At 43.5% G+C, this 1,135,895-nt stretch overlaps 2 protein-coding genes, 3 long non-coding RNA genes, 1 other non-coding gene and 1 pseudogene across 14 annotated transcripts in view; 4 read left to right on the top strand and 3 right to left on the bottom strand.

Moving 5' to 3' along the window:
- The window catches only part of LOC130543307 (uncharacterized), a 95,491-nt gene extending 43,332 nt beyond the window's left edge, over positions 1-52,159 (bottom strand). The window contains exon 1 of the long non-coding RNA XR_008958559.1: positions 49,234-52,159. This is a non-coding gene — a long non-coding RNA (uncharacterized LOC130543307). The remainder of the gene's footprint in view (positions 1-49,233) is intronic.
- LOC130543300 (uncharacterized) lies at positions 49,332-62,866 on the top strand. 3 transcript variants are annotated; one of them, XR_008958556.1, is made up of 3 exons: positions 49,332-49,659; positions 50,575-50,678; positions 62,443-62,866. It is a non-coding gene; the product is annotated as an uncharacterized LOC130543300 (long non-coding RNA). The 3 variants fall into 3 exon arrangements; XR_008958553.1 differs by lacking the exon at positions 62,443-62,866 and adding an exon at positions 53,492-60,283; XR_008958552.1 differs by lacking the exon at positions 62,443-62,866 and adding an exon at positions 53,546-60,283 and having other exon boundaries at positions 49,334-49,659.
- Positions 62,867-66,664: 3,798 nt separating this feature from the next.
- Positions 66,665-71,112, top strand: LOC130542304 (trifunctional enzyme subunit beta, mitochondrial-like; annotated as a pseudogene).
- Positions 71,113-356,982: 285,870 nt separating this feature from the next.
- On the bottom strand, positions 356,983-513,240 carry LOC130543292 (steryl-sulfatase-like). The gene is given in 12 exon segments (XM_057309954.1): positions 356,983-365,110; positions 376,386-376,507; positions 383,308-383,467; positions 400,130-400,267; positions 426,446-426,582; positions 440,946-441,369; positions 443,408-443,530; positions 443,619-443,631; positions 443,633-443,741; positions 446,365-446,505; positions 485,358-485,500; positions 512,885-513,240. Coding segments are annotated over 10 exon segments (1,761 nt in total). The 5' UTR covers positions 446,502-446,505; positions 485,358-485,500; positions 512,885-513,240; the 3' UTR covers positions 356,983-364,712.
- Positions 513,241-525,710: 12,470 nt separating this feature from the next.
- On the top strand, positions 525,711-1,110,023 carry LOC130541809 (pseudouridine-5'-phosphatase-like). Of its 7 annotated transcripts, XR_008958517.1 has the most exons (10): positions 525,721-525,832; positions 563,960-564,178; positions 588,784-589,013; positions 667,106-668,315; positions 677,499-677,704; positions 793,602-793,707; positions 962,006-962,156; positions 994,483-994,715; positions 1,059,434-1,059,584; positions 1,109,947-1,110,023. XR_008958517.1 is itself a non-coding variant. In XM_048213640.2 (5 exons), exons 1-5 carry the CDS (start codon positions 525,763-525,765, stop codon positions 607,723-607,725), a joined length of 774 nt encoding a protein of 257 aa, XP_048069597.1. In that variant the 5' UTR covers positions 525,721-525,762; the 3' UTR covers positions 607,726-609,376. The 7 variants fall into 7 exon arrangements, 4 of the variants coding, with proteins under 4 accessions (XP_057165939.1, XP_048069597.1, XP_057165938.1 ...); XR_008958518.1 differs by lacking the exons at positions 962,006-962,156; positions 994,483-994,715; positions 1,059,434-1,059,584; positions 1,109,947-1,110,023 and adding an exon at positions 932,737-933,662; XR_008958516.1 differs by lacking the exons at positions 793,602-793,707; positions 962,006-962,156; positions 994,483-994,715; positions 1,059,434-1,059,584; positions 1,109,947-1,110,023 and having other exon boundaries at positions 677,499-681,060.
- LOC130543310 (uncharacterized) lies at positions 601,355-607,474 on the top strand. Its single transcript, XR_008958562.1, has 2 exons — positions 601,355-603,670; positions 604,273-607,474. It is a non-coding gene; the product is annotated as an uncharacterized LOC130543310 (long non-coding RNA).
- LOC113240825 (small nucleolar RNA SNORA26) lies at positions 1,047,263-1,047,383 on the bottom strand. The gene has a single exon (XR_003311321.1). It is a non-coding gene; the product is annotated as a small nucleolar RNA SNORA26 (small nucleolar RNA).
- Positions 1,110,024-1,135,895: the final 25,872 nt, after the last annotated feature.

Below are 1,135,895 nucleotides of genomic sequence, written 5' to 3'. Positions count from 1 at the left end.
GGAAGGAAGGAAGGAGGAGGAAGGGAGGAGGGAGGAAGGAAGGAAGGAAGGAAGGAAGGAAGGAAGGAAGGAAGGAAGGGAGGAGGGAGAGGGAGGGAGGAAGGAAGGAGGAAGGAGAGGGAGGGAAGGAAGGAAGGGAGGAGGAGGGAGGGAGGGAGGGAAGGAGGAGGAGGAAGGAAGGGAAGGAAGGAAGGAAGGAAGGAAGGAGGAGGAGGGGAAGGGAAGGAACGGAGAGGAGAGGGAAGAAGGAGGAAGGAGAGGAAGGAGGGAGGAAGGGAGGAGGAAGGAAGGGAGGGAGGGAAGGAAGGAAGGAAGAGAAAGGAAGGAAGAGAAGGAAGGAAGGAGAGGGAAGGGAGGAAGGAAGGAAAGGAGGGAAGGGAGGAAGGGGAAGGAAGGAAGGAAGGGAAGGAAGGAGAGGGAGGGAGGGAAGGAAGGAAGGAAGGGAGGGGAGGGAGGGAGGGAGGAAGGAAGAGAGAAGGAGGAGGGAGGGAGAGGAAGGAAGGAAGGAAGGAAGGAGGGAGAGGGAGAGGAGGAGGAAGGAAGGAAGGGAAGGAAGGGAACGAGGAGGGAGGAAGAAGAAGGAAGGAAGGGAAGGAGAGGAGAGGGAGGAGGAAGGAAGGAAGGAGAGGGAGGGAGGAGAGGAGAGGAGGGAAGAAGGAGGGAAGGGAGGGAGGGAAGGAGGGAGGAGGGAGGGAGGGAGAAGGAAGGAAGGAAGGAAGGAGAGGGAGGGAGGAAGGAAGGAAGAGGAAGGAAGGGAGAGGGAGGGAGGAAGGAAGGAAGAAGGAAGGAGGAAGGAAGGAAGGAAGGAAGGAAGGGAGGGAGAGGGAGGGAGGAGGAAGGAAGGAGAGGGAGAGGAAGGAAGGAGGAAGGAAGGAAGGAAGGAAGGAGGAGAGGGAGGGAGGAAGGAAGAGAAGGAAGGAAGGAAGGAAGGAGGGAGGGAGGGAGGGAAGGAAAGGAAGAGGAAGGAAGGAAGGAAGGAGGGAGAGGAGGAGGAGAGGGAGAGGAAGGAAGGAAGAGGAAGGAAGGAGGGAGGGAGGGAGGGAAGGAGGAAGGAAGGAAGGAAGGAAGGAGAGAAGGGAGGGAGGGAGGAGGAAGGAAGGAAGGAAGGAAGGAGAGGGAGGGAGGGAAGGAAGGACGGAAGGAAGAAGGAAGGGAAGGGAGGGAGGGAGGAGGGAGGGAGGGAGGGAGGGAGGGAGGGAGGGAAGGAAGGAAGGAAAGGAAGGAAGAGAAGGAAGGAAGGAGAGGGAGGAGGAAGGAAGGAAAGGAGGAAGGGAGGAAGGGAGGAAGGAAGAAAGGAGGGAGGGAAGGAAGGAAGGAAGGAAGGAAGGAAGGAAGGAAGGAAGGAGGGAGGGAGGGAAGGAAGGAAGGAAGGAAGGAAGGAAGGAAGGAAGGAAGGACGGAAGGAGAGGGAGGGAGGGAGGGAGGTGAGGGAGGAAGGGAGGGAGGAAGGAAGGAGGGAGTGGAGGGAGGGAGGAGGGAGGGAGGGAAGGAAGGAAGGAAGGAAGGAAGGAAGGAAGGAAGGAAGGAGAGGGAGGAAGGAAGGAAGGAAGGAAGGAAGGAGGAGATGGAAGGAGACGGGAGGGAGGAAGGAAGGAAAGGAGGAAGGGAGGAAGGAAGGAAGGAAGGAAGGAAGGAAGGAAGGAAGGAAGGGAGGAAGGAAGGAAGGAGAGGGAGGGAGGAAGGAAGGAGAGGGAGAGGAAGGAAGGAAGGAAGAGAGGGAGGGAGGGAGGAAGGGAGAAAGGAAGAAAGGAGGGAAGGGAAGGAAGGAAGGAGGAAGGAAGAAGGAAGGAAGGAGAGGGAGAGGAGGAGGGAGAGGAGGAGGGAGGAGGAGGAGGAAGGGAAGGGAGGAAGGAAGAAAGGAGGAGAAGGAAGGAAGGAGAAGGAAGGAAGGAGAGGAAGGAGAAGGAAGAGAGGGAAGGAAGGAAGGAAGGAAGGAGGAGGAAGGAAAAGAAAGGAGGAAGGGAAGGAAGGAAGGAAGAAGGAGGAAGGAGAAGGAAGGAAGAGAAAGGAAGGAAGGAAGGAAGGAAGGAAGGAAGGAGGAAGGAAGGAAGGGAGGGAGGAAGAGAAAGAAGAGCGAGCCAGGGTAGTGCTCAATCAGGACAGATTCATTCCAACAAGGCAGGGGCATGAAGTTGGGAGCAAAGCAGCCCACAGTATGGGGGGGAACAGCCTTGCAGACAAGCCTTGAAAGAAAAGATTTGCCAATGGTAAGAGAATGGTTCTGAAATAATGCTAACAACTAAGCTACTTTTTATGCCATATGCATTTATTCTAATTTACGATTCAAGCTAGCCTTCTTTACATGAATTATTTTATTGATCTTAATTTGTGAAGTTTAGCTTGATGGCAGCATTATCATGGGACAGGGAGGGACCTGGGGGAGACAGATTCTGTGGGGAGAACGTGCACCGGAGACAGGAAGCTCAGACGAGGGGTCTCGGATCCAGAACAGAGGACAACACTTGCTGCAGCATCCTAGGCCCAGAGCAAGGAGCCAGGAGGAGGGCTGGGGAAGGAGCACATGCACGGAGAGATGGAGACAGGGCAAAGGCAAGGCAGCTACTTCCTTATTTTGCTTGGCTTGGCCCTGTCCTCCTTTCTCCGAAATGGTCTGTTCTCGAACCCAGTCACTGCCCTCCTTCTCCACCGCTGGGCATCCAGTGGGATCAGCATGACAGGGAGACCAGAGAGCTCAGAAGGGCCTGAGGCTCTGGGATGCGCCAGGAATGAGCCACCGGCTTGGAGCAGCATCCCCTGGGGGGCTCTGTGCACCACGCAGAAGGTGCTAGAAGGGGACCTGAGGATGTGTGTGCTGCCAAATGTGGTTCCGTAGAAGCCGAACGCCGACTCAATACATCCTTTTGAAAATCAGTTTCAAAATTGCAGGCACAAAATGCATTTTCCCACGTAGGAAGTCCTGAATAATACCTAGCAAAGAGAGCTGCGAGCAAGGTCCATGACGCGATCGTTCCCAAAGCCTTTCTTTAACCAAACAGTTTCAACTCCGTGTTATTAAAAGAATAAAAAGAGAAACAAAAGAACTTTTTCTCTCCATTGCTTAAAATTCCCTGATATGCTTGGGCACTGGACGGATGGGAAAGAAAATGCTTTCAGGATGAAAATTAAAAATTAATGACTTTTAGATATGAAGCATAAAAGCCAAAAGAAAACAAACATTGATTTTGCATTTTCTCCCTCCCTCAAATAGATTTATATAGTCCAAAGCTTTTTCTCTGAGAGGAGACAGGATTTTCAAATAAATGTAACCATCTACTTTTGTGAAATAAACTTCAGCATGTGATTTTCAGGGCATGAGGACAGCGGATGGGAAAGAAGTAACAGAAAACAAAATGCATGTTCACAATTGGGATGTGCCCAGGCAGCAGAAGAGGGTGGAAAACCACACTGGTTAATTATTTAAGATTGGAAAAGACATACTCGTTTCCTGGAGGGAGATGGCATCGCATACTAGCTACAAAGCCCAGAGAACAAATAGGTGGCAGGAAAACTTATTCACCAGGTGCTACATTTTGCAAACTAAAGAGAAACAACGCATCTGAATCACTGGAACAGTGAGCTTGCAGAAAGAAAGCACAGTATTTGTAGCTTGCACACATTCCAACCGTTATGCAACCGCAGAGAAGTAAAATCTATAATTTGGAACTGGTTTGACAATGACTAGGACTAGCTCGCTGGTGAGTGTTGATGAAAGTGTTCTATGCCAAGTGTTAATTTAGAATTTAAAAATCGGGACTCCCTGTTTACCTGGAAGAATGATTATTGATGGGGACCTGTGACAGGCGCCGTACGTCACGCAAAATAGAATCCATCGTCCCGCTCCACAACCCTGCACAGTTGGAGGTAAATAGCAGCCTTGCCTTGTCACATGTCCCCTACCAGTGAGGACTGGCAGATAGACAGCAAAAGCATCTATCTGGCGCACGTTGAGGCACCTGGGGGATTCAATCCCTTAAGCGACCGACTCTTGATTTCGGCTCAGGTCATGATCTCGGGGTCCTGAGATTGAGCCCTGAGTTGGGCTCACGCGGGGTGTGGAGCCTACTTAAGATTCTCTCTCCCTCTGCCCCCCACCCCCAATAAACAAATAAGATAAAATGCTGGAGGAAAGTGTATTCCCTTATATTTTTTTAGAAGTTTCTCACTTACTGGAATTAAAATTAAAAAAATTAAGAAAAAAAGTTTCTCTCGTCCATCACTGCCTACAGCAATCTTAAAAGGCTCAGATGGCCCTAAGTCCAGAGAGACACTGAAGTCTTCCCTAATGCCAGCTTCTCCAGCTCTGGGCATGTCCTTGGTCCCTTCACCCGTCAATACTCACTTTTACCTCCCAAGAATCTACCAGAGAGCTCTACTGCGAAGCCATCCGATAACCTGATTTTGTGCGAAGTCCGAAGTCACGGATTTTTGACCTTGACTGCGCACTAGAATAACCACACTAGAATAACTTTCAAAAATTCCACTGTCTCCCAAGACCAATTAAATCAGAACCTGGCAATAGTGTATTTTGAATCCCCTGTTGATTTTACGGTGCAACCAACAACTCACTTCTAGGAAATGGCCACGGGCTCATTCTATTAGCCGTTAGGAGAAATGCCGGAACACAGCCATGCTGGACAAGAACCCTCTCTTGGGATGGCCTCCCAGGTACTAGGTGAGTCAAGAAAAGCAGGGTTCTGCAGTCCTGCGGATTTTTGAGTGGACACCTGTTACGTCATGCTGTCAGAGACGGAACTGAAGACGCGAAATATTGTAGGAGTCTTGGTTTTTGAAACATGCAAACAAAATAAATACAGAAAAATAAACTCCTTTAAATTTGTTGAATCCAGGACTCCCAACGTTTTTTTTTTTTTTTTTTTTTCCAGAACCTCAAAATTAGGACATGTGCAAATGAGACCCAATGATTCCTCCATGGGGAAAAGGCTGTTGTGACACCACACGATTTCTTGTGGTGGTAGAACTTGGGCCCCAAAGAGAGGAGGGAATCCATGAAAGAATCCACAGCCTCTTCTCTGGCATTACTCACTTTTTTCATAGAAAGTCTCGGCTCCCTCAATCTGAAAGTCCTCTAAGGACACGGGACCGCCCTTTCTTCACCCGGGAAAAGCCATTCATAGATTCATTAGCTGAGATTCCTTTTACCTTCTGTCCGTGAGAAAATTTCGATACCAAAATTTGAAGCTGGAAGGACCCTGAGACATTATCTATAACAAAATGAAAAAATTCCAGCTATGGCACCATGTTCCGTCACCTAACGCCAACAATCCTCAGGGCTATCATCTGGAAAATGGGGACGATGGGATTACTGCTCCAGCCATGTGGCTGACAATGAGATACACTTGTCATTTTCAAAGAACACTGTAATATGGCCGATCAGAGAACACACGCCACAAGCAAACGCCAGGGCACGGTGTGGCGTCCTCTTTAGCAGGTAAGAAAATGTAAGCGGCAAACAGAAGCAGAAAGACGTCAAGAGGTCTGGAGAAGTCCAAACACGGATATGCGCACGGATGAGACCCAGTGGTGCAGAATGAGGAAACAAGGTCAACTGAATGTTGATTCTTCTTTTTTAAGGCCTTATATTTTTTAAAAAAATTTTTAAGGCCTTATTTTTTAAGAGCAGTGTGAAGTTTGCAACAAAACTGAGAGGGAGGGACAGGGATTTCCCATAGACCCCCTCCCTGCAAATTCCATCCCCACCACAGTGGTGCATTTCTTACCACTGATGAATCTTCACCTACATGTGATCACCCCAAACCCACAGCTTAGTTTAGCGTTCACTCTTGGAATTGTACATTCGGGGCACCTGGACAAATTTATAATGACATATGAAGGTCACTATAATATCATAGAGAGTATTTTTGATGCCCCACCCCAAATTCTCTATGCTGTATTTCTGCCCCCTCTTCACCCCTGACACCTGCTAAAATTTTTACTACCTGTACATTGTTTTGCATTTTCCAGAATGTCACATAGTTGGAATCATACAGTAAATAGTCTTTTGAGAGTAGCTGCTTGTGCTTTGTAATTCGCATTTAAGGTTCCAGTGTGAATACTGATTCTTAAGAGTTAATTTGTATCTATTCAGTGAACAGACACATGAAAGAAAGCATACAGTAAGTGGCCGAAACGACACTGCAATTGTAGTCCTCTGACAGTAGATGAAATCCCTTGCAATTTCCCCATTCTCTCTCTGTACTCCTTATTTAGAATAAGCTTCTCTTTTAAAACTACTTCTTGGGGACGCCTGGGTGGCTCAGTCGGTTAAGCATCTGCCTTCAGCTCAGGTCACAGTCTCGGGGTCCTCGGATCGAGCCCCACCTTGAGCTTTCTGCTCAGTGTGGAGTCTGCTTCTCCCTCTTGCTCTGCACCTTCCCCACCCCACTCTCTCTGTCTCAAAAAAGTAAATAAGATGTTAAAAAAAAAAAAAAAGTAATGCATGATTCAGAGGAGGGTGTGATGAGAATGATTTAGGGTGGCACGAACAGGTGGTTTTAAAACTTGAATATTATCTATTATCTTAGTTGGCAATTTTTAAGGAGGAGAATGAGTCGTTCACAGGAGGAGTGCGCTATTAATGTGAATATTTTTGCTTTAAATATGACCTTGGAAAACGTGCACCACACTATATGCCCTCAGAAGGTGACATCAGCGTCTCCTAGTGTTGCTGTTTCATCCGGGAGAGTTGCTTGCACATCAGAGAGGAAGGTGTAGGCAGAGGCAATCAGAGGTAATGCAGTTTCCAGACGAGATATAAAGGCTTCTACAAACACCTTCTACTTCCACAAACACCAGATTAAGCAGCACTCACTAATTAAGACATTTTCCCTCTGAAGATAACATCTCATTATGGCTGATCTAATTGAGAATTCATGAGATTTACACATCGCCTAGCAAAATGTTATCTTCGCAAAAGCAAAGCTCTCCTTCATATATTGTACACATTTTTAAAGTAGTAAACCTGAATAGATCTTCAAATTGTAATATAATTTATTACCACTTTTTCCACTAATGTGAAGTAGTGAGGTTTACAAATCTATTTTGATGTAGAATGTATACTTGTAACATTTTCAAAATAGCATCTACATTTTATTCCCTGGATCTGACTCTTGCATTAATTGGGAAGCAATCATTTGTACATATGATTGTAAAGGGTAAAAATACAAACTATACATACTTTTTAAGGGTAGAAAGGTTTCCTTTTTTTTTTTTTTTCATTAAAATGGAAAAGGTCTAATTTTAAGGGCTCAAGAATGTATATAAAATCAGGACCATTACCTGGCCTGTCCGTTGCTATGGCTACATACTCGTGTAATCCGTAGATCTGACATAATTCAGGGATCCGCAGAGCAATATCATTGCAAAGACATCAGAGAAAATTTAAGCAGCACAGGGACCCAAGAAAAATAATTTACAAAGAAGATTTTAAAAGAAAAAGGACACTCTAGGAAACAAAATTTCTTACATTATTTCGTAACATATTTTCTACCTTTATTATTAAATAGTCATACACCGTTTTAATATATGTTCTTTCTCTCCTAGGGATCTATTTCTTCCATGAATACTTAAAATGCACACACTAACTGGACAGGAAAAAGGTAAAGGTTTCCTGAGCTATGGAATATTGCATGAACATAGCAAGACATTCGTAGAGATTAAAATTGTTGGTTTTGCTTTGAAATCATACATTGCAAGAGCCACGCTTCTGTAGAGATTTACGTGGCATCAAACCTCTATTAAATTTTATTGAGTGACCTTTGATAAAATAATAGAGCTATGTTACCTTTGTAAACTAACTTTCTGAGCGAACTGCTGGGTTTGTAATCCAAAAGTACAGGTGAAAATTTTTTTTTTTAATATTTTATTTATTTATTCGACAGACAGAGAGACAGCCAGCGAGAGAAGAAACACAAGCAGGGGGAGTGGGAGAGGAAGAAGCAGGCTCCTAGCAGAGGAGCCTGATGTGGGGCTCAATCCATAATGCCGGGATCACGCCCTGAGCCGAAGGCAGATGCTTAACCACTGTGCCACCCAGGCGCCACTACATGTGAAATTTCTAATAGAAATTGATAAGAAAACAATGATTAGGTATTGCTATGGTAAATAAGGCAAGTCCCTTAGCATTCATGCCGGGCTGGGTAGCTCAGTGATAGGCACCACACTGACAGGCAGAAAAGCGAAATTCAGGTATGAACTGGGTACCTAATCAACACCCCTGGCCATCATTTTCAGCTGAGTCCATTAGAACCGAAGCATGCATTCACCTCTGCGGATCCTAGGAAACCACGCTTCTTAACTGGCACAGTAAAGGGATGGATGCGTAGTGATTCGTGGAGGGATGGCATACTGCACAAGTCTTTGGACACCATCAAAAGAATGTAGAATTACCAGGGCGCCTGGCTGGCTTAGAAGAGCATGACACTCTTGATCTCAGAGTTGGGAACTGGAGACCCACGTTGGGTGTAGAGATTACTTAAATAAATAAACTCAAAGTAACCAAAAAGAACATAGGACGATGAAATTTAGAGAAGAAAGCAAAGAGATCAGGAGAGAAGCAGAAATATTTGATGGTGAAGATGGAGAATCCTGAAGAAAGAGAAGAGCACGCGAAATCAAACAAGAAATACTGAGTACTTGTCCTGCTAGAAGTCCAACAGGAGTCATCAAGCAACAGCCAACTTGAAAGAAAGCTGTTGTGGAAACAAGAGGTTTCCCTATGAGCTCTCCCTCTTCACGCTGACTCCATCAGTCAGGGTTTTCCAAGGAAACAAAACCAATAGGATAGATAGATGACAGACAAATAGATGATAGATCAATTGCTTGATCGATTGACTGATAGGTGATAGATCGATAGATGACAGATAAGTAGATAGAGAGATAGATACCTGTATAGTTTCTCGAGGTCTATCTATCTACCAACCAGTGTATCTGCATATTGAGATTTGCCATTGGGAAACAGGCCTGTATGATCTAGGAAATCAGGAGGGTAGACCAGGAGGCTGGAAACGCAGGCTTTCTAGGTGACGGTCTTGAAGCTGAATCTGTTATTGTAGGGAATCTCATTTTTTGGCATTTAAGGTTTGCAAGGGACTCCATGAGGTCCACCCATATCATAAAGGCTAATCTCCTCACAGACAGCAGAGAGTGGATACTACTCATGTCGCAAAACCGCCATCACAACATCTACACTTGAGTCTGACCAATCTTGTGGGCACCAGAACGCCAACACATAAAAGTTAATCTTCACAACGACCAACTCCTCCCTCAATCAGTTATACACCTGCCTCTGGCATCAAAGAGAACAGAGTCCTCTGTGTTGAGCCTCTTCGGTTGTCACACACTGGATAAGTCTGCGTTCTTTCCAGTTCGTTTGTACAGTGGCTCATCACGGGACCACAGCGGACGATAATAAGGTTGGCTGTATTTACAATGAAATAGGTCAATGAGAGGGACTGCAGAGACACAGGACCACACTGAGACCCGACTGCTACGTTCATGGACTTTATGGTTACAGAAGTTTGGTCTATATGATCAAACATCTCTGCACACTTTCACCCACTTCTTCATATAGTTGAGTCACAGACGAGGTGAGGGAATAGCATGCTAGCTTCTGTAATCAGGCTGCAGGGGTCTGATGGTCTGAGAACACCCTTGCCACTTACCAGCCTGCAGAAAACTGGATACTCTCTCCAAACCTCACTTCACTCACCTTGTTGCACCTGCGATACAGCTAATAATACCGAGGTGGATTTTTGTGACGATGACATTGCATCATATGTGTGAATCAGCTAGGACAGGGTGTATCCAGTGAATACCAGCTATGACTATTAGCCTTTCCTCAGTCATCCCTGACCCAGACCATGTCAAGGGCAGGGGTGTCTACAGATGTAGGAGGTGAAGATGAGGTGGCCATGTGTGACTCTTCTGAAAACTCACCCTACTCCAACAATAATTTGGCTGGTAGCAAGAGGTAAGGCTGTTGTAAAAGTCTCTTTTATTTAAAAAAAAAATCACTCACGTGATCACATAAGTACTCTAGGTATGTCTTTCTGCTTCACAGCCAAACACTAACAGAGTTGTCAGTGACTTGCTCTTTTTTCTCAGTCCTCAACCCACAGCAGCCCAGCATCTGCCCCATGTACAGATGAATAGTGGATCTTAGACACTTCTCAGTAATTTTTCCTGTCTCCTAACAAGGTCGTGGACATTTCTTGAATCTTCTTTGGCGGTAACAGCCCCTTTGCATCATCGCAGACGAGTGCGATGTAGGGCGAACAATGACGCGGGTCATTCATATTCTGCAACAGCTAAATAAACGTATGCACCACCTTATTAATATTCTATATGACCTTAAAAAACTGGTTTTGCACAGACTCTGGGAGATCAGCTTGATGATTCCACATGCTCCACACTGTCACCCTGCAGTCACTTTGTCTCCTGGACTGTCATCTGTATTTCTCTCCAAGTGCCTCACCACCTCCCCCAGCCCCCAGCATGTACGCTTCTCATCTGTGAAGCAGAAGAAAGGGATACAGTAAGTTGCTGACTCCCTTCCTGACTCCACGGGTGTCTTTATTTTGTCCTGATTTGATTTGAACAGGATAAGATTAGGTAAATGTAAATTTTCCACAATGTCAGCAACGTGGTCGTTTCTGGGGGTGGAAGTGGGAGGCAGAGGAAAAAGATACAGAACGGAGGCTTACATTTCGCTATATGCCCCTCAATACGTTTGAAAATTGTACCATACGCATGTAAACGTATTGCCATTTGCGAACTAAGTAAATTAGAGCAAATGAACAATCACGAAATGAATTTCGCTGCAGCATACCAAAACCTGTAAACTTTTATTTAAGCAAAATTCTACAGTCCAGACTAAACGTTTTCTGCAGGTCTTATATTTTCATTTTCCCCATGATACGTTACATACACCAGCACCTTGCACATTTCTTCCCACCTGGGGAATCTATACAGCAAAGCAGAGACTCAATATGTTTTTTACATTTCTACTTTGTCAACTGTCTGTCATATGAGTGACCCCTTAGGGATAAGTCACCGGTCAATGGAAAGAACAACGGAAATGCTTATGGTTACGGAGGTTTCACCTTTCTTTCCATCCTGTGTGAAGACCATCAGCGTAGGCGCTCTTTCAATCTGGTTTTGACCCAGAAGCTCCTAATGGTTTGGGACACGGCGCATCACTGCGTCAACGAAAACCCGGGATGCCTCCATCTGTCTCTCTGACTTGACTGTGGGTAAGGGCTCTGCTTTTCCCCTTCCTTGCATCAAAAACAGAGGAGAGAACGTACAATGGACAGACCATCAAACATCCTCTGCCTGTCTTCATATCAGTCCAAAACATCTACCGCTCTTCTACGTATTGGCTAATCACAGCAACACTGGAAAGACTGGGTGCGTGTCTGAGATCATATATACGGCAAGAGAGACTGAGTCACTGCACAGCAGTACCTTGGACTGAGGCAGAAGACAGAGACTGCAGGGGCGCCTGGGTGGCTCAGTCGTTAGGTGTCTGCCTTCAGCTCAGGGCGTGATGCCAATGCTCAGGGATCGAGCCCCACATCAGGCTCCTCCGCTAGGAGCCTGCTTCTTCCTCTCCCACTCCCCCTGCTTGTGTTCCCTCTCTCACTGGCTGTCTCTATCTCTGTCAAATAAATAAATAAAATCTTTAAAAAAAAAAAAAAAGACAGAGACTGCACCGCTAGAGAATGCCAGACAAAGGTTAAACTAACGTGGCCCAGGACATGTTCACCTTTAGAACCGCACTGCATTCAACATAACGTACAGTCATCTAGAAAGATGAGAGCCCAGCGGCCCATCTTGGCACCCTGACCTCCCGCCCACTGTACCGCTGTACCTGAAAGCACCCTCATCAACCTACAAGATCGCCACCCTGTTTTGTACCATCTACCTCTTTTGCCTTTCGATTGCAAATTATTTTCTCATTCTTTCCCATCCTTTATATAAGCACATATTTTTTTATCTAAATAAAGATGATTTGTTCTTTATCACAAATGTCAACCTAGACTCCATGGGGTAATCTGCTGTTAATAAGAATGTTTAAAGGAAATGCCTTGGGCTCCAAAGGAGGTATTGTTAAAAACATCTTATTTATACTTTTTAAAGATTTTATTTATTTATTTGAGAGAGAGAGAGCATGAGCGGGGGGGGGGGGGTGTGGTGGAGGGGAGCAGAAGGGACAAAGAGAGAAGCAGACTCCCACGTTGACCCTGGATCATGATGAGTGGAAGGCAGATGCTTAACCAACTGAGCCACCCAGGCGCCCCATAAAATATGTTTTAAACATTACTGGAATAAGCAGGTGACCTTACAAGTTGACTACTTTGAAAGGAAATGTTCACTTGGTGAGGGGACTCTGGGTATCTTTATTTAAAGATTAAAATGTAACCACTGTAAACCAACCATAAACAAAAACCACAATAAAAAGCAAAAATGACGTATAGCTATTTCATGACCGTCACACCTTGCATTATTTGCCTATAGTAAGGGGCATATGACATTATTTTAATGTCACAATCTAATATCTTAATCTCTGGCTTAATTTCACTTTTCTTGCCGACATACAAAAATTTACAACTCATATCAATTCCAGAAGGCATCCTATTTTCCCCGTAGCCTAAATTATTAATAAATACATCAAGGGAAGAAAACTAGCATCGACCCCTTCTGCAGCATGACTACTCCTTAACTCAATACATGTGTACTATTGACCCTCAAGTCAGTTTCCTACAGGGTGTACTGTTTTGGAAGCTAATTTGCTCCTACCTGTAAGGAAGCAGATGGTGCAGTGACCAAAACCATTATGTGGGAGACAAGGGACAGGGTTTTCAGTCCTAATACTGCTGCTGAGGCACCTTTCCTTCTCTCTCCCTGACTATGCAAGCACAGGATGGGCTCTAATTAGAACTTGCAATATTCCTTCCATTTCAGGATTCAGGGCTAGAGTGCTCCTTTCAGTGTGAGAGGCAGGGGGCCCCATAGCTGGAAATCTAGACAAGCATGTTCTACCAGGGATTGTAGGATTCTGGAGCTGTCTCCTTTTCATCCATGCTGATGGCTAACCTGAAGGAGCTGCTAGGAGAGGATCCATTATAAGTACGAGGCCACAGCTTCTACTGCATCCTCAGATTGAACGTTAAACCCTCCATGGGTCATTTTTTGAAGGAGATAAAGAGAAGACACTGAGTACTGAGAAAGTCCTCACTCAATTCAGGTGTAAGAGAACCAACCCAGGGATCAAACAGAATTTCCTGGGCAGGTCCTCTGATCTTTGTGATGATAAAATCCCATTTCAGGTAAGCATTGTTACCCCCCGAGCAACCCATGAGACAAAGCAACCTTTCGACAGTTAAGGAACTCGACTAGGGCCCTTGCCTCTCTTCAAGTAGGGTTCAACTCCTCAGGTTGTACAAGTCTTTCCCATATGGTGGGTCTTTCTTGTGGAATCACACGTCACTTTCTTCTCAAGAGCAAGATTCTCAGAGCCTTCAATGTCATCACAGATAGGTGGCTACTCCAACACCCAATGGAGTCAATGTCTCTTGAGTGTGTTCAGATGTAACAAGGTCTTTGTCCATATGATTGACTCCAAGCCCACAGGTGTGTCCCAGCCTGCAGGGCACACCCCGGTCACCACCTCCTTCATTCCAGACACTGTTCTCCCGGAAGGAAGCCTGAAATCTCACGTGGTTCTCTTTGTGGTCAAGTCCTATCTTCAACTTATTATATAATAAGAAACTCGATACTATTTTTATCCTGTGCCACAGATCCACATGGTGTTTTCTTTTAAAGTTCTCTTTGGGCCGCCTGAGGGAAGTCTGGGATATTCACCCCATCAGCATTCACCTCAGAAGAGTAGACTCAGTTCCAGTCTGTTGGTATCTTTTGCATGAGTTGGTATCTCTCCAATGAGTTGATGGTAGACAAGGTTGGAAATGCTGAAGCAGAGCTTTTATCAGACAGCTAACAGTAAACACGAAATCCTCCACAGGGAGCCAGAAATAAAAAAATGTTTACAGAATAACACAGTTCCTGTTTCTGATCCTAACTCCAACTGACACTGAGCCAAAGTGCACTTTGGTCATCGATGTTCGCGAGCGTCTAGCCCCTGAATGCCTTTGCTCTGACTCCACATGAAAGCATAACCCTTGTTTGCTGAGGTGAACCGGACTTGGCACTGCTTCTGTGTCTGTCCAAGATTTGCTCCCCTCCTCTCTACGGCCCCAGGACAACGTCTGCCCGGCATCACTGTGGGACCCCTGTTTTTCTGTCCCTGAGGATCTGGTGGGTGAAAGACACTTCTCAATGAACTGCAAGGTTTTCTTCCTGGGTTTCAGGCCATCTTGTGCTCGTTTCCAAGTATGTCTTTGACCCCTTCCTATTGGACCTTGTGACCTAGTAGTGATTTCAGCTGGTAGGAAGCTATTTCTTTCCTAATTCAATTCACTAAGACATCTGTGATCCCTCTAAGCCTCAGATCTTGTAAAAACTCTTGAACTTGCCTCAGGTCCTTGCACTTGATAAACTGTGACTCATATCAGGACTAAAGACCCTGTAAGCCAAGACTTTCCCTACCGGTGTGCTGGTCTGTTCATGGATAGCCTTCAGGCTCATCGTTCAGAAAACTATTCATTTGTTTATTCAGCTCATCTCCTCTTGTCTTGCCTCTGATAGTTTGCTAGGGAACAAGATTTTAAGGTATATGCTAAAGTACAGGGACCTAAACCAAGTAAAACAGCCAAAAAAAAAAAAAAAAAGCCCCTGATGATTGCAATAAAAATGTGTCTTTCTCTTCTGACTCAGTAGATTTGTGAGCTGGGAGACGAAAATCATAGTCAAATAGTATGGAAAAGCAAAAAAGGATAGATTGGGAGAAGGCTGGTGAAAAAAGAGCATCCATTATATAGAATGGGGCAGAATTAAGGAAATGAAAGTGTTCCTAAAGACCACTGATTGGATTCTCCTTAATATTTGTGGAGAGGTATCTCTCCAAAAAATTGAATTCCTTTTTTTTTTTTTTTTAATTTGAGGGGCGCAGGTAGGGACAGAGGACAGAGAAAGAATCTTACGCAGGATCCATGCCCAGTGCAGAGCCCTACGTGAGGCTTGATGTCACAACCCCGAGATCGTGATTGGAGACGAAGTCAAGACTCGGAGGCTTAACAGACTGAGCCGGAAGCAGACGCTAAGGAAACAGGCGCGGGAATGTGCCGGCAGGATTGAAGGTTGGGAATCACAGGAACGGGGCCAGCTGCTTCAGCTCTCTGCTCTCTTCCTTCCCCAACGAGAAAATGAAGAGTGTGCCTAACAAATCTAAATTATGTCTGCCACCCGTCTAGGCTCTTCTCAGACTTTCCATTTCCTTGGTGACAGACAACATTGTATGTACGTATAAAACACACCAGAAGCTGAGGGGAATGGACTAATAGTTTTCTAGGATCCATTTCTTCAGTCATTATAGGGAAAGATAAAAAGTATGCATGAGACACCAACAAAGTAGATGCAATGATAAGTTCCTGTTGCTTAATTCCAACAGATTATTTTGTACCTCTTGACCTATTATCCTCCAAATCTGCAATCGTGCTTCAGAGTCTCTGTGGCACCATCCCGGACTCACAGACAGACAGCAAAGGGAGAAGTCACGTTGCAGTACTCGTGACCAGAGATGATTTTTATGGCGGAAGGAACGTGAGTAACCTGTGCAGAGTTCCAGGGATTCGGTTACCCATGGTTCACGGCAGGCCAAAAAGGATCAAGCGAAATGGCTGTAAATTGGGAGAAAGTGTTAGCTGATAGAAGATGAATTAGGCAAACACACTGGGACAGTAGAGAAAAGCGGGATGTGCAGGAATGACAAGGTGTGCTTCGGTGATGTGTTACGTGGACGGCCCTCGTTGAGGAACACCTTATGTCAGGTGGAGTCCTGATGATACCCTTCCGTTGTAAAGTATTGATCTCAGCATGCGCCTTTTCCGTTAAAAATCACGGGAGACCCTTAAAGAATCTTATTCAGCTATAAGAAGGAAGGAAATTCTGACGCATGGAACAACACGGATGAACCTTGAAGACACTATGCTATGTGAAATAAACCAGGCACATGACAGATACTGGTATTATTGCCGTGAAATCTGGCTTCCTCACTTTCGTGAAGATCTACTCAGCAAACGGTCAATGTTAGAAAGAAAGGTTTTGTGTTCGAGTAAATTCTCTGGTGCATATATGTGACATATGAAATAATTCAGATTAAAAGAAAATGTGCTAGAGCCTGAAATATTCGTTCAAAACAAGAAAACCTTCCTTTACTATCTATATTATCCACGCATACCGCGTTTCTATTTGGATTTAGAGTACATAAAACCAAGATGGCCTGAGGGAATGGATTGAGTGGAGGTTAAATAAACAATTCCACAAGCACAGTCTGCAAGTAAAGGAACCCCTGGATATTACAGCCCCGAGAATTTCCATGCCAAAAAACAAACACGAACCCTTCTTGTTCAACAATATTGTTCTTGATTCATCTATTTTTTATGAATGTCATTTTGTCAAATTATTCACATGGAAGTTTCACACTGTTCTCAAAACTCCCCTGTAGAATTCACTGATTATTATAAATGGGAATTCAGACTCAAGGTCTACAGGGGCGCCTGGGTGGCACAGCGGTTGAGCGTCTGCCTTCGGCTCAGGGCGTGATCCTGGCGTTATGGGATCGAGCCCCACATCAGGCTCTTCCGCTGTGAGCCTGCTTCTTCCTCTCCCACTCCCCCTGCTTATGTTCCCTCTCTCGCTGGCTGTCTCTATCTCTGTTGAATAAATAGATAAAATCTTTAAAAAAAAAAAAAAAAGGTCTACGGAAGCTCTATGGAAACCAGGGTAAAAATCCCCCAGGTTTGTTGTGAACACTATAAGATACCTAGCTTAGGAAATTAGAATGAACAAGTTTTCAGTGAAAATGAGCTGTGAATCGGTATTTTGCACCTAACCGAAAAATCAGTATTCTCATTCTAAAGGGAAACAGTATGTTACCTCTCCTGAAGCTCCAGCATATTCGTTGGCAATCATTCCTAAGAAAGCCGCTAATACCACCTCCCTTGTCATTTCTGATCTATCTTCAGCCTCCCCCACTACTATAATACATACTGAGGGGCATTACATAATATCCAGTGAAAGTTGTGAAGAATTCCACATTTCTAAATGTTCCCAATGAAAACGTGTGTTAAAATGATGCCAGAAGTGATTTTACCCAAATATTTGTAATTCATCACACAAGTTTGTTTGTTTGTTTTCATAGGAATAGAATCATACTAGCTGTGATTCTGCATCAGGGAGATCAATCCCGTTAGTGAAGATTTAATTTTGTAACTATATTTTCTCCTCCATTTCCGTAAAATACATACACCCATCTATAGTTTTATTGATATTAAATTATATTAAACCAACAGCAGTTTTATTAGATTAGCTGTCACAGAATGGTGGCTCATATTTTCAAATATATATTCATATGTGGATCATTTTCTGTGCCATCTTAGTATTGGAAGACAGGGGAGGACAGTGTCTAAGAAGATCCACATAAGTACCTGGTGTGAACAGTCTTCTCACAGACTGTAAGACCCAGGTATTGGTAGAAGTAGGATGGGCAGTGTCCACAAATAGGTCAGATGACATCCTTGAGTTCAAAGATCCAGTGGTGATCAAGACAGTTTGTAGAGAACCTGGGTTTCCAACCATCAGGGCAGTTTCCAATCCAGTGTGGCGTTTCTGATTGAAAGTGGCAGCAACTCAAAAGGACATAACTTCATCTTCATTGGAGTATAAACTTCAGTGTGTACTGTGTATGTAGGGGGGCTTCCTTATCCTGTGAAATCCATAAAAATAAAATCCACAGGAACCAAGAGCACGTTCCCTTTGCATCCCAATAAATAAGTTAAATGGCCAACTGGAACGAGTGATGGGCAGAAATTTGGGGGAAAGGAAAGAAGCAGTGGAAATCCTAACCTAGACAGTTGTGTTGTCTGATTCTCCCTATTTCCATTAAATGGGTTAATCTGTTACCACATGAACCCAAGCCGCTCAGGATGGAATCAATCACCAGGGGAAATAAAAAGGTCACATTTGGTCATTCGTAAATTAAACCAATCCCATCCCCTATCTACTCCATCTGCAATTGGTCAACAGGCTTAATTTTATTGAGCCTACCTTTTTTGAATTAGAAATCCACATTTTATTATATTTTTACAGCAGAAATAGTGTATGACATGTAAGTGCAAGTAGCCAAGCAATGGCTAGATGATGTGGCCCTTTAACATGGGATCTCTTCTACACCAATGGCACTTAGCTGTCCGGCACGTTAATCCATTGTTTTAACATCACAGGGGAAGAATGTTGTATTGATTCAAATTCTTAAAGCATCCCAAATTCCCAAAACACAACTGACCGACCATTGTGTCTGGGGATTGAAATCTCTCCTGCTGTGCTGCTGGGAGAATCCAAGGAAGTTTGGAGCTCAACCATTTGTGAGACATACTCTAAAGCAAAAGAACCTACTAAGGAAACATAGGGCTCATTTTTTTTCATAGGAGGTAAGAAACACATACCTTTGAAGTGCAAAGAAATCCAGCTCAAGAAGCAGGAATTAAGGTTCGAAACAGAGAAGGTCTGAGTCAGGGTACCAAGTCCGAGATCAGTTATTCCCCAAACGGAAAGGGACAGAGATGGAATAACCTTCAAGTCAAATGCCTATCCAGAAGTCCTAAAGACTCGTGAGGTAGGTCCTCACAAGCTTAAATGAGTCCTAGAGACATGCTACTCAAACTTAATGTTCCAGGGACCAAATTTCAAATGTCTAAAGACCTCCCAGTTGATTCTTAGGTAGATGGCCCATGGGTCACACTTTGAGAAACAAAGAGGAAGAGGCACGAACAACGCAAAGGTCTAGCTCAAAAGTTCATAGATTTGGCTTCCAATTAGACTAATCCCCCGGAGAGCATAAACGAAGGCCTACACCCAGAACACACCCACCCCTAGATAAATTAATTCAGAGTATCTGCAACCAAAGGTCAAGCATCCGTATTTTTATCCCTAACTCCACCGAGGTATCATTGACAAATAAAAAATTGTCTATATTTAAAGCACACACAATGTTTTGATATACGCCTACACTGAAATGTTTTCCACAATCCTGCTAATAAACTTATCCATCACCACGATCCACAGAGCCAAGTTTTTGCTTTGATGAGAACAATTAATAATTAACAATTAAGCTAATTTTTTTGCGAGCCATCTTTAGCAAATATCAAGTATACAGTACAGCCTTGCTAACTACAGTCACCAAGCTGGACATGAGATCCCCAGGACTTACTCATCCTGCAGGCGTCCAGAGTTTTTTGCAAGATCGCCAAGGGATCCTAAAGTTCAGCCAAGACTTAGCAACTGTGGTCTAAATTGTTGCTCTCAATTGTTAGCGTGCATGCCTATCACCAGAAGATATGGCTTGACTGCACCCCGTGATTCAGTAAGTGTGGGTCACGCCCAAGAGTTTGTATTTCCAACAGACTCGGCCGCCCGGATGTCGCTAGACAACACATGGAGTAGCAAGGCTGTAGGTAACTTAAGTTTATCTGGCTGCTCCACGCATGAAGTCCTCACGATTGTAGCACCTGGGGGTCCTACTGACCCTTCTGCACACAAGAGCTTTCTATATCATCTCAAAGATGAAGAGATAGGAGACAAAAACCTATAAAAATATGGAAAAATCAATAAATGTATAAAATATATTTAATATGTATTATATACACAAAATATGTATATAGTTGGTATTCGTTTTACATGATTATATCTAATAATATTTTAGGAATATATTTTGTACAAATATTCTTTACACGTAAAATAAATATTATATATGTTTATATAAAAATAAATAAGATATAAAAATAAGAAAAAGATGTGAGTCAATAAATTTCTCATGTCCAATATTTATTCATTTGTATGAGTAAATAAAATTAGTAATTTAGTTTGAGGTTTTTTTTTTAACCATCTTTTAATTCAAAAGCTATGAGTACATAAATTAGTCATATTTTAAGATCTGATTCAGAAAGCCTAATTTTAGCCGAGCAAAGCCCTTCTGCTAACTGGCCATCACTGCTGCTAAAAGTACCACCCCCCTTGCAGTGGGGAAAGGTCCAAACACTGTATTAACATTTCTCTCCTCAGGAGGTTCTTTGTGAGAGGGAGGGAACACATTTTAATTTTTTGTAGCTGTGTGACAGCATTTTTTTCCTTCCCAGGCTTTGAATGTACATGTTATCAAAAGGCTGCAAAACATACCAGGAGGTGGGTAAAGCTCCAGGAAAAGCTAATTTTGGGAACCCACGTCTGCCTTAGAGAACACGGGAGTCAGAAACAGCAGGTCAGTCCTGTGGTCTGGCAAACACACCTGGGCCTCCCTGGGCTTTCTAATCGCTCCGAGCAAACCGACACACTCCAGGGTCTGTGCACTTGGAAACAGAACCAGCCTCGCAATTTCCTCATTCTCCCTGATGTTCCCTTTTGTCCCAAGTCAAGGAACTGTGTTAACATGGTTAAAAAGAAAATCACAGGCCCAAACTGGCATCGCGTGGGTGAAGGACCCATCAGTACACCAAGACTTCCACTTCAACTCCATCCTGAAGGCCCCCGAAATGGAATCTTGAACCAGCGACCACGGGAATCCTCCTTGTCAACGTTAGGAATTTCGGTGATAAGCCCCTCTTGTTCCCCTTGGGAGAGCAACCTTGCCTAAAACAATGGGTTCTTTGCCAGTAATGTCCTTTTTTCAGTTCCCTCTCTACCTCCAAAGTCTTTTCATTGTCTGTATCTGTATGGAGCTCCCCTCCGCTTATGGATGGGATGCTGCCCGATTCATAAAGCCAGTGAGATCTTCAAATTTACTCGTTTGCATTCTTGTGGCTGAACAACGTACTCCCACGTTAGAGTTCTCAAAGGCATTCCTCCCGCCTCCCTAGGTGCGCCCAAAGCAGCTATGTACTGAGGACAGATGGCAACTATTTCAAGCCAATATGACAACGTTCTTTTCGTTCACAACAAAACCCGGGACAACCACGCAGACTTGGGGGCAAAGAGTCTGGTGCACTGTGCATTTTATCATGTGCACGCATCGTGTATCTACAGCTAGGGCACCTGGGAGTAACGCCCCTCTCCCCAGCCCCACGAAGCATGCAGAACTAGTTTGTATGGAAAAAAGGAACACTCCCCATTCTGTGCCAATTATTAATTCTCTATGTGTTGGGAAGTAGAAATGCTGAAGAGAAGTGAGAAGGACAGATAGGAGGTGTGGCATTCTTTCACTTTAGATCGATAAAAGCTGGAAGGGAAGCCGCGAGTGAATAATAATTTTATGTAATAAAATATTCAACACTCTAGAGACATTTTAAGATGTAAGCAGAGGCAGATCTACATGGAGCCTAATGCTTAGAAAATGCGGGGAATTTGTAACAAAAGAAAGAAAAGCATTAGAGCCGAGGAGCAGACTCAAGCAAGGATGCTGAAATCTATCCTTCATTAGCTTCAGAACAAGAGTAAGAAATAAAAAGAGGGGGTTACGATTGTGTTGGGTGCTGTATAGCACGGGTTGGTAAGATGACAGAGTCTGAGAGCATGGCGGTAAGTCCAAAGGTCCTGGTAGCAGCACACCCGTCTTTCCATCATGGCGCTAGGACTTCGGAACGTGGTAATCCACACAAATTAAGTGAACCTTCCATGCACTCAGTTTTTTCACACAGCTCTTGTGAGGGGTATTTGAAACAATGTGCAGTGATTTCCATGTCATAAGTGGCTAATAAATTTGACTTAAAAGAAGAATTATCAATACGATATTTGTAGACCACTACACCAACTGCTTACTCTGAAAATTAGTGATGGAAGGGCTGCATTGCAGACTCTGCTGCGCCTCCCTAGGAATTTTATTTCAGGGAACGGGAGCGCCCTAGGTAAGGAAGCGAAATGCTTCTTTGGGAACATGTACAAGGTATACATGGGTAAGATATGATAGAGCTAAAACAAATATTTTGGAAGTTCCTAAAACACATATATCATGCAAAGATCGGTGTGTGGTAAAACAACTATGTAAACGTTTAATGGTCAAAATGAATAAAGTAGTATTGGATTATTAACCCAAATTTTTAACTAAATATCCATGAGTCCAGGGTGAAATAAATGAACTATTTGATAAATAGGTAGGAATACTGAAAACTCATGCATCAGAATTGCAAATAATTTATGTTGTGCTCCAACTGTAAGAAGTTACAGAGTAATTACCTCCTTCTTCACTGTGACTTCCTTCTAAACACTACAGTATGGGTAGAGATAGAAAAAAGGAAAGAAAAAACAGGTAAGTTTACAGTGGAGGAGCTTGACAAGTACTAACTCAGGTGATCAGGGTCAACACCTGCAACGCGAAGTCATATACGCACCTGTTACATGATGTGATGAAAAGAACACGCTACCCCTACGGTCGGCCTCCCTAAAACCCATAACCCCAGTCCAATCATGAGAAAAACTTCAGTCAAATTCAAATTGACACACATTCGACAAAATACTGGCCAGCACTCCTCCAAACTGTCAAGGCCATCAACAATAAGGAAAACCTGAAAAACTGTCACAGCCAAAAGGAGCCTAAAAAGAAGCGACAATGAAATATAATGTAGGATTTGGAACACAAAAAGGAAATAAGGGGAAAATCTAAGGATAATCTGAATAATATACGGACTCCCATGGAAATGTATCAGTATTGGTCCATTAACTGTGAGAAACCTGCCATCCTCACACAAGATGTTATTAATAATACAGGAAACGGGATGTGGCATATAGGGGAGCTCTGTGCTGTATTTGTAATTTTTTCTGAAAATTTAAAAATAGTGTAAAATCTAAAAGTCCATTTTTTACGAAAGCAAGGTACCTGGGAACTACATCTTCACGTGGCGACAAAATGCCACCCTGCAAAATTAGCGGATCTCAAGGGGGGGATGTAAGTGTATAATGGAGGGCTTAGGCTCCCACACACCTCCTTCAGCATACCTCTTAGGATCTCTCTGGTGGACAACCAAGCACCGTGGGCCACCAGATGTACTAAAACAACAGCACTAGAGAAGGGGTCAGGACTAAAATACCCTAAATCTAAAGCCGGCAGAATTACCCATAATTAGGAAATGTGGGAGACAGAGGAAGTTCACACACATGAAAACAATGAGACAAATCCAAATCACTCTGGCTAACTTGTTTGTTTCTCAAATGCCAAGTCAGTATCATTAGAAAATGGCAAGGCTGGGGTAATAAATGTAGACCTCAAGAAATAACTTGGATTAGATCCTGGTTTGAACTAACCATCTACACACCCTCTATGTGGAGGCAATTGGGAAAATTTAAATACAGCTTAATGATCCTCAGAAAACGACTTCACTGCGAGGTATGGGAATAGTATTGTGATTTTGATGGGAGATATTCGTATCTTTTTTTAAAGATATTTTTGTTTGTTGTTTTGTTTTTGAAAGATTTATTTTTAGGTAATCTCTAGACCCAATGTGGAGCTCACACTCAACCGTGAGATCAAGAGTCATACACACCACAGACTGAGCCAGCGAGACACCCCTGAAAGATATTTTTGGAATAAAATGCAATGATATCTCTAATTTACTTCAAAAAATTAATTTAAAAATCAAATACAATATGTCAAAAGGGCTGATATTAGTGAAATTTAGATGATACACACATGGGTGTATCAGTCAGCTTTTGCTATGTAACAAAATTCCCAACCCTGAGTGATTTAATAGAATAACTCTTTATTCTCTCTCCTCTGTCTGTGGGTCATCTGGTGGTAAGCGGGTCTCAGCTGCACTTCCCCGGGCAGGACTCTTATATTTCACACAGTCTTTGGAGGGATCAGCAAGCTGGGCCACCTCCTTCTCATGGCTATGGCAAAAGTTGAAACAGGCACATCTTATCACACAAACATACCACAAGCCTTGCTTGCACCCCATTGATCAAGACAAGTTACATGACCAAGCACAACCAAGTACACGGGAACATGTACTTTGTCTCTAGTGAAAAAAAACTCCAAAGTCTATGGCAAGAAGCACATACACGGGAGGAGTGGCATTACCATCAACAATGCACACAGCATTCTTATTCAGCGATGGGGCTGTATGATACCATGTTCTCATTCATTCCGTAGGTTTAGAGATTTTCACAAATCCAATCCCCCCCCCCCCCCGGTTTCCTAAGAAGAAAATCTCAGTAATATTCCTTTTGTATTTACTACTCTCTCCGATTCTTTCCTAACTCTGCTTTACACATAGTACACATTGCATACAAGTATGTGGAACTAATATACATACCCAACTGATCACTCTTCTGCATGATTTAGAAGTGTATATCTTCCATTTTTTCCATCCCTCAAATTTCCGGAAAGGCTAGTCAATAATGTTCATTTATGAAGATAAACTATCTACCTCCCAGGCTGCCATTTATAAACTTCCTCTCAAACGCCAAAACCATTTTGTGATTTATCATTCATGTTAACCTATTCTATTATTGGCACAAACTCAGGAGAGTAAAGTGAATGAAAACTACTTCTTCTTCTCCTTCTCCTTCTCCTCCTTCTCCTCCTTCTTTTTTTTAGATATTTTGAGCCAAATTACTATAACAGTGGGTGGCATCAGCATCAAGGTACATTTCACTATATTATGCATTTCGATCCACACACGAAGATATAAATTCAAAGGGTGTTTCATTTCCGAGTAGCCTTTGATTTACACAAGTTCAGTCTTCAAAAGGGGAAGTGAGTACGGCTGCTAAGGACTGATGGTGTCCAGAGCCATCCATCACCCCTCGGCTATCATACCCAACACCAGGTTGCCTAGCATTCCCTGTGCAAAGGAAATCTGACCAAGGGAAGATTTTAATATAGCAGTGAACACTGGCACTAGCCTATATCTACACCATTTTCAAGAAATCTCAGCATTTGTAATAAATTGAGGGCAATGGGAATCAGACAGAATCAACGTGACTATTTATTTACCATTTCATTTCCTGTTTTCTTTGATTTCCCACAGACATTTTCTTCTTCTTCTTCTTCTTCTTCTTCTTCTTCTTCTTCTTCTTCTTCTTCCTCTTCCTCTTCCTCTTCCTCCTCTTCTTCTCCTTCTCCTTCTCCTTATTCTTCTCCTCCTGTTCTTTCTCCTTATCATTTTTATTCTTCTTTTCTTTGGGGGAAGATCTAAATGGTTATATCACTGCCACTATACACTAACATTCACTTCTTTATATTTACATAGGAGTTCTAAAAGGAACGGGGCAAGCATGTGAATCCAACAGTTGCTATTAATAAATGTGAGAAATGAAGGCACTTGCAAACAAAATTTTAAATATCTAATTAGAATGAAAACCTCTCTAATTATATCAGGTTTATGCTTATAACTATATTCATGTTATATACTATGAAGAGTATTATAAAAAAAGTATTGTAGCAATCTCCCCAATTTTTTAGTTAAGTTGCAAACCAAAATGTTATTTGGATTTATGTGTGATTTTTTTTTTAACTTTCTTATTACGGAATTGGCAATCTGTGGTATTTCCTCTCAGTTGTATGCTGTAGGGATCCTGAGCAATTAAGAAAATAAAAGTACTCTGAGAACAGGCTAAAAGAAATGAAATATTTTCTGAAATGGAAAATTGTTTTGTCTAACCAAAGGAAGATAGCTTACTTAGTCCCCATAAGTCAAACTATGATCAGAGGAGTAAATGGGCCCTAGAGAAGAATTTGTGGTAGTCAAAAATGAAGAATTTAGAAATGACAAGGAATCAATAAACGTCAGCACTGTGCAGGAAGAAGAGACATCGAGATGTGAATAATAACAACACTGAACGATCCTCTGACAAAACAGTTTGCAAAACTTGTTGAACATGGATAGCTGTGGGCAAAAACCCGCGTGGGTAAGAAAAAGGGAATGAAGATGCCATTCTTGAGAGGAAGAACCTTACAACTTCGATAGCCTTGCTTTTCCAGAATCTTTCACATCTGTGACCTTTCTGTAGTTGGAAGGTGCCTGGAGGGTAAGCGAAAATGACTAGCTCTGTCTAAACCATGAATGTATCCCAGAGAAGCTAATATACTCGACAGAGTTTAAGAGCAAGTTACTGGGATCCCAGGTCCGGACTCCACCTCAATATGGTACACTGGAAAGACCTGGGGCTTTGCCGATTTGCTAGAATTTGAACCCAAGTATTAGCCAGGTGGCATGGTTAACCATTCGACCTTCAGCAAGTCCATCTCTAAGCCCAAATCCTTCCTCTACAATGCAGATATTATAACCATGGATTTTTACAGGAATTAAGTGAAACAATGAGGATTCATGGCAGTGTCCATCTTTGAGATAGTCATATACAACACAGGACAGAAAGTGTGGGCACGAAGGTAGACAAGCTATGGACTATGTGCCAAATGAATCACATCACCTGCGTGTTTAAACAGAAATTTTACAAATTTCTGAGCAAATTTACAAATAAGATTTTATTAGGATGTGGCCACACCCACTAGTTTATATACTGTTTCTGGCACTTTCTTGCTCCAATAGCAGAGTTCCATGGTCACGTCGACAGAGGCTGTATGACCTACAGAGGCATCATAAGATATTTTAAATTTTTGAGGGAAACACAGAAACATTTGACTTCTGTCAGATGTCAGCAAACAATGTGCTGGCAGGTGTTCCGAGTTGCAATGTTAAATCATGCTACCTTCCTGCAAAGCTGAGTCTGGGGCTCTGTGAAAAATCCAAGTGGAACAGGTTGAGTGAGTACAAGCTGATTCCAAAGTTGGTCAAGTTTTGCGGTGCCTCACAGGCTTCACATTACTAAATAGATGTGGTCATTTAAGGAATATTACTCAGCTATCAAAAAGAACGATTTCTCAACATTTGCTGCAACGTGGACGGGACTGGAGGAGATAATGCTAAGTGAAATAAGTCAAGCAGAGAAAGACAATGATCATATGGTTTCTCTCATCTATGGAACATAAGAACTAGGAAGATCGGTAGGAGAAGAAAGGGATAAAGAAAGGGGGGTTAATCAGAAGGGGGAATGAAGCATGAGAGACTATGTACTCTGAGAAACAAACTGAGGGCTTCTGAGGGGAGGGGGGTGGGGGAATGGAATAGGCTGGTGATGGGTAGTAAGGAGGTCACGTATTGCATGGTGCACTGGGTGTTACACGCAACTAATGAATCATCGAACTTTACATCAAAAAAAAAAAAGATGTGGTCATTTAAGAAGAAAATAAAAAATTGATATATAATTGTAATGTTGTAAATTAATCTTGTATAATTGTAATGTATATATACAAAATGAATTTTGTATAATTGTAGTGTTGTAATAAATTTTGTAATGTTGAGTACAATGTTAGTATATACATTCTTTATATATGTATGTAAGTAATCACTACAGCCAACATGGGGCTTGAACTCATGACCCCAAGATCAAGAGTCACATGCTTTCCAGACTGAGCCAGCTGGCACCCCTAGGACATTCTTCTTCTGTTGTGTGGGCCCAAGCTGTTCAGCCTTTCTGTCACCTGAGAGGTATCACAAATCAGCTACTAAGACACAACAGGGCCATTGCCTCAGGAAGAATGGGCATTTCTGACTCAGACAAGAGAGGTGTGACCTTGGGGTGATCTTGACTGCCTCTCTGCATTCAACTTTAGTCCTGCTTGCTTTTCCAGTGCCCAAGAAGGCTGTTGCCTTGATGTACATCTACATAGGGTTAAAAAAGCTACCTTTCTATAAAACTTGCCTTGACCTTCAGAAACTACACTGTGAGTACAATCCCTGTCACCATGGCAGTGAGCCAGGATGACCCCACACAGACTAAATCCCCTTCCGTCACTGGCTTCTTCCTCCAAGAATCTGCTAACCCAAACTTTGCCAAAGGTCAGGTGGACGGCGAATCATACCTAATTCCACTTCTCCCCTGGAAGCTGCCCCTTAGCATTGCCTTTTGACTTCCTGTCAGCCGCTGGTAGCCCTCACGGTGATTTATCCACTAGGAGAAGCTGGAGGTTTGGAGCATGTGTGTTTCTTATTTGAAGGCCACAGCTGCTAGCTTGAAGCTTGGAGCAGTTGGCCAGCAAATCATCTTCAGTGGACAAAATGAAGGATTAGCCTACCGAGTAAATGCATTAGGGACAATGTGCACTTATCTTTCTTTGTTCCAAGCTAATGGATTCTTCCCTGCTCTCCTCTTCTATTGACTATCGTTGGAACTTCCGCATTTCTAATTTTCAACATTGTTATTATTAGGCCGGTCTAAAGGCCCCTTACAGACGATACCTGACAAACACCCATATACTAATTATTTTTACTTTCCCATGGCAAGATAATAAAGGTTATTTTCATTCAGAATGCATTTTGTGGTTCAGTGACTCTGGCCTATTTACAGTTTTTGACTTTCCTATTTGAGAGATGAGAATAATACTAATAATTTAACTGACAAAGAAATCCCACACTGATATGGATTTCTCTATTTTTATATTCCTATGCAGAGGATGCTTTATCTCGAGTCTAGATGATACTAAAAATAAAATCTTACCGAAGGCTATGTCTGTTTTGAAAAATAAATTCACATAGGGATCAGGTGGGAAAGCGACGCTTCCTTCATCTGAAGGTAACGGCAGAGGCTTTGTTAAATGCTGAACCATTATCAGCCTTGCATTTTTAGCAGACTGATTTTCAAGTCTCTGGGTTGAGATCTAAATGCAAGTCCAGTTCATGCTGTCCATACTGTGACTTGATGCCTGGAGTACTTCCAAGACAAAATTCTGGCAGTTTGCCAAACGTTATCTTGAGGATGAAATGAGAGTTTCCCTAAATTCTGGATGCAACTCTAGCTTGGATCTGGTGATCCAATGCTCAAAACCAGGTCTCTTATTCCTGAGCCCAGATAACCCCCAGGGTACCCTTGTTCTCAAATGTGATTTCTTCACATTCTCCTGGGCTTTTGTCCACTGTTGGTAACCTTTCCAGGGTCCAAACTCTTTTCTCCTAGAACATGACCTTTTTCTGGAAGACACTTGATCACATTCCCTTGAGACAGTGTAACTTCCCTGGATTATGACTTGATCACTGAGACCCTTACCAGTCGGGAAGCTTCTTAGCTTGCTGTCATTTACCATGTGTCCCTCAGTGCCCTCACATGCCTGTTGGGTCACCTTCTATCTTTTCAATTGGACATCCTTGAAGGTCCCTGTTCAGCTTCATCCATTTCATATTGCCCTATGGCCCTGGTCTAGTCTTTAAATGAACATCTGGAGAAACCAAGAAGGGTCTAGTATTTTCTGGAAGCTCTCCATCCTTCTGCAATTAAAAACCACCCAACTTTAACTAATGTGGGATGTGTCCCAGCCTCCCAGCCAACGTCTGGACATCATCTAGGCAACTGGCCATCTCTTAACTCTGAGGATTGTCGAAAATTTCAGTGGGGTCTACATTCTCATCTCTGCCTTTTAACCTGGGTTAAAACCCTTCCCTGGGTTACAGGGAAAGACTTTCACAATCAATGTAAATGGACACTGAGCAAAGTGATAATTCCAATGTCCAGCTCACGGTTGGTAAAACTTTCCCATTTGCTAAGCCCACTGGAGGGTGATCTTTCTGAACTATGTGAACCTAATCAATAAGCCATATAATTGTGTGAAACTTAATCGAGGAGCCCCCTACGCTGTCTCATTCTCACCTGTTGGAGTGCTTAACTTACATACCCCTTAAGGTCAAAGTGGAGAGGTGGGGTCATTGTCATCCCACTCCCGAAGAAGCCTACAATTGAAATATTGAGCCTGCCTTTGCTTTCCTATATGGTTTGCATTTAGGCAGCTCAGCCTGAAGCTCGTTTATAAGAGCAAAAGTAATAGGTTTTAGTGAAAAAGATAAGCTTTCCCCATTCACTTGTTATTTTGGATTTGTATTCTAACAAAATAGGAATGTACACAGTTGATTAAGTTAAACTGATAAGAATGTTGTGGTAATTGCCTCAAAATGAATGTAGATAAGTTAAAAAAGGGAAAATATCCCAAACTAAATGGGATGTTAAGCATGGGCTCTTTGGTCTTGAATAAATCAGATACTTATCTGCCGCCAACAACAAAGTTAAAAAAAAAAAAAATTCACATTTACTCCTTTCTCTCCATGCCTGGAGGAGGTTGCCCGTATTACATATTATCTACTGGTAAGACAGCATGCGACTATATGAGCACTTACCATTTTGTATATGAGTTAAATGTATAACTTACAGTTAAATATTGTAACGAACATATGGTTATCCAACGGGTTATTTGTCTAGAGAAGGGATTTTCAGAAGTGGGTGGCAATCTCCCCCACAGACAACATTTGGTAATGTCTGGGGTTCAGGTGGTTCTCACAGCTGAGGGGAGAAGGCCACAGGCCTAACGTGAAGACCCAGGAATGCTGCTAAACATCATAGAAAGCATAGGAAAGCCCTCTCTACCCCCAGCAAAAATAATTACCCAGGTTCAAAGATCCATAGTGCAACACTTGAGAAATTGCGGACTAAATACACGTAGGTATTTTCTGGTGTTTTATTCACTTTGAACCAAGCGTGGCACTTAGAATCTCCATTTCAACTGCCTCACTCACGTCTCACAACTGTCCTACAAGGCTGGACCCATTATACAGATGAGAAAATGGAGATTAATAGGCACAGGAACTTATTAACCTTAATTAGGAAGAGGGACAGTCATGATTCAAAGCAAGACTGATCTGGTTCCTACATCATTCAGAACTGCCACACAAGATTCCTCTTGCAGACACCACTTAGCTAAAGATTAGCAAAACAACATTGGAGTAGGTGGTTGAATCCTCATAACTGAAGATTTAATTGAGGTTATTCATTGACCTGGATCATGCCTAATCAATACCAAAGTCAGCATGCAAGACCATTTTTCTTACTCTAAATCTACGTCTCTTTATACAAAATACCATTTGGTATAGCCAAGATATCACTGATAAGTCAAGCTACTGTGGTCCGTAGGATAATGGCCTCAAAGACATCCACATCCTAATTGCAAAAACCGTGTATTTGTTACGTGACCTGGCAGAGGGAAATGAAAGGTGCGCATGGAATTAAGGTTAGTAACCGGATGGCCTGGATATTGTGAGATTACCCTGAATTATCCAAATGGAATCACTTGGCACAAAGCCCGTTTCCTATATTGAGATACCCCCACCATGCGTGCTGTCATGGTAGCAGAGTCTACCTCTTAGCACAGAAAACAAAAGAACATGTGGTTCTTTCCTCCACTTTTCAGACAGAGTTTGACTGAGTCTGTGGCCAGACACCTACCATGAGGATGCTGAGTTTGTCAACAGGGATCCAACATCAGGAATGTCAGAGAAAATTCCTGCTCACCATGGAAGCGGTGGCCACAAGATGCGGTTCCCAGGGACCAGTGGACCATGTGTCCGTGCTTCTTGGATGGAGGTGTAGCTGCATCAGCCACACGTTGTGCTGAGGACAGTCGTGTCCTCCTCAGACTCTGTCAGTGCCCCGTGTGCAGGACCTATCTCCCAAGGATTCCCGTCACTCCCCCCGACATTGTAAGCACGATTCTCCACCTTTCCTGGTGATTGTGCAAGCTCTTCAGTGTCTCTGCAATATACTCCTTTACCACACCATCAGCCGGCATCCGTTCCGCTCTTCCTGCTACAAATGCCAAGTCAACAGACGAGGACAACATCAAAGAAGTTAGCTCACTTAGGACACCAGTCGCTTGGTCAGAGGCACCACCAGAGACATTGGTGGAATCTCGGCAGACATGTGTGAGCTGTAAGAATGAAGGAACGGAGACATCCCACAGAGAAAAGAAAAGCAGAAATAAATACAGAAGGAAAGGTAAAACGTCATGGGCCCCTTCACGCAGGCCAGGATCATGAACCAAAGCACCTGCTCTGCTATTCCTGAGAGCTGACAGGTTCGAGGATCCCTCCTCCCGTAAGTTGTATTGTGATTCCTGTCTTCCAATACCGACAGATCAGGAAGGCACATATATATCTCACACACACACACACACAGCTGTATGTATGCCATATACCTACCGCAAACACAAAGATATCATAGGTGTGTATATATATGTAATATACACACATATATACACATCATGGGTGTATTTATAAAGATATGTGGCATACATATATTTTATACATATGCGTATATGTTATACCTATGGTCTAAACATACATGATCTACCAATACATTTACACCTATGTCATACAACACATATCGTAGAGTAAAACATTGGCCAAAGACCATCCGTCACCTGCCCACGAGTGTGTCTTGATGAACACACCTCTTATGTCCTGGATAACAGGTTAATGGGCCAAGGAGCAACACAAGACATATGAATTATTTACCGTGGGAACCAAAATGTTGGGGAGACCAGGGGGAGGAAGAGGTTTGAACTTTCATGGAATTCTCAAGCAGACAGATTTGGATGCCATTTGGACCAGTGGAGAAGAAGCCAATATTTTTCTGAGGAACACATAGCATGAGCTAGGGGACGTCCAGAAGAAAACAAGTGGATATTACAAATAATCATCTTGCACCTGGAAATCAATGGGAAGTTATTTTTTAACTCACGGAGCCAAGGATTAAAAATATATGTAAGATTCTCTTAGAAGAAAAGGCCTTTCAAGAAAGCTTGGAACAGAGAAGGTACAGATTGCAAAAGTCACTTCAATTAATAAATGATAGGAGGGAAGGATGAGTGTGGGAAGCATCTGGGTTAAATATTAGGAATATTAAATAAACTCATCTTTGCTGTCCTGATTTGGCTAAAGTGGGCACCTACGATTATAAGCCATGATTTTCTAGAAGGGAATGTTGGTGAATTTTACATGTTTGCAAATGTAGGAAGTTAGAAAGTACTCATCTACTAGAAGGGAATTGAAGGTAATGTCTAGTTTCACTATCTTGCCACTGAATTGCCTAATGCAGTGATTTATCCAACCTTGACATTATTGACATTTCGTCAATTGCATAATCCTTGTGGTCAGTCAGGCTGTCCTGGGAGTTATGCGAATGTTGAGCTCAATCCCTGGATACTACCTACCAGACGACAGAAGTACCCTTCCCCAATATCACAGCTACAAATGTCTCCCTACATTGACAGATGTCTTCTGCAGAGAAAGTAACCTCCAGTTGAGAAATATTGCTCTAAGGGCTATCTTGCTAGCCTAAGACGAATGCTTGCCAATGCTTAAGAAAGGTTTCCACAGGTTACCTGTTTTAGCTCTCTTTCCTTCTGATCCAAGTGTCTGACCATAAACATTATTTCTATGAAGCCCTGATACTTCCTTAAACAACTAACATAATTATGGGAAATACAGAAAATTCTGTTGGCTGGACAAGCAGTTGAGTGCTTATAATTATTCCCAGCTATGAAGTTAGGAAATCATTTCATTTACGTAATTTTCACCATCTTAGAATATTTTCTCAACCTTATGTTCTCAATTCTCTTAGACTAAAGAATGATGGGACCCATGAAGGATGGAAACTTCCTGTTCTGCGCCAGTTCGGATATCAAGATATGGCCACCGGAAGTATGACTGGGGGTGAGGATGCTCAGATGGGTCAAGAGCCAACCTTGTCAATGCAGGAAGTGGTTGGGTCCCAGGTTTGTGAAGGGGACAATGCAGTATGGGTACCATCAATGCACAGGGGAATTCCTGGAAAGGCTAGCCATCGGTCTCCATTAGAGCCTATACGTTTTGGGTATTGGAGCCACAGGATCTCCTAGTCAATGGTGTCTGAGACTTTGTTCCCCTCCTTTGTTGTCCATTTTTATTCTCAAGCCTTGTAGTCTATGACTGCAATTTTCCTCCCCTAATCCAGAAAGAGCAACCCGATGCCACATCCATGCTAAAACTTAGTGTGGTCACCAGGAGCAGCAAGGGGAGGGCTCTCCCTTACCCTCAGTCTAACGGGCCAAAATCAAATTTAGCAGGCACCATCCTGTGTCCAAATCACCAAACCTCACGTTTCAGACGCACCTTCCTTTCTGCTGCGCCGTGTCTGTCTCAGAAAGACTTCCATGCATTTCAAAAGAGGAATCTATCTAAAACGGCAGCATGCCCGTGCAAAACAAGGAACAATTACATCCATACTATTTTCTTAGGCAGGTATTTCAAAAGCCAATTCCGGACATGAGACTTGTTTTGGTAACCTATTTTCCCAGCTTTTCCTTGAATCTAAAATTTATAGGGTAATCTAAACTTTTAAGATTTGAAAAACAGCTCTGGTAATCTTTTCATTTTCTATAGGCTTTCTTATTTTGAACTGCATCAAAAAAATAAATACTGTTTTATGGCCCCGAACTTCAAGCAGCTTTTAAAAGTCATTTAAGGGGGCGCCTGGGTGGCACAGCGGTTAAGCGTTTGCCTTCGGCTCAGGGCGTGATCCCGGCGTTCTGGGATTGAGCCCCACATCAAGCTCCTCCGCTATGAGCCTGCTTCTTCCTCTCCCACTCCCCCTGCTTGTGTTCCCTCTCTCGCTGGCTGTCTCTATCTCTGTCGAATAAATAAATAAAATCTTTAAAAAAAAATAAAAGTCATTTAAGGATATACTTCAGTTATGCGTGGGACCCAATCTTGATGAACACTGCACTCTGTCTATTCCGTCGGGATAACCCAGTGCTTTATGATGTCGGACTATGTCTACTCGATGAGAATAAGAAGGAATCTCGAGACCCGTGATGGGAAGTAAACAAGCCCAGTCACTGCTCTAAGATGCCACGTTAGAAGATGGAGCGCCTCGACGGGTCTCAGGGCAACAGGGCTGTGGCTGGATTCCAGTGCATAAGCAAACAGAGGAGATGTAAAGTAATGAGAACACCCCAATCACAAAGCCTGGAAATTCAGCAAGCCAGCAATTTCAGACATAGAAACTTTCATTCCCTTTTCCTGGTATCTTCCGTGCCACTGAAGATCGGTTTACAATGTTCCAGAAGAGGCAAAATATTCAAAAGTGATCTTTGCCACCTGTGTGAGATTGCTGTAGGGTACTCTGCATACATGGAAAACCATACAGAGCATTTTTTAAAAGATTTTATTAATTTATTTGACAGAGAGAGAGAGCAGGGGAGCTGCAGAGGGAGAAGCAGACTCCCCACTGAGCAGGGAGCCCGATGCGGGACTCGATCCAAGACCCCAGGATCCTGACCTGAGCCAAAGGCAGATGCTTCACCGACTGAGCCACCCAGGCGCCCCCAGAGAATTTGCTTACAGTCCACTGGCTATCTGCAGGATTCTTGCAATGACAATAGTATAAACCGAGAAATGTTTCCTGAGACATAAACCTTATCTAGTTGAACTTTCAGTATTTTGTTATTTTTATCTTTGAACAATATGAAACTGTCCTCTTGTCAAAATTACACCTAGAAAAATCCTTCAAGATCTGGTATTCTAAAAAAAATGGGGTGAATTTTACAAATTTGATTGCGAAATGATCAGTCCACAATTTCACGAGATAAAGATATTTCACCTAGATAACTACCACATTTTAAGGGCACATACTCGCAAATAAAGTGCCCTAAGGATAAGACATCCGAGAGCAGCAATGAGTAAGGAAGATGTTTTTCTATATTCCGAAATTCTATAAAAAGAAAAGGAACAGAGTGAAGACTTACGGAGTTACTGCTGTGGCCATCTTAGACAGAACAGGAAAAAACACGATGGCACTCAGATATATCAATACTGATATTGATTATAAATTTATATCACAGTATATACAAGGATGGGTGTGCTTTATCCCTTAGATCCAAAAAGGAATAAACAATAAACAACAAGAAAATTGGACAAAACGTATGAAACAATTGCATTCAGATATTGCACGACGGTCAGGACAGAAATGTGATCATTGATAGAAGAAAATAATAAGGGGAGTCTGACGATTGCCCTAACTCTGTGCCCAGAGGAACATTCTAGGCTGTAAAAGCGGAGAAGGGGACTCTAGCTGAGAAGACACAAAACTGAGAGAGGCTGTCTTGACAACAGCTTGCAGGTCAGAGTTCCAGAAAGCATAGTGCTGCAAAGTAAAGGTGTTCTAAACTCCTACCAGAAGGGCACCTGCCGGGCGCAGTCGGCAGAGCATAAGACTCTTGACGTTGGGGTTGTGAGTTCAAGCCCCATGCTGGGAACAGAGCTTACTTAAAGAAAGAAAAAAAAAAAAAAAAGGAAAGAAACTTTTTTTTTTTAAAGGATTTTATTCATTTACTTAAGAGAGAGCGGAAGCACCGGGGAGAGGGAGAAGCCTACTCCCCGCTGAGCAGGGAGCCATCCCAGGACACTGGGATCATGACCTGAGCCGAAGGAAGACGCTTAACCATGTCACCCAGATGCCCCATGAAACTTTCAAAATTAAAAAAATAATAATAATAACAAATTAAAACTCCTACCGGAGAGGCACGTCATGGAAAATACTTAAGAGAAGAATCTTGGGCACAAAATACAGTTACCGATATTGGGGAATAAAAAGCAAGGAGATTTATGTTAAAAACTGATGTAGCTGACCAAAATTATGAACTGTCCACCACACTTTGTGTCGACGGCTCCAGAAATAAATTCTTGGGTGAGCACATCTAAGTGGCTAATATTAGGTCATGGGTCTGTGATGGATCAGGTCACGGAGACAGAGAATATGAGCTCGTTCCTTTGAAAGCAAATAGCAGAGCTCAGTCTTCCCTTAAACCTAATAACTAGCAGCTTCCCCAAACACACCAAGGATTTCACGTTTGTCAAGTTCGGGTGGGCAAATAATTAGGCATGGGTATTACAATAATCTTTCTATTGAAAGAGCTGGGTACCTTCTTTTTTGTTTACATTGAATGTATTAATTAATTCATCATCAAAACATTATTTTATTTAGAACATTCTTTTCTTATTATTAAATTTAAAATGTTAACATAGTAAATCAGTGTTATAACACAAAATACATCTAACGTTTTCAAGCAGGGTCCCTTTGTGTCATAATAATGGTGCAGTAAGGGGATTCTAACATCTCATAAAATATTTTTCTGCAAAATTTCACTGAATTTGTTCTTTGCTTTTCAGGGAAAATCACACGTTCAGTTACCTTAAATTATCTGAAAGCCTTTAGAAGTATAGGAATGAATAAGAAGAGTGTGTCATCCCAGAGTTATCTTAAAGCTGCTATTTTGCATTCTTGAATCTGGCACTTCAAAATCCAAGAACATCTTAAAAGAGAGAAACAAGTACCTTTTTAGATCAGTGTTTCTCAACTTTAATTGGGGGGGGTGCTAATGTTTTTCCTGAAAAGGCTTTTCAAACTTCATTTTCTGTAATACACCCAAATTACATACAATTTTAATACCCCATCTATGCTGTCTATGCATTTAACTTTTATATGCTTCGGTACTCTGTGTAATCTGTGCTTGACAAATACCAAGAGTAAGATTGCTTGCTCCCCAAGAATCTGTGCTTTCCTCTCGGATGTGAGATCTCCTGCTGAGAATGTTAGCTCTAGAATAGCACTGTCCAATATACCTCGTGGTAATGAAGGAAGTATCTGGTAGTAGATGGTGGACAATGACCAGTTGTTTCATGTGACTGTAATTAACTATGATCAATTTAAATGAGTACAAATGGCCAGTGGTTACCACATCAGACACCAAAGTTCTAGACAGGTAAGAAGAAAATAACTGAAGTCCCAAAAAGTAGCTCATGACATGATTTTTGAAGAAGCATCTATTAAAGTCGTGGGACTCGGTCAGGGATGATGTTACTCTATCCCCACCCACCCTGGGGGAATACTAGCAAATTCTGAGGACATTTTGCTTTGTCACAAGTGGCAGCAGGTGCTAAGGCACTCATGGCATCCAATCAGCAGAAGCCATCCATGGTGGCCAACACATTCTAATGCCCCTCCCTACCCCAACAAGAATTACTGAGCGCCCGCGTGAACAGCGTCAGGTTGGGAAACTCCGTGGGGAAGGCAGAGCAGCTGAAATGTAAGCTTGGGATTTCAGCCTCTCCAAACACCTCCTTGCAATTGGGAGAGCAGCACGACCAAGAGGCTCCCTTCCTGCCATGATTTCGGAAACACAAAGAAGCTGTTCTGCTCGACATACATATCTGCATCTCAACACTGTCTCTAGGGGTTTCCGTCAGGCAAGAATACAAATAGCACGTCAGGTAAAATGTTTACTTACCCTTTCCCTTAGCGTATAAACAACAGAGAGTAAACTGCATGCTTCTGAAAGTCTCCCGAGGCATGCCCATGCAACCGAGGTGCACAGATCCTGTTACCAACGCCGGGGAGGCGTGCCGCAGTGGACTACCTGGCTAGCATTAGGATTACAGATATCATAAATATGGTTTCTAGGCCAGGTTGGAGAACTGGCTCAGAAGATGACCGTTACTGGTAAACCATCTGGGACTCTACAAGTAAAATCTACTTTTCTAGTGAGATTCTGAGCGACATAAACCCTATAGGGAAATGTGACGGGGCGCATTTACAAATATTGGTAATCCGTATTCCAGGCCAACGGCAATGAGCTCCAGATTTCTCGGAGCAGCAATGTCATACCGGTACACTCTAACAGACAGGGAAGTATCTCTTGCCAACTAGGTTCCGGATGACCTCTGGATAACCATTCTGTAATCCGCTTAGTCTCTCCATCTCTACCTTGTTCCAGTTGTATGAGTTGGGTGACGCTGTGCCACTGTGAAAAACGCACGCATACGATATTTCAGGAAAAGCACGCGAGGGAGGAAATGCCACAGACCAAAGAACACGATACTATACAGAAGTCTCGGTGTGTGACAGGGGAACCTGACGTACCCTGGACCAACACTTTCAGAAGGAGAGCGGGTGCGGCTTGGTGCCACGAGGACTCTCGGAAATAAGATTCACACTGAAACTCAGGGGCCTGGGAATTAAAATAGCTACAGATATAATTTAAATCAGAAACAGAGATGGCTCACTGTTTCTGAAGGGAACACATTTTCACCGGTCAGCACGGATCACCGGGTTAGGTTTTCCCGCTCGGCTACACCATGACGACCACAAACATGATCAGAGCACTCAAATGCAGTGTCAGAAATTCATCCCGTGTCTCCAGGTTGTATTAAGGCCCATTTAGCCATAAACTCGGCTGCGGCTGCAAACCTCCTACAGCAAAATATCGCTCTTCTAACTCATCATGAAATTGTGCAAAAAATGAGAAAGGGGTCACAATTTGCCAAAACGAAGCCTCAAGACGGGCAGTGATGACAGGCTTCTGAGAGGTACTAGGGAAGGGGCCGGTTCCTAGGAGAAATCAATGGCCTGTAGGCTCTGTAGTGGGAGGAATGATCACACCCTAAGGAATCGAGGAATCTGCAGGAGAAAACAGCACCTGGAGAAGCCCATGGGAGGCAAAGTCTTTAAAGATCGGGAAGCAAATGAGGGATAAAAAGGAATGTCTTTGGCTGAAGAGAGTTGCTCATGCATTTTCTGTACTTTAAACTTTTTTATTATGAGGATCCATCAAACATTATGAGGAACTACAGGGGATTTTACAAAGTAAGAGGGGAAAAGGCCCCAGCTGTAATTTTTTTTTTTTTTAAATCAATGAAATCATATGCTGTAACGGGTGAGATTAAAGGTTCCAGGAACTGGACAATATTGGTGATCCTGTAAATCAGTAACACTCGTTAAGAAACCCATTTGGAAACACACATCTAAATGCATAAACTCCTATGCCCTTTGGTGCAGTTTCGTATTTGTATGAATCTATCCAAAGCATAACCAAACTGTCGTGTGAGGAATGGGAGTGTTCGTATGCTGAAAATGACCAGCACGTGACAGATCCGGAAATATGGAAGATGCGATATTAATTTCCTTGAATATGATTTCGACAATGTCGCCACTTGAAAGTGTTTGCCTAGGCTTAGGGAAGGAAGGGACTGACCACTGCCTTTCCCATCTCTGCCCCTGTAGTGCCCCATGCCCAAGGAGCATGCTGGAAAAGTATGGAGAGTGTGTGGTCCTAGAGCAAGGATGTTTCTGAGGTTTCCAGGGAGAGAAAGCACATGGTGGATGCTGGGGATTTATTATCTATGCTTTCACGCAAAAGCAGGTAGCTAGTGAATTAGAAGAAAGATAATCCATCCTTGAAGGTTGGGTACAAGGGAACGAGATTGACTTGTCTGATTTTTCTGCATAGTTTTCATTCTGTGCTGGAGCCCCAAGGAGCAACACAGGCCACCTGCCAGTCTGGATAGATCCTGGACCTTCTCATGACTACAGAAGCCCAGAAGATACCCCCTAGCACATAAGCAGGGGAGGGTCACCACAGTGTCTCCCTTACTCAGAGCCTGATGTGAGAAAAGAAAAGTCTTCCTGGCCTTCCAGAGCCACCAAGTTACCCACATGTCACCACAAGTAGGGTTCAAGACATCACGTCTTGCAAGCAAGGAAAAAGGGAGTGTGTTTCATTTACAGGGCCCGAGCTATCAACAGGAATAAGGCTTAGCATTGTATCTGGGGCCCATAGTTCCTACTCCATTGACAATAACGGACAATACAGAAGAAAAAATTCACAAGTTATGAGAATTTTTCTTCACACTTACAATTAGGAATCCACATTGGCTGTCTGGATCTAAAATAATGAGTTCCTAAACAAACAAAGACAAGCAGACATAGAAAGAGAACGATACCATGGAAAACTAAACAGCCAAGCTAAAGAAATTCTCCTACCGGGAAAAAAGGAAATGAAAATCAGAAGCAAAGGCGAGAGATGTGGAAGACAAAGCCTACAGTTAGGAGTGTACCGAGTATCTGCTAAGACATAGAATATGCACGTTACTATGCGTGATGAATTACTCTAGTATTTATGTAAGTCACATTGTGCTATGCATATCTGTCCTCATCTTGCAACTTCCACTACTATGCTTGAAGAGTCGGTGACACACCAGCAGGACAAGCTCTAGAAAACCAATTTATGAAGACAGTTAAGGGCGTTGACCCTGACTCTTGACTTCTTGTGTTGAAATTCCAATTCGTCCACTTCCTACCTGTAAATTCCTTAAGTTCTATAGACTTCAGTTTCCTCTTTGGTAAAATGAACACAAAGTATCACTTGCCTTACAGGGCGAGTCTAAGGATCGCACACCTTGGAGCGCCTGGGTGGCTCAGTCCCTTAAGTGTGGGACTCTTGATCTCAGCTCAGGTCTTGATCTCACAGTCATGAGTCCAAGCCCCACACTGGGCTCCACCACGCTGGGCATGGAGCCTACTTAAAAGGAAATTAATTTAAAAAGTAATAAACAAAAAAAGGATCGCACAACTTAAAAAAAAAAAAGTAGAAGTGTTAACTACGATGCAAATGCTACATGATGAGTAACTTACTCTTTTTAACAACAGTACCATACTTTATAGAAGGCATGTTAACAACGGCCTTATTGACGCACACACACAAGCTTATTCCCTTTCTTCAACAAACCACCTTGGATATAGCATCTTTGTTCAGTTCTTTAAATGCCTAAAAACTTGTAATTTGCATACTTGGTGTCAAGTTCATTAACCTTGAGGAAATGTGAAATATTTAAAGCAAGTTTCCAGACTTGACGTACACAAGTGGGTTAGCTGTCTGATTACATGTAATGATGACGATGATGACATTCATGAATAATAACATATATCAAGCTCTCTCGAGACATTACCCACTTCAGTCTGAAATTCGTTTCAGATGGGAATGTCATGAACTGAAGCTCTTCAGGGAACACATATCATAGTGGTGTTTAAAATGGAAAGAAGGGGCACCTGGGTGGCTCAGTTGGTTAAACGTCTGCCTTTGGTCCTGCAATCGAGCCCTTTATTGGGCTCCCTGCTCAGAGGGGACTCTGCTTCTCCCACTCCTCCCCCTTTGTGCTCTCTCTCACTATCTCTGTCGCTGTCTCTGTCTCTCCCTCTCAAATAAATAAATAAAATATTAAAATGAAATAAAATTCCCTTCTATATCTTTTATAAAACATATCTTGTATTTAATTGTACATACTTGTGTGTATTAACTGCTTTTTAAATTTCCTACATTAAACGTTCTATGACAGTATGTATTATGTTTTCTCTCTTACAGTTTCTGTACCTCCGATGAGAGAGCTTTTTGATACCAAAAGGAAAGCAAAATAATCATAACGGTATCATCATCATAGTAGGCTGGCAGAATAACAATGATCATAAGAGAAAATACCATTTAACAGAGGTCCTGAGCTGCTGGTCAGATAGATAGTCACAGCCCTTAGATGGGTTCACTTGCTGAGCACAAGGTGTGTAAAAAAAAAAAAAAAAAAAAAAAAAAGCATCACTTGCAAGCATTAAGAAAAAAATCACATTAGCAGCTTGAATCTGCTATAGCTACTCTTGGAAGGTCACTGAAATATGTGGCAATATCTGGATGTCTGTGGCCTGGAGGTCAGCGGTTGGAGCTGATGGTTAGCTGCTCTCTCTTAAAGGGGTGTTCGTCCTTCCTTCCTTCCTTCCTTCCTTCCTTCCTTCCTTCCTTCCTTCTTCTTCTTCAAAGATTGTACTTATTTGTCAGAGAGAGAGCACAAGCAGGGGGGCAGGCAGAGGGAGAAGCAGACTCCCCACTGAGCAAGGAGCCCAATGCCAGACTCAATCCCAAGACCCTGGGATCATGACCTGAGCCAAAGGCAGACGCTTAACTGACTGAGCCACCCAAGCGCCCCAGGAGTGTTCACTTGCTGGTTCACCAAAACCTCCGTCTGTTCTGCTATCTGGAATCATGCCCACTGGCACTGGGCATTTGATCTCCTGCGTTAGGAGATTCGATCTCCTAGTGTCCATCATTCTACTGAGGGCTTCAGATTCACTATGACATTTAACGCACAACATCCTAGAAAAGAATGCCATTCATTCATTCATTCGTTCTTTCATCCATCCATCCATTTAGAGGGTGGAGGGCAGGGGCAGAGAGAGAATCTTAAGTAGGTTCCACGCTAAGCATGGTGCCCAATGCAGAGATTGATCTGATTGACCCTGAGATCATGACCTAAGCCAAAATAGAGAGTCAGACACTTAACCAAATGCACAACGCATGTGCCCCTGAATTCCTTTTAAATATACATGTAAAATATGGTAAGACTGGAACTTAAGGATATTGGACAAAACTCACTCGACGTCCCCCAATGCAGCCCAGCCACAGTTTGAACATAGATGTACAACTGCGCAGATGAAACGCTTAGCCTCTAGGCGGATTTGCTTCCTTGCAAAATACTCACTAACACCAAGCGGATTCAGCTGCATTTGTGTCTCAGTATCCCCAACATTTCCTTCCCCAGAGACTGATCTTACTGTTCTTCACGCTTGGATCCACCCTTTCTCTCCCAACTTCATCCTTAGAGACCCAAAATGAAGAAATAAATCGTTAACTTTTTCTCCAGTTTTAATGAGAAGGAACTGGCATATCTCTGTGACATCAGCTGAAGCCCTGTGTGCAAGATAAGGGTGTGACTTGCATGTACTGTGACATGATGAGAAATGTAGGAGCAGCAAACATGACATCATCTGTATCTGTTTCTAAAGTATTTTTATAGTCGTATACCCCTTTCTGTTTTCTTCACAGGGAAATGCATTTCGCCTGAGTAGAAATGTAAGGCTGAATAATTTTATTTTTTAGATATTCGTCACCCATGATAGAATGATACCAATTCCAACTCATTCTCTGCCAACACAATCTTCTGAGTTACATCTTCATCAGGAGTGTTGTGACTTGGGAATTGTGACCTTTGTGTGATCAAGGCAAGTCCTAAACATTATTGCCTTGAAGAATAAAGACACTATGATTAACCATTCCTTAGGGAATAAAGTTTCAAGTAGGAATCAGTTATTAAAAAAAAAAAAAAAACAACACATCTTCACCGATAATCTGAGATGGTGATACCTGTATGCAGGTCAATCTAACGAATGTCAATCTAAGTGGGCATCTCCATTGAGTACACAATCCCATGCATCACTGTGTAGTCGATCCGCAAGCGTCCCTTCAAGACTTCAGAGCTTTGGAAGCATTATCCCCCCTTGGAGGTGGACCTGTCCCCAGCTCTGAAAGTGGACCTTCTTTCTATCTTTATTTTCTGCTGGTGTTCAAAGTAGCAGGTGTTCTTTTTATTATTTGCAAATGATCTGATTACAACTTAATGACAACATATGCAAAAAGGTATTGTCTCATGGTGATATATATAAATTTAAGGTTATGATTTTCCACACCAAATGAAAAACCATCTACCTAACGCTCCCCGAACAAAAGTCCTTGTGTGACAGATGATCAGATATGCCCAAGCAGATGGGGAAATATTCTGAGAATGGGAGGAATCCAGCTAGCTACTCGAGGTCTTTGCAGTGGCCCCAAAGCCTAATCTATTATATTTTTTTCCAAGGGTATGTGGCAGACAGGGCAATGGTACTGGAGGAGTTTTTCTCTTACTTCTCTCCAGTTGGTCAACTCTTTTCTCCTAGGGGAGAACAAGGGGGATTTGGTGAACTGCTGAAGGATTGCAAGACATTACAGAGACTGAGATGCCTGTTGTACTAGCTCAGTGACTTCATCCATGACCCAAATCTCACTCCTTCCTTTCAGAAGTCGGTGAGGAGACAATGCTCCCAAGACAGAATCCTTACTCATTCTGCACTGGAACCATCAACAAAACACATTCACCAATAACTACTGGGACCTATCATGTGCCGGGCACCATTCTGGGTCTGTGGATGCAAGAGGGAACAACACAGACAAGATCCGGGGCCTCGTGAGTCACGAGGGATGCAGAGACACAAAACATAACCGGATGAATAAAGTACAAATTATGTCATGGTAGACTGTGAGGAGCACTAAAACGATGTGAGAGAAGCAGCAGGAGAGAGATATAAAGACCACAGCCTCCTCCTCATAATCATCTTAACCTAACCTTTCCTTCTCCCCTCTGTATACAAACATGTCTAGAAGGTTTGTCTGGTTTTGTTGTACTTGTAGTTTTCCTCTCAATACTAACATTGCAACGTCTGAAAACAATCTTCACTGTAGATCTCCACTGTAAATATTTTTTATGCTACACACACTAGGTTATTTCTTCTTTGGGTTATGGGGTTTCAGTCAAAGTGCCTGGAATTCCCTTTTCTTTGCAAAGGACAGGACTCATGTATTTATAGTTGTTAAAGCTTACATTCAGGGAACATGTGCTGGGAACAAAGCGCATAAATCCCTATCCCTTCCTGCAAACACCTTAGCAAAAAGGGGAGATGGAGGTGTAAACAAGTGATGTAGTGTCATTCATGCCACCTCTGATGGTTAGTCAACAGTAGTGATCTGGAGAGTACCATCCCTTCCTCCAGAATAACAGAGCTATGTTATGTGCTCACTCAATCTCTCCATGAGAACCTTGGGCTGATTTTTTTTTTTTTTCTTTCTGTCTTTGAGAGGTGGGTCATTGAAACATGTATTAGGATAATTTTTTAAATTAATTTATTTTAGAGAGAGAGAGTGATCGGGGGAGGGGTGGAGGGAAAGGAAGAAAGAAACTCAAGCAGACTTCCCAACAAGTGCAATAATCAGGACCCTGAGATAAGACCTGAGCTGAAACCAAGAGTCAGGTGTTCAACGGTCTATGCTACCCAGACACCTCCAGGATACTTGGGATTTCAAGAAGCAGACAACAATTTTTGCTAACTGAAGCCCTAAGTGGGAATTTGAATAAGGATTAAGTTTCTCACTGATGGACCAAAATAGTTGGAAAAACACCCCGAAGCCTAGGGACAAGGACAACTGCAGATCCTCACATGAAGAAAATGGCACATCTCCCAGGGAGTAGCCACAAACACATCCCAAGGACCAAAAGTGCCTACCTCTGAATCTCAACTCCAAATTTCAGCTTCTTCATTTATCTGATGAATGTCCAACCTGAATTGGCCACATGACCTTCATGTGGGCTACTATAACCAACAGAGTAAGCACTCATATCATTTGGGCTTGACCACCAGATGGGCCACCTCTCTAAGGTAGCATTTCCAGAGAAGGGGGAGGAAGCTGGACCAGGACACATTCACAGGCAGCTCACCCCCTACTTTACTAATGTCACCGCATGGGTCTAGGACAACCTATGTGAGCAAGAGTGAAAGGGGGATTGAGGGAAGGCAAAGAAGGTTGGAGACATTTTCTCGGAAGGCTGACTCGGTAATTGTCATGAAGGAAATGAAGGGTTATTATGGAGAGAACTCTGGCCAACTCTTCTTAAACTTCACAGAGCACGAATAAATGGATTTAAGCGCCAACAAGGGAAGGTTAGGTTGGAGATGAAAAAGAATGTCTTGACAGTAAAAGTTACTAAGCATTAACCAAATATTCTTGGTCATAAAAGGCATCAGAAGAGATTCAATTCTTCATTTTAAAAATTGCTTGTTACCTTTTTTTTTTAATATAAAATTGATTGTTTTAAGAAGGTGTTAGGATGGAAAAAGAATTACCAGAAGAAACAAACAATTCTTACAATAACATTTGAAACCTGGAAGTGAGGCAGTCTCATGGCAACCAAAGAATGATAAATAATAGATAAGATTAGTTTTAGGTCAACCATTTTCTGGTCAAATACACTAGAAAGATAACGAAGGTCAGTACTGTTTATATGTTTTGAGTGCTGTGTCACGGGACTTTCCCTAGACAAGAATGCTGTTTTAATGAAGTGACCTGGGTACTTGATCATAGAAATTAAAGCACCCATGCAAGGTGTACAGAATTAAAATGTGGGAAATTCTTGATGGAAAAGGGCAAAGTGCCAGTTACAGATTACTAAGGACATACACAATGTCAGTGTAAATGGTTGAGCGGAAACATCCCAATTTTTCCTTGTATTATCATCCAACTTCCGTCCACAACAGTACTTGGAATCCATAGTTAGACTTTTTTTTTCACTCACAAGAGTTTACCCTCATCCCCTGTTAACTTCACTCTACTAAGTAAAAGTTCAGTTTCAAGTCTTGAAGTGGAGATTGTCTGGGATACCGAGTGTTATTCCCAAATGTGTTAATTTAGTTCCCAATGGAGGCAATCAGGCAGATGAGACAGTATTGGAATTGTTTAAATAAATCCATCAGTTTCCACACTGTGTTCTTTAGATGGTGATGCCTCCTTAAATACTCCCCTCCAGGGGTATCTGGGTGGTGCAGTCGTTAAGCTCAGGGCGTGATCCCGGCCTTACGGGATTGAGCCCCACATCAGGCTCCTCCGCTGGGAGCCTGCTTCTTCCTCTCCCACTCCCCCTGCTTGTGTTCCCTCTCTTGCTGGCTGCCTCTGTCTCTCTCAAATAAATAAATAAAATCTTTAAAATAAATACTCCCCTCCAACAAAGCCCAAAGCGTACGTTCACCATTTCAAGTGTTTGGTGGTTCTTGTTAATTTAGTTGTGCTGCTGTTAGCAAAACACGGGAAGCTCTTTTCTGTTTTATCACTAAGACCACGTAAAAGAAAGTGTATGTTCAACAGAGTAATTGGAGATTAGTAAAAAGATACAAAGTGGAATGAAAGACACACACACACACAATGCATCCTTTCATTCAAAAATAACTATACATTGATTAACTCCACTGTACTAAGGGCTTTACAAGTTAAAACTAGAAGCAAAGAGACAATGAAAATATAATGTAATTTTTTTCTTATTTAAGGATAGTTCAGTGTGATCTTAAAACCCAGACTTTGGAGCACAGCTGACCCAATTTGTGTATGCCATCCCTTTCCTGATGACCTTGACTGCTGCGTGCAGTGTGTTCGCTAATTACCTACACCCAGAAAATGGTTTTACCAGTCTACTTCTGCGGTCATGTCACAGTCACACAAGTCTCCTGCTATGCTCTGCATGAAATTGAGTCTGAGAGGCAGATTTTCCCTTGTGCTCTCAAATGTTTAAGGCATTAAAAAATTTTTTAACATTACTGTTGCTCTGACTTTTTAAATATTTTTACATATCATTTCATCAAGAACTTTAGCTAAAGATCCAAGGGAAATCCTACACATTGGCTGTCTAGAACCCCCAGTTCAGAGTTAGAACAATGTTAGAACAAATCCTTCCCTTGGTGCAGGCAACTGAACCTCAGACGCCAAGAGCTGTTGGGCCAATTTTCCCCAAAGCCTGCCAAGAGCTGAACTGGCCCAGGGAGGCAGAATCACAGAGGATTTGCGGGTTTTCTTAATGAACTAAATAAGCACAGGCAACTTTTAGGAACTGCAGTCCAAAGTCCGATCACTGAAGCCCAGATAGAAAATTATTGATCTCACCTGCTTGGTTCACAGAATCAGAACATGATACAATTAATGTTTCAACCAGAAATGTGCAACCTACTATTTCACCAACAGATACGTGCAGCTGAATGGTAGATAACACCATGACTGTTTGACGGAGCAAAGCAGTGGATGATGTGTGTGTGTGTGGGGGGGTGTTAAGTGATACTGCAGAAGCTTAAATAGAATCTTATTGTGTAGAAGCACCAGTGTAGTGGACGACAACCTGAGACTCCTTTAAATGCGGTTTCCAGCCAGGTGTTAATTTGAATGTTACTAGACAGGAGTACTAGCCCTCAGTGGGTATGTTCACTGGTTCAGATGAGGGTCCTGCTTCTCATGAGAGTCCTGCTTCTCAATCACAGGCACCATTTTAATTTGGACTCCCCCAAAAGCGAACCCACCCTCCCAGGCAAGGTTTAAGACACACACCATGTGTTTGGGAGGTCATTCTTCCCCAGGAGGACATGGATTTGAGAGACATGGAAGACAGAAAAGTCAATACAGCCTGTGTTAACAAGTGAGTATCCCTTTGGAGAACAGGGGCTCAGTCCTCCAACAGACTGTAGAACAGGTCACAGAGTTGTCCAACAAAAGCGACAAGAAGATAGGACCTTTTTAAAACATTTTTTTAAAGATAGAGCACACTCACACGAGAAAGGGGGTGGGGTAGGGCAAAGGTAGAGGGAAAGAATCTTAAGCAGCCTCCACGCCCAGCACAGAGCCCAACATGGGGTTTGATCTCATGACCCTGAGATCATGACCTAAGTTGAAATTAAGAGTCAGATGCTTACCCAACTGATCCACCCAGGCACCACAAACCTGGGACATTTCATGGCAACTGCAGCCCTGGCTGGCTGAGGGTCACTGGCAAAGTAGCTGCCCTGTGTTATCAGTGTGCTCCTTCCTGGGGTCAGAGAATGTCTACTAAGTGACCTGTGGGGACACTGGGAATATGGGCGGGGTGATACCAGCAAGTTAAATTCCACACTGATGTCTCATCGTACAGTTGGAGCTTCACAAAGATCAGGAGGAGGTATGGTGTTGTCAATATCCCGTCCCGGAAACCCAGCCAAGACTTTCTCCAAAATTGTCATCAGAACTTCCACAATCAAAAGGTTTCCTTCCAGCATGTTCTTGGACACAGGGCTCCAGCTGGTATCCACAGGGTGTCAGGTACAACATTCCTTCTCCCAGAGTGAAGCAGTTTACTTAAAATGGTATGATTTTCTTCTGTTATAACTTTCAATGGGTAACATTCTTTATTGTCCCAACCAACTGCCTCTTACCAGGGAGTCTGGGTTGGATGGCTGGGTGAGAGCTGGGATCACGTATGTCCATTTCGCTGAATTCATTCAACCTGAGATTTTAATGTTTAATTTATCCTCGAGTCTGTCTAAAATGCAGAACAGGGGCGCCTGGGTGGCACGGCGGTTAAGCGTCTGCCTTCGGCTCAGGGCGTGATCCCGGCGTTACGGGATCGAGCCCCACATCAGGCTCCTCTGCTATGAGCCTGCCTCTTCCTCTCCCACTCCCCCTGCTTGTGTTCCCTCTCTTGCTGGCTGTCTCTGTCTCTGTCGAATAAATAAATAAAATCTTAAAAAAAAAAATAAATAAAATGCAGAACAGCTTCAAGACGCAAAGGGAAGAGACAGGAGTGTGAAGTACTTTCTGTTTAGGGCTCTGTGCATGTCTATATACACCAATGGACACCCATGGGACGTCCACTTAAAAACAGTATTAAGAATACCCGAATCCTGTTGTCACAGAAAAAACAGAGTTCTGTTACACTCTTTTTGTCCCTGAGTAACTCTGCCTAGAAAAATGGCAACACACGGAAACTGTCGCAAATATGCAGAACTGAAGGCGACACCCATTTGGCATGCTCTAGACCCAAAAGAAACAAACAAGCACATTAAGGCAATGCCTGAGTGTTAGCTCTCCAGCTTCAGAATACATCTATACATGAAATGCACTCTTCATCAAATATTTCATCCCATGTGCACGAACCAACCAAACAAAACCCTTCAGAGCCCCCAGACGTACGTGTGCTTCGAACGTCAAGTGAGAGGAAAGCTACCTTCGTCACATACCTTGCTGCCTATGAAAATAACCTCTTGTTTGCTCTGGCACAGGTATCATGCTGATAATGGTCTAAGCTACTTGGACTCCCTCAATTTTTGGCAAAATCACCCACCACTCAGGATAAACTTTCTTAGGAGCTGTTCTGAAATACGTAGTAAGTATATTGCCCTTTTAATTTTTAAAATAACCAAAAGTTAATTCTGATTGCTGACAGTGTCCTCGCACAACATAATTGTCTCTGGCAATGTCTGTGGGCTCTGTCAAAAGACAGAACTTTCAGACACATTTAACAGACAGACTGAGCTAAATGCATTGAGTATCATTCTATCCACACATCTGCTCCTTCTTATCACCTACATTATTGTATGTGACCTGTTTGGGCCACTTTAATTATGGCGCTTTCCCAAGATCCAGAGAAGAATTTCCATTTTAGAAACGCACAAGGAACGTAGTAAAATTCAGCAGTAGGAACTCCGAACTTGAGAAGTTCATCAATATTTATGCAGGTGGAGTACAGTCATTTACAGATGACACAATCAGCGTTTGAAGCTATCTTGCGTGAGTTAATTTTAACGTTTAAATGTATGCAGTAGTCATGTTTGGGTATTTAATTGTCTGTTACCCGGGTCTAAATGCCAGAGTTACAGTCACATTGAAAAATACATATTGAAATAATCAGCTGAGATTTATTTCATCTTATATTCACACGTTAAGTGGTAAGTTAATTGAAAGTGTGCGCACTTACCATATTTCACAATTTGGATATGTATTGCAAAATAGAACTTTAAGATGCATTTTGTTTAACCAATGTGGAACCTATCATTTGGAGAGTTTCAGAAACCTCGACAATTAAATTCAACTGTGGTGTCTGAACATGGCAAGGTCTAGATGGCTACTGATTTACACAACTGTAGCTTAACAGTAAACTAGACGCAGGAGCTCACCCAATTCTTTTTCAAGATGAAATCCAAATAAATGGAGACTGTATTTCCATGTTAATTATTAATGTGTAAGAAAACAGCAGAAATATTTGTTTCAGTAGAGCCAGGCACAAAGTCTACCATACAATCGGTAATCAATTCCTGCTCATTAAGTAGATAAGTGGGGCTGGTGGGCAATCTTTAAACCATGAATTTGATGTTCAGAGGCAATGAGCTGAAAAATGACTACCAGCCTTACCCGTCAGGACTTGGGGTGACAATATCCATAGCCATCGTGTTCAGTCATGGGCCTGACTGTAGTATTCCATCATACATGATGAGAAACGAGAACATTCTGTTGACATTGTCATCAGGAAGGCTTTGGAGATATTTGAGTAGCATCCCACGGCCGTGCTAGGAGAAGACAGCAGATTTCTCGCAATGACAGACTGGATGCTATGTGGGGAACTTTATCACCTTGGGTCTGCTGGCGATCAACTTTTATCACAAGACTCTTGAAAAATTCCCAGGAAAATATGCAAGAGCAATGTATTCATGAAAAGGTCATACATTTCTTTTTAAAAGGCAGAATGAGCCTACCATTAAGTAAACGTAAATGATCTGTTTTATGAAACAAAAAAAAAAAAATCATCATCCTAGTAAGTCACAAAGCTGCCCTTTGGTGTTAACTGAAAACCAGTTTAGTTATATATAATACTATATATATATATAAAGTGTCTTCCTGTGTTATATCATATGTGGCTTTTCTTTTGCAAACATGTTCCTGTATAATAGTATAAATAACTCCCATCTACTCTGCCTCAAGGACACAAACAAAAATGTCCTATCAACCTAAACACATGGGACCATGTCGACGTGTCCAGATGCATGAGACACTAGGGAGTGCTCGATGCAGGATTGTCAGGGCACCCCTTCTAGTGAGGTAGTGGGTATAACTCAGAATGGGCACCCTTCCAGTTACATACTGGGTATGACGCAGAATGGGTACCTTTTCAAGGTAATTATTAGACGTGTGATCCACAATGGGCATTTCACCAACTTCGGTACCGGGTGTGATGGAGAATGGCACTGGGAAACCGACTCACTGTCCACTACCTGTTATTGTATACTCCACAAGCCAAGACTGGGGTTTGCATTTTTAAATCATCAGGGAACAAATTAAAAGAAGCATACTATCTCATGGCATGTGAAAATTACATGAAATGCAAATGTTAGTGTCTATACATCAATTTTATTGAACACGGCCTTGCCTGTAAGTGTTCTCTATGGCTAATCCCGCCTTACAACAGACAACAAACAGTAGTGGCAATGGGGAACACCAGGTCCCCAAAGCCCCAAAGAATCTTCTTCCTAGTCCCCTGTAGGAAACATTTGCTGGTGTCTGGTCTAGCACTCTTGAATACATGAAGGTTAGATTAAGTTTCAAAAACTGTAAAGTGATCTTACTGTACTGTAAAACTATAAAGTGATCTCTTTAATATTTTATAATACGAATATTTGAAAATGCTCAATAATAAATGATTTGGATTAAGGAACTCCCAAACCACTAAGAATTGGCGAAGAAGGCAAAAGCCAAGAAGTTAAAGTAAGAGTGAATACGTACATTAAAAAAAAATAAGCTCAAGAATCTATAATTATATACAAACTTGGCCCTGAGCTCCAGGCACACTGCTCATAAAAGAGGAAAAGAAACTTTGTCTCAATTTCCCTCTCAGGTCTCAGAGTAATTTCTTATGTGTATTTCTCCCACCAGTTCTTATGAAACTATAGTATTAGAAAAAATACGTCCAGTAAGCTTCATGAAATAGGTGTTTGGTTAGAAGGAAACTGTGTACATAAAAATAGTCCCAAACCTTAGGATCATGGCCAAGCGGTGGGTGCCATTGAACCAAAGGAAATGTCACTTCTTCACGTTTTGAGCTCTTAGGACATAAACCTACAACGGTTTCTGTTTCTCCTTGGGAAAATGTCGGAGGGAAATTACCTGCATGTAACATTTTAGCCCCCCAAATCTAATTTATTCTAGAAAATATATGTTCCAAAAAAGAGGGTCTACACTCCACACTATCGCTACTTTCAGTGCAGGATTATCCAAGAATCTACTCTTCAGAAAGCCCTTGGAAGTGAGGAGTGAAGAGAGCTCAGCATTCACTGTCACTAGCAGCTGAGGTTTTCACTGTAATGATCTAAACGGACACACTGAGGGCCTCACAACACTACGGTTCGTTGGAAAAATTTAAAATCAGAACCTTGGGAAATCCCTGAGAATTTCATGTCAACTCAATGCTTCTCTTGAATACATTATTTTATTGTGAAAAAGGGGCCCTGAGTCAGCAAACAAAAAGGAGGTCATGGAACCTATATTATGGCCTCTTTCTGCACAAAACAGATGGACATTTGTCTGTCCCAAGGGAACAGTCACCTACACTTTTCCCTTAAATATACACCATGAAGGCATCTCTCCAGATGCAAAAAGGCATGACCAGTCTGGGTACAGGACTCCTGTCTGAATAGTAAACTTGAATTCCTCATCCCTAGATGGAACAAATTGGAAAGAACGTGACCTCAGTTCTTTCAAACAAATAATTGGCTGTTATAAATGACCAGAGTGTCCTCTTGCTCATTATCATAAAGAATGATGTTCCCCAAATGGGTCTTCATTCAAATTCGTCATGTCATTGTGGAGAAGACTCAGCTATTTGTGAATTGAACAAAACACAGAGACTTTTTTTTCAAAAGTAAATATATGTCTTAAATGGGGGCCCCGGTGAGACCTGGGGACCACTGAAGTACAGAGGATTTCAGAACGTAATGACCGACAACCTCTCGGGAGATCACGTCCTCACCCTGAACATCAGAAGGTCTTCATATCACCGTGACGCGGCAGACACGCTGGGAAGTGAAACCTGCACATCTGATCTGAATTTGTACACAGTCTTTTCTAAAAGTCACCTTGGGGGCGTCCCACGGGAAGATGATTATACCTGTGTCACACGAGCCACCAAAGTACATTACAGCAGGACTAGAAATTCCGGAGAACACATACAGGCTAGTGGCCCCAGGTAACCTGGAAAGCAGGGAGCAGGCTCAAACAGAGGCCACATCTGAAACACAGACTTGAAGGTCAAGCTTATGTATCCCAGGACTCCCCACGGACAGGTGCCTCTCGGGAAAGGCACGTCATTCCTACGAACATTGCATCGACATGCTACTGTAACAAATTTATGCAAGACACGCCGTTTTTGAAATTTTGTGATTCTACCTACCGATATTTATCAATGTCATTCAAGATATTAGATAAATCAATTAATATGTGTGGTGTGATCTCAATGTTACCACTAACCCAATCCATTTCCGTATTATGAACTGTAATGTGGAAATATTATTATCTCATAATTCAGTAACAAATGACCAATAATATGTCCTGATAATTATGAATTACATCATAATTCCTAAGGATCAACTGCCAAATTGTTTTGTATCTATTCAACAGAATCTTTGTAAAAACAGGCTACTTTTTAATCTTCACAATGACTGGAAAGAACTCACAATATTGCACACCTAACATATTATTGCTTACAAACTATACATATGATATTTCCTTTTAATGATTTTTTAAAAAATTATTATTATTCATTTGAGAAAGAAAGAGAGCAAGACCATGAGCAGGGATAGGGTCAGAGACAGAGGGAGAAGCAGGCTCCTCCTAAGAAGGGTGCCCAACGTGGAGCTCGATCCCAGGACTCTGGGATCATGACCTGAGCCAAAGGAAGGAAGGTGCTTAACGGACTCAGCCACCCAGGCAGCCCAGACATGATATTTTTCAAGGAAAAAAAAAGAAAAGGTCATGTCTCCCTAAAGCAAATTTATTAAACATTTAATTCAACACTCATTCATGATGCTGACCATCAGTGAAATAGGAAAAGAAGTGAACACCTTACCTAATAAACTACTACAAACGTATAGTTCATAGCAAGTGCAAGACAGAAATCATTCCTACTGCATTCTGCACGGAAGGCCACATGCTATATAATGAAATAAATGCATGCATTAGTTAAAAGGATAAGGATTACAAAGAAAAACAAATGCCATGGACTTTGGATGAAATGATTGCTCTGTGGAAAACTTAAAATAATCCACAGACCAATTACTGAACAGATGTGAGAATTCCACATGTTAGGCTACCACAAGATCAATGTAAAAGTCATATTACATTTAAAGATATTAGAAATGACATAGAATAAATATTGTTTGAAATTACGGTTTATCATAAAATCAATAGGACCAATGAAATTACACATGCTAGACGTTTATCGAGAAAAACCTTAAGGTAGCCTTAGATACATTCGAGGGACTCATCAAAAAAGGTGATGGGATAATTGGTGGTAAACAGAAAAAAAAAAAAAAAAAAAAGGATATGGACGTTTTGAGGCACCTGAGTGGCTCAGTCGGTTAAGCGTCTGCCTTCTGCTCAGGTCATGATCCCAGGGTCCCGGGATCAAGCCCCATGTTGGGCTCCCTGCTCAGTGGGGAGTCTCTTTCTCCCTCTCCCTCTGCCGCTCCCCCTCTTGTGGTCTCTCTCTGTCAAATAAATAAATAAATACATACATACATACATACATACATAAAATCTTAAAAAAAAAACAAAACAAAAACAAAACATGGGCTTTCCCTCTCCTATTTAAAATAAACTTCATTGCTAATAGATGAAGAACAGGAAAAGGAAACCTGTAAGAAAGTTTTATAAGAAAATATACTGTAATGTTTCCCTGGGAAGGGAAAATGTTTGGACCGAATCCATCAAGAAATCCCCCAACATTCTAGGAGGTGAGCTGTTCCGCCTGTTGTATTTATTGGGTTACCTTCAGATTAAAAAAGCTCGTGAGTGCATATGACTGAAACAATCTCATTCTCTACACAGAAGCATGTTCCATTAAGAGCAAATGCCTGACACATTCTTCCAAATTTTCCAAGTTTCCGACGGACAAGTTTCTAAGTTAGTGAAATGCTCCCCAGATGCTGCTGAGCAATTTTGTAAATTGAGTTTGTGAACTTGACCCGGAGTTCCTCCAAAGAATTGGGTTTTGATGAATGAACAATCGGATTAAGGTATCTGCATCAATCCTCTGTTCATCTACAATTATTAAAACTTAAAATTGCACAAGGCCCTTATGACCCGCCCCCTCTAAATGGGATGTGGTCAAATAGAGGATTTCCCCAGCATGGATCTGGGAAAATAAAGGGCTCCTGTTTGTAACCATGATGTGGAGGATGGCACAGACTCCCTTAGCAATTCAACCATTAGGGGAATAAAAAACAGCTCCGAAATCATCGTATGCTTAAGCTAAATAGTTGCCGAAGTCTTTCAAGAGATTATTTTAGTACAGAAGCCATGCATTTTTTAAAACACAGTCTAGGAAAGATATCTGGGTGCGAGCACCACTGACATGCACAGATAATTTACTGTGTTTCCAGTGTTCTGTATATGTGATGTTGTAAACTAGCCAGATCTCTCCTAAGACCAATAGGAGCAAGACATTTCATTTTGGTAAACTCTCCAGTAAAAATATGTTTTTAATAATACAACCCTAAGTGTTCACTCTGATTGTCTGCACTGCAGTGTTTCTGTCATAAAGACCGCACGGGGGCTGCAGTGCCCGAGCCAGCTGAGAGAAGGGAGGTGCCCGAAGTAAACGGAGCCAAGGCAGCCCTTCCAACTCTCTTCCGAGCCGACAAAGAATTATTCCTGTACGAGACTTTAGGGTCACCCTTCTTCTGCCCCTGGAAACACGGCATATAATTAAACTTTGAATTTTCTCAAACCTGTCCATGAATATGACCTAAATGCCAAGGGTACGTTCTGGGCTTTATTGAAAAAGCAATTTGTTGATTCACAGTTTACAGAGATGCATGATATCACAGAATGAGACTAGAAACCTACATCCCCCTCTCTCTACACCACAGGAAAAATGTGCGAATCCTATACTCAGATGTGCAAAGAAACTGTATGACTTCTTGACTGGTCGAAAAGTAGGTCTAATCTTTCCCACCTCATTAAGAGAGGGAGATGACCACACACTTTAAACCCATCAAACCAGAGCATGACAGTTTCTTCCATTCAGTCTCTTGAATGGCTTGGGATTTTGGGTAAAGGCTCAGTCTTAATATCCCCACTGCGCCATGCTTTGCTTCTCACCAGGAAGACATCTATGTCTACGGGGAAACTACCATGACCTCATGGTGATTAGGAGAAGGAAGACTTAGCCCCACATGGGTTCCCTGAGCGCTCACTCTTCTCTGCAGCACAAGAAACCTGTGCGCTCTGGTTCCTGGACTTGGTTATGTATCAGGGGACTCTATCCAGTTGGGAACGTGTGCCATATGTCTCTGGTTTCCAAGCTGCACGTGAGGGACTTCCCTCCCTCTCCCGAGCCTCTGTTGACCCTCTAACCTTCTCACAACCTCCTTATCTCCTCATTACACTTGCATAAAATTCTCCATTCCCTACATGTCACGCAAAGGCTGACATGAGCCACAGGCCACGCCACCAACGAAGACAGGTCTTTCGATATGTCTGTAACCAAGTGAGACAACAAGCCATTGTGAGAGTTGGCGTTCTCTGACAGCTCTGTCATGGCCCCAGCAGACCCCACGGAGACAGGATCTAGCACTCCAGTGCATTGTCATACCATCTCAGTGTTTCTATACCTCCATCCTAAAACAGTTGAGGGAAATGAGTATTCTGGTTTCTAATCACTGCACACTCTTGCTTACAGTCTACCAGGGGAAAAGGGGTAGGCTTCCCAGTTCAATTCCCATGTCTGTGTCATATCCTCAGTCAAGATGGCGCCACAAAGGCATCCCAGCCTTAAGAACTGCTATACTTCGAGCCCCCCGTCGGGCTCCCAGCTCAGGAGGGAGCCTGCTTCTCCCTCTGCCTGCTGCGCCCCCTGCTTGTACTGTCTCAGTTTCTCTCTCAGATGAATAAATAAAATCTTTTTAAAATTTAAAAAAAAAGAACTGTATAGCCTGAATGTTAGTGACCCTCCAAAACCCTTTCCCCACTGGGATGTATTTGGAGGTGGGGTCACTGGCAGGCGATTAGGTCATGAGGATATAGCCCTCAGAATGGGTTTAGTGCCGTTATTAATTAGACCCCAGAGAGCTCGCTCACCCCTTCTGCAATGTGAGGAAACAGGAAAAAGATGGTCATCTATGAACCAGGAAACATGCTTTTACAAGACACTGAAAGGAATTACTGTTGTGTATAAGCCACCAAGTCAACGGTACCTGTGACAGCAGCCCACAAGCACTAAGACAGGAGCAGAAATTCTCATGACCCACCGAAGAAGCCTGATTTGGCCAGACGCTGCTGTTGAAACATATTGTCCAAGTGATCTGAGAGCCAGATTAATGAAAACAAAAATATTGTCCTAGTTTGTCACATTTCACTTAGCAAGAGAGCAAACAACGTCACCCAGTGGAAGAACACTCCCTGAGTTTCGAGCCAATTTCATCTCATGCCTTCTCCCTTCTTTATTTACTATTTAACAACTGTTTAACAACACGATACCATAGCAATATGTCCCACCTGGGGCAGTAGCACGATACTCCATGCCGTTCCTCACACCTGCAGAGGAACCCTTTCCAGTGATGACACTCAAAGAGGCTTATGGTATAGGTTTGCCGAGGTCAAAGGATTTCATGCAGGACCAAGCTTCGGAACTGATTATTTATCCATTTTCAGGCCCCTGGGAGTCTTATCTTCTGACCTGCTGCAATATCTCAGTTCAGGAGCCACTGGGCAAGGAGGTTTTGTCTAGACACACAGAAGGATCACTAACAGAATTACAGACCACTACCCAAGCAAGCCCAATATTGCAATGTGATAAAAACAAAGCGAAAGCAGAAAGTTGCCCGATAGGAAGTAAGGGATCCTTTATGAGGCTGTGTTGCGGAAAGCAGCACAGCGAGGTCTGTGGCTGCCGGCGACATGAACCGTCTACGGGATAGCATCTCATCAGTGTAGAGGCTGCAAGCTGCCACAGGCATCGGATCTTCCTAATTATTGATCACTCCTCTGAGCAGGACCGTGTTGGCAGACGTGAAAGAGGATGCTGAGCCCAGCCATCTCACTCTGAAATTAACCGAGGCTCTGGATCCCCATTCTCCTTGGGTCCCAAAGCAACTGCATTCTTGCAAATCCGTTAGGGCAACTAACGGGAACGAGAACGGGTCACTGCCCACAGAAAAACACAGGTCTGAATACGTGTGCAGAGCTGGGGGTGGAGAATGGAGATGGGGAAGAAACGACGGCTGGGGCAGGACCAACGGGGAACGGAGACGGGCGTGTTCTCTACAGGAAAGGGTGTGCAGGTCTCATGGAAGTCAAACCGCAGAGGAAGGAACCCGGCAGCCCACAGACCCTCTAGATAGCTGCGAGGGCGGGGGCTCTGCCACCTAGTAACTGTCTGACCAGGGGACAGCTTACCGTCCTATTGCCTTACGGACAAACTACGGACAGTCACAACTAACCCTCAGCTCTGTCTCTAGGGTTAGAGTCGAGTCCTGATCCCAAATCCAGTCCTGGACAAGGGGCAACTCCTCTTTAAGGACATCACTGTCTGTTTGGTATAAGCACGGGAGACGATTACTTTCCTTTTCTTTCTTCTTACACTAGAGGTCCCTTTTGTATATGATTTCATAGCATATACCGTCAGAGGTGTAGGAACCCATTCTTGGTCAAATCAAGTAGGGGAAGTACATTGTTAAATTTATTTAATATATTTTTTATGATTATTTGTTTGATAGAGTGCACAAGCAGGGGGAGTGGTAGGCAGAGGGAGAGGGAGAAGCTGGCTCCTCACTGGGCAGGGAGCCTATGTGGGACTCAATCCCCGTACCCTGAGATCATGACCTGAGACGAAGGCAGACGCTTAACGGACTGAGCCACCCAGGCGCCCCTACCCCATATTTAAAAAATATATAGGCTGTTAATTTCCAGCTCTGTCACTTACTAGGTGATTGACATGTTATAAATTATTTAAACTCTCAGAGTCTCCACTCCCTCAGCTCCATAAAGAAAGTGTTTCACAAGGTTTTGTGAAAATTCAAAAATTACACGTGTAAAGAAAAAAATGTACATATATATGCATACAAAGACGTGTGCATATGATTCTAAATACATATACACATATAGTATTTGCATATTTGTAAACATGCATACATGTAACGGTCATATATGTATGTATTCAAACATAATTATTATTTCATTTCCATTTCTTCTGTCAAAATCACAGCAAGGAAGACTCTCTTATGCTCTGTCACAGAAAGTAGCCTTCTATTGCTTATTATTATAGTGAAGGTCAATTGTGAGTTTTCGTTTAGAAAACATTTTCCAGAGCCACCGGGTTGACTCAGTCGAAAGAGAATGCAACTTTTCATCTCGGGGTTGTGAGTTCAAGCCCCATGATGGGTGCAGAGATGAAAGAAAAGAAAGAAAAGAGAAGGGAGGGGAATGGAAGGGAGGCGAAGGGAAGGGAGGCGAAGGGAAGGGAGGGGAAGGGAAGGGAGGGGAAGGGAAGGGAGGGGAAGGGAAGGCAAGGGAAGGCAATGCAGGGCAGGGCAGGGTAGGGCAGGGCAAGGCAGGGCAGGGCAGGGCAGGGCAGGGCAAGGCAGGGCAAGGCAGGGCAAAGGAAAAGATTTTCCATATGCACTTACTGGACATTGACCATTGGCAAAAGCTCCTACCATACCAGGTTAGACAGCTGTCCAATTATTTCAATCCTAAAGGGTTATATTGCACTTTCTAGGTCAGGTTCACAGCTTTATATAAATTTTAGGCCTTCTGAATACACACTCTGACACCAACATTTGATAGCATGTCTATCCATCTTTGAATAACACATTCTCTGTCACTGCTATATTCCTCCAAGGTTGAGTCACATCCCATCAATGAAGACACAAGTATGCATATCTCTGTGGTAATACACTTAGTTTCTTATACATACCCCATGTTTTCAGGGCATGAATTCAGGCCAGACCCATACCTGCAGTTATACTTGTGGATTCATCTCTGTTTCTTGTGTGTGTGTGTGTGTGTGTGTGTCTGTGTAAGATTTTAGCTACACTATACTGTCATTTGTGCTTTTCACTGCCTTTGGAACTTGACTCACTGTTTAGGGAAAAAATGAACGGAGAAGGAATTTCTAGACCTCACACTGTTCCTGTGTTTCAATTATTCTGCTTTTAAAACCAGATTAAGACCACCTGAAATGGCCCACATGGTAAGAGTGTCATGGTACAATTCACTTCAATGTTTGTCTCTCCAGGACGGTGCACTAAAGAAATATGAGGGAAGGGACAACATGGTCTTAATGAAGATCACGCCACACAGAGAGACCATTTCCCAGACGAATGGCCCTTTTCGGCTACATAAATGCCAAGGCAAGGCAGGGGGCCTTCAGCTGGTTACAGCTTTCTAATTCTGTGCGCTGTCTTATGTAGCAGACACGGATTTATATAGTAAAACTCAGTGCATTGGAGAGAGAGAGTGACGGTTTGTTCACTTCCTGGGAGAGCCATTTTTCTCTTTGTCTTAGACCCTGGTTTTCATTCACTGCTCTCTTCAAAAAAGGTCTTTAAGAGCATATTGTCGGGGCACCTGGGTGGCACAGCAGTTAAGCGTCTGCCTACGGCTCAGGGCGTGATCCCGGCGTTATGGGATCGAGCCCCACATCAGGATCCTCCGCTATGAGCCTGCTTCTTCCTCTCCCACTCCCTCTGCTTGTGTTCCCTCTCTCACTGGCTGTCTCTATCTCTGTCGAATAAATAAATAAAATCTTATAAAAAAAAAAAAAAGAGCATATTGTCCATCTCCATAGGGGAGATATTTGATCGGTGAGGTAAGTTTTGCTCTGTACTGTTTTGCTCTAGCTCCTTTGACAGGAATTATCACGATGATGTTGCTTCTCGAAGTTTCAGCTTGGAGCAGGAGCAGTGGCTTCAACTGGGTGTGACCTGGTAGGAATGCAGATTGCTGGCCCCCACTCCAGACTGACCAGAGGACATCCTGAAACCTAACAAGATTGCCAGGTGATCTGTATATGTCTTAAAGTGCAGGAAGCACAAAGGCGAGGCATGGCATCTCCTTTTGCAAATCCAGTCCAATGCTTTTCGAACTTGGATACACGTTAAATGTTACATAAGGAGATTTAATAAGAGATTTTGTTAAACTTCTTCTACGGAAGCACTGGCACTTTTTAAATATACCCCTCCTTTGGGCTAATGTACGACTGCCAAGATTAAGAACTGTTTTAATTACTATTGAGAAGAAAATTAAAAAAAAAAATTCTTAGGCTTTGGAAAAAACGAAATATAAAAATTGATTTGTATGTATTTATGTACCCAACCCCCACACACACTTTTTTTTTTTTTTTTTTTACTGAGCCAAACAGCTAATCATGGATGATTAGAATTTTAAAAAGAAGTAGTACAGGGGTGCCTGGCTGGCTCAGTCAGTAGAGCATTACTCCTGATCTCAGGGTTGTGAGTTCGAGCCCCACGTCGGCATAGAGATTACTTCAAAATAACATCTTTTAAAAAATCCTTTACAAATGCAAGTAGTATAAAACAACATGGAGTGAGTGGATTTGAAAATATTTGCAAAGAGGATGTGGAGAAAGGGGATCCCTCCTACATTGTTGGTGGGAATGCAAGTTGGTACAGCCACTCTGGAAAACAGTGTGGAGGTCCCTTAAAAAGTTAAAAATTGAGCTACCCTATGACCCAGCCATTGCACTACTGGGTGTTTACCCCAAAGATACATAGTGAAGAGAAGGGCCATATGCACCCCAATGTTCATAGCAACATTGTCCACAATAGCTAAATCGTGGAAGGAGCAGAGATGCCCTGCAACAGATGACTGGATTAAGAAGTTGTGGTCCATATATACAAGGAAATATTACTCAGCTATCAGAAAGAACGAGTTCTCAACATTTGCTGCAACATGGACGGCATTGGAGGAGATAATGCTAAGTGAAATAAGTCAAGCAGAGAAAGACAAATATCATATGATTTCTCTCATCTATGGAACATAAGAACTAGGAAGATCGGTAGGGGAAGAAAGGGATAAAGAAAGGGGGGTAATCAGAAGGGGGAATGAAGCATGAGAGACTATGGACTCTGAGAAACAAACTGAGGGCTTCAGAGGGGAGGGGGGGCGGGGGAATGGGATAGGCCGGTGATGGGTAGTAAGGAGGGCACATATTGCATGGTGCACTGGGTGTTATACGCAACTAATGAATCATCGAACTTTATATCGGAAACCGGGGAAGTACTGTATGGTGACTAAGATAATATAATAAAAAATCATTTAAAAAATCCTTTAAATATGCAAGTAGTATAAAACAACATGGAGTGAGTGGATTTGAAAATATTTGCAAAGAGAACCCAGACACTATCGGGATCAAGTGGCGCTGTTAAACACTGAGGATGTTTAATCCTAAGTGCCATAGGAGCATCTCATTCTGAGTATTTAAAGACGCTAACACCTGCACACATCCAGAACTGAAGGGTTTGAGTTATTCCCTACCTGCAAGTCAACAGGCTACCTGCCACAGCTTCATGAATGCTGGCAGAAGACTAGAGATCCCAGGTCAGAGTGGAAGGAAACATTATTACACACCACACAGCAGGAGCAGGAACACTACCATATTCTCCTCAGTTCCGCCTGCCCCAATGTCCTTCGGGGTGAAGCAGATGTGCTGGGATGCAAGCCTAAAGGTGGTATGGGTTACGAGACAGAAGAGGAACACTGACCTTAAGGAACCTGAATGCTTTATGACAGGAAGTGCACATGGAACACCAGAGTGGTGCTGCCATCTTCCCAGGAACACATTTCTAAGGGAACACAAAAAATACCAGACCAAAGTTGTGAAGGATTTGGTTTGCTAGAGTTTTAACTAATTCCAGTAGGTTAGGTCATCTAAATGTAGTAACAGTAAAAAAAAAAAAAAAAAAAGAGAGAGAGAGAAAACAATTTGCAGTCTAACCTAATGAAAACTGAGTTATGCAGATGTACTTTTCAATTAGGGCTCCTTTACAAATAATTTTGTCTTTGTGTATGTCCAATCAAGCCAAAATTTTCAACACTGATTCAAGTATCTGTGGGGATTCCTCTATCACTTTCATTAATCATCTTTATAAACTGAAGTTTATTAAGCATGCCATGACACCTAACATATTAATAAATATAAGTCAAATATTAATGCTTATGTACCATAATAAAACTCCCAAAACCGAAAATCTGTGAAAAGGAGACACTGACCATATAATTATCTTCTCACACAGGAATTTGCTGGTGACATAAAATAGAAACAGTAGGGATGACACCTGGTATCCATTAAGTGATAATAATTTTCCAGGCACCACACGAAGCTTTGTGTGTAAATGTCCCCTGTAATTTTAACAAAATCTTGATGCCCATTGTGTTACAGGCATACCTATTTCATGCATCAAGATGTAGAGGTTTAGAGAGCCTGCCTAGTTCAAAAAGTCCCATTAACTACAGCAAGGCTCTGAAGGCAGGCGCACTCAAGTTATTCACATCCACACTTCCGCTGATGAAAACACAAATAAACAACAGCTTCACCACGGACCCTAAACACATCTGATTCTATAGACAAAGTAATCGTTCCTTGCACCTGAGTTTACTGGAAACCATTATATTGTATTTCGCTTTACAGTGGACTGAAAACAATTTAAAAGAGGAAAACACCTAAATGTGTGCCACCTAAGCCTTCTGTAAAATTACACTGTATTTACGGTCTCCTGGATGCTAGACACACAGGCACATTTTCATCTGTTGTCTCACTTTATGAAAACAAAAATCTAAAATTGTCCACATCTCATTTTTTAAACAATAAAGCGTATTCTTGGTATTTCATTCGCATTTCCTCCTTATGCAAGCACACATTTTACAGCTGAGATCTTGCCCTGAATAAAATCTGGGTTTTGTCTTTGTCATTTAATTGATGCAAATATTTTGAGTGTTCTTATATAAACATAGGGATTATCATTTTAAATGCCCTGTGTTAGTTCTATCAGTTTACAAAAACATTTCTCACTCATTTATCCACTCACACGGAGTTGTGTTCAATTCCCCTTTTCACTCTTGTGAGTTATTTCCAAATCTATTACTTATACGTATTTGCATATATATAAAAGCATACATATATATACACACACACACACACACACACATATATAAAAGCAATAATAGACAGTAAAGGAAGGTATTCATTTATATGCCATTTTAAAGGTCTTTATCGAATGGTCATTCAGAACTTTGAACCAACAATGCGTGACTACAGAACTTTCACTATAAACTTCATGGCATAGATTTCCATTATTTTATATCCACACACTTCAAATTTATTAAAGTTAAACTGAGTGTCATTTTTTTTTTGTCTAGGTAGAAATGGTTGCGAGGCACAAAGCCCTCTCAAGCTAACTCAAAATCTGCTGATACACTGTTCAACCACAGCTGGAGGCAAAGGAAAATCTATAAAGCAGGGCTGTGAAGCAAAGGAAGGAAGAGACAGGAGGAAGATCTGCAGGACAAGAGCAGGAGAGGCTCCTCCAACACCTGTCATTTCATGCACTCTGCTTTTCCAGCTCCTCTCTGTACTGACTTCCAACAAGAACCAACGCAATCTCCAGTCTTTCACAGTAACAAACTCTCTAGAGAAAACTCTATTTATTCTCCACCTTGCGATGGCGTGTGTCCCAACTTCCAACACTCGAACCACACATCTCCCCCTTTCCCTGCAAACTGCGGACACAAGCAGGCCTTGGGGGTTATGGAGAATTCTCAGAGAAGAGAGGAACTTTCTTAGAAGGACAAGCATTGAGATACCCTAGGCATGCGGGGAAAATGCAGATTCTGATTCTGTAGGTCTGACCATTTGCATTTTTAACAAGCTCCCAGGTGATGCTCCCAATTTGGGGACTAGACCTTGAGCCACAAAGGAAGAGGTCACTGGTTCTTCAATGTGGCTGCACAATGATTTAAACATCCTGAAGTTAAGAACTGCATTGCTTCTCAACAAGGGCGATCTGCTTCCCCAGGGGATCATTGCCAGTATCTGGAGACGTCTGTGGGTATCACAACAGAGACAAGGGATGCTAGGTTACATGCATGGAAAAGTTTGAGGTTACAGATGCTGTTCAGTACCTTGCAGAGCACAGGACAGCCCCAGAGAAAGCATCATCCAGCCCCAACGTCAACATCTGCAACCTTCAGAAAACCTTGGGGAGCTCTTACTCCAAATCATGCCTAATAATACACCTGCTGTTTACTGGTACAAAATTAACATCAAAATACTTCACTGATGGATGATAGGCTAATATATGTTGAAACATGTTAACTGAGCAACTGGTGTTAATAATTCGCTTTTTAGAACTGTGACACAGAATAGTAAAAGCCAGCGCTGTATTTAGTTCTCTTACCAAATACAATAGGACAGGAGAACAGAAGTCTCCCTATTTTGGGCAAAGTTTGGAGTGCTCGCCCTTGAAATTGTTCTTTCATTTAAACCATGAATCCTGCAAGGTGGATTTCTGAGAATGATTCGTTGTGCTGTGATGCTTTTAAATCTCAAATTCCATAGGAAAGGCTTCTCTGTGTTTTAACATGTTATTCTTTGCATTGTTCAGGGGAGCTAAGTGCTTTATAAACAGGGTGTTTTATGACCTACTTGAAAAGTAAACTACCCTACGTCTGCAGGATGAAAGTGGAGGCTGGCTCATACCACTGAATCAAAGAGATAAACTTAGCACTCTGCAGAAAGTTGCAGGGGATGAATTCTTGAAGAACCACTCAGGAAGGGCTTTTTATGAATTTTATTTCATGCAGTAGCTTATCTTGTATTTTCTCTATTTCCTTCGGAGCACTGCAAAAATTCTTCACAGAAGGAAAAAAAAAAAAACCCTCAGTTGGCATTTTTACCGAAGCACAGCGACCAGATAAATGAATCAAACAAATGAAAAGAGAGCATATTTGTCACCCAGAACTCCAGAAGCAAAAAATCAAAAGAATGGAAAACAATAATTATCAGGAAGTTTTATAAAATTCCAAAAAATGACATTAATGAGAGAAACGTCAGTGTTGATTCCAACTGTTAACTCATAGCTCTCTATACGGTAAAAAACATATGAATAAGCTAATAACCATCAACTTTGTTTTGGACCATCAACTTCTGATGAGCGTGTGAATACGTGTGTGTGCGCACATGCACACACATACCCTGCAGGATGGACTTATGAACACAGAGGTTCAGCGGTCAGATTTTTGATATAAATACACTTTTAAGCTTAGGTCGAGGTTATTCTATACACGTGACAATGCATCTGTTTTATTTTGCCACCTTATTATAACATAAAAAGAAAGACAAAGAAAGGGGGGGAAAAAAGAGTAGTTCAAGGATAGAGGGTATCATGAACAGAATGACTTTCATTCCCAATCGTTGAATTGATCAACCAATAATCAGCACTGATGGCTAAATATTCAACTGTTAGGTCATTACAGAGACTCAGACTCCAAAGGAGCATATTTAAATACTTCTAAAATAGTCTATATAAAACAGATTCAGACTGTAATGTCCCCCCCTTTTTTTTCTGCTTAAGAAATAAATTATAGTCTAGTCCCAGGACATTAAAATTTTTCCCAGTTCATCACAATGGGCCCTCCGATTTTCTACAAGCCCTCTGTGCTGTTCCTCCAAGCAAGAGTTGCCCAGCTGCCCAGGCCAAATCAAAGAAAACCTGAGCCAGATCCAACATAAGGAGTATTGTGGTGGTGGACGGTGGGCACATTCCGCTTGTGTAGTCAGGCACTTCACAGAAAGACCACCCATGGTTTGGCTAGCACAGCACGGACAGGTTTGCGGCATTGGACCAATGTCGCAAAAGAAGCTGTCAACTGTATCATCTTTGGTCCGGTTATACAGGAAATGAAACTAGCGATGTGGCTGGAGAGGCTCGCTTCGGAACTGGCTTCTCTGATGAGACTTCTGCTCACACTGTCACCATGGTTTGCATCTCTGCCCTCCAAGCCAAGACTACAGGAGTTGGCTTGATAGCTTCTGGACAGGGTGGTGTGGTCAAGACAGTTAATGTCTGATAACTGTATTTATCATTCAAGGAAATGATGCTTGATCTTCATGACGCCAAGACTCTGGGTCAACAAGCATCTTTAGTCTCTAACTTCAGATTGAATTTCCTATGGTTGGAGCTCCCCAAAGTGGCCAAGTTCTCCACCAATGAGAAAATGGGCCACTCTGCAAATGAACTGGCCCCTGGCTTTGCTGCTTCCCAAATGGAGCAAGATGAGGATACCCTGCGCTTACACAGCTTGGCCAAGAAGGCACAGGACTACCGTCTGATGCCGTACCCTTCAAAGTACCAGGAAAAGATACAGTTCACAAAGATGGCGGCATTTTTCCTTCCTCTCTGGAGCAGACGGCCAAACTCAAAGCTGCATTCATCAAGCCCTATGGCACACAGACAGTTGCAAATTCTTCATTCCTGAGTGATGATGGATCTGCAATGCTGATTATGACAAAAGAAAAAGCCCCAGCAGAGTGTTATCATCCGAAGGCATACAGGAGGGATTTTGTGTATGTTTCTTGGGATCCAAAAGATCAACTTTTACTTGGACCCACATATCCCAAAGTTTTGGAAAAGGCAATATTAACAATGAATGATACTCATGCTTTGGAGTCTCATGAAGTCTTCTCAAGTCAGCTGGTGGTTAATTTTAAAGCCATGGATTGTGATTGGTTTGCACAAAACTACCCGGGAAGAAAAATCAAGGTTGGATTACCTCCTTTGGAGAAGCTTAACAACTGGGATGGACGGCTGTCCCTGGGACACCGATTTGGAGTTAATGGCTGCCAGTGGGTCAAGGTGGCTGCCAAGAGATCATGGAAGGAAGGAGGCCAGTAAGCATCGGCGGCTGCCTGTGCAGCTGGAGGGCAGGGCCATGCGGTATTAACGCAAGCTTATCCAAACCAAGAGAGGAAAAGGTGACGTGGAACACTCACTTCGGGCAGTGCTAAATGAAGTCTGGATCTCCCAGCTCCTCTCAGGAAAACACAGTTTGTGGCCTTCTGTGAAATACTTTGTAATGAAGCCTTGCGAGTGTTCTGAGCGCTCCAGGAATCATGGCTTACTGTTGCTGGTCTTGGAGGGATTTCCTAGTGACCAGAATCTCACACAGTGACACGTTTAAGCAACAGTTTTTGGTCTCTATTTTCAGTAAAGGCTAAATGAGTGGTTGCAGTTTGGGAAAGAGGTTAGCTGAGATTTGATATCATCTTTGTAACATTTGCAAATTTTATACCTTCTTATTTGTGACTTAAAGATAGGTTTTTCTATAACATACAAACCAATGTGCCTAGAAAAGCTTACTTATGGAATGATAACTCAGATTAAATACCACTGGAAACTTACAGCAAATGTTCAGATATACAAGGACCATATTAACAGGTTGAAAAGTAATAAAGAAAAAAAATTACATGCTGTATTTCACTTTTTTCCTGTGAAAAAGAGAGTTGAGGGTCTCCGCGAACTCCCCAAGTCTGTGATGGGGATTTGTGAGTAAATAATATTTATACTGAGTAGGTGCTGTGAATTTTTTTTAAAACATTTCCGGCATATTTCATCTTCACAGAAACATACTGAAGTAACACGGAATTTGTCGAGAAAGAAAGTGAGACATGAATTTTCTTTGCAGGAAGACACACTGCCAATATTGAAATTGGGGTCTGAACCCAAAGCTGAGGGGGGTCTTGGACCAAAACCTGCTCTGTCGAGTCACTGGGGATCTCCCTCCATCTCTTCCAGGAGGTGGCTGCCCAGACTCATTCGAGTGCACATTTTGACTGGAAACCTGGACTGGTCTCCTAAGTATTTCGGCCAACGTAATGCTGGTGCAGATTGATCAGATAAGAGGTAACAGCCAATGTGGATGGAGCAGGTCACTGAGACAACTGGATGAGTTAAAGCACAGCCCGCTCCCAAATGGGAAACTGGACCTTGTCCCTACATTTGGATTTGTGATTCCCCTCAGCGATCTGACTACCTTCTCTCTGGGGTAGAGCTTTGTACTGGGGACTTTTCAAACAATCTGGAGCTACCTGGGATGTCCTGCCAGCTTTGGGGATGACCTACCGAGTTGACATCATTTTAGTAGTGTGTCCATGTGTACGTACTCTGGCTGCATTGAACAGGCATGTGAAGATGTGTGGAGACCTTCAGTGGGTCACACACAGCGCCAGACCCAGAATCATAGGTGCAGTAAAGCAGGGAGAGATTTTTGGAGGAAACAAAGGAGCCCCAGGCACGGACTGGCTTCTGGGCTTTGGCCAACCCCCCATTAATGGCAAGCAGTGATCTTGCCCACCCCTCCATGCCCTGCCATGCTGTCCTAGGATTTCTCAGCAGAATCATGTAATAAAGCATTCTGTAAATGGATCATGGAAAACTGTAAATCTAATCACTCCATACACATTGTTATACCATGTGCTTTCTTGTTGTTAATAATGCAGACTCTACTCATAGGCATGTATTTTGGACCTCTGTGACTTTAGAGGTTAATTCCTATTCATTATTACCAAATAATTATTTATTGTTTAATTTTATAATACATGTTTATGTCACATTAATAAAATGTGTGTGTGTGGGGGTGTGTGTATATTCTGGACATTGTGTATTTTGGTCATATTTATCTTAAAAGGTCCTTTTTTTTTTTTTTTTTTTTTAAAGATTTTATTTATTTATTTGACAGAGACAGAGACAGCCAGCGAGAGAGGGAACACAAGCAGGGGGAGTGGGAGAGGAAGAAGCAGGCTCCCAGCAGAGGAGCCTGACGTGGGGCTCGATCCCATAACGCCGGGATCACGCCCTGAGCCGAAGGCAGACGCTTAACCGCTGAGCCACCCAGGCGCCCCTAAAAGGTCCTTTTAAATAAAACTGTTTGCTTCCCATATGTTTCAAAGGACATTCAAGCCTTGATTTATTGACAATAATCTGTGTAGGACTAAGTAGGTGTCTTTTACTGAAATGCCAAACATAAGCCCTTTAAAGTCTCCATTTTCCAGCTCTGCAGAGTTGGCTCTCATGCATTAGAGTAAGGATATGTTCTCTCTTTAGGGTCATCAGCTTAAAGATGAGCAAAGGATGTTTGGCTAAATTAGGTGTACAAGGAGACATTAGCATGTGGGCTCAATTCTAGGCAGGCAGTCAGGTGAATTCTTGTGAACGCATAGCTCCAAATATTGGTTTTTAGGCAGAACCCAAGTAGAGAGGATGCACTGCAGGGGAGGGGACAGGGGGGGAATGCTGAGGGTGGGGTTATTCTGAGGGCTTGGCTATGCTCAGGGCTGGCTACAGAGCTGTGTGTACCGAAAACTTCTCTTATAGCACGGAGACTGACTCTGAGGATGCCTGGCTGGCTGATACAGGGGGGATCACATGCACCAAGAACAGGCAGTACACAAGATCAAGTGACAGGACCTCAAGCCTTGTCAGCCCTATGAAGAAGTGAGGGCTGGTGTTAGCCACAAGGAATCCCCTGTAGGTACAGGGAGGATTCAGGAAGGGAAACCAAGTGGTGAGATCCCAGCCAGCATCCCAAGCCATGCCCTCAGTGCAGACACAAGCTTTATGTGGGCACAGAACATTTTTCTCCATGTTATTCCATACAAAGCTGCAAAGCTGACCCGGACATGCAAAAGACCGGGACAGAAATATGACAGTGAATAGATGTGAGTGAAGTTGTCTTCAGCCATTTGGCTAAGGGGAATATCCACAATGTGTCTGATGCAGCAGACTGACTTCACCACCTTCCACGGCTGTCCTAACATGACACGCAACGGTGCTGTGCTCTTCAGAATCAGCCTCTGTTGCCTTTCCCTCATCAGTACAACCACGTGACAAAAATAGGTTTGTGCAGAATGTGTGTCTGCTGCAAACTCACCCAGATATGTCCCTAAAAGAAATACTCAAAGACTTTGCAGGATTCCCGACCATCTCAGGTATCTGCAGGTCAGTCTCCATTTTAACTCTTCTTTCACGAAGAGTTGAGTAAATAAGTCAAAATCTACATCTTCCCCAAAGGACTGATTCTTGCTGTGAACATGCCGAAAGCAATACGAAGAAGCTCTGTGGTTCTGATTAAAAACACAACTATCTGGCTCTATGAGATTATTTATTTTTACTAGTATTTTTTAAATGTATGGGGAAATGTGGCTACGCTCTAAGTGGTTGTAGCCAATCCCACGTTAAGGTTTGACTTAATACACTCCTCTGGCCATCACTGTACGTATTAATCATCACTGCCGCCAGGCATCGGGCTGTCAGTGGGGGGGAGTGAGTGCCAGACAGTAAGTAGGTGTTTGTTCAAAACATGAAATCATAAGATTTAAGTTATATTGAGAGCACAGCAAGGAAATGGTTTCCCTGACTGTGACAGAAATGAACACCTCACGCCATCATCTGCTAATAAAGCACCAGAGTAAAACGTTATCACAACGAAGCATCCCTTTGACGAGCAACCTGTTGAAGTTTTCAAGAAAAGATACAGACAAAATCGCATTAAGTTATGTTTTCCTTCATATCCCCCATAGGCGTAATAAAAATCTCAAAAATAGTTGGAAATACCATGGCTGTGAAAGATGGTAACAGTAGCAACAGGAAAAAAAAAAATCTGTATTCTAAATATTTATCTCAACTTTTATTAGCAGTTGGGGAAGGCAAAGGAGAAAAAAAAAAGATGAGGTGAATTTCTCAAATACAAACGCCTTTTTCCAATCTGCAAATACTCATTTTTTTTTCAATGTTGGCATCAATATTCTAAAAGTTAGACCAGCAATGATAGTCCCTACGTGACAATACAAATTAGCTAAATATAGTATATATGATTGAAAGGATTTTTCTTTTTCCTTTTTTTTTTTTTTTTACTTGCCTTTAAAGATCTTTTAGATAAAAACGGTGGCTTTTAAAAATCCTTTGTCCTCAAAACAGAGTCTAGAATGTTATGATCACATATAAGACAAACGAGAGGAACATTTCATGGATCCCCTCTGTGCATCTTTAGACCTTTCCACAATAAAATGTCTTCTGAGGCTCTTGATAAAAGATTTGAGCCATTCACCAGACTGCTCACGCCTCGGTCATTATTAAATAATGCTCGCGATTTGATGCAGTATCACACTTGAAAGAGCAGGGTCTTCTTTGAGACACTGACCTCCTGACTTGCCACAACAGGAAGTGGTTGGGGGGACCTCCAGCATCAAGTTTCAGAGCTCCTTACATCAAGGTTTCCAGGGAAGAACACAGCCCAACCTGCCATGTGCGCATTTCAAAGAAACATAGCAATTTCACCACACACACCTCCCGCCAAGCTCATGGTTAGCCCTTCCAGTTCAAACAGGATCTCAATGGTTTATGATGCCCCTTAACCCACTCTTGGAAGAGCTGCAGAAAATAAGCAAAGTCGCTGGCAATCTAATCAATGGAAAGGCTGAATTTAATCTGAAGCATTTCACGAACGGTTACTTTGTCAAGATCACGCAAATGCAAGCCTCCCAGAGAATGAGAACTTTTCTTTCATACTGTAAGATGAACTGCCTATGTAAAAACAAAAAAGAACAAAATTAAGCAAACGCAAAGACATAACAGTAACACACTTTATAGGGAGTGTACATATGATTTATGTAAACTGCTAATGGAAGCACGCGGCTGTCAATTTAAGAAGTGTGCATGTGAATTTTCCACACCCTCGGTTCGGATGGATAAGTTTCTATTCTATCTTCTACATTTAGGCTAGGCAAGCAGGTACAACGTAAGGTGAATGCTTCAGATGCTCATCCCTGAGTCCAGGGAGTGAAAAGGACCTGTGAACCTGTTTTTATTCCTGATGCAACAATGAGCTGGCTTCATTGAACTTGACCGAATAACCAAATCCACCGTTATTTAAAATATTATGTAAAAAGTACGATGTAAAAACTAAGTTCTACAGGTCTCTTAGAATCTTTTTACATGATTAGATTTAACTATCCTATAGTTTTAGGACTTTGACCCTCTCAAATCTTAACTGAACTTGCTGGAATTACTGAAGATGGAGAAAGAGAGAGAGGGAGAGAAAGAGAAACAAGAAAACAAAATAAAATGAAATAGAAGTCTAAATGAAAATAGGTGTAACAAACAGTATGCCAAGTGAACTTTAAAATACTGGGGTAGGTAGAATCCAGTATCATGCAAATATAGATGTATATATATATGTGTGTGTGTGTGTGTGTATATTCATATCATATATACATATATGAACATGATGTATATTATTATGCATATAATGTCCTCGATCTATATGGACACATGTTATATACATACAGGTCATATATACATACGATCTATATCAGTGGTTCCATTCTATATGGAACAGTATTTCATGACTTGGTTACTTATGAGGGAACATGAACTAAAGGAAACAATTTTGAGTTTATCAATGTAATGAGTCTTCTTTTAACTACATCCCACATTTATGACAACCGAGTTGGCATCATTATAATTCCTGCCTACAACTAGTGTTGTGACCACCTGGAAAAGTGCGGTGGCACAAAAATGAACACAGATGATACAGGACCCTATTCATCTGCCTACCTGAAGAGCAAAATTCCTCCCTGACGCCCCCTTACTTTCCTTCTGATCCCACTGATGCCTGAACATTGGCAGAAAAAAATTTAGACTTGAACTCAACTAAGACTAGGAGATGAAGTGATATAGGTGTGGTATGACTTTGCCAGTTGTCTATTGCTTATTCATGGAGAAGTTCTTGGATTGTAATTCTCCCGTAAGACTGTCTGAAAGCAAGAGGGTCACCCACAGTACTAACAAAACCCGATAGCTCATTACTGACATCTCATTTATTAAGATAGGCAAGTGGAAGCACCCAGGGGAAAAATTCTCAAACATTGTCATCATTCCAGGAGACAACAAAATTCTCATTTAACTGCATTATTACATAGGCAGATCTACTAAAATTGGCTCTGCAATGAACGCATCCTGAAATAGGGATCCAAAAACACAGAATAATAGTTATTCTGTGATAGGGATCTTAAATTCTTTTGTGTGCAAGAATGTCTAAAGAACGTCATCACAAACTATGTGACCAAGAATGAGAACATCCGGGCAAAGTGAAGTCGGGGAGAAATCACCTTCCCAGATGTAAGTCATTCGCACCTTATTTCACATTTTCGAGAGGCAAATTATAAGGTTTTTATGCTTTGATCTCCTTTCCTAAATACACTCCTATTTCCATTTAAAACACCAGTGAGATGAAGTTAAAAGTATTTCAAATTTCTATCTTACTATATTTTTAATAGGCACAATCGAAAGAGCCTAACGTCAAATCCTTTGTGGATCAATTCTTTTTATGACTTGATTACAAGACCAAAGACCTGTAATATGATTTTAATCATATTTATTTATTAGAGAGAGACACAGAGATAGCGACAGAAACATGAGCAGGGGAGAGGGGAGGAGAGGGAAGGGGAGAGGGGAGGGGAGGGGGAAGAGGGCTGCCAACTGAGCAGGGAGCCCTACATGGGGCTCAATCCCAGAACTGGGATTGGGATTGGGATAATGACCCAAACCAAAGTCAGGGGCTTAACCTATTAAGCCACCCAGGCGCCCCTTGTAATATGATTTAAAAACATACTCTTTGCAGTAGAAAATATCAGAGATAAAAATGACTATTTTTTTAAAACTTTATGGTAGTATTTATGATAATTAGCATTAAATGAATGCCTTCTGTCTTTGTATTTAGAAAGCACATAAAGTTCTAAATAGCCCGAAGTTGTGTTCCTGTTACATATGGAAAAGAGAGAAAAGGAAGTGCTATTTTAGGACTAAGTGCCTAAAAGGCAGGGTCAGTCCATGTCCAGTGGATTTCCATGTTGCTGGAACAACTTCTGTTTGTCACGAGAAACAAGATGGCAGAAAGATGTCTGGGGAAGAAACGAGCTGTGTCTCTGTCGGTGCTGCACACATACTGGATACAGTATACAAATGTGAGCTCTGAAACAATAATCCGAACCTGTCCAGCACATTTGTAGTGAACCCCTTCATTCCATAATTACTATCTGGTAGCGAAAACATGGAGAATGTTCTAGAATGTTTCACACTACTTCACGAACCACTGTAATTTCATCCTATCCCTAAATCTTAATGGTTTTTCTTAACTATCTTTCCAAGTCCAACTTGGGACTTTGTCCCTATATTATATGGTCGGAGCCTTAAACTGCATGAGAAATGTTGACGTTAATGGTGTTCACATATTAAATTGATCTGTCAGGGCTCAGTGAAGCCGTGAAATGAGTCCAGTGATTTGGACTCTCTCCATCCCTGGGATATTTTAATGCCATAAAAGATGCTTAATTCCAACATGTAATAGGTACATTGTATTTTAAACAATTTCCATCTTTCTGCAGCAGGTAATAGAATAATGATTTCTTTTTTTTTTTAAAGATGTTATTTATTTATTCGACAGAGATAGAGACAGCCAGCGAGAGAGGGAACACAAGCAGGGGGAGTGGGAGAGGAAGAAGCAGGCTCATAGCAGAGGAGCCTGATGTGGGGCTCGATCCCATAATGCCGGGATCACGCCCTGAGCCGAAGGCAGACACTTAACTGCTGTGCCACCCAGGCGCCCCTAGAATAATAATTTCTGTTTACTAAAGTGTCCGGGATACAGTTTTATATAAAACAAAGCCCTTGTTCAGCTGCATTATAAACTCTACCATCTAAATTATCCCTGCCTATTGTTAGGCACTGTGCAGCCTGGTTGCTGACACAATTAGAAAGTCTCAAAGCTTACAAACGGGAGAGTCTAAAATACCATGACGACACACCCATCTAAAACAGAGGTATAGATAACTCGTCATTTCAACAAGGCTTAGCCAAGGGACACGCTTCATTACTAGGGATCATTTGTGAAAAAGGAAATAAACATTCAGATTTCCCCGATTTTTCCTTAGACACTGACAATGATCCAAATACAGTTTCTTCACATTTATTATGTCTAATGTTCTTTTAGTCAGTTTGTCAGAGAAAACAATTACCAACAGAGGAGCAAAAACTACAAAAAAAATTCTGTGAGCTGAAGTATCACTGACATATTATCATGAAAGACTAATTCCAACCTATTATAATTTTTTGTTATGACTCACATAATTAAAATTTTTCAATACATGATTTTTAAATGTGTAATTCACTACTTGCTACTGAGTTATAATTATCAATATTAGAAATGTATTAATCAAATTATTAGACATTTAAAAAACTAAATTGGTAGACTACGTATGTTAAAGAGGTAGCTAAGTATTTAAATTTTCCTGTGTCTTCTATTAAAACCTTTGAATTAGGAGTATGCGTATTTAGAATCATATAAATGATTGTCCCAAACTATTTAGGTATTTCTCAACCCTCAACACTATTAATCATTCTGAGTTCTAAGAATCACTCTGTAACCATTTAGAAAAATTTATCTGAGACTCCATCAGCCAAAGGACTTTTCATAATGACTTAATAATATTACTGTCATCTCTGGAATTACTATTACTTGCAACTAGAAGCAGTAGCAGGAAGTAGCTTATGGTTCTGATTCCTTAACCATGAGCAAGCACTAGTTACAAGCCTGTTCTATTTTGCTTAATTTTTTACGTGGTGATAGTGAGAACACATGGAAAACAGATGCAAACCTATACTCAGTGGAAAACACTGCTGATATTTCATCCAGGTCGTTGTTCTCAAGAGTATTGGCCCATCCTGACACTTTGTCATGTTCACTTGTGCATTGGCCCCCCATGTAAACGGTTCTATTTCTACAAAAGAGGTCCATAGGCTACCATACACATACCACCCAGGGAAGTCTATAAACTAGCTTACCCATAACTAACGCAGTCTGTAGACTAGCTTATCCATATCCAGTTAAGTCTATAGTCTAGCTTACCCATGGAGTTTATAGACCAGCTTACCCAATGGAGTCTATATACTAGCTTACCCAATGGATCTATGGACAAGTGTGTCCATACCCAATAGAGTGTACAGACTAGTTTACTTATACCTAGTGAAGTATATAGACTCAATTACCCATTCTTAATGGACTCATAGATTAGCTTATTCATAATCCAGTTAAGTCTATAGAATAGCTTACCCAGGGGCGCCTGGGTCACTCAGTGGTTAAGCGTCTGCCTTCGGCTCAGGTCATGATCCCAGTGTACTGGGATTGAGCTCCACATCAGGCTCCTTGCTTAGTGGGAAGCCTGCTTCTCCCTCCCCCACTCTCCCTGCTTGTGTTCCCTCTCATGCTGTCTCTCTCTGTCAAATAAGTAAATAAAATCTTTAAAAAAATATATAGAATAGCTTACCCATTCTCAATGGACAATGTAGACTATCTTATCGACAATCCAGTTAAGTCTATAGACTAGCTTATTTATACATGGTGAAGTCTACAGACTAGTTTACACATACACAATGGAATCTGTAGACTACCTTACCTGTATCCACTGAAGTCTATAGACTAGCTTACCCATATCCAAAGGAGTCTACCAACTAGTTTACTTAAACCTAGTGAAGCCTATGGACTAGCTTATTCATACCTAATGGAGTTTGTAGACTAGCTATTGATATCCACTGAAGTCTACCTACTAGCTTACCCATACCCAACAGAGTCTGTAAATTACCCTAGTCATATCCAGTGAACTCTGTAGCCTAGCTTACTCATACCCAGATTAGTATATAAACTAGCAGACTCATATCCAATGGAGACTATAAACTAATTTACGCACACCCAAATACTTGTCTATCAAATAGTCTTTCCTCTTCGGTATCTAGTTACTTAAGGAAATCTGTCTACATCACACATATTTTTATTAAAGGAAAAAAGTATTTGCATTTCTTGTTAGATTAAAATGACACATCTGTAGCCCTAACACTGTTCTTCTAAAAGTCATTTGGGTCTTTCATGGTGTCCGACACATCTAAATAGAAGCACCTGGGCCCCTCTTGAGGGACGTAGCTGACATATTTGTGAACGTCTCCATTTTTCGATACACAGTGCAAGGTGGCAACGGGCCTCCATTGATTTACAAAAAACTCCGTCGGGACCAAATGTACTGCTCAATATTAGCGACTGTTTCACAGTGGTTCCTACTATTATTTCCTACTATAATTATACCCTGCTTTCTCTACATGGTTTGCAGTGTCTTTTTATATTTATTCAACCATAAGACCAAAAAAGAGTATGTTGCTCTCATCATGCTGCTTTTATTTATTACTGAACAGGTATAAATTGAGCGTCTACCATGTCAGGAATAAGCTTAGTATTGACGATAATGAACTGAGCAAGTGATATATGATCCGTGTCTGCCAAGACTTTATTCCTATCCAGGAAAATGCTGAATTAATAATAAAGAAAAGAATAACAACATCAAGAATAACAATAATAGTACTTATTGAACATGTCTTAAGAGGCAGACAACATGAAAGGCGATAAAATTACGATTATGAGGAAACACCAATATTTTTGAAAACTCAATATACATCATAATGATATTAATGAATATTGTTTCTGAAACAGCATATTTAGAATTCTCACACCTAGGATATTTTAATGTCTGTTGTTATCTCTGCCTCCTGGCAACTTATGCCTCTGAGATCTAGATCTGCCCTCTGGAAACCGACAGCCTACAATCGTTTCTTCCACCTTGTGAGTTTAACTATTCAAAAAACTTCAAGATGCTGCCTTTTCTAAGGATGCCTGGCGGCTCAAAGCGGTTAAGCATCCGACTAATGGTTTCAGCTCAGGTCATGAACTCAAGGTCCTGAGATCGAGCCCTGTGTCAGGCTCCATGCTCGGTGTGGAGCTTGCTTGAGATTCTCTCTCTCCCTTTCCCTCTGCCCCTTCTCACACATGCTCTTTCTCTCTCTCTCTAAAAGAAACTGAAGTTTAAAAAAATGCTACCTTTTCCAGATTAATGATCTCAACCTGTTAATGATCTCCACCTGCCTAAATAACAGTTCATCATCACCACCTGATACATGGAAGTATCCCAGACATTCCCCCATTTAATCATGATTGCCTTTAAATTGTGGGGCAAGGAAGGCACTAGAAACAACAAAAGGGGTCGCTGGAACACACTTTGGGAGATTTCATAACCATAAAGGGCTGATGCCTGGTCACTGACACCCTACGATGCTTATGCCACAATGAACACACCTGTTATCTTCTTCTTCCACATACTTTTTCAAAGCCCAGACCCAGACTTTCCTTTCACACTAAAATCTTTCCATTAGGGTGAGCACAACAACAGCAACAAAAACAAAATAGAGGAGCCAGCTATGAAGGCAATGTAATTTGTGGGCGGAGAAGTGGTCACATTTTTTTTCTTACTCATCTCTCTGCACCGAGCAAACAGCACAGTCTGGAAAAATGACATGGGGTTCCATCGTGAAACATTGGTATGTGGTGTGAGAAATCCCATTAAACCACTGCTATCAACTCATAGTTTTAATGCTTGTATGTATTTGTAGAGAAAATCAGTCATCTGGCTGATTAGAGTAAAAAAAGGTGAAATTTCAATGTAGTGGGTGGGCACCAATTAGGAAGTGCCAAAATCATGACACGCTGATAGCAAAGACATAATGACTCAAGTGCGTGCTTAATTAATATGTGGCAAAAAGGAGGTTTTTTCTGGGAAACAAAATGTGATGATGAGTCCTCTGGTTGTTAACTTTGAAAGGTGGTGATTTGGGACCTCCCCCTCTGTATTTTTAGGATCAGTTTGTAAATCTGAGTTAAAGCAATAATTTGAAGGGGAATTCCTCCATCACTGGCAGACTACCAGTCATTCCTCTGTGTTCAGACTTACGGATCTGCCAGGCACTGACTCATCACTCTGTTATTTTCTATTCTATCTTTAGAAATCAACTCTACAGAGAATCAAAAGGGAAATTCATGTGTTTGGCACACACATTGCAAGATTCTCCTCGGTCATTTTGTGGCCTCTGCAAGACACAGGTGGTAGAGACGATAAATAGGCTTCTCTTTTCTTAATGTGCTTTCGGTCCAGAGTCACAGAAGTGGTTCGCTAGCATTTCCTTCACCTACTTAAAGTTTTCCTTGTCCTGGGCTGTGTATGGCCAAGTCCAGAAGCACATACGCACATATGCACTTTTACAGCAGGATCACTGAGGTGATGGGTGGTTGTCAATCAGGTAAGACACCCAGGAATGTCTGGCATGACCCAGGTATGAGTCCAAGGAAAGATGTACTTTTTCAAGGAACCCAAGAAATTCACTTCAGTTCAGGACATCTACTTCAATAGAGGATGCAGAGTCAAATTTCAATCCTAAAAGGGCAATTACCCATGTAGCTTTCCAAAAGCCTTCTAGCTACAGTTAGACGTTATTGCATCCAACCCCCTTTTGGATCCATGACCTACAAGGACTCTGGGTATAACTATGACGTTAACAGTCAACTCTTATGCACCTAATTAAAATTGGTATCAGGAAATCAAGTATGTTTCTACCACAATCATTCACGGATTGTGCTGATATGAATTGTGAAGATCGTTTTCAAATATCCCTTCTTTAATTCAGGGCGCCCATAAACTTAAAACCAAAGCAAATTTCAGAGTTGGGCTTTTTTTGGGGGGGGGGGGAATAGAGACACCAGAAAATGTACTGCTATATTTATTCAATTCATCAGAATATTTCCAACCTACTAATATAGGGCCCTCTAATATAATTTTGTTTATGGTAGAAACCTGCTTATAGTTTCCCCTCACCTTTCAATAGAATAAGGATTCAGAAATGTCAACCTCTATTACAACAATTCCAAGGGTACAAACGAGAACTTTGATATTTTAAGGAATGTTATCTTTGGAATCTCAGAATTCATTGTTTAGCTTCCTCTGTCAGAGACTATGAAGTAACACCTTGTTTTCTTTTTCAGGAAACAACAACAACAACTAGTTTCTATGAAGTAATTTTGAATTTAGTTTGTGGTTCTCCTTTAATCATCAAGAAAGATTGGGAGACAATACACCAAAACATCTATGCTCTGAAAAAGAGAGCTTTCTATTTTTTTCTTCTTTTCACTTGTCTGTATTGTCAGCTTTTCATAATGTATAATTATGTTTATTATTGGAATTGTTCTTTAAAATATACCAAAAGTTGGTGATTTCAAAGTTCTGAAATTCTTCGTGTAACTCCAAAAATCACTAATGACTCGGGAGCATCAGCAGTGTTCCCTGGCGCGTTGTAATTCGTGTGATTAATCACCCTAACTGAGTATTGTTCTGGATGATCTCTTTCCCCCCCGTTTTCACATCCTATTTCCAACAAGACACCTCAGTCCTTGTCGTGCTTCCTCTAATTCCTTGGGCATGAGTCTGTTAGGATAAAAAAACAATCATCTGCACCATTTTCAAAAAGAGGCAACTCTCAGTGTCACTAAAATTGTGATTCATGACTTCCCTGCATAACTTATCAGAATTCTACACTAATTTTATTCTCAATAAAGTGCTGTTCCCAAATTTTCAGGCTTATATGTGCAGCAAGCAGTCTTAATAATAATGATAATTTATTGAACAGTTAAATGTCTTCCAGGTGTTCTGCTAAGCATCTAAATGTACCTCCAGATTTAATTCTCTAAGCAACACTCATATGGAAGTAATATTAATAAGCCCATGTTTATAGGAGAAACCTGATGCTCCAAGATTTTAAGGATCTTACCCACATTCCCCAAAATGATAAACTATCATACTGGCATTTGAACACAGGGTTCCTTTGCTCCAATGTTAGGCAACCCCTACTAACATTTAAGACCAGAGCCAAAGTCCATTAGATCGCCTCATCCTTCTGGCAACAACGTAAGTGCCCAAAACACGGATTCTATGTTGGTTTTGATTTTTCAGCCGATTTCCTGGTGTTATTAGGAGTATTTGAAGATTTTTTTTTAAAAGACTTTCCTGCTCTATCAGTTGATTTCATCCAGAGGGCGCCAGGATAAACGAACACAAGCGTACCTCAAAAGTGATAACCTGTGAACCCACTTTTCATCTCGGTGATGCAGGTGTTAATCTCATGTGGTCTGAAACACAATTGAACTCTGTCCCTCTGATAGCGACATAATGATTATAATTATTAATATGTTAATATAAGACGGGGCGGGGGATGTTCTATGACTAACTTATATAATAAGTTAAGTTGACTAGCCAAACGGTGGTTGGATTGCATGACCACATGCCAGGGGAAAAGGAACACCCACGTTCTCTTCTCTATTCTATTCTACTGGGGTGATTTCATGTGTTGTCTATTGAACAAGGGCAAACCTGAGAAAAGATCGGGTGTCTAGTACCACCATAACGTCACACACCAGACATCCCCCACCTCGGTTAGTTCGCTCCTGAGGCTACGGGTTGGGCACTTAAGATTGGGTTCAGATGGGCAGTTCTTGGGCTGTGTGTTGACTTCACTGACATAGGCCGCAGGTGCCCGGTTGTCAGCTGAGGTAGTGGCCCCATCCAGCTCTGCCTAGCTCTGGAGTCCTCTCAGGATGGGCAGATGAGCAAACAGAAAAGCACAAAGACTTTTCCACCCTCTGCTGTGGCACAGTGTTGACACCTATTGGCAAAACCAAGTAACAGAGGTGAACTCAAGGGGTGTGGGGCTCTCCTCCCAACCAATGCTGGCAGGAGTGTGCCTACAGGACAGGGTAAGGAACGAGAGCATGACACCAATCTCTATAACTCAAGGAACACCGGAATTTGGTGGAAAAGTGTAAGTAGAAAGAAGAGCTCAACAATGGTTTTATAGACACTACAAAGCTTTGTTTACAGCAGATGGTTTTCACTATTTCATTCAACAAGTGTTATGCACTACGAGGGGTACATATCACATTCATCCTGGACGTTGCCTGGTGAGACCATGATGCTTAAACCCAGAACTACATACCTATAATGAAGTTACGCTTTTACATTTGAACCAACCAACCAACAACAACAAACACATGGTATTTACTAAGCCAAAATATTCTCTTTCTGCTTCAAATCACAGAAATAACTCTCAAATGAATATCTGCATGCACTGCTGAACAGGTATAATTTCATGAGAGAAATCTTGGCAACAGTTGGGGGTTGGATAACGTCTGGAAGGACGTTTCATCCTGAGAGACATGGAAAAAAGGATCCTTCTTTCAATACTAGACCATGAGCTCCACTGCCCTCGAGAACAATCCCATTAAAGACATCCATAGACACACTGTGCGAAGTTGAGTTTCGATTGTATCTGCTAACATAAAACACAATTAGAATTAGAAACAGGTTGTGAAAAGTGGTTTATGGGCCATGTGAATCTTATGTATTCTTTAGATTTCTTATGTTGGAAAATTTGTCAAAATATGTCTCCAGAAATATTTACCGTGTTCAGATTAGACTAATTCCCTTTGTCTATTCATTAATTGCCTTTTTTACTATGAGACAGAAACTGTTCACAAGACAAATCCTTCTCAAAATTTGGCACCATGAAAACATTTGTTTATCTGAGATGAAGAAAATTTATAACTTACCTTACTCTACAAAGAACAGAGCAAATATTAGGATATGAATGTAATTTCTACATTAGCTAACGTTTGAATTTAGTGTCACTATCTATTATCAGCCTTTACGTGGATATATTTAGTGCTGAATTTTCTGATTATATCTGGAAGAGGATACTGTCTCAGTTACCTACTTATATACTCAAGATTTCATGGCTTAAAACAGTCATTGTCTATTTTCTCAGGTTACTGTGGGTTGTTAATTTGGACAGGGCTCAGCAGAGATGGCTCAGGTCAATTGTTCGTGGCATCTCTGGGATCAGCTACTTTCTGGGGCCTCAGCGGGGACAACAAAGTTGCCTGTGCCTCTTCCTATCTGATCTCACTTCTTCCAGGAGACTACCACGGGCTTGGTCACAGCAACAGTGTTCAAAGAGAGCAGATGTGCAAGCCTGTTGGAATTCTAGAAGTCCAGGCTCGAAACAGAATCACTCCGTTGCCTTCTATTGGTGACAACAAACCATGATGCCAGTCCTAATTCATGGGGTTGGGAAATGGACGCCATCTTTGGAGTAGGAGAACTGCACAAAATCCGCGACCATCTTTAACCTACGCCAGCTACGGATAGTGTAACGTCTAAATGAGTCAGCCCTATGTGCAATCACTACTGCAAACCAGTAGGTTTTTGTCGTTGTAATGAAATGATAGATTTCCACTTAAGGAAATGAAAATCCAAACTCAGTCAGTAGCACTTCAAATATAAATAAAAGTAATTCATGTACATTTCAAATGAATACAGGAGTCATCAATTAAGGAAACATCAGAGATTTCACAGTATAAATGAATTATTGCATCGGTGAAACAGAATTTAATTGCAATATATTGACACAGAGTATGACATCCTCTCAAAATACTTAAAACAGCAAATTGAATTATAGCCACCCTATGATTGAAAACAAGGTTTTATCTTGTTTTCCCTTATACCTTATCTTTTCCATTAATGCCAGACAGATTTTTAAATAAATAACAAGGGGATATATGTATATAGACGTGCCTGTTAGTCTATTCCTAAGTGATAGGAGCATAGCATTATATAAGAAAATATTCAACATTAAATAAATAACTACTTCGAAGCCATCATTTCTTTTTTTCTTTGTTTTTCAGAGTAGCTATCTGCCTAGAAATAATCAAGTATAGATGTAAACTGGCCAAAATTGAAAATTAATAAATTTAGTCATTGGAATTTAAAGAGAAGAGAAATGGACACAGATGGAATTGTTTCTAAGTATGCATTTCCAGAATTTTTTGAATTTGAGTACTGCCAGATAAAAAGTAACTTGCCTCCTTACCTAACTTGAGCTTGTTCACAATCATCTCAAAGATAAATAAGGTGATTATCCCAAAGGCAGCACTTGAAAGCACGTATTTCTGTCTCCAACCCTCTTTACCCTTACCCCCCATCTACACTCTTAGGGATATAATTGTAGCCTTTCATCTGAAGTGATTCCTAGCACAAGCAGTGCAAAGGCATTAGAGCTATCTTGACAGCAGGGCCGTTTTTGCAAAAAGGAGCAAACAAAATGGCATTTTCAATTGGCTTTGATGGAAGATGGAGTTCAGCAGTGAGTGTGCAGTTCAAGTACTTGGATTTTTCTCTTAGAACCAAAAGATGGGAAGGGATTGTTCTACCAGGATAATTATAGGGCCACCACTGTAAAGCAATCTTCGTAATCTCACTATGATTTCCTGTCTCCCTTTGTGAGCTGACACACCAAAGAATAGCTATTACGGAGTCCACCTCCTCTGTCCTTTTGTGGGAGGTATGTTATTTCACCATGAACTTGGGGACGCCATGACTGTCAAAAAAGTAGCTCATGGAATGTGACAGCAGAGAGTCAGAATGTAATCCCTGTAGAGGTTTATGAGGAAATACAGCATTTTCCTGAGGATCAACAGTCAGCATGCTCTTCCTCACACAGGACCAAGACAGAAACATATTCAATGGGAAACTTCTCATTATGGTAGTACGGGACCCCATTTGAGAAATATTTATGACGCAGCCATTGTGTTAGGGACCAAGGGGGTGGCACAATTGTGAAGGACACCCTGTCCCAGTAGTCCAGGGCAATAGCTGTTCTAGGCGACAAATCTATTGCCCCAGGTCCAAAGGGATATTAACGTACAAATTTCTACTGTTGACCATAAAATTGCTTGGTGTTACTCCACAATGGATGAGACGCTGCAAGGCTCAGAAGTGGTGGTCCCCAGATGAATGTATCCGCTTTTACCCATGTGAGGAATGCACCAGCCTCATGAACGGAAGACTGCATGTGCCTGGGCTGTTAGCACCTCAGATCAAGTGTGACCTTCATTTGTGGGAAAAGTGAGAAATTCCATTCCCCCTCAGAGCACTCATCGTGGGTGAAAACCTTGGTTTGTGCAAATGAGCAAAGCCACCTGTTGGATAGTGATGGAGAGCTCTCAGTCACGCAGCCAGGATATACAGGCTTCCCTTAATATACTCATCCAGAGTAGTATCTTACAAATGTGAATTAGAAGCCTTAGAGGATGCTCAAATCAACCGAGTGGATTGCACCCAGGCATCTGATAACTGAGGGGCCAGGTCGGCCTTCAGAGTGCGGTCTGCAGCCACGTCCTCTAGATCAGTGACTATCACACTTGGTAAGACAACGGAAGAGGCCACAAGTATGGGGAAAAGGAGGTTAGGGAGAAGGACAGGAATAGAGCCTCCTTTACTAATTATCCCCAGCAGCAGGTTCCCGATTTTGTCCACCTGACTTAGTACGCGATGAGCAAATCAGCTGATACGCCCACGTGCCTAAGCACTTTGGGGGTGAAACATGACATCATTTTGTGTTTATAAAAACTGCCATATGGGAAGTTGTGTTGGGCGGCTCATGAAAAAGGCACCAGACTTGGACAGCTTAAACATCAGAATCATATCCTCACATCCTAGAAGCTAAATGTCTGGGATCCAGGCATGGCTGGGGACTCTCCTTGGTCTGTAGCTGGCCATCTTCTCCGTGTCCTCACATTTCCCTCCATGCATGTCTGTGTCCTCATCTCTCCTTGTAAAGACACAGTCATACTGGACTAAGGCTCACACGAATAATCTCATTTTACCTTAATCACCTCTTTAAAAGCCCTGGCCCCAAATACAGCCACATTCTCAAATACTAGGAATCAGGGTACAACATACGGACCTTGCAGGATATTACTGAGCCATCATAGATTTTTATTCCTATAACATCATCTCAGTCTAATTCCCTACCTTCATCACTCTCATTGGTTGGAACAGTTTTATTACCCACTGCCCACACAAAGAACATGGTTACGTTGAGTAACCTCCAGGTACAATACAAGTGCTTCTGACGTAGAGTCAGGGAGGAAGGACAGGAGTCCTCAGGTGTGCCTTCACTGGATGGCCATGATGATGCTGTAGTCTGCTTATCCTCTCCTTATAATTACTGCATATAAAAATATTCTAGCTCACAAGGATGAAGGTGGCACCATCAAGCCCCAATTCAAGCAGATCTCTGCACAACATCATGGAACCATAATTTCTGGTTGGTCCCCAGCAGGTAGCATCCCATAGCACATAGTTTGAGGGGTCTTTTTATTGCTTAATGCTACACCATGACCATGGACATGGAGGCCTCCAGTGCCAACCACTCTCATTAAATCCCCGTGCTTGGGACCTATAGCATATGCAGAATCCATAATCTCTCCTACTCTGGACCAACAAACTCACTGAAGGGCAGACAGGGGTTTCATAGTGTTGCACAAAAATCCCCTATTACATTTTACAACAAGGTCAAAAATTTAAAAATAATCTAGCTAGTATTTGTAAAGTTTTATTTTTGTGGGAATAAGTCAAAAATTTGCAAGTATAGATACCTGAATCTCATAACTGAAAGTTTTTACTCAAATCTATCTGTATTTTTAAAATCTTACTTCCTTTTCATCATTATCTAGAGTTGTTTCTTTTAATTTTGTTTTTGAACAATGACCCTAATTTCAGCCAAGTTCCTTTGCACAAAACTAAAACGGTGGTAAGAATCCAGTAGCATCATTAGAGACCCCACACTCTACTGTCAGCATTGATGGGTTTCATCATAGAACCTCTGGAGTTACCCAACGGGAAACAAATCCGTGTAATCAAATTGTTTTCCAGAACACTTTCTTTTCAATTGTCCATAACACAGCAACGTGGTATTATGGAAATGACCTTGGCATTGGACCTCGGAGCTGGGAGACTTTATTCCAGAAATTTAGCTTCTCTGACCCTCAGTCTCGTCATCTGTACCATCGGGGTAGTGATAACTCCTAGCAATTATTGAGAATTTAATACATGCGAGGCACCATGTAAAGATTTTGACCTGCACTTAATATTCACAATATTTAATCCTCACAAGTACTGTCTGAAACAGATCTAATAATTATCATTTTCTTACAGATAAGGAAGCTGGGACACAAGGAGTTTGTGCACACACCCAAGAAGAAAGAGGTAGAACTGAGAATTGAATGTAAGTTTGCCTAGCTCCTAAGTTCTGACTTGCAGGATCAGGAGATCCAGACGGTATTTATAAAGTTCGTCTCATACGAGAGGTGCTCAAGAAAAGATGGGTGTCATCATTACAAACAAACAGGAAGCTTATGTCAATCCTTTTTCTGAAAACCAGATATACTATGACTAAGGGATTTTCTGGGACTGTCAGTCTGGGATAAACAAAAAGAAATGTACAGAACCTTGCAAAATGTGTCCCGAGTGAATCCATGCCAAATTTTTGCAAATGTCTGTTATTTTTTGCTAAAAGGTTAAATGACAAGTGCTTAAGAAAGTGCCCTAGAATTTGGCTCAGGATTTGATATCTCTATTACTTGTGCACTGTTTACTTTGTTGAGAAGAATTCCATTTAAAAAGACAACAGTAATAAGCATTCTTCAAATGCGAGAATGTAGATACTCTACCAGAAACGATATGGTTTCCCCAACAAATTGATGGCGTGGACAAAGGACAAAGAGAGGTCAAATACAAGGTAAGAAACCAAAAGATATATTTCAGTAATATATCATTTTGGGATACAGATAAAATGTAGAAAGATTCCTACCCTACCTAATTCTTTTTTTTTTTTTTTTTTTTTTTAAGATTTTATTTATTCGACAGAGATAGAGACAGCCAGCGAGAGAGGGAACACAAGCAGGGGGCGTGGGAGAGGAAGAAGCAGGCTCATAGCAGAAGAGCCTGATGTGGGGCTCGATCCCATCACGCGGGGATCACGCCCTGAGCCGAAGGCAGACGCTTAACCGCTGTGCGACCCAGGCGCCCCATCTACCTAATTCTTTTATTCTTCAGTAAAATCGTTCCCCTTACAGAAAATCAGAATTTCATCTTGAAAGCTTTCCAACACATTTCAGCTATCCATCATCTTCCCTTACAGTACCTACCTTGGAGCCACGGGAAAAGTACATTGCCTGTAAAATCCAGTCTTTTTTTTGTTTGTTTGTTTTTATGGCATAACCAGAACCTAATCGGAAGGAGACATCATGACAAGGTCAAAATGAAGTCATTCAGTAAACCAGCTGCCCTACACTCTTCAAAAGTGTCGTGACATAACAGGAAAAACTCAAGAGTTATTCTAGATTAAAAAAAATAAAAAACTAGGGGCGCCTGGGTAGCGCAGTCGTTAAGCGTCTGCCTTCGGCTCAGGGCGTGATCCCGGCGTTATGGGATCGAGCCCCACGTCAGGCTCCTCCGCTATGAGCCTGCTTCTTCCTCTCCCACTCCCCTGCTGTGTTCCCTCTCTCGCTGGCTGTATCTCTGTCACATAAATAAATAAAAAATCTTTAAAATAAAATAAAATAAAAAATAAAAAACTAAAGAAACAGAGCAACTGAAGGATAATGCCGGGCATTATTCTTATAACTGGCAGCATCTGAATAGGCCTCTAGATAGAGACTAGTACTGGATCAGTGTTAAGTTCCTTTTTCACCATAGGCATTACATACGGTTATGTAAGAGAATGCCTTATTTTACTATTTACTATTCCTACGACAGATATCGGTGCAAACTCTTAAATGTGCTGCAGGAAAGCACAGTCAAATACTTGAATAAGATTCAGGTGTCTATATGATGTATGAAAAATATATCCCTTCCAATCTTGCTGTCTTGCATGCTTACTCAAAATCCTACAGTCAGAATTTACATATATGCTCATCGATTTTCATTCAAGTAAATATTTTTTGAAATGAACCACAGTTCCACTTCCCATCATAGCAGCCTGTTTTATTTTAAAGACAGTCTAGTAGCAACCTCAGAACACAGTGATATATTAATAGGGTAAAGTAGGAACTGACGTTTTTCAGAAGTGGGCAAAACCATCTCCTGTGACTAGGCAGCCGAGGGAAGGTTGCCAGAAGGAGCTCATAAAGCAGTGTTTCTCAACGCGTGGGTTTCAGACCATGCACATTAGCATTCCCTGGGTACTGATTACGCTGGCAGATTCCTGGGACCCATTCCAGACCTACTGAATCAGAGTCTCTAGGGATTTGGCTGGGAAATACACCGTTCGAGTACACAGCCCAGGTGCTTCTGATCCTTCAGGACTGAACAAATGTTTATTAGTGTCCTGTGTGCCAGATGCCACTCAAGGTCCTGATTTAAAAGTAGATTCAACAGCGTCTAGGATGCAAAATGGTAGAGACCCTTTGGAAGACCAGTGGGCTGTTGCTTACAAAACTAAAGCATACTCCTACCGTAAGATCCAGGAATCACACACTCCTGGTACTTACCCAAAGGAAATGAAAACTTAAAATCACACGAAAACCTGCACATGCATAATGTATAGCAGCTTTAGTCATCACTGCCAAAATCTGGAAACATCCAAGATATCCTTCAGTAGGTGAATGGGTACATCCAGACAATGGGATGTGTTCAGCCCTAAAAGGAAACAAGCCACCAAACCATGAAAAGACATGGAGGAACTTTAAATGCGTATGACTAGGTAAAAGAAACCCATCTGTAAAGGCAACACACAGCCTGATTCCAATTATAGGACATTCTGGAAAAATAAAGTAAACCTATGAAGACTGTACAACGATCAGTGGCTGTCAGGAGGTTGGGGGACAAGAGAGTCATAAATGGTGCACAGATAATTTTTAGAGCAGTGAAATTATTCTGTATGATACGCTAATGGTGGATACATGTCATTAGACATTTGTCCCAATTCACAGAATACACAATGTCATGAGTGAACCCTAATGTAAACTATGGACATCAGGTGGTAACGAAAAAGAGAGTCCATCCTTTGAGGTGGTTATCAAATTAAAAAAGCAAAAAGCCAACTGTGTCTGGACTCATGGCTTTTTGAGTGCACTAAAGCTTGAGAAAAAACGTCCCAAGGGATGCATGGAAACTCAAGTGGTCAGGATTTGATGAGGGAGCAAGAGAAACATCTCCCAGGTGGATGGGATGCTACCACTTGCAAAACGTAGGGAGATGCCTAAGATAAGAATCAAGGTTTGCTTTTTCAATGATCTCTGTATTTTAGAACAAATTCAGATTTACAGGAATGTGGGAAAGATACTACAGAAAATTCTAGCACGTGTGTTTCACCCATTTCTGCTAATGTTCGCATCTTACATGACTAGGGTATGTTTATCACAATGCAAAACACTGCCACTGTGTATGTGTGGGAACTAAACAGCACACATTAGTTGGATTTCACTCATGGTACTTTTCTGTTCCAGGATCCTGCACTGCATTAAGTTTGCATGTCTCCTTAGTTTCTTCTGGTCTCTTACAGTTTGTCAACTGTGATGAAAGAGAACGGACATTTGATAGTTTTGAGAAGTACTCTGTAAGAATTTTGTAGTATGTTTCCTATTATGAGTTTGCATGATTGTTCTTCCTCATGACTAGACGGGGTTAAAGACCACAGACGTGAAGGACCTTTCTGCTCACACCCTATCACTGAGTACAAGCAAGCACCCTAACTTCTCACTGGTAATGACCTTGATCTCTACTATGAACTTGACTTGGTCACCTAGTCAAGGTAATGTTTGAGCTGCCATTTTTGATGTCAAGGTGACAAGAAGGATAGGAGGAACTTTCACATGGGGGAAGAGTCCACTTGAATTGTTAATGAGACATCCAGATACAATCAGTGGAAATTCAGCTCTTTCAGAGCAAGGATCTGGGTCAGACAGCCCCTCCCATTCACCTCCCCAAGTGCCATGCAGAATACAAAAATGGCATCAGTAGTCCGATCATCATTCCCTGGACACACCTCATCATCTCCCTTTCACTCCACATTTCTCATGGCACCACTTTCCTTCACCGTGAGGACAAAGTGGCTCATCGCTCAAACAATGCTCAAGACTGAGAGTGTTCCCTCACAACATCAACACATTTATTCAAACTGAAAAATGAAATCACACTTTTTGATAGAAAATAGGTCCAATTTGGCTTTTTGATCAGACCTGGAGGACGGGTTTTACAAGTTTCAGTATACAATGTACATTTTTTCATCAATAAAAGTGGAATCTGCTGGTCCAATATTTCTATAGAAATAGATTGTAGATATAGATACACAATAGCTATGTGTAAATATAGCTGATAAGAAAATCCTTTGCCAGCATTTAGCACATAAAATTTTTTAGATACCAACATTAAATAGTTAGGGGGGAAATACACTGTTGAAATTTTTTTCTTACAAAATGGTACCAGAAGAAAAGTTTTGAAAAAGTGTGTTTCTGTTCAGTGTACCATTCACGATTAACAGTGGAACTTGTAAGACTGTTCTGCAGACTAGTAATGGTGTATAAAGACATGAAGATGGGGTGGCGGTTGAGGGCTGGGCATAAATTGGGAGAAAACTGGTGTGAATTGAGAGCAAATCATGGGGAGCCATCTGGTAGTAATAACAGCTTACTTTCCCGCATGTAATGAGACCTATTTTTATCATCACTTCAGACAAGTAGTAAGGAAAAGATAATGGAACCTCTATTCAAATTTTGGGGGAATTTACAAGCAAAGGAAGTGTCAGGGCAGAAGAAGTCCGCTTGGCGTTACATAGCAACCTGTCTTGAATCTGACATCCAGATTCTAGGGACTACATGCATTACATTTTACATCTCCACCACCAAAGTGCAGCTATGTATCTCCATATGGAGCACTTGGAATGGAAAATTGGCCTATGGAGATAAGACCGAATAGGAGAAAAGAGCAACTCAGTCCTAATTAGCGTTGAAAACAAGACAGTGGAAAAATCCCCTCAGTGAATGCATGATGAGCATAATGCTAGAGAGGCAGATCTGTGGAGGTGGTGATCAGAAGGGTTGGGGGCATCATTTAGTTTTAAGAACAAAATATAAAACATGAAAAAAAATAATAAGCCACGGTAAAAGAATGGAAGTTAAAGTATCCAAGCCAAAATACGGGGGATTTGATGTCTGAGTTCCCCAGTGAGAAGTATGCGTAAAAAAGAAAATGTATTGCAAGTTCAAAGCAAGGTGAAATGCATGCAAGATACTTTATGAATCTAAATTGTCAGTCCACAAGAGGAGGGGCTTGGAGAAAATGATTACAGAATTAGAGATTGACAAGGAAAGACAGCTGGTAATCTTAAAGCATAATAAGCAACTTCAAGAAGAAGTAAGTCACAAGAGGTCAGCAGAACATGGGGGCTCTCCCAGGGCTACAAAGAAAAGAATGGGTACTTAATTTCCGGGACAAGGAAAGCCAGGGCCTCATACTCTCGCCCATAAAACAGCCCTCGCAATTTCTGAAGGATCCCAGAATAAGGAAACACCGTAAAATGTCAGATGAGAGAAGAGAATGGATAAAACCCCAGTAGAACAACTTCCTTTCAAATGTATAATCTTTAACATAAGTATGGTATTTTCAGTGAAAAAAAAAAAAAAAAAAAGAATACCTTCATTGAGTTTACCAAAATAAAGTGAACTGATCATGGCTAAACTGAAAAGACAGTTCCTAAATGCACTTTTCCAATTATAGAATATAAAGTAATATAAAGAGTATTAAAATAAAACTTGTTTCATAAGTTAAAAACACACCATCCAGTCTTATACATTCTAATAATCCATGATTACAATGTATATGTTTTGTGTTATAAGAGCAAAATAAATTTGCCTTTAGAGTTTATTATCATGAGTTGAAATTGTATCAGTTTCAAGCATGGCTCTTGACTTTCGTGATGCTTTGTGAACAAAATAAAGCTCTGAAGATGTCAAATGAAAAAGATACTGACTTATATCCAAAGGGGTGTTATGAATGAATGGAAGGGGCCGGTATTTCATATCTAAGTAAATAGTTCCTCCTCAATGAAATGATCGTGCACAGAACTAAATTCTACTTTCTTTGTGGGGTGCTATATGGGTAGCGGCAATAGGGATAGGTATTTCCTCAAATGTCAAATGGATGTTTCAGCATTACACATTTTGTAGCAATTACATACGTTATGGGCATAATTATTTAAATATTGAAAAATAAGACAAAATCCCATGGATAATGAAGAACATAGCTTTCAAATCAGTTTTATCTCTTGTTCATATTTATGCATAAGGTAGAAAATTACCCGAGAGTAGAGGAGGAAAATGATGAAAAAAATCAATCAATAGAAGAGAACCCATAACAAATAAGATAAAAAGACATTAAAGCAGTGATTATAGCTGCAGTCCAAATGTTCAAAGCATAAGTTCATTACATTGACAATTAAAATGACCCAAAGTTGGGGCGCCTGGGTGGCACAGTTGTTAAGCATCTGCCTTCGGCTCAGGGCGTGATCCCAGCATTGTGGGATCGAGCCCCACATCAGGCTCCTCCACTAGGAGCCTGCTTCCTCCTCTCCCACTCCCCCTGGCTTGTGTTCCCTCTCGCGCTGGCTGTCTCTGTCAAATAAATAAATAAAATCTTTAAAAGAAATAAAAAATAAAAAATAAACTAAAAAAAATAAAAATGACCCCAAGTGCAAAAAGTTGAATTCAAAGAGATGAAAACTACAATGTCTGAGATAATACTCCACTGCAGGTTAATAACAGATTAGACACTGCAGAAGAAAAGATTAGTGAATTTGAATTTAGATCTTTCCCCAGGCTGACGGCATGTGGTACAATCCTGTCTTGTGATCCTGGGAAGTGGCTGCACCTGCCAGGAGCCACATGATCATGAGAGTCAACAACGGATACACTGACAAGCATGCTGTCTCCAGATAGTCATTCTGTTTGTCACAATCAGTACAGTATTCAATAAATTGCATGAGATAGTCAACATTTCATTACAAAATAGGCTTTGTGTGAGATGATTCTGCCCAACTGTAGGCTGATGTAAGTGTTCAGAGCACATGGAAGGTACGCTGGGCTAAGCTATGGTGCTCAGGAGGTTAGGCGTATTAAATGCATTTTCGACTTACATTTTCAGCTTACGATGAGTTGTATCAGGACACAGACCCATCATAAGTTAATAAAGATCTGTATTTTCTTCTTTTTTTAAGATTTATTTATTAGAGAGAGAGAGGGTGCATGAACAGGGAAAGAGCAGAGGGAGAGAGAGGGACAGAATCTCCAGGAGACTCCCCCCTGGGTGGGCAGGCCCATGCAGTTCAAAACCATGACACCATGATCATGACCCCAGAGGAAATCAAGAGTTGGTTGCTCAATCGAATAAGCCAACCAATCATGATTTATGCCCTTTTAGCTTCCCAAAATATTAAGCCCTTGTTGGTTTCTCATTATTTTCGGCATTTGGTTCCTATGGATCTATATGTGATTTATCTCCATAATCTTAATACTGGAGTCAAGAAAGTGCCTTGATAAATGAATGGTTTGATTTCTCATGAATATATAGAAGTTATAAAATTTCCTGAAGTAGCATTCACAACAAAAAATGTGACTGTTAAACTTTAAGAACATGTTTTTATTACCCTTCTAAATGAGTATCTTAAAATGAGTATTGAAATCTAATGTCATATCCATTTATTCTCACAATCCTATCTATTGCTATATTGTGTTCTGGATTTACTGTCAAAAGGAGTCTGATTAGTTTCTTCCTCTGCACCATCTTCTATTGATATTTTTACCCTGCCAAAAAGCTTATATTATAGGATCCTGTTCGCTAATGCACATATTAAAAATGAAAATCACTGGGATACACTAGTATCTTTCATTTTGCCCAACTAACTCTAAAAACTGAAGGTCTCCTACTCAGTAACCTTTGCTTCTATTATTCCTTACTACATCTTTATATTTTTCCTGTGATGTTCAGTTCCTGGATGCTGTCTATAACACATCTTCCTCTCACCAAACACACCTCTTTATTTTTTGAAAATCGGAATTATACGTTAATTTCTAGATTTCACCATATAATTCACCTTTTTACACATCCAACATATGCTTCCCTGTTCTAATTGTAACTTTAAATATGCAGACACTATTTCCACTTAATCTCTCATATTCTTGATCTATGGTTGCAGTCTTCCCTTGATGGCTCTTGTTTCATAATCTCTCAAATCCTAATGACAGTGCCCTTGAGAATATTTCTTGTGGATATTAAAATGTCTGCACAATCCCTATTATGTTTCTGTACCACTATGGAAGGCACGTTATGTTTTATCCTTTTTTCTATTTGGGTTGTTGACACACAATGGCACACGTTATTTGCCAACCAGGTTAAGGAGTTCGGTTTTCATATAAAGGGGGGAAATAGAAGTCAGGTTTTCTACAACTTCATTTTTCTCTATGGCCAAAGGCATGTCCCCTGCAGAGCAAGGAGGGATTGCTATAGACTGAGGTAGCCTCTCTGATGAATAAGGATTTTGTTGGTGTTCCTTTTGGTAGTTGGAGGGAATGGGGAGCATCCTATGTAACTGACACCACACCTTTCCAAGGAGCCAGAGTGGCAATGCCCCATCTTAAAAAACGTTACCAGACTCTTACTATAATATGCTAGGCATGTACCTTAGAGGAAAAATCATGCTCTGCAGAGTCTATTCCTTTGCTTCCATCACAAAATGCATCAGACGGGCATTTTTCGTCACCTGTGTTGTGTACTCTCAGACACAACTGGATTGCAACCAACATCTTTTGCAGTAGGCAGTAGGGTAAAGCTTTCCTTCCCAAAGAACTGCAGTTGGATGGAAATTTCACTCGTCCTTATCCTGCTTTTTCTATGTGAGATGAACCAGGCTCCACTTTCCAGAAATAGATTACTCGTACATTGGCCATTTTCACTGGATTCGGAAAAGAAAACGTTAAATTTTGTTGCCCACGTTATCATGAGCTGAAAATCTCTCCTTTTGTCATTTTTTAAATCTTGGGCTAATCAACCCAGTTCCTTTGATTATCTTCATGTAATTTATCCCTTTAATCTTCTTTAGTAATCTTCTCTAAACCCTCTCAAATGGCATTAACGCTCTTCTATAGAGGACAGCATAAACTGGACAGAGTTCTATAAATATGAAAGAATATTATTACCAAGGGATGCCATTGTACTTCGAGACAACAACATCTTTGTTCTACAATTTGTGTTACGTACAGAACAGCACAGAGAATAACCAAGTGACACTGCCGTTGCTGAAGGATAGCGATGTGTCCTCCAAACTCTGTTGGCTTTTCCATCCAGGCCCAACGTCACAACACAATTCCTCCAATTAGGTGGAGCCATGTGACGTATGCTGAGTTTCTGGACAACAGAATGTGGTCAGAAAGGATGAGCAGCATTTCTAGAGCCAGGCTTACAAAGTTGGTTTCTAAGTTTTTAGTTTAAAAATGGTTTGTAGAAACTATACTGCCTACTCCATTAATTAAACATATTCACTACTAAAAGATGAGTGATGTTCAAAACTCTGAGTTCTGCTATTTACCTTCAGATCTTGTGTGTGTCTCCAGGTTCGTGTGACCTTGGTGGACTCTTGGATCATCACCTTCTTCTTCTACTTCAGTCATAACAACATTTGAAGAATCCTATGTGAGAGTGGAACCAAGCAGATATCTCCCCGAGTTTGCCTCTTCGTGGCTAGATGATAAAGTGAATTCTATACCATGGGGTCCGTGTTCAACAATGTAAGACAGAAGACAGACACAAACGCCACAGATAAATTCCTCTTCATGTCTTCCCTACAGTGCAATCTTCCCTTGGCTTCTCTATTCTGCCCGGCTGTAGACTACCCACCAGGCTGAGCGAGGACACCTGTTTAAAGCTCTCTTATTACCTCCAACAAGATGCAAGATGTTATCTGCACAGCCTCACGATTTATTAGCAACAGAAGTCAGTTCATTAACACATCATCGTGCAATGTCCTCATCCTCCTTTCCCTCACCTTCTCTGCTCTGGGATGCAGCTTCAAAATAAAACATCGAAACATCATCCGCTCTGTTTTCCAGATAAAGACAGTTCTAGGGAGGCCATAACAACATACCACCAACTAAATGGTTTATGCAACCGAAATCTACTTCCTCATGGACGAGGAGACTACAATTCTGAAATGAAGATGTCGAGTTGCTTTCTCTTGTGGCCTATATCTGAGCTAAGTGGATGTCATCTTTCTGCTGGGTCGTCATATCGTCTTCCCTCTGTGCATTTCTGAGTTGTAACCTCATCTCCTTATAAACGCACCAGTCCTATTGGATTAGGGCCTCACCCGAGCAAACTCATTTTACTGTAATTACCTCAATAAAGATCCTGTCTCCAAATACAGTCATATACTGAGGTTCTGGGGGTTAGGACTTCACCATATGAATTTGAGAGGATACAATTCAGCCTATAATAGTGGCTATGTATGTGTAAATCATGGCCCTATAGACCACAGAATTGAAGAAACAAGAATAAAAGCAAAAAATGTGATACCTAGGTGTGTTAGATAGGGATTATTGGTTGTACACAATAAAACTACTCATGTCTAACAAAAGAACAAAAGAAAAGTGATTGAAAAGAACTGGTCATGGTCCTTGAAATTCAAAGAATAACCAAAAATTCAGGGCTGAAATGAAAAATACATAGGGCAGCTCTGGGGAATCTCTGTAGCAGGAGATAATAATTTCTCTCGTATGTTCATACTGCTGCTCGGGTGAATGGCAATACAGTCTCATCTAAACAGGATTTGGTGTCCTAGGGGAGCTTACAGCCAGTCTAGCCTCCACTCTTGCTCATTCCTTAATAAGGGATTGGAAGGCCATTTACATTCACAGCCCAAAGAGAACGGCATATGCTCTCCTAGAGATGTGTGATTCTCTCCATACACCCACTCGGAAAAAAAGGAAATGAAGGGGAAAAAAGGAAGGAAGGAAGGAAGGAAGGAAGGAAGGAAGGAAGGAAGGAAGGAAGGAAGAAAATAAAATCGAATCTCCCTAAGTCTGCTCGCATTGTTCGCACCAAGTGGCTAACTGCCAGGAATCACGTTGTGGACACAAATCCAATCGACAAAGCTGGGAGGAACTTACCCCTTTCCGCCATTTCCCCCCTTGCATCTGTATTTTATCCTCCATTAGATTTGGCATTACATATCATTATTTCTTTGGCCATAAGCTGTGGGAACAAGAAGGACTCAACTGATTCAGCAGGAAGTCGAGCCGCCTGTGTGAGAAAGACGCCCAAAGGCATGTCCCCTGCCATTAATTTTGTAGTTTTCAATTACTGCTCTTTGCTTTCACAATGTTAAAATTGTGCCATATTTTTGATACAGCTCTTTCAAGAAATCTTTGCTGCTCTTCCTACTGTTACAGCCTGCTAGTGGCTCTTTTAAAGAGCCCTTGTCCTTTAGAGTAGAAAAACAATAGAATCGTGGCTTTCCAAGTAACTATTATGAAGAAATCTGCCATCTGGAGGGATAAGGTGGCCTGTCATTTCTTGATTTTGCTTCTTCGGGAAGGAGCACCTTAGTGGGAGGGATTTTTTTTCCCCTCCTATACTAAAACCCATGCATTGTATTTTACGAATCAGAGGACACAGTGAATAGATCCCATTTTACGTAAATAGCATATCCGATATAACCCAATAGGTGACCTGGTGTTGTTAAAACTCTGGTGTGCTGGCCTCAGGGTTCTGCATCCAATTCTCTTTGACAATCATCACACATTCCACCTTCCTCCAACCAGAAAGGGTTCAGATGTCCATTTGGCAGGAAACTCACACATAACCCCTGTGCCATCCCACAATAGCCTAGGACATAGGTCTAGAACAGGAGTCACCAAAGATTTTCAGTAAAAGGTCAGAAAGGAAATATTTTTGGCTTAGTGGGTAATGGGACCTCTGATCTGAGTACTGACCCTGATGCTGTCATGACAAAGAATCCATAGATGATTTATAAATGAATGGGAGAGTCTGTATTTTATTAACTTTTTGTACATATACAAGGAAAGGGTCAGATTTGGCCTAATAGGTTGTGGTTTGTTGACCCCTGTCCTAGAATTCTGACCATTTACACAGCAACAGCAATTTACAAATAATTACTATAGTTTTTATCTTATTATATATCTATTATGTATCCTCATACCTGTGCAAATAAAATAGTCTCTGTAACAATCCAATAAGATCACTAACTCCATGTCCCAAAAGAAAGATGGAGCTCAGTTGACTAATCTGGTTAATATCTCCAACCCTGCCAAGTGAAGCTTCTGATTTAGTAGTTTTGGGTGTGTGACTCAGCACGGGTTGGACTGTGCTGTGGTAATAAGAAATTCCAAAATCTCAGCAGCTCAACCAACATCTAATTCTTCCTTCTGGGAAGTTGGGGCAATCCTTCGGGTCCTCCCAGCAGCTGCCTCGTCCACCTGCTTGGATCATATGTCACCTCTCTACGTTAACACGCATGTAAATCATCTGGGAGCTCATCACAACGATGATTATGAAACACGAGTTTTGGGGTGGCAAGATAGTGATTCTAAATGGAGAGGGAGACATCTGGTCAACATTATGTTGGCTAACGTTAAGTCACAAGGCTAGGCATAACTTGACGAGGATAAAGAAGCAGAATTTGCATCCTTGTCAGGGATCAGAGGAAGTATGTCCATTGCTGATTATAATACCTACCGAGTCCAGTCTTTACCCTTCTCATTGTTTTACACTGCTTATCCTGCCTACTGGTGGAGGTCAGTTCTGATCCCCATTCCATTAGTGTGGAACAAAGTCTTTCCCTGAGAGTCAACTTCCCTAAGACTGCATTCTTCTCTGCTAATAAACCCTTGCTATGCAAAGTCCATCAAGTTTAGAACTACTGGGACCTTTCCAGAAATACAGAATCTTAGGCTCTACTCCAGATCAACTGAATCGGAGCTGCATTTTGACAAGACCCCTAGGTGACGTGCAAGCACATGAAACAATGAAAACCACGCTATAATCCACCCCAAGGACAGCAGACTTTCACCTGTGGAGAAATTACCCATCCCTTAAAAATTCACCTAAAATAATCCTGATTTTTCCACCATTTCTGAATCCACCAAGGGCAGATTTTTCAGGAACATACCTGAAGAAGGCCAGTGAGCCTACAGAGAAAAGCAGATACCCATCTAAAAGGACCAAAAGCCAACAGGAACAAAACTGGAGAGAAGAAGCAGAACAAATATTCCACAATAGAGAACTGCTGGAAGACAAAGATGGGGAACTCAATAAAAATTCAATAAATATTTTTATAGATTTCTACTTTTTAAAAAAATTATTTATTTATTTGACAGAGACAGAGAGACACAGCCAGCAAGAGAGGGAACACAAGCAGGGGGAGTGGGAGAAGATGAAGCAGGCTCCCAGCAGAGGAGGGAGCCCGACACGGGGGCTTGATCCCAGGACCCCGGGATCACAACCTGAGCCGAAGGCAGACGCTTAATGACTGAGCCACCCAGGTACTCCCATGGATTTTTACTTAATTATAAGATGCTCCAATTCTAGCGATGAGATAGACTACGTATTTTGAAACTTTCTCTTATTATAAAGCATCCAGGAATGCAAGATAAAATACTTTAATGCATCCTCTTAAATACACATGAGTTTCCAGAAAAAATTAATTCTGAAAGGCGAAATAAAATAACATAGAAGAAAAAAAAAAATCAAGACGTAAACTATTGCTAATCCCTGTCCCTGCCACTGGGTTATCAGTGCATCCCAGCAAGGAAGAGCCTCAACTTTAGTTGTCCGCACAGGTAATGGAGACAATGTCTTAGGTCCTGACAAGACAAGGATAATGCCAGAACCCTTAAAATGCATCCATCTCAGCAAAAAGGTGAACTACGAGTCAAAACAACAAAACATTGGAATCAAGGGAAAACAAGATGTTTTCGTTTTTGAGACAGGCTTCGGTGCATTTGAGGTGGGGGGTGTCATCCCTAAAAATTCCTATAGGTTTCTGGCCTGAATTCACACCAATTGTGTTAGTTTAAAAACTTCAAGCTCAGAAATATGATTTGATGTGAGTTTAGGTTGTTAACTACCTCCAGGACCCTGGCAAGTGTAAACACAAATCTTCCATTAAGAGGCTGATAGAAATAAAAGTCCACAAAGACTTATCCTACATAAAGTTCCAGCAAGCACAGGTCACAGTCAGAGGCCACAGAATAGAAACAGGAACAGAATGAGCAAGAGTTGGGAAAATGAACAAATGGAAGAACTGGATACGTTAGATATTGGAACAACCCAATACAAAGTAATAAACAATATAATTCAGCAAAAACAAATGTTTCTACTCATGAGTAAGGAGAAAGTAGTATTAACATAGAAAAAACAATGTGAAGGAGTTGAAAGAAGCTTCAAAACTATACATACATATATATGTTTGAAACTGAAAGCAATACCCAAAATACCATATTGTTTACAACATACAAGACACAGATGTAAGAACTGTAACACATTAACTCATGTTATCCTTACAACAGCCTTATGGGGTAGATAGTAATTGCCCTAAGGTCACACAGCTAGTATGTATCAGAACTAGGATATGAAATCCAGCTGTCTGCACGATAACATGAGGTCTTGACCTCCCGACCAATGCAAAACACATTCTGTGCATGGCCCTGTCCAAGGAGCAAAACACACAGACGTAAAAATTAAACTATCAAACTGGAAGAGAGACGCGATAGTATGGAAAGGAATGCAGACAATGAAATGAGTTTAGCACAAGGGCAAGACTGTATGGGAAGGTCTACTATGTAGGGAATGGACTTCCCGGAGGAGTGGGTAGAGAATGAGGGACCCATCAGGACGAAAATAGGCATTTCCCACAGATGATGAAATGTACCATATATCAGATTAGGTGATAACAACAAAATTCACACAGGAAAAAAGACAAGGAATCCACACTTGGAGAAAGTAATGAAAATGGCGGACGTCACAAACACCACTGTCAAAGAGGAGATTAAAACAGGCTTCCATACACATGTACACACACACACACACATACACACACCCCACAACGAGGTGTTTCCTGCACACTGACAGCCAACTTCTCAGTAGGATCAAAGGCAGTCAGAGGACAGTGAACAGCATTCTTCACGTCGCCCAGAAAATAACTACAACGCATAATTGCACTCCCAACAGAACAATCTTCTCAAGGACAAGGTAGAAATAGATTTTACATCACAAAAACTGTGACAATTTACCATAAAGAGAGGCCCACGAAAGGAATCTCTGAAGGAAGTATTTAGGGAACAGGGAAAAAATGCTCCCAGAAGAAGGATCTCAAGTTCAAAAAGGACGGAGGGGCAGGGAAAAAAAGGGGAATTTTACAGAACTTGATGAAACCTTTTAAAATTTATCTGAAAGTGTAAAAAGGGCCAAGAATCACCAAAATCCTCCCAGACAAGGGTCGGCAGGGACTAGCAGATATGAATTCCAATCTAAAGTAGACAAGGCAGTGTGAAGCATGATTCCTAACAGCACAACACAAGGGAAACAGAAAAAAGGTGAAAGCAATCTTAGCCTTTGCAGGCTCCTATACGAAATACCACAGACTGAGGGACTTCAACAACAAGCATCTATTTCTCATAGTTCTGGAGGTTGAAGTCCAGCATGAAGACGGCAGGAAGGGCGGGTTCTCATGTGGGACATCGTCCTGGCTGGTAGGTGACAGCCTTCATGCTGTATCCACTCAGGATAGAGAAGAGACCAATACACAGAGAGATCCCCTCTATCTTTCTCTCTTTTGAAGTGTTTTTACCCAACCCCATGGCTTCACCTAGGATGGTTAAGTAGTAGAACCCTAAAACCTCCTGAATTCCCCATTTCCAATTGGGGATTTACACTTTAGCATATGAACCTTGAGGGGGATGGGGCACACATCTATTCAATCCACACCACCAAAAAAATGACCATTCAAAGAAAAGGGCACATAAATAAATTGTAGTTTGACATATTCATGGTATGAAATCATATGTGTGGAATAGTTCATTGTAATGTTTTTTATTAATGTCATTTTTTCCCTGATAAGAAACATTTATTACAGACAAATTCTTATAGGACTTAATATCCTAAGATAGTGAAATGTACTCATATAAACTCAGACCATTTATCTTTCATTTCAAAGGATAGCCATTAAATAGCATTGCCAAGTTCTAGAGAAATAATGAATAATAAGAAAAGAGACTTTGGTATATACCAACACCAACATTTTCATTTGTAAATAACAGAATCTCAATGGATTGAAATGAGTGGTTTACCAAGGGGTGTGCGATGTGCCGTGAAAGCACATGAAACAATTAGAATGTGCCCCAACAGTATGGAACGGCACCTATAAATCCCACATTCCGTAACATAGTGGCATGGATACATTTTCCTCTCTCCATCTGTCACCAACAACCCTGTGATGTACAACTCTCCTTATAATACCAATGAGGAACATAGCCTCAAGGATAGAGGGGAATGAAAACTCTCAAACCCTTGGATGCAAGTATGCACCACAGAGGGATGGCCACGCTTCATTTGGCATCACCAAGAATCTGGACTGTGCCTATACTCAGGAAACAACACAGCAACCCATTCCTAGGCACTCCATGGCCCCAACCAGGATTGAAAAGGACATTCAACTGCGGGCCAGGCCAACTCCAAAATCCCTGCTTTTTAGGACCTCCTGCTTTGCCTTGTATCTAAATTGCAGACCAGAGTGCCCGGGAAATTCCTTCACAAGCCATCTTCTTCACATCTCTGCCTTCAGGCATGGAAACCAAACCCTTCGTATCATTTTATCAGATATACGTTATCCCAGCCCCGGGATATTACTACTCTACCCCCTACAAATACTCCTGCTACCCAGCTGGACAGTCAGTTATTTAATCTGCAATCCACCCTTCCCATAAATATTGCAATTTCTGCAAAATGGGAGGTCACTTGGTGTTCGGGACTAAATTAAGAGATTTTAAGTGTTACCTCCCGAGTGCAGGATTTGACCGGGGTATGCCATGATGTGAACTACTACGTAAGCCAGGTTTGCAATTATTAGCTTTTTGAGACCACTTTACCAGTGCTTGTGACTGCCATATTAGAATACTACATCTAGCTGGAAATATGTTGCAGATTAAACAGCTGATATGACACAGTGCCTTAGCCGTCCACCGCTACCCCCACGTGTGGCAGGAGTTGAAATGATTGATGTCCAAGAAGAGGTTACCTCTCACCTTGGCAGCCGTGCAACAGTATAGCTATGGAGTTCACCATGACAGCCCTTTTAAAAAAGGTTCAGCTCCTCTTTGGTCAGTAAATCCCAGACTTTGGGTTGTCCGACTTTTGGTATCTGATTACGGTGGTGAACTGAACAGCACCACAGTGTTACTGTGGTGGAAAATACTGGACAACAGTGTGTCTTTAGATAGTGTCAAACACTGCCTTGCTTGCACAGACGTCATCAAAGCCATTGGACCATCCAGCATGATACACTTCATGGTGCATTCAGAGGTATGATTTCCAGTCACTCTGACACCTCTTCAGATTTAAAATTGAACTTCTGTTCAACTCTTCCATGAACCAGAAGCTATAACGATCGTAGTTTCAGACTCAGGCCTAAAAGGATGTTGGAAACACATCCATCCCTCTGGACAACCTCATGTCAGGCAGTCATCCTACTGCGTCACGACTTCAAGAAAGTTCGCCTCTCCAAGTCCATCTTCCGACTTTAGGTTTCATGGGGGATATTTTGGTTTTGTGGCCGTGGTCTTATTAACCGTATGTCACAATTCACAGGTGTAGATTAGTAACATCGAAACGGCTAAATGGGGAGACAGAAATCCAACGTTAACTACCTGGGTGACCATTTATACGCACGGTGGACTTGGACAACTTACGTATTTTCAGTGGAACTTAGATTCCTCAACAAGAGACTTACCCACAGAGTTTCTCTAGGATGCGAGGAAGAGATTCCTTATCTCAGATACCATCTCCTAGGGTCTGTGCGAGGATTCCCTCCCCTGCAGATAGAGTTATACTCTCTAGCACAGAATAGGACAGTGGGCAAGATATTTGCAAGCAGACTAGTTAGGGAGAAATGGATACCTATGCTCACCCATATGCATGGTAAAACACTCTGTAAAGTGTAACGTAGGATGCCAGTTAGAGTTCTTATTATTGAGGCATACACCCAGGTGCTGTGCTTACCCCACATAGTACCCTGCCATCTGCTGTGTCCAGGCTGCAATGTGCACGTGGAGAGCATATGCATTACCACTACGAAAGGACAGTGTGGACATTTCGGATATGTGTAGCCGTATTTACAGTTTCCCAAAGACCTATTTTAATAGTGAGGGGAAATGAGCCAAATAAATGGATACGATGGGCTCTATGATATGACCACGATTTTTTTCTCCCCCTTCAGATGCATAAATGGATGGAGTGTGACTCCCTACTCACTACCTGGGAGGCAGGCATGAGCAAAGTCAATGACAAAGCTCTTCAAATTGATTGGGAATATCACCGTAAGGTGAGTACTCTCAAGGTCTTGATGGCGACTCCTCTTTTTCTCCACCAAATTCCATCTATAGCAGTAAGATACTCCAGACAACATGATGTTAAAAGGTCAATTAAAGGTTTTTAAAACTCAAAATGCCAAGTGTTCATCAGGAAAATATACTTTAACAGGCAAAACCCACATCATAGATAATTTCCAGAAGGAAAATGATTCATTACAATGAATTACTTTAATGTCATAGTCAATGAATATACTCATGGACGAACTGTTGATTATGGTAAAAGAAAAAAAACAAAAAAAACACAAAACTACAATCAAGACAAATGGTTGACATTGAATATAGTTTAATGAAGTCTGATAACGTCAGATTTTAAGCCCCCCTTAGCCTTAGATATCATTCAACCTAGGAAAAGAGAGAGATGTGGGATATATTCCGACATATTTGAATTAACCTGAAAACTTGTTTAATCAACTCAGAACCTTTCACTGGAAAGTTCAATTCCTAATTACTGGCTTCACTAGAGGAGATTCAAAGAAGGTTGAGAATACTTTCAGAATATTCCTTGGAAATTCTTAACTGGGGAGTAGGTGTAAAATCCAACTTTACTCTAATACTCAGGTGAGTAAAAATTACCATACTACCATGAAAATATAACAGGATTATAATTTATGTTGTTTTCCATCACACATCTTTGTTATCTTGTATTTCCTTTACATTTAAAATGAAGACACATGGTACTTTTGTTACATATTCACCCTGCATTCTTTCAGAACCCTGTACGTAACCCCCTATGTTAGCCTCTTTTATATGTGAAACAGACGCATATAACAGCAAAGAAAATGGAACAGGAAGCTAGTTGGCATGCCACCTTAAATCTTTTTCTTTTTTAAGATTTTATTTATTTGCGTGAGAGAGGGAGAGAGGGAGAGGGAGAAGCAGGCTCCCTGCTGAGCAGGGAGCATGACGAGGGCCTCAATCCCAGGACCCTGGGATGAGGACCCAAGCCGAAGGCAGATATGTAACCTACTGAGCCACCCAGGTGCCCTGTCCACATGGCACATTAACCCCACACCAGAGGACTCTCCATTTCTAATGTGGGATAAATAAGCTGCAAGCTGCAATACGGGCGACAGAAAGGAACAGTCCCCTTGATGCACAGGTCACCGTGTGTACTCCCGCAGACATCCTCACAGCTTCTGGATCTTCCATAACTTTCTGAGCCTTTAGTAGACATGGCTGATCCCACCATCTGACCCACGAGTGACATGCCCTATCTCAGGCATCACCCACATTTACAGATTAAGACTGACGCTTTGGGCCCCAGCAGCATCTCAAGGGGCCAGAGAAGCAATCCAGAAACGCAGAGGGCCAGACACTCTCTATGGGGTACCATGGACTAGTGGGAGACTGGAGATGGGAGAATGACAGAAGAACCTTCTCCACCTATTCCTAAGCACAAACAGGCCATGATGTCCACATGCTATGTCCTGCGGGTTCCGCTGCATGCTGGTGTTCAACTTTGTCTCCAGCTCTGTCTCTTGGGGCCACAGAGAAGCCAAGGTGAGAATGCAAAACACAACCTTCTGCTCAATCTTGCCTGCCTCTGTTCCTCCCGGTTCTTCCCTATGTGGCCTGCACTGCTGCTTGCAAGAAAGCGGTGGCCCACACGTCGCCTAAGATTTGCTTTCGGAGCCTCTGGGTTAAGAAACTTGGTTCTTCTATCGCTTCTCGGCCTTTTGGCTAAGATCAAGTGAAGAAACTTGGTTCTTCTGTCTCTCTCAATTAAACACAGATGAAGAAAACTAGACTACGTGCATAAAAGAAGGCTCTATGCGTCATTTAAGGAAAACAACAGACTGCTCCAAGCACCTCAATCAATCAATCAATCAATCAATCAATGAAGCTGCCGAAAAAGTAAGTCTACTAAGAACTTTAGGTGCGAATCAACAGTTGTCCTTAAAATAGATGAGATGTCACAGCCTCGTACTTATTACCCAGTGTATTGCACTGCTACTGTATGTATTTAAAAATTGTGTCGCCTTGGACATATGCACTAAAAGACAAAATGATACAAAGGTTATTTGTGAGCCCAATTTATGATGGACTCTATTATGAAGAAGAATGAGAAGGAAAAAAGTTCCCTTGGCACTTCCAATAGAACTGCAATACGTCTGCATTGTTGGTAGGCTCTAAAGAAAACTGGGTACTATAGCCCTCAGAATTAGGAATACTAAAATAGAAAAAAAAAAAACAAAAAACAGCCACTTCTGCAGACAGAAAATGAGTAATGGGTCTATAATGGCCCTACAGACTGCAAGGAGATGCTCAGAACTGCTATCTCACTCTAATGACAATTAACCAACAAAGGTGTTCGCCAAAGGCATATGTGGTATCTTCAAACCTCCAAAACTACTTAAAACCCAGGACAGGAGAAACGGAGAGCAGAGCCCCCTTGCTGTCTCACAGGGCAATTCTAACATGAGATGCCAGCATTTTCACAGGAGTAAGCTGCGGACCTCCACGGAGCCAGGTGGCTGGTATCACCTCGTTTATTTCTGTGAACTCCAACAGGGCAGCCAACTCAACTGCGCACTTGAAATGCACAGGAGCTGAATCAGATCGTGGTTTCTGTATGAAACGCACACCAATGTTGATGACTTAAGATAAAAGAAAGTACATGATATACCTCATTCATAATTTTTTTTTAAAGATTTTATTTATTTATTCGACAGAGAGAGACAGCCAGCGAGAGAGGGAACACAAGCAGGGGGAGTGGGAGAGGAAGAAGCAGGCTCACAGCGGAGGAGCCTGACGTGGGGCTCGATCCCAGAACGCCGGGATCACGCCCTGAGCCAAAGGCAGACGCTTAACGACTGCGCTACCCAGGCGCCCCCTCATTCATAATTTTATATCGATTACGTGATGACATGGTATTTTAGGAATACTGGGCTAAGAAAAATGTATTATTAAATTGAACATTTTCCAGCGGTGCCTGGGTGCCTCATTTCGGTTAAGTGCCTTTGATCGGCTCAGGTCTGTGATTTTGGGGCCTGGGGCTGTGCCTGCATGGGGCTCCACACTGGGGGGGGGGGGGGCTGCTTCTACTTCTATCCCTCCCCCTCCCCGTCCTCACACACTCTCTCTCTCTCTCTCAATCCCTCGCAAATAAATACATAAATATATTTTGAAGAAATATTACATTTTCCCCATTTTTTTTCTTTTCCTAAAAATGTAGCTAGTGGAAAATTTTAAATGATAGATTTGACTCTCAGTATTTATAGACTATAGAGCTTTACCAATTGTCTTTCCTGCCCTGTCCCATCTTCCCATTCACCTAACCTTAGATGTCAGACAAACCACTTCCTTGGAACACTAGTCACCATGTGTATTTATGGAGAAATCCGATAAAGCAAAAGCTAATATCCCCCCCCTCACAATTGACGAAAGAAATTCTGTTTTTACTTTCTAGTCATGCTAAGTAGGTGCAGAAACACTATTCTTCTCAAAATTATGTCTATATTTGCATAAAGACCTATCATTAAAAAAAGTCAAAAGTAAAACATTCAATTGGTGTATTTATTGTACTTTCAAGAAAATTGCAAAAAATATGCATTGTTGGAAGCCTTTAAAGACACGGAAGTGCTACAGTGCCCAGAATCACAAATTTTCAGGTAGAAACTAGCAATCTCGCTCTGCAGAAAGAATTACAGACTTCCGAAATGACGTGAAGACTTCAATAACATACCCCAAAGACCTGTCGGACTCCCACGGTAATTAAATAATGAAACCTTTTTCCAAAGACACGTGTGGAATTGTTGTAGGCATGACTCAAAAAGGTACTTCGAAATAAACAGAGTGTGAAGGCTTCAATGTTATTAGTTAGTATTTTGCGTTATTACGTATTTTTAAAGGGATGGTGCCGCATACAGGCCAAGTACATTCACTGTTGTGCAACAGATCTCTAGAACTTCTTCACCTTGCAAAACGGAAACTCTACTCCCACTGGGCATGTCCCCCTCCCCTTTAGAACCACAACTTGTCTTTCTGTCTTTATGAATTCGACTAATTTAGACAACTCATATAGGTGGATTCCTGTAGCATTTCTCTCTTGTGACTGGCTTAATTCACTTAGAATAATGTCTTCAAGGATCAGGCATTTTGAAGCATGAAACAGGATTTCTTTCTTTTTATTAAGACTGAAGAGTATTCTATTTTGTCTCTAGCCAACATATTTGCTTTTTCTATTCATCTATTGATAAGTATTTGGATTTCTTCCACAACTTGGATATTATGAACAATCCCTGTAATAAATATCTTACTGACATCCTGCTTTCAATTCTTCTAGATATAAATGTTAAGAAGTGGATTTCTGGATCATATGATGATTCCTTTTTTTTTTTTTTTTTTGTAATTTTTGAGGTTCCCCATATTGCTCTGCACAGTTGCTGCAATGCAAAAGGGCTCACACTTCTCCACACCCTCACCAACACCTGAAGAGTTTTCCAGTACGTCTGTTTAATATTGAACACCCTAATGGACATGCGATGATATTTCATTGTAGCTATGGTCTGCATTTCTCTAATGCGTAAGCATGTTCAGCAACCTTTCGTATGATTATCGGACACTTGTATGTCTTCTTTGGAGAAACGTGCATTCAAGTTTTTAACCACTTTTTGAATTAGGTTATTTGTGTAGTTTTTTTGATTGTCTGTCTGTTTGTTTGTTTTAAGAAGGATCTATGCCCAGTGTGGAGCCCAACAAAGGGCTTGAACTCACAACCCTGAGACCAAGACCTGAGCTGAGATCAAGAGTCAAACACTTAACCATCTGAGCCACCCAGGCACCCCTTAGACATTATTTTAAATATAAAATTATAGGAGCCCTATATATTCTGCACATTAACCCTTCATCAAATTTATGCTTTACAAATATTTCTCCCATTCTTTAGGTTGCCTTTTCATCGTGTTGACTGTTGCCTTTGATGTGCAGATTACAAATCCCATTTGTCTGTTTTAACGACTAATCCATCTATTTCTGATGCCACAGCTAAAAAATCATTACCAAATGCGATGTAGTGAAGCTTTTCCCCTACTACGTTTTCTTCTAGGCGTTTTATAGTTTTAAGTCTTAGGTTTAAGTTTTTAATCCATTTTGAATTAATTTTTGCATATGGTATAAGGTATAGCTTCAACCACATTCTTTTCCGTGGGGATATCTAGTTTTTACAACACAGTTTGTCAAAAAGAGACCGTCCATTCCGCCATTGTGTGGTCTTGGCCCCCTTCTTGAAAATGATTTGACCATACCCAACAGATCATTGCTGGGCTCTCGATTCTGTTCCATTGTTCTATATGTCTGTTTTTAAGCCAGGACCACACTGTTTTGATTACAGTAGCTTTGTAATATATTTTGAAATCAGGAAGTGTGAGGCTTCCAAATTTGTTCTTCATCAAGAATGTTTTTGCTAATTGACGTCTCTTGTGATTCCATATTAATTTTTTGTTGTTGTTGTTAAAGAAAGGGAGACAGAGTTTAAGCAAGTGAGTGATGGGAGTAGGGTGGAGGGCAAGGGAGAGGGAGAATATTAAGAAGGCTCCAATCCCAGCTTGGAGCTGGACTGGGGGAGGAGGGGTGCTTGATCTCACAACACTGAGATCATGATGAGTCAAAATCAAGAGCTGGAGACTTAACTGACTGAGCCACCCAGGCGCCCCTGTTGTCCTCCTTGTGCATTAGAATTGTGATAGGGATTGCACTGAATCTGTATAGTGCTTTGGGTAGTATGAACGTTTTAACAATATTGTCTTCTAATCCAAGAGCACAGGATGACTTTACATTTATTTATTTGTGTCTAATTTCTTTCAACAATGGTTTACAGTCTGAAGTGTACAAGTCTTTCATCTCTTTGGTTTATTCCTCAGTATTTTACTCTTTTTCATGCTACTTTAAATGGGACTGTTTTCCTAATTTCCTTTTCAGAGAGTTCATTGTTAGTGTACAGAAAGCAAGTGATCTTTGTGTCTGGATTTTGCATCTTGCAGGTTTGCTAAATCCATTTATTAGTTCTAACAGTTTTTGCATGGAATTCTTGGGGTTTTCTACGTACAAGACCAACATTTGCATTTTTTTATCCTTCATTGTTGCATTGATGCACTTGTCCTTGTGCTGCCCCATGAGACACGCTGTCTGCGATGCAGAGCCCTACAGAGACATCTGCATAATTGATTCATTATTTTTTTAAAAAATCAACAACAGGCTGAATGCGATTAGCACAATTCCAAGCTGTTGGGATGGCTGAGGCCTCAGAGCCTTTCAGTGGGACATTTCAATCACCAAGTAAAGCAGGGAGAACCGCTCCCGCCTGCGAGCCTGGCTGGTTCTCCACCTGTTGGCAATGATGGGCTTTTATTCACATCCCAGGATCAGAAACATAAAATGTATTCAGAAAGCACTATGGGGAAAAGAGAAGGCAAAAGCACTCCAGAATTTTTGGCAGTCTCATCTATTCTACAAGTAACTTGTTAAAATGAGCCAATTTTCTTCCAGTGCTGGCTACTTATAGCTTGGCTGTTTCTCTCACAGTCGTGGGGTTTCAACCTGAAGCGTGAATGGAATGCATAAACGTGTGTGCACATCTTCTGAAAACACCTCCTCCCTTAAACTTAAACTGGCGAGAGGATCAGGACACTAAAATTCTGAGCTGCTAAATATTACAAGTTCTGTCAGTCGCTACAATAGGCTAGGAGATGAAAACAAAGATAACATTCCCAGCGTCAGAAGTAATATTACTCTAAATAATTTAAAGAGTGCTTCCATAAACTCACAAGAAATGAAGTTCAGAACTGCTCATCACATGGGATTGAACTTAAAAGACATCCCAGAGGGATGAAGGAGTATGGAAAGGCAGGAAAAGACCATGATCACCTAAATCCTTGATCTGGATAATCCTTTTCCATTGGTGTAGCATTTGGAAAAAGTAGATTAGCTGTGTGTCACTTAAGGAGGAGAGGAAAGAAACCTCAAGGATTCCAGTTTGAGGAGGGAGGACCTTTTCTCTTTTTGTTACTAAAAGGCAAGACCCAATTCCAACCTCACCTTGCTGGCTATCACATGACCTCGTGCCAGATGAAGGGACAGAAGCAAAAGTGTTCAGTCACACTATGAAAACCTCCCATGCTCTTTCAACTTCTACCAACCCGAAGCCCCGAGCACAGAGAGCCTGGAACGTTCGCAGGGAAGAAGGTGCTTCCACAAGACACAGAGACTCTGGGTCCCCAGTCCTGCCTGGAAGAGCCTCCTGTTGAGGCTCACATGCTGTGGTCTTCAAAGCCTTCAGTACCTATGTTCACGTGTGTTTCGGCAGCTCCTGGAGCGACTGTGTAAGCTCCAATAAGATACTCGACATGTCTCATGCCATTTACTCTCCAGAAGCAATCATATTAGTACAACGAGAAGGAAGGAAAGCAAGCATTGAAAATAAAAAACGGTTTGCATGCCATAATTGGTATTACCCTGACCCTAATCTCCTATGAATTTGAAATTAGATAATTCTCACCTATGTATCACCTGGCGTTTAAATACTATATTTCATTGATTCTAAGGAGCATGCTTACAATTAGCATGTGTCTTAAAACAGATGGACTGTGATAGTCAAAGTGGCCTTTTAAAACAATTCCTTGGTAATATATAAAAGGAAGGCTGAACTTTCAGTTGGTGACATCTTAGACTTGATGGCGTGGCATGCTGTATGCTGAATACTGGGGTTAGAACTCCCACACGGTTTTTGCTCCTCCAGGGTTAGGACACCCTTCCCTTAGCCTTCCAAGTTGCATTACCCCTGGAAACCTACGACGTTATGTGGTCTTGGACGTTAACAACCAGCACTGACTATGAGCTCCATCTCAGGGTCGTAGATTGCCCGGACATGACATCACAATAGAACCTTCCAATTTCCCCAAGCCAGTGCACCAGCTGAGGCTCAAAGGTTTTACTGTACGGTTTATGTAAAGGTTTAATTCTGTCCTTAGCTCTAACAGTACGGACATATGGAAATATTAAGAGGAATTACCGTCAGCTCCAAAAACACCCATTAAATCATGCTTAGACAATGACTCACATCTATAAATCTCGGTATTTGTATCGTATGTATCCCACTCATCTGCAGCATCATAAAACAATACACAACCGTTCAACAGATGGTTGATATCTGCATTACACGTGATCTCTAGAAGTTAAAATAAACATTTGGAAATACGAATGTGGCCTCGGTGTCTACTCTCCCGGGTCACATGATCAGGATAATCTTTGTAAAAATAGACATGAAATCCTTTACTTCTTTGGCTCTTTTTAGAGAACTCTCAACACCCTGCAGCATCTGGACATGCAGCAGAAAACAGGGCTCCTTAATCAGATGGGCCCGTTCTCTCTCCTGCAAACGGCTCAATCTGATACTCAGTGCTGACATGAGACACAGATCTGCACACTGTGGCCCCAGGGCCAAATGTGCTCCGCTGCCTGTTTTTACAAAGCTCATGAGCTGAGAATTGTGTGTGTGTGTGTGTGTTAAATATATGAAAAAGTTTTAAGACGGTAATATTTTGTAGCATGTGAACATTTAGTAAAATTCAAACTTGGGGGATCCTTAGATAAAACCTGAGATACAGCCATATTTGCTTGCTTTTGCATTGCCTCTGGCTGCTTTCGGGCTACAGAGAGAGACTGTGAGGACAGGGAGGATCTGCACCATAAAGACTGAGATGTTGACTACCTGGTACTTTGCAGAAGTGTGGTGATCCCTGACTGTAGTGTGTGTGTGTGTGTGTGTGTGTGTGTGTGTGTGTCTGTGTTTATTTATACTTGACCTAATGACACATGCTTGACATACATCACGATACTCAAGTGAATAATGCCCAGGAAAGCTACGTAAATAAACTTCACCTACACACCGCTCACGACAGGGGAAAAGACGTTCTAGGGTTTTGTGCAACAACAGAAAGAATACTTCTGGGTCCCACGTATCATCATAATCAATTCATCAATATCCAATTATTAGCAGTCAATTACACTTTTCATGTTGACATTTTGAGCTTGTTATTTCGTTATCACCGGACAATGATTTCGTAGAGAGGGCCTATGTGTATTCCACACTCCTGAGGAGAGCACCTTAACTTTGTAACATTCAGTTCCCTAGAGACAAATGCATGCTCCTTATGAGGTCTGGGCCATTGTCCTGGTCATTAATCATGGATGAAGAGCTGACAGGAGGAGGACTGTAGCTTTTCCTGGGGCAAGTGGGAACACGTTCCCAAAAGAAAGCTGGTATCTAGCCTTACTAAAATGGGATGACCTCTAAGCACTAACATTTACACCAAGCTCCTTTATCCTAATGCATATTTTCTATTGGTTCAATTCTGAACAAGGTGAGCAACTCCAGATGGCCTAACCTTCCAAATATTTGCGGGGCGAGGGATGTTTGTAAAACATAACGACATCAGGTGAAATCTCCCAAGACAAAAGTCATCCTTATCAATCAACTCCATGTACTTAGTCATAATTAAACCGATTTGCATAGAAATCAGTTATCACAGGCTATGGACAACATTAATCCATCATCTGTATGTTTATCTAATTATTGACCATGTGGTGCTCAACGCACACACACGGGTTTTCTGATTCAAGTGTAACCAGTGGTGATGGCCCTCTCAGGTGTGATCCATATCACCATGGCCTCATTGACAATCTGTCACAAGCAGTTTGCCCCTTCATCATTCCTGTCTTTCCCATCACCAGAAGGCCCTTTATTCTGCCTCTGACTTCATGCCTAGCCCGACCACATTCTACTGCGGGTGACCTGAACACAAGAATATTAATTGGATTTCCCATATGAAATGCAACCCTTCAGTGTTAAAGAAATCATGGCTTCTACCGCTTTGAGTCACTTGATGTTAGAATACATAATAAAGATGTTCTGATTTTTATTTTAAACCTTTACAATTAACAAAACAATTCCTAAAATAAATTCAAGTTTCATAGTAATATTCTGTATTCGATCCTTTTAATGATGGAAAAGAAACGCAACAGAAAAGTACACACTCCAGTGTCTTCAACCCAATTGAAAATCCATTTGAAGTAATTCCTATACACCTAACCATCATATGTTGAAATTAGTTGTAAGGATTGTCCCTCTGGATTTACTTATTACTTGCAATGACAGGGAAAAAAATGCTAGCTACCTTAAGGTAGAAAAGAAAAAAGAAAAAAAAAAAAAAAAAACAATGGGAAAACTAGTAGCTCGGAGAGATTTGAGGCCAGCATCCAACAAGAACAAAGACATCTCTAGGATGCAAGCAGCAGGGACTGACTCTTTGAATGTTTCATTTGAGGGCCGTTCCTGGGTTGAGTCATCAGCTGAGGCCCTTCCCCTGCTCTGTTCAACACCCAAAATCTCAGAAGAGATGACCCGACTGCTCTAATATACATGACACGTTCACCCCTTCAAGACGCAAATGCAACCCCCTCCACCCAAACAAGTCAGGATGGCATCATCGGGAGTGGGATAGGTAAATAGATATGTGATCAAAAACAAAAATTCTTCTAAAACTCCTGGTCTCTGGGGCACTTGGCTGGCTCAGTCAGTAGAACATGCAAGTCTTGATCTTGGGGTTGTATGTTCGAGACCCACATTGGGTGTAGAGATTACTTTAAAATTAAATTAAATTAAATTCAAGTTCAATTTCTTGTCTCTTATTATCCAGGAAAACCCCTGTCTTCATACACACATTTTCAAAATGCTCCCCAACCTCGCATGTTGAGTTTCATGTACAATAACAGCCTGCATAATTCTTCTTTGGGAGGAGACAACCTAGAGCCTCATCACGTGGAGATCATGCAGATTGCCTTTGCCTCTCCGGCTTTATTTGGATCCCATGTTGATCTTCAACAACACAGGAAGTAATGGACACATTGAACCACCACAGCCAACTTGCCCTGCCATGTCAGAGGGAAGGACAAGGAACTAAGGCATTTAATTAAAAAGTGTAACTATTATAAGATGGAACGAGATGGGAATACAGCAGGTGGAGCCTACAGGTGACATACCATGTACTTCACCTGTCTCCTTCACCACCTGTTCAAGACTGTCGATACTGTAGGGAGCACTTGTATTCATGGGGATTCTTTCCTTGACGGAATAGGCTACGAAAGGAATCTGAACCCTGTAAGGGATGCCCAGGAAGGGGTAGGCTGTCTTCCATTCACCGAGACCATCATGCATGGTGTAAAAGGAGTCATCCCACTGGGCTCCTCCCTGTCCTATCACAGCAAGATCTTATTTCCCCTTGCGTATCAAAGCACCCTAAACACACGTAAAACATGAACACAGCAAGCCCCCAGTAGGTAAAGAAGAAGGCTTAACTTCACAACAGTGCTGTTGAGAGTGTATCCAGCTCTGAAGGCACTTCAACATTCAGCAGTCCAATGTCTGAATCACACAAGGTCAGAGTCAACTGCCAGGAAAACAGACATTTTCTGAATGTTTCATTAGGGACTGTCATGAGCAATGAGACAGAGTCAAAGAAATAAAAGTACCCAGTAATTTGAAGATTATGAAGATTATTAGGCTATTACGGTAGAGGGAATATTGATGTAGAAATATGTTGAGCCTTTGAAAAATGCTATGCATTCTTATGTGAAATTCTGCAATTCCTTTTTACCTTCATGTTAATACACATTTCATTTCACTTGTTATATATGTGTTGGGTGTACTGCATGGTAGAAAGGTTACTTTGTACAAAAATTCTTCAAATTTTTTCCCAAGACCATTTGTCATCTTTTTAAAGATCATTATATTATGGTGATGCTACCCTTCCCATGGCACTTTAAAGTGCTCCGTATTGGGACTTCATTCCAGAGAATCATTTGTGGAAGGAAAAATCATGTCTTTTTAGATGATAAGTATATTACTAGGACTCATGAAATAATTAATGCTAATAAACAGAAGAAAGAAATGTGAATACAAAACACAAACATCATCTGTGCTGAGTTTGACTGTTGGGATTATTATATATATATTTTTTAAGATTTTATTTATTTATTTGACAGAGAGACAGCCAGCGAGAGAGGGAACACAAGCAGGGGGAGTGGGAGAGGAAGAAGCAGGCTCACAGCGGAGGAGCCTGATGCGGGGCTCAATCCCATAACGCCGGGATCACGCCCTGAGCCGAAGGCAGACGCTCAACCGCTGTGCCACCCAGGCGCCCCTGTTGGGATTATTTTTGCTCGTGCTCTTCCACGAAGAGAGGAAAGATGAGTTAAACTAATCAAAAATGTATAATAAAGGAAACCATAAGCCTATGGATCTATATGTGATTACTGCCAAGAGTAATAGAGAAAGAGTATAATAGGACAAAACCAATTACCTATTTATTATGACAGAGATGTGCTGAGCAGGAAAAATGAGAGTCTGTGCTTTGCAAGGCTCATAAACCAGCAAACATGACTGATTCATGGGTATAGGGTTTGAATTAGCTGATGTAACCTACCAACTCTCTTGGGAGACCTAGATTTCTTCATGTTTGATTTATCACAACAAAATTCTTTATTTTAAAGCAATGTGTAAAGTTTACTGATTTACTAGTAAACAAGTTCGTCCATCTGGGGACAGCATTCTGCTTCTAAATAAACCATAAAAAACATAAAATTAATGAAAAGGAATAGCAAGGGAAATTCGGACACAAAATTAAGGTCATAAATTAAGGCAAATTTTTCTTCCGACGGGTGTTTTTATGACCCAGACTGTGTTTTATTACAGAGAACTAATGTGACCATTTGTTGTAAATGAAATAATTCTCTACTTGATATTTTTCTACCGCATACAAGTTGGACATTTCTTTATCATTAGCAGTAATCTGTGCTTAAGGGAATAGGTCCTTGTTTCAAACATGGCCTCAGTGTTTGATTTACAGTCTCCAGTGGGTTACATCAGAGCATTTTACACACGCAGCATGAAATGCCATAGTATTCAATTATTCATTCCTCAGCTTTTACCAGAATTTCCTAGCACATAAGAAACCTACTTCTTGTTGAGACGACTAACAGAACTGCATGTACTTGGAGACGAAGAGAAATTTATTTCCTGACTGTTCTGATTCATTCCTTGATTCCTTTTACAAAGGAACGTGCACGATGCTATTCATGGTTGATGACTGAGAACATTTAGAAATTATTTATTTGTGGGGCGCCTGGGTGGCACAGCAGTTAAGCGTCTGCCTTCGGCTCAGGGCGTGATCCCGGCGATCTGGGATTGAGCCCCACATCAGGCTCTTCTGCTATGAGCCTGCTTCTTCCTCTCCCACTCCCCCTGCTTGTGTTCCCTCTCTCGCTGGCTGTCTCTATCTTTGTCGAATAAATAAATAAAAAATCTTTAAAAAAAAAATTATTTATTTGTGTCCCTACTCGAAGACCTTGAATTGCAAATGTGTCTTTTCTACAGAGGAAAGGTTCTAGATGATGGAAATTCTGGATTTCTCATCCTTGGCACTGCTAACATTGGGACTGGGTCATTCTCCGTTGTAGGTACATATCCTGTGTGTAACAGAATGTTATTTTAGCAGCACCCCTGGACGCTACCCCTTAGTTGTCAGTTAAGGTCTTTTCCACCCAGTCACGGAAACCAAAAACGTCTGTAGACATTGCCAGAAATCCCCTGTGCACAATGCCCTCAAATCGACAGCCACTGCAAGGATCGAAGGTAAATACAAATCTAGAATTCAGAGAGAAGAGAAAGGGGGTTGTTCTTCGTGGAGTTCTGTTCAACTCCAACATGTAACACATTTACTGCAATATTTTGCCGCTATTTTTGTTATTAATAGCTTTCATTTTTATACTACCACGAGGTGTTAAGCATTTCATGCAATTCTATAACCTTCATGCCTCTAGAGGTCCATGATTTTCCTCCGTTTTACCAACGAAGGAACCAAAGTGAAGACAGTCCAGGCATGTTTCTCACACTATAATGTGCACACACATCACCTGGGATACTGTATCTGTACAGATTCTGCATCTGCAGACCTGGGATGAAGATGGAGAGTGTGCATTTCTAACAAGCTCCCAGGTGATGCAGACGATGCTGTTCCCAGGACGGAATGTTGAGGAAGAGACACTGAAACACGCCCAAAGTCCCACAGATAGACACCAGTGCAGTCATAACTGAAAGCTGAGTCTATTTCTCATACAGGCGATGCGGTGTCATTGTGCCCGTGGGTGCGAACGTCTGCACCAGTTGGCTGGCTTCTGCTTTTCTTTGAACATCCCCAGTCTGTAGCATCGCACCTCGATTTCATGTGTACCACCAGCGCTGAGCTGTGTTGAAGGTGGCACGCCCTCCCTCGGTCTAAATAAATTAACACTAATTGGACAACAACTGGATCCTTCTTTTCCTGTTCATACATGCATCTAGTAAGCACAAAGTGTATCACCTTCTAGCTGCCAGGCAGGGGACTAGAGCGTCAATTCAAAGATGAAAGGGATTAAATCCTTCTGTCTTGAAGTTCATCTTTAATTGGCGATGTCAATGCATGAACAGGTCATTATGAAACAGTATTCCAGATTTAATCCTGAAGACGGAACAGGCACATTACTGGGGCCACGATCGAAACTGACAACACATCGCCACATCCACGATAAACCCGACCCCAGTCACAGCCCTTCATTCTGTGGCCGTGGCCATTTGGGACCACGGCTTGAGACTGCTGTGCCGGATTTTGAACAGGCAAGCCTGGTTCTGCCTGACAAGCTGGCAATAATAAAGCAAGTCTATTCTTGAAGAATCTATGTGACAAACATAGAATGAATGGAAAGTCGCATTTAGAGAGGATCATAATGAGATGATGTGTCCATCGCCGCGGAACTCATCACATTATGATTTCTCCAATGTGTATGTATCGCGAGCCACTGCATTCAGGAGCAGCTATGTCCTGAAAATTTAGAAAAATGGTAGATACTGATTTCAAGAGTGGAAATGGCGTCTATTAGCCACAGGACATACACTGACCATCTCGAGGTTATTGAACATGATCGGTTCGTAAAATCGAGAGTTGACTTCAAAGCTTCCTAGTAAGACTGCGGGGGTTAAAGAATTAATCACAACTACTGATATGGACTCTACCTGATCCACAATTATTGCAACTTCGCTCCAAACTTCTTTTGCCTCTCCCGCGAACATCATTCTTTCTACTGATACGCACCTCTTCCTCATCATGAACTAGCTCGTATGCCATTGATCATTGGAGGAATGATGCCAGTACAATGTAGAAGTGGTGCTGGTTCATATAAATTTTATTCCAGAGATTAATGTTTCATACCACTGAGTCTCAGCCACAGAATACAAAGTACGCTAACAGAGCTGAAGGCGGTCAGCCACACAGGGAAAAGGAGAGCTGTAAACAACTTCCATTCACCCCAAACTCTCCTTCTGGCCCAGGCAGCCAGACATTCCCTCCACCTAAGACATGCTGATCACCTCATTCTCCCAGACTCTAGTCTTCCAAACCCTTCCCTCTATCCCCTCCCATCAAGATATCATTATTTAATCTTCGATAATATTCTACCCTCATCTTTGCATCTGTTTAAAATTAGCACTTTCAAGATCTTTCATTTCCTAGCTGTTCTGATATCATTTTACTTACTTGTCTTATTAGTCAAGATACGGTGTCGAAGGCTTTGAGAAAGATGTTCCTGGCATATTTTCACATGAGTCCTGCTCATTTTGGACAATTTTTCTGATTACTAGATTCATCTTTCAGGTGTGTATATACAATGTAATAGCAAACACAATAAGAAAACCCAAAAAACACCCAACAAACAAATAAATGACCTTTGTATCTACCTTTAAAGTGTCCATTTGTTCAAATAGCTTTACTTTTCTGGCAATAAAAGTGTCAAAATCTACATTTCACTGTATTTATCCCTGGAACTACAGATCTCTGGCTATCTCTCATATCATAACCAAATTTTATAAGATACGAATGTCTAGCAAGCATCCCCTCCTCACTACCGTCCATTCACTGCTCACCCTACCTCACTCTGGCTGCATCTCAACCCCTGCACCAAAACAGCTTCTGCACGAGCCACTGATGACTCAACGGTCAAAAGCCCAGACACAGTCCACATGTCTTTCCACTGGAGGGGGGACACACAGACACTAGCACTGGGAACGGACCTACGGATTCATGCAAGAGTGTGGACGAGCCTCACGTGCATGATGCTGAGTGAAAAAAGCCAAATTCAGAAAGTGCAAAATTCCACAACATGTGATATTCTTGCAAAGGCAAACCCTGTGGACAGGGTAGGTTGGGGATGCTTACAGGGATACTTGCAGGCTGGGGTGGGGGAGAGGCAGGAGTGCTCATGGAATTGTTCTATGTTTTGATGCAGTGGTGTTGCACTCCAGTGGTGTAGATACCTGTCAATGTCACAAAAGTGACCACATCAAAGGGTTCATTTTACCTCATCCATGTATGTGACTGACGTTCTCTACTGCTTTCCGTTGCTCTCCTCACCTTCCCCGGTCCTCCCTGACGTTTTTCAGTGTTTTTCAGTTTCCTGCCTAGCCCTCCCTTCCATCCACTTCTTCCCATGAAGCTTCCCAAATCCTCGAAAAGGATGCAGCTTCACAGCATTCTGTTCTGACCGTCTTCTCATTCTGCTTTCTTATCAGCTTCTTCAGCCTACAAGCTGATGACCGGCCAACTTCCCCAAAAGCTCCCCTGTTCCTGGGAGTCATGTTTGAAGTTATGTCTGGAGGTTGCACTCATGCCCAGCATGGGGCCTCCACATGGCTACTCCTCCGTGCTCTCCAGCTGGACGGAATCACCGGCTCACACAGACTGAGGAAAAACCACGGCTTCGTCATAGATTCCTCTCTTCCTCAACCCTCCTCCCACATTTGATAAACGAAAAGCGGGAACTGAGTCTACTCTTTCTACCATGGATGACATCTTGCACCTGCTTCCTCTAATCCACGTGGAAAGACACGGCCTTGGCTCAGGTCACCACCATTCTGCACTGGCTCTTATTCCTGCCTCTGATTCCAATCAGCCACTTATTCATTTGAATGAAATGGACCAAGTCCCTTCTGTATGTCAGTGCTCAGCACTTAATTTCAAGAGACTCTCAACGTATACTCGAGCCAGAAGATGCTCATGAGAACAGCTCCTAAAGTATGTGGAGGTAAGGGAGAAAAAAATCATTACTTATATATATTTATTATACGTAAGTGTGGAGACTGAGTATACAAAGATGAATAGTCTACACTGCCCTCAAGGAAACAGGTAAGTAAATAAATGTGATAAAATGGCTCCTTCCATCCAGCCCTTGAAGACACCGTCTGCAACACCTGTGCTTTGGAAATAAATGCTTGGTAAAGAGTGTGTTCTGGAAACGGTTTGCTTGTCTTTATCCTTGATTTTCCCCGAAGTAAGGCTGTAATTTTGCTCTCTCTCAAGTTGAAAATCAATGCTGCACGTAAGTTACTCCTCTATGTTGACTCAAAAAAAAAAAAAAGACTGTTTACAGTGAGAAATAAAATTTTCTCGTAGGTGCAGTCAATACGACCCAAATGTATTTTTTCAGCTTCGCGGAGGCATAAGTGACGAGTAAAATGGTAAGATGTTTAAAGCTTACAACATGATGATTTGATATCACATACTTTTGAAAGGATTCCCCTGCATACATCACAAACATATCTAGTTTTTGAGTGCAGAACCCTGAAGATCTACTCGGTATCGAACGTCAATGATGCAAAAGTGGTGTCGACTACCATCGCCTTGCTAACCATTAGGTCCTCAGACGTTCCGCACGTCCCTATTTCCCCAACCCCGCAGCCCCTGGCAACCATCATTCGACTGTCAATGCCTACCCGTGTACCTTTTTTGTAATTTATGCCTTAAAGACTCCACATATAAGTGGTATCATGCAGTGCTTGACTTTCTGTCTGGCTTACTTCATGTAGCATTATGCCCTTGAGGTCCACCTCTGTGCCTGCATATGACAGAATATACTTCTACGTTAAAGCTGGGTCGTATTTGCTCATCTCTCTGTCTCTCTCTCATGTTTGTGATGAATCCATCCATTGATAAACATGTGCCTTGCTTTCAAACCTTGCCTACTGTGAATAATGCTGCCAGGACCATGTGGGTACAGACAGGTTGTTGAGAGAATGGTTTCATTTCCTTTGGAATGTATGCCCAGACGTGGGATTGCTAGATGATAGGGTTGTTCCGTTCCCAGTTATGATGGGTTAAAAAGATAGAGATTGTTAAAGAAAAAAATCATTCATGAGATTTGTTACGATGGTAAGGGAGACGTTATTCAGGACTGCCGTGATAGGTACAGAGACCACGGCAATGGGGTTTTGCAGGAGACAAGAGAGACTGGACTCAAGTTCCGATAAAGGAAAGCCAAGAAGCAGAGTACGGCGGGGTGGCAGGGGTGAGGGTGAGGGGGCAGCAGTGGATAGAAAATTACGGACGAGGCAGGGTAATTCTTTGCTAAAATGAGCCAACTGGATTCTTGCTGAAAGCAGACAAGGCTGATCAGACAGCACTTGGGGAATGGTGGGGACATGGAAGGGCAATCGGATACGGAGAATGATGGATCCTGGCCAAACCAAATGATTTATGCCAATACTGGGCTCCTGGAGGACATGCCCAAGCATGGAGCCCAGTCAGCCTCAAAAGGGTCTGATCAGAGTTTGTTGAAGGAGAGAATCTCTGTCATGATTTCCTACCTTGGCAAAGCAAATGCTGGAAATGTGCGTTATATAATAACAACAGGAGCAAACACTCCTGTAGTGTTTATGACAACCCATGTGACATTTTATGCGCTTCACAAATATTCCTGAAATCCTCATTACAACCATAAAAGAGGTCCTGGTATTAACCCCATCTTATAACAGCACAAACAGAATAACCCAGATGGTATGTTGCTTGCCTAGGATCATACATTTAGTACGTACAGAGCTATCATTAACAACCGGGAAACCTGCCTCCGTACTTTACACGTTTTAAAGAAAGACTTTATTTATTTATTTTTTAGATAGGGAGAGCCAGCTCAAGTGAGTGATGGGAGAGGGGCTGAAGGGGAAGGTGAAGGACAAGCACTGAGCACAGACCTGTCTCAGAACCCAACCCCAGGACCCTGAGATCACGACCTGAGCCAAAATCAAGAGTCGGACACTTAACCTACTGAGTCACCCAGGTGCCCCCCCTAGATTACACTCTGAATCATGGTTAAGTCATTAAGAAACTGATCAAAATAAAGGGGATAAAAAAGAAAATTTAATTCTTGAGGCCAGGAATCTTGTAATTGCATAAAAAAGACAGGAGGAAAATGGTTTCTTACATGCATTCTAAAAAGGAAGCGTATGAAGAAGAAAAACAACACTGTAAAAGAGTTTATCTTAAAAATGACATTAACATTCGTAAAAAGATGTCTCCATGGAGCTACTGACTCATCTGGACAGATGAGTCCGCCACATGAGTGGCCCCCGTCTTGCGCCCATCAATCTCTGGGCTGGAAAGCATTCTGTGTGAGAATGGAGTGCATCCACGCATAATGAGTTCAAAACCTGGAAATCAGGGGCGCCTGGGTGGCTCAGTCGTTCAGCGTCTGCCTTCGGCTCAGGGCGTGATCCTGGCGTTCTGGGATCGAGCCCCACATCAGGCTCCTCCGCTGGGAGCCTGCTTCTTCCTCTGCTACTCCCCCTGCCTGTGTTCCCTTTCTCGCTGGCTGTCTCTCTCTCTGTCAAATAAATAAATAAAATCTTCAAAAAAAAAAAAAAAACAACTTGGAAATCATATTTCAAGGAAACTCACTCCATTTTTAACTAAGCGCACATAAACTACAGCTAGTTCCACTCTCCAAAGTATTTCAATCTGACAGACCTGGCAAAGAACGTGCCGTATTAGGCTGTTTGTCAAAAAATTACAAACTGTATCCTAATAACCTTTCTCTTTTCTGTTTACACGACAAAATATGGGATGCTATCTATCTGAATACGTTAAATAGGTACCATCTGGCCCCCCTCCCCAACAAGAGAGAGAGAGAGAGAGAGAGAGAGAGAATGGAATACCACTTGTTACCCAAAGTGGTTTTTCATTACATTTACACATTTAACAAACATATGGCAGACCACAGATGCAAGAAGATAACCCTGTTCCTTCAGCATCCACAGAATCGAATACTAAGTATGAAATGATCGTGGGGATCTGAATCCACATTCTGCAAACGAACACATTTGCAGGCAAATCGCGGCAGTGCCTTCAAGATGGTCATTTCTTCACAACATGAAGGATGTTTCTCTTACAACCGTCTACTTTAAAGTTTGATCAAATCAGAATAGTAAGGTACTATGAATGGCCAGTTTTGCAAAGGTTAGTTCTTCAAAAAACAGAGTAAGTTAGAGAGATAAGCCATTAGTATATCTTATTCCACTTTCTGTTGCAATATCTCTATCACTAACGCAACAGACCCCCATGATTTAGACAGTCATGCTTTGCTAGCAAAACCTCTTTCCTTGGGGAAAAAAAAAAAATCTGTGAGTGGGTAAAGTCTCTATGGTAAATGTGGATCAGTAGTATCTGCCCGGCCTTTTTTCCCTGTATTTTACAATGTTTCTCTAGAGTTTGAGTGCAAAGGCAGGAAAATAAACATGGTATGCTCAATCATCGGAATCAAAAACCATAACTATACTTTATCAAGCTTACTTACCCCTGATGCTACCAAATAAAATTGAATAATCCCCATTGAATGGAGAGGGGCCAAGCTCCAGTGGGTGAGTCACTCGGACAAGGAACACAGAGCGACCCTGGAAAAGTCCTTGCCCGTGCTTCAGGTGAACACAGCACGGGGAGCTACGCATCGACCTCCTACATTGCACTGAGACCAAGAGTTGATCATGTGCGTGTGTGTATACGATTCACACTCTCTTGGTTTGAGCCATCCGGTTGAAGGCCAGAGGCCCCTACTCCAAGAAGGACTGCTCCATGAGGGGCACGTCCACCTAGTAGGATGGGCAATCATTCCTTTCCATTGTGAGCTGCATTCCTACAGCAGAAGACGGCACACACGTGACATGATCTTCCCTGTAGGGATTAGCCACTGGGTTTCATGTTATTGCTGACCAGGGCCAGGGTGAGAACTTGACAGACACATGAACTAGGCAATGAAAAGACTGGGAACTTCTGAGATTCTTTATAACATGAATTAGGCAAGGAAACAAATGAGGAATGGCTGAGTCCGTCAAATAGCATCACAAGAACCTTAAAACTGAATATTAACCACATCAAAACATCTTTGCTGAGCTGTTGACATGTCCTCCTCACTTTTAAGGTCTCAGAGAAAGAAATGTTTTGTCCGAATGAATGAATGAGTTGCTGGAAGCTGACTTGGGATACAGGAGAGAAAGAACTTTTATCAGTCAATCTAAGACAATTCCTGAAGCACTCTAGAGTGAAAAGAGCCCTCAGGGAGACTTCTTGAAATAGAAGATGCAGGGGCGCGTGGGTGGCACAGAGGTTAAGCGTCTGCCTTCGGCTCAGGGCGTGATCCTGGCGTTATGGGATCGAGCCCCACATCGGGCTCCTCCGCTGTGAGCCTCTTCTTCCTCTCCCACTCCCCCTGCTTGTGTTCCTCTCTCGCTGGCTGTCTCTATCTCTGTCAAATAAATAAATAAAATCTTAAAAAAAAAAAAAAAAGAAAAGAAAAAAGAAATAGAAGATGCAAGTAACAAATGACCTGGTGAACCTTTAACTGGAGAAGACCGTCCTGAGGTAGGTCTAGGAAGACACACTGCTCGTAATCTGAAAGTACTCCTTTGACCAGAAGGGAGGAATGAATCTCTGACCTATGATTAGCATTACACTACTCTCTCATGTTTGAAATAGTCACGTTTTAATTCACCATCCACCAAACAACATGATACCATCACCCCAGCGCACTGGAAAATCCCATGATCCTCTCCGACTTGACCCAAAACAAAACAATCAAAATCTCTCCTTATTCCATATCATGCATAGCACCTCACCTTTGGCAATCAAACCCTTACTGGGGAAAAAAATCACCAATTCTCCTGCTTCTAAGCAGAGAGATGTTAAAAATCTGGACCAGGTATGGGTACAGCTTGATGCACCTTTAAAAGTCATGGACCAACATCTAGACCGACCTTCCAAAATCAGTCTCGCTGCTAACTAGAAGCTTTATTTACCCTAATGCCAGTACTCAAGTCTTGGTTCTGTGTCCTCACAGTCTGCTGGTGGCAGAAGTCCCTGCCTGCTGACTCCTGGAGGGATTATCTTCTTATGTCACTTAACTACCAGGACCATCCTCACTGACCACAGAAGGGAAATTAATAACCCAAACAGTAACAACAACAAACGTGAGATCTACTTAGCACCAACAATGTGACGGTTAACTAGCACGTGTGTCATTAATTCCTCTACCAGTCCACAGGAAGTGGTTGTTCTCATACACAGATAACAGAGGACAGAGCCAAACTATGAGCCCAGACCTCTGAGGTCCTTACTCTGAAACTCTGGTGCGATACAACTTCCAAGCCATGGAGTCGTGTCCTGAATGACCTTGGATTAAGTACCGCAGGGTGCTGGAAGGCTCCTTGAGGCTGACACCAATATACTTGCACCTATATACCTTGCAGCTGATAACACCCTTTGCAAACCTTGTTCTAACCATGCACCCTGGCCTCTATCTGTTGCTATATTTTAAAATTTCCAACATCCAATGACCCCCCTGCCTCAATGTCCTCCATGCTTGAACCCCTTGCTTCAAAGCTTGGCAGAGCGAGACCAATGGGAAAATTCAAGGATGTCACTAAAAGCAGCAGGATTGCACATTGTAACAAAATGTAAATCCTGAAAGGTAAACCGAAAGAGAGCAAAAGCTTCGGAAAAATACAAAGTCCTTGTAAAAACAAAGACAGGACTGCAGGAGTGCACGCGGCTCCCCCAACTAGCTGTTATTCTCTTGTTTATAAGTGCTGTGCTCAACCACAGGAGAGCCTTCAAAGGGCCAAGTAGCTCTCACAGTAATTACAGAACAAACTCGATCCTTCTGTCTGTGTTTGCTCGAAGTTCTGCATGACAAAACAGCCTTTCTTCACAGCCAAGCTTCAGGATATCCATTTCCAGTTGTTTCTGTTCTAGCTATTTCTGACCGAATCTGATCCCCTCCTGGCCAACCCCTCTAGACCCTTCCCGCCCCAAAACGTACAAAACTGTAAACTGTTAGAGTCTGTATTCTGTACTGTGTTATCCTGGGAAGATATGGTACAGCTGAAAATACCTTTATCCTTATGTCTGAAGGGGACGGGAATAAGCCACCCCAATCTATGTATACCTCTTTGGCTTTGGGATTATTTGGGCTAAGAGCAATTGAGACCCAGGAGACACAAGAGAAGCTTTTTACCTCCAGCAGCCTCAATATAAAGTATATCAATTTCCCCTTTGTAATGGAAATTGCTGCTTAAAATGGGAATTTCCATTTGTAAAGATGTTTCCAAACCGGGTGATGAGTGAGTCCAGGAGACAATTCTTTTCTCCTTGAAGAGACTCTATTCTGCATAACAAGGTAGCCCCTATTTGCCAGAGTTTGCTTCATCCCCTCTCCCAAACTGCCCCCCCCAAGCCCAAAACTCTTTAGCTTTGGTTAGCTTTAAAATGGTCCATCACCTCAATTATCTGGATGCCTTCTTGTGCCACATTTGTTTTTCTGAATGCAAATGAATTAAAAATGACTTTTCTTCCCTCCTGTTAACCTGTCTTTTATGTGTTTGATTCATGGCTCTAGCCATTGAACGTAGCAGGTAGAAGGAAAAAAAAAAAAAAAGATTTTTTTTTTTCTCCCCTGTATGTGCAACAGAATAAGGGGAGAGAAAGAAAAATAGTGTGTGTGCCTTGTCCATGGATATATGTGTGTGATATGGGCATAGATGTGCCCATGAGTGTGCATGCCTATGTGTGCGAGGACATGTGTGCCCCTCAATGCTGCCCCCCAAACTCTGCATGACTCAGATGCTCCTTTTTTGTGCTTAGATCCTGCCTGTGATGACAAACGTCTTCAGTGGGAAGGAACCATCTGCTCTGACTCAGTATATTGGTCAAGTTGGCTGACTTAGCACATTTGCACTAACTGAGGAGGGGCCGCGTTCTTTCCTGTCTTCTCAGTAGGGGAGAGTCGACCAGACAAAACACTTCACAAAGAGGACCTAGCGTAACATTTGACTTTGTGCAATGAGAAAAGATGCAGGCAGTATTAAATTATATGAGTCATTAGAGCACTGTTTCTATTTTAAAAAGCATAATTCCTGAGTGATCCCGCTATTGGTCTTTAATTTGAATATACAAACCCTGCCTTCCTCCATTTCTGAAAACAACAGGCACGTATGCACACATGACACAATTAGGGGATGAAATCCAAACTCAAAATAGACCCAACTCCTTTCAAAGGGGAAACAAAGCAACATTGCTACACTGGACCAGAGGGGAGACAGGACAGCGGTAGCTTAAAGCATCATCTGAATAGCTCCTGTAACAAAATCCAAACAGCAGGTTTTCCTGGGCAACATTAGAGAACTTAAATACTTAAAATACCGACACTCCATTATATTCAAAACGTTGGCTCAGATTTCCTCACCCACCCCCTTTTTCATTTAGAGTCTTTCTTAGGCTTAGGGGGTTGACCAAGGGCTTACGTTCTCTGGATCCGGAAAACGTGCCTGCTTGGAAACATTCCCACACCAGAGCAACTGTAACAGGTAACTCCAGCCATTGCTGATCTTTGCTTTTCAAGTGCACAAGAAGGTAGGTATTTACTCCCTATTTGCTAAAATTCACCTAATCTCGTTGAGAATTGCCTTGAAGTACTTTTCAAACAATGCACTGGAATAAGTAATGCTTAATCTCTAAGATCTCACGTTGATAAGATTATCCAGTTAATTTTCTTCCCTTGGAAGAGAAAACCCAGAAGGTCCCTGGGTATCCTGGGGTGGGTGGGTGTGTAGAGCAGGATGGAGTCCCTCATGTCAAGTAGGGGCTCTACCTCACGCAATGACGCAAACCGTTAAGGTTAAGAGCCCAAGACTGATTAAATCCCTTTAAAAAGGGAGGGTATATTTTTTCTCAAGATTTTATTTTTAAATAATCTCTACACCCCATGTGGGGCTCGAACTCACAACCCCGAGATCAAGAGTCACATGCTCCACTGACCGAGCCAGCCAGGCACCGCAAAAAGGATTTTTGCAGCAAACTGTCAGACTCTTCAGACATGACCCCTCTTTGTGTGATCATCTTGAAAAGGCAGCTGCCCCGAAAGGCTGTACCCGAGGGATCTCTAAACAGAACTGAGATCCTGTGGGGCCTGAATACAGTAAGCAGTGAGCGCCGAGCCCAGACCCAGACCAGACCGAGGCATGAGCTCAGCTGCGAACCCACACTGACTTTGTGCGTGCTTCCTTGACTTCCTGTCCCTCTGTTCTCTTGCTTATGGTGGGACCTGTCTTGCGTCCTCTCTGCGTGCGAGGTAAGAAGTTAACCAAGGCGTGAAAACTCATTGAGTTTAGATTCCTGAACCTGCTTTGTAATTATGTGAACCTTACTTTAGGGCTTACATTTTGGAAAGACACAAGTCGTGTGGACACCTTCAGAGCGTGGTCATGACCGAGACAGAGACAGAGATGGGGGAGGGCTAGCAATAATTGTAAAAATTTTTAAAAAGCTGAGTTCGGAAAGAAACAAAAGGAACCACAGCAAACACATTCGCACCCAGTGTAATTTTTCCTGGCAGGAGACGAGTACTTCTGGAACAGGAAGACAGGGGAAAGAATGCCAACTTCTAGACTCTCTTAAGTTAGCTGGGCAGCAGAAATAACCCTCACCCTTGTAAGAGCGTAGCACGCAGTATCTTGGGATGCTCTGGTCGAGTATGTCCAGTTTCATCTGATGAGGGAACAGAAGGCAAGCTGAGGACAAAGCAGAAACCGACACCCCCAACCTGCCCCCTCCCACCATGGGATGTACAGGACATTCCTCAGGCACTCCTGACCACCCTAAAGGAAAAGAAATAGTTAACCTATAGAGACCACAATCCTGCAAGACTGGAGTCTCCCTCAGTTTACAAATGTCTTAGCAGTTTACAAGAACAGAAGCAATTCTGTCAATAACCTAGCTTCCAGAAGGGAATGTAAATACAATTAAATGTCCTTATAATCTGCAGCCTCCAGGAAGTTCCCAACCATCTTCATGTTAACACCTTGCTAGAGGGGTAAACAACCTTAACCTGACAATGGCAAGGCTTCTGGTATCCTGCGAGTCTTCTTTAACATATGAAAGTACTTTCTCAACCTCCCTTTTTCCTTTCCTCCCCCAACCCCATAGTATATAATCAGCCGCCCCTCACAACCCTGGGGCAGCAGCTCTTTCTGCCCAGGGCTCCTGTCCCCCTGCTTTAATAAACCAACATTTTGCACCAAAGACGCCTCAAGATTTCTTTCTTGATCAAAGGCTCCGGACTCCACCCCACTGAACCTCACCTATATTCCACAACCTTATCACTACTACGTAGAGACCAGTCCCCACTCTCCCCCTCCGCAAACCAATCCCAGCCCCAAATGTCACAGGTACATCCTGAACCTACATCCTGAACCTATGTAAGCGGAATTCACTAATACCAACTTGGCGCAGGAAGCAAGACAGTGGTACTTGAGAAAGAAGCAATCACTGTACCCCTGAAATGTCGGCTACTCATTCAGCAGCACATGTCAGGGACTGAGCACTGGGATAGAATCCATTCCCCAGTCACACGGCTAAGTCCATTGATGAACCACTGGCCCTGAGACTCTGAGCCACAGAAAAGCTTCATGTGCTAACAAAAGCCCATCTGCAAATAAATGCCAAAGGGCAACCCTTCGTGATGGCTGATTCAAGGGCATGTGCCAAAGCCCTGAAGGGTTAAGTTGGCCTCGCCAATCCCATCCCTTTTGACACAATTTACATCAAGAAACTACATTCACTGTGACATTTACTTTAATGACATCTAACTTTCTGTAAATGGGGAAGCCTGAGTAAAACGATTTCTAAACTGCCTTCCGGCGTGAATATTCCACAATTAATATCCACAAAGGTTAGTTTATACAGCTTGAGAGGAAATAAAACAAAACATCTTGGGGACCAGATGTAAATGCAAACAGATTCTTAATGGTTCCCTCCCTCCAGAGGACACAATGATGCCAGTCTGGAGTTTGTAAGTTGGTTGGTTTGGTTGATTCGTGAGTTGGCTTTACTTCAAAAGGTCAGGAGCCTGTTTCTTTAAGACTTCAAAATGATGGAGGTGTAGACCGGCACACATTTATGTCCCCACTCCCCATCGACAGGACTGTTCTCCTGCAAAGGGCTTGAATCATCTCACAGCTCCATCCCTGAGAAGACCGCTCTATTTAGCTGATTCATAGGACTGCTGTCGCAGCCACTATCTTGACACTGAATTTTGTTCCTTTCTGCAAAAAAACAAACATTTACAAAGGAGGTGATGGCGAAGAGGAAGAAGAAAGGAGCAAGTTTTATCATCTGAACTGACCTTTGGGCAGCACTGCAGACCAGACTATATTTGCCCTCAGAACAAAGCCCTGCACCCAGACTCAGCCATTGTGATATACTGGCTTTTGTTCTTAAGAAATATATCCTGGGTGTCAATCTGGAGGTATTTGCATTCATTGCCACAGAAACTGGATGACATTTTCCTTGTTCTGCCATGTTATGTTTAAAGTTTGTTTTCTGTACCCCCCCCAAAGAAAGTAGATAGATAAAAAGATAGGTAGATAGATAGATAGATAGATAGATAGATAGATAAAAAGAAGATAGATAAATCGATCGATTGATCCATCGATGGACAAACAGCATCATTGCTTGGTAGTGTAGAAAAGCAAGCACAAAAGATTTTCCAAAGTACTGGCAGAGGAAGTCTCCTTTCTTATTTAGAACAAGATCTCAGAAAAGCATTTCAAGTGATACAGAAAAGGAAGGGACCAAAGGGACAAGGAACGCATATGTTTGAAAGGTAGCCAACGCATGGACTGATAAAGGACCAGTCTGTTTTCCCTGGACACTGGGACTCAGGAAGTCTCTCCATTTCTTGAGTCAGTCCCTCTGCACTGAAGGACATGCACAGTGAATCGACCCACGTGAATCACATGTCAAATCGTTCCGTGAATAATATAAGCCACTTGAGCTCTTGCGCCCGAAGAAATCGGATGGAGGATTCCCCGTGAGGCTCACTAGAGGGAGAGGAAAAGGAGAATCCAGACTGATCATTTCAGGTGCATCGTAAATGGTCCCTTTTCTGTGAGGATGCCCCTTCGCACCAGTGGACATCATAGCCCTCTCCATTAAACTCCCAAGGCATGCCACACACCCAACATTATAGCCACCTCATTACCCGCCATTTGTAAGACAGTCCTTCCCACCCCAACATGACAATCTCAAAGACAGCAGAGTCTAATTGTCATCACCAGCACAAAAAGGTTACACAACAAACACTGATTAAATCCATACATGAACGAATGCATGCATGAATGAGCGCAGAAGCCGACACCAACATTGAGCTTACCATACACTAGTCACCGTTGTAAGCCCTACAACCCCTACGAACGTAATTCGGCTGGGTCTACCTGACTAGCAAACACTGCAGCTCAGAACATCTTAGAGACTTTATCAACAGCATCACAGTAATCGTTCAGGAATAACAATCATGGATGGAATCAACATAAGTATCCACTGATGGATAAATGGGTAAAGCCAACGGGGGTAGCTGAAGAGGGTGAAGGGGGTCAGAGGCACACTCTCAGATAAAAAGTAAGTCCTGAGGCTACGATATTCAGCATAGCGATGACAGTAATACTGTAGTGTTTATTTTGAAAGTTGCTTAGGGAATAAATTTTAGAAGTTATAAGTGCAACTGAAAACTATAAAACACTGAAGAAAGAAATTGAAGAGGACACAACGAAGTGGAAACACATTCCATGCTCATGGATTGGAAGAACACATATTGTTAAAATGTCCATACTACCCAAAGCAATCTACACATTTAGCGCAATCCCTAGCGAAATACCACCAGCATTTTTCACAGAGCTGGAACAACTCTAAAATTTACGTGGAAACACAAAACATTCCAAACTCCAAAAGCAACAATGAAAAAGAAAAGCAAAGCTGGAGACACCATAGTTTTGGACTTCACGTTACATTAAAAAGCTGTAGTTATCAAAACAGTATGGTACTGGCACAAAGACACATAGATCAATGGAACAGAATAAAAAACCCAGAAATAAACCCACAATTACATGGTCAATTAATCTTTAACAATGCAGGGAAGAATATTCAATGGTTAAAAGATGGTCTCAAAAAATGGTGTTGGGAAAACTAGACAGTGACATGCAAAAGAATGAAACTGGACCACTTTTTATTTAACACCATACACAAAAATAAACTCAAAATGGATGAAAAACCTAAATGTGAGACAGGAAACCATTAAAACCACAGTGACATATCACCTCACACCGGTCAGAATGCCTAAAATCAATAACACAAGAAACAAAAGGTGTTGGCGAGGATGCGGAGAAAGGGGAACCCTCTTGCACTGTGGGTGGGAATGCAAGCTGGTACAACCAATCTGGAGAAGACTGTGGAGGGTACTGAAAAAGTTTAAAATAGAACTACAGGGGCGCCTGGGTAGCGCAGTCATCAAGCGTCTGCCTTTGGCTCAGGGTGTGATCCCGGCGTTCCCGGATCGAGTCCCACATCGGGCTCCTCAGCTGGGAGCCTGCTTCTTCCTCTCCCACTCCCCTGTTCTGTTCCCTCTCTCGCTGGCTGTCTCTCTCTGTCACATAAATAAATAAAATCTTTAAAAAAAAAAAAAAAAAAGAACTACAATATGATTCAGCAATCTTACAGCTGGGTATCTGCCCAAAGAATAGACAAACGCTAATTCAAAGGGATGCATGACCGTGATGTTTATTGCAGCATGATTTACAAAGCTAAGATACAGAAGCCGCCCAAGTGTCCATCGGTGGATGAATGGATAAAGATGTGGTACAGATATAAATGGAATATTATTCAGACATAAAAAAGAATGAAATCCATTTGCAGGGTCATGGATGAAGTGAGAGGTTACAAAGCTCAGCAAAATAAGTCAGAGAAAGAGCGATATATCATTTCACTCATATGTGGAATATAATAAACAAAACAAACGGGGTGCCTGGGTGGCACAGCGGTTGAGCGTCTGCCTTCGGCTCAGGGCGTGATCCTGGCGTTGTGGGATCGAGCCCCACATCAGGCTCTTCCGCTAGGAGCCTGCTTCTTCCTCTCCCACTCCCCCTGCTTGTGTTCCCTCTCTCGCTGGCTGTCTCTATCTCTGTCAAATAAATAAATAAATAAAATCTTTAAAAATAAATAAACAAAACAAACGAGCAAAAGGAGGAAAAAGGAGAGAGGCAGACCAAGAAACAGACTCTTAACTCTAAGAACAAACTGGTGGTGAACAGAGGGGAGGGGGTGGGGGATGGGTGAACTAGGTGATGGGTTGGGGAGGGCGCTTGTCAGGATGAGTCCTGGGTGATGTATGGAAATGTTGAATCACTGTATCATGTTAACTAACTAGACTTAAAATGAAAACTTATGAGAAGTTATAATCACAAGAAAAACAAGGATAACTACCTGTAGTGATGGATGTTAACTAGACTTAGTGCGATGATCATTTTGCAATATATATAGACATCAAATCATTATGTCGTACACCTCAAACTAATATATTTTATGACAATATATTCAATGAAAAATAAAAACAGAAACATTTTTAAGTTTGACACTCTGACATTTTCTTCTCATGTGTGCAACTAATAAAATAGCTTCCATATTTAAAAAGAAAGAATTATTACGATAAGATGCTTAGAACAAAACCAGTGGACCCTTGGAAGCCGTATGCAAATCAACATAATAGACAACATTCAACAAACACCCTGCTAAGTGTCTAACAAATGAGGGTGTGAACCATCTTTTTATGCAATCATCCAATAAAACGTAAGACACAGACGAGTATGGTAAGGTGCCCAAAGCATTTACTTCTCCGTATAGGCAGATATGAAAAGAAAACACAAGGCATGTCTCACAGACATCCATTCTCAAATTCCAAGGACAAGAGTCTATATGGACCAGCAGTTTTAAATTCAGAGGGTGAGCTGAGGACACCTTCATCCGTGCAAGAGACGACGAGGCTCGGAAGAACTCCAGCTCCATCACCACAGGCTAAGTGGTCCCGTTTGGCAGGAAGCCAGGTGGAGAACACCAAGCCTATTGTAAAGCCAGCAAATCAGACTCTACATTAAGCATTCAAAACAAGTGTAAAGAAAGACATGGCAGGAGCTCCTTCTTAATTGCTCTACCTATTCAATATTTTATTCATATATACACTCATTTATTCATTCTTTCTACAAAAGATTATGATCATCAGAGCAGCTCTTCTTAAATTTTAATGAGCACGTGAGTTACCCAAACCTCCCCTGACAGAATGCAGGTGTGGTTCACGAGCAGGGAGTGAGATCCTCCCCAGGGATGCTGATGCTAATGGGCTGGGGACAACCCTGTCTGGGGCACATGGATGCTCCTCTACTCGATGGGGAAAAAAAAAAAAAAAAAAATCAATGAGATTTTCCTCAAATGCGTTTTCACCCTCCACCTGACTGGGACGGTAAGAAAAAAAAAAGTATATACTTTTTATTCTGTCTGTAATGTTATGTCATGTTAGTTACATTTTATGTATATACACATACATATATGTGTTTAGAGACGAATGTTATCTGTTAATCCTATCTGGTTTAGAACGTGTTAGGAGCGAATCCTCAGCCACTCACGGTTCCCAGTGGTCTATTCTCTGAACAGCACCATGGTATGATTTCCTAGGAAATGTGGGGGTTGTGTGTGTGTGTGTGTGTGCTTTCGTAATTCAAGATGGCAACAAAGGAGCAAAATGGTCTGGACACAGCCTCCTATGCCTCCCATGGTCTCGCAGGCAGTGCACCCAGAAGACCTACCTGGTCACTACTTGTCCTGCTGGAGTTCTCCATGCAAACCTGGAGAGCTCGTCAATCCATTCCTGCTCAGCACTTCATAACCTGGACAGCTGGTCACTCCATTCCTGCTCAGAACTTCGTAGCTCTCTCTGGCTGGCTGCCTGAATTTGCCTCAACTGGTACAGGGAACTGTGAGTGACCATCATGTCTGCATCTGGCCCCTTGGCCAGGAGCGCTAGCCTCGTCTCTACAAATGTGTTGGAGGTGACCATACACTTCACCAAAGGGAGACCCATGATAGCCCAAGAAAATCCAATTTAGCCTCCTTCCTCCATGATCCCTTTTTGAGAATGTGTAGCAACTTCTTGTGTGCTCTAGGAGAGTAAAAACTTTCCCTTTACACTTTTAGGTTCAGTGACTGATACATGCAAATTAAACTAACAATGAGACAGATTAACGGACGAAAAGGTGTATAGATTCTGTTGGTGATAAGAATTTCACATGCAAGGGGTGGGATTCACAGAAAAGAAATTAAAACCCTAAAGAGGCAGTTAGACCCAGAAGCCTACATAACATTTTTTAAAAAGGACAGATTAATTGTTGAGAGGAGAATGGACAATGGAAGGAGGGAGAGTTTGGGTTTCTAGGGGTGGCAAACTGAGAAGGAAATACATGATAGAAAATGCTAGAAAAGGATTTGTTCAGTATGGTTTGTTATGCAGACTCAACTTGGTAACCCCTGCCAATAATTAAGAGTCAACTCTAGGGATTAAGAGTTGTTTTCTCCTTGATATCAGAGAAAGAGACAATTTTACGAAAGGAACTATGTTACCTTTGCAAATAGTGATGTGAGTCCTGTTCTTAGGCAGGAAGGGGGAGGATTCATTCCAGGGCTGATACCTAATTGCTTTTAGCTCCTACGCCAAGGAGCACATTCTGATTGTCTTCATCGGCTATGTCAGAATATTATAAACTTCTTTTCCTACCATTCTTTAGTAAGAAACACACTCCTCCTTCAGCCCCAAAGATCTTTTCTGTGTGTGACCCCCGACCCCCTTCAACTCTTAAAAAAGTATCAGGCCCCCCTGACCTGACGCCCATGACCCACAGAGCCATCCTCAAGAACATTTCTAACAACTTCCATTTCAGAAGTAGCTGTGGGGACACCCGGCTGACTCAGTGGTGGAGCATGCAAGTCTCGATCTCAGGGTTGTGAGTTCAAGGCCCAGATTGGGTGTAGAGATGGCTTAAAATTTTAAAAATAAAAATTTAAAAAAGTAGCTGTGTACATGATTATATGATGAGTGGCTGTCTTTCCCTCCTGATTGTGGTAGCGGGGAGCTCAAGGATGTCCCAAACTGCTAGCACAATCTATGGCATGTGACAGGTGTCTGTCGGTCATGCAATATAGAGATGGATTACACCTGTCGAAGGCTGACTGCTAGACACTTAGCGCTAACTCACTCAATTCCCACCACTGACAAAGGGTAGTGGGGTCTGTTCCCATGTGCGTTTCAGAATTGGGGAAATTACAGCACTCAAGGAGGCAGGATTCGTGCCCGGGTAGTCTAATATAGCCCCCAAGGGACTAAACAGGGGAGTGGTGTGGAGAAGGAAACATGCTAAAGCAGTGAACGATCCAGAATTCTCTTTAGTATCCCCGTCCATACGTACGTGCCATGCACACTGGACTCCCTACCTCCTTTCTAAGAGTTGAAAATCTTTTCCTGGAGGAAAAGAAAAGCCTCAGATGATCTCCCGTTTTCTCTCCACTCATTGCTATTGAGGGTGGGGTGGAGGGAGATGGGAGCCCATCTAATCATGGAATATGAAAAAACACACACGTTGGGCTTTCGAATTAGACTCATTTCCTTGTGTCCCATACTATGTGAGAAAGGCACGACTTCCCCCCAGTTTTTTGGCCCTGATTTTCGGATACCTTTGATTCATTCACCAGACACCACAGGAACGGTCGCGAAGATTGCCATGCCATGCGCCTGACGGGATGATTTCATCAACGACACCGGAAATCATGCCACTGACCAAGAATGCAGGACGCACTCCCCGCCAGCCACGAGTATTTGTCATACGTCCCATATGCATAGACAGACACAGGTAATACACTGCTCTACATGGGAAGGCACCTCACAAGGATGCATAGTGTAAATAAATATATGAACTTACACGTGAACTTTCAACCCAAACTCTGAAGCAATGCTCTCGACCTGATGTTATTTCATTAAGCTTTGCTTTAGTGCCCAGATGAGCATTTCGGACAGGCAGGACTGAGCAAGGCTATGAAGCCACTCACAACCGAAAACAATCTTTGTCTTCACTGATCAGGGATGTGTTCAATCTTTTGAATACATACCGCTCCACAGGACAGAAAGGGCTAATCCACTCCTGGAACCAATGTTCCCCTGTTCCCCTGTGCTATTTACACCCTTTTCAAGCTGCAATGCCCCAGGCAATGGACAATCGAGTGTCTTTGTGTTCTGAAGAAATACACACCAGTTTCTATCACAATGTACAAACAGAGGACGATCCCAGCCACGGCAAAATATGGCAGAAGCAATAAAAGCAAATAAACACTTCTATAACCTTTCAAAACACAATACAAAGGCAAAACACTCTTAGATACCGGCAGAAACTGCATTACCCTACTCAATCATTTTTTTTTAAAGAGAGAGAGAGAGAGTCCATGCTCAAGCTTGAGGGGGGAGGGGCAGAGGGGGAGGGGCAAACAGAGAGGGAGAGAGAGAATCTCAAGCAGGCTCCATATCCAGCACAGAGCCTGAGATGAGGCTAGAACTCACGACCCTGAGATCCTGACCAGAGCCAAAATCAAGAGTCGCAAGATTAACTGCGTGAGTCACCCAGGCACACCCCTACTCGATCATTTATAATTTTACTAGCGTTTTTTCCTCTTGGACGTAATGCACAGAATAGAACAACCAACACGTTGTTTTTAAGCTTGATATCAAATAAATCATTATGGCTTTGATTACGATAGCAAAAAAATGTTACCCTGAACGATGAATAATTTCTTTAAAGGATCAAATAATTCACAGTCAACAACTTCACGGACAAAACAACGAGAACTCATAATCACAACTCATGAACACCTGTCGAAACCACTGCATTATACACCTGAAACTAATGTCACACACTGTGTCAACCACAGTTCAAAAAATAAATAAACAAGTATATTTAAAAAACATAAAAGTAAAATTAAAAAAAAAATCACGCCTTAGGAGGAAACATCAGTAACATCAGATAATATTTGCAATGAAATAGTCAAGGGAAAACAGTACACCACGTATGCATTTTATTAAATTTTATTTTTATGTTATTAAAATTAGACAATGGGTAGAATAAGATAAAAACACATTGATAAACAGATACTCAGATATGTAAATGCCAGCAAGAAGAAGAAAGGAAAATCTCTACAGAGGTTCACTCAAACCACAAGATGTAAGGAGGGCTTGCTCTGAAGAATTATGTTACAGAAACTACAAGAATCAACACATCTTCATCATCTGAGTCACGATAAACGTATTCCCTAAATATTCACGTTGGGTCACCATATACACTGATCTGTGCGTCCGTGCCCACGTACCCAAGTGCATCTCCTCAAATTGCTTCAAACCAATAATATTAAGGGATATTTCATGTGAACTATCCAATAGCTTTTTCTATTTCCAGAATTCTGTGCTATTTAATATGCCAAGCGGTTTTATTTTATTTTTTTTAAAGATTTTATTTATTTATTTGACAGAGACAGCCAGTGAGAGAGAGAACACAAGCAGGGGGAGTGGGAGAGGAAGAAGCAGGCTCCTAGCAGAGGAGCCCGATGTGGGGCTCGATCCCAGAACGCCTGGATCACGCCCTGAGCCGAAGGCAGACGCTTAACGACTGCGCCACCCAGGCGCCCCATGCCAAGCAATTTTAATCACTGATAAATAAATGAAGTTTGGTCGTTAGGCCACATGAGGGTAAGTATAGAATATTATTTGTAGACACATGTCATGGCATACACACATATCCACATATGTGCACGCACATACATACATATGTGTGTGTCTATGGGATCTAAACATCACCGACTTAGCTGTATAAACAACTCCAAAGGAGAGGGTCGACGGGAAGGTGGAAGCCATGGCCTGCAGTCCCTTTCCCCATCTTGCTCCCTGCACAACACTGAATGTGTTGGTTGAAACCCTGCTCACCCACCGCCTTACACAAACACCCACTTCTTACCTGGGAGATTCTGAGATGTCTGCTGAATACCACTGTGCCTCAGTTTCTCAATCTGTAAAGTGGCAGTCATCATCATAATCATCATCATACCGCTCTGCTCTGTTTTGTGGAGACGTGATTCTCAGAGGCAAGTGCACGCTACGTCATTAATAACCATGGTCAGGAACTCTCGTGCTTTGATCCAAGGGCCCGCTCCCAAAGAACTCAGGTTCCCTGACACATTCTCAGATGGAAGCCAGACAGCACTGATGTCAGAGATGTGGAAGTGAAGACACATTCCCATTCTATTGCAGAGCTGTGACAGGGGTCTGCACGGCCAGCAACAGCCTGGGGCCACGGCCCACCATGCGGGATCCAAGCTCCCTTGAACTCGGCCACCCTCGTGCATCTCTGTACGGCCCGTGGCTGCTCTCACCCCACAGAGGCAGAGCGTGAGGCTTCTTGGCCAGCAACCCCGAAAATATTTACTATTTGGTCCTTTACAGAGAGTTGGCCAGACCTCGGTCTTGAATGTTGATGAGGCGTGTAGATGACGTCTATTCCGTGTGCGAGGTGTTACTCATCCACGGTGATATCGGGCGGGGGCATCTGTGAGACACCATAGTGTCTCCATCCATGTGACGTGCTACGTGACGAGGTAATTGCCTAATGATAAATGACAATGTATGAACCACGGGCTGAAATAACCACAACGGAAGGTAATTAGAAAGACAGAAATGAGGACACAGCGCTAACGGAGTGCTGGCCTCACGTTACGTTCCCCAGCGGTCGCCACAAAGCCATTTCTAAGAGGAAAGAAGACCCAAACTGTGACATGCTCAGCGTCCCTAGAATCATGTCTCGTTTCATTGGCTGCATAACTATAAGACTCCACGATTTCATTTCATTTCCCTGTGGTGTTTTCATTTTGTAACGAGACTCTGGGAGAATTGTCGGTGCTCAGAGCTTCTGATGGAAAAAGGTCCCCGTCCGGGTAACTGTCTCCTCCAACATGCCACGGGCTTGCTCTCACCAAGGATTCACACGTACAGAATACAATGTGTGCGTGGGGATCGGCAAAGAGGGGTCTGGGTTGCAAGCCGGGGGTCAAAGACACCTCTGATCTGACTGACTCTGGAAAACGGCGAAGTGCATTCTGCCCCTGCAGGGAAGAGCTATCATTTTTCCATCCCACGTGGAGACCAGGGGCTGCCATTTCCTCCCCGCGTGGGTGACCAGTGGGAGCCCCCCGGGCCTGGCTTTACCGCGACGCTTCCCCATGCCACTCAGACTTGTAAATGTCCCTGTGTCAGTCTGTGTCAGCAGCTCCTTTGACAAGGGGCACACAAGCGTCATGGTAATGATTCCAGGCTTGGCGCGCCTTCCCGGTTCCTAGAGCCTCTCGGAGAATTCGGGAACACCGGCAGGGCACAGCAGGAATCCTTCTCCGAGATGTACCAGCCAGCTCTGAAACCTGGGAAGGAGCACTGAATTCTTAAAGCCTGCTGAGCTCAGGAACAGCACAATGACAGTCCGGGCCCCGCCTGTGAAGCTCAAGGCCAGCGTTTGAAAAGGTTTCAGTGCACAGTGCTGCCCCTCGGAAAAGGTTCTTTCTTCACCACGCCACACAGCTTATGTGCTCTTTTGTTTGGGCTCCGGTGACGTATGGGTCTGGGAAGCATTGCTTTGCAAAACATAATAACTCTTGCCATGAAAACAGACTGGGTTTAATGACAATAACCTGATGTATCAATTACTAAGAAATTGCTACCTTGTGATAAAAGGTCTGTAAACCTAAAACCTGATACAATGGTCCCTCAGAAGGAGGGAAAGGCACCCTTGGGAAACCATAATAATAAAAACGTCAACCCGAGCGGTAAATTGGGACAAGGAAAATACCCTTTGGGGGATAAAGTCCCTGCCTGAAACAGGGGTAAAATGTACTCCATGCTGCAGATAGCCAACCTGACCTTCCATCCTCATGAAAATGGGGTTAGGGCCTTTTGCCATTTTCTCCCCCCTAAAAGACAACGGAAGAGTCTATCATCGTGCAAATCCAACATGGGGTGTTCTATGGAACTGGCTGCTCTGTTTTTCTAAAAAAATAAAGTCTATACACCACAAAAAAAGGAAAAAGGGGGGAAAATTCAAACCTCAAAAGCAAAAGCAGAAAGAAATTAAGGAACATGACGACAGAATCAGCAGGGTGGTTTGTCGGTGACATTTGCTGGTTCCTAGCTTAAGCTCAATGCTCCTCCCAGGTGTTGGCTGAAAATCCAGACAGATCACAGGGTGAAAGAAAGAAAGGAAAGAAAGAAAGAAAAGAAAGCAAAGAAAAAGAAAGAAAGAAAGAAAGAAAGAAAGAAAGAAAGAAAGAAAGAAAGAAAGAAAGAAAGAAAGATAGATAGATTCGGGTAACATGATTTGCCTCTCCTGTGTGCACCTCAGTGATGCAGGACGGTCACTTGGGGCCAGCAGAGGCCAGGACACCCAGTGCAGGGGCAGGTCAGGAGGACTCCAACTGTCAAGAGCATCAGAGCACCACTGAGGGACACAGGTGCAGCCTATCCGAGACCTGAATCTCTCCTTTCTCGATGTTCTCTTTGTTTCCCAAAAACAACTGGCTGCAAAATGCCTAGGCGGTTCTTTGGATCCTGTTGGTACTGGAAGAACAGAGGAGCAGGAATTCCCCGGGGGGCACTGGGTACTAACAAAGCTCCAACATGACACACAGCAGTGTGTGCGGTGAGAACACCACCTCCCTGCTCTCGGTGAACACAGAACCCATCCCTGTAGCAGGCACCCGGGTGACAGAATCGAGATCTCCACCTTGGGTTTTGGGATTGGGGTAAACCACACCTTTTGACTTGGTTGAGTTCTAGAGCATTTAGTTTTCCTAGTTTAGGTTAAAAAAAAAAGGGGGGGGTTACTCTCTATACTTTCTAGATCAAACTAGATCCCCAGTGTTGTTGGTTTTTTAAGATTTTATTTATTTATTTATTTGACAGAGATAGAGACAGCCAGCGAGAGAGGGAACACAAGCAGGGGGAGTGGGAGAGGAAGAAGCAGGCTCACAGCGGAGGAGCCCGATGTGGGGCTCGATCCCATAACGCCGGGATCACGCCCTGAGCTGAAGGCAGACGCTTAACCGCTGTGCCACCCAGGCGCCCCAGGTTTTTTTTTTTTTTTTTTTAATTTTTTATTTAAATCTACACATCTGCGTGTTTCTCCCCCAAAACACACACTGAGAAAAGGCTTCACAGGTTCACATTCAAGCGGGTTGGAAAATGCAAGGCCTCCTACCCAGAACACTAATTTCTCTACGGCGAACACCCCTCATCCAACCATTCTGGATGGTCCTCCTCGTTGAATTAAAGGACTGTGACACTCCTAATATAAAAACTACTTTGTTTTACTGTTCTCAAATAAAAGAAGATCAACCTCCATCGCAACTCCCATACGTATCTGTGCAAAGTGTACCTTTTTTTGTTTGAAAATGCACCCAACATAAGGCTGACTGCCTCAGGCCACGTATGAGTCATGTGCTGGCTGGCAACTGAAACCCACTGAGACCCAGACTTGCTTACTGAGCTGAGGAGCTGAAGGCGTTTGTTTCCACGTTGGGGAGAAGCTCCCCTAACCATCTGCATAGTTCTTCTCTGACCAACGAGCCATCCTGTTCCGCGTTCACTGAAGTCAACATAGCTTTTCCTTTCACGGAACAGTCTTGTGGTTACAGCTCTACCACTCACCACTCCCCTGATGCTGTGCTCCCAGGCATTTACTTATTTCCTCACTATTGCATTTATCTCTCAGCCAGTTAAAAATAAACGATTCGTTCAGCAGTGAGGACAAAGGAGAGTGAGTTCTAAGATCTCAAGGTCATTCCTGGCTTTGCCACGGGCCAGCTCCGTGAGCGTTAGAGACCTCCTTCACCTGCCTGGGCTGCGGGACGGCTCCTTTATACCTGATGGGAGCAGAGGGAGGGTCTCACTGGAAGGCTGCAAGTGCTATAAATGTCTACTAACAGGATGGCCAGACGGTGATGCCATCTCAGCAACGTTCCCATGAAGGGAGAAGGAAAACCAAAGCTGGAGCTAACTCTCCCTCGTCCTGCCAAGAGTGGCTCTTGCTACCAGTGACAACTCTTGCTACAAAGGAGTGTGGTGACAAAACTGTCTTTAGTAGAGTTGATGCCTTGGAGGAACGAAACACACATCTAGGAGGGGTGTGGTTTAGTGAGTCAGTTCTATATCCTCTGGGGGAAAACAATGCATGTAGAACCCTGAACACCTTTAGTATTCACAGAACTAGAAATGAATTTTAAAAGAGGCCTTTCAAATTGCGTTCAACATGCTCCCAAAAAATCCCAAAATGATGCTTGCTTTCAGAGTTTAAATAACATTGCCTGGAAGTTTTCAGAACATGAAATCCTGACATCCGGTTGGGATACAGAAGTTAAAACAAATGACTGTTTCTACTGCAATAATTAGGGGAACAAGTATCAACTGAAATATACTATTAATTCCAAGCTATGACATCAGCAGAGCTCTAAGCAACCAGAATCTAAATTCCAGAATGGATCACGCTTTTCCTCGGTAGGCAATGGCTACAGCCCTCTCCCTCTCTGGAGGTTTCTGCGGAGAACAGGCACAGAGAGGATCAGATGGGCCATAGTGAAGGAACTCTACCAGGTAAGCTTTGAGCAGCCAAAGAGCTGGCAAGAAGGATGGAAAACCTCTGCTCCCTGTCTACACTGGAGGGCTACGCCTGGGACGGAAAGCAGAAAAGGGCCTCCAGAGCTCTTGCAAGCCTAGCACTGAAAGTCCTGCCACAGCGGAAGGTTCATGAAACGCCAGGCAGACCACATGTCCCCCTCCAGATGGTTACACTACAGAGGAAGTTAAATGAACACAAGTTGGCACCCATTCCCAGCCCAGCTGAACAAATTACGGGATGAAACTGAACATCTCCTCCCTTCACCTTCCCCTTCTAGGGCAAAGATTTTAAACCACATTACAAATAAACATTTAGAAAATGCATTTTCAGACCCCTTAAAGCCAAGTGCACAAAACACAATAGCAACCCCTTTCCACGTCCCCAGGCATCATCAGGAAGAACTTTCCTCATGTTCCAATAAAGCGATGGGATGGGGAGCCTCTGTGATCATTTGCCTCTGTTTTACTTGATGCCTCCAGGTTCAATCTTAAACTACAAACTCAGCCTTGTTTAAAATGGTTGGTTAAATGAAATTAAATAAAGCTCTGTACTGGCATGGCGGGGGAAGCATAGTATTATATAAAGATATATTTTGGGGCTTAACTAATTTTCTCACTGCAGCATTTAGAATACATTACGATACATGGTAATTTATTAAGTAAATATTTTTTTTAGGGAAAGGCAGGAAAGAATGAAAGAAACATGAGAAAGAGAGAGATGAGGTCATTTCCAATGACTATACTGTACTGTAAAAGGTAGTATCCTTGTACAGCACAGAACAAATTCACAAGCGATACTTTAAAAAATGCACTTAGGGGCGCCTGGGTGGCACAGCGGTTAAGCGTCTGCCTTCGGCTCAGGGCGTGATCCCGGTGTTACGGGATCAAACCCCACATCAGGCTCCTCCGTATGAGCCTCCTTCTTCCTCTCCCACTCCCCCTGCTTGTGTTCCCTCTCTCGTTGGCTGTCTATCTCTGTCAAATAAATAAATAAAATCTTTAAAAAAAATAAATAAAAAAAAATTAAAAATGCACTTAAGTGATAATCATGGAAAAGGTTATGTGCTTGCAATACTAAATGATGTTTTAAAGTGAACTCTAATTCATTAATTATCCTGAGATGCATTTGAGAAGGACAGAAAACATTTTTTTTATCAACAACTTTAAAAAATAAAACCTCACTCGATTTCTCAAACTTTAAAAATCCCTCTCCTTGCCAAGATTTGAAAAACAAGGGAAAAAATACCAAAAAAAGAAAAAAAGAAGACCCTTGTCCTGTTCTTTAGGGTTGACAAGAAGAGGGTTTCTGCTTCATATGCTAACTTGTATGTAATCAACAGTAGTTTTGCCTTTGAATTAATCTAGGTGCTTCCAAAGCTCTGCCCTTATTTGGAATGACCTAGTTAATCTTTACTCTGCATCTCTTCTTCTAAGGGGAGTGGATTAATAGTACTAGACAAGGTCTGCAGCACGATTTCTTGAAATTTCTAATAACTCTGCGAGCCAGAATGCGCTTCATTTATAATCCATCAAGTGCTGAATGTTTAACCAACGACTAGCTTTTTCTAAGGATTTTCTGCTTTCTTTGATTATGCAAATCTTTACTCTATGTGGGACCTGGAGGCTAGTTTTCTTTCCCAGGTTGTTGAAGAAGAGCTATTTCAGCCGACTTCAAAATGAATGGCGTTTCACTCATCACTTGAAATTTCAATTAAGACTTTGTAAGAAAGATAGAGTGGAGGAATTTACATAGAGAGATAGATATATAGCTATATGGATATAATTAGTTATATGTCTACAGATACATATTAGTTTTTATATATACTATCGTTATATATAATGTATATAGACTATTATATATAATGTAATGTGTATATATATAATATAAATATAATCTTTTTCTACAAATAGTTATAATACATTATTATATACTGATACATATTAGTAATATATACACATATATCCTACATATAAATGTTCAGTGTGTGTGCATATATACATGTATATATATGTACAAGGTAAACATTAAGGGAAACAAATATTAAAAATTACATTTGAGGGGCCCTTGGGCAGCTCAGTCAGTGAACCGTCTGCCTTCAGCTAAGGTCATGATCCCAGCACCCTGGGATCCAGTCTGGCATCAGGCTCCCGGCTCAGCAGGGAGTCTCCTTCTCTCTCTACCCTTCCCCACGCCCTGCTCATGAGCTCTCTCTCTCTTTCTCTCTCTCCAATAAAGAAATAAAATCTTTTTAAAAAATTACATTCGAGAATGAAACATTTCCTACAGACTGGGTAAGCCATGTATAGCATAAAAATTTTTTTTAAAATGTGAACCTCATTAGCAGAAATTGTTAAGATGCCATAAGAAATAATCAGAGTACACTGTCTCATTGGAACGTGCTCATGCAGTTATGTTGTTTTTATTAAAATCTACCTTGGAAGAGCTTCAAATCGAGATTAGGATAAACATATTCATTTCTTCATAGATAATGTTTCCAAATGTGTGTATATATATATATATATATACACATATGCTCACGTTTAATAATACCTTTACATAACTGTATATGTGGGGGTTGGTGGGGGAGAATAAGTATGTTTATACACAGATATACATACCATTTACACTATCTTTAATTTAGGTATGAAAACCTATTTATTTTTTTAGGTTTTGTTTTGTTTTTTTTTTTAAGTAATCTCTATACCCAGTGTGGAGCTTGAACTCATGAGCCCAAGATCAAGAGTCACGCTCTCCACCAACTGAGCCAGGCAGGTGCCCGAGGTATAGAAAACAATTTAAAAGTGGATGATACTTTCACTATCACTGGAGAACACCACAGGAGAATTTGTGAAAGGGGGATGAATTTGGCCAGACTTCTCTTCCTCATACTCCCAAAACTATGTACAAAATTAAGTATCTTATCATTTCACCAGAAACCTCCTGGAAATAGACTTTGCATATGACTAGTTATATGAATAAATGCTTTCTGTTGACATTTTGTTTCTAATTAGACTCAGAACATAACCGAATGATATTTTATTTTGTCCTTGGTCAGAATGCCGAGATAAAAGTGGCACAGATTCTTAGAAAGTAAAATAATCAAAGAGGAAAACGAGACACCTGGTGGGGAGCTTAGTTCAACAGCTCGTTAGGAACACAGCTTCGTGGCTGGAGAAAAGACTGCAACATAGATCCGGTGTCAGAGTCCAGATCTGCAGAGGTGAACAATGCAGGGACGAGTCTGTACTCTGCCGACTGAGGTAATGATGTCCTAAGCATGTTCTTGCATTAAAACAGAAAATATTCTTTATGGAGGGAAAATGTGGTTCAGAACTGCCTTTTTATTTTAATGACATCAAAGACGTTTCCATTTGATTCCATACTCAAAGCAAAATAATTAAGGTGAGTAAAGAGGAGAGAAGAGAGGGGAGACCAACGGGAAGGTAATCATGGCCAATAGAGAGCATTTCTCCTTCAGAACTCGAGTCCTTACTTACCGATGCTTTTGGAGACCACTGTTGGAGCAGAATTTAAGAAGTACCCCATCAGTCAGGTCTGGAGAGTAGAAGTCCATTGAGGGAAAACTTATTTGAGTTAAACAAAAATAGTAATAATGCGAGACTCTCAAATGGACTGTTGGAAAGGAAGCTGAAGTCGAAATGAAAAAAAAAAAAAAAATCCAAGCAATTAAAAGCCTTGTCAATCTCAGCTCCAAGAAAGCAGGTTTTCACGACTTTGCCTCACTCCTGTACCCCTCACACCCAGAGTCTCACGGACAGAACAGGGATGAAGGAATTCAAACTCACTCGCCCATATTTCCATAGCCGGGTAATATTACAGTGAAGAGGCTGAAAGCCTAATTATCACATAAAATCCATGGAGTAGAGGGAGAGGGACACTCAATCCCTTAAGATGGTAATTATAAAGTAGAGGTCCATGGCTTTTTTTGAATGAATATCCTCTAGTTTTTATGTATAAATAATTGCTAATTTTTAAAAAGGATTTTATTTTTTTATTTGAGAGAGAGCATGAGTGGGGGGGAGGGCAGAAGGAAAGGAAGAAGCAGACTCCCCGCTGAGCAGGGAGCCTGACCTGAACCTTGATCCCAGGACCGAGGGATCATGACCTGAGCCTACAGCAGACGCTTAACCTTACACTAAACCACCCAGGCACCCCAAGTTTTTTTTGTTTTTTGTTTTTTTTTTTAAATCGATTTGACAAAGGACAGACGTAGACCAGCTTTAATAAGTGAATGATCAAACATCTCTTAAGTCACAGAAAAAAGAGAAATGGCTTAGATCAGAAAGAAATGATAACTGTCCTGACATTTTATGAAGCTGACCATCATGCTGAAATCCTTCCCTACACACACTGGAGCCTGTTGTCAATGGATACGGTTTCCCAGGGACCCCGGGCACAACTTCACTCCCACAATTTAGGCACTAATCTCCCCTGAGCTGAAATTAGTGTTCTGGCATACGTGAATCACAATGGACTGTCCACCTTTGCCTGCTAGGAATGACATGGAGAGGGAAGGCAGGCTCGGACACAGAGGCCAACGTGTTGGAGGAAATTCCTCCCTCTCTGTTATCACATAGCCCCTCAGAAGTATGATACATTCATGAGCAAGGCAAACATCACTGCCCACAGAGGGACCAGTCACCCAGCCCCATGTAAGCAGATTCTGTTAGACACCGATTATGAGGCACCACTGATCGATTGCCAAGACTAAGGACCAAATACAACCTAAAGAAAATACATAGAATAGTAAAAGAGAGTTACCCCCATTGTGGCTGTTGGTTTTTCATAGAGGATGCCCGGGTACTCAAGCCTTGATTCATTTTCTATGTTCATTCTATCAACAGATACAGAGTGGAGATACAGTTTTTAGCAAACTAGGTTTAGACTCTGTCCCCAGGAAGTTTACAGCTTAAGACGGAGACTTATTAACTTAATGAAAAAGAGAGAAATTTAATAAGAAAGGGAGAGAGACAGAAAGACACCCAAAAACAGTGAGAGGGAAGGAGGAAGGAATGGTCAAGAAATAAGGAAGGAAGGAAGGAAGGAAGGAAGGAAGGAAGGAAGGAAGGAAGGAAGGAAGGAAGGAAGAAGAAGGAAGGAAGGAGGAAGGAAGGAAGGGGATAGGGAAAGAAGGGAGGGAGAGAGAGAAGGAAGCAAGAGAGAGAGGAAAGAAGGAAGGAGGGAAGGAAGGAAGAAAGAAAGGAAGGAGGGACGGGAGGAAGGGAGGAAGGAAGGAAGGGAGGAAGGGAGGAAGGGGGAGGGGAGGGGAGGGGAGGGGAGGGAAGGAAGGGAAGGAGGAAGGAAGGAGAAAGAAGCCCTAAGATGGTAAACGTGGTAGTAGCTGGGAAAGAGAGGTACATGGTGCTTGGGGAAACTCTCTTCCTATGACCTGTGGTGCCACACGGACGGTGAGCCAACATTCAGAGTCAGGGCTGCACTTTGAGCTCAGCAGGGGCACGCTGTAACAAGGACAGGGTTTGAAAACTAAGAACAGAGGTATAAAGATAAGAGCTGGAAGCAAGAGAATCATCTATGTACCTGAATATCTTCACATTCAAAGTAGCTGCAATGCTATGAAGTGACAAATTGAGGTCAGACGGAGTCAGGTAATAGAGATAGGAAAATCAGACAGATCCACACACGGATGGGGTCCTCCTCCGCTTCTTTATACAGCCATCATTTCACTTCTTTGTTCCTTCATTAAGTTTTAGTAATGATCCAGGTATAAGAAAACAACAGCCTAGACTTTTGAGAGAGAGGAAATAGGGTAAACACTAAGAGTTTGGGTATGCAAAGCCAGTGCTCTTGGAAATGTGTGGAAAATGAGATTAAAAATTAATGGGCCACTGATTGTTGTGGGAAATGGAAACTTTTCTATTGCTTTAGGGTTTATTAGAGGGCACAGAAATTAGAGAGATCCTGAACTAATGTTTCTTGACTGCTCTCCCGGCGGGGGGAGGGGGGGTGTAAGAATTCACAGTACCAGATCAGAGCTTCTTTTTTTAAGAGATTTTATTTATTTATTTAAGAGAGTGAGTGAGTGAGAGAGAGCACAAGCACAAGGAGGGGGAGCGGCAAAAGGGCAGGGAGAAGAAGACTCCCCGCTGATCAAGGAGCCCAACGCGGAACTCGATCCCAGGACCCCAGGATCACGACCTGAGCCGAAGGCAGAAGCTTAACTGACTGAGCCACCCAGGCACCCCAATTTTTGCAGAATGGACAGAGTTCTGAAGAACAACCATTCCCCACCCGAAACCACTATACTGGAACCTACTATACACCTCCGTAGATTCTCCTGGCATAGGCCTGCCTCTGTGCCCTCAGATGCTTTCCCATTGCAGACACCCAGGCACCCACTGCCTACAGTGAGTCATGTCTTCAGACCTGGGACAAGGGCTGGCCTCCAGCTTGGCCGCCATCTTGTCCACTGCAGCAGGAGCTAAGGTGCTCCGGCATCCATGAAAGTGTGGATGCTCGAGGTCATGTGACATAATGAAGTTCCAAACTTCTGTGTGTGGGTATCCCCGGTGGTTGCCTGCATGGCCTAGAAGCACAAGACTGTTCATACCCTGTAGGGGAGATCTCACAGGGAACAGTAACTCGATGTCTCTTTCTGCCCCCAGTGGACTTCTCCGGAAGATCTCACCCTTCCCCCTTAGACACGTCCAAACCACCAGTGCATCCTGCTGTGTTTCCTTGTCTTGCTGTGACCAGGGCTGTAATGCACTGTCTTTTACTGGATGTCCTTGAGCTTGCGTCTCCCAGTAAAACATCATTGCATAAGCTCTGTCTTAGGCTTGCCCTGCTTTCTGGGGAATCCAGGCAGACACAGTAGGGACTTCCTTGGGCTGGGAAGCAGAGCCCACACACAGGATTCAGACTTTACACTGCCTGACCTCCTTGAAGGAGTGGGGACTACACTGCTGGTGGTTAAGGGGTGACTGCATGTCCCACAGCAGTGATCTCACAACTACAAAAGCTTTCACCTACAGAACACTAAAATCGGCTGCAGGGGGAAAACAAAACTTTGGAGATCCGGAGGCTGCTGCCCTGAGTTGGTATGAGGACCACAATAAGTGTGAGGACTGTTGTGTGGGGGCGGCTGCTTTCAACAGCATCAGAAGCCTTGGAGGAAGAAAGTGACAAGTGGCTAACGGTCCATTTCATGGACGCTGTGCACGCCAGGAGGCCCCGTGGGAAGCTCTGCGGAAGACGTGTCTTCTGAAGCAACAGGGCAGCATCTGCTGAAAATCAGGACCACGATGGAGAATAATGGGGCAGAGGAGCCATGATGTCTGGATGTGGAGCCCCGACCAGCCTGGTGTGTGAAAGCGAGCTCTAGTAGGGAATGCGCAGCCCCTGGGACGTCTGGGGGACTAACAGAAGGATCGCAAACCCCACATCGCATGCAACACTCCGGACAGCCTCATCTGGAACATAACCACTTCTTCCTTTGCAATGAGCTCACCCAGGGCAGGTGCCCCTGAAAATGAGGTGCGTATTCCTCAAGACACACCCTCATCCCCCTTTGTGTTTCCAAGATTTTCAAACCTGAACCTGCATTGGCATCACCCGAAAGCCTCAAGCATGGACTGCTGAGCCCCGCACTCAAAGCCTGTGACATGGTGGCTCTGGGGTGGGTCCCGGGAATTCATCCTTCCCGTATGTTCCCAGCCCACGTTGTTCCTGCTGTTCTGAGGCCACACGGTGGGGAACCACTGCTGTGGTCCTGCCCTCAGATCTCACCGCAGATGAGCTGGGCAGCACGAGCCCCACTCTGCGGAAACAAACAGGCTACACAACCAAAATGTATCTTGTGGATTACGTGCAAACAAAGAAGCTTACAATGCCTCCATCAATAACCTAACTCCCCTCTTTGGAGAGCAGGCAGGAATCACGGAAACAGTCTCAAGCTGAGCAAACAAGTGTAGCAATGCAAGGATTCCCGTGTGAGCAAACAGTACAAAATAGTCTATTTCACATGAATGAAATTTACTTGTAAAAAATAAATATATGCATACTACTATACGCAAATATATACACATATATACTTCCCAAAAGTCCTATCATTATAAACATGATTTAAATATAACTCAGTTCAGGGGCACCTGGGTGGCTCAGTTGGTTAAGTGTCTGCCTTTAGCTCAGCTCATGATCCCGGAGGTCTGGGATTGAGTCCTGCATCGGGCTCCCTGCTCAGTGAGAAGCCTGCTTCTCCCTCTCCTTGCCCCCAACTCGTGCTCATTCTCTCTCACAAATAAATAACGTCTTAAAAAATTAAATAAAAATAAATGCAACTCAGTTCAATTTATGATGGCATCTTACATTAGACCGTTTACTAGGGTGAAGGGTGTAAGAATGGTTGGCATTTTCTTATATTTGGGGATATTAAAGTACAGTAGGACAGTGAACATGTAAGTCTAAAATCCATGCACGAATCTACAAGGTATAAGCAGGAGCCAAGAGACAAGAGTGAACTGCAACTGGGGTCAGTGGAGACAGGCTTTAAGAGGGAGAGGATGGTAGACAGAACTGAGGAAGGTCACCGTGTTCTCGAGACAGAAAGAGGGGTGCATTAAGAAACGGGCAGAAGGAAGAGTGTGCAGACAGACCCATTCACAAATGCGTGTAACTGTTACCCGAATCTTAATGCACAGTTTCCACTGTTGACCGTTTTAATGAATTCCAGGTGATCAGAAAACGGTAAGATAGAATTTTGGAAGAGGGGTGCCTGGGTGGCTCAGTCGGTTTAGCATCAGCCTTCGGCTCAAGTCATGATCCCAGGGTCTTGGGATCAAGTCTTACATCGGGCTCCTTGCCTAGCAGGGAGTCCGCTTCTCCCTCTCCCTCTGCCCCCCAACCCACTCGTGCACACGCGTGTGCTCTCTCTCTTTCAAATAAGTAAAATCTTTAAAAACAAAAACAAAACTTTGGAAAAAGAAACACTATGTGCTTCTGTGTGTTTTCTGCACTGTGACTGTCACCTCCCTTTCCAAGGAAAACCCTGTGTGGGATTTTCCGACTATTCGAATTGTCTCCCTTAGTTTATGGTCATTGTACTCCACTCAGAGCACAACTGGGGTTTTCTTTTTTATTAAAAAAATAAACAAAGCTAGCGATGAGACATCACCTCCACTGACTTTTTAATTATATTTTGATGGCTTTTCAGGAATAACACCTTTCTGCAATCATACATCAAAAGCAAACAAAATTAAACCCACACCTGAGGGCCTAGCAAATCACAGACATCTTTACGGAAACAACACAAAATTAATTTGAAAAATGTCGATTTTTGAAAACATTTTTCCTCCCCTCACTGTTAACTGTGTCTTCTATACATCAAAAGGCGAATCTTTTTATTAGTGTTCCTTTCCCAGATTGCTAACCAGGCCCCAGTATTTGTCAGACTTGCAGGTATCTGTAAAAAATGTTCTTCTGCCCCTGCGGGCTGAGTGTCTCAGTATTCCTCCTGCAGCGTGGCTGCCAGTCTCCTGCAGGGTGGACCTGTCTCGGGAACCCTTCTCCCTGCGCACAGTGACCTCCAAGGGTGAGGAGCACCAGAGCCCACAAAGACGTAGGTCAAATCCCTGAGTGCTAGCTATGGGCAGTTTAAAGGGCCATCTCAAAGTCGTGTGAGCTAAAATGCCATCAGTGCTACGAAAGTCTCCACAAACCCTCCACGTTTCAGGATTCAGGATCTATCTTTGCCATAGTAAGTACACTGGGCTCCACATACCAGTTTGTGCCTGCTTTTCACTACTGAACTACTCCCAGCAACTTCCGAATTTTGCCTAAGATCCTGGCCAACTAAATGAGACAACAGTCAAGTGGAAACACTTACATGGCTGGATCAAAGCACTGAAAATATTAGAACCCCATGCCTTTAAGGCATTAAACACTTGGTTACAGTTTTGCAGCACTTTAATATTTGAACTCTTCGTTTATTCATCAAGAAGCATTTACTGGATTCCACCATGCGGTGCTGGGAATCCACCCACCCAATCTATCCTACTTTTTCAACAAGTACTTATTGAACACTTCTTGGCGCTAGGAGACAACTTGAGTTTCCAGCAGTGAACGAATCAAATGTCATTAAAATTACCCTAAAAGAATTTATAGAAGTTCCTATAAATGATAAAGAGCAAGAGATGGTCCCCCTGCCTGTTGTATTAAATGGATGAAGACCATGCTGGTAATCGAATTAAAAAAACAATAGTTACATAAAAATAGGACAATCATGACAACAAAAACAATGATTACTAAGCTCTGGATCTCAGCAACGTGTGGTACCATGACTTTTTACGTGTGTTGTACTTTACCAACAACAAAGTAACCAGAGATTGCCTCCCCCAGTACCTCCTTCATCTAGACCTTCAAATATGGCTTCATCGTAACTGGCCTATTACCACACCGATAAAAAAAAAAAAATACAACAGTTAAGCAATGCAGCTTAGCAACACAGATTCACCTCAAAAACATGTTGCTAAGTGAAAAAAGCCAGACAAAAACTACTGTCGTATATCCATTCCATGTACATTAAAAGCCCAGAATAGTCAGGACACCTGGGTGATGCAGTCGGTTAAGTGTCTGACTCTTGGTTTCAGCTCAGGTTGTGATCTCAGGGTCATGAGATCAAGCACCGAGTTGGGCTCCATGTTGAGCACAGAGTCCACTAATGTTTCTCTCTCCCTCTCCCTCTGCCCCTCACTGCGTCATGCTCTCTCTTTCTCTCTCAAATAAATAAATAAATCTTAGAAAAAAAAAATCTTAGAAAAAAGCCCAGAATAGGTGACCGTGTAGACACAGAAAGTAGGTTAGTGGTGGCTGGGGGCTAGGGATTGGAGCAGGGATCAAATACATATGGGCACAAGTGATCTTTCTTTGGGTGATGGAAATTTTCTCCAACTGGATTGTGGTGATGGTCACATAAATCCATATATTATTAAAAACCATTAAACATGTGAGTTCTACGGTATATAAATTACACCTCAATAAAAATGTTAAAAGAAAGAAAGAAAGAAAGAAAGAGAAGAAGAAAGAAAGAAAGAAAGAAAGAAAGAAAGAAAGAAAGAAAGAAAGAAATGGCCCTAAACCAGCAACAATGAACTATCTCATCTTTAAGGACTGTTAATCTACTTCTCTACAAATTTTCATGTTTATCACCTTCCCCATTTAAGAAACCTACTGTCCTGGTAGGTCTCCCCTGCTCTCACACGGCTACCTCACTCACAGTACTACTGACACCAGGCGTTAAAGGGGGTTTCCCACAACAAGCAAGTCTGCAACACCAGCTGGATATCTTACAATTCAACTCAACTCTGGCACTGTCTACCTGGAGACTCCATCGGATCCCACAGGTGAAGGGCTCAGTCCCACAAGCTACTCACAAGACCACATTATCACCTGTGATTCTGACCCACTGGCTGCAGAGGAGAGGTCCCACTCCTTGCACCTGACTATTTGCTAGACTGGCTCAGGAGCTCAGGAAAACAGTGTATGCACTGTTTGCCGATTTCATAGGAAAGGATAGAGCACATAAGCGCAGAAGAGATGCCCAGGGTGAAGTATATGGAAACAGTGAGGAGCTGCTGAGCCATCTCTGGGCACCATTCTCCTTGCACATCCAAGTATTCGCCAAGCTACAAGCTCCCCTATATTTTAGGCATTTGTATGGAGGCTTCATCATGATCGATCTTAATTCCACGGCCAGCCCTTCTCCCCTTCCTGGAGGTTGGGGTTTGACACGTAAATTTCCAAGCTTCTAATTGTGCCTTGGTCTTTGTGGTGACCAGCCCCCAACCAAGAGCCCATCAAGTCACCTCACTGTAACACAACATGTTCCTATCACCCAGGGAATTACAAAGGATTTAGGAGCTCTGGTCGGAACTATAGAGAGAGACCAATATCTATTTTCCATTAGCTCACATTCCTCTATTAGGAAACTGCAGATCCCGTGCATGCTTTGTGCGACCAGCTTTTCCAGGTGAAATCAAGCTGCCCTTCAGACACAGGCATCAATCACTCCTGAATGCTTGCATGGCAATCTGAGCTCTAAATGCCCATGGTTTTATCCAAGTCCAGGGCACAAGGTGCGTTTCTCTCCTACAAGTCAGTGAGCCTGCATGCTGGTGTACAGAAAGAGAAGTAGCATTTATCAAGCCCCTCATGTGTGTGACAAACACAGCCACCTTGTAGAAAGCCTTTATCATCCCTCATAAAAACCTGGAGAATGGACCTCATCGACTCCCTATTCAAATGCAGGCATGGTCGTTTGGAGGACTTAAATGGTCTGGTCCAAGGTCATCAAGACAATGGATGGCAGGGCCAGAATACGAACCCAGCTCTCCCCACATCCGGGAACTCTCTTGTTAATGAGTTGGGGTTCTGAGTTGGGGGTCCTTAAGGTGCTAGGACATCAATGAAGCTCTGAACCCACAGAGCACTCGGGGGTTGGAGAAAGTTATATAAAATATGTCGGTAGTAACCACACTGCACTGCATCTCTAATCCTATTGTAACACGGCCATGCAAAATCCCCAAAGAGCTGTAACACTGAATTGTCTTTAAATAAAATATATCTTCAATTTCATTTTTATCACACCAATGAATTGGTGCCAAACACACTTCAATTATTGTGTATTGTTTTTTCAAAATTCCACTTAAATCTTGCTCTAAAAATAACATTTTGCTTGCTCAAGGGCATGTAGGACGAGCCAGGAAAGTCAACAACATACTGGTTGAACAAAGGACAGAAAGAACCCAGACAGAGAGACTGGGGCATGAAGAAAGAAAACCACAAGACACAATTTTGTTAAAACATTCAAACAATGCTGGAGGGTGTTTATAGAAACGTAGTGAAGGAGGGTGACGTGCGGGCCGTCTTCATGACAAGAATTCCTAAGACCGCATTTGATACCAAGGACATCGATAGTTGGTGCTGTGGCAAATTAGTCATACAAATTGTGTGATTTACGTCATTAGTGATGCTCAAGGGCCGTAATTTTGCTGTTGCGTGCACTCGCACACACACACACGCACCCCCCACTTTGTGGGAGTCCTTTGGCAATATATGGAGGTGGTTTTTGTTTTCCGTCCTGGGGACAGGAGAGCTACAGGTATCTACTCTGTAACGGGAATCCCACAGACATTCCACAATGCACAAAACACCCCCCAACAAAGACTCACCCAGCCTCCAATGTCAATGGTACCCAGATTGAGAAAACGTGGATATACTGAGGCCACAAAGACCTTCTCTGTGACTAAACACTAACCTGAGGAGTTCCACTAAACTGGTAATGATCTGGATTATATATATTTTCTCTGTACCACTCAAGATAATTTACTAGAATTCTACGAACAGGCTCCCACATCAGCAAACAGGAATTTCATGACAATATCTCTTTCAGGAAAACATTATTGTGTAGAATAACTAGGCTACGAATGAGCAACACTATCCAAGTACAACATTATCACACAGTGGGAAGACGCACACTTGAACGTGGGTTGCAGATACGGTCATCCTTTTCAGCAGCACCCATCACTGGGTCCAGTGCAGTATGATACAAGGGACCATGCAGCCATTCCAACCAGCCTCCGGAAAACTGTGCACAAGATGAAATAAAGAAATGTTTTAAATTGCTGTTACAAAGGTGGAACCTGGTCAAGGGCTTCGGTTCCAAGTTACCTTTTGGTATGAAACGGTGGTTTGACTCCCTTTTGGGATTCTTGTGTGGATGTCGTGTTGTTCAGCCCAACTGTCCTGGCCTGATGGTTGAATGAGCTGTCTCAATACCGCTTCCAAAAGCAACATTTAGAAATAAAGTTGCTCCATCCGTTAATTTCCTCCAGTCATGACAGTATCAATTACATATTGATTTATTGGAAAATTTTCAGGTTTCCTATAGCTTCATGAGAGCCACTGAAGGGTTTACTGGACAAAAAGCACTTTTTCAGTTAATAACCATCTTTTTCTTTATCTCTTAATCCTTCCACAAAGAGACACTCATAAAACCACAAGTCAATATTCTGAAGGCTCACTGTTCAGAGTTTCTAATGAGAGGAACCCACGGTAGGGAGCCATGCTTCTCCTACAATCCAAGATGAGCCAGATCCTATATGCTCCTGGGTCCTGCCTTTGGCCAAGGAGGTAATTTGGTCTGCATTATCCATTCAAAGCCAACGTTCAAGCTCCAATCAACAGCAAAAATCCCCACAAAAGTGATGACAGAAGTTGGAACTCTTGACTCACAAGACTATCATAACTCTTGGACTTCATGGTTTGGAAACTCGGCAATGGGTTGGAAACCCAAATCATTTACTGTCTGACGAAGGACTCTGCAGGCTGGTTGGGACCTTTACTGGAAAAAGCAGCAAGTTCTGTCATAGACTTTATCAATTATGATGCCGTATTTGAGCATGAGGATTGGCAAGTCTCGTACATGAGAGTTACCTGGGGGTGATGGTGAGGTTCAGAAACAATTGGAAACCACTTCTTTACCTGTTCTCTTTACGCACAGTGCGTCTGCATGTGAAGATGTGTGATGTCTGCAAACACAGAATGAGGCACCTTCTTTCCCACTTCCTGTGGATGTTTGCATAATATTTAAGCCTTAATTATGTAATGTTTGTCAAGTGTTTGAAGCTCCTAGGGAAAAGGCACTATATTAACAGCATTATTATTAGAGTTTTCTCCGTTCAATTCCCGTTACAAAATGCATCAGGAAATGAGGAGTGGCCATCTGTCACACAGCTTTAAATGCTTACATTCTACAGAATTTTGTTTATTGCTGAATGGAGGTACTTCATATGTGATATAGAAAAATCATTCTCAAAAACGAGCTGAACAGCTGTTGTGTTCGATACTAATTTTAACACCTTGCTAACAGCTATTATTTTTAATCACGTGAAAAACAAATCACAGTTTCCATTTACTCGCTCTTAATAATGATCCCACAAGCATACATTGTGTTAAACTATAAGGGGTTTTGTTGATAATGAACAAAACCGGCGATGCACATTTGAATTTTCGATGGATTCCCAGGTGTCTAGTGAAGTCACGTCTTGCTCTCAGCCACAACATGACCTTGAGAATGAGCATTGGAACAGGGAGGGTTCAATAACAGGAGTCATCTCGCCCAACTCAATCTCTACCTGCCCCTTCATCAACACTGATTATTATCCAACTTTCAATCCTTGAACTGCATCAGGTATAAATAGCTGATTTCTCATTTCCTCCATCTTGATTAGAACCAACTATTTTCCACATGTACTAGCCATTGGTGCTTTCCTTTCTCTGAATTTTTTGGTCCGATCCTTGCCCATTTTTGGAATGAGGTGCAATCTTTTGGTCATTTGAATGAGAACTTAATTTAGAACGAAAAGCATCACAGGTAAGCATAGTGCTGCAGGAACATCTGATCAGATGTGCCACAAAAGATCTTTATGGGTGGGTTCTTACAAATTGCAATGATAATATTCTATCAGAATCTTTGAACATTGTCCTTAAAAGGGCACAGCAGAATTCCACCATAACTGTTCCCCTAGCCATAACAGTAGATAGACAGCTAGTATTTGATCCCAACTCCAAATACAGAGGGATGACAAATCGAGTGTCCGTGAGGATTCCATCTGGCTGCAGGTTACAGAAATCTCTGCTGGGTAACTTACATAGTTATGGGTGGATTTATCTAGGGAAACACTGTAGGCATTGTGGGAACAACTTAAGAAATGTACCCATTACTCAAGGTTCCGTCTAGGTTTGGTTCCACCTAGTCTTTCTGTGCATGGTCAGCAAACGCCTGCTGAGCCCACGATTGTCGTAGCAAATCTCCAAGCAGGAAGAAAAGGGAAAGGAAAAAATTGCCAGCAACAAAGTGTTTCGCCAGCCACTCCCATGTCCCATGGACACTCCCGTCTGCGGGGAAACTTGTTTAATAGCTTTCGCAGATTTTGGTCCAGAGGTAGTTAAAGAGGAAGGAAGCTGGACATAGAGATGGAGTTCATTACAGTCCACACTACAAAACCCTGTTGCCCCCACATCAGGGGTGACTCTGAATTAATGAAAGAAACCCAAAATTGAATACATCCTAAGAAAGTGCTTACTATCCAAACTGGGAGAAACTCTGCAAGACTTCAGCTCTTCACCTCTTTAAGAAATCAGATTATCCCAAAGAAAGTAGCAAGAGAACTCCAGAATTCTCTTGTAAAATATGTGCTCAAGCAAAGAGAGACATGGGAATTTAGGATTGTAACTCAGATTCTATGGACGGCCGAGAAAAAATATTCTGCCACGAGACAACTTTAAAACTATATCAGATTCATGCTATTCTTCAGAAACAATCTTCCAGAACTCCAATAAGCAGACAAAGGGATCAAATTAACACAAACTCATCAAGAGAAGTTCTGTATATAATCAGACTGTCAATGAGCAATGAAACAGTGAAACTCGTGGCTGGTGTCTAAATAGTTATCATGGTGATTAAGTATAATGCAAGATTCAGAACTAAATCTATAAAAAGCAAAATAATGTAACAAATGTTATAGTATGTAAAATACTATTTTGTAACAGATAAACTTACAAGAGTCTTGACCTTTAAAAAAACAGAAATCAATTAATTTTTTACCCAGATCTACAGAGGGAAGTTAAATGATGCTAAAAGCTAAAAGCTGTGCTAAATAATCACTAAAGGGCAGAGGGCGGCGATACTAATTTAAACTATATATCCAACTATGTTTTCATTAGTATCGTTTTCAAACAATCGTGGGAAAGAAAAGAGAAAACTTGAGCAACTAAGTAAAAAGCAGAAAATAAGAAAATACGAGGAAAGAACAAAAATTGAGGATTGAAAAAAACGGCGGAGAACCAAATATCAATCATTAATGAAATGACACTTATGATGCTAATGAAAAATTGACTGTACACATACGTTAGGCATGCGGTCCTTGAACATTTTTACCAGACCCACCTGCCTGACAAAACCACAGATCCTCACTGATATCACAGGTCAATATAAATGCGAGTTTGAAACCACGGATTATGTGGCATACTCATACAACGGAAGATTATTTAATCATTAAAAAGAAAAACATCCCACCATTTGCAGCTACATGGCTGAACTTGGCAGATGTTATAGAAAAATAAATAAAGCAGACACAAAAGCAAGATGCATAATTTCACTTATATGAAGAATCAGGATAGAATCAGAATGGAATGATGGCTGCCAGGAACTCAGGGAAAGTAGAAATGCAGAGTTGTTATTCAATGGTCATAAATTGCAGTTATGGAAGAGGAATGAATAAATTCTAGAGATCTCCTGTACAACACGGTGCCTAGAGTGAACAGTTCAGTCTTGTACACTTAGACATTTGTGAAAAGGGACAATCTCATGTTAAGTGCTCTTAGGACAACGAACAAACAAAACCAAAAGTAGAACAAGGACGCACAAGAAGACAATAGGAGGTGAAGGATATGTCTATTAACTTGACTGCGGTGACAGTGACATGGCGTATGCATATATCCAAATTCATCAAATTCTATATACTAAATATGTGTAGTTTGTGTATATAATTTATACTACAATAAAGCTGTTTTAAGACGTTTCTTAACTAAAATAAAATAGAAGAAGAATGGATAATAAAGCTGTTCCAAGGTACACATGTAATGGGAATTAAGAAGGATCAGGTCCGTTCTGTCAGAAAAAACTCCCTAGATATTGTGCTGCAGATGATTTACAGGATTTTTTTTACAACGCAAATAAATTAGTAAAAATAAGGCTTGGGCCTGGGGTTCCAGCTTCAACCCTTGCTGCCTGTACGACCTAGACAAAGTTATTTAACTTCTAGCCCTTACTTTTGTTTCTATAAAATTGGAATGATAACACCTTCAAGTCCATGGAGATCTTTAAGATTTTCAATTAATCCAGGTAAAGCCTTTGGGAATCACACTGGGTATATATTAATGATTGTTTAAATATTACATTCGTGCTTATTCCAAAGGAAAATATTGGGGAGCCAGTAGTATCTCAAGGTCAAGTTGTTCAACCAGAGGCAGAACTGGGAACCAGAAATATAAGTAGACCAACTGGTGTCTGTCTGCCTAGTGAGGACACTTGAAACCAAGGGTGGGGGTCACAAAGTTATATAAATAGTGATTTTACAACAGAGACTTATGTGTATATCATAACATTCAGAGAAAATTTAACCTATAATACAATTTAAAGAAATCAACCAGACTTGGAACCAGAATGGGGGTTTCTATGAATTCTCTCAACTCTTGACTCTCTTTATCACTTGCTCAGTCTCCTGCTCTTGGACTCCATTTTGCCTTCACCTCTCCCAAAGCTCTGTATTTCAAGTTGTGACACTTTTGAATTTCTGGCCTTCCTCTCTATCTGGCTGACCAACGTAGCCTTCCGACGTTGGGCACGAGGCAAATGTGATGTCTACTTCCACATCCTTCGGTGTTTCTTTAAGCACCAAATTTAGCGGTATCGTCTTTGATACATGAGTGTTCCTCCCAAACTGAAGCTTTCTACTCATTTGAAATGCAGGCTGAGTGCATAAAAAGGCAAAAATCAAAGCGGGACAACGAAGGTGTTCTGAGGACTGTCACCTATGCACCCAATCAATTTCCTCTTCTTTGGCACTGGGTCAGGCAGCACTTTCTTCAGGTTCTCTTTCTGTTTAAGCCGCTGATTGGTGATATTCTAGCCAATGGCTCATGAGCAGAAGTTTCCCCCCATCCAAGCCTGGCTCATGAAAATCTCCAATGAATTTCCTCCATGGTTCCCCCTTTCTCCCATGTGGGATATAGTGATGACCCTTCAGGAAACCCTGGGACGCTATGAATTGAAGGCAGACCCCCTAAATGATTGCTGGGGACACAGCTCCCTTCCACCCAAGCCTGCTAACTCAGGTCACTGGACTCCTAGCAAGACAACTTCACTGGATGGGCCTTATTCATTTCTGCTTTACTGGTCACAAATACATGTGGAGTTTCAGAGCTATTCCTCACGAAGGCAAAGTCCACACCTGTGTGAAGCCTCACATTCTACTCCCCCTCAGATCCCACCCACAGGATATCCTCGTTACGATGTTTGAAAGGTCACCACCCTTCCTACATTTTCAGCAGGTATACATACAGGAACTTAGTAAAACACAAATGAAATATTAATTGTCCTGAGAAAGTTCCCCACAGAGTTTGTAGGAAACATAAATAAATGTTTAAGTGCTGTTGTTTGACAACATTCTAGCCAATGGTGTGTGAGCAGAAGTGATGGCTGTCACCTCTGAGCCTGGCTCTTTAAAATCTTCCATAAATATCCCCTATATGTTCTCCCTTTCTGCTGCCTGGGAGGGATATTGATGTCCCTGTTCCTCTTAGGGAAACCTTGGATACCATGAATTAAATAATAATAGTAATGATAGTTAATTTAAAACACACACACACACACACACACACCGCAGTAAGGATAATGCACATTGCTCAGGTCACTGCATTTCAATAAACTCATAGGAGAGTAGGGAAAGGTCCAGAAAAGGTAACACAGGATGATTGAAAGTCCAGAGCTCCTGTCTATGCAGACAGCCTTAAAGGATTAGCAGGATTCCATCTGCAAAGACCAAAGCTGACAGGGGATAGCACTGAAGTTTATAAACTCATAAAAGAAAGACCTGGGATGAACACGGACTTGTTCACCAAATCCCAGGTTACCACGATGTCCTTTCCCTCATAACTAGGAAGAGGGCACGTTAAAGCAAACAGAGAAAAGGTAAGTTAACAAAACAGAGCAGGTAACAATGCCCTGATGTGCAGAAATCATAACCTAGAAAACCAGAGGCTGACAGCAAATATATATAGAAAAAAAAAAAAAACTTCAAATAAGTACCAGAAAAATTCACACATGACAGTTCTATTATGGGAGCTAAAATGATGCATAAAAAATTAAAGAGGCTCGAAGTGATTGAGCCAAAATGAATGACTTACATCTGGAGTATGTCTGGGTTTCAAGCCTTTACAACAACGGCATTGCACACACACCCTTGCCAGTGGTGCAGTTTTGCAAATTGCCCCTGCATTGCCTCTTCTGGTTAGCTACAAAGTATTGTTGCTGTTAGATTTATTTTGTATCAGCCAAAGTGCTGTTTTTATGGAACTGCCCATGGAGAGAAGCCCGTCATAGATTCTGAGTGACACAGAGAAGGCTTGGTAAACCACTAAATTTAGATAGGATGGAGCCATACGCTGAAATTTGTACATGACCTCACTTTTCAAATTTCCTCCAGGCATGAAATAGACCCACTAGTGTAAGACAGAGTGTGAACAGTTACAGTGGGGATAAGGAGACATTCTGCAATCACAGCAGGAATGCAAATCACAAGAGAGTCACTGATGAAATCCCCGGATGCTCGCAGATTAAATATAGTTACTTTTAAAATCAAGTTACACACAATTCTTGCTTTCTAGAGGACTGCTGTCTAAAGCAAGTAACATGGCTTCTGGTTATTGCAAGACCAACACTTTCAGCTTTTCAAGGAACTCTTTCAACTGGGAAAGGGCACTTAGTCTTTGGAAACAATCCCGTTTCCAAATAGCAAAGATTGTACTCAACTGATTAAAAATTAATATATGTTATGCCTGAACGTTCTGAAACACAATTTCTCAAAAGAGCAGTGAACTTCTAGAAATCAGTTTTAAGTATTCCTTACCACATTTCTGGCAGGAGTAGTAAAAATGGCCATTGGCACAATTGGAAATTTAAAGATGTGTCTTGAATTAAACGCTAGAGTCTGGATCATGACTGAATTTCTCTTTAACCAAAGAACAGATGTTTATTAAATATTTACTGCCATGGTTTACATGGTCAAGGAAGGACACTCACTGCAAAATTAAAAAAAAAAAAAAAAAGAAGAAAGAAAAAAAAAAAAAAGAAAAGCACACACAAAAATAAATAAATAAAGACGAACAAACACAGCGGGGAATTTAATGTGCCAATAGTTACTTCCGGTGCATTTCTGCATGGCATGTCAAATTCATAGGGCAAGTATCACAAGTGAGTATACTGCTACAGCAGATAACTGCTACCTTCTTATACCAATGGACATTTTTTTAATGCAAGTATGTAATTAATTACGCCTCATGATTTATTGTTAAAATTGTAGCAAATCCCTGTTAACTTCCTCTCCAACTTTTAATAATAATGGTCAACGGACATTAACTCTCATGGTCAAATGTTTTTTATATATATACATATGAATATAATTTTTGACCTTTAAATCTAAAGAAATAAACACACATCTTTCCAATAAAACGTTCTGTAATTATCCAAAGTAGATCTCTTTACACCATTATCATTAACCCTAAAACGAACCCTATCTTTAACTTTGCTCCTGATCCCATCCCTTCCTCTATGTCTCTGAACTTGTCCTATGTCAATGCATGGCCACTCTCTCTTCCTGTCACTTCCTGTCCCCTCCCTCCTCTTTATGTCACTTCCTGTCCCATCTCTCCTTCCTTCACATCATCACCTAGAAGACCTCAGGGACAAAGATGATCCACCCATAAAATGAGGTGGGGGATCAATGCTTACGCCCACGCCAGGACCATTTACTGAATGCAGGCTGCCCATGGAGTGAGGCACAGCCATGGGGCAGGAGCTCTCTTTAGAGTAATTTAGAAGACAGACTCAACTGACATCTGTCAACAGAACACTCAGAAGATGAGGGGACAGGTGCCGTGGTCCTGAACAAGTCTCAGTGGAGGATAAAATCGCTTCTACCACCCTAACCTTGTCGAAGGAACTGAATCCTGCCGCTGGAAAGCACACAAAGATCATGAATAAAACACAGAAAGAAACCTTTAAGAAATCACAATTCCATTAGAGAAATGAGACACAGACACATCACTGAGGGGTACTTACTGAATCTTCTCATCAGAAAGCTCATAAAACTTGGATTTTGATTGCTTTAAAATCTCTTACGATGGGATAGAAATAAAGCAAAACACTCCTAATTTCAAAGGGGTCCATGCAGAACGATCTTGGGGTGAAATCTCGTCACTACTTGTCTTAACAAATAAAGCATTATTGAAGGAGATCTTGCCCATTCATTTACCTATTTCCCATGGCTATTTTTGTGCCACACAGCAAAACACATTCGCTGCAACAAAGACCACATGGCCCATGAAGACTAAATTATTTACTGTCTGGTGCTTTGCAAGGGAAGGTTGCCAACACTCACTTTGGGGCAATATGACTCTCAAGGACTAAAGTAAAAAGAGATCTGGGTCAATCTTATTATTACTAAAAAATGCCTTGCAGGAAGGTTGCTTTTTGCACAACACGGTATATAAACATTTTGATGAGCCACCCAAGATTTACTTTCATTGTGCTTTCTCCAGCCCCACCTCATCGTCAGGAAGCACTCCTCCCAAATGTTTTACAGTAGTCAGACCCTAACAGCATCGGCAGGACCACGTTCTGGTTCCGTACAGTTCAGAAATAAAGAATGCCACAGTACTCAGTTAACAATTGTAAGACAAATCTGTGTTTTTATTTTTGGGGGGGAAAGCAGTAATTTACCAGAAAGTATTTGGCCATTATTGTGACAGACTATGAAACACTTTTAGTTAAGGGCAAATGTGTTCAAAGTACCGTGGGCCCCTCCTCCACTCCAAGAATCATTTTTTTTTCTTTCGGACAATTACTTGTCCAAATCTGAACGTATTTAAAATGATTTTATATTAACAAAAACAAATAGCTTTCTGTTACATATAAAGTCGGAATTTCCAATTTCAGGCATCGGAAGGGTCTCTGGCTCTCTGATGACTGATGATGGATGCGGGATATGTATATATATATAGAATGAATGAATTCAAAAATGAGCAAACAAATGGAGATGTCTTTCTAATCTAATCAGTCACCACCTTTTCTCAACCTATCCTGTACCCACACTAAACCCAACGACTCACTCTCAATTTGTTACGTTTTATTTTATAGTCATTTCTGCATTCCTCTCATTTTTCCTACTTGATTACAAATCTAAAAGGAAGCACTTTTCTTGCCAGGCTTCACATTCCCTACCACCTTTAGTTTAGAGCCTCATCCATATTGTACAATCAATGCCCCAAAGTTAAGGGAATTGATAATTACTTACAAGTCAATTGACTGTCAAGACGATGACCTTCCACCGTCCTGTTTGGTTTCCATTAGTTATCACGTGTGTGAGCTTTTTGGCATACAAATACCAGACAAAGTTTAAGGGAAAAGGAAAAGAATTTATGGGATGGAGACTGGGGAACTGCAGAAGGGCAGTAAAAGCAGAAGCATCCACATCTCTGTAAAGATAACACCGGGGCTGTTTTAAAGGACCCAAAAGGTCAGGAAGCCTGAATGACTTCACTCCAACAAACACTTCAGGGCCACTCTTCTCAAAAATTGATGCCTATACAGTTTCTACCTGGCCCAACAGTAGCACCCCACGGTAAATGGACTGACAAAGTAGGAGCACAGGACAAAAGAGATGTAGATCCCACAGCATGGACAGAAGAAGGGGAAGGGACCTGAGCACGCAACACACGGACACTCAGCTAGACACATTTCAGGGTCTTCTATAAACAGATGGGGTAATGGGCCTTGCATCCCTTCATTACTAAGGGCTGGGAAATTAATTAGAAATAAATAGCATAGGGGCGCCTGGGTGGCACAGCGGTTAAGCGTCTGCCTTCGGCTCAGGGTGTGATCCTGGTGTTATGGGATCAAGCCCCACATCAGGCTCCTCCGCTATGAGCCTGCTTCTTCCTCTCCCACTCCCCCTGCTGTGTTCCCTCTCTCGCTGGCTGTCTCTATCTCTGTCGATTAAATAAATAAAATCTTAAAAAAAAAAAAAAGAAAGAAAGAAATAGCATAGAAGTCATTTTACCCAATAGCTAAAAACTAGATTTTTTTTTTTTTTAATTACGTAGACTTCTGATAGAAGGAGCAACTCAACATACAGTCCCCAAATCACAGGTCCCTCAGCACGTGTGGTGTCATTACATCTTCTTGAAACTCAGCCACTCAGCAGGCAAGCTCGTAGACTGCATGGGGAAAGATAAAGGGCAAAGAACCAGGCAAGCCTTAGACTCATGAAGTGCAGTGTGAGAGTCAGGAGCTGACGCAGCCCCGCCAAGGTCACAGGCTGCAGCCACAACTACATGTAATTCAGAGGCCTCCCGCCGAGGGACATGTGATGGGCACCACACAATGTGAAGCAGACATTTAAGTGGGGTCTGGGATCTTATAGCAGTGACAGCTCATTATTCCCATTATATAGAGAAGAAGAGGATAAACCCAACAGCCCAAAGGACCCAGCTGGACCCCATGCACGAATAGCATTTTCAGAGGTGACACCAAACACAGCAGACACAAACCTCGGCGTAAGGCCCCGTGGCAGAGATGGTCATCTGTATTCTACCTCTGAGCCCAAAGCCACTTGCCTAAATGACACTTGAGCATTTTCATTTAGATCTTTTGAATGATCATTTCTGGCTTTATTGCATATTTCATCTGGGCCATGGCCAAATGGATCTTTTGGCATGGTTAGACACTATGATAGAGTGATATTCCGTTTAAAAATCATTACCTTAATCATCTCTGCTACTTTGATTTAGCATGAGGGATGGTTGATTTAGTTTTCCTGTTTATTGTAAGAATTTTACTCTGGGTAAAATTACTTTTATTTTACATGGAAACTGTGGATGACAAACCAGCACTTTATAGCACATAGATGTGGGGTTTGTTTCCTACACACGGACGTTATATCAAATTTGACCCAATAACTTTATCTGAGCTGAACCAAGTATGAAAATTTCGTGTTTGGGGCGCCTAGGTGGCTCGGTCGGTGAAGCATCTGCCTTCGGCACAGGTCATGATATCAGGGTCCTGGGACTGAATCCCCCATCGGGCTCCCTGCTCAGCAGGGAGTCTGCTTCTCCCTCTCCTGCTCCCCCTGCTTCTGCTCTCTCTCAAATAAAATATTTTTTAAAAATTGTGCTTGTAGGGGCGCCTGGGTGGCACAGCGGTTGAGCGTCTGCCTTCGGCTCAGGGCGTGATCCCGGCGTTATGGGATCGAGCCCCACATCAGGCTCCTCTGCTATGAGCCTGCTTCTTCCTCTCCCACTCCCCCTGCTTGTGTTCCCTCTCTCGCTGGCTGTCTCTATCTCTGTTGAATACATAAATTAAAAAAAAAAAAAATTGTGCTTGTTTCAAGGGAAAAAACAGAAGAACTAAATTTATACAGTAACTTCCAAATGTAGTTGGAGAACACTGGACCACCAGTAGTTACAAGACTCCACCCATTAGGAGTAAGAACATACCATCAAGTCCATGATGCCTACCTCTTGTCTTTATTCAACTTAGCCTAATAGCTGCATTTTGAAATGTTTTCTAATTTCTTAAAAATAGTTTCTCACAGGCAACAAACTTAAAAATAGATGAAGTTGAAACACCAAAATTTAAAACATTCGTGCATCAAAGGACACCATCAACAGGTTGAAAAGGGTACCTATGGAATGGAAGAAAACATCTGCAAATCATCTCTCTGATAAGGGGCTGATAACAGAATGTATAAAGAACTCATACAACTCAACAGCAACAAGAAAACTAAATAACCCAATTAAAAATGAGCAAAGAATTTAAATCTGTGTATCTCCAACATGCCAACAATCACATGGAAAAAACAAAAAAAAAAGGTGAATCTTGCTCTCCTCTCCCTGCCGCCTAACACTTTCTGGTGCGCCCCGCACTAGTGGCACGAAACAGGGAGCCAACCGACAAAGGAGCGAGGTATTTGCAGAGCAGCAATACCAGCATCACAATGGTGGGTTTGGAAGGGAAGACAAGTGCTTAATAACCAGCCCAGACAACCTCTTCAATTCCTTTATGGGGTTTCCTCAATGTGCATTATAGGCCCCGCATCCCATAGGGGCTTACTTGCTCGCTGGCAGGATACAGAAGTGCCTAGCTTTGGTTTATCAGTGAAATCCCAAGGACAACCATTGATGTTGAGAAGCAGCAGAGTAGGGGCGAACTCCCTGGTTAGACCACAATGGGTCATATGGGCTGTGCCTCTAGCACGAGAAAAAAAGCAGGCCTTTGAGAACAGCTCAAACAGAGAGCAGACGGGAGCAGATACAGCATGAACTGGGGAGAACCACGGAGAGCTTGAACTGAAGGATTTGTTTGCCCACCAATTACTGGCAGGGGAGTCACCATCCTTGCCATACACAGACCCAGCATCAGCCACTGAACAACAGCCACTTCTCCGATCCGCTGAGACCTCCCAGACTGCAGGGTCTACAGGAAGAAGCCTCCACGGCTCTCTTCCCCTGATGAGTCTTCTTGCATTTGTTCAAGTGCTGGTCATGCACGGAGTCATTCAAAAAGGACCCACAGCTCTCAGGTACTGAGTACTGTTCTAGATACTTGCCCTCTCATTAAAAGATGACTAAATCACTAATTCCTGTCCTTACAGTATTTAAAATAGCTTTTTGAACTATCCCGAACAGAGTACCCTTCCTACAAGACTCTCCAATACCCATCTAGTGGTATTCGATGACTCTTACATTTGACAAATGTTAGCCGCTATGCACGTTAAGGATCACTTGTGTTCAGAGTCAAGCCAGCAAGGCAGCTACAGGAGTAGACGTCCCAACTGAACAGCCATTGAATGGAAGTCTGTGCTATACGCTGTCCAAGGAAAAATGGTTTGGCTCCTATTCGGGAACCTCCTTTTCGGAAATGCTTGTTTATAGGATGGCATGGATTCTTGGGATGGCTACAGTGTTGCCAATTTAGCTAGACAATGGTGCCTAACTGGTCAAACATTAGTCTAGGTATTGCCAAGAAGGTGCAGATGGGTCATCATCTCCCATCAGCTGACTTTCAATAAACAAAATTACCCTCTTTCCTATGGGTGGGTCTTACGAAATCACTTGAAAGCAATAACTGTAAAAACAGGTTTCTAGATGGGGAAAAAAATGCTGCCTCCGACTGGGACATAGAAATCCTTCCTGACTTCCCAGGCTGCTGGTCTACCCTATGGACTCAGACCAAGACTACAAGGTCAACTCCCTGTCTGAATTTCCAGCCTAAGGGCCTGCCATCTTAAAGAGCGAATTCAGACTCAAATTGCTACATAGTCTTCACCAGACCTTCCACCCTGCCGAAGTTCCCCAGGGCACAGACTTGCCAGACAACACAACTGCATGAACCGACTCCATAAAATAAATCTGCCTCCCACAAACTTGTATATTTGTATCCATATAGAATCGCATGTATACATCGGGTTGTTTCAGAGAACCCTAATTGATACAGTTCTTAACCTAAGTGAAAAAGCAAGGCGCAGGAAGCAAACACCACAGCAGCAGAGAAGAGTAGCTTGGCCTCAGGCCGTACTCCATCCAGCAGAGAGAACGCCCCTTCTCTCCCTAACAATGACTCTTCCTTTGCAAGGACTGTGCCAACAACTTGCTTCTCAGTGTTGCTTTCATCTGCTGGATTCGGGGGAACTAGAATCGTCCACATTTCCCTCTTCCCGTCACGACCGTTGAAAATGAAATGGCGAGGGAGCCTTCTGCCTGGTTATCAGGGACATGTCCTGATGCATAATTCGTCCTGGAACTAGCTACCCTGTGGCCGCTACCGGTTCTGCCCAGGCTGGAAGAAGGGTAAACACACATCTGAGGACTCCCAGTCTCACTTCACAAATCTCTTCGCAAGCAAGAGATAAATAAACATAAGCGGTCGCCAAACTGTGGCCAGCCGGCAGGACAATGCTCTAGAAAAATAGATTCGTTGTGTGGTAGAGTGGACCATGAGGGCGGAACGCCTCTGGGAACCTAATGAAACACGAGATAATGGTAAGGTGGGACAAATGCATTCCTTTCACCAACCCTTATTTTCAAGATAGATTAAACAGCTTTTCTTAAAACAATACTATTTATTTTCTTATTTACGGGAATTGGTTTTGGCTCCCAAGGTGGATAATAAAAACATGCCTATAAAAAGTGGTACCACAGCACGCTTGGATGTTTAAAAACAGACTAACTTGGGGCATAATCTTTGCATTTTTCTCTCTTCAGGTATGCTTCTATTTATAAAGGTGGATAGATTCCAAGTTGTTCACTGAGACCAATTATTTTCATTTTATTTTATTTTTTTACATCCCACCTGCCATCTCTCACTCCCATGGGAATCATCGTGCTCAGACCCTCCAAACTCCTCACTGAGCTTCCAGAGCACTGTTAAGCTTTCCAGTATTTTCTGAAATTTATATTATTAGCCCGGACACCAGAAAGAATCTACGTGAGGCAGACATCTCCACACACAGCCTGTGGATAAACATAATTCCGATCCTCCAGAGCTTTTCCTTGCCAATACTGATGGCCCAAGGAAGATAAAATATTTTGTCCAAACATCCTGCTGCTGAGAATTGTGGGGAGTTTAGAGAAGGAAGATTTTCTAGCTCATTTTAAAACATTTTTGCATGGTGAGATTTGCAATGCTGTATTACAGAGCTCCATGAGAAAGGGAACGCTTCCTGGAATATCGCAGAACTTATTTCTGTCAATATATAGGTTAATGTGAGCTTTTACGAAAATATGCAACTAGACTTGAAGACAGTCATTTCCACAGCTGTTTAGAGAAAAACCACCGTTTAAAGGCAGGTTCAAATTGCAGGATATCCAGTAAATACACCTATTGGCCGCTCTATAGGAAATAACTCTAACAAAGATTTTATTCTGCAGTCTTTTTTTTTTTTTCATGTATGAAAAGGCAGAAGATAAAGTGCAAAGCATGTAATTTAAGAGCATCTTTATAATTACCTGAGAAGTTTTTTCTCATTTTCTTGTTCCCTCCCCACTCCCTCCCACCATCTCTCTCTCAATCCCTCCCTCGTTTCTTTTGCTTAGATGAGAGGCTTACATAAGGCAACAGAATGTTAAAGATACAACCAGCACCCCCTTCAGCCCCTTTTCCTTCTTTTATTTACAACCTGTATGTTCTTCCTACAGATATAACCAATTTTGTGAGGTTGGAGTGTTGCTTTGCCTCCTTTCTTTCCTGGTTTAATAGGATGGTGTATTGTTATTTAAATTTACCTTTCCATTGATACTTATCAGGCTCATTCTCTCCCACAAACCTTCTATACCCTCTCCCCACTTTAGACTGGGTGCTTTTTCTTTTATATTGGCTTGTAGCAATTCTTTCTTTGGTTTGGATACAAACCTTCAGTCACTCGTCGATGTCGCAAATACATAATCCTAGCATGAGGTTTGTTACTTGACGTGTTTATGGTTTAACAGATACAGATGGTTCAATTCTGATGTGGTCACATTTACTTTCAGTAGGGAAGAATAAATTTTTGCATTCCTGTCCCAGGCATCAATTAGCATTTTATGTGGTTGAGAGGGAGAAGGTGAAGGGGTTCAATAATTTAATACGCATATCCAATCAGTTCTCTTGTTCTCACATTCGGTCTCACTTATAACCATCATAAGCCTTATTTCATTAAATCACAAGCCCTAATAACCCTCAACAAGCACCTAAGAAAAAGGGTCTTCCTCCTTGCACACCAGCTACCACTACTGCTTCCTATGTTCTGCACGTCCATCATTTCTGAGATTTATTCAAACATATGTTCTACCACTCTATCATTTTCATTCTCTTACTGTCATCGAGTGGAGACAGAAAATATGAATGAATGTGTGTGATCCATTCGCCCCTTTTTAATGTGAAGACCACCCACTTGCTCCCAACTCAAGAGACCCCTTCTGATGAATGAAGGCCCTTCTTCCCTTTGCATGGACAGGTGATGGGGAACTGATTATTAGAGATACTCTAAAGGCTGCAAATGTGCATAAAACATGACATGGTGAAGCACTGCTTGGCGCTATGTTAGGTAAACAGAGTACACTATCTTGTCCATTTACAAGAGCACAGTTACCTCTTGCTCTGCTTTTAGTAATGACATAGATCTCTGACCGTACAACACTGCGTTTAATATATATCATTATTTACAGGAGTCTTCCTTCCCCTATCATTGGGTCAATTTACAATTAGCCTATTCTTTATTTCAGGGATCCTAGAAGTGTATAAGACTGAACAACTTACATTATAATCAGCTTTCGTGAATCTATAAAATCAGATTCCCTGATACTACCCAAAACGAGCAGCCTGCAAATCTCTGATATCCACACTTAGAAAATAACATTTTAACTACCTCTCTAGTTGATTGGCACGTACCTCAAATTTTTAAAATCATGGCTTCACCGTGTACTTGCTATTTTAATTTTGTTTGTCCAGCACCACAATCGGGAAGTATATAAAAGAAACTGATGGCCGAGCGTTCACAATAGAAGCAGAGAAGCCATCCAAATACATGGATTTAAAAGCTTGTTCCTGTCCCTGACTAGCCCACTGAGCTCTAGTTCCAAATTTCTCATGCAATGTGAATACTCATAAATGTTCCACTACCACTGAAAACTAAGAGTGTTGGACACAGAGTGAATTTCCACTAATGGCAGGCATGGGGACGGTAAAGGAAGCTCTGGGGGAAGACAAAGTGTGGTTTGTGGATGCTGGGGGTGGAGACACCCGATTCTCTTCTCAGCAAGGGTGAAATGCGAACCAGCTGCAGCAGAACCGGAAAAGCAATCATCGGAAATGGCAAAATGCATTCCTCATCGGGAAATGGCAAAATGCATTCCATGAAGGGAGAGAATACTAGAGAGGGTGGGACACGGGGGTGGGGTGCTGTCAATCAGCCAGGAGCAATGAGAAGACTGGGCAGATGAAAAAGGGAAAGGCATCTTTATTTTTTAAAGATTTCATTTATTTGAGAGAGAGAACATGAACAGGGGGAGGGGCAGAGGAAGAAGCAGACTCCCTGCTCGGCAGGGACTGGATCCCAGGACCCCGGGATCATGACCTGAGCCCAAGGCAGACGCTTCCCCAACGGAGCTCCCCCCAGGCATCCCAAGGGAAAGCCATCTTTAAAACTGAATGACTTACATTGCTATGGGAACCCTTCCCTTGCACCCTGATAGGTCTGTGTTCTGAGAAACAATGGAGAGCCCCTGTAGATTTCTCAACTGGCAAATAATATCTGCTGTTTGACCCAGTCAGAACTGTTCTAGAGGAATGGAGCCCCGCCTGGACCAAGGCGATATCCTGGTGTAAACCAATGAAAGCTTCAGGCTGGACTGTGGCTTCAGGTTAAAAGGACAGAGGAAAGAAAACAGATGCACAGGGATTTGCAGGGCAACCCCATTCAGAAAACAGTTACAATGTGTATGCTAAGTGACTGATTTTCTCAGTTAAGCTGTATTACTAAAGTGACACAAGTATAAAATAATTACTGAATGTTTCCAAATCCCTTCAGCCTCTCCTTCCAGCCTGCCATAACTGTTACATCTCAGCTTGCTCCTGCCTGGATCTTAACCACGCTGAAAACCCACGCACCTTTCATTCTCGCTCACCCATTAGTTCCTAAATCTCAGCCATCATTCCCACGTCTCCCTCCATCGGGGCCATTTCATGAATGATGGACAAGACGGCTGGCCAGAAAGAAACGGGAATTAAAGCAAGCAAATTGAATCTAGTGAATCTGGTTACTTGATAATGATGTTTATGCACATTTGGAGATGGAATGTGTTTGAGACCATTGATTAAAATTAGGTTTGAGGTTACCTGGAGATTTCATTTACCCTTTGTCCTCTTGTTCATGATTAGCATAAAACACAGAGTTGTGTTTGTGCTAAAAACACATTCTATTTCTTATTACACTGATTTGACCATGGTATGACCCTTGGAATGTGAAATTACATGAAAATTTATCCACTACTAGTTGCACCTTTATGCTTTTTCACAAACCACTTATGGCGTGGATTAGGTATTTCCCCCTACCACACTTAATTTAGCAAGATTTTAGGGATATAAAGCTGATATACAAAAGTCATTTTTGTTTCTATATTAGTAAGAGTAGTGTTTCCACATTGGTAGCAAGCAATTAGAAGATGACACTTTAAAAACCATAATTATCACTTACTCTCTCATCATCACTTACTCTCTCATCATCCACAAAAATCACTTAGGTATGAATTTAACAAAAAGTTGTCCAAAATCTCTACACTCAAAATCACAGAACATTGCTGAGATAAAGGAAAAACGACATAAATTAATGGGGATATTGACCAATTCCACAGACTGTAAGATTCCCTATTTGTGAGATGTCATTTTTCCCCATAATGGTCCATAGGCTCAACGTTATCCAAGTACAAACCACAAGCAGATCTTTTGTAGGAATTACCAAGCTGATTCGAAAATTCATATGAAAATGCAAAGGACTTAGATCCTTCAAACCATCTTGAAAATAAGAACATGTCTTCTAGCATTTGAAAATTTGTGGGTAATGTGCTTCTAATAGCCTGACCGAGGACCTCAGCAGACAGTTCTTCAAAAGAAGGTTGCTCTGAGAGCTTTAAGGACAGAAGCATAGGAAATTGGGGGACAGACACTCAGAACCCACTGTCTCAGTTATTGGCAGGAAACAACAGTCATTTCCTTAGTTGGCAAACCCAGCGGCAGGTTTCAAATAGGGTTATCAAGAGTTTAACATGGGACATCAGAACTGAGGGCCACCTGTTGGGCAATCACGTAGAAAGAAATGTTGAGATAAAAGTTGGATTTCTGAGTCTGGACTTCAGGGCGGGGGTATAATTTGGGAGTCCATATCATTGAGGTAACATTTAAACTTCACATCAGGTAAAATTATCAAGGCGATGAATATAAACGTGGAAGAAACTGTCCAGGGAATGAACACTGGGGCACACTCTGCATGTAGAATGGGGAGTGAAAATGATACAGTTAAGGAGATGAAAGACAACAGGCACAGAAGTACGAAGAAAATCAGCAAAGTATGCCTTCTTGAAATCTATGTAAGGAGAATTGTATCAAGTAAAAGGATTACTCCGTTGTTTCAAATAACTTAATATATCATATAAAATGAGGATTAAGGATTGGTAGATTAAAAGAAAGATGAGATTTACTAAGAGGAAGGGAACTGGTGATCCTGAGAAGGTTAGTTTTGTTGGACTGTGGCAGGAAAAGTTCTAGTAGAGCGAATTCTAGAGTCAAAGGAAATTTAAAAATAAACCATATACCCTTTAAGTAGTGCCAAACAAGTCAGTATTTAAAAATAATAAAGTATATAATATAATATATAAATGCTAATGTTTACTAGTTTAATTACATGGATTTTTGTAAGCATAAAAAATATGAATCGGCATATTAAACTAATTGGAATGTATTTCTAATCTTAGGGGGAAAAAAGTTGTAAGACCAAAGGTATTTTTCCTCAAGATATATTCCCCCTCACTCTTGAGGTAAGAGAAAAGACATACTCAGAGGGGAAACGATTTATCTGCAACATCGAGGAACAAGTGCTTGGACATTAGGGCCAAAATGAGAAAAGGACAAATACAGCTTCATAGTGGGATATTTCAATAGGAGGGATCTTAGCAAATTAGCAGAAGTCTTTAGTTTGATGGACCTAGAAAAGCCAATGCAGGTAAAAGGAGACATGCAATCCACCAGGATACCAAAAGGGCAGAGAGCTACAGGAGTAAATCAATCAGGACGTCAAGATGCAGCACCCAGGACGTCTGAGAGATGAATTGAAGGGTTAGCAGGAAATGCAGAGAGGCAGAAGAAGTGGCTGATAGTTCAAGACACTTCAGTATGAGTCCTGAAACACTGCCTTTCCGTCCCTGTCCCTCTGCATCAGGCTTGTCAACTCCCACCCTGCTGGAGGTTACTCGTTTTCAACGGTCCATGTCACAGGAGAAGGCAGTGAACTGAGAAAAGGATAATATACAACAGGCGCACCCTGCAATTGTGGACACGTTATCGTATTCCCGCTGGCGTGGCCCATGAGTGTGTGCCATTTTGTTTCAGAGTGGTTCAGAATACAAATAGCTAGTGTGTGAAGATGCCTGGCCTCTTCCTCTGCAGTCCCTGGTGCTCTACACCACAGTGATGGAGATCGTCACTCAGGGCTGAGTGTGTACCTGTCAGCTCTGATTTATAAGGTACGACGCAGATCTGAATTGTCCTTGTCAGTCACCAGCCAAGCATACCACGACGTGGGGGCAGGTCCATCCCAGCCCTGGTGAAGGGAAGATGTGGATTCCTTTGTCCCTTGAATGGAATATTTGGATTCCTTTGTCCCTTACAAAGGATGTTCCCACTTACAGAGTTAACACGAGCACTGTATGCAAATGAATTTTAGCATCATACACCACATTTTGATGTTGTTAAGGGCTCTTTTCTCCTGACATTCAAATCATTTAAGGGACCTGCGGTTTTGTGTCAGTTTGTAAAAGACGAAAATATCTAATTGGTTTAAAAAAAAAAAAAAGGAATCAATAAGTGTAAACCATGGTGTCAAGAATTAGAAAAAGATTAATTGCAGGTGGTCCTTGCTTAGGGTGAATTAACAACCCCAGTGAGCAAGGTTCTAGCAATTAATAAAATAACCAGCCATAAGATTTACATTAGTGTTCAAAGGTCAATCCATTACAATGAAGGAGTGTATTCATTAGGAAAAGAAAACTCCAGGGAAATTCTCTAAGTGCCCCTGATCTTGCATGATCGTATTAGCCTTTACACTGGCAAAAACCTATAAAGGGAGAGATATGATGTTGCAGCCATAGTGGATATGAACCGCTGTCCACAAACACTGAGGAGTAACTGCATTATCGTTCAGCTCTTGAACTGGCTGGCACGACACGGAACGAGAGCTCAGGGAAGCAACCATCTTGCATCGCTTTCAATCATGCAGAAGTAATTAACTTTTCGTCAGGGCAGTGGGAGATTTCTGTCTCTTCCTTCTCGTAAAATCTACGTTTTACTTCAAACTCTTCCTCTTGAGATAATGCAAAGTTGGGATGGTTAAGATTCCCAATTCGGAAATTAAGAAGGAAAGACTGTCTTCTTATGAAAACACTCAATGTAAAACAATGATTCTAAAATATATACAGTATTAAGTGCATATTACTTCTATAGCTTAAAGTTAACAGAGCATAGCTTGATAATTTTTCCTATACGAATATGTCCCTCTACACCAATCTAAGATGAAGATATAGAACTTCTCCCTCCCCACCTGAAGGCTTCCTTAATTTCCTTTCCAGTCAACAATTCCTCACGGTTAACTTTCATACAGTGATTGATTCCTATCATACAGTGTACATGTTCTCAAAAAACTCCTACCATCAGAATCATACGACATGTAGTCTTTTGTGTTTAGCACCTTATATTCCCTATTACGTTTGTGATATCTACCCATTTTCTTGCACGAAGACTCATTCATTTTCTATTGTAAGATAATACTCCATTTTACGAATACAGTACAATACGATCTTAATGACCATAGTTGGGTTCTATCTAGTCTGGGACAATGATGAACAAAGTTCCTGTAAACATTCTTATCTGTGTCTTTTTGAGGGCATGGGTACTCATTTCTCACAGCGACATACTGAGGGGTAGAATTCCAGTCTCATCGACTGGGTGAGTTTTCAGTTTAAATTGATAACTACCAAACCATTGTTAGAACAAGTTACATTCCCACTAACTATGGATGAAAACTGCCTCTATGGTCGTTAATACTTGGCGTTTCCTTTTAACATTATCCATTCTAGTGGGTTAAGATATTATACCTTTGATGCACATTAAGGTATATTAAAAACACTGAGATTATTTCCATATTGCTCAAACTGAAGAAATCTTGTAAAATCATAATTAAATACTCTATCCTTGGGCGCCTGGGTGGCCCAGTCAGTTAAGCAAATGCCTTCAGCTCAGGTCATGATGCCAGGGTCCTGGGATCGAGTCCCACATCAGGATCCCGGCTCAGAGGGGAGTCTGCTTCTCCCTCTCCCTCTGCCCCTCCCCCCACTCATGCGGTCTCAGTCTCTCTTAAATAAAAAAAATAAATAGTAAATAAATACTCTATCCTTGATATTATAGATTAATTATCTCACATGAGTCGCCCTTTTAAAATGTCAGAAAATAGAATTTGCTAGGTTTATGTGGCTTTCATTGACTTAGTATGACTAGGTCCTGGTTAACATTTTCTTTTTTCTTTTTTCTTTTTTTTTTTTAAAGATTTTATTTATTTATTTGACAGAGAGACAGCCAGCCAGATAGGGAACACAAGCAGGGGGAGTGGGAGAGGAAGAAGCAAGCTTCCAGCGGAGGAGCCTGATGTGGGGCTCGATCCCATAATGCCGGGATCACGCCCTGAGCCGAAGGCAGACGCCCAACGACTGTGCCACCCAGGTGCCCCCTGGTTACATTTTCTAACACCCTAAACCATACCAGCATTTAGCCTTGCTAAGCCTTACCTCATTTTTATGTCATTGTATTCCCTGATCTTGGGGACCCTGACAAATATTTGTGGTTTTTTGCATGTTTAAATTTTTATTGTGTGTGTGTATGTGTATATATACATATATACACACAATATACATAACACATATTTTATATTATATATTATGTGTATTATATATACAACATATACAATATATATTTTATTTTATATATAATCATATTACATATGCTTGTAATTATATATGTATATCTGTACATATGTATATGTGTGTATACATATATATGTATATGTATATGTATATGTGTATATATATATATATATATATATATATGTTTTACCAAGACTTTACACTTGGTTCCTTTCTGTTCTACATGCTCTCCTTGAAGGACTTCACTCATCCTCTCAGAGTGAAAACTCACCAGGACAACACAAAACTCCCCAAACAAACCTCAGGTCTCATGAACTAGTGAAAAATTGAACCCTAGTGCTTTCAATACCTTTGGTAGGGCTCCACACTGTGAAACGAAGAACAGAACATTGTGCTGATGTAAATTTGACTTATATATCCCAATGTTAGTGTAGCTAAAATAAGCAGAGACTTTTTTTAGGTAGTAAAATCCCCTCGAGTAGCTCTTTAAAAATAAAAGAATATGAATTCAGAGACTTTCTATTTAAATCCCTAAAATACATATTTATGGATTACGTTACAAAGATAAGACAAAGCTTAATATAACAATTCAATACGATACTCATTCATTTCTTAATTCATTCCACAAATATTTATTGAAAACCTCCTAGCAGGTGGTGAAGTTTCCAAATCTTGATCTCCAATGAATATTTATCCAGGAGGAAGACAGAAATTCAGTAATCAAATAAATATTTAACAACTTCAGTTAATTATCCCTTCAGGTCACTTGGCGGTATACTAGAAATGTAAAATCATTAAAATGTAACCCAAATCATTCATTCATTTTAAGATTTTAAACTGAACATTTCAACATTAGAAAAATCCATCCCCAGTCGTGAATGCCGAACATCACACCATTTGGAAAGAGGAACCGTTTTATTCTCCCGTCAACCGATACGAGCCACATTTCACATGAAAAATTGACCCCGGGCAGCTAAAGATACAGGTTACTGACTGGCTCACTGCAGTGTGGCTCTGAAAAGGATCACTTCCTTGAGGAGGCAATCCGAAGAATGATTTCCTGGCACCATCTGCCTCAAGCACCTGCAGACATTCACACCGAGCTATTTTATAAGGAAAATGCGCCACGAGAAAGGCAGCGAGCTCAGGAGCATGCGAGGAATTTCCTGCAAGACGCTGCACTGAGCTGATAAAGGACTGCCTTCATCAACCACTGGGGCTCATCCATGTAAAAGGATTTCTTCTTAGGTGGTTTAATTTTTGTTAATTCAGTGTCTTCCGGGAGCGATTTTGCTGTGTGTGTGTGTGTGTGTGTGTGTGTGTGTGTGTGTGTGTGTGTGTATTACAAGAACAGTCCCTCACATTGCATTGCCTTGAAATACGTGAGTGATGGACGTAATTCTGACACCATACCATGCAGCAGACCATTTACAGGAAACCCTGACACGTATGCACAAGGGTACAAGCCTTCATATGGAAACTACCAAGCCATGGAGGAAGGATCACCAAAGGCTGCTTGGGTCCAGAATCGCCCCTGAATGGTCGAGGAACTCCAGCCCCCCCACCAAGGGAGACTTCAAATAGATTTCCTGAGATTTGCATGAATAACCATTTTGTTTTCTGTAACCTGAATTGACTATATCTCTCTAAGCTATGTTGGCTAGCATACTCTGTGTGAGAAATCACGAAATAAGAGAGGAAGTTTCCACATGAGGAATACCATCACAAGATCCAACTCACGGAACACAAGACCCCAACCCCCCGGGCTACACAAGCCACATACTCTGGACATTAAAAATTGCTCCCACGGGTAATTCCACAACGCTGAGGCAATGGAAAAACTAACCACCCAATGTACATATTAAACCCAACGTTGAAGAATAAAAGTCTCCCTATATGGTTAGCGAACTTGAAAACAAACTTCTAAAAGCCTTCAGTAGAGGCAAGGGCGGGGAGGTCCTCTTTGTCACCTGGAAGGAGAAAATGCTCCTTTCTATGAAGCACCTCCTTTCTTGAATTCCTTCTCACACAAAGCCAAGAACCTTCTTGCCAAGTGGCCGGAGGCCCTCCCTCTTAGGGTCAAGGCCCATTTGGCACCAAAGTTAGGAACTGTTCCCGTGCGTAACGCCTACTATCAGACAAATACCAAACAAAATAATTGTAGGTAATTCTTCTCCATAAGTGGCCTCCAAGTCAGCAAACAGGTCTTTATGAAAACATATAAATGTCTGGAAGCACATGATTCCTTTTATGGAAGAACTGAGACAAGAAAGGATTCATTGATCTGATTTTCTCCACGGACATAATTACCACAGATAACTAGCCTTCCTTACGCACCAAATTTTCTAGTTACAGAAAGTAGGTAAAATCAACTTCTTGGATTAAAGAAGAAAGCATCGCCCAGCCTCCTGTGACGGTCTACTTCTAGAAAGTAACATTCATCCATTTCCCTATCTGAAGGTAATTTAAGAGCAACCAGCCTACAGTCTATGGGCCAGATCTCGGTCCCTGCCTAAGGACCTTTATGTTTTTTAGTAACGTTTTACACTAGAACACAGTCACAATTATTTACTTACAGATTGTCCATAGTGTCTCTGCCGCTTTCGAATGCTACTCCAGCAGAGAAGGGAGTTTGCAACAGAAATGGTATGACCCGTGAAACATTCACTGGCAGGCCTTTTAAGAAACAGTTCGCTACACCTGAATTAGACCAACTCACTCTTCTAGTGATGAGAAGCCTGAGATCCACATCAGCTCCAGGACCAGCCCAGAGCAAGCAAAACGCACCCTCCGTCAACAAACACACACACACACACACACAATTTTATAACATTTCCGCTAATGAGATCTGGCTGGAACTGCAACGTTTTATACGACAATTGGCATTCACTGGTGCTTTTCAGGGGTCTCAGAATGAAACACTGAGGCCCGTATTTAAATAGATATATGGATAGAGAATATATATGTTAGAGTATATTGATATAGAATATTTAGAATGTGGAATGTTAATCATATAGAATAATTTAGAATACTTTGTAAATATAAAATACTGTGTGTATATATCCATATAATATATATGGACATATATATACACATACAGTATATGTATAATATATATACAGTATTATATAGTATTTACAGGATAGTTGTATATATATATATACACAGGATATATATATCCATACACACACAGGATATATAACGATATTCTGGATATATATATAACTATGTAACTATACAACTATATAGTTACATAGTTATATATATATATAATATATATATATATACACACACAGGATAATATATATATATATATATATATATATATATATATACAGGATACATAGATATATAGTATATATATCTACATATACATCTATATACAGGGTATAATAATACATCAACAGGATATAGTTATATATATACATATATATGTATATATATACAGGATATACAGATATATAGCATATATGCATATCTACAGGATATATACCTATATCTATATAGGATACATCCTGTAGATATATATAATACATATATACTATATGTACTATACTATACTGTGTATACTATGTACTATATATACTTCACTATATATACTATACTATATATACTTCACTATATACACTATACCAAATATACTACACTGTATATACTATACTATACATACCATATATACTATATATAATTACTATATAGTATATATACTATACTATCTATATATAGTTGCATATACTATATATATATCTAATATATGTATGGATATATACAGTATATATAGATATATATAATAGAATATATTAATATAAAATACTGTATGTATTCATGTATGTTTTATATATATACATATATGTATATATACGTATATACGTACATATACATATATACATATATGTATATATACATATATACATATATACATATATGTGTGTGTATATATATATATATGTATATATATATGTATATATATATATGGATAGAGAGAGAGAAAGAGAGAGCAGGTCTTGGGGACACTGTGCCCCAAAGGCCAGATCCAGCTTGCTGCCTGATTTTGTGTGGCCTGCATGCTAAGAATGGTTCTTACATTTTTAAATAGTTCTCCCAGAATATTGAGACTATTTTATAACAATTGGAAAGTATGTGAAATTGCAACGTTAGGGTCCATAAATATCGTTTTCCCGTAGCACAGCTACATTGCCCATGGCGACTTTGGCACGGGAATGGCAGAGCTGGCTATCCGAAACACAGACTGGCCAGCAAAGTTTACTATCTAGTGCCTTGGGGAAAAAGTCCAGTGACCCCTAACAGAGAAGCTCTTGTGTCTCTCCTGCGGTTTGTCAAGATGTGTGCTTCTCATGGCCCTGAAGGGGGCTCTCACTACTTGGAGAAAAATTAACACGGAGACTTCAATTATTCTCCTTTCGAAAGTGTACCTTCCTACATTAGAAAGCACTCACCAGCTTCTCAAACGACCATGTATCTCGAACCTTGCCTCCTGTGAGTTTCCGCACCCGCCCCATGTCCCCAGAAGAAATTATCCTTCTTCACACAAACCAGTGTGATCATACAAGGATCTTATCTGGTAGTACCGTCCCCATGAGTGTCGGGTATGAGCTTAGGTTGGTGGGCGTAATAAAAGTACAGAAGCACAAAATGAAAACAATAGCAGAATGCCTGAATTCTACCATTCCGTTCCAAATGAGGTCTGCAAGAATAACTTCTACTAATCAAATGCTTTACCACCGGCCTACGACCTGGGGGCATTGGGGAAAGACTTAAACCCATTTTTATGATTCCTGCATAAGTAGAGAGGGTAGTTCCAGAAAAACAGAACCAGAAGGACATATGCGTGTGCACACATATACATACACATGTGATATGTATATGCACATACTTATTATAGTAAATACATTAAATATAGGGATTACATCTTATATCATATTATATATTGTTTAATATACATATTCTTCAATATAATATAATATCTATTATAGGGAATTAGCTCACAAGATTATAGAGACTGACAAATGCAAAATCTGCACAATTTCCCAGGTCAAATGCCAAGGCTAGAAACTAGCTGACCATCCTAGTTTATTTATTTATTTATTTTCAAAGATGTTATTTATTTGACAGAGAGAGAGAAAGTCAGCAAGAGAGGGAACACAAGCAGGCGGAGTGGGAGAAGAAGAAGCAGGCTCCCAGCAGAGCAGGGAGCCCGATGCGGGGCTCGATCCCAGGGTCCCGGGATCACGCCCTGAGCCGAAGGCAGATGCTTAACGACTGAGCCACCCAGGCGCCCCTGACCATCCTAGTTTAAACAGGAAAATTCTCTCTTACACCAGGGAAGGTCAACCTTTTGATCTTCTAGGCCTTCAACTGATTAGATGAGGCCCTCTAGGATATAGAGAGCCTCCCACTTTACTCTGACCATCCATTTAAATGTTAATTTCATCCATAATCACCCTTGCAGAAACACCCAGAACAGTGTTTGACCAAATATGCAGGCATCTCATGGTCCCCTCAAGTTGACAAAAGGTATTAACCATCACGGGAGCGCTGTTGGACCAGTGATTCATACTTCCAGTATCCAAGGCTAGTACAGTTAGCCAACAGATTCTTCCTAAACTCAGAAACTCGGCAATGCTAATCAGCAACCCGAATGGGCTTGACTGGATGCCTTGGAGGTTTTCCTAGTTTGCTACATACAAAGTCGCTTACAGCGCCCAGCCGGCGGGACCATGTCGGAAATCAACACCAAGGAACAGAAAGCAGTTATTTCTGTGATTGGTTAAACTCACTACACGAATCACCCTATCCCACTTTGAACGCCTTTCATCCCTTGCTTAAGGTTAAGAAAAATTTCAATTTGCATTTTATTTACGTAATGAACCCATGAAATTCTCTAAGAAACCTGTTGCAGGATGTTGAGACCTCACACGATACAATCACTTCCAATACTCACCTTACCGTCTTCTATGTGTTTTCTTCATGAACACTCCAGTATTTCACATTTTGCCCTGAGTTCTTCATTATTATTGTTGTTGTTGTTGTTCTTGTTATTATTATTATTTTACCTACTGTCCTCTCATTTCTGCTTCCTGAGACTTTCCACCCACACCCGACTCAGCCAATCAAAGTGGAACTCCTACATCCGGGGTTTTTAGAGTGTCTGGCTGTCACTTGTTTTTCTGACACTTCTGAACACCCAGTCACACCTGCCAGGTCAAAAGGTGTGGGGGTTTAGGGATTATGCAGTCAAGATTTAAGTTCTGAAAGACTGCCCCACACAAAGCAAAGTAAGGAAATGTTTGTTCCCAGGGCAAAAAGAGAAGAAAAGCTTATTTAGAAAACAAAAGGAAGGAACTCAGTAAGTAGTAAATAAACCACTTGGAGAAAAAAAGAAAAGAAAAGAAAAAAGCAAAGAAAAAAGAAAAGGAAAGGAAAGGAAAAAGGAAGAAAAGAAAAGGAAGGGACTGTAAGGGAAAGAACACGATGAAGCATGCAGGGGAAGCTAACTGCATATAGGCACGCGCTCCTTGGAGCTGTCCCAGGTTCTGTCCAGGATAATTCGTTTACCAATCCTGCAGAGAGATGAGTGTTCTCCCCACTGTTGTTGACGACAAAACCTGACGCTGAGAGAAGGCATGATCTACCCGGGGTCACAGAGCTGCTAACATCCAGGACCCTAACTCTCACATTCAGTCCATCATCCCAACTACCGAGACAATTATTACAAACTCTCTCTCAGAACCATCTCAATCATAATGACATTTCAGACTGAGAACACCGAACAACCTCACAATATCATTCCTTTTTGCCCCCCAACAGATTATAATTTGCACGGATAAGGAAAACTTTTAGAGAACCATTCAAAACAGCACATAATTATGTGCTAAGTTATCACCTTTCTAAGGGCTGCCAACAATTCTTACTCTGGTTATCACATGCTCAAAAATAATCAGTACAACTCAGAAGGTGTCTGAGCAGGAGGTGGGAAGATGTCTTAAAACCAGAATTGATTTTCCCCACAAAATCGCTGGTAACTAAAGAGAGACACGTTCCTTAAAATCATAGCACAATGTTAATGAAAAGAGAATATGAGAAGGTTAGGAATATGTCAGCTTTTTCTCAGCAGTTTTCTTCAGCCTTCTCCTTGCAGAATCCTTGGAAATGCTTGTTAACCGAGCCGGGAGTTGGATATGCTGCCGTGAAGTCTCTGCTTTGCTAATTCATTGGTGATTATTAGCTAAGGGGTTACATGCACAAAATAATACAAATTAAAGCACGACAGTATGAGAATGGAAACTTCAGCAAAGACTCTGTCACCCTGTATCCTTTTTTTGCCACATAGTAGGCTTCTCCTTTAGAATACAGCACCTTAATTAACTGTTACTTTTTTTTAACCCACCACACATACTTTTAATAAGAGACAGATGGCGCTTAAACACAACGATCTAGAAACCTCTAATAATGAATTTAGAATCTCATATTTAGGACAGAAAATAATGAGAAACATTGAAAACCTAATTCTAATAATGACCCCTGGGTGCCAATATTAACCCCCTTTCCTTCCCTCTGTACCTAGGTCCCTCTGCCCCTCTGTAAGTAACACCAAAAGTTCAAACATTCCTGATGCTTCATGAAATGATGCATCACCCAGAACGTGATAGCTTCTGTTCTACGTGCTCTATTTAATAAGACAAGAAAGCGTGCAGATACCATCGTAGATTACTTGCAACAACAGGAGTAAACAGTGTTCCGAGAGCCTTAAACAGAACATTCAAATAATCTGGCCACTTCATTCCCCGAATACAGCACGGGGCTAATTTTTAGTATCTTCGGTAAGGAGGAAGGTGGGCTAATGTTATGGCAGGCAGGCAGATCCTCATAGATATGGATGGATATGGACATCAGACAGAGACACATATGCTTTAGATTTAGGACCGCTTTGCACACGGGAGACGCAGACACGCAACCCAGCAGCGGGTGATAACACTCATCACCAGCATTGTTCACACCTGTCAATGCACACTTAGACGTCTGACTCTCTGGCTTCCCTCTCATTGACTTACACATTCCTCTAGAATACCAAGAGGAAAACTGCCGAAAAAATATGGTGATGACTACACAGGTCCCAGCCACGAATTCAGTATCGCAGGGACTGGCTCTTAGCAAACCCATGGAGGTTCTAGAAAACACTGCTTCATTTAGTAGACTCTAGGACATCTGCCGAGTACCTCTTTTAAAACACTAAGGATTATTGTCTAATTGACCAGTCTGTAATTTCCAGAGTGTTATCCTTGCCTTAAAAAAAAGAAGGGAAAAAAAAAAAAAAGAAAAACTGGGTCAACATTTACCCATCTTTCACCTTTATGAATTTCTCTTATTACCTATGATTTCTCAATGACTACGAGCAAGAGAGAGAATTCACCTGAGTTTAAATTTATTTTAAAAACCTGTGCCCTCTTATTGTTACCTCATTTATCAAAGGCTTGTATCCCTCCAAACTCCATTTTCTTTTACCATTAAAATTTGAAGACCATTTTCTCCTGTAGAAAAGGCAGAGGAAGATCAGTATTTGCAGAAGTCCCATGCTCTTTCTCACCTGCACACTCCCATATTATTGCACAGATCAGTCTGACCCCTTTGATTGCAAAGTGGCATTGCACTGCATGAGTCTACAATAAACAGTAGGCATCTGGGTACAACAGACAGTTGATCCATTCTCCTGTTGTGCAGTCCATTGTTTCCAGGTTGGGGCATTTGTAAATAAAGCTGATATAATCATTCTTGCATAATTACTTTTCATGGATAAACACCTAAGAATGGAACTTCTGAGTCAAAAGGTAGACGTGTATTTCATTTTACAAGAACAAGCCAACATCAAGAAACAAAAAATGTTGGGAGAGTATGCGGAGAAAGGGGATCCATCTTACACTGTTGTTGGGAATGCAAGTTGGTACAGCGACTCTGGAAAACAGCGTGGAGTTTCCTCAAAAAGTTAAAAATAGAGCTACCCTACAACCCAGCAATTGCACTACTGGGTATTTACCCCAAAGATACAGACATAGTGAAGAGAAGGGTCACATACACCCCAATGTTCATAGCAGCAATGCCCACAATACCCAAACTGTGGAAGGAGCCGAGATGCCCTCCAACAGACGAACGGATAAAGAAGATGTGGTCCATATATACAATGGAATATTACTCAGCCATCAGAAAGAACAATTACCCAACATTTTCAGCAACATGGATGGGACTGGAGGAGATTACGCTAAGTGAAATAAGTCAAGCAGAGAAAGACAATTATCATATGGTTTCACTTATTTGTGGAACATAAGGAATAGCAGGGAGATTGTTAGGAGAAGGAAGGGAAAAATGAAGGGGGGGGGGACAGAGGGGGAGATGAGCCAATAGAGACTATGGAATCCGGGAAACAAACTGAGGGTTTCATAGGGGAGAGGGGTGGGGGGATGGGCTAGCCCGGTGATGGGTATTAAGGAGGGCATGTATTGCATGGAGCACTGGGTGTTATATGCAAACAATGAATCATGGAACACTACATCAAAAACTAAGGATGTACCGTATGGTGACTAACATATCATTTAAAAAAAAAAAAAAAAAAAAGAACCAACCAACATTACTCCAAAGTTGTTGGACATAAGAGATTCAGTTTCTCCCATGAAATGTCTATTGTCAGTTTTTTTCTTTTTAATTTTAGCCATTCTATTTGCCATACGAATGGCATCTCACTGCACTTTTATTTACTTTTTAAAGATTTTATTTGTTTATTTATTTGAGACAGACAAAGACAGAGACAGAGACTGCACCACCTAGCCAGCGAGCATGGGGAAGGGCAGAGGGAAAGGGAGAGAGAGAACCTCAGGCAGATTCCTTGATGAGCATAGACCCCAATGCTCAGCGCGATCTCACGACCCTGAGATCACGACCTGAACTGAAATCAAGAGTCGGATGTTTATTCGACTGAGCCGCCCAGGCGCCCCCATTGCACTTTTAATTTGGATTCCTCAGGTAACTTAACGATGTCCAACACATTTTCATGCGCTTACCAGCTGTCTGTGTATCGGCTTAAAATAAAACTTTTCATTTCCAACTGTTATAGTGAAATTTCCCCAAAATAATACAGTTTCTTTTTGGGTCTCACCCCACACTCCCTATTGTTAACAGTTTACATAACCATGGCATAATTGTCAACTAAGACAAATGAACATCGATACAATGTCAAGTCAACTAGACCTTATTTGTTTAAATGTATTTTAAGAGGTAAAAGTATATGGTTCAAAACAAAAATTATATAAAAAGGCTTATGTTGAATAGTCTCCTGCCTCCTTACACTGCTCCCCCATTTCTGGCCACCCTCCCTCCAGAGCCTTTTAATTCTTCTACATTCAAATATGAATATATAGCATTCGACCCCTTCCTTGAAGAAAATGTAGCAGACCATATAAACTCTCCTGTCCCTCACTTTCTCTACTTACCAGCTTTCTGGAGTGTACTTACCAGTGCATAAAGCACTTCTCATTCATTCGGCAACCGCACGGTATGTCACTTGTCAAGATGTTCTCTCGTTTATGTAACTACATGCATTTTTAAAGATCCCTCCACACTCATATTTGTCACAGTGATCTTTTATGATGTTGTTGTCAGAGCTGCACTTGGTTTCAAAATTTCGGAGCATGGGATCATAACCGAGTAAATTCTGACATGGGAAGCATGTCTGTTGACCTTGTGGAGCTTTGTTTATCATGAACTCTGACACAGGAACCCACGAGGCAAAAATATCAGCTCCTTCACAGGAGACTGCAAAAGCCAGAGAACATGAATTCCTCTGGCAAGGGGAGAAGGGCCCTGGTAGACTCTACAGGAAACAGAATGCCTCACAGATGATCCCAGCTCATCTGGCAGACATCCCAACACAGATCAGCTCCAGTATCTGAAGGTTGTAAGACACCAGAGGACACCTCCTGCTTCAGGCACTTTGATGGATGTACCTAGCTTCAAGGATGCAGTAGGTCCCCTCCCCCCATCCCCCCACCAAGAGCAGGTCTCATCAAGTAACTCAGACACAGGGAGATGAAGGAGATCTACTCGCTCGCATCCAGAATCCAAGCCAACAGTGCACTTGAAGCCACTCAGACAGTTTCCCATTGGCTCTTCTTCTCCAGCATGCCCTTCCCCTAACGCTCAGCAAAAGCTCTGGAGCCTGGCTCATTTCCTGTCCTCACTCTGCTAAAGCGGGACAGGGCAAGAATTCCTCAACCTCTCCTCATCTTTCCGTGAGGCTAATACATTTCACAGAGTTTATGGAACAAGTCACTTTTCTTGCTGAAATCTCTAGTGACTCCCCACTCCCTCAAAGAGAAAATCCCAAATCTTCCTTGCAAAAAGATAGATGGCAGAACTCTATGTTTACAAACACTTTACATGTATAAAACAACGCATCGTGTCAGAATGCATATCTCTGCCTAAAAATATAAAGACATGGATAAGGGAGATAAACAATTGAGGACAGTGCACATATCTGCGGGGAGAGGAAAAAAATGTGATCAGGGAAGGGAACACAGTAGGCGTCACTTAACAGACAACATTAAATAAAAGAGAATGACCTCCCCTCGTCTGGTCTCCACTCATAAAACCCTTCTGCTGACAGCCTATGCTTGGTTACTCAGCTCTCAAGCGTGGAGCAGACTTGGCTGATCCTGGCTCGTGCAAACACCAGTATTCCCACCATCCTAAGATGTTACAGATGGCGTTTCTGGACTAACAATGCCGCAAAGTAAAATGACTACAGTGGCATGAAAGTTTTTGTTAGTAAAAGAAAGCAGAAGTCAAGTTTTAAGTTCAAATTCCAACAAGAGCTGGAGGATTCGAACTATTTTTAATTTTAGCTTGATGTGGTGAGTTTAAGCATGGGAATAAACACAATTCACAAGTCGGTGGGAAATAAGACTTACAATACACTGTTTCACAGAGCAGTCAGGGGAGAAGTTACATTCCTGCTGTTTTTCCATTTATTTAATCATTGGGCTGCAGGCTTCCTTATTCCCCCCCCCCACACTCACTACTTGAATTGAAACAAAAGAAAACATTTTTCAGTCTAGATGGATTAAACCTACATCTTACTTTTTGCCAATGTGCAAATGACTGGAACAATTTGATTATCATGTGTTTGGGGAGGCTGAAATTTAAATTGTTTACTAGGAGAACACCATGTCTCTGATAAACCCTTTACATGGGGATGTGTTGTTGGTATACTGATGGAACTCAAATACTATACATTCTCTGTCGTCATCTTTTCACTATTTATTCTAAAATTACAAAAAGGAAAAGAGGGAGGGAAGGAGGGAGGAGAGGAGGGAGGGGAGAAAAAAAATCAACAGAGCTCTTGTTACAATCTTTGACGCTGTCCATGGTATTATTAATTTTTGACGCTGTCCATGGTATTTATAAAATCAAGATGGCATCCAGCAAAAGATGGCATATTCAGATAAGGTCATTAAGATTTACTGAAGAACTACTCACAGACATGTGGGAACTTGACTTATGAAAGAAAAGGAAACAACCTCCTTGGCCAGCTGGTGTGGTCTCATAGAAAAACAGTAGAGAGGATCACCAGTGACTTTATTCTCACCTCTTTGAATGTCTTGCCAATAATCCAATATCCCCACTGATAGCAAGCAAGGACTAGAAGATGGGTTCATGCAGTCCACTCCAGCCATCAAGAGCCCAGAGGCTGGGGGAGAATGGATGAAAGGAAATCTGAAGTGGAGAACGTTCAGCGCAATATACAAGCATCCCTGGAGACTGGGAAGACTGACTTAACGCCAACAGACACTGAGATGCTCAAACCATGCTTCACTATTTTTAACTGAGACTATCCGTAAGGAGACCATGCCTTCAAAGGGCAGGGAGCTCGCTAAGATGAGTTTATTTGCTCGCTCACTATTTTCTTCTTCCACAGTAGGAAACTAAGAACATTGTGCTCTCATTTTCTTATAGCCCTAGTACTTGTTAGGACATAACCTGCATATCACAGAAGTTCAAAACCAGGTACTCAGTAAAGTAGATTGAATTCAGCAATATCCATGAGACAATGAGACGCAAAGACAGACCCCGCTTAACAGATGGCATTCTAGGCTAATTACATCTCCATGGCACACACATTTGTTCCCACAGAACCCAGTCTGTAAACTGACGGTACAGAACGTGCAGCTGCAATAAAAAAATGACGTCTTTCCCCAGTTCACGGGAGTCAGGGACGCATAAGGCAATGGTTAAAAATGGTCAGTTTTAAGTTTTTCTTCCAAAATCTTTTCTCAAGTCTCAGGAATCTGCATCTGCACGTCTGCTCATAAAAGACAAGCCACTCTAACAGAAGCAAATAACCAGCCTTAAGAAAAATTCAGAACCACCCTATTAAAGATAATTGTGTCTATGGCTGAGGTTTGACACTGCATAGAGAATATGGTCATATTCTCTGATGATAAAATTTCTCTTAAATACTTTTTCATGGGATTAAAATATCAACATCCCATAATGTCCTGCAAAGAGCATTGTACATTTCAGTCTCTCAGTTAAGTGGGAAGAGTTTAGAATCACTCTCATGAGCATGTCAGGGTCTCCCTTTGATCTTCATGGAAAGCTCCCATCTGACATATAAATCAAAAGTAAGATGCCCAGAAGTATCTTATTGACGAGAGACGCTCCATATTCTCTGAATGTCACTCAAGCTAGACTTCAGCCAGCTTCACTTCTTGCTTCTTATAATTTGCATTACGAAAATAGAGGTCTTTCAGCATAAAAGTCTATCACTTTATTGAATATGCATTTTCAAATTACATACACCTATGACCTGTCCTTCATCCTGCCCTCTTATAATTTGGTCCATCCCTCCGCACCTACACACATATATTCTCTCTCTCTCTCCCTCTCATCTTCCCCCTGGGGAAAAGTGTGCCCTATTCTTATTGACTAGTTGTTGGCCAAGATCTGAGAGCAGATAGAGTCCCATCCTTAGAAATAAGAAGATAGCAGAATAATAAAGTTAAAGGAATACCTGCCAAGCAAACCACTATGCATAAGCCAAATAACAACAAGGAAAAAACAGTGGAACTGTTCTATCCCTTCACTCAACAAATATTTATTGAGTCCCTACATGTGCCAGAGACTGTCTTTGGTATTGAATACGCAATGGTGAACAAAAACAGACAAAACCCTTGCCTTCAAGGAGCTGACTTCTGGTGAGGGAAGACTACCAATAAACATAATGAATACACAAGTTATATAGTCTATTAGAATGTGATAAAAGATACATAGGAAAACAAAGCAGGGGAAAGAAGTAGGGTTTGCACTTAAGATGAATGCACTTAGGTTTTTAAACAAACGTGTCTTATTTGTTTGTTATTTTTTACCACACTTCCTTTGTTCCCTTTTAGTCTTAAAGAGAACAACCTTTAAATCAAAGCACTCTACGCGGAAAGTGGGTATGGTGTGTTTTCACAGCACCTCGTCTGAGGCAGTCCCCCATACATCCATCCCATTGGCGGCCAGCATGTGGGAGCAGCCAAAGACAGAGGGTGAGATTTTGTAGCTTCATTTTCTACATGTTTAAACGATTGCATATTTTTTTAAGCATTAAACTAAAAATTAAATGAAGAGAGCAGGACACAAATTGATTTTGTGGCTGCTTGGCTTGGAAGTCAATTGGAAGAGAGAAATATTCCCAGGATTTTAAGTGTTAAAAGTCCACATCAGCTGTGTCCCATAGATTATTCTGAGATGATGGGAGTCTACTAACCGCACGTAGCTACTGAGCATTTGAAAGGTGGAACGGCAGAACTCACATTTAATTAATTTAAACGGAATTAGCCACATGTGGCTAGCAGTTACTAAAGACCCCAGGTCCACATACGCCTACCACCTTAAGCATGTGACAATGTGTCTGTGGTGCTCAATGTCCTTCGTTATTTCCGCTGAGTTTTTCACAAAGCATTTGCACACAAGCCAACTCATTTCAACCCAGTGCACATGAGTTCCATTCAATTTCATCAAGGAATGTGTACCCACCAACTCACAAATGCCAAAGATGGTATTAAGCACTGCAGACCCACAGGTGATGGGTTCTTGCCCCGGTGTGTTCTGTGACTCCTTGGTCCTTACGGTCCTTGGACCACATGCTCAGATCCTTGCTCTTCTGCATCCCACTGCATCCCATGGCATCAACCAACACACCTCTCTCCTTGTCTCCTCTCCACATCTGCAAATTCAGGTCAAATTCAGTCAGGGAGAAGAATGTGAAACCCAGGTCACCAACTGTGTTATAAAATCCCCACCCCTGAAAGTCTTTAAAATATGTAACTGCGGTCCTTATCCAATCAATGGAACCATGTCATACCAGAGGGATAATGAATAAACGACATTCCTAAGAAGTATCTGGTTAATAAGAATTATGCACATATGCAAAGTGGATTTTAAAAAAAACAACCCTATGTTTAGTCCCGCCTCCAAGCCAATTGACAGGTAAGTTACACCCTCACTTCTAACTAATAGATAAAAGATAAAGTGGGATGCTGTGATGGACTGATGTGGAAAATGTTACTGTTTTGCTCACACTCAATCGCCCAGAGGAACTCTGAAAACAGGGGAGGGGACATCATCAAGGCTGGGGGTGGGGAGCTGAAATATTTCAACTTGCAGAGGATCAGTCTTTGGGTAAGCACTGCCCTTGAAGACCTGCCCTTCATGCTGCCTTCAGAAGCCTGAGTCTCAGTTAACTAAAATGGAACCTGATAGAGCATGTGCATTTCACTGAGCTCATGCACTACGGATGCAAAGGAACTAAGGTCAAGAGAACAACACGGGGGGGGGGGGGGGCGGGCACCGATCCCCCACACAGTTGACAATCCATGTATAACTTCTGACTCCCTCAAAGCTCAACTAATAGTCTACTGTTGAGCAGAAGAAGCCTTCCTGATAACATTAGTAGCCCATTAACACATATGTTCTATTTTTTTTTAATATTATATACTATATCCTCACAATAAAGTAAGCTAGAGAAAAGAAAAGGTGCCTAAGAAAATCATAAGGAAGAGAAACTAAATTTACAGTACTGTACAGTATTTATTGAAAAATATCTGCATGTAAGTGGACCCACCCAGTTCAAAACTATGTTGCTTAAGGGTCAGCTCTATTTGAATAAAGTCCTACAGAAGACCTTTTTGGGGAAAAAGAAAAATGTAATGTAACAAAAAGGACCATCAAAAGAAATTGGAGATCTAAGTCATTTGCTTTTGTGCCACAACTTCTCCTTCATCAGAAACTGGACTGAAAGTGGCTTAGATCATATGACGTTTCCGTTTTATTTGCAGGAAAATAAAAAGCAAAGTCTCAACATCTGAGATCATTGTCACTGGATGGAGCTCTAGATATGTGCCTCGCTCTGCTCACTGCTCTCTTTTAACCAAGACAAATCTGAAGCCAGGAGAATCTTCACTCCGGAGAACGTGATCCAAGAAGGGTCAGCATGGCAGCCAGACAACACCAAACAAGAGACAAATGGAGTCTGGAAATGGAAACTCATACAAATACACCAGAGAGGGCATCCCAGAGTACTGAGGGAAAGGAACCCAACTGGGTATGCTTACACGATCATGCATATTTTAATTTAATTTAATTTACCATGACCACATTTTAATTTAATGGGACATGACTGAACTTGGGATAGCCACTTAAATGCAGGCAACTCAGAATCATGTCAATGCATTAGGCAAATGTTTAAGCCTTAATATTCCTGCCTTTTTTTTTTACTTTAATAGCTATATAAACATTAAGTTTACAGTTCAAAGTAAACAGAAAATATATTCTACCCCCCAGATTGCTTCCATTACAGAGCCTTCCTCCAGCCATATCCGAAAAAAGGCTACCATGTGTTGCCTCCGGAGATCACAAACTGTTTAAATTTACTAGTGTTTGATATTTCTGAAGAATTTAAGAGCATAGAGCAGGGAGCGGGTAATAAACATCTTCTTGGAAAATAATCCAACAACATTTAATGTTCTTGCCTGCTGTGGACAGAGCCCAGAAATAGAATCATATTAGGCGCTCCACTGTGACCTGATTTTAAGGAGGGAATGGGTGTGCAAAAATTCTTTTTTAAGACACAATATGACTGTGAGGTTCCACCATTTATTTCCTTAAAGGGAATCAAAATAGTTCATCCTTGCAAAGATCTTTCAAAGGAGATCCTTCATAGATTTGGAATGGAAGGGTTGATGTGAGAACCAGTCAACCTTCCTCTTTCTCTCCCTCCCTTCTTTTTCTCATTGATTTTGTCACCTGAATTCTCTCCCTGTAAAAATTGCGGCTCTCTTGTGAATGCACGAAAGGAAGAGGAAAACGGTAAGATGAAGATCCATGTTCTTGGAACAAAGCAGTTTAAAAACATATTGGATCTCATCTCACTCAACGTGAAACATGTTCAGGAAATGTGCTCTCCATTTACAACTTCTGCGACACTTTGCTGGCACTAAACGGTCTGAAACAAATGATCCCTCCCCATCCTTCATGAATCCAGCATACCAGAATGATGTCAGCTTCCACCTCGGCATGTGGTGAGAGAGTCTAAAACACCGGAAAACAACTGTAAGGCATTCTCTCAGGTGGATGACTCCATTTGTCCTCCCTTGGAGCAGACCTCAGGTGAAAACCCTTGGTGAAGCACACACACAATTTGACATTTGATTACAGAATCCAAGCACAGGGGTATACCTCAGTGGTAGACCACTAGACTCTAAAAGCCCAAACTGTCTGTTGCAAAGGTGTAAAGGAGAAAAATGAGGGAAGAAGAAATAGGAGTTATCTCAGTAGTAAGTAATCACACTCTAGTTTCTCAGTTGATAAGTCTTATTCCTGTTTTCATACCACTAACTAGCTTATACACTCTTGAATAACCTTCTACCGAACTGTCCAGCAGAAGTATATAAAGATACTAGGCAAGACAAAGAAAGGTGTGAATCTCATTGACAGACTAAGCAGCACTGTGGGATGACTTAAACAGATGCTCTACTTTAGCTCAGAAGTGAATTTCCAACTTGCAAATCATTTCTGAATGTTAATGTTCTCCATCCTTCATGGTGGGTTTCTGGGCAAATGACTCTTTTCTCACGGACTTGAATTCACGTTGTGTTTAAATTCCAGGAACAGGAGGAGACTTATCAAAATACAGCCTTGGGGTACCTGGGTGGCACAGTTGGTTAAGTGTCCAACTCTTGGTTTCAGCTCAGGTCATAATCTCAGGGTCATGGGATCCAATCCCTCATCAGGTTCCAGGCTCAGCACGGAGTCTGCTTGAGATTCTCTCTCCTTCTCCCTTTGTCCCTCCCACACTCATGCTCTGTCTCCCTCCCTCTAAAATAAGTAAATACACCTTTAAAAAAAGAAACGAAATACAGCCTTTTTTAGACACTCCCAAGGACACGTGGAATCTACTTTGTAAGACAGTGATTTCTGAACTCTGGTTGTTGGACAGATACAAGAGGAAGAATATATAGTAGCCAGCAAGTGGAGGGGAGAGATGAACACAGGGGCTCCTTGTTGACCAGACAAGCATGGCTCAATTTCTTTTCTCTATAGGCTTTATTCTAAAGAGATTTCTGTGTAGAGTATATACTGGAGGATTAGCGGAGAAGTAGGTCTATCCTCTTCATTGTCTACTGAACAAAGAGTCTAGTTCTGGGACTCCACAACAGATAAGGGAAATGAATTTGCGTCTTGGTTTTGCTCCCCAATCTCATTCAATAATGCAGGATCATCTTATGAATGTGCCAATGTGGGATCACAGGATCGCTGATAAAAAGGACAGCTGGTTTCCAGTGGTCTCAGTCTGGTGCTTATAAAGTGGAAAGCCATGTGCACCCCATGTTTCTTCACAACAGATTATGAACACCAAATGAACACTCATTTTAGGTTTTTTTTTTTTGTTTTTTTGTTTTTTTTTTTTACTTTATTTAAGTAATCTCTAAAACAAACTTGGGGCTCAAACTCACAACATTGAGATCAAGTCACATGCTCTTCTGACTGAGCCAGACAGGCACCCCGAAATCCTCATTTTAAAAACGCTTATAAATTGTAAAGTACTGTGCGATTGGTGAGATTTAAATAAATACCAAAGAGTAGTCAATGAATGATTCTTCTCCCCTGAAAGTGAATGATACTGTGTTCTTGATATCTTCCACCTTTTCAAAGTTTTGCGTAAGGTATAAAAATATCAATTCAAAGTATGCAGTGTTAAAGTAATTTTCTCAGAATCACTTATAACATGAATGGCAACATTCTCATGAGGACCCTATATGTTTTTCTATGAAACACGGGACTGGTGGCGCTTTGTCAACCACTCCCTCTTGACTATAATCTCTCTGAACAAAGCATTTGGTTATTCCTCTGTGCCTCTGCCCAGACACCCCACGTTCTCTGCTCAAAGGAAACCCTCCTCATCAAGTCCTAGCACCAGAGTCTAGAAGGGACCCAACTCCTCTTGGTATCCTCTCTGTGCCCCAACTCCTCTTGGTATCCTCTCTGTGTGTTGAAGCTTTCATTTCCCAAATGAGAACACCACTCAGGGAAGCCAACTTCATATCCTATTAAAAGCCAAAACCCCTTTCAAATCGAGAGAAGGTGTAGAGTCAGGAAGCAGTACATAGATAAATAAGGCTTCAAACTTCCATGACCTTGATGAACATTTGACTTGCAAATCCTCAGGACCATGTTCCTCACTGGCCTCTTGGTTTCTTTTTGTGTGACTCTCATTTCCTTAAAGGAACTATTTCCACTAGGTCTTAGGAAAGCAAAGCTGGGCTCTTGGTTGGTGATTCCATATAAGGTCAACAAACAGGCTAAGGACCAGAGTAAAATATACTGACTGAACTCTTTGTTGGTGAGAGAGTCAAATAATGCAAGCAGGAAACAGTAAATGTTCCTTTAAACATGAACGTTTTAGGGGCAACAGGGTGACTCGGTTGAGCGTCCAACTCTTGATTTCGGCTCAGGTCATGATCTTGGGGTTGTGGGATCATGCCCCACATCAGGCTCCATGCTCTGTGGGGAGTCAGCTTGTCCCTGTCCCTCTACTTCTGTCTCTCTCTCGGAAATAAATATTTTAAAAAAGTAAAAAATAAATATGAAGGTTTTAGAAAATATGTCCTTAGACATCTAGATACTAATTTATTAATGTGAAAAAAACAAAATACCCATGCACATCACTGAACTACTCATCATGAATATGTATGGGGTAAAAAGCAACCTCTCTGTCTCTCATACACACACATACACACACACGTCTATCTTCGAACTATGCATTCTGCGTGTAGATAATACAAAGGCGGAATTATGGAATAAAGAGTGTATTCATCTGTGCCACAAGCACACTCTGGGCCCTGAAGCATCATGTTGTGGAGTCTGTCCGGTACCAAGCAGTACATGCAGCCAGCGTCAAACCTATTAAGGTATTTTCAACCAAGAAATGGTTTGACTCCTATAATGGACATTCCCTATGAGCAAACAGCAAATTTAACATACAAGAGGGAAGACTCAGGTTATTACCATCTTCATAAGCATTCAATAGACCTTTGTTTTTTCTATCACTGCTACTGTACACATTGTTCTAGCTTTAATTGTTCAAGACACTTGTTTACGGATAACACCATCTACTTTAGGAAATTTAGGCAAAAAGAACGTCCTTGGAGATACACATAGATAAGTCTCTGGAAGGGATATAAAAGTAGACCCACGGATACATTTCCAAGAGAAACTCCTAGAACCACAATGAAGAAGAGGCGAGATGCAGGAGCAGCCCCACTGTGCCATCAGAAAATAGCTTTTGGCAGCCACCACTGTGGTCCACAGAAAACCAAGTCTGCACTTAAGCCATGGCAGAGGCTACACGTGGGTTTCCTTTGTATCGTTTGCTTATCGAAGTCTATACTACAGAGTCAAAATTTACAAGGAGAGGATGCATAAAATGAAGAGATCGTGCTTGAAAGGTTTTAAGCAGCCATGAAGTTAATATGGAGGAGTACCAATCCATCCCTCATGGCCATTAACTTGAAGGTTGTACATTTAAAGACAAACAATGGTGTATTTGCCCTTTGGGGACCTTCAAAGAGAAACAATTGGCTGGGATAATCCTGACTGATGAACCTTATTTGTATGTTTCTAGGATAAATTCCATGTCTCAGGGAAGTTTGTGAATTTAGCTTTTGGTATTTGCCCTTGAGAGAAAAACTCCTAGACTGATAGCTAAAATCTTAATTGCTGCTCGGGCAATTAAGCTATCCTCGGAAACTCAGACGACTTTACAAGACAGAGAGGAATTAAAGATGTTTACGTTGCTCACATAAATAAACTTAATGGGGGTGACCACTGCCATCCTACTGCAGAGAGAGACAAAGGAATGAGAAGAAAAATGAGAAGGGAGAAAAGGGAGAGGCAACTTCTTTCATTGAGAACAATACAGAGCTATTTTTTTTTAAAAGAAAACAATGCATTTTGGTTATATAAGGTTTCTTTTCTTTTCAATATTAAGGAAGCAACGTCCTTGTTTTCATATACAGATAAAGCATGTATTTACTAGCAATCAGTTACGAAACCCGGCCCCTTCCCCATTTGCTCTAGAATGCCACAGCTACGTGGTGTCTAGGATGTTTGCTCTCCTTCCGCGTTCCGCAGCCAAGGCAGTTCTGGCTACAGGCTCCAGCGCTAGTCATGCCCTCACACCCAGCACTCTGCATCCATCCACAGCACATAGCGGAAAGCGGGAGGCACTTCAGTCTGTGATCCTGAATGTCTGGATGCAAGACCTCTTCATCTCCGTTTTTCAAACCACAGTACCTCTGGGCTGCATCTTCGTTTGCTGTGCTTGGGGGACAGAGGAGCGCCGTGCTGTGCTCGGTTCGGATGCCCACCAGCATCCCTGACCTCTGACCACTAGATGCCAGTCACACCCTGCTCCTTCCCCTGCAACTCGGACCAACCAAACGTGTCTCCAGGGATTGGCACATGTCCCCTGAGGGGCAACACTGCCCTCCTGCATTTGAGGATCTGTTTTCCAGATGTGATCTCAGAGACAATACTTCATCTTGGTATTATTCTGTGATATTGGAAAACAGAGCAGAATGAATAGGTTTTATTTTTATTTCTTTAATTTCAAAATCATTACAAAGTGGAAACTCATCCCTCTGGGACCTTCCCTTCAAACTGATGAAGACAGAGTCAGATGAATCGGTTGGCTTTTCTGGCTGAAAGAGGATGGGGACATTCATATTTTCACTGCCCTATTCACCTTGACACGACTTCTGTCCCATCGACAGAGCAGGCAAGCAGCCATAGAGTTTTACCAACTGCTTGCATCTAATTCACACCATTTCCTTCTGTGAAACTTTTCTCCCACATTCAACAAATGTCTAATTTCATTTTTATGTTTTTTTTTTTTTTTAGGAAGATTGGACTCTCTAAAAAATCAGAAGACACATCCACAGTAGAAGATGAGGTACTGTTTTTTTTTTTCAAATGACTGAGCCAGATTTCTTTTTTTTTTTTTTAAGATTTTATTTATTTATTTATTCGACAGAGAGAGAGACAGCCAGCGAGAGAGGGAACACAAGCAGGAGCAGTGGGAGAGGAAGAAGCAGGCTCCTAGCGGAGGAGCCTGATGTGGGGCTCGATCCCAGAACGCCGGGATCACGCCCTGAGCCGAAGGCAGATGCTTAACCGCTGTGCCACCCAGGCGCCCCCCGAAGCCAGATTTCTCATCAGACAACCCACATTACATATCTTTAACACCCAGACAGTTGTGAAAATCATGCTGTATTATGCGTTACGACACGTAAATCATTAATGCATTTAAATTTTAAATAAACAGTTGTGGCAATGCTAGACGCCTTTGGTTCTGTATGGATAAGTTTTCCTTCTAGGTCTTGGCGAGAACTGACGATCTCATGAAAGACATAGTTACGGTCTGGCCCGCACAAAACAACCATCGGAAACAATACGTTTCCCTTGTGTGGGATCAGGAGGGCAGGTGGGACTGGGCAGAATTTATCAGGGAACCTTGTTTTTTTCTTTTTCGAAGACCTCCCTCCTAACTCTCCTAAAAGAATTATTCCACACAATACACGACACCCTGGGGGACTCCAGCGGCAAGTAATTAATTTTCCTGCCCGTGTTATGAGACCATTTGCAAGCTGTTTAGAACCAACTCTCTGTCCTTTGAAATCATTTTTTAAGACTAGCTTCCAGTTGTCATTCAACATGACATATACCGTGGGAGATATCTAGTTTATCTGAAGTATTGGCAGTTGGTTGCAGGGTAGATCAATTTCATGCACCGCTAATAAGAAACAAGGCATATTTGTGAGGAGGGCCACAGTCTCCTCGATTACGTCTAAGCCTTACTGGGGTCTGTGCAAAGCAAGCACTCCTAGGGGCTCTGGCGATCGCTGGCTCTGAGCCTCACTGTGCTTCTGATCAGTCTTCACCTGAACAAACACACAGTTTGCTCCCACTGATCAAGGTTCAGTGTGTTCTGCCATATTCTCCATGGTGTGGCTTTTCCTAAGGACTGGACCATGATATCAGTGGAAGGAGACGTGATCATGAGAGCCCACCGCGACCCAACATTGTCATTCTTGCTACGTTCCAGCGTTCTCATACTTTGATTGGATTTCTTTCCATTTTTTTTTTTCCCTTTGCGGAATACTCTAGCAGGTAGCAAAGTAACAAATGAGTGAGAAAGTGTAGAAGATCTCCAAATTATTAACGTGTGTAGGGCCTTTCGTGGCAGGAATTACAGATCACACGATTACATATGACATACACATACGAATCCAGTGTGATTATGTCGAACTAGATTTTCTAAAGTGTGGACTGGGATAACTTCCCCAATTTTCTCATCCACACTTGAGATAGTTCCTCTCAAGACCCATCCCCTTGGTCCCAGGGGAAAGCTGTTTTTCCAATCAGAATGTGGGCCTTACCTATATATGGAAGAAAAACAAAACAAAACACCCACCGTTCCTTCATGTTGTTGCAAATTATTTCACTAGCGCTCATGGTTGATTTGTCTACATTTCCCTACATGTTTTCACTCTAACACGAAGATTTAAGAAAAACACAAAACAAACCACAAAGCTAGTGTTCTCCAAGAGAGCACGTGAGCTCTCCCTTGGATCTGTGATCCTGGGGAAGATCCTAGTAGGTTCAGCTGTCTTCTTAGAGTTATGGACACAGGACGGGACAGCAGCTCCACATCCCTCTGAGTAGGGGATGTGAAGTATTTCAAGTAAGGAGATTAAGATACAAAGACACAGAAAGAAGAAAGCAGTTGCAAGTAGGATGATGTCAGTAAGGGGTGGAACCACCATTAGAAACACAGATAACGTCTCCACAACGATCATGCGTGTAACTGGTACCCGTGGACCCCACCACTAACTTCCCTCCACTACCCATTCACTGTTGGCTCAACCTGGTAACTCCAGCTGGATATGATTGTGGTTTCAACAGTACTTACTGAGTAGCGATCGGATGTCAGGATCTGTGTGAGATCCAGGGGGACCACAGACAGATAAAGACCGGGTTTCATACAATGCAGTCTATTCAGTCCATCCCTTTTCTTTGCTTTCCATATTCTACTGGGAAGCCAAAAGAAGTTCTATCTAAAGCCATGGGCCAATGTTCATTTGAAATGGTCAGCCTGGCTTTTAAGGCTATCAAAGCTCTCCATCACCTCCCCTGCTCTGGACTCATCCACTTTTGAACCTATTTTGAGCTACCATTTCTGTTCCTTAAGTCCCTGACTTTTTCCATCTTCCAGAACACTCTTCGGTCATTATCACAGGCACGGATCCACGCGTGTTCCTCCAACTGCTGAGGAGTGAGGAGGTAGCTACAGAAATTGGAGCTAAAGAAAATCTGAAAATGAGCTGAATAAAACATAAATATATGCTCGCCTAGCGAAAGAACAAAGGTATTCTAGACGAACGGGTCCCTCTCCTACCCTGAATCTTCACCCTTCCACCACAACCTAGACCTTCAGAACATTCTTTTGGAATGTGAATCATGTGTTCCCTTTTTTTAGGAAAGATTTTTTATTTATTGGAGAGAGAGAGTGAGCGAGGGAGGGGTGAAGGGAGAGAAACCTAAGCAGACTCCAGGTTGAGCACAGAGCCTAATGCAGGGCTCGATTCCACAACACCAAGATCATGACCCAAGCCAAAATCAAGAGTCGGACGTCTAACCAATGCAGCCACCCAGGTGCCCTTCATTCCTTCACTTTTATTGATCACGTATACGAAGGAAGGCAACGTGCTATTCACAAGGAGTACCAGGGCTGATGTCCTAGGTGCATGCAGGAAAAATCCTCCTATGGAATTGAAAACACAGACCTTATTTGTTTACTTAGATCAGTCTTGAAAGGAAGTTCTGCCATTTTTGTTCTTTCTGTATCTTTATAGATGGCCTGTGTTTCCTTCCAGAACTTCAGTGATATTATGGCCTATCAGTAACTGATTTTTTTAAAAGAATGCCATTCATTGCATTGGATGAACATTACTATTACAATCTAGAAATACTCAAGGTAAGGTATGGTCTTTGTGGCCTCCTGCTGTCTCTCCTACGGAGTAGATATAATGGAGGAGGATGGTAAAAAGGAAGGGAAGGGAAGAGAAAGGGGGAGGGTGTAGCATTTAGTGATTCCCTCTGTGCTAGGCATTGTGCTAGGAAGGAGTTTGGGATACCCTAGTCATTACGTAGAATCCCTGCCTTCGAAGACCATGGTCTAGTCTCCTCTTGAACACAATACCTTCAACTGATCCACTTGGCTGGAAAATAGACTCCCAAGGGTATTTGTTTGTCTCATTATTTAAGAAACTGGAAATATTGGGGCGCCTGGGTGGCACAGCGGTTGAGCGTCTGCCTTCGGCTCGGGGCGTGATCCCGGCGTTCCGGGATCGAGCCCCACATCAGGCTCCTCCGCTATGAGCCTGCTTCTTCCTCTCCCACTCCCCCTGCTTGTGTTCCCTCTCTCGCTGGCTGTCTCTATCTCTGTCAAATAAATAAATAAAATCTTTAAAAAAAAAAAAAAAACCTGGAAATATTTCTGAAGGATGGATCACTGAAAATACTGTCTCTAATGAGTCTGAGATTGTTGTGTTGGGTAAACCTGTGAATGCTTCTTTTTAGGCATTATATTGGAAAACGATGTTCATATTCTAAGATCATTATTGCTTATTCATGCCATTTCTCTGCTTGCAGAGAGGTCAATAATGACTCTACCATGTAGGGTGTATTTATAATGAGCTAGGCTTTTTACATTTCTCAGTTCTTTCTCCCTTAGAACAACAGATGAGAAAACTTAACCCACAGAGATGTTCAATAAATCAGCTTGTGAGTGACAGACAGGACCCAACACAGGTTTGTGTGTCTACATTCACCCCCTCCGTGAATTATTAAAGCAACACGTGCACATCGGTAGAGCTAGGTCTGCTAGTTAGCATGCTGTTTAAATCCTTAACTTAACCAGGTGTTCTGCCACCAACTAGCAGCAATGATGAAACTATAACAAGTCGATCTGTGTACCTGACATTGCTTAAGCCTGTAGCTATATCAAAAGCCAAGATTAATAAAAAAGAAAAATCAACATTCAAAGAGCCTTCAAATTCCTAACGACCGAAAACCTAGATCTCATCCTTAAACACGGGACACATTCCGTAAATGTTTGCGAAGAGAATCAAATTCTACTTGCAAATCAGTCATTATTTCTATCTACCCAACAGAAGTCTTTCAGATACTGAATGAAATCTTTTTCCCTAATTAGTACAATTCTTTTTAAAAATAAGTCTGTGCTTTTAGATAGCTATTCTTTAAAAAAAAAAAAAAAAGATTTATTTATTTCAGAGAGAGAGAGAGTGCACACACATACACAGGAGGGGCAGAGGGGGAAGGAGAGAGAATCTCAGACTCTGCACTGAGCATGGAGCCCAATGTGGGGCTAAATCCCATGGCCCTGAGATCATGACCTGAGCTTCAAGCAAGAGTTGGACACTTAACCAACCAAGCCACCCAGGTGCCCCTAAATAGGTATTCTTTTTGTGTCAATGTCCAGATTCCAGGGTTCTGAGAAGGTACTCAAAAGCACTGCTTCCCTGTTTACGTACATCAGTCCTGTTCTTGCCAGCAAGATACAATTTAGCCCGTTGCTCATATTTAATGGGGAGACTAGGTATACATTCTGGCTCCAGGGAGATTTACAGATGCTAGTGGGCATAGCCCATGCCTCTTCTTGTATCTCTCCATTACAGGCTAAGTTGTAGGTACCTTGATAACATGGGTGGAGGTACAGAAAGAGCCAATTATCTTGAAAAAGGCACTGAAGAACAGTAGCATCAGATCTGAATAGTGGCTCAGAAATATACACCGCGCAATGGACAATGGTTTCCATTATCACCACTGCTTTTGGTGGCTCAACCCAAACTGCTTCCTTGACCAGAAGAAACCTCACTAAGTGCATTAAACAGTGCTGCCTGGAGTCCCCGAGGATGTGAATTCACATCTGTGCTCTGCACCTGCTAGTTCTACAGACCTATGCGAACCACCAAGTCATCTGGTCTCTGACCTGTCTCCTCAAATGCATCCTGTCCTGTCCTTAATTACAAAGTCTGATGTAAGTCCAACTCCCATGTAAGAGCCTCTAGTAATTTCTCAGTTCTTCTAGGATAGGCATAGAAGTCCATAACACTGCTACTCCACCTAGGTCTGAAGTTTGGTGCCCCAGGGCCTTTGCACATGCAACTTCCTCTGCTGGAAGAAGTGTCCAACCATTATCTTCCAACTAGACTACATGCTTCCAGAGAGCAGGAAGCAGATCAGTTTTCTCCTTGCCTCTGTAATCTTGGTTCTTATATTCATAGTGCCACAAAGTAAGTGCACGTACTCCAGGGTTGAGCAAACGGCCATACACATGCAGAAGGCAAGTAAGGGTATATATATTTTTTCATACTATGCTTATTTTTATCACCCAGAACAGTGCCTCGCTCATAAGAGTGTTATATATATGTATGTGGACCAAACGGTAGCTTTAATTAATATAGTTATTTTATTATCAGAGTCAATGCTTGGCAAATTATTATCAAATGAGTTTGTTTGAGTGTCTTCGAAAGAGCCTGAGTGGCTTCTGTCATCTCTCATTCCACAGCCAAGTGGGCCCTGCTTTCTCCTTGGACCCATTAATCACGACAGATCTTGCAAGGGTAAATCGAATACTACAGACATGCAACTCCAATTCTGCTCATACACATGCAAACAACGGAAAGTATTTCCTTGCCAAAATGGGTCACCCAGCTGGGGCAAAGGGGTGTTCATCACCATCTGTGTTAACACTCAGTGCTCAAGGAGCGTCCAAAAAGGACAAGGAGAGGGAAATCCCAGCCTTCCCAGAGCCAGGGCCAGGGGAAGGGGGGGAGGGCAGTGAGGCACTTGCCTTGTGCATACAATTTAAGGAGGCACCAAAAACTCAGTTAAAAAAAAAAAATTTATACTGTATGGTGACTAACATAATATAATAAAAAATTATTATTAAAAAAAAATTTAGAGTTTAAATCACAATTCATGACATTAAAATCTAAGAACTGATTTTTACAAGGATCTGCCTTGAGTAGGCATTTAAAGTACTACTCATGAAAGTGGGCTTTGTGCCCGGAGGTCTGCGGAGGACGTACTTTACACACCCAGATGGGAGAAATTTCATCTGAGAATAATCCCGTTGAAGGGCAGACTCTAGTCATCTCATAACCTATTTTAATATTGCATCATTGACAAAATTAGGGCAACGGAAATTTAACAGAGCTCTCGGGTTGCACTGTGTGTTGTCAATGTTTTTGTCAACGTTGCAAATGCTGAAATTTCACAAATTGTCTAGCTGACCAAGATCACGTTTCCCAACAGATTTCTCATATGTCCTAGGCTTCATGTTTTCTCTTTGTATATGTACAAACGGCTCTCCCCCACTCTTACTAGGATTAGTAAAAGTCACTCCCCTTACGCACATGATCATGTCTACAGAGCGCTGGCTCCTTCTTGAAATCTTATGTTTAGTCTATAGAGCATAATTACCATTTGTTTTCATATATGCGGGCCTTGACTCCATCATTAGTGTTCAAGCACTTTGTGCATTCGAAGGTTTAAGCGCATTCAAAGCCAACATACCCTGGTTTGAAAATAAGGCGTTACCCAAGTGTTTACTGTAATATTAGGATATGATCTTCAAACATTTCCATTTACTTTCAAACTGAGAAACCCAGGGGAGCACCTGGCTGGCTTAGTCAGCGGAGCGTGCGACTCTTGGAGTTGTAAGTTCGAGCCCCACATTGGGTGGAGACATTACTTAGAAATAAAATCTTAAAAAAATTTTTTTTTAATCTTTAAAAACATTGAGAAGCCCAGGATTCAAAATTAAAAACCATGAATTAACATTTCTGTTCTCTGTCATCCTGGTAAATGCATAAGTCATTCTCATAGGAATTGTATTGAATTGGAAGAATTTTTTAAAAACCCACAGTGTGTAAAAATTTCACAGATTTTTAACAGAAGGTAAAAGTGAGGTTTTTGGTTTTTTTTTTCTTGGCAACTGAAAGGAATATAAAACAACAGATTGACTTTCTGGGCATGATTCTCAGGATGAGAAAAATATAGAGTCACATATTGTAGATGAGAAGGGAAAAAACCCCACAAAATCGCATGAATCATGTGTAATATCCAAATTATAAGCTATTGAGACTTCCTCACCGGAAAATATATAGTAAGTGGAAGTTGCACATTTGATTTTCATGAGTCTCTTCCCCTCTTCTAGCTTAGTAAACACTTTATGTGGAATACCACATGGCTTCTACCTGCTTTAATAATGTATTTCATCATATTTTAGTTGGTTAAATATGACCAAGATTCTAAGCTGATCTGGAAAAGAAGCTCCAGGCGGGCCTGGTGTCATATTCCCCTGATTTATGACGGGGACTCCAATCCCCTTTCGATAAGCCCTACACTTTCTGCGATGATAGGAATTACGTGCACATAGAAAAACCGACATTTATGCTGGTGTGTTCTTGGTTCCAGAGATATTGTCAGATTGACTGGTCAGTTACGGCTTCCCGGTCTCTTTCTGCCCTTGTCAAGCCCCTGTTTTGTTTCATTAGAGCGTATAACTTTCTCTCTTTCACTTCGCTCTCTCAAGTAGTTAGCTGTTCGAAATGACCCACCCTGCACCATATCCAGGACAAAGTGCCCTAACGTCCACGAACATTTCCTCGTCTGCACCCACATTCAAGTTCCCTGCACCAGGAGTGAGGCTGCTGGTGATCACAGATTTCTCTCAGTCTTGCCACACGACTTTCCAAAGCGCCCTGTAACCTGCGGCCTGGACTAAGATTCTGGGCACCTAAAGTCATGGGTGGGAAGTAAGGAAACTTCAAGGAATTGAGAATTTAAGGAAAAACAGAACCTCCGTCTTGTTTTGCAATCAATTTTGGACTCAGCCAATGAGGGATGAATAATTCATGGTGCGCAAATTAAAAACACCAAGTGTCTTAGGTTCTAGGCCTACCATCTTCCATCCCATTAATTCCATGTAGGACAAACAACAGAAAACACAGTTGTGTTGAGTACGCGTAAAAGACTCATACTCCACTGTCCTTTTGTTATCTTCTTTTCTTTCTCTTGTTTTTTCATTTCCTGTATTCTCAAGTTGGATGACTATTTCATTATGTTTAAGCTTGTTTACCCCCTCCCCCATAAAAGTATTTGGGGCTATTAATTTCCCTTTGATTTCATTTTAGTAGGATTTCACTGATTTTCATACATAACACATCTGTTTAGTCCTATTTTCTCATTTTCATTTAACATTTCTTTCCTAAAGTATTAATATTTAGAATTATATTTTAGGGGCACCTGAATGGCACACTCGGTTACGCATCTGACTCTTGGTTTTGGCTAAGGTCATGATCATGGGGTCATGGGATTGAGCCCCACATCAGGCTCCATGCTCACTGCAGAGTCTGCTTGAGATTTCTTTTTTTTTTTTTTTTAAAGATTTTATTTATTTATTCGACAGAGACAGACAGCCAGTGAGAGAGGGAACACAAGCAGGGGGAGTGGGAGAGGAAGAATCAGGCTCATAGCGGAGGAGCCTGATGTGGGGCTTGATCCCACAACGCTGGGATCACGCCCTGAGCCGAAGGCAGACGCTTAACCGCTATGCCACCCAGGCGCCCCCTGCTTGAGATTTCTCTCTCCCTCTCTTCCCCCAACTCGTACTTAACTCTCTCTCTCAAATAAAGAAAATAAATCTTAAAAAAAAAAAAAGAATTACAATTGTGAAAAATATGGAACCCCAATTATATTTTAACTTGATTTCAAATTTAATTTCATCATGTTGAGAGAAAAGGATTGGCTTTCAACAGTACCAAGACATGTCATGGCACGTAGCCATGTTTCATATTTGGATATTATATACTCTCCAATCAATGGGGAAAAGTTTTATTATGTGTCTATTTTATCACACGTTAATTGTGGTATTTAAATTGTCAATATGTTTGGCTTTAATCCCCCTTTCTTGTTCTTTTTTCAATTTTTTGACTTCTTTTTCTATTAGATACTAAAAGGGACAAATGTGGAGCTGTCACTGTCTCCTGTAACTTTGATTTTTTTATATTTATTTTAAGATTTTATGTATTTATTTGAGAAAGAGAGAACAAACAATGGGGAGGGGCAGGAGAGAGAGAGAGGCAGGCTCCCCGCTGAGCAGGCAGCCTAATGTGGGGCTCGATCCCAGGACCCTGGGATCATGACCAGAGTCGAAGGCACACACTTGAATGACTAAGCCACCCAGGTGCCCCGATTCTCTTGTTTTTAGTAATACTGTTAGTTGCATACAAGTTTAGACTTTTACATATCTTCTTGGTGAATATCTTGTTTTGTATTATACAGTGTCCTTTGTCTCCATTAATCATATTCACCTTAAAAACTCTTTTCTGTAACAATAATGACCACCTAAAATGTTTCCATTATTTCAGCTTTACAGTCTAATCTTAGATATGTCTCAATGCACACACACACACACACACAAAGCATGTAGCACATTCTAAATTCCATTCCAATAATCTATATTTTTGTAATAGTATAGTTTATTAATATGTATAGCTATTCATGATAGTAAAACCCAACTATAATGCACTCAGGTAAGAAACATGTACCTACAAACTGAATGTCAGGTATGACTCATGCAAGTGTGAGTGGCCTGTAAGCCAGGCTTTAACAAAAGAATTGATAACCATACCCCTCCTGACTGTGGTTCATGCACACTGGGTAGTAATTATCTACCCCACATTAAATAACACTGGTCAAAGTTCTGGGTCTAGTAATTGGCTGGGGCATTAGCAATTATTCCAGGAGTGACGGAATTGTTTGGTGCCCCAATGGTTAGTTCAATGTGAGATGACGGGGCAAGGAAAATACTGGAATCTATTCATACTCTACTATTATTTTATTTTCCCTCAGTATCCCTCATAAAAACGTATGTTGTAAAATATGGTATATATTTCTGTTTTGATACATTTTAATAAAAATACAGTAACTCAAGAAAAAAGTGCTAAGCATATGAGTAACTACTGGTTTAGGAATTAGGAATAAAAGTCAATTTCAGTTTATACACAAATGTGATCATAGGGAAGGATACTGATACAATTAATATTTTCAAAAAAATCTATTATGTCGAGGGTAAAATTCTTGGCATGGATGAAATATAAATATTCATGCAAGGAAGAAAGAATAACAATGTACATTTTTCAGTTGTTTAAGTGTTTACTTATATACTTTTAAATGGATAATAGTTGTCAAACTATGATACCAAAATGTAATTGAAAATTTATAAGAGCAATACAAGATTTTTACTTTAATATGTCAACTTTATACACAACTGAAAGCTATGGTATTTTCAGATATTGAAATTCATAATGAAAGACTTTACATTCTAACTAAAAATGCATGTTAGTGACTAATGAAAAAATGCCAGATTCATATCAGCTATGAATACTCATGCTTAAGTACTAAACAAAATATTGTCAAACAGAATCTATGACCACAATGAAAAAAAATCCTATGACCAAGAGGGATTCATACAAACAATGCCAAAGACCCAAAACATCTCTACTGATATTCAACATTACGTTGAGGCGTGTGCTAATTCAAGGAGAAAAAAATAAGCCAATTAGAGGCATAAGGATTAGAAAAAAAATAATAAATCACAGTTGTTTTGCAGATGATATTGGGAAATGTAGAGAATCAATGATACAACTAACTCAAACAGGAGAATAATTCAGTAAATTAGCTCTAAGAATTAACATACCAAAGTAATCAATGTATCTCAAAGCTAAGTGTGTAATGCCAGAGTAAACTCTGCACACAAAAACCAAAGAAGATAATAAACTTAGGAATAATCTTAAAAAAGAAATGTACAAAAGAAATCTATAAATGAAAAACTTTATAAATCTCTGAAAATAAAAGTAGATTGAATAAATGGAAAACCACCCTTGAATAGGAAGATTCAAAATCATAAAGATGTTCACCTTAGGAACTTAATTTCTAAAATTGTTATCACAATTTAAAAAAAAATCACAAACCATCTTCAAGAGTTAGATTAGTTGACATGGAAGTTCATGTACAATAGCCAACATGCAAGGAAAACCAGAAAAAATCCTCGGTGAGGTGAAGCCCTTTGGAATTTGAAACACGACATGAATCATCTATAAAGAAATGAGTTACAGACACATGAACAATGAGGCTGGAGGAACAGACCTGAACATCCAGGAACAGACAGGTACCTAAGGAAGTTTAGTACACGATCAGAGTGGCATCTCAAACCACTGGGCGAGGATGGATTTTTTATATTATTTTTAAATATTTATTTATTTTAGAGAGAGAGAGACTGAACACAAGCAGGAGGAACAGAGGAAAAGGGAGACAGTCAACCAGACTCCGCGCTGAGCACAAAGCCCCACACGGGTCTTGGTCTCACGACCTCACACAGGATCGTGACCTGACCCAAAACCAAGAGTATGAAGCTTAACCAAATGAGCCACCCGGATGCCCCTACTTTATTTTACATCAACGGCACCTGTAGAAATGGGTAGCCATTTGGAAAATGGTACATGTAGATCCCAATCTCATTCCTACCCAAGGGCAAACCTCAAATGAATCCGGTACCTAAACGTGTGTACTTTTACATGCACCCACGTACATTTATTCCTTCTTCAGGTCAACCTCACCAATTCTTGGAGAGCAATGAATTTATTCTTCTACATGCTTGCTATGTGCTGTCAGGGAAATGGTTTCTGAGTATTGCTCAAAAGCCAAGTGCAACCAAAGACTGATACATTTAAGAACTATTTGCAGGATCCCCAAAATACCAGCAACTCATGAAACATCAGGCAATGGAACTCTGAAACCTAGTGGAAAGCAAAGTTAAAAACAATGGAGGAGTCCCCAAAAAACCTGATGGTAAGCATGAGCAAAACACCAAATACAGGCAGACACCATTTTTCAGTGACCGAACTGGGGGTAAAATGTAGAATTTAGCAACACTTCTGCTTAGGAAAGACCCTTCCTATGTTCTTGGTAGGGTGCAAACTGGGAGAACGCTTCTAGAAGTGTATTTATGTGTGTACGCATGCATGCATGTGTGTGCCAATACATGAGTATAAACGCATACACACATTTCCACCCAGAAAACACACTTTTAGCAACTAGAACCGAAATAGTGAGGAACAATCTACCCCAGTTCAGGAAAAGTAGTCGAGGTCAGAGTCAATCCAGGACACACAGTGGATGGCAGAGTCAATCCAGGACCCACAGTCGATGGCAGAGTCAATCCAGGACACATGATGGATGACTGAGTCAATCCACGACACAGCGGAGAGCAGGGCCAGTTCGGGACACACAGTAGATGACCGAGTAGCCCAGGATGCAAGTGTTCTACCAAGTCATAGCAGGACACAGAGTGGATGACAGAATCAATCCAGGACACACAATGGATAACAGAACTAATCCATGACACACAATGGATGACCGAGTCAATCCAGGACACAACGGATAGCAGGGCCAGCCGGGGACATACAGCAGATGACAGAGTAGCCCAGGACACATAGTGGTCTACCAAGTCATACCAGGAAACAGAGTGGATGACAGAGTCAATCCAAGACACACAGTGAATGACCGAGCCAGCCTAGGACACACAGTGGATGACAGAGTTAATCCAGGACACACAGTGGATGACCAAATCAATACAGGACACACAATGGATGACCAAGTCAATCCAGGACACACAGTGGATGACAGAGTTAATCCAGGACACACAGTGGATGACCAAGTCAATCCAGGACACACAGTGGATGACAGAGTTAATCCAGGACACACAGTAGATGACCAAGTCAATCCAGGACACACAGTGGATGACAGAGTTAATCCAGGACACACAGTGGATGACCAAGTCAATACAGGACACACAGTGGATGACAGAGTCAATCCAGGACACACAGTGGATGACCAAATCAATCCAGGACACACAGTGGATGACAGAGTTAATCCAGGACACACAGTGGATGACAGAGTTAATCCAGGACACACAGTGGATGACCAAATCAATCCAGGACACAGTGGATGGCAGAGTTAATCCAGGACACACAGTGGATGACCAAGTCAATACAGGACACACAGTGGATGACAGAGTTAATCCAGGACACACAGTGGATGACCAAATCAATCCAGGACACACAGTGGATGACAGAGTTAATCCAGGACACACAGTGGATGACCGAGTCAATACAGGACACACAATGGATGACCAAGTCAATACAGGACACACAGTGGATGACAGAGTTAATCCAGGACACACAGTGGATGACCAAGTCAATCCAGGACACACAGTGGATGACAGAGTCAATCCAGGACACACGGTGGATGACCGAGCCAGCCTAGGACACACAGTGGATGACAGAGTTAATCCAGGACACACAGTAGATGACCAAGTCAATCCAAGACACACAGTGGATGACAGAGTCAATCCAGGACACACAGTGGATGACCGAGCCAGCCCAGGACACACAGTGGATGACAGAGTTAATCCAGGACACACAGTGGATGACCAAGTCAATACAGGACACACAGTGGATGACAGAGTTAATCCAGGACACACAGTGGATGACCGAGCCAGCCTAGGACACACAGTGGATGACAGAGTTAATCCAGGACACACAGTGGATGACCGAGTCAATACAGGACACACAATGGATGACCAAGTCAATCCAGGACACACAGTGGATGACAGAGTCAATCCAGGACACACAGTGGATGACCGAGCCAGCCCAGGACACACAGTGGATGATAGAGTTAATCCAGGACACACAGTGGATGACCGAGTCAATACAGGACACACAATGGATGACCAAGTCAATACAGGACACACAGTGGATGACCGAGCCAGCCTAAGACACACAGTGGATGACAGACTCAATCCAGGACACACAGTGGATGACCAAGTCAATCCAGGACACACAGTGGATGACAGAGTTAATCCAGGACACACAGTAGATGACCAAGTCAATCCAGGACACACAGTGGATGACAGAGTTAATCCAGGACACACAGTGGATGACCAAGTCAATACAGGACACACAGTGGATGACAGAGTCAATCCAGGACACACAGTGGATGACCAAATCAATCCAGGACACACAGTGGATGACAGAGTTAATCCAGGACACACAGTGGATGACAGAGTTAATCCAGGACACACAGTGGATGACCAAATCAATCCAGGACACAGTGGATGGCAGAGTTAATCCAGGACACACAGTGGATGACCAAGTCAATACAGGACACACAGTGGATGACAGAGTTAATCCAGGACACACAGTGGATGACCAAATCAATCCAGGACACACAGTGGATGACAGAGTTAATCCAGGACACACAGTGGATGACCGAGTCAATACAGGACACACAATGGATGACCAAGTCAATACAGGACACACAGTGGATGACAGAGTTAATCCAGGACACACAGTGGATGACCAAGTCAATCCAGGACACACAGTGGATGACAGAGTCAATCCAGGACACACGGTGGATGACCGAGCCAGCCTAGGACACACAGTGGATGACAGAGTTAATCCAGGACACACAGTAGATGACCAAGTCAATCCAAGACACACAGTGGATGACAGAGTCAATCCAGGACACACAGTGGATGACCGAGCCAGCCCAGGACACACAGTGGATGACAGAGTTAATCCAGGACACACAGTGGATGACCAAGTCAATACAGGACACACAGTGGATGACAGAGTTAATCCAGGACACACAGTGGATGACCGAGCCAGCCTAGGACACACAGTGGATGACAGAGTTAATCCAGGACACACAGTGGATGACCGAGTCAATACAGGACACACAATGGATGACCAAGTCAATCCAGGACACACAGTGGATGACAGAGTCAATCCAGGACACACAGTGGATGACAGAGTTAATCCAGGACACACAGTGGATGACCGAGTCAATACAGGACACACAATGGATGACCAAGTCAATACAGGACACACAGTGGATGACCGAGCCAGCCTAAGACACACAGTGGATGACAGACTCAATCCAGGACACACAGTGGATGACCAAGTAAATCCAGGACACACAGTGGATGACAGAGTTAATCCAGGACACACAGTAGATGACCAAGTCAATCCAGGACACACAGTGGATGACAGAGTTAATCCAGGACACACAGTGGATGACCAAGTCAATACAGGACACACAGTGGATGACAGAGTTAATCCAGGACACACAGTGGATGACCAAGTCAATCCAGGACACACAGTGGATGACAGAGTTAATCCAGGACACACAGTGGATGACCAAGTCAATCCAGGACACACAGTGGATGACAGAGTCAATCCAGGACACACAGTGGATGACTAAGCCAGCCTAGGACACACAGTGGATGACAGAGTCAATCCAGGACACACAGTGGATGACCGAACCAGCCTAGGACACACAGTGGATGACCGAGCCAGCCTAGCACACACAGTGGATGACTGAATAAGCCCAGAAAACAAAGTGGATTACACAGTTAGCATAGGACACACAATGGACGACTGAGTCAATACAGAACACTGGATGACCAAGCAAGCCCAGGACACACGCTGAGTCAGCCCAGTAAACAGTGGATTGCATAGTTTGCCTAGGACACACAGTGGATGGCAGAGTCAGTCCAGGGCACACAGTGGATGACCGAATCAATCCAGGACACAGTGGATGGCAGAGTCAATCCAGGACACACAGTGGATGACAGAGTTAATCCAGGACACACAGTGGATGACCAAGTCAATCCAGGACACACAGTGGATGACAGAGTTAATCCAGGACACACAGTGGATGACCAAGTAAATCCAGGACACACAGTGGATGACAGAGTTAATCCAGGACACACAGTGGATGACCAAGTCAATACAGGACACACAGTGGATGACAGAGTTAATCCAGGACACACAGTAGATGACCAAGTCAATCCAGGACACACAGTGGATGACAGAGTTAATCCAGGACACACAGTGGATGACCAAGTCAATCCAGGACACACAGTGGATGACAGAGTCAATCCAGGACACACAGTGGATGACCGAGCCAGCCCAGGACACACAGTGGATGACAGAGTTAATCCAGGACACACAGTGGATGACCAAGTCAATACATGACACACAGTGTCTGACCAACTCAGCCCAGGACACACAGTGCATGTCAGAGCCAATCCAGGACACACAGTGGATGACCAAGTCAGTCCAGGACACACGGTGGATGACTGAGTCAATCCAGGACACACAATGGATGACCAAGTCAGTCCAGAGGAAATCATTGATGATGAGAGGACTGAACTATCCTTGGCCAAAAGAAAGTAGCCTATAAACAAATCACTCCAAGGAAAACAGTTGATGAAGAGACCAGACTACAAGCAGCGAATGACTCTCTGAGTCTGGAGAACAGGTGATTATCCAGTCAATTCAAGGCAAGCAGTGCACTAGGTCCAGGGAAAACAGTCGAAGACCGAGTTAGCTCAGGGTAAAGAGTCGATGACTGAGTCATTCCAGGAGAAAGACGAAGTTCTGTGCCATAACAGGAAAACTAGCTGATGGCCAAGTCAGCCCAGAGGAAAAAAAAAAAAACAGATGACCAAGTTAGTCCAGGAGAAACAATGACTGAGACATTCTGGGAAAGAGTTAACAACCCAGGCATTCAGGGCAAAGAACTGGTGATGGACAGTCCTGTCCATCTCTTTAACCCAGGGAAACCAGCTCATGAGCAAATCACTCCAAGGAAAAGAGCTGATAGAGATGGCAGATAGTGGGGGATCCCTTGAACCTATACAAAATTTGGAATACTCAAGTCACTCCACAAACAACAAACACGAAGATCAGTGAAAAGAATCCATGACAGAGTCAGCATAAGGAAAAGAGTAGGTGGGGCACCTGGGTGGCACAACAGTTAAGCATCTGCCTTCAGCTCAGGGCGTAATCCCGGCATCATGGGATCAAGCCCCACATCAGGCTCCTCTGCTGGGAGCCTGCTTCTTCCTCTCCCACTCCCCCTGCTTGTGTTCCCTCTCTCACTGGCTGTCTCTATCTCTGTCAGATAAATAAATAAAATCTTAAAAAAAAAAAAAAAAAGGAAAAGAGTAGATGACCCAGCCATAGCAGGGAAAATAGCCAATGACTGAGTCATTCTAGGGAAAGCAGTCGATGACCGAGTCGTTCTAGGGAAAATAGTCGATGACCGAGTTGTTCTAGGGAAAATAGTCGATGACCGAGTCATTCTAGGAGAAATAGCCGATGACCGAGTCATTCAAGGAAAAAGAGTCGATGACAGAGTCATTCCAGGAAAAACAGCTGATGACAGAATCACTCAAAGAAAAGCAGTCGATGACAGAGTCATTCCAGGAAAAACAGCTGATGACAGAATCACTCAAAGAAAAGCAGTCGATGACAGAGTCATTCCAAGAAAAAGAGTCGAGGACCCAGTCATTCTAGGAAAAACAGTGACTAAGCCATTCCAGGATTGATGACTGTATCATTTTGGTAAACACAGTGGACAACTTGATGACCAAGTCATTTTAAGAAACACAGTGGAAGACCAAGCCATTCCAGGAATAGGGGATGACCAAGTCATTCTAGGAAAACCAGTGGATGACTGAGTCATTCCAGGAAAAATCATCAATCACCGAGCCACTCCAGGAAAAACAATCAATGACTGAATCATTCCAGGATAAACAGTAGATGACTGAGTATTTACAAAGAAAACAGGTGATATCCGAGTCAAACCAGGAAAAAGAGCTGATGACTCAGTTGAGGCAAAAAAGTTGATTAAAATGACTGAAATAGCTAAAGAAAAGGAAAACTAGTGTGCGAGGAAATCACTCCAAAGAAACCACATGATACACTCATGACAGGTAGTGCATGATCATCTGAGGCTGGAAAACGTAATTATCAGGTTATTCTAAGGGAAACAGTAAAAGAGTGAGTCAGGAAAAAGTGTCACTGAAGGAGTCATTCCAGGGGAAAGAGTGAAGGACACAATCATTCAAGAAATCAGTGGCTGACTGAACCATTCAAGGAAAGAGCCAATGACTTCCTCATTCCAGGAAAAAGAGTAGATGACAGACTCAGGCCAGGGAAAACAGTCAATGACCAAGTCAGCCCAGGGAAAACAGTCGATGACCGATTCAATCCAGGGAAAACAGGCGATGACTGAGTCATTCCAAGGAAAACAGTCGATGACCGAATCGGCTCAGGGAAAAAAGGCAGATGACCAAGTTGTTCCAGAGGGAAACAGTTAATAACTGAAAGACTCAGGGAAAAGATCTGATTATGGCAATAACTTAAATCTCAGCCAAAAAAAAAAAAAAAAAAAAACGAAAGAAACACAAAACTGGTCTATGAGCAAAACACTGCAAGAAAAAGAATTGATGAAGACATGGCAGACAGTGAGTGATCCCCTGAGTCTGGAAAACAAGTGATGATTGAATCACTCCACAGAAAATAGTCAACGAATAAATCAGGATAAAAAGTCAATAACCCACTCCAAGGAAAATAGCTGATGATCAAGCCAATTCAGGGTAAACAGTCAATGACTGAGCCAGTCCAGGGGAAAAGATTGATTAGTGATGACTGATTCAGCCAGGGAAAAGAGTTGATGACCAAGTCATTCCAGGGAAGAGAGTCAATGACCAAGCCAGCCCAGGGGACACGATTACTGAATGACTCCAGGAGAAACAGTGGATGACCTAGTCACCCTAGGGAAGAGGGCTGATAAATGATGACTGAGTCATTTCATGGAAAAAGAGCTGATGACCAGGTCATTCTAGGGAAGAGTCGATGACCAAGCCAGTACAAGGGACCAGTTGATGACTGGCTGGCGCAAGGGACACAGCGGCCAACTGAGTCAGTTCAGGAGAAACAGTCAATGAGCTAACTACGCTAGGGGAGAGAGTTAATGACGAGTGAGTCACTCCAGGGAAAAGAGTTGAGGACCAAGTCATTCCAGGGGAAAGAATCAATGACCGAGCCAGCACAGGGGACATAGTTGACAACTGAGCCGGTGCAAGGGACATAGTTGATGACCAAGCCAGCACAGGGGGCATAGCTGACAACCAAGCTGGCACAGGGGACATAGTTGATGACCGAGCCAGCACAGGGGACATAGCTGACAACCGAGCCAGCACAGGGGACATAGCTGACGATCAAGCCAGCACAGGGGGCACAGTCGATAACTGAGTTAGTGCAGGAGAAATAGTCGATAACCGAGTCACTCCAGGGAAAAGAGCTGACAATGGAGTCATTCTAGGGAAGACCTTGATGACCAAATAACATGAAAATTCTCTCAGTGGAGGATAACAGAAAACCAGTGCGTCATTCCCAGAAACACCACTAGGAGGACACAACATGGTTCCATCCACCCAGGGAAGACGAGTGACAAGGAGTCATTCCAGGGAACAGGGTGGATGACCCAGGCATCAGGGAAAACGATGGAGTCCGTCCAGTCAGCACAGGGATGCTGTGAGGACAGACCCTGTCTGCCCAGGATAAACAGTGAAGGACTCTCTCATAACAAGGGAAACGGTCCCTCAGTGCAGGGAGCACAATCGAGCACCGAGCGCCATGCCAGGGAGAGCGGTTGATTACCGAGGCAGTCGAGCACACACTCTGGGACCAGAGCTGGGCCAGGATTACTAGATGACAGGGTCCGCACTCCCGCCAGTAAAACCAGTGGATGACCGAGTCACCGCAAAGAAAACACCGGCTCTAATGGCAAGTGGTCATTGTCTCAGTCCAGGCAAACTCATCTCTGACTCAGATACAGAAGCATGAGGGCACCGTGCAGTGAGTACTCGGAGCTTCCACCCGTGTAGCCCAAACCCCGGCAAGATGCAGAGTACAGCCCTCAGCTGAAGGCTCCCCAGGGCCTTCCCGACATGCGCACCCGCCACGGCCAAGACAACACTCACTCAACCTTCCCTGCAGCAGAGAATAGCCTGATCATGCAGGTGCAGAGCCGTGCGGTGTCCACCAGGGCATTGCCTGTGGGGTATGACTCTGTGCAGACGAGACCATGCAGGTGCATAGCCGTGTAGCGTCTGCCAGGGCATTGCCCCTGGGGTAGGACTCTGCGCGGACAGGATCCCGCAGGAGCATAGCCGTGCAGTGTCCACCAGGGCATTGCCCGTGGGGTATGACTCTGTGAGGATGGGATCCCGCAGGTGCATAGCCGTGCGGTGTCCACCAGGGCATCGCCCGTGGGGTAGGACTCTGTGCAGATGGGATCGTACAGGTGCACAGGGGCTCAGTGTCTGCGGGGACAGTGCCCATGGGGCAGGACTCTGTGAGGATGGAATCGTACAGGTGCCCATCGCGCAGGGCTCCCCTCATGGGGCGCAGTGTCCTCCAGACATAGAAATTAGCCAGTTATGCAACTCTGCCCCCAACCATTTACCCTAGACCCCGAGTCAGGTCTCAGGAGCTCCCTCTCTGCTGTCCTTCCTCTCCCGGGCTGCACCTCGCAAATCCTACAAAACTCAGCCCCTCACCGTTGGAGCTGACCCTCTGTGACCTCAAGACCCCAATTCAGCAGCAACACCAGCTCTTTAGATTCCTCCTCCGGCCGCGATGTGGAAACTGGCTTGACCCCAAGCTGGAGCCAGCTGAGTGCTTACTCTTCTCTTCCCCTTACCCCAACAGACATTGTTGAGCCTGGTGCTCAAAGCCTGAACACCCGTGTTGCAAAGGTCTGCAGCAAGAATGAACATTCCTTAGGTGTTAACCCTTCAAGAAAAAAAGTGTCTATGATCCCTCCGCTGTGTTTCTCTTGGCTACAACTGTGCACACCACATGTGCTAAAATCCACTGCTTTTAAATCAATTCGAGCATTGTCACAGGATACTCTTCAAGATGGAATTCTGCATCTAGAACTTCTGCTCTGCCCCAAATATACACGTCCATACAACCGGTAACCGTGTTCTCTATCAGCACAGAGCTCAACTCAGTGGGCGATATTCGGGAAGCAGGCCACTAAGAGCTGGTTCGAGGTCATGAATTTACTTGTCAGCAATCCAGCTTCTGATTTCCTTAATACCTTCCCCATCCTCTTCGCCGCCTTCCCTTCCCCGGACGAGTCTCCTGCCAGCTGCACTTTATTTGGCCATGTAAACTCTTTCCTTGCATTATGTAAACTTGTAAATCGTGTTTCCTGTTTTTTTTTTTTTTTCTTTGCACTGACTCACATATCGTTTTATTAGCATGACTCACCCATCAAGTTTCTATTTTGCACTATTTCGTGCTAAAGGCACAAATCGCGTGGTCCACACCTTTTCAGAGAGCTGAACTGGTCACCTCTTCAAATATAATTTACAGCTCTTTGACTCTGAAACTTAGACATTAGATCTCTGGGTGATGGACGCTTGGTAGATAGTTCCTCTAGTCTAATGTAGCATTAAGAATGCTTTCCGTTAACAATGGAGGACCCCGAAATTACTTAAAAATAAGCAGATGTATTACCTCATATAACAAAAAGTCTAGTAATAAGGTGACTCCGGGATACACTTCTCTGCTCAATGTTCTTCTAATACTATATGCTTCATTAATTATTAAGCTTATGTAGAATTGCTTATAAATACGGTTAGATGTAAGAAGATGGTTTTTTTTAATTATTCCAAATACACAGCTGATGACAGAATCATTTATCAAATAAATTAATCTTATGTGTTTTTCCCTACTGAATTCCACTGTTGGCTTGATTATATATATATTTAATATGTATTATTTGTTACATAGTTAATATTTGCATGTATACATGTACTTAAATATTCATACATCTGTCAGTATCTTCTTTAATATATCTGTCCACTTCCTCAGCTGTGTTAAAATGATAACTATTTAATAATTAAAAAATTAAATTGTATCTGCTTTAATAATAATTAAAATACAATCTAACAGAAACTTTATCGTAAGTTTTGATTTCTGGTAAATTATATTTCTGTGCACACACAGACATCACTGTACAAACACTGTTCTTTTTCACAATATCTTTGACTATTATTGGATTATGAAGAATGTTTAATCCTTTTCCTTCACTCCTCCCACTCACTGGGATTTTATTGGAATGCCTTCAATTTGCATATTTGTACTTTTATAAAATTAAATATTCAAATCCAAGACAATGGACTATCTCTACAAATGCTCAGGGTTTATATTTTGTACTTAGGATTTCACAGATTTCTGCATTTACGTTCTCGATCTTTTTTATTCAATTTATTTCTATGAAGCGATCATTATCAGCATTATTAGGAGTTGGTAATTTTCTTCATTGTTTTCTATGAAATCATTGCCGTTGCAGAGAAGCAAAAATATTGATTTGTGTATTTAACTTGTATTGATGTTAATTTAGCCTGTTAAGATTTACTTAATTTCAGATTGCTTTTACTTCTCCCCAAGTAGACTGCAGATGAAAGTAATTTTGTCTCATGTTCTCATATTAAAAGAAATTGTATCATGGATGCCTGGGTGGCTCAGTCGGTGAAGCCTGTGGCTTTGACTCAGGTAAGGATCCCAGAGCCCTGGAATCAAGGCCCACATCGGACTCCCTGCGCAGCTCCCCCTGCTGTGCTCTCTCTCTGACAAATAAATAAATAAAATCCTTGTTTAAAAAAAACAAAAAAAGGACATTTTATCATCTTCTTTTGTGTTTTATTATCTAAAGTAAACAAAAAGAGTTTAATAATAGTGATGAAAACTGATGTCACTATCCTGTACCCAACCAGAATAAACATTTTTCAGAATCACTGTTAGACTTGATTGTTATTTTGGGTCAATAATATTTATCATTTATAAGCAGTTTCTTTCTCCATCGGTTTCACTTAGATTTATTTGTTTTTTTGTTTTGTTTTGTTTTTTTGAGTAGGCTCCACGCCCAATGTGAGGTGCAAGGTGGGGCTTGGACTCACAACCCTGAGATCAAAGACCTGAGCTGAGATCAAGAGTGGGATGCTGAATCAACTGAGCCCCCCAGGTGCCCCTAGATTTTTTTATTGGTAAGGGCTGTTGTGGTGTATTTATCAAACATCTACATGACATCCATACATGTAATTACATGGATATGACTCACTTTCAGTTTTTATTGTCATTAATTATATTGATATAATTCCTGAAGTTGAACTTTATTCATTTATGAAATTTTACTTGATTATATTATTCTTTGGAGCTCTACTTGTGTAAGGCCTGCCAACATTTTATACAGAATGTTTCACCTGTGTTCATAAAGAAAATTATTCTATTTTGTTGTTTTAAATTTTGCCATGCAATCTTTTAATTACTGTTACACTCATGTATAAAAATGAATTGATAATTTGTATATTTTCTACTGGAGGGTAGCATATCAGGCAACCCCAAAATATGCCATTTTGGCATAAGGATTATTTTAAATTGAAGGTAATTGAGAAGCAGACACAAGACAAGCTCCCAGTGATCCCCTATTTGCCTAAAAGCAGGACACAAATTTGCAAAGATGTCCCTCCACCCCCTTTACCTGGAAGGACAAGAGGAATCTACATGACAAATTCCACTCATTAGCGTTTATCCCCAGACGTTGAAGCCCTAAAGGGTTTTCCTTTGCTGGGCCACACACAATACACTGCTCTTTGTTGAAAACAGGGAATAGCTAGAAATCTAAATCACCTGGGGGACTCCTTTTCTGTGTATCTCTGGTGTATATAGGAGGTATACATGTCAATCAACTTTTTTTGTTTTCGTCTTGTTAATCTGCCTTTTGTTACAGGGGTGTGAACCAAGAAGTCTGAAGGGTGGACAGAGAGAAAATTATTTTTCTACCCCTACACTGCTGTCTCCAGTATTTTAAACGGGAGCCTCTCAAACTTGAGCTTGCATTAAGGATCACCTGGAAAGGTTCTTAACTGATAGATTCCTCTGTGCCTCATCCCTGCACCAAATGTATTCCATTGCTAAGACTGATGGGGCTCCTGACGATTTTCATTTCTAACAAGCTTCCAGGTGATGCCCACAGGGCTGGCCCATCCCCACTCTTAGAAATGCCATAAATTCCATTTATGGAATTTAAATTTATATTTAAAATTTATATTTAAATTTATTTATATTTAAATTTAAATTTATATTATGGAAATACAAATCAGCCATTAAACCAACCACTGCAACTTTCAGTAGCACTTTTTTTTTTTTTTTAAGATTTCATTTATTAATTTGAGAGAGAGAGCAGAAGCAGGGGGAGCAGCAGAAGGAGAAGCTGACTCCCCGCTGAGCAGGGAGCCCAGACCTGGGGCTCGATCCCAGGACCCTGAGATCAAGACCTGAGCCCAAGGCAGACGCTTAACCAAATGAACCACCCAGGCACCACACGGACTGGGTTTTTTTTAACCTTAAATTTTCCTACATTCTCCACGTAAATTCTGAAAGGTTACATTTTCTCAGGAATCATCCACTTCCCCTGTATTATCCAGTAAGTGGCACTTAATATTCTCCTATAAGTCCTCCATTAGACTTGTAAGATTTTCTTCAATTAAGGCACATCTCTGCATTTCCATCATTTTCCAAATAGTTTGGAAGGTCTATGCTACTTTAGACAGTTCAAACAAAATTTGGAGGGTTTCATTTGGTTTCATTCTGCCTTTCAATGATTAAAACCTGTATTTCCCAATTAATTAAATCACTTCTTACTAGAGAAATTATTATTATCTGGATATATACCAAATGCAAGAGTTGGGAAGAGATTTCTCACAGTTAACTAGTAAAAAGACAATCCGTTATTCCCGTTAACCATGTTTTCTGTCCCAAGAACAACAAGATACATACAAATAGATATGTAAAAAGCAGCACACCATTAACTGAAAAACAATGGCATGAATTCTGTGCTACTAGGGTCCAGTGTGGAATCCCACGTCTAGATACCAGGACAGAACACTATGAAATCCTTCACGCCATGAGCCATCAAACTCATCTTTGCAGAGCTTACCACCTAACAAACTTTCGAAGAGTTAGACTGTGATGGCCCCGTTCCCTGCAGCAACACCACTCAGAGAGACTTATGCTCAGATTCTGAAATCGACCGGTCAACCCAGCAACGATGGGTGGGATTTTCCAGACTTCGTACTTAGCCTCATGATCATGAACAGTATCCCATTAAACTCCTCCAGGTTAACACTGGATGCAAATTTTTGTGGATCTTATCAACATTCCACACTGTGGACTGTTCAGTGACATACTCGTCCATGGTAAGAATGTGTCAAGGAACTATGTAGATGGTTTCCACAAGAGGTCGTCATAAAAAATACACTGTGTTTCACAACGTGCATTTTTAAGAAGACTCTGACGCCATGCACACCCCTCAATACCACCCAGGTTACCACGTGCCTGCAAATGCATTTCCTGATTAGTCTGTGATAAACAGACAGGAATTGCTCTGCTTGCTTCTAATTGGTGATTGGTCCAAACTGTATGGAACATGTGGGTTCAGGAAATGTTTGACAATCCCGACAATGCAGCTTGGAAGGATAATATGCCTCCAGAATCCGCTCCAAGACCCAAGATCTCTGCTGCTTTTGCTTCTGTCTCTACAGAAATGTCGCCAAGATAGCTTTTGGCTCAATGCAACTGTTGTGTTTTTTAAAAATTACATGCCGGGCACCTGGGTGGCTCAGTCAGTTGACTGACTCTTGGTTCTGGCTCAGGTCATGACCTCAGGGGTCCTGGGATCAAGGCTCCAGGTTCAGCAGGGAGTCTGCTTGAGGATTTCTCTCTCTCCCTCTGCTCCTCCTCCCGCACCCAACTTTTCTAATATAAATAAATCCCTTAAAAAATTACAATGCCAATTTGACCCACTTCCTTCTCCCCTTCAGACCTAAAATCCCCCAAATCACTGCTGAGATGATGTTACTTGTGCCATCTATTTCGTTTTGTTATCGAGCATATCTTACAGGGTATGACCCCCAATTTTACCTCTTTGTTTCTACCAATAAATGCTCCCTGTCTAGGGCCCTTTATCCTTATTTCCATGAGACAATGCTATTTTATAATCAACATTTTATAGGACATTTCAAATTGTGCGTGACTCTGTCCACCTGAGTGTAGACTTGAAATTGCTGAAAAAAGGAAAAAGGCATATTCTATACATCTTTTTGTCACAGTCATGTGGTAGCTCAACATTTTTTGAATCAAACTGAAACTTGGTGGATTTTTCTTTTTTTCCGGACGTATTTCTGTTTCTCAGAGATCCCTCATTATAAACCTTTTCTTCTGGAATTCTACCTAAATCATGTTTCCAACTTCTTACCCTATCACAATTGACCATTATTTTATAGCCTTTTTTCTAGATTACGAAGCAGACGGTCTGTACAAGATCACTTCTCCATTTTTACAGTTTCACATTAAAGACAAATAACATAGGAATTATAAAGAAATTATGTCTTTTCAACTGTATTCCATGTTTTCTTTAATTGAAATGACAGCTTTTAACAAGCTGTTCTTGTTTAGTTGTAACCAGTTTGGTAAATAAGAACATTTGTGTTTTACGCCTGACTGAATAAACGGAGTGCAGACCAAAACAAAAAGAGAGAGCGAGAGAATAAAAAGAAAAAAACGTGTTATATTCTGAACATCGGATCCAAGCAACAGGATTGCAAGCCCACAGAAAACATAGGAGGTAACACAAAAGACTGATTTCTACAGTTGAAAACATAACTTAGCAACCAAGGGGAGTGAGTGACCAGTCACATATAGGTTCCCAAAACACAACCATGCCCACTTCTATCAGTCAATCAAAAAACCAATACGGGTAGAAAACAAATTGTTGCTTCCTTTGAGATTTTAACAAACGCAGGGTGCATACGGTATGTGATTTCGATTTTACCTGCAAAGTCTTATCACACTAACCCCAGTCAACTCACCGACTACCACGGGAGTGAGGACCACAGCCCAGAATTAGAATTTTCAGGAGATGTGGCCAAACAGTCCATAGGTGTCAAACTCCCCAGCTGATTTTCAGGAATCCCTCTAACTGGCAATTCTCAAATTCGTGGTCGCAGGATTCCTTTACTCCTGAGAGACTACTGAGGATTCCTAGAGAGTGAATCTCTTTGTCATTTCCCACGGCGGAAATTAAAACTGAGACATTTCCATTATATTTACTTAGTTATGCTAAGTCAAAACATCAATAACATATTTGCAGAAAATCAGCATATTTTGCAAAACAAAAAGGGAGAAGGCTGTCATTGTTTTTACAGTCTTCAAGATCTCTTTAATGTCTGGCTTTGTAAGGGGCTGGATTCTAATATCTGCTCCTGATTTCAATCTGTCATATGTTGTTTTCGAGTCTCTGGGAAAAATCCCCCCTTGTATAGCTATGTGGTTGGAAAACAGAGGAGTACCTGAATAGCTTTTTCAGATAACTGTGGGCATTCTTCCTTGATATTACATCCACATTCTTTTTTTTTTTTTTAAGGATTTTATTTATTTATTCGACAGAGACAGAGACAGCCAGCGAGAGAGGGAACACAAGCAGGGGGAGTGGGAGAGGAAGAAGCAGGCTCATAGCGGAGGAGCCTGATGTGGGGCTCGATCCCACAACGCCAGGATCACGCCCTGAGCCCAAGGCAGACGGTTAACCGCTGTGCCACCCAGGCGCCCCTACATCCACATTCTATTAAGAGTCGTTTCTTAATGATTACTTGAAATTTGGAATCAATCGTCAGTATTAATAAATGTTTCATATGCTGTTATATTAAAATCTGTGGGTATATCTTGCATTTCAAAAGGATATTTTAGCCATGCATGATTTTGTAACATGATGCATTATTCATGTAAAAAATATTGCTTCCGTATGTTTTGCAGACCCTCTAAATATTTGTACATCGTACTAGATAGTATTAAAAACCTCAACTGTTAAAGTCAATCCTGACATCCTCAGAATAGTCTTGAAGCACTGTGAAGGTATCGTTTTGGGGAGTGACCAGTTCACTTCCGTCACTTTCAGAAACAATGTCTTCCAAATTATCCACTTCGTAAGTGTTTCTAGCAGTCATTCTTTCAAGGGGAAATGACATTCCACGAGGAAAGCGACCCATTGAGCACAAGACTCAAATAATGAGACAACCGCTTTCCTCCAGGAAAATCATGACATTCTGTTATCAGTTTACACACACTTCCCATATTGTCACACTGAATATTGGTAAGACTCATGCCCCAGTATTGAGACTTGATGACATTAACATTGTTTCCTGCTTTGTCAAGGGTGTTCTTAAGTGAAACAGTCATAAAATAGCAACGTATAGCAGGGAAGAACAAAGTGACAACGCACACAGCTTAGTATCACTGCACTGATTTGCGCTAAGGTACCAGGGATCTGTGACCCACACTCCAAGAAACCACAATTTAGTATCTCAGGGTCATTGGTTCCACCAATATTTTTTTACTCTATATAAAGTGCATTTTTTTCTTTTAAATTATTACCAAATAATTGTTCTTGATTTGACAGATTTTTAAAGGCCCATGTCTGATATGTGGAAAGCGGTCTTGAGTTATGCCTGGTCTCCTCCCACGTATGAAGCGTCTGTATTTGCAAAATATGCTATGAACCCTTCAGGCCAGGAAGAATCTTGGAAAAGCAACGAGGGAGTTGCAAAAGTGTTGCAATGCATAATCGTCTTCCAATCTCCAGAGTGAAGAGTGGTAAACTCGTATGAATTGTTGAGTCATGAATAATAACAAAATGATTGATCTAGGAGGTACTAGGTAGAAAAATTGCTTGCCTGGCAAAACTGAATTAAGTTGGGCTCAGAAAAAGCACAGAATGAAGAGTCCATGCCAATCCATCACTAGGTGTCTGCAGGGAGGCTGGTGGTGCCAGGAGAACTCTTAGAACTGAGTTAAGAGAATTCAAAAGGCAAGAGAGAAGAAGTTTGGAAAAGAGAAAAAAAAAATGCAAAGCTAATAACTGGTATAATCACCCTTTTGTGAAATAACAGGTCAGAACAGCCAATTAGCAACTTGGACAATACAGACATTTGCTCGCGGCAAAGAACGCTCGAAAGAACATTTCCTACTTCCCCATCACAACATGAATGAGACTGCACGTGCTCCTGGGGGCCCTTTGTGCTGACCGAACTAGGGCGGCATTGTCTACCTCTAGAACCCGCTCAGAGAATAAAAGAGTTCATTGGAATAGTAATGGGTCCTTCCGTTCCAAAGAAACAAATGCCTTTGAGAATTTTAAATGCACACCTGCATGCAGCTAATTTGATGCACCATCAAGAGATCCTTAGACCCTCCAAAGTTCATCCATGATGTCAAGTTAAGAATCCCTATATAAGGGCTCTCAGACTGTTGTTTACTCCAAAGTTCGATGTCCCCGGAACGTTTTCCAAGCATCTCTAATGTTATCATCCTTGACTGAATATGTCGGGATACTGCAGCCCTCGCTGAGTGTATGAAGATGTTACTTTTAACTCCTTACACTACAGTACGTCGTATCCTTCGACTTCTAGAAATTTCAACTTGGAATACTTCAAGAACGTAATGTGGACTATACTTTAAGCAAAAGTAGCAGCCAATGCAACTCGGAGGTAGCTCAACACCTCATTTTCCCTGCCAGTCTTCAGCTCATAATTATGCAAACGCAATCTTGCCTTTTGCTAGAACTCATAATTCACACCCTAAGGGCTCTCGGTCGACAACTGTTTACTGAAACACTGCCACGCATCTAGGGCCGTGCCAGGCCCTCCCTCGGCATGGCACACTATCAAGGAATTCACAACGCAAATGGAAAGTCAAGGCTTCTATTAGAAGGGATTAGTGAAAAGGAAAAGACTAGGCGTAATCACGTCCTGAGCCAGAGACTTGGTTGGAATATCAGTTGGAAGTGCTACACAGTTCAGGGAAAAGTTATGTTTGAGGAAGGCACATCACTCCCCTGCGGAAACTGGGTGTAAGGTAAATGGTTGGGGACAGAGTTACATAACTGGCTAATTTCTATGTGTGGTCCTTTCCGGGGGAGGTTGTGTGTCCTCCATGACATCTACGTGGACACACCATCTGCGGTCTACAGATTATTAGCTTGCTACATTCAAGGACATTTGGCATTTCTTCCAAAGTGAGCATTCTGATAAGAGCAACAGGAAATTCAAGATGAAAAATACAGTATATATCCTATAACATAATGGCAAGGAATTTATCTTCCAGCTAAGGAATTACCGTACAGATAGCGCTTTTTCTCTGCATTTTTCCACTGCCCATCCAGACTGAAGAAGAGATAAGGCGTATTTATTCACCTAACTGGATAAGTTACTGTCTCCTACTCTTGTATCAGGTCATAGGTAAACATCCATAGGAAGGGCCACACTTTGTGTCAGTGACATTATCCAGTGGTTACCGGGTGTCTTCTACGAGTCAAGAAACACAGTCGATAGGAATGTGGATTGTGTTGCATGGGGGTCTGGGGGAAGACAGATGGATGCAGAAGATGCAAGAATAAAGACCCTATTCTTGACCCTCGCCCCCAAAGAGAGTTCACAGGCTAGCCAACAGAGAGCTACAGAGACGAACCATCATTAAACAGTGTCATGAGGCTACAATGAAGCCATGCTGAAAATGCTGAAGGAGCAGATACATGGCGTACAAGTGCCAAGCATCCTACCGACACTCTGCAAATGAGAATTTCATGGAAAACAAGTGCAGATTGAGAGCCAAAATGCCTCCCTACACGCAGAAACTACCACACCAAGTGGGAATCGATATGGAAGACAGTGCTGACAGCTGACAGTGATATAACACTTAACTGACCCTTACTGAAGTCTAACTGCTAATGAACGTGTCCTATGTTCCAGGCTGAACTTTCCTCTTTAACGGTCTGTGTAATTTTGGGAGTAGGCTATGTCAGTAAACAACAGAAAAGAGGCAAAGGACTACATGTGTTAACAAAGTGAGTATAAGAGATGTAAGGCTTTAAACTGACAGCAACAAAAGAAACCTAATATATATGACATAAACAAGCGATTTCATTTAAAAGACAAATTAAGCGACCATAAACTAACAGACAAATCTTATAACTCATGATACAAATAGACAGGATACAGGCAGTAGCTTCCGTAACAAGGACTATCATCTCAAAAGCTGATTTTTCTTCTGAGCTATTATATGGATATGCTACTGGATAGACATGCATATCCACTGTGTTGTTCTCATTTCCAGGTTTCTTGGTGGAAATACCTTCAGGATGATATACCTTGGTCAACGTGTAACCCCACTGGATAGACAATGACTAATGATTTTATGGCTCTAGCATAGAGCTGACTTGTATTTCTCACCCCGTATGCTTACTTAATGACAATTTTAATGGGATGGTCACTCAGATGAACAGAACGTGAAAATGTTCATAGTATCGAAAGGACTGGAAAAGTGTCCTGGACGGTGGTTCGCTATACTGTCATTCTGTGAAAGACCAAAGGGCTGAGTTAGTAGAAAATGCCTTTGATCCAGGAAGTAAGTGGGGTTCATGCATTTTTTATTAGTGAATAACTAAAAACCAGCACTCTTTTTTTTTTTTTTTTCTCACAAAGTCACTTATGGAATAATCTAACCCAGTCGAAATAAATTCACCTCACATTTGAGTTTTAATTTAAACTCGTTCATTTCAAGTTTCTCATTAAGGCCCTTCTTCGTCCCCAAGAGCTGATTCGGCCATAACATGAACTCCCACCAACAGAGCATCCTTCTTTCTCCACTCATTGTCTTCTATGCTGCCCTTTTTCCTGCCTGTAATGCCAAAGATTCCAGAGCAGAAGAGTGGCACGGTTGTGGCTAATTCTTAGTGCTGACAATCAGTATAATGCTTGTTCTCTCGTGATACAGAATCCCCTTATTTTATGTCTCTTCATCTACAGAGTCCTGACTTTATGACTCTGAAACCCAGGCCTATCCCAGGATCACCGTTCTGATCTTAGGTGTTGTGTTGGTTTCTACTGTCAGGCATCCTGATGGACAAACCAGGTACCTAATTCCCCTATGAGTGTACTTTGCCTTAACGCCCTTCTTCATGACCTTCTTGAACACAGGATATATGTATCTCATGGACAGAATGAACGAAATGAACCTTGTTTCTCACCAGGAATGACACCGTGTCCCCCATTCTCTCCAGGAACGACATCACATCCCCTCTTCTCTGATTTCAGCACCACGGCAGTGGACAGCTCCACAACCCAGCTGCATCCCTAGTCAGTTCCATGGTCTCACTCCACTTAAGAGCTCAGGGGTTCCTACCAGGAAGTGAACACCCCAGGGATGACCCTCAACCCGACGGATGTGGGAATCAGTGGATAAAGTACCTTCAACTTCATATCCTTGTTTCCCAACACATTTTACCAAAAATGTCTCAATGAGCTTTTGCGAGAGGTTGAGCAGTGCCCTTCTACTTCCAATGTGAAATGGTAAGATGATTTTAGTGACATGGGTACAGACCTAATTTCCTACTGGCATTTCTTTTTATAAAGAAACACAAGATTAGTGTGTTTCAGAGGTACCTTTTCTGTAAGCAGTGTTTCAAAGTCAATAGCTGAAGATTTGGGGTGACTTTATATCCAGAGACTGGTTAAATAGGAAAGCCAGCTCCACTGTAATTTTGCCTGAAAAAGTGGTTGAAACAGAAATGGAAATTGCCATCAAACACAGAAGATTGCTTTCGTGCAATTTCTCTGTTTTATGTTCAAACACATTTATTTTCAGAAACATTGTCTGTCTCTTCCTTTCCAAGGGATCAAATTCACAACTTATTCTTGAGTCTCTTTGCTTAAATGGCCTCAGAATTAAGCTGTACAATCCCTTGCTTCTTCAAAGCACCCACATTCTGCTCCAGTGAAATTTCTGGAGAGACCACGGGGCATCTCTTAGAACGGACAACACCAAAGAGGCTTCACAGTTCCTCAGTGAAGCCTGGATAGGAGAGCTTCATCTTCTCTGTTCCTTTTCTTACAGATGCCCATAGGTAGGAAAACCACATTACACAGAGAAAGCCTTCAGAGGTCTGTGCCTAGGATCACAGAATGCAGCAGGATAAAAACCCAGATCAAATAACCCCACACAAAGAAGTCCTGCAGTTAACGATCCTGCAACCTCCATTGGCTCCACTTAGATGTAGCGAATTGCAGAGAAAAACATCTATTCAGCTGTACCCACTTTCCCTGAATCTCATCCTTTCTCCAAAACCATCTGAGAAATTGCCTTCCAATTGCTCAAATCTCCTCTGCTATCACAGATCACCTTCGGGGTTTGTTACTATACAAAATCAACCCTTAAAATGACTGATCATCCACTTCCCACGTTTCCCTCCAACTCCCAGCCTTGAGCACCCGTGTTTATTCTCTGCCCTTTTGACTCAAGTTTCAGACGTACGAGAAAAAAACAACAAACTGGGCTTACTGGGAAAGTAGCTCTCCATTATTAATAAAAAGCACACAAGCAAAAAAACACCACCACTCTTGTATTCTTTGAGAAGTGAGCATTGATTATTCTCCATTTTCACCAAATAGAAAGAAACGTTTACAGTGCAAAACGGTAATCAACGTGTGTCAGCGACAATGATGGTGATGCGTTCAGCCTCTACCTGTGGCATCCACCTGTATTAGACACCGTTCCATGTTGGTGGAAATAAAGACCCCCTCCACTCCTGTCCCTCAAATGAAAGCAAACACAGGCTGTTCACCCAGAGCTTGCTATAGAAAGGGAGGCAGCCACCATCACTTATGCCTGACCCAGATTCCAAGGCAGGCTTCTGATGTGCAGTGACTACAGGCTATTGGCCTGGGGAACTGGACACACCCCACCAATGCTCAGCTTGGGGACCACATTTCACTTTCTCTGGTTGGTCCTGAACTGGAAGAGAGGCAGACCGTTCTAGCACGACTCCTGAAAAGGTTGCAGTTGGGACTCTAGATGTGGTTGCTGAAGAGGTGACAGACAGGTCTGAGTACTATAGCCATATATGGTCTGTCCACTGTCCATTTGGACATTCAGTCTCTCCAGTTCATTTGCAAAGCCCCACCACCTAAAGAAAATGTCCAGTTAGGATTAGTCATGAAATATTTATTTCTAAGAACAAAACAGAATTTAAAGAAATTATGAATTGCAAATCATTTGCAATGCAAACCAAGAGAATTTCATAATGATCATAAATATAAGTTACTAACATAATGTCTAAAGGCTTGTAGGCATTGGAAGAGATCCCAGCAGTACTTGGGGCTCATTCTTCAATTTTCTAAATAAGGAAACTGAAGAACAGAATGGCAAATTGACTTCTCCAAGGCCATACAACTGGTAAAAGTCATGGTCTGGACCAAGTGTTTCATGCTCAGTGCACAAATCACAACACAACCTCTAAAGTATTTTCATGCAGGGTGTTCTCAGGGGCACTCCCTCTACAATTGAGCTTTACGTTGAATTTGAAATCTATGGAGCGCCTGGGTGGCTCAGTTGGTTAAGCGACGGCCTTCGGCTCAGGTCATGATCCCAGGGTCCTAGGATTGAGCCCCACATTGGGCTCCCTGCTCAGTGGGGAGTCTGTTTCTCCCTTTCCCCCCTGGCTTGTGCTCTCTCTCTCTCTCAAATACATAAAAAAGAACTTATTAAAAAATAAATAAATTTGAAATCCACATGTGAAGTTAGTTAGAACTAGAGTCCTGGCCATACATAAAGCTTTTCCTTGGCACTGTGTTTGCTTCTTATATTTCACTCCTGAAACAAAATGGCCATGCCCAATTTTGCATTAACTATTAGAACTGGCCACTCCAGACGTGCACAGAGAATAGGACTTATTATACGATCAATGATAACACAGCTCGAAAGGTGTATCGAACGTGTCTGCAAAGCCACATCTTCAATATTGATTGAAGATGTCAAACAGCAAACATCAATTACTTATATCTCATAATTTGTAAAAAATAAGGTGAGCCTGCCTTACAATTAAAGATAGTAGCATCTTCAGGTAATTGTCTACGTGAGGGGGATTCTGTGATTTTTGTTTTAAGCATTATCGGTGCACTGTAGTTTCCTGTTCCCCCGCCTTGGGTTCCGTGTGCATTCTGAAAGAAGTGAAGTCTATTTCTAGAGAGGGAATCTTGCAAACAATGATCCAAGTGGAAATGTATGCAAATTCAGTGTTTCGCCTTAATTACCTCACTAGTGCTTGTCAGCAGCCACTTCCAAGATTTCGCTGATTAGCAAACGATCCCAAATAATTGTTATTTCATCTACAAGTACAATGATCCTGAGCTCTGGCTTCCAGCCCAGCCACTGCACTGCCTCCACCCCTCCGTCTGCTCCTCTGGCACTCTGCCACATCATATAGCCCAAATTAGCAGCGACCCTACCTCACCTTAAAATAAATCTCCATACACTCGTTCCTTTATGATATCGTAAGCCAGGATCTCTTGGAGAGCTACAGGTCACAAAGGTGCATAAATGTGGCAAATGGGTTCCACAACGTGGCGAGAAACACCTTCCATGCTCTCACTTGATTTCCACCACCCACCAAATGTACCTTTTCCAAAATATAAATGTTTCCAATTCAAGCATGTATTCACATTCAAAACTCACGTCTGCTGACTGAAACTAGAATTCTCAAAAACACGGAACACAGTGTTTCAAGAAAATAATTTCCACTGAACTACAAGTTGGCAGTGGAAAGGTACCCACGATCTGTGCACTGTTCTGTTAGCTATAGGGACCACAGGTCTATTTCACACTCAAGAGGAACAACTGGCCTCATAGCAGAAACAACACGGCACGTGATTTAAGACCTTGGACACTGATATCAACTAAATGTGCTCAAGTGTACCATTGTAGCAGAGAATGGGATGCCAGCCATTAAAGCAAAATCTCTGTTTTTAATAGAAATCCTTGTTTCAGCTGCACTGCAGAAACACAAAGCTCCTGGGAAGTGTACATTACACAATGGTTGAATAAAGAAGGAATGAAGGGTTGCATGCATGCATGAATGGGTAAAATGAACATGGAAAAGACATCAACAAATACCAGCTGAATGACTATCTCACCAAAAGGAAGGGGCCTCTGCATTGGTAACTTCTGTTGGCAATGTCTGGTCAAAATCAGAAATCCTTCCCTAAACTTTCAAGGGTTTGTGTGGTCCATATTCACAACTTACATTCGCTAAACCACATCTCCCTGACGAGGGCTGTTTCACATACATGGCCAAAGATGGTGCCCAAAGACGACGCGTGGAGCGTCTTGGGTGAAGTGCTGACACTTGCCAGCCCTCCACCAGCAAACGCCTTCTGCAACGTGAGACGTGAGCAGTCACTGTCTCATCTGTAAAATGTGTGTGGTTCAGATTCACCTTGCAGGGTGGCCGTAAGGATTCACTAACCGTTCTGGTCAAGTCTTTCAAACACAGCAGGCCTGCCAACGAAAAATGGCCATTGCCGTTAAAGCCATTGGAATAAACGCCCTTTCTCTTGGAGTAGGTGACTTCATGAATCTTGACATCTAGTCTAGGAATGTGTCATCGTTCCTCTGCTTGAACGAATAAATGGTTGATATACAGCACACTTTAAGTCTTTGTCTGCCTTATCCAATTATAAAGCTCAACTATTTTGAGTCACTCTTGAGAATGCCCACGAAGCACTATTTTAACACGTGAAACATAGGTTTTCCTCATTTAACACACTGCCCTGTTTGTTATATGGTTATACGGACAACTTATGTGTTTATTAATAGAAAAAATACAAAAACTGTTTCATTTTTTCCCATGCAGCTGTAGTTTCTGAAATTTGGATACTCATCAGTATTCTTACATTTGTTTCCATGGAAGAATTTACTAAGACAGGAAGTGTCAAATGAACACAGAGCAAGAGATTCCAGGTCACGGAGCGACTTGATTTATACCAGTGGACTTTCAGGAATCTCCTTCAAACATCAAGGCTTAAAAATATTATCTAATGTAAAATTCCAAAAAGGGTAAATAAGACCGTGGGCTAAGAAGTGGACTGTGTAGTGGGATCACCAGGAAACTATTCATTTCCAAGTGATAAAACAAGATTTTTACTTAATTACGGAGCTGCTTAGAACAGTGAAATCAATCCCGTATACCTGCCCCCAGATTCACTCTCAAGCAGGTCCTAAACCCGGTGCGTGACTCTACACCCAGCCACGGACACATGGTTGTATCAGCCAAATTTTCCTCAATTCAGATTTGAAGGTGAAAGAGAAAATCGCTTGGGATTCTGAATGCCTTAATTTTACAGATGAGACGCCGCAGAGATCGTGCCTCGCCTGCGGTTCTAATGAGGAAAGGAAGACTGTAAATGAGGATCCAAATTATATGAGAAATCCAGGTTCACTTACGACTTGTGTGTCTTTTAATAAGCTATGGGTAGGTAGAAGGGGCACCATCATTAAAACCAGTAGACATGAGGATAGGGTTTGGAACCTTTTCCCAACCCCAACCAAGCTCCGCTGTGGAGCTTTGCTCCTCACCATATGGCATCGAACATTGTTCCATGGGCTCTGAGCACCGGCTCTGCTTTATTCAGAGCTGAATTTAGATTCAGGAGAGCTCCTATCCCATTAACTTCCGATCCAAATTATGCTCTTATTTCAGTTCGACGTAGATTGGTTCTTTCTTTGCTAGATGAGGTTTACTGAACTAATTCAAGAAAAATCACAATTTGGGTGAAAAGCCCCTTCTGCTAGCACTATTCATTGGCAAAAGCTTCTTTTGGTTGTTGAAAACCACTGGTGAGTAAATCTTCAAGTGTTGACATCCTAGGTTAGATTAATTTAGAATATCCATCAGTGATGGAATAGTTAATAAAATATTTCTCTTATTGAAATACTCCCACTTCTAACAAACTACCATAGTTTCAATATAGTCTATATTTTGCTATTTTTGGTGAAATGCTCTTAGTAAGTGGCCATTTACATAAAATGAGATGTGGTTTTAAAGCACTTTTATAAAGACGAATTTGCTTCTAGCTTCACGCTGCCTCATAAATGTAATAGGAAAACCACCTTATACTGTAAATGTCTGCCCTTTTATCTAATTCAAAGTTTCCTAACAAAACTAGGAAATCCAACTGTGAGAAATAGCTCAATATGACAAAGCCACGTTCTTCGTGAGTGTGAGGAAGGGTAAGAACTTGCAAACGAAGTGATGTTTACTGCACCTGCGTTAGTGGAAACAGAATCTGCCTCAACATAACACTTAGGCTTCCTGACAAAGACAAGGTCAATTTGCTGCTAATAACCATGATGCATACCCTATGTGCATAGTTGGGCTGGTAAAATAGAAAAGAAAAAAAAAAAAAAAAGTGAGGGGCGCCTGGGTGGCTCAGTGGTTAAGTGTCTGCCTTCAGCTCAGGTCATGATCCCAGGGTCCTAGGATCAAGCCCCGCATCGGGCTCCCTGCTCCACGGGAAGCCTGTGTCTCCCTCTCCCACTCCCCTTGCTTGTGTTCCTTCTCTCGTTGTGTCTCTCTGTCAAATAAATAAAATCTTAAAAAAAAAAAAAAAGCGAGGTGGAGGGGAGAAAGAGAAAAAGTAGTGACAGAGAAAGATTAATGAAATATTTGAAAGGATAATCTCAGGGACAGTAGGTCAAAGCATATATTCTAAAATAGAAGTCACAGGATGCCCAGGTGGCTCAGTCAGTGAAGCGTCTGCCTTCGGCTCAGGTCATGGATCCCAGGGTCCTGGGATCGAGTCTCGCACTGGGCTCCCTGTTCAGCGGGAAGCCTGCTTCTCCCTCTGCCTCTTCCCTCTGCTCTTGCTCTCTCTCAAATAAATACATTCTTTATAAAAAAAATAAAATAAATAAATAAAATAGAAGTCAAAATGGAACAGGATGAAGGTCAAATGGCTAAAGACATAGAAACCATTGAGAAGCCTGGCCATTTTCCAACGTGCACAAATGTTTTCGGGAGCCAACAAATACAAACACGTTCGACTACACAGAAAAACGTAAAAATCACAAAACAATCTCTGTAAATCTGGGATATAAAATAAGTTCTGATCACCTAGTTGATGATAAACATTTAGAAGGGAAATTTTAAGAAGCTATATACCATCTGTGTGGCCAGTCTGGAAGTCAGCTAATAACTTGTGGATAGAAATTCTAGCTCCATATGGTGATTGAAGCCATACATTACCTCCCTCCCTCCCTCCCCAGGATGCTACTGAAATGATAATCAAGTCATGAAAGGTAAATGCCAACTCTATGGTAGGGTCAGAAAGAAGAGAGGGTACCACCAGAATATCTTTAAATGGAAATGAGACTGTATGAGTATATAAATGACAATGGAAGCTTAGAAAGTGATATGTGTATGACCTGTAGATAGAATACACCGAGAATCGGGAGGTGGGTACACACACACACACACACACACACACTCACCATGCATAGGAATACATGCAGGTCTACCACACAGCCTCGTACCAATGGGGTTATGGGTCAGCTGCAGAAACTGTCCTCAGCCAAAGGCCTCAATCTTGCTTTCTAAATAGGGAGAGATTTTCATGCAACAGCTCTTCATACAGCTGTGGATGCAAAAAGAGAGAGTAAAGACAAAAACCAAGGAAATCTGAGATTATCCTTGAATGCAGATAATGAAACGAAAGGAAGATTTGCTAAGGAATGAAAAGCTCAGGGTCCTCATTTGGCAGGATGAAGGCATCCTTTGTTTTCATTGCACTGAGAACCTAAGAGTACCTAAGTGAACCCCATGTGAGCTCTCACAAAAACCCATTTGCGGACAGGACTGGTCCTCCCCACTTCTACGAAGAAAGTATGTTAAGAAACAGAGCCATCTAGTTGGAAAGCATTCACTCCAGCTACCTACATTAATCCACTCAGTCTTGTAGTCAGTACTATAAACAGCTCAACAAAGACAACCAGCTGGTAGAAAAACAAACACATAAGCCCGATAAAAAGACACGAAAGTCATCGCCAAGATGTCAAAGAACAACGAAAACTATATGAAGCAGATAGAACAGAAGAAAGAAAATCCTCTTAAAATCTAATTAGTATCTTAAGGGACTCGAGAGGATGTTCAATAAGAGAAATGACAGTATGTTACCAAAAGGATGGGACAGGGAATGATCGTTACGAGAAATAAATAAAGTTCACAAAAAATCTCAGAGCAGAATGAAGACAGCTGAAGAAAAGATTTATGATCCATAGGATGAAACTGAGCAAATCTTCCAGAACGTAGAGTAAAAATTACAGAGAAAGAGAAAGTAAATCGAAGAGGCATAGAGGAAAGAGCAAGGAGGTAAAATTATAAGCGCAGAGGATTTCCAGAAGGAGGGAACCCAGAGCAGAGAGAGGCAATAAATTAAATTATGGAATAATTTAATCACTTGTAGAAGAAATGATTGTACCTTCAGACTGAAGGACAGTAAGGCAGCCTAATAAGACAATAGCCACACCGCTCCACACTCTGGGGAATGCCCAGAACTGCAGGATGGCAAGGAAAAATTCTAAAAGCTTAATGGGGATGGGGGGACGTTGTTTCTTATAAACACGTTCTGGGGCACCTGGGTGGCTCAGCGGGTGAAGCATCTGCCTTCAGCTCAGGTCATGATCCCAGAACAGCGGGGAATCTGCTTCTCCCTCTGCTCCTCCCCACCAGCTTGCTCACTCTCTCTCTCTCCTCTCAAATGAATAAATCAAATCTTTAAAAAACAAACCACAGGTCTCATCACATCCTTGGGGATTTGAAGGCATAGACCTAGGACTTCAAAGTTCTGAAGGAAAATACATTTGCACCAGGATTTTTTTTTTTTTTTTTTTAAGTAACATGTATGCCCAACATGGGGCTTGAACTCACGTCCCTGAGATCAAGAGTCACATGCCCTCCCGACTGAGCCAGCCAGACATCCCTGCACCAGGATTTTATCCCCCAACGACCGCACAGCATGAGCGCTTTCTTCAACAGTCAAGGTCTCACCATGTTTACGGCACACACGCGTCTTCTCTTAAAACAAATCCTTAGGATATGTTCTACCAAAAAATTTAAGGGGAGAGACAAAACATTCAAAGAACTATGCAATGGATATTCAATGAAACACTTGACAGCAAAAGATCTGCAGCTATTCACCACGAATGAACGTCCTGACCACCACGCCGAGTGGAAGTAGCCAGGCACATTCACACAGACACACAAAGAGCTCGTCCGTAAGAGACCGCTTTAATAGAAAGTGAAGACGCGGCAGAATGAATCCACTCTGACAGATGTTAGCACGCTGTTGTGTTTTGGGGGGCTGTGGGGTTCAGAGCGAGCACGAAAGGAGCTTCTGAGCAAACAACATTCTGCTTTCTTCTCTTGGAGGTGGCGACCCAACGTCGGTTCCTGTTGTGAAAATTCACAAAGCCGGACACGGCCTGCCTGTGCCCCTCTCTGTGTCTTCCACTACAAGAAAAACTTCACTTCCAATAGAAGTAAATAAAATGATTGCCTCTTATGTCCCACAAAATCTCTGAGCTTGTCAGAGTTCACGAAGCTCATTTTACAGTGAGAAAAAGAACCACCCGAGCGTGAAGGAAAAGGCGGACCCAGCACGCAAAAGCGGCTTTTCTCATCACTATTCTATAGGTTGAAAGCCCGCTTAAAGGATGGCAAAAGGCTAATAGCAAATATGCCAACAGTTCACTAACAGCGTACGATGGTAAGTTATGTGGACATCACTCTGCTCCATTAGCCCCACAGAAAACTCCCTTGAAATCTAAAATAAGCACATTCCAGGCAAACAGAGGGATGAGCTTTCAAGATTGAAGGTATCGAATCATGTTTTGTAGACCACTGACCAGCACAGAGAGGAGACATCGAACCAAGACTGTGTGAAACAGGACAGGGAGGCATGGGGTCCATGGGTTGGATTATGCTACGAGAAACAGTAGCAAGCTCAACTTCTTACTGTCAGCCTTCACCTCTGCTGGAACAGGTAACGACCCTGACCTGCATTTTCTCATGACATTAGCAACTCTCCAGAACGTGGGGTATCTAAGAGGAAGACACCTCACGAGAGTGACCGTAAGAGCTGGGAGTATGCCTCGAGAATCAACGGCGTATGGGCTAACGCCTCCTTATGAACCAAACAGGCACTACACACGAGACCCTGATTCCAGTCACTCGATGATTATGGTCTCTTCTTCTTCATAAAGGCATGATGAGATAGTCTGTTGTATGAACCTCCTACACGTGAGCAAAAGCTGTCTTCCGGAGCTGCGGTTACTGAGAACAGGTGTGTGACATAGGCATGAGGACTCCAGAGCCCAGTGCTATGAACTGTAATGATGTACTGACTCTGGATGAGACAAAAGGAAGGGGTACGTGGCTGGTGTACAGGTCTCTGTCTTCTCCCCATTGAGGAATGGCCCTTCCTCTAATCTGCATTGCTCAGGTGAAGCCATCAGGAATGGGTATCCACCTGTCTCCCACGAGACCTGGCGGGACTCAGGGACAGGTATCCACCTGTGTCCCACAAGCTCTGGTGGGACTCTCAGGGACAGGTATCCACCCGTCTCCCATGAACCCTGGCGGGACTCATGAACAGATATCCACCTGTGTCCCACAAGCTCTGGTGGGACTCTCAGGGACAGGTATCCACCTGTCTCCCATGAACCCTGGCGGGACTCATAAACAGGTATTCACCTGTCTCCCACAAGCCCTGGCCGGACTCTCAGGGACAGGTATCCACCTGTCTCCCCCTTACAAGGATGCTCCTAGGAGGTGGACCTGGCCAATCCCAGTGTCTCATTCATCAGATGTGTTCATCTGTCCCAGGGGGAGAAACGTCACATCAGCAGGTCTGCTCCATGTCTTCAGAGTTTTGTGTAATGCTCAGAGTGATGAAGGAAAGCAGAATATGCCGCCCCAAAATAGGCCTCTTTGGCATAAGGAATTTTCTGAGCTGATTATTTTGAACCACAGCAGATGCAGGAGAAGTTCTGAAAACACAGGAGAAGTTACTTTTTGGAAAGGGAAATTCACATTTATAAATGAATCTTCATTTGTAAAGGTGTCTTCATCTCAGCACCAAGGTAAGAAGGTTAGTTAACAAGAGAATCTTACCACTGGAAAAGATACCAACTTCAATCTGCATGAAAAAACCTAATCCTTGTGTTTACTATCGCTTTCCTCGTCACCCCACCATGATACCCCCAAACACATGCACACCCTTCTTTCCTTCCTCTTTAACAGAAGATGGTTATGCTGGTGGCTTAGGACACCTCAGCGAGTTACTCATTTTCCCGGGGTACCCCCACATATACAGGAGACAGGTTACTACACTTCTATTTTTTTTTTTTCTCTTGTTAATCTTAGTACAGGGGTCTCAGCCAAGGACTCAGGAGGATAGAAGGAAATTTATTTTTCATCCCCTCCAGTAGGAGTCCCTTCCTCTTTCGTTAGAATCACTAAGCGTCAAAGAGGATTACTTTGAGCTGCCAACTCCTTCCAACCAAGTGGGGGAGTCGTCTCTATAGGAGACAGACTGACCAACAGCCTCCGGATGGATGCATGACACAGAAGGGTAAGTCAACACCTGTCTGTCAGAGGAACTGAGCCTGAGTATTCTGGCCCTGCAGTCACACCTATCCTGTTCTGGTGAAGCTACCCTGTGCTGGTATCTGTCCCAGGCAACCCCCAAAGCCTCAGCAAAGTAAAGCTAATCAACGAGAACGTGATATGGCCATACGACGTGCTATGGACGTTGGGGATATGTGTGAGTAGACGCTTTCTAATCCTGCTTTCCATCAAGGAAATCATGTTTCTCTTTCACACAGAACACATTCCATTTACTAATCCCAAGGAGATATGGAAATTTGAAACTAAGAAAACAGTAGAGGAAAAAGAAGATTCCATAGATAGTCTGAAGCAGGAGCAGAAATTAACACATGAAAGCAAAGCTGTTGTTACAAGCGTCTACACACCTCCCATGAACCTGGGGTCAGGGCAGAGCTCCAAAACCAGTAATTTGTCATTACAATCTCTCTCTCTGTGAGTAACATCATCCTCCAGAAACACAGAGCAATACTAGGTCTGGGAGGGATTTTTATCTCCCTGTGCGTAATGTACAGTCCCATGCATTTAACAAAGGAATGGTCACATAGTATGTGCTCAATAAATTTATGTTTTAGGACCGAATCCTATAGGATTGTCCATATATTTTGTGTGACCCATCAAGTAATTTCTAGCCTCTACTTACAAGACCCTATAATACCCTGAGTTGTAGGGTCCCAGAATATGCACCCCAAAATAGGCCTCTTTGTCATATAGATTATTTTCAGCTACAGCAATTCAGAAGACTCAGGAAAAACTCTTTACCTCCCTCTAACCACCTCAAAATAGAGTACATAAATTTCCCCTTTTGTAAAGGAAATTTATAAAGGAAATTTCCATTTATAAAGATGTCTCTCACCAGAAAAAGAGTGAGTCCTGGAGATAATTCTTACCACCTGAGAGACTTATCTCCATAACAAGACAGCATCTAATTACAGCGATTTTCTCCCTTCCCCTTCCTGTAACTTGCCTCCCTCACTAGAAGCCCAACTCCCCTTCTTCCTTTACTTTAAGATGGGAAGTAAGTCACAAACATCCGGCTGCCTCCTTGTGCTGCATTTTTCTTTCTGACCTCCCATGTGTATGCATGCAATTAAAAATAGATTTTCTCCTGTTAATCTGCACCATGGACAGAAATCGTGTGCCCTTAAGGAGTCTGCCTTACAGATGGGCATAGAAGGCACATAGAAGTGACAGTATCTGTGCATTTAACCCTGCACAAAGTCACCTAGACAAAGCCTTAAAAGACAAATAGAGGACCCTGTGATCCAGCTTCGAAGGATATAGTCACCAGTGCAAGGTATCTTATCTGCTGTGTTTTCAGGTAGGATGAGATTAGATTGGGGGATAAAAGAGTGAAAAGTAAACCCCCCCGGATGAAAATTTAAAATGATGATGATGATGATAGGGAGGAGACGAAAATGCAGGAAGAGCAGAAGGGAGAAGCAGCAAGCGGAGGAAGAGGAGGAGGAGAAAAAAAGAGGAGAAAGGGGAGCAGGAGGAAGTTGAAGAGGAAGAGGATGAGGAAAAGGAAGAGAAACTAGAGAAGCAAGAGGAAGAGCAGGCAGAGGAGAGGAGGAGGAGGAAGGGGGAGGGAACGGGATGAAGCAGGAGCCTGGGAAAGGAAGTATAGGAGGAGGAGAAGATATGGAAGGGGAAGGGCTGGAGGAGGAGCAAGGAGGAAAAAGCAGGAGCAGCAGGAGGAATAGAAGAAAGGAGAAGGAGGAAGAGGAGAAGTAGCAGCAAGAGGAGGAGAAGCAGTAGGACAAGGAAGAGGAAGAGATGTGGAGGAGGAGGAGAAGCAGGAAACGGAGGGGAAGAAGAGGAAGCAGGAGGTAGAAGAGGAGGAAGGAAGAGGAGGAGAAGCAATAGGTAGAAGACAAGGAGGGGAGGAGGAGGAGAAGCAGGAAGTAGAAGAGGAGGGGAGAAGGAAGTAGAAGAGGAGGAGGAGGAAGTGGAGGAGGAGCATGAGGTAGAAGAGGGGAGGAGGGGGGAGTAGAAGACAAGGAGGGGACAAGGAAGAGAAGGAGGAAGAAGAGGTAGAAGAGGAGGGGAGGAGGAGGGGAGGAGGAAGAGGAGGTAGAGGAGGAGTAAGAAGAGGAGGAGAAGCAATAGGTAGAAGACAAGGAGGGGAGAAGGAAGAGAAGGAGGAAGAGGAGGCAGAAAAGGAGGAGGAGAGGAGGAGGGAAGGAGGAAGAGGAGGTAGAGGAGGAAGTAGAGGAGGAGGAGCAGGATGTAGAAGAAGAGGGGAAGAGGAGGAGGCGTGGAAGAGGAGGAGGTGGGGAAGAGGAGGAGGCGGGGAAGAGGAGGAGGTGGGGAAGAGGAGGAGGCGGGGGAAGAGGAGGAGGTGGGGAAGAGGAGGATGAGGAGGGGGAGGATGTAGAAAAGGAGGGGAGGAGGGAGAGAAGGAAGAGCAGGAGGTAGAAGAAGAGGGGAGGAGGAGGGAAGGAGGAAGAGGAGGTAGAGGAGTAGGGGAGGAGGAGCAGGAGGTAGAAGAAGAGAAGAGGAGGAGGAGTGGAAGAGGAGGAGGAGGGGAAGAGGTAGAAAAGGAGGGGAGGAGGGAGAGATGGAGGTAGAGGAGGAGGGGAGGAGGTAGATGAAGAGGGGAGGAGGTAGAAGAGGGGAGGAGGTAGAAGAAGAGGGGAAGAGGGAGGAGGCGCGGAAGAGGAGGAGGAGGCAGAAAAGGAGGGGAGGAGGGAGAGGTGGAGGAGCAGGATGTAGAAGAAGAGGAGGGGAGGAGGGAGGAGGAGAAGGAAGTACAGGTGGAGGCCAGGGAGGAGGAAGAAGGGAGAAGAAAGCATATTTCTAGTATAGCAAATTTTTACTTCCTTGTCTCAGGGGAGACGAAAAAGGAAATGAGAGCTGACCAAGGTTTTCCCATCAGCTCAGAACGATATAAAGAAGAAAAAGAACTAATGTGGCGTGTTTGGGGGAAAGAAGGCATAATGTCCAGCGAAATGCGAGAAGGAGCAGAACCAGTGAAGGAGAGTCCAGGACGGCTCATCATTCCTTGTCACGGTAGCTCTGCCCTGCACGGGCCCACAGCGAAGTCTGAATGCGAAGGTAAACTTCACACTTATAATCACAGGCATAACGGCCCCTATTTCTTGCATCAAGATTATTCTCTTCAGGATCACTTACGTAACAAATGGCCACATAAATGAAGAGAACTGTCCCAGCTTAGTGCATGTTCCCGTGCACGGGGAAGCCAGGCTAGGCATGAGCTCTTCTGCGGGTAACTGGGAGATCATTACTGCTGTGAGTGAGGAATACTTTTAAAGGGACTCATCACAGATAGTCACTCCCTCTCCTTTTATAAGGAAAGTCAACGTGGAGAGATGAATGGATTATCTGCGGGGTGACACGGTGAGGCTTCGCCTTTGCTGGGCTGTGATGTTCCCGGGGCCAGGGCCTCCTTCCTTCTCCCCGAGAGGGACTGGCACAGCTGTAACCACCCCTGGAAGCTGGTCCCCAGAGCAAGGGTGATGCCACTTCCCCGGATTCCCTACACACAGGAGAAACAAGAGGAGCCGGGGTCCCACGCCAGAGCACAAATCCCAGAGTACCCTGCAGCCACACCTCTCCCCAAGACGCCAAGTCAGGACCACACACAAGCTGCTCGTCCCTCTGCCAGAGTATGGTCCACCCAGGGTGACCCTGGGCTGTGCTCAACACAGGACAACCAGAAGGATAGAACACAGTCTGGAGAGATAATGAGGCCGACCAATGTGAAAACCCTTCCCTGTGGACATGACACATTCTGTGTGCAAACTGTGTAACTGCATACTGCCTGTTCACGTAGGAGACCTGATTTAATCTGTGTTCAGGGGAGACTCAGTAACTCTTTGCTGTCAACTCAGAATTTAGACACAGCCCAAAACAAGGAAAAAATAATTTTCCTAATAGTCCATTTTTTTGGTTATACATTTACACTGACAATCATGGGTATATAAATATGGATTATCTCAAATATTTGATAAAAATTGGAAAAGGCATTGCTTTCCATCATACTAGATATACCCAAATCATATATGTCTTGTACACACACGTACACACACACACACACACACACACACACAGAAAGCATTCTATAACAGGGCACCGGGCTGGCTCAGTCACTGGAGCATGTGACCCCTGATCCCGAGGTTGTGAGTTCAAGCTCCATGTTGAATGTAGAGATTACTTAAAAATAAAAAAAATAATAAAAATAATAATAATTATATATATATATATATATATATATATTTTTTTTTTTTTTTTTTTTTTTAAAGGGGCGGAGACCCTGGGTGGCTCAGTTGGTTAAGCATCTGCCTTTGCCTCGGGTCATGATCCCAGGGTTCTGGGATCAAGTCCCTCATGGGACTCACTGCTCACTGGGGAACGTGTTACTCCCTCTCCCTCTGCCCCTGGCTCGTGCTCTCTCTCTTTCACTCTTTATGTCAAATAAACAAAATCTTAAAAAAAAAATAGAAACATTATATAACATATATATATAACCTCATACTACAGTAAAAAGCATTGTTACATATATGCAATGTCACAGAACAATTATACAATGTATAACATTGTACACAGCATAATTTATAACATAAGTGTTATATTACCTGATATATACACAAACAATGTATATTATATATACAATGTATGTGCATATAGGTATGTATACTCATATTCTAATGTATGCATATGTCAACATATTATAACAGTATAACACCAACATATGACATATTGTTATATACTATATATTTCAATTTATATTTCAATATATATTTGCATCTCAGTGTGGAGTTAGACTTGTCCCGTTACCTTCCTTCAGAAGTCAAGCCTGACAATTTCTGTAAGTAGCTAAAAGAGGTTTACTTTCCCTTATTCTCGGTACACAGAACCAGTATCTTGTTCTCAACACTTTGCTAATGGAAGTCACAGAAATGAAGAGCAAAACCTAATGAAAATGTCTTCTTTTTACTTTATTTTTGGTAGTTCTACATTACGGAAAACTTCAAATCCTCTCTGAACCTCAAGATATGTTCTGCAGTGACCTTTGCTGACCTTCCCCCCCCCCCCCCCAGTGCTTTCCCTTCCGGATCTCAACAATCAGAGTTGATATTCTGCACCAAAAAACTAAGAGGCAATTTACTCATCTTCCTTGTTCTAAGGACATTCAAATAATCTCTGGACAATTTTAAAAGATTCACATATCCTCGAGGAAGACATTCTGACAAAATGAAGCAGAGATTTTTTTTTTTTTTTAAGTGAGGAGAGAAGAAAACACAAGCACCACTAAAATCATAAAATTATGTAAATTAGGCAAATATCTGTTCAAATTCAGACAGAGTGAATTAACAATCTGGATGACCGCACAGTGAATTTCTAAGGTCTGTAGCGCGTAGGGGAGGAAAATTCCTTTTCCTTCCAGTCTCCTAGTTTCAGAGCAGATCTCAAAACGTTTCATCAGTGGGACGGACAGTCGTTTGTAATCTGGGAAATACCTAGAGAGTCAGTTTGCAGGGAAAGCCAGAGCCGGGGTGTGGCTGTCACTGGCTTTCTCACACTCAGGTAACTCCAGCTGAAGTCTGCATCCAAGTGTGCTCCCTCCATAAACACGACGGCTGTATCTCCATCACTCCCCTCATCAGACCTGGTTTCACGTCTCCCACGGAGGAGGAAATCTCCCGCGGAGGAGACATTTTCAGTAGGGTATTCTCCCTGGATCCCCCCATGTCATTTGTTCATTCACAGTCAAATGTACATGAACTAATCATATATGCTTGTGCGCTTGTGTATCGACTAAACACAATTCCCCCCGCCCCCCGCCCATAGGAAGAACTGGCTTTGCTTTCCATGACCCTGCCTGACTTTCACGCCAACCAGTGATCTCAATGTTGGAGTCCCTTCTTGTCTTAGGAGCCACTCATCTCAAGATTCTGATCCTGACTGCATTTACATTTCCTCTCTAAAATAAAAACTAACCCTTAGTGGGCACTAAGCACATGTCCAGCATCGTTCCGCCTGCTATAAAACTAATGATGCATTGTTCAACATCCCCATGACACACGTGCACCATTTTCCCCATTTCACTTCGGAAGACACTGAAGAGCAGAAATGCAGATTTGCCATAAATCGTGCCACAGTAGGACCAAAGTCTGTGACATGGACCCTGACTCCCAAGAAGTCTCCAAGCCTTCATCCCTGAGGCTATGAATATGCCAAAAGGGACCTTGCAGATATAATTAAGGTTCCGAATCAGTTGACCCTAAAATGCAGAGATTATCAACAACGGTATCCTGGTAGGTATCCAGGTAGGTATCCAGGCAGATTCCATGTAATCACATAAACCCTTAAAAGCAGAGACAGAGAGGATATCAGAGAAATTCAAAGTATAAGAAGGATTTGGTAATGGCATCGCTGGCTTTCAAAAGGAAAGGGGCATAAGCCAAGTAGTGTAGGTAAGCCTTCAAAAGCTGATAATGACCCCTGGCTGACAGCCAGCCAAGAACCAGGGACCTCAGGTCTGCTCTCACTGTCAAGCCAATAATCTGAGTGGGATTAGGAGCAAATCCCCTCCCTCCGAGCCTGCAGGTAAGAGCCCAGCCCCGTTAACACCTTGATTTCAGATTTGGGAGACCACAAGCAGAGATCCCAGCCAAGCCCACCCAGACTCCGGACCTATAAAAATCAGAGGTCATAATAAAATGAGGTTGTTTGATACTGCTAAATTTGTGGTGATCTGTTATGTTGTGGAAGCAACAGAAGCAAACCCACAATCGTAAACAAACCAAAAAAAAAAAAAATTGTTGCTGTTGACACGGAAGCTTCTCTGACCCAACCTTGAAACTGCAACACGTTCAACTCACCGGGATCACAGTACTGAGCTCTTACCTGCTCGTCTTTGCTGCAAACTCCCAGCCCAGCCGGGATTCACCTCGTCACGCGCAAGCACCTCCCTTCTCCAAACACTCTGCCTTTCCTAAGGCCAACCCCTTCGGTTAAATGTTTGCAGAGCACAAAGAAACATGGAAATTTCTAACCTGAGTTGCTATCTTGCTTCCCTTCATCAAGGGGAAGATTAAAACCCGGCACTCAATCATCTTGTCTTCTTGGCCTCTTTGTCCTTGATATTACCAAAATTGATATCTTCCACTATGAATTTTTATGTTGGTTTTCCAATTGGATCATAACCTAGTAATTCCCTTGTCTCAACATCTTTCTCTTTATTCGGTCGTCTGTTTCTTCCACACTTTTCTGACCAAAATAGAAACACTGAAGATAAATACATAAGAAATGTGGACAGGGGGATAAATGTATGTGGATCTTATTTCATAGCAGATTCTCCTTAAATTGTACTAAATTTCGCTCCTCACAAGACCCCTGGGGCTCCTCATAAACCGGTCCCTGCTAATGTCCACCACATCACTCTTGCCCCTCTCCCCTTTATCCACTGTTTTCTAGACAGAGGACTGGCTTTCCAGTTAACCAGTCAACTACAGCAGCACCCTGTAACTACTGAATTAATTCACTTACGTAGGAGTGGCATTACTGGGAATTCCTCACCCCACCCCCATGGATTCTACTGGTCTTAGGAAGTTCTTTTATTTTCCTAATAGGGGCAAAGAGGATATGGCCAATCTTGGGGCCATTACAATATGAAACTACTGGGACATCACATGGCCTCCAACGTTTGAGTCACAGGCATACACTATCTGTGCACTAGGAGATTTTTAGTAAAGCTGGTTGGGTTATCTCTATTTATGTACACTCTTAACATGGGAATTTTGTTAAAAACATTTAAAAATACCTGGGGAAGACATCAACCCATGAACTGGGTGTGGCAGCTGAATAATGAAACTTTAATAGCAAACTTACAGGCATACCTCAAGGAAACTATCTATGCCTTTTGACACAGGTGTTTTGTGCGGACTTGGGCTCTGCCTTGCTCTCAATCCAGAGACCCCAGTCATGTGAGTTTGCGATCTAGGGCTAAGGTGGGGTGGTACCTCGATGATGATGTCAATTGCCCTCAAAAGATTCAGCGTCCAAGTTCCCTGGCGTGACACGGCTTGACATCTACTGAAATCTACACAAGAATTGTTTCGACATCCACTGAAATCTACACAATAATTGTTTCTACCTCCAAATGATGTACCTTTCATTACCTTGTCATCATATTTAGTATTTAGGCTAGATTGACCATAGAATCTGTGAGAATCAGAGGTAATCTAATCAAATGAAACAATAGCTGTGATGTTTAGTTGCAATTATTACTGCCAATTATTAGAACAAGGTCACATGTGGATAAAGTGGAAGTTCTATAACCAGCCTTTAAATATGTGTCTGCCCAGAGTTTAACTGTTTGCTCTTTTTCTCTATGAAACATGCCCTTTCTAGATACATTAACAAAACCTACTCTCTGACCTCCTGGCTGAAGACCCTTGCAGGAGAGGGTAACTCTATCAACATATTACCAACCTCAAGGCCCCCCTCTGAGGACCCAGACTATGGCAGTTTTGTTTATCTTCAGGTTGACCCTATAACTACATACTCTATTACCACTTAACCCAGTTAAGTGCTGGCCACCAAACGCCAGTGAAAGCTGCTCCGAAAACACGTGGCTAAGGAACAGTTCCGGATAAAAGTAAAACTAAATACAACGCATGATCTTGGGTTGCTCTGACGGGGAAACAGAAGTCACACTGGGGAAACGGACAAAATATGAATACAGGAGACAGACAACAGCACTGCATGCAGGTCCGATTTCTTGACTGTGACCATTGTACCTCGTTATGTAAGAGGATGTCTTTGTGCTTCTGAAGACACATACACGGAAATATTTAGGGGTAAAAGAGCTTCTAACTTACTCTCAAAAGGGTCAGGAGAGAAGAGACAGATAAAAGGGAGGCAAATGTATACAACTGATAAACCTACATAAAAAGTCCACAATATGCTGTGGACTAGTTTCCCAACTTTTCTGTATGTTTAAAATAATGTGAAAATAAACATATTCCAAAGTATTAAATGTTAACACATATAAGCATTTACTAGCTCAAGAAAGGTGACTTCCAAAGAACAGGATATAAAATCTGGTGACAAGCGTATACACCCAACATATAAAGAGTTGAGTTGCCATCTTTGAAGGCAGATATAAGGTATGGATCAAATGATGAATACATAAATATTGAACAGACTCTACAAATCCATACATATGAGGCTGCAAGACTGCAATAAAAACAAATTTATTTCCATTCCATTTGTTTCCATCTCGAGCCGCCAGCGTTAGGAGATTTAGTACCCGATGCATTTTCAATTAATTCAACATACCGAATGCATCTGTGGGATGTTTGTGGTCCTTTAAGACCCTAGTAATCTTCTTGATGGTTTCACCACCCAAAAGAAAAGAACAAGAAAACACAAAAAAGTCTCCCTTGGTTTGCTTCATTGTTTCCTTCTTTTCTATGCACTCTGATCTCTTAAAGATTTTCTTTCACTTAAAAAATATGCACTTGAAGAGGACATGCGCTTACATAAAAAGGGAATAGAATAAAATGATGGAATACAACTTTGATTCTGTAAAATCAAAAATTCTGAATTATGGCTTCTTAATTTTCACAAACCCTTCCCGTTTCCGTGTCCACGTCTTCCACTGAACAGAGATTTGGAGGACACATACATTTCACAACCACTGATAACCACTTTGGAATAAAAACCTTCCAAAGTCAGAAAATGATGCTGTCAGCTTTTCTTGTAACTCCCAGCCCAATGAACTCCCAGCCACGGATCACGTTTTGGGGATTATCTCTGACTCTGGCCTGCTCTCTTTCTTTACACCTACACTACCGACCTGTGGATTAAGAGTTATTTGAATTCAAAATCCATTGTCTTTGCTTTTGCTAGTTTATCTTAACAAGGTTTCATGATAATGTTACATGTACCCGAGAGTTCTATTTGCTGTGTCCTGACTCACCAACGAAGAACTAAACTATTGCTAGAACAGTTTCCTGTGCCAGGATACTTTTCAATCTTCCATGCCCTCGGGATTCACATTCAATGTGAAGATGCCTTTGTACGAACAATGCAATCAAACGGTCTCCAAGGCTGGACAGAAAGGCTCTTACACTTTTCCTTCAATTCCACGATTGCTAGAGAATAAGTGAACAATAAATGGTTTTGCAGTGCCAAGATGATACAGCAGCCATTAGAAATGGGAAATAATTTTCATCACACCGAACTCCAAGCAAAAAAAACTTCTACAGTTTAAAGGTTGACTGGAGATATAAAAAGCCCCAGATACGTTTCTCCTAATATTTTTACCTCTACTTTAAAATACCAGGATACCAGATTCACAGGTTTGAGCCTCGCTTGGAAAAGCCTTACTGTCATAAATTAAAAGAATGCCTAGCTTTTTGTAAACTGACTTTTGTTTTGCCTTTATCTTGGGCTCCTGTGTAAGTCCCATGTCCGTTATGAAATAAATCAGCTCTTGGAGACACAGTGGTTAACCGAGAGATTACTAAGTTGAAGCGACTCCATCATTAACGGCGGCATTGCTAGCCGAGGCAGAAAACACACACCAACAATGAACTTTGTGTTAAACCTGCATCCCTCACCCAACGAAGTGAGCCTGTATCCTGACAACTGATCAGAACTGGGGTAAGCATTGTGGCCAAAATGAGGCCAATTAGATTCCTCCTTCTGGGGGTAGGAGCTCAAACCTAAAAATATGCCGTCAACTATGCAATAGTTTCTTGAAATAGGAGACATCAGCCTGGGCGCTAACTAGAGGAAGACAAACTACAACAATACAAGAATCCAGTACGTGGGCTTGTTCAAAGATACATTTGCAGGACAAGGTAAAGTCATACCCGTGATACAGACAGAAAATGAGTGTTACAGATTTGATTATACTCTTGCGATAGGGGGGCAGGAGAAGGATGTGGAAAGGCCAAGTCAACAATGCACCCAAATTGCATATGGCGGCAAACCACTTCTGCTGGGAGGAAAGTCTACCCAAGTCTACAGAGTGCAGATCCATCAGTTAGCTACAATGCAGAGATGCAAAGTAGCTAAAAGACAATGAACTGTGCTGGGAGCAGACAGCCCAGAAGACTGGGCTCTAGGAAATACAGAGATTTCTATGGCAGAATACCTGGTATCTTTCTACCTCTTCCCACCCCCAACCCTACCACACCCCTATACCATGCACCACAAGTTCCAATCTGGTCTCTTACTCAGGGTCCATACGGACTGCTAGGATAGCAGAAGGCCATATTTAATTCCCTCAACCAGGATGTCATGGCAACGTCTTCCAAACTCCCAACAACTTTTACGTCATTCTTTACAGCACTTACCACACACTAATTTGAATTACCGTGAGTCCTGTCTGTTTTGCATCCCCTTGATCTACACCAGAGCCCCTCGTAAGGGCTTTATGTAACAGACATAATTCCATGAAGTTTGGTGAGATGAAGGGATGGGCATTTCTCATTCCAGCTTAAGGTCCTCTGTCCCTTCCCACAGATACCCCAATTCCGTAAGGCATGTACGAGTTACTTTTATAGCCATTACATCTTCAGGAGTTAACTTTGAATATCTGCTCTGGGCAAGAACCATTCCCAACCACCAAGCGTGCACACACACACACACACACACACACACACACACTCTACCGGTCCCTCCCCCCCTCCCTCTCACATTACTGAGAACTTCCTCTCCAACATCCCAAATACTGGGTCCATTAAGCATGTGGGCAGCGGGAGGTCTCACCCTCTCGACACACCTAGCCTCACAAGGGTGGAGCGATGCTAGTGGAACGCTTACAAACACATTCTTCTCTATCGGGAATTTGTATCTGAGACTTAGAGACACTGTCCCTTTGAGCAGAAATCATGCAAAATCAGCATGGGATGAAACGGCCGCATTCCTGGATGCGTGAGGAACAGGAAAAGCAAGAGAGGAAAGATCATTTTCCAAAAAAAAAAAAAAAAAGTGAAGTGTGACTCTTACAGATGAAAAATGAACACATTAAAGATTTTATTTCACTCATTAATCAACAAGAGACCCAAACACATGTTAGAGCTGGTTCAAAGGGGGGACAAGCACACAGTCATATGGAGCCAAGGAACTGAACTGTAAATCAAGGCAAAACTTTTTTTGGTGGGGGGGGGGGGTCGGTCAGTTAAAATTTTCTTGAACAAGACAGAGTTTCCCATCTCTGTCAGTCACCTCCCATTTGCAAAGAAGTCCAACACGGTTCAAAGAGCACAAAAAGATTCATAGTCAGCGATCGGGAGGGGCACATGGCCGATGCCACGTTTTTCAATGAAGTACGATTCTTTCTTCCAAGGCCCCCCAGGAAGAGGGAGACAGCAAACACCTGTTTTCCAATATCTCTGTTGTGCATTGTTTCATTCCTCAAGGGGCCCAGCTCTCCATCCGCCCAGGGGGTTCTAAAGGATGCTGTTCTAGCCCTGTAATAAATTCTGTTTGCTTATCTTCTTGAGCCCGTACAATGTTTTCTGTCGTTTGCAAATGAAAGTGCCTCTGATAAGATATTCGCATCATCATGGGGGGGGGGGGTCAAAACTTGCTGATGAAACTGCCTGAAGCCCTGATTTCCTTCCTTTTCCAGGACAGGGTTTCCAGGATTGTTTTAAAGCAAGACCTAGGGAACCATGGATACAGACACTCACATCCTTTCAGAGGGTCGGGACGCTGCTGTGTGGTTCAGAAAGGCAGACAATGAAATAAATAATGGAAAGGCGGCGATGGTCTTAGATAATTGTACCTGGAACAAAGGGAAGGGTCATATCGCCAGAATCGTGACAGAGGACATCGATCTGTTCTTGCCTCTAACCCCTGCTGCAGGGTGTGGCCTGTAGGAAGACCCTCACTACTTCATGAAGTTTCTGCACCAGGATTTTCTGTTCCCCTTTGGGCTACATGAGAGGTTTCTTGTCTTTCATTACTGGGGTCAACTTGTATTTGCATGCAAACGGTGACAGCTGCGAGGGTTCCCCAAAGAGTACTCCACATGTGGATTAATGTTATCCAACAAATCCCTGTGGCATTGCCATTCAGACTCAATCTTTCCAACAAATTCATTAAGGTTAAATAAGGGGGAAAAAAAGGCATTTCATTTATTTATTTATTTATTTATTTATTTATTTAATTTTAAGCAGGCTCCACACCCATGCTGGAGTCCAATGCAGGCCTTAACCTCACAACCTTGAGATTATGACCTGAGCTGAAACCAAGAGTCAGATGCTTAACCAACTGAGCCACCCAGGTGCCCCAAAAAGGCATTATTTAAAAATATTTTGACCCCACCACATATATAGATCACTACAGAAGTTCCAGGTAAAATTCCATTTCTCTCCCTAGTGCCTAGAAAACTTTTCTAACATATATGTCAAAATTTAAACTTTGTTAATTCCATTTTACTTTGTAGTTGCTTTTACTTTTTTTCTACTTCATACTAATAATTCATTTGCTTTCAAAGAATGATTTAGCTACATTTATTCTTTTCTCATAGACATGCTTGATTAAAAATGAATGACTAAAATAGATGAAATGGCTTTTGTTAGGAAAATTATAAATGCTTAAGTCACCCTAATTTTTGTATCATCTTATAATGATTAGGACCTCAATAGAGGATAATGAATACAAATGCCTCTACTTTTGAGCTATATTAAAATTTTTGCTCGGTTTCCTAGCTCAGAAGTCAGTTTCCTGACAAATAAATAGTCGTACGGATCTTAACTCTTTCACCTTTCCTTAGCTAGGGACCCTTCTTTTCAACTAAAACTTGCCAAAAAATTTAGTTCCACTCTGATAAAAAAACTACAAGATCAACAGAAATCAGAATATGAGGAAAAAGAAAAAAGTCCACCTATGGCAAAGGAAGAAAATACGTATTTTCTTATTTTTTTCTTTCTTAAAAATATAGGAGTTTAAAAAAGGAGTTACCACATACATCTGGGCCAAAAATGTGTGTGTTTCAACAGGAAGACCGACAAAGACAAAAGTATGTAATACTACGGAATATCAGGATACGACGTCAATACAAGGAAACAGTTGGAAACAATGTCAGCAGTTGGAAATACATTATAAAAATCTTAAATGTGCATGCCTTATCTACTCACCACTTCCACCTGAGGAATTTATCCCAGGGACAACATCAGGCAAATGTGCAAACACATGTACACACATACTTAGCCCATTTGTGTTTAAAAAAAAAAAAAAAAGTTTAAAAACACTCTAAATATCCATCAATAGGGTTGGTGAAACAGATTATAGTCCAGTTGACACAACACAATACCAGGGAGCTACTTAAAGCATCCTGGAGAGAGGCAGATAATAGACAGACAGACACAATCGCCGTCATCAATTCTTATAGGGGAGGAGAGGCAAATTCAAATTTTATATCTATTAGAGCAGCCCCGTGATCACGGCAAAAACCAGGAGTTATGTTTTTTAATGCCAGGATCAGCCGATTTCTCAACTGACTAATTATCACCAGGGTTTGGAGCAATGACATATCTATCACATGCCTGCAAAGTCTGGTGAAGCCAGATTCCTGTGGGTCCCTGGAATTACACACATCTGATCATTCATCCCCATTCAATGATGGGACTCTCCATTCCATTAACAGGTCGATCTGAGCTAGATGAAATGAGAAGGTACTATCCACAGCCCTTACTTTTTCTCCCACACCTGGACTGCAACCAGCTCAGGGAACCTGTCTTCGATCCAGCCCAAGCATCAAGCCCAAGGAGAACGGCAAAGAAATTATTGTCCTCTCTTGGGATTCTTTGCACACGTAGGTCTCTTCCGTTTGTGGGTCTATATCCTTAGGACTGGGACTCGAGGCCGGTTATATAAAATGTAGAATTTACAAGCCGAGGTCATTTTCCTGCACTGTGCGTTGGAAGTTTCTTACTCAATCCTCACTTTAGAGTGATTTTTTTCCCCTTTTTTGTCAGGGAACAGATGGACAGGGACAGTAGTTTTCCCTTATAACATCAAATGGTGCGTGTTCAACATTTGTGAAACTTGCTGTCTGGGAAACTTGATCAGAGAAGTTTGAAGTAAAACCAGATATATAATAATAGAACAAAATTGGGCTTCTCTCATTGTAAATTCATACTAGCCGCAAATGTATTATGAATAACAACTGCCCATCATCAACTCAAAGGAATATTAATTAAAGGTTGAGGAGGTCTTCATTCCCCAAATCCTACTCTTACACAACTCCTAACTTAGAACTCCAAGCAAGAAAAGAATACCCAAATCAGAACGTATTCGTTTTATTACCACGTAAAGTTCTCTACAGTGACCTCAATGTAATCATCTGGTCAAACTAATCAACAGAGAGCCCATGCCTTCTGCGAGACGTTCCGGCCAATTTGCCAGCACGCTGACCTCCTTGTGGCAAACTAGCTACCCTCTAAGTTAGGTGAATATATATACATACATATAAATATATAATATGAAGACTGGGGCCCATGAGACGTTCCATGAAACGTAGAATTTAAAAACTTAGATCATTTTCCTGCACCGGAGTTGGAAATCTGTACATATTCATTCATTCATACTGTTTAAAGTATGCATCCATCATTTCATACAATTCCTTATTTTAATGGACTGTTGATTAACCGAAGGAGGATAAGCCTTGGTCTTTTTGGATGAAAAATGAGGACACTCATCACAATCCTTCAAAAAAATGCCCTAGGAAATACCTGAGTTTTGTTCCAATACTCCTTCAGGGCCAGAGGGTAGAACAAAAACCCCAGCTTTGCAGTAAGGGCTCCCATGGGGAGTAGCTGTTAAGTAAAGCAGGTCATTGGGAGAAACGTGGAGAAGGGGTACAGAATTATCAGCCCCCAAGTGGAGACAGGAGCAAGTTATTTCCACAGCCGGGCTCTGTGATTCAAACAGAACAGAAAATGCTATGAAGTACATTATTTGCATGTCAATGAACTAAATGTGACTTTTATAAATGCCATCAAAATTTGAAAAAAAAAAAATATTTGTAGTGTTTAGCTATGAACCAAAGGTTTTAAAATAATTTTCCCCCAAAATAACTTTTAACTTCTTTTTTGTTTTTTAGTTGAGAGATTTTTGTACTTGAGAAAGAAAATCCAATATACCAGATACCAGATGTCTCAAGAAATATTTCAGTCAGGCTCCACATACCCCTGGAAGCTGGAATTATTGATAAATATATCAAGAAGTGTCTTTGGTGGTCATATTATTTCTGAATCAAGCTGATGATGCTGTTTACCAAACTATTCAAATGGATTAGTTCCATGAACACAAACTCCCTTTCTTTTCCAGATTATAGGCACCATTCCAGAATAGATTACTCTCCCCAGTCTCTCCAGAACAACATTCCCACCATCTCCCAGACCTAGTGCCTTGGGGTTATAGAAAAGTGACAGAAACTTACTTTTTCTCTCTTACCTTTTCTCCCAAAGGACCTAACCTTTGACCTACCCTTGAATCCCACTCCTCCGAACACACTGGATATAGAAAGTCAATCACTTTCCCATAAATGCAACACAACAGGCTATGGGTTTTCTGAAAACACTGCGTTCATATGAAATATAACTTCATTTTTTTTCCTGTTTAGCGTGAAATCAATAATTAGCAAATGCCAGCGCTGTGTGTGGTGAGATAACACACCTCAGGAATTGCAGTCAGAAGCCTGAAATCTCGAGATTTAGTTAAGCTGTTTTACTTGCACATGGCATTGAGTTTTTGACTTTGAAAAGTGTTTTGAACTGGTTTCTTCATCCTCCAACTGGGGGAGATGCAATCGCGAGCACACCTTGCCCACATGTGGAGAAGAGTAACCTACGGAACGATTTGAACGCTGTGGGACCACCGAGGGGTCACGTACCCACCATTTCTCCTCTGTGGACTCCCTTTGGAAGACAAGTGGATTTGCACTCTGAGCTAGGGCACTGCTTGATCCAAATAAATGGCAGCTTCTAGAAACTTAGATCCTTCTCCAAGACTGCCTTGCTCCCCGTTGGAAATGACAGTGCAGAAAAGACGGGCTTTCTTGATTTCCTTTGAATGGAATATTTCTATCAACCTCCACTGTCAGATAAACCCCTACTGAGCCCACAATTCACTCCCTCAATGTAATTAAAAATTGTCACATCTCTGACCATCAAAGCAGGGTCCAGCATGACAAAATGATATTATGTTGCCCTTCACTGCATATGTCTGTCTTTCACTACACTCTGTGAATCCTAGAGGGTAGAGAATATGCTTCATTCCCGTGTTATGCTCCCAAATTCAAGCCCAGTACCCAGGACACAGCAGGTGTCCAATTAATTTACATGGGATGATGGGAAGGACAGACCTGCGGATGTGCCATATGAGAAAGGAACTGCATGCATATTCTTTCTACTAACAGTTCCTATTATTTACATTTATATTTCGTCGCGATTATTACAACTACATTTCATTTTATCCGAGCCTCTCCTGGCAGATAACAAGCTATTCCCTCTAAGCAATTCAGACATTTTTCTAAAGCCCTATAACTTCCTCAGCTTTTATTTCTCTGCAGTTTACTCTTCCATTTGTCCATATTTGATTTAATTCAATTTGCTGGTTCACTCTTGCCATCTGAGTTATTTTTCAGCCGTGCTAGAAATTCAAGCTGATTTACCTCACGCAAACTCAAATCCCTCCAGCCAGCACCGTGCTGTGGGTATGCCTCACCTACACCAGACGCAAGCTTTGTCACTTCCAGGCCCCGGTTCCCCAGGGACATCTCCTGCTATTGGCCAGGAAACACCGCACAGGGCAGAGCACACCTGATATCTTGGCTTTGCAGTGCAACGAAGCCCCAAGCAGCAGGGAGGTGGGAGAAGGGGCTTCCTACCTTGGTGTACAATATGGTCACAGGACCCCAATGCGACTTTGCTTGTCCCCCATGCATATCATGCTCTTTTTACATTTCAGTCACTGAGCGCTAGGAAAAAAAAAAAAAAAAAAACCAATAAACTTGAACATGCCTTTCTTTATCCTTCATAACCTCTACTGTCTTCCCTTGGGACAGGTAATACCGTCCAGATCCTGTCTCCTAAATTTGACACTCATGTCCTGGACCTGAAAACAACTTCGGGATATGAATCACTCAGAATCGTGTTTCTCTCCTACAATCAACATGACTAGTGTGAGTGCTTTTTCTGGACACCTTCTCTACTTAGAGCATATTTGCTCACCAGGAGTCTTATATAGTCCAACCCAATAGATTGACCTTGGGACCACTTGGCCTGGTTGACCAGATGTTCGCAGAAATGCCTGATTCCAGGCAGCTGTCTGATGTTATTTCACAGGGCGTCTTTCAACTCTGCAGCATACCTGCCTCACTGTGGATTCCTCACAAAGACCGGGATACTCCCGGACTTCCCAGCCTCAGAGCCCCACCCCACAGCTGACCCCTCCCTCAAGCCTCACTGTTAAGAGTCCCGGAGTTCCGTGAAATGCCTCCAGACCATGATATAAATTAGGAACGTCACACAAACCCAGCGCTTCCGCAAATCCCCTGCCTCCCCACACCAGGATTTCTCAACCGCGGCACTACTGGAATTTAGCCCTAGATCACCATCTGCCCCGGGGGCCATCCTGGGCACTGAGGGATATTTAGCAACATCCCGAGCCTCTACCCACTGCATGACAATACACTATACTTCCCTCCTGTTTTAACAACCAAAAACGTCTTGCCAAACAGCATCCCCAGAAAAAGGTGTACATCACGACCGTCTCCTGAACATTCACAAAGAACAACCACTTGGTAAAGGCTCTGAAAAGTCCTGTAGTACAATGCAAATCCAAGGGACAGCATTTCCCAATGTACTTAGCCATTTGCCAGAGGACACAGAATTTCATCTCACAAGAACCAGGCCTGAACAGAAGAAAATTCTGGAATTGCTATTCTAGAAAATATTCTTATTAGCCCTATTTTAAGTACATGAGGCAAACACACCTGACCTAATTTAGGCACTTGTGAAAATATGCCCCACAATCAAAGGTCTATTTAAAACCTCCAATTATTCACTTATGAATATGAATACCCACCTAATAGACACATTTGGAATGGAGATGATCACTCTGCGATTATTTAATTACTATATGATTTATTATTCATGAGCAGTTATCTAGAAATATATATTTTTACCAATATATAGTGCCCCAACAGGAGTGTTTTGTCATACTCTCGTTGTACTGGTGACGCATTATTTGTACACACCTCATGTTTCAAAGGCAGTTACTAGTTGATCATTTTTACAGGTGAAATGCCAAAAACACCAGGAGCATTAAAGTGCGTGTTGAACCCAACTCCCTGGCAAACACAGCTTTATTGGGAAAATTAAAGTCTTCTGAAGTAAGAATAGGGATATGCAATCTCGAGAACTCACGTCGTGTGAAATTCTGGTCACTACATTCAATGTGTGGGGTTTTCTTGCCCACACACCAAGCCAATTCTCGCACACCAGCCGGGTCTCCTACAGTTCAACTCACTCTACCTGGAGGGAGAGTCCGATTCCATGGAAAGGCTCTGTCCTACAAGACTACCCTCCCCCCCCCACACACACACAAACACACACTCAGACTTGAGGTCCCAATCGAAAATTCACACTGTTCCCTGTGCTTCTGAGCGAAGGTCCCCACACCCACTTCCTTGGGGTCCATTCTGTGAGCAGCTCACAGAATTCAGAGAAACAAGTTACTTACTATATCACCGGCCTATTACGAAAGGATATAACTCAGGAACAGCCAGCTGGAAAGGACGGGTAGGATCAGGTGTAGGGGAAAGGGCACGGAGCTTTTGTGGTTTCTCCCGGTGCTCCTGTCTCCTCAGATCGCCACGTGTTCACCAACTCAGACACTCTCCAAACCCAGGTCTTGCGGAGGCTTTGTTACTTAAGCAAGTCTGAGTACATCACTAGCCAGCAGCAACTGACTCAACATCCAGCCCCTCCCTCCTCCCCGAAGGTGGGACTGAAAGTTCCGTCCCTTTTGCCCAGGCTGTTCCCAGCCCCACACTCAGGTGCTCTCCAAGTCACCTCATTATCATTATATCATCATTACAAAAGACACCTCTTCACAGGAAATGCCAAGGGTTTTAGGAGCTCTGAAACCAAGACAAAGACCGAATATGTATTTCTTATTATAAATCACAACATCACATCATGCTTATAGAGGATAGATAAAATTATCCAAACACTGAGAAATGTTCTTTAAATGTTGATCTATGTCCAAGACCCACACCCACCATCTCCTGACCGGGGAGAAAAGAATCTTCTGAGAGCTTTCACAAGTCCAGCTTTGCCAAAAGAAATTTGTTTTCTTACCTGTAAAACGAGTATGACAATGTATGTTAACTATACTGAAATTAAAAACCTTGAAAAATTGTGTTTTCTATTATAGAACGTATACTTGCATGTTTATTGCTAAAAATGCAGAGGAGCGCCTGGGTGGCACAGGGGTTAGGCGTCTGCCTTCGGCTCGGGGCATGATCCCGGCGTTCTGGGATCGAGCCCCACATCAGGCTCCTCCGCTATGAGCCTGCTTCTTCTTCTCCCACTCCCCCTGCTTGTGTTCCCTCTCTCGCTGGCTGTCTCTATCTCTGTTGAATAAATAAATAAAATCTTTAAAAAAAATAAAATAATAAAATAAAAATAAAAATGCAGAAAAACTATGTACAAAGAACAAAACAAAATCCATCTATCACTTTCTAGTCACAGATAAACCATTGGTTGGATGTCTTTCCTGTCCATCTTTTTTACTATACAATTTGGAGACTGCTAAACAAAAGGTTAGACATTAGAACATGTTACTTTTCTCAAGATCAATTCTGACCTTTCGCACTCTCCAGGGATAATGGAAGGAAAGGCGTACGGGCTCTTTTGGAATTTCCCATACCCTAATGTAGGGGTCAGCAATCTTCTTCTATAAAGGACCAGACAGTAAATACTTAAGGCTTTATGGGCCATCTGGTCTCTGTTGCAATTACCCATCTCTGCCCTTGCAACACCGAGTATGGCCATTGCTCTGTTCCAATAAAACTTTATTTATAAAAGCAGGTTGGGGGACAGGACTTGGCCCCTGAGCTGTAATTTGCCCCCACCTGTCCTACAGTGTCAAATGTTGATAAGGAACAAACAACAGAATTTCAGAAAAATAAAACAGCACTTGTATCTAACTGCTGGAACAGTTCCTGTTCTATGGTAAGAAAAGGAAAAAAAAAAAAAAAAAAAAAAAGAACCCCAAGGTAAAACTCCATCCAAGTATGTGACTAAATAATCATTTGTTAAAAGTTTTTATCAGGGAAAAATAGAGCACCTCTGAATTCTTTTCAAATCGAAGGTCTGTCATTGCTTTTGGACATGCTTCACAAAACGCTGTTCTATTCTCACGCAACCTGTTCACGGAGTATTGATTACATTATAATCCCTCTGATTCAGCGTTTTCTGGCTGCTTTCCAAGTTATAACTATTTCTGCCACTACATAAATCTCCTCGATAATTTTCCCCAAATTAAGTCCCCTCTGTCTATTCTGATCAACCAATTTCCCTCCTACAAACTCCAGATTCGATCAGCCACACATGCCTGATGGAATCTGTTTTTAAAAGGACATTCTGTGATTAGGCAATTTTCTTCAAGGATGATTGCTGAGAAAACCATCACCAGTAATGCTATTTTCCAGGCAAGAAATATTTGAGATGGAGATGGGTTTCTCTCCTTCTTTCCTTCCCTCCCACCATCCCTCCTTCCTTCCTTTTCTCCTTTTTTTTTTTTTCCATGACGTCTTCAATTTGCCGCCCATTACACTGCTCTACGATCTATAGGCAGATTTTCCATTCAATAAATACCCAACGTCCACTATAGCCCACGTTGTTACAGCTCTGCCATGTTCCCAGCACATCCTTTTGCCAGTTCTTTGTGCCCCACACTTACTTTTGGGGTGTTTACCTCCAGCACCGACCTCAGAGGACCGACTGTGTTTGGGCTAACAGAACAGAGACAGACTAGAAGCCCCAATGCCCTCCTCACTTTGCATCTCCATCATCTCCAGCCCCTCCCCCCATTCCAAATTGTAGCCAGCACCTGCATGCGAGATAAACATGAATGCCCAGCTCCCAGACCTTCACAAAACAAAAACAAAGCCTCTAAGGCATTGTTTATGTTCCAGGGCCCTCCAGAAATCAGGCTGAGGCTGGGATTTTGCAGAATCACCATTTGGGCCCTCTCTTCTTCCCCGTGTGGCGTTCTCACTCCTTGGCTGGCTTTCCCTGCCTGGGTCCCAAGAATCCTAGCCCAGGGTATGCCTATGGAGAAATTGGAGCAGTCTCAGGCTATAGTCAGCACTATGCCAGTTATCAGGAATGTTTCTTCACCTCTCACTACTCAGGGCCCATGCTCACCTAGTCGGATAGCACCACCTGGCACAAATATCTTGAGCCAATGCACCAAACATCTGCAGGAAGAGAACTTAAAAAATACATATGCACAGAAAAACTAGGTCTGTAGTCATTTACATTCTCTCTGGTCTTCCCAATGGCTACAGGCCATCTCATGTTTGGGGTAATGTGGTTCTCCCACAAGGCATCCTAAGAATTGTCTGACACCTAAACTAACCAAAGTATTCCTTAAGCACGGGATATCTCTATCTGGTTCCATCCAGTGATTGAGATCGCAAAAAGAGTAGGGCTTCCATTGATTAATATGACCACCTCTGCTCTCAGATCAATACAGTCTGAACTGGCTCCAAAATACAATTTTTATCTATTTACCCGGCATCGATCAGACCCTGGTCAACGGATTCAGAATGATACAGAATAATTTATGAAACAAAATGTCAGCATCCACGACAGCCACGAGAAAGAAAGTCACACAGTTCAGCTTAGCCCACCTTGGCCACTTAGGATGTGCCTGGGAAACAAGGCATATTATCACACGGTAATTTCCGTTGGAATTAGAGAACAGTGATTTAAGACAAGTCCCAGCTAGGCTTCATCATAAACATCCTAAACCCTTCAACAGGAGGGATTTGCATGTGGAATTAGCTGGAAGCCTTCCTCCCTCCTAGCTCACTGCTGTGGAGCTCTAATTGCTTGCATAACGGCAAGTGGCTGATATCAAAATGCTTTCCTTGTATTAGACTTTGTTTCATATCTACGTGTGCTTCTGTTCAGGTTGTTAATGATACTTTAGAGTTACACTGATTATCTTCACTTTTATTAGCGATTAAGCCTGAGCCTGTTATGTACATTTTATTTTCCGTTCTTCAACTCTGATGACACGTCTTGCATACTAATTATCTGACTGGATGGGTATTAAATACTTCAGAAGCCAGATGGTTGTGAAGGTTGTGCTATTTTTAAAGGAAATGTAATCCACTGTACCTGAATGTGGAAAAAAAACCCAAAACAACGCTTTAAAACTTCGACAAGAAAATATATTAAAATGCGGTTATGACTTTGAGTAAAGTTCTCTTAACGGGTACAAAGAATACAGATCAAGAAGGAAATGACTGATGCGTTGATAACATCAAAATTATACAACAAATTCTGTAGCCTTAACTTTAACGACCAATAATAAACAAAACACATAAAACACAGCTGATATTGTTTTTTTGTACATAAAACTGATGAAAGTTTTATATCCATAATATATAATTAAGATTCATATTATATAAATATATGTATTTTAGAATACGTATTATATAAATATATGTAAGATATTTTGTATCAATAATACATGCATCTATCTGTATGTGTGTGTGAGCGTCAACAAAAAAACCAAAACCAAAGAAGAAAAACTGGCAAAGAATATAAACAGGAAATTCTCAGAAAAGGATATGGCTAATAAATGTATGAAAAGGTATTTGAGTGCACCAGTAATCACAGCAATGTAAATAAAACACCAGTGAGGTGTTATTTCACAACAAGATCAATAAATATTAAGAAGTTTGCCAAAGCCAATTGTTGGAAGTTGGTTCAAACTCCACACTGTAGAGCGAAACAAAGCCAGCAATTCCATTCCTAATTACATATGTTAAAGAACCACTCATATCTGTGTTCAAAACATCATGCATAGGCATCTTCCTTAAGGCATTTCCTAGAAGCAGAACACTGGAAACAATTTAACTTTCCATCAGTAGAGAAACAAAGCCCTATGTTGGATATTCAAGCAATGAAAGAATTATCTAGCAGACCCAACGAATCAACTAGAGATACACGAACATGCAAAAATCTCTAACACAAATGGGGGAAGCAGAGACCCTAAGTACCAGAAGGATATGCACAATATGATACCATTTATGTAAAGCTTTACATCCTGCAGAACAAGTCAACATATTATTTCTGAAAAGATGTGACCCACAGCAACATTTTAAAGACAAATAATGAAAAATAAATGCCAAATTTTGGATTTGAATTTTTCTGGGGGGAAGGCAGGATGGGAATGAATGGAGAAAGCATACAAAGAATATGTCAACTCTGTCTGTAACTTTCTACTATTAAAAATAATAGGCATTCATAGATGAATGGATGGATGGTTGGACGGACGGACGGACGGACAGACGGTTGGACGGACGGACGGACGGACGGATGGACGGACGGGTGGACGGACGGATGGACGGATGGACGGACGGATGGGTGGTTGGATGGATGAGTGGTTGGATGGATGGACGGATGGATGGATGGATGGATGGAGTTGATACACAGATAGATGACAGACAACTGACATGATACTACCAATAAGTCTCTGAGAAAAACTATCCAACATACATTAGTCATTAGGTATAACTTTACGCCAGACATGATTTATTTAGTGAAAACAAGAAAGACACATTATTTTCTCAAGGCAAGTGATATGTATCTAAACTACCCATGCCATGGATTGGCAATGAACTGTCCACCAGCCCCCAGATTTTGCATCACTTCCGTCCAGTGAAATGTGATCTGAGTAGATACACATTCATTTTAGGTCCCTTTAAGGTGGAAATGACTGGAAACTTGACTCTGACACTAAAGTTAAAAATGAAATCCCAAAGAAACCAAAGCCAGCATTTTCTTCTGAATCCTGTGAGCACTACATTGCATCGTTAGTGTGGATGTGAGAGCCTTGCATAAGGGTTTCACTTAGAAGTCGGGTTCTGGGATTTATTTTCGTACACGATTTGGAGTGTGGAGAGGATCATATGCCAGTATTTTGTTTTCTGTTTGGATTCACAAGGTCATTTCAAGTAACAGAAGTCCTATCGGGTTTCTATTAAAGTAAATACAACTTGGAAAACATACATACAGAGAAATATGCCGAAGAATGGTTCTCAAAAGAGAAGAAGCAATTAACTTCCTGCTCTGGAAGAAAGTCTTTGCAAATTATTTTCAGGAATTGTAATAAGAAGGTCAGTTAAGTCTCAGGTATTAAGAGAATTCAAATCCTGTAATGTTTAACTTCTATGATCTCATCAACAGTCACGGAATTATTAATCTGATAGTAAATATCCCAGAGTTATAACAAGTTGGTATTTTTGAACTCACACTTGCCTGAATTTAAACAGTTCCAAGAAGTTACTTCACCCAAAACAGCACAGAGCTGCAGATATAGAGTTGATTCATAATCACAGCTGATTCTATTAAAGAAATTGTGTTTCCATCCTGAGCTATTGGCCTGTGACCCTCTATGTACACACAATTTGAGTGTCATGTCCTATTTAGATGACCGACCTTCTGACTGACATACACAATGCTTTATGTCACTCATGAAGGTTGATATCATTTACTCTTAATTCTAAGGCTTCTTGAATCTTCAAGATGTGAGTCATGCAGAATAAAGGGAGCAAAATGAAAACAAAGCAAGCAGCATCCAGGTCACGGTTTGGTGGACCATATCACGTGGAAGAAAAAAGAACATTCCAAACGAGACATAAATGAGAGCTTGGTGCCTGGAACCAGCATCAATGATCATTTTGTTGGATACCGTTTATCATATAAGCATTGGAATACTAGGAATAAAACACAGAGATACCCAGTCCTCTTGCACAATACAGGTCATATGCACAGACACCTATATTGTTTTGTGGACGAAAACCTCAGTGTTGTTCTGCTTCTAGTATACTCACTAGAAGATTCTAAAGAAAGGTCATAAAACCAAGCACCTCTTTGAGGGTCAAGGAGTCCAATTAATAGCATCTCTCTGCCCCATCGAAGCTCTCAAGTAATTAGGAAAAAATGACTTATGGAAACAAAACTGTCCATCTTCTCAACATCAATACAGCAGAGACTGGAGAAGGTTGCTTTGGTCAGGCGCAATCTTAGGGCCGACCGCAAAACCACACTCATGCATTCTGTTCCAGACGGCACTGGATGGAAGTAGGCTTCCCTTAAGACTGCGCCCTTAGGACTCCCAATATGGAAAAGCAGACAAGACGGACTGTCCCACAGGCTGCTGACTCCCAGAAGAAAGGGAAAAAGATGCAGCTGGTGGAAGCATGCCTCTGACAACTCAGACAAGGCAGTCCACTTCCCGTGGGGATCGGGTGGGGGCAGGGAGTAAGGAAAAGGCAAGATTTGTTGCTAGATCTACAGCCACCACTGGAAGGACACACCAGGCAAGGAGAAGCATCCCCTCTTTCCTCAAATTAGGAGGCAGAAAATTATTTATGCGAGGACTTAAAATCCATGGTACTCAACATGACATCCGTCACACAGATATTTGTTCCAACACCCACCACGCGCCATGTACATAAACGTACAAAGTGTGCACTCCCACGTTCATACTCACTGGAGAATGTGGGTCTCATTGGTACATGACATAGCAAGGATTTCTTTATGCCCATTGGGCACTCATAGAACAAGAACAGTTTACAGCCAATTAAACAGAGATCATGACAGCTAAACAAGATTTAGACATAGATTTTACCCATGAAATGAAGCAGCATGAACCCGCCTTGACAAAGCTGCGAGGGAACATTAGGCCACTCAACATGGTACCAGAACCACAATGAATTTAGAGCTACTCAATGCATGGTCTCATGTTCTGATGATGAAGCAAGGGAGGGAAAGAGGAAGGAAGGAAGACGGAAGGAAACAGAATAATATAAAGGCTTGTATGTCCACCTTGCTCACAATGCCAGCATGGGTGAAACGGACTTCTCCCAACAGTTTTCAGGTTTTACCAACCATGGCCAACAGTTAACAGAGACGCTGCATAAGAAACATGGAGAAAGGACTTATCCTAAGCCAGAAATATTTGAAGAGTTAGTGAATGGAAAATAAAAATATGAAAATATGATTTATAACACCGATATTCCTCATTGAAGAGGTAATGTTCTGAGCTATCGGATTAATCACCACTATTACTGGAACACAGAGAGGGAATCAGTGGGCTATAAAGATATCTTTGTCTATAAAGAATAATGCTGCTAAATTTTTGTAAAACATTCAATTAAAAATAACTTATGTGTATCTCTACATATTTGCAATGTAATTTTAAAGTCAGTAGGCTCTATAAATTTTAATTAGCTAGAGATGCATAGCCCTTTCTACACGAATAATTTTATGAAATCTTTTCTGCCCACCTCTAGTTACACAGGTAAGATAAAATGATTTTCTTTTCGTTATATACATCAGTAAATTTAAAGCCCAGCAAACTTCCTCTGAGAAGAAAATTCTGGTATTAATTTTCTTCAGTTTTATAAATATCCTTTTGTAGCTTTGAGTATAACTACTTCTTTGCATGTAAAGCTCTAGTATTAAGGAAAAGAGAAGAAATTATAGGGGGAAAAATCCAATCACTACATGGTATACTGTTACCTAACTGATTATAAAACTTAGGAACATTAGTTAAAGAACACTTTTTAAACCTGAGAAGCTCCATTTCCAGCATAATGGCCAACTGGATATTGCAGCAACCCCATCCAGTACAGAAACTAGAAAATGACAGATAAAATGTAAGTTTTTTTTTTTTTTTTTTTTTTTTTTTTAAAGCAGATCTGTGCTGGTGACTGAGAATCAACTACTATGAAAGACAAATCCCTGAGGTGAGATAGCACAGAGGAGTGCTAGCCCTGAAGATCCTTTCCAGTCCCTTGCCACCATGAACCAGTCATTGAAGGGCTCTCCATGCTGAAGACAGCAGTCCAAAGTTTTGGTCTGAAAAATGAAAGCTCTGTTTGAAACTCTTGCATGAATGGGAAGACTCGGGTTACCAAGCTTTGTCCTATCGCCAAACTGGTACATCAATTTAATTAAATCCCAACTGAAAAAAACGATACCGACTTTCATGGAAAGTGAGAAGCTGGTTCTAAAATTTATATGGAAATTCAAAGGACCTAGCAGAGCCAAGACATTCTTGAAAAAGAGCAAAACTAGAAGACACACACTACCACATGTGGAGACTCAGAATTGTGGACATAAACAAAGACATCCCACACTCCAAATGAGAACAAGCAGAAACTCCTCAGTCAGTCAAGGAAGCTGGAGGCAGGCTAGGTAGAAGCAAGATACCGTAGGTGATTGGGTTGGCATGGTTGTCTTTATCGGGTTCATTCTGAGTTGCAAGAAAGCGAAAAATTAGGGCAACTGGTAGACGGTGACCAGGTCCTGAGCATTCCAGGCCAACAGCTGCAGAGACGGGGGTTTGGCTTCTGGACTGGTCCAAGTTCTATTTTTGTATTTGATCTGGACGTTGTCCATGTGATATTCAGTCTCTCAATATAAAGCTACTCAATTTACAGGTATGGTCATAGCTCAAGAACAGGCAGAACCAAAGAGAGTCCTGAAAGAGACCCACACTTGATTTATTTATCTTTTTTAATGAATAATTCTTCCTCTTTTTATTTTTAAGATTTTATTTATTTATTTGACACAGAGAGAGAGAGAGTAGCAGGGGGAGAGGAAAAAGCAGACTCCCCACTGAGCAGGGAGCCCGACGTGGGGCTCGATCCCAGGGCCCCAGGATCATGACCTGAGCCCAATGCAGACATTTAACCGAGTAAGCCACCTAGGTGCCCCCCACACACTTGATTTAGGGCCAAACTGTGAATGCAATTCAGGTGGGGGAAAGATGGTGTTACAGGGAGTGGGATCAGCTGGAGATTCTCACGGGGAAAAACTCTGATTAATATCAAATTTTAAAAAGCTAAATATGCATATTAAAGGAATAAAAACAGACTGAACAACTTCCAACTATGCAGACAAAATGGGAAGGGGATCAGAATATGGTACCCTAGAATACACCACTTTGGCATGAAAATCGTTTAGAGCTACAGGTACTGAGAATTAACAAATGCGAGAAGAGTTATCTGCCACCTAGGATCTGCCTAAAAGCAGGGTGTACGTGGACACTCACCACACCTGCCCACCCGGGAGAGCAGTATTTCTTATCAGCAGAGGGGGGTGGCTACCACGGTGAATTTGTACAAACAGACCTTAGTAAAAGAGCCTCTATCTTGCACTGGTTGCCCCCCACTCATTTCCTAGTCCCTTTCACACAATTTATCACCCCTTGAAGCCCAAAGGGTATATAGTCTTTGTTAAAAGGGGATATAAGCCCCTGAGTGAAACCACTTGTGTTTTCCTACCTTTCTGGGCACATAGAAATTAATAAAGACTGTGCCTTTTCTCCTGTTCACCTTCCTTTTGTTATTTTAACTCTCACACCCCTGGTGTTCGCTTTGGCAGCACATACACTAATTCTCAGACGCCCACGTAATGAACCTGAGAGGCGAGGGGAGAAATTTTTCTTCCCCGACAAATGAAGTCAGGAAAGAAAATTAAACCTGGGGCCCCGTTTGAGAGCAGTTCAGGTTTGCATTTTCTTTCCTGTGCATCGATGAATGCAAAATTCATGGTCTAAAATTAAAAAAAAAAGTCTAAGGGACCCATGTTAATGAACTGAATCTAATTATTAGCGGTGCAAAATAACAATAGCAATCTCTAATGGGATACAATGGCCTGGCTTTTTAAAGACAGGCAATAAAAGAAGGTTAATCTGTGAATAGAGTCCTAGTTTGAAGGAGTGTCAACTGTTCTTTCAAATAATAACCTCAAAATGAGTTTGCTCTTCACCAAATTTACTCTGCATAAGCATCAGGATACGGGAGAGAGGATAAGTTCTGAAGCTTAGATTCAGCAGTTAAAAGGTGGAAAGTGTTTGAATAAAGTGGCGTGAGTTAATGGGATAATTACTGCGGTGTGCTCCCACTGCAGCAGCGTCAAAGCTTCCTGCTGCACGCCCATCCGTGGCTGGCCACACGAGCACCTGCCGAGCAGAGCCTCACAGAAGAAATGGGCCATGGTCTCAGCTAAGTGGCATCTAAGGGATACAGAGCCCCCAGAAGGGTGTGTTATGCTAGGGGATATTAAGAAATTGATATCATTAAGAAATGACAGTCTCAGGATTGGCAGGTCAGAAGGGAAAAGGATGATGGCTGATTGTTTCTTTATTTGGAGGCAGACACGGGCACACCTCCCAGACATCTTCTTGCTTTAACAACGCACGCAAAAAAAAACATGCACACGCACATTCGTGCACACCTAGGTCACCATGGTTCTTCAAGAGCACATTCTGGCAGAAGGACCTTATTTACTTTTACAGCCCTCTAAAGAATTCTAAGAACGTACTTGTTGTCATACTCAGGAAAGCTGAGTGAGAAACAATCCAAGCCTGACAGAAATGCAATCATTGTTTCAAATGAAACACTTAAGGGCAAATTGAGGCCTCTAAGTCCTAGGACAAGTTCTGCTCTAACTAGGGAGTCAGCTGCCATCTCATGGATTTGGCAGAGACATGTATCTCGAGGAGAGGGGGGAAAAAACAACTTACAACTTTTCTAAAGTAAATGTTCTAAGCAAAGGGGGAACATCTCATCCTTTATTCTTATCAGGGAGAATGAAGCTTCTTATTTATTTATTTTTTAATTTGTATTTGTTCTTACAGCACCTGGTCAACCTGAACCTCAAAGAGGAAGCTTCTGAGGAGCTTCATGCCTCCGTTAGAAGTCTTCTGTTACTGTTCAAAAGGCCCTCACATTTTCCAAAATGAATGCAGTCGTGCTCAGTGCTGAGATGGTCTTTGGAAACCCAATTGGACAAGGGAGAAAAATATTTTAACTCCGTCAATCAAATTTAATGGTGTTTTTTTAAAAAAAAACAGTCATTCTTTGGCTCTATATGTGGTTCACCCCCTGTAGGATGGAAGGGGGAGATGGGTGTAAGGGAGAGGAGCGGGGTTTGTGTCTGCTCCTTCTCCAAACCTTTGGATGTCAACAGACACGCATCATCCAACGTGGCCCAGACATTACAATGGTGTCAGGCTACAGGGATACCAATGTAGGAATTGATTTCAGAATTATTTGACAAAAGGAGCAAGCGAGAGAAATTAAAACTTATGGCTTCTCTTATGATTTAATAAGCACATCATTTATGTCATGCTCTGCCCAACACATTATCTTCCAAATTCAGATCCTGAGCGCTGTGACCAGAGATGGACAATCAGAGAAGCACCCGCTTCTTTCAGCTAGGCTCCATCTGCTCTGTCATATAAAACACTGCCTATTTTGTCACAAATGATCTTCAACCCGCACTTTGTAATTGTGACAGGAGAAGCCGTGCTGAGACGTAGGGTCAGAGGCCAGCATGGGGCCTATGGCTTACTGAAAATCCATAAGAAGGATGAAGAAAACCGTCTCCTCCGATTTCTGGAGTCTCAAAGCCAACAGAGCCACGTCTGCATGTTGATGTCAATGCTGACCATTGGTTCCATTTCTTTCCTTTGTTTTCTGGTTTTCACTATAGTTATGTAGACCTTCGGGGCGGGCTGCATGGCCCAGGACCTGTGCTGTCAGTCACACGGGACCCCATGCTTGGTTTAATGCTCTGGCGTCATCACTGAAATTCTTGATGATTTTTTCTTTGTACCTGTGTCTTGAAAGTGGAATGCAATGGGAGAATGGAGCATATATGTGAGAAGAAGAAATGCACACAAGATGTGTGTTCAGTGTTCCTCGCTGCCCTGTTCCTGTGCAGCACATGCAGGGTTCCAAGAGCACTGAGTTCTGGGGGACCCCCAACGAGTGGGGGATCTGTGAGGCTCAGGGTGAGGACAAGGTCAGTATGTCACGTCTATAATGAGTAAGTCTGAATGCTACAGCTCAGAGAGGCTATGCGTTACATTTGAACCACAGTGTGCTTCAGATGCGAAAAGAAGGGAAGGCAATGATATTCAACAGAAATACAACAATGGAAACCTACCGTAACCTTTCTTGTGGTATCTCCCAATCACTCAGGCTAAAACCGATCACACAGCAGGAAACACAAAGCTAGGTGAGCCCAGAATTATTTTCCTATTCTGTCCTTCCACCTCATCAGCAAACCAGTGGTGGAGAGTATTGGCAGAACGTGCAAACAGAAAGAAGCAAGATAAAAACAGCTGACTTAGTTTTGTGTAGTGTTTCCCCTGTTCTGGTGAGAACAAAATATATATGCAAATACTAGCTATGAAATATAATTTGGGTGATTTCAGTGGTTCCATATATAAGTTAAATGCTCTTATATTTGCAGTTAAAACTGGCATTGCACAATAGAAAGATGGATGGTAACACCCAAGCTAATAATTTAAAATTTTAATTTTCCTTTACTTAGAACAACACGGAAGAGCAAATACTAAACACCATGACAAGGCAAGAGACCGAGTGTGGAAGACAGGAAACTGCTTTACACCTTGTTCCTTTGACAGCATGTTTTTCCCACTTTTTGAATACGGGGCCTCACATTTTCATTTTGTACTGGACTCCACAAGTTACGTAGCCAACTCTGTCTGGATCTGTACTCTTTATACATTCAACCCATACTTCTAGAAGAATTTAGATGTTATAAAGAAAATTCTGCCATCATCTCCATGGACAGCTTTTGTTTTTTAAGTCCTCTCTACACCCGACGTGGGGCTCGAACCCATGACCCAGAGATCAACGCTCGCATGTCTACCAACAGAGCCAGCTAGGTGGCTCCTCATTGGTAGCTTTTATTTTTTTCACTTTGATATTCAAAACCATCTTACTAGCAGACGTTGTGCAGTTACACTTACATTTTGGGACTTTTTTTTTTTTAAGATTTTATTTATTTATTTGTCAGAGAGAGACAGCCAACAAGAGAGGGAACACAAGCAGGGGGAGTGGGAGAGGAAGAAGCAGGCTCCCAGCGGAGGAGCCTGATGTGGGGCTCGATCCCATAACGCCGGGATCACGCCCTGAGCCGAAGGCAGACGCTTAACCGCTGTGCCACCCAGGCGCCCCAGGGACATTTTAGAATCAATCACTTTAACAAGTAGACTTGAAAGATGAACTGGTGATCTTGCTTTGAGGGAGTCAGTCTTACAGGAAAGTACATATTTGCTGGAACGTTAATTGCCTCTATATCCTTTCCCCATTGGAAAGCTAGCATGGATACTTGATAGAATCTTTGCCAGTTACCGATACTGAGCTTGCTCTAAGTCAGCAGTTCTCAACGGTGCTGCTCCACATGAGAACGACCTGGGTAGCATCTATAGAAAAACAAAAACCAAAAACCAAAACCAGTCCCAATGCTTCACTGCAGACAAGGCTCTGCAGGAGTCCAAAATAGAATCAAAGTCAAGACAGGCTGCCTAAATCTAAGACAGTGCTTTGCAACTCTGCCTGTGCACAAAATACATGAACACCTTGCTGAAATTCCAGACTCGTAAACAAATTAACTGAGTCCTAAAGGGTAGAAATTGTGCACGTCTCAAAAGCACTCCCAGGTAATTCTTACAATCAGGATCATTTAGAAAGTACTGTTACATCATCACAGAAGTGGCACCCCACCTCCTCGGTTGTGTTCTGTTGGTGAGAAGAGAGTCTCAGGTCCTTCCCACACACAAGACAAGGCAATGACAAAGGGTGTGGATTCCAGGAGTTCAGAACATTAGGAGTTAGCTTGCAGTCTAATAAAAGGCTGAACGGTACACACGCTATGAGCGTACATGGAATCTAGCAGGAGAACCGGTGGGTTCGTGTGCCTGGCATCCCATGTTACCATCATATGACCTTGACAACCCCTTTGCTTCACTGGTCCTCAGTTTTACAGATCTGTACAATGGGGTTAAAAATGATATATACTTTAGAGTGCTGTTGGCATGGCCACCGGAACGACTACATGCAATGAGGTTGGCAAAAGGGGCAGCCCATATTAATAGTTCCATAAATAAGAGGCTAGTATTGTATATCCATAAGATGCTGGGGATGCCATATTCCAAGGCTCATTCTCGCTTTTGTCCCACGTGCGTGTACAAGAAAACATGTGATCTTGTACACTGGGCCGATGAGACAGCGGTATAGCAAAGAGAAGCCTGTTTGACCCTCTTAAATGTGTGCTCATAAAAGCTGGGTGCAAAACGAACAGCAGTTTGCTTTTATCACATCTTTGCTATGGTGGCTCAGGATGGATGTATAAATGCTTCGATGCGTCCTCATAAATGCTCGCTGCCAACTGAATAGCGTTGTGCTTCCACTGCACCTTTGCTATTGGGGTTCAAAATGGCTTCATTCACACATTCATTGAGCATGGACTGTGTAAGGCAGTGTTTCGTCCTGAGCAGATAACCCCACTGCCCAAAGCAACACAGCGTACCCACATAACTGTAATGGAAGGAAGACTGTAATCAATTGGTCAAGAAAGTGACAAGCAAAACGCTATGGCAGCTCATAGGGGAGAAAATCACTTCAGGCCCCAAATCCCACGTAGATGGCATCTAAGGGAAGAACAGTAAATAAAATATATCACTATTGGAAAGTCTTTAAGAAGCAAGTTATTCCAATATTGATGGGTGAGTGCATTTTTGGCCCAAAGAAGGGAAGCTCTGGCTGTTCTGCAGAATGATATTGGCCTCTTCCATGGTATTGCTCAGGGCTGGGGTTTTGCATCTGTTAGAGCCCTTCCGCAGTGATGGGTCAGACCCCCTTCCACTCACAATTTGGTTTAGAGGTCAAGATCCATTACAGCACAAGCATCATACATATATGAAAAGATTTATTACTCGCATGAGGAGGCTTTCTGGGGGAGAACAGGGCAGGTTCCCAAACGAGTCCAAAATGGCTCTAGAAAGCATGGAAAGAGACAGCTGAGCTGTCATGGTGGTCAGGGCATGGAGATGGTCTGAGGGTTCCTGAACACAGGTGGGGGCTTGCAACAGCTTAAACCTCCCACCCTGGCCAAAGGAGGGTGCACCTAGGGGTTCTTATCATTTTGTTTGCAAGTAGGACAGAGAGGGAGGAGTTTTTATTGAAAGCTGTCATCAGGCAAGTGTCAAAAATGGAGACGGACCCTTTACTATAGTATCTTATTTATGCATGTTAAGTAACCAGATCATTAGAATTCATCTATTTGCCCAAGATAATGAGCCAAACCAAGAATTTCAGAAGCAGCAAGAATCCAGGCTTCACTTCACTACCGTGCTCCAGGTTAAGCTTGTGCCTGCTTTCCATGCAGAACAGATAATGAGAATAACAAAGTGTCTTCCCCTGCACGTGACCTCCTGAAATGCATACTCAAGGCGGGGAGGGGGGGGGGATCACAACCCCTCTTGATCACATTGGAGAAGAAGATGAGTGGAGAGACCAAAAGTCTGGGGCAAAGGGCTCAGCTGTTACAAGATATAAATGATCTTTCCCTCTTTTCTGTTGTTACACCTAGAAATTAAACACAAAGATTCTACGCAAGGATTTCTCCAAATAAATGGCATTTTTATGCCTCAAATTAAACACAAGTATTGTTTGCAAAGATTCTTTGTTTAAAATGGCATTTTTATGTCGGGGTTATGAATTCCACATCTCTAGAGGAGACAGCTTAGGGCTCTCTATTATGACAGTATTATTATTTAAGAACCAGCGATCGGAATCATCCCTTCCTCTTCAGAGAGCTGGATTTCTTAGCAGACTGTGAAGAATAACCCAAGTTTTCAGACATGAGGGTCCTCCACTGAAGAGTCTGTCTTTTAGAAAAAGTAAATAAAGATCAAGGAGGATGGCCAAGGACTTAGCTCTCTGGGGTGCCTCTCACCACCAGTTAGCCATGCCTTTTAATATGGGGATGAGAAAGTTTCAATTCCCATTCTCCAGAATCCACTTCTCCTTCTCAGTAGCCAAACCCAATTAGCCAACATAAGGGATAGAGACATCACACAGCAGATATTCTCTCTTGTAATTAATTCTCCTTTTAAAGTTTGCAAATGACCCTTTGAATAAACCTGAAAGGGGAAAAAAAAAAAAAAAAAAGAAAGAAAAGATAGCAGGCAATGCTTCCACTGTATGAAAAGTTGTTTCATCTGATATGCTTTTTCTAGCAAACATGCACTCACGCATCTACAGGAATCTATTCTGTGCTGGGCCCTGGGTCAGGCACGGAAGAAACACTGACAAATAACCAGAAACGTAAAGTAAGCTCACGGGGTTAAGGCATACGTTGACCAACAATAGTATGTGTGGTGTAAAATGAGCAGAAGTAATGTCAGACTAAATCAGGCATAAAATTCAGCTCCTTCTTTGATACTGACCTTGTAGGGTGGTACCATCCTGTGGGTTCAATTTGCATTCTCCTGATGATTAACGAATTTGGGAAGCTTTAAATATGCATCTTGGTTATTCGGATGGTGTCTTCTCAAAGTCCCTAATCGGTCCATCTTTTCGATTGTGTTTTCTGCATATCTGGTATTGATTTAAAGGTGTTCTTTCTATATGCAGCATATAACTCTTTTCTCTGTTACATCTGTCACAACGACCTTCTCCAATGCCCTAACTGACCTTTTTACTCTGTGAATGTTATGTTTTGAAGAGCAGAAGTTATCAATATTTTTACTTTTGATTGCGGTAGGATTTAAATCTCCCTGTGGACCACACCTCCTGCCCTGAGGCACTCAAAAGCACACATTTTAGTCCTAGTGTTTACTGAATGCATCCAACATCTAGCTTCCAACATCCACCATCTAGCTTCCAACAAGCTGTATCTTGAGTATTTGCTCATATGCTTAAGTCATCATACTTAGAGCATAATCTTCACTACAACAGGACTGTCCTCTTCATCACAGTAAGAGCATAATAATACACTTGGTTTTTATTTCTACAAATGTGAGGATTTAAGCGACACCATTTGTTTACTGTAAAAAAAAATCAGCAGGAAGTTTACAACATTTGAAACCACAGAATAATTACATATTCAACGAACACCCTCTCGATGCATTAGAGGGAGTTTCTGTTCAATAGATTAATCCCCAATTTACCTGTATTAGTGATTCAATTTACACGTTGAGCTCCATTCCCTCTGTTTTTATTCTGACATCCATCTGGGTTTGCCTCTGGGAAACTTTAATTAGGGAAATGTTATCTCTTAAAAAGCTGGATCAAAGCGGCCTGTTAGCTTCATCTTTGACAATCAGGATGCTTGAAAGACCAGTGCGTAGGGAAAGTGCTTGGTGAGTGCAGTAGTTAGCAGAAAAAACAACTCAGGGTGGGGAAATGTGGGCTGATAGCATCTTGTGTAGGCTAAACACGGGGGCTGAGAACAGGGCCGTGGCTGAGATCAGGATCTTGGAGACAGAGCGTGATGGAGAGTCTTATAAAGATGAGATAACCCAGATTAGAGAGAAGACAGATTGATAATTAACATGCCTACCGCGTCCCCAGACCAGCTGTCAAAGAGAAATGATCACCCAGGGTTTAAGGACTTGACACAGTGAGAGAAGAGGGAGTGGTCGGATTCAGAGGATAATACACTCCAGCCGCCGGCAGGAGGTAGACAGACACTTCAGGAAGCCCCAAGGTGTTTGTGATGAAAGGGAGGATATTAAGGTGGTTTTATAAATGTCTAATACCCTCCAACTTCTGATGTTGGCATACGTCTTCCACAGCACCTGCTGCCCTGTCCTGCCTGGATTACCGTTCACACACAAAACTGACTTTGGAACTGAAAATGCCAAGATCCGGGCTGAAGTCATTTTGGTTCCCAGGAGTGTCCTGTCAACATCGCGTTAACACAAGATTCGCCAGCAACGAAACAGACCGGGAGAATTACATGTATTTCCAAGGCTTCCAGTAGATAAAGATGAAGAAATGTTCCACAGACTAGTGTTTCCTTGGTGGTGTCACTAAGAGATCTATTTTATCTCAGTAATTTTTGGAAACCTCTCGTCATGTGGCTAGATAAGACATAAGTTCTCGTCTTCACCGGCTCTCTGAATGGAGACAGGTAGCCTCTGCGTGCACATGAAATGACCGGGGCATCTCGTCCAAACACAGATTTTGAATCAGCACGTCTGCGTGTGGCTCAAAGTTCCGCGTTTCTAACAAACTCTGCCGTGATACTTATGCCGCCAGGCCGCAGACCGTATTTTGTGCAATAAGGGGCAAAGTCACCTGAGGCCAATAGGCAGCACGCCAAAATTATGGTGAGATGCACCTGTATTAGCTTTCTATTGGGGCTGTAACAACTTTCCAGAGATCAAGCAGCCTGCAACAATAGCCATTTACTAGCTCAGCGTTCTGCGTTTCTGGAGTGTAGCTGGCTCTCGAAAGTTCTCTGTTGAGGGTCTCCCAAGGGTGAAGTTAAGGTGTCACCCAGGCTGGGTTGACGCCCCCAACCTTCATTTCTGGCCTCTCCTGAGCAACTCCAGGCAGAGCTTCCATTTCCTGCTCTCATCTACACCCCAGGTATCTCAACTCTTCCCTCTTGCAAATGGACCCCCCCCTCCTGTTGAGGGCACAGGGAGGCACTTAGAGAGAAGAGCTAGTCTGAGCAATAAATAAAAATAGACTAAACCTGAGTTCTTCATAATAGCTTTCCGAAAGACTTGAAATGGTTTCAATTATATGGTAGTGCATGTTTCTTAAGATATTTGTACTTGGGTTATTCTCTGATGTCAGATTATAGTACAAGGAAAGCAATTAGCTTGAAAGGGTTTAGGAGAAAGCCCAGGAACAGAGGTAAAGAGAGAGAATTCACTCTCCAGTATTCAAATACGAACTCCAACTGCAACCATCACAACAGGCGGATCCGCATAATGACAGAAGGGAGTTTAGACTCCTACATCTCCAGGCTGGCTGTGTTTGCCCAGCAGGGACGAGGCAGGGCCTCTGAGCTGGTTCCTGAGGTGTGGAGCCAAACTGGCCTTACTGGGCCCTTCAGCGAGGCCTGCTGGGTGTTCAAACAGGGCTTCCAAGGTTAGGATGTGGACTGTGGGCAAGGACTCCAGCCAGCACTGGAAGGTGTTCTACCTTCAACCTTGTTATTTCAGAGCACAGCTCTGTTCTGAACTACCTTAAGTCACTTCAGACCCCAAACCTAGCCACGGCTAGCAAAATAGCCTTGACCTCCAAGCCTCTCACATCATACCAGTTTTATTTCTTTATTAACGTTAAACAAACACCGGTCGACTGGACGCTGAAAAGAGAGACCATCTCATTAAATGCACAAAGAAAAAAGCGGTTGTGTGAGGCAAGGTATTTTGAGCAAACTGAGCAAGGTGGAGGAGGAAAGCCACTGGAAATATCTTGGCGTCAAAATGAGTCCTACGTTCTGCCCATATTGGCTAAATAAGCACTCGACAACGACATCTAAGCACAGGCAAGACTCCACAGGTGATTCACAACACGGCTTCAGGACACCACGTGTTCATCTGTTTCCAGGGAGCCCGTCTACCTGGTGCAAGGTACCTGGGCCCTTACTTGACTTCCCCCCAGCCTGAGCGCACTGGAACGTCAAAGCAACGCATGGACGAATATGGCCTTTATTCTTGCTCACGGCCTTTGTATCTGTGTCCTCTCTTGTTCTCCTCTAATTTTCATGTCCCTGTTCATCTCTCTACCTTCAGGGTTACACAGGGCAGCACCTAAGTCAACAGAGACATTCTTCTAAGTACCACCAAGGAGGAGACCTTCCACGAGCATTTCACCCCCTCCCCCCAAGATCCACTTCCCAGCAACGGGGACACAGGTAGGGCATTTCTCTCCAGAGTTCCAGGTGGATCCAAGGTCCTGGTCACCAGCCCCAGCCCCTGTTAGACCTCAGAGCTCTGAAGACAAGCCAGATCCGTCAGGGAGAAGCCTTAGTGTCCTGGGATGTTTAGGGCACAGACAATGGGGAACACAATTGGGGGGGTGGTGATAGAAAAGAGAAAATCTGCCAGCATCATAATCTCGACCTTCCATAAAGTATCATAAATTTACCAGTCTCTCCTAAGCTATGCAATCACTTAATTTTCATCAATGGAAGCTCTGAATCCGCTAAACTTCTTTTTTTCTAAATTTGACACAAATAACTCAAGCATTTCCAACCATTATTTCTATTCAAAGAAGCAACAAATTCTCTTTATACAAAATCAGATTTCTTGAACAAGAAAGTCAGGTTCATTGTCCACACTGAATAATTCAGACTCACGGTATGCCCTCTTTATCTCGAGTTCCCTTTTAATTACTATTATTTTAATTCCATATTAGATCAGTACGACGTTGTGTTATAAAAGAAATGCTGTCAATAGACTTTATTATCACCAAACAAGAACTTAAGCAGAAGTGGATTGTGAAATCTCCAGCCTTCTTCCACGTAGCAGCAAAAAATCATGGCAACGCTTACTTTGTTCATCTCTGCATGTGTTGCAGAAAAGGGTTTTATCCGCCCCAAACTACGCAGCTTGGGCGTGTTTCTATTGTGTGTGTTGTCAGATTTTGTCTGCCGAGTTTCTTATAATTGAAAAGAGGATTAGACTGCATTTATAATTGTATCTATAAATATAATGGTTGAAAGTTTCTCTCTCCCCAGAGGGATAAAAGGAAGATTTGGAGGACACGCTCCGCATAAATTCATATTTTCTACTAAGATCAACTCTTCCCTCTTTCTGTCAAGCCTACTTTTTAATTTTTCCCCACGGCCACGATCCTCATTTTACTCAAGTCCTCCGCCACCTAACACTGAAATGACAGCTGAGTTTAATATTATTGCAATTTAACATGTTATTTCGAAATAGCTCCACTCCAAAAGGATGACATTTCTGTATATTGACTCTGCGTAGTCAGTTCTGAGTGCCATTTATTATTAATTGCTAGTGATATTAGGAGTGTTTGTGAATGCTCAAGATGTTTTTACTACAGTCCTCTATCGCTCAGGCAAACCTAGGAACTGTGTGCCACTGCAAAGACCTGCATCCTACCCTCTCGGGGTTTCTGACTTAATGAAGTCTGTCAGAGCCATATCGTAAGCTGGCAAGGGTCCAGCCACTCAGAACTCATAATGTCAGGAGTTTTGATAACCTCCCAGGAAAAAGATGTTTCCAAATAGGATTTCTAGTGGGTTGTCATCTCTGGGACCAGCCAGAGCTTTTGCAATGGCCATTTATACACTCTGAATGTTATATAAATGCTGACTACAAACTTATCATCAAGAGCCACTGAGTACTGCCCGCCATCATTTTTTTTTTTTTAAAGATTTTTATTTATTTATTCGACAGAGAGAGAGATAGCCAGCGAGAGAGGGAACACAAGCAGGGGGAGTGGGAGAGGAAGAAGCAGGCTCATAGCGGAGGAGCCTGATGTGGGGCTCGATCCCATAACGCAGGGATCACGCCCTGAGCCGAAGGCAGACGCTTAACCGCTGTGCCACCCAGGCGCCCCTGCCCGCCATCATTAATTTACTCCCTGGAGACTTTGAATGAGAATAAGCCAGGTTCTGGGGCCGTACCTAACCACTCCACAATCTCGCTGGTGTCGAACGAAGCTGTATTCCTCGCCTACACTTCAACCCCGTGCGAGGAGCAGAGAGTCTGCTCGTCCTTGTCACTCACAGACTGGCCAATGGAGGCTTCACCGTCTTATGATGCCACCACGTCAATATGAGCCTTCAGGCTTTCTAGCAGCAGGCAACTGACCACAGGAGACATAAGTCAAGGCAGTTACCTCAACCCAGAAGCGGCACACATCACTGCTAGTCATGCCTCATCGTGCACAGTCTGTAGACACGGACCTTCAGAGGCATGCACGTTCTTCCAGCTCCCAGAAGTAGAGGAGGGCCAGATACAGGAGAAGCGTGTAAGGAAGACCACCAGGGCAAGGAGGATCGAGCATGCTTAAACCACGGCGCGAAGCGAAACCCAACTCCGCGGTTCTCCGGGCCATCTTCTGAAAGAACACCCATGCATTTCTCTGAATTAATTCGGTGCACTCGCAGAGCTCTATTATGAACAAACAAAATTGCCATGACTGAGCACCGCCTATTTCAGACCCTTCCGCATATTGATATCTGTGGAATGGTGTGAACGTGTCTGAAACACACTTTAAGTACGTGACTCTGATCGTGTCTGCATGCATTTGGGGCAGGCGGGGGGTACCTCAGGCTCTGTTGTGACAACAGCCACTTTACAAGGGAGACCCCAGGAGAAGCTGAGATGAATCATGCCCTTTTCCAGTCTCTTCGAGGCACTGGGGATGTACTTATATTTATCTTATGAAAAGCACATTGTATGACCACAGGAAAGTGAGAGGAGAGAGGAGAAAGCTCTAGAAGCATGGTGATATCTTGCTCCCCTAGTTTCTCATCTCAACTTTTGGTTCCCTCTCCTTTCCCTGTATTTGCACTTCACGACTGACCTGGGGAGCTCACGCAATCTGGTCTGTTTCACATGGGAAACCCCATCCCAGCAGGATGTTTCTCCTTCCCAGTTATGTGCCTACTGGCTATTAGGGTGGCTGAAAATTATCCTTACGAGATACACACATAGACAAGGTCCCTCCAGGGGACAATGGAGCCCCACTGGACACAGATTACAGGATCCGTTTCCAAAGAATAAATTGTCTTGACCATCCTTGCTCACTGTCATACAATCCTCTTTCAAAAGGGCAGCACCAAATGTTTCCAGAACTTTCCAAATTATAATAGCAATTCTATTCCTTTTCTGACACCATTAATCTTAGCATTGTTTAAAAAAAAAAAAAAAAGCTAGCCAAGGATTGATTGATTGATTGATTGATTTTTTACTAGCAAAGGATGTGAAGCAAGGTTTGGCTTTATTATCCTCTACATGTTAGTATTTTTAGATGAATATGTTCACATTCACACACAGCCACTTTACATGGATTGTGAGAATGTGAGCAGACAACGCCAGCTAGATCATCTAAATTAATCCTGCAGGTACTTATAATCCTGGAGTCCAAAAGGCCAACATCTTCTGTTGTGCCTTCCGACGCTGCGTGTCCAAGGAGAGGTTCCACGATGATGAATTACAAGCTTACAGTGTGCAGCACCAATGTCCGAAGGGGCATAAATTCACAGCCTCATGATGCAGCTTTTCCACGCATGTCATGGCATGGGGCTGTGAGTACCAAGTAGGTGGCTCTGCAGATATTAGAGGGAAACAATACAAAACATATGTTCAAGGAAAAAGAAATCTGCTATATTCACTTTAATTGTCCATATTCGGGAATGAGTATGGACAGATGGAAAGGGGGATAACAGTCTCAGTAGATCTTCTAGCCCCGACCTTTTTTTTTTTTTTTAATTAAAGATATTTTAAATTTATTTGACAGGGACAGCCAGCAGAGAGGGAACACAAGCAGGGGGAGTGGGAGAGGAAGAAGCAGGCTCCCAGCGGAGGAGTCCGATGTGGGGCCCGATCCCAGAACACCGGGATCACGCCCTGAGCCGAAGGCAGACGCTTAACGACTGCGCCACCCAGGCGCCCCTAGCCTCGACCTTTCTGACCTTGTAGACTAATCTTCACATGGTGCATGGTAGATTTAAATGTGTATTTTTACTTAATTTATATATAATATACATTCATTGATTATTCAATAAATACGTCTGAATGGCTGGCAGGTAGTAAGCATGGTTCTAGCCATTGGGAATATAAAACCAAGTCCTGCCCTCATGTATTCATTTCTTTAATCCTCCAGCCAAGGAAACGGACAATCAACGTAGACACAGATACAGATATATGTGTAATGAAAGGACTGGAAGGAGTGCCAAGCTGGAATCTGGGATTGGCACTTTATGCAGATTGCCATTATATACTGCCATTTTATATACTTCAGGAAAGCCTTGCCAAGAAGGGAATTTTTGAGAAGAAAATTAAACCTAAAGACAAAGTCACCTATCTTTCCATCCCCACAGAGACAACAGTGAGTACAGCCGGCATATTTGAAGGTAGCATGGGTGGGGAGGAGCTACTCCAGGTTGTCTGGAAACCAGACACAGAAACCAGGATGATGTCCAACGAGATGGGAATCTGCAAAAGAAGGACTGAGACTCCTGGTCTACAGGCTCCCAAGCAAAGGAATGTCATTGCTTAAGGTCATTTATTGGAGACTAAAAGGATGAATGTGAAACCAGTCCTCAAATGTGGTGGCAGGCAAGGTTCTGGAGGATGGACTTACCGAGAGCAAAGGAACCCAGACCATCTGATGGCAGAAAGCCCAGGCTTCCTCCTGCTCCTGCAGAGCTGCTCTCCCCACCCGGGTGAAACCACTCTGTCATGCATGTTCAGTGCCCACTTTGTCAGATTCTTTGCCTGCCATCTAAGTCCAGACAGAAGCTTCTGTAATGCGCATTGGAACGATCTCTTAGTCTTGCTCCTGCAGGGATACTTTCCACTCTCTCTCTCTCTTTTTTAAGATTTTGTTTATTTACTTGACAGAGAGAGAGACAGCCAGCGAGAGACAGAACACAGCAGGGGAGTGGGAGAGGAAGAAGCAGGCTCCCAGCGGAGAAGCCCGATGCGGGGCTCGATCCCAGGACTCTGGGATCATGCCCTGAGCTGAAGGCAGATGCTTAACAACTAAGCCACCCAGGCACCCCTGCTTTCTACTCTTTATCTGGTTTCTTACACCACTCTAACAGGAAGAAGAGCGTACGCTCACAATGCAGGCTTAATACCCTACACTTGACCTTCTGTCTCAGCAATATTTTAGTGATCCGTGCAAATAACTCCCCCTTTATCACGAATCACACACCTCTGGTGTATGACTATTCTATTGCTGCTGTAATGAACTGGCCCCAAATCAGCAGCTGAAGACAGCACAGAGTTACTCTCTCACAGCTGTGCCGTCCAAAAGTCTGGCTGGGCTCAGCTGGGTCTCCTGCTCACAGTCTCACAGGCCAAACTTAACATGTGGGCCACTATGAACTTTCATCTGGAGACTCTGAGAAAGAATCACTTCTAGGTGCATTCCGGTCATTGGTGGAATCCAGTTCCATGGGATTCTAGCACTGAGGTCTTACCTTCCTCACTGGCTCTCTACCAGGTTTGCTCTCAGCTTCTAGAAGCTCCTTGAATTCTTTTTTTTTTTTTTTAAATATTTTATTTATTTATTTGAGAGAGAGAGAAAGAGACAGTGAGCATGAACAGGGGAAGGGGCAGAGGGAGAAGCAGACTTCCCGCTGAGCAGGGAGCCAGACGTGGGGCTCCATGCCAGGACCCTGAGATCATGACCTGAGCCGAAAGCAGACACTTAACCGACTGAGCCGTGCAGGCGTCCCGAAGCTGCTTGAATTCTTGAACACAATGTCATCTCCATCTTTCAGCTCCCCTGGACTCTTCCTTCTGTCACATGTGTTCCTCTCCCAGTCAGCAAAATACCCTGCTTTTAACAGGTCAAGTGATTCCACGCCCACCCTGAAAAACCAGCATAATTTCCCCACTTAAGGTCAGCTGCTGAGTAACCTTGATTATATCAATAGAGTCCTTTTGCCACGTAACGTAACAATGGGAGTTATGCCAGGGGTTGGAGGTCACGGGAGCCAGAATTCTGCCCAGCACACCCACTGAACATCTCCATCTGAGCATGTATGTTGTTCCTGAAACTCAACACGCCCCAAACACCTTCTGTTTCAAAGTTATCAGTCCTCTGATTTTCTAAATACCTAAAATGGCACGCTATCCACCACTTTTTGCCCTTCTGGTTCCTCCCTCTACTTGTAAATTTATCAGTATCACACCCATAATACGGTGTGGCAGCAGACATGCCAACCCTTTTCTTGTCCCAGAAAATACAGAAAACGAGCACACCTTTATGCCCTACTGGGATCAATAAACATGGCGGCTGAGAAGTCCAGGCACGCCTGGCTTCACTCAACCATCCCAGGGTGGAGTGTATTGATATCTCAGCATCCCCTCTTATATGACAGTGTTCTCATGCTCTGCAGACAACCACCATTAACACCACCCTGGAGCTTGTTAGAAATGAAGACTCTCACGCCCATCCCTGATTGACTGAATCCAAATCCAACATAATCCCCAGCTGATATTAAGCAGAGCTACAGAAAGAAGCTTTATGTCTGAGGTCTGGAAATTTCCTCCTTCACGTTCAGAGTGTTGGAAGAAAGTTTTTCAGGCCAAACATATAACGAATGAACCATGTAGATTCTTTATCTCTCTTTCTGGGTTTTGACATCTTATCTCCTACCTCCTTGAGATATGAGCATCCTTGTCATCCCTGACCCTTTCAGTCAATCTCATCCTGAATTCTCCCACAATGATTTACTGTCCATCCCAAACACCACCTAAAGATGATCCTTCCTGAAGGTTCTTTGAACACCACTGATAGCACACTTAATCTTGCTGGATAATCACGCATGTCTGGAGATCTTCTCATGCATGCTCTTCCCCTAGTTATGCTTTGTGAGGTCTGGATAGCTGTCTACCCTATAGGAACAGCAAGTGTATATAAATCATGCCAAATGATGTATCTCTATGTGGTCTTGTTTTCTTTTGTTTCCATAATTCATATTGTTATCAGCGTTCATACTCATGTTCACAGATGGATTACTGCCTGGTTAAAATAAATATCCGTTATTGCTATTTGTTATTAAATGTTCAAGGTGCAATGGAGTTTGATTTCTTCTTCATTTTTGTAAGCCAAGGAAGAGACTGAATTTTAATCTTGGTAATTTATCTTCCAGTCTGTTACATCTGTAGAAGAACATGGATCTTAGACTTAAGTTGTTTATGGTGATAAACGGTATGTCACTCAAGAGGGACCATGTTCCTTGTACATTTAAAAAGTGGGATTTAATTGCAAATGTCTAAAATTATGATACAGATTGTTTCCTGGCAATGTCCTTTAGGTGATCAGGATTTTTAGATGATTCACATTTTTTTTTCTACTTTTAGAAAACAGAATGATTTCAAATCTTAAATTCCTTAAACAATGCACATTCTCTCTCTCTCTCTCGCTTTTTTTTTTTTTTTTTAGTGAACGTACTAGGCATAGAGCCCAACACAGGGCTTGAACTCATGACCCTGAGATCAAGACCTGAGCTGAGATCAAGAGTAGGACACTTAACTGACTGAGCCACCCGGGCCCCTCAGTGATACACATTCTTACAACTATTAACTAAATGTCACTTTTAATCTAAGGGGTGTACTGTAATCCTATTGTTAAAATGTATAATTATCATATAATTTCCAAATATAGAAAGTAACTATAAAAGGACAAAAATGAATAAATAAGTGGACAGAAGTCATTGTTATTCTAGGCCTTCCAAGCAGCTATGTTCCACCTGGTTGGGAACTTTTACAATTCAGTCAACATTATACATTTTATTGAGCATTAGGAGAATAAGAAAGTCAGGAAGACACAAAGCTATTTTACGATCTTACAGTATAAATGCCAAACACACTCAAGAAAAGAGCAAGTACTCCTGCAGCACACATGAGAGAAATCATGGTAGACAAGAATGGCCAAGAAATGAATGATTTTTTTTTTTTTAAGTGTAGCTAGATTTTGAATAAATGAAGGGCAGAGGAATCTGGAAAAAAAAAAAAAAAAAACAAACCTCAGTAATGGGAACAGTTATGGCTGTGCAGAAGAAAGCTGAATACTCCAAAGTTCTGATCATGTGAGGCATTGCACATACTGATGTGGTTTTAAGTCCAGAGAACCAAAACAGCAGTGATGGTAAGGAGAGGGACTGAGGGAAAGATCTGCCTTGAATCCATTTACTAAAAACAGCCATTTAATTTTGCTGTTAAACTATAAAATGCTTATAAAACAAATACGGTATGCATAATACATAATCCATTGACACACAACTGAAACATTTAATTATGGAATAAAGTTTTATGAAAAGACAGTCATTAATTCCCATGGAATATTTTCCCCTTTGCTGCATTCGTTCTTTAATATCTTGGAATTCTAGGGGGGAAATCATGGAAAATTCAAATTCTGAACTTTCAGTGAAAGGAGAAGTTTGGTAGGGAACAAATGATGCGTATTATCAATTTTCAAGTTTTGTTGCAAGAAGGAAATGTCCTCTTGGGTCCTTGAGAGATTCTCCCACAATTCACAAGGCCCGCAAATGTATCACATTCACTATCTCTTGCATTCTACAAACTGATGCTATTATAGGCCCATTTTCAGATTGTGCAGTGGCTATGATGACATGTGATTTACAAAGGTGTGGGAAGAGATCTGGCCCTGGTGAGCTGCAATATGGAAGGGTGTTATTTTGTTATCCGTGGGTGTAGAGATGATTTAATTCATTGCCTACTGAATGAGTTTTATATTTAGAGTTGCTAAGGCTTCTTGCCTTTTCACCTCTTTTTATGGCTTTTCTTGGCATCTGCCTAACAATGGCGGGGTTGGTAGTTTTTGTACATGTCTGCTTCTTTCACTAAATGGTAGCCTTCCTGAGTTCTTCCCCAATTCTGCATCACTCACCGCCTTAACATGACAGGTGTGTGTTCCTCGGAAAAGAGGTAAAAGGAATTGAAAAAAAAAAAAAAAAGGCAAGAGAAGAGGGAATGTCATGGTGTCCAAACAGAAACAGATCAAAGGTACATGGAGTGAAGAAACGCTGTATAAGAAATATTTCCACCCTCATCCCGCACTTGGTTTCCATGTTCTCACCAGGGAACCTGTTAGGAAGCACTGAACGTAGCATCTGTGCACGGCATCTCCGTACACAGCATCTACCTATGACCTTTGCTTTTCAAAGTGGTTTCCATGTGTAACATGACGGCCATGCTGATGTGGACATTTTCCAGTTTGGGCAGTTTCCTTCACACATTTAAAGTCAATGAGTCCTGCTCAATAGCTTACAAATGGGACATCACACTTCTGACATTCAACTTTTGAACTAGAAGAAATTGCCGCTCCCCAATTGGGACCGAAACTATGAACACACAAAACTATACTCATCTCTTAAATACTCGAAGAGGGCTCAAAAAAAATAACTACTTCATGTTGGGAGAAGAACCTTCTAACCAAATCTGTTACCAGTTCCCTCTTATCTAGAAACATTTATTTTCATATGCGTTGTTCGCTGTTCCCTTCAGCTTGTCACCCAAAGCTCTAAAACCTAAGAAATTGTAGACCTTCCCCCATACCACTGATAGGAAGCTGAAGTTTGCAGGGAGTAACTCTCAGTGCTTCTCGTCACAAAATCGATATTTTCAGATAGTTCAGGAAGGCTCTGCAAATGCGCGTGTAACATCATTCTAAGGTAGCGTTGAAGAGAATTTTTACACTTGAGCAGCGACCCAGGAGCCATAAGAAAGACTTCACCAAAACAATAAACTCTATCACACTGTGGGTGGTGGAACTAGTTTTCTCTCCTATCAGGCTAACATTTTCTATCTTGGTTTATGCCATTTGATTTAATGAAAACACACATGTGCCTGAATTTTCCCAAGATCCTCCTTATAAAATTTTTACTGGGATGTGAGGACTGCTGGAGGAGAGGCTACTTATCGTCTCCATGCCCTGTGTTCATCAGAACGGCACTACCATCTTTGTTTTCCTTAGTTTTTATTGCTTCTCCAATGTGTCTTTCTGTCCCTCCATCCATTCTTTTCATCCTTACGTTCACTGGAAAAAACTGGATCTCTCCATCTAAAGGCCCCTCCGAGGAGCACCCTTGGGAGCAAATGTCTAGTCCTTGGCACGCTACAAAGATTCAATAAACGGTAAATATTATGATTAAGAAAGAGTGTGCATTTGTTGTGTGAACATACAAGTTCCACGCTCTCTAAGGGAATGAGCTCTCAAATGAGCTTTATATAACTCAAAATAATCCTGTATCAGGTACAGCTCCTTTGAAACTCACTTTTTACTCAACATGCACTTTCTGAGTGCAAAACCAATGGTTCCTACGTCGCCATGTATGGCCAAAACTCTCTTCCCACAATGGGCCCAAAGAGACAGAAGCTTAAAACGTTTTTCTCTTATCACACAGTGTTTACAACGTTTTATTTCGGACAATGTTTATTGTGGATTTTTCTCAAGCTATTGTATCAACGTCACTCTATCTCTGACTCCTATAAATGAACATGACAAATGGATTCTGCTATTTCTTTGTACTCCACAGCCCAACGAGCCTCCCTAAAAAGGTAACCAGAGCTTTCCACAAATTCTCCATGACTTGCCGTGATCACCCGCCTTTGAGAGCGAGGCATGACGGTAGGGAAGTGAACAAAGGATGTGACTGTGTTTTACTCTCCAGGCTGAGGTGCAGAAAAGTGTTCTCCACTCCCTCGTCCTACGATACTTTTACTAGGACATTGCTGCATAATTATGTCTACTCAGCTTGCAATATTTCCTTCCTTTGTCTGGAAACTGGTCTCCCTCACATTTATTCTTTGAAGTTGAGAATAATTAAAAAGCCATTAGAGTTCTCTCTTTGCAATGACACTACATAAATTAAATCTTGGTGGTGTTGAAAAGCTGTAACGTGACCTAACCCTTCCAAAGTGTCACTTTATCTACAATTCAAATTTCATTTGTGTGAACAGGTCTCCTTCAAGTGTTGTTAATTTGAAACTCAAGGATTTAGATGTAAATAATGACAATATATTACTTATTGTTAATGTGACAGCTTCTCAATAGTCTTCTGTCTGTGGAAGTATATTAATCGGTAAAGAATAGTATTTTCTAAAGGACCTATCACAGTAGGGAAATCTCTATTGGTGTTTTTAAAGTAGAGTAGATGATTCTCTTGCATTTTTGGTGGAAGGAAGGTTCTTAATCCTGACACTTTCTGTCCATGTGTATGTAGACAAAGAGGATTTTTTTTATTGGTTTTCAAGTAGAAAGAATTGAGGTCTGAATAAAATGAATTGAGGGTGATTATGGTAGCAGGCTGCAAAGACATTCAAGAGAGACCAAGACAGTGTTCTCGTAAACACGTGTTCACTCTCCCACCCTCTCTAGCTGAGTAGCATGTAATGCTCATGAAGATTCAGGGTTGAATAAAAGACTGTTTTTGCACATGTGAATCACATTGGCCTCATACATACAACAGCCCCAATTACAGAATTGCAACACAAGGTCAAGTATGTAGCAGGAACAGTAAACTCAAGATAGCATGGGACACATGAGAGGCTGGAAATCAGCCCTGGAGAGAGTAAGAGATAATGCTCCTCAAAGTCTAGGGGGGAGTCTTTGAAAATGAGGAAGAATTAACCCAGGAAAAAAAGTGATTAGTACAGGGAAAATGTCTCTCCCAGGAAGAGCAGCAAGTGAAAATGGATATAGGTCGGTAATTGTATAGAAATTCTATCACAACCATTGACAGGGAGATCACCAAGGGCCTCAGCACCATGTTACAGAGCTTGGAGTTTTATCTCAAAGGAAATCAGGAATGACTCCTACTGGATTTTAAGCAGGCACATGACAAGATTGAGGTCTTATAAAGATCCTCCGGCTCCAGCACAGAGCACCAGCCCGAGACAGCAACAGAGAAAGTCAAGAGAGGAAACTTGCTGTAATTGATGAACTCCAACTAAGACACTAGCAGTGATGGCAGGAAAAAGGGGGAGATCAAAGAGACTTTTAGAGTGGATTCTGTCAACGGTGGTGGCTAGAAGGGAATGCAGGCAGAAGTCAAGGTGACTGTGGGTTCTGACTTGGAGAATCAGGGTGGGGGCGGGGAGAGTGATGTTCTTTATGAAAATTGAAACATTAGGGGTGAGAGCGAATGAATTTTATATACAAAAGGATCTAAGCATAAAATAAGTAATGAGTCCACGGAAGAAGTTCTGAGGATTGAACAGATAAGTTTAGCTATAAAAGTTATATAAAATATTCAGCATTTATATTCTGTATCAATATCTATATCTACATCTACATAGCTCAAAAGTCATTAACTATTGATAGGCACACCATACCCAAATCTATTTTAAAAATGCCTTTCCTTATTTCTGTTGTGACTTAGCTGCAGCCACCTGTAAATTGTACAGTTGAAAGGAAGAACACTAACTGGGGAAGAATCTCTGTTTCATGGTAGAATAAAGAGGGAATTGAGAGAAAGTTTTGGAGATATATTAAAAGAGAACAGAGAGCATAAAAGTCACATGCAAACATGCGACGTCATATGCTTTATATCGTTTGGACTGTTGGTGAAGTCAGCAGACTAAAGGCTGAGCTCTCCATAGCACCAATGAAGTCATGAAAAAGAGAAATGTAGGGGCCCTCCTCCAAAATCATTAAGAATCTCAAGACAGTGACAGGGGAACATGTACACGCCAGGAGGCCTTGTGGGACAGCCCAGGTCACACATTCATGACTCCAGCCCTGGGCCCTCAAAGAGAAATCAACGAGAAGCTCACAACACATGTTGCGGTCCATCACGGACCCTTTCCACGAGCCCAGGACTGTAAAAGCATCATAGAGATACAAACAAGTAACTGACACTGATGGAGAGTTTTCTTGCAGGCAACTGCAGAGGTGTGTGTGGAAAATGAAAGATTGGCTAAAAAACCTGAACAGGATGATGTGTCTACGTTGGATTATAATGGCAAAATGATCGTATGATTTTAAGATGAGGACAGTCCCAACAGGTAAGAGGGATTTAGAAATTAGAAAGCAAGAAAGAAAGGTGAATAGGAGGAAAGTCCGGAGTCAATACTTAAGAGGTGGGACTCAAGAATCAGAAAGTCAATGCTAAGAACTAAGGAGAGCATAGAGTTGGTAGACGCTGACTGGGGAGTGGGAAACGCGCATCCCACTTGAGGTCTAAACACGGTAGTGACAACGGATGACAGCACGGGCTGAAAGTGGAACCAAAGTTGAGGAGAAAGTCTGTCTTCCCACACGCCACCTCCCACGTCATTACCTTTTTAACACCCTGTTTTCCACAAAAAGAGAGATACAGGATCTTCATTCAAAACTTCAAAATAAGGGGAGAGGCAAAAATGTTCTGAAATAAACTATAGCTAAACTGATAAAGTAACATAACAGGTGCAGGGTCCAGCAAAGGTATCCAAAGGCCTATGAATGACTATAGTGTTGAGACTGTCAATGTTTTAGGGAGAGGCTCTTCAGAGCCCAAACGCATGGTGATCCAAAGAAAATGATCTGTCATGAGAATATCCCAGCTGCAACGTAAGCCAGAAAGAAGCTGCTGGGTGCATGCTATTCTTCACATTCTTGCTACACAAGATGCGTGTTCTAAAAGCCATGCAAGAGAAGAGATTTTTGAAGGATGTGACAGTGGAATATGCCATGATTGTACACATTGGGTGTTTATCTCCATAACAAAGTCTCTACGGAAGATTATTTCACATTTCACAAACAGAGCTGCTATGGTGTGTGTCACTCCTGCCTAAGGCTCTGTCCCAATTACCTACCCCATAGGCTCTACATTCCTCCACCTAGCAGTCGAAATATTATCGTAACAGGACCTTTACCATGATTTAGACCCTAATTCTGCCCATCTTCCAAGGTAGGCATATTCCTGAGTTCCCCCTGCATCCATTTGTTCCTACAGTTGCTGCTTCTTTGAGAAAACCAACGTCTTCCCTCCCTGTAAGGACCACCGCAAGTGACCCCCATGGTCAATGGACAACGGTGAGGTTGAACTGGCTGTGTGCCATGTTCGCAACACTAGTTAGTGAAAGAAACACTATTTGGGACATCAGGAAGCTGACTGGAGAGGGGAAGTATCCAAGATTTAAAAATATAAATAGCATCTCAAATTCTGAGCTCAGGAAAACAAAAGAAAACAGTGTTCTCTCAGAATGATAAGAGGAAGCTCACTGAGATTTGGGCATGGAAAATGATAAGTTAATCGAAGTGGACCTTTTAAGTGTTTTAAAGACAACTACAACATGACCTAATTTATTCTTTCCAAGCCACAATCCTTCTTTAATTTTCCAAGACAGATATTCTCTACCCAGTGACAGGATTTGCTGAATTATCCTGCTGACCACCCTGGCTTCTTCTTTTCTGTTGGCACATATTGGCTTGGTGTATGACTGGGTTCTGCATGAATTAATCCTATTATTTCTCTTTAATATCTTAACCCATCTCTTCAGAATAGTGGGTGGGAGAGCCGTTGATACAGACATCCCAGCCTGACAAACATTTGTTCTTAGCAGTCAAGTGGGGCATGGGAAGAGCCTGAAAGAGTCAGCTCTAAAGCAAGGTTTCTCAACACCAGCACTGCTGACATGCGGGGCAGCTTGGTGCTCTGTTGTGCAGGCTGTGCTCCCATTACAGGATACAGTGGTGTCTCTGGTCTCTACCCACGAAACCCCAGAACAACTGCTTCCCACTTAAAACAACCAAAAAAGCATCCAAATTGCTGGATGTCCCTCTGGTGAGGAACAGAGGTGACTGAGAACCATTATGATAAAGATATATCTTTCTCCCCCATAAAAGGGAAAGCAACATTCAGGAATCACAAGAATAATTTTTGGATGCGAAAGATATTTGAATTGCATAAGACCGTAAAATATAAAAACTTGGACTATAATATAAATTTCAGGAAATACTAAAAGTCAGAAGACATATTAGGATTGGCAGAAAAACAGGTGTATGAAAATACTGGTAATGTATTCTCGGAATAGGGTATGAAAAAAGAAATGCAGATTACACATGAGGCACTCTTGCTTCTTCTCCAATGCAAAAATAAAAATTCTTCCAATTTCTCCAGTTCTCAATGATCAAGCCATAGTTCAGTCGTGGGTAACCTTGAAAGTTAACGGTGCTCACTCTCCTAAAATTAAGAGCATGAGAAATCTAATCCTGTTCCACCATGAAATCAGTTTCGCAAACATTGTAATCCCTGTCCGTAGACCATAAATTCCTCCACTTCCTGTAACTTTCTCAAAGATAAGCATATTTTATATCTGAAATTTCGCTGTGTGTACCCAAAAGTACAGTCTTCTCTCTGAATCTGACACTGTTACTTGGACACTATAAACAAAAATAGGATTTTGTGATAATGGCATTTTCTATCCAGGTATTTTTCATTGCAGCATCACTTCTGGACTTGACCTAGTTAATAGCTTCTTTCTGTGTCCTTAGTTAACCGATATTTTAAAATATTTGCATTCTGCAATGGCGGATATATGATATTATGCAGTTTTCAAAACCCAGACAATGGTACAACACCAAGACTGAACGCCAGTGTCAACCCTGAACTTCAGTGAATAAGAATGGATCCACAGTAGCTCAGTAACTGTGATCACTTTTTCCACCACCATGAAACTATTCTTAAAAAGAAAACCTTTTTTTTTAAAGGAAATCTTTTATTTAAGATTTTATTTATTTGAGAGAGACAGAGACAGAGAGAACAAGAGCAGGGGGAGAGGCAGAGTGAGAGGGACAAGCAGACTCCCTGCAGAGCAGGGAGCCCAATGTGGGACTCTATCCCAGGACCCTGGGATCATGACCTGAGCCGAAGGCAGACTCTTAACCAACTGAGCCACCCAGGCGTCCTCAAAAGAAAATCTATGAATTAAAAACATGTATGTGTTTAATAACTTTCAAACTTAAACCCTCTTGGACACCAGCCATTAAAATGGAAAGGCATGTTTTTTTTGGTTTGTTGTTTTTTTTTTTTTTTTTTTTTTTTAAGCCATGTCAGATAATGAACCAAAAGGAAATGGTAATTGGGTGCTTGGCTGGCTCAGTCAGTGGGGCATGTGCCTTGATCTCAGGGTTATGAGTCCCACGTTGGGTGCAGAGATTAGTTAGGAAGGGAGGGAGGAAGGAAAGGAGGGAGGGAGGGAAGAAATTTTTTTGAAAAGTAAAAGTTAATTATGGAATGGGTTCTTGTCTCATGTTTCCCAAGGCAGACCCCGAACAGTCTTCAGGAACTGGAAGTAGCTACAGATGGACGTGATGTTATGACTCCTCGGATCTGACTACAGCTAGTTTAGATGCTTAGCTCCGTCATCTAAGAGATGTCTTTAGAAGCTAGTCAAGTCTCCGAGCATCATCAGGTAAGATATGCTGCCTAGTGCAGGTCGATTAGGATTCAGCCCGATTTCTCTGTTCTTCCCACGCTCTGAGCTCCTGACTACAAAGCCGAGCCGAGTCTCCTATGGGTACTCTGCCCCAGGGCTTGTCCATCAGGAACAGGGTGAGTATGTTCTAATGACTTTGGTTTTCTATTTCCCTTACTGTAGCATGAGTTGGTGGTGTTGGAAATCAAAATATTGCTCTTCTATGACCACGATACACTGATCAATATGAAATGATCCCTTTGGGGAACATTGTGGCCATTTCTTATAAAGTTAAACATGACCTAGCCATCCTGCTCCTGGATATTAATCCAAGATAAATAAAAGGATATGTCTACATAAAGACATGTACATGAATGTTCCTATCAGCTTGATGCAAAAAAAGCCAAAAACAGGTAACAGCCCTAAAGTCCATCAACAGGTGAAGGAATAAATGCATTACGGTACTTTTATATCTGAAACAAAAATATACAAAGAGGCTGAAGCAAATAGATGGAAGAATATAAATCTTGTAAAAACCAAATAAACGAAAGGCAGTTCAGCTGTCTTATAAGACTAAATATATTCTATGAATGATTCACTGCTAGATAAACAAAATACACAGTGAGAAAGAACATGACAAAGCCTTAAAATACAGAAAGGAAAAATTGAAAGAACTAAAAGGAGTTGTGAACAAATCTCTATTAATCATGGGGAGGGATTTAATGTATCTTTTCCAATAACTGGTAGAGCTACCACACAAACATTAGTAAACATAGAGATTAAAATGTTTCAATTGGGGCGCCTGGGTGGCTCAGTCAGTGAAGCATCTGCCTTTGACTCAGGTCATGATCCCAGGGTCCTGGAATCGAGTCCTGCATCAGGGTCCCTGCTCCTGCTTCTCCCTCTGCCTGCTGCTCCTCCTGCTCGTGCTCTCTCTCTCTGACCAATAAATAAATAAAATCTTCTAAAAAACAGGATAAATTTTTCAATGAGTACACTTAATAGACATATATACGTCGCACTGAAAATTAAAAAGTATGCGTCCTCTGCAAGCATGCAGAAAATGTCTGCATAGGGGCGCCTGGGTGGCACAGCGGTTGGGCATCTGCCTTCAGCTCAGGGCGTGATCCCGGCGTTATGGGATCGAGCCCCACATCAGGCTCCTCCGCTATGAGCCTGCTTCTTCCTCTCCCACTCCCCCTGCTTGTGTTCCCTCTCTCGCTGGCTATCTCTCTGTCAAATAAATAAATAAAATCTTTAAAAAAAAAATGTCTGTGTAAATTGATGCTGTGCTACACCCAAAAAACAAGTCTCGATGTGCTTTCAAACAGTGAAAACACACACTGCAGCTCTCTGACCACCATACCATTAACTCCGACATCCCCAGGTATTTTGGAAATGTTTTTTAAAGTCTGCATTATCCACCAGTACATGCGGAAAGCATAATGGAAATTGAAAAACATTTTTAAATAAATGATCTGCAAATCACATATCAAATCTTTCGGGTGCACCTAGAGCAGTGTTCCTGGAAACAGTGTGCATTAGCCAGGAAGACAGACTGAAAATTCACAAACTCATCACCATCCTAAAATGTTACAAATTGGTAAATAATCAGGAAGGAGGCAGAAAGAAGGAAATATAGAGAGGAGTGGGGTTTAATTAAATAGAAAGGAAACATATAATAGGGCACATGGATGAAAATAAAAATTGGTTCTTCAAAAGGTCCAATGAAATGGGCAAATTGGCGAGTCTGAGCATTCAACAGGCAGGGAGAGAGAGAAGGTAGACATAACCAATACTGCAAAGGAAAATGGGGGTACCTTAAGATCTTATAGCATTAAAGAGATAATAGGAAAAACATTAAGGCAATAAATCCCTAAAAAGATGTCACTTAAAAACCAAGAGAATAAATAGAAAGCCTCAAGTCATAGATGTCTTAAGAAAATTAAATTCCTAGTCAAATATATCCAGAACGAAAATGCTAGGCTCACACAGCTTCATCAGCGACTGTTACAAAGCACTCGAAGAACAAGTAATTCAAATTTTATTCAAACTCTTATGGAGAACAGAGAAGGGAAGGCTCAATAAATCATTTTATGATGCTAACATAATCTTCATTCCACTACCTGACAAAGCAGCATGAGAAAGAATACTTATGGGCCAATCACCCTCAACAGATCCCCTTCCCAAGAAAGAAAAGAAAGAAAGAAAGAAAGAAAGAAAGAAAGAAAGAAAGAAAGAAAGAAAGAAAGGAAGGAAGGAAGGAAGGAAGGAGGAAGGAAGGAAGGAAGGAAGGAAGGAAGGAAGGAAGGAAGGAAGGAAGGAAGGAAGGAAGAAAGAAAGAAGGAAAGAAAGAAAGAAAATTGTATTACATACCACCAGCAGTGTGTTACAATGATAATGTATCATAACAAGTGGATTTACCCTGGGACTGCAAGTGGTGGTTTAAAATATTAGTATCATTCTAGAAACCGTTCCCCAAGGACTACATTTTTGTTGCACGCATTTGCATTTCAATATGAAATTAATAACTTTATTGGACTACTTGTATCAAAACGATGTGAAATGAAAGACTAGGTTTGTTAAGAAGGAGCCAATTCTTTGGAACATAAGGTTGAAAGTGGGTCATGTGTGAACTGACTCTGGTTAAGTATGGCCTGATTCCCATGTTACCCTTAAACACAAATTTTTAAAGAAAACTATGGGGGCGCCTGGGTGGCTCAGTGGGTTAAACGTCTGCCTTCGGCTCAGGTCATGATTTCAGGGTCCTGGGATCAAGCCCCATGTTGGGCTCACTGCTTAGTGGGAAGTCCGCTTGTCCCACTCCCTCTGCCTGCCTCTCCCGCCACTCATAGTCTCTCTTGCTCTTTCTCAAAGAAGTAAATAAAATCTTAAAAAAAAAAAAACAACTATGTAGATGTATCTTTTCCATGTTGTTACTTCCAGTAAACACTGCTAACAATAAACATTCCTGAGTGCAAGCCCTATTATTTGTGTACTGGGATGAAGCATACCGAATTGACCAACAGTGCATCCCAGATCTCGGGGAAATGGGAAATGTAGCCAAACCACCATAAAGCTCACTACCAAAGCAATATACAGTCTTCTGGGGGTTGAGGGTGGACTAGATTTATTCCCTTTACCCTTGGTTCACTCTTTGTTGGGTGTGATGTACTTGGGAATGTGAACATTATGGAGCAAGGTCTTCTCTGAGACCTTACGGACTCTGGGTTCTCACGTCTGCCCTGTGCTGCCTGTAGATAGATTGGTTCAAGTTGTCCCACGAATGTCTTCTGAGGAACAGTGCCTTTGGCATTCTGCCCACCTCTCCATGCTTCCCATATCACTTAGATTTGACCATTCGTCTCTTACTACGTTGTCACCTCTTTCATCCCATGGAGGAAATGTCTTCCTATTTCAGCTGTGTCCACCGATATGGCCGTGTCAGATAACATGTCTGTTATCTGTTTGTCGGGATAACAAATAACAGGGATCCCTTAAACATTCCGTAACGGTTCCGAGCACAGTGTTGTTTCCTCTGCCAGGAAGAATTTTCGCCCTTCTCTGTCTACCTAATGCAACTTATCCCTGCAGCAACAAGCTCCCATTTCCTACAGCTTCTTGAGTTGCATTTTATTTGTCAATTTCCTCATCGGACCCTCTCTCAGTGATAAACTCGTTGAGGGATAGTGCAGATCTAATTTGCCTGAGTGCCTCCAGACTTTAGCCCAGACCTGGTACTTAGCACGTATCAATACAAGACACAATAATGTGTCTACTCGGTGGGATGTGCTAAAGCCTGCGGGGCAGAGTGGGGGGCCAAGCAGGGAACCGGTCAGGAAGAAAAACAACAAATACTGTTAACTGATGTTAAAAATTCCTCACAGCTATCTTTGTGTGTGTGTGGAGAATGAAAACACTTTATTTTTATTTAATTTTTAATTTGAGTACCGTTGACACAGCAGCCACCAATTTTCAGAGCTCCGTTCAATAGAAATGTGGCAGAAAGTGCAACTATGTGAAATTCCCAAGTGAATCAACACTGTCCTTCTCATTGCCATCCTCCACCCTCGAGCTCAGAGACCAAAACACCTATAACCAGTTGACGTGAAGCTTAACTAGACAGTCTTCCACAACATGGAGCTAAATCTTTCTTGTTATGGAATTCTCACCTACAAAAAAGAAATCGTGCATTGAAACTATGGCAGGACTGTGGACATGGCCGTGTCAAAGCTGAGTGCACGCAGCATCTGGGGACTTGTCATTTTCCTAAAAACAATCATCCGTAAAGCAGGGGGATCCTATTCCTCTAACAGAAAAGCAAGTAGGGCATATCCTCAGAACACAGAACACTATAGTTATCTGACTTTAAAAGGAATCATAAAAGACTGTTCTAGTGTCAGAAAAAAGAGAAAAAAAAAGAGCTAAAAGCATTGCAATTTCAGAGCACCCGGAAACCATGCAGCTGAATAGGTTTGCAGATCTGTGGCTCAGATTTCAAGGTTATCGCTCCAGGCACTGACAGTCTGTTGTTGGTAACATTGACACAGAAGCATATTTTAAAAGGAAATTCGCACATCCTGGCTGCCACTGGGCTTTGAAAGTCACGAATGCAGGGAGGTGTATCCACTGACGGCAAATGAGAAGAACTCTCCATGAGCGCGTGGGCAGCCGGTGTGCTTTCTTCTACATGTCATGACCATGATGTTGGAAGCCAGAGGAGACAAGTCCAAGGACAAATCTCTGCTTGGTAGTCAGCATCAGGCCACGCTGACTGGACCCACATAGATGGAAAGGCGGAAGACTGTCAGTGGGTCTTGGACAAACTTGCGAAGGAGATGGGTTCCAGTGCCTTCTTGTTCAACGCCAGTTCTTAACTGTTTCACTTTGGGATTTAGTGAGTGAGGGGGCAGACATCCGTAGAAGGCAGACTTCCACGATGACCCCTGCTTCCTGATACTCAAGTCCTTCTGTAATCCCCTCCCCTCGGGTGAGGGCTGGGACCTAGGGACTCACCTGCATAGGACAGAGTATCGCAAGAGGAATGGATGTTGCTTCCATGACCAGCTAACAAAAGACTGCAACTTCATCTTGCTGGCAGAATCTCTTCCAGGCTTTAACGGCACAAGATACCATGTTGGAGAGACCCAACTCCTTGGTGGCTGTTTCATGGCAAGGAAATGGGATGTCCTCCTGTTAACAGCTCGTAAGAAATGGGATCTGGCCAATAACCACTGGATGAGTCTGAAAGCCGGTCTTCCCCCGTCAAACCTCGAGATGGGAATACAGCCCCAGCCATCACCTTGACTGTAGTCTTATAAGAGATGCCAAGCTTCAGGGCCCAGTGAAGCCACACGTGGACTCCTGGCCCACAAAAACTGTGACATGATAAATGTATATTGTTTTAAGCTACTAAGTTTCCCTACTCTAAAAATCTAGGCTGACAACGGGGCACCTGCATGGCTCAGTCGGTGAAGCGTCTGCCTTCAGCTCAGGTCATGATCTCAGGGTCCTGGGATCAAGCCTTGAGTTAGGCTCCTTGCTCATCGGGGAGTCTACTTCTCCCTCTCCCTCTGCCCCTCTCCTGCTCGTGCTCTCGCTCTGTCAAATAAATAAATAACTAAATAAAGATCCTTAAAAAAAATGAAATAAAATAAAAATCTAGGCTGACAAATCCAGGGTATTTCTAGCAACCTACTAGTATTTTCCCTCCAAAGATCTTCAAATTCCTAAAAATGAAAGTAGAAATAATAGAAATAGAAATAATGAGGGTTTACATACAAGCCAAGAATCACATTTCCTACTGCCTCAACATCCTGGACAATGTACCATATTTTTCAGGACTTATTATGGATAAGACACAGAATTGAAACTGCAACATAATTTTGATGAAGCCCATGTACTTCAAAACTTATAGACCTGCCTCGTGTATCAGAGTGGAGGGGAATTACTTTTATTTTTACTTCGTAGGAAGTAATGAAATTGTCTTCAAGTCACGAGATCTGGATTGTAGGATGATATCCTCTGTCATCCAACAGTGATCATTCACAAGCCTAATTTTGTAATTTGCCAAGTCGTTAACAAATATTCCACGAAGAGCTAACAACCAAAGTCAATTTTTATCCTGCTGAATGAGAAGATGCATGATAAAATTGAAATTCTGCTTGACTGTTACTTTATAATTGTTTACGGCTCTGTTTTTCTTTGTTTTTGTTTTTTTTAATAATAATTTTTTTTTATTATATTATGTTAGTCACCATACAGTACATCCCTGGTTTCTGATGTAAAGTTCGATGATTCATTAGTTGCGTATAACACCCAGTGCACCATGCAACACGTGCCCTCCTTACTACCCACCACCAGCCTATCCCATTCCCCCACCCTCCTCCCCTCTGAAGACATCAGTTTGTTTCTCAGAGTCCATAGGCTCTGTTTTGTTCATTTGTATTTTTTTTACTTCTCCGTGGTTTTCCGTTTTTGTTTGTTTGTTTTTTGGTTTGGTTTGGGTTTTTTTCATTGGATACTCTATACCAACACTTCATGACAGTGGATTCATATTATCAATGCCACTATCAAATAAACAGCAATTAAAATTAGGAGGAGACTTTCTCCAAGTCACACAATTGGGGGGAATGGTCACGAAATGTATAACCATACTCAAAAACCCCCATCTCAACTCCAGAAATATTAGGTATCATTCCTCTACATGCCAGGTTTTCATGACAGATTCCTATGTTTTGTATTATTCTGCATTAATTTTTTTTTAAGTAGCTCTACCCCCAACGTGAGACTTGAACTCATGACTCTGGGATCAAGAGTAATATGCTCTACCAACTGAACCAGCCAGGTGCCCCTTATTCTGTCATTGTTTCTCAACTAAAATCTACTCTCCCCAATTTTAGTACCAACAACTAAGTAGTATTTTCTAATCATTCAAGGTGACCTCACTAATGAATCCTATTCAATGCCTGTTCATAATATAGAGACCATGAAAAACTTTGGTTTGGTTTTGCTAAACCAATGACCCATTAATAATGACACAGAAAAGATATAGCAATTCCTGGTTTCTAAATCTTACCCTGACGTATAAAGTCTGAAATAATTGGAAAAAAGCAACATTCAGTTGGAACAAAACTGGAGGTTTCACAATCCCTGATTCAAGATATGCTACAAAGCTGTAGTCATCAAAACAGTATAGTAACAGCACGAATATAGATACAAAGATCAATGAAACAGTAGAGTCGAGAAATAAACCCACGTTTTCATGGTCACTTAATCTACGACAAGGAAGGCAAGAATATACAATGGGGAAAAGCCTCTTCAACAAATGGTGTTGGGAAAACTGGATAGCTACATGAAAATGAATGAAACCAGACCACTTTCCTATACCACACACAAAAATAAACTCAAAATGGATCAAAGACCTAAGTGTGAGACCCAAAACCGTAAAACTCCTAGGAGAAAATATACACACTAATCTCTTTGACGTCAGCTATAGTAACATCTTTCTAGATATATCTCCTGAGGCAAGGGAAACAAAAGCAAAATTGAACTATTGGGACATCATCAAAATAAAAAGCTGCTGCATAGTGAGGGAAACCGGTCAACAAAACAAAAAGACAATCTATCAAATGGGAGAAGATATTTGCAAATGATATATCTGATAAGGGGCTACTAGCCAAAATACATAAGGAATTTTTTAGAAAGATTTTATGTATTTGACAGAGAGAGAGAGAGATAGAGAGAGAGCACAAGCAGGGGGAGCAGTAGAGGGAGAGGAAGAAGCAGAGTCCCCGCTGAGCAGGGAGCCCGATGTGGGGTTTGATCCTGGGACCCTGGGATCATGACCTGAGCCAAAGGTGGACGCTTAACACTGAGCCACCCAGGTGCCCCCAAAATATATAAAGAACTCATATAGAGGCACCTGGCTGACTTAGTCCATAAAGCATGTCATTCTTGACCTTGGGCTTGTGAGTTCGAGCCCCACATTGGGTGTGGAGATCACTTAAAAATAAAATCTTTAAAAACAGAAAGAACTTATATATTCAAGACCAAAAAAACCCAAATAATATAATTAAAAATGAGCAGAAGACATGGAGAAACAGACTCTTAACTATAGAGGGCAAACTGATGCTAGAGGGGAGGCATATGAGTGGATAGGTTGATGGGGGTGAAGGAGAGCACTTGTGATGAGCACTGGGAACATACGGAAGTGCTGAATCACTGTATTGTACACCTGAAACTAATATAACACTGTATGTTACCTAACGGGAATTAAAAAAAAAAAAGTTAAGAAATGAGAAGACATGAACAGACATTTCTCCAAAGAAGACATCCAGTTGGCCAACAGACACAGGGAAAGATGTTCAACATCACTCATCATCAGGGACATGCAAATCAAAACCACAATGAGATATCACCTCACACCTGTCAGAATGGGTAAAATAAAAAACACAAGAAACAACAGGTATTGGCGAGGATGTGGAGAATAGGGAACCCTTGCACACTTTTGGTGGGAATGCAAACTGGTACAGCCACTCTGGAAAACAGTATGGAGCTTCCTCAAAAAGTTAAGAATACAGCTACCATAGGATCTGGTAATTCCATTACTGGGTATTTACCCAAAGAATAGGAAAACACTAATTTGAAAAGATATGTGCACTCCAATGTTTATTGCAGCGTTATTTACAAGAGACTAATTAGGAAAGCAGCCCAAGTATCCATCAATATGTGAATGGATACACACACACAGACACACACACACACACACACACACACACACACACGCACACACACACAGAGATACAATGGAATATTACTCAGCCATAAAAAAAGAATGAAATCTGGACATCTGCAACCACATGGATGGAACTAGAGTGCATAACGCTCAGTGAAACAAGTTAGAGGAAGACAAATACCATATGATCTCACTCATATGTGGAATTTAAGAAACAAACAAAGAAAGAAGAGACATCTAGAGTCTTAACTATGAGAACAAATTACTGGTCACCAGAGGGGAGGTGGGTGGGGGGATGGATGAAATAGGGATGGGATTAAGGAGTGCACTTACGATGAGCACTGAGTAATGTATAGAAATGCTGAATCACTACATTGTATACCCGAAACTAATATAACACTCTATGTCAATTATACTGGAATTAATTAATTAATTGAAACTAATATAACACTCTATGTCAATTATACTGGAATTAATTAATTAATCGAAACTAATATAACACTCTATGTCAATTATACTGGAATTTAAAAAAAATTAAAAAATATTAAAAAAAGTTGAGACAAAGATGTTTAAATAAATGGATTAAGATTTTAAAAGGAAACATTCAATTAAGGTGGGACTTATTTATTAAGTGGAAACTTTCAAACTTTTTTTAAAATGTCAGAATGCTAACATACTATTTCTAAAACCATTGTGCTATTTCCTCTATAAAAACGGTTCTTACCTTATACTATTGATCAGAAAGTTACTGGCAGCCACACTCCCACCTTTCTTTTTTTTTCTTTCTTTCTTTCTTTCTCTTTCTTTCTTTCTTTCTTTCTTTCTTTCTTTCTTTCTTTCTTTTTTTCTTTCTTTCAAGATTTTATTCATTTATTTGAGAGTGAGAGAGAGAGTGTGTGCAACCAGGGGTAGGGTAGAGGGAGAAGCAGACCCCCCACTGATTCGGGATCCCAATGTGGGACTTGATCCCAGGACCCTGAGATCATGACCCAAGCTGAAGCTCAACTGACTGAGCCACCCAGGTGTCCACACTCCCACCTTTCAAAATGCTATACCTTTTCAATTTAAACATGGGTTCCTTAAAAAAAAAATTTTTTTTAAAGTAGGCTCCACGACCAGCCTGTAGCCCAATACAGGGCTTGAACTCACAACCCTAAGATCAAGACCTGAGCCGACACCAAGAGCTACACACTCGACCTATGGAGCCACACAAGTGCCCCCCAAATTTTTAACAGTGCAGTAGGTACGAGTTTTTTGTGGGATGAACAGACATAGAACATGATTGGGGATTACATGAATGCAGGTAACCCTGAAAGGCAAATCAGACACCCCTAAACATGACCCAGAATAATCCTGCAATCTCACCATTAGCTCAAAGCAAGTCTGTCAGATCTGTTTCCTGAAATTATGTACTGCCCAATGGTTGCCTCTGATCCGATAATCAGAAGTGCGGCTGCAGACAGAACTGTGTCCCTCCAACACTCATACCTTGAAACCTTAAGCCCCAACGTGATGGCATTTGGAAAGGCAGTGAGGGCGGGGGTTGGGAGGTAATGAGAGTCAGAGGTGGTCATAAGAGGGGGCGTCCATGATGGGATTATGCCCCCATGAGAAGAAACCCCAAAAGCCTCTTCTCCCACTTTCTCTCTCTGTGTCCATTGCATGAGGTCACAGTATAAAGATGGCCATCCAAAAGTGAGAGGACGGTCCTCTAACCTCTGCATACACAACTGTTTCCTACTGTACTAATCGATTTAACACGCTATCCGCAGACTCTAATATTTTGTAAATATTGTTTCTTCCCCCTCCAGAACCTAGCATCATTTATAAATATAAAGACAAACAAACCCAGAGTCAGTAAAACGGGTTGAGCTCCAGCTTTCCACCTAATACATGATTTTTAAATCAGTTTTTAACTGCTATGGGAAAAAAAAAATGCATGCTATGGCTGTGAAAATCCACACATATCTGTGTTTCTACATGACATCTCCTGGCAACTGTGAACCTGATTAAAATATAAGCTTTTGTTGTTGTCTGTATTAATACTACTGCTCTTATTACAGATGTTCGCCTAGAATTGGCTCACGTGGTTTCCAACATCTCAACTCATAATATATGAACTCTCACAAGATAGTCAACTTACAATGCACGGGGAATAAAACTGCATTTTTGATGTCTGCATAATTTTGGACATCATCAAAAGACCACTGGAGTCTTGAACACTTTCTCCACAGTGCATTTCACCAAATGCTTGATATCCTGCACACAGACTGACCATTTATGTCTCTTTGCTGGGGGCGGGGGGGGAGCCCTCATCAGGCTGAACTCCCAGTCCGTCAGATGCATTAGCAGAGACTAGTTATTAATCTTATAACCTTTTCTAATTAACAGAATAAACTGTAAAATGAAGACAAATTGAATGTATCCAAGGGTAAAACACACCCAACCACTAAATGCACGCTTATGCAGAGAAAAAAAAATCTATGAATACTTCACCACGGAGGAGAGCTGGCCTCTGCTTATTTATAGACAAAACGCCAAGATGCAAACTCAGTCCTTTGTCACTTGCTTTTCTGTGTCTCCTTTCATGATGCCCCTGAAATTGCTGGAGATAAGTACTATACACCATCATCATTATGGTTATTTACATTATATAGCGCCCCTTTGAAGGATCCCAGAGCTGCAGAACATACAGCAAGACACAGAGAAATAACAAACAAATTTGTAACAGCAAAACACCCACAGGGAAAATCATAAACAAAGAGCTGAAAAGAAGTAAGATGCATGAGTCATAGAAATGAACAGCCAACACCAGTGAATATTTACATCCAAAAAATAACACCAGGGGCGCCTGGGTGCTCAGTGGTTAAGCGTCTGCCTTCGGCTCAGGTCATGATCCCAGGGTCCTGGGATGGAGCCCCACGTCGGGCTCCCTGCCCCACTGGAAGCCTGCTTCTTCCTCTCCCACTCCCCCTGCTTGTGTTCCCTCTCTCGCTGGCTGGCTGTCTCTCTGTCAAATAAATAAAATCTTAAAAAAAATGAAAAATAATAAAAAAAATAAAAAATAACACAAGAATTGCAAAGGGGCGTGGTTTTTTCCCCCACTCTAAAAGCAATGCTTGAGAAGCAGTTTATTAAGTCAAAATGTAGTGCAGGGTGTCCCAACGTCTACTGACACAGGTACTATTGACATTTTAAACCAATTATTTCTTTGCTGTGGGGGCTGTTGCCTCCATTGCATATTTCCCATAGGCTCTGGATTTCCCTGTGGCTTTCTTCTCAGCATGGCAGAGGGAATGGGAGGGAAGTGGTTTCAGAGATAAACTGACGTCTACCTCATTGGTTGGGTTTGATCAAAGGGGAGATGATCTTGGGTGGGCCTGACCTAATCAGAGGAGCCTTTTATTTATTTATTTATTTATTAAAAATATTTTATTTATTTATTCGATAGAGATAGAGACAGCCAGCGAGAGAGGGAACACAAGAAGGGGGAGTGGGAGAGGAAGAAGCAGGCTCATAGCGGAGGAGCCTGATGTGGGGCTCGATCCCAGAACGCCAGGATCACGCCCTGAGCCGAAGGCAGATGCTTAACCACTGAGCCACCCAGGCGCCCCCAGAGGAGCCTTTTAAAAGAAGATCTCTGGACAAAGCCGCAAAACCCCCTTTCGCCAGCAACTCAGTTGCTGGCTTTGAAGGAATGAGTTGTCATGAATGCCACCATCACAAGGAAAGGATTTCTCCCAACGTGCTAAGGGAACTCAGAATCCCATTCTCCCTGCGTTGAGCCTGCAGATGAGAACACAGCTCAGTGGACATCCTGACTGAGCAGAGGACTCACTGAAGTTGTTCTCAGATTCTCGGCCCGTGCAATGTGTGAGACAACAGACGGGTGTTGAATTAAGCTGCTAAGTTGGCGGCTATTTGTTATATAGCAACAATTAACTGATACACTATCCAGTCCCACAATCTCTTTGCAAACACCCTTCCTTTAGAAATCAGACTCCCCAAAGTCAACCCTAGATGGACAAGGCATTTAACATTCAGAGGCTAAACCTCACGCTGGAATGATTTATAGCTTCCTTAAGAATGGAAACCTCTGTGCTACGTTAATGACAACAGAAAGTGTGCAGATCCGCATCGCCTTCTAAATATTAATAGAGAGCATTTGCTATGACCCTCAAACAAGAACAGTTTGGGGGCCTTGGTTACCAAGACTTTGCTCATACTCAACCTCTTAGTGGAAAGGGTAGAGAACCATCAATAGCATGGATCTGGGTGGAATTTATCCGTACGCACCATGAAGAGCTAAGCAAGCACCTTGTTACCCACGCAGACTTCATGCATCCAAAGTCTCCTGCATTTAACTAGTTCTCTTTTCTTTTTCAAAATCATTTATTTATTTATTTATTTTATTTATTTATTTATTTATTGACAGAGAGCGAGAGCACAAGCAGGAGGAGCCGTAGGAGAGGGGAAAGCAGGTGCTCCACGGAGAAGGGAGCCCCATATGGGGCTCGACCCCAGGACCCTGGGATCATGACCTGAGCCGAAGGCAGATGCTTAACCCACGGAACCACCCAGGTGCCCCATATTTAACATTTTCTGATAAACTCTCCTGGAAAACTGAAGGTGAATTTTTAATATGGGAACTATTATTTTTTAAACACAATTGAAGAATCTGAAAGCTATTATCCCTACAACAGTTCTCAGCCCCCGGGCAGCCTTAATGAGGGCTACTACTGGATTTGGAATGTCCCTGACTTTCAGGAAATGCATATACTGGTTGAGGGCCCTGGGTTTAGGTCATGGCAAATTCAGGATAAACTAGTGTGCTCGACAGGTGCCCTGGGAGACCCCCTGCCTCAGACATACTCTCATGGCAAAGGCTTAGAACTCACTATTTGAGTTCCCTTCGAAGCCCAGCTTTATCGGGTCTTTTCTGGGCCAAGAAAACCATCCTGAGGCATTTCAGAGGGCATGCCTGGATTGAGTTCTAATTCAAATGCAGAAAGCAACACTTCTACCACCCCACTCCCAGCCAAAAATAACTGGCCAATGATTCTGGCACTCCCACTAAAGTCTAGCAGTGAGGGTTATTATGAAATATTAAGAAGAGAACTTTTATCTTAACCAGAAGGGCTAGAAGCAAGGATAATCCTACATGATGGACAGAATGACTTAGGTTGAAAGGGTCTTTGAAAACCAGGGAAATAATGTAGCAGGATTTCCCTACAGTTGCCGGGTGAGATTAAACAACCTCTTCCCCTATTCGAGTTGTGTAAAATTTTTAAAGTACAATTTCCAGAGGTTTGCAAACCCGAAGTACAAATCTAAAAAAAACCCCAATATATAATAGTGCGTTTGCTAGACTGATATGGCCAGACTCACAAATTACCATCACAAATTGCAATTACGGGTAAAATTAGGTGTGAGAAATCTATGCAAATAAAAAAGGGATATATGCTGAAAATACTCACACATATACACGCAGCCTCATGCATGTTAATATGCGTTTACCGTGCATTTAATCGTAGCACTTGTGGACAATGTCCGAGTTCAAAACCCATACCCGCAGAGTGTGGAGTTAAACAGATAACCTTGCAACCCAGCTCGGTAAAATGATTCTATGACCAGACCCTAACCTTTAGTGGTGCTTTTGTATTCCAAAGCCTTTGAGCGTGGCACAATACCCTGAAGCTGGCATTCACAGACCCACCTTCGGTGAGTGATCCATGCATCCGTCACCTGGAGCATGTCTGTGACGAGGTGGTGTTAACAGACACAAGAAGTCCTCACATGAAACAGGGCATGTTCACATTGCGATGATCGGTGGAAAGACTCTGTTCTTGTTGTTGGTTTCCCTTAACGGTCTAACGAGACAGGTGGGAAGGGAAAGCATCAGTGGTGCAGGAGCACAGGACGGGCAGCCACGGAGCAGCACCCATCTTGGCGAGGACAGAGCTCCTAACACGTGCAGGGGGAGTGGTAAGTCTGCAGCAGGCACCTTGAGAAGAAAGCCTGCTTCTGCTGAGATCCACTGTAGCCCTCAGGTGCTGCTGTCCTCATCCCCCTCCCTCCCTCTGATTTCCCACCAGCGCTCACCATTGGTCAAACCATCCTGAAGCCCGAGACACAGAATCCCCAGATAAGGTCCACACCGCTCAGCCTCCCAGGGCAGCGAGCAGAAGGAGGAGAGGATTTAGGGCATTTCTAGAGAAACAAACCAACGATTCAGCACAGTGAAGAGACCTCACTACATGTACCAGACAGCATCCACAGGACAACCTGCTAGGAGACTATTCCCCACCATACGTCAGAGCTCTGGGTTCAACCATGAGCATCACGGCGAACACCGCAGCCCAAATGCAACTGCAGACCCGCAGACACACAAGTTCAATCTTCATACTGGGACACGCCGGCCCAAAACTTTATTTTTTGCTGGGTTTTCCTACAACAGAATACTTCATCACATGGACTTTGTGGGCACACGCTCGCCGTTGAATTCTTGGCACCCACAGCAAGGTCTTCTCCAACACAAGCACTCATGGGGGCCTGGTGTCCCTTTTGCCTTTGGTACCACAGCATCAACCATCCGGGGCTGTCCGGAGGGCTTTACCATGCTCTGAAGGAACACGTCATCCCTTTCGAGTTGGAGTTCTGACTTGCATTTGATAGTCTTGCATTTTTTCCTACTTTGTCCTCTTGCAATTGTTTGCTAGAGTCTGAATGTCTGTTCCCTCCCCAATTCATACGTTGCAATTCTAACCCCCAATAAGAAGGTATTTGGAGATGGGGCCATTGGAAGGTGATCGGGTCATGAGGGTGGAGTCCCCATGAATGGGATTAGTGTCCTTATAAAGAAGATCCCAAAAGAGCTCCTTAACCCTTGCACCATGCGACAACATAGTAAGACAGCCTCCTATGAACCAGGAGGGGACTCTCATCAGACACCACATCTCATGGTACCTTGATCATGGACCCTTGGACTTCCAGGCTTGAGAACTTGGATTTCCAGCCTCGAGAATTTGGACGTCCAGCCTTGAGAACTTGGACTTCCAGCCTGGAGAACTTGGACATCCAACCTTGAGAACTTGGACTTCCAACCTTGAGAACTTGGGACTTTCAGCCTTGAGAACCATGAGAAATCAATGTCTGTGTTTATAAGCCCCCCAGGCTATGGCATTCTGTTACAGCAGCCCAAACGGATGAAGACATTCTATAATAAAATAATACATTTTTATTACAACTACCTGGGAAGTCCTTCTAACTATGCTGGGCTTGGTTCTTTAAATCTTGTCATCTAAATCTAACTGGGAGAACCTCTGAGCAAATGAAAACCAGGCAAACTCATTTCACTAGGTGGACAATTCCTGATGTTTTCTAGGTGGGTACTTGTTTCCCACCTCCACTGTCTTTGTGGATAATTACAACAAGCAGAATAACAGAAAATGTAGCATTTATTCCTATTTGCATAGCTGTATACAACATTTCTCTGTGGGCTTGGAAAACTGGAATCCTTTTATTTGGTTTTTTGATTTTTGTTTTTTTGTTTTGCTTTGTTTTGTTTTTTATTTATTTATTTGACAGAGAGACAGCCAGCGAGAGAGGGAACACAAGCAGGGGGAGTGGGAGAGGAAGAAGCAGGCTCCCAGCAGAGGAGCCTGATGTGGGGCTCGATCCCAGAACGCTGGGATCACGCCCTGAGCCGAAGGCAGACGGTTAACCGCTGTGCCACCCAGGCGCCCCTGTTTTGTTTTGTTTTTAAGATTTTATTTATTTGAGAGAGGCAGAGATACTGACAGACATAGTGAGACACAGCAGAAATGGGGAGGACTCGATCCCAGGACCCTGAGATCATGACCTGAGGTGAAAGCAGACGCATCACCAACTGAGCCACCCAGGTACCCTGGGAAATTGGAATTCTGTTAGATCAAAACCCACTCCTCCCTGCTGGGCTTTAAGGTGACTGAGAGAGAGGACTGTCTGAATTTGGGGGTTGGATTTATGCCCCACGATCAAGGAGGATGGACGGCATCAGTGTGTCTACAGCTTGTGTTCTAACAGGGGTCCTCACTGCAAATGAAGAACCACCTCGAATACACATCTCTGTGTACATGTGGGTTCACACAGGGTCAAAGATCAGGGGGACAAAATGCTCACCCTTGCCATGAAATCTGCACTGCAGTTGGGTTTCTCCAGTGCCACAGAAATCTAAAGAATCTGTGATGGTTTCCACAGTCGACCGAAGAACCGAACCTAACTGTGCGTATGTCATTAAACAACCAGCTGCAGGACGTAATCCGTGTATTCCGGTGAATCCTTGAAGGTTATACGTTTGATGGTGGGTTTTTATCCCACTCAGAGAATGTCATAATTATTGATGATGATCTAAGAGTCATTTTTCTTCACAGACACTGAAGAAAAAGATAAGAAAACAGATGCTGTCCTATTTGTAAATATCTTTCCTATTTTGGGGCAAACAGTTTGTGACTTGCTCTGGGAAAATAGGAAAGAAGAGATGAGCATATGCCAGAGGTTAACAGAATCAATGTAAATAACTGTGCATTTTAGACTATTTCCTTCCAAATATTTTGAAGGCTCACTGAAACGATTTTCTGACACACACATACTTTCGGGAAAAAAATAATGTGCACACCTGTATTCCTGGAATGAAGACGGCAAACAGCACATCTTTCTTGGAATATATGAGCTGATGGTTTTGCCCTTAGGGGAGAAAAGAAGCGTCTGCACCATTTTGTCTGGGCACCATAGCAACAGGAGGCAAATGATCAAGTGTGGATTCCCTTCAAAGGGTCGGCCTGCCGTGAGATATCTTAAACAATGCTCACATGTTTGTCCCTGTGAATCAGGACACGGCGTTTAATGCTAAAGAGCTACCAAGCTTGTTGCTCTGGGCCAAGCAAGGACGCTAGGAGGAGAAAGGCAGGTGGGTCCCAGAACTTAGCTCACTGCACCTGTTTTCTGTGCTTGCTGTAACAAATCAGGTGGCTTCTAGAGGCTGTCCACGTTCCTCGGCTTACAGTCACGTCATTCTGACCTCCGCTTCTGTTGGCATATCTCCTTCTCTGAATCCAACCCCTTGTCTCCCTCTTACAAGGACACCTGTGCTTACAAGGTGCCCACCCACATAATCCAGTATAACCCTCCCCCACCCAACTTGAGGTCCTTAACTGAATCCCATCTGCAAAATCCCCTTTGCCATTCAAGCTCCCACATTCTCAGGCTCCAGGGATGAGGGCATAGATATCTTCAGGGTCAGGGGAGGAGGTCATGATTCTACCTAGAGTACTCATATTTCTAATGGCAATGTTCAAAGATTTCCTTGAATGGATTCTGAGGCCATGCTTTCCGTCTGTACGTAAACAGAGTGAATTCTCCCCATGGCCTGATCTTGCGCTTCTAGGTGGGTTCCCAGACAATTTTTATCCACATGGACATGCATCCTCTCTCCCTTTTGTGATTCTTGCCTTCTCGACCCCCTGTGCTGATCAAATAAAAATGTCTTATGTTCCATTAATCCTTTCTGGCCACACACTTGCAAGTTCTAATTTTGTCCAAGAACTCCCTTTTTATATACCACGCCTATCTTCAGTTGCTGACATTTACAAGTAAGGCAAATTCCCCATATCAGAAATGAGGGCAGCATCCCTATTTCGGTCCCGTAACCCAAGAAGACCTTATTACACAGAAGTTGCTCATTCATTCATCTACTCAACACATATGTATCAAGCTATACTAGGCACCAGGCACTCTTCTAGGTACTCAGAAATGTTGGTGAATCAAAAAATAAGTGGATTCATTGCTTAATAGTCTTATAAAACTGATTGCCATGGGGCACCTGGGTGACTCAGTCAGTTATGCATCTGACTCTTGATCTCCAGATCTCAGAGTCGTGAGTTCAAGCCCCATGTTGGGCTCCATCCTGGGTGTGGAGCCTACTTAAAAAAAAAAAAAAATGATAGGGGTGTCTGGGAGGCTCAGTCAGTTAAGCATCTGACTTCAGCTCAGGTCATAATCTCAGGGTCCTGTGTCGGGTCCCCCCATTCGAACTCACTGTCTCTCCCTCAAAGAAATAAATAAATATTTAAGTTAATTAAAAAAAAAAAAACAAAAAAACAAAAAACAAAAACTGATTCCCAGCATAAAGTCTTCTTGGCTTCATTTGGAACCCTGTTTCCAGAAATTAGTTTGATGAATATCCTAATATGACAAATATGGAAAACAACAATTACACCATTAGGAAAAGTTTATACCATCTATGTAAATTGCTGTGTGCAGAACTCATCATGAAGAACGTCAAATATCATTATTATATCATCAGAGTTGTGTCAGAAGAGGCATTTTTTAGAGCAATGCCCACTTCTTCTACCAGCAATGTGTAAAAATGTGTAAGCTACATGGCGGCACGGCATGTGCAGAATTCATTTATTTTTGCGATACTCTGAGATAGTGGCAGAGCTATGCCAATATTACTCCTTAGTACAAACTGTGGATATGTGTGTGTGTGTGTGTGTGTGTGTGTGTGTGTGTGTACTGCTTCTCCACTGTAAGAAACATTTCTTTTCTCTCAGTAGCACTTGTATTCATTTCATTTCTCAAGCTTTTACGCAGCTGAAGTCCCACTGAGAATTGCATTTATTTTTGAATGGCCTATCCAAAACCTTTGGGAAGATGTGAGCAAACAAATCCCTGGTTGTCTTGCAGTGCATTTACTGTACTTGTAAAGGGTGTTGTTTTGTGCCAGACTCTTAGGAGAGGTCCTTGGAAAAAAAAATTGCTTCTCTATTTTTAAACAGAAAATGAATTTTACATTGATTAGAACACAGACCTTTAATAAGTACCCTCTAATAGACTTCATCGACTCTGCATGCCTGAGATAATAGAAGGATTAAATGCAAAGAAATTATACATGAGACACATGAAATATAGAGAGATGGATTCCTTGATCTATTATTCCAACCACGATTTCATTCCCTTTTCTTCCCCCTGGTTTTATTATATCATCATTTTGTGTTAGCAAAAGGCAGAACCCCTAGTCACAACAAGCAATCCCTCTCCTCCTAGACCTTAATCAACATGCTCATATGGATGTTCTATGGGTTTTCTCAATATAATGCATTATTTTTTTAAGATTTTATTTATTTATTAGAGAAAAGGAAGGAGAGCGCAGAGGGAGAGTAAGATGGAGAAGGAGACTCCCCCCTGAGCAGGAAGCCCGATGCAGGGCTCCATCCCAAGACCTTTGGATCATGACCTGAGCCGAAGGCAGATGATTAACCAACTGAGCCACCCAGGTGCCCCAATACAGTGCTTTCTTATTTCATTTTAGACAGGCTCTGGATTCCCAACATGGAAACAAACCGGTAATGCTTGAAACTGAGAAACACAATTAAAATGTACTTTCCTATTCCTCTTCTCCCTCTCCCTACCACCCCAGTCTCTCCGTAGATACTGGAAAATGCAGATTGCTATTGGCTGGATCTTAAAAAGCAGTGGAAAAAAAAGTCAAAATTTCTTGTTTTTCATGAGTTGTCTTTAAAAACTGATGGATGGGTTTGAGATTAGCCAAGATTGGAGCAGAACTGTAAGGAGATTAGGAAAAAGAGACAGTAGGCTCCCATAAGACAGAATGCTTACTTGTACCATCTCACTGTACTTCTCATCTCTGGAGGCTACCTGCAGAGAAACCTCAGACACCTAGACACCTAGCAGCCACTTCTTATGCCATACTAAGGAGTCACACACAAGAAAAATCCAGCTCAACATAAGATTGCCTGACTGATTTCATGTTTGAGATCAACTATTGCCCTTCCTCGGAAATGCGTTTGAATCCCTCCCTGCTGGGTTCACCATACAATGAAAATAATACTCGGAGTGAAAGCTGCATCTGGGACCAGAAGGGACATGCTGGGTACATCCCAAGCACCTGCTCGTCTTGGGGCTTGCCTGCCCAGGAATGATAGGTCAGGGAGAGCCGATGTGAATCCATGCTCCATCCTAGTCTAGCCTGGCAACCTCAAAAGGGCCATGGCTGGCCAGGAATCCTAACTACTACCATGAGTGCCTTTCTCTTTCCCTCTGTTTCTGCCTCTGTGTTCATCCTGAGCAACGTGCCTACCACTTTCACTCTCCTTCCCACTCTGATGGCAGCCCAGACTCACATGTGTGAAACCAATGCTATTACAGCCCAAATCCGACTTTAAGAAACACTACCACCGAGCCGGTTCAAGGCATCCAATGAGGAGAGGGAGGAGACAGAGGATGATAAGCTGAATTAGAATAATGTCTCTTTCTGGCACAGAACATGATTAAGAAAATGTCTCTACTGAAAGAGACAGAGATATGGACAAATGACGTTAATACAACGTGCTTGGGTCTGTAACTGAGATAGTTACAAGGACGGGTGTGATTAATTTTTCTTGAGAAGGAGTAACAGAAGACACTGAAATCGCTACTCAGGTTGGTGTTGTTCGAGAATGGAAGGAAGCCATGCACAAAATAAGAAATGGGATGACAGGAAAAAGAAACACGAAATTAATAGAGACCATGGAAGACGTGTTCCTTATTGAAGTATGTTTCAGAAATGATTCATAATACATCTCCTACTTGAATTTTCACATCTTCAAAAATAAAAAGTCCCAAGAAAAATCCAGTAAAGGAATTTATTTAGAAGAAACAGCATTTCCCAAATGGACTGGATATTGGACCTTTTTTCTTTTTTTTCAAGGAATACCACTTGGGACATACTGAGCCCGGGTACCGTATGTCTTGAGAAGACTGTCTTGGGAAAGGAGGTTGGAGGGCTTGGAGGGGCTTCTGTAGTTAAAGCAAGCAGTGAGATCCACCCATCTTCTCATGGGCGCTCAAGCTGCAATCACCGTCTCCCTGCACACTGGGGAGGTCTCTCCCCGCCACGCTGTAGCTCCGGAAGGATCCTCTTTAACGAAACCAATGCTGGCATGTACATCACAAATTCAACTCCCACGAAGACCAGCGTGATTGGACGGTCAGCCTATTCTCTCCCTTCCTGAGCATCATCAGGAGAAACTCCAGCGGAAGAAGAAAGTTACCTGATGAACGTGCGTCTTGCGTTGTTAGGGCTGCAATAACAAAACAGTCTTCTCACTGTGTCTTCACAGGGTGCAAATATCCCATCGGAGGCAGAGTCACCCCATTAGAACCACCCCTATACATTTTGAGGCTGGTAGATTCTATTGAAGCTGCTGTTGGGATCTCTATGGAATGCAAATATCATTTGCCTACTACACATCTCTAGTAAAACGAGAAACCAGCTCCTCAGAATGGCCCTGTTCCCTTGGTACCTCTCCAACTTCCTTTGTCCACAGATCCCCAGAAACATCTCCATGCTTTTGGCCCTTGCTCATGTCCCTGCCTAGAATACCCTCCCCACCATCTTTACCTGGCTGTCTCTTATGTCTCCTTTAAGACCTGCTCAGGATACAACCCACTGGGGAGACTATCCATCTCTTGGCACACAGATATAAATGCTTGCAACGTGCAGCTGAATGAAGGAGGTAGTTATCACTTTCATGCTTCAACAGAATGAACTCTGAGGCATAACCCAGGCTCAGTTTGCAAGCCTGGAAGTGAACCAACAATAGTCGTACAAAGGGTATTGATTAGCCCTTATCCTCAGGGGGCAAGAGTGAATAAAAGTTTAATTTCACACTCGGCACATTCAAGGTAGTATATCAAAGACCCTGCATGTCAGGAGAGGTGCTGGAAAATGCGGGGGCAATCATCGGAAGGATTTACTGGCCGTGGGCTCCGAGCCAGGTGGGTGGGAGGCTGTGAGCGTCACAAAGGAGTGTGAAGAAAGTCAGGGAGTTTCCAGACAAGACCAGGGGAGGCCATTCACCTACCCCACAATTGAACACAAGTTCAAGAAACACTCCAGAGAGTGGACAACAGGCCATGAAAATGCAAAGGTCTTGACCCAAAAGGCTGTTGAGGAAAGCTCTGGGTTTGCCTTTAGAATAAAGCATGAGTTATCAAGTGAGGACAAGATGGGTCTGGAGAGGGTCAACAGAGCTCACATGGGGACATGCATGCCATTCCATCATATTGGCAGATGGGCCCATGCTGTGAGGTTCACGTGCTAGCCGCAAGAGCTCTGCATACAAAAACCCTCCAAATAAAAGAACGCACGTGTTGCCCATTCATCTGGAGTGGAGGCTTGCTCAACACTGGGTTTGCTCTCACATCAGGGGGTCAAGTGGATGCTGCATGAGCCCAACAGCCCCAGGTGGGATGACTAGGGTAAACCCGTGCTGGTACAGTTCCTGCCCCGTTCTCCTGCCACCTGTAGGCAAGCCTGGGCTCATTCTCTTCCTGGTGGTGGCGGGGAGAAGAGCAAATGCAAGGACACCGATGCTTTCTCCAGTCTCTGCCTGTGTCACGTCTGCTCATGTCCCACTAGCCGGACACACAGACAGGCCCACTCTGGGATGACAGGGGAATGGCCTTGAGCACAGGGTGAGGGATGCCCTGGGACCATCGACGCTATGTGTCTGCGCTCAGCGCACGCGGGAGGGTTTGCAGGAGCGCCCTCCAACCATAGTCCTAAACACGTGTGTCCGATCTGCTTAAGAACAGACAAACTGCTTTACTTAACCCAACGAAGAAAGTTCTATATTGGAAATCAGTGTGAAAGGTGGCAGAGTACTTGAAAAGCAAACAGGAGAGGCAGAGGTGATGGCCGTGGAAACGGCTTTCATCCTGGGGCTGGGCACAAAGTGAAGAGACGATGTCAGGCCACCTAGCAGCATGGAAAGAGGGGCCTCACGACCTGTGCTGGGACCTTCACGAGCTGATTCTGCCTCACTTGTGTCTGAAACTCTGAGGGTCGAAGAAAGTGGGTCTAGAAGGTCCAAAAAGTTAAGGGCGTTGGCCAACGGCTTCTCCTTCTTCCCACTTTGCTGTATCTCTCTAGCATCCCTGATGGGCAGACTCCGACAGGAAGCCAAGAGGTAACGATGAAAGTGCACCATCTTGGACCACGTGAATTGCCCACATTCCAGTGTTTCTTCCCCGTGAGAACATAAGTTTCATTTGGATCACACCACTGCTTTTCAGAGTCGCAGCTCCAGCCTCCCCGAGCAGGGCTCTGAAGGACCGAAGCATGGGTTGGTGGCTAAGAACAAGCTGGGGCTCCCCCTACAAGTGGTTTCATGGTATCTGACCATGGCCTCCCTGTGCACTGGTCCAGTCTCCTCTGCATATCCATAATGACTTGATTCTGAACTGCATGACGGAGCTCCCGCTGTCTACGGTACGACATGGAGTTCCCTGCAGATGTCCAAGCCTGCAGCCCAGGGCTCACCCTGCAAAGCCATCAGACAGGAGTCGGCTGCTTTGTCAGGTCAGGATGCCACGGGGAAGGGGTTTGCAACCATGCGCAGACAGACGAGCATCGAAAAAGAAGACTCATGTCTTACTCTCAATGAGAGCATTTGTCCTTTCTGGAAGCTTCATGGAATGAGGATCGAACAGCACACAAACAGAAGGCATCAGTAAACACACTCCCACGCCCCGTCCGACCTTCCCGCGGTGGCTCCTGCAGCAGGTGGACTGATGAAGTCCACGGCACGGGATATTTTTCACGGGCTGCATATGGTATTTCCGTAGAGCACGTTGCAATGAAGCTATCTCTGGACAACCGTGAGCGGCTGCCAGTATCAGAAGGCTCCAGAGTCAGCCGTGTGTGAGGACTCTGCCGCAAAGCTTTCCCACTGTGCCTACAGTCTTTCTTTGGCTTCTGGCGGAAGCTGGGAAACCTCCAGGTATGCCAAATAATGAATAAATGAAATCAGAGAATGTTCTCCAAGGCGAACCAGACATTTTGTGTCACTACCGCGTTGAAGGAAAAGCTGAAGCCAGGGCTGAATCCATTTGCTTTCTGTTGATAAAAAATACCTCTTCCAGATGTTTCTCTTCCTCCTTCCCCTCTGTCTCCGTCTCTATTATTCCCCCCTTTTCTTTAAAGATTTTATTCTTAAATAATCTCTACACCCAACACGGGGCTTGAACTCACCACCCCAAGCTCAAAAGTCCCCATGTTCTGCTGACTGAGCCAGCCGGGCACCCCCCAAGTGCTCTCTGTAAATCTTTCTCTTTGCCCACCTTTGGGTTACACCTTTCACATGCTAACTCCCAGGTTCTGCTCTGACACATACATTTTTTTTCTGCCTCTGAGCAAAAAACCAACTCTACCGGCAGAAACCGCTCCGAGCTACCCTATGATCCAGCAATTGCACTACTGGATATTTACCCCAAAGATACAGACGTAGTGAAGAGAAGAGCCATATGCACCCCAATGTTCATAGCAGCATTGTCCAAATAGCTAAATTGTGGAAGGAGCTGAGATGCCCTTCAACAGATGACTGGATTAAGAAGTTGTGGTCCATACATACAATAGAATATTACTCAGCTATCAGAAAGAACGATTTCTTAACACTTGCTGCAACATGGACGGCACTGGAGGAGATAATGCTAAGTGAAATAAATCAAGCAGAGAAAGACAATTATCATATGGTTTCTCTCATCTATGGAACATAAGAACTAGGATGATCGGTAGGAGAAGAAAGGGAAGAAGAAAGGGGGAGTAATCAGAAGGGGGAATGAACCACGAGAGACTATGGACTCTGGGAAACAAACTGAGGGCTTCAGAGGGGAGGGGGTGAGGGACTGGGATAGGCTGGTGATGGGTATTAAGGAGGGCATGTATTGCATGGAGCACTGGGTGTTATGTGCAAGTAACGAATCATGGAACTTTTCATCAAAAACTAGGGATGTACTGTACGGTGACTAACATAATATAATAAAGGGGGTGAGGGACTGGGATAGGCTGGTGATGGGTATTAAGGAGGGCATGTATTGCATGGAGCACTGGGTGTTATGTGCAAGTTTTTCATCAAAAACTAGGGATGTACTGTACGGTGACTAACATAATATAATAGAGGGGGTGAGGGACTGGGATAGGCTGGTGATGGGTATTAAGGAGGGCATGTATTGCATGGAGCACTGGGTGTTATGTGCAAGTAACGAATCATGGAACTTTTCATCAAAAACTAGGGATGTACTGTACGGTGACTAACATAATATAATAAAGAATTATAAAAAAAAGAAAGAAAAGAAACGGCTCTTTACTTGCGGATGTGGGCAAAACTGCCAAGGCATTTAAAGGGAGGAAGTGGATGGATGTTTCCACACACGTGAAATTTTCCAACGCACAACTATAATCCCACCCCTCTGGCATGTCTATGCCCTATTCCCCTTTGGGAACTCTCCAGCTTTGAAGCAGACACAAGCGAGGACCTTCTAGACCCACTTTCTTGTATCCTCAGAGATTCAGACATGAGCAAGGCAGCGTCAGCTCTTCGAAGTCCCAGCACAGGTCCTGATGCCCCTCTTTCCATGCTGCTTCATGCCAATCAATGGACACCCCATGAATGGATGAGATGTTCCAGTGACCTTTTCTATGCCACATGTGGGGAGTAAGGGCCCTTCCTGAGCAAGGGTGAGCAGGTCGGTGGGCGCTCATGTTAGGGTCCTGGTGGTTCTAGGCGCTGGGGAATGAGCCCGACAAGACCACTGGTATCACCTCTACCTCCCCACACCACTCCTCCTCCCTTGCTTCTTACTCCCTTGGTTCTCATCCTCTCAAGACAGCACAGAAGCAAAGTGCGACTATTCTCGCCGAGCAGAAAGGCAGGGAATAGGAGGCAAGCAGGGGGGACTGAGGCCTGAAAGAGGTCCCAGGCTGCCCGTCCCTCCACTACCGCAGAGTGGGGCGATGAGGAAAGAGGGGGTCTCTCATTCCTCTCCAAGGCTGACAAGCCCAGCCAGCCAAATAAGCTGACCCCAACAGTGAAGGGGATGGAGGAAGATCCGATTTTGCCTGGAGGACTGGAGTCGACCCCGAGCTATAAAGATGCTCTCTGCATTGTCTCTGCAGAAGAACTTGGCAATTGTCAGTCTTTATATTCTACTCGCCCTCTGCAATCACTCTCCCCTTCAGAATATTAGCGTTGAAAATTGCTACTTATCCGAACTATAAATATGCAAAAGTGGCTTATTTCAATAAGTAGCTGTAGGCCGGGAATCAGTGATTGCATAGAAAATACACATACATTAATACATAAAGCTAAGAGTCTACTCGGAGCATTAAACCAAAACAGTTTTGATTTCCCATCGTTCCCGAGGCCGTGCCCACCATACCCAGAGAAACAGCACCATGGATTACTTCAGAAGGAGGCCCCAGTCCCTAGAACAAAGAACACCTTGCTCCATCTTGGGTGGCATGGTGGGTGTGTCTCAAGTTTCAAACTTTAGAGATACCTGCGTCTGTCGTGCTGGACACGGACGATAAAGGAAAAGGCTTTCTAAGTTCCAAAAGCTTTTCACGATAGACCAAGAGCAACGCTTGGAAGGATGAAGCTGGCATTTCACTATCAACAGTCCATGGACAGGTGCTCAGGATTAACAAGTAAACATGGTTCTCAGCAGAGGGCTGGAGGAGCTGAGGAGGACGAAGGGGAGAAGCGAAGCCAGAGAGCTGAGATGTGGGCAGGCTGAGACCCTGAGGAGGAGACAGACCCCTGAAGGTGAAGGCAGCAGTCTAAGGCAGACGGAGAGCAGAGCAGAGCACCACAGCGGCCTGGCGTATCTACGCAGAGAAACAGCCCCGAGAAACACTTCCAGACAAACCTGCCCAACATCTCAGCGCTCTGGCTCTCCAAACGTCTCCAAACAGCTCAGGTGAGATTCGGTCTCTCCCACCTGGAAGAGAGCAGACTTTTCTTCCAGACGTGGGGGAAAGTGACTCCGTATTGCAGGACTGCAGAGTGCAGTGCCCCAAACACGGGACACATGGAAATAAGAGCCAGAATGCTGGGAGCAACAGAGCCAGCCACGGGGGGTGGGGGGGTGGCCACCGGGAACACAGCTCTCTCATCCAGAGGGTAAGCCTGGGCTATGCCAACTGCAGGTACTTGAGTGGGGCAGGAAGCAAGGAAAGACAGGAGAAAGAACACCCACCAGCCACTCTCCCACCTCTAAGAAGCTTTGGAGGCTCCCTGTGAACCATCTTGAGACAAGGACGGGAGACCAGTTTTGAGATGGGGGGGGTAGGATTCCAACCCGACCAGGAATCTGATTCTGAATATTGACCCAAAATAAAAAACCACAATTCACTGTGCCACCCTGGACCACAAGTTGAGTGTTTGAGATGTTTCTTTTCTTCCCCCAACACCACTGCACATGAGCGTTTTGACAAGACCACGAAGCCACAAAGTAGATCGTGAAAGTTACCCCCCCCCCCCACAGGGGCAATGCAGTGTAAACTATTTTAACATGTTTTGTTCTTGGCCCGAGTCTCTGGCTATTGTAGCAAGCTTTCCTTTAGCTTTTGATGGCGGTTTTGTGATACAACCAACTGACCTAATCCAGAGCCAGAAAGAAACAAAGAATTGTAACACTAACCCAGATCACCTGCAAGGATTCTCTCCTCTGCCTGGACTGTTTCTGGGACTTTCCCACGGGCTGATACTGATGCAAATTCATCTGCCAACCTTACACGAATGCTTAGTCCCTACTGCCCTAAGTCCCATGGTATACACGTGTGACGGTTCAGAGGCTACAAAAACATGCACCTGCTGCTGACCACTGGCATATCCAAGGAGATGCCCGTCTTCCCAAGATGCCAGGCTGCGTTTGCAGAGCTGGTACCGAGTGACATCCTATGTGTGTCTGCCCACAGCAAACCAGGACTATTTTAGAAAGCCACGGCCTTCCTCTGCATCAAACACGTGTGTATCCATACACTACATGACAAACGTTAAGACCCATGTGTACATCCATACAGCAAACAGCAATAATAATTCATGACATCAAGATATGACCATCAAGATGCACATGGTGTCCTTGGAATTAATCAACAGGAGTGCTTTCTGTGGCAAGCGTGTTGGCTTCAGGACGGTTTCCCCTGGTGCACACACAGCTTTCCCTTCCATCTCCTTGGAGATCAACAGTTGGCGCCTGGACCAATATAGACTCCTTTGCTTTATGTGAGAACACAGCAACACAGATGAGGACTCTGATCCTATCCCATGTAATGCATTCCAAATTCTGCATGGGCAACTTCTTTTTTTTTTTTTTTTTTTTTAAGATTTTTTTCATTTATTTATGTGACAGAGAGACAGCCAGCGAGAGAGGGAACACAGCAGGGGAGTGGGAGAGGAAGAAGCAGGCTCCCAGCAGAGGAGCCCAATGTGGGACTCAATCCCTGAATGCCGGGATCACGCCCTGAGCCGAAGGCAGACGCTTAATGACTGAGCCACCCAGGCGCCCCTGCATGGGCAACTTCTGACAGACCAGGGAGTCATCCCCCATGACATGAGTAATATGCAGTACATAGGGGCCCTATGTACTATTTTGAAAGTCATTGCCAATTACAGATCTTCGCAATGATACTGTGATACAACCTTGCTGGTGAATAAATCTTTTATGCCCACTAACCACTCAAAACGTCCCAAGCCTGTCTACGCCTGTGTTCATATGAACGCTGAATACCAAGTTCGTAAAATTCTAATCTAACATGCTTGCTCATTTCAGATAAATTTATTTAGCATCTATGGAATAATTACTCCATGTAATAGCTTTTTTTTTTTTGCCAATTGGTTTGAAGCACTGGATTCCTCCCTACCTTAGCGACTTTTGTGACACAAGTGAATTGACCACCTCTTTTCTCATTTGCAGACAGATCCTGATGCTATTTTACCCTACTTCTAAGAAATCTGAGAACCTGGCACATGAAAAACGCATTGTCATTAAAAGGCACATCAAAGAATACCTCTGTAAGAAGAGAAAATATACTCAGGCTCATTAGTATGAAAAAGAGCTCAATCATTCCATTAAAATTAGGTTACTGAGTTTCACTATTTGACACATACTTATTCCAATTAATTTCAATTAGGACAAGCAAGTGTACACGGCTGTGTAGACATGCAGTCACAAGGCAGCTTGTCTGAGATCATTAGATGCGATATCCATGCGTAACTATTAGTCTAAGTACTAGACAGTGAATCATCCCTTCTCGCCATCAGCTGCAGTGGGCAAAAGTCATGCTGCGACAATCCTTAAACTACGTATCCATTACGGATGCTAATCAATCTTGACGTGCTCATTTTTTTTTTTGGTTAAGAAAATTAATAATAATGTACCAGAATTACAGGAGCCAACCAAAGCTGTCTTCCTGCTATCTCTTTTATCTCGTCTCGAATGTGGTGCACAAAGGAAGGGCAAGGAGGGGCTGATACTTTTGAGGCAGACCTTGGTAACTCAATAGTCAAGACAGATTCCCAACAGGACTGCCCGATCGTAGCCCATATATCTGGGAACCTGCCATCTACCATTAGCGGTACAGATGAATCAATTACAGTAGCCATATTAGCGGGTGGTGTCCCTTTCTCTGCACATCACAGAAAGTCAGCAAAAGGAACTCAGACCTCTACAGCCTTTTCCCAGGAAAAAGTTTTTTCAAGAACATGAAGCCCACGTGACAGGTGGAAACGCAGGCATGGAAGCCAATGAGCTCGGGGTACAGGTGGGGGTGACAGAGAGAGGGGGTCACGTAGCATCATTAGCAATAAGAGAAATCCCCCCTGAGAATATGTCTTACAGGAGGTGAGTTACGGGGATCATTGCATATTAAAAAAAAAAAAAAACAGTTCTCAGAAAGCAGTGGATTAGAAAAATTATTATGCGAGCAAACAGAATGGGCCTTACGAAAACAAATTATACTCATAGCACACGGTGTTGATTCCTGACTTTGACAACATGATTGAACAGTAGACGTCTTTACTCCCATTTTGCAGAAAAGGGAGCCGAGATTCAGAGAGATGTCAAGGCACTCCCCTATGACCCATCACTCTTGTGACTGGTATTCAAAAGCTCCCCCAATGCCTCCATGCTCAGAAGATGACAAACATGTCAGTGCTTTGTGACCGAAAGGCACTCTGGGGTCCGTGAGGGGAATCAGACATGCGGTGGTAACACCAGGAACAGCACACCGTCCTTCATCAGGAACTTATACAAATCTTCTCCCCGTAGCATGCAAAGCAGCAAGCTTTACAATGGGAATGCCGCTGGGGTGTGAACACTGAGTCACAACTAAATTTTAAGATCGCTCCCTCACGCAAGCTCGACTGATAAAAGGGCAATTAAAAAACACTTGCTTTTAGATGTACGTTGCTGTTCAATCAATAATCATTTTAACTCCTATTTGTCTGTCTCGAGCACGGCTTTATTTGTAATGCCTGGTGTTGCCTGTGGTATAGTTCCTAGGTGCTTTCCAAGGGCGCTTTCAGCAGAACAGAATTAAAAGATTGTTTCAATTGTTTTTCTTTCCAATCCACTCTTTTGTTATTACAAAAGCAAGGACAGCTGCATTCTCCACGGGGCTGATATGCTGAACTATATCTTTATTTTCTTTATCGTATGATTAGATGGTGCCCATTTCTTTATCTTTATTTAACAAAGATCTTGGAAGGGTTTCATATTTCAAAGCGTAGCGTAATCGACTGGGAAAGGCAAAGACTGAAGAGAGCTACTGTGTCTAGTTGGACAAGACATTTGCAAAACCAAGTAAATGAGTAAACAGCACCACAACCAGGAGAACGTAGGAGGCTCCGAAGACCGGGCTCTGACTACTGGGCAAATAGCCAGTAATGAGTTTCTCTCTGGGTTGAGAAGCTTTGCTTTTTTTGGTGACCAGCAACGTGATGGTAGACAGGACAACGCCCAGGGGAGGCTTAGCTGCAGAGCTGACGGCACAGAGAGCACCAGCCCTCAGTAAAGTCGATCGTGACTTTCGTGACCTCCTACAGCCTCACGCAAGGATACTGCCTGCTGGATTCTAGCTGAGCGGTTTTCAGAGTCTGAACCTTGGTCCCCCGGGAGTCTGGGAGACATTTTTACAGGGTCCCTGGGAACATATCTGTCTTCCTAATAATACAGAAATGCCATTGACTGTTTTCAGCGCACGAACCATTGCATCCAGGGAGCAAAAGCGGGGGTATGTGGAGCTGCTGTCACCTTATGCCTGATCGAGGCAGTGGTCCCAAACCAACGTCCATCACTACCACACTCTTGAGTAAAACAACGTCACTTTCACTTAAGAATGTTGTGGACAAAGCTGTAAAAAATCATTCATTTTCTCAAATATCTCGTGAGTACGTATCTTTTTAATATTCTGCATGACAGCGCGTCTGGGGGGCTCCGTCGGTAAAGCATCTCCCTTCAGCTCAGGTCATGATCTCAGGATCCTGGGATTGAGCCCCGCATCAGGCTCCCTGCTCAGCGGGGAGTCTGCTTCTCCCTCTCCCTCTGCGGCTTACGTGCTCTCTCTGTCAAATAAGTAAATAAAACCTTTAAAAAAGTATCCTGCATGATAAAATGTGGAGTACACATAACGTTGTTGTCTTGCCTGAGGATGTCTGATGGTTGTCTCCAGGAAAAAAAAAAAAGTATGCCACTGTTTGAGCTTGTGACGTGACTTAGGCATTACCATTTTTATGTGACAGAATGCCTGGCAGACGATCGTGGTAATTCAGACGTTTTCCCAAAAATGAACAAAGCGAGTCTGTCACTTGATGGAAAACAACTGACAAGTCTTTGCTGCCAATGACAAAATTCAAGATTTCAGGAAGAATGGGTATTTGAGAAATCTGACCTCTGCCACCACAAACTTGAGGGCCTCCCAAACCTTAAATTCGTTCCTAATAAAAGTGGTGGCGATGTTAAATAAATGTGAGCTTTCCACGCTGTATCGTGAGACGTGTGAATATTTGGAAGGCCTACATAACCTAGCAAACTGCTGTTTTCTGAAAGAACTAATGCATAATGTTACAAAGTCCTGCATGGGTAAAAACACGCACGTTAGGTGCAAGATAAAACAATGAGGTCAATGTTATAGAGAACAAAATGTGTATGCATGTGGGTTCACAGGACACTTTTTATTTTTTATTTTTTTTAAAGATTTTATTTATTTATATGACAGAGCGAGAGAGACAGCCAGCGAGAGAGGGAACGCAAGCAGGGGGAGTTGGACAGGAAGAAGCAGGCTCCCAGTGGAGCAGGGAGCCCGATGCAGGGCTCAATCCCAGGACTCTGGGATCACGCCCTGAGCCAAAGGCAGACGCTAAACGACTGAGACACCCAGACGCCCCATCACAGGACACTTTTTAACCTATAAGAACCTACTGGTGTGGAATTTTGCTGCAGTACTAGAGAAAAATATCCACAGCTATTAATTATCCTATTTTTTTCAACTACATTACTATGGGAAGCCAGATTTTCTGAGTACACACCAACCAACACAATACATTTCAACAGACTGAGTGCATTAGCAGCGACGAGAACCCAGCTGTCTGTTGTTAAAATCAGGACATGAAAAAAATTGGCAAAAATGTACAAAAATGTAATGCTACGTAGTTCACCATTTTGCTTTATTTTAGAAAATACAGGTTTTTTTTTTTTTTAAAGATTTTATTTATTTATATGACAGAGAGAGAGGGAGAGCATAAGCAGGGCTCGATCTCAGGACCCTGAGATCATGACCTGGGCTGAAGGCAGATGCTTCTCCAACTGAACCACCCAGGCATCCCAAAAATATAGGTATTTTTATAAATCTCATTATGTTAACATGAAATAGATTTACTATTGTTACTTTTAAATGAATGTGTAAATATGTTTAAGTGTCTCCGTTTTCACTTCTGATTTAACATGCATTCATAGCTGTAGCCCATATACATATGTCTGTGGGGTCCTCAGGAATGTTTAAGATTGAAAGATGTCCTGAGACCAAAGCATTTGAGAAGGATTGCCCTAGAAGCATCCTGCTTTCAACATGCAACGAGGACCTCTATGGTACTGCCCTATGCTTGCAAGTGGGCCGGCCGGGTTGTTAACTGCTAGACTACGCCCTGATTATTGATTTCAAGGCAAGGAACTCTGGTCTTAGTCTTCCATTCATCTTCTCTCCATGCACCAAGTCCGTTTCCTTGAAGTACCAGCCCATCCATCACCAAGCTCTCCCAATACCTGCACTTGCTCTGTCCTCCCAGTGCACCTGCTCTTCAACCCACTGAGTGACCTCATGTGCTTCGACACCCCAATCGCTGTAAGGACGGATGTGGACGGCACACCTGTCACTGACCCCCAAAGATCCCGCCTCCTGATAATCCACACCCTTGTGTTACCGCCTGCCCTCGTATGGGCACTGACCTAGAAACCTGCTTTTAACAAATAGGTGGGATGTTGCTTCCATCATCAGCTCACAAAAAATTAGAACTTCACCTTGCTTCTGGTCTCTCTTGCCTTCTCAGCTTGAACACTTGTAAGAAGCAAGATGCCCAGTTGGAGTTGCCCGTGTGGGAAGGAACAGAGAAAGGACACCAGCAAACAGCTGGGAAGGAATCTGCCAACTGAATCTGCCAACAACCATATGTGCTTAGAGCAGATCCCCTTCCCCAATCAAACCTTCAGATGAGACCCCAGTCTGGGCTGACACATGGATGGCACTCAAGTGAGACAGCGTGAGCTGTGGACCCACTTCAGCTGCAATAGCACACAACTAACTAATATACCAACTGTCTGCCTTCGGCTCAGGTCAGGATCCCAGGACCCACATCGGGCTCCCTTCTCAGTGGAAGTCTGCTTCTCCATCTCCTGCTTCCCTTGTTTGTGTTCTTTCTCTCTCTGTCAAATAAATAAATAAAATCTTAAAAAAAACCCAATGAAATAAAACCAAGTGTGGGGCAAATTTCTCCTTCCATGTAATCCAGAGTATATCTTGATGTGAGGAACACTAAGGAAGTTTTACCTATCATGAGTTTACCTTTGTAATTTTTTTTAATTAAAAAAAATATAGATTTATTTATTGATTTGAGAGAGAGAGCATGAGCAGGGTGAGGGGCAGAGGGAGAGGGAGAGAGAAGCTCGAGCAGACTCCCTGCCTAGCACAGAGCCCGATGTGGGGCTCAATCTCATGACCCTAAGATCAACAGTCAGACGCCTGACTGAGCCACCCATGTGTCCCAACATTTACCTTTGTCTTAACTGATGCTTTCAAATGGTTCATGATCTGAAGATCTTGGTGTCTCAGACATGTGAAGCATTTCATAAATATTCACAAAACTATTATAAACATATTCATTTTATTTGATAAATGCATGTAAGGTGGTGTGCTGTATGCCATACATGAATATCAAGGTGATCAGGGTGCATTTTCTCAGCTCATGCAATTTATAATTGATGGGGTGAGGCCCACTTGTAAATTCATATAATAAAATATTACAAAAAATAAGATAAAGCATTAGGAGGACATTAATAAGCACAACATGAGAGTACTACCATGAAGGAAGCAATGAAGCAAACGTCACTTTATAGACAGAGTTTGCATTTTCCAAAATCAGTGGGCTTTTGTGTAAGCAGAATGCCTCCCAAAAGATGTCCACTCCTCATCCCCTGAATTTGTGGCTCTGCTAAGTTCCATGACAAGGACATGTGAAGATGGAATTAAGGTTACGGATCCTCAGATGTAGAGATCATCCCGAATTATGCACGTTGGCCCAATCCCATGACATCAACCTAAAAAAGCAGAGAACGTTTTCTTGCTGGAATGGAAAAGATGTGCCACAAAAAAGAAGTCAGAGAGATCTGAGGCCTGGAAGGACTTGAGGGACCTGCTGCTTGTCTGAAGACGGAGGGTCAACTTGGCAAGGAACGCAGGTGAGCCATGAGGAGCTGAGAACGGCCGACGGCTGGGCCAGCAAGGGAAAGAGAACGCACAGTCCCGACCTAGAAGGAGCTGAATTCTGCCGACCACCTGAATGAGTCTACAAGCAGATTCTCCCTCGGAGTCTCCAGATAAGGTCTCAGGCCACCCACCCCCTGGACATTAGCCTGATGAAACCCAAAGTAGACAAGCCAACCAACCACCCTCCCCTAAAAAGCTTCTGACCTACACAACAGCGAGATAATAAATGTGGGATGTCTTACGCTGCTAAGTTGGGATAATTTTCTTCTGGCAGCAAGAGAACTCGAACGTGGACATCCATGGGGGGGACGGAGAAAAGTCACTGCTCGCAGCAGGGTCCGTTAGCATGAGCCAGGATAGATGGCCATGAGCAAGAAGAGGAAACGGCAAGTTATCTGATGTGCCTAGAATAAAATAAATATGAAGAGAAGAGCAAACGCAGACAGGAAGATAAGGTTAGGGAAGGAGCATCGAGGAAAACAGCTGCAGTGTTTATCTTCAGAACAGATTAGAATGGGCAAGAAGCCGTAGTACGAAAGATGATCAATCAGAAATAACCTAGACAAGAAATGACAGGACCCTAAAGCCAGAGAGCGGCATTTGGAATCAATACGAGTGCACCAGTTCAAGAGATGGTTCTCGCGGGGAATCAACAGAACTCGATAAAATTACATGAAGAGTTGCCAAAGAAGAAAAGGTGACTTCAGTATTTTGAGGCCTCATGAATCAGAAGATGGGAATGCAATTAAGCAAGAGAAGGAGTGGGGCTACTTGGGTTTTATTAAACATTACTGGGAAAGGGGGAGGCTAGTCCATTCCGTGTGGGGTGTGCTGAGTTTCAAGTGTGCGGGGAGGAATTAATAACACAGACTGCAACTTCAGGAGGGGTTAGAGGTCACTTCTAACCGGAAGGAGGGACATCGGGGAGGGAGTCTAAGCAGAGAGGAGAGAGCTCCAGGAAAATCCCTACCCGGAATAGCAAGGCAGCAGGGGGTCAGATTAGGGAGAACTGGTGGAAAAACAGGTTTTGGGATGGTCCCCCAAGTGTGGGATGCAGGGTCAGTGTACAGAGGAGGGGGCCTGAAGGGAGTGTTGAGGGCAGGGAAATCTGGCAGAAAGCAAGAGAGGCTTGAAGTTACCAGAAACAACCTTCAGAAGGCTCAGGGTCCTAGAGAAACAGCAGTGGCTGGACCCCAGCACTCAATAGCCCAGCATGGCAGGTGAACCTCCCACAGGAGTCTGACTCTGGAGTGCAGAGTTTGGGACGAGGACCACAGGTCAGCAGCTGCTGTGGGGGAATGGAGCAGATCCTGCAGAAAGGACACCAGTCTGCCAGAGGGCAGCCAGTGCTGCTGGGTATCTGCGGATGGCCAAGGAGTGTTGGGAAACGTGGGTCAGCCATATGGTCTATGTCCTACAAACACGCCAACACGTGAGTGCGTGTCTGTATGTCCAACACACCACGCTACAGCCCTCCACGGTGACAGCGGTCTGCACACCCACCCTACAGGAGAGGAATTCAGTGCATGGGCACAGAGCCAGGAACCAAGGGCTTTTAGGAGCAGCATTGGTGGCTCACAAGCCCACATCCTCTGCAACAGTGTGAGACAACAGGGAAAGGGAGAGCTTGCCGGGGAAGCAGGACTCCTGGAGAAGTATGCTGCAACAATGCCAGTGAGAGTTTTGTCCCCGGAACTCATGCCTCCTCGTCACCCCTCCCTCTACTTGCTCAAAACCACCCAATGGATGCAGTCAACGGAACAACTTTCCTGGTTAGTCACCTATGAAGGCTCCTTACGCTGTTGTGGATGTTCATGGGTAACTGCGTCATCACTACCCACCAGCGGTCGTCAGCTGAATCCCTGGAAAGCCCTGGCTCAGCATCAATGTACGTCTTCATGAAATGCCAGTCCAAGGGCTGTCCGAGGATCATGAAGTCTCCTTCATCACATGCAGACCAATGAACACATAAAATATACCATGCATCAAACCCACATTTCTTGGGGCGCCTGGATGGCTCAGTGATTGGAGCATCGGACTCTTGGTTTCGGCTCATGTCATGATCTCAGGGTTGCGGGATCAGGATGGAGCCATGGGATTGGGATGGCACTCAGCGGGGAGTCTGCGGGACAGACTCTCTCCCTCTCTCTCTGCCCCTCCCCCATGTGTGCACTGAATGTTACTGTAAGAATTCACGGAAAGCTCAGGAAATGTAGAGGAAGGCAACCAAGTATAGCCGACCACCAGGGGCTCTGGATGTGGAGCCATGTTTTTGCAGAAAAGACATCTTTTCCTCACTGTCTCACACTGAGCTTTCCTGCTTCTCTACCTCTCTGTTCTCTTCTCTCTACCTACCACCTCCTCTCCATGACTCCAGCCATCAGGTGGCTGCCAGTGTCACCCTGAGAGAAGACTCATCATTGGTGTCTTGGCTGGAGGTCTTCCAGGCAGGTGCCTGACTCTACGGTTACCAATCCAAATTCCTGGTAAGAAATGTGCGCCCACCGCTGTCCTCACCCGCAGCGACCCAAGATCATAGATTTCTTATCGGCCAATAGATGCAGTCATCATCTACTCCAAGGTGCTTGTGTGTATGTCTGGGGGACAGTCAAGTGAGCTGAGAAGGGGATTACGCAGTTCAGAAGACGGCATGGCCTCCGAGCAGGTGCTCTGGGCAGAGCTCGCTCTAGAAAAGAGTTCTAGGTAGGCTCATTACCTTGAAATACACCGAGTGCAAGCTGTCGTGCATGGAATTTATAGCCCCTTCACTCCCTGTACTGCCACTATGCTTGATTCTGGAGCGTGTTACACGGCACCTCCAAATCAATAAGGAGAAAGGAGGAAGAGCCGTCTCTCTGCCGAGATATATGGTTTAGCACAGATGTCATATCTGAAGACAGCAACCAGTTTATTGCATCTGCTACTTCTCCAATTCATTTACAATCCTAATGTGATTCAAATTTGCCTGGGACATGACATTCGGGGCTCTTGCAAAGCCACTCAGTTGGAGGGAAGAGGGTGGGAGAGAGGCAGTGGGGGGAGGATGAAACCAGGGCTGAGCACCTCTGTACAAGGGTCATTTCCTCCTTCATCCCGGGGTGGGGGGGACATGACCCTCTTGTAAAAATGACACTCTCCCTCCTGGACAGAGAGTCTAAGCCCAAAAGCACAACTCACCCATGAGGAAGCATTTCTGTATTTTAGATAATGCTGCACAGAGACGGGTTTGATCCCTGTCTAGGATCAGTCTCTGTCTAGACCGTGGCACACAGACTGACTTGCTACAAATACTAAACCTGGAACTTTTATGTCCATCGCCTTCTGCCTGCCTGACCCATGTGGGCTCTGAAGGTGCCAAGGAGGCACAGCAGAGACGCACCTGCTGTCCTTTAATTTCTGGAAACATTTTACCTCCTTTCTTGAAAGCTTGCAAGGCTTGCCTGTTCAACCATACCTCTATTTCAGCCCTCATAGCGAGCACATACGAACGCAGACTCAAACACTGACATGCACACATACACATGAGTGCAGACACACAAACACACACAGGTAGGCAAATGCATACCAGAATTCTGACATACAAACACACGCAGGTATGCACACCTGCATAAGAATTCAGACACAGAAACACACGCAGGTATGCACACACACAGGAATTCAGACACACAAACACACGCAGGTATGCACACACACAGGAATCCAGACACACAAACACACGCAGGTATGCACACACACAGGAATTCAGACACACAAGCACACGCAGGTATGCACACACACAGGAATTCAGACACACAACACATGCACACACACAGGAATTCAGACACACAAACACACGCAGGTATGCACACCCACACAGGAATTCAGACACACAAACACACGCAGGTATGCACACACACAGGAATTCAGACACACAAACACACGCAGGTATGCACACACACAGGAATTCACACACAAACACATGCAGGTATGCACACACACAGGAATTCAGACACACAAACACGCACGTATGCACACACACAGGAATTCAGACACACAACACATGCACACACACAGGAATTCAGACACACAAACACACGCAGGTATGCACACACACAGGAATTCAGACACACAAACACACGCAGGTATGCACACACACAGGAATTCAGACACACAACACATGCACACACACAGGAATTCAGACACACAAACACACGCAGGTATGCACACACACAGGAATTCAGACACACAACACATGCACACACACAGGAATTCAGACACACAAACACACGCAGGTATGCACACACACAGGAATTCAGACACACAAACACACGCAGGTATGCACACACACAGGAATTCAGACACACAACACATGCACACACACAGGAATTCAGACACACAAACACACGCAGGTATGCACACACACAGGAATTCAGACACACAAACACACACAGGTATGCACACACACAGGAATTCAGACACACAACACATGCACACACACAGGAATTCAGACACACAAACACATGCAGGTATGCACACACACAGGAATTCAGACACACAAACACACACAGGTATGCACACACACAGGAATTCAGACACACAAACACACATAGGTATGCACACCCACACAGGAATTCAGACACACAAACACACGCAGGTATGCACACACACAGGAATTCAGACACACAAACACACATAGGTATGCACACCCACACAGGAATTCAGACACACAAACACACGCAGGTATGCACACACACAGGAATTCAGACACACAAACACACGCAGGTATCCACACACACAGGAATTCAGACACACAAACACACGCAGGTATGCACACACACAGGAATTCAGACACACAAACACACGCAGGTATCCACACACACAGGAATTCAGACACACAAACACATGCAGGTATGCACACACACAGGAATTCAGACACACAAACACATGCAGGTATGCACACACACAGGAATTCAGACACACAAACACACGCAGGTATGCACACACACAGGAATTCAGACACACAACACATGCACACACACAGGAATTCAGACACACAAACACATGCAGGTATGCACACACACAGGAATTCAGACACACAAACACACACAGGTATGCACACACACAGGAATTCAGACACACAAACACACATAGGTATGCACACCCACACAGGAATTCAGACACACAAACACACGCAGGTATGCACACACACAGGAATTCAGACACACAAACACACGCAGGTATCCACACCCACACAGGAATTCAGACACACAAACACACGCAGGTATGCACACACACAGGAATTCAGACACACAAACACACATAGGTATGCACACCCACACAGGAATTCAGACACACAAACACACGCAGGTATGCACACACACAGGAATTCACACACACAAACACACATAGGTATGCACACCCACACAGGAATTCACACACACAAACACACGCAGGTATGCACACACACAGGAATTCAGACACACAAACACACATAGGTATGCACACCCACACAGGAATTCAGACACACAAACACACGCAGGTATGCACACACACAGGAATTCAGACACACAAACACACGCAGGTATCCACACACACAGGAATTCAGACACACAAACACACGCAGGTATGCACACACCATCAGACACACAAACACACGCAGGTATGCACACGCACAGACACACAAACACACGCACGTTACTGGGCTTGCAATCACAAGAATGTAGAGTACCATTTCACCCTCCCTCCCTTGCTCCTGCCCCACTTTCTGCCTCCAATTCTTTCCTTGTTTTATCCACTCACTGAAAACTACCTCCCTCCAGTGAAGCTCGTTTTTCTCACTTGTAAATTGAGAAAACGCTTCCTCCCTCACAGATACAGCATGAGAATAAAATGACCTAATGTAGGCAAGAGTGATGACACACGGGATATACGTCATCCTGAAGGGCAGCTTCAGGAGCATCCACACCTATTCTGCACGTCTTTCACAGTTATGGAATCATGTAAGCACCTAGCTCTGTGCTAAAGACTACATTTCCCAGACTCCTCTGTGGCTCGGCTTGGTCCCATAACTATGTCCCAACCAATGAGAGCTAAGAGCCAGACACTGTCCAACTTCTACAATAAGGTTCTAGACAGAACAGGCATACATCCCCCTTTCTCCTTTCCCCAGTGACTGTAATATCACATGATAGTGAACTGTCTCAGAAAGCAGCACCCCAAGGATAACAAAACAATAAGATGGAAGGACTATGAACCCCTGACAAAGTCAGAACAAAAAGGTGCCCAAATACTACACACATTTTATGGGGCAGAGAAATAAAGTTCAGTATTGTGTAAGTCACATTTAATTTAGGTCTCTGCTACGAGTGCAAAGCCCTTGATTGTAATTACTATGTGCAGTCATCCAAGCCATAAATCACAACTACTATCTGCAGTCATCAAAGCCCTTGATCCCAACACTACCTGCAGTAATCACGGCTCCAGTAAGTGGTGAAAAAGCCAAAGCTCATTTTGAGTATCCATCTCTCTTCTCTGTACTCACGTCCTCCTGGTCCCCTCTCTTCTCGTTCCCTGACACCATGCCCCAGGGGCTCTCGGGCTGTTCTCCTCTGTCCTGGAACTCAACGGCTCCTTATCTGCACTGACGCTTCTTCCAGAGTGAGTGAGGGAAGCCATGCGGACCGTGAGCCCTTCAAAAGATCAGCCACGCTAATCTTTTAGCTGACCCTAAGAGAGGGGTTATCTTTCCCCCTGGGTGTTTCTTCATGTCTCCTGTTCATCTTACCCTTTCTATGCAACCCTCAACTGTCAGCTTCCTCAAAGCTCCCCATGTAGTTCAGCAGTCACTGTCCCCATGAGTGTTAACCATGTTCTCTGTGGTAATCTCTGAGAAAGAAGAGAGACCCCATCAAGGAATGCACCATCTCTGTATGAGAGGGGGATGCAGAGCTTGTACCCATTCTCTACAGCCTTCAGTTCCACGCTGATACAACCCCCCACACCTCTCCTTCTCATAGAAGCCCTCCTTCTATGCATATTCATATTCCTGATCTTACTCTTCTCTTTTGTTAATTCACAGGTTTGTTTTATGTTAACTAATGACTGATGTCATTAGTTAACTAATGCCTGACTGATGACCTTCTAGGCTTCACTCTGTGCTTGGCTCTAGGGATCAGCAGTGACCATAACAGGAAGTCCTTAATCATCACATGGCATTCCAGCTCGGGGCAGGAAGGATTGCAAGTCACTACCACCAACCTGGTGCTGACCAGTCCTATGAAGACAACTAAGCCCTATTGAAGAAGAAACACAGTTGAGTCAGGGGAGGATTCTCTGATCAGGCCACATTTGAGCACAGACCTGAAGAGACAGAGCCAGCGACCTGGTTCCACCAATCACGCACGCTTGGAGGGGATGTGGGAGCTCTAAGGCATCTTCAATTTCCTAGGAGTGTGGCATATGCTGGGAAGAGTAGATGGTTTTCTTCTAGGACCCATCTCTAGTATCACAGACACGGAGCAGTGGGCAACAACACTTCCACTAGAAGACTTAGGCACACCCGCTGTGTGGATCCTTCCTAGCTGCACTGCCCCTTGCCGTGTAGCCACAAAGACACATTCTATGGCTTACTGCCATGTTCTGAGAGCTAATGTCTTCTAATATGACACCAGTATATATTGCTGCAAGAAAGTGTCCTTCCTGCTCCTGACGTTGATTTCTTGATGTATGGATTTTCTGGATTTGCTATCTTTGTCAGCCTGGTGGTAACTCCATTCCCTCAAAACTTTGCTATTGAACTAGTCCCAAGCCTTTGGTCCAGCGGCTTATTGTAACATAATGTGGTCCCCATACAACAGTAATGCAACTGTTCATGCAAATTCCAATGGAGAGTCTGGAATAACATGGCAGTGCTCAGTCATGAGGCCGCTGCCCACATCACCCAGAAGGTTTAGGTCGTTTTGTGTGGTTTTGGTATATTAGTAAAATGATAAGGCAAGAAAATAATTTCTATAGAGAACTCACAGACACTCTGGCAATCTATAGGTTACAACTGGCAATCCTCGCCCCAAAGTACATGCAAGACCTTTATAACTGTCCTGAGTTCCCTAGTAGGGAGTATCCTTTCTTTTGCCTCAACTTCTATGTCTGGTCAACTGCCAACTCCTGTCTACTTCGCCTTCTAAAGAACTCTTGAATATGTCTGTTTTCCACATTCTACAATGCTAAGGCCAGGCCACATCACCTCTCACCTAGATGACAGATATGGCCATAGCAAGCCCTTACCCTCAACACACATTGCTCTCTCTTCCGTGCAATGTGCAACTATGATCTTTCACATGTGATCAGCCCTCCCCCCTGCTTAAAATCCTCCAGTGAGGTCCCAACATTTTTAGAATACAGGCCAAGGTCTCCAATGAGACTTTCTATACCAAGGTCCCTGCCTTCTCCCAGCCCCAGCTCCCCACTGTGCTGCAACAATGCTCATGAACTTGGCATGCTCTGTGATGATTAATTTCATTATGTGTCAACTTGACTGGGCTATAAGGTGCCAAGATATTTAGCTAATCATCATGTTCTGTGTGTGTCTATGAGGGTGTTCTTGGATGAGATTAGCATTTGAATCTGTAGACTGAGCAAAGCAGACTGTTCTCCCCCATGTGAGTGGATCCCATCCAATCCACTGAGGGGCAAAGCGGCAGAGAAGGACTTCACCTGCTGTTGTCAGTTTAAACATGGAGGATCTTATGCAGAAAGTGTGAGAAGGAAATTAATTCTGTGACTAACCATTAAGCTTGGAAGGGGCTCTCAAGCCCCAGGTGAGAACTGCAATCAACCCTAGCTGATACCCTCCTTTCATCCTGGTGAGACCTACAGCAGAGAACCCAACTTAGTTGCACTGGACTGTGGCTTACAGAGCTATGAGACAATAAATGGGTATTATGTTATGCTGCTAATTTTGTGGTATGCATTACATATTAATGAAAACTCTCTTACAGAATCCCCTCAACATCTATGGGAGGCATAGACTTCCATGCCACATGCTTTGGCCAAAGAAATGTGGACAGAAATGGCAGTTACAAGCATAGATCTAAAGAGTAGCAGGTGTCTCTTCTTGCCCTTTGGGGGACTTCTGTCCTCTGCCCCTGGGTCCTGAATGCAATACACAGAGCAGAGCCAAACCAGACAATCTGCAGACCAATAAGTATAATAATAAATTCACAGTTATATACCACTGAGTTGGAGTGACTTGTTACACACTTGTTACACAGCATTATTGTGGAAATAGCTAACTAATACATGACTGGGTCAGAGTGATATACTTCTCTGAAGGTCTACGACTATGGTTTTCTACTACGTGGACTTAGACAGAACAAGACACTGGAGTGGAAGACCAGAGATCATTTCCAAACAGCCTCAAAACCAAGAAATTGACAAGAGAGCAAGAATAAAGCCATGCAGCCCATTCACCTGCTGAACTCCACATTCTCAAAGCATGTGAATGTTTACACAAATTAACCGCATCATAAATGCCTAAGAAATTTTACCGTTTTCAGTCACCAAACGACACAGTGCATGCACTAGCAATCTATACAGAGTTGAGTCCTTCTGTGATTTATCTCACAGTTCCGAACGTGAGTCAATTCTGGACACTGGCATCAACCCATTAGCTCAGACTGATTCCACTCTGCACTTGAAAAACCTACATCTTCCTCAGAACATCAAGCCTTAGGAAAGCAGTTTCATGTCTTTAATCCCCAAAATGCAAGAAGAGCTCAGACAATAAGAAAATAATTAACCAATCAATTTGATTGATGGGGTATCACAAATACATCCGCACTGTTTAACCCCTCTTTAAGGTTTCAATGCTATGGCTAAAGTTTAATCCTCATTGCCAAACCCTAAGTAAGTGTTCTCACAAATAATGGAAAGCTGCATTATGTTATATATGGTTAGGAATGATCTTAATTAGTCCAGGGCCCTATTCCTCTTATTATATTCAAACATGCGTCAAAACTATCTTATTAGATCTGTGTTATCCGCACACGTACACAAAATAAAATTAATTTTTGTTTTGTAGCTCTGATACTTTTATTCCTAGAGCTAGCAAAGTTTGCATTTTGATTTTTTATTGCTGAGAATTTAACTTTCCAAACACACCAAAATATCACTGGGCATTTGGAATCCAGCAAATGTTTGGAATCTGCTATTCTAGGGTTATCCCGCGAGATGTTCAGTTTTATTTCAAAGTAGCCCAAAGAAAAACAAGAAGTTGTCCTCTAAAGAGGTAAGTGGATCAAATGACACAAAAGCAGTCATTTAACTGAGATTTTTAGGTGAATGAGAATTAAATAAATGTGTTGGATATATAAATTGAGGTCATTACGGTTCTTATGGAAACATTACTTGTAAGAGAGCCATTTTTATTAGGTAATCTGGATGATTCTGAAGGTAACTGAGCTGATGTGGGTCTCTCAAGAGATCTGCACTTCTGGGTGTCCCAGAGGAGTAGGCGGTCTAAAAACATGTGCTTCTTTGAAAGATCAAGTTAGCCCCTGATCTATTAAGAACTTTTCCAATGCAGAACTCACTGGATCCTACAGAGGAGACGTATGGAAATATATACACTCCGGAGACAAATATTATCATAGCGATTTATGCAGATCTTGAAACATTAAAATGTTTATATTCCGCTCACGGGTGACAATGCACAATTTTAAAATACGCTAACACTACTGTGTTTGAAGACTGACACGGTGGTTGTAATTTTTGAAGCTTGGGGATGAGGTCATGCAGGGTCCCATAGGATCGTCCCCACTTCTGTGTGTGTTTGAAATTTCCCACGATACGTTTTGTTTTTAATTATGGTTAGCAACTGCAATGCACTCTTTCTATCCTGTCCTCCCACTTCGAAGAGCAGAGATGAGTGTGGATTTTAAAATTTAAATTTTCATCTGTGCCTCTTTCATGAAACACGATGACATTATTGTATTCTCAGCTTTCGTTCCAAATTGTGGAGGCTTCAACGGGCGGATTGGAAGCTTGTTTCTTTCAGCATAAACACAATGCAATCCCATGCAAATTATACATAGAGGGTCTTTACTAATCCCACACGAAATGTAAAAATGCAATATGCACAGAGTATTTTCTAGAAGTTCATGTCATATTTTAGTGTTTGATGAAGATGTGTCGTTTTCGTCACACCTTCAGTACTGGCAGGTAAAATGAACCACAAAGTAGTCAGACAACTGAGTTTCATGCTGGAAAGAGCTCTCTATTTCTCTGCCAAGATAAAAGAAAATCTAGGGCAATGTGATTAACTCTCTCCATTGGCAAATCCGTACTTTATGGTTGAGGAAAATATTCATCGACCGAATACGAAATGGTTTAGAGTACTATTTCCGTATCCATTTGTCCTTAGAAACTACAATTAAAGCAGCAGGAAAGAGATATCAAAACAGGTCTTAATATGGTACTGCTGAAAACATTTTCTAATTGGGTAATGGTCTCTTATTAGGATAATTAAAATGTGTTCTATAAAATAATCGTGTTTAACCACAGTGATGCCTTACTCTTCAGCGACCCCTGTCTTCACCATCCAGCCTTCTCTGGCACTAGAATTACTCATCTGATAGACACTGGATTCTTTTATGTTGAAATGCAGCCCTCAAAATTAGTGATTTGGGGTATTATCCATTGGCTGGGTCAAATCCTTCTCCTTCCATAGAATGCAACTTCCTGTGGTTGTGTTGCACAAAGGAGAAATGAGAAGGCTAGCCAAGGGGGTTCGTCTGGAGAAACAACAGAAACACAGAAGAGGCAGACGGGGCTGCGGCTAGCTCCACGCCATCACGGAATGTTTCAAAATGGATGAGCCATGCGAATTATCTACGGTATTCGCAGAGCGAGCATTTACATAGCTGCCCTGGCTGCAGTAAAAGCAGTGTTGTCATTGCCACGAATTTCTAGAAAGGGCAACATGCCATCTAGCTGTTAGGGACTCTGCTCATGGCCAGATCTCATCAGAAGATAATCCAAGAGCACTGTCATTTCCTAGAACGAATGCTTGCCTCCATTAAGAGGGATTTCTTGTATTTCAAGAAAACTTGTGTGAAGCAGAGAAGCAGAGAGGCCATCTTCTGCAGAGAAATATGTATTTTTAAAGCACGGCAAGTATGAGCTGCCACCCCATGCCTGCACGGTTTTGACACACAAGACAGTGAGGGGTGAAGCTCTTAAATTCTGGCTTTTCTGCCTGCCCTGGAGCTAAACAGTGGTTTGGACAGAAGCATTAATCAAGCGCTTTCCTGTGCATTATCTAAGATCATTGCAGATGGAGTCTTACTGGGTAATTGCCACACCACGACCAATGGCACATTGGATCCCCAACCTCTAGTTTATCATCTTGAAAGAGAACGGGACCACAAAACAAGTGGGGATGATTAAGTTCCCATCCTGCACAACAATCTTTGTGTGGCCTCCCACCCCCTTCTGCCACTGTTAACACATCACTTGTGGCCTCATTGTTGTTTGGTGGTTCTCATCGTCATCACTGTTGAATATAAACAACTTTCCGTGAGAAGAACCATTTATAGTCCTGGAGAGTGTTTAACACTGCCTTGCTGTGACAGAAATTATACAATGTGGTTTTCAATATTTCCCTAACACAAGATGCCCTTTAAATTGCCATGGAACATAATAGCACTATATTATTATTATGTTTTTTTTTTTTTTAGCACCAGAATTCACTAAACATTACTGTGGTGGAAAAAAAGAAAAAAGGGCAAACTGAATTCAAATGATAAAAGGTCTAAAGATGGTTTACTTGCATTGAAAAGCTAACAGCGGGATGCAAATAAACATTAGTGCTCTTATTATCCTTTTTTCCTTAAAATATATTGTCCCCAAATTTTAACATACAATTAAACAGGACTGAGCATTTTAAGCACACTTAAAATGGCATTAAAATGTAGGGTTTGTTGTTGTTAAAGCAAAAGAATTGAGCTTGCAGAACACGGTTACTGAATCTCCGTGTGATGTAAGATGTTCAAAGTGATATTTCCCTCCCTAATTCCCACTCTGGAAAGGTTAGCAGATGTGTATATTTCTGAAGATACAGTCAACCTAAACATTCAGTTCCTGTTTGCTTCTTTTTTTTTTTTTTTTAAAGATTTTATTTATTTATTCGACAGAGAGAGAGACAGCCAGGGAGAGAGGGAACACAAGCAGGGGGAGTGGGAGAGGAAGAAGCAGGCTCCTAGCGGAGGAGCCTGATGTGGGGCTCGATCCCAGAACGCCGGGATCACGCCCTGAGCCGAAGACAGGCACTTAACCGCTGTGCCACCCAGGCGCCCCTCCTGTTTGCTTCTTTGTTTCATTTTACACCTGCTCGAAACGGTCCTCATCTTTCCTCTCCTCCAACAACTTAAAATATCTTTCGATAAGCCTCATTAAGGCTCAATTATTCTAGTGTCCAAAATGTCACAGGATTGCTTAGCACAAACAGCTTTGAAGTATTTTGCCCAATTTAGTAACTATTCCTTTGCAGGAACAGGGCGGTGACAGGAGGTCTCCAAGATGAGTGTAATGACGACATGCAGATCTCACTCACTAAAGCATCAAAGGAGTATCTTGTGAGGTCACCCTGTGTGCTCACCAAGGGTCGTCTGGGGCTCTGGCTGGTGTCACCTTCACTCTGACACCCGGCTGGGGAAGCAGCCTCGACCTGGGATGTTGAGAGCGTGCTAGGGCATTTTTCTACTGAGAACTGATGCTCTAACAGGTGTAGCCCTGGAGGAACAGGTGACGTTTCTCCTCACGGCTCACCAGCAGCCAGTAGTCCCCTCTTACTATGTGTCTGAACACTGGAGCGAGCTAGACATCTGTAGCAAATGCAAGGTTGACATGGTGCATAAAGGTGAACAAACACAAAACCGAGGGCCTTTTTCTTTGAATGCAATACATTAACAATTAATTTGAACTATAGTTTCATGATTGACACACCCGCCTTGCTTCTTGCACTCTGGAAAGGTCTCAAGTCTGTATGCTAGCTCATGGATTCAACACATGGCTTTAATTCACACACAGTCCTTCTGTGTTCCTTGCCAGGCAAACCACCGGAAGAAGTGCTATCACTGACTACTATATCCATCTAATTATACAAAGTCACAATGTAACCAGTACTCCATATGGCGGTATGGGTCGTGCACTGCACAAATTTAGGAAGCACGCTTTTCACTGCAGTGTGTTCATGTGGCCCCTAGAGTTGTGTGGTGCACAGCAGGGGCAGTCATATATGGAGATCACGAAAATCAATCCGTTTACTTATTATTGTTTTAGATCTTATTTTGGGTGCACCTGGGTGGCTCAGTTGTTCAAGCATCTGACTCTTGACTGCAGCTCAGGTCTTGATCTGGGGATCGTGAGTTTGAGTCCCGCAGTGGGCTCCATGCTGGGCATGGAGCCTACTTAACAACAACAAACGATCAAGGATTTTATTTTTAAGTAATCTCTACACTCAACATGGGGCTCAAACTTAGAACCCTGAGATCAAGAGTCACTTGCTCTATACATTGAGCCAGACAGGTGCCCCCTTTTACGTATTTTCTTAACCAAGAGATCACTATATAAATCTGAGCCCAAAGCGACCTATTTATGTCCTGCTCCCTGTACCTCCTTCCTCCTCCATAACAGAATGGAGATCAACAGATGCATAGTGAAGATCAAGTACATCAGTGCACAAAAGTACTTGGAATCAAGCCAGGGTTGCATGAACCTAACTGAACACGACCCCCTAGTCCAGCCTCTCCCAACGGGGCATCCCTGGGACCAGTTCTCGCCTCATCTGACGTGCCGTGCAACGTGCTCCAGAAACTCGCCTCATCTCCACTCCGGAAACAATGGCTGGAAGCAGGTGTCCCTGAGACAAGCTCCTACAGATGGACTGTGTGATCCTCCTCTCTCTCAGCAGTTCCTGACCCAGTGCATCTCCCCTGTCTGCTAAAACGCCCCATGCATCCTCTCCTGAATTATCGGCAACCCTGACTTCTCCCCACCTCTTCCCACAGTGCTTGCTGCTTTCCCCCTGAGAGTGCCTCCGACCTGAGAGGCAACTACTCTCAGATCTTGCGGGAGAACATCCTGATGCGTGGTGGTAGCTGAACACGTTCTACCCTGACTTTTAAAGAAAAACGTAAGAAGCACAAATTGCATGAATTAATGGTACATATTAACCAGGAGTTACGTGGTATTATCACAAAGGGTGCGGAAAGAAGTCGGTTTGAAGACATCAACATTGTCTTTTGATCTTTTTCTAAGGCTAAAATCTGATCAACAAAACTAAAGCACCATAATCACCACAGTGCTTTTTTAAAAAGATTTTTATGTATTTATTTTACAGAGAGAGAGAGAGAGAGAGAGAGAGAGAGCATGAGCTGGGGAAGGGGCAGGAGAAGCAGACTCCCCGCTGAGCAGGGAGCCTGATGTGGGACTCAGTCCCAGGACACTGAGATCATGACCTGAGCTGAAGGCAGATGCTTAACCCAATGAGCCACCCGGGTGCCCCTTAAAGAATATTTTATAAAAATATGTTCACTGGAAAAATTTGCCCTTATAAATACCATCATCCCCCAATACCTGTAACATATTTTGAAACCTGCTATGCTCATACAATCAATGAAGCAAAATCCACGATTCCACTTTGAGCAAAAGGTCGGTGTTGAAGTTATCATTGGTTGGCTGTGTAACGTAGTCAATGTTGCCTACTCACTCACTCGCTCTACAGTGGAATCCTTTATCCTCCATTCTGGGCCACCGTCAAAGGCTGGTAGCCCCAATATAGTTTTATGCTGAGGTTTATCTGATTCCCACTTTCACACAGTAGATAATCTTCAGAGAATTAATGCACAGACCACCCTTCCTTTGTCCCTTCATCCATTCGTATGTGTAGTTTCCACATGTTGGCTATTGTGAATTGTGCTGCAATGAACACGGGAATGCACATATGTCTTCAAGATCTTATGCAATTCTTTTTTCAAAAAAGACTATTTGAGAGAGAGAGAACAAGAGTGAGAGAGAGAGAACACGAGCAGGGGGAGAAGGAGAAGCAGACTCTGCTGAGCAGGGAGCCTGACGTCGGGCTCAATCGCAGGACCCTGTGATCATGACCTGAGCCAAAGGCAGATGCTTAACTTGACTGAGCCACCCAGGCACTCCGACTGACTGCAATTCTTTTCGATAAACACCCAGAAGTGGGATTGTTGGATTGAAAGTCTCTGCCTCAAATGTAATTACCAAGAGGCCCTGCCCACCGGGGAACACGCCGTATGTTTGCAAATATGGCACTTTACGTACTTGATTTTGCACCCTGTTAAATTTACCCAACATGCATTTTCATAGTCAACGCCATGTGCATAGTTACAAAAATACAGTCCCTGGAGATTCTGCCTTTAGGAAAACACCACCACAGACAATACAGTTTGTAACCTGAGACTCTCACATGATCAGCGAGGCCAACTTTATAGCCTAGACTTCGATACGAAAGTGACGGGTTGCATACTGGGTAAAGCAAACCGAGGCATCGTGCAGTCCGCCTTTATGAAGATGTGACGTGTTTGCCATGTAAGCTCAACAGCTCTACCCGTGCAAAGTCATTTAGAGTATTTGAACCTCACGAGTAGAATCATTTTTAGGGTAAACATCTCAGGGTCTCCGAGATGCTCTTTTCTTCTTAGGAAATGGATATATCGCTACATGAACGATGTTTCCTTTGCGTGAGCACATGGGTACTTTTCAAGCCACTGGTAAGTATCCTACGAAGGAGAGCTGACATTTCCTTAATTGAAAAGGCTCCTTTAACATAATAGTTGATGCTGTTAAATATTGGCAAATTATGACGGTTGCTTTACTGAGAGCCCATTAAACACAGCACCAATGGCATTAAGTGATGTTTGCTGGAGCTGGCTTTAGCAGCACAGAATTTTGTGGTACCAGAACCCCAAGTATGGCCAGGGCACTAGAGACCCTCACTCAGGCCCACTGGAGGTGTCCTGGCGGGAGCCTGGATTTCATGGGGACACTGACATCCCACAGCACATTCTTTGAGAGCTAACGAGCACATCATGAAGCTTGAAGCCACCTCGGACCACCTCCAAGTCACTATGCATTGTCCACACTACCTTCTCCCTAAGGATCCGTGTTGGCGTTTGTGCACAAGTCCTGGGTCACATGGGACCCCACCTGGGGCCCCTGGTTCCTGCGCTTTGTCCTCCTCCTTCTTACCGCCGCTGTGTTTTATTCCAACACGGGTTCGGTTTTCTGAAGAAATCCCATCTCAAAACCGGACCAGAGAGATCAACGTTTTCTGTTTCAAAATTTCAACCCTGCAGACTTCTCTGCTCCAAGTATGTCTTGAGCACAAGGGGTGTTTCCCACACGTACAGGGCCATTCGAGACTTGCACGTGCCCGAGAAGGGAAAACATAGTAAACAGGTTTCACGATGATGACATGTTGCTATGAGCCTAAAACATGTGAAAACACACTATGATTCTATTTCACGACCGTGTTGGTACCCAAGTGCGTGTGATCTTCAATCCTAAATGTTCATCCTCTTCCTTCTGATTTTAAAAGGGATTAAGGCATTTTTCACGAGTCCCTGAAAAGGCCGGAGGCAGTGTGCACGTGTGATCAGAGGGGAGAGGCTGTTTTATTTCTTGTCCGTGTCTGTACTCGTGACCCCTCTCTGTGGCTTAGGGACACAATCAGTATTTGTCCCATTGAAACCCACAGCCTCCCCCTCACTTCACATAGTTAACCCTCTACACATCTGCTGCATCGAGTCACGCCAGAAAGCAAAGCATGACATTGCATCGCCAAGGAAAATTTTATTTTTGCTTTGCATGGACATTAGAACGAGGTTTTCAGAAACCTTAAGCAGCTGTGTCGCTTTACAGACGGCATTTTTCAGATGTGGGCCAAGTCCTTCCCGTGCATCTTTTCTCCGCTCCCCGCTGTACGTCTTCCAGGGCAATCCGACGTCTCTTTCCTTTCTTGAATCCCTAACGACGCAGGCTGCGATTCTGCTTTTCACACAGGGTTGCTGACCTTGGGAAATGATGCCTGTCCATACGTGCCCGTTTGCTTAGCGTGTCAGATCTATGACATGCCACGGATAGAAGGCTTCCTTTTAAAAGCATCTGTTTAAAGCTCCAAACCCCAGGACGGTTTGGACGTACAACTCAAGAGGTAATACCAGGGAGATGCTCTGAAAACAACTGGCCTCGTACAGCCTTGTGAAAACAAAACAAACGAGGTCATAAAGGAGCTTTGCTAGGGGTCTGCTTAAAAAAGAACTCAGATTTCCTGCTTCCAAGCAAAACTTTCAGATGGCAAGTGGGTTGAAACCTAAGAATTATGCTTATTATGAATAAATCTGATTTTCCAATACCCTGGTTTATAACAGTCATCTAAGTTATTTTGAGGCAAATATTTTTTTTTAAAGATTTTATTTACTTATTTGAGAGAGCGAGCGAGCGAGCATGCAGAAGCAGGGGGAGGAGCAGAGGGAGAAGGAGAAGCAGACTCCTCCCTGAGCTGGGAGCCCGATGTGGGACTCGATCCTGGGACTCTGGGATCATGACCTGAGCTGAAGGCAGACGCTTAAATGACTGAGCCACCCAAGGGCCTCTTGAGGCAAATGTTTTAAAACTGATTTTATTTTTAGAGGTATATATGTCCTTCATGTGTTGCTAACATTGTACAGAGTGAACAACTCTATACATACATACGCATTCACATAATCCATCAAAGGGCTTCCATTCACTTAATCCTCCCACAGACATCCCCACCCCTTGAAGCGTTGTCTAGAAATCCACTTGCATTGAGCGAGTTAAGCTTTTGCATAAACACGATTGGCATAAAACAGAAGTTTATAATAGTGGTTTTAAATAGTTTCTGCATAATAATACCAGCCATACCCTACCCCATTATAAACATGCTAGCACACTCTTTAATGGTTTTCTTTTTTTTTTTTTTTTTTTTTTTAAGATTTTATTTATTTATTCAACAGAGAGAGACAGCCAGCGAGAGAGGGAACACAAGCAGGGGGAGTGGGAGAGGAAGAAGCAGGCCCATAGCGGAAGAGCCTGATGTGGGGCTCGATCCCGTAACGCCGGGATCACGCCCTGAGCCGAAGGCAGACGCTTAACCGCTGTGCCACCCAGGCGCCCCTCTTTAATGGTTTTCTAAAGCAATAGGACAGATTCTCGGCAATTTCAGGAGTTAGAAATCCACGTGAAAACTAAGACACCTGTTTGCTCGCCAAATTTCAACCTTTCCCGGGGAGGGGAGGAAAAAAAAAACATCACTTGCAGGTTTTAAGAGAAAGTGAAGAAATATGTAAAACGTGAAATGACGGATCTCCAGAGTAAGGAGGACAATCCTGGATCTTGGAAGCTCTTCCCGGGGAGGGGGACACGTCGAGAGACGTGAGGTCCATGGTCGGAGCGCCTGAGAGCACATGTTCTCTCCCCACGGCCATGGGGTCCAGCCTTTCTGTCTACCTGCTGTCTCCTGGAACAGACCAAACACCAGGCCAAGAGGGACCAGACACGCGCACCAGAGAGACGAATGGACAGGCACGTGAACGGCAGCTCCTGTCCACTGATCCGGAAAGGAATCCACAAGATACTGTTGGAGGACGTCTAGTGTCTGATCAAGTGACATGACCATCCTCTACTCGGGGGCATTCTCCTCCTCACTGGGGGCTGGTGGAGCAGACTCAGGACCTTCCCTCCACCGAGCTCTGCCCACCCACCTTCTACGTGGCCTGGTGATGCCTCGCCCCTCAATTACTGATGTTGGAAGAAGCAGGATTAAAAGAAAACTGTACATCTCACGATACGAGTACTTATGAACCATCATGGTCTCATCAGCAAATTCTGCAAGAACTGAAGGTATCAGGATATTGTGCATGGGTCACGGATTTGCTTATGCATTCTCGCTGCCAAGAAATACAGTTTCCAGGCCAATGATTCTGCACTGCATTGGGAGGGATTCCTCGTGCTACAGAATCCCTGAGGTAGCCTTTATCTGAGAACTTCCGCTCAAGAAACAGTAAAACCCAAATATAATACCATAAATTATGCAACGGAAATCCGTTCAGGACAGCCTGTCTTGGGATTATGGTTCCTGAAGGATTTCACAAAAAGTCTATTGCACGAAAAAAAAAAAAAAAGTCTATCTGTGAACCTCTCTTGCTTTTACCTAAATAGTGTGAAATTTCTAGCTTTATAGTTTAAATATCTCTGACTTCCCGAGGAAAGAAAGAAACTGTGTATCTATAAATATATCCATTGTGAAAAGTTTTTAATGTGTGCTCTAAATAACACCGATAATAATTGTCTTCCAAATCAAATTGCAATTTAGCATCACCTATTATTGGTGAAGAAGATGGTCCTTTACTCATTCTAAGTTGTATATAGTAAGATTTAGTAAAAGTTTTTTCAGTGCTGTTCTCTTTTTTATTGGCGTGCCAGGGGAATCGTGGCAGGCAAGGCAACACATTCACATCGTTGAATAATGACACCTTATATCATGGGTCCATTCATTTGCAGAGGTGTGAATACGATACCTTCTGCTCCTTCCTACCCACCCGAACCCCCACGCGGCCATGGAAGCCCCACGTGTGGCATTTATCCCTGTGTATACCGCATATACCACAGACTTTGCTTTTCCCCTGGGGTAACCAGAGGGCTCTTGATGGAGCCTTTGGGCGGTACGATGGAGAGGGTCTCCCTGTCCGAGGTGCCGACAGGGCTGGCTTTACCCAGGGCTACCCCCTGTGTGCGTGTCCAAGGCAGGAGGCGCCGCGGGCATGGGGCCTCAGTCGCGTCCCCGGACGTGCACGTAGCGGCTAACCCCCCTGGCCTGTTTTTCCCGGTCACACTGGCAGGACAGCCCGGAGGACGAACAACACATCTGAAGCCACGGCTTCCAGAGCACGTTGCCCAGCGACAGCTGGTTGGGGACCTCCTGTAGGGTCTGGGCGTGGCGGTCTGCAGCCTCCTGCATGATGTCGACAATCTCGTGGAAGCGGGGTTCGGTCGTCGGTGATAACGGGTTTCTCTCCCTGGGGTCTCTGGAAATATCGAAGAGTAGCGGCGGGCGATGCTGGTTCACAAACTGCCCGTGGCAGAAACACACGTGCGTGGAGAAGCAGCCGTTGGCGCCCTCGGGGCTGAACTTGGGCGTGAAGAAGAAGGCCTTCCAGACGGACGTGCCTGCGGTTTACAAGGACACAGGTTGGCGGGTGCGGAAAGCGTCCTCACCCTCACCGCGGAGGGCAGCATGCACAGAAACTATGCGGCCGTGCGCTTCTGGAACGCAGAGCCTCAGTCAGAGGCCCACGGCTGGGGGGACGTCTCGTCCTTCCGTCGTTAAGAGCCATGGCTTAACAACACAAAGCAGGAGCAGGCGTGAAGTTGCACAGCCAAAGAGGAAATGGCAGAACAGAATATGAGGCACATTGATACCTGGTCACCACGGCAGTTTCTTCTTATGGAGAAAAATCTCTCTCTCTTCCTTTTTCCTCTCATCTCTTTCTCTCTCAATCTCTCTCTCTCTCTCTCTCTCTCACAGTGTCCTAGGCGACACAGTGCAGGCAAGAGAAGACAAAGCCTATGAATTGTCTGCACAGAGAACTCAGCCAGAGGAGCTTCCGGAAGAGGGAGATTCCCTGCTAACATGCACGAGGGAGATGCTAAAAGTACACGCACACGCAGACACACGCACGCACACGGCCATCGCACACCATTTTACACACACAAAGACCTCAGGCAACATTTTATTTTCTCTGTTCTGAGAAAGCCTGAAAGGAGAAAAACAACAACTCAATGAGCCCGCTAGCAAGGATGGGGAGGGACAGCAAATGGGCAGTAGGAGGAAATGTCCTCGTAGCAGATTGGGGCCGGGTGTGCAGAGCTCCATACATTTGCTAAAAATCGTGCAACTGGAACTTTAGGGAAGTTATTTTTTAGGAAAGCTGTTAAAAAATGCCAAATTAGGAGAATTCATTGACCCTAGAATGGGATGGTTATATCGTTTAAAAATTAAGTGTTTGGGTTTTGTTTTTGTTTTTTTTTTAAAGCCCAGTGTAGAGTTTGAACTCATACCTGAGGTTCAAGACTGAGTGGAAATCAAGAGTCGGATGCTTAGCCAACAGAGCCACCCGGGCGCCCCTAAAAGTTAAGTTATTTGAAAATCAAGCCTGTGTTCCATGATACCCCCTGAATATTAAATTTTTTAGGAAAAGCCTGCTTTACAAAAAGTTGTTATGAAAGAACGGATTGTCTGTTTATTCCAGAATGTTAATGAGTTAGTGAGGAGTTGAGTGGTCATCAAACGGAGTCGGACACCGCTCTGCAAACGGCTCTCTTCGTGTGAAAACAGTGGCAGAGAGCGACAGAATTCACAGCTAGTGACCCACTGCAAACAGGTGCACAAGGAGCATGTCCTCCTTTGCATCTTACTTCCAGCGCTTTTATGTAAACCCCCAGGGACGTTCCCACCGCGTGGCGTCCCATACGTATTTACTGCCCAATTCTGTAATTTGCATATATTATGGTGACTATTTAGTGACCGACCAATGCCAATACAAAAGAAACCAATGGAATCATATTAATGCAATCGTCATGGGTGTCCGCTTGGTTCCCGAGCAGCCCCTGACCTCAGATGAGTGCATGCAAGGGAATGTGAGCTTCCCTGGGGTTTTGGGGGGCAGGTGGGAGACGCAGGAAGCACAAGGCAGGCCGTGTGCACGTGCTATAAATAACTATGTTACAGGGACTCCGTATCAGGATGCCTCCAGCCTTGGCCTCGTGGATGCTGGGAGAGGCTGCACATCGCACCTGTGTCACCTCACAGGTGCTCGGCACACCTGCCTTTTAACGACGAAGTCAGGCAGACACACCAGGCTGTAGACACAATTCCCTGAGCACCCTCTCCCGCGGAGTTTGCAAAAGCACGTGGCTTTCCTTAACATTCTCTCCATCAATTCCTCTTTTCCCCATGTCCTCCCGAGTATGACCGATTTCCTTTAGAACTGTTTTTGGCTCCACACACGGCAGCCACTGAGAACCCATCCCCGGTCGGGGTCAGCGAGGCCAAGGCTGTTACAGACAGATGTGAGCGGGAAGCCCCTTGTGCTGCTGCTCCGATAGCTGCTGATCCAGAGGGCATCTCCAACCTGACGTTCGAGTCAAGCCTCGGTGTGTTTCAAACCCCCAAAGAATGCAGGCTCCCGGAACAAATTCATTGCAAGGGCCCGTGCTTCCCACCTGGTTTGAAAGCCATGCAGACAGATTCCCGTTATGACCGCCTTCGCTCAAGCCTGCCGGGATGGGAACTGCAGCACTGTCTTAAAGCCTGGCAGGAAATCTCGGGCATCCTCACCCGGGAGCCACGGGGGATGGCTCCAAGCTTGGACAACTGTAGAACGAAGAATTCATTTTTCTGATTCTCTGCTTGTTTGGTATGCTCTATGGGATATGCGCCTGTTTTATTTTCTAACCTGAATTTTAAACATTGTTGTAAAAAGACTGCTTATTCTCTGTACTATTTCTTTGGACCATTTTGGATTTGCTCCACTCGGAGCAATGGAAATACATTTTATTGCACATAGGCTCATAAGACATGGACCTCATTCCACTCATTATTCACCAGGAACCCAGGAACGGACATTTTCAGAGCTGTCATTTCAAAGGAAAACGTTACGTCCCAGGTGTGTGATAAAATAGGAAACTGAGGGCTTCAGAGGGGAGGGGCGTGGGGGAAGAGAGACGCTGGTGATGGGTAGTAAGGAGGGCACGTATTGCATGGTGCACTGGGTGTTATAAGCAAATAATGAATCATCGAACCTTGCATCAGAAACCAGGGATGTACTGTATGGTGACTAACATAATACAATAAAAAAACATTAAAAAAAAAAAAACCAGGGATGTACTATATGGTGACTAACATAATATAATAAAAAAATATTATTATTAAAAAAAATAGGAAGTATCTGGTGTTACCTTACATTGCTAATAGCTGTATTTTCTCCTATCTTCCAAAATTATTTTCATAACATATTTCATCCTACATTTCTCCATATACTATAAAAATGTTTTTTTTAAACACATTTTTTTCTACTGTTAAAATTCTACGTACTCTGAAGAAAGACTGTTCTTCTCGCCTCTGTCACAGATAAATATTTTGACCACAACAGCATCTTGGACTCATTTATAACAGAGGCCCAATGACCCAGGGAAGCCATTATTCTGTTTTATAGCAAGAATGCAGGGGGATTAAGTGGGACATTGCACAGTTTCATTCAGAAGATAACTTAATTCTGCATAACGGGTGCCAATCCACTTTTCAAAGTACATTTCACTTGACGTTAGGGTCCCTATTGGTCCGTAGCACTGACCAGCATCCCGGGGAGACTCCCTTTGTTCTGAGTTCAGAAGCGTTTCCCTGGGGCACCTGGCCGGCTCAGGGTCGTGAGTGTTCGCCCCACGTTGGGCACAGAGCCTACTTAAACACGAAAACTCTTTCCTGTTTCTGTGGCTTGTGCTGTACGATTTGCTTGAACCCCGGCTGTGACAGCGTGGGTCCCACTCCCAGCTCTGCTGTGTCCAAGCTGTGTGATGCTGGGCACGGCTGTGACCCTGTCTGTGTCCGGTCTCCCCTTCCGTAAAGTCAGGATAATAACAGTCCCTGCCTCGTGACATTGCTTTGAGGGTTGAAAACCCCGTGGTTACACAGAGCCCGGTGCAGAGTGAAGGCCACGTATGAGTGAGCTGAGAACATGGGTCTAAGCAGGACATGCAGTGGCTTCCCTCTGCTCTGAAATCCCTTCACTGTGATACACGTCTCCAGACCCTCTCCCTCCGCTACGGATTCCTCAAGAGCACAGACGATTACATGTAAATGGCTTCAGCACGCGGGCTCTTCATTCATCACTCAGACTCACACTTCCCGTGATGAATGCCGTCCGCCTGCTAGTCCCGGCACGATGTACTTTGGACGCTTGGACGATCCCGCGTGTCTATCACGTAAGGCACACACAGACGTTGTGGGTTTTCGGTCTGGCAGGGGTTCCTGCTACAGCGCCATCTTGACATTCTTCAAGAACTGTTTCAACAACGCTCTGTTTTCGCACCGTAGGGGACTCACGGCCATGGGACCCCTGGCGTGCCCCCCCTAGGAACACGGACGCCATCCGCTAATGTCCACAAATCCGTCCCACGGCTCCCAAGCCCACGGTGACCTCTCTGCTCGTTCTTCTTGACCCCCAGGCACACTACCACCTGTTCACTGTAGCCCAGACCCTGACGGTCCAGCACCGAGGGAATGGATTACAAGTCCACCTGCTTCCTGCCTGGAACCCCGTACGACAACAGTAGCATGAACGAGGACCCAGCTCAGGGCTCTAGCTAAGAGCACCTGCCTCAAATCCAGGCAGGATTTACAGCAAGCCTAGCTCCCCTGACGGATGGCTGATTGTCAGAACACAAAACACTCCCTTTGACTAAAGAAACAAATCATTGGGGGATAGAAATATCAACCCCAGTACAAAATGGGTACACGATGCATGCTAAATGCCTTGCCTCCCCCTCTTTGCCTCTGTATGTTGAAATACCCCCATCCTCCCAGGCTCTCCAACAATGCCGTCTCCGTGGGCCTGTTCGAATCCCTGCCGGATGTGATCACGGTCTCTCTGTCCCGCTCACCCGTTCTCACTACACATATCTCTGCCTGTGGACTCACTCCATTTCTCTCGCTATGTCCTTCACTCTTTGAAAGCAGCAACAGCATCTCCCACATCTCTGACTGCGCAGCACCTAGCGCCTTGCATGGAGTAGATGGTCCGTCAACATTCACGGGGTAAATTAACCGATGACACGATGATTGGAGCAGGACTGAAGGAGGGAAGAAGCCTACTGCCATCGTGGAAGCCGGCATGGGCAGACAGAAAGCCCAGTGCGTTCTGTGGTCTCTCCCGGGAGCGTCCTGCTTGAAATTGTGCAGTGCCCAACACAGCCTCCAGCATGACCCACACCCAGACTGCTGGGGGACGTCTGCTAATGGCAAATACATGAGAGAGGACATCAGAGATGTCAGACATATGTCTCTCTTGGAGTCTCTTGGCATCGAAAAATGGGCACTCCTGAGCGATGAGCATGGTAAACACGTCACCTGTGCCTTTGGGAAAGCCTGTCCACGGAGGGGCATGAAGGACAGACATGAGGGCCGCTGGCGGGGTGGGAGTCAGGCATGGAGCCATTGAGGGAAGAAAGAGCGGATGCCGTCAAGGGTGGCCACGCTTAGGGGATACGACAGCACGGATGAATCCCAGAAACAATCCACACCTGCACACGTGCAGGCAGCTAGACAGGACGGAGAACCCGCTTTCCAATTGTGCGTGAAGAACTTAGTGCCTTAGGTAAAGAAGTTCCCATTCACGGAGGAGCAGACTCTGAAAGCAAACGGCGTGGCCACAAATCCAACTTTGCCATCGACTCTGTTACTGTATGCTAATGACGCGGCTTCCAAGCCTGTGTCTCCCCATCTGTAAACGAGAGAAATACCTGTGCGAGACACTACTACCCGTCCTCTGAGCCTTCCACACTCATCAGGTGTTACTGGACACATGGACACCCATGACGAAGGCTCCACTTCCCGGCTTCCTTTGAAGCTAGGTGTGGACCAGTAAGCACCTTCTGGCCTGTGGGATTTACCTGGGAGACTCTGCCTGTCTTCCTTGGAGAAAACTGACCAGCACTGTTTCTGTTTCATCATTCCCACCATTCCTCCATCCTGCTGCCCCTCGGTGGACACTACCATCATTTGGCACACACAGGAAGCCGCTGCACCTTCCAGGTAGTGGAGGGAAGCCCGGAGTCTGCAACCCGAAACTGCGGGGACCGTCGATCTCTACGTGTCACTCATGACATGGATGAGGGAATTCCCCCGCGATGTACGCTACTGTCCCATTGCATTTTCCTGTTACAGATGAATCTGACACTAACACAATCAAGACCTCTTTAAATTACAAGGATCAGAAGGGATCTCACATGCAAAGTACGCAGCAGAGTGTCTGATCGACCACAGATAAGAAAGAAACACCAGGGTGTAGGGTTAGCAAGTATGTTTTTGAAACACAACGGCCACAGCAGAAAAAGGTGACGAATTTCAAGAATAAAAGATGAACGGATGGCAGAATATGTTACCAACTACCACACAGTTTTGCACAGAAGATGCAGAGTCAAGGAAGACACAAAGACGTGTTAAACAGGACGTGCCTTGCTTAGCACTGCAATGTCCCTGCAGCACACAGCAGGTCCGAGAGCCTACGGCAGCAACTCAGGAGGAACCTGGAGACATCAGCAGGCATCCTGAGAGACCGGGGACAGGCCCTGTGTCAGTCACAGAGAGGAGAGGTGCAAACCAGTGTAGACGAGCGATAAAATGGCAGAACCCAGCATGCAGGCTAAAACGGGCAGAAGTATAATGAGAACAAGTCATGTTCTGAACGACTATCGAAAAAGGTGTTTAAACATTCAAAACACCGTCCTTTTCGGTATTTGAGAAAATCTAATTTTGATTTATTCCGTCTCTATAAGGAAGTAAGTTTGCACTGTGACCATTTCTTTTTTAAAGATTTTACTTTTAAGTAAATCTCTACACCCAACGAGAGGCTCGAACTCACAACCCCGTGATCAAGCATCGCCATGCTCTAAGGATTGAGCAGCCACGTGCCCCCACATTGTGACAAATTAGCCAAAGTCACAGCTGACACTTTTTTCATCCCCGATACTAATGAAATCTTGGGTCAGGCATATGAAACCTTTAGTAGAAAAGCGGACGTCTATTTTACAGGTTTTATTGTTAAGTCATCGCTGCACCCAACATGGGGCTTGAACTCATGACCCCGAGATCAAGGGTCGCGGGCTCTACCGATTGAGCCAGCCAGGTGCCCCGGATGTCTATTTTAAAACCTGCCTAGTACTGTCTAATGTAAGAGGATACAAAGTGCTGTATGAAAATATATGTTTAATGGACTACATTGAAGAAAACGAAAAATCCATTTATGAGGTTTTTTTCCCATTAAAGGAAATGAACAGCCGGGAAGTGCAGCCCGTTCCTGAGAGTCTGAGCGCTAATGAGATAAAATAAATGAAATAAAGGTCTCACAATTTCGGGGAAGCCGCCTCCATCCTCATACATTACTTGCTCTCCCCGGTTGCCAAAGCGGATTCCGTTGTGTCATGGGACCCCACCGGGCCCGTGCGGCCACAACCGTGCGTACACATGCTGTCCCCTCTACTGGGCTCGGAAGGCGCATACGGCAACGCACGCGCGAATGCCTGCCAAGGCAGAGCTCGCGGGATGCGGCATTCAGGGGAGGGACTCACACACGAAAGGGAAAGCCTGAGACTTCACATAAATCCCTCCAGTGGTTGCGGTCTGTCCACCTGCCACACGGGTCACGGCAGAGGGCAAGAGCTGTCCTTCTCAAGGTCAGCTGAAGGACGAGCTCATCCTTAGCAGCCCTCGCTGCAAAATGCCGCAGCTCGTGTCACCGCAGCGTTGGCCCTTGATATTTTATTTCTGACCCTTTAGATCCCATTTCCGATGATCAGACAGGGAAGGGCACCCAGCAGAATGAGTAACGGAGATGAAAGCCAAGCACAGCCGCGTCACCCTGGTTAACTGTCAACCCGTGAAGACATGAGCCGCTGTAAGTAGGATACTGTCTCTTTTCTTAGGTGTAGTTTAGAGGCAAAATTAATTTGTTAACTGTGTGGAAAATTTAGATGGTTCACAAAGCAAGCATTTTTCTTTCCTTAACCGCGGTCATGCTGTTTTGATTTTAAACCTTACTTCTCTCTTGCATAGGCATGGGAAACAGAAAGGAGTTAACGAAATCTGCATATTCATTACAGAAATTCTAATAATAAACAAGATTACATAATTGAAGAAGAATAAACCTTCCTTATCCCCTATTTTGGAAAGAAGGCACCTTGAAGTTGGACAGGAACACATTTCTTTAGAAGGAATCCTATTATCCTACAGCGTTTCGTTCTGTTTTTTTTAAAGATGCTTTTTTTTTTTTTTTTTTTTAATCACAGAAAAAAAGTTTCCAGAAAACTTGCACTGAAAACGTAGCCGGATTAGTGAGGCCCTTTGGGTTCACCATCAGGTGAACCACGTCCTGTGAATTTTTGTGTGTCCAGCTGGGCTGGGGGCTCTCACATATTCATATGAGCAATTATTTTATACACTATAATCACAAGCTTGAAAATCAGTAATAGAATCCTAGAGCCAAGTAGGTACCTGCTTTCTAAAATGAATTTTATCCATAAAATCAAGCTGTCATTACAGCGGATTTTTAATAGCACTGACTCGTATGCCTAAACTTAAAGCCAAGACTTTTAATGCACATTGAACACTCCATTTTAACTCAAAATTTCCGTTTCAACGCAAGAGAACTTATGCATGTTATAATAACACGTTTGTGAGTTCTCTCACAATGTAATGGCAGTAACGATACCAGCTTGTGATTAAATTATGTCATTCAACTTGCTGAGACAACTGAATTATAATTATGGAATTATTAAATTATAGAGACGACGGTGTATATAACAGTTAAAAGGGATTCATGTTTCAAAAGGGTGGAAACAGAATTGTAGCTCTAAGTGTTTGGAGAGTAAGTATTTCCTAAGTCGGGAATACTCCGGGCTCCAACTAATCAGGACAAATGGTAATTGGACCTTAACAACGTGTACGGTCAGGTCTAATTTCCCGGTAGCAATGACCTGCTGGTACGTCAGCTCTTCCTCTGAGAGAGGAACAAAGCCCGGATTTGCTGAGTCTGCTGATTCCCATGGTGTCAATATTCCCAGCACAGACTGACTTGAAGTTAGCAACGGTTTAACAGCACATGGGAAAGATTCTCGACCAAGCGGGAGCTGGCTCCTACCTGCGACTAAAACCTCATCTCAAATTTCCATTTTCTTTTAAGATTTTATTTAGACAGCAAGAGAGCAAGAGAGAGAGTGCGAGCAGGGGGAAGGGTAGAGGGAGACGCAGATTCCCTGCTGAGCAGGGAGCCCGATGCAGGACTCAATCCCGGGGCTCCAGGATCGTGACCTGAGCCCAAGGCAGACACTTCACCGACTGAGCCACCCAGGTGCCCCTGTTTTCTTTTCTTTCTCCTCGCCTTTTCTTTTCTAATAACATATTGTGAGCTTAGGCTTCCTCTTATGTTGAAGAATTATGGACAGTGTCCCAGCACAGAGTACAGCCATCACCGGCAATCTCCTCCCAAAGCAGATCTGAGATGATCTCAGCCAACTTACCCAACCAGCACTGTTGACAGGTAACTCCATACGGATGACAGTCACACTTCCCCCACGCGCCTCTGCATTCCCAGCATTTGACCCCGCTGGCCGCGCATCCTGGTCTAAGCCGTAAGCAAGCACCGGCGACAGGGCATTTGGACAGACACTCATCCTAGCACAGACAGCGCCCCACAGCAGGTGCTCAAAACTATTTGTAGAATAAATAAACAGATGAAGTACTGGGTAGACACCCACAAAGCCTCGGGAGATCGCGGACAAGCACCGCTCCCAAGTTTCAGATAGAACGTCAAAGGCAAGTAAGAGATGGGTCCTAAAAACCATGGTGCATCAAGACCCCTTAGCTGGACGGACGCCTCCAGCACCGAAATACCACCCTGTCTCCTTATCTGTTGCCGGTTCAAGTTTTGCAGAGGAGGAAATGTCACTTGGGTGTGTCTCAGAAGCAAATTTTATCCCAGCTGCCTGTCAGAATCTGGGTCTTGGTTTTCTCACGTACCCTATTTTCTGTCTCTCTCTGTCCCTTTTGTCTTTCCTCCTCCACAGACTGTGTTTCTCCAGCCCCCGATCCAGTATGTTCCTTCCGGCTTCTCCGACTGTGGGGGATGGGGGGTGGGGTGCTGGCTTCACGGAAACACGGTTCTGGGAAGTTCAGGACACGCTATCGCATTTCTTTAACCAGCCGAGAGTCACACCACCTTCATTCTGCGCATTTCCAGGTCTATATACACACAAGTGGGAAGGAGGACGCCTCCCGTTCGTTGGATGACTCAGGCCTGCCTGTGTCGATAAACGTGAACAAGAAATCGTGCCCCTGCTGACGTGTGAAATTACAGATGCACTGACGAGATCAGTAAAACAGAATGCTCCCCGCTCTGGAATCCTACACTCAGGTTTCTCTCATATTTACCTTCTAGGAAACATGGCAAGAGAGCCGCCCGGGTTTAGAGGAGAAACTCTGAAAGGTAAACCTGCTGTGATTTCTGTGGCTAATGGAAGGGCTGTAATTTTCCACTTTGAACGGAAAGGCGAGGCTGCTCTTGAGATAAGCCCTTGGCAAACTGGCTGGGGGCGCAGGGTGGGGGTGGGAGGTGTGGAAAACCAGTATGAACGTCACCCCGAGTTTAACAGTGAGCCATCAGGTGGGAGGTCCGGCAGAGTGCAGCCTCCCGGAGCAGGACCCAAAGCACGACACAGAAAAAGGGGAGTTTTCCTTCTCCTCTGAGGATGAAACGGGAAGTCCCTCCTCCCCATCTGCCTGCCGCTTGTACAACGCGGGCAGAAACTGTTTCCCACACGCTCCCATGCCTCTTCGCGATCCGAACGTCACTGCGATTCTAAGTGTAAAGATACAGAAAAAAAAGTCTGCAGCCTATCCCTACGCCGCGGATTACCGCTCGGTTGCGTTTGCTCCTTTACGCCTGTGACAAGTACAACTCCAAAACTTGTATCGGAAAACCCAAATTCCACCCTCTTTCGGGTAGAATGCACGATGCAAAGAACACCGAGTTTGGGAGGTACGAGGACACGGAGGCAGATATCTGAATCGAGCTCATGCCCCGCCACGGCTGAGGCTTTGGAGAGAAAGTCACATAAACACCTAACTGCCATTCCGGGGGACAGCGCAAAGCTCTAGGAAGGCGCAAAGCATAGACAGTGGGCACAGGGGCGGTGTTTCAGCGGGGCCCTGGGCGGGAGGTGCTACTAAGCCACGAAGCGTTCCCCAAAAGGCATGAGAAGGAAAGTCCTCCCAGGCAGAGGACGTGCAAATGCAAGCCATGTGCCTCCTAGAACACAAGCACTGGTTGGGTGCCAAGTCACAGCGAGAAGGAACTTGGGCTACGGGCTAGAAGCTGGGCAGCCAGCCAGCAGGCCATGAAGGACGGGGGCCGCAGTGCCCGGCTGCAACCTGAACTTCCTCTGCCTGGGAGGAGGAGCCACTCACGAGTCAGGGCCGGGGTCCGCTGACATCATGCCTGGACAGCGACGGGACCAGAAGGAACAAGACAGGAGGAGGAGCTCGAAACAAAGCCACGTGACACGCAGAGGCATCCCTTGGGCTTTACAGAGCGAAGCGCTCTTGCCATCTCATCTCCTTGCACGGCACCGATGGCGAACGTACTAGAAGCATGGAAAGGTCTGTTTTACTCACTGTTCCGAGGACGCCAGCGCACGGCATTTAAGTAGAAGTTGCAGTAATGGAAGAGAAACTCGTGATCGGAGAGTTGGGTCTTCCCTTGAAGCAGCGGCATGAGGTCACGTCCATCGATGATTCTGTAGGACAAATCAGCAGAGCATCAGCGGGGGAATGGCCACACCATCCTTGCGTTAAACCGTCCCAACCTGTCAGCTGTCCTTCTAGCAAATGAAAGCGTGATAGAGTCACGTAATTATAATCCACCAACCAACACTAAGAATGCTCATTGACCCCCGTTGGGCGCCATATGCAACTTTGTGGGGCCAATTCTTTTCTCGTATGAACTCGCTGAATCCTGCACCATGAGTTGGGACCATTATCATCCCTTGGTGATGAGATAAAGGAACATCATCCAGAAAGCATATGTGACTCAGCCAAGGTCCTGGGACTAGTACCAGACCATGGGATGCAAACCCAAACCCAGCTGACTACTGGGCATCTCTCAACTGCTCTCCCTGCTGCTCATCCTAAACCCAGGTTCTGCCTATTCCCTTGGCACAGAGGAAGCTTTACTCACCAAGTACAGCTCTATGGAAAATAATAGCATCTAACAATTTAGGTGGCAAAAAGGTAATATATAGCATGGGAACAACTTAGATTGGACGGACGTCCGTGGAAGCACACGTCTAAATCAGAAGGAATTACTTTGTGAATAAATTCTAATGATTATGATACTAAACACCCTCTGGATGCATTGTTCCCAGATACAAATTTCTCTTCTATGCCTATGTAAGTAGACCAAGGGGAACTTTCCAGAATGCAAACAATTGATAATATGCAATTGTTTGTGAGCACAATCAGATTATTTTGCATTTAAAGAAAGGAAAAAAAAAAAGCCTAAATATTCTAAGAGAAACTTACATTAACACCCACTAGACCAACGGAAGTCATTGATTCCATCAGGCCTCATCACTGGAACGAGGGCGGAGAGCGACTCTGAAAGAGTCTGATGATCTCACCTGAGGAGTACGTTCCTCTGATTAAAAACCCTCCATCCCTTATTATGAGGACTTTAGAAACTGGATGGCAGACTTGGCTATATAATTTGGGCTAGCGTTCTTGAGAGGCCCCGCGTCCCCTGACCTTTGTGTGTGGTTTATTTTGGTGTCCCTAAAACCCCCGTGCTATAATTACAGCCCCGTTGCTTAGCACTTCTCCGGCCCCAACCCCTGTTATTAATCATGAGCTCTGCAGAAGCCTGCAGACCGAAAATATTCTATTATGGTGAGTTAAAAATAAGAACAAAAGGCAGACTTGGCCCCCTTCCCAAGCCCATGCTCCCATTCGCCATGAGAAGAGAAGGAAGCAAGGTAGAGAGACGCTTCAATTCAGAAGCGGCACGCTGTCTGAAATACTCTTTCTATCCCAAAATGGCAGTCATTGTGCCTCGGTCCTTTCAAATTCCTTTTGAGAAAGACTCAGTCCGTACTAAGACACAATCCTGAATAAGGTGGAAAGAAAGGAAGGGAGGAACCGGCGTAAGCAGGTGTAAATGCCTGATGAGGAGAAGCCCCAGGCAGTGAAAAATGACCCAGAGGAGGGGACAGAGGGAGGCAACCCCTTTCCCAGGACCTCCACCTCACGTGGACTGCAGGCCTTTCCAGGACCACTCAGGACAGAGAACGCAACTTCATTCCCAGACACAATCTCTACCTCTATTTCCTTGTTCTTTGGAGGTAGACCTAGAGCTCCTTTTTTTTTCTTTTTCTTTTTCTTTTTCTTTCTTTCTTTCTTTTTTTTTTTTAATATCCTACACCTAACACGCTCATTCCTAGGAGCGGGCAATAAATCACACGATGGAAAGCCACCGTTGAAGAGAGCTACAGAAATATGGCCTGTCAAAACAGGGCTCATTCCTGCCATGAGAAATGGAAAGGGACCCTACCGTACTTGGGTTCAACTTTTAAATGGTGTCTAAGCCGTCAAAACACTTGGGATTGTTTTAAATCGCGTGGGTGAGTCACAGTTAGCGGTGGCCATAACCCAGAGACACCACATGTCCCCTGACATTGCCTGTACGGAGAGGTTCCCATCACATCATGACCTGGGGGACCGGGACCGACGGTCTCTCAAAGTGACACGAAGCATTGCTGTGTTCTATCCAGAGATGCCTTAATTGGCCTTTTCTGCTGGCAAATTCAAGTTTTCATAGCAAGTGTGCACACGGAGCTGCTGCAATGAAACTGGAAGGATTCTTTCATCGGGTCCGCTTCATTCTGCGAAAACGTGTTCCTCTGACACAGTGTTTGATTCGGAGAGTGACATGGGAGTATTGTCCATTGGCTCCCGTCCCACGATGATGGTCACGATTTCAAGCATTCCTTTCTAAGCACCGTGCATTTCAAATGTCAGGTCAAATTAAATACCAAGGGATGACCTTCACATCACTGTAAAGAGCATGTTTTGGAAATGTTCCTTGGGTGACAGTGACCCTCATTTCCCCCCTGGATGTGCTGGCCTCTCTCTTAGCTCCGAACCAGTGAACCATTGGCCCAATCGTTCTTGCCTCTGCCTGGCTTTCAGAAGGATCTGGGGATCATACGACAAGGAAAAGCTTTGGCGATGAGGCGACAGAGAAAAGAGGGTTTTGGGGGACTGACAAAGAGGTTAATTTGGGGCACAACTGGGGCAATCTTCAAAATAAAGTGATTTCTTCAATGTAGAAAGTAATAGCAAAGAAAACGTTTTTAGAACAAAGTACGTGTATATTTCATAAACTAAGGGAAATCCCAAGGAACCAGAAAGGTATTTTCATCAAGGAAATCCCAAGGAACCAAACTTATAACATAAAAAATGCTTCCCTTCATAAACATTAGACTCGTTGCGTAACGTGAACATAAAGCAAGGTCGGTTGTAAGTGCTAGCACGTACAAGAAGAGTTTCACCTTTTATTCTGCAAAATGCAGAGGAACTAGGTTTATTTGTAGAACTCTCCTGAAATACTCCTCTGCACTTGCCTAGCTATTGGGCTGCAAAATCAAACGGGACAATGAAGTCACTCCCCTTGTCTTCATGACACGAAAGTGGTACCAAGCATCCGGGTATTGATTGATTTTCTTAACTTGAAAAAAAATCAAATTTCTATTTTATTTTGTTTATGGGGGAGGAGACCGAAATATTTCACCTGTAAAATGTGATTCTGAAGGATGTCAGCACCCCCTTCCCCCCCTTCCTTTCCCGATCCAGCTGAACTGTCTATGACTAGAGTTTAGAAAGTTTCCAAAGGTTTAATAACCAATTAGGGCACGTTACAATTCTTCATCACCGAAATCCGTGAGCAACGAGCATGGTCGTAGGCTTCCTCTGGCAATATTCTATCTGCTTCCGAAGATGCGACTGATGGAAGATTTTTCATTTTCGGGAATTAATACATTTCATTATACATTCTTCTTACGCATGTCAACCCTGTTGCCTATGTTTTATATCACCAAAAAAAAAAAAGAAAAAAAAAAAAAGGTTGCCCTCCCTTTATTTCCAGAATCAGCTCATTTGGAGACATGGGGGAATGATTTTTCTGAACACGCCTGGGGTAATGGGCACCAAAAGTTCTTTTGATAAACCGTGCCGTTGAATGCAAATGGATCAGTGAAGTATGTGTGAAGGAAAAATTCACTGCAGAGAGGAATCTCACACAGGCACGCCACGGGGTCGAATGAGAGAATCATTCTCACAGTAGCGCTGAGACTCTGCCGAGCGAATCTCTCTTCCGCGTATCCCCAGAGCACTGCTCTCTTGACCTAAGTAGAAACCCTGTGGGGAAGGGCTTCTCGTCTCCCACCAAGCTCTGATTGGTCAGGACGGCCACCCACCAGACTCAAAACGTTTCTTGAGCACGACGAGGATATACCTGAAGGCTAGGGGCCTTTTGAACAGAAATCCTCCTGTTCCCACAAAACACGCAGAAAGATGTGAGGGTACCTCATTAAGTTCTCGTCACACAGCTTGGGTTCGACCCTTGAAATGAGTTTGTTCTCCTGAGAAATGTAAATTTAATACTGCTCACGCAAGAAATCAGGGGGGCTGACCTCACCAATCATTGGCGGGGGGAGTTAAGACTATCTTCTAAGGAAGAGATATTTGTGAATCATTGATGGATGGATACACATATGGGGATACTGTCTAAATGCTTTCATTGGAAAGGTTTGATGACATTAATACATTATAATAATATTTTCCATAAAAGGACAAGAGCGAACCTGAGTCCAGTGTCTATCAACCCCAGCACTACCAACATGCTGGCTGAATTATTCTTTCCTGTGAGAAGCCATCTTGAGCCTGGCAGAATCTTTAGCAACATCTCTGGCCTCTGGACGCCAGGAACACTGAGTCAAGACAATCAAAAATATCTCCAAGACATGGTCCACGACCCCTGGGGGAAAGAGTCGCTGAGGTGAGATTCACTGCGTTCAATGTTCCCGGTCTCCAGGGCAGATATAGGAGAATGTGGTCTGGACCTGGTTGGTAACATGATTTAATGAGGATATTGTGTGATTAATTGTACTTCCATGAAGGATCTGGAGGCAGAGTTCCGTTTTCTTCTCCGTGTCATCTCCAGGCTGATGATGGCGTTTTACGGGGCCCTACAGCTCCACCCTGAGCCAGCACCGTCGCATTGAGTTGGGTCAACATGCATCACGGAGATCCACGAAAAGCATCTTCGATACGGCGAAGGGGGTTCTTACCAATGTCACGGCTCCCACATGAAATATTTTGGGACTGCCAAAGAGGGAGGCCGCTTCCTTCTTCAATGGGCACGTTCAAGGAAAACAGAGTGACCTCCATGAGCTTCCGACTGGGCTGGGTGGGAGGCATGAGCCGCAAGATCTCCCTTAATGGATTTCCCTCTTTGCCTCCCCCGTCTTTCCCCTGATTGCAAAGAAGCCCATTTACCCGTACTGCGAGGGTAAAGGTAGTGCTGATTTTAAGATTATGAGCCGTGAGAGAAAAATGTCGTTCAGGAAATTACCTGAACACCCTGTGTGCACTCCTTAAGGAAAGACTAAGTTGTACTCCAAGGGTAAGAACAAGGGCCCATGAGTAGATGAGACAGGGCGTGAGACTTCTGGCTTTACAGAAGGTAACGCTTTTTATGGCTTGCTGCTGCCATGTTTTCTCTGTCTGTCATTGAGGCAACAAAAGAGTAATATGACCAGAGTCGATCCTAAAACTTCCCGTCAGCCCTCTCCCTTTAGGGTTCTAGGATTCTGGATAATCACTGAGTGTTGGAGAAGAAAGAACTGAGCTGATGTACTTCTTCCCTCTCAATGTGGCGGGAAAAACAAAAATGGCCACCATTCATGTGCTTTACAAGCTTTCGCGCTTTCACTCCTCCCATGCAGACTATAAGGTCAGCACCATTACCCAAGCCACGTTCCAGATGGGGAATCAACACCCATGAAGTGAAACACGTACCCAACGGGGAAGCCACGACCCCAAGTAAAGGTAGGAGCGCCAAACAGCGTGGGTCAAAGAGGCAGCTGCCCAGCTGCCCTACGATAAGCCCATGGAAGGAATAGCCGGGAGAGACAGGATCACTGGGGTGTTGAAAGTGGAAGGCTCGCGAGAGATAAGACCATGCATGCACACCACACCTTGCTGCTGGTACCCAAGCAGCATCCATGCTCTTAGGCGGATGCTCTCAGCGTGTGGCCCAGAGACCCAGGGCGACCCCCAAAACCCTTTCAGGGGGCCCACGGGGCCAAAACTGTTTTCACGAGAATACCAAATGCTCTCTGCCTTCGAAGCAATGGCCCCCACAGGAGCACACACCACACTTTTGCAGGGGATTTGTGGCGGGTGATGACATCATCACTGTCCACGGACGCAAGGTGCGCGTGGGCGCTCTTGTGTGTTCAGAATTTCTTCCAGGTTCAAGGGCTCTTATGATAAGTGCTGACAGACATAACCCACATATACAAAGGTCTTTGGGTTCCTCAGTCACGGAAGAATGCATATGGGTGTTGAGACCGCAAAGTTGGTGAGGGGCCGAGCTGTCCAATGCTGCCTTGCCTCTAGCGTGTGTGTCTGTGTGTGTGTGTCTGTGTGTGTGTGCACGTGCTCGTGTGCATGTTTTGGGGGTAAGATACACCTAAACAACAAACTTGAAAATAGTAAGGAAACAATAAACAATAAAACAAGCCTGAAAACAACAGGATATGAGCAAAGCTACCCAGGGACGTAGCCCGGGCTGAGCTGTGCTTTCCTCTCTGCTTTCCCGTTCCCTCTTCATTCTGCTGGCAGCTGAATTCAAACACGATTTGCAGCCCGCCTGCACGACATTAGCCTGGCCTGCCACCAAACTAATGAAAACAATTAATCAGCATGCTTCACTTAAAACTCTTCAGATTGGTAATAACACTTAAGAAGAAACCATTGGCAATGTCATATGAAGTTGTATTTAAATTTAAGAGAAAGACGTTTCATTTAGAACTTGCTAAATGAAGACATGCTGGGAGGGAGGGCCGTTAACGGGGGATCCAGCTGCCTTTCTTGCTGCTGCAGCAAAGAGCAGCTAAGGGGGACCCCAAGTAAAGGTAGGAGAGCCAAACAGCGTGGGTCAAAGAGGCAGCTGCCCAGCTGCCCTATGATAAGCCCATGGAAGGAATAGCCAGGAGAGACAGGATCACTGGGGTGTTGAAAGTGGAAGGCTCGCGAGAGAGAAGACGTGCATGCACACCACACCTTGCTGCTGATTTCCCACTGGGATAATGGGGTTGACGGTGTTTCTGCATCGGCGGCCCCACCAGTCGGTCCCCTAACTGGACGTGGATCATAAGCCCAGCCGGAGATAGCAATGCCATCGTGCAGGCAAACCAGAACACGCTCGCCCCTGTGAGCTCCGAATGACACAATACCAAGTGCGTCTGAGTCACGGTACCTGTCCTCGGGCAACGGCGATCCTGCCAGCTTGGCCACCGTAGGAAATATGTCCATGTTGCTCGTTGGCTCATCAATCTCCAGCCCAGCCTCTATCACCCCCGGCCACCGCAGAATGCCCGGAACCCGGATACCTCCTTCCCAGTTGTTTGCTTTTCCCCCTGGAAGACCAAAAAAAGAGGCAACAGGGAGACATATGTCTTTTCAAAGCTTGGTTTAAGGCTCATTTCAATACGCTCTTCAATGTTCGGCAAGGGGTGGGTGATTTGGAAGAACCAAGTGCTCTCATTACATGGTTTCAATAAAAATTTTGTGAGCAATATAGCATCCATGGTGGTGAAGAAAATATGACACGGCCCCTACTATGCACGGCACATGCCAGCATTGCCTGGTGGTCACGAGCTACGACTGTCATCGGAGAAACTCAACTCTCAGAGCAAAAGAGGACTCAAGTCAATGACTACAGAGTCACAAAGTTGAAATTCCATTGCTACTTTTCACCAGTGGTCGTAGGCAAAGCAATGGCACCCCAAAATGCCCATGTTGACATGCTCAACACCTGGCGATGTGGTACCTTACATGGCCAAAGGGCTTAGGATCCTGGATTATCTAAGTGGGTTCAGTGTGATCACAAAGGTCCTTATAAGAGAAGGAGGGAAGCAGGTATACCTTATATGGGTACCATATCCTCAGGATAATCTGGGATAGGATCTCGGATTATCTGCGTGGGTCCAGTTTGATCACAAGGGTCCTTATAAGGGAAGGAGGGAAGCAGGAGACTCAGAGTCAGGGCAGAGAGAGTCTGGATGATGCTATGTGGCCAACCCTGAAGATGGAAGGAGGTCCCCAAATCAAGGAATACAGCTGCCTCTAGACTGTGAAAAAGGCACGGAAACATTCTCCCCCGGAGCCTTCACAAAGGCACACAGCTGTGCCAACACCTTGATTTTAGCGCATTTTGGACACCTGCACTCCGGAACTATAAAATAATCAATCTGTGTTGTTTTGAGCCACTGAAGTTGCGATGATTTGTCAGGGCTGCCACAGGAAAGGAAAACGCCAGTTCTGGGGCTCAGGCGTCCGTGCCTCACACCCCCAACACAGTCGGTTGAGTATCACATGGAATTATCCCAAGCGCCAAGTCCAGTGCCTAGAACAGGAGGAGAGCACCCAAGATGGCCATTTCATCAATGCTAGTACTTCACTCGCAGGACGGCTCTTACTCTTTCGTTGAGGAAACGAGCTTTGACTGTACGAGGTGACTCGACTATAAGCAGATAAGAGCACGACAGGGGTGTAGGGAGGGGATGATGTGGTAAGCTAAGCTCCACGGGGAGTGGCTCTGCAAAGAAGATGTTCTCCAAGACCTGCAAGGAATGCACCTGGAGGGATATAGGAAGAGGCTTGCCCGCACGGAGCTCTGAGCCCCAAGGGCCGGATCCCCCCAGGCCATGCAGGTAGCACACAGACAGACGTAAAACCAGATGCATGGTTTCCCCGAAAGTTCCCCATGGCTTTAAATGTGCTGAGCACAGCTGAACACCACGGGAAGAATAACCATGGACATCAGGCTGGAAAGAAGGGAGAGAATGGATGTTCTGCTACTTGAAAATACCTTTTCAGACTTTAGAAGAAGAATGAAAAAGTGAAATGAAGAAAGCCGAAGGAGAACGTTGATGCATCGCAGGGAGAGAATGCACGAATACAATGCATGGTTAACAAAGGCTGCAAATGCCGTGGAAACTTAAAAAATGGATTGCTGGAGGTTCAAGGGATCTCGAAAGCAAAGCTTGACTTCGTCATGCTGGTTTTTGATGACGGCACACTGAAGTCTGACCATTGCAGAATGAACTGCATAGCTCACACCTGTAGCCTGAACTCCCCTTATAAGCAAGATCTTTAAACTCCAGGCACTAAATGTTTTATACGCACAGACATCAGGGAAAATCCACACACGAATTCATATTATAGTCTGCAGTTTCTAGAACGGCCTCCACGAGAAGTTAAAAGTATCGCACTAAATCTTTCCAACATGATCTTAAGGTAATGATCGGACAAATACCGTTACTCTTGCATCGCGGATATCACATCAAAGAATAGGGAAGTTCAGGGCGCCTGGGTGGCACAGCGGTTAAGCGTCTGCCTTCGGCTCAGGGCATGATCCCGGCGTTCTAGGATCGAGCCCCACATCAGGCTCTTCCACTATGAGCCTGCTTCTTCCTCTCCCACTCCCCCTGCTTGTGTTCCCTCTCTCGCTGGCTGTCTCTATCTCTGTCAAATAAATAAATAAAATCTTAAAAAAAAAAGAATAGGGAAGTTCAAATACTTTGTCATAATTTATTCAAGCTGTCAATAGCGGAATGGGCTACAGGAGGACTCTCAACTCTGAAGTAGTCTGGTTATCCTTCTGTGAGATGGAGCACATAGAACTTCCACATGCTTATCTGTATAGATCAGGCTCCCGGCATTTCACCTGCTTATCCTTCTACTCGATCCAACTCAGAATGTGCACCTGTTTACCATTCTACCAGATCGAGATAATGGCATTTTCACCTGCTTATCCAGACTCACAGAATTTAAACTTGCTTATCCGTCTACTGGATCAAGCACAAAGACTTCCAACTGTTTATTCATCGAGATCGGTCTCCCGGATTATGCACATGCAAATCCTTCTACTAGAAAAGCCTCATACAATTTTCACTTGCTTCTCCTTCCATGAGATGAACCTCGTAATACGTTCACCTCTTTGTCCTACTGGATTGAACTCATAGATTTTCCACCTGTTTATCCTTCTGTAAGATTCAGCTCACAGGATATGCACATCTTTTCCTTTGACCAGATGAACCTCATAGAATTTTCACCTAGTATTCGACTAGATTAAGCTCATGGAACTTTTTTTTTAAATCTATTCTACTTGATCAAACTCACAGACTTAACTCTAATATGCACCTGTTCTCCTTCTAGATAATCCTCATAGGATTTTCACTTGTTTCTCCATGTATGGGATCAAGCTCAGAGAATGTTCACGCATTTATCCTTCTACGAGATGAACACGCAATGACTATCCTACTACATCAAGTTCGTAGAACTTCACTTACAGTTTATGAACGACAAAGGAAGTCTGCTACCTAACATAAAGATCTTGCTCCATTAATGGCTACTGTATATATTTATTGCCCCACTGGTTAACATAAAATCGAATAAATCAATCAGAAGGTGGACCCAAAATACCACAATAATGAAAAAGAATCCTTTGAAAATGTATCACCTAGGTGCAATGTGGTGTTACAGAGTGGATCCTGAAACGAAAAAGCACGTTAGTGGAAAATGCATAGTTCACTTCAACGTGATGTTCCAAAGTGAATCTCATTTATTTGTTTGTTTGACACAGAGACAGCCAGTCAGAGAGACAGCCAGCGAGAGAGGGAACACAAGCAGGGGGAGTGGGAGAGGAAGAAGCAGGCTCCCAGCAGAGAAGCCTGATGTGGGGCTCGATCCCAGAACGCCGGGATCACGCCCTGAGCCGAAGGCAGACGCTTAACGACTGAGCCACCCGGGCGCTCTCTCAAAGTTAATTTCTTGACACATAACAGTAGTTACGCAGAAAGTTAACACTGGGGGAAGCTGGGTGCAGGGAAAGCAATAAGTATGTTTAATATTTGTAATTCTGTTAATCTGTACTGCTTCCAAAGTAAAAACTATACTAAATACACAGAGATGACATATGTGTGTTCCCCTAGTTGACTAAGTAGTTCGCATTCTCTGGATCCCATCAGGGAAAACGATACAAATTACTTCAGACGGTTTTATATGGACTTTAAAAAAAAATTTAAAGATTTTATTTATTTATTTGAGAGAGAGCAAGTGGTGGGGGGGAGCAGAGGGAGAGGGATAAGCAGACTCTGGGCTGAGTGGGGAGCCTGACACGGGGCTCGACTGCATGACCCTGAGACCATGACCTGAGCCAAAGTCATTCATTTAACCGACTAAGCCACCTACGCGTCCTATATGTACTGTTTCTAGTGGCTAAATTTAACTGATCACGTACTAGTGATATGGACTATGATATGCACTTCATTCACTAAATCCTTACATCTACCTCATGGGGGCAGTACTAGGACTTCCCATCTATAGAAGCAAAATCCGATGGCCTATAATATGCATTTCATCCTGTTAAACCATTACACCTACCCCACAGTCGTGCCACCCCTGCTGTCCAATTTATAGATGGGGGCGATCTAAACCTATCCCTGAGGGGGCTGAGCAAAGTTACGTACTGAAGGTCCCTGAGCTAGTGACCTAGGGCACAGATACAAACCCAGCTTTGTCCAACACCGAACTCTGTGACTTTGCACAACTCCTTGATACCATTTCATGTCTGGTGCAAAAGAGAGTTGGTGCTGGCTTGCCTGTATACTGTTGGAAGAGGACCACAGGTGGGCTGGATTTAGAAACTCAGGAAGACAACTCCCGAACCACAGGCTTAAGAAAAACTGGGACACTGAGCACATTCTCTTATCTTCCCAAAAGTCAACAAGATGTATCTTCTTTAAGGAAAAAGGCAATGTCCAAGGACGGTTTCCTGGGGGCTCCCCAGGTGAACGTAAAGGGAAAACTGGCTGCAAATCCACATGTGAGTGAGACTGAGACGGGCCAAACTTCCCGTGTCTTGGATAGAGTTTCCGTGTCTTAGAATAGCACTGCCATGAATGGGCACAGATGTCTCTTTAAGATTCTTTTTTTTTTTTTTAAGATTTTATTTATTTATTTGACAGAGAGAGAGACAGCCAGCGAGAGAGGGAACACAAGCAGGGGGAGTGGGAGAGGAAGAAGCAGGCTCATAGCGGAGGAGCCTGATGTGGGGCTCGATCCCAGAACGCCGGGATCACGCCCTGAGCCGAAGGCAGACGCTTAACCGCTGTGCCACCCAGGCGCCCCTCTCTTTAAGATTCCGACTGCATTTCCTTTGGATAGGTACCCAGACCCGGGACTGCAGGATCATACGGTCATTCTGTATTTAATCTCTTGAGGAAGCATCATCCTGTTTCCAGAGTGGCTGCACCACTTTGCATTCCCACCAAGAGTGCATGAGGGCCCCCTTTCCTCCACATCCTCACCGACACTTACCTTTTCTCACAACAGCCAAGATATGGAAATAAATGTCCATCAACAGATGAATGCATAAAGAGAATGTGAGAGGCTATACACACACACACGGTGGAATTCTAGGCAGAGGAAAGAAGGAAGTCCTGCCATTGGAAATGGCATATGTGAACCTGGAGAGCATTGTCCTCAGTAAAATACACCAGACACAGAACGACGAATACTGCGTGATCTCACGTACGTGAGGAATGGAAACCAGTCAAACTCACGGAAGCAGAGAGTAGATTGGCGGTTGCCACCAGCAGGGGGTTGGGGTTGGGGGGATACTGGTCACGGGTACAAAGTTTCAGTTACACAAGATGAGTGAGTTCTGGGATCTAATGTTCAACAAGGTGACTGCAGTTAAACCACACTGCATTGTGTCATTGTATACATGACATGTGCTGAGACCGTAGATCTCAGGTGTTCTCACCACCACCACAACAAAAAGGAGACACAAACGGTAACTATGTGCAGTATTGCCTAAGTTAAATAACGTGATTGTGGTGATCATTTCACAATGTCTACATACACCCCAACATCAAATTGTGTATCTTAAATATGTACAATTTTTATTAGTCATACTTTAAAAAAGCTGAAAAACCAGCAATGGAAATATCTGCTTTTATTTTGTGAATAAGACTCAATCTTACCATAAGAAAACCAAACACTCTCCATCTCTCTTACTATTTCTATACATGCCTATCTTCTTATACACACACACACACACACACACACACACACACACACAACGCAGACAGTGCCATAGCAATCCACAGGCTCATCCAAGGTACGTATAGATCATGATTCAAATATCAGGGATCTGTTCTGCTCTAGTTACTTCGCTGAGGTCCCAGACCTCTGGGTGTTGGAAGAAAAACCTATGAGATGTATAACCACTTTGAAAACAAAAGTCCCCAAGAGTCCTTCGAGAGGTCACACCCTGCCAGAGAGTCGAGATCCCCTAGGAAGCTCCAACCCACAAACAGCCCCCTGGCAGCAAACAGTTCTACGTGGGTGCAGGGAAGGGACTTACCCCGTGCTCAGGTGGGATGCTGAGAGCACCCTCCAGGAAGACACAGGACTTCCTTGCGAGCCAGTGTACCTGCAGCCCCCAAACGCAGCCATCCACTGACCACCTGTATGCACGGGGCGGCAGGACCAGGTATGGTGTCATCCCCAGCTATTTTTCAGAAGACAAACCATCATACTCGGGATGAACTATTACACTCTGTCGGGAAAATATGAACCCACTATGTATAGTCTAAGTCTCTCATCTTATAGTTCTGAATTTATATGCAGAAACTAGAGAAATATATCAATAAATATATCAGAGTCTCACCCAGTTTTCTAAAGCTGTAAAAGGAGTGTTTTTACAACAGGAATGGTAAAAAAAAAAAAAACCTTTTTTAAATTTTTAACAGAGGATAAACACATCCGTGCACACTCTCGCCAGGGAGCAACATGTTTGATAAAGTATGATCACACATTTCCAGGCATGTGTTCATGAGCAAACATCCTTACTTGTCAGATGGTGTAGCTTTGAGGCTCATTCCTCCTGCCGTGTTCCATGGAAAGGGCTATGTGCAAAATGCGCCCATCGGGCTGAAAAGGGACAGCACACACTGCGGCTCTCCCAGTAACTGCGATGGTTGTTCCCGAATGAAGTTCACAGGAGCTCCAACGCTGAGCTCCATTCACGCAGCAGGTTTGTATCACGCAATGACTTTCAACGACCAGGAATGATGACAGAGTGCCCCATAGTCCAGGAACAATTCAAGGTCCTGAGGATATTAACTCATTCCCTCCCCACCGCACTTTGCAAAGTAGGTACCCCATGTCACAGCTGCCAAATCTCGGGCCAAGAAGACACGGCCAGCAAGTGATAGCACCAGCTACAGCTCCGATGTATGAACAAGCATCTCACCCCACAGAAACTCCAAGTCTCCAAGGACAGCTCACGTGACCCCATGTGACCCCTCTGACTGCGAGTCAACAGCCCACGGGGGATCCCTAGAAACACCTGCCCTCACTCAACAGAGGCCTGATTTAGTTCGAGAAGGAGGTGTAAGCACAGGAAAGCTGGAGACGGTTTACAGGACGGAAAAAAAAAAAAAAGAGAGAGAAACGGTAAGAAATGCGGATTTTTTTTTTCCTGAAAATGTATGAGCAGAGAAAAGCAGCAAGGTCTAAATTTAAAATTTGGTCAAGTAACTGTCAAAGTCACAAGTCTCTCATCTAGATGGCACTTTGCCATGACGCGAAGTCACAGAGGTATGATGGCTGAGCTTGTCAACTTCTCCAGGTGAGTGCAGAGAAAATTCTAGCATGTACCACCAGACTCTTGTCAGGAACGGCTGCTTTCGAACCAGGCTTCAATTTTTGTCCTTTCTAAAGCTGCCACCCGACAGGTCGAATCGCTTTCAGTGGCAAGAGCATATGCCAGTCACTCGTACGCTTGATCTGGGAGCAGAGTTTTACGAATTACCCTCTTGGCCATTTTTCCCCATGTCCGCGTAACAGGGTTTCTCTGGATTGACACAAACTACACTGATACGTATGAAGGTTGCGATTTGCATTCAATGCTTTCTCACCCAAGATGCTATATTTTACTCTTTTCTTGACTTATTCATTCGAGGCACTGAACCCCATAAATTATAGATAGAATCATCTGGCTTCTATCAACCTATTTCGAGGGCAAAATAAACAGCAACGGTCTCCTGATGTCAGTGCTCCAAGGAGGGGTACAGCGTTGGAAAACACCCTTGAAATGAACTGACACAGTTTAAAAAGTTAAGAGTAACTCCTTAAGGAACCTGACATCAAACTGCTAACTCGTCCGTGTAGGGGTTGGTCAACAACTTCGCTCAAGTGCTCCATAACTGCTTTCCCAACACTCACCTCTTCTGTCTTGTTTGGAGACATCTCACCAACAAATGAGTGTGGCTGTGTTTCAATAAAACTTTATTTACAAAATCAGGCACCAGGCCCCATGTGTGGAGCCCTCACGCCACAGTTAGCTAAGCCCTGCCCTGAGTTACTGAATTTAGATGGTGCATTCGGGTGAGTGCAGCGACCAAACCTTATTCCGCGATATTAAATCCTACAGTATGAAGGAGAAATGTCCGCGAGGCTTTTACTAACAACATATTTCTTCACTAACCTGAACACCTTCTTAATATCTCCTGCGAGACGAAAACTAAAACACGTAGAGAATGTAAGGCAGACCGTGTCCAGGCTCTGACCCACCTCAGCAAGATCACACCGTGGTTCAGCTAAGTCTCACGTTAGTGCCCCAGGAAACCGCTTGTCCCATCTCACCTTCTAGAAAGTTCTGCGTCTGGATGTCTGCTCTGCCAATCCCCAAATGATTCTACACATCCTTGAAAGCCTGGACCACATAATGCCCGTCCTGTTGATTTAAGCCTCCTATGACCACCACGGCAGACGATGTTTTCCTACCGACCATTTCCTTCCTATGTTTCCAGTTTCTTGTTTAAGGGATGCCTGACAATCATGAAGATCAATTCTGTGCACATCGTATCATCCCAGCAGGACCACGAGCGCTTGAAAACAAACTAATTCACTGCTTAATCAACTGACGTCCATAGCATCATCCTTCCCACTGTCTTGCACTTGGCCGCCATGCAACCCCAGCCTCCCTCTGCACAGACCACACCAGACCACATCACTTGCATCTGCTATGGCTCAAAACTGAGTAAATCCAATACGCATCATCCAAGCATGAACCGTGCCCCCTGATACAGATTCTGGAACCATGGTCCCAAACTGCAGTCATTCACTTTGTGGTATCACAGCCATATGTTGTGCCAAGTGAAAGCAGCACAATGAAATCCTTCCATCATGGCACTAAGACAACTGAGCATTCTGCAGGTATGTTCTCTGGATAAGTGGACAGTCCCAATCATTCCAAATGGCACTGCAGCGTTCAGGGTGTTTGCTAATCTTGCCCTATCTGTGTGGTCCTGACTGTTGGCTCAGATAATGTAATACACCATCATCCATCATATTCTTGACCAAATACCAACCCCTGTATTGGGCATGAGTTGACATCTCCCCAGTAAGACACCGCCCCTCAATGAAAATGTATCTGTTCTCCGTAAGTCTAGATCCTTCCCACGACCAAGTCCTGCTTACAAAAGTCTGCCTCCCTGCACAAATTTCTCAAAAGAACGTGAGAAATTTTCCCCCTTGCCCCACCCTTCCATCCATCCATCCTCTGCCCCCCGCCTTTCCACTAAAAATATACTTGTGAGCATCACATGGGTAATAAATGCTATGGACCTGTGCCCTCATCTTACTGGCCTTTTTCGCACCATTCACCGTTCATGCTCTTTTCTGAATCTTCTCTTCTCCAAGTTTTCTTCTTATTTCCCACATCACTCTATGTTGCCGTTATGATATCATCATTGTCCACCTCACCTTTTAGGTACGAGTTCCTCAGGGCTTGGTCTTTGACTCTCTTCTTACACCAAACGATCTCATACACCTCCCCACGTGCCAACCAAATATAGCTCTCTGCCCGTGAGTCTTAATTCATCGAGAGAATCTCCATCTACACAACCACTCAAGCTAAAATCACAAGACACATCACGGATGTCCTCCCTTCTCTCCAATCAACAACCCAACAGCAGTGGATTTACCAAGGTCTTCCAGTCCTGTCTTCGCCTACTCCAACTATGCATCCTTCGAACCCAAGCTCAAGTATTTCTTTTCCAGTCATGTAATCAGTCTGAAGTGACTTCTGAAGCCGTGAGGCACTGCTGTAGGTCCTGTGGATACAGAAGTAAGTAAAACGACACATATGCCGTCACAGGTCTTGTGCTCCCGTGGATGACAGTCGTATCTGGCACATCCTGGGTGCGCTTGCCAACACGTTGCACGCACGGACTTGTTAATCCTCACAAAAGTTCTTTAGGATGTTCCTCTAATAACAACCATATTATTCCAGCTCTAAAGATGAGGGACCAGATACACAGTCATTCCTCAATTTATCCTTAATTTTGTGCCTCTACCCTTTCCTTATGCTGGATTTGGGCGATACTGTTCACATGCAATTTTTACTACTACCCAAATGGCAATGGTTATTGTGTAACACATTCCTATGGGACATATTTACGTGGATGTGGGGTTCCTCATCAGCCACATCGCCTGACCCTCCTGGGTTAGTCTTCCATCTCTGTCAACACCGAGCTACTTTTTTGCTCACCGTAAGCATCTCACTCCTGCCTAGAATGAATTCCTCACTTTTCCTCTCCTCGTCAACACTTAACAACAGCAGCCTGCAAAAGGTCAGCTTCCCCTGGGAGGCTCTCAGAAGTCCAGGTTGGGCTGACTACCTCTAACCGTCCGTTCCCGAGAGTTCCCTTAGCACAGCAGTTCGTTATTCTGAAATTATCTCTGTAGATCTCCATCTCGGCATTAGAATATGAGCTACAAGCGCTCGGGGACCCTGCATCCTTGGCCTTCATGCCCTAGAAGCTAGCCCCACGCCTGGCGTACTGTACAGAGTCAATATATGAGTGCTTGTTGCTCGAATGTAACAGAACAGCATAAATGAAGACCACATGCAATCTTCTTTCAAAGGTGAAAAGGCTGCAGATGCCTCCCGGCACACTGAATACCCACACCAGCAAGACGGGGCTGCTTTGCCTGCTCTGGGGAAGCTGATGAAAATATCCATCAAAATCTGAAGACAGAGCCTAAACATTACATAACTGCCTTCTAATAAACTCCCAGACCCTCTTGCTGTTTGGTTTGGTTTGGTTTTCCTCCAACAAAAGCATCAACTGCTGTCTGAAAGCTGTGTTACTGCATGAGGGCATGACGTGCCAAATTCAGGGAGTGGAAGAAGCAACTCACAAGCGGTATGGACAGGGGTCAAACTGGCTGCTTTTGGAGTCTGCACTTAAGGTGAAGGAGAGATGCCAGGAGTGCAGGGCCTCAGCCACAGGTGTCAGGGAATTTGCAAAGCCTTTTTCTGCATGCCCGGAAAGTCTACATTCGTGAACAGCTCAGGAAAATAGGATTTCCACCACCCCCACGCTTCTGCAGGTGCCGTCCATAGAGTTAATGTATCCATTCCATTGACATTTATTACTTGCCTTCAGGCAGAGTAAAACGGAGGTGGGGGGAGAGCCTCCTTCAGGGTGACCTTGACTGGAGACAGGAATGGAAATGAAGCGAGAGCTGGTCTTACCGTTCTCTTTCCGACACTACAGGGACTTTTCTCCTCTGAGAAAGAGCAGAAAACTCTAAACTTGACTCTAAGAAAATCTTAGGGAAGTTATTCTGGTCCCAGCAACAGGAGGGTATTTTAGGTGAAAAAGGGGAAGATACGCAGGTATGGTACCAGGAGCAGAAGGAAGAGAAATCTGGGACATGTTCACTATTCATTCAGCAAGTGTCTACTGAACACCTACAATGTAGTTATTGTAGGAATGAGACAGAGGGGCAAATAAGGCACCCCAGATCCCTGCTCCCACGGGGTTTACATTATAAGAAGGGAGACAGATCATAAGCACATAAATTATAAACAGACAATATCAGATGCACAAAAAATTATAACAAGATGGTATGTTGAGTATGTGGTTGGCATGGGCAAGAAGTTTTTTTTTTTTTTTAAAGATTTTATTTATTTATTTGACAGAGATAGAGACAGCCAGCGAGAGAGGGAACACAAGCAGGGGAGTGGGAGAGGAAGAAGCAGGCTCATAGCGGAGGAGCCTGATGTGGGGCTCAATCCCAGAATGCTGGGATCACGCCCTGAGCCGAAGGCAGACGCTTAACCGCTGTGCCACCCAGGCGCCCCAGGGGCAAGAAGTTCTGATTGAGGGGTCCAGGGAGATCTTACAGAGGCAACACGGGAACGCGAAGACCAGAGGATGAGCTTCCCACCAGAAGGAATTGGCAATGGGAAGGCTGTAAGATGGAAACAAGACTAAAATCTTGGAAAAACCAGAAAGGCATGAGGAAGATAGAGCAGCTCTAGGTCATGGTAGGCCCGTGTACTGCCAACATGCAAACTTCACGTTTCTTTCTCAGTGGATGGGAATATAGTAGAGTGTTTTAAGAAAGGAAGAACAGCCTCGAGAAGACAAAGGAGGCAGAGACTGGACTGATGCGTCTACAGGCTAAGAAAGCCTAGGACTGCCAGTGACCACCAGAAGGCAAGGAAGGATCCCCCAATATAGCTTTCAGAAGGAGCATGGTTCTGCTGACACCTTGATTTAGGGCTTCTGGTGTCTGGAAGTGAGAGAGAGAATAACTCGCTGTGGTTTGTAAGCCATCCACTTTGTGGCCGCCCTAGGAAACTCAACACGGTACAGTGACCTGGGCAGAGAATGGATTGACGACAAAGAAGAATCAGGAAGACCATCGGCAAACCCACAGGGGAGGTGAACTGGAGGTGATGCTGGCCTGGAGGAGGCTGTAACGGTTGGAGAGGAGACAAGGGGATCAATGTCAGGTATGCTTAGAAGAGAAAGTTCATAGGACACGCTGTTGGAATATGAGGTAGAGGGCAGATCAAAGAAAGAGGCTTTGGGGGCTCAAGGGGGTTGGGGGTTGAATCACCGAGTGAAGACTGGTGCAAATCAATGACATGGGTTAGCCCATGAGACATGCAGTCTTGGAGAAGATCTCTAGTGTGGATCTGTTAACTAGGATGTGTCTACCAAGCATCCTCACGTGAGCAGCCGGAGGGAGGAGTCTGGGGTTCCCAGCAAGGGTCAAGGCAGGGTGTGGGGGTGACCAGCACTCCCATGCCACTTGAGGTCATGCATTTGGATGTAATCATAGAGTGTGAGTGTGTAGGTAAGGAAGCAAGGGGACTCGGGACAGAGCCTCAGAGGTCTCCACCTTTGAGAGGCAGGTCAACGGAGGAGGGAGAGCCAGCACTCATGGTTTAGAAGAAGCTTCGAAGTGTTTGCTTCCACCTATCTCTACACGAAGTGCTTTAAGGGCTCCAAACGTTGACTTAGACATCAAGTGACGTAGAGCGGGGCCAGCTGCTCCCTCCACAAGAGAACCACTATTTACACGACTATTGCCTTGAGCTCCGATTAAACTTCTCTGGTCCAGGTGAGGGTGCAGAATGAAGATGGTCTTCTGAGGACTCCTCCACCTCAGACCCAACACTCGTCCAGGTAACTATACAGAGAACCACAACCCGTGCGTAGCAGAGACTGTTCAGGATTGCACGGAGATCGTAAATCCTCTGTTCCTTTAAAGCACCGACTCCTAATCCCCGCTCTCACATTAGCAGGGTGCACATTTTCAATATTTTAACAGCCCTGCTGAAATTTTTACATTTAACCACTGTATGTGGTCACAGGCCAATGCAAACGTTCTGGCATTTTGTTGTTCATTTATTTATCTTGCTCTTGGCGAAAATCCTAACAGCTCAGTGTGGGAACACTATCAGATTAACTAAAAACACTAACGGAGCCAACGCTTCCTGAATTCTTGTGTGGGAACATGGATCGTTACTTGGTGGGCTAGCGTTATTAGGCTGACACAATCACTCAGAACATGTGGACAGCGGAAGGAAAATTGATTTAGAAGGCTCTCAGAAGTAAACGTACCAGGAGCTGTTAGGATGAAGACATTGCCAAGATTGCTCCAATTTCACTAGGGTCACATTCACAGTCCACACTGGACCCTATTTCTGTCTCTCAATTTCCTTTGATGGTACAGCCTTTTGAGCAACATGGTTTACCCTTCTCAAAATCTAAATAGGAGATTCATGCTGCAAACACATTTCCTTTAAAAGAACACGAGAGAAAGTACTAATGGTGTCACTATTCCCTCACCCCTATAATATTACATTATTTTGTTTAAATGAAGACTACCGCAAGGATCTTCTGTCCCCACGATTAAAAGGAAGATTGTGTTGAATTCTGGAGAAGGATGATTTAACTGTAGCCACTGTATCCAATTCACCCTCAGATTTCATTAGGGAAGTAGATTTGACTGGTTAATATGGTGGAAGCCCTCGCTCATACACTAAAGATCTTTTCGAGAGGTTTTGATTGAGGAGAACAATCATTAACTGTTCAGAAAAAGATGCGCTTTTGATCAGGGAGTTTAAAGAGCGCGATTCCTCTGCGTTCGAGGGTCTCAGAGTTTGCAGCTTTACAAAACGAGATGTGACATTGAGAAGAGCCTTTGGTCATCTCCTACCACTAGAAGGAAACCACATCTTCCTTTGAGAGCAGAGCATCTTTACAATGTTGCACCGAGAGCCTGATTCCAACTCAGCCTGACAAAGGGATAATGCTTGCCACAGAACCGCAGCTGAGATATTAATACACAGTGTCATACACTCGTGGTATTTCTAGCAGTCAAGCAAAATAGCAAAACACTGCTCACACATCCAATATGTTTCTTTAAAAAAGAAAATCAGGGAGAGGCTCCCGACATGCTGTGAGGGCTCTGTGATAACCCTGGTTTGCAACCGTTCTCCGGGACCCTCGACATTGTCTTTCCGACCCAAGTTTTCACTTCTCCCTACACTCAAATAAGATGATGAACAGAGGGAGGGCTGGCGGAAAGAGGGGCTGCAGGGGACGGTTAGTCCCGCATAGATGAAACACGACGAGTCATTCACCTGACCCGCATCCGACAGCATTTCATGCCACATCCTGGTCAGGTAACAAGGGCACGACAAGGAAGGGGCGTGCACATCCTATGGAGGTCATCTGGACCAGCGCTCAACAGGAATCCTCCTGTCCGAGGTTCCAGGGAACCAAACATGTAAGCAAGGTCCCTGCCCTGAGGTGCTCAGGAGTTAAGAGGACTGCAGACACATACGGAGGTGTAAACAGAAGTACAAGGCATGCCATGTTTGGGACAGATAACACACCACCCTCTCTCCACCTCTCTGCCTCGTTGCTCTGAGACGCAGCGCTACCCAGCTCCTTCACGTTGCAGGACAAGCCGTGTGCTGCTTCTCACGCCCAGCGCTTGACTGCGTGAGTGTTGGCCGGGCATAAAGAGCCAGAAGCAGAACAAGAGAGCAAGAACACGCTCTGGCTATCTCATCCCAGCCCTGCCAACTTTGCAAACATTTCCGGGGCCCCCAGGCCTCCTGAGGCTCTTCTTGCCGCACGCACCACTATTTCTTGTGCCTAAAAATACTGACGCCCTTACTAAAAATTCCATGCTTAGGCTTCCTGCGACCACGTGCTCAGTCATCCACCCACCGAACGACCAGCTGACCCTGAGTTCCTCCAGGGCACAGAACACATGTTATATTTATTCTTGCCTCAGGCCCAGGGCCAGATGCACAGCCCAATCAATATTTCTAAACCAATTAATAGACCAAACCATCCTATTTATTGTCCTTTCCTATCTTTGGAGGTAAACTTGGATTCCCCGCATCCCTGGGAATCTACGAAACATCCATATGAGAGGATATAAAAGAGCAGTACTTTATCACCTTATGCTAGGGAAATGTTAGTCACCTTCTTTTCTGGGTGTTACGCATCTTGCTGTCTTATGGTGGTGGCCCTCACTAGCTGGGACACGATGGCTCAGCATGGTCACCTCCACTCATCCTGCCCTATGATGCAAGAACCCCCTGCAGATTCAGGTGGGTGTCCTACCCCTCAGCACGGATATGCCCCTTTGGGCCTCTCATCAAAGTCTGTGAAATGGGTCCCTTTTTATCATGATGAGATACGTATGTCTTATACTCACAATATGTGCATGCTGCAAGCAACCTAGGGTCAGTAGCTGGGTCAGATCTACTTTGCATTCTCTCATCTCCCCAGTGACTAGTCTGACTGGTCATGGAGGCAGCTGAGCTAATGAGGCAGGAACGAAGCGTGAGCCTGAAAGCTACTGCACATCGGGGCAGGCAAAGTAACCATCTCCCAAAGATAGGCACATCCTCATCCCCCAGAACCGGTGCCAATGCCACCGTGCACAGCCAAAGGGACTTTGGGAATGTGACGAAGAGCCCCGGAATGGGAAAATCAGCGCATGATCTGGGTGGGACAAACAGAATCACAGCAGTCCTTCAGAGTAAGTGAGTCAGGGAGATGGCATTATGGAAACAGGTTGGAGAGAAAGAGAGAGGAAGGGAGGTCTGAAGATTTTTGCACTGTTGGATTTAAAGATGCAAGAAGAGGTCATCAGCCAACAAACACAGATGGCTTCCAGAAAGCTGCAAAAGACAAGAAAGCAAATGCTTCCCCAGAGCCTGCAGAAGGACACAGCCCTGTGGTCACCCTGATTTTAGACCAGTGACACCCATCGTAGACTTGAAACCTGCAGAAAAATAACTTAATAAACTGTGTGGTTCTAAGCCAAAAGTCTGTGTGATTTTGTTCAAGAGGCAACAGGAAACTAATACACGGGTTTATTGTTTTAACCAGCCATCCAGTATAGAGGCTGCATTTACCTTGGGTGAACATGCCCTCATTCTAATGCCTTGACCTAGAAAGTGTGCTTTTAATCTCCGTGGGGATCATAACAGAAACAGTGACCTGGTCACTTCCCTGTTTGATGCCTGGAACACAGTGAAGTCCTGTATATTGGAAAGTCGCACAGGGACAATGTCAAAGCTCAAAGATCAAGGCAAAGGTGCCCAACGGGTAAGCTGGGAGGCCAGAGCTTACCGACACTGGCATTTCCCACCTTCATAGACTCCTCACCTTTATAGATTCCATTACTGCCTCCGTGGACTTCTCCCTTGGTGTTCACCTCTTCCACATGGGCTCCTTGATCCGAGGTGAAGTAGACAAGGGTGTTATTAGCCAGTTTCAACTCATCAAGAACATTCAACATCTGCCCTGAAGGGGAGAAATGTTCCATTTTAGCGCAGTTCCATCTTTACAACAGAAAGGGAGATCATTTGCTCTTATCGACTTCTCTGAAGATGGGAAGGAAATGCTCCTGTGCACTGTAGCTGTCCCACACTGGTCCCACCAGGGGCTGCAATGTAATCAGAAAGCCCACCTGTGGCAGGTTCTTGGAAGATTTGGTCACTGAACTAAGTGTCATCTAGAAGCATCACTTGAAATTCTAGGCATCACGGAGTGATTCTGTACAGAGACGTAAGAAAGCATTCTAGAAGAACAAGACTCATAGATCATGAAACACTTAGAGGAAGGTGCTATGGTCCTTAAGATATAAAGAAGTCTACCAGTTTCCCTTATTCAGTGGAGAACACCAAACCAACAGTGTTATTCTTAAAAAAAAAAAAAAAAAAAAAGATTTATTTATTTTTTAAAAAGATAGGGAGAGAGAGTGGGGGTGGGGGAAGGAGCAGAGGGAGAGACAGATCCCAGGCAGACTCCATGCTGAGCACAGAACCCAATGCAGGCCTCGATCCCAGGACCCTAAGATCATGACCTGAGCTGAAACCGAGAATCAGACACTTAACCAACTGTGTCCACCCGGGCACCGCAAATGTTCATATATGAACAAATTATGTCTATAAATATTTTATGATGAATGCCCTCTTTTAATACTTATAATAGATACTAGCAGATACAGTAGGACTATCTGTTCAGAGTGCCAGCATTCCTTATATTTTCCTTTCTCTTGCCCCCATCTTATTCCCCGCACCTGAGATTGTGCACTACGCTGCCCACATAGCAATACTTCAACACAATCACAGTTTCAACAAAAGCAGTCAGCGTAACGGGTACCATCTACTGAGCAGTCTCTGCCTGCAAACGACTTTATTACACACTCTCTTATTTAGACCACTTGAAACCCTATGAGTAAACAGTGCAGGCTCCGTTTCTCAGATGGGAGCAACAGCGCTCTGTAAGGACAGTGACCTGCTCAAGCTCACAGTAAGTTAGGAAGTTGGAGAGCAGGGAAGTAAGGGTTAAACCTTATTCCAAAGGCCAGACTCACAAACCTTACATAGTTAAGTGGATGGACTCCATGAGAATCACGGAGGAGAAAACAAGACATGAGGGTGGAAAATAGAGACATCTATTGAAATACTCCTGGACAAAATGGTAGGATAGCTGCCTGTCTTCTTCAAATTAGTACAGGAGGAAGGGAAGAGAGGATGGGGTATAGATTAAACAAGATTAGGCATGAGTTCACGGCTGTTAAATGTACATCGGGGGTGCATGCACGTTTACTGCACTTTTTTTTTTTTAAAGATTTTATTTTTATTTATTCGACAGAGATAGAGACAGCCAGCGAAAGAGGGAACACAAGCAGAGGGAGTGGGAGAGGAAGAGGCAGGCTCATAGCGGAGGAGCCTGATGTGGGGCTCGATCCCATAACGCCGGGATCACGCCCTGAGTCGAAGGCAGACGCTTAACCGCTGTGCCACCCAGGCGCCCTGTGCACTTTTCTGTCTACTTCTATTTATGCCTAAATTTTCCATAAAAAAAAAAATTGAAGCTGGTTGAAGACAGAAGGGGCTGAAATATGGATGGTCTGATTAGGAAGTTGTTGTCAGCCATCAGATCAGAAGTAAATAATGGTCAAAGTACAGGAATACAATTTGTGATCTCCACAGAGATCACATGCTACCAGTTTAACGTTGAAAGTTAACGCATGCACTTATACTCTGACTGAGGTATTAGGGTTTGACTCCATTTTTGATGTTTGACTGCGAAGAGGTCTTAAGCCTTGCCAGTCCTTATTTGACTTGTGCCCAATTAGCCAATAAGAAAGCCTGGGTGTGGTCCCCTGCAGTGCTAGGGGAGGGAGATTCAGGCTATACCAGCCCCTGTCTGAATGCTCCACCCAACCCCTGCCTCCTCCCACCATGAAAGGTCAATCACTCTCCTTTCCCATCACTCTCAAGCTATTTTCAGACCAGCCTGGAAGCCACCTTGCTCCTCCCAAAGAAAGCTTCATTATGTAAGTAATAAACGTTTTCATAGCCTCTTGCTGTAGGTGTGCCATCATTAGTCTAGACATGGGAACCAAATTTAGTGGGGGCACCCATCTCATAACTGGAGGATAACCACAGCAATTTAAATTTTGTAAGGATGCCAGGTATCCCTAGCAGCAGGAGGAATACGTGAATATGAGCACATTCTACCTGGTACATAGGTCATGCCACAGTGGGGACAGGCCCTCCACTTTGGGGCTGCGCCTTCACCTATGTGGTCCAGAAAGGGAGTATGGGGGCTGCAGAGCCAACTGTCCATGGAGGTGGCACAGATGATTTCCGAAGCAAAAGCAAAACCCAAGTCATCTGTTACAAAATATATTTTTGCTATTTGATTGCAAATGCCACAGGCTATGGTATGTTCAATCTTTCTCAATTTTTTTAACTCATATAATAAACATTCCAAGAAGCCACACCATATACATAAATGTCATACTCAGAACCAAGGAATAAGATGCATGAGGGCCATTCTAGATTCGTCTCCCAGGATAAATCATTATCAGGCAGACATTAATTGTGGTATTATTTGGTACAGCAAAGCAAATCACCTGTGTGCTTGGGGATATGTGGCTCTAACACCAATTTAAGCCATATCATTTTGAATATGGTAATTAGCTTAATGAGTTGAAGTAGGGAGAAGAAATAAGACAATATAACCCTCACTTATACTTTGAAAGAAAATGCCCCTTTGGACTCATACAACAATTTCTAAGTAAAATAACGGAGACCAAGTAGTTAGCAGAGCATTGAAGATGTTACTTCCTTGTGTCCTAATTAGTATTTTCCAAAAGGGTGTGCAACCATGCACCTCCATTTCAAATATAATTCACCTTTCATATATTTAGAAGAAACTTTGCATGAATTTTTTTAAATGTGTCATCCATGAAAACTTGTACGGACACAAAACCTTCACGCAAATATTCACAGCAGTTTTATTTATGATCGTCAAAACCCTGGAAACAACCAAGACATCCGTTAGTAGGAGATCGGATACACGATCGTCCACCAGACAATGGAATATTTTGTGCACTAAAAAGAAATGAGCCATCTAGCCACAAAAAGACACGGAGGAACTTGAAATGCCTATTGTCCGGTGGAAGAAGCCAATCTGAAAAGGTACGTACGTATGATATTCCAACTACGTGACGTTTCAGAAAAGGGCAAGTTATGGAGACGGTAAACAGATCAGTGGTTGCCACAGCCTTGCGGGGGGTGGTGTTGGTGAACAGGCAGCACAGGACATTTTTAGGGCAATGAAAGTATTGTCTCTGATACCATAATGGCGGATACATGTTTAATACCTCAGCCCAAATCCACAGAATGCAGGATTCCAACAGTGAACTCTATGGTGAACTATGACTTCTAGCCAAAAACAATGCATCAGCATTGGCTCATGAACTGCAACAAATGTGCTGCTCTAACCCACGATATTCTAAGGGAAACTGTGTGCAGAAGAAAGGGATACTATGCAAACTGTACTTACGACTCAATTTTTCTGTAAACTTAAAACTGCTCCAAAAATAGCCTGCCACTTTTTCAAAAAGTGCCTTTTCACAGGTAATGTCACATCCAAGACTTCTTCATCCATGTATCCAACACGTGTTAGGAAGCCTCTACTGAACACAGGCCGTGTGCTGGGGGCTGGGCTCTCAGAGTCTCTTGCAGACCCATTTTCTTTGTTCGAGCTCACTACAGCTCCTGTTGACCGTTTCCCCGGCAGGCTCCTTCCATGTCCAGATGAATCTGTGTTGCACTTAACTACCCAGACTCTTTCTATTGAAATACATATTATAACTTTCCCTGTCCCAACATGCCCCCGCCCGGAGGGGGATTTCCTCACAATCCCAGTCCTCCAAATGACTGTGATAAGATATTTACTTTGTCCCCATCAATTTTTCTCATTCATTGCCTAGAGTGATGACTTCCATCTTTTTCATCAAAAGTGCCCTATTCAGCTGGGCTGGGATTAATACACGGAAATCTAGCTGAGGCCATCATGCATCTACAAACAAAGGAATATTTGGCCCAATGTGTGCAGATGCTGTCAGATTTCTGATTTCCTTTGAGTTCTTTCTTCCCCAAAACATGCGCTCTGGATCCCACACAGTTTAGGTCTTATGCCAGAATCTCATTTGTAAAGCCCGAAGCCCATTATCTGTTTAAGTTTTCATAAGATTGATCCCATAAAGGTCTCACATATTTCTCTCCTAAAAATGCTGAACAGAAATCTCCCATGAGAACAAATGCTGGTGTATTATTCTTGCTTTCAGAGCAGTGTGCTGCAAGTCAGAGGTCCACAAATATTATTTTTCAGTAAGGTTCTCAAGGTATAATGATACCAATTCATACAGGATGATAGTTTCGAATTACCAATGGTGGGCTGCAGGATAGCTTATAAGTGAAATGTGTTATTTCCAAAGCTTTCTCACATTGTTCCCTGAATGAAACAAATACAGAAAATAGACCATTTCAGGGGCACTTTGTTATTTAACTGGGGACAACAAGAGTGAGCTTATCAAAAAAACAACAACTTCAGACCAGAGTTTTGTAAACCGAAAGGACACAACTTGGGAATGTACAAATCTGGCTCCTTCCTTCCCGAGGTGTGAATGTGGCTTCCAGGGGAAGCCTAGATTTGACAGAATTCCTTCATGCCATTTATTCATTCCACAAACAAGGGTTAAGCCACTGTCAAGAATCAGGCAATGATATTCCACACAGGAGACAGAAGGCTTCGCAATGCACACAACAAATTCTACGTCTTGCCCAAGAGACGAGCTATCCCACGGAACTCAGAGCTTGGGCTCTGCCTCCTGGCCCCTTAAAGGAACAGAAGTGGTTTGAATCCTAGGTGCCCAGCGTGCTCAGTGGGGTTCTTTGCTTCTAAGTCAGAGATGATCATGTAAAACAGTTAAAATGTTGCCAGGAGGCACGATGGAGGAGAATGTCATCCCCAACAGCCCAAGACTGGTCACACTGCGATGGCTCAAATACCCTAGCTCTTATGATGGAGTTAAAACACAGGCTTGCCTAGGGGCGTCTGGGTGGCTCAGTCGTTGGGCGTCTGCCTTCAGCTCAGGGCATGGTCCCAGAGTCCTGGGATCGAGCCCCACATTGGGCTCCTCCGCTGGGAGGCTGCTTCTTCCTCTCCCACTCCCCCTGTTTGTGTTCCCTCTCTTGCTGGCTGTCTCTCTCTCTGTCAAATAAATAAATAAAATCTTAAAAAAAAAAAAAAAAAAGCAACAAAGCTTAAGGATCATTATTAAAAATATATATATATATATATATACGGGCTTGCCTAATTGAAGACTTGTGATTTCAGCTGATTTGGCTTTCTCTTTTCTTCTACAAGGTAGGTCACCTCAGACAAAATATTGGAGCAAAATGCTGTGAAGTAACTATTTACCCTTTTGGAAGCAATGTGCTCATTAAGGAAAAAAAAATGTCTCATGCAGCCATACAACATGAATAATTAAGAAAATTTCCATGTACTCAACATGACTCCAGGAAACACAAGGAAACCCTAAAAAGGTCCCCTAAAACTATTTTAGTACATGTTTTATCTGATCAACAGGTTAATGGTGGGAATGAAATAATCCCACTGGAGTCACAGAAGCTGAAAATAAATGAGAGTACCTAAGTATAGCCCCTAGTGGTGGCTCGGACTCTCCATTGGGTATGTGCAATGCTTGGCATTGTTCTAGGAAGCTAACTTGAACCTGTGTCCTGCTGCTCTCCCGAATCTCTTATTGACTGGCACAGAGAAATCTGTCAGTGGCCCTAGAAAGGCAATTCTCTGTTAGCTTATGTAGAATTAGAAGCATAGCCAGAGGGGAGGGGGGTGGGGGAATGGGATAGGCTGGTGATGGGTAGTAAGGAGGGCACGTATTGCATGGTGCACTGGGTGTTATAAGCAACTAATGAATCATCGAACTTTACATCAGAAACCAGGGATGTACTGTATGGTGACTAACATAATATAATAAAAAAACATTAAAAAAAAAAGAAGCATAGCCAGCATCCCATATATCAGGACGTATCAGTCAATGTGCAAATAGATTTATTATATCTCCAGCTGGAAGCAAAGCCCATTGAATGCAGGTAAACGTGACCTAGTACTTCCTTCCAAAATAAATGGTCCAGATTTCCAAAACTTTGGTTCTGATTTTCTCTACGACGTGGAGCTCAAGAGATCCCCCAGATGGGGCATTGGAAAGCCTATGAGTTATCTACAGTATAAAACCAAGTTCAAAAGCTTATACGTAAAAAAAATAGTATATGAGCAAAAAAAAAAAATTCTTGAGATTCGATGATTTATCTGCCCTCCTTAAGTCACCAGAGATACAAATATGATGCACTGGCTTTCGTGGTGTGAGTGGGAAAACTGATGTTCTTCATTATGAATTTCCATTATCGGAGAGTATTTTTAGAGAGGAACAAGCAAAATACTGCAAAAATTAAATAGACGTTGTAGGCGTTCCAGCTTACCAGACTCCGATCTAACACAGCTACTGCCTAAAATGCAGTGTGGATCTCGATTACTCACATGAAAGTCTTGCAGGATGATTTTAGACACTATGGAAGTGGGGACGAGAGGGTGAAGTCCTCCCTGTGTTACATATCCATGCCTGAGTGATCAGAGAAGGCTGGCTTCCATCTCTACTAACGACTGAGCAAGAGAAAAGGGGCTGGAATGCTATCCCCAGCAAGGGACTGGAAGCAAGCGAGCATGCCTGCCTCACGTGGATGATGAAGGAGCCAGGGAACCATCCCTCCGAAGGCCTTTAATAGAAGGACAACTCCTTCCCCGGCCACCATGGGTGAGATATGCATGGTGGCATTCAATGCCAGATCTTGTTTGAGTTCCATTCAATCAGACTCACCATATCCATTAACGTGGGGATCACCCTTTAATTATCTCGCTAACTTTCACATCTCCCAAAGGAACATGAAAATGTCACTCAAAACATGCTTAGAAGGCATCCCACATCCTTTTGCAAAGAGCTATGTTAAAGTAAGCCAATGCGATACCAAGACAGTGATTATGCTCCTTTAGGCATTAATGTACGTATTTTGCTTTTCGTTCTTCTGGGTGATGAGACTAATAATCAAGACCTTGTATTAAGAACATAGGTTCCCTAGTGCATTCGTACCACACATTGGCGTTCTTCCGATGTTCATGGGCTGATTTATCGCCTTGGGAACCACGCTACCATGAAGACTCTGATCCAGTACATACGGGGCCTTTGGAACTTCTAAAATGCTCCCAAGTGACACCTGTCTGTCTGAAAGCCATACTTTTAGAAGGAACCCTATGTGTGACGAATGTTTAATAAACACTGACTCATAATAAAAGGAGATGGTTGGCAATTTACAGATTTCAAAAAAAAAAACTGCGACAAGAACGAGATTTGGGTGCGGTTTCAATTTCACACCTAATTTTTACACCCAGTCAAGAAACGTCATAACATAGACTGAGGATTATTAGGGTAGTCAGGACATGGAAAAGCCTAGGATTTCAATGTTGCTTTTCTACTGGTGACCTCTTGCCCATTTTTGCTGGAACTTCTCGCTCCGTCAGTTCCTGTGTGAGCTGTCCGTTTCCAGGAAATGCATCCTTATTTTGTGCTGTACCTGGTTGTTATGATAATGTTGTGATTTCCTCCATTAAGCCTGTCTTTGCCCTCATCACAGTTGTAACGTGCGATTTATCCCCTGCACCTGCATCTGCTCTCGCCATCTGGGCTGCTTTCACGGCTCGACTCCGCGATCTTCTTGGGTTAACAATAACCTGTGTTGTTGCTTTCTTTTCCCCCCAGGGAATTGCATTTGCTGGAAATAATCTGAATTATTCCAACCCGTTCTCATTCCCGGTGACCTCACCGGTGTTCTCCGTGTCAACGAGGAAAGGGCACAGAGAAGACCAATGTCACTATGTCTGTTCAGTGCAATCACACATGTGTGCGAGGAAACCCAAAGGGCATGCCTGTGAGCCAGAGGAAGCCACTCCAGGACGTGCCTGAGGTCACTGCTTCCATGGAGTCGTACACATCACAGGGGCATGGCTGACCTGGGCAGCAGGGGCTCCGACTACTGGTGGGGAACTGCTGGTGAGGGCAGTGCTCAGGGGGAGCATTCGGTCTTCCCACTCTCCATCCACCCATGCCATTGTATTTCTTGCACTTTACTGTCTGCTAGAAAATAAGGTTTGGGGGTTCTGGGGCCGCCCCTGGGGACAGTCCTCTGATCAAAGCCAACACAATGGTCTGCAAACACACCAGCGAGGACTTCTGCAACATCTCACTGGAGGGAGGGCTGCCCTGACATCCCTCTGTCAGCTGGGCTGCGTGCACTCACTTTTATTTCAGGAGTGGGTTTTCTGTGGTTGTTGGGTTTTTTTGGTTTGTTTGTTTGTTGGCATTGGGTTCTGCCATCCATAAAGCTGAAGGTACACAACAGAAAATTCTGTTTCCTTCCACAGACACCCTGCACGTAAATCACAGGTTCCAGCCCTCCTGGGCACGCTGGCTCACACCGCCCCAAGCTCCTCTCTTGGGTTTTGCTCCGAATCAATGTGACCTTCAGTTCACCTTGTGTGCAGCTCTCCTGCGATGTCTGCAGAACTCCAGCATGAAGCGCTGGCTTGACGGGGAGATCTCAAGCTCTTGGGGAGAGTTCAGCTGTTCCCACCAAGGCTCTGGGCAGACGGACTCTTCCGGAGAGTGTGAGGTCCAGAGTGGGCCATCTCAAATAGAAGCTATCGTAGCAATGACGATATTGAAAGAATACACAAGCTGGTGTGAATTCATGTTTACTCTTCCGTCACAGACTTTCTTCTCATCCATGAAGTATTTCCAAGAGCTTGAGATCCCCCCATCAAGCCAACGCTTCTCCCTGGAGTTCGGCAGACATTGCAGAGAAGCTGCACCCCAGTAAACGGAAGGTCACAGTGATGACGAGGCATAACATGCATGTTTTTAAACAAAGATGTTTCACACATCTGGGAAATAATAATAATAATAATAATGAAAATAGCAACTAGTATTTGCTGAGCATAGGATGCCAGTCACCATGCACTGTGTTTTAATACACGACTTCACAGAATCTGATTTATTAATTCCACTAATTCAAGCAGGTGGAAGAAACTTCTGCAGGGGGACCGTCGTAACTGATCTTCTGACAAGCCCTAACTGGGTCCTGACGTAACAGCAACAGGTATTTAAATCTCTTCCTGACCCCTAATTCTGACCTCACCTTTCAAATATATACAATGGGATTCCGTGGGATAGGATCTGAATGCTGCTTTAACCCCGTATCCTGGGTCCTAACGCATCTTTTCCTCCCATACCTGGAAATATTTAACTGGCAAATCAGATGTGTTCAAATGGTTAACTGAAGGTGGAGGAAATACTACCCCCCAAAAACACTCCTGTATGACCCGCATCGACATCTTACTGTTTTCTGTACCTGGTGTCTAATTTTGAACACAGACTTCCTTATGGTGTACGAGGCAAACTCGAGAACATGGGACTTGGTGGAGTCTTAGAACACAGGAGCTTGAAGTACATGATCACACAGGCTTGTGGTGTAGACAGTGTGCCGCTGGAGAGGAGCAGAGAGCCTACCGCCTGAGTTAATTCGACAGTCTAGTTATCCCGCCAGCTCCACGGAGGTGCGGCCTCCTGGCTGGTGGGCAATCACGCACAAGCTACTTTAACCTCTCAAAACTACACTTTCTTATCTTTAAATGACACATGATAGAAATACCTCCCCGTAAACTCATTAATCCATGTAAAATGCTTCAGTAAGTTACCAGAACATCACCAAATGATTTTACAGGTGAGGGGCTGGGGGTCAATAAACATTTCTTATTTGCACACTGGTGGTCACGGTGAACATTTGTATTATTAAAATGAGCCCACATGTTTTATTAATCCTGTTTGAATTAATTGGGACTTGATTTCCTGGATAATTTATGATGTTATTTTCCTTATGGAAAGGATTTATCAAACAGCATTAAAATCGATTCATTTTAGTTCAAGATGTAAATTCAAGGTAAAATAATACCCGTCCAAGCCCGAGAACGTGAAATTAAGCTCTGGGCTTTGTAAAAACGGTAACGCTCCTACAGAGTTTATGAAACCCAGAGGTTAATGATTTATGAACTAAATTAATTTGGAGGACCAGAATCGATATTCCACACAATGCATTTCCAACTAAATGTTACAGCGAAATGTTTCTTGGGATCGCCAGACGTGCCTTGGTCCTGCCCCAGTGACCTCCCCCATGTTTCCCTGTCCTCTCCTCTGTGGTCTTTACAACCCTGGGCTAAGGATGCAAAAATCCCTTTTTGCAGAAAATAGACTACTTTGCCCCAAATGCAGTTTGACTGGAAACTCACATAGGAACGAAAGAGAAAGGAAAACATGCACCATACTCGTTTCCTTTATTCTTGCTGCCTTGTCACTGGATTTTTCTGATACTGTGATTTACGATAAGCTTTCTAGATGTGCATTTATGCAATGCACATATACCATCAAGAATGGGTTAAGGGAGAAAAGCATGCGCTGTTGAAGATAAGGATGAACGTGTAAGAACAAAGCAATGAAAATGAGGGCAGTGAGAGCAGAGTCTGGGACCGACCACAGCAAGAGTGCAGCATGTCCAACGGGTGGGCAAATGGGTCAGACAGAGTCATGGAGGAACAGACAGAAAATAACTTTAAGAGTGTCACCCATACAAGACAGGAAGAGAGACGATTAGATGGTTCTGACTTTACATTCCTGGTGGCCCTAACGTGTCTATGTCTTTAACCACACGATACTCCCCATTGGGCTCTCTGGTAGGAATTCCATCCTTTTCTCTTTAGAAAGTATTGAGCACAATGCTTTGCAAACACGCTTGAGGAGCTCATGTCCAGTGGGTACAAGCGGTTCCACCTTCCAATGCCAGGAGGCTGCCCAAGGACATGGATGCCCAATCCTTCTGTGCAGAGAGTGACAGAGAGCCAACAGGATCTGCAGAGCTGATCGCCAGAGGGCCAACGGGATCTGCAGAGCTGACCTCCAGAGCGCCAACGGGATCTGCAGAGCTGACCTCCAGGGGGCCAACGGGATCTGCAGAGCTGACCTCCAGGGTCCAACGGGATCTGCACAGCTGACCTCCAGGGGGCCTATGGGATCTGCAGAGCTGACCACCAGGGGGCTAACGGGATCTGCAGAGCTGATCCCCAGAGGGCCAACGGGATCTGCAGAGCTGATCGCCAGGGGGCTAACGGGATCTGCAGAGCTGACTACCTCAAGGCCAACAGGAGCTGCAGAGCTGACAGTCACAGAACTGGATGTCCTCCTTCCTCCTAAAACAAGGGCAAGCCCTGGGACCTCTCCCATGGTTGCTATCAAAGCAGAAAGCCGAACCCATAACAAACAGCAGGCAAATGACATTTCAGACAGTGAGCTTGGGAAGAGATGGCCCTGGCCTATGACTTGCATTTCCAGGGCCACCTAGACCCAGGTAGCAGCAAGGTGAGAAGGGCCCTCCTCCACATAAAGAAATACTGTAGGTGGAACTGTGGAGCTGTTGCGGGCGGAGGGATTGAAAGTTTCGTCCATTAGCATAAAGACCCTGATCCGGGAATGACCTGAGCACTGGCATGAGAGAATTCCAGAGCGAGGTCAGGAAAACCAAAGCCATACACAAAACCAAGCAGAGGCCATCTGTGGAGCCACACTAGCTCGGGGATCTCCTGACTTCAGTGGGACAGGACAGGATATCCATACTCACACAAATACAGACACAGATGAGTGCATGCTCTCTAGTATGGTTCCCACCCATACTCCCCAACACCTGTGGCTGTCCTGAGTCCATTTACACTATTCTGGTCAAGGATTCCCTTTTTCCTCCCCCAGTCTAGTGGACTGCAACCCTCCGGGGCCAATGGTTCCTCTGCACTAGAGCTGGGTTTTGTACAGAAGCATCTCCCTGCTGGGATGCCCTCCCAGAGAGATGACTGTGCATAAAATGACAAAGCATTTCAGAGACAGAGGCATCCACCCTATGTGTGAATACGGTGATTCCTTCCATGTCAAAATAAATCACAATGTCCTTTGACTTCTCTTCCTCCCCTTTGCTTAGCTGCAAGGCAGCATGAAACAAAACCAAAATGTCAAGTTGTGTAAACAAGGTGAAAGGTTTTGTTTTTTTTCCTCAAAGTCAGTCCTCCAGGCTTCAGAGATCGTCAAAGCAGCTTATTGACTGAAGGTTTTCTTCTGCCTCAAGTACAGCATATTTACTTGCTAAGATTCAGACGCATAAATGCATTTATACGATGGTTGTTACTGATGAAACTTGGCAACATACAGCAGTGCCAACAAAGGTACCTGACAGGCAATTCCACCTTCCAATGATTAAAGTTAAAATACTTAAAATGCTGTAATTTTGTCATATTTGTTCTCTCCTGAGGATTGTCTTGCTTCAGAACGAAACAATATTATGACAACAGCGTTCTTCCGATAACCACTTTCTATTAACCGGAGAGGTACACATATGCAGAAGTTACATTTTGCCACGACTGGCTCAAAGAAGATTTTGCAGGTGAATGTCACTGAGGATTTGTTCTACGACTTCAGGACCCAATAAATCAGAAGCCAATGGGTGCAACTACAGTTGGAGACCTTAAATGAACAGCATTGGGTGTGAACTACGGCAAGCACCCGCTTAACTCCAGAAATGACAGACATCTGTCCCCATTTTAACTCTTTGCATCGATGGCGTCTGTGGGACCCAGTGGACAAGATCTATTTTGGATCGAGAAGGAGTCATTTATGGAAATATGCTACTTTATAATCTGCCTTCACTTCCTAGTGCTTGGGAGCAAATAAAATGATGTCCAGAGTCCTGCCATAAAGAAACTGTCCTTCCCAAATGCTTACTTCCCTAAGTCAACAGAAGAGTCCGGAGCCCTCACTGTCTCCAACCCGGAGCTCCAGCCGCCATGTTGAGAGAGGCCGCTCCAGTGGCTGAGCCCAGTAGTCAGCTCGGAACACAGACGGTTAGCAACCGGCAGACTCGGAGCAAACCTGAATTCCCGCTCCACAGGGCTCCTTGGGGATGCAACTCTTACAGATGGAAAGCACACAGTCTTGCCCAATCATCTCAGAGAATAGATACTATGGATACCATCTCATGGGCAGATAGCAAACCAACAAAAGGTCACAAGACTCTAACCCATGAAACTGCCCTGGGACATCTATGGCCATGAGCTTTCTGCCTTCACCAAACAAGCATTAGGAAATATACTTAGAGAGATGGCAAAGGGGAGGCGCAGAATGACAGGAGGGGGTCGGTGGAAGGTGCGTGTGCAGCCGCCTTAATAACAGCACACTTTGTAGAGGTCTTCACACGTCCTGGGCATGCTTCAAGACATCCCAACAGCATAGGCAATGGTATAACCCCATTTTATAGATGAAGAAAGAGAGGCCCAGTGAGAATGGTAATCTGCCCTGGCTTGCCAGCCAGGGGCCCTGGGGATGCAGGAGAACCTCAAGCATCTGGCCCTGAAGTCTCCCTCCTTCCCCTGTACCCCTGTTGCCACCAACATGCACAAGTCACATGTCATGAGGCCATCCGTTCCCCTTAATACCATGTGGGGGCGTAAAGGCATCTTGGGTCTGAAATCTGCCCCTGCCCCTCGCCAGCTGTGAGAGCTTGCTGGGGCAAGCCACTTCCCTTCAATACACCTTGGTTTCCATATCTGCAATATGAACTAATACAGGCCCATCCTCAGGGGACTGAATGAGGACTAGTATGGATGCCTAAGGCCTGGAGGGAGAAGGGGGCCCCGAGTGAAGATGCAGATGCTTATTACTAATAGCTTCAGCAGGGGGCAGGTGATAACACGGTAGCCACAGGAGACTCGGAATGACAGAGGAAAGTAGAAGAGCCAGCAGGAGAGCCAAACCCATGACCCTAAGCCCTCAATTTAACACAGCCAAGAAAGGTTCACATCCCTAACAGCCTTTTGAGATAGTCTTCTTAGGTGGAAGAAAGGACCGAGCTCATGAATTGCTTGCTTTTTGTTAAATCCTATGTTCAGTAACATGCTAGAAATATCTTCTAATGATCCCTAATTGTTCTCTTCCTGCTCTGAATGCAAAAATCAATGTAGCTTTAACACTGGTTGTTGAATACCCAGGAAACAAGGGCGCTATACGCTAGTTTCTGCCCCCTCCCTATCCCTAACTCTCTTTGAAAGTAAAACAACTAACCTAGAAGAAATACAAGTCAAGAACATCAAGGGGAAGCAGAGCAGGGTCCCAGGAGCACACCTGGAGCATTGGGATGCTGGGGAGATCACCAGTGAGGTCAGGATGCCCATGGCATCAGCCACCTGCTCCCTCCTTGCTGCCTGGGGAAGACAGTGGGGACCAGAGCAGGAAATGTCCTGTTGGGGGCATTTGGGGACAGCCTCTCCCCTGTGTGATCTCAAGGTTTTGTGCCCCTGGGCAGGAGGACCAGTAGTAACACCTGAGACGAACAGGTAGTGGGAGGAGGGGCGCAACAGCCAGTCCTGCATGCCCCAGTATGCTTCAGCACCAAATCCAGTGCTGACGACACAGGGCTGAACGCATCAGCACTGCCCACTCACAGAGGAGACCTTCCCTGATGAATCGTCTCATGCTGGGAACCCCGGGGAGTGACCACTGGACAACACCGACTGGCTGGCAGCGGCCGTAGGGGCCTCATTAGTGTGAAATCTGTACGAACCTTGCAGAAAGAGTCTGCTGCCCAGAGGCAAAGTACAGCACTGGGATACCACAACCCACCTTCCTCAAATACTGAGAGGTCAGTCCCACACTAGCCAAGAGCACTGACCACCCGAGACCAATAGCCATAATAACGAGCAAATGGTCACACACACATTCCTTTCCATACTTTGCGAACCTCACTGTAAAACGAGACCATTAATATATTTGGAGGAAACACAATACATAATTTCGTAGGTAGAGAAAACCTTTTTAAAGCCCATCATCAATCCCCAAAGTCACAAAGGAGAGGCACTCAAATCTGACCACAGAAATTCACCAAAAAAAAGAGCCTATAAATGAAGACAAAAAGCAGGAGAAATATTTGTAACATACAACAAATAAACTATTAATGTCCGTAATATGTAAAGAGTCCATGCAAATCAATAAGAAAAAAAAAGGTGGACAATCCAATAGAAAATCATTCAAGGGCTACAAGAATGGAATTCTTAGGAGGAAAAACATAATTATGGATGAAAATGTATAGTCTCAATTGCAGGTATAACAGGAAGGAAAACTGAAATGGTGAAATAGCATTTTTCACCTGAGAAATACAAAAGTAAACATCTTTTCAGAATCATAATATCTAGTTGTTGAGATTATGAGAAAATTAGCATTCACACAGATCATCAATGGGTGTCCCACTGAGGAGGGGAAAAAATAAGATGTTTTAGATAATACCTACTAAAATTCAATTTTTTAAGACCTTTGATTCAGCATTTTAATTCTGGGAAACATTTCTTTCAGGTATGTTCACACAAATTCACAGAGATAAACAGCACAGCTTGAAACAGAAAAACAAAAACTTAGTGGCAATGCTGCTGTCCCTCCCAGAGGAATGCTTCAGTACACTGAGTCTGAGAAATGTGACATGGAAACTGAAATGCTAAAATTGAAAACTAGCCCAGTATTTACTTCTGTGGAAAAACGAAACTGCAAAAACCGTGCAGAGAGTTTGCGTAAAATACTATTAATAATAAGGACTGTGGCTTAATGTTATTATGTAATATTGGGGACACAGAAGGAGTGAAACCTATGTCTTAAATTGTCAGTGAGGCTGCCCACCATGGGGAGGGTCACTCCTGGCACATCCTTAATGTCACTTGGGTCTGCTTCTTTGGTTTTGCTTGTGTCTGATTACTTTGGCAATTAGAAAAACAATTACAATGAGGAAAACATTCAAACTAAAAAAAAGAAAAAATACAGATGGCAACGTCATGTTGCAAAGATGAGATGCTGATGGACAGAAAACCGTCCCAACATGGAAATACGGAGGGAAGCAAGATTCCAGGTCAGTCAGTGCCATCCCACGCCTTCCGTGTCCTACAAACCATCGCTCACAAAGGAGTCCTCAAACATATATCTCAGAAACTGACAATAATGGAAAATTTTGGCATAGCTGATTTGATTTTCATTTATTGTAAATTCATTTATTTTTTCCTTCAAGGCTGGAAGGTGTATGAACCGAAATAAAGTTATATTCCAGGAACAACATCACATATACGATATTGACAAAGCCCTGTAATTTGAAAGTATACATCAAGTGCTCTGACAAGGGTCCACTGCACATTTCCTGAATTCTTTTGCACACGTCCTGAAGCTTAATGCAACCCTTTGCAAATCAAGCATGCGATTTTTTATACTTTCTCTTGATTAAATCAGTTTGACGACGGTGGAGAGAAAATTATACCGAAGTGGGTCCTTATTAGACATCCCTTTACAATTTATGGGTTATCCTCACTTCCTAGATGTCTTCCCGAAGTTTCCACAACCTTGTTAGGTATCCTGCATTCAGGTAAACAGTGGTCTATAAGAACTATTTCATTTCTCTCCTGGCTCGATCTGCTGGAATAAAAAATCTGTCCATTAGGGAGAGGTGTTGTAAGAGCAGGACCTGTCAAAAGTCCCTGGGAAGACACTGTCTGTCGGCAGGCTCTATGTCATGATTATCTTGGTAAGAAGGGCTTACGGTGACAAGACTAGAGGTCATATTTTATCTGATTCAGAGCTGAGGTGCCACTTTAACCATGTGCCCAAGATTTGATAGTCTGGGATAAACCAGTTCCTTGTTTGGTTGTCTTTTTTTTTTTTTTTTTAAACATCAATTTCCACTTTGGGGAATTAGCATCACATTGAAGTTACTGAATTAATCAGATTTTAGAAACTCTGCCAAAACGGTATGCTATTCAGCATGCACTTGAAGAGAGTCATGATGCCAAAGAACCCTGTGTATACACACACACACACACACACACACACACACACACACACACGCACACACACGCACACAGGCCCCCAAGCAACTTAAAGTCTGCTGAAAATTCCAAAAGGGAATTTTCAATGAAGAGAAGCACCAGTGTGAAAATAAAATCCAATTTGCTGCTTGAGTTGAGTTTTAATAATTGTGTCATAGATGCCTTGGGAGTCAGAAACACCAAGTGCTGGCTGAATAGTTAAAACATACTTTGTAAGTAAACTGAATGCTATGGTTAGCAGAGGCAACTTGGAGAAGACCAGGCAGCCTTAGCTCTTCATCAGGTCGTCCTGGGACTAGGGGCTTAGGAAAATTACGGGGCTCACTCTGCCCCGTACATGACAACAGACTTTTTTGTTTAATTATAAAAAAGCCAAGAGGAATATCTGCCCTCTTTAGGAATCAATATAAGGTGGCATATGTAATTTTAACAGGTTTCTTGTGTAATTCATCACATTAGCAAAGATTTTTTTTAGGGGGGTGATAATTACATTATTATTATTATTATTATTATTATTATTATTTTAGAAGTCATAATGCTTAATGCTACCAAGTGTGTAGTGATCTGACACACTACATTGGCACATTTAAGTCCCTTTCCCAGTATTTATCTTTTTTTTTTTTTTTTAAAGATTTTATTTATTTATTTGACAGAGATAGAGACAGCCAGCGAGAGAGGGAACACAAGTAGGGGGAGTGGGAGAGGAAGAAGCAGGCTCATAGCAAACGAGCCTGATGTGGGGCTCGATCCCATAACACCGGGATCACGCCCTGAGCCGAAGGCAGACGCTTAACCGCTGTGCCACCCAGGTGCCCCCCAGTATTTATCTTTTAATCAATATCTTTGTATATGTTCCTTCTACACTTCAAGGATTTTCTCTTTATTCTACGTAGATATCACATACGCTTTTAAACTGGTTTGTTTACCAATACTTTGAGTTATCTTTTTTGACATCAGGAAATTTTAGACTTTATTGAAGTCTATCAATATTGTCCTTTACTGTTTATTTCTTTGCTTTTAAGCTTAGAAAGAGCTTGCTCAAGGATATCTCAGATAAAGCCCAATTATATGTATCTGCATTCTTCTGTGGGTCGATTTTCCAAATTCAATCTGCACGGGGAATTCAGTTAGATGAATGAGGAACAGCCACACAGCCCAGAATCAGATAACATCCTAGGTGTCATATGCTGCCTCTGTGAGCTTGGGTAAGTTACTCTGGGTTCCTAAACTACAGCTCCCTGAGAAACTGCCTTGTCTGGACCATCATCACGTCTTTCCTCTTTTCTTCATCTTTGTGATTTTCATCATCATCATCATCATCTTCATCATTCTTCATTCATCATCATTTTCTTCACCACAAGCATCATCACCATCACCATCATCTTCTTCATTATCATCACCTTCAGAAGCATCACCACTATCATCAACACCATCATCATCATCACCATCAGCACCATCATCTTCTCCACTATCATCATCACCAACACCATTATCATCACCACCATTACCACCACCATTATCATCACCATCATCATTATCATCATCACCAACCTCATCATCATCACCATCAGCACCATCACCATCATCACCATCACCCTCATCTTCTTCATTATCATCACCATCACCACCACCATCACTGTCATCATCGTCATCATCATCATCATCATCATAATCACCACCACCCTCATTTTCTTCAAAAATCATCACCTTCATCACCATCACTGTCATCATCATCATCACCACCATCACTATCATCACCATCACCCTCATCTTCTTCATTATCATCATCACCATCACCACCACCATCACTGTCATCATCATCATCACCACCATCACTATCATCACCATCACCCTCATCTTCTTCATTATCATCATCACCATCACCACCACCATCACTGTCATCATCATCATCATCATCACCATCATCACTATCATCACCATCACCCTCATCTTCTTCATTATCATCAATCACCATCACCATCACCACCATCATCATAATCACCACCATCCTAATCTTTTTTAAAATCATCACCTTCACCATCATCATTGTCATCATCATCACCATCATCATCATCACCATCATCACTACTATCACCATCACCCTCATCTTCTTCATTATCATCATCACCATCACCACCACCATCACTGTCATCATCATCATTATCATCACCATCGTCACTATCATCACCATCACCCTCATCTTCTTCATTATCATCATCACCATCACCACCACCATCATCATCATAATCAGCACCATCCTAATCTTTAAAATCATCACCTTCATCACCATCATCGTCATCATCATCACCATTATTGTCATCATCATCACCATCATCTTCATTATCACCATCACCATCCTCCTCTTCAAAACCATCACCTTCATCACCATTAACCACCACCATCATCATGACTATCATCCTCATCTTCTTCATTATCATCATCACCTTCATCAACATCACCATCATCACCATCATCATCACAACCACCATCACACTGTCTCTTTTAAGTGCATACAAAACACCATAGTGCCAGGCACCAGCAAGGTAATTATAATGTCTCCCAAAGTTTATTTGTCCTATTGCAATTAACATTATCATCTATTCTTAGCTGTCTGCCTTGAAAGGCCACCTTTACATTTACATGAGATTCTTTTTCTGGGATTCCCATTCTTCTCCATCATTCTGTCTATCCTGGAGCCAGTGCCTCCTAACTTCATTTATTTATTTTTATTTAAACTCTACAGAGCACACTTTTAAACACAATGCAAATTAAAAACACGTTTTAAGAATTCACGACACATCCAATCTTGGCTGCAGAAGCATGGAGGATGTACTTGTTCTACTTGAGAAGCTTAAGAGTTTTAGGACAAAATGTTTCCATGTTCTGCTTCTCACTGCCTCAGAGTAGGGACTGTCCTGAGCACAGCTCATTGTGATGTGCACCACAGCTACAAGGTGACAATGAGTCATGCATTATGAGCATTTTACTCTTAATACTGCCTTCACGCCATGGTCCAGACAGATGGGGCTTTGCTGTACAGAGCTGGGAGCCAGCATGATTTAGTGCGCATACCCCACCTCTCTTATTCCCTGAAACCTGCTAAAAACCTGGAACTTTGGCTGGTGACCAATCCTTGAAATAATTTCCAAGTCTCCACTGAGCGTTCGTTTGATAAAACTGGAAGCTCAGTTAATGACTGTGTGGTCCATAATGGCTCTACATTGCTCTCAATAAAGTACACCATTATTCATCCAGTGTCCTGCCCAGCCATCAACCTCCACTCTGAAAGTGAATGAAGCTAATCAGCTATTCCAGTCATAAGGGAAGTGAGCTTGGTGGCTTTCATGTGAGTGCACTCACAGGGAAGGAGTCAGCTGGATACCCTGGCTCTCCAGTCTCTTGATGTGCTTGACACAAGACACCTGACTTCTTGTCCTTTATCCAAACTCCTACAAGCACACCACACACCTGTGCATCCCTGGAATGGTTCTACCTCTGCCATGTAAACACTTTTACCTCCTCCCAGACTTCCAACACCTTCCCTACCATCTTGTTTGGACCTGCAACCCATCACCTCCCAAGCCACCAGCCCCCCATTTTCCTCATTCCCCTGCCGTGGCCTGACACTTGGGTCATTCCCTAATGCCCCAAACTCCAAAGCTGAATTGTCTTTTGTGATACTTTCTGGCAAAATTTCAATCATCAGTCAATTCAGTGATCTATCTCCTGCCTCAACATTGGACTGAAAATTACCCAATTCCACATCCTGAGCCAACACCCAACTCCTGGTCTCCCCCCAAGCAGGACAGAGCTCAGAGAGAGTCCAGTAAGTTATACCTCTGCCCACGTCCCTCCATGCCTCTTGAAGGAATATTCAACCCCAGTGATCCCGAGCTCCTCAAATACCTCTCTCTCAGCGACCTCCTACAACCCTAACACTTATAGGAGCTAAATCCACTTGTGTCTTTTCACCTCTTCCTAGTTGGAGTTGATTGTCTTTTTTCAGTGTTCTTTACCCTGAATTCTAACACCCTCACTTCTCTTACTTTTCTGTCTCAGGGGTTCTTCTCTTTTTCTTTTGGGGATTGTTTCCATTTTGTCCTTCCTTTCAATGTTCTACCTGGCCTTCCATTTTCAGTATGCATCAGGAGCGAACACATTATTTTCACGCTTTAGAGGAGGCCCCATTTATCAAGAAAAGGAGCGTTTAAAAATTCAAGATAGAAAACTGATGTATTGAATCCCAAAGGAAATACACAGCGTTACGGCCCAGATTACATTCCTTAGAGAACAAAAGAATCACAAAGAGAATACTGCCATTGTTTTTTTTTAGACCCTGTGATGCTAGCTGATGAGAAGTAGACACATGGAAGTTCATTTCTAAACTTTTACCTTGGACTTCAATGGAAGTAAACCCTGAGTCACGAGTTAGTCTACCGCTTCCAAAGCAATCTTAGGCACTCCCACAGGCAGACCATTATCCACATAGGTAAAAGAAAGCCACACTTCCCTAGCAATTTCAGCAAGTATCAGGCACTTGACCCCCATGATTTCACCCTTAAATAGGACTTATTGAGCCCCTGCTATGCCCCTGGTTTTTAGCATTCTAGAAGCAAATGTCTTTTACGTGAACCCAACCAAAGCACTTTGGCCCAGGCAAATAGACCTACTAAGTGAGGGGTTATCCATCGCACATTGCATTTCAGGGTCTCACAATCGTCCCAGAAAGAGTCCATGTTTAAATGGATAATCTGTTAGACTCATGCCCAATATGCCAAACCCTGGTTAGAATTCTGCCTTAGGTTTTACGGGCTTTGACCAACATCCAAGGCCCCTCATCTGCCTGTGTTACTTGAGGTCCTTGTCACTACCCTGATCTGCTAAATGAGACCTTCTAATTTACTCTCCATTCTTCAAGACGGATTTGACATGTGGCCGCTGATACTGCATGCCATGTGCTCAACTATACGTCAGGCACGGAAAAGAGGAATTTACTCTGTACCATTACCCTCCCTCCGCCCCCAGCTTGTCTTGTATGAACCCTTCTGTTATTTTTCCTTCCGGTTGGCTGTGTGCTCCATCCCTGCACCCAGAGAAGGTGGCAGTGTCCAGCCCCACAGAGGGAAAGGCGGGGAGAAACTGAAGGTCAGCGTATCAGACACAGCCACAAGCGGGTCCCACATCACAGATAGAGAGCCACTGAAAACTCACTCCTGAAGACTTCTCCATGCCACCAGGAAGGTCGGTGCTTCTTCCACTAAAGATAAAGGCTCATGGTTTTTGTTCAAAAGACAAAAAATCTCACATCAGCCACTGGATCCCAAGCTTTGGAAGTGACAGGGATTTTGTTTTAATTGAAAGGTGATCTGAAGCCAGAGATTTATATCCGCGTTCACCTCACTGTTCTCGACTTGCATCTCTGTGTAGGACACGGAATTTGCTAGTGGAACCCTGAGCAAGTGCTGATTTAAGAGTCCTTCCCGCAGCTCTATATTAATAGCATGGGGCTGTAAATAAATGTGGAGCTCGTGGAAATTCCACGTGATGGACTGGAGGTGTCCTCTGGAATGGTACAAGCCACAGATAAGGAACCAGTGGCGGCCACCACCTCCATCCCTCCACCTGCTCGCTCTGCCCTGTTTCCATTCACAGATCCCAAGTGAATATCTCTCCATTTCAGGGGGAAGAAAAACAGCTAGGATGTCACACCCCCAAGAGACTCCATGCACATTTGAACACACTGTGATTTTGCCCATTTGTTCCTCCCCAAAGCTCTGAGGTTTCAAAATTACTTGGGATTGAAAATCACACTTGGCGTCGGTGCCCCAACTGCCCGCAGGATTCTACGGTGGGGGTACCCTGCTGAAATGACATGATGGGCTGTGTCCACTGGCCCCATATGCCCGCCCTTCTCCAAACTCTCAAGCACCTTATCTGCGTCTTCGCTGGGACACTCATTCATCACTTTTCGTGCTGTGTTATTTTAAGATCTCTTGGAAGAATCTCAAATCCCTCCATGGCTCCTAACTTCCCTTGCGTCAAGGGACTTAGCATTATTCCACGCCCCCTCCAAAAAAGAAGGAAAAAAATTAGGCACAGAGTATTCAATAAACGTGAGTAATGTAGGGATGAGCTCTTTCCCTGTGATTGAGTGTTGACCACCCAGGGCTTGTGAGGCGGCCTTTCTCATTACAGGGATAGTGGTGGAACCAGGTACAATAACCCTCATGCTCTGGGGGCACACCTGTATTCGGGTTCCTGCTCATCCCTGCTATTAATTCTGTAATTAGTACACCTGAGGCAGGTGCAGCACCCTTCACCAACCCTCACCTGCCTTACCTGCAGAATGGGGACGATGAGCATACCGTGTGCTGTACCGACGGCCCATGGCACAAAGGAGGGAGCGAGTGTGCAAGGTCCAGGGCTGGGTGTGTGGCACTCCCTGAGCCCACAGTCACTAAGATTATGAAAGAAGGCTAACCACCTGTCGGGTTACTTAGAGGGAGTCTAGATCCTGGATGTGAGCCACCCATGTGGTCACGTCTCTGCAAGACCCCTTCTGTGGTCCTCACTACAAATCTGCGTGCTCACTTCCCTTGGCGACTATAACCATGCAAGGCAGCGCCATCACACAGCTAAAACTAAGGCCATAAACGCAAGGACGTGGCGTGGGAATGGCCGTGGAGTGCAATTAAGTAACAAAGGCACTTTTGTTGTGACCATGCCTTTCCAGGTACAGAGAACCCTGCAGTGGAGAAAGTTAGGCTTCTTATAATTAGGCTGTGTCCAACAATTTTGAAAGAAAATGGCTCCGAATGGGAGAGGTGTGCCCTCTGCAGCTCTCTGCTCCTGTCTCAGGGGTCTCTCCTGCAGGATGCAACAGTTTTAAGCAAATATCCCCATTTTATTTTTTATGTAATTATTCAGAACACTGCAGTCCCCTCAGCCTCATAAGGAAAGGCTTTTCTTGGAAAGAAGGAATGTTCCTCGAAACGCTCCGTTGTACTGGACAGGTAAAACAGCAGAAACATCCCAAGAAATTAATGTCACGACCAAGGGGGAGGATTTCATTTTTTGTCCAAAAAGAAAAGCACAGAATCATCTACCAAGGTTCTGACGCAGATCTCGAAGACTGAAAACACTCTCTGTTTCATTCTAGAGGGGAGAAGGAGTAGGAAAACACTGAAAGTTAGACTTGCTAATGAGTCAGGGTACACATACATGGCATGACAGTGAAATAAAAATTAATCAGTTCGTTTGATGATACCACCATGAGCTCGCGTGCCAGTCCACAAACGTCTTGGTGTCATCTAAGAAACCTGTTATTTAAAATATAACACTCATCAAAGGGATGAAATATTCTCCTGATTCACACTGCAAAGGTGTCCAAAATGTAAAATGATTCCCATGCAACGTTTAAAGAAGCAAAATGAGAAGAGGCAGGCTTGCCCTGGTGTACGGGAGAGCCCTAGAACAAGCATCTGTCTTGCAAATCTCAAGAAAGGGGAACGTTGAGCTTCAGAGAATCCCAGCATTCGTCATAGGGACTCCCTTTCTGTTTTTTTTTTTTTTTTTAAGATTTTATTTATTTATTTGAAAGAGATAGAGACAGCCAGCGAGAGAGGAAACACAAGCAGGGGGAGTGGGAGAGGAAGAAGCAGGCTCATAGTGGAGGAGCCTGATGTGGGGCTCGATCCCACAACGCCGGGATCACGCCCTGAGCCGAAGGCAGACGCCCAACCGCTGTGCCACCCAGGCGCCCCATGTTCTGTTACAGTATCACAGACCCCCAGAGAAGAAAGAAACTGAGGACTCATCCCATCTGAATTTTTCGTGTAAAGATGACAGAACAGAGCCTAGAAACTTAAGACATTTCTCAGATTCATGGAGACGGCAGATGGAGAGCTAGAAGCTACCATAAGGGTCCTGTCCTCTTGTTTCTTAAGACGGTGCTCCTTCCGAGATTTAACAAACCAAAACTTGTCCTTGACATCACCACTGTAGGCAACCAGCATCCCGTTCAATTCGCAGCTTAAAACCAACCAACCAACCGTAAATAAATACATAAAATGCTCCTTGGCAATGGTCAGGTTATTTCTAAAACATCTGGATGAAACAGTTAAAAACCATCACTTCAGTGCACAAAGAGGAGGAGGAAGAATGAGAGGAGGAAAAAAAAGAAAAGAAAACAAACATGTGAAAATCCTAAGCAACTTTTGGACTGGTGACATTTGGACAACTGTGCCCCGTTTTGTCCACAGGGATTGCACAACGTCCACACAAGACACGGTGTCCCCGGCAAAGACAGGCGCTGAGTGACAAGTTCAGAGCCCCCTGGTTTTCCATCACTTTGCTTCCCCTCCACGCTACAGAACAGACCCGACAGTGCTCAGCTCTGCCAGAGAAAAGCAAAGAGAGCAGGGTCATGATGATCTCATGGAAACGGAGAGGACACATTTTTTTTTAAGTAAGACGTCTTCCCAGCACCTCTGAAAACAATGGCACATTTTTCAGGAATAGAGTAATTTGCTTAGAAAGGAGGAGAAAGGACACAAAGAATAAGACCGTCTTGGTTGTGATGCCAAACAGAACAACATCGCCAGGAGACCCCACGGCGGCGTGCCACGGCTGTGGGCGCCTGCGGTCTTCTGTATCCCTAAACCTACCACTTATCTAATAACGCGGCAGAACACACCACGCTGCCCACATTTCATTGTTAACAGGATCCGCGATGAGAATGACTAACAGTGCGTTGGCTCCTTTTCTCCGTTAACCTGTGCCTGCTGGTCCCCAGACCGAGTCTTCCCCTGGCGATGAGCCGCTGGCTACCTCAACCACGCACTTGGGGCTGAAGACGCTTTTTATATTCTGTTTATCTTTCTGACCTAGTGTTTCATTACCTTTTTTGAAAACAAGAAACGGAAAGCCACTTACTGTCTATAAAGGCATGGGGCACAGAAGTGCACATTCACAGGATGTGAGGGAGGAGGAGGAAGACAAGGGCCTGCCGTGAGCACTCACGGAAGATAAAGACACACATACCAACACTCCAGTCCATTTCCTCGACAGCGTCGCCGTAAGCGCCATGTTTGCTTTTGCCGGCGAAGTCCTTGGAGGAGAAGAGAGCTGTGTGCACGTGGAGGTATGACAGGACCAGCAGGAACGGTGTCTCAGCGTTCCTGCGAGAGGCGAGAGGAGACAGCAACATGAGCACGTGCGCCTCCATTCCCACTGCCATTAAAGTAGTAATGACGGGAGGCCATCTCAAAAGTCAGAAAGCACCACAAGATGATGTCTAATACTGCATGTTTTACTGGAGAAATGGAAGCATCCACAGCGTGCCTATGAAGACAAGACTCATTGTCACTCTGTCTGGGTCAGCACACACAAGTGTTACATTCTCGACACATTTCCGAAGGACACAACTATGGAAGGAATGTCGTGGGAATGGCCTGCTTTGCCCCTGAATTCTATTCTTCCCTCTCTATTCGGTGATTAATAGGAACTCAAGGGCCTGCAAAAGCGAATTCTCTTTGTAATACGTACACACACACGTGCTACTACCTAGTAAACACCCATCTCTTGAATTCTTGTAGCAAAACCTATGTACAGGTCTAATGCCAAGTCAACTGTTCCGCCATACTGCCCACCTTCTACTACCGAACAAGTCTCCTGCAATAAATGCTCAACTGTCAACACTGACATTTTGGAATTTACATGGGACATTCTTTGAACTGGCCCCAATCTATAAAGAGTCTCAAGTTCTTGCAAAAGCATTTCTTAATTCCGAGTGCATCAAAACGTCCTGTGTTGTAATGGGTGAAACGCACAGCTGTGTAGAGTTATAAGTCATTGTCAATGAGTGAGCCTTGTGACAAGAGTCCTGAGCTTGGTGAGTATGGGAAGGTCTGGGGGTTCCCGCCCAGGTCTGCTGAGAGGAGTCAAGGAGTCACACCACCTCCTCTTTGCCTCACGCCGATCTCTGAGAAATGCACTTAGTGGATGCACTTTGGTTTTATGTAACCGGTTCAAATTTCACCTTTGTCCGGGAAAGCGTCAGAAATTCCTTTCCCTCTAAACCGGACTATTGCCTAAGTGCCCTTTTGAAGGCTGCTGGGGCACAAATGGAGTGAATAACAGAATAGATGGGTGGCCCGATGCCATTTCTACTAGGGCATCTGGTGTACTCCCTACAAATCCCTTACGTGCTTTCCTGGTCCCACTAGACCATGAACTGGGGCATGTCACGGACATCTTGGTGCTGCAGGGCCCGGCACGGTACCTGCCAAGGAGCGTAAGTGCAGTAAACCTCTGTTAGTCAATGAGATCCTGCATCAGCTCTCCCGGCTCCCGCGGGCCCACCCAGGACTCCCGGGCACTGCAGGGGTGCAGCGATGCAACGTGGTTGGTGAGAAAGGTGATCTGGGGTAGGTACTATTATATACACTTACAGGATACATACAACTTCATATATAATACATACATCTATACACAACTATAGTTATATGTATACCTATACACACACATACACTATGCACCTGTATATATTATTAATATAGAGCTGTGTGTGCATACACATATATATACCCATATACATATATATGCTATTAATATAGGCATACACATACACACAAGCATGTATGTATACACCTATATACGTTATTAATATACATGTGCATACATATGTATATTATGGATACAGACACATATGGGTATAGACACATACACCTATATATATAATTACTATAGGTTTATATATATACACACACACATAAAAACACACATACAAACATATATATTATCAGTATGGCTATTTATAAATATACACATACATGCAAATACATCTCTATATATTATTAGCAGATATATGTGCCTAACATATACACTCTAAGTCAGAAGTCTATGATCATTTTGAAGGGACAGTCCCCTCTGTTCATCATCTTTGTCAGCCAGCAAAAGCTCTCGGGAAATCATCTATTTCATGATATCAATGATGCGTTTACATATCTATTTAGTTCCTTAAGTCCTCAGGATAACCAAAAACATTTCAAGGTTAGAACGAGATATCGCAACGCTAACGAGCTAACCTCCAGTAAATAAATGACTGCACACTTTGCTAAATGCATTGTTACTTTCGTCACGTGCACATAGCTTGGGTTCCTGCAGCCCCTACAGCACCTTGGGGGGCCACCCCTCAGACCTGCTGCTTATCACACTTTACACGGAAGGCTGCTCCCTGCACTGATGTTCCCCTTGCCTTCTGAAGCAGAACATAAGCCTAAAACATCAGCTTCGAATGAGCCAGGTCCCTGCTGGCTGAAGATCAAGTTGAGCCAGTTACTGCGAATCATCTGTATGGCTTTGAGTTACAGGGCTCGTATTGAATTCCGTCACTTTCCCTTTTTTACAGGAGTATACAACAAAGTGACACTGTTACTATTTCACAACTAAGCAAAAAAGACCAAAAAAAAATCACCAAAACCCAACAAACAAACGAGCGAAGAAAAGTTTGCACGTGGTCTATGCCAGCTCTCCCCAGGAAGCAGAATTTGCATGAGAATCCAAACCCAAGACAACTGGTCTACCACGACTTCTCCCCATTATGGGTCAGGAAGGAAAGAAGGTGCCTTCATGTTCACATGGACCCACAGGAGCTGCCATCTGAGCTGACGATCTGCACATGAGGATGTCTACTAACGCATCTCTCTGGCTCCTTCTAAGCACAGGTGCCCTCCAAGACCCTGGAAGAAGTGATGCTAGGCCGTGAAAGGTCACAGACCTCTGCCCTGTAGGGGCAGAATGTGCCGAGAATGAAGAGGCGTCGCGTGCCCAAGAGCTTCTGAAAAAATAATAAATTAATAAAAGAGGAAGAAGAAAGAGCCCGCCATCGGCCTCCCTGGCAGGATCCCAAGATTGAGGCATTTTGAAATGTGAGCTCAGAACGAACAAATGGACGATCAAATCAGCCCAACAAGCAAACGAAGGAGCCTGACATGACCAGGGGTAGTTGAGAGCGGTCAGGCCAGCAGGGGAGTTCAAGCCCAGCTGTGGAGTGGGACCCCTGCCCTGCAATGTACGCGGACCCTCTGTGGAAGGGGAGAAGGCCGTTCCTAGGTTCATCATAACACGATGCATATTTATAGAATGCTCTTTTCTAGCATCTCTCTACAGAGCCGTTTTTCATTGAGCAGGCGAGATACCGCCGATCCCAGCCAACGTCCTGGGTGTCCAAGCACGGTGATGAGGTTTTAGATGCATCAACACTCCTGGAAAATGCAGAGACACACACCGGCTTGCAAAGCACCGCACGGCAAAGACTGACCATCCAGGAATAGAGGCCCGGTCAATGGTGCATGGGCTACACACCCATAAATGCTTGGCTGCCCCGCACACACTCTAGGCTGTGACTGACAGCCTGCTCTCTGGTGAGGCAACTCGCTGAGCAAGATCCTTCCAGACACAGAGAGCGGGTCAGGCTCAGGGAGGACGTCTGGGTCTCCCTTCCCTATGACCTTGAAAACTCCACGACACTTCATCGAGTTGGTGGGCAGGAGACTTCTCAGTCACAGCTTCAGTCCTGTGTTATTAGCGGAGCACTTCAGTAAACGACGTTTTTGGAAACTCATTGCCTCTGTCTTGCACGTTGTGGGAAAAGACAGAACCTTCTGCTACTACATGCCTTCACGTTATTTGTGAAAAATACAGAAGGCAGCTCCGTGCCTGCCTTCCCAGCAACCTGTAATCATTTCAATCCGAGAATCAGAAGACTGACATCCTATAAATGTGGACTGAAAACATACACGAGGGGATGGTGAAGGCGTTATTTATTTTTTTCCTGCTTGCCACGAAGCTCTTGAACAGAATATTCCTCCTCCGAGGGCTTGACCGTTATTATGCAACCAATGTCCCAACTTGACCAGCGTCGTCGAGCGCAGTGGAAATGCAAAGAGGCTTGTCTGTTGGTTCAGTCGGAGAGCCCTCAGACGCACAAAGCAGCTGATGCTGTGGAGATTCACCCAGCCGCCGCTGCGAACACACACAGATGTGTATACTTTGGCCATCCCTTTGTTCCGTCCACACACTTCACATCTACTGAAAGCACATTCGGCTGAGACCGCCCTCGCGACTTAAACTCTATAGGTGAGCCCTGCCAGGTCCTGCCACCAAACGCATCTCAAGGTGGCAGGGTCAGAACTTGCTTCTGGAGAGAGGCACCTTCCGGAGGTTCATGCAGCGGGATAGCGCCCGTGAATGCTTTCCACAAACACATCACTGTCGGACCTAGCCTCGTGGACTCGTGGAAGCTTACAGAGACGACAGTGACAGACGCCCGTCTGGGGTATTCACCTGCTGAGCTCAGCACGCATTCTATTACACAGAGTCCTCAAACCATTCATTCAATAAATCAGAATATTTTTTAGGGATTTTATTTATTTATTAGAGTGAGGGAGAGCACATGCAGGGGGAGGGGCAGAGGAAGGAGGAGAAGCAGACTCCCCGCTGAGCAGGGAGCCCAAGGTGGAACTCGATCCAAGGACCCTGAGATCATGACCTGAGCCAAAAGCAGATGCTTTACCAAATGAGCCACCCAGATGCCCCAATCAGAATATTTTAAAAAACATTTTAAGTCATCTTTAAACCCAGTCTAGTCCTCAAATGCACAACCTCAAGGTCAAGAGTCGAATGTGGTATCAACTGAACCACTCAGGTACCCCTAAATCAAAGTAATCCTTAAACTAAAATCCTCAAAGTTGGATCTTTGAAAGAATAAATAAAATTGACAGAACACTGGCAAGACCTATCCAAAAGAATAGAGAAAGGACCCAAATTAATAAAATTATGAATAAAAGGGAGAGGTCACAACCAACACCAATGAAATTGGAAGGATTATTAGAAACTTTTATCAACAGCTTTCTGCCAATAAATTAAGCAATCTGGAAGAGATGGAGGACTTCCTGGAAACCTATAAACTACCAAGACTGAAACTGGAAGAAATTGATTTTTTAAACAGGCCAATTTATTATGAAGAGATTGAAACATTGATAAAAAAAACGTCCAAAAAAAAAAAAAAAACAAAACAACTCCAGGCCCGGACGGTTTTCCAGGGAATTCTACCAAACATTCAAAGAAGAAATAATACCTATTCTCCTAAAGCTATTTCAAAAAATAGAAACAGAAGGAAAGCTACCAAACTCATTCTATGAGGCCAATATTACCTTGATCCCCAAACCAGGCAAAGACCCCATCAAAAAGGAGAATTACAGACCGATTTCCCTAATGAATATGGACGCCAAAATCCTCAACAAGATCCTGGCTAATAGAATCCAACAGTACATTAAAAGGATTATCCATCATGACCAAGTGGGATTCATCCCTGGGATGCAAGGGTGGTTCAACATTCACAAATCGATAGGTGTCTTAGATTTTATCCAGAAGGAAAAAGCCAAAAATCATATGATTCTCTCAACAGATGCAGAAAAAGCATTTGACAAAATACAGCATCCTTTCCTGATTAAAACCCTTCAGAGTGTAAGGATAGAGGGTACATTCCTCAGTCTCATAAAAACCATCTATGAAAAGCCTACAGCAAATATCATTCTCAACAGGGAAAAGCTGGAAGCCTTTCCCTTAAGATCAGGAACACGACAAGGATGCCCACTCTCGCCACTATTATTCAACACAGTACTAGAAGTCCTTGCAACAGCAATCAGACAACAAAAAGGGATAAAAGGTATCCAAATTGGCAAAGAAGAAGGCAAAATGTCTCTTTTCGCAGATGACGTGATACTCTATATGGAAACCCCAAAAGAATCCACTCCCAAACTATTAGAAGTTATAGAGCAATTCCGTAATGTGGCGGGATACAAAATCAATGCTCAGAAATCATTGCATTTCTATACACGAACAATGAGACTGAAAAAAGATAAATTAGGGAATCCATCCCATTTACAATAGCACCAAAAACCATACGTTACCTTGGAATTAACTTAACCAGAGACGTAAAGAATCTATATTCTAGAAACTATAAATCACTCTTGAAAGACATTGAAGAAGACACAAAAAGATGGAAAAATATTCCATGCTCATGGATCGGAAGAATTAACATAGTTAAAATGTCCATGCTACCCAGAGCAATCACACTTTCACTGCTATCCCGATCAAAATACCAATGACATTTTTCAAAGAACTAGAACAAACAGTCCTTAAATTTCATGGAACCAGAAAAGGGCCCGAATCGCCAAGGAATTGTTGAAAAGGAAAAACAAAGCTGGGGGCATCACAATGCCGGATTTCGAGCTGTACTACAAAGCTGTGATCACAAAGACAGCATGGTACTGGCACAAAAACAGACACATAGACCAATGGAACAGAATAGAGACCCCAGAAATGGACCCTCAGCTCTTTGGGCAACTAATCTTTGATAAAGCAGGAAAAAACATCCGGTGGAATAAAGACAGTCTCTTCAATAAATGGTGCTGGGAAAATTGGACAGCTACATGCAAAAGAATGAAACTTGACCACTCTCTCACACCAGACACAAAGATAAACTCCAAATGGATGAAAGACCTCGATGTGAGACAGGAATCCATCAAAATCCTAGAGGAGAACATAGGCAGCAACCTCTACGACATTGGCCACAGCAACCTTTTTCATGACACATCTCCAAAGGCAAGAGAAACAAAAGATAAAATGAACTTGTGGGACTTCATCAAGATAAAAAGCTTCTGCACAGCCAAGGAAACAGTCAAAAAAATTAAGAGGCAGCCCACGGAACGGGAAAATATATTTGCAAATGATGCTACAGATAAAAGACTGGTATCCAAGACCTACAAAGAACTTCTCAAACTCAATACGCGAGAAACAAATAAATCATAAAATGGGCAGAAGATATGAACAGACACTTCTCCAATGATGATATACAAATGGCTAACAGACACATGAAAAGATGTTCAAAATCATTAGCCATCAGGGAAATTCAAATCAAAACCACACTGAGATACCACCTTACGCCAGTTAGAATGGCAAAAATAGACAAGGCAAGAAACAACAATTGCTGGAGAGGATGTGGAGAAAGGGGATCCCTCCTACATTGTTGGTGGGAGTGCAAGTTGGTACAGCCACTCTGGAAAACAGTGTGGAGGTCCCTTAAAAAGTTAAAAATGGAGCTACCCTGTGACCCAGCCATTGCACTACTGGGTATTTATCCCAAAGATACAGACGTAGTGAAGAGAAGGGCCATATGCACCCCAATGTTCATAGCAGCATTGTCCACAATAGCTAAATCGTGGAAGGAGCCGAGATGCCCTTCAACAGATGACTGGATTAAGAAGTTGTGGTCCATATATACAATGGAATATTACTCAGCTATCAAAAAGAATGATTACTCAACATTTGCTGCAACATGGACGGGACTGGAGGAGATAATGCTAAGTGAAATAAGCCAAGCAGAGAAAGACAACTATCATATGATTTCTCTCATCTATGGAACATAAGAACTAGGAAGATCGGTAGGAGAAGAAAGGGATAAAGAAAGGGGGGGTAATCAGAAGGGGGAGTGAAGCATGAGAGACTATGGACTCTGGGAAACAAACTGAGGGCTTCAGAGGGGAGGGGGGTGGGGGAATGGGATAGACCGGTGATGGATAGTAAGGAGGGCACATATTGCATGGTGCACTGGGTGTTATACGCAACTAATAAATCATCGAACTTTACATCAGAAATCAGGGATGTACTGTATGGTGAATAACATAATATAATAAAAAAACATTAAAAAAAAAATAAAATAAAATCCCATCGGGGCCCCTGGGTGGCTCAGTCAGTTGAGCGTCCGACTCTTGGTTTCAGCTCAGGTCATGATCTCAGGGTCGTGAGATCGAGCCGCACGTAGGGCTCTGTGCTCAGCAGGGTGTCTGCTTCAAGAGTCTCTCCCTCTGCCCTCTCTCTCTAAAAGAAATACATAAGTCTTTTAAAACTAAAGTAAAATAAAAGCCCATAGGTGTGCAAAGAAGCCCAGAAAGAGACCACTAACACACATGCTTCACTATATCTTGAGTTGGGGAAGGCAAGTTCTCGGTGTGAAGGAGTGAAGACCGGCCACAATTTCAACTTTCTACTTTACACACTTTAATTTTAATGCTTCTTCAATTCTTTAGAATTAATGCTCCTTTAGATTCTTTAATGCATCTGAAATTCTTTAGAATTTATTCTTTAATTTTTTAGAGTCGCACATGTTACTCTTGGAGCCACAGAAAAATGGAGAGACATCTCAAAAATAAAAAGGAAGACAAGAAAAGTTGGAAAGCCACCCTCTCGTCCCAAAAAAGATGAAACGGACACCCCGGTCTAAAAGCCAATCTGCGTAAGTGGAGTTTAAAATGCAGCCTGATTTCGGTCTTTGCTCGCGACCCTCCAGCCTGCCCACACCGGCCTCGTTTACTGAGCTTTGCACTGGGCTCTCTGTGCAAGGATTCCACGTGTGCAGCCTTGTCTGTGGCTCTTTGGTCTTGCGTTAGATTCGAGGACTTTTCAGCCACCAAGGATGCTGGACTCTAAACCCATCCCTCACCACCTGCGATGCCCCCCCCTAACCCCACTGGGATCTGAATGCAAATACCTAAAGTCACCCACACGCCCCACCACACAACAGGTGCAGGGAAGAGCCTTTGCTGGCGCCGGCTGCAAATCTCCCAGCACTCATTCCTTCATTATCTGAACCCAGAGAGTGCAAAATACTGAGCGTATGCAGAAAATAAATAAATAAATAAATAAATAAATAAATAAATAAATAAACAAAAAGACTGTTTCCCTGTGGTTTAGGTAATAGGAACTAGGAAACTATTAGAATTGTTGTAATAGGAAATGAGATTTTCAGGAAGGAGATGGGTTTTCCAAAATGCTTTTAGAAAATCAATCCCATGTCTTTGCTGTTACTGGAAGAGCATCAAAAAAGGGTGCAGAGAGCCTTCTCAGATGGACCCTCATGGGGGGGGAAAAAAGAACAGGAGAGTATATTCACCCCATCAGAGTAAATCTGCCCTTCTAGGAATAACTGATCGGATTCAGACAGACAATACCAGATAGACTGTGTAGTCTTGAAGTTCACGCTCAGCCTGGGGACAGGGAGAGAAGCCCACGAAAGACAGGAACAGAGGAGCCTGGGAATGGAGTCAAATTGGGGTCTATGCTAAGGCGCAGAGAGAACAGCAATTCATTCATTCCACGGGGGTTCTGAGTGCCTAAAAAAACAAGCTAATATTGAAAACATTGGGAAGTTTCCCCCAAATAGTTCCCTCCCACAAACAGGCATTTCTGCTTTCTCTGGGAAAGTCAGCAGTGGGTGGGAAGTCAGCAGCACCAGCCTGCGTTCCTGTAGGACAGCCGTTCACCACACTGAAGGAGCTGAACCATGTCCCATTCCCTGGGTCCTCAGGATGCATACCACCCATCTCTCATTTCCTCACCATCCTGGACCTGTCGTACACATCCGAAAGCTCGCGCTTCCCGATTTCAGTTTAGGTCACGATCCCAGGGCATAAAAGAGATCTGTGTGTTTCGTGAAAAAAAGGGGGGTCCGACAGGGCTTTATCTACACTCACTTAGTTAGGAAAGACACGGATCTGGACGCAGAATCACGAAAAGCAAGCATCCCTCCGCAACTGCGTACAGCTTGTGGCATGCTCAGCAGGAAACGGGCACATTCGAAGAGCCCAAGATACCCTCCACTCTAAAACCTGTCTCCTGGTGACCCATGCATGATAGAGACCAACCAAAGGGCATCTGCCCTTACTGAGCAAGACAATCATTTAATGACTTAACCTTTCCATTGCTGAACACGTGTGTGTGTATTTCTGTGCACTGCCCTTCATTGTTAATCTGACGCACTTTTCTCACTGTGAATTAAAGATCAATACTACACCTCTTCCTTTCTGGCTTAAACTCTTATCGAAACTAATAAAGTCATCCCACGATCCCTTTCTTCGGAACATGCTTTGGGCCAAGTCACAGCCATTCATCATTGGCCACTTGCATCACGGTCTGGCTGGAAATGTCAAAGGCTAGGTTGAAGGCACCCTGTAAATGCATTTCAGGATTCTGACAGTGCCAAATATCGACGGAAGCACGACAGGATAAAAGGTCAGGTGTTCCGATGATACATTTATCAGCTGTCCCAGGTTTTGGGGCATTACGATGACAGCAACCATGTTTGCAGGAGGAAGTCTATTTCCCATAGAGCCACAGAACACAGGACATGGTAGAGGGAGCTGCTACCCACGACCCCCCAGTAAGGGCATATTCTCTGCACAGCAACGCTATGTCCCCCAGAGTCTCATACTCTCCATCATTCCCATGGCGTGCTCCCTTCCCTTTGGGGACCAGTCAGGGATCAGGGTTCGTGAAAGTCACAAAAAGGAGATCTTACCACTCTGTGAACTCAGAGTTTAAAAACAGAACGCTAGCTCTTTTCCAAATTGTGGATTTTTTTTCTCTAGTAGAGTCCATACTGAAGATACAAGATGGCCCATCCTAAGCGTAACTGCAAATTACTAGCATTTATGTCACTTCTAATACACACTCTTAGAATACACAGGGGCTGATGCTGAATACATTCTATACATTTGGAATACATGCTGAATTTGCTCAATGCATGTTGAACGTGGGGGCCCGTACATGTTACGGGCCAGTAACGAATTCAACAGATGACTGGATTAAGAAGTTGTGGTCCATATATACAACGGAATATTAGTCAGCTATCAGAAAGAACGAGTTCTCAACATTTGCTGCAACATGGACAGCCCTGGAGGAGATAATGCTACGAAGTTACGAATCCAGTAATTGCATATCATAAACTACACAAATCACGCAGGTGTGTATAAAGCCATCATCCTTCCTGAAAAACACGCTCTTCAGACCGAACTTTGTATATTTGCACAGAAAGAAAGAGCGGGTTCTTTCAACTTAAATGTCGTGCCTAGCCCCAAAGCACTGTTGCCGATGCATTTAGGGAGGAAAGAGGTCAACATTTCCGGCTCTTCACGCTGTACAGTGACCAAGGTTCACCTCGCTCTGTTGAGGACGATGTGAAACATGGGTCTCATCCTACCCACTGGCACTGACCTTTTAAAACGTGGCCTCGACTTATGCAAAGCAAAAACTACTTTGTGAATAAAATTAACTCACTGAATTCACCTGTAACTATGCAGCCCCGGATTTCTTTTCAGAATAAGCAAATACTTCTCCATCACCATGGCAATGAGGGTACGGCCATCAGAGCTCCTGTGAGAATTACCAGGAGGCGTTCTACCCTTGGGGCGTGAGACCTCGACTCTTCCTCTCCATCTGTAAAACTCCCTGGTCTTCTTCCACATCCTCCTGCACTCACTCTGAGAGGGTAAGTGGGTAGAGTCCATGGAAGACCAAAGGTGTGCCCGTGGTCCACTCTGACAGAGAGAACAGCCTTCCCAAGCATTCTACTGTGGGGTTTGATCCAGTCTGTACTATTTCCTGTAGGGCGATGGCTATTCCCTCCAAAGTGTGGAGCCTCAAATTCCTCCCCAAGAAGACATGTCCTTTTCCCATTTCGTATGGATGATTTGTAGCAAGAAGGAGCTGATGAGTGTGAGATGTGTCCCAGGTGATATGTGTACCCCCAGTGTCTGGTGGGTCACGGACAATCACGCCACAAGAACTGCTGATACTTGAACATGCCCCAAGCTGAGCCGCCATTTGCACAGTGCGCCCAAGCTGGCTCTGAGATTTATACAGCCCTGAAGAGCCCGATGGCCAAGGGAGCTTTGCTCAGGACACAGAAAGACGGTTGGGAATCTCTAAGAAATTCACAGTTCATTCCTGCTGTAAGAGCAACATGGACTTCTTGCTAATTAAATTGCATTAAGGATGACCTGTCTCTTGCATTACTATACAGCTCCTAACAACATATGGTGTGGTGAGCTAATCATCGAGCTTCCCCACAGAAGCATCTCCCCAAGATAAATTTTACCCCTAAGAGTAAATCAGCATGAGGCACCATGGAGCGCACGGTTATACATTCCAAGCCATCGCTCTCCTCAACACAGAAGTGTGCACTTTAATCCAGAGGCACATTTGTAGCAAATTTGGCTAAGGAGACCGCGTCTGAGAGCATCACACGCCAACGAAGCATCTCTGCCTCACGCCCCTGCCCTCCCCAGCTCCACACCCCCAGTGATCATCTGCAGTATCATTCGTTCCAGACACAAGGCTTAGAGAAAGAATATACAATCTAGAAATAAGAGCTTAAACTATCTTCCTCACTACTTTCGACATACGAATCGCATGGGAACTGTGCAAGCCCAGACAGTCTTTTATGGTAATGCATCGAGAGAAGGCACTGGTTTCCATTGTGAAATTCTGAACTCAAACGCATATGAAAGAATGTCACCAACGCTGTCACTGCTTTCAGTCATTCTTCTTCTGCTCCTAACGCTGAATCCATTTCTCACCCAAAGGTGGTAAAGACCAGCCAACTATGTTGTTCAGGATATGCTGGCCAATGAGACGATACTTACAAATGAATCTTCAGATCCCGGAAAAGATCCTAGTATTTTCAGATCCTAGTATTATTTTGCCAATACTGTTACGTTTCTTCGGTGAGATGTTAAGGGGATTCTCAAAATGCCTGGCTACCCCACAGAGTGAGTCAGGTATCACACATCGCACAAGAGGACAACCGCAGCCAAGGATAGTTTCCATCCAGATGTTTTCAATCAACTGCACAGGCTTCCAGGCCCTTACGATCAAATTGGTTTAGGTCCCCTCCCAGAGTCACGTGCTGAGCAACCCATTAAAATGCCTTATAATCATGTGAATATTCATACTCTGTATGGATTGGAACATTCCCATCAAAATACCACATGTTGGAGAGAAGGGGATCATCTGGCGCTAAGGATGATTCCTGACTGCAAATTTTGCAGGGGTCACTGTATTATTCGCCACCTCCCATACATCTCTGAGAGATGTCTGGTAGATGCAGACCGACAGGTGCATGTTTGGCTGCTACAGCAAATTTGGCAAACAGCACACTGCTGGGTTTTGAGAGTCAATGGACAGGTCTACAGTCCCGTGAGGCGCCATCCTATCTTGGAATGGCCGTTCACTTGCTTATAAAACGCAGCGAGCTTACCCCACAAGGTAAGAGCTTTGTCACCCTTGCAGACTGCACATCCCTGTTGAGTGATGACATTAATTTACTGTCACAGCCAGAGAGTTTTTAAAAAATAAGACACAACACAATAACGTGCAAAGTACTACAAGTGATCGCTCTGCTAGAAAAAAATGAAGAGAACCTTGTCTCTAATAACACTCTATGTATATCTTACTAGATGACGATACCAAATGCATACCTCATAAAGTTCTAAAACTTTTGCGTCAGATCACAGTTCGGCATCCCCTTCTAGAAAAATCTACGGGCATAACAACAGCTGTGGCTTCTGCGCCAGAAACCCAACCACGCTCCAGTTACTTCTCCAAGGGACCTGGGAGACATGGGGTTTAGACTCTGCCAGGGAGCTTGTCCTGGGGAGATGTGCAGCCTTGCCACAGCACTCCACAGGAGGGACCTCGAGAGGTAAGACTGGCAATCTTCAATTTTTCACAGGTCTGGGTTCTGCTAACACAAAGCTTGAGCAGTCGCTCCTCTGGCCGTGTGGGCCAACAGTGAGTTAGGCTTACGTCGGCACCACCAACTCAACGGTACCTCCCTGTGCCCGTGATGACCACAGTCGCTCAGAAGCATGACCGATAGCTTAACATCCTCCTCCTTCTGTCCAGAACTGCACAACGTCGTTCCTCCTGCCATTTTAGCTTGGACCCACGCGTGTCTCCAGTCTTTGCTGCCCAAGCAACACATGCTCTCAGACCAGGCATCTGATTTTCACATGAAATTTCCTCTTTTCTCTAAAGATCCAAAAGGAATAACATGGTTTTGTCTGTTTTTGATAGCAAGTGCTCCTGAGATGGGTCTCTACTCAGGACTGCCACCGACCCCTCTGTGGATGGTTATGCCCTTTGCTGACGGCAACCCTCAACACTAGGCCTCCAAGGGGTCCTGAAAGACCTAAACGAGATCATTCGCTCCATCCAGGCTCCTCACACGGTTCTTTTGCTCAGAAATTTGCAAAGACTATTTGGACTTCCCTGTGTCGTTTCTGTCACAAGGACAACACCTATACTTACACAATGCACACCTGAAGAGTAATGACTGTGGGGATACCCAAGCCCCTTTGGTTTTGTCTCATCTGGGAGACATTTTTCGACCCGGCTTCAGAAGCACAGGATGTGAGGGACACATGGCAGAGCCGCTTGGATGAGAGCCCATGGCATCGCGCTTGCTTGCACGTGCCATTCCACTGTGCACGTCTCTCCTCCTGAGGGTCTGGCTGCAGAAATCTCCACAGCATGGAAGGGGAAACGTGGCTAGAAGTACCACCCGGTTTCTCTAACCTCCATGGTGATCACCAAGCACCATGTGGCAACAGGCAGCATCCCGATAAAAGGCGATACCAACCGTCGTATGAACTGGGCCGCGTCCGCCGTCAGCCTCTGCATGAGGTTGTCATAGGATATGGGCTGCTGGGTGATCTCATGGTTCCTCATCAGGAAGCAGTTCAGGGGCCGGAAGTAATGCAGGAAGCACACTAGAAGGCCGAGTATCATGGTAGCAAGGCAGAGAAGGCAGACGAAGACCCCAGGGGGCACGCGGACCAGCCCCAGGCACTTGAGGACCACCAAGGTGAGAAGCGTGATCGCAATGATCTGAAGAGGGATGAAGACCAGCGCCCTGATGGCCCTGGTGAAGACGCTGCCTTCTCCGGGCTTGCAGTCCCTCAAGTTGGTCACGGGGATCCCATGGAAATAGTCAAAGCCGTGACTCAAGGGGTGGTGACAAAAATCGGTCTTGTTGTGACAGTTTGTCCCAAGGTGCCACTTGCCTGAGAAGACAAATGGATGATATGTTTAGACCCGATGCACACCATGACCTGAGTGTCCGCTTGTGATTCCCACACGTGGAAAAGCGGGATCACTCTGCACTTGTACTAACCAAACTCCTATTCTGTAGAACCCTACAGTGTTTCGCTTCCTTTTCCACAAACAGTGGGGTACCGACTACTCACTCTACCAGAAAACAACAGCGAATTTAGTGCTGAAAATAACAAAGCAAAAGACAAACACCCGACATATTTCAGACAGGTGATAAAAAGACACAGAAAAACACAAGTGTTTTTTAAGAACATTTCCTTAAAATTGAAGTCACAGAACCAACTTGGTTTTGACCCTTGAATATTAAAAGTGAAAATGAATTCTTTCTGAAAAAACTACCCCTGAAGCATGAGGAAATCACAGTCCCAGCTCAGCAATTATTTAAAACATCTATGAACATTTCTTATAAAATGTTAATTATACCACTAAACTAGCGAGTGCCTCACAAAAGAAAAACATGATGATGGTTTTACGACAAGAGGTGGGAGGAAAGAGAATGGTCATTTCGCTTCTTTGAGAGATTTTATGATTCATCCGATGACCCGCACAGACCTATGCTTATCAAGTAAAAAGGGACAATGGATCATTCCTATCAATTGAATAAAATCAACGAGAATGTGAACTGAGACAAAGTCTGACACAATTTTAGTATTAATATATAAAATGAAAACATTCAATAGCATAGTGTATATATGTAGTTTTATATGCTGTACGGCTGCGCATAAGTATTTATCAATCTATTGGCTATCATCTCTCTCATCCCTGGGTCTCATCTATCCTTCCATCCATTATCCATTTATCCAACTACCCATCATCCATCCATCCATCTACCCATCACCTATCCATGTATCCATCATGCATCTATCCAGTCATTATCCATCCATTCATTATCCATCCATACATTCATCTAACCATCATTCGCCCATCCGTCCATTCACCCATTACCCACCCATCCATTCACCATCCATCTATCCACCCATCACCTATCCATGTATCCATCATCCATCCATCCAGTCATTATCATCCAGTCATTATCCATCCATACATCCATCTAACCATCATTCACACATCCGTCCATTCACCCATTACCCACCCATCCATTCACCACCCATCTATCCACCCATCACCTATCCATGTATCCATCATCCATCCATCCAGTCATTATCCATCCATGCATTATCCATCCATACATCCATCTAACCATCATTCACCCATCCATCCATTCACCCATTACCCACCCATCCATTCACCATCCATCCATCCATCCATCCATCCATCACCTATCCATGTATCCATCATCCATCCATCCAGTCATTATCCATCCATGCATTATCCATCCATACATCCATCTAACCATCATTCACCCATCCATCCATTCACCCATTACCCACCCATCCATTCACCATCCATCCATCCACCCATCACCTATCCATGTATCCATCATCCATCCATCCAGTCATTATCCATCCATTCATTATCCATTCATCCATTCACCCATGATCCACCCACCCATTCATCCATCCATCATCCACCCATCCATTCATCATGCATCCATCCATCACACATCCATCCATCTATCCATCTACCCATGATCCATCCATGATCCATCCCTCATCCATTTCATTTACTGATCTATCCATTCCTGTCTCTATCACCTATGTCCTTTATCTACCCATACATGCATCGGTCTACCCATGTATCCATCTATCATTATCTGTCATCTATCTAACCATACACACACACACACACACACACACACGCACAACACATATCTTTACTTTCAAATAGCCCAGATAGGTGCATTGTATTTTAATTGAGAATCAGAATCATTTCTTCCCTATGTGAAGTTGTACAAACTGTTATCAGGGATCCTTAAAAAGGCAGTTATCATGCCCTCTGCCACTCACCCTGCCTTAAAAAGGCAGTTATCATACCCTCTGCCACTCACCCTGCCCAGGCCCTCAACTCCCCCTCTTCAGCTGCCCATACCTATCAGAGCTGTTGAATAGCCTTGATTCTTGAGAAGCTTGGCAAAGGTAATCTCACTGGTGGGAAGTCCTCCAGAAGAGGCCGAGAAGATAAACACCCCCATGATGGACTGAGACGCCATTCCTGAAGCAGGAGAAATGATCCATTGAAAGAGGAGGTCAGGGATGCCCCCAGGAGGACGACAGCCATGGCTGTGGAGCCCGGGGGTTACCTGATCGGACGGGGGTACCGGCCTGTCATGAAGGCTGCTCTACTTGGTGTACACAGGGGTGAAGCTGCCAGGTGGTGTGTGAGTTTCACCCCTCCTTCAGCCAGCCGGTCAATATGGGGCGTCCTAGAACAGAAGACTCATGTCATTCATGATGATCTTGAAACATGCAGTTTCCACTGTGCTTTTTATCGTGAATCACCTCTCAATCATCCAGGGAAACTCCCAGAGGATGGGTGATGCATTGTGGTGCCTCTGCTCTGGGAATGGACAGGCCGATCCTGTCAGGGTATCCTTGCACACTTGCTAGGCATTCAGAAATGAACCTCTTCCAGTTCTGGGACCACAATGAGCTCTCATCCCATATCCTCCACTGGGAACACAGTCCCTGCCTGCCTGCCAGCCTGCCTACCTTCCATCCTTCAGGTCCTGGCAGAGATGGGATTCTCGTGGGCCTCCTATGGCCAACCTTGAGTCCCACGAGGGGGCCTGGTCCATGTGTAGGACACAGATCCTATGCCAGCAGCTCCTCACTATAAAGGGATGGTCCGGCTAACTGCCCACTCCAACGCAGGTGCACAGAGGCGGGAGCTCGCATCTCGTTCATCGTGGCCTGCAGCCTCCAGCGCCAGTGCCCACACAGAGTAGCCCTTGCTGATGCAGAGCTTGAAGGTGAAGGTCATTTCATTGCATGACTCATGTCCACCTGCTCTCCCATCCATGAATTTAGCGGATGCATTTAACAGTCCACATTTCCACCGTGCTTCTGACTTCCATCACAACATTTAGAAGCCTTAGAAGACCGAATCTGTGTATCTGCCTTAAACCTCCTCATGCCTAGACAGGCCCACTGAAACATGACTACTTTGGGGTGTGAGCTGATAAAATACAAAATAAAAAATGAAATTCATAAAGAACTGGAATCCGATATGGAACCAGACAGATGTGGGGTACGTTGGGACATGAATTCTTCATCGTGATTGTATACACTTTTTTTTTTTCTTTTGAGATCTGGTAGAAATAGAAACATTAAAGCCTGACTGTAAATTTTTAATTAAAACACCTGAGTTGGAAACTTTATTATCTCAGTGAAATTCAGGAATACATATATTATTAAAAACCACACGATATTTATCTTTCTCTGACTGACGGATTTCACTTAGCATAATACCCTCTAGTTCCATCTGTGTCATTGCGAATGGCAAGATTTCACTCTTTTTGATGGCTGAGTAATAGTCCATTGTGAAATTTAAAGAAACAGAACAGATGGACATAGGGGAAGGGAAGGAAAAATAAAATAAGATGAAATCAGAGAGGGAGACAAACCATAAGTTATAGACTCTCACCTCTAGGAAAAACAAACTGCGAGCTGCTGGAGGGGAGGTGGGTGGGGGATGGGGTAACTGGGTGATGGGTATTAAGGAGGGCATGTGATGGAATGAGCACTGGGTATTATATGCAACTGATGAGTCACTAAATACTACCCCTGAAACTAATAATCCACTATATGTTAATTAACTGATTTTAAATAAAAATAAATAATAATAAAAAGTAAAGTGAAAAAAACATGAGCAAGATTAAGGAGATGATTACGACTCTGAGAAGAAAAATTAAATTGGCAGCAACAGAGGTATGAGAAGCATCCAAAAGGAAGATCGACACATCTTACAAAATGAAGCCAAAGGTGGGGCAGAAAACATATGTGGTCAATTGAAACCTCTATCCTTGTCCATGTGTTTCAAGCTCTCATAAATGTTGTAGGTGGACGCACATTCCATACACGACAAGCAGCATGTCACGGAAAGCTTCAACGTGGAACGGACACATGTCTATCTGCAAGCCAGGTTCTCCTCAAAAAAACAACCGACACCCACTTTGTGTTTGATCAGAGACATAGCCATGCAACACTCTTCCGAGCTGCACTGCCATGTTGAAACGAAGATGAGGACCCAGAGTGAGGCCGTGAGAGTCCATCACCGTCTGCGGCACTCACTGGTGCGTCCGTCCCCCTGCTACATGCTGGTATTATGCATAGATCTTATGAGAAAATTCTCGTAAAAGCTCACGATCTCTTCCCCCATCTTGGGTCATTCAGGTTGTATTGACCATTGGTAAGATGAGGCTCAGAAGCAGTTCATGTCATTGTTTCCCTGGCCAGGGTGGCTGGTAATTGTGAAAGCAAGAAGGTGTGGAGCTCACAAGCAGGGACAGGGCCTGTGGGGGCACCCACTGGAATGAAGCCAGCACCAAATAGAGAAACTGACCTAGAAGAGGTGAACCAATGGGAAGAAGAAAAGGACAATGGGTGAAAAGCAGTAGAGTATTGCTGAGTAAGAAAGAGTCCTCATGGGGCGCCTGGGTGGCGCAGTCGTTAAGCGTCTGCCTTCAGCCCAGGGCGTGATCCCAGGGTCCTGGGATCAAGCCCCACATCGGGCTCCCTGCCCTGCTGGGAGCCTGCTTCTTCCTCTCCCACTCCCCCTGCTTGTGTTCCCTCCCTCGCTGGCTGTCTCTCTCTGTCAAATAAATAAATACAAAAAAAAAAAAAAGAAAGAGTCCTCATGACAATCTTTCTCGTGGTCCCTCTGGGTTTACCTTGTGCAAACAGATCAAGTCCCACCCTCCTTCCTAACGCCAGCATCGGTGTCTATCTATGTAAAGTCACACGTGGACGTGTGCACCTAACGCGTGTGGGCATTCTGCGCTCTGCGCGCGTAAGCTCATGTCACTAGTGGCAACCCCGTCACCGCACCTGAGCGTCTTGTTCCCATAGCAACCAGGATCTCCGATGCCAAGGTCATCGGCCATCAGCAGGACGAAGTTGGGCCTTGAGGCTGTGTGGCTCTGGGCCTCCCCCAGGAACAACATCAGAAGCACGCAGATCCTCATCTCCCTGCGAAGGGCAAGCAGACAGAGGGACGTGAAGGACACCAGCATGTGGCGCACCGTCTCCTTCTCTGGGACTTTCCTCCAACCCGTCCGCCCCAGACCACATGTGCTCCAAAGACACGATAACACATTGCTGGGCAAAGAACTTTATCCTCTCGTTTCCAAAACAAGCATTTCTTTCTCTAAGGACAGCAATGGCCTCTCATTTCCACCCAACGCCGTAACAGATGCTCTGTTTGGAAAAATGCAAACACAGTCATAGGCCATCTCTTCATGGAAGGCCAGCTCCATAAGTAGCTAAAAGTTCTGTATTTGAGCCCTGGATAGACAGACACTGCAAAGCCATCTCCTTTCTAAAATTAGGTTTTGTTTGTTGGTTTGTTTTTGTTTTTTTTAAGGGAAACATGGCTAAATATCTCCAGACTCAAGGAGCACAAGGTTCATAGGCTGGGGCAGCAGCTCCAGGTGCTGGATAATCGGTCAGACAAAATGTACCCAAGGAAGGGAACCCAGCCACCTTCTGGGACTGTCATCACAGCAGGCACACTGGGTGACGCCCACACCCTAAACCCTGCAAACAATGAGCACGTGACGTTCCAGGAGAAGGGGATTCTACAGATGGCATTACAGATCTTGCAAAAGGGAGATGATCCTGGATTGTCCAACTGGGCCCAACACACGCAAAAGTGTCCTCACAAATGGGAGGCAGTGGGGCATTAGGTCAGCGACAGGTGCAAAGGAGGGGTCCACGGTGAGCAAAGCAAGGTAAAGGTACAAGGCTGCCTGTACTTTGTTATGGTTTCGGGGGAAACCAATTCACCCAGAACAGGACCAGGTGTATCGTACGCTGTATGTCTGCCTGTTCACTGCTCTGTCCTACAACACAGAACAGTCCCTGCCGCGTGTTCGGCGTTCATGTTTTTGTCCGTGTCGTGTTAGAGACGTTGCTCAGATACCTGGGGTTCCTGGTGGTCTGCTCCCACTGAAGGGTAGGACGCACGAAGCCAGATCAAAGGCCTGCCAGTGTGTGGGTATGATGACCCATCAGGGCCTGGGAGCCTCTTCTCCTGGCCTGTATCTCCGCCGAGCACTCCTCAATCTCCTGCTTGGGGGCGCGTCCCTCTGGCTGGCCGCACTCTGGGACTGCAGTAAAGGGAGGGGCTGGCTGCCTTCCCTTCCCGACACGGACATTGATGAATCTGCCCTGTTCTGACCCCTCATTTCCCTGTGCCCCCAGGCTGGGCCTCATGCCCAGAGCTCACGGCCTCCCTGATGCACTTTCTCCAAGGACCCAGCCTTTTCTCTCCCGGGGCTGGCTGACAAGGGGGCTTGCCAGCTCTGAAACCCTCAGAGACCTACAAACCCGATCTCCTTTACACAGACGTGCGGACAGTCCTCTGGTTTCCACTCTCATTCCTGACCCCCTCTTTAGAACCACCTGGAGCTTCTGCTTTCCGGCCCTTTCTGGGGCCTGGGATGCTAAGCTCACTCTTTCTGCTGGCTTCTCCATTCACAGGCAGGGAGGGAGTCTCTTCCCATCTTCTGCTCATCCCACTCCTGCTCTGTCATCTTCTATCACTGGCTGTCCCCCTCTTGGACAGTGGGGTCAGGGTCCCTGTTCAACCCTTCAGCTCGAACCAGAAGCCGGATTCCCTTGGCATCACATTCTCCACTCTATGGAAGGACGTCGGCTTCCCACTTCATCTGTTGTCTGCCTCCCTTCCCACTCTGTTCCCCATCCTCAAGTGGTTGCAGTCCCACACCCATGCCCACATCCGTTCAGAGACAGAGCTGAGGCGGGTGCTATGGCGGGGATGCTGTTTACCAGCCTGCCTGGCCAGGGAGAGGCCCGGTTCCCTGCCCCGTGGTGACGGCATGGAGGTGTGCAGGACACAACGCCACCATCCCCAGCCGCGTTCCACAGCCGTATTCTCCTTACTTTCTTCTCTCTGAACGTACTCTCAGACACCAGGCAGTCTCCGCGACCAGGCAAACGTGCAACCAACGACTGACAACTTGTGCGGATATAAGGCCGGAAAGATGCTCTCTTTCCTAACCACGCTGTGGGCCCCACGAGGGCAGTGGCTGGGGGAGACGAGGGCTCATGAAAGCTGCGTGAGACAACACACTGACGTCCTCTCTGCTGAATTAACAATGTCTCGCTCGAACTCCATCGAAGAGGAGATTAACAAGGACGGTACACTGTGTTTTAGATGGTTGGAAGGTTTTATGGGTAATGGAAGGATTTGAAAATTAGCATCCATCTGTCAACACGAGGAGTGACACACAGTAGAGCTTTGGCGATGACTAGAGACGCCCATCAGTAATGCCCGTGGAATGCGGAGGGTTGGCACAGCAGGGGTCCCTAAGTGGATTTAACGCCTTGCAAATCCATAGCTAATACCGATGACATATACAAGACCATGTTCTCTAACCTCCTGTCCCCATAAGCACCCAACGGGGGGCATTCACACCCAGAGAAGACGACAGCCAGAATCCCGTGGTCACATGCTCCCACCTCCTTACACTTTTCACACTTCACTTTATATACAAAATAAATAAACACAACTTACTTCAAAACCACAGCTTTCTGCCTGTGTGTAGGCACTGTACGTGCTTTGCCTAGTTCCCTACCAAGTCACCCATGTGAAGAAGTAACGGGAGCAGGCACTCATCACCTTCTTGATTTAAATCGTATTTTACTACTAGGAATGATTTATTATGTGAATCAATGATGATTGGTTATAGCTTATTGCTGTTATGAACCGGCTCTCCCAGCCTCGGCATGACCGACACTTGCGACAGGAGAAGTCCTCCGTGTGGGGCCTGAGGGTCACCGGAGGATGCTCGGCTGTACCCCACAAGCAAAGCTGCCCACCGCAGAGAGCCGCTGAGTTCTGTCTGCCTGCCACCCTTCCCGGAGTCTGTAGAGCCATCCGCAACATCTCTGCGCCCTGCACCTGCCACGCACCCCCTCTGCTCTTCCACGCAAGCAGCTTGGAGTCTACGGAAGGATTCGGAAACGGCCACCCATCCGAGGAACCGTGAATTTCTACTTTGTACCCACAAGTGTATCTTCAATGCTCACAGATGATGTTTCTCAGCCAGGACAGGCCCCCACCACTTACAGAAGCCTCTTAACTCCCGTGCACACGGGCGCCAATCTCAAGAAGGCTCTTCAAAGGAAGGTCAGGTCCTGAGCATACGTGCTTCCCTGGCTTTACCTGACTTCTGTCTGTCACTGGTGTGTGTGCAATGCGCGACCTTCCCTGTTCACCAGCGGAGACCCATCTCCCAACACTCCTCTTGCCAGCTGCCCTGAGGAACCCAAATCATAGGATACTTACTCCTACACATCAATGACCTGAAGCAACACCTTCCTCTCTGTCCTGATCTACTTCTGCTCCCCTGTCTTGCATCTCTCTCCCTCTCAAGCATTCTCCCTTCCCGAAAAACCAAACTCTGCTCTCCACTACTCCCTTCCTCTAAAGATAACCGAGCAGGGACCCATGGCTCTGACTGCAGCCACTCCCTCATCCCTAACGCTGGCCTCAATTCTGTCTTTGGTGGCTTTTTCTCCCTGCTTGTTGGGAAGTCAGGGAATGTGTGGAGAATTACGAGTCAGGGGTCTTGTCCGTCCCTGCTTAGGCCACCAGCCATGAGCTCTTGGGCAGGAAGCATGAGCTGCCTGGGCCTCAGACTCATCCACCGTTCCCTGCAATCCCGTCTCTGCCATGGGGAGTGGGCCCAAATAAAGGGTTTCCATGGAACCGGGATCTCAGAGACACCTACACTCCCATGTTCTCTGCATCGTTCACAGTGGCCAAGCTGTGGGAACTAGCCAAGCACCTGCCAACAGATGGATAAAGAAGACTCGGTCTCTATACAGACAACGGAATATTACTCACTCATAACAAGAAGAAAATACTGCCATTTGCGGCAACAGCAATGAACCAGGAGGATATTATGCCAAACAGAGACACAAACACAATGTGAGCTCACTCACATGTGGAATCCTGAAGAGAAAAGAAGCTGAACTCACCGGAGGAGAACGGAATGCTCGCCAGGCGCAGAGACACTGGTGTTATGTTGGTCCAAGGGGACATGCGTTCAGTTTTATGATGAACACCTTCTGTGGACCCACGGGACAGCGTGGTGACTACACTTACTAACACCGTGCTGTATACTCGCTACAGCCTTCAACAGTAGATTGTAAACATTCTCACCACACACCAAAAAATGGTGAATAATAAGTGAGTTGATGAGTATGTTAATTAACTGAATTGTGACAATCATTTCACAATCTATACACATATGAAATCATCACGTTTCCATTTCAGATGTATACGATTTTGTCAATTATACCTCAATAACACTGGGGAGCGGGGAAGGAAGAACATTCCTCTGTCTCCCCACAAGCAAAGAGAAAGAAAGAGAAGAAAAAGTCTCCAAAATGATGCAGTATATACAAAAGGCCCTTGTTAGGAGGACGTGAATCCATTGACACCTTTACAGGTACAAGCAATTCACCGACAGTGCAACCAAATCCATTCCAATTCAACACACTTCTGGGGCAAAAATCGGATAACAAGCATGGTGACAGCCTCGGGTTGGTTTCACGGTTGCACAAGCCACAGAACCACCCCCCACACCTCTGGCTGCCCAAAGGAGGGAATCCACATGAGCATGGCGCCCACTCCAGTGAGCACTGGAGTGACAAACGTGGCTTCAACAGGTGACCTGAGGTTTCAATCCAGGCCCCCTGCCTGGTGGCGGAGAAACCTAGGGCCGTGAATTCAGCCTTTCTGTCAGTAAAATGGGGATAATCATGTGTAAAATGGGGATAAACATAAGGATACCTTGTACGTATCATGGAGAAGATAAAGTTATACAATTAGCATTATGAACCCAAAAGTGACTCATCACTACGGGAGAGCAGGTGTTAGTGGTAGTCATCATGGCGCTATTACTACAACTTTGTGTAGACTATGATTAGGACAGTAACAGAGTTTCAAGCAAAATGTGGCAGCCGACCACATACTGGCCCCAGTGACACACTTTGGTTATTCCCATCTTGTATAATCCCCTCCTCTTGGGTGTGGCTGAACCTCGTAACCTGGTTCTCACGAACAGAATGTGGAAAATAGATAGCACATGACGTCTGTGGTTAGGTTGCAAAACACTACGACCTCCGTCTGGCTAGCAGACTCCTTCTCCTGCAGGATTTTAATGGAGTGAGATTCTATGTTGGAGAGACCCCCACATGACGAGGAACTAGGGAGGCTTGCCCTTGGTGCAGCAAGGGCATGAGGCCCTCAGGCTGACCACCTACAAGGAAGGGAATCTCGCCCACAGCCACCTGAGTGAGCTTGAGAACAGAGCCTTCAGATGAGACCACCGCCCGGGCCTGCACCTCGATCACAATGCACGAGCTACACTGTGCCAGATTCCTGACCCACAGACACTCTGAGATAACAAACACATGTTACTTTGAGCTGCTAAGTTTTACACTCATCTGTTACACAGAAGCAGAAAACTAATACAAAGTCTAAGAGCTTTGGATGCGAAGTTCGGTTGCGTTAAGGAGGGTCTGCAAAGGCTTTCCGTGGCAGGGGCTCAAAGGCCATGCTGAACTCATTTTAAGAACATGCTTCATTAGCAATGAGTAGTCAGAATTTATGTAAGTAATTTAAAGACACATTGCTCAGCTCACCAGCCATGTGAAAAATGAATTTTTGTTTTACGATCGAAAGTTGAAAATACCGGGAATGGAAAATGGAGTTATGGTAGCCCAGAGGGAAACGGTTGACAGAGAGATTAAATGAAGCAAAATCCAGGCTCCGTGTGAGTCTTAAGTAAAGTTTCACCCCAAATCCAGCTATTCAGAGAATTACTTTGGCCTACACTGCTTTTATTGTACACGGATTAAAAATTCATTTTTTCAAGTAAACTTTGTTTTGTTGCGTTTTTACTTTTATTCTGAATGTAGAGAAGGAACTATATAAAGCCATTATGCAGAGAACCACTCAGGGGATAGGTTTCCCTCCACATTCTTTTTCCTGTGCTGTTCTGGGAATGGCTGAACGCACAGCATTCCTATGGCTGCACACCATCATTTTGGTCTTTGTTTTCCATGCAAGGCTCTCACTGTGCGTTGGAGAAAAGCCTCAAGGAAGAGCCGGGATCAGGAATGGGCAGCACTGTCAGCCCAACAAGGACACGACGGGCAGACAGTGCAGAATTTAATCAGGGGTTGATGTGCATTCCCCACTATAAGGATCCATTGTACATATGTGTCTTCCTTTGGAAAAATTCATTCTAATTTTCTGTGCATTTTGCTGAGACGTTTAGTTTAGGTGTAGACTTTTTTTTTTTTTTAACTGGAATTAAACCCAATAGGATCAAAGCCCTCTAATAATTATTAACATCTACAGAGTATTAATTTCTGATCACAGAATAGGTTTGGGTAACTCAGAGGGGAAGGGGGTGGGGGAATGGGATAGGCTGGTGATGGGTAGTAAGGAGGGCACGTATTGCATGGTGCACTGGGTGTTATACGCAAGTAATGAATCATCGAACTTCACATCAAAAACCAGGGATGTACTGTATGGTGACTAATATAATATAATAAAAAAATATTATTATAAGAAAAGAGAGCCATTTAGAATCTCCCTGCATATAAATTACTACTGTCTGAAGTAACCAGAACTTATTTCTTCTCCACAAGCATGGGTGTTTATAAAAATGTTTCAAACTATTAAAAACAGTTAGTTGATAAAAGTACTTAAAACATAAATAAAAGTACTCTACTCCAAAATATAAGCATGGCACATTAACTTCTGAAAAACTGCACAATTTCCCTCCTTAAAAAATTAAATATTTTTCAGAACAATCTTAATTTGGCAAAAAAGCAGGAAAACACTTTCGTGAGAAGTAGCTGTTCCTGAAACAGAGTTATTAGGAAGGAGAGAGACAAAAGAACATTTTCGTAACTGGAGATGTAATTACATTAAATCTGTTCATTAAAGAAAAATTAACACTACGCTTACATAACAGAAACTTTACCATGGCAACGAAAATGTTCCTAATCTCTTCCCTCGGTGGAGAACAAGGCACATTGAACATAGAGAAAACCTTACATTACAAGCCATAGCTTTTAGAAGAAAGGCAATTTTATTCAATTCAAACTATATATAATAATTGTCTTGACCGATAAATTTGGTTAACAAAGCGTTATCTAAATAGATGTCCTGTTTTAAAACCATAAAAATTGTCTGACATCAGGACAGCAAAAACCTATGCGAATAATGTGTTTCTTTTTCTTTTCTTTTTTTTTTTTTTTTTAAAGATTTCATTTATTTATTTGACAGAGATAGAGACAGCCAGCGAGAGAGGGAACACAAGCAGGGGGAGTGGGAGAGGAAGAAGCAGGCTCCCAGTGGAGGAGCCCGATGTGGGGCTCGATCCCAGAACGCCGGGATCACGCCCTGAGCCGAAGGCAGACGCTTAACTGCTGTGCCACCCAGGCGCCCCGTGAATAATGTGTTTCTATAGATTTATAGAAATATAGGTGTTTCTATAGATTTAAATAGCTCTTTAAATTGGCTGTGATTTTTCTAATGTAACATTGTGTGTCAAGAATACTTTAATAAAAAACAATGAATTGCTTGCAATTTTTCTAAAGTAAACATTCATGTTTTACTTATTTGGCGAATTGCTGTTTTTGCAGACTATGCCACAGTAGACGGCACTCTGGTCTTTGCGTTTGTCGATACACTCAACTACCCATAGCACAATTAAGTTAATTACATCAATGTGACAGTATTAATAATGAAAGCTATTTGAAAAATTAGGTCTTAACCTCTTTCCTTACAACTGAAATCTACAGACAGCTTGGGGTACCACCACGTTCAGAAAGTGGGAAGACCCCCATGGCTCCCGCTGACTCTCTGTCTGCTTTGCTGTTACGGCTTAGTAAACTCCAGGACGTGAAGGAGAGGGTTGCATGCAGGGAGTCTAGCCATGACACTTCCCTAATTGGTGCCCATGTTCCTTACCTGCCAACACACACCTGAGGAGCTTGATCTTTGCACAACTGTGTCTACGGCTGGACAACACCAGGGCTTCTACTGTATCTAAGCCCTGTCATATTTATGTTCCCCAAACCTGACGGTTTTTCCCTAAGTCTGCCTGGAACTGACTCCATATTTTCTTTCAATTTGATAGGACAGGGGTAAGCCTCTGAAAGCATCGACACAAAGCAAAATATTCCATGAAAACTGTAAAAATCAGAGTATGAGGAGCCTTCGACACCCCATGATGTTTGAGTTCCTAAAAAGCATTTCCCCTCATTGTCCAGTCCACGTCTGGCTGCCTCAACCTGAGTTTGGTTCCTTGGCAAGGCTGAGTGTTCCCTTTCACACTGAGAAATGCTAAGAGGCAGGTGCTCTATGGCACCGATGCGACTCAGCGAGTCCTACATTAGACCCCTCCCGGCCCGGTCCAGGAGGCGGGGAACTTCTCAGGCCAATGTCATAGTGGTCCTCTAGTCTGCTCAAGACCTAACCAGGCAAGCCAGAGGAAAGGGAGCCCCCCTCTCCCCCGGAGTTCAGAGCAACCAAGAAATATAAACTCCATCCCAGTGGGAAAAGCAACACCCCAAGTGGAAAGCTTTGGAATGAGACATGGGGACGTAGACATGCATGAGGAGCCGAACCAACAAGTCACACCCTTCAGCTTGTATCAGATCATTAGCCGCGAGGTACCCATGTTACAGAGACCACTCTCTACGTCCAACAACCAGTGTGGCAGGCTCTGGGGTGACTCCTGTGTTATACAAGACGAGAGTGAGCCCGAGGCATGACATCACCGGCTCAAGGACATGTGGCAAGTGACTGATGGAACGGGGTGCTAGTCCAGTACTCCTGGACCCCAAATCCATTCACAGAGAAACGTGACAAGAGGGGCCCGCCCACAAGGTACCACCAAGGTGCACGTTGTGGCTGGAAGCAGCATTCTATTCTACTTTATACATGGCTGGGTCGTTTGAGTATTTTATGACTGATGATGTAATTTTTCAATGATTTCTAATTGTGGAAAAGATCCACTTAAAACTCACCCTCTTAACCATTTCCATCCGTCCCCCTCTGTCCCCCAGCCCTGGCACCCACCCTGCCGCTCTCTGCCTCCATGAGTCTCATTACTCTAAGCATCTCATGTGAGCAATCATACAGTATTCGTCCTTCTGTGTGTGGCTGATGTCACTCAGCACCACGTCCTCAACGTGCATCCATGGGGTAGCAGGGGTCAGTATGTCCTTCTTTTTCAAGGCTGAATAATATTCTACTGTGTGGAGGGACCACATTTTCTTTATCCACTCATCTGTTGTTTGTTTGGTTTTTTTTTTAAGAATTTATTTATTTATTTGACACAAAGAGAAAGAGCACAAGCAGGGGAGCAGCAAGCAGAGGGAGAGGGAGAAGCAGGCTTCCACTGAGCAGGGAGCTGATGTGGGACTTGATCCCAGGACTCGGGGATTATGACCTGAGCTGAAGGCAGATGTTTAACCGACTGAGCCACCCAGGTGCCCCATATCCACTCATCTATTGATGGCAATTGTGTAATTTTAAGAGACAAAATATTGATAATAGCTAATCAGCATTAATTGTACTCCTGGACTCCTGACTACAGTTATGGAATCCTTCATAGCTCTTTGTAGGATTAAAATTTGTGAAGATGTACATATTTTGAAGTAACTATATCTGCAAAGCTAATAACATGTAGGTTGGCATCTGTGTCCCTGCATACAAGGCATTTACGTTTATGTAAACCCAAATTAACGTTTTTATGTATCATAAGTTTCTCATAAATTTTTTTTTATTTTTTAAAGATTTTATTTATTTATGTGACAGAGAGACAGCCAGCGAGAGAGGGAACACAGCAGGGGAGTGGGAGAGGAAGAAGCAGGCTCCCAGCAGAGCCCGATGTGGGACTCAATCCCAGAACGCCGGGATCACACCCTGAGCCGAAGGCAGACGCTTAACAACTGCGCCACCCAGGCACCTCTCTCATAAAGTTCTTAAATAACTTTTGGGTTAAATTCCTAAATGCATTTTTGGTGTACCTTATATGTGCACACTACATACACTGTATCCTCTCTATATATATACACATATATACATACACACATAGACATACACTGTATTTAAACATATATATGTATATATAAAAGGATACAAAGTATGTGAAAATACATACCTGTCTCTGTTGATAGATTACACACATGCACATTTATATCACCTTATATCACTACGTTGACATGTCCATGAATATCAGTGTCTTATCAAAGTGAATACTTCACCCTTTTCCCAAATGTTACAGGAGAAATTTTTATTGCTCCTGATTCATTATTTCCATTCCAGATGGCTGAAGGTCTCGTAGCTAGATGTTCACATCTAACGGCTTGCTTCTAAGACAAAAGACAATCATCTGTTCCCCCACTCTGCAGATAATCATTCACAATTATCACAAAGCAAATATTTACTTAGGTCATCACGGCCCCCAGAAAATATTTAATGCCATGGAGCTTTGATGCAGTGTCATTTTGTCAAAAGTATAGTTTGTAATGAGTGGACTGCCTTTAACGTAAGAGGTGATCTTAACGGTGAATTGCGTTTTTCACCCCCTTAAAGAACAAAGTGCCTTTTGTGACGCAGTCACGCGATCAAGAGTATCTCGCACATTCACAAATGCAATTGACTGACGTGGAATACTGCTGTGAGCACATCACTTCCCATGCTTCGGAAGAGTAAATGTTCTGAAAACAGCTGTTCTTCAGGGCCGTCAGAGCCCTGGAATTAAGATATATGAAGCCAACTGCAACTGGCGGGAATAACGTGTGTCCGACGGTGCACGCCACCTCCAGGCTAGTGCACTTTCACCTGGAGCACATCGGAGGGAGGTCGTGAATGGGATTCTCCCGTTGCCATTTCAACTCTAACTATTCCAGGGAGATCCTGAAGGTCCATCTCGTGCAACTTTGTGCCTTGGCCAAGGCAGTGGTGTCCACGGTGCTCACGTAAGGCAACTGTGTGGGAGGAAGACATCACTCTGCTGCTCACCTTATGATACCTCTCCGTGGGCTCCACACCTAAATGCTCCACCATCATCCACTCGTGATCAGGGTTACTCATCTACACCACATGTTATTCATGCAGTTATTTATGTAAAATTAACTGAATTTTATGAAGCACAGGGGTCCTCAAAACACTGGGGACTGTGAACATCTCACAACTTCCTCTCGGGCTTGCTGGGGGTTACCCAGGTAGGTGGAGAGTTCTTGGTACCAGAGGGCATTGAACAGAAGTGTCATTACGACAAGATATGGTAGAAGGTGAGGGGGGCCAGATTTAGATGACCTGTTTCCTGGCAATGATGAATCACAACAGGATTTGGTAATAAAAACATAAATAGAAATTGTCATGGTCTCAATGTTTGTGTCCCCCGCACTCCAAAGAAATGCAGATGTTGAAATCCTAACCCCTTCCTCCCAGGTGATGTTATCAGGAGGCAGGACTTTGGGGAAGGGGATAGGATTAGGACCCTTAGAAAGGAGGCTCCAAAGGGCTACACACCCTTTCCTCCAAGGGACAGAGTGATGTTCCCTGTTTGGTTTACGCAGGACAGAAGCTCTGGGCAGACGCCAGTCTAACTTGCTAGAATTCTTTGGAGTTTGGTGCTGGAGCAAATAATAAAACATAACCTTCCCTAAGGAGGTCACTGTCGTACACAGAGCTTTCTTGGAGACCTCACAGGAAGACACAGAAACTGGGTCAATGCAGGTTAGGGATTATCTGCCTGTTCCGGGATCACCTGGCCAGAATATCCCTGAGCACCCTGACTTCACCTTTCTAACATTTGTAGTTTCTAATATTCAGTATAAAGGAATGGGCCTATGTCACAGGCAATCGGAGAGAACAGTCAGCAACTTTAAAAGGAGAGAAGACAGAGCACTGCAGAAAGTCTGAAGGAGAAAAAGGGAAAGCAAGAAGGGTTGAAAATACAGTGACAAGTTTCTTTAAATCCTGGCACTGTCATTGCGGCTGTAATGTCAGAAGGCCTCCAGGGTTGTTTGCTCTGGGGTCCTAAAGCTGTCTTTATGGGGGCGAGAAGCGTTCAGCTGGGCAATGACTCGAGATGAGAAAGAGGAACACGATTTTAGCTGTTAGGGATCGGGGCCAGGCATGACTGACTGCACAACCAGATTAGGGAACAAGACAAAGGTATCTCAAAACAACTAGGACGGGGGCGCCTGGGTGGCACAGTGGTTAAGCGTCTGCGTTCGGCTCAGGGCGTGATCCCGGCGTTCTGGGATCGAGCCCCACATCAGGCTCCTCCGCTATGAGCCTGCTTCTTCCTCTCCCACTCCCCCTGCTTGTGTTCCCTCTCTCGCTGGCTGTCTCTGTCTCTGTCAAATAAATAAATAAAATCTTTAAAAAAAAAAAAAACAACTAGGACATCCCCACTAAGTGCACGGCCAGCCCGCTGTTACCATGAACCTCACCCTTCCACAACCTACTTAACTCCTCCGCGTGAAAGGCGTTTCAGGGAAATGATCATCAGCCTGGCCATCTTTGCAGGGACGATGGAGGTGGGAGCTCCCACCCCCAACACACAAGCTCTCCCATAATCACTACTGGTTATTTTAGTGACTATAAATATATGGATATTGCTATCAGGATCTCTAAGCAGAATGCAGAACCTTTTTTTTTTTCCATCTAACTATTTGGATATTAAGATGCTGACATTGACATAACATCAACTCCTCCACTTAAACCACTGTAAAGTGTACAATTCACTGGTATTGAGAACATTCGCCGGTGTTGAGAATATTCACCTCGTGGTACAACTGCCACCTCCACATACTTCCACCACATTTCAGCAGCCCCACAGCAAACCACACGTCCAATACACTGTCATCCCGCATTCCTCCCTTCCTCCCGCCTCTGGCAACCACTGATCTGCTTTCTCCAAGGATTTGCCTATTCTGCACATTTCATGTAAATGCAATCATACCCGGCCTATGATGGGTATTAAGGAGGGCACATAGTGCATGGTGCACTGGGTGGTATGTGCAAATAATGAATCGTGGAACATTGCATCAAAAACTAAGGATATACTGTAGGGCGACTAACATAAAAAATTATTATAAAAAAAATAAAATAAATAAATCTCCCAGGTGAAAAAAATATATAAATAAATGCAATCATATACTCTATTACCATGTGTGTCTGGTTTTTTTCTCTGAGCACACTGTTTTCAAGGTTTGTCCACACAGTAGCAGGTATGAGCACTTTGTTCCTTTTCAGGGCTGAATACTATTCCATCGTAAGGCAGCACTGCATCTCACTCCACCATTCATCTGCTGATGGACGTTCGTGTTGCTTCTGGTTTAGGGGTATCTTTCTGACTAGTGTTGCTATGAACCTTCGTGCACACGTTTTTGTTGGAACACCTGTTTACAGTTCTTGGGGGTATATCCCTAGGAGCGGGATGGCGCACTGTTTGGAGATTCTATGTGTAACATAGCGAGGAACTGCCCGATGGTTTTCCACACCAGCTACACAACAGGAGTCTCTGGTTAAAGTCCTGGTGTTTTGAAAACCCATCAGAAAGCCGAGCATGCACCGAAAGCCACATGCACTAAATCCAGGGTGGGATGGGACTTCCTACACAAGAGACCGGCATCTGCTTTCATTGCTGGTGGAGGAAGTGGGGAGGAGAGGGGAAAGCAGCCAGCCAGCAGACTGTGGTGAAGAGTAGCATCCTCTGAGCCTCCCTGGTATCAGATCCCAAGCTCTGTTGAGGGGAGAGTGTGGATCTCCCCATAGAACATTTGAAACCACAAGGGAACTGGACCTCATTCAAGCTGAACAAACAACATCTACACTGACAGAGCAGCTCACACAAGGGCCAGATGGACAAAGGACTGTGATGTTTTCTAGGGCCGAATATTGAATTTAGTGTCCACTAGACTTTTAGACTCAATGTCCGCCATTAAAACAAAATCTCTCTGTGTATCTATAAACATATATGTAAAAATATACATACCTATGTTAGATACATATAACAAAATGTAAAGTAGCATAAGACGTAGAAATATTAAAATGACCAGACACACCCTCTAAAACATCCCTAATAATGACTAAGTATGTTAAAGGATTCATAAAAGAATTCAAGCATATCCACTGTCTTCTACTGGTGATACCTTCTGGATAAATAACCTCTATAGACTTCATCAAACCTTTAATAAGATTAAATGGAAGCCATTCAAAATTGCCTTTAGTTGAGAATCAGTTTTGCTATAAATATATAAGGAGATCCGATCTTCGGAATAAAAAGTTGAAACACTCGGAGGTGGAAAGGAAGACGGGTGTGCAGGCAACACATCTTGCAGGCCCAGTATTTAGGGTAGCGTTCTCTGCTCGCGGACAAGCAACTCCGTGAAATCTACATGGTACTGGACATTTAATGATGGTAACTGCTTTTGGGTTAAATGTTATCTCGAACAAAACTCAAGATAACCCCATCTGCAGCCATAGGCACATGTCCCCCTACAGAACTATGGTGTCTGCACTCACTCCCACCAGGGGTGTCTGAACAGCAGAGCGTCTTCTCTAAAGTAAGGCATGCCCTTGGCCAAGATGTTCACCTGCTGGGCTTGCTTACACTGCAAGTAATTATCACTTGCCAATAGATGGTTATAACAATAGAAAACCAAGAAGATCCAAGTTCAAACAGCAACATGATTATACTTGACAACAGAATATAATTCTACTTAATTAGCAAATAATGCCACTTCCTTATTTTTTCACATGGTGCCTATGCAAATAGAAACAAAGGACATCCAATGTAGTCACAGAGTGTCCTGACCTCATTAGGTAAATGTCCACAGACATACGTTGACCGATTAGAGGAGCACGCTGTCCCATCATGTTCTCTCCGAAACAACCACATCGTGTTTGTAAGTAAAACAAGGAAGGCATTAGAAACCAGACCGTAGTTAACCGACTAACTCAAGATGTGTTGGCCACATGATTCCGGAATCAGTATTTCTGTAGGTGGTCCATGTGCATGTAGGAAGCTAAATGGCAATGTTTGGTACCGTCCTGAGCTGGCTGGGAACAAGGCAGGCCTCCACTCCTAGAAGGTCATGTAACCAGACCTCTTCAGGTCTGCTAGCACCTGCAGCAGAACGAAGAGTCATGCTAGCCAGGAATCTGGACATCCCATGGTATGGGACTTACGGCGCTGTAGGCTGGTGAAGAGGTATCGCAAAAGAGGGCTGGCTTATACAACAGGTGTGTGAGGGGGGAGGTTTTGAGGGTGTGCAGCACTGAGTCTGCTCTCCTAGGAATTGACACCAACGATCTGTATGATCGTGCTAGAAGAACACGCATCCAACACGTGGAGGACAGAGAAGAACACGCATCCAGCACGTGGAGGACAGAGAAGAACACGCACCCAACACGTGGAGGACAGAGAAGAACACGCATCCAACACGTGGAGGACAGAGAAGAACACGCATCCAACACGTGGAGGACATTGTGTGCCTGGGCAGAGAAGACAGTCTCAGAAGGACGCCAGTAAGTGTAGCAGGAGATGGACACTTGCAAAATCAAACCCAGTGGTGAGACACCATCTACTCAATTTGACGAGTATCATCGACGGTGGGAGGATGTTGGTATCAAGACGGTGTGATCTCACTGTGAGTCACGTGAAGACTCACGTTACCGATGAAGGCATAAGTGTTAGCTAGGTGAGCAATGAAGTGACTTGGTCCCTAAGGCTAAAATTAATACTCCTTAAGCATACATTATATAAGGAGATGTTTCTGAGACAAAGGAGAAGTTCCAGCCAACTCTGCCCGCGTCGGACCATAGCTGAAATAACACTTTTCACTTCACATCACTGCTGTTGAAGACGAAGAGACAGACATGGGCTTATCAAGGTGCGGGGAAATAGGACGCTCAGGGGCACAGACACCATTCTGCATATGTGATTGCTCGTGAATCGCTAACCTTTCACCCAGCACACAAAAGGCATTAAAAGTGGGTTTAAATTTGCTTGAGAAGCCATCTGCAAAAGACAGAAAGGACTTAGCTGCTGTCTCGGAGACCAGAGCCAGGACGGTGTCCAAAACCAGGAACGCGATCTTCCAGGAGCCGCCAGACCACGAAATGATCAGCCTGGCATATGGCATCTTTCCCTGGCCATGACCGGGCGGAGACTGGAAAACCCCATCTGTTGGGGCTATTGTGGGAGGGTTGACTTGGTGGAGAAGTAGGGAATTTGAACAAAGTGTCGCCTGTAATCCTTCCCAACCCGCAGATCCTGTCAGCCCATACGCAAACTCAGCATTGAAGAGAGATCCAAGGGGAAAGAGAAACATGAGAGCCTACCCATTGAGAGAGGAACCCAAGCAGACGAACATTCTCGTTGCTCTCTGCAAGGCATCCATCTGCCCCATGCTCCTTGCTCTGCCCATCACACTGTGCGTGAGATCTCCTGATGAAATAAACTCAATGGGAAGATGATAATTAAGAAATAATTTGGCAACATAATTTAATTATGGGTCATTTAAATGTTTGGAAACAGCCATAAAAGCGATTTGCATCTCACTAATTAGCCCCATTTATAACCCCTTCTAAACCTTCCCTTGCTAAGCATCCCAGAAAATCATCACGATCAATGGAAATCGCCAAGCAACAACAGATTTTGAACACCAGTGCGGGACAATACGTCTTAGGAGAACACCCCACGGAAGCAGGTAGGAGCCGTGCACGTCCCAGCTGCCTTTGCTTCAAGGTGGAAAGCCACAGGCACACCCACTGCAAGACATGTTTATCTGCAAGGCATCTTCCTGCTTCCGCCTGCCTGGCCCGTGCTGTCGGGGACACGGGCTAGTGGATGAGAAGACGGCAATGTGACTCATGTCCCTTCCTCTCTTCCTTCATGAATCAGCGGGAGGTGAACGAGTATATTCCCAGGGGGAGCCTTTTCCCCGGAAACAGGGCCTGCCCACCCAAGTCCGGGCATCCCTTCCAAATACATCTTCATGCACAGCTTGGCTTGGCTGCAAGAGCTTGGCCAGCAGGTCATGGGACACAGACACGCCCAAGGATGCTTTCTCTTGGTGTACCCCTGGAACACTTCCCGCCTTGAAACTCAGCCACAGTGAAGAGAAGAAAAGGTTGTTAGGTTCACGAACAACGTTCGGTTTCACCCAAGCCCTGTGATCCTGGAAAACACAGATGGTTAAGAAATACACCCACTCTCGCTGTTTTGCAACATGGGTCACTGCAACGAATCTCCTTTCCTTGGATGACTCAGATAAGATTTCCGGATGCCCCCAAGACGACCCTGGACAAAGCCAGACACACACCCTCCAAATTCCCTTTCTTTGAGTCAAATGCTGCACGGAATGGCTTGCCCCTGCTCATGCATCAGAAGAAAATGCTTGTCAGACTTTGGTTCAGCTTCTCTCTTGCCCCCTGGGGCCCTGCACGTTGGCCCACTCTCAGCCGGAGCCATCAGAGGCCCCTCCTGAGGACAGGCTGGCCCCAGGCGAAACCTATCTTGGATCCGCTGTCCCATCAGGCCCCCACTTCCCACACCTGGCCCCCCCTGGCTTCGATTACTTCTCCTCATACGAATAAAACCCTTTTTGCCTAAGCTTTGAAACTGTGCAGACCTCATAACGAGCGTTTTCCCCCTTTGAAAGAATGCCTTTGGATAAAAGTCTCTCCTTCCTGGCTCCGCATTTCTGTGTCTGTCAGCACAGAGACCAGGTTGTCTTGGGGGGCAGGTGGGGGCATCTGGCAGAGACGGAGCTCTTTCCAGGTTTAGTTGTGGCACCATGTCAAGCTTCCTGTCCCATGAGAGATCATAAAGAAGCGTTGAGACTCACAGCCCTCCCTGGACCGTCATCAGTACGGAGGATCTACAGAAAGCCAGATGCCACTTCACCAACATCGTGTATCATGGGCAGGACCCTGGAGGAAAACTGAGGCAGGTGCGTGCCTGCCTCATCTCGTGAGATCTTAGTCACACAGATTTAGGCTGCAGGGGAACTGGTCTACCTATTACTCGGTGAGTAAGGGATCGTCTCTGATCAGCTTCAATGAGCTCCCTGTCCCAATATGCTTGCTATACACTTGAGCTGCAAAGGAGTGGCACCTACTCTGCTTGGGGCTACCATGGATGGCCTTTGTGGTCTACAAATGAGCTCTTGTTTTCCTAGGGGCCCAGGAAGAACCCCAAATCAGTCAGACATCCCATCAGGAAAGGGAAGATTCATGCAAAATAAGAAAATTATGGAAGCATTTACTAAAAGGTTGACAGGGCTATGGGTAGGAAGAGGGAAGGCAAGGCGGACAGTGCTGGCCATGAAGCCTGGAACCATCCTGATGCCCAAAGGGGAGAGAGTGGTCACCAGAGCCAACAAGGGCCCTTGACGGGAGCAGAGACTCCATTCCAAAACACAGCCCTTCCTCTGAAGACCTTTACGGAAGGAAGAGGGGCTTGGATGAATACCTCAACGTGAGTCCCCTTCCCTTCTGGATGTCGTCTCTTTCCTTAGCCACACACACCAGAGCCAGAGGAAAGAGAGCCTGCTGATGGAGTCCCCGTGGGGCTTCCTCCAGGGAGGAGAACGGAACGGGTGAGGGGGACAAAGTGAGAACAACCAGGAGGAATCCTGGACGGTCACAACACCGCTCGCATCTCCCACTGCATTCCAGAGCAATGTTCTCTGTCTGTCTGCTCCGGAGAACCCGGAGCTGACCCACCCAGGAGTACAAGAGGCCAAACCGCGAACTGAACCCTGGTTTACCTGCCTCCACAAAACCGGTTTTTCTCTTCACCACTACCCACTGATGTGTAAGCTGCCTTTGTTCCTTCCACAACCCAGGAGGACCCATGAAAAAACAGAAGGGCTGTGCTGTCTCAGACTCCCATTCCAGCACAGAAACATCAAGTCCTCCTTGCAGGACAGGAGGTTTGCACGGCGGCACCTGGAGACCATAAGGCACGTGAGCTCATGGAAGATGGGGGCCTGCTTCCATGGGAAGGTGAAGAAAGGAAAGACATAGATAAATCTGCCCGAGTTTCCAAAGGTGCACAGGGTGTCCTGTGCAAGCCATCAAAAACGATGTGACTTGAAAACGTGAATGTGCTCAGGTGGAAAGGATCTCAATAGCATTTATTGTGCACCTGCTGTATACCAGGTACAGCCCTATGGCTACACGTCAAGGATGGTGATACAAAGAGGAGCTGGGAGCAGGGCCAGCACCTTTTGGGGGTGTGGGCACCCCGCAAGCATGTTACAGACACCACCCCAGGCTAAGTGCCGTGCTCGTTGTCCTCATCAACACCTCCTTTCACTCTCAAAAATGCCCCATGTGCAAATGAGCGACAGGGTGGGCCCACATCCACTCCTCGCCATGGAAGCCCAGTCATCATCCTCCTTCCATCAAGCACCAAGACAAGGTTAAGGGCCTAGGTGGGGGTCACACTGCTAATCAGCACAGAAGCCACGACTGCAAGCCAAGACTGGTCCAGGGTGAGGGTCTGCATTCAGCCACAATACAGGGCTCCTCCCAGCCCCATGGTCTGCAGACAGTAAGATCAGAGAAGGTCTCATTTGGATGGCAAAATGACCAGGGAGGAGCCTATGAGGACGTTTCACATTCCTGAGGACCCATCTCCAAACACACCCACCTGTGAAGTAATACCTCGGCAGAGCGTGCTCTATTTGGCTGAGGGTCTGGCACGGCTCCCCTCAGCACTGATTGCAAAGGAGAATTTATAGTCAAATTACAGAGAAAATCCCCAGGCTGCAGGAAATGACCCTCCCAACTTCCAATGTGAGGCTGCCTATGAAATCTCTATCTCTATCTTATATTTCTACGGGGTCCTCAGGGATGCAAAATGTTGACAGGACGTTTTTGAGAAAAAAAATAAAATTACGCTCTTAGGAAACTCACCCATGGATGCAAAATAATTATTTTTACTCTGAAGGGATTCAGGACAAGCTTTCCCCAAATGTGCCACTTTGGCATATGTATTATTTTGAGCTGAAGACAATCAACGCCCAAAAGACTCAGGAAGAGCTATTGAGCTCCCCCTTCCCTGCCTGGGAGATTTAGACAGAGGGGCTGGTCCAGGGAGACAGCTATCATCAGAGAGAACCGCAGAGTCTGGGCTCACGGGGGGAGGCTGGGAAGCTTGGCAGAGCCCTGTTTGTTCACATCCCTCACTGTGACCCTTACCAAACACCTGCTCTTTCCATCTTCCTGTGAATTCCTCTCCTCCCCCACTTTTTTAAAAAATTTTATTTATTCATTTGAGAGACAGAGCCAGCGAGAGAGGGAGCACAAGCAGGGGGAGTGGAAGAGGAAGATGCAGGCTCCCAGCGGAAGAGCCTGATGCGGGGCTCGATCCCAGAACGCCGGGATCACGCCCTGAGCCAAAGGCAGACGCTTAACAACTGAGCCAGCCAGGTGCCCCTCTCCCCTCCCCTTTGAAGTCCCAGACCCCAACTCCCTTCTCCCTAGCTCAGCATGGTATGGAAGCTTCAAGTGCCTCACTGTCTTGGATCCCCTCACATTTCTGTACGTATGAAATTAAATTTTTCTCCTCTTCGTCTGTCTTACACCAATTTCATTAATAGACAGGCCACAAGGACCTAGCAAGGGAAGAAGGGAAAATATTCCTGCTCCTACACCCCCCCCCCCATAGGGAAGGCACAAAAGCAAGTGCCTCTTTGGAATGAAAACTTAATAATTTTTTTAAAAAGGAAAAAAAAAAAACCAAGTGTTTGCTAAAAGATATGGAATATTCCAGAACTCCGTTCCCATCTCCTGGTGATCTTGTGGGATAGTATGTGAGCCCAGAATGCTGCTTCACCACTTTGATCTTCCAGGTGGTCCTGAAAAGCGTTTCCTTTGATTTATCGTAGATATGAAGGTCTCTGTCATGGGATGTCCCCTGGACTCCAAAGGACCCATATGGAAGACACTTAATGGGACATCCAAGCCGGAATTGAGTTTGTCTCCCCAGGGCTAACAGGATAATCCTACCATGATGAACCCATTCCACTGCCTCAGTGCCCATGTCTGAGGCCAAGACCCAAACAGCATCCTGTGTCCTGTGGTCAGTTCTGGGTTTCAGCAATGGGATACTAGTTCCACACTGCACGTCAAGCAGTGATCAGGTCTGCATGCAGCTCTCTCAATCCTCATCCACGGGATCTTCTCTGATGCAGGATTACAGACCAGTCCTTTACACAGTAAGGTCTGGAAGAACCCATCTAGTCCTCCGACAAAAGTAGGTAACAATCTTTGGAGCAGACAGATAAAGGTGGGTGGGGAGAAACAAAAACCTCAATGGGATGCATAATAAAATAAGGAGCCGGCGTGGGAGGATGGCCGTGTATAGGGTTCCTTTCCCACATTCAGAGACGGATGCAATTTTTATACGTAAAAAAGAAACAGTAGCAGCCTTGTGTGTGGATTACAAACCAGTTTTGACCGCAGCACTCCCCAACAGCAAGGGGGTGTGTGGATACTTAAATCACAAGCATTACATTTAATGCTGATTACCACTGTATCATGCAAATTCATTAAAGCACTGCATTTGTTAGCAAGAAAACCGTTTAGTGCAAATCCTGATGCTTACATCAAAAGGGAAGAACTGTAGTTTTTGTGTATGTAAATAAGTAAGTATTCTGGTGATCTCAGAGGGATTATCTTCAGGATCACCGGAAGACTTAATCTATTTAAAACAACTCGCTCCCAGGGCAAGAAGGCACAGAGTCCAATGTAAGCATGACATAAAATCCCCCCTATGAATAGCAAACTCTGGTAGCCCCTCGTCTAGCTTGAGACATAATTCTCTCCAAAGTACTTATAAGCACATGCCCTCTCAATTGAAATCTTGCACCAAGTCAGCCTCTAGGTGAGTCTACCTTTTGCACAGCCCACACTGCACTTCTTTACTTCTGCAGTACTAAAAGGTTCTGACGGGTCCGAGGATGGGCAGACAGAGACAGGAACACACAGACAACTATTTGCTCTATGGATCTATGTGGGGGAGGCCCCAGAAGGAAGGGGAGGAAAAAGGACATGGCAGATGTCTGGATTCCATCCTGGCTTTTAGACTTGGAGACAGGCCTTCCACCCATTTGGGGCAGGGAAAGGTCTCTCCAGCCCTGAGATTTAAAACAAAAAATAAACAAACAAACAAACAAGCAAGCAAACCAGTGTGAACTGAGTCCAAGAGTGGTCCAGCCTTCTCCTTGAACCCCACCAGCACATGAGGGGTGGCTCAGGATATAAGAACATCCAATGGATGTAAGAAAGGGTGGTTGGAAAGAGAAGGAGGGTTGTCTGCATGGAGGACAACCTCTAGGGAGGGATGAGGTCCAAATGATAGAGGCCAGACAAATTTGGGAGTGACAGGCAGAATTCCAAGATGGCCAGCAATATTCCTGCCACCCTGGTGTGTATGGTCTGTATAATCCTGCCCCCTTGAGGGGAGGACAGGACCTCTGAATACGACGGATGTCATTCCTGTAATTAGAGGACTCATCTGTGGACTTTCAGTTCATTCAAAAGGGATATTGTCTCCGGTGGGCCTGACCCAATCAGGTGACACCTTGAAAGGTCCTGAGTCCTTTAGCAAGCAAGATATGCTCCAGTTGGCATTGAAGAGGGAATAAAGAATTCTGACATGAACAGTCTATGGAGGCTAGCACCACCCAGGACTCTCGGGTGACCTCTAGGAGCTGGTGTTGGCCCAGGGCTACAGGCAGCAAAGAAACAGGGACCTCAGACCCCAACAGCAAGGAACTGAATCCTGCCAACAGCCACTGAATCTGGACAAGGATCCTGAGCCTCAGATGAGAAGGGAGTCTGGCTGACACCTTGATGTCAGCCTGAGCAGAGGACCAGTCTTTCCCAAGCTTGGACTCATGACCCACAGAGACAGGGAGATAATACAGGGGTGTTGTTTGAAGCTATTGTTTATCATGCAACAAGATGAACAAATACAACGGGTATCAACGTTAAAGCAAAGGTGCTCCTGTGCAAACCTAGAGAAATCTTGAGCTAGGTATATTTGCATTATAAATGCATATACTTATCCCACGTATGAAAAAAAAAATCTGTGCCGTTCGTCATCTTTGTACCCAATTCTTATTCTGTATTCTATCTCCAGATACGTCCATGGTGTGCTGTCCCCATAAACGCAGTGTACGTTGCAGATGTCGGAAAAGTCAAAAACGCACTGAAACCACCCACCCTACAGAGAGCAGCCCAGCTTAGCCGAGCCAGCCTTAAATGTGCTCCCACACTTCCATTAGCTACAGTTGGGCAAAATCATCTCACCCAGGCCTTTTTTTTTTTTTTATAATAAAGTGTTGACTATGTCATCTCCCGAATACTGAAAGTGACAAACAGATGGCCATCTGGGGCCAGAATGGCTTGTCAGTGTGTGGGTTCTCAGCCCCCCGTGATGCTGTGACCGACTGGGAGCTGTCGCCGTCCAGAATCACCAGACAGGACAGTGCTGCCTGTCTCTCGTCTGGGAAGAGATCCAAATCCGCAATCCCAAGTAGAGTTTCTACCGACCGCTTTCGCACCATCGTAAAATCAAACGTGGAAAGATCCTAAGTCTAACTGTCACAAGTAGGGGGCCATCTGCACGGAGCCGCAATGCTACGTTACACACTCCTGCCAGGCTTGGCACGGCCCCGGGCATCCGATCAAGGCCCATGACACACTGTCTGCATGGACCAGCCTCAGAGCAGAATAACAAAGGCAAGTGGGGCAGGCAGAAAAACCAACCCCCGAGGATGTCCATGTCCTCATCCTCAGAACCTGTGACTATCTTATTTTACGAAGCAAAAGGGACTCTGCAAGGGTGTTTAGGTTAAACACCTTGAGGTGGGCAAGAAATTCTGGCTTATCCAGGTGGGCCCAATGTCATCACAAAGGGTTTTCTAAAAGGCAGATGGGGAGACACTGGACGATAGTCATTTCTCTGGCTGTGAAGATGAAGGAAGGGGTCAGGAGCCAAGGAATAGAGCTGTTTCTGGATGCTGCACATGGCACGGAAACGAATTCTGCACTAGAGCCTCCCAGAGGGACTGGCGTGTGGACATCCTGAGGCCAGCCCGCTGTCACCCACTGTGGACTTCTGACCACCAGGACTGTCTGATGATAAACTTCTGTTGTCTGAAGCCATGACCTTTGCAGCAAGAGGGGCAGGAGGTGAAGACAGCAATTATCTTTAGTACTGAGGAATTTCCAGGTCTAGAAGGACAGGAAATATTTGTGTCGAAAGCAATAGTCTTTTCCCCAAAACACCTCCCTGTACTACTGTTTTGTACCTATCTCGGAATCTATAATTGTTTTCAAATAGAATTTTATAAGAAGAAAATTATACAAGGGAACAAACAGTATGTTGTCATTTCTACGTATCATCCCTAAGAAATTCTGGAAGGATACATACACCCAATTACAGTGCTTCTTGTGCATGATGGGGTTATGGTGTTTTGGTGTTGGTTTTTTTTTTTTTTTTTTTTTTAGGCTTTTCTGATTTTAGATTTTTTTTTTTTTTTACAGTAAACATGTCCCTTTTTAAAAAAGATTTATTTACTTATTTGAGAGAGAGAGCACAAGCAGAAGAGGGAGAGGGAGAGAGAACCTCAAGCAGACTGTGCTGAGTCCAGAGCTCGATCCCACGACCCTGAGATCATGACCTGAGCCAAAACTAAGAGGAGAATGGGTAACCAAGTGCATCACCCAGGTGCCCCAAACACGTCCTACTTTTATTACAACAGTGAAAACAAACAAAAACACTTAAAAAATAAAATACAAAGGTGTGAAGAATCAGGAAAACTCAGGACGTCATGGAGAGAAAGAGCTAAATGCCCATGTCACTGAGAGAAATAGTTAAATGCCCACGTTCTGTTTATGCATATTTATACTCTCTTATAAGCACAGCAGCACACGAGTTCCCTCCCATCATGGCCTGTGAAGCCAACAGCTGGCTTTACTGTAAGACAGAAGTGGGGGCTTCAAACTCTGTGTTGGCTCCAACAGCATCCAACTTCATGGCTGTGTTTCCCATCATTCCATCAACTTCGAGAGGCCAGGGGACCATTCTCCTTATGCTCCCCCGTACAATCAGCTCAGCTCCTGGGACGCGGTGGGACTGAGGAAATAGTTGTCATGCACTGATTTGCACAAAGGTCACAATTTTTAACAGGTACATGTAACCCTAGACCTGTCCCAAGTTCTCACGGAAATGATCCTTTCCATCAAGTTAGAGAATAATTCTTCTGTTATATGCAAGTTCCCTTGTACATGCGGGTCCTTCTTCAGCTGGCGGTTGAATTGGGAATGCAATGTTGAAATAGCTGGAGCTCTAAATTTTCCTGACACCCATTACACCAGTTCTATATGGTGAAACCTTAAATTGTTTTTTTTCCCCGCCATTAGCCACAAGACCTTTTTCTCACATCCTTTAGAAAAATTAAAACTTTTAACTAACATAACAAAATAAAAATTATTATAAAAAATTAAGAAACATTAAAACTTTTTAAAATTAGTATTTACAAATACAAACCGTAAGGAAACTGTAAATCCAGTCCTTCCTCTGCCTGAAAGTATAAAGAGAGACTTTCTTGACTGAATTGCTAAAGATAAGCAGTATCATGCAATCCTTCATTTGTGAGAACTACCTTACTCCCTACGGTTTCCGCGGATCATGGAAATGCTCGAAGACAATGCCAACACAAGTCACGTGTGGAGTGCAAAGGGGGACACGAGAACAGTACGCTAGCTGTTTTTCTGAATAAAAACGTTAAGTCCTGAGTAAGGCAGAGAAATCAATCAGTACCTCTTAAAAATGTGTTTCCTTTACAGGAGGGGACAGGTGTAATTTTTAATAAAATTTGTAAGCTCTCAAAATGGATTACAGGAAAACGATATCAATTTGCTTGCCAAGCCTAAACGAATAAATTATTTTCTCTGATAGCCATGGGGTCTGTGTCATCTATCAAATAATCAGTAAAGTCACAACACAATTTTTCAGCGTAACTTGGGTTAACACTTCCTTCAACTTAGGATATAGCTTTTATTCAACACGGAGGCACCCATGCCTTTTCTTTAACGCTTCTGCATGAAGGTCTTATTGTTATTGTTGTTATGGAAAAGAAAAGCTTTATTGATAAATGGGACGAGATCTTTTTTTTTTTTTTTTTTTTTAAGAGAGAGAGCACAGGGGAGTTGAAGGGGCAGAGGGAGAGAGAGAACCTTCAGCAGGCTCCACACTCAGCAGGGAGCCCAATGTGGGGCTGGACATGGGGCTCGATCCCACAATCCTGAGATCACGACCTGAGCCGAAATCAAGTGTCAGATGCCTAACCGACTGAGCCATCCAGGCTCAATTATTAATAAATGGGACAAGATCTTTTTATAAAAGTATGAGGATAAAACATTTGAAATGCCCATCATGATGGTCAGAAATGAGTGTCAGCTGTGTCTTTACAGCTCAAACACATACCATAGCTGAAAATTAGTAAAATGTGAATTTTGGAGCCAGATTAAGCTGGTTCCAGCCTCCGCTTTAACGTATTACCTGTGTAGCTCTCGGGAAATTTCCTAACCATTCTGGGGCTCACCTTTCTCACTGTCGAGGAGGCTACAAATACTGTTCTGCAGATGGGAGAGCAGAAAATAAAATTTTAAGGGTAAAATGGCACATGCGTCATCATCAATGGCCTCTACATACCACTTAAAATTGTAATAAGGAAATGCTAAATAACTACTAAGCCAGTCAGACAAAGGCTGGTGGAAAGAAGACAAGAGCAGACAGGTTCTTGGAGTGTGGCAAGCAGATGCTGGAACGGTCTCTGAGTAAGGAACCAAGAGGGCATGAAAACTGAGTGCCCACAAAGGTGCCCGTGATACTGGAATGGGGTGGGCCACCCTGACCCACACAGCCAGGGGCCTCTACCTGCTGGTCCTGATTCTCTGCGTTCCTCTCTGCAGACAGTGGGCGTTCCCAGACAACAGCTATTGACCGCTGCAGGTCACAGATGTCAAGGCCAGCTCTATGACAAGCAAGACCTATGTAAGTGTCCCAATTAGCACACTGCTTTCCCTCGGCTTTTCAGAACCTCCCTATTCTCTATAAACACAGGCAAAGGACCAGAATACGGTTCCAAGGAGTCTCTAACATGAGGGTCAGAGACAAAAGGACCAAAAAAAAAAAAAAGGAATCTTAAAATCATCAACCAACCAATCCATCAATCGATAAGTAGACAAATAAAAGATGCTTTGAAAAAAAGCACATTTAGAAAACAAAACAGAAGTTTGGGAAATACAGTATATGACAGACAAAATAATTCAGCCGGGAAGAGTAAGTTGAGAGTACCTCAAAGAAGATGGAACAAAAACATGGAGGTGATTGACAATAGGGGAGAATATACAAAGCCAGGATATCCTAAGAGGGATCCAACCCGTGGAAAAAAGAAAGAGAAAGCATGGACAGGGATAAATTACCAAAGTGGTAACACAAGACAGAGTCTCAGACGTTGAAGAATGTGAATGTCTATATTGAACTGACAACCGCACATCCAAAACCATGACTGAAGACAGACCCAGAGGAAAAGCCCGTTATCATCAAATCTTAGGACACGGAGGGCAAAGGAAAAGTCATACGTGCATGCGAAGGGGAGATGTGTGACATCCAAAAAGAGAGAGACTCAGAGTGGCTTTGGCGTTTCAACAGGCACACTAAATCATATCAGATAATGGTTCCCAAATCCAAAGGCAAAATGATTTCTAACCTGGAGCTGCACACCAGCCAAACCAACAGGGCTCCCAGTTGCGTGGGCCCATGAACAGAGCCCATGCACACATCCAGCGCCAACTGTTTGCAACTCAGGTGGCTGGCCTCTGCTTCCAAAGAACCTGCCACTTGGCGTGGGGCAAGAGCATTCACGCCCAATTGCCTGCCTTTCGGGGTGTTACACACTCTTCACTGACAACCCCAAACAAGAACTGGATAGAAATGTCACATGTATCTTGGGGGGAAAGAGTGAAACATGATGAATAATAATTGCAATAATTAAATTCCCATTCCTTCTCTCTTTTACCGTGAAATCAGGATCCTGGTGCTGAGACAGTAAAAAAATCACTCTTTACTTCCAACATAATTCAACCGGACAGAAGCTAGCTTCCAGAGCGTGGAGTTCACCCCTCTTCACTGGGCTAGCGTACAGGATCACATACTAGCTGGAGGGAAGGGAGGGTTGGAGGGTAGGTGGGAACAAGAACATCCTCACTAAAAATGTCAAATGATGAACAAGAAACCAATCATAAATTAACAGAAACATGAAAAATACTCAGTCTCATTAGGAATCAAAAATTAAAATAAACACATGAGGAAAATGCTGCTTGGGACCTATCAATTTGGTAAATATTAGGTTGTGCTGACACTGTCTCTTGCAAAGGAGAAGGTGTCATGGGGACCCTTGCTCACTGCTTGTGCAAATGCAAACTCGGACAGACTTTCAGGAGCACGTTTGGCAATCAAGTATCTCAACAGTTTCACAGTGTTTGAACCAGTGTTTAAATTTCTAGGAATTTATCTTATGAAAATATTGAAGGATACACACATGTCTTTTATCAATACATTCCTAACAACATTAAAAATCTGTGAAGCTATAAGCATTGGGGAAAGTAAGTAAATTATGTAATAAAATATTATGCAGCCCTTAAAATTCTTGTTTTTTTTTTTTTAAGATTTTATTTATTTATTTGACAAAGATAGAGACAGCCAGCGAGAGAGGGAACACAAGCAGGGGGAGAGGGAGAGGAAGAAGCAGGCTCATAGCGGAGGAGCCTGATGTGGGGCTCGATCCCATAATGCCGGGATCACGCCCTGAGCCGAAGGCAGACGCTTAACTGCTGTGCCACCCAGGCGCCCCAAAATTCTTGAGTTTTGAAGAATACTGTCATGAGAAAAATGTTCACAGTGTAATTTTAGGGTGGAAAAGAGCATGATCACAAATTTTTAAAAACAGCTATTTGCATTTCTATATGGATATGTATGCGTTAGACGTGTATCTGTGTGTAGAGATACATGTATGTAATTGGAAGGAAAGAGGGTATAACTTCATTTATCATCAGTTTTGAAGGCGTGGGACAACCACAGGTTTTTACACGGTTTTCAAATAAATTCTTGCATTTATCAAATATTCTACTTACTTTTATAGTCAGAAAAAGAAAGGCCCGCGAGTACAACTTAATAATGTTGCCTTTGTGCCGAAGGACACAATGTCACTATTAAATTACAAAACTCCTCAAATATGATGATTTGCACTAATGGGAATAAAAAGACAATGAACCTGTGCTTCCAGTTGGCCTGAAGAGACCCTAATTGAGACAACTTGAATGTGATGAGCTCTGATTTTTAAATCATAATGTTCCATCAAATACTGTGCAGCTGGTCCTTGTCATCCAGTCATTAAAAAAAAAAAATTCTCTTTTTAGAGAAATCTTTTTAAGCACGTATTCTTTTAGCACAAGCACATGGTAAATGCTTAATAAATACTCATTGCTAGAGAATTGAATTAACACAGATTTCTCATCTCTGGAGTTTTTTCCCTCGTGGAAGAAACCTCTGATTATAACAGCACAGCATCTCAAGAAGCTAACGGTCTAAAACCATGAGTCTAAATCCTTACATCTGGAGCTAAAACCATGGGTCCAAATCCTTGTTTCTGGAGCTCTGCAGCCTTCAGCACAAGTTAACATGCTTCCTTTCTTTGTTGCAATTTTTCCGGTATGTTTCGATGGAAAAAAAAAAAAAAAGAAAACCACCAGCAAAGTATGTGAAGATAAGAGGGAAAGAGGGGCGCCTGGGTGGCCCAGTCGTTAGGCGTCTGCCTTCGGCTCGGGGCGTGATCCCGGCGTTCTGGGATGGAGCCCCATATCAGGCTCCTCTGCTGTGAGCCTGCTTCTTCCTCTCCTACTCCCCCTGCTTGTGTTCCCTCTCTCGCTGGCTGTCTCTCTCTGTTGGATAAATAAATAAAATCTTAAAAAAAAAAAAAAAGAGGGAAAGAGATCAAAGGCACAGATGCTATTTCAGATCAGGGTGGGGGCACTGTCATTTGAATGGGGGATGTTAAGAACACAACACCAGTGGACATGACTTCATGGGTCCGTCCTTGCCTGCAAGACCACAATCCCAGAGTCTGGGGAGGGCTCAAGTTCACGTCTCAAAGTGCTGTTCTCGTGTCATATCATGGGTGGGTCCATGGCCCTGCAACCCAGACAGCAGGGCAGGAAGCATCTAATCAACGTCCCAAGATCAGAGCGCCAAACCTCCAGGGCAGTGCCCTCACGCGGTGGGGGAACCCCCAAACACAGACAGAAGCCATCAGGGACCAGCAACTCATGAAAAGAGCAGGACCGAGAAGAAGGCATTTGAAGAGTGGCATGGATGGAGGGTATGGAAGGACAACTTCCCGCAGCAAAGCGGGAATGCAGACTCGATGCAAAGTGACCTCCTTCCCAGGACGTGAAGGGGCTGATGCCGACTGTCTGCAGTTATAGCAATAACTCACTGCACCTTAACTCTGCCCCGAAATGTCTCTGGATGTATGTGTGTGAGAGAGAGAGGCTAAGGTAAACACGAGATCGGTTTGGGTTTTCACACTGAGGACGTTCTTTAAAGGAGCATCTTTGTTGTTGACTCAGAGCATTTCACCATCCAAGAGGTGCTGACCTGCAAGTGGTGGGTGCGTCTGATGGGCTGCAGAGCCCGCTAGGACCTACATTCTCGGGGCAGATCGACAAAAGCTTCCACCGCCAGACTCGGTACTCGGGAAACGTGTCAACCAGGGCCCCACACATGCATGTTCATTGCTGGTGACTTATTCCCATCACTAAACAAAAAGCAAACCAAATTGATGCCCCCTCCTCCCTCTCCCCATCTTGTTTTTTTTCCATCTCATCCCATTGTGTTCCATGTTGGATCCAACAAACATCCAAACAGAGGAGGAGAAAGAAAGGAACTCGTTTCAATGCTTTTAGGATGTGGACTGCCTCCGGACATCAGATGGGATTCAGGGTGTCAATCCCATTGATGAGGCAGGGAAAGCTGAAACAGGTCTTCTTCCACATCACATACACCATAAAATGATACAACATGTGAGGGTCTAGAGTTCCTATATACAACCTCGACATTTCCTGCAAGTCCGACAAAAAGTTCTCTTAAGGGAATGACCTCATACCTCCTGCACGCTTTTCAATATTATGAAAGAACACAGACCACAAAAAAGGTCACTGAAATACCATTCTCAAATGATTCACAAGAAAACAAGACCGTGGGGACTAATTCAGTTTTTGACATTCTAAATGAAGACAACCTAGAAAAATATTTCAAATAAACTAAAGACCACTATTATTGAAAAAAAAAAAAAAGTACAAGTTCACAAAGTTCTTGGATACTTGAAATGTGAAATAAATCTGAACAGAAAAATCACAAGTGCTTTTAAAATATCAGTATGATGTTCAGCATTATTAAATGTGCTTAACACACTTCTCTCTGCACTGGGATGGTAATGTCTCTAAAAGCTAAGGACGTGGTGACGCCATTTCCCATTTTCAGCAAAGAGAAATGTCCTTTAGGGGCAAATGCATTCTGGAGTCCATGTTTTTTTCTTTCCCCGCAGAAGAACGAGTCTGATGCTTATTTTTCAAACCAAAGAACATACGTAACTAATCAGGGAAATGACCCCATCTGAGCCACTATGGTAAATATACATGAGCCTTGCACTCAATCAACCCCCACCCCAAATGTGAGCTACTGAAACACACTAACTTGACAGGTAACTAAAGTCAACCGGCTCCCCATTCATCTAGTATGAAACGTTACGTAATTAAACACACTCTCCAAATGCCCTCAGGCTCTGGAAACAGACTGCAAAAATCTAAGGACCCCCACAGACCAAAGTACGGTTATAAAAATGTAGAATTCAGGAGCACTTGGGTGGCTCAGTCGGTTAAATGTCTACCTTCAGCTGAGGTCATGATCTTGGGGTCCTGGGATTGAGTCCCACATCGGGCTCCCTGCTCAGTGGGGAATCTGCTTCTCTCTCTTCCTCTACCCCGCCCCGCCGGCTCATGCTTTCAATCTCTCTCTCAAATAAATAAATAAAAATGTTTTTAAAAAATCAAAAAATTAAAAAAAATGTAGAATTCAAAACAGAATGCACATCTTAAGTTACAAAAGAAGGATATTAGGAAAACATGATATTCGATGGTGAATTTCCACCTGTCATCAAAGTCAGCCTTGATTTTAATGAAAATACAGATATAAGGCAGCATAGGAGAAAAGTACAGATTTTATAAAGAGATCTAAAGTATCACCGCTGTACAGGCTGAAACAGTATTATGCTAACCACTCATCATCATCTGATTATTGTTTTAAAATTAGAAGGCTGGCCTCTACATTATAAAATCAATCTAATTACAGGCATTTTATTAGTGTCTCTGACATTGTATACGGAGAGATGATGACTAATCTCAACGTGTGGTATGGATTATTCCCCGACTTCAAATCATCTCATATTTCATACCTGAACCTACGTGGTCGTTGACGATCTTTCTACAGAGCTCACCCGTAAAAGTGAAAAGCTTCATAGAAGCTTTTTAAAAGGAAAGGAGTCCTATGGGGCGCCTGGGTGGCACAGCGGTTAAGCGTCTGTCTTCGGCTCAGGGCGTGATCCCGGCGTTCTGGGATCGAGCCCCACATCAGGCTCTTCCGCTAGGAGCCTGCTTCTTCCTCTCCCACTCCCCCTGCTTGTGTTCCCTCTCTCTCTGGCTGTCTCTATCTCTGTCAAATAAATAAAATCTTTAAAAAAAAAAAAAAAGGAAAAGAGTCCTAATCAACACAGCACCCCACGCGTAGTGTAGACGGAGGGGCGGCCTTTCTTCTTTAATACTGTCATGGGGAAAGCACATGCAATGCAATGTGGCAGAAAATCCAGCGACCTGAGTTTAAAATGTTGTTTCTGTGTTTAAAGAAAGAAAGAAAAAAAAACCCACTACATGCTTCTTCCAGGAATGAGATGCTTTGACTGCTGTAAGGAACCTACACAGGTTAACTGGAGATCATCTACAACAAGTCCTAGCCTCCATCACATTTGTCAAAGACACAGCTCGAGGCACCCCACAGTTAAAGACCATTCTCTACATTGGGGTAAGTGAGAGGCCAAATCCTATCGGAAAGGTGATTCTGTTTTCTTTTTTGCAAGGAAGCTTACTTGATAATTTACTATTAATAGGACATAGGAAGGATCTTTTTTCATTCACGCATTCAACCTTTATTTACTACACAGCTACAAGGCTCTCCGCCTTGCTGGAACATCCTAGGGAGCACTATGTGTTTCCTGCCCCCACAGAGCATGCAATGGGCCTGCAAAGACAGAGGTGACTCAAAGCATCAAGACTGGACCAGTGATCCCATCCAAGACGGAAAAACACTCCACATGGGGCACGAGTGTCTGGAGCAGGGAGGGGGCCTCACCTAGCCGGAGGCCTTGAGCCAGGAGAAGTCAGCTGGTGGGGGAGCCCTCAGGGGGGCAGACTGCCCGGCTGGTGGGAGAGCTTTATAATGCAATGCGTCTGCCAGGGGCAGAGACAGCAAGGGGTCACAGTTGGTAGGAGTCCCACCGTGGAGCTCCTCCCAGCCCTGGTTCACAATCCCATCTCCTTTCCAATGGGGAGCCACCGCGGAGCTCCAACAGGGCCAGAGGCAGCATCATGCCTAGGTTTCGAGAAAATGTGTCTGGCTGCTGACGGATGCACAGAAGTCCATTAGGACACTGGTGTGTTGCAGACGTGTCATTGGAGGACAGCTCAGCCCCAGGCGTGCTTGGACGTGGCAGTATGGATGGAGAGATGTGTGGATGCACGCATAAGGGGCTCCTGGGAAGCAATGCTAGCAGTGGCTGATTTTTTTGCATGAGAGAACTCTGAGTCTAAACATCTTGTCTTCCAGCATAATGCGTGTGTCCCCGCTGTTGTTCACAGTCCCTGCAGCTGGACGGTCATGCTGCTCCCGAAACTGTGGCTAAGACCCAGCTGAGACCATGGAGAGACCCATCTCCTCCTTATCTCAATCACCAAACAGGTGTCAGCGTCAGTGGTCCTCAGTTATAAAACAGGACAGGCAAATCAGGAATCGCCACTGAGTTTACTCACAGCATCTTACACCCCTTAGAAAGCCCCACATACACGAAACTCAGTGTTGCTTTGCTTAGAAGTGGGTGGGATCACCTCAGACCTCGCCCGCCAGGCCTGAGGAGGCTCCCAGTGGCAATGTGAGCAGCCCTTAACGCTTCCAGTGGGAATAATGTGCCAAGCACGGCACATGGGGCCCAGCGACCTATATGTTTTCACTAGAACAGATGTCAAGGTCGCAAACTAAGCATTTGGCACGAGTGTGTCTGCGATGCCTTGGTAAAATGGAATGCCTTATTCCTTAGCTACTAGCACATGCATTAAAAAAAAAAAGGCAATAAAATTATTGCTCTAAATTCTGAAGCCAGACTGTGCTTGTCAAAAAAAAAAAAAAAAAGCAAGACGGGCTTTGATATTCTTGTTCCGATGCAAACACCGACTGACCCCGACCACCTGAGCAAAAGCAAGAAGACAGCGTCCACACTCACTCTGCCAACATCACCCTACAAAGACACAGGGATTCATCATCATCATCTTCAGAGTCCCAGGGATGAGGTTTCGCCAAGTATAACGCACAACCACACGGTGTGATGACCCGGCCATCACAAACGGGACCAGGATACGTGGAGCATCGCGGCAAGCACACGCATCTCCCGATTCAGACGGAGGAGGGCACACAGCATGTGCCTCTTACACGCTGGTCCTGTACAAAATTTCACACGACACAACCAATGGAACCAAAACACCTCCTCAAACAGGAGAACGACAGTATCACTCCATATGTATTTTCCCCAACGCTTATTTTTGCAAACTTCCAAACTCGCAAAATAGTTGAAAATAAAAATGAATGCGAGAAAAAGAAAATGAACTCAAGGATACTCCTTCAGGGGCGCCTGGGTGGCTCAGTCGTTAAGCGTCTGCCTTCGGCTCAGGGCGTGATCCTGGCGTTCTGGGATCGAGCCCCACGTCAGGCTCCTCTGCTGGGAGCCTGCTTCTTCCTCTCCCGCTGCCTGTATTCCCTCTACCTCTGGCTGTCTCTGTCTCTAATGAATAAATAAAATCTTAAAAAAAAGATACTCCTTCACTTAGGCTTACGAATTGCTACATTTTGCAATGGTTGCTTGCTTTCTGTCTCTCCACACATATACACATGCATATATACACACATACGTCCACGCATACTTTTCTGCATCAGAAAACAAAAAAAGGCTGAGAAATGTATCTGTATTTGTGTATCATGATGTTTCATGGAAAGCTGCAGAGATCACAACCGCGACCCTCTAAAGAACTGGGTGTGGGTCTCCCAGAATAAGGAGATTTCCTCCATAACCACGAGGCCCTCATACCAACCGTGCAGAAGAACACTGAATCCATCAACTCACTGTCGACACAGCCCCCACATAACTCTGCCTCCCTGTTCCTTTCCCTCCATCCGGGACCCTTGCCGCATTCAGGTACCGGGGTTCTGTTCCTTCATCCTTTTAAATCCAGAACAGTCTCTGACCTTCCTTTGCTTCCCATGACACTGACTATTTTAGAAGAATCCAGGTCAACTGTCTCTTACAATGTACTACATCCTGGATTCGTCGACTCATTTCCTCGTGCACAGTTCCAGGGGAAAGCTTTTGGCAGGGACGTTACACAGGTGATTTTGTGTTCTTGCTGCCTCTGATCTGGACACATGTGACGTTAAGGTGCCCCCCTGCCAACGGTCACTCGGTCCACAATACGATCTCCAGATTGCCTTATTTTCTCTCACGACGTAGCTGAGCACGAACCTTCCCTCATTTACTTTCTCAGAAACACACAACACAGTTAACCATAATTTTCCTGGTTGGCATGATCCTGACCCCCCAAACGTGCTTATTATCGTGAGTATTTGCTGCCACAAAATATCCTTACTAAGGATTTACAATCCCCTTGAAACATCTTTTCACTGTCACCAAAGGATTAAAAAATGACTATCCTAGTATATATTTAAGCAGAGTAAATCAAGAGACTGCTGGCAGGCCTTGTCACATAACACGATGTCTCCTAAAAAGGAAATTTTTTTTGGTTTCATAAGAAAACTTTAATTTCACTAAGCCTTTTTTTTTTTTTTTGGAGGGGGGAAAAGAGAAATATCAGAGATAAGATAAAAGTATTTTCTTGATTATCACCAATCCACTTAAAGAGAGGGGAAAAGTTTAATAGGCTGTATTCAAGAACCCTGAATTTTAAATTGTGAAGTACATTAAAATACCCACGAGGATGGCTTTATGTTGGTAAGATATAATGGATATTGTTATTAGGTATTTAGGCATAGATATTTTAGTCCCCACTGAAAGACTCCCACTTTACATCAGAACATTAAGAAAGAATAATGAATGCTGTATTAGTTTATCATGAATTAATCATGAGCCTTTTCGGCTTCATACTTTTAATTAGCTACTGAGTCTGTCAATTTGTTTCTGAGCTCTTCTAGCTGGGTCCAAAGAATGACAATGTCCCCTTCTAGAGTAAAATCACACACACACACACACACACACACACACACACACACACAGGATCCGAAGTATTTCCCTGCAAAATCTACAGTTGTTTTCTAGGGGAATAAACATAAAACTCTACTTAGCAGGTGCTTACGGCTTTGAAAGCTATGTCAGAACTCAAAGCCAGCTCCTGCATTAACAATAAGTTTAGAAAATAAATTATTCTTTAAAACCCCCAAAAAGTTTGTTTGTGAAACAGAGAAAAGGAAGAAACGAGCCTTTTAAGGAACAAATTACAGAAATCACAATAGAAAATGAATCTGTTAAGCTGCTAAGCATTAAGAAGGAGTACAAGCCAAGGCTTTAAGCCTCCATGGACGTTTCCTCTAGTAGGAGAATCCTCTGCTGTGGGGTTTCAATTTAATAGGAAAAAAAAAAAAAAACCTAAAAGGTCTTTCTCTTTTTGTTCTCTTTAATTCTTATTCCAACACAGATCCCTGGAAGTAAAAGACCACTGAATATATTCCAGGAAGAAAGAGAAGATTAAGTGAGCAAGCAGGGTTTCTGCCACTCAGCACTGTTGGGGTTTGGGGCTGGGTGGATCTCTGCGGTGGGGCTGGGCTGTGTACGGTGCTAAGCAGCACCCCCCGCCTCCGCCCACCAGGCGCCAGCAGCAAAGCTCCTCCAAAGTGAGGAGACCAAAAATGGCTCCAGACTTTGCAGAGTCCCATCCCCGAGGGCAAAATCGCCCCGATGAGAACTGCCCGCCTGCCCTCGGCTACACAAGGGTCCAGACCGGAGTTTTGCAGAATCTTTAATCTCCCTGCCTGCCACCCTCCCTTCAGTGCCTGTCACTGTAGGTGCCAGGAGCATGCTACTAATCAGCATCTTTGTCCCCCCAACGACATCATCCTTCACGTTTCAGTCAACCTAGGAACCCGTCCTTTGCATCCCCATTTTCCAAGACGAAACGCGGACACCAAGAACTTAATCAGCTTCCTGAGGACATGAAGCCAGCAGGTGGAGAGCTGGGATCCACATCCCATTATCTCTGACCCCAGGACATGGTTCCATCTTCGGGAGCCTTCCCCTACCAATGGGAACCCATACCTTCTCTGAAAGCATCTCTGTGCACATTTCTCTGATTCTGCTGGCACAGGAGACGGGGACGCACTCTGAATTCCTGACAGTGTTCACCTTGACATCTTAATGGCAGAAGGACCTGCCCTGTCCTCCTCGCTCACCTCCACCAGGGGGAGGAGCTCCTCCTGCAGGAAGGGAGCAGTCCTGTCCCTCCTCGCTCACCTTCCCTGGAAGAGGTGTTCCTCCTGCAGGAAGGGAGCAGCCCTGTCCCTCCTCGCTCACCTCCACCAGGGGGAGGCGCTCCTCCTGCAGGAAGGGAGCGTCCCTGTCTCTCCTCGCTCACCTCCACCAGGGGGAGGCGCTCCTCCTGCAGGAAGGGAGAGTCCCTGTCTCTCCTCGCTCATCTCCACCAGGGGGAGGACCTCCTCCTGCAGGAAGGGAGCAGTCCTGTCCCTCCTCGCTCACCTCCATCAGGGGGAGGCGCTCCTCCTGCAGGAAGGAACCCATCTGTCCCTCAGGTGTCGGAAGCAGAAAAGCAGTTGAGATCAACCAGCAGAACCATGAGCAGGACCCGCTCCACCACTATTCTGCAGCGCTGGCGATTCACCTAGAGTCACCTCAAAGGTCCAGGCAATGCCTTCAACCATTTATAAACTCCTCGCCCCACATCACTCACGTTCCGCACACACACACCATGTGCTTCTGCAACCAGACCCTGCACGCGGCCCTCCTTCGTGGTACTGTCTTTGTCTAGAAAGCACGTGTGTCCCCCACAGATGCTCCCCTTTGGCAAACGTGACCTTTCGTGGGACAGGTGGGCTCTACATTCATCTTGTCCCTGTAATACCAGATCTTGCACAACACCATTTAATGCTCGCCAAGTACTCAGACCTGCCTTAAACAGCAGTCACGGGGAGGTGTGTGCCTTGTCAACAATGAGACAGTGAAGCAACTACACGGGCACTTCCTATACTCACACGGATACCCACTGAAGACGGTCCTGGGTGGTTGATCTCAGAGATGTCAGCTTCCAGAGACCACCATGTGCAGGCTCTCAGAAGACAACGTGTGACGCGCGAGTGGTTCTCAGCAGACACGAATGAGGGGCACTGGGCTCATCCTGTGAATTAATTCAAAGGAAGAAGAGTCAGACACTGCATGAGCACAGGCTAAAATCCTCCAGGGTACCAAGCTCTTTCTTGCCTCAAGGATCTCTCCTTCTGCACGGGTCTTCTTTCCTCTCGCCGCCTAACCCCTGCTTACCTACAGGTCTCGGCGGACTTGCCACCCCCTCTGAGAAGCCCCCTGATTACCAACCCCAAGCAAATATATCCCTCCATGGCTAACGATCCTAACACCTTGTTTCCCTTCGATGGCATTTATCACTCTGTGCGATAATCTATTTAGCCGGTTTCTTCTCATTTGGTATCTGTCCTTCCCACAGGCTCAAAGGATCAAGAGGGGACGGGCCATGTGTCAGCCACAGCAAGCTCTCAATAAATATTTTCTGAGTAGAGCTGGGCTTGCAAACGCTGGCTTGTAGGACTGTCCCCTCTCTGTTTTTATAGCCCAGGAACAACGTTCCCCACATGTTTAAATGGTTGAGAAAAGAATACTTTGCAGTGCGTGAAGAGTACATGAAATTGATATTTCAGTGTCCACAAAGAAAGTGTGCGAGAACAGAGCCACATCCGTTCGCTCCCTTATAAGCTGTGCGGGGTCCGCTCAACACCATCAGAGCTCACCAGCTGCACGAGAGACTGGCTGCAACGCTGAAAATACGGACTGTTGGACCCTTTACACGAAACGTTCTTCAACCTGTGGTATAGAGCCCTACACGTGAGGATGGCTTTGAGTCTACTCAAGAGTATATACAGGGGCGTCTTGGGGGTGGGGGCTCAGTCAGTGAAGCGTCTGCCTTCAGCTCAGGTCATGATCTCAGGGTCCTGGGATGGAGCCCCACGTCGGGCTCCCTGATCAGCGGGGAGTCTGCTTCTCCCTCTCCCTCTGCCTCTCCCCCTGGCTCATGCTCTCTCCCTCTCTCTCCCTCTGTCAAATAAATAAAATCTTAAAAAAAAAGAATATATACATAGTTTTAGTTGTTGACATTTACATAAAAGTAGCATATGCCTTGAAACAATTAACCTATAAATCTATTGTTCATGCTTTAAAATATGAAATAGTATCCCACTTGTTAAGTCATATTCACAAGAGAATACGACACTGGAGAAAAATTACTATTCTGCAGATTTTCGTAAATATGGATCTTGCCTTATTGAAGTTAAGCTTCCAGCAACAATTTCTTAGGTTCCGTCAGTGTCCCAGAAATGTTATCCACCCCCCCCCCCCCGCCCCGAAGATGGCATTAGAAACTGTAATCAATCTTCCAGCATGGCATTTCATGTCGGATTCTTGTTGAAATGGAATGCTGTGCTGTCAACATTGCTCCTTGACCTCCCACTGCCGGGACAACAGAACCACCAGGCACGGTCAGCTCTTCTGCCCACGCACCATGACATTATTGGGAAGACTAAGAGCGCATGGACGTGGATTTGAACAACCGGCTGACTCCCCCTTGTGAGGCAGCAAAGATCCAAATCCTCATTTTCCTTTCTCTTGCCCACTCCTTTTATTTACAGAAAATAGATTTTAAGGTATCAGCATGGAAACGCTTTGACCCATATCGGATACTTTGTGCTCACGACCCCTGGTGAATGATGGAGAAGAAGAAACCGGTCGAAGGAGATTAAGTCACAATGCCTACCACAGCGGTATTACTGAAAGAAACCCTAGCTGCAGAAGGGAAACAGCACAGGAAAATCTAAAGGTCCATGCTCCAAGGATGTTTTTCAAAACAGTAACGGTGTTGTTCTTACCCCGCAGTGATTCCACCCCACAGGGGTCATTAGGCAATGTCTGGAGACATTTTTGGTTCTCATGGCTGGACAGATACAACTGGCATCTATTGGGTAGAGACCAAAGATGCTCTTAAATGTCCTATGATGCCCAACACAGCCCCCCAGCATAGAGAATCATACACCCTGGCTTTCCACCATGAAGAAGGAGCTGGTCTCAAATATCAGCAGCATCAAGGTTTAGAAACTATGCACTAGACTACTGGTCCAATAATCACTAAAGCGGGTGTGATCACAGAGGTAGGAGAAGAAGCTGGAAGGGGACCTAGGGGTCACCTTCAGTTTGTTTCAACAATCACACACAGCAACAATGTACGTATCCAGGATGGCTCCACTATTATTACGGTAAATGACGTGAAAATAAGTCTCTTTAGACACAATTTATAATCCAATACCTGCTACTGGCTGGTATCATGATGCTTTGTTGTGACATCAGGCTTACCTGCACTGGGAAAATGTCAAAAGGAGTTCAAGACACCCCGTGAGTAGCAATGAGAGGAAGGGGAGAAAGCATCTGTCATCAGCAGTAGCCGAGAAGTGTGGTCATCAAAGAAGTCTGGTTGTGCTGTGCCTCGGAAGGAGGTGGTATGGGAAGACAGTAAAGAAATGGAAAGGCAGGTTGTTGAAATCTGGCTTATTGGTTTGCCAAAGGATGACCAATCCTCCTCGTCTGTCCAGGACTGAGGGGTCCCCGTGTTCAAACTGAGATGGCCCTGGGCAAACATGGACGAGCTGTCCACCCTACTTACTTGTAAAGGTTGGCAGAATATAGAAGTAACCATTGCAAGCCAAGTGTGACTACTCAGAAAACAGACTGAAGGAGTTTAAGAAGCTAATGGAAATCCATGGTGAAAACCATCTTCTGAATATGAAGGAGCAGAATTTGCAAGGAGAAGAGCCTTGGTGGATGGCATAGCAAATGTCCTGACCTCAAGTGAGGACAGAGCTCACCTTCCCTGCCAGCTGCTGGTTGTGTTGGTAACCTGGCTCTTGGCTAAGTGTGTCTTTGGGAACTGCTCTCAGCCAGAGAGAGTTGCCTTTCCCAAGGTAATGCCAGCACCACACCCTCAAAGTAACCATGGATGGGTCCCAAAGGTGTACCTTCCTTGCTTCAAAGTAAGACAACTCTGAGGGTCATACGAGCTCCAGAGCTCCCTCCAACAGCAGCTGAGATCTTTGTTGCAAGGGCATGACAACCCAACTTCTCCCTCTGCCTCCTCCTCCTTATAAGTGTAGATCCTAAGAACTCCCACCACCACCACCACCAAAACCCTCCTTGTCCCAGAATCTATTTCCTGAGACTGAACATAAGACAAGAGCTGATGAGAGCTTTAATCTTGAATACATGTACAATGCAGTGAAACAGCCCCATCATCTTCCCACTAAGCTATAATCCTAAGCAAACCCTCCAAAAACAATGGGACAGAGGTCTTCAAGCTCAGTTTGATGGTTTGTCAATGCTTCAGTCAAAGGCAAGATAGAGCAGTCATTGATTAGAAAAACCCACAGTCAAGATGATTGTAATGTGAACTCAATTTACGGATTCATCATGCTAAGAAGAAGACTTTCCAGGGACATCTTCTGAGTAATCCAAGAACCAGCATACCAATAACAAACAAGCTGGGTGAGGAGTAAAGTCTGAAATAGTAGAGTTTCTGGTGTTCCCACTCACATACTTCTTGTGAATGTATTGCTTTACACCCTTATTTGCTCTTTAACGTGAAATCTATGCTATGGCCTTTTGACTGAGGAATTTTGCATTCTAGGAAGAGCAAATAAACATTTTCTTCAACTGTATGTTTGCTACACTAATAAGCACAAGGATAACAGAGGTGTTAATGATCATGGACTTCTGAATAAGAGTGAAAAAAAAAAAATCCCATGGAACAAGGTTTGGCAAAGAAGGACCTGTGGGCCAAACACAGCCCACTGCATATTTTTATAAATAAGGTGTTACTGGAACAGAGTCACATCTATCCCATTATGTACTGTTGATGGCTACCTTTCCACTACTATCACATATGATCCTCAAAGCCAACAATATTGACCATGTAGCCCCCTGTGGAACATGTTTGCCAACCCCTGACCTAGATATGGTGAAAATGTGACCTGTTGATTGTTGGTCTCAAGAATCAGAGATGATGGTGGTTTGACAAGACAGATGACAATGAAAGACGTCTTTTAGAGGCTTGCCTTTCACACCACCATTCATCTCTGGAGAATCTTGTCCCCCAGCCATGATCATATGGCTAACTACTACATAATGACAGCCCTACTCTTCTTGAAAGGTAATTAAGCATCCAGAGATCATGAACATACATTACAGGGATACACACAGGTATAGACTGCCATATGCCTAAGATGTTATATAGAAACCTAATGATAACCACAAATCAAAAACCAGAAAAAGATGTGCAAAAAAAAATAAAGAACAAGGAACCTAAATATATTACCAAAGAAAGCCAGCAAGTTCTGAGAGAAAACAAGAGAAGAAAGGAACAAAAAAGAACTACAAAAACAACTATAAAATAAGCAAAAAAAAATGGCAATTAGTACATACCTATCAATAATTACTTTGAATGTAAATGGACTAACTGCTCCAATCAAAAGACACAGGGTGATGGACGGAATGGACAAAAAAGCAAGACCCATCTGTATGCTGCCTACAAGAGACTCATTTCAGACCTAAGGAGACATGCAAATTGAACGTGAAGGGATGGAAAAGCATTTATCACGCAAATAGCAGTGAAAAAGAGAGCTAGGGTAGCAGTATTTACACCAGACAAAATGCACTTTAAAACAAAGACTGTAACAAGAGACAAAGAAAGACACTGTATAATTGTAAAGCAACAATCCAACAAAAGGATATAATAATTCTAAATATTTACGCACCCAACATGGGAGAATCCAAATATATCAAGCAGCGAATAACAAATATAAAAGAAGTAATAGTAATACAATTAGGTAACAGTAATACAATAAGAATACAGTAAGAACTTCAATACACCACTTACATCAGTGGATAGATCATCCTAATTGGAAATCAATACGGAAGGAGTGGCTTTGAATGATGCACTGAACCAGATAGATCTAACAGATATATTCAGAACATTTTATCCTAAAACAGCAGAATTCACGTTCTTTTCAAGTGCACACAGAACAGCCTCCAGAACAGATCACATATCAGGCCACAAGAAAAGTCTCGACAAATTCATCAAAATAAACTGTATGACATCAAAATAAAAAGCTTCTGCTCAGCAAAGGAAACCATCAAAATAAATTTAAAAAGACAACTTCTTGAAAGGGAGAAGATATTTACAAATGATACATCTAATAAGCAGTATCCAAAATATATAAAAAAACCTATACAATTCAACACACAAATAATCCAACTTTAAAAAATGGGTGGGAGACGTGAACAGGCACTTTTCCAAACAGATGGTCAACAGACACATAGAAAGAGGCTCAACATCACTCATCATCAGGGAAATGCTCATCAAAACCCAATGAGATATGACCTCACACGTGTTAGAATGGCTAAAGTAAAAAACACAACAAATAAAAAGTGTTGGCATGGATGTGGAGAAAAAGGAACTCTCGTGTACTGTTGGTGGGGATGCAAACTGGTGCAGCCACTGTGGAAAACAGGATGGAGGTTCCTCAAAAAATTAAAAATAGAATTGCCATATGATTCAGTAATTCCACTACTGGGTATTTACCCCAAGAACACAGAAACACTAATTTGAAAAGATACATGCACCCCAGTGTTTATTGTAACATTACTTACAACAGCCAAATTATAGAAACAACCCAAGTATCCATTGGGAGATGAATGGATAAAGAAGGTGTGGTATGTACGTGTGTGTGTGTGTGTGTGTGTGTGTGTGTGCATGCGTGCACGCAAGCATGTGTGCCTGCATGCCTATAGTGGAATGAGAAACAGAGCCTTAACTCTAGAGAACAAACTGATGGTCACCAGAGGGGAGGTAGTTGGGGGGATAAGTGATACAGGTGATGGTGATGAAGAAGTTCACCTGTTGTGATAAGCACTGGGTGTCTTATGGAAGCACTGAATCACTAGATTGTACACCTGAAACTAATATAACACTGTAGGTTAACTGTATTGGAATTATTAAAAAAACAAAAACAAAAACAGAAGAAAAAGAAAAAAAAATAGATGGGTGTCCCCAGTTCTCCCTCCTAGAGCCCAGGGAGTCAGGGGAAGGGAAGGGACGCCGGAAGTCACCCAGAACTTACCTATTATACCTGTAGGCAGTAACATGTCTCATGGCCTCATTTCTACCTATTTCTCAAACCAGCATCCACCAATCTACCCCAGGAAGCCCATACAATCCACAGGCATTCATTATTGTTTAAACCACTTTCCTATCCAACAACCCACCCATTTCTCCAGGTGGTGTTTTTGAAAAGACAATCTCCACTGGTAACAGGTAAAAGGACCTGAGAGGTCAAAGGTTAAGATTAATGCTGGAATCCATTTTGGAGTCAAGTCAGGTACACTGGTCCAAAAGCTATCCTGGATGCCTGGATGGAGTTACCCCATGATGAGGAACAGCCATCCCATGGTGGGGCCAGAGAGGGACACCTGGTACTGGGCACTGGGGAGGCACATGATCAATGCTGGCCAACACCTACTGTATGCACATGTGTGCTAGTGTTACCTGGCTTCCTTTTAATTAGCTCCTGAAGGTTTCAGGTGCCCACTGTGGGATGCACTGTTGAGTATCTGCCTCATGAAAGGCAGGGTCAAACAGTCATCAACTTTACGGCTGGATAGATAAAGCCAATATGGCAAAATGTTGACAACTATTGAGTCTATGATCATTTGTACATCCTTCCTTTCAATTATGAAGGATAATTTGTAACTGAAAGGAAGGATATACCAATGCTCATTCTTTCATGTGAGATATAAATGGGGAAAATTTTGTAATCCACAGTTGAGTAGATCCTTAAAAAACAGAATCAAGGTATAACAAAATTAATTGTTTCTTAGGAGGCCATGTCTCTGGCATTAACTCCTAGGACAGACTTCATCCCAGCCATGACAGCAAGGTTGCTGACATTGCTGCTGGCTTGGAAGCCCACTGGTAACTCTATACACCTGACACACCATGATGTTGGTGTGAGGTCGTGTTCTGCTGGGTGTCTGGTGACAGTGGTCAGCTGTGTGGCCTTGGCCAATGGGCCACAGGTTAGCGACCTGCGTGAGGGCACATCAGCAGGTCTTTGCAGATTCCCGTCCTTTATCAGGCCACACTGTTCAACTGCTCATGTCAACACCTCCTAGACAGTTACCTTCCCAGATGGCTCCCTAAAACAGTGTCTGTCATTCTTCATGCTCACTTTTTCTTGGCCTGACCTCGCCCTATTCAAGGGCATTTTCATGAGGACAGTGTCAACAAACAGGGTTCTGTTTTACCCCAGGGACCCAACAGTTGGCAGACTAGTCTCTATAATCTTAAGACTCTATGCCAAATGTGATACTATATTGAATTAATATACACAGGACTTTGAACACATAAATGGCTACACACCATGGAGTAGAGTCCCTTATTCTTTGGTTGGTAAACACACTCGCCCTGCTGACTCAAACGGGAAGGGTTTCGTTGGTGGACATTAAATATTCCCTTCTCTACAGGCATGGGTGAGTCAGGACATCGACAATCATGCCATCCATGAAAAACACCAGTTTTGGGCTTTGCTCACTGGTACTGAGCTGATAAGTGGTGTCTGACTTATGAGGACAGTTTGTCAACGTTCGAGTGTGGGTTCTAAGAAGTGATTTAGAGGCAGATTCATAATTACTCGCTTTCGGTGTAAAATTATCAATCTTGGGTGCCTGGGGGGAATTTATGGCACATGCCAGCTCTCTCAGGTGAAGACTTTTATAAATTACTTAATACTTGATTCGCATCCCCACCCCCCAAAAGTACAGTACCATTCATTAAATTCACATCTGGATTTACAGCCTGATGTAAACTCAGGACAGGGGATCTTGGATTTTATCCTGGGCGCTTTGGAGGACATGGGTGTCGTGGCTCAACCCCCAGGCACTGAGTCTGCAGAATTAGTCACGTTGGGAGTTGAAATCTAAGGACCTGGTTGGAGCCCGTGAAGGGTGGGTGTCCTGCTCAATGTTGCAGGTGGCACGGCTCAAATACAGCACAACCCCACGTGTCTGTTATTCACCCAGAACCACCTGCCTCATCCTAAGGACCCATGGAGCCTTGGCCAGTCATGACAGCAGAGGGTGACTCATCTCTGCTACATTATGCTGGTTAAGAAGCGATTTGACCAGTAGGAACATTGACTTTTCTTGCTTCATCCCCCACTGGGTTTAGAAACCTAGATTCTGGGTCGGAACGCCAGTGCCATCCACGGAGATCCAGTGAATAGGGAGAAAAGCAGAGGTCAATGGCTAGAATGAGCCAGCTCTTGAGAAGTTTGTCAGGAAAGGAAAGGAAAAGAAAGGGCAAAGTTTTGACAGAAGAGAATATGATCACAGGCAATAGCAGTGAGGGGAAAACCAACAGCTTCAGAAGCCCCAGCGAGGTGATGCCCCAGCCAGGTGATGCCGCAGCCAGGTGATGCCCCAGCCAGGTGGTGTCCCAGCCGCACCTGCCGGGAGCATGCAGATTAGGAGAGGTGGCAAGAGCTGAAACTCCCTTCTTTGGGCCTCCAACAAAACCCCCCCCCTCAAATTAAGCGCCATTAAAAATCATTAAACACCAAAAGACAAATTACTGAACAGAGCTAGTTCCTTTTAGCACTGAAGCTCTAGTAGCAAAAACAAAACAAAAGTAATGCCCAATTATGATCAACATTCTCATTTGAAAGGGTTTGCATTGATAGAATGGATCTGCTTCCAGTAAACCTTTGTCTCTCTTTGCAAGCACACATGTCCCTGAATTGGCTCAAGAACACTGACCTGAGAAAAACGTCTCTATTGTATAAGATCAATGCAGGAGGAGAAGGCAGGAGAAGTGAACGTTCACACCACTTGTCAGTGGACACACAGTTATTACTCATATAATAATCTCATTTTAGCAAGCAATGGCAGTTATAAATGAACTCCTGAAAAAACACATAAATAGCTAAGTGACAGGCCCACAAAAACTGTTCAAGGTCTATTTTTCTTTTCTTTTTTTTTTAAGATTTTATTTATTTATTCGACAGAGATAGAGACAGCCAGCGAGAGAGGGAACACAAGCAGGGGGAGTGGGAGAGGAAGAAGCAGGCTCCCAATGGAGGAGCCTGATGTGGGGCTCGATCCCATAACGCCGGGATCACGCCCTGAGCCGAAGGCAGACGCTCAACCGCTGTGCCATCCGGGCGCCCCTATTTTCATTTTTTTTAAGATTTATTTATTTGAGAGAAAGAGAGAGCATGCGTGAGTGCACACCTGTTGGGGGGCAGAGGGACAGAGAGACCCTCAGGCAGGCTCCCGGCTGGGCACCAAGGAGCCTGATACAGGGCTCGGTCTCACAACCCTGAGATCATGACCTGAGCCAAAATCAAGAGTCAGATGCTTAACTGACTGAGCCACCCAGGTGCCCCAAGGTCTATTTTTACAAGCTACATCAATGGAACCCAACGATGGCCACATCTTAATCCCCACAAACTGATGAATATGTCACCTTACATGGCAAAAGGGACTTTGAGATGGGGAGATGGTCCTGGATGATCCCAGTCCAATGTCATCATAGGATGTCTTTATAAGAGGGATGTGGGTGGGGCAGAGTCAGAGAAGGGAACATAAGGAGGGAAGGAACAGGCCGGAGGAAATGAAGAAGGGGCTTCGAGCTAGGAATGCGGGAGGCCTCTGGAAGCTGGAAAAGACAGAGAATGTGCCAACACCTTGATTTTAGGATTTTAGGATTTCTGACCTAAACATGGCAAATGTCCAGCTTCCAACAGGTCTGAGGCAGTGGGCGTGCTGTTCTGTCCAAGGGCATGGAAAATCAATCAAGGTAGACCTCAGAACCGGAGCACCAAAGGAGTAATTTGATCAGTGCGTTTGGCGTTTTGATCTTCCTGACTTTCTATGGAGAAGGGAAGCCATTCACTTGGTTATTCTCACAGTCCTCCCCGACCTCGCATACATTCCCTTTCAACGTCTGGGTTCGAGGCTTTGCTGCTTCAATTCCTTACACTTCCCTCCCTCTGCTGGACCCTCTATGGTTTTGTGACTGTAATAGCAGACATTCATGTTAGAGTTCTTCCTGATGCATGAGTCATTCCTGTTTCAGAGTCCCCGGCCAGGAGAGAACATCTATATTTTTCTCTAATTGACTCTAAGCCCCAGGGCACATGCTGACCGAAGTATGTTGGTCATTTACAATTACAGATTTTAAAAGAGAATGGTCACTTCTTCCCGAGGATAGCATCACTTGCCCTTCACCAACCAATTCTTCCTTGTTTATCACAGCCAATTTCAGAGCCATATTTTACCTGCAGGATGAAGTTTCCAGAAAGAAAAGAGTTTACCAGATATTAAGCTTTTAGCTGGGCAAGACTCCCAGCAGATGACCACTGACTGAGGTCCCAGATCACTAATAGATCAGGCCTGTCTGCCAATTTTGTGATATGTAGGTAAGAACTCATTATTCATCGTCCAGATCAGGCCTGGTGGTCTATTGTCTATTCCCTAATCACATCATTTTGGACTTTTATTCTTGAAAATCCCTACCCAAATAATCCCCCAGCATGCTTCCATGTCCGGATTTAAAGTCTTGGGTTTTATTTACAATGGTGCAATATGCCTATACACAGTGCATTTTCCCCACCCTTACTATCAACTGTGTGTTTTGAAAAAGTCACGCATCTGTTCAGTTGATAGCTGTCGGAGATGTGCAAGTCATGGCGGTCTCACTGACAGGTGAGTTGGCTTGCTTAAGGGAAAATCAGTCTGAAGGGCCTGAACATAAGAAAGAAAGCCAGAGGCATCTCCTTGGAAAATAACCAGATAAGAGGAGTTGGAGAAACCAGGACCGATGGCAGAAGAGGGGTTACGTGATTTCACGTGAAGGCAGATGAAATGCAAGCATTCCAAGCAGGGTCACGGAGATTGTACACAGCACGCAGAGCTTTCCTTTTCTCGTGCCTGAGAGACTGAGTTCTGGGTGTCTGTCCGACAATGATTATAGGGTCATGACGTAGAGTGATGTAACTGGATGACTTTCAGCATCCCGAGGGCAATATTCCTGTGCCGTGGGTTCAAAGACATTGGAGGAAAGCTAGAAAAAGGTGCTTTGCGAACACCTGCTCAGGCAGGGGACCGTATTGGGGATGGGGAAGTGGGCATGAAGGGTTTCTCTGGGGTGATGATTATGGTCTGAAACCGACTTAGGGAGCTCACACAACTTGGTAACCTGATACAAACCACCGAATCGTGCAAGTGGGTGAATTAAATGACATGTAAAATGTGCCTCCACACTGTAAACATGCATTCCACCAACTACTTAAAGAAAAACAGGAAGACAAGAGTGCATTTGTTAAAACAAATATATTCATTGAGACTAGAGTTCGTCCTCATGGGCCCCTGTGAAAGGCATAAGAGGTTGGATCTTGTGTGATTCTTACTCTCTTTCTGCTAAGTGTGAATTTTCTCCCGATGCGTTTGGAGGCCTCCAGTGTTGCGTCTCACACTGCTTTAGGGAACCTACTCTTGCACTGAGGATTTGGTGGACATTGCTTCTCTAACTAGCTTTGCCTGCCTCTTACAACAGATGCTTCCACATACACTGTCTCATTTGGTCTTCACGGAGGGCAAGTGAACGTGCAAACGCTCTGCCCCGTGCGCCTGCAAGCTGGGCAGGCAGCTTCCTAAGACACCAGGAGGAGAGGAAGCAGCTGGGATTTGCCTCCATTTGGAAAGAGCTTCATGGGGGTCTCTTGCAGGCAGCACAGCCAGGAAAGAGAACCAACACGGTTGAGAGAAGCCAGGGTCTTAATACAGAAGTCACTAAGGTGAGGACAAAAACAGAAAAAGAAAGAGCCTGACCCACCAAGTGAAAGGTAGGAGCAGAAAGGAAGCAATGGCCCAGGCAAGGGGGTCAGGCCCATATTCAGCATACAAGTACCACTCGTGGGAAGCATTCTAGATTCTGAGCACACGTGGACGGCAGGGGCACGGCGTCTTAAAGGTACTATAGACTTCCACGGAGCAGGCACGATACTGTTCATCGCCCTTCTTTTAAACACGGGCACCTCATGCTCTCACAGTTCACGGATACCCCAAAGTCACAATCCTTAGGAAGATATCCAAAGAAAGAACAATATCTTCAAGATGATTTCCTGGTAATGGCAGAAGTTTTTTAATCGAAGCATAGTTTTATTAACCAAAAGGCTGCCAGGAGTGCCAATCCTTCCCAAATTTATGTAAATTCAATTTTTCCTATATCGCACATGGAAAATGGACAGGTGGCCCTATTTCTAAACATGCTTTTTATGAATGCAGCAATGACCCGGCAGCTTTGGTTTTCAACCACACTGAGAGAAATTCCATTCCAGAATCTCTGCTCTTGTAACATGCCAGGAAAAAGCAGCAGTGCATACACTTGCTGGAAACGAGACGTGTTTCCTGCGTGAGATGATGACGGATGTGAGAATATAATAAAGTATGTCCCACAGGGAAAACTGTCTTGGGAAAGGATTCCTGCATGAGGAGGCTACAGGTCTAAGAACTGCAAAACTCCAGCACGAGGGGAATACAGCACCTAGAACTCATGGCTTTTTACCCCACGATTCTTTAGTCTTTTAACTTTAATTTTTTAATTTTCTTTTTTTTTTCTCTTTTAAAAAATTTTTCTTCTTTCCTTTTTCAACCATCATCTTACCAATTTCTTTTTTAAAGTCTTTTTAAATTTTCATCTTTACAGTTACATTCTATCCTCTCAATGTATTTCATTTTACTTCTGTATATGTAAGTTTTTCTTCCTTTAGAATTTTGAGATGTAGTTTCCTCTAACAAACTGACCAAAATACACTCAGCAGATAGTGTATGGCTCTGTTCTGTTCACCCGTCTGTCTATATTCCTTCCTTTTTGTTGTTGTTGTTGTTTTCTTTCTCTTTTGTTTTTTCTTGCTTCTTATTTTCCATTTTTACAGTTACATTTTATCTTTTCATTGTATTTAATTTTATTTTTCTACATTTACAAGTTTTTCTTTATTTACAATTTGGGGATCTAGTTTTCTAAAAAACAGGCCAAAATACACACAGAAACCAGTACATTGCTCTATTCTCCTCACCTGTCTGATTATATTCTCGCTCTTACCCCCTTCCCCCCAGTTTTGGGTCTCTTCTGATTTGTTCAGTGTATATTTCTCTGGGGTCATTGTTGCCCTTCTAGTATTTTGTTCTCTCATTCATCTATTCTTCTCTGGACAGAATGACAAGATGGAAAAACTCACATCAAAAAAGAGAACAAGAGGTAGGACTGACTGCTGGGGACCTAATCAATATGGATATAAGTAAGACGTCGGAACCAGAGATCAGAATGACAATTATAAAGATACTAGCTGGTCTTGAAAAGAGTATAGAAGACACTAGAGAATCCTTTTCCGGAGAAATAAAAGAACTAAAATCTAACCAAGTCGAAATAAAAAAGGCTATTAATGAGATGCAATAAAAAATGGAGGTTCTAACTGCTAGGATAAATGAGGCTGAAGAGAGAATTAGTGACATAGAAGACAAAATGAGGGAGAATAAAGAAGCTGAGAAAAAGAGAGTTAAACAACTACTGGATCACAAGGGGAGAATTCCAGAGAGAAGTGATACCACAGAGTGAAACAATATTAGAATAATTGAGATCCCAGAAGAAGAGGAAAGAGAGAGGGGAGTTTATTGGAGCAAATTATAAGGGAAAACTTTCTTAATCTGCGGAAAGAAACAAGAATCCAGAAGGCACAGAGAACCCCCTTCAAAATCAATAAAAATAGGTCAACACCCTGACATCTAATAGTGAAACTTGCAAATCTCAGAGACAAAGAGAAAATCCTGAAAGCAGCTCAGGACAAGAGGTCTATAACCTACAAGGGTAGAAACATTAGATCAGTAGCAGACCTATCTACAGAGACCTGGCAGGCCAGAAAGGACTGGCATGATATATTCAGGGTGATAAGTGAGAAAAATATGTAGCCAAGAATACTTTATCCAGCTAGAATTTCATTCAAAATAGAAGGGGTGATAAAAATCTTCCAGGACAAACAGAAACTAAAAGTATTTGTGATCACCAAACCAGCCTTACAAGAAATATTGAAAAGGGTTCTCTAAGCAAAGAGAGAGCCCCAAAGTAACATAGACCAGAAAGGAACAGAGACCACATACAGTAACAGTCACTTTACAGGTAATACAATAGCACTAAATTCATATCTTTCAATAGTTACCGTGAATGTAAATGGGCTAAATGCCCCAATCAAAGGACACAGGATATGAGATTGGATTAAAAAAGCAAGATCCATTCGATATGCTGTCTGCAAGAGACTCATGTTAGACCCAAAGACACCTCCAGATTGAAAGTGAGAGAGTGGAAAACCATTTATCATGCTAATGGACATCAAAAGAAAGCTGAGGTAACAATGCTTATATCAGACAAATTAGATTTTAAGCCAAAGACTGTAATAAGAGATGAAGAAGGACACTGTATCATAATTAAAAGGTCTATCCAAAAAGAAGATCTAACAATTGTAAATATTTATGCCCCTAACATAGGAGTAGCCAATTATATAAGCCAATTAACAGCAAAATCAAAGAAATACATCAATAATAATACAATAATAGTAGACTTTAACACCCCATTCACTGCAATGGACAGATCATCTATGCAGAAGATCAACAAGGAAATAAGGGCTTTGAATCACACACTAGACCAGATGGACTTCACAGATATATTCAGAACATTCCATCCCAAAGCAGCAGAACACACATTCTTCTTGAGTGCACATGGAACATTCTCCAAAAGAGATCACATACCGTCACAAATCAGGTCTCAACTGGTACCAAAAGATTGGGATCATTCCCTGCATATTTTCGGGCCACAATGCTTTGAAACTGGAACTCAATCCCAAGAGGAAATTTGGAAAGAACTCAAATACATGGAGGCTAAAGAGCATTCTACTAAAGAATGATTGGGTCAACCAGGAAATTAAAGAAGAATTTTAAAAATTCATGGAACAAATGAAAATGAAAACACAACTGTATGAAATCTTTGGGATGCAGCAAAGGCGGTCCTAAGAGGAAGTATACAGCACTACAAACCTTTCTCAAGAAACAGGAAAGGTCTCAAATACACAAGCTAACCTTACACCTAAAGGAGTTGGAGAAAGAATAGCAAATAAAGCCTAAGCCAGCAGGAGAAGAGAAATAATAAAGATTACAGCAGAAATCAATGAAAGAGAAACCAAAAGAATAGCAGAATGAATCAACAAAACTAGGAGCTGATTCTTTGAAAGAATTAATAGGATTGATAAACCCCTGGAGAGACTTATCAAAAAGAAAAAAGGAAGGACCCAAATAAATAAAATCATGAATGAAAGGGGAGAGATCACAACCAACACTGAAGAAATACAAACAACTGTAAGAACATATTATGAGCAACTATTGCCAACAAATTAGACAATCTCGAAGAAACGGATGCATTCCTAGAGATGTATAAGCTATCAAAACCGAATCAGGAAGAAACAGAAAACCTAAATAGACCCATAAGCAGCAAAGAAATTGAAGCAGTAACCAAAAATCTCCCAAAAAACAGAGTCCAGGGCCAGATGGCTTCCCAGGGGAATTCTACCAACCATTTATTTTTTTTTACGATTTTATTTATTTATTTGATAGAGAGAGAGCAAGTACAAGTGGGGGGGGGGAGCAGCAGAGGGAGAGGGAGAAGCAGGTTCCCTGCTGAGCAGGAAGCCAGATGTGGGGCTCAATCCCAGGACCCTGGGATCATGACCTGAGCCGAAGGCAGATGCTTTACTGACTGAGGCACCCAGGTGGCCCTTTACCAAACATTTAAAGAAGAATTAATACCTATTCTTCTGAAGCTGATTCAAAAAATCTAAACTCTTTTTATGAGGTCAGCATTACCTTGATCCCAAAACCAAAGACCCCACCAAAAAGGAGAATTACAGACCAGTATCCCTGATGAACATGGATGCCAAAGTTCTCACCAAGATACTAGCCAATAGGATCCAACAGTACGTTAAAAGGATTATTCACCACAACTAAGTGGGATTTATTCCTGGGCTGCAAGGTTGGTAGAACATCCACAAATCAATCATTGTGATACACCAGATTAACAAAAGAAAGGACAAGAACCATATGATTCTCTCAATAGTTGCAGAAAAAGCATTTGACAAAGTACAGCATCTTTTCTTGACTAAAACTTCAGGTACATACCTCAATATCATAAAAGCCATCTATGAAAAGCCCACAGTGAATATCATTCTCAATGGGGAAAAACTGAGAGCTTTTCCCCTAAGGTCAGGAACACAGCAGGGATGTCCACTCTCCCCACTGCTATTCAACATAGTACTAGAAGTCCTAGCCTCAGCAATCAGACAACAAAAAGAAATGAAAGGCATCCTAATTGGCAAAGAAGAAGTCAAACTCTCACTCTTTGCAGATGACATGATACTCTATGTGAAAAACCCAAAAGACTTCACCCCAAAATTGCTAGAACTCATATAGCAATTCAGCAATGTGGCAGGTTATAAAATCAATGCACAGAAATCAGTTGCATTTCTTTTTTTTTTTTTTTTTTAAAGATTTTATTTATTTATTTGACAGAGAGAGACAGCCAGCGAGAGAAGGAACACAAGCAGGGGGAGTGGAAGAGGAAGAAGCAGGCTCCCAGCGGAGGAGCCTGACGTGGGACTCGATCCCGGAGCGCCGGGATCACGCCCTGAGCCGAAGGCAGACGCCCAACGACTGTGCTACCCAGGCGCCCCATCAGTTGCATTTCTATACACCAACAATGAGACAGAAGAAAGAAATTAAGGAGCCGATTACATTTACAATTGACCCAAAACCATAAGATACCTAGGAGTAAATTTAACCAAAGAGGCAAAGGATCTGTACTCAGAAAACTATAGAATACTCATGAAAGGAATTGAGGAAGACACCGAGAAATGGAAAAACGTTCCATGCTCATGGGATGGAAGAACAAATATTATTAAAATGTCGATGCTAGCTAGAGCAATGTACACATTCAGTGCAACCCCTAACAAAATGTGATCAACTTTTTTTCACAGAACTGGAACCAATAATCCTAAAATTTGTATGGAACCAGAAAAAACCCCGAATAGCCAAACTATGGAAAGAGCCCAGATGTCCGTCAACAGATGAGTGGATAAAGAAGATGTGGTTCATATATACAACGGAATATTATGCAGCCATCAAAAGAATGAAATCTTGCCATTTGCAACGTCATGGATGGAATTAAAGGATATTATGCTGAGCGAAATAAGTCAATCAAAGAAAGGCAATTATCATATGATCTCACTGATATGCAGAATTTAAAATACAAGGCAGGGGATCACAGGGAAAGAGAGGAAAAAATGAAACATGACGAAACCAGAGAGGGAAACAAACCATAAGAGACTCTTAACTCTAGGAAACAAACTGAGGGTTGCTGGAGGGGAAGGGGGGCGGGGGATGGGGTGGCTGGGTGATGGACATTGGGGAGGGTATGTATTGTGGTGAGTGCTTAGTGTTGTTAAGACTGATGAATCACAGACCTGTACCCCTGAAACAAATAATACAGCATATGTTAATTAATTGAATTTAGACAAACAATAAATTTTAAACATTTTAAAAAGAAAAAAATAAAGTCAGGAAATCCTAATTCTATGAATATAGTAACTAACAGTTGTCAGCATTGCAAAGTGATTACTGGATAACCTGTTGGTAGAAAAGTATAAAAAGGCCACGCAAAGTGATTCCAAATATCGTTACCATGTACTTATCAGAGATCCAAATGACATTCCCCTCCCCACCTTAGGTCACCGCTTGAACCAAGTCGAAATACTTATACTCCGAGTATAATTTCATACACAAGTTTCATTCGGTCGAAAAGATGCAAATGTAAAATGCATAGCGTAAACGAAAATCATAGGACTAGTGTTTCCACTAGAAAATTTTGCATGGCAGGTGTGATCGAAGGCAGCTGGGAATGCAGGGAATTTCTGTACTTCTTTGCAGAAGGCCCCCTGGAGTCACCAGTATTGATCCCTGCAATGGATCCAATCGGACATATAATTGGGTATATTCCCACATATATTCTGCGTACCGCACTGTACCATGAGATGTTTCATGGCCTAATTAATGGCTGGGCAGTGGCCAGGAGCTCTATTTGCTGAGGATAATTTGTGATTAGTCATTCAGCTACTTCTATGCTATTATGTCTAATAAAATCCCCAATCTCATAATTTGTCAGCTGGATGCAATTGTATTGAGGGCGAGGGAACGGGCATCAGAAGGGAGACGTAAATGAGTACAGTAAACCCAAACCTAACGGCCCCTCATCGAAGGGGAGCTTAAATATTCGTAAGGCGATGGTACACTGGCTCTGTCCTCTGGACTTCACACCCTCTGGTTCTGTCCCCAGACCAAGGCAGGGGGGATACATGGCAGGGGAGTGGCAGGAGAGAGAAGTAAAGAAGCCAGGTGCCAAAAGAAAGGCAGGTGACCCAGCTTGGAGAACTGGCAGGTGGGCAATGAGTCCCAGCTGACCCTGTTGGCTCCTGGTTCCATGACCCAGTGCAAGCTCGGATGCAGATTCCACTTACCAACTCACTGTCCTGGAACTCCTGCACCGTCCTCGAAAGGCCAGCCCGCCACAGGACCGGGAATGGCCCCTACGGATTTTCAAGTCTGGGAAGGGAGCTACCCAAAGGTGGTGCCCACCCGCGGCCACACCAGCATGGGTCTGGATGGCCCCCCTGAACCTCTGGGCCTGCCCGAGGTTGTCACAGCCCTTCATGAGCTCAGAAGCATGACATCCTGCCCATTGGTGTCGGTTTCTGGGACTCCCCGTTCCATTCACGATACCTTGGCGACTGCCCGTCCTGATAAGGTGCAGGGCAGACAGAAACAAGTCCTAGCAGTGCTCCTAATATATGCCGGGGGTTTGCCAATTGCTCTTTCACAGCTGAACGCATGCTTCCTCCACACAAGTTCGGACAGGAGATATCGTAATTCTGCCTCTCAGGGCTTCTCAGCCCAACAGACGAAATTCTCTAAGGGAAGGACCTCAACAACGAACAGCTATGCAAAGTTGCAGTGGAAGCCGGCAAAGGGGTTGCTCAAAGAGTTACACAGACCCACCATAGGACCCGGAGATTCTGTGTCTGAGTAGACACCCAGAGGGACTGAAAGCAGGGCCAGAAATGAGAATCCGTACACTGTGCAGAGCCAAAAGCTGGAAACCACCCAACTGTCTGTCCACAGATCAACAGAGAGACAAAATGCAATCTATCCGTAAAACAGAATGTGATTCAGACGTAAAATACAACAAAACAGCGAAACGCACTACAGCACAGATGAACCTTGAACACCCGTGCTCGGTGACAGAAGCCAGTCACAAAAGGTCACGCAGCAGGTGATTCTGTTTCTGAGGAATGTCTAAAATCAACAAATGCACCGAGACAGAATCCACCTTTGTGGTCACCAAGGGGCAATGGGAGGGGAGAGGGAGGTTTTGGGGAATGAGTTACAAAGTTTTAAAACTAGACTTGGTTGAATGCACGAAATGCCCCCAAGTTCCACTCTTTGCGTGGTTAATTGTATATGTGAATTTCACCCCTAACAAAAAAAGCATTAAAGATGTATTGAAGCTGAAACTGATTTAAAAGAAAAAACATACCCATCCCGCCTTCTGCTATCAATTCTCATTGCACAAATTTACATCCTCAAATTGAGACGTACACAAGGGCCAAACCCCTAGTGTGAGCGGAGGCAGGGCTCTAGGCTACAACTGGTGGGGAAGGGGGACCCCTTTCCCCCCTCCCTGGCAGAGGGACATGAGCCTGAGTTCCAGGGGACATTCAGGGCAAGGACAGATGGAGGGGAGACACCGCAGGTGTTCGCATAACAATTCCCATCAGTGAGAGAGCCCTTCCCCACCAGCTGTAGCATGGGGGTCCCCTGCATGAAGGGAGAGGCAGGGGGAGTCCAGGGAGACCTCACCAAGCCTGCCTGGCGGGAAGGGCACTTTCTGACTGCTGCACCTTTCCAGAGGGGTCCCCAGACATGTTCCTGAGCGAGAGGAGGACAGTGCTATGATGAGCAAGGACAGATTCTGGCCCTATACTGTGAAATATTCCATGAGGTACTGGGTCCCCCATTCCTTCATTATTAGGAAATGAAAATAAATGACGTTAACACAAACTTATGACCACCAGTACTGACAATCCTGGCACACACGTCATTTTCTCCAAATGTGTGCTGGTAACTAGGTCCATTTGGTTCCTGGCACATACGTTTTCTACATCCTATTTAGACTCCCAGCTCTGCCCACAAGAAGGCACCTGCTTCGGACAGAATTCTAAGACAGCCTCGCGGCTTTCAGCCCCTGGTACTCACACCTTTGTGTGATCCTCTTCTCTCCAGAGTGAGGGGACCCGTGATGTGTTTCTAACCAACAGGATATGGCAAAAGCGAAAGGATGCTGTCTGTGTGATTGAGGTCCCTGGTCAGCTGACTCTGTGCTAACCAAAAGGGACTTTATTGTGGGTGGGCCTGGCCTAATCAGGTGAGTTCCTGAAAACAGATTCCAAACAGAAGAGACATTTTCCTGCAGGCCTTGATGAAACAGTCATGGCGTGAAATGCCTACAGGGAGGGACCGTCCCTGGAAACTAAGGGCCTCCGTCCAACAATCACAAGGAACTCGACTGGCCAACACCTTGAATGAGCTTCTTGGAAGGAGAGCCCAAGCTCCAGAGGACAATGCAACCCCAGCCAACACTTTGGTGCAGCCTTGTAAGACCCTGACCAGAGGCCCCAGGTAAGCCATGTCCACACACTCGACCTGTAGGTTCTGCGAGATAATCGGTGGGCGGTACTCTGAGCCACGACATTTGTGGGAATCTGCTATGCGGCAACGGAAAATAACTAGGACAGTATCCACTTCCATATATACACAAGACACTGATAACACCACAGACTTTAACCACGATGCGAAACAAACTGTTTTGATACAGAGGTCGGCCTCCGTCGGCAGCCAGAAACGGCAGCTACGGCTCCTATCAATCAGCCTTACAAAGACCAGTCCTAGATCCCACAGCTTTTCCTCTGATCCTGCGACCTTCCCGCACATACAACTAGAAAATCCCTTTGTATCCATAAAACAGAATAGAATTCTGCCGTAAAGTGGAATGAAATTGTGCGACCTGTTACAATATGCATGAACCTCGAAGCTACGATGTGGCGGGGAAGAAGGCCGTCACAAGAGGCATCACAGTGCATGGCTCTATTTACAGGAAATGTCCTTGAGGAGCAAATATACAGACGCCTGTGGTCACCAAGGCCTGAGGGCAGGGGGCTGGGGGGCTGGGGGAATGATTTAGAAAGTTTGAGGATTAGAACGAACTAAATGCCTCTGTACACTTTACAATTGTTATCCATATGCTATGTGAATTTCACCCTGATTTAAAAACAGAAACTTTAAAGAGAGCTACCAAAGCTGAGGTTTATGTATCAGTGAGGTGGCAGTGAGTTTGTCACTTCCAACCTAAGACCTCCTGAGTCATGCACCCAGCTCTAGACACCTGCCACTATTACCTCTTAGATTAAGGAACTTGTCACTTGGACTCACTGGCAACGAGAAGGTGCCGGAATCCACTTCATGGGGCTGACTATCGTGAGTCGGCCTCGTGACATGTGAATTATTTGGTACGGCCCAGAATGCCCATGAAGAGGATGGCTTTCGACACCCCTCCGGATGAGTGACACAGGTGCTGTGTGATCGTACGGTGGGGCAGAAAAGCTCCTGACGCTGATGCATCAGCACCAGGGTGGCTCAATCAGTTAAGCGTCTGCCTTCAGCTCAGGTCACGATCCCAAGGTCGTGGGATCAAGCCCTGTGTCAGACTCCTTGCTCAGCGGGGAACCCACTTCTCCCTCTCCCTCAGGCTCTCCTTCCAGCTTCTGCTCTCTGTCACTCACTCTCGTTCTCTCTCAAATAAAAACTTAAAAAAAAAAAAAAGAAAGAAAAGAACGTGGGTCTGCTTTTCCCCACCCGTAAAATAGGGCTCATCACCCCGTACAGCATCAGCTAAACCAGCGGTTGTCACCTGGGGGTGATTATGCCTTCCAAGGGACAGTGGGCAAAGTCTGGAGACATTTGGGGTTGTTGCAATTGAGAGGGTACTAATGGCATCTCTTGGACAATATCCAAGGATGGAGCTGAACACCCCACAATGTGCAAAACTCACCCATAACAAAGAATAATGCAAGCCTGCATATCAACAGGGCTCAGCCTGAGAAAGCGTGTTCATGCACCCGTGCTCGCCAAACGGCACCAAATGCTTCATAACCAAAGTGGACTCGGTGTTTGTGCTTAATGCAATCAGACATCTGGCCTTTCCAAAGTCAAGATGTGCTGCTGACCATCCCAGCCGTTACATCCCAGGCGGGGCCATCGTGACTCCCAGCAGATTTGAGTAAGGGGTCTTTGCCTCTTAGGTGCATGGGCTGGGGAGGAGCGGTCAGAAGCTGCTTCTCACCGGGTGTGGCGACCAAAAGATACCGAACTTCTGCCCCACTTTTCTGGCTGAATGTAGGTTTCTGACTAGTCCCACCTTATCGCAAAGCCTGCAGAGTTTGCAAAAGTCACGAGGTTTGAAGCAGTGGAAGGTAGTTCTGAAGGGATTACGGCATAGTTTGATAGCCTAAACGGAAAAAAAATCACAAGGTGCAACGATCCTCTGATGGTTCAAAGTCACAACAGGCTCCAAACGAACCCTCCCCTGCTTACAATTACAATCCCAGCTCCGCAGTCTCAAAACGCAAACTTTTGGGGCCAAGTGTGTTTCAGAATTCAATTTTGGGGGGGGGGATTTTAAAAGGTAATTTAAAAAATCAAAATAAATTTATTAAAAGTATGCAGAGGCTGCTGCAAAACTGAGCTGCTCCCAGAATAGTTTTTTTTTTTTTTTTTTTTTTTTAGATTATTTATTTATTTATTTATTTGACAGAGAGAGAGAGAGAGAGACAGCCAGCAAGAGAGGGAACAGGAGCAGGGGGAATGGGAGAGGAAGAAGCAGGCTCCTAGCGGAGGAGTCTGACGTGGGGCTCGATCCCAGGATTCCGGGATCACGCCCTGAGCCGAAGGCAGACGCTTAATGACTGTGCCCCCCAGGAGCCCCCCCCCCCAGGATAGTTTCTGACACTCCTAATGGGCAGTGTTGTTTTCTACAGAACTGCACTCATCGTATTACACCTCTTAACAATTCCGAGAAACAAATACTTGTAAGTTCCTGAGGCGGTGGGTGTGAAGGAAACTTACTATGGTGATCACTTCGCAATATGTATCCAATCATCACGATATGTATCAAACCATCCCGTCAGCTATTCCAAACTCACGAGACACTGCATGTCAATTATAACTCAGTACAATTTTGGCACATTTGTACATCTGTATTCCAGTTTTACTGCATGTCAAATACGGATTCCAGTTTTGCTGAGATATAATTGACATGTCATGCATTAAGTTCGAGGAGCTCAACGTAATGATTTGATATATGTACATACTGTCTAGTTTCTTGGTTTTTCTTGGTATGTAACACATAGTGTTACACGTGGTGATTTTCTTGGTATGTAAAACATAGTGTTACACATGGTGATTTTCTTGGTATGTAACACATAGACACACATACACGGAAAAACACAATGGCAGATCCGTCACGCGCTCTGTAACGCACCCTGGAACAAAATTCTGGACAGGCATCTGCACTCACTCATAGGAATAGTTCTGCAGCAAAACATAATGAGTATCTTCATTCCGTGGGATGAATAAACACTGTTTAAGTTTACATCGGTTTACGTTCATCGGTGCAGAACGGCCAAAAACAAGCTACCCAAAAAACTTGCTTTGCAATCCTTTTGTTTTCTTTGTTCTTGTTGATTATGGACAAAGGGCTGTAGATCCGTAATGCAGAAGGGAGCACTTGGAAAGGAGTCTTGGGGCACCTGGGAGGCTCAGTCAGTGAAGCATCTGCCTTCAGCTCAGGGTCCTGGGATCAAGCCCCTTATCGGGCTCCCTGCTCAGCGGGGAGTGTGCTTCTCCCTCTGCCTCTCCCCCCAACTCATGCTCGCGCTCTCTCTTTCCCTCTCTTTCAAATAAATAAATAAAATCTTAAAAAAAAAAAGGAAAGGAGTCAAGACACCAGGCAGTGGGGAAGCCCGTCCATGCTCAAAAGGATGCTAGCCAAGTCACCTCAACTTGTGTAAGCCCACACTTCCCTTGTGACAGATAGGGGACACAGGAAACCTGTGTCTGATAGTGACTCAGGTCAGACCAGCTGGGACAACCTCCAACATCACGGAGCTTCCTGGAACCCTGGCAAACAGCTGAGAGGAGGTGACGAGGCTTATCTCCACGCCTCCACTCAGCAAGTCTCTTCACTGGGGGCGGCTTTTCCTGCCCAGGAAACACTTGGAATGTCTGGAAACAGTTCTGTACCGGGGGTGGTGGTGCGCTGTGGCATCTCCTGGGTACAGTCCCAACATCCTAGAAACGCAGGTCAGTCCCTATAGCAATGAGCCTTCCAGAGCGAAAACTAAGAAACGCCGGGGCAGACAAATCACTTGGAACCGAGGACACCCCAGTCCTGTGCCCATCAATGGACGAGGCCTCCCCCAGTCCCGGAACTGCTCAGAGGAACCCCGGGCCCCCTCCCTCTCACCTCTGTGGTTTCTATCAGAGTGGAAAGTCAAAGGCACTACAGTGAATTTGCCCCATGTGAGTCTCTGCCCTGTACTTCCTCCTTTTAATGAGCACTTAATTATTATTGACATTGCGACCTGCACTATTTACAAGCAGTGTTTGTGTTCCCATTTGGACAACTCTGGAGGTAAGACTGGACTTCTGTTTCATCACTGTAAAATCTTTCATTACCTGAATCCCAAGGGTGCTAGGTAAGGGCTGGTTGACTCGGCGACCACGTTTTACAGGGTTAATTTCCAAACAAGGTAGGAATTTCAATGAGGAGAGGACAAGATACACACAAAACAACAGACATGGAGAGTGGCCTGGAGAACAGGCCTCCGGATTTTCACCCACAAACTTTTCATGTTTACTTTAATCAGCCCTTCAAGGGACGCCTGACATTTACTGCTCAGTTGTGGTTTTTTTTTTTCTTTTTTAAGATTTTATTTATTTGACAGAGAGAGAGACAGGCAGCGAGACAGGGAACACAAGCAGGGGAGTGGGAGAGGAAGAAGCAGGCTCCCAGCAGAGGAGCCTGATGTGGGGCTCGATTCCAGGACTCCAGGATCACGCCCTGAGCCGAAGGCAGACGCGCTCAACGACTGAGCCACCGAGGCCCCCTGTAGAGCTCAGTTTTAAATGCAAATACAAGGAAGCCCTTGTAAATTTTTCCCCCCAAGCACTGAAAGCTTTTACATTTCTGGATCATGATGTCATCAGTTGTTAGGCTATAATCTCATTATAAATGAAAATGGGGCAATTTCTTGGTGGGTAAATATTAACGTTACTGTAGACACCAATTCATACGGATAATCTGTCAGGTACGATCGTGGGATTGTCGAGACAGAGAGTGCCTGTCCTAAATGACCATAAAGTGGAATCGTCTAAAAGTTTCACCATTTTAGGTGACATCATCTCCAAAGACAATTCGTTTTATCACCCCTCCCATTCAATCCTCAAGGCTTAGCTCAGAGGATGGAATCCATGCATACCTGAAAAAGGTCGAGGGGTGCCTGGCTCGCACAGTGGGTTCAAGGTCTGATGCTTGATTTCGGCTTAGGTCATGGGATCGAGCCCTGCCTCAGGCTGGGCGCTCAGAGCCTCTCCCTCTGCCCCTCCGCCTTCTCTCTCTCTCTCTCTCTCTCTCTCTCTCAGATAAATAAGTAAATCTAAAAAGAAAAATGCTGATACCCAGAGAAGCAGCAGGCAAGCCCTCGACATCATAATTAACTTAGACAGTAGCATGGAGGGTTTATCTGGAAGGGATTATACACATGCCTTACCACCTCTCTTTGCAAAAAAATTAAAAAAAAAAAATCATACATTTGGCTGGCTCACGATTGCTAGATTACATAGGGCATGCATTACAAAGGTCACGCCCTCCCCCATGCTTCTCTCCTGTAAGCAATTTACATTTTCAGAATAAAGAGTGGTCAATTTCTGAGCTGCGTAACATTCCTTGCTTAACCCTGATCCTTTGTAAAGACAGTCTACACGGCCCAACACAATTTCCGACAGTGGAGTAATGAACACCGCAGCCTAGAGCAAAACCAACGCTGCGTGTTAAGCCACATAGCTACCAACTGGGATCACTTGTGTTCTGCTTTAAGGGGTTCATGACAGATTTTGTATCCACACGCTTAAAATAAGTATTTCAAAAAATATATGTTTTTTAAAGGTTTTACTTATTTGACGAGAGAGAGAGCGAGCGGGTGCAGCAGAGGGAGACGGAGAAGCAGGTTCCCCACCGAGCCGGGAGTCTGACGTGGGGCTGGAACCCATGACCCTGGGATCACGACCGGAGCCCAAGGTAGCTGCTTAACCGACTGAGCCAACCAGGCACCCCAAATATTTCAAAAAAAAATTTTAAAAAGCTTAAGAAAAGAGACCTGCCATGAATTCTGTGTCAAATTTACTCTTTAGGAAAGCAATGAGTCATAAGCTTAGGATAATACCAATGTTTGCTGGCATAGGCTTGATGGCACATACACCTTATTCACATTCATTCTAACTTGGAAGCACTGGTTCTAATATTTTGATACATAAAGCTAATTCAATTTCTCCTCTGAGTAAGCTACAGCACAAAGTCCACCTCTTTATTTGCCCATTTCCTCTTGGGTTTCTTGCCTCTGGGCTCTCCATTATTCTTTGTATCCACCGTGTGTTTTCAAACTACCACTTTAATCCAGAAAGAAGAAAAAAGAAAAGAAAAGAAAACAAGAGAAAAGAAAACAAAAGAAAAGAAAAAAGGAAAGAAAAGAAAGTATTTGGCAATCGCTTTCCTCTCCCGAAAAGACCTCCCTGTTTCAGGGCAAAGGAACAAATGAAAACAGATGAATTCTTGCAGGCAGTTCCACAGGTTTTTAAAAAATGTCACACAACAGGTAAGAAGGTACACGCTTTCATTATTCCCCCTGAGGATCCCCGAAAATGCTATCTCCCGTAGCTAAGACTTAGCTCGACAGCTTCTTTAATTAACTCTCCCCCTGTTTTAAGTATCCCAGAAAGGGGCAGAAAAAGAAACTTTAAGATTTCGTCTGAAGCAGCAACGTTAGACTATTTCCCCGGTAGCTGTTTGCCAGACGTCACGTATCTCAATATCTCAGCAGCAGAGAAACCACGACAAAAAATGAATCCAACTCACCAGTTCCTACGAGGCGCTCGCTAGGGGACTCAGACACGATACCCTTCCTCCAAAGATCTCACAGAGCTTTTCAAGGAACCATGCTGGACGGCACCCAGCCCAAAGCTCCCGGGGTGTGAATAACAATGAGACAGCCTGGCCAGCTTCCACTGACCCTCCTCGAACATAGAGTCATCACGGGGTGATGGGCGAATCCATCATAAAAAAGTTATTTAACTGCTTCTATGTGTCCTCTTGGTCCTTCCTCACACCCTGCATGGTTTACGTCTCAATCAGAGGGCAACTGCACTTCCTGCACAGAACACGCTAATTGCAAGTTAGCTATCAGCTCATTCAAGACGTGTATCAGTTTCAAACGCTTCACTGCAACCTTTGTTCACCTGTCGGCATGCTCAGGTGGAAAACAAACAAACAACAACACCGGACGTGCACCGCAGAACCCAGAGCAGGTGTGGGTGAGGAAGGTGGGGAAGGACTGTGCGTGCGGGCGGGGGACGGAGGGCGGACACCTGCTGACGTGCTGTATTCTAGCACTAAGGACTGGGGACGCGGCTGAGGGTGCTAATGGCGGGGCAGACGTTTTGAACGCTCTGCAGATAGCCTGCTGCGCACGAGCCCTGCAAGGCTGTCTGTTAGGTGACTTACACCTACCCACACATCACACAGCGCCCCGAGGAATTCATTCTCCTTGTCAACACCGAGGGTTAGGCGGTGAGCAAGGACACCACCAAGCTCTGTGGGTGGCAAGCAGGCAGATATGACAGCACCGTGATGACACGAGCACGGGAGGCCCTGCTCCTACGTCCTGGGGGGAAATCACACACCAGGGAAAAACAGAAAAAAAAAAAAAACCAAAAAAAAACAGAAGTTCCCGGGTTTTTCTTTTTCTATATTTCCTTTCACGTCATTCATTGTGTTTCGTTTAGAAGAAGAAGAAGGGAAAAAAAAGGGAAAACCACCCTCTGCGTCTTTGTTTTCATTACTCCACGTCTATGAATAAAACACTGCTCATTTTTAATGATTTTGTGTGCCTCCGGGTCCTGGCAGGCACTCCAATAATTCACACATGACGTAGCAGGTGCGAACGTATTTCCCATTCTTAACAGTAACCCCAGATACTAGTGGCACCCCGAAACCTGGAGAGATATTTCATCCTGAATGAGCAGGACCCGGATGTCATTGCAAAGTGACATCTGGTCTCCCGGAGTCTCTGTGAAACTTATCTGTACGACAGATGTGTTATATAAGCTCGTGGTCCAAATTCTAACATGCCCCAGGATGCTTCCAGCTGCTGAACGCCATAAAGCTCAGTATGCAACGTCTAGGACAATACTGAAATGCTGCTACCCCTTTAATTCCCGGGTGAGTCACCCCCAGCAAAAGCGCGGCTTTCGTGGTCCCGGAGGGGTGCATGTGGAGAGCCGCTTCTGGCTTTCTCATTCACAGCCCAGCCCACTCTTAGCTGCTGCTATGGTCCCAAGGCATGGAGTGTGCAGGGAAAGATGGGACCAAAGGGGCAGAAAGTGCTCCTGTCAAGGGTCCTACTGAGAGATGGCTTCAGGCACAGTGGAGACGAGTTCTTGGGAGCCATCCAGGTGACTCCTCCCTCGTCCTTGGAAGATGTCTTACTGCGCTGTGGCTGCAAGCCTTCCCCCAGGCTAGTCCCCGTCTGTCACTGAGGCGGTCGGGTTGTGTATCTTTGCTGTCCAGAGTCAGCCTCTATCAGCACCTGGAGCCTCTCCAACTTCCTCACACGGGATCAGCCCCTTGTGCCCAGAGAGACTCCTTTGTACGGAGTCTCGTTGAATCCTCCTCTGGGGGGTAGACAGGAGCACAGCACCCTCAGGGCATGGGCGGGACACCAGTGCTAAAGAAATCCCCTCACAAACCCCTCCTGTCTCCTTCTGCACCCCTGCTACAGGGCCACGGAACCCGGGGGGATCCAGGCTACCTACATCAAAGATTCCCCCTGACACACTTTCTTTCTTTGCCCCTCTCCCGATGCTTTCAACCTAGTACCTTACTATGATACATATCCCCACAGGATGATTTATCTTAGAAAGTGCAAGGAGGACTTGGAGGCAGATGGGTACGAATTCAGTTCTGACCCTGGTACTGGCTCGCTGTGTGACCTCAGAAAAGCACTTAACCTCTCTGAGCACCAGCCCTCTTTTCTGCAGCAGGCAGAACCCTATGTTCCAGGGAAGCTTACTGATTAGGGACAACAGCCCAGGGCACAATGCCTGGCAGTTAAACAAACCCTCCTTGTTGGAAAATTTTAGTGTATGGAAGTGAAAATATTCCACTTGTTCAAACTATGTAAACCACTCTGCTTTGGGGTCATGAAAAGAAGAGGCTTTGTTTTATTAATTCACGTAGGAATTTGTGAACAACTTCAGGAAGTTGTTCAGTGCTGAACCTAACTGGTGTCTGACAGCCCTCTCACCGGGCTAACCACCAAAGGCATCACACGGGAACCCTCAAGCCAAAACCGGGTATGCCTCTCTACAGAGGAAGAGTCCAATGGAGAGACGGTGGCTGGAAAATTCTCGACTCCCACAGAACTAGGGCGCAATGCAGTCATTCGGGGATTAGCAAGCAAAGACTCATTCTCCAAGACCGGACCTAAAGACCAACGCTTGGTCATTAGGGCCTTGAATCAAGGAGCAAGCATCTCAATGCAAATCAGGCAACTGGACCAGCAACATGGCGCTCACAGAAGGGTTCCTGTCTTAGCCATATGGGGAGGACAGGGTGTGGAGTCAGAATCCACAATGCAGTCTTCCTGTTGTATGATCTACTGCGACCCAGCACGAGCTGAGCTGCGTGTAGCTCTCTGTACACCCAGGATGAGCCTGGCTGTTCTCCAGCAAGCCACCCACCACCTTCGTAACGCCCAGAAACGCTAAACCATCTCTTGTCTTGAGACCCTCCCTGGTGATCACGATGAATGTTCCCGGAAGCACCCCGCCCCCCATGCAATTCATATGTAAGGCGGGCGGGTGCCAAACAAAGAAAGCAGATGGAAATTTCTCAGTTGTTTCCGGGTAGGTGTTTCTGGTCATTTATGGTTTTCGATTACCACGCACTTCTCATTGTTGATGAGCACTGTGTGTGAATTACACAGGGCTCTTTGATGTAATACATTCTCGGGCTTGAAGCTTTATCATTAAACCCATAACGAAGTGCTGGTGTATCACCTTCCCTTAAATGGCACTGTGGTCCACTGCAGGAGGAAGGACTCACAGGAACTGACTACGTCTAAGGTTCATCCAGAGTAGTTGAAATGGCCCTGGGGAACAGACTCGAAATACATGCTTTTCAGGGGCACCTGGGTGGCTCAGTCGTCAAGCGTCTGCCTTCGGCTCAGGGCGTGATCCCAGGGTCCTGGGATCGAGTCCCGCATCGGGCTCTCTGCTCCGCTAGGAGCCTGCTTCTCCTTCTCCCACTCCCCCTGCTTGTGTTCCCTCTCTCACTGGCTGTCTCTCTCTGTCAAATAAATAAATAAAATCTTAAAAAAAAAAAAAGTAATACATGCTTTTCAAATGTTCTCCCTTGCACGTTAAATATCGTGGCAGGTGACAAACATAGTCAATGGAAGTGTGTCCACAAAAGAAGAAAACACGTTTGTGGTACCTGTTTGATGCCCCCATTTTACGTAAACTATTACAAAACTCTTAAATCTGTGCAATTATATACACACAGATAGACACCCATGTTATACAGAGAAAACTTTCCTCTGAAGGACACACACGCATCTGCTTGCATAGATGACGCACGTGTACGTGTTAAATCAGCCTGCTGAAATGATATGTTATGACTTCTATTCGTAGGTTTCTAAAAACCACAAATGCACACATTTATATGTAATGTATGACATATTAATATGTATATATGGAAGACAAATTTAAATATTATATATATTTCCTCAAGTTTCTTAAAAACACACAATGAGGGGCATCTGGCTGGCTCAGTCAGTAGAGCATACAACTCTTGATCTCGGGGTTGTGAGTTCAAGCCCCACGCTGGGCACAGAGATGACTTAAAAAAACACAAAAGAAACACCCCCTCCTACACACACACACACACACACACACACACACACACCCCTAGATTATCTACACACAGAACATGCCCCTGCTCTTTAGATTCCTAAAATCTTCACTGTTGCAAGTTCTAAAAAGTCTCATTCTGTACAATTCACAATGTAGATCTACTCTGCTGTGCCAGCTGCCGTGAACTGCCCTCCTCCCCTTCGAGGTCCCCATCCCATTCCTCAGCTCAGGATGGCACAAACACTTCATGTTACCTTTCTGACTTGGAAACTCTCACGAATGTGGGGTTCCTGTACCTATGAAATTAAATTTGATTTTTCTCCTGCTAATCTGTCTCATGGCAAGTTAATTCTGACAGCAGGTGGAAGAGTCTAGGAAGAGGTGAGTAAAATTCCTCCTCCCCAACTGCCATTATAGATTTATACCCAAACTGCACAAGAAAAAAAAAATTAAAAAAAAAAATTCATTTTCTTCTTGGTTATTTTTTGGACCTTTTTCTTTTTTTATTCTTACTGTTTCTTATTATTTATTTTTTTTTTTTTTGCTGGTGGTCTCCACAATATTTATTTCCTTTTTTTTTTTTTTGGTACAAATAAATATATTTGATTTTCACATTAGTTATGGTTTTGATTACTTATCCACAATATAAGACATTTAAAAGTATGTAAAGGAGCATGTGGGTGACTCAGTCAGTGAAGCATCTGCCTTTGGCCCAGGTCATGACTCCGGGGTCCTGGGATCATGCCCCACAGGGAGCTCCCTGCTCTGCGGGGAGCCTGCTTCTCCCTTTCTCTCTCCTGCTCCCCCTGCTTGTGCTCTCTGTCTCTCTCTAATAAATAAATAAAATCTTAAAAAAAAATAGAAAGTATCTAGAAAAGTATAAAAATAGACAGTGCTGCTTGTGCGTTCTTTTCGAGGAAGCCAGATCAATTTGGGCTAGGACTCCACCCTGCTCCTTCTCAGGTGTGTGGCCTGAGGCGAGGCAGCCAACCTCTCTCGAGCTGCATTAGCTCATTTATACTTAAGAATAATTACACCGCCTCCCCAGCGAGATTGTTGACATGGTTTATATAAACCAGTGAACATGTCCTCCTCATTGGAGGGCTGATGGCTTTTACTACACTTGTGATGCAACGGAAACCCAATTTTGACCACAAACACCAAATCATTCCTTCCTGTGGACTCCCAACACCTGTCTTGCATAACTATTTCCAAGAACTGAGTGGGGCCCCCTGCATTGTGTATAACCCGCCACGTGGGATCAAAGCCTTTCCGACAAGCCCGTGGTGGTTTTATCAGAGTAGCCCTGTGCAAGATGTGTGCTCTGCGAGGTGAGGCTGAGTGGGGACTCTGTCCATCGGGAGGAGATCCAGCACACAGGGCCCTGGGCACCACTCCTGTGAATCAGGGGAAGAGACGGAAGGAAGCAAGAGGCCGACCTCCCCAGGCATATCCGCCACGGACACGGCTACCCCTAACAGGTCCTGGAGGGAGATCACTCTGCCGGATGATTTAGCCAGACCCTAAAAATCGGGAGGGGAAGAATTAAAAATGAGAGGGAGGGTGAGAGGGAGAGGGCAGGAGACCTAGTTGGGTGCCATGTATCCCAGTGGTGAACAGGGCTCCTACCAGGGGGGTACAATGAACCTCGGGCCCCTCCCTCAGACGTCCAAGGTCATGTCTGGTCACCGAAGGATCCCAAGGGGAGAGAGGCAACTCTAGACGATGGACCTCAATCCCCCCAGTTTTTGAGCGTTCCTCCTCCCTCCATACATGCAATTTTGGATGAGTGCTATCTACTTATACACTTATATGCCACGTGTGTTTTTCCTCATCGGTGAAAGTTATAAAGTTCATGCCAGAAGTTACCTTTCCTTGGCATTAACTTAGATTTGCTTCGTACTTTTGTCAGAGAAGTTTCTCTAAGCCCTTTATCCATCTTGTAAGGGCTGATTTAAAAATGAAATAAAGAACCTACAAATACACTTAACCCAAAACATACATTGCATTAACCTGAAATCAAATAAAAGAGTCGAGGGCATGGACGCCACCTGAATCCCCCGTTATGTTCCCCAAGATACAGGGAAAGCTGATCAGGACACATGACCACCCACCGTGGAGATCACCCACCAGTGTCCATGCAGATAATACACACTGATAAGGCCTAAGTTGCTTCCTACCCTTTTTCATAACGATAACACCAGCAGAGGTTCTCCTATGCCCCCATACCACAGCAGAGTGAGTACCCAGCATGTCCCAGGAGGGGATCCGTGACCACCTGGGCACCTGGCTGATTCGGTGGGTCTGGGTGGGGCCTGACATGTGCATGTCTGGCAAGAGCTCACATGACACTGCCCTGCGGACGTGTGTTGTCTATCACAGTGAGCAGCAAGCTTGGCTCCTCTCCTGGAGGCAAGTCCTCTAGACTGTAGTCTGATAGCAAAGAATATCAAGAATAATGACCCTCTCTGCAAAGCATCACCCACATCCCGGAGGGAAAATGCCAGGAGCGGCAAGTTCAGCCATTGACATACGCCAAGCCTCCGTTCCAGAGCTGCCTGAACTTGTGGGGAAATGAGGGCAGAGTGGGGAATACACCCAAGGCCTCCCAAGAAGGGGCCCCCGAGTTCCCTACTCCCAGGCCAGCTACATGCGGGAAGAAAGGGAAGGAACGTGAATCTGCATTTAGCAATGAAAATCAGGGTCCCTTCAGATGCCCAGTGTTGTTACAGGAAGTCCCACCTGCAGACCCATCGTGAGCCTGAATGCAATGCAGACACCATCTCCTTAGGGTGGAGTGAGGGGCCAAGGCCTTGAAAGCACCCAGGGCTGGAGCAGACACAGTCCACCTGCACCCAGCCACAGACAGCACGGGCATCCATGCATGCCACCTGGGACCTGGAGGTCCAGACATGAAGGAAAAGGTCATGGAACATGGGCACAGCACACTCACAATTAGAGACACACATTCTCGTTCTCCACGGGGCTTCATGGCCTCAGCAACTCACAGTGATCTTGCTCACCTAGGGTCTCTCTTTGTGAGCAAGACAGCAACTGTTCTACAGGCATGGAAGGCCTCACTGTCCATGCAGCAATGAGCATGTGTTTGCCAGGAAAATGTTATAAAAATGAGTGGTGAAACTTTTTAGCTGCACAGGGAGTATGTTCTTGTTCTCTCCCTCTTGCATCCAAGTCAGAGGGCTCTTCAAACTGCATCATGACTTCTTGGAGTCAAGGGCCACGGTCCAAGGTACTGCATATATGGGTCAGAACCTCTGAACGTCCGAACCTGCTTTCTTGTTTCAGTAGGCTGCTGGATTCCAACATATGACTGCAGTATGTGTGCATGTATGTGTGTACGGATGCACGGATGGGTGTGCGGTTGGATGGGTGGATGGGTGGATGGACAGACAGACATACAGTACATACCTACATACATACTTTCACTTTAGGAGGTGCTACTGGCCTCTACCAGGTAGAGACTAGTGATACTGATAAATACCCCATGAGGTACAGGACGGTCCCCACCACACAGCATTACTGTGTTAATCGGCTACCACCGCCACTACAAATCACCACAGGCTAGAAATCCAAGATCCAGGCGGGCGTAGGATTGGTTTCTCTGGAGGCCTCCTCTCTCCTGGGTGTGTAAGATGCCATCTCTCCCCTGTGTCCTCACGTGGTTGTCCTCCCTGCGTGGGTCTGTGTCCTCTTATAAGGACACCCTTTGGATTGGATCAGGGCCCATTCCCCATTATTTACTTCGTTACCCCTTTAAAGACCCCATCTCCAAATGCAGTCACTTTAGGAGGTTCTGGGGGTTGGGGCTTCCAATGCATGAACTTTGGGAAACATAACTCAGCCCACGTTAATTTTCCTGCCCAAATGATCAACACCGTGGAGGGGAAAGCCTGGACTAGGGGTATGTGGGTGGGTGACTTCTGCACTTACTTTTTGCATCTCTACCCACATGCCGAGGCCCGGGGAGTCACCTGTAAAGTCTCCTTGAACGGTATGCTGTTCCACTGTGAGGCATGAAGCTTATACCCACGTTGCAGGGAAGACTGACCCACGTGGACACTGAGGTATGGAGGTCCATACAATAACCTGCCCTTCCAGTCCTCAGAGGCATGTCCCCACGATCACTGACAGTGACATGCGTTTCAGCCTTCTGTCCCCAACCACACCCTCCCCTTGCTTCAAGGCCAGAACAGATGGATCCTATCACCGCTCTGCTACCTTGCTGAGACTGCTGGCTCAGTCCTAACCCATAACCTATCTGTACCTTACACTGGGGGCAGCTAAGGGAAGGCCACCTTGCTGAGACTGTTGGCTCAGTCTTAACCTGTAACCTACCTGTACCTTACGCTGGGGGCAGCTAAGGGAAGGCCACCTTGCTGAGACTGTTGGCTCAGTCCTAACCTACGTGTGGCCAAGTGTCTTCTCTGAGCCCATGGCTGAGTGGTTTCTGGGGATCAAGGCTTTCAGCGTGAAACTGATAGTCCAGGCATGCTAGGACAACCTGGTCACCCTATCCAGCAGAGAAGTAACTACAGGTGTATGTTATGAAACCTGAAAATAACTCAATGGCAAAAGACAAAATAACACTCTATAATGGACTGAAAGTTTGCTCCCCGCCCCTGGTCCCCCACAAAATTCACAGGTCAAAGCCCTCATCCCCAGTGGGATGGTATTTGGAGGTAAGGCATTTGGGATCATGATTCTGACACCAGTTCCTATTTGTGGGTTTTCCCACACCACGAAGTGATGCTCCAACCTCGCTGGGTGTCCTACAAGTCAACTCCATTCTGACACATCTACCTGGAGATGTGTCAGATCCCACAGGTGAAGCGCCAGTGTATAAGCCTGCTCCTCCCACCATCAGAAGCCAACTGCAAGCTGAGCTTGTCACCTGTGCTCCCTGACTGAGCTGCTCCCACCACCGCCTCTTGGGTTCCATTAATTTGCTAGAGTGGCTCGCAGAGCTCAGAGAAACGGTGTACTTACTCTTCACTGGATATGACAAAGGATCAGAGTAACATCCTCATGAAACAGACGCAGAGGGCAAGGTATAGGGAAAAGGCATGGAGCTTCTGGGCAACATTCCCCAGGCACCTCCAAGGGTTCACCAAAAGCTCTCTGAACCCCATCCTTTTCGGGTTTTATGGAGATTTCATCACATAGGCATGACTGATTAAATCACTGACCACTGGGGACTGACTCAACCTCCAGAGCTCTCTCATCCCCAGATCACGGGTGGGACTGGAAGTTCCAACCCTCTAATCTCATGGTTGGCAATGAGTCACCATCTTTACTTGAAGCATTCATGCATATCCACAAAGAGTATAAATACAAAGCCCACATATGATATATAATAAAGTACAGATACATGTGCTTACACATACGGAAAGGTATGCATACTTTGATGCATAACCCTCTGCCCTGCCACCATTATGTCTGAAGCCGGTCCCCTGCAAGTTCTCCAGCTAAAGGAATGGCGAGCCATGCAAGGAATGCTTGCCCTTGGAGAGAGCATCATGGGCTCTCCAAACTCCCCACAAAGCCTGACTAGTTCTGCCAGTGGTGACCTCGAGCGTCCGTCATGGCTTGCCTGCACACATCCCTTTGAGACCCAGCCCTAGCCACCAGCGGCTGTAGGGGCCCACAGAGGCAACCCGCAGGAAGGGGACGGTGCATCACCCTCACGCTCCCAGGGACCAGGTCGGAGCTAGGGAAGAAAATGAGAGCTGCTCAGGCTGAACCACAGAGCTGGGTCTGCTCCCAAAGATGACATGGGCAATGAGCAGCCTTCCAAGTACAACACAGAAAGCAGACACACGGACGGAAGGACCAACACAACAAAATAAAGAAGCTAAAATAAGCTAAGGCATACATATCTCTCTGCTTTACGATGAACGGCACGTTTCAGTTTATTCATCACGCAGGAAAGGACCGTGCTTTTTAATCTGCACGATCCATTGTAAACATGTTTTTGATACCACCGTACTAGAGTTTACTGGGTCGTCTGTTGCATTTTAAAGTCTTCAGGAGGGGTACCTGGCTGACTCAGTTGGTTAAGCATCTGATGCCTTTGGCTCAGGTCATGATCCCAGGGTCCTGGGATGGAGCCCCATGTCTGGGCTCCTTGCTCAGCGGGGAATCTGCTTCTCCCTCGGCCTCTGCCTGATGCTCCCCCTGCTTGTACACTCTCTCTCTCTCTCTGACAAATAAATAAATAAAATCCTTAAAAAAAATAAAGTTGTCAGGAAAAGTGAGCCATCAACCCACGGGGAAAGCACAATTTTGCAAAAATAAATTGTAATCCGTGCAAGGAAATCCATCCTCCCTCTCCACAAAAGCTTTGACTGCCGGGAGAATTAACAGAAGTTAACATGCATTTAGTTACTTACATAGAAACCACTTAACATTTTCAGTTTTTTCCAATCTAGCGTGTGACCAAAAAGCATGATGGTTCTCACGGTTTTGCCTTTTGTTTTTTTGTTTTTAAATAAAGAGGTATCTCCCATTGTATGCAAGAGATGTTTCTGAAGAATGTGGAAAACAAAACTTAAAAAAAAAAAAAAAAGATTCGGATCATGTTTTCATGTCTGTGGAGAGGCTAAGTCTACAAAAGTCCCCAGGACATCTCTTCTGCAATTGCAACAAGGTTTTGCCAGGTCAAAGGAGGTGAAGGGGAAACTCCCAGCTGGTACCTTGGTTCCTATAAGTGAACAAACTGGATTCTCATCAAGAGCCATGCCCAAAGCCACAGTGGCTGGAGCAGAGCAAGGGAGACACTCCAATTGCCTCTCTTCCTCACCTGCATTTACGAGTGGGCTTATTTTTGCAGCAAATCTGTAGAAATCCAGACAACTCCTGAGACTCCTTCTAGGGAGCCAAGTATCCCTGACTTAGAGATCCACAATGCAGCTTCTAGGTGACTCCCTGCAGTGCTTAATTCTTAGTCCTGGCGCTGGAGGCTTTCTCCCCTCTTATCTAAGGAATCAACTTATCTAAGGAATCATTGTAATGTTACAATGGGAGAGGAAAAACATCCCCGAAGGTTTCTTGAGACTGTAGGAAATTCGGGGAAAGAGAATTCTACAGGCTCCCGCAAGCAAGCACAGGCATACTGCAGGCATTTAAAAAAAAAAAAAAAAAAAAAGTTGGCGTCCTAACACCTAGGTAGCTCGTGGGACTTTACTGGAAGATAGTCTTCTCCCAGGTAATTGGATTAAAGCTTGGTCATAACTGGGGTCCTCACAAAGAGGAGAAACTTGAACGCAGAAATAGACCCATAGAGAAGAGATGATATAAAGAGATAAGATAAGAAGGCCACGCACAAGCCAAGGAGAGAGGCCTGGAACAATCCCGTCCTCACAGCCCCGGGGAGGCATTAACTCTGCTGCTGGCACGTTGTTCTCCAACTTCTGGCTTTTCTAGAACTGTACGGGAACACATCTGTGGTTCAAGCCATCCAGCCTATGGAATTTTGTTACAGCAGCCTAGCACGCTGGGGTCACAGTCCCCTCCCTAACTGGCTGACCAACTGCCTTCTCTGAGGTCCAAGGTCCCCAAAAAGAAATCATGCTTAGACTCTCCCACAGCAAGAACGCCGAAAGACATTCATTCATTGACCGTGTTACCATTTGCTGATACTAAGAGCTTGGACCTGCGTTGTCTCCATTAACACCCACATTTTACACATGAAGAAACTGAGGCACAAAGGTTCCGCTTGCTGAATCCAAGCTGCCCCCCACCCCAAAGTGCGGTTTTTGCAGTTTCTCAGAAATACACCGCCTGGAACTTTCTAACTTATGCTTCTTTAAAGAGGTTCTATCCCTGTGCATAAACATGTGCATGCAACACCAACCAACAGTAAACAGAAACAGAGTCAAAAAGGTGTTTTTTGAGACTGGCAAAAAAAAAAAAAAATTCAGGTTGCATTCACAGAGTGGAAAAGTAAAAAAAAAAAAAAAAATGAGAGCAGGGAAAGCAGACAAGGGGCAAAGCACGTTAACAATTCGGTTCCGGCCCTTTCCTATCACACCCACCCCCCCCCAGAGTTGGTTTTGGAGCACGCGCCATTCTGGGACGCACCGGGACAGGCCGGCACGGGGGCTGCAGACCCGCTCGCCCCTGCGCATGCGCCCGGCGAGCTCCGCGGGGCGGCCGGCGCGCGAAACCGGAAGAGAAACCGGCGAGGGTCCGGGACGGCCGCTGCGGTTTTTAAATAAAAGGTGCATACCCAGGCCATTTGGGCTCCCATATACCGGGGGGCTCGCGGTTATACCAATCCGAGCACCTTTACAGGCCTCCCCCCGCCCCCAAAGAGCCCCATGCACCGATCCTCTAGGCTCGCCCTCCTTCCTCACGCCCTCTCCAAACAAGTCCTGCATCTGCCCCCAAGACCGGGAACTAGGCTCTCCGCGGCCCCGTTTGTCGGGGCGCATGCGGGCAAACTTGTGCCCGTTCGTGGCGCATCCCCATTCCGCAGAGCCCGCCGAGGGGACCGTCCAAGACGCGCCCGCGCGCGCGGGACACACCAGGGAGAGCGGAGCGCGCGTGCGCGTCGCGGCTCAGGGCGCGCATTCGACGACCCTCCCGAGACGGCCAGAGGCGCGCGTGCGCAGTGCGGCTCAGGACCCGCAGCCTGGCCCCGAGCGCGTGCACGGGAGCGGCGGAGGCGCGGACGCCCGGGGTGCGCGTGCGCAGAGCGCCTCGGGGGGGGGGGGGGCTAGCGCGCAGCCCTGAAGCGCGCGTGCGCGGCCCGGCGGGCGCGCGCACCTCCCTCCGCCCCCACCTGGCTGTGACGGCGGCACAATGGCGGCTTCCGTACCCCCGCCGCGGCCCGTCACTCACCTGCTCTTTGACATGGACGGCCTCCTTCTTGGTGGGTAGTTTGCGGCCGCCACCCTCGAGGGCTGTCCGCGGGGGGGTACAGGGGCGGGGGGGGTGCAGACTCTCAGCGCCGGGGCGCAGCGGCGGGGCCGAGTCCGGGACCCCCGGGTGGGCAGCGGGGGCGCCGTGGGCCACGTCAGGCCGGCCGCGCGCGGGGCTCTGGCGTCGACGCCGCCTGGGGCACTGCTTCCGGCGGCCGCGCCGCGCGTGGGGACGGAGTGCGTGGGGGGGGCGGCGCGTGTGGGGGCGGCGCTCGGGGACCACCCTACGGGCGGGAGGCTTCCTTCCTGCGGCGGGTGCCCGGACCGCCGCCCGGCCTCAGTTTCCCCGCGTGCACACCAGCCCGGCGGATTCCTGCCGGCCTGCCCCGGGGCCGTCCCCGTGGGCGCCGGGGTGCACGCACCTTGCTTGTAGCATTCTACAGAGCAGGGGCTCCTCAGCCCGCCGATTGGGGGACTTCTGCATGCGGTGGGGGTGACCTAGTTGGAGGGGGCTGTTGCTGGGGTCCAGGGGCGCGCTGTGGGTGCACAGGACCGCCCCACCCCACGGCACATCATCCATCCTCGCAGGCGGAGGAGCCCTCTTTACTGCCCTGGCTGCCCGCAGTGACCTGCAGCTCAAGTTCACCTGAGGAGGAGCTTGGCAGTGCAGGGCGTGGGGTGGGGGGCGCACCTCTCACTCGCCCAATCGCCCCATCGCACTCTGCATTTTGACCCAAGTGCATGAAAGTTCAAGAAGCTACCCTGTGCTGTTGATTAGAAGGAATGTCAGTCCTTCTACGTGCTTTCAAACAGTGAGATTGATAGTCGATGGTCAGAGGCAGGAAGGTCACCAGCCAAGAAAAGTTCAAGTGGAATTTAAGGAAGAGAACGCTGAATGCATAAATCAGCAGAGAACTGTCCTGAGCGCTACCCGTCAACATCATAACCCCATGAAGTTATAGTGTTCTGACCTCATAGCCTCCAGAAGCCATCCTGGAACTGTAAAAATGCCTGCACACCCTATGTGGACTCCTGACCTGGTGGAGATGTTGACACATTATCGCTTCCTGTCCTAAAACCCTGCAGAGTAGAAGAAAGTGGTTGCATTCACAAATGAAAACAAACACTGCAACTCAGAGGGGTTAAGTCTCTTGCCCAAGGTCCCACAGCAAAGAAGGAACAAAGCTGAGAAATGAGTCCAGATGGATCTGATTCTAAATATAGGTGATGTGTTCATCTTCCCTGGTCAGACCTTGCCCCCCTGCTGATCATTTGCTAGGTGGTTCTGTGGTAATTAAGACATTTTTTTTTAAGGCACACAAAAAACAGTCACTTGGTTCTATGATCCCAGAGATAGAGACGGGATGGATTCCTAAGGAGGAAAAAAAAAAACTCCCCGTAGAGGTCACTAATTGCAGAGAACAGTGTATGCAGCTACTAAATCTGAAATGACTCCATTTCAGAAACCTTCTGGGATTCATAAGTATAGTTTGTAGACATGAATTTTCCTGCTCAGGTGGTCAGGAAGTTAAATTGTCCAATACATTCCTTGCCCTCTAATGGAAGGTTCAAAGAACCTGTTGTGGGTGTCTCATAAATATTAATGCAACCGAGATGTCTCATTAAAATTAAAGTGATTACACTTCTAAATGAGCTGGATCCTTGCTTCTGACTCCAGATTCAGACACAGCTATTCCCTGAAGCCATGAATGTGGCATATGTGACCACGGTACCTGCACGGGCAGCTATTAAGCAGGGGCTCCACTCGCTAGGTAAGGACCCTTAACGGTCTAGTCCCAGGCACTGTTACCCAATCCTTTGAACTGGTCAGAGAACCCAGAATTCATGTCATTTGGGAAGATTTTCTCCGTATTTTCTGCCCTTTTTTCCTCCTCTCTGCTTTAGTATTCTTGGACGTAGTAGGTTTTGCAGAACTTTCTTGGAAATCATTTATTCCATTCTTTTACAAAATGTCTTGTATAATACACCGCTGTCCAGAATGTACTGCTTTATCTCGTTTGGTCTAGCCAGTTATCCCCGCTCTAGTTCTTCAGCGCCTGACTTCATCCCGAGTGTCTGTTGTCTGTGTAACCCTCTACCATCAATTCATAATGAGTCCTTTTGCGTAGGTCTGCTTGTTTGAATTGCGAATGCGTTTCCCCTGGAAGTTCCATTTGCCAGTGTAGCCCCCAGGACTGGTGTTCTCAGGGGGAATGAAATTGAAAACAATTAGTTTCATGGGGAATGCTTATATCCCGGAGAAGCTTGTGTAATCAGAGGAGAATGAGGAAGTAAGTGGAGATTTTTGTAGAAATGTTGGCAATGACAGGGCACTTTCCAGTACAATTGAAATAGGAACAACGCTTTCAGATTCTGTTTTTTGTTGACACAAGGTAACAATCAACTATGATTCAAGTAATAATTTTGGTTCTCAAATGCCATTTAGAAAAAGAGGAAAGGGGACTGAGATTGTTTACGAACCAGGACAAGATTTCGAAGGAAGAAGATGACAGGTATTCAACAGTATCTCGGCACCTGGATAGGGAAGATTATCTAGTTCGTAAATAACTGAAATTAGGAGCGCAAGGGGTGGGCCCATTCTCTTCAAAAGACAAGACGTTTGTTGTGCGGAGCAGTGCTGTTTAACAGAAATAGGGCTGCATAAAACATTGCACAACAACACTGAAGCAAGAACGTACAGATGAAACGAACTTGAATGGTCTAGTTTTTTCCTATCTGAACATACCCAAAATACTGTGAGTCAACACATCAGTGTAGAAACTTCCCAGGTCTGTTACACTCATTTTTGAGACCTGGCCTCTGAAATCTGTGTGTCTTACACGTAAGCACATTTCAGCCCAAAGTAGCCACGTTTTAAGTGTTCCTTAGCCACATGCGGTGAATACCTGTTGTATTGGACGGTCCAGTGAAGGGCTTTAGGAAGCAACCCATGATGTCTGCTATTGATAACAGGGCCAGGCAGAGGGGAGGGTGGATGTTAAGAATATTCAGAACGTTGGAATGTGTAAAATGTAGCGCACATAAAACGTATTTTCTAGGTGTCTGATAGTGATTATTTAACATCCATTAAAAATTTGCAAAGAAAAATGAGATTACCTTTACCTTCTTAAAAATCAGAAAATAATAAGAGACAGGTCTGGGCAAGGCCATGAGAAGAATATTTGCATTGTCGAAATAATTTACCACGTCTCCGTAAGCACAGATTCCAGGATTTCAACAGGTGATGCTTCGCTTCTCTTTTGCACACTAGAGTACATGACCTGTGCTGGACGTCTTTGTGCTCCCTTAGTTCCCGACCTGCCAAATAATAGCACCTGAGACCTGCAGGTGCGTGTTTGGGGCTCCGGGCAGCCCGTAGGTTCCGGGAGGGGCAGGGCCTTCTGTGACTCTCAATGAGCTCAGAAAGTCGCTGCTTGACTGGACCGCGTCACTGCTGTGCCCAGTCTATGGTCAGAATCCGTGTCGCAATGTGGTTCTCCTCCTATTCGCCTCGCCTAGGCTAATTTCTTTCCACACTGGAGCGTCCAGGAAGCTGATGACAAAAATACAATTCCCTTCTATAATGTTAGTGCATGCTCCACGTTAATTTTCTTGGGAACCAGAACACATTGTCATCTAACCCCCCACGTGATATGCAAGATATTTTTGAAGTGGAGACAAGGAGCTTTTCACAGTGTCCAGTGGTTCTTCTCTTTTATGCTCTGAACACACTCTCAGGGTCCTGGCAGCTCCTTAGGAAGGTAGAGCAGAACAAAGGGTTGTTGAGGTGCCTTTGTATGTGTTTCTCATCTGCCCTGGAGCTTGCCGAGAGCCCTCTCCTGGGTGCCTGAGATAATCGGTGCCTGAGATAATTGTCAGTGCACAGTGCATGAGATCATCAGGGCATGTATGGTCTGCATTGTGGAAACCCCCTTTGTTGTGTGTCCTGGGGTCTGATGCCGGATTCCAGGGGCTGCCATTCACATTTTCTGCCCCGCTCCCCTGGCAGCTAACACCACGTGCTGGGGTTTTAGTTCGGCTTGCTGGGTGAAACTTAAGTTCCTTCCACCTTTGCAAAGAAGTCTGCTGCAATTCGGAGGCCAGTGAGAGGCCTGGCGACAGAGAAGAGCCCACACCAAAGGCAGCCCTGAGTCCGACTTTCTTGGTTTGGAGTAAGGTGCTGGTGGGGGCCCTGGGGAAGGACCCTCCCGGAAAAAGAGACTCTGTTGTATGTTGCAGAACACTCGTCAGCAATACCACCATCAAAGTACAGGCTGAACCTGGTAAACTCGTCCCTTTTGGGGATGCTTTCTACTAGATCTGAACTGTGTCCCCGTCAAGTTTGTTCTTGTAGTTAGTGGTCACCACAGCTGCTCCTCTTTGGAGAATAATTGAAAAGGGATCGAGATCCACGTTGCAAAATGGTGCTGATACTCGAGCATTTTCTCCAGCCGACAAGACTGCACCCTTCAGCAGATCCCCGTCTGTGCAGGTGTGTGATGCCCTGTCCTTGCGTTCTCCTGCATTTCCACACCTCGCAGTGTGCTTCGTCGGGCCCTTAGATTCACAAATACTGTCGTTGTGGGAGAACCACCATCCTCCTATTGTCTCATGATCCGGTTTTAACTTTGTTCCTTCTTTCTTCTGGAAGGGCTGTTCCTTGGGGATTCTTTGGTCTTTCTTGTCTTTCTGATGATGTCACGTTTACTTCAATTTTTTTTTTTTTTTAACTCGTGTGATTTACATTACGCTCTGTCATTTTCCAGGAGTAGTGCAGATTTAAGGCCTTGTAAAAGAGCAGGGAAAATAATGCCCCTAAGAAATGTCCACTAAAAGCACTCATTACATAGATGCCCAGATGACGACGCGTCACACCTTGGGGTGAGGTATTTGAAAAGTGACTCAGACACAGCCCATAGCTGGAACATAGAATATCGTACCAGAGTGGATTACGTTTGGAAAAACATTTCCTGCTGGCAAGTGTATGCGTCTACCAGTGACTAATCATGAGAGCATTTGATCTGTGAAAACCTTCACTTAATTGTGAAAATGGGTGGGGGCGGTCTGGGCCGTAATGTGCAGATCTCTGTGGTTAAAACTGCCTCAAGGGCACATATGGAGAGTTTTCTTGAAAACGTAGTAATTGTAACACACGTCACTTCTGTGCGACAAGCGTGGTCCCCCTTGGCTTGGTAGAGGTGGCCTGCCGTTCTAGCACATTGTAGCGTACCTTGTGAGCCTTCGGCAGGCACCTCACGCCCTTCCTTTATGCTCTGGCTCCCTCACATCCTTCCCTGTGATGTCAGCAGTCAGTAGCTAAGTGTCAGTGGGAAGAGTGTCTGCACGAAGAGGGACCCCTGTCTGGGAGAAAGATGGTCACCTCCACACACCCTTGCCTGGCGGGCAGTTTCATGGGCATTGCTTGTGCTGCTGGGCTGGGCGGTTGGTAGCCATTGACTCCTGGGCCTAAGAGCTAGATCAAGGTATAGTCCCCTTTGTGATCAAGGATGCTCTGCTTAAAAATCTCGCAGATGATGTGGCTAGTCGGGGAGAGATTGAGGAGCAAACTAAAGTTTGTGCAAACCCCAGTAGACCGTCCTGTCTCTACAGGAAATGAGAACAAGACCAGAATCATAGTTTGCACATCTGAGCTAATTTGAGGTTTGGGGGATGAAAGCCAAACTCAGCAGCACACTTCCCTCCCTCTCGTGTCCTGAAATCCCGACTCTCCACACCCTGTATACGTAAGAGAAGTGGGGTGTCCTTGATGAGAACTGTTCACGTCCTTGCTCTTCAGACCAGCACTGTCCATCCCGCAGAACTGCCTGCCATGTGGGAATGTTGTCTGTCTGTACTGCGGACAGGAACCACACGTGCTCCCTGCGTCCGTAACGTGTGATGAGTGCAACTGAGAAACTGAATTTCCCCTTTGATTTAGCCGTACTTTACATTTAAGTAGCCTCTTGTGGCTGGTGGTCACCGTGGGGGACAGCACATCTCCAGAGGTGTGCTTTCACTCATCCTCGTCTGTTCAGAAACTGTGGTGGCCAGGTGCTGTACGGGATTCAGCACAAGTCTCTTCTTTTCATCTCAGAGTGCAGATGGGCCATAAACTATGGTGAGTGAAATCTGTGCGTAACTTGATAACGAACACGGCAGGGGGATGATAGGGACAGAGCCGTGCTTTGAACAGGAAGCACCCGAAGGATGTTTCTCAAGTACACAAAGGGGCAAAGAAGAAGAGTGGACATTCCAGACCAGAAGAAATGGCTTGAGCAATAAACATGTTGCCTGAAGCAGAGAGACAGTATTTTTATCAAGCAGACAGTTTGAGTTTAAAAAGGAAGAAAAGGATTCTCAGTAATGATTGTATTGGAACGTGGAGGTGAGGATGTCCTCTTGGTCTAGCGGAAAATGCTCTAGTGTTTTCCAAACCAGTTCCTCGTGGTAGTTCTGTCCCTTTATCCTGTTAAAAATCAGAAAAGGCCCCCCATTCCCCAGTCACGTAACCTTTGTTTTCCCCCACGATGGTGACTTCTGGAAGAGTCCAGGCCGCTTACGTTATGGAATGTTCTGCATTGGTTTGGGATTTGGGATTTGTCTGGTTGTTTCTACCTGGTGTCTCCTTACCTGTTCCTCTATCCCCTGTAACCTGGAGATGATGTCCAGTGCGCAGCTGGACTCAGCCGTTTCCGGCAAGAGCTTGCTGATACCTCGTTGCCTCTTTGGGGAGATTGTTGCATGTGGTCTGCTCTGTCGCCCTAGTCCTAGCCTGCTGACAAGTCTTGTCCTCACAAGCGTTGTGGAACCCAGTGTCATCCTTCATGGTGGCCCAAGGGGTGTTTTGGGGAGAACTCAGGAGCCTGAGAGACCAGGTATAGGCAATGGCCATGGCGCCTATGTGTCTTGAAGGCCTGAACCATTAGGCACAAAGACGGGCCAGGTGTGGTTTCGGGGAACATGGCGGCCTCCTTAGCACTCACTCTGAAGAGAGGGTGCTTGTGGGAACCTAGGGTTGGTTTGTCCACATGCATACGTCTGCGGCCCGCGGAGCATACTGCCTTTACTTCCTTCTCATTCCCATCACAGGCTATGATCTCTCCCGGTGGTTGTAGGGGATGCCGTCCAAGGGCATTCAGACCTCTGGCGTCAGACTCCTTGGAAACCAGAGACAGATAGAAAGCAAATACAGTTGTCTACACTTTGTCCGCTTTGGAAGGGTTAACTTCATTTTTCTTAACTGATTTTGGCTGTGTAGAAGAGTGTCCTTCTTTTTTAGGAGAAGCGTGCCGAGCTATAAAGGAATGAAGTGTCATGGTGTCTGCAAATTGTAGGGTTTGGCTGCACCGAGGCTTTGGTTGTATGGGTCTTTCCCTACTACTTGGAACTTTTCCGTGCCGTTGAAACCTACCAAGAGGGAACGGGATGATGAAGCCTTTAGCACGAAGCACGAAGAAACAAAACCAAACGTTAACTACTAGGTCATAGTCAGCAGATTGTGCTTAAAAAGACAAGAACGCAAAAAGACATCGTTAACATTCACGTTAGAAGTATGAAGTAAGACCTCCAGAACTCTCAGCTCCCTGGACACTTGAGGCGGCATTCCCGGATGTCGTGGGGCAGCGGGAAACATTGGGAGAAGGCGAGTTCCCTTTTCCATCTCGGCCCTCTGTTTCTCTGTCTTGTTGTTACCATGTTGTCACCGTGCAGCGGGAGCCGGCCCTGGGGATTTGGAAAGCAGGACCAGATTTTCTTGTGGCAGCACCTTTCATGGAAGCTGACGTTCTGTCAGGAGGTCACATGCGAAAAACAGGAATAACGGCTTCCTGAGTTTCTTCAGAAAGTGGCCACCTACCATCTTCTGCATTTGCGTGGCTCACTGGTTAGACCAGGGGACCGTGCCCCTCTGTCACGTGTGCCGACTCCCTGTGCTCTGTGGACTGATTCTCACGCACCTGTCAGCCGACTTCGGCAGCTCTGGACGTGGGCTTGTCTTCTCTCTCACTACCTGTACGCTACCACGGTCCCAGGAATCTTGACGTTTGACAGAGCCTGAGTGAACCAACGGGCTGATTCTCACCCTGCTGCCCGCGTCTTCTCTCTGCTCCCTCGAGCCCAGTCTTATCCCTGGCAGCAGGGCCCTGGGGGGGTCACCGATTCGAACGCACATACAAACTTCTCCTTCCCTTGTTTACCTCAATTTCAGGAGCTTGGAAACCCTGTAGCTCTTGCTTTCAAAAACAAAAGTTACACGGCAATTGAAGAAGCGTTTCCCACAGCAAGGTGTTACTCATATTTTTGTTTCGGCCACAGATACTCACGGATTTCATTAAATACCCACCATTTTGCTGACTTCAGTACAGCCCGGTACTGCGTGCTAATTTTCACTCTACATCTCTTTGTTGTTCCCCTCCTTTGTCTTTTTTTCTTTTTTTAAAATTTATTTGTCAGAGAGAGAACACAAGCAAGGGGAGCGATTGAGGGAGATTGAGCCCGCTGCGGGGCTCGATCCCAGGACCCTGAGATCAAGGACCGTGGGGCTCGATTCCAGGACCTGAGCCAAAGGCAGATGCTTAACCAGCAAAGCCACTGAGGCAACCCTCCCTTCTTCGCATCTTAACATGAATCATTCCCTTTGGTTAAATTGATTACTGCCTGTAAGCACAGTAAACTTTAAGGCCACCCGAGTCTGTTCACTTTGCCACCCTGTGTTTTGAGCTCTGTGCACACATTGTGATGACCACGCATCAGCTCGTCATATGGCACGCTTAGGTGGCTGTCTCCTTAGAGTGGCATTGTCCTGGACTTTGAGATTTAGAATCGAAGCACCTTGTCCTCCCTAAAGAGAAACTGAGGCAGGCCAGCCCGGTGCGCTTGTTGCATGCAGAGCTGAGTAGAAACCCACAGCCTAACTTCTGCATCTCTGCGGACAGGCTTGCAGCCACGTGCAGGTTCAGCATATCCCAGACAGGGTGTGACGTCTTCTTGGACTTCAGAGGCTTAGCCAAGTATAAAAACGATCGGATCGAAGACCATGTTGATATGTGACCAGGGCCCTTACTGCACTGTTCAGTATGATTCCACAAAAGAGATCTCATCTTCTGAACACATGATGCAGCCCTTTTTATCCCACTAGCGCGCACTGTTAGATCGAGTAAAATAACATCCCCGCTAGGTAGGAGGATGGCCCTTGTCTGCCTGAAGAACTTCCCACGTGTGTATAATCGCATCTGTGATACCGGACGTCTTGCTGCGTACCGTTTCCTGCTTGTACTGCTGGGGCTGGCAATACAGTGAGGTCAGATTTGGAAGGTGTACTTCTTTTTTTTTTTTTTTTTTTTAAGATTTTATTTATTAATTTGACAGAGAGAGACGAGAGACAGCCAGTGAGAGAGGGAACACAAGCAGGGGGAGTGGGAGAGGAAGAAGCAGGCTTCCAGTGGGGCAGGGAGCCCGATGTGGGGCTCCATCCCAGGACCCTGGGATCATGACCTGAGCCGAAGGCAGACGCTTAACGACTGAGCCACCCAGGCGCCCCTGGAGGGTGTACTTCTAACGTGGCCTCTTCATCCACGTGCTGTGTTGCAGTGAGTTCCCAGGAATCTACCGGCATGGTTTCCTCTTTCCGGTCAGGCCAGGGAATGGTCCTCCTGACGTTGATGCCTCCCCCTGGACAGGTTCCTGGCCCATCCTTTCTCAAGGGAGGTGATGCTTGCCTTTTCTTCGGGATGAATCATGGCTGCTCCTTATTTCTAACGCTCGTATGCGTCAGCATACAGCACGCTAAGTCCGCCCTTCACACGAAAACAGAGATGCTGCTTCAACCTGGTGGTCCGGCCAGAGTGCGTTGCTCCCATCTCCATGCTCTGCCACGTTTCTTGGAAGGGCGGCCGCACTCTGTGCCCTGTTCCCTCACTGCCCTGTGCTCCCGAGAGCTGGCTTCCATGTCACGGCCCACAGAAGCTGTGCCTAGAATGGGAGCAGACTTCTGTGTTGCCACATCCTCTAGGCACTCTTTTCTTACAGTTCCAGAACTCTCTGCATCAGTGCTGCTTCCCCACTCCGTCCTTGGGAATCTGTCTCATTGGCTTTGTGGACCGTTCCTCTTCTGGCTTCCTCACGCCTTTCTCTTCCTCTTTAATTTCTGACTGGCTTGGACCCCCTCTCTGTCTTGGAGATCACTTGTGAACCAGCTTCGGTGAACGCTCTTGCTTTCAGGACTCTTTGACCCTGTGGTCTGCCCTCCCCTGTCTCTTGCATTGTTCAGTGCTTCCCCGTCACCACCACACAACCCTACCCTGATACACCGTGTATCTCACATGGAGCCTAGGATTCTCTACCCGGTCTGTTCCTCTCTGGCCTTCCTGTGAGCCACACACACACACAGAGACTGGGAGTTACCTGCAAATCTTCCCTTCCTCACCTCTGTCCCACCTGCAAAACAGTGCAATCCTTACCTTTTTCTAAATACTGCAGAGCCATTTCGACGTCCTTCTGAGGGCCACTGCCTTTCTGTAGGCTCTCAGTGGCTTCCTCACTGAACCAGTGCATGTCGAGAGCCTTTCTCACATGCTTCGCGCCTTGGGAGCATTCGCAGGCGGTCATGTTGCTGAGCTCTGCCCGCCGGTGACAGGCTCTTCGTGCTGTCATCACCCGTGCTGCAGAGGACGGAGTGGAGGCCTCAGGAGCTCAGGCAGTGACGGCGGCACTTACTGCCTGATGCCTCCTGTCACAGCTGCAGAGAGAGGCAACAGTTCACCAAACACAGGTCTTCTCAAGGGCAGTTCTGCACCACCCCCCTGCAAACACCACTGGCGATGCTGGAATCCTGCTGCTCCTGTGGGTGAAACTGCAGGGTCCCGGCACCCAGGAGCATTTGGATGAACAGTGTAGTCCTCACCAGCAGCTTTCCCCTAGAATGTTCCTACATTTCTTTGCACAGTTTGGCCATAAACAGGTCCCTAATTACTTTCCAAGAGAAAGAGCATTGGTGCAGTTAAAAATAACCGTCAGCTCTATCCGTGGCATGTGTGGTGCCCTGTCCTGTGGGCTGCATGTTTTTGTGCTTGGGTATGTGCTCATGACACAAACATGGAAGTCATCTCTGGCTCTTCCAGTTGCAGCCTGACGAGCTGGTCCCTTCCTGAAGGCTCCAGCCATATCTCAGCTGCCGTCTCGTTAAACCAGTTGTGCTGACCATGCCTGATTGCCAGCAACCTGATCAAGGCATTTAAAGTCGCTCACTGGGTCTTTGGAACAAGACAGGTAGCCAGCCATCCAACGTAGTGAGGTGGTCTCAAGCGGCTGGCCTATACGTGGGTCCGTCCAGATGGCTGAAGACAAGTGGCACTTTCTGCTGTTGAGGCTTTGTTTGTGGGTTGAATTTTAGGTTCAAAAAGCAATTTAAGGAAAGCATGATAGGACGGATCCACAAGGACTCTCAGAGAGGGGTGGTCAGGGCGTTCATTCAGTTTGTGAATCCCACAGGCTTTGCTAACGGGCCCCTCAAATGCCGGGTACTGAGAGCAGGGATGGATCCAGCCGCGTGCTTCCAGGGGCATGGTCAGGGCTGTCGTGGACTGTGCACGGGGGGAATGACTTTCTCCATCCTACTTCATTGCCATTTGCGCGCTGAGCTGACCCAGTTTCCTTGGGAGCCAGGAAGAGGAAGTGGGCCAGCAGCCCAGGGTGCCTCCCAGACAACATTCATCTTGTGGTCCGAGGTAGAGCTGAGGGAGTGAGTTAGGTGGAGGAAGAAAGGTGGAGAGTATCCCGGGCCAGGAGGACACGGTGCTCTGGCAAGGTGTATCTGATGATGTGCACGTAGGGAGATGGGCTCGGAGGCTCGTGTGGTCGTCTAATGCATGACACCAGGACTGTGGTCATTTCTGGGGCCTGGTAGAACAAGGTACCACATACTGCTGGCTTTAACGATTCTCACCCTGTTCTGGAGGCCACAGGTCTGAAATCAAGGTGTGGGCAGGACCGTGCTCCCTCCCAAGGTTCTAGGGGAGGGTCCTTCCTGCCTCTGCCAGGTCCTGGGGCCTCCATTTCTCAGTTTGTGGCCACATCCCCGGTCTTTACATGGCTTCTCCTCTGTGTCTGTGTCTCCTCTTGTGTCTCTTAGAAGGACACCTGCCATTGGATTTGAGGCCCACCCAAGCGAATACAGGATGACGTCATCTGGAGATTATTGACATAATCACATCTGCAAAGGCCCTTTTTCCAAATAAGGTCCCATGCACAGTCTCCAGGTGGGCGGGACGTGGATACATGTTTTTGAGAGCGACTGACCGCGCACCCCACTGCAAGGACACAGGGTTGGCGTGGAAGGAAGAGGAGAGGCTGATTCAGAGGCTTTTCAGTTCATGGCGTGGTTTGCAGGGACTGAGGGAGATGGAGGTGGCCAGCGTTCCCTTCCGCCTTGGCTGAAGAGCAGTGGCTTGTCCTGAAGTACACACTGGAGGAAGCAATAAAGCTTCATAGAAGTGAGGAGTTCTGTCGTGGACACGTGCACACGTTGAGTTTCAGTGGCCTGGAAGTCTGGCAACTTTGAGAAGCATGTCATGGAGAAAACTACCATGATTTCCCAGTGGACACAGGCAAAATCCTTGATGCTGACACCCTGCCAAGAACATCAAAACAGATGGCCGTCCCTCTAGGCCCCTCTTTGTCTGGTGACAGCCTCTGGAAGACCATTCAAGTTGACATTGTGAAGTCCCTCTTCCCACATGCAATGCACAGACTCACAGAGCTGGATCATGGGTTTGGGGAGGAAGGATCTGGAAATCCGGCTACATTGACTTCCACCCATCTTGTTCCATGTGTCTAGCTTTGCTTTGTTCAGTTTTGCATGGAAATAGAGAAAAAGAAACTGATTTGGGAGCCAGGAGGAAAGCGTGTGACCAGACACAGAGGGAGCAGGTCGGGATCCTTCGTCATTCTCAGGTTTCCCATGGGCCCTCTGACTCCTCCTTAACCAAAGCCTGACGTTCCGGGTACAGCCTCTCTGGACATGTCAGTGTGCGAAATCTTCTCATGCCCTTTGAAAGGTCTGAGTCCTTCAAAAAAGTGGGGCATCATCTGCGGAGGTAAAATTGCAGGCTGTTCTCGGAGGAAATAAATAAGTGATACTTCCCAGAGAGGCGGTCATTGCTGGCAAAGGTGTTTGCATGCGATTTGTGTTTTCCTGTAGGGACTTGGGGCAGGCGGAATGCTTACAGCGCTGTGAAGGCACAGACGGGCTCAGCCTGACTCCGGAGTCTGGCAGCAAATGTGTGAGCAAAACACTGGCTGCTAGACCGTGTTCTCCACGGAGGTTTGGATCTAGGTCAGTTTTGTGGACTCTCGGTCTGAACACTTACAGCAGTGCCCGGACATGGTGTGTTTATCGATGGAGAAACCCCGGTCATTACACACCTGTTTGTGTGGATACCTGCTATCTATCTATCTATCTATCTATCTATCTATCTATATGGGATGAGGGGAACGGGCTGGATCTGATGTACGAGACCATGCCCTTCTCCCCAGACTCCATTTCCAACACAACGCAGCCAATATGAGCGTAGAAACGAGAACAAAACCTGGGATATCCCTGGGTGTGTGCTTTGTGATCTTTAAGTGTTGTTAACTGTTGTTAATGAGATGTTGGGCTGTAACTAATTACATCCTGGCACCTCTCTCGTATATACTTGCTTCTCTAATTATGTTCAAAGCTGTGGTTGCCCCAAGTGCCGAAGGCCAAGGACTCTTCCTTCCTACCTTCCCACATAAGACCCATGTTCCCCTTGTCCTTTCACCTGGAGTATCTCATAGTCCACCTGCATTTAAATGCAATTAAACCTAGTACCCAGTTGCCAGTTACAGGAAAGAGATGAGGGGAGCTTGACCTGGGAACTTATAATCTAATATACAAACTCCTGATACTTTATAGGAGAGTCACCGTGGGCCTCACTCTTTCATCTGACAGCCGTCTGAATTTTGTACACGGCATCACTTGTCTGCAGTGACACTAGGCTGTAAATGAAGGGCCTTATATATGTTGGGTGTGTGGTACTTGGGTGATGGGAATGCATGTCCCCGGATAGGAATGTTCCAGGTGGAAACTGGGTACCCAGGTTCACGTTGAGAAAACCCTGCTCATACACGAGGGGCTGTCGTGTTTCCAAAGGTCCCCGCCCACCTCTGACTGAATATAGGAAAGTGCGATCCAGCATCAGCTTGCAGTGCTGGGAGCACGGTTCTGCCTTGGGGCAGCGAGTCTCCACCTGCGGTACCCTGGGATGCCCATCCTTTCTCAGTCTCTGCTCTTCTGTTGCCGACGGACGCAGGCCGTCACAGGTCCCCAGTATCACCGAGGGATGGAGGTTCTCTCGGTGACTATTCATGTTAGGGGTTCAAAATGTCCCTGTTGCTTAAACATTTAGTATTTGCTTGTTCTACATACAAAATTAGTAGATGTAAGCCATCACCGTTGAGAGGCCAGAACAGCGTCTGATTCTATTTACAATTTCTTTTATCAACTTGAACACCTTTAGGGTCATTAAACCACACTTAGAAAGCCAGTAGGTTTTATTTCCTTGTTCAGTGCTTCTCTTGTCCGAATTAACAAATGGAACCTTTCTGAACAGCCAGTGATCACTTTGGCCTACTAACTGAAGTTTGTGAGAATGATGAATGTGAAGCTCACGTGACTGTTCCGATAGAGTTCGGACAACGTCATCTTAAGTTGTGAGTGAAGACTAGTAATGTGAGTGTGCATTTCAATGTTTATTTACAGCACCGTTGCCCCAGCAGCCCAAATTCAGTGAAGAGTGTAAGTAATAAAATATTAAACAGCACAGAAGCATTTATTCGGTGGTCTTCCTTCTTCTGTCACTGAGTATTTTGGGCATTGAGTGACCTACCTGTCTGTGAGGGAGAACTGGTCCTCTACCAGTTACGTTTTCATTCCTACCCAACGGATTAGATTTTGCATTTTTTAGCATATATGTAAATGTCTTTCCACCTAAATCCAGTAATCTTTGAACTCGACAGGAATGCTACACTCTCATTATACTTTCCAGGTTGAAGCAAGTCCTAAGGAGACCTATGAAGCTGACATGTGATTGTACGCTGGTATCTTTCATGTGCTTTGAGTTAGAGTAATGACTTATAAGGCATAGACTGACATGGGTCAGAAAGTGAACATGCAGGGGCGCCTGGGCGGCACAGCGGTTGGGCGTCTGCCTTCGGCTCAGGGCGTGATCCTGCCGTTGTGGGATCGAGCCCCACATCAGGCTCCTCCACTATGAGCCTGCTTCTTCCTCTCCCACTCCCCCTGCTTGTGTTCTTTCTCTCGCTGGCTGTCTCTCTCTCTGTCAAATAAATAAATAAAATCTTTTTAAAAAAAAAAAAAAAAAAAAGAAAGTGAACATGCAGCCAGCCCTCACTCTCTGTCCAAGGAGCCTCTACGGCTTCAGAGAGAGGTGGCCTCTTGTCAGCTGCCGCTTTGCAGCTGGAAACCAGGATACGAAGCTTGTCCCCGTTGGTCAGGAGCGCTCGCACGTCACTACTTTTGACTACCAGCAGTATACTGTGCTTAGAAGGAGGGACCCATCCCTTACTGCTCTTTGATCTTCGCAGGAATCCTGAGTAGAGTTCAGTAAAATCTGACATATGTCAACCAGTTTCTGTTATGTGAGCATATCCTTTTAAAAAGGATCTTGATTCTTATTTCTTGATCATTCTCTTTGTCACTTCCCCTGAAAAACAAGATCTACAAGGATAATTTTAAGTGGTTGGTTGCCTTTGACAGAAGGAAATACCAAGTAGATGAAGATCTATACTGCTGTATTGTGGACGGAATTGTGTCTCCCCAAGATGCACATGTTCAAACCCTCATCCCCAGGACCTCAGAATGGGGCTGTGTTTGGAAGTGGGGTCTCTAAAGAGGTGATTAAGGTAAAATGAGGTCACTAGGATGGGCCCTGACCCCATAGGACTGCTGTCCTTATGAGAAGAGGAGATGGGGACACAGACACGGACAGAGGGATGACCACGTGAGGGGACACAGGGAGACCGTGGCATCTACACAGCTTGGATCTCTAGCCCAGCCTGGATCTCAGACTCCCAGCCTCCAGGACCAGGAAGGATACACGCGTGTTGTTGAAGCCACCCAGTCTGTGTTCCTTTGTTGTGGCAGCCCTAGCAGACCAGTCCACCCAGGAACGTAGGATGTCTGATACTGTGAAGGGATCAAGCCGTCTGGACCGCTGTTTTGGCAGACCGCGCCGGGGTTTGGACAGTGAACGCTCAGGGCTGTTCCGTGAGTGCCGCACCAGCAGGACTACCGCGGAAGTTTGCGCGGTCTTGCTTTGTCATCTGTTCGCAGTTGAGTTTTCTGACATTCCTCCATCCCCACCCACACCCGAAAATAAGTGAACAGAAAGCGTCCCGAACAGCCAAGGAGTATGCCTGTGATGTGTGGCCCAGTGTGGCCCTTTGTGTCTTTAAAGGAGGAGCACTTTGTGCTGTTGGGCACTGAGTTCATCTCCGCGTGATTGCTAGATTTCGCAATGATTTGCTTCGCCCTGAATTAAGAGTGGTTTTGGCACTGTCTCTGTAGTAATGCTTACACTGTTGGTGTCCTATTCCAACAGGCCCTCTGGTGGAGGGGATTCCCTCATACCAATAGTAAGGATAGAAACAGGAGTAGCAGGACAGGCCCCTAAAAGGTAGACAATGGAAGCTGTTCTTGGAGTTGGGGGAAGGACGTCTTTAAACTTTGCATTTTGTGCAGGACAGCTGCTGGTTTTCATTTATTCAGCAGGCCTAAGAATATATGGATTCACCATTAAGCCATGAAGCCTGGGGCTGGGAAGCTAATTCTTAACAGAGTTTATCCATCTAGAGTATGAGAAAGAGCCATCCATCTGGAACGCCGTGGCCATATATTTGTCTCTTAAAATTCAGGAAGAACTTAAATTATTGACATTCACTAAATGGAAGTGTCATGATGTGTCACTGGGAAATGGGAAAAAAGAACCCAGTGATTAATAAGGTTTATATATGTGTGATTATGATGTAGCGCTATGAAAGACCGAGGCCACCGTGCTCTTTTAACAGCTGGTGGGCAGCCTCGGGGAAGCTGAAACACGTACCCTCTGCAAACTGTCTGTCTCTGCCATTGACCTTCAGTTGTGAAAGCCCGTGTGAATGAATGTCAAGAAAGGTTTATTTGTAGGCTCTGTTTTTGATGTGCTGAAGAGTCATTGTACAGGGGCGCCTGGGTGGCTCAGTCGGTTGATCGTCCGACTCTTGGTTTTGGCTCAGGTCGTGACAACATAAGTGTATTAGGTCGGCGGGCTTGTGGAGGTCAGAAATCCCATGTTGGTCTCCCCAGGCTAACATCAGGGTGTCCACAGGGCCACATTCCTTTCTGGAGGCTCTAGGGGAGAATCGAGTCCCTTGCCTTGTCCAGCTACTCACAGGCTGCCCGCGTTCTTGGCTCACAGCCCCTTCATCTTCTGTGAACCTGTCCACACGCTCCGCGTCTCTGACCGTTCTCCCTTAGCATAGCTGTGTGTAGCCATCTCCTTTCCTCCAATCATGCTTTCCTCGCACCCCGCAGGTTGGGGGGTGTTGCGTTTTCATTTTCACTCGTCCCACAGGATCTCCAAGTTGTCCTTCTGATTTCTTCTCTGACCTTTGAGTACACAGGCGTATTGTTTAGTTTCTGCGTGCTTATGAATTTCCCCAATTCTTTCCCCATTATTGACTTCTGATTGCATACCATTGTTGATTAGGGAAGTATGTTGTATGATTTCAAGCCTTTGTAAGTTTCTGGGGCCTTGCCCTCGCATACCGCCTTTTCCTGGTGAAGGTGTGTGATATTACAGTTGGGTGGAATGTTCCATAGATGTCTGCCAAGTCCCACTGGTTGGTGGTGTTTAAGTACTTAATGGTGTTAAATCTGGTTTATTTCCTTGCTGCTTTTTAATTTAGTTCTGTTCATTGTTAAAAGTGTGATATCCCAATCTCCACCTACTCTTGTTGAATTATCTCTTTCTCCACAATTTTTTTTTTTTTTTACCAGTTTCTGTTTTATGTAATCGGGGCTGTGTTGCTGAGTTCACACATGTTTGTAATTACTGCATCTGTGGAATGCGGAATGACCTCTTTGTAAAATGTTTCTCTTAGATTTCTTTGTGTTGTTTCTCGTAAAGGTGTTTGTCTTGAGTCCATCGGTCTGCCTCTCTTTTCGTTGCTTGTGTTTACATTGGATATCTTGTCCATCCTTTAAACCTTCTGCACCTTTCGATCTAAAATGTGTCTTATAGACGCCCCATAGTTGGATCATGTCATTTTTCTTTCTTAAAATCCGTTCTGGCAGTCTTTACATAAACTTTTAATTGGGGAGTTTTAGCCATTTTCATAAAATGCCATTCTTTTTTTTTTTAAAGATTTTATCTATTTATTCATTCGACAGAGATAGAGACAGCCAGCGAGAGAAGGAACACAAGCAGGGGGAGTGGGAGAGGAAGAAGCAGGCTCATAGCGGAGGAGCCTGATGTGGGGCTCGATCCCATAACGCCAGGATCACGCCCTGAGCCAAAGGCAGACGCTTAACCGCTGTGCCACCCAGGCGCCCCCATAAAATGCCATTCTTGAGAAACTATGGTTTTGGTACGGCTTGTTGTTTCTGTCTTATTTCGTTGTTGTTCCTTTATTTCTCCACGACCGCCTTCTTGCACGTTCACTAGATATCTTCTCATATACCATTTTACTTCTCTTGTCGTTTCTTTCATTAGATGTGCGTTTAGTTATTTTCTTCACAGTTGCTCTGAAGATTGCAGTTAGCAACTTAACATGTGACCATCTAGTTTGCATTAATGCCAGCATAATTTAAGAAGTATATAAAAACTTTGCTGTGGGGGCGCCTGGGTGGCACAGCGGTTAAGCGTCTGCCTTCGGCTCAGGGCGTGATCCCGGCGTTATGGGATCGAGCCCCACATTAGGCTCCTCTGCTGTGAGCCTGCTTCTTCCTCTCCCACTCCCCCTGCTTGTGTTCCCTCTCTCGCTGGCTGTCTCTCTCTGTCAAATAAATAAATAAAATCTTTAAAAAAAAAAAAAAAAAAAACAAACTTTGCTGTGATACAGTTTCAGCCCCACCCCCTCCTTTGTGCTGTTGTTGTCATTAGGATTACATCTTTCTACATTATGTGCTCATAAGTAGAGATTTATAATTATTGCTTAATGCAGTTGTCTTTTACATCAGATAAGAAAAAAAGATTTACAAACAAAAACACATTTATCTTGTCTTGTATGTCCCCCACGGGCAAAATCACCCCCCCCCCCCCCCCCCCGTTTGTGAACCATTGCTTTAGGGTATAAAGATAGTATGATAGCATCCCCGTTGAACATAATTTACAAAGACTGCCAAAGGAATTTTTGAGTTGGTCATTGGATAATGAATCAAGAAACAACCGTTCATGTATAAGAAATATTGCGTGTTTAAGTATTTCCAAACTGTGCGTGAGGATATTTTCCAAAACAAAAAATAAATATGGATCATTCTTTGGTTACGTGCCACCTTCCGGTGAGAACTTTTCTTGGTGTGGTCAGCTGTATTCAAATCCTAAAAACAGTGCTGATGGAGAAGGGACATCCACGCATCATTGTAACAAGTCTCTAGCAATGCCATCAGTTTGACCTGGGGAGAACTCTTGTAGGAGAATGTGGTTGAGTTTACCAGGCTGAAGTGTCCGGGGGCATTAGGGCATTACGTACCATCACACCTCCTACGTACACACTGGTTTGCAAGTGGGTGACCAGAGCGCCAGCATGCTGTGTGGGCAGCGTTTCCAAGTCATCCTGGCGCAGACACAGAGCCATGTCCGTGCGTCCTACACCCTGACTCCCTGTGGTGGTGTTCGGGGATGGCTGCTGGCGCCCGGCAGAAGCTGCGGCCCGTGACTCTTGCTGGTGGAACCCCCGTGCGGAAGCAGGGGCACATCAGTGTGGGGCCCGTTGGAACAGCTGTAGCCTCCTTCCAGGAAACAGGAAAGCAAGCTGTAATAAGCATCTGCACCGTCTGAGATTCCGCTTTGAAAAATCTGTGTGGAAAAGGCAGGAGATGGGGCGGCCATCGATAGCTGGCCCTACAAGGAGAGTCATTTGAAAAGCCTTTGTTTCCATATGCGATCTGCTAAAAGCATGCTTTTAAAGAGAGAACAATATGCCTATACTGAGCATTTATCAATGTTACTCACATCCTTCTGGGGTCTTTCCTGTTCGTTATGTGTATCACCTTGTTGTACAAGTGGATAAAAACACACTTTATAGGATTTAAGGCTTGCTCCTCTTTGGACAGCTCACCCTTAAGATCGTGTAGCTCCCTTGAATTTACGACTCCACGCCCAGGCTCTTTGCCTCGGAGTACCATCCCACGGCTTTGGGGGGAAACCATGACACAGCATGCCAGAGAGAACGCCCTCCCCGTGGGATAGGCTCCAGGGTTCTGATGCAGCCTGCAACCTCCACTGGCCCCAGCCCCTCCCCAACACCTGTCTCCTCTGGGTCACCTCCCTGTGGGTCCTTTCTGTCTGGGGAGCCTCACCTTCCCATGCATGCAGCAGGCTGTCACCCCAGGAGCCACGGGGCCTCACCTCTTCAATTATTCCAGCTAGCCTGCCTTCCCCATAATTAAAGGCAAAAGAGGAGTGCAACCTACTTTTGGCCAGGATGATGTGGGCGTGGATAGACGACTCCCTGAGCTCCGTGGAGTATGTGGTGCCGGCCGGTGGTCCAATGCCTCGGGCCTGGAGAAGCGTGGGACTCAGGACAAGAGCTCGGGACGCACGGGGTGTGCCCTCCTAGACATGAGGCCTGACAAGGGTCCCCTGCTAGGATGCTCTTCTTGGCTTGCTTCACTCGTGTTTTCATTATTCACCGTTCTCCTTGTATTTTTACGTGCATCCTCTTGAGAGCCCCTTAGGAAGAGCACCTCTGGCTTCATTTCCAGCCGCACCTTACGATAACCACCGTGTGTGGAGCACATGCTCTCTTCTGGGCAATTTCTGCCAGTATATTTTGTCCTAAACCTTAGGGGACAGGGAACATCCTCCCTGTTGTACCATTGAGGAAGCTGACTCCTCAGTGGGTTTTTTCTTTGACAAGGTGACACGTCTAGGAGGTGGCAAAGCCAATGTGCGGATCCGTGTGTATGTATCTGGCCCCGTCGTCACTCCACCTCATCCATGGGCAGAGCTTCCCGCAGCTTCCGCAGTGCTTGCCCCCGAGACGCCCCTGCTTGGAAAGAGAGCTTCGCATGCTGCGGCAGGTGTGGCCGGTGATGACACAGGCCCCCTTCCCCATACCACTGTCCTCCCTGCCCGCGCATCCTGGCAGGATGCCCTCATAGCATTGGGCAAGCGTGCCCTTGTCTCCAGATGCCACAGCGATGTTTACATAGCCTGTGTGGGGGCAGCCGCCGTCAGGAAACAGCATCGCCCATAGCCACCGAGACAGGCGACCGGCTCCTGACACTCCCAACGCCCACCTCACTGATTTCCCAACACAGAAACAGGTGTTCTGTGTGGCTTTCAGATTCTAACACTTTGTCTTCTGTTTCTCAGGTGACGCTACCCTCTACGAGTGAGAATGGTACTGATCTTCCTGTAGCTTCTCTGTTACGGATGCCTTCAGATCCTGCCTGGCGCTGTTGTGGGCCCTTCTTCCACCAGCTGGAGGGGCTGAGGGTCCTCATAGATTTCGATGTAGGTGTGACAGGGGGCAGATGAAGGGTAGCAGGCCCTTTCGGGGACAGGTTCCCTGTAAGAAAAGCAGAGATTAATGTCCCTGTAGGACTCTGTAAGCTTATGGAACCCTCTGTGCTCCAATTTGGGGAGTTCTGCTCCAGGTTTAAGAGAAATCTTTGGGGAGAACTCCCGCTTGGGTGACTGCTCGCTTGTAGCCAGACTCTGGTAATACTTTCCCTTCGTTCCCTCCGCCGAAAAACTCCAGATGCAGGGGGCTCCGCAGCAAAGTGTTGCTACCCTCCCCATCTTCCAGATGAGTCTTTCCAATGAGACAGAACGAAACAGGGCAAACATGAGACCTGGAGCGTGCATTTGCACACGGAGGGCATGTGGGTTTAAGGAGATGAACCTTTCCAGCCCACGTGAGAATTCGGGTGCCGGCACACATCGGCTGTTCTGGGAGAGGCAGGTTTGCGTAGCATCTGGGAGCCCAAGTGAGGAATGCAGAGAGTGAGACTAGGTGACCCTTTCTCTGCCTCCTGTGTGGTATGGACAGTGTGCCCTGCCGGCATCAGGCTGCCCGTCTGAGAGCTGGCTACGGCATGCTCCTAGCACATACCACGGATGGTGGTCACAGATTCCAGTGCCGCTCACCCCGGGGGAGGTGCTGGCAATTATTGCCCCTCTTGGACTGATTATTCTCTGTCGCGTCACAGCCGTGAACTCTGATGACACGTTAGCCCCGCGGGTCTCACGCTTGGGCTGGCGTCAGATGCCTCCAAACGGCTCGTTACAGCCCACAGGGCCAGGGCCCCAGGCTCTCTGGCTCGGTGGGTCTGGGTGGATCCCAGAATTTGCACTTCCCCTCTAGCTCCCAGGGAATCCTGATGCTGCCGGGCTGCCCAGAGAAGCCCAGCTGGAGTCCCCGTGTCCGGAGCCGAGGGTATGTACAGAGGCCGCGCGGTGAAGTGACAGCTCGTGGACGGCATACGCCAGTGCGTTTCAATGCCCAATAGCCCACTCGCCTGGAATACGTGTCAGAGTCTCCGTTTCTTATTTATTTTATCCATTCATTCCTTTATTTCATTATCTTGATTCTAAACTGGCCTAATAGCACATATGGATCAGTAACATATCATTCAACATAAGAAAGCTATCAGCACCTTGTAAGGCAAGTCCAAGGCTGACTTTGGGAGATTTCTAACTTGAAAAGCACTTCGTTATCACCACCAAATCCCACAGTGATTTCCCTGAATTTCTGCCCATTTTAGAAAATACTTGTGTCTAATGTGGTAGTGTCTCAGAGCTCAGTAAATGTCGCCCTGTCTGCTTTTTGCCCCTCTGCCTCCGACGTTCCCTTCTCCCCATTGTTCTGTTCTCGGGGCCCATGCTGCATCCCAGTGCTGCTGCTGCTGGTTCCACAGCCAACCGATGCCCACGCCTCGCCTTTCCCCATCATGTCGGTACCTCCCTAGGGGCAGGAGGAAGAGCAGAACAGCATGCTCGGTGCACAGGACGCAGGAGGCACTGAACGAGAGGAGGCCCAGATGCTGGGATAAGTTACCTTATCCGTCTGTTTTTTACGTCTTCGTAAGAAAGGGAATGGGGTTATTTGTCCTGTGGTTTCCGTGAGAAGTGCTCTGTGTGATCGTTGGGGTGCGTGGAAGGTGTTTGGCGGCACCCATGGCTCATTGGGAACACGTGTACCTGACCTGGCACATGTCCAGGGGCACCTGGGATTTCCCTAGGGAAAGCTTGTGTTACACCTGAAATCCCGGGAAAGTCTTTATTTCTTCCTAGTCCAAACATACAAGACAACACTGCTACGTCGTCTGTTCTTGGGTACAAATGTCATGGTTTCTAACAGACAGCTTTCTTTCTGGTGGGCCGAGAACCATCTTCGTGGACGCTGTTTTCTATCTCCAACATTCTCGTACTGACAGCCATGGGCTGACCCCAGGGACAGCTCTGTATTTGACAACAGTAGGACCACGCTGTGCTCCCCATACCGTTTTTGACCTTGTATTGTAAACAGTGGCTCTCAGTGTCTGTTGTACTCTCGGGAAATCGTACTTCATCTGTCCTGTCCTGTGACGGCCGTACTATTAAGGCAGAGCTGAAACCCATGGGAAGGGTCATGTTTTACCTGTTGGGTGATTTTTGCTTTAGATTGTCTCAGTCCTGGAGGGCTCAGTCAGTTTTATGTAAGATGGACCATGTTTGGAGGACATAATGATAGTTTGGATGGATATTGGCACATTTCCTCCGCGACGGCGTAGGAATGACATTATGAGGGAAAGTCAAATCCCAAGAAACTCGAGTGGCGCTGGCCTTCCAGGGTAGCTTAACGTGTACAGTTGGATCAGTTTACATGGGATTCCACTCCAACACTCCAGGCAAGAATGTTTCCCAAACTCCCAAAAGTCCTGTGCCCCTCCGGAGTCCCTCCGTCTTGTCATCCCATCCCAAGGTAGCTGCTCGTGTGCTTATCAAACTGTAGATTAGTTGGCACTTGTGAGAACTTTATCTGATGTCTTTCGTTGCGTGTAATCGACTTGAGACGCATTCATGTTACCACGTGTACCGATAGGTTGTATTTTCCTTTTTATCGCTAGTGCTGCTACGGTCGGCGTTCAAGAAACCGCCAGACTGTTTTCCAAAGCGGTTGCTCTGCTGGGTTGTGTGTTAGTTTCTTACTGATGCTGTCACTCATGATCACAAATGGCTTCATGGCTAGTGGCTTAAAACAACAATTTATTATCATACTGTTCTGGAGGCCAGAAGGACCTCATTCTCGGTGAGGCCAGAGGGACCTCAGTCTCAGTGAGGCCAGGAGGACCTCGGTCTCGGTGAGGCCAGAAGGGACCTTGGTCTCGGTGAGGCCAGGAGGAGCTCGGTCTCGGTGAACCCAGAGGGACCTCATTCTCGGTGAGGCCAGGAGGAGCTCGGTCTCAGTGAGGCCAGAAGGGACCTCGGTCTCGGTGAGGCCAGGAGGAGCTCGGTCGAGACGGTGAACCCAGAGGGACCTCATTCTCGGTGAGGCCAGAGGGACCTCAGTCTCGGTGAGGCCAGGAGGACCTTGGTCTCGGTGAGGCCAGAAGGGACCTTGGTCTCGGTGAGGCCAGGAGGAGCTCGGTCTCGGTGAACCCAGAGGGACCTCAGTCTCGGTGAGGCCAGGAGGACCTTGGTCTCAGGCCAGAAGGGACCTCGGTCTCGGTGCAGCCAGAGGGACCTCAGTGTTGGTGCGGCCAGGGGGACCTCGCTCTCGGTGGGTTCAAATCCAGGTGCTGGCAGGGCTGCATCTGTCCCAGGGCTCTGGAGGAGACTCCGTTGTCTTGCCGTCCCAGCTCCTAGAGGCCTCCTGCATTCCTCGCCTCGCGCTCCTCCCTCACTCCCAGCCTCTGCTGCTGTGCTCAGCCCCCTCCTCTGACTCTGACCTGCCTGCCTCCCTCTGTAAACACTCTTGGTGATGACATTGTACCTGCTGCATCATCAGGGACCACCCCCATCTCCAGACATGTAACTTGACCACACCGCAAAGTCCCTTTGCCTTGTGACATACGATAGTCACAGTTTTTGGGGATTAGTTTGTAGACCTTCTACAAGGGGGGGACTGTTGTTCTATCTACGGCAGCTTTTTTCCCCTCATCCTTGAGTTGTAATGTTAGGTTCTTATATATTCTTGATGCAAGTCACACACACGTGTGTGTGTGTGTGGGGTGTAAATATTTTTTCCTCCATCTGTGGCTTGCCTTTTGTTTTCTTACTGGTGTCTTAATTTCGATGAAAGCCCCTTTGTACGTGTGTTCTCCTATGACTCTTGCTTTTTGTGTTCTGTGTATGAAAACATATAACCTGACATTCCAAGATGCCCTATGTTTTCTTCTACACAAGTTTTGTAGTTTGGGTTTTATATTTAGATCTATGATCCTGAGCACCAATGTTTCTTTTTTCCCATAATGCAGTTATATTTCCATACATATGTGTGTGATCCAGCAACATTTTTTGAATCAGTTCATCTTTTAAATGAGTTTTAAGGGCACCTGGGTGGCTCGGTTAAGTGTCCAACTATTGGTTTTGGCTCAGGTTGTGATCTTGGGGTCATGAGATTGAGCCCCACGTTGGGCTCCGAGTTCAGCGGGACATCTGCTTCTTTCCCTTTGTCTGTAGGTCTGTTCACACTCTCTCTCTTAAAATAAATAAATCTTTTTTTTAAAAATGAGTTTTAGAAATTGAGGATGGATTACCAGGAAAAAAAAAATCCTTAGAGCAATATCCATACCTACTAAGTGGAATAATTGATAATGCCAGTGAATCATGCCAAATGCTAATCAAAGGTTTTACTTTACAAAGGATGACTCAAATTGTTATTACTGCTCCTTATTTTAAGCAATCACGTTTATTATTACTCCTTTACGGTTCCAAACTGATGATAGCTTACAGCCATGGGAAGCGATACATCAAATACTTAAATACTTTTCTGTAAGCCTGCTAGAGCAAGCCAGCTTCCAGTTTGAAGCAAATATGACCGTGACTCATAATTTCATGCTTGTTAATTATTCATTTCTGTCGTTTATATCCCTACCTACAAGGAAGCACTACCTTTTACGTGGAGGCTCATTGGTAAAGGTTAAGTAGCCAGCACGGAGTCAATGCAAGCCTCTGTTTCCTGTGTGTATAAAGCTCTCGGAGCGTCAGTGGCCGTGGGAGAAAACACCTGAGTACTCACAGCAACTAAGAACCTGCTATGTTTGCCGGAGAACACCTGACCATCCTTCCCTTCCTCGTCTGTGCTCACCATCTTGTTTTCTTTCTCCTGCCCATACTGCCGGGAGTCCGTGTCCCAGCACACCCTCCCTCCCTGCCTGACTTCTGCATGCATGTCCGAGAGGACCTTTCTTGGCCACCCGCACATTGGGGTTAGCGGATGGTGACATTTCAGGGTCTTGAGAAATACTCACATTGATACATCGGCATTTTCTCATTCTTTTTGCAAAGTTTCTCAGACCTTTGTAGGTGTTTGCTCCTTTGTTTACTTTCTTCGACAAACATTAGTGAGCCGTTTGGTTCTGATACCATGGATTTATGTCACTTCCAGCAAAACCTGTTTAGGCCTCAATTACCAGGTTTTTCTCAGGGCCTGTCACACAGTAGGTACCCAATAAATATTCGTTTAATCGAATTGATCGTATGTCAAGAATATGCCATTGCTGTATACCCAGGATCGATGTCTGGTTCTTAAGATTGTTCATCTAGGCTTCTGCTCCATGGTGCCTGTCACATTTACTTGTGTAACACAAGGTGTTAACCAATTTATAAATATTTGTTCCAGAAGGACCTCTGTACTCAGCCATTTGAGACTCAGGTTGAATTTTAACTTGGGGGGGAGGGAATCAATTTATAAATCAAATTTATATTGATTTGGGTTCCCAATCAATTATATTGATTTGGGTTCCCAATCCCAAAATTGATTTGGGAACCCAATTATATTGAACTGGGTTCTAGTTTATACCGTTAGAGGTTTGTTGTTGTTGTTGTTGTTGTTGTTTTTTCAGTATCCAAAGCATAAATGAAATAGTATGTGTTTAGCAGTGAAGAACAGTGAGCAAATAATATTTTTGGATCACCAGTAATGAAGCAAAATGAGCAGACAGTACAACTGAATATCCAGGTAGCTTTATTGTGGCTTGTATCACCTGCTGTTTTTTCATGGAAGGAGATCTGGATAAAGACTTGCGGGAATCCTGAAAGAACATGTTTTTTTGTTTGTGACTTTCCACTGCACTACTTTCTTAAGAAAGCTTTCTGATGGTTGCTTGGGGGTGGGGGCAGGGGGGACTTCCTTTCCCTGTGACATAGTCACGTCTGGTTTTTGTTTAGACCCATCTTCACTCCGCTAAGGCTTTGGAGCGTTTCCTACAAAGCACCCTTCTTACGGCAGAATCCTCACGATCCGTAGCAGGATTAGGGAAAAGATGCGGACGGGGTTAGCTGGCAGGCCTGGAGCATGGAGCAGAGGGTCAGACTCAAATGCAGCCATGTTCGTGGCCACAGGGGTGCAACAGCTCTTTAAACCGCTCCCGTGTTTCCTGACGGTTGCACTTCCTTTTCCTAAGCAGCTCCTCATCCTCAAACAGGGTCTTTTCGGTGTGCCGGTGGCATGGGAATATTCCCTTCTGAATGGCCATAAACACAGCAAGGCTCAGAGGACGCAGGTGTTGCTGGGTAAAGAGACCTACTGGGGTGGGGGGAGAACAGTGCCAGGCAGCATCTGGGATCCCACCACCTGCCTGGGGAAATGGTAAAGGTTTGCTTATGGATCGCTGGGTGTCCAGGAAGACGTGGGAGCAGGCTGGCAGCATCCACCAAGGGCCTGTGGTCCCCGTGTTTGACTGCCTCAGTGGCTGTTTCCTTTAATGGGACCTGAGTGGGGCAAGCCAGCACAGTTTCTGCCCCTTCACAGCTCAGCAGGTGGCTTTCCAGGTTGGCATCTCGTGTGTTTAAGAGAGAGACATCTGCCCCCGGGAGTTGCATGCTTGTGTTTCCCCGTCTTGGGTCATGGCCCAGAAGCAGAGGACAGCAATCTTTGTGATGTTGAGCAAGGATGCACTATCAGGCAGCAAACTGCAGCCTTACGCACGAGAGACTGCTTATGCATACAGTGCCTGGGACCTAGGTGACCGCACAGCTCTGACCCCCAGTCCCACCCCCAGCCCCCAGCAGCTAGCCTGGATGCTGGAGCACGTCCTCTGCAGCAGGCACTGCCCACCACCTGCTCAGTCTGCAGTGACTACCAGCCTTCCGTGCAGGAAAAGCCACCAAAACCAGATATGCTCTCAAAACATACCACAGGAGGCCCTGCTTGTAGACACACCTCCTGCTCCCCCACCCCCACCCTGCAGCCTGTGGTCAGGTCACCTCCTCCTGGCTCCGAATGAGCAGCCTGGCCTGTTCTCATCTGAGGGCTCTTTGCTGACTTCCATGCTTCCTCTTGTGATTTAAGACTTTGAAACTCAAGGAGTGCCTCCTTCCTTCCCTTGCCAAGCCTCTACCAGAATCTGGTGTTTGCATACCTCCCTCTGTCCTCCTCTGGCTGTCCTGTAGAGCCTTCCTACAACCCCTGGGCTGACCGGAGCTCCTAGCAGATATGCTCCTCCATCCGTACACGAAGATGGCCTGCTTGGCCTTGGTGTGTCACAGCGACCTGGCCGATGGACAGACGGAGGTCAGCCTGCGCCAGCGGGAGAACGCCTGGGAGCCCTTCGGAGCCAGACAATAGCTCTGTCAGGAGGATCTGGGCCATGTGCCGTGTGCCAGGAGTTAAATCCTGTTGCCTGCAGTGACCTTACGAAACAGCTTTTGCCTTTAGGGTTCTAGGAATTATTAAGCAAGCTTGGCTGCCTTAAGAAGTCAAGAAAAGCCCAAGGCAACCGAGATATCAGATGGAGCGCTTTCAGGCGGCTTGGCTCCTGTCTCCTGTGAATCTCCAGGTTTCCAGGCCCACGACATGGAGAGCTCAGGGTTTCACATAACTGTGCCACTGACCCAATAGTCCAGTTTTGGAAAAGGACTCTTACTTTGCGATGATGTCCTTCACAGGGCTGCAGGTGCGTTCACTAGGGGGATTCAAATCCCGCCCTAGGGCGTGCAGATTGCAAATGAGAGACTTTGACAGCATGCAGACAGCAAATGAGGGAATTTGACAGCATGCAGACAGCAAATGAGGGAATTTGAGTAGCTGTTCTCCAAACAAGGTCGCCAGTGACAGGCTGTGACTCTGGGTTCGCTGGTCCCAGTGCTGGAAATTGTGTTCTTGATTTCCAATTAAGAGAAAAATGAACCGATGAACTAATTCTTTCAATATGCTATGTTCCAGTAAACGGTCTATACTTTTATTCTTTAAAAGAAAGTGTAGTGAGTTAGGTGTTTTTTCAAAGCAGGTGAGCCCTTGCCGTGTGTAACCGTGTTGTGCAGAGTATCCCCTAGCTGGTTCCTCTCCTCCGCAGGGGCACCCAGTTCACTCGGTTAACCGACAACTCCAGTTGCTTGAAGTCATTTGCTGGCGTCAACTTCAGAAAGAACAGGGCATATTCAGAATTTCTTACTTTAAAAATTTTTTCTTCCACTAAAAACGTATTAAAATAGATCTCATTTGGAGGTAAAGGAAGGAAACAAAATCAACATTGGGATTAATGTCATAGGTGATTTTTTTCCTTAATTTACACTCATAAGTGTATATATGTCATTATCGAAATTATGCTTTTCTTGAAGTTGATCCATTTTTAAAATCACTGACATTATAAAGCACAGGACTTGAGTAAACACGTTATGTTAGTTAAGTGGTTTTCAACTTCAGCACACACCCGACTCGCCTGGGGGTGCTCGATAAAACACACATTGTAGGGCCCCACCCCAAATTCTGAGTCTGCAGATCTGGGGTGGGACCAGGAATTTGCATTCCTGATAACTGCTTCTCTGGGGACCACACTTTGAGAATCAGTGCAGAAAATCAGAAACTAGTGATAGAATATCCTAGGGGGACAGAATCAGTAGATAGAAAATATCTGTTAGGGGGCACCTGGGTGGCTCAGTCAGGTATGTGTCTGCCTTCGGCTCGGGTCATGATCCTGGGGTCCTGGGATCCTTGCTTAACGGGGAGCCTGCTTCTCCCTCTCCCTCTGCCACTCCCCTTGCTCCTGCTCTCTCTCTCTCACAAATAAATACATAAAATCTTTTAAAAAATAAATAAAATCTTAAAAAAAAAAAGAAAGGAATATCTGTTCAGCAGTTACCAGTCACCAACTATATGTTATCGAAACAGCTTAGAAAAATGACACCCCCACATTTATCAAGCAGTATTCTATTCTGGGTATTTATTATTAAAGCTGATTCACAGTTAAAATATGGAGTGTTCGCCCCATTCGAAAACACTGCTACATTTGTGAGTGAGAGAAAGCCCTCAGTCACTCCATTGTCATCTTCTGATCTACCGGCTCTGACAATTTGATTTTCACTCAGCATGGGCTCTTCCGTGTAAAAATGTATTTGTATCTTCGAGGAACTAAGCTGTCACACAAAACACTGGCCTTTGATCACTGCACTTCCTTTCTGTGTTTGGAAATAATAAAAGTGCAACTATTTTGGAGATAACATTAAGTTTTGAGAAGAAGCATTTACTTGCTTTGTCGTGCTCTGCAAGGTACCGCGGGTATAACTTGGCTGATGAGTAATCATTGATGTGGGTTCCGAATCCCTTTTCCAAACCTTGTGGAGCCAGTTGTATTTAGATGTTTCTGTTACCAATTTTAAAATATAATGTGTATACTGTGCGATATATATACTCTCCGTGGGGCAGGGTCTGGGGCAGGACCCAGAAGCAAACCCCTAGCTATTCCTGTAGAGAAGGGTGTGAGGGTTCACGGGAAGTAAACATTAAACCCTCCTTGTGCCAGTCCAGGTCAGATGTCGCTGCTGAATGAAGACGTGTCAGTTTGCAGAAGTTTATGGATTAAGGAATTGCAAATGAGGGATCATGTTCTTGTATCGGGCCAGGCAGTAGTGAACAAGTGTTTATGAAGCGAGTTTCATATGCCTATGAGGTGCAGTACTTTTGTGAAAACGTTGCAAAGAGTAAACGGTTGGTGTTTTTTTTTTTTTTTTTTAAGGAAACTGTGTCTCACGAGGCCCTGTGACGTGTCAGATGAAACAGGTCTTCGCCCTTACTAGAGCATTGCTGTACAGAGAGAAAGCAGGGCTTGTGGTTTCCCAACTCCAGGATGCATGCTGGTGACAAACCTTCTGCACATCAGGTGCGGGGCAGACGTCCCCCCCAACAAGGGTTCTGCATGATGATGCTGGAGTTGATCCTGCATCCTCAGAACTTGGCATAGACTATTGCACATAATTGTCACAACCACCCAGAAGGTGTGCCGTGGCCCCGTTACCATCCCCAGTTCTGCAGATTCATAACCTGAGGCCCAGCCAGGGGCTGACCACCTGTTGGCAGATTTCTGTGGCTTCTCAGCTGCAGGGCAGGGTCGCAGACCCAGGTACCTGGCTTCAGAGCACCTGCTGCCGTCCACCCCTAGCATCTGGTCACACCCAACCCTGCAGGCCAGCGGTGGCCAGGTACCAGTGCTACCCCGGGTGGAAACTACAAGCCAGGAGCCTTAAAAACCTGTCCCGGGACTGGCAGCTAAACAGTGGCCAAGCTGGGAATTTACTGTTCAGCTTTCAGATTCCTGATGCCCACACTTTCTCCCAATACCTCATTCCAGCTCTTGGAGCACAAAGGGTATGGGCAGAGAAATCGGTCTTATTTATTTATTTTTTAAAGATTTTATTTATTTGAGAGAGAGAGCACAAGCAGGGGGAGCAGCAGAGGGAGACGGAGAAGCAGGCTCCCCACTGAGCAGGGAGCCCAGTGTGGGACTCGATCTGGGTCCCAGGATCATGACCTGAGCCGAAGTCAGACGCCCAACTGACAGTGCCACCCAGGCGCCCTGAGAAATCAGGTCTTATGATACATGGTTAACAATGACACGTTGATAAAGGAGTTTTGCTATGAAGCAATGCGACTCCTTCTTTTTAAAGTGCAGTTAGGCTCCTGTTTGCACAGTCCAGGGGCTCAGCTTCCTGTAAGAGAGACGTGGGGAAACACCCTCTCCCCTTACAACCTTATAGGGTAAAATGCACATTGGCTCTGGGAGCCAGGGAGGGACTCAGCAAACATTTCAGTACATGAGCGATGAGAAGAAAATGACAGTTCTAGAATCCCAGTCATAGAGGCCACCGTGCAGGACACCAAGGCCTTCCTACAGGAGCAGAAGCAGGAATGCCTTCTGCATCAGTTCAATGACTTTAAACCTAAATGTCTCATTTCCCCACCTGGGAGGGCAGCATGCTACCCATGACGACACGTGCCTTGCGGCCACCGTGCCCAGATTGCCAGGGTCCTGGCTCCCGTCTGACGCCCTCCTGTCCCCACGTACCCGATCAGCTCACCTGCAGCAGCTCCCCACTGCTGCATGGGCTCCCTCTTCCAAGCCGCAGGGAGGTTGGCCTTACAAGGAACGTTTTTCTAACACACCTGGGGACGGCAGCAGCTTACCTTGCCATACACGTTACAATGGTGTTCTTGTGAAATAACGCAGAAGCAAGTTGCAAAGCTTGGGCCTCACTCCCTCGCTTCTGAACAGGGGGACCCCATGCCCCCGGTAGCTAGGCACGGTGTGTCATGCACGTCTTTCTTGCCCGTCTTTGGAACTGTTTCCTTTCAAACCTCTGTCCCTTTAATTCCTAAGTATGCCGTGGGATCCGAGGAGTTTACTTACTTGTTTAGATCCTCGCTTATTCACCGAGGATTTGGGATGATTTTATCTACATTGTGAGGAAAAGTGGTCTGCACCGTCTCATGCAGATTTATAATCCCACAGCTCAGTGTCTTTTAAATTAAAAGCTCTGACACGAGCCTTTAAATAAACACTGTTGAAAGCATTTTAAAGGCCATCGCTGTGTTTCTGTCTTTGGGATTAGTATTTCTTTCACATCCCTTTCTTCTCCGTTGTCCATTTGCGTTAGCAGGAGTCCCCGAATGCCACCTCCATCTTCCGCCAGGCCTCTCTCTGCTGCTTCTCCCTGCATGCTCGACTTTGCTTTTTAGACCCCACACTAGTTTCTCGCTCACTTGGTTCCTGGAGTTTCTTCGTTGCAGACTTGTCTCAAGTACTAGAGGAAAATGTGCACGTGAAGAAAGTAAACGTGTACATCACTGCCTGTTTGTCCTCCTCCTTCCCATAGCGCCCTCCTCCGACCCCTCCCAGGGGTGCACCCAAAAGGAGCATTTGTTACCGGAGACCCTCGGCCACAGAAGGCTTGAGAAGGCCTTTCTGCTGTCGATGGCGACGGGGAGGAGCCAGCCTTCCCTCCGTTGTCTGCCTTCTTCAGGAAGGGTACGTGCAGGTGCAGCGTGCGTTCTAGAAAACCCTGAGTCACTCGGGTGGCTGTCCCAACCGTGCTTGTTCTACAGATGACCCCGGAAGGGTTTCCTTAAAGCCTCACCATCTTCTGTGCCGGCAAAAGAAAACAAAACCACAAGAGGCATTTCCTACTGCAGAGGTGATGTGAAACAAGGGTGGGGGAGCTGAGATCTGTGTGTTCTGGGCGTTACCCAGTGCCACGGGAAAGTGCAGCCTGTGCTGGACAAGCAAGGGGCCCAGGTGGTTCAAGTGCTGACAATGAAATTCTACCTGACACTTGTCTCCGGGGAGTTTTGCCTCAGAAAGCAGAAGGAAGAGAAAAGCTCTTCCTGCTGCTGATTGCTGTCAAGACCAGGCATCCCACCCCGGTGCTGAGGGTTCCAGGCTGGTCCAGGGAAAGGAGGCCATACAGAGGTCCTAGCAGAATGCATTCAGAGGGGCGGTGGGAGGAGGAGCAGAGTTGGAAGCCAGGGGACGCAGGCATGGGGGCTGGAGGCAGCCCACCCTGAAAGCTGAAAGAAGAGCCGGGGTCCTACGGAGCAGCCGGTGCTGATCCTGAGAGCCCACAGGGGAGGCGGCCAGGGGACCTGCCCAGCCCCAGTCCAACCCAGAAGAACCAGAGATCCCCTAACAGGTGCACACTGGGCCCACGGACAGGGCCCCCCGGTGGGCGTGCTGAGCCCACAGAGACGTGTGAACGGTGACATCCACAAAGCCGGCAGCAAACAGGTGGTGGGGGCACTGTGTTGTGCAGGCATCTGTTGACCTGTGGGAAAGATGCACACAGACCGCACCGGCAACACAGCCACGGCTCGCAGGAGACAGCACCATGCCTCCTGCCATCTGCTGGCTCGGGGAGGCTGCAGTGTGCGCCCGGCAGCCCTCAGACTGGGCATCGGGGAGGAGCAGAGATCTCCGGGTGAAACCAGCCATGCACGGGTGGCACCCTGACAACTTTCAGAACCGATTCAGGCAATCCCAGATAGGCACGCAGGGCTATGTGCACATCAGTGCACATGAACACGTAGGTGAGTGTGAACATCTGTACGTGTAGACAGACCCATGTGTGTGGATCCTCCCTTGCAGCACGCCCACACCGGGGCCTCTCCTCTCTCTGCCTGTGCCCAGTCTCTTGACATCACTGTGTGCTAGGATTCCATATACTGTCTCCCATGCAGAAGAAGAGGTGGTCTTGTTATTGGGTCAAACCATACAAGTTCAGTCTAGAATGTGCATCACTCATACTGCTTCACGCCCCGCATGTCAGCCTTCCTGCTGAAACGAGAGCAGGGTGGTCCATCTCCTAAACCAGTCGGAACCGGAAATCTGTGTGTCTTCCAAGTCCTGTGTGCCCCACCTCCCGTCCGTCATGTCCTGGCTTCACCGAGTGTCTCTGTTGATGCCACAGCCAAGAGCGAGGCCAGGGCCCGCGGCAGAGCCTCTCTGTGTTCCTTTGCACACCTGGGCTCAGGGTTACCAGCACACATTCAGCCCCCTGTGACTTGCCTGGTCTGGAAACACTTGCCTTTGGGAGACAGTCATCAGTTCTCAGGCACTTGCCCCACGTTTGGATTTTCAGTGAACTGATCTTTCTCTAGGGGCCCATGGTGGACACAGTGATGCCTGTCACGGTGACAGCTATCGTTAATGGGCCCGCCCCGAGACTCGGACACACACTCTGAGAATATTACTGAGTGTCCAGTCCTCACACTGGTATGATCGTACGTCTTGGGGGTAGTAGTGCGAGGATCCCTGCCATTATGTACAAAGTAGATGAGGACATTACCGTGGCTCATGGCTTTGGTAGTGCTGGCATCGGTCAGTACTGTTAACACTGCTGATGTATTAAATACATAGGGACGTAAACGTAAATAAATGTAAATATAGTGAGTACCACTTACCATGCTGTATTTAATTTACTATGCTATATAGTTCCCCTTCGACGCTTGTTAACCTGGAAAGGGCCCAGGATGCTAACTACGTTGTCTGAGGCTTTACTGCTTAGAAAGTCTCCAGCTGGGATCCAATTCCCAGACTGACCTGAATTTCACCATGACACGCAGCCTTGTGAAATAATAGAAACCGTATGTATTGGTCTGTGCTCCCAGTTCCTAGCACAGAGCTGCCCAAAGCCTGGAAATGTCCTAAGTGATAATAAGATCAGTAGGAGCATCTTTGCTCTAACGTTTGCCGTCTGACCCTGCTTCCCGGTACCAATTCCTAAATCCCTTGTCCTTCGCTGAGGGACAGGAGCGTCTTCTGTTCTGTAGAGGCCATCCTTGGCGGGTTCCTCCGCTGGGGCTGGCCAGTACAAACACCAAGGCGTGCTGGGAAGCTTGGAACTCCGCGTTCCAGCCCCATCCTCCAGATGGGGGAGCAGGGCTGTAAGTGGGCTTGATGATACTTCTCGTCTCTGTGATGAAGCCTCCATGAAAACCCCAAAAGTACGGGGGTCCTGAGAGGTTCCCCGTTGGCGGACACGCGCAGGTGCTGGGAGAATGGCGAACTGGAGAGAACATGGGAGCTCCGTGCCCTTCCCTGCACACCTCGCCCTGTGCAACTCTACCCTGTGCGTGTTTCTCTGTATCCTTGGTCACATCCTTGTGTAATACACGGGGGAACGGTAAACTTTTCCTGGGCTCTGGGAACCACTCCAGCAAATCGGTGGAACCAAGAGCATGTTGTGAGATCCCCTTCCCACCTACAGCACAGGTGACAACTGGGACTTGGAATTGGCATAGCAGGGGGTATTGGGGGCAGACCTATGGGACTGAGTACCTTCTATTTTCAGTATGACCGATACACAGTATCTTATAGTTTCAGGCTTATATAGTAGTGATTCTGGTAATCATATATTTCCATGCATTACAAAATGATCGCTACAGTCAGTCCTGTTAGCATGTGTGTAGCATGCAGAGTTATTACAGAAGCATTGACTGTGTTCCCCGCGCCATGTTCCCCATCCCTGTGACTTATTTCATACGTGCAGTGTGTACCTCCGAGTCCCCTTCACCTGTTTCACTCATCCCCCCGACCCGCTCACCCCTCTGGCAACCACCGCTACGTTCTCTGTGTTTAAGACTCTTCACTTTCTTGGTTTTTATCTTTGAAGTTTCACTATGTGAGTGAAATCAAACAATCTCTGTCTTTGTCTGACTTTGCATAACACCGTGTAGGTCTCCCTATGTTCTTGCAAATGGCAAGGTTTCGTTTCTTTTAAGTAGTATTTTCTTCTGTATACCGTCCTTATCCATTCACTTATTGATGGATGGTTGGGTTCCTTCCATATCTTGGCTATTGTAAATAATGCTCAATGAATATGGGGTGCATTTGTCTTTTATTTTTAAGATATTATTTATGTATTTGTCAGAGAGAGCACAAGCAGGGGGAGCGGCAGGGAGAGGGAGAGGGAGAAGCAGACTCCCCACTGAGCAGAGAGTCCAATACAGGACTCGATCCAGGACCCTGAGATCATGACCTGAGCTGAAGGCAGATGCTTAACAGACTGAGCCACCCCGGCGCCCTATGCATATGTCTTTTTGAATTAGCATTTTTGTTTTCTCCAGGTAAGTACCCAGAAGTGTGATTGCTGGACTCTACAGTAGCTCTGTTCTGAACTTGTGGAGAAACCTCTGCAGTGTTTTCCAGAGTGTCTGCACCAGCTCGCATCCCCACGAACAGTGTGCGGGGTTCCTGTTTCTCCACATCCTGACCACTCTTGTTGTACTTGTGTTTCCGATAGCAGCCAGTCTGACTGGTGTGAGGTGATGTCGTGACGGTTTGGGACACGTTACCTGTAGGATCTGACACAGTGTCAGAAGCGAGTGGAACTGCCAGGTGTCTGGCGGGTGTCTCGGACTTGCTGGGTGTGGGAAGGCCCCCCTCCCACACACACAGCGGGCATGAGAAGGGCTCTCAGTGAGTTCAGTGAGAGAGCAGTGGAGCAACGCGAGCCCGTGCAGACGTGCTCCGTGCTCACACGGGAGCTTCACAGCAGCGGCCGTGGCCAGGTGCACCTGCTGTGTGCACGGCCACGGGGCAGTGGAAGTGTGCCCACACTGACCCTTGCATGATGCCCGCTGGAGGCAGCTTCAGCACCAGGTGATGCCGTCACGTGATGTTGGAGGACCTTCACCGCCCCAGGCGCACATGTAGGCCCAAATGCATCCATCTTTATATCAAAGATTAACCATAAAATGTTCATTTGTTTCCCCATTTTTAACTTTGCAGATTGCAGCTGTGAGCACACTGCAGCAAACGGAGGGGCAGCGACCCAGGGCACTGTGGTCCGAGTGACCGGCAGCATTTCCAGCATTTCCGTAGATCTCCGTGCACATGCCCACGATACGTGCTGATCTAGCAGGGCCTCCACATGAACACGCACGCACCCCTAAACGTCGCCGTATCTCTCTTTCTGCAGACACCGAACGGCTCTATTCAGTGGTGTTCCAAGAAATCTGTGACCGCTATGGAAAGAAGTACAGCTGGGATGTCAAGTCCCTTGTTATGGGAAAAAAGGCACTGGAGGCGGCCCAGATCATAATAGACGTCCTGCAGCTCCCCATGTCCAAAGAGGAGCTGGTGGAGGAAAGCCAGGCGAAGTTGAAAGAAGTATTCCCCACGGCGGCTTTGATGACAGGTACCGCCCCCTCCCGTTTGACGGGATTATACTCCTGCGCCTTCGCCTTCGCAGTGTTGCTGTAAATCATGGTCAGCGGCCGGTGGCGGGCTGGCTTTGCATCTTCTTTTGTCTTGGTACCTTCTCAGAAAAATCTCCTCTTGGGTGAGGCTCACAGCTCCTCCGGAGAGAGTTTGGTTAATCCTGTGCTGTGATTCCGTCTTGTCTTTTTTAAGGGCTTTTAAACATAATATGCATTCCTTTCACTGAGTTGCAAGGTCCAGAAGCGTTTGAACTGTGTTTGTTTCAATATTATATAAACATTATATTCATGACGGGATTGCTTCAAAGTCTGATAGGTGGCTTTGCCGTCTCCTGTTCAAAATCAGGTACAGGATTATCTTAGCGACTCTTTAAACGTTAACAAATGAAGGATGAGCAAGCCACTAAATCTCCCCCAAAGAACGTTAATTTTTTTTCTTTTTTTTTTTTAAGTTAAGGGCATAATTCATCTTCAACGTGTCTGTTGGTATGCCCTTCACCCTGTTCTTTACTTGTTTTCCTTTGAAAGCAAAGATGACTTTTCTCCCTGGGGGCTTGTTAACGGAAGATCGATCAGAACTGAATTGTCTGCTGTTTCTTACTAAAGGTGAGAAGGTCAAGAATGTTCTAGATTGCAGGGCCGAAAAATGCTTAAAAATGGAGTGCAATTTTAAGAATCTTCCAGGGAGAAAGGTGACTACTCCATCTATGGGATTCCTGGTGCGAGGGGAGAAAAAAATTTCAGTTATAGCAGTAATTTTGGATGTACAGTTGTATTAATGTGAATCGTAGTCATTTTTGAAACATGGGTTTTTTGGAAATATTTATACATCCATCCAAAGGTACAGATTGAATAACGCTGGAAGTAGAGAGTTTCCTGGAAAGGCCCAGCTAACGCCAGCGCCTGTGTGACCTAGAAACCATGTGGGCTGTGCTTAGATGACACGTATATGTGAATGTCAGGCGTGGGTACGTGTGATACACACTGTGTGCGTCTGCTCCCGTCCTGCGCCCTTTGCACATGGAGGTACCCTGACAACCCTTCATGCTGGAAACACATCCATACAGCTCATTTTTTAAAGTTTTTTGTTTGTTTGTTTTTGTTTTTTTTTTAATCTGAGGGAGAGAGAGTGCACAAACCGGGGGGAGGGTCAGAGAAAGAGGGACAAGCAGGCTCCCCGCTGAGCAGGCAGTCCCACCGCACATGGGGCTCAATCCCAAGACCCTGGGACCATGACCCGTACGGCTCATTTTTAAAATCACAGTTAAAAACAGATGCAGTGAAACTTACCATCTCATCCATCTTCAGGTGTCCAGTTAGGTGGCATAGTGAGGGTTGCACGGTTGGGTCACGGTCCCCACCATCCGTCTCTAAAACTTCTTCACCTTGCAAAGCAGAACCTCTGTCCTCATTAACCATTAAGTCCTCTTTCGGCCTCCTTCCAGCCTCTGGCACCATCACTCCACATTCTGTCCCTATGAATTGGACTCTTCCAGGTACCTCGTATAGTGAATGGGCTCCTACAGGATTTGTCCTACAGGATTTGTCCTTTTTCTCCTGACTGGCTTTTTGAACTTTGCATGAGGTCCTCAAGGTTTTTTCACGCTGTAGCATGAGGCAGGATATTCTCCCTTTTTCCCACTGTGTCGCTGGACCACACTGTGTCTGTCCATTCTTCTGTTGAATATCATTGGAGTCATCTCCTCTTCTTGGCTAACGTGAACGATGCTATGAACGTGGGAATACAGATACGTTTCTGAGGCCGTGCTTTCAATTTCTGTGGTTATATATCCAGAAATGGGCTTCTTGGATTATATGGTAGTTCTGTTTTCAGTCTCTTGAGGAGCCAACATAATGTTTTCCAGAGTGGCTGCACCACATTACTTTTTCTCTAACTGTCCACAAGTGTTCCACTTTCTCCACATTTTCACCAACACGTAATTATCTTCTGGGGTTTTGGGTGGTTGTTGCGAGTAGCCATTCTAAGACGTGTGAAGCGGTAACTCATTGTAGTTTTGATTTGCCCTTTTCTAATGAGAAATGATGTGCAGCCTCAGCTCATACGCTTTTGGCTATTTCTGTGTTTTCTTTGGAGAAATACCTTTTTAAGTCTTTTCCTATTTTTTAAAATAGGGTTGATTTTTGCTTGTTATATGTATTTTTTACATTTTCTGCATGAACCTCTTATCAGATACACGGTGTGCAAATTTTTTTTCCCTATTTCATAGGTTGCGTTTTCACCCTCTTGATTGTGTCCTTTGATGTGCTGAATTTTCTAGGTTTGATGCAGTCCCATTGGGCTATGTTTGCTCTCATTCCTTGTGCTTTTGTGTCATATGCAAGATATCATTATAAAATCCAGATTCATAAATATCTCCCCCTATGTTTTCTTTGAGGAATGTAATAGTTTCAGGTCTTTAAATAATTTCAAGTTAATCTCTGTATGTTCTGTAAGGGCTGAACTTCATTCCTTTGCATGTGGATATCCAGTATTCCCAGTTTGATGGGAATTTGTTGAAGATGCTGTCCTTTCCCTCTCAAGAAGTCTTGCCATCTTGTTGAAGGTCACTCAGCCATATATGTGAGGGTTCATTTCTGTGCTTTCTGTTGTCTTCTGTTGGTCTTCATACCAGTCCCACATCACTTTGATTCCTATAGCTTTATAATATATTTTCAAGTCAAGAAGTTCAAGACCTCCAACTCTTATTACTCCTTTTCAGTATTTTTATGGCTGTTCAGAGTCCCTCGAGAGTCTGCATAAATCTTTGGATGGATTTCTGTATTTATGCAAAAAATGTCCTCAGCTTTTGGTAGGGATTGCTTTGAATCTGCACATAACTTCTGGTAGTGTGGACATTTTAACAAGATCAGATTTTCCAGCTCATGAACGTGGGATGTTTTCTATTTATTTGTATGTTTTTAAATTTTTTTCAGGAATGATTTGTAGCTTCAGTATACAAGTCTTTCACCGTCTTAGAAGTGTATTCCTTTTTGATGCATGATCAGTGGAATTGTATTAACTTTCTTTTCAGGTTGTACATTGTCACTGTTTAGAAATGCAGCTGATTTTTGCGTGTTGATTTTTGTATCCTGAAATGTTGCTGAATTTATCAGTTCTAAAAGTTTTTGTGTGTTTGAAACTAGGATTTTTTACGTATAAGATCATGTCATCTGCAAACAAAGATCACTTCTTCCTTTACAACTTGGATGCCTCTTATTTCTCTTTCTTGCCTAATTGCTGTGGCTTTGTCCTGTAGTACTATGCATAGAACTGTTACCTTGTTCCTGATCTCAGAGCAAGGGCTTTCAACTTTTTCTGTTAAGTGTGATGTTAGCTGTGGGCTTTTCATATCTGGCCTTTGTTATGTGGAGACACTTTTATTCTACGTACTTTTCTTTTTCCCAGTTTGAGTGTTGGTATCCTAAAAAGGTGTTGAGTCTTGTCAGGTGCTTTTTCCATGTCAGCTGATACAGTTTTGTCCTTCATTTTGTTAATGTGGTGTATCACATTGATTTCTGGGTGTTGTGAACCATCTCTGCCTTCCAGGAATAACTTCCCCATGGTCAGGCTGTTGAAATCAGCTACTGAAATGTGGTGTTGAAATCAGTTTCTAGTATTTTAGTATTTCTGCATCAATATTCCTTATAGATAGCAACTTTCTTTTATTGTTTTTGTCTGGTTATCATATGAGGGTAATGTTGGTCTCATAGAATGAGCGTACGGACCCTCGTCGTCAAATTTTTGGAAGAGCTTGAGGAATATTGGTGTTAATTGTTTGGTAGGCTTCATCAGTGATGGCTTTTTCTTGGTTAGGAGGTTTCTGATTCCTGAATAGATATCCTTAGTATTTTATATCTGATCAGGCTTTTTGTTTCATAATTTGACCTTGATACAAGAGTATATGTTTCTAGCAATTTATCCATTTCTTGCTTATCCAGTTTGTTGGCATACACTTTTTTAATATTTTCTCCTAAATCCTCTTTTTTAATTTTTGTGGCATTGGTTTTAATGTCCCCTGTTTTCATTTCTGGTTTTAGTTATTTGAGCCTTCTCTTGTTTTTTCTTAGTTAATCTAGGTTAGGATTTGTGCAGACAGTTCACATATGACCTGGATTATCTGTCATTTTTTAACACGTCAGGCACCCGTAATGTATTAGGCACGCAAATGCCTTTTTTCTTTCTTATCCACCCAAGCCTTTCAAGTACTTTTCCTTCTTGTATTTTGGTCCTGTTTTCTAAGAAATCCTTGAGATATGTTCTACTGCAGTACCCAGAAAATGTGACGTCCTCTTCAGCTAGTGTGGCAGCGTGTCTAGAATGCTAAGACGTCTATGTCCTGAACTCTACTTGGTGAATCCAGTCGATGCAGTGTTCCCATTTGGCTTTCCCCGTGACCAGGTATCACTTAAGTAAGGTACCAGTCATAGATAATCACAGAAGATCATCGAATCCAGAAATGTCTACCTGAAAAGTGAGGCAGTTCTGCAAAGAAAGTTTAGTCCTACAGAGCTTAACCTGGATGACTTCTTTTTCTACTTACCTCCTGTCACTGGTGAAGCTGGTTACAGTTAAAATCAGTATACATTAGATATGTTATTTGGTTCTATGAGTCCTGCATAAAGTAGGGCAAATTTTCTACCCTAAAACACATGCTCACCCCATCACCTTTCCATTCTGCACCCCACCTGTCATCTCAGAACCTGAGCCGAACCTGAAATCCACTGCAAAGGTGACCTCCTAGAGCGCTGGGTGCGGGGACAATAGTCAGGAAAAGGTGGCCACCATCCTCTTTCTAGATCTGGGTGTTCCTTTTGTTCAGTCCCTGCTTTGTTCCCATTATTAAACAGTGGATGATCACATAACCCTTGACGACTTTCATCCCTTCTCTTTCTGAAGGTACTTTCTGGTTGGGTATTTTTGGTTGTGGAAGTCACCTTGAGCTTATTAGACAAGAAGGCTGCCTGTCGAGAGGCTGTATTATTAATTCACTGGCATTCATTTTTTTATGCTTTCAAGGTGAGAGCTGCAGCCCACGCAGGTATTTAGCAAGTTAAATTGGAGGAATGGATGGCAGAATGCCAGGGGAAGCAGCCCCTGATTGTGATGCAGGGGTGTGTCCTTGCCTGGGTCCATCACCAGGGGCAATAGCCCTCAGTTATGATGCAGGGGTATGTCCTTACCTGGGCCCATCACGAGGAGCAGCAGCCCCCAATTATGATACAGGGGTGTATCCTTACCTAGGCCCATCACGAGGAGCAACAGCCCTCAGTTATGATGCAGGGGTGTGTCTTTACCTGGGCCCATCACCAGGGGCAGCAGCTCCCGATTATTATGTAGGACCATGTCCTTACCTGGGCCCATCACCAGGGGCAGCAGCCCCCAGTTATGATGCAGGAGTGTGCCCTTACCTGGGCCCATCACCAGGGGCAGCAGCCCCCAATTATGATTCGGGGGTGTGTCCTTATCTGGGCCCATCACCAGGGCCCACACCCCCCAAATATGATGCAGGGGTGTGTCCTTACCTGGGCCCATCCCCAGGGGCAGCAGCCGCCAGTTATGATGCAGGGGTGTGTCCTTACCTGGGTCCATCACCAGGGGCAGCAGGTCCTGGGTATGATGCAGGGGTGTGTCCTTACCTGGGTCCATCACCAGAGGCAGCAGCCCCCAGTTATGATGCAGGGGTGTACCCTTACCTGGGCCCATCACCAGGGGCAGCAGCCCCCAATTATGATTCGGGGGTGTGTCCTTACCTGGGCCCATCACCAGGGCCCACACCCCCCAAATATGATGCATGGAGTGTGTCCTTACCTGGGTCCATCACCAGGGGCAGCAGCCCCCAGTTAAGATGCAGGGGTGTGTCCTTACCTGGGCCCGTCAGCAGGGGCAGCAGCCCCCAGTTATGATGCAGGGGTGTGTCCTTACCTGGGCCCGTCACCAGGGCCAGCAGCCCCCAGTTATGTTGCAGGGGTGTGTCCTTACCTGGGTCCATCACCAGGGGCAGCAGCCCTCAATTATGATGCAGGGGTGTGTCCTTACCTGGGTCCATCACCAGGGGCAACAGCCCCCAATTATGATACAGGGGTGTGTCCTTACCTGGGTCCATCACCAGGGGCAGCAGGTCCTGGGTATGATGAAGGGGTGTGTCCTTACCTGGGACCATCACCAGGGGCAGCAGCCCTCAATTATGATGCAGGGGTGTGTCCTTACCTGGGTCCATCACCAGGGGCAACAGCCCTCAGTTATGATGCAGGGGTGTGTCCTTACTTGGGCCCATCACCAGGGGCAGCAGCCCCCAATTATGATGCAGGGGTGTGTCCTTACCTGGGCCCATCACCAGGGGCAGCAGCCCCCAATTATGATGCAGGGGTGTGTCCTTACCTGGGCCCATCACCAGGGGCAGCAGCCCCCAATTATGATGCAGGGGTGTGTCTTTACCTGGGCCCATCACCAGGGGCAGCAGGTCCTGGGTATGATGCAGGGCTGTGTCCTTGCCTGCCGGGAGGATAGGGCTGACCCATGGGGCTTGAACACACAGGCAGAACTGATGTGGATCCTTCTCACATCAGTAGGGCCGCATCGTTAAATTGTAACGAAAGTGTCTCTTCTTGAAGCACTGGCCATGAATGTCCCCGGCAGGACGGTATGTTCAGTAGGGATTTGGTACATGACTTCATAGGCAAATGGAAACCGTCGGTTAGTGCTGGGTTTATTTTGTGAAAACAGAGCTCTTTAAAATTGTGGCAAAAATGGAGAAAACCGTACAAATGTGTTTCATCTATTGTAAGTTTTCTGGAGCTTTAATAGGTATGGTTTTACACGTTGAAATGTGTACTGCGTAACAGAAGGAAAGTCCTTGATTTGGCATGTAGGAAAACCTTTTTAAGAATAATCTCCATGGAAGGTGTTGGTTACCTACATTCTGTTTTGGACCCGTTCCTTCATCAACGGATTCTTTGGGATGGGGGCAATAATATATTTTGTCATAATTTAGTCAGTGTAATTTGGCTCAGAAGGCCAGTAACAAGAAAGAGGTACCTTTCGTGGTATGGAATCCTCCAGAAGGCTTCCCTGTTGCGTTCTTTCACTGACTGTGGGATTTCCCAAGGGAAAGCCTGAGGCGTTGGCTCCGGGCCAGTTCAGAGGAGTGTGACAAGGCCAGGTGGGTGTGCGGCGGTCAGCCCTGCACTGCTCCGTCACGCTTGGGCACCTCTGGGCCTCCTGCCTCCTCACTCCTTAGGAGAGCCCCCAGAGGGACAGAGCAGAGATGACGAGCTAGAACCCTGGTGACCCGGACAGCCAATGGTGTGGTGTCCAGGCCTTGTCCGCAGGGAGGGGCAGCTGACAGAGGGGAGCTAGCAGGTGTCCTGGCCTCTGAGGTTGGGGTGTGTGTGCGGGATCGGTCCCCCCTCTCCCACCGAGCTGTCCGAGCACTCCTGGGGCTCAGGTTCACCCAGGACAGTGAAGGTACATGTCCACAGTGGAGGATTGCTTGCATAACTGCGAGTATTGCTGCGGCCTATACACTGGGAGAGTATGTTGGGCCTTCCCCCAGGCTGCTTCCGGTCCTCACCGGGGCTGAGAAGTGTGTCGTGCCCTTCTCTGTCTCTGCTCAACTTCATGGACAAACACCGCCCATCCATGTAGTGGGCATGACGCAGCACTGTAGGGGCCCTCGTCCATGGCTCCCTGCGTCCATTCCATCTCATGTGCCAGCCTGTATCATCCTCTGGTCTTCCGTCTGGTGTAAGTGTGCACCTTTTCTTTTCCTCCTGTCTTCCTCGTTTGTGTTTCTTATAGCCTTTGCCCCTGCAGGCCATTAGCATCCTCCTTCCTCTTCTGCACGTGCTCCCCACCACGCAGCTGGGCAAGAAGGCTTTCAGTCCCTTGGCGCCGTCCTATAACTTTTGTCTTTCCTCCTTGAGCCCTTCAGTGCGTCTAGTGCTGAGCGGGTGCTCGGGGGACCCTTCCGTGTGGGGTGTGCCGTCAGTTCAGGGCACGTGCATAGTTATGTGAAAGCCCACATAGCATAGCTCACGCCAGAAATACATTCAAGACGGGATGTGGACGAAAATAAGGCACCTTATTCCTGGAGCCGTGGCAGCTTTTTGGCAGTTGCTGGAACTTGGGATAAACTGAGGAGCATGTATAAGGTATGGGCAGGTGAGCGGGGAGGGCACCGCCATTCCAGATGGAAAGGAATTGACGTGGAGGTTGTTAGGCAGCAAAGGAACTTGCTTCTGTGACGGCTGGAAGCCGGGCTCTCATCGTTGATGTGCTTGAGGCGTAAATAGTCAGGGCTGTCAGCTCGGTTAGGGAGGGTCCTTGGTCCCAAGCTCCTCTGTTTGCTGCTTCCCAGAGTGGGAAACCATTGGGGTATTTGAAGATGAGTTGTGCCAGACTGAAACCAGGCTGGGAGGGAGTGTCCCTGTGGGTTTAGGGCACATGATGATGAGGGCAGGGGCAGGTGGGCTAGAGGGGACCCGGGATGCAAGGACTTCACCTGAGGTGGAGTCACACGGTCTCAGTGGACCACCGGCTCAGTGTCCTGTGATGCTCGCACAAATTAATACTCACCTGAAAAAGGAGGGCTGGAACTCAGTGAGGCGTGGGTACTTGAACGTTTGAGGCTATAGGAGTGCACAGGTGAAAAGAGTCTTAAATCACTCCACGATGGCAAGTCTCATGGAAGGTGAGTCTCAACATGGTTTTTCACATGTGAAATTTATCACCGCAGGAATAAAAGGACAGTCGTACGTCTGGAAACCTACCTTCATGGTAACAGGCCACAGTCACAGTGTCACTGCTTTTCATGTTTCTGTGATTACCAGAAATTACACGTGCTTCATATAATACGAAAGGGGAGACATTGGGAGCCCTCTAACTCCTACTCTGTGCATGGAACCATTCCTTATGGAAAGGGGGTATCCTTCCAGACCCCTGCGATGCCTCACATGCAGACACACGCACGCACACACACACGCACACATTCACACGTACCGTAAAGGGACAAAATCATTCACGAACTTCTATAGAAACTCCGTACAGGATTCATAGCATGACAACTTTGAATCATTTACATTGAATCGTCAGGCCGTGTTTTTAGAACGAGTCCCACTCCGGTCACGCGTCACACCTGCCCGTCGCACAGGGAGGCCTCGGGGCCTCACAGGTGTGAGTGCGAGTCCTCTCTGGTCACCCATCGCACCTGCCCGTCGCACAGGGAGGCCTCACGGCCTCACAGGTGTGAGTGCGAGTCCCCTCTGGTCACGTGTTGCACCTGCCCGTCTCACAGGGTGGCCTCGGGGCCTCACAGGTGTGAGTGCGAGTCCTCTCTGGTCACGCGTTGCACCTGCCCGTCGCACAGGGTGGCCTCGGGGCCTCACAGGTGTGAGTGCGAGTCCCCTCTGGTCATGCGTCGTACCTGCCCGTCGCACAGGGAGGCCTTAGGGCCTCACAGGTGTGAGTGCGAGTCCCCCTCAAGTCAGGTGTCACACCTGCCCGTCAGTCGCACAGGGTGGCCTCGGGGCCTCACAGGTGTGAGTGCGAGACCCCCTGTGGTCACGCATCGCACCTGCCTGTTGCACAGGGTGGGATCAGGGCCTGCAGGATTTCAGCTACTTGCCCCAAGACCGTGGAGAGTGGCATCACAGCCTGGCATGGGGTCCAGAATGCGGATATCTGACTGTGGCACGATGTTGCCCCGACGATGTGGCAGCGGCCTTACATCAAGGAGGTTGGCATCCCAAAATAACGTAAAAACGTCCTAGCCTGTTGTGGGATGCCATCCTCACGGCTGGGCCCTTCTCTGAATCCATGCAGAATCCACGCAGAGAAGTCCTGCCTGCTCAAGGCCTTGGCCTTTCCAGTTGACGTTTCCGGCGGCAGCTCTCATGTGGGGCCCTTAGCTGATTGTTCAGCACTCGAGCAGCCTTCCAGGCTAAGCTGGGAGTCCGCATGTTTTAACTATGCTTCCCACGTTCATTGAGCATTGCACAATTAAAGGACACACGTGACAAGTGACAAGGAAAATCATAAGCTAACAACCATGATAATCCATTCAGCTTATCCCGTGCTTCTTTTCTCTTTAAGAGATAAACTCACGCACATCTCCAGGAAAATTCAGGATTGCAGGGCCTGGGAAGAAGCCGTAGAAACAGACTGCTGTTCAGATATAAGTGGCAAACCTTCAAAGTTGTTCTCCCCCTTTCCTTAAAAATGCCAGCTTGTTTGATGTTGTATATGGATGTAATTTCTTTCTAGGTGTAAAATTTCCATGTTCAAAGACTGCTCATTGCTTTCATTGTTATTTACTAAATTATGATGGAGACATTCTAGACTAAGCAAAATGAGATATGTGTCTTTTCTCTCTAGAATCCTAGATATTACCTGCCTGTGGATGGAAACGTTTTTCTCAAATTAAAGAATTATAATTTCTGGGATACCTGGGTGGGTCAGTCAGGGAAGTGTCTGTCTTTGGCTCTGGTCATGATCCCAGGCATGGGATGAAGTCCCACATCCAGCTTCCTGCTCAGTGGGGACCCTGCTTCTCCCTCTGTTTGCTGTTCCCTGCTTGTGCACTCCCTCTTGCTCTTTCTGTCTCTCTGACAAATAAATAAATAAAATCTTTTAAAATAAAAGAATGACAATTTCTGTTTTTAAATGTGTGGTGGTTTCCCCAGATTTTTAAGTGCTTGAAAGGATAAGATAGTGGATAAAAGAAATCCTTGCCTCAAAGACTTGTCAACTCAAGAGGAGAGAAAATGAGTAGATAAACAGTTCTCATGGATGGAGCCAAGAGACTTGGGCGGGACAGGCTGCCTACAGCATGGGAGAAGAGCTTTGAGGCCCCCGGAGAGGCTCTGAGTATGTTCCAAGCGAGTGCTTTCTGCAGAGGTGCAAAATTGGGACATGGGTGGTATGTGCTTGGGCACGCGGAGTAATGTGTTCTACCGACGAGTGGCCAGGTTCTAGAAGGCTGCCCGGTCTGCCCCCACCTGCACAGCTCCCTTCTAGCAGACTGACCACAGTGACGGGGAAGCCGTCTATATGCAGACAGTATGGGGGCATAGTTTATTAGTTTTCCATCTGAGGTAGTCACAGCCTTGTTTCAGAGATACAGTGCACAACAGGCAAGGTATTGCACTGGGGCTTGATGATTGTTTCTTAGGAAATAAAGAATTACATGTCTTGTTTAAAGAATTGAAGGCAACTGTCCGTAACGCCAAAAGTGTGCCCTTTTGGGTGAATGGATAAGCAGTAGTTGCGTGTAACGGGATGCTCTTCAGCCTTAAAAAGGAAGGACGTGCTGACACCTGCTGTAACACGGATGGGCCTTGAGGGCACGATGCCGAGTGCACTGAGCCAGTCGCGAAAGGACGAACACGGAATTCCCACCCCCGGAGGCACTGAGAGTCATCCCATTCATGAAGACAGAAAGTAGGAGCGTGGGCGCCAAGGCCTCGGGCAGGAGGAACGGGGCGTTAGCGTTTCACGGGGACAGCATTTCAGTTTGGGAACGTGAGCTTTCTGGAACCAGCTGATGGTGTCCGTTACACAGAAATGAGAATGTACTGACTGCCACTGCACCGCCCAATTAGATACAGTTAATTTTATGTCCGTGTATTTTGCCACAATAAAGAAAAATTACATTACTTTTCTAAAATGCCAGAAGCCTTGTGAGGATGACGTAGTTGGAGTTTGGTAAAATTCCTGGACAGGCGAGGTAGAAAGACATGGTAACGGTCAACTACAGAGGATGTTCACGTGAATGTGGCAGCTGTGCGTGTGTCCTCAGCCCCAGGCGGGATGACACGCTGCATTAGGGCAGAAACCCTTCCTTCCTGTGCACCTGAGCGCCTACCGGTGCTAAGTGGGCCCCAGCGTCAGGGACACGGTCAGATGAACTCTCAGGCACGGCACCGGGCACTTCTTTGCTGGCTCACCAGTTGAAAGTGGGCACCCCTCGGCAAGTGGTTCCTGCACCACCTTCCAGACCTGGGGCCTTTCTCTGCGACTCTCCAGCCGACCAGACACAGGAACACAGGGAGGCACTCTTCTCCTTCTCTCAGCGGTTCCTCGGAGCACACACTCAAATGGCAAGAATTCTGTATTTGAAATGATTCCCAGAAATGGGCATCAACAGAAACTTCACAATACAAACTCTGGGCCCACAGTGGAAACTCGTGCAAAATGCCAGCAAGAAAAAATAGTCGGTGATGGAAACGATCGTATTTTAATATCGTGCTCCCTGCAAATCGGGCGAATCACTTTCAGATTATTCGGGGATCACCAGGGTAGGGTCTGCTGTTATTTTGGTCGTGTTTTTGGATGCACGAGTCAGGCAAAAGGAATGCCCTGCTGATGGGAGCGATTTGGAAGGTGCTCACGTTTCTTTTCGATTGCCACAGACGTGTGCAGACACTGGAAACCCAAGTCTGTCCTGTCCATTCATAGCATCTGCAGCTTTATGTGTCTTCCATGACGTCGGCAGCACTGGGCTTGTGCAGGGTGAACAGTGAGCTCTTGGCCTGGGCACTTGCGGGGCCGTTAGCCCAGGACCGTGATGGTAAACATGGAGTTCGGCAGCTCTGTCTGTGCCGAACTAGACGCGTTATTTTAGGCTTGGTTTTGAAATGTTCCTAGCACTTCCTTGCGTAAGTGAACTTAGAGTTTTAGCTGATTATTCAGAGCTCTAAGAGAGACGCACAAAGATTCAATGAGCTATCAGCATTTCCTGTGATATTTTTCTCTTGGGCTATAAATAAAAGACTATTTAAACAGTGGTTTTGTACGTTGATTTTTGTGGCGACAAATCCTTAGAAGCAGCAACCCTAAAAGTGACTCATAGTAAATAAAATTAACACTTTAAGCAACTTTTAATCAAATAAACAAAGGCACAGAATGAAAATTTTCCCTGCAATTATCAGTGTTTTGAAATACAGTTGACCCTTGACCTGTACGGGTCCACTTAGATGCGGATTTTTTTTCTATAAATGCAGCACAGTACTATAAATGTGGGTTGTTTTTTTAATGATTTTCCTAGTCACAGTTTCTTTTCTCCGGCTTACTTTATTGTAAGAACAGTGTATGTAATATATACCACATACAAACTATGTATTGATTGGCTGTTTGTTATCGGTAGGCTCTACGTAGTTAATTTTGGGGTGAATCAGAGTTACATGTGCATTTTTTTCCTAAAGGTTTTATTTGTTTGGGAGAGAGAATGAGTTGGAGGGGGGAGAGAGGGATAGAGGAAGAGGGAGAAGCAGGCTCCCCGAGGAGCAGAGAGCCCGATGTGGGACTCCATCCCAGGACCCTGGGAACATGACCTGAGCTGAAGGCAAATGCTTAACTGATCAAGCCACCCAGGTGCCCCTGTGCATGTGCTTTTAACTCTGTGAGGCTCAGCCCCCTCCACATTGTTGCAGGGTCAATGGTCGTGGGCCACTCTCTTCCAATATTAGCAAAACAGATGGAAGAAAACATCGAAATACAATATGGTTTTTAAAAACAGTGTCCCAGTCTTTCTGGAATCTGTGAGAATTCCGCAGTGCTCCAGTCAGCTGGCGAGATATACAAGGAGAAAAGACTGCCCCATGTTCCCTGCGTCCTCGGTTCACCACCAACAGCCGACCACAGCTGTCGAAGAGTCTCCGTGACAATCCCTGTCGTCGTTTGTGTAAGGACGGGACTCCCGATCGTCAGATCTGTTCAGTGGAGTCTCCTAATACACTTGACAACCACTCAGGGCCATCCCTTTCGGACTTGCTCTCCTGTTGTCTCGTCCTTTACGTGACACAGAACCGTGGTCTTTCCTTGGTTTGGGAAGCGGGGATAGCGGATTCTGAGTTTTCCAGGCGACGTCACAAGTTATGAAGGGCAACATTTTGTCGCTTGCACGGACAAGGTGACCATGGGATGAGGTGGGCGGGGCCTGGGCTGATGCTGAGGGCAGAGGGCAGAGGGCAGGACCTCCAGGATGTCTCCAGACCCTCGTGGAACAAGGGATCTTCTCGGGGGGAAACCAGCAGCCTTGTGAGTTGACGGTCTAGATGCAGAACAGTGCATGTGATCAAAAGGTCACTAATTTGCCGGAAATGGTCATTTTCTGAATGTCCCACATTTCAGAAAATAATGTGCAACTTCCAACTCAGATACTCTCTGGGTCATATGAATCTTATTTCACTGATTTTCTCTGTCTACGCACAGTCTGTTGAAACAGCAATTTAATAAGGAGATTTCAAGCGTGTTGGTATATCAAAGTGATTTGATTTTTATATACACAGTTTTTGCCCATTAGGGATTTCTACAGACTAAATCTCAAAAGGTGAAGAAAATATTTTACAGATTTAAAAAGGCTGCCCCTTTCCAATTGCATTGTTATGATGGACTTCTGATGAATAAAATATTCTGTATGTGGTAAATTATCCAATATCCAAAGCGAGATTTAGCTGCATACTACAGGAGTTGAACCTTAGACATTGGTAAACCTTAATATACCTGTGTGCTGTGTATATCCCCATTAGATACCACATTTTATTATACACTGTATACAATCTGTGCATATTGTGTTTATATTCTCAACATTATTTTGACCGTTTGATGATGCTCCAGTAATTTGAGCATAATTAGCAAATAGTTAAAGGTATGACGGAAGAAGGCACTGGGGTTGTGGATTCATTTTCGACAATGGTCATTCCCTGGTAAGGCCTCTGGAAGAATCCCTGTTAGCTCTGATACTTCTCACTGGCATCCCTGGCTGAGAGGCCAAGGGCATAGATCCTAATGCTTGGCGGCTTCCTTCACAATGCAATTTACCTCTTCCTTGTCCATCGCTTCCGACGTTTTTTTCTGCGGTACATGCAAAAGGTCTGTTTGCTGTGTAGCAGAGGTCGGCAGACTTTTTCTGCTTTTTTGGCTTTGTAGACCGTGCACGGCATTTGTCTCACCTCCTTACCTCTCTACCTTTTGAGCTCAACGCAGCCACAGTCCACACAGATAGGAAAGGATGTGGCCATGGTCCCAGAAAGCTTTCTGTGTGGACACTGAAATTTGAATCTCAAATCATTTTCATGTGTCACAAAATAGTCTTCTTTTGACTCTTAAATACAGGTGACAGGCTGGGTGCGTGTTTCACAGAAGGCAGGATGAAACAGGGCAGACAGCACTGCAGGGCGGGTAGAAATCCTGGATGCGAGGCAGCTGGACCCCTGGGTCCTCGGCCCCATTTTACACATCCAGGATGCCATCCTCCCCACCCCAGCAGAACACAGGATTCTGTTCATGCACTGAACCAGAGAGGCTTCGCATGGCAAACACGAAGGCTCCTGGAGGATGCAGAGAGCACTGGGGATGAAGGGAACATCTGCCCGTGATGCCCCTTCACTTCAACAACCAGCAAGATCCTGGAACCTTCTTCTCCGGACACATGAGGCCCCTCATGACAAAGATGCAAACAGAAACACTGGGAGGCCCACCAAGAAAAAGACCTGTTCCAGACGATAGCTTTCACTTGTGCAAGGCTCCCACCTGTGCCCCAAGCCAGCACTAGAGGAGGGTCCTTCCTGCCTCTTCTTCCAACTTCTGGGCGCTCCAGGCATCCCTTGGCTTGTGGCCGCATCTCTCCCATCTCTACCTCTCTCTTCACATGGCTTTCTTCCCCACATTTCTGTGTCCTCTCTTTGTAAGAACACCAGTTGTTGGACTTTGGACTTAGGGCTCACCCTATAAATCCAAGATGACTTCATCTCTGGATTCTTAACCAGTTACACCTGCAAAGACCCTGTTTCCAAATAGGGTGACAGTCTGAGGTTCCAGGTAGACATGAATTTTGGGGAAGACACTCTTCAACTCTGTACACGCCAGAAATCTGATTGGGAGTCCTGAGTATAGGCCTAGTTGCCTAGTGGGCTTCATTGTGGGGTGACAGGGTTGTAAGCATGATGTGTGAGGGGGCCTGTAGCTTTGGGTCATCTGGGCATGTCAATCTGAGCCATAGAACTGGTGGGAACTCTCCTCCTTTGACAGGTTTAATGAAGGAAGGACATTAACTTTGTAGCCACCATCTTCCAAGACTTAAGGGTATAGCCCGAGCATAATGCTTTCACCTTTGTGTCTTAGCTCGGGCTGCCATGCCAAAATACCATAGACTGTGCGGCGTAAATCACAGACATGTGTTTCCCACAGCTGGAGGCGGGAAGTACAAGCTCTGGGGGCCAGCATGGTGAGGTTCTGGCGAGGTGGGTCTTCCTCTTCTTTTTTTTTTTTTTTTTTTTAAGATTTTATTTATTTATGTGACAGAGACAGCCAGCGAGAGAGGGAACACAGCAGGGGGAGTGGGAGAGGAAGAAGCAGGCTCATAGCGGAGGAGCCCGATGTGGGACTCGATCCCGGTACGCCGGGATCACGCCCTGAGCCGAAGGCAGACGCTTTTTTAACGACTGCGCTACCCAGGCGCCCCATGGGTCTTCCTCTTCTTATAAGGGCTCCGCTCTCATGAGGGGGCTCCACCTCATGGCCTCACATAACCCCCATGACCTCCCAAAGTCTCCACATCCAGCACCACCCCCTTGGGGCTTAGGGCTATAACATGGGAATTTCAGGGGGTTCAGTCCATACCAGTGACTTTCTCTTGCCTGGAACCATGTGATGAGGACGTCCAACCCCATCCCATTTTATAAATGATCCAGCTTTCAGACAGGGTGTTCTGTCTGCCGTGGAAAGAAGTGAAAGCAGCACAAGGACTGGGAAACTGGGACTCATACCAGGTCAGTGTGACCTCAGACAGCGGTTGAGTTACAGAGAAGTGGAGGAGGCAGACGTGAAACATTGTCATTATCACACTGTGATTTGCTGGCCTGCGGACCTCTCTCCAGGCTGGGAACTCTGGATGAGAGGAACATGGCACTGTTCTTTCTTATTCCTTATCAACCCCTCAGGTGTGCTCTGATGCTGGACACAGGGGAAGAGCCCAGGTTCGTCTTAGAAGCCAGGGTTTCCAAGACAGAGTCTGTCATGCGAAGGCAGGGCCACTCAGCCTCAGCAGTGGTAACATCTGGGTCTGGATGCGTCCTTCTGCAGTGGGGAGTCCTGTGCACTGTAGGATGGAAAATATTGACCAACATCCCTGCTCTCCACCCACCAGATGCCAGGAGCATTCCCTTCCCCGGTTGTGACAACCACCAGACATTGCCAAATGTCCCCCAGCAGGGATGGGAGCAAAACTGCCCCCCTCCTCCTTGAGAACCAGTGCCTTAAATAAAATGGTAGACCAGGAGATCATTGTCGTGTCCACCTGAATATGGTATGAGGCTGATGGAAACTTCAGAGCTCCTCAGCTGTGTTCACAGTGAAGCATCGCTTCCTGGAAGGGGAACCCTTCCCCCAAATCGTCATCACTTAAGAAGGGCCTGTCCTTCAAATCCAGAATCCTGGCACGAGGGTAGAAGGTGCGGTCATCTCCGTCACCGTCCCCCTACTTAGGGCAGAAGGACTTAGAATCCACCCGTGAAAGGGCCAGGCCCTCAGTGTGAGTCAGTACTCGTTGATCTTCATGGGACTATGAACACATGACCCATGGGCCTTCCATCTCCAGGCCCTGACTAGAAATCAGTCTAGTTGAAGTCCAGGCACGGCCGAATATCTCCTCTGAGTGAGGAGAGGTTTCAAAATACCCCTGTGGAGAACCACTGCTCCACCATCTCCCAGGATCCTCCACGCCTTCCTGCTGTTGACCCCAGCGCAGTGACTGCCCCTTGCCAGCTCTTTGGGTCGTGGGAATGTCGGTGGCTAGAGATTCCCGGGGCCTCTTCCTACTGAAATGCAGAGCATCTGCAAAAATCTTTGTGCCTTTGTGTGTTTCTTTACCTTTCCCCTTCCCGAGCTCTGCCCTTCCTTGACTGCTAACAATTTCTGCAATGTCACCAGTGCATTTTCACCCTTGCTGTCAAGCATTTCGCTCTTTTCTCAGAGGCAAGGCCCCAGTTTCTGGTCTCCTGCAGGACTTCTGCCACCCGGGGTCCCTGTATTAGCTTCTTGCAGCTGGTGTAATGAATGACCACAAACGTGGTGGCTTCTGACAACAGGGATGTATGTTCTTACAGTTCTGGAGTCCAGAAATCCAAAATCGGCCCTCGGCAGGGCCATACGCCCTCCTAAAGCTTAGGGGAGCATCCTTCCCTGTGTCTCCCAGCTTCTGAGGGCTCCAGGCATCCATTGACTTGGGCTGCATCCCTCCACGTTCTGCGTCTGTCTACACAGGGCCATATCTCTGTCTCTCCTCTTCTCTTACAGGGACACAGTTGCTATGGTCTGAACGTTTGTGCCCCCCACAACATTCATAGCTGGAATCCCTAATCCCCCAGTGTGAAGGAGGAGAGCTGTCAGGAGGTGATCAGGTTATAGGGGTGGAGCCCTCACCAATGGGATTAGTGCCCTTATAAAAGGCTAGCTCACCCCTTCCACCATGTGAGGATACAGTGACAGGTTGACCATGCTCCAAGAGGGCCTCGCCAGTGTCGGAATCTGTGGTGCCTTTATCCACTTCCAGACTCCAACTTCCAGAACTCTGAGAAATAAATATGTTCATAAGCCACCCAGTCTTAGGGGTTGGGTTCTAACAGGCCAAGCTGACTAAAAGACTAGCCATTGCATTTAAGGCCCACCCTAAATCCAGGGTGATCTTTTTTTCTCAAGGCCCTTAATCATAGCTACAAAGACCCTCTTTTCAAATAAGATCATCAGACTAAGAGTTAGAACTTGGACATATCTTTTTGGGGTCCACCAGTCAACCCACTGCACTCGATCCCAGGCCTTTGATCTGTAACACCAAGGTGTTAGCCTACCTGCGTTCCTGGCGATTGTGAAAGCCACCTTCCAAGAGTGGCAGTATACCCAAGCCCCTTGCACGTGGGTGGGTCGGGGTGAAGAGGGGCCCTACGCTGTCACCAGAATGCATGTGTAAAAGCTAGGCTGGCAGAGCCGTACACAGTGTATGTGGTCCCAGGACAGCATCAGTGTCTGTTTGGTTATGGGTCGATGGTGGCATTCATCAGCTGGCAGCACCGTCTTCCTAGGTCTGAGTCCAGAGATTTCTACACTCAGCAACACTCCACAGTTCCTAATGGCAGGCACATTTCTGTACGAGTTTCATCTCCCCCGTATTGTTAACTCCTCACTGTAGGTCTTTGTGTTTCGGGGCAAGTACTAAACACAAGGCCAGAGCTGGTGGCATGTCCACGGATATATCCACTCAGTGCGTGAATTCCAAAGAAACACCTTCACTCGTGTCAGCTCTCCGTCTTTCCTACATCTTTCCTCTTCCAAATCCATTTTGATGGCAGCATCCGTGTTCTCTGTCATCAATCTTAGGTCTTTAGGATGAAGTAAGAGGAAAAGCATTCTTCCTATCCAGACTGCTGATTCTTCACATTCGTATTTCTTCCCCTATAGATTAATCCTCCAAGAGCTGATTCTTTGTAGCAAGGGAGATCTGTCTTTCTGCCCTTCCCTTAAAGCGACGTCAGCACACCAAGGGCCAGAAGCTGTTAGCTGGATTTCATTTATATACTTAATTAACCGGCTTCTCTGCAGGGCAGAACTCCACTTATGTCTTTAGTCTTTTCCTTCTCAGGGGCGGTGACTGCAGAAGAGAAAGCTGGTGTACAATAGTTAAAAGATACAAACATTTTTTTACGGAGGCAGCCAATTATATATCCAGAGATCTGAATGATTTCTTCGTGACTGTACCCTCAAGTTTTATCTGATGATCATGACAATGGCCAACATGTATTGGGGGCTTCCCGTCGTGCCTGTCAAGTAGCCACCAGGTGATTCTATGTGCATGACCGTCTCCTTGCACTCCCGTATAGCCGCTCCATGTGGAAAATGGATCATTGGCCTTTGATGAATGATAACATGGAGTGTGAAGAGGTTGCATGTTTGCCTGGTGTCCCACCCGGAGGACTGCGGTCACATCCTTCTCTTGGGTTTCATGTTCACACTGGTCTCAGCCACTTTCAAGACGCTCAGTGCGCTGTGGCTGATTGAAAAACAGTCCTGCAGAACCATTGTGATTCTCTCCCCTGTCAATACAGATGTTCAGTACGCACCCTTCCATATAGGTTTGTTGCTGTGCCTCTGTGTATGCATACAACTGTATACATTGGGTACGTGACAGAACAGGCACAGAACTACAAATGTTGACGGGATTAGCTAACATGATAGAAACTATATTTGATCTTTTTGTAAATGAATAGCACAAAAGAACATTTTCAGCAAAACTTTCTTTTCCCATGTGTTTTAGACAGAGCCAGATGTTTAAATATGCTCCATTATTTTTTTTTTTACTCTCGGTTTATTCTTTTCTTTTTTTTAAGATTTTATTTATTTATTTATTTATTTATTTATTTATTTATTTATTTGACAGAGAGACAGCCAGCGAGAGAGGGAACACAAGCAGGGGGAGTGGGAGAGGAAGAAGCAAGCTCCCAGCGGAGGAGCCTGATGTGGGGCTCGATCCCAGAACGCCGGGATCACGCCCTGAGCCGAAGGCAGACGCTTAACGACTGCGCTACCCAGGCGCCCCAGTCTTGGTTTATTCTTGTGTAATCTAGTAATTTGAAAATCTTGTTTTAAATTCATATTATTTTGATACTGTGAACATATTTAAGGAGAAACCTCGCTAAAAGTGCATGCGGGATACTAGGAGGGGAGGCTGGTAGGTGAAGCTGTCCCACTCAATGTCAATCACAGAAAGAATGATCAGTTATAGCCGGAACAGAAGAATCCTCAACAAGAAACAGTCACCAGTTACAGGCCCCAGCAGGGAGAGGTGTTCTCTGCCTCTTCTATTAGAAACCTACCTCCTCTGCAACTCAGCCAGTGAGAAACCATCATTCTGGACTCTTGCGTTACCCCGTGGACTTTTGTTCAAAACAACCCCTCCAACTTGCTCCTCCTTCTCTGTAAAACAATGTCCCTCTCTTTTGTTTGTTGGACTTGCCTGTGGTTTTGCTGTAGCTTGCTTCTCCTGGACTGTGCTTCTCTGCTGTTCCCAAGTCAGCCCATGTTTGCTGGTACAATGACTGAGTTTTATCTTTAAGGTTAGCAGTACTCACCTTGAATTACTATATCCAGACAAAATTTTGTCATTAGCTCTATTTTTATCATAAGCATCCTTTCCTGCCGCCCACCAGTTAAGTAAAGGTTTTTAATTGAAATTTAGCTAATAGGTGTAATCCATGATATTCATCAGTGGTTGTTGCAAACTAATTGAGTGTTTTGGCATTTCCATCCTTTCAAGTAATGTATTCAAACTGCGTGGAAACTGATTATGTGGAAGACTGGCACTGGTTGAAACTGTGTTTAAATGCAAAGGTGTTACCGTGAGGTGTATGGATCTGTAGTTTTCTTGTCTGACGTTTCTCCAGCTCTGGTATCAGAAATATTTGGTCTCATGAAATCAGTTAGAACACGTTCCCTCCTATTTTCTGAAGTTTGCTCAGAATTGGTGTTGTTTCTTTCTCAAGTGTTTGTTGAAGTTCACCAATGAGGCCATCCAATCCTAGATATGAGAAGGTTTTTTAGCTAACAAATTCTTTACTAGGTATAGGGCTGTTGAGGTTTTACTGTCTTCTTGAGTGAGCTTTGTATCTTTCAAGAAGTCTGTCCATTTTATCTAAGCTGTTAAATATATTGGCATAAAGCTACTGATAATATTTTTTAATCCTTTTAATGAATTTAAGTGATGGGCTCTGATTACTCGCATTGTTAAATTTCGATCTTCCTTCTTTTTTCTTGATCAGTTTGGCTAACAATCTGCTGATTAAATTGAACTTTTCAAAGGACCACCTTTTCGTTTAATTGATTTTCTGTATTCTCCTTTATGCTATTTCATTGATTTCCTCTCTTATTTTTTTCTTCCCTTTCTTTTGTTTGCTTTTTTTTTTTTAAGATTTTATTTATTTATTTGACAGAGAGAGAGCCAGCGAGAGCGGGAACACAAGCAGGGGGAGTGGGAGAGGAAGAAGCAGGCTCCCAGTAGAGGAGCCCGATGTGGGACTCGATCCCAGAATGCCGGGATCACGCCCTGAGCCAAAGGCAGACGCTTAACGACTGCGCCACCCAGGCGCCCCTCTTTTGTTTGCTTTAACTTGATTTTGCTCTTTTCCTTCACTTTCTCAGGGTGAAAGCTTAAATCATTGTTCTTCTTTCTTCTAGTTTTTAAATGGGACAACTTAGATTACTGGTTTTAGACCATCTTCTTTTGTAACATAAGCATTGAGTGCCATCAGTTTTCCTCTAAATGTTTTAACCACATCTCACGAATTTTGATATGCTAGCTTTTTGTTCTGTACAAAAGATTATCTCATTTTCCTTTGTGACTTCATCTTTGACTCATGTCTTACATAGAATTGTGTTGTTTAATGTCTAAATATTTTTTCCCCACATACCTTTCAGTTATTGATAACTATTTTAATTCTTTTATGGTCAGGGAACATATTTTGAATGATTTCAATTACTGTAAAATGTTTTAGAATTTTTTATAGCTCATGGACTCATGTTCTATCTTGTTGAATGTTCCCGGTGCACTTGAAAATAAATTGTATTCTGCTATTTTGGGTGAAGTGTTGTATAAATGTCAATTCAGTTAAGTTGCTTGGTAGTGTTTTTTGAAGTCTGCTGTATCCTGCTTTCTGTCTACTTGTTCTATCAATTAGTGACAGGACTATGAAACCTCAGTCTGTTTCTCTATTCAGTTCTATTAGTTTTTGCTTTATGTGTTTTGAAGCTGTGTTGTAAGATACATACACCTTTAGAATTATGTCTTGTTGATCAGTTGACCTACTTGTCGTTATGAAGTGTACCTAGTTATCTCTGAGACTCATCACTCCTTGTTTTAAAGCACCCTTTTCTGCTTTTAATATAGCTAACCCTACTTTTGATTAGTAGTTACAGAATATATGGTTTTCAATCCATTTATTTTTAAGCTGCCTGAATATGATATTTAAGTAAGTTTTCTGGGCATAGTTATAATGTTTATGAAGCTTCTAGAAGGTCATGATCTCTGTAGATGGTATGTAACTGGATATCACTTTTTATTTTTTGCATTAGGATAGTCTCTAACGTGGGCGTATTTATAATGTTTCTGAAGCTTCTAGAAGGTCATGATGTGCCAATTCCTTCATCTCAGCCATGTCTCTGGTCATTTCTATTGATTGCTTTTTTTCTCCTGGCCATGTGTTGTATATTTCTGCTTATGTGTAGGCATGGTAACTCCTGATCGGATATCAGACATTGTGAATTTCACATCCACCGGAGTGCTAGGTTTTGCTTTCTTTTACATCGTCCTGGCACAGAGTTAAGATCCACATTTTCCTTCGAACATCTCAGGAGTATTCCTCTTAAGGGTCAAGTGCTCACAGTATTTGTTGTCTTTGTGAACAGCTTTAGCTGTTTGCAAAAAATGAATGCGTCAGTCTTTTCTCTAGTAATTAAGAAAGTAGGGACATCGCCTCATGCAGTTACTAAAACAGTAATGATTATACGGTTATTTAAAATACTGTTTTAGGGGCGCCTGGGTGGCACAGCGGTTGAGCGTCTGCCTTCGGCTCAGGGCATGATCCCGGCGTTCTGGGATCGAGCCCCACATCAGGCTCTTCCGCTATGAGCCTGCTTCTTCCTCTCCCACTCCCCCTGCTTGTGTTCCCTCTCTCGCTGTCTGTCTCTATCTCTGTCGAATAAATAAATAACATCTTTAAAAAATAATAATAAATAAAATATTGTTTTAGATAATTGATGCTGCGTGTGGATTTAGACATTACTGTCATACTCGACAAAGGTTTCAGGGTGGAGAGTACTGTTGTATTCGGCACGTTTCTGATAACCAGCCCTCTCTCAGCTGGCTCTGTGAATACTGGTGTTCCCTGTACTTAATCCAGCAGTTACTGAGGGTGTGGGAAGTGTTCCTTCCATGTGATGCGTTGCTGCTCTTTGGCTCAGCCGCGTTCAGCAAGGTCTGTTTCAGCCTCTGTTCCCTTATCAGGTAGCGTCACAGCTTTCCTTCAGCTCTGGCCTTCGTCCTCAGCCTCTGGTAGAAGCCCTTTCAGGATTTCCTCTCCCCGGCTGTGTGACGAATGATTGAATCGCTTTCAGTAGCATGGCGAGTTTTCTCAGAAAACACCAACAGCATAATCATTGCATATTCATTGCTTCAGGAAACAGAACAAAACAAAACACGGTACACCGAGTGCAGAGGCCCCTCCCTGGGCTCACTCTGTCTGGTTTCCACATTTCAACAAAAGAGGACCAGCACACAAAGCAGGGTTTCTTTCCAGTAAAATGCCCTTCTGTTACTTTGGGAAACGCTGTGGCGGAGCCCTGAACTGCTGTTTGAGTTTTGGTTTGAGGAGTGTGTTTCAGAGGCCCCAGCCCCCCGTTCAGATCCTCTGTGTCAGATCGGATCGTTCCTGGGAGTAGGTAGCAGAGTCCAGGTCCCGGAGCTAGTACAGCGTGCCCAGGAGTTCCTGTGGCCCTGTGTGGCCTCCTCCACCTCACCGAAGGCTTTTCCCTTCTCCTCCCCAGGCGTGGAGAAACTGATCCACCACCTGCGAAAGCATGGTGTGCCCTTGGCCGTGGCCACCAGCTCCAGCCACGCCTCGTTTCAGATGAAGACCAGCAGACACAAGGAATTCTTCAGCTTGTTTGACCACATCGTTTTGGGAGATGACCCCGAAGTGAAGACTGGGAAACCAGATCCCGACATATTTCTAGTCTGTGCGAAGAGATTCTCTCCTCCTCCTCCCGTGGAGAAGGTAAGACCAGCAGCGAGGAGAAATGGCAGCGGCAGCCCCGTTGCCCAGTGCACCACCCGGGTGGGGTTTGTCCATGACTGGAGGGCCTTGTGTCCGCTGTGGGAGGGCCACCGTGGAGAGCAGGGCCGTGGCGTGGCCCGGGAAGAGGGACAAGGTCAGATCACGTCAGTTTGTGGGGGACATCTGCACCTGCGGTAGCAGGCCAGCGATCTGGGATGCACTGACGTTGTGTTAGGAAGCTTACGTTTCACCGAACGCCGCCCAGTGGACATTCTGTAGGGAAGGGGGCTTTACTGATGTGGCATGACAGCTTCCTGTTTGCAGTGAGCAGACTTCACGGAACGAATTGGTAGCAACACAACGTAAATCATCAGACCTCACTGCGCTCCCCCCACATGCTTGTCCAGGGATGTTTTCTTACTGCAGGGTTTTTGCTCACAGTGCCCGTGGTTTTATCATGAACTGTGCAGGCTTCTGTGTTTCTGCAGGACGAGGGCACTGGTGGAGTTGCTGCCCCAGTGTGCACTCTCCAGCCATGTGCAGTACTTCCTCATGCAGGGTACACTGTGGAGATGGGGCAAAGCGTGTCAAGGACCGGGAAGTATGTTCAGTGCATAGTGTGTGTTCAGTTGTGCTTCAGATTCTCCTCCCTGCACTGTTACTGTTGGGATGGATAGCTTCGCCTCCACCACGTGCTTACACAGATTCCAGAACTCCAGAGAGACAGTGTTGAGAGGGGGCGGGCCGAGGTCTGACTGTGTGCCCTGCAGATTCCAGAAGGACATGGGGACTGAGTTGAGAGGGGGCAGGCTGAGGTCTGAGTGTGTGCCTGTGCAGATTCCAGAAGGACATGGGGACTGAGTTGAGAGGGGGCGGGCTGAGGTCTGACTGTGTGCCCATGCAGATTCCGGAAGGACATGGGGACTGAGTTGAGAGGGGGCGGGCTGAGGTCTGAGTGTGTGCCCGTGAAGATTCCGGAAGGACATGGGGACTGAGTTGAGAGGGGGCAGGCTGAGGTCTGACTGTGTGCCCATGCAGATTCCAGAAGGACATGGGGACTGAGTTGAGAGGGGGCAGGCTGAGGTCTGACTGTGTGCCCTGCAGATTCCAGAAGGACATGGGACTGAGTTGAGAGGCTGGTTTCTGTTGGTGCTGTTTGCGTGCTATCAGCAGGAAGGGCATTCCTCAGGGCAACAGTGGGGTTCTGTGTTCCTGTTGGTTCCTGTTTTTTGGGACTTTGGATTAGAGTGAGTTAGTTCAGGGAAGAACGTTTCGTGACTGTTCTTTTCTAGCTCTCTCCTCCCCTCACTCACCAGAGAGCCAGAGGTGGGATGCCGGCCCTTTTCTGATACAAGTCACAGGAATTACTCAGAAACCTGCTTCCAAATGAAGCGTAGTGATTTGGGCATGTTTCATGGATCAGTTGTTGTGTTTGTCGTATTCTGTTTAGTTTGGCACGGGGTCCAGCTGGCTGCCTTGACCCTCTGAAGGCAATGAGTGTGTGTGAGTCAGGGGCTGCTCTGTGGTCCATGACACCCGCAGGCCATCGCACACTTGAGTTCATTCCTGACACTCGGTGCACCCCCAGCTCAGGGCTCAGCCCCTCACGGTGCCCCCACCTCTGGGGCCGCCCATGCCACCCACCCTTCTGCCTGGACAGCTACTAATTTGGGGGTGGTTCTTAGGCCCTTTTGTGAGTTTCAGTAGTTCATTAGAATGAGTCTCAGCACTCGGGGAAACATTTTATGTGTATTTTCTGATTTATTACTCAGGAGACAATTCAGGAGCAGCCCCGTGGGGGTGCTGCTTAGGGCCAGGCATGGCTGGCAGGGGGCATGGAGCTCCCATGCCCTCCTGGTGCCCCTGTCCCCGCTCCTTAGTGTGTTCGTCAGCCTAGAAGCTCTAAGAACCCCATGCTTGAGGGGTCTGACGAGGTTTATTACGTAGGCATTATTCATTAAATCATTGCCCATTGGTGATTAAATCACTGTCCTTGGAAGTCGGGGCTAGGGCTGGAAGCCCCATCCCTCTAAGTGTGCCTTGGTCTTTCTGGAACCCATCCCAAAGCCATCTAACGAACCAAGGGTACTCTGTTAATTAGCAGAAACTCGGGAAAGGGGCTTATCTGAAATAACAAAAGATGCTCCGCTTGCTCAAGAAATTCCGAGGGTTTTAGGACGTCTGTGCTGGGAGCCAGTGACCAGGATCAAACATACGTTTTTTATCACGTCTCAGCCATGAAGGATCATTGAGCGATAGCAGTACCACTGATAGCGTGTCGATACACACACGGGGGCTGGTTCACATCTCATCACTGAATCCGGCTCGACGGCAGTTGTGTGACGAGGGACGAGCCCACCGTTGCCGGCTCCCTCAACCATAGAGTGAAAGACGAGCCCCTTTCCAGGGCTACGGGGCCAGATCCAGGGTGCAGCATGGGTCAGTGTCTTCTTTCGGGGCGTTGATACACCTGCGTGCTTGGCATCCTCCTACAAATCCTGTGCGAATGTCTGGTTATTCCTAAGCACCTCGCTTCCTCACGTGCTCTGCGCCTTCAGGTGGTGAAGCCCTCCTGCTGTGAAAGCCATTTTCCTTGTTGGGTGCACGTTGCTGTTGATTGACAAGTGATGTAAAGCCGCTGCTCTGGACAGGCGGGTTCGCAGAGCCGTTCAGAGTCTGCAGGCTCCTGCTTCCAGTAGGACTGTAGGAGCTGATGGAGGCTTCCTGGGATGTTGGCCCTCACCTGAGCTGCTCGTATGGCAGAGGCCGTGAAAGGGAAAACGCGCTACGTTCCTTCCCACGGTACGATAGCCGTCCTTCCTTGGCAAGGCACCCTGTCAGTGCACATGTGGTATTTCCGTGCTTTAAAGCGTGTGGGGAAACAGAGTTGATAGGGAAAGCACGCCCTCGCTCTCATCCTCGCTTCGCATGAGGCCATTTGCAAGGAAACCGTGCAAAGCGGAGACACAACTGCAGAGTGAACACAGAGCTCCCCATATTGTCTGCATATCCCCCTGTTCTTCTCACTGACAATATTTGTTTTAGACTTGTCAAAGAAAAATGAGCAATTGCATATCTTAACAGTAATTTAGCTCGTAAAGTGTTCTAGACATTACCCTTGTTGCTAATCCGTGTTTATTTATGCATGTATTTGTCTTGCAGAAATGAAACCTTTCTTGTCATATTTCTTAGGCAAATACAGTCCAGGTTTTTGGGGTTTCTCATCAGGTGATCTGCATGTGGTGACACTAAAGGAAAATTTGAACAGGCTCCTTGTTGTGGACACAAACTTAATTTTGTACTTGGATTCTTTTTTCTACCTTATACATGAAGTGCTTGCAAAGAGAGTTGTTGAACCACGAGAAGGTCTTTGAACATGTCCCACTGCTTTCTCTTTGGTGCAGCGCCGGCCCAGGAGAGGAGTGCGCCTGCCAAGTTCAAGGGCATTTCTTAGGATTATTAAGTCGCTGGAGAGATTCACAGTTGCCGGCGGGAATTTATTATGCTGTGGGTGTCATCCAATTAATTAGGTACAGTAGTAGTAATAGAAAGGAGGAAAAAACAGGCAGTGTCAAAGGGAGAAATTATGTTGAAGTGTTAGTTACCATTTTACCAGGAGAAAATGCCTAACAAAGCTGGCATGAAACACGTTCTCACTGAAACGATTATTTCTAAGCCGCGCGTGTCATTCTTTTGTGCTAAAACTAAGCAAAAACGGTGCCATCTCCAAAAGTCCCCTCCACCCATCCTCAGCGCTGACGAGTACTCATTGAGTGCCTGCTGTGTGCCGAGGAGGCACGGGGCATGTGTGAGCCCCCCTCGACTGTCCGAGACCCCGTGGGGCACGGTCACCTGTGCTCCGGCTCTCACACCACACGACTTCTGCAGTCTCACAGGCATGAGCGGCCGGGCCCCAAGCCACGAGGTGGGTTGACCCACAAGCTGGGCGTCACCCCCAGGTCCTCAGGGTGTGTGACTTCTCCATTTGAGTTCCTAGCCCACAACGCTGCACATCTCTGGTGCAAAATAAAAACAATGATGGCCTCATGTACATGGGATTACTTGGGTTGACATCTATTACAAGTTAATCCCAAAATCAATTCTGAGAAGCATAGTCGTTACTACCTTGCATATTTCAGTTTCTTGTTAAGAACTGAGTTTCAGGATTGTTGTTTTTTTTTTTAATTCCTCTTATGTTTTCTTTTGTTTTCAAGAAAGTTCTGCACATTAAGCATTTATATACTTAAAGAGTAAAAAGAAAGAACGATAAAGGCATAATAGTTGGTGAGTTCTAATTGGGTGACGTCTTCCTGGTAAAACTAAGACTATTCTCTCAATTACAGAAGGAATCACCTGAGTGGACTTTTCAGTGTGGGAAAAGGCAGTTAATATATTTTACCTGACTTCTTGACAAACAAACATGTTAATTTAAGAACCACTCTCAATACCTCTTTTTACCCTACCATGTCTCTGTCCCCAAAGTCTACGGACAGGCGTGGGCCGTCAACGTGTGTCTGCCATTTTTGGGTCTCTGTGAAGAACTTTACTTCCCAGAATAATGGGAAGCAAGCACATGCATTGCTGTGTCAAATTTAAACTCTACTTGGTGGCCAGGTGAGCTGTGCGGGGCCCTCTGTCTTCTGCGTGATTGGATGTTCCTTAGTTAGCCTTGCATGGCCACCACCCCCGGTAGAGGCATAGCCATGCTGGAGTCCCTCCTGGGAGAGGAGAGAGTCACCACGCCACCGGAGTCTGCCCTGCAGGGACCTCAGGAACCCACAGCCTCCACCATCACTGGCCAGGCCACGTGACCGCTTTCTCCTCCTGTCTCTAATAACCACTGAGCAAATACAATGGCTTCAGGATTATTCAGTGTCTGCTGCAACATGATTTACCAAGCCCTCCCATACTGTATTTAAAAAAAAAAAAAATCCGACTATCTTGAATATTACCTTCACAGTCGTCACTACCCTTTAATTTCTTTTCTTCCACTGAACCTATCTTTGCTTGGTGTCCCTACTGAGTTTGCCTGCTTTTCCAAATTCCACTGTCAGGGAGGAGAAGCGTTTCCTGTACTCTCTTAGGTTCTGTATTGGGTGCCTGTAAATTAAACGGACAAAAGGCCTTAGTAAGAGACAAAACAGATTTTTATTTACTTATGGATGTGGCAGTTCACAGCAAAATATGTGATTCAAGGAGGCAGTTGGAGTCTGGGGCTTATATACCATCTTAATAGGGGTTGGAGAAAGACAGAGGGACACTTTCAGGGGAAAAAATGACCCTCAGGAAAAATAAATGGGCTCTTAGAACAGGTGGGAGATGTGATAGCTTTATGAGTATCTGTGCTGCCGAACTGAGCACGATGTGATGATAGCTTTATGACAATGTCATAATGTTTAGGCGAGTTCTTATCCAGGTGCTGACCTGTGCTGACCTCTCTTCAGCACTAAGAGTCAACTTTCGCTGGTCGTAAAACTCCAGGGAGGGCATGCATGACAGTTGAATGCTTGAGGAGCCTGTGCTTTGAGGAAGATACGCAGAATTCACAAAAACCCTCTTTGTGCAGCTGTTGATTCTCAATTATCCTCAGCTCAGTATAATCTTTGAGCCACTGGAGCCTGTTCTAGACCTCCTTGACCCCCGAAGCGTCCCTCTTTTCCTGTCCCAGCAACCCCTCTGTCACTTCCTGGCCACCTCCTGTGCTCAGCATCTCGCTGGCCAGACTCAGCATCCTTTCCTTGCTGAGCTCCCATGGCCTCCTTGCTTTGAAATTAGCTTGTGTCTGGTTCTCAAACCCTGCCTTCCTCCTAGACCACCACCCCCATCAGGCACTGTGATCCTGTCTGGCCACATCTTTGCCTTGTCTCTCCTGCCTTCTGGTCCATCTACCCTCCAGCCTGTTGAGGCCTCTCCTGGGACCTGCTGCTCTCCTCCAGGTCCTCCCTTCCCGACCACATGGCTCCACTGTCCTGCGGATTCGCCCAGTGACATCCTCAATGCTAAGGACCTCACAAAGGCCCCTTCTCATCTTTCCAGACCTTCGGCAGCATCCCCCTTCCTCCGCTGCTGGCAGCACCCTTGAGTAAAGACGACAGTGCACGGTTGTGTTCACTTTGAGGTGAATGAGGCAGCCGTTCATGGGTATTTGCAATCGTCATTAAGAATGGGCCTGCCCCAATTTGTTCGTGTAGAATACTTATCTAACAGTACCATGTGTGCAGGAATCACACACATCATTACCTGGTGTTCAGTGTAGCCAATGGAACAATGGGAGAGATGTAATCTCCCTGGACAGGAAGTATGACATACCTCCCATGCACACGTGTGCCCAGATCAAATGGGCATTCGCCTTCGTTTCAGAATCAGGTGTGGGTAGTAACTGCTCTCGGTGTTTGCCCAGCATCTTCGCATCGGCCGAAGCGAGGAAGCAGACGCGATGGCAACACCATTTTCCTTTGCCATTACAAAGACCACAACACCATTTTCCTTTGCCGTTACACTGCCAGGAGCTCCGCGCTCTATCTGTGTGCGCCGTCTCTGCTCACTTCTGTTCAGTGTGACTCCCGGTAAACCCATCGCGAAGCCATGAATTTTTTTTTTTTCTCATTCTTGAGATTCATATAGACAGACGCATATATCACACAGAATGTAAACTGCTGAAATGGGGTGCCGGAAGCGACGTTCGCGACCATGATTTGTGACCTACCTGGAGGGGCTCCTTCATAATCTATTCTTATAATGTGGTGCTACCAGCACAACTATGACACAGTATTCTCAGTTGCGTGTGTATTTGTGCACGGGCTTGTGAAATCGGTTTCCGAGAAGGATCGTTCTCATGAGGCCGTCACAGCAGCATGTAGAATATAACCTGTCTGTGTCAAGCCACCACGCTCCCAGGGAGAATGGCACAGGATATCAGATATTTAAAAGGATCCCTCGTATCTCGGATTTCTAAAAAATTCACTGAGCAGTTGTGCAGTGCAATGATTCGTAGTAGACGGGAGCAGTATTGCCATGATAGAGTGTTGACAGCCACCTAACGGGTACTGTGGGTTTCTCCGTAAATCAGTGCTTTTGCCTTTTCCGGGTTTGTAAACACTGGTGTGGTAGTGTGCTTGTGCTCCACGCCCCCGTGGCTGTCCCCCCTCCCCTGCCACCTCGCAAAATGAAAACCCCTCAGCCTGGCCACTCCATCCCTCGCTGGTTCCTCCCGCTCTCCGTCTCAGCCTACACCCCTGTGTTGCTAGCTTGTCATGGAGGGTGCCTTTTGGGGGCGGGGGATATGTCTGCAAACACTCCGTGGGGAATGATAATGAATACCGTGGTTGAGAAACATGGGATTCATCACAATTTGGATTAAATACATACGGAATTAATGGTCCCCAGCGATTGCCAAGGATGGCCTTTAACAAATTCAGGGGTGATCTTCTGGTTTTTTTTTTGAAAAGGCCTGTCCAAACTAGGACTTGCCCCATTCCTTTGTGTTTTGAAGCTCGAGTGCATAGGTCACCTCAAGTGGTTGGGGAGTGTTGCAGTTGCAGCCCCAAATCTCTGTGCCCTGGGAACTCAATGCCAGGCCGACAGGAACATCTGAACACCCACTTCAGCCCGGACTTAGCAATAGCCTTGTCCAAAGTGTTTGTGAGAGGATCCAAATCTCTGAGGGGTGTGGGGAGCCTTGGACCCGTCATTCTTGAACACTTTACTAAATTCTGAAAGTCCACAGCCCCATCACCTATCTTGTTCCATCACCAGGATTAAAATGCAAGATCTCATTGTTTGCTAACACAAAACATCGTCCCCCAGATGAATGCACAAGAAACGTGGGTGTGAATTTTGCACAAGTAAAGCAGACTGGCCATTGGGATGGGAATTTCTTGCCAAGTTCCTTCTTCTCAGCCATCAGCAGATTACCAAACATTCTTCCTCGATACTTCCGGGAGGAATACATTGTTTGTTTTATTAGCTAAAGACCTCTGAGCAGAACCAGAAGGTGTGTTAGTTGTTTATTTTTTTTTCCGCAATGATTTATAATATCTATAACTAAGTATATTTGGAAACCGTGTTACTTGTGAATTCTGAGGCTTCACCTTGGCCTAGTCCCTTCTAGTCACTCTTCACTGCTGCTGTACCCAGTTACCACACTGAGTCACTTGAAACAACGTCGGGTTTTCTCTCTGGGTTCCCCTGGGTCAGAATTCGGGGTGTGGCGTAGCTAGCTTCCCCGCTCCAGGACTCTGGTGTGGAATCAAGAAGTCAGCCAGGCGGGGCTGGGCTTCTATCTGGAAGCGCCAGCAAGAACCCATTTCATCAGGTAGTGGGCCGAAGGCAGTTCTTTGCAGGATAGGACCATAGTTTGCTTTCCCCGCTGGCTCTCCCTGGGGCTCTGCCCTCTGCTCCTGCAGGCCTGATCTGGTCTTCTCTCTCGGCCTAGAAGAAAGGAGCATCGAACACTTCCTACACGTGAACTCTCTCTCTGTCTCTCTGCAGCATCTCTCCCACTCTAGCCAGAGTAAAGTTGGCAGCTTTTCAGGGAACAGCTGATTCGATGAGACACCCCCCCACCCCATTCAATCCAGGACGCCCGCCGTATCTTCAGGTCCGTAAGCTGAATTCCATCTGCAAAGCCCCTTTACCATGAGAGGGACCACCGTCCCAGGTTCTGGTAAGGCGGGGACATCTTTGAGGGCCGTCTGCCCACTACTGTGCTGTGCCTGCACTCAGTTTCAGTTTCCCCCACTTAGAAAATGCAGATAAGACCATCGGGGTGTGTCGAAGGTACATTTGCTGCAGGAGTAAAGCTGCTCTCGGCCTCCTAGCCCTGGGCTTTCTTCTCCCTGGGCTCCTTGTCTTCTGGTTCTAGATTGTCATGTAGGGGTTTGGGTTCCTGACTCCTCCAGGATCCCGTTGCTGACCCCTGCTACTCGCCCCAGGTCCTGAGGTGCTCCTGGTCGGGAGAAGGTTGGTGCCAAACTCGCAGACCTCAGTCTAGCACATGCGACCACTCATTCAGTAGGGATGACGTGTGGCTGAATATGGGTCTGAGCTCCTTACTGCCGCTGTGTTACTAAAGGGAGAAACTGCGTTGGAAGCTCAAAAGACTGAACTCTGTAAGATAAACCCATGGGAGGTCAAAGGATTCTCTTATGTATTCCCTGGGTAGAGCGGGAAAGCCAATGTATTGTACAGTGTGCTGGCCAGGCTCCTAGGAGCAGAAGACCCGGAGTGGGCTTCTCTGATCATGCATATAACTCTGGACAGGATTTGGATTCCGCTTAGAGTCTTAGCAACAAATACTCCCCACATGCCATTTGCAAAACCCAAGAAGAGCCTTGGAAACTCGGGGCTTGTCCTTTATACTCCTGAGAGAAGCTCTCAGCCCATAAGAACCCAGGACCCCTTCCCCACTGTTCCCCATCCACCTTCAGGGCTCAGACACCCACTCCACTGCATCCCCTGGCTCTGCCCAGCAAGGCCCCCTTCCCACCACCCTCCTGCCAGGCTCCAGGATATCCTTGTCCTGCTCTCGCGCACCTTGTCCCCGCTCGTCTCCTGACAGGAGCTCTCTCTGAATCGGTGGTTATAGACGGGAAAGAAAGATGCCGCTCTGTATCCCAAGATTGAGATGATGTTTGTACTCCCCTCTCTAAAGGAAAGGAACAGAGGACAGGACACCCTCCCCAGTGACCTGACCACGTGTCCCCTTGGCGCATTTTGTCCTGGACGTTCAGCAGAGCCCACACCTGAGCAGGCAGGGGAGGGAAGGGCAGGAGTCCCAGAGCTCCTTATCTTTTCACTCACTTTCATTTCTAATGAGATAGAAACAGAACCTCAGTGCTGAAGCCCTGTAGACATTTAGAGTGAAACTTGGCGTCATCTGTTTTTGTTTATTGTGAGTCCCTTAAATTAAAGTGATTTCGTAAGGAAAGATTCAGAACATCTAGGGAAACAAGGCCAGTGAATGTTACTTGTGTCAGTGTGACTCCTGCCATGGTCAGGTGTATGTTGTGGAAAACTTCCCCCCAAATACTGTTCCTCAGAGCACTGCTTTTGGGGACGTTCAGTGCCTTCCCCTGAAAACAAGCTTCTACATTTGGGGTTAGGGTTAGGGTTAGGGAAGTTGACACAAGAGATTCATGCACAAGCAGTACTTCTAGGATCACTGTTGTGCTCACTGCACATCACAAACCCTCAGTCCATCGTCTAATGCACAGAATCTGCTTTCTGCAAAAGATTTCCCTGGACTGGTGCATCAGAGACCGTTCTGGAAACGCCGCACATGATGACATGGGAGTGGACAGTTTAGAATTACACGTTAATATGCGCTTCGATAGACAAGACACGATGATCGCAAGCCTCACCCGAGAATCAGCACACCTTCCTTTCTGGAAATGCTGAGTTTGCAAGGATGTGGTGTGAAAACCAGCCCTCATCCCTGAGTGGCCGCCTTAGATGTTTGAGGGAAGGAGATTGGAGGGCATCTTTGTGGACACCACAGCACAGATCCATTCACTGAGCTCTCCTGGTCAGTAAGTAGGTGGCTGGGCCACTAGTAACAGGTGCCAGGACCCAGACACACCTGAAGACGCACCTGCTGCGTTGGCGGCTGTGACACGTGCACCTCACGTGGGACAGCGCTGCCCTTGGCTGGCTTGGACATTCCGAGCTGAATCCTCTCTAGGCCCAGTGACTTACGTCGGCGTTCCCTGCATGTCAGCCTCTCCTGCACAGGACCGTTGGAGACCGCTCGGAACAGTCATGTCCACAGGGCAGCAAAGGCACTGTCTTTGCCCATGACAGCTCCGTGTGCTTGAGGCTTTGCAGCTGGTCCTCATAAAGACAGCCAGACATGCCCGTGCTCTCGCTGTTCCAGGCACGTGTGGAGCTGGGCCGTGGAGGAAACATGGATTCCCTTTGATGTGAGATGGCTAAAGGCAGTTCTTCCACCGACAAAGTGCCGGTTGACAATTAAGTACAACTTGATGCCCTGCACGTCGTGATTGTGCGCTTGGGCCGCCATAGCAAGACACCACAGATGGGGTGGCTTAAACGACGGACATTTACACCCTCTTGGTTCTGCAGGAGGCTGGGAGTCCACTATCAGGGTGCTGGCGAGGTTGGTTTCTGCCCTCACGTGGCTTTTCCTCTGGGTGTGGGAGTGGGGAGCGGAGCAGTCTCGTTCTTCCTCTTCTATGAGGACTCCAAGCCTGTCTGATTGCCCCTCTCCATGGCCCATTTAACCTTAAAATCCCCGTAAAGACCCTGTCTCCAAACACAGGGACATCCTGGAAGTCAGTGTTCAGCGTGAATTTGGGGCGAACTCAGTTCAGCCCGTGTGTCACATATGTAAGCATATTAATTATGTGGATGGATAACCTTCAGGGGGCTGATGTCATAGTTTAGCTCCTAACACACAAAACCAACAGGGGCCCCAGCTCATACCTGTTTGTCATGAGTATTGTGCAAAACCTGAGGAAAACGGGAGCAATTTTGCACACTTACTTAAATACATAAAGTAGGAAAAGGAGAAAAAGGATTCTGTTGACTGTCTAGAAACTACTAAGACTTGTTTTATGAATCTTTAAAATCCCCAGTGCCTTTGAGAGCTTTGTGGGGGTTCTCAATGGCGCCTGACAGATTTGGTGGACACAGAATCTATATTATTAAGAGACCGTTAGACGAAGGTTTCTGAGTTCTGTCGAAGTCCTTTGCTCAGCAGTTAATTTGCACGCATACACTTTAAAATGGACCCTAGTGTTTATGAATAAAATGAGACAATCTCTCAGGACGCCTCTCGCACGTGCCCACAACCACCAAGTTGTTAAATCCTCCATTCCTTCAAAGGCTTTTCTCAACAGGAAAAGAAATCCATTTAATGGTGCTGTTCATTCATGTATGTAGCTTGGAACTCTAGAGGATTTGGTTGTGAATATGTTTATGTCAGTGCTGGTTTTGTTCTTTGATTTCCAGACCAAAATTAATTCAAGAAGACAGTAGCTCTGCAAAGTGCAAGGTACTTGTCACAGTACCAAAGTACTTGTCAGTTGTGTCAAAGTCAGACAGTGTTTCATAGGGGACCACAGCACAGCTAGGATCTGTACCTACAGGTAGGGGGATGGGTGCATAGGTAGGTAGGTAGGTAAGTCAATAGATAGCTGATAGCAGATAGATGGATGGAGGGATAGATAGATGATGGATGGATGGATGGATGGATGGATGTATAGTTGGGGGAGGGATGGGTAGATGACGGATGGATGGATGGAGGAAGGGATACATAGATGATGGATGGATGAATGGAGGGAGGGAGGGATAGATGATGGAGAGAGGGAGGAATAGATGGATGGATGGCTGATGGATGGAGGAGGGGATGGATAGGTAGATGATGGATGGATGGAGGGAGGAATGGATGGATAGATGGCTGATGGATAGAAGGATGGATGGATAGCTGATGGTTAGATGGATGGATAGATAGACAGGCATGAACGCATGGTTGGATGCATAGATGGGTGCATGGACGGACAGACAAATAATATAAACGAAAAACTAAGTAATAACAAAACAGATGCAAACGTCTGTCATTTTTATATTACTTAAAGGTTTATTATTTAAGTAAACACCTAATGACATGTATACATACTCATCTTCACAATATCATGGTACTGATTTATACTAATTCGCTGTCTGACAGAGAACATGGAGATTAATAAAACCAACTTTAGTTATGAGCCCTGCCGACGGAAAACCCATCAGAAATAAAGTTTAAGGCCTCCTTGAAATTTTGAAGTCTCACAGTGTAAGAACGAAACTTGGTATTACAAAAGGAACGCACAGAATAAAATCTACGAAAGCTCATACAGTCGGAGTTTTAACTTAAAAATAGTGGTTTCATTGAGCGCTGATTTCAGGGATTGGAGTCAGATCGTATCTGGCTGTATGGATGGTGAATCACGACGGGCGCGCCCGTGGGAGTACTTAACGTGCACATAGACGATCCCAGGTCGTCTCTGAGCGTTTGGGGAGTGAACCTCAAGGGACTTCGTATCAAATTTTGCTTCAGCACCAAAGGGAGAAGCCCTGTTCCCTCAAGACGACGTAGTCACATTTGGAAAGTGCTAGTTATGGAACAGCATGTAACTTAAAAGGGACCCTTGTAACGGTTGGAAAGAGAGGATTAGTCACCAAGTGAAATCTCTACTCTGTCTGGGCACTTCTGTCCCCAGGGAGCAAAGGTGCAGAGTTGAAGACTGACCCTCATCCAATCCATCCCCTCCCTCTCGGGCCACCGCCACCCTGTCCTGGTCCTGCTGACCTGAGCTGGTGAGGACATGACCAGAGGGCACAGAGGGGACACTGACTCTCAAGCTGTGGGAGCCAAGCAGAAAGCATCACCCGGGAGTCAGAGCAGAGGAGGAGATGGAGAGGACACGGCTGGGTGGCCGTCCCTCCCTCCAGAATGGCCCCTCACCCAGCTCTGCTGCTGCCCCCTCTGCTCACTGTCCCTTCTGGGGGAACAGAAGCCCAGAGCTGCCAAGGCCCTCCCCACTCTCCCCCGTCTGTCTTTGCAGTCGCGGCTGCACACCTGGCCACACAACCGTACAGGTGCCTCATCTCTGCTGAGCGCCCCACAGTGGCCTCACACCCAGCCTGCCACACAACCAGGGTGCCTTCCAGCAAACCAGAGGCCCCTGGCACCCACCGTGTCAGGAAGTTCGGAACGACCTTTCCCTTCCTGTCCCGTGCCTCCACCGTCAGACTGCCTTCTGCTTAAGTATTTGCTGAATCCCATGCATGGGATTTCTGTGCATGCCTGCCACTGTCGCACAAGCATTCTCTTACTGGTTCGTCATGAAACAGAACGTCTTAGTTATAGGTTGGTTGTCTTTAAAAGATTCAAGTGCAAGGGCCCCGTGATGCCCCGGGTGGAGCTGATGACCAGGCTGCAAGGACACGCGCATGGACGCCGCCTGACCCGGTGCTGTTCTCCTTACACGTCTTCACAGAAGTGCTTTCAGCACCTCCGGGTGGTAAGCCCCTGAAATGCTTCACCTCCCGGATACTCGCAAATGTCATTCTTTCTAAATTAAACCCTTCAGGCTGCACTTTAATTAAGCTCATCTCCTCTTCTGGAGATGGAATTCAGATTTATTTTCGCCTTCAGCTTGTAAAGTGAAAAGAACATTACATTGTGGAGACCCGGGCTCTGGTCCTAAATTCTGTCACCTGCACGCCCGTGTGATCTCCAGCTCATTTCCGAGCTTCCCGTGGCTCAGAACCCTTTCCTGTGACGAGGACAGGACTGGGTCACCTGCTGTCCTCCAGCTCGGACATCCTATAGTCTCTTTGTTGCTTTATGTCCTGGGCCAGGACACCTGCAGCATCTCCCCTGATTGAGCAGGTGTTCACCAGATGCTACGGTTTGCCACGGCACCCCAAGAAGGTGTGGGTACTCCAGCCCTGCCTCCTTACAGCCAGGTGCACTCCTGTCCCATGCACACAGGTGGGAGGACGATAGTCTTGCTGCCAACAAGCTTCCTCCAAGTCGTGGAAGCGTGTCCTGGAGTACCTACCAGCCACCACCACCCGGAGTACCTGTGCCATGCTACAAAACATCACTACGTTAGAGTGCACCACACCCATGTCCACACACAGGTCCACATGTGAGTCTCGTGGCACAGGGATGGGACGCGGGGTCAAGGGGGGACAAAGGTGTCTGACGCCCCCACCTTCCTTCCTGCAAAGAGCTAAGTGCAAGTAAGCAATTCACATTTTACAAGTGGGTGCGAAGGAGTTTATGGCCCAGCGTAATGAGTCAGTGCAGGGTGAGAAGGGCCAGGTCAGAGCTTGGGGAACAGCGAAGCGCTTAGGGATGCAACGTTCAGCGGAATGACACTCTTTCCCTGTGAGCCGGGTGTGGCAGGTGGAAACCACACGGAGATATTGGGTATTTGAATAAAACGCATTCTTTCTGCCTTTATATGTGCAATATCTGAGCTGTGTTATTCTAGCTTATATCTTTCAATGCTTTTATGACCCTCGAGTGCTGTGATTAATAGGCAGAGTCGTTTCGGGCAACTTTCAAAGATTTATTTTTGGGTTTCAGTAGGTAGATCAGCTGTGCAATGACTATTCATAAAATGTCTAGGTGTTTCAGCACTGGGCACTTCTCCCCCATGCGTGGTCCTTAGAAACACATTAGATCTTAGGAGTCAAGACACAGGCAAGAAGGAGGACATAAAAAGCTTTTGGGACATTTTTATAGGTGCTTCGAAATACAGGACTGGTTCTGCTTTGCAGTTCTGCGTCTCAGAAGACGCCGGAGAACATGCCCCATTGCAGATGCTGTGGCGTCACAAGGAATCGAGTCCTGGACGCAGTGGTGGGGAGGCTGGCCGCGCAGACCCAGCACCGGGGTGGTTCTCGGCAGCGTGCATGTTTGCTGTGCGTCTGCTGTCCTGCATCTGGCTGCTGCGATTACTCCACAGGGTGAACAGCCTGGGCATGCAGGTGCCACGTTTGCTGGACACGGCTCACACCCATGTGCCGAGTGTTCCTGCCACAGCGTCCTCCCACACGGCCTCCGGTCGGCTGGCCGGTTCGCCTTCCAACACCCGAAGTCCTGTTTCACTACCTGCACGTTTCTGCAGTGCCATCTGGTTAGCTGATGTGTGATGTGCAGCTCACGCGTCTGAGACATGTGTTTGGAAGGCCACGACGTGACGTGGCCGTGGGAAAGGAGGAAGAACAAAGGCATTTGTGGTGCCCCTGACAGAACGCACACAGTCAGGGTGCTGTCCCTCGCTGGCTGCGTCTGCATCACGGACCGCAGGTGCTCGGCACCTTCCCGGCCAGCAGCGTCCCTCAGCTGCGGAACGCCACACCCCGGCCTGCGTCCTCGCTTTGTCCCGTGGCAGCCGGCGAGCCGGGGCTCACGTGCTTGTGCACACTGACATGTTTCCAACAGCCCACCGTGGCACGGCGTGTTCTGTCAGCTGCGTGCTGCTGCTGATACGGCCGCGCTCCCCAGACGTTTCACTGTTCCTTATGCCTTCCAAGGCTTCCGCACTCTCGTGGGCATCGCACACGTCACAGTTCAGATCTCTCTGCTGTATCTGGGTGACTAATTCTGAAATTAGTGGAGACAAGTACAAATGGAAAACAGAGAAACCAGGACAATGTGCACACCTTGGGAAACGGTCCAGCATTGCAAAAGAGGATTGCCAGGTGCTCTGTGCATCGGCCATAAATGCCTGCAAAGCTTTTCCGCGTCACTCCTAACCGTTTCTGGTGTGTCCTGGAACGCAAACAGTGGCGTTTGGAAGGAACTCTCAGGTGTGATGCTCTCTGCAATGTTCTGGGCCCTCTTTTCGGTAAGTGCCACGGTTTCTGAAGCACCAGATCTCCCTTCCACCTGCCCGCCCACCATGTCCCTCAAAAGGTGCAGAGCAAAAGCTGCTTTCATGACTTTCGCCAAGCAGGGTTACCCCAAGGGACCAACAAAATCCCTTCCTCTGTACCGACTGACATTTCACAGTTGGACTGCATAAAGCTTCAAAATCCTCGGAGAACATAGGGCATCATTCAAAAACACAATGCCACTGGACATCTAAGTGTCCATCCCTGGTCCCCGATAAAGCAATGAAGGACATTTAGAATGCAATTAGGTCTTAACTGTAAAGAGGCAGGGATGGAAATGTCACTAAGAGGAAGTCTCAAAGGCCGAGCTAAAGAACAAAAGTGCCCATTCTAAGCAGATTCTGTCCCACTCAGATGGAGACCATTGACTCAGGGCGGAAGCTGAGAGCTTGAAAAAGAGCCCGGGGGCCTTTCTAAGTTCTCAGAAGGAAGGCAAAGGGACTAAGTGTATTGTTTCTCTAAATCTGCCTAGTTTTTAGTGCTCAAAGGCCCATTGCCGGGGCAAACCAGCTTACTCTGTGAGCATAGCCTAGTGCTGACCCTGGGGTGTTATTATGATGCGTAGGGCCTCACTGAGCCCTGACCTCAGCTTACTCTGTGCAGGTAGCCTAGTTGACCCTGGGGTGTTATTATGATGCGTAGGGCCTCACTGAGCCCTACCTCTGCCTCACAGGGTAGCTGGCTCACATCTCTCAGCCCCAGGCTGGAGGGAAGGATGGGGAAGGGCAAAGGAAAGAGTCCGTGTATGTGCTCCAGAACACTCCACCAGGAAAGACCGTAGGTGTGTCTGTGTTTGAATGTACATGAGTATCAGTGCGTGTGCATGTGTGTATCAGAGTGCAGGTTTCTGAGTGTAAGTGTGTATGTGTCTGTGAGTGTGGGTGCCTGAGTGTGCACCAGTGTCTGAGTGTGTGAGTTTGTGTGCGCACGTGTGCCTGAGTGCCGGTTTCTGTGTGTGTGTGTAAGAGCCTGTGGGTGTGTGTGTGCGTGTGAGTGTGAATGTGTATGGATTTTCCAGGGACCTAAAGGCAGCAGAGGGTGCAGAACTTGCGGTGTCACACTGCACCAAGAGCAGCATCCGTGAGCCTCGCTGGGTCACGAGCACAGTGAGCTGCCACTACCCACTAGGGACACCGTTCTCGTGATGAAAGGAGGGGGACAAGGGGTTGGGAATGTGGAAGGGTGTGACCATGGCACCTCCTGGCAGCTGGGGGTCACCTGAGGACAACAGTGGGAACAGTGGGGGAGCATGTCACAGCCGTGACTGGAGCCCCCTTTGCACATCTCGGACCCCCACAGAGTAGAATCCACTGAGAAGAACTGATGAAGCTGTTTCCAGGAACTGAGGCAACTTTCTAGGTACGTGTCTTCCCTGGATGGAGAGTGACGTAGGATGACCGCCTATCTATGCATGTGTAGACTTAGGATCGCTCATTTTGAGAGTCCCGGGGCGTTGTTCACGAGATAGCATGTTTAGGAGCTGTCTGATAAACACAGCGCACAGACTGACGGACCAGCAGTCATCCTGATAATAGGGTGGGTTTGCACGGTAAGCCGACGGAGATCCCGCTCTTGGCAGCTGGTCTTGGTGCTGGAGATTTTCGCTGCATGCCTCGGTGCTCACACAGAGGCCCAGGCTTTCATCCAGATACCTTAACCACTCACTTTCCACACTGCAGTTCCTAAAACATGTCCAGCTCTGGAGTGAGTTCACCTTTAAAACACATGTGTCTTTCCCCCCCACACCTTACTCTCGTGCTCTGAATGTTCAATTATTGATGGCACAGATATGTATGATTCCAAGAAAACAGAGTTTTAAACCCAGCATCCCGTCTTGCCACCCAGCTGGACCACGTGTCACCAGGGCCTTGGCAGCCGTGGCAGAACGCTGTCACCTGTAAAGTTGTGGCCGCAGGAAGCCCGCGGGACCGTGTGTAAGACGCGGTGTGCTGGCCTCACCGCAGCTCGCAGACTGGAAAGCCTCCCCTTCATCTCTGTGTTCATGTACACCACTGTGGCAACGCCGGCAGGCATGTCAATAATAAAAATCAGGAAAACCCAGTCTAGCTGCCTGGTTGCGGGAACGGCCGTCTCAACCTTGTCTTTCTTCCTCACCCCACAGTGCCTCGTGTTTGAAGACGCTCCCAACGGCGTGGAGGCGGCCCTTGCAGCTGGCATGCAGGTGGTCATGGTTCCAGATAGGAACTTGCACCAACACCTGACGTCCAAGGCCACCCTGGTGCTGGATTCCCTGCAGGACTTCCAGCCCCAGCTGTTCGGTTTGCCGCCCTTCGAGTGAGCGGCCCGCCATGCCTCCCTGGGTGCCACAGCGCCCACTCGGGTGACCCACAGCACCCAGGAAATCACCACGTGAGCGGTCCTTCCAGCCCGTGCGGTCAGCCTCCTATCCCATGTGGGCTCAGCCTACCCTGACTAGTGCTGACAAACCACAACGTCCCAGCTGAGAGAGCGAAACAGACACAGCCCAGAACAGAGACCAAAACACTCATGTGCATAATCATACATTGTATGGGAATGATCATACGGTGTCATTGCATTTGAGGAATCATGTGATAGTCCTGTATGGCAAATACACATACATACACGTTCTTCTGTGTCAGTGCTCGTGCATGTGTGTATATATGTGTGTGTATTTATACGTACCTAAGCATATACGTATTATATGTAAATTGCTTCCTTTTCCAAGACAAAATTAAATTCAATTTGCATTCATTTCTTTTCCTTTTCAGTTTTTCTAAACCCTGGCTGGAAAATGTAAAATATATGTATATGCTTACATACATGTGTGTATGTATATGTATGTATATGTTATATTTATATACTTCTTGTATGACTTCATTGTTCTAAGTGTTGGTCTTAATGTGCCATAGCAGCTGATAGAAGTGAGAGTGTAACTGCATTTTATTTACAGTCTCAGTGGAAACACCATCTCACGGACGAGCCCTGAGAAATTATTCTCCTTATTAGCAAAATTGACCATCTTTCTCTGCCCTCAAAACCTCTCAGTGGACCTCCACTCAGAGGCCATGTCCTCAGAACGTCTCGGTGGACCTCCACTCAGAGGACATGCCCCCAAAACCTCACAGTGGAACTCCACTCAGAGGCTGTACCCTCAAAACCTTTCGCTGGACCTCTAGTCAGAGGCCATGTCCTCAGAATGTCTCGGTGGACCTCCACTCAGAGGACATGCCCCCAAAACCTCACAGTGGAACTCCACTCAGAGGCTATACCCTCAAAACCTTTCGCTGGACCTCCACTCAGAGGCCGTGTCCTCAGAACGTCTTGGTGGACTTCCACTCAGAGGCCCACTCTGAACTGTGCCATGGTAGTTTGTTTTCAGCGTGAAGGTAACTGGCCTGTATCTTACATCTAGGTTCATGTCCACATTTGAGGACGTGGTTTCTACCTCACAAAAAACCATCCACCTCCTCTAAAAAGAGACATTTTTCTAACACAGCCTTTGATGCAAATACAGCTTGAATTCAGAATATATACTTAGTGACCAATAGCCTTATTAGCACATTTCTGGGCTCATTTACCCGACGTCCTTACAATTTGGCAGTGAACCCCTTTTACTACATTGACTCAGCCTGTTGTGGTGGGAACATTGAGAAAGGTATTGAAATATGGGAGAAACACAATCACTGGGTTCACCCTGCCTGCTGATGCGTCACTGATTGTCATGGAGCTAATTTCCAACAGGGAGTGGTAGCAAAGTCATGGTAATGAATGCAAATGTGACCACCGTTGGTCGTCTGTTGATGGTTGCCTCTGGCTGTTGGTCAGTTTTATATCTGTTCAGCAAATGCATTTCAGCGTTATTGATCGTCAGTGTACAGGTCCGTTCTCTCAATTCTCCCTCAAACCGGTTGTAACATCTTACTGGATCCCTCACCAGTTAATTGAATTGAATAAAATCCTTGATGTCAGTTCATGTTATGTATGGGAGTTTGATTTTACCTTCTTTAAAAAAAGTTATCCTTTAACAAATGGAAGACGTAAGTGTAACTCTTTGACCTGTTTTTTTAAAAAGCCAAACACCACTCACACTGTAAAATGGCATTTTTATATTGTGAGGGAAACATTAGTACCTTTGTGTGCAGCAAACAAAAGATCTCTGAAATGATCACTTGTTGAATTTGATATCTCTTTCTTCCAAAATATGTATGTTTTCTAATCCTTAAGCCATTTTGCATGAAGAACACAAAGCGATCTCATGCTTCCCTCAAAGATACAGCTCTATATCAATGTATACTTTCCTCTAGGGTAAATTTAATCTCAAGTACATTGTTCGTTCTTTTGTTGTTACAACCAAGGCCAAACTCTTATTTTTTCGTGCAAAGGAAAATACTGATGTTTGGCCAAGGTACACATGGTCTTTCTTACTCTCCTACATCAGCCTCATTGCCCCAGTGCCTCTTAGTAATGGCATCCCACTAACAACCCATCCGTTTCACAGAGGAATAATAATAATGCCAATTTAGACAATGACTCCTGCTGAGAAGGTTTAAGGAGTCATTGTGCTTTCTTCATGCATTTAAAGTGTGCTCTGTCGGGAACATGCAGGGATTACTGGCTGTTACACGGTGTTGTACCATTTCCCTAGCATTTCACTATCTACTGCACCTCCTTTGGAAGCATCTGATACTGATGACAGCCCCTGAGACGTGATACAGTCTCTTCTTAATTCCTCTTCAGTGAAACATACACAACACTTTTAAGAATGTACTAATGACTACGTATTAGGATTCTTCCACCCAGTACTCCCTTGGTTGGACTTCAGTGAGCTAACAGAGAGAAAGGAGGTCTGGAAGACATCTGCTTTACCCTGGAGAGAATTGCCTTATCAAGACATATGGATCGTTTCTGCTCTGTAAACAGTGGTCCGTGCTTAGCCCCTGAAGTCCCTGTTTCTTTGAATATAATCATTGGTTTGAAGATACTTGGTTTACTAAGGACATTTAGTAATTGAAGACCAGATCTTCAAGACATCTAAAAATATTCTGGTTTCCCGTGAGTTTTTTTAATAGTATCTTGTGAGCATAGCACTTTTATCTCCATTGGCCACAGGATGTATTTACTGGTTGTAACGTTTCATCAGAAAAACTCTTCTGTTAATGCAGAACTGAGTAAGAGCCCATCTGAGGGTATTTATCAAGTCTGCAGAAGGGAGGAGGTAGAAACGTGAGACTTGCACCCAGGTCATGGTGTTGCCTAAACTGATTTGATTGCTCATCAAATCAACTAACTTTTTTCTGTGCATCTTTGGACCCAAGTGGTTTTTGAAGGACTAAATAGTTACCTCTCTCTTCCTGGTTCTCCACAGAGCAGCAGGTGTTTTGGAACAAAGTTGTTTTGGAGATTGTCAGACTACGCCATTAGTATTAAGGCATTGTATGAAAGCATTGCCTTTTGTTGACCGAAACCCATGATTGCCAAATTCTACATGTGTTTCTCCAACATTGCGTATGAAATGAGTATTTTATATTAAACTATTTGAAATTATTTACCATAATGTTAATAATATATTTCTCTAGGGCATAAAACTTATAAAGAACTATTTATCCTAATGTTCTCTAGTTTCTTAACAAGCATGAGGCCTTGGAAACATGCCATCAAATACATCAACTTAACAAAACTCCTTGTCACAGGGATGGGGAATTCATATATAATCAAAAGTCACTTAAAATAGCATGTCTTCAAAAGTCACTCTAGGAAAGAGTGGGTATGCATTTGATACTCCAAAGTCTTACTAAATTATGGATAGATATTTAACTAAACAACAGTTATTTTTCTGTAAGTCACATCAATTCTATGGCTGGTGGTGAAAAAGACATTCCATATAAAAATCAGAAACAAAAAAGGAAACCAACTTAAGAGTAAACTTTCATCCTTGTTGTAGAAATCCCAGTCAATGAGTAACAGCATTGAGTGTTTACATTCAAATTATCTCAGTTATTTGTCTAAACATGTCTGTCTCACCACTTTTTAAGGCTGTCTTCACTAGATATTGAATTGTGGTTTGAAATTAATTTCCTCTTACCCTTTAACGATTGTTTGTGTTATCTGACTTTATTGTTTTGATTAAATTACCTACGTTTGAAAGCAATCTGTCTCTTTCCTCCAGCTGCTGCTAAGATTTTGTTCATGGTCTTTGGCCTTCTGAGGAGTGGCTTGCTTTGTTTTGATCTCGTGCGAACTTTGTAGATCTCCCTGAGTCTGTGGCTTGCTTTACATGTCACTGAACTTCTCAGTCATCAGTCAGGCTCGCCTCTTGGGGTCTCTTCCATAAAACCAAAGAGAAAGGATGAAGTCTTGGCAGTGCATGTAATCAGTGAGTCATGCCCAAGCCTGGGTTGTGCCACCAAGGAGAGGGCTCAGGGACTGCACAGCTTGAGTGAGCTGGCAGGACAGGTGAGAAACTAGTGCCACCTGGGCCTCAGGGATAACTTGAAATCAGAGCACACACACCTAAAAACGATTAGAATTCTAACGTAGCCCGGACGCCAGGCACAGCGATACCAGCAGGAGAAGTCAACTACCCAGAGTCAAGTATACCAGTAGTCAGAAATCCAGAGAACCAAGATAGCCAAGATCCAGGGGATCCACAAAAGGCCCAGGGCAGAGCACCAGCAGAGCCCGTGTCCCTAGAGGGAACCTTTCCTTCCTTCACCTCTGCTCACTGGGTGCATGCTCTGTGTCTTCTCTGAAGGCAAGCCCAAGACCCTCGTGGCTCCTGTAGAAAAACGCTTACCTTGAGAAGAAAGGCAAAGAGCCAGATAGTTGCCGAAATATGGAAAACAGTTTTAATTAGGATGAAGTATTCACATATGCAGATCACTTGAAAATTGCAAAACACTCTAAATTTCTGCATAAACCAGGTCGTCTAGCATTTGTTGAGAGTGCTCATCATGAGCTAGGCACTCTTTATTTACGAACGTACATCCTTGCCTTTTGCTTTGCTCTTTTTGTTTCTGTGTGCTCCGAGCGGTGGCTGGGAGTACTCCCAGCTTCCCCCTTCTTACCTCTAAGGGAAACGACACATCGTTAGGTTACGTAACTCAAAAGGCCACTTGGATATGAAGTGATGGGGCTGAGGATCAGGGTCATAAGTAACACTCACTTCACGCTGCAGAAAATGTAGCTGTTCCTGACATAATTATCTTTATCCATAGGGAAAGAAATAAGTTTTCTTTGTAGTTAGAGTAAAAAGGATATTTGATGTCCTGTGGTCACCCTCCTGGTGTAGACCCAGCCCATATGGGTGCTGCCTGAGAGCAGTGAATCCGCCATTTAAATAGCTATCTACTCACACTGTCTAGGGCCACACAGAACACATGCCTGCCTTAGCTGCAGTAGCAATTTTTATCAAGAAAAATACTTTCTTGAAACAAGTTGATGTCCTCTAATTGGGGAAATATTAAGGTCTTTGGATGCTACCGCTTGTCTATGCATGAGACAGCTCCCTCCTTACTTTGGTCTTTGGTATTCTCAACCTACCTCCAGAAAACCCTGCAGAATGTCATTCTTGAGTGCCCTCTCTTTGCAAGTACTTCTCAGGCCTGTGTGTGATGAGCTGTTTGTTCTCTTCTGATGTTCTTACCCATGCGTAGTCGTGTCGATGAAGCAAGTTATTTGCCAGTTCAACGCCGGAACTGAGTCCACAAAGTTTGCGGGTGTTTCTACCATACTGCAGGGCTCTGAAAGTTATCCCTTCCTCAGACCCCCAGTTCCTCAGAAATGGCAGGAGGTTATTCCTAGGGAGGGTGTCATTAAGACCTCTTAAGGATCAAGACTGAGGCTTTTCACCCATCACTCCCCTCCCTTAGACTATTTCTAACACCAGTTCTATTTCTCTACCTTGATTTCTTTCCTCCAAACTGCTATCTGCAAATGGCCCGTCCCACCACTACCACCACCACCTCACCACTTCCAGTGAGAACTCGCCATTAGGAAGATGGAAGTCAGCCTTGGGCCCATTGCCTAAATTGTTCCCAGGGGACCAGTGACGACCCCAGAGACCGGCAGATCAAGTCCTGTGACAGTGCCTGCAGACCCATATGCTGCCTACTCCTTCGTGTTAGCTGTCAACTCTCACCTGCCTTTCTCTGGCCAGAACCTCCTTGAAGGACTAGCTCAACACGTATCCCAAGAGTTCGAGGGGGGAAAAAAAAGTGCCGCCCAGTTCCCCTGACTGTTCTGGTTCTCATCTGTGAACGAGATGGATGTGGCCTAGACTCCTCCATGCAACGTATAATTTAGTATGAGACACAGTAAGGAATCACACACATAAAGGTGCAATTGTAAATTGTCACAAGCACTGCAGAGTGAGAGAATGGGATCTAAGAACAGCAGTGGACACCTGATTTAATTTGGGGCTTACAGAGTCAAGAAGGAGTGCTCAGTGCCAGGCCAGTTTCTGAACAAGTACAGCAAATGTTGTCCATACAGCCCAGCAGTCCTCTCTTAGGTGTCTGCCTGAGAGAAAGGAAAACGTCCGCCTGCACAAAAACTTGTACACAAGTGTTCATAGCATTTTTTGTAACCATCAAAGGAGGAAAGTCCAGAGGCCATCGGAAGAGAAGATCTTGGTAGAAGTTGGCTCTGTGATAAAGTCCCACAAATTCCAATGTTATTGGCACTTTCTACCAACACCCACATGTTGTTCTAATTAGCTTGTATAAAACTATCTTCCTGTGTTTCTAACCAGTTATGTAATTTGGACAAATGATCGATGAAGATCTCAACGGGGTAGTTAGAGTATGCCCAATGAATCAATGGACTCTGTCCATTTTCTAGTGTAACATATGTGCACTTTTAAATATCATTAGCAGGCTTAGCTATGCGTGATGTTGCTGAGAAGAGCCTACAGAGGTGACCCATAGTGGGAAGAAAGAGCTCAAATCGCTTTGCGCTTTATATTATATTAGTATTGATACTGGTTCTGTAGTTTGGCAAGATAAGGCAATATCCCGCTTGGAAGAATCTGCATACCTTTTGGAGAGCCTCGATCTTAATAGATGAGAAGATGCCCAATGAAAACAGGTGGAAGGGAACTGGTGGTGGCATCTAGGAGAAGCCTAAAGAGCATTTCATGAAAGTGAAGGTCAACCTTCCAGTGCTGCTGAGAGACCAAGAAAGATCAGGACGGAGGACAGACATGGGGTTTGGTTATCTGTCCTTGGACACATGGGACAGATGGGAGCCCAGGGGACTGGTGAGAGTTAAGAGCAGACTGCAGAAGAGTCAAGTGAAGCAGAGACCATGAACGGAGACTACAGGGAGCAAAGAAATGGGGCTGTCACTACAGGGCAAGAAGAATCCAGGAGGGGGTCCTTTGTGTTTGTGGGAGTTTGGTGTGGAATCAAAGTCTGAGAGCAGAAAGAGGGGCAGAGCTTCTCAGCTCCAGATGGTGAATATTCTCGTGAAGGAACCTTAGCTTTATCCTTAAAGGTAATGAGGACCCATCAGAGATGCACAGAGTTTCCATTCCTCTTTCAAGAAATGAGGCCTCCAGGAGAGAGGGAAGGAGAGAAGAGGCGAGGAGTCTAGCCTGGTGGAGGTGAGGCACAGAGGAAAGAACTCCCCATGAGTCATACTGGCATTTCCCCCTAAAATCCACTTAATCCCACAAATCCAGCACAGTCCACTAACTAAGATTCTCTCCCATTGCCATGCTCCCTGGTTCTTGAGATGCCACTCATCAGAAGGGATGTGTGTTTACAGCTCCACCGAGGAAGCAGCCACACGCCTGCTTGATTTAAACACCCTCAAAATACTTCCCACCTCCAAATCTCTCTTCCTGCGCGTAAGGGAGCTCATTCCTGCTCTCCAGTGCTCTGCCCTGTACCCAGAATTCCATGCCGACAGTGTCAGACATGTCACTTAATCCCCTTGTGAAAATGCAAATACGCCTAAGAACGTGACTCCCCTCTTAACCTCCTTAATCAGATTGTTTCCTCCTCGTTTTTAGCTGAGAACTGCTCGCTAGAGGGGATCAGATGCTGATGCAGGAGTGTGGATAGTGAAGGGCTTTTGAATAGGAAGCTTGGGAGCAGAGAAGTAGGTTTGAGTGGGCACTTCACAGGAGACATTGGAGAGGTTGAGGGTAACAGGAGTCCAGTTAGGAAAGGAGAGAAGAGGGATGCCACAAGGCAGGGCAGGGGCACAGGAAGGGGACGACCGTGGGCATCCACTGTCTCACTAGTGCTAACTCCTGTGATTTAATTGTTGGGTGCAGGAGGTAAGTGTGCACATAGGGGCGTGCTGTTGGGAAACTTTGATCTGAGCTGCCCGGGACCTTTCTCGAACATCAGAGGAGCCCAGTAATGTTCTTTGTAGTCTAGTAGTGCATGCCTGCTACTGTTTGCTCAAGCACTTATTTTTCCTGGAAAACTCAGAGCCTGCTCTCTTCTTTGAAAACTCAGCAAAGCTCCCACTGTGGGCAGCACAAACACAGCAAGATCAGGTTCTGAGAAGTGCGTACCGTTTTATGGGGATGTGTCCCAGGACAGCGTTTCTGTTTGTGCCCAGCCCTGCAGCAGCACCCATTCAGTTCAGCTGGCTTTTCTCAATGGTGGACGTAGATTGCGTCCGGATGTTGTGTCCTAAATTACTTCCTGGAGTGGGCTCCAAGCTCTGGGCTGGCACCGAGGCCCACAGCTGGGGCTCTGAAAATGAGGGTGCTTCCATACTGGACCAGTTTTCCTGGAAAGTACAGATGGGGCCGATTCTGCAGACCAGCGCCCTCAAGTTAGGGTTATTACACAGACAGCAGGCAGTCACTGCCATGAGGTCTCCTCCATGCTGAATGGTCAACCTCATTTGGACAAAATATTAAAATGCGACACGTCTGTGTGATGTTCTTTGCTGTGCCTCAAGCCCTATCCGTACCTGTGTAGTTCAGAGGCAGTGCACTGACAGAAAGAAATCTATAAATACCTTTTAGGATTGGAACGGTTGGTCTTCCCAGTCGTAACCCAAACCAGATGGTGGCCTGGAAGAAAATGTTGAAAAATAAGCATTATTCTGTGCTATTTTCTCCACTTACCAGAGTCAGAATTTTTTGCAGAAGAGTGCCAATATTAGACCCCCAAAGTATACACTTACCCACAGCAGCACCCATAGAGATAAAGTGTTTGTACTTGCCACTGGGTAGTCATTTCCAATCTAACATCATTATGTATATTTTAAGAAAGTCCTGTTAACGAAATAAGCTCATAAATATCAGATTAATTCTCAAATAAGCCTTGGCAATGACTGGCTCAAATTGGCTATCCTTAAAAAAAAAAAAAAAAGACCTTCCTGCATTAGAAAACAGGAACAATCAGAGGAAAGAAAAATATTCATCCCAATGGGATATGGAGCTCCGAGTTAAACACAGGATTTAATTCTCCTGTACGTGTATGATTTTTTTCCCCTAAAGTCACCTTATTTTACTTCAATATGAATCCATTACAATATGAAATTGCTAAGTAACATTAATTTCCACCCAACAACAATGGGATGAATTTTGAGAATTACGTTGGTCTGTTTCTCAGTTTGGGTTATTTTCTATATGCACTGAGCAATGGTAGTGGGAAGAACCCTTTTCCTTTTAAACCTTTCATTTTGTTGAAATACGTCAACTGGTTACAAGCAAGAGGTATCAAAACTCTTATCTTTGGTTAATCCTCTTTCCAAAATCACACGTCCCCTAATTTTAACTCTGTTTAAAAGGTGATCCTAAGCACCGTGAAAATAAGGAGAAACCCCTATGTGTTCACTCTTGGAGGCTCTCAGGATGATTTATATAACAAATCAGAATCCTTCTTCTTGTATTGCCAACATCAGTCATGCACCCCAGATGGATCCTTCCCTGCTATTTCATGTAAATACTGTGCTTCTCTAGGCCAACAGACTTTTTGCACAACAGCGCATGGAGCTCAAACAGGGAAAATGCACTCTATGGGCAAAATCAGAAGGAAATGGAAAAAATACAAATTAAGGTAAAAAGAGGGGAGAATGCATGCTTTGGTACATTTTGATCAAAATAGCTTAGAAAAAAATCGAATGTGGCCATCTCTATATGCAATGTAATTGTTTTGAATTAAAGAGAAAAATTACTATGGCTTATATACTATCTGTCTGATAGAGTTAAAATTGCCCATCAGGTTTGTTCCTATAGCTCTTCATCCTCCCTAATAATATTTTCTGGACTGTCCATAATAGCATCAAGAAGTGCGTCGTTGCTCTCTCCGAGTGTTCTGTGCCCTATATCCGTGACTATTTGAACATACGTTGTTGGATATTCTCTTCAAGTCTTCTCTCTCTGATATTGAATTCATTGGGGAGAAAAGAAGAAGACCGGATTGAAAGAAAGGAGTGACTCTTTCAATTTCAAATGGTTGTATACATATATATCTGTCTTGTTTCTTCGATGAAACCAACCCAAAGCAGCGCAGAGACTAAGAAACAATAAAATGTTATCTTTGATGAAACTGGAGATCCCCTAGAGCCCTGATCACAGGACGTGCTGAATGATGGGCCAAGCACACGCAAGGCTGTGCTTATATAGATGAATTAACAAATATTCTAGCAAACGAATGGTGTTTTAACTTTTGGAAAGAATTCAGTGGAAATTGAGGGAGAAAATTTAGGAATGTAAGGTTTGTCTTGTCAGACATGTTCCAGACAGTGGAACAGAAATTCGTTGACAATGACAGAGGACACCAAGAGAAGATGTCTTTTTCTTCGTGACTCAGAGTTATCTAAAGTGGGCAGCACCCATTGAAAGGAAAAGCAACGATTCCTTGCTTACAAGAGTCAGGTCAACGTTTTTGGAAGGCTTCTTACATCATGCTTCAGTCATGGCATAGGACAGGAGGTAGGGGTAGTTAGTAAGAAAAAAAATCAGGAGGCAGTCTTAGCCCAGAGCAGACTGTGTGTTTGGGTTTGGCAAAGGGGCAAGAAATCAGGAGGTGTCACAGAGCCTTGCAGCTACTAAACTGTAGGGAAGATAAGCTCAAGGAGCAACACCCACACTCAAACATTCAGTATGACCCCAGATAACTTGCTGTCAGGCTGGAAAAGGTTTATCCACTGGGCGCGTGCAGTTAAGAAAACCCCCAGGGACACAGCCTGGAACGTAAGCTGCCCATCATTATCACTCCTTCTTTTGTCCATGCCCCCAGATTTTGCTCACATACCGCATCCATATAGACATCTCCTCCTTCCAACATGAGAAACAATACTGTTTCTAGGTAAAAGGTAAAAATACCTTTTTAGGTGGCAGCCAGCCAGGGGCTATTAAAAAGATGCTGGGGTGCCTGGGTGGTTCAGTCGGTTAAGCATCTACCTTCAGCACAGGTCATGATCCCAGGGTCCTGGGATTGAGCCCCACATCAGGCTCCCTGCTCAGCGGGGAGCCTGCTTCTCCCTCTGCCTCTGCCCCTTCACTCTCCACTTGGTTGTCTCTCACTCTGCTCTCTCTCTCAAATAAATAAATAATCTTAAAAAAAAAAAAAAGGGGGCGCCTGGGTGGCACAGCGGTTAAGCGTCTGCCTTCGGCTCAGGGCGTGATCCCGGCGTTATGGGATCGAGCCCCACATCAGGCTCTTCCGCTATGAGCCTGCTTCTTCCTCTCCCACCCCCCCTGCTTGTGTTCCCTCTCTCACTGGCTGTCTCTATCTCCGTCGAATAAATAAATAAAATCTTAAAAAAAAAAAAAAAAGCTGCAAGGAAAAACAAAAGAACGGGGTAAGATCAATGAAGACATATACCAGAAAGACTCTACCACACAGCAGCCAAAACTGCGAGCAAGGAGATGTGCAGGAAATCAAACCAGTAAAAGAAAATGTTGTTTCTCTGAAACGAGAATTCAAAGAAGAGATATATAGCCTTAAGGAAAAACTGATAAGACATTACATGGGAGTGCAAAGGAAGGAGGCAGAGCCTCAGAAATGAATGAGAATGAAAAGTGAGTAGAAGACAGACAGAGGCACAGAGACAGAAAGACACAGAGACAGAGATAGACACAGAGACAGAAAGAGATAGAAGACATGGAACATCAATAAAGCTGGTACCCTGCCAAGATCGAGCATGACTGCAACAGGAAAAGGATTCAAATATATGATTGAAGGTAAAATTTCTGGAATACACGGAAATTTGAATCTGCAATAAAAAAAAAAACTGCACAGTGAAACGCAAGGCTGTGCTTATATAGATGAATTAACAAATATTCTAGCAAACTAATGGTGTTTTAACTTTTGGAAAGAACTCAGTGGAAATTCAAGGAGAAAATCTAGGAATGTAAGATTTGTCTTGTCAGACATGAAGTACTTAGAAGACAGTGGAACAATACGTAAAAAATCCTCGAAGGAAGACTATTAGCTCCAAACACCTGACCGAAGCCACCTGTAAGTTTTAAAGGACACCACTGTGTCCAAACACACACCCATTCGGGGAATGTATGTTTCTGAAGGAAACAGGCAGAGACAGAGGTCGAATCCTCACCAGCCAAGAGCAGCAGTGTGAAAGATTCCCTGCAAACGTAAAAGATGCGCTTGAGTGTAGAACCATGGGGAAGCCTGGGCAAATGATGGTCACGGAGGGGAAAATGAATGCCAGCAACTATGGCGATATGGCAAGAATAATGTAACTAACAAAAAAAGAAAAAAAAAAGTCATTCCAACAAGTGCAGTTGGAAGTGAAAACAAGATGTACTCAAAGTGAGATGCTGGTTTTTCTCATAATTGCAGGCGCTCAATAGACATTGTTTTAAAACTCACGTCAAACAAACAACAAAATATATATATGCATATTTAAGTGGATACAGATAATCAGCAGAACTAAAAGGAGACTAACATTCTATCAATTTATTTATTATTTATTATTTATTTTTTAGAGAGAGAGTGCTAACTCATGTATGTGAGTGTGGTGAGGGAAGGGCAGGAGAGGGAGAGAGAGAGAGAGAATCTTAAGCAGACTCCATTCCCTGTGTGGAGCCTAACGAGGGGCTCCATCTCACGACCCTAAGGGCATGACCTGAGCCAAAAATCAGGAGTCACATGCTTAATCGACTGAGCCACCCAGGCACCCCTATTCTTCCAAAAATTAGAGAAAATCCAGTAGTTCAAACCAAATATACACCATGCTTATTCACTTTATAAAAATAATTGCATAAGGACTAATGACACCAGTAAAACCAATTTTTGGAGACTCTGCATTACCTCAAAATAAGAATAGTAATGTATGTATATTATACATTCTTGAGCAAACATAAGGATGATTATGTTTCAGTAGATTTTATTCTAATACCATGAACATCACCATATTCCTTCCACCCCAAAGAGTTTGGTCCTTACTTGGTCGGCAAGGAAGAACCTGTCAAGGGTTTTTGGCTGCTAATGGGTAAAATCCAATTATTACAAAGATTAGTTTGCGTAGAAACCCTGTCTGTCTGGAAACCGAATAACTCTGACTCCACTCTTCATCCTGGCTCCTGAGCCTAAGTTAAAAGTTCTAGTTAAGTGACGTAAGCTCTCTTGGAAAAGCCCTGGGATATCTACGGCACAGTGACCAAAGTGTCATCTGTAAATGGGAGTAAGCATTTCTGAGCATCCGTTCATTGCCACTGAAGATCCAGGGACACAATAGGTTGGGCAGGAAGGCCATAAAGGGCTGAGAATTTTTTTTTTTAAATGAATGAACTTTATATTTTTTTAATTTCAGAAAAATTTTAGTGTAGTTAAAAATACAGTGTTTTGTTAGTTTTGGGTGTACAATACAGTGATTCAGTGATTCTGTATATGACTCAGTGCCCATTATGATAAATGCCACTCCATAATCGCCTTCACCTATTCCCCCCATGCCCCCACCCCCCTGCCCCCCGGTGACCATCAGTGTGTCCTCTAGAGTTAAGAATCTGGTTTCCATTTGTCTCTTTTTTTCTTTGTTCATTTGTTTTGTTTCTTAAATTCCTCATATGAGTGAAGTCATGGTATTTGTCTTTCCCTGGCTGATTTATTTCCCTTCGTATCATACACTCTCAATCCATTCATGTTGTTGTATACGGCAAGATATCATTCTTTTCTATCACTGAGTAATAATTGGTTGTGAATATACATCACTCCTTCTTTATTCATTCCTCTATTGATGAACACTTGGGCTGCTTCCATATCTTGGCTGTTGTCAATAATGCTGCTATAAACATCTGGGTGCATATGTCTTCTCAAATTAGTGTTTTTGTATTCTTTGTGTAATTAACCCAGTACTGGAATCGCTGGATCATATGGTAATTCTATTTTTAACTTTTTGAGGAACCTCCATACTGTTCTCCACAGTGGCTATACCAGTTTGCATTCCCACCAACAGTACATGAGGGTTCCTTTTCTCCACATCTTCTCCAACAGTTGTCATCTCTTGTGATTTTGATTTTAGCCATTCTCACAGGTATGACGTGATATCTCATTGTGGTTTTGATTTGCATTTTCCTGATGATCAGTGATATTGAGCATCTTCTCATGTACCTATTGGCCAACTGTGTATCTTTTTTGGAGAAATACATGTTTGTGTCTTCTGCCTATTTTTTTTTTTTTTTGCTCATTTTAATTGGATTATTTTTGGGTTTGTTGTTGTTGTTGTTGTTCAGTTGTGTAAATTCTTTATGTATCTTGTGTACTAATCCTCTGTTGGATGTCATTTGCAGATATCATCTCTCATTCAGTAGGTTGTTCTTTAGTTTTGTTGGTTGTTTCCTTTGCTGTGCAAAACCTTTTTATTTTGAGTTTATCTTTGTGCGTGGTGTAAGAAAGTGGTCCAGTTTCATTCTTTTGAATATAGCTGTCCACTTTTCCTAACTCCATTTCTTGAAGAGACTGTCTTTTTCCCATTGTGTATTTTTTCCTCCTTTATGATAGATTAATTGGCCGTCTAATCATGCATTTATTTCTGGGCTCTCTATTTAGTTCCATTGATCTATGTGTCTGTTTTTGTGCCAGCACCATACTGTTTGGATTGCAACAGCTTTGCAGTATATCTTGAAATCTGGGATTGTGTTACTTCTAGTTTTGTTTTTCAAATTGCTTTGGCTACTTGGGTTTTTTTGTGGTTCCATACAAATTTTAGAATTATTTCTTCTAGTTCTGTGAAAATGTTGGTGTTTTGAGAAGGATTGCACCAACTCTGTAGATCACTTTGGGTAATATGGACATTTTAACAATATTTGTTCTTCCAATCATGGGCTTGGAATATCTTTCCATTTGTTTGTGTTGCCTTCAATTTCTTTCATCGGTGTTTTATAATTTTTATTTCCCTTTCTGCTACTTTAATTAGTTAATGTATGGAAATTACAGACTTCTTTTTTTTTTTTTTTTGAGAGAGAGAGAGAATGAGGAGGGGAGGGGCAAAGGGAGAGGGAGAGAGAGAGAATCTCAAGCCCACTCCCCACAGAGCATGGAGCCCAATGTGGGACTTGATCTCATAACCCTGAGATCATGACTCGAGCTGAAATCAAGAGTCCAATACTTAACCAACTGCACCACCCAGGCACCCCACTCTCCTGTATGTCTGTATATTGATTTTGTATCCCAAGACTTAGTGAATTCATTTCTCAGTTGTAGCAGTTTTTTGGTGGAGTCTTTAGGGTTTTCTATATATATTGTCATGTCATCTGCAAGTAGTGAAAGTTTTACTTCTTCCTTACCAATTTGGATGCCTTTTATTTCTTTCTCTTATTTAGTTGCTGTGGGTACGATGTGGTGAGAGTGGACATCCTTGTCCTGTTCCCGATCTTGGGGAAAAAGCTCTCAATTCTTCAACATTGATGATGATATTAGCTGTGGGTTTTTCATCTATTGGCATTTACTATGTTGAGGCATATTCCCTCTAAACCTACTTTCTTGAGGGTTTTTATCATGAATGCATGTTATATTTTGTCAAAGGTTTTTTCTGCATCTATGAAATGATCATATGGTTTTTACCTTTCTCTTCTTGATGTGATGTATCACACTGATTAGTTCATGAGTACTGAACCACACTTGCATCCTGGGAATAAATCCCAGTTGATTGTGGTGAATTATTTTTTTTTAATGTATTGTTGGATTTAATGTATTGTTGGAACAGAATATTGCTTATATTATGTTCAGGATTTTCACATCTATGTTCATCCAAGATATTGGCCTGTAGTTCTCTTTTTCTATAGTGTCTTTATCTGCTTTTGGTATTAGGGTAATGCTGCCCTCATAGGATAAATTTAGAAGCTTTTCTTCCTGTTCTATTTTTTGGAATAGTTTGAGAAGAATAAGTATTAACTCTTCTTTAAATGGTTGGTACAATTCACCTGTGAAGCCATCTGGTCCTGAACTTATTTTTGTTGGAATTTTTTTGATGACTGATTCGATCTTACTGCTGATAATCAGTCTGTTCAAACTTTCTATTTCTCCTTCTTTCAGCTTTGGTAAGTTACATGTTTTTAGGAATTTTTAGGAATTTCTTCTAGATAATCCCATTTGTTGGCATATAATTTTTCATAATATGCTCTTATAATCCTTTGTATTTTTGTGGTGTTGGTTGTTTTTTCTCCTCTTTCATTTCTAATTTTGTTTGAGTTCTCCCTCTCTCTCCATCTCTCCCCATCTCTCCCTCCATCTCTCTCAGACTATGAAGTTGCATCAGTTCTGCTTATCTTTTCAAAGAACTGGTTCTTGGTTTCATTTATCTGTTCTGTTGCTTTTCTAGTTTCTGTTTCATTTATTTCTACTCTAATCTTTATTACCTCCTTCCTTCTAATGTTTTGGGGCTTTGTTTGTTCTCCTTTTTCTAGCTCCTTTTGTTGTAAGGTCAGGTTATTAGGTTGTTTATTTGAGTTTTTTTGGGGGGTTGGGTTTTTTGGTTTTGTTTTTGTTTTGCTTCTTGAGGTAGGCCTGTATTGCTATAATATTTCCTCTTAGAATAGCTTTTGCTTCATTCCAAAGATTTTTGGACCATTGCTTTTTCATTTTCATTTATATGCCTGTATTTTTTATTTCCTCTTGGATTTCTTGGCTGACCAATTCATTGTTTAGTAACATGTTATTTAACTTCCATGTATTTGTGTTTTTTCCAGATTTTTCTTGTGGCTGATTTCTAGTTTCATAGCATTGTTTGAAAAAGATACATGATAAGACTTCAATCTTTTTGAGTTTTTTGAGGCTTATTTGTGCTTATTATGTGATCTGTTTCAGAGAATGCTCCATGTACACTTGAAAAGAATGTGTATGCCACTGTTTTTGGATGGACTGTTCTCAATATATCTGTTAGGTCCATCTGATCCAGTGTGGCATTCAAAACCAGTGTTTCCTTGTTCATTTTCTGTGTGGATGATCTATTCATTGATGTCAGTGGGGGTGTTAACATCCCCTACTATTATTATATTACTATCAATTTCTTCCTTTATGTTTGTTAATAGCTGCTTTATGTATTTGGGTGCTCCCATGCTGGGCACATAAATATTTACAATTGTCATATCTTATTGTTGGATTGTTTCCTTTATGATTATGTAGTGTTAATGGACTTGATAATTTTTTTTAGAAGTTTTAGGTTTATAGAAAACATAACTGGAAGTACGGAAAGCCTCATATATGTCCACCCTCCCAGTTTCCCCTCTTATTAACATCTTGTGTTAGTTTGGTGCAAATGTTACAATCTATGTGGCAGTATTTTTACATTATGATGAACTAAGCCCGTAGTTTATATTAGGGCTCACTGTAGGTGTTGTACATTCTTTGGATTTTGACAAATGTATAGTGAATGTGTCTACCATTGTAGTATCATATGGAATAGTTTCACTGCCCTAAAAATCCAGTGTCCCATCTATTCATCCATCCCTCCCAGTTGACCCATGGTAACCGCAGTTTTTTATTGGTTGGTTGGTTGGTTGGTTGGTTGTTGTGTTTTGTTTTTCACTCTCTTTATCATTTTGCCTTTTTCAAAATGTCATAGAGTTGGGATGGCACAGTGTGTAGCCTTTTCACATTGGCTTCTTTCACTTGGCAATATGCTTTTAAGGTTCTGTGGCTTTTTAGAACAAAATAAGATTAAATTTTTAGAACAAAATAGGATTAAATTAAATTTAGAACAAATTAGGATTAAAGACTGAGAACAATCAGGAATTATATGTTACCTTAAATTGGGGTCACTTGATTTTTCCAACATTTAACATTAAAGCACTTGCCTTTAAGCAATATTGATGAATGTTGATTTATTTATATTTAATGCCAGCTTCATTTGACACGTGCATTGTAGGCGTTTTCAAACATATTTTTCATGCATTCATGCAAGAGTCATCTGTTCATAAAGCCCTTGCTTGAAAGGAATTTACCACTTCTTTTTCAATTTTATTGCAAATAGTAGGTCATACATCCATAAGTTTTTATCTGAAGAAGGGGGAAATATATATATGCCAATGATTTTTGATGACAATCAAAACGTGGTGGTGTATTGAAAGGCTTTATACACTGTATTTTATGTGCATTAATATTCATGCTTTTATTTTCAATATATTTAATTGTGACATTAATCTGAATGGTTTCCAGTTGTGAGTTTACATTGTCTTAAGGAACTTTACGTCCCTTAATTGAAAGTATTAAATGCTCAAGGAACAAAAATACTATCTTCTTGGAGTTGAAAATACTTGTGCCCATAAACATCACCTATTCAAATCCATCAAGATATCATTAAATTTTGGTATCTAACAGCTCCCTAATCAGAAAAAAATATTTGTTCCATAATGAAATTAAAATACCCTCTGTAATTACAGAGAATTAGAGCTAACATTGTTTAAAAAAAGAAGAAGAAGAAGAAGGAAAAGAAAGAAAGAAAGAAAGAAAGAAAGAAAGAAAGAAAGAAAGAAAGAAAGAAAGAAAGAAAGAAAGAAAAACCCAGCTGGGAGTTGCAGGTTTTCACGAGCTGCAGAGTCAGCCCATTGGATGCGAGCTGTTTTGTTTTCTGTTTCACAGCCCTACGTCCAGAAATTTGACTTTGAAGATTAAAAACAAGGGCAGGGGGATCATGGACCAGTACTGTAATTTTTGTAGTTTTGCATATGTGTGTGTATATGTGTATACATTTGTTTATTTGCATGAACTGAAACTATAGGAAATAGCCACATGGCTTTAGAACCGTAATTGGACCCAAATCTCTAAGAAATGTATGTCTACGTAGTCTGTGCTAGAAATGACACTGTTTTCTCCTTTGAATACCTTTTCTAGAAACAGTTGCATGACAATGATCTCTTCAGGGTACTACTGAAAAATCTCCAAATAGAAATTCAAACTTTTCATGCACAAAAGTGTTAAACAGGTGAATCTGGAAAATGTTTTCATGTTGCTAAGTGGCTTGATATCACCACTCATATTGGTTGGGGTGGTTCAACTTCACGTACATGGTACCTGACTCCACCTGGCCAAAACAATACTGACATGTACTATTGAAGGAATAGAGAGATCAGAAGTGGAGCTGGCTTCCTGCTTGGTTGCTTTAGTACTTTTAGTACTGAGCTTAGTTGCTCAGTACTGTTCTAAGGATGCAGGGTGGTCCTTTTTCGACTGTGCCCTCACAGATTGGGCTTCCTGTAAAGGTTAGGCTCTAATGGTCTTCAGATGGCTGAGGCAGCAGCAGAGCACACTGTTTCCTTGTTCCCTCCAGGAGGAGAAAAGGGGAACATTGGGTCTTTTCATCAGTCTGATTGACTCAAGTGAAGACATGTGGCCCTCTGTGCCTGGAATACAGCTGTGGGTCCAGGGATATGCACAGATCGGCCTTCAGTCACCTGGATACTACCCAGGAGTTCAAGATGAATCCAGTCACTGTTGAGTCTCGTTGGCTACTTGTGGGAATGAGGAAGCTTTGAACAACTGGCGTTCTGATCAGAAGCAGGAAGAGGGGATGGGAGCATGGGTATTGACTAGGCAGTTTCCACCTCCTGCTCTCCCGTACAAAGGATGCACCGCAGACTGATCTGACGTCATGGTCACTCTAGTCCTTGTCCTCACTGGGCTGCCCAGTGCCATATTGCTTGTTTGGAATGGTGTATGGAACATCAGATGTATACCTGATTGCGTTGGCTTGACCACCATACCTCTCATGAACAGTGAGAAGTGCAGCTGTGGAGGCCCTGCTAGTGTTACAGGTCAAAACCCAAAAATGACCAGATGCCATCCCTCCCTGGTGCCACCAACCACAGCTGGCCCGTGCTTCCCTGTAGGGGATTTAGGAGACATTCAGCCATAGGTACTCACCCTGCTGCCACCCCAGGAAGCAAGAGGGAAACTGAGTGAGAACAAGGAGGAGTCAAGAGGTCACAGGATAAATGAGAGAAGTGAATTCCAACATTTGTCCCTGCTCATCTACAGCCTCCAACTCCACAAGTCAGACGGCTTTACAAATGTTGAGGCAGCCCTGCTGTCTACGCATACGCTGCACTGAAAAGGATCAATGTGGTTTCTACCCCGCTCACAACTCACAACCCATGGCTCTTATACTCACTGCTTCTTGTCTTAGTTCCCCATCTATGACTCACATAATGCCAACTTTTCGGCACCCGCAAAAGAGATATAAAGATTACATGGAAATGCATAACCATTCCGGTCCAATTATCTTAAAGCCATGGCAGCACATCATCTTGAACGCAATGCAGACTTTCATCCTGTCAGGCTCATTTTATTAAAATCTTTTTAAAAATATTTTATTTATTTATTTGAGAGACACAGAGAGAGCATGAGCATGAGCAGGGAGAGGGGCAGAGGGAGAAGCCTGCTCCCCACACAGGGCTCGATCCCTGGACCCTGGGATCATGACCTGAGCTGAAGGCAGATGCTTAACCGACCGAGCCACTCAGGCACCGCGAGCCCATTTTAGAAGAACAATTACTTGGTTTAACGTTGTAGAAGATGTTACTTGCCAGTTGGGAGGCTGTTAACTCCCCACCTGACTCAAACATAGTCAACTGAGAGTCACAACTATATAAAAAGCTATTTTTCTCTAACATTGATAGGGAAAAGAACATTTTCATGAGAAATTCCAACATGGTTTGTCTAGATCAAAACTGCAAGTAGAAGAGAACTGGAAACATTTTCTGTACTGTGTAAAAATTGGGGGTGTTCAGCATACCCCTGTGCTTCGCTTCTCCCTACCACCCCCATAGCCCATGCTGCCATCCAATTTCCCCCTTCTAGTCCCACCCCCACGAATGACACACACATAGCCAGCTGACCTTTGTTTGCTCCCATCCTTACTGACAAGGTCCTGCATTGGCAGCACCAAGTTTTGTGCTTGGAGTAGAGTAGAGAACATCTCAACAGGGTCACATCACTAATTTTCTAAGAGTGAGGAGAAAACAGGTGGAAGGGTGGTTGATAGCTTCATGTATTTGGGGCAACACCTCTCCTAAGCAATGGGCAGAAGATGAGTTGAAATCTGTGTTCTAGCTGCCATATGGCACCATATACATGCAAGGCAGTGATTTAGTTCCCCACCCTGCTATTTTGTGCCTGGGAGGCAGCCACTATCCTGAGACTTCCCCATTACTTTATATTGTGTCTTTTCCATTCATCATTTTTCACATGTCCCTAACCTCACAACAACATTATGGAACAGCCACTAAAAATATGTTGAAATGGACCGAATTGTGCCCCCTCCCAAAGTTCATATGTTGACGTTCTACACTGCACGACGTCAGAATGGGACTGTATTTGGAGACAGGGTCTTTAAACTGGTGATGAAGGTAAACTGAGGTCATTAGGGAGGGCTCTAATCCAGTCCTCATAAGAAGAGAAGATTAGGACGGAGACACACTTACAGAGGGTGCACATAAGGACACGGGGAGAATACGGCGTCTACACTCCAAGGAAAGAGTCCTCAGGAGAAACCAGCCCCGCCGACACCGGGATCTTGGACTTCCAGCCTCCAGGACTGTGACAAATAAATCTGTTGTTGAAGCTGCCCTGTGCGTGCCACTTTGTTATGGCCGCTTAAGCAGACTAATACGGATACTTATGGAAGTGTTTCGGTCATGGCAAATCTGTAAGTGGAAGTGTCCCTTCTTGCCCATTTCATTTGGTTGCTGGCAGCAGCCGAGTGGCATTCGGTCCTGTGACTATAGAACTAAGCACTGTTAACTACCTTGTTGCCAGTTTCCTCCAGCAAAGTGTATTTCTCTAGTACCATTCTTCCTGTCTTCCTGCACTGACCCATACCTTTCCCCTTGCATCTCTGCATAGACTAGCTGTTCAGTGTCGCCTGCCCTGACTCCATTGTCTTGCCCCTGGGTAAATTGAAACGTCTCATTGTTGTGATTAGTCAGAGCAATTTGACAAGAGCGTAAAAAAGCCAGATTTTTTTTTTTTTTTTAACAATCATATATGGTACCTTGCCAATAATGTGAATCTTCTTGTCTCTGTTGAGGTGTCTTTGCTTAGTAACACACGTTTATGGATTTCACCTTGGATCAAAAGTGAGCTATATATCCTCCTCCTTCAAAAGATATATGTAATCCTTCCACTTTGGAAATGAAGTGTGAAGAAGTTCTCTTAGGATAGATGGGCTCAGAGAAATCAGCAAAAATATTAGACGACACCTGCATATGTGGTTGTTTCTGCAGTGAAGGTTTATTCAATTGATGGCAGGCAGCATTTGAGAGAACTTTTGAAACTGGCATTGTTAGATGTTGGCTCATGGCCACAGTTGCATCCCAGTGAAGCAAGGTCAGGTGGGAGACCTGCTAGGAACCAATGATGTGGGTGCAGGGCTGGCATGGGAGGATGAGCTGAAGCAAGTCTAGTGGGATGTTTTTGGCATGAGAATCTTTGCAAGTTAAACACAGCATGTCACACTAATGCATGGTTGGGGCAACATGGATACCTGAGGGAATGCAGGAAGGGGTTTCCAGAAAACCAATGAAAACATGAATTCAGTCTCCAGCTGGTAAACATTGGCAAGATAATCAGCTTTTCTGAGGAAAGGCTGAATAGTTTAGGTATCAAAATCCCAGTTGTGTAAATAAAGTTATAGATCAGAGCTCAGTCCTAGAGGAGAGAGACTCTCAGGTTTCCATGTTGGGCACATTAGGGTTTCCCAACCTGGGCCTTAGTGACCTTTGGACAAGATCATTTTTTATTGCATGGTGGGGACGGGGGACTGTCTTGTGCATGTTGGGATGTTGGGCAGTATCCTTGGCCTCTACCTGCCATATGCCAGTTGCACTCATCCCCAGTTGTGGAGACCAAAAATGTATCTAGATGTTTCCAAATGTCCCCCAAAGTGGGAGTGGGAGAATACATCATCCACAATGAAGAAACACTGAGGTATAAGGGAAAGAGTGGGTGCCATGCAGAATCTCAGCACTGCGGGCAAGACCGGGGAAAGTGAATTTGTGTTGTGTCCAATTCCCAAATGTCATGGTGGAGCTGGATTTCTGACACACTGTATTAGAAGGATTTGAGACCAAGCTTTGGGGGAAAGAACTGAATGACCAATTAATGATGTGCAAGTGAAACAAAGGATAAGAAGATGATAGTACTTCTGCTGCTCTCTGTTTGTCCCTCCAGGACCCTGACAGGTCAGGGAAGGGATGCTTTGACTCTCTAGGCCTCAGATCATGGGTCTGCTTTCCAACAGGACTTAACCCCTTTTCCTGTAAACAGGGGACACTGAGCGTACTGATTTTTCCCTTTCATTATGCTGGTATGGCCTGGGCAGGCTGGGGCCATCAGAAGGTCTAACTGGACAGAAAAAATACACACAGTCCAAAAGGTTATGTAACATAGATCCCCAATTCAATACAAGAATAAGCAATCTGTTCTCTAAGATCCTAAAGACTTAAGGGGGAGACTGACACACACTAGTTCACAACTTCAGCAGAAACATCTGCTCAGTGAGTTGTGCCTGGTCTACCCTCCCTTTCACATTTGACTACATGATATGGCCCCCATCATGCATACTGATATCTGATGATGTAAAACAATTAAGCAAAAGCATCTATTTGCTTACCTAAAAATATCTGAAGTTTTTATACTCAGAAGTGCTAAATCAATTTTCAAAGTTGACATTGTATATTTATCACTTATGCCTAATGGTCTTTCTATGATGAATTGATGTAAGTGCTATGCACTGGAGAATTAGCACAAATTACCTTTTTAAATAAGGGGAAGGCTGAAATGACAAGCTTGCTTTCCCTGGGGTTTAAAGATGGAGTTCTCTCTTAGAAGAGAGCATTTTGAAGTTGGAAAACCTCTGAAAGCTTGGGGTTAATCCCAACTGCAAGACACCCATTCACAAGGAGTTAAGGATCAGGAAAATCAGGCCCACATGGATAAAGTGATGTGTCCACAGCTTCACAGCAGGGAATTTTCACTATATCCCCATGATGGTAACCCTTTGCTGCCTTCCACAATCACTTTTCATGCATCTGAATTTTATACATCAAACTCAGTCTGGCAGAACCTTGGCGTACCTTTACAATCTCTGAACAGTGCATGAAAACTGTAGAGAGAAGCCTTGCTTAGAAAAAACTTCAGGTGCAAATGGAATTTTGGAAAATGGAAGTTCCAGTGAATGGCATTAATGTATAGAGCAGACCAAGAGAAGGCTAGCAGCTAGCAGAGTGCATAGGCCAGTGTGTAAGTGAACCCTGAATACACCCTCAAAGAAGAGCTCGCCATGGGCTAATTATGGCTGTTAAGAAAAAACAACAACACTGACGAGAGGGACAGTTATAATAGCTGAGCAGTGAGAATGCCTTCCTCCTTGGAGTAGTATCTGAAGAAATCACCCCGGTGCGTATCTGCCTAGCATACAAACTGGAATCATACAGCCACGGAAGGGAGCCTTTTATACCTGGGCAAATTTACTGTGTTCTATTCAATTGCTTCTGAAGGCATTGCTTAGATTCCAGTGCTACCCAGTAGTGAAAGACTATAATACAATCATGTGAGTCACAGTAGAATAGAACAGAATATTGTCATTATTTAATAATTCACACACAGCTGGAGCAGGCTAGTTTACGCCACAGAAGTAGGCTACAATATAATATTGTTTTGAAACATTTGTAAAGCAATCAGTGTAATCCACAATATTATCAAACTACAAAAAAAAAAAAAAAAAGACCTTCTCAGTAAATGTAGAAAGGAATTTTTTAAAACCCTACCTCCAGTACTGATTAAAACCCTGCAGCAAACTAGAAACACAAAGGAAATTCCTTAGTCTGATAAAGGGCGTCTTCTAAAAACCTAAAGTTAACATCATGGTAAATACTTCCCCCTTAAGTTTAGGACCAGCATTGTTTGCTTTTACTTCTTCTATTCAGCATCATACTATAGATTTGAACCAGTGCAATAAAAAATAAAAATATATAAAAGGCACCTAGTCAGAAAGGAAGAAGTAAAACTATCTCTGTGCATAGAGCAAAAATCCAATGGAATATGCAGGTAGTTACTAGAACTCTTAAATGAGGTTAGCAGATGTCTTTATATAAAAAAATCAACTACATATATTAGTAATGAGCAGTCAAAAATTTAAGTTAAAAACCAATACAGTTTACAGTAGCACCAAAAATATGAAATATTTGGAGAAAAGATCCATAAAACCTGTACACTGAAAACTACAAAACATTCTTGAGAGAAATATGAGAACTAAATAAATGAAGAGATGTGCGTTGTTCATAGGTTGGAAGACTCAGTATTGTTAGATGCCAGTCCTCCAAAATTGATCTATAGATTCAACACAATCCCAATCAAAATTATTAAGATTTTGGCTTTTTTTCCTAAAAATTATCCACCTGATCCTAACCTTGTAGGGAAGTTCAAAAGACCCAGAATAGCCAAACCACTTTGAAAAATAAAAAACAAAGTTGGAAAACTAACACTACCAGATTTCAAGATGTATTATAAAGTTGCAGTAATCAAGAGGGTGTCGTATTGGCATTAAGATAGACAAGTAGATCAACAGAATAGAAAAGACTCACATATATATGGACAACTGCTTTTGGCAAAGATACGAAAACAATTCAGGGGGAGAAACAGTAGTCTTTTCAACAGATGATACTAGAACAGTTGGATATCCTTATAAAAAGAAAATGAACTTTGATCCATGCCTGCAAACAATACATACAAACAAATGCATGCTAATATTAACTCAAAATGGACCATAGACTGAAATGTGAAACCTAATACCAGAGCACTTTGAGAAGGAAATACAGGGCAAAATCTTTGAGACCCAAAAGCATGATCTACCTTCTGCATCAGTTAGGGGTCAGTTTCAAATTATTGTTTTTTTTTTTTTTAAATCATGTGTCATTTTTCCTGCATGTCATTTTCCTGCATCTTTGCATGCCTACCAATTCATGATTAGATGCTAGACATTGTGTTTTTAACTTTTTAGGTATTAGATATTTTGTATTCTTGTAAATATTCTTGAGCTATACTATTTTCCAATAAGTTCCTTAGAAACAATTTGCAACTTTGGGGTCTTGCTTTTAGATTTGTTAGAAAGCTGCAGAGCAATGCACAGTCTAGGTTCATTTATTCCCCACAGCTAAGGCAAGACCTTTCTGCACCCAGTGCCTTAAGAATTATGTCTTTTTGTGGCTGGTAGAATCAGGCACTCTTCCCAGCCCTGTGTGAACACCAAGCACTATTCCTTTAATCATTTCAGGTGATTCTTTCCTTGGCCTCACATAGTGTTCTCACATGTATGCACTGATTGGAACTACTGAATCCTCAAGGGGACCCTCTGAAGATTTCTGGGGTGCTCCCTTTTTGCACAGCTCTCTCCCCTCTGGTACTCTCTTCCACTGACTGTTAGCACCTTGGTCTCCCTGGACTTTCCAGTCCCTCTCCTCCACTCAGATATTTGCTCAAGCCCTGCCTCAGTTTCCCCTGTATGCACTGCATCCTGGAAACTCTTTCAAGATCAAGGCAGTGAGCTTCAGCAATCATAGCAAGCATCTTGTTTGTATCTGTCCCTCAGGATTCACTATCCATCACTATCTCATATCCAGGGTCATGAAAGTCACTGTTTCATATATTTTGTTTGTTTTTCTGGAGGTTTTTGGTGGGAGAGTTAATCCAGTCCTTGTTATTGTTTCTTGGGTGGAAGTAGAAGTTCTTCCATTGCTCCTATTTAACTCCCCAGAAACAATAGTACATGATGAATACCCTTACTTAAAAGGGGAAGAAATCAAATAACACATCTCAGATGTCTCAGAAACATTAGGGAGAACTCTAAAATAATCATGTCCTGTGTCACCTTTACACTCAGGACTTCCCTAGCTATGGATAAAACATTGATAGACTTTGAGGCTTGCCTTTCCAGATATAATTCAGCTTAGATTCATAAACCAGTAGGGGGAATTTTTCCTTTATCACAGTACCAACAGAAGGGAGGTGGAAGAATGTACCAGAGTTGAGACCGTGCCCACAGTCCAATTTGTTAATGATGTGGATGGCATGGATTTGAATGATGATGATAAACCAAAGGATGCTGGCAAAGACAGGGGAGAACATGATTTTACAGGTGCATAAGGATCCCCTTTGGGCAGCGAATCCTGCAATCCTTAATTCTGCAATTGCTTTTGCATAAGATCAGCCCTATTATAGTGCTCTGAAAATTAGGGAGCAGAGTCTTGTTCACTGACTCCTAGGAGTTGCCAAGTATCAAAAAGGGAAGCATTACAGGCATTTTGTGCATGCACCGTTGCAGTGAATGTCTCTGAAATAATACCCAGCTGTTGCTGATTCTGCCCTCAATGCTAATATGCACATCTGCATCTAGAGCTATATTTCTGACAATCTGAGCATAAAATTGATGTCTGTAATAAAAATCATAAAGACATCGTTAAACACATAGCTGAGAGCCCCACCCATAAAAGACTAGATGTGTATAATTTTAACCAATTTTTCAAATTTGTTTACCTTAGACATTGCCGACACAAAGGGTTCACCAGTGGTTCATGACTATACTACAGACCACACCTTCCCTGGCACTGTTAAGTAAGTGGGATGGCAATATGATAAGAAATAAGGAGGTACAGAGGGCTTAAAGGTATTTGGCAGGGGAGAGGGGTTGAACACTACATTTGTTTTCTGTCCTTGACAGTTTCTAGTCTATAACACAAACCCTTCTACCTAATTATATTTCTAGTTTGCTCAACAATGAGATCCCAGTCCAGGTGGCCCATCGTGTTGACTCTTCTGCCTTATGAGTTTGCACCAGTAACAGCAAAACTAATGTTTTCATACAGCTGCCATTGAAATAAGAGGCATTACTTTTATAATAAAAGGGCACTTATCTGAGCAGAATACCATTTGCAGATAGAAAAGACAAACTACTGGCAGTGGCAGAAGCAGGAGGTCCTCAGAACCTCTCCAGGCACCCCTGTGTACTTGAGAACTTTCTAGACATGTTGAAGGTCAGGAGAGGAGCCAGGAAAGCCCAGCCTTGGCAACCTCACCAGACACATCATGTGGGATGGCTGTGTGGTTTCCCAAAAGCCATCAGGCTTCTGCTCAAAATGGCTCTGGGCCACTTTTCCCTGGCCAGTCCTAGCTGGTGGTATGATTGCACATGCAATTGCTAATACTCAGGGATATGTGAGCTCTCCAGCTCTGGGCTGGATTTTAGGCACTTGGGGTTGCCCACTCGCTTTGCTACATTGGCTGGCACCTGGAGATGGATGGAGGCGATAGCACGCATTCTGCCCATGCAGGGCTTGATCCCAGGACCCTGGTATCATGACCTGAGCCAAAGGCAGAGGCTTCACCGACTGAGCCACCCAGGCATCCCAGTAAAGGCTGTTCTAGCAGCGGGAAACACAGAACTGACATGCAGTGTGCCCAGCCTCGTTGTCCCCACTGCACTGCGTTATGCAGGCCTGAGAAGGGAGTTTGGCCAGAATATCCCAGGGAGCCTCGGCAGTGGGTTGTATGATACGCCAATGTTATTCTTGGAATAGTCTTCAAAACAAGTACCTTGGGTTACTCATCATTCCTTGACCCTTTCTGAAGCAGACTAAACGGAGCTCTTTAAATGCACCTAAAGCACTTGGTGCGTTCTGTTACTCTACATTCCAGGTACAATGCTCTCCTGAATCATCAAAAATAACAATGCATCGCAAATAATACAAAATGAAAACATCTGATATTGCAATCTTTGAATGGGAAATAATGGAAGCTTTGGGGGCAGGAGAGCAAAGCCTCGTGACTTGCATTCAAGAACACAGATGTCTGTGGGACCAACACAGAAGCTAGCTTATCAATGAGAATGAGAGGTGATGCTGAGTGGGAACCACAGCTGCACCCCTACAGGTGTTGGAAAGACCCCTGAGAACCGCTCCATCCCCAGTCATGGAAACCTTGTACCAGGAACAGTGGTTTAGCAAACCAAGTATGGCATCAAGTGTGGGATCAGGGCATGGATGGGGCTCTATAACCCCTGTCTGAAATACTGTATTGATTGTGGACTTCAGGAAAGCTCCTGTATTGGAATCCATCCCATGTTGATCTGATTATTGAAATGGGGGAGGGACAAAGGAAGATGAGAACTTGTAAGTTGTCCTGCTCCATCTGTTTATCTTTTTCCAGCTTTATTGACATATAAATGACATTTACTATTATGTAAATTTAATGTGTACAAGGTGATGATTTGATATGTATTGCAAAATGATGGCCACTTCATCCAGTCACATAATTACCCTTGCGTGTGTGTATGTGATGAGACTATTTAAGCTCTACAAGGTTAGCAACGTTCAAGTACACCATGGTACTGTTCACCAAAGTCACCATACTGTACATTATATCCCTGGAACCATTCTTCTTATAATTGAAAGTTTGTACCCTTTGACTACCAGCTCTCCATTTTGCCCTTCCCTCCAGCCCCTGGCAACCACCGTTCTAGTCTCTGTTTCTGTGAGCTTGGCTTTTTTAGATTCCACATACGCGTGAGTTCTTACAGGATTTGTCTTTTTCTGTCTGACTTATTTCGCTTAGCATAATGCCCTTGAGGTCCATCCATGTTGTCACAAAAGGCAGGATTTCCTTCTTTCTTATGGCTGAGTAATACTCACACGCGTGCTTGTGCGTATCACCCTTATCCATTCATTTGTAGGCAGGTTGTTTCCATATCTTGACTACTGTGAATAATGCAGCAGTGAACATTAGACGGCACCTGTCTCTTCGATATCCTGTTTTCATTTCCTGTAGAAATACACCCAGGAGTGGAATTGCTGGATGATAGGGTCGTTCTGTTTTTAACTATTTGAGGACGCTCCATACTGTTTTCTGGAGTGGCTGCACCAGTTTGCATTCCCACCAACGTGCACAGGTGTTCCTTTTTCTCCACATCCTCACCAATACTTGTTACCTCTTGTTTCTGATGATGGCTGTTCTAACAGGTGTCAGTTGATATCTCATTATGGTTTTGATTTGCATGTCCCTGAAGAGCAGTGATGTTGAGCATCTTCTTGTGTGCCTGTTGGCCACCTGTGTGTCTTGGGAATCCCATCTCTTGTCCTGTCCCCAGCCACCAAAGGTCTACGACAGGCTTAGGAGTAAGAATGCCTACTAGTGGCAGGCTTGAGAGTTACATGAGTATCCTCAAGGCGGGAAGTCCTAGATTCTGGTATGTACTTCCCTTGCGATTCATTACTGTAGAGCGATGAGCTTGATGTTGATTCCAGTCCACAGTATGGAACACTTTATTTAATTTTTCCCTTCTGAGTACTAAGGTGGGGAAGGGTGAGTTAGAGATAGCTTGTGTAACCCCAGAGGATAGACGTGAGACAGTTAATAAAGGTTATATGGGGGCAGATTTTCATTTAAATACTTCTCCTGTGTGTTCCATACCATTTCTAGAATGTTCTAGATAAGATACCTGTATTTTGGTTGTCTTCCATGCTAGGTTTTCAGACTTTTTTTTTTTTAAAGATTTTTATTTATTTATTTAACAGAGACAGCCAGCGAGAGAGGGAACACAAGCAGGGGGAGTGGGAGAGAAAGAAGCAGGCTCCTAGTGGAGGAGCCTGATGTGGGGCTCGATCCCAGAACGCTGGGATCACGCCCTGAGCCGAAGGCAGACGCTCAACGACTGCGCCACCCAGGCGCCCCTAGGTTTTCAGACTTTTAAGGGCAGATGTCTTACTCATCCTTGTATTTCTAGCATCAAACATAAGTTTTGGGTGCAGGAGAGTTACTGGAAAAAAAAAAAAATCCTTGACTTTAAGTAGGAGCTACACATTTTGGAGGCAATTATTACTGGTTGAGAGGTAACATTTGATGAATTTAAAAATCCTTCTAAATTTTAAGAATCTCTGAGTCTGCTCCCCACCAAAGATTGTAATGCTAACCCATCGTTACCAAATGAGATGCTTTGAACTAACACCCAGTAGATTTGAATGGATTCACTCCTGCTTTCCAATTTCCAAATTTCTGGTTCATGTTGTGGCCAGACATTCACAGAATGGCTAGTTGTGGGTATGGATTAGAGCTTAAATATCCTGGAAGAGACCACAGCCAACCCAGCATTTTAAGCAGCTTAGCTTGCTGGCAATGCACCACAAAACTGAGGAAACAAGTTATTCCCATGGAAAAAAATCCCCAGATCACTGTTACCAAATTACCACCTTTGCTATAAAACCAACACATGCTTGTTACCCTAATGATTTTCCTCTTATTTCATTTCTGGTTGTTGGCCTATTCTCTTGAAATTTATATGGGATGGACTGGATCCCACATTCCAGGAGTAGAATTTGTATTTTTTATTTTTTTTATTCTTTTTTAAAGATTTTTTTTTTTTTTTGAGAGAGCATGAGTGGGAGGAAGGGTAGAGGGAGAGGGAGAAGCAGACCCCAAAGTGAGCAGGGAGCCCAAAACAGGGCTCCATCCCAGGATTCTGGGATTATGATCCGAGTGGAAGAGAGATGTGCAACAGACTGAGCCACCCAGGCACTCCTCCAGGAGTAGAATTTTTTAAAAAATCACTCCAGGGGCGCCTGGGTGGCACAGCGGTTAAGCGTCTGCCTTCGGCTCAGGGCGTGATCCTGGCGTTCTGGGATCGAGCCCCACATCAGGCTCCTCTGCTATGAGCCTGCTTCTTCCTCTCCCACTCCCCCTGCTTGTGTTCCCTCTCTCACTGGCTGTCTCTATCTCTGTCGAATAAATAAATAAAATCTTTAAAAAAAATAAATAAAAAATAAAAAATCACTCCATTCTATGGTTTGGAAAATCATCCCTAATCTCAGGCATCACTCTACAGGACTGCCGAGTGAGTACCTATGTAATTTGCTAAGCCAGTTCCCATGAAGCAAAGGAAGTTTTTTATATCATCGGCTCAGATAATTTACTGTCGTATTTTTCGTTCCCTGTGCCGGCATACATCTTGAAAACTAATCAAGAATACGTCTTATGGGGGCGCCTCGGTGGCAGTCATTAAGAGTCTGCCTTCGGCTCAGGGTGTGATCCCAGTGTTCTGGGATCGAGCCCCACATCAGGCTCATCTGCTAGGAGCCTGCTTCTTCCTCTCCCACTCCCCCTGCTTGTGTTACCTCTCTCGCTGGCTGTCTCTCTCTCTCTCTCTCTGTCAAATAGATAAATAAAATCTTTAAAAAAAAAAGAATACATCTTATGAATTCTACTTTTATTTTAATCTTTAAGGACTTAATGGCATTAGTCATTTGATTTATGCCCTCTTGATAATTCAGTCCTGATTTACAAAAATGAAGAGAGAAATTAAGAGTGAATGCTATTCACACAACAAGGATGTCTCTCTCTCCTCCCTCTCTTCCTCCTCCTCCTCTGTCTTCTTCTCTTTCTCTTCCTTCTCTATCTGAGGGATTTCTATCTTCACAAATGATCTTTCCCCAAGTTGCTGAATGGAGAACACTTTCAACGTATAAGAGTATCTTTGAGATCAACAGAGGAAATTATGTTGAAGGTGCTTTAGGAGCAGGTCTCCTTCTGTGGCAGAATCTCTATGTCTAGGGGCAACCCATTTGTGGAGAAGAATCAACAAGAAAGTTCCATCGTGTGCTCAGAGCTGAATGGCTGCCATCTGTTTCCTTCAACACGGAGCGTTTGCTGCAACAACTTTGCACACTTTGTCTGTGCTCACCTCTCAGGGTGCCTCTCCAGGTCCATGGTCACCTCCACAGAAGGAACTCCTTTCTTCGTAACTCCTTCCCACCATCTAGGTCGTCCTGCTGGGATCCGCAGCTTGTCTACCTCAGACTCCGCAAGGCGGCATGGCTGTCTCGTGATGCTCAGAAGCAAGTCTGTGCCAAGAGCCCTGGCGATTCTCATGGAGCGAAGTGGATCTCTGTGAAGACAGAGCTATCAGGAACATGTGTCCAGGGGCTAAAGATATGAGGTTTTAGAAGAGAAATACTTGTCAGTTTCCAAAGATAAAATCTCCAGAGCTTGCTAATAATATTTATGGAGCAGCTAACTGCCAGAAGCTCAAAGCTTTTTTCTCATATAATCACATAACGGCTGGCATCAAAACATTACTCTGAAATGGCTAAGGGGTGTCTATTATCCCATTTTCCCACAAAGGAAACCAAGATAAAAGGTTTAAGTGGTTTTGCCCAGAGGGACAGAGAAGAATTAGAGGGAGTATCAGAAATAGAGAAGAATCGCTCAATTTAAACTCTAGACTGTGTTATATCATACAACTTGGTGAAATAAATAAATGCTTTGATATGTATATTTTATTGCATAAATCACACAATACACTTCTGTTCCCCAGCTGGTAGAGTATGCTTGATATTTCAATCTTCCTGTTCAAAACCCGAATTACCTGAATGAAAATACCTGTATTCTAGTCCTAGCGTTAACCTTCCTATAAGCCACAGATTCACATGTCAAACTGTAGCAATCAGGTCTTTCCTACGGATATCATTCCCAGAAGGTAGGTCCCTACACCCTTTCTTTTGAAATCTCGAGTTTAGTGTCTGAGCCCTTGGAGGATCAGCAAAACCACTCTAGACAGGATTAGAGAGAACCTGCTCTGAGGAGGGAAGCCACAGACAGACACCGAGGAGGGAAAGCCAGTGAGCAAACGCAGCAGGACAAACGCACTGTGCCCCCTACAGGTCTCCTCCCTCATGCATTCCCAAGTCTTGACATTGTACAAAATCTACTGATAGAGGGAGGGTGATAATGTCCATGAATGAAAGCATTCATTACTAGAGAAAAGAAAAGAATGGCGGAGAGACTGTGTTTTCAGTTGTGATAGTTAAATGAAGGAAGGAGGGAAGAGGGGACGAAGGAGGGAAGGGAAGGGAAGGGAAGGGAGGAAAAGGGAAGGAAAAAGGAAAGGGAAAGAAAAAAGAAGAGGGAGAAAGGGAGCCAGACAATAGTTTGCGAGGTACTTTTTGTCCAAACGTAATAATATTGTCACTGTACAATAGCTGTTACGTATTTCCCGTGTCAGACACAATGGCCAAAAAGCTCTTCCTCATTGACCATCCTCCATCAATATTTTGAATCTCTGAAACAAAATCCAAAAACCAAGCAGTTTACTTCCTAATTGATGCTGTTGATTTCCTCAAGAGAAGATTCTGTTTTTTCGCACACAGTGGAAACCAGAGAGAAGTAAAGATTTTGGAAGAAAACCGGGCAGTATGTCTCACTGTTGTGAGGATGTCCTCACTGTCTACCTACAGTTGGCATGGTCTCCAGTGGCATTCTTACAAACAAGAGGGAGAAATGCATTTGATGCCTGTACAATCATGTTAATTAATAACCATGTTAACAACCAAACCCAAAGGCTTTCTGACTAGACCGTGATCAACCTTGTAAGAAGTTTCTAATGAAGAGTCTTCAAAACTAGGCTTGAAAGAACTGATAATGGTTCAGTTGCTAAGGTTTGGCACTGACTTTGTTGAAAACATGCAGTCAGTCTGGATCCTTTGTAATGACAGCGCTCTCCTCCTGAATTGGAATTTGCCTTATTGAATGAAATAGAGGGTTGGTTACTAGTCCATCATCCTACTACCATGAGCGGGTACCAGGGAAGAGAGGGTGGTCACATTGCTGGGTGACAGTAGGCTTCACGTTTGTCTGCACACCACTCAATCATGGAGAGATTTAGAAAACCCCTCGTGTCCAGGGGCTCCTGGGTGGCACAGCGGTTAAGCGTCTGCCTTCGGCTCAGGGCGTGATCCCGGCGTTCTGGGATCGAGCCCCACATCTAGCTCCTCCGCTAGGAGCCTGCTTCTTCCTCTCCCACTCCCCCTGCTTGTGTTCCCTCTCTCACTGGCTGTCTCTATCTCTGTCAAATAAATAAATAAAATCTTAAAAAAAAAAAAAAAAGAAAGAAAGAAAACCCCTCGTGTCCAGGTCCCACCACACAGCATTAGGTTATGGTCTTGATTTATGGGATCCAGCCTGCATATCATTAAGGAAGGTAGTTCTCAGTGTAGGGCTTCTAGGTTTGAGATATTGATGCAAAGTCTCTGCTTTTAGTTTCTATCAGCACCTTATGGATGAAGACTTAAGGCCGTCCACAACAAAGTGCATGAGGTAACAGGTATTTTTTCTCAGTAGGTATGAGACTCTACACATTGTTACAGAGCAGTGGGTCACATTTAAGAGGTTTCATGTGACTGAGTGTAATGATTTACCCTTGAATTCAAGCCTTGGGGTGCAGAATCCACACTGGGGGTCTGTGGCTTGGCAGCGGCATCCACAACGTGGCACATGGGCAAGATGGTGGAGAGTCTTGGTGATCAGCTCCTAGGAAGAGTGGATGAAGAAACGGAGAATGTTGGCCTTTGGGGATGGGAGGCTTATGTGGGATGACTGTCCTGGACATGTAAAGGGTGTCACATGAACCAGAGGTGGATTCGTCTTCTCTCATTCTGGGTATGGGCATCTTGACTAGTTTGCTGATTGCTATAAAAATGCCAATGGGTCCTCACCAGATTGCCTTCAGTGATTGTTCCAGGAGACAGATGGCTGGAAACAATTCATATTTGTGTTTGTGGACCCAAGGGAGGGGGGACAGGAAGGACAAAATTCAATATGATTTTTTTCCCATTATCCCAAATACCTGAGCCTCCATACGAAGACATGTTAAAATTTGACCTTGGGACATTTAGGGGTCAAAATTCTTTTAGTCTGAAGTCTACACATCTAGAATGTCTTCTTTTCTTAAAAGAAAAACAACCTTGGATATTGTTCTTACCGACCCCAAATAAATGTCAAAAAAGATGGAGCTTGCTCATGTCTCAGTCCCCTCCAAAGTGGATAATGTCACCATACCAGTGACATTCCTAACACAAGTTGAATTATATGCTCACTTTAGTTCTTCATCACACAGTCACTTGCTAGAATCAGTCATCTTTTTTTTTTTTCTTTTTAAGAATCTATTGCATATAGTCTTTCCATCTGTGTATGGCCACAGAATTAACTGGTGTATTCGATACGCTGAAAATAATACTGTCAATATTGGACTTCCCTTTAACTGGTGGATGAGGCACGTTTTCTTCAAACTCTCTTTGCTTTGGTTTTTTACAGAGAGAATAAAAGCCTTCCTTCAACATCCTAAGTATCTACTCATCCTGCATTGCATCCCCTCCCTTCTTTCCTCAAATTCTTAAAATTATCTCATGTCCTTCATGACTTATTCTGACACTGTGTTCTTTTGACTCACAGCAAGAATGTTCCATCCCCTTCCACTAACAAAAGTCCTCCTTTTGGAGTTGGCATAATATAATATTATATTTTTAATATTATATAATAATATATTTTAAATATAATATTCTCATTTCTGCCTGTGTCAGGAATTGGTTGAATAGTCTAAGTATTATCCTTGGCTTTGAGTTTTTCTGAAGTTATTTCAGGTGATACAGATTCCTATTTTTCTTTATTAGAGCAGATATGATTTTATAAAAGCCTCTGTATCCTTATTTTCAAAAATTCCTATTTCTCCTTCTACCTCTCAACAACTTCATGAACCCATACAATAAAAAAAAAAAGTAAATAGTTAAATAATGATTTTTTTTTTTCTTGACCTGACTGGTATTAAGCTACATTGCAAACCCCCCAACAGATTTCAAGTAGTTTTACTCCTTCTTAATTATTTATGCTTACTGCCCCACCTGTTATCGTCAGTATTTCATGACTGTAATGCCACATTATTTGGTCAAAAACCTTGAATGCGGGGCTTTTCCTTAGGCATACTTTTTTTTTTTTTTTGACTCATCTTAAGGCATGGGTTTATCTCATTTCAAAGCTTGGATTATGGTGGAGACAGAACCACATCTGAATGATGCTTATGTTTATGCCCCTTTTACTTACGTTGAGCACAGAATTTGCAAGAACAGCATTACAAATAAAGCAGTTAGGTAAGCATTTTTCTACCTCCAGTGAAAAATCAGAGACTGAAAATTGCTTGTGATGCCAGCAGCCTGAGGTGTGGAGAAAGCACGTGCTGTTCCTTTCGAGTAGCCACCTGGTATTGATCACAGGTGAGGGACCACCTAATCCTGAGGGTTTCCAGTCTTGCAAGGATCATATAAGTGTGTGAATGTTACCTGCACTAAATGTAACTCTTTTCGGTATCAGATAAGACAGGGTATACTCGGTTTGGAAGTGATTCACTCCCTCCACATTATATTCAAAAGAGACGGCTTTTATTCTCTCTCGTTTCTTCAGTTAGCATCAAAACTTCATCATACATAATATAGCTCTTGTGCGCCTGTTAGACTTTGGCATTTAGATGGTCTTCTTGGGGCCTCAAAGAATAAGATCGTCATTAATTAATGCTAAAAATCCCCAAAATCCTATTACGTTGGGTAGCTCCATAATGACCTTCATTTAATCCAGGAGGGAGATTAACGAGCTAATCCTGAAGTCTGTGTCAAAGTCAGTCACAAAGCTGGCATCAGGCATTGGACCTCCGCGTCTGCTTCTGTGCCAAATGATTTGCCTGCGAGGGAAGCATGAAGCACAATGTAAGCTAAGCCGCCACTTGCCGTGTTCCCGTGGCTACATCTGCTGGAAGTCCTGGGGGATGGGTGGCAAAGGCAGGATCTTCAGAGATGCCTCATCGTCGCGAAGATAACTAAGTAAGGAAAAGGAGGTGGCCAAGTAGGCATTGACCTTCACAACCCTGGGTGTTGGCCCCAGCACCTGGCTTGAGTCATAAAAGCTGAGCCAACTTAGTAGTGTGTGTCTGCACTGTTAGGTTTTTCATACATGAGCTCATTTAACCCTCACAGGGATACTGTGGGGAAATTGAGGCACACCATTATGTAACGGAGCTGGGATCTGAGCCTCAGGTTCTGGAGTCTTCTGTCTTGATGCTTTCTCCACCTTTTTCTCCACTCGAAGGTAACCCATGGCATGGTTATCATCACCTATCCCCAGTTGAAGTCACCACCTCTTCTTGCAGCCTGCTCCCGTGTCTCACACCTGTACAGCCTTCTCATGGGCATTAGACAGAAATTCCTGAGTCGGAGAGCACTCGGGACATACTCTTGCACTCAGACCTCCCTGGCTTCAGTTAAAACCCACACTGCATCTTGAACAAGGCATTCAGACCTATCTGAGCCATGATCAGAATTGGACTCACATTCTCAGATTTAATGCCCGATATGGCTCCTTGTGAGAAGAATGACCCAGCCTTCCAGAAGCATCACTAATATTCCAAGACTGCCTAACTGAACAACAAAAAAAGTGAACAATTCAATTAAAAAACAGGCAAAGACCTTGAATAGACATCTGTCCAAAGAAAATATACGAATGGCTAGCAAGCACATGAAAAGATGCTCAACGTCTTTTAGTAAAATGCAGATCAAACCCACCAATGGGATACCAACTCACACCAGTTAGGATGGCTGTTAGAAAAACCAAATGAAACAACAAACAAACAAAACCAGAAAGTATCAAGTGTTGGCAAGGATGTGGAGAAATTGGAACCCTTGTGCACCAGTGGTGGGAATGTATAATGGTGCATCTGGTGTGGAAAATAATCTGGTGGTTCTTCAAAACATGGAAATATAACTACCATACGATCTGACAGTTGCACTTCTGGGTTTGTCCCCAAAAGAACTGAAAGCAAAGTCTCAAAAAGATAGTGACATGCTCACGTTCATAGCAGAGTTACTCACGATAACCCAAAGGTGGAAGCAAGCCAAGTGTCCGTCAGTGGCTGAATGGATAAGCAAAATGCAACATATACACAAAATAGAGTACTATTCAGCTTAAAGAGGAAGGACATTCTGACACCTGCAACAACATTGATGAACCTTGAAGACATTACACTAAGTGAAATAAGCTAGTCCAAAAAAAAAAAAAATACTGTATGATTCCACTTACATGAGATACTTGGAGTCATCAAATGTATAGATAGGAAGCAGAAGGGTGGTTTCAGGGGTGAAGGGGACCAGGGAATAGTTGTTTAATGGGTACAGAACTTTGGTTTTGCGGGATGAAAAAAGTTGTGGAAATGAATGGTGGTGACGGTTGCAGAATAGTGTGAATGTACTTAATACTTCTATTTTACCACAATTAAAGAATAAAATAAGATTGCCTCACTTCTGTGCCTCTGCCCATCCTGACCTACTTTCTTCCTTTGGTGCTTTTCCTTTTAAAATCCTACCAACTCCTAAAGGTCTAGTTCAGATGGTACCGCCTCTGTGAAATGCTCCTTTTTGCAAACAGTTGAATTGAACACTGCTTTCCCTCAGTGGCCACCACAGTTTATTAGTGTTTGATCACAGCACCTGATGCAAAAGCTTGTGTATTATTACTTAGTGCTGGTCCGTGCAGGTCGCCCCGATTTCCCCCTGCCGCCCCAGCAAGACTGCAAAGTTCATGGGGATTAGAGTCTTGATGTTCTCCACTTTGTAGCTCACACAGTGACATACATAATAAGTACTCAAATTGAATCATTTGACAGCTCGTCTGCCTTTTTTTTCCTCTTTTTACCAGAACTTCGGGGAAGATACTGGAATTGTCCATGGTGCTTATGAGATTTTGCATTCTTTCAGTGCTTGGCCACATAGGGTCTTTCGTGGAGCAATTTAAATTTTGCAGAAGGACCTCAGAGTGGCATGAAGCTCTTTGAATGAATCGAGATAAGTTCCTTTCTGCAGAAGGAACTTAATGACCTCTTAATACTACTTCCGTGCCCTAATCTTTAAATAACATTTCTAGCAATAATTCCATTTTCCACATACATAGCAGAAGATCTGCATATCATCCAAATATAAAATCACTGTTTTTCAAATATTACTAGGTTTCTGCTTAATGTGCAGTAATGGCTCTGTCAGGCGAACGGATGTAAATATATGGTCTATTGAAGAGAATAAAAGGCAAATCTTTATTTATGATCTTTCTGTGACGCTAAGTTGTAGATGTTTTATAGGCAATTGTGAAAAATGAGTTACATGTTAGGGATAGACAAAGGATTTCATGTTGGTCTTTGTTTATTAATTGTTCTGGTGTCAAAACCAGTCTTCCCAGTCATTCTGCCAGGCTCCAACTTGATGTGATCCGGCTCATAGTCAATATTTATCGTGCTATCGTTCTGCTCTTTGAAGAAGTGATCTTCAGAATTATTGAACAACCTCCTTTTCTCTTACTTTTTTTTCCCCACTGCTCTATTATTTTTTAAAGGAAATCGGTTCAGTTCTTCAAATAGATGACCCTGAATCTCCTGCATTTCCCTCCCGCTGTTTCCTGATATTTTAAGCGGCACTTATTCATTTTCAAATGGATCCAAGGAAAATCCTTGTGCACAGACCCGCCAGACCCAAGCTCATCTTCGAACACCGTCTTTCAATTCAGTTTGTCTTCATTCCCTAGCTTTGCATTGTGTAGTCCTGGTTTCAAGGCGAGATGGGAGTTGCTGATTGCGTCATTGGCAGACATGTTTTCTTTGTGAATTCCACGACTGTCTGTCCTCCACGCTTGCCTCTCCCTTGGAGCACATGGCGAGTTTGCTTTCAGCTCAGTCCTTCTGCACCTCTGTTGCCGGTGCAGTTGGACCCTGTGCAAGGCGAACATTCTCTAGACTTCTTGGGACATGAAAGAGTCCTGCCACCATTTGTCAGTGAAACTGAATCCCTTCATGGCAGTCCTTAGCCAAGAAGGGGGGGAGTATAAGAATCTCAGTCCTTGGGGCGCCTGGGTGGTTCAGTCGTTAAGTGTCTGCCTTCAGCTCAGGGAGTGATCCCAGGGTCCTGGGATTGAGCCCCGCATCGGGCTCCCTGCTCAGCGGGAAGCCTTCTCCCTCTCCCTCTCCCTCTCCCTCTCCCCCTCCTTCTCCCTCTCCCCCTGCTTGTGTTCCCTCTCTCACTGTGTCTTTCTCTGTCCAATAAATAAATAAAATCTTAAAAAGAAAAAATCTCTGTCCTTCAACACAAAATACGTAAGTGGAAATACTGGTATTTCAGGCTGACTGGAACACCTGTCACTTCTTAAAATTGGTAGTAATTTTCCTCTTGTTCGTAACTTTCTCAGGAATCACAGTGATTGTTCTAAGCTTTGAGGAAGTAACACGTGTTGTGAAGGTGGGGTCATTACAGATATTTCATTGGTTTCCCTTTGCCCCCCACCAAAAATGGATGTATTTGATGTTGAAAATATTAATATTTCTAGAGTGACTATAATTTATCATCAAAATCAGGACAAGTAGAGACTGAAAGGCATCTTTCATAATTAGCAGGACAGCAGGGATGAACGAGTATGCTTCCTGGCAAACCAGTCCAGAGAGTTTCCCTAGCTATGAATGCCTTAACTCGGCTCCCTGGAGACCAATTTCTAGCTAGTCTGACTGAAGGAGCGGAAAAAGTCATGACACGTTATGGAGAAAAGAAGCCATAAATCTTGACTGTAATGACTATATCTCTGTGGGAATGCCAGAGGTCTGCTTGCAAATAAAACTTTTGATTAGCTCTCCCCATCCTACAAAGTTAGTTGAGGCCAATTTCAACCAGGAGAAAAATGCAAGAATCAACACAAGAATAAGCACAGCATTCATTCATTCATTCATTCATTCATTCATTCATTCTCGTGCAAACATGCCACTCCATCTTTATCTTCTATGAGTTTGCGATCAAGACAGCCGGACGGATCAGCCAGCAATTACAGCATGGTATGACGAGGTTCATGGTGGAGGTACACCCGGTGTGCTGCACCTTGCTTTACAAAGTCCATTTGTAGGAATTTGTCAAGCAGCACTAGGACGCTGAGATAGGGTTGGTGAAAGCTTCCAAGGAAATCTGTGCTTTGCTGAACACAGAGATGGGCCAAATGAAAACAGGCGGGAACTCCAGCAGGACGGATCAGGGGCATCTGCCCAAACAGAGTGGAGAACACAGAGACAGACAGCACGGCAAGCAAGAGGCCATCATACTACCCAAGTCAGAAAACTACAGCCTTCCACTGAGCCTTTACTAAGTGACGAGGACAGAGAGCACAGGATTAAAACACTATTTACAGCAACACAACAGCTTCCCTGTGGGAGAATTCCCCCAGGTGCATAAATAATTGTGACTAGTTATGCTTTCAAGAAGCCTTCAGAAATGGAAGATCTGTATACGTTTTCCTCATCGGAAAAGGGGGCCAATCCCACCTGTAAAGCTTGCATCCTCGGCTTTGTTAAGAATCAATGGAGTTTGGCACATAGGCACTCAACAAACAAGGAATGGCTCCTTATTACTTCACACTTGACGAAGAGAATAACCATGTATGCAGGGGAAATACAAGAAAGGATTGTTCAGTCATCTTTGCTCTTAGAATTATCATTAAGTGGCAATGCTCAAAAGCACAGCCACGGGGAGGGATTATGGATCATTATTATAGTTTTCCACTATTGAATGGGTGAAACTGCAGGATGGAACGTTTGCTCACCCTATTGAGTCCAACAACTGTTTCTGGGTGTCTTCAGTGCACTGCACACCGGTCTGAGACACAAGTGGGGCACTGAATTCCTGTGGTCTGCATAATCTCAATCTATGTGAGAAGAGACACATGCGAAGAAAATAATGTCTACTCATTTATTTTTCATTACTCCAGTCATTCACTCTCATTATAAAAAGCTAGGCCATCATGCAAAACAGCAAACTGCCAATGACTGGACCATCTGGACATAATCACTACTAACAATGTGGATATTTTTGAAATCTTCCTGAAGTCTTCAGCCTCCCTGTAAGTCCTCTGATCTCTGCCTACCCTCCTATCCCCCTTTCAAAAAATCCTGTGGACCTGTGCCCATTGCCTGGGGCAGAGAAATATAAAAGAATGGCATATAGAGAAAAAAAAATCCTTCCTTTGCTTTTCAGAACCCTGAAAGCATCAGGGACCCGGACCACTAAGGACATAAAAACTGTATTTCATATCCGGGGACATGAAAATCGAAAGAAATGAAAGAATTTCTTGGTCAAATACTGCAGCACTTACGTTGTCTTCTAGTTTTTTGTTTTTGTTTTTATCATTTCCCTTTAAATATTTTTTTCATATTAAATATTGAATCCTTGCAGAAGCACATATAACAGATGATTAGGGATGGGGAATAACAACACATCGGCCAGCTGGGCTAACCACGTCAGAGCACAGAAGATTGCCAGCAGCTCCTGATGTACTCCATCCTGAATTTCACCCTGCTGTATCCACTACCCACTATTAACAGTCTCCCCAGATTTTCTTTTTTTAGTCATTCCCCAGCCTTTCTTTATCATTTTACCAACTATGGAAAGAATAGAGTGCTGAAATGTTGAACAAGTATCATACCTACAGTTTGGTCTCTAAATACCCTTTTTAAACACTTGGAGATAGTCATTCAAAAAATAAAACAACCTCCCGTGACTTTTCTTGAATGGGATTAAAGATGAGATTCAACATAAACTAAATACCAATCTTCACCCAAATCCCACATGTTGCTCAAATATTGGTGGATAAAACGAAAGGATATCTGGAAATTGCTTTAATATAACCCAGGAGTGAGGGGAGGGGAGGATGCATAGAGGTGTGGGTGAGGCAAGAGAGGCCAGCAGTTGAAAATGGTTGAGCTGAGTGATCAGTAGTAAGTAGTACGTGGCGTTCATTGCTGATATTTCTCTACATTCTATATGTTTCAGTTTTTGTTTGTTTGTTTAAAGAGGTTTAAAAAAACCCTACTTTTTAAAATTGGCATGTGAGGTGCCTAAGTGTCTGACTCTTGATTTCAGCTCAGGTCATGATCTCAGGGCTGTGAGATCGAGCCCCATTTGGTCTCAGCACTGGGCGTGGAGCCTGCTTAAGATTCTCTCTCTCTCTTCTTCTGGCCCTTCTCTCTCTCTCTCTCTCTCAAAATAAATAAATAAAAAATAAAATAAAATCTGCATGTGCATAATAAAACTTTATACACGTATTATCATTGCTTACCTACTAATAACTGCTTATTACTGGTTTTTCCCATATTCCTACATGACCAGCCAAAATAGCATTTTGAGTGCCAAGTGTTAATATAGAAAAATGTACAGAGTTTCACCACAGGGCCTTCCCTGAAAACTCCTCCTGTTCTGAGAGTGAGAAATCATTATACAGCGTCTCCATTAACTCATGAATGCCAAACTCTACTACATACAGAGTTCATTGTTCGCCGTGTTCTAAGGAAAAAACTGTCCCACCCCATCCCTTCATTTATTTTATTTCCTTGAGCTACTTTAGAAAGCATCTCTTCCAGTGCAACATTTTATAATGTGAAAACCTTGGTCAAGAAACATTTTCTTTTTGCCTTTTCTCAAATCATAGAGTTAATAGAAAAAAAAAAAAAAAGCCAAGGGTAAGACCCAAGTCTTCAGGCTACATTTATCCATTCCTTTATTCATTCTCGCAAGGTTTTGCTGAGTACCATCCATGTGCCAGGCAGAATAAACAATGCGGACTAAAGTCCAGGCCCTCGTGGGGGACTGTCCACTGTAGTGGGGGAACAGACAAGGGGCAGCATGGTGCTTAACCGTAGGAGTCAGCAGCTGCACTCCTAGTTGTACACTCAAGAGAAATGAACCATGAACACAAAAGAAACATGGACATTCACAGCACCATGATTCGCAATAGCCAAAAGGTGGAAAAAACCCGAATGTCTGTCAGTCCATGAATGAATGTACAAACTGTGGTCTGTCCATATAATGGAACGTGATTCAGCCCTAAAAAGAAAGGAAGTACTGAGACATGCTACAACATGGATGAACTTTGAAAACGTCCTACAGAGGAAAAGCAGCCAATCACTAGAGAACACAAACTGTGTAACTGTATTTATTTGAAATGTCCAGAAGAGACAGGTGCACATGGATGTAATATCCATGTCTATCTAGGGCTACAGGTGTAGACGGATTGGGGTGATGGCCACAGGATGCAGGGTTTCTTTGTGGGATGATGAGAACGTTCTGGAATTGACTGTGGTGATGGTCGCACAACTCTATGAATACACAGAACGCCATTAAATTGTACGGCATGTGAATTATATCTCAACAAAGCTGTTAATTAAAAAAAAAAAGAAAAGAAAAAGAGAAAATATACAGGCCATGAGTGTGCCACATAGAAGAATTAAATAGGAAAGTGTTTAAGGAGAGCCAGTGGGGTTAAATTTTAGTAGAGTGCCTACCCAACATTCTCTAAATTCCTATAAATAAGTAAATCTTAAAAGATTTTTTGAATCAGAGTCAACTAATGACATGCCTAGAGGTACCCACAGCCCTCCTGCTACATTAATTAAATTGTATCACCATGGGCTTAAAAAACATCCAAGTAATTTTTGGCCCCAGGAAACTCAGGGTTTGACCAAGAGAACACCGACTATAAACCCACGGGAGGATCCCGCCTCAGGGATAAGAATTCTGTCTGAAGACTAATTGGGTTTCACACAATGTGCTCACCCAGGGGCTCTGCTTTGCAGGCATAATCTTGAACAAAAATTGGGTGGCTTAATAGCAACAGGACCATTGAATCCATCGAGTCAAGAAATCAGTGCCTTTCTGGCCATTTTATCATCTCTACGTGTATCATCACTTCTGGCCATGATAGGGCCAGAGTTTTTAAAAATGAGTGCGCTTGGTATCTTTCCAAGTTCTATTACTGAAGAGTGCTGTTAGGTTTGTCAAAAGCCTTCAGAAAGTTTTCCCCAAGATGGCCAATCCGGAGGCAACGTCTTGCCCCATAAAGATTCTCAGAGTGTCCACCTTCCTTAAGCCACGATGCAGCCCCCCTCTACAAGTTGGCCTCGGCATGTCTGCCCATGTGTACTTGGCTCTCGCCTCCAGAGTGCACCTGCTGCCTCCAGCCCTGGACAGTCTAGGTGCCCAGCGCCCACTCTCAGCAGCTACAGATCCATGACAGCAAAAAACCCTAGGGGATTACAACTGCCCCTTGAGTCCCTAGAGGACACACAGACTTGGCCCTCTACATTTATAAGATCTAATAAATTGTACCCTGAAGAAGGGATGCCCTTGAAAGCATCTTAAAGGCATAACTTGACCACAAAGTAGAAAAGTCAGGAAGTTGCCGAGGGCTCTGGTCTGACCTTTCCTTGCACTTTTTGCCATTTCTGTGGTTACATTTGGCTCTGAATTTAGAGTCATCTCTTGGGCTTCCAAGGAAACGTGCATCCTGGACAGCCGCCAGCCCTAGCGGGTGATAAAGACTAGCAAATATGAAATATAGATTTAGAGGTGTCAGAAGAGAATAAATTGGGTTCACATCATATTTTCTTCAGAATCTGAATGTCCCAAAAGCAGAATTTCATTTCCAGTCTCAGACCCGAGGCAGAGATGGCCTGTTGAGCCCCTATGAATCAGAAAGTTTGCACACAACCTTCTCCTCCAGCTGCAAAGACCCCTGTCTCATCTGTTCTCCAACCAAAATAAAATTAAAGGCTGGGAAGCCTGCTCCGGGGCAGTAACTACTTATGTGGGAAACTTAGAAAACTGGAAATCAACAACAAAGAGCATAAAACGTGGGACTGTCATGTGGGTAGGAGGTGATGGATTCGGACAGAGCAGAAGAGAGAAGGCCCAGGAGGCATGCATTAAAAGAGTCTACAAAGAAAAATGCAAAATCCAGCATGCTCACAGGCAGCAGAGGAAGGAGAGTAGATTAGAAATATCGTAGCCACAAGAGGAATGAACACCTCCTTTCCTAAAGAACGTCAGCATCATCAAGGAGCGTTAACCATCAAATCAGGAAGGAGACGCCATAAAGAAACCAGTTATATGTGATGGAAATGAAAGGTGCACGGTTTCATTTTCTAACTAGTGTTGATCACGTCAATTTCTTAACATCCCTGGGCTCTCCTTGCAAAAGCAAAGACAGTTAATACCTGCTTCTCGGGGTTGTTTGACTGAGAAGTCATATGTGTGACAGAAACTAAGAGAAACCACTTAATAACGTAAATTGAGTTTTACGACCCATGGAAAATGTTCTAGGTGGGGCTCAGCACAGTATGTCCACGGGCCAAATGTAGCGCACCGTCTGTCTGTAAAGAAAGTTTCACCGTAACACTGTTAATGCCCCTTCAATATGTACCGTCCGCAGGTGTGTTCCTGCTACAGCTGCAGAATCGATCAGTTGAAATAGCGACCATATGGCCCCCAAAGCTGAATATATTTGCCACCTGACCCCTTACAGCAAAAGCTTGCTGACCCCTGCTCCAGAACATCGGTTTATCATCCACTTGGGAATAGAAATAAGCTTCCATTTATTGATCATCTGTGATGGCTGCTCACAGATGATTTCATTTACTCTTACAAGCTAGGTATTGTTATCTCCACTTTATTTTTGAGAAAAGGGATGCACTTGGGTGTCACTTCCCCAAAGTCACATAACGAAAACCAGCGGAGCCAAAATTCTGATTTCAAAGTCACGTGCACATCATTTCTCGGTGGCATTTTTTATTTTATTTTATTCTTTTCTTTTTTAGAGAGAGAGCGCGCACAAGCAGGGTGGGGACGGGTAGAGGGAGAGGGGAGAGAGAAAATCTTAAGTGGGCTCCATGCCCAGCGTGGAGCCTGACATAAGGCTCAATCCCACGACCCGAGATCATGACCTGAGCTGAAATCCAGAGTTGGACGCTTAACTGACTGAGTGACCCAGGCATCCCAGTGGCATTTTTATTTATTTATTCATTTTTAAATTAAAGATACAATGCAGGAGGAGAAAAACAAAAGTCATCAATTAAATAAAGATTTTTTTTTAGCCAGTTGATGGAAGATGGCATAGCAACAAAGAGAAGCATGTAGCCTTTGGTGGTGGTTTTTTTCAGAGTTGCAGAAATCCCTGGCAAGGCTCCGATTCCCTCCAGGATTCAGGGCAGTCAGGCAAAGGAGGATTTTGCTGTGTTAGTCACTGCTCATCTTTTCAACTGCACTTCCTACCCCACCCAACTTTGCACCTTAAAATTTGCTAACTCCCAATGAAAGGGAGTTCTCCTATCAACTCACACCCTAAACTCACACAGAGACACACATGGTATTTCCCATACTCGTGCTTTCTTCCTCCTGAGAAATGCATAGGCAGGGGGCTACATCCTGAATGCTTCAAGGAATTGCTTCTTCAAGAGCCCCTCTCCAGCCCCAGATTGAACCCAGCACTCCCCTCTGGGCTCTCGGTGCATTCTTTTTGTCATCCCTACATTGAACACACCTGTCTGTTTGCCCATCTATCCCAGTGCTCTGGGGCACTTTGAGAATGAGGACCATGTCTTGTCTTAGCAATAGGTGCCCAGCTCAGTCTCTAGTTAAGCAAAAATCACTTATTGGAACAACCTTTGCAAGTGTCGCATCAAAGAATAGATCATTCTGAAAAGAGGAATCGATAGAAAGTTAAGTTGCAATTGCCAATCTATCTCTCCCATCCAGAGTGCATGCTTTTTGGTTTGACTCTTTCCCCAGTCTTTCTGTTCACTGTCGCTAACACCTCCATCAGAATAAGAGAGGAGCTTTACAAGTTCCAGGAGGGCAGTGGGGGGGGGGGGGGTCTCTTCTCAGCAGCTGAGCGGATGGATAGCAAGGAGGAGGCAGAGGGAGAGCTCACCTCGTTGGAAATGCCACTGCCTCTGGGGCGGGGGGTTGCTGGGAGAGCTTGTCCTACTGAAGTCATGAGGTTAGACCAATCAGGATTAGCATTCCCACCAAAAAAGGGTGGACAGTCATGTAGGAGAAATGGCATGTCTCAGGCTGTCTCAGGCTCTTGAGCGCCAAGTATATAGAATGTAAGAGTAGAAATAAGAGTAGAAATCTCCTTTGCTCATTACTGAATCCTGGTTTAGGGAGACTTCAGAGGGAAAGCCTTGTACTCAGCCGTGCTGGTGGTTCCTTTTTCACATCAGAGCAAGCCCCTACTTCCCGTGTTTGCCTTTTCTCCGTTCTGCTTTGCTGCCATAGGTGTCAGGCTTGGGTTGGTGGCATTGCCTAAAATTTCATGAGTCCCTTGCCTTTTTGTCATTATGCTCCTTCAGGACACAGCTTGCCAGTGTACTCTTGCCCCCAAAGAAAATCTTTTTCTCTCTGACTCCCACACGTGGAGCTGTTACATTTTGGCCCTTCACTGTCCAGTTGACCTCCCAACACCAAATCACTTGGACTCAAGTTTTGGTTTTTCTTTAACAATTTTTTGTTGCCTGGCCTGCAGGCAAGTATCTTGTTTGTGACTGCCAAAATCGGCTGCTTAGATAACCTGCCATGGCCCATTATTTTCACCATGTGTTTGGTACATTTTAAAAAATCATTTAAAATGGAGAAAAAAAAGTGTGTGACAAAAATATTCTGTTTATGCCATCTTCTGGGAGGAGAGGAATTTGAGACTGTGATAAACATAGAGAAAGGATATCTATGTGAAAACAAAAAGATGTTCATCACCGACGAACATAAAGTCTCTGCCTGCCCTGCATTTACCCAAAGGTCACATTTATGCTAATGACATGCATTATGTCTTATTTTTACTTGGAGGTAAAACGGAAGGTTGAGTAGCTGCCAAGTCGTTGAGCTTGAGGGTGATGCTATATGTTTCTAAGGACATAATTGCTGTTGGTTGTGTGTACTTGTCTACTCACCTGGTGTTCACGTTGAAAATAAAGGCTGTGGGAAGAACATGAGACTTGATCTCAGGAAAAGCGGCTCCACTACTCACTAGCTGAGAACTTGTGCCTGTCTCTCAGGATCCTGGCCGCTGTTCCTCAATCTAGAAAGTCAGGGAGCTGGAGTTAGACTCTAAGAGTACTTCCCATCCCAAAATTCCCTGGCATTATTGATCCCCAGGAAGACAGAAAAGAATGCCAAAAACAGGAAGTAAGGTACAACCAGGCTGAATCATCTGTCCATTGCCAAGCAGCTGTCTCTGAGTTTGTGAAGATATGGAAGAGGACAGTGAAGAAATTGTTCCAGGAGAATTGAAACAAAGGAAATCCAGAGTCCTTCCAAGAACTTGGGAAAGCTGCATTTATTATCACATATGCACTTTTTTTTTTTTACATACATAAGAGTCAATCGGAAGTAGATTCGATACATGGCTTTGATAGCAGCTCATTTGAAAATTGAGGGAAAAAACAGCCACGTTGAATGATGTTGACCATCTGAAAATTCTCAGTCTTGAATATCCAAATAAATGGGATCAAATTTGTGTTGCTCCCTCTACCCCCAAGGACTATTATATCTTTGTATGAAATGAGCAGAACATAAGATCATTTCTCTAATTGGGCCGATTTGGCTCAACAGCCAGCCAACATGGGCTAGCTGAGTCAATACTTGTGGAATTGGCAGTCTCATAGATACGGACCAAAAAGCAAAATATTAAAAACATATAAGGGGCCCATATGTAATTGTATGGCAATTACAATGGAGATAATTAGTGTATTATATTTGTTTTAAATTTCATAATTTTATAAATAAGCAGAAATAACAAATTTTCTCACTGACAATGTTAGCTATACATATCTCTCTTTCCTGACCAATGCAATGGAAAACAACAAAGAGAAGGAAAATATTAAATTTCATCTTTGATGAAGTGAAGAACCATGTAAGTGTTGAACCACGATATATGAAGAAAGCCTACCAGTGTAACGAAAACTTGGACAGTGTGAAGGGAAGATGCCAAAGGAGGGGGAGCATCTCCAATATCTTCTTCAGAGTGGTGGCAAAGCCCCAAAGGCAAAACTTTTTTTGGGGAAAAAAGGAAATCAGGGATGCCAGGGGAGGATGCAGAGAAGCAGGAAAAGCAGCATGAGTCAAGGAGACATTTAGTCATAGCACCTTTTGCAAGGTGTGATACAAGCACTGCATGACAGAACAGAATTTAAAGATGGTAGCAACTCTGTTGTGCTGATATTGCTGAGGAAAATGGGTGAGAGTCTTCACTCCCACCCCCAAATTGTGAATTTTGAGGTGAAGAGGCCCCCTGATAACTGTGAGTGAGGGTATATGATAATGCAAGTTACTGGTGAGCAAAAATGCTGGGACACAACAAAAACAGGCATAGAGTGTCCAAGGCACATGTAATTGGTACTCTCATAAACAGAAGGGGAAAATACAACTGGAGAAAATTAAAACACGGAAAAGAAGATTTGACAAGAAATGGCAAGAAGGGTCACATAACCAGGGAGGAATCTAAAACCTTTCCACGGGCTCCTCGTAAGAGTATTATGGGGAATTCTCAGAGAGAGGTGTGGCTTTCTTTAAAAGAAAACGCTTAAGGTGATAATAAAAAATAAAATTAAAAAAAAAAGTCATTCATTTACATATGGAGCAAGAACAGAGAATGGACAGGCAATTTTCTTTCTTTTTTTTTTTTTAAGATTTTATTTATCAGAGAGAGAAAAAGAGAGCACACAAGTAGGGGGAGCAGGCTCCCCGCTGAGCAAGGCCTGTATGGACAGGCAATTTTCAAAAAGAAAACCCTGACAGTGCAATGGCAAATAATCGTAACGAATGCAAGAAAGATGACATTTTAACAGAAATTGTGATGACCACAGAGAAGCCCTCTAAACGAACTCAGAAATTATGAGAACATGGGCCAAATATGAAAGGATGGGCAGAGAACCAAAAAAGGAATATAAAGTTCTTGCAGAAATTTTTAAGAAAAGCAATAAGTCTTAAGCCCAGGAGCACCTGGCTGACTCAGTCAGTAGAGCATGTGACTCTTGATCTTGGGGTCATGGGTTCTAGCCCCATGTTGGGTATAGAGTTTACTTTAAAAAAAAAAAGAAGAAGGAGGAGGAGGAGAAGAAGGAGAAAAAGAAGTCTTAAGTCCAGAATGAGGTAAGGCATCTAAAACTATGAAAGATACCACAAGAGCTTTTGAGTTCATACTATAACTAGAACATAGAGAGATCTTACTTTGTGTTCTGCAGGATCAATTAGCTAGACAAAATATGTGAAGCCTTCACAGGTACTTCTCTGGATTGACTGAGAATTATCCTCTAAATCTTTCTCTCACAGTGCCCAGGTAGTTAAAATTCACATTTTTTTAAAAAGTAGGCTACACGCGCAGCATGGAGCCCAGTGCTGGGCTCAAACTCATGACCCCGAGATCAAGACCTGAGCTGAGATCAAGAGTCTGACCCTTTAACCACCTGAGCCACCCAGGCGCCCTTCTCATTAATTCTTTATGGCTGCCACTATCCTTTCCATCTGCTGATGTTCCTCTTACTATCTTTTTTCCAAAGCCACGCTATACTTTAAAACAGTCATTTCTGTTTGCCAATTTAATGATAGTCCTGGAGAGAAGGATATATATTCCTTTGTTGTTTAAGGGCATAACTAATCATCAGTAAGGGGAAATATATAGGCTATAGTAAACTTGGGAAATTAAAAAAAAAAAAAGTCTCCATCCTGTGGCATCTAACTACCTCTCCTTTACTTTGGAGCACTTCACATCTGTCTACTTTCTGTAGACATTTGTCTCTTTAGGCAAAGTTCACGCTGTCTTTAATCTTTTTTGAAGTATAGATGGAGAGGTTTGAGAAACAAATATCAGGTTTTTACTGACTTCTTCTCTCAAAAAGGCCACTAATTCCCAAGGTAGAATAATAGGTGGGAATTAGCTCTGCTCAGGTAACTGCTTGTACTCAAGTAATGGACATTTTGGGGGAACCCTCGCCACTTCCTGACAACAAGCTTAGTAGTTGCCCTATGCAACACCAAATTTTCCTTGGATCCTTGCTTCTAAAATTATGTGATGGCTGTGGTCTTTCCCCAACTCACCACGATTAACTACAATAACAAAATATTCTTAATTTTAAATATTTCTTCCCATAATTCTTTTTCATTTTTCTTTTTTCCTACTTTCCGTAATTCTTTTTCATAATTTTTTCACATCCTCTTTGTTCTCTGATTTTTTTTTACTACAACTCTCCTCAAAAGAAACAAAAACAAACAAGCAAGTATTAGCAGAAAACCTCAGAATGGGATGATTTGGGCTGGCCAAATTGGCCAAAAGATGAACAGAACTACCAATAGTTATGGCCTCTCACAATATCAAGGGGTTCCACAGAAAGAACTTTAAATTCTAGGTGTTCCATCACCTAAGTAATTATAAAAACCATTGACTAGTTCTTTCATAGCAAGACAGAGTATCTCTAGGACTTTTATTTTGTTATTTTGCTTCCTCTGCTCTGTCATTGAGAATAACCCGCAGACGGGTAATTGTGAAACTAACATTTAGAAGAACATTAAAATCCCAAGACCATGAAGAGCTTAGAAGGGGAAACCGGTTGTGGAAGAAAGATTTTTCTAGCCTGTATAAGCTGCTTCTCAAATTCTGAAAGAGCCTGCAAATTGTCTGGACTAATTATCATTGGCAACGTTGAGAAGTCATTTATAAGACAACAGGGATTTCCATCGAGAAAACTGAAAGTGACCAAATGTTCTGATTTTTCAAAGACCAAGAAGATGAATTGCACAAATGTGTAAGCAAGAAAGATGGGGTGTTGGACAATGCCAAATGCCATGAAGAGGTCAAGCAGGAATAGCTGAGAAGAGGACCCTGGATCTGATGATTAGAACTCACTTGAAATCACCAAGGAAGCAGTTTAGCTCTGAGAGAACATGAGCTTAATGTCATCCCTGAGGATAATTTAGAAATGGATTCTTTTCAAGGCTGGTTGGTGAACACTTAAATTAGAAAGTGGAGGTCACTATGAGTCAGGGTGGGCTCATTATGAACAAATCATGCCTGACTAAAATCATTTCACTGGACTGATAAATACAAGAAATGTAGTAGACCTGAAGGATAGTATCTTCATTTGAGCAAAATTCTGACAAAGTTTTTTAATCATAGCTTTGAGCACTGGGTGATGATACAATTAAGATCAGGTTAAAATCATTGAAATTAATGATGAAGGGATGGACGTCCACGTGGAAGGTGGTTTCTCACGGTCTCCCCCTTGCTTGCTCATGGGTTCTCTCCTGTGGACCATTTTAATTAATGACTTGGATGAAGAAAAGGATAGCCTGCTGACCAGAGGTACAAAGTAATAGGAGCGAGGATGATTAGCTAATGGATTGAGTGACACACTTGAGACCAAAATAAACCAGGGCTATTGCTGGGCTGGATCGATGGAATGAATCTAACAAGATGGAGACTCATATCAGCAAAGTACTTGGTCAAATATGCCAGCCTCTGGGTACCAACTCCGGGAGACAGGGCTCAACAACTACATACTATAAATAACCAGATGTTTTAATGGACTGTCAGGGCAATATTAGTCTTCAGTGAATCCATCTAACAATAACAAAAACTTCTCTAACTTCACACAATTGTAGTATAAATGAAATCTTGGGGGCGCCTGGGTGGCACAGTCAGTTAAGTGACCGTCTTTTGATTTCAATTCAGGTCACGATCTCAGGGTTGTGGGAATGAGCCCCACGTTGGGTTCTATGTTGGGTGTGGAGCCTACTTGGAATTCTTTCTCTCCCTCTCCATCTTCCCCCTCTCCTCACCTCCCCCTTCTGTCTGTCTCTAAAAGAAAGAGAGAGAGAGGGAGGGAGGGAGGAAGGAAGAGTGGGGAGGAAGGGAGAAAGAGAGAAAAGGAGAAAGAAAGAAATGTTGAACATGGTGAAAGTAGTCCCTCACTTTAGGTGACTGCATTTCTTAGAATAATACAGAGCATGGTAACTACTTAAAAATATTCTTTGATATTTATATGTGCACAGTCCCAATCAACAACAAAATTTGATAAACCGTGTAACTTTTGAACTGGAAAAATTCATTTATGGGGTGTGGATGTCATTAGGAACTCTACTGAACAGAACACACCCACAGTATTGTGCGGTTTTGTCCCGAGGGACCAGTAATATGTTTCCAGAGAAAGACAGCTGTGGTGGTAAGAAACCAAAAGGTAAACACGTGGAAGAAAGAGGAAAGAAAGAAAGACAGAAGGTCCTGGTGGGGATGGGGAGGGGGATAAGGATGAAAGAGGAATAGGGTAGGGCGACAGACCTGTACTTGAACCTTTTTTGATGATTCATATACCTGGATGACTTTTTTATATTCTGTATCCAGACTTAGCTACAGTACCTTATCTCAGTCAGAACCTTCCTCATTACACACCGTGCTTTCCCTCTGTGTCATTTAACACAATAATTCAAGAACCATGTGTGTACTTCTCTCTCTTCCCCTCTAGACACCAAGGTAGGTCCATGGGAACATGCACTATGTTGGTCTCTTTGATCATTGCGTTCTTAATGCCTAGTGTATAGCCATACATAAGCATGTGCTAAGCACTCTATCAACTTATTTGCATTAATTTTGGAGCATTGCTCTACAATTCAATAACTTTCCCACAAGGAGCAAATTTTTTAAACAGAAAATATAATGAAAAGAAAAACGCATTTCATGTTAGCATGTGAACGTTGCAGGCTGCAAAGGAAAAAATATATTCCCTCATTGTAATACATGGAATGTTTATGAAAATTGAACACTTACTTCATAAAGCAGGTTATCAATAAAGCTCATCAGGCTGGTGTCATATCAGTCACATTCTCTCTTTATAATGTGTTAAGTTAGAAATCATGAGCAAAGAGATACAGAGAAAACCTGCATATTTTGAATTTTAAAGCATACTTTTTTTTTTAAGGTCATGGGTCAAAAAAGAGATCATAATGGGACAGAAGATATAGATAAACAATGATAATACTATATACTTTAAAAATGGGACATGCTACAGAGCAGTATCTAAAGGGAAATTTAAAATCTTAAATGTTGATATTAGAAGTGAATGTAAGGGGGCGCCTGGGTGGCTCATTCGTTAAGCGTCTGCCTTCGGCTCAGGACGTGATCCCAGCGTTCTGGGATCGAGCCCCACATCGGGCTCCTCCGCTGGGAGCCTGCTTCTTCTCTCCCACTCCCCTGCTTGTGTTCCCTCTCTCACTGGCTGTCTCTCTCTCTCTCTCAAATGAATAAATAAAATCTTAAAAAAAAAAAAAAAAAGAAGTGAATGTAAGATAGACATCAATGAGTTGAACATCTAGCACAGGGTATTAGGAAAAAAAACAATGGATTAAACTTCTCCAAAGTAGAAAGAATAAAATAGTAAGACTGAAAAACCTCTGGCAAGATTGATTAAGAGAGACGGAGAATATGAGAGAGAGAGGGAGAGAGAAATATACTATCAGAATAAAAAAAGAAAGACGTATAGATACTGCTGAGATCAAGAAGACAATACAATGATAGCATTAACAACTTCACACCAATAAGTTAAAAAATGTAAATTTTCAAAATCCTAGAAACATATAACTGACTTAAGAAGAAACATAAATTTTAATAACTCAAGGGCGTATGCCCATGTGGTTTTTCTATGTTAATTCTAACAATCAACAAATAATTCCAAACCAATACAACACTTCCAGAGACCAGAAAAATAAGACACTAATCTCAACTCATTTTATGAGAATACCTAACTATAATAACCAAGTTATCCAAGAAGAATACATTTTGTTAAATCTAGGAATGAACATCTTAAAATAGCAACAAAACGATCTACCAATATGTAAAGAATAATAATCACATCATGGGAAAATTTATCTTAGAAATACAAAGCTACATTAACATTAGAAAGGTCAGATTATTAATCACCAGAGAAAAAGCTATATGATCATTTTAATAGATTAATAAAAAGCATTTGATAAAGTTAATATTTATTCCTTACTTTCTTTTTTCAAAGCCACCCTTACCAATGAGGGTCAGAGAGCTACCTTCCTACTCTGATAAATATCTATTTAAAACAAAACTGAGTTGAGGGGTTCCCGAGGGACTCAGTCCACTGAGCATAAGACTCTTGATTTGGGCTCCAGTCATGATCTTGGAGTCGTGGGATCAAGCCCTGCATCCAGTTCCACACTCAGTGGGAGCCTGCTTCTCCCTCTGCTCCTCCCCCTACTCTCTCACCCTCTCTGTCTCTCAGAAAGAAAGAAAGTTAAAAAAAATAAAACTGAGTTAAAATATATTTAATGGTGCAAAGGTTAGTCTTTTTTTTTTTTTTTTTTTTTTTAAGATCAAGAATAAGAATGCTTTTTATTGGGGCTGCTGGGTGGCTCGGTCAGTTGGACGTCTGCCTTCGGCTCAGGTCCATGATCTCAGGGCATTGGTCTCCGTGCTCAGCTGGGAGTCTGCTTCTCCCTCTCCCACCCTCTCACTACTTCTCTCTCTCAAATAATAAATAAAATCTTAAAAAAAAAAAAAAGAATGCTTTTTATTACCACCTCCATTCACCTTTGTATTGGAGGTACTAAGAATAAGAAGAAATTAAAACCTATGACGGTTAAAAGGAAAGAGCTGTTATCATTCAGAGCTTATTTATTGTCTACTAGAAAACCTCAAACTTCAAAGAATACTTAGGTAAATTGTTCAAACCAATGAGGTTTTATCACAGTTGCTGGATGCAATGGAAATAGTCACAATCGCTTGTATATTGGTATATTGGCAACAATTAGAACACACATTTTTAGAAAATATCTTCCACAAAGGCACACAAATATAAGGAATTAGTAATGAATAGAATAAAATTGGAGAAAAGACTTTATGAGGAAATTATAAGCTCATATTGAAAAATAATAAAGAAGATAAAAATAAATGAACCATTAAGCATAACAGTAATACCAATGTGAGAGAGCGCCTTTCACCTTGAAACCAGCCGAAACTGCTGGGACCTTTACTTAGTCTTGGTCTGTCTATAACTCCTGGTTTGCAGCAGGGACCAGGAAATGCCCTAATCTGTCTCTAAGAAGGGCTGTCAAAGCAGGAGACCTGATACTGTGTTTCATCTTTCAATAAAGTGGTTGTTAGAACATATACATTTTAGAAGACATGTTAAACAATTATATGCAGGCACCACATGTAAGATCACAGTTACCCAGTTTTTTAAGCAAAAGAGTATCACCCATGATTACTTTGGTGACCCTATTTTTTTATTAATGTATATTTCCCCCTTGTATTCCATTTCTTACATATGCCTTTTGTGTCTATAAAGTGACCCCCATTACAAGCGTATGCCTCTGTCTTTTTGTCCAAAGTGGTCGTGGCTTACTTTTCATTTTTATTTTTTATTTCCAGGAATGTTTAGGAACAAACTTAACAAAGATCTAGAACCCTGTAATTTGCAATTCCACTCTATTCCCTTCACCAGTATGTCTAGGAAAGGCTGAAGAGAGCATCTTTTTCGATGTATGTGTGGGAGGGGCAGTGACCAACTTTGATTAAGGAACTAAGAAAATAAAAGAAAGTACTTCCTGAACATCTTGCGTTGTATGTATTTTTCAATATCTTAATCACAGTATGTTGACTTTTTCCTATCAAATGCCTGCTGATTTAGCTGCAAGGAGACATAATTTAGAAGATAACATACATACCATATACTGTCAGAGAACATGACATAAATTATTATAACATTCTATTTTATACCTTATCACATTAAATGACACTAAATATTCAATGATGTAGTCTAGAAGTAAATCACAGCCATGCGCCTTGAGGCTTTATTTCTTGTCTAACGATGCTCACCATCTACCTGTTCCTTGATACGTGATCGCGGAGGTGTCTGCTTTGAGCTTCTCCAGACCTGTAACAAGCAATCCTGTTTAGCTGTTGTTCTGAGGTCCAAGCCTGGACATCTGAAGTTCAGAGGTCATGAGGTCAGTGCATGGACTTGGTAATGGAAAGTGGACGCACTTTTATCAAGACACAGGAAACCTAGATTGTGGAATAGAGTTCACATTTTCTGCTCTATCAGAAGTCCTCCCTTTTTGCTCATGGTGACTTCTTAGTACTGTCATGATTGATCGTGTCAATCTGTAAACATAGTCCTTGGCCAAGATAACCCACAATTCGTTTGATTCTTGAAGCTTTTTTCTCTTCTTTTGTTATATCTTCTTTGTCTTTGTTTTATTATTGTTGTTGTTACTGTTTTTAATTTGAGAGGATCATTCTCATTCGTTTTTTGTTACATAACCTGTGTTTAAGCATCATTACAGACATCTGACCCAAATTGAGTCAGTTATTGCTGCGCTCTCATTCCTCAGCGGTGATTTAAATCTGGACAATTGTACAAATTTATTAAAAATTAATGAAGACTAAAATTAAACTGCTGGCTACTTTTTTTATTCCCAAATGTGAATGACACAGGGAAAAACAAATCCATGTTTCCATTGTTGATTCATGTTCTTCTTTCTTTTCTTTTAGAAAGAACTTCACATGGTTGTATGCACTGTAGATGAAATTCAACATAAAAACTATCTTGGGCTCCATTGAAGAGATCACTGCAGCACCAAAAGGCCTCCAGGATGTAGCATCTCATGATATACAGAGGGATGCAGGGTATCCTGCAGAATTGGATTTGAAAAATGAAGAAGATAGATGGAGGTTATGGTAAATTTCTGTCCTACTGAAACTTTCTTGAACTCATGACCATTGGCCCCATCCATTGAATGCTACATGTCCTTAAAACACCGTTGCCTTGCCACTTGCCGCATGAGGACTCATCAGGGAAGTACCCCTTCATGACAGCCTGAGACTCTGGTCCCCAAACTTCAGTGTCCAGGCTCATGGGACTGATCCACATAGACGATGCATTTTGCCAGAACAGGAGGTTGCCACAGCCTGGAACCCACACAGTTTCCCAGAAGTACTTTGACATCTCCCTACCAAATCCATGGCCACCATATTGCAAAGCGATGGTGCTCACTTCATATTCTCACTGTGGATCCCACGCTTTTTTCATTGTGCTGACTTCCTTTGCTACGGCAGAGCTTTGCATGGTCTGGGAGGATAAGGGCCTCAGCATTTTAGCATCAATTAGTAGACACTCTTCCTCCTTGCCTTCAGTTCATCAGATCACTGACCAAGGAGCAGCATCACATGGAGAGCCCCAGGCAGAGGTCTCAGGTGGCAATCCCTGGGATGTTCTAGCTTTGGTGTTCCTGACTGTTTGCGATTAGGTTTATATCCCTTGCCTTAATCACCAAAGGGTCCAAAATCTCAAGTTCAATGGAAGAAAATAATATTTTATCCAACAACTGCAATAAACATAGTCTGATGTCTCAAATTTATTCTATTGATTATTCTTCAACCCGGAAAAGATGTGTGTCAACATAGAAATGCTCCTTATTATGGGGAACAAATTCCATGACTCTGTGTACTATTGATTCTCAGCCACTGAAAGCCAGTTCCCGATTTGTGGGACAAGGATGTTTTGCACAAAGCTCTCTCCTGTAAGATAATGGCAATGAATACCTTAGTATGTATACCTGGAAGTCTTGATGTGAAAGTTTCTACCTCTCTTACATGAGGAGCAGCCTGTGGTCCCCCCAATGGGATCCAGTTCTCTCTGCCCATTCGTGGAGTGACTTGGAGAAGAAGAAGCTGGTTTGCTGAAGGACCACTGGGTAGAGAGGTAAGAAACTCCTCGTTTGTTTAAATGAACGCTTAACTATGAAAAATATAGAAAAGCATGTGGGAAGGTTTCTTTTGCAGAACACATTTCTGTTGCCTAGGATATGAATCCTTAAAGTCTTTCTAAGTAGTGATTGGAATTTACAAACAGCATCTTCCCCGTTTTGCATGGCTACATGTGAGCTAATGTTTGAAATGCCTTTCGAGTCACTAATTATTTTGTTTGTATTCCATGCTCAGACAATCAGAGGGGAGGGTTTTCACCTTGATATCTTGGTTCCTAGAATGGTAGGTCCATGAGAAGCTGTAATTTTCATCCGAGGAGCGTAAGGTGGGTTGAAATCTCTAAGTAAACAGTAGTAGCAAGTAGCATGTCCCTTTGTTGCTGTACTGTTCTTTTAATGGAACGTGCATTCAGAATTCTCTAAGGAAGTAGCTGAGAGAATGATGTGTAACCTTACTTCAGAAGGGCTATTCTCAAGTCTCCTTCAGTGTACTCATGCCCGGAGTTATACCAGGAGCTGCCTTGCACAGCTGCAGGGGCACCATCGACTGTAGCCTGTGAGAATGGATCCACCAACCCACGCCATTAGCTTGGACCACCATCTTGTCAGTGGTGTGACCTCGACCCTTGCAGGGGCCAAATCTAGGAATTTCTCTGACATCTATTGATCCCACTCATCCTACATGTTTTTCTCTCTTTTCCTGTAGTCTACCTTTATGGAGAAAGAGTTTAGCTTGTGAAGTTAGTGTCTAAATTAGACCCTGAAAATCTAAATTTGGATCCGCGTGGAGAGCACTGGGTATTCCCTTCTTTGAAAAGATGAATAATTATTCTCTTGGGCAATTTCATTTTAGAAGATGAATGCAAAGAGGCCCAACATAGACGGCCAAATAGAAGCCCAGCCTATTCTGCGTGCCATCATATCCCACCCCAGTTACAGTCCTTCTACTCTGAAGTTTGCTGGAACCCAGGGTCCATCCGCCCACGGGCCCACTTCCCACCAATAGGAGTCTCCAAAATTATTTTTTCTGCCAAAAAGAAATATGTATTTCAAGAGGCCTTTTGCACATACCTTCATGCATTCTTCAGTGTTACATAGCACAGAGTAATTTAGTATAAACTTTTAGTTTTAAATAGTGGCATACCTTCCAAAACGTGATCTTACAAAATAGCTACAGGATTCATGAATGGCAGCTCCATTGTTATGTTGTGCTAAGTCAAAAATCTATTGATAAGAGCTACAGATATTTAGAAGAAAGCTTTTAACTGATAGATTCTTTTTCCTTCAGATTTGCTTAGACAGGGGAAACGGCTCTGTGTTTAGAAGCGTGATTACACCTTCAATGTTATCAGATACAATAGATTGTGTCCCACAGTTGTACTTGGGTTTAAGGGCTAATTAGCTTGTGCAAAGAGATCTGTTCCAAAGAGCAGGTGAGATCTGCCTTTATGCCTAGAGTGTGCCTCCCGTGGGGACATTTCTTCACACCCACGTGGTTGCTCACCAAGAGAGAGTCAGTCTTGATGCAGCTACCAAGAGGCAATGACACGTGTGGGCTTGGTGGAGGTAGACCACCAGGCCACCCTGCTGTCTGCACACAGTGAGGCACAGTGCCTACACCCAGTGGAGGAACACATGTCTTTAGGGGAAATTTATGTGAGTAGCAAGGTTTAGAATCATATACCTCACCCTTTGAGTGCTTTTGGAGCCATTCATACCCACTCTGCTCGCAGGGACCCCATAGCCTCCTCCTCACAGGTGTCTTAGGGACAAAGCTGTTGTTTAGGAAAGACAGTCAGTGTATTTGGGGAGTTGCTGATCTCAGTAAACCCTGGAAATGTGTCAACTACATGGGACACTACTGATATGTGAGCAAGATTGTGGTGAAGATAAAGGATAGTCTATTGGACTTACAAGGCACGAAAGAAATGGAGTCTGACCACCGTTTACCCTCCACACCTTAGGCACAGCCCCGTCTTAAGCCAGCCAACCCCAGCCTTACAGGTTGTTGGATAAATCAAACCTCTTTTCTCAGAGGATGGGTTGGCACCACCATCGGTCTAAGGATCACAGACTCTAACGTACAGTCAGGAGATTCACACCTCCCTCCCTCCAAGTGTCCAGATTGTGATAGAGCTGCAGTTCTGTTGTTCAGGGGTCAGAGAAGTCCGTTCCCCTCACATGTGTGGGATCTTCGTGTAATATTTCTCCCTCTGCCACCAGTGCAACCACATGGGACACCCACATAAAACTCATGTTTCCAACATCAGTTAAGCTTCTTTCTTTTTTTGTCTCCTAGAAAAAACCAAATTTGAGATGGGATTATTGAATCAATGCTCATATCCTTCATTTTGAAGTTAAATAAGAACTCAGGTCTTGGCTTTTTGTGGAGACAGACTTGGATAGACCCCAGTGATCACTTTAGCAATACATAAGTAATGTACTATTCAAACCACTAGATGGATAACCCAGAGGTAATTTGTCTTACCTCTCTATTTCTTGGTTTCCTCGTCTTTAAAACTGAGATGGTACTGGCTACCTCATGGACTATGGATGGTCCCTTCCAGAAAGTCGAATGCCCCAAATACCAGAGACTGCAGCTCTTTCAAGTATAAACTGAGAAGTCTATACTCTGATTTTCCCAGGAGACTCAGAAAAAGGACGCTCTGCCTGAGAGTTTTCATGCCACTTGTTTTGAACCTGGAGCTTTTTCTTGGCTCCAGGGTAAGACAACCCATACCCCAGAGGACCCCATCTAGAACACAGAGTTTATTCATCCACAGATGTCAGAACACACTCAGAATTATAATGATCTAGGCCAAGGTAAACATCTTCCCAAGCACCTGGAGTCCCCCCACTACCAGAGACAGCAGCTGCTCTCTGTAAGCGTGTGAGTCCTGGGAAGTAAAGTTCTCCTGACCTGCAATTGGACTGGGATAGTTCTTACCCTAGACTGTACATGAGCATGACGTGGGCAGATTGTTCTTAACATTCTCACGTTGAGGCTGCACCCACATTAGTAACAACAACATTTCTGGGGTGGGACCCTGGCAGCAGTATTCATAAAGCTCCCTGGGTGACTCCACTGAGACTATGGACTAAGGCTTCCCATGTCCCTGTCCGGGAGGTGAACCCATTGGGTCATCACAACTACATCTCCTGAACTCTGGGTCCCCACCCCCCTGCAGACTCCTGACCTAGCCTCTACTGCTCTTCTCCCTCTGGGACACCTGTTCTACAATGAGCAAACTCTTCCACATTTCCAACCTTTCTCCCACTGCCTGGCTCTTCCCTGGGGCTGCCACTGCCCTGCAGTGCTCTCCCAGGGACAGCCATTGATCTGTACCCTGAGAGGTTCAGGGGAGTTGTACTTGTTGAATTCTTGGTCTTCTCCCCTCAGGATCTGCTCCCCCATTCCTCTCCAGCCATCTCCATGGCCATGCCCTGCATCTGGTCTTCATGCCATACTAACACCTGCCTGAACCCCCCAGGGTACACATTCCTCTCTCTGATGTACACTTTCTACAGTGTTCCCATCACACGAACTCTCCTTCCCTTGGGAAAGCTTTCCCCCTTGTCTTTCATGGCCTCGTACATCACATGTCTTGTTTATGTTCTTAATCCTCCAGCTGATCCTCCCCTTGTATCTACCCATTAAAGGGTGTTCTCATTTTCAGCCCTCATTTTAGGCAGCTTCATCCAGTCCTTCAAAGACAGCATTAAGTGGCCCTTACACTATACATTCTCATAGCACCTTACGCTGTGGTGAGACCCATCACAGAGCGTTCAGATTGCCTATTTACTTGTGGTTCTCCCCGCCTGAATTAATCAGGTTTTCTAGAGAAACAGAACAAATAGGATATCCATAGAGATAAAGACATACATAGATATAGGTATATATACTTATCCATCCATAGATCTATCTAGAGAGAGAGCCAGAGATAGGTATCTCTAGATAGACAGGTGTATAGATGTACCCAGTATATCTTTGTCTATACAATGATAATTATAATTGTATTGGATCTGTTTATCTATCAGCAATCTAGAAAGATCTATACTATATAGATAACTATAATTCTAATTGATCCATCTATCATCTATATAGAGAGATCTATACTATATAGATAACTATAATTCAGTTTGATCTATGTATTTATCATCAGTCTAGAGAGATTTATATCTATATAGATAACTACAACTCTGTTGGGTATATCTATTTATCTATCATCTATCCAGAGAGATCTATACTATATAGATAACTAATTCTATTGGATCGATCGATCGATCGATCGATCTATCTAGAGAGATCTGTCTCTGTCTCTGCAGACAGCTATATTTGTATTTCTTTCCTTCTCTCTCTCTCTCTCTCATTATTTTAAGGAATTAGCTCATGATTATGGGGGCTGGGAAGCCCCAGATCTTCAGGGTAGACCAGAAGCCTGGAAATTCAGCAGGGATTCTATATTGCTGTCTTAAGAATTGCTTCTTCTTTGGGAAACTTCAGTCTTTGCTCCTAAGCCCCTCAAATGATAAGACCCACCCCTCCATCCCCATCCACTCCCCACCCAACCACATTATGGAGACTAATCTGCTTTACTTGAAGTGTAGTGATTTAAATGTAATCCCATCTAAAACATACCTTCACAGCAATATCTAGACTAGTGTTTAGCCAAAAACTGGGCACCATAGCCTAGTCAAAATAAACATACAGCACACCACCTATCTCAGATATGGAACAGAGCACGGTAGCTGGCCCTGTGTATGTCATTATTTTGTGTATAACTCCTATATACAGTAACAACAGCAATGATCAGTACAGTTATTGGGTTTATGCTATGTACGTAAACTATACTATAGTGTTTGTCCATGCCCTGTATATTTGTTTCTTAGCTTTTGCTCACAATATTGTATTTAAACTTCACCCCTGTCTTTGAGGCAAGTGGCTGAGCTCAAAAAGCTTGATTTGTAAACCAAAGGGTTATAATCAATGAGAGGCAAGGCTGGGATTTGAATCTAGGTCTCTCAGCTTCTAACCTCACCCCTAAAATTCTGGCACCTTCCTCTCTTCTCCTTATTTATATTGTTATTAGATAATAATTGTGTGCTCAGATGGAAGAGAAATGTATCTTTTCTGTGTCTCTTGAACTGTTTCTGTAAATGAGTATTTATGAACAATCTTTCTCCTCCCAAGCGTGTAAAAAAAATTCCAAGGGTCGCATTAAGCCTGTTATAACCCAGAGCCTCTCTCTTGACCCCCAGCTGCCTCTTGTTTTAAAACAATACTTGGAAGAAAATAAATTGTTATCTCTCATGGCAGAGCCTTTATGCCAGGCTTTAGGGAATCATTACCATAATATTATGCGTCAGGAAGCAATTTTCCAAATGACACTTCAGTGACCCCAAAGAGCCTTAAATCAAAGCAGAGAGCCATGGATTGTGACTATTTAGTGCAAAAATAGTCATCGACTTCTGGATGTTGTTTTTTTTGTTTTTTTTTTGTTTTTTTTTGTTTTTTAATAATCAAGCAGATATCACACAGAGGACAAAGTTATTCAAGCTTTCGATTTTTGGGACTGTTGTCTGGGTCCCAGGGGATATGATCATTTTGTGGGTGAAGGCGCTAAATTTGGTTGGTTTTAGGAGGGGAAAACAGAAACAAACCCAAACTTAGAATGTGTCATCCTCTCGCATGGTAGTTGGGGATTCTTGACTGCAGTATTCATAAAACCACATTATAAATGTCTTGAGAGAAGGGACCATATCTTATTCAATGTTTAATTCCTGCCTGCTTATCAGTGCCTCATTCCAAACACAAAGGAGCCCAAAACCCACTTCTGGAACTGAGTTATCAAACCTCCCCAAAGTAGAGAATGAGGTCTTTCAATAACATCTCAGTTTTCCTCTTTATTCAATAGCTTAGTTCTCCCAAACGCACAGAGAATGGGCCTTTCTCCTGCAGTTTCCAATACATTTTCCAGAAAATAAGATGTATGCTAATGCCATTTGAATTGAAAGAGCTTTCGACTAGGAGTATTATGGTCATTTGAGAATAATCACTTGCTATTTGTATTATGCAAAAGGCTTTGTCTAAAGCACTCTGTTTGTAAATAAAGCCTAGAAACTACCTACAATATAGATGGAGGTCCACTATTCACTTCCTAGAATACAGTTCTTGATAAAGTACCAGAATAGGCAAGCTAATGTGAGCCACTTATTTCTGCGTGGTTGGAACAGTTGTGGATTTTAGTAGGAAAATGGGACAGATGAGCAACCGGGCAAACAGTTCCCAAACATTCAGTTCCTCCCTCACTTGGAGTCAAATTTTCAGGAGACCGAAGTGATGGCTGTCAGACCTGTTCTTAGAACTTCAGCCCACAGAATATAGGACAGGAAGGGATTAAAACCAACAACCCAAATGACTACCCTGGAGGAACATTAGGGCACACAATACAAAGGACTTATAGCCCTTGTCCCTGTCCCTGTGTGGTGGAAACACCTGGCTAGAAATGCATGGATAAACGCTCAGCATTTCAAGAAAATGCCCAATAGAAACTAACTCAGTCAAAAGGAAGAGTTCTGGGCACAGATCAGCTGGGGAACGAGAAGAAAGTACCAAGAGACGATCCCAGTGAGCCCAGATGGGACATGGCTCCCTCTACACCTTGCTCAAGCATTGCTCAGTGGGCATGTGAGAACACAAGGTGTATCCTCTGTAACCCACTGTGTTGCAGAAAGCCACAGTTCTCATCATACTCTTGTCAGCTGCATCATCACGAAAAAAGTCCTTTTACTTTCTTCCAAAAGTTCCAAATCAAACAGCTTCTGCAAGGATTGCTGTGTTTTGAGAATCTGATTATCAGTGGTAATTAAACTTGTTACAAGAAAACAGAAGATGGAGGGGGCTGCACAGATGAAGCAAGGAGATGTATTGACGGATCAGTTCCATCAGCGTTGAGGAAAGTAGGCCAGGGTAGGAACTAGTGATGGTTTTAGGAGGAACCACTTGTCAATTTAATCCTGAGAGCCCACGTGGGTTTCAGTGTCAAAACACAAAACAAATAAAAACAAACAAACAGAAACCAAATCCAGACTTAGTCCGGAGAGAGTTTTATTCCAAAAGATGTTGATGAGGGGTGAAAGCCACAAGGGGCATGGGTCTATGGAGTTTGGGAGGACGCTCTGTCTATAAGGTCAGCAAGAACACTTAGGCAAAAAGGGATTTTGTTTTATGGAGAGGAGCAATCATGACTGTCATGACCTACAAGTCTAGAAGGAACCAGGCATGGGGAAGGCAGGTGAAAGTGACACAATGTGATGGTAGACCCGAGCTTGGTTTCCCCTGAGCTAGCCTGTCCTCAGGAGGGACTGTCCTTGCTCAGGCTGAGGGTACCAAATAAAACCTAGCTCAGTAGAAAGTTCAGGGCCTTGGGGGAAGGAGAGCAGCTGAACCAAAGCTTGGCTAACAAGCACTTTGTTCTAACAGATCAGTGGGCACAAGCTGTCCAGTGAATCATTCACAAGGCCAAGAATGGGAATCTGGAGGGCAGGTGTCTGGGTTTCTAGGTAAACTAGTGGGCATCCCTGAGCCATACCTAACTCACATGAGGAAGGGTGGTTCTTTGCACTCAGCAGCTTTCCAGAACAGAGAGGGCGGGGTAACTTCTTAACCTTACGCATTTTCCAGGATCACAAGGTTCAGGTACAGTTCAGCATGGTCCTGGGTGAACCCTTTGGACGAATCATTATGGGAACATCAGCACCAACAGTCAGCCTCCTGGCTGCTCAGGCTTCATGCACGCAGCATATAAAGAAGGAAGCTGAGGATATGCACAAGGACTGTGTTGTGGATTCCCGTTTCATGGGATGTCACTGGTACCATCCTTATGTGGCTGCAACTTTTCCTGGCTATGTTGCTAAGGGAATCCTGAGGCACTCTGGAGTCTCCAGAGCCTCTACCTTGACCCTTTGGAACAAGCTCACCGCATGCCCCTTAGAAAGGACGTCATTTCTTTTCTTTATAACATCTTCATTAAGATGGAATTCACATGCCACTCAAGTCACACACCTGCATTCTACAACTCAGTGTTTTTTAGTACATTCACAGAATTGTGCACCCATTACCACAATTTTAGAATATTCTCATTCCCCCCAAAAGAAACCCAGTACCCATCAGCAGTCACTCCCCATTCCACCCACTGCCAGCCCCTGGCAACCGCCAGTCAGTCTGCTTTCTGTCTCTATAGATTTGGCTTCTCTGGACATTGCCTGTAAATGGAATCTACACTATGTGACCTTTTGTGTCTGGCTTCTTTGTGTATAATGTCTTTGAGGTTCATCCACATTGTAGCATGTGTCAGAATTTCATTGTTTTTTATGGCCAAATAATATTCCGTTATAGGGATGGAACACATTTTGCTTATCCATTCATCAGTCGGTGGACATTTACACTTTCTCCACATATTGTCTATTATGAAGAATGTTGCTATGAACATTCGTATATGAGTTTTGGGGGACATGTGTTTTTATTTCTCTTGGACAAATGACTTCATTTCTATAAGACTCTCATGACCGACGGAGACCGCCCACTCTTAGAGGGTGGGTCCCAGTAGGTACCTACCTAGAAGTACCTACAGAATCCAGGATTCTGGCACCGCAAACCCTGAGCAGAATCAAACAGGAAGCACCTACCTCTAAACCTTACACTCTTGACATGGTTCATTCTATCTGCATGTCCTATAGCTTCGATTTGCACCGAATGTCTCAGCCCTTGGGGATCAATCGTGTTCAAAAGGGATAAAAAGCCAATTTCCTCCTGGAGGAAAATGTTGGTGGGTAGAGGGTTGGCCTGAAAACAGCGATGGCTGTATCCCCTGTCAAAAAATGTTTGCAGTGAGGAAGCAGTCCAGTTGATCCAATGATACTTTAATTAAACCGGGCATTCAGGCAGTGATGGATAGAGAGAAGATATAGGATTCAGGTCAGAAGAACTTGGTTCTTAGCTGTGGGAGACACCGTTTGCCCACCCCTTCTTCCATATACCCCGTCATGTCCAATTCCAGTGTTCCACATAGTTAGGCGTGCCCAGGTGACCAGGTCCTCCCAGAAGTGAGCAGACGTGAACGTGCAAGGCATAACCATGTAAGTCTGACACAGGATGTCCCCCCTGCACTTCTTTCCAGCTGACTGCAGAGCTGAGGCCCAGAGGGACGCTTCACGATGTGGACTGAAAATGGTACAAGCGTGACAGCTTGGATCCCTGAATGACTGTGTGGAGCAGAGGCTTCCACTGATCCTTGGCAGAAGCTCTACGCTGTGCACGAGAGTGACCACGTCTGAGCCGTCACGTTCGGTCTGTTTATAGCTGCAGCTTCCTCCACTACCTCTGGTAAGTGATATTTCTCCCCAGAACCTTGGGTCACAGAGATGCTAGCAGCCCCCATATCTTCTCTTCTTCTGAGAATACCTTAAACAACACATGTAAAAAGTTCCATAGCTATAAATTGCAGCCCAAACATCTGTTGTTAGAATTACCATTGGCGTGAGAAATCATGGTTGGTCGGTCATCCCAGAAGCTCTAGGTTTATTCACACAGAGTGGAGCTAGAGATGTACTTTTTAGAAAGCGTGCAAAGAGACCAGTGATCACCGTAGAAAGCTAATCTTCAAAACTCCGATTCTTGGCTTGGCACAAAACTGAGAAACATTAAATGTAAAACCAAAACAACGCTTTGCAACAGACTTGGGACAATTGAAAGCAGTTTTCCCACTAGTTGAATTTCATGGCATAAAAGTTTTCATTTTTGAGGGACTGTAATTATTTAGACATTTGCTCAGGGACACGTTTAACAAAATAAGAACTTTCCAAAGTGACTGTGTTATGTCAAAGAGAGTTCATGTGGCAGAAATAATAGACTCTAATCTAAACACAGGACCTTCTGGACTTGTCTTCTAGTTTATAGCAAAGATTGGATTGAAAACGAGACAGAAATATGGGACATGAATTCCTGCAGTTATGGGTGCCTGGAATTTATTGTGTGTGAATGGTATGGTCGAGTCATACATAGGGGTATAGCATTGCCATCAAGCACATTATATGGAATTAGTGAGAACATGACTGTTACTTTATTTGACTTTAAAAAAAAAAAAATCTCTCACAGGTACACCCTACCAGTTTAAAACTGTGGTCCAACAAAATGTAGAGTGACATCTCTACCAGTGGTTAAAACTACACCTCACAGCATGGGGAAATGGATTTTGTGAGCCCGACAGTGGGAGTGTTATGGGTTCTCAATACATGCAAAATTATAATAATTGTTTCTACTTGCTCTCTGTTTCAGAATCATTAATTGATTTTCCTTATTGTATTTGAATTAGAGTACATTTAAAAATGTTTTATTAATTGCCAACATACTCCAGGCTCCTTGGCAGTAGCTTTCCAGTCTGTAAAAGCTGTTGCTTGTTTTTGTATTATTTATGAAGGGTATGTTTATTCTTTCTTAGCATAAAGAATACTTCTTCCAAGTGCTGGATTGCTGTCAGGAATAATGATGATGTGTTGATACAGGGAAATGGAGCAATGTTTAGGCTCCGGGATCTGTCCTTGGGTCTTCCACTTACTGAGTCGACTTGGAAACTTGGCTTAAATTCTCTGTGTCCGTTTTCTTGTTTATAAAATGAGAATGGTGACCACAGTGTTTCCTTCATTGGGTTGCTGTGAGCATTTAGGAGACTATCAGAATTGTTCTTGGCCCCTTGTCAGTGTTCAATACTTGTGAGTTATTTTAATTGTTCACCTTTGGCTCTTAGCTGGTTTATTTATTCATGAAATGATTATTTAACACTTCCCATGTGCTAGACACAGCACTGGTTTCTTGCAAATTGAGAGATAATTACAAGGAAGCTTTGGTGAGCTTCACACGTGAGGGGGAGACACCATAACCTCCATTCGATGTTGTTGTGGTTATGGCTGAAGTAAATTCTAGAAATGCTAGTGTCAGAGGAAGGAGTTCTCAGTTAAGGTTGAAGAAGATGAGTCTTCACAGAGGAGTTGCTTTCATTTTTGGTGGGGGGACGTTTTGTTTTATTGAACCATTTCCCTCCCGTGAAAGTTTAATACCATAATAACATTGTACTTGAGTGCATATTTGTGCTTCATACATAAAAATACTAAGATTTCCTTCACCCCTAAGATTCAGTCTTGGTCCCTTAGAGGTTCTGTTGTCTCCACTGACAGTGCATGCTGTGCCGAGAAATAGCCCCATTGAACGGGCAGAGAAGAAATTTGGATAACACAAATAGCAGTGTATCCCCATGGTCATACTGGCTGAAGCATCTTTCATATTCCTGAGTGACACCATGCACACGTCTCCATATTGACATGTACATATAGTTACATGTGGACGTATGCTTGTGTATACATGTCTCTTGTTTATGCTGATGCTGGTTAGCTGTGTACTCAGGGTATTTTACTTTAAAACATGGCTAGTTCTAATTAGCAAGTACAGTTTACATCATTCTTAACATATCCTTTTTAGTGATTTTTCACATAATTCGTGGGAGGAAAAACCATGTACAATCCTCCAAATAGTATTTTGTATCAGTGACTGAGTGGACAAATCTCGTAGTTCATAGTGAACGAAACTGGACAGGCCACATGTTAAAAAAAGCCTCATTAAAATCTGTTTTCCCGTCCTAATTATCACAGCAACTATTTTTGTAGGATATATGGATATAGTAGAAAAGTATAAATGAGAAACAAAAAAATCAACCATGATCCTAGCACTGTGAAAACATCATTATAAATGTCTGAGTGTCTGTATACACACACATGTTCGGTTATGGTGAGAAACATAGGCAGAGCTAAGTGTCAAAAAAAGGGTGAAGGTCCCCCAGACAGTAAGAGATACCCAACAGTGTAGTCTAAAATTTGATCTTGTTCAAAAAAAGATCTGGCCTTTGCCCCTTAGCTTCTGGAAGTGACCTCTAAGCCCTTGGGATGTCCTTTCTAAGAGGGGTATCTTTGTTTGCTTTGGGTCACTGGGTTGTATAACACTGTGATTTAGGGTGGGGGTGTGGCCATGCTAGAAAACCTAACAAAGTGATAGAGGGTAGGGGCTTTGGGTCATGCAGTATCACCTTGTCTTCCTGAGCAGCTGGACACTGAGGTCAGTCACATGGTCAGTCTGTCGTTCTTACATGTTGGAACCCCCATAAAAACTCTGGACACCAACTCAGGTGAGTGTTCTTCCATGGCAATCAATACTCCCTGTGTATTGTCACACATCAGTGCCGGGAATGTAATACGGTCCATGTCTGCACAGGGAGAGGACTCCTGCAAGCTCTGCATTTGCAGTTTTCCCACGTGCATCCCTAGATGCCTTTTCCGATTTCTGATTTCCCTGTGTCCCTTTCACTGCAGTAAACCATAACTGGAAGGAAAACAGCTTCCTGTGAGATCTGTGAGTCCTTCTGTGGAATGATTGAACCTGAGGTGGTCTCAGGAAACCCCCCAGAGCCTGCGATCAGCATCAGAAGTGATAACAATCTGGGGTGCTTGGGTGGCTCAGTCGGTGAAGCGTCTGCTTTCATCTTAGGTCATGATCTCAGGGTCTTGGGATTGAGCCCCGCGATGAGCTCCCTGCTCAGCAGGTTGTCTGCTTCTCCCTTTGCCCCTCTCCCTGCTCATGCTTGCATTCATGCTCTCGCTCTCTGAAATAAATAAAATCTTAAAAAAAAAAAAAAAGAAGTGATAACAATCTTGAGGACTGTTCCCTCTACCTTGGTAGCTGGCTAACTTTCACATGGGCATGTAGTCAAATGCAAGGGGAGGCCACAGGAGAGGGTCAAAGTCAGGAAGTGGGATGTGGTGAGAAGGACAAAACACATGGCTCCAGCCAAGAAGCCAGAAACCATTCCTGGGAGTTTGCTAGCGTAAACATTGTTAATCAGGGCTGGAACTTGTGTACTGTCCATGGCATGGTGCATGGATGGACTAACCCTGTTTAACAAGCTGGATGCAGGGGAGCAAAGACCATCGTCCAGTGCTAGTGAATGCTAGAAACAGCACGCTCAGTACAAGGGAGAAGATGTGGTTGTGGGCGTCATCACTGGGAGCTTCCTGGAGGAGGTAGGCTTCAGCTTGGAGGATGAGTGATATTTGGGGAGGCCACTTGAGGAATAGGGGCTTCAGGAGTGAATGTTCAAGCCACTGATACTTAGGGAATGCTTATAGTGCGGGGCATACACCTTTCCTTTTTGGGGGGTGGGTGGGAATGGACCCATGTAGTATTGTGACAAAGTCAAATTTGAAAAGTCTGTGGGTGATCTTGAACCTTGGGTAAAGAGTCTGGGTTCTCTCATACCTGTTTTATTACTTACTGTCTTTAACTATGGCCTTGGGAAAATTAGTTTCTTCATTTGAAAAAATGGTCTGTTAATATTTAATTTAGAGAGCTCTTGTGAAATGTAAGTAAGAAACGTATATAAAATATTTATTACTTTCCCTCACACCTTGGAGATGCTCAAAATATGGGTTTCCTTTTATCCCATCCAAGAATAGCCTGAGGGTTTAAGCACAGAGTTCTATGAGAAATATGGTATATAAGATTTTTTTTTTTCTGAAAGAAAGCAACACAAGTGAAATTGAATTAGAAATAAATTGAAAACAGAGAAAAGGAATTCAATAAAAAAAAGAAAAATACAACTTTAGGTATTTTGAAAATTGATCCATTTTTTACAAAACCCCATGGTCACACAACACAAGAAATGATTAACGGTGGAGAAACTTAACAGATGCTGTCTTTACCAAGTGGCCCTGGTTAACATCATTAGTGATGAGTCATATGGAAATCATGGAGTCCTAACAGGACATGATGAGAAGGGCACCTCACCTCTGAGGACTTCTTCGCCCGAACCCATATCTGCAGTTTCATCATTAGAACGCATCAGACAAATCCAGGTGGAGGGATATTCTAAAAAATATCTTAACTTTCAAGGTCACAAAAAAGCAAGGGAATTCTGAGAAATTGTCATGGTGCAGAAGAGATGAGGAGGCATAATAACTAATGCAATGTAGTATCCTGGATGGGATCCTGGAACAGAAAAATCTCATTATTGGAAAAACTGGGAAATCCTCATAAAGTCTGTAAATACAGTTAATAGTAATGTCCCAAAGTTGGTTGCATGGTTTGGACAAGCATATAAGATGTTCACAATAGGGGAAACTGGATAAAGGTTGTATGGGAAATCTCCATGCTATCTTTACAACTTTTCTGTAAATCTAAAATTACTCCCAAATAAAAAATTTTACTAAAATAATGCCAAACATCACAAAAAGTGTTAAGTAAAGAAAAATTACTCCTGATTTACTACAAGCTCTACAAAGAACTTTACCGCCAAGGAGACCACTCTAATCAAGAGCTCCAGTATCTGAGGGCAGGAGAAGATGGACATGCCAGCTGAAGAAGAGAGAAAGAGAATTGTCCCTCCCCAGTCTTTTTGTTCCATTCAAGCCCCTAGTGGATTGGATGAGGTCCACCCACATTGGTGAAGGTGGATCTTCTTCACTCACGCTACTAATTCAAAGGTTAATCTCTTGCAGAAACACCCTTACAGACACTCCAAGAAGTAACATTTTACCAGCTATCTGGGCATCCCTTAGACTGGTCAAGTTGACACCATTCCATCAACATCTAAACGTAACAGTACATGGTTTCTAAATAGACACTTAAAGGGAACAGCATTCTTTGGTTTTGTGGAGCATAGAGTTTGATAGGGCATATGGGTTTAATGCCATATGCCTTTGCTTCATTGAGGGGGTGAAGATCACCAAAGGAGGAAAGAGACGAGGAGGGTGAATAGGAGGTGGAAATCTTTAAAAGACATTAGGGAACAAAGGTCCAGAGGATTAAGAGCTATGAAATGCGTGAAGTCTGTCCCCCTTTATCTCACTTACGGTATCTTTAATAAAGTCTGCAAAACAGATTCACAAAAAATACTTTGGGTGGACTTCCCATGGAGATGAATTGTGCATGCCATTTGTATTGCATGTTGGACGACTCAGATAAGGGGGTATGTTCTGGGTTGTTGATATAGTACAGTTGTCTGGAATGAATGCTCCTTGGTTTACACCTTCCTATTATTTCATGGCATCAAGGGTTGATTTAATGTGACACAGTTTTTTTTACTTCTGTGCAATGAAGAGGGTTGACATAGGAAACACCAATTTTACCTGCTTCCATCACTACCACAATGTTGGCTAGTGTGCCTGTGTTCTTAAATTCTGTTTTTGTCCTGCCTCCTAGCAGGGTATGATGCCACCTAGTTGGTTCAGTTTCCATGAAAGTAGACCGTACCCTCGGGTTCCAGACAGATTAGATTCTAACACCGTGGAACATCTCTTTCTTTACTGTTTGATCCATTTCAGGGACATTTCATTTTGTTGTAATTACCCAATCTACATTCTGGGATAAAAAATGAGTATACCCAGGGGCGCCTGGGTGGCACAGCGGTTAAACGTCTGCCTTCGGCTCAGGGCGTGATCCCGGCGTTATGGGATCGAGCCCCACATCAGGATCCTCCGCTATGAGCCTGCTTCTTCCTCTCCCACTCCCCCTGCTTGTGTTCCCTCTCTCGCTGGCTGTCTCTATCTCTGTCGAATAAATAAATAAAATCTTAAAAAAAAAAAAATGAGTATACCCAGAAACGTTGCACAAACTGACCGTATGATGGGCAAACTATGGAAAATTCTCATAGGCAAGAAAATATTATTCTTTCCTCTAGCACTGCTGAAAACCTTCAAATTCAGGCAGGGTTCAGACAGCATTGGTTCACCTGAGAGCTTGTAGGAAATGTAGAATTGCAGGTCCCTTCCCCGCCAAGATCTGTGGAATCAGAATCTATAATTTTAACAAGACCCCTAGTGGATTTGTGTGCACATTAATGTTTGAGAAGGCCTGCTCCATCACATGAAATGTGAAAGCTCAGCTGCCCCCACCACTGAAGGGAGAAGGACGCAAAGGAGACCAGAGCTGGTACTTGAGAGTCTGACCCTGGGGTTGAGAAAGCAGATTTCTAACTCCTGTCTTCTTTGTTTTCTGAGAGCCTCCGAGGAGTTTCACCCTAAGACCAAGATGTCAGTTTAACATAAGGACCCTTATTCAAACACTGAGTGAGAAAGGCAGTCCTTTCCTCCCCTTCTCTAAAGCCTGCAAATAGCTGTCGGAACCAAAGGATCATTTTTTTTTTTTTTAAGTGAGTTCTCTTCTGAATATAAAAATAGGCCGTTTGTGTGCTAGGAGAAAGGGCTTTGCTCTATCTGGGACCTCTTCATGTGTTTTATCTGCAGTCTTCAGTCATGGAGGTACGGAGGGCTATGAATCATGTTTGATATTCAATTTTCCTTCTGTTCCTTTTCCTTTTGAAAAGCTGGATGTGAAACCTAGTATCGTTGGAAAGCCCAGAGGAGAATGTTGTGGGGAGAGGCTTGATCTGTGTAAAGGACAAATAGAATTGTCCACGTCTCAGCACTTCTCTGTAACTTTCAACCATGGTCAAATTAAGAGTGATTTATGGCCCACAATATTCACATTCGATTTAAATGACCTCATATTTTCTAAAGCCCATTTTATGTGGTTACAGCTTAAATTGATAGCCTTATTGATAAGATATGGTAACAGGGGTGCCTGGGTGGCTCAGTTGGTGAAGCGTCTGCCTTCAGCTCAGGTCATGATCCCAGGGTCCTGGGATCGAGCCTCATTTGGGCTCCCTACTCAGCGGGGGGCCTGCTTCTTCTTCTCCTCCCTGCTCCTGCTGTCTCTCGCTCTCTCTGTCACTATCTCTGTCTCTGTCTCTCAAATAAATAAATAAGTAATCTTAACAAAAAAGATATAACAAGCCATGTACATGTCAGTCCCCATTTGTAGCCACAAACTCTTAAATGTGACATCTGTGTTTGCTGACTTTAGACCAAGACTCTACATGCAACTCTTACTATATCTCCTCTTTGTCAAATGTCAGATTAGTCTATGTTCGTTCTAAACCTAGAAAGTGTCTATAAGCATAAAGAATGCAATGACAGTCTACACTGATCCTACCTCTGGAATGACTGATGTTTACATTTTATACTACAACCTTCCATACTGCCTTCTAATGAACCTGGAGAATGTGCCTCCACAACGTGGGATCCTTAGATAAAAGATCTTTGTGGGAAAAAAAAATTTTTATATATTGTTCATATCTTTCTGTACAAATTCATAATGTCCTTTGATATCATTGTTACTGGCCAGACATGACTTTATTTGTGAATATTACACATTTTGTCCCATCTGTCTGACATTATTGGGCACTCAGCTTGTTGTCAATGAATCTTCATAGTTTTTAATTGTTTTAACTTTCATCTTTGTTAATAATGGTTTTCTCTGGTTTCCGTGTGGTTTTTTTTGACCATTCAGATTTCCTCCCTCCATCTTTTTTCCCCACTTTTAATTAATGTTTCCTAGTTGTTATAGCTGGAAAACAGGTATAATACAGGTACATTCCATTTTAAAGCCCATAAAGAAAAATACTAAAATATTTGTTTGTAAGACCAAAAAAAAAAAAAAAGAAAAGAAAAAAGGAAAGCATATAGAAGTATAAATGTAAATTGGAAAACCCTGCCTCCTCATTCCCAGCTTTCTTGCAAGCTCTTCCTCCAATTCTCCATTTTGCTGGGGTAATGACCCCTTGGGTCTATGTTCTACCAGACTTTTTAATAAGGACATGCAGTACAGTGTCAGCACATACAGTGTATTTTTCAAATAATATGGATTCACCCCACATAATCTGCCATGTGTACATCTTAGCTATCCTTCTTTTCAGTGCACTCAGATGGGGTTGTACTATGGTAATCACACTTGCATGCCCTTGGACATTGAAGCCCTTGGACACATGGGCACACCTCTGCATCTCAGTCTTGGACTCATCCAAACAGCTCTTGGGAAGAGCCAGAAGTCCCCTCACGGTCCATCACTTTGTGTGCACAGAGGAGATGACCAGCTGGATACAGGCAGAGATGTGTGTGCCTGGGCCATATTTCTCCTGTGAAGAACAGAAGCCCCGTTTCTGACCTAGACCTGGAAAGGAAACACTGCCATCTGCTTCCTCTTTCAACAGAGCATGTCTCACGTTTGAGTGGGCACTGTGTGCATCACCTCTTCTTAATTCTAGAGGCAGTGACAATTCTGTGGATGAGAGCTACTTTCCCAAGACACTTCAGATCACCTCATTCCACATACCTAGGAAGGCAAGAAGGCAGCCCCAACAGAGCTGGAATGCGCCAATAGTCAATGGTGGTAAAAAAAACAATGGATATGGGTTTCAGAAGACTCACAGAAGGATCACTGTGAAAGGCTCACACCAGTTAGAGAACCAAAATCCAGAATTATCTGTGGCCACTCTTCGCCCAAGATGTGGTAGGTCCTACATCTCTGTTAAATCAACATAATCAAGGGAGAGAAGTAAAACTTCTGGATAGTCCGGTGGCTTCGAACTTCTTTCTTTCTTCTTCTTCTTTTTCTTCTTGTGTTCATTTTGAATTGTGTAGCCATGGCCTTAGGTCATAAAACCTTGAATGGCAGAGAATGGATGTGTTTAACTGTTTTATTGAGGGAGAATAAAATATTCATGTTTGCCTCAAGTGTCCGTGTGTTTGATGCTTTGTGAAGTGTTGAAAATGTGGTACCATTTAAGAGCGCTTAAGACTCCTGTGGAAAGGCAGTTTATCTTTACTGGTGAAATGCCAACATCCTACATTTGAGTCTTAGATCTTGTGAGTGGAGATAACAAGTACCCATTGAATATTTCTGGCACTAATAAAAACATGGTTTTCCAGAATGCCAAGGTTTTATTTCCCACCCATCTCTCTGAATGCGTAGTATTTAGGGTGAATGTTGCCTGCGTTCTCAGCTTCTTACACTAGAGAAAGTCTTTGCCTAAAATTTTCATTCCTTCCCAAGTCTGTGAACCACAACAATGAAAACCCAAATAACAAAAATCTGGGATCATAAACAAAACGGTTTTGCCTAAGGCTGAAATACATCTTTGAGTCACAGCTCCCTGGGTGGAAAGACTTTCTGCTGAGATGAAAGAAACCTTTAAAATATTTTAGATATTAAAGTAATTGCTGAAATGATAATTGGCAAAAGAAGAAGTGTTCTATTATTCTATTAAATATTTTAGAAGTGCTAGTGATTAAGACTCTGGAGATGTGTAGGTGGTAGCACAATTTGGAAATATATATATGAAAGCGTTGAAATGTACGTGCAGCAAAAAGCCATGCATAGTGCCCAGCATACGTTAAGAGTTCAATTATTCAATAAATAGTACATAATAGTAGATAGTAAGGCACCTTGTAAGGGACTTTTCGGTACACAGAGATAAATGTGAGCATGTAATAACTGAATAATGTTGATGAGGTGTTTGTTTATGTGTATTACAGTCAAACCTTGAACACTGGGGGAGTTCAGGGAGCCAGCCTCCCACACAGTTGAAAATCCCCATATAACTTTGACTCCCCCAAAACTTTACTAAAAGCCAACCGATGACCAGAAGCCTTACCGACCACATAAAAGTCAATTAACATATTTTTAAATGTGTTATATACTACATTCCTACAATGAAGTAAACTAGAGAAAAGAAAATGTGATTAAGAAAATCATAAGGAAGGGGAAAAAAGAAAATCATAAGGAAGAGAAAATAGATTTATAGGACTATACTGTATTTTTTTTAAAAAACACATACAAGTAGACCCATGGAGTTCAAACGTGTGCTGTTTATAGGTCAGCTGTAGGTTTCTTTGACTGCTAGAACAAAGTGCTACAAACTGGTGGCCTACAATGACAGAAATTTATTCTCTCATATGTCAGGAAGCCAAAAGTCCAAAAGCCAGGGTGTCCGCAGGGACATGTTCCCTGTGGAAACCCTAGCAAATACTCCTTACTTGCCTCTTCTAGCTTCTAGTGGGATCATCCTTGGCCCATGGGCCCATGACAGAATCACTCCCTTCTCTGCCTCCCTCTCCACGTGGCCTTCTTCCCTGTGTGTCTCTCTGTGTCCTCTCTTCTTATAAGGATTTGGAGCCCACCCTAAATTGAGGGCAATTTCATCTCCAGATCCCTAAATAATTACATCTGCAAAGACCTTTCTTCCAAAGAAGGTCACATTCTGAGATTCTGGGTGGACGATCAGTTTTTAGGGAGCACTATTCATCCTTAGGATATCTGGGATGGGGAGGGGATAAGAATATGCCATCCCAAAATATGCCACTTTGGCCAAAGGCTATTTTGAGCTGAAGGGAATTAAGAAGAACCAAATGCAGAAAGAACTCTGCACCCTCCCACCATCTGCCCCAAAGCAGGGCATACATTTGCCTTCATGAAGGTGTTTCCCTTCCCCTCCCCCGTACCAGGAGGAGAACAGCCCTTATCACTGTAGACAGAAGATCAACAAACAAACCTTACTAAGATAATCCTTATCTTCCATTAGTTTCCCCCCCATATATTTACCCTCCCACAATTTACTACCCCCAGAAGCCCAAACCCCTTTGCTTTTTCCTGTCACTTATGTACAATTCATTGTCCTTTGTTAAAATGGCATATAAGCTCCTTAGCCTAACTCCTTCCTTGGGCTCTTCTTTTGTATAAAGACTCCATATGCACAAATAAACCCTTTCTATTGTTAATCTGTCCTTTATCAGTATTCACAGGCCTCATTACTATAACCTTAGAGGGCAGAGGAAAACTTTTTCCTCCCCTGCATGTCCAAGAATGCTGAACTGTCTCCTCAATTTCTCCCCACAAAATTTAAGCCCAGAACACAGTGTCTGGAGTGTGAGGATTCTATATTACCATTCACCCCAAACCCCAGCAGGGAACTAGCAGACCACAGCAAAGTCATGCATGCCACTCTTTAGCTCAGCCTATAGGAGACCTTGAATAGGGACTAAAGCGACTTGCATAGATTTTCTTCCCTTCAATCCCACACTTAGACTTGGCTAGTTCCCCCTCACGGAAAAGAAGGACCTTCTTTGGCCCCAGAATCTAGGACAGTCAGGCCAAGAGCTTTTTCACTGGGGGCCGGTACAGACAACTTGGGGTGGCATGGCATAGGCGACAGTGACAAATAGGCTTTCTTTATCAGGGCAGCCAAGCGAGAGAGAAAGAATCCAAAAGAGTGAGACCTCTTGCCACCCCAGCTTAGTGGAAGGAGAAATTGAGGGAGGGATTCTTTCTCTGTAACAATGATCAAAGAGGAAACTGTTCCCCTGTGATATGACACGGAATATCAGACACTAGAGAAAAAAACACAATGATTGATCATTTCAAATCGAGTTCTTCAAGTTTGCTCGCTTATGACCTACAGACCGCATCTTCCAACCCCCACTATCCACAAGATAATTCTCTGATGGGTCTTAGATTGTATAAAAGAGAGTTTGCAATTTTAAGTTTTAGGAAACTAGGGTCTGTGGTTGTCCCCTGCTTTTGGCTGATAAACAATTTCTTCCCTGTTGCCTATAATTCAGTTATTATAAATATGGCACTTTGGCCTGACCTAGCTAATTCTTAGCAACACCTATAATTGCCATAATAACTCTGTCCTTGTAGCGTGAAAACAGCCATAGACAATATATAAGCCAATGGGTGTGGCTGAGTGCCAATAAAACTTTATTTACAAAACCAGGCAAAAGGCCAGATTTGGCCCATGGGCCATAATGTGTCAACTCCCACTATAAACCATAAATCAAGCTGAGCCTTTTGTCTTTGAGGGAAGGAGAGGCTAAAGGTTAGAGGCCCAAGATTCCAGCTCTGTGTTCTCATATTCATTATCCCTGAATGACTTTTATCCCTTGATTTCAGTGAAGGCAGCCATGCAGGAGGAAGAGGTAATCCAATGTCAGTGATACCAAATGTAGAAACAATGGTATGCAAATCTGTGTGTTTTGAAAAGATCTTCATGTGACTCCCTCTATAACAGCCATCTAGAATTCTTGAGTTCTTTTCATGGAATAGCCTCTCTAAGTTGTAACAATAAATACATCTTCAAGCGTCGGGAAATTCATATGACAATATAAGGTTATTTTCTCTAATGCTGTGGCTTCTATGACATCTCTAAGGAAGCCTCTCCCAGGAACACAATCCCCCCCCACACTTGGGCAAGACTGTCAATAAGGATAAAAATCCCTCTTGCCTCAGCCACAGAAGGAAGATGGCGGCCAAGTAGGAGGAGCCTAGGCTCCTCTTGTCCGGTGAACACAACTAAGTAACTATCAAATCATCCTAAATACCCCTAGAGCCGATCTGAGGACTGACAGACTCCACAACTAAAGGGACAGAAGAGGGCACATCACAGAAGCCATGACTCTTGGGGGAAAAAAATCTCCTTTGGGAATTTTTGCCACTTCAAAATTTCATTAAGGAAGAAAGGCTACAAAATCACCTGTAGCTACATCCATGATAAGTCACGTTCAATCCAGATAGAATAAAGAATGAACACGAATTAGGCACATTTTGTTCTCACTACCAAACTTTAAAAGACAAACTCATAATAACACTTAAAGAAGACAATTTTTTAATAGATTTGAGTCTATGGAGGCTAAAAAAAAAAAGTTTCTCAAAATAATTGCTCTATCTTGCTATTTTCAGTCGTTTCCAACTGCTGAAGGATTTTTAAAAATCTGCCCAACTTATGACTCCCAGGTGCAAAGTTCCTTCTACAGAACAGGTTACTGAAAACCTTTCTCTCAAATTATATTTTGCTACGCACCTGTTAGTGATATGAAATACCCTTATTTTGTATATCATATATCCGGACACAGAGAAGCAAATAGAAGTTTTCTTCAAGTTCAACAGCATAATAAATTAATGATGAATTTTTTTTTTAATCTCTTGTCTTGGGAGAAAAGAAATTGGATTCCCTGCATTTTCTTAAGTGTAAAAGATTTCACCAGATCTCTTAAAATGAGGGATGAAACCTAGAGATAAAAAGTCACAGTTCGCATAAATCAAAAGAGCCAAAGAGCTGAGAACAAGTTTGCAAAAAGATAATTTTAAGCATACATTATAATTGGTCTGCCACAGTACTTACCCATTATCTGCTTTTTTTTTTTAAGTTATTACCAATTTTCTGGGACTTAATGGGTAATTGTGCTAAGGAATTTGAAAGTAAAATGTGACATTTGCATAAAGGTTTCCTGTTCACCTTTGCACTTCTTAGTTTTGGCGGGATTGGTGTTGAAAAAAAAAAAAAGTTGCTCTGTGAAGGTCGTTCTTAAATTGACATAATTCGTGTGAACCTTGACCTGAAACCGTAGCTTGCTCCGCTTTATAAGGTTTGATCTGTGCCTTAATCCTTCCCTGGGAACAAAAGCTTAACTCCGCAAGGATGAAAGCAGGGGGCTTACCAAGGACAACGGATGAGAATCTCATTTCCAGGAAGGTGGCAGGAAAGAGAGAAACCTGTGCCTGTCACCCTGCACGATTAGGAACTGCAGAAACGCATGCCTCCCATGTGTAATCACGGAGGAAAGGTCCTCCTGGCGAGTGCCATCTATCATCCATCGGCCTCTGGCTTGCAAGGGATGAGGGACCGCGGGTAAGCATGCCTTGACCTGTCCGGGATGAAGTCGCCCTCCTGCCTGGAAGGCTGCACTCTGTGACTACCAAAGTGAGCTAATAAGCAGTTGCCAGGCCTAGGAAGAAGACAGGCATGGTTTTGGAAGTTTGCCGGAAGCAGTGCTTATGTATGGCGTGCCCGTAAACACATGTGCACACATACATTTACGTATCAACATATATTTAATGAAAGAAGACGCTGCTTGCCTAACGTGTTCACAGACATAAGTGATGAGCTAATTTTTACTAATTTAAAAGCTTTGGGGCATGAACCTGCACAAGAGTCGAATGTCTTGAAGCTAGCATTTTAAACGTTCAAGATGTTTTTGATATAACAGGAGAGATTGTTAACCTACCTGTCACAGCAGAGGCTCCAGGAAGGGTAGGAGAGAGCTGTGGAGGAAAACGATTCATCTTGTTTATCTTGGAGTGAGTCCTCAGGGTACAGGCTGGCTCCTGTCCGCTGCACTAGAGGTCCACGAAATCCTTTGCCTCCAGCAGAACTTCTTCGCATTTCAAGGTCCCTGCACAGAAGAGCTGCCTCTCTTCAATTTTCTGATTTACACTGACTTGCTCAGTCGCAATTAGGCACAGAAACAGAAATAGCAAAAGCCATTACTGTACCGGCCCTATACATTTCCATCCTGTAGTGTATAACAAATCTACCTAATTATTCCCTTTGCGTTACACATTTTTGCTCTTAAACAGAACACGAGCTCAGACGTTCACATCCTTAGTTTTTATCTCTCCTCCTTTCAGGAGCAAGCTTCTCAAGATACTGGTCCACACTTGCTGCCTCCATGTGCTCACTCCCATTCCCTCCTGGGCCAAGTTCAGCCTGGCTTCTGGCCCTTTCATCCCTGCCCCCCAAACAGTTATCACAAGGACTCCAAAAATTTTGTATCATTAATGGCAGCACACCTGGTTGGGTTTTTTTTGTTTTGTTTTGTTTTGTTTTTTTAAGCTTTGTTTTTATGGGACTTCTTATCAACATGGCCCCTTGGCCACGTCCCTATGGCACATCACTATATCCTCTCTCATATTTCCTTACTTTCCCTGTAACCTTTTCCAGGCTCATCCTCATCTTCCAGATGGTTGTGTGTTAGAGAAGAGCAGGTTTTGTCCCCAGCCCTTCTTGCTCTTCCTCTGGAAGTGTGTCCCCGAGCTACCTTACTGAGTCCGGCAGTTTCGTGGAGAAGCACCTGTCCATGATTCATATGAGAGAGACAAGGTAGAACACTTGCAAAGTGTTCAAACCAGACACTCAGATATTCTAATAATATCCCTAGGGGGTAGGTCTTCATATTCTTATTCCCTTTCAACAGGTGAGAAAACCGAGGCATAGAAAGATTATGGAATTTAGCCAAGGTCAACATCTAGGATTTAATCCAATCTCTTTGTTCTCTTAAACATTACACTCATTGCATTATCTCCTGAGCTGTGGATCTGTTTATCCAACCGCCTCTTTGTGTGTTTTCAAACTCAACACATCTGAAACTATACAAATGAAGTCGGAAACTTGGTCCTTGTTGAGCAATGTCTGTGTCTTCGGACAGGACCACCATCTATCAGAAACCTCAGGGTCATTGCAGGCATTAGAACATCCAGCCCCAGCTGGAGGAGAGACTGAACCAATCTGTAGGTTGTGACTTGACGGGAGAGCACCACAGAACCTCTGAGGAGCTACTGTTGAGTTTAGAACATGGCTCCCATCCTTCAGGTCACAAAATGGTACTGGAGCTCAGCATCACACTGAAGTCCTGGAGGAAAAAGACAGAGGAAAGCAAACTCAAGCAAGGTCTAGAGCTGAGACCTTGCCCCCGAGGAAAGCTTGAGAGAACAGCCCTCAACCTCTCGTTTCCACTTCTCCTGGCGAAGTGGACCCACCCTCCTTGCCTCTGTCTCATTTAGAGTCACAGGTGTCCCGTGGTCATCTCTGTCCTGTGGCAGAACAGACGTTTCTCTTCCTCACCCAGTGTCCCTTGCATCACCTCCATTACCTCCTCTGTACGCGCCTGGAAAATGGCCAAGTTCTGTTTCTAACATGGCCTGGGGTAGAAGGACACAGTCCGTAACCAAGGCATTCTGGACCACACAGCTCCGTCATATGAAAGGATATATAGAGACATCATAGAAAGGAACGTTGGTGTAGGGCGTAGGATACAAAGAGCCAAGGGAGAAGTGCATTTTGGCAAGGTGTGATTTTTTTTTAGGGGGGGTTACACCAGTACAAAACAGGGTTGCTAGATAAAATACAAGGCGCCCATTTAAATTTGAATTTCACATCAATATGGATGGACCATACACTGAGAAAAATGATCTGTTGCTTATCAGGCATTCAAATTTAACAGAGTATTCCGTGTTTTTATTCGCTAACTATGGCAACCTTAGTACAAAGTAATCCCTGTCTAATATATTGGCTTCTAGTTTCTGGTCTGTGCGGTACATGATTGATACCAGTGGTCAGGAAGAAATATTTAAATAATGATAATGTTTCTCTAGGATCATGCTTTCTGAAACTGGGATCCACATATCCCTAAGGTATGAAAGAGTGATCTGGAGTTTACAGAGTTTTAGGATAACTGTTGTGCACTTCCTGTCAAATACAGGAAGTGGCAAGTGATTTATAGCACATTTCTGGGGAGGTATCAGTTTGACTAAGTGGGAAGCTATTTTTAACACATCTTTTTGGTTGTGCCCATTTTTGGTAATTTATAGTTTTAATTTTTTACTGCGCCCAGTATTGGGATATCCTTATGGGATGGAGTGACAAATTTACTAAAACGTAAAAAAAATAAATGTAAGATACTAAAGAGAATTTACAAGTCTTTATTACACATTCCAAGAATCGGTGCATGCTCGAGTCCTGGCACCTAAGTTGTTAAGGATTGAGGAGGATGGTTCCAGCCTAGAGATACCCACAAAGTGAGAGGAACAGAGTTGATCTGAATTAGATCAATGGTCCCTTAGGATTCTAAGCACTGGAACAAACTCATGGTCCCAGGTACGAGTGTCAGTCCTCACAATGGAAGCTTTATTTCAGAAGGAACACGGGAGCATTCTTTTCCTTAAAGGAGAGGAAATGACTTCCCAGCGTTCTCAATGTTGTTTCCTCATTACGTCATAAAAGGACAGGGTAGCCCTTGCTAGTTCTATCATCCTACTAACCACAGTAGAGTAATTTTTATTCCCTTTCAAACTTAGAGGCACTATAAAGAATCATTTTCCTAATATCCATTAGTGGTTGTTGCTAAGACCATTTGTGGAGAGGAAAAAACAAACCCAACATGGTACCAGTTACTGAAAGAAATAGAATGGTTTTAGTGATGTTGGTGAGATTTTATTCAACGTGCCCTCGGCAAGCCAACCCAGTGGGCAGTCTTTCCTACCTCTTCAAGAACCGGTGTTAAAATGAGGTCATTCCTTATAGAATGCACAAAATACTGTGGGAATAATTCAGAGTTCCATTCTTGGTAGCAACAAATGCGTGATAAATGGTTTTGTAAAAATATAGAGAGCAGTTAAGGAAGGGCAGATATAGCTATCTTGCATTTGCAATAATTGTTTGTAGACTAAAGAACAGGATGGCATTAATTAAACTAAATTAGTGCTGAGCTGCCTCCTTGTTCCCTTTCAAAGGCTTTGTGTTACATTCCGTTTTCTTGGAATTAGAATCTTTTTTTTTTTTTTTTAAAGGAGAACAGAGTCTTCCAAGAAAAGATCTTGCTTTTCAGACCTGTAATTCAAGTTTTGCTTTTGCCATTTGAGTGTGCCCATAATTCTTGCTTCCTTTGTGTTTTCTATTGTGTGTTTATTCAGTTATATTTTTAGACACTAATTCCATAGCACACTCCTGTCTGTTAGCAGAAGGCTGACAGGCAGGCACAGGTGCAGAATTTATTTGAAGGATTCGTCTGGCCAGGCTCTCCTAAGAGCATTTCCTCCATCATAAAACATAACATCGTCTTGGTACGGAGCATGGTGTAGCAGGACAGAATCTGCCCAGAAACTTCAAAGTGTGGGAATCCACTTGTCTGGCTCCTACATTCTTGCTCCCCGCCACCTGTATCTTTGGCTGTCAGATCAAACCCTGTAACCCCACTTGTCCACACACACATGGCTGAATGGGGCGCCACAAGTTATCTGTTGCTTAAACAGTTTGAAGAGGAGAAGCACAAATTCAGAACCGTAATCCTTGGCTTGTGGCAGATCTACATAGGAAAGAAAGGGGGAAAAAAGTCCAGAGTTCAGAAAAATAAGAAAAACAAACCACCTGCTTACCAGCATATTTACAACTAAGGTTTGGGTCACGTTGTTTAGATACTGGATCTGAAGGACTGACTCGATTTCTGTGGAAAAACAACAACAACAACAACACCTTTTAATTGTAATCGTAGGGAGAAATGTATCCCTTAAAAGTAGAATATAAAGGGGGCGCCTGGGTGGCACAGCGGTTAAGCGTCTGCCTTCGGCTCAGGGCGTGATCCCGGCGTTATGGGATCGAGCCCCACATCAGGCTCCTCTGCTATGAGCCTGCTTCTTCCTCTCCCACTCCCCCTGCTTGTGTTCCCTCTCTCGCTGACTGTCTCTATCTCTGTCGAATAAATAAATAAAATCTTTAAAAAAAAAAAAAAAGTAGAATATAAAGAAAATTGAAATAGAAGGCAGAAGAGAGCCTTTTCTTGATTTTTTCATTTTTTTTAAAAGACATGTAGTGCATCACATTTCTACTAGGCATCAGAATATTTACCAGTGGGTCTCAAACACCAACGAATCACAGCTCCTCCTTCCTGAAACATTCTGGCCCCCGAGAAGTTCATAACGAAATCCCTGTCCCTGTAGCAAATGCTTATAACGCCCAAATGTTTACAAGATGAACAAATCTTTTAGACCACATTGAATAGCTATCATTTATATGGACATTATACTTCTCTTTTTTTTTTTTTTAAGAAAAATGCAAGTAACTCCTAAAAGCCAATAATTCAGACAGTAGTCTCTGGAAGCTCCGGTTCTATTCTTCTTATTGCAACTGCCCTCAACTCTTCCAGCTCTTTCTACTGGTAGTCAGAATTCACCCAACCAATGTGTGAGCGTTCACTCACACAATTCCTTGGCATGGGGATAGCAGCCATCCACAAAACAGGTAGGAATCCATGCCATCGTGAGACCTATCTGCTAAAATGGGAGACATCATAGATATGATGATAAGTACATAAAATATGCAGTATGTTGGTTGGAAATGCCATTTCCAAGAGCACAACTAAACAGGGACTATTAAGCATCAGGGCTCTGGTTGAAATGTTGGACAGTGCACAAGGGAGGAATTCCTGAGATGGGGAATGTGCAGGTGCCTGAAGGATGTGAAAGAAGAAGCCACAAGGTTGCCGGGCTGGGAGCAGCTCTGGAAGCAGCAGCAGCAAGGGAAAGGCTCTATGGAGATGGAGCGAGTTAGGGGTCCAACAAAGGGGAAAGGAAGTTGGAGCACGAAAGAGAGTGTGTGGATGACAGAATACATAACCAAGAAGTCATGAGGGACCAGAGAGTCCATGGTGTGGAGAGTCACCGTAAAGCTTATGAGCTTGAGTAGATGTGGAGCCAGGTGATATGGAAGGTGTTTGCTGAGATGGGTGATAATAACATCTTACTAGGCTGATGGGATGGTGGGGGCAGTTCGCACAAAGGAGGCAGCAGAGAGACCACGCAAGAGATGCTTGCAACAATCCAAGGGCAAGATGATGGTACCAGGGCATTGGTGAGAAGCCAGGCAATTCCGGATGTATCTTGGTAGATTTCTTAGCAGGCCAGATGAGGGCTGAAGGAGAAAGCAGGCAACTGAGGGTAACAGGCACGTTTGTGGCTTACAACTGTAAGACACGGACAGTGTGGACATTAGCAGAAGGCTTGAAGACATTGCTGATTTGGGGGTGACAACAACATCTTGGCTTTGGATGTGCCTTGACTTAGCTATCAGGTATCTAAGTGAAGATGTCATACAGGGATGATCATATATTTCTGGAATTCAGGGGAAGGGTCTACAGGTTTGGAAATCATCGGCGTACAGGTAGTATTTAAAACCATGAGACTCAATGAATCGCTTAGGAGTAAGTGTAGACAGAGAGAGAGAAGGCACGGGGATTGAGTGCTGGGCATTCTTGCCAGTTGGGATAGAAGGTAAGAAGGACGGGGGGAACCAAGAAAGCAGACAGAGAAGGACCACCCAGAAATCCAGGAGGCAAACAGGGAAAGAAGAAAAAACTCTTTGAAGGAGGAAGTACGGTCAGTCAACAGTGTCAACTTCCTTTCGGAGGTCAAGTTAGACAGGTGTAGGAGTGCTGACCACACTGACTCCACCTTTGACCCCTCTGCCTCATTCATGCCCCTGCAATGACCTCTCTTGGGGCTACGTGTTCCGGCCCCCATGCCTGTCCACGAATCCCCAACCTGAGAGCAGGACGACCTGCTCTGATCTTCCCCAAAGTGGCCCACAGAAGGACCCCACTTCAGGTAACTACAGAGGTGACTGGTACAGAGATGATGCCCCTTTATTTCTTTTATTTTTTTTTAAGGTGGTAAAAACAGATTTTATTCAGGACTATTGCAATAGGGGAAAAGAAAACTCACAGTAGAATGGGGCTCAGTTCTTTTATTTTAAATTTTTATTTAAATTCAATTAACATATAATGTATTATTGGTTATTTAAATTCAATTAATGTATAATATATATTGGTTTCAGAGGTAGAGGTCTGTGATTCATCAGTTGCATATAACACCCAGCACTCATTCCGTCAAGTGCCCTCCTTAAGGCCCATCACCAGTTACCCCAACCCTGCACCCACGTCCCCTCCAGCAACCCTCAGCTTGTTTCCTATGCTTAACAGTCTCTTACAGTTTGTCTCCCTCTCTGGTTTTGTCTTGTTTTATTTTTTTCCCCTCTTCCCCTATGATCCTCTGTTTTATTTCTTAAATTCCACATTTGAGCGAGATCGTATGATAATTGTCTTTCTCTGATTGGCTTATTTCACATAGCATAACACCCTCTGGTTCTATCCACATCATTGCAAATGGCGGGATTTCATTTTTTTTGATGGCTGAGTAGCATTTCGTTGTATATATATGTACCTCATCTTCATTACCAGTTCTTCTGTCAAAGGGCATCCGGGCCCTTTCCATAGTTTGGCTATCGTGCACATGGCTGCCATTTCTTAAAAAGATTTTTATTTATTTATTTGAGAGAGCATGAGTGAGAAAGATCACAGAGGGAGACAGAGAAGCAGACTCCATAATGAGCATGGAGCCCGATGCAGGACTCGATCCCAGGACCCTGAGATCATGACCCGAGCTGAAGGCAGACGCGTCACCGACGGAGTCCCCCAGGCACCCCCAGATGGTGCCACTTTAGATAACTAGTACAGAGCCTCTAGGGCACAGACGGCCCCATTTTAAATACTTCTCATTCCCCCAACAGTACATTGCCCTGGAGAAAACTCTCTGTAAACGGTATTGAGTGGCTTGCTTCGTTTTTCAGCTGTCATAGGCCTTTTCAGTCTGGAGGATCCTTTACCGACCCTCCTCCACCTTCTAACAGGAGATGTGAGAAATAACCACTGGCTTCACAGCATGGAGATCACTGGTGATTTTCAGTGGTGGTGGTGGTGGAGTGATTGGGGAGGATCCAGGGCAAAATGGTAGAAAAGAAGCTGGAAACAGGATTATAGGCCATTGTGGGTTTTTGGGGGGTTTTTTTGTTTGTTTTTTTAAGATTTTATTTATTTATTTGACAGAGAGAGAGAGACAGCTAGCAAGAGAGGGAACACAGGCAGGGGGAGTGGGAGAGGAAGAAGCAGGCTCCCAGCGGAGGAGCCCAATGCGGGGCTCGATCCCAGAACGCTGGGATCACTCCCTGAGCCTAAGGCAGACGCTTAACCACTGTGCCACCTAGGTGCCCCCATAGGCCATTCTTTCAAGGAACTGTGTGATTAGGATCAGAGAACAATGTGATGGTAGCACGAGGTGGCAGAAAACTCAATGGAGGGTTTGTTGATGTTGTTTAAGATGAGAGAAATGAGAGCCCATTTGTTTGCTGATGAGAAGGGGGAATGGGTCCAGCAGAGAGAATGGGATACCGCAGGAGGCAGAGGGCACTTTGCGGGAGCAGAGGCAGGGAGAAGCGCTGTGCACGTCCTCTAACTAACCTTTGCACTTGGCTCAGCCAAGTCGGAAGCCATACTGTGAGCGCAGAGTGCAGGTAGGGATGGAGATGGAAATTTAAGGAGCCAGGAAGAAAGAGACCTTGAGAACAGCAGTAAATGACAAAGGTGTAGAGAAATATAATATGCTCACCTGCCTGCATGGAAGACTTCGTTAGGCTTTCCAGTCTCCATTGAAATGAAACATCCAGCGTGATCTGGATTCATTTTTGCCAACCACATCCAGCTGGGTATGTTCAAACATGGGGTAGGTGAACAGTGGGATTTGAGTGTCTGCTCTGACGGAGGAGCTCAAGGGAGTAAGGAAGAGGAGGCGGAAGAATTAAGGGCACATGTAAAGGACATTTTAATGTTTGACCACAAAATTAAAGTATAAGATGGGGGAAAAATGAGTTCAAGAAGGCTGTGAGGAATTATGAAAAATGGTAGGATCAATGGAGGGAAGGTTCTGTTTGGATACATAACTGTAAGCTTTGGGTAAGAGGGAGGCTGTAGGAAAAATAGGAGGAAGTGGTCTTGGGTGGGGTAGCTGACATTCGTAAAGAGGCACCATTCATATTTGCAAAATAAAGAGTACGGCCAGAGGAGGGAATGGCTGAGATGTGCGTAGGACAAGACCACTGGGGGACCCACTGAGAAGCCCAGAGTTGGTATGAAGATGAGTTTAAGCTGAAGACATTCCAGATGCAGAAAGAAGACTCCATTTCTATGAACCCCTTCTTCTAAACTTTCATTTGGATTTGAAAGACCTTCTCTTGTAATTATATGCAATAGAATTAATAAAGGCAGCAGGTGAGAACCAGATGGGTAGCAATGCAAGAGAATTCAGGAGAAGCATCCCTTGGCTTCTGAAGTTCAATGAGAAATGTATCATTGCATCAAGATTTTCTACTTCCATTGGCAGGATAGGGTGCAGAGGAAGGAGACTTTCTGAAGGTCAAGATGGCATGGGTCACCTACGGTTCAGCATTTCAAAGGAAAGCTCGTGATGGAAGAAGGTTTGCACTCCTAGCTTCAATGCCACTCAGCTGCCACGCAGTAGGACCCTATATGTCCGTGGACTTGGAGGGAATTAGAATTGGTTTCTGTGACACTGGCTCAAAAACGCCAATGTCACTGGAGGCTTGTCGCTTTTACTGCAGACGAGGGGATCACAATATTTCTAGTACCGTTTGATTTGAGCTGTTGAGATGTCCTGATTCAGTATGCAGTTATGGACTGCCTGTCTGCAAAGCGCTGTGAGAGGGACCTTGGCTAATCAAAGCCGAGTCAAGAGCAGAGTGATAAGGGCTGCCGTCTCTGGCATCATCCACAGTTCATGTTTTTGTTTTTGTTTTTTTTTTAGGTTCGTTAAAACGCAAGAAAATGTGATGGGGGGAAGGTTTAGATCTGACGCTGCTTAGAGATGCAGGACTCCAATGTCAGCTAGAGGGCTGGGGTTATTATCTTTAATGACAGTTGCTTCTGAATGCTGTGCTGACCCATGGCCCACGTGCCAGGATTTCCACGTGGCTTCTGTCTCTTTTCCCCTGTGGCAGCCAAACTACCCATTGCCACCCTGTTCTCCAGGGCCTCTCCTTGCTCGGTGTGATTTGGGCAATACAGACACCGGTCACAAAGCCAAAGATGAGGTGACGGTTTATATGCGCAACCCTAACACCATCCTTCAGGCACCAGGTCAAGTTCTATTTTGTAGTAATTCTCATTGAACCACCCCTTACATGATAATTACAAAGGCATTACACACAGAGTCTGAAGCAACAACACATTAGTGTTGAATGAATACAGATTAGAAGTTGGAAATCCGCAGGCTTCTTTCGCTATATACCATCCCTACTTTATTTTTAGAGAATTTTGTTTCAGTGATTTCTCTTGGGTTTTTAATTTTGGTTTTGTTTTCGTTTTTGGTGGCTATTTGCTCACTAACTTGATGTTTTCTAACTTGCTAATGTGTCTGCAAGATGTAGAAAGTTTTAAATTTAAAATCAAATTCCAGGGTTGCCTGGGTGGCTCAGTCGGTGAAGCGTCTGTCTTCAGCTCAGGTCGTGATCCCGGGGTCCTGGGATCGAGCCCCATGTTGGGCTACTTGCTCAGGAGGGAGTCTGCTGCTCCCCCTGCTTGTGCTCTCTCCCTCTCTCTCAAATAAGTAAATAAAATCTTTTTTAAAAAATAAATAAGAAGAAAGAGAAGGGAAAAAAAAAAAACCTTTGGCATTTTTCATTGCCCTCCTGCATGTTTTTAAGGTATTTTGATGAATGTTTTCCATAAACATGAAAAGAACAAAGTTAAAAGAAGTTTTCTGGATCCTGAATACTTTTTCTTTCATTTTCCTGGCAAAACCTTATACAGACATAGAAATAATACTTTCATTAATTGCAACCTTGTTTTACAAACTTTTTGGTGAGAAACCTTGTTTTACAGTTTTTTTCCATGAGCATCAAATGAAAGCAATGCATACTATGAATGCTCAGCATTGAAGCGAAATCAGACTTTACGGTATCGTCAAAGTAGACATGCTTTTAAGTAAAAGATGTCAAAACCAAATGAAAATGCCAGTAGCATTAGTGAACAAAGTTACGTATTTGCAGGGTTGGTTTAGTAGCCCCCAACCGGTATCAGTAGCCAAAGCTTTGTCCATCTTCCTGCTCTGCCATCTGTATCATGCAGACGTTGGCCTTATGGTCACAGGATGGCTGCTGCACTTCCAGCCATCATATCTGCATTCCAAGTAGTAAAGAGGGGACAAAAGAGCAAAGGGTAAAGAGCTGAAGGAAACCTGCTGTATCTGACCCTTTTAGTAAATTTAATAAACTGAAGAATCAAACCAGTATTTCTCAAATTTTTTTGTTTTTGTTTTTGATTATATTTTTTGTATCTTGTTTTATAGATTGGTTGTTTTGACTAGTCTTAGTTGCAAAGAAATCTGGGGATGTGAGAGAAGAAGGGAAGGAGAAAGGAAGAGTGAAACTGAGAAAATACATGGCCATATTGCTGGTCAGGTAGAAATGTATATGCATGGGTGTGCTGGTTAATTGCACTTGTCAACTTAACTGGATCCTGGAGTAGCCAGATATTTGGCTGAACATTATTTCTGGGTGCATCTGTGAGGGTGTTGCCTGATGAGATTAGCCTTTGACACAGTAGACTGAGTAAAGCAGATGACCCTTTCCAGTGTGGGTGGGCTTTGCTCAATCTGTTGATGGTCTGAATAGCACAAAAGAGTGGAGGACAGGAGAATTTGCCCTTTTTTGTCGAACTGGTTGCACTGGCATCTGCCCTCAGACTGAAGCTCATACCATTGGTTCTCCTGGTTCTCAGGCCTCCAGACTGGTGCTGAATTATACCACTCCTCTCCTGGGTCTTCCGTTTGCAGGGGGGCAGATCGTGGAATTTCTCAGCCTGCATGATCACTGATTCTTGCTAATAAACCTTTCTTATGTATGTATATAAGGGAGCAATGGGAACATAGAGGGTGAATATCTATACAGGAGACATAGGAACATGGAGGATAAATATCTATACAAGACAAATGGAAACATAGAGGGTAAATATCTATACAGGAGACATAGGAACATAGAGGGTGAATGTCTATACAGGAGAAATGGAAACAGAGGGAGTATCTGTACAGGAGATTTGGAAACATTGACGGTGACTATCTATAAAGGATACATACATGTATAGATACACAAAAGTTATGTACACATGTGAAGAATATATATAAAGGATACATATAAATATGAAGGATATACAATGGATATATATGTATATGTAAATGATATATGTGGGAAGGAAACTTATAACTATAAATTATATATATAAATACAAAGAGTGTATACAAAGGAGATATATATATATATATTTATATATCCTATTGCTTCTGTTTCTTGGGACAGGTGCAGTGGGGGAATCTAGCAGGATGTGTGTTTGTACAAGAAGCCTGGTAGAAGCGTCAGTTTGCTGATTTGGAAGCATGAATATACATGAGGGACACAGCAGTGCTTTCGTTCCAAGTTAAGATGGGTTAAAATTCTTGCTCTGACAGCCTCTTGCTGGCAACCTTGGCTAAGCTACAAAAGTCTCTTCAAAGGAACTGCACTGTCCTTTTCTGTAAAAGTGACAATAATAATCACCATCCCAGAGATGAGGAATATTAAGTAAAATCACAGATTAAAAGCTGGGGCAGTAATCATTTAACAAAAGGATGAGATTATGGACAAAGTATCAGAGAGTCAGAATTATCCGCAGGAGAAGATTTTGAATGGTTTCCATTTGAATAGGCCCATCTAATTAAACAGTTGATGGACTGTCTCTTTTGTTGTGAGGTAGGGCTAGCAAAATATACAAAAGATAGGCTCTGCTTTCAAGGGTCTTGAGCTGTATCCAGTGGAAAAGAGGGGAAGCACAGGGACAAGAAGATGGGAGACAGAGTAGCATCAGGGATCAGATGTGTGGTCCAGATCATTACATTGTCATAGAATTCCTCCATTCCTCCAGTCCCTTTCTCCTTTTGTCCTTTCTCTAAAGGTCACATGCACATGACTACAGCTCCGTGAAGCACCTCCTTAAATGGCTTGGGGGACGCAAAGTTGGAGGGAAGCAGACACATTCATTAACCGATTAACTGATTCAGGAGAACTTACACCTGAATCTTTCTGCAACTATAAAACAGACTATATCTCACCAAGGAGACATACACACTCATTCCTTTAAAATACCCCCCCACCGAAAAAAGGGCAGCAAAATAACAGCAAAAAAATGTGTAATTATTCTGATTTTTTTCTTCTGTAATGACTGAACACAAAGCATGTATTTGTGCGTTGGACACATGGAGGCAGATTTTAGCAAAATGTCTATGGGAAAATAAGGAGCCATTCCAAACAGCCCTTCAGAGCAAACTGTTTAGGAATGGCTGATTCTCGGTGTTGCCTGAAATTAGTGGAAGGAGGTTCATTTGAATGAAACATTTCTGAAAAAAAAAGAAAAAAAAACTACTGCTGGGAGCTGTCGTTACTGTAGATAGCAATTGAACACTAATGTGACTCATGAAATTAGGTTTAGTGTATTTGGTTATATGTTTGCAGTCTCTGACTATATAATGCCATTTTATTACAATGAGCAAAAAATTACTGGTCAATTGTGAACAAATTGTGGGAGGGCGTTTGCCTTTCTGTCCAGGCGAGATCCCAGCAGAGAATCAAACCCTATTTGGCTTAGGCATCTGGACAGTGTGGACCCTGTGAGCATCCTTATAATGTGGGCATGACATATACGTGCATGAATTTAGTCTCTAGAAGTTGGGCTTGGTCCGGGAAATGAAGGGGCACACATCCCCAGGCTTTTCTGCCCTACGTTTGTGATAACTTGGTAAGCGTTGTGGACCCAGTATGCAGTACATAGTAAATATACGTTGTATGCAATTAGGAGACACACAAACGGGTAATTGGGTCTCAGCCTGCTCCAGGTCCAGCGTCCTTACGGAAATGGGGACCACTCTTCCTTCTCGAACATTTTGGGCACCTTAAAAATATTCCAAGATGCACCAAAACACACTTGAGTGGGCTAAAAATAAAACATGGAGGACGCTCCACGGGGCTAGAGAGACACAATTGAGAGTCTCTGTCAAAATACAGCATTCCTCCGCCCACTGCGTCCCCAAAAGGAAATGCAGTATTTCCCTGAGCGAACCCATTTTGTCAGTGTCATGGGGATGTTTATCACTCACGCAGGTAAACGGAGACCGCTTGTCCCTCTCTCTTTGTAGCCTACTTTGGTTTATCTACCCTAGCCTGTCCTGTGGTCTGCATGTATCGAATCTTAGTTGTGTCCCGATTTACAGCTACACTTGACCCTTGAACAAGGTGGGAGTTAGGGGCATGGACCCCCTCCAGCAGTCAAACTTATGCATGTGACTTTATTTTTTTTTTTTAAGATTTTATTTATTTATTAGACAGAGATAGAGACAGCCAGCAAGAGAGGGAACACAAGCAGGGGGAGTGGGAGAGGAAGAAGCAGGCTCATAGCGGAGGAGCCCGATGTGGGGCTCGATCCCAGAACACCGGAATCACACCCTGAGCCGAAGGCAGACGCCCAACCGCTGTGCCACCCAGGTGCCCCTAAACTTATGCATGTGACTTTAGACACCCCGCCCCTGCAAAAACACCCTTCACTACTAATAGCCTTCTGTTAACGAGAAACCTTACTGCTGCTATGTATCATACACTGTGTTCTTACAATACAGTGAGCTAGAGAAAACACAATGTGATCAAATTGTAGGAAAATTGCCTTTGCAGGACTGGACTGTATTACTGAAACAAATCTGTATGTTGTTGGGACCCACACAATTCAAACCCGTGTTGGTCATGAGTCAGTTATCCGTATACAACGCTGGAGGAAAAATTTTGACAAATATCTTAAAACCCTTCACTCGTCTACCTTCTATATACGATTTGGATATCAGTGTCAGGATATAAAACTAATACCATGAGGAATATTTGTAGGCTGCCGGGTGAGAGAATTTGGAGCGAGGGACCACCATTGCTTTTTGAAATGTTTTTGTTTTTTTACAGATTTTATTTGTTTATTTTAGAGAGAGAGAGAAAAAGAGAGTACGAGCCAGGGGGAGGGGGCCGAGGGAGAGAGAGAAGCAGACTCCCCACTGAGCAGGGAGCCTGATGAGGGACTTGATCCCAGGACCCTGGGATTATGACCTGAGCTGAAGGCAGTCACTTAATTGACCGAGCCACCCAGGTGCCCTGAAATGCTTTTTTCTTGGACGTTAGAGTGACGTTCTGCCCACATAGCATCTATCATCTCTGAAAGGATCCCAAACTTGGCATAATTTGGGGATAATGTAGGTACACAGAAATAGTCGATTCTTTCGTAGACCAGCTGTTTTCAAGAAAGTTTCTGTTGGAAGGTTGGACTGTGTCAGATGTAAAACAATGCTCTTGGAAATTAGAAAATCAGTGTTTTGTGCAAGTAAATTGTTATATAATTGTCTCAATAAGTTATGAATCCATCTATAAAAAGATTACTATTAACTTGCCTAAAGTATGGTAAAATTTGGACTGGGAAGGTCTTTTCCTAAAAAGAAAAAAAAAAGCACTTGAAAATTTTAACTACTTTGAACAATATCTCCTTTATGAAAATTTCTACAGTTTTTACCACTGCTTATTTTTTTTTTAATAACTTGGTAAGCTTTGTCGATCCAAAATGTCGTACGTATGAAACATGTAGTATCTAAAAGCCATAAATGCCCGTTTCCTCAATTCAGATCATATGCATAACAGCATTATTCCAGGGGTCGAGGAGAGAGTCACTAATAATCTAAGCCGTACATAAATCCGTTGACTACTTTGACGCAGTGATTCCATTTCTAGAAATTCAACTTGAAGAAATGCTTCAGTCTGTCTAAAATGCATAGGCCTCAGGATACTGCCCAAAATCACTTCCAGAAAACAGAGGAAGCAGGTTATATGCCCAACCATACTTGATTGACAAAGGGAATTGTATAACTATGTGTTGTCCGTTATGATATAGAAATGACTTATCAACATGGAAAGATGTTATGACATTAAGAGGAAGAGAGAGTGTTTGAAACAAAATCTGTAAAACTCTATTTGCAAATATATGCAGAGAAAATGATTTGGAGTGATTTATATAAAACTATAGATGGTTATTTCACGGTGGTCTTGGTTTCATTTCCCTGATGATCGGTGATGTCGAGCACCTTTCCGTGTGTCTGTTGGCCTTCTGGATGACATCTTCGGAAAAATGTCTATTTAGGCCCATTTTTAAATCAGGGTTGTTTTGTTTTCTTTTTTTCTATTCAGCTGTATGAGTTTTGTGCATATTTTGGATGTTTTTTTTGTTGTTGTTTTTTTTTTTTAAGATTTTATTTATTTATTTGACAGAGATAGAGACAGCCAGCGAGAGAGGGAACACAAGCAGGGGGAGTGGGGGAGGAAGAAGCAGGCTCCTAGCGGAGGAGCCCGATGTGGGGCTCGATCCCATAACGCCAGGATCACGCCCTCAGCCGAAGGCAGACGCCTAACTGCTGTGCCACCCAGGCGCCCCTATATTTTGGATGTTAACCCCATTACCAGATACAGGATTTACAAATACTTTCTCCCATTCCGAAGGTGGCCTGTTTATTTTGTGGACTGCTTCTTTTGCTGTGCAGAAGCCTTTTAGTTGGATGGAGTCCCGCTTGTTTATTTTTGCTTGGTGCTTGTGTGTTTGGTGTCCTGTCCCTGAAAATGACTGGTGAGACTGATGTGATGGGGATTTCCCCCTGTGTTTTCTTCAAGGAGTTTATAGTTTCAGGTCTTAACGTCCCAGTGTTTAATCAAACATTTTGACTACTTTTGTGAGTGCTGAAAGGAGTCCAGTTTCGCTCATGCTTATCATTTCCCCACGTATAGATCTTCCTCAACGTGCAATGGGGTTACGTTCCAGTGAAACTCATCGTGAGTTGAAAATATCGTTACGTTGAAAATGCATTTATTACACCTACCCTACGAAACATCACAGACCTGCCTTAAACGTGCTCAGAACGGTTGGGCAAAATCGTCTCACACGCAGACCGTTTTATACTGGAGTGTTGACTATCTCATGGAGTTTACTGACTCCTGTACAGAAAGTGACTAACATCGTTTGGTGGGAACAGACGGGTTATAATCGTATCGCTCCTTGACCCTCGTGATTGCGTGGGTCACCGCGGCTGCCCGGCATCACGAGAGACCACAGTACTATAATCGCTAGCCTGGGGAAAAGATCCAAATTCAAAATCTGAGGGATGCTGAAAGCGTACCGCGTTCGCACTAGGGTAAACGTGAAGCGTCTTTAAGTCAAGTCAGGAGCCGTCTCTGTAACGTATCTAATCAACACATTGTTGTGCTAAGCGTACACAATGTTATATGGTAATTATATGTCAACTACATCTAATAAACCTGGAAGAAGATAAATTCTATGCCAAATTCCAAAAAATTCTGGTGTGCTGGGGAAGTGGAGACACAGGAAGGGGTTGGACCACCTGCCACCTTGCCTTCCCTGTGAGAGTTTTGCATTTTCACTGTGATGGAACCCACTGGAAGTATTGGTTTGAGCTGTCATCTGAACTTTGCACACTTCCTACCAGCGGGGATCTAACGCTTTGGGAACAGGCTGTCTGGTTTTTTGTCCCATCTGGAATTGCACTGGGGTTATCCTACACTGTCAGACCCTCTGCATGTTGAAACCCCTTCCCCAACAATTTCCGATCGTTTTTCAGCCTTCGTGGCCAGCCTCAGTTTCACGTTTCAGCCACAGCCAGTGGGTCAGTTTCCCAGGTTCATCCGAACTGTGTCTAGCTACCACTGACCAGGACCATGTTTCCTTGGGATCTCTGTCTGGAACACATTTAGTTAGTGTTCACTGTGTCTCTAAACTCAAAGCGATTTTCAGTGCAGCCAGGGGTGGGGGGTGATTCGTAATCACATCTTTACCTCCTTTCCTTACCTTCATATGGTGTCTGTCTTCCACAACTCACTTTCCCTATAAGCTGTGTTTTAACTTGTTCACTAAGTGTTTGAGAAGCCGTGCCTGCTGTGAGAGTTATCTCCTGTCGTAGGGGAGGAAGCTGAGAGGGCCACCCAGCATCCTCCCTCATACTTTCGAGAGATATGCAATTGCAGTGGTAAACATAGGATTGTAATGGTAAACAGCAGGCATTTGCAAACTGGCTTATCTTTACTGAAGGAACCTCTCACCCCCAGAGCCACTGCCTAGTAAAATGTCTCACAATGAGCTCTTTGAACGGCGTCCTGGGGAATGGGGCCAGCAAAAGATAATGGAAAGGTTATGATTAGCAGCCTTCTGGGATAAAACGCAGGAAGTGGAGAGCACAAAGATTGCTTCCTAAGGATTGTTGGATAGAAAATAGTTCAATAGCATCAGAGGAACAATTGCCAATTCAGTCCAATCAGAGGGGAAAATTGTCCGTTCACTGTTATCAGAGGGCAGATTGCCAATACTATCGATGAAAACGGTTTCAAATTATCCCATTGAACCTGAGACTTTGGGTCCAAGTCTACTAAAAATAACTATTATGGCTGTGCTTTGTTCTTTAAGAAAATTCATGGGCCTCGTTCCCTCCTCCTAGCCCTGAAAATAGTAATTGCCGTGAGCTCTTTCCGGTTAAGTCTCTGAGCTGATTTCAGCCCAAAGGTCGTTGGGTAATCTTCGCCAGTGGTATTTATCCTCCCGAATTTACCGTTGAGCAGACCGCAAGCGTGGCAACCCCTGCTCGGCGGAGGCCGGACACATCATAGATTTCGGTGCCAGTGGATGTCAGAGCTGTGACTCCCACGCACGCCCTCTTAGTTCAAACCGGTTCCTCTTTCCAAGAAAGACCGTTGTCGCATTCCATGTCAGTCTCCAGGTTATCACTTTGAGGGCTGATAGACTTGGCTCTTGCATGAGTGTCAAGCAGAACCTTCAGGAAAACGTTGGCAGCTACGAGAAGAAGCACCAGAAAGGAGGCTGGGTGAGGAATGGGGTGGGGGCGGAGTCATCCAGGGAGTGTGGGACACGTGTTGGCCATGCCGATCCCACAGTAGTGAATGGAGCAGGTGGGCATCCAGGGATCCGAACTGAAAGACACCCAAGCAGTAAAGAGGTGACTGAATCTTGAGGAATTTTAGTGTCTGGAAGCCTTGCACTTGCCTGTGCCCTTGTGTTCTCCCTTTCATCACTGCCCTGCTCTCTTCCCCTGGAGGCTGATGGGCATGGATGCCATCGCACCTCTGGCTTCCGGGGGGGGGGGGGGGGGGGGCGTTGGCCAGTGGGGAGCTCCAGCTGCACAGTGAGCCAGGAAGAAGAGAAACGTGAGTCTCCCTGTTCCCTTGGCTGACTTCCTTCCAGGCATGTTGTGGTGGGTGAGCTGCTCCTGCCCTGATGGCCGCGTCTACACAATCCACCGTTCTGGTGTCCGCCATGACTCCTTCCCTCTGCCCTCCTGTGCCTAAGGGTTCAAGCAGCATGGATGACCCAGGCCCCAGGTGACTGCAGACTGCCCCCTGTCCCCCTAGGCCGTGGTTCTCAACCTCAGCACTACTGAGCATTTCAGGAGGATCATTCGTTTTGCATGTGTTGAGAGTTGTTCTGTGCACTGCCGGATGTTTAGCCTGGCCTCTACACACCCCCGCCACCCACACGTCCTCGGATTTGGCAACCAAAGATGTCTCCAGACATCTCTAACCTCCCCCTGGGGGACACACAAGCTCCCTGCGGAGCACCACTGCTCTCCACCCACACCGTTATAAATAGGCCTGTTACAAGGAGATCCTTCTCTAATTACTCTGTCTGAATTGAGTCCCTGACTGATTCAGAGAGGAAAGAACGAGAGACTGTTTATTCTTGAGGAAGCAAAAGGATGTTAGGAAAGCTTTTATATCTGTATGGCTGAAAAAGAAAGGAGGACTGTTTTTCAAAAGAAGCTACAATGGCATTACTTAGCTCTAAGAAGATGATGCTCGTTTGCTAAAACCTTTAGTTTCTAGAAACTTACAGTACTGAAAGATGTGTCCTCTAACGTCGAAACACTTTTAACTATTAAAATCAAGGAAAGATGGGTCTAGGGCGTCATTCTGAACCATTAACATCATAGGGGACCCTTGGCAATGTCTGGGGGCATTATTGGTTATCACAACGGGAAGGAGAAAGAGGGAGGCCACTGGCCTCGGAGAGGAGATCAGGGCGGTCTCAACATCCGACAGCACACAGGACGCCCCACCCCAGAGAGTAATCGGGCCCCCAATGTCAGCAGTGCCAAGACTGAAAAGCCCCGGTCACAAAAGCTGTGTCACTCTAGGCATCTAATTTAACTCTAGAAACTTCAGTTGACAAGGAAAGCCAAAGGGTCAGAAGAGAACATTTCCCCAGCATCTGCCCAGCTCTTGCTTCCCAAGGTACCAACTATCTTCTCCTACCAGTGTTTACAATTCTATCACCTAGTCTTTGTGTGTGACACACCGGCCCTCCCCGCCCAGGGGAGGTTTCCGTGGCTATATGGTTCCTTCGTATCGTCGCACAGACTTCTTTAGCAAGACTGACAGACACCTCAGATCCAGTCGTGTGGTTGTTGGAATTCTGGTGTGACTGTCTGCAAGATGGTCATTGCTGCTTTTCAGAGGAGTGAGTGGACGATCATTGTCACCGAGGGCATTGCTCCACAGATTGAACCGTAAGGCAGGTGCCCCCTGGGCCTTGGGCTTACATTTCTCCTTCAGTTAGGTTATAACTGAGTGAGAGAGGGAAGACAGGCACGTGAGAAGTTAGGTAGCAGCACTGTTCTTAAATACCCACACAAACAAGGTGGCAGCATGAGGGTGTGACGGAGCCAACGTTCATCAACTCAACCGTAAATGGCCTGCTTGAACGGGAATCTACTTTTGATCTTGGGCTTCTAGACGTTCCATTGCTTATGCGAAGGCAACACAGATTTTCCTATCTTCATTTGCCCACCGAAGCCTGCAACAGCACTTTGAGAGGGAACCATGTGTTGGGACTCCCGGCGCTTAATGTGGAAGAGGCGTATGCATTTGACATGATCCCTGTGAGCGTTAGCATGGAAGGGTCGGGGTGGTTGATGTTCACAGAGCTCCCTCATCCATATCATTGCCTGCGGTACCACTTGACATCACTGTCATCTTCCTCTCTATCATAGCCCCACTTTGTGAGTTTCTCTTCTGTGCTAACACCATACTGAGCGTTCTAAATATACGGTCTGTTTTAAATCCTCAACAATGGTCTTAATGGGTATGCATGTGTTATGATGACAACTACAGACAGGGTCAACGGGGCTGGCAGGCCAACCATGACTGGTCCATCTCCACCTGTCCTTGCAAAGGGAGTGGTCTGTATCTCACTGCATGACTGACGGATGTTCATAAACGTGTTTGGAAGGAGCTGGGCAGGCTTCACACATGAGGTGGACCTTTAGCCAGCCCTTGTAGGACAGGGCTTGACTAAATGAAGATGAAAAGCTAGGAGACACTTTATCTCACGCAGATGTGGGCAGATTGCAGAGGCCCTGGAGTCTCAAGTTAAGGAGCTTGGGTTCTGTCACTTAGAAAACCATGGCCCACGGGCTAAATCCAGCCTGTCCCCTGTTTTCAGCATTCTTGCCCATGAGCTAAGAATGGTTGTTATACATATTTAAATGCTTGGGGAAAAAAATCAAAAGAATATTTCACAACACATAAAAATGATATGAAATTAAAATGTTGGTGTCCATAAATAAAGTTTTATTGGCACTCTGCCACCCCCAGTTCTGTATGTATGCTACAAAGGCAGAGCTGGACGGCAGTGACATGGACCATTTGCCCCTGAAGGCAAAAATAATCCTTACCTGGCCCTTTACAGGAAACATTGGCCAACCCCTGCTTTAGCTACTCAAAAAACAGCCAGCGTTGTTTCGTGTCATAAGCAGGAAGATGAACCCTTTATCACATTTGTTAATTAAATGTAGCCATTCAAGCAATAATGGTGGTTGTTTAAGGCAAGGCCAGAAAACCAGTAAGTGGGTTTGGCTCTTACATGTGTCCGGAACCTTCCATTGCTGAAAAAACAAGTGAACGTGGTCCATCTTGACATGCATTTTGGTAAGGTGAGTCGGAAGACAGGTGTTACTTCTGGATTCATATAGCTGTTTCCCAAAGGGCATGCTTCCCTGATGGGTAGCTGAAGATGCCTGAACGCATGGGATTCCTCCACAGTTGTGGGCTCATGTGCCCCATGGGTCATCTTATGCTCAGTCTTCCCTCTTGGGCTCTTTTGTCTTCTGCATCCAATCCCACAGGACCCAGTCCTACAGGTGGACATAATAGGGGAAGGTTTCCCTCTTACCAAACACCCATAATAATAATAATATTAACTAACAAAGACAAAGCACCTGTTACGTATGGAGTGCTTTTTCATGTGCACGATTTACATATCTCATCTTCTATATAAACTCACTCCTATAAAGCTTGCAATCCCCCAGGTAGATATGTGATCCCACTTTACGGTGAAGGAGACTGAGGCACGGGGTGGTTAAATGACCTGCCCGTGATCATAGGCTCCAGTCCAGTCCCTGGTGGACCTGAGACTCTGTCAAGCCAAGACCCTCTGGAGGAATTGAATGCTTCCTCCTGCGTATCCTGTGCCATGGTTGCCAGTGGCTGTGCGGGGAGGTGGGTCTTCCGGTTCATGATACATAACAGAAGAATGCTGCACCTTCTTCAATATAGATCAGATCCTACAGCACACAGATACACATCTGTATTATCAGAATCATCCGTGCATTCAAGAATTCAGACCATGCTACCAAATTATGTGACGTAGGAACCAAAAGTCTCCACGGCGACCTGTGTTAGTTTTCCTGATGTTCAAAGGATGTTTCTGTTACTTCGCAGCTAAGTGATCTTCTCTCTCTGGGATGCATGTTTTCTCCTCCTCCCACCTTGTCTACTCTACTGCAGAAGGTCCAAGATTGAAAGTGGGAGCCATCTGAGGATGAGGGCAAGGGGTCAGTCCCTCGTTCTGGATGGGTGGACAGCAACCACAGTGGATCTAAAACAGGAACCCATACTTTGCAAACCTGGTGAAGTACAGAATTGAAACCTGGTTTTAGCAACCAGCTCATAACATGTCCAGCGGCAATCTCCAAATTAAATGGACCTTAATTGTACTTTTCAGAAATGCACAAAGAACAGCATCTGTTAGCCATCCCCTGTCCTGCCAAGTCTTCCTGCCCTAGAACTCTGTCAAAACACAGGTCAGAGTAGCTCGGAGCTAGAAAAGTCTACATCGCTAAGTACCAGGGTCACATGAAAATTGAACACCAAGTCCTAGACCCCCGAGGCATCTTCCGTGAAGCACAAAATAAAACACCTAGTGCATTGTACTGCAGGAGGGGGAAAAATGGTATAGAGTGAAGGGAGCCCTCAGCGACCTCACACTTGGGGGACAAAGCCAATTAACCACATTGAGGGCTGTGAAATTACACACCCACCTTACACAGTGACTCCGGTAACGTGATCCCTGAGAAAGAGCTCGGGCATCAGCAAGCACTCAGGTGCGACGTGTGGACGCATGTACAGTGTTTGATCTGCCCTGTGTCAGCATTAAGGTGCACAGGTGAAAACGTCTAGCGTTGAGACAAAGGAAGCGTGTGTGTTTCCGACGGAACGACGTTCAATATAGAACTTATCACAGCACTGTCTCATTACATCAGATGGTTGAATCTACCGATTCTGCTTCAAGACACAAGGGTCTGAGACTCTGAAAACATGCAGGCTTGTCCTCTCTGCTTGCGGACCGACCAGTGGAGAAGCCAGAAATAAAAGTGTACATCAGCAGTAACAACTCAGCATGTAAAACCCTGTCCAATCATCTGCCTGTAAAAAGAAACAATAAATCAAGCCTCAGTCTATAACATGATCAGGCACAGACTACTTTTTTTTTTTTTTTAAGATTTTATTTATTTATTCAAAAGAGATAGAGACAGCCAGCGAGAGAGGGAACACAAGCAGGGGGAGTGGGAGAGGAAGAAGCAGGCTCCTAGCGGAGGAGCCTGATGTGGGGCTCGATCCCATAACGCCGGGATCACACCCTGAGCTGAAGGCAGACGCTTAACCACTGTGCCACCCAGGCGCCCCCGGACTTCTAAGCTTGTGTGTTTTTGGGGTGGGTAGAGGCAATTTCACAAGTACAGTCCTGAAACGGTCCTCCTAGGAAAGAACATTGGCTGTCCTGTAAGAAGAGCCCTATGCCTAGCGTCATCCTGGCACGGCAGTTACGCAAGTTTAGTAACTGGGTGATTTTATTCCCTCCATGGGGACCCACGGGGGGCATTGGTTCATGTTACATTCCTGAGTCAAGGCGGCAGGGAATTCTGGAATTTAAAAATGAGTTTTAAATGGGCCGTTCACTGGCTTTACCTCTCCAGAGAAATCCTATATATCTATTATATAAAATCTGCAATGATACACCATGTTTGGTCATTGTGAGGAATTAAGCATTTTACATTTTCGTTTTGTCTTCTCTTTGCAAATATGCAATACTTTTTTTTTCACTACCAACAGAGCCCAAATCGTTAGGACCAACAAACATCCTGTTCTGGAACTCCTCCACTGTTTGGTCCCATCCATCCCTTGTCAGAACTCACGTTTCTGGTGGCTAGCATTGAAACAAAAAACTCTCTCTGGCAAATATATCAGTATCAATGATGTCCTGGAAACCACATACATCCTGTTTTCCAGGGCAATCTTTGGAAAATGAGCTTTTGAAAGTCTTTTGTTTTTTAAATGCTACATACAGTCTTCTTCCATAAGTAGATTTAGAAACAAACACACCAGCACATTCATGCTTTGCACGATGCAATGACCCATGGTTTGGTTTGGGGAACACTCAGCCTGGCCAGGCACCTTCAAGAGAGCAAAAACCCCACTCCATTCTTGGCTTGACAGTCCTGTTCACGTAACTTCATCAGGCTGGGAACCAGCTGGGAGTTCTCCTTTACACGGATGGTCACAAACTGTGCTGGTGAGAAATCATTTTCATCTGCTTGTTTTCAGAAAACAAAGCTCATCTTAAACTTGTATAAGTAAGACTGTTCTTCAAGCCCTGCTCTGAGGATGATTGAGCCGGTAAACTTTTGCAAGTCTTAACTACAGAAATGTTCCTAAAGGAATAACTCCAAGCTTTGGAAGTTCTGTCATAGGATACTGCATTAGAACAATGACTATGCCCTACTTGGGGCATGGACACGGTGATTGTTATTATAGATGAAGTTACCCCAAATGCCCCCAATATTCCAAGTATGTGACAATACCTACGTTCCTTTCCTGGGGATTGAGGTGAGTCTTGTGGTTCCAAAGCATTTACATTTGTGTTCCTATGTTTGTACTGCTTGCATAGAATCACATTACCAATAGGAATTATCATCAGAACCTTCGTGAATACTGCCTTATGGTGATTAAGTGGTTATCTTCACGCTTGTCTCTCTGAGTAGCTTCTTTTCACTTCCCCTGCACTTGGAGAAGCGGTTGTCATAGTTCTTTGTGACTAATGAGGTCAGGCTTTGTCTTCGACAATCCAGGAACAAGATTCTTGGTATTTTGAAAAAATTGGTAAAAACAAACACAGGAAACCACATTGGCAACACTGGACTCAAAAACCAGAGATGGGGGGCGCCTGGGTGGCGCAGTCGTTAAGCATCTGCCTTCGGCTCAGGGCGTGATCCCAGCATTCTGGGATCGAGCCCCACATCAGGCTCCTCCGCTGGGAGCCGCTTCTTCCTCTCCCACTCCCCCTGCTTGTGTTCCCTCTCTCACTGGCCTTCTCTCTCTGTCAAATAAATAAATAAAATCTTTAAAAAAAAAAAAAAAAACAACTGAGAGATGGAGGAACTTGATGGTCATTTGTACAATGTCCAGTCTTCCAGGGACATTTTCCTGGTGTTATGGACTGGCTTGTGTCCCCCTCTCCCAAATTTACACATTGAAGCCCTAACCCCCTAATGGGGCTGTATTTGGAGATGGGGCCTTATAGAAGTGATTAAGGTAACATGAGGTCATTAAGATGACCCTGATCCAACATGAGAAGAGTGCATGAGGACACAGACACAAACAGCGGGACGACCGTACAAGGACATGGGCAGAAGATGGCGTCTACACGGCAAGGAGAGAGGCCTCAGGAGGGACGAGCCTCAGCCCCGCCTGGATCTCAGACTCCCAGCCTCCAGACTGAGAGACAATAAATGTATGTTTTTGAAGCTGCCCAGTCTCCGGTATTCCACTTTGGCAGCCCCACTTGACTCATCCAGTTGGTTTCCCCCATCTCAAAATCCATGTCTTTTCTTCCTCAAAAGTCAGCCTTAAGGACTTGTCCTGGAAACCTGAACCAGTTAATCAAACCTGACTTGAATCACATTTGTTGCCTCCTCAGCCGGTGTCTGAATTGAGTACAAGTTCCTCCCTATGGCTTCAATCTTTTTATTCTTTATGCCCTGTCTTCACAGCTAGAAGGCAAGACATTTGCTACTTTTGTATTTCCTTGCAGTTCATTCCAATAACGTAGGGCTACTGGATTTGGCAAATAGAAATACAGAATGCCCGGTTTAGGTGGAGATTTAAATAAACGGCCTGTCTTTTGTAGTTCAGGTATATCTCTGCAATATCTGGGGCACACTTCTAGTGAAAGCGCATCCGTCGCTCATCTGAAATTCAAATTTAACCGAGGGCACTGTATTTCATCTGGCAGCCCAAGTTGTTGGAAGTCTCAATTTGATGGAAACGGGAGAAAAACTTAATCAGCAACTGTACAAAGTGCACGTTGACACTATCAGTTCATCAGCCGAGTGCCTCGGGCTACAGGTGCTCTGCAGAGTATGGGGAGGAGGATGTCACTGCAGAATGTAAGCAACACGGAGGGCTTCGTGGAGGAGGTGGTCCTTTAGCTGGATTTTGCAGAGAGGGGTGCACCTTCCTGGGAAGAAAAAGCTGAGGACATAAAGACTGTAGGCAGTAGCTTTTCCAGGCTACAGAGAGAATGGCAGTTAGGAATCGGGGAGAACAGCTAACAAATGGTGGTGATAATTCAGCTATGAAGCGAGTGCCTGGGAGTGTGGCTTGCATGGACGATGGAAAGAGAAGGGAAGAGAGAAACACCTTGAAGTGGGGTTTGGGTGCATACGATGAAATGTGGTTTTTGCCTGAGTGATGAAACTTGGGAGACAAGGGAAATTGCCCAAGGTCAGTTGGGAAAAGGAAATGTGGTTGATTCTCATTATGCACTGAAGTAATGTTTACTATAAAGTCACAGTGAATACTGAATCAGCGAATAATGAACATGGCTCCCAGGGGAAACCCAGGGTTAGGTTCCTGTGAGCCTCTGCTCACAACATTCCCATCACCCAATCAATACGTAACCTCATTTTGTGTGAATTGCTATTGAAAGAAAGACACCTTACGGAATCTATAGTTGATTCATTCACTTTGAATTTGGGGCCAACAGTGTGGTATCTCATGCCTGAAAAAGGACGCTTACCTAACTCATGTATTTTTCATTGTAAGGCACGTTGAACATCTCTTGAGCTTAGCAATGCCAAACGACACTTTAGCACTGCACTCGGGGGCCATTTTAAACAGTGAAGTCGGCAACAAAAAAATCACAAAAATGAAAGAAAACGTGGCTCCAAAGGACGCTTTTCTTGTGGTGTGAGAACTGAAACAAGACGGTTTTCCTTGTTGGATTCCACTAGGAAGCTGCATGTCAGCTGACTCAAGTTTTTTGCCGCTCTACACGTGTCTGTGAGTGTGAAAGCTTCACAAGTCTTGATGAAAAAGTTATAAATTGAACAAGTAACAGAGTTGGAAAATGCAGACCCTACAAACAATGGGGTCAACTGTGTTTGGTTTTAGACATGAGTTATGGGAGGGAGTGGAAGATGATGGGATGCCACATTCCCAGGGTTTTTGAAGGGTGGCGATCACTGCATACATGAATATAGTCAAGATCATATATGAATATAGTCAGTGTGCGGAAGTTTCCCTTGTGTGCTTCTTCATGCGGTATGCATCCCTAGTCTACCACAGTTGGCCATTGGGTCAACCACCAGGCAGAATAAGCCCTATAGAATCTGGCACATGGTGACCATTCTGATTCAGACACCATGATTTCTCTTCTTGTCTGTCTCCAGCCTTGCTTGGCCTAACCTCAGTGTTGGCTGTATTGCCTAATGATTCACCTGCAGTTCATAGCAGCCTTCGTATGCTGCTGAGAAATGACCTCTTAACTCACTGAATCAAGTCTCGGATCTCCCTGCCCTCATTTCTCCAGTGATTCCTGTTTGTTCACACCCCCATGCAGATGGTTCCTTCCCTCCTTTCTGCCCTATCTCTAGTGGGTTTTTGCACCCACACATTCTGCTGGTCCTAATAACTTCCTCTGTCAGGCCTAAGGACGTCTCCAAAGATGGAGAAACAGCTCAGTAATCAATCTTGAGGAAATCCCAGTAATAATGTAAAGCACAAAGGTCATTAAGTCAATACAGGTAAAACAAATCAGAAAGGTAAAAGAAGAAAGAAAAAATATGATTAATTCCTTTATTCATCCATCCCACCCAACAAATATGTATTGAGCACGTAACGAAACAGACACGTCGCATGGCTGACAGAAGAGAAGCTCAGACATAATGATCAGTGATATCCAACTCAACAGAAAAGGAAAGGGAAATATTAATCCAGAATGTCGGAGAGAGCTAGCGAGCCAGACAACATCACAAATAGACGAGAACTAAGAACATGCTTCTATCCCCTGTCACATTCATGAAGCGAGGAAAAAGCTCAGCGTGCAGTATCTTTGCCTCCAAAGATAAAATAGAACGAGTTGGACTCACATTTATATTTGGCTGCATGTTGGTCTTTTTATTATACCGAGACTACATCTTGTGTAATGATTCACAGTGTGTGTCCTGGGTAATCAGCTCAGTGAGTCATACCTAATTTCTTCTTCTAGTTCCAAAACTCCTTCCTGAGACAGTGGCCAAAACAGCCTTTTTCCCTGTGCCAGAGTACAATACGAACTCCCAAACCCATCTTTTGTCTGGGGTCCGTTCCACGGCGTTCCTCTGCGGGAGGTGTGGGCTCTCGTTGGCGGTACTGTGGCTGGGAAATGGCAGGGCATCTTGAAATGGTGTTTGGAAGCCTCCTTTTTGGAAGGTCCTTCCTGCTCCACGTTCAGCCAAAACAGGAGATTTCAGTGTCCTTGTCACGTTCAGGCACTGGCAGCTCTCCCAAAGTCATTAATGAGGACGCCAGATACTGTCAACCATGATACGTCTTGTTGTGGGTTCTGTGCCTGTGAAATGAATTTCCTCTTGATAATAAAATGTTCACCCACATGTGGTAAATTGCCTTTTCTGGGGCCATTTAAATCAGATTTAATGCAGTCTCCCTTCCCACATAGAACTGAAGAAACACGGTCCGTGGTTGTCACACAGCAATCCACATTAGCAGCATGGTTGCTTCAAGAAATTATTCCTTCAGAAAGGAATTTTTACATTTCATTCCAGCTGACTGCATGCTCCTGACTTCCAAACTTCTGTCCAACAACGGTGATGAACGTTTGCAGGGATGGCGCTCTCTCTCAAAGGGAGCACAGTTGGGGTTTCTTGTTGCCATGGGCATGTGTTCCATGGAACCAACTGTAAGAAACATCTCTGACCACGTTCTCACCATGTGAACAAGCCCAAGCTCGGGTTCTGACCGCCATCGTTTCGACTCTTGACAACCTGTGCTCTAAAATCCTACAGCCTCCTGCCCCAAAGACAAGCCTATTCCAGTTCTACCGTATGGCAATTCCCAAATTTGATAGGAAGTTGCAACATGACAGAGACTGGCTCCTTGTCAAGCCCTCAGAAGTCTTTGCCATGGCAGACGCTGAGTGAAGGTGAAGACGGGGATTCCAAATAAAGCATTTTGAAGATGTACCTTAATAAACCATTGTAGTCAAATGTCTGAAGCCCATACCCTGAGGTCCTTTCTAACATGTTTGTTCGTTATTACCTTCTTTACTCATTGTTTCAAATTGCTTTCATTTGTAGTTTTGCTTTTAAAACATTGTTATTATTGGGACATCTGGGTGGCTCACTCGGTGAAGTGTCTGCCTTCAGCTCAGGTCATGATCCCAGGGTCCTGAGATCAAGTCCCACATCGGGCTCCTTGCTCAGCAGGGAGCCTGCTTCTCCCTCTGCCTGCCACTCCCCCTGCTTGTGCATGGGCGCGCTCTCTCTCTCTCCCTCTGCTTGTGCTCTCTCTCTGACAAAGAAATAAATAAAATCATAAAACATTGTTATTATTGAAGTATCACTGACAAACAATGTTACATTAGTTTCAGGTGCAGGACATCATGATAGAACACTTATATAGATTCCACAATGCTCACCCCATGAGTATAGTCACCGTCTGTCACCATGCAACGTTATTACAGTAAGATCGACCATATTCCCTCTGCTGCACTTTTCGTTCCCGTGACTGACTTATTTTATCACTGGAAGTTTGTACCTCTTAATTCCCTACCTATTTCACCCATACTCCTACCCACCTTCCCTCAGGCAACCACCTGATGCTCTTTGTATTTAAGAGCCTGTTTCCGGGGGCGCCTGGGTGGCACAGCGGTTAAGCGCCTGCCTTCGGCTCAGGGCGTGATCCCGGCGTTCTGGGATCGAGCCCCACATCAGGCTCTTCCGCTATGAGCCTGCTTCTTCCTCTCCCACTCCCCCTGCTTGTGTTCCCTCTCTCGCTGGCTGTCTCTATCTCTGTCGAATAAATAAATAAAATCTTTAAAAAAAAAAAAAAAAGAGCCTGTTTCCGGGGTTTTTTGTTTGTTTGTTCATGTGATTTTTAGATTTTACGTGTAAGTGAGGTCATGTGTACTTGTCTTTCTCTTTCTGACTTGTTTTACTGAGCATAATACACTGTAGGTCCACCCACATTGCCGCAAATGGCAAGATCTCATTCTTTTTTATGGTTGAGTAATGTTCCTGTGCGTGTGTGTGTGTGTGTGTGTGTGTGTGTGTGTACACGTATCACATCTTCCTTTTCCATTTGTCTATCATGGACACTTCTGTTGCTTCCATACCTTGGCTGCCATAAAAATACTGCAGTAGGGGCGCCTGGGTGGCACAGCGGTTGAGCGTCTGCCTTCGGCTCAGGGCATGATCCCGGCGTTATGGGATCGAGCCCCACATCAGGCTCCTCCGCTATGAGGCTGCTTCTTCCTCTCCCACTCCCCCTGCTTGTGTTCCCTCTCTCGCTGCCTGTCTCTATCTCTGTCAAATAAATAAATAAAATCTTTAAAAAAAATACTGCAATAAACAGAGGGGTGCGTATATCTTTTCAAGCTTGTGTTGCTTTGGGTAAATACCCAGTAGTGTGGTTGCTGAATTATACAGTAATTTTATTTTTAACGTCTTGAGGAACCTCCACGATATTTTCCACCAGTTTACATTCCCACCAACAGAGCACGAGGGTCCCTTTTTCCCCACATCCTCGCCAACACTGGTCCATGACCTTGAAGTTTGATGGTGTGGTCTACTCTCCCCTGGGGCCCTTGAACTTGACTGCCCATTGGAATCACCTGGGTAACTGAAAAAGTACTGATGGGAACTCACAGCGATTTGAGGTTGTGACTGGGGCAACAGGACTTTACAGACTTCCCAGGAGATGATTATGTGTGGCCAAGGCCAGGGACGCCAACTTTCTTAAGACCGTCCTTTATTTTTATTTTTATTTATTTTTTTTTTAATGATTTTTTATTGTATTATGTTAGTCACCATACAGTACATCCCCGGTTTCCGATGTAAGGCTCGATGATTCATTAGTTGTGTATAACACCCAGTGCACCATGCAATACGTGCCCTCCTTACTACCCATCACCGGTCTATCCCATTCCCCCACCCCCCTCCCCTCTGAAGTCCTCAGTTTGTTTCTCATAGTCCATAGTCTCTCATGTTTCATTCCCCCTTCTGATTACCCCCCCCTTTCTTTATCCCTTTCTTCCCCTACTGATTATCCTAGTTCTTATGTTCCATAGATGAGAGAAATCATATGATAGTTGTCTTTCTCTGCTTGACTTATTTCACTTAGCATTATCTCCTCCAGTGCTGTCCATGTTGCAGCAAATGTTGAGAACTCGTTCTTTCTGATAGCTGAGTAATATTCCATTGTATATATGGACCACAACTTCTTAATCCAGTCATCTGTTGCAGAGCATCTCGGCTCCTTCCACGATTTAGCTATTGTGGACATTGCTGCTATGAACATTGGGGTGCATATGGCCCTTCTCTTCACTACGTCTGTATCTTTGGGGTAAATACCCAGTAGTGCAATGGCTGGATCATAGGGTAGCTCAATTTTTAACTTTTTAAGGGACCTCCACACTGTTTTCCAGAGTGGCTGAACCAACTTGCATTCCCACCAACAATGTAGGAGGGATCCCCTTTCTCCACATCCTCTCCAACAATTGTTGTTTCTTGCCTTGTCTATTTTTGCCATTCTAACTGGCGTAAGGTGGTATCTCAGTGTGGTTTTGATTTGAATTTCCTTGATGGCTAATGATTTTGAACATTTTTTCATGTGTCTGTTAGCCATTTGTATGTCTTCATTGGAAAAGTGTCTGTTCATATCTTCTGCCCATTTTTTGATTTGTTTATTTGTTTCTCGTGTATTGAGTTTGAGAAGTTCTTTGTAGATCTTGGATACCAGTCCTTTATCTGTAGTGTCATTTGCAAATATATTCTCCCATTCTGTGGGCTGCCTCTTAGTTTTTCTGACTGTTTCCTTGGCTGTGCAGAAACTTTTAATCTTGATGAAGTCCCATAAGTTCATTTTATCTTTTGTTTCTCTTGCCTTTGGGGATGTGTCATGAAAAAGGTTGCTTTGGCCGATGTCGTAGAGGTTGTTGCCTATGTTCTCCTCTAGAATTTTGATAGATTCTTGTCTCACATTGAGGTCTTTCATCCATTTGGAGTTTATTTTTGTGTATGGTGTGAGACAGTGGTCAAGTTTCATTCTTTTGCATGTAGCTGTCCAATTTTCCCAGCACCATTTATTGAAGAGACTGTCTTTTTCCCACTGGATGTTTTTTCCTGCTTTATCAAATATTAGTTGCCCAAAGAGCCGAGGGTCCATTTCTGGGCTCTCTATTCTGTTCCATTGGTCTATGTGTCTGTTTTTGTGCCAGTACCATGCTGTCTTTGTGATCACAGCTTTGTAGTACAGCTCGAAATCCGGCATTGTGATGCCCCCAGCTTTGTTTTTCCTCTTCAACAGTTCCTTTGAGATTCGGGGCCTTTTCTGTTTCCATACAAATTTAAGGACTGTTTGTTCCAGTTCTTTGAAAAATGTCCTTGGTATTTTGATCGGGATAGCATTGAAAGTGTAGATTGCTCTGGGTAACATGGACATTTTAACTATGTTAATTCTTCCGATCCATGAGCATGGAATATCTTTCCATCTTTTTATGTCTTCCTCAATGTCTTTCAAGAGTGATTTATAGTTTCTAGAATATAGGTCCTTTACGTCTCTGGTTAAGTTAATTCCAAGGTAACGTATGGTTTTTGGGGCTATTGTAAATGGGATGGATTCCCTAATTTCTCTTTCTTCGGTCTCGTTATTCGTGTATAGAAGTGCAACTGATTTCTGAGCAAAGACCGTCCTTTATATTCCTTGCTTTGCCATGAAGCCAACAAGACTTTTTCTACCATTAAAAGAACAACCAGGAATATTTCTTTCAAGAAAACAATCCAAACCATCTTCAAAACAGAAAGGGGCTAAAGGTCCATTTGGCGCCATATATATATATATAAAATTTTTTTTTTTTTTAATTTGGAGCTGCTTTCCTTTCTGTCCTTGTCACTTTGAAGGAGGCCAGCTCCTCCTCAGAGGACGATCAGCCTTAATGCAGAAAATGTGTGCTGCTAATGCCAGCTCCTTCAGTTTCTACCAAGTGAGGATGTGTCATCAAACACGTCAGGCAGTACTTCAGCTAAATGATAGGATTCTCCAGGCACAGTCTTCTGGTGACTTTCAAAGAAACCCAGGGATTCGCTGTTCCTTGTTCAACTCATTGTGTCTTGCATTTATTAATTCTCTCACCCTTGCATTGCAATTGCACATACCCTAGACAAAAGACTTGTCAATGGGCTAAGAAACTAGAATCCCACCCAACCCAAAATAAAAGAAAGGGATAAACCTTACTCATAGACTATGTCTGTCGATGACAAGACTTTCTTGGATCATGAGTCCCTATTACAGCCCAGAGGAACATGGTTTATATCTGTCCTTTCGTCATGCTTTTGAAAATCTCTTTGAAAGAAAATTAGCATTTTTTTTTGTAACCGTGGCTTTCAAAATAAACAGTTCCTGTGTTCTCAAGGCACCGGAACTTCAGTTATCAGCCTCATGAAAAATTTTTTATCAATTAATAAAGGACCTGCTTCTTTTCTGTATAGACTTACTTCTACAAGAACTGTAATCGTGGAGGTTTAACATGAGACACCCTTTAAATTTATTCTGGGAAACAATTTAGCCTAATGCAGATCCTATCAGAAGAATGAGTTCCTATTTGCATGGGTATTTTACACTTAGATGTTGATGGCTAGGGAGCTGTGATCGCGTATAGCATAGACCACACTTCTGTTTCTCTGCTTCCTGGGAAGGCTGAGATATGCTAGGATTTTTTTTTCTTTGTTTTGTTTAAAGTTTATTTATTTATTTTGTAATCTCTACACCCAACGTGGGGTTTGAACTCATGACCCCGAGGTCAAGAATCCCATGCTTTTCCAACTGAACCAGCCAGGTCCCCATTTCATTTTTCTTCACAACAGAAAAACCTTTGGAACTTCAAATCCTGGAAAGGTTTAAGTGACCGTTTATATATGATCAAAACTCATACCATGCATTTCTAGAAAGAACGGTGATAGCAAACCTCAAGACAAGTGTACACATATCTTTTTATTGAATTCCGTTTGTTCTGTTTTGGAATAGTACCTTATCCACAGTGTATCTGGCACACAGGTGTGTGCCCTTTGTGTTTTTCTACAATGTACGATGCTGTGATTTAACCTGCAGCTGGCGAATTTTGGATGTAAAGGGCCAGATAGTAGATATTTTTGGTTTTATAGCAGTCGAGACCACTCTGTCTTAACTAGTTGCTACTGGCATAGCATGAAAACACAGACAATATGTAAACTGCAAGGGATCAGAATATGGCACTCCAAAATATGCCACTTCGGCAAATGGATTATTTTGAACTAAAAGCAATTGAGAAACAGCAGACACAAAAACTTCCCTTCCTGCACCTGCCCTCCATATACTCTGCCCAAAAGCAGAGTATAAATTTCTTGTGAGAAAGGTGCCCTCCTTTCTTTTCCTTTTACCAGGATGGGGAGAGTGACTCATCATTACAGAGGGGGCATTAATACTTAGATGAGTCTGCATAAACAGCCCTTACTAGAATAACCCTGATCTTCTGTTGTTTCCTTCATGCATTTCCTGGTCAGTGTGTATAACTTATCACCCTTTGTTAAAATGATACATAAGCCCCAAGTCTGACACCTTGTTTCAGTTTTCATTCTTTTTCTGTGAACCTCTGTTACATCAATAAACATTGTATGCCTTTTTTATTAATCCCTCTTTTGTCAGCGTAATTGCAGACCCCAGGCACTGAACCTAAGAGGATAGAGGAAAGATTATTCTTTCCCTACAATACAAACAGGCACGGCCATATTCCAGTAAAACTTAGGTGGTGGGCTGGACTTGGCCTCTGGGCTGATACAAACATTGACCACCTGGATGATGTCTTTTCAGGTTTATATTGATAGGAGGAGGAGAGCCTGGTGAGTGGATTTAATTTATTGTGATGACACCCCTCTAAAGATATCCTTGAAAGTAGTTTTGCTCTAGCAGGCACTTAACACATCGAAGTCTGCACCTGCCTCAGACTGTTCCTCAGCAGATCTAAAACTTTCTGCTACTAGAGTAGACAGACATGTTTGACCTACTTCTTTCTTACACACTGTCACAAAATCTTAATTGTGTGTCTTCCCAAGAAGACGTGGGTTCTATGATGAGAGGGGCAGTGGGTGTGTTGTTAGCCATTGTACGGCCAGCACTGAGCATAGGAACCAGTATAAAGAAGACCCTCAAATATTCATTGGCTCTGGGTTTTGTATTGACTAAGTTCAACCACACAAAATTGTCATGTGTGTTGGCTGAAAATGGTTGCATTGTATCAGTTTCTTGTGGCCCAACCTAAAATCAAAGACGGCTATGAAATCCAAAGGTGACCACTGACCATGACAGTTCCTAATAAAGATAATGGGGAGTCGTTAGAACCATGTTCTCCCCGCTCTTATGGTCACACTCTCCCATGGATAAAGCAATAAAGTCCAAATGTGTGCGTGTATCTTTTATAAGTGTTCGACACATCAGACCATTACGTAAGTCTCAAAGCACAATACCCATTCCCAGGAAGACTCCTCATTCCCGAGAGCGGATGCAGATTACTCGTCAGTGGCCTTCTTGAAAACTCAGAATTTCATTTGGAGTGGGAGGGAAACTTTTGTCAGCCTTTGTTAGCGAGTCGTTGCTTTTAGTCTGAGAATGTGCTGACAAGAGTCAGGCGCTGTGTCATTGGCACCATTTTCCATAGTGTGTTTGATTGAGGTCAGTCTCGGTGTCCTGGTTGGAGCCTTTCAGTCACTCATGCATTTCCTGGGGGCTGCCTTTGTGAAAACTAGATGGCATCCTCACTTGGACATGGTGAATGGTTACAATTGGCTGAAAATAAAAGTGAATGGAAACGAGCAAACCACCCCTGCCTCTGACATACAAACCCCCCTGTAACGTCTTAGAAAAGAACCGCATGGGGCGGGAAGCGTCAATCAAAATTCAAACTATTACGGAACTCCACCTTGAGCTGACTCACTGCATACGAAATGGAAATCTGAACCTTTCCTTCCCATTCACCCAGGGATATCTTTGCAATCCCCCCGAGCTGAGCACGTCCAATATAGGAGCCAGTAGATCTCAGAATTTTTTTTTTTAAAGATTTTATTTATTTATTTGACAGAGATAGAGACAGCCAGTGAGAGAGGGAACACAAGCAGGGGGAGTGGGAGAGGAAGAAGCAGGCTCCCAGCAGAGGAGCCTGATGTGGGGCTCGATCCCACAACGCCGGGATCACGCCCTGAGCCGAAGGCAGACGCTTAACCGCTGTGCCACCCAGGCGCCCCATCTCAGAATATTTTTAATGCCGCTGATGGCATTATAGTATTGTAAACAGAGGAGGCAACAAGGTGTGAGGACTGAACTAAGCACACTCTGACCGACTTAGGTGAAGCTTCTCCAGTTTCCTGAGAGCACAGCTGAACCATACTTAGGGAGTGTATTGTTTTTGGAAGGTGCACCTGCTTCCATAAGCTCTAAGTGAGCCCGCTGACTTTGGGATCGTCGACCACACAAGTCTATGTATCGGGTGGAGTCAGCTGTCAAGAAAAAGTTAGCACCTCTACAGGTACCCAACTGCAAGCAAAGGGAGGGTGTCCCTGGCAGTTTCAAATCCAGACACAATGTGAAGTCTCAGTCTCCTTTGACAGGTTCTGGTTGGGGAGTTTATTAACTTTGTCCCTTGCTAAGATGTCGGGCTCTGGAAAGGACAGATTGTAGCTGCGTGTAGAACAACATAGCCGTGTCCAGGTCCTGGTAGTTAATTTATATCTGTTCAGTGAACAGACACATGAATGAAAACGTACAGTAAGTGGCCGAAATGACATTGCAATTCTAGTCCTCTGACAGTAGGTGAAATCCCTTGCAATTTCCCCATTCTCTCTGTATGCTCCTTATTTAGAATAGGCTCCTGTTTTAAAATTACTTCTTAGGGACGCCTGGGTGACTCAGGCAGTGAAGCATCTGTTCCTTTGTCTCAAGTCATGATCTCAGGGTCCTGGAATTGAGTCCCACATCAGGCTCCTAGCTCTGCCTGCTTCTCCCTCTGCCTGCCACTCCCCCTGCTTGTGCGCAGGTGCTCTCTCTCTCTCTGTCTCCCTGACAAATAAATAAATACGATCTTAAATAAAAATAAAATTACTTCTTAAAGGTTCATCTTAACGTAAACATCTCTCATTTAAAAGGTATAGACTTGCAGAATGCTCTATACTGCACTTAGGATGAGACACATAACTTTGTGCCAAGCTCTCTGGTGGAACGCGAACAAGAAATCATCATAAGGTTTGAAGGGAGGCCATTTACACCATCTGAAATTTGGGGGCTGGACAACATTTTAATCGATGGAGACATGAATACAAAATCACTTCGAGGATGCTCTTATTATTTGCCTGGAATTCTAATCCATCTGTTTCTGATGGGAAAACGGAGACCCACAGGCGTGAAATGTCACAGCGTGAAGCAGACTTAACCCAAACCCAGACAGTTGCCCCTGCGCTGAACTGTGATGTGCATTTGGACCACGTGTGCATTTTCCGTCCCGTAGTCAGCTGCAGAACACGGGCTGAATGCCAGAGAGAGGAACCCAGTAATACAATTCCATGCCATCCTGTCAAATCAGCAAAAATGACCATGTGTTCATGCTGCCATCGTCTAGTGTTGGCACAGTGAGGTGGCTCACGGGAGTCTCTCCCAAAACACTGCAGATGCAGAGTCCCCTCTGAGCTGCCTCCTCTCTGGACACCACTTTCTCCATGACACACACAGCGGTGACCTCGGGACTTGCATGGTCCTGCACCATGAGGAGTGCATGTAGACGGTCTCTGACCGTTGAGGGTAAATGCGACATGCCCTCAAGTCTTCATTTAGAAAATCCCTTTTCCATTGAGTAGGGTACTCCATAGCCCCACAAGACATCCTAACAAGAGGAAAGGATGGGATTGGACAAAGAATCTGATTTCTGACTGCTAACCGTGGACATTTCTACATAACCGCGAGTGATATTATGCAAGGGATCTCTTGATCTTTAATGGGAGACATAAGGATTTTATGAAGCCGCCCTGCACTGGACAGAAAATACCTTTTGTCTGTATCCAACCAGCTGTTTGCACTGTCAGAAGCAGATCGGCCTTGCTGCCTATGATAGCTGATGCAAATAATATCTGATGGAATCGTAATTAAAACCTGGGAAGTTCATCCCACTAAAAGGTTTGCAATAGACACCATCAGCACAACGCACCAAGAGTGCATATCAGGTGCCTCTGATGGTCGTCCAGTAGCAGGAATTCCTTGTTCTTCACGATACCTGAAGATGGGTGGGATCACAGAGAAACCAGCTAATTTATTCTATCATTTAAACAACACAAGTTAACACTTCTCTTTTACTTAACCTTGAACTTTGCGGAGCAGACCCTCCCGGGCAAGGACAGTGCCGCCATCCATCGTCATAACTGAAAATCGTGTGTGCTTACACTTTATGAGGGTGGGGAAGACGTTGTAGGTCCTCAAACAGAACATGCCAATAGCTGGAAAACCAATCTTAGACTCGAAGCCAGTTGCTGAAAATGCCCTTTTCATTGCGGTCAGCTCAACTCCAAAATTAGAGGAAAAAAAAATTAAAATTAAATTAGAGAAAAATGACAAACTGCAGAGGGTTGTGTTCTTTCCTTTGCATTAACCTGAATTACTTCCCCCCCATCCCCCCACCATGCCATCTCTGTGCTCTTACTCAATTTCCATCTTCCTTCATCACCATCACTTGGGGAACGGGGGATATGTGTCTGAGCCCAAGCCTAGGAATATGGGAGGTGGGGGCTTGAGAACCTTCTGTAACTTCTTCTGTCCAAGACATTCAGATGCACCCTGAAGATCCACCTGAGAAGTTACCTCACCAGCTCAGTCACTGCTTTTCAGCCACTGGGAAGTGTTGTCTATTAAAGACTTTGTGAGCTCCCTGATAAATGCCTGTGGATCTTGCTTATTGAACTGGGCAAATCAGTGACACTCATTTCTGCTTGCTGCTGTGTTTCTATCCCCAGTCCCCTTCAAACCCTCCTGTGGGGTGCTTGTGGGGAAATTTAATCCTTCCTCAGTAATACCATAGGAAAGCTTTCTTGCTCTGGTCCTTCTTCCACCCCATGCTGTTTAATCCCCTGCCACCTTGAAATCCCCTAAATGCAAGAGGTGTGGTTCAGAGACAGTGTTTCGTGCTATAGGCTTTCTAAACTTTTTTTAATCACTTCATATTCTTTCTTATGTTAGGACTGATAATTTAGACTGTTGTCCTATGAAAGAGTACCCAACGTGACAGGAGTTCAAATAAATCTTAAGTTTACAGGTCTGTCTGCTTACTAGGAATACAGTTTCAAAGGTGAACTGATTAGAATCATCCCAGATTCCAGAACGAATGGTAAGTTAGACACGATTGCCTTTGAGAAGGTAGCAAACCTATTTATAGCTAATACACGTGCTTATAGAGGGATTTTGCAGGAAACTAAGGTTCATTGACTGACTCAGTTCCTACTCCATGTCCAAGTGAGGCATCCTATACGAACTACAGAGGCTGGTAGGTGAAAAACTGCATTTCCTAGATGCCCTTGCAGCTAGGGAAAAAAGCTACATTTCCCAGATGCCCTTGCATCTGGGTTCTGGGATGTGATTTAGGTTCACCTGTCAGATGCATTCTCTCAATACTTGCTTCACGAACTGAGTCAGGTGCTGAGAAAAGGGCAGATCTTGCAGGTGAAGTGGGGTTCTGGGTTAGGTCGTAGATGCAGCAGCTCCCGTGCCCGCCCCTCCCCCCCAGCTGTGGCGAAACTAGCATTTTCCCAGAGGGCTGTTTCAGTCCTGTTGACCTAGGGGTCCTTCCTGGAGACGTAGCCAGTGATTTGTAGACACATCTTCCATGTCAGTTGCTTTGTGCAGAAGATAGCTAGAGCAGTGCTTGTTATGAGCAACTGAACTGCAGCAGATAGTTAGGTATTCGCCATCAACAGTGTATGAATGTGTGCTCACGGGTGACGGGATGGAGGTGCAAGGGTACAACTGATAGAAATCATTTCTTGCCACATTTCATTTCTGGAAACGACCATTGGAATCGGCAGTGCTCGCACACTAGTTAAACTGAAAGTAATCGCTGGGAAGTTTAAGAAAGACTTAACTATAGTGGAATAAAAACTAAAAAGAAAAACATTTCCTCCAAGTCTTTGAGTTACTATAGGTTTGAAAAGAGAGGGGATTCTTGGATTTTGAAACAGAGTTTCAAAATGTAGTTTTGAAAACTTAGTATTGAAATTAAGTTTCAATATCCAAATCAGTGTCATCCCGCAGAGGAAAGCACAGTACAGAGTCTTCTGGAGAGAAATGTGATTATTCCCTTAGTCTCCTAAGGGACTTAAGTTAATGGTCCCAGCATACTTATTTAATCCAAGTAAGGAGGCACAGTGGGGAACTTAGCCATGGGAAAGGCAATATGCCTGCTTGAAAGAAAGGATGCCATTCCTTTTTCATACGGAGTATTTGATTGGCATGTAGATGGATCAAAATCATCAGAATGGTATGACTTCACACTTCATTTGGTGCATGTGAACACAACCTATGGTTTCCCACTTTGAGCTCATTCCTGGGCCAGTGCATGCTACACTGTACCCTCACATCTGTACCAAAAACAGAATTGTCTCCAAACAGCTGCTCATCTTCTCAATATTTTATGTCTCTATTGGTGGTCTGCTTGCTCTGTTCTTGGTCTGAAACGACTTATGGGGAATTTAACCAACAATAATCAGTGAACCCTATTAATAAAATCAGACGGGGTCCTTGATTTCTGCTTGTCGAATGATGTTTACTGCTGGATACACATGAGTTAGTTAATACAAACGCTTTCGCATAAAATGGATAAGAGATTTTTAAAACCTGTAACATAGGGGCGCCTGGGTGGCACAGCGGTTAAGCGTCTGCCTTCGGCTCAGGGCGTGGTCCCGACGTTATGGGATCGAGCCCCACATCAGGCTTCTCTGCTATGAGCCTGCTTCTTCCTCTCCCACTCCCCCTGCTTGTGTTCCCTCTCTCTCTGGCTGTCTCTATCTCTTTTGAATAAATAAATAAAATCTTTAAAAAAAATAATAAAAAATAATAAAACCTGTAACATAATGAGACCCAAGAAAGTGCTGGGGTTGGGGGGAAGAACGGATGCGCAGTCAGCATTTGTGATTCAGTAAATGCTTAGTTGGGGGGGGCGGGTACGGAAATCCTAACCATAGCATTGAGTTGAATCCTGCCAGAGGTGTTTAAACTTTAATCTTCCTGATTAGTGTTTTGCTTAATGGAAAAACAGCTGCATATTCTTAGGTCATGTCAAGATATAATGCCATTTGATGTAATGGCATCATACAAGAATAAATTGGTTGTTCCATCAATCTGAATGACAAGTTTTTCTACTGCCAGTAAAAAGCAGGTAATTACCTAGTGCCCATGGGTCTTGACAGATATCGAATACACAGTGAATGTAATATATGGTTGAGTTTTCTGCTCCTAGCACACTTTTAACATACATACGATATGACATGATGTAATTACTGACTCATTATTTGATCTTGGTGCTGATTCATTTAATAGGTTTACTTCGTAAAAAAAAAAAAAAAAAAGCAAAAAAAAACTATGAGCCGTTTGGACATTGACTTAGTCAGTGGAATCCTTTTCATGAATTGGGTGTGAACTCCTCATTGTTTGATGATGTGAATGCATTTAGGCGACCAGAGTGTTAACATTCAATGAAACAAGTGTTTATCAATGCCAATCTACTAAGCCAGAAGGATTACTTTTTAAAAAATATCTATCACCTACCTATCCATCCATCCATCCATCCATCCATTTATCCATCTATCTAGCTATTCCTCTATCTATCCTCTATCTACCTACCTATCCATCCATCTATCCATCCATCCATCCATTTATCCATCCATTCATCTATCTATCCGTCCATCCATTTAGCCATCTATCTAGCTATCTCTCTATCTCTCTATCCATCCGTCCATCCATTCATCTATCCATCCAGCTATTCCTCTATCATCTATCTATCTATCTATCTATCTATCTATCTATCTATCTATTATTGGCACTTGCCTTTATTTCGCAGTATCCCAGAACTAAAGGTGAACATAGATTCCTTACTATCTCTTTATTTTAAAAATGGGGAAAACTCAAAATGAACTATTGGGACTATATCAAAATAAAAAGCTTCTGCGCAGTGAAGGAAACAATCAACGGAACTAAGAGACAACTTACGGAGTGGGAGAAGGTATTTGCAAATGACATATCTGATAAAGGGTTAGTATCCAAAATATATAAAAAACTTATAAACCTCAACACCCAAAAAAACAAATAATGCAACTAAAAATGTACAGAAGACATGAACAGACATTTCTCTGCAGAAGACATCAAGATGGCCAACAGACACATGAAAGAATGTTCATCATCACCTTACCATCACGGAAATGTAAATCAAAACCCAGTGAGGTATATCACCTCACACCTGTCAGGATGACTAAAATCAAAGCCACAAGAAACAACTGGTGTTGGCAAGGATGTGGAGGAAGGGGAACCCTCCTACACTGTTGGTGGGAATGCAAATTGGTACAGCCACTCTAGAGAACACTATGGAGGTTCCTCAAACAGTTAAAAATAGAGCTACCCTATGACCCAGCAATTGCACTACTAGGTATTTATGCAGAGGACACAAAAATTCAGATTCGAAGGGGTACATGCACCCTGATGTTTATAGCAGTCTTATCAACAAAGCCAAACTATGGAGAGAACCCAACTGTCCATCAACCGATGAATGGATAAAGAAGATGTTTGTGTACACAATGTGTACACAATGGAATATTACTCAGTCATCAAAAGAATGAAATCTTGCCATTTGCAACAACATGGGTGGAGCTAGAGAGTATTATGCTAGCTGAAACAAGTCAGTCAGAGAAAGACAAAGACCATATGATCTACTCATGTGTGGAACTTAAGAAACAAAATAAACAAATAAAGGAGGGGGGAAGGAGAGAGGCAAACCAAGAAGCAGACTTTTAACTCTAGAGAACACACTGATGGTCACCAAAGAGGAGGTGGTAGGGGGATGGGTGAAATAGGTGGTGGGGATTAAGGAGCGCACCTGTGATGAGCACTGGCTGATTAAAATAAAAACTTCTTTAAAATGGGGAAAGCTCAGGTGCAAGGAAGAAGATGAAATGGTTAAAGTTCTTTAATAATAAACATCAAAGTCTGGAATGTATCCAAGATCTCCTGGATTATAATTCAGAGTACTTCTATGCAAAAATGTTGATAACCAAAGTGCTACACTGTTGGACATCTCCCTCAAAGCCCATATGTAGTTTCCTTTGTATTTTGGGGCTCTTAAAGATTGCCTTTCTAGCAAACTGAAGATCTTTGTTCCCATCAGATGCAACCAAGCCTGCTTTAATGAAGACACCTCGTGAAGTCGTTTAATTCATTTGATTGGGTTGAGTTGACTTTTAATGTAGGCATATGTCCCAGAGTCTGGGGACTTCCATGGGGTACATAGGACTGCCAGATCTTCCTCTGAGTTCTTACAACCTGATTTATCTGACATGCTAAGTAGACTGTTCTCTGTGATATTTGGCCGGTGGTCCCAAAAGGAATTTGCTCCAAGCACTGATGGAAATAGTGCAGTAGAACTCACCCCTTATCTTCCTGTTTTGTCAGAAAGGCTCACTGAAGCTTGTGTGAGGAGGAAATGTGACCATATTGATTTCGTGTGTGCTGATGCTCAGCTTTCTGCATTTTTATGGGTTGAATTGTATCCCCACTGCTGCCCACCCCTTTATATGTTGAAGTCCTAATCCCCAGAACCTCAGAGTGTGTCACTGTATTTGGAGATAGGGCCTTTACAGAGGTAATTGAGCTAAAATGAAGTCATTAGGGTAGACTGTAACCCAATATGACTGGCATCCTTATAAAAAGGGGAAATTTGGACACATTCATGGACAAAGAGAAGACTGTGTGAAGGCACAAGGAGAAGGTGAACCTCTATAAGCCAAAGAGAAAGGCATGGAACGGATCCCTCCTTCACAGCCCTCAGAAGGAAGTAACGCTGCCGACGCCTTGATTTCAGACTTCTAGCCCCCACAACAGTGACACAATAGATTTATGTTGTTTTAAGCCACCGCATTTGTAGTCCTTTGTTATGGCAGACAGAGGTTACTAATGTATGCATGCAGAGTCATGTTAACATGAGGGTTACAAAATCGTAGACATTCATGATTGATGAGGGCAAGCTCGCTGTTGGTGGCCCAACCCATCATGGTTTGTGTGGGAGTTTCCTGGTGGGGACATTGCAAGTCCCGAATCAGGGAAACCTCTTATTAAAGAGCAAAAAAGGACGATTGGTCGCTCTCATTGGGCACCTAAACTTACCCAGCACTGCTTCCCTCTGGTGTTCACCAGTCTGTCTCCCCGAGTTAATTTCTTTGTTCTCAAGAGTAGCCTGTCAAAATGAAGAGTGGCAGACGTGGCCTTGGGAGGAATATGGCTCAGTGATTAGGACAGGTCTTGTGAGTGCCTGGCATCCTTCAGGGCTTATTCAAAAGTGCTGATGAAAAGACTTCCTGTTTCAAAACAGATTCCCCATAGTCCTGCAATCATCTACAATTCCACAGCCCTTTGGACTTGCCATAGATTTTTCAGCGTCAGAGACTATTTTAGGTCAGATTTCCTGGAAGTGGAGCTTGAGCTGAGGAGTCACGGGCAAGTGATTTACTGATGGAGGGCTCTGAGGGGAAACGTCCCAGGAGGTGTGGGAAGCAGAAGAAGCAGGGAAAGAACATAGACGGGGTCTCACTGCAGCTGAGCTTGTCTGAACTTGATCCCATGAGTGGCTCTGGAACACAAGTAGTGCTGTGGATATGCCCCACCTTGTTCCAAAATTTAACCATTTTTCAGTGTCCAGTTCAGTGACATTAACTACCTTGATATTTTTGTGTGACCATCACCACCATGCATGTCCAAAGCACTTTATCATCTTGCATACCTGAAACCTTGTCCCCATTAAACAACAACTCCCCATGTCCCTTTTTCCCTTCATCTCTTCCAACTGCTATTCTACCTTTTTGTGTCTATGACTTTGACTCTTCAAGCTACCTCATATAAGTGGACTCATGCAGTATTTGTCTTTTTGTATGTGGCTGATTTCACTTAGTATAATGTCCTCAGGTATCATCCATCTTGTAGCAGGTGTCAGAATGTCCTTCCTTTTCAAGGCGGGGTCATACTGTATTATAGTATAGATCACATTTTGGTGGATACTTGGCTTGCTTCCACCTTTCGGCCATTGTGAATAATGCTGCTGTATGAACATGGATGTAAGATATCATTCAAGATCCTGCTTGTATTTGAGTACATACTCAGAAGTGGGATTGCTGGATCACGTGGTAGTTTCATTCTTAATTATTTTGAGGAACCGCCATATTGTTTTCCATAGCACCTTCATCATTTTACATTGCCTGCAAGAGTGCCCAGGGGTCCCTTTTTCTTTATATCCTCACCAATATTTGCTATTTTCTGTTTGTTTGTTTGTTTGTTTGTTTGTTTTAAAGACTTCTTTATTTGAGAGAGAGAAAGAGAGAGAGTACATGCAGAAGGAGAGGGAAAGGAAGAGAAGCAGACTCCCTGCTGAACATGGAGCCCAACGGAGGGCTCCATCCCATGACCCTGAGATCATGACCTGAGCTGACATCAACAGTCAGATGCCCAAAGGACTGAGACACCCAAGCACCCCAGTTAGTTTGTTTTGTATAGTAGTCATCTTGGTGTGTGTGAGCTGGTCTCTCACTTGCCTGATGATCAGTGATGTTGAGCTTCCTTTTACACTTTTGTTGGATACTACGTGACTTTTGAGGCCAGATTATAAAAGGCCAATGTCCCCCTGATTTGCTGATACACTCACTTTTGGAGCCTTAATTCATCACACATGAGTCCAGCATGCTGGGAGGAAGCCCAAGCTTCCTGGAGAGGCCACATGTGGTGCTCCCATCAAGGGTCCCATCTGAGCACGGGAGTCTTCCCAGCCCAGGCACCAGTCTAGTGAGTGAAGAAGCCTCCAGGGAATTCCAATAACCAGTTCTTCAGGTCACTTGAGGTCATTTGAACCTTCCAACTGAGACCCCAATCGTCATGGAACAGGACAAGCTATGATTACTCTGCTGAGTCCAAATTCCGAACCTACACAGATTATGACTCTAATAAAATGATTAAATTTTTTTTGTCCCTAAATCTATGGGGGGGGGGACTTCTCTATACAGCAGTGGATAACTGGACCGTGGTCCTATCAGTCATTGGCTTTGAACCACTTCTGGGGAGGAATGTTACCTCCCAGATATTTTCCATTTGGCTGAGAGCAGCTGGTATAGCTCTGAGCTTGTAGCAGCCAATATTCTTCTCAGCTGGAGAGTGGGTACCCAAAGGGTAGAGAGTGAATCTGGATGGGCCACCAACAGTATCTGTTATCCACCGACTAGTATCTACTAACACCTCTAGTAATTCATCTTGCCTAGGTTAGAGATTAATATTTTGCCATGCAATTAACAGTGCCAAGTTGAAAATAGATTGGAAAAGTGAGTGAGGACCAAGACAAAACCAAAACAGGGAAGGTGAGTAATGGGCTAAGCCCGTAATGGCCGTATTTCACAATTCTTCCTAGTACTAGGCTGCTGGTTCCTCATTTAAAGACGTACAAGGACAGCTAAAACAGTAGTTAGAAAATCACTAGAAAAGACTATTTTTGCAGCTGACATAGACATTTGCAGAAATGTTCTTAAGACTATAAAGATGTCAGAAGAAATGAAGCAGGCTTCCTATTTAGAGCAAGACAGTAGGAACAGAAACACCTTCTAGCAGCCTAAGACACTTGTGTAGAGAAACACAAAGCCAACTTTAAAACAAATGCTAAATGCTCATCTGAATCTTTCCCCCACCATACAGCTTAGGTGATGTGATGGAAAAATTGTCATGAGAAGTCCTCAAATTTTTATAGAGCCTCAGAATGTGATTATAGGACAGTCAGTCCATTCATATTCTGACCATAAACTTTCTACTCAAAGACTATGCTCTATTGCTAATCTTCTTGAACCTTTAGACCTGGTCAATAAAATCTTAATCATGAATATGGAACACAGGGTGCCCTTCGTCAAGCCACTCAGCTTTGAGCTCTTGATAAATATCACTGCTTCTGAGAGATCTTTCCTGACCATCCATCCACCAAAGTCTCCTCCCAGGATCATTGCATGAAGTTATATATATTCTACTTAATGCTCAGCACTTAACGCTGTCTGTTACTTCTCCTATCCATTAAATTGTTGCCTACCTCTGCCTCCTGCACAAACACCACCTCCACCTAAACCAACACCACTTCTCCATTGGCTTCAAAAAACCAAAGGATGGCAAGGGCATTGTTTTCCTTTATCACTGCTGAATCTACAATGCTGGAGTCCTACCCAGCTCAAAGAAGGCAGTAGGTAAATAAGTGTTCGTTGTGGAACCAGGAGACAATAGGGATCCTGCAGTGTTGACAATACCTTTGAAGGGTTGGGGCAGTGTGTCTGGGGAAACTTTGGTACACCGACTTAGATCTCATTTCCAGGGGATTTTAGAGTTCTCAGCAATCGGAAAAGGTAGACCCTGGTGGGAATATACAGTACCGGAGAGATTCTCAGAATATTACCAGTGCCTTCCCCAGAGCAATGAAAAGAATCTGAAAACACTGTGACTATGGCTACCCCACTTCTTCCCCTGCCTGAAATCCATGGCCATCGTCTAATGTGACCTCAGACCCACCCACTGGGGCCCAGTGGACTTCTTTTAATTATCCAGGTCAAGTTTCATTTATAGAGCAAGTTATGTGATGTCTGTCTTTCCCAGAGTGCTACAGCACTTTGTTCCTCTCTGCCATAATGTGACTTCCACATAGCTGAGCCTCTCATCTATCTAGATAACTTCTGTGCCCCCCACCCAAGTCCCTGAATGGCGGCTATTGCAGAGAACGCTGTCACATATATTTGTCAAAAGAATTGAATGGATCTGTGATATGCTCTTCTCCTTGGACTGGGACTTCCCTGGTCTTCACCTTCTTTGTAATGGTCTTTGTAAGACACCAAGAGAGACACAACTGGCACATGCAGTCCTTTGTGAGAATAACAAGGAGGCACCATCCTCCAAAGACAAGTCACAAAAATGGCACCCCTTTCTTGTGACACTGCAGGTCAACATGGGCTCTATTTCCTCTTGCCCTTCACCCTTTGTCAGCCGGCACTTTTTGAGCTCTTGTAGGGGAAACCACTTCCCCAACTCTATGAGCTGCCCTGGAGCTAAATAAGGATCTGTACGTTGCATGAATTTTCTTTCTTTGGTATTTAAAATATGCTTTTCCAAGGGAACCATCCTTATAGCACACATTAGATGAAAAGCAATAACTTTTAGGAATATTTGAATTTAGTTTCTATTTGTTAACTTAACAAATGTTATTAACCGTGGGCTATTTCATGTTCTGTGGTGCCGTGGAGGTAGCACAAAAAAACAAAAACATAAATGTTAATGAAAACAAACTTTGCTTCCTATCACTTTTGGTAGTTGTTTTGAAAGCAGATTTGATTTCATATTTGACTTCTAATATACTTCTAACCTCCCGTCCCCAATAAAAGAAATATGTGTGTTTTGGGATCTAAGTCAAGTTAATGTGCTTAGATGTATATGTTTACTTGTGAAGTTTGTGTAAATTTCTTCCGTTCTTTGCATGTCTGCCATGATAGCCATATATGAGGGAACGCCCAATCAAATAACAATTAATTCCTTTGCCTAGGAAAAATGTTACACCCTTATTTAAAACTCAGTGACCCATTCACATATTTTTAAAAGAAAACGTGACTTTCTGAAAGTGGAAACTCTGGAAAATGTTGCTAATGGTAAAAACATTTAGTGCTGAATACTCATTCTGTTCCCCAAATTGACCCATTTACCAAGTGACTGAAAGCATTACAATGTTTCTTGGCTTCTCTTCTTATGCATGTTTTATGGGAAAAATCATCCTCTGCTCTGTGCAACATTTGCAAGTCTCTGAATGAGACAGCATTTATACACATATGGTGGAAAGGATTTCTAATGCAGAAGTTGAAGATGGTAGTTTGTAGATGCTTGTCTTGGACAGAGCCGTGATTGGGAAGAAGACATTTACTGCTTTAGTTGGGCATTTTTTCCTTAGAATTTATGGTTTCATCAAACACAATGACATTAACAACCAAAGAGAATTATAATAAAAGGAGGCCGAGGTAGGCAAAATAATGCCCCCCCCCCCACGTCTATGTCTTCATCCCCAGCACCTGTGAATATGTTGTCTTCCTTAGGTGGCAAGGAAGGAATTAAGGTTGCACATAGAATTAAGGTCACTAGTCATCTGACCTTAAGACAGGGATATTGTCTTGGATGATCCATTTGGGCCCAGTTGAATCACAGGATGTTCTTACACATGAGGAGAAAAAAGAAGGCAGAAGAATCAGAGGTGGTTTGAGAAAGGCTTGACCAATTGTTGTTGGCTTTGCAGATGGAAGGGAGCTGTGCCCCAAGGAATGAGGAGACTCTAGATGCTGGAAAAGACTAGGAAATAGATTCCCTCAAAGTCTGCAGAATAAATGAATCCTTGCTGACCCTTAGATTTTAGCCCAGCAAAATCTATTTCAAACTTCTCTTCTCCAGGACTGTAAAATGGTAAATTTGTGTTGTTTTAAGCCACTAACTCTGTGGTAATTTGTTACAGCAGGCATAGGAAGCCAATACAGGCTTCTCCTTCAATTAGGGGAATAAAGGACAAAGACATCATGAGTAGGAAATAAGAGCATTTCTTGGAAAATAGTTGTTTTTGTAGGGATAGGTGGTTCCAGAAAGGCAGGGCTGGACCTAGACCAACTTGTCATTTTCCCAGGACTTGAAATATCAACTAGTTCCAAAGTACTTCTGTTATCATTTTAACGTCATCTACGCTCAACTTCCCAGAATGTTCCTCCACATGAGTGAGAAATAAGGACCCCAATAGAGAACACCTGCCTTGCTTTGAGGATCAGGATGGGTGTAGCATGTAACAAAAAGGAATTGACAATCTCAGAAACATCAATGGAAGATATTCCCTTCTCTGTCCTAAAACCCATTCACTAATTTCAGCTCCATCACACACCATGGTTCACCCCAAGATAAGCTAGATTTGCATGATCCAGTATGGCAGCCACTCACCCCATGTGGCTTTTAGCACTTGTAATGTGTCGAATCCCAACTGAGATGTGCTCCAAGTGCAAAGTACAAACTAAATTTCAATGGCTTAGTACAAAAAAAAAAAAAAAAAAAGAATGTAAAGTATCTCAATGATATCTAAAATATTGTTCACACATTGAAATGCTTTGGGTATATTGGTTTGCATAAAATATACTATTAAATTTAGCTGTTTCCTTTTCCCTTTTTTTAGATGGAGCTACTCAAAAATTTAAAGTCACATACATGGCTTGTATGTGTGGCTTTCATTGTATTTCTACTGGGCGGTGATAGTCTTGAACAGAATTGCAAATGACCACAACCCCGGCCTATTACCTCTAGAAATTAATTGTCGCTAGATACTGGCAGTGTTGATTATAAATATTTGAAATGTCAAACTGTAAGTCTGATCGCAGGAAAAGCCCTCTGAAAATCATGCCATTGGGTCTAAAATATATATAGGCTGTGAGTTGTGCCTATATACCCTCTACGTTGACCCCCAAACCCCCAGGGAAATTTAGATGCCTGGTCCTCTTCCTGTAGAGAATGTACCGCAAGTTATTCAGAATGAATTAAGAAGATATAAAAGGAGCATAGGAGATACAGAGTATCTTTCAGTGGTTCTTTTTATAATTTTCAACTTAATGACTCATTTTGCGTGCTGTCTAATCTTAAGATGATGTGAAAAAAATGGTTCTAAAATTTCATTTCTTCTTTCAGTCTTTTGAATGAAAAGTGAGCATCTTTTGGGATTTCGGTGCATGTCCCTCTGTTCACAGGAGCTAAACATTTAGGAGACTGTTTATCTATCTATATTCCCGTTCATCCACATCGTTAAACACATTTGTTTAACAAAATAACGACTGAGTGCTTTCTGTGGATGAGGCAAATTGCCAACAAAGGAAACCTAGAGTCTACCTCTGTGGTCTTCCGATTCTAGTGGGGGAGGTGATCAGGGAGAATTCTGGGGTGCCCAGGAGCACAGACCTGGGGTGCTTTCACATCTGGTTATAGTGCAGAAGCCCAAGTAGAATGTACAGAAATTTCCTTAGCATTCTGAGCATTTGAAAATAGGAGCTCAAAATAAATGGGTCGGGGAGCACTTTCAGCGTGGTGCCCTAAGCCTCTTGAAGCTTCTGTAGGTGCCCAACCCTCATCCCGTCGGCCTGCCCGAGTTCACCAGCAGGTGGAGTGGACAAGGGCTTTCCGCAGGCCGACAGCATCTCAGTCAAGTTCTTCTGTCTCCCTTCTCAGCGTGGGGCTGTGTGGATGGGTCAAATGCTTTAGCCTCCTGTCCTGGGGCAGGGGTGATATTTTCAAGACCACATCTTCCCTCTGAAGGACTTCCCCCAGAATGACTGGAGCCCCAGTGACTGGCCGAGTTAGCCTCTTACTAACACATCCTCTTTGGCTCATCTCCTTCTGTCACTTTCTCTGCTTCTTAATTTATGCTTCCTGGAATCATCTCGTGAATAAACTCTCTACACCCAACTCCTTGTCTCAGGGTCCGCTCCCGGGAAAACTCAAACAAAGACATCCATAAGAATAAGATGCTACATCAAGACTTTTGAGCCAGTATTAGCAGAATTTCAAAGCATGCCTAGGCTCTGAGATGCTGATACATGCACATTCCAAATATCATAATGTTTGATTAATAGTAGGTAATATTAATGGCATATGGAATCATGCCACCTTAACCGTTGCTATGTAACATTACAAAATTTATTAAGAAGATGTTGGGGAGAAGGTAATGGGGACAGACCAAAAGTCCCATACACAGTTAAGAATCCCACCTAAAGAATTAACTAGAAACTCTCTCAGGGCCCCTGGGTGGCTCAGTTTGTTAAGCGGCCAAATCTTGCTTTCAGCTCAGGTCATAATCTCAGGGTCATGAGATCGAGCCCTACATCAGTCTCCATGTTCAGCCGGGAGTCTGCTTGAGACTCTCTCTCTCCCTGTCCCTCTGTCCCTCCCCCCAGCATGCAGTAGCTCTAGCTGTCTCTGTCTCTAAAATAAATAGATTAAAATTTGTTTAAAAAACTACATCTGGAAACCCTCTCTATTCTTACAGCACTTCAAATATGGGAGCACAGATCTTGCTTTTTATCGTGTGGGAGTATATAAGGGGCTAGTAAAGTCTTGAAAGCCATGAGCAGTATTGGGGACTTGAACCTTGAAATCCACTGGAGGCAGATCAGAGACTTGGCTCCTCCGTGGAAACATAAGTCGTGCACCAACTGCAAATGGAATAGAAGGTATTACCCGATGAAACTTTCATTAGATCTCTCTATACTAAAGTCAATATAGATGGGATTTTCAAGGCTTTTATTGCATTGGAAAATGTCTGCATATGCAAATATGGCCACAGGGTTCAAGTCAGCTATATTTCTCTCTCTATAAAATCCCAGGAAAATTACTCAGATTTATAGCAATAAAGCTATCCACATGGTGGTGCCTATTCCTTTTCTTATAGTGTAACTGTACACTTGTTTACCTGTCTTTATCTCTCTAGGGTTGAGCACTCTGTGACAATAGACTGCCCACCACTGAAATCATAATACTGTTTTGGAAAGTGAGGTGGTAACCTAACTAACGTATCTTCCAAAAACAGAAGCATTTATTAGGAGGCAGAGTGGGAAAGTAGTAACAGTATAGGCTTGGAAGCAAACTGCTGGGTTCCAATCCCGGCTCAACCCTGAGCAGATCAGTCTGTGCCCCACTTTGTTCAACTGGAAAAATGGGATTCACGTGACTGTCTACCTCCAAATGAGTAGCGCAGACCCCACAAATTAAGACCCAAAGAAGACTGTCCTAACTTCAGATGCCAGCCTGTATGTAGGTCCCCAGGCCACCCACATTTTGGACCAACTGGCTATGAATTCAGGAGGGTTCTCACAAATCCCTCGGGTTCTCAAATTCACTAGAGTGACTCACAGAACTCAGGAAAGGACCGTACTTACAATGGCCATTTTATTATAAAGGATGCATGTAAGCTGAGGTCTGGGAAGGAGTGCAAAGCTTCTGAGCCCTCTCCCCATGGAATCAGCACTCACCACCCCAGAACACCACAGTGTTCACAAGCCAGGAGGATCCTCTGAGCTTCTCTGTCTACAATTCTTATGGGGGTTCCATCTGGCAGGCAAGACTGAATTGCATCATTGGCCACATATAGGGATTCAATGTCCAGCTTCCTCTCCTACCCAGGAGCTGGGCAGCTGAAAGCCCCAAGACTCTGAACATGTATTTGATCTTTCTGGTGACCAGCATCCCTTCCTGAAGCTATCCGTGAGTCACCTCATCTGAATAACAAAGATACTCCTGTCACTCAAGACATTCCAAGGATTTTAGACAGCTGTGCCCAGAACCTAGGCTCCAAGACCCCACAAATGACTTATTATCCCATGTGTGTCAAGGATGTACACTTAAGGCTGGCATACAGTGAGTGGCCAATATGTGGCAGCCGAAGTTGGAGTAGAAAGGGGACAGAGTATCAAGGGACATATTTCATCTCATCTTAAAGTCTTCTTAATTTGAAACATGTTCAGGCGCATTTAAGTTTCTCTGTTTCCACTATTCTGTCCACTCAGAAGAAATTCTATGAGAACAAATTTACCAACTCTTTCCGTGCTCCTCCAAATATTTGCTCCTATTTGGTTCCCCTAGTTTATCACATTATTTTCTGTTTGTTCTATTCCTCATTTCTTTGGGGAACATTTTTATTCTTCAGTCTGTCTGCTTCAAGAACTTTTCCTGTGCCCCGCAGTAAATGCTCAGTGATTTTATTTTGAACAACTGAATCAATATTTGCTGAATTTCCTCAGATTTTAACCTTTTGCTTTCATTCTTAGCAGATATGTATGGAATGAACATGTGTATTCTTTCATTTAATACATCTTTATCCATTATAGCAGCCAGATGAAAACCATCTCAATTTCCTAGTGACTGGCCATGGTTTCCTAATTAAAACTATTTGATACAAGGTATAAACAAATTTTAATTTAATTTGAATATATGTGTGTGTGCTGGAACATCTGACTTCTTAATTGGCTAGTTTAAATCAAAATGTCAGGAATCAGGTAGAAAATCAAAACTAAAACAAGAAAATGGGACCCATGGTGGATATAAATCAGCTATAATCTGTTTCATTAAACCGCTGACCCATCCTGGCTGAGTTATTGCATTTTTCACAATCTATGGATTCCAGAGAGTTGCTATGTTCTACATTTAGACATAGTGTGATTTATTCAGAGGGTCCTTCCCACAATCAGATTTGAGGTGTGGAATTTCAAATATTCTTGGGATACACTGCCAACATCTACTGATAATTAATATGAAGGCTAGTGAAGAGGAAGATGGTCAATTGCAATATCACTTCAAGGCCAGCACCATACAATAGGTCAATGAAACAGTCTTGTGTGAAGGGCATGAACATTGAGTATGACTTTTTTGCATGTGTGTTTGCTTAGAGTCTGGATTCGACATTGAGTATGACTTTTTTGCATGTGTGTTTGCTTAGAGTCTGGATTCCAGAGCTGAAAATGATCAGTAATCATCAGCGATGTTTAGAGAGCCTTCAGGGGAGCCTTCTGGGGGAGATAGAGAAGGAGGTGTTGTAGGAGAAAGGGTGGTATATTTGACAGGGTTCTCCAGAGAAACTGAACCAACAGGAGATATATAAAAGAGATTTAGTATAAAGAATTGAGTCTCATGATTGTGGAGGCTGAGAAGTCCCATGACCTGTCATCTGCAAGGTAGAGACCCAGGAAAACCAATGGGGTTGTTCTAGTCCAAGTCTTAAGGACTGAGACCCAGGATGACCAATGATATGTCTCAATCTGAGCCTGACGGTCTGAGTACTAGAAGAATCCATGGTGTAAGTTCCAGTCTGATGGGAGAAGAAGACCCATGTCCCATGTCAAATGGGCAGGCAGAGTTCCCTCCTACTTAGTTTTTTGTTGTTCTATTCACGTCTTCGGCTGACTCTATGAGAGCCACCTGCACGGACAAGGCAGTCTGCTTTACTACTGATTCAAATGTTAATCTCATCCCGAAACACCCTCACAGACACACCCAGAATTATGTTTGACCAAATATCTAGGCACCCCTGGCTCAATCAAATGGCCACATAAGATTAGCCCTCACAAGTCTTGGAGAGGTGTCCAGGTACCCCCATCCCCTCTTTAAACAGAGTGGGTTTCTTTTCCCTATTGCCCCTTTACAGTTCCTACAGAGTTTGAATGCACAGAGAAGACATCACCCTACAATATTAGGAAGTAGGTCAAGTGTGTGCTCTATTATTCTAACCTCAAAACCACAGGGCTTCCCAGGAGCTCTAGTTAATGTCTGTTCTCCCTCTTTTCCCTTAGTCCATCCCCTCCCTTATTGCAAGCCACACTTGCTCCTAAATTTATTTTTCATTCTAAGGCATAAATATTTGAAAAAGGTCAAGAGCAACATTTTCCATGACTTGTACTGAGGAACATTAGCCTTGATTGATAGAGGCTTCTTGAAGGAAGTTTGTGAGACCAAATAAAACTGAGAAATGTTCTAATGTCTACTCTCGTGATGTGGTATTAGCATATTGAAGATATACAAATCAAGAAGTCAGAGATAAGAAACTGACTGAAGCTTGAAACTTAAAATTTTTCCGACTTACCAGATTACAGTGCCTTTCTTTCTCTCTTTCCTAGCATCTATTAGTGTCTTTTGAAACTCTTGTTCTCTTCACCATAATTTGAGCAATGCTGGTCAAAAGTGATCTGGCAATCTAGAGTGATATTTGTATGGAATATGCAGCAAGACTTTATTTTTTTAAAGATTTTATTTATTTGAGAGAGAGAGAGAGCACAAGAAGGGGGAGCAGCAGGCAGTAGAAAGGGGAGAGGAAGAAGCAGATTCCCTGCCGAGCAGGGAGCCTAATGCGAGGCTCGATCCCAGGACCCCAGGAGCATGACCTGAGCTGAAGGCAGACACTCAACCGACTGAGTCTCCCAGGTGCCTGCGAGCAAGACTTTAAACTCAAGAGTCAGTATTTACTGCGGTGGTCTGTAGGACATAGCGTGGCTACACGTCTTGGAAAGTGGAGCCTACGATTTCGCTGGCTGCTTTGGGAGAAATGCAGCTCAGAATAAGGTTAAAGAGGATGAACAAAGATGCAACATTGATTCAAATTCAACTCTACTTTATAGTAACACAGTTGGTGCCTTGGTATTCTTTGGTGAGAACCACTCATTGACATGAATTTTTTAGAAATGGCTCAACCCTGTATCAAAAACACGCATTTCAGTTTTCTAAGCCTAAAAGGAAAAGGAAACCCGTAGAACAATTTTGACTATCTGAGATGGCTGTTGATATGTAGTTCTACATTTCTAGCAGATTTTTCTCTGATTCTGAATGTTTTCAGATTTCGGAGCCTACTTCCTTTAAATTATATGTATACTACAATTGCTCTGGGCTGAAGTCACCAGTGAGTCAGAGTGTTAAAAAAGAACTACATGCAAAAGGAGGATGGTCTTCAATATACACATGATGAAGGTTGAAAACTGAAGGAGGTAGAATATTACTTGTTCATAAAAGGAATGAAGTCCTGACCTATGCTACGACATAGATGAACCTTAAAAGCGTTATGCTGAGTGAAAGGAGCCAGTCACATAAGGCCACATAGCCCATGGTTCTATTTATATGAAATGTCCAGAATGGACAAATGTGTAGAGACAGACAGCAGATTAGTGGTTTCCGGGGGTTGTAGGCTGTGGGGGGGAATGGGGACGGATTACTTATGAGGTCAGCATTTCCTTCTGAGGGGGTGAGCAGGTCTGCAACAAGACTGCATGACACTGTGACTGCACTATATGCCATGGAGTTATGTGTATATTTTGAAATGGTTAATTTTACGTTGTGTAAATTTGTTTTTCTAAAGATTTTATTTATTTATTTGACAGAGATAGAGACAGCCAGCGAGAGAGGGAACACAAGCAGGGGGAGTGGGAGAGGAAGAAGCAGGCTCCTAGCGGAGGAGCCTGATGTGGGGCTCGATCCCATAACGCCGGGATCACGCCCTGAGCCGAAGGCAGACGCTTAACCGCTGTGCCACCCAGGCACCCCTACGTTGTGTAAATTTAACCTTAGTTTGCAAAAGAAAAATCTAAAGGGCAAAACATGTTAAGACTTGATAAGATCACTTATTTTTCACTAATACTAATGACTCTGGACATGCAATCTAGGGGAGAAATTTTTACCATGTGCCAGAGAATCCCCTTCAGTTGCCATATAATGAATATGTCACACACACAAGGAATTTAAAATATTTATCTCTTTATTTTTTTTTAAAAGGAGCCACACTTTTGTTTTCCCTCTCTCTGAATAAGATGGTAAGAGCTTTACTTTGCAATTGTGGTTTTGAGAGGGACTTTGTGATAATTTAGTGTTTTATAGAACTCCTGCACTTTTTTGGCTACAAATAGGCCTTGGGGAGAGCAGTAGTCGTTGAGCTGGATGGCCTGTCCTATTCCTGGTGGGTCCTATGCCCATTGGCTGTGGCTTGTCTACTGGGGGAGCAATACCTCCTCCAGCCTGGAAATCACGTCCTAAGCCCCGGCTGTGCTATGGGCCAGCAAAGGGATGCAGAGTACCATCAGGCACATGGGGCTGTGCTACTTTCCTCTCCCTCATACAGGAACATACGACATTCTAATTTGTGGGGTGAGCCTGGAGAGGTGTGTTCCTCTGCCAGATGACACTGGGATACCTCACAGGAGCGCCGCACCTGCACATAGACCGTGCTTTCTCTCTTACCTCTCCCGCAGCCACATGGGGAAGGGCCTCCCAGAATTACCCAAGCCTGCTGTTCACATGCAGCTTCTTTGCCCACGTGGCCATCCTCGTGTACATGATGTCCTCAGCAGTCCCGAGGAACACTCCAGAAGCTGAATTTGACAGACAGAAATGGAGAAATCTGCATGTCCCTTAACAGATGTCTCCACTTTGTCATCCCACACAGAACGCGCACAAACACCCACTTTGCCACTGGGAATAGTCAAGATTGCTTAGAATCAGGGCATCCTAGACAGAGAGGATCCCTGTGGGAGGCTTGCTCTTTCTCCATCGATTCATCGACAAAGGGACTGGTGGCTTGGAAAAGGAGTTTTGCTGTTTCGGAGTAGGGCACGAGTAGAAATGATGTCCCTGACTCTAAGTTTGGACTGGCTGATGCCTGGGATAAGGTGATGCCTACATTCATTCCCCTTACATTCCCCAGTCCTAGAGGAACAGCTGGTGTTCTTGTGGTGGTAATTCTTGTGGCCACAGCATAGAAGGTCTATAGGGTAGAGTCGATCACTGTGTATTACCTATAACAGGCTTAAAACCCCTCTATAATTATAAAGACTGTGAAATAGCATTTCAAAATACTGTCATTCATGGGGTTTCGTTTATGAGCTTAGCATCCTCTTCCCCCCCAACTCCTATGTCTCGCTCTCCCTCCCCCTCTCCATCCCTCTCCGCTCCAAGGAAGCTCATAGTAAAATTCTGTCCACGCTTTATTTTCGCAATGACAAAGTGCCACCTGCGATACGTACATCATCACCGGCACGTCTGCAATCTTTGGTAATGAGATTCAGAGCAGAAGAAATGAAGGATAGCGCCTAATTGCTTTCGCTTCTCTGGAGTTCCTCAGAGAAATGTTAACATCTGGCATTGTATCATTGCTTGAAAGGTGATTGGGTTTTCTGAGAGTAGCTCTTTCCTGATTTTGCAAATTCTCCTCCCTCTTCAGAGATGCTTCAGATTTCAAGAAAGGAAGTGATCTTCTTTTCATGTGAATGTGATTTTGGGGTGAAAAGGAGGGGAGCACGGGTTCTAGGAGGTATCTTTCCTTAATGCATGACAATTTTCCAGGGATAAAGATTTTTTAAAAAATATATACATGTCTATATGATTACAATGTCTATATATAAGTTAGATGCCTGGAAGATTTGATTAAAAATTCAGTTTTCAAAATATTCCATTGATTTTCAGTGTATCTTTGTCCCTAAAGAGGCTGCACTATTGTTGTCGGATGAATAACCATGTGGCTGTATATTTTATTTTTCTGTATACATCATGTACACATTAGGTTGTATGCATTGGTTGTTAGGCTCAGATTATTTTTTTTAATACACATCTCCTCAGGGTGATGGTGGTGTCCGCTACCTTTATTTTAATGGGTATATTTGGTAATAGCAAATATACATGGCAATACATCTTTGGAGAGACCCTAAGGAATGCTTCTAACTTTTCTCTTCTTCAGGGATCATGAGCAAATACATTATGAGGCTCCAAAGTATTAGGTTGTAAAATTTAGAATAATGTTGTTTATAAGGTGAATTCCTAGACCAGACTTCCCCTTTATTATTCTTTCTCACGTGCGTGTTCTGCTCATAGGTGCTACCCGCCTGGCTTGAGATTCACAGGTAGTTTATCATTTAGATTAATTAAATACTCCAGTTCTGTGGTTTTCTTTACGATCTGTGACAAATTGGTGTTGGCTGGAATCTCCATTTTCAGTTTAAGGACAGTAATCCTTTACCCCACGACAGCATCTGTAACAACCACCACCACCATCTCCAGCCTTGCTCTATCAGTGCCGTTCCTAAAACGGATGTGAAAGTAGCAAAGTCCTTTGCCAACTGGATATTAAGTTCCTAAACAGCTGACATGTGCTGCATTTTTCTGTCCAAAGACACTGAGCAGAGCCTGATGACCGTAGAGTGTGTTGAAAATGTTCATGGAAATGTGCACACTCGTGTAAGTTTCAGCGGCATGCTGCTCGATGACACTGGGGGCTTTGAAATCCTTGTTCTTTCAGAACTGCAATCTCCACCTATTTTTACCCGTGTTCCCCCTCTTCTAGAAACACACTGAGTGTGCCCACAGAATGGAATGTTAGGTCTTGCTCCAAAGCAAAACTAGAGAAAGTCATGTGCATCGTAAGAAAGGCAAATCAAAAGCTACTCTAAACCTCCAAGAAATTTCTACTTTGATTTGTGATGTTAGCAATATGATATCTTCCATGTTTTGAATAGAAATGGTCCAGGAGGGGCGCCTGGGTGGCACAGCGGTTAAGCGTCTGCCTTCGACTCAGGGTGTGATCCCAGCGTTATGGGATCGAGCCCCACATCAGGCTCCTCCGCTATGAGCCTGCTTCTTCCTCTCCCACTCCCCCTGCTTGTGTTCCCTCTCTCACTGGCTGTCTCTCTCTCTGTCAAATAAATAAATAAAATCTTAAAAAAAAAAAAAAAGAAAGAAAGAAATGGTCCAGGAATATAGAACCCTGTGTGGTGAGTTTGACCAGAGCAGCATTGTTTGGGTTACACAAGAGGAGACAGAGAGGTTGAGTGATTTGCCCAGGATCACACAGCTCAAGAGTGAAGAATCCAGTGTGTTCCTGCAGAGCTCTTCCTGCTCTTTGTGCTGGGCCAGATGTCCATGACTTGAAGTTTTCCTAAGACGGCCCAAGTTGGATCTAAAAACCAACTTATGGGTAGATAGTAATGAAGTGGTGCCCATTTATGAGAAGACATCCAAGCCAGGACACAGTTGCCAGTCGTGGGTGGTGAATGTTGGGGGACCCTGAGAAACTTGGCATTTCCCAGAGGTAGTTTGCAAAGATGCCCAAGACCATCGGTGCAATTTTCTGATAAAATACGTGAGAAATTGTGAGGTCATGGATGACACCCCAGACATAGGTTGTTCATCCGAGGCCAGAGTTTATCAGTCTGTGGGGATTAATGCTCCAATAAATAAATGGGTAAGTGAATCCTAGGGAGAGTGGAGGAAACCCAGAACATGGAAGACTTCAGAAGTATCTTTGATGGGGTTCAAGCAGATCAATATACTGTTGATTTACACAGATGTGGAGAAAGGAGAGCCATCCCTTTTTTCTGTGGAGGAAGTTCATATACTTCCACCAAGAGAACATGGGTGGAAAGATTGTTAGGATACTGTCAGGTGAAGGTGTGAAAGATGTGGCAAAAATCAATAATCCAGTGTGTACTGGGAGCAAAAAATGTGATGGAGTCTAACCCTTGGTGATGTGAGTTGATTTTGAGGGAGAAGTAGGGGCAAGCTTGGCTTTAGAGAGAGATACATGGTGAAGTTGTAGGAGAATCTCTGCATCTCGCTGAGTTTGGTTCCTAATCAGTAGGACCGAGACAATGACCATCTCCTAGTGGGACTATGAGGTCTTCGTATGTGTTCTATGCAAAATGCACAGCAGACACTTACTGTTGGCTCCTCTTCCCCTTCCAACAAATTGCTTCAATTTGTTAAGGAGAGAGATGGGGAATTATCTTCCAGGTGCTGGGAGGGGATGAAAAAAGCTCATGTGACCCATTTATTTGCTTCCAGTTTCCACATTTACCCAGTCATTTCAACCAGCACAGCAGCTATGATGGAAGCAAAATGAAAATTCACTGCATCTCTTGTTTCCTCTTCAGCTGTTGTTTAATGGGGAACAGTGGCTACTGTGTACCCTGCTTTATGCAAACGTCCAAGTATCACATAGGCTACAGACAATTTATGTGAAAAAAATGTAGTTTCGAATTCTCTATGAGAAGGCCCACTCTGTTTCAGTTTCACTAAAAACAAAGGCATCCTCTCTGCCTCCACAGCCAAGGACTGTGCTTAGTAGGCGGCCAGGCTTTTGGGAAGAGGTAGTGGTAGACTTCTCCTTCCCTAGTTACTATCTGGATGTTTCAGAACCTGCCAGAGGCTGGAAATAGGAAGAAGTTTGAGGAATTCAGACTTGCTGGGCCACTGACATGCTCTCTGTGGGTATTAGTTTCCTTTTGCTGCTGTAAGAAATTAACACCAACCTAAGACAACACAAATTTATTATCTTACAGTTGTGGAGGTTGTACGTGTGAAGTCAGTCTCCCAGGGCTAAAGCCAAGGTGTCTGCAGGGCTGCACTCCTTCCGGAGGCTCTAGGGAGGAATCCTGTGATCGTGGATACTAGCCTCCCTGATCCAAGCTCCCCCTCAGTCTTCATATCTTCTCCTACCCACTCTAATTTCCTGACTCCCTCTTATAAGGGCTGTGTGACTACACCAGATCATCTCCCCATCTCATCATTCTTGACTTCTTCCCATCTTCAAAGTTCCTTTTGCCACACAGGGTAACGTATTCACAGGATCTGGGGATTAGGACATGGACATCTTTGGGGGGCAGGTGTTATCCTGCCACACTGGGCTTAGTGTCATGAGGTTAGTGGGCTCCTAGGAGACCCTTCTGTATTGAGTCTCCCCTGCATCAACCTGAATGCACAGATTTACAGGCATGCACACCGACCCTGACACAGTCACCTGCTCCCACACCTGTGGTCCACTTTCTATTCTCTGGTGTGAGTCAGGCAACTGAGGCAGTTCTCAGTACCTCTCACCTCCAGGGAACAACATCGGTCTGTCTCCGGGCTTCTAATAAAACCCATGCTCTTTACTCTCTTTGAAGCTTCCCTCAAAGAAATCATACATTATCATCCACACTTAACTTGCATGCTTGATGGGGAGAAGGGATCCCAGAGCTGGGGGATAGATCCGTTCTGAATTCTGCATGTTTGTCTCTCACCTCCTTTTGGTATGTTGCATCAGTTACATCCTGGTGCCCCAACATCCCTTGTGTGTATAATGTATTCAGAAATTGTTGGTAAGTGAACCAGATGAAGTCCATCCTGCTAGGGCCGTACAATAGAGGCAAGATGGCTTTATGGAAACAAACATAGATTTTGGAGTTCCACAGGCCTGGTTTCAAATTACTATTTGCCCGACCATAGACAACTTCTCACATTTCCCAAGCCTCCGTGTAGTGGACTGATTGCATAAACTGCCCTGTGTAACATCCGTCTCTACATCCATGTCCTTTGCTATTAGCTACTTACAGCTCAGAACTTGCAAGTGCTTTGCAAAAAGCCGTGCTTTGTTTCCTGAGGTGTCTTTTTATAAAGCAGGTCAGCATGATTGGATGTTAGTTTCCTTATGACTGTGAACTACGTAAGGATTAATTATAATGAGCTGGTGAAAATGCACATAATGCCATGGTGTAAATTAACTGTGGCAAAATAAAAGAATATGCACTGGGTTCAGACCTGGTCCACAAACCCACTTAGAACTCACATTGTAGGGTGCCTGGGGGTAGGTGTAGCCACCTGGGTGGCTCAGTAAGTTAAGCGTCTGCCTTCGGCTCAGGTTATGATCCCAGGACCCTGCGTTGGGCTCCCTGCTCAGTGGGAGCCTGCTTCTCCCTCTCCCTCTGCTGCTGCTCCCCCTGCTTGTGCTCTCTTTCTCTCTGTCAAATAAATAAATAAAATCTTTAAAAGAAAACAAAAAAAAACTCACCTTGTAGTCCTCTGTTTCTCCTGACTACAGACCTGGTCTTGTGACTTGCTTTGGCCAACGTGACATAAGCCAACATTTGAGAAAGCACTTCTGCCTCCTATCTCTGACCCCAATCACTGCTGTAAGAACATGCACAGGCTAGCCTGTGGGATGGTCCCAGTTGAAGACATTGTCTACTAGCCAGCCTACAGGCTAGACTGCCATCTGACCACAAATTCAGGATGGAGCCCCACTCAAGATCAGACAGCTCATGCTAGACCAGAAATACTTCCTAGCTGCCTCGGACATGGGACAAAGAATAAACGGCTGTTGTTTTAAGCCACAAAGTTATGGGAGTGGTTTGTTATACAGCAATACCTGACTGATACACTCAGTTCCGTCATTTGTGAAATGAGGGTTATAGTACCTATTGCATATGGATCTGTGAGAAATAAATGTACATAAAGAGCTTCATAATTATCTGGGACACTAAGATATCCAAGTGGTAACTGAATTTAAGGATGATAATGTAGAAAGACTGGGATCTTTTTGTGTCATGTACAAGTGAGATTCTGATTAAAACAGAACAGATTTTTTAAATATAAGAATTCTTGTTTTCTCCTCGGTCATACTGTATTTGAATTTTAGATATTATGGTAATTCTTTTAAGAGTTTGGATTTAGGCAAAAAAAGTTTGCCTTTTTCTTTTTTGCAGGGGGTGGGTACAGGGAGCACCTTTACAATCATCTCTGTTTTATATCTTTCCACTATAATTCCTTGGTCTTAAAAAATAAATTTGCATCATCAAATGTCAATGCCTAACAATCTGCCTTTGAGAAAGTAAAGGCATATAAGTGACATTGTCATGATTTCTGCAAGAGACATTGAGCTTTTATCAAAATTTATATTCTATTTAAATGATGCCTCTGAAATCATTAATTTTACTGTTTAGCAAAGAACCTTTGCAATTAGCTATTTAGAATTCAGATCTTTAAAAGCCTTCATGAAATGTGGCCACTGAGCTTCCTCTACAGCATTTTTATAGTTTTAGGTCAGCATGACTGGACTTCAGATTGTTTATGACCCTGAACTAGGAAAAGATTAAATTAAAATTATTTGGTGAAACCAGACATGCTCCCTTGGTATAAATTAAGTGTAGCAGAGTGGAAAGAATGTACACTGGTCTCCAAACCAGCTCAGGCGGTTCCTCTCGTTGGACTCCTGCTTCTTCATCCATAAGGTGACTCCCTCCCCTGACGCTTATTAAAAGGGTGAGAATTAATGTATATAAGATGCTCCGTAGTGCTTGGGACGTGGTAGACATGCAATAGGTAGTAACATTGTGTTAATACAGATTAGAATTTTAAGGACATACTTTTGCTTATATCTGAAGAGATCATTTAAGATGGCAGAGCAAAGGTCAAAGCATGAAGACAATAGCAGTGGAAAGTAGGGTGGCATTTGGTGGAGGATTAACTGAAATGGAAGGAGAGTGAGCACAGATACTAGAGGGATCTAGGGGCACCTGGGTGGCTCCGTCGGTTAAGTGTCCCACTCTTGACTTCAGCTCAGGCCATGATCTCAGGGTTGTGACATGGAGCTCCCTGTTGAGCTCCACACTGAGTGTGGAGACTGCTTAAAGTTCTCTCTCTCCCTCTCTCTCTGTCCCTCCCTCCCACTCGCTCCCTCTCAAAAAAAAAAAAAGATGGCAGAGGAATATCAGAGCCATTGATCTGAGTCTACCTGCCTTGTAACCTCAGGAAATGGAAAAGATCCTAGAGCAACACTTTTAAATAAAGAATCTCTGATGTTTCACAGACCGAAACTTTTGTAAACCAAAATGGAGTACAAGAAAGATGAAGTAAAAAGACCTACAAAGTATAAACTCACGGTCTCATGATTAGAGTCCACAGACAAATACTGACTGTATCAAATCTCTATATACATTTCTTTTTTTTTTTTTTAAGATTTTATTTATTTATTTGGCAGAGATAGAGACAGCCAGTGAGAGAGGGAACACAAGCAGGGGGAGTGGGAGAGGAAGAAGCAGGCTCACAGCGGAAGAGCCTGATGTGGGGCTCGATCCCGTAATGCCGGGATCACGCCCTGAGCCGAAGGCAGGCGCTTAACCGCTGTGCCACCCAGGCGCCCCAAATCTCTATATACATTTCAACATGCTGATTCTCCATTTCTGTACTCAGCTCACTGGGAATGGCAGCCATCCATAGACTACATGCCGGGTCTCACTGCCCTAAAGACATCTGACTGAACCTTCTTCACAATCCAGTGCTTCCTTGTATAGTATCTTTCATGGGTCTTTGAGCCACCAGTATTATTTCTAGGGAGGGATCACTTGGGTTTCATGAGCTGGTGTCTTCTATTTTTGGAAAGCTTTAATTTATCTTTCCAAGACCTCAATGAGTACCTGGAAAAGACAGGAGCCAGTGGCCGGGTGGAGAGAATACAGTTCTGCCTTCCTGCTGGAATGTTCCAAAGCAGAACTTAGGCAAGTCCACATGGGTGGATCATGATGGTTTTACCAGGTACCAAGAGACTGGAACATTGATTTGCAAATTAGAGCATGCCGTGAGGGAGAGAAAGGATCCAAGTTTTGGACTGTAAATGCAAGGAAGGTTGTCACCAGAAAACAAAATTAGAACTTTTTCTGGTAATCAGGGTGCAGGGTGACTAGTGTTCTTGCCTCCAGACCCTTCTTCATGTGGTCCATTCTCCATGTTGTAGTCAGAGTGATTGTCCCAATGTGCAAGTCTGATCATATCAATCCCCACCTTCACAAGTTTTGATATCACTGCTCATTTCGTATCAGTACTCTGTGGAGCACTCCTTGTATGTCTAATGTTCCATATACTTTCCACTTGTTAGGGAGTAGGGATGCCTGATGGGGTGAAGATCTCCCTTTCTGTCACTATCACTTCCATTTCTTTTTACAACCAGAGACTTGATTATATTTGAAGGCTCCCCATTAGACCATGCTTAGAAAAAACAGAGATCCCCTTGCTAGATTAATCTTATATGATAAAACCTAGAGGTTTTAGCATGGCAAATCCTTAATTTTACCCATTTTCTAGGAAGAATACACCATAAAAATCCCCTTGCATATTAGCTCATCAATTCTGGCCTTCCTGCCTTGTCCATGCTATTCCCTTTACTTGGAGTTCAATATTCCATCCCATTGATACCCCAATATCATTCGGTCTTTAAGACTACTTGTTCTTTTAGACTTAGCTCAAAAGTTACCCCCTTGAGGAGTCTATTCTTGCCCTGGCACTAACATATCTCCTCTTCTGAGTTCTTATAGGATGCTGTGTTTGAACTATTTTTTCCCATGTCTTCTCTCCCCTTTAGACTAGGAAACCCTAGATGGCAGGGTCTGTGTTATATCTCTGGGAAAAGTAAGGTGTTTGTGTAGGCAGTATGATAGCTCTGCAAAGATATCCACGCCCTGATTTCCAAAACCCTGTGACTATCTCCTCTTACATCTAAAGAGGGATTAAGGTAGAAGATGGAATTGAGATTGCTAATATACTGACCATAAAATAGGGAGGTTATTGTAGACTGTCTGGGTGGACCCAAGGTAATCACAGTGGTCCCTATAAGGAGAGAACGTGGAGGCAGAAGAGGGACCCAAAGACATGGTGGTGTGAGAAAAAGAACTCCCCATTTCTGCCAGTGAAGATGGAAAGGTGGCCATGAGCATAGGAAAGCAGATTGGAATCTGGAAGTGGCAATCCATGAATTCACCCCCGGGCTTCTAGAAGGGAACAGTTCGCGACACCTTCACGAGAGTCTAGCGAGATCCCCCTGTGAATATCTGACCTCCAGAACCGAAAGATTAAAACTGTACAGTGTTGTGTGGTAAATGTTACAGACGCAATGGGAAACTAATCCAGTCACTTACAATTATGGGATACTTATTCAGTATTCATTTGAACGAATGAATGCAAAGCTCACCCAGAGAGGAGAAGCAAGACTCCTTTGATATCAAGCGAGTGAAACTCTGGTGCAGAATCCCTTTCGTGGACAGTATTGAGCTTAGGACAAGTGCTGGATCTGCAGGGGAGACGTTCCCATCAAGTGGAGATTTACAGGGTCAGGGGCAAACCAGTCTTGCTTTGACAGCGTTTCTCCATGTGTTTTCCACTTTCTGTTACTGAGACTCTGTTTACCTCAACATGATCATGACTTTTTTTAAAATAAGATTTTATTTATTTATTTGACAGAGAGAGACAGCCAGAGAGAGAGGGAACACAAGCAGGGGGAGTAGGAGAGGAAGAAGCAGGCTCCCAGCAGAGGAGTCTGATGCGGGGCTCAATCCCAGAACCCTGGGATCACGCCCTGAGCCAAAGGCAGACGCTTAATGACTGAGCCACCCAGGCATCCTGTGACTTTTTTGGGTATAGACAAAACACTGATTGTGGGTTTGTTTGTTTGTTTGTTTCCCCAAGTTCCTCTTATTGGTAACTCTAATAATTTGACAACAGGACCGGGGGTAGCATTCATGACACTCCCTTTCTTATTCTATGGGGTATTCAAGCCTTGTTTCTCATTAATACCCTCCACTGGGGACCACTGAGCCAATGTACGAGTCTGCTAATAGACCTGAGGCTGAATCTTTATGTTATCACAGCTACTGGTGCATAAGGGCATGTTCAATTCATGGAAGCATTGCCATTCCAAGGTTGTGGGGCCTGGAAGACACCTTCCCAACCTCCTTACATTCGTGAGGGATCCAGGAGGATACAGTCCCTCCATTAGAGTCAGGGTCCCTGGGACTGCGGAAATCCTTAATCACATTGTGTTTTGTCTTTGGTCTGTTGCAGCTTCTGGATGCTGCAGGTACACGAAGATGATTGTATTGATTTGTGATGTATTGCAAATCATCTCGAAACTCAATGGTCTAGAATGACCGAACAAATATTTTTGTTTGCTTTGGCCTTATGATTTCTGTAGGGTCAGAAATTCTGGAACAAATTAACTGAGTGATTTTTTTTTTTAAGATATTATTTATTTATTAGAGAGCATGAGCAGGGGAAGGGAAACTGGCAGAGGGAGACGGAGAAGCAGACTCTCCGCTGAGTAGGGAGCCTGATGCAGGATTCGATCCCAGGATCCCTGTTCAGCAGGGAGCCTGCTTCTCTCTCTACCTGCTGCTCCCCCTGCTGTGTGTTCTCTCTCTGTCAAATAAATAAATAAAATCTTAAAAAAAAAAAAATGCCAATGTTTGGTAATCTTATTCCATTTTCAATTCCATTTATGCACAGACCTTCATGGATATATTTTCACAATAAATATAAGCATACATAACTTCTGAATGTACCTTTTCCTACCTAAGTTCATGGTCGGGAGGCAATGCCACTGACGGGAGTACTTCAATTGTCAGTGCACATCTATTTAACATTGTTCTTGTTTTAATATCTTTGCGGTTATCGAAATTCTATTAAACACTACTAAGACACAGAACCACTTTATCTGTCCTGTCATGTTTTTAATGATCCGAGTACATGCAAATCGATACTATAAAGTGGCCACATTAAGCTTACTACTGCAGGTGAAGTGCCGTCAGGAGAGTCACCATAGATATTTGCCTCTGGTGAAAAACACACGTTTTTGGGGATTTTAAAAGAGATTAAGTGACAGAGATTGACAATAAGGTATTTTATATTTAAATATAAATATGAATATATATTTTCACGGTATCACTCTGTACATTTGGAAAGTATTTCTTCCCCCAAAATGAAAATTAAACTGGCAGAGAAACTCATTTACCCTTTCACATTCCTTTGAGCAATAGAAGAGTATGAGCATCTGAGAGACCTTCTGAGGTATTTGCATTAAAACAAATGGTCCATCGTGTCTGCTTCAAGCTTTTTCCGTTGAAAAAATTTGCCAAGTGCACACTTAGACAACACAGCTCACACACACACGTGTAGCACACACACGCCTTGGTGTGTTCTGGGCTTTTTTTTTTTTTGCTCTTCAAAGAACCACAATTGTGTAATACCTTTTGATTATGTCAGATAGCGTTCTTAAAATGCAATGCACAGACATATTTACAGTTTGGGATTAGATTTTAATTTGCTCTGAAATGGGGTCCAGGATTTAATGCTGCTTATTTTTACAAAAAGTCTTTGTGGGTACGTGCACTTCCACATTGGAAGAGGCAGGAAAGTATTATTTGTTGAAAAACTCTATGGGTCAGGCCCATGACAGATAATATTCCAGTGCTCTCTGCAAGAACTAGGCTGAATATACGTCCGTATCTCTGCTTTACGGATAGGGAAACTAAGCCTCAGACATTTATATATATATATATATACTTTTAAGATTTTATTTATTTGAGAGAAAGAGACAGCCAGCGAGAGAGGGAACACAAGCAGGGGGAGTGGGAGAGGAAGAAGCAGGCTCATAGTGGAGGAGCCTGATGTGGGGCTCGATCCCAGAACCCAGGAATCACGCCCTGAGCTGAAGGCAGACGCTTAACCGCTGTGCCACCCAGGCGCCCCTCAGACATTTATATTGTTATATCATTTTCCTGGGTCACTGAGACCAGGTTGATGAGTAATTCCAAAAAGAGTCCAAAGAGAGGTCGATGAATACCTGAATATCTGTCAGTGTGTCTGTCTTTCTGTCCATCTATGCCTGTGAACTTTCTCTGTCTCTATCATCTATCATCTATCCATCTATTATCAATCTAGGTATCTGTCTGTATTCATCCATCTATGCACCATCTAATTTACAATTTATTTGAGAGACAGAGCGTGTGCACAAACCAGGGGGAGGGGCAGAGGGAGAGGCAGAAGCAGGCTCCCCGCTGAGCAGACAGCCTGATGCAGTACTTGATCCCAGGACCCTGAGATCATGACCTGAGCTGAAGGCAGACGCTTCACCGACTGAGCCACCCAGGTGCCCCTACAGTTTTTAATGTATATGCATGTTATAGTTATGCTTTTTACACAAAATGGGTATCGTAAAAACATAGTTTTGCCCTCCTCTTCACCCTAACTTCCTATTCATAGCATTTTTACATGGTCATTAATGGCCGCTTTTAATAGTTAACTCAATACACCTGTGTGAGTTTGCGTGCGTGAGCGTATGTGCATGTGAGTGCATGTGGGCATGTGTGTGTGTGCGTGTGAGCGAGCATGTGAGTGTATGTGTGTGAACACATGTGAGTGTGTACGCGTGTGTGGGTGAATGTGAGCATCTGTGAGTGTGTGAGCATGTGTGTCCGTGTGCGTGAGTGTGTGTGAGCGTGTGTGTGTGTGTCCAGCAGGACGTGCAGGACAACCACAGATCTAGTCTAAGGCAGGTCCTGGTGCCGCTGTGGTTCGCGCTCAGTCCGCAGTAGGACATGAGCACAGGGACCTGGGTGGGGAGGTGCCGACCCCATGGCTGGTTCAGGATGTGTGCAGCGCCTGGGGCGTCTGATTCCAGCCCCGCAGGGCTTCGCTTCTTCACCATGTTGTCACTGGGCAGCTCTGGAAACGCTCTAGCTGTCCAGCCCCGTATGGCTTGCACGGTTAGCTCTTGCCTCAAGATGCAGGACTCCCAGTCCTGTCCTCCTCTTCCTTTACCCCGAACAGGCGAGTGTGCGGTGGTTGTTCCCAGCCGGTAGAGACGGACACCGCAGGTAGTGGCTGAGTTTTTCACTCCCGGCGTCACACACGGCCTCGGCCTCCCGGGGAGGCTGGCAGCTGGCCACAACCCTGCCCTTTGGAGATGCAGCGTGGATGCTGCTGTTGGAGTTCTGTGGATTATCTTCCGCTCATTTCCCGCAAAATTACACTTGCCTCTCAGGACGAGGAGCGCTGAGCTGCTCCTGTGGCCTCTTGAATCGAGGCCGGTTTGTCCCACACCTGGCAGAATTTCCTTGCAGTACGCGCCTCTCTTGCTGCTCTCAGCTGCTTTGAACGCCACCCCTGTTTCTCTTTTCCCGTTTGTGTTTCCGTCGGTAATTTTTCTCAGGTTCCATAGGCTTCGTTAACTAGAAGCGTGGGGCTAAGGGACCTGTACTTAGGCTGTTATTTTCACCAAAATGTTTGGATTTGGGTTTACTTAGCGCAATCTGAGAGACTTTGTCTGTTTATGTGGGAGTTTAACCTTTTCTCTGTTCCAACCATTGTGACAATACAGGCGTGATTGGCTCCGCTCGTCTCCTTGCTGGTGAGGGATTTTAAGGCTTCCTCGCCATTTCCTTTGTTTTCTGTCTTTTGTCCTGTGATTATGCATTGTTTGTTCACATCTTTTCCAAAGATTAGAAGGGCAGACTCTACTTTTGAACATATGCTCTCGTGGTTCCCTTTTAGTGTCTCGAGAACTGGATTGCTAGAGCCCGAATGTTCCCCTAAATTCATATGGAAACCCTAACCCCAATGGGATGGGATTTGGGGGGTTGCATCTTTGGGAGCTGCTCAGGGCATGAGAGGGAAACCGCAGGAAGGGGTCAGTGCCCTTGTAAGAGAGACCCCAGAGGGATACGAGGAGACACAAGAAGAATCCGGCCACCTATGAACCAGGCAGCGGGTTCTCCGTAGACACTGAATGCGGTGGGGCTTTGATCTTGGACGTCCAGCCTGGATGACTATGAGAAATAAGTCTCTTGTCTGGAAGCTGCCCAGTCTATGGTATTTTATTGCAGTTGCCCAAACAGACTAGGACAATTATTCAACCCATATTAATGAATCTGAGAAGAGCACCTGGTACCTAACAAGTGTCTCAGAAATATAAGTTACTTACATTGTTATTGATACATTGTTTCCCATCATGTATGAAAGGGTTCTCTTTAACCTCCCACCATATCCAATGAGGGCAACTTATATTTCTATTGACCCGAATTTTCATATTCTTTCCTAATGGAATATTGGATTTGAAACCCAAATTATTTTTGTGAGGTGGGTTACAACTAATATATCCCTTTCAACAGCTTTTGACATTTAATTCATTTCGGTAACCATATTTGCAACTTTGCTTTTGTATGAAACACAGTGCATATCTAGTGTTAGTATTTACTTTCAGACCCCGCTTAGAATTAATTTAAAATCAAACCCATTATTTCTCCATTCTTTTTTTTTTTTTAAGACTTTATTTATTTATTTGTCAGAGAGAGAGGGAGCACGAGCAGGGGGAGCAGCAGAGGGAGAAGCAGGCTCCCCGCTGAGCAAAGAGCCTGATGCAGGACTCGATCCCAGGATCCTGGGATCATTAACTGAGCCGAAGGCAGCTGCTGAACCAACTGAGCCACCCAGACGCCCCTAATTTCTCCATGTTTCGTGTTCTTTATGCTTCATGTCTTTGTGACTTGCAGATTTTTATTATTGAGAAGAATATTTGGCTTATAAAGAAATGGAATCCTTGAACGTTTGAGAATTTTTGCTTTTACAGTATGACAGATTTCTTGATCTGATATAAAACTGTTTGGATACCCATTTTTCTACTTTCATAAGAAAAAGACATTTCTAGTTCTCAGCCTTCCATAGGAAATGTCTGAGCATCACATGATTTTTGACTTCTTGTGGGTAGCCTATTTTTATTTTAGATTTTTATTTTATTTAATTTGTTTTATTTTACTTATTTTCCCTGTGTGAGTGCTTGAAGAACTCTTTTCCTTTAACTTCAAAGTTCAGGAAACGAAAAATTCCACGTAACATTTTCTGTGTGAGTGGCTTCCCCTTAGTCTTTGGGTTGATACTATGTTTCCTTGTTTTGCTTTTTTCCCCCCATAGATCCATGTCAATTTTCACCCCTTTTCTTAAACCTTTGAATGACGAGAGCTGAGTAATGCCAACAGGCTGGGTCTGTGGCTTCTCTTTTCCTCTTCTGTCTGCCCCCTTATTAGGGGGGGAGGTTTCCTATGGATGTTTTAGGGTCACATCGCAGGAGTGTATTTCCTGCTGACACCAGCCATTCTCTCCTACAGCTGCTGTTTGCTGTGAAAACTCCTCTTGTCCTAGTACCAGATCATGTTTTCTTTCCCACTGGGCATTAATGCGGTTCATAGCCCCCTCCCCAGATGCACTGAAGCCCGAGCACAGCCTCCCTGGACCCACTCAACATCCTGTACCCCGGGCGTATGCTGCCTGGAGCCTCTGTGTGGCTGACAGCCTCCCTGTGCTTCTTGCTCTGTGGTTTTCCAGAGAGCTGCCGTCTCTGGGGGCAGAGGGGCTGGGAGAGGAGGAGGGAAAGACCAACATTCCTCCTTACAAAGCAACAGCATCCTGTGTGTGCAGCTCTGGGGCACTTTTCCACTTTGTTCTCCTCTGGAGGCCTGTGGAAGCAGGGCACGCGTCGGGTGCTGTGTTCATTGATCACACGTGTTTTAGCAGCTCTGTTTGCTTCAGCATGCATGGTAAAGTAGGTGCTATGAAACAGGTGTTGATTGTAGAGGTTATGAGAAGGTATTCTAGGGTGGCTCAGTGGCTGAAGCAGCTGCCTTCAACTCAGGTCGTGATCCCGGGGTCTTAGGATCGAGCCTCAAGTCAGATTCCCTGGTCAGCAGCGAGTCTGCTTCTCCCTCTCCCTCTGTGATCTCTCTCACTCTCTCTCAAATAAATAAATAAAATCTTCAAAAAAAAAAAAAAAAGAAAGAAAGAAAAGGTATTCTAAACAGGTGTCATCCCAGATGTACATGGGTATGTCTTCATGTATCGTGCTGGGCAGAATATAAGCTCCACAAAGACGTCCACACGCTCATCCCTGGCCAAGGGGTGAATCTGTTATACCAGCTGGCCAAGGGGTATTAAGATTACCAGCCTGATTAATTAAGATTACCAGATATGCTTACACTAAGCGTATCTATAACATGCATATATATTAAAAATTGTAGGGGCACCAGGGTGGCTCAGACGTTGAAGCATCTGCCTTTGCCTCAGGTCATGATCCCAGGGTCCTGGGGTCAAGCCCCAGGACAGGCTCCCTGCTCTGCGAAGAATCCCCTTCTCCCTCTGCTCCCCCCACCCCCCGACTTGTGCACTCTCTCTCTCACTCACTCTCTCCCTCTCAAATAAAACCTTTGAGGAAAAAGAAAAAGTCAATGAAGAGTGAGTTAATGCCACGGAGATGTGATAATGGAATGTTAGAGATGCAAGTTGGCTGGGGTGAAGCTGGAGGAAGGGGCGGTGAGCCAAGGAATAGGGGCAGCCCGAAAACCATACATTTTCCCCTAGTGTAGAGGAAAGACAGCTCCACCAAGACCTTGACTTGAGCCCGGCAAGACCGCATGTTAAACTTGGAACCTCGACCTCTGCACAATAATCCATTTGTGATTTTAAGTCACCCAGTGGTACTTCCTGAAAGCAATGGCAGCAGGAAACCTATCCATGTGGATAGGTCCATTGATAGAAAATCCTGTTAATAAATACATTCTTAAAGCACACGGCTAAGAACAAGAACGTTCTCCCCCATGACTTCCAACAGCACCTGCATGCCCACATCACCACTATATAAACACGGATGTGTCACTCCCAGAAAAAATCAAAGAAATGTGTTGGTCCTTGCAAGAATCCAGGAGCCCTACTGCAGAACCACTCACCATGTAGACCGGCCTGTGTGCTGTGAATCACGTTACACATTGTACTCACACTGCTCTCTGTGTTCAATCCATTTAGCAAGGAGGTGTGACCTGATAGAATGGGGCAGCTTCGTAAGGTGAGGGCGGGTGCTCCTTGGAGATGCTTTAGGCTGCCCCCACGTCCCCTTGGAGTGCACACGTGTGTGACGTTCGTGCACAGCTAAGGATAGCTCACAGTATCAACGGGCCAAGCTTCCTGCCCTCCTTTAACCCACACCAGTTGGGGGAATGTGCACATTATCGTGACTCTGTGGTTTTCCTTTTACATGCAAAATCGTAAAAAGACAGAAAAACCTCACAGGTGATGTCGTCTAACAGCAGGAAGACCGAGAATTAGCCATGTGCCTCTATTTCTGCCTTAGTACAAGGACTTTATAGATTTGCTCCTACATATTCAAACCTAGGACTTATAAAGAGTTTGTTGCTACATTGACATAAAGATCAAGGTTTCTTGAATTGTTCTCTTTTGCTACAATATATGTTTGTAATGTATATCTTTGTGAGTTTATGCTATTATGTATATGCTTATATACACGTATAAGTCTATGCTACTATGTGTATCTATGGAAGCTTACATTGCAGTGTGGATACATGTGAGTTTATGCTACTTTGTATATCCATAAAGTTTATTTTATATATTTATATATATTTTTATATATTCATATATATATACATATATATATGTATATATATATATACATATATATATATATATGTATTTATATTCCTCCCTGTCTTTCAGTTGTCCTAACTGGTCTTCTGGTCAAAGGTAAGGAGTTTAGGGAGTGACCAAGTTAAGAACCACCTTCTAAAATGAGACATTAAATCCCCGTATAAGGATTCTGTTAAGCGCATCACTAGAACCAAAAATCAGGTTAGCATTCTTGCTGTCTGATAGAGATTGTGCATTTGTTACAGTCATGCTTTACTTGCAAGTACATATTATTTTTTTGAGTGTCAGAAGTTTGCAATAAAGGTATTATTTTAAGGTATATTATAAAGTTAAATAAAATAGAGTCTCCATTTAAAAGTGCATAGGAGGGGCGCCTGGGTGGCACAGCGGTTAAGCGACTGCCTTCGGCTCAGGGTGTGATCCCGGCGTTTTGGGATCGAGCCCCACATCAGGCTCCTCCACTATGAGCCTGCTTCTTCCTCTCCCACTCCCCCTGCTTGTGTTCCCTCTCTCACTGGCTGTCTCTATCTCTGTCGAATAAATAAATAAAATCTTAAAAAAAAAAAAAATAAAAGTGCATAGGAAATTTTTAAAACTCCAGCTCAGGTCATCTTCCCTTAGGAAATGAGAAAAGAAGAGCAGGTGCAGACTAACTATGGGAGCATTTTGAAAATCCTGGACACTGTTTCTGATGAAGTCAAGAGAATTTGTAAAGGTGGTAGTAAATGTTTTGGGTTAGAATATAGACGAGATCGAGAGGCATTTTTGCAGTGACTCCGGGAATTGATCCCACAAGGCTTATTCGTGGTCGTAAGATTCGCAGTGGAATTAATTTAACTTTGCTTTCCCAAGATCACGCCGGTGAGCTGGTTTTGATCATGTACCCCCAGCCCAGCTGCCACCTGCTCCTTCGAATGAGTCTTAGACACTAACAACCCCCCTTCCCCGGAAATGAGCCCATCTGTGGTTTGAGGTATGGAGGTCTAGGGGAGAAGGAACTTGCATGACAGGGTGCGTTCTCATTTGCAGCAGGTGGGGCAGGACTCCGAGTTGGGGCCAGAATGGGAAGGAGTCTGGAGTCAGCTCCAAAACACCTGGTACCTGGCCACCTGTGGGCCGTGGGCTGCGTGCTGGAGATGCATTGTGTTTGAATGATGTGGGAACCCGGCCACTCTGCTGCTTCCCCTGCAGCACGCCTGGGAGGTGGGTTGAAGCCCACCAGGCCACGGTCCAAGAAGAGCCAGACACCCCCCCGGCCCCACCCCCGAGCTTCCACTTGACAGCATGGCCCTCGGTGTCACCCCACCCGCAGGCTGCGTCCTTTTCTGCTCACTGCATCCAAGATATTCCCTTCGTACAGTCCAGTACATCTTCCCTGCATCTGTATTCTCCGTACCTGGAGCTCAGTGCTCCGTGTGCTCAGACCACGCAGGTGGGCTGCAAACCCCTCCCGCTCAGCTGCTTCTTTCCGCCCTACTTCTCTCCCTGCACCTACAAGCTGCTCTCCCACAAGGTGATGTATGGCTTTTCTTTCTGTGGGATCAGCAAAGCCCTCTTAGTGTTTCTGTGGGGTGCTTTGAAAAGCCATGTGGAAGCGTCTCTTGGGGGCGGTGGAAGAGGTATTTGGTTTTATTTCACCGTATGGGGTCCTGAGACATTCTGTGCAGTAGCAACATTCAGTGCCGTCCGCGCCCTCTCTCGGGGTCCTGTTCCTCATCCCCGAGGTGGCCCACACCCCAGACCTGTCTCCCAGACTCCCTTCTCCTTCAGGGGCCAGCTCACCATCTTTCACTCAGAAGTTCCTCAAAGCAGCACAAGTCTTGGCTTCAAAAACAAGGGGTTTTCTTAGGGAGATTTTTAGCATTTAACATTGTAAAATTTAATTTATTAACGGGAATGCCCGCCACAGAGACAATTTTATATAGAAAACTATAAATGTAATTGTACACATGCTTTCTGTGTATTCTCTGAATTCTTCCTTTTCGGAAGAAGGTGACCTCAACCCTTAGGTCCCCACTCCAGCGCCCTAGAAAGACCGCCCGGCTCTGTCGTGAACTCAGCCTCACCCTGGTGCATGTCTGTCCTGTTCTCTGCTCAAGTAATGCCAAACTCTGTGACCCTACAAACCACACCTCGTCACAACACATGCGTGACACCCGCATCACAATGTCTTCTGGTTTACGGTGTGAATCTTTCACCCATGAAGGCCGTTCTCGTTGTCTAAAACTATCCCCTGTATTCTGTGTTCCCCTTTCAAAATATTATGCAGAACACAAAGGTACCAAATTCGGCACAGTGCTCCTAGTCTGTGGCAAAGCACGAATATCCGCTGAGAAAAGAAAGCCCCTCAGAAAAGTGAGGAGACTGCAGAATTACCTGGCAGAATCTTGCCATCGCAAGTGGAGACAGATCATTGCACCTGTGGGCCTGGTTAAAAAAAAAAAAGCACGAATCCATGAAGACTTTTTTCGAATCTGATTTTGACTGAATCCATTCTTCCTCTGCTTCATTCATTCTGTGGAATAGAGAGGGAGAAATGACACGTGTCATTCATTAATGCAAATCTTCACACTTATGATGCTCTCCAGGTGTCTGTGTACCCACTACAGGGGCCGCCCTTGGATTCAAGAGCAGCGAATGCGTGTTGAACGTACACAGTAGTATATGGGACATGGTACCCTATCTTCTTGGGGGAATAACTTTAAAATTCAAGAGAGAGAGAGACAGAGAGTCGATCTGTATTGTGTGAAATCAGTAAGATTCAGGGTGAAGGCAATTAATAATTATGGGGTGGGACCTCGTGGAAATCAGTGAGCAGCCTTCGGAATCCTATTCTCTTGGACAGAAAACCCCATCTCCACGTTGTTGACTTACGTCACAGTTTTACCAAACTCCTTCATTCTCCACTCATGCTTAAGTAATGTCCCTCAAGGGTTAAACTTTTATGGGTCTAAGGACATTTTACCAAATATTACCAGGAACAGATATGTCTTTCCAGAAGGAATGACAAGCAAGCTCTAGAAATAACAGAAATGAAGAACGAACAACTCTTACATACATTTTGTTCTTAAAGTATTTCATTAAACCTTTAGAACTATCACCACGACCATCAAAAAAGGTGATTATTCACATTTCGTGAATGATTTTTTTTTCCCACCACGCTACATGGATATTATATTTTACCTGTGGCGTGGGACACAACCCACAGAAAAGAAAGCAAGCAGGCACGTGTCCGACCATAGATGCTTGCTCTGTCCTGTGCTTGTTCCCAACGTAAATCCCATATGGACCCAACACTACAAATGTTGATGACTATTTTGAAGGTGGGGTGGAGATTGGCTGCTCACACGGCATTGCACGTTTTGAAAATACAGAATCGAATATGCAGAAAATGGAGACACAGAGGGTTTGGTCCGCGTGTGCTAGGAGCACAGCACGTTCAAGACTCCATCCGCGTTCAGTCAGGATGCTAGGGCTGGCTGATAAACCGATTTATGGAATCTTACGGGAAATGTTTTGCTGGGTTCTTAACAATGGTAGTCACAGACCAATGGAGAGCGTGGTGTTTCTCACTTCTGCTGAAAACTTCCTCAGCATTTGGGAACAGTTCAAAATAACCTAAAGGAGGCCACTCAGTGGGGAGGGCAGGTAGCTAGCTCGACAGAGTTTCCGTGTACGTCTCAGCCTTCAATGCTATGGGAGAACAAAGGTTTCCCAGCTTGAGCGATGAGACTTCATCTCTAACATGGGTTTGCAGACATCAAGCCAACACAAGAAAAGAACCATGGTGGGGACAGTGGGTGTCACAACACGCGTTCGCACATCTGGACTTCTAAGTTGTTGCTTATGGACTCGTGCAAAAAAATATCTGGGGTACTGCGGCCAGATTGAAATTAAATGTCCTAAAATAACTAGCATCTGGGAAGAAGAAGAGACCCAGAGAGAGCCTTCGGATCTTCATTTTTGAATGGGATGGTTGAAGAACGATGGCCAAGGGGTCCAAGTGGTCCAGAGGATGAAGAAATGCAAATGTGGGTTTCATGAGAGATTATCCAGTGATACGGGGATCTGGAGAAAAGAGAACTCAGAACAGCATGGAGCCTCGATCTGCAGAAATTGCAATCAGTGTTGCTGTTTTACGTCACTAAATTTGAGATAATTTGATCATTGGATACACAGCCATCATCAATACAATATGGTAGCCCTTTCCAAATATTGAAAGGGCTTTAAAAGCTGAGAAAGGTTTAGATTTCTTCTGTTGGTTCTCTAAGAGCAAGTCATTGCGAATGAATCAAAGTGAAAAGGGGGAGTAGGTGTAGTTAATTTAAAATGAAGACTTTCTAGCCATTTGAGATTTCTGCAAATGGAATAAACCTCTATGAAAAGCAGTTAAGTGTAATCAGACAGTTTCAATTGGAGACTGAATGACCATATTTCTGAAATGCCATAGGGCTATTAAACTGTTGTATCAGGGGTGGACTAGATCTCCTATCAGAATTATGTGGGGAATTTTACAAAATGCCAAGTTCTGAGCCTCCCACCGGGGATTCTGATCTAGCCAGTTGGCAGCGATTCTGCAAGTTGCATATTCTTTGACAAATTCGTCACTTCTGTTTGATGCCGGAAGTCCAAGGACTATTGCTGAGAATTCACTTGCCTAGAAGATATCTGGATACCCAATCTTTGGATGTTAGCTTTGCCATTTAACGTGTCCATAGCTAATATAGTGAATGCTCTGTGTCCAGGTTCCTTCCAGGCTGACATTTTGTCCGCCACAAACGTCTTCCCACCCATTTAGAACAAAGTGGGCAAGGGGAAATGCTGGAAGGAGCATCTTTTTCCTGAGAGGAATGTGGTGATGCACCAGGCATGTTTGGGGGCATGTCATTGACATCACCTTCGCAAATACCAACACTGAACACTTTCCATTTTCAGTAAACCTTCATTGACGTGTCTTTCCTGACAACCTGAACATTTTGCCAAAGGTTAGTCAGGGACATGAGAGCAGAGTGTGTCGACTCACGTCATCAATACATACCAAGGGTGCTGGCAGTGAAACAGCCAGAAACAAAAGAGAAAGTCTCCATCCTCAAGGACCCCGGAGCCCAGAGGAGGCACAGAAACGTTCCGATGTGAATGGAGCCCCAAGGGCCATGAAACAGGGAAACATGAACCTAACCCAGATTTGACAGGAGGAAAGGGAGATGAGATGTGGAATCAACCCTTATCTTAGAGCATGACTACTTTATTCTAAGGACATTTTCCGTTGTGCCAAAGAGTGTCAAATAGAGGAGTAACCGGCTTGTTTCAGAAGATCACCCTCAGCTTTGGTACAGAAAAGACTGGAGAGTGGGATGGTGCATTTAATTGCATTTGAAGAATTATTCGCAAATCCGATTGACCCTTAAACAATATGGCTTTGAACGGGCACATGTCCACGTAGACTTGAATATTTTCAATAAATACAGTACAGCCCTGTAAATGTATTTTCTCTTCCTTCTGATTTTCTTAATCACATTTTCTTTTCTCTGATTTTCTTTATTGTAAGAACACAGTATATAATACAGGGAACATAGAGACTGTGTGTTAATGGACTGTTTATGTTATTGGTAAGCTTTCTAGTCAACAGTTACTAGTTAAGTTTTGGGGGAGTCACAAGTTTTATGCAGATTTTCGACTGTGTGTGTGTTGGGGGATGATTGCTGTCCCATCCCCCTCCCCATGTGGTTCAAGGGTCAACCTTAATTTTAAAAGTCAGTAATCCCTTACTGACTTACTTGCAGCCAAAAAGGACTTCCGTGTCCCACCTCATAGCCTCTCCCATTCAAACGACTTCCCTAGAGGCCATCAACTCTTTCACTGTTGTGAAAGTTAGAGGGAAATATTAGTTCATTTCTCTGCCTCGAGGTATCTCCTCTCTATTAGCATGAAAATGGTTTTGATGACAATCAGCAAATGTAACAAAAGCACCAGCCTCTCTCAACCCACTTCGTTCATGAACCTCACTATAGGAAGATGTTTGGTGTTGGTGGAAGTAAGGAGATTAGCTGATGAAAACGCTTTCTGAAAACGCTAGAACTTACCTTGCATGACTGAAACTCTGTACCCACTGAACAGTGTCCCCATTTCCCCTCCCTCCAGCCCCTGACAACTACCTACCATTCTTTTTTCTGTTCCCTTTCCATGCAAGACTCCTTTTCCCATTTGTTCTTGGCCAAGCTTGATTTCTTAAAGCCAAGAGAAGAGCTCTTTCCATGCATGTGGATTGAGCCATCTTCAAAATCTGAAGTTGCTCAGTGTCCAACTGGGGAAGGTGTGGGTGATTGTTTTGTTCACCCTTATTCAGACCTTGATATGCTCCCACACTTTCATGTTGCCCACACAGAGGGAGAGGCGAAATTGCCTCCTATGTAAAATATTACATGAAAATCCTGTCTTTGGTGTCTATCATTCCACACATTCCAGCTGAAGAAATCCTTCCTAAGCTCTGCACCTGTTCTGGTACTTGCCCTCACCCCAGGCTCTGGGAGCAGCTGCCCAGAACCCTAGCAAGTGCAAACAGACCTCTTGGGGATGGCAATTTGCATGACAATTCCACCGGTTTTAATAGAAGGGATTACTGGAACTTTCATGTAAGACTTGAAGGGTTTGACAGAATTGTCTAAACTCCCACTCACCACCCTTGCAAGATGAGTGTTTCAAAGTTCCCCGTGTGACATCACTCCCCACTGCACATGGCGCTGCTCCGTGTCGCCTTGAGTCTCCGGATGGTAGACGAATGGGTATCTGTGCATGCCTTTCTCACCATAATTTACAGCAGCGATTCCCGCCTGGAGATGCAAATCCTTTTCCTCAGAGGATGCAGCCGTAAGTCACAGGGCCACTGCGCGGCTCTGCCCCTGGCGTGATTCCAACCCCGGGAACATCTCAATGTCAGCTGCTCATGCTCTGTTAGTCACTGTTCTCACTCCCCTTTCATGTTCTATTTTCTCCTGTTTCTCTCTTGGGGTGACCTGTTTTCCTGGAGGCCTCTCCCTCCTTCTTTTTCACTTCTGCATTGTCCGGAAGGGCAGTCAGGGATGCCTGGCCTTTTCGCCCGCCATGTTTGCCCAGTGAACGTAGATGAACCCTCTGATTTATACCATCCTTTCCGCTGGATGAGCTGGAAGTGTTAACAGATGTAAATGACGTGCATGGAGGATGGAGGATGGCTCCCATGAAAGCACACACCTGTTCTCAGAGCTAGGCATCCCTGCTCCCATAGGTCACTCACGCCTCCCCCAAAGTTGAAGATACTGAGACAAAGAACTTCACTCACACAAAGGTTAACTTAACGATACCCAAGGCTGAACCTTCATTTGTGAGAATCAAAACTTGATTGTTGGTGAGGAAGAGAGAGGGGTGCTTGGATGTGCTGGGTTCTGCCTCAGGACGAAGCAGTGCCTTTCAGTCTGGGTTGGGCCTCCCCAGGAAGGCCTAAGTTACATGCAGGCTCCTGCCAGAAAGCGGTTGTAGAATGAACCAAGAGGATGAACATTGTCCAGCAATCCATTCTCAGTGTGGAGCACCGGAAGGACGTGGGTCTGCAGACAGACCAGGGTGACAGGGAGTAGCTCAGTCACTGTAAAGATTTGGGTCCGATATCTAAAACCTGAGCCTCAGCAGGTATTCGCGATGTGCCACTCTCTTTTCCCTACCATCCCTCTACATACTCTCCCCCATCCTTCACCCTCGCAGAGGTCAGTGGTTGCTCACCTAATAATTAGCTAATCTCAGGGACTCCTGGGAATTCTAATAATTCTGAATGCGGATGGTGCTGCCCCCTTATGGAGCACTTGGGAAATTTGGGGGGACATTCTTAGCAGTCGCAACAAATGGCGGCCCTTAGACATTGGAAGTTGGGTCTTCTCTGCATGACATGCTGAAACCCATAGGCAGCCCCACAACAAAGAATGACCCTCATATCCTGCATGGTATTCAAAAGCTTTCCTAGATAACCCCGTAGGTAAAAAAAAAAAAAAAAAAAAAGAACCTTTTCACAATTATCCGCTTACAACGGAACTCTATATTCTCTGTAAACTCAAGTACTTTTTCCCTCACAATGTTAAAACAATGAGTTTCTTGAGTCGAAGAGTCATGTATCATTAGATGATACAGCTGACCCTTGAACGACACGAGTTTGAACCATGCCAGTCCACTTAGATGCACATTCTTTTCAATAAATGCAGTACGATACCATAAATGTACGTTTTCTTCCTTTGGGTTTTCTTAATCACATCTTCTTTTCTTTAGCTCACTCTGCTGTAAGAATACAGTGTATCATACGTTGAACATACCACATACATGTGACTCGAGTGTTTGTGCGATCGGTAGGCCTTCGGGTCAACAGGAGGCTATTAGTAGTTCAGTTTTGGGGGAGTCAAAAATTACACACGGATTTTTGACTGTGCAAGCAAAGGCGGGGATCGATGCCGCTAACCCCCATGTTGTGCACAGAGCAGAGATACTTGGTTTCGTTTAGTGTTTTGCCAAAGCTTGAGCACCATTATAGAAAACCATTTCACTGACCATATTGGAACCGTCTTCCACTCCCCGTATTGGGATCATCTTCACATACAGAAGAGTTTCCACGTAGGACTATGTTTTCTGTGCCAGTTTGCCATAACTTGTTTCATTCCATATTCTGAGAAGTACATTCAATGTTGTGCTTATCAATAAGGCCAACCCAAGTTTGTGTGATCAAATACCAGCCTATCTCGATTCCCCCCCTTGAACAGCCTATAATTTGTCTCGGCACATTCGCCTAAATTTATTTGCCATTATTTCCGTGTTTTCTTCCTCCTACCACCACCCAAGAAATCTTGTCTGGTGGTCCTTATCTTAATGCTATTGTTATCAGTGCCTTTTGGGTTCTACTCTTCTCACTCCTGCCTTTTCCCTTAGAAATGTCTTCCGATCTCCTCCTACACTCAGGCTTATGCATCCTAAGGAGGCACCAGCATCTTTACTTCCTTATGTATGCTTCCGCAATCATGCCTACTTGTTAATAGGTTGGGATACATATTATTTTGTGGGAGCTATTTTCCTTGCTTTTTTCCTTAAAGCGTGGCTAAAGCATGGTATTGCTTTATTTTCAAATTCTGATTGCGGTAGCTTGTATTATACATCAGTGTTAGGTCAAGACAAAGAAGGCATTACATTTGTTATAAAGACCTTGATGCACATAATGTTGAGGCACTCCAGGATATAGGTAGGAAAGTGATGTGAGAGGAACCCCCACCGCGGCCTGCCTTCTTCAAGAAACATGGCGCTTCACAGTGGCACTAGAAGGCATGCAGGGCCCTGGATGCATGACTGAAAAAAAGATGTGAGCACATGAATGGAGCAAGAGCAGTGGGCCAGCATTTTGGTTGGGCTTGGCCACAAGTTTTGAGACCGTGTACAGATCTTATAGGCTCCATTGTCTTCATGTCCCAAACACCAAGCACACACGTCCAGCAACTGTGTGGATGTCCGTTCAACGAACAAGGACGTGTTCTTATGTTGCCATCTCTGGGAAGGTTAGCTCTTTTCACACTGCTTTGCAATGAATTTTTTCGACCTATCGCTCTGCAACCCAACCATTTTCTCTCTGAAGATAGGGGATATTTCTTGTCCATCTTTGTGTCCTTGGACTTGAGTACCGAAAACTCTAAAGTCCTTCAAACATATGGGTAGACTCGATGCACCCCTTCAATCATACATTCATTCCAAGCCTAGGTTAAGGCTACCTTTATAGTTTTAAGGCCTCTAACTTGACTAATTTTGAGTAGTCAGAACCATTGTTGTGCCTCCTGACAATAATGAGCATAAATCTGCTTGACAGCCACTGTGGTTATCATAATTCTCCACTCTCCACTATCCGGGCATCAAAATCAGAGCATAAATGTGATACAGCTTTATGCATATCAAGGGTCATTTCCTGCAGGCACACATCATAACCACAGAATAAAATTTACATTCCTGCAGGCTTTAATTTCGTATTTATGAAATTTTTATAGGTTTTCTAATAGAGAGTCTGCCTAGCGTTTGGCCAAGGTGTGAAAATTATTATATAGTAAATGTCTGTATTCACCACTATTCTCAAGAAGTGAGAGTAAAAATATAAATAGTTGAAACACTTGCAGATGAAGGACTAAAATATCCTGGACATTAATCACATGCCATATCATGCTTTTAGGTACTTTGATATATATTGTCCTATTTGATGCTTATAAAACTTGCTAAAGTAGAACTCACCAGTTTCCTTTTCTTCGAGAGGGGGCTGGGGCCCAGATAGATGGTCATGCCGCCATTTAATGATGGATATGTTGGAACCAGATTTCCCGAACTCTAAGAACATTGCTCTGCTAGACTCTGTGCCTCATTTAGGTGATGTCTTTTTGGCTATTTCCCTTCGTGCGCATATTTTCCCGTAGTCAAATTTATGGGAGTATTGCTTTGAGTGTCCGCCCTCCTACGTAGGCGTGATGGCAAGCACTGTTCAGCCAACAGCCAATATGGAAAGACGGCTTTGATCTTGGGACCGGCAAGCTGGTCTTTCTGTAAGGAAGGCACGGACCTGATTTTGTCCTCCTCAAAGGACATACCATCTCCTGTCTTGTCCCATGACAAGCCTCATCTGGTCTTCACACACCACGCCTTCTCTTCCAACAGCACGCGCGGTGCAAAGCTCCTTTTGTCCCCATGTCAAAACCCAGAAAAGCAAGGATGCAGTCTCTCTTGCACTCCTGACCCGAGGCATGAAAGCTGAGCTACCAACAACTAAATTTTGACTCACACGTATTTCAGTCCGCGGTCTCATGGAGACGGCTGCTTTGAGGATCTGTTGTGTTGTACTTACCTGAGACCCGAGAAAGCAATCACGGGTTCCTTGAGGGCAAGCATCACCTTAGCATAGCTTTATATAGATGATCTGGATTGTTAAAACAAAAAGAAACACACAGACTTGCGACTGGCACCCTTTCCAATGGCTTCTCATGAGCATCGCTTCCCGTTCTTTGTCACCTCCACGTCCCGTAACCAGTGGCGTCCTCAGCCTGGTGCTGCTTCTGGTTGCTATACTATGTCCTTCATGCCCTCAGCATGCTAACAGAACCCCTAAATCACATTTCCAGCCGGGACATCTTGAGAAATCCAACACCGTGCCATTCTCCTGACGAATGCATCTGCTTGGATTCCCCAGAGGAATTTCAGCCTTAAGAAGTGACAAACTTAATTCTTGGCTTCCTCCCTTCTTGCTGTCCTGCTGCATGTTCTCCCTGTCTTGGTAAATACCGACCTATAGCTGCAGGACACACGTGCTACCTGCCAGCCGACCTTCACGCCTTTTCTCTCCCACCATCCTCCCGTCCCAGCTTCCTATCTGTCCCCAAATCTTGCGTCGCTTACTCTCAAACCGCCCCCAGTGTGAGGGTGAGGGTGTGGCTGGAATAGGCTTTAGGAAGGGAGATACACATGAAAGCAAATGAGCACAACGTAAATTGCACATTATAAATTATAAGTGCCATGAAGAACAAGCATGGGGAGGGCGTGGGGGTCTTCGGGAAGCAGTCCACACTTTTGGGAGTTGTTGGCCCCATTTAGCAGATGGAATCCCATGCTCTTTCTTTGTATATGCTGTTAATTCTGGAGCCTTTCCAATCACACCATCTGAAACAATTTTCTAAAGCTTTATGCTACATCTGCATATAACATCAAAATAATCCACGAGAAAAATATTAATTTTAATATTGAGAGAACGAAAGCATTCCCCCGAATTAAATTTCCATACGTTGGGCCGTGAATATAATTCTTGCAAATATAATTAAAATATCACAAAAGAAAAAGCATCAATATTATTTACCTTGAAGCCGTTGCTCTAGAAAGTGACAGGAACGGTTGTGCAATTATCTGGCGAATTGATCGATGCAGACTGTTAATCTGTGTGTTTCAGATGGTTGGGCCTATTTTTCTTATCTCCCACCATTATAAATTTCTCAGCAGTGTAAAATAGGATTGTACCGTTTCCTTCACCAGTGAAGGAATGCATCAAGCTGGAAGATATGTAAATCTCTTATCAAAATTTTAGGAATTATCATGTTCATAAGAGAGAAATTTGAGATAAGGTTGAATTCCCATAAGGCGGTCTTTCAAAAAGGGCCACACTTTCCCTTCTGCACTCACTCACCCGTCTTCCTCTTCTGGTTAACGGGGCTTACTTGGAAAGCACGTGTTTCAGACATGATGAGGTTGGTGGGTGTGATGTATTTTATTGCCTAAAAACTGAAAACTGTATTCCATCCTTGCTTTGTCTGAGTCGGGGTTTTCCACTTCTTTTCTGTAAAGATTCCCACCATAAGATTAAATGTCTCAGCGTTCCCTCTTCCAATCTGTGTCCCTTAATTGATGACTTGTTACCACATCATACTTTTGGTGAAGAGGTATGGTCTTAATCGGATCAAGAACATTGCGTGGGTTTCGTTTGATGGATGGATGACAGGCAAAGATCTCATCCCAGCCTTTGATGCTGTTTCATGGCTCCAAGGTCACCTTGGGGCTCTCCCCTCTTCTGGTACCACCGTTGGCCATGGACTCTACCCTCCTGGCGACATCCCTCATCTATGAGCTGCTGTCAGTGAGTCTAGTGTGGAGATTTAAGGCATAGACTCTGAAGCCAGACTGCCCCCATCGCACCCCTACATGGTCTTTGGTAATTCTCTGTGACTCAGTTTCCCCACCTATGAGATGTGATAATAACCCTTCCACCATCAGTCGGCGTTATCATGCTCCTTTCCTGGAGGAGGATGGTGAAGCCCAATAGGGTCAGGAGGGTGTGGTCTCAGGTGTGGACCTCGTGGTGGTTGGAGGAGGCCGGGGCTCCGCACTGAGCCTCAGTTTCCCATGTGTCACATGAGCTCCATAGTTTGCCTTTCTCATATGATCCCTGTGGGGACTTGAGTGAGAATACGGAAGCCAAGGTGCTTTGCAAGCTGAAACACATAAAGCACAGACTCATTTCCATTATACCCAGGACGCTATTATTATTGAAGGCAATACACACAAACACACATCCAGACCATCTGCTTCAAGAGCCCATTTTTGGTCTTCTGCTCGTCAGAACCTGAGGAAAAGCCAAAGACTGTATCAGTAAAACCCCGTGTGACCTCCACTCTCCTGAAATGTTTCCACTTCTCCTGCATTTTTCCTTCTCCCATCATGTCCTCTTATAGAAGACCACAGTTTTGCAAATCACTCACTTTAGAACCAAATTCACCACCAGGAAACATGTGTGGCCACCTCCTCACAGGCTTTAATTCATCATGGCCACACAAAGAGGGCTTCTGCATACTTGAAATTAAGGATGAAGAGACACACTTTAACCTGGAATGGGTGGTTATTCAGACCATAGTTTCTTGCTTTTTAGAAAGACATCCAGTGGGGAAAATTCACGATGCCCGTGTCGCAAAACAAGTTAGACCCGACAGAGCAAATCCGCTGTCCTAACGCACCAGCTTCCGTGATGGGCGGCCATGTCTCTTTTTCCTTTTGCAAAAGCCATGTCGACACATGATACCTTCAGCCTGTTAGCACTGGCCTTTCTCCCTCCCACCCCACCTTTCCTAAATGTGCTTGTTATCGCACCCCGCAGTAATTTGTTCTGTGTCGCGGAGACCTGTTTCCTTTTCTTTGCATTGTTTCCATACAGAAATGTCAGCTGTGACGGCCCAGTGGAGTCTTCCAGGACATCCGGGGTCGGCCACCTCATAGAGGCGTGAATATGTCAACCCTTGGCCTGGGTGGTGTCCCGCCCCAAAGACACAGGCGTGAGGCTCTTTGCGGGAGAAGGGCCGCCAGGAAGGAAACACTCTTGTGTGGGCTTTTAGTGCCCTTTTCTTTTTCAGCAACCGCAGAGCAGGATTATGTTAAACTAGGCTGCACGCACATCCTCTCCTGCGGCCTCATCAAACAAGGCTTGCATCCCTGGGATCAAACAGCAGATCTCGGCGGCTGTGTCAGCAGCTTGACTTCCCCATCCATCAGGCTCAAGGCTGGAAGGCATGAGCCGCATTCGCGGTGGTGGCGGGGAGCGCGCTTCCCCCCTGGCAGACCTTACCTCTGGCAGCGATGGAGAGGAAGAGGGAGAGATGCTATCTGTATGCAACTGGTGGCCTGGGTGGGCAAGGTGCCAGCGAACTGTGATCCTAGGCGAGTGTAGGTTGCTCCCAGGAATAGGACCCTCCTTCTTACTCACAAGCCCAAGTAATTGACCACCAGAGCTGCTTGAGTTGTACGTATCGATCAGTGACACTTCGAGGCTCTCTGGCCATCACTCGTCCTAGGAGGCCTAATTAACAGAGGCTTGCTTGCTGAATTAGATAAAATTTAGTGTCTGCTGAAATTAATGTGATGTTGTCCCAATGTCCTTCAGCTAATCCTGGAAAATGAAGTTGAAGTGGTGGGAAGGGGGGGTCCTGTTGAGAGCTGAAACATTTCACAGTAGCAAAGAAGTCCCTTTTTCAGAGTTTGCAGGGGCCAGCCGGAAGAAAATACTTTGTATTTGTCCCTACACCTGATAGCCAGTGTGTAACCCTAACAACTAATTGCGACATGAAACAACTCCTATGAACAATTGTCTGTTGTGCTGGGTATGGCCATTTACAAACAATTGTTTGCTCTGCTAAGAATTGAGATGTTTCTTCCGTTAAAGATAAGAAGGAATACAGGTTTACCACGATTTGGTAGCATTGGGGAAATAATAAAAGAGTTTACACTTCATTATTTAGTATTTTGAAAGGCAGAGTAGGGAGGACTGTTCCTAAATCTAGATTTATAGTAGAATCTGAAAGAAGAAGATTTAATCGACTGTGACTATTTCAAATGCCAGGGCTGTTTTTGTATCTGCGATTTTGTAAAATGTAATTCTTCCTATTGTATTCCGATTAATTGGTGGTGAAACTTTTTAAGTAGCTCTATTCAGGGCTTCACAGATTTCTGCCAAGATATCCTAGTCTTCTGTATGGCACTCTCTAAATGGATATCCATTTTGTCTTTCTTGAGAAACTAATTAGAAGAAAAAAAAAAGTTAGGACTAAAACCATATTAATAGATGCTCTATGAACAATTAGGGGATCATAGCTTTAGAGCCAAATACTTAACAATCTTGAACTTTGAAGGAATAGGGATACATTTTTAAAAAATCAATATATATTTCTATTTCTCTCTCCCCTAGGCATTTTTTTTTAAAGAGAGTCTTGCCCTGTTTATCTCAAGACTGGTTTGACAGCCAAATATGCTGTTCATCTTGGCGTTTAGTATTACATTTGAGTACATAGAAATGAAGGCCTTGTGAAAATCTTCAGACCATATTTCAAATATCTAGAGGTCATTATGTCTGAAGATACTGTATTTATCTTTTTTGCACGTTTAGCCACGTTCATTCTGAATTGTTCCGGAAAGAGTTTGGTCTAATTCAACCAGTGCTACAATCACCTCTCGAGCCCACACTTCGACTAAATCCTTCTGGGCACTTTAGAATCAAATGCCATAGGAAAGAAGCGTCATTGTGAAGCTCAGGACTGTTTTTGTAGGAACAAAGGGAAAGGGTAGCAGCTAACCACGTGTAACCTCTCTAGGTCACCTGTTTTTACATCTTATTTTAGCCACATAAAGGATCGCTGGAAGACGGATGCATAATTATACTGAGATGATTCATCCTTTTAAATGCTTATATGCATTTTATTGAGAAAGTATAGCATAATTCACTTAACCATTATTCTATCCGTAGACATTAAATTATATCCATATTTTATTGCTATAAACTATCATTTCCTAAGTACTTTCGTCATGTCCTATGAGCTGGAACCAAACTATAGTTGACTTTTTTTTTTTTTTTAAAGATTTTATTTATTTATTCAACAGAGATAGAGACAGCCAGCGAGAGAGGGAACACAAGCAGGGGGAGTGGGAGAGGAAGAAGCAGGCTCATAGCGGAAGAGCCTGATGTGGGGCTCGATCCCATAACGCCAGGATCACGCCCTGAGCCGAAAGCAGATGCTTAACCGCTGTGCCACCCAGGCACCCCTATAGTTGACTTTTGAACAACACGGGGAGGTTAGAGGCGCCAAGCCCCCACACAGTCAAAAATCCACCTATGACCTTTGACTTCCTGAAAATGTAATTAAGAGCTCACTGTTGACTGGATGCCTTACCAATAGTATATAAACAGTCGATCAACACATAATTGGTATGTTATATTATTATATTATTATGGACTATATAAATGATCCCTGAAAATATAGTCTTTGTATTCTTACAATAAAATAAGCCAGAGAAAAGAAAATGTGGTTAAGGAAATCACAAGAGAAAATACATTTATACTGTAAACATTTATTGTATATTTATGTATTCAATATATATTACATTGTATGCAAATACTGTATACAAATATACTTGTATGTTACATATTGTATACAAATATTAATTGAGTATCTTTAGTGAAAAAAAAATCATGTCCAGGTGGGACCCATGCAGTTTAAACCCATATTGTTCACGAGTCAATTGTATTTGAATTACAATTGCTTAAAATATGATTTAATACCTGTAGGGCATCATTTCCCCCCTTAATTACCTAAATTTCTTTCCCTGAATCTTACTGGCTTTTTTTTTTTTTTTTTTTTTGCCATTTCCCCCCCTGTGGACTTTGTATAAGCTTGTCTAGTTCAAGCATAAATCTGATTAATTATATCTTTTTCTCAAATGTGAACATGGAAGTGTAAGAATAAAAACATAAAACTCTTGGGGCGCCTGGGTAGCGCAGTCGTTAGCGTCTGCCTTTGGCTCAGGGCGTGATCCCGGCGTTCCGGGATCGAGTCCCATATCGGGCTCCTCCACTGGGAGCCTGCTTCTTCCTCTCCCACTCCCTGCTGTGTTCCCTCTCTCGCTGGCTGTCTCCCTCTGTTACATAAATAAATAAAATCTTAAAAAAAAAAAAAACTCTTTTATACTTCGATATGATCATATAAAAGATTCTGTATTTTAATATATTGACCATAGTATGTGCAAGAATGAGATTATGGCACGTGATGCGTTATCAGGGAATGGGATTTATCATAGTCGTTAACTACCAATGCTGTTGACCAATTTCCCTGTACACTGGTGTCAATCCATGTCTTCACCTTTGTACTGAATGCTTGTCATACCGATCCTTCTGCATATTTTCATTTTGTTCCCACCATGGAAGATGGTGCTGGTGTGTGTATCAGTCAGCTGTCTCATGCCGTGTAACAAACACATGCCAAATGCAGCATCTTACAATAACACACATTCATGCTCTCACAGTTTCTGTGGCTCAGAAATCCTGCAGTGGCTGAGTTGGGTATCTGTGGCCCAGGGTACCTCCTCATCTCAGCTGGGACTGCAGTCCTTTGAAGGCTTGTCTGGGGCGGGGAGGGAGATGTGCATGCAGGATGACTCGCTCACATGGCTGTGAGCTCCCAGTCTCCGTTCCTTAGGATCTGTTGAAAGAACCTCCACTCCGTACCATGCAGCCTGCTCCTCTGGGCTGCGTGAGTGTGCTCACAAGACAGCCGCTGGCTTTCTGCAGAATGAGTGAGCCAAGAGAGAGAGCGAGATAGGAACCAGAGTGTATTTCATGAGCTAGCTTTGGGAGGCATACACCAGCACAGCACAGAGAGGAGAGTCCTCTTGGCCACATAAACTGACCCTGGTACAGTGCAGTTCAGGATGACATAAAGGTGTGAACAGCATGGGGCAGGGATCCTCACAGCCCACTTGAGTGCAGCTACGGCAATGAGCAAGAGCTGATACTTTCTTCTCTCTCTGGAGCTAGAGACACACCATTTTTATTCAAATTTTCAATTGCATATAGTCTAGTGATTTCCTTTGATAATTTGGCACCATCACTAACATGAACAATGTAGTGTGCTACCATGACCACAGTGATGAATGTGGCCACTAAAATTACCTTTGGGGCGGGGGAGAAGCACCTGAGTGGTTCAGTTGGTTAAGCGTCTGCCTTCAGCTCAGGTCATGGTCTCAGGGGTCCTGGGATTGAGTTCTACATCAGGCTCCCTGCTCAGCAGGAACTCTGCTTCTCCCTCTGCCTCTGCTGCTCCCACTTCTCCCTCTGCCTCTGCTGCTCCCGCTGCTCTCTCTATCAAATAAATATATAAAATCTTAATAAAATAAAATAAAATAAATTACCTTTAGGGGAAATCTCTTAAGTTACGGAGTTCTTTGTTTTAGCATCATTCTTTTTAAGATTTAATAATTTTTTCCTTCTCCATAGTTAATTCTTTATTTGGGTTGAACATTATTTCCCTAAACCAAAAGAGTGCAAATTGTCAAAGGCACCAGGGATTATACCATCTGTGATGTACCCAACAGGGCTACATGGTGAACCGTTCCAACAAGCTGGATAAACACTTCCTTTTTACTGTCCACATGTCACCCATTGTAAGATCTGTACTTTGTTCCAGAAAACTCAGATGAGGTGCATGTTAAGAAGGACTAGTCCTATGTCTTCCTGTCCTTCCTTAGAGTCTTGCTTTCTCTCTCTCTTTCTCTTCCTGCATCCAGCATCTCTTCATCTCTCCATCTTACTCTGTTTTAGACTACCCCATACACACACAGGTGTGCTGTAATCCAGAGAGAGTTGGATGCTGCAGTCATTCACACAGATATAAACTACAAAATATAACTTGTTATACAGTGAATTCTTTTTTAAAATTTTTTATTTATTTATTTATCAAAGAGAGAGTGCACACAAACGGGGGAGCAGTAGGCAGAGGGAAAAGCAGACTCCCCACTGAGCAGGGAGCCCTATGTGAGGCTCTATCCCAGGACCCCAGGATCACGACCTGAGCTGAAGGCAGATGCTTAACCGACTGAGCCACCCAGGTGTCCCTACAGTGAATTATTTACTCAATTCTGTGGCCATAAGGATGCATGTTGAGATAATTTGTGGAAACCCACTAAATAAAAAAATTAAAGGCACAGTAAGATATTTTACCGTATTGGCCAGGAAACTTTTGATCTTTCCTTTTCTTTATTCTTCCTGATCCATAGTTTGACTGTCCTAGGTAATAATTTAAGTCCAAAATTTCAGTCATAATGAAAGGACTTGCCGAGAAACACTTGCTCATAAACACACGAGTACACACACACACACATTCTGAACCTAATTAAAACAAAACTATTTTCAATTTCTACGCCTCGGGCATCTCTAATGGTATAAAAGGTGTCACATTGGATGGAATAATGGTCTTCCATTCAGGGCCTTCTTATAGTCCAGGAGGCCCACGCTCTTGCAATGCATATGACCTTGGTTTTGGATTTCTAATGGTGTTGAATCAGTGTATTTCAGTTCTTTTCAGGGAGGTTATGGTAGCAATTAACTTCACAATTCACATGGTCAAGATGACTCACAGTTGAAAACTCCTGAGTTGTCTGAAGATCAATTTTTCTTTTTGGATTGCACTAGAAAGTCTGAAAGCAGCCGTGAAACAGGATGGTGTGAATAGCAAAGGTCTAATTTCCAGGAAGGAGACTCACCCTTGGGGAGTTTCTCACCCCGTTTTCCCTCCAGGGACTGAGTGTCAGTACATCTCAGTTTTTGACATTTTATAGGCTCTATTATTCCTCTCCATAATTGTTATTATTTATTCAAAACATCATATTTTTAAAATGTGGGCAGAGAATTCTTCTTGACTCTCTCGCATTTCTGCATGTAGTAGAAGCAGACGTCCTGATAGGTTTCCTTCTGGATGATCTTTCAAGGATATTTGTGTCACTAACAACCTTGGAAGACAGACATGGTGTCCTCCTCTCAAGCAAGGAGCCAGTTTGCTTACTCACCATGACTTTATTAGTAGAGATAACATCTTCTGTGAGAGGAAGGATCAGAGAGGCTGACCACCCATTATAAGTATTCAGGTCAGGTTCCCCAAGGGCAGGATCCTCTCCTACAACACTGTCTACTGTGTGTGCACCTGCCCTGGGGGATGCCAGCCGCCATGTTGTGATGAAACCCTATGGCAAGAGAGAGCAAGGCTTACCTACAACCACCTGAGTGAGCCACAGACGGGATGGCAGCCCTGACCAACAGATGGGCTGCAAGCCCGTCAGATACCTTGAGCCAGAGAAATGCAGCCAAGCCACACCTGGACTGTTGACTTACAGAAGCTGTGAGATAATCAACATGTGATGTTTTCGTTGGCTACATTTGGGGATGATTTGTCACACAGCAGTAACGAAATAATGCAAACCAAGACAAGTGCCTAGAACATGAGAGGGGTTCATTAATGAACAAGTAAAAGATGATACACGTCTCTAGGTTCATGGATGTGGTCCTCCTGGCTACCAGTGGGGCTCTCTGATTCCCAGAGATGGCATTATGGTTCTCAGATGGCCTGGACAATGGAGCTGGCTCTTTATCTATCTATCTATCTATCTATCTATCTATCTATCTATCTACCTACCTACCTACCTGTCCATCCATCCATCCATCCATCCATCCATCCATCCATCCATCATATCTATCTATCCATCTATCTATCATCTACCCTTCCATCCATCCATCCATCCATCCATCCATCCATCCATCCATCTTCCATCCATCCAACCATCATATCTTGTCTACCTACCTGTCCATCCATCTATCCATCCACCTATCCATCATCAATCTATGCATCAAAGAAATGAAGGGACAAGTCAGAAGAAGCCTCCCTACATGAGCCTACGGCCAATCCTAGACATATAGCTGAGATGGAGGACATGGGATTTACCAGAAATCCTCTTGAACAGGATTGGCTGTTTGGGGGTTACCATCTTGTAAGCCTACTGTGGATGGCCAACACCACCTCCTCGGGAATAAATGAACAAACTTCTCAGGAATAAATAAATAATCCTTACTCTGGAGGGAGATGCTGATTAGCTTCCAAGTTTCATATTTCTGAGTGGGGTATGCAAAACTGGGTATGCTGAGACCTTCTTTTAAATACATGTTGCAGGGGCATCTGGGTGGCTCAGTTGGTGAAGTGTCTGCCTTTGGGCTCAGGTCATGGTCCCAGGGTCCTGGGATCGAGACCTGCGTCAAGCTCCCTGCTCTGCAGGGAGTTTGCTTCTCCCTCTGCCTGCTCATTCTCTCTCTCTCAAATAAATAATAAATGAAATCTTTAAAAAAATAAATAAATACGTGTTTCAGAGAATGTCCAAGTACCTGCCTGCAGCCCCCACTTGTCAGACCCCTCTGCAGTGTCCACAGTCCCCTGCGTGGTTCCGAAGCCAGGTACTTCTCTTCCCATGGAAGGGAATCGAAACTAGTACTGTGGTGATCCACCCTCTTCCTATTATTTTTAATAATTTATTTTTTTCCCAACAAATGTATCCCCTATGTTCCTGCCACACAGATGCTACCATCAACTAATTATTATTCTACCATTAACTAATTACCATTAACTAAAATTAGCATCTTTCTGGATGTATTAGTTTCCTATCACTGCTTTAATAAATCACCACACTCTTAGTGGTTAAGTGACATCAATTGAGTACCTTACTGTTCTGGAGGTCAGAAGTCTGAGGAAGGAATCTTCTGCACAGTGTTGGCAGTGCTGTATTTTTTCTGGAGCCATAAGGAAGCATCCATGTCCTTGCCTTTCCAGCTTCTAGAAGCAGCCGTATTCCATGCTCTTAACTTCTCCCTGTGCGCAATCTTGCTTGTGTCCCTTTCTTTCCACAGATGTTGATCCTGATAAACCTCGTGCTTGTAAATCACCCTCTTAATCGGCTTCCTGCAGAACCCAACCCTAGACACCACACTCTGTCAAATAGTGCGAGGAGCACAGTGTCTCACACCCAACTCGTGAAAATCTAAAATTAGGTTCTGGAAGACCTCAAAGATATTTATAGTAAAAATAAAGAAAAGAAAAGAAAAGAAAAGGAAAGAAAGAAAGAGAAAGAAAGAAAGAAAGAAAGAAAGAAAGAAAGAAAGAAAGAAAAAGAGAAAAAGAGAAAAAGGAGAGAGAAAGGAAAGAAGCAGGGAGGGAAGGGGGAGGGAAGGAAGGAGGGAAGGAAGGAAAGAGGGAAGGAAGGAAGGAAGGAAAGAAGGAAGGAAGGAAGGAAGGAAGGAAGGAAGGAAGGAAGGAAGGAAGCTACCCTTCATTAAGTAGGATGCTGGGACAAGTCTGTCTTTTCCAAATGGTGCGTCAGTGTGAATGAAAGTCTTTTCCAGGGCGACTTGCTTTTCTAAGGCCATGAGTTTCAGTCCACATTCACACATTCAGGCGTTAGCTGGCACTTTCCATTTGATGGTGAAAAGAGGGATATCTTTGAGCTGAACTCTCAGTTTAAGTAAGTTTTTCTTTTTATTTCTTTCTTTAAGCAATAATAGAATTTCTCAGGGGGTAGTTTGCTATTAATCTGAAACTAGCTTCAGCTGGACCAAGTCAAAATGATTAAAACCAGTAATTATCTCCACTTTTTTGGTAAATGGAGAGAACCATTGAAACTTTCTATTCACATACCAGAAAGAAAGTAAAAACCAAACTGCTTACTGAAAGCTCGCACTATCTATCCATCTATCTACCCATCCATCCATCTGTCCATCCAATAATCTATCCATCTATCTATCCATTCTACTATCTATATATGCATCTATCCATCATCATCTACCCTATGCATCAACTATTTATTATCTATCATCTACCCACCTACCAAATTATTACCTACCTACCAAATTATTAATCACTTATTTATCATCTATCTACCTATCATCTATTTATCTGTGTATTGTCTCTCTATCTATCTACCCATCATTGTTAAATACACAAAAAGCCTACCAGACCTCCTGATTCTTTTCCTCCCCTCACATTCCATATACAATCTATTATGAGGTCTCACTGGCCCTATCCGTGTTCTGTTTGGCTACTGCTGCCATGGTAGCCCAGACAGCCTTGAGCTCTCATTCCTACACCACTGTGCTAGTCTGTCTCTTGCTGCTTCCCCTCATGCTTCCCTCACTACTTATATGTTCACACTGCAGATGGAATGATTTTTGGCAAAAACACATCTCAGCCGAACGCCCTCCAAAGCCTTCCCATTAAGCTGAGGATAACACGCAAAGTCATTCCCAAGACCCCAAGGCTCCAAGTGGCTCTGCTTCCTACTCCCCTCTTGAGCCTCTTCTCTTCCTACTCCCCTCTTTGCTTACTAGTCTCTAACTAGTCCTTTCTTCTGTCCTATTAAGTGACAAGCCCACTTCCCCAGGCTTTGCATCTTCCTGGCCCTTGTCATCATGAGGACAGTCCCAGTGTCATCTCTGCTGGGGAAACGTCACTGACCACTTGTTGAGACTATCAGCTCTACCAGCCAACTCGGAATCACTCTTAATCTCCTGGGACATTGTGATTATCCCATCTCTTTGTTTCAAATTCTCCAACACACGAAACAGCATGGGGGCGTAATTATTTTGCTCATATCTGTTTATTATAAACTTCATGCAAGTGACATTACCTGTCCTCATCACTGTCCTCCACCTGCCCTTAGAACATCTATCAACCTATAGTTGGTGCTCACCAAATATTTATTGAATGTAGGTTTAGTTCTTTTGTTATGAAATAAAATATATTTTAAAAAGCCCTGAGGTTATATACAAACTAGGTCTTATTTTCTGTAATAAGCACAGGTTGTATAATAAAAATGTAGGAGCCAAACTATTAAGAAAACATTGGTCTGCTTCAAGATTCACGAATGTAACTTTTCCCAAGCTTTTGGTGGTAACTATAAAGATAATCCTTGAGTCTAATGATTGCAATAAGTGCAAACAATGTAACTGTAAGTATGTATTAAATTCAAGTATCAAAGACAATTTGTATCAAGGATCAAAGATGATTTGAAAGAAAGTCATTAATGGCCATACTGTTCCATCCTCAGCAAATAAGAAATTATGTTTTCATTTTAGGGCTGAGGTTATTATGCTATAAACACTAGGAAACTGTGTAAAAGAGTTTCAGGGAAAAGTAATTACCTACAGTTACATAAAGGATTGCGTAGTGGAAGAAAAATAATTTTCCTTCTACCCTTTTCTTCTGAGACCCCAGTAATAAAAGACAGGTAACAAGAGAAAAACAGACAGACGTTTATGAACACGTCTACCTCCTGTATACGTGGGGGATGCGCAGGAAAAATGGGTAACTCAAAGAAGTGGCTTTAGAGTTTAGAATCTGAATAGGGGAAGGGAAGAGGCATGTAGGCAGGGAGAGCGAATGATTTTAGGAAAGATGACTGGGCCCTTGGAGAGACAGGTGGAGGTAAGACAGTTTGTGACAGAATTTGTCTGGGGGTGGAGTTGATGTCTAATGTCTCCTGTGACAGGATACCGTCTTTGTGGTTGATGACACTCCTGGGGAGGACGCTGGGGACAATTGACTTCCTTCTGAAGGTTATGTCTTTAGGCAGATGAGGGAGGTTCAGGGAGAGTCTCTTCCTCTATCTGCTGGTTTTCAAGTGGCCATAACTTACACTCATCAGTATACTTGTGGCATTTTTTGGCGTGGCGTGTTCTGCTAACTTCAGTTGTATGCATCAGATTGCTTTCAGCTGTATGCCACAGAATTAAAAAGAAAAAAAACACAGTATTCCACAGCACAAAAAGCAAAACACAATAGCATAATAAGAGACCAAGCAATGGGGGAAATTCTCTATAACAATGACGCAGACTTTCTAGTCTTCCCTGGGTGTCTACCTCAATAAGGAGGTCAAAACGCGATGCATTTTGCGAGGTGATCTTATACAGGTGCTCACAGCTACAAAGAGCAGACACGCAAACCTTTCAGCTTATATTCAGCCACCAGCCCGCGGTCCAAAGGGTATGCGTTTGAGGCCGGAGCAAGCAGTTTCATGATCTCTCGTCATGATGTACATTTTGTTTTATTTCAGGTATTCACGATTCTGACTCCGTGTTGCTTGATTCACGAATGGATTCTTGACCAGCCATGAAATCATGTCTGAGGTCTGCCTACCGAGGCGAAGTCGCATAAAGCAGGTAAAACCACGTGAAATTTGACCAATGCCATGCCGACAAGCTGTTGCTGTAATCTTCTGGTGTAAATCAACCTTCAGGGGTGGGGTGGCGTGGGGTGGGGAGAGAATGCTCAAGATGGAAATGGGGAATGTGCTGGGAATGTTCATCGTGGTACAGAGGAGAAAGTTGAGAAAAAACGTGGGTTTTGAAAGGAATATAATGAGTATCTTTCTACCTAATAAGATCTAGGAGGTGGTGAGAATATTTTATAAAGTCTGAGGAACAAGACCCAGGGATTAGATGGATGTATTGAATGTGGGCTGCAGGTAAGGGGCAGTCAAGGGGACTCAGATGGGCCAATAAGCAATGCCTAAGTTTGAGAACGCATTAGATGCTTTAAGCTGCTGTGCAGAAAAGTGCGATGTACGCTCCTGTCCCGTTCGGAGGTTTGTACATACAGAGACTCAAAGCATCGGAGGATGTTTGGAATGCCTCCAATCGGCACTATGACTTTTGTGAACACAAGGGTGACTGCTGTTGGAAAGAATCTAGACACAGGAATAGAAATTATTTACCCAGAGGATGTCTTGTTCTAGTTTTTTTCTTTAGTTTTTCCTCTGTCTCTGTGGGTTTTTTTCTTTCGAGACAGTGCTGGGAATTCCCCCCACAGAAGCTGAGATCTATATAAGACCGGTCCACTGTCTTATATAGATGTTCTTCTTGAAGTGGGACTCATGATCTTAATAAATAAACACCTTGTGTGTGTCTCTGCTTGATGTCTGTTTCTGCTTCAAGATTTTAAACTCTAAGAGCAGGCATCGAGTATCTCTCTCTCCCTGTTGCTATGTGCCTGGATCGAGCCTTCAGTTGGGCTCATAGCAGATGATCAATATATGGGTATTGAAGAACTGAGTGAAATGTGGAATGGTGTTGAGTTGATACTTGCATGAGCCAACAAGGAGCAATACCATCAATGGAAATGGGGTCTTAGAAAGGGAGAAAGCAGTGCGCTGAGTACTCATGGACGCGGTTCCATCTTGGTTCAGACCTTAAATGGCGGGTGAGATTTCGAGGGAAAGACCCTGAACATCACCCAATGAACGTGAGCAAGGTATGTTGTGGCTACATCACGCAGAACGTGCATGGAGGGAGAAGAGAAAGCGTCTCACTCCCTTGAACGAGAGATGCGTATGGTGGGTAGGAAACCAGTCAAGTCTACAGGTGCCTTGCCGTCAAACCCACATCCATGTATCAGAGATGCTGCCGAGTTTGTGCTTCTGCACAAAATATCTTGCTTGTAAAGTTATTAGGGTTTTTTATTTGGTGTGTGGGGGGGTGGATGTTGTGATGAAACCATGTTGCGGTTCAGGCATTGGGCACGTTGCTCATGTTGTGCATCAAGGTAAGACAGAGATAGGGAAACAAAGTTAAAGCACAACTTTATAACACGAAGGAATGAAAGGGAAATTGTCTGGACAGGAAAGTTGCATAGTGATTATTGGTTGCACGGGAAGGAGTCTCAAACCTACCAGATGTGTGTGAGGTCAGGACACCTTCCTGGGGAAAACGCAGTGAAGGTTGAGGAAGTGTCAATTTCTTGAAAATGGAAAACATCGACGACAGAAATATAATTTGTAGAGGAACGCTCAAATATGGAAACGGCGAATGTCTTGCGAACGCGTCCCTGGGCAATAGGAAATTCGCTAATGAATTTTCTCACCCATAGGTGAAGCCATTTGCCGGGTAGAGGGATTTTAAAAGAAAAGCAAAATAAAACCACAGGCAATGCAACGTAATGATTTAGTAACTTACCTGTAGTAACTTAACTTCTATCCAGGTGCCTGTACAGAAAGGACCCTGTGTAAAATTAGCCAATACTGAGTGTAAGGAGAAGACCCATTTTGAGTCGTCACTGATGGAATCAAATCAAACGAGTAACATGTCCAGGCCATCAGGTCAATTCAGAATAACCAGTCGCTTTTTGGTAAAATATTCAAGTTGGTGGTAGAGAGGAAGGCAGTCAGTGGCATCGCAGGTGTCTCTGAGAAGGGATTTAAATTTGGTTTTTCATGGCAGTCGTGCAAAGTACACTGTGGTGGGGAGACCCCTGCGTTGTGGTTACTGTTAGTACCCAGCGTGAAAACACAGACCCACCATTCTTTTTTTTTTTTTTTTAAAGATTTTATTTATTTATGTGACAGAGAGACAGCCAGCGAGAGAGGGAACACAGCAGGGGGAGTGGGAGAGGAAGAAGCAGGGTCATAGCGGAGGAGCCCGATGCGGGGCTCGATCCCGGAACGCCGGGATCATGCCCTGAGCCGAAGGCAGCCGCCTAACGACTGCGCTACCCAGGCGCCCCAACGCCATTCTTGAATCCTAAAGGGAACAGTCCAGCCATCTCTCACGCTTCATAAATAGGAAACCCGTTCATTGCTTCAGTGCCCAGTGGTCACACAATGCTCTGCTCGCAAATTCCCTCTTCTCCCAATTTTCCCGCTGATGGAGTGGGGCCATTATATGTGCAGAACTCGGGACTCATGGTTCAGAGACATTACACACGTGTCTTATAGCAGGAGAAGCATCCTCGAGAAATCCCCTAACCTGATAAGGTAAACTCGGATTTCCTGGCAAACCCAGCAGGCCGCTTATTTTCAAAATGCTGCCTAATCTCTTTGCACACAGATCACAGAGGACATCTCTTCCTTGTTCTTTCCAGCAACACTCTTATCAATGACCAGGCTGCTGTGCATGGGCTCCAATATGCCCGGGAAAGGCCAGGCCCTGGGTGGACGCCGTTACCATAGTTTTTCAGGCTTGTCAGGAATCTCAGACAGGTTTTCAAATGGCCCAGTGCTCAGACACAGAACCGTACTGTCTCAGGCGGGGTTTGTCTTTAGAGGGAAAAACAGAGAAGGAGCCCCAGGCATCTGGATTTCCCTGCTGGGCAGGGACCCAGCCGCATCCAATATGGCCCACGTTCCCAGGAATGACCTGCACGCACATTGCTGACACCCACAGAGCCTGCGTTTTGTCTTAGGTGGTCCAGATGGGCTGGGGTTTTATGGGGTCTGGAGAGCCGGTGTGGCACATTGAGAAGAAATAAGCCCCTTGCAAAATGACTTTCCTAAGTGTTTCCGTTTGTAGGATTCAACCTGCCAGGCATTCAGAAACAACCCCTCCTAGCACAGTGCCTCGGCTTTGAGACAAGCAACATTTTGGGCCAGGTGATTCTTTGAGTGGGAGGGTTGCTGTGTGTATTGTAAGATGTTCAGTGGCATCCCTGGCCTCTACCCCAGATGCCAGCCCTGACCTCCAACAATTTCAAAACCCAAAGATATCCCCAGTCATTACCAAATATCCTCCATTTGACAGCCACTTCCCTAGAATTATTTCCCCTGGGACCTTCTGAAGGAGACAAAGATGTATTGAGATGACACTTAAGGATCTCATGCCCCAGAGAGACTTAAGGGTCATCTGTGACCCGTAGTGTCTGTTCCTACAACAAAATCAAGGCAACACAAAAACCAACCCTTTAACCCCAAGGGGGATTCAGAGAGGCAGGAACTTTTCCTTATTTGGTATCAATACCTTTATCTCTCAAAATCGGGGAACAATAGCATTTGGCGGAAATGCAGTAGGCAGGGGCATTCCAAGGAAAGCACCACAGAACACCAAGTCCTCATGTCTTAATGATCACAAAATGGGACACTGTGATCAGTGACCCACAGGCTGTTGGAGGGATATGCATCTCTCGAGAAAAAGACAAACCTGTATTAGCTAGACATCAGGCAATGCCGGACCCATAAAAGTTTGATGAATGAACGATATCTTCTCCAGTGGGTCATGCCAACATGCTTCCTTTCCTCCTGGTGGGATATAGTGTGTGTATGTAGGTGAGTGCATTTATGGTTTGATGAATGGATATTTCCTCCCATTGGTAAATAAGGTTTCCCTCCCTCCTACTTGGATTTTTGCTGTTGCTGTTGTCCTTGGTCGTGTGTGTGTCCATATGTGTGTGTGTGCACATCTTTGGCTGTCTGGCACATACTCCTAAGATGAGATACTTGGGGCGGGGGATGCATTTGTTATGATTAATCAAAGGAACCGCACCAATACAAGAGCATGCTACAGAACAAGAAGATGGGGACTTTTCTTTCCCTTGATTTCACAGCCCCGCCATGGTGATGTGAGAAGCTACAAAGCCTTGAAGTTGAGCAGGGAGGCTGAAGGTCAGCCACGTGCAATAGGTCTGGTCCAAGGGCAGTTCAAAGGCTGGGGATCTGAGCTTTGTATTCCGGTTGGAAGTGCAAGAACGTGGAAGTGAACCACAGGAACAATGGGCAGTGATGAAAGCCACCTGGCTGACGGACTCAGCGGGTGCCCACCAGAGTAGGACCAGAGGTGTGCCCCCTACTCCCTTCTTTGTGCCCTACATAGCCATTTGGAGCTCCTGCTTCCTGCACACTAGATTCTTGCCTGCGTCGTCGTCACCTGAGTCTTCCAGGCTCACACCAAGCGCAGGGAGGGAATGTCCCTGGAGCCCTTTGCCTTTCTCTCTGCGCACACTGAAGCTTTGCTTTCATTCCCTCTGCAGAGCACATGCTCAGAATAGCTGAAATTCCCAACATTCATAAGGAGAGTACATAATAAATTATTGAGTAACACATAAAGGCCATTCCAGAGCCTGGGAAATGGGCTTGGAGAGAGGGCTTGCGAACCCCAGCGTCATAAATGAGCCCTGTTGTTGGGCGCGCCGCTGTCCCCGCTTCCTGATCTTTCCTTTCTCAATGCAGTTCCTAAAAATAGCCCATAATTAGCAGCGGCCACAAAGCCCGCTCTTATGGGTGCTTAGTATATTTTAACCCCGGTGGAGTCAGTGTGCCACGCTCTGGTTCGCGTTGGTTTTCCAGTCTGGTATTCAGAGAGCTAATTCATTTTGTGGCAGGCACCACTGCATTCCTGATCAGCCCCTGACAATGAACACTGTCTGCATAACAAATGTGTCTTTCTCAGGCTGCAGCAAATACAAAGTGATTAACAGGAAAGAAAGGCTGCGGCTTTCCAACCAACACCTCTGTTTTTATTTAACCCTGCGTGTGTCAGCTCCGCCAGAAAGCCTCCTGGTGTTTTTTGTTGTTGTTGTTCTCCCTCACTCCAAGTCTAAAACCGAGGAGGTGGGGGGCGGGTCCCCTGCCACCTCGGGTACCCCTACTGCTGCTGGGCTGCTCACCCTTGAAGAGCTGCCGTCAGCATCCACGTGCAGTGATGGTCTGCTCCCCGCTTCTCACATTTACGGAAGAAGACGCATCCAAAGGGGGCTGAATCATGCCTCGTGTCCCTTGCAGCAAGCCTGGAGTCACCATGTTTCTTCCAGGATGAGCGAGGGGGTCAGGTGGATGGGGAGAGCTTGAACTCTTGAAATCCAGTCTTTTTGCGGCAACAGGCTGAGGGAGGCTTGCCCGGAGACCTGGCGTCCAGTCACACCTAGAAGTGCATCCCTCCTACCCCGGCCGTCCCATCAGGAAATCCGGAGATAATCCTATTTGCTGTGGGAGCATGGGTCCTGGTGCAGGTTAAGGGTGTCTTCAAGTTTCCCTTTTGTCGACTGCCCCCTCACCAAGTCCTCCCTTTGAAACTTTGGGGACAACGCCCATTTCACCGAGAAAGAGAAAAGGGAACAAAAAGACAGACGCCCCTCTCTGCTTCCATAAGCAGTCTGAAGCACTCTGTTTTTCACAGATCCCATGCCTTCTCGTTTTGGCTCATGAAAACATGCCAAAAGCTGCTCTGATCTGCTCCAGAATCGTCTTTTCAAAATGCATCTTTATTGCAAGAACTATCATTGATGCTGCAGGGGCCGAGTGTGCAAGTATCTTTTAAAGCTATTAAAGCAGCTCGATAGCCTATTATTGCTGGTGGCACCTCTCAAGGTCTAGAAGTTTTCCGAATTTAGAGAGCCAAGGCTTTCCACAGGCAACTCGTGGAAATGGATAGTGTTGCTTATTTTCACCTTGGTGTCATAGTTTCCAGTGAAGTAGGGACCATGCTGTGGAAGTTTGGAAAAGACAAAGCAGTATCAAGTATGTGGTCTGGCACATTACTGTATCCGTTGGCTTGCTCGTTTTTGCTTTTCTGTTTCTCTGTTACCTCTTCTCTAAAAAGGATTTGCAGGTGACCTCCGGGAAGAGGAATATAAAAGAAATACTACAGCATAGACATGGAAAGTTCTTGAAAGCAAATACGCTAACCGAGAATATAAAATTTTCCCCTTAACTCGGCATCAGGGTCAAAAAAAAAAAAAAGAGGGAGAGGGAGGGAGAAGTTATTCATATTTTTTGTTATCAGGGAAGATGTGACAGGGCCGTTTTCCTCGTCATACCGGGGATGACCTCCAAACATATGTTTTATGTTAAGGGCGCTGGGAACTTGCTTTGGGTTCTCGATTCCTATCATCTCAAACTGGGCAGGTTGTTTTGTGTTATGGTATCTGTATACTTGATGTCACACCGTCAGGAAAAGAAGAGCTTTGCACATTGACTAAATATTATCGAGTTCAAGTATTCAGTTTTCAGAGTCACCACGTTTGTGGGGCTTATTTTTCAGTTCCTTTTCCTCACGTTTTCCCTCGTTTGGGCTTTTTGACTGTACAAACGACAGAGCAAAATTGCTGTGTATAAAAACCAGCCTACAAAGAGGCATCTGGATGGCTCAGTCGGTTAAGCATGTTGATTTTGGCTTGGGTCATGATCTCAGGGTCGTGGGATCGAGCCCTGCGTCGGACTCCAGGCTCACTGGGGAGTCTGCTTGAGGTTCTGTCCCTCTGCCCACCCCCTTTCGTGCCCGTACCCTCTCTCAAATAAATACATGAATCTTAGGGGGGAAAAAAAACATGCATAAAAGCAACATAAATATTCTTTTTGGACTCAAACCCAAACCTGGTCATGTAACAGTGACCCATTCCCTCATCCATGGCTTTTCTTTTTAAGAAGTGGGATATAATCTAGGAATATAGTTTACAAATCCTGAGTGAGGTGAACGGACACCTAGACATTTGAGTTATGGGTTCAAACAGGCACAGAACTATGCACATTTGAAGAATAAGGATTCTGTGGCCCCTAAGAGTTCAGAGCCAAAAACAAAACCCACTGAGGGCAGGCTTGTTAAAGCCTCAGCTCAAATCAAATGAGGACATTTCCTTGGTGGGGCATTCTGTAGGAGTGAACATCTCGAAGTAGTGGGCAGAGTTGGGAAAATACATCAGAGGTTGCGTTGTGTTTCAGTGAGCAAGTGGGTTCCCTGCTTGTGCATTCTCTCACCTGATGATTCTGAACAGCTCTGCGAGCTCTCGTCAGTTGTAGACAGACACACCACACACTGAGAAATTAAACAGCTGGCCAAAGCATCCTAAATATTGAAAGGAAAAAAAAAAAAAAACAGAGGGAGGCTGGAAATCTAGAGCACGGACACGGCTCCGTATCTATTCCCCACTAATTTGGGGAGTAAATCAACCTATAATTGGCGACACAGCAACATCCTCATTTGGGATGTATGAAAGTATCCATTTCCCATGCACAGAGAGAACGTACACCCACTGAATTAGCCAACCCAGTGTAAAGGAGGAAAAGGTCCAGACTCTATAATCTGCCTATTATAATTCAAAACTCAACCAATGGAAATACTCAGACATGTTGGCAAATTTTTATTGTCAGGAATATTCACTGAGAAAGGGGGAATGAAGTATGAGAGACTATGGACTCTGAGAAACAAACTGAGGGCTTCAGAGGGGAGGGGGGTGGGGGAATGGGATAGGCTGGTGATGGGTAGTAAGGAGGGCACGTATTGCATGGTGCACTGGGTGTTATACGCAACTAATGAATCATCGAACTTTACATCAGAAACCAGGGATGTACTGTATGGTGACTAATGTAATATAATAAAAAAAATTAAAAAAAAAACCTAGGGATGTACTGTATGGTGACTAACATAACATAATAAAAAATTATTTAAAAATTTAAAAAAATTAAAAAAAAAGAATATTCACTGAGTACTATTTATATTAGGAAAAAAATGGGAAGACCCAAAAGTCGTCCCCTCCCCCCAAAAGGAGCAGTTAAATGCAAAGTGGGCTTGTTTTGTTTCAGAATTGAATATACAGGTATTTAATTGTACTTTCAAATAATGATTCATGATGTAGAAAGATGCTCATGATGAACTATTAAGTGAACACCTTGCCAGTGATGAAGTTGTGTGTAGGGCACCAGTTCCCAAGCCGTGAAGTCCGGAGGACTTGCTTAAAATGGGGACTGCCCCTCGCCACCTTTAGGGTTTCTGATTAGGTAGTTCTCAGATGGGAAACAAGAATTTACACTTCTAACAAATTCCTGGGTGATGCTGATGCTACGGGCCAGGGACCCCACCAAATTAAACAAATATGTATCAGGAATGTTAACAGAGACACCAGTCCTTGTAGGACAGTCCTTGTCCACACTGGGTGGTGACAGAACTCAGTGGGGAACTTTTGAAAAATAGCATCCAGTGGCAATGTGAGGCGGTACAGCCACTGTCACAAACACAGTTTGCCATTTCTTCCATAAATAAAAAATACAATTAGTCTTATGATCCTCCACTTCCAAACCTAGGCATATATCTAAAAAGAATGTAAACAGGTGTCCAAACAGGTATGCCCCGAGCGTTCATAGCCACGCTAGTCACTGTCGGCAAAAGGCAGAGACAGCCCGTATGTCCGTCCATCCACAGATTAACGGATCCACAAAATGTGGTCCAGCTCCACGGTGGGCTAGTACTGGTCCACAAAGAGCAGTGACCTTCTGACACCGTCCACAGCAAGGCTGATCCTTGAGAGCGTCAGGCTGAGTGGACAGACCCAGACACAAAAGACCACATGTTGTATGAGTCTATGCGTATCAAATATCCAGGTTAGAAAGATGCATGGAGACAGAACGCAGTTCTCTCGGCTGCCGGAAGCTGAGGTCAGGGGGCACTGGGGAGTGACTGCCTCGTGGGTACGGAGTTCCTTGGGAGCCACGAAATGTGCAGAAACGAGGTCGAGCTCATGCTTGTGAATGTGCTACAAGCTACTGGGTTCTACATTTCTAAGTGGTTGATTTTATGTTTTATGAATGTCACCCCCGATTTTTAAAAAAATGTCCAGAGAGGGCCCTAGAGATTCTGATTTCATCATTCTGGGGCCTGACTGTTTTCTTTTATTTATTTTTTTAAGTATTTATTTATTTATTTTAGAGAAAGAGACAGAGAGTGGGCAGGGAGAGGGCAGAGGGACTATCCCAAGCAGACTCCCAATGCAGGACTCGATCCCACGACCCTGAGATCATGACCCGAGCTGAAACCAAGAGTCGGATGCTTAACTGACCACGCCATCCAGGCATCCCTGGGCTATTTTAAAAGCTTTTCAGGTAATGCTAATGTGCAGCTGGGCTTGACTGACCTGGTGGGGATTCAAACAACAATGATGAAGGACGGATACTACCGGTTGGTTCGAATGAAGGAGGAACAAACCCTGGAAAGACAGGGCTGCAACTTTTGTGGGTGTTCCCCATCCCATTGCTTCTCAGTGTCCACGGACCAGCAGCATCAGCCCCACCTGGGCGCTTGTCAAAAGGGGGGACTCTCCAGCCCCATCCCCAGGCCTCCAGCATGACAATCTGCCTTTTAATAAGGTCGTGCAGCCCTTCCAACATCGTATTTTATGTAGTGCAGGTGTGTGTGGGGTCAGTATTACTTCTCCCCACACAGAGGGTTTCTACTGCCCAATGCATTTTGGGAATGCTGGTTGGAAGCATGTGAACTGCACTCATCTGCTTCTGTATCTCTGAGCCTTTGAGAAGCTCCTGCATCTGACGGCCTTCCATGAGCGTTGTTGGGTTGGACGTGCAATCGTTTTGCAAACCGTTTGAAAAACGGAGCTCCTTTCAAAGGAACACTTGACAGTTCGGAGGAGCACTGGTCTTCTAGAAGGATAGCAATGCTCCAGGACAGTTTTTAATCTTCATAAAGCTTCAGAAACCACCTTGAATTTGGTAAAAACGTCAAGAGCGAGCCTCCATGTCCATACCCTGAGAGAACGAGTGAGAAACCATAGACGCAGACGATCCCACAGACTGCACTAAAGCATGGTCATCAAACAAGGGAAAGTATGGGAAAAGGGGGAGGATCCCTTCCCAGCACGGCTCTTTGTCATCCTCACCCTTGGAACATTCCAGAGGTTTCAGTCCTACCGTCAAGGTAAGCTCACCCATACCGAGCACGTTCCTGAGAAGTTTCTCAACTTTCCACTTAACTCCGAGCACTGCAGACTTTTGTACCAAATCTTTTCAGGCGACACTGGGCCCAGCTAACGCCCAAGGAAAAGTTTAATATGTTTTTGAAATTCATCTTGAGATGACTCAATTTCTATAAATAATAAAACTACCCAAACAGGAAAGAAAGTTCATGAACTTGTGGGGAGAAAGTCAACAGCCCTCTTTGTCCCATCAATGAACTTTTTTTTTTTTTTTTTTTGGCCGCTTTGTATTTCCCTGAAAGTCTGACAAGCCACACTCAAATTTGTTTTTCTGGAAATGGCTGGAGATAGCAATGTAATTTTTAACCTGGTGTGAAATATTAAAGAACTAGGATGCCTGCAAGCCTCCGAGGTCAAACATGAAATTGGTCCCAATATTGAAGTGATGAGAAATGATTTTCCCGTTGTGTGTATAAATCTGTTAATATTAGTTCATAGATGGGATGCTGACTCTGTCTGTAGCCCCTTAGACCAGAAGTGCCCTTTGCTTTCACGTCGCTGCAAGTCTCATGAATTGATTAAAATAACCATTTTTAGAAAAACGAGGACGGGTTTTTTTTTTTCCATTTCATAGAGTCAAAAGAAGAATTCCCACCCAAGCCCACACATTTCTGAGCTCAGTTAAACTGATTGCCATAGACCTACGGGGTGGAGAACCCAAGAGATTCACGAACGAACGACACGGGAACGAGCAAGCAAAAGCCCACAAAAGGGAAATGATGCTCGCTGCTGTCTGCCTGTAAGCCATTGAGAAGACTGTGTTTTAAGAAATGCCACGGGCCATCTGGGTGGCTCAGTCGTTAACGCGTCTGCCTTCGGCTCAGGTCATGATCCCAGAGTCCTGGGATCCAGCCCTGCATCAGGCTCCTTGCTCAGCTCCCTCTCCCTCTGCTGCTCCCCCTGCCCATACTCTCTCTCCAATAAATAAATAAAATCTTTTAAAAAATGTTTTATGGTGAGAACATTAGCATCTGCTTTTTTCTTTCTTTCCCGGGTAGAAAGCAAATGGCAAGGTATCTTTAGCTCAACGTACATTTGTTTCTCTGTTATAGGGATTGTGCAGGATTTCTTTGTCGGATATTTGCAGGGACCGCAAACCACAACCTGTGGGCCAAATGCAGCCCTCTAACCTGGTTTTGTAACGTGCTTTCAGATAACAGCTTTGTTCGTCCATTTATACATCGTCTGTGGCTGCTTTCACTTTGCAATGAAATGGCACTCAGGTAGTTGCAAGAGGGAACAGCAGAGCCTAAAACATCTACTCTCTGGCCCTTTCCTGAAATGGACTCCTGCCAACTCCTGCCCTAAGAACACTTCTGTACATCAGGTCATTTGTGTATGCGTCTCATGATAGGCAGAATTTAAAGACTAAATATATGTATTTATATCTAACTGTGATGGATATGATAGGGTGTCCAGATATTTGGCTGGAGGACATGAAATTAGCATTGAATCGGTAGACTGAGTAAAGCAGACAGCCCTCCCCAGTGTGGGTGGGCCTCATCCAATCAGTTAAAGTCAGGAATAGATCAAAGACGGGCGCCTGGGTGGCTCAGTGGGTTAAGCGTCTGCCTTCTGCTCAGGTCATGATCTCAGGGTCCTGGGATCGAGTCCCACATCAGGCTCCCTGCTCAGTGGGGAGTCTGCTTCTCCCTCTTCCTTTACTCCTCCCCTTGCTCGTGCTCTCGCTCATGCTCTCTCTCTCAAATAAATAAAATCCTAAAAGAAAAGGAGTAGATCAAAGAGGTGGAGGAAAGTTGAATTCTGTCTGTCTCTGATTGATGGTCTGAGCTGGGCATCGGTCCCCTTGCCTTGGACTCACACTTGTAGCATCGGCTCCCCAGGTTCTCAAGCCTTCACACTCAGACCACACTACTGGCTCTCCTGGGCCTCCAGCTTGCAGACAGCAGATTGTGGAACTTCTCAGCCCCTGCAGTTGTGTCAGCCAATACCTTTTAATCAACCAACCAATCTCTCTCTCCCTCCTTCCTTCCCTCTATCCCCACCCTTTATATTTACTGTTGGGTTAGTTTCTCTGGAGAACCCTAACACAAACAAACAGTATCTATTACATTTTTTAAAGTCTTATGGCCCAATTCTACAAAACTTTTTTAAATACCAACTATATGCAAGGTAAGGTGGAGATGAGGAAGATGAAGGAAACAGTTCTCACCATGAAGATGGCCTCATGGGTAAGAGGCTAGTGATGATTCATTGAAGTAGAGTGTCAGACACGGCTTGAGAGAGATCTTCACAAAGTTCTACTTTAGGTATTTGAAGAAGAATCAAACCCCTTACAGTCCAGAGGATTTACAAGGTTTCAGAAGAAAGATAGTATTTCAGGAAATCTTCAAAAACGCCACGTGTGACAAGGGGGGCATCCCAGAGTATAAAGAATGGGAGGTGGCCCATGCAGGTGGGGTTGAAGGAGTCCAAACAGATGGGTTTCTAGAGGTGAGCAAGACCTCTGGGTAGCACGTTTCCATGGGGACCCCTGCTCCTGTGTTCTATGTGATGGCACAATGCCTGAGCGCTCTGAGCCTGGTACCCCTGTAAGACAGGAGTGGGAAATAAAGCAGATGGGACTGAGCTTGAATGCGGTTGGGCTCTACATGCCGGACAGTGGAATCTGAGTGTAACTCAGAGGAAGACTTTTGGATGATGAAGCAACAGGCTATTTAGAATGACTTCACTTTTACATGTGTTAGGGGAATGCGTTGGGTTGCAAGGGGAGAAAGCCTTACTCTTCTGTCAGGGAAATTTCCCATCTCCTGACGAATTTTTGCCAGGACTTGATAGGGTATCATCCGCTTTTTCCGGGCATTTAACATCTAATATTAGAGAGATATTTGGTTTCAGTTGGGTCTTCTGTTCAAATTCACTAGTAGCCTGGCGGCACATATCCATTGGTCAGGTTCTGACTGATTTAGAAAGTCACATTCCATCCTTAATGCAGGTGGGCACAGTGCGAGTGAAGTGTAGCCCGAAATATCATTTGGGAAGAAAGAGCCCCAACTTGAAAGTTGGCAGTCCCTTCATCCGCTCTCTTCTTTCTTCCTTCCTCTCATCTCACAAAGAGATCTCTGCTTACAGGTTAAGTTAATTGGTGATAGAGAATGTGCCACCATGTGATGAGTGTTAACCTTTTTGGTAAATGTCAGAGACAAACTCATGACTCTATCAGGAAGCCCTAAAAACAAACATGGCACATGCATCCAACCTTACCTGCCTCTGTCGTCTTCAACAACTATCTCTGTGCTCTGGGTCTCTGGTTCTTTACCTCCAAACAAGGGGTCACCAAACTTTGCCTATAAAGTACAGTTAGTAAATGTGTTTGGCATTTGGGGCCAAGCAGTCTCTGTCACATAGACTCAGTTAGTTGTACCACCGTAGACCAAAGCCACCATCATACATAATGACGATGCATATATGAATGAGTATGGCCAGATTTGGCCAGCATTTGGACTCAATCACTCTTCCAGATCTTACTGCTATATCCTGTGGTGGGAAGGCAAGGGTAAAGGGAAATTCAGAATTTGCTTGAGCTGTTTCATCTCCCTTCATAGGAGACAGCTCCCTTTGTCAAGGCAAAGACCCAGAAGGGGGAAAGATACATTATCAAAATAGAGCCCATATAATGTGAAAGAATGTATCTGCATCACTCAACCATGTGTCCTTTAAGCTTGTCATGCCCAAGGCAGATTGAGGTGCTTTGCAAACCATCAGTTTAAGAGAACGTGCCCCTGATTGATCTTCCTTTTAGATCACTTGGGTTCCACAGGTAAAAAGGACCCCAGCAAATGCTGGGAAACTCTTTGCTCATATTGGTAACTCTCGGGCCATCACAATTGCTATTTACTTAACTCTGACCAAGAGCCCGGCTGCCAGGCTCACCTAGAATCCCGTCCAACAGACACAATGAGTTTGTGATGGTTCTATAAACCAGCCCTCCAAGCCGCAAGAAGACGCCGCCGTGATCACAAACCTTTGCAGTTTTCTCAAATACAGTATAAGACTCAGACAATGAAAAAGACAAACTCAAAACACAAGTGATGAGATGAAAGCCTCCCTGACAAGCTAAACAAGGAGGGAACGAGAGAGGAGAAAAATAATCCGATTTTTGTCTTTGAATCGTGGAATTGAAATGGAGACTCCTGACAGCCTGCCTTGTTTTCGTGGCTGTCTCGGTGAGAAAGAGCCACGGGTTTCCTCTGCCTGCCCCTGTGGATTAATGAAGGGCGAGACAGGCGTTTCAGAGCTGCCGTGCGGAATGACCTTACCTGATCAGATTGTTTGCCTTCCCTGCTGAAGGTGAGCAGGGCAATCAGGACGCAGCCGACTGGTCTCCCTACACCTTAATGAGAAAAATTGACCTGCTTATTTACCAGCTGTCTCCTTTGTTTCTAATCCAAGTAATTTCTGCAGAATCTTTGTCTTTTTATATGTACAAATCAAGCTGGAGCCCCTCGAGTATGGCTTATCTTTGACAAACTACGGGGGATCTGGTTGGAGGAGGAACCCAGGCTCACGGGGACCCTCGTGAAATGGGAGCACATATGTACACACTGTTCAACACCCATTCTTAGGAGCATGGGGATAAGAATGTGACAGTTCAAACTCTACGCTGGTCTAAGTGGCTCTTTTTCTCTACTAGAAAAATGTAGTACGGTACTCTAGTATTTCACATTTAATGGAGTGAAGCCTGTCCTGATTTCAACAGGGTGGCCGCTGTTCCGGGACAAAAACAAATAAAGCAAAAAAAAAAAAAAAAAACCAACCAAACAAACAAAAAACAATACCAACCCACAAAAAGTCATTGCTTACCTGTGATGAGCTAGCTTTCTACCGATAGTAGCTGTACAATAATATTCTGCCGTTGTGAACTTCCTGTTCAAAACTATTCTATTAAGCTAACATGGGTACATGTTGCTTAAAGGGGTATGAAAGGGATTAAAAAAAAAAAAAAGCACCCAAAAAGCAAAAACCAGAATCTCAAATTAATTCCAGCAATCTAGATACTTTTGATGAATCTTCTGTCAATAATTAGATCTTGCGACTTTTTTTTAAAAAGATTTTATTTATTTATTCGACAGAGATAGAGACAGACAGCGAGAGAGGGAACACGAGCAGGGGGAGTGGGAGAGGAAGAAGCAGGCTCCTAGCAGAGGAGCCTGATGTGGGGCTCGATCCCAGAACGCCAGGATCACGCCCTGAGCCAAAGGCAGACGCCTAACCACTGTGCCACCCAGAAGCCCCTATTATTTCTATGTTTTATCTTCATATACATTGTGAATTCATGGACAATTTTAAAACAAAGTAAGTAATAGTGATGCTTTTCTTTTTTTTTTTTAAGATTTTATTTATTTATTTGACAGAGAGACACAGCCAGCGAGAGAGGGAACACAAGCAGGGGGAGTGGGAGAGGAAGAAGCAGGCTCCCAGCAGAGGAGCCTGATGTGGGGCTCGATCCCAGAACACCGGGATCACGCCCTGAGCTGAAGGCAGACACTTAACGACTGAGCCACCCAGGCACCCCAGATCTTGCAACTTGTATCTCAGAATTCTAAAGGTAATAATAGCCAACATCAGTGTACCGAGCACCATTCAAAGGAAACACCCTATAATTACCTACTCAGTCCTTCCGACAAACCTGAGGCAGAAATCAACATTACTACCATTTTAGCTAATCTGCTCAAGCAGATGCAACAAGCAAGTGGTGAAGCCATTAGAACCAGGCAGTGTGGCTCTGGGTGCACGTTCTTAAATCCTACATCATATTGATGGAATCAGAGTTTCTCCACCTTTGTACTACTACTGACATTAGCAGTAGATGCTTTTTTGTAGTGGGGGATGCCCTGTGCATTATAGGATGTGAAGCAACATCCCTGGCCTCTACACACTAGATCCGAATAGCACCCCCCCAACCACGAATTTCTCCAGTGTGACAACCAAGAATGTCTTCAGACATTGCCAAGTGTCTCCAGGATGGAGAGGGGGAAACGGGAATGCAAAATTGCTACTATTTGAGAACCATGGATCTAATGCATGGTTCTTCAAACCAGAGGGTTGCAAAGTCGGATGTGTCCATGGGCCAGGCAGGTGGTGTAAAGAGCTGACTAGGTTCACTGTCACAACAGAGGTTCCGCTAACTACCATTCAGTGTAGGACAATGCAGAGAACAAACAAAACGATTTGCAAGGGTTATGTATGGCCCACGGATTGCCATTTGGCCCATGGGTGATTCCATGGACCGTAGCAGGATTTCTCCACCGTGCTCCTTTGAGATTTGGGCTGGGTGTCTCTGTTGTGTGTGTGTGTATGTGTATGTGTGCCAGGGCTGTTCTCTGCATTGTGGGATATTTTGCAGTGTCCTTGGCCTCACTCTGACGAATTCCGATACCACGTCCTCCCATTAATGACAACCCCAAATGGGTCCAAACACTGCCAGGTGTCCTCAGGGGGGGCATAAGTGCCCCAGGTGGAGAACCATTGGTCATGAACCCCCTGAATTTGCCAACAGTTAGTTATTCTTGACCTGTACAAAAGGCAATGTCAAGTGATCCGATCTAACGGTCTCTTCGAGGTCTCTCAGATGTGGCTTGGCTGATAGGTGAGTTTTTCCAATGGAGGAGAGGGGCGGTCGGTGATGTCCATGGGAAGTGGAATCCGGTGAGGCCACTTTACACCCGGCAACTCCAAGGTGTGAACAGTCTCCAAGGCACTGATGGAGAGAGGCTCAAAGCCAAGTTGCTTAAAAACTCAAGCCCAGAGAGTGTGCATCACCTTTGTCATTGCTCAGGAACTCCAATCCATTATTAAATACAGCTTCCAACATTTGGGTGATTTCTAATGCACTCCACAGCTGTGCCGTGGAAGCTGGTTCTGGGTCCGTCTGTGCTTCCTGACTCAACGTGAAGTGACTGTGGTCCTAGGTGGGTAAAGGGCAGATGCTAGTAAGGGTGAAGTGGCTTCATCCTGTCTTCATTAGGAGCAAGGTAAGCCCATTAAACTGGGCTATTATTTCTGCCCAGCTGTGTATTCCACATTCCCCACCAACTAATGAGGAAAATAAAATAGAAAGTAGCTCCCCTCCTGTGACGTCTTCATTCGGGACGATGCAGGGCCTCATTAATGAACTAGTTCCATAATAAAGCAAGAATTTAGGCACATGGTAGGGCTAATACCAATCAGCCCTTTCTCTGGCAGGTGCATGGTAAGCAGTAATGGTACTTGGTTTTGAGTGTGTTAACAATGGACCTGACACATGTCACTGTTGACCAGATCTAGCTACGCTAAATAACAATTCCACAACCTTCCAGTGCTGGGCCATTGGAGTATATTTTTTTCTAGTCTGAAATGTAACATTGTATGGAAAAGACAAACTTAAGTGAAGAAAAATCTCACAAATTCTTGACAAAATTTTTATATATTCTGACAATTTTTTTAAATGGCATATACCATTCTATTTATTTTTTTAAGATATATTTATTTTTATTAGAGGGAGAGGGAGTGTAAAGGGGGGCAGTGAAGGAGGGGTAGGGGGAGACAGAGAATCTCAAGGAGACTCCCCATGGAGTGCAGAGGCAGACACAGGGCTCAGTCTCACAATCCTGAGATCATAACCTGGGCTGAAATCAAGAGTGGGACACCCAACTGATTGAGCCACCCAGATGCCCAAAGGCGTATATCATTTTGGTGAACATATCACGCATGTTCCTCCATCCAATTAAAAGCTCTCCTTTGTTGCTGTTTTTGAAAATAACTTTATTCCTTTTTCATTCTAATTAAACATGTTATTTTGAGATAATTATAGACCTAGCATTTTTAGAAATAATAGAAATGTCACATGTACCACGTATCCAGTTTCCTACAATAATAATATTTTGCACAAGTGTAGTACAACCTCACCACCAGGATATGGATATTGATACAGTGAAGATATGTCATATTTCCATCACCACCACGAAATCTCATATTAGCCACAGCCACTTCCCACCTGCCTCCACCCTTTCCTTAACCACTAGCAACCACTAATTTGTTCTCCCATTTCTTCAACACCATCATTTCCAGAACATTATCTAAGTAGAATCATAAGCTTTGGGACTGGCATCTTTCATTCAGCATAATTCTCTGGAGATTCGTGACGTTGTTGCATGTATCCATAGTCTGTTCTTTTGATTTCTGTATAGTATTCCATGGCTGACACATCCCATGCCCAGGAGTACAATTTCTGGGTTGTATGTTAGTTGTATGCTCAATTATTTGAGAAACTGCCAGACTGTTTCCCAGAGTGGTTTTCTATTTTAAATCCCCCCAGCAATGAGTGATTCAATTTCTCTGCATCCTTGCCAGCATTTGACATTGTTGTTATTTTTTATTTTAGCTATTTTGACAGCTGTGTAGTGACATTTCATTGTGCTTTTTGTTTTGGTTTTGTTTTTGTTGTTTTTATCAAACGAGTTTCATTAATATCCTTTTACTTACTTATTTATTTTTTTTAAGTAAGCTCTATGCCCAATGTGGGGTTTGAACTCATGACCATGTGATCAAGTGTTTCATGCTCTACTATCTGGGCCAGCCAGGCACCCTCATTGTGGTTTTAATTTGCATTTCTGGAATAGCTAATAAAGTTGAACATTTTTTCACATTCGTACTTGCCATAGCTATCTCTTCTTCAGTGAAATGACCGTGTACGTCTCCTGAACTTACTCTCATTGGATTGTTGGCTTTTCACTGTTGTGTTTTGAAGGTTCTTTATATCTTCTAGATACAAGTGTTTTGTCAGATATACAGTTTACAGATATTTTCTCCCACTCTGTAGCATGTGTTTTTACCCTTTAATAGGATCTTTCACAAAGCCAAAGTTTTATATTGAGCAAGACTGATTTATCAATGATTTCTTTTGTGGCTTGTGCTTTTGGTGTCACACCTAAAAATAGTTTTATTTCTTCCTTTCTGATGTGTCTGCCTTTCAATTTCTTATTGCACTGACTAGAACTTCCAGCACTAAGTTGAGTAAGATGATGAGAGTGCGCATCTTCACCTTGTTCTCTATCTTAGGGAAGAGCATTCAGGTTTGCACCATTCAGCATACTGTTAGCTCCAAGTACATAGCTGTCCTTTATACAGTTGAGAAAGTTTCCCTCTCTTTCTGCTTTTCTGAGATACTTATCATGGATGGACACCGGTCCGTCTTTTAATTGGTATATTTAGACTGTTTACATTTAATATAATTTTTAATGTTAGTGCTTAATTATGCCACTTTTTTTCTTATCTGTTTTTCATTTCTCTGTTTTCTATTTCATGCCTTCTTGTGGGTTACCTGAACTTTATTTAGAATCTCATTTTAGTTTATCTATAGTTATTTTAGTGTGTCTCTTTGTATAACTTTTTGGTGGTTTCTCTAGATATTATATATTCATAACTATCGCAGTCTACCGATGTTAACATTTTATCAGTTTTAGTGAAGTATACAACTTTGTCTCCCTTCACCTTCTCCCTTTTATATTGTAATTATATTGTAATTATGTATTTTTTCAGCAGACACCAAGAATGACATCAGACAATGTTCTGGTTTTTGCTTCCACCCTCAAATATAATTTAGAAAACTCAAGAGGAAAAAAAAATATTGTGTTTTTTCCTTCCTGATGTCCTAAGATGTCTTCTTTTACCATTTCCCTTTTAGTTAGAGAATTTCTTTTAGCAATTATTTAGTGTAGACCTGCTATTGACAAATTCTCTTAGATTTCCTTCATCTGAGAATGTCTTAATTACCCTTTTATTCCTGAAGGATATTTTCACTGAATATAGAATTCTGCATTGACAGGTTTTTTGTTGTTGTTGTTGTTGTTTTCTTTCATCATCTGAAAAATCTTGTGCCACTTCCAAGTGGCCTCCATGGTTTCTGGTGAGAAATGTGCTGTCATTTGATTTTTTCACCCCACGGGTAAGTTGCTTTTTTGTTTTTGGGGTGTTTTTAAATTTTTTAGTGTTTGTGTGTTTGTGTGTGTGTCTGCTTTCAAAAATTTTCTTCGTGCTTAGCTTACTTTCAGACGTTTAATTAAGATGTGTCTTGGCATGGATTTAATGGGCTTCATCCTCTTTGGTATTCATTCAGCTTCTTGAATGGGTAGGTTTATGTCTGAGTTCAAATTGGAGAAATTTTCAGCCATTATTTCTTTTAGGATTTTTTTCAGCCCTTCGTCTCTTATCCTGCAGAGAATTTACCACTTGTGATATCTCTAATTGGGAAATGCAGCTCACATAGTATGGGCAAAGCAGGAGTCTCGTATCTCTTCTTGGCTACATCTTTGTGAATCTTATGGTCTTCATACATAAAAGATTTTGCTATGTCACCTTAGTCTTCTCTTACTAATTTTTGAAGGCCTTAACTAATAAGATTGCTCATTAATTGCAGATAAATTTTAGAAAAAAACATTACATGTTCCTAAAAATATCCATTGAAGGTTTTTATTGTCATTATATGAATCTACAACATATTTGGAATTTTTTTCCAACTGGAAATAATTAAAATATTCATATTTTGAATCCTGAAACATAATTTTCTTTGTTTGTACAAGTCTAATTTTATATTGTTTAGTGAAGTCTTTTTTATTATTCTAGATAGATTTTATATATTTCTTATTAAAGTTATGTCTAGATTTTTTTTGGTTTTAATTTCTATTGGAATAGGCCCTTTTTAGATAATATTTTAAAACTAGTTGTTTCTTGTACTTAGGAAAACTGTTGTTTTATTATATTTATTTTGTATTCAGCCTGTATTAATATTTGTAATTAATGCTATTTGTTTTTCAGTAATATTTCTAATTAATGCTGTTTGTTTTTCGGTAGGATTCAATATTTTTTCAGAATATTCTGTACATTGCCTGCTTCCTACTACAGATTCCCAAAATTTAGCTACAAAACAGATTAACACATATTCTGAAAGATTGCCCATTGTCAATAATTTTAGCAAATGCCACATTTTACTTTCCCACCTGTTGATTCAAAATTCCACCTTACCATATTAAAAGCTTAGAGAAGTCTTCCATTAAACAGCCTTGCTTAACCTCACTTAAGCCAGTGTTCTCCATTTACAAGTCATACGTATCAAAAACTCATGAGAAATACATAGAAGTCTTGCATGAATTGTGCTTAGGAGACAAAGCATCTATCTTCTTAAAATATGAAGAGATCTTACAAAGTAGTACAAAGCCGAACTCGCCAGTAATAGAAGAGGCAACTAACAGAAGTAATCAAATGACCACCACACCATTTTCACCTGTCAAATCAACAAACCAAGCCATGGTGGTATCTAGTTGCCTTTGTTTCTGATATTCCATTAGATGGAGTGCAAAGAGCTGACTTGCACTGAAATTTGAATTCTTTGTAATTGCTTATAATTCTGGTTGCCCAGCCTAGGATGAGGAACCATCTGCCTTGCATTCTGCTCTATGAGCAGTTTGCCTCATCAATCTGTCAGCTCCGTTGCCTTAGCAGGGATCTCTCTGTTGTTACAATTCTATTTTCTGATGCCTGCCTGGATTGATTGCTTTCCAGAGGTCAAACAAACATATGGGTTATTTTACTGGCTTAAATGCCCACTGGGTGTTAAGAAGAAAGTTTTGCAGCACTCTAGGTGCATGGAACAGGTGGACATAGATCATTTTCTAGGTATCAATACCATGAAAAAGTGTCATAAGAATTATAGAGAGACAGCTAATAATTTCCTATTTGGGGGTCGGTTGGAAATGGTGGACCTCTGTGGAGGAAGCACCATGCACCAATTCAGAACCCCCATTTTCTCTAAGCACCATTGGCAATGAACAGGATATACCCTTTCTGCCCTTCTGGAGGACAATACATGAAGAGGTATAAAAATAGCCATGACCTTTGGCCCATAATTAATTACCCAGAAAAATATTCAGAGACGTCAACCATAATTTAGGTCAAGAAAATTCATAACCAAATTACCTAAAATAGCAAGGAGAAATTCCATGGTGCTCAGTAGTAGGGAAATAATTATAAAATATATAAATATGATAAAACATATAAATTATGATATATGCAGAGGTTATATAATTATATAGATCAGAGGTCAGCAAACTCTTTTTGTAAGAATCAAAACGATGAAGATTTCAGGCTTTGAGGATCATATAGTCTCCATCACAATTACCTAAGGGCCCTTGTGGGGCAAAAAAGGCCATAGTCAATACATAAATGAATGGCATGGCTGTGTTCCAATAAGACTTTATTTATGGACACTGAAAGGGGAATTTCATATCATTTTCGTGTGTCATGAACAGTTATTCTTATTTTGATTTTTCAAGCCTTTTGATTTCGGTGTGAAAACTACCCTTAACATGTGGGCTATGTGAAAACATGGTGGTCAATATTTGGCCCATGAGTTCTACTTTACTGACTCCCAATAGGACGAATAAAATCATGTTTTCAAATACTATTTGACATGGGAAAATGCTCACAACATACTATTAAATTGGGGGAAAAAAGTAGAATCTAAAGACATTTTAGTGTATGCCCCCATTTTGTAAAAATAAGGAATATAAAAAGGACTTGAAAGAAATACCCAAAAATGTTAAAATGTTTTTCTCTGTAGGGTAGCCTTTGAATGATTTTTATTCCCTTTGTACACTTTTCTTTGTTTGCTGAGTGTTTTGTAATGAGTGAGCATTATTTTTATAATAAGAAACATTACTTTGGAAAATGGTATTCTAAAAAAAAATATTCTCAAGCTGGTTCTTTCTTCTGGTGTTTTAAGGATGCATTTTCCATATTTTGAGATTTATTTCCTTTCGCTGTCATTTGTTTCCTTCTTTCAAGGATGTTTGTCTTCTATTTTGAGAACATCCCTCATTCTTTCTCTTTCCCCCTCTCCCTCCCCATGATCTTTCTCATGTACGACATTTTTCAAAGTTCTATTTTGAGCCAAAAGGGAGAAAATATTAAACATATTCATTATATTGGAAATGAAGGTAGAAAAGTATACTGTGCTTTCAAGCCCCACTGATTTAATTTTAATGTTTTGTGAATCAAGAGATTCCTCAATGGTATGACCATGACATTTTCAGTGGAAAATTTAACCATACCAAAACTGATTAAACATAGATTTTTCATAATGGATACTGAGCCCTACTTAGACCACTGGGCCAAGGTTCCCTTATCCTGGGAGCAGGAAGAATGGCTTTATGCAGCTTTATGGGCCTTATGCCCATTTCTCATTTTGCTCATAAGGAACACACCAGGACTACCCATCTATCCTCAGTAGATGGGTGGTCATCAGTGTCCTTCTGCAGACGTTCTGCCATCACCTCGGCCAGGAAGAGGAGGAAGCATGGCCACCATGCTCTGTGGCTCTCTTTATTCCAAACCCATCTGCATCTCAATCCCACTCCTGTAGGGGAAGTCCTATGAGAGTATTTTTCACCTTTAGTCAGAGGATAGGCTCATGGGTCAGACAGGTATACCTGCGGGATCCTGAAGTTTTCCCGTAGAATGACATAGTTAGTTATTTTCCTCACACATCTTTATGAGTACCTGCTTTGCAACACATACTCTTCTAAAGACTAGAATTCAGGGATGGAGAAGATGGACAATGCAGCTGCCTGCCCTATGCAGGCACACTCTCCAGAGTGGCCTGGAATTAACTATAGTCAGTGAGGGAAGCATGGGCTCAAAGCCAGAGAAACAATAGTACGTTTGTCATTGAGAATTGAGGAACTCACATAAATAAAAGAAATAGGCCACGTGTCCGTGATTGTGCCAGAAAACAGTGTCAAGAGGATTGCAAATGAGGGAGGATGTGGGGAGCCCATTCTTGGTAGGAGCCAGATAATAACCGGACACTTGGTATGGTGTTTGTTGGGAAAAGCATGCATAGTAGGTCCCGTACAGAATAGCTTAGACCCTGGTCTTTTATGCCATTGTAGAAGGGAAGATATGAAGAAGGAAACAATAGGACTCTGCAGGAATAGTATTCATTCCACAGAGTTTATACCACTTCACCCCATACTGTGTGCTAGGCCTTCCTTAGCACTTTACATGCACTTTCTCACTGAGTTGTCCAAACAACCATATAGGGTTACTACTGGCTTTACCCCATCTGTATTAATCAGGTTGGCCAGAGAAACAGAATAAATAGGGTAGATGAATGGGTGGGTGCATGGAGGAGTGGATGGATGGATGGATGGATGGATGGATGGATGGATGGATAGACGCATGGATGCATGGATGGATGGATGAATAGATAGATTTGTTATAGGAATTGACTCACACAATGATGGACGCTAGATGTCCCATGATCTGCTGTCTGCAAGCTGGAGAACCAGGTGCTATGGTCTGAATGTATCAAATTCATATATTGAAATCCTAACCACCAATGTGATAGTATTAGGAGGTGCGATCTTTGGGAAGTGATTAGGTCTTGAGGATGGAGCCCTCATGAGTGGGATTCGTGTCCTTATAAAGGAGACCTTACAGAGCCCCCTCTCCCCTTCTGCCACATGAGAATACAGCAAGAAACCTCAGTGAACTAGGAAGTGGACTCTCATCAGAACTCTGCCGTGCTTGGACTTGGACTTCCCATAACTGAGAAATCGATTTTTGTTACTTATCCCCAGTTTGCAGTATTTTGTTAGAGCAGCCTGAATGAGTAAGACCCCAGGACAGCGAGTGTTGTACCTCAGTCCAAGTCCTAAGGCCTGAGAACCCCGAGCGCTGGTATCCAAGGGCAGGAGCACATGGATGTCTCAGCTTAACAGAGAGAGTGAATTTGATCTTCTCTGCCTTTTTGTTCTACCCAGGTCCTCAATGCATTGGGTGATGCCCACCCACATTGGTGTGGGGCACAGGTTTCCCTCAGCCTCTGCATCCAAATGCGAATCTCAAAGACACCCTCAAAGTACTGTTTCACCAGCTCTCCGGGCATCCCTTAGCACAGTCAGGTTGACACACAAACTTAATGTCACACCATCTTGGGCACGATGGAGCCGAGTCCCGGAAAGGAAAACCAACGTATCCTTGTCCACACAGCTGGTTAGCAGTGGAGCCAGCACCCACGTCTACTGTGGCCGCTCCAATCCGTGCAAAGTCAGAATGAGATAACCCATGACTTTGCCATGTGAATCAAACACTGTCTCAATCCCATTTCTCCATTAAAATATATTTCGGTCCAATCTGTTGATCTTAAATTGTTACCGCATGACAAGTGTGAACGGTAGTTATGCTGTTTATTTCATGCTGGAATGTCTCTTATTAAAAAGGCATGTTCCAGTGGCGTAAGGACCTCTACGCTAAAAATAAGGGAGAACAAACGTAAGAAGGAAAGCAGATAAGACTATCCTTTTGCCCGTGGAGCTTGCCTACCTTAAGGGAGAAGCTTACTGGACTTTTAAAATGAGCACTGATTTCCAACATGCAGCTTTGCAGAAAGGGTCTTTCCTGACCTTGGTGATTTTGCCTTGATACAGGTTTAAATTGATGTAGGAATTGACATGAACCATGGTCATGAATGTAAAGCTTCCACCAGAGCTTAATGGGGATGAATTCCATGTCTGCCAGAGTAGCTTCCTGTGACTCCCGTCCTGAGGAACGTGTGCAGGGTCTCTCATTTAACAGGAGGAACGCGTTCCACTGGAGTCGTAGCAAACTGATCATGTCTGAGTCTACCGCGTTCAAGGGCAGAGGCTTGCCTCTGAAGTTATCATCAACCCACGGGGGTCACCTTTCTTCCCTTCAGTCTAGTGCTTATGAGCATTCAGCACGATAAAAACCTTAGTGGGCTTCGGTTGCCCAGAACCTCCAGGACTCAGAAGACAGAAAATCAAATCTCCACACCCAACCTGGAAACTGGCTGACGGCTGGGAGTGGAATGTATTCACTCCCACTGGGTGACAAGAGGGACCGCTATATAAGTGTGAGTGTTCTCCCCCTTTGTATAATAAGTTGCTTGATGTGGAACCCAGCTTGACTGTGCTCCCGAAAACACTTTGCAAAGCTGTCACATTACCTTGCAGCTGGATCCTACAATCTCCAGTAATTCACCTAAAAAACCTGGATGAATCCTCGATCAATAAAGAAAATACAGCAACACAAAAGGGACAAGGAGAGGAAACCTTTTGTCAACCTCGCATTGTGCTTTTGGCTACTTCCTTCTGAACTGATGCCCAGGCTGCTTTGTGGACATCAAGGGCACGCAGATTGTTCAACAAGAAGGGCCCTGCGTTGCCATGGCAAAACGAGAAGCGTCCACAATGTCACGGAGCTTGTTGGCAGCACGGTGGTAAACAAAGCGGTTAAGGCCAGCGTTTTTGCCAACAGAAGTCGCGTGTGTGTTACAGTCAGACCTCTTAAAGCTGAGGACAGTGTCTTGAAGCATACGAGAGAAATTGACCAAGAAAGAAGAAGAAGAAGAAGAAGAAGAAGAAGAAGAAGAAGAAGAAGAAGAAAGAAGGGAAGGAAGGAAGGAAGGAAGGAAGGAAGGAAGGAAGAAAGAAAGAAAGAAAGAAAGAAAGAAAGAAAGAAAGAAAGAAAGAAAGAAAGAGAAAGAAGGGAAAGAGGGAAAGAAAAAGAAAGAATAAAAGCCAAAGAGAAAAATTACCTATGGATTTAGGGGTCAACATATTCCATGCTATGGGTTCTCAGCAGGGGTCAGTTTTACCCTCTGTGGACATCTGGCAATGTCAGGAGTCATTTTTGGTTGTCACAGCTGGGGAGAGGGGAGATGCTGGTACTAGTGGGTAACGGTATAATGCACAAGACTGCTCCCTACAAAAAAAAAAAAAAAAAAAAACGACTATCCAGCCCCAAATGTCAATAGTGCCAAGGTTGAAAAACCCAGCTCCCTGCAAAGAAGAGCTTTTCATGAGACCATCTGTAAGAAGTCTGATCTGTGAAAATCTCTTCCCCGTGAATCCATGCCACAGTGGCCAAAACAAAAGACTTTTGGCTGAAAATAAAAAAAGTTAAGAAAACAAATAAAAAAATAAAAGAAAATGTTGCACTGATGTCAACTCCCACTATAGTACAGAAAATTCCTGAAAGATTTCGCTAGACTGAAGACACACAAAGCCCCCCAAAATACAGAGTCAACTGAATGACTCAGCTCACGAGAACCCAGGCAGATCTCTGGGCTCCAATCAGTTGATAAGGTACGTGTGTCTCTGAAGTTCCCCTGCAGGGTCTGGGAAGGAAGATGTGTGTGAGGGGCTTCTGTCTCACTGGGGGAGCTCACAAACAAGAGCCAGGCTAAGACTGCAGGTAATCTGCTCTCTGATGAGCAGCTGTGAACACCTTCAGCAGGGCTGATCTCAGTACTCACCATCACTGTGGGATGCTTCTGGGTGACACTAGCCACTTAGCCTGGGATCACAACCCTGCAGCATAGCTCATCTCCAGCGATTTCTGCACAATGGCCCATGCCTGTGTCCCATGGCCGGATGCTACATTTCGTGATGCCGTTGTCATGCTTCCCATGCTGGCCTTGATGGGGCAGCGTCTCTTCAACCTTGCATAGACCCATGGTCATCATCTGGCTGCCATCTCAACTGTCCTTTGACTGAGAGCCTCTTGGTTCCTAGGGCTTGGCTTTAATAAAGGTAGATGAACACTACTCCAGAATTTGTGTGCAAGTGTCCTTTTCTCCGTGAGAATTGAGTAGAAATGTGGTAGAAAATCCATGGCGGGTTTTGTCTCCCTCTCATATGGCACATCATTTCCTATCACCTTGGTTGGATGAAGGATGCTGTGCTAAATCTTGCTTTGGCAGCTAGCCAACCAAAGGATGAGCTCGTTTTTGGTGTTTACTCTCGTCTTATTACTATTTAACCAAGGTGGCTTGACTCTGTGATTTTTTTTTTAAGACAGACATTTCTCTGAGAAGTCAGTGTATGGCCTCCGCCATCTTTAAGGTGACACAATTATTTATGAAACCAGTCCATGGGAAAATGTGCCTCTCAGTAAATCCCTCTCAGGAATAGAGAACATAGCTCTTGATTATCCACAACATGACTGTCCTAGAACATACAAGTGGTATCCATCTTGGGAATTGACCACATCTTATCTTAAAGAGACAAGGCGTTGGTGGAAGGATGGGTTGTCATTGGAGAGCCATGACATTGAGTTGAATGCTTGTCTATGCAACTCAGAAAGGTGGTTGTACAACCTTACTGGTTCAAAACTGGTCCTGCCTGGCATCATTTCAAAAGTTGCCACTTATTGCAACCTAAAATTTATAATCCCGAGATTAATAGGCATATTCAAATCAGTTGCCATTATCTTCCTGAGGAGTGACATGGGTGCTTGTTGTTCCTGTTCTCATGTAATATGTGTGACTTTGAGAGGCTGCCTTCTTCTGCATAACCTAGTTCAGATTTCAGAATTTGTAAATCAAAGCTGAAGTCATAACCCCTTGCATCTCTTGCAACGATGCTTATTATACTTATCATTTCTCCTTGAGTTTTTTTCAGTAAAAATGGTTCATCTCTATTGTTGATGAATGTTGGCTTCCTCAGTCTATCTACTCCCTGGCTGGTCCCTTCATCCAGGGTGTCTTCACTGTGCACCCCTACCTCCCACTCCTCATGCGAAGCCTCTTCCAGTCCACTCAGGCCTGATGCTAAGATTATTATTTTAGCAGCTTTCTCCTTAATGTATGGACTCCTGTAACTCTCACTTTTCTGTTTCCTCTGCTCCGTCATTTCTTGAACCTTGGCTAAAAATCCATCTTGCTTCTCCAACACTAACTGCTGAGTATTTTGGGGGGGATTTGTATCATACCACTTATTTACCTCTAACTTACATATACCCCAGTGCCATCAGCAATGCTGACAGAGTCTGTGGCCCTTCTGTGCTCCTCCAAGGACTAGTGCCAAATCCTCATACCCCTTGCTCAGGCACTCAAGTCCTTCTTTGTCTCCCCGCCTTTATCCCAGTAGAATGTATCCCCTACTTCAGAGAGAATAGAGAATCTATTGGGATGAACTGCTTAGTGCTCTAACACTATACTTGTCCGTCTAGAATCTGTTGGGATGATCCACTTAAAGCTTTGCCACTATGCCTGTCCTTGTAGACTCTGTCAGGATGAGCTCACTAAGCAGTGTCCTTTTCCATGACCTACTGTCCCCACCTTTAGTTCTTCCCTCTGATCCCATGCATGAATTATCTGTCCTTTGGTGAAATAACTTGCGTAGAGAGAGAAGAAAACCTGCATGCCAGGTCAGAGGAAGAAGAGGGCAGGAAGCGGGAAGACAACGTATTGATTACCCTCCTGAGAATGTTGATGGGAGAGAAAGACTGAAGCAGCTAGAGAGGATGTGGGACTGGGAGAGGGTGTAAGAAGCACAGCAGATACTCAACTGTAGTTCTTATTTTCCACACCTCTAGTGAGGCTGCAGAAACGCCAGTCACTCTTCTGCCTCCGTGCTCAGCTAAATTCCTCCTGCTGTAAAAATATCTTGCATAATTGATAGGTTTTCACAGTTAAAATATCATTCATACAAACATGGAGATTTCTGAGGTAAGACGCAAGAAGAAATACTCACCGAAGCATGGCTGATAATGAGTTTTATATGTCTGACATCTCTCAAAGTGGGATGAAATGTTGTATTTATATCTTGAAAAATGATCGCCAAGCCCTCAAAGAGATTCTCCTTAACTAATTGGGGCTGCATGCGATTTTATTTCTTTTCCTTCCTTTTTTTTTTCTTTTCAGGAGAGCTTTCAATGTTTTCTTTGCTAAGTATTGATGAGCAGACTGTTTACTAAATAAACTCATAGAATGTGGGGCTGGAGGAGGTAATTATGGACACATGACTGGGGACCAAAATACTCCTCTCTTGCTCGCTGCTGTGATTTCTTTATTGGACACCAGAGACTTTGCACAGGGATTTGCCAAGTGAGTTACGTAAGGGACTCCACATACAGACATGATGGAGAAAGCCAGAAGTGGCTTCTGATTTTTCCCTTTTCTCTCAGTGTGTGAAGGACGCAGTCTTCTTTCTTGAGGGTTGTCAGCAATCATGGCGCCCGTTACAGTTTCGTCACGCAGCTACAACATTCCCAGGGTGGTGTTGATTCTGGCAAGTGTTCAGACACTCACTTCCCTTTAGGTCTCTCAGCTGAAGTAGTTACCGAGTTAATTACCAAACCACAGTTGACTTAAGCAAGTGCCCCTGTGATGCCTACAGCGCATCTTATCATCGGGATGGAAATCTCCAGTGATTTCCTTGACATTTTTAATTTAATTGTTTCTTTGAGGGAAGCACGAAACCTCTCCATACTCAGGGAACCAGCCATCAAAGATTCCAACAGATAAATCCATCTGCCTGAAGACAGCCTGTCAGCCACACTCATGGGGCACTTGGCGTGTGGAAAATACCATGTCTGCGTGTGGCGGTCTTTAAGGGAACAGTGATTGGGGACCTCAGATGTTGGCCGTCTTTGGGACCAGCATACACACACACACACACACACACACACACACACACACACCTTTCAGCCAAAGCACTGTTTCCAAAGAGTACAGCTCAACAACCATGAACCTTGTCGTAAAAAACAAAATGCCTACGGGCTAAGAGGCATAGGAGGGAACGGCCCCGGTCCCCTGTGAGATTCAGTTGCTGAGACAGTCTTCAGTCTGATGAAACCATTCTCTATAGCTGGTTCCTTTACACCCTTAACATCGGGGAAGCACAGACCGAGCCTTTTTTTTTTTTTTTAAGATTTTATTTATTTATTTGTGAGAGAGACAGAGCACAAGTGTGGGGAGAGGCAGAAGGAAAAGGAGAGGGACAAGCAGATTCCCCAGTGAGCATGGAGCTTGATGCAGGACTTGATCCCAGGACCCCGAGATCATGACTAGACGCTTAACTGACTGAGCCACCCAGGTGCCCCTAGACCGAGCCTTTTGCACGCAACAACATTCCAACAGGACACCTGTACCACTTTCCCACGTGTGGCCTTGAACAGCCCCTGATGCAGGAATCCAAGCTGCAAACGTTCTACGGGGACTCTGGCCATTGCCTTTGCATACGATCACTGTGTCCAGTACATCCCATTTAACTTGACTTACTTTATACTGGATTCAGTTTGCTATCACCTGCCGGCATTTCATAATCAAATCTCATGCAAAAATCATCACTGGTAGGAAACAAAAATAATAATAATAATAATAATGCACTATGTCGCTGTGGGCCCGGGCCACATTTTAAGGGCAACGTTCACTGTATTGTGAGAAGGTACAAAAATGTAGGAGGTGATCCTAGCAGCTCAACAAATTCATTTCCTCCCAGATCACAGGAAACTGATTTTTCAGTGGCTTGTTAAACAAATGAGATGTGGGGCTGAATAAATGTCTTATAAAAAGGACCACTTCCCGTATCATCAGCAAAGGCATCATGGAAACAAACTATTTACATGCAGCTGTCATGTGAAACTCATCAAGGTTCAACGGCTGTTGCAGGAACCTCCACTGTCCACTATTTATTAAGTGTCCACCACTAGGTTCTTTCCATCTGGAGAATTTCTCCCACTGGTCCGCTTTCCATGAGCCCTGCAAGGTAACGTCATGTGCTGTCTCTCCTAGCAAGAGCATCACGGCTCCCACCCCCACACCCTTCTCTCTCAGCTCCCTGGTCCTTCCCTCTGATCAGCTCTGCCCCGCCTCTCCAGTCCTTAGTCCCAGATCAGCCTCCATTTCTAATGTAAAGAGAAAGTAGTCATTTTCAGGAATAATCCTCCTTGCTTTCTCACATCTCCTGGAAGACGATCTTTACCCGCATGCTTTCTTACCTCCCATCTCTGGAGGACACAGGACCAGAGATGAGAATCTCCCCATCTGCTCTGCAAACTCCATCCCATCTCAGGATGCTCTCCGACCTTCACCTTCTTCTCTCCCTTATCACCAACCTTTCCAAGAATAGAGTATGTATAAACGAATGAGTTCTCTGTGCTTCTCAACATACTTGCCAAATATCATCAATCAGTATCGTTCCAAATTTAGCACATCCACTGCTGGGCAAACATTCACAAGATTGTCTTTGCTCACATGCACGATTTCGCCTCCTACGTATTCCTTAAAGCCACTGGCATCTGCTTCCAGAATTCACTATTCTTCAGTTCCAGGTACCTTCAAGGTCAGTCATCAGTGACCTTGTAAACATACCTTAATAACATCTTTGGTGTCATATTTCTATTTGGTCTCTGTGAATGCATTATCACAGAGTGCATACTTAAAAAAAAGAAGTTGTCTTCTCTTTTTTTAAAGGAGTTCATAGTTTCAAACTAAACCTCAGTTGTCCAAACAACATGCTCTTCTGGGACTTTTGTATTTGTTGAAGGTCTGGCTGCAGAGGCAAATTCGGGCCTCTAAGAGAGAGTGAACAACGGCGTTTATTCAATGGTGTTTACCACAGTCGCACCTTGCACTGTATTTCAGGAGTGGGTGCATAGGATATGACTGATTTCAGTCAAAGAAATTATTTGGTCAACCATAATATAGTTGTATAATAAGGCTCTGTGTCAAACCTTTATGGTTGACCATAAAAGAAGCTTGCAGGAAACCCAAGAATTATTCAGATCCAGAACCTGAGGGTTTTCACAGAGACCACTGAAAACGAATATGGTAAAGGTAGGGCAATTCACACATTTACAGAGTTCCTACTGGGTCATGACCCTTGAACTGGGCACACAAGAAAAATGGTCGAGTTCCTATAAACCTGCAGCCCGTTATTGATGAGGCCCCCAAGGTGTCAAATAGATAAATACTAATATCTAAAGGTAACCTTTCCCGAACAGAGGAGAGAGTTATTTTTCCCTACAAGGTTTTTTCCGTCTTTCTCAGTATGGTGAACTGAAGGACACATAATAACTTAAAATGATTTTCATAGACTATCTTCACACACATTTTTCTCTTATGTTCTCTGCTGCACGTTCTGCAGACTCCAAGACATGGGTCTAAAAATAAAGACGCACAAAGATTCAATCACTACTATTCTTTTATTTAAAGCTCTGGACAATTACTGAGAAAAAAAAAAAACCCAGGGGATGAAAAATAGAGATTAGAAAAATCGAATAAGAAAGTCATTATGTACAATACATCATTTGGTATATGGCGCTTTGCGATCTTGAATTTTAATAATGAGTCAGAGAATAGTTAGGATTTTTACCAAGTATTATGATCCTGTAAAATTATTCCCATTAGGGCATTTTCATAAGTACTTCAAAGATTAAATTGATATTTAAATATACCTTTCTAAAGCAGATATTATTTCCTATATTTTCAAAAACGATTATGGTTGTCTAATTAACATTACCCAATGATCAATATGGTCATCATTAATTGGAAAATTTTCTCTAAAAATGCACAGACATAATTGGGCAACAACAGAGTAATGTCTATTCATACCTAAAGAGTATTTAAATATTGACAAGGGTCTCATGCATATGTATGTACCTGAAAAGGTCAAGATGAGTCATAGTGTGGAACTGTACTTCTTGAGAATAAGGTTGAAAAATGTGTGATGCCCTTCTCCAGCCCAGGGGTCTAACAGATAAGGTCAGGCAAGATTCTGCCTACATGCTGAAGCCAGGGGGAAACATACTACCCTACTCTGGACATCATTAATTCATTTATTTTTTTCATGCATGCATTACAAAAAAAGTGTATGTTGACTAAGGTACTGTCCTAAAAAATGGTCCATGAAATACACAGTCCCCCGTTCCAAGCCACTTATCATCTCAAAGAAGAAACAGAGAAATACGTGTGTGGCACGAAGCAAAATCAGATAAATTCTTTACAAAAGGCAAAAGCAGAGAGCTCCTCGTGTTCCATAGTGTAACAATGGATTGTGATTGGAGAAGACTGAGGGAGGTCAGATTTGGGGAGGACTTGAGACAGTGACTTTTAAGATGGATTAGAAAGAAAGTGTGGGCACTGCCAAGTCTAACGGGAAATGGTGCACCTAATTACCCACTGACTTCTGAAGTCACTGTCCCGGGGGTTTATCATGAGTGAGTGCCCTGCACTCTCTGTGCAGAGGAGTCAATGTTGGCTCAGCAAAGAGGCAAAGAGTGACTACCCCCCGCCCTCTTCTTTCAAGTATTCAAGTTCAGTATGGAATCTTGTCTATGGGTGATGCACTTCATTTACAGGAGACTTTAAACCATTGTCGGGGCACCTCGGTGGCTCGGTCGTTAAGCATCTGCCTTCGGCTCAGGGTGTGATCCCAGGGTCCTGGGATTGAGCCCCTCATTGGGCTTCTCCGCTGGAGGCCTGCTTCTTCCTCTCCCACTCCCCCTGCTTGTGTTCCCTCTCTCGCTGGCTGTCTCTCTCTCTGTCAAATAAATAAAAGCTTTAAAAATAATAATAAAATAAAAATAAACCATTGTAGCATAAGCCTGTTCCTTGGAGATACTTGAGAGTTCTTTAGATCCAATGTGGTGAGTGTCTGCGTTGATTCTCAAACAATGAGTAGTAAGCCGCCTGATGAACTTGGAAGCGTTGTGCCTGGCAGAGGGGCCAGTAATTCCAAGGCATGAGGGAGAGACTTAATATTATTTGTTTGGCTAGATAAGAGTCATTACATTATGGGCCTCTGAGTTAAGAATGGTTTTCACATTTTTTTAAAGATTTTATTTATTTATTTGACAGAGAGAGACAGGCAGCGAGAGAGGGAACACAAGCAGGGGGAGTGGGAGAGGAAGAAGCAGGCTCATAGCGGAGAAGCCTGATGCGGGGCTCGATCCCAGCACCCTGGGATCACGCCCTGAGCCGAAGGCAGACGCTTAACGACTGAGCCACCCAGGCGCCCCGGTTTTCACATTTTTAAATGGTTGAAAAAAAATAAAAAAGAGGGTAATATTTTGTAACACGTGAAAATTACATAGAATTCAAATATCAGTCTCCATAAATGACATTTTATTAGAACACAGTCCTGCCCAGCATATAGGCACTAATTCTTATGTCTGTGGCTACATTCATGCTACAATGGCAGATTTGTAGTGAGATTGACCATAAGGCCCACAAAGCCTAAAATGCTTTACAGAAAATGTAAGCTGACCCCTGGGCTACATCTGAGAAGGAGGTGGGCAGGGGGCATGCTGAACTAGACAGGCAGGATCCAGAGGACAAGGAGTCTTACATGTCATACCAAGAATTTGGATTTTATTCTGCGCCAATTGGAAGTCACTGAAATATTCTCAGCAGGGAAATGAGTGCCTTTGAGAAAGCGTGCATGTTAAGAAGCTCACTTGGGTGGCCATGCAAATCAAGCACGGAAGAGCCAAAGCAGATGGAATTAGGGAGCTGTTGCAATAATCTCGGTGAGAGCAAAGGAGAGTTGGAACGTGGGCAGTGACAGCATGGAGGGAAGCAACAAGTGAGAAAAAAGAATCTCAAATAGTCCCGGAATAATTTCGCATATTGGCAGATGGCATCATCATCTTCCAGTTACCTGGACCATCTTGAATACTTGTCTGATTGTTGCGGCTTCAAGAATTTGTTTTTGAATCCCTTCTAAGATGGTGGTGGATGCAGTCAGAGACCCATTCACGTTGCTTTTGCTCTCACCTCCACATGCTAAAGGTGCTCACGGCTTACATCCCCGATGCCCTGCTTGGGGAGGTTTTCTTGCCATGGCAACTCATGTGGGCCAAGCGCGGGATAAGCCAGAAGTGCTAAGGACTTGTTGACCTTATAAGCACCGCTCAAACAATCACAGATGGGCGGTAGGTGGATCAATACTCTGGCTCCCTCACCCATCAGGTGGGATAATTCTGAAGTGCGGCTCTCAAAGTTCCCGAATAGTGCTTGGCCTTTTTGCCCACGGAGGTAACTCACCACTTACTGGTTTCCTTTCCTGCTCTGTCTCACTTCCCACTCTTCCTCTGGTCCCCTTGAGCACAATAAACTATTTTCACTCAAATTCCTGTCTCAGAAACTGTTTCTCATACAACCCAACCTTAGACATGTGTCTCTTTATTCATGATGTACAAGAACATTGGAAATAATTTTAATACGGTGAGCATGACCTGCCTAGAAAAGTCTTTTCATGCCTATGAATAATTTTACCAACTTCAGCAAGATAGCATAATGAAGTTAATACTTGGTGAAGTTAATGACAAATTAGGATTCTCTCTTTCCATACACTCCCCACCACTTAGCCCAGCCTACAAATCCAAGTTGTCTGACCTGGTCTTAGGAGAAAATAGTCATGTTAGAAATTGACCCTCACTTCCAAAACAATAGCCTTAAAGATGACGGGTCAGCAGAGGGCTTGCAATGGTCTCACACACAAGGTCCGTGAAGATACTTGGGGGTCAGGGTCAAGGTGGTATCAAACAACTGAGTTCCTCCAGGAATAAGAGGTGGGCTGGCTGTGGTTGGCAAGCATGTGTGTTCAGATAGTGGCCTGATCTCCACACTCCCAGCACCAAAGTTTGGGCAGGGATCTATCTCACCTCTTTGGCCAGGACAGCTCCCCATCATGAAGCATAATCATTGCAAAGATGCCCAAGCCATGGACGTATGGTTCCTGGGACCAGATATAAGACAATGATGGGACAGACCATTTGCCTCACAGTCTTCCTTATTTATCAGGTCCACAATATTGAATAAGAGGCCATCTTTTGTTTATTTTTTTAGCTGCTTCATGTTTCTCGCTTCAGTTGTTTGACTCATGTGAGTGGATACTTAGTTTTCATCCCATTCTGGGCTGTCCAGATATGGCAGAGTAAAAGTCAGGTGGTTCATTCCATTTTAGCATGTAGAGTCTGATGTGCCAGAAACACCGTGGTCCGCTGGGCGGCCCATGAGATAACAGGTCCACTAGATAGTTGATAGTATGTATCTGGAACACAAAGAAAGATTGCCGTTTCAGGTATGGATTGGAAGTCCTCATGTTTCCGAGTCTGAAGGAGCCGGAGTAAAGAGACACAACTGTGGTGAAAGAATGGAGATATGTGAGACCGTGTTAATGAAGACCCAAGGGTCACCCTGACGCTTATAGGACCAGCCCCATCCACCAGAGCTGGCATTCTGCACTGCCCACCCAACATCAAAGGAACTCCACTCTACCTGTCTGCTCTCTTCTAAGGAAAGCTATTCCTGGTAGCTTTTTTTCTGTTAAAAGTTGCTTAAGAAGTTTGGTTCAAGTAAATTTAGCCCTGCTTTCCAGGCATGAGATAATTGTATCTGTTAAAGACAAGAGTCGTGGAAGAGCAAAGCAGCCCCCAACAGAGAGCCAGGAGCTGGCCTAGCACTCACAGCTGGTTGTGCTGTTCTCCCGCTAGACATGATCGTTTCACACAACATCAGCATCAAGTCTGTCCTTGGTAGGCTGAGACCAAAACAAAACCCCTGTGTAATCATATCTCTGTGCCCACAAAATGGGAACCTTGGCCAAACCAGGAAATACGAAACACTGTCAGGATCCAGGAGTGATTGCTGCCTCTTGGCCAGTTACGGCTTTAGCTAACCTTCTCTGTAGATAGGACTTATTGAGATATTCAGTCATGAATATCTGCTTTCTGAGAGCACCCAATGCACGATGAACCCCTGCTAGACTGTCACTTTGTCCCTCCCCAAATCACCCAACCAAAGTCCAAATCCTACCATATTTTTTTCTTCTACTGAGGTTCCCCATGGAGTATAGTTTTTCTCTTTGCAACAAATAGGAAGCCCCACCTGCCCTACTGCGGGTCTGTCCCTAGTGGCGCATGGCCAAAGGCCATGGACAGCCTGAGGAATCCCAAGAGTTGATGCAAGAAGGTGGCTTGGTGTGTTCAGATCTACTGCTATCAGATATTTCATATTAATCAGTAATAAAGCTGACTCAATCTTAATCTTCTCTTGTGATGTTTTTCACTGCATCCTAAGAAAAGGGTACTGATCTCTATGGGTTATCTACAAGTGTGCATTCCAGCCTTGTAAGCAAAGGAGCCTAGAGCAGTAAACCATGGAGCCTAGAGCAATATGCAATGGAGCCTAGGGACATAGCAGTAGAATCTAGAGAACTCTATGCAGCCTTAGACCCCGCTGCTCTTTATATTCTCTTCCGGTAAACTTATAGAAGTGGGCTTATTAACATTGAGTGACATTTTATCACCAAGAATCAATACATCCCTAAGGTGTACAAAGTCTAAACAATGAGAATCATATTTCCATGTCATGTAAAGGAAGTGTTTGTACACTGCTCCAAGAGTAACATACAACACACACACCCCCTCATGGGAAATGGTCACAGGAAAACTAAACCATCAGAGTAACCACTCATTGATTTCTTTCTTGTCAGAGGTAATGGCTAAAATGTCATTATTTGAGCACCTGGGTAGCTCGGTGAAGCATCTGACCCGGCATGATCCCGGGGTCCTGGGATCGTGTCCCCTATAGGGCTCCCTCCTCAGCAGGGAGTCTGCTTCTCCTCTGTCCTCTGCCTCTCCTCCCTGCTTGTGCTCTCTCTCTCTCTCTCAAATAAATGAATAAAATCTTTTTAAAAAATAAAAAATAAATAAATGAAATGTCATTATTCAACCTTAGTTTGACGGTCCCATTAAACAAGCAGCATGTGGCATCCAGGAAACCATATACGACATATCTAGAAAAAAACCCACTGGCCATTTTTAGAACGAGGACCCACTAACTGACTTCCATTGAGGTACAATACCAGTCTTAAAAATTGCCTCATGATGAATTTCCATGGTGAGACTTTTGCCAGTGTCCTCACCCCGAGCCTTCTTTTTGCGCTGTGATTCATTGCCATTGAGAGGGATGGTGACAGTGACCGGGACTGCTATTCGGTTCACCTCAAAGAAGAAGGTGCTGGAGAAGAGCCATCACCAAATGCATTCAGGGTTTCCTGCATGCATCCAGCAGACAGAAGACCCCGAATGTGAAGAAAAGTGTTTGTTCATTCATGGAAATCTCTGCAATCAGCAGCGAGGGGAAGGGAAGGAAGCACCATCAGAGAGAACTTAGCGCTTGGCTGATTTAATTTCACCCACGTACGATCCCATTGTCCTTATTGCTCATCTGGTCCTCTCTACTAAACGTGAAAGCAGTCTGCAATGGCAATCACCGTGTTTGGTTTTCAGTAGACCTGCGCAAACGGGGAGGAAGGAGAAGGGATAGTGTCTTAGTCCATTTGAGCTACCGGAACAAAACTCCCACAGATTGGGTGGCTCAAACAACACGTGTTTGTTTCCTCCAGTTCTGGAGGCTGGACGCCCTCAAGGTGCTGGCAGATTTGGTGTCTGGAGAGCCCTCTTCTGGGATCACAGACTGACGTCTTCTCACTGTGTCCTCAAATAACAGAGGGGGCAAGGGAGTTCTCTGGAGTCTCTTTGATAACGATGCTAATCCCATCATCGGGGCTCCACTTTCAGTACCTAATCCCCCCCCCCCAAGCGATCACCTCCAAATACCGTCACCTTGGGGGTAAAGATTTCAACATATGAATTGTGGGGTGCAGGTGGGGGATGCAGACATTCAGTCCATAGCCGAGGGCTGTGTAAGGAAGCAGAAATAGGTGAGCCAAGCAACGACACGGTACCTTCTCGCCTCCTGTTAGCAAAACGTCTTTTTTTTTTTTTTTCCTACAGTGTTTTGGCAAATCAGCTCAGGTTACTGTATTGTCTTTTTACTGTTGGTTTGTTCATATTGTTACTTAGTTGAGTGGGGTTTTTTTTGTTTTTGTTTTCTTTGTTTTGTGTTGTTTTTGCTATTCAGATTATTTTTATTGCCATCGTTTCAATCTACCTGGGCTTTAAAATATTGCAGCAGGGATATGGTATTTGTTTAAAAATGTTAGAACATGGTTCTCTTTAGTCTCACTTCAGGGTATGCAGGAGTTTTCTGTGAAGGGCCAAGTAGTAAATATTTTGGCTTTAGTGGCCACACAGTGTCTGTCACAAAACACAGAGCTCTTCTTCTTTGGAGCAGAATGTGTCTCCGTGCATTACGTAAATAATCCACATGATTGTGTACCCATAAAACTTTATAAAAACAAGCAGAGGGCCACATTTGGCCTGGGGCTGTAGTTTCCTGACCCTGTCCTAAATTAACCTAATATCTGAATCCAGAAGAGAATTTGGAGTTAATTCAGTCAATCCAGTTATATCATTTCCCTGTTATTTATACAGAATCTTCCAAGCAGGGGTGCCTGGGAGGCACAGCGGTTAAGCGTCTGCCTTCGGCTCAGGGCGTGATCCCGGCGTTATGGGATCGAGCCCCACATCAGGCTCCTCCGCTATGAGCCTGCTTCTTCCTCTCCCACTCCCCCTGCTTGTGTTCCCTCTCTCGCTGGCTGTCTCTATCTCTGTCGAATAAATAAATAAAATCTTTAAAAAAAAAAAAAAAAAGAATCTTCCAAGCATACACATTGGGAGGAAAAAATGAAATCCTTCTATCAGAATGCATTTATTTTAAAGACTTATTTATTTATTTTTAGGGGGAGAGAGAGAGATAGGGCGAGGGAGAGAATCTTGAGCAGAACCCCTTACAGCTGAGTGCAGAGCCCGATGCAGGGCTTGACCTGACAATCCTGAGATCATGACCTGAGCCGAAATCAAGAGTCGGATGCTTAACCAACTGAGCCACCCAGGCGCCCCAGCATGCATTTTTTCTTTTCACAGAGCATGAAACAAGTTGATGTCAGGAATTTACTTGTCTATAAAAATACCAGGGTGGATCATGGAATCTCTGTCTCTCTATACTGACGTCTATTATTAGTCACCCAGGCGCCTTCTGTAGTAACTGAGCTTCTATGTTCATGTACATGTCTATCTAATCTCTTCGTGGTTACCCGTGTGTGTGCATATACCTGTTTATACACTCATGCATGCTCATCGATACACACATACGGAATTCTGACTGCATTCGTATATACAAACTTGTTCATATATGTAACCATTTCCCTAGATACGCACATTGCACATGTGAGGACATTTGGGATGTATCGTAGCACACATTCGACAGCACAAAGATAATTCGCAAAGGGTATGTGGGGATGGATCCGGTTTTTCTTTGTCTCAGAGCTGCAGAGGCAAACTGGTACGAGGAGGTACAAATGATTGAGGCTTTTGAAAAGGAACACTGCTGAGTTTCTTAAATTAAAATGGCAACCCCTCTACCAAGGGCATGAGGACATCATATTAGAATGCTCTGAGATGTTTTCTGAGTGTGAGATAATGGGCACTCCAGCCTGATCGTTATCAGTCCCCTTGGTGTTGCAGAGGTGACATTTCACTGGATGAACTCATTTGGGGCCAACATGGGGGCTGGAGAACTTCTCAGGGATCTGGTCTATGGTGGGTTCCTGTTATTAACAGGGCTATTATTTAAATGTGATGCACAACCTTACATTTGCAAAGGAAAGAGTGAATTACAATAATAATAGGCATGAACACAAGATTCGTTACCTAGTTAAAAGTCTTACCCTTAGGGACATCTTTGGTGGTCCTTGAGCTTTATTAAATTGGGTACAAATAAAATTTAATCTCAGAATGAGAAACCTGGGGTAGTTTACAAACAATTCTGTAAAACAAGTATCTTTATGTGTTAGGGAGACGATCTTTCTCTCCCGAGTAAAAAGACAAACTGTGTAAAGAAGAAGTCTCCATCCCATGAAAAGAGAGATTTAATCATTTCTTTTCCAGATGGGAAAGCGCTAATTACTGAGTTATGCTTTGGGACGATATGCCAATGCAGCATTTTGCCAAAAAGACCTTCCTTGAAAAAACAGTTCCATGGAATGTAGTTGACCAACCCGCCCCAGATCCGGAAGTTCTCAGGATGCAGGACTTTTAGTTCTAATATTGGGGCAGGAATTTGCAAACCAGGATGAGTTGACCACAATAATGGAACTGGGAGTAGTGGAATGACCCTGCCACAGTTTCAGTGGTCAGACAGGTCAGAGAAATTCTGGCATAGATGCAGCCCAACCTTTCTATTCCCTGTGACCATTCACAAAGTCACAGTGAGTTAATTACGAAACAAGGTACATGTTTTTTGGGTGCTTCGTACTACCAAGTACTAGAAACTAAAAGCCTTCCTAGAGAGTGGCTAGGTTATCAATTCTTTTTTTTTTTTTTTAAGATTTTATTTATTCGACAGAGATAGAGACAGCCAGCAAGAGAGGGAACACAAGCAGGGGGAGTGGGAGAGGAAGAAGCAGGCTCCGAGCGGAGGAGCCTGATGTGGGGCTCGATCCCAGAACGCCGGGATCACGCCCTGAGCCGAAGGCAGTCGCTTAACCCCTGTGCCACCCAGGCGCCCCTAGGTTATCAGTTCTAACCCAAGTTCTGTCCGTCTTGGAACATTGAGACTGACTGAACATTTTATTGCAAAACCCCCTTGATGACCAGGACTTTAAAGACAACAGATGAAGGAGCAAGTATTGGGAGGAAAAAAGAGGATCTAATGAAACCACAGTAAGAGTATTTGTAAAGGCATGCATCTTTTTCTTTACTGTTCTCTTCCCAAGGCTTGGCATTAGGGCTGGGTCATTCTTGATCGGCCTTCGTGGGGTGGGGGGGTGGTGTCTGATGCCCTGGGGAATTTTGAGCAGCCTTCCTGACCACTCCTCACTAGATGTCAGTTGTACCCTCCAGTTGGTTACAATCAAAAATGTCCCCAAAGGAGCACACTCACTGTCAATGATAATTGATCATCTACTTGGGCCCATCTAAAAAGTAGACTCCCCAGAAATAGACAAAGCTGAGTCAGGAAGGGCGCCCTCAGTAAACGAAACCAACACGAGGACATCACCCTTGGTCCCCACCCAGTCATTGGCAGCTTCCTGAAGGATGCAGTGCAACCTTTGAAAAAGCGGAGGCCCTCCCATCGTCCACATGCTCTGTTTTAGAGCAGGCTCTTTGGCTGATGTGCTGTTCAGAACCTGGAAGGCACAGACGCTGACGCTCAACCCAACACCTGCCGTGTTGATAGGACTCGATCAGGTCATTAACTCAGCTCTCACAGACACAATTCAGGAAGGAAAAGAACATGCAAATACTTGTTCTGTTTGCTCTCGAAAACTGCTAATTGTCACCCTGACTAGCTCCTAGAGGCACTTAGGTGTGTGAGAGATGATGTTCAACCCAGGTGTTCGCACCCTTTATCCTTCTCTTCCCCCACTTCCATCTTGCCCTCCCACAACTTTCAGTTTGTCCGTTAAAACCAAAAGCAGCACACAGACACACACACACACACACACACACACACACACACACACACAAAGACATTTAAAAATCTGGCAATTGCTTCTGGACTCATTAATACAACAATAAGATTCCCTAGGTTTGGGATGGCGTTTGTCAACCTCAGCAGTATTGATACTTGTGGTTGGGTGATTTGGGGAGGGACGATCTAGCAGGGGTTCATCCTGCATTGGGTGCTCTCAGAAAGCAGAAGCAAAAAAGTTGCATCCCCAGACTCTACTCACTAGATGCTAATTGGGTTGCTGCAACCCCAAATGTCTCCTGACACTACCAAGTGTCCCTGGGAAGTCGAATCGCTCCAGTAGGGTACCACTGATTTAGGGGATGAAGATGAACAGAAAATAAAGGACAGTGATGTGAGATGCGTTTAGGAAGGACTCTAAAGGGAACGTTAAAAATACTTACAGCAGGTCCCACCCTTGGAGGTTTGGAACTAATTGGAATGGGGTTCAGCTGAGGCACAGGGTTTCCATGGAAGTGTCCCGGGTGATTGTAATGTGCAGACAGGGTTGAGAGCCACCAATCCAGAAAGACATTCATGACCAGAGTTCAGACGAAGCTTCACAAAATTCCTCAGCGATCGGTACACAGGGTTCTGGTGTGTCCCATTGGGCAGATATCAGTTCTAAAAGTGTGCGTGTTTCTGAGTGTCTAAGAGCTATTTTGTCTGCTGGCTTGAGGGGAGGATGTGTGCTGGGTAGTCAGAGAGCGAGACTCTTCAGCCATTCTCTCACCTTCAGTTTCTAGAATTTTCCAAGATTTTCTAGGGCCATGCTGGAATCCTCCCCTGCTCTCCCACCCCATGTCCAGTCTATAGAACCTTCAGAATATGACCCCTTCTCACGACCCCCACCAGTGCCTTCTACAAACTTCCACCATTGTCTCTTTCAAGATAATAATGGTTATTATGATACAGTAATATAATAACATATTAATGTCATTATTGTGTGACTCAGCGTTACTATCACTACCCCAAGTCCCCCTCCAAGGCTGTCCTAAATCTAGCTGCCAGGATCATCTTTTTAAAATACAGGATAAATTGTGGGGGCGCTTGGGTGGCTCCGTTGGTGAAGCATCTGCCTTCGGCTCAGGTCATGTTTCCAGAGTCCTGGGATAGAGCTCCATGTCGGGCTCGCTGCTCAGCGGGGAGTCTGCTTCTCCCTCTCCGTCTGTCCCTCTCCCCTGCTCATGCTCTCTCTCTCAATTAAATAAATAAATAAATAGTTTAAAAAGCTAAATAAAATAAAGGATAAATTGTATCAATCCCCCCAACAGATCTTCTCTTAGCATAAAATCCGAGAACTTCACAGTGATGTTCAAGGTCCCATAGGATAGGTCCCCACTGCCACCTCCCTGGTCCCATCTCCTATTACACTTGCTTACTCACTCTGGGCTTCTAGATGTTTCTAGAGCATTCCAGGCACACTCTTCTGCCACCTGCTGCTTGCTCTGCCTGGAAAGCTTGTCAAGCTATTTGTAGTGCTCTCCCCTCCTCCCGGAGGTCTTTGCTTAAAATGTCACCTTCCCAGAGAGGTCTTCCCTCACCGTTTTCAGTAAAATTGCAACTCCCAAACACTCCTTATATCCCCTCTAATTTTCTTCATTGTACTTCTTACCACCTGGGTTTGTTTCTTATGACCTCAGTAACAAATCACCACAAACTGGGGTGCCAGTGGGGGTAGCTTAAAACCAACAGAAATGTATTCTCTCACGCTTCAGAAGGCTGAAAGTCTGAGATTCAGGCGGGGTAGGGCTGTGCTCCTTCTCAAGGGTCCAGGGCAAGGTCCTTCCTGCCTCTTCCACCTTCTGGGGCTCCCCGTGTCTCTGGGGGGTGTGGCCCCATCCCTCCAATTTTCACGATCAGCATCTTCAAACCTCTTCCTCCTCTGTATTCACGTTATCTTTTTTCCTACGTGTGTCCATCTCCCTCTGCCTCCCTCTTTTGAGGATCCGTGTGATACATTTACGGCACGTGTGGATAATCTAGGACAGTCTCTCTAATTCAGTTTAACCCTTAATTTAGGCACAATTTCAAAAACCCTGTTTCCATATAAAACCGTGTTCACAGGAATCCAGGAATTAGGCCCCGGTTTCTTGAGGGGATGCACATTATTAAGATCACTCTACCACCTATTTTTCATGTTATTTGCTTATTCTATCTTCCACCCCACACACTGTGATAGAAAATCCACTGTGGGGGTGCCTGGGTGGCTCAGTCATTAAGCGTCTGCCTTCGGCTCAGGGCGTGATCCCGGCGTTCTGGGATAGAGCCCCACATCGGGCTCCCTCCTCTGCTGGGAGCCTGCTTCTTCCTCTCCCACTCCTCCTGCTTGTGTTCCCTCTTTCACTGGCTGTCTCTCTCTCTGTCAAATAAATAAACAAAATCTTAAAAAAAAGAAAAAAAGAAAATCCACTGTGCTCAAAGTATTTTTTTTTTAATTTCATACTCCATTGCTGCATCCTCCATCTAGAATATCATAAATAGTCAATAAATAACACCTGCTCTAGGACTCACCAGATTTGCAAAAGGAGAACTCAGAATACGGGACAGAGGAGATAATAGCTGAGAATTTTACAGAATTTAGAAAAGAAAATAGCTACGACTCCCATGCAGATCAATAGAAAGAAATCTGCTCCAGACCTCTGCCCCAATTTGCAACACGCCAAAGACAAAGACGAGGTAAAGGCCCAGAAGAAGAGAAATCCAGTGTATATTTCCCAACCCGTGCAGGGAAACATCCGAAGAGAGGAACGTCAGTCCATGCAAAGACCAAGCAAGACGGTGGGGAAAACAGCCATTGGTTATTAAAACAAGATCAAGTGTTGGTGAGAGTATGAGCAAGAAAACTCAGAGTCCACTGGTTGGAGCTGTAATTGCTGTTGGAGAGACACTGCAGATATCCAGGAGAGCTCACTCAGCATTTTACTTCTCACCTATTTGCACAGGGATATGTGTACAAGGATGTTTACTGCAAATCAAGTTAAATACTTAACCCGAAGTGTGGAAAGTAATTGTGGTAGAGTCATGCATGAATTATAACACAGCAGCAAAAAAGCGCATCCAGAGGAAACAACTTAACCACACGACGACCTTCACGGACACAGTGCTGATGGCAGCGTCCTGGATTCCAACCCTACAGAGTTTGAGAACAAGAAGAGACCCCTACAGGAGGCACGCATCAGATCTGTGTGCAGTGTGAGTCATCCTCTATGCGTAAACGCATACAGCAATGCATGGAACCGATGAAAAAACAAAGTCAAGACAGACGCTAATGACACATGGAAGACCATGGAGAGAGGCCACAGAGGCATCCATGGCACCCTTCCCTTGTATTTGTTACATTGTATCTCTTTCTGTAGTAGATACATCACTCTATTAAACAGTGTGGTTTTTATGTCTGAATTTATTTATACATAATATCTGTGCCAAATAACTAAATAGACAAAGAACAGGAGAAAGTATGCAAAAATATTTTTTATTTTTATGGAGGTTTTACCTTCTCTACTTTCAACATTTTTAAATGACCCCGTATCATTTTTTTTTTTTTTTAATAATCTGGAACAAACCTGTTCCCTTCATTTTGCAACATCCGGGGACCATTGAAACAAACCTGTTCCCTTCACTTTGCAACGTCCAGGGGCCATTGACCACGGAAAGCATCTGGACTACAGGGCAGCATGGACAGAACTGTGTCCAAGTGTGGAAGGTCTCAGCAAAGGCTGCCTGAACCAGAAAGATAGTATTTTTTAGCCGATTGCAACCTTCAGTTAGTTGAAAAGAAGCCAGCCAGCTCTGAATGTAATTGGCACTCTGAGAACCATCAAATGCTGTCAAGAGCACAGGAAGAGTTCATAAAACGCCGGCCAGCCCTGGACATCACTGGCTCCCAGAGCAGAGAGGATCACAAGTGAGAGCTTAAATAAATGTTTTGATGTACACCAGGTGCAGTTCCTAGTACTTGAATGTTATGCGGCGAATTTGCTCCACCAGGCATTCTGTATTAACATGATTAATTCCTTTGTAATGAGCTTGCCATGCACATTTCAGCTTTGTATTTATAAACCCCCAGCACTGAGTCTCCGATTTCTGTTTCCTGTCCGTGCACCTGATTCTCATCAATTCGGGGGAAGTCAGGTAGCTCTGCAGTGGCCCCCAAACCATGGTGTTGACTAGCACCTGGCTGCGGCAACGGCCCAGGCAACATTCTTGAGGCAAGGTTTTCGAGCTCAGCTTTACAAGGATGGAATCGAATTCCAGGGCAGGGAGAACTAGCTGCAAAGAGATGCTGGGGGCGGAAGAAGTTACCCGCATTATGAAAGCAATACGAAAATGCCCCCCGGTGTTGGAGACATGCCCCAGGGCTGTGCCGTAGGTCAGATCCAATTTTAAACTGTGGTTTCCCCCACGACCCTACATATATGTGGTGGGACAAATCATCTCTCTGAATGCTAGAGTCCTCAAAACACATCCAGAATCCAACCTTCTCCATAGAGCCTCTGGTCTGCAGCACAGGGGACCGTCTTCCTCCTGGTGACTGTGGGAGCATCCTGACTCACCTGACCCAGTCTCAGTACCCTCCACATGCCAGCCACAGGAGCCTTCAACCACGATCTGCTCAAAGCCCTGCTATGGCCACCATTTCTCTGGAGCTCAAGCCAGTCCCCATGTTGTCCAAAGGCTGTGCACCTTGGCCCCTCTGGTCTCATTTCCTACTGTTCTTCTTCAACACCCCCACTGAATCGTGCCTCCTGGTGCTTGCTTCCCCACACCCAGCATGCGCAGCCCCCTTTCTCTGCTGTCATGAACCCCGCACCCATGATTGGATCGGCTCCGTTCAAGCGTGGGAGGAGACGCTTCAATCACACAGTTGTAATGCTCAACCGTTGGTCCCGTCTGTATCACTTCTCATTATCCTGCAAGCGCTCCCCTGGTGTCTGCTCTTTACACCACCCTCAGGAATGCAATCTGACCGATCCTGATGCCATCACCCTCTTGTGAAATGAGTATTTATGGTCAGTGCTTGCTGCTGATAGTAGCATCCTTTCCTGGTGCTGGACCACTAATGTATGTTTAAAAGCAACCTGCAGCACGGGAAAGAAACATGGTACTCAACAGCTAGACTGGCTTTGTAAAATATATGTATGATTAATGAAACTAACATGGGCCAAATTTATCAGAGTCCTCAAAATACAACTTTATTAATTCATTTAGTCAGTTATGTTCTCAGACATCTTATTTGGAATACTTTTCCCCCTTCCTTCCCTCCTTCCCTCTCTCCCTCCCTTCCCTCCTTTCTTCTCTCCCTCCTTCCCTCTCTCTCTCCTTCCCTCCCTCCTTCACTCCCTCCTTCCCTCCTCCCCTCCCTCCTTCCTCCCATCTTCTCTCTCTCTGTTCCTTCCTTCCTTCCATCCGTCTTCTCTCTCTCCCCCCCCCCCCTTCTTGACCTTCTCTTGGGGGAATCAGAGATTCCTACTTTGAATTTATTTACCAGTTCAACTCCCTTTTCATTTTGTAAAAGCCATCTGCTTGATGTGTTAGCATTATTTCTTCTGCTTTGCAAAGGATTATTTTCCCATCTTTTAGAAAAAATTATGTCCCCATCATCTATCACGAGTAGACGTTCTTCCAAAAATCTTATCATTTGCATTCTGTCTTGCAATGGTATTTAGCACCATTACGTAGACCTCATTCTGTAGTTAAACAGATCCCCCATGTGCTGTCTCTTCCTTCATGGCTTGCAGCCTCCAATGGTATTTTTTTTTTATTTTGACTAATCCGACATTTCATTGGTGCACATCTCCAAATGCTTATTTATTTCCAGGAAAACTTATGAGTGATATGTTTTCAGTGTCCTTGCCCATCAGCGACATCTCCCTCAGCAGGTTTTGTCTGGGGGTGGCATTTCCCAAAGCGTGTGTTTTATGACCATCTCCATGTGAGTAGAAGGAAACGTAAGTCATGCTAAGATTTACTTTAGAGTGTATTTGTGAACATATGTGCCAGAGATAATGTTGTGACACACGGCCATAAATATCTAAATTCCTATGTGTTGTTGAAATCTGTCACATTCAGTGTGATGTTCAAGGATCGTATTTCTCTGAAGAAGGAGAGGGAAACTGAGCCAGCGAGAGAGAAACCCTCACCTGCAATGGGCCAACGGGAAAAGGAGAAAGTCCTCTGCTAGCAGGATTTGGAAATGTCTGGGCTTCATCACAACTTGGGGCAAATCCCATCCATCCTCTAGGGATGATATCCTCGTTCTCTCAGCCATCACTGGATGGATCCTTGCCAGGAGAACACACGTGTGCCATGATCCACAGGAATCCATGGTCACGTCACTGGGGACCCACCACAGTGGACCCAACAAGAAACATCTGCACACCATGGGTGTGCAATGAAAATTAGGGGCAAGGACAGCTTGTCCTATTGTCTTCCACTGTCTATTTGCTTATTTAAAAATAATACTTTTCGGGGCGCCTGGGTGGCACAGCGGTTAAGCGTCTGCCTTAGGCTCACGGCGTGATCCCGGCGTTCTGGGATCGAGCCCCACATAGGGCTCCTCTGCTGGGAGCCTGCTTCTTCCTCTCCGACTCCCCCTGCTTGTGTTCCCTCTCTCGGTGGCTGTCTCTCTCTCTGTCAAATAAATAAATAAAATCTTTAAAAAAAAGAAAAGAAAAGAAATAAAAATAATACTTTTCCCTTTTTCTCTTTTTTTAAGATTTTTTATTTATTCATTTGAGAGAGAGCAAGAGTGCAGGAGCTGGGAGAGGGGCAGAGGGAGAGGGAGAAGCAGACTTCCCGCTGAGCAGGAAGCCTGATGACACAGGATTTGATCCCAGGACTCTGGGATCATGACCTGAGCTGGAGGCAGACGCTTAACTATCTGAGCCACCCAGTCACCCCCAAACTTTTCCCTTTTTCAAGCGCCTGGTGTTGAGAACACTCCATTTTGTCAGATCGCAGCTATGTCAATTAAAATGGACTTTTAGCCCCTTTCACAGCTGCAGTCCATGTGGATGAACTGTGTTTGCGGTGGTGAATGGTAGGGGATCTTGCATATTACAGACATTCCCCCAAGATTTCACCGAGTGAGATCTAGAAATCCCCAGGTTCAGCAACTCTGCATAAAAGGGTGATTCTTACATAATTTAGAACACTGTTTAATGACCAACTCTAAATTAAAGTATAGAAACTCCAAGATCAAATTGAGTTCATGAAACGTAAGTCCTCAAGTCACATAATTACTTCAGCCCGGCCGGATTTTCCTTCTCTAAAACTTCAGTTATTTTATTTCTCTCTCTTTTTTTTTTGCAGATGGATGGTTTCTTATGCATGTTTTTGTGCTTTATTTTTTTTCTCAAATATCATGAAAATGTCATGAAAAATACAAAGGGGAGATCAAAACGATAGAGCATAGGTTTGCAAACAGCAAATATTCGTAAGTTTTGTGGAGTGTAAGTTTATTCATTTCCGTAAATGCGTAATGAGATGGTTTCATTATTCCTTGACCTTTCAAGATTTGAATGTATCCACTTTGTTCTCTGAGATATTGTAACTCAGGAAGTGTCTTTTTGGAGAGAATACTAAAATGGTGCCTTTTTTCAGTCTTCACCGTGGGGAGTAACTTCTGACATTTTTGCACATCAAATTACATTACGTGTGAAGTTGCTCTTATTTGAGGTGGTTATGTTTAGATAGGGTGGCTTAATGGAAGTAAAAATGTAAGAGAAACGATTAAAATACAAGGGAAAAAAGGGTATCCAGGAGTGGGGGGGGGGGGTTAGCAACAGATTTCCTTCAATTTTCAATTAAATCTGCCATCAGCGCATTTTGTTAAACCCAATCAACCTAGCTTCTTAAATTAAGGCAAAAAAGTGAAGTATTGCAGACTTATTAGGAGAGTCTGAAAAATTCCATTTTCCACAGCCTTGAAAACACTTGACTTATCTTGACCTTTGTTAGAACAATCTAATTGGTATCAAATGGAAGCTCTCTATTGTTTAGAGGCATGCTTTCTTAATTTTTAGGGTTTGAGCACATTTTCCTGATGTTTTTACTTATGCAGTCTCCTTTACCATAAGTAAATTACCTTTTCATACTAATTTGATCATTGTCTTCTTAAGTGTTCTGTTTCCTTATCGATGTATAGGGCTTCTACATGCAGACGGGAACTAATCCATTTTGGGTTTTATCCCTTGCAAATCTCCTCTCTGTCTAGCCTTACCTTCCAAAGCGATTTATAGTGTCTTGTCGGTCATGCCAGCACTTTTGGCATTCATGTAATTGGCCATGCCAGTATCTTTCTTAAAGGGGGTTTGTGTGTTTGGTGTCCTTGGACAACTTTTCATGATCCCAAGCTCTTAAACTAATTTCAGTACACTTTCTTCTAGTTGTTTGGACATTTTGAAGTTTTTTTTTTTCGTTCGCCAGATTTTCAAAAACAGTGTGCTGGAGGGATCCGTCGTCCTTTCCTGCATGCTGGCCCCACGTGTGGGTAACCTGTCCATCCACCCTACCCTGCTCCATCATTCTGCAATGAATTTTTGCCACATTACCAGTTTCTTTCGATGCTTTATCTGTTCCCCACCCTCTCTGTTCTGTTCCTTTTGTCAGTATGACTGTCCAGTATCTCACTGTTTTAATCACTATAAACTTCCTAATGTCACATATTCTAACGAATTACATTATTCTAGCTCTTTAGCCAGAGAATTCCTCCATCTTTATTATTCTTGTTCCAAATATTCTTGGACACTTACCTTCCACAAGATCCAAGTTTTCCATTTTAAGGAAATCCTCTCTTACGATTGGACAGATGATTTGCGTTGAATTTATAGCTTACTTCTATTCGTTACATCTTCTTTCATGTTCTTCATAAAGTTGTTTGTTTCTATTAGGATAAGTATTTTTTAAGTACTTTGTAGTTGAATTTTTGTGTATTTTTAATATAATGCTTGTTAAATGCTGTTTTTTTTTTTTTAATTATTTGTTGCTGGTATAAACGAATGCAAATTCCCTTTTGTATATTGCTCTTTTATTCAGTAGCTGTGAGGAGCTCCCTGCGTAATAGATTCCCTAAAGATTCTCCTGGATTTTCTTTATACATAATCATACCATTTGTGCATAATGATAATTTTCTTTCATTCCATACCGTCTTCACACCCTTTGAACATTTTTCTCTAATTGCCTGGCTAGCCCTTCCAATGTTTCTTTCAGTGGGTAGTGTGTCTTGACTTTTATCCAATGACATTGGTGTTATCAAAGGTCGTTTACACTTGGATTCATTAATTTTAAACATTCTACTTTAAATTATTATGTGGTTCATCAGGTCAGTGAGGAAAAACATTCCTTCCAACCACTTAGGTTCTGTACCCGAGGCAGTGCAAATGTAACCGACAGAAGACAGATTAACGGGAGAAAAGACAGAGTTGATTCACATATATACACAAGTAGAAAAAGCTCACAAAGAAAGTGGCTCAGGGCAGCTGCTAGAATTTAGAGTTCATATACTATCTTCATAGTGGGGGCAGAGGGAGAGGGGCAGGTATGGCCCTCCAAATAACATTTAGGAAAAAGGAATGAGTCTTTAGGAGAAATATATCATAGGTTATACAGATTCGTGACAATGTTTGTTTCTGCAATTTCTCATCTGCGTGCCTTGGTGTTAGGGGTCACTTTTCCCCGGTGCACGAAGTCTCTCTGGAAAGGGGATTTATGGCACTTGAAATCTTTTGGAAGCTCCTGTTTTTAGGCGGAAAAGAGTAGTTCCAACGATACCTTTTCCTGCATCTATTCATTCTCAAATGTCTTCAGCACAAAATAACTTTTCTGCCTCAGTGGGATACTCTGGATCCCTTCAACCCCATTAATAAATTTGACTACAAGGCACATTTTTATGTAAAGAATGCACATGTCTCGGAGCCTCCATCTGGCCTTGCAGAGAAAGCCCTCACTCTGTTCTAAGGATCAATGTGGGTCTTCCTCACTGGCTTCTGCCTCGGGGAACCCAGTGGTCCCCTGACAGGTCTCTCCTGGTCTCTCAGGTCAAGCCAGCCCTGTCGAGGCCCTGTTCCCTTGTCCTCATGGCACAGATCCCCTTCCCCTTCTGATAATTGCCTTGCTCATTTGTTGATGGGACTGTTTGTGTCTGGTCTGCTCTGTCCTCCACAATACAGGTCCCATGAGATCATGCTTTCCGGGTATCCCCTGCACCTAGAGCAGTGCCCTCTCCCACTCCCCACACACAGCCCATGCTTACGAGGAGTTCTTTCCTAACTAGCATGAGTTTCCCCGTGTGATAGGTGCCTGCAAGAGGCAGGACTGAATCTTTCCTGTAGTCACATGTGGTCTTCAGGTGAGTATTGACGTGTGTGTTTATGCAACTAAGAACCTCTAGTGCGGTCTCCTTATTCTGCCCTTTCTTAGTAATTGAGAACCATGTCATGCGACCTTCAGACACAACCAACGTGGTTTTCCACCTTCCGCTTTTCTGCAATTTTCCCCTTTTTCATTTCTCCGACCATCTGAAGACACAGGGGGGAGTTGGCCATGTATATGCCTGCATCTCAGCCTTCCAGCCTGCAGAGCTGGGAGACCGTGATTTCTGCTGTTTCAGCCCCCTGGCCGATGGTACTTGATAGGGCAGCCGTAACGGACGAGCCGTTGGCAGAGCTCATCTCCTACGGTCACAGGACTGAAGTCCCCACTTCCTTCTTGGCCGTGACTTGGGGGCTGCTCTCTGCTCCCAGAAATGGTGCAGAGTGACCCAAGGACACACCACTGACGTTTTGTCCTCCAGAAGGTGAGGGTAAGCTAGTCCTTTCTATTCTGGAAATGCCATATGCCCTCTCTGACTGTAAAAGGAAGTCCATTGAAAGGCAAGGCAAATTCAGAGACTCAGGGCGTTGGAAAGCAGGAAACAGAGGTCACATGCAGTACCATCACAGGGGGATCAGTGCGTGCACTTTCTCCTAGCCATGCACATCCTTTCCTAGGGCCTAGGTACAGAGTCCCTTACCATCGCGGTCCCCTCAGGGCACACAAGCCGGTCCCCGGAGCCGTCACTCCCAGCCTCTGCATGCTGCTGTCTGCCATGCATATCCTCTCCAACAGCCCGTTTCACTTGTCCTCAGCAGTAAAGTAAGTAACAGGCGCAGGTATAAATGCCGCTGACGCATTGTCTATAAGTGACCTGATTTCCCGTTCTAAGTAAGTGCCCCAGTGAGCCATGTCCTGAGGTGCCTGATGTGTGACTCTGCCCCGAAAATAGCACACGTGTGCGGACGGCTCCTGGGCCACACCAGGAGCTCGCGTGTGACTGTCCCCTGAGATAATGCACGTGGGCTCAGACGTGGTGGGGTTATCTGGAGTGACATGATTTCTGTGATCCAGCAGCCATGTATTGAAGGCATTCTAGGAGCAAGGCAGTTTGCAGGAATTTATACTCAGGCATGACTCAGACATGGGTGGGCCGCGTCTACCTGGCCAATACTGCAAATCTTCCGTTTGCCTATTACTCTATAATGGAGAAAACCTTTCCGTGTTCCTTGGGGAACATGTTTTGAAGGTAAAGCCGGTGTCAACATTTTACTAAATTAAGGCCGCTTAGCACAACCGAGAAATGTGTAGAATATAATGTCTACGTAAATGAAAGTATCATGAAGGGGCTCAGAATAGGCCACCCCAAATATGCCACTTTGGCAGATTGGTAATTTTCAGCGGAAGGTACTTGAGAAACAGGAGATGTGCCAAGACCTCCCCCTTTCCACGTCAAATCAAAGCAGGGGCTTCCCATGAGACAGGTGTCCTCTTTGTACCAGGAAGAGGAGAATATTCTTATCATCAGAGCCTGGGGGCCAGTGCCAAACTGGACCCATACAAAGAAACCTACAGAAACCCACCTTATCGCCTCTTAGTGCCCCCCCCCAATTTCCTAGTCATGTTCCCCCAAGCCACTGCCCTTAGAAGCGCGAACCCTTTTCCTTGTCTTGTCGTTTCTTCACAAATTTACCATCGTTTGTTAAGAAAGATGTATATAACCTCTCAGTACAAACCACTTGTTTGGGTCTTCCTTTCTCTTTCGAAGTCTCCTGCGTGCATGCAAAAATATTAGATAAAATTTGTACGCTTTTGTCCTGGTCTTGGATCTTGTGTCAGCTTAATTCTTAAGACCTGTCTCAGAACCTAAGAGGAGAGAGGGAATGTTTTTCCTCCCTTATGACAGCCAGGCAGTTGAGTTCTACGTGGTCCATAGAAACGATGTGGAAGCATTGACTGAGATGGGAAAATGACTGTGATCTATTGTTACAATTTAAAAATATCAGCACAAACTCCTTTTTTTTTGTAAAGAAATATATATATGCATATGTCATGTAATATGCATATTATAACGTATAGATAATACATGTATAAATATAATAAACATATTTCTATAAGGATATATATATGCACACTCAGACATATTACTACTGATGAATATATATATATGCATATATATATGAGTTATATATATATAAATATATATGCAAAAGGAACAGGCAGGCAGCCAATTTAGACATCTAAGGTCTAAGTAGTAATAGTGACATGTTGAAAGAAAAATGAATTAAGCTTGCTTTGAAGACTGACTTATATTTTATTCTTAGAGGTCCCCTTTTTAGCCTTACTTTTATATGGTTTGCCATGCATGGTGGGAAGCTTATCTGCAAAAGATACGTTCTCGTGCTATCTCTATCCATCGCTGTCTGTCTACCCACCTACCTGTCTCTGGGTGTCTCTATCTGTGTATCTTTCCATCTACTGTCTATCTATCTGCCCGTGTATGTGTGTACGTTTTTCCATGGTTAGTGCCGAATGGTGGAACTGTTTTCAATCCAGATTTTTGCATTTTGTGTGATACGCAGAGTAAGATTCCGCTACGATCATAAGCCCTTTGAGGCTCTGCGATCAGCCTTATTAGTTTGCAGTGATGGCTTATTCCCTGTTGAGCCTCCTCCTTCTCCTTGTCATCTGGAAGACTCCTTTGCCGCACATTTCCCTGGACCCAGAGGGCACAGCCCACAATCCACCCCCATCTAGCTTTAGTGCACACCTGCCCCACCTCCCCAGCAGGTGCAGACAGAAAGGTATCTATATCCTGATGAGACGCAGATTCCTACTGATCTCTCCTGGGAGATAACATTAAACGTAAGCTGGGGCGCCTGGGTGGCACAGCGGTTAAGCGTCTGCCTTCGGCTCAGGGCGTGATCCCGGCGTTCTGGAATCGAGCCCCACATCAGGCTCTTCCGCTATGAGCCTGCTTCTTCCTCTCCCACTCCCCCTGCTTGTGTTCCCTGTCTCACTGGCTGTCTCTATCTCTGTCGAATAAATAAATAAAATCTTTAAAAAAAAAAAAAACATTAAACGTAAGCTTTCTGAAACCATGTCTTGATTCCAGACACTGTGCTTGCGGTGGAACATGCAAAACTAAAGCAGCAGTATCTCTCCATGAAGTTGTGCATCTCCAGGGGCCCGCCATTGTGCTGATAGCAGCGATGTAAAGATGGACAGACCCAGTTCCTGGCTTCCAGGAGCTGGCTTTCTTGCACAGTGCTTCTTTCACAGCATTGCAAAGACCCAACGAACACTTTCCAGTTTGGGCCATCTGCCTCTGGAAAGGCTTGGGGGTCCCTGACCCTCTGGGGCTGCTCCAGTTTCTCAGAGCTCTTGAGATGCCCTCAATGGCACAGTGGGGGTGCAGGTCCTTGAGCAAAAACCATTCCGCTTGTCCCTCTTACTGCCTGTTGCAGAGACAGGAGAACTCCATATCCTCGCTCAGATTTAGACTCTAATGATTTGTATATTCCAAACAGCGGTTCCCGATATTACCCCTAAAACTTGGTTCGCCAACTCCCTGGCATCCAGAGTCTGGCTGCCCACCCCTAGACCAACAGGCAGTGCACAGTTACTTTATGAGTATGGAGGGCTCTTCAGACAGAAGCCACGGCCAGCCAGAGAGGCAGGGTGCTGACTCAGGGAAAGCATTCAGGGCTGCTAACACTGTAGGTTAATTGTCTGGGGATGTGACAAAGGGGGATCAGATGGGGACGCAGGATAGTTGCTCTGTGTGAGTCATCCAGGCCCCGAGAGCAGGGCATCCATCGGAGAAGCAATATTTCCTGGCCTTGGGAGCACTTTGGGGAAGCGCTGATAAGCTGTAGTGACTTGGCCGGACAAGTGTCTTTGTCCATCCCAAATGGACCTGGCATTTGACACGGAGCGCACCCTTATGCCACTCCTCAGTCCTCGAGCTGACCTTTCCTCCTTACAGGGACATCCCCCGAAACAGTGATACGTTCACTTGATCGGCGCAAGCCCACGCACGGCATCCTTTTCTTGCCCTTCACGGGCCTCGGTGGATGACGGACAAGCTCTGTGCTCGGAAGAGGTGGACAGTGTGCAGTTTGGGATGGACGAGCACTCCACAGTGATGCCTCCTGGCTCTGGGGAGAAGCCGGGACGCACACACTGGCTCGTACTGGCTCCAGGGGAAATCAGATCACTGAAAATAATCATCAACCGAACAGAGAAAGCAAGACCTTTTGTACCGAGGCAGCAGCGCCTACCCTTGCGTGGGGAGAGCAGAAGGTGGCCGTTTCGCGGCTGCACATAGCTGCCACCAACTCCTGCATCTCTTGGAACCACACGTGTCACATCGACCCCGACGACCAGATGGTGCCAGCGGTTCATTTTGTCGCACTTCATAATGGTGACAATGCCAAGTGTTGAACACTTGACACCAATAGAGTTCCTCCTGGGTCCAGACAAAGCGGGAGCTGGGCGCTTGGGGGCATGGAACACGGAGAGTAACACCCGTGCATGAAATGAAGTATGGATGAGCCTCTCTGTCAAGACTCACTTACTTTATCCTGAGGATATGGGACATGCACAACTTAGTTTTAACCTTACATTGTGTATACCACACGTGTGAGCAGTGGTGTCCTGCGTGGGTCCAAGTTGGCCGTTCTGGTTCTGAGATTTTATGTGCATCCAGCTGCAGCAGAGCTGGATCTGATGGTGGAGACGATTCTATCATCAGTGTGGACAGAGAATGAAGTTCCTTAGCTAGATTCTGTGTATACTGTGTGCTAGGACTTCAAGTTCTTTTAAAAAAAATAAAAATGTCCATGGGGCGCCTGGGTGGCTCAGTCGGTGAAGCGTCAGCCTTCAGCTCAGGTCATGGTCCCAGGGTCCTGGGATCGAGCCGGGAGTCGGGCTCCTTGCTCAGCGGGGAGACTGCTTCTCCCTCTCCTCTGCATGCGTGCTCCCTCTTGTTATCTCTGTCTCTCTCAAATAAATAATAAAAATCTTTTTAAAAATGTCCAGTTTATCTGCTTATGCCTTGGGTTTGAAAAAATCAGGGAACTTTACAAGTGAAATGTATCTAGGAGCCCGCCGTAGAAGCCAGTTGTCCAACAGATGGTAGAAATATGTTGGCTCATGCTCTGAGCCTAGGGTCCCATCACTTTAAGGACCACGAAGGGATACCCAGCTCTGTTCGAGCAACATTTGTTGAGCTGTGCCCAGGGGTCATAACACCTCTGGATAATGCCATTTAGGATTGGGAGTCTGTGACTAGCCCTTCTCCTGAGCCAGAGATAAGAGCTGCCCACCATGCTTTGGGTGACTCAAGCACAGTTGAGCAAAGGATTCCTTTGGTCTGGGGAATCAGGAAAGACTTTCCAAAGGAGATAGCCCATAAACTGGGTCTTGATGGACAAGTAGGACTTGGAGAGACAGAGAGAAGGGGAGCGAGAGGACATTTTGAATTTGGAACCTGGGCAGGAGAGCCTGCAATTCTGTGGTGTCTCCAGGGCATCACAAATGGATGAGGTGTGGGGTTGGGGCACAGGACACAATCAAGCAATATGCTGGCAGGTGAGCTGGGGAGGCATGCAGAGCAGACTCTGGAAGACGCTGTGTCCCATGTCAAGCAACTCGGGTTTTATTTTGTAGGCAGTGTGCAGTTACTTGGGGATATGAGTAGGGAAGTGACATTCCCTAATCCTAATCTTTTAAGAGGATGATTCTAGTGAGGTTGGCAGAAGGCTTTGGAAGGATGTGCTCCTTTTCAGAGCTTCAGGTCCCTTGAGCTGTGCTCATCTTGAGAATGACTCTAAGTCCAGGGTCATACCTACAAGAGTATAGACACCTGTACTAAGAGACTAAGAGTATACATAACTATGCATAGGACAGAGGGTAGGGAGTTGTCTGTACTGCGTGCAGTATTTGCCTCTGGATCGCTAGTGGACTTCAAACTGAGCTAATTGGCCCTCATCATTCACTCCTGCACTGTTTTGAGGATGTGGCAGGAGGATAGTGTGGACAGGTAAAGTCTTTAGACAGATGAAAGACCCCTAGGACCCTGGCCCCAGCTTGCTTCTTGCTGCTACTCATCCTCCCAGCCTCTTATGGGAATCCTGATCATAGTCACACTGGCTCGAAGCCGACCATGACTGCAGAAGAACTGATAAACTCTTTATTTGCAAAAGTCATTTGATGCCATGATGAAGACTCATGAGAAGGACTTACTGTTTCCTGTGACGGTTGAGAATCTGCGATTCTACACAGAATCTAATTATGATATGTGCACTCTCCAGGTGAATACCCAAAAGCAGCTCATTTACTTGTGCATTTCATTCCCTTAAAGCCCTCAGCCAGAGATGTCATCTCGTTACCCACCCCGGCACTTTTAGGAGATCTATGGCAGCCCTGGGGCCAGGGCTTACAGGCTAGGGAAACGAGATGGAGACAGGGAGTGTCCGACCTTCAGGCTACACAGTCTATTTCTACGCTGGCAGAGAGACGAGTCTTATTCTGGAACGTTTTCCCCCCAGCAGTCCTCGTTGTCACGCCGTGGGGGGGGGGGGTAGAGGCTTCCAGAATGCTACCATAGGCAGTTAGCATGTCACAAGAATTCTTTCCAAGGGAGTGACCAAAAACGATGACTCTCCATTCAGGGATGTGGAAACAGACCAGCCATTCTTTCCATAGGGCATCTGTCCACGGTTGGCCGTGGTTCGAGTTACTAAACGATTCTAGGAATTTGACTTGTTTTGATGGGTGGGAAGCGCATGTTCAGAATGAGGCAGCCATAATTGAAGGAAATTCCACTGGAGATTTTTGGTTTGTTGTTGTTGTTGTTGCTTTAGAGGAGACTATCACAAAGGAACAGTGAGGTGTTGAAGTTCCACTCAAATGGAAAAGCTACTATAGACCGTGAGGATGGTGGTGCGTGTTTCTCCAGAGTCATCACAAGGCTGTAGAATAAAGTACCACGTCTGTAGGTGGGTATCACATGGTGATTGAGGCTCTGTTTCTTTTTTTTTTTTTTAAGATTTTATTTATTTATCCGACAGAGCTAGAGACAGCCAGCGAGAGAGGGAACACAAGCAGGGGGAGTGGGAGAGGAAGAAGCAGGCTCATAGCGGAAGAGCCTGATGTGGGGCTCGATCCCAGAACGCCGGGATCACGCCCTGAGCCGAAGGCAGACGCTTAACCGCTGTGCCACCCAGGCGCCCCTGAGGCTCTGTTTCTTGTGACTCTGTCGCGAGCCTTCCTGTGGTTGAGAAAGACTCACCCAGTCACGGTTCTAGAGCATGCATGGCGTGGAACCCTCTGGCACCATTCATCACACATAACTGTTGCCTTTCTTAGTGAATTCCAACCCTTTTAAAAGAATTCCTTGTATGCTATTAGTGATGTTTATTACCTCATCCTATAAAAATTGTGGCATGATCTATGTGATATGAATGTTACATCTTAACCTTCGTTCATGACATTTCATTACAATTACCTTGATGTCTACATCAGTGACATTATGCATGTTCACACTGTTGTGCCATGATCACCGCCATCCATATGTAGAACTTTTTTCCTCTTCCCAAGCTGAAACTCAATACTTGTTACACAACAGCCTCCTGTTCCTCCATCCCCACCACCCCAGAGCTCCTGGAAACCATGAATCTACTTTGTCCCTATGATTTTGGCTGTGCTGGGTACCACATAAAAGTGGAATCAAGCAGTATTTGTCCTTTTGTGTCTGTCTCATTGCACTTAGCATAATGTTGAAGGATAGCAGAATATGCTACTCCAAAATATTCCACTTTGGCACAGGGATTATTTTGACCTGAAGGCAATTGAGAAGAAGCAGATATAAGAAAAGCTCCCTGAGCTCCCCCTACCTATGTGCCTAAAAGTAGGACATAAATGTGCAAAGGTGTCTCTCCTCCTCCACTCTCTCCCTGGAAGGACAAGTGTTAACCACCAGAGACAACTTTAGACCCGACCATCCTGGAGGACACACCAGAGAAATCTGTATAACACACCTTACTAACTACCCTTCATCTACCATTAGTCTATCTTCCCACAGATTGTGGTTGGAAGCCCCAGACCACATTCTTTTATTTCTCCATGAGTTTAGTGTTCTTTGCTGAAGTTGCCATAACAGCCAGAGTTCTGAACCTCTGCTTTTAGTTACCTACTTTCCCTGGGTATCTTCCGTATATACAAAAGGTAAATGTGTTAATCATCTTCAGTTTCCTTTTCTTTTGTTGATCTGTCTTTTATTACAGGGATCTCCACCAAAAACTCAGAAGGGTAGAGGGAACCTTCTTTTTCCTCCCTACGATGTCCCCGTGATACATCCATGTTGTGTCACGTGTCAGGATCCCATCCCTTTCTAAGGCTGAGCAATATTCCCTTGTGCATGTAAGCCACATTTTGTAGATTATTTAAGTCATCTAGAATCTTTTTGTTTTGTTTTGTTTTAAACTTTCCATGCCAATATGCTAGTCCTCCAACAATTAAAGAGATGGGATTACAAAGACACACATCCTTTTTTTTTTTTTTTTTTACCAATAGTTTATGTGTGGAGATGCACTTAGCCTGGAAATAGTGTGTAATTGGTGATTTCTAACTTAAATTGTTCATTCTTCTGCAGAGGCAGATGTTTATTTAACTGAATTTAAGGGACTTACGGAAAAAGACAAAGCCCATCCGTTTTTACCTTCAGAATCTTATAACTTATAATTTTATAACTATAATCTTACAGTGTTATAACTGTAGTCTTATAAGTCAGATGTTGCACGTGCATCTGGTCTGAAAGAGCCTCACGTCTGCAGGTGGTAATGCAGGTGCTACCGTAGGTACAGTGTGGAATCCAGTGAACCCCTCTCCATGTGCTCGTTTCCCCTTTCAGAGATCCAGTGAGACTTTCTGCTCATCCCCATGTTGTCTCTGTCGATAATTTACCAAGAGTTCAGTGCGCACCGCTGAATGAAGTATCCTTCAGAAAAATGAAGCAGAAAACAAAATGATCAGATGGCTACAAGAGCCGTCTTCTTGTGATGAGGGATAAAAATGCTGGCAGAACTAAGGAGAAGTTTGTCCGTGCCGAATGAGTGAGCAGACACAGCCCACCAAGTGCTTTTTGGGGATGAACGTCTAGGTGATTGAGTGGGAAGGATTTATACTTGAAAACAAACTCACTGTATGGTAGCATCATTGGTAGCATAAAATGGTGGGCATGACCCAGGCCTCCGTTTCAGAAGTTCCCAGGTGATTCTGTTGTGCTCTAGGTGGAGAATCCGAGATTAAACAAAGGATATAAACACAGGTGTTCTCAAGTCTCCTTGTAGAAAAAAATGAAAAATCATTTATTAGCCTCAGTATCCACCAAGAGATAGACTAATGCTAGTGAAAACAAAGGAAAATCTGTAAATCCAAATGAAATAAAGAGTATGTTTGCATATGTGACCAATTGTGAAGCAATTATAGAAATGTCTTTAGTGATTTATAAAGGATCAGCTTTATAAAGTATTTCTTAAGGGAAAAATCAAGGTGGGAACAGTAGCTCCCACGTCTTGACCCAAATCAGTTATGGAATTAGCTTCATTTTGGCATGCTTGCTCCAGAAATGTTCTCAAATGAAATTAGTGATAAAATTATATTTATCTATAAAAATGACCTTCCCCTCCCGTCTAATCTGTAATATTGGCTGTATGGAACTTGGTAAATCTATAGACTTGGAGGCATGGTAATCAGACCTATGCAGTCAATACCTTTCTAATGAGGTCTTACTTTCTATTCTTGATTGTAGAGAATATCTAAGAGACTGTCGAGTAAGAAAATAAATACACAGTGCAGGAGAGAATTATGCAACGGTAGTTTATTTTCAGTTATGATGGAGAAGCGCAGAAGCAATAATTCTCTAAAACAGCGGAGAATACAAAATATCTTTAGGACCCATTACTTCGGCAAATCATATTTACCTGGTGAATTTTTGTTTGTCCAATAAAAAGTAATTATATGGTTTCAATGCATTTTAAGCATTTTTTGGATACAACCTAAGAATTTGGGGAAACGATTTAAAATGTGAAACATGCTTCTGTGAGACACAAAGTGCAATGACAGAGGTTTGCTTAAAGCCCCCAATTTAGTTGCCAGGTAATTCTGCAACCTATGTGTTTCTGTGTAGGTTACAGCAAATGGAAATATGTACAACTGTATGTTTATATATATGCACGTAACAAATTTATCTTTCTATACATGATACTTATATTAAAAAGATAGGTTCATTCTTTGCTTATTACAGTTTGTTTCATTAGGAATACAGGATGGATATTTATCCATGTTGACACTTAGGTCTTATCCTTTCTGGGTTCATCCTGAGATGAAAGAAGGAATAAACATACAGGTGATGAGAGAACTTTTTAAAAAGATACTGGAAAAACTACCTTGGGCCATTGAAAGTTACTCCTTTGGACATGAAGTGACATGTATATTTTTATTTTAGTTAAGGAGAAACATATTCTGCCTCTTTGGGAAGACATTTCAGTTGTAAAGGATCAGGGTGCCTGGGTGGCTCCATCGGGTAACCTGCCGAATCTTTGTTTTGGCTGAGGTCATGACCTCAGGGTCCTGGAATGGAGCCCCACATCGGGCTCCGACCTCAGCATAGACTGTGTTTGTCCCTCTCCCTTCCCCTTTGCTCTCCCCTCCCCTCAAATAAATAAATACGATATTTTTTAAAAATTGTAAAAAAGATAAATTTTTCTGATGAACTATGTGCAGTTGCAACAGATGAGCTTTAGATGAATACTGAAAGGTCTTAGAAAGGAGAGACTGTGTGTTGTACACCTTCTGACCCTCAGCTCCAGCCAGATTGCAGATGACCAGTGAATTCGATAAATGAAGGTGCTTTCATAATAAACATCCATGGGGGAAATACAGGCTGCAAAGAGCAGGCAGACCTAGCTCAAACCGGTTTAAACACTGAGGGCCAAGATTTCATCCGATGAACGTGCAGGGGTGGAGCGGGCCTCAGAGGAGATGGCTTGCTTTATCAGCTCCACCGTGCCATCAGGGCCTGTCCACCCCATCGCCCCCGTTAAAGCAACAGCTTCATCATGGCTATAGGTGGTTGCCAGTAGCAACCAGAGAGTCTTCATCCACATCCTCATGGAAGGACAGTGGCTGGCCTCTTGTTTCCCAGCAACCCCAGCCGGCAAATCTCTTTTTGTGGCTCATCGGCTCGATGTGACATGGGTGGACCCATCCTTGGAGCAAGGGATTTGGAATGACCAGTATCGGTCCGTGATGATAATCTGGAAGCGGGTGCAGGTGCTGCTGTCTAATCCTAGGTTGACTGTTCTCTCTTTTTCTCTCACACCGTACATAACACATCTCTCACACCATTGAATCTCCTTGCAGCCATAATGTCTCAGTTTGGGGTGGTGGCAATGGGGCAAGATTTGGTGTAGGAAAGTTTGAGATACAGAGAATGTGTAGAGATTTTCCCAAAGTGATTATTATCCATGGGGGACCGGAGAGAGACCTAGAGCCAGACAGTGTTGTTGTTGTTGTTGTTGTTGCTGTTTTAATTCAAGTATAATTAACATACATTGTTATATTGGTTTCAAGTGTACAATATGATTCATCAATTCTATGCATTGCTCAGTACTTATCACAGTAAGTGTACTCTTCATGCCCTTTATCTGTTTCACCCATCCCTTACCCACCTCCCCTCTGGTAACCACCCATTTGTTCTGTACAGTTGAGTCTGTTTTCTTATGTCTCTTTTTTCCTTTGTTCATTTGTTTTGTTTTTGAATTCCACACATAAGTGAAATCCTATGGTATTTGTCTTTCTCTGGCTGACTTATTTCTCTGAGCGTTATCAGTCTTTGGCTCCATCCATGTTGTTGCAAATGGCAAGATTTCATTCTTTTTGATGCGGAATAACATTCTGTTGTGTGTTGTGTTGTGTGTGTTGTCTGTGGTGTGTGTGTGTGTGTGTATAAAACACCTCTTCTGTATCCATTCATTTATTGTTGGACACGTCAGCTGCTTCCGCAATTTGTCTATTGTAAGTAATGCTGCAATAAACATCAGGTGCATGTATCTTTTTGAATTAACATTTTCCTATACTTTGAGTAAATACCCAGTAGTGGAATTACTGGATTTTATCATATTTCTATTTTTAATTTTTTCAGGAACCTCCGTACTGTTTTCCACAGTGGCTGCGCCAGTTTGCGTTCCCACCAACAGTGCACAAGTGTTCCTTTTTCTCCTCGTTTTCTTGCCAACACTTGTTGTTTCTTGTGGTTTTGATACTAGTCATTCCGAGAGGAGTAAGGTGATTTAGCTCATTGTGGTTTTGATTTGCATTTCCCCGATGATGAGTTATCATGAGCACATTTTCAGTGTCCGCTGGCCATCTGTATGTCATCTTTGGAAAAATGTCTATTTGTGCCTTCTGCCCATTTTTAGTTGCATTATTTGTGTGGGGTTTTTTGTTGTTGAATTGTAAGTTCTTTATATATTTTGGATACTAACCCCTTATCGGATATGTCATTTGCAAATATCTTCTCCCATTCAGTAGGTTGTCTTTTAGTTTTGTTGTTTCCTTTGCTGTAAAGAAGTTTTTTATTTTGGTGTAATTCCAGTAGTTTATTTTTGCTTTTGTTTCCCTTCCCTCAGGAGACATATCTAGAAGTGTGTTGCCATGGCCAATGGCAGAGAAATTACTGCCTATATTTTCTTGTTGGAGTTTTATGGTTCAGGTTGCACATTTATGTCTTTAATCCATTTCGAGTTTATTTTTGTGTGTGGTGTAAGAAAGTGGTCCAGTTTCATTCTTCTGAATGTAGCTGTCCAGTTTCCCAACACCATTTGCTGAAGAGAGTGTCTTTTTCCATTGCATATTCTTTCCTGCTTTATTGAAGAATAATTGACCATATAGTTATGCATTTATTACTCGGTCTTCTGTTCCATTGACCTATGTGTCTGTTTTTGTGCCAGTACCATACAGTTTTGATTACTACAGCTGGATAGTATATCTTGAAATCTGAAATTGGGATACCTCTGGTTTTATTCTTCTTTTTCAAGATTGCTTTGGCTATCCGGGGTCTTTTGTGATTCCACACAAATTTTGGGATTATTTGTTCTAGTTCTGTGAACAATCCTGTTGGTATTTTGATAGGGGTGGCATTAAGTCTGTAGATTGCTTTGGGTAGTATAGACACTTTAACAATATTGGTTCTCCCAATCCATGAGCACTGATAGACCCAGATAAGGTTTAATGTCTGGTCCAGTGATTCATCTTTGTTGGATTTTATTCTGATATCAGTCACTGCAGATAAGCTTTGTGCCTGGTCTTACCCCCGCAGTGCTTGAATTGAGGATTCTTGGAGATGCTGAGTTGTTGAACTGAGAGTATTCTTACAGGTGGCAGGTGTTAGCATCTACACTATATAGGAAGCAGAATTCTGGAATGAAGTTCCAGAAGGGAAGCTTCATTTATAACAGCGGATTCAAAGTGACTCCTCTATAGTTACATTTCTAGCTGAGCATTAAAGACAATAGAAAAACAGCTTCACTTCCCAGTGCCTTTTCATTGTATTCACTTCACAAAACATTGTGCCTAAAAAAGAATAAGTTTCATTAAGTGAAGATCTTCATTCAGAAATAATAATGTATACGACATTAAAAATGGTAACAAAATGTATATGCTAGATAATACTGGATGTTGATATAGATTATCTTATTTAGTCATGAAAATAGCCCTTTGCAGAAGACACAATTTGCAATCTTTCTATTTATTACTTTTACCTTTGTCTATGTGCCTATTTAATGATCTTTCCATCCATCCATCCATCCATCCATCCATCCGTCTATCCATCCATCCATCCATCCATCCAACCAATCAACCATGTTTCTCTCTCTCTCTGAACTGTATGGGAGGGAAAAGAAAAACACCCTCTTTTCCCTCTACTCCCTTAGAATCTGTATCTGGGATGTGAGAATTAAACTAACAGAAGACAGATTAACAGAATAAAAGGCATATGTTTATTTATTGATGCTAATATTTTTGTACACAAGGGGACTTCACAGAAAAGAAGTGAAAACTTCTTTTCAAAAGAGGTACTTAGACCTAGGTGCTTTATATACCATTTTAACAAAAGACAATAAATTATGGGAACATGACCAAAGGAAAAGGGGGTTGGCTCCTAGGAGCACGTTCACAAAGGGAAATTTAGTCCTACTTTGAGCGAGAAAGAGGTAAGGCAGAGTGTCCTTCTTGCATCTGCTGCTTCTCAGTTGCCTTCAAATCAAAATAATCATTATGGCAAAGTGGCATTTTGAGGTGGCACTCTGATTATCTATCTATCTATCTATCTATCTTTCCAAAACTCAGGCTCTACACAATATAGTTGCATGTACAAATACATAAAATTATTATGGGAATGCTCTAGACATGAGCCTCGATGCATGTAGTAAAACTTAGTCCTATTATGAGCGTCTACACACTGAAGAGCTTACCCCATAGTGAATAGGTAAAAGAACCAGACAAATAACTTTTGTTTCCTAACTTCCAAGGCAGTGTGTTTTCACTCTATCTGTTTTCTTTACTATTTTGAATTTTTAGAGTTTAAAAAAAAATGACTTGGTTCCTTAGGCTCCCACAAACATTAAAGAATCAACGTAGATTTCTCATCTTTAATTTGTTCTCAAGCCAGAATCTCCCATCTCCGAAAGAGAGGAACAGAGAGATACTGAGAAAGAGAAAGATTATATATATGGGGGGGGAGATAGAGAAGAGAGAATTATGTATATATAATGTATAGCGCATGATACTTTCTACAACTTTGTAGACGAAGAAATCACAGAACTTGTCAACCATGCATGTTGGAAGTCACACACAGCTCAAGGAAGACCTGTGAGAGTCAAACCATGTGAAAGTATCGATTCTTGAGAGCCTACTTTTACCCGCTTTGCTTGTCTCACTTTCTGTGCTTCCTGCTGAGTTCCCTTGTGGCAGATTATGTAAGTCAGGAGGGCACCGTGGCTCATTATTCCAGCTTTTTCTTCTTAGCTGCGCTCCCCTTGACCCACTCCTTCCTACTGAAGTTGAAAATAGCTGTGCCTCTTTGATGCGGGAGACAGAAGTTGTAGGTAGTCCTGAAGAGGAACATGGTTTGCAATTCAGGGGAATTCTTGACTTCGTTCTCTGCCAGCCCTGCAGTGCTGTCCCGGGTAATGCGAGCAAAGTGACGACTTCATATTCTACATCTCTAGCATACAGCTGCTCTGTGACAGGATTCTGAGGCTTTCTCTGTGCTGCGTATGACTTGCTGATGTCCTCAAACAAAAATAATAATCACTCTTCATTGTAAAAACTGCCTTTGACCCTCGCGAGGCAAATTTTTACCTAAACCCGTATTCTTGGTCTTGCATTAACAAGGAAGTATGCTTCATCAGTGTCAACGATGTTTATTTTGAAGGTAATAGATGTATAGATGGAGGACAATAATGACTGGATTTATGGGACAGAAAATCATCTAAGGCATCTACATGTCATTTAAAAATCCCAAAATTAAAGACTAAAGTGCAGGGGACATGAATCTATTATTTTTCTCTATTTACTTAACTGTCTTTAGGTTTTTGTTTTACGGTTTTATTTTTGTTGTTGTTGGTTTTTGGTTTTTTTTGTTTGTTTGTTTTGTTTTTTTTAACAGAGAAAGAGGGAGATGGACAGAGAGAATCTAAAGCAGGCTGCACGCTCAGTGCAGGGCCCTACACGGGGCTCAGTCCCATGACCCTGAGATCACAACCTGAGCTGAAATCAAAAGTTAGATGCTTAACTGGCTGAGCCCCCCTTTTTAGGTATTTTTAAAAATAAGTTTAAGGGGAAATAATGTCTGTATTTTTTTTAAGATTTTATTTATTTATTAGAGAGAGAGAACAAGCAGGGGGAGTGGGAGAAGGAGAAGCAGACTCCCCGCTGAGCAGGGAGCCCGGCTCGAGGCTCGATCCCAGGACCCCAGGATCATGACCTGAGCTGAAGGCAAACACTTAACCAACCGAGCCACCCAGGCGCCCCTAATGTCTGTCTTCTTAATTTCACAAAGGCATTTTGGGCTTAAAATAAGCCTTGACTATGAAAGCATTCTGCAATAATTCACAGCCACATTCACTCATATCGGTAACATTCAATATTGGACACGGGGAAAGCCCTCAGGCGTCTTGGCTCTTAGATGTCACTCTATTTGCATATCCCTCCAGACTTCAGAATCTTGGACAATTTAGGACCATCAGGCTACACAAACTGGTCCAAAGATCCACAGTACTGGCGTCATCAGAGAGCTCCTGAGAAGCGCAGAACCTTGGGCTCTGACCACCCAAGACCTGGAATGTTCACTGTGGTAAGAGCTCCAAGAGATTGAGTGCACATGAAAGTGTGAGAAGCACCACTTTTCACATCCCCACTTAACGAATTCATCACCTTATTATGCACTGTGATGAACTGGAGAATATTCCTCCAAAGATGTGTTGACCCTGGGTGTTGGGAGGATTCAATGCATGTTTAACCCTTTTGTGATCTTGCCTAGTCCCCAGGCTAGGCTGTTTCAGGGAGCAGATCTCAGAGGGCACATTCCCATCTCACCTTACTAGGGTTTCATGGTACCCATATGGGGAGCTCCCAGATTGTTCAGTCCCGTGTGCATATCAGAGCAGGGCATGCAGCATTCAAAGGAGTGTTAAAAAGTGCAGCATTAGAAGTGAGGGGGGAAATGGAAGTGTGTCCACAGTAACCTGTGTGCACTGCTCACCTCTGCACATCTCCCCAGTGAAATAACTGGAGATCATTGGGGAAAACATGCGTTGGCCTCATCTGTCAGGTGAACATTCTTCTGAGGACTATTAAATCAGCCCATGAGGAATAGAGCCTGAGTTTCAACCCAAAATTGGCATAGTGTGATGTGAGGAGGGAGCAAGACAAAGACATTCAATGGGCAGTGAAATTGGGACATCATGTTTTTGACTGTGTCGGATGCATGGCATATAGGAGAGCGAGGGTGGGACGTGGGGTCAGAGGAAACGGGGCTGAGTCCCACATCCACACTCTACAGCTGTGTGACAAGATACAGGGTCTCTTGACTTCTGTAGTTCTCTCTGTCACCAGCAGTACAGTCGGGATGAACCAATGACCTTACAAACAAAAGAAGGAATATGGAAATGGAAGATGGAAGGAAAAGTTTTACATGGTAATAGGAAGAGAAGCTTATACCTTGAACTAAAGGCCAGTATGCCTGACTAGGTGGTGTTGAAGAATATAGGCTCTGTGCACTTGCCAGACTGAATGGGATGATGGGCGGCAGCCTGGGCCACACAGATGACCCTAGGTTGGTTTGCTGGCCGCCCTGCATGAATGCTACCCTGGCCATTGTGCCCTGCTGCCCACACATCCTTCAAAAGTGGGCACTCCAGTTTTGATCAGCATCTTTCTAAGGAGCGTTAAGAATAACTGAGTTCCCCTTTTGCAGTGGCAGATGCCCTGAATTCAAATAAGGACAGAATATTCCACATCGAGGGAACCCCGTGTGAGTTGTACTCATGATGGCAACAGTGTGCAGAGGATGTAAATGTCAGTGAGGGTGATCAACTCTTGTGTTTGAGGATGCTTCTTTTGCAGTGCGTGCTTGGTATATGATTAAGGCCATGGGACAATCATAGCACGGGCTCCTTTTCATATGGTTCTGCGAGGAGCAAATATATTGATATTAATGAAGGTGCTTACCATACCGTTTCCCAGACAGTAATCGGGCATAAGTTTAGCTCTTTCCTTGTAACCGTATCTAAAATTGCAACGCCTTCCCAACCCATTCAGTATTACCTGTATATCACTATGTGATATACAATATATTTTGCTTAGTTACTTTTGAAAATTGTCTTCTTTTTATTTTTTATTTTATTTTTGTCTTCTCTCTAAAATGCAAGCTTAATTGAGGGCAAGGAATTTTGCGTTTTTTCATCAGCTGTATCCCTTAAGCCCAGCACAGTGATGGACCCAAAATGGCACTCAATTTATTGGCCACTGACCAGTCAACTGGGGGAGAGAATGAGTAAATGAATTCATAAATGAATGAGTAAATGTCTGAAATGTCTAGTGTTAAATCTGAGCCTTGTGTCACCAACTAACTGGGGCAAAGTTTCTCCCTTAGATTATGAAGAAACACTTTCACTGTTTTGGGTCAAAGCATTGAGAAAAGTTGCACGTGCAAGAGATGTTAGGGAGAAAGCATTTTATGTGGCCTGTTTCGATGCAGACACGTGATTTGCCATGGATAGAATCAAGTGAATTAGGATGGTGATATTTCACAAATGCTATTGATTCTGAAGGATTTCTTTACAATAGTTACAGGAATTCGGTGTGCAAATAGGATTTTGAAGTTCTCTTGAGGGTTAAAATTTATGGTTGTTCTGTGAATTAGTGGATTTCATTTGCTGTTGTTGTTTGTTGCATTTTATTTTGTTATTCGTTAGAGCCAAACATGTGCTTGCATACTTAGTAAGGAGAAGGTTTGCTTTACGGGACCCCAAAAAATTGTGGGGGTGCAGATTTGTTGGAAGGTGTATTTTCCAAATATCCTTATGTTGCGTGTTATTGGTACCCCAATGGCTGTCATCTGTGTCCTTGAAAGTGAGTGTTACTGTTAGCATTCTGGTTTAGGAGTTCATCTTGGGGGCGCCTGGGTGGCTCAGTCATTAAGCGTCTGCCTTCAGCTCAGGGCCTGATCCCAGGGTTCTGGGATCGAACCCCACATCAGGCTCCTCCACTGGGAGCCTGCTTCTTCCTCTCCCACTCCCCCTGCTTGTGTTCCCTCTCTCACTGGCTGTCTCTCTGTCAATTAAATAAATAAAATCTTAAAAAAAAAAAAAAGAGTTCATCCTGTGTTCTCATCTTGATTTTTTTTTTTTTTAAATCAAGCTATAAAAGAGATCGTAAGTTTTCAGCTCCATGAGTTTTGGAAATCGTAAAACTCTGCGAAATCAAGGTATAGTGTATTCCTATTATCCCATTTTCAGTCAGTCCTCATGCCCTATCTGCAGAGTGTCTGTTTTCATCATTGATTAATTCGGGCATTAATTCGGCCAATTCACAACGGTGGAAAACTAGCGTATAGTTGATGGCTCTTTGTTTAACATAATGATTTTGAGATTCAGACATGTTGTTTAATGTATCAACAGTTGTCTGATTGACTTGGGGTGCCATTACAGAAGACCACAGACTGGGGGGCTTAACATTGATTTCTCAGAGTGCTGGAGGCTGAGAGTCCAAGCTCCAGGTGTGGGCAGGGCTGGTTTCTCTTGAGGCCTCTCTCCCTGGCGTGTAGACCCCGTGTTCTCCCTGTGTCCTCACGGGGTCATCCCTCTGTGCATGTCTGTATCCTCATCTCCTCTTATTACAAGGACCCCAGTCCTATGGGATCAGGACCCACCCTGGTGATCTCATTTTACCTTATTTACATCTTTAAAAACCTTATCTCCTAATACAGAGTACTGAGGTTCTTTGCACTTCAACATACAAATTTGGGGGTTGGAGGGACACAGTTGATCCTATAGCAATGTCTAATGTTAAAAAAAAATTCCAAGTTTCCATCTCGTGTCATTTCTCTTCAGCTTGACGAGTATCCATCCCTTGGTATTTTTTTTTTTTTTTAGTCCAGGAACACTGGTGAAAATTTTCTCAGCTTTCTTTAAAAAAAAAAAATCCCTTTCATTTTTGAAGGACATTTTCACTAGACATAGAATTAGGGGAGATCACTTTTCTTTCTGCACCTATAAAGCTACATCACTGTTCACTGGCATGTTGAAAATTCAGTAAATATTCTTGTCATTGTGGTCCAAAATAAAAGGTCTTTCTAATTTGCCTGCTCTCAAGATTTTTTTTCTTTAGTTTTTGTTTTCAGCATTTTTATTCTCTGTGTGTAAGCATATTTTTCTTTGTGAATATCCCACTTAGGCTAAGTTTGTTAACCCTAAACAGGATAAATACAAAGAAAACTATATTCGAGCATATGGTACATTTGATGTTCTTAAATAATTTTATGACTTTTTTACCATTGTTCCTTCAAATAACTTTGTTTTCCGGCCCCGCTATTTTCACCTCTCTTGCGGTGATTCCAAATCTACATGTGTAGGACTTTCTCTTAGGGTCAGTGAGACTCTATTCATTACTTTCATTCTTTCTCCCTCTCCGTTTTTAAGATTAGGTAATTTCTAATTATCTCTGTTAAGTTCTTCATCCATCACCAGTCTTTCCTTAAATCAGCAAGGGAAATTTACTTTCATAGATGGTGCATTATATTCCTTAAATTTCTGTTAGGCTCTTTTTTATAATTGTCATTTCTCTGATGGGAACTCACAACTGTTCACTCTTTACCACCATCTTTTTCCTTTAAATCCTTGAACATAGGGGAGCCTGGGTGGCTCAGTCGGTTAAGCATCTGCCTTCAAGTCAGGTCAGGATGTCAGGGTCCTGGAATCGAGCCCTGAGTCTAGCTCCCTGCTCAGCAGGGAGCCTGCTTCTCCCTCTCCCTCTGCTCCTCCCTGCAGCTTGGGCTCTCTCTCTTGCCCTCTATCTCAAATAAATAAATCTTTTTTAAAAATTTAAAAATAAATAAATAAATCCTTGAACATAATTATATAAGCTGTTTTAAAGTCTTTGCCTGACACTTTCAGCATGTGGGTTCACTCAGTGTCTGTTTCTATTGATTGTTTTTTCTTGTGGTTATGAAATGGATTTTCCTGGCTCCTGAACCATCAAGTTTTTGTTTTTGTTTTTTTAAATTTTATAATGGACATTATGGAGCATGGATGATAGAGTTTAGATTCTATAATTATCCTTTGAAGAACAGTAATCTGTGTGCTAGCAGGCAAAGTATATATATATATAAAACATATGTATTGCATTTGTATTGCATGATACATATCTTAAATCTATAACGTCCTAGGTTCTGGTAAAACAAGTTATATTTTGCACTTGGTTTCCTTGCAGCATGAGAAGAGACCTACTTATAATTATTTCAGAACTGTTAACCAATTATTCCAGCATAGTTAACTGAAGGATCTGTTCATCTGTGAATTTAAATTGCTAACATAATGCATAAGAAATGTTATGTACTAAACAGTTGAGTCTGTTTCTGTGGTCTTACCCATCATTGTCGACAGATCTATTCTTGAGCCAGTAACATTTCATCTTAATGTGGCTGTAGCTTCTTAAGAAGTTTTCAAGTCTTCTAAATTCAAATTATCTTCTAAAAAAGACGATTTTGATCAAGTTATTCTTTCTTATAGACTTAAAATAATTTTGCCAAATTTCTATAAAATGGCATATTTGGTTAGAACTGAATTAAATTAATACATTTCTTTGAGAGATATATGATATATTTGTCATTTGTCTGCTTTCCTTCTTTAATATTAAGTAAGATTTTGGGGGCACCTGGGTGACTCAGTCAGTTGAGTGTCTGACTCCTGATTTCTGCTTGGGTCATGATCTCAGGGTCGTCGGCTCGAGCCCCACATTGGGCTCCACACTCAGCATGGAGTCTGCTTGTCCTTTTCTCTCTGCTCCTCCCGCAACTCAGACTCTCTCTCACTCTCTCAAATAAATAAATAAAATCTTAAAAAAATATTAAGTAAGATTTTCTATTTTTACTTCTACATATATAATTATAGTCTGGAGAGTTTATTTTAAACTATCTTTTGGCCTTGCTGCTATAGACAAAATATTGTTTTCATCATCTTTTAAAACTTCTTATTTCTAGAAAGCTTTAAAAAAATTATTTTTCCTCTAATTGACCATTTACTGAATTCTTCTCTACTGCTGACACTTTTTTGTCTTGGTTCTTCTGAGTGGATAATCATTTTACTTATATGTAACATCAGTTAATGTCATATCTGATAATAATATATATTACTTCCTTTTCTTGTTTCATTGTTTTATGATAAAATGTACAAAATGATGTCGTATAAGAATGGCGATAATGAAGATCTTGTCTTGTTCTTATCTTTCCAGCTTTTTAATTACATAAGAGATTTTGAAATGGAATACCATTAAATCATGCTTTTTATTCTTATAATAGATCTCTCATAACTTGAGTGAGGTAATGAGCTTTCACGCATTTGAGAACCCAGTTTATTTTCTGCAAATGACCTTCTATATGCTATCCCTACATTTTACATGTTTTAAATGTCTAAAATGATCTTAAGTGCGTAATGAGCTTTGATAAATATATATACTCATGTAACCAACTTCCTAATTAAGATGGCGGACATTTTCGGTACCGTAAATACGCTCTCATTCTGCCAATCCGCTTCCACCATCTCTTACAGATAGCCAGTGTTCTCATTTCAATCACAGATTAGTTGTTTCCCCTTTTGTTGAACTCCATATACATCCAACAATGTGGTATCTAGTCTTCCATATTATTTCCCATGTCGGTCATTTGCTATTTTTTGATGCTGAGTAATATTCCATTTTACGAATAGACCACAGTTCACTCCTACTGATGGGCATTTCGATTATTTATAAACTTTGGTTATTATAAATAAACTTTCTACGAATAGTCTTGCCCAAGTCTTTTTATAGACCAAAACAGAGATAATTTCTCTTTGGTAAATACTAAGTAGATACGTATGGATCAGTATGATTTTATAAGAAATTGCCAGTTTCCCAAAGCATATGAACCATTTCATACTTTCGCCAGCAATATACGAAGTACCAACATGTGATTTTCATTCTTTTTAATTTTAGGCTTTCCAGTTGGTGGGAAGGGTTATCTTTTGGGGGTTTTAATTTGCATATCCGTATGACTAATCTTGTTAAGTGCCTTTTCATGTAATTATTGGCCATTTGTGTACTTTCTGTACTGAAGTGTCTAAGACTTTTGCCCCTTCTTAATGGGTTGCTTTTCATTATTCTTTTTTAAAACTTTTTAAAAAAAATTTTTATTCTGGATCCAAGTCTTTCATTATATATATGTATTGCAAAAATATCCCTGCAGCCTGTGACTTTCCTTAGCTTATGAACTCCATCCTTTGATGAACAAGAGATTTTTATTTTGACAGTGTCCGATTTCTCTGTTTTGTTTGTTGGTTCACTATTTGTTCAGTTCTTTGTACATCCTTTCTAAGAACTATTTGCTTTGGAATAGCAATTTTAGTGTCCGACTATATAAAATTTAGATTGTATAATTTATAATAAAGGGATGAAGAAAGATGCTATATTCTAGGTAAAAAACCAACAAACAAAAAAACAGAATAAGGAGGTTGTCCATTATAAAAACATAAGCAACCCAATGTAGTGTCAAAGTGTAACAAGTAACTGATAGACTCAAGGGAGAAATTTGTATATCAGCAATTTTACTTGGAAATTGAAGAGTTCAAGGTGTTTAATAGTAAGAAGAAAAAGAAGTAGACACTAAATTTTGAATGATACAATGAAATAAGGGTGTGTCATGAGATGTCAACTGAATTTTCTAGCCACAAAGAATCTGTTTTATGCACATGGGATGCTTTTACAAAAATTAACCATGCCCTAGGCTGTAGAAGAAGTGTCAGTATTTTCCAAAGGTTCAATGTCATACTCTGGTCTGCTTCTCTGGTCTCCGTTCGTGGCAAAAGAAATTTAAAAGTTAAGACAATATAATGAGTTTAAATGTAATAAATTCCACTGAGCCACTGGCTTTGTTCTTGCTGTCTCAGGGTCAGGTAACCGAGGTGATGATTTACATGCTGAATTGAAGGTTTTGCTTACTTTCATATAATACAGATCCAAACTGCTAACATTAAGGGAGTTGGTGGCTCTTAAGGGTAGATCTGCAAGTACAGCAAAAATTGTCCAGTATGTTTAAATGCACCAAGAAGGAAAACAGCCACAGCATTGCCCGGGAGGGCCTTGGACTTATAATACACTGAAATATCTGGTCTCTGCTCTCTGAGGTTCGCATGAAAGCAAACATGGTTATTTTCAGTATTCACGTGTCTAAAGCAAAAGTTTAAAGTTTCCTTTTCAAGACAGTGCTTTTGTCCTCAAAAAATATGGCATTGTTCTATATTCCTTAGACAATGTGAATTTAAGTGTGATTTTCTCCAGCTCCACCAATTTGAATTTTTAAAATTTTTGTTTTCACCGCTTCTGAACCATCAGTATATTAATGTTACCTACAAAGATTCCATTGCAATAATTTGCCCCTGCATGCTAAGAGCGTCTACAGCCCTGAAAGCCAAAGGGAGAATTTGTAGTCTCCACAAAGAGACAAACAGAAATCCCTCTAAAATGAGATAAATGAGAAAATACATTTAATCATGGAAACATGGTGGACGGTGTTCTTACTAAACCAGCAGAAAGCAATCAAGTAATCCACTCTATCCCTCACTGTCTGCCTTCCATCCCCTGCTTTATTTTACTTATTTCATTTCATTTTATTTTAATTCCCTTTGTTTTAAATGTTAACACCGTCAATCCCATTTACTTTCTGTGGCATCTTGTCAAAGCAGCCTCCTACTCTTTTCAGGACCATGACAAGCCGGAGTATGTCTTCTGATTTGTCGACTCCATAAAGAAATGCACCTCCAAGAATATGGTCTAAATAAGCACTCCACTTGAAAGGGGCAAAAGCTGCTCAAACATAAAAAAGTTTGGGACAAATTAAAATCTTTGTATTAAATAGACTTGTAAATTACACTGGGACATTTTCGACGTTTTGGGTTACATCTTCAGTTTAAATATTCAGATATTTATATAGATGATTTTTTTCCTTCTGTTTCTGATCAAAGTGACAGATTATCAGGATTAAGAGGCTTTGTTGCAAGTTTCGGTTTGTTTGTTGCACATTGTAGCTCGGTAACTTCTAGTTCTGCCTCCTCTGTGCAACATTAGTGTTCGTTCGCTGGTTTCCCAGGGAGCTCAGCACCTCATAACTGCTGGGGGCTGTCAAATCCTGGGGGTGGAGGGGAGAGCATCCCACTGCCTATTCGTGAAAACAGTGCTCACGGTTACAGAGAGATAGTGCAATCATGCAGGCGCACACACACACTCACACACAATGGCATCTTGAAGAGGAAAAATACAACTCTGCATAACTTCCTGAATACCTCTGAATATAGGGTCACTTCTAGGGATTATGTTTTTTATAATCTATATAAATCCTGATCGGCATTTTTTTTTAAAGACTTTATTTATTTGACACAGAGAGAGAGAGCCTCAGCAGGGTGAGGGGCAGAGGTAGAAGCAGGCTCCCCGCTGAGCAGGGAGCCTGATGCAGGACTCGATCCAAAGACCCTGAGATCATGACCTGAGCGGAAGGCAGATGCTTAACCGACTGGGCCACCCAGGCATCCCTTGATAGACATGTTTTATATAGAGGCGTGTGTAATGTGTATATGTGTGTGTATGCATGTGTATATGTGTCTGTGTATATATGTGTGTGTGTATTTATAGAAATATCAGCATTATTAGCCATGGTTTTAATTCATATGAGGTCATAAAAGTGCACCTAACACTTATTACTTTGTAATACATCACAACAGTATATATTAGCACACATTTTGTGTATGTGTATATATATACATATATACATATGTATATATTCATACATAACAGCTATATACAGCCTGTTATGTATTTATATATATTATTTACATATATATTTATGTATATATATATTTGTATATATATGCATATATATATTTATGTGTATATATATATAAAAGAATTTTTTTTAAGTAGATTCCATGCCCACTGTGGGACTTGAACTCACACCCATGAGATCAAGAGTTGCATGTTCCACTGGCTGAGCCAGCCAGGCACCCCTCAAAAAGTATATTTTAGATGCACTTTTAAAACATTAAATTAAATTAAAATAGTTGATATTTATATATAAAATGTTAATGTATATATAATATACACTATATATATAATATATATAATCTATATCACAGTTTTAATCTCAGTAATTTATATAAGTGCATCTAAAATATACTCTTTGTGGGGGCACCTGGGTGGCACAGTGGTTAGGCTTCTGCCTTTGGCTCAGGGCGTGATCCCAGTGTTGTGGGATCGAGCCCCACATCAGGCTCCTCTGCTATGAGCCTGCTTCTTCCTCTCCCACTCCCCCTGCTTGTGTTCCCTCTCTCGCTAGCTGTCTCTATCTCTGTCAAATAAATAAATTAAATCTTTAAAAAAATAACAAATAAAAAAAATATATACTCTTTGTAATATATAAACATATATAAACTCAAGAGTAATACTATGATACATGAATGAGCATATACGTATACATGACAGCTATAGCTGTTATATGTATTGTGGAATAAGTAATATATAGTCAGTGTAATATATACAAATAAAAAACAGGCTACAGCTGTACTATATATAGGATTTATAGAAATATATATTACAGAGAGAATATTTTGGTGCACTTTTATAACATTATGTGGATTAAGATAATTGTGATATATATTATATTACATGTATAATATATACCTTGATATGTATCAGTTATTTTAATTCACATATCAGAGAAGTGAATCAAAAATAGGGGACGCCTGGGTGGCTCAGTCGTTAAGCGTTTGCCTCCAGCTCAGGGCGTGATCCCGGCGTTATGGGATCGAGCCCCACATCAGGCTCCTCCACTGGGAGCCTGCTTCTTCCTCTCCCACTCCCCCTGCTTGTGTTCCGTCTCTCGCTGGCTGTCTCTCTCTCTGTCGAATAATAAATAAAATCTTTAAAAATATATATATATTTTTGTTATATATGTACATACCTAAGGGAGTATAACTCTCATATATGAATATATATGTGACTGTGTGTATAGGAATGTATGTTTGTATACACATACACAAACCCAGTGCACCTAATAGAGATTCCTTTGTCATCTCCGTCTATTATAAAACAATACATGTTGGGTGCCTTTTCATAACATCATATAGATTAAAATAATTGTGAATCATGCCGATTTCTAGACACTTGTACTACCATTTTAAACACCTGATTTCTGCAACGACTTTTTCCCTAGCAGCGCTGAAACTAATGAGTCTCTGGAATGACTCTGACATCTACCATTTGAACCTGTCTCTAGTGGCAATCCAAAATAGCATAGCTGATATTCGTCAAAAGCAGCGATTTTGATTCTCCTATTCAACACATCGCTTGTTCTTTGAAGAACCAAATCAGAGATATTTTAAACAAATATTGCCCGTGGAAGAACAGAGAATCGAAATTGATTGGTATGCAATTATGCGTTGGGGAATAAAACATATTATGGTAGATTTGCAAAGGAGAGCATTTTTTAGAAAAGCTATTGCTGCATTTTTTTTGAGCCATGAGACTATCAGTGATGCAAAATTTATAAAATTTGATATTTCTTTCTAGAAAATTATCTGCTGCTGTATATTTCATTGAGCGCACACACGGGGAGGGAGGGAAACTTTATATGTGTATATAGCAGTTGTTCCCGAAAATATGTTTTGCTTTGTGCTTGAGAGGAGAGAGGTTTAATATAGACACAAGAGGCCGTATAGTTTAGGGTGAGACAGGTGGAGTAGTCAATTGTCTTTCTTACTTGTTGGCCGTGTAATGTTACGCATTGATGGGACCTTGGCAATGCCCCTTTTGTACGCAGAAAACAAGCAGCAGTGCATAAGTCAATGGTCAATGTATAAATTCAGGAAATTACAGTGGTTTATCCCCCATATTTGTACGTATGGAATATAGCTTAGCGTATCACACAAGCTAGGTGTTTTTTAAATACAAGTTCTCTGACATAAGGTAGAGTATTCTGTATCAATGTATACGTTCTGCAGTGTTGAAGAATAGTCAAAAATCTCGATTTCTTTTTTCTGCAAATAATACCAATTGTCAAATGTTGGCAACTCATTCCCTCGAAGACAAGCTCATAGGAAAATAACCACAGAAACAGCAGCACTCCTTTGAACCACACTTGCAGCCCATGTGACTCACTTTTGACTTGATCTCCATCCACCATTTAGACGAGTGTCCCTCCAAGTGTGGAGCCCACAACAGAACTTGTTAGACACACAATTCTCAGCTCGTCCCTGCGTCCTACGGAAGGAGAAACCAGGGAGGGGAGACCAGCATCTGGGTCTTCACAGTCCCTCTGGGTCTGGATCTGCAGACGAAGCCTAGCGTGCCCGATGGGACCCAGCCACCAACTAAGAGCCCTCTTTACATTTTTGAACAGTCAGGAAGCAAACACACAAGGACTCCAAAGAAAAATCGTCTTTGCAGCACCTGGGAGCTATACGAAATTCAGCATCCGTGAATATGGTTTGACTGGGACCCAACCACGCGCATTCAGGTCATGTTACTTGGGGAAGCTCGAACGTGCTGGCGTCAGCGTTGAACAGTGATGACGAGGCTGTAGGAACCCTGAGACTGGAAATTCTCATTGTCTGGCTCTTTACAGAGAAGCCCTGTGGACCCAGCACTGGGGTGATACCGTTCTGTGTTCAAGTTTGAGGATTCAGACTTCAGTCTGCGTGTTCATCTGCCACCATCACTGAAACCTAATCCCATGTTTGTGTCAACAGGACAAAGACAGGAAGAAAGACATGTGCCCAGTAGACTGTGTCCTCACTGAGCAGCTCTTTCTGAAGGCGTCTGAGGCAGATAAACCGAAAGAGCTTTTGCCTTTTGAATAAGATAGACAGCGTTGAGATGCTCACCCCCTTTCCTGGACGTGTAGAACGTTTCAATCATTCTGATTCCTTTCCTGTAAACACAACAAGTAATCCATACCAGGCAGGATCACTTGGAAGGTGAAGTCAATCCATGAGTTTCTATATAAAGCTTGTAGGACACATAGCATGTAACAAGCTTGTAGGACACATAGCATGTGTTCCAGAAACGGACTTCTCGTTTGAGTTTTAAGAGTGTTTTCACTATGAAGAGATTTCAGAAGAGTGTGAGATACCAGGGACTGACCCATCAAAACTCTGTGTAGGCCTGGAAAAAAAAAAAATATTCCTGCCGTGATATATATTTAGAAAAGTACCAGGGCTTGGAGAAAAAGGCTACGTTTTCTTTTCAGCCGCCAACATGAGTTTTTGTCAAAACTCCTGTAAACAGGACTCGAGGGGCACCTGGGTGGCTCAGTCGGTGAAGCGTCTGCCTTTGGCTCAGGTCATGATCTCAGAGCCCTGGGATCGAGCCCCGAGTCCCTCAGGCTCCTTGCTCAGCGGGGAGCCTGCTTCTCCCTCTGCCTTCCCCTGCTTGTGGTCTCTCTCTCTCTCTCTGACAAATAAGTAAATAAATAAAAATCTTTAAAACAAAAAAACAAAAAACAGGACTTGAGGAAAATTAAGTTTTAGACAGCTGGGTCGTAACTGACCATCTGAGAGCCCTCATCAGAACTTCTATCAAGCGAGGCACATGATGCCCCTAAACATATATGAATGTATGAATATATGAAATAAACAGAAATGAATATTTATATTCATTAACGATGTGTTAAAGGAACACTATGCCTATTCTTAACCATGCCTTCCACGTTGCAAGATCCATTGTTTTTGCAATCTGGTCTGTTCGATGTCATCTCATTTTATAACTAGGAATGGTCGTCCCACATCTCCAGGACTAAACAAGCCCCCTGCCCCAAAACACAGGATTTGGTTCACTTGTATTTACTGAATCTACCCAACTCATAAAAAGCCCTATTACTGGCCGCCCCTGTGTGATGGCCAGAGCACTTTAGCTCCCTCAGTGGAGCCCAGCAGCCAGCCCCGCACAGATTAGCCACCTCTCCAGGGACCCAGCTCCAGCCCACACAGGGGTGGACGTTCCCTCCCACGGACTGGGCTTTGCCTCATCCCGTTCCCTTTCTCCGAGATGCAACGGCAAAGACTCATGCACGTCTGTCTCCTCCCTGATTCCTCCCCCGAACGCATACGCTTCTTAATCTATGTATTTCCAATAATGTGTCTTAATAGATCCGCTGGGTTTGAAATTCCCAAAGTGAGAAGAAATAATGAGAAGAACTAGAATTTCCTGGGAGAGGTCTTTGATCACCCACTTGAGCATGACATAATAGATTCCAAGTTTTTTTACTCTGTCCTTCAGATGAAAGTGGGAAATGCCAACTGATCGCCTGGAAAATTGCCTCTGTCTGCCAGCTCCCTTGAAAGAGATTTCGAATTGGTTGATGCACAAAAACCCTTTGAAATTTAAGTCTGTATGATTCTTTTGAAGCTAAACATATTGATAACAAAGGAATTTCTCCAGAGTGGGATGTGATGGATAAGACACTTTCCCATAACCTCAGCTGTTCCTACTCTGCCAATATCCCCCTTTCCCCTCTTTTTTTTTTTTTTTTTTTTAATTTAAGTAACATTCCCTGGTGAGGTCATTTTAGTGAAGTCCATTTAAGGCATCACTTAGAGAAAAAATTCTGCACGTGTAAATGCAAGCATTAGGTGGGATATTCCTCTCAGGCGTATGTAATTCATACATGGCCTGGCGTCTGTACACATAACACTAACGGACCTTATTAAATTCTCACTGAAAGGGTATGTTTGAGGGGCGCCTGGGTGGCGCAGTCGTTAAGCATCTGCCTTCGGCTCAGGGCGTGATCCCAGCATTCTGGGATCGAGCCCCACAACAGGCTCCTCTGCTAAGAGCCTGCTTCTTCCTCTCCCACTCCCCCTGCTTGTGCTCCCTCTCTCGCTGGCTGTCTCTCTCTGTCAAATAAATAAATAAAAATATTTTTTTAAAAAAGGGTACGTTTGAATATAGAGGAATGAAGAAACATCTCTTATGCCATCCCTATGTTCGTTTTGTCTAATAATCACCACAAATCAATTTTTTTAGCCTCGCTACACATTTTGTTATTCGCCGGAACATTCATCAGTTTTTACCTGACCTAAAAATTATTTCAAAAACCTAAGTCTTTCTTGCAACACAATTGGAAAAAAACAAACAAACAAAAAAAGCATTTTGAAAGACTTCATGCTTTCATGAATGGAGCCCAGGACTGGTGTTGAAAAGTGGGTGTGACCTGGAATTAATAATTGATGCTTTCTTCATTTCGGTTAAGTGACGAAGATAATACTAGTCCTCGTATTTCCTTCAGTAAAGAATCACCTTTTATTTGAATGAACATCTATGAGAATCACAGGACTCAGAAAAAAGAGAATAGTGGGGATTTATATGCAAATTGAATATAAGCAGTCGATTTACGCAGATCCATGGCTCCTTTTCCACAAGGGTGGTATAAACCAGTGAGGACATATTTACAGTCTAAAATAAATCCAACCAATTCCTTTATACGCATCACTTTATAAAGCTACTCTGATTTTATGGAAGAACCGTCTATTGGAGTGTCAGGCTCTTTAAAAGGGTTTGTTCATCTGTGGAAACAGAGTTACTAAGCTATAGTGTGGAGGCAGTAAACTCACCGCCACTATGTAACAGTGAATAGTATCTATTGACTTGTTCCTACATAGGTCACTCTAATAATTCTCAGTCATATTCCTCAGACTGCTACAGAATGAATGATTGCATTCTTTCCACCTGCCGGTACATTGCACGGCTTGGCCATTTGCCCATTATTGAAGTAGGCTAAAATTATCTTTCATTGTCCGCAATTTCTGCTTTTGTTCCCCTGATCCTACCTTACAGCTACACAGCAAACTTCTATTGCATTGCGTTTATATTCCTAATAGCCTGCAAATTGAGATGCATTTCCTGTCTCAATTGTACCAAATTATAAATGATTGGCATTGGTTCCATTTGTAAAGCTCACTTCTCGTTTACTGGAGGGCAAAGGCTTAAGAGAAAGGAATTAAGTTCAGCTCGTTTGCCTAAATACAAGAGGAAAATAAGATTCATTTAATAAAAGAGCCATCGCAGTTTAATCAAAATACTCTTTGACTAAACTTCTGCCTCCCACATCCGTCTACTTGTCTCAGACAGTGCATCCTGCTGACAACACAGAGAAATAAACAGAAAGATTGAAGACATCAGACAGCCGTCAAGGAAGTCAGAATTTTCAAAGATATATTTGACTGGACACACACACACACACACACACACACAAACACTGATTGTAAGAGACAATACTGGTAATTTGGTGAGGCGTTCTGATCGCAAACGGCACCACTGAGACGGTAAAACGGGAAGGCACCAAGGAGGAGACATTTACAGCATTTTAAAATAGCAAAAGTTTCATGTCCTGAATACAGAAGATACTCTCACACATCAATAGGTTAAAGATTGACAACGCAGTTGAAACATGGGATGAAGATGGGAAGCCGCATTTCAGGCTTTGAGCATCCAAATGCCTGGTATACACATGAAAACGAAACTTAACCTCCATTAGCACTAGGAAGATTCACGCTGAATCCAGGACGGGAGCCCTCCGCCCAACCGCCAGAAAGGCTGCAAGATTGACATCACTCAGGGTTGGGTAGCCAAGGGAGAGCGTGTGTGCAGCTCCCTCGCATTACTAGTGCCCGTAGAAATGGGCACAACCCTTTGGAAAATTATTTGCCAATGCCCTGTTCCATTTCTATCTATGAAAGCGGTCCATAGATACGCACAGTTCCATTTCTTTTAAGATTGTATTCATTGATTTGAGAGAGAGGGAGAGAGCACAAGCAGAGGGAGGGGCAGAGGGAGAAGCAGGCTTCTCGCTGAGCAGGGAGCCTGATGCAGGACTTGTTTCCAGGACCCTGAGATCATGACCTGAGCCGAAGGCAGACGCTTAACCACTGAGCCACCCAGGCATCCCCAGAATAGTGCTCAGGAATGTTCAGAGCACCAGCATTCGACCCAGCCAACAGCAGGAGAGAGCCTGAATGTTGTCAACAGTCCAATGACTACACTGAGAGATATTTCTACAGCAGTATCTTCTACAGGAATGAAAAATAATTCAAGCACCACCCCAGGCAACAACGTGGATAAATCACAAGCATAATATTAAGTGAAGTAGGATGGACATCATAATAAATAATCAATGATCCCATTTACATACAGTTTAAAAACAGGCAAATCTAACCTATGGTGCTAGAATTTAGGAAAGCAGTTATTTTGGCATCTGGAATGGTAATTATCAGGAGGGGTCTCAAAGATGCTCCTTAGATGCTGGTAATCCTTGATTTCTTTTCTTTGTTTTGTGTTGTTTTACCTGACCGGTTGTTAAATCTGTTCATTTTGTGACCGTTCCTCTCACTGGGCACTTTTTTTTTTTTTTCAGCATGCCACACATACATAATGTTTGTTGATATTTTAATGTGACTCCATTGAGCCAATTACCTGGGAACTCCACGTTTACGTTAAACCAAAGGTAAACGAAAATTTTTACATTTCTATTAACTTCCATTTCACCATCTTTTCCCTCCCTGCCAGACCGGGAGCTCCTCTTCCCTTTCGGCTTTCGCTACGGTTACAAACACACATGTTACAGTTTTCCAGAGACTATTTGACACGTAGCCTGATTTTCACCTCATTCCTCTCCCTGTTACGGTTTGTGGAACATGGCAGGTGATTTCTGACCAGTGTGGGTGAGGCTGCAGGGAGATACAGGGACCACCCGATCTCCCCAGGGAGGTTTCAGTGATGGACACATGTGTTTATAATTCAGTACATTTTCTTGGACTCGTAATCGAATAGAATCGTTGAAACTCACTAACCTTGTGTGAACACTAAAGAAAAAAAAAAAAAAACAAGAAAGGCTAGTATTTAATGTCTATTCACAGTGACTCACTCAATAGTTTCCCTCTGCAGAATCAATAGAAGAATTGAAGTTGACATTTATCACTAAATGGACTGATCCGGGACTCTGTGAGGCCACCTTGCACACGTTCTCTCTCCCGCCTCGCTGCGTTATTTGTTGTTGAAATGGATGTTCCTGCGAAAGCCCGAAAGCCCGTTCTCCCATTCTCTCCTTCTTCCTGGACAGAGCTTGGAATTAACCCTTAGTTTCACAATGGATTAGAAACCACATAAGACTGAAAAACAGTCCATATGAACAGTTTTTTAAAAAGTTAGAACTCTAGAAACGAATCAATCAGCTGTCTTCAGTTTTCTATGATTTGAATTCTTTCCCTGCTTTTCTCTTGATTTATTCAAGCCTCGAAACGGACACATATAATGCCCTTTTTCCATAAGATGATCAATAATGAGCATTTATAGTTTCCACCCTTGTAGGGGAAATTAGGAGAAACAATTTTGTCAAAGACAGTAAGAGACTGTCTCTGAAAGAGCCGTTTGATTACAGACTGCCAGCAAGGATTTTCGGAGATGAAGCATTTCCTGAAACCCCCTTAGACTCCCGTGGCGAGGGATGTTAGACATGTTTCTGCTGCATAGCATGGTGGCCGTTCAGTGACTGCTCTAGGATTCCATTTTCAAAAAGCTTTGGAGAGCGTTTCACTGGTTAAGGCATTTGTTAAATGAAGATGCTAAGAATCACTTGATAAGGAAAAAAAACGGGTCGACATCTTTCACCAGGGAAGCCCAGCTGTCTGTAGGAAAGAACAAGTGTCTCCGGACTTCAGTTACAAATAACAGCAGACCTGGGTCCTGGGGAGTCGCGTATCCTTTGAGGCGCGATGTGCTTCTCTGTAAGACAAAGGTACCTCCCTTGCAGGCATGGCCTCTTCACTCCAGCGGCTTGTCTTTCTGAGATTGCTAGAAAAAGATGGGGTTTCTCTTGTGTCTACATGTCCTACCATTGCCCCCTAAATATGGAGCTTGTCCTGGTGTTTCTGCTCTAGCTTGTGTCACTGATAGCTTTCCTTGTGGGTCATCCTTACCCAAAGCTCCTGGTCCCTAGGACCCCTGGAGAGATGTTCTCCTTGCACTCGATCAACAGAAATGGGTGGGCTTTGAAAGGTCACTGCCGAACCTACAGGACAACATGTCCTACCCTGGGCTGCAGAGGCTGACCTGGTGCACGCAGAGAATTATCATTGCGTGTAGCACAGCTGAGCTATGGAAGCAATTTACTCACCGGTCACCATATGACAGTTACCAGTATGTATTGAGTTGTTGCTCTATGTATTACGGCATGAGTTCTTGTCAGTAATTTGTAGGCTGCTACATACATTGGAAACTATATAGCTACAGGGAAATAGCACAAGGGGAGAATATTTTAAAACCATAAGCTTCCTGGGGCACCTGGGTGGCTCAGTTGGCTACACGTCTGTCTTCAGCTCAGGTCATAATCCGAGCGTTCTGGGATCTAGCCCCACGTCGGCAGTGGGGGGGAAGGGGGGGTGGTCCCTGCTCAGCGGGGAGCCTGCTTCTCCTTCTTCCCCCTTCTTGCCCTCTCTCTGAAATAAATAAATAAAATCTTTAAAACAAAGCAAAAAACAAACAAACAAATCCTAAGCTTCCGCTTATTGCCCTTAAATTCCAAGGAAAACACCAGTCCTTAATGTTTATCCTATCTTTAGATGCTGGTCTCTTGGAAGAGCATTTCCTCTTTCCATCTTTCCCATGAAAATCCCCTCCTCTTTTCAGAGAATAAAACTGCAAGTGGTGGGTTTGGTTCTAGGATCATCCCCCTGTCTTCTCCTCTTCCCTCTCCCAGTGTCCAAAGGCCATAGAAGAAGAGGGGATTTGGTGAGAGAGTCCAAGCTGGCTTTCCATGCCCTCAGTTACAATTCCCTGTGAGTGTCTCTAGTTATGCAGAATGGCAAAGTACAGCTTTGCTTTCTCTTCTGTATGGATGGTTCAGTGGGTGGCTCTGACCCTCAGAAATGGGGCATTCTAAATCCATTGAGAGAGAGAGAAACAATTTTCTCACCATCCCCTTGCAGCCAACAGCTTGGAGAGGATGGGTCTTTGCCACCTGCTGGTATAGTTTTGCCTCGAGAGCAAACGCATCTTTCCACACGCACTCTGAACAGGTGAGCTGCCAAGAATGATAGCCGTGTGTCAGCGAGCGTAGCTGCGGGAGTCCTTTCCCCCACCTAACAGGGCAACATCCTCGTTGCCGGCAGCAAGCACTTTCCTACTCCGCCTGACAGTTTGGGGAAACGCTACAGGGAGCAGATATGAGCAGTGCTTAACAGTCCTGCCACGCTGAGCACCCCATGTGAGTCGTATCAAGGGGTTTGGAAGAGGGGTAGGCGGCTGTTGCTGGCATTGACATCACAGGGATAAAGCAAGGAAGCAAAGTGCCAAAACAGAGCGTTTCAGAAGTAAAATACACGAGGTGTCGAGCTTAGGGTATTGCAACAGAGGAGAGGAATCCTGCTCTAGGGCACAAGGCTTCCTGACCACACAAATGGGAAGCACAAGAATGAAGATGTGACCACAGAGTACCTCTGTCATTAACAGCTTTGTATTTCCTTCCCGTAATAAATGCACACGTGTGTTCATAGACTACGACCCATTGACCACATTCCCATCCTCACGTAAATATTCCTGGGTCTAGCTCAAAAAAAAAAATGTTCAGTCCCTTGGTGTTATTCTCTGTGACCTATTTCTTTTCCTTCTTTCTTTCTTTCTTTCTTTCTTTCTTTCTTTCTTTCTTTCTTTCTTTCTTTTTTTTTTTTAATTTCTTTTTGCATGTCTGTCTGCTTGCTCTTCATACACATTCATGTTGTTGGTGGATGGATTTGCAGTTGCGTTTCCCTGCGGATAAGCTGTTGACGGTAGACAGATGTCTTCATAAGATTCTGTTGACTCTGTTAGAAAGTGGCAGCTCTGATTCAGGGAAGAGAAGGAATAGGGTGGAATGGTTTGATTAACACCCCTGCTGGGGATTTCTCCAGAAGGCAAGTTTGCAAGAACGCAGCCGCCATGCGCCGGTCCCTGTCCCTCCTTGGGTCTCCCCCTGTGCTCTGTGCAACGTCCTGCCATTGCCTGTCCCCTGCTTTAACGCTGCGTGCTGTCCTCTCCTACCTTCTTCTGCTACTCCACCCCAATGCCCGACCCCACCAAACAAACGTCACACCCCTCCTGCTGGTAGCCGGGCCTGGTCCACAGGTTGACTCTCGAGGTAACGTGCAGTCAACACATCAGGCTAGGTTTCATGCACTACACGGCATTAGAGCAGGTGAAACGGTGAACGTGAGTGCCGAGAGAGAGTGAGAACTCCACAATGCCCGTGTCTCATGAAAGACGCTCTGGTCTTGGGGTCCTGGTAAGATTCCCTTTATGCATATGCACCTGAGGTCCCCTAGGTTCCCCTTGGTGACGCTCGTCATTGTATATACAATCCATTCGAGTTTGTATCCCCTGGTAGTAGGGACTATATCTGTCCTGTTGGCTGTGATTTCTTGGATGGCGAACGTGTGTGATAGATACTACAGGGATATTTTTTGCTTCGCAGGAGAAATCAAGGCAAAGGGAGGTACCGTGATTTTATTATATCCATGACTCACTTATGGGGCTACATTCTCAAATTGTGAGCAAGCAAGCAGTAAGACTCTCTGTTAACGCAAAAGAGGCAATTCAGTTGCCCTAAGTGTGAGAGCATCCTGGGCCATGTGGGGTGTGGTATGGGTTCCATGGATACTTGTCTCACAACACCGTTTCACCCACGTGGCTCGTAACACGCCCAGGCAGTCTGCAAGCTTCGCAAACCCCTGTTATCCCCATGCTCTGTGAGTGACCCCTGGGAAGACCTAAGCTCCTGGTGGGTTTGGGGTGAAGGCAGCTAACCAAAAACAGTGCTATGACAGCTCAGTAACAGAGAGCAGGAGGGCTTTTTGTCTCCACTGGGAAATGGCATGCTCATTCGTCACTCCCCAGAAAGAGGCGAGAAGCCAGTTGGGGGCCACACTTTCCAGTTGCCTATTGGAGGTGATGTCCCCTTCTTGCCAGAGCCCACCGGGACTCACTGTTGTGCCCGAAGATGATTGACTCTGGTTTACACCTGTGACCCTCCTCGAACAGATGGGCGATCTTCTAGAGCCAAAGGCAAAAGAGGAAGTTGTTCATGCATTTGATAGATGGAAAGAGAAGTGTTCTCGGCACCATGAGTGAAATCCCTTGACAAGAGTCTCTCCTTCCTCTTTCTGATGGGAACACATCATCAGAGAGAAAGGTCTTGATAATGTCATGCAGATCCTCCCATGAGGGGCAAGGGACAGAAGGGGACTGGCCTCCCACTGCATATCTGTTGGCTGGAAATTTAAAGAGGGGCAAGAGAGGAATTTGTGAAAGTTTTGCTCAAGGGCTCAGTATTCTAACATATGTCTCCACAAATGGTCCATATGTTACGGTCTTTACACAGGCAAAATTCCCAGGGAATCATGGGGTTTCCCTAAGTAAAGATTAAAGTTCAGCACATGCTTCCAAAGCTGCTGCACAGACTTTGCAGCAGGCCAGCCCCCGAGTGAATCAAGCAATTAGCTTCAAATAAACCTGTGTCGCTCCTTTTCTCCTTTCTGTCGCCGACTGGGTTTTCCTGGGAGTTTGTGTTCGCGGGACACTGTTATTATCTTTGGTGCAAGCAGTTGTTCATACACATTCCGTGTCTGAGAGATGAGAATGAGTCAAGTCACGGCTGTGTGATTCAGCGACACGGCAGCTCTGAGTCCTTACAGCGACCAAACATCTGTGCCTCTTCCCCGATTTCTGTGCTTAGGGGACTCCCCGGATCCTGGACCTCACAATAACAGCAGTAAAATAAAATACTTTAAGAAAAACTATTCGGCTGGCAAAATCTTAGGTGAGTGTTGAACGCAGGGAACAGTATGCCATGGGAAACGGGCACCGTCCTTTTTGACGTGCAATGAGACAGGGAAGATTTTGGAAATCTTACACTGGTACAAGAGAAATATCTGAGCTTATCCTTTACGAGTGCAATGGTTTCAGCCTTTCTAATAGTCAATCACTGAGATCTGGAAAGCAAGCTCAAAGTATGCCACACCTATCATCAGACCTTGCGGCCCTCATGGACATTAGGGGAAATAATAGTGCCACTCAAGACCGATTGTTTGGGGACACTGAGGACAGTCAAAGGCATTCCTCATGGAATGTCTTTGGTCTATAATGGAAGAGGGAAGTCACATTTGCAAATGTTCTGTGTTCTCAGAACTTCATATAAGGAATCCTCATAGGAGTCCTCTCAATGATTAATAGGATTTTTCAACCAAAGCTGGCACAGGTGTCCGGCATCCAAGCTGAAGCATCCGTCTTTCTTCTGTACAGACAGATCAGACATACTCAGACAGAAGGGCAGACACATCTGAGAATGGAGAGCCCGCTCAATAACAACCCCCAGCACCTGGGGTCCAGTCTCCATGATTCAAATTTGATGCATTGCATGGCCCGCCTTCTGCACCTCAACTTCCTTGTCGCTCAGCTGGGTATACCTGTTGTACCTCACAGACCATTTTTTTTCTGCATGATCAGAGACAAGTAGACGAAAGTGCTCTGTGGTTCACTGCACAACAGTGAACCCTTAGTGTATGAAGACCCCCTCCGATGTTTGTGCCCAAGTGAATTTTCATGAATGAAACAGCTCTTTGTGCTTGGCATTTACACCATCGTCTGATATTAATTACGATGAATGTTGGGCTGCTTTGTTAGATGGTAAGTTCCATAATGGTGGGAAGAAACCCTCTGCTTCCAAATATTCACAACTCCAGTGTGCCTCACAGGGTTTCTGGGAATGTGGAATTAGGGGAGGAAAGGCATACATCTGTCAACCAAACAGAAGACGATTTGGGGAGTGAAAGGAAGCACAGGTAATCATTCCACGGGGAGAACAGTGTATATCAAGACTTTCCTAGACAAACCGGGTGTATGGCCACCTGATCTATAAGGATAGAACTTGGAAACTCCCCATGTGATGACAGTGACGTCTAGACTGAGGGATTCCACGCCCTCTTTCTCCCCTCGCTTCTAGCCTTGTACTTCTCGTCTCACCAGGGCGCCATGAGTGCTTGTGGGGGTGAAGCCCTCCTTCCTCTATCGAGTCCATATCGACACTTGTCCATCTCACTCCTTCCCGATTGGTCGTACCACCTGAAATCTGTTTCACACACTTAGGATTTTAACATATCCTGTCACTAGGGGGCTGCTGCAATCAAGGGTCTGAATCTTTTCCTTTTTTAAAGATTTTATTTATTTATTTGAGAGAGAGAGCATGAGCAAGGGGAGCAGCAGAGGGAGAGGGAGAAACAGACTCCCCACTAAGCGGGGAGTCTGATGTGGGATTTGATCCCAGGACCCTGAAATCATGACCTGAGCCAAAGATGCGCTGAGCCACCCAGGTGCCCTGAATCTTTTTATTTTTTAAAAATACAACAAGATAGGTACTTTTGTAAAGATTGCAGCAGTGGAGGGAAGAGAATGACTCCCATCAGTTCAGTTTCCGCTTGGGTACATCAGGGAAGGGAACATTTGACCTGGGTCTTCAAGGGTGACTAAGAGTTTTCTAGGATCAGATATCTGACTCCATTTAAATTTTTTTTTTTTTAATTTGAGTATAGTGATACACAATGTTACATTCGTTTCAGGTGTAATAACAGAGTGATTTGACTTCTGTGTACGTTATGCTACACTCACCACACCTGTAGTCACCATCTGTCACCAGACAACACTATTATAATATCATTGATTATACTCCCTATGCTGTGCCTTACACCCTGGTACTCACTCCACAACTGGAAGCCTGTATCTCCCACTCTCCTTCCCCATTGTGCTCATCCTCCACTCCCGTCCCCTCTAGCAACCATTCCTTTGTTCTCTGCATGTGTAGGTCTGAATCTGCTTTTTGTTTATTTGTGTTTTAGATTCCACATATGACTGAAATTGTACTTGTCATTCTCAGTCTGACTTACTGCACTTAGCAAAATCCGTCTAGGTCCATCCATGTTGTCACAAATGGCAAGATCTCATCCTTTTTTATGGCTGAGTAATATTCTGATATCTCTATCTATCTTTCTATATCTATCTCTATAGGTCTACAGATCTATGTCTGTAGATATATCTATCTATCATCTATCTATCTATCTATCTATCTATCTATCTATCTATCTATCTATAGACCTATATCTATCTCTAGATAGATCTATATCTTTCTGTAGATCTAGAGATAGATGATAGATAGATAGATAGATAGATAGAGAGATAGATACATAAACACACACACCTACCACTTCTCTATCCAATCCTCTATGCGCGGACACTTGGGCTGCTTCCACATCCTGGCTATTATAAATACTGCTTCAGTAAACATAAGGGTGCCTATGTCTTTTCAAATTAATGTTTTTGATTTCTCTGGGTAAATTTGCAGTGGTGAAATTACCAGATCTATGGTAGTTCCATCTTTAACCTTTCGAGAACCTCCATCCTTGCATTAACTCCTCCTTGGATATTTCACTGCAAATATCTTCTCCCATTCAATAGGTTATCCTTTCATTTTGTTAATTGTTTCCCTTGCTGTGCAAAAGCTTTTTATCTTGATGAAGTCCCAATAGTTTATTCTTGCTTCTGTTTCCCTTGCCTCAGGAGACAATCTAGAAAGAAGTTGCTACAGCCAGTGTCAGAAAGATTACTGCCTGTGTTCTCTTCTAGGATTTTTATGGGTTCAGGTGTCACATTTAGAGCTCTTTTATCCATTTTGAGTTTATTTTTGTGTATGGTGTAAGAAAGTGGTCCTGTTCATTCTTTTGCATGTAGCTACCCAGTTTTCCGAACACCATTTGTTGAAGACACTGTCTTCTTTCCATTGAATATTCTTGCTTCCTTGGTCATAGATTAACTGACCATATAATCATGGGTGGACTTCGGGCCTCTCTATTTTCTTCCATTGATCTATTGTCCATTTTCTGCCAGTACCATACTGTTTTGATCACTACAGCTCTGTAGTATAGCTTGAAATCTGGGATTGTGATACCTCCAGCTTTGTTCTCCTTTCTTAGGATGGCTTTGGCTATTTGCGGATCCAACTCCATTTTTGGTGTGTGTGTGTGTGTGTGTGTGTGTGTTAAAGATTTTATTTATTTATGTGACAGAGAGACAGCCAACGAGAGAGGGAACACAGCAGGGCAGTGGGAGAGGCAGAAGCAGGCTCCCAGCGGAGAAGCCCGATGTGGGGCTCGATCCTGGAACGCCGGGATCACGCCCTGAGCCGAAGGCAGATGCTTAACGCCTGCGCTACCCAGGCGCCCCCCAACTCCATTTTTGATGTTTGACCACAGACAGCTTTTAAACTTCCCCCCGCTTCCCCCTTTCCCTTTTGTCTCACAGCTGGACAAACTGATTAAAAAAAAAAAAAAAAAAGTACCATGAGCTATTTCCCTTGAAGGCAGTGAGTGAACTTCAAGCCCCCAAAACCCTAACTTGTACATATAGAAACCCTCACCCTGGTCCTGTCCCCTAACTGCAATAAAACCCAGTCTCTATCCTCCCCCACCCTCCCATCTCTTGTTTTACACCACACTGAAACTGAGCCCTTCTCCTTGGGAAATTCTTTTGTTATTTCCTGTGTATGTAACAAACCATTCTAAATCCACGGGGACTATGCATTGTCTGTCCTTATATCCACAGATTCCTGGGCAGAGGGATGACCAACATCCAACCGAGGATACTGGTCACCCAAATAGTACACCATTTTATCTAGCAGACTAACCACCGTGAAGTAAATAAATCTCTCGTAGAGCTGTGAATATATCTTATACACACCAAGCAACTCCACCCTTCTTCTGGAGGATGATTCCGAAATGCTCTGCTCCAGCTTTGCAACAGGTCAACTTTGTGGTCACTCGACACTTGGAAGCCAAATCATCTGCAAGCATAACTTTCTAATCTGACTCAAGTCCATGGAGCTGTTGTCATGTGATATGAAAACAGACTAACGGAATTTGCTTTTAATTTATGTAGATGTCTTGAGTCAAACTTCCTTATGGTTCCAAGCCAAAGATTCAATTTATGTTTTTAAAGTTTTTATGCAAATCTCAGTTAATATACAGTGTAATATTAGTTTCAGGTGCACAATATAGTAATTCAGCACTTCCATGCATCACTCACTACTTATCACAAGCGCACTCCTTCATCCCCAACACCTATTTTACCCATCCCCCACCCAGCTCCCCTTTGATAACCATAAGCACGTTCTCTAGTTAGGAGCCTGTTTCTTGGTTTGCCTCTCTGTCTCCCTTTTTTCCCCAAGCTGAGGATTTTAAACTCGTGCTAGTTACCCATTGCTGTGTAACACATTACCACAAAATAATCAGCTTCAAACCACACACATTGATCAACACGTGGGTCCCAGAAGTCAGGACTCCACGTGTGGCTCAGCTGGGTTTTCTGCTTCAGGGTCTCACCAGGTTGCAATCAGCTCATCAGCCAGAACTGGAGTTTCACTCCAAGGCTTGACTGTACAACAGTTTGCTTCCAAACTCATGTGATTGTTAGCAGGATTCGGTTCTGTGCAGATTATTGGAGAGAAAGTTTTGGTCCTTTGCTGATTGTTGCCTGGATCTGCCCCTGTGTTTCTTGTCTTGAAGACCTCTCCATATGGCAGCTTATTTCACCCAAAGCCAATAAAAGAGAGTCTACTAGGAAGACAGAAGTCAGAATTAACCAAATCATGGAAGTGACCTTCCACCATCTTTGCTTTATTCCACTGGTTAGAATCAAGTCACTAGGGCAGTTCACACTCCAAGGAAGGGGTAAAATAGGAGCATAGACCAGGAGGTGGGGATCATTTGGGACCACCTGAGTTTGCTCACTATGCTCCTTAAGAAGAGAAACAAATTCCTAAAGTTGTATTTGCTTGTGCATCCATTCACCATTTACCCATCTCCTAATACTCTAATGAGAGGCTATGAGCTACAGCTGTTGGAAATAACCTGATGTTTCTCAGTTTTGTTCACTATTGCTCACTAAGGTGCTTTCTCACACATTGTTTCTTAATCCATCCCCCTATGAGAGTTTAACAAATATATGGCTTATCTGTACTGTATTTCTGGACTCTATTCATAAAATGAGTAGGATTTTTTTTCAGCTCCCAAGAACCAATTTTCGCCCCACTTGGGATGGTGTTGACCCCAGGAAGAATGCATGCTGTAGAGTCAGAGAGTCAGAGTCTATACTATCCTACTACTTAACAGCTTTGCGATCTTACGCAAGTCACCGAATCCCTCTGAACCTTAGCTTTCTTAACTGTAAAATTAGAACCACAATAAGACCTCCCACTTATAGTTGTTGTGGAGATTAAATGACACAGTACACATGAAATACATAGGAGAGATTTAGTAGACTGTGGGAACACAGTAAATGCTAATATTCTGTTATTGCAATGTGCAGAACACCACGTCTAGCACTGGAAATGCCAAAATAAGGCAAAACCAAGAGCCTGTGCTGTTTGTCAAAGGAGAGCGATCACCAAGAGTATGATATGTGCTATAAGACAGTTATATTCATGATGATTTGGGAATACAAAAAAGAGGGTGTCTAAATTCTGGAACGAGAGAGGGGGACATGAGACAAAAGAGTTTCTCAGAGAAAGGACAGTTGAAGAATGAGAATTGACATGAGAGCTGAGGGATAAAGAGCCAAAGTAATGTAATGTTAATGGTGAGGGAGAGGAAAAAAGGACTGGACGAATGATCGTGCAGTAGAACACAGCATTTAATCAAAAGGTTTGCTGACAAAAGTATCTGTTCCTTCAGGTTTTTTCATTCATTCATCCATACATTTATCCACACACTTATCCATCCATTCATACATCTCTCCACGCATCCGTCTACTTCTTTGCATCCATACTTTCATCCACTCTTCTATCCCATCCATCTGTCCACCCATCCTTCTATCCTTCTTTCCATCCATCTTTCCATCCATTTATCCATCCATCCACCCATCCATTTATCCATCCATCCATCCATTTATCCATCCATCCATTTATCCATCCTTCCATCTACCCATTCATTCATCCCTCTATCCATCCATCCACCCATCCATCCATCCATCCATCCATCCATCCATCCATTCATCCATTCATCTTTCTATCCTCTGTCTTTTACCACAAAGTTTTTAAGATGGCTTAGAAAGACACACATTAAATATATAAAGACAAGATATCAATAAACCAACAGAACAATGAGCAAACCAAACACAGAAATTAGGTGAGAATGTAAAGGAGAGAAATCCATTATGGACGTAGATTAAAGCCAGGGATTCGATGTCTGCAAGTATGTATTGCATATGGCCCCATATACCAGCCATATGAGGATCACCCATTTGATATGTTAAGATGTTGGGTTGCCTGTGCTTCCAATGTGGCCCACGTTCGTACAGAAATTTCTACTGCCTGAAGTATAAATGGAGAATCCTCCAAGATATTTGCTGTACTCCACATCAAATATTTGACGGCATCTGAATAGACATAACAAATACAGTCCATCTCTCAATTCATCCCTCATCAGCGTCTAAAGTGAGTCACGCAACAGAGATGAGGTCACACTGGTTAAAATCAAGTCAGGTTTCAAATGTTTTCTACAGAAAATCCATTTTACTCCTTCGCCGTTACCAGCATTTACTACAGGAAAATGTATACTTAACATTTAGCCAAAAATAAAAACCTCTGCAAAATACCTAAATATAGATTGCTTCATTACCTTCAAATCAGCCCGAAAAGAATTCAGAGGCTGGCACTCAGGAGGAATCAAGTGCCTGTGTAAGCGCAGTGCCGTCTGCAATCAGAAGGAATTACAATTATGGCACTGAGCGCTAATCCTGGAAAATCAAAACACAGTTAGGCAGCCACTAAATCCCATTATAATATATAATAATCATTATTAAGCCTTTTTTTCCCAGAAAATGAAGAGTTGGAGACATTATGCCATCCCTTAACCATTTTCCGTAGCAGGGTCATTATTCTTTATGGCGCTACTAAATATACTCATCATTTTACAAATCCCAAGTTCACCTTCCAAATACATGATCTCGTCCTTCTGTGTAAAGTTAATCAAAGTTGTAAAAGTGCTTTATTCCATATCTTTATTTTCCCCCACGGGGATGGGGGAGCGAAAATGGGATGCATTGGAGGAGAATCACGGGACTCAACAAAAAAACCTTGAGATGTTATTGTCTCTGTCTTTGCTCGCAGATGACCCATACAGAGATTAACCCTCTCCTGGAACATAGATATCGTAGGTGTTTTCTGAGAAGAGCATGTTTTCTTGTTAGGAAGTTCCTTATGTCCTAATCTGACTTCTTACATGCTGTACTAACCCTTGCACCCCTAGTGAAAATTAAAAACAAACCAGGTACTATCTTCTAGGAGCTCTTCACATACTGAGACCATAATCAAAACTTCACAATACCAGTGCCAAAGATGTCGAGAATGGTGCTAATTTTCCCGAGATAACCACCTCTTCTAGAACGTGCCAGAATCAGACCACACAGTCTGATTTTTGTTCTGCACTCACACAATACAGAGCATTTATGGACACACAATGAATATTCATAAATCTTCATTGAAAGAATGAGTCAATCAATGAATCAGGACTTCCCAAATTCACTATAAAACACTTAGACAATGAAACCAAAATACCCATCGTTCATCTCCCTCATTCCAGGACCTTGCATTCCCACATAAACAGCAAGTTCTCAGTAAATGAATTATTTCTAGGTTGAACTGTACGAAATTGCTGTTTTTTTAGGTCAGAAAATGGTTGAATATCAGCAGCATACTAATATTTGCATTCTTCTGCTGATATCGGAGACTTTTTCCTTTTCTTTAGCGTAAAGTAGTTTAAGATGAGTCGGGGATATATAAATAGCATCTCCCCTTGGGAAAATAGCTAAGTGAACATCAGATGAAAAGCTAAAATATTCAGCTTGGGAATATACTCTTTCAATTAGAGGAGAAACTTTGGTCACTGGTAGATGCTCCTTTTAGCAAGATGAGGCATTTTAGCCCCATAAAGCAATGGGTTTCATCTCCTGTTGACTTAGCCTGAAGAGCTAATGAGTCAATTAAGAATGAGTGTCAAAGGAGCTGAATAGACATTTTTCCAAAGAAGACGTCCAGATGGGCAACAGATACATGAAAAGATGCTCAACATCTCTCAGCGTCAGGGAAATGCAAATCCAAACCACAAAGGGATATCACCTCACACCTGTCAGAATGGCTAAAACCAACACAAGAAACAACAGGTGTTGGTGAGGATGTGGGGAAAAGGGCACCCTCTTACACCACTCTGGGAATTCAAACTGGTGCAGTCACTCTGGAAAATAGTATGGCGGTTCCTCAAAAAATTAGAAATAAAATTACCATATAATCTAGCAATTCCACTTCTGAGTATTTATTCCCAGGAATGGGAATGCTATCTTGAAGAGATATCTGCACAGCCCTGTTCATGGCAGCATTATTTGTAAGAGCCAAGCCATGCAAGAAGCCTAAGTGTCCATCAACTGATAAAGGGATGGATACAGAAAATATATACATATAGGGGGCGCCTGGGTGGCTCAGTCGTTAAGCGTCTGCCTTCGGCTCAGGGCGTGATCCCTGCGTTATGGAGTCGAGCCCCACATCAGGCTCCTCTGCTGGGAGCCTGCTTCTTCCTCTCCTACTCCCCCTGCTTGTGTTCCCTCTCTCGCTGGCTGTCTCTATCTCTGTCGAATAAATAAATAAAATCTTAAAAAATATATATATATACATATATGCAGAAATATTATTCAGCCATAAAAAAGAAGGAAATCCTGCCATTTGTGACAACAGGGATGGACCTTGAGCTCAGTAGGCTAGGAGAAATAAGTCAGATGGAGAAAGACAAATGCTATATGATCTCCCTTATATGTGGAACCTTAAAAAAAAAAAAGCCAAACTCATAGTATCAGAGAAAAGATTGGTGGTTGCCAGAGGTGTGGGCAGGAAGAGGTAAAATGGACAAAGGGAGTCAAAGCGTTGAGACTTGCAGTCATAAGATAAATAAGTCCCAGAGATGAATGTTTAGCATCATGACCACAGCTAGCAAAGCTGTGTTGTATATTTGAAAGTCACTAGGAGAATAGAACTTAAAAGTTCCCATCCACAAGAAAAGAGAAATCAGAACTATGTATGGGGAGGGATGTTCACCAAATTTATTATAGTCATCAGTTTGCAATATATACATGCATTGAATCATTGTGTTGTACCCCTGAAACTAATACAATGTAATATGTGAATTATATCTCAATTAAAAAAAAATGAGTGTCAGCTTTGGCACAGAGCTGGAGGAAAGGAGCCTGTGACAGGAGTGGGAGCGAAACCGTGACCAAGGATTAGCTCTGTCATGCTGGTTCAGGTGAGGCTCTCAGACCTGCCATGATCTTAGCTTCTCTGGTGCACAAAACACTTGACCAAAGACCAAGGGAATGTGAATAATCACCCCCCACCCCAAAGATGTCCATGCCCTAATCCCCGAGCCTGTGACTGTGATACCTTCGAAGGCGAAAGGGACTACGCAGACATGATTAAGTGATGGGTCCCGAGATGGGGAGAGATCCTGGCTTATCGGAGCGGTGTGGCTGCACTCACAACACCGTTATAACAGGAGCGCTGAGGCTAAGAGAAGGAGACAGGACAGCGGTCATGTGTGGGTGCCATGTCTGCTGGCTTTGGAGCTTCCATGAACCAAAGAGCACAGGAAGCTTCTAGAAGGTGGAAAAAGCAAAGGAACACATTCTAGCCTACAGCCTGCAGCAGGGAGTGCGCCCCAGTGAGACAGACCTGTTTCTGACCTCTGACTTGTAGAAGGGTAGTGTAACAAATGTGTGTTGTCCTAAGCCATTGAGTCTGTGGCAATTTGTCCTAGCAGCATGAGGAAAGTCATGCAGAATCTTCCTCTGGACTTCCATCACTAGGCACATGTCTTTGGGGGACGATGTTGGACCCTGTTAGACACTTAGGAAGTTGGAGACCCCTACCTTGTTTGTCAACAGCAAACCCAATATATGTGCATTTGTTTCATACACTTTATCTGTAAGTTAGGACTGAAACTGTCTATATTTTTCCCCTGTCCCTCTAATTGACACACTTTCTCTAGACGACATGATAACCTCAGGTGGATGCCTACACCACGGGTGGGAGCTGTGGTTCAGTGAGAGAACACACAGGGCTCATTTCTGCAGCTAGCACAAGTTGGACTCACAGAAACATGAGCAGAGAGGGTTATTACGTGAGGACTAACAAGCCAGCAAGAGTTTACGAAAAGGAATGTAAAAAGGGAGAAAGTACAATCCTTCTAAGTACTCTGAGCAACCAGCTAGGTCTCCAGAAACATTTCCCTGGATGCGGGACTTTGCAAGCTAAACCTCAAAGTCCTGCAAACCACAGTACCTCGGTCAGCCTATTTCCAAATAAAGATACATGTTTCCTTCGAAGAGGAGGAAAAGATTGACATTAACGACCCAGTAGGGTGATAAAATCATTCCATCTGCTCAACAAATTATGTTAAATGTTTGCGATGTTTTAATCAAACCAGAATACAGCGGTGACCCTATTTCCAAATAAAGGTACTAAATAAATATATAAAGTCCATGGAAGAGGGGGAAAAGATGAACATGAACAACCCAATAGGGCAATTAAATCCTTCATTTGCTCTACGCATTATGTTAAATGTTCGTGATGGTTTAATCAAAGTAGGATAAAAAATTTTGACCTAGTCTACCCTCAAGAAATATATTATCCATTGGAAAGATACAGATTTTAAAGATATAGATTGTAAAGTATCTATTTAGAGAGAGCACACCCATGATAAACCTCAAAAACTAGAACTGTGAAGTGTATTTTTTTAATGCGAGATCTTTGGGTAACATTTTTATTTGTCTTGGATACCTCCGTGCTCTCTTGTGACACAATGAGGGTACCACGAAAATAGATCAAAAGTAGGAAATTGAAACCGATGTGCTCCCATACTTAAATAGGACATTTTGCTCTGACAACTTATTGGGTTCATTCAGGGGGGAAGAAAGCCCCACAGCGGGGCATCGGGAAATGGCAAAGTGCTCCATTTTGCTGAACGGGGGACGAGGTGTGTGTGTGGCCTTTAACTGCTAGGTCCAGTTTCTGGAGGGATAAAATTAGGTTACAAAGGAGTGTTCTCCATCACACTCCTGTTATAATTTGTGGAGAGCTGGCCAGTCTGAATGTCTGTGTCTTCTGGGTGGACAGAGGGATTGGATAGTAGCTGCTACCCCACACCATGCACGCCCTCATTCACAGACAGCCCGGGAGTGCCTATCCTGGGAGGGTCACATTGCTCCTTCCTACCGTCCTCGTTTAAAGACGGTGTGGCTTTGTGTGCCTACGCTCACAGCGCTGCTGGGAATGTGAAGTCCTGAACTGTCACTGACCTAATTAACTTGAGATTGGTCACCTGTTGCATTCTGTAAGTAAATATATTTATCAGAGTCTACAATAAGTGCATAAGGTCCATTTTCATGGATGATGATAATGAGTTTAAGAGTAACCCAGAAAATGTCAATTATGGCTTCAACAGAGGACGACTGGCGTGCCATCACAGCGCGAGACTGCCAATTACTCACCCCACGTTGCTAATTTCAATAGCGAGGCCAACCGGAGATTTTAGGAGAGCTAATTAACCTCTGGGTAACTCCATTTGCCAATCAGGGAGAGCTGCGAAATTGGATTCTTCTCTCAACTGTGCTTCCGCATCCCACAAGGGCAGACACTGCCTCACGTCAGGAAAGACAGTTTGAGCCACACTGGGCACGTGAATGAGGAACACCTGGCCAAAAAGACCCAGCTGTGTCTCCGCGGGACAAGGAGAATCTGAACATTGTGCTTTCCAGATCGCTGTTCCTGTTTCTCGCTCGTGGTGGACCGCCTATGAGCCCGTGCTCTTAACGGCATCAGACAGAGATGGAAGGAGAGAAAGAAAGTAACATTTGTCAGAAGCCGAGTTCGGAGAGAAGAGTTAAGCTTTGGCAGAGCAGTAGGGAGGGAAATCAGAAGACGAGGAAGAGAGAGGCAGGAGGGGCAGAGGTGACATCCTGATTTGGCCTTTGCTAAGCTCTGTGCAAAGAGCACGACCTTCGGCAGATCCAAGCTCAGTTTCCTCGTTGATCAAAGGCAGATGATGTCTATGTTACAGCAGTGGGAGGGCAGGTGTATGGTCACCAGCCCAGACCATCGGGCTCCATGCTCAGCCTGGAGTCTGCTTCAGATGTTGTCCCCCTCTCCCTCTGTCCCTCCCACTCGTGCTCTCTCTCTATCTAAAATAAATAAATACATCTTTATTTAAAAGAATAAGGAAAGAAAGGCAAATCCTCAGCCCCAAGCCAGACCTCCAGGTACTGTGGGTCTGGGGCAGGTGGGACGGAGTGAGCGCATTCCACAGTGAGTGTTTTAATAAGCACTGCAGGGATTCTGATGCACGTTCACATTCAGTCACCATCACTGCAGAAGGAGGACCTTGGTGGTAAAAAACAAAAAGCCACAACCACAACAACAACAACAACAAACCAGCAAGAAGAAAGCAAAGCCCCCATCTTACAGAAACTGTGGAACTTGGCAAGGTTGCAAGAGAAGATTTGAGGTCTGAGGAACGGGACAGGGTTTTCGCTGTGCACCTGTGTGGGGTGGTGTGCAGGGAAACGGGGCAGAATTCCCATCTCTGGCACGGAAACAGAAGTCTGGCAGAATCAGGTGGAAGACTGAGCTGGAGCTGAATCCCGCTGGAGGACTAGATGAACGTAGAACCATAGCCAGGGTGATCCTGAATTTATTGACGTGGCTCTGGCTGCTGGGAGGCCCTGCAACATTCTCTTCATTCCTCCTCATCCTAACAGAGAGACCTCACCTTCTTTAGTCTGTCCTTATGTAATGCATCCCATGCACCTTCCTTCTGCTTCAACCCTCCTGTTGTTGACTGCTTTCCCTGCATCTTGTCATGAAGCTGTTCTTTTGGTGGGCCAGAGGCTGATTTTCTCTTCGTTTCCTGTCTTTCTTGAGGTTCAAAGGCTGCAGTTGTGCTCAGAGAATTCCAAGCCGAGGCATGCTTTAGCTTCATTGAACGATTGATTATATTTTCTCTTTAGCGTCCAACACTGATGCTTAGCGCTTCCTGGCTGTCTGGATCTCCCACTGTATTGGGTCATCATGCATAAGCAACAGTGGACAGGAGTGGAATGGAGCAAGCAATGGGCTGAGTCTCTGAGACCTGGAGTCTTATTCCACCCCTGAACTCAGTGCCTCTGAGACCTGTGGGAAGCCCCGTGATGCCTGGGCTTCAAGTGCTCCATCTTCGAGTAGAGTGATTTGAGTAGAAGTGTTGACAGTCCTTTTCAAATTTCACGTTCCACAATCATACTCTTGGTTCCCATTGTGGAGACATCCTCAATGCAAGGCTAAGACTCAGCAAGCAATGAATGTAAACAGTACATGATGTTCTAATTTGCTATTTTGGACAAATAGCATATCCCAACTCCCAAGACGTATGAGGTAGCTCTCTCCTGCATGTGAATGTCTTTGTTTAGACTGCTACACCAAAAATCCCATAGCCTGGGTGGCTTATCCATGACAGAAATTTATATCTCACACTTCTGCAGGCTGGAAGTCTAAGATCAAGACACCAGCAGATTCACCTGCTTACTGGTTCCTAGATGGCATCTTTTTACTGTGTCCTTGCCTAGGGAAGAGGAGAGGGAGCTCTCCGGGGTCTCTTTTATAAGGGCACTAATCCCACTCTGATGCTCTACCCTCATCATGTAGGCACTTCCCGAAGATCCCACCTCCTAATACTGTCACTTGCAGGATCAGGATTCAACTATGAATTTGGGGAGGACACAAACATTCTGTCTGTTTCACCGAATGAGATAACTCTGCTGAGAATAAGGGAAATCGGCTGCCAGCAGAGGTTTAAAAAAAAAAAAAAATGGAGGGGCGCTGGGTGGCACAGTCGTTAAGCATCTGCCTTCGGCTCAGGGCGTGATCCCGGCGTTATGGGATCGAGCCCCACATCAGGCTCCTCTGCTGTGAGCCTGCTTCTTCCTCTCCCACTCCCCCTGCTTGTGTTCCCTCTCTCGCTGGCTGTCTCTATCACTGTTGAATAAATAATAAAAATAAAATCTTTAAAAAAAAATGGAGAGAGTAAAAACACTTCTTCCATGAGCTTCATTGCTCAATCACCAGCAAACTGTCTCATTAGAAGTATCTGCAGCTTAATTAAGTCTTTTGGGCGAAGGTAAAAAAGAAAGATGACCTTTAAAATCAAATTGGCGTTGCTCAAGTCAGTCAAAACTGATTTCTCAGTCATATGACAACATGGCACTGAATCTATAAGAGCATATCTCATTTTATACTAAGTGTGTGAGGCAGAATTATAAGAAAGCCCCCAAGACTCCCACCCCCTGGTCTGTACATCCTGTGTAATCCTTGCCTTTGAGGGTAAGCAGTGTCTTTGGGTGTGATGGATGTCATCTGGTGATTAGGTCATATTGCCTTGCAGGGTTGAAAGGTTTTTTGTAGATGCAGTGGAGGTCCCTCCCCCACAGATTTTGAGTTAATCAAAGAGGCATTCTCCTGGATGGACCTAGACAAATTCAGTGAGGCGAGGGACTTGAAACAGCAGAGTCTGTCTCGCCAGCCCTGCAGAAGCAAGTCATCGTGAGATCTACTAACAATCAGAGAGCTTGCAGGAGAATCCAGAGCTCCAGAGAAGAACTCAGCCCCTACTGTCACGGTCACCATAGACTCGTGAAACCAGCAGAAGACTCAACCTAAGCCAATGCCCGGACCTCCGACTTATGGACACTATTGATGAGGGAGCAGAAGGCAAGCTGAAGACAAAGCACAAGCTGACACCCTGCAACCTGCCCCCACCCCCCACTCCAGGGTGGAACCTGTGTGACATTCCTCCAGAGATCTCCCAACGGTCTTAATGTTAATACATTGCTAGAGGGGAAAACAGCTGTAACTTGACAATGGCAAGGCCTCCATTATCTTGTAGGTCCGCTTTAGCATAGGAAAGTTCTTTTGAAATCTCGCTTTCCCTTACTTCCCCCATCTTGCCAGTAGATAATCGGCCACTCCTCAAGACCCAGGGGCAGCAGCTCTTTCTGCCTGTCCCCGTGCTTTAGTAACCAACCATTTTGTACCAAAGACGTCTCAAGAATTCTTTCCTGGTCATCGGCTCTGGACTTCACCCCACCGAACCTCACCTATATTCCAAAACCCCATCCCTATGACATACTGTACATATGTTGTTTTAAGCTCCTATTGTGTAGTGACTTGTTACAAAGAGTGAGCAGACTAATGCAGGGAGCTTGTGGTTACAGACTGGGAGAAAGGACAATTTCAAGTATTTACAAGATGTGTAGAGAAGATACCCCTTTTTCAGTCTTAGGAAACTTGCTTTCAGTGCGTACCATGATGAAGAAAATAATGTGTTTCGTATTCTGTTAACAATTTTAATGATGGTCGCTGTCAACAGACTAATACTCAAAGGTAGCATATAAGGAACAGTTCCAGTAAAACTAACAAGAATCTGAAGTAATGATCACGGAGAGTAGAAAGGAAGGAAAGAGAAAAAGAGTCATCAGTTACTAGCTCTGTCTCCAGTAGATTGTAGGAATCCAAGCCGGTGGCTCCGAAATGCTCTGAAATGGTGCCACCTGCCGAGATCTTCTCCAAGGTTTGACATCTCCCTCAGATCAGTTTCCATCTGGACCCCGTCAAATGATCTAGGTCTCTATCTGGAAACTCTTCCCTGATGCCCTGGGCTGGCCACTGTGAAATTACTTCTTGAGTCCTTGAAGGGAAAGAAGAGAAGGACCACACAATGACCAGAGGCCTCTTGTCTCTAAATATTCTTATTATGGTGTCAGGGAGGAAAAATTCCTCCTCTATCCTCTTTGGGTCTCTGGCTGGGTCTGAGACGTAAACTGACAGAGGACAGATGGACCAGAGGAAAGCATACACCTTTCACTGAATTTCCATGTGTGCACAGGAGCCTTCCCAAGAGAATGAACACCCACAGGCTGTTTTTATGCCTTTTTGACAAGGAAGCAATACGTCTGTGAAGAATTGACAGGACATAGGGATTGGGGCTTTGGGTACAAAGTGGTCAAGAAGTAACTAGGGGGTCATAGGTTGGTTTAACAAGGTTTGTTTGTATATATTTCTTGGCCTCCGATTTCCCCCTCTCCTGTGATAAGAGCCTTCCCTTTTCCTGGTACAGAAAGGGTACCTTTCACAGGACGGTTTTATAACCTATTTCTGGGAACAAGGATGAGGCAGGAAAGAAGATCAACATAACTTTCCTGCCTCCGCCATTTGCTCAAACTCCTTGAGCTCAAAGTACTTAACATGCCGAGATGCCGTATTCTGGGCTAGCGTGTCTTCAGCCCCATCAACAGTGAGGCAGGATGAAGAGCACAAAACAAAACAGAAATGGCTTCGTTGAGGAGCATTACCAAACTTTAGAAAAGATTTAGAGCAAGCTTGACATCCAAGCTCCATTTTGAGTTTGCATTGGAAGGAGATAGAAAAGGTCAGGAAACTGACAAACGTCTAGCAAGACAGGAGTGAAACATCATAAAATAGAGTTTTGTCTGGTAATTGTTCTCTCACTGAAAATGTGAAATACATCTCTAGAGGGACCTGGGTGGGTATCAGTTTGCCAATAAATCTTCCTTGGGAAGATTTCTGTTTTTCCCCTAAAAATAAGTTCATTCTATGAAAAGTATCTTTTAAAGGATAATTTTCCAAAAAAATGGTAAAATCGTGACTCTCCGACCGATATAAAATGAACAAGTGTTTTAGAATGGCATTTAACTCAGCATTGGTGAGTGAACCACTGGGAAGGTGTTCCCCCACTATCAAAGAACACCCCCCAAACCCAGAAACAAATCCTATTTCTAGGTTAACTTGATGGAAATCTGTAAGCAAATGGAGGCAAAACAGGCTCCTATTTTTGTGGGGGGAGGGAAGTCAACTGCATTTTCAAGAGGCACAATGTGCATGCCTATAGACAAGAATTGTTTTGCAGTATTCTTGGCCATTTGCTACTTACAGAGTCATATAATCTCTCAAAGGCAATGCAAGGTGCACAGCCCTGTAGGCTCAACCAAATAAGCAGGAAGGCTGTGATCAAAAGATTGCATAGCTTCCTCTGGAAGCTCAAATGTTGCCCAACGCATGTTTTACTTTATGAATTACAGTCATCATCCCTGATAGTATTCAACTTTGTTATTTTACTGGCAGCTCTGTGCAAGCCTCCCATTTCTGAAGAAACGTTACTGGTATATGTGGTACAGAAGTAGACGACCCAGTCTAGGCTACACCAATGGTTCTCCTTGCTTTTAAATTCAGAATGGTATTCTTCAGCTTGGGCTCCCGTAGGTTCTAAACTTGCCCATAAATGGTTTCTGGTTTCTCCAAAAAATGAACTAGAACGCGAAGAAAAGAATTTGCCCCTGACGAGGTTCTTCAAAGTAATTGGTGTCAGTCTTCAAGGGTAATCCTGAGTGAGGACTTCAAACCATATCTTGAGCATTTACAGTAAGAGCTTCAAAGGATGATCATTTTTTGAAGGGAATAATGCAAATCTGTGTGTTTATGTTCGGTGCTGTTCACTCAAAATAAAGCAGTTTAACTTCAGAGTCACGTGTCGTTCGGAATGAACACAGCACTGGATCGAACACAAATCCAATGAGAAACAAGGTTCCCTCCAAGCTGGGCTTAAGGGTCCGGAATTGTGGAAAAAATGTGCTTCAAGGAAAAAGTATGCATCGTCCACATAGAGCACATTTCCCTGAATTATCCCAAAGATCTCACGACTCTGTAAATTGTAGGTAACAGGTAGTGATGCAAAGTAATTCTTACAGATATGCGAAGCCTTTTCTGTCCCATTTAGACTTATTAATTAGGTTTAATTACCCCTTTCCTGTTGCCCTGTAGAAAAACCAGTTGACCTTCCATTACCACATCCATTGAAACAGTCTCAGTTTATAATTTTATGATTTAAAAAAAAATTTTCCCCTCAATTGATGAATAAGATTATTAAAATGTGTTCATTTGTATATCTTATTATGAGTGTAATGATTTTACCCTTTTGTAAGCTTTGCGATTTCAAGTGCAATTGCGTTATTAGTCATCAAGACTCAGCGTAAATGCTTATTACGATCACACTTGTTCTTGGCCATGAGATGGATTTGAAGCTGTTGGCGACACGTCATCTGGAGGGAATTTTTCTAGCACTATCTCTGCATCCCCAAGCAAGCAGAGCACCCACACACAAAATCACCCCACGTCAAGGAATTCTGAAATGCGTTGAGGACAGAACTGGAGGCATATCCTTCTTGGGCTGTAAGCTCATCTTTCAGAGGAGTCTCCCTTTCTGTTTTGTGTGAACTTTCAGTTCCTCTTTGAACTGCTTCTCTCTCAGATCCCATTTCTCTTTCAATTAATTTCCTTTCTTAAAACATATCTCTACCATGGTTGGTGTTTTGAGATCAGCTCAGTGTCTTCTCTCGGGAAGAAGTGCACACCCTCTTTGTTAGTTTCTGGGGGAGAGATGATCCAAGTTTGTGACTGGCAAGAAATTCTGCCTAAGATTCTTAAGAGTTGTGGGACCAAGTCCCAGGTACAGGGGGGTTTCCCCACACCAACCCGCAAATCTCAGACACCAGCCCTGTGTCCTTCAGCTCAACACTGTTCCGACACATCTACCTGGAGATAGGGTCAGAGCCCACAGATAAAGGGCGCAGTCCTCCAAGCCTGCCCCGTGCACTTCAGACACCACTCACAAGCCCACATTGTCACCTGTGCCTCTGACCCACCTGCTGTGCCTCAGAGGTTCCCACAACCCCTCCTGGGGTTTGATTAATCTGCTCACAGAACTCAAAGAAACATGGTACCTGCTAGACCACCAGTTTATTGTAAAAGGCTCTAAGTCAGGATGACCCAGATGAAGAGATGCCCAGGGCCAGGTACGGGAGAAGGGACACAAAGAGCTTCCACACCCTCCCCAGGGGCGCCGTTCTCCCTATACCTCCATGTGAATCACCAAAACAGAAGCTCCCCAAACCTGTCCTTTTGAGGTTTAATGGAGGCTTTATTACATAGGCACAATTGACTAAATCATTGGCCATTGGCATTTGAACTCAACCTCCAGTGCCACTCCCCTCCCTAGAGATGGGAGGATGGAGGTGAGACTGAAAGTTTCAACCCTCCAATCCGAGGTTGGCCTCACTGGCGTGTCCCCATCCTTAGGGGCTTTCCAAAAGTCACCTCATTCAGGTGACAAAAGATACTATATGGCTTCCATCATGGGGAAGTCCAAGGATTTTAGGAGTTCTGTGCCTGAAATAGGAGCTAAAGACCAAATTCATATTTCTTATCCTTAATCACGATATCATTTACCTTAGTGAGAGACTTTATCCACATTGGTTACGACGGCTGTCTCTTTCCACTCTAACTTCCTCTCCTTTCTCCTGGACCATGTGCCAGCCGAGGTCAGGGTAGAGAGAGAAATTTGAGGGGAAGGGAGTTGGGAATAGATTTAGTTTGGATGTATGTGTCCACTGTCACTTCCACATAATGTCAGATTTGGCTAGCTCTCCCACTGTGTAATGGTTTGGCTTCCAGAAATACTCCTGCTGCTATGGGTCCTAATTCACTTGACACGGTGACAGAAAGAGGCTGGACCACGGGTCCTGTCTGGATATGAAAATATCCTCAATGCCCAGCACTGGAAGTAGATGAATAAGGGAGAAAGAGACCAGCCTTCAAATGTACAGAGATAGAAGCTATTGTATGGATTTTCACCCCAACCATGAGGCGTGTGATATTATAAGAAAGTGTTCCATTGTCATCAATGCCTGGGAATAATGGAAGTCCTATCCTGTCAGGAATAGACTACATCATGTAGTATATGAAAATAGAAACACATGATTCTCGTTTTCTTCTTTTTGTTCTTAAAAAAATGGAATTGAGAGAATTCCTGTGTTTGTAAATCAAAAGCACACCATATAAAGCCAGCAGACGGCAAATGCATCAGTCACGGGTCATAGATACGAGAAACTTGATAGCGGTTTCTGCATTTCGTCTTGTCTTTAAAATCTTGATGGGATCTCAAGAATATTAGTTATGAGCTATGAGGTTGGAACAAGTTTCCCCAATGACATTTAACTTAAAAATTCAACTTCCCCACCCCAAACTCAAGAGTTTGTGTAGCTGTGCGAACAGCACAGGCTTCTCCCCCAGTGACTGGTGATTTTCTCTGCAGAGCACCTGTGCTCCTCTCTCTCTAGGAACTTGAAGGACGAGGTTGCCCATCACCTGGTTAGCAGGTAGCTAACCAGTTGGCAATGTTCAGCTTTACCTGAGCTCTCAGAAAATAGGCATCACTGTCCTCTCGAATGTTCCCAGAGAAGACCCACCTCCCTTCTTCCTTACCACTGGTAGAGGACAAGGACGATTCCCTTGTCTGTTTGCCTCTATGAAACCCCAGCCTCTAGTCCTTCTCTTCCAGCTCTTCCTCATTAATGAACATTCCCCTTATTGCAATAGCCTGAGTCAGATCTCCTCATTCATCTCCAGGCATGTTTCTGTTTTTGTTTGATTGTTTGTTTGTTTGTTTTCCACCAAGGGAACCAGATATTCTACCACTGGCCATAGACTGACAACAGTTACAGAAACCAAAAGAGGAGTGTCTGCGATGTGGGAAAATCTCAAGGGGGTTGTAAGGGATGGGAAGCACACTTACAGAGTTTGGAGATATTAGCAGAGAAATGAGGCTGCAGAATGGACACCGGGCTGACAGTTCCGACATTCAAGGAGACTCACATCACCCTGACAATACTCAGATGCCTTCTGGGCTTCTTGCGGCTCTGAGTTGGAAATCCAAATTCCATAAATCACTGCAGGTTCAGCATCATCTGCACGCATATCGAGGGACTCAGCCACATGCCAACAATTTGTAAAAACAGCCCTACCTTTGCACGTAAGCTTCTCTCTGCTTAAAACCCTTCCCCTCAGACTCCACCTAGATTCTGTTCACTATCCCCAATCCAGCGGCTCTCTGTCCAAATCTGTGACCGTGGCTTTCTTTGTCCCTTTCCCCCGAGTGCCCTTCTGTAAAAGAGGCACAGTATTTGCACATCGTGGCTAGGATGAAGTCACACTGGGACAGAGGCCACCAGTAGATGCAAAGATTTAATTGCTGAGCCAAAGAGTTTTGCTTCCCACAAGCGAGCCATTGTAAGTGAAAAGGTCCAGAATACGCCACTGTGGTGTAAAAAAATATTTTGAGTTGAAGGCATTTGACAATGAGCTTCCTCAACCCCCCAGAACTCCCTTATCTGCCTAAGCACAGAACTTCCAAAAAGAACTCAAAGCAACTTTATAAATCCCCTCCCTAAGGACAACCACAGAACATGGACTCATCACTGAAGACTAGAAGTCAGCACCACACCGAAACAGACGTTGTCATTATACTGCCATACCTCCCATCTATTCTAACGGCCAGTTTATCTTCCCTAAAAGTCATTTGTTTTCCCTAAAGAGCCAATCTCTGCCTCCCTTTCCTTAGCAAGATGTTACCTAAGCCCCAAATTCTAACTGCCTCCTTAAGTCACTTTTCTTTGGTGAACTCCCACATGTGAAAATGTGTCTTTTCTCTGGCTAATCTCTCTTTCCTCAGTTTGATTCACAGGCCCCCAAACAAGAACATAAGAGGGTACACGAAAAGTTTTTTTCTTTTTGACATAGCTACATGACAGATAGGGCTACATATTTTTTTCTAAATTGACACAACGTTTCAATGTATTCCTATTAATTTCTCTTTTTAATTGTGGTAAAACACAAAACATAAAATTTACCATCGAAACTATTTTTGAGTTCAGTAGTGTTAAGTATATTCACATTGCTGTGCCACAGATCTCTGGAACATTCTTTTTTTTAAAATAATGAACCTACTAAATATGTATTTATTTTTAAGACTCAATTTTTAAGAGCAGTCTTAGGTTTCCAGTAAAATGGAGAGGAAGGTATACAGACATCCTGTGTACCTCCCTGCCCCCACGCAAGCACAGCATTCTTGTCATTGTCAGCATCCCCGCCAGAGAGGTACGTATTTTTGTCAGGGATGAAACTACATTGACACATCGTAATCCTCCAGAGTCCGTAGTTTACATTAGGGCTCATTCTTGATGGTGTATATTCTATGGGTTTGGGCGAATGTGTGATGACATATATCCACCATGATAATATCATACAGAAGAGTTTCACTGCCCTAAAAACACTCTGTGCTCTGCCTGCCCGTCCCACCCTCCTCCCCAACCCCTGGCAACCAGTGATCCCTTTACTGTCTTCATACTTTTGCCTTCTCCAGAATGTCCCAGAGTTGGACTCATGCAGTACGTAGTCTTTCCAGATTAGCTTTTATCACTTAGTCATGTGCATTGACGTTTCCTCCATGTTTTTTCATGGCTTGATTGCTCAGTTGTTTTTCACACTGAATAATATTTCATGGTCTGGTTGGACTCCAGTTTACCCATTCACCTATGGAAGAGTACCTTGGCTGCTTCCAAATGTTGTCAATTATGAGTAAACCTGCTACAAACGTCCGTGTGCACAGTTTTGTGTGCACATACATTTCCTTTTGGTAAATACCGAGGAGCATGACTGTAGGATTGTATGCTGAGAGTGTGTTTAGTTTAGCAAGAAACCACCAAACTGTCATACAGTGGTTGCACGATTTTGCATTCCCATTGGCAATGAATGAGAATTTCAGTTGCCTCTGGAATATTTTCATGCTGCAAAACTTAAAACCCATGCCCTCCAATTCCGCAATAACCACCATTCTACATTCTGTTTGTATGAGCTTGGCTACTGGTGAACGGAATCATCCCATTATTTGTCTTTCTAGGACTGGCTTATGTCATTTAGCACAACGTCCTCAAGATTCATCCATGTTGTAGCCGGTGACAGGATTCTGTTCCTTCTGAGGTTGAATAATATTCTGTTTTCCATATATTCCACATTTTGTTTATCCGTTCATCCATGGATAGACATTTCTGTTGATCCTGCCTCTTAGTGTGAGTAGTTCCGGAATGAACTCGGGAGGGCTAATATTTATTTGAGATCCTGCTTTGAGTTCTCCCAGATGTATACCCAGAAGTGGGATTGTTGCATATTTTCTTTTTTTTTTTTTTTTTTTTTTTGAGGACAATGGGCAACACATAGTTAAAACCAGCTTCAGGAAATAAAATTGCTGACACTTGGATACATTTGGATAAAGATAAGATAATGATCCCTGGAAAAAAGTGCTTCCCCTACATTTATTTCCCCAGAGCTTTGTAACTGGAAGGAAATCTGTGGATTGATTACAGTTATTGGAGTAGACAGAGCCGTGCAAATTCATATATACAGCGCAGGCACGTCTCAGAGATATTGCCGGTTCGGTCCCAGACCCCTGAAACAAGTATCGCAATAAAGTAAGTCGAGTGACGTGTTTGGTCTCCCAGCACATGTAACACTTACGTTTCCACTAGACTGCAGTCCATGAAGCGTGCAGGGGCATTCTGTCTCAGGAAATGTACAAACCGTAATTGCAAAATACTTTATTGCCAAGACCATAAAAATGCTAGCCATCGTCTGGGCTTTTCATCAGTTATAATCACTGACCACCGATCACCATAACAAACAGAACAAGGAAAAAGCTTGAAATACTGTCACCATTCTCAAAATGTGACCCAGAGGCACCAAGTGACCAAATGCCATTGGAAAAAAATGACGCTGAAAAGCTTGCTCGATGCAGGATTGCCACAAAACGTCCGTTCGTGGAAAATCCAGTATTTGCAAGTCAGGCCCGTATCTTCAAGAAGTTCACTTACACAGTTTTCATTGGAACAGTGTTTCCGCAGAAGCGTTAGGGGGTTTTTTGATTGGCTTGTCTGTAGTTCTGTAATTTTCCACGAAAAAGGTATCTCGGGTAGATGGTATGTTGTTTTAGCAATGCCCCCAAGGAGGAGTCTTATCATAATCCTTTCCAACCAGCCACTGTGATAAGGAAGGGAGAGTGGGAGAAGACAGAGCTAAATGACTCAGTGTGCTCTGTAATTAAAGCCTGTGAGCCTGGATATAATTGTCCAAAGAACTCTAGCCCTCTTCCAAAGGCTAGGATTCATTGTTATTCGAAAGGAGCTCGATGATAAATTTACATGAGCATGCCCGCGGGAGGAGGAGAAGCCATTGGTTGGAGGAGTTAGGAATAGCACACCAGCAGTTTCCGGCTGCCTCTAGCTCAGTAAGAAGAGAGGCTTTAGCAGATGGAGATGCTCTTCCCCTTTCGGTGGTTTTTTTTAGGCAGGGTCCCCAAACCACGACGGCCTTGGGCTCTCGTTCCTGTCACTGTGGTATAATGAAAAATGTATTTGCTCTTCCCCTGCTGGCACAGAGCTCCTGAAGCTCTCGGATTTCCCGAGGGATAGGCCTGTCTTTTGTTCTTTATAACGAGACCCTTCGGACCACATGGGAGTTTATGCTAAGGAAGTGACTCCAGGTGGGACCCCTTGGTGGCTTCAGGACGGGCTGGTCACCAGAAAGATCAGGTGACTAGATGGTTGGCCCTCTCATCCCACCCTGACCTCTGGAGAGGAGAGAGAGGCTGGTGGCTGAGTGAGATCTAGAACAACTCTTCAACAATGAGACCCCAAGACCTTCCATGTTGGTGAACGCATTGGAGGACTAGAAGCATGGCACCCAGAAAGGACATAAACCTCTCTTCCCCTATGCGCATACCTCGCCTTCTGCACCTTGTCTCTGGGGCTGTTCCTGAGTTGTATCCTTGACAGTAAACCAGTTAACAGGACCTAAGCTCTTTTCCTCAGTTCTTTGAGCTGTCCTAGCAAGTTATCCAACCTGAGAGGGAAGATGTGGGAAGCCCCAAATTTGTCACTGGCCGGGACCTGGCCACCCTATTTGTGCCTGACATCTGCAGGGGGGAACAGTCTTGTGGGAAGAGCCCTTGACCTGTGGGGTCTGCATTGACTGTAGATAAACAGTGTCTCCATTGAACTGCTTTGCTGGAGCACCCGGATGCTTTGAGAAAATCAGAAAGTTGGTGCAGGAATGCCGCACGTATTTGGTGTCAGAAGTGGTGTTGAGAAACAACACACCATTGCAAATCTTGTTCAATTACAAACTTGGGAAATCCACTCCAAATGTAATACTGGAGAGGAATAAAAAACAGCAAAGGGATTCCAGAATCTTCTACATGCCTGCATGCTGACCAGTAGATCTATTCATTCTTTGCCGAACTTTATAAAACCTATCCAGTTGGGCTGTGCCTGGTGGCTCAGTCGGTTAAGAGTCTGCCTTCAGCTCAGGTCATGATCTCTGGGTGCTGAGATCAAGTCCCGCATCAGGCTCCCTGCTCATCAGGGAGTCTGTTTCTCCCTTTCCCTCTGCCTCTCCCCTTGCTTGTGCTCTCACTCTCTCTCTCTTGCTCTCAAACAGATAAATAAATCTTAAAAAAAAAAAAAAACATATCCAATCGGTTATCCTTGAGAAAGTGAGAATTAGGGTTTTTCTAGTGAAGGAGGTGAATCAAACATTCCTCCCCAGTATGCCACCTGCATGTCTCAAAACTGTGAAGTCAACAGAATACACCTTTTTGAGTCAAATGTACAGCACGTGCAAATCAGAAGAACTTCTATTAAAGCATTGCAATAGGAAAAGTTTTATATCAGAAGGGAGAATTTTGATACAGCCACATAGATCATAATAGTCATTATATATTCTCCGTGTCCATACATTCTATGCGTCATCATAAGCTTCTCAACCAGTCTTGATTTTTTGCCCTCCGTGGGGCAAAGGGCAATGTCTGAAGACATTTTTAATTACCAGCAGTGGGGAATGGATACTCCTGACATCTAGTGGGTAGACACCAGGAATGCTGGTCAACACACTACAGCCCACAGGACAGCCCCACAACCGTTTGTTGGCCCCAAATGTCAGTAGTTCCCAGACAGAGAATCTCAGCATGGTGCAACTACTGAAAAATAGCCACCATTTGTTTTTTAAAAGATGTATTTATTTATTTATTATTTATTTTTTATTTATTTGAGAGAGCAATAACCTGAGCATGACCTGAGCCAAAGGCAGACGACTTAACCTACTGAGCCACCCAGGCACTCTGAAAAATAGCCACTGTTAAGATTCTAGGGAAGCTGACTGGCTCAGTTGGTTAAGGGTCCAACTCTTGATCTCGGCTCAGGTCTTTATCTCAGGGTTGTGAGTTTGAACCCCAAGCTGAGTTCCACACTGGGCATGGAGCCTACTTAAAAAAAGAAAAAAAAAAAGAAAAGAAAAGTCCTAGTTTCTGCCTTATTCCCTTTTTCTCAAGATTTTACTATGCTATTTCTTGAAGGAAGAGGTGAGTAGAAAGCAAAAGTGGTTTTTAAGAAAGGAGTGAATATATGTTTGCAATGCAGTGTTATGAATTCTTTAAGTTCAAACACCCGTTCCTGCATACTATGTATTAAACGGGGCCATAGAATTTCAGAAATTATATGGATATGCCCAGTGTAGGCAGTCTGTGACACATCTTTGGGGAGAAATAGAAAAAAGAAAAATAGCAGTACGACTCTTTGTTCACCCTTATTTGTCAAAGTTGATGGTTTTCTTTCTGAATAACCATCCGTAAGACAATAAACGGAAGCTATGTGGTCAGGTATGGAGCTGAAATGTTCCTTTTGAAGCCAGTAACAGTGAGTTATAGGATACCCATGGTGAAATCCCTCCTGTCATGGGTAATAACAGAACAAAGAAAACCATCTTCCAAATGAGCATCCCTGACTTGGAAGGCATGTTAGTTTAAAAGTGGAAAAAACAAAACCAAAAAAAGTCAAGTTGGGGAAATGTCGTCTGGAGTTTTCTGGGTGTGGCATTCAGTTTCTCTTTACTACATGGCTTTATGACAGCAAGCAGAGTTGTATTTTTATACATGCATCTTTCATTCTCTCCAGGAGAGTTGTTACAGTCCACGGTGTGACATGTTTGAGGGCAATGTCATCAATTCTAACTAAGGATTAGATCATCACATTCTGGATCGAGGTGCATAGAAAAACCCAGGATATAGAGCTGTCCGGGAAAATGTTATACAGAGGAGTAGAAAGGAACTGGAGACCAGAGATGGTTTAAAATGTTTATTGTAAGGGCGTCTGGGTGGCTCAGTGGGTTAAGCCTCTGCCTTCTACCAGGTCATGATCTTGGGGTCCTGGAACTGAGTCCCACATCAGGCTCCCTGCTCAGTGGGGAGTCTACTTTTCCCTCTGCCCCTCCCCCTGCTCATGCTTCCTCTCTCTCTAATGGATAAAATCTTTTAAAAAAATGTTTATTCTAACGCACCCAATGTGGTCATTCTCAGACCACACCCTTGATGACCCAATCAACCAGTTCAGTTCTGGTTAGTTCACTTTTCTCAGCAACCAAATAACATTGGCTGTTGGTAGCCAATCCATGGTGTCTTACTAGAAGTATTTCAGTGGTTGAAAATAGTAGTTCCACTAGCCATGTCTACATTTGAGGGTATTTGTGGCATTTAGCTAAGTACATTCTGGTCGAGCAAAATTGAGATTCAGACATTTCTGAGGAGGGGGAAGCACCTTCCCTGATATGATTAGGCAGCAGTGCGTGTATAGTGGAGAAGGACCTTATAGAGTGTTGTTGAATCCGGTGTACAAAAGACATTCTCATCAGGTCAGAAGGTGGGAATAATGCATGTGTTCTCATCTGAGAGATGGAATAGTGGTAATGCTTAATGACTGCTTCCCTTCCTTAATGACAGTGGTTCCCTTCCTATTTTTTTTTTAACTCAAGATCGTAATTGTAAACCTATCTATATGCTGTTTGCTGTAATGCCACTAAATGAGAATTCCATTTGCATAAAGTCAGATAATGTGTCAGCAATTTACCATAGAATTTATGTGTGTAGTTGAGTAATCTACAGCATAGCAGAGCGGGCTGGTGGCGTGAGATTCATGGGCATGCGTTTTCTGCCTGACTCATCCAGTCATTGGCTTTCTCAAGTAGACATCAATTTTCCATCGTTTATGATTTTCTAAGTGGCTTATGCAGCTTCCTGGTGTCTCCTTCTTGGTGCCATTTAAACCATGTTAGAGTTCCACGTGTGGCTAGGGTAAGAATTCATGTTAGGATCCATGTTACAATCCATGATTATTAATGCAGAAGACGTTTCCTGTTGTTTGAAGAGCCTAGCTCTTGTTTGGATTCCATTCAAACCAAGACTTTGAGTAGTTCTGATTAGTCCACTTTTCTCAGCATCCTTGAGAGTTTGTTATTTTAAGATATGCCCTCTTGATGGATGGAAAAGGTTTAATAAAGAAAAATGAATCACAGCTCCTATAGCATGGTAAGTGGAACAGATATACAGAGAAAAGGTTGAGTTCTTCTATCTCATGCTGTCTTCATCTTGACTTTTACTTACAGTTAAAGCATGGAGTCTGGGCTTGGGACGTGGAACCATGGACTGTACAGATATAAAGTATTGGTGTGTCCAAAACTATGTATTTCATGTTACTATTTAATTGGCAATGGGCCAGGTGCTGGAGGTACATTTCTCATACAAGACACACGTGGTTCCTACCTTGGATGTGTACACGTAAACAATGAAGCTGGATCTTTATTCTGTACCATCCACATACAACTCAAAATGGATCATCAGCCTAAATGTAAGAGCTACATTATTATAAAACTCCTAGAAGGAAACATGAGTCTTTCTTCATCACCTTGAGTTAGGCAATCATTTCTTAGCCATGATGTGAAAAGCACAATGACAAAAGAAAACAGAGAAAGCTGGACTTCATCAAAATTAAAAATATCTGCTCTTCAAGAGACACCATCAAGAAAATGAAAGAACAACTCAGACGGAGAGAAGAGAATGCAGAGTCATGTACCCAATAGGGACTTTATTCAGAATATGTGAGTAACTCAATAACAAAAGGATAAATAACCAAATTAAAAATGCACATGGAAATTTCTCCCCGGAAAAGATGTGTGGCCAAGATTTACATAAAAAGATGCTCAATATTATTAGCCATCAGAGAGGTGCAAATCAAAACCTCAACGAGATAACACATTGCATCCACTAAGGTGGCCGAAATTAAAACCACAGGGAAAAACAAGTGTGGGTCAGGGTGCAGAGACACCGAGACTCTCATATATTGCTTGGAAACTTAAAATGCTGCAGCTTCTTTGATGAAACAGGCAGGCAGGTGTTCAAAATGTGAAACGTAGAATTACCATGTGGCTCAACAGTTCCACTGCTGGGTATTTACCCAGGAGAAGCAGAAACATTCGTCCACATGACACCATCTCATGAATAACAGCCATCATTCGCCATAGCGAGAAGGTGGAAGCAATCCATACGCCCATCAACGTATGAATGCAGACCAATGTGGCCCATGCATACATACCATGGAGTACCATGCAGCCATCCAAAGGAGTGAAGAGCGGATATATACCACAAGATGGGTGAATTTTGAGAAAAAAACAACCCAGTCATTAAAAAGCATATACTGTAGGGGCAATAGGGGGTTATTGTGTGGTAGGTATAGAGTGTCAGTTTTATAAGGTGACAATAGCTCTGTGGATGGACGGTGGGGATGCGTGTCCAACAGCATGAGTGTACTTCACGCCACTGTTGGTACATTTTACGTTATCCGTATTTTATCACTATTAACACTAAAATATAGGCATGTATATGAAATGCCTGGAAAAGGCAAACCTATAGAGACACAAAATAGTTGGATACTTGTCTAGCAATGGGGACAGGATGAGAGGGAACGAATGGGGAATGATGGCTAATAAGCATGAGTTGTCTGTCTGGGGTGGTGGAAACATTCCGAAATGACACAGGGGCAGGGATGACAGCACAACTCTATAATGTATTAAAAGTCATGGAAATGTACGCATAAAACAGGTGAATTGTAGGTATCAATAAGGCTGTTGAAAAAGTACCATGTGTCTAAATTTGTGAAACTATAATTGTCAGTCCTTATCACTGTGCCTTCACTCGTTCACAATTGGCTGGCATTTCATGGACGAGAGCCTTCAGCACCATGTATAACGGAAAAGGAAGAGGAAAACTTGAAGATAGGACTGGACCAGTATGGGAAAAACCCAATGAGGTTGAGCCAGATTGCATGATGTCTACGGAGCTGAGAGTCAAAATGAGTTTACCAAGGGCCAGGAGCAAGAGGGCTTTCACACCAAGACCAGACAATTCTAAATCCCAGCAGTCAAGGTCCATTATAACGACTGTTATTTTTGGCTTCATTTCATTGTGTTTTAACAAAGACGTTGAGCCTCGAGGTTCAGTCGCTTGAGTTGTGCAGTGCAGTTCTTGAGTGTGGGTTCAATGCTGGCTCCACATTCGTGAGCCCCGGGCATCTGCAATCCTTAATCTCTCTACGCCTCACGAGCACATAACAGTGGGGGTAACGAGATAGTGTATGTCGCAACAGTATGGTAAGAAGCCAGTAACTTATATAACAATAACCAGCACCATATTGGCTCGTGTATAGTGTTTTCCTCTTTATTATAAAGATTGACTCACACGGCAAATTTAGCTACCGTTCTACATTCATTAGAATGGCACGTCAAGTCGGAGAAGCGTTTCATGGTGTCCTAGAAACCATTCCATCTTTCTATCTTTGTTTAAGGTCAGTGCTGAGGTACCGTGGGTGGGTGAGCGGGAACTTTTGCAATCTCCGACTCCGGTTAGGTATGTGCCGTATCTACTGCAAGGTCTTTATTTTTGTATCTATGCTTTGCCAGTCATTGAGCATGTTTGCAATTACTCTTCTCATTTAGAAAAAGCATCTCTGGGGGCGCCTGGGTGGCACAGCGATTAAGCGTCTGCCTTCGACTCAGGGCATGATCCTGGCGTTGTGGGATCGAGCCCCACATCAGGCTCCTCCACTATGAGCCTGCTTCTTCCTCTCCCACTCCCCCTGCTTGTGTTCCCTCTCTCGCTGGCTGTCTTTATCTCTGTCGAATAAATAAATAAAATCTTAAAAAAAAAAAAAAGAAAAAGCATCTCTGGTTAAATTTGGACATACGTTGCAATTCCTGAAATTGTCTTAACATTGTATCAATAATGATTTTTTTTTTAATGTGGTACTTATCAGGGTACTTTACTCTCAAATCCATTTTTGAGTTCTGTGATATTTGCATTGTAGAGTTGTGCTGAACAGACGGTGATGCATTTTTCTACACCAAAGGGGGAAAAAAATCCCCACAAAAGAAAATGAGGCATTTTGGGTTACACTCAATTATTGGAAGGTTATTTGCATAATAACGGGATTTTGTTAAGAGTTCAGTGTGCCTGCTGTTTATTCCCTACTTGAAGTCATAATCCTGTTTGTGACATCCCTATCATCTCCATGGCAACCAATTGTGATTCAACAAATTGAGGATTACGATGGAGACCAATGTGAGAATAAACAGGCATTACAGGTGGAGGACATAAACTTTCAAAAAAAAAAAGATTAAAAAAATTTCAGTATTTACCTTTTTTTCCAAAGATTTTATTTATTTGAGAGAGTGCACCCAAGCAGGGGGAGAGGGGGAGGGAGAAGCAGACTCCCCACTGAGCAGGGAGCCCGATGTGGGGTTCACTCCCAGGACCCTGAGATCATGACCTGAGCCGAAGGCAGACACTTCGCCAAATGAGCCACCCAGGCGTTCCTCAGTACTTACTTTTAAAATATAAAGATATCCTGCTGGAAATATCCATGTAATCGCGATTCTCATCAACCATAAACTAGTCCTAAGTGGACTCATGGATAGGGGTTAACCTGAATTACACTAACTCACCCATAAGACAGGTAACAGAACTTCCATTTTGATTTGTCCAAATGTTGCCTATAAAAATTCATAGGTGGTGGTCATGCGGCTTTATGTTTCCTAAAACTGGCATTTCCCTGTCAAGCTGTTGTAAGAGGGAGGTGTCCAGACTTCTCTAAGGGCTAGAGGACATTGAAATATATATTCAGCTCATTTTCTAATCACAATGAACAGGTAAGCACTTTCCCCAAAGTCATACTGTTGGAAATAACACAGCCTTGATTTTAATTTTGATTTCGTGACTCTGTATGCTAAATGTCTTTGCAATACCACATACCAGCTACTAAATTGGCCAGAAAGTACAGATACCGAAAGGTGAATATATTTTTTTCTGACCCTTCCTCCAAATGTTGCTTCTGAAACATAGTTAGATTCCCCCCCCCCGGTTTTATCATAATGTTTGGAAAATAAATTTTCCCCATGTGCAAAGTCTTGAGATCTTTTGCCACTCAGTATTCTACGAAAGTGAATCTCGGAGATAAAATGGCGAGCCAATCTCGCTGATGGTCATTGACATTCTGGACGATATTCACAGACACATACATCCAACCCGATTGAATATTTTCAGAATACTCGGATGCCAACATTAGTCATTACCACACATTCATAGGAATTCAGGCCAATCAATTATTTCTCCAAGCCTGCCATATGAATCAAAAGATCAATACATGGCCAAAGTCATTTATCAAACCACTCTAAGAACACTAAGTGACAGGCTGTACAGAAGAAGGGATAGGGAATTACACTTTTAGTTAAAGGTATTGTTAGGGCTTGAACTGTGTCCACCCCCCCAAATTCATCTGTTGAAGCCCTAACCCCAGGACCTTAGGATGGGCCTGTATTTGGAGATGGGGTCTTTAAAGAGGGGATTAAGGTAAAATGAGGTTGTTAGTGTGGACTCTGACCCAACAGGGCTTGTGTTCTTATAAGAAGAGATGAGGACACAGACACATACAGAGGGACGACCATGTGGGGACACAGGGAGGAGACGGGGTCTACACGCCAAGGAGAGAGGCCTCAAGAGGCACCAGCCTCAGCCCCGCCTGGATCTCAGACTCCCAGCCTCCAGGACGGTCAGATGATAAATGTCTGCTGTTTAAGTATCTTGTGTGATACTTCCTGACACCGCCTTTGGGAAACTAATACAGTGCCCAGTGTTATTTTTTAATGACCTGTATAAACTTTTCTGTTCTTTTCTTCAACCCCTATGTGGATATATTAACTGATGAAGCGCAGTCATGTCTCCTGTGGTCACAACAGGGATTTTGGAAGGATGTGACTATAAGGGCAAGCAGGTGGGTTACAGGCCATCTCTAATTCCATGATGACTCTTCCGAGGGTCTAGAATTCATGCTAACCTGCTCACATTGTCTTCTGCAAAGTCTTCTCATCTGAACCTGTGATCGGACTGTCTTGTGTTGAGAAATTGGCCGCTGGCCATCCCACACTTGTTTGAGCCGAGACCACCTGGATGTGAACATTTCAGCTATGAAAAGGACACCAGAAACTCCTCTTGAATCCCGAAGAACATTTAAAGTTGACCCCGTTTAAAAGCTTTGTTGTCTCTCCAGGGACATTTTATTATTATAGTGCCATGTTTCGGGGGACAGGGATGAGGCAAGCTTGATCAAATGGGGTCTATGTAGGTCATTTGAAACCTTTTAGACTCTATCCTAATGTTAAAAATAAAAGCCACTCTCGAAGGATTTTAACCAGAGTAGCAGCACACTCAGACTTCCTTGAGGAGAATGAATTGGAGACGGGTGCGAGGAGATTTGAGACACCCATCGAGGAGTCTACTGCAATGGTCCAGGCAGGAGATAGTGGTTTGAAGCTGGGTGGCTGCAGTAGACTTTAAGAAAATGAAAAAAAAAAAATATATATATATATATATATAAAATAACACACAAACATATGCTCGTGCACACCTATTTGGATATTAGAATCAACAGTGATTGTGCTTTGTGGTAAGTGAGGAAAAGGGAGAGGTGACCTAGTGAAGGGAGTGAATATAAGAAGTTTGTGGTGCCCCAGAGAGACACACACATGCCAGATGCTCAGATATCAGGGCTGGTGCTCTAACAAGAACTGTGAGTTGTAGGCAGATGTTTGGAACCTGACGATCTATAGGCTGAAATGAGGGAAGGGGCCAGGAGTCCCCTTATAAAGCCAAGTACTAGAAAGAATGACGTGGACATCTCACGTGTGAGCTCACAAAGTCAGCCCATCCACCCTCCGTCCATCCAACATCAGCTGGTGCCCTCTTGACGATGTTGATACTGTTGAACAGATTTCAATGTCCTCGTGATTCTGAGACATGGGTACCATGCAGTACTAACAGAATTAACATGTGTGCCCGAGAAAATTCTAATTCCAGCCAATCTGGATGCTATGCCTCTTTGCCTCTATAGCTACATAACTTCATAGCATTTTGACATGAAATGGTTATAGGACTTTGGGAAGAGAAAATAAGAAGCCGTACCCCTTCCTTGAAACATGACAGACAATCCCTAGTTCGCGGTGGAAAATCCTTGCGGGTGTTCAGACCATCAGGGGAGACTTGAGTAAATCCACAGTGGGAGTATGCTTTCGCCCCAAGTTTATGAGGATGGAGTGGGACGCCCCACACGGTTCCTTCGAAGCCCATAACTTCAGGAAATTAGGTCATTACAATGCTGCGCGAGGTAGGTCAGATAAGAGCAATCAAAGCTCTATTTTGTTTTCCGAGGGAGTGACGGTGGGGGGTATGGAGAGATTTCTTTCTGTAACAGCTATCTTCCCGGGTAACTTAGAGCACAATAGATTTTCCAGTGTGTCACTGGCAGATGGAAGCCTTTAGTGAAATATCAGGTAAATCCATTTTCATCAACGTGCTTTGCAGAGGCTCAATGTCATGTAGCATTGGCTAAATCTACCCAATAACTGGGAAATGATACCGTAAGAAACAATGTCGATGGATGTTAAGAATATTCACAATCGATTTGCTCCAGCACATATCCAAATTAGAATTACGGTTTCTAGAAATTGCATTCTGAATTGTTTTCGAGGACAACGCTAGCAATCATGAAAAGGAGTATTTTATGGAAATATGTTACATATGCAAGTTAGTGAAGGATCTCAGTGATGGAAAGAGCAGGGACAAAGAGCTCTTCAACAAGAGAATGAACTTATTGGAAACTGTTTTAAAATATCTACACCTCAGGTACCTGGGTGGCTCAGTCTGTTAAGAGTCTGCCTTCAGCTCAGGTCATGATCCCAGGGTCCTGGGATCAAGTCCCGCATCAGGCTCCCCGCTCAGTGGGGAGTCTGCTTCTTCTTCTTCCTGTGCCCCTCCCCCAGTCATGCTCTCTCTCTCAAATAAATTAAAAAAAAATTTTAAATGTCTGCATCTCTTGTAAAAAATTCAGAAAATACAGAAATAGGAGACAGGAAGCAAAACTGCCCCACTTGGAAACGATACAAGGGGAGCTTCTGGATGGTTCATCAGAATGTAGCTCTCCACTAGGTTGTGATGATACAGGTGTAATGCAATTTATGGGAATTTACCAAGATTGACACTTTTTGCTTTACTGCCTATTACTACTGCTGGATAGTATCCATTGTGTGGCAATATGGCAACTTGTTTATTCATCCTCTTCACAGACATTTGAGTTGTTTCCTATTTCTCTTTATTATGAATAAACCTGCTATGAACATTCTTGAACAAGCCTTTTCGGGGACATGCCTTTTCATGTCTTGTATGTAAATATCCAGCAGAGAATTGCTGGCCCCTAGCACCATGGTATGTTTGACCCTATAAAGAATACCCCATCAAGGTGCCCAAAGTAGCTTTGCTGTTGACTCTCCCACTAGGAATGTGTTCTGTTTCATGTTACCTGTTACTCTTTTTGAGACTTTCTGGGGATTAATCGGGTCTTTCTTAGTATTCTGTTCTATCTCCTCTATCGATTAGATAGATAGGTATTTTGTGATTGCTCTATGGGAAGGATCTAGCTCACTACCTGCTTTTGTAACATCTACTAGCTAAGAACGCTCCTTACATTTTTAATGATCACACATGAAAAAGTTATCCTTGTACCAACGTAACATCTTCCATTTTGCCCGTTGGTCAACAAAACCTAAACTACATCCTACTTGATCTTTGACAGAAAATGGTTACCCTAGAGATGCACTGTCCAATATGGTCATCATTTGTCATCTGTAGCTATTGAAATACCTTAAAATTAAGTAAAATGTAAAATTCCATTCCTCGGTCATGGTAGCCCCACGTCAAGTACCCTGTATCCATGTGTGGCTCATGGCCACCATATTGGATAACACCAAAGAACAGCTCCATCACCCCACAAAGTTCTGCATTAACACACTGCTCCAGAGGGTGCAAAATTTATCTTTAACGTATCATAGTCTCCCTTCAAAATATTTATCCTCCCTTCAAACCTTACCACAGGCCATTTCGATGTATTCGCTTTCTCCTCATTACATTTTCATTGTTTTGCAATTCACCTCTACACTGACTGTCAATCTAAGAAAACATTCTTTTTTTTTTTAAAAGATTTTATTTATTTATTTGACAGAGATAGAGACAGCCAGCAAGAGAGGGAACACAAGCAGGGGGAGTGGGAGAGGAAGAAGCAGGCTCATAGCTGAAGAGCCTGATGTGGGGCTCGATCCCATAACGCCGGGATCACGCCCTGAGCCGAAGGCAGACGCTCAACCGCTGTGCCACCCAGGCGCCCCTAAGAAAACATTCTTGTAACTTTTGTTTTAAACAGTGAATACTTGTGGAAAGAAACCTGAACATATAGATATTAAAAATATATATTTTTAGAGGCACGTGGGTGGCTCCATCAGTTAAGTGTCTGACTCGATCTTGGCTCACGTCTTGACCTCGTGGTCACGGATCGCTGGGCGTGGAGCCTACTTTAAAAAAGTACATATGTTTAACGTATCCGGATATTTAGACTTTTACTTGCCGTTCTTTTCTTTTTGCATACCTAGGTTTTATATGGCACTCTTTTCCTTCATCCCGAAGACCTTCTATTTTTGTATTTTGTAGTGTATCTTGTGGAGTAGGCCCCACGGAAAGGAATGCCTCGGCCTTCATTTACCTGAGAATGTCTTTCTCTCCCTTTGGGTTTTGAGGGAGGTTTTCATTGGATATAGAATTCTAAGTTGAGACGATGCGTTTGTCACCATAAAGATGTCTTTCCATTGCCTTTGGGCCTCTCTTTCCTTCTGGTGAAACGTCAGCCGTAATGACTAATGTCCTCTGCGTGTGTGTAGTAGTACCCCCGCCGACTTCAGGATTGACTGCCGATCTTGGGTATTCAGCCTTGAGTCTGTGAAGTCGTTCGGCGCCCTTTCCTTTGTGTGGGTCCTGTGTGTGCTTTGCCAACCGCCATGAATCTGTGCCTGGCTATCTTTCGTGGATTTTAGAAAGCCCCCGGTTTTACCATCTCTCTGAATACTTCCTGCACCCCATTCTCCATTCCTTCCCTTCAGACGCCATGGGAAGGATCCAAACTGCGGTACACAGATAGAAAGATGGAGAAACCATGAAACAGACCGCCTGAGGTCCACGAGATGACACTTTAGCTTTCGTTGGATTAAGTTCACTGTGGACCTCCATTTGTTTGAAGACAGGATGACGTGCTCAGTAGGGCTTGGGATCTGGGTCCGGTGCAAAGCCAGAGTGCACTCTCTCGCTTTGCTCAAGGAGGTGTCCGTTTTCTGAACCATGACACTACTGTCTCCCCTTACCACCCACATGCCATGTTTTGGAGTATTGTTGGGGTGTCTGCTTGCTCCCTCTCACACACATTTCTGCTTTCTGCACCTTGGGAGTGTTCCCTCCACCCTGTGACACCGCCTGCGTCTCTGGAGGGCTGCCGTCTTACACTTGGTGATGGCCGGGATGCCAGGGACACTGTCGGTCAGGTCTCCTACCCCGATCCCTACTTTCTGCAGGAAACTGCCTTGAACTTGGGGGAGAACCCATGTGTGTCTAGGGCTCTGTCTCAATGCTCTTCGCATCCGTCCCACATTGGATATACTGTCACGGTGTGCTCTCTCCCTGTCAAATAAATAAAATCTTTAAAAAAAAAAAAAGTCTCGCTTTGATTGTCAGGATGACTGTAATAATCTTTCCCGAAGTCAAAGTGGTGGTTATAACAAGTATGTTTAATTCTGGGGTTTAATTAGCTAGAAAGTGAATTTTATTCTTCTCCTAGAGAGTTCACCCAAATGTTCATTACCTTGCATGAGATGATTTGATACACATATGCCTTTTTGTGTGCTTTCTCACGTGTCTCTTTCATTTTATTCATCAGTCTCTATATGTGTGTTCCGATATCACACTGCTTGAATAATTGCACATTTGCGCTTGGGATAATTCATTCTCTCTCTCCGCCCCTTCATTGCTCCTCTTAACGAAATTGCCATGACTTTCTTGTACATTTATTCTTCCAGACAATCACAAGAAAAATTCTGTGAACAACAAAACAAATTCCATTGTCATTTTCATTAACTTCATGTCAAACCTAGATTTGCTTTTTAAAAAATATGTCAACAATATTGAGTAGTCTCATCCAGAAACATGCTACATTTCTTCATTTATCTTAGGTTTTTTTCCTACATCCTTCAGTAAATTTTGCATTTTTCTCCCTAAAGAATTCATTAAAAAACAAAAAATAAAAAATCAGAACAAGAGAGAACAGAGACATTTTTTCCATTAGGACCCAATTGGACAGGTCTGTATGCCTAAGGCAGCCTTGATGAAAAGGACTTCTGGTTTATGGTCTCAGTTAACTATAGCATATTTATTTTAACCTCCTGCTGTGGTTGACCCTCTGATTTGATTTTCATCTCCCTCTCCAGGCCCCACTCGTGTTTGTCTGCCACCTGTCTCTTCTTTGCCTAGACTTCTTTGCCTAGACTAAATGGGATTTCTTTCTTATATTAGCACTGAATAATCCCCCTTGTACGTTTTCCAGAAATAGAGAAAAGTTTTCTTTTAATCCATTATACTTTGAATATTAAATATTCTAATATGCATTTTAATAGGAAAATTTTGATGGTCTGGTAATATACAACAGTCAGAATGTTCATGACAAATGAAGCCAAATGGATGTCAGGAGTAACTCCGTGACCTTGCAAAATGTTGAAAGGGTAATTCTCCCTGAGTTCCATACTAAAGATGATGGTTGTTAAGGTCTGCTGGAATCTATGCTGAAAAATAGCTATTGTGCTGTTTTGCATTATTGAAGGGTATGACCATGCACAGAGATTGAGCTGAAAGAACGCAAAATAATAATAAAAGAATTATCTCCCAAAGTCCACTGAGCCGTTCTCCACCTCCTAGGGTTGGCATAACACACGCTCGAACGTGAATATCAATTAGAAACTGCTGTGTAATTGTGTTCACTAGATCTTAACTAATTAGAGGCACATGAAATCACCAACATCCTCAGGTCTGACCTAGCATAGCTTCTCACGCTGTGTATGTCCCAGAAATACGAGTATGGAGGATAGCAGTCCATTTGCGTAGAGAGGCTGGACTGGCTTGTGTTGTAATATATAATCAAATTGGAAAGGAAATGAAATCATTTTTAAATTGCTGCTCCATGGACAGAGAATTAACACCTCCATCGTAGGAGAATATATATCAATGTTTTCAGGCTAGAATATAGTTTTCTTCAATACGAAAGGCCCATAAGGTGTTATTAGATATGGTTAAAACAATAATCTTTCCCAGAAACGGCAAAGACATTAGACTTAATTAGTTTCATATCACAGGGAAAAAATGTTGGAGAATAAAACTGGAGTCAGAGTACTGGCATAAATTTTGTATCCATGGGGCATACCATACGTAAGGAGACACTCCTATCTAGCTGTCCAGGCCCGTAACCTCTAGGTTGGGAAAGAGATTTATCTTGTGGGAGTGGATATTTTTCTCTTGAGTATTTTAGTATCCTTCTTTACAGTAGAACTCCTTCCTTCTGCACGTGCTCATTGCTCTTGGCATGGCCTTTTCTTTCTTCCTACTCCTGAGCACCCAGCAATGGCTTGAAATTTGCTGTTATTTGCGTATTGAACCAACACCCCGTTGGTTCACGAAAATATCCGAGAGCCGGCATCTCAGACGCATCACAGACGAGGAGACTCTTCCACGACACGTTTTTGCATGACGAGACAAGAGAAATAGTATTCGCTGACAGCTCTGGAGGCCAGAAGCCCAACATCAGGGTGTCCTCACGGCCATGCTCCCTCTGAAGTCTCGAGGGGAGAAGGACGTCTCTTCCTCCTTCCTTGTGCATGGCCGCTTCCCTCCAATCTCTGCAGAAGACGTTGGACTTAATTAGTTGCATATCACAGAGAAAAATGTGATCCCCTAGAGCGTGACGAGACGTGCTCCCCTACAGCAGGCTCAGCACACAGCTTCTGCAAAGGGCCTTTTAGTGACTATTTTAGGCTTTCAGGGACTAAAGATTCCCAGAACTTGAAATGCACGGTTGCAGCGTGAACACAGCCATAGGCAATACATACACACACGGGCGTGGCTTATGCCAGTAGAACTCCTTACAAAAGCGGCAGCAGGCTGGATTTGGCTGGCCCCGTGGTTTCGGAACCCCTACTCCAGAGCGGAGGAAAGCCCTCCGTGCTCAGAAGCAATGCACTGATGGACACGTGCGCTCCGTTAATTCCTCAAAATCTCCCGAGGGATGGCATTCTGAAGAAGGAGGCCAGGGCAATGAGACCTAAAAGATTCCCCCCACCCCCCAAAGCTCGGGGGACGAGAGACTTCAGAACGTCCATTACTTTTGATCCTATACAGAAAATCACTACATGTGCACAGCGCTTTCCCAGAATCACTATGATTATCATGTTTTCCTCGGCGTCAGTTTCCAGAAAGGCAGGCAAATGCCATCCGTGCCTCATACCTTCATCTATCTCTGTGCTCCCCAGAGGCAGGCATGGGCGTCCTTTTGCTTGACTTGAATCAGTACCCATTGCAGATGAAGCAGACAGTTCTGTCCCCCACCCCCTTTTTGCAAAGCTCGAGCCCCATTCTTCCTCCTCAGGCAACACACACACCACATCTCTCTTGGCTTCTGTGCACCTTTTTGCTGCCGTCAGGGAGAGAGATCTCACCATGTCCTAGAAACATCCCTTTGGCAGAGAATGGTGTCCCCGAAAGCAGGGATAATCAAGTCTGAATGTGAGCTCGGCCCTGGAACGGCCTCCCCGGGTTTGGCAGGCAGCCCCCGAGCCAGCCTTTTGTGTCTACGTGCCTTTGATGGACAGGCACCACCGATCCCGGGACCCAGCTTCCAGAAAGAAACACAGCGGGGAAGGGGAGGTTGCTAAGAGTTCTTCCAACCTGGGGGTGAAGAACACAGACGGGGAAGGGGAAAAGGAGGAAGCAAGAGCTCATTAAGTTTGCGAGGGAGAACAATACCCAATTACAGCAACAAAAGACCCGATACTTTGCAGTCATCCTAATTAATCAGAAGCCGAGGAGGCTCGAGGCTCAGGGAGGGGGCACACATCCCGTGTAGTTTTTCCTGTTGGTTCTGATTTCTGCGGCTGACGCCCGTTCCCACAGATGACTGATCCCAGGCCTCTCTGGGCAGGTGTTTCGTGGGCAGTGTCACCCTATAAATAACAGGCTGTGCCCAGAATGGCAGACTTTCTCGTTCCTCCTGCGGAGACGACTTCTCAGCTCCTTGGGGGTCGGTCGGTGCAAGGGGAAAGCCACAGAGAGATGACCCAGAGAGGGAAAGGCGTGTCCTGCGGTGGGTTCAAGACGGTCCCCCACAGATTTATGTCACTAGGAATCTCATTTGCAGACAGGGTCCTTGCCGCTGTAATTCATTAGGGATCTTGATTGGAAATCATGGTGGGTTTAGGGTGGGGTCTAATCGAATGACTTACAAGAGAAAGGAGAAGGAATTTGGACACAAAGACACACAGGAAACACCCATGTGAGGACAGAGCCGGGATCAGAGGGATGTGGCCACGAGCAAGAAACACCAGGCGTTATAGCCGGCCACCGGAAATTAGGAACAGGACAACGGTCCTTCTCCCCTTGAGCCGTCAAAGGGAGCATGACCCTGCAGGCACCTTGATTTTGGACTTCTGGCCTCCAGAGCTGTGACAGAATGCATTTGTCTCGGTGATTTATTGGGCAACCCCCAGGAAACTCATATGTACCTTCATGCTTGCACCCTGGATAATCCCAGTCCTTCCCTGGTCCTGGCGACAGGCTGCGTTCCCAACTCGAGAACTGCAAACAACCACAAAAAACCAAGAGAGGCTCTCATTTCCACTGAACTTGGTTTCCCTTGACCATCACAAACACGGCCCATATCCTGCCACCAGGATGCAGCAGAAGACCCTTGAGTCTCTCGTGCACCGGTACAAAGAATGGAAAATATCCTCAGGGGCTGGGAAACCACAAAGGGTGAGCTGCTTCTTAGTGTTTTCTCTCCCTGGGAAAGAAAGAAGACGATCCCCGCCATGCAGGACCCCGGGTGAAAGCAGATGATTCGCGGCTCGAGGCCAAAAAATAAGCATGCCTTTCACACAACCTTTTTATTTTTATTTTTTGGCATGGCTCCCTGTGGTAACAAACACAGGTTTAATTCCTTCACACCATGCACCTCGAGGTATCTTATTCCCTTTTTTAAAAAAGCCACGATCCTGCCATGCGTCCCCAGCGTGAGAGGGGCCACCAACGTTCTGACATTTTTGTAAGTGTGGCCAAGGCGAGCGGGATGGGATGGAGGGGAAAATGGTGCAATCATCAAAGAGAGTCGGTTTAGGGATTCTGTGTTTCCCTCTTCCTTCCCACGGGCCACACGTGTGCATGCTGGCGGTCAGCAGAAGCGGAGGGCACCTGGGCAATGCTTGGGGACAGCGATTCTAAACGGAAATATTTGGCCATGCCAGCCTCCCGTAAGATGACTTCGTAAGTGGCAGGAGGCCAGGGAGTGGGGAGGGTGACGACGGCCTCTCCTATGGGACACTCACACTCAACACTGTCCACAGCAGCATAGAAATTCAGGCATATGGGAGTCTGAGAAATTGCGTAGCATCACAGTAATGACTGCAAAGGGTGAATGTGAATTGCACCAGCAGTTAAAATATTGAAAAAAAAAAAAAAACAAAAGTCTTCAATTTAAAAAATATGTGCATATTAGAAAGTCATCTAAGTACATATGTCATCAGAGAAGCCCAGAGGCAGAAGGAGCTGAAAGGATTCTCCCTCCACTTCTTGACTTGCTCTTCGGGGTTGAATTGTGTGTCATACCAGTTGAAACCCCTGGCTCCCAGGACCTCAGAATGTTCTTGTATTGGGGGATGGGGTCTTTTAAAGTAGAATTCAGGTAAAATGGGATCGTTAGGACGGGCCCTGATCCCATAGCACTGGGGTCCTTATAAGAAGAGGGGAAGAGGATACAGACATGCACAGAGGGACGACCACATGAAGACACAGGGAGAACACGGGGTCTACACACCAAGCAGAGAGGCCTGAGGACAAACCAGCCTTGGCCCTGCCTGGATCTCAGACTCCCAGCCTCAGCCCTGCCTGGATCTCAGACTCCCAGCCTCCAGACTGGGAGACAATAAATGTCGATTGTGGAAGCCTCCCCATCTGTGGTACATTCATATGGCAATCTTGGCAAACTAATAAATGCATGAAGAAAAAAAAAACTAAAACCTTCCTATAACCTTCTTAATAAGGATGGGTTCAGCTACCGTTGGATTCCTTCAGCAATCAAGGATTTGGATTACGATGTGGGTAGGACTATATGAATAAACACGGTGATGGAGATTCTCCCCAGATGATAAAATCATACCCAGTTTCTTTCTTCTTTCCATGAAATGCTCCTCAGTCCAGAATTAGCATTCTGGCAACTCCGATAGTATAATTCCTGTGTATTTTCTTTAAAAGACCTATAGAAGGGCGCCTGGGTGGCTCAGTTGGTTAGGCGTCTGCCTTCGGCTCAGGTCATGATCCCAGGGTCCTGGGTTCGAGTTCTGCATTGAGCTCTCTGCTCAGCGGGGAGCCTGCTTCTCCCTCCTCCACTCCCTCCACCCCTGCTCATGATCTCTCTCTCAAATAAATAAAATCTTAAAAAAAAAAACCCGTAGAAAGAACCTTAAACACCTTCCCATCCACATCGTGCAGGTCACCTTACACACATAACATTATTTCTAACATCTTCCCAAACCCCTTCATATGCTTAATTAATTAATACTTGCTATTTCTTTCCTTTGTAAAGAAATCTGTTCCCCGTTGAAATTAGAGAAAGAAATCCCAGTTCCTGGTGTTGGGAACATTCTAGTTAGAAAGAAGACTGTGTTCAATGTCATTTTCCCTTTGAGCAATGTCAGGTGAGTATTATCATGTATTTGACCTCAATTCCTCGCTGTTCACCCAACTAGATTTTATACTTTTTGGGAAACTTACCAGTCAAAGCTTGGGTTCCCCAAAGTTGGCATCTGGGACAGGAATTTTGGTGGTTTATTGAAGACGTGCTCTTAGCAACCATGGTGGACAGAGTGAGGGAAGAGAGGAAAGCCCATTGCATCTGTAACAAATGACAACAGTTGGAGTGATTTGAAACAACACACATTTACTATCTCGCAGTTTCTCAAGGGTCAGGAGTCCAGGTCCTCTGTTTGGGGTCTCCCAGGCTGTAAGCAAGGTATTCTCACTTCTAGCTCCAGTGATTGTGGTGCAAACTAGCTCCTTTTAGTTGTGGGATGAAAAGCCCAATTTTTCTACTCAGGCTTGGCCAGGGACCGCTCTCAGCTCCGTGAGACTGTCTGCAGTTTCTTGCCACGTGGCCCCGATAGGCAGTTCTCACTGGCCGTCTGCTTTCTTCCAGGCCAGCCGATGCCTAGCTTTCCGACTTGATGCCTTCTTCTGATTAGGTCAGGCCCACCCAGGGTGGCTGATTGACCCAAAAGTCAACCGATGCGTCCCCTCACCAAGTGAGTGGCATCAATCATGTTCACAGGTCCTGCCCACTCTCAAGAAAAGGGGACTGTCCATGTCGGGGTGCACCAGCAGACAGGCATCTTGGGGTACATGGGAGAATTCAACGTCTCATGCCCACGCAAAGTGTTAATGAGGGGCTCCTGCTGGGGGCGACTGGGTGTCAGTCCACCTGCAGACTCCCTGATGGGCTTGGGTGGCCATCTCAGCATGCCCGTCTGCGGGGACCAGAATCTCGAGGGCACGTCTGCAAACCCCTTGTTTTCCGGTGAGAATGGTGGCTAGGGTGTGTGTGTGCAGAGGGCTTGGCCCTCCCCTCCCGCTTGTCTGGCTTGCAATCACGCTAGCCAGTCCCATGGGTGGGCTGGCTTCAGGACGTGCCCGGAGGAGCGGGAACGCACACTGGAAGCTTATGTTGTGAGCTCTCACGGACAGAGAGTCAAAACGCTTTCCCTGGATCTTGACGCTTTGAGACAAAATGCAGTCGACGTGCCAATACGGGACACAGGACATTGTGCCTCATGCCTGGACTCTCTCTTTGACCCCCTGGACCCTGCATATGCGCCTTCTGTCCTTCCCAATCCCTGTCTCTGTCTGTCTCTATCTCTCCTTATCTCTCCATCTCTCTCCCAATGCACGGTGCCCTTTACCTTCAAACAGAAGCGGCAGACGGGGCCGCTCTGTGCAGTCTTGCTACACCCTCTCGCTACCCTGGTTTGGGAAATCCGGAACTGTGGCTGAGCCCCACTGGGCCGAAGGGCTTATGGGGCTTCAACACTAAACGCATCTCCTCCAGCCTATGCACCCTTCCGGACACTCCGCAAATGCGCCAATATTCATGGCATTAACTGCCTTCATTCTGATATCGGCTGTTAAAGCGAAACGGATAATATCCACGTCCCCTTGATTTTCCTGGGTCTCATTTGTCCAGACGCTACAGTCAGCACTGTCAGAATATGGACCCCCCCCCCACACCCGCACCTGCCCCTGCCCCCCAGCCTCTCTGCTCAATGGATATTTGGGCATCTTCTCTCCATGGAGTCACCTCACCTTGAATCTCTGTGCCGCACTCTGCCCTGCTCGCCACGGTCACTCCCCCGCGCTCGACAGCCAGCATGCCTTAAATTGGGGGGCCTTGAAGTCGCCTCCTGCCTAACCCTCGTAAGAGTCTCTCTGTTCTGTTCCCAGAACGAGGGCTGTTGGGGCGACCCGGCGCCAGCCCCTGAAAGCCTTCCGAAGAGCCGCAGTGCCCGAGGACAGCCCGACTCCTCTGACCTTTGCACATTTCCGTTCTTTTAAAGGGGGATGACAGTGCCTTTGAAGATTCAGCCGAAAGGTTTCCTTCCATCCCGAGATCAGAGGGAAGATGATGTCTCCAAGGAGGTGTCACTGGGAATGACTTCTATGTGTTTTATGAGCAAGGATCATTCTCTCAGGAAGAATGGGGGTTGAGGCCACGATGAGCCCGTTGACTGGGGAGCGAGGCTTGCACGCCATGGGGCTGAGGCCACAGGCCAGCTTCCCGGCTGGGGAGAGGACAGCGGAGCACAATCCATCGCTTTGGACTTTCTGAGCAGCACGGCAACACCTGTATCTACCTGCCAACCATTCACGTAGCTTCTGGGAAGGTGTTTTCCCACAAAGGAAACCAGGGGCAGTAAACGGATCCTAGGACGGCTCTGCCCCCGAGCTGTGAACACAGACAACACACAGTGTGCCCAGATCCCGACATGCACAGAAATAGCCATGGGATGCTTCTGCAAGCCGGTCCCGCAGTCTTAACCGCCAACCCACGTCGCCCCCCCCCATATCCTGAAAAACAATTCTGGAAAGCGTTGTCCTACACAGAAACTGCGAGGAACGTGGCCCTGAATTCATCCATCCAGTGCAGAGACTGCTAAAATATTTTGGAGGATTCAGGGGTAGGAAGTTCACTGATCTTGACCTTGCAGTCTTACAAAGTCAGAGTGCTGGGTTCGACGTGCTCCCAGGACGGACCATTCCTTGGCGTCCCCTTTTGTGCAGTGTGAGTGGTATTTACTTTGCAAGGCTGTAGCACGTGTTCAATACGACGGGAGCTTTAAAGGGTGTGGCTCGCTGGAGCCCGCGATCGCTCCGTCTATCAGTACGTTTGCTGACCCTCAGTGGGGAGTCTGCTTATCCCGCGCTGTCTGCCCCTACTTGTGCTCTCTCTCTCAAATAAAATAAACAAAATCTTTGGACACTACATCAAAAACTCATGATGTACTTTATGGTGACTGACATAACATAAGAAAAAAAAAGTCTTTAGGGAAAAAATGTTTCTTTGTCTTAATATCGCTGTCATGATTTTGAGGCACAACTTTTTTGGGGGGACAATGCACCTTTCTGTAGGCTTGTGCAGCCCATGCCCATGACACACGCTGTCTCTGTAGCAATCTGCTGTTCACTGAAGCCTGTCTCTGCAGAAAAGATAACAAATGGTCTGTGTTTCAAAAAAGTAGAGACCACGTCCACTTGTCTCTTGCTTTTATGGATTCGAACCAACGGGCATTTGCATTCTGGAATACTGGGGAAATGATTGGGGTTTTTTGGATTATTTATAATGAGGACACATGATTATACTGTCATAATAATATACGTTATATATGGTAATAGTATTCTTTGAATGACCCTGGGAAGCCTCGTTTCCAGTCAGCTCCAGAAATAAACCCCGGGAGTGCATACGAAGACGCCTGACCCAAGTTCTGGCAGGACCTTGCCCATTTTCTTTCTTTCTGTCCGTGGCCATAAACGGCACTGACATCAGCAGCTGCCAGATTGGCCCACATCAGGAACCATCCCCATTACCCAGAAGAATGGAACAAAACGGGACATGAAGTCACCTGCTGGTGACGTGAGTTCACGACGGCTATTTTTACATTTACAGAATAGCATATTACTGGCCATATAATAATAAGCACAGGAAGACTAATGACATGTTAGATGTATTTTACAGGGGAGAAGAGAGCACATTAATAATGATTAGTTATCCAAACAAACAGTTCTCTTTCCAGAAGAGGTATTGTGGGAAATGTCATCTGCAGGAACGAGAGAAGCACAAATCCCTTCTTTATTAGGGGAACGAAACTGCAAAACTGTTCATTTGCCACACCCTGTCCCATGGTACTTCTTTGTAAAAAAAAAAAAAAAAAGCCATTTCTGCTTTAAAAGTCCCTAGGAAGAGATCAAAAGAAATTTTCAGAGCTTGAAATTTCACAGGACAATGTGACGCCAAGAAAACCCTCCGAGTCATTTGTTTAAAAAAAAAAAAAATCCCTTAAATAAGATAGGGAGAAATGCATTAGAGTATTGAAACTTGTATGCCACATACGTAAAATCTAAAAGGGGAAAACAACATAATGATGTTTTTATGTAATCTGACATATGCTTTATTGGGAGAGAATCACACTATTTGGTAATTACCAAAATTACTACTTCTCGCATTCGTGTAATTATTTCACGTAAAATATGTCAGTCTGGCCCCATTTTTAAGCAGAGATTTTAAATGTGGTTGTAGCGAAATTGTGCAGAGAGGATCGTGCTTTGCAGAACATAATTATGTAACATTTTGATTAACAGCACCGCTCTGGAACGTTCATCCGTCTCCCCGGTACTGAAAGAGGTCCTCACGTCCGCCCGCCTCCGTGCCTTTGTCGTATGAAACCCATCCTGTGTGTGTGTGTACCATCTCCAGATCCCATCATCTCCTGACTTACATTGATGTAGCATTTTCCTTTTCAGACTTTCGCAAAGGGCATTTCTGCATCACGTGGTGGTGAGGGGTACTCGATCAATGCCCTTTTCATGTAGGCTGATGCTAACATCTCTGCGTGGTTACAGATAGCTGGTCCTGCTTGAGTAACTATCCCCTCTATCTGGCAAGTGCACAAACTCCCTTTCCACGGAGGGCGTAGGCGGTATTCTCAGAGTCGGTTGGGTGGCCACCAGCTCACTGGTGGATTGGAATTTGGTGTGCAGTCAACCATATGCCCACCACAAAGACTTGTCGTGATACCTGCTAGCAGTAGGGTGTGACATTAGGTCCTAGGGCTATAATGACCGACAAGACACTGCCATGACTTCCCGATGCAAGACTAGTCAAGTAGGCTCTACGGTTCAGAGGGGAACCCAGCAAAATGAATTAGTAGGGTGTGCAGTGACAAGAAAGGACGTGGAAGACATATAGAAGACAGGAAACGTTTACTACATGAAGAACCAACAGAAATGTTGCAAAACATGGCTGTTGGAGTCGGGTGGGAGGATCCGAGAAGTGAGGATAACGTGGAAGGTGTTCCAGGCAGCACGAGCCACAGCACTTGGAAGGAATCGCGATGATGTGAGAGGCAATGGTGCATTTACGAAGGAACCAGAAATAAATGCTGCGTGGCTGGCAGGGGTGAAGGGTGAAGATGCTGTGCGGGGGCCGGCTGGGCGTATGCAGGGACCGGATCCTGAAGGTCATGCCATGGGTACTGGCATTCATCCTAAAAGATAAGGGAAGCTTAGGGTTATAAGGATTATAAGATGAGGGCTGCTTATGGATATGCAACCTTATGGTTATTTTCAAAGAGTGTGATGACCACCTTCCCGTTTTTAAAGATTTCTCCAACTATATTTTGGAGAACATAATGAGAACATAGTGGGAGCAGGGAGAACATTTAAGAGGCTATCAGAATAATTCGACTGAGAGATGATGGTGACCTGATTTGGGAAATGATACAGGAGACCAGAGGTCTATGAAATTAGTAGAAATGATAGTAACATGTAAAGACTCACTGGGTTATTTGATACGTACTCAGTCTTGCCAAAGAGAACCATGAGATTCTAATTCTTTTCCTCCTGTTCCTTCTGTTCATGGCTTAATCCTCCCTTCCCATCAAAACAAAAGCTGACATCCATTGAATGGCAAAAACAGCATTCGTATTGACCTACGACAGTCGACCCCACAATTTCAGATTTTAATCCAACACCAGTCTTCACACTAAAATTTAATTTGAATCAAGATTGGGAGCACCTGGGTGACTCAGTGGGTTCAGCCATCTGCCTTTGGGTCAGGTCATGATCCTGGGGTCCTGGGATCAAGCCCGGCGTTGGGGCTCTCTGTTCAGTGGGGAGCCGGCTTCTTCTCCCTTTCTGTCTGCTGCTCCCTCCCACTCGAGCACTCTCTATTGCTCTCTCTCTTTCAAATAAATTAATAAAATCTTTAATTTGAATCAAGATTAAAGCATACCTTTAAAAAAAATTATACAGGTTAGCATTTAGTCCAGTATTTTTCTGAACATGGCCGTTCTTTTAAATGACGGAACGAGAATGAGGTACTTCATTCCTCATAAAGTTTACAGTCATTCTGTGTGAATGAAATTTATACCCATGACATGAATTATATGCGAGTATTTCCAGGTTTTAATCCTTTCCAGATGAGAAGGTCTGTATTAGTATGGGTTTTGGTTGAAATCAAATGAAGCTCATTATGGAGTTTGGTCGAATGATGATCAGGAAGGTTCATGAAATCCCTGTGGGCTTGAAAGTCAACTTCTGGAATCACGGCCAGGTCGGGGTGGGGGTGGGGGACCAAAAGACTGCCAGAGGCCCCTGGAAGTCATCTCGCCAGCAGGCTGGTCTGCACTGATTATGCTTCAACCATCCATCCCGCCCTGGTCACTTGCCCAAGAGACAGTGCCCTGAATGGAGGTACTGAGGTCAAATGCCCACCTCTCGGGAAGAGGGCACATCTTTCCCACTTGGTTTCCTAAAAGGGAAACAGTGACCTTGATCTCCCTTTGCACTAAGTTTAGACACAATGGGAACAAGACAATTGCCCCAAAAGGAAATTTAGAGGCTGCTATGGACTGAATGTTTGTGTCCCCCTGAAAGTTGGAATTCTAATCCCCAGAGTGATGGTCCTTGGAGCTGGGCCCCTTGGCACATAATTAGGCCATGAGGGTAGAGCCCTTATAAGAAGAGACCCCAGACAAGAGAGCTTGCTTCCTCTCTCTGCCGTGTGAGGACACAGTGAGACGGCGTCTGTCTACAAACCAGGAAGATGGTCACCAGAACCTAGAACCTGACCATGCTGGCATCCTGCCCTCCGACTTCCTAGCCCCCGGAGTTAGTAGATCTGAAGAAGCCAAAATACAGCAATTTTCCACTGCATGTTGCTTTGCTCACAAAAAAGCATTAAGAACCATCGGTTAATCAAACATTTAGACTAATTGGTGTAGATATTTTCCTCGTTACAGTATCTGCCTCGAGTAAGGAGAAGCTTCTTTGACTCAAGACCCCACGTGCATCAGTAGATATTTAGACCGAATCCACATCCTTACATGTCTTTTTCTGTCAGGCAAACGGCCTAAACAGAGCTCTTTTGACTATGATTTGTGGTAGCCGGGGGTGACATTGTCCCCACCTGAGGCCACTCGAAATACAACGACCTATTTATTCTTTGAGTTGGTCCAGGGAGCTCTAATAAGATTTAAAAGATAAAATACAGTTTGCTGATGGGTTAAGTTAGTTATTTTTACGCCCATTGCTGAAAATCTAAGTAAATTTCACCTAATCCATTACATGCAATGAATCAGATTACATGTGACACCTTTCCTGCGTGACAAATGGGTTTATAAAGTATTACTCACACAGCGTAATGGTAATCTGTCTGCCCGATGGCTGGAACCCACACACTCCATTTTTCTGTAACAGTCCTAATTCATCATTCCAAAGCATCATAATACATGTAAATACTTCTTTCTCAACAGGAGATAAATAGCGTATCAGCACTAAAGTCACAGTGTTTTCCCCCAAAGTTGTGATGGGGTATACAGGAATCAGTCAACCTTCCCGAAGCTCAGCAGAACTCAGGGAGAGGAAAGTGTTCACAAGAGAGTAAGAAATGGGGCATATTCAGATTTGTAGGTTGAATTATCTCATCTTGAATGGTCTGCTCCATTCCTGGTGACCTACCAGAGGCTGCGTCTCAAACATACACTACAAAGAACGCTGGAAATGTCTAGATCCCCTCATTTTTCCAACAGCTTCCATCTAAACTGTAGTAACAGTATGCTTTTAGTATGCCTCTTCTCATTCTATTCCTTTTGTACAGGTGATATTTTAATGCTGATAGAAGTAGCAAAACTATTTTCCATCTCAACGTTCTTCTGTTTATTACCACTCCACTCCCCAAAGCTGTATGCTCTACAGTTCCATTTTTATTTTTTTTTATTTTTTATTTTTTAAATATTTTATTTATTTGCCAGAGATAGAGACAGCCAGCAAGAGAGGGAACACAAGCAGGGGGAGTGGGAGAGGAAGAAGCAGGCTCCTAGCAGAGGAGCCTGATGTGGGGCTCGATCCCAGAACGCTGGGCTCATGCCCTGAGCCGAAAGCCGATGCTTAACCACTGTGCCACCCAGGTGCCCCTACAGTTCCATTTTTAGACCAACACTTTTTAACCACGTTTCCATAAAGTATGGGCAATTTCATAGATAAGGAGCTTTTAGCTTTGTACAAATTCTTGGAAGATTCTAATCCTCTACAGATTATCTTTCCCTTTAAATTGATGAGATATTGATGTTTGGGGTATGGATTTAAGAAGGCCCTATGTTAAAAGGCTATCTTAGTTGGAAAATCTGAGCTCTGGTCAATGAAACAATTATGCTCATTTGAACATTAAGAGTGCTCCCGAAAATATAAAGGGTCTCTTTTCTATGTAAGGGGAGCGGAAGAAAGATTTTATTTTATATGTTGAAATTGTTCTTCCTTACTGTTTACAAAATTACAATATGTGTGGCAAAGGAGCAGAAGAATTCCACCTCTGCCTGGTAATTTCTTTATGGATCTAGCATAAATACTCGACAATAATGCAAGCTCTCCTGGAAAGTACGCCCTACCTTGTTATGAATACAGTGCATTTGTTTCCTCTACATTTTTGGAGCCACCAGTGTTACGAAAACACACGCTACACCAGTCTTTTTCAAGAGCACATTCTTCCGTTTTTGGTGTTGCTGAGCTAACGTTTATTAGCCTAAGGATCTGTATCCACCATCCCTGACTGTGGGAACGTAGCGCAAGGGATCAGGTAAGGGAACAGAAAGGGGCATTGTCGCGTAGCGTCTCCTCTCATCCCTGGGCACTGTCTGCAACAGGGTTTCTCTGGGCAGAATTTCTCCAGACCGATCATAGACACATGGGTATTTACCAGAATTGTTGTCAGTGACCCGCTAGAGTATAATGACCAACAATTCTGGTAAATCCCAGACTGGGAGAATTTCAGACCTGGCTCGGTGTCCTGCCTACACTCATTTAGCCAAGAAATTCTCAAAGAATGGATGGTGCCAAGGAGAAATAATGGAGAACGTCTGAGAACATGCCTTTGCCTTGAAGGTATTTGCCTTGAGCTTCCATGAATAAATAGCTAGAGGTATGGGGTGCTTGGGTGGCTCAGTTGGTTAAGCGTCTTCCTTTGTCTCGGGTCATGATCCCGGAGTCCTTAGATGGACTCCCACATTGGGCTCCTTGCTCGGTGGGGAGTCTGTTTCTCGCTCTCCCTCTGCCCCTCCCCCTGCTCGTGTGCACGCTCTCTCTGTCAAATAGATAAATAAAATCTTAAACACACACACACACACAAATCTAGAGGTAAATCTGGTGAAACATTCCTAAGCTTTCTAGTTTAGTTCATGGTATTATGTCAGTGATAATTTCCTGGTTTTATATTTGTAGTCTGATGACACAGACATTAACATTAGAGAAAGTAGTGTAAAGGGTATGCAGAACTGTCTTTCCTTCTTTGGCAACTTCTGGAAAGTTTATAATTATCTTCACATAAAATTTTAAAAAGTAAATAAAAACTGAAATTAACAGGAAAAAAAAAATCCTGCACTGCTCTTGCATTTTCAAAGTGGGGCATGTGTTCTTTCTCCTTTGTTGGACTTGCAGTTTGAAAAAGTAGTCTACAAGCATTTATCTATAATCCTTATACACAACTCAGATGATAGGGTTTTGTTTCCGGTTATTTCTTTCTTTCACAGTCCCTGGAGATGGCACATTCTGGTCCTAACCTTTTCTGATTAGAAATGTTCTAGAGTAATTGGAGGGGCGCCTGGGTGGCTCTGTCAGAGAAGCGTCCAACTCTTGATTTAGGCTCAGGTCATGGTTTTAGGGTCGTGAGATTGAGCCCTGTGTTGGGCTCCCTGTGGGGTATGGAGTCTGCTTAAGATTCTCTCTCTTCTCTCTTCCTTTCCCTCTGCCCTTCCTCCCCCACCTGCTTTCTCTCTTTAAAAAAAAAAAAAAAAAAAGGAATGTTCTAGAGTAATTGGATAGACACGTCCTTTTCCCCCTAAAATATAATACACAATCCAATTTAACAGAGAACATACTGCTTTTCTCTAGACCATTTCTCGTAGTCTGGTCAAACCTCCAACCAAATCTATAATTGGACATTGCCCTTCTTATCGGCTAAAGCTTTTCCTTGACTCCAAATGGAAACAAGTCACCGTGGGGCAATTTTCTGTCCCTTCTTGTCACTGTTCCATTTCACACTGTCCTCTCCGCCCACATACACTTCTCTGTGGACTCTGAAACAGCCACAGTATCTTCCAGCCAAGGCAGGACGGCTTCTCTTTCTTATGCTTTTTTTATTATAAAGAAGACACCGCGAATTTGGCTGAGCCCGGCCGAGAAAAAGTGCCAAAATTAAATAGAAGTTTCACCTCCATTATATACTAATATAGCCTCAAATTAAATTCTTCACCCCATAATGTGACACACACAGTCACCTCCAGGGACTCTTATGACTAGAGTTATTTCCCTTGGGTTCTTCTTAAGTGATTATCAGAATTCTTGCCACCTAATCTCTAGCTGGGCACCTGCTCTTTTTTTTTTTTTTTTTTTTTTTTTTTGTAAGAGTTATTTATTTTGAGAGAGAGTGTGTGGAGGGGCAGAGGAGGGAGAGTCCCAAACAGACTCCATGCTGAGTGCAGAGTCCAATGTGGGGCTCGATCTCAGAACCCTGAGATCACAACCAGAGCCGAAACCAAGAGGTGGATGCTTAACCAACTGAGCCACCCAGGCGCCCCTGCTCTTTTTACTTTGTGTTAAATCTGCAGAACAGACAACCTCCTCCTGATCATCTCCTTCCATAGACCCCTCCCTCTACTCTCAGAAGATTCTCTAGGTCATCATCCACGTGCCTGGCTAAGGATGGGGACAGTCTCACATGAATGAAATAAAATAAATACGGTAAAATGACTCGCAAGTGTAACCTCCCCTTCTGGAATCCAAGCTCGATGTGGTCACACCACGTTCCTTTTGCGCTTGGATCTGCATGTCTGGGATCCTCCAACCCATGCCAACATTTCATCTAGTACGTGTTGAGTAGGCTCTAAATGTCCTAATGGATCTCTACACCTGGGATCCTCCAACCTGTGCCTAAATGTCACCTAGTGCATTTTCAGTAGATATGAAATATTACATTGGATTTCCACATCTGCCACCCTCCAACTTATGCCTGAATTTCGCCAGGTACATACTGAGTAGTCCTTAAGTATTGAATGGAAATCTTGGTGCACGTATATGTTTTCTTCTTCATTTCTTGCCATTCCTTTTCATCCTCCCTCCTCCCCAAATATCAACTCTCTTGCATTTCCCCGAACACAGTGGCCCCTCCCACGTTGCCCTACCTTTGCACCTGTTTTCTTTTCTGCATGTCTACGCATCTCTGAAGACTCCAAATATCAACTTCTCATTTCTGCTGAAAAAGTTCACTAAACACCGAAAGCTGAAGGAGGCATAATTGTCCTATTTTCTCTTATTGTCTTGCAGACATTATCTACGTTCAGCATTATTTCAGATAAGCTTATATATTCATATACGCATGTATTTATAGATAAATATATGAATACTATAAATATATTATTCAGTTACTCATGTTTTCGGTGTTTATAGGAATATAATCACGCTGGACAAATCCTCTGACTTGCTTTCATTTTTAAATTCAGCGTATGTTTGGTACTTACTCAGGTTGAGGTGTATAGCTATAATGTATTCATTTTTACTAATCCCTTGTATAAGTCCATTCTGTCAATAGACCATCTAAGTAATTGAACTTAATTTAAAAAAAAAATAGACCATCTAAGGAAAAACTGATATGCTTTTCTGCTGTGACCACACATGGGCCATTATTGATTTATTCCTAAATATCTTAACATGTGCCCTATTGGAAGATTGTTTTCCCAGGGTTAAACTTTCTGCAGTACATAGATTATTTACTTGAATTGCTGGATTCCGCTGTGAACTTCTTCCCCCAAACCCCATCCTTGCTGGCATGAAGTGTGCATGAATTCAAAGCTGTCTGGATGTTGGTTACGAAGTGGTTATTATAGTTTTCAAATTGCATCCTACACTCAGATTTCCAAATGTACCCATTTGTGCTTCCATGGGCAATTTTCACTGAAGGGTATACTCATAATATTAGTGCAATGTCAGCAGCCATATTTAGCTTTTTCTATTATTTGACAGACTTTAACTGAAAAACACGCGTTATTTGAGTAATTTTAGCAATAGAGTAAAAATTAGTCCCACTAGGATCCATCGTATGGCAATCATACATCAACTGACAATTATGTTTTGGTTCGCAGCATTCTGAAGTTAATCATTACCCACTCTGTTCTCAGCTTAGAACAATCATAATAGTCAACCGTGCAGCCGAACTGACAAAACAGATCTAAATGTGGGGACTTATTAGAATCTGCTAAGGCAAAAAAAAAAAGAAAAAAAAAAGGCAATATAGGGCCTATTTCCAGCATGGTCATTGTTCGTGGAATCCTGGCTTTGAACCCCAGATTTTGATCTAATTAAAGACCGAGCTTTAATTCACCACTGAGAGGGTGATTTGCATTAGAGAGCCTTATATATTCTCTTTACTTCCTGCAGACATTGTGGTTTTCCTCAAAATATGTTTCGTAGGTGCAAGGTTGCCTTTGAATATTTAGAGCTACTCAAGTTATCCCTGATGACTAATTATGATAGAAAACTGTAAGGCGATAACATGTTTTATCAAGGAATGCTGGAGGGACTTAATGAGCCAGTTAAGAGGGATGAGGTGTTTGACTCTCTGAGAATTCAAGACTCGCAAAGTACTTTAACTGCAAAAGGCACATTTAAGATTCTTCACAAAAATTCTTAATAGAACCAAGCAGATGAATGTGTTCATACATCACATAAGCGGCATAGGTAGATTTAACGTTTTTCATTTTTTCTTTATGAATCTGTAATTAATCACAAAGTTTCCAAATTGAGTCTGTGCACCTGAGTGCTTCAGGAGCTCTATGACTTACCAGTGTGCTTGGATTTCTGCACCCTCACCATCTCTTTCTAATACAAGGCCAACAAAAGACCATATCCCTAGTTCTCTGTTGACCCAATCCCATTATCTGAGTTGCATGCCGTTTTATGCTGCATGATCAGTCTACACATTGACCCTAGAAAAACGACAATGGTGTCTTGGGATTGTCCTAAGATGTTTAATTATCTTTCCCCAAATAGTTGTTGCTTGAGGACGTAGGAACAGCCTCGAGATCACTGACGTGAAATGTAAGTGAGTCCCTCTGAAACTTCACATGAACAATGTGTTCAAAACAGAATGCAACACAAGGCAGTGCTTTAAAAAAATTGTGGAAACACCAGGAGAAAGTGTGTCCCTATACCGACAAGATGGAACACAGAGAATGAACACTGTACACGTCTGAGAGATCCAAGAATGGAAATTCGAATTGTTCTCTCATTCTTCAAACCTGGCTATAGTTATGGTGTTAGCTGTGATAGGTAAGAATGTGCTTCAGGCAAACAATAAAACCCAGCCGGGCATACTATGACATTTTAGTATATACTGAGTTCTTGTGGGGTGACGGGCTTATTTTATCCTTATTTAAAAAAAATGTTAGGCGGATGGAGAAAATATAGGCAACTATCACCATTTGTAGCAGATGAAACTGGGAATCAGGCAAATTGTTAATTTGCCCCAAGTTTTCATGGCTGGTCAATGCCATAAATTCTTCATTTCCGTGGAGTAAAGTTTTCTCCATTCGAGTTTTTTCCCATTGTAATATATATATTTTTTTAAGATTTTATTTATTTGAGAGAGACAGTGAGAAAGAGAGAGAGACATCACAAACAGGGGAAAGGGATGGAAGGAAAGGAGACTCCCCACCAAGCAGGGAGCCCGACGTGGGGCTCGATCCCAGGACCCTGAGATCATGACCTGAGCCGAAGACAGACACTCAACCGACTGAGCCACCCAGGTGCCTTTTCTCTCCATTGTCTAGAGCAGGGAAGTTTACTAAAAATTACACAGGGTACCATGCAATGGTGCACTGGGTGTTATACGCATATAATGAATCATGGAACATTACATCAAAAACTAAGGATATACTGTATGGTGACTAATATAACATAATAAAAAATTATTATAAAAAATTACACAGGGTAATTAGAACCTTAATGTACTCAATTTCAGGCACACAGGGCTTTCTGATATGCAAAACACAATGACTTTATTGAATCTGGAGTCTGAACAGAAATAAAGCTAAACCAATAGCAGTAAAAAAAAAAAAAAAGATATAAACCAGAAGCATCCGCAATGCTACATAAAGATAATAGGCCAGGGGCGCCTGGGTAGCGCAGTCGTTAAGCGTCTGCCTTCGGCTCAGGGCGTGATCCCGGCATTCCGGGATCGAGTCCCACATTGGGCTCCTCCGCTGGGAGCCTGCTTCTTCCTCTCCCACTCCCCCTGCTTGTGTTCCCTCTCTCTCTGGCTGTCTCTCTGTCACATAAATAAAATAAAAAAATAAAATAAAAAAAAAGATAATAGGCCAAGGTTTCATGTGGGCGTTCTAAAGAAAATGCCCAGAGAGTTCTCTTGATAAAGCCATCTTCGCCTTGAATAGTCAGTACGTTGGGCTCAAAATTATTTGACCCAAACCCACTTGTGAAAAGCAAAGCACAATATACCAGTGATGAAGTAGATGGAAGTAACTGGTGTTAATCAGCTTCGTATTGAAACGAAAGGTCAATTGTGAATCAAGTCTAGATTTCTTGGCATTGTTCTAAGAACACTTAATGGCACTTTAAGAATATTAACTTCTGAGTTAATGAGAGTATTTATAGCATTATATTAATGTTTGTAGAGGCTTGTCAGGAGGAAATGTGTGTTTTAGTGGCCTCTTGGCAAGGGGAGGGATGAAGTATTAGGGTTCCTAACTGCCTCAGATTCAAGGCTCTTCGTGAGATTTCCATGCTTTTTGAAGGTGTATGTCTATTATGGAGAAGAAATAAAAACAAAGCCCCCGCCTCCCCCAAATGTAAAACCCTTTGTAAGAATTTCTGTAGGGAAATCTGCAAATAGACCTATTTTGAGACAAGTTCCTTATAAAGAAAGGCAGCCCATAATTATGGAATTGGTAAAGATGAAAGTGATTACCGGATCCCGTCTTTAAACAAAATGGAGACAGCTGATATTTGATGGTAAACACTGAGAAAACGCTGGGAAGGAAGGTTATCTGTGGAAAGGGGCGTTCTTTGCCATCCTCGTGAGTCTTTTGTGAAATTCCTCAGCAAAGGTAACCTTGCAAGTCTCAACGCCGAAAGGTTATTCGAACACAGACACTTAGATAAAAGCACAGTAGACCATTCCTTCCACAAGATAAAATGTCAACCTTGTAAAAGCAATAATTAAGCCTGCAAGGGGTATTCGAGGTGCTAATAATGAGGAATTCATCACCTGAAGAAACCGCGAGATCGTACCGAGGCATAGTTCTGCGTGTCTGTGGGAGATTCCTGCCTCAGCCTCATCAGGACATGATGACTTGAGACAGGAAAGAAATTTAACACGCCTGGAGAAGACCCTCTCTTTCTGAGGACCTTTAAGAATGAGTGTCATTGAAGGGGGCGCCTGGGTGACTCCGTGGGTCAAGCATTCGACTCTTGATCTCGGCTCAAGTCATGATCTCAGGGTTGTGGGCTCTGTGCTCCAGGCCATACTCAGTGTCAACTAGAAGCATTGTTAGAGATGCAAATTCTAGGATCCTGTCCTTAACCTACTGAGTCAGAACCCTTAGGGGTGGGGCCTTGCCTTTAACCCTGGCAAAAGCAGGTTAGAGATGCAAATTCTAGGGTCCTGTCCTTAACCTACTGAGTCAGAACCCCTAGGGGTGGGGCCTTGCCTTTAACCCTGGCAAAAGCAGGTTAGAGATGCAAATTCTAGGGTCCTGTCCTTAACCTACTGAGTCAGAACCCCTAGGGGTGGGGCCTTGCCTTTAACCCTGGCAAAAGCAGGTTAGAGATGCAAATTCTCGGGTCCTGTCCTTAACCTACTGAGTCAGAACCCCTAGGGGTGGGGCCTTGCCTTTAACCCTGGCAAAAGCAGGTTAGAGATGCAAATTCTAGGGTCCTGTCCTTAACCTACTGAGTCAGAACCCTTAGGGGTGGGGCCTTGCCTTTAACCCTGGCAAAAGCAGGTTAGAGATGCAAATTCTAGGGTCCTGTCCTTAACCTACTGAGTCAGAACCCTTAGGGGTGGGGCCTTGCCTTTAACCCTGGCAAAAGCAGGTTAGAGATGCAAATTCTAGGGTCCTGTCCTTAACCTACTGAGTCAGAACCCCTAGGGGTGGGGCCTTCCCTTTAACCCTGGCAAAAGCCGGTCAACTCCTTTCTGATTGAGTTTTGCACCCAATGATGCCATGCCAGAGGCTTGTGGTGGCCCCATAGCAGGAACTCCTACAACCTGATCTAAAAGAACTTCCTCCTTGGCATTTCTAAAGAGACCAACTCTCCATGTGAGGATGTAATGAGTTTGTTGCGAACTCTTGGCTCTTCCTGCAAGTTTTCATCTAATCGTTTGGCCTCATCAGCGCCACTGTCTGGGCACACCAGCTGACACTTGTCACTGGAATTCTATGCATAATGGGATTGTGGCTGTGATAAAATCATTTCCCTAATGATGCCCTGGAAATGAAATCGCTGAGAAAATCACCTTCAGGTTAAAAAAATAAGATAAGTAATGAATAACACCTGTATGAGTTAAAGTCTGCCACTTTGTTTTTACTGTTCAACTTAAAAAAAAAAAGTATTGAAAGCAATCATGGATGGTATTCCGTTGTTACTTAATTTTCCAAAGCCAAGAAATGGAATCTTTGCAGAAGGGAAAAATTACCGTCCTCATTAAACTCATTCTCTTCCATTAGGAACTGGAGGGTTATTGATGAAATCATCCCTTGTTCAGATACCTAAGCAATAGAACAGATATGAAATCATGAAAGGAAATACCAATAAACTTGATTACCACAAATTATTTATCTAGAATAAACTGCCTATTTTCTTGGAAAAAATTTTACCGATATTAACTAAATAAAAAAGAGAAAACCTAAACAATCAATTTTGCAATGTGAATTATGAGGAAGCGAATATCCCCCAAATTACATGAAATCTGATTTATTTGAAGAGCAGTTTCTTTTTTTTAATTTTTTTATTTATTTTTATTTTTATTTATTTTTTTAATGGTTTTTTATTATATTATGTTAGTCACAATACAGTACAACCCCGGTTTCCGATGTAAGGCTTGAAAATTCATTAGTTGCGTATAACACCCAGTGCACCATGCAATATGTGCCCTCCTTATTATCCATCACCAGTCTATCCCAAACAGACCAAAAAAAAAAAAAAGTCAGAGTCATGGTTTACCTACCAAGAATCACATTATTATAGAGTTCATAGCTGAAAAAATAAAGTAACAAACTCATATATTGAGTAAATCTGTGTTTCTTCTCCTCTTTTTATCCTTTTTTTTTTTTTTTGAAGATTTTATTTTTTAAGTAATCTCTACACTCAACGTGGGTCTCAAACCTACAACCCCAAAATCAAGAGTCACATGCTCCAATGACGAAACCAGCCAGACACCCCTCCCCTTTAGTCCTTTTGATCCCAGACAAATAGGTTCCATAAACAATCAAAGTCGAGATATAGAAAAATTTTCAATGCCAAAAATACAGCTGTCACACTTATGAGAAAACAATCATATCCACATCTATACAGTTATTTCCAAAACAAAGAACAAAGCCTCAGAAGACAGGGGCCGATATGATCATCATAGGTCATGACAGTTCAAGCATAATTGATTTGAATAATCCCAGATGACAAAACTTTTAAACCAAGCTTATTAGGAAAACCATGGCACAAAATGAAACACGACTGTAACAGATATAAAAACAGATGTTGTAATAGTCTATCCTCTTCTAAGAGCACTTAGAAAACAAGTGGAAAATGCATACTACTGAAACAAAACAGTGGTCAAGCAACACAGATTAAAAAAGAAAAAGCAGATGGTAGTTAAGCACGAGGGATAACTTCCTGCATTACAGCAAGAAAAATATATATATTTTTAGCTCACGCATTTTAGCGCAAGTCATATGCTCTTAGAAGGATTGGACACATGTTGGAATGTTCCTGCAAGAACAGCTTGATTATTGGTTTTGACTCTTTCCAGTGTTCATAACTTATACCCACGTAATGTCAGTTTCAGGAATACTTTGTAAAGGAGCTGTGGGATAATACAGTGAGAGATGCGTGTCCACGGATAGTCCGTATCATATTGTTACTAATACCTTAACATTGGAAGCAATCTGAGAGCATGAGCGTTTGTAAATCAGCTAAGGAGCATAATCTAAAGGAATGTAGCGTAGCCACGGAAGAAACAGTGCTTAACGTTAGGTTAAGGAAAGCAGAATATAGCGGTTCCTGGCTGGTTCGGTCTGTGGAGCATGTGACTCCTGATTTCTGGGTTGTGGGTTCCAGCCCCACACTGGGTGTAGAGATGATTTAACAATAAAATCTTAAAACGAAAAAAGAAAAAGCAGAATATAAAAGCATATATATGATGGGATCCCCGTTATGTTAAAAATATATTTGGAGGGGCGCCTGGGTTGCACAGCGGTTAAGCGTCTGCCTTCGGCTCAGGGCGTGATCCCGGCGTTCTGGGATCGAGCCCCACATCAGGCTCCTCTGCTATGAGCCTGCTTCTTCCTCTCCCACTCCCCCTGCTTGTCTTCCCTCTCTCGCTGGCTGTCTCTATCTCTGTAGAATAAATAAATAAAATAAATATATATTTGGAGATCTCAGGCTAGGATATCAAGATGAGCTTAGACATCTAAGCCCATGACCCACTCACATTCTGCTTACATCACCAACTAATAATTGAAATTGAATGACCAGTCTCACTCAAAGGGAGTCTCTATACCCCAAAACTTACTGAAAGAAGCAGGAGTAGCTATCTGAAGATTCCTGATGTATACAGACACGCACATCATTCAAGAGGAAGGTACATCTATAAATCACAAAAAGGAAGCCAGGGAGAAGCAAATGAAAGAGTCAGAAATGAAAGAATAGAGACCAAAAACCACAACAACCCCAATGAAAACAGCAACGGAGTCAATGAAGAGCAGAGTCTGTACTAAAGAAAACTGAATTGTTGAAGTCCAAAAGCAATTGCGAGGAAGTGAGTCCAACCCAAGAAAGTGGAAAAATGGATGAGCGCACTGAAGGGAAAGTGGAGGGAAATCGGTGGCTGGCATCGTTGGAATTCCAACTGAGGTGTAAAGAGTACCTCCAGCTGTTGGTGGGAATGCAAACTGGTCCACCCACTGTGGAGGACAGGACAGAGGCTCCCCCAAAACTTAAAAATAGAAATGCCGTAGAATCCAGCAATTCTACTACTGGGTAACCCCAAAGAAAATGTAGACACTAATTCAAAAAGATAGATGCACCCCTTTGTTTATAGTTTATGGCAGCATTAAGTACAAGAGCCAAGATACAGAAGCAGCCCAAGTGTCCATCAATAGATGAATGGATGAAGAAGACATACATACATAGTTATATACCCAAATACACATGCACGTGCATGGACACACACACACACACACACACACACACACACACAGGACTATTACACAGCCATTAAAAAGGATGAGGTGGTCCCATTTGCAGCAACATAGATGGACCTTGAGGGTATTATGCTAAGCGACATAAGTCAGACAGAGGAAAACAGATGCCATATGATCTCACTCATCTGCGAAACCTAAAAAAATCCTAAAACAACCCCAGAAACAAATGGATAAATAAACAGCATAATAATCAGACCTATAATGATGGAGAACAAACTGATGGATGCCAGAGGGGAGGGAGTGGGGGACGGGGAGAATGGGAGAAGGGGCATGGGAGGTATGGGCTTCCAGACATGCAATGCATAAGTCATGGAGAAAAGGCACAGCACGGCGAATATAGTCCGTGGTATTTTAATAGCCTTGTCTGAGGCCAGGTGGCCGCTAGCTACACTTGTGGTGAGCTCAGCATAACGCATAAATGCATAGAATCACCTGAAACTGACGTAACATTGTGTGTCAACTCTCGTCAGATTAAAGAATGTTTTTAATGGAGTACTAGGAAAAAAAAAAAAAAAAGAGTAACTCCAAACCAGAAGCCACAGAAACACACGAAGGAGAAGAAAACTTTACTGAACGCTGACCTCAAGCTCCAGATGAAAAGGACTTGCCCAGAGCCAAACAAAATCGCTGAAATCACTTTGACACCACAGGAAGATTGCAGACTGTGCTGTGCGTTGGAGAACGGAACAAAGGAGAAGCATCTCCAAAAATCCGGAGCAGGGGGGCGGGCGGCAGCTAGCTCGTGCCCGGACAGGTCTCCACAGCCAGGTGAATGTTCTCCAGAGGCGCCCGCACGGGCAAGAAAGAACACGCTCTCTCTCCTCTTCAAAGGCAGTGTCGTTAAGGACCAAGACATTCATCTAAGAAGGAACTTGGAGAAGGAAATTGCGTGTAAACAGACTGAAGGCAACTTTGTGAGTCAGAGTTCAGTTAAACGCTTGCCGTGAATATGTTGACTAATGGCAGCAAATGTCAGAAGAATTAGACAAAAGACCAACGTCAAAAAGACAAAAAAAAAAAAAAAGACAAAAAAAAGTCAACAGGAACAGCACACAGCATCGGTTATTAAAATAACACTCCCAGAAGCAAACCCCAGGTGTCCGTGGGTGTGTATGTGTGCCCATATCTGTGGCAATTTAAAATATAAAGGCGACATCTTCAATCAGGGAAGGAAGAAGGAGGGAAAAGATAGATCACTACTCCACCCCAAACACCAAATGTTCCCAGGGAGGATAAAAATCTTCTTTAGGGAGTGAAGAAGTAGGAAGACAATCGCAAGAAAATATAAAGGAAGGGTCATCTTAACCTGTGCTGAGAAAGTTTTTACATGAACAATAGTTAAGGTTAGTGTGTGCTTGAACACTGAGTATAAAACTAAATAAATAAACAGCAAACTTGATTACACTTATCAGAGAGAAAACGTTAAAATTCTCAATGTATCCATTGCGCCTATAAATCAATAAATAACAGCATCTCCAACATGCTCAAGTAACAAGAGTGATAACAGAATATTTGAAGCCTATACAGAAAGGAAATGAAATAAGTAGAAATAAAGACAGTACTTAACCTCACGAGAGGTCCAAGGTAGAGAAACTAGAAGTGTAATTGTAAATAGCTTTAGTGGATGAAATTGTTACAAGTGTAAAATGTATGATGGCCAATATTTTTGCATTTGGCCCTCCCAGATGCCTATTTTCCTCTCGTAATATCCAAGACTAACACAGTAAATGTACTAAATGGACGATGTAGAAATTGTTTTGCATCCACTTAACTCCCCATCTTGTGAAGCAGATTATCAGGAGGGAAATTCTCTTTTCTATGAAGTTTTAATGCAGAGCAAATGAGTTTAAATGGCAGCCGGTGATTGGGTTGAGGTAGGGATGATTAGATCTGAACATAATTCGGCATCTGAGCGATATCATCTCTGTGGTGAAGTACCAAATACAAGATTTGCTGAGACGCCCTCTTGGTCGGTTCTATAAAGAGGAGTGTGCTGCCTTCCCCGATGTCGTGTTCAGCTCTTGGTGGCAGAGAGTACTCGCTCCGCTTTGAGAATTTCTCTTTTAAAATGTGCCTGGGGGTCAGCATATGTCAGTGGATCTCCAGTTGCCCTACACCGTATCCACCTCTGATATCCTGGATTTTCCAAGATACAGTAGTTCTGATATTTAGTTGTTCTGATTTGTAATAGTTTGAATTTTCCTGAGACTAACCAAGTTGAGCACCCTTATATATATTATATATTACACACACATGTATATAAATACATATATAATATATGTAATATATAATATATATCATATATCATATATATCCAAAAACTAAGGAAGGAAACTAATGAGGGAAATTCACAGTTGAACAGAGATACCAAAATAATATTATATTATTTATTAATAGATACAATATATATGATTTGTATGCAGAAAACATGTGAATCAACATATTATTAATAAATATATATATATTTAAAATAGAAAACTATTACATAAATGTGTGTGTTTGGCATTGGAATATCCTTTCTGTTTTTGTAGTATCTTAGATTTTTTTTAAGACTTTATTTTTGAGTAATCTCTAGACCCAACGAGGGGTTTGAACTTACAACCCTAAGATCGAGACTTACATGCTGTACCAACTGAACCAGCCCGGTGCCCCTCTTAGATTTTTAACCTATAAAAATTACAACATATGAAACATACGCCTTCTTGTTTCTTCTGGCGTTATTCCATATATTTTCTTAACCCTGAGTATTTTTAAATAAAAGTTTTAAAAGTAAGACTGGAAAAGATGTTTAACAGAGAAAATTACTTCCTTCTAGAATTTTTTTTCCCCCTGCCAAGAAATCACACAGACCTTTGTAAATCCTGTGACTTTTGAATTGGTAAAGAACCTTATGTGGGCCGTGTGGATGGGATACAGCAAAGTTCGGGGAATGAAAAGCCTACCCTGGCTCAGTCATGTATTATTCAGTGCTTCCTTGGGCACGTTATTCAAATTTCCTACACCTATTTTCCTTATCCATAAAATGATCCAACGGGTTGCTGGAGGGTTGAATGAAGCAGAATCTGTATTTGTCATAATGCGTATGTTTATTTACTGAGACTATCATCGCACAGAGTGGATGTTTTATGACATCTTACCACCTGGTACCATATCCTGGACTCATATAAAAATTTCTTTAATTCAACTCTGGGTTAATAGGGTAGAGTTTGCATTGGAAATCTCCATCGGTGCATATTTAAGTCATTACTTCACCTATTTTGAGGATGAAAGTTTCCTATAGTAGATAAATAATACTAGTCGTGATGCCTTCAACACCAAGTTAGGGCTTACCTCATCAGACATAAAGAAAACCCACAGAAAGAATGAATAACCTCTGGGAAGCTGATGCTGTTCTTTGAATTGCTCGCAGCAAAGAACGCCTCAGAAAGTAGACTGAACTCTTCCTGCATGTATTGCAAATGATTATTAGAAGCATAGTGGGGTCTGATCTCCTAGAGGCTTAACAAGGATAATAGCAACAGTATTGCTAATTAGCAAAACATTATTTCCCTTCATTTGATTTGTTACTTAATCCAATTAAAATGAGGTTGGATACGTTTCAGGAGGAACCATCTTACTAGTACCCACCTAGCTTTCAAAGATGATTTAATACAATTCCTTATTGTAGAAAAACAGCAACAACCCCAGTCACATTTAAGAGGATGCTCTTGATTTCTACATGTGGTGTTTCTGGATGGGCTCCTGGAGGAACCAGCAGGTGGCACTCTTCAGGGTCGGAACCAGAAAGAACAGGAACACCTCAATAGGTTGAGTGGAAGGGACTTTTCCAAAGACCCACCCGTCTTGCCTCTGTGCCTGCAACGTTAGTTTCTTTTGGGGCCCTTGCTCAATACGATGGCAAATAACAATCATAACAATCTAAGACAGAACCTTGGAGGAATTCATAAATATATATATATATATATAGCAGGTCTCAAACATATTTTTCAAATAATGGAGTAAAAACAAAGCATGTAGAAATGTTGGTATAAAGTATGGGCACCGTTCATTTCCCATTTTCTTTTTTATCTCCTTTCAGCTACTTTCAAATGAAATTTTTATGCCAGAAACCAGTTTACTCCTACAGAAGCTAGCTTTTTTGTAGGTAAAAATATCCCTCAATTCCTTTTCAAAAATTACCTTTAAAAGTGAAGGCCAAAGTTACATAAAGCAAACAATTGCCTGGTAAACATTAACGGTGCATCGTAAGAAGGTTTAGGGATGTATCCCAACGTTTCTTCCTGTGGTTCCATGTGAATGTGAAGAGCATCTTAATGTATAAGACTTTCTATGGTATTTCAAGGGTTAACCGAGACCTTCACACTCAGAACTAGTCCATACCAAGCAGAGAGTACATGTTACTACTGGACGTTTTCCATGTTCCTCCCATGGGCTCATTCAGGTGCACGATCCTTTTGTTTGGTTTTGTTTTTCAGAATAAGGTCATTTAAGACACCAATGTTGGGGTGCCTGGGTGCCTGCTTGTATTCCCTCTCTCACTGGCTGTCTCTCTCTCTGTCAAAGCATATTCTCCACACCCGTATTTTGCATTCAGTACATGGAATTAGAACATTTTTGTCCAGTATTTGGAGTAGATGCTTAGAGAAGACGCTTGTCTCAGCCCTGTATTCCTGGCGTTGGATGTTTCCTCGCCCTCAAGAAGCTGCCATTGGGTGAGCAAAGGAAGGATTGAATCACAGATTACTGCATGTCTGTTTCATAAGAATATGCAGCAGAAAGAATACAGTTTGGGGGAGAAGAATAAACATTTCTGCTGTATTACATTTATTTACAATTGCTTGTTATCTGGACCATTGAACTAAGGCTATATACTAAAAGTATAATTGAAATTTTACTCTGTCCAATTATTTCATATGATCGCTAAGGAAGGCTGATCTCTGGGTTTAAAGTGAAGTGCTACCTCTATGTGCTTTTCTGAATCACATTTGCCCACATCACGATTGATTATTGATTATTGATTATTGATTTGCATGGCTCTCCTTTTAATGACGGGTCTCTCTCCACTGGATTATAAGTTCAGTCGGAAGATCCAACACGTTCCTATTCTATCCCAGATGTAACATAGTATGTGGAACATGGCAGTGCTAATGATCCATTTATAGTTCATATTTAAAAAGTCCATAAAGCGTTTTTTTTTAATTCTCAAAATTAAATGCCTTAAATTTAATATTTCAGAGTCTGCTCCCCCTGTCACATTAAAGGGCAATATGATCAAACGTGGGGGTGTGGCAGGAATGTGCACATAAAATGTCTATTCTCATCACTCCAGGGATTCAGTTTGGTTGTGTTTAGATTAACCAAAAATTAGGCTTTTGTCCCCAAACAAGCATAAAAGATGTTTCCAACCTTCTCAAATAAATGTGGTCAAATTTTGCTTGGAAGCTACCCACCTTTTTCATTCAGATTCAGTGTAATCAATTCTATTTGTTTAGAAGCCCTCAATTTAAAAAAAAATGAAAACAATCTTCTAGAGTAGGAACAAAGACAAACAAAATGTCTTTATTGACCAGCAAATTGACAGACGGGAGCTAATCGCTAGGCTCTGTGAGGTGAGAAGCAGAGTCTGTCTTGTTCTTTCTCCGCACCTGTTGTGAGATGAACAAATGCCTAATGATAACTGATAACAGGAATCTCAGAGCCTTGGCCCAACTCTGATGCCCATTGCTGGACCATAAATGCTATGCGATATTATTGAATCTGAAAATTATTACTGAGTCTCAAAACTGGCTCATCCCATAAAATGCAAGAATGGCTCAATATCTATTAATGCCCTGCACCATTATAATAAATCACAGCGGACATAACCCTTGTGATCTCTTATGTACCAAAATGGATCTGAGAAAATTCAACGTCAACTCTGACTAAAATGGGTAATAAAAAGGGACTGATAATTTTATAATGAAAAAATAAGTATTTTCAGCCATGAACCAGCTTTAATTCATATAGAAACATTAGAAAAATTCCTATTACACTCAGTGTAAGATAAGGATGTCCACTGTCATTGTGATGATTTCACATTGCTCTGAAATTACCAGTCAATTCAGCTAGATGGAAGAGTGATCTATGGAACACAATTAAGAAGGGACACAAAAATTTGCAGATGGGATTGTGTTTTCAGAAAACACTAAGACTATAATGTGAAAAACTGTTAGGACAAGAGAAGGACTCGGTAATTATATGTGTGTATATATAACTTAAATTACGTAATGCCTAATATATAACAATATATGTTCTTGCTTTTTGAAAATGATAGTTCTCACATTTGGTCCCCTATGAACTTTATCCACGTGAATCTGTTAGTGTACATATACACACATATGTAGATATACCTATATAATATATATTACACGCATCCATGTATAATACATACAGAAACACGCACACAGGTACCTGTGTTCAAGAGCAATGCACAAAGGGTATGAGTCCTGTTGTTGGTCTGGGTTATGACAGTGTTTTATCCTTCACTGCATATCCCTTTTCTCTTTGAAGCCCCCCAAAATATATGTGCATTACTTTTACTTTTACATTAAAAAGTAAAAGTCAAAACAAGTGAAAGCAGAAAAATTAAATAAAAGGCATCTAAGTCGACTTACTTCATTTTTTTTTTCACATTTTTTACCCAATACCACTCTCTTATTAGAGCCAAGCAAAAGCTAACAGCCCCTGGGTTTCCCCCCTCCCCCAAATACCAATTCATTACTGGACTATAAACAAAAATTAACCTTACTTTTGCCCTGAATGAATGAATAATATATTTCTTTGACAACTCAGGAGCCGTATTAGGAATTTATAGTACTTGTTCTTGGGACTGTCGATTATTGTCCTGCATTAGATGCTCTGATGTCCCAGTTGAAAATTTAACAAAAATGTCTTTAAAAGAATGCTAATAAAAGTGGCAAATCCCAATATTATTCTATAGCTTTTTATATTTCCATTGATAGGATATTTTTGCTTTACCTTCCCTATCACATTACCATCCCATTGAGGATAGGGCTATATTCATCTATCTATCATCTGTCTGTCATCTCTGTCCATCCATCGATCATCCATCCATCCATCCATCCATCCATCTGTCCATCTATATCTATCTATCTATCTATCTATCTATCTATCTATCTATCTATCATCTGTCATCAGTATCCATCCATAGATCATCCATCCATCTATCCAACTGTCCATCTATATCTATTATCTATCTATCATCTATCTATGTATCTATTTATCTATCTGTCTGTCTATATCTATCATCTGTCATCTCTATCCATTGATCATCGATCCATCCATCCATCTATCCAACTGTCCATCTATATCTATTATCTATCTATCTATCTATCTATCTATCTATCTATCTATCTATCTATCATCTATCTATCTCTATCATCTATCATCGCTATCTATCCATCGATCATCCATCCATCCATCTAGCCATCCACTTTACATCTATATCTATTATCTATCTATCATCCATCCTGTCAGTCTATCATCTACCTATCTACCTATCCATATATCTATCTATCATCTATCTACTTGCCTATCTATCTATATCTATCTATATGTAACTATATCCAATCTATACCATGAATATTTGTGCATGTAATATATAAGAGATGTATATCTCATAATTTTAAAACCACATTGATGGTAATAATGATTAGCTAAGGAAAGGATAAAATTTAGTGTTCATTTGCAGCAATTCACCAAGCCATAAAAAGACCACTTCGGACTACTTTGAGTTCTGCGAAGAATGATACTGGAGAAAGACAAAATACTGCTACAATTACTAGAGCATCAAGTTCTCAATCAGGTGCTTCGACTGCACTCACCTTTACAAGCCAGTCATTTGCAATTGTCTGCTTTCTGTCTGCTCTCCGAAAACAGAGCTTCACGATATAGCATCAGATATCCACGTAGCTCCCTCACAGGACTGGTGAATGACAAATTAAAGAATTAAACTGCCCCGCATCTCAGTGGCATGAACATCAATTCCAATAAACACACGCGTGGCCTTTCTGGCGACAATTGTACCTGTTAGCTCTTAGGGCTCAGTGGCATCTGTCGGTTCTGCAAAGTAAATGACGAATGGAGAGGCTGTGACTGCAGTTGAGTAGGGATAGCATTGGATTAGGCTAGGTGACAGCTCCATTAGATTTAGGTCACTTGTCACAAGCCTAAATCAGGTCACATATTTCCCTGTGTTTAGATGATGGACAACGGACCATCAGCTCCCCCAGGTGTGGTTGGGCGTGGAGGCTGGGGAAACAGATGTGGACGAACCTTCAATGAGGGGGCAGAGTAGCTGACCGGCTGTTGGAGATGCAGGGCTAATGGCAGGTGAGGGCGTGGTGACCCGATGGAGCAGGGCTGTGGGCACCAGCTTGTGCAGGGAGTGCCCTGCGTGCCAGGGAGTTCAGATTTTTCTTTTTTCTGCTTGGCTTGGGGTCTTCCTTCTCGTTCATTCATTTTGTAGGCACCTCTCAGAGTAACCTAGAGATGGTTTTTTGGAATCTACTCTGGTAGCAGCATGGAGAGAGCAACAAAGACTGGTTTCAATTGCAAAACTTGGGAACAGGTGAAGGAGGGCTGCTCAGTCAAAGCAGTGCGGATGGTGGGGGTGCAAAATGTAAGAAACTCGAGAAAGGAGCCAAGCATTATCCCAGGGAACCCAGAGATCTTCACCCAAAGCTGAGCTGGGAATCTTAGGCGAGAGCTTCAATATGCAGATGAGAGCCAACCAATTTCCCCAGCTTTCTCTGTGCTGAAATCTGCTTCCTGGCTGAACCTCTCTCCACCATGCACCACCCCCACCAAACCATCAGGGTGTCCAAAAGGCAACATGCATTTCCGAAAACCATCACTGTGCTTGTGGGACACCACCGGAAGACTGTTTGCATCTTACTCTTTTGAAGTTTAAAAAATAAAGAAAATCAGATGTGAATTAACGAGATATTTACAAGGTATCCAAAGATGCAGAGAAGCCAACTCTATTATTGCAAAATAATAAGAGACAAAAAACTGTGTTTGCTTTGACACTTGTCATTCTGTCACTGACACCCTTTTTGAAAGTGGTGTCTTCAGTCTCGGTGTGAATTTTCCAAAGTGCCAATCATACTTAAAACCGTGACAGTAGACCCTGTGTTTAGTTTCCCCATCCTGCTGGGAATGACCTCCAGTTCATTTCAGCCACACTAGTTTTTTCTTGTCTCCAAAGACACTGGCTCTTTCTTGACCTACAGGGTTTCCATCTGCCATCCTGCTACCCTCTCTTCTCCTTTTCTGAACAGTAGTCCAGTACGCATCTCTCCATCAAGGCTACCACCAATGCACCAACTTTCTGAGGACCTCCAACCTTCCCCAGGAGGGTTAATTCCTCGCCCTGGCTTCCCAGAGCCTGGGACCACCCGTTATCCAATCAGACAGTAACTCAGTGCATGTCGCACTGTCTCTACCAGACTTCAAGCATCGTGTGATCATCTTATTTACCCTTGTGCCCTCAGCTCCGGCAGAGGACGGGGGCTTTTGAAAGGCTGATTAAAACAAAACATCCCAAAACCGAAATGAAATCCTATCTACAGAATGCTTTAGACATTCTGGGAATTGCAAGAACCCCAAATTCACATTAGATTTATGACAAGTGATTATGTTATGTTGGTCCATAGTTACATGAATTCTCCTGTGATGCTTCCTGCACTAGGAGTCAATATGACGGAGACGGGAGTCCAAAAGAGTGTCTCAACCTCAGCACTGCTGACATTGAGGTTGGATCCTTCTTGGTGGTGGGGGCTGCCCTGTGCGTTGTGGGACGTCAAGCAGCATCCCTGGTCGGCACCCACCAGGTGCCAGGAGTAATGTGTTGTGACAATCAAAAATGTCTCCAAATATGGGCAGACTTACCTCAAGGTTGAGAATCACCAGACTACCTTATAGGATCATTTTTTAATCTTTTTTGTTTCTTTAGAGCATGGGAAGGGGGCCGTTACGAAAAAGAGAAACAGCATTTATTGTGGAAACATTAAAGTATCTCCAGTTTCAAAACTATCTCCACCCCAGTTGCATCTCACTTGAGTTGAAGGTGTTACTAACAGACAACCACAAAATCTTTTTCTCAGAAATCGCCATGTACATGCTTACCACTCCTGACCTGGTGCTTTATGGTTCGTTACTTGCTCCTAGCTGCTTAGGTGATGGTGGGGTTAGTAGTGACCTAGCAGCAGGAAAAGGGGAAGAAATGCTAGAGTTTTCTCTCCACCTCTACTAAGAGACTACCTTACTATACTTAAACGTTTCAAATTCTTTCAGGGGTAAAAAGCAAAGACCATTGTATTAATCTGGGTTCTTAGAGAAACAGAATAAAATGTGGATATGGGCGTACATATGTGTATATAGAGAAAGGTATAACGCGGTATCCGGCATCATCCCGTATAGAGTACGTGGAATAGTGTATGATGTCATATATGGACATATGACATAGATATTCACGGACACAGGGTGTGCAGATGCGGGAACATACAATTTCTTCTTTGGTGGTTGCCGTTTGAGTTTTGCACTTACATTATGTTCTTTGCTTACCTTCTACTTAAGGAAGCGTTCAAAAGTGCTCAAGTACACACACACCTAAAAAACTGAGATAATTGAAATCAAAAGGGTATTACATAAATTCCTTGAAGATAAATGCAATGTTCTAATTCAACATGTATTTGTAGCCCTTTGAAATATATTGAGTATAAATAAATGTCCTATACATGAAATATCAAGAAATATTCAATATTGATTACAAGTCAGGCAGTACTACTGAGGGATCCATAGAATTGAAGTATCCACTCATGATACAGTAGTAATCATTCCACTCCAGTTAACTGATATGGATTTTTATTTTTTATTTTTAGTATTTTAAAAAATGTTATTTATTTATTTTAGAGAGAGAGAAAAAGAGACAGAGCAGAGAAGGGGGAGAGGGAGAGGGCAAAGTGCTCTCTCCGCTGAGCAGGGAGCCTGGTCGGGGCTTGATCCCAAGACCGTGGGATCATGACCTGAGCCAAAGGCAGACGCTTAACCAACTGAGCCACCCAGGCATCCCTGACATGTATTTTTAATATAAAAAGGGGGATTAATGTAAATCTGCCTAACAAAATTCCAAAATTCCAATTATTTCCCATTTATGGGATGAGAAAATTTGTCTCAAATGTTGCTTGTCCCTTCCCTTATACTCACTGTGTTTTGAATTAATGGACGTTTATATGCCAGCCTCGTTAAATATTGCAAATTTATCTGAAGAAATGACAGACTCATGAGGATATCTTACTGAAACTTTACAAAATATTCAGTTCAATTGATTTGAAAACGTCAGGGGGAGAAAAAAAACCCAAGCATTTGAAATATTTCTGTGAGTCATCAGTCTCCTTGGAAGCCAAAATTTGTTATAATTCAGTATTCCTACGAGTAATTACTTTTATTCTTGGATTAGAAACAATTTTATTTTCAGTAGTCTTCGATTTATTTTTCTCTTCTTTAGGGAAATCATTTCTATTGGTGATGAATGGGTTGCTGTCATGCATTACGTACGCTTGGATACATCCCGTTTGAAGTCCCGGTTTCCAAAGGAAAATTTCGGGCCATCGGATAATGAAGCATATTCCACATCGGGGCGGGCTTGTAAGGAGAAGGTAAGTCGGACCAGTTTGCAGAGTGCATCAGGAGCAAGGCAGGCCATTTAATCACTGGCCTCCTAACCTGAGGTGTGTCCTCCCCTTACGCTCTCTCCAGAGAAAGATTGCTTGGGTTACTCAGGGTCCTTGTGGTTCCATGTGAATTTTAGGATTGTTTTTTCTATTTCTGTAAAGAATGCCACTGAAATTTACATTGATCAATAGATCGCTATGGACTATGCACTGTAACCACATTAATTCTTCTAGCTCATGAACATGAATATCTTTCCATTTATCTGTCATCTTTAATTTCCTTTGTCAATATTTTATAATTTCCAGTGTACAGATTTTCACCTCTTTGGTTAATTTATTCCTAAGTATTTTAGTGTTTTTGTTGCTTTTTGTAATGAGATGGTCTTCTTAATTTCCTTTTTGGAGAGTTCATTACTTGTAGGGAGAAATATCACTGATTTTTGTGTGTTGATTGTGCAATCCTGCAACTTTACTGGATTTATCAATAAGAGTTTTTGGTTGTGGGGCACCTGGGTGGCACAATGGTTAAGCGTCTGCCTTCGGCTCAGGGCTTGATCCCGGCCTTATGGGATCGAGCCCCACATCAGGCTCCTCCGCTGAAAGCCTGCTTCTTCCTCTCCCACTCCCCCTGCTTGTGTTCCCTCTCTCGCTGGCTGTCTCTGTCTCTGTCGAATAAATAAAGAAAATCTTTAAAAAAAAAAAAAAAGAGTTTTTGGTTGTTGAGTCTTTAGGGCTTTCTACTTATATGATCATGTCATCTGCAAACATGATTTTACTTCTTCCTTTCCAATTGGGATGCCTTTTATTTCTTAAATTTATTTTTTTAAGACCTTATGTATTTATTTGAGAGAGGGAGAGCACAAAGCAAGAGAGAGAAGCAGACTCCCCACTGAGGAGAGTCCGATGCTGGACTCGATCCCAGGACCCCAAGACCACGACCTGAGCTGAAGGCAGACCCTTCACCAACTGAGCCACCCAGGTGCCCCGATGCCTTTTATTTCTTTTCTTTCTACAATTGCTCCGGCTGGGACTTCCAGTGCAATGTGGAATAGAGCTGGCTAGGAACTCATCCTTGCCTTATACTGGATCTTACAGGAAAAGCTTTCTGTGTTTAATTACTGAGGATGATGTTCGCTGTGGGTTTTCATGGATCACACTGTGGTCGCTGAACTCCAGGAGTAGATAACACATTTTCTCTTTGCTTACAAAACACATACAGAATTCAAGAGGTAGAAAGAGCTACAGCTAGCACAAGCCGCAGCTAATGTATGGAGTAGGTCCAAGATCCCACTGTGTGCTCTCCGTTTGCTCTTCCTTCATCCATGAACGCATGAAGGCCTGATACTGCGTGAGCTCCTTCTGACCGAGGGGCAGGTCTAGTCTTCCTGGGGGTGCCCCACAGACCAACAGCTCATCTTCTGCAGATCCTGCTACAGTTCCTCACCCTGAAAGGCCCCTCCTAGGAACTGCTCGACTGTGTACATGCATTCTTCTCTTTCTGCAATGCATCTTCTTTCCCTCTGCCTCAAAATCACGTCCTGGGTGGGAGAAGCAATCACTCTGGGATAGAATCTATGCTTATTTTTATTTTGTTTTAACATACATTTTACAATGCTTGTCCAAGTCTCACAGAGTTTTATTTAGCTTAGTCTCACTGGAAATATTCTCATTTTGATTGCATATTTGAGGAGTGTATATAGATGCATAAATGTAATTTATTTCCAATTTATATCCTTTTTCAGAATAAGAATGTCAAGAATGGTCAAAATCACATGGATTACACTATGAATACCTCACTGCTATCTCCTTCCGTGCGTGTGTGTCGGGGGGAGAGAGAATGGTACATTTATATGTTATTTATAGATTGCTGAAAAATATAATTTCATTATTTTCTCAAACTAAATGCCAATATTCAAACTTGCCGAGGTTCTCCTCATTTTGTCTTATACCATATTAAGTCAAAGAAAAGAATTCACGTTTGAGTTCCACTTACCTGGAATCGCCCTAACAATTTCAGGGACCTCTTTAATTCCCTCTTACACTCTGAAAAGTACATCTCACTTCCATTTGCTGCTGCTGCTGTATGATCATCCTATTTTCAAAGCACTCCCAAAAGACACCCTTGCAAATATTCTCTAGGATTTCCACTTGAGCAAAAGGGAAAGACAGCTCCGCTGAACGCAGCCTTTTTGGCACAACTGGCTGAGAAAACAGATTTCGTTCTCAGATGGCAACCTGTCGTTATCAAAGAGAGACTTGGATTTTGCGTGTCTGCTTTTGACTCCGGCTATGCCTGTCCTCGGCGATAAACCCGATAGGTTGTATGGAACGCACACAGCTGGGTCTGTGAAGCATTTCTGAAACCTAAATAAGACGGTGTACGGGGACATGGAGCCTACTGGCATCACTCTTGGCCACGCGTCAAGAGGGAACACACAAGAAACTTTTCAGGGATTCTCTGGAAGTTTCTGTCCCCTCCAGTCGTCTAGATGTTCAGTCTAGGCTCTGTGGCTCCCAGGATAGGGCTCTGGAAGCAACTGGCTGTCCCCGTCTGGGAACAGTGATGACTTGTTCTAGGTAGCAGGGGCTGAGCAGTCCGTTGGGGACATGGCTGCTCCTGTCTGCTTCTGGCTGGGGAAATCGCGCACCTGGTTCCATGGGGAAATCGCGCACCCCGGTTCCACATTCTCCACTGGGCGCCATCCGCAAGACCCTCGAGCCACTCCTGCTCTCTCTACGAGCTAGAGGCCAAATCAAACGTACCCACTGCCTAATTGCACCGCGAGCCTCTCCTGTATTCAAGCCACGGTTTCATCTGTGTGTTTCATAAGAAAATGCAGATTTCCAAAGTGCCAGTCTCTTTCATATGCCACGTGAAGGTTACATGTCTGGTTCTTGGAAGAAACAAAATTGCGTTTTTTGTACCCCGCTCACATTTTCCGTCATACTCCTTGCAGAGAAGGAAGGGGACCTGTTTCCATTTTACCACCTCCTAGCAGAGCTAGGCAGGGGCATCCCCAGGAGAGCTTGGTAAACATGCGTGGCTGGGCCCCAAATCTGCATTTCTAAAAAATCCCCAGGTGGGGCCCTTGCTGGTGGCTCCTGGCACCCCGCTGAGTGAGACCCATTCTTCCATGCTGTATTTCTCACATGTCAGCCAAATAATTACATTCAACAAAGCAAATAATTCCATATTTGGGGCTCCAAATCCATCCTGATTCATTCCATTAAGGCATTCTCCTTTTTTTAAACATTCCACAGCTTAATTATCCACATCTTGGCATTTTACAATATTTTAACTCTGGCTTTGATCACTGTAAATTTAAGGAAACAATCGAATCAATGTAGGCATTGTTCCCGATGTCCCCATCACACCCATTACTTATTCTTAGAATTTCATATTACAGTTTATTTCTCCCTTTATTAAAATTATTTTTAAACTCCCTCTTACCTTGTTTGAAAACGAGCCAGTAATATCTATCAACGCATCTGTATTAGATGCACCTGTAAGGTTTCCTCGCTCTCAGAAGGCTCTGATTAGCCAGCGTCTACCTGTAGCTCACCTTTAACCTGTGCTTATTAACCGAGCGGTCAGGCCGACAGGAGGCCTCCCACCTCTCTTCAGGGGTGAAATTTCAGGTGTGCGGGAGGTGGGCTCACACTTCCAAACACAATCTCCCCCACGTGCATGGTGCTGTCTCAGTTTCCATTCTTCGTTTGATTACCAAGTCTTTTACTAAATAATTGGAACTAAAAGTTAAAATGTAAGGACTCCTGGAACCGGGGAGATATTGAATGAAAGACATTAAATATATTACAGGATGGTGTTAATTTCCTAGGGCCACTGTAACAAAGGACTGCACGCTAGGGGATTGTAACAATGTATTCTATCTCACTCCTGGAGACAGGAAGTCTGAGATCCAGGTGGGGGCAGGGCTGCTCCCCTCCCCGGAGGCTGTGGTGGGGGGCTCCTTCCTGCCTCTTCCAGCTTCTAGTTCATTCCTGCAGGGGTCCCTTGGTCTGCGCCTGTGTCCCTCCCGCTCAGCCTCGGTCTTCATGTGGCCTCTCCTCTGTGTTTCTCATCTTCTGTCTTTTATAGGACACCTATTCTGTATAGGGCCCCTCGGAATCCAGGATGATCTCCCTGGTTCCTGGCACCGAGCTCCTAAAACCTTTGCAGTTTCTGGCTAGGAGTGAGAAGGACATCTTTTGTTATTTATAAAAAGCCCCCTATTGACCACACCTGAGCTTATGCTAATGAGGTGATTATTGGGTCACAGATGTAGGGTGGGGAGGGGAGCTGGTTGCCGGGGAAACCAACCACATGATCAAGGGGTTGGGCCTGGGGCCCCACTGATTCCCTCCAAGGAGAGGAGAGTGGATGGAAATGGAGTCAGTCACCAGTGCCCAAGGATTGCGTCCTTCGTGCCTCAGAAAACCTCCCTAAAAAGCCCTAAATGAAGAAGTGGAGAGAGCTTGCAGGCTGCTGAAGGTATCCACATCCCTGGAGTGTGGGGCACAGACGTTCCTGTGCTTGGGACCCTCCCGGACAATGGCCGGTGTTACCTTTTCGTCCGGCGGTTCAGCTGTATTGCTCGCGGTGGACACTTACTAGTAAGTACAGTGTGCCCCTGAGTTTCCTGAGTACTCATGGTAAATCACTGAAATGGAGGAGTGCCCTGTGGGAACCCCAATGTCCAGCCAAGACGGGCAGAACCGTGGGTGCCCTGGGGACCCAGTCTTTGTGACTGGCGTCCAAACTGGGGGCAGCCTCGTGGGACTGAGCCCTTACCCTGTGGGGTCAGCACTGACCCCCAGTAGTGCCAGGACCGGAATTCATGGAAGGATACCCCGCTGGTGTCTGCAGAATTGCTCCCTGGGGAAAACACGCATTTAGTGTCAGAAATACTGAGCAGAGAAACAGTTTTCCCTTCAACAATCAAAAAACTTTTTTTTTTTTTTCTCCTTTAGAGCAAACAGCTCCTCCTGGCTGACCTCTCTGGCTCTTGGCCTTTTCCCTTGTAAGCCATTCTCCTCTTTATAGTCAGAGAGAATTCTCTAAAACACAAATTAGATCATGTCCGTGTCCTACTTAAAGCCCCCAGTGGTTTTCTGTGGCTGTTAGAAAAAAGGACGGATGTCTTCACCTGTCCTGCCCAGTGAGGTGGGGCAGCTGGCCTGAACCGTGGTCCTTGTTAGAATGAATACATTTTGGGGGCTGACAATGCTCATCCACAGAGCACATCTCGAGGTCGTGTACGCTCTCTGTTCTCTTAGTTCGGTACCTTTGAAAATAACTTCTTATGACTTCTATCTGACATATAAGAAAGATACTAATATAATTTATAACTAGTCAATGCACTCAACCGCAGAGGACCGGATCCTTTTGTTTTGGCAAGGGAGGCCGTCATCGCCTCCTGAAATAAATTCAATTTTGCCTTCCTATTTCCAGTAGTTGTACCTCTTACATCTACTCTGGGTTTTCGGTTCTCCTGCAGAATTTCCAATAATCCTATCTATTATACGTGTCCTTGTTTTGTTCCTGGTTTAATAAGCCTACTTCACATTTGCTCACTCTTGATTGGCCTGGAGGGAGAGATCAATAATCCTCGCCATATCAGAGCTCTGTGCAAGACCAAACAGAGCTCAAAGTCAACAAAGTACACCCTCTTGATGGAATTTGAGAGGTGGACGTAGAAATGTCTGGTTGTGCTTTGCGGGTTAGGTTGGCAAGTGGCTTGAGAACCTGGAGTTACACATCCAAATATTATTGGACAGATTACTGAAATGGGGAAGTGTGAGCAATATCATTAGACCAGCTACATGTAAGTAGAATAGGAATTATTTCAATTTTAACCTCATTTCTACTTGGTCAAGTTTACCTGTGTAAAGTCTATCTAAGCTTCTGGATTGTTACTTACCAAGTTTTTGGCCTGTCTTCCATCTTCTGGTTCTTGATTTCCTGAGTATAGGTTCTCATAATGTCTGCTACTCCTAGAATATCCTATTCCTGCCCCAAAGCATTCACCATAATTACAAGATCATATGCAAGTCTTGTTTGTGCCTTGTTATGCGTTTGGGAAATCTGGATCCTTTCTGCAGGCCTTCTCAGAGGCTTGAATAAACAGGGGTTCATTGGATTATTCAAAGACTGGTGTGTCGTATTGAGCTCGATGCCAGATTCTTTGAACACGGAAGGATTCTAAGGTCTACATGAGGCCACAGTACTTCTGGAAGAACCAGTCCCGATGCAAAAGGTCCGCATTCTCCAGCCCCCTTTGCTTTACCTTCCCTCTGTTGGTAAGACTCCCAGCTCACATTTGTCTACAGTTACCATCCCCAATCTCCCCCGCTGGAAGTAATCTCTCCATCTTCTGAAAGCCTTGAACCGGATTTTTGCCCATTTGGTTATTTGGTGGTGGTCCCTGATTTTTCTTTTAAATTGTGCAGATGACTGATTATCACGTTCGTGTCAGATGTGCAAGTAATGATTCAACAAGTCTGTACGTTCTGCTAGGCTCCCCATAAGTGTGGCTTCCATCTGTCTCCGTACAACACTATTGCAATACCAGTGATTCTAGTCCCTATGCTGTGCCTTTCATCCTCATTAATTGCCCTTGACTTGAACAACCTGCACGGTGGCGGGGGGATTGGTGAGTGCTTCAACATGGGACGAGTCAGGGGGCACAGACATCCAGTCCATAGCAGGCACATAGGATATGAATACAGGGCTTCGCTTAGAAAGTTAAAATGGGTAGATCTGCACGCAGCAAACTCCTGACTTGCATCTGGTTTTAGCAACTTGCTCGTCTCTGGTCAGCCCCCGTGAGCCTGAAGCAATTCTGATGTTTGCATGATCTTTTGTCTGGACGGCAACCCCAGCTGTTTTCCCTGACGGAGCCTGAGACCAAAGTCTTGTGTGATTTGGTGCGATCTTATACAGTACCTGGAATATGATGGCTACCCCCAAATTATGTGAAATGAACTGAATGAGTTCTTTAGAAACTGTTCTGTTTTCTTCATCTTCAAGGATGCACTTTTTCATGTACGAAAAAAAAAAAAGGTCCTTATCTGGTTAAAGGGTTTGACCGAGATCTAGATACGCTGTCAAATAGACACTGGTCCATCTTAGAGAAACATTTGCCTGCACTGTTTGCCAAGTGCCCAGATCTTCTGTATTGGCCAGTCTGTTTCACTCGTATGATGGTGGGAGGTCTCTTAGCATCTCCTCAAAGCCAGAGCTCGAATCAAAGAGCCTGGGCGTGTTTGTGGGCATCTGTGCATATGGCATAAAGTATTTTGTTTTTCGTGATTTAAATTTCATGCACACCAGTTTCAGCACAGTGAGGGAGAGGCACTCACTGTCTTTGGTCGGCTGTGACACAGTGTGGAACTTTTGTTTCTTTCCATTAGCCTGCCGATGCCCAGCGCTGACGAGCTTGCCAGCTAGGTCCAGATCTTACTGCATGGGAAGCCCGGGGTTACGGTGGGCTGCACGTGAGAGAATCGGTGACTCTGTAAGGCCGCGGAGAACCCAGGTGTTCTCCTTCTTCTGATGATGCAGTCTTTGCAGTTAGTGGTCTTGGGCTTGGTAGCAAGATTTCTGTGCAGCTCCTTGTGTCGCATCAGGATGGAGAGATAGCCAATCCCGTCGTCCTTATCGATTAGGAGGACTCTTCTCCCAAGAGCCTCGCCGAAAACCTTCCCTTTCCTATAAGCAAGGATCACATTACCTGCCTAATTCTCCTGAGCTGGACGCTAGGGAGAAGACGGGCATTGCCTCTAGTTCAATCAGATACTGCAGGGAGCTGAGGACGGTGTCTGCTTCTCCATGACCATTGGGCTGAGTGGCAGTGCAGAGGGTGGGGGGCGGCAGGTGGGACAAAACCACATGCCTAATTGGAAGTACAAATGGGGAAATGCATCCTGCGGGGCCACCGACCGCCACAGTGCCAAGCCTAACGTCTGCAAGCGTTTGTTTGCTGTTGCTTTTGTTGTTGGTAGAATAAAACTTCTGATGGTAAAAGATGATGAATGCCTGCCTTTGTTTACATCAAACCGAGCAGAAGTTAGAAAGGGTCAGGCAGGAAAAAAAGCACCGTAAAGCTTATGCATTCTTTGAATTTTATTTTCATTGCCGAACCGTGAGGAATTCAAAAACAAAGGTTCTTTTCATTCAGCAAAGTCCTCCTCAGAGGAAGAATGGAAATAACAAAGCAGAACTAATACCCGATGACTTCCCATCCCGAAAATGCAGCGGACCTTGTCATTATCTCCTAAAAGACACAGAGTCCAGATGGGAGGAGGTGAGCTCACAGAATCCGAGGCGATGTACAACTTGTCCGAGACAGCCCGTTGCACTGGAGGAGCCATAAGAGAAAGTGTTATAAGCAAAAGGGTCTCAGGGCATTCCTGGTTCCCCCATCCAAACCTACCAGCGCTGGTAACAGACACTTGGGGCCGCGGGTTCCGTTCGCATCGTCTGGGCAGAACCACAAGCCTGCCTCACCCACCGACCAAACAGTATACCTTAGTGCAGGACACAGGCTGAGCGCTTCCCGTAGATCTCAAGGCTAGTTTCAGATCTCTCACAGCTTACAGGGCGATTCTGAAGTCATCACCACGGCCCACGTAAATCTGGTTTTCAAGAACTCCCCCCCACCCCAGTATATTATCTTTGACTTCACCCACCCACAGACAAAGACCCTCCTTTTGCCAAATGAGTGAATTAAGTCCCTGCGATTATTAGGAGGGACAGAACTTGGAAGAGACGCTCCTTTGGACGTTTTGATGGAGTGAGCAAGAGTTTTATCTGTATTCCTGTATCACGTCCGCGTCAAATTCCCTCCAAAGACCCCAGTTGGCACAATTCCTCCTCCGTCAATCCTTCTCCTTCCAAGTTCTTCAGTTCCCACCTGCCCTCCACGGGCACAGGACTTGATGGACAGTGGATTTCTGACCTGTCCTGTAATTATGGTGCCCTCTCTGTGGAGGTGTGTCGTACTGCTTCCGGAAGCCTCGATAATAAAGTAGCTATTACGTGTCCTTGAACCTGAGAACACTTTGTGTGCGACACCGCTGTTGCAAGGCTCTCTGAAAGAGACTCTTGCCAATTAAACCACTCCCAGGCTTCCTTGCCACTTAGGAGTTTTATACTCCTTCAAAGAGCTTCTTAAAAAGCACATTCCACCACCCTAAGTACACATAAAACAGAAAATAGATACAAAACAAATGAAGTCGAAGGAGTCCCTGCAACGTTTCATGGTTTCTACATGCTGGCGTTCACATCTCCCGAGAGGGATAGAATCCCGACGGATAGAATCAGCATGTCGCGGATGCCCCATCCTTTGCTTTGTGCTATTTATATGGAAGTCTACCACCTGAAATGTGCCCGGATCCTGGATTGGCAGCTTGAATTACCAAAAGAGGGGATGCTTGCATATACACCGCCTTAAGCAAAAAGTTTACCGTTGCAAGCAGGTTCTCCCAGCCATGACCGTCTGCCCCACCAACTACTTTAGGTCCCTTTGAATAGTTATAAAACTAGAATCCTAGAACACTTATTCTTTCGTTATCTGGCATCTTCGTGTGATTCAGTAGTGCTGTCGTGTGTAGTGGTGGTCAGTTCATTTTCCTTGGTACGTGGTGATCCATTGTCTGAAAATACTATCATTTATGGACAGATTCGAACATGGCGGGGCCTTTGTTGTGTTTCCCGTTTTTGGCTATTAGACGTAATGCTGGTGAGTACGGTTTTCCGTAGATGCCTAAAAGTGAAATGGATGGATCTTTGGGTAGAAGCATATTAAACTGTCGTGCAGAGTACCATATACTTCTCAAAGAGCTGGTATTAACTGAATAGGGTAGCCACTAGTCACCTGTGGCCACTTGAATTTAATGACAATGAAATAAAGACAAATATTTAGTTTCTCCATTCTCGTAGCCGAATTTCAGTGGCCTCATTGCAGCCATGGCTGCCATATTGGATGTCACAGAACAGAGTCTTTTCATGAGCATGACAAGCTCCGTTGGCCAGCACCATCCTGTTCCCTTATAACTCTGTATCGTGAGTCTGTCTAGGTCGAGAAATCCAGGTCCGTGTGAGTGGTATCACTTTCTGGTTTTAACTTGCCTTTCCTTGGTTGCTGATATCTTTGGATAACTTGCCGTGTTTCCTGATCGTTGAGAAATTCTTTTCCAACGTGGCTATTAAAGTCCCTTGCTTGTATTTTGAGATGGTTGTCCGTGTTTATATGTATTTTTTTCTGATGGATTTGAAACAGTCCATTATATTTTCTGCTCTAACAAGCTTTTGTGTGCATGTTTCAAGTATCTCCTCCCACACATGGCCTTTCCTTTCACTCACTTAACAGTGACCGCTGTTGAACGGAGGTGGTTTGTTTTAAGACCGCAAATTTCACAATCTTTCAGGTTCATGCTTCTTGCGCACTGTTTATGAAGCCGAGGTGTTTGTTTCTTGAGATGGATACATTAATGGGTATTGTTCAAAAAGCAATGCCATTAGCTATTCTGTGGGAATAAGGAAGGTAGATAAAGGTGCCACTCTGTCAAAAGGATGTTGGATAACAGGTCACTTTAGTAGAGATAGAATCCTTCCATAAGATGCTAGAAAGAGTATAATTGTACCAATATTTTATTTCCGTTCTAATCCTTGTGTAACATGAATACCCATGGCATCTATTAAAGTCTAGATATCATTCCATGCTATACATCTGTAGTTTTCTAAAAGTTAGTTTATTTATTTAAATAATCCCTGCACCCGACTTGGGGCTTGAACTAATAACACCGAAATCGAGAGTTGCATGCTCTTCCAGCTGAGCCAGGCAGGTGCATGTTATGATGGAAATTATAAACATTTGCTTATAAGTCAATTCTAGTTTCTTTGAAATTATTTATGGGCCCTCAAGACCAAAATGTTTATCAGAAGCTATTATCATGCTGCCTTTTAATATCAGCAGGGCAAGTGAAACATTTGGTGGGGAAATACCAACATCAGCACAGATGGCCTCTGGACAACTAGATCCCTACCTCATACCAAATAAATACACCACCGAATACATTTCAGATTGATGAAGTACATAACTTAAAAGGAAAAAAATGGAATGTAAAATACAGATAAATATTGATAGAACTTTGGGTTCTAGAAAGACTTTGTAAGCTTAACTGTAAATACAGAGGTCAGGAGGGATGCCTGGCTGGCTCAGTCACAGTGGGGCATGTGACTCTTGATCTTGGGGTTTTGAGTTCAAACTCCAACGTGGGGTATAGTTTTGTATATGTAAGTGTATATATATAATTTTGTGTATACATATAAATGTATGTATAATATATAATATAATTCTGTATATAATGTATGTTATGTATAGAATATATATTGTACACATATTATCTATAGTATGCTATAAATAGAATTATATATTATAATATGTTACATATAGACTATAGAGTATATTACACATTGTATATATAACATACATTATATATAATATGTAATATATAATTAATACATAAATACATAATTATGCATACATAATTATATATCCCTATATATGTATCTGTGGTATGATACGTATATACAGATACAGTTTAGGTATATCTTGAAACCCAAAAATAAAATATAATATGGAAATCTTGCTTTGAAAGATAGGGTTATGGAAAACCAGTCTTAAATTTTTTAAAATTTTTTTGCAAATGGTAGGCACTGAAAAATATTCATCAATTGTTATGTATCTACCCTTTTTGTTTACTGGTAGAGAGGAATGAGCAGAAAGAAGAGTTGTTCAAATCGTAGCAATAACTGTATTTCTAGTTAATTTTCTCAGTGAATTGAATGAATCTCATAATGAGATAATATATGTGAAATGGTTTTGAGAATTGTAAACAATAGGAAAAATGGGAGTGTTTATTTCGAGTGATTGTGCCCTGGCAAATACGTTCATGCTATTTTCCATACATCCACAAAATCCACTTCCCTGGAAATCATTCCAAATAACTTTTAGAAATTGAAACACTTCTTCTGCTGCATTAGGAGAAAATAGAAATAGGGAAATTATTTCCCTAAGCGTGCGTGCTGAGCGCCAGAACTGATTAATAGTGGAGCCCAGAACCAGCAAAATGAGCAGCCTTGCGGGATGTGAGAATCACAGAGCTTACCAGTATTAAACATTTGATTAAATGGAATACTTTGAGACCACTGAGCAAACCACAACTTTCTTTTCATTTTCAATACCCGTTTTTTTTTTTTAATGTGTTCTAAAATACTTTTTTTTTTTTTTTAAAGATTTTATTTATTTATTTGACAGAGATAGAGACAGGCAGCGAGAGAGGGAACACAAGCAGGGGGAGTGGGAGAGGAAGAAGCAGGCTCACAGCAGAGGAGCCTGATGTGGGGCTCGATCCCACAACGCCGGGATTACGCCCTGAGCTGAAGGCAGACGCTTAACCGCTGTGCCACCCAGGCGCCCCGTTCTAAAATACTTTTATTTTTCATGCATGCCAGCAAAGTCTTGTGTACATCATGGAATATGAACTCACAGACTGAATTCAGTTAAACTCAGAATCGATTTTTTTTTTTTTTAACCTGAATCTACTTGTCAGTAAAATGAAACCCTAGAAAGCACGATGAATTATGTCATGGACATTTTTAGGTAAAAATAATATATCAGCAGTAGTAACCAGTAGAAGTTCCCTGACCCCCTTTCTTTTCTTACAGGCCTCTTAAAAGTCCTAAACATCTGTTGGGCCTGCAGCAAACGTAGTTCATGAGCATTTACAGGTCTGGAAACAAAAACTCCCCTCCATTCCCCATGTAGTGATATCTTTTTTTTTTTTTTTTAAGATTTTATTTATTTATTTGACAGAGATAGAGACAGCCAGCGAGAGAGGGAACACAAGCAGTGGGAGCCGGAGAGGAAGAAGCAGGCTCATAGCGGAGGAGCCTGATGGGGGCTCGATCCCATAACGCCGGGATCACGCCCTGAGCCGAAGGCAGACGCTTAACCGCTGTGCCACCCAGGCGCCCCAAAAATAGCTTACTACTTTTAATTCAGCTATGTTGTGCACTGTTTTTTTAATGGAGGAAAATCCATGTGGACACTGAGACTCTTCCAGAATATCCCATCACCTTGCTGGATCATCCCTTAATTTATGGGTTTGCTGGTCCCTGTGATCCATAAATTGAAGTCTATGTAGCAGAATTGTGTGGGAAACATGTGTGATATTCCTTTATATTCTGTTTTTTGAGACCTCAATATCCTGAACTGTTAGGTTACAAATGCTGCACTGTAAGAGTTACCCCAGCCCAATACGGGGTCCTTGCTCCTCCCATGTGCCCAATGACAAGCTGGGTAGTCATAGGTTTTTATGTAGTCCTGTTTGCCCCCAAATTTTCCATCCCTGTTTGCTACCAAAATTCCCATCACCCTAAGTCCAATCATACAGGCTACTTGGACCAGATAGATGTGGGATACTATCAGGACAGAATAACATGGGGGAAAGAGGGACATGTGTTCTGCTTTTGACACTAAGAAGGGGCTTCACTGTATAATCTCCACTAGTTTTTGGTTTCTTTTTCTCATGACTTACGCATTTTCCCATTGGGCACTCTGTTTGCCATTTTCCTAATGGTTCAGGGCATTCTTCTCTATATCGTCTTCTTTTTTTTTTTTTTTTTTTTTAAGATTTTATTTATTTATTTGACAGAGAGAGACAGCTAGCGAGAAAGGGAACACAAGCAGGGGGAGTGGGAGAGGAAGAAGCAGGCTCATAGCGGAGGAGCCTGATGTGGGGCTCGATCCCATAACGCTGGGATCACGCCCTGAGCCGAAGGCAGACGCTTAACCGCTGTGCCACCCAGGCGCCCCTATCGTCTTCTTTTCACTCGTTGATGACCATGAGAAGAAGAGTTCTTCCCCTCGGGATGCTCAGCCCTTGGAGCGAGTGGCAGACAAAACATGTTAAAATAGGACCCAGTTAACGACACGACCAGGAGTGCAATGCTACAACTGTGCTTTAAGTGCACAAGGCAGAACTGGCTTATCTTAAGTGTGGAAACCAGGACTTGTCAACAGTGGTACCAGGAGGCCCACAGCCACAGTGTAGTGAACAGCAAGGTGGATTTGGGGGAATGGGAAGAATTTGTAAAAGCCTAGAGCATATACCGAATATTGGGCAGCTAGCTGTGAAAGGTATGTGGGGCAGGTGGCACTTTGAGAAGTGTGAGCTGTGGGGTGCTTGGGTGGCCCAGTTGGGTAAGCATCCTCTGACTAGTGATTTTGGCTCAGGTCGTGGTCTCGTGGGTCGTGAGATTGAGCCCCATGTTGGTGGGGAGTCTGCTTGACATTCTCTCCCTTTGTCCCTCCCCCCATTCTCTCTGTCTCAAAAATAAATCTTTTTTTAAAAAAAGTGTGAACTTTATCCTGAAGGCACTGTGGAGTCACCACAAGACAGTAGGAGTTATCCCAGGAAGACGCACGTCAGATAATTTTATGCAACTGCTCAAAATGGCAGAAGGCTTCCCATCCTTCATAGCCACCATACTTTTCTTGGTCACTAGGTGATTCCCGTCTCTTAGTGTGCTCATTCTCTTTTCTGTGTTTCAGTCTTATTTTAGATCTTTCCTCCCAAGACACCTTGTCTGTGAAACATCCAAGCCTGTGTCCCCTCATGTACCCCACACCCCCCACCAAACACATCCTACCCACTTCCTGGGCTCTATTTGGTTTATCCTTAAGACTTTTTTTTCTTCTTCCTAACATGCTCTAAAATACGCTGTTGCACATGTTTTCCTTTTTTTCCTTTTGGTCTACCTCCCTAAGCAAGGTAGATGAGATGAGATCTATGCCCAGTGCATGTGGCGGCCTGACGTACAAGCTCACACCTGGTCCACGGGGCTTGGGAAATCTGCTCCCTTAGACTTGAGAAAAGGGTACTGGGTGTGTTTTGTCATATGGATCATTCTTGTTCTGCATTTTAAAAAGTAGTAGTTTTCACTGCAAATACTTTGTGAACACTGTAGAAAAGTAAAAAATAAAAATTTAGGCTCTGATATTCCTGCTTCCCAAAGACGAACGCTGTCCATTTTTTGGTGAATGTTTAAATTATTTATTTAAAAAAAGTTTATTTAAAAGAGAGCACGAGAACATGAGCAGTGGGGAGGGGCAGAGGGAGAGGGAGAAGCAGACTCCCCACTGAGCGGGGAGCCCAGCTTGGGGCTCAGCCCCAGGACCCTGGGATCATGACCTGAGCTGAAGGCAGATGCTTAACTGACTGAGCCACCCAGGTGCCCCTAAATTGTTTAATATAATGCACATTTTCTATATAGTATGTGATATATACATTTTCTGAAATGTTTACAAATTTAGAATGCTACTGTATTTATAATTGTGTATTCTGCTTTAAAAAGGCTATTCTTTCAAGAATTTCCCATGTGATATATATTCTAATCTGAATTTTAATGGCTGAATAGTACCACAAAATCTATTCAATGAACTTAATTTTGTTGACCATTTGCACTTTTTGTGTGATTTTTTTTTTCTATCAGTAAAATTGTAGTGAACATCCTTGTTACATCTTTCCGTAAATATCATTGTTTCTTTAGGATAAATTCCAAATACTGGAGTTGTGGTAGTTTTTAAATTGTACTTTGTGGGGTTTTTGTTCCCCTCCCCCGGATCTATGTGAGACTCAACTCAGCCCTAATAATAACATGCTATTTCATTTTCTCAGTATTTTTAGATCTGCCTCAGGAATTGAGAGGAAAAACTAGTCATTTTCTTTAGGGTGAATATTTTCTTTCCATTTAAAAACTCAAACTCAACATTTATTTAGTTTTCCAAACAATGCAATGTGTTTATGTCTGCATTATTTAAGCATCATTTATGAGTAGACAAGATTCCCCTTTAAATAATTAGGCACAGGGATGAAATATTTAAAACTCTGCTTGGAAACATGCATTTATATTTTCGTAATGATTAATAGTCACCTTAATTGCTTAATTTTCTAACAAAAATCATTGGTGCTTACATGACTGAGGTGAATCAATCTTAATTACTTTGTTCTAGACTAATAGTGTCAGTTGTTAGGACCTGAAATAGAAGAACTTGTGTCTGGAAGGTGACTCTCTCCTTCTTCCAAATTGGATATGAAGACCCCCTCCCCTCAAAGCCACATTTATTGACTATCTGATGCCCTTTGGGTTCTGTGTAACATGCCAAGCATGCTCAATGCTAACATACATGCGAAATATTCATGAAAAAAACATGGGAGAAGTAGAAATGTACTCCATTCAATAGAATAAACTATGTAAGGAAATGATTTGGAAATTATATACATCAGATCTAAAATGAGAAAGGACAGTTACTTGGAAATGAGTCTGAATTGGACTGAAGAAGAGATGAGGACATTGAACGTAGCCGGCATCCCTCAAATACAGATTTGCTTATTTAACTTCAAGGAGGAATCAATTCTGTTTCAAATGAAGAAGGAGATTTTGTGCCCAGAATGGCAGATAGGCTTATAAAGCTAATTCTGCTAGAAACAAGGGATATTGGAATTTGTGGAGAAGATGCCGTTCAAATGAAGATTGTAAGCCCTAAGAAGGTAGTGTGACCAGGCTCTTTTATTCATCAGTATCTACTCAGGACAGTCATGGATTGTGTTCAGCATTTGCGAATATTTCTAGTATAAATACTTGAATCTCTTAAAAGTGATCCCCAGAGGCAAAAAGTCAAGGCTTCACAGAACGTCTTCTAAGGTGAATAATTTAAGTAAATATCCAGGATTCCTGTTAAATATGATCAAGACATTTTTTACTTCAATCCCTTTAAGAGTAAATGGGAGGAAATGTTATGTTCAATGAAAGCAAGAAATGATGACCACTCCCAGTCACTAAGTCCACTGCTTCCTGATACCTGAAGTCAACCCGCAGACAGGGACATACTGACAGCCTGTCCCCCATCACAATAAGCAGTGTCAGATCTGAAAAGGCATATCCAGTAATTAGAAAGAAATGCAAACGGGCACGTGTAAATCCTTTCTCTTAACAAAGCCAACCTATCAAGACTATATTGCTTGCTTCCAAATCCCATTTTCAAGGTTGAAATCTGACTGTAAATGTCCCTCCTCCTCCCTCTAGGGGAGACATGCTTAGGGCTGGCTCAGGATACCATCATGGTGATGGGAATTAAAACGAGAAAAGCATTTGAACTTTTATTTAAGCTGTCCCCTCACATTGTCCATGACTTAGATTCCTAACTCAGTGAAGCTGCCTGAGATAAAGCAAATTCAACAACGTTAGGAACGCAGTCATCTCAAGATTCTGGCCGTAGGCACAGAGAAACTATGGGATAACGGGTTTTGCTAAAATCTCCACCAACTCCCTGAACTCTTGAATCTGAGAAGAGACTTGTTCTCCAGGGTGAAGAATAACTGACTGGACAAGACCGAGTTTATTTATTTGTTCATTTTTGAGAGAGAGAGCGTGAATGCATGCAAGCATGGAGGGGAGGGGCACAGGGCGAGGGAGAGAGAATCCTAAGCAGGCTCACACTCAGCGTGGAGACAGATGTGGGGCTCGATCTCACAACCCTGAGATCATGACCTGAGCCAAAGTCAAGAGTGGAACGTTCAACCAACTGAGCCCACCAGGTGCCCCACCATGGAGATTAAAGTAACAAAGTGAATCAAAGCTACAGAAAGATCCCTTGCGTTTCAATCATTGCCCATTGCCAATGGTCTATTCTAAGATAAGCAAAAATCAGAAAAGAGCCAAGAGAACATTGTTGCCTTATTTGCAAAGCAGGTGAGGTGGAATGAGAAACATCAGCAAAAAGAAAATATGATACACTTCAGAAAGGAAACAGCAATCTCAGCTAATTCTTCATAGTCTACAAATAACTTTTAATACATGATTTCTCAAAAGGAGTTACAAGAAATGTCTCCAGATATTACAAAACAACAGAGGAATATGTAAATTAAGTTGGGAAAGCTAGTGAAAAGAAATGAAAGACAAAAATAAGAATTTAAAAGGTTTGGAGGACCGTAAAATAGCCTCAAAAAGACTAAAATATTGCCAGAAACACAGGGGATAGGTATAGGGCAATCACTCAAAGTAAAACAAAGAAAAGGGCAAACATGTTTAGAATGAGAAAAATGATGGCAATGAGGGAGCGAGGATAAAATGTTTACATTGTTGGTGTTCCTGGAGAGCAGAACAGAAGGAAAATTCACTTCAAAGATGTGACAGAAGAGACGTTTCTTGAGATGAAGCAACACTGGAGAGTAGCTCTCAAAACGTGGTTCTGGGAAAAGCTGCTACACCATGAACTTCTCATCAATACCTAGCCTACTGATGTTGCCAAATGGGAAAAGTCAAGAGATCATCCTAGAGGTATTCAGGGAGAAAAACGTTTTCAACAGTTTCAGTACCTTTATAGAGATGCTTAGTGTAGGAACTTAACAGAGCAATGACTAAAGTCTGAAAGAATATGTTCTTCAAAATCGTCCTTGGACTGAAGGACATCCGGCAGCAACCATGACTCCTTGAGAACTGTCAACTCTGGAATGAAACAATTCAGATAGTGGGACAGTAATTCTGAACTTGAGAAGTCTTGATCAGAAGGAGGTCTGGTGTGCGTGGAATCCATCCCAAGATAGTTCCAAGATAAAATGGTGGAGGGAGTTTTGGAAACTCGACTGAGCTGACTTGTTACAAAATGACAATAGGACAGACAAAACTGGAAAGTCAGGGAGAGAAAAAGTGCCAGGAAGGTATTTGTAGAAAGTCCTTCATCTTTCATAGAAGGGAGTCAATGGAGGACTACTAAAGCAAAAAATATGCCTAACAAAAACATAATAGCTCCAACCTTTCAAAGACTTTTCTTTTTTAATGAGGATTTTTTAGGAAGACCAATCTTCTTGAATATCAGTTATATTTTCAGCTTAACTCCATTTTTATTTTGACATAAATCGTATCTTTAAGAACATGACACTTCGTTTTTAAAAATGAGTGCCACGCATTTAATGATTACATTTGCTTGTTTGAATGTTTGTAGATTTGCCAGGGATGGTATTGAGTAAACACAAACTCTGCTTATCTTAGTTGACTTTTGGGAATCTTCTTTATACTATTCTGTATTATCTGAATTATTTAACATATTTTAACTGTTGGAGGAAAAAAAAAAAGCAGAAAATGCATTTGTGGGGGAATAAGACCAGATCCATCCACACCTTCAGAGTTTGGGTTACCTTACCTACCTAAACATCTCATTAACGAGAATCTAGAGGATGAATATAGATTTGCTCAAGCTCCTTATCCACCTGTGCACACCTTCCCAGACCCACCCTGTTCTTCACCTTGATGGCAAGAAGCTATTTGATTTTTTTCTCCCCTCTCTTCTCCATGCAGAATCAGGGACCATAAAATCAAATGTTCAGTCCAGGACACGAAACTGAATCCTTCACTTTTGCCCCCTTCCTTCATCTTAAAAGATAAACTGATATAAATTAAACATGAATAAATGCAGGTTCTCTAAGCTTCTCCTAGTTTCAAAGCTCCAAATACCATGTGTTCATCCAACAGAGATAACACTGGTTTTAAAAATCCCCAAGTTGTGAGCGGTTTACTGCCATGAACAGACGTCCTTCGCTCAGTCACACTGAGGTCTACCTGCTCTTACGTCTCTCTGTGGGCTCCCTGACATCATTTTGACAACGTCTGTCTTTATTAAATAAAAACCAAAGCAGTCCATCTTATTGTCTTGGTTGCATAGGGAGAACTATGGCCTAACTCCCAGAAAACAACAGCAGCTTTTGAGAGCATCAGGTTAATGCGAGTTGAATTTTAACCTCGGAGACCATTCTGATCAAAGAGGTCACTGATATGTAACTGAGGTACTAGTTATTGCTACCATGGCCATCATACTGCAGTCTATAAATGCATCAAATTAACATGTTATACACCTTACATTTGCATGTCAAATACATTTCAATTTAAAATGCTGGGAGGAGGAATCCAAAGATCTAATAAGTAAATAAGCCCTTGGGTCCGTGAAGTTGGGATTTTTGCGCAGAACCCCTCAAACGACACACCTGGGATCAGAACCCAGCTCTTTCTACCAGCCTACCCTTTGAGAATTAAGGTGCTCTTTATACTGCTTTCCATTACCCAGCTCTGGAGGGTGACATAATGGCAAACAAAGGGAATATCCATTCCAAACCAAGCAGATCTGAGTAGGAATCCCCTTCTCTTTCCAAGTACGAATGTAGCTTTGTAGGAATATAAACATTTTTCTTACTGTTCCTTTTCTCCTATCCTTTCCTATCCCCACCCCATTACGGAAGAGAATATCCCATATTTTAGTGGGTGGATCTTTTTCTTTAACTCACTTGGCTTGCTTTTTCGTTGATAGGGAAAATTAACCTGGAATTTATGTATAGAAGTATTCAGTCCACCTATGTGGGTGTTCATCAAGGTAAAATGAATGCCGTATAAATTAATTAAACCCAAGGCAAAGCTGTGCGTTTTCCTTTGACACGGGCATTTTAAGGGGCTGTGATTGATACATCATTAAAAGAATTAGGTTTCAGGTTAAATTAATTATTGAACCATTCCATGCTGATGTTCTCCATTGTGTGTGAGATTGGACAGGCCGGCCTACCGCTCTGCATGAAACAGGCTGTCACACCAGGGGTGTTCAACTTCCAGCGGCTGGAGAATGGTAGTCCTGGAAAGAGACAACGTTGTAGATAAAATGTGCGTTTTTATAAAATAGTAATGAATTTTCACCACAAAAGAAATTGCTTGAACAGCTTTTGTCTGTATAGCTCCCATAACTACACATCCAAGAAGTAAAATCATGAGTTTTGCGCTTTCAGTGCTCGGATCTCTGTGTTAGGAAGCCATCTTGGATTGACGTCATTGATGGGGGTTCATAGAACACCCTATTACTAGAAAGTCTTATTGTAATGAGTGCTCTGCCCCATTTTTAAGAAGCTGATCGTGAAATGCAATTTAATTCAGGGACACTACTGCAACTTAGCTTAAAGTACTTATTAATAAATGTAGCTACAGTATGAGAATGGTTGGAATGGAGAGCCCGCTTAATAAGAACACTGGAGGATCAAACACCACTTTCCCTACTTTATGGATCAGTGGTGTCTCCATAAACATTCGATTCATTTATCAGTCTTATCTTATATATTTATCTAGGTAAATGCATCATAGGCATGCAGAGATTATTCATTGCAGTCTATGCCGGAGCAAATATTTCAATGCATGCCTCTTAGATTGCAGGCATCACTCTAGGTGATAATAAGCAAATAATTGGGGTCTCCACGTCTATGGATTTTATATTTGTGTGTGCAGAAAGTTCTAGCAAGAGATGAGCAAACAAATCAATGAACGAGGCTATTTTAGGTATGCTAAGTGTGGTTAAAATTAAACTGGGTGAGGAAAGGTAAGTGGGGTGTGGGACTTAATTTAGATCAACAGCTCACTGAAGGTTGTACCAGACACCCTGTGCTAAGCAAAAGGCACGAGGGGATGATGTGAGAGCTGTGACCTCCAGCCAGTGGACAGAGCAATTGGGAGACCCATCTATCTTTCACTTTCAACCCAAGGGGGATTGAAAACTAGCCCTTAAACCTGTCCCACGTGTGGATCCTCATTTGCTTAAACTGAGAAGTACCGTCTTCATGCGCAAAACTGATTGAATTAGGAATGGAATATAGTCAGGTCATAGTCAATAGGACCATAGGCTACGTTTTCTGGGGCTTTTCTCTTGTCCTTGATGACATGCTGTGAGTATGTAAGTCTGGAAATGGTGAGTGATTTTTCTACCAGGTTCATGTACAGACAGCAGTGTAAAGAGAAAAAGAGATAATTGTGTGTTTGAACTATTTGGTGCCTTCTCAAGCTAGTCCCACATCTGGATGCTTAATAAATTGCCTTTATTTAGACCAGTCTGAAGGGTATTTTTCTGCCACTTGAATATATTCCTGAATAATATGGAACCCTTTCTTTGGTCTCATGGTCTCCTTTCCTAGATTTTAATCTTAGTCTCCTAAATGACCTGCCACTTGTCCTTCTCCTGAATCCATTTTCCTAACCATAGCCAAAGGGTATCTTTAAGTCATAAATGCAATCATGGTGCTTCTTTACTTAAACCTTAATGGTCCACCCTTGCCCTCAACAAAATTCCAAATATCTTTTTAAAAAGATTTATTTATTTATTTATTTTGGAGAGAGAGATGAGGGAGGGGGGAGGAAGGCGAGAGGGAGAGGGGGGAAGAAACTTAAGCAGACTTCATGCTGAGCATGGAGCCCAATGTGGGGTTTGATCTCATGAACCTGAGATCATGAACCTGAGATCACGACCTGAGCCAAAACAAAGAGTCATGCTTAACCAATTGTGCCACCCAGGCACCCCAAAATTTCCAAATATCTTAACATGAATGTGTTATCACACTCTGCCTTTTAATTGCTATATTACCTTAGGTAAGGCCTTCAATTTCTCTGTCCTCATCTATTAAATAAAAGTAATAGGTACTATCTGATAAGCATTGGCATGAATTGAAATACGTTCAGTGCACTGAGCAGGGTGGCAAGGGGAGCAGTGCCCATTAACTCTGGGTTTTCCACATTTCTTGCCTCCCTTGTAGTTGGGAGTGGTCATGGAACTAGTTTTCTCTAATGAGCTGTGGGAGAAAAGTGACCTGTGTTAAGATCAGAGCAAGGCACTTGAGAGGAGAAGTGAATTTCTGTGATCTCTGTCCTTCCACTGTGTGGACTCAGGCAGCTACAAAGGTTTCCCCCATAAGATGGCAACACTGAGTCACTACTACAGGGCTACGTGATCGTCAGTGCACTTCCAGAGGAGAAAACAAGCCATATATATAAAGCCCCTTAAGATGTAAGGGGATACTTGTTACGACATTATTACCTGTCTTAGCCTGACTCAAACAAAAAATTCCTAGCGCATGGCAAGCCCTTATCTAATTGTTGGCAATTACGGCTGGTCCTTCCTGGCTTTCCTCTTGCGGGAACAAGCCTCAGGAAAGCCTGAAGCCTGGATCTGCCAAGAGATGCTGTCTCTGGCAATGATGTTGGTGTGCACAGTCTGAGAGGACACATCAGGAGGGTTCACTGCTGTTCTGTACCAGTTGCTTCCACCTCATGTTCAACCTGATCAGTAGGGAAGCCACCAGAGTCCACGCTCACTCAGCCCGAGTGAGTGTTATAATCTCAGTAGGAACTCTGAGCCCAAGGTACCATTAGCTCCCTTGAACAGATCCCGTGTGGTGATGACTTTGGCTTTGCATGGCTGCCTCTGAACAGATGTATTTCCATATGCTTTGTCATGAGTATAAGTGGATGCTCTCAGACATGTCTGTTTGGTGTTGGAAGGGAGGAAAGACTTTTTCTGTGTCTCCCTCGGTTCCATAGCTGAGTCTTCAAACAAAAAATACTGACAGGCAGATTAACAGAAAATGTATACATGTGTATTAATGTTGAATATTGTGTGTACCAAGACATCTTGGGGAGAAAGGTGAATACCCTAGAAAGCAGTGAGATTTGAGAGCTTCTCCGCCATCTTAATTAGGGAAGGGAAAAGTGTGTGAGCCTGTGGGGAGAGTAAATGATTTTAGGAAAGATGACTGGTCCTTAGAAGAACAGATAGAGGTGTGACAGTTTGCGACAGAGTCTGGGTGTGGGGTTGATGTCTAGTCTCCTCTCCCGGGACAAAACTCAGTCCTTCTCAGTGACAACACTCCTGGGGAGAGCACTGATGACAGTTGAGTTCCTTTTGGAGGATGTATCTTTAGGCAGATGAAGGAAATTCAGAGAAAGCCTCTCCCTGCATCTGCCGTGTTTCAAGTGCCTATAGTCATAATCAACATCCCAATACAGTTCATTTGGGGGTGCCATGTCCTGAACACCCTCAGCAGGAATCCATCCATCCAACCCATCCCATCCCATCCCATCCCATCCCATCCCATCCCATCCCATCCCATCCCATCCCTGTGCTTCTGTAATAATCATATCCCCATTCCGCCTCATCATCCCCCTTCCCCGAACACCACGCTTTCAGGGAGAGTGAACTCTGGTTATTGATACGCTAGTTTACCCTGCTTCTCACAGTTTCACGTACTTGTTCCCTCGGACCCGTGTATATCTGCCAACACAAGACCTCCTATTCCCCTTCTTCCTGATAGTCCTGTTCACCCTGCAGTCATGCCTTAGATGTCCCTTTCTTGCCTGTAATTAATGTGTGCGCTTTTTCTGTGTGCGTCGATAGAAACCTTCATGCACTTACCCATTGTACCTACATCCATTTTGTTGTAGCTGCTAGGTCACTTCTCTCTGCAACCTACTGACCTGTAGAGCCCTGAGGACCCCCTCAAGGACTGAGTCATCCTCACTATCTTGGTGCCTGACAGTCCACAATTGTTTGAATAAATGAAGATCTACTAGGCATCACCTTGGAGAAGCACAAATACTGATTTCACCAAATGAACTCGTGTTCTAGTTGTTTTTGCTTTTTCTTACACTCTCTTGACTTGTATTTAAAAAAAGCCTAAGAAAACAGGAAAAGGTAAAAGAAATATTGGAACTTAGCTGTCCTTTGTTTCCCCTTAATTACAGTATCTTTAACGACTAAAGACCATAGAAAGTTCCAAGAATAGAAAAACAATTAGCAAATTCATTAACTGTTGGCTTATGCTTTCAGTCTTAAGGATAATTAGTTGTCTTATACTACGACATGGATTAATGCCTTGTGCATGGAAGCAGCCTATATTTCATGAGTATTTTTGCAAAATAGAACAGGGTGGCAAGCCTTGCGAATGGATTAATGCAGTGACGTTTTGCGTCAAGCAGAGTCTCTACTGATACAGCTGAATTTGAGTGTGGAGGTAGAGAGAGAAATGCAATGATTTGCTAGTGTTTGAATTTCGGCAGAGTTCATCTAAAGTGTCAAATTTCATCATGGGAGCGAGAGATCCTGCCTAAGAATAGCAGAAACTCAGAAGGGGGAATGAAACATGAGAGACTATGGACTATGAGAAACAAACTAAGGGCCTCAGAGGGGAGGGGGTGGGGGAATGGGATAGACCGGTGATGGGTAGTAAGGAGGGCACGTATTGCATGGTGCACTGGGTGTTATACACAACTAATGAATCATCGAGCTTTACATCTGAAACCAGGGATGTACTGTATGGCAACTAACATAATATAATAGAAAATCATTAAAAAAAAAAAGAATAGCAGAAACTCTTTGTCATGTAGACGTCTTCAATTATTTATATGGCCTGATGATGTTTGAGAAAGTTAGTGATAATTACTGGCTGATCCAAATTTATATTTGAGGGTTCACTGAGGCAAATTATTAATTCATTAAGTAGCTTTTTGTCTTTGCATGTATTCCACGCAGGACTCTATCCTAGGAACTGTGGAGTGAACACTGGAATAGGACGGTATAATTCACGGGAAAAAGCAAACACACAAATAAATGTAATTTGAGGTAAAGGATGAAGCACTGATTTAGGAGAAATAGTAAGGTACTGGGTTTTAGAGTAAGAAGGTTTCTTCCAGGTGGGAAGATCAGGGGCATCTTTATAAATGAAGTGACATTTGACTTGATCTCTGGAAAAGAGAGGGATATTTGGATACAGAAACATTCTCACTTTGAGGGGAGCAGGAATCAGTCTGGTCAGTTCCCAAGCTGAAGTTATTTCTAAAGGAGCTCCTGGAAAGGAGAAGGGGGGGAGCTTTACCTCATTCACTAATTACCTTAATACCCACATCCTCTGGTTGACCAGGTAATATCAGTTTTAACACCCGGGCTCGGTTCCTCAGGAGATAGTTGTTTTTCTCCATAATGACTGTCCTCTGAGTTTGAATTCATACTCTGTCTCAGCACCGCAAGATTCTCCTTCAAATGAAATCATTTAGAAATTTCAGGTGTCTGTGATCTGACTGATCCTTGATATACTTGCCAGAACAGACATCTTAGCAGCAAAGTAGGACTTTGATTCTCCAAACGACTAGAGAAATAAGCCTTTGGGATCACAAAATGCTAAACAGCTTCATTCCAGGAAGAATCTAGGGCTGGTGATGGTTCCATCCATTCCTGTAAAGTCTAGGATGAAAATGCAGTTTTTCACATGCAAACTTGGGTCACTCATTTAGAACATGGCTTTAAAATATCGTTGGGATTGACGAGGTACCAGTGTCACCACTAGCCAAGCCTGGTTAATCTGGATGTGAGTACAAACAAGGCAAGTTGTATATTAATCTCTGCCTGTATTTTATGTAATGGCAGTGCTTTGTAGAAAGTGGGCATCTTCGCCTTTGTCTGTTAGGGGCCCTTTAAAAATGGCATGAATGTCATCTTAGAGGGTAGAAAATAAATGACCTCATTTGAAGACACCATGTTATAGTAACAGCTGATTATGTAATGAGTTCCTGTTGTTTGAACTGCCCAGAAAAGGACAGAATGGGGCAGAATAATCTACATTCTGACTCTCGTGGAACATGGTGTATTTATCTGGCCAGTATCCTGTGCCATCCAGTGAAGGGTGTCTCACAGGAAAGCAGGTCTATTATGCGGTGGGAATTAAGTGGAAGCAAAATGACCGTCCTCATGATTGCATACCAGTAGTGAGCCTTTGAGGCAAAGAACAATAGAGGAAATACAAGTTTTCATTACAGCAAAAAGTACCATCTCTGGCCCTAGTTGACAGTACCAAATTCTACAATTGCATCAATTCCTCTTATATCCTTTATGGACTTGAGTCTTGCCAGTTGAGTTGGGGAATGAGATTCCTATGATTTTAATATTACGTAATGCCTCCTCTTCCATGACGACCAACACAATATATTATTACAATGAAGGTAGCTATCACTGTTTGGTAGACCACGTTGACGCTCAAAGGCAAATTAATCTTTTGTTTCATTGATACCTATGACTTCCTGACCCCACAATGGCCAACACTGACATCCAAGAACAACAGAAGCCTATTTTAATGATCTGTTCATTAAATGACTTGTTTTTCTCCAGCCTCATTAAAGAAGGGCCAAGGAATGAGAGAATGCTTGGAAATAAAGAATTAGGTAGAAAACCTCTGTTAGCTATAGGACTATTTCTTTCGAATTCATGCAGATCAGAAAACATTGTTTTCCTAGGTTTCAGGAAAATATCCAAAAGTGATAATTCATTTGGTACTGTATTCTTCCCGTTTAAGGAAATGCAACATGGTTTTCCAAAGACAGTAATTTTTCCTGTGTTCTGTTTGATTTAGGAACCAGTCAAGTGTTTTTAGACTCAGGAGGGGATTATCACTCCTTTGTTGTCCAATGCCAGATACTCTAATATTTCGTACTTTTCATCTTCTATAAAATGGTGCGCAAGAAATATGTCCTATTTACTTAATGAGATTTTTGTGCAAAGATTAAATTACAAAATTATAAAATTACTTCTCTACTGCCTGGAATTTCTTGAACAGGAAATCAGTGATATTTGTTAATAGTTAATGATTTGCAGAATGTGACATTTTTGATTAAAACATAAAGTGATTCAGAAGGAAAAGTGCTTCCTCATATGTGCGTACGAAAAGACCCACAGAAGGCATCCAATTCTAAGGTACCCGTCCAGCAGATTATACAAATAAGGATGCTTTCAAGAATGTGAAGGGATGCAATTTAAAATGGTGTTGGACAATAGGTATAAACCGGGAATTGTGGGTTTATCCAAATACCCATTTTCAGCTGAGGAAACTCTCATCTAGATAACTGGCTTCGCTAGGAGAGACAAAGGCTATTCAAAAGCTATCCCCAAGGTTAAACTGTTAGGACTAACTCTGGAACTCCAATACATGTAACCCATAGCTAACTGCAGCATGTCACACACTATTTTAAAAATGTGTTGGGGCGCCGGGGTGGCTCAGTCATTAAGCGTCTGCCTTTGGCTCAGGGCGTGATCCCAGGGTCCTGGGATTGAGCCCCACATCGGGCTCCTCCGCTGGGAGCCTGCTTCTTCCTCTCCCACTCCCCCTGCTTGTGTTCCCTCTGTCACTGGCTGTCTCTCTCTCTGTTAAAAAAAATTTTTTTTTAAATGTGATATTGCTGAGTGAGGTGTAGCATATGACTTCTTTCAGCTCCAATGAATGTCTTTCTCTCTTTACTTTCTGTGATGTTCTAGAAATAGGAGTTCCTGGTTACCTTGGTAATTGTGACCAGGAATGCATTGTGTTGCTTTAGCAGTCAAAAACATTCTCTATCCCTTCAAAAAAGCACCACGCCCAGAAAGTTTTACAGGTTGAGTCTCAGTGAAATTTCAGTAAAGAGAACTCTTTCAAAATATGAACTCTTTCAAAAATATAACAGGGATTAAAATTTCCCAATGCACTTTATAATGCTAGTGGGGCTTTGATACAAAACTAGTCCATGTATATTTTGTGTGTCTGAAAATTTCCTCATATTTCAGATTGAGCATATTGTAAAATGCTTCATGGCAACAGATTAGTACTACCTGTTCACATCTTCAGGAGAAAACTTCATAGCCATATGACCATAGCATGGACTTATAATTTTAAAGATTTATGGGTGCCACTATAAGAAATTTACTGATGTGTATCCCAAATAACCCCCTGAACAAACCTGGGAGGGCACAGTTTATTAGGCAGGTCCCATAGGGGAATCATGCAGATATCTGGGAAATGGCATGCTAGATACAAGGACCCCAAGCACAGATGCACATGCTGGGAGCAAATAGTTAATGTGTTTACGCAATAGCATAAGAGGTGTTATGGCTGGAAAAGAATGACCAAAATAAGCAGCTAGAGATTAGACCAGAAATGTATCAGGATCCCATGAGAGGTAGGGCTTTCTAGGCCCTTGTAAGAAATGTAACTGTTTCTTTGAGTGAGAAACAATTCAAGAAACTCAAAAAGAGAATCTGAATCCACATTTTAAAAGAATTAATCTGGCTGGTGAGTTGACAATAGACTGTAGGGTGACAGGTCAATACAGAGACACCTGTTAGGAAGGTGACTGCAGTAATCTAGGTAAGATATGCTGGAGGCTAGGACCAGGTGTGGGTGGAGAAGGTGGTGAGAACTGGTCAGACTTTAGATATGTTTTGACCTTAGCTGAAGAGTGTTTGCAGAAGAGAGGAGATAAGGATGATTCTTGCATAAACTATAGCTTGGGTGTAGAGCGAGAATTTGTTTTTTCCAGGATATTTTGAATTCTATTTCAAAGGCATCATGGATAACCTTATCTCTTGCTTATAGCCCTTACTGAGAACTTCAGGGAGTAGCTAATTTTCTCCAACACCCTGAAGTTTTCCTTCCAGCTGCTCCAAGCTGTGATGGGCACAGAGTCTGAGTCCCAAGAAATAATTGGTGGGGATTGAACTAGTATTCCAAAACTACATGTGAATGCCAACCAACTTCCCAGACCAGGGTAAAGTTCTCATGTTCTCCCATCTTTATGATTGGCTCAGCACACCCAACATTTTAGATGTGTGAATTGTGGCACACCACTCTTTGGACATTATTTTATGAATAGACAATTTTGGATGGCAAATAAATTTAGAAATTATTCACATGGGCTTTTAAAAGCATGGTGTATATTGGTGTTTATAACTTACATTCGGGGCAGGGCAGTTTTCAGGTCTGGCTTAACCAAAAGCTCCTGTTCCATTTTTTGTTGGGATTTCTTTGGCTTTTGGCCTTCTCTGAGGGTTGGTTTCATATTCAGGTGCTTCCCCTTTCTTGTGTCAAAATGGCTGTAGCATTCCAGCCATCACATCAAACACCACTGTGTCCATAGGAGAGAGGATGTTCTCCTGTCGGAGGATGATAAACTAGAGTCCCAAGATTAGCTCTGATTGGACCATTTGTGTCACATGCCCACCAAATGCTGATTAGTCCAAGCTGAGACACCCCAGCAGCAGGAGTGAGTTCATGGTCTATCCAGATCTGTGAGCTATGTAGATAAGTGGTTGGTATTGAAATAATAATATGGGTGACATTTACAAGAGGGATTAAATGAATAGGCAACCTATATGCCCTCTGCAGTCATTTTGTCAATATTTATTAATCATACACTCATGCTATCTGGCTGCTTTGATTTTTAAACAATCACATGTGCCCATAACTATTTATTTACCAATATGCTTTAGCTGTTGTGGTAGGCAGCATCTAAGATAGCTCCAAATGATCCCTGCCTCATGATATTCATACCCTCATGTTGTCCCTCCCTTCAGTGTGGGCTGAAATCAAGCAACTATTTCCAATAAAGAGAATACAGCAAAATAATGGGATGTCACTTCTGGGACTAGCATTCCATCTGGGCACCATCTCTCCTCCTCTTGCTCTGAGGAAGCCAGCTACAATCTTTGGAGCAGTCCTTTGGAGAAAATCACATGTAAATGAAATGCCATCCCTGGCCAACAGCCAGTGAGGACCTAATGCCTACTTGGAAATGGGTCCTTCCACAGTCAAATCTTGAGATAAGACCCCAGCCTCAGCTGACATTTAATTGTAACCTTGTAAGAATTCCTAAGCAAAGGGACCCAGTTAAGCTATGTCTGGATTCCTGACCCACAGAATTTATGAGATACATTATTGCTTATTTTAAGTTACTAATTTTTGGATCTGTTTTTTTTTTTTAAAGATTTTATTTATTTATACGACAGAGATAGAGACAGCCAGCGAGAGAGGGAACACAAGCAGGGGGAGTGGCAGAAGAAGAAGCAGGCTCCCAGTGGAGGAGCCTGATGTGGGGCTCGATCCCATAACGCTGGGATCACGCCCTGAGCCGAAGGCAGACGCTTAACCGCTGTGCCACCCAGGCGCCCCTGGATCTGTTTTTATGCACCATTAGACAACTAATACAATTATAATGTCTCAAATTTGAAATCAATTAATATTTCAACACCAGGGGCTTGGCCAACCAAATGATAGTATCTCATGTTGAAGAAGTGGGGTTAGACCACTTGAATGAGAATACCACTCATCTCCTTTTACCTCATTGACAACTGTGGCCAAGAAGCATAACCCTCTCTCTGATAGTCAGGTCTCTGTAACTAATAGCGTGTATTTCATAAGGTTATCAGAGATGTTAAAGGACATAATCCATCCCTCAACAAAGTGCCTGACAAAAAGCAAACCATCAAAAAGCATCAAGGGAAGAAAGTTGTTGTTTTTTTCTTCAATGATTGTGTACCTGTTATAAAGCATGAGCCTGAGGAGTATTTATGGATATGGGAAATGTTCACAACTTATTAAGTGCAAATTCAGGTTATAAAAACATGCTGATGCATAGACACAAAGTCTAGGGGTTGTATGTTAAAGTGTAAATTGACTAAAATTGATGATGATGATAATGGCTAACTCTGAATAAAAACTAGCAAAGGTACACTAATTTATGTGGGTGAATTGTATGGTATGTGAATTATAGTTCAGTAAAGGTTTAAAAATGTAAACAGTGTTTTTCTTTATGTTGTAGACTTTTGTATGCCTCATTAAACGTTTTGATGTTCTCTACTGTGACCATTTTTAAAAATAATCGGAAAGTCTTATTAAAAATCTAGTAATGAATCCAGTTTAAAAATATGTGGTAGGTATATGGTAGGAATGTTTGTCAAAATTCCATTATTGGCATTTATCTCTAAGTATACACAGTTTAGTAGGGATTCATCATTCTTGTGAGCTAAACAAAGAACTTTTTTTTTTTTTTGCTTTACTTCATTTCTAATATGCTATTAAGGCCAAAAATTTATAGATAGGAGTAAGCAAATCGGATTGTCATGGTGAGTAGTCTATCATCTGAGAGGACAAACCAAGCATTGGAAATTCTCCGATATAATTTCTTATAACTTTGTTTATAACCCAGGCTGAAACACTGAGACAGAACTGTTTTAAAAAAATGCAAAGGATACAGGGCCAGCATACAGTATTACTTGATTGGCTGTTATTTCTCCAGCATTGTTCTAAGCATTCTGCATCGAGTATCTCTTGGAATGCCCTGTCTGTCCCGTGAGGCAGGTCTAGGAGATGCTCCTGTTTGTAAATGGCTCCCAGTGATCCCTACCTCCTGACCCTTTATGGTTTTGTGTGACTCCCTCCCTTTGTGTGTGTGCAGGAGACCTCATGACTTGTTTCTAATGCATAGAATACTGCAAAGGAATGAGCTATCATCTGTGATTAGGTCATAAACGTGATGTCCATCTTGGTAGTATGCCCCTTCTATTGCGTTCTTGACTTGAAAACTTTGGTGATGCAGGCTGATGTGTTTGAGAAGTCCATGAAGGAAGGAACCAAGGCAAACCTGTAGACACCACTCACAAAGAAACTGAGGCCCTCGGTCCAACAAAGTGTGAAGAACGGAATCCTGCCAGTGACCGCATGCCCTGGGAAGTGGGTCCTTCCCCTGTTGAGCCTTCAGATGATTATGGTCAGAAGACCCATCTAGGCTGTGCCGAGTTTCCTGACTGAAGAAACAGCAAGACAACATAGGTAAGTTGTTTTAAGCCTCTCCATTTTGGGATAATTTTTCATAAAATAATAACATTCTATTATTGTATTTTCAAAGTGGGAAATACATCAAGTTGAGATAACAAAAAAAGATGTCTGTTTTCAGATAAGTAGGTAAAACTGGAATTCCTTACATTAGAAGGTATTCCAGCCAGGCAGAAAATAGATTTCAACAAATTTTAATGATTTGGTAAATTTGTCATTGTAGTGTATTCATAAATGTGTGGTTGATAGGAATGAGTTTTGGGTTCTCTCTTACCCTTTGGAGAGCAAACTTACTTTCTCACAGAACATGTCAAGGCACGTTTGTGTGATGAAAATCGAGCCCTAGCCTGCTTTCCCCCTCATGACCACCCCCATGTTGTGTTAAGGAGAACAGTCCACAGTTCTTAGTTTCCACAAGGCAGCTTTTTACTCTGCAATGCTAACCACCTCTTTCTGAGTTCTCAGAAATCCTGGAGGTAATTCAAAGCACGAATATAGACTCATTTCTATACACACTGTACGACAAGACTATTTTTGCTGTCTGAGTGGATCCCTCATACGGTGTCAGTAATGATGCCTCCTTTGGGGACTGGCAAGTTTATATGGGAGCATTTCCCATAATGCTCTGAGGTGAACTGCCAGTTACCGCAGCTGCTCACTGCGTGAGCTGGGTGATTAGGTACTCTCATGCCACATCACTGATGGCAGCCCCGATGTAGACATATGGAATGTGTTCTGGGAAGATCTTGTGACTCGTCCTTAATTCGTCAAACAGTAAAGTTGGACCTGAACTTTGCTCTGAGTCCCAGAAACACAGTCTTTTCAGCCACGAGCTTGCCCTCCCTCTCTCTATTTTTATTCTCAGAAGGTCTGTGTTTCTTCCTGCTCAGTCCACTGTTTATACAGGTTCTGGGGTATGAGACAGGTGGCAGAGAAATTATTCCCTACATTTTACAAAAGAGGAAAGGATATTTCCGAGTTTTCAGGGAGCTGGTCAGCGTCACTTCTGTGGGTGTAGAGAAGAAGCCATGGGGTTTGAGCGAGGCGTTGTGACCTTACACTGCAGTTCTCCCCATGTTGCTGCACATCTATGCTATCTGGATCGACTGTTCCGTAACAAAGCAGTGGTGCTCAGCAGAAGGAGCCGACGGGTGTCATTCAGGGAAGCAGTGCACTTCAGTTCCTTAGTAACACTCCTCCTGGCAATGCCTGTCTCAGAATTTGAGCCACGAACACCTCTCCAAAATCTGTGTGTGGTTGCTTGTTTGATTGCACCTTACTCTGGATGCTATTTAACAAGTACTTTGTGTCTTTGGTATACAAAGGGATGCATATTTCCATTATCTATCATCTCCAGACTCTTGATGGTCTTGAGTCAACCGAAAATATGACCCTCTTAGCTCTGGGTAAAAACATCAGGTAATAGTTTGAAGATTTCTTATTGAAGATATTTCCACCATTTTTCTCAGGGTTCTTGTCTCTCTCAAAAACTCTCCACACTAATGGGATATTTTTGAAACTAAACTTTAAGAAAGATCTTCATTTCAAAAGTGCAAAAGTTTAGCTGATACTCACTTTCAAGGCAAGTTGAATCCCACATCCCATTCAGAATGCTACCTCTGTCTTTTTCAGTCTTCAAAGAGGCAACGTTTATAGATAAATGCTTTTTTGAGATAAATTTAAATGACGTTAATAAGAAGTATATGTACGTCTCACTTCTTAACACACAGAACTTTTAAGGAATAGTTAAAAATATGAACACTGCATTTCTCCAGAACAGTTCAATGAAGTATCCAATTGATAGTTTGCATTGACCTAGTTTAATAAAAATTTTTATCAGAATGCCATAGCTAGAAAATATAAAAATCGCTATAGGGTATTACACATTTTTTAGTAGTCACATTAACATTATATGCCTACGAGAGGAAAGTAAGGTTGCCTCGTGTGAGCCATATAGTTAATCATGGCTAGTTAAGAGATAAATTAAAAGTTAAATTAAAAACTGAACATCAGATGATTTTCTCTTACACATAAATCCACATTCAAGATCTAGTCTAAGATGTGCTGTTGAGTTGCCATGGACACATAGAGATTTTTATAATAAAGATAAAACCAACACCATTGCTTCATAATGTTTGGAGAATGTTTTGAATATTACTGAACTATTCACTCTTTTAAAACAGTGAAGTTATTAACTGAAGATGGTAAATTAAGGAAGGATTAGTAAAGTTCAAAAGGAAGCTTATTTGGATTAATGAAGATGGGGAAAATCTCATTTTCTAGAAATTACAGCCTGTCTGAAGCTTGAGTGAGTTGATCTGTAATATTTCATTAAAATACATACCCCAGGCTTTGCAAGTGTAAATTTAAAAAAAATAACCAATAAAAATAGAATATTTTGACTAGAAATGAAGAGTGTGAATTCAAAATTTTCACAATTCATTTGGGATCTTTCCTGAATGATTTAAATGTGTACACTGGATGGCAGAAAGCTGTGCCCATAAGGGGTGAACGGTTTTCTTTTCCCCAAAATAATCTAAATATCCTTGTTGGTAAAATTAGCATCATTTGTTAACCAAAATATTGGAGGCTACATGGCATGAGGGACACTGTATTTGAAAGATGGGTGGGAAACTCTTATAAGATGACTCTTGATCTCAGGGTTGTAAGTTCAAGCCCCACATTGGGGCATAGAGGTTACTTAAAATCTTTAATAAAAAAACAAAAAAATACCAACTCTGTTCTTTGGCTGTGTTGCTTGGGAAGGCCATTGATGTTGTAGAACTCATTGTAGTCAACTATAAAACAAGAGAAGGAGACGCCCAAGATATGGGTGTTATGAATACATAAGGTAATGCATGCAAACCACTTAATGTATGACTGGCATATGAGTCCTCAGAAATGAAAAGTGTTATTTGTATCAGGGACTTGTGCTAAGAGTTGGCCAATGAAAAACACTGTTCCAATAAGTACATGCTGCTTGAAAGGGTTTCCTCCTATCGGAGGAAGAACAAGTAAGCCAAGAAGACAAGCTGGGGCACATGGCTGTGGGTGGAGCGTGTAATGTCTGGAAATGTTCATAGCAAGTCGGGCATACCATCAGGAGAGAGACCGGCGGGGGGGTACTGTTGCTATTTCCTAAAGACTGTGTGTGTGTATAACATGAGGAAGGCAGAGTGGCCAAGCTCAGTTCCCCTGCAATTAGAGCAAATCGGAGTCATTAAGAAATATATACAATCCAGGTGCACAAACAGCTGTCGACACCCCCAAATCCATTCTTGCTGAGAGGGAGGAAGGACCTTCAGAGCTTCCAGGCAGGACTTGGCTGCATCTAGGTATGGAAGAATATTGGCAATGGTGTTAGACTGAGTCTGTTCAGACTTCTCTATCAGAATACCATAGATTGCACGGTGTATGAAAACACTATTTCTCTTGGTTCTGGGGCTGGAAGTCCAAGATCAAGGCGCCAGCAAATTCCGTATCTGGTGAGGACCCACTTCCTGGTTCATAGGAGGCCGTTTTGTCCCTGTGACCTCCAATGGTGGAAGGGGGGAGGGGGCTCTCAGGGGCCTCCTTTATTAGTTCTTTAATCCCATTCATGGGGACTCCACCCTCCTGACCTGATCACATTCTCAAGGTCACATCTAATGTCATCCCATTGGGGGTTAAGTCTTCAATATATGAATTTGGGGAGACATACACACGTTCAGTCCATAGCAGACCTGGAGACTGGAGTCCACCTTTCAGTGTGTGGAGAAAGCACATGGGACCCCATGCACACATGCAATATTGTTGCCATTCACCCATCGGCTGAATCAAACATGGAACTTCTGTGGAAAGACGAGGGTCTGACAGTGACCATATGCATTAAAATAAGGGAGAGCTGCTCACTTTGGGTATAGATAATCAGAGTCCAAGAAACTCAGTGAACTTGAAGATGCTGTGACCATCCCTAAAATAAAAGGATAGTGTAAGTGTTCCCTTCCAAGATTCATCACAGCCATGAAAAAGCCATAGAAAAATGTAAAGGACAGCTCAGAAAATATCATGCTTTCAGCTTTTGATTGAAAGGCACTTTTTTGTTGTTCTCAATTATGGACAGTAGATTTTTTTCCTTCTTCCTTTATAAATTGTAGACTTAGTGAAGTGTCCCTAAGATATGATCAACAATATTGACAGCCCTCCATTAATAATGTAAATAATGCTTAAAGGAAATCATTATTTGGTGTCTGACGAAGAAATATTGCAACTGCAAAAGGTTGATATTTCAACTGTACCAATCATTTGGGAAATAATTTGCTGAAATATGAAATGGCAAAAATAATCTTGTGTCTTTTCGAAGAGCAAGGCTCATAAGTATAATTCACAATAAAAAGTAACATAATGTGATGAAGCAAAACATCTTTTCAACGTTTTTGATATTAAACTCAAAGGCGTGGATGGTGTTGCAAAGGTTGTCTAAGATCTCTAAGAAACAAATGAAAAAAAAATTAGTAAATTCCTAGGAAAAATGTTCTAGTACAGGGCTATTATGAATGAGTACAGAAATATACACTGCTGTGTGCAGTTTACAGGAAAAAATAAAGTACGAAACTGAACTTAGAACTCCTTGCAGAGTAGTGGTCTTGTAAATACCCTCCTGGCCTTTGTGTTTGCCAATAAAATTATAAATCATGATTCTTAATTCTGCTTGGGACCATATGCATAGGACCCCTTCCTTTTGTGGGGTCATTTGGTTTCATGTGACCACAGAGGACTCTTCAATTGGCAATGATCTCAGTGAGTCAGGAAAAGCTTGTCATTGGAACATACAGCTTGGTTCTCAGCTTAGGGAAAAGCTGAAAGCCTCTGAATTTTAGCAAGATGACTAGATTTACTTGTAACTTAGCAACCCTGGGAGCTGCTCTATCTCTACTCTTCCCAAAGTTTGTGGGACCACACGGGTCAGATGAAATTGGCTTAGATATTTACAATGCTTCAGGGTGTCCCATGCAACAAAATTTACTTTTGGTTTCACATTCTGAGATTAATTAAAAAAAAATATGGCTTTAACAAATGTTTTAACTCACCTCCAACCCTAAGAGTCTTGTAGGAATGGTAACGGCATTTTCAAATGAACTGTGTATTCTCCACTGAAATTATAAATTGGTAATAGTAATAATTGTCCAGTTCTCGAGTAGGATAAGGCCCGTTGTTGGTATCAATGCACATTTATAGGGAGCCGAGAGCATGCAGGAGGCTATGTGCTAGAGAAAGATAGTGAAGCAAGACATCTTCTTCTCTTTAAATTGATTTTTTTTTTAAGATTTTATTTATTTATTCGACAGAGACAGCCAGCGAGAGAGGGAACACAAGCAGGAGGAGTGGGAGAGGAAGAAGCAGGCTCACAGCAGAGGAGCCTGACGTGGGGCTCGATCCCACAACGCCGGGATCACGCCCTGAGCCGAAGGCAGACGCCCAACCGCTGTGCCACCCAGGCGCCCCTCTTTAAATTGATTTACTATCTCTTTAGGAGAGCACAGACACCCTTAGAACAATGCACAACAGATCAGCAAGTGTTATGTGTGGGTCTTGGGGTGTGGAGTGAGGGCCAATGACAGCGTTTGTGGGGAACAAGCAGAATTTCGAGGGAAGACTTCAAACAGAAAGTACAGTTTGAGCTTAATCCCCTGACCTCAACATTTTATCCTATTTCTTTGGACCAGAACAACTTTGGTGGTGGTGGTTGTGTGTTTTGTTTTTTAATCAGTATATATGTTATTTGTTTTTAGCTTAGGGGTCGAATTTAGTGATTCATCAGTTGAAAATAACACCCAGTGCTCATTCCATCAAGTGCCGTCCTTAATGCCCATCACCCAGTTATCCCTTCCCTCTACCCACCTCCCCTCCAGCAACCCTCAGTTTGTTCTCTGTATTTAAGAGTCTTATGGTTTGCTTCGCTCTCGGTTTTCATCTTACTTTATTTTTCCTTCCCTTCCCCTATGTTCATCTGTTTCATTTCTTAAATTGCACATAGGAGTGAAATCATGTGGTATTTGTCTCTCTCTGACTGTGGGTTTTTTATTAGAGTTTTTGCTAGAGTGGCAACTATGGGACGTGCTCTTAGGCTAAAATGTGTAAGAACAGAAAATGCAGACTTGTGGTTCCCGTCATCCAAGTTCAGCTCTTCTCCAGAGCCAGCCTGCTGCTATTTATCTTCCTCTGACTTCAGGGACTTGACTGGTACATACTGTTTCAAATTTGGTCTTGGTATGTGGACATTTGTCGGTTCAGTAGGATCTCAATTGGCCACACAGAAGGGAAATTCTTGAGCTTTTAAGGAATTTGAGACTTTGATAAAAGAAGAGCATAGGTGATGTATTACAGGCAAGAGAAATACGTCTGCCAAAGATTTGGGGCCAGAGTGTGCTCCATAGGCCAGGAAACAAATATGGTGGTCTACTTTGGTTCCCTGGAAGTGGAAAGGGAGGTGTGAAGATTGGAAATAGAGCATGCTCTTAAGAAGTCTGATGGGAGTGGCTGGGTTGGGTCTGGTCCTACGGCTGCCTGCTATATTCTTGGAGAACAAACCCCAGAAATGTACCAGAGGGAGGGGGTCATGGGAACTCAGACACAGAGGTATGATGGGAGAGATTTTTTTTTAACAAACACGAGATTGTATATGGGGTGCACTGGTAACGTGGAGAGAAAGACCATCAGTGGATGAATGGATAAAGTATGGTAGATCGACACCCTGGAGTATTAGTACAAACTGCCCTGTATCGTATGAGTCCCATTGCATGAAATGGGCAGAAGAGGCAAATGCCATTTCTTTTTTCCACACACAGGCATTTTTCTTATAAAATCTTCAAGTCTTAGTTTGATTCTCAGAGGACATGGGGTCCCACAAACTTCCATTCAAGCGTCCTGAGTTTGCATCCCGGCCGCAGAACCTCATAGCAGACTCTGCTTCCTTGTGCCCTATACCGTACCATCATCCTTCAGTCATTGACCCGCCTTCCCTGGTAGATTGCAAGGTCCTTGAAACCAGGCTCCGGACCCCAAAGCCTAGGACTCTCCATGGCACAGTACTGATTCTCAGTAATTGTTGCATGAATAAATAAATGGAAATGGCCCTGTCAAGCTTAGAGTAAATTCCAGTAATGGCTAATTAATTTTAGAGCATCCTGTCCCCCTACCCATAGCAATGATGGTGATCACCCCATCACATGGGTTTGGAGATGATTCCCTTTCTGCCTGTCATTTGTGAAATTCTCAGTGAATGGCATCTGTAGATCCTGCAATGACTTTTGGCACCATGCCCTTTCGGTATGTGTGGATATTTAAGCCACTAATGACCTTTATGTGTGTGTGACTTGGGAGTGAAAAATGCTGTACGTCAGATTCACTACTTTACTCTTCTCATGTAGGGATGAGTTTAATAAAACAAGGCATCCGTTTTCAGTGCGTGATATCTTTAGGAATGCCCCAAATGTACTAAAAAAGAAATTTAGGAACTTAACTGCTATTGTAATTCTAGTCAGGATTCTCCAAATTTTAGCGCGCCTACGATCTCCTTGGAAATCTAAGTTACAAGAAATAATAGCTCAGATACTAGCCATAGACTTTATAATCAGTGACATGAACACTGATACTTTTTTCTTGATGAAGACTGTATCATAATGTAGCCCAGATAATCCAAGAGTAATCTGAAGGAATGTTGTATCCGTTGACAGTATTAGCTCGCTTCCCGTTAGCTCTTCTCTTGCTACCGCCTGGGTTCAGGAGAACTTTGACTTCAGATGATCATCCCAGACAACGATAGCAGCATGTTTCTGTACTCTCTTATGAGATAAACTATACTGTAGCAACGCACGTAATAACTCTGATGTTTGGCTGGAAGTTGGCAGTGATTATCATTGGGTGAAGTACGGCGCATTTCAAATAGCATTAAGCTCTCCAGTCAATGTGCGTGTGCTGGATATTGTAAGGGATGAATTTTGTTCTAGTTATCTCAGTCTGACTGACAAGGTCATAGTACTTTTAAACATCATCATGAGAGAAATCTCAATCCAAAATTGTATTTGCAGCGTGTCAGACCATAGAAAATGGTGCCCACGGTGAGACGATTTATCTTATTTTAAAGACCAGTGTTATTTGCTCTGTGAATACAGGTATTACAAACAGGCAATTTTTTTTCTCGGTTCTATTTATCAATATCTTTAATCTCCGAAGGTCTCTTAGCTGAAAGATTCCAAAATTAACTTTTATACTATGGAGTCATTGTCTCATATAGAACCAGAAATTTAATGGCAACAAAAAGACACTTAATTTTTTTTTTTTTTTTTTGGAAAGTTCACACTAAGAACAATTCATATGATAACAGTTTTCGTCAGAGAGCTGAGGAGGAATGCCATCAGGTCAACCGTGTGTTTGCTAGTAGACAATGTGCTTTTTTCTTCCACAGCATTGCTGTCATGGGACCTGTCAATGTCTACTGAGAAACATTACTGTTACTTTATCAGATCGACATAAATGCTAGATAACAATCAATATTTTACCAAAATAAGCTTGAATCTCGTATATTAAAAAAATTTTTAAATTCAAGGACTCCTGGGTGTCTCAGTCGGTTAAGCATCTGCCTTCAGTTCAAGTCATGATCCCAGGGGTCCTGGAATCGAGTCCCATGTCAGGCTCTCTGGGAAGCCTGCTTCCTTCTCTGCCTGCCGCTCCCCCTGCTTGTGCTCTCTCTCTCTTTCTCTCTGTCTGAGGAGGAAATGGGGCCTGGGGGGTAAATCAAGCAAGGCTTCAATGACAGAGAAATAATGATGATCGCAGAGCAAAAGTAAGAGTGCAAGTACTAAAAATAGAACATAAAAAATGTATTTTATTCGTAGAATAGTTAATAATTACACCGTTCATAATTCATACCTAACCTTGTGATTTTTTATTTATTTTATTTTTTATTTATTTTTATTTTTTTACCTTGTGATTTTTTACAATACATTTTTACCTCCTATAAATCTATAACAGCACCAACTATATTGGTCACCTACCACTACAGATGCCAGCTCATATCTTCAAGTTAATGTCACAGGGAGAAAATAAACCTGCAAATTTTTCCATAAATTGATTCCATCGAGGATTTTTAATCTAGCAATGCTTGCTTCTAATAACATTCGAACTAATGTATTTTTGACCTATTATTGAATTCTTCAGTGGGTATCTACCCTAAAGATGTCTTCCTTTAATTCTGTGCTAAAAAAAAAAAAAATTGACAGCATGGGGTAGAGACTTTCTATTGTGCCATCATCGAACGTCTGTATACTGATTTAATGGTTAAATGTGTAGCTACAAGATTCAGTGACCTGTGAGGGGCAAGTCCATTTAAATTACAACGTCCAGACTGTAGTACCATCGCGGCAGGACCACCCACATGTACCTAACTGGGCAGGGTTAATGATAGTATGATTTATAAGTATTTAACACTACGGACTCCACCAAAACAAGAAGACGTTTTGGGGGGCTGCTTGGTCATGCCCATATCTGTCGCCATCATCATCATCATGGTCGTCATCATTCACATAGCTTCGTACTATTCACCAACCATTTTCCTATGTCCTCTTACTTGGCGTGAATGTCATGATACTCCTTGTCTTCAAGAAGTTGTCTGTAAAATTGACTGACAAGCAATGAACAGGAGTCAAGGGATTGAATAACTACAATGTATTAAGATTCAGGGTGGTGTAGGGGCGCCTGGGTGGCTCAGTTGTTGGGCGTCTGCCTTCGGCTCAGGGCGTGATCCCGGCATTCTGGGATCGAGCCCCACATCAGGCTCCTCCGCTGGGAGCCTGCTTCTTCCTCTCCCACTCCCCCTGCTTGTGTTCCCTCTCTCGCTGGCTGTCTCTCTCTCTCTCTTTCTGTCAAATAGATAAATAAAATCTTAAAAAAAAAAAAGATTCAGTGGGTGTAGACAGAGTGCTTGAGTGCTGCGGAAAATCCCGAGAAATCGCAAGTGAACTTCTTGGAGAAGTAGGACCTCGAAATGTACGCACCGATTCAGAAAACATGTATGGACCAGTTTTTTTTTTTTTTTTAAGGTTTTATTTATTTATTTGACAGAGATAGAGACAGCCAGCGAGAGAGGGAACACAAGCAGGGGGAGTGGGAGAGGAAGAAGCAGGCTCATAGCGGAGGAGCCTGATGTGGGGCTCGATCCCAGAACTCCGGGATCACGCCCTGAGCCGAAGGCAGACGCTTAACCGCTGTGCCACCCAGGTGCCCCAGAAAACCAGTTGTTTTATTCCAGGTTGTATGTTAGATGTGAAGGGATTATAATGAAAAGCTACCTCCTCAGTGTGATGGTTAATTTTGTGTATCAGTTTGTCCATAAGTAGCACGTTACTTTCACAAACCCGACCTATGATTGTATATAGGCTGTCGGGGAAGGGGGAAGATGTCATAATTTCCTTGTGGAGATGGATATAAATGGGGTCACGTAATACTTGTAGTACGTTAAATATTTTTCCCTGTCTCCTGATGCTTGGTTCAGCGTTCTTCTGGGCAGTAAAATATCCATTAGTGGCCTGGATTGGGAGCTGTGGTAAATTGCAGAGAAATGCCCAACACAGATGCTCGCCAGTTCTGCAGACGTTTATATAATAGCTTTAATCCCTTTGATTTGTAAAGAAGAAGAAAGAAATTCAAATCTTAATACAAGAGCCAGGATTTGTAAGTTGGGATAAGAAGGACTTGTCAACTTTGGGGCGCCTGGGTGGCACAGCGGTTAAGCGTCTGCCTTCGGCTCAGGGCGTGATCCCGGCGTTCTGGGATCGAGCCCCACATCAGGCTCCTCCGCTGGGAAGCCTGCTTCTTCCTCTCCCACTCCCCCTGCTTGTGTTCCCTCTCTCGCTGGCTGTCTCTCTCTGTCAAATAAATGAATAAAATCTTAAAAAAAAAAAAAAAAAAAAGGACTTGTCAACTATAAATTCAATGAGCCCTTTAAAATTCAAGTTTATAGTCAATGAAATAGAACTATACAAATTTAACTAATAATTGTAGTGACAGGAGTATTATGTTCTCATTTAAAACACACAAACAAAATAAAGGTAATCCTCAGAGAATGTAGTACCCTGGTTAAATTACGTATTTTCTTTCTGTGAACTAAGATTTTGTTCTATAATAGTTTCTCTCTCCCATGCTTCATAAGCCTTTCGAAGGGGCTGTGTTTTGCCCATCCCTGTACAACTTCTCATAGTATTCTGTTGTTGTACACAGTAGGTGCTTACTAAGTGTTTGCTATAATTATTTTTATAATTATAAGTCCCTGATATTATCGTATAGAGTTGTGAGTAGACTCCCTCCCTGAGGAAGGAAGGGTCCTCTCAACTTGGGGGTGTGGGTATGAGCTCACATTCAGTAGAGGCCTGTGGGTCCGTAATCCACCCCGTTCCCTGACACGTGTTTGGATTTTAACTTCTCTGGGTCTCAGTTTGCTTATTTGCAGAGCAGGGATAATGGTCACAGCCCATTTACAGGGTGGTTGTAAGGGTGCCTTGCATATAAAGTTCTAAGAAGGGGCTGGTTATCACAGTCATTGTATTAAATTCATTTCAGCCTTTGTGTATTTGGGGGGGAAGGCTCTACGTAATCTTTTTTATTCTACTTTATTATTTATTTTTCTATGTTCTTTTTAATGCCGTTGTATAAAGGACCAGAATTAGGCTACTTATCCCCCATCTATTTATTTTAATAACTAAGGTGGTGAGTAGTGATGCTTCAGGAGAACGGGCTTATCGCTTTGCAACCCTACAGAGAAAGTCAAGTGGAATATTTTTCTGTTGCTCATCCCATAAGGAAAAATGTTCCGTTGGTTGGAACCATCACTTTAAATATTCATGCAACCCCAATTTAAATATCGTTAAAGAGGCATTTCCTCTCCAGCAAATAGAACATAAATTCCAAAGAAAGCAATCGGAATGTTCACTGTAGGAATGAAGTATTGCCTCCTACCCACGTGTGCCTTCAGAAGTGGATATTTTCGTAGTATTCTAATTCCCTCTCTGTGGCATGCAGACTAAAATATTCCAAGGTGCTATTAATGAAAACCTTTTATCTTTGAATATCGTATTGAAAATATAGTAAGTGCCTCTAGGTACTGATTAACAGATAACTACATCAACAGTCCACAGAGTTGATCTAGCAGTGTTTATTTTTTTGGTATAAAAATCTGCACTGTTACATCTCAGCCCGGTAGAATTTACTCCAGTTTAATGGCAAGTGATGAACTGCCTGGATCGTATTTAGAATAACTCATCTCTAATGAACATAACCCACAAATCTTCGATTGAAGAGGAGGCAAAATCCCGATACCTTCTTAGAGAAGAGCTTTCATACGCATCATTATTTCATTGCAAAAGTCATGTTGTGAAATATTTGGTATTTGGAGGGCGAAGTTAGTCCAAGTTATAGAAAGGGATGGACCATTGATTTCAATGCTGGAAGTGAGCAAGGCTAAAATCGACTGCATGAATAGCTTACATCTCCAAGTCTCTTTCCAAGAAAACAAGAATACTCTTTGCAACCGAACACTCCCACACATTCCAAGGAATACACTTGACACACTTGCTCAGATGATTGAAGACTCTTCCCCCCACCCCAACCCCCAACAAATTGAATTATTTGGAGAAGCATTACCTGTCACTTTTGGAAAATAGCTAAATGAGTTAAACCCATTCAGAGATCCGTTTGGCATGCAAAATTGGAGACATGGTATGGTCTTTTTCAAAGGGGTGCTTGCTCTTGACAAGAAATTATCTAGGCTGTTTCCTGAGTCCATTTTTATCTGATTAGGAATCTAATTGCTTTACCCGCTAAGTCGGGGTAAACCGTTTGTGTGCCTGCTAAATAAATAAATTAGCGTGTGCACCCAGGAGAACTGCAGAAACACAGAAGGCATTTGGGGAGGGGATGGATAGAAGAGCACGAAGAGTTCGTAGAGGGAGGGAAAGAGAAGATGCGCCGTGTGAGAATCCCACCTCTCCACCTGTTTCTGCTCCCCTCCCTGTCGTGGAAAGCGCAGGCTAGGCTGCTGTGGTATTAAGATGCTCAGGATCGCCCTTTTGCCTTTGTCATTAAAAAGAATACTTGAACCAGAACCAAATCTTGACCTTTGCTTTGCCTGTTCAGGAAGGGAGATAAGTGACAGAGCTTTTGTCATGTTTAGAAACAGCATTCCATTTGGGGAAGCAATCACATAACTAAAATATAAGTTCACCAGGTCTTTATAGTGGAATAGAGGGATTTGGGAGGAACCAGAATTTTCTTTTCTTTCTCTCCTTTGCACAAAGCATTGGCTTCTGCATGTTCCTTGCTTTTCCTTCCCAACACACGGCACTACCTACCTACCAACATTGCGCTGTAAAAGATGTGTCTGCTTGGGACAGACCATCATCCTGGAAGCAAGGATACCCCTGTTTCTGGGGAACCAGCATCACCCCTGCCTCTGTAAAACACATCCATGTTGGTGTGGCCCCTTTTGTTGACCTCTGCCAAGCCTACTTCTATTACTGAATCATTTTTCTCAGTTGCTCCTTGCTGTGGTTTATGAATATCACAGTACACTCATTTTTTTTTTTTCCAAAGTCCCTGAAAAAAAGCGTCTGCTTTCTTTACACCTGCCAGCCCCTTACCACAGAGCCAGGGAGCAAGCAGCACACCCACAGACAAGGACACACAGAGAGCTCAGTCTTGCTCCCCACAGCTGTTGTCTGAAAGAGCCGGCACAGCATGGCACATTTCAAACCTGTGCATTTTATGCTCCTTGGCACGGCCCATTCATCATCCAGAAAGGAATTTGGCCACCTCTGAGCACACAAAAGGAAGAGGCAGTGAGGGCCCAGTCCTCGGGCCTTGGTTAGCTGGCACCCACAAGTAACTCCTACCGCGTACTCAAACTGTCATGGCTCATCTTGGGGAGCCCCGTGGAGAATCCATTAATCCATTACTCGTGGTTCAATATATCCTTTCTACGTGACACCAGGTAGAAGCCCAATGCTTCCCTGAAACTTGGTTGTAACTTTTGGTCATGCTTTGTGGATAAGTAGATTGTGTCCTACTTGATATCTTGGTTGGATGCCTTTTAACTGCTGATACTACTGAGAAAGGGGAACGTAGCTGTGCCTTTTGTCTGCCTTTAAACATGTTCATGACCATTTGGCAGGAGGAAGTTGCTCTGTTTTTTTTTTTAAGTCTTTTGAGAGAACTTCCCTAACGTGCATGTCTGTCTGTCTATCCATCATATCTATCTATCTATCTATCTATCCATTCATCATAACTACTTTATCTATCTAACTATCTCTGTCTATCCATCCATCCATCCATCATATCTATCTGTCTATCCATCCATCGTATCTATCCATCCATCCATCCATCCATCATATCTATCTCTATCTATCCATCCATCCTATCTATCAATCAGTCAGTCACAAGGACAATTACTCGTACTTAGGCACACTGAAACACAGACATCTGCAGGTCCATCGTAGCACGTTTGAAGGAGAATGCCAAAGAGAATGATCAGGGGACAATGGAACTCATGAAATGTTGGCTTTCACATTCCATCTACCATACCGCCTTGACCGTGGCGTTCCCTTTCTTTCTTGGGTTTTACGTTTCCTTCTTACATTGATGTCTTACTCTAACCCCAGAAACTGAAGCTCTCACTATGGATAGAAAAGCATGGCCATAAGTTGTATGTCTTTGTCAGGGTTATAGGAATGAAAGTCCATTTTATCTGTCTAGATTTCTGTCCTTTTCCCATTACCTTTTATTGCTTAGCTATCCACTGAAGCACAGTATCTCAAAAACCAAGAACTAATCTTTTGGGTTTTTTTTAATTTAAGCACAGTTGACACACAATGTTAGATTAGTTTTTATGTGTAGAACACAATGATTCGACAATTCTATACGTTTTGCTATGCTCACCGCAAATGTAGCTACTATCTGTCCCCATACAATGCTATTGCAACACCATGGACTATATTCCCTGTATGAGACCTTGAATCCCGTGACTTATTCCATGACTAGAAGCCTGTGCCTCCCACTCCCCTTCACGCATTTTGCACATCCCCCAACCTCCCTCCCCTCTGGCAACCACCACTTTTTTTTTTTTTAATTTACGTGTCTGTTTCTGTTTTTATTGTGTGTGTTTGTATGTTTTGTTTTTACATTCCTCATATAAGCAAAATCAACAGTATTTATCTTTCTCTGTCTGACTTATTTCACTTAGCATTATACCCTCTAGGTCCATCCATGTTGTTGCAAAATGCAAGATCTCATTCTTTTTTATGGTTGAGTTATACACACACACATACACACCACATCTTCTTTATCCATTCATCTGTGGATGGACATTTGGGTTGCTTCCATGTCTTGGCTACTGTAAAAATGTTACAATAAACATAGGGGTGCATATAGCTTTTTGAATTAGTGTTCTGAGGGTTTCTTTTGGTAAATACCTAGTACTGGAATTTCTACACCCTATAGTATTTCTATTTTTCACTTTTTGAGGAACCTCCATACTGTTCTCCACAGTGGCTGCACCAGTTTGCATTCCCACCAACAGTGCATAAGAGTTTCCTTTTTTCCCACATGGTTGCCAACACTTCTTTATTATCTTTTTGACACTAGCCATTCTGACAGGTATAAGGTGATATATCTTCTTGCGGTTTTGATTTGCTTTTCCCTGATGATGAGTGATGTTCAGCATCTTTTCATTTGCCTGTTGACCATCGGTACGTCTTCTTTGGAAAAAATGTTTGTTCAGGTTCTCAACCCATTTTTAATTGGATTATTTGTGGGTTTTTGGTATTGAGTTGTATAAGTTCTTTATATTTTTTGGATATTAACCCCTTATGGGATATATCATTTGCAAATATCTTCGTCCATTCAGTAAGTTGCCTTTTTGTTTTGTTGATGCTTTCCTTTGTTGGGCAGAAACTTTTTATCTTGATGAAGTCCCAATAGTTTATTTTTTGCTTTTGTTTCCATCGCCTCAGGAGACCTATCCAGAAAAACATTGCAAAGGCTGATGTCAAAGAGGTTACTGCCTGTGCTGTCTACTAGGATTTTTATGGTTTCAGGTCTCACACTTAGGTCTTTAATCCATTTTGAGTTTATCTTTGAGTTATTTTGTGCAGGTTTCTCAATGTAAGCGAATGGTTCAGTTTCATTCTTCTGCATGTAGCTGTCCAGTTTTTGCAACTGTTCGTTGAAGAGACAGGCTTTTTCCCGTGTATATGATTATGGTGTTCATTGACCATATAATCATGGGTTTATTTCTGGGCTCTCTGTTCTGTTGCATTGATCTATTGCCTGTTTTTGTGCCAGTACCATACTGTTTTGATTACTACAGCTTTGTAATACATATTGAAATCTGGAATTTCAGACTCTGTTCTTCTTTCTCAAGATTTGCTTTCGCTATCTCTGGTCTTTTGTGGTGCTCTACATAATTTAGCATTATTTGTTCTAGTTCTGTGAAAAATACTGTTTGTATTTTGATAGGGATTGCATTGAATCTGTAGATTGCTTTGAGTAGTATGGACATTTTAGCAGTATTAATTCTTCCAATCCGTGAACATGGAATATCTTTCTATTTGTTTGTTTCATCTCTAATTTTTTCATCAGTGTTTTACACTTTTCAGAGGACAGGTCTTTCATCTCCTTGGTTAAGTTTATTCCTAGGTATTTTATTCTTTTTGGTACAATTGTTAATAGATTTGTTTCCTTTTTCTCTTAAAGATTTATTTATTTATTTACGTAGAAAGAGAGACCGTGCACAAGCAAGCGTGGAGGGGGGATGGGCAGAGGGAGAGAGCATCCCAAGCAGACGCCGTGCTAAGAACAGAGCCCAACACAAGGCTCGAGCTCATGACCCTGAGATTATGACCTGAGCCAAAACCAAGAGTTGGTCGCTTAACTGACTGTGCATTTGTTTCTTAATTTCTTAATTTCTCTTTCTGGCACTTCATTATTGTATAGAAACACAACCTGTTTCTGTGTGTTAATTTTGTATCCTGCAACTTTACTGAATTCATTTATTACTTCTCATGGTTTTTTGTTGGAGTCATTAGGGTTTTCTATATATGTATCCTGTCATCTGCAAATCGTGACAGATCAACTTCTTCCTTACCAATTTGAAAGCCCTTTCTCTCTCTCTCATTGGTTACTGTGGCCAGGACTTCCCATACTCTGAAGAACAAAAGTGGCAAGAGTGGACATCCTTTATGAGTAATTTGATGTTACACAAAGCCTTCAAACTATGTATCTTTCTTTCAGAAATTAACTTCGCATATATATGCCACTGGGTAGCACAATGAAAATTCTAAACTATACTTTTTAATTAAAGCAACAACAGTTACAGATGTCAAAAATTAGCCATGCAGGTGAGGTTCTCTTTTCAATATCGAGGTGAGAAATGATCGTCTTACGTCAGTTTTTTGTGATTGCGTCTTCCAACACCCCCAGGGATGATGCCTGCCAGTTTCAGTAAATGCATGCAAGGCAAATGTGGGAGGACAAGAGAAAGATCCTCAAAGCCTTAATCCCACCCTATTCTTCAAGATCCAGCCCAAACATCTCCTTCAGTATCTCAGGGAAGCAGAGCTGATTACTTCTGCCTTTCACTGTGATGGCCCTTTTTCATAATTATAGCTTAGTCTGGAGCAAGGGTCACCACACTCTTTCCAGAAAGGCCCAGACAGATCTTCAACTTTGCAAGCCATGTAGCCTCTGTTTCAAACACTTGACTCTGCTACTCTGGCAAAAAAGCAGCCACAGACGATATATAGATGAATCACTATTATTGTATTCCAATTAACCTTGATTCACAGACACTGACATTTGTGTTTCCTATAGTTGTTAATAGACTACATATTGAGCATTTTAGGTTAACAGAAAAATTGAACGAAAGGTATAGAAATTTCCCTGTGCCCTCTGCCCCCACACATGCACAGCCTCCCTTATTATCAATACCCTCCCCTCCAAGAATCCGCCCCCCACCCCAGAGGGTACATTTGTTAAAAGCAATGAACCTATATGAAGATAACAGATCACCCAAAGTCCATAGTTGACGTGAGGATTCACTATTGGTGTTGCTTTGTGGTCTATACAAATGTATAGTGACGTGAATCTACCATTAGACTAGGAGACAGAGGATTTTCCTGCCTTAAAAATCCTCTGTGTTCTGCTGAGTCATCTCTCTCCCCTTCCACCCCTGGCAACCATGGATCCTTTTACTGTCTCCACAGTTTTTCCTCTTCCAGAGTGACACAGAGTTGGAATCATACAAGATGTACCTTTCGCTCAGATTGGCTTCTTTTATTTAATAGTAGGCATTTAAGGATACCCTGTATCTTTCTATGGCTTGAAATCTAATTTTTTTTTTTTTTTTTTTTTTTTAAGTGCTGAATGATATTTCATTGTCTGGATGAACTAGTTAATCCATTCAGCTGCTGAAGGGCATCTTGGTTGCTTCCACGTTTTGTCAGTTATGAATGAGGCTGCTGTACCCATTCATGTGCAGGTTTTTCTGTGGACGTGAGTTTTTGACTGCTACGGGTGGGACTGTATATATCAATGAGACTGCTGGGACTGTATAATAACAGTAGGCTGTCATATAGTTTTCACACGTCACAAAATGCTATTCTTCCTTTTATTTTTTCCAACTACTAAAAATACTTTTAAAATTATTCACAGGCCATGCACACACTAGGTAGCAGCAGAATATAGCCTGTGGGCTATGGTTAGTAGATCCTTGGTCTGGACCATGCTATGGTCTCAATACTTCAAAGTGTTTTGTGTTTTTTTTTTTTTTTCCTTTGCAGTCTTTAAGCCTCTTGAGAGTAGTAAGCATTTGGAATAAAAATCTGCATTCCCATCAGTGATCAGACCCCAAAATGACCTTGCATATCCACATATTTCTCCTCCAACAATGTTGAGAGATTCCCGCACCCATAAACCAAATGCATTGACAATGCAAAGTAAATAGTTTAAGGGGATATTCAATATTGAATTTTAGATCCCTCACAGTGATAAATAAATTTCCCGAAATGTGTCTCGATGATGCATTAAGAATAGTGGTGCATCAAAAGATTCGGTAGCGATTGCCAAACTAACGCCATCTCGCCGATTCAAAGTGAGGTGGGGCTTCCTGTCCTACTTTGCCTTCTGTGTCACAGACTTGTTTGTGGAAATGCATATTAGTTTAGAAAGAAGCACTTTGGGTTCAGAGGCCTGATGCAAATTAATTAATTAATTCAGCCTACGGCAAAACATCTATATCAAAGGACTGCACTGGTGCCGGAGCCACTGATGTTTAAAACATGAGTTTCCATTTCGTTTTATTTTTAGAGCACTGCTTTTAAGAATGTATTCAGTGCCCTTATCCTCCATGCTGATCCGCAGGTTGACTTCAGGATCTTGGAATTGAGGGCCCAAGCCAGGTGAGGAGGGGTCACGGTCTTCTGATTCCTTCACAGGATGTCAGGAAAACCCCAGAAAAGCCTTGTCCAGGGACATGGGGTGATCAAATGAAGACCTATTGAGTCCTGTGTGTCCCCGATCTTTCTAACACCCCAACTTTGCCATTGGCTGCCCTTGACTTTGCACATTCAGACTTGAGCTTACCTGACCTCCCCATCCATTGTCTCCTTCCTCATTTTCCACTTTACACAGAAGGACTTAAAACATGCATTAACACTGACTCAGTCTTGTCACCCTTTCTGACTTTTGTTCCTGTTCTGATAACTGGCTTTTGGCTATGCTCCAAGCCTGCAGACCACTGTCTTTACCCAAGCCCTGTCTGCTTCTTTGCCTGATAACCCAGCCCCATAAAGACAGAGATCTTGCCTTGATCTTCCCATTTCATGACAACTGAGTTTGATTCTTGGACATGGCCCATTGCATATGGCACTCCTAATTCCCAGCATACTTTGCATACATTGGCTGTCCTCTTGGGTTTGTGAAGGGGAGCCATTGCAGGGTCCTCAAGCCCACACTCCCCTGTCTTCCAGCAGCTGGGATCTTTGCAGCCTGTGGCTACTGATAAATCCTTCTCTGCTCCAGGCCAGTTATCTTCTCTCTGGGTCTGCACTTGCGTGGCCCACCATTGTGGGGAGGGTCTAACTCCATGTCTTAACTTTCACTACATTCCTTGGTCAACAGCCAAGACCTAGATCTTGCAGTCCCAAGGTGTGATGATATTTACCTGTGATAAAGTGGGGCTTGGGCTTTTGGATTTAGGGTACACATTTACACCATCCATGTTTTATGAAAACATCTTGGTTGGTGAAGACTAGGTATAGTGGGTTGATCGTGTCCTCCAGATACTGAGGTCCTAACCTCTGGCACCAGTGAATATGTCCTTTTTTGGAAGTAGATGTAATCTCAGATGTAATTAAGATGAAATCATACTGGGTCAAGGTGGGTCCTTAGTCCAATGACTGGCGGCTTCACAGGAGAAATTAGAAGGAGATTTGGATACAGAAAACATCATGAGAAGACCGAAACAGAGGCTGGAGTGACTCATCTGTTGACAAGAGCTTCAAAGACTGGCACCAACCACCAGGAGCCGGGCAGGAGGCCTGGAACCGATTCTCCATCACAGAGCTCAGGAGGAACCAACCCTGCCCACACCTTAATTTTGTGGTCATTTGTGACAGCTTCTGGAAATGAACACACTTGTGCAAAGGGCCATGGTTCACAGACATGACATGAGGTAGCTCTGGAGACAGAAGAGTCGTGTCATTCCCTCGCAGTCCATTCCCTTCGAAAAACCGTGCTTTTGTGATGCTATGTAATATGGCTGAAACCTCAGGTTTCTCCTTTTCACCAACCCTATGATTATTTATTTATTTATTTATTTATATTTATTTATTTTTACAAATGGAGAAAGTACTTGCACCTTTGCCCAAGGAATTATCACCCAGGCTAATGGCTTTCAAGATTCTCTCTCTATGCTGACATCTAAATCTTTGTCTCTAGTACATTCCTCTCACCAAGCTGCCTCCACACGTACCCAGCTGCCTTCTAAGAGCTGATATTACAAGCCCTGACCACATGCAATGATTTTTGTGACTTAAGTGATTCACTTCTGCCTTGGGAGGAACACCCTACTTCACTTCCACTTGCCAAGTAAAGAACTAAGGGCATAGAATAGTTAGGTCCTTGCCCAAGCTCCTACAGCAGTCAGAGAAGCTTCGAGAAATACATTTGATGAGAAGGTGAGAACACACAAGGTCCTTAGATCCACACCATAAACATGCAGCGTGGGATTAGCCAGTGGTGACTAACCAGCAGGGTCCCGTCATGGTTTTGGCATTTGGGCGCGTGACTTAACCACCCACCACGGCCACAGTCCGCATCCCTTTGGTTGGAAAGGAGGTGGAAACTCTGTCTACATCCCAATTTTTGCACTTGTAAGATGGAGGTGCCTTATCTACCATATAATGTCATAGGGAAGAGGAACCATTTGGCAAGTATCAAAAGCGTAATGAGCGTTACCACGGTTGTTAATATCACTATCATCATTGGGAGGATAGTCATGCAAATCGTAATTACACTTTCCGTGGAGTGGCTTTTGTAGCGTGGTGTGTACCATGAACGTGTGTCATCGGTGGGAGACACAAACACTCCAGGATTAGTCCTGATCCAGAATGACAATCACAGAGCTTGGATTTGGACTACAAGGAAGGCAAACACAGCCGTGCCTGCTGGTTTACTTGTTGTCTACGGCTGTTCCGACGCAGCGACAGCAGGCGGGAGCAGTCACAACACAATCGGATGGCCTGTAAAGCCTAAAATATTTACAGTCCGATGCTTTACAGGGAATGTCTGTCAGTTCCCCCTATAGATTATCATAGGTACTGAGCGTGATGTCTGCCAACCCTTGGTGCACATTATCATATGTTCTGAGCATGCAACCTTGGTGCTTTATAGACATTGTCTTTAGACGCCCAACTACCTGCTTGACAGGTGTCTGTTTGTCATTGTTGCCAGGGGCTCAGAATAGCTCAATGATTTGCTGAGCACAGATAACAGACAAGTGGTGTGTGAGGATTGGACGTTCTGGAATGCTAATTTTGAAGCTCTGTTCCACACCCCTGACTACAGAGGAGCAATTTCCTGAGGCTTGAGCAAGTAGAATCAGGGATCCCCTGGCAATGGATATGTTTCGGGACTTGGGAGAACTTGCAGTTGGTAAGATGCTTTGGTGCTCTCGTCCTCTAACAGGGAGACATGGCAGAATAGCAAGGAAAGAGGACTTCCCGTTCCAATGGAGCAGAAGATCCTTATACACTACACAGCTCTGTACACATAGGCTAAGTGCGCCCCAAGAAACAGCTACATGCCTATCCACAGATCGACTGCTCACCTGAAATGTGCCCGTACATTTGAAAAGAACCCATGCTTTATAAAAACCAGCAAGGCATTAACCAAACATCCACGTAGGTAGATACGTATGGGACCATGAGCTGCCACCGTCGTCACACAGACCCATACAAACAGACGCTCCTCCAGAGCACTGATGCTCCGTTCCTGTTCAAGGAATGCTAATTTCTAGGTGTTCATGGCAAATCCTTGTCATGGTCAGTTATCACTGGGACTTCCACAAAGAACGTCGTTTGTTTCAAAGAGCTGTCCAACCTTAAAAATTGTTCTAAAACTTCTGTTGGATAGCTGAATTCCAACAAAATGTATTTAAGCTTTTATTGGTTTCCACAAATAAATGAAAATAAAGCACATTCATGGCAGTTTGCATCTCTTTGCCACCTGGGGAATACATGAAAGCCCAAGGCTTACTGATAACGAACTTTGAAAGTTTTTCTCTTTATCCAAAGTCGTGACCGTGTCTATATCAGCAGGTAATACTCAGCTTCCAACACTGACTTGAACTTTGTTAAAGAAAGATCAGTTCTGAAAACAATCAACTGGAAACGAAGAGTCTTGGAGTCTAGTGGGTGTGATCCATCACGAACAATGAAAGCCAGCCTTACGTTTCTGGAAATCTGTCAGGACATGGAACCGCACGCACGAGGCAGACAGATATATCTCTGGCAATCACATTTCCTGTTTGGTTGACATCCTCAGTATAAATGGTGGTCTTCATTTCTTTAGTACGTAATGATTCCTTTATAGAAATTAATCGTCCTACGTTTTGCCAAAATAAGAGATCAACATCCAGATTGTAATATCCTTAATCAGCTTACAGAGTCTTGAGGGAATCACATCATGAAAAAATCATAATATTACTGTCTAGACTAGTGCTGTCCAACCCAACTTTCTGTGCTGATGGAAATCATCCGTATCCTTGCCGTCCGGTATCAAAGCCGCTAACCGTAATGTCTATGCAGCTCTTGAAAGGTGGCCAGCATGTTGGAAGAACTGAATTGTAAGGTTTTTTTAAAAAATTGAAGTATAGTTGAAACACACAATTTCATGAGTTTCAGGTGTGCAACATAGTGATTCGACAAGTCTATGTACCCGACAAGTTGCTCACCATGCCTGCAGCTACCATCTGTCACCATACGCGGTTGTAACGCTAGGGCAACACCATAGACTGTGTTCCCTAGGCTGTGCCTGTTATCCCTGTGGCTTATTCATTCCGTTACTGGAAACTTGTGCCCCCTACTCCCCTTCTTCTATTTCATCCATCTTCCTATCCCCCACCCCTCTGGCAACCATCCATCTTCCTATCGCCCACCCCTCTGGCAACCATCAGTTTGTCCTCTGTATTTAAGAGTCTATGTCTGGTTTTTGGGGTTCATTTCTTCGGTTTTTTAGATTCCATATATAAGCAAAATCTTAGGGTAATTGTCTTTCTCTGACTTATTTCAGTTAGCATAGCACCCTCTCGATGCATTCCTAATGCAAATGGCAAGATTTCATTCTATTTTTTTATGACAAATATCCTATTGTGTAAATACGTACACCACTTTTTCTTTATGCATTTATCTATCTTTGGACATTTAGGTTACTCCGTATCTTGGCTATTGTAGATAATGCTACAATAAATATAGGGGTGCATATATCTTTTTTTTTTTTTAATGATTTTTTATTATATTATGTTAGTCACCATACAGTACATCCCCGGTTTCCGATGTAAGGCTCGATGATTCATTAGTTGTGTATAACACCCAGTGCACCATGCAATACGTGCCCTCCTTACTGCCCACCACCAGCCTATCCCATTCCCCCCATATATCTTTTTTAATTAGTGGTTCTGTCTTCTCGGGGTAAATAGTAGTGGAATTACTAGATCATGTGGTATATCTTTAATTTGGGGGGGAACCTCCATACTGTTTCCCACAGTGGCTGCACTACCTTGCATTCCCACCAACAGTGCGTGAGGGTTCCTTTTTCACATCTTCACCAATACTTGTTATTTCTTATCTTTTTGATACTCACCGTTATGACAGGTGTAAGATGATGTATCTCCTTGTGGTTTGATTGGCATTTCCCTGATGATGAGTGATGCTGAGCATCTTCTCATGTGTCTGGCCATCTGGATGTATTTGGAGAAATGTCTGTTCAGGTCCTCTGCCCATTTTTCATTGGGTAATTTGTGGGACTTTTGGTATGGAGTTGTATAAATTCTTTATATATTTTGGATACTAACCCTTATCAGATATATCATTTGCAAATAGCTTCTCCCATTCTGTAGGTTGCCTGTTACTTTTGTTGATTGTTTCCTTTGCTGTGCAGAAGCTTTTTATCTTGAGGAAGTCCCAATAGTTTATTTTTGCTTTTGTTTCCCTCGCCTCAGGAGATGTATCTACAAAAATGTCGCTAAGGCCAGTGTCAAAGTGATTGCTACGTGTGTTTTTTCTATTTTTACGGTTTCAGGTCTCACGTTTAGGTCTTTGATCCATTTTGAATTTGTTTTTGTGTGTGATGTAAGAGAGTGGCCCAGTTTTCTTCTTTTCATGTGGCTGTCCGGTTTTCCCAACACCATTTGTTGAAGAGACTGACTTTTCCCTGTTGTGTGTTCTTGCCTCATTTGTCAGACACTAATTGACCATATAATCATGGGTTTATTTCTGGGCTGTCTATTCTGTTCTGTTGATGTATGTGTCTATTTTTGTGCCAGTACCACACTGTTTTGCTTATTACAGCTTTGTAGTATATCTCGAAATCTGGGATTGTGATAGCTCCATTTCTGTTCTTCTTTCTCAAAGTTGCTTTGGCTACTTTGGGTCTTTTAGATCCATATAAATGTTAGGATTGTTTGTTCTAGTTCTGTGAAAAATGCTGTTGATGTTTTGAGAGGGATTATATTGAATCTGTCAACTGCTTTGGGTAGTGTGGACATTTTAACGACATTGATTCTTCTAATCTGTGAACATGGAATATTTTTCCATTTGTGTCATCTTTGGCTTCTTTCATTAGTGTTTCATAATTGTAGTTAATCTCAGTTTTACCTTAAATTGTCACATGTAGCTGGGATGCTGTACTGGAAACACGGATCTCCTTACCAGATGGTATTAATCTGAATAATTAAGTGAAACTTAGATTATTTCAAACTAATAATAATACTAAATATCCAGAGTAATTTTTATGTATGCCAAGATATATGAGGTCAGTGATGGTTGCATTTTGAATCATAGCTGAATTTGCACATTAGCCCACATGAGTATGGGAGCACCCTTTCACTGGAAGGTTCTAGACACAAGATGATGTCCTACATCATGAGGGTGTCCATGAAAACTTTTATCATTGCTTTATAATAATGTGAGGGAGGAATTCTTGGGTTTTACCTTTTTGTATAAATCTAATCATTTGCTGGTTTTCAAGGGTTCAACTCTGGTAGGTTGAATAATGTGCCCTACCCCTGCCAGTGTCTGTGTCTTAATCTATGGACCTTTGGATATGTTATTTTACATGACCCTTATGGGCTAAATTATTCCTCCTCCATTTATATGTTGAAGTCCTTCTGTCTCAGAACATGACTATATTTGGAGGTGGGGCCTTTAAAGAGGGGATTGAGGTAAAATGAGGTCATTATGATGGGCCCTGATCCCATAGGACTGGGGTCCTTATAAGAAGAGTAGATGAGGACATAGACATGCACAGAGAGAGACCACGTGAGGACACAGGTTGAAGACAGAGTCTACATGCCAAGGAAAAACCTCAGGAGAAACCAGACCTGCCCATAGCTAGATCTGATTTCCAGCCTCCAGAACAGGGAGTGAATAAATTTCTCTTGTTTAAGCCCCGCAGTTTGTCCTACTTTGTTATGTATACTTTTTTTTTTTTTTTTTTTGACAGAGAGAGAGACAGCCAGCGAGAGAGGGAACACCAGCAGGGGGAGTGGGAGAGGAAGAAGCAGGCTCATAGCGGAGGAGCCTGATGTGGAGACGCTTAACCGCTGTGCCACCCAGGCGCCCCTGTTATGTATACTCTTAAGCAGTCAGGCATACTCTAGTGCAATGGGAAGGGAACTTTGTAGATAAGATTTAGCCTATGGACCCTTGAGATGGAGAGATTAAACTGGATCATGTAAGTGGCTCAGTCTAATAAGAACCATTCCTGAGAAACATGGCACAAGAAGAGGCCGGAGAGATTCAAAGCATGAGAAAAACTGGGTCAACTGGGACTGGCTTTGGAGATGGAGGAAGTGGGTTATGAGCCAAGGAATGTGGGGGACCTCCAGAGTCAGAGAACAACTTACAGCCGAGAGCCAGCAAGGAAAGGAGGAGTGCAGTTCTGCACAAGGACATGTACTTTGCCAGGAGCCTTGGCGAGCTTAGAAATGAATTTCCTTGCAGAACCTCCAGATCGGAGGCCACTTGAGCGAACACCATGATTTCAGCCTTATCTGTGAAATGCAAACTGGGGTTTGCGTTGAGCCACTAAGTGCGGTGGTAATTTGTCACAGGATCCATAGAAAATAAACACACACCTGTATAATCATTATCATTCAATATTAATAATACCAGGTATTCATAGTCTATGGAGCCCTTTAACTAATTAGCAAACTCTTGAGGGAAGCAAGATTCTCCTTTGGTGCTGAAACCATTGATGTTTCCTCCCGGAAACCCATCCATAAACAGAAAGGTGACCAAAGGCCAGCAAACAGAATAGATTCAAAGGTACTTAAAATGGTTTTGTGTGGCTGCAAGCACCTCTTCTGTGTAAAATACTACTTCTGTCAAGGACCCGATTTAAAACCACCTAGGGTAACTACAGAGAGAGTTTCCACGTTTTAAGGAGGACACCCATTTATAAACAGAAAGGTGACCAAGGGCCAACATACAGAGTAGATGCAAACGTACTTAAAACGGTTTTGTGTGGCTGTAAGCACCTCTTCTGGGTAAAATACTACTTTTGTCAAGGACCTGACTTAAAACCACCTAGGGTAACTACAGAGAGTTTCCAAAACCTGATTTACCCACAAAGCCTTCATGGTGGAGTGTGTTATCAATCCCTTCAAGGTGTAAGACTCCAGTAGCAACATTCTGTTCTCAACATTGTCAATGTAAGTCATTGTATTACTCACAGCAAATTAGCTGCAATTCTGCAGGCCAAGGGTTGATTTTTATTCCCCCCTGGGGTCAACGTGTGCCTTTCTTGGGCATTCATTCCTCTTCCACTTGCTTGGGCTTAGCACACTAACATACCATAAATATTTAAATTTAATTGTATTTTTTCTGCTTTTGTTACCAACCAAATCATCTTCCCCTAAAGAAATGTGTGAAGCTTTTGGTTCACTATGGAATTGCTAAGGTACGATATAATGATTATATGCGCTCTTCACAACCAACGTTCAACAGCACGATTTATTACCCACCTGCTACTTAATTTATTGTAATAACACTTCATTCTACGGGTATTGATTTAGTGCCTACCACATCTCAGGAACCTTTCAAGAGTCTCCGTGGAATAATGGGAATAGACTTCCAGTGTGATAGGGGATGTAGGCATGCACGCAGGGCAATGCCTGCTTCATGGGAAACAAGTGGACAGCCCCCAGTAGGGTGACATTGCAGAGAACGAGGAAAATCTGCCCAGGGAAGACCAGCAAAGGTGTCCTGTCTTAGAAAAAAATGGATGCGTACGTGGTCTTCACGAGTGAGTTGGAGATCCCCAGGAACATCCCAGGAGGAAGAACAGCCCAGGTGGGGAAAAGAGCAAAGGAAAGTATTGGGAGGTGTGCAAGAACCTATAGCACTGCTCGAGGTTTGATACAGCTAGAGCAGAGTTGGACAGTGGGGAAATGTAGCCATTTTCTGTATTTTTCCGTCTTGCTCACAAGAGAGAACCAGGGATTTGCACTTCTTCCTCTTAATCTGAGGATCACACAGCTTAGCTCCTATCATTGACTTTCCTCATCTCATCGGTTCTGGCTTGTGGTACCACGCAATCGATGGTTTGATTCTGGCTTTAGTGAGTTCCCGGACATGGTTTCATGTTACCCATCTCTGCAACTTTCAAAAAATGTCCCTTCAAGAGTCCTGTCCTCTGTTTATTCGGTCAAATGTGAATCTCGGTTCTGCTGCAAAGGGAGTTTACAGATGGAGTTAAGGTCTCATCAGCTGACCTTGAAATAGAATGTCTTGGACAATGCAGGTGAACACAATATAATCGTATGTGCTCTTTAAAGTAGAAGCAGCACTCAGGGAGACATGTGGGAGAGGGAGACAGAGGAAGGATGAGAAGATTCAAAGCAGGAGGAGGACTTGGCCCTTCATGGATGGCATCAGGGGGCCCAAAGACCAAGAAATAGGAGGGACAGACTCCAGAAACTGACAACCTTGCAAGGAAAGAGGGACCTCAGTCCTCCAACCCTGTTCTTCCAACCACAGGAACATGTGTGCAAGTGAATTCTTTTCACGAGCTTCCAGATGAGAACACAGCCCTCTCTATGCATTTATTTTCTTCTCGTGTGACTCTAAGGGGAGAACCACTTGAGCCATGCGGTGCCAGGAAGTGTCATCTGCAGAAACCACAAGCTAATAAATGGGTGTCATGTTAAGGCGCTAACTTTGTATTAAATTGTTACAGAGGCATAGAAAAGGAGTTCCCCATGTTTGGAGATGCCTGGTGACATCGAATGGCATTGAATGGAAGTGGTTTCACATCTCAGCACAGCACTGGGGGAAAAAATGACTTGAAGAGCCAGCATTTTAACACTTGACCTCTTTTTGTAAGATGAGGAATTTCAGAGGAGCTACAGCTCCCTGAACGTGATACTAGGCTCATGCCTAAACTTGCCTTGTCCTTCCATTGCAACCACACCAAAAGGACATGAGCGTTTCCACTTACTCAGCTCTGGGACAGCTCTGGGACAGCTCTGGGATTACCACCGTCACGTTGACAGGTGCGGACCGAGAGCATACTCTGTTCAGGATTAAAAGAGGTGCAACTAGTAGAAGTAAACTGTCCCTGGATCTTCATATGAATCTTGCACACATAACAGGATATAAAGTAGCCTTTCCGAAAGGTCCCTTGAAAAGACAACTAAGTATAAAATAGCACATAGCAAATGTGTCTCATGGGTGTGCTGCCCATACAGGGCTGGAGTTGTTTATCGAGGGAGACTGGAATGATGATTTAGTGGGATTTTAAATCCCCATCAGGACTGGAAACAACACTACCAGCAGGAAAAATGATATGGAACTGGGGGGGAAGTTAAGTAAAAATTAAGGTATTGTGAGCAGGTCAGCGGGGCTCAGAGGACTAGAAATATGACTAGGACAAGACTAGGGAAGTCCATGGAGATAAAGAATGAGAAACTGAAGAAAGACTTTTAGCCAACAAGTGATTTAATGAAATATGTACTTCCCAGGAATTCCTTTGTGTGGCCGTGGAACGTAGGATGGAGTGTACCAGGCATAATTGAAGGCACAAGACAATTTAGGAGTCATGCATTCCCTTCAGATTTACGCTGTAGTGGCAAGGTTTATTTCAAGGGGTCTGCATGGAAAAGGCAAGATTCAGAGATTTTGCAAAACTCTGACCAACAAGAAAAATTACACATAAATGTCATGGGTGTATAGAGAGATTGAGGGGGTGGGTAATTCATGGTGGTCAAATTAAGCATGGCTGGTTGGTTCCTTTTAATTTTGTATGACTCAGTCCAATTTTCTAAAGCAAAATCCTATAGCTAAAATGGAGATGGGTACAGTTACTGATAGCAAAAAATTGTGTCTTATGAGATTGTTATCATATGTCTCATGGTCAAGGGATACATTCATGAGAGATGAAATTAGATATATGTACATATATGTGTAATATATATACACATAAGTGCACATAAATATCTAAATATAATACATGGACATAGGTATATTTCATCTTTCAGCAATGCACCCTTTGGCCATATGATATACAGAGAATTGGAGTTTTAAAATCAGGTCAGCACACAAGAAGAAACTCATTTTAAAGACAAGGAAAGTTTAATTGAGTTACTCAAAACTTAAATGGTAAATGAGCCCATTAGAACAGTGTCCAACTCGTTCCTGGGGACTCTTGTCTTATTAAGGTATTTCGTGTGTCCTGAAAGCATTTGATTTAAATTTGTGAGAACTAATGTTGAAATTAGATTGCACCTGTCACCCATTATTCAAACTTCTAATTTCCACATTTGTCAAAAAACATCACTTTTCATTGACTGATTTTATGAAGCCACCATTATCAATTTAAGCTTAAAAAAAGTGCATTCACAAAATACCCCGTTTACTCTTTTATATTTTGAGCATATGCAAATGGATTCCTTTGCCAGCATGTGAAGGATCCAGGAAGACACACACCGTCCGAGGTACATGGCTTTCCCAGGGCAGTAATGCTCCCAGTTCTTGTATAGAGTCATTCAAGACAATAAACTGGAATGTTCAGCTCTGCTTGGGATAGTAGTTACAGCATGGATTGCCCCGAGTCCCCACCGAGCACTGGGCATTTATGTCATGCCATAAACCTCTTTTATAAGCCTTGCAGGTGTGTGTCTTGCAGGTGTTTGCACACCAAGTCGTTGGCTGCAAAAAATAAATAAAAATCGGGGACTGAGGAACGTCACTGATTTCTGCTTGCAGTGCTCCACTGGTATTGTCTGAAAGCCTGCTTTCAACTGTTTTGTTGTTGGTATCAGCTTTATTGCAATAAAATTCACAAAACATACATTCCACCCATTCAGAGTGTACAGTCAAATGGTTTTTAGAATATATACAGTCTTCTGTAACCACCATCACAACCAGTTACACATTTTCATCACCCCCCGAAACATACTCTGCCTCCCTCAATCTCCTCCATTTACCCCCAACCCTGGGCAACTACTGATCTACTTTCTGTGTCTGTACGGATTTGCCTGTTGTAGAGATTTCATATAAATGGAATCATACAGTACTGTCATTATGTGACTGACTTCACTTGGAATAATGTTTTCAACAACAAGTGTTGGCGAGAGTGGAGAGAAGGGGGAACCCTTGTGCACTGTTGGTGGGAATGCACACTGGTACAGGCACTGTGGAAAACAGGATGGAGGCTCCTCGAAAAGTTAAAAATAGAATTACCATATATTCCAATCATTTCGCTACTGGATATTTCTGCAAGGAATTAAACAACCATGAATTCAGAAGATACACGCACCCCATATTTATTGCGGTGTTATTTAAAAAGCCAAATTATGGAAGCAGCCCAAGTGTCCATCAATAGATGAATGGATAGAGAAGATGTGGTGTATATGTAGAATGGGATATTACTCCACCATCCAAAGAATGAAATCCAGCCATTTGCAACAGTGTGAGTGGACCTAGAGGGTACAATGCTAAGTGGGATAAGTCGGTCAGAGAAAGAAAATACTATAAGATTTCACTTATACGTGGAGTTAAAGAAGCAAAACAAAGAAAAGACAAACAAAAAAACAGACTCTGGACTCCAGAGCACACACTGATGGTTACCAGAGGGGAGGTGGGTGGGGATGAGTGAGATAGGTAAAGGGAATGAAGAGCACACTGATGAGCACTGAGTCATGCAGAGAATTGTTGAATCACTGTATTATACACCCGAAGCTAAAACAACACTGTATGTTAATTATACTGGAATTGAAACAAATATTTCCAAAGTCTACCCATGTTGGAGGATGTCTCAGTCCTTCTTTCCTTTTTATGGCCACGTACTATTCCGTTGTATGGATACACCATATTATTTATTCATTTGCCCATTGGTACACATCCACCTTTAGCAATGTGTTTTGCACTGAGTAGAAATTTGTCCCTGCTGACACGGGTCAGCCATGCCTGGTTTTGTGGCATGGTTCCCCATCCATCCTCAGAAAAACCCAGAGGGATTTGATGGTGGATGGTGTGAAAGGTACAGTGAATTCTAGGTCAGCGTCCCATTTATGAGCTCCTCATCCCGGTCCATGCGCTCTCACTAATGGAAGGCAACAGCACAGCCATGGGAGGAAGGGAGTTCTCTGGACGTGGGTGGTTAAAACAGAATCAGACCTTGAGCACAGAACTTGGCGAGTGTTGCCGGCAGGAGATTGGGGGATGGAAAATAGGACAGAAGGGGAAAGCTAATAAAACAGGCAATGAATTTGAAGACAACAACGTCAACTGGAGATTGGAAACGATGTGGCTGAGCTTCTCACTTTTATTCCGATCAAGAAAATAAGAATTAATTCATAAGGTTCCCATGACTCAAGACTACAGGTATTCTTGGTGGTTATGGGGAAAGATGCCGTTAGAAAAGCCACTCATAAATGAATATGAAAATCGTATTCTCACCCTGCCCCTCAGAGCCCTTGGCTGTATAGCCTGCCAATTCCCCCAGATAGTTGCCATGGACAAATGTTCTGTGGCAAATCCCATCCTCTACCCCAATCTATCCACTGAAAATTGCATTTTTATTCCATCTGTACTGAATCCATATTTGCTCTTATGCAGTTTTCACCCCACTCCACTTCATGAATATCCCACTTCTGAACAACTTCTAGAAAATCACTTGAGGCTTTTATCACTTGTGAACATAAGTGTGTTTGCACATACAAATGGAACTCTACATGGATGCAGGATGGATCACGTAATGCAACTCTTAAAGTAATGGACCAAACCCATGAATCCAAGTGCATTTCTCAATATTGCTCTCTACCATTTCTGAAATTCCTTTGGTATAAATTGTTTCAGAAAGACAACATAGCCCATACAAAAAAAAATTTTTTTTTTTGCTTTAAAAATCAATTTCACAAAGGCAGTACATTCCAGTTTGCTAAAATTGGTTATACTTATCATTTACATTACACGTATGAGCCCTGTTATTAATCTAGAGCTTTATCAACTCAACAGAATTTTATGTGCTAACAGGCATAGAGGGAAACTGAGGCACAAAGCTACTTGCCTACTGTCACATCATGAGTCTCTAACTTGGGCCAGGGCTCACAGGCTTTATCTTCCAAATCTCTTCCCATTCTCTCCCTGCTCCGTCATGCTGCCATTTTGATTACCCACCATATTCACCATAGTCAGCTCTGAGTGAATTTGGCTATTTCCCAGAGACTTAAAAAAAAAAAAATCACTGAAGAAAGAAAAATAATGAGTTGCTACCTCTGAAAACAATAGCACTTTATAAAAATATATAGGCCACATGGTGTAAGCAAAATACAGCTTAGCTGGACAGAGAAGGGCGCCCACAGGAAGTGCTAACTAAGGTCTACGTATGCTTTTCTCCATGGGCCTCGGAGCTGCATTTCACTCCCTCTCATGCTTTTATGTTGAAAATGTCAAAACTACAGCAACGTTGTAATGATATTACAATGAACAGTTATATAGCTTTCATTGAGAGTTGCTATTAATATTTACCTTTTCCCCACATATGTTCTCTCTCTATTCTTTTGGTTATGTGTGCTCTGAAACATGTATGCAAACACATATATAATACACATATATGAATACATATGAAATACGTACACATCCGTACACACACCCTTCTGAATCCATTGGAAGTAACCACATTTTACTGATAAATGCCTTAGGGTGCATGTCCTAAGAACAAAGACACCCTCCCACATACCCATGATACATTGATCACATCTCAGATATTTAAGATCAATAAAATAACATCCAGTGTTCCATCCCATATTAAAATTGTCCAGTTGTCCCAGCATTTCGTGCGTGTATTATATATAATGAGATGACATCTATCATGCAATTACATACTTCACAGTGGTGTGTCTATCTAATCGGACTCTAGTTAATAATCGTGCTTGGCATTTGCTTCTGATCCCTTTTCACCCTCCATAAATCTAAAATTGCCCCTCTGCCTTTTGGGTTCATTTCCAAAAAAAATTGACATTTTTGAAGAGTCCATCCTGCTTGTTTCTTGGACTACTCTTCAATTTGAATTTGTCTAATTCCTTCCTTCTCATGATTAGATTCAGGTTAAGCTTTTTGGCAAGAATATTGCTTATGTAATCGTGAGCAAATCCTATCAGGAGTCACATCATGTCGTGTCCTGCTCTAAGATCGTACCTTTGCTCTAAGCTATGTATCGCCTCCAATAGGGAAGGAGGGGCTGAGGAAACATGAGTGTCATCACAACTGCTTGTTCTTAACCATTCCGTCTTTCAAAGAAAAGAAAAGAGACATACTGGAATATTTTAATTAAGAAACACATTGACGTGGTTTAGGTGAATCACTCACTGACTCTGGAACACGTTCCGACGTTTTCTAATCGAGATCTACAAAATAATAGAGCATTAACTTAGCTGTGACATGAAGATCCACTCGACGTGTGTGCGCTCGGTATTAGAAATCCCAGGTTCCTATGTGACTCTAATTGCCCCAAAGTGCTGCAATTTTCTGTAATACCTAACTGGCACTTAATCTCCCCTCTAACTCTCCATACGAAAGGCAAAATGGGCATTTTCTTATGGCCCAACCTGAAATAAGGCGGTTTTCTTTGAAGGCTGCTGACTTCCCTTACCTTACGCAGAATAGCCAGAAGGAGTTAATCGTAAATACATAAGCATCAAGGACCTGGCCTAGTCCATCGCTGAGAATTGCATTCAATGCATGCTCATCCTTTCGAACACCCTTGAGCATTTATTCAGGGACATTTTTGAATCTGTAGCAATCATAGAGAGTATGCATGTTATGTAAAAAACACCAAGGTGAGAAAGAGAAAGGGACCATTGTTGGTGTTCATAATGAACCGATTGAGTTGAGAGTCTTCTCATTCTCATGGGAACAATGATGTATTAATACATTCAGCAGTGTGCCCATATGTCTGCCAAAACCTTGAATGTTGGACAAGCAAAATCGGGGGATTCATTCACAGTAGTCACATCGCAAAGAAAACATCAGAAAACTTAACTATTAAGCAGGTAAGTACAGCCATGTGCGTGTGTGCACAACATCTTTATTGTACTTTTATTACTAAAGCATATATGCAAAATATAAATAATTGCCAGGGTACCGTGTGTGACTCTCTGTTTCCATTTTTGGAAAAAAGGAAGACGCGTCTAGACCTGTGCATAATTGCATTGTGTCTAGGCTTGCCCGTAAATACACACTAAAAATGCAGAGATTCCTGCAAGTTGAAACTTACAAAAATTTGTGTGAAAGGATATGTTCCTCCTAAATACCGATCGTCATGTATTTATTTTCACAACCGATTTTGACTCCGAGATCAGTAGGCATTCATTTAAGTGACACATTAAAATATCCTCTGGACTGAAGATAGCTTTGGTTGAATTATGAGAGACCGTGGTAAAGAGAAAATGCATCCTTTCCGAAGCTCATTTCCAGCATCACTGCCTTCAGCATGTCATAATTTTAAGTCTTCTCTTCCTTTACGATTTCCTCCTGGTAAAAATGTAGAATGCCGGCCACAGAGGGCTCAGCAACCGTGGTTATATCATCTCTCTTCTTCAGGCCATAGATGTGTGATTCATTTTCTATAGTTTTGGATTTTCCAGCGAACTAGGGTGGCAGGGCTGTTGTGTTCCTCGTTGGAGGTCACCTTCTTTCCAGAACCAAGTAGCCGAAGCAGGTTTCATGAAAACATTATTTTTTCGTCTTTAAAAAAATTTTTAGGGGCGCCTGGGTAGCACAGTCGTTAAGCGTCTGCCTTCGGCTCAGGGCGTGATCCCGGCATTCCGGGATCGAGTCCCACATTGGGCTCCTCTGCTGGGAGCCTGCTTCTTCCTCTCCCACTCCCCTGCTGTGTTCCCTCTCTCGCTGGCTGTCTCTCTGTCACATAAATAAATAAAAAATCTTTAAAAAAAAATTTTAATTCCAAGTATAAATAACTTAAAATGTTATGTTAGTTTCAGGTGTATAATACAGTGATTCAACAATTCTGTACATGACTCCGTGCTCATCACAAGTGTGCTCTTACCCTCATCACCTGTTTCCCCCATCTCCCCACCCACCTGCCCTCTGGTCACCATCAGTGTGTTCTTTAGAATTAAGAGTCTCTTTCTTCCTTTGCCTCTCTCTCTGTTTTCCACAGTGGCTGCACCCTTTTGTGCAGTGCACCAAGTTTCCCTTTTCTCCACATCCTCGCCAGCACTTGCTGTTTTTTATGTTTTTTATTTTCGCCATTGAAAAACACTATTTTTCAAGTCATTAGGTTGGAATAAGCTTTTGATCTCGAAGCCGTGGGTCTTCATTCTCTATTAACTCTAGCAGGTTGATGGCAAATGATGGAGTTACCTTCCCAGGATGGAATCTTTTCCTAAGGCAAATGCCCTCCCCCACCTCTTTTTTTTTTTAAATCTCTTTGGGAAATACATTCTCTTCCTTTCTATAAGCCTTTTGATTCCCACAATGAGTTTCCACATGGGAAATGTTTTAATATATTTAGACGAGAATTTTTCTTCTTTTTAAGCTCCATATCGGTCTCCCTGAGACTTTTTCTTCCAGTAATACAAAGCCCCCTCTGCTTTCTGAAATAAGACTTTTTCATTCATAGATTAGAAGATTTAGACTTTATGGAGTGCATCTTTCTATCCCCATGCCATCGTTCAGGAATAGTTTTGCAGAAAGGTAGAATTTTTGGTGAACTGAAGCACACACCTTTCAAGATCTCAAGGAGAACCTTACATGGTGTGAATTCGATCATTCCTTCCAGTACTATCTTTATCCAAACCCCAATCTCCTTTACACTTAAGATTCAAGGAACTTTCTTCTTGTGACAAGCACCAGGTGTCGTATGGAAGTGTTGAATCACTAAATTCTACACCTCAAGCTAATATTACACTCTGTGTTAACTAACTGGACTTTAAATAAAAACTTGGGGGAAAAAAAAAGATTCAAGGGACTCTTCTTTTCCAGACTGACTTCTGGTTCTATCTCAACACAGATCTTGGCTTTGGTCAAACTGGTCAGTTTGCAAAAGCTTCAGTGTAGCTTGGGTTTTCCTTCCCCCACGCACTGAAGCCACCAAATCCTACTGTTCCACTTAGCATCACGAAGGTGACAGCATATGCTGATGTGGCTTCTTGCCGTCTGTTTTCTCAGCTCTGAAAAGTCGATCAGTGCAGCAAGGTTCATGAGATTGTTATGGCTGGAAATCAAAGGATACATACATACGTAAAGAACTTCCTACATACAAAACATTGTTCCTGTTGCTCCTCCTCACAGGATTAAATGGCACGCACCTTTGTATTTTGTTCAATACCATAACAGTAGAAGAAGCGCGATAATTATATGTTGTTGCATTAATTGATTTTTAAAATTGATTAAACATCAGCCCAGTTAATTATCTCTCCTCAATTTTCAAATTGCTTAAAATGGCATGTGAGCCTGTCATCTCCCGTACCAATTTCAAGACCCAGGTTCCTGGGACGGAACAGATGACAGCGTTTACAACCCTGTCTTTTGATGATCTCCCTTAAAAAGTCCTTAAGTCATTTGCAGCCGAGAAGTGTATCCTTCTCTTCTCCCATACCCAGACCCCAGGTGACTCCCTGCTTCTGACCGTGTTTCAGATAATGCTGGCTTCATTCTCTTCTCTTAGATACACCATTCCCCCCCTTCCCTGCCCCGTTTGCCCTCAAGCTTCGTTATTTCTTTAAAAACCAGTCAAGTGGAGAGAGAGAACGAGGTCCCTGTGCCAAGGAAGTCGGGCCCTGGTAGGGAGAGTGGCAGGTTCTCCAGAGTGTGTGCAAATAAATTAATTCACTTTATCATTGTGAAAATGGTCTGGGAGTCTTGGTTGTTTGTTTGTTTGTTTGTTTGTTTTCCTTTTTGCCAGCTGGGGAGAGCCAGTTAATTTCAGCTCACTGAATTGAGTATTGGATCTTGCTAAGTAGCAAAACACAGCTCGACCTACCACCCTTTCCTAACACACAATTCTTGAACAGAGACGGCAGGTAAGACAGTGGCTGTTGACGGGGCATCCAATCAGCGTGGCCAGAGTTCACGTATCTACCTAATTTTCCCCAAAGTGGGAACCAAATGAGTGATGAATATCCTACGTATCCATCCTGGCGTTTCGTGCCCTGCCGTCCATTTTAAGGACACCTGTACGCATCACACTTGTAAACAGAATTACGTTGTTTCCGTCTGTTCTTTTGTTATTGTTATGAATTAAGTGAAATTGTTTCCCTTACAACATGCTTAATATGCTTTACAGCCAAATGTACCTTTGTTAGCACGTTTATGGTAGGCACAGAGACTTTCTGTCGATGGATCAGAGTCCAAATTCCAATACCTCCCTTGATAAGTTTTTAAATTGGCCCCTTCTTGTCCAGCCTTTGTTTCCAATGTATCAGAGGAGCACAGGAATATCTGTTATTATTACTGACAGTGTCTTGTCAATAAATCTTTTTAAAAACAAAGAGTAAACCCTGTCACGCAACTAAAAGAAAGAAAGCCACGTTAGAGTTTTAATTGTGAAAGTCTTCTGCCGACTCCCCAGTGGAGCCGTCAAGGTCCTCCGCCATCTGGTTACCCCGTCAGCCTTAAATTCCTTTGCTTTTTCTCACAGAGTCTGTGCTTCTGACAAAGGGTACTTAGGATTTGGAGAAAAAGCTGCAGCGTGTCCCATTTCTTTGACCTTGAACATGCCCTTGTCCGTGACATGACAAATCAAGGAATTGTCTCCTCCCAGAGCACGTAGTGCGTTCACCCCTCTTTCTGGAGACCAGATCAAATGCCTTATCCTAACAGACTTTCCCACTCCCTTTAGTGACAATACACTCAGCTTCTAAAAGCACCTGTCAATTTATATGACTTACCCCTTTTAAACTGCTAGGATCCTTTTCCTTGTATTGTTGAGATATTTTTGTTCCAAGTGGGGGTAACTGGACTGCAAGAATGAACACAACAGTACTCCCTAATTCTTAGAGCATCAGGTTGCTCGATCATAACACCCTAGGGTTTCTTTTTGGGAAGATGACCTGATGCGTGGGGACGATCTTTCTTCCAAACCAGGTCCAGAGCCTTAGGAACTAAGGTTGGAGCCTGGGGACTTAGGCTCTGCTAGTCCAGTGTGATTTAATTCAGCCTAGGTTAGATACCCTACTGTTCACCGTGACCACCTTAATCTATTTAAATCTGAGCCGTGTTGCAGACTTAGTGGGAGACTTCCGTCCAAGTAGTGTGTCTCCCTCACACAGCATTCTCTGCGAACGACATTGACACAATTATGTGCAGGGCTACAAGCTAAACTGTTTATAGGAGCGGAATGGAAAATGTGAAAGAGGGGCTGTCCAGTGTCCTAGCACATGCACGGACATCACCTCCATTCACAGGATCGTCACCAGGGTGGCCATGTCTCCTGCCCATAGCGATGGCCGGTGCATCCCCTTTACACCATTCATCTGGTTTTCTGCGCCCATGACTCACCCAGGAGAAGGCTGAGATGTGCAGGAGAATCTTTCCAGATTCTTCAAATGTGTGCACCACGGTAGAGTGTTTGCCCAGCTCATGGGTGCCCTCCTCCACCTCCAGGCGCCGAGGGATAGAGCAGCAATGTGATACTAGCATCTGGCTGATGGATCCCAAGCCCAGCTTCTCCCCCACACCACCACGGAGAGGAATTCCTCCATTTTTGATACGTTAACTTTGTGCTTTCTGAACTGTTTCAAGGCACACAATTTTTTAAAAAATTTATTTTGCTTTATTTTCTTTTATGTATTTTTAAATTTTTTATAATAATATTTTTTATTATATTATGTTAGTCACCATACAGTACATCCCTAGTTCTTGATGTAAAGTTCCATGATTCATTAGTTGCGTATAACACCCAGTGCACCATGCGATACGTGCCCTCCTTACTACCCATCACTGGTCTATCCCATTCCCCCACCCCCCTCCCCTCTGAGGCCCTCAGTTTGTTTCCCAGAGTCCACAGTCTCTCATGGTTCATTTCCCCTTCTGATTACCCCCCTTTCTTTATCCCTTTCTTCCCCTACTGATCTTCCTAGTTCTTATGTTCCATAGATGAGAGAAATCATATGATAATTGTCTTTCTCTGCTTGGCTTATTTCACTTAGCATTATCTCCACCAGTCCCGTCCATGTTGCAGCAAATGTTGAGTAATCATTCTTTTTGATAGCTGAGTAATAGTCCATTGTATATATGGACCACGGCTTCTTAATCCAGTCATCTGTGGAAGGGCATACAATTCTTATATAAATCCAAGCAGAGGAGGGAGGGTGAAGGGGTTCTCTGCTGTTCTTCCTGAAGGACCTGAGAAATGGGAAATACCCATTTGTGTTCACTGAACACACAGAAGGTATTGCCTGCCCCGTGTATTAGAGGTATTTGCCTAAAACATTGATTGCTTCTGTGAAAATCTGAAGCTCATTTCATGCTGGGACTGTCTTACTTACACCTTTTCTCAGAGGATTCCTTTTGTATAGGAGACACTCTTCAACTGTTTAGAAAGGGGCAGCCTGTTTCTAAATATCACATGCCACCCATGTCAGAAGGAATCATAATTCTGGTCTGTCCTTCTTGCGGCACAGCCTCAGCCATGAATTCACCGTTCCTGAAATGCCCTCTTATTTGCAGAAATAACAGGTGTTTGGAGGAACAGAAATGCAGGCAGCACGAAAAGGCAGTTTTCATATAGTTTTAGAACTACCCGCATTTCAATCGTAAGGATTCCCCAGATGCAATTTTTACGTGAGAAATAAAGACGTAGAAAATACGCTTCATTCAGCTACATTGATTTTTTTTTTTCCTAGCCTGCGTCTATAGGACCACAGTGATTATAGCAGGAACAGCTGAAATAAAATGTCTGTTACAGATTGCCTTTGCTCCCTGGTAAAGCATTACGGAATAGAATCCAGAAACACGATCGTCTGCATCTCGAACAATGCAACCAACGTATGCTGATGAGCTTTATATTCTAATCGCAAAAAAACATTCCCCCCCGGATATGCTGCATATAAAGTCATGTCTGTTTACAATATGCAGAATTAATACATGGCACCAGTTACGTTAGCGGAATGACTTGGTGGGATGTATCTTACAAACCGCATCGCCCACGAAGGATAAAAATGGCTTGAACCAATCGATCCTACGTGAAGCATATTTTGATACGAAAATGTAATGAACTTACATGTGCTATCTTTCTTGCTTTGTGCTTTCACTCTGAACACCTGGGAGATACCTGCTAATACAATGCATTTAGTACACGGGAGCCTTGAATCAACGGAAGAGGCACCGTAGCAAGAATCTGACGGGTTACTGGTTCCATAGGCTTCAAGATCATTTCGGGGACTTCAACCATTCCCTTTGGTTCTGTCTTCTTTTCTTGTTTTTCCTAAGAGCCTCCTAGGATTAGTCGTGCTTCTGATAGTAAATAAGGCAGATTTCTATCAACACCACATAGTGAAAGTTGAGTTAACTCTTTTTTATTAAGTTCTGCTTTTTTGTAGTTGACACACAGCATTATATCACTTTGAGGTGTAACACAGAGTGATTTGACAATCCTTTTTTTTTTTTTTAATATATTTATTTATTGGACAGAGAGACATAGCGAGAGAGGCAACACCAGCAGGGGGAGTGGAAGAGGGAGAAGCAGGCTCCCTGCAGGAAGCCTGATGCAGGACTCGATCCCAGGACCCTGGGATCATGACCTGAGCTGAAGGCAGACGCTTAATGACTGAGCCACCCGGGCGCCCCGTGATTTGACAATTCTGTGCATTATACCCTGTGCTCACCACGATAAGGATAGTCCCCATTTGCCACCATGCAACACTATTCTGATACTGTTGACTATCTTCCCTGTGCTGGGAAGACTTAATTATTTTACAGTTAGAATGTTACAGTTTATACTCCTTTATCTCCTTCACCTGTTTAGCCCATAGCACCCTCCACTCGCAACCACAAATTTATTCTCTGTATTTATGGGTCTATTTCTGCTTTTTCTCTTTGTTCATTTGTTTTTTTAGATTCCACATAGAAGTGAAATCATGGTATTTCTCTGTCTTATTTCACTTCGCATAACACCCTCTAGGTCTACCCATGTTGTTGCAAATGGCAAGATCTCATTCTTTTTTATGGCTGAGTAATATTATATGTAATATATATGTAATATCTATATATTATATAGTAATATTATATGTAATATATATGTAATATATATATTACATCTAATTACATGTATACTAATTATATGTAATAATTAGTAATATTACATGTATTATATACTATATGTAATAATTATTACATCTTCTTCATCCATCCATCAATGAACACGTGGGTTGCTTCCATATCTTGGCTACTGTATATAATGGTCCAATAAACACAGGGGTACATATAGCTTTTTGCATTAGTGTTTCTGTTTCCTTTGGGTAAATACCCAGTAGTGGAATTACTGGATCATATAGTGATTCTACTTTTAACTTTTTGAAGAACCTCTATCCTGTTTTCCTCAGTGGCTGCACCAGTTTGCATTCCCACCAACAGTGCATGGGGTGTCCTTTTTCCCCACATCCTGGCCAACACCTGTTGTCTGTTGTGTTTTTGATTCTAGCCCTTCTGACAGATGTGAAGTGATATCTCCTTGTGGTTTTGATTTGCGTTTCCCTGATGATGGGTGATGTTGAGCATCTTTTCATGACCGTGTTGGCCAGCTGAATGTCTTCTTTGGAAAAATGTCTGTTCAGGCCCGGTGGCCATTTTTTGAATCAGATTATTGGATTTGTGGTTTTGGTGTTGAGTTGTAGACGTTCTTTGTCTATTTGGGATATTAACCCCTTATTCAATATGGCACTTGCAAACATGTTGACCCTTTCCATAGGTTGCCTTTTCATTTCTTTTCATTTCATCTTCATTTGCTGAGCAAAGCTTTTTTATTTTGATGAAGCCCCCATAATTTTTTGTTTTCCTTTTTTTTCTTTTGATTCCCTTGTCTCTGGACAGATATCTAGAAAAACGTGGCTACGGCCAATATCAGAGACATTCCTGGCCTATGTTTTCTGTTAGGCGTTTATGGTTTTAGACCTCACATTTAAATGTCAGCTAATGTTAGCAAATATTTAGTCAAGTTAGCTCTTGACTTACATTTCCTCTCTTAACCACTCAGGAATTGTATGAGGTAAGAATTGTGAGCGCATTTTACAGATGAAGCATGGAGCTGTAAAGCAGGTGTTGGTGAGGTCACATGGTCTGTATCAAGACCACTCGGCTCTGCTGCTATGGGACAGCAACCGTAGAAGATGCTAAATGAATGGGTGTGTCTGTGTTCCAATAAATCTTTATTTATAACAACAGGCAGTGAACAGGATTCAGTTCATGGCTCATAGTTTACAGACCCATTTTCTTTCTTTCTTTTTTTTAATTTAATATATTTGTTTAATATATTTATGCTTTATCTGTAAAATAGAATATTACAATCAGTTAACTGTTTCTCTGTATGCTCACCCCATAAAGGAGCTTAACTGATCTTTTTTTTTAATAATAATGTTTTTTATTATATATTAGTCACCATACAGTACATCCCTAGGTTTTGATGCAGTGTTCCATGATTCATTACTTGCGTATAACACCCAGTGCACCATGCAATACGTGGTCTCAATACCCATCACCAGCCTATCCCATTCCCCCACCCTCCTCCCCTCTGAAGCCCTCAGTTTGGGGAATGAACCGTGACAGACTATGGACTCTGGGAAACAAACTGAGGGCTTCAGACCCATTTTCTAAACAATAGTAAGCCATAATCCTAGTTGGGTTGGTAAGCAAGGTTTTTAGCACTCTTGAGTATGTGTTCTTACTCATTACATGAGATCCACTGTGAAGATGTTGGAAACCTACAGAAAACTCTAGAAAATGGCAGTCATGCGTCTTCCAGAGACAGTCCCTCGTAACAGGTATATTTCTGTCTCATCTTGGTTGTACTGCTGCTAGATTCCTGTATGCTTTGGTTTTGCTTCCCACGCGTCATACCATTTTCCTTTGCCATTAAAATCCTTCATGAATATCATCTCCGTGTGGATGCCACCAACACCTGCTCCCTTATGCCTGCATCCATTGATACGCTGAACGCGGGGTGCAGAAGGCTGGCCCTTTTGCCTCAGGGTGCGTGCTATAGCCTGAATGTGGGTGGGTCCCACCTTTCCCCCACCCCCCCAAAAATTCACACGCAAGCACCAATCCCCAGTGGAATGGCTTTAGAAGGTGGGGCCTTTGGGAGGTGATTAGTTTTCACAAATAGGATTAGAGACCTCAGAACCTTCCATTACCCCTTCGTCCATGTGAGGACACAGCAAGAAGACGGCCATCTATGAACCAGGAAGCATGTCTCCCTGGACCAGGAATCTGCCAGCACCTGGATCTTGGACTTCCAGCTTCCAGAGCTGACAAATCAGTGTCTGCAGTTTAGAGATACCCCCCCACTCCCAGTATATAGTATTCTGTTAGAGCAGCCTGAACGGACTAACAGAGTGGTACTGAGTGACGTGCGGGTCATGCTCCAAATCTCCCCAAGGGGTCAGATTGCAGTAGGCGTGCCTTGAGATCACATGTACCTTGCTTCTCCCGCCCCAGCCCTATCCTCCTCTCCTGAGAGCTCACCTTCCAAAATTCACATGGACATGTGAGAATAATCCTCACATGTTGATCTTCTAGAAAACCTGACCTAAGATACTGGTTTTATATATATAGAGAGAGGGAGACAGACAGACAGACATCTAGTTGGATCTTGGTCTTAAAAATCTCATTTTAAGGGGCGCCTGAGTGGCTCAGTCATTAAGCGTCTGCCTTCGGCTCAGGGCGTGATCCCAGAGTCTTGGGATCGGGCCCCACATCAGGCTCCTCTGCTATGAGCCTGCTTCTTCCTCTCCCACTCCACCTGCTTGTGTTCCCTCTCTCGCTGGCTGTCTCTCTCTCTGTCAAATAAATAAATAAAATCTTTAAAAAAATAACAAACTCATTTTAAGAGATCCTAGGTCTATGAATCATGGAACATTACGTCAAAAACTAAGGATGTACTGTATGGTGACTAACATAACATAATAAGAAATTATTATTAAAAAAAGAGATCCTAGGTCTAAAATTCTAACACTAAATTCTCATTGTTTTATATAGTTTGAAAATGAACAGGAAAAAAAGATCCATATGATTTCCTAAAAAAAAGTCTAAAAAACACCTAAAAAAAAGGTGTTACAAAAGCTTGCAAAGCTAATCACTTGTCTTTAAGAATGAGAAAATCCATTTGCTGAGTGAGATAACGGGTCCGTCTCGCGCGTATTTAACGTCACCGCAAGGTACACTGATGAGCTGGCGGCTTTACGGTTGGGAAAAATAAACTCAGGGGATGAAAATAAATATAATAGCCAGAGACCAGCGTAGTTTAAAAGTTCCCCATTGGGGGGGGGGGATAAAAGTAAAATGTTTAGTTTTGATCTTCAGTATAGAATTCAAAGCATGTGACATGTGTGGGAAGGAAAGAGCACATTTCTACTGATAAGAAACAATTCATGGCTCTAGCTGCTGGATTCAAGTCACTGTGCCATCAACCCGCAGAATCCATTGCCCCAGCTCCAAAGGAGAACTTCTTAAAACCACCGTTTCCCTTGGGCTTCCCTCAAGCCATCCCGGCTGTGTCTCTGTGACTGATGTGGGTTGGTTTGCTTGAATGTCCGCAAATAGAAATTTATTTATCCAAGCAACGATTTTCACCAGCATGATAAACAAAATGGAGGAATAATCTAACTCCTTGACATCTTTCCGAAGGTTTTTTTTTTTTTTTAAGTCACCTGAAAACACGTTTAAAGTAATAGAAACATGACTTTTTCTTTTTTCCTTTTTCACAACAAACACAAATGCTTGTCTTGAGGCAGAATTTTTCCCTAAGGCATAAAAAGCTGGAAGCGTTTCAGTCCTGTTTGTTTTTCACGAATGCCCCGCTCTACTCGGGAAAACCTTAGTAGGATTTCCTGGAAGGCACGAATTACCTATCCCTTGCCTCTCTGTCGCCGTAACTAGTAGAAGGCTGTAAGACTGTCAGCACAAGTATTCATCTCTGTGACTGCGAGTGCCCACGACTTCTTGGCATCGAAAACAGTGTGGATCTCCCACGAATCCACGCTGGTGGGTGGATGCTACCAGATCTGACACCGATCCGTCAATTCTATGCTGTGTCAGCCGCGTTTTGTGTGTGTGTGTGCAGATTACCTACCGACATACTCAATGTTGAACGCTGTGGTCCTAACTTCGCTGGAGTCATTAATATAAATTGTGCAGGCTTCGTAGATTTCCGTGTGTTTTGGAGTGAGCCTCACAGACGGGTGCTATGTTATTGGACTTCAGTCAGCGATGCCTGGCTTGCTTTATGTCCAGTGGAGCCCTGGCTCCCCAAAACTCAATGGGGTGCATCTCTTTCCATTTCCCCATTGAGCGACATTGCATGGGCAGCTTGAAACCAGCCCCAGGAGGAGTACTTACACCACGGAACTTGGTAAAGACTACAAATCCGAGTTCTCCCCCAGCTCCTTTGGAGGGCCTGTAACGAAGCACTCGCTAGTCTTCTGCTGTCTGAATGTCTGACACAGCAAGAATGATTAAGGATAAGGCCGACAGCAAATACCCCCTCACCTCTGAGTACAGAGGGAGTGGGATGCTGAGTGAGACACAAACCGCCGACATCCTCACTGCTGATTTATAAATGGAGGGGGGGCCTTTGGTGGTGATTAGGTTCAAATGAGGTCATGGGGGCGGGGCTCCGTGACGGGATTCATGTCCTTGTGCTAGAAGAAGAGACGCCAGAGCTCGCTCGCTCACTCTCCACCACGTGGGGACACAGTGAGAAGGTGGCCGTCTCCAAGCCAGGAAGAGAGGCCTCACTGGGCACCCTGATTATGGACGTCCCGCCTCCAGAACATTTGAGACACAAATGTCTGTGATGGAAGACGCCCGGTGTGTGGTACTTTGGTTGGATAACCTGGGAGGATCCGGACACCTGGCAGGGAGGAAACCAGCGGTGGTTTATGCTCTTCACTGTGATTTTCAAAGCTGCAAATGCACTGTTCTGATACCCTCGGAGAACACTCCCATGTGTGCAGCCTAATTGTATGTTAACGATGAGCGTCTAGAAAGCAGAGCGACTCTGTAATCTCCCACTTCAGACAGGTACCTTCTGCGTGGAAAATTTAAATTAACATCCACATTTCAGCAAGAGATTAAAACACTCCCATTGGGGGCGCCTGGGTGGCACAGCGGTTAAGCGTCTGCCTTCGGCTCAGGGCGTGATCCCGGCGTTACGGGATCGAGCCCCACATCAGGCTCCTCCGCTATGAGCCTGCTTCTTCCTCTCCCACTCCCCCTGCTTGTGTTCCGTCTCTCGCTGGCTGTCTCTATCTCTGTCAAATAAATAAATAAAATCTTAAAAAAAAAACAAAACACTCCCATTGGCCAGGTCTGGCCAGGTAGAGGCTCCAGTGGACGGATGGAGGAGTGGAGATATCAAAGTTTACTAGATGTAAAACATATATTTTTTTAAATATTTATTTATTTATTTATTTATTTATTTATTTATTTATTTGAGGGGCAGAGGGACAGAGAGAATCTCCGGCAGACCCCCCACTGAGCAGGGAGCCCAAGGCGGGGCTCGATACCCCGACCCTGCGATCACAACCTGAGCAAAATCAGGAGTCAGACGCCCAACCGACAGACCCACCTAGGTGCTCCTACAACACATTTTTTGTAGTCTCCTTAAAATAGCCCCATGAGAAGGGTGCCTGGGTGCAGTCGGTTAGGCATCAGACTCTTGGTTTCTGCTCAGGTCATAATCCTCAGGGTTGTGGGATTGAACCCCCAGTCGGGCTCACTCTCAGCGCAGAATCTTCTTGTCTCCCTCTGCCTTGCTCTTTCCCCTGCTTGTGCACGCACACTCTCCCTCTCTCTGTTGAAATAGGTAAATAAATCTTTAAAAAAATACTCCCATGACAATTATATCCAAGTGTTAAATAGCTACCTTCTGTGTTTCAGATATAATTTTATTTATGGTAAGAAGATCTGGCTGTACAGAGGCTAGCCGTGATAAAGGGGGAAACCAGCAACGTGTCGCACAGCGATGACCAACCAGTTCTAAGCACAGATGTCTTCCAAAGGAAGGGAGGCACGGTCATTTTGTCTTGAGAGAGACTAGAGAACTGAGACAAAAGAAGGAGGGAGTTTAAAACACCTTTTTCCCCCACTGCAAGATGGGATAATTCTGTAGCAGGTGGAAGTGTGTTGCAGATAGAGTGTTGAACAGCAGAAGGGATTTTTATGTACAAAGGGGGAAAATAGCACATGATTCAGTAAAGACATATAAAACTAGTGAATGCAGGAGAATATTTACCTAATGAAGAGAACAAAGAGGGGGGTGGAGGACACAAAGAGTGAACAAGAAGCCAATCAGAAAATGGATGCTTAGGCGTTAAAATTAGGGATGGTTCACAGTCCACCCAAGGGGTCCTATACCATGTTCCTGAACCAGATGAGACCCATGGTGTCTGCCTGGGCAAGGTCCACAGGGAGCTGAAGAGAGACCTGAATTTATTGATGTGGGTCATGTTGAATGGTTCTGTCCCATAGAAACATAATAGGAGACACTTGTGTCATTTTGAATTTTCTAGTAGCTACATGTAAAAAAAAATGTAGATAAGATAGTGACGATTTGAAGTCAACATTTTATGTAACCCAATATATCTAGACTGTTATTTCAACATTGGTAATCCATATTAAAAATGTTCCGAGGAGGTCATGTACGTATTTTGAAATAAGGTGTGTGTTTTGTACTTATAGCCTATCTCAGTTCAGACTCCCACGTTTGAAGAGCTTCATTGCCTTACGTGATAAACGGCCGCCATATTGAATAGCACAGGTCTGTGCTGAACACGTGCCCATGGCGTGGGTCTGTGCCTTTTAAATGTGATTTCTCTATCAGATGAAAGCCCCAGCCAACCCCGTGAGACCTTGAGGGTTTTATGATCATGCATCCCCCACCACTTTATCTTGTTACTAGCATTGGTTATTACTATTTATTTTTGCCAAAACTCATGATGGGCAAAAGCACACTCGTCTTTTGTCGATTCACCAATTCTCAGCATCTTTGCTTGATGGTGATACATTTCCAGATGGTCTTCTCTCCTGTCTGCTCTTTTGTCTCCCCACTTCAGCTGCTCCTGTAAGCTCCATATCCTGGCGGGAATGAGACAAATGAGGAAACTCTGTTGACGTGAGAGTGATAAATTTCTGAGAGACAACTGGATTTTCCACAGAAAATAAGCTTGGTTCTCTTTCTCCATCAAAGCAAGAGAAACAGAACCAACAAGTGAGTAGGAAAATGGGACTGGTCTTAGTGGGGTGCCTCTTGCCCCAAAATTGCCTCCTAACAGGGCTGAGGTGTGCACAGCAGACAAGCCAGCATCCACACAATTGTAACTGCACACAGAATCTGCTTCTTGAGCTCTGTGTTCAGGTGCTGATTTCTTTTGCACTCCAAAGAATAACAAGGCAGCCCTCCCCAGGATGAACACAAGAAGGGACTAATGGACCTTGGTGATGGCTTTGCTATACCCAATATTGGTTTATTCTCCTTATCTCACAGACTAAAAACAGGATCTCTGTGTACTTCTAATCGCTTAATCATCTTATTATTTTAGCAACCGTCTCTTCCCTTGTCCAAAAGCCATTTGTATTGCTTCTTTTCTAGGAATGGTCAATTCTGTCCTTCACCCATTTGGTACCTATCCATTGTGGGTCTGGTAATCATCACTTCCTAGGAGGTGCTCATGGAGTAGGGAGTTCAGCCTTTGCTTGTGATATGAACGGCAATGTCGTTTCCTAGCTTGTCACTTGGGAATTCAGTGTAGGGTACAAAATAATATGTAAGTGTTGTCCCCACAGATAACCAATAACCAATTAGAAGAACGTGTAGAAACACAAAGAATAACTAGAAAAACTGAAAAATAAGCAATAAGGAGGATGATTGAAAGCCTTTTAAGTATTAGTTAGTATATATATATATTTTTTTATTTTTAAACATTTCATTTATTTAACAGAGAGAGAAAGAGAGAGAGCACAAGCCGGGGGAGCATTAGAGGGAGAGAGAGAAGCGGTTCTCTGCTGAGCAGGGAGCCCAGTGCAGGGCTCCATCCCAGGACCCTGGGATCATGACCCGAGCTGAAGGCAGACACTTAACTGACTGAGCCACCCAGACGTCCCAAGTATAGTGTCTTTTAGAGTCCAGTGACACAGATGAGCCCCTGAAAAACAAGTATTTCATGTTTCTGTAGTATAAACACCTAGCCCCGTATTGTCCCTTATGGTAACCGCTAGCTGCATGGGGCCATTTAATTTAAATTTTCTTTAATTTAAAAACCACTGTTCCTCAGTTGTGTCTGCCACTTTGAAAGGGATCAGTAGCCAACCTTGGGGCCAGTGGCTACCATATTGGATGACACCAATGTGGACCATTTTTATGATTCCTGAAAGTTCTCTTGGATAGCTCTGGTCTTTTGTCCATTCAGTCAATTTTTCTTGAGCTACAGTCTAAGCAATGCTGTCGTTATTGTAGATACCAGCAGAGAAAAAAACAGAAATGCCTGCCCTGAGAAGTTTATACTCCAGCCCGAGGCGCACAGCATCCAAAGGCCTTAATTCATAGTGCCTGTCTCATCCACCAATTTATTACAGACCGTAGTCACATATTGAGTTTCCTTTTTAACCATGAGCCTCTTGTGAAGAGCCAAAGGAGCCCTCCTCATGGTTTTAATCCCTGGGCATGATACCGTGCCTGGTACACGCTAGTAAGTGCATGACAGGACTTTGATTAGTAAATAAAATCATCTTTATGACTCCTCTGCCATGTTGTTCATAGGGAAACAGAAACAAAACTCAAGAGACTAAATATCACTCAGTAGGTGGAAGAACCAAATTTAACATCGCCTCTCTGAGTGTTAGTTACATGTCTCCAGAGACTATTAGCATCCGTGGTGATGGCTTCCGGAGCAAACCATCCTATAAAGAAACACGTCTGCATCCTCAGTGTTTGAAAAAAAGATAATTATCATTGGGAAGTTCGCCCAATTTACGATAAAACTTTTCAAGAGAACATAGGATACATGAAACGAATTCAGTTCACCCAAGTGCTGGCAGACTGTTTATCTTCAATATGCGTGATGATCAGAATTCCACTTTTCTCTTACAACCATTTTTTTTGTGTGTGTGAACATAAAGTAAGTCCTACACAGTTTCCTGGAAAACCAAATTAGTTGCCAGTCGGTGAAGTTGTAAACTATAGATATGTGGAGAGAAAAAAGTTGTATTTGTCAAATTAAATGTAGATATTCAAGGCAATATCGAAGTTTGTTCTTTGTGCTGAAAAGCTGTGGAAAATTTGTGAAAGCTGTGTAAACAATGGAGGTTACAAAGTCCTTCATAAAATGACATGGATTATTTGCACGGCGTGCTCACAATTTTAAAATAAATTTTTAAAAATTTCATTAGTTTTTTGACAATAAAAGTTACGGGTAGAAGGGCATTGACAAGAGAACATAACAGAAAACACAATCCCCGTGACTCCTGAATTTCTTGAAATAATGTCAAATATCTTTCGGCTTATTTCAAGTATCTTTTTTCTATGTTCGTTTTTGGTTATTTCGTTATTTTATAGATTTCATTGTGAAATACACAGTGTCTAACATTCTCATTAAATAGACTGTAATCTAGTGTGGTTTTTTTAATGACCTTTCAAACAGAAAACAATTTTGAAGTATATTCTTTTCAGTTTGTCTCAAAGGATGTCCAGAAAACACCTTGTGGACAGTGTATATCTGTGTTTTTTTTCCACCTTCAAAGATAAGCATCTCTGAAGGTATCATCAAAACTAAGCTTGGGTTTAAATTTATCACTGTATAAAAATGTCACAAAGGGGGTCCTGGCATGGAGCCCCGAGTTGGGCTCCCTGCTCAGCGGGGCGTCTGCTTCTCCCTCTGCGCCCCCCTCCCCACCGCTCACCCACGCTGTCTATCCTGTACAGGTGCTCTCTCTCCCCCAAATAAATAAAGTCTTAAAAAAAATTCACAAAGGTGCTTGAACCAAAAGGAAATTTTCCTCTAGTTCAGCTGTGACTCCAGACACAATCCAAAGAGGAGTTTCACAATCTCTTCCCTGGGTTTAATGGAGACTTACTTTCCCTTCTGTGTTAGCCTCTTAAGGCACTGCGTCAACCTTAAGAGGGCACAGGAAAGGGCGTAGACTGCAATCCAGTGATTGTGATTTCAATCCTGTGTCTTTTTAAAATCTTCATTGCTTGTGGCTGTCCAATTTTCCCAGCACCATTTGTTGAAGAGACTGTCTTTTTCCCATTGGATATTCTTTCCTGCTTTGTCGAAGATTAGTTGACCGTGGAGTTGAGGGTCCATTTCTGGGTTCTCTGTTCCGTCCCACTGATGTAGGTGTGTCTGTTTTGGGGCCAGTACCGTACTGTCTTGATGATTACAGCTTTATCATAGAGCTCGAAGTCTGGAGTTGTGATGCCAACAGCTGTGGTTTTCTTTTTCAACATTCCTTTGGCTATTCAGGGACTTTCTGGTTCCATACAAATGTTGAGATTATTTGTTCCAGTTCTGTGGAAAAAGTTGATGGTATTTTGAAAGGGATTGCATTGAACGTATAGATTGCTTTAGGTAGCGTAGACATTTTAACAGTATTTGTTCTTCCAATCCATGAGCATGGAACGTTTTTCCATTTCTTTGTGTCTTCCTGGGGAGGGTATCTGTTGTAATGAGCACTGGGTGTTACATAAGACTATTGAATCATAGACCTGTACCCCTGAAACAAATAATACATTATATATTAATTAATTGAAAAAAAACCTCATTGCTTATTTATTTTTTTCCCCCAATCAAAACCATTACTTTTGAATATATGAAAATTTAGTAATTTTGAAGGGGACCACACATTAAGTATGAGTCACATTTGAAAGCAAAAAGGTTACTCACCTGAGCACTGAGTGTCCAGGGATTTCTGCTTGTCGGGTTTTCAGATTGGACAAAGACCCTTCAGGGACACCCGTCCCTCTACACTATAAGCTCCTTCCTGGGCAAAGTGTGTCTTTCTTTGTCATGACATTTAACGGATTGTGTTATGTCTAGGAACACATTGTGATTATTACTCATTCTTGGTCTCTAGCGTATATTCCAAAACTCCCCTCTCTATCTCTGCCCCCTCCCATCAGAAACCGCCTATTTTGATCTGTTTCCTCACCTTCTTCTTGCTCTGAAAGAGCCCCTATGTGCATTCGAGTATTTCGTTTCATATTTTTCTGTGGCCAACCAAGGCACTGAGTAGGCATTTTGAAAGACACCAAAGCAAGCAAAAAGAAACTCCTGCAATCAAGGGGCTTAAGTAGAGAAGGAGATGAAATAGAAGATTGCTTTATAAATAAATGATGGGAGTATGCCCCCCCCTTTCATCTCAGTGTAGCTTACCCTAATTAATGTGCACGTTGTCACTATTTGTCATTCAGTAAAGATGAGGGTTTGATTTCCAATAATGAGGAGAATGTCCATGTGATGTCTGTGTTTATAATTGGCCCTAGGCTGATTAGTATTGTGGCAAATTAGTAACAATATATTATTAATGACCTAGCGCTAACTGATGGAGAAGGTCAGTCTAAATTAGTGAAAATCATTTATTTCTAGAGTACTCATTTACAAATTAAGTGCTTGCAGATTTTTGTCCACACTGCTGATGGATAATGAACAAAATATGTTCATTTGTCATTATGAAATTAATTATCGCTGAATATATAGCCTTTTTTTCCCCCTCACCCAACTTAGGCTGATTTAGCCACTTAGCCACGCCCTCATACTTTGGATACATATCAGGACTTTCTGGCCTTCCAAAGCAGCCCACAACTCGGCTGTCAGGTGGTAGAATCCCAATGAAGGCCAACTCTGCCAACAATATGAATGTTTATTTGTAGACACATTTTGATGGACTCAGAAACCCTCTACCCTCTGTTTTCGGACATAAGCCCCCTTCACGAAAGGTGCACATGGAGAAAGAATGATATTCCAAAGGCAGGATTAAGCAAGCTAATGTTAGGGTTGGTTTGGCCAAAGTCTCCCTTTGAAATGTGAGGGATGGGGACACAGGACACAGGACACAAGACAAATGGCCTTGGAGATCAAGAACATTGTCCTGAAGGCAGTGGAGGGGAGCTGGCCAGTTTCCCATAACCATGCAAGCTTGCTCTGTGTATTCATTCTTCGTGGCAGCGGAAGCTTATAGCCACACTCCTGGTGGCTTCAAACAATGCAGATTCATTATCTCCGAGTCCTGCAGCTCAGCAGTCCGCCATGGGTCTCAGTGGGCTGAGAGAACTTTTGGGAGCAGGGCATTATTCTGACTACCATACTCTATAAGCTCATGTCCTGTCTCCGCCCATCACCAGAGAAAAAGGATTTCTCATATCCCTTATAAAGAAGGACTCTCTGTTGTAGATTTCAAAAAGGATGTTTGGAATATATCCTGTATGGGTACTTGGGGATGTCCGATTAGTGACTTAAAGTGCTGACTTCCAACACGAGGTGGCAAGTAAAGTTAATTTCTGTACACAAATACATCATTCAGGATATAACGAGGTGATTTAAAGTGAATTGTCAAAAAATGATAAAACACCATGCATGAAATGCAGTTTCTACTAGGAAGTAAGCTGAACGTTATCTCTTCAATTTATTGAGCCAATGCTTTCTGAGTCACAAGTGCCCAAAATACAGGATTAAGAAAAAAATCTCAGAATAAGAATAGCTCACAGACAGCTTTCGTCCAATTTCCTCATTTTAAAGATGAGATATGTAAACTGAAAGAATTGATGTAACCTGCTGAAAACCACAGATACGGTTAGTGACAGACAGAGGCGTGGCCTGGAGCCTCTTAATTCAAGTCTGGTTTTAGTAGCAGAAATACAAGTTCACTCTTCATCTCTCATAGTAACCCTCAAGGAATTTTTATTTGGAATTAATAAAAAATTTCAAAGTAGAATTATTAAAATTTGAATTTCCAGTAACAAGTCTCTATTTAAAACTGTTTAGAGGGTACCTGGCTGGCTTATTCGGAAGAGCATGCAACTTTTGATCTTGGGGTCATGAGTTCGAGTGCCACATTGGGTGTAGAGATAACTTAAATAAGTAATCAGCTGGTGGACCGTGGTCTAAGTGCAGGTTTTGGCCAGCACTTTGTTGATTTTATTTACCATCTAGGAAGGTTGCAGGTGAGGGTAATTCTTGACATCTTAATGAACAGATGGCACTTTCCCATGTAGAAGATCTTAAAATGTGCATTCAGAATGGTGGCAAGAAAGTTCCAGATCAACCGGCTTTATGCCGTAGGGAACGCTTTGTGTGTCCTGAGGCACACGCTGCAATGCATTGGATGGAAACACGAAAAAAAATTTTGGTCTCAAAAGAAATGTTTTTAATCTGCGTGGAAACCATGTTGTGCTCGATTCTGATCAGTGTGAATGTCAGATCTTGGGACACTGAGGAAGGGGTGATTTTAAATGCGTATTGTTGGGGCGCCTGGGTGGCTCAGTGGGTTTAGCATCCAACTCTTTTTTTTTTTTTAATGATTTTATTTATTTATTCGACAGAGATAGAGACAGCCAGCGAGAGAGGGAACACAAGCAGGGGGAGTGGGAGAGGAAGAAGCAGGCTCATAGCAGAAGAACCTGATGTGGGGCTCGATCCCATAACACCGGGATCACGCCCTGAGCCGAAGGCAGACGCTTAACCGCTATGCCACCCAGGCGCCCCTAACATCCAACTCTTGATCTCAGCTCAGCTCTTGATCTCAGGGTCGTGAGTTCAAGCCCTGCATTGGGCTCCATGCTGGAGGCCACGATGAATGGATGGATGAATGAATGAATGAATGAATGAATGCCTGTTGATTCAGGAGCTACTCGAAGAGATTCTAAGGCGGTGTGACTACATGGAAAGTCACAGTGAAGACTCACGGTGCATTTCATAAACTCAAACATACAAGGATGGCTGGCGTTTCAGTCACTTCCAGAAGATGCCCATGTCTGTCGAGGTGTCAGTTCAAACCCAGTGCCTTGACTGCATGTCCCCTCCCTGAGAATTTAGGTATAGAACCGTCACAGCTTACAAAACACTGTAGGTGCTTTCTTATTTCATCATCCCCAAACCCTAGACAGTAGTTCTCATCTTACAGGTGTGGAACCTGAGGATGGGGAATGTGACACACCTTATCCCAGTTCCCACAGCTGGTAGATGCCAGTCTAATGACTCATTAGCTTTCTCCGCTAGAACAACCATTGCCTTCTGGCTGAGTTGCGTTTGCGAATGTTCTTCATACTCCCTCGTGCATCCTGCACAGAGCACTGACACAGGCATCTGGCCCCCTTGACTCAGGGAAGAGTGTGTTATCCTTTGCTTAGAGACATGTGCTTGGACAATCTCGTGGAGGAGCAGGAATGACTCCCAGTTCTCCATCACCCTACCTCCTTGACCTTCTAACAGGATAGGAAGGCTATCCTTGACTCACGCCAAATGATGTCAAGAGCGCGTCGAAATTCAGCCATGTGAAAAGGATGTTCTGCGGTCTGCTGCCCTAGAAAATCTGCTTGGGAAGGTAGAGTCTCAGCAACTCCCTGTCCATCCATCTCACAGATATTTGTTCAATAACCACTATGCTCCCAACACAAGTCACTCAGTACAGAAGTTCTGTGCGTGTCCTCACGTGCCTGCCAGTCTAATGAGGAAAGCAGTCATAAATAGGCTCTTAGTAAATGGTATTATTTCAGATCTGGAAAGCATAGCCCAGGATGCTGAGGGGGAAAAAAGGGAGGGAACAAAATGCCTTTATCAACAAATTCTACTGAATTCAAAAAATCCAAGTACAACTGAGTAGTTATTAAAGTCTGTATCGTCAATTTTAGGAGCCATTACATAATGGGCGGGGTTGCTATTTATTCAATAAATATAGATATTTAATATAGATATTAATTAGTAGATATTAATATTTAATGTAGATATTAAATCCTTTGCAGGGAGTTCATCTGTCTCTTAGATTCAGAAATTTCTTTTCCCCTTTTGAGCTATAACGTGACTGCATCAACTTTCCGTGCAAATAGATTAAGTCTACCAACTTCAGTCTTAAATACTCAAGTGGGTTTAAGCGGGGCTAACCACAGAATTTGTAAGTTCAGACCTATGAATGAAAGCAGGTAGCTTCATGAACCCTCGTTAAACATGTCAAATTTCAACAAAAACTCCTAAGAAAAGTCTTCACAGCACAGAATGAAAAGAGTTTGCTCATGCAAGTTATAAACGACCGAGGGGGGAAAAGTATAAAAGACTGTGACGTGTCCCCCAGGTTACGAAATATTTCAAGGTAGGTGCTTGTGATAGCGTTCTTTATGAAGGCAAAATTTTCACTGCCACATCTTCTGAATGAAAAGACACCCACATCTGTATTTAGACTCTCAGCCTCTTTTCTACAATGTGAAAATTATACCATCACGTAGAAACGGAAATCTCAATTTATATCCTATGTTAGTAGAAACTTTATGTTGATACATCTAGGAAATGCCTAATACAAGTAACGTCTCAAAAGGATTACTACAGGGGCGCCTGGGTGGCACAGCGGTTAAGCGTGTGCCTTCGGCTCAGGGCATGATCCTGGCGTTCTGGGATCGAGCCCCACATCAGGCTCCTCCACTGTGAGCCTGCTTCTTCCTCTCCCACTCCCCCTGCTTGTGTTCCCTCTCTCGCTGCCTGTCTCTATCTCTATCGAATGAATAAATGAAATCTTAAAAAAAAAAAAAAAAAAGGATTACTACCGATCGAGAACATTTTTGAGATCATATTATGGCAACTTGTGTTTTTGTTTTTTTTAACAGCTTGACTGGGGCATAATAATATACAAACCTCTGCTTCAAACAATAAGCACCTGATATTAGAACACTCAGGGCAATGCATATTTCCCAAATATTGTCAAGTATGAACAAGAAACTGTGTGCTTTAATTATATTCTTCCACATATAACTCGTACACACCACCTCAAATACACTAAACAATATGCATCTTCAGCGCGTTCAAATGAAGGGTGAAAAACTGGAGATTTATAGAATGATTTGAGAATCTTTACACTCAGCCACTTCAGTAATATGCAATCCGAATTATGTTCTCCAGAAAATAGAACGCTAAATTCCAGGCATTTTCCATGATAGGTGATCATTTGGTGCAGAATAAGGTTGCTTTCCTCGTATGGGAAGCCTTTGAGCCTTCCTGGCTGGTTTCAACTTACAGAAAAATCATGCATAAGTTGTGCATCTCACTCTCTCATATTCATGTGTCAGTAAAAAGCATTAAAACAAAAACAGAAACGCACTCCTGATTCTCCACTTAACCACAAGCATAGGGTGAGCCCGTTCTTTGGGAAACAAAGGGAAAATGGTTTAAACTCCACGTTCTCCTAGAAAGGGTAATTTTTAGTGCAATTATGAAGGGAAGTGATTCAGGTGTTCTGTACGCTTGAGAGTGTACGAAGGTGAGCCCCAGGTGAGCAGAAGCAATGCGCATTGTCCATGCCCTCCCACACCTCGCACGATCATTCCAGACTTTCTCTTTGGGTTCTCGGGAACACAGAAACAAACTGATGTTCCTTAACCTGCCTTCATAGGGGTTGTGGATAGAAACAGAGTTCTTGTCAGCAGTGCCCTGCAGGGGGCTGAAAGGGCTTCACTGTCCCTCCCACCCATGCACACGCCTTGCCCAGTGACGTGGGCGACGTTCATCTCCACCAATCATTTCTGAATGACAGCCTGCTGTTTCACACAGAAGGGCTCTGTTGAGAATCAATCTTGCGGATTTTTCAGAATGAGATGTTTCCATTCCATAATTTCAAGCTTGGCCAGCTCTGAGCATTATTCTGTCAGGTAAATAGGAGCCCGAGGAAGGAACACATGTGGACTCATTATAGGCGAAGGGACGTGAGAAGGATTTTCTTGTTCGGAGTTTATCCAGCGGGATTTATAGTTGATCCAATAATTGCTTTAATAGCAGTGCACGATTCGGAGCACATCTTCAAACATCCGTGTACCTTTGATCATTCCCTGGAATGCGGCACTTAAAAATGACCTGAGTTGTAATCACAAGGGCTGACGACGTGAGCAAAGGCAACGCTGGAGACTTGTGTGATCACGAGTTAACAAGCAACGGGTTGGTACCCCTGTGAATATTGGGATGGTAGATTCTAGCTTTAAGTGAAATTTAAGATCGGTTTGAAGGGCAGTTTTTTACAGAGTACATTTTTTTTTTAAGATTTTATTTATGTATTTGACACAGAGAGACACAGCGAGAGAGGGAACACCAGCGGGGGGAGTGGGAGAGGGAGAAGCAGGCTCATAGCGGAGGAGCCTGATGTGGGGCTCAATCCCAGGACCCTGGGATCATGACCTGAGCCGAAGGCAGATGCTTGATGACTGAGCCACTCAGGCGTCCCTATGGACTACAATTTTAAAAACAGCTACACAAGTGGATGAGGGAATATTATCAGAGCCCATTAATGTTCTTGGCAACTGCCTCCAATTGCTTTGTATGGTTGAAAAAGTCACTGTGTTTCGTTCAAATCTTTGCAGATAATTTTCAGAGCACCTTTGGGAACTCTTAACTGTCTTCAGAGCAGCATTCCTGATGTGTTCTTCAGATTACTGTTCCTCAAGTATTAGTGGGTATTGTTATGGGTGGGCTGGATTGTGACCCCCCCCCTCCAATTCATATGTGGACATTCTAACTCCAACTACCTTGCTAGGACGTAGGACCTTTGAAGAGGGGATTAATCGAGGTCCGTAGCGTGGACTCTAATGCAATATGACTCATGTCCTTATGAGAAGAAGAGATTAGAACACAGACAGGCACAGAGGGATGACCATGTGAGGACACAGAGACAAGATGGTGTCTACACGCCAAGGAGAGGGGCTTCGAGAGGAACCAGCCTCTGTCATGCCTGGATCTCAGACTCCCAGCCTCCAGGATTAAATTGTGAGAAATGAACGTTGTTGAAGCGTCCCCAATCTGTGTCCTTTGTTACAGCAACCCTAGCAAACTAATATTACAGAAGAAAGCAATCCCCATTGCCACGAAAGGTTGGGAAGACAGAGGGAAATGCAAACGCAAATTCTTCAGGTTAGCATTTTGAACAGCCTTGTGTCTTGTGACTCTCCAAGAAAAATGATCATGTGCAGTGTTTTCCAAACGTCTCTGGCCATAGAGCCTGTGAACTCTGGTGACTCTGAGAAACCTTTGTTCTGATAAATAATCCTTTTTGGAAACATTGCCCTGCACCAAGGTGCTCTGATTAATAGAAATAGCCATTCATCCCCAAATACCCCCTGTTTGCATATCACATTTTCCCAGCATCCCACTTAGTGTTGCTGTGTGCGGTTATCAACCAGGAAGATTCCTCTGAAAAGAGGTCCAGTCCTGATTTCTCTTCCAAGACACACCGTCCGACATAAATGAAAAAAAACATTGCCCGTAAGCAAAACATAAAAGAGCAACACCTCATATGGCAATAGTGGTTTCAAGGTTACCACGCTTTAATACATCTTCCTCCATCCCAAAGGTTCTATGAAAGAAAGAACTTTCTTTCTTTTCTTTCCTTCTTTCTCTCCTTCCTCTCTTCCTTCAGTCTTTCGACAGAGAAAGAGATGAGCCATAAATGAAACAATGTTGGGCAGCTTATTGGAGTATTTAAGACCGTGACTTTGGGGTCCGTTCCAGCTGCCTAGAACACTCTGCCTAGGAAAACCCATTAACCCATCTGAATCTCAATTTCTTCATCTACTCAGTGAGAGAAAATACAGGACACGGTTGTGCGTCTCAGGGTGAAATTGAGAATTCAAGGACCTGGTAAGAGTAAGCAAGGAACAAAGAGCCCGGTGAAACAAATACTCATGAAGCCCTAGGTGTTGTCTCTATCAAGTTTCTCTCAGCCCACAAAGGCATGATTCCGATGGCTCCCCAATGGTGTCCTCTCATATTCCAGCTCCTCTGCTTTTCCACCGCACGTAACTCACTTTTTTCAGACTGGCAAATAGGGACGGATGGCCCAGAGCTTATTCAGAGCTAAGTGATCTGATGAAAGTACTATTTTCATCCTATAAAGAAAGATCAGCTCATCAGAATTCACATGAGCAAAGCTGCGGGACTAACCTCCACATTTAAGAAGAAACTTAGAACTTCAAGAACATATCGCCCCAAAATAGTGATGCCCACCAGCGTGTCAGAGACACCAGCGAAATGGATCAAAGGGGTCTTACTGAAAATTACCTACACACCAGAGAAAGCACGGTTGACATTCAGCATAAAGTCGAGTCCCCAGTTTGGCTTTATGACCCTCAAAATATATCCTCCAAATAGAGGACAATGCTTACCTTTGTTTTGTTGTGTTTCATAGTGAGTTTGGGGCATGTGTTTGGGTCTTTGATACGAGTTTCTTCCGTCTTGCATCTGTACAGCTTGGGTTCCTTTTCATGGTTCAGTGTTTATCATTAAAGATGATAACGGCCGTTTAGACATCAGTGTACTTCCAACACTCAGATATTATTCAGTGGTGCACAGGTGAGCATGACACACATGCTTCTCTTTGCCGGATTTAAACTTAAGGCCTTTCATGAGGTCATTTTCCAGGTCAAATATATAAATATAATTATTTTAGATTTATTTTAAAATTTTTATTTTAAAATTATTTTAAAATAAACAAAAGAACACAACCCTATTCCAGCAATTCAAATCACAGCCAACACTTCATACATCAGTGTAAGGCAGAGGCTGCAGACGGCCCAGTGTACAGCACAGAGTGGGTCCGCATGGTGTTTTCTTGTATTTGTGTTTTCATTTCAACTTATTTTGAAATAATCATAAATTCACACACAGTTGCACAAAAGAGTGGAGAGAGATTTTGTGTACCTTGCATTCATTTTTTCCAAATGTAACTGCTGCTTTTTTTTTAAATTTCAATTCAGTTAATTGGGGCACCTGGGTGGCTCAGTCAGTTGAATGTCTGCCTTCAGCTCAGGTCATGATCTCAGGGTGCTGGGATCGAGTCCTGTGTCAGGCTGCCTGCTCAGTGGGGAGCTTGCTTCTCCTTCTGCCTCTGCCCCTCCCCTGCTTGTGTGCTCTCTCTCTCAAATAAATAAATAAAATCTTTAAAAAATAAATTCAATAAATTAACATATAGTATATTATTAGTTTCATAGGTAGAGTTTAGTAATTCATCAGTTGCATATAATACCCAGTGCTCATTAAAGTGCCCTCCTTAATGCCCATCACCCGGTTACCCCATCCCCCCAATGTTCATAGCAGCAATGTCCACAGTAGCCAAACTATGGAAAGAGCTCAGATGTCCATTGACAAATGAATGCATAAAGAAGATATAGTGTGTGTATATGTGTATATGTATAACACACACTGGAATATTACTCAGCAATCAAAAAGGATGAAATCTTACCATTTGTAACAATGTGGATGGAACTAGAGGGTGTTATACTAATGAAATAAGTCAATCAGAGAAAAATAGTTATTGTATTAGTTCACTCATTTGTGGAATTTAAGAAACAAAACAGATGAACATAGGGGAAGGAAAGAAAAAATAAAATAAGATGAAAACGGAGGGAGACAGACCATAAGAGGAGACTGTCTAACTCTAGGAAACGAACTGAGGGTTGCTGGAGGGAAGGTGGGTGGCTTTTTCTTGCTATTTTTTACACACTTAGTCATTTAAAGACAGCAACGGGGAACACATTACACATTGTTAATAACATCTTCCATTTATGGTGAAATTAGTACTGCCCCTGTAGGAGCCCCTAAATGCCGGCTTAAAGTATCCGTTTGTTCCACAATATGAAAGAGCTGATGAAAGATGAGATTTGGAAAGTAAATTTTACTTGACGTGATTCAAAACACCTACGTTTGACAAAAACGTATAAAATTTGTTAAAAACCTTTGCAAAGTGTTTAAAGTATCCGTTTGTTCCACAATATGAAAGAGCTGATGACAGATGAGATTTGGAAAGTAAATTTTACTTGACGTGATTTAAGTTTCACAAAAACGTATAAAATTTGTTAAAAACCTTTGCAAAGTGTTTTCAATTTTGATGGTTTTATTTCCTTGGTTTATAGTTTATTGCCTTTGCCTACAATAGAAAGGATTATTTTTCAGTTTCTGGACAGCAGAGATTCTGTATCTAGCCAGAATGATTTCCTGTACTTTATGTTGACTTTATTGTATTCTTCACTGTTTAAGGAACGAAAAAGAACAAAGGTTTCCGTTTCCTTCCTTGTTAAAGAACTAATATTCTTTATAAACGTGTTACCTCCTTTTTGTATTATTTTAAAATGTTTTATCAACACTAACTGTGGTCTTTTTCAAATGTGATTTATTGAACATCTACAATTGGTTAGATTTGGGTTTTAGAATTTGATGTCTTGTTTCCCTTAAAAATCGGAAGATTCGGCCACAGAAGACCCATGTTTTCGCAGGCAAACCGGGTGGGGTGCTCTGTGATTCCAAATCAAACAGACGCAGAGATTGGTCAGATTTTCAGCAAGAAGTATGCGAGTTTCTGTCTGACCGCTAATCTCACGCAGAGCTGAGCCCTAGCTGGATTCCCCAGCTCCCAGTCCTGTTCTTTCCCTGCTGGAAGTCTGGGGCTGTGCATATGCCTGCTTGTCCCATTGACCTTCTCCCACCCTGCTTAGTTTTTTAAAACATTTTTTAAATTTAAATTCAATTAATTCATATATAATGTATTATAATTTTCAGAGGCAGACATCAGTAATTCATCAGCTGCATATCACACCCAGTGCTCATTCCATCAGGTGCCCTCTTCATGCCCGTCATCCAGTCACCCCATGTCCCCACCCACCTCCCCTCCAGCAGCCCTCAGACTTACTCTTCCCATATTCTTCATGTCAGTTTTTCTCTCTGACCTCAGCGGGATTTACATAGGAGACTCTTATTCGAGGTTACTCTGACGTAATTCAGAACCAAAGGCACGTAGTTATATGTGTGAGAAGTAGAAAGACATATCAAAACTGTTGATTGCACAGCAAAGAAAACGATCTTGTGCGATGGACAGAAATCGGGAAGAGTGAAGGGAAATCACTGAAGATTTTCTGATGCTCCCTTTCGGTATGAGACCAGATCTGTGTGTGGGCATTTGTCAGGGCTCAGGTGGCTATGTGTTCTCTTGACTCCATAGGTCATCGACTCTTCAGACCTGCTCAGTAACAAAAAGGGTGTCCCAGCCCCCAGTTGGACTACAAATATAGAGGATGACTCTACAGAAGTTCCCTAAAGGAGTCATGAGGACCAGTGGAGGTGGGCTGGAGGACCACTGACCCGCCTCAACGGTAAGCCAGTATCGATGAAATTGGCATGGTTTGGGTATGGACCAAGATAGAACGTTTGTCATCTTGTGGGATGTGGGTGCCTGGTTTTCATGTTCCAGGATGGGCTCGCGTTCTTTCTTGATGAAAATGACGTTGCAGAGGTCAACCTTAAGTTTCCCTGGGTCACTGTGTCTTCATCTGTCATAGGTGTGTAAACAACTGACTCGTTCAGAGCCTTCCTGAGTGTAGCCTATTTGAAACAGCTCTGGATCCCCTTTTCCGTTCCTATGCGGGAGGAGCTCATGCTCCTCACCTGAAATCAGCAAAACTCTAGTGCCCCGTGTTGATAGGACACTCTGCTGTTGCATTTCCTTCCTTTTGTTATATAAGTATCCAACCTCACGGAATGTGCACCTGACCTAGGTCCGACCTCTGTGCTGTTTAGCAGGGAAGCAATTGTGGGGGTGGAGTTCTCTCTATATATATTATATAACATATATAATTATACTGTAAATATAATATGCAATTATATAATATATTATATAGATATATATAATATATGCTATAGATAAATACATAATATGTGAAACACATACAGATTGCTCTTCATTCAACCTTTGCTCTTATTCATAATCCTCCTCTTGTGACCTTAGATGGTCAGGTCAGACTAAACACATTCATCTCCTTCTTACCATATTGAACCTCTTTTGAGACTTAGCTCGGTGTTCTTAACGGCCCGTAACATGTTCCTTTCGGTACTCAATTTGGCAAAATGCTGAGGCTCTTTGAGCTTCAGTGTAAAGACATCATTTCTTATTTCTCTTGACAGATAATCTTAGTACGTGTAATGTGTAATTCAGTTGGGCATGGGGGGAAAAAGTGTCAATATTCTCAAAATAGAGGGGCGCCTGGGTGGCACAGCGGTTAAGCGTCTGCCTTCGGCTCAGGGCGTGATCCCGGCGTTGTGGGATCGAGCCCCACATCAGGCTCCTCCGCTATGAGCCTGCTTCTTCCTCTCCCACTCCCCCTGCTTGTGTTCCCTCTCTCGCTGGCTGTCTCTGTCTCTGTCGAATAAATAAATAAAATCTTTAAAAAAAAAAAAATTCTCAAAATAGAAATAGACTACTATCGACCCTAAATAAAGAAGAAAGGCATAAAGTACAGTTTTTTTTCCCTGATGCGGATGCTTATATTTTAATTGAAAAATTTAATCTGTTTTTAGATTACCCGAGGGAATTCCAAGAAGCTTAGCTACTTTAAATAACAATAATTTTATAAAATGCTCCGAAGTATTTATCAATACACAATAGTAGTAATCAATCTTTCTAAACTTTTGTTAAGTTACTTAGATTTTGGGTATTTAATTGATGGATAAGTGAAATGCTATTTCATGTGCTCTTCAATGAATGAACATAGGAGCGAGATGTAGCCCTAAGTTCATAATTACATCCACTTATTTTTTTCTAATTTACTTTCAGAGCTCAACATTTTGTATTATATAAGAAGTCTATTTTGATCCATTCTTCTTCTTCCTCTTTTTTTTTTTTTTTTGCTGCTGACAGGAAACTCGATTTCAACCTTTCAATTTAACTATTTTTTATAAATCTGGACTGGGGGGACTTACTATGTTTAATAACTATTTCTAGAAAGAACATGTACGACTCCCCTGGGTTCTTTTTCTGAACACTAAGTAAATATCAATAACAGCAAATCTCGTAATCATACGTAAATCCCATTACTGGAATTCAAATTACTTTGTGAATTTTGGAGAAAAGTGAAGGATCATATTTTCCAAAGTAATCCACTTTATTATATCTGTGGATTAATTTTTCAGTCAATGCACATTTATTAACTGCTGTTTTCCTCTTATAAAATATCTTAAATTGACTTAAGTAAAAATATAGAGAGAAAATTCTGAAAAGCAGTTAATCTCAGTATAACATATCATATGTACTTATTTATGCCCTTTTATTCCCCATATATTTTCCAAGAGGACTTTGCTACCTTTGGGCTTTTGCTAATAACTGTGGTCATTAATTTCATCTCAGGGTAGATATATTGTGGTAGGAGCCTACTTCTCCAGAATTTACCCTGTTCTGCATCACAGTTTAAGATCAAGTGTGGGCATATCTGATTCCACACCAGTGGTGTTGTATGCACATTTCTTAGAGTCCAGTTGTGTGTCTTCTTGAAATGTGTGTCGACCCTGTTACTAGAACCTTTTTTACTTGTATGACCTACATGATAACATGGACCTCGGTCCCTACCACGTAATTATTGACCTTCCTGAATTCAGTGAATTCATGTGGAATTCCTGAATTCATGTAGAATTCCTGGAAAGATCATTCTGACAAGGGATATAGTTGCTCTTGTATTGAACACATGTTAAGAGGCTCCCTGGTGATGAACAATCAAACTTGACTTTACACCTAATGAAAAACTACACAGCCCATGTTAAAGGAATGGATGAATGTGAGTCATGGAAGTACGTTTCAAACCATTATGGGTGGTAGCTCTTTAAATTTGGGGCTAAGTTGGCAAGACTGATGGCAATCAATACTGTATCTTTTTTCTTCAATATTTCACATAATCTCCCTGATAGTTTACCTGGAAATCTAATTATATTTTCTCGGATGTAAGAAAGGAAAAGCCACACTCACAATGAAATGATAGAAAGCATTTGTGATAGATGGTTGAGGACTGTGGGTTACATGGGGTGGGCGTGGGTAGGCAAAAGGGTAAAAACTATGGAAAGAGGCCATCTTCTGTAAAGTATGGCACAAGAGGGACACCGAGATTTCTGACAGCTTCCGTATTAATTCTGTTTATTGGTATTTTTATAAATGATCCACCCCGGCATGTCCAGCTCAAGGGGAACATCAGTAGCAGCCTATTAGTAAGGTGCAACTCTTTACAGGGAGGTTACGCATCATGCGTTTTGGCATATTATGTGACAGGCTTGGAGGGCCAGTCGGAGCAAAACGGAGCTGCTGAGATATTTGCATCTTTGTGAATCACTCCTTCACAGCTGAGGTTTTGCTGCAAATATTGATGCTTCAAATGTTTTCCCTTCTGCTGAAGGGCACGTTTCGCTGCAAATCATCAAGGTGGATTGATAGAATGGCAAATGTGCAAAGGGGGAGAAGTCTAGCTCCCCAGTGACGGTGGCTGTGGAAAGCGTGGTTCTGCCTGTGGCTCTTTGGGAAGAATACCACTGAGATTGAGCAATAAGAATGAGAGGAGAGAATAGTTGTGTATCTTCCTTCCCTGGTGCTCAAGAAGCGTACATCTGTAGTGTGTGAGGTAGGAATTCAACATGGCTGGGGCTGGAGCCGAGCAGAAACAGAGACCATAGCCCCTAAAGCAGCTAAAGAATATATTTAAATTTCTGGATGGATTAACATTTCTACTCACACACCAGTTCTCAGATATGCTTCGAGTTGCACTGAAGATCTGAGTGACATAAGACCCAGAACATGACATACTGGTTTAATATAGCAGCATGATGATATCTGAGTCATGAACACTATCGTCTTTCTGAGAAACAAAATAATGAGTCAAAACTCACATGATATTTAAGAGAATGACTCCTAGGCGGGCGGGTGTCAACTCTGTAGAAATAAGGACATAATTGATCATTGAGTGTGTTTATGGAATTAAGCAGTGTGGGTCAGAGAATGGAAAAATTTTCAAATAACTGGGTTTAAAAGATAGGGAATCATTTTGGGGGGTTGTACGCTAGATAAATGCTTTCAGGCAAGTTTATCTCAGGGTTGCAGTGACCCCCAACTGGTTGCTTAGGGAAAGTAACTAAGAATCCATGCAAATGAAGACCGTCTCCACAGCAGGAGAAATGAATCTGCCCACCAGGATAAAGACACAAGAGTTCAAAAGACAATTCTTTTACATCCTCACCTTGAACTTGGCATTTGATGGCTTAATTTGAGGCTTATTTCCAAAACCCTCCAAAGAGTTGCCAGACATGAGGTTTGTAAGATAAATCCCATATCGTGGAACCAAGCATAAAAGAATAAAACATATATACAGAAAGATTTGCTGTGTCTGACTGATCAGCACCCACTTCATGTGCTCAACACAGTGAGACATAGCTTCAAATGCAGAGTTACGATAGCATGCCAGACAGAAAAAAAAAACGTGGGACAAAAGCATCTAACAGTAGAACCTTTTATTTGTCAATGTGATAACGTTTTCTTGACTCAGTATGTTCCACCCATAAAATGAAAGAACGTGGAGCACCTGGGTGGCTTAGTCTGTTAAGCACCCAACTCTTTGTTTCGACTCAGGTCATGATCCTGGGGTCCTGGGATTGAGCCCTGCATCGGGCTCCATGTTCGGTGTGGAGTCTCCTTGAGATTCTCTCTTCCTCTCTCTCTCCCACTCATGCTGTCTGTCTCTAAAATAAATCTTTGAAAGAAAGGAAGGAAGAAAGAAAAAGAAAGAAAAAAAGAAAGAAAAGAAAGGGAGAGAGAGAAAGCAAGCAAGCAGATCACTTGTAAGATCCTTTCCAGCTCTGAAATTCTGTGGTCATGAAGGGCCATATGCGTGATACGATTATAGTAAGAGCTCAGAAGGGGAGGAAGTAAGGGGAGCTGGCCCAGTTACAGATGGTTTCCATAGTCGGAGGGTTTGGGGCTCACCCTCTATGCCACAGGGCACGCAGGTGGACAAAATGAAAATGGTGAGGGTGATTCTATAGGTGAGAATATTAGCAGAGGTTGAGGGAAGGACCGTTGATTGGTGAGACCATAGGACAGTCTCAGTTTAACACAGAGAGTTCATTGAGAGGCACAAGGTCTAGAAGCAAATGTGTGAGCAAGACTCAAGATGGCCTTGAGGGACCTGCCAACAGGTTGCTTTTAGGTACGTAGCAACAGCAAGAAAGTAATGCAACCTATGGAGTAATTGGAAAAGACCCCATACGTGGAGCATTGCAGAAAAGAGGGAAATGCGGAGATGTTACTTTATATGTGATTTTTTCAAACTGTCTCTTAGCTTTAAGGCAGCCACTAGTCCTAACTAGGAGAGAAGGTGGGATTCCTTATATAGACAGACAGCGTGAGGAATGTAGAGATGTATCTAGAAGGTAGAGGAGTACTTTTGGAAGAGGGGGAGTGTATAAGCATTTAGTAGAAGCACCATGTGTAATGCCTACATGTATTAGCAGCAGCGGTATGGTTCAGAAAGACATTACAGGAAAGGAACCAAGAAAACAAGGGGAAATATTTCTGCCCCAGAAACCACAAGAACGTGATAGGAAGACAGACGAGGTTTGGCCAAGTGGAGCGAACAGAAGAACAAAGACAAGACGTGCATTCCCGTGAGGGGCCCTCCTCGCCTGGAAATGCCGATATAATGAGAAAAAAAAAACACGCGCATGTGCTCAAAAGGGACAAGATGAACCTCATGGGGTCCAGCCAGCTCTGCCCTGGGGGGCTGTCCTGGAGGGGATTTGGGTGGAAAACGGGATTTCCCTATGCATGCATAATTAGCCATGTTTTAGCTTCTGCAGACCTACCTGCGGCACCTCCAGCTGCTAACTGTAAAGGATATTGAGATGCTCCGTCTACTGCATGGCCCATACAACTCTCAACGGACCTAAGAGACTGAGTTTAGATAGTACAGTGTCATCGGCTAATGGGATTCCCCAAGGCCCAGCTAGCTGCTTCCTGCTTGGTCTGCCCCCGGGGTTTCCATCTCGGCACTGATGACGTTTGGGGTCATCAAACTGTGCGGCTGTCCTGGGGAATGTTTAGCAGCGAGGGATGTTTCCCAGCACCCCTCGTCTCTACCCACCAGAAGCCGGGAGCGAGCGTCCCAGTTGGGACAGTGAAAACATCTCCAGACATTGTCAAAATCCCCTGAGCGACCCCATTGCTACTCCTTTCCCCGTTAGCAGCTAAATGCAGCGAGGCACCTCACTTTTGTGTTAACGAGTTAAAGACTGACGGCTCTGAGTTTTATATGCTAGGCTGCACATCCCCCATGCCTTTATGAACCCAGAGTTAAGTCGGAAAAAGTCTAGGCATTAATATGTCCCACTAGGTAGCCTCGGTTATGTGCAAAAAGCCCTACCCCCTCCTTCGATATTTTGGGAGCTCAAAGTGCCGGAGAGAAAGGCTCTATACAAGCTGCTACTCCTTTCCCTCATAAGGGGCATTTTGGAAGACAGTGTCACCTCTCTGAAATGATTGCTTTCATCATCTCGTGAGACTTTGGAAGACGCCTTTCCAAGGTGGGCTCCAGGACTCCGTGCTTTGGGGGGGGGGGGGATGCTTTAACCCAGAGCCTCCGAAGGCCCTTCTGGTCCCCAGGAACGCCAGCCCGAGCCAAGCAGAACTGCACGCCTGCGTCTCCTGTCCCTGGCACGGAGGCGCACACGCCCAGAGCGGGTCTCTGATGCGCGTCGAGGGCTGTGGGAAAGCCCGCTGAATGGGCTCATTGAAGGGCCCTGATTACAATGCGGGCACTCTGAAGCTGGCAGAGTCTTCAAAGGATTCCAGGGAGCATTCCTCTGCCAGGGACAGCGAGGAGGTAAGAGACCTAAAGCCCAAGGACCCTCCTGCTTAATAGCAAAGCCCTGGAAAGCAGCGCTCTCTCCTCCCCATAAAATGCCGCTATTCAGGATCTTTCACATGCCAGACAGCACAACAAATCACTTTGCCAAACGTGAGCTTTGAAGTCGCGGCCGCTCAGCTCTCCAGAATGCCCTTCTGTGTCTGCTTATCCGTCGAAGACGCTCTGCAATTAGAGTGTTTACCCAAGCGCGCCATAAACTGCATGGTCACAGCACAAGGGATGGGGCAAGCAACAATTAGGCACTGACTGTCTGCTCTGTGCCAAAGGCGATATGGAACTGCTCCTATGGGTCATTTGCATCACACAGTCAATGAATGGGGTTAAAAGGGTTTGGATTTACGTCTTTGAGGTGGAATTCCTTTCACTTTTAGAGATAATGAGCTCTGTGGTCATCAGTCCTCCCCTTGGAAAGAACACAGGGGATGACGCCAAAGCCCTTCATCCTCTGGGTGCCATGGAGATTGGTTCGATTTTCTGGAAAACAGTGAGACTGGCAACTCTCACATCTCTGGCCATGGCTCAGTGCTCCCATAGTCTATGGTGCCCCATCACCCCTGATTCCTTCTGAAGTTACTTTTATCCCATCAGGCATCTTGTCCTTCAGCCTGGGTGAATGCCTTCCAACCAGCATGTACCCATCAGCACTTTGAGTTCTCGGTAGAGAGAACCGCAGACCTCACATCCCCACCTGACAGTTGCTGTTCAGCCTACTGGAAAGCATCCCCAAGACCAACAGAGCACACCATTGTGATATCGGGACACCAACACTTTTCCAGGGGCAACAGGCAACCTCAGTTCTAAAGAAGGGTGACCACAGGAAGCCATTGGCCATTGGGGAAGCTGTTGGCCATTGGGGAAGCCATTGACCATTGGGGAAGCCATTGGTCCTTACGGCAAATGCGCTGTGGGGCTTGAGATTAGTGGGAGATCAGTGGCTCTACCCAAGGAGGCTGCAGACTTGGAACCCTACCTCTGTATGAAAACTCCAGTTGCTACTTCCTTCTCCCCAGAAGGTGCTTCCTCTTACTCCGTTGAGATTGGTATTTGTGGGAACCGCACACAATGCATTCTGCAGCCATTGGAGAAACGTGAGACAAGGTATGACTTTCAGAGTCCCCACCGAAGAGCCGTGGAGAGATGCAGTTTGACAGCACCGAGTTCCATTTTCATGCATTCTTCGCAAGCGCTCGTCTCCTAAACCTGCAGAAGAAGGAAGCTGTCCTCAATACAGAGCCTTCCCCTAGACTGTCACCTGCCCTTCAGGAACATAAAGCCAAGGGACAGAAGAACAAAGACGAAGGATTTGAATCCCGGGAAGGAGTGTGCTTTGGCAGCCTTTTACACCTGTGTAATTAGCATAGGACATGAAGTTAGTTATTTGGAAGTTTTGTTTTGTTTTTAAGAGCAAGACGGGTATAAAGTCAATAAACACCTGCTAGGTCAAGACTTGCTTCTCAATGAGACCAGATGACAGATCACTGTCTCTGCAAGACCATTTCTTAAATGTCAAGTGACCAGTTAATTTTCTTGAACTTCTTTTTTTTTTTTTTTTTTTTACAGTGAGATTGATGGAAGTGTTGTTGTTTTGCTTTCAGAAAAACCCGAACCTAGGTTATCATTTAAGGAAAACCCCTTTGGGGATGCCTGGGTGGCTCAGTCTGTTAGGTGTCTGCCTTCGGCTCAGGTCATGATCCCAGGGTCCTGGGATCGAGCCCCACATCAGGCTCCCTGCTCGATGGGAAGTCTTCTTCTCCCTCTACTTCTACCCCTCCCCCACTCATGCTTTCTCTCTTTCAAAGAAAGAAATAAAATCCTTAAAAAAACAAAACAAAAAAACCACCTTTGGCGTGTCCATACATGCCCGCCCATCACAAGAGCTATGCACAGAGTGCCCGGAGACCACACTACCCTGTGCTTTCTTAGCAGCCTGTGTGCTCGTGAAGTTTGGTCCTTGCCAGCCAGTTCTTTCCAGAAAGCCTAGAGTAATTAAGTGGAGAGAGCCTGTTTTGTTAACTGGTGCCAAGAAAAAAAGATCAGATAAGGAGAAGTCACTGTGAGGAGGAGGGGTGGGCTGTTGCTTCATTTTTAACAAACGCTGTGCCTTCCCTAATTTTGCTATCTTCCAACGCTGCATCATTTGTGAAACGTTCATCGAATCAAGGGGTGATTGAAACAGAGCAAAACGTGGTACCGAAAAGAATGTTCCTTTCTTTATTGGTGAGAGTAGCTCCAAGATCACAGAATGGTGGGGTCTCCAAAAGACAGAAAGAAACACAGCTGAGTTGATTTTACATCAGACCCAATTTCTGGGTATTTGGGGAGATGCCAATATATAGATTTTTTTTTGAGAGAGAGCGAGCACATGAGGGGGTGATGGTGCAGGTAAGCCGAGGGAGAGGGAGAGAGAGAATCTTAAGCAGGCTCTACGCTCAGCATGGAGCTCACTCTGGGCTCAATCTTACAACCCTGAGATCAGGACCTGAGTCAAAACCAAGAGTCAGACCCTTAACCGACTGAACCCCTCAGGCACCCCTAATTTTTTACAAAATATTTCTGGTCCGGCACCGTTTCTGTTTTCCACAGGCGTTTCTTTGGAAGCCAGAATGTAAGGGAAACGTGAAGGACTAACTGCTACACCCCAAATATGCCTGGTGGGAGAACTAGGAAAGGACATGTAGTCACCTTTGTGTTCGGTTACAAGCCGTTATCCTTCTCTGTTACAGCTTCCGTGTCCTGAAAAGTCTTGTGGGCCATTGCTAAAAATTAGAATTGTTAAAAATAAAAGAGGCAGAGAAAGAGAGGACATGAAGTTGCCCACGTGGCATGCTGTTTAGTGATCAGGCAGCTTGCTGGGAGGGCAACGAGAATCAGGACCCCACCTGTGGGTACCCATAAAATCTAACGTATGTTGCCATGTGTATAGTCTCACACCCTTATGTGGTCTCTCCGAAAAAAACCCAACACAAAACAGTGTTTGTCACTGAAAAGAAAGGAAAGGAACCACAAAATGGAAGAAAAAGTGGTAGAATGAAAAGGTCTCAAGAGATGAGAAGATTCAATTTGTGGACTGTGACTGGACCCCACAGACCAGGGGGAGGAGGAGGAAGGCATTACTTTCAGAACAAATGGGTATATTTGGACGAGCGCTCGAATGATGAGATCAAACTATTGTGATTTCTCATAAGTGGGAAGATGTGGAAGCCAAAGAACTTCGTCCTCCCAAGGAGAAGTACACCTCAAGCGTGCGAGATTTGCAGCAAAAATGTCCCAATGCTAAATAAATGACAGTCTTCACATTTCCACTGTATCCAAGGTGCATGGGTCTGAGTTCATGCCTGATGGACAGGTTACAAGGCTGAGAGGAGCCGAGTGGCGGATACTCCAAACAGAAGGACATGCAGGTTCAAGGGCAGGACCGAGAGAGAATGGCCCGTGTGTGGAGTTCTAAGTAGGCTGGTATTGCTCAGTTCCAGCCGGCACGTAGGATGGATGGCACTGGGTAGCAATCAGCCTGTAATTCTAACAAGACCATGAACCAAGAAAATCACCTTGCCCTTGTCTCATTTCCCCACCCTAAACTGGAAATCATGATGCCACCCAAGGTAGGAACCTCCCAGATCCTGCAGGAAGGGTAGCCACGCCGTGCGCTACAGGCTCTGTTGAAAAGCAGGCCAATGCGACCCAAGAAACAGTCATGGTGCACACCCTCCCCCTTGTGGTCTGTGCCCTTGATGGCTGTGGCTTGTGGTCTGTGCCCTTGGGGGCCCTGTCTCAGCAAGCATGCCACGCAGACTCACAAGGGATGCCGTTTCGGGAAATATTTATACCCAGAGTAAAATCCATGCACTGCACAGATTGCTTATCATTCCTGAATGGAACCTCTGGAAGCAGGAAAGACTCCGTACCCTGAAATTATTACCACGGTGTGGATCTAGTCCCTTACTCCACGAGCAGGTGCAATCAGCAAACGTGCGGTGAGTCACATGGCACCTTGGAAGGTGCTGCAGAAAGCAGAGAATCCAAAAAAACGGAGCCATGCGGGGTCTTCACACGTGCATGTGGGACTGAGCCGAGCCCACAGAAGGCGGCTCAGAAACAAGGGGTGTGAACACTGAAATCCTGCACTGGGTATTGCAGATAAAAAGCCCGGAGCCATTATTTATAAGCGCATTTATGAAGACTTTGATGGATGACAGACCTCTCCTGCTTTGAAGGCAGATGGCTTTCCCTGCAGGACAGGAGTCCCTCCTTTGTGGGAAGGGATGGACTTGAGTGCTCCTAAGACGGGGCATAAAATGGAGGGGAGGTAGCGCAGGCATGCGGCGGGGGGGGGGGGGGGGGGGGGGGACTTGGCCCAGTGACCGAGCGTCCTGAGAAGGCAGAGCTGTGTGAGTCACAATGCCCGGGAACCAGGAACACTGACATATCACTCCCAGGGGGACGGCCCGAGAACATCAGTCAGGCAGAGAGCCAATTCAACCTTCCTCTGCCCTTTGGTGTAGACAGACCCTCAACGGATTGCATGAGCCCCACCCACGTTGGGGAGGGCCGTGGGTTTTATTGGGTGCACTAAGTCAAATGCTCATCTCATCCGCAAATCCCCCCCCCACACACACACACACTCACACACCCACAAGTAACACCTGACCAGCTACCTGGGCATGATGACCCCGCAGGTGGACACACAAAATTAGCTGTCAGCCTGCTGGGCTGGATTCGGACTGTGCCATATGCACAAAGCTGGGGCCACACTTCCTAACACCCGCTTCTGCATTACACTCGCAGACCCCCTCCCCGTCTGATCACGTTCTCTTACTCCGGCTCCGAAGCATTCACATACACCACTGCACTGTTTTGTTGGTACAGTACTCGACTAAGTTCACACTGGGGGATGTTTTCATCCCCATGGTCACGGCTTTCGTGCTCCGTCCTCTAGAAAAGGGACAACTCCCAGGAGCACAGATAGGAAGGAGCAAAACCAGAGCGCCGTCTCCTCCTTCGGACCCCGTGTCTTCCCTATGATGCCACACGCCCATCGCAGAGCTCCCGGGAGCCTTTTTTAAGAATCACGGATGTCCATTTGTAACGCGGCACTAGGACATCGGCCTGCCCGGAATCAACAGTTGCTATGGTAACAATTAACAGTTCAGATCAAAATGCCATTAACGTGGAGGTAAAAGATCAGTTCTTTGAAAATGAATAAAAAAGAATTTCCTGGAGTAGGGACCGTCGTTAAGGCTGTGTTCCGGACAGACCTCACTGCGGACCGGCCGCAAGCATCCATGGTCTGGAAGCTGTCCTTGCAAATTTTGCCAAACCCGCGTGCTTTCTCTCGAGCTGCCTCGTTTGCTTAGATCCTTTCGTGGTTGTGTGTGTGTGTGTATACTCTTTCTGGGGGTTCAAGTGCAGAGTAATAGAAGAGTTTTATCAGCACGGGCGCCTGGGTGGCTCAGTTGGTTAAGCATTTGCCTTCGGTTCAGGTCATGATCCCAGGGTCCTGGCATCGAGCCCACGTTGGGCTCCCTGCTCAGAGGGGACCTGACTTCTCCCTCAACCTCCTCTCCCTGCTCATGCTCCCTCTCTGTCTCTTTCTCTCAAATAAATAAATAAAATCTTCAATAAAATGTTTAAAAAGGTTTATCAACAGATAGCTCTGAGTCTTTCAAACTCAGATCTCCCGAAAAGAAGGGACATTTCCGCACAGCCCCTGCGTAAGGCATCGGTACGTGCTCAAAAGTGCTCCTGAGTAATTGGAAACTGTCCCGCCTTACCCACCACCCTCTTTAGAAACTTATTAGGCTGATTCCTTAGTAATAACAGTGTAAATAGCATTAGGAGAAGGACTTAAATTGTTTCCTTCCAAACACTAACTCCCGTGTAACTAAACCACTTTACTCGTAATTATTTAACAGGGAAATTATCACTGGAGCAGAACAAAAGGGAAATTCTTTAAGTTACAAAATGTTTTTTTGTAGACTCGAGGGCGAAACAAAAAAGCACATTCGCGCACTTAGGCCTTTCTTTTGTAAATCATCCAGCAGCGTCGGCCCTACTCTATAGACGCTCAGACTCATTTTGAAATGATTTTTGACCCGGGTGTGAGATCCAGCCCACCCTCTGGGGTTCTCGATAGAATCCGTCGAGGCCCCGTTTTTGAATTAAATATGTATGGATCAAACCAAAATTGGAAGGCGTGGTTCTGCAAATATCTTCTTAAAGGTCCAGATAGTAACTATATCAGACTTTCAACTCTTACAAACCAAGAAACAACAGTGGACAGATTATGTAGGCACATATATTATACAGTTATTGAACATTGAACCATTTAGGCATCTGGAGCTCGATTTCGACTTAGGTCATGATCTCAGGGTTGTGAGTTCGAGTCCCAAGCTGGGCTCCATACTGAGAGCCCTCTCCCTCTCCCTCTGCCTCTCTGCTGCTCCTACTCTTCCTCTCTCTCTTGAAAATAAGTAAATAAATCTTAAAAAAAAAAAATTAACCATTTAGAAATGCAAAGACCATTCTTAACTCACCAACCATGAAAAAAAAACAAAGAAACATAGACAGCCGCTCAGATTTGGCCCTTGGGAGTCATAGTTGGACAAGCTCTGATCTAAAGTATTGAAAATGCTCTAAATTAGAAATACAGAGATGTTAGTAGAAATAAAAGTGTTCATACAGCCACAGAAGCTTACAGGTACAAGCTTATGGAATTATTTCACACATTTTAGCTTGTTTAATTTACAGAGTTCCGACTTCCCTACCGTCATTTTAAGCGGTATTCCCATTGGGAATTCTGTGGGAAGTCGTTTGATTTAATGCCATGCGGGCAGCCCCGTCTTTTGTCTGAAATCTTCATAAAAGGGACATGATTTGTGGCATCAGCCGGCATGTGAATGAGGGCCAAGCAGCTCTCTATGCTGTGTTATTGACATTGCCCTCAACAAGACAGGATTTAGAATAAAGCAGTAGGTAATGCCCAACACCACTGGATTCTCCGAAGGATTTTCAAGGATAAAATATGTGTGGTCAGGTTTCCAGTAAGGACTTTGGACTTTTACCTGCTTACATGTAGGGTTCTCTCTTGACTAGCCTGTTCCAACCATTGCTACGAGAAATAAAACTTCCATTATAGACATTTCTGTGTATTTTTTGGACGCCCCAATGAGAGTAAGCCCAACTCAGTTTTGCAGAAACCGTCCTGTGTGTGACACAGTGGACATTGCCAAGTTAAGTACTGAGTGTCCAAAAAGAAAGGAAACTGGAAAATGCGTGTCCCGTTCAATCTCGTAACGAACGTTATACGGAAAAATAATGGGTGTGATGTCCAACGTCATCTCAACACAGAGCCAGAAGTTAAGAAATCAGTAAAAATCATGGCAGAAGATGCTTGACTTGCTTCTTGACAGTGAAGCCAACTGTCACTCCGGGGTCAGGAGGTCCATCCAGCTTTCTGGCTCTGTCATTGACCACTCATCATCCTGTGGTTAGTCACCTGTTCCCCCTTCTCCCCACCCCACCTCCCGCCAGCCACGGGAATTTGACACAGAACTGAGGAATTCTAACAGTCCAGCCAGCTCTAGACATTTCTAGAATGCCTACCTTTTTGTCTAACCTGTACTTTTAGCTCAAATGCTCCTTGAGTCTTAGGACTTGGCCTTTGTTTCTTGGAATACCATCACGATGCCTATTCCCCTAAAAAGTATCTTGAAAAGAAATGATAATTAGAGGATGTAATAGAGAGAGGTGCTAACCAAAGCTACAATGGTAATTGTACTAGAGTGTATAAATGTATCAAGACAACATCACACGCCTTAAATGTTCACAATGCTCTCTGTCAAATATATTTAAATTTTAAAAACCTCAGAAAACATCTTGGCAATGGCTATGTTTTTTTTTTTTTTTTTTTTTTCTTGTGACCCATATAAACCCAGAACAGTATAAGCACAAGGATGATGGACTGGCCGGGAACCCGCTTCTCCCTCTCCCTCTCCCCCTCCACCCATCATGTCAGTCTCTCTCAAATACATAGATAAAATCTTCCTTACTATTAAAATAAAGGGAGTTTCTAAAATTTTTAAAATTTTAAAATTTAAAATTATTTGTGAGTACACAGAACATAAAATTTACCATCTCAGCCACTTTTAAGTGAACAGGTCGGGGCATTGAGTACATTCCCATGATTGGGAAATCATCCCCACCCACCCGTCCCCAGAACACTGTATGTTCCTACACTTAACCTCTCTACCCATTAAACACTACCCTCCCGTACGCCCCTCCTCCCAGCCCCTGGCAACCACTATGAATGTGTCTCTACGAATTTGATGATGTTAAGTACTTCCCATAAGTGGAATCATACAAATGTGTCCTTTTGTGACTGTCTTATTACGCTCCAGCATAATGTCCTCAAGGTTAGCAAAGGGAGTTTTTAAAAGCTCGTTTCACAAGGCACAAAATTGTAGAATACCATAACCCCAATTTAGGATCCTTTGGAACAAGCTCGGGTAGAATTAATGCGTCAGGAATCCAGTGATTGGTTCCTCCGTGTGCGAATGTGAGCAACATGATTAAAATGCATGTTTCCGTCCTCCCGACGGTGTCCACGTCCTGTAAAGACGTGGGGGCAGGTTCATACTCTAGTCTGGGGATTTCATTAGAAACTTTGGACTGAGAGGGAATATCTTCCAATTAAAAAACCAGGACATGGGGCAAGAGCGAATAAAAATGATTTAGAAGTACACGGGAAACCTACCCTGATCGATGTGCAAAGTGCTGATGATGACGTTGGAGTGTATAGGCAGCGGTGCCCAATCATAGCGAAATGTGCTCAATGCCGAGAAACAACATAGCGTCCTCTTCATATTGTGGTTTTCTTAAGTGGTCGTCTTGTTTTGTGGTTATGTCCTAAGAGAAGCCTCATTAGGCACTGCGTTTAAGAAAGATGAAACGGCTCCTGTTTCACAGCGTCAGGAAGGAATATTCTTCCCCACGCGTTTTTACGTCTTCTTGATTCATGGCTTCTTACCTGATTATTGATTTTCAAGAACAGTAGCGTATCTCACACTTGGGGTATCAGGAAGAATAATGTGTTTGTTTGGCCTTTATACAGGAGGGCAGACCTGTGCATAAGCGTAAAGGGCACTAATGTGTAATACACCATGACACTGAATTTTGCTTTGAGTGTCTTCACCAATTCCGTAGCCTCCGACGAGACGTGCATCTTTCATGCACAATGTGAAATGAAGCACCTGGGTGGATCGTGAGTCTTCAGAGGACATGGTCGCTGAAATAAATTAAAAATAAATTAAAAATAAATAAATAAAAATAAATCAAGACAACAAAAGCCAGAAAGTGAGCAATCCATAAAATAACCAGATACTACGTCTGCCCCTCCTCACTCCTGGGGGGCTCGGTACCACCCTTGGTCCTCCGAGCACAGTTTGAAAACTACTGGTAGTCTGTAAAGGGCCACCCCACTCAGATGTAAAACACACACACAAAATAATACACTATTATATTACAACCACGTAAACGAATTTGAATGCAGATGATTGATATTTTTTTTTTAAAGATTTTATTTATTAGAAAGCAAGCGAGCATAAGCAGGGAGGAGGAACAGAGGGAGAGGGAGAAGCAGACTCCCTGCTGAGCCCAACATGGGGCTCGATCCCAAGACCCTGAGATTATGACCCAAGCCAAAGGCAGAAGCTTAACCAACTGAGCCACTCAAGTGCCCCCAGATGAGTACTATTTCTAAAAATAAAAGATACCATCAACCAAGAGGAAAGTCAAGAATGTGAAAGACTATTTGAAACACATTTTACCCCAACTCTTTGTAATTAATATCAAGAATATAATAATGCAGTGTATTATAATGCATTCAGATACATAAGAATATGTTTATTATATCATCAACAAAGAGAGAATCCAGAATGCATAAAGAGTATTTAAAACATATTTTACCCCAAATGTTTAGGATCAATATCAAGAATGTGAGGATGTGTTGTATTATAATCATACCTTTATATATATAAGAATGTAAATTAATATGTGTATATATAAGAATATATAAAAGTACACACCCTCATACACAGATTCTGATAAATCAGTAAGAAAAGTGTGGGAAAGGGCACCTGGCTGGCTCAGTCAGTACAGTGTGTGACTCTTCACGTCCGAGTTATGAGTTCAAGCCCCATGTTGGGGATTACTTAAAATCTTAAAAGAAAGAAAAGTGGGGGGAAACTCCATACAAAATAGGCAAGAAACCAAATAGCACTTAGAAGAAAAAACGTGAATGGCCAGTAACACATGAACAGCTGTCTCTTACTCACGAACAGAGAAATTCAAGTTAAAACATGAATAAAACTCAAGGAAAACATGAAGCAAAAAAAAAAAAAAAAGGATCCTCTTACTGTTAGAGGGAGCCTGGATTGACACGGCTCTTTGGGAAGATTTCTGGAAGCTTCCATAGAGCTGAAGATGCACTCAGCATTGCAGGCAGCTGTCTACTTCTGAGAAGCTTGTGTACATAGAATCATAGGCAAGAATGTTCCCAGTAACTGCTAGTAACAATGAAAAGTTAGAAATCAGCCACATTAGAATAATTCATTTTAAGTAAAATGAATGAACTCTGGTTTCAGGTATCAATCCAATCCATATCCAACTTGATTATAAATGAAAGATGACCTTCACCGTACTATTTACATATGTTTTAAAACAGATGGTAGGTAGGTCGATGATTAATAGATAGATAGATAGATAGATAGATAGATAGATAGATAGATATGATGGATGCATAGATAGGTAGATAAATAGGATGGATAGATAATAGATACATAGATCGATCTAGATCATGGATGGATGGATAGATAGGATGGATAGATGATAGATAGATAGATAGATAGATAGATAGATAGATAGATAGATAGATAGATCATGGATGGATGGATAGATAGGATGGATAGATGATAGATAGATCATGGATGGATGGATAGATAGGATGGATAGATGATAGATAGATAGATAGATAGGTAGATAGATAGATAGATAGATCTAGATCATGATGGGTGGATAGATGGATAGATACATACATATATTGGATGGATGGATGAAGGATGATGAATTGATAGACATGATAGATACATAGATTGGGTGGATGGAGGATGGATGGATGGATGGATGGATGGATGGATGGATGGATAGATTGATGGATGAACAGGCAAATGCATATGTATTAGAATGATAAGAAAACCCAGGGATCCAAGAGAATGTTAAACCAAACTGATTAAGGTCTGCTGGGAAGAGAGTGAGGGAAATGAAATCGAGGGCATGTACATAGGGGGTTTAAAAATATTTCTCTAACATGTTTTAAAACCCATCGTAGAGAAAGCATAAAGGGAATATGACGAAGCTCTTGACTCTGCTCTGTCCTTTGCGTCCTCTACCACCGCTGCCTCTGTTCAGCCCCTCCCTCCAGCCATAAGGTTGCATTCCACAGTATCAAACCTGCTAATATTACCTCTTCAAAAACACATTTCTAGGATACGAGGAAAACTACACTATTTTCCTAGTGAGAAATGGTGACTCATAAGTCTCAAGTGTCATAAGTAATTTCCAAGTGAAATATGCTATTAATAATTGATATGTTTATTTTCCTCATTCATTCATTTCATGTTTTTTCCCCTGTTTAAATGTGATTGTTTTTATAGATCGGCAAACACTATCAAGCAACAAATAGTTGAGAGCTTCCCTTGTGAAAATATGAATTTTTTTAAGGAATAAGGCCTCTGGGAGTCTTGGGCATACCTTAAAACCTACAGGCATATGCTCACGTACTCAGATAAAGGGAGTCCGTCCTGGCAGTTAGCTCACACGTGTTTTATCGCTAGCCTCGGTTAGTCGCGAGAGTGTAAGTACCAGTGTCCCCCGAGTGTAGCAAACCTATGCCCCTGTCCATAGTGTCCTTCTGTCCTTGCTGCTTCTTTCTTTCCCATAATCGGACTTTGTGGTCTGGACTTGGTATTCCTTTCAACGAGGGAGGCAGTCCTGACTGTGGTGTCTCTGAAATCCTCAATGTGTCATGCAGCAGAAAGTAGTATACAATTTGATGTAGAGGGAAGCAAGTCTGGGAAGAGAACACCATACGTCTGGTGAGGAGGAGCAGAGTAATGGTACCAAGTCCTATGGCCCCTGCTCGGGTCATCCTTGCTTGAAAGGGAGGAATGTTGGAGACTTGTTGCCAACCTTTTTAACTAAATGCATCCCGTATACATATGTATATGACACACTCACATGAGCAAATATGTCTTATATATGCCCTACATATATGTCTCTCTCTCCCTCTGTATATACACAATTATTTATTACAATATGTAATTATACCTTATATTGTATGTTAACATATTGGTTATTAATATATTAACACTAGTACATTCATATCTGTAAGAACGCAAATGAATGTTATGCTAATTAACATTAGTATCTGCATTTATAATATGTTACATTATATATCAATATCACAATATATAATTTATAATATATTATAATAAATATATTAATATTTATAAAATATAATAAATTGTATATTATTCACATATTATTCATATATCATATATTGTTCATATATTATTCTTGACAGTAACATAGTTTATATTATATATATCATTATATTTATATTAATATAGTATTTCTATATTAATAAATACTATGTGCACAATAATTTAGAGTGTTTTATGTCACATAGGGTTCTAAATATGCTACATTTGTTGCTTTCACAATTTAATCTTCACAACAGCCATGAGCTAGGAGGTATTATACCCATTTTACCGATACCCCAAGAGTACCGATTCCCCAAAAGGCACCTTACATGACGTTCCAGGACAAGAAATGCTGAGGGCGCGCAGTGATTTGACTCCAGGCTGTGTGGCCTAGAGAGATCCCTTCCCAGCTGTTGGAAGTTGCCATTGGTTTCCCCTTCTCTCCAAGCGCGTGATGGCACCTCAGAGGATCTGAATGAAGCATATCCAGAAATCTGCCATATTGAATTTAGCAGTAACAGCTTCAAGGTTAATCCTCACCGTATGCATTCAGGATCCATTGTCACTATTTCAAGCATTGGACCACATCGCCATGTCACAAAGGCATTCCCACCTCCACACCAAACGAGGGAGGTGAAGGATCCTTGGTAAATCGTGTTTCTCTTGCTGGGGATACACATGTTGCAAAGGAGAAGTTGTAGCTGCATTTAGGTTAATCGCCAGAGAGAACCACGAACAGCCTAGGATCTATTTAAGTAGCTCGTGGATGGAACGTTCTCTATGTATTGAATATTTTAAGCCCCATTATCATCATTATCATCCACAGCTACATTTATCATCATCCGTGAGTAATGGAAAATGTTTTGCTAACTCCCAAAGTGCTGTGTGCTCATTTCAGAACGTCCTGTGCTCTTAATGCATCTCTTAATGATGGTTCCAAGTTGTGATGGGGAGCAGGGGCTTTGGAAGTCAAAAAGCCAGTATCTCATTGCAGCCTCTTCCTTAGATGGAGACAACCTTGCCCATCTTACAACAGACACCAATACACCGAGCTCAAATTACCAAGACTTCACTTACTGAAACCAAATGAAATATCGATAATTCTTTTTAAGGTAATTATTGCACATATCAAGTCACCTCTGATTTTCGTACAAACAAGCACAAAATGGAAAGATGAGGAGATAGTGCTGATGCATTCAGACGTTGACACTCCGAGCAAGGAGCTTCACCATAAAATAATCAGTCGCAGCTTTAAAGGAGATCTTACCTTATGCTTATCTTAAATAGGAGTTGGTCATCCAGATGAATTGGAATGGCAATCTGTGTGTGAAGAATTGGTACAAATACCAGAGCCTTGGGTTGGGTTCTTGAGAAGCAGAAGCTGAGACAAGAAGGTGGGTGCAGTTGATTCGCGGAAGGAAAAACCAGCAAAGAAGGTGGCCGGGGGAGGGGGGAGAAATGCCGGGAAGTGGAAAGGCATGACAAAGAGGCAGCTTCTGCATAATGCACCCTTGGTCTGACATCATGGAGTGGCTCGATGTCATGGTCTCCAGGGTGGAGAGGTAGGGTGTCGCTTTCCAGGCAGGACACCGCATTGTCAACCAAGGGCAATGCTCTAGAGGGAGACCAACTGTGCGCCATTGGCACCTAATTCGAAGAGCTGAAAGACAAGTGCGGATAGCTGAAAGATGAGTGTGCTGGCCCCATAACAGGGGCGGAAAGGGGGGGGGCTTGGGCAAGGCACCAAAACAGCATCACACCTACCAACTCCTACACGTGGAAGTCTCTTTAAACATTCATTTGCAATAATACGTCTCTTCCTGCTGTGACTCCTAATATGTATCGCTCAGAAATTCCAACGCCCTGAATTCCGATTAGACCATGATTCTTACGCTGGCCAAAATTGTATATAATTTAAGGCCATGGTTTCTAAATCTTTACGTATATCGCCACTGTAAGGTAAGGATCTGTAAATAGCAGGTCGTTGTTCTTTTGTTTTGTAAGATTTATTGGCATGATTTCAACATCTGTGGTTCGTTTTGTACACGTGTTTTCCCAGCTTATAAATCCATATATTTAGCTAGAGCTGATGCTTAGAATCGTGATTTCTCAATGAGAAGACGAAATGGATTTATTAGCAGGTTTTATAAATCAAGTGCAAAATATGTAGTTTAAACTTCTAAAAGCACAGATTCATGTATCCTTGCAACAAATCATGAGACTCAGTCCACAGAGTCCCACTGTTTTTTGCGTTAATCCAGTCAATTGCTGGGTAAATACTTCATGCTTTTTAATCCAATTCGTATTCATAATTAGAACTCATTATTTCAGTAAATATCTTTCGATTTATCGTTATCCTAAATGCGTGCATTTGAAGGAGGTTAGAAGCTTGCCTGCCTGTTAACAGTTACCGAGGATAAGAAATGCTGTCACCATGAGAATGAATGAAAAATGTACAACAATAATATTGAATCCCATACGTAAAGGATAAAGCAGAATTTGAAATATCTCCACTTCCGTTCTCAAAAAAGCACCATCCAGGAATTATTTTTATGTGATATTAACTCAACTTTATAACTGTAGAACGTTTTATGATTGACTTAACACTTTTATGCCCATATCTTTATTTTATTCTGACACTAGGAAATAGGCAGGGTCCGTAGAATTCTCTGCTGACAGCAGTTGAGAAACCAAGCCTCAGACACTCCATGCATTTCCGAACGTCACTGAGGCAGTCTGGACATCACCAGTCCTCAGTCTGGGTCCTGCCATCCAGCTGCCCTCAGACTTACCCCATGCGCGTTAGTGGACCCAAATGATAATCCCAAAAAGGAAGCCCTGTCTGTGGAGACTGTCCTTTCTTTCCTCAAAGTCTCTATACTCCAAGAATCATGCAAAAGGTTGGAGCTTGGAAAGTTCATTGCTTTATACCTTCCTCCATCACCATGGGAGGGCACAACGTGTCGGCAACTCACGGTCAACACAAACCACGTCTATAATTGTTATTACAACTTACCTCTCAGCGTTCTATGCATTGGCGATGGCCAGAGGACACTGACCAGGGCTCACCTGTTACAGTTGACGTACAGAATAACGGTTATGCCCACAGAGAAATTCCATCAGCCTTGCCACTGGAGAGCTGGTTCACTAGCTGTCCTACTGTCAGGAAAAAAAGAAATATGGATTCAATTTTCAATAAGGGATTAAATACTTTTAATATTATTAAGCATGAAGGTAATGTCTTCGAATTTTAATCAATGATTAATGTCATGATGTGAAAGCTATAGGCTAGGGGCCTGTCACAGAAAATGTGTTCAATATTCTATATAAATGACGAACTGACCATTTAAAAAAGATGAAACACAGGGAAGAATTGGAATTTGGGCATGACTAGGTCAGGAAGATCTTGAACAAGGTGACTATATAATTTCATCATTCATTCAGGACTAAAAAGAAATAGGAACAGAAAATTTTTACAATTTTAAAATTGTATAAATACTAATTGAAAAAAGTATCAAGGGGCGCCTGGGTGGCACAACGGTTAGGCTTCTGCCTTCGGCTCAGGGCGTGATCCTGGCGTTATGGGATCGAGCCCCACATCAGGCTTCTCCACTATGAGCCTGCTTCTTCCTCTCCCACTCCCCCTGCTTGTGTTCCCTCTCTCGCTGGCTGTCTCTATCTCTGCCGAATAAATAAATAAAATCTTTAAAAAAAAAAAAAAAAAGAAAAAAAAAAGAAAAAAGTATCAAAATGTTGGAGCTGTGTATTAGTCCTATTTAAAAGTAATTTTCAGGTTTTATGTATTTATTTGTCTTTGAGAGAGAGCACGAGCAGGGGGAGCTATAGGGAGAGGGAGAGGGAGAAGCAGACTCCCCATGGAGCAGGGAGCCTGATGTGGGGCTCGATCCCAGGACCCTGGCATCATGACCTGAGCCAAAGGCAGACATTAACTGACTGAGCCACCGAGGTGTCTGGGTGGGGACAGTGCATTGTATGCTGACTCTCCCTGGACAAGATACAAGTTGGAGACTCTGAAAACTGTATGGCCAGTACACATCCATCGGAATGGCCCAAATCCAACTCGAATGCTGGCAAGGATGTGGAGAAAAGAGATTCTCATACATTGCTGGTGAGAACATAAAATGATAGGGCCACATTGGAAGACAGTTGGTTAGTTTCTTACAAAATGAAGCATCCTCTTACCATGCAATCCAGTAATCCTGCTCCTTGGTATTCATCCAAAGACATTGAAAACATGTCCACATCAGTGCTGATGACGGATTTATTCATAATTGTCAAAACCATGGTTTGCTAATATCAATCCAATCTGAAAAGATGGGAGGTATAGGAAGCTCTCAGTAGCAGATAAAAATTAGATTTTTCTTTGAAGCTAAAGGCTCACTCTGTTCATTTTCAAATTACCAAGGTGGGTGCATCCGACATTATTTTCATTTCTTCTTTCACGAACAACTGCTACCTCAGTATGCAACTCAAGCAACTGCACATGTGCTTCCCTTCAAGACAGCAATCATATTTCAGTATGCAGAAGACCTTCGCGTGCACCTCATTTCACCATGCAGGTGACTAACAGACCTGTGGAAGGGTTGAAATTTAATAAAATCAATAGTTTTATTGTTTCATAAAGGTCACTCTTCCATGAAGCTGTCTTTTTCCCCCCATTGTCTCTGAGGTTAGAAGGTATTGAATAACACAGTGACTAACGGTAGACATGATGCCATTGCTTTGACTGGTTTTAAGTCAGCAGTCATTGTACTTCCTATGTTTTGCACCTTAAGTACAAATATCAACATTGAGAAAAATGCACGAAACACGATGATGTCCTGAAAATTGTTGTGATCTCCTGTTTTGAACCCCTTCTGATGCCCTTGGGAAATCGAGGGGTCTGGAAACTACATTTTGATCATGGCTGCTTTGGCCCTAGTATGGTCATTTATAATTACCCACAATTACAGCTTGGATTTTGATATTTTGATAGAATTTGATAGAGCAGCTATTCCTGCTGCAATGATAAGTGATTTGTGGATGACAGTCACTGCAAGGACAAGTCTGCCCCATTGCTTTCTCAGTTTTCTCAGAACATCATCTTACCTAGATGGCCATGCACTTCCCTAAAATTTGTCTTCATATTATGACTGCAAAACAAACAAGTTCATCTTCCACGTTGAACATAGCATTCATAATACACCAGGCGTTTCAACAAAAACACAGTGAACTTGGACAATCTCTACTTTTATTCCTTGAATTGGTTGAGTAATTCAACCAGTGTTAGAATTAGTTTCACAAATATTTCAATATTCTCAAGTTGTGAATATAAAACCAATGTCATTCTTCTGCTCAGGAAGGTGAAGCTTTGCCAGTGGAACCAACATGCTAACAATCCTCATATTACTTTTAGTACATGCACCAGAAAGCCAGGAAAAAGAACAGATAATTTCAAACAGCCATTTGATCTAAATGAAAGATCATGCTTCCCAAAATGTCATGCAGATTCACTTTCTGAAGCTCCACGTGTTATATCCACCTACAGCCACAGGCTTACAAATGACTATGAAATTTTGAAATAAATGCTCTTACTTCTGCAGATTTGTGTCTTTTGCTTTTTCATGTGCCTTGTGAGATCCCAACAGCATTTGTGCTGAATTACAGATGTTGACAAATTTTTCAGGCAGGTTACAACTTCAGCATCAAATTTCTTGAGAAGTGGAAATTTAATTCTTAATTTGTTCTTAATCATGGTCTACTTTGGAGTTCATTCTTGTCAAAAGGGTTTATAACAAAATTTTTCATGTTTGATCCAAAACATAAATACTTGCAGATTTATACTATAATATTAACAACCTAACTACCATGACATAATATTCTATTCATGCACCCCAAGGCAGGACTCCTGAGCCTTCTTTTCCGGCACATATTTGCTATCTACCTAATCAATGATGTCTTCTTGCCCTGATGACTTCACATATATTTTGGGTAGCAGCACCAGCTATGACTCAGCGGACTAGTACACCAAATGGCCAATACCTCTGGCCACCATCATCAGAGTACTCAGCTTCTGTTCCGACACCATATGCATTACCTGTGAGCACCCTGCCCATTTGAAGGACAGTGTTAATTACTTAGCCCCTAAAAAGGAAGCTTGTAGTTCAGATACAACCACTTACAAAGCCACCAGTTCATTGAGTTCGTTGTACATACCACCAGAGAGAATTACAGCAGAACCTGGAACTTCAGAGTGAAAGAAAAACCCCACCTATCCTAGCTTATTTTCATGAAATGATGAGCAATGATGCAATTAACTAAAAATTAAAAACCCACCATGAATACTAAATTAAAAAGAACGCTGAGGAAGCAGGCAAAATCATACACATTTTGAACGTGCAAGAAATGTCCCATGCAGACCAGAAAGTGTGGTTACCAGATGTAGAAAGAATTGGGAAATAAAATCATGTCGAATGTCATGGCGTACCCACAATCAGTGGTTCTTGACTTCCGGGGGAAGAGATGATCATCCTGATTTGAGAATTTGATAAAACTTACCAGCTGCATCCCCAGGAGAATGCACCTGTACTCAACATTTTGCCTGGAATTTCAGAGTCCGAGGAGATCCTGATTCGATCCATAGATTCCATAAAACCAACTCTTCCATGGTGTTTATGAATTTAGTTGTGTGACCGTTGTTATAAGAATTTACTGTCACTGTTGTAATTTAGTGGACAGGAGCCAGGAATGATAAAAACTTCAGCAGTGTACATTGAAAAGAAACAAAATAAAACCAACAAAAATGGTACCATTTCCCACATAACCTTGAAATATCCCACCAAGTATTCATCCACATTAAAAAAAGAAGAAGAAGAAGAAGCTCTCAATAATTATCTGAATCTAGAACCTGACTCCATTTTATGTCTATAAACTCAAGGAGTACTTTTTTCCACACAGTTGTAATAGGCACTGAATTTTCTAGGAACACAGCTGCCAAGTAATTAGAGGGAAAATTGTCATTTATTTGTTTGGAAACGTACCAAGAGTTGTTAACAATTTCAGAAAAATTTCAACACTCTTCATGGTGTTTGAGTCACGGCCATGAGCAAGTCACCCACCAAAGCTTTGGGGTACTTCATTATGTCAGTAGTGAAAGTACATATTATTGCATTTTGCTTCCCATTTATCACTTGTGTGTATTACAGTTAGGGAATTCCTCCTCATCATCATTAATATTAAATTAGGTGTATAGGTAATTATAGCATAATGGGTAAGATTTCATCCTGTATCAGACCGCAGTCTTGGTCTAGTTGTGCACCTCTCTCTGCCTCTGTTCACTCATATGGAGAATGGTGATAAAAAGAACTCCCTTCGGGGCGCCTGGGTGGCGCAGTCGTTAAGCGTCTGCCTTCGGCTCAGGGCGTGATCCCGGCGTTCTGGGATCGAGCCCCACATCAGGCTCCTCTGCTATGAGCCTGCTTCTTCCTCTCCTACTCCCCCCTGCTTGTGTTCCCTCTCTCGCTGGCTGTCTCTCTCTCCGTCAAATAAATAAATAAAATCTTTAAAAAAACAAACAAAAAAAAGAACTCCCTTCACAAAGCTGGAGAATTAAGTGAGTCAGCACTTGGTGTGAGAAGTATTTGTGTCTGACATTTCGTATACACCATATAAAGTTAGCTATCATTAACACTGTCATTATTAGTTATTAATATACATGTGTGAGCACCAGGGGTATATTGAAAATATTCGATATATAATAAATAGATAAAATATTATTACAGAAGTGGGAGATTTACGTCTCTTAAAATTGACAGCAGGAATTTAAGGAACTCCATTAAGAGACGATGAAAATTGCCTTCAGTGACAAACCTGACTTTAGGTCTGCCTTTTAAAAGATAGGTGTGGTTTACTCCTCTTTCCTGAAAAATTTTTTTTTAAGATTTTATTTATTTCTTTGAGAGAGAGTGAGAGCAGGAGAGGGGGGAGTGTCAGAGGGAGAAGCAGACTCCCTGATGACCGGGGAGCCTGATGCGGGACTCGATCCTGGCACTCCAGGATCATGACCTGAGCCGAAGGCAGATACTTAAGCGACTGAGCCACCCAGGTGCCCCCTCTTTCCTGAAATTTGTCCTGTAATTGGCATCATTGAAGTGTTCCTCCAACCTAGAGAAGAAATCTTAATTATGCTTGGAACTGTAGATAGATTAAGCATTCTCTCACTCAGTACTAGAGAGCATTTCCTTTACGTTCACTGAGTGTTGATTGAAAGGATTGTCATCTCAAGAGACATCTTCAGCCTCCAGAACGGAATTACATGTTCGTTCCCACAAAAGCAACACCATGGGGTCCCAGTGCAAACTATGGCCATGCCACCTTCCTTCGTGTGCCTGCTCAATGCACATCCCACTGAGACTGTGACCTCACCGTCAAAACTTTTCATAATCAACTGATTGCTCCCTCTGTGCTCTCCTAGGCGCCCCGGGCATCCAGAGCCACCACAGTGGTGGGGTGACACGTTAGTGGCTTGGGGTTTCTGAGGCTGTCTTGTTGAGACACAAATATATTTGATTTCTGCTGGTAAGTGTTGGCAACCCTAAGACCAAAGAGATTCTGAGAAATGGCACGGGTTTCATAACTTCTTGTAATACAAGTCAAATCATGCACGATTTTCTTGGCTCTGTTTTCGGGAGTAGAACCAGGGACTCTTGTTAGTTATAGATACTCATCTTCCTGAAAAAATATGATTGCTTACATTTCTTTCCTTCTCTGGATCTCCCGAGCTTACCTAATGCCTATTTGCTGTCCGCCCACCCCCAAAATTACTCTTTAAAGTCTTGCAATATAGGTTGTGGCTACTGCTCTTTGGTTCATGATCCTTAAAGTGAATAGACCCATTGTCTTTCCATATCAGGGAAGAGCAAACTCTAGTGACTTACCAGAAAACAAAAAAAAGTTCCACGCTGCCTCCTACCCAAGTTATCAACAAACCCTGTCTGAACAATTCAGTTAATGAGGACTGATTGAAGGAGGAATAGCCCACCTACAGTCTAGCTTCCTAAAACATCAGGAGTTTGTGTACTGTCCTTGGACAACACTGTTGAGGACATAGCCAAATGGATTTCAACTTTAGCTTGCACGGTCTAGCATCTGCTTGGGTTCATGACACCTCACACAAATGTCCTTCCAGCCTGCCATCTCAGTGGTTGTAAAGATGCCGTGGTCAGTGTTGACCACTTCGTCTTTTAACCTCACCATATTAAAGCCCATCTAAAAAAAAAAATTACAGCTTCCTGTTGCAGAGTAATGTTTGCTTCTCTTAATGAATCCATTGACTCTGTTGTTTTTAATGGAATGGCAAATGCCGAGCTCACTTCTATTAACTTTATGGACTAGATTATGGCTTATTTCTATAATTCTAATTTTTATTCACATGTGTTTTTACATGTTTATTGTATTATGATAACAAGTGTAGGAAACAGCCCTTTTCTTAGGTTACCCATCCCCAACCCACTCCCCTCTAGCAGCCATCAGTTTGTTCTCTGTATTTATGGGTCTCTTTCCGTTTGTGCTTCTTTGTTCATTTCTTTTGTATTTTTAGATTCATCTTCCTGGCTTTTTTCACTTAGCGTTGTATCCCTTAGGTCCATCCATGTTGTTGCAAATGCTAAGATCTCATCTCTTTTGTAGGGCTGCGTAATATTCCATCTATTGATGGACACTTGGGCTCCTTCCGTATGTTGACTACTGTAAATAACGCTGCAATAAACTAGGGCGACATATATCTTTTCAAATTGGTGTTTGCATTTTCCGTGGGCACACACCCAGAACTGAAACTACCGAGTCACAGGACAATTTTATTTTTAATGTTTCAAGGAACCTCCATACGGCTCCCCATGGCTGCACCAGTGTGCATTCCCACCAACAGTGTATGGGGGCTCCTTTTTCTTCACAACCTCACCAACACTTGTTATTTTTTGTGTGTTTGATCCTAGTCATTCAGACTGGTGTACAGTGGTACCTCAGCGTGATTTTGATGTTGCGTTGGCCTCATGATGCGTGCTCTTGAACATCTTGTCATGTGTTTATTGGCCATCTGGATGTCTTCTTTGGAAATGTCCATTTAGGTCCTCTGCCCATTTTTTATTTGGATTATTTGAGTTTTTATGGTGTTGAGTTTGGTAAGTTCTTGTGTATTTTGATATTAACCCCTTGTTGGCTTTATCATTTCCAAATATTTCCTCCCATAGAGTAGCTTGTCTTTTTCTTTTGTTGCTGGTTTCCTTCATGGGGAAAAAACTTTTTATTTGATGTGGTCCCAATTGTTTATTTTTGCTTTTGTTTCCCTTGCCTCAGAAGACATACCTAGAAAAATGTTTCTATGGCTGATGTCAAAGAGATTACTACCTGTGTTTTCTTCTAGGAATTTTACGGTTTCAGGTCTCACATTAGATTTTAATCCATTTTGAATTTATTTTTGTGTATGGTGTAAGAAAGTGGTCCAGTTTCATTCTTCTGCATGTTGCTGTCCAGTTTTCCCAGCACCATTTATTGAAGAGACTGTCTTCTCCCCATCGTATATTCATTCCTCCTTTGCATAAATTAATGGGTCATACAGTGGGTGTTTATTTCTGGGCTCTCTGTTCCAGTGATCTGTGTGTCTGTTTTTGTGCCAGTACCATACTGTTTTGATGATTACAGCTTTGCAGTCTATCTTGAAATCTGGGATTGTGATACCTCCAGTTTTGATCTTCTTTCTCCAGATTGCTTTGTGTATTTGTGGTCTTTAGTGGTTCCATACCAATTTTAGGATTATTTGTTCTGGTTCTGTAAAAAAATGCTATTAGCATTTTAATAGAGATTGCACTGAATCTGTAGATTTCTCTGGGTGTGTCTCCTCCATAGTGTTTTCCTTGACTCTTGATGTATGTGGCCCTGAAGCTGGAAGGTCCTGACTCCCTGAGAATGTTAAAATACCCTGTGGTGCCAGGCACAGTGCCATGTCTGGAAATTGGTCACCTTTTCCTTCCAACATCAGAGCAAAGCCATACTGATACCCATGTGAGGACCAGTGTGAGCCCCACACCCCCTTGTTGGCTTGAGATCATTTTGAAGTAATTGGTTCCTGAGACAGTAGCTTGCTGAGCCAACCTCCCTCCCCCCTTACCTCCGGGAATAGGAGCTAAGGAGATTTCTGTTTCCATCCTAAAGGGAGACATGCACTTGCTTTTGCCATGAGAGAGGGAACTAGCAAAGAAACCACAAATATGTCCATGAGACAAGACATTAGCCTTGAAATCAGCTAATTCCAGAGAGCAAGAAAACAGAGTATGATTAGTGCCTGCCAAGTAACCATGTCCTGAGATCCTCACCAACTCCCCCTTCCCTGTAGACCGTACTATAAAACAAAAACAAAAAATCAGCCCCCAGGTAGGGGAGAAGGTGAGGCAGAAAAACAGAAGTACCATCACCCCATATACTCTTAATTGGCCACTCTACAAAAGACTCCAGCTGGGGAAACAGAAAGGTTTTAAATTAAAGTCAAGGATTTTTAAAAAATTTTTTGTCTGTAATTGGATAATTTAAACTACTGAATTGACAGTAGATTATATGACCAGAACCAATTGAAAGAGACTCTTCTCATTGAAGGTGTTCATAGAGGCAGAAAGAGCAGCATTAGGATGGATTCTGAGTGTATGTTAGGAGTCCAAGTGGTAAGGATCCCAACCATGTGCTCAACGAATATTTATCAAGTTCTGACTGAAGCTACAGACAATGCCAAGTACCAGGGAACCCAGGAGAAATGGGACATGGTGGATCTGCTAGATGAGCTCATGGGCTTGGAGAGAGGTACAAACAGAGAGACCTGGGTCCACAGGGAATGCCTCACCCTCTCTGTGCTGCGTGTGGAGCAGTCGGTCTACTACGAACCCAGTGGTCGCCCAATCTCAGCAGAGACAATATCCTAATTGAAGGAATGACGCCATGTTCTCCACTCTCGGAAAATAAGATAATTAAATGAATACGAGCTGACATTTACTTTAAGTAGGCCCTTCTTCCAGCATTTCTTATGTGGCTACTCTATTAAGTGCAGTCAACATAATGCTATGCGCTTCGGGATTAATAGATCATCTTTTAAAATCTTCGTTACAATTAAAACGGGGAAGACAAAGTGAATGCCCATAAAGTAATAAACAATAAAAGCCTGAGTGTATTTACCTGTTACTCTGAAGCAATTATAGTAAATGCTGCAGGATTTTACTAGGGTCAGAGGTCAACTTGATTCGTAAAAAGCCTCATAAACAAGGTGGGACTTGCAGAATGATTCCCCCAAAAGAAGTGTGAAGAGAAGTTGTTCCATAGGAGAAAAGGATAAAATGAGCAAAGGCACTGAGGGTTAGGAGGGAGCGTTTTGAAAGACTTTGCTTAAAATCACACTGATGAAAATAGACTTTGCGCACAGGAGAAGGGTCAACGTGAGTTCATATAGGTAAAGAGGGAAAAACTAGAAGAGTCCTAGAAATCCAGAGGGGAATGGTCAACATGAGCTTGTGTAAGTAAAGACAGAAATACTAGAAGAGTCCTAGAAATCCAAAAATTTACATCTGTGAACAATGGAAGAACATAGTAAGGTTTGGAGCAGGGAATTGGGATATCAATAAAACTTAAATGAGATTAAGCTCATAGAAGCCATTACCAGTAGACAGAAATAGGAGAGTGCCCAGTTAGTGAAGTTCACTGGGAGGGTGCTGGCATCCTCCAGTCAAGAAGGTGAGGGGGAGAGGTAAAGTCAGGGTGGATGGAAACAAAGGTGTGTCACATTTTCTCGCTTGCACAAGTATGGCAGATTAGCTATGCCCGACCAGAAAATACATAGCAATTCCAGATAAAGTGTAACAAACATTCTTTTAAATACAGAGTTCATTATAAAGAAGTGGAAATAATTAATTTCTAGGGGTAGAAATGTAACTGCACAAAAAATAAGAGTGTCCAGAGGGATCAAAACTTCTCTGAGGGGAGTAGCCCCTTTCAGGACAGAGAGTACACGTCTGTGCACTTGGTCTGATACCTGGGATGGAGTTGAAATTGAAACCTCTTTTCTGCACCAAGAGCCCAAAAGACTCTTCTGCCGGTCAGAATTTGCACTAGAAAAAAATACCCACCTGTTAATACAAGGAAGTAACAAAGATATGTACTCTTTTCGATCTGAAATCCAGATTGGAAAAATGTTTCCTTTGACAATTTGTAAAGAACTGCTGTTGTAAAGGCTTGGGAATTCGACCTTATATTTGGTGTGTGATTATAAGAAGACCCAACCCAATAAACGATTACTTTAAAATGCACTAGTGTTGGTACCACATAGGGTGCCCGGCACCTTGACGGTGGTTCTCCCGTGAAGCAATGCACCCTGAAAATGAGCAGGATTCTTGCAGAGAAAGCATATGTTAAGGTAAACACTGAAACCCAAATGATGAAACACACAAGGCCACAAACCACTGAGAACAAGAGTTAGTTATGGGAGCAAACAGCAGGCTAGATCTTTTAGAAATAAATCTTTACACCACATCCATCATCCTCTCCCCAATAAACTGTATCAACTTCCTTCATCCTATTCCCAATAAACTATTTCTACCAACTTCCTTCATCCTTTCACACAAGAAATACTGACACCAACTTTCATGATCCCATTGCCCATAAACTATTTATATCAAACATCTTCCATTATCGGGGTGCTTGGGTGGCTCAGTAGCCTTCAGCTCACGTCATGATGTCAGCAGGGAGTCTGCTTCTCCCTCTCTGCCTCCCCCAGCTCATGCCCTCTCTCTTTCTATCCATCAAATAAATAAAATCTTTTTAAAAAAATTCCATTATCTTATTCAATAAGCTTTTTATACCAAATTCCATCATTCTATCCCCAGTAAACTATTTCTTCTAGAGAAGACTCCATGACTGGGACATCTCCTGCAATCCCATTGCATTATCACCTCCCTGCCTTGGTCTAGCCATTCTTACTTGGAACACCAAGTTTCGCTACGTCCAGAGATGACCTATTTATCTAGCGACACTCAAGAAGCCAGGCAAAGCCACAGCCCTGGATGATTCAGCGTTTATGGCGGAGGGGACATCCAGAGCCTTGGAGGGAGATTTATACCTTGGATGAGAACCGGGCACACATACTCCCAGTTCAGACTAACTCCACGGGACATCTGATGCTCCATCATTGACAATTGTGTAAAGACTTCTTTAAGTGAAGCAATTGCCCTGTGTGGTGTCCTGTCCACAGGTAGGAATAGAAATCAAACGTCACTATTGTTTTTCTATTTCTTATGTAGATTCAACATTTTGGACTTTATCAAGATCTTTTTGTGTACCTACTGACACTCTCCATCTGTTGTAGCCCCTTCAGAAATAAGTCCTGCATCCTTCTTACCTGGCATGTAAAGAATGCTCTTATGTATCATAAAATGATCATGTTCTGATTTCCAGGAATGTATTCTGGTTCTATATTCTGGAATTACGTGAACAAGAAAATACAGATGGCTACATATGCCATGATTTTAGAAATGTCAATCAGGACTACTTGCTTCGTTATATTTTCTAAAACAATCACTACTTAACCTATAAATAGCTCCCTAATGACCTTTACTTGTTCCATTTTATACTGGATCAGTAGAGGAAAATCAGTCTTCAGTTACCCTATCACTGTTCCCTGGCAGAAATTCAGACAAGGGCACTTGGACATTCTTGAGGTCATTGATCTCACATCCTGAAAGCCGTAGATACCAATTTTGGTTTGTGATTCTTTAATATGCAAGTAGCCTTAATATCATTGTTTTGGTTGTTTGCCATACATTTTAGCTTTGAGACTACTATCAGGTGATGTGAAAGATTGCCCTTTATGGGCTTGTGGAGATTTTGGAAGTTTATCACGTGCAAAACTTGCTGGAGGTAGTTAAGAGGCAATGTGGCCAGTTTCGTTTTGTTGGTTAAGGATAATGGAACCTGTTTTGGGTGAAAGACATACAGAGTAAATTCCCAAGAGAGGAAATGCCATAGAAGTTGGAGTGGGAGGCAGATGATTTTTAGCAGAGAAGAACTGGAATGGTAAAAGAGTTTGAGAGCTATCAAATAGATTTCTGCCAAGTACATGAAGATTCTTTATGTTATATGAAAGAAACACGGTGAAAGAATAATGTATATAGAAAGGTAACTTTTGTGTTGGAAAGGGGTTTAAAAAGATTACCTATTCATTGTTTATTTGCATAAAAGAAACACTGGAAGGGAACATAAAAATCTAATAAACAATTTGAAAAAAGATGAAATGTGAGCAGGAAGTGTTCCAATGCATACTTTTTATATTATCTTGAGTTTTGAATCTCAGAAAGTCTTACTCATTTTAACATTAAATGAAATTTAAGTGGTTTGTAAAGGTGAAAAAGTGTAAGTTTAATTATTAATCCCTGATTTTCTGGTAGAAATCCACGATTCAGGACATAATTCTGACCAAGGTGGAATTAGTTGCAACAGTAACAACTCAAACACTCTTTGAAGAGTCCTTCATAGTCATCAAAGGAGGCACTTTGGATGTGCCCACTGGTTTTAGGCAAATGATTTATTGCTATATATGTTTTCATGGCTTGAGATTCTCCACGGAAAAATTACTCAAGCAGAACAGATTTCCTCAAAAATGAAATTTTGTGCATAAAATCAAAGCAAGCCTGAGGATCAGGCAGGTTTTTGACCGTAGAATGTTCAAGAAATATGTGCAGATTATCTGACAAGCCCTCAGGGGGAAAATACGGAAGCGAGACAGGGACTGTAATTTGAGTGTAAAGAAACCTCAGGTTCAGAATAAGCAGACACCTTAAAAAAATGCCCGGTATACCAGAAAATGTTTATAATTCTTGAGTTGCTATCAGGGGAGCATGGCCTATTGCTTGTTATAAAAGACATGCTTTTCATCGCTGATGAAGAGAAAGCTCAATTGGTCTTCTACTTCCCTTCAATGAGACTGATGGCTAGGCTGGACAGGATTCAACGAGCATGGTTAGATGGGAATGGGAGACTGGGAGGTCTAGAACACTGCCTGCCCAACGTTCAATGTACTTTCTTTGATACTTGAGTGGTCCTCGTGCTTTGTTCTGAATGGCAATATATCCCACCAGGAGAGGACTCCATGGTCCATCCTGCCTTGAAGCTGGGTGATGTCATGTGGCACGGGCCTAGGCAATGGAATTTAAGTGGAAATCATTGCTTTGGCTTCCACAAGGATGATCTGACATAAACTAGAATTGGCTGGTTCATCTCTTTTATTCTCTCCTCTTTCCTTGCCTGGAAGGGACGCATGATGGCTGGAGCTACAGCTGTCCTCTTGTCACCATCAAGGAAAGAGAGAGCAAGAGAATGGGCCAATTGTAGCCTTGACCTTCCTGAACGACTGAGCCAAAGTGGTTCTCCCTTTATAAATGAGAACAGGAACAGTTCATTAATTAATCATATTAACAAGAGCTAACATTTTGTCAGCATCCACTATGTGTTAGATTCTTTTCTAGAATCTTCCCCTGTACTAACCTATATAATCCTTACAGTATGCCTATGAAATTAATACTACAATTATGCCCATTTGACAGAGGAGGAAAAATGCAATGCTAGCTCCCGTTAACACGGGTCCTGAGAGGCAAGTGGGGATTGCAGTTGGGGATTCCCACACTTCTCCACTAGGCCCCACTGCATTCCCAAATCCCCATGGAGCCAGGCGCTCTGAAAGTCACAGCTGGCTACAATCTGAATAGACCTGGTTCCCAGGGGATAGCATACTAGGAAAAGAGTCCATGAAACTGTTATCCTGAATCCTGTGTTCATCATTTTCTGGTTTCCTCTTTGTATCTAGCCTTACTACATAAATTTATCTTCCTAATATGTACACACCCCTAGAATGACCAAGATGGAAAAGAAGGAGGGTGTGCAGTTATGAAATGAGTTTGCTTTTACCTGGAAAATGAGATATTTTTTTCCTGTAAGAAACACAGAAGTAGGACTAGAAGGGTCGAGTATATACTGACACTAACCTCTCATCCTCATGATATCTGCCTCTTCCACTTATGTGGGATTCTAGTGACCCCCCTATTCCTGTTGTGAGCAAACAGAATCGCTGAATTAAATGTCTATTTCCCCCTCTGCAGGCTTGATTGGGCCAATGACTACTTGGAGAAAAAGACCTTCTTCCGTCTCTCAGGAACACTAGACTTGTTATTTCAGGTCACTGGTTCACATGGCAACTCCAAATCCCCCCCCCCCCACACTGCAAACTCTTTATAAGCCCCCATTTCTATACCGTAGCTGGCCATGACCAAGTAACCCAAACGGCCTTACAAATTATTTAAATCATCTTAAAATATAATGAGCTTTAATTCACTTAAGGTGAGGGAATATTTTATGCACCTTGTACAGATTATTTTGTTGAGCCGGTGGATGGACAGAGAGAAAAGTATCGCAGAAGATTAAGTTCTCCAGTGTCTGTCTCAGAGAGTTGTGTCAGCCAAGAATAATTCCTAGGCACACTGAAAAGTTACAAGGCTCTTTCACATAAACTACTTCTCGCAAGATGAGAGCAGTTGCAGCTTAAAGTAAATGTTGGTCATTTCTCCAACGTCTGTGTCTGCCGTATTTATTTTCCTGAAAACCCTAGATAGTCTCTCGAGGGCATTAACAGACATGACCGCAGGGAAATGCCTCTGAATTTGGTCCTCCTGCTGCAAAGCAGGCATCGGTACAAAACAGCATCTAAGAAATAGGTTAGGGATTCATCCATTCGATCATATTTTATAGTCGATGGGTTCCATATAAAGAAAGAGATGCAATGATGGAACTTACCTTTCCTCCTTGAATACTAAGCTGGTACTTGTTATTTACCAAGGTGCTACATATTGGCTGTGCTCGGTGTGATATTTATTATGGATGGGTGTGCATTCAGGAGTTATCGATTTTATTACAGAACACCCTGGATATGGGAACAAGGAATACGTTTTGTAATTCAAATACGCCAGATTCCAGTTGAGGGGGAAGGTGGACGAGGGCAGGAAGAATCAGTGTGGGAAGCTTATGAAGTGGACACGATAAGGCAGAAGCATTGACTTGCACATTATTCATTTGATGAGCCAGAGACTTGAAGCAAAGAGAGGCGTCGGTTATGGTTTCTGTCTTCAAGATCAATACTCACTGTCGCAGCGCGGTGATTTGGTTCTTTAACGTAACAGGTGGTGAACTATAGGGTTGGTGAACGTTGGCCTGTCTGTTCAGAAAATTCCAAAATGTATTTCTCGTTTGTGGAAAAATATAAAATTTCAGCGATGTATTATGACAACACTTAGTCTACTTTTATAGGCAACTGCCGTCTTTGGCACTTGTCAAAATATTGGAACCCAAATATTGTGAGAATGTTTCATTTGGAAAATACTAACTCTGCACTTCTCATTTTATGCTGTGTACTTGATTCCACTGTCATAGCCGTGGAGTTCATTGCTTTTTTTTTTTTTTAAGATTTTATTTATTTATTTGACAGAGAGACAGCCAGCAAGAGAGGGAACACAAGCAGGGCGAGTGGGAGAGGAAGAAGCAGGCTCCTAGCGGAGGAGCCTGATGTGGGGCTTGATCCCAGAACGCCGGGATCACGCCCTGAGCCGAAGGCAGACGCTTAACAACTGTGCCACCCAGGCACCCCCATTGCTTTTTCTTGGAAGTCACTTCAAATCTGCTTATTTTTTTTTTTAAAAGAGATTTCTGTCTTCCATACTTTTCCCAAAGAGTGGGTGATAATAAATCATTCTGATTCGATTCCTTAATACATTTCTTGCCATTCCTCACTATAGCACACTAACTCGTTCATGCCAATTGACTTCACTGATTCTTTTATTTCGATTTTGAATCAAAAAAATGAATTTTATTGATCCAAATGTTGCGACCTACCAGGTTCATTAAAAGGTGAGATTTTCTTGTTGATGCTTGAAAAGAAGAAACGTTTTACAACATTGCTATGAAAGAATTTCGTGTTTGAAAGTGTGTTGCAGGTTCACCCAGGTGGCTCAGTTGGTTGGGCATCCAACTCTTGATCTCAGCTCGGGTCATGATCTTGGGGTTGTCGGATCGGGCCCAGCGTTGTACTCTGTGCTCGGCATGGAGCCTGCTTAGCATTCTTTCTCTCTCCCCCTTTATTAAAAAAAAAAGTGTGTTGCTTCTATTTCTTCACCGTATAATAGAGATTAAAATACCATCATGTACTTGTAAACATTCAAATATCAATTATAAAAAAATACATCTTATATGCACATTTATAAATTATAACGATTTTACATAAACTTTAGATAAATTTTAAAATTAGCATGAGTCTTGGTGGCTCACAAAACCTGATGGGGGAATAGATCTCAGAGCAAGAAAATAGTAAGTACAAACCAGCTGATGAAAATTCTCACTCCATGCACAACAACAAAAGTAGCAGTACTCCTCAGCTCCTCCTCGTCTCCCAAAACACAGAGACCACAATATTTCTGCAGAACCCGAATGTGATGAGTGACCTACAGCGGCCTCTGGCAAGTTTTCTGGTTTCTCTGTAACAACATCGAACAGCAAGGACGCACCTGCAGGGCTTCCAGAATTACAGGTGCTCACAGTTTCATTGGTTGACCTCCTAACCTCTTCTTTTTTTTTTTTTTTGGAAAGATGGCGCTTCTCCAAACACAAATCATGTCTGGCATTTGGGGCGAAAATCCAAATATGTAAAACTCTAAGTGTCTCCTGTGGTTTTGGCTAGAAAGTAAAAAACTAGACAACAGGCAGTCTTGCTCCTTCCCCTCATACTTATCACAGAAGGGAACGAGCAGCTGCGGGAGTCATGGAAAGGAGATGCCAGGTGTTTTCAAAATAATGTTTGATAAGAGAGTTTAAGGAGTTACCTTCCTTCCCTGTGCATCTCCAAATGGATGCTGGGTGATATCTGACAGAGAACTTTCCACGTGATTCATTCCAGTCTGTCTCTTCCTCTCCTTCTCCCCCCCGCCCCCCGTGTCCCTCCCTCTTTGTAGAAAGGCTGGGTATCACCCACTGATCTCCTGTGCTTGGACCATGCACCTCCAGGTCCACTGAGCACGGACAAGCTACTGACTCTCTGGGTCACATTTAATCATGGCGTCTCCACATCGGATCTTACCAATGATGGTGGTGACAGGGAAAGCGAACCCAGACCAAGGCTGGTTGCGTGATACGCAAAGCTTCCGATGATCACCAGTTAAGAATGCAAACATTCCCATTTAGTAATGATGATCGTCTGGGAGACAGCATTACTGTAATCTGGAGTAGCCTGTGTTCCTCTGAGGGATGCACTCCTGATTGCACCTCAAGTAGCAGGTCTGACCCAAAACTGAGGAAAGTAGCGAGTGGTAAAAGAAACCCCAACCATGGCTGGACCCTCACTCCCTAAAGGGAATTCAGGAGTCCGTGCACCCACTTGTCACAATTCACAGAATTCTGAATGCGCTTACCCGCAGGGGGAAGTTAAGGACATGCAGGGTACTCATGGCTTTGATTCTTAAGGGTGTGGTAATATGCAAGTAGAGGCTCCACTAGAAACACATGGTTTAAAAAAAGGAAATGGTAATTTACTGATGAAGACAAGTTTATTTTATGATGCACATATTTCAAATCAATTTAAATGTAAATTTAAATTCTATATGAAGTTTATTAGTTGTAAAACAATTTACTGAAGAAACATTTATTGAGCATCTACTCTGTGCTAAGAACAAGCTATTCCCAGGGAAATCATGATTTTTTTTTAAAGTCTTCCTTTTTTGTAGCATAAGATTTGTAAAAAGTAACTTTTTATGTGAAAGTGGAAACTTACAGAGATACTGCAAGACTACTCCAGGAAGCATAACTTTTATCCAGATTTATCTAGTGTTGTTACCCCCCCTTTTTTTATTCTATTGATAGATAGATACATAGGTATAAATAGCAGATATAGATAAATGCATACGGAGATGATAGATATGAAAGATGGATGGATAGATGGATAGGATGGATGGATGGATGGATAGATAGATACGATGGATGGATGGATGGATGGATAGATAGATAGATAGATAGATAGATAGATAGATAGATAGATAGATACAATGGATGGATGGATGGATAGATAGATAGATACGATGGATGGATGGATGGATAGATAGATAGATAGATAGATAGATAGATAGATAGATACGATGGATGGATGGATGGATGGATGGATGGATGGATGGATAGATAGATACGATGGATGGATGGATAGATAGATAGAGAGATAGATAGATAGATAGATAGATATGATGGATGATAGATAGATGATAGATAGATAGATAGATAGATAGATAGATAGATAGATACGATGGATGGATGGATAGATAGATAGATAGATAGATAGATAGATAGATAGATAGATAGAATAAATGATAGATGTGGGGATAGATAGATATGATGATGGATACAAAGATAGATGAATAGATTAGATAGATAGCAGATATAGATAAATGCATAGATGATTGATAAATATAGATAGATGACAGACAGTTTTGATGACCCATTTAAAAGTAAGTGCTGGCCCTTTGCTCCTTTGTGTTTCGATGTCTATTTCCTAATAAAAAGATCATTCCCTCCATAACCATTCCCTCAACTTCAGTATATTTCACAGTTAATATTATTATTATACCATCTGAATTCCAGTTTTTTATTCAATTAAATAATACCTTTTCCACATTCCCTCTCCGGTTCAGGATCTAGCGTAGGATCATGGATTACATTAATCATCTTGTTAGCTTGCCCCTTTAACCTGGAAGAGTATCTCAACTTTTCTTGGGCTTTGGTAACGCTCACATTTCGATGACTACAGGACCCTTTGTAATAGATTGTCATTGTGAGTTTTCTGATGCTCTCCTGTGTTTCAGCCCTCATTGTGCCTGCCTAGCTGGAATATTCCTAAGTGGTGTGTCTTTTTCAGACATATGAATGTATGTCCACCTCTGCCTGGTGGTGGTAAAGTCGATGACCTGGCCAGGTATTGTCCAATTTCTCCATGATAGTCTCTGTATTTTCACCTTAACCACAGATAATATATGTGGAAACACTTTCAGAGCATCCAAATATCATGCTCCTCATGGAATCCCCTCTGCCACAGATGGGACATTCATCGGGGATTCCTACTTAAAGGAATCTTTGCAGTGGTGACAGGAAATGTTGATTTTCCTATGCTGACCCTCCTTCTGCAATGTATCCCACATTTCACTGAAAACAAGATATCTCCTTTCTTCTACACTTACTTATCTTTTTATTATTGGTAGGAACTCATGGATTCTTGATGATTTTTGATTTTCTACTGTACCGAGATACCTTTTTCCGTAGGGATAAGCAGTGATGTGTGTATTTGGGGTGTTTACTTTGTTGTTGCATTACACCATACCAATTACGGGAATGTGCATTGTGATTTTTTAAAAAATAATATATCCTGAAAACCCCTTTATATCAGATCATAAAGATCATCCTCATTTTTCACACTTGCATAGAACCCCAGTTAGGTGCACCATAATTAATTCAATCATCTGCCCCCGTTGGAACATTTGCAGACCTTCTGGTATTTACCATGATCAGTACTGCAATGCAAACAACCTCGTGCTTTGGCATTCCTATTGGTGGGAGGCATAGCCCTCAAAAAGGTAAATTCTAGAAGTGGGGCGATTGAGGTGCATGATAAAGGCGTGTATCGTCCCATTAAATTTTGTCACCTCCCCCCAGGAGCTGTACATTTGCAGCCCCACGGACAATGTTTCCCACCAGCCGGGCCAACAGATCATATTGTCACAGTGTTAACATTTGCCAGCGAAAGAGGAAACGTATCCCCATGCTGCGTTAGCCTGCATTTCTCCTTGAGAGTAAAGCTCAACATCTTTTCACAGAAGGGTCATTAAGAGAAAAAATCTTTTCTATGTGAGTTGTCAGTTTGTACTTTTGCCTAAGTTTTAAAAATCTGTACCTTTTCTCATTTTTATAAGCCTTTGGGTATTAGGGATAGTAGCCTCCAATATATTGCAAGTATCTTCTCCTTATTTGTCTTTGTTTTTAATTTTATTTGTGAAATTTATACCATGTGGAATTCTTTTTAATGTAGCCAAATGGGTCCGTCTTTTCTTTTATAAGTTCTGGTTTTATTATATCCAGGTGTGACTCTTAGAAAGCCATTTCCCTACCCCGAAGCCATGGAAGAGTTGTCCCAGTTTTTATCTGACGACTTCCTAGTTCTTGTTCCTTTCCCTTTCCTCTGGTCCATTGAAGATTCGTTCCTGAGTATGGTGTGAGGAGTTGATCTTATTTCATTGTCTCTTAAATGGCTGCATACATCTGTCGTCGTATCCTTTATTAAAACATCCATTATCCCTTGGGGCTCCTGGGTGGCTCAGTTGGTTAAGTGACTGACTCTTGATTTTGGCTCAGGTCATGATCTTGGGGTGGTGGGATCGAGTCCTGCGTCAGGCTCCACACTGGGCATGGATCTTGCTTAAGATTCTCTCTCTCCCTCTCCCTCTGCTGCTCCCCCACCATGGGCACGTGTATGTTCTCTCTTAAAAAAAAAAATCTGTCATCCCTAAATGATTTGAGATCTTACTTCATCCTACACTAGATTTCTATCTCCTTGGGTCTATTTCTCTTCGTTCTCTTCTCTAGTTCATTACTTTTTTCTTTCTTTCTTTTTTTTTTTTTTAAAGATTTTTTATTTATTTATGTGACAGAGAGACAGCCAGCGAGAGAGGGAACACAGCAGGGGAGTGGGAGAGGAAGAAGCAGGCTCCCAGCGGAGGAGGCTGATGTGGGGCTTGATCCCAGAATGCCGGGATCACGCCCTGAGCCGAAGGCAGACACTTAATGACTGCTCTACCCAGGCGCCCCTACTTTTTTTCTTTCTTGGGCCAGTTCCACATAGTCTTTGTCATAAAGACTTTGCTGTGTATTTCGAATATTTGCTATATATTTAAAATATACAGCGTGACTAGACTCCTCTCAGACCTTCTTTCTCAGTATAAAGCATGCTTTTTTGATGAAAACAGTCAGAAATTGGTGGGACCTCTTCGACCCCATACTGCTATTGACCTTGAGTGCTTTTTTTAAATCTTTCAGAGATGTCAGGCTAGCCAAACAGTCTTCAATCCACCGATAATCTCTTGAGTGCATTTTTAATTTTTTTTGCACAGTGATAGGAACACTACAGACACACATGTCCTGTATTTGCATTGCAAAAATGAACAGGGCTATCTTGATTTTTCATTACCGATGACACAAGCTGTTAAATTATCTCCTCTGTAATTGAGCATAATGAACATTAGGGTTTGAGATTGAAATGCTTGAGTGTTGTCTTTTATAAACAAAGGAAGACCCGATAGACAATTATAAGGCTTCCAGATATTGTATCTCAGTCTCAAACAAAGGTAATTTAATGTTCAATTAATCTCAGGAGGAGGGACAAGCTGTCTCACATAATCTCCTGTTACCAATTTATAGGTTTTGTTGCATCAAGTAATAACCTGATCTGAACTGTAATAAAGCGCATTTTTAGCCAGACATCATCTCCAAGTAGCCCATATGTCCAGTCCAGATACTTCATAAGAATTTTTAAATGTGTAAGAAATTTTTAGAGTATCTTTCTCACTATAAAATATGTTCTCTTAAAAGGTCCCACCAGTTTATTACCATGGGTGTAATTGATAATGAATTGTTAGTAAATCATTTTAAAAATTCCCTTGCAAATAGGATGTTTTAGCTCTGATATTTAATTGTTCCAACCAATGCTTCATAAAAGCTTTCTAATAAATTTTCTGTTGACAATGATTAGGAATGTATAAATATAGTAGAAGCTTGACTCATGGAATGTTATGATCAAGTGCCCCCAAATGTTTTCTTTATATTTTATGGTTCCAAAAAATCAGACTGTAAGATAAAATCATACTTTGTCTCATTTCCTAGCCTTCTCAAGTTGAAACTGAATTTTATTCTGAAAATATCACAAGTAGATATAAATCATTAATAAATTGTCAGTGCATATGGAACTGCCATAACATATCTTCGTTTTATAATTATACCTTAATTTGTTTTTTAAAATGATACTAAGGTTATTTGATCTAGACACATCATGTAAAAATGTAGTTGTGACATGTAGTTTAATCAGGGAAAATAACATTTATAAAAACAAGTTAATCTTCAGCTTATGTCTCAGAGAACTGGAAAATGATTTAGATGGTATCATAAGTCAATAAGAATGTAAAGGAGACCACATTTTAATTATCTTTTCAGATAAAATATGAATAAAATTCCTAGTTTGACTCTAGCTAACAATGCTATTAGATCGTAAATATCATAAGTCAACAGATTTAAAGATAGATCAAATACAAGTATCCTACAGTACGAGTCTAATTATAGACAATTTAGCTTTCTATTTTTAGTTGTACCATATCCTGTACCCATTCCGTATCTTTTTCAACTCCTTTATTCTTTCCCCTGGCCTGCCGTACAGAAAATTCGGGGTTGGTATTGAGTAATAGGCGTCTGGTTCTGAATCAGCCTTGATTACTCCCAATTGTCAACGCCTGGTTTTCTCACCTATAAAGTTAGTTGTGGGTGGATCAACATTCGAAATGGCAAATTGGATTTGTCATCAGCTAGAAACAGCTACAGGATAGTCTTTGATGAGAAGGAATGCAGGCTTTCTAGAAACAAGATTGATCGTTGAGTCTGCACAGAAGCTGAAAGATGATCTGAAGGCATGTGTCCCAAATACCTCCTCCAGTTGTCTCTCAAAGGTCGAGCTCTGGGTGTGGAAAGGAAGTTGACCGTGGATGTGTGGTCTCTGTCTTGAGACCCTCTTCTGTTTCACTGATGTCTTTGTCCTGATCCCAGTATGACGCTGTCTTGATCACTACAGCATGAATGTGTCTTGAATATGCGTAGTAGGAGACCCCCAAGTTGTTTTTCCCTTTCAGACTTTTTTTTTTTTTTTACCCCTTTGGCTATTCTACATATGAATTTTAGAATAAGTTTATCAATTTTAACAAAAAAGCCTGCTGAGATTTTGACTGGGATTGTGTTGAATCTGGAGATTGACTTGGGTAGAAGTGACATGTTGAAACCTACATAGTTCTCCAATGCATGAACAAAATACACCTCTCCACTTGCTTCAGTCGTCAAATTCTCTCAGCAGTGGCTTGTAATTTTCAACATACTGATCTTGCACATCCTATGTCAAAGTTGTCCCAAAGTATTTAATACATTGAATGTTCCTCTTCCACATCCTATGTCAAAGTTGTCCCAAAGTATTTAATACATTGAATGTTCCTCTTATTGATGTTGCTTTCTCACTTCCAATTTTTGAATGTTCATTGCCGGTATATAGAAATATAATTTATTTTTGTAGATTGATCTTTTCATCTTGCAACCCTGCTATAAATACACATAATAGTTCTGGTGGTTATTTAGTATATTCCATTGGAGTTTCTACAGGGATGATTGTGTCGTATTCAAATACGGTGTTAGCCTCCCTTTACAATCTGGCGTTTTGTTGTTTTCCCCCTCATCGAACTGGCCGGAATCTCTAGTACAATGGTGAAAAGAAGTTGTGCCAGCAGACATGTTGGTTTTGTTCTGATTTTAGGTGGAAGAGTGCATTATTAAGAATGCCATTCGTTGTAGGATTTATGTAGATGCCTTTTATCAGACGGATAATTTCTTTTTTTTGAGCATATTTTTTAAAACCAGGAACAGGGGCGCCTGGGTGGCACAGCGGTTAAGCGTCTGCCTTCGGCTCAGGGCGTGATCCCAGCGTTCTGGGATCGAGCCCCACATCAGGCTCTTCTGCTGGGAGCCTGCTTCTTCCTCTCACTCCCCCTGCTTGTGTTCCCTCTCTCTCTGGCTGTCTCTCTCTCTGTCAAATAAATAAATAAAATCTTAAAAAAAAAAATAAAACCAGGAGCACACATTGAATTCCAACAAAATGTTTTCTGCAAATATTGAGATAATCAAGGTGTTTTCTTTTTTTTTTATTTTAATGATTTTTTATTATACTATGTTAGTCACCATACAGTACATCCCCGGTTTCCGATGTAAAGCTCGATGATTCATTAGTTGCGTATAACACCCAGTGCACCATGCAATACGTGCCCTCCTTACTACCCATCACCGGTCTATCCCATTCCCCCACCCCCCTCCCGAGGTGTTTTTCTTTTTAAATCAATTAATAGGACATTCAGTTTGGGTGTTAAAACAACCTTATATGTTTGGAATGATCCCCCTTGGCCATGATGTATTACCCTTCTTATGCAGTTTTGATACACTCTGCTAACATGCATTTAGAATGCTTGACTGCAGTATTCATCCATCGTATTCATCCGTAGTTTTTGGTTTTATGCATATAATAATTTCCACAAAACATTCTTGTCATTTTTGTTCATGCCATCAATTATATTTTAAAGATATTTAAATAATTAAAAAATCTTACAGGTTTATGAAGGAGCTTTTGCTTTTCACCCTTGTGTTAATTCAGGTATCCATCCAATACTATTTTCCTTCTGGCCGAAGGTATTCTTTGGACATTTTTTTAAATGTAGGTTTCCCATGAAGCCCAACACAGGGCTTGAACTCACGACCCTATTCTTTGGACATTTTTTTAAATGTAGGTTTCCCATGAAGCCCAACACAGGGCTTGAACTCACGACCCTGAGATCAAGACCTGAGCTGAGAATAAAAGTTAGACACTTAACTGACTGAGCCACCCAGGCACCCCTGGACATTTATTATGGTGAAGGTGTGCTGCTTAAGAATTCTTTGGGGTTGGGGTGCCTGGGTGGCACAGCGGTTAAGCGTCTGCCTTCGGCTCAGGGCGTGATCCCGGCGTTCTGGGATCGAGCCCCACATCAGGCTCCTCCACTATGAGCCTGCTTCTTCCTCTCCCACTCCCCCTGCTTGTGTTCCCTCTCTCACTGGCTGTCTCTATCTCTGTCAAATAAATAAATAAAATCTTTAAAAAAAAAAAAAGAATTCTTTGGGGTTTTATATGTCTGAAAATATCTTTTCTTTACCTGTAGCTTCTTTAAAGATATTTTTGCTGGGTATAGAAATCTAGGTGACTTTTTTTTTTAGTAACTTAAATGTGTTTCTTCACCATCTTTCTTCGATTGTTACTGACAAGGAATCTAAAGTTATTCTTATCTTTGCTCATCTATGGAAAACATTTTTTTCATCTAGATGCTTGTTAAGATTTTACCTTTATCACTGGTTTTGAGCAATTTGATTATGACGTGCCGTGGTAAATTTTTTTATATTTCTTGCACTTGGAGTTTGTTGAGAGTCTTGGATCTATAGGCCTACAGTTCTTTTTAAGTTTTGGGAATTTCTGTCCAGTATTTATTTAGATTTTTTTTTGGACTCTCTTTTTTTTTCTCCTTTGAGCATTCTGATCACCCACTTATTAGGATACTTGGTGTTATATTACAGTTCACTTATTTTCATTTTTTTATTCTTCTTTTTCCCCTATATATATTTAATGTTTGGACAGTTTCTGTTACCATGCTTCAAATACTCTAATATTTCAATATAGAATGTTGTGAATTTGACCACTTTGGGGTTAGGTATTTTTATTCCTATAAAAATTAATAGGCTCTCTTGGAGCACCTGGCTGGCACCTCTGTCTTCGGCTACGGTCATGATCTCCGGGTGCTGGGATCGAGCCCCACATTGGGCTCCCTGCTCAGCGGGGAGTCTACTTCTCCCTCCCCCCTGCTGCTCCTCCCCCCACTTATGCTCTCTCTGTCTCTCTTTCAAATAAATAAAATCTTTTTAAAAATTCATAGGCTTTCTTTTGGGATTTAGTTATTTCTAAGGAGATTTATCTCTTCTAGTCTTATTAGGTTTGGTAACAAGACCTGAGCAGTGCTTAGACTGTGGAGAATGATTTCCCCCTTACTATGGTGGAAACTTCCTCAATACTTTATGCAGTGTCTTAAATACTATGAGATTTGTTTTTTCCTTCTGGAAGGTGCAGTCAGACACTGTTTACAGCCCTCTGTGAACACTAAGCAGTGTTCTAATTCTTTAGATGGTTGTATCCCATCCCTAGATCATATGTATGCACTGTATTGGTTACATAAATGTATTGATTAGGAATTTGCTAATTACTCGAGGAGGGCACTCTGCAGTTCTTTCTTTTCTTCACACTCTGTCCTGAAAATCCTAACCGCCTTGTTCTCTCCACTGTAGATGCATCACCTGAAACAGGAGTCTTCCTGGTTCTCCTTGGGTTCCTCTTGTACCGCTACCTAGAATCTCTCTCAGAGCAGCAGGTGTTCAATGATAGTACTCATATCATTTGTTACTCATCTTTCTGGAATAACTGTCATCCACTGACTGATATCCAGGGTCTTGAAAACCTTTGTTTTACATATTGTTTCATTTTGTTTTCTTTTGTCAAGATGATTTCCTGTTAGTTACTCCTTCTTAACCAGAGATAGATGTCTTAAGTCCGCTTTCTACATCCAAAGTGATATAATTTTTGTTATGAAAAAATCTGCAATATTTGATCTGGCTGTGAGAAATGTTGAGAGCATTTTTTCTACACCAATCATTTTGTTGCCTGGCTACTTTCCCAAGTGCAAAGTTTCATCTGCTATTGTCTCCAGCCCAAGTGAAACAAGCTTGCACTGGCTTTTCTATAATGGAGAAGTAATGCAGATCAGTGTTTAGAAGGCTAGATTTTAGAGCCAGAATCTATCAGTTTGTGTCATGGCTGCAAAATTCACCTGTGTTCCATTGAGAAAGTTACCAAAATTTTCCGTGCCTCCATTATCTTATGCCTGATGTAAGGATAACAATAGTGCTGCCTTATGGAATTGTGGTAAGGACTAAATGAGCTAGTATTTGTAAGACACTTGGAACAGTGGTTGGCACAGAAGCACCATATGTGGTTGTTAAAAGAAAAAGTAAATGGTAACTCCAAAAAGGAATTATAAATGTTGCAGTGAAATAATGGGAAAGTACTATCTGTGATTTCAGGAACCATTATGTAGACAAATAGCTCTCTCATTCCAGTTGTAATGGTTTTATCAATAAATTATGCTTAAATCTTTTATAGCACTATATCACATCAGTATTTTTTTAAATGGGTCATCCTGACAAGATTGAAATTAAATCATTAATCTTATTTTTAATTCAGAATTCTAATGATACTTGCTACTAAATACATAGAGTAATTATCAGCCCTCCGGCTACTAACAAAAGAAAGGCTTTTTTTTTTTTCTTTTGTTTTTTAGAGGAAATGGATAAAGATGTGCTTAAAAGGGAAATGTTAAATGATGTGATGGAAGAATTAGGTTAGTGCCCAGGAACTCAAGGTTGAGTGGATTCAGGAGAGCATCTTAGGATTCTGTCTTTGAAATTGGATCCATAGCACGTGTTTTTAGAAGGAAGGTTAGAGTGACCAGGTTCCCCAGCTGTGATGGTACAGTCCAAATGTGGGAAGACGTAGGGGTTGCATTTTGATTACACAATCCCTTTTTGTCTTGAACCCCTTTGCATATGAAAGTTTAGCCTGCCACCTCCTTCACTTCTTTATAATTCTCATTCAATGGTTATAATATTTTTTTTGTTATATATATGGTTATAATGGTTATATATTGGTTACACTATAACGTCATCCTAATTCGGAATGGTCATGGATTTAGGGGAGACATTAGGGCTGGTGCCTTCTATCAGGTCATCAGAACTGCACATGTGAGTTAGGAAAGCATAGTCCTACAGCTGGACACATATTTGGACATTTCATGTTTGCTTTGTGCAAGGTCACTTAACTTGGAGACCGGAAGTCTGGGTTGAATTAAGTCGTGATTCGCCAATCTCAAGATCCCGGTCATGAAATGCTACATGAACTAAGTCAGGGAGGGTGGGGGGAGGCAGGTGTGCCTTTGGAAGTGTCCCCCTTGGCTTTGCTGAAGTATATATTCCAGAAATCCCTTTCCTGTGTTTCCCTTATCCTGTATGAAGGTCCAGAAAGGAGATTCTCGAGGGAGTAGGAGGGTAGGGGGGAAGCAGCCGCCATTTTGCAGGTCACCCATGTAGCCTCTCATTTACAGACTCACCTTGTTGGTGTGAAGCAGTTCCGTGTGCCTCACGTTCCCCGGCTCTTCCTTCTGTGTCTCTAGGGCGCAGGCTTGGCGTGCGTGTGCACCTCCACCATGAAGAGCCACCAGGAAGATACGACAGGATGCTGTTGCCACAAGGTGAGAGGCACGAATAACGCACATAACTTTCCATCCATCTTCCCTCGTGCTTGTGAGCTCCAGCCCACCCGGATCTCTTCCCTTAACATCTCTTCTTCCTTCCTGACCACCTGCTCTGTGGATTTCCAGCCTCAGCATCAGGCACAAGGATGACAGGCTGAGCAAGCGTGCTCACGCCACGCCACAGCTGTGCGAAGTCAAATCCCTGCCACACACGCAAACACGTCCTCCAAGGGATTGTGTTTCCACGATAGCACCCAGGTCAGTTTGCACAAATTAGGGAAAAGATAGGCGCACAGCAAACTCATAGAGATATATGAGGCCACAACACTGAGAAGAATCACCTTCCTTACAGTGCGTTGCAACTTGGCCCTTTTGTGAATCACAGATACCAGATAAAGGTGTTCACCAGAGTGCATGTTTTTTCTTCCACAATTTGTGGAGACCAATGATCACCAGTGACGTATCAGCTGGGATGCTTTAGTTGAATAATTAACATGAGGAGAAACCCTTTTAAATATCTGAGGAATGATTTTTGTTTTGTTCTGTTTTACATCCTAGGTCATATTCTTTAGATATGCAACAATGAAAAATAGGATTTCTCTTCCTACTCTTTTAAAAGTAGACATCTATAAAACTAATGCCGTGATGAATTACTGGACTTTTTAAGAGATAGAAATTAGTGAGAACGAATCCCTTCAAAAATTTCTCTCTTTCTGAATTCCTTAAAAGAACTTAAAAATAAATAGGGGTGCACCAGTCTTTGGATCAGGAAGGAGCCGAGAGTAGAAGGCACCCCATTCTCTAGTGCAGTCCCCATTCCCAACACGGAGAGCCACCTGGCCGGGATGCAGAAAGGCAGATGCCTTGCTTTGTTGTTGCAGCCCTGTGACCAGATTCCTCACCCGCCCCTGACTCGCTAGCCATGTATCTTCACACCAAAGACGGGTGCAGGGTTTAATACGCAGGACAGTTACTTCACAAGCACCGTCGCTAGTCGGATGTGTAGAAAGGGGATCCCCAGATCATCAGCGTTTCAGGAAATTGTTTCCCTTGGAGCTGTGGTTCTCAAATCGTAAAGAATATACATGAGTCTCCCCGGAAACGTCTTCAGATGAAGACTGAGTCATAGGCATGGGTTCGGTCCTGAAATTCTGCATCTCCTACAAGCTCCCAGGCATTGAGAATATTACTGGTCCAAGAATGACACTTCCCATAGCAAGGCCTTTAAAGACTGTAAATTAAAGGCCTTACAGAATGAAAGAGTCATAAATTCCTCAGATTCCTTTCTCTTTTTTAAGTGAGGGGCATGGTGTCTAAATTATAAAGACCTCCGTATCGTCAGGACATATGTATCTGCTAATGTGAGGTGTCACCGCCTTTATGAATGTTTTTTAATTTTTCTCACCGACTTTGCAGTAAAGGATTCATGATGAATAGCCTGGATATTTTTTTACTTCCTCCAAATACTGATTTAGATGTGCATTGCAAGGCTTTATTTGTAATTGATGGTAAAATGTGTACCTGTATTCTCCAATTAAGGAGCCAATTTTTCTACCCATCACATGCGGAATATTGAAGACGAGGTCTTAAAAGGAATGGTCACAAAACGTGTTTGATTTTTGAAATGCTCCATACTTTCATCCTGACACCCCGAAGTGAAACGGAAATTTAGCAATAATCTTATTAATTCAAAGCCCGTACCACGTGCAGTCCTGAATTATGTGGTAAGGTTGTTTTGACACGAAACAAATTAACAGCCAAAGCATTAAAAGAACCCAACAGATTGGCTATGCAGAAGCAAAGGGGAAGAGAAGTAGTGTGTTTACAAAAGACAGGAGACAAACAAATTCAAAAACAATGCTGACATTTAGAAACAAGATAACAGATTAAGAATAAAAAATGTATCAAGTCCAGGCTGCTTCTATAATCTGTTGGTTTACATTTATTTTTTTATAAGGAAAATGGATAATTATATAAGATTGAATTAACTGCTACATGTCAAACAGTGTGGCCCCAGGTCAATTTATTAAACAGCTGATTTTTCGCAATTTAATTCACCTAATGCCACCTTATTAAAAGCCAATTCTTCTAAAGCAGTTGATTACTTTTGAACATACTCAATTTTTTTTTTTTAAAGATTTTATTTATTTATTTGACAGAGATAGAGACAGCCAGCGAGAGAGGGAACACAAGCAGGGGGAGTGGGAGAGGAAGGAGCAGGCTCCCAGCGGAGAAAGCGGATGTGGGGCTCGATCCTAGAACGCCGGGATCACGCCCTGAGCCGAAGGCAGACGCTTACCCGCTGTGCCACCCAGGCGCCCCTGTTGATTTACATTTAAAAATGAAACCCTCATGAATTCCCCAAATTGTTTTGTATAGATGGGTGTTCAAATTTTTTCTTTGAAAATACAATAATGCTTATGAGAGCCCCATGTTCTCTCTCATACTTTGTAAGCAGCTGGTAGTAGACATGACACGGATAACAGTGATATTTCTTAAAAAGAAAACAAGGGGAGACAGCATTCAAATATACGAAATGAGCATTGAATTGAGGATGTTATTAATTAATTGTCCTTGACTTTTCTTGAACAATCAGAAAAAGCGAATCATCTATGATGTATAAATATGTATATATTTTTTTCTTTGTTAAGGAGAAAGAAAAAAGGGAGACCCTAGGATGCCATCCGTCTGGGGACATGGGTAAGTGTAAGATTTGAGAATTGTAGATGTGGGACTTGTTTTCGCTTTCCTGGGGTGACCCCACCAAACCACGGACGATGTGTTTGAGCTGCATCTTTCAGACAATAATCCCGTCCTGCTTAATAGCCAAGGTCCCTTCTGCTGTGATTTCTACTCAGTAAGTCCGGGATGCGACCTGAGACTTCACTTTTTTTTTTTTAATATTTTATTTATTTATTTGATAGAGAGACAGCCAGAGAGAGAGAAAACACAAGCAGGGGGAGCGGGAGAGGAAGAAGCAGGCTCCCAGCGGAGGAGCCCGATGTGGGGCTCGATCCCATAACGCCGGGATCACGCCCTGAGCTGAAGGCAGACGCTTAACGACTGAGCCACCCAGGCGCCCCGAGACTTCACTTTTTTTAACAGGTTTCTGGGATATGTCATGGTGCCCTTCTAGACCACGTAGAAAGAGCACGTAGAAAAAGTTTCGGAGGTTTGCTACCATTTAAGAAAAAAATACTGAACGTTTGGTTACGTGTTAAAGTGGATTGAGGTTGCCTCTTCTAACCTACCGTTGTTGGTATTAAAATATTTCATGTTTAATAAAGAGATCTGGTGTGACTCGAGGCCCCATCAAGGACGATAAATTTCTACACCCGTTGGCCCCAGAGAATCCTAAGCCGGGCTTAAATCCAAGAAATTGCCCACTGGGGCATCATTGGTCAGGACAAGACCAAGGCCATTTATCTAGAGATGTGGAAATGGCCACTCCTTCTCAAGACCGATTTGCTAGACTTTTACTCTTTTACAGAAACGGGATTTTTTCCTAACAGGGACAGAAAGAGCTCATCTGATAAGGAAACGCTACCCGTTTCCTATTGCTTCCGCATCCAATCATGAAACGACTTGGATTGAAACAACACGCATTTTATTATGTTTCTGGAGGTCAAGAGTCTGCCCTGCGTCTCCCTGGGCTAAAATCAAGGTGTTGGCGGGATCAAATAATCCCCTGTATTGAAGCTCGTACCTTTTCCAACAGATTCTAGTAGACTATGGCTCCATGAAGAGTCAGACTTTCCCTTTTTATCCCCCCCCCTTTTTTTTACATCCCCTGTAGCATTGGGTGGCTCATTTGGTTAAGTGTCTGCCTTCATCTCACGTCCTAATCCTGGGGTCTTGGTCTCGAGTCCTGCGTGGAATCCCTGCTCAGCGGGGAGCCTGCTTCTCCCTCTGCCTCTGCCCCTCCTCCCACTTGTGAGTGAGCTCTCCCTCTCAAATAAATAAAATCTTTAAAAAAAAGTAGAGACCGCTTCTCACTTTTTACTCCCTTGGACTTGTTCTGGTTTGGATGATGCAGAATTCTCTTCACTCCTATTTTAAGTCTTCTTTTTTTTAAGTTGTCACCGTGATTAGCAGAGAAAATATAATACAGATCCACAAAGAGTAAGCAATTAAAATTTAGCTTATTTGACATTACTGAACTGGAACCATTGTTAACATTTTCACATATAACCTTCCAGTTACCCCTGGGTACACACGTTCTTGGGTGTATATGCGTTTTTAATCACAGTTGGACGACACTGTAAGACTCTGCTTTTCACCGTTTTCTTCACTTAAGATCTTCTGAGCTTCCCTTCAGCTCAAGTCATGATTCCAGGGTCCTGGGATCGAGTCCTGCATCGGGCTCTCTGCTCCGTGGGGAACCTGCTTCTCCCTCTCCCTCTGCTGCCCACCACCCCCACCACTCGTGCTCTTGCTCTGTCAAATAAATAAATAAAATCTTAAAAAAAAAAAAGAATGGGTTCATATTATTGTGTTCTATGTCTGTGCATGTGTATATATGGAGTAAGTATGCCCTCTTCCTCGAGTCTCAAGGAGTTTTCGACATACACTTTTAACGTTATAAAATATCTTTGTATCTGAAAAAAACTGTCTCCTTTATGTTTCAAAACTTACTTGAAAAATCCAGAGCTTACTTTGTCCAAAAGAACTTCCAAATATTTTTTCAAGTTAAAACTTTGATATTTTGGGGGCACCTGGGTGGCGCAGTCGTTAAGCGTCTGCCTTCGGCTCAGGGCATGATCCCAGCGTTATGGGATCGAGCCCCACATCAGGCTCCTCCGCTGGGAGCCTGCTTCTTCCTCTCCCACTCCCCCTGCTTGTGTTCCCTCTCTCGCTGGCTCTTTGTCTGTCAAATAAATAAATAAAATCTTTAAAAAAAAAAATCTTTGATATTTTGAATGAATTTGCATAACCGGATTGTAGTGGAATTTATCTTTATGATTTAAATCTTTCTAGACCAGCATGAGCAGTGTCTCCCTATGTTGTCAGTGTTTTCTATTAAATCGCATCTATTTGGTCTTAATGTCCTTCCACCGCGTTTAAGAAATCCATCTTCGTGTAGGTCCAGAGACTTTCTCATTACTATTATTCCTCTCTATGTGGATGTGTGTAGCTAGTATGCAAAAACACTGTAACATTATGTTTCCTGACCTAAAAACCATATTGACTTTCTGTTTTATTGTTTGAATTTTTTAAAAGAATGTATTTGTTTGAGATGGAGAGCAAGAGCAGGGGGCAGGGGGAGAAGCAGGCTGTCCACTGAGCAAGGAGCCCAATGCAGGACTTGATCCCAGGACCCCGGGATCATGACGTGAGCGGAAGGCAGACGCTTCACCAACTGAGCCACCCGGCCACCTCTGACTTTCTATTTAAATACAGTCAACAGTAACAATTTTTTAAAAACGCTTACTGTTTTATCTGTGGGCTTCACAATGACCTTATATAATTTTGGATATTATTTAAGTTGACCCTTGTGGTCAGCTATCAGACTATCCTCAGATATCGACTGTTTTGCCGCCTCCTATCACATGTGTCCTGTTATCTTTCCGATGGAAAATTGTAAACGAAACTGGAGTGAGAATTCTTGTCATCTCCTTGATTGAGGTTAAGGGAAAATATCAAGCATTCACCTTTACTGTGACTATAGTTTTGAAATAATTTTTTTTATCATGCTAGGAAATGTCTTTCTCTTGCTATTTTCGTAACCATTTTTATTAGGTGTGACTATTCATTTTACCAAAGTCATTAGTGTTATCTAATGTATGAAGAAAACTGCTTACTCTTTCTGCTCTGTCCACTAATACAGTGAGTTCTGTCTTCGGATGTCACCACGTTACCTGCCTTGTATTCCTGAAAGGATCCTTAGAGGGTAATGACATATTGCTCTGTCATTACCCTAATTTCTTGCTCTGTTCTTGGAAAATTATAAATACACAGGAATCCCGTGCTTCCTCAGAACTTAAAACAGCTCATTGCATTTATGGCATTGCCCTTTGGCAACTTTCTCAATGTCTTTTGGAGCAATTGGTCTATGAATTTTCCTTCTTCTTGAGCCAGTTTTGATCATTGGTGTTTTTGCAAAAATAATACTCCAGTTCATCCTCATTTTCAAATTGTATATATTATACATTATATATATCAAGTTATCGATATGCAATATATTGCATGTTATATGTATTATAGTTCTATATATGGATATGAACAATGAAGAATAGGATTTTCTTTGTATTCTGTATATAAATATTTATCTTCCATGAATATTTCTTTACATCGTTTATAACTTTTCACTCCTTTTGAATATCTGTAAGTTTTTTAAATGCCTTTCATGGTTCTCTACCTGACATTATATGTTGTTTGTTCCATAGAAAGTCCTATTTAGCGTGATTTTATAAAAATGCCCTTTTCTCTAATCCATTCACTATTATTTATATGACTTCGTTTCCATTGGTTCTGGTCTGTCTTTAAAGCCCTTAAATGAATGCTAAGTTGCCTATCTTCATTTATTTTTAGTAATACATCAGTTTAAAGCTGTGCTATTTCCCTTGAGCCCAACATGCCCCGCATGCTAGAGCCAAAGGTAAACTTCTCACATTGTTGACTTTTGATCTATTGATGCAGTTTTAAGATTCAGCTTCCCTTCAGACTTGCCTCCTCCTTATCCTCCACATTTCTACCAGAAACCGTAACAACATTCTAATCATCATGGCTTCTACACTTAAATTCTCCATTACCTGCAAAACAGCCTTTCAGTTCTTCAGGATGGTATCCGTTGTCCTTTCTGATCTGACCCGTCCTACTGGTTGACCTTGGAGCCCTTCAGCCTCCACGCAAATCCTCCTCTCCGGCCTGTAGGCAGCAAATTTGATTCTACGAAAAGACCACAAAATATCCTGCCCACCTTTCCATACTTCATTCCTTCTCTTCCTTTTCTGATCTTTTATGGTCCCTCCCACCCTGTCAGTGTCGCCTTGACTCCTAACACACAGAAGATTCACGACCCATTTTTGCTGAAGAGCAAAGCCCATGATTGCCTAACTCATGCCACCATGTTTCATGGTTTTCTTCTTCTATTGACACAATTTCAGACCCACTCGTGTCTCACATAATCATCTCAAGGTACAGATAACGAGTAGCTAATGCGAATCTCATGACCATACCCTTGCACAGCCTTTGACTTAGAAGTGATTTAAACCCCCCCCCCCCCATGGCAGGGCTAATCTCTAGCATCTTTGTGCATTTCTTCATAGCTGTAGCCATCAGATATCAGAACCAGAGTGACTTTTGAGGCTTCCAGTCCCCACAACCTCAACCCCACAGTGACTGGTCTGCAGATATCATGAGGGTGAAGACAGAGGACTGAGGTCCATTTGCCTGAAACATACCCAGTATTCTCTCCGTTCCCTGATAGCTGATGGCCTCTCACTTCCCATTCACACACCTTTGCTCTGTCATTGTCATTGATTCCTGCTGCCAGGAGCCCACAGCTGCTATATTGGCTCCACCCCGCCCCCACGGTATTAGGGAAACCAGAAAAACCCTGTCGGAGAGGAAAAAGAAAAAAAAGGCAGCTCTCACACCTTCCAACCGAAAGAGAAATGGTCAAAATATACTAACAGGCAGTTTTTAAAAATGTAGCTTAAGGCAAAAACAACACCCTTACCTCTTGGTGATTGGGGTAGAAATCGACACCATTTTGGAGGAAAGCTTTTCAGCAAATTGCTTTAGAAACTGTCTGTAAGTGTTCGTAGTCAACATTGACGATGAATGTAGGTGAGCATCATGGCCCATCTCCTGGAAACCCCTGATGTCACAAACACACTGATCCACGCCACTGTGATGTCATCAAGAGCTGGGACTTAGCCATCAGTTGATAGGTGAGAGATGCGTGTGAGTCTCAGTCCTGTCCTGCCAGGTACCAGCTCACCTGCTCTAGGACGTGCTCTAAAAATGATCATTAGCGGTTATGAGAAGCACGCCCCACTCTTCCATCCTTATGGATGGAGGACGGGGTCTAAGATTTGACAGTCTAGACTGGATGCTCATCACAGATGCAGGTGTTGGGCTCCAAGAAAAATCTTTACCTCCAATGAGACCACCCTTGTGCATCTTTCTGAATGGGGAAATGAGAAGATGCGGATGAAGAGATTGAGAGAGGAAGGCGCTCTTTACCTTTAGAGAACAGATTCATCTTGGTAAATTCCCTCCTTCATGAAGTCCATCTCTATACACAAATGTAAGCCATCCCTACATGCAAATGCCATGTATGCCATATGAACTCAAAGGCATCCTTCACTCCTATTTCCTTACTCTATATTTCATGTTTCCTAACATCCCGTTTCTGTTCCGGGATCCCCCCGGGGGTCCCACATTACATGCAGTCCTCATGTTTTCCTAGGTCCCTCTTGGCTCTGATGGTTTTCCCAGACTCTCCTCATCTCTGATGAGCTGGATGGTTCGGAGGAGGACTTCGCAGGCATTTTGTAGACTGTCACTCAATCGGGATTTGTGGGATGCTTTTCTCAAGTTTAGACTGGGGTTATAGATTTTTAGAAGAAAGAGGCAAAGGATCTTTTTTGTCACCTCTTAGCCAGGGTGCGTTCTGTTAACGTGACAGCACGGTTGCTGTTGAGCTTGGTTGCCTGATGGGGATGGTATTTATTGGGATTCTCCACTGGAAAGTTGCTTTTTGGCGTTTACTAATATATTTGATACATACAGAAGTGTGCAAAGAAGGAAACATAGGTTACCCATAGTATTACCACCATTTCCTATGAGGTATCTATCCTTTTAGCTATTTCTGTATCTCTCCACCTGTATCTATATATAGCTATATTTATATCTATCCGGTCATTTTAACTTGTTTTCTTCATTTAAATATTGCACTTTTGGCCCCTGTCCTTACCTGTCCTGGAACACCATCTTGAAATAACTGCGTTGAAATTCAACTCCTTTTTATTTGTTCTATCCTCCACTTGGGGCATTCCGCTTCTGCTGTCTCTTCACTGTTAATAAACAGAACCTGGAAGAAACTACAATTAAAGTTTCGCATTAAAGTTTTGTGAATTTCTTCAGAGTTGTAGCCATAAAATATCACAAGCAGGGTGACTTTTGAGGCTTCCGGTCTCCACATTGCAAGGAGGCAAAGCTCAGCCCCGCAGTGACTGGTCTGCCGATATCATGAAGGTGAAGACAGGACTGAGGTGTCTCTTACAGTGTATCTGTAGGATAGGAACTGATCGTCAAAGGGGGTTCATTTGTTTACAGCCTTTGCTCTATGTCGCCATATTTCCTCCCAGAAAGTTTGTAACAACCCATCAGAAGCCCTCTGGTGTGGTTCCTTCCCATTGATGCGATTGCTACTGGACGTCCCTATATGTACGACGCACAGACCCACACGCTCTTGGTTCTATTTCGTGGGAGAATTCTGCCCAAAACATCCTATAAGCTTTCCTTAACCTAACCCTAGAATGCCTTAAATAGGCAAAGGAATACACCACGGGCAGAACCTACAGAAGAATGACCTAGAACATTTGCCTACATTGCCATTTCTTCTCTCAGGCCAGCTCAGGTGGCAAAGTGCAAAGCCAATGTGCAAGGTTTCCAGGTGCGATGAATCGCCTGTCCTGATGGTATTTTTTTTTAAAGATTTTATTTATTTATTCGGCAGAGATAGAGACAGGCAGCGAGAGAGGGAACACAAGCAGGGGGAGTGGGAGAGGAAGAAGCAGGCTCATAGCAGAGGAGCCTGATGTGGGGCTCGATCCCATAACGCCGGGATCACGCCCTGAGCCGAAGGCAGACGCTCAACCGCTGTGCCACCCAGGCGCCCCCCGATGGTATTTTTTAAATAAAACCACACATTGTTGTAAGTCTGTGCATACAGTTTCAGGGGAAACGTGAGCCCATTGGCTGTCACCGGTGCTTCTTAGAATTAACAGTACACGTTTCCCAGAGGGCTGCCTACTTTCTGTGGCCATTGGGATTGTGCTTGAAAGAAGAATTTGCCCCGGGGCACCTGGCCAAGTAGCTGGAAGATATTCTGTTGTTGTAATTCCAGAGGCACCGGCAGGTGGATTGGGGCGCGTGGTGTTGCCAACTCCTATTTAAAGGACCGCCAGGTGTTTGCAGGACCATAATTTACCTTTCCATTAATAAACACATGTCCTCCTATGCATGCTACATGCAAAGTACCTTTGAAAAATGCTTCCTCAGCCAAAGTCTGAAAATCCCTCCGTCGTAAAGGAATAACAATTCATTTTCAAACCCTTTTTTATGGACTGCGTGAATCGTTTTCGCTTTGTAGCTCACTGTAACTCATGAAGTCCCATCTGGACAAGGAAAATTCTCAAAAACTGTTCTCTCTCTTTTTCATACCTTAGAATTCTTTCGTATAATCTGCTTACCTTAGAACTGAACACACAGGGCAATATACTGAAATCCAGCTAACCCAGACTAGAGATGATGGCTCTGTCTTTAAATATTTTTAAATTGCTTTGATTAACGGAATATTGATTTCAAACTGTTGAGAAAATAGAATCCCATCCTGGAAACTGGAGCGTTTTTCCCGAAAATATGTATTTAGAAAAAGTTTTGAATTAGCATTTAAGTCACCTCAGTGAAGCACCTACCTAATGAAAATAAATTAACATCAATTAGTGCCAACAGCCCATAATCATAATTTTAAATACATCTTTTATTTTCCATCCCGATGTCATGGGACATTTGAATGTTCTTTTCGTTTCCAGAGCTTTAATTTTTTTTTTTTTAAACCGAATCAACTTTTCCTGTTTTTGCCCTCTGCTGGAAACTACAGGTGGTGGCCAGACTGAGAACCAGTTCTGCAGACTTCGTGTCAAGTAGAGATAGGAACTCTGGAACGTGGGTGAGGAAACGTAACGCTTAGGACAAGCGTCACCCCTAACCCTCCGTGTGCATCAACATAAGCTAATAGATGTCTCTGGAACACAGCTTCCTCGTTCCTCCAAAGAGTATACATTTTTACCAGTCCCAAAAGTGAGAGATTGACAATGACATAATGATTATACAAGTTCTTTGTAAACTGAAAAGGGCTGTACGATTGTCAGAGAACATTATTGTTTGTAAACCGAAGATGACAAGTTCCTTAAGCTTCTCAGCACAATTTAAAAATACATTTCTCTTACGACATTTTCCATCATTTCTAAGATTGCCAATACTTTCGTAAGTATTGCTGCATCATACTTAAAATTTGTATTTGAATATCGTGGATCAATCGTATGTCTGGCTTTTTTGAGTGTCCTTTTTTTTTTTATTGTGGAGGAAGCGTTAAAATTGAATTTGAATTTTGGTAAATATTAAATTCTACCAAAGGTATTTGGGGATTCACAGTTTACTATTAACACAAGTTTAACAGTACTTACACAGCACACGTCATTTGGCAATTTTTTAGAATGAATGGACGTCTATGGGTCAAAATTTGAACACATCATTAAATTCATTATATTAGTTTTCCTACATATATGGAAAACCAGGAAAAACATCTGCAGGACATCTGCAAAAGATCAAGAGTTAGCATCTTACTTAATGGTAAAGGTTGAATGCTTTCCCCTGAGATCAGGAGCATGACAAGGACAAGGATTCCTGCTCTTACCACTTCTCTTCAGCATTGTTCTGGAAATTCTAGGCAGGACAGGGAAGAAAATACAATCAAAGGTATGCAGGTAGGAAAAAGCAAACATCAGGTAGTCAGTTTATTTTAATAAATTGAGGCATTTTTTAAGAAGTTATGCAGATAGGAAAGGAAGAAGGCCGTTTTTATTTGCAGATGTCATGATGTCTTTTCTACATATGATAGAAAATTCTAAGGATACCAGCTCAATATAAAAAAATCAATGGAATTTCTATACACTTGCAGTGAATAATCCAAAAGATAAAATTAAGAAAACAATTCCATTTGTAATGGCCTTGAAAATAATAAAATGCTTAGGAATAAATCCCATGAAAGAAGCACAACTTGCACTCCAAAAACTAGAACATGGTGCGGAAAATGGAAAGACATCGCGTGCTCATGATTTCAAACACTTCATCTTTGTTAAGGTTAATAACACTCACCAACGTGGTCGACAGATTCACTGCAAATTCATCAAAACCCCAATGGCCTATTTCAGAAATGGAAAAGTTGACTCTCAACTTCATATGCACTTGCCAAGGACCATGATAGACAAAGTGTTCTTGAAAAGGAAGTTAGAGGACTCACATTTCCATCCATGGGTGGAAATATAAAGACAAGGTGGTCCGTCCACAGAATGGACTGTCAGTCCGCCATGAAAAGGAATGAGGCACTGACACGGGCTACAACGTGGATGGTCTTTGACAACAATATGCCGTGAGAAAAAGCCGGTCATTTAAGACCGCATGTCACGGGACTCCATGTATATGAAACATCTAGAGTAGGCACAAGTCTTTAGAGACAGTAAATGCATTAGTAGTTGGCAAGGGCTGGAGCGGAAGGGTGGTGAGGAATTGCATGCAAAACGTACAGGCTGTCTTTCTGAGCTGATGAAAATATTCTAAAATTTATTGTGATGGTTGCACAACTCTGGATAGAAGAGAAACCGTTGAATTGTGCCCTTTTAAATGGGTGAATTGCATGGTATGTGAATTATGTGTCAATAAAGCTGTTACAAGAAACCCAAACACGTGTGGAAATCAAAGAGCCCCATAGCTTGGACCACTTATAATTTGAGCGAGTTCTCATAGTGTCGATTTATGTTTCCTCCTATATCCCAAAGTTCATGCTTAGCTGAATTCTGGGAACTTGGATTTCTTTTGCTTCTTGAGGATAAGTGAATTAATTCCTGCCTGGATGTAGAGAAAAATTTCATGTTTCGAAGTATGGAGTTCTAATAAACACAATGAACTAATCCTCAATCTGATGCATCTGGAGCAACCGTTAATGCCGTGGGCTAAGCCGAGGGCTTTTGGTGATACCAAATACATGCACAAACAAAAGCATTCCCGTCTTCAAAGGCAGGATGGCCTGGGCCAAGAGATACCTTTTTTTTTTTTTTAATTGTTTTTAAATTTCATGTCTAGTATGTATTTGAATGCAGAAATTATAAATTCACGTGTGGCCAAATCAAATCTGGGTAGTACCTGGGGTTGCTATCTTGCTTCAAAAGTTCAGCACTGTCTCTAGTTCAGCACTATGTTTCCTGTTCCCTTCTAGAATCTCTACCTTCATATTTAAATTTATATAAGGAATAAAATAAGCCACAGGCTAGACAAATAGGAGTATCTATGTGTTCATCCATTCTATCCATCCATCCGTCTTGCCAATCTACTTATCTATCCATCCATCCTGTCAAGCTAGGAATATCCATCCATCTATCCATCCATCCTGTCTGTCCATCCGTCCTGCCAATCTATCCATCCATCCTGCCAATCTGTTCATCTGTCTATCCATCCTTGTCTATCCATCTGTCCATCTGTATCTATCTGTCTTATCTAGATATCATCTGTCATGTCCATAAGCACCTCTTTTCCCCTCCCCTGGCCACATCACTCTCACTGTTACTTGTTAAATGTGTCTCACTGATTGGGGATAGTCTCTTTGTCATACACTAAATTCCCCTCAGCATGTCAATCTATGTATGGACTCTTTGTCCAGTTGGTGGCTCAGTGATTATTGCTCTGCCAATACGAAGTGGTTCGAATATATGTAGCTTTATCACACATCTGCGTATCTGGAGGGGCCGGTGCCTCCTTACTGCTCTGAGAACCAGCTGCTCTTGTACTCAAAGAAACCCTGTTGGCATTTATATTGAGATTGCTTTCAATTTACAAATTAATTTAGGGAGATTGACATCTTTACAATACTGAGTCTCCCTCGCCAAGAAAAAACAACATGTTTTTCCACTGATTTAATTCTTATTTAATATATGTCAAAGATGTTTCAACGTTTTCTTTAAATATGTTTGTACACGGCTTGTTAAGTTAATTTTGAGGCACTTTATTTTTTGCTTATTTGGTAATGCGAGTTATCTTTCTGTCAGCTTATTCTCTAACATATCATCACTCATATGTGGGGCAATTATTGAATTTGTGTGTCAATTGCATAAACAGCCATTTTACTTTAACATCTTAATGTCTTCATTTTTATTTTTCCAGATTATTCTCTTAGGGTTTAGTTATAAAACTCACCTTTCCGAAGATGACAGGTATAACAGGTAGATATTTCTCCCATGTATTGCATTAGATAGTAATTCTAGAATAACATCAAACATTGAAATTCTGGGTCATCATGAAGGCCAATATAATCTCAAAGGCTCAAGGCAGAAAAGGTAACAGAGATGAAACATCAGAGAAGTGGTCAAAATCCAGAAAGAAACAGAAAAAGGAGAGCCCGTGGTTCTACACAAGGGAGAATTTTGACCCTCCACAGCTCCTTGGGGATCTCACAGGAGCGCATCGACCTGAGATGAGCAAAGTCCTGATGGTTCCCCAAGGAGCTGTGCCTGCGTCTGCTGACCCACAACACCGTAGCACTTACTACGTTGACCCGGCCGTCTGGATGGCCTCTGGTGGCATGAACTCAGCCTGGAACACAATTGCAGAGATGCAGCTTTGGGAGGGCACAGACCCCCCCCCCCCCCATTCCTTAATGGAGGCATCAGCCTCCACTCTGCAGGAAAGGAGGTACTGGCTCACCACTACCTTCTGTGACTAAGATTTTTTTCTGTTCCTCCCTCAACTATCCCACCTGCGTGAGATCCCCACTCCTCATATAGGCTGTGAAACTGCTGGGAGCAAAACAGGTCCACCTCCTTATCAGAAGCCTCACGAGAAGAAGCTGATAGTTCATTTCCTCAGTACTTAACAAAAACCCCGCAAATATACAAATGTTCTAAATATAGTAGAAAGAAATATTTTTATTTTCTGCAACCATTTCTGAGTAAACGTGACTTTGAGGCATCATTAATCCTGAAAATGCACTAATAGTTTCTACAAATGGGGAAACTCTTGCATCAAAATAAGGAAATTATCCTGGATCCTTTACAATGGTCTAATTGCCAGACCTTATTCAAATTTGCCAATTATCCCAATCACGTCCTTAAGAGTCAAAAATTCATTCCAGAATCACACAAGGCATGTGATCGTGTCTTTCAATCTGGGGCGACTCCTCAGATTTTCCCTTGACCTTTATAACCTTGATAATTTTGGAGTTCACAGACTACTTATTTTGCAGAACACCCCTCAAAATTGGGTTTGTCTGATTCTCTGTACGATTCCATTCAAGCTATGTGTCTTTGGCAGGAATATCCCAGAAGTAATGATGTGTTTCTCTTTTGATACTGTTTTGTGGTGAACAACATTTTTTAGTGCCATTATCAATTTGTCATTTCATTTAATGGCTTCTAATCCACTCAAACTGTCCCCAGTTTGACCAGTCTAGCTCCTCCAAGTCAGTTTCTGTGTCCTTTGACATGATATCATTTGGACACTTCCTGACACGAGATATTCCTAATTCACCTTGTACTTTTCCTGATCCAGCTCTGGACTCTGCCATTTTTTTCTAAAGAGCCTTCGTATGTCTTAGTAAAGAGTGGTATCTAGAAGCCAAAATCTGGGTCCTTGGTGTGCTCATTACCATTGAACTGCCCTTGTTCCCAGACCCCCTTACTAAACAGAACAAGGGAAGACATGCATACATTTATATCTGTATTCACTTCTTTATGTCTCTGACTGTATCAAAAACCGTGAGTTCACTCAAATACCTCTGATCCTGTTTCACACCACAGGCTTCAAGCTTTTTCCATTCCTCATTTTAACCCCCGTATCCAACCATGAGAACCTGGGCTCCCACTGTGACTAATGTACATGCTGATTTGTCCATCTCCCTTATATGTTTGCAATCTCCCGTAGCTGATCTTGCTTCCTCTCCCCAACACCAGCACCCCCTCTCTTCCTTTGGACCTCAACATCCGACACCGGGCAGCCTTCCTATGTGGCCGCTCCTCAGACTGGCTCTGACATCTTGGGCTGACCACCGAGGCTCTCTCCCTGCCCTATCGTGAACATCTGTCATTCTCAGCCCTGCCCTATGGATTGAGGATGAATTGATTAGGAAAGGAGAGGTAAGGAGAGCACGTGCACAAATTCCATGCTCGTCTAAGGCTGGGCTTACCTGTGAAGAAAATATTTAATTCAGTTTTCCACAGCAGAGGAACAATCATGCATCGGATTAGATAAAGTAACCCTGACTGATGAAATAAACCCCAAACTGTACAATGATCCAAACAGTACAGCAACTTTTCTTGCCTGCTTGTCCAAAACAGGCTATCTTGGGTCACAGATGACTCTTCTCAAAGGAGTGGTTCAGACACCAGTTCCTGTCCATTGTTTGGTACCATAATTTTTCATTGCCAAGTTCTCAGGCTACCATGCATGTCTTCATCCTGAGAAAGGAAAGAGAAGGAAGCGAATCATGAGATTCTTACGCAGCAGAATTGAAAGGAGCCCCCAAGAATTATGTTCACCTCCTGTAAGTCAGGACCTCACTGTAAGGCAGGCTGATGTGTGCTCTCAATGTATCCGAGGGGAAAAAGGGACATGGCAGTTAACCAGTCTCTGCCAGACAACACATACCATAGTTCAAGCGCAGATTACTGTATGAGCACTACGTAATGGAAAACTCATGATACTATCAAGAGAACAACCTTCTATTATCAATGTGTGTGTGAGGGCAACTCTCCAGACACGTTCACCATTACTGTGACGACTACTTCCGCTTTGCCGTGTCCTCCTCCAAGAAAGGGAGGGGGTATCTCTTTTTTAACCCATGTTCAACGAACAGACATGACTCAATGTGACTGGTTCTGTGGAAATCGTCTTCTATTATTAAACATAGAGGTTATTTCTTTTCCCCTCTGGATCTTAATTTGTCCCTGTTTATGGTGCATTATAAGGAGGAACAGTGTAAGAAACACGTTTTCACTCAGCCATCTTTGGCCAGGAACTTCAATAAGTGCTTATTGACAAAAATGTGTAAACAAATTCATTTTGCACAAACCCAAGGACTCATCAAAACACAAAACTCTCAAGAAGTGGAAATTCCTGGCACCAGACACATCTCTGGTAGCTCGCACCCACTTGTTTATTGGAAGGAACCTTGGGGTTGAGTGATAGGAAAGATAACTCCTAGGACCTTGTCCATTTTCTTGCCAGTGCAGCTTCCAACGCATGTGATGCTGAAACCAGCATCATCTACATGGTGTCAAATGTGTAAACTTTAAAAAGAAAATAAATGTAAATCATGACAGTGACCGTATTTACCATATACTCTAAAGTATGCTGAGAGCATCACTATCCTAGGGAAAAGGATTAATGGACATTGTGCTCAAATTTGCTTTATTCCAAGTCCTTTGGAATCTCTTAGTAAATATTTCACTTTCCTAACATTAAGGGGATGATACCTGGCAAACCATTTTTTATCTATAGCTCCTTCTAGCTGATCAGGAAAAACAAAAAAAACAAAACTAGAGTGGCAAAGCCTCCCATACATTCTAAACTGAACTTGAGACTCTGGCGTAACCAGACTTTGCCATTTGGTCCATCGATGGAAAAAGTTAAGGGTCTGGCCAGAGGTCAAGATAAAAATGAAGAAAGATGAGGAACAGGGAGGAGAAAGACAGAGTTCGCTGAGGTCACCCCTAAGCTGATAGCAGGTGGACAGCATCTCTACCATGAGCGATGGAGGGTCCCGGACGTCACCTCCCCAACTGCATTACTCCTGCATAGGCAGCTGGGGTCAGCGCTGGTCTCCTGGTCAACCACGGGTGCTACCTTCCTGCCCACGTCTGCTGATACCTGACCCAAGTCATCACAAGCTTTGTTTCCAGATCTGCGTACAAGCAACAAGTTCAAAAGGAAAACAATTTTTAACGTTTTCACAATAAATGTTCTCCCTGTGTCTACTTCGTAATTATAAAGATGGGACTCGAGTGTAAAATCTAAGGAATGTTAAAAAAAAAATAGTGTCCTTGCTGTTTGTGGCATAACAACCACTTACTGGAAAGATTGTAATGTACACCATGTGAATTTAAAATGTTCATGGCAGAGCAGAAGACTTCTCAGTTTGCACAGCATGATTCTTAGAGGGGGTGGTGTTGGAAGTGAGACGGGCAGCAATCCATGTAGGGAAGCAAGCCTTGGGAAGGAACGTGAGTCTCGGTAGTGAAGGAAGACAGGGAGTGTCGCATTTCCTCCGCTCTGCACAGGCCTCGCCTGGCATGCTGCTAGAGCCGAAATTCGGTGTCTGTCCTGAGACCTGTAGCAACCAGGAAGGACACAGAGCTGGGCGGGGCAGCGCGGGGTGGGTGCAAGAGCGGTGGAGCAGGCTTTCCAAATCAAGGAAGGCTTTCGGGTTTCCCCCCAAGAGCACAGCCCAAGCTCTACATGGAGGTGCAAAGTCTGGGGTTTTGAACCTAAATGATGAAACCAGATTCAGAGCAGGTTGGAGTAGAGTCCTGGTGCAAATCCCTGTAACTGGGCAACCTCTCCCGTCGTTCAGTCTCTTCATTGTCAAAGCAGGACTACTCACGTCTCGTTTACAAAGCTGACAGTATTTGAAAAGCTGATCCACACCAACAGCTCCAAAAGTAGCGGTGCCTCCTCTACCGACATCCTGGTTCAAAACTGCCGATTTGCCTGAAAGCTATTCATAGAGGTGACATCACATAATCTTGGAGCACTAATTGGATCTTGAAACCAGCCCTTGCAATGACGAGGCTCTGAGTCTACACGCTTTCTGCAAACATCAGGCTTTTATAGATCTTCCCTCACTCAAGATCTTTCCTCACTCACAGGAGACGTTCTTGAATAATTAATGATGCAAGAGATTTGCTGAATGGTTTTTATTGACAACGCTCTGAGATAATGTTTTCTGCAATGAAAACAGACTGGTGAGCAAGACATATTTGCCCTGCCTCTTTATGCCTTAAAATAGACTGAGGGTGGTCTATTTTAAGGTGAATTTAAGGTCTATTTTGGCAGGTGATCTGGACAGTCCTCAGAAATACATTTGAGGAACACCTCACCCAGGGCTGCTGGGAACATCCCCTAGAACAAAAAATAATAGTGTGGAATAGGGGACAAAGGACTACAGGGGAGACAAGCAGGTGAATGAGTCAACGGTTGGGGTCAGAGAAGAACACTGGGATTATGATACCATTCTGCAATATTAAGGGTTGCAATTCTCAGAGGGATGCTGGAAAGCATTCTTCATGAATGCAATCGAGTGACAGACACCATTAGAAACTTAGCACTCCAAGTTATTAAATGTACTTTAGATTGCTTATTGTGGGGGGACAAAAGTAACAGGCAAGGAAGGAGTCGGCTGAATGAACAACAGGCAGAGCTGGGAGAGCGTGTGTGGTGTTCAGAAATGCTATCCCAAGACGAAGACCTGCTTTGTAGTCTGGAAAAAAAGAGCAAAGTGCGGGGGAAGTCAACCCAGTAACACGGTAGCCAATTTGAGATGGCGGAATGAATACAACGGAAGGGGACACAAATTATTTTTTCGCAAGTGATTTTTTTTTTTTTAATGATGAGAGAATGTATTAGATTTCTCAGCCTTAAGGGTCCTCCAGAATCTTACTTTAAACTCCAAATAAAAGTTGGAACTTGGGAAAATAAAGACCACTGGAGGGGAGGACAGTATTGAAACCATCATACAAAAAAATTTTCCCCAGCCGAGGAAATAATTGAGTTTGGTGACCCGGAGGGCTTGCCAAGAACTTCACGGAAAAGGAAAATAATCACATACAGGCATTCAAGCAGGAAATATAAGTGACCTTAAAAAAAAATGGAAGGAAAAAATAAATTATCTGCAGGGGGTTTTCCACAACAAATGCCTTAGATGATTTAAAAATAATGCGGAGCCTTTAAGGAAAACAGTTGAGAGACAACATGTGTAGTCTTACTTCACCTGTGAAAATAAAACAAAGTCAGTCATAGCAGAAGAGGATCAACAGTGTAAATACTCCCGTTGGCAAATATTTAAATAGATCACATTACATCAAGTCAATGGATTATTATGTAGTTGTGAAAAGCATATACCAACTTGGGAAGTATAATACGCTATATTAAGTGTTAAGTAAAGTGGATATAAATATGATCACAAAACATAAAAAGCATACTTGAAAAAAGTGTGGGATGAAATGGAGACAAGTGTTAGTAATTATGTTTACGGGGCTTTCCTATGATGCTATTTGTCGCCTAATTGTCTGAAATGCAAAGCCGTCTATATTTATCCTGTGTTCATATAACACAGAAAAACCAAACCTTAATATTTGATTTTTTTTTTAAATGTTTGATTTGTGAGCACTTAGCAGATATTTACTCACATCAGCTGAAAAACAAAGATGGTTTCCTTTCAAGGTGCTCACAGACCAGAAGGGAAACTGGACTCGGGGGTCAGGCTGTCAGCAGGCTGAGTGAGCACATGGAGGTCAGCCGCTCCTTCCCCCTCTTTACTGTGCGGGCCCCTCTTGTTCTAGCCTGTGTCTGCTCCTTGCTTCCTGGGTGTCAGCTCCTTTATTCCTCCTCCTGCAGTCGCACGCCGTGATGCCTCTGCTTCTGCTTCTCCTTCCTCGCCATCCTTCTCCATGCCTGCAGACTCAGCTGGCCCTCTTTGAGACCTCAAGATCTAAGACTTATCTAGCTGAGATTTCTGGAAGGAGCATCTGACGAGCCTGCCTGATCCCTGTGCGCCCCAGCCCACACCTGAGGCATCCAGCCTCTCCTCCTGGATCATATGCTCTACACGGGTCCCGTCCACAGTATTCAGGGCATGAAAACAAGACCCTCCGCAAACACTCCTTCAACAGGGGACAGAAACGGGGCTGCGAACAAGGCAGTCACCGTAATGGAAAATCAATAGAGAAAACCATTGACCATTTCAATCACAGACATTTAGTTCATTGCTAGTACTCAGCATGAATCACCCTGCCACTGTCTAAGGGACGGTGCGGAGGGGGATGAAAACAAATCCTTGCTTCAAAGCACATCCAGTTCTTTTCTGCTACCTTGTTTTATTCCTTGAAACCCGTGGACACTTTTTTAAAAAGCATCTGCTTGTTCAGATTCGTGACTTGCTGAAAATAACTATAATCATACTCTTCACTGAGTCATGTGCCATGTACTTATCACTCATTTGATAACTAACAGTCTTAGGAGGCTAGCATCATTATTCATTCATGGCCAACTTGTGCCTGGAAGTCAGGCTTGGTTAACTTCCAGGCATGGCCCCTCCATGCCTTCCCCATGATAATGCGTCGTGCACATACCATACACACAGATACCAGAGACAGGCACGAACTACACTCTGCTCAAGTTTCCATGCACTCCTCGTAATAGGAAGTGAATTTGCTGATGCCTCTCCCAGAATTGTGTGACTTGTGTCTACCGCCGAGACCAAGAGACCATGGAGCCTGATCGTGAGTTACAGACATGAGCAGAACACTAAATAGCCATGCCCATCGACGTGGGCATAAATTCCTCTCCATCTCTTTGTCCACTCCCGTGTCTGCTCATGAAAGTGTCTTGTGAGCACATGTGGCTGGTCTACCACCATATTATCTTTACTTTTCCAGTAAGTGAGGCCATGCCCAATAAGGCCGTGATTAAACAAAAAACAAGGAATGAATCCGTGCAACACAAAGTACTGCTTTAGGTGCATATCATCCCCTGAAGGAAATGTCGATTAACAACCTGAACAAGAGTTAGTGAAAATAAGGTACATGGAATGGGATTGAGCTTCGCAAGTGCAGGGACGAGGCTTAGCACCGGGGATTAAACCCAGTATGCCCATATGCTGTAGGAAACTGCGGAAAAGTATGCCTGTAATTCAGATGAAGTAAAATGTTTGCCAGCAACAGCAACTTCACATTTTGACTGTGACATCTTTTATCTTGAATTAAGGAAAATAAAGCACATAGTTGTGAAGTTTTCTTCTACGTGTGACTCGGATCCATTGTAAAATGTTTTCCTTCATGCAGAGTGCAGGGTCCCTCCATGATAAAGAGCAGGAGGATGAGAAAACATCTCTGTTCTCATACCTTGTCTATCGCTTATAAAAGTGCAAACTTGAAAGAGCTTAATAAGCACTCTGAGTCCAATTTTCTAACAGCATCTGAAAAATAACACTGCCTTTGGTACTGTTCACCTGTCTGCTTGCAATAAAATGGAAAACGAATTTAATAAAAAATGCCATTAGAGAAATGCATAATAAATCAATGGTGAGATACCACTGCACATGCACTAGAACGGCCAAAGCCCAAAACACTGGCCACACCACGTGCTGCGGAGGACAGGGGCGACAGGAAGTCTCGTTCCCTGCGGGTGGGAATGCAAGGTGGTGCAGCCCCTCCAGTGGTTTCTTCAAAAGTCAAAGCTACTCTTCCACTATGATCCAGGAATGGCACTCCTCCGCATTTACCACAAAGAGCTGAAATCTTCTGTCCACAAGAAAGCCTGCACACGGACACGTATAACGGTGTTATTCGTTAATGCACAAACTTGGACACGACCGAGGTGTCCTCCAGTAAGTGAACGGACACATGAACTGTGCTCCCTCAGACAATGGAATATTATTCACACTAAGAAGAAATGAGCTCTCAGGTCATGAAGAGACATGCAGGAAACTTAGATGTACATAAGTAAGTAAAGGAAGCCAATCTGAAAGGCTACATGGTCTGTGATTCCAACTCTATGACATTCTGGAAAAGGCAAAACTGTGGTGACAGTAAAGGGATCGGTGGTGGCCAGGAGATGGGGGAGGGATGAGTAGATAGAGCACGGAGGATTTTCATACAGAGCAGTGAAACTACTCTGTATGATATTACAGTGGTGGATACATGTCATTACACATTTGCCCAAAACCATACAACCTACATCTCCAGTGGTGAAGGTACACCACCAGGAGTGAACCCTAACGTTAACTATGGACTCCGGGCAATAACGATGTGCCAGTGTAGTTTCGTCAATTATAACGAATGTCCCACTCGGGTGGGTTGATAACGGGGAAGGCTGTGCATTGCGGGTGCAGGGGGAGTATATGGAAAATCTCTGCACCTCCCTCTCAATTTCACCATCTTCCTACAACTCTTCCAAAAAATAAGATCTCTTTGAAAACTGATTAAGGTAACTTCTATTGGTAAATGCAATTTAAAGTTAGCTATAACTAATCAAAGCACAGCCATACTGTGGTAGAAGAAGAGAAGGTGTGTGTCTGTGTTGCATATCCGATGCCTGCACTATTATTGTGGTTCCCATCTAACTGAGATATTATTGTGTAGAATAATCTTCTCGCTGCAAGTCCCTGGAATACTATAAAGCACCGTGCAACTATAGGTCTTACTCCACGCAGGTTAATATTTTTTTTTTTAAGATTTTATTTATTTATTCGACAGAGATAGAGACAGCCAGTGAGAGAGGGAACACAGGCAGGGGGAGTGGGAGAGGAAGAAGCAGGCTCATAGCGGAGGAGCCTGATGTGGGGCTCGATCCCAGAACACCGGGATCACGCCCTGAGCCGAAGGCAGACACTTAATGAATGAGCCACCCAGGCGCCCCATATGCAGGTTAATATTTAATTGACCCTATTCCTTAAAGTAGAACAAATTTTATTATTTTCGGGCTGAAAGTATTCACTGAGTCTTCTCAAGCACAATTCATGCCTGTTCCAAGCCATTGGCAATTACTTAAAAACAAACAAACAAAAACCTGAAAAGGTTCTGTCTAAGGAGGTTAATAATAATATAAATTCCACCAAGCGGAGGGAGATGCATTGAATTGGGAATTTCCAATTTAATCATAGGGATTGCAGGCATTTCTTGCCACCACCACCCCCCCCACCACCAAGCACCAGCTTCAGTTTCACTGCCAATGGCTGTGTTCTCCAGGGAAATTTCAGACTCCCGTCTTCTTTACTCACTAGTTCAAACCTCAAGTGAACAAAGCCCACTCTCCTTTGCTCCCCATGCCTCCAAACAAAGCTGGTATCTGTAGCATGACAGTCAAAATATCAAACAACTTTTTCCTTCACATCTACTGAAGTTGTCAAAAGCTGCAGAGAATGTCACTTCCACCCTTACAAGGAGAAAGAGATGGATAACCTACAGAAAACTGAACTTGCCTTGAGCCCTCCAATATGGACAAGACCCTCCAACAAGCGATGAGACACTCCAGCTCTGTCACCTGTCTCAGCATGAGGGGGAGAGCCATCCTTCAACTCTGGCAAGTGTAGGCGAGGAAAAATCATTCTCCCTCTACCTTTCTAGGTTCTTGTCTGAGAACTCCCTGCAATGAAAGAGGAACAGGACAAGGGTATGGTGGTTATGCAGATTTAAGTCAGGGTCTTCACTGGTGATAAGAGTTTCTAGAGGTTCAGCCGCCTCATCTTTCTGGCACAGAGAAGGAGAAACCCTTACAAATGGAAATCTCCCTTATAAATGTAAAAAGGTAAATTCTACTAGGTTTTCAGAGCTTTTCCTGTGCCCGTACCTTCTCAAAAATAATCAGCTCAAAATAATCATTATGCCAAAGAGGCATATTTTGGTGCACCATATTCTGCTCCCTTCATCATGTTGGGGAGGAAGAATTTCCTCTGTCATTCAAGGTCCTTATAGTTGGACTAAAAATCAAACTGACGTGAGACACATTGACAGGAGAAAATCAAATTTATTTTGTACGTGTAAGGAACCCACACAGATTTGGAAATTCCAGAGACCGGTAACAGGAGACTTCTCTGGGCTGAGCAGAAGGATGGGGATCTGAGGATACAAAGGGGAACAAGACCATTAACAGGAAGGTCACAGGAGGTGTTTGCAAAACAAAGATTGCCCTAAGTTTCTTAGGTACAGAAGAATCTCTTATTAATACCTCTTTTCTTGGTACAGGCTCTCCTTTCCAATGTAAATTTAGGCAGAGGTGAAGGGCGTTCCCTGAATCTCTTTGGTTTTCATTGCTTTTAGCTCAAAATAATGTTGATACTAAAGTGGCCCATCTTGGGGCGGCCTGCCCTTGGCCCCTACAATAAGCAAGACAAAGTCTGCTAAAATATTAGCCAACTCTTATAGCTCCAACGAGGGCTAGCATGCCAATCTGGAATAATCCCAAGCCCTCGAAAGTAAATCCTTGAAAGATTTTGAAATGTAATGGGTGTCCTAGCTAGCTCATCCATGCAGGTAATCTCTCGTTGGCCTCTCCAGACTCTCCACAAGTCTCTAAACTACAACAAACTGACAGCAATAATTGCTGTCCGAAGCAATGGGAATTAGGTCCCATAGAATGCAGTTGGTTTTCACCCTGAAGGTTTTCCTGCGTGCTGTTCTTTCGATGTGTCAACTTTGCTAGGCTGCATGATGGGAAACCAATGCCAGCGCGGGCCGAATTTATACCCATTCCTAAGGGCAGTAAATGTGCAAACTGATTGTATATCTTAATGATTCCCTCATTAATTAATGAGCTAAATAAAATATTTGGCACATGCTTATTTTACCGCTTACTGAACATCACAGATTTACCTTTTTCTTTTCTTTTTTTAAAGGATTTTATTTATTTATTGGACCGAGAGAGCACACACAGGAGGAGCGGCAGGCAGAGGCAGAGGGAGAAGCAGACTCCCCGATAAACAGGGAGCCCGATGCGGGCTCAATCCCGGGACCCTGGGATCGTGACCTGAGCTGAAGGCAGACGCTTCACCGACTGAGCCACCCAGGTACCCACCTTCTTATTTTTCCAATATGCTTAGGACCCCAGACACGAGGGGAGTCTGCGCTTACTCATAGACTGTCAAGTGGTCTTAC

This window comes from Ursus arctos, chromosome X (assembly GCF_023065955.2).
Source record: "Ursus arctos isolate Adak ecotype North America chromosome X, UrsArc2.0, whole genome shotgun sequence".
Taxonomy (NCBI): Eukaryota; Metazoa; Chordata; class Mammalia; order Carnivora; family Ursidae; genus Ursus; species Ursus arctos.
This window is presented reverse-complemented; position numbering and strand designations above follow the sequence as displayed.

Bases quoted from the DNA above. Each gene is read 5' to 3' on its own strand.
- LOC130541809 (XM_048213640.2), top strand. From the start codon at position 525,763: ATGGCGGCTTCCGTACCCCCGCCGCGGCCCGTCACTCACCTGCTCTTT. The intron at 525,833-563,959 runs GTGGGTAGTTTG...CTCTTTCTGCAG, and splicing joins CATGGACGGCCTCCTTCTTG to ACACCGAACGGCTCTATTCA. The intron at 589,014-607,548 runs GTAAGACCAGCA...CTCACCCCACAG, and splicing joins CTCCTCCTCCCGTGGAGAAG to TGCCTCGTGTTTGAAGACGC.